At 30.0% G+C, this 1,076,032-nt stretch overlaps 50 protein-coding genes, 3 long non-coding RNA genes and 2 other non-coding genes across 147 annotated transcripts; 24 read left to right on the forward strand and 31 right to left on the reverse strand.

Moving 5' to 3' along the window:
* Positions 1-7,757: 7,757 nt before the first annotated feature.
* gogo (thrombospondin-1 like protein golden goal) lies at positions 7,758-149,191 on the forward strand. Of its 2 annotated transcripts, XM_088186234.1 has the most exons (14): positions 65,543-65,683; positions 69,589-69,880; positions 85,313-85,450; positions 122,473-122,897; positions 129,042-129,299; positions 132,130-132,487; positions 139,211-139,341; positions 144,508-144,714; positions 144,793-145,066; positions 145,650-145,862; positions 146,172-146,382; positions 146,445-146,655; positions 148,093-148,257; positions 148,328-149,191. In XM_088186234.1, exons 3-14 carry the CDS (start codon positions 85,393-85,395, stop codon positions 149,111-149,113), a joined length of 3,297 nt encoding a protein of 1,098 aa, XP_088042360.1. In that variant the 5' UTR covers positions 65,543-65,683; positions 69,589-69,880; positions 85,313-85,392; the 3' UTR covers positions 149,114-149,191. The 2 variants fall into 2 exon arrangements, with proteins under 2 accessions (XP_088042361.1, XP_088042360.1); XM_088186235.1 differs by lacking the exons at positions 65,543-65,683; positions 69,589-69,880 and adding an exon at positions 7,758-7,796.
* On the forward strand, positions 20,295-20,957 carry LOC148235069 (uncharacterized). The gene has a single exon (XM_088186070.1). The coding sequence runs from the start codon at positions 20,364-20,366 to the stop codon at positions 20,904-20,906; it is 543 nt and encodes a 180-aa protein (XP_088042196.1). The 5' UTR covers positions 20,295-20,363; the 3' UTR covers positions 20,907-20,957.
* Positions 44,403-45,172, reverse strand: LOC148235070 (uncharacterized). The gene has a single exon (XM_088185845.1). The coding sequence runs from the start codon at positions 45,134-45,136 to the stop codon at positions 44,519-44,521; it is 618 nt and encodes a 205-aa protein (XP_088041971.1). The 5' UTR covers positions 45,137-45,172; the 3' UTR covers positions 44,403-44,518.
* LOC148235071 (uncharacterized) lies at positions 47,790-49,058 on the reverse strand. Its single transcript, XM_088186032.1, has one exon. It carries the CDS (start codon positions 49,030-49,032, stop codon positions 48,436-48,438), a length of 597 nt encoding a protein of 198 aa, XP_088042158.1. The 5' UTR covers positions 49,033-49,058; the 3' UTR covers positions 47,790-48,435.
* LOC148235072 (uncharacterized) lies at positions 49,722-50,428 on the reverse strand. Its single transcript, XM_088186233.1, has one exon. It carries the CDS (start codon positions 50,324-50,326, stop codon positions 49,835-49,837), a length of 492 nt encoding a protein of 163 aa, XP_088042359.1. The 5' UTR covers positions 50,327-50,428; the 3' UTR covers positions 49,722-49,834.
* Positions 121,781-121,852, reverse strand: TRNAH-GUG (transfer RNA histidin (anticodon GUG)). The gene has a single exon. It is a non-coding gene; the product is annotated as a tRNA-His (tRNA).
* TRNAK-CUU (transfer RNA lysine (anticodon CUU)) lies at positions 135,089-135,161 on the reverse strand. The gene has a single exon. It is a non-coding gene; the product is annotated as a tRNA-Lys (tRNA).
* LOC148235075 (cilia- and flagella-associated protein 157) lies at positions 141,183-143,812 on the forward strand. The gene has a single exon (XM_088185909.1). The coding sequence runs from the start codon at positions 142,316-142,318 to the stop codon at positions 143,810-143,812; it is 1,497 nt and encodes a 498-aa protein (XP_088042035.1). The 5' UTR covers positions 141,183-142,315.
* On the reverse strand, positions 144,771-168,923 carry LOC148235076 (uncharacterized). 10 transcript variants are annotated; one of them, XR_015809632.1, is made up of 6 exons: positions 168,585-168,923; positions 168,414-168,463; positions 168,190-168,346; positions 167,733-167,804; positions 144,986-145,054; positions 144,771-144,910 (listed from the first exon to the last, which is right to left on the reverse strand). It is a non-coding gene; the product is annotated as an uncharacterized LOC148235076 (long non-coding RNA). The 10 variants fall into 10 exon arrangements; XR_015809630.1 differs by having other exon boundaries at positions 168,054-168,346; XR_015809637.1 differs by lacking the exons at positions 144,771-144,910; positions 144,986-145,054 and adding an exon at positions 165,328-167,190 and having other exon boundaries at positions 168,054-168,346; positions 168,585-168,697; positions 168,820-168,923.
* On the forward strand, positions 160,653-162,763 carry LOC148235077 (uncharacterized). Its single transcript, XR_015809614.1, has 2 exons — positions 160,653-160,814; positions 160,883-162,763. It is a non-coding gene; the product is annotated as an uncharacterized LOC148235077 (long non-coding RNA).
* Positions 168,924-178,293: 9,370 nt separating the features above from the next.
* On the reverse strand, positions 178,294-179,447 carry LOC148235078 (uncharacterized). The gene has a single exon (XM_088186810.1). The coding sequence runs from the start codon at positions 179,205-179,207 to the stop codon at positions 178,431-178,433; it is 777 nt and encodes a 258-aa protein (XP_088042936.1). The 5' UTR covers positions 179,208-179,447; the 3' UTR covers positions 178,294-178,430.
* Positions 179,448-202,423: 22,976 nt separating this feature from the next.
* SCCRO4 (DCN1-like protein SCCRO4) lies at positions 202,424-417,891 on the forward strand. Of its 8 annotated transcripts, none has more exons than XM_088186816.1 (7): positions 202,424-202,677; positions 410,261-410,423; positions 414,517-414,617; positions 414,692-414,820; positions 414,890-415,014; positions 415,086-415,293; positions 416,825-417,891. In XM_088186816.1, the coding sequence occupies exons 2-7, from the start codon at positions 410,293-410,295 to the stop codon at positions 416,905-416,907; spliced, it is 777 nt and encodes a 258-aa protein (XP_088042942.1). In that variant the 5' UTR covers positions 202,424-202,677; positions 410,261-410,292; the 3' UTR covers positions 416,908-417,891. The 8 variants fall into 8 exon arrangements, 7 of the variants coding, with proteins under 7 accessions (XP_088042942.1, XP_088042945.1, XP_088042943.1 ...); XM_088186819.1 differs by having other exon boundaries at positions 414,520-414,617; XR_015809721.1 differs by lacking the exon at positions 202,424-202,677 and adding an exon at positions 406,577-406,673 and having other exon boundaries at positions 415,086-415,746; positions 416,511-417,891.
* On the reverse strand, positions 279,568-399,263 carry LOC148235080 (uncharacterized). Of its 2 annotated transcripts, none has more exons than XM_088186812.1 (6): positions 399,079-399,263; positions 359,952-360,982; positions 325,778-325,899; positions 313,810-314,014; positions 311,760-311,819; positions 279,568-281,012 (listed from the first exon to the last, which is right to left on the reverse strand). In XM_088186812.1, exons 2-6 carry the CDS (start codon positions 360,892-360,894, stop codon positions 280,603-280,605), a joined length of 1,740 nt encoding a protein of 579 aa, XP_088042938.1. In that variant the 5' UTR covers positions 360,895-360,982; positions 399,079-399,263; the 3' UTR covers positions 279,568-280,602. The 2 variants fall into 2 exon arrangements, with proteins under 2 accessions (XP_088042938.1, XP_088042937.1); XM_088186811.1 differs by having other exon boundaries at positions 313,810-314,023; positions 399,079-399,207.
* Positions 417,876-420,126, reverse strand: FRG1 (FSHD region gene 1). The gene is made up of 4 exons (XM_088186813.1): positions 419,988-420,126; positions 419,548-419,921; positions 418,369-418,567; positions 417,876-418,190 (listed from the first exon to the last, which is right to left on the reverse strand). Exons 1-4 carry the CDS (start codon positions 420,044-420,046, stop codon positions 418,043-418,045), a joined length of 780 nt encoding a protein of 259 aa, XP_088042939.1. The 5' UTR covers positions 420,047-420,126; the 3' UTR covers positions 417,876-418,042.
* A 2,347-nt stretch (positions 420,127-422,473) lies between these two features.
* Positions 422,474-460,455, reverse strand: LOC148235082 (dietary and metabolic glutamate transporter-like). Of its 2 annotated transcripts, none has more exons than XM_088186271.1 (9): positions 460,229-460,455; positions 425,951-426,057; positions 425,865-425,882; positions 425,157-425,405; positions 424,888-425,094; positions 424,655-424,816; positions 424,366-424,582; positions 423,400-423,635; positions 422,474-423,286 (listed from the first exon to the last, which is right to left on the reverse strand). In XM_088186271.1, exons 1-9 carry the CDS (start codon positions 460,344-460,346, stop codon positions 422,996-422,998), a joined length of 1,605 nt encoding a protein of 534 aa, XP_088042397.1. In that variant the 5' UTR covers positions 460,347-460,455; the 3' UTR covers positions 422,474-422,995. The 2 variants fall into 2 exon arrangements, with proteins under 2 accessions (XP_088042397.1, XP_088042398.1); XM_088186272.1 differs by lacking the exon at positions 460,229-460,455 and adding an exon at positions 449,456-449,695.
* A 4,363-nt stretch (positions 460,456-464,818) lies between these two features.
* Positions 464,819-468,314, reverse strand: LOC148235083 (RNA-binding protein 28). Its single transcript, XM_088185658.1, has 11 exons — positions 467,891-468,314; positions 467,699-467,821; positions 467,385-467,636; positions 467,031-467,228; positions 466,863-466,965; positions 466,613-466,790; positions 466,383-466,551; positions 466,209-466,314; positions 465,971-466,138; positions 465,794-465,893; positions 464,819-465,484 (listed from the first exon to the last, which is right to left on the reverse strand). The coding sequence occupies exons 1-11, from the start codon at positions 468,216-468,218 to the stop codon at positions 464,888-464,890; spliced, it is 2,322 nt and encodes a 773-aa protein (XP_088041784.1). The 5' UTR covers positions 468,219-468,314; the 3' UTR covers positions 464,819-464,887.
* Positions 468,315-470,300: 1,986 nt separating this feature from the next.
* Positions 470,301-474,598, reverse strand: Eaat2 (Excitatory amino acid transporter 2). The gene is made up of 9 exons (XM_088185488.1): positions 474,236-474,598; positions 472,552-472,891; positions 472,325-472,492; positions 472,042-472,250; positions 471,435-471,606; positions 471,172-471,366; positions 470,964-471,098; positions 470,790-470,901; positions 470,301-470,708 (listed from the first exon to the last, which is right to left on the reverse strand). The coding sequence occupies exons 1-9, from the start codon at positions 474,402-474,404 to the stop codon at positions 470,607-470,609; spliced, it is 1,602 nt and encodes a 533-aa protein (XP_088041614.1). The 5' UTR covers positions 474,405-474,598; the 3' UTR covers positions 470,301-470,606.
* A 7,664-nt stretch (positions 474,599-482,262) lies between these two features.
* ktub (Tub domain-containing protein ktub) lies at positions 482,263-489,432 on the forward strand. Its single transcript, XM_088185489.1, has 7 exons — positions 482,263-482,421; positions 484,794-484,920; positions 484,981-485,070; positions 485,248-485,432; positions 485,553-485,742; positions 485,815-486,023; positions 486,112-489,432. The coding sequence occupies exons 1-7, from the start codon at positions 482,380-482,382 to the stop codon at positions 486,514-486,516; spliced, it is 1,248 nt and encodes a 415-aa protein (XP_088041615.1). The 5' UTR covers positions 482,263-482,379; the 3' UTR covers positions 486,517-489,432.
* Positions 489,433-493,278: 3,846 nt separating this feature from the next.
* On the reverse strand, positions 493,279-493,861 carry RpL28 (ribosomal protein L28). Its single transcript, XM_088185490.1, has one exon. It carries the CDS (start codon positions 493,845-493,847, stop codon positions 493,332-493,334), a length of 516 nt encoding a protein of 171 aa, XP_088041616.1. The 5' UTR covers positions 493,848-493,861; the 3' UTR covers positions 493,279-493,331.
* A 1,148-nt stretch (positions 493,862-495,009) lies between these two features.
* On the forward strand, positions 495,010-502,625 carry hay (ATP-dependent DNA helicase hay). Its single transcript, XM_088185673.1, has 14 exons — positions 495,010-495,080; positions 495,361-495,430; positions 495,493-495,784; positions 496,474-496,668; positions 496,740-496,912; positions 496,982-497,303; positions 497,364-497,534; positions 498,295-498,515; positions 498,824-499,076; positions 499,168-499,324; positions 499,394-499,511; positions 502,022-502,164; positions 502,233-502,316; positions 502,386-502,625. Exons 2-14 carry the CDS (start codon positions 495,367-495,369, stop codon positions 502,575-502,577), a joined length of 2,385 nt encoding a protein of 794 aa, XP_088041799.1. The 5' UTR covers positions 495,010-495,080; positions 495,361-495,366; the 3' UTR covers positions 502,578-502,625.
* Positions 495,010-503,657, forward strand: LOC148235088 (chromosome transmission fidelity protein 8 homolog). Its single transcript, XM_088185674.1, has 2 exons — positions 495,010-495,080; positions 503,198-503,657. Exons 1-2 carry the CDS (start codon positions 495,061-495,063, stop codon positions 503,598-503,600), a joined length of 423 nt encoding a protein of 140 aa, XP_088041800.1. The 5' UTR covers positions 495,010-495,060; the 3' UTR covers positions 503,601-503,657.
* A 2,570-nt stretch (positions 503,658-506,227) lies between these two features.
* On the reverse strand, positions 506,228-510,525 carry Cdc27 (cell division cycle protein 27). The gene is made up of 4 exons (XM_088185980.1): positions 510,454-510,525; positions 510,302-510,377; positions 509,741-509,888; positions 506,228-509,628 (listed from the first exon to the last, which is right to left on the reverse strand). The coding sequence occupies exons 1-4, from the start codon at positions 510,475-510,477 to the stop codon at positions 507,762-507,764; spliced, it is 2,115 nt and encodes a 704-aa protein (XP_088042106.1). The 5' UTR covers positions 510,478-510,525; the 3' UTR covers positions 506,228-507,761.
* Positions 510,526-512,171: 1,646 nt separating this feature from the next.
* On the forward strand, positions 512,172-525,045 carry Tmep (Transmembrane endosomal protein). 2 transcript variants are annotated; one of them, XM_088186122.1, is made up of 8 exons: positions 512,172-512,404; positions 519,766-519,964; positions 520,099-520,264; positions 521,373-521,590; positions 521,673-521,874; positions 521,940-522,178; positions 522,251-522,335; positions 524,429-525,045. In XM_088186122.1, the coding sequence occupies exons 2-8, from the start codon at positions 519,767-519,769 to the stop codon at positions 524,563-524,565; spliced, it is 1,245 nt and encodes a 414-aa protein (XP_088042248.1). In that variant the 5' UTR covers positions 512,172-512,404; position 519,766; the 3' UTR covers positions 524,566-525,045. The 2 variants fall into 2 exon arrangements, with proteins under 2 accessions (XP_088042248.1, XP_088042249.1); XM_088186123.1 differs by lacking the exon at positions 524,429-525,045 and adding an exon at positions 522,739-524,332 and having other exon boundaries at positions 512,191-512,404.
* An 8,884-nt stretch (positions 525,046-533,929) lies between these two features.
* Positions 533,930-536,307, forward strand: LOC148235091 (T-complex protein 1 subunit theta-like). Its single transcript, XM_088185775.1, has 3 exons — positions 533,930-535,056; positions 535,125-535,320; positions 535,648-536,307. Exons 1-3 carry the CDS (start codon positions 533,993-533,995, stop codon positions 535,882-535,884), a joined length of 1,497 nt encoding a protein of 498 aa, XP_088041901.1. The 5' UTR covers positions 533,930-533,992; the 3' UTR covers positions 535,885-536,307.
* Positions 536,308-539,196: 2,889 nt separating this feature from the next.
* LOC148235092 (uncharacterized) lies at positions 539,197-540,394 on the forward strand. The gene is made up of 3 exons (XR_015809617.1): positions 539,197-539,381; positions 539,449-539,602; positions 539,683-540,394. It is a non-coding gene; the product is annotated as an uncharacterized LOC148235092 (long non-coding RNA).
* A 3,022-nt stretch (positions 540,395-543,416) lies between these two features.
* LOC148235093 (dual specificity protein phosphatase 22) lies at positions 543,417-593,229 on the reverse strand. 2 transcript variants are annotated; one of them, XR_015809616.1, is made up of 8 exons: positions 592,876-593,229; positions 584,861-584,977; positions 557,146-557,270; positions 546,972-547,143; positions 546,276-546,429; positions 545,995-546,182; positions 544,616-544,787; positions 543,417-544,545 (listed from the first exon to the last, which is right to left on the reverse strand). XR_015809616.1 is itself a non-coding variant. In XM_088186146.1 (8 exons), exons 1-8 carry the CDS (start codon positions 592,894-592,896, stop codon positions 544,521-544,523), a joined length of 990 nt encoding a protein of 329 aa, XP_088042272.1. In that variant the 5' UTR covers positions 592,897-593,229; the 3' UTR covers positions 543,417-544,520. The 2 variants fall into 2 exon arrangements, 1 of the variants encoding a protein (XP_088042272.1); XM_088186146.1 differs by having other exon boundaries at positions 545,995-546,198.
* Positions 593,230-595,985: 2,756 nt separating this feature from the next.
* LOC148235094 (transmembrane protein 42) lies at positions 595,986-596,832 on the reverse strand. Its single transcript, XM_088186054.1, has 3 exons — positions 596,644-596,832; positions 596,417-596,563; positions 595,986-596,347 (listed from the first exon to the last, which is right to left on the reverse strand). Exons 1-3 carry the CDS (start codon positions 596,731-596,733, stop codon positions 596,216-596,218), a joined length of 369 nt encoding a protein of 122 aa, XP_088042180.1. The 5' UTR covers positions 596,734-596,832; the 3' UTR covers positions 595,986-596,215.
* A 189-nt stretch (positions 596,833-597,021) lies between these two features.
* On the forward strand, positions 597,022-599,374 carry CIAPIN1 (cytokine induced apoptosis inhibitor 1). The gene is made up of 5 exons (XM_088186053.1): positions 597,022-597,234; positions 597,305-597,531; positions 597,595-597,739; positions 598,974-599,080; positions 599,140-599,374. The coding sequence occupies exons 1-5, from the start codon at positions 597,090-597,092 to the stop codon at positions 599,245-599,247; spliced, it is 732 nt and encodes a 243-aa protein (XP_088042179.1). The 5' UTR covers positions 597,022-597,089; the 3' UTR covers positions 599,248-599,374.
* Positions 599,375-600,198: 824 nt separating this feature from the next.
* Positions 600,199-765,592, reverse strand: LOC148235096 (uncharacterized). 4 transcript variants are annotated; one of them, XM_088186424.1, is made up of 8 exons: positions 765,474-765,592; positions 764,322-764,666; positions 614,263-614,561; positions 614,069-614,183; positions 611,202-612,256; positions 602,695-602,847; positions 601,602-601,628; positions 600,199-601,526 (listed from the first exon to the last, which is right to left on the reverse strand). In XM_088186424.1, exons 2-8 carry the CDS (start codon positions 764,599-764,601, stop codon positions 601,341-601,343), a joined length of 2,115 nt encoding a protein of 704 aa, XP_088042550.1. In that variant the 5' UTR covers positions 764,602-764,666; positions 765,474-765,592; the 3' UTR covers positions 600,199-601,340. The 4 variants fall into 4 exon arrangements, with proteins under 4 accessions (XP_088042550.1, XP_088042551.1, XP_088042553.1 ...); XM_088186425.1 differs by having other exon boundaries at positions 765,451-765,592; XM_088186427.1 differs by lacking the exons at positions 764,322-764,666; positions 765,474-765,592 and adding an exon at positions 742,674-742,870.
* Positions 765,593-773,083: 7,491 nt separating this feature from the next.
* LOC148235097 (uncharacterized) lies at positions 773,084-774,910 on the reverse strand. Its single transcript, XM_088186435.1, has 6 exons — positions 774,516-774,910; positions 774,207-774,460; positions 774,020-774,143; positions 773,708-773,958; positions 773,390-773,621; positions 773,084-773,320 (listed from the first exon to the last, which is right to left on the reverse strand). The coding sequence occupies exons 1-6, from the start codon at positions 774,835-774,837 to the stop codon at positions 773,118-773,120; spliced, it is 1,386 nt and encodes a 461-aa protein (XP_088042561.1). The 5' UTR covers positions 774,838-774,910; the 3' UTR covers positions 773,084-773,117.
* Positions 774,911-777,459: 2,549 nt separating this feature from the next.
* LOC148235098 (intraflagellar transport protein 22 homolog) lies at positions 777,460-778,599 on the forward strand. The gene is made up of 3 exons (XM_088186436.1): positions 777,460-777,547; positions 777,615-777,993; positions 778,059-778,599. The coding sequence occupies exons 1-3, from the start codon at positions 777,509-777,511 to the stop codon at positions 778,178-778,180; spliced, it is 540 nt and encodes a 179-aa protein (XP_088042562.1). The 5' UTR covers positions 777,460-777,508; the 3' UTR covers positions 778,181-778,599.
* Wdr33 (WD repeat domain 33) lies at positions 778,592-789,816 on the reverse strand. Its single transcript, XM_088186434.1, has 11 exons — positions 784,413-789,816; positions 783,776-784,106; positions 783,382-783,715; positions 782,355-782,568; positions 782,163-782,286; positions 782,022-782,100; positions 781,727-781,951; positions 781,162-781,363; positions 780,908-781,081; positions 780,547-780,838; positions 778,592-780,487 (listed from the first exon to the last, which is right to left on the reverse strand). Exon 1 carries the CDS (start codon positions 789,701-789,703, stop codon positions 787,232-787,234), a length of 2,472 nt encoding a protein of 823 aa, XP_088042560.1. The 5' UTR covers positions 789,704-789,816; the 3' UTR covers positions 778,592-780,487; positions 780,547-780,838; positions 780,908-781,081; positions 781,162-781,363; positions 781,727-781,951; positions 782,022-782,100; positions 782,163-782,286; positions 782,355-782,568; positions 783,382-783,715; positions 783,776-784,106; positions 784,413-787,231.
* On the reverse strand, positions 778,592-789,845 carry smo (smoothened, frizzled class receptor). 2 transcript variants are annotated; one of them, XM_088186433.1, is made up of 12 exons: positions 784,583-785,594; positions 784,406-784,496; positions 783,776-784,106; positions 783,382-783,715; positions 782,355-782,568; positions 782,163-782,286; positions 782,022-782,100; positions 781,727-781,951; positions 781,162-781,363; positions 780,908-781,081; positions 780,547-780,838; positions 778,592-780,487 (listed from the first exon to the last, which is right to left on the reverse strand). In XM_088186433.1, coding segments are annotated over exons 2-12 (3,273 nt in total). In that variant the 5' UTR covers positions 784,408-784,496; positions 784,583-785,594; the 3' UTR covers positions 778,592-779,191. The 2 variants fall into 2 exon arrangements, with proteins under 2 accessions (XP_088042559.1, XP_088042558.1); XM_088186432.1 differs by lacking the exons at positions 784,406-784,496; positions 784,583-785,594 and adding an exon at positions 789,728-789,845.
* Positions 789,846-792,220: 2,375 nt separating this feature from the next.
* Positions 792,221-794,482, forward strand: LOC148235101 (caspase-8-like). Its single transcript, XM_088186275.1, has one exon. The coding sequence runs from the start codon at positions 792,382-792,384 to the stop codon at positions 793,918-793,920; it is 1,539 nt and encodes a 512-aa protein (XP_088042401.1). The 5' UTR covers positions 792,221-792,381; the 3' UTR covers positions 793,921-794,482.
* A 2,647-nt stretch (positions 794,483-797,129) lies between these two features.
* Positions 797,130-799,522, forward strand: LOC148235102 (caspase-8-like). Its single transcript, XM_088186002.1, has one exon. The coding sequence runs from the start codon at positions 797,284-797,286 to the stop codon at positions 798,820-798,822; it is 1,539 nt and encodes a 512-aa protein (XP_088042128.1). The 5' UTR covers positions 797,130-797,283; the 3' UTR covers positions 798,823-799,522.
* Positions 799,523-800,230: 708 nt separating this feature from the next.
* Positions 800,231-807,484, reverse strand: Pino (protein pinocchio). Its single transcript, XM_088186003.1, has 4 exons — positions 807,179-807,484; positions 805,723-805,786; positions 801,966-802,245; positions 800,231-801,631 (listed from the first exon to the last, which is right to left on the reverse strand). Exons 2-4 carry the CDS (start codon positions 805,770-805,772, stop codon positions 801,440-801,442), a joined length of 522 nt encoding a protein of 173 aa, XP_088042129.1. The 5' UTR covers positions 805,773-805,786; positions 807,179-807,484; the 3' UTR covers positions 800,231-801,439.
* Positions 807,485-863,570: 56,086 nt separating this feature from the next.
* spt4 (Transcription elongation factor subunit spt4) lies at positions 863,571-864,347 on the forward strand. 2 transcript variants are annotated; one of them, XR_015809517.1, is made up of 4 exons: positions 863,571-863,728; positions 863,798-863,904; positions 863,957-864,033; positions 864,109-864,347. XR_015809517.1 is itself a non-coding variant. In XM_088185642.1 (4 exons), the coding sequence occupies exons 1-4, from the start codon at positions 863,666-863,668 to the stop codon at positions 864,225-864,227; spliced, it is 345 nt and encodes a 114-aa protein (XP_088041768.1). In that variant the 5' UTR covers positions 863,571-863,665; the 3' UTR covers positions 864,228-864,347. The 2 variants fall into 2 exon arrangements, 1 of the variants encoding a protein (XP_088041768.1); XM_088185642.1 differs by having other exon boundaries at positions 863,978-864,033.
* A 2,395-nt stretch (positions 864,348-866,742) lies between these two features.
* On the reverse strand, positions 866,743-869,150 carry Rpn11 (regulatory particle non-ATPase 11). The gene is made up of 4 exons (XM_088185780.1): positions 869,051-869,150; positions 868,556-868,736; positions 868,338-868,494; positions 866,743-867,510 (listed from the first exon to the last, which is right to left on the reverse strand). Exons 2-4 carry the CDS (start codon positions 868,731-868,733, stop codon positions 866,832-866,834), a joined length of 1,014 nt encoding a protein of 337 aa, XP_088041906.1. The 5' UTR covers positions 868,734-868,736; positions 869,051-869,150; the 3' UTR covers positions 866,743-866,831.
* Positions 869,151-869,864: 714 nt separating this feature from the next.
* Tsen2 (tRNA splicing endonuclease subunit 2) lies at positions 869,865-871,306 on the forward strand. 2 transcript variants are annotated; one of them, XM_088186055.1, is made up of 3 exons: positions 869,865-870,847; positions 870,914-871,044; positions 871,101-871,306. In XM_088186055.1, exons 1-3 carry the CDS (start codon positions 869,986-869,988, stop codon positions 871,248-871,250), a joined length of 1,143 nt encoding a protein of 380 aa, XP_088042181.1. In that variant the 5' UTR covers positions 869,865-869,985; the 3' UTR covers positions 871,251-871,306. The 2 variants fall into 2 exon arrangements, with proteins under 2 accessions (XP_088042181.1, XP_088042182.1); XM_088186056.1 differs by having other exon boundaries at positions 869,886-870,838.
* On the reverse strand, positions 871,241-872,896 carry LOC148235107 (COX assembly mitochondrial protein homolog). The gene is made up of 2 exons (XM_088186057.1): positions 872,784-872,896; positions 871,241-871,596 (listed from the first exon to the last, which is right to left on the reverse strand). The coding sequence occupies exons 1-2, from the start codon at positions 872,839-872,841 to the stop codon at positions 871,304-871,306; spliced, it is 351 nt and encodes a 116-aa protein (XP_088042183.1). The 5' UTR covers positions 872,842-872,896; the 3' UTR covers positions 871,241-871,303.
* A 1,454-nt stretch (positions 872,897-874,350) lies between these two features.
* VhaSFD (V-type proton ATPase subunit VhaSFD) lies at positions 874,351-880,167 on the forward strand. Of its 2 annotated transcripts, XM_088186437.1 has the most exons (11): positions 874,351-874,507; positions 874,637-874,718; positions 874,789-874,978; positions 875,249-875,467; positions 877,785-877,931; positions 878,386-878,520; positions 878,584-878,769; positions 878,860-879,047; positions 879,115-879,303; positions 879,381-879,494; positions 879,567-880,167. In XM_088186437.1, the coding sequence occupies exons 1-11, from the start codon at positions 874,447-874,449 to the stop codon at positions 879,655-879,657; spliced, it is 1,602 nt and encodes a 533-aa protein (XP_088042563.1). In that variant the 5' UTR covers positions 874,351-874,446; the 3' UTR covers positions 879,658-880,167. The 2 variants fall into 2 exon arrangements, with proteins under 2 accessions (XP_088042563.1, XP_088042564.1); XM_088186438.1 differs by lacking the exon at positions 877,785-877,931.
* Positions 880,168-880,895: 728 nt separating this feature from the next.
* LOC148235109 (uncharacterized) lies at positions 880,896-881,436 on the reverse strand. The gene is made up of 2 exons (XM_088186440.1): positions 881,313-881,436; positions 880,896-881,252 (listed from the first exon to the last, which is right to left on the reverse strand). The coding sequence occupies exons 1-2, from the start codon at positions 881,398-881,400 to the stop codon at positions 880,975-880,977; spliced, it is 366 nt and encodes a 121-aa protein (XP_088042566.1). The 5' UTR covers positions 881,401-881,436; the 3' UTR covers positions 880,896-880,974.
* Positions 881,437-884,517: 3,081 nt separating this feature from the next.
* On the reverse strand, positions 884,518-885,991 carry LOC148235110 (uncharacterized). Its single transcript, XM_088185641.1, has one exon. The coding sequence runs from the start codon at positions 885,884-885,886 to the stop codon at positions 884,861-884,863; it is 1,026 nt and encodes a 341-aa protein (XP_088041767.1). The 5' UTR covers positions 885,887-885,991; the 3' UTR covers positions 884,518-884,860.
* A 13,173-nt stretch (positions 885,992-899,164) lies between these two features.
* On the forward strand, positions 899,165-916,987 carry LOC148235111 (uncharacterized). Of its 50 annotated transcripts, none has more exons than XM_088186460.1 (19): positions 899,441-899,480; positions 901,250-901,320; positions 902,352-902,542; positions 902,665-903,061; positions 903,675-903,860; positions 906,046-906,190; positions 909,418-909,528; positions 909,742-909,852; positions 910,062-910,172; positions 910,245-910,355; positions 910,939-911,022; positions 912,494-912,664; positions 912,906-913,076; positions 913,168-913,362; positions 914,670-914,739; positions 914,811-914,972; positions 915,095-915,229; positions 915,300-915,514; positions 915,587-916,987. In XM_088186460.1, exons 3-18 carry the CDS (start codon positions 902,439-902,441, stop codon positions 915,490-915,492), a joined length of 2,457 nt encoding a protein of 818 aa, XP_088042586.1. In that variant the 5' UTR covers positions 899,441-899,480; positions 901,250-901,320; positions 902,352-902,438; the 3' UTR covers positions 915,493-915,514; positions 915,587-916,987. The 50 variants fall into 50 exon arrangements, with proteins under 50 accessions (XP_088042581.1, XP_088042598.1, XP_088042586.1 ...); XM_088186462.1 differs by having other exon boundaries at positions 913,192-913,362; XM_088186455.1 differs by lacking the exon at positions 899,441-899,480 and adding an exon at positions 899,165-899,336 and having other exon boundaries at positions 910,062-910,355.
* A 2,289-nt stretch (positions 916,988-919,276) lies between these two features.
* LOC148235112 (dynein regulatory complex protein 1) lies at positions 919,277-924,107 on the reverse strand. Of its 4 annotated transcripts, XM_088186508.1 has the most exons (15): positions 923,972-924,107; positions 922,642-922,880; positions 922,378-922,577; positions 922,083-922,318; positions 921,809-922,015; positions 921,571-921,738; positions 921,006-921,218; positions 920,747-920,942; positions 920,564-920,667; positions 920,340-920,465; positions 920,173-920,277; positions 920,058-920,112; positions 919,779-919,932; positions 919,555-919,715; positions 919,277-919,487 (listed from the first exon to the last, which is right to left on the reverse strand). In XM_088186508.1, the coding sequence occupies exons 2-15, from the start codon at positions 922,797-922,799 to the stop codon at positions 919,348-919,350; spliced, it is 2,223 nt and encodes a 740-aa protein (XP_088042634.1). In that variant the 5' UTR covers positions 922,800-922,880; positions 923,972-924,107; the 3' UTR covers positions 919,277-919,347. The 4 variants fall into 4 exon arrangements, with proteins under 4 accessions (XP_088042634.1, XP_088042633.1, XP_088042635.1 ...); XM_088186507.1 differs by lacking the exon at positions 923,972-924,107 and having other exon boundaries at positions 922,642-922,946; XM_088186509.1 differs by lacking the exons at positions 919,277-919,487; positions 919,555-919,715; positions 919,779-919,932; ... (1 more) ...; positions 920,173-920,277; positions 923,972-924,107 and having other exon boundaries at positions 920,356-920,498; positions 922,642-922,946.
* A 1,149-nt stretch (positions 924,108-925,256) lies between these two features.
* RpL11 (ribosomal protein L11) lies at positions 925,257-927,721 on the forward strand. Its single transcript, XM_088186577.1, has 5 exons — positions 925,257-925,283; positions 925,448-925,594; positions 926,769-926,918; positions 927,159-927,306; positions 927,541-927,721. The coding sequence occupies exons 1-5, from the start codon at positions 925,278-925,280 to the stop codon at positions 927,672-927,674; spliced, it is 585 nt and encodes a 194-aa protein (XP_088042703.1). The 5' UTR covers positions 925,257-925,277; the 3' UTR covers positions 927,675-927,721.
* Positions 927,722-929,565: 1,844 nt separating this feature from the next.
* LOC148235114 (protein quick-to-court-like) lies at positions 929,566-961,909 on the reverse strand. 8 transcript variants are annotated; one of them, XM_088186525.1, is made up of 6 exons: positions 961,773-961,909; positions 940,257-940,497; positions 933,601-934,719; positions 933,441-933,533; positions 930,937-931,032; positions 929,567-930,354 (listed from the first exon to the last, which is right to left on the reverse strand). In XM_088186525.1, exons 2-6 carry the CDS (start codon positions 940,491-940,493, stop codon positions 930,151-930,153), a joined length of 1,749 nt encoding a protein of 582 aa, XP_088042651.1. In that variant the 5' UTR covers positions 940,494-940,497; positions 961,773-961,909; the 3' UTR covers positions 929,567-930,150. The 8 variants fall into 8 exon arrangements, with proteins under 8 accessions (XP_088042653.1, XP_088042651.1, XP_088042650.1 ...); XM_088186524.1 differs by having other exon boundaries at positions 961,619-961,909; XM_088186523.1 differs by lacking the exon at positions 961,773-961,909 and adding an exon at positions 960,098-960,139.
* Positions 961,910-986,962: 25,053 nt separating this feature from the next.
* LOC148235115 (clavesin-2-like) lies at positions 986,963-989,278 on the reverse strand. The gene has a single exon (XM_088186559.1). The coding sequence runs from the start codon at positions 988,957-988,959 to the stop codon at positions 987,934-987,936; it is 1,026 nt and encodes a 341-aa protein (XP_088042685.1). The 5' UTR covers positions 988,960-989,278; the 3' UTR covers positions 986,963-987,933.
* An 11,373-nt stretch (positions 989,279-1,000,651) lies between these two features.
* Positions 1,000,652-1,025,921, forward strand: LOC148235116 (androgen-induced gene 1 protein-like). 3 transcript variants are annotated; one of them, XM_088186570.1, is made up of 2 exons: positions 1,000,652-1,000,919; positions 1,024,650-1,025,921. In XM_088186570.1, the coding sequence occupies exons 1-2, from the start codon at positions 1,000,764-1,000,766 to the stop codon at positions 1,025,202-1,025,204; spliced, it is 711 nt and encodes a 236-aa protein (XP_088042696.1). In that variant the 5' UTR covers positions 1,000,652-1,000,763; the 3' UTR covers positions 1,025,205-1,025,921. The 3 variants fall into 3 exon arrangements, with proteins under 3 accessions (XP_088042696.1, XP_088042697.1, XP_088042694.1); XM_088186571.1 differs by lacking the exon at positions 1,000,652-1,000,919 and adding an exon at positions 1,021,379-1,021,613; XM_088186568.1 differs by lacking the exon at positions 1,000,652-1,000,919 and adding an exon at positions 1,024,272-1,024,558.
* A 2,240-nt stretch (positions 1,025,922-1,028,161) lies between these two features.
* On the forward strand, positions 1,028,162-1,033,053 carry LOC148235117 (androgen-induced gene 1 protein-like). The gene is made up of 2 exons (XM_088186575.1): positions 1,028,162-1,028,399; positions 1,031,971-1,033,053. The coding sequence occupies exons 1-2, from the start codon at positions 1,028,244-1,028,246 to the stop codon at positions 1,032,523-1,032,525; spliced, it is 711 nt and encodes a 236-aa protein (XP_088042701.1). The 5' UTR covers positions 1,028,162-1,028,243; the 3' UTR covers positions 1,032,526-1,033,053.
* Positions 1,033,054-1,034,603: 1,550 nt separating this feature from the next.
* On the reverse strand, positions 1,034,604-1,045,203 carry LOC148235118 (dyslexia-associated protein KIAA0319). Of its 3 annotated transcripts, none has more exons than XM_088186449.1 (13): positions 1,045,170-1,045,203; positions 1,042,740-1,042,919; positions 1,042,448-1,042,678; positions 1,041,633-1,042,376; positions 1,040,881-1,041,119; positions 1,040,593-1,040,815; positions 1,040,361-1,040,518; positions 1,039,574-1,039,714; positions 1,039,261-1,039,501; positions 1,038,718-1,039,199; positions 1,038,420-1,038,654; positions 1,037,642-1,037,821; positions 1,034,604-1,034,872 (listed from the first exon to the last, which is right to left on the reverse strand). In XM_088186449.1, exons 2-13 carry the CDS (start codon positions 1,042,900-1,042,902, stop codon positions 1,034,697-1,034,699), a joined length of 3,213 nt encoding a protein of 1,070 aa, XP_088042575.1. In that variant the 5' UTR covers positions 1,042,903-1,042,919; positions 1,045,170-1,045,203; the 3' UTR covers positions 1,034,604-1,034,696. The 3 variants fall into 3 exon arrangements, with proteins under 3 accessions (XP_088042575.1, XP_088042576.1, XP_088042577.1); XM_088186450.1 differs by lacking the exon at positions 1,045,170-1,045,203 and adding an exon at positions 1,044,898-1,044,984; XM_088186451.1 differs by lacking the exon at positions 1,045,170-1,045,203 and adding an exon at positions 1,044,534-1,044,557.
* Positions 1,045,204-1,046,463: 1,260 nt separating this feature from the next.
* Positions 1,046,464-1,049,579, forward strand: LOC148235119 (cyclin-dependent kinase 10-like). Its single transcript, XM_088186554.1, has 8 exons — positions 1,046,464-1,046,510; positions 1,046,590-1,046,720; positions 1,046,797-1,046,869; positions 1,048,127-1,048,295; positions 1,048,365-1,048,567; positions 1,048,631-1,048,858; positions 1,048,915-1,049,133; positions 1,049,203-1,049,579. Exons 2-8 carry the CDS (start codon positions 1,046,601-1,046,603, stop codon positions 1,049,394-1,049,396), a joined length of 1,206 nt encoding a protein of 401 aa, XP_088042680.1. The 5' UTR covers positions 1,046,464-1,046,510; positions 1,046,590-1,046,600; the 3' UTR covers positions 1,049,397-1,049,579.
* A 2,166-nt stretch (positions 1,049,580-1,051,745) lies between these two features.
* mRpS31 (mitochondrial ribosomal protein S31) lies at positions 1,051,746-1,054,431 on the forward strand. Its single transcript, XM_088186555.1, has 6 exons — positions 1,051,746-1,051,863; positions 1,051,936-1,052,258; positions 1,052,331-1,052,451; positions 1,052,512-1,052,655; positions 1,053,819-1,054,036; positions 1,054,102-1,054,431. The coding sequence occupies exons 1-6, from the start codon at positions 1,051,838-1,051,840 to the stop codon at positions 1,054,365-1,054,367; spliced, it is 1,098 nt and encodes a 365-aa protein (XP_088042681.1). The 5' UTR covers positions 1,051,746-1,051,837; the 3' UTR covers positions 1,054,368-1,054,431.
* Positions 1,054,432-1,054,825: 394 nt separating this feature from the next.
* Positions 1,054,826-1,069,312, reverse strand: LOC148235121 (uncharacterized). 2 transcript variants are annotated; one of them, XM_088186567.1, is made up of 8 exons: positions 1,069,208-1,069,312; positions 1,068,816-1,068,867; positions 1,057,797-1,057,855; positions 1,057,573-1,057,729; positions 1,057,327-1,057,507; positions 1,057,099-1,057,255; positions 1,056,058-1,056,209; positions 1,054,826-1,055,979 (listed from the first exon to the last, which is right to left on the reverse strand). In XM_088186567.1, the coding sequence occupies exons 1-8, from the start codon at positions 1,069,275-1,069,277 to the stop codon at positions 1,055,971-1,055,973; spliced, it is 837 nt and encodes a 278-aa protein (XP_088042693.1). In that variant the 5' UTR covers positions 1,069,278-1,069,312; the 3' UTR covers positions 1,054,826-1,055,970. The 2 variants fall into 2 exon arrangements, with proteins under 2 accessions (XP_088042693.1, XP_088042692.1); XM_088186566.1 differs by having other exon boundaries at positions 1,055,628-1,055,958.
* A 2,320-nt stretch (positions 1,069,313-1,071,632) lies between these two features.
* On the reverse strand, positions 1,071,633-1,074,381 carry LOC148235122 (putative SERF-like protein). Its single transcript, XM_088186583.1, has 3 exons — positions 1,074,223-1,074,381; positions 1,072,832-1,072,946; positions 1,071,633-1,072,362 (listed from the first exon to the last, which is right to left on the reverse strand). The coding sequence occupies exons 1-3, from the start codon at positions 1,074,227-1,074,229 to the stop codon at positions 1,072,284-1,072,286; spliced, it is 201 nt and encodes a 66-aa protein (XP_088042709.1). The 5' UTR covers positions 1,074,230-1,074,381; the 3' UTR covers positions 1,071,633-1,072,283.
* Between the last annotated feature and the right edge of the window lie 1,651 nt (positions 1,074,382-1,076,032).

Here is a 1,076,032-nt window from a genome sequence, read left to right on the forward strand (position 1 = left end):
ACAAAGTTTGTTTCATTAAAAATCCATGCTGATGACAATGACTTTTTTACGAATTGTTCTGTTGCTAAAGTATTGTATAATATATTTATAAAATATTGTGTAAATAAGTGCTGTTGTGATGATTTAAATTAAAACAATAAAATATATTTAATTACAAACTTTTTAATTCAATCATTTTTAATACTCATTTTTTTATCTTATATTTTATTATAAAAATTAAAAGATATAAACTTTTTAATTTTCATAATAAATTAAAAATAATTAACTTAAATAGTTTGTGATTAAATATATTTTATTGTTTCAATTTAAATCATTATTGTAGCACTTATTTACACAATATTTTATAAATATATTATACATATTTGTAGAATATATTTATAATTTTTTTTAATTTTTATCCGTATTTGTATACTAGTGTATTTTTGATAGGAGCATTTAAATAAGGGATAGCGTATTTCAAAACGTCTCAGAATAGTAACTTTGAGGTTGCAGGTTCGAGCCCCGGCAGCGGCACTAATTTGTATTTATAAAAATGCGCTATTTTAAAAAAAAACCGGCACCAAATACAGTGACATCTATTGCACATAATAATTTATAATTAATAATATATGTCACTGATTCACAGACTTTTCAGTATGTTTGTTAATACATATGTACTTATAGTCATATTGTAATGAAAAACATGAGTATTCCGTCTGGGAGAGTTTGAATCTCGACAGTGTTCGAATGTGATAGTTTCCGCGAGTTCATAGATTGGCCTATTAAAAAGCTCTCTCGGAGCTTTCATTGCCGCGTCACGTAGCCTTCTCCCTGTGCTTCCACGCTCAACTTTTTTCCGCCATAAATATTTGAAGTTATAGCCTAATCGATTGACCGGCCGTTCGTTTTTCCGTACGTTTTATTGCTTTTCTGGCGTATTGGTTTTTTACGGCAAAACACCCGCAGCGTTTCTCGTGCAAATGTAAATGTTTGCGGGACGAAAACATCGATTAAGCCAACGGATGAAGATTCCCGCGGGTATTGAAAGAGCTTTAATAAGCTCTCGAATTGCGAAATTATTTCAAAAATATATATATGTAAAAAATATATGTACTTAAATAATATATTTATTACAAAAACATACTGTATAAGTACGTGCTAATTATTTCAGAAAAGGGTTGACTTTGTTGACTGATTTTCGATTTGACCCTTTTCGGTTGTCGACGAGTATAAATAAATATCGGGTATTTGATTTGGAATCAAATGTTAACTTATTTAATTAATATGATGGGTGATTTAATTTGCGTTCGTTAAAATTGTGGTAGAAGCTAATTTAAAATTAAAATAAATGTGTAGAATTTTATTATAAATAAAAATTATCAACAACATATATTTAAAATTAAATTAAAAAGTAAGTTTAACTCTAGATGTTTTTTTAGTATTTTTTCATGGCGCTGTCGTCTCAAAAATTTTGTTCAACTCTTGGTGATACAAGATAACTGTTTGACAATCAAAGTATCGACTGAATTTAATTCAATAATGTCATCTGTGTCGATTCCGCATAAGCTCCGCTGGATGCAAGTTCAGGCTTGATCATATATTTAGTCGAAAGCAAAGTGGAAGTTCGAATTAAAATGATTTTCTAATAAAAACATAGAGGCATTCATTTTCTTACGGAAATATAAAGAGATCAGTGATACACTTCCGGCGAATAAGAGAATGATGATGTCTAAATTTAGTTTTGCTGGTATTATTTTTTTGGGTTATGTTCCAAGTGATTGCTTATTAGTTTAAAATTAGTTTGAGCAATGGAAAGCATGGTCACGAATTACGGATAATTCGTGACCATGGCTGGAGAATAGCAGCTGAAATATAGAAAGAAAGAAAGCGAAAATCGCGATGAGTCCCAAGATTTCAAAAATTTATTTCAATATTTTATCTTAATATAATTTCTCGTTACATTCTTATTCTAGAAAACATATCCATACATTCTCACGCTACCTTTTCATTGCTTTCGAGCTTTACACTGCTTCGTTGCACATTCTCGTACTTCAATACACACTTTGTTTGCTGTTTGTATTTTCAGTATTTTTATACCAAAGTCTTATACATCATTCACGTTCTAGAAAACAGCATGCGCACAGTAAACATTATTCAAAATCTAAATGGATGCAGCAACTCGACATATTTTAATACGTCTTTTACCCCATTTTAAAAAATATTTTTATAATCAACATAAAAGAATATAAAAAGGAATACTTTCTGTCTATTCATACTTTATTTTTATCGGAAAATTTCTTCTGCCGCAGCCCAACTACTGCGACGGGATAAAGTTGGAAACGAACAGTTATTGCATTTCGTTCGTCGCTCGTCTCACCATATCAGTACCGGTAGATACAAAAGTATATGGCATATGTATGATTAATATGAGATATTTTTAATAAAAACTCTCATATCTGGGTCTCATATATATATTTAATTAAAAAAATCTTATATCCGGATCTGATATATACATGTAAAATAAATTTACATTTTTAAAACCATCATCAAATGTACTATCTCTTAAAAACTGCGTTTAATAGTTATAGTACAAATTTGTCATAATATGAATAGTATTATTATTAACAAAATTAAAAATATTCACAAGATGAACCATCGATTGAAATGCTAAATAAATTAAGAACATTGTGTATCGTAATTGCCGATTTAATAAGAGATTGCTAAATAAGTTGCAAACATTTTTTTGTAAATAAAAATTTAATATTTACGTCAGAAAAAAATAAAGTTTATTTTATGACATTATATTCTTTATTTTTATGCTGGCAAGGTAATTCTTTCAACCTTTTTAATTCTGTTGGGGTAATTTGTAGTTAAAATAAGTTAATTTTAACGAGAAATACGCCTTTCTGAAATATTTAATATATCTAAAATATTTAGTTTTAGGTGCAATGATACAGAAAAAAATTAAACCCAGTATTATTAATTATGATTATTTGCTTTTCAAAAATCTTGCTTTGATAAACAAACAAAGAAAGAAAATTATGTCATTTTTTTTAATTCAATTGTTTTTTCATTATAAATTTTCTAAACTCATTTTGGCAGTTACATCCATCAAGCAGAATTTTTATTTACTTCCAAGTGGTCACGCAGAATCTCATTATCTTCGCTGGAATGATGCACATCTCATTAAAAACGGTTAGAATAATTTTACGTATATTATTTGTGTGACAGACTTGTATTGTTACTCTCCTTAACATAACGCTTTTTAACAATACGAAAGACAAGCAGTATGAGTCGGTGACTAATAAATAAAATATCTTTGCTCAAATCACATATGGATCCTAGTTTTTTATCGTTTCTGGTTAATGCTTTTGACCGAGCATCACAGATTTTTCTAGCCCTACAAATATCATGAATAATTTTAATTAAATTAAGACTTTGATTTTAATCCAATGTCTCACTACTTATTTTATTTTTTTCGTTGTAACGCATTGGGCTAACGCATGTCATGTTTCAATATAATATTTAAAATAAATTAATACCTATCTAGTGATTAGCGCAAAAAAAACAAAATTGTATATATCTCTCGTACATATGTACATAGGTAAATACATATTAAAATTATTATACACATACACAAATAATTTAGTGATGTTTAACACTAAAGAGCTGCAATTTTTCAATTTTATTTTTATACCGCGCAGTGCAAAAATTTTTTTTTATCATATTTTTTAATGAAAAAAATAAGAGACTTTACTAATTAACTGTTATTTGTTTTTAAAACTATTAGGACGATTATGTATTAAAAAATCTTTTTATTTTATTAAAAGGTAAGATTAAAAATATGGAGGAAATTGTTATTGTTGTATCTTTAACCACACAGCACAATATTTTTGAATAAATAAATACAATGATTGAATCAATTATGCTTAACTTTTTAACGGATATTTAAAAAATATTTTATCGGTAATCTATTTTATTTTATTTAATGTAATTAGCGTTTGACATTAATTTGGTAGTTGTATATAATGATCTTGAATCGTTTATTCAAAACAAATTTCTTTTTAATGCATTTTGGGTAGTTGATTCGCTTGTGTTAAAATGTAAGTTTGATGCTATTTTCATTGCTTTAAATTTTTCCGAAACATATATCAATTAAAATGCAATTATTAGATCAATATAATTTGCTATAATAAATCAGATGCTACGTTTATTACTAATTAAATATTAAGTAACAATTTATATATTGAGTTTTAAATACATATTATTTTCTACCTTTACAGACTTATTCGGTACTTAAACTTATTTATTTAAATAAAAGTAATTATCGTGGATTTTTCCTTTTACCTTAATCTTAGCATAAACAGAATTTTCTTATTCATACATATTTATATTATTATTTTAACTTGCGAAAAAAACATCTATATGTTAGACGTAGCAAATATAGTTATTTTATGTTTGAACGTTTTAAAACATATGAGCCAGATACTTCTTGACTTACTCGTATATAGCAAACTGTATCTTTGTATTATATATGGCACACCCATATATAAATAAACGTGTGAACTTGCCTCAGGGCGCAGATCGACTTTGATGAAGTGCTCGAGAAAACTATCTTCGAGAAAAACCCCGAGGCGGCGGCACCGTCTCCAGACTGAATTTTCCCAAGGCTTTTATCCTGCCAGTTTTCCTCTTATTATCTGTGACGTAATTTGGTCATCGCGTCATCTTATTATTTCTCACAAAGCATATATACGGATAAGATTTGCGGTATAAGCCGCCGGATATTGGCCGCGCCCTTATCGGGAGACCTGAATCTCCTTTGTTGTCGCGAACATCTGGCTTTTGGCTTTTTCAATTATTATCATTTCATCATCAGATCTTAGCTAGTTTGAAACGACTTTTAAAAATAAGTAAATACAGAGGTAAAATTTTTATCAACGTCTAAAGCATACTCTCAGAGGCGCAAGTTCCTGAAAGTTTTCTTCTTATTTCACGTGTCACGCTTCAAGTGTGATATAATGAAATTGCCACGGGGCGTTATTAACTCTAACGCATTTTAAAACTTGTGTGTCGCTTAAAATATGTATGACAGGGATTTAAAATAGATGAAGAGGAACGTTAATAATAATAGGATATTTATTAATGCTTTTTTAGATTATACATATATAAAGATTTTACTAAATATGTTCATATATACATATATTGATATAATTTTTGTTAATTATGATATACTCTTTTATTTTGTTAGAAATACATATAATATATTATTAAATTATATAATACATATAATCGAGAGTGAAATTATATATGAATATTTTTCGCCGTCGCATTTAATTAGTCCTCGTTAGGAGAGAGCCATTTTTCTCTCTTTGGGCTCGCAAGAAGCACGAAAAGGAAAATTGAATTTTCCAGTTAACCGAACCCAGTCGTACCGAAAGGGAGTTTTTAGTCCAACAAGGAATCGGAAGTTGGGTTACGGTTTCCGCCTTCGGTGGCTAGCTTCCGGTGCGGCATCACTTCAAAGGACGTTCTGTTGACTTTTCCTTTTTGCTGTCGAATTCGCTTACACAAAAGCAATAATATTGTTGGCAATAGCGACATTTATTTATTTCGTGCGAGAAGTAGTAAAGCAAACATTATTCAATATAGCATATTGAATGAATCAACGAATAGTATAATATAAATGTAAGCGGTTTACATTGTAACTAAATTATATTCTTAGTATTTTTTATGGTACGATATTTATTCAATTATACCGTGTTTAGTTTTAAAAAATGGCAATAATAATATAATTTAGTTAATCTAAACTATTGATGTAGTTTATAATTATGTTTATTGAATGTCATTATTATTTATATTTATTCAAGAAAGAAGCAGTCCTTTTCAATTACATATTAAATTGTTTTTATCTAGTATATATTTTTTATATCATTAAACTCAATGAATTAATAGCTTTGAAAGGGTTTAATTAAACTAGTACATGCTAATCAAATATGTTTTTATGTCATTTGTTAAATTGTCCATAGTTCTTCTTCGGTTACCAATCAATTAAAAAGTTTTTGTGTTTAGTCCTGCTTGGAAAAATATGTCTCACGTCAGATTATTGGTTTACTACTATATTATATCTGATTTACATAGCGTTTTATCTTCATAAAAACATTGTTTATGACCTTGAATTTATCTCCATTGGCTTTTAAATGGCGTCTGGTTATGAATTTTGGTGTCTGTTGAGCTTTAGTTATACCTCTACTATACATTCACAAATGTCTGTCTGTCTAACTTTTAAGTTGAGTTCAATTAATAAATAAATACAACTTTTCTTACAAACATTTAAAAAATGTTTCAATGCTCTTTATTGATTGTCTAAACGAAAACTAAATAATGGGTTCATTTTATTATAAATAATATTATAAAATACATGGCTTAAAAATATAGTTCAAGGTAGATTTAGTATTGCTGTTAAGAAAAATCGTAGAGCGGTGACAAACATTTAAAATATTTTAGACACGATAACTGCCATTGTTTTTATGATATTGCCTTGAAAGTTATTCTATTATACAATTAGATATAAATATCTTAGCTAAGATAGATTAGTATTGTTTTTTTTAAATGGCTGAAATTCAAAAAATAAATATTGTAACAGTAAAAAATAAAAAAACAATTTTTTGTCATATGAGTTAGATTTGACAAAGATTTACTGCAGTAAATTTTATCATTTCGACATAAAAGTTGTTCTAATAATAGTTCTTATTAATATATTAGTTTATTTCATTACTTAACATAATCCATTAGCTTTTTTTTAATGGTGACTAATAAAAAATCATAACTTCGTTAAAAATCTTAGAGAGAAAAGTATGGTTGTAAAAAAACGTTTAAAATATAAATTAAAAAAACGACTTTTTATGTTTTTGTTTACTTATGTGAGTTTTTCAGAGCAAGATAACTGATGTATTTTAGAAATAGTTGTCTGCCATATTTTTTCAATATAGTGGCTATTCAAAACATAAAAAAATCTTAGTTATAAAAAACGTTTTACAATTTTTTGGTTATTTATGTGGGTTTTTAGCTACCATAGATTTAATGATCTCACTTCATAATTCCGTTAAAAAATCTTTTAAAATACATTTTTTTTATTTCTGTCATTAGGCGATGATACATGAATTTAAGAACACGATAACTGCAGTAGATTTAATCATATTGTCATGAAAGTTGTTTTAAGAATAGTTCTTATAAATATCTCAGTTATATTCATCAGACGAATTAATTCGTTATCTGGTTTCAAAACAACGACTATTTAATAATTTAAAAAAATTAAAAGATTAAAAATTTTTAATATGAAAATATTTTAATATTTAAGAAAATAAAAATCGTTACTTTGTTTAAGACAAACATAGTAAAAAATATCAAGAATAATAGAAAATAAAATAATAAAAATGTTTCTTTTCACACATTTTTATATACAAAAATTTGCCTATTTTAGTGCAAATTTTTTTCACTGAAATAATACTTATACATGAAAAAAATATTACCGTTCTTTGTGTTAATAGGAAAATATTCGTTATAATTATTAAAAAAATCATTTTTTAACCTCCGACTACTGGCTCAAATATAATGAAAAATAGGTTATTTAGTACGAGCTTAAAACTATAAATAAAATGTAGCACGCAGAGCTGAACATATTAGCAACTTATTCTTACGGCACTTTTATGTATTATATAATTACCCTAATTTGTTATAATTCAATACAATATTAATAATACGTTGTTTTTTTTCTATTTCAGATTGTGACTGTCTGATGTTGCCGTTGTATTAACGTAAGTCATATCCATTTAATACCATTTTTATATATTGGCTGTATTTATAATTATAGATAAAAACAGCTTTACCCTTAATGATATTCGCTATAAATTGTTATTAATAGAATAAATATATTTTCACTTTTATAGAATTGATATTGGCAAAAATAATTTACTTAATTAGTTAATTATTTGCATCCAGGTGATTGTTGCTGTGACACTTGTCATAAAAAAATGGAAATGCCAAATATTCGGCTTTGAATTTCTAAAAAAGTAGCTCTCTATTAGTTGAAGCACTCGTATTTTATACACATGTAAATCACTTAAGTGCGTCAACATTTTTTTAATAGTTTCTTTCGGCAACTCGCTTGAATTTTGCGTTTACAAAAATTCAATTTCAAATGAAACATTGTTTTAATATGTATATGGTTTTATTGGCTTTCTTTTGCAAATTTAAGACAAAACTGTTTTAAAACATATGCAAAAAAATTAACTTATGTACTTATTATGATTAGAACAGCTTATAAAATACATAAATTATATTTGTATATATACAAAACAGGTTTTAAATCCTATTCAAATCTTAGTGGGTATTTTTAAAATATAAATCGTCTCTGAAAGATCGTAATTAATAATTACTATACAATCATTAAAGATTAGTTATTTTAGATCTTCTTAATCTCTCAGAAGAACTTAAGTAAATGGAATAGATTCGTGCATTGTGACCGGTAATAATAATTTATAATTAGTAAAATATACGTTACTGATTCATTTTGATCACTCACTACTTATTATTAGTATGTATTTCCGTTGTAATGCATTGAATCAAAGCATGTCATGTTGCAAGGAAAGACAAATATAACAACATACTGTCTGATTTTATAAAATACAACAATAATACTCTAACGTGTTATATTCGATTGAGAGAATGTTAATATATATAAATAAAAATATATTTAAAGAGAAGAAATCTGATTTCACATGAATCGGATTAGCTCTTTGTATCTACCACTTAGGAGATCTTTGTGCCTGGAAAGTTTTTTAAGAAATTGGATGGTCTTAACCATTATGGAATATATGAGCGTGGATATTCTGGTAGCGTCAAAAGCACTGAATAATGTGCTAATATGATACGTCCTTCTTTTCGTGAATACATCTGAGAAAGTTCCTTTGAATTCTCTCTTTAAACACAAGAAGTACTTGTACTATTTTAGAAAGCTCCAATTATGGTATGTTTACTTGTATTTTAATATCTTGTTTCAGTACACTTGTACAAATATTTTTACTCCAAAATTAGCGAGCAATGCTAAAGCGCTTTTTGTGGCCGTTAGAAGCGCGATCTAGACGCTTCAACGGTTCCAATTCGGTGAAATTCGAAACGCAATCTCTATACGCTACATGTCTACCATAACGTTTGTTTGAATTCGGCTTTGTCATCAATAATTTGAATTGTTTTGCGGTTGTTTTACCAAGCGAGCGCAACTCTATCCCTCTGCAGGAATCGGTACTATTGTGTGTTCGTTTGGTTGTTTCGATTGCAGCGCATTTGCCACACTTGCGCTCTTTGTTGGCAAACACACTTCCCATGTTGTGGTGTTGGTATGCGTGAAAAGGAAATGAAGCGTATATGTTGTAGCTCGAGTGGTGTATGGATTTTGGTGATTAATGAATGAAGCATATTTCCAGTAACACTACAATATATAAAATAATAATAACAAAATTGTGGTTTTTATGTTATTCCTTTAGGCAGGGCTTTTTTTAAATAAAAATATGCTAGAATTCACTTCTTGTCAAGCGTTTTACTAAAAAAAAATATACTCAAATATTATTTAAATTAAATTTAAAGCACCTGTTCCTACGTCACGCATAAAAAAAAATAACAAATATATTAAGTTAAACGAACAAATAGAATTTGTCCAATTCTCGTCTGAAAAATCTTCTCGAATCTTTTTTTAGTAGTGGTGTCTATAGCCGAATGAAATCTTAGAAACCACAGATCAACTTGAAGGATCGATAAATGGCAAGGGTGGTCCGATGAGTTTGATTAACATAAATGTCGTAACTGTAATCGTTTTGAATGAAGCTCTTGTTAAGGTAATAATTAGATTCATTTGCGAAAACTTGCGTCTGTGTTTACTTGAAAAAATAGGAATAGAATTCAGAGCACATATCAAACGCAGTATTTTTTCAGGATGTCTTTTCGAGAATGTATTCGTAAAATCCACGAATCATTTTTCTTTCGTTTATGGTAGTCTGATTGACATGTTCTTAAAATCCATCTCTCAAAATCTCAACTGAACATCAATATCTTCAAGTGCAAACTCAAAATTTTTGTAACTAGCATTCTTTTTTAAATTTACTATTTCAACGTAGAATAAAATATTTTTGAGTCAATAAGAGAATTATTTTTTGAAAAATTTTTGTAGTGTAAAATGTGCAGCAGTTGCAGCATATTTATAATAAGATCCAAAATTTAGGACGTCATTTCCCCCCCCCCTCTTGAATTTGGTTAGAAAAATGCATGGCATTTAATGGAATACTATGAAATTTTTTTAAATCAAAATAATAAGAATTCCTGGTCTCTAATATCAAACCAGAAATTAATCAAAGAAAATATAAAAAAAAAACATCTCGAATCAATCATTAATGTGAAATCATATCGAAATACATTTTCACTGGTAGATACATATTTTTATCAGATAAAATTTATCTGGCAGGTGCTAGTAAAGTTATATGATTTAAACTTTTCCATATGTAGTAATACATACATTTACATAATTGCTACAAAAAATAGTGGGACATCTAGTGTGTTATTGTGCATTTAAATGTTGTTATTTTATTTCATTAAAGGTTTTAATTAAGAATCTTAGTTTTAATGAAATATATTTTTTTTAAATTTGTTTCTTGTTTTACATTTTTTATTATGTCCCAAAGTAAATTAGTTTTAAAATAATGATTAAATAAGCAGTTGTTAAATTATTTTTAAATAAAATAGTAAAATAATTTTAGTTAAGTTTTATTGGTTTTAACTTAAGCTCTCAAATATTTTATTATTTTGCCATTTTAAAATAATAGATGTACAGTTATAATTTAATATGAGCTGAAATATATTTTCAATAATATAGTTAAAAGGATATTTTTTATAATCTGAATTAGCCCATTGTTAGTAAAAAAGAGTATACTTAATACGTATGACCAAGCTTGATTTTTATTATTCATCACGATATTTATCCCTAAGATTAGGAATCAAAATATATTTTAGATGAGATAATCGATTAAAACTATAATTATGTAATAATTACACATCGAAATTAATGATGTGATTTAAATCTTAATCTTTTATATACTAGACTCTTTTTCTAAATTACGTAGATAAAGATTCACACAAGAAAAACGTGTGCGTACGGTGAGATACATTTCTTTTCGCTTGCTCGCGTGTTAGTGATGTGATATGGGCGTGCATTACATGCGTTCCGCACGCCCACTTTCTCTCACTCACACTTGTCAGTTAATACGCGAGCGAGCTAAAAGGAATGTAACTCACCGTACGCGCCTGATTAAAACTTACATAAAAAAATTGATATAGATACACGGTTTTTCAGACATAGTGCCGTAAAAATATATTAGAAAGGAAGATATTGAGTCATTATAACTAAAACTACTACTATAAAATTTATCGATCTTAAATAAACGTAAATTAATATATTACATATAACATAAGCATTGTTAGATAGGCACATGTAAACTCATGTATTGTATATACCGACATTTATGAATTATACTCAATGCGGCAATAGTGCCCATGACCTTTATAAAATATTGATTCAATGTGTGTAGACTAAATTTAATCTGGAGTCATTGTTATACCTTCAAAATGGCTAGCTTGAGATTAATCTTCCTTATTTACTCATCGATGAAGGTCGTTTCCAATGAATAGCTGAATATCTTGAATATTCGTATTTAATCGCTCGACAATTTGCAGATTATATACACATGTATGTGTGTTAACTAATATACAAATAAATACAGAAATAACTATTTTGCACTAATACAATAACTATATTAAGTAAATAATTATATAAGCATGTACACCATACAACACTTTTTCGCTTTTTAGCTAATCGACTGTCATTTTTAAAATCTTTGGCTTTGACTAAATACTTGAAAAGCATTGTCATTATTATTTATAATATCATATAATAGAAGATATAGCACATATTTTATTTATTTGCAGCTAAGATTTAGCGCTTTGTAAAATAATCAATATGAATCGTTACATAATAAATTATGTATATAATATGTTACAGTTAATGTTATAGTTTCATTAGTATACATATAATTTCACTAACTTAGTCGGTTCAAATGTATCAAACATTAATTTACAATCACTGATTAGTATCAGTTAAACTGTATTTTTTCATATACGGACGATTTATTCACAGAATTGTGACGTAACATTGCTTGCCAAAATACTACAATATTTAAAATACCTTAAACCAAACTCAAACATAACTTAAAAAATCAACGTAATGAAAGTTCAAAAATTGTAGTTGGTTTTAGAACTTTCATAAGCTCAAGTTCGGTGTGAAAAATTCAATTAGGTTAGGTTTGGGTGTGAACAGAAAATGGACGTTTCGCAACTGTCAAATTTAGTTTCATATTTACTACATATTATTTCACTAGCGCTTATCAGTAGATTATTTTCGCTAGTAAAAATACATATCTACCGGTAAAAAAATATTCAGATATGATTTTATTGAAGCTCCAGTTAAAAATTACTTCACTGGTAATACACATTTAATGTCCCATATAAATAATACTTTTTTAAAGTTATATATAACGCGTAACTTCATTATTTCGCTAAAACTACACCTTATTTAAGCTATATCTGGCATATAAAATATATTTTTTAATATTAGTAAAGTCGTATGGTGATTATAATGCTGTTTTTTTTCTGTCACGTGCTTTTATAGTACCAATGTTTTATTAAATTACGAAAAATATGTAATGTAAAACAATTCGCATTGAAAACAAATCTGTGACAGATTTGCAATATTTAAATAAATTAATATAAAAATAATATATGATCACTTTGAACAATTGGAGCTTACGGGCGTAAATAGAGTTTCGTGTCTTAAACGGAAATTTTGTATTTAAAACGGTCTTAATATTTATTAAAAATTTATCTAGAGTAGCTATCGGCTAAAGTTTTTTGCTATCCAAAAGTTTCTATTTGGTTCTACAACGTTTATTATTGTTATTGTATTCTTCGTCACTTTTTCTTGTCTGTGAGTAGCATTTTTTATAAGTAAATTTAACTCGTCTAATTTTTAACAAATTTGCTTTTTTTTTAAATGATTAGATCATTATTTTATTTTGTATTTAAAATTTGTTAATAATCATCTTTGAGAGACTGTGATTAAAAAGTTTGGTCTAGTGCATTTTTTATGACGTAATTTGGGTCAGTAACTTCAGTATTCGAATACTTTCGTTTGATTTTACATAAAATATAATAAGAAGATCTTTGTCATCAGTGTACTCTATTTTATTAATATTTTTATATCTCACCAACGTTTTATGGACTTAACATATTTCTCATACATTTTATTTGCTTTAATTGCCTAATAAAGATCTAAATTAAGTACGCTTTGAGCCAACAAACAAGATTTCCCCATACGAGCTCTTTCATGAAACTCGCCACGTTAATTGCTCATTAGCCATATCCTTGCGGATAATTTCAATTATGCCGAAAGCACTTTTAACTCTCTGCACTCGAGCGGTAAACGCAAACGGGCCCTACAGACACCAGCACCGGTCCAGTGCGAAAAAGGTTCATTTAGCCGCTCGGTTTGACGTTGATTACTCTTTAATTCGCGATACGCGAGGTCCCGCATATGTTTAACGAGGACGGGAGTCCCAGGGGAAGTCCACGGGAATGAGAAGGGGTACATCAAAGGAGCGCGAAATCCGCAAAACAGGAAAAAAATTTGCTCGTTTGCAAATTTATCGCCCACGTCACTCCACACCACTGGCTGGCGCAAGCTTAGCGCGATAATTGATATCGCGATATTTTGTTGTGTCGATGGCAGTGTGCGTTGAAATTTAATTTTAAAATTTGTGTATATTGTTTGAGTTTTTACTAACAATCAAATTAATGTGTGACTGCATGTAATTATTACAATCGAATTACTTCACCGCATTGGATTCATAAATGGCAAATGATTATTTCAGTGGCAATCATGAGTGGTATTAATAATTTGCTTTCATGAAAGTATGTTTCATGCCAAATTATTATCCAGATATTTATTGTCTACATGTTTTTTAATAAATAATTATCGAGTTATCATACTAATTATATTTTGCTACTCTCATAAAATTTAAATATTTTATATTATTACCGTCCAAGCTTACAGTGATGAGTTAATTTTTATTTCGTAGTCAATGTATCTGTATTAAAGCGTACATATCGTAGTTGCTTCAATAGTATGTCTTTAGTTGAGTCAGTGGATTGTTTAGTCCGTTTTTTTTATATAAACATTCACATGGGCTCAATGTGCTCCCACCACGTGCGTTGGTAGGGATCAGAAGACTGCGGGCGAATGTCTCAACGGTTACTATAACCACGACACCGCTTAAACGAGTGTGTATCGTGTAGACGTGCAAGTCTTTTGATATGTGATTATGATCAATAGCATTAGGTTTGAAATTTTCTATCCAATTTAATTGCTACGATTTAAGCACAATCTATGCAGAAATTCCTTTTTTTGTACAACAAAGTGTGATGATTGCTTAAACGTTAAAATATTACTCATGAGATATTTTATATTAAGAATTACCAGCAGAAAATATATTTTTGGGTGGTTGTCACATCACGTCGTATATTTAAAACATCTATATAATTTAGATACTAAAAAAAGTTATCTCGTTAAAAAAATCGAGTTTAAAAAAGAGATTCTTAATTAATTTCGGAGAATTATCAAAATAACGCCGAGAAAAACAATGCCTTCATTTGCCTTGATTATTTCAGGACAGCTATTTTAAATACGAGTGAAAATTCTGTCATTGACAATGTTAACGAAGTATATTTTACTCTATTTAATACTAATCATATAATAGTTTCTTTATAAAATTAATAAAAACAATACAATACAATCGGCATTGATTTAAGAGTTTTAAATTTGTATTTGTGTTCTTTTTGTTGATTTAATTAAATTTAACAAATATTTTAACCCTTTAGTTGCCACACCTTTTGAGATAACTATCGATGTATTGCATTTTAAAAAATGTTTTTTTTGTGTTTTTAAATGTCATTAAAAATGTATTTTATTGTTTTTTTAATAAGGACCATGGATCCGAAAATTCTCACAAAAGTAGCAAAAATTGATAAATCGAATTCTGGCAACCAAATGGTTATTGAATTTAGAATTTTAATTTACAATAAAAGCTTATTTACTTAAAAATAAAATATTTTAACATGTACATTTATGGTTGTTGATTTTTTAAATTGTTATAGTACAGAATTACACTTTTTTCAAATAAACGTTCTACTAAATTTATAGCAAAAAAGCAGTTGATAATAATTTTGCAAGTTATTATTAAAGTAATAGATAAGCAATCAGTTTAGCAAATAATAAAAAAATTCCCCATGTCTTAAAGAAAAATATGTTTATAGTCAATATTTATTTTATTTTCATGGTAACAATATTGTTTTACAGTGATTAGTTTAGATGTATAATATTTGAAACTGCGGAGAACTTAAATTATTGCTATACAACCATAAAAGTTTAAAGGTTAACTTTATTTATAAATTAATATTATAAACATAATGTATAATAATTAATTATAAATGTTTGTAAAAAGCATGCTATAAAAAATGGATTGCAATTTTTTATGAAATTAATGCTAAATATTTTTAAAAAATGTATGAAAATAAATTACTTTATTATTAAAAAATTATTAAAATTAAATAAAAAAAATTTTTTTTAGAGACTTTACATTAAGCTTTCCAATTTTAAATTAAAACATAAGAAAAATATGTGAGTGAAACTGTTTTTTGTTTGCATGCCACAATAAGTAACCTATTAGTTTTTTGTTTGTACCGTAAGTTATTTTGATTACATTTATAATTAATAAGCATTTGTGTATAGATATAAACATAAAATTATTATTGCAAATATAGAGTAAGTAAAACAAGAAACATTTTCATTGTTCGTAGTTTCGCTTAAAACTTTTTGTTTAGGAACATAATTTTCAATATGATTACACAAGTAAATTCAATGGAATGAGTCCAAGTAATAGCAAATTATTATAATAATATATAAAATAAATAATACTGAAAATTTAATATATTATTAAAAAGTCTTAATATCTTGAATTTTTTGTCATACATGAAATATTAGGTATTTTACTAATTATTTAAACAAAAATGCATTTTTCAATGTTTTTTACTCACATTGAGGAAGTATAACTAATGCATAATTTCTTTGCGATCTAAACATACGCACAAAATACTTTTTTTTAAGTAAGCCTGGGCCTCAAAGTAGCTTTTGCTACTCAACATTTTAATAACCGTTATCTTTTAAAACAACTGTTGTCACACAACATCCATTTCTCATCTTAGATTATTTAATGATCGAAAAAAGGCGACTATATCTGGGATCCAGAAGCTTTTGGTATATGCGGATACACACTGAATTGTTGTCTTTGCTAAATTCGTGTGAAACATATTTACCCTGTCTTCAAGCATTTTTAATCTTCTTAATATGTCTATGCACTTTTAAATCGAACTATTATTACTATTGTAGAAACGGTGAAATTTGGGTTCGACGAACTGCGTGTCGGAAATTTATCTAGTCGGAGAGTTGCAGTCAATGAGTTGCAGCTAAAATATAATATGAAATAATTTTGTGGCATATTTTTTTTTCATTATATTATACAATTACCTATTGGCTTATTTAAATTAAATATTAAATAATAATAAAAGACCAGAAGGTTGTGTATATGCACAATTTTATACACGCGTTCAATCATCACGAATTAAAGCAAATTGCGCCAGAGCTAACGCGTTTGCGATTCTCATACTTTGTGAATATAAAATCACAATTTTTTTATTATAACTATACTATTCATTATATTAGAGTAGCTGTTAATTCATATAAACATAAATTTTTGACTATAAATCATGTACATAATTAACATTTTCTTTATCATGATTTATCCAAGGATACGTTGCTAGTAAAATTGCTGACTTTACATCTATTCTATATTGTAATAAATTTTTTTTTGCTTATGTCAAAGCGTTTTTATTGACCTTGAGACAATTAATCTATGAAAAATCTAATCTCTCTCATCTTCTTGGCGAATGTCCAAATATCCGAGTTTTTGGCTCTCGTGTTTGCTTAAATTGCTTTGTTATTTTTATGAAGCAGATCGATAGTATGTTTTTTTACATAATAACAATATAAGATTATTGCTTATTTATAAATTAAATTATTAAAAATACTGATGCAAGCTATAAGTGACATTTGATGATTTAAGCTATATTATAGCAATATACAAATATTATTTTATAAAGTACCCTATAGTTTGGAATGTGGGATCGATTTAACGCAAGCATTAGAACCACTACATTTCACAAAACGGTAGTAATGCATTCTAAATAGTTGGGATATAAAACGGATATGGCTGTCTGAAGTATCTTGCGCTTTCCTTCCGCGCAGTTTCTCCGGAAACGGAAGTTCGAGCACTTGAGCAACAAGTGACCCGGAACGTCTGTTGTCGTACGAATCATATTACTATTAATTTAAGGGTAAGATCAAATCTTGACGATTGAGCGCTGCTTGGCTACTGTTTGAACAGCTAAAAGGGTCGGAAGCGACACTCAGCTAACGTAACACGATATGTCACAAAATATATCTATGTTAATTTTATTGAAGATGTTAGAAATCTTGGGTATTATTAAGAAGCTTTGCTAGAACATGCGAATAAAAATTCGATAGAATATGTTATTTTGTTAATTGGGTTGTAATAGTTCAAATTCAATAACTTTATAATGAGTTTAAGTTATATTTGATATAAGTACATAGATTTATTATCTTTAGAGTAGCATTTCTTACTACTTTCGGACACGAATCATTAATCACCAATCGACAATCATCGACGACTCGAAGTCTTGACAATTTGATACTAACATCTAGTTTTTTTTGTTTAAATTTGATTTATTAAATCAGATTTTTCGGTGTTTAAGTAGCTGCAAAAGCCACTCCACTGTGTACCAATCCTGAATATTATATATAGATTTTTTACATATAAAAGTAAAGATAAAGATACTGGGCCAAAAAAATAAGAATCGGAAATTTCGCTTAGATGTTGAAAAATAATGTTCGAGTGCTAAAAATAACTAACAAAGCATTTCTTATTTGCGGACAACTGCTGCTGACTAAAAAAACTTCGTATAAAAATAGATACATAAAGGAATTGTTCTGACTTTGTGTCTTTAATTTCCAAATATCCTTTTTAGTTTATAAATATAACGAAATTATTCCAAAACATATAAAGTATATGTTTGCTTAATACATAAATACAAAGGTTTTTTATTAGGATGTAAAATAATATTATTAATAACATAAACAGTATCCCTTTCTTCAGAATTCGAATTCAGATGCCTTATTCCATGTAATATACTATACACTGTATTTCGTTTATGATTTTTTTCTTTCATTACTCACATAAAACCAGATGACTATGAATCCACCGGAAATTCGCTCTTAATAAGTTCGTATACTTTATCACCTCGTAAAACCTAAAAAATCCATTGTTTTCGTATCAAACCTAAGCCGTAATAATGATAATTGAAATCGATCCTACCATGTCTTTCATTGACCTAAATGAACTAATATATTAATAAAATTCGTCTTCAACACGAGCTCAATGTAGCTCACTTAATACTCTGGAACCTTTTCTGTTCTTCTTATAAAACCCTTATCTGGTCTACGGGGTATTCGCAAGTGCACTCGTCCAAAGTGGCTGCAGATATAGTATATATGTACATTTATATATACATGGGGGTGCAACAAGGATAAAAGTTGTCTTCTTTTTCCGGCAACAATGGAAGTCTTAGCATTGTGTGTTTCACAAAGCTGCGGTGGCTATTTTACGATCCGAAGGGAAACCTCTCCCCGGCGATTATCTCCTGACAATTGTCATACAAATGTGTTTCTTTGCAGAGACATAGTATGTAAAGGGTTGGAGGTTTTCGTTTCACGCACACGTTTATGGGTTGTTAGAAGGTGATTTAGGTGAGGCGGTGTGTGTGATGTATAAACGACATGGTCTATGGACCATAAGTTACGTCCATAAAGGAAGAGTGTCCGAAATTGGATTTTGGACCCTATATGTACTTGGATGTAAAAATATTGTTATTACACGATTAAAATTAATCGCTGTAAACTATTTATATGCTTATTTTCTACGTATTTTTAATATTAATAAATACTTATATATATATACATAATGCATATTCTCGTTTCTTGCATAAAAAGTGATTTATTTTAATCATAAATACAATATATACGTACATATATGTATAGTAATATTTAAAAACAATAACATAGTTCAAAGAATTTGATTTATTGTTGCATATTTTATAAAATATATTATCTGTTTTTATAAAATACAACAATATTTAAACATTCAATAATTCTTTTTAAATTTTATTATTTATTAATAATAAATTATATTTTTTATGTGAAAATCTTTTATCAAATTTAAACTTTTTATTTTTTTTTCAACATACGATACTTTTATTTATAATGAATTACATTTAGAATTATTGAACAATTATGTGAAATGTACAATAAAATTATAGTTGTTTTATTTAAATCAACTTATAATATTTTAAAATAAATGATATATTCCTTTCCTAAAAAATTATTCTTTAACTGTCTTCTTTATTAATAAAATTGATTAGCTATGAGTTTAACCGATATTCGTGTTATTAATTATATTTTTTTGCGAAATATTTCGTAGAGAATACATTGTTCACAATTTAAATGATAATGTGTTTCGCGTGCAATTTTTCTAGTGTTCGATTTTAATCTAAATGGAAATAATATTTTTGTCTAGAACAGAACACTACACTCTTATTTCTCAAGGGATACACAAGCATTGTGGTTAAATTTTATGGTGCAATCGTTCCAGGTTGAATTCGTGTTATCTTGTCAATAACAATAACATTCAAAATAACACATTTACATGTAATGATTATTATTATTTCCATACACATACACCAGTGATATTGAAATGAAAATAATTAGGTTACTTTGACTCATCGCTGCTCAGTTAACTGACACGTACAACGCTATAAATACGCAATCAATGTCAGCTCACATTAAGATATTGTTGACTTCAAGAACAAAACAATACATTTCCATATTTGTAACTGTGCTAAAAGGATAATCCTAGGACGAACTCATTTATTGCTTTTGATCTTGTATAAAAGGTGCATCTGATCAACGATCGATATCAGTTGTTTCAACAGCACAGCAAAGACAAGTCTTCTGTTAATTATTATCAAACTAATCAACAATGAAGAGCTTCATTGCTGTTATTTTGGTCGCTCTGACAGTATTCGCATCAGCTGAACCACCGAGATTCAGAGGGAATATTAGATTCCAGTCTAATTTCGCCAGACAAGTGGAATCGCCGAAACAAGATGCTGAAACTGTGAGTGGACCTTATCCTCCATCTGGTTGGAAACCAGCTGGTGCCAGATTTGAATTGCCGAGTAGAAGCCAAGAAACAACTCCAGCTCAAGAATATGGCGCTCCAGCTGAGGTATACGGACCGCCCACTACAGAAGTTGTGGTAGAAACTACTACAGGAGCGATGGAAGCAGAAACCACGACGCCTCCTCCTACCATGCAAGCTGAAGCTTTGAAGGAACAAAATCAACAAGGGTCTTTTTATGTACTATTGCCAAATTCTAGACTTCAAAGGTTGGTTTATAACGTACAATCTGATCCTGCTAGACAGCAATATTCGTCTAAATATCAAAGCACTGGAGTACAACAACTGACTGGCCCTGTCTTCGCTCAAGTATATACACCAGAATATGTGCAATTGTCTTAAAGTTTTATACATGTATATATTCATGTAAATAAATATATTTAATCAAACTGATATTATATTTTTTTAAATAACCTTTATAAAACATTATCCAATGAACGCAAATATTGCTCGGGATGAAGTTCGGTTGAGTTTTAAAGTAGCGATTTTTTAACTTTCGATCGTCACACTTATGTTTTTATTCACATTCACTTTTATTTTATTTTGTGTATAAAGTATATTAAAAAATCTGTTTGGTTAAATCTTTTGGAAGATTTTTCTCTCAACAAATTAATTTTGCAAAAAAAATCTGCTCTTGTTTATTGATTTAAGATATATTCTTAAAATAATTTTATTGTTCTATAAAGTGTAATCCTGACGGAAGATTCCACTTCATATATTTATGTTAGAAATATTACTTTTTAATTCTTATGCGTTCAGATTTTTCCGTCACAATCTTAATTTGTCAACATAAAATAGCTTCTAGTTTAATATAAATGCTTCTATGCTTATTTTATGTACTCATTGTTAATTTTTTTAACAAATTCTTTACTGGCTTCTTATATATATTAATATATGATCTAATCAATTCTGTGATTATTATTCGCACTGAAGCACAGGAACAATGGTTACATGACATCGTAAAAAAATCATAGTGGAATGTAAGCGCGTTTTTTACAAAAAAGTGAGTACTCGTCCGAGAGTGTTTTTGAGTGATTCCTCGAGTACATGAACGTTATTTATAGTCACAGCTTTTGAATTGGCCTGAAATAAAGGGCCAGGCGAAAAACGAGCTTTATCCTCGGGCCATTGTGCTCGGTATTCGTTATTCTGCAGCGACTCGATGCGCTTGGTGCACGGTGACGTTTTTCACTCATAAAAGGTTTTCCGGAAAAAGAGCGGAAAAAATACGGATGCTGCATCACTCTATTTGTGATACGTGATTGGCTGCCGCTGCGGGAGATTGGACTCACCTGATTGAATTTTTCAATCGCTCATATGTTTTTCGAAAACTTACCGAGGCAACGGAAGCAATTTGATCGAGGGCTCTGGAGACATCCAGGCACTCAGTATTTTAAACAAAAATTTAAGAGTGGCGAAGCGAAGTGTTTACAGCTTTTATAAAAATGCACATATTGCTTTGTAGCTGCAAGTTTATTTGTTGGAGAAAGAGATTTTATATATTGTATCACAGATAGTATAAATAAAAACGTTGAAATATACATAAGGTGAAATATATCGTGAAAAGCTATAAATTCATTTTTAAACCAAAATAGAAAGCGTTCATAATTATTGTTTTAAATAATTAAAAAAAAAAACAATTCGTTTTATTTTGTATCAAAATTTTTTCCAAGTAGATAGGATGACTTAATTTATGTTTAAACATACTTAGTTTAAGTTGCAGCATCATTATTTTTAGGAGTATTTGTAATTTAATTTACATTTACTTTAGCAAAATACTTATTTTTATAATTTATTATTTTACTAACATTTGCTTATTAAGCCCATAAGAAAATTTATTGTATTTAATTTAATCGGAGTAGAGTTCATAAATAATAAATTTTAATAATGTTTTTGATTAAATATTTATCTATAGTTTTATTACAAATCTGAGCACAGTTAATTGACAGACTTTCTCAGTGCATCATAAAGACATTTTTAACTTTATGTACTTAAAAAAATCTTAAATATGTGAAAAAGTAATATAGCTGAAATCAGCATTAAATTATTCTTGTGGTAAAGAAATTAATAAGTTGTTTATTAGTTCTCTTACATTTTTCAAAATATCAATTTTTTTATTAAGATTATGTGAAGCGCGTTTCATTTAAATTTCTAATGGTAATTCGCGTTCTGTACTATATGAAAATATACCTCGAATATGTTTCTATCATCTGCAATTCTTATGTAGCGATGTACTGATGGTTGCTTGGCTCTACAAAATAATATACGGATCGTATCTGTATTTTGAGTTTTTCTGTTAAGTGCGTTTGAATACAATTTATTGAATTCTCAACGTAGCGTGTATTCAATAAAGCACGCGATGAATCTGCTAAATGGTGGTGTCGACAATCCGTCGATGTCTTAGAGAGTCGCGATTGTGTTTTTATTGATCGATATCAATAAAAAAATTGATATCACATTTTTTTATGAAAATGTGATAGAATAAAACTGATATCGTATTTAAAATCAGCATAAAAATGCTTTTAGATTAATATATTTTCTTTTGTGACATTTTGTTTTTATTTTTGTGCATCCTTAATTATGATTATATGAATAGGCATTATAGCTTATTATTAAATCTAAATTAAAGGATATAAAAAAATTGAATCATAGTTGAAATTATCATGAGAATCATATATGAAATTTTTAACTTAGGTTACAAAAATATATATTATTTAATAGACAGAGGATTTATTATAATAATGTTGAACATTTTTATCAATTGTAACATAAAATCCTTATGTTTTGGATTAAAACAAGTAACATATTTACAATTAACTTTAAAAATATTTTTGGATCCTTATATTTTTAACAAAAATATTTTATGTAAAATATAATAATATGATAATATTTCACAGTTTATACATAAATTCACTTCAAGAGCTTTTTTATTTTTCTTTAAATGTTTATTTTGGGCCGTTTTGGGCCGCATGCGGCCCGCGGGCCTCGCTCTGCATGCAATATCCAATTAGCTCAACGATAAAAAAAATATATATTTTCTTTACAAATTGAAACATGACTCTAAAACAATACAAATATTATTATTTTGCTAAGTAATCGCTATTTAGGTGCCAATATTCTGCTTAAATACATTTTAAGTCAATTAAAATTTAATTTTCCATATAAAATTATTAAGGCAAATGTATTTGTTTCATAAGCAATTTTGTTGAACTGTATTTAATTACCATATTTATAACTCAATTACAAAATATTGAAATACTAAGTAATTAAAAATCATGATATGACACAGCTACACGAGTATTTTACGAGACGTTGTCGTTTATGTGTACTACGAATCTTAAGTGTTGATAAAGTTTCATATATGAGATCGTTTATATATGAGACGACAACGTTAAATTAAATTATTTATGAGTTAAAACCATAAAGAAACAAAGCTATCGTTTTTAATGCAACATATTAAAACACTCCATCAATTATAAAATCGATATTTTCCTGAAATTTGATTATTGTGCATGCATACTCTTAATTGAATTTACCGACAGGGTAAATTCAACCAATTAACTGGCACTCTCTCCGTCAAAACAGAACGATAGACGAGTAGTGTACGTCGCTGACTATTAACATGAAAGACATGGGTTCGATTCTTATATGAAGTGTTTTTCAATTTCTATTGTGTCTGTTAGATTGTAATGAATTATTCCGATCAATCATCACATATTAAGATTACCTAGATTTTACAAATCTCATGGATGAATCTCGTGATGATTAATTAAAATTGAGCTAGGTTGTACATATTTGCTATTAAAAATATTCGATAATAATTAGCTACGACCACGACAATTTATGCTCGCTTCATCATCAGAAGCGCTCAAATAGGATTCCTCACAAAGCAGAACACTCCTTATAATATGCTACATGACAAAGTTACATTAAGTGTGGGGCGACCTAGCTAAACTTTCGAGCTCGTCTCGCGAATTACGAGGAGACGCCATTGTAGAGTAGTAGTAGTGATACTAGCATCGCAGGTATCTCGAGATATTTCATATCAGATATAAAGCAATTTGTCCAAGCGACGTCAATGCCAGTTATTGTCGAGCGTTTTCCGGTTATCGTGCTCTATGCACAACAATGTAATCATCGTTTCAGCTCTTAGAAACGTTTACGGAATATTAGGTACGGGAGAACGTGAGTAATCTATTTTTGCGCTTTCAATGAAAATTATAGTGGTTTATGTTATAATATACACATTATTTTTTGTAATTATATCGATATTGCAATACAAAATAATTATATCGATATTGGAATCTCGGGATTTATCGCGATAAAAACTTACTTTTCTATATTTCGGCTGTGATGCTCTAGCCATGGTCACGGTTTATCCATAACTGCCGCTCTCGTTCTTGACCTTGTCATAAATACACGTTCTTGCGGTGGGTCAGTATTAATGATATTTCATTAATTGTTCATTTGCCGGGTACGCGTCATTTGTGTCCGTATTAATGTGATTGTGTAATTGTGTGGCAATTAAATTGGTGACAATTATATGTGATTTTTTCGCTCGTATAGACTCCAAAATTGGAAGCCTGTCATCTCGTTTGTTCATTGGAGTATTTTTTATGGATTTCTATCTCTAGTGTTTCTCGTGGATTTCTATTTCTAGTGGGTATTTAAAAAGTCCAGGTATTAGAAACTAAATAGCCAGTGTTAATTACACCATAAATTATCTCGCTTATTGCCATAAAAATAAATAATTTAGTTCTTTGAATAATATATTATTTTTATATAATATTTTAATAAAATTGTTGACGAAAAACATAAATAATAAAATATAAAAAATATGTGATACCTGCGTTTTTCACACACGAGTATTTCTAATTTTCTTTGTAGTATTTTTCAGTTAAAACACGGTAAAAAAAGTTGTGCTTTAATCCTTTCTGCTCGTAAGGTGCGTGAGACGCACCAACGCTTGGCTCTCTATTACTCGTAGGGTGCGTCAGGCGCACCATTTCAATTAATGAAATATAACGTTGATTTTAGGGTATTTCCTGTGCATGTTTTGAATAGCGTTTTTGCAGTGTTGTAGAGTTTCAAAAAGCATATCTTATCAAAAAAATATCAGTTTTACTTGAATCAAGCCGGGGAGAGCTCATTTATCGCGATAAGTCGGGGTTTTTTGATGACTAAATTTAAATGCAGATGTGCCCTAGATTTCTCCCGAAGGCAATGGTTGGCAATCGTCCTTCGGTAGACACGCATCAGTGACGTTTTTATTGCCTATTGGGTTTTCGACAGTGTCTCGGGTGTCCGCAATTTGTGTCTAAGTAAGACTATAGTAATTAATAATTTTATTTTAATTACTTCCTTTTTCATTTTTTAAATTTTGCTGTAAAATTATTTAAAAAAAATAACATTGCTATCGCTGAATATGTTTTGTAATGATAGTGATTGGAAAGATTTTATGTTTGATTTTTCATCTTCCAATGATGATAGTAAAGAAAGTAACGTCAAAATTAGGCCTGTTAACGTCGAAACCTGTAGCAAACATTGCTATTTTACTGTTTTTAAAATCTATTCTAACTGGATGAATTTTTAAACATGATAGTTTTATTGTTTTATTACTAGATGTAAATAAAATAGTACTTCTTTGCTCATTAATTTTACCTTGCATTAAAATTGTCATATCTCGTCGACTATAGCTGTAGACTATACATATTGCATCCTTAAAGCTAATATGCGTGAAATCATAGTATATATGTATATATTTATATATATAAAGTTTAAACGAAAACCGCAACATACGAAGGTATACATTTCAAAGTTCACCAGAGTGGCTGTGTTCCGTTTCCAATATAACAACTTTGGTGTCGCGCTTTGAAACCGTAAAATTCTCCAACGGTTCAAGTTTTGCAAACCGATTTTCGCGTACACGAAAATCATTCCTTTCTCGAACTAATTTCTAGCTGTCAAACGAAACGTGTAACAAGACCGCAAATAATCGAAACGTTTCGCGAATATTCCAGACCAGGGCAAAACTAAGTTTCGCAAGCAATCACAAACAACGCACGCGTCTTACACTAACTTGTTACGACTTAATGAACCTGAAAGCGATAATAACAACAAATGGTATACATATATATATATTACAATAATAACGATGAACACAGCGATAAATCTGCAAGATAAGTCCCATGAACGTAGAATACTTTAAAAGCAGCATTTTTTAAGCCGGAAAAGTTTTAATGAACGTTTCATTGCAAGGTTTGTTTTAGATTTATTTTTGTGCTCTAAAAGAGAAAAACTTGAGCGCTTTAAAGCAATAGTATTAGGAACATTTTAATTGCCATGTAAAGCACAATTTATATAAGCTTTTTGCATCATTAAAATTATATAATATAATAATTTATGGCAGTAATAAATTTCTTAATGCGCACTCTTAATAATAAAACGCGCATTAGCGACATTCGCTCAGGTGTTCACCAGAGCCGACAAAGTGTCGTGAAGTATTTTTTTACAAAGTAAGCTCACCCATAAAGTTATCGGTGTTCTACATTTTAATATTATTAAAAATCAATTAGAGATATTTGATTGTTGAAATCTTTAGAGTTTACAATTGATTAATTGAATGTTACTTACATTATCTTTTAATTTTTTTCATGTCAATGAAAATTTCTTAGATATTCATGATAAAAAAATCAATCTCCTTATAAAAATGCATTAAGACTTTCTTAACGTATATTTATTTAATGTGAAGGGTTCTGTATATTATGTTATATTATACAGAATCCTTGACATTAAAAGAAATATATGTTAAAGAAAGTCAGTGTATTTTTATAAGGAGATTGTTTTTTATCATTTAGATCTAAAGATTTTTCATTGATATAAACCAACGATTATGTGGTTATAATTAATGTCAACTTATATTAAAAACCATAAAAATAAAGTTAAGTAATTGTGTAAAGTAAGTTATTTCGATTGCTTCTAGAATTTAGATATTAATAACAGGTTGGAAATTTAACGTATCATGTTTTAATGTGTGCAAAACATATTTGTTTATTTATTCCCAACTAAATATGAATAATTGTTAGTGTATTAATGATGGAAAACTTTAATGATAAAATATACATAAAAAAAATATGTATCTTTTTTTTTATTCTAAGCACACAGTTTCTCTTTTTATGATTGCTAAACATCCATCACATTATCAAGACCTTGCTCTCTCTGATGTGTTCTTATTACATTCAATATATGGCTGTCAAATTAAAAAAATAATATTAATAGAAAGCATTACATAACTTTACAAAATATTTTGTTATAAAGTGACTCCATTTGCAATATAAATAAAAAAGATTCCAGAATAACATTTGGCTTACTATATATATAAGAAATCTGACATCGATATCTTCTACTTGATTGTATTATATTATTGCTTTTGCGTATTTTAGTATTATATTATACTTTCGTCGAGCATAAGTCAATTGTGACCGTTACGTCCCAGAAGTGGGAAAATTCAGGATGTGGCAGTTTCTCACTGTCACTGCGAATGACAGTTGAGATTGGTTCTCTGTGTTTACACTCGGGTATCGGCAACCTTTGGCACACGATCATAAGCTCAAACGCTATTCGCCTCTGGGGAAAATTGTCCATAACCGTCGTTTGAAAAATGCCATTATAAAGTGTTCCCTTCCAACGATATGTATATACATAACTGTCCGAACAGTCAAGGCATTATCTTTTAAGCATACACATTTAATTTTATTAGGCGTGATACAAATATTTATAATAATTTAAAAAAAAAGGATAGGTTTATATGTATTTTAATTGTATTATCTGACCAATATAAGTCGCTCACATCCGTCGTTATTTTGATAGATGTTATTGATTTAAAGCCCATTTTAATGGACGCTGTATGAAATTATGTATTATTGTGTAGCGTATTAAATTAAATCCGAACTCTTAACAGATCCAAAAACAGTAATAATTATCGATAAAAGTAATGTGTTTCTTGAATCTTTAATAAAAAAATATGGAATATTAAAATATATTTATACATATTTTAGTCTGATTTAATTTACTGCAGTTAAAATTCCTTTCAGTGCTTTGGTATGTATATGAAAAAAAAATTTAAAATACCAATTCAATTTGTTTTTTTTTTAATCCTTTATTCTTTGTTTGCAAACTTGTGCAAGTTCCATAACGAACCACTATTGCCGGTTTTATAATGACCAATTAATAGTGGAGTAGCCTGTAATAGGAGATTCGATCAAAACTTTGGTCGAATAAAAGCTATGCGTATCAAATTGAATTTTCATCGAAGTTCTATGTATTGTTATATAACGTAATATAATATAAAGTTGTAATCTGAATTATGATATTATTCAAGATAATAATCATCCAGTTTAGAAGACAAATATTGGGAAATTGTATTAAGTTAGCAAGTTAATTTTAAGGTTGCTCTTATATGTATGAATAAAATTATTATATAATATCTTGAAATAAAAAAAAAACAATAAATTAACTTTATCGTAAAAATTTAATAAACAGAATTTCCATATACATTTTCACTAGTAGATAAAATATACTGTAGCTTATAGGCGCTTATATGCTGCTCTAAGATGTCTATGAAACTCAAATCGATAGTTGCGAAACGTCCATTTGTTGTTCAAACCAAAACCAAACCTAATGAAAGTTCTAAAACTAATTATACTTTCATTAGAAAAAGTCCAAAATATAAGCTAAGCTAACTCGTCTCTCAGAGGAAAATAAGCAGAAGAATAGTATAGATAGATCGTATCTCACATATTGCTCCATAGTCTGCATTTCCAAATTACAATATGTTTTAAAAATATGATAGTTATTCTTACCCATATTACTGCAAGCTTCTAATATAAGAGGGCTGATCAAAGTATATTCAAACCAAATTTTAAACAATAGGGGAGCGCTTCTCAGAAGACAAAAATTCACGTCAAAAGCAATAAAATCATGTCAGTGCCGTCGCAGTGGCACGATTTTATTGCTTTTGACGTGAATTTTTGACTTCTGAGAAGGTATAATTGTTTTTACGTTCTCCTATTGGTCAAAATTTAGTTTAGATGTGATTTATTCGAGTCTCGCTCGAAATATATATTAGACCTTGTTCATCACATTTGAAAAAAAATCTAAATATATTTTTCATTAAGTATATTCAGTGAAGTGCACATAAAAGCTCACGTCGAGGATTTTTCTCAGGGATGAGATTTTTTTTCAGAACAAAAACCCTGCGCGCCGCATGCGGTGCAGTAGTTTTGAATGTGAATTTTTTCGAACTATAATGAGTCTTTGTTGCATATTTGCATAACTTTCTTTTCTATTATGATATCGTTGCGAGGGATAAGGGGAAAGGGAGGAGTGGAGCACTTGTTGCTTGCGAGAGTGTTTCACGGTGTAAGTAATTTCGTAAAAAGGCACAGCGCAACCACGTAACCACGTATACGTATGTGTAATATCGTTTCTCGTCATAAATTTTAATTTTGTGTTCGCACGAGCTTAATGTTTTTTTCAAAGAAAGATCCGCAAGCATAGCTACATATATTAAAAATAACATTAGTCTTATGACAAATGTATTTTGTGTTACAATCTTAACATCATACCACATCGTTTTATTTAATTGTCCATTGCTTTTAATTTCAAGTTAAGTTAATGTCTATTAAAATAAATTAGCTACCTTACATCTTTATTAATAAATTTAATCAAAAACATTTTGATGTATTACCTGATAGTTTAATATTTTTCATCATTATTGTACTGCTAGATTAATTTTATTAAACATACCAATAAATATTCTTGTTAGTAGTGTATGCAATACTTTTTTTATATTTAATACTATATTTTAAATTAAGACATATATATTATTATACAAACATTTATATATGACTTGAAGATAATCGACGATTCATTGTGGTTTACGAGTGAGCACTTGCTTTTATTGCATTCTCCATTAAAACATTTTTATAAAATACTGTAGATGCAGAGAACAATGGTAATGGTTGGACAAAAGCGAAGCGCGATATCATAACCGCATTCTTTGTGCGATACCGTTTATGATCTACAATAGTGTAGTATATTTTTATTATAATCACAAACATACATAATGGTATTGAAAGCTCTAAAAAATTATATCTTTTATTTATCATTTTTCCAATATTTATTTTGTGTATTATTGTCCTAAATATTGAAGTAGTGTTCTTTCCGTGTAGGAATTTGTATTTTTTAGGGTGAAGTAGGAAGGTATTATTCTTTCACTGAGTTTATTAATCTTAATCTGCGATATTATTTCAACATATTTTATCTGTAGATTGTATAATAGAACCGCATTTCGAAAGCTTATTTATATACGAAGAGCGCCTACGCTTCAACTTTATACAAAATAATATTTATCACAAAACATTAAGCCTGTGGTCACAAAAAAGCTTTCTGATGTTGTCCTGAATTTTTTGATCCAGATTTTTATTTTTAGTTTGTAGTTTCAGTCCTCGTCTTGAGGGTATCTCAGATATATGTATTATTTAATGTCTGAAAACGTTCATATTTTTTTGCGTTTTATGGCTTCTGTTAATTGATTAATTAACGTTTGCCTTCCCCTCGACTATCTAATATTATCAGCGTTATTGAGTAAGGTTCTATTTGTTTTAAACTATTCTTAGAGTAAAATCTATTCGAAATACATTTTAAAATCATAGGGGATAACATATAACATTGTCCCACCCCTCGCTGTATTTCCATATATGCCAATAATATGTTGCTAATCTTAATTTTACTTTTGATTGAATTTGACTTCCCTTATAATCGACGGACTTATAGAGGTAATTTATATTCCATGAATTTGTAGATAAATAATTAAATTAGAGGTAATACAATTTTAAACACATGCCTTGGTAAAATGTACCATAATATTAATTATTTAAATTGCAATAAATATAACTGAAATCAAAAGTTTTATGTTTTTAATAATTTTAATATTTAGATAGGTATTTTATCAGGACATGTATCATTTAAGATTTAAGCTTTATTTCTTCCCATATAATTGACGGACTTAGGATAATAATAATATTATTTATTGCTTTCATCTGGTTAACTTTTTATCAAAGTAAAATGTTTTATTATCTTCCGAATCACTTTTACTTCCTTGTGTATATTAAATAAGTCATATTTATGCTTGTGTAACCCAGTTTTTTCTCATTATTTAGAGAACCATTTACCCATATTTAGAAATTAAATAAATAACTGTTATTTTTGGGATTCAACATTTTTATAAATGGATCCAAGCTTTTAAATTTTATAATATATGTTATTTTAATGTGTAATAGATGTTGAATTAATTTTTTCGAATTAAATGTGAGAATAGGTTATTATTAATGTTTTAATTAAATTTATTACAAACATTAATTATTTATTATTAATTTTTTAGTGTTTCTAAAACTTTTTTCTCGGCAAATCTCAGAATAAAATATTTTCTTAAGTAGCTATTGAGTGTTACAGATAAATCAATATTAAAAAATCTACTTATTATATTTAACGCTTTATCAGAGATAAATTTGTTTAAAATTACGAAATAAAACATAACTTGAATTTATTTACTGTTTTAAAACCCTTTACGCGCGGAATTAAATTTCATAAATGTCAGGAAATGTGTCAATTATCCACTAAAAAAAAGTTTAAGATATAATTGTGATTTTTTTATAGGTCAATAGTCATTCTTTGCTGTATTCTTATTCACATAGAGAATTGTATTTTGAAAAGTTAAAAGGGATAAAATAAGGGGAAAAGAAAACAGAAATATATAAATGTTTTTGACAATCATTTAATAAAAATTAATAGATAGAGAACATAGAAAAAAAATAATGCAACAATTTTCCTGGTTTTATCTATACAAATACAAATATTAAAAATATTTAGCATCTAAAGGGTCTAAACATAAAATTGAAATCAATAGTAATATGTAATAGTTAAAACAAATTATTGTCAGAAAATATTTTCAGTGTGACAAATTAAAAAAGAGTTATGTATATACTACAATTAAAATTTTGACTTATATATCTAATAGCATGTTGCCAAAATGCAATTGGAAGCCAGTCTATAAGTGCAATAACCTAGGTGCAACCCTTACCGCTCTTTATGAGAGAATTTACGGTGTGTTCGATCAACGTTTCCTTAGGAAATGAGACACGCGAGCAATAGAGTATACTAAAAATGATTTTCTAAAGTCGTAATCAATTTACTATTAAGGAAACATGTCTTATATACTTTTTTAAAAGCGTTAAAATGTCGCGCCAATGTGCATTTTGATTATTCTAGAATACCATAGAGATACAATTAAGTCCTTTGCTCTATTTGCTCATTATTAATGACAATTAAGAAACTGAAATATTTACTATATGTTGATAACCTGACAAGTATTTTAAAGTATTCGGACAAATTCGAATTAGCTCTTAAAAAAAAGACACGGGAGTCAATATGGAGGTAGTCAATCGATAATAATTGTTGATTGACTTCCTCCATATTGACTTCAGGTATTTTTTTTAAAGAGCTAATTCGAATTTTATTAGAATTTAAGGTTGACAATTATTGTCTACTTTTCAGCATAACCAAGTGTCACGTTGTTACATTTTTCAGATTCTCTTGTCTGGCAAAATTATTTTGCAATCTAGGTGAAGGTGTTTTAGGCAGGATTACTTCCATAGATGACTTGAGAATAAGTTCGAGCAAAGCATCGAGTATGCTTGTCTTCGTTATACGGAGCGCATGTTGCTTTAACAATTTATTGCTGATTTGCGTTTCGTATAATACGGTAGTTTGTGACGTTTTTGAATATGGCTTCATTGTTTGGGATGAAAGAGAAGCAAAGAACTCATTTTTGCTAGAAAAAATTCAAAGAAAATTTCTCATATATCGTTTCAAGAGAGATTACACGTCGTAACCGTAGTTGTATCCTAGCTAATTTATTGCATTCTCCTCTACTCAATGATTAATTTATTTTTTCAAAGTTTCTTATGGGCGATGTCAACAATTCATCATTGCTTGCGACTTTAAAGTGCCATTGAAAGTTGCGATCGCAACCCTTATTCTTACTTGTCGCGGATACGAACGCTCCTCTTGCACGAAACATCCAGCTTTTCAACGAGCTTGCGGAAAACAATGATGTTTTCGGATATAGCCATAAAAGCTGAAAAAGTTTATGTGGATTGATGCTCATCTATTTTATAGGGGTTCGCCATATTTTTTTATTATTTTCTGGTATAAGCGTATGTTTGAAATAATTTAAGAAAAAACATAATACATTATAGGAACCTGTCAAGTTATGATAGTAATATGTGTAATAAAAAAATTAAAAGGCAAAGCGTAAAAAATAATCTAATGATATCTATATTTGGAACGAAGCTCGGTTGTAAATTATTAGTTAAACTTACACTCGTTTTACGCGGTCAGGAAAAATAATTTTTATATATTAGATAGATATTTTAAATCAAACGAGCTTACTCGCACTTGACCTACATATGTAACTTCTCACACTGCCCATGCAGTATTTCTTGAGTTGTTTTTGTGAGTGCACGCGTGTCGCTAAAGACTTAGCTTGTTTACTTTCTCACTAAAACATTTAAAGGAACAGTAAAAAGTAAACGCAAATACTATTTGATTGTTTCATTACAAATTTAGCTTTACGCCATGATTGACCCGATATATTCTGAAACATATCTACCGCATAAATCGAGGAATGAGCGTATATTATAATCTTAATAACTGACTTGAATTGACCAATAGTAATTTAAATTGATAAAGAGCAATTTTCGTGCTGTTGAATATATTTTCGTTTAATTCGAAAATTGTATTGATAAATAAATTCTTCCCGTATTTATAATACACATTATACGCGCGAACCACTTTATTATCATTGTTCTGTACATTCCTTTATATCTCGATTTACGCACGAATTTCACTTACACATTTCTTACATCCATATCGCGAGTATTTTTCTTTTCTTGTCGTGCGTATAAAATCGAGCCATTTCCAAAGGCGAATCTCGCAAGCGCACTTGGCATATTTGCAAAATCCACTGCTTCCGAGGCATACAAAAAAATCACTCTTTCTAACAACGCGCGCGTTGAATATTTTATTTTCACGTAAAACATTTTAAAGGTGCCATTAGCCGGCGCTGGATGTGTGGAGAAAAATAAACGCGACGCTTTCGGCCGTAAAATGCGTATAAACATATCGAAAAATGCTTCTTTCAGAATAAAAAATTCTAGGAGGATTCGGAAGCCTTTGGGAGCCGAGGAGCTAACTCCTTCGGGGAAAGCCCAACAACGCTCCAGCGGATTAATGACAAGCTCTCGTGATGTATTGCATGCAACTGGAAAGTAATTTTTCCCCATTCCGGAAGCTCACCGCAGACTGGTAGTAGGTCTGGCGTACAAGAAAGGCTCGGGGGAGATTCTCTAGGCGATGACTAATAATATCATGCCAGACGAGGCAAGCCGCTCTCTGTGAATATTCCTATGCAGTTGCGATTTCAATTTGGCGACATGCGATTTCTGTGCTTCGCCAATGTCATACAATTCTGGGTGTTATACACTATATATGCTCTTATTAAAAAATATATGCTAAATATATGCCGCATATTATTTTATTTATTTGAGATCGATACAAAAGGCAGAATGTCTCTATTTATCAGTAAATTGGAACAGATAGCCTTTCTCTATCTGATAATATGGAAAATGAGATCTCCGAGTGTTTTGAAATTAAATCTAGGGTTAAGCAAGGAGACGCGTTGTCCATCATGATATTTAATCTAATGCTTGAGGCGATAACCGCAAACTCAATATCAGGGGTTGTATTGATTCTAATTCAACCTAAATATGTGCGTATTCGGATTATGTAGTGATCTGAAGTCGCTCCGATTGTGCAAATCTGAAAAAATAAACAGTAGTTTTTCTCTAAGAATTTACGAAATCATAATAATATATAGAAAAGTATACAAAATCATATATCTAGGATCAATTGTAAACACCCGATAGTTATTTCTTAGACAATCTTAACAAGATTTGATGCATTTCCGGCAATACCACCATAATGACCCAAAAATAGCAGCAAAGAGACTGCAAGATAATCTCTCAAATGTCCAAGCTTGGCTCTCTAAATGGCGTATCAGAGCTAATGTAACTAAATCAATCCATGTTACATTTACACTGAACTTTCAGTATCATTTAACGTAAATGGATACCACAAGATAACTCTTGGAAATATTTTGGAATTTATCTCTACAGAAGACTGACCTGGAAAATATATATATGTAATAAAAAGAAACATCTAAGTCTTTATAGGCTGTACTGGCTCACAAGAGCAAATTCTGGCTTATGATTAAAAAACAAAATGATAATATCTCTATATGTGTGACCTTCAAATCTAATATCAAAATTCTATAGAGGATACAAAATAAATTCCGGTGCTTCATGGTCTGTGCATTTATATATTAAGTGATTGCAACTATGTCAGTGTAAAAGGAACAATCAAAAATATAAGTGAACAATATTTGAACAGTTATTTTTTTAAGATACTGACAAGTAACTACTCAAGTTACAAATATAATTAATTTTCGAGAGACAAATACTTCATAATAAGACTTACGAAATTCAGTAAGTCTTATTTTGATTATTAAAAAATATTATAACGTTTATATTAGGATGGTTTTTAGGAAACTGAATTTCTTTGTTTGCTCGTGCATCCTACGTGTGAAACAAAACATATCAGATGGCATGCTTCTTATGTAGTCTTAAGCGATGTAATAAATGTAGCTTTGATTTCTAGCAGAAGTTTCCTGAAACGTAATCCGACGTGCGTGTAAAGTTTTGCCACGCGAATTTACAGGTGATACAAAACAATAAATCGTGTGTAACCTGACAAGGCCCTATTGTTGTACTTCAACGACGTCTTTAGCTATTCACAGACACGTACCTCACGGAATCTTCAGTTCCGCGACTTGCCCTCGACCCTTTTCAAAGATGTAAATTGTTTTTGGGAAAGAAAAAAATACAAATAATCCCACACTTAATGGGAATTGATGCAACGTATGTTTTTAAATTATTTTTAGCTTTAATTTACTTTTAAATGTCGATTTTAAAATAATAATAAGCACTATTTAGTGAGAAAAAAATTGAAGCTCTGCCACTGTTTATGTACTATAACGTGTCATTATATCTTAGGCTTTAAAACGCTTTAACAAGAACACGTTTAATTGAAAAAGAGAACCGCTCGCAAGATAATAAACACTCACTTAATATAAAATATCCGAAAGAAATTACTTTCTCATTTTCATTATTCGCACTCGCGCGTTCGCGAACTTCTTTATTTATGACGTGTATAAAACCGGAGAGGAAACGGGAGACAGGAGCTGCATAATTTCTCTTGACATTTATATGACAATGAACCCAGGCTTCCCCCTCGTCTCCTACCCCCTCACCCACTTTACCCTCTATCTTTTCGGCGAGAGTTTAAAAAAGTGTCCGATGTCTGCTTTTCCCTTCTTTCTTAATTTTTGTATTGTTATACGTCCCTGTTATAAATTGCCCTTTGCGAAAACTTGATACTGTAAAAAAGCCTGTTTTTTTACGTAATTCGCTAAAATATTAGTATATTAAAATCACGCTACGTTTCACTTTTCAGCTAGGCTTCTAACAAGTTTTGAGAAATGTATTTTTATATTGAGCCATTGCATGCGAATTGGCCAATTTTCATGGTTGAAAATTTAATATATTTTCTATCGTTTAACTTTAATAATGGCATATTCTTAGTATTCAGTGAAATAGTAAGCTTTTTTACCGTTGAATTTTAATGAAAATATTTCGTTATAACTCAGTTATATATTCAAATGATTTTTTTTTATAAAAATAATGATTTTTATGATGCCAAGGAAAATCACGTCTTATTATTTTAATTGCTAAAGAGAAATGTTTGAACTAGATCTTTGCTATAAAATAATATTTGTTATGAAACTATTCGCAATAATTCCTCATAATATATTATCTTGAACTTTGAGTCAGATCTGTTCATTTAATTAGGATGGATGATGGTTGTTATTTATTTTTTTGCGCAACACTTGTGGTATCCGTAGGTGCGTTTGTAGACTGCATGTGTCTTCAAAGACGATTCTCTCTTAAATCCGGACGTCGAGCTAGATCAGTAGATGCGAAGAGAGAAGCGGCGGCTGCTGCGATCTTCGTTGGTTTAAAGTTGAGTCGGCCTCCTTTTAGTAAAAGTCCAAGCTCTTAAAGCTCTGATGTTTTCCTATGTGAACGTAGATGTTCTAGTATTTATATCGATAATAGATTTTGTTGTTCGCCCCTTTTTCATATAGGATGAGTAATTAAAGAAGGGTGGCGAGTTTTTTTAAATACGAATTGCCGTTGGCTGCTAAGGCTGGTCAGAATTAGCCGTTCCAAAGATAAACCCAAATGCACGAATTATCTTTCCCCAAGGCGGCGAATATATAAATCTTTTTTTATTTATGACTTAATCCGATAAAAGGTTTCCCGCGGTTGTGTTGCATTTTCCCGAAAAAAACACATTTTTTATTTAATCGTTAAAACGCTATATCACAAGTTAAACTAACCTTTTTATGATTAGGAATGCACGTTAATTCTACCAATTGTGAACCTTATGCTTCCTCTACACTCTCTGGAAGTTACCGATCCAAAGGTCTACCGAATATGGTCGAGGTCGCCGAGACATTAGAGCGGGCAGACCCGAGCTCGACCGAAGTAGCCCCGAATTAACACATTATATTTTCCGTCCTTGCCCAACCATGGCCTACTTCCAGAGAGTGTGGAGGAAGCATTAGAAAGGAGTGGTTAAGGAATCTGACAATATAATATTTATATTATTAAATATTTTTTACTACCAATATAACTTAATTATGTGAGTCGCTTATTATGAAAGTGGAAGAAGTAATATATTTCGATTAATTTGTTTTAAAGAATTGTATATATATATTAAAATCAAAAATTTTTTATAATATTATATGTAATGTTAAAATTTTGTAATTACTATGTGAAATATAAGTACTATTTATACATTAAAATGCATATTTTACATTCATAACAAACAAATTATACTTTAACTGAAAAAAAAATTGAAAACATAATAACTGAATTAAAAAAATGTAAATATATTTGTTATTATTGCTTAATATTTGTTCTACTACAGTAAAATTGCTATTTACTTATGATTTAAAATAATCATATCTTTGGTTTTAGAAACCATGATCTTAATAAGAGGAACTCACTAATTTTATTTATTTTCTCTTCTGAGCGAAAATCTTATGAAGTGCATTAAAATTTTTTTTTGATAGATAGTTTGATAGATTATTTTATCAATGAGAAGCCTGAATATTTTTCACCCATGTTAATGCCAAATTTTTGATTATGCATAAGTTATTATACTATCATATTATGAATAAAAGCGTCCATACATATGCATATATTTTTAATAATATAAATATATAAAATTGCCACTAAAGTAAATTCCTTATTCCATTCACGTATTCTAAATTTTATTTTAAAAAAATATTTAAAATACCATTAGCTGTATTAATATTTTTTTTTATTATTTTACTTACAAAACGTATAAATAGTATTATGAAAAATATTATCTAAAATATAAATATATATTATTTAAATTAGTTTTTTCTAAATATATTTAGATACATATAATTTAAATATGTTTATTTAAATGCTATATTATAAAAATAGCAAAAAAATATGTTTTGGGAGCGTGTAATGTTATTTTGCCTGCTTTTTTTATTGGTGTACCAACATATAGATATAAACTAGGTTTCATTGCCGGGCGGCAATGTCAATTGCAAGAGCATCCAGATTTTTTAATGTGGTGGAGAATATCGCCGGGTTTGTGATAGTTGTCAAATCCTTCAAGAACTTACGTTGGTCTTTCTCTAGAATCTAGTGTTCCTTACGAGTAGATTTAACGAATATAAAGATGGTTTATTTTGATCAATTAGTTGTTATGGTCGTATGATGTATCATATCGTTTAGTTTATCGTCCTTAAAAAAGTGATGTTCGTGCCTCTCTAGAATGTATAACCAAATTCTTGATTTTATGATTGGCAAATGTTTCTTGTGTCAGTGCGTTCTTATGGCTCATCTCTGCTACTGTGACATTGTGCCCAAGTATCACTTTTTATAACGCTGGTTTGAAACAGCTTTGGCGAACGTAGATGAGGATGTTTGCGAGCCAATTGCATCACTTTTTTTGACACATCCACGAACTGTGTTCACGCTTTAAAATAGAAACGGTAAAGATGGTCACTCGGCGATCAGTCTAAAAATTAGATTAACAATAATTTTATTCGCAGAGTAGAATGTATTGTTTAGCACGCGTCTTTTCCAAACAAAGAGTAGTTTATCCGTCGTAGTTATGGATTATTAAAGTTCTATAAGGAGGTCCTTGTAATATTTTTAATTATTAAAGCGATTATTTGGTCATGAGATTTCTCTTCCATTGTTGTGTGAAATACCAGATCTAACCCAAATTTGAAACAGTTAAAATGACCTTTTAATTATAAAATTTTGTACATGTGATTAAAAATATTTTATATCTGAAATTATTAACTACTAAAATTCTGTTAAATATTATTTTGTTAAATAATCATTACACAGAAATATTCGATTGAAATGGAATATTTCTGTGAAATGATTATTTAACATAATGTAAAATGAAACATAAAATGATAATATATAGACGTATGTATACTAATAATTTCTCTGAAGTATCTTTAAAAAATACGACAAAGTTGTACATAGATTTGTCAAAAAGCTTAGTATAACTTTTCACCCCTTTTATTTTTTGTAAATATATACTATAAGGATTTGTTCATGTATATATCATGTTTATAAAAAATAGTTATTGAAATCTAATGATGGTAATATATTTTATTAAATTATTTACTGTCATCTATAACTTCACTAATTATAATTCTAGATATTCCCTACTTTAATTTGATATTATTAAAATAATAAAAGTGCAAAAGAGATAGCATGCATCAAATCCACACCTGTGTTTCGCATTCCGTGCTCCGTGGACAAACCGTGACGAAGGTACGTGACAACGCCGAAGTTTGTGACCACAAATTCAAGGCACGCAGTCCAAAAAATTGGAACACGCATTAGGATTCCGTTTGAAGTTCTAACGTTCAATTAAATTCTGTTCCACTCCCACGGGGTTGCGTTATCTTCCGTGTTATAGCTATGACCACTATTAGGGCATGTGTTTCGCGACACCGTAAGGTTTCGTATCCCTGATCAAAATAAAAAAAAAAGAAACACACGTTCTTATCTCGAGGGGAGCGTTTATTAAAAATACGGCGCAAGGTAGACGGAATTTTACGACATATTGAATTTATCGAATTCCCTAAAAGAAGCAAAGAAAAAACACCGCTGATATTATCGACCTAAATTAAGTACGTGCTACACCTAGAAATCTTACGTAAAAAAAACAACCGCGAAAGAAAATTGTATCACGTACTTTGCTGTATACGTCTTCAATGTCAGGATTTAATACAAGCATTGAAAAGTCTTAAAAAGATAAACAATACAATGATAGTCCATTTTAGGAATAGGATAAATACAAAAATAATATATAAAGAAGCTCGTGAGATTGTTTGATATTAGTCGTCAGAGTGACATAGTACCATGATGAAGTTCTTAATTGCTGTATTTTTAGTTGTGGTGGCTATTGCTAATGCAGAGCCTCCACGATTTAAAAGCAAATCTGCTAAACAAACAGAAGCTGAAGCACCTTACCCTCCTTCAGGATGGAAGCCAACTGGTGCCAAGTTTGAACTTCCAGCTAGGAATATGCAATACGGAGCTCCTTCTGAAGTATATGGACCGCCTAATACACAAGTACCAGTAGAAGAAACTACACAAATAGAAGAAGAAACAACGACACCACCACCTGGCACGCAAACTCAAGCTTTAAAGGAGCAAAACCAACAGGGGTCTTTTTATGTCCTTTTGCCTAATTCAAGACTTCAAAGATTGATTTTTAATGTCCAATCTGATCCAACCAGACAACAGTATTCATCAAAATATCAAAGCACAGGAGTACAGCAGTTAAGTGGACCTGTTTTCGCACAAGTATACAAATCTGAATATGTACAATTATCTTAAATATGGGGGTTAAAAATAAATAAATATAATGAAATATTAAATATTATTTTTTATTTTGTATAAGGCAAATTTAATTTTGTTGTATAAGGCTTTCAAAAGCCATACTATTTTTAAATGTAATCATGATTTCTCATATATATATTGAAGATACATTTCTATTACCAATTTAATAACACATACTGCTCTTGTTCCGGTAAATTACACAACTTTTAAGTAACGAACTACAGGTGTAAATCGCTCAACCGATTAAATTAATTCAGTCATGTAATTACATATATTTAACAGAACATTAAAAATATGTATACAAAAGTATTTATAATATTAATCCACACGATGTTTTAGACTTATATGATATATAATGTATGTAGCTATAACTCTTACATTTCTCGTAAAATACTTTTGATAAAATGAAAACTTCATTGAAATTCAAGCAAGTCATCGTTTATTAGCAAATTTTAGCGACTATCGCGTGCCAATGGTTCCATATCACTGGCGCGCGGAAACTGTCATAAAAAAGATAGGGAAGATTGATTCGGTTATGGATATTGATTCGTTCCACGAGACGAAAGATCAAACACTCCATTAAGCTTTCTACTCTCTGCTCGGACGTTTTAAAGTGAAATTTTTCATCTCACATTTGATGGAACATATATTTTCAAAATAGTTTGAGATTTTGCTTTTTTATCTTATGTCGAAAGTCCTTTCGGAAAAATTGAAATTAAATTAAAAGATTAAGATTATTGTGTCCCTCTTTGGCCTTAATTCGTTTTTCTTGGAAGTGGCGATTGAAACATAAAAATTAACTTACAATGAAAAATCAATCTAGTACCAATTCATATTTATAATGAATTACAATGTTAATTACGTGATCGCAGGTGTAATAGATATTATTAATTGAATATCGATTTGATCATAAAAGTCGAGAAAAATTTAAGAAGGCGTAAAATTCCTTCGGGGATTTGCTTACTCCCTATAAATTTTAATTTTCCTCATGACAACATTACAATCAGAAGTATTTCGCAAAAAGCAATAAGGGATTTTTTTATTAGATGATGGTATTAATAAATTAAATTGCTGAATCATTTTTCTATAAAATACAACTTACATTATTACATTTTTCCTAACTATATAAATATTTTTAGACGCAGAAAAGCAATATTCTGAAGCTACTATGTTTTTCTGTAAGTCTAGCAATAATATTTATATTAATTATTATTGTTGTTAAAAATAGTTATTGTTTTATTTATGACTAACTTTATGTGTTTAATAACCGAACAGAAATTATTTTAGGTGTACTCTTACTTCGTAGGTGTAAGTTAGGGTTCTTAATTATTCGTAATTTGCAACTATTTTAATATTGAATCAAAAATAGATTTTTTTCATTTTTTTTTACCGAATTTAATTAATTGAACCAATTAGTGAAAAAATCATTTAATTTCCTGAACAAAATTTATTTATTTAAAAATGTATTATTGCTTGATATTTAATTTCTTAATTGATAAACTTTTTCAATTTTATAAAATATGCATAAAACATGCAGACTACTTATCAGTAAGGGCGTCAGTAATAAAATGCCTAATTTATTATTTTAGCAAGGATGACATTTCTGATTTTTTAAATCACCAGAATTAATATCAACTGCGATTGAATTATTTCAGCAAAAATTAAGAAATATTTTAAATAATTATTTTATGCGGATTTGCATATAAATTAAATATTTAGAAATAAATTAGCCAAAATCAAATTATTGAACTGATCAAAATAAAATATTTGCGTCTTGAAACGTTTTTGTGATAAGCGTTTGAAAGTAAGAATTGTTTAAGGAACGAATTCTGCGAATTTTGGTCATAGTTGATACGACTAATAAACATTTTATTCGAATAGGAATTATAGGAATATAATATTTTTTTGTTGAGGATAAGCATCTCATTGTTTCGTATTTCGAAATAAAATAAAGGCGCATAAATTACTAGGGTATATTGAGAGAGAAAACGACTACCTGTGTTGCTCAAATATACAAATTGTTTCAAATTTCATTCGAGATAGTATAATCAAATATTTTATCAATTATTCGTATATACGTATAGTTGAAAATCTGATGAATAATTCGAATAATATAATACTCGAATATTTGATTGAGAACCCTAGCGAAAGCGTTAACTAAAGCTGCAGATTTTTCTTATTTAGAAACCTGGAGTTTAATCGGCTGTTCCACAAGTTTTCATACTAAAGCGATAGTAGTAATTTCAGCTTCTGGTGGTGGAGTCTAAGTCCAATAATCTAGTTCTCAAATTAAAATAATTATACCTGAGAGATTTAGCCACTACTGATATGTAATACACTTGTTCGTGGTTTGGCAATTGTATTTGTTGTTCTTAACCCTTTTACCGCAGCTGATATTTTTGCGCGCTATTTCAAAATTTGCTAACATGTGGGGGAGCACCTATGTATACCATAAGTTATTTAAATATTAGTTCAATAAATTAAAGTGTTTTTTAACTTTAAATTATACAAAAAAAAACATATCACAAGGCTCAAAGGTTCATGACACTTTTAGGTCATCCGCGGGTATAGGGTTAAATATATATTAAGGTGTGTATTATTCAAAAATATTTTTTTTTATATTGTATTTATATTAAAAAATATATAATTAAATTATGCAAGTTATCAATATAATAGTTAGATTAAATAATATGGTGTAATTCGTCATAGTTGAAAGTAGTAGCTCGATTTTATCACATTTTAAAAGCGTCTCACTAATCTGCCATTGAAAGGTTGAACTTCCTGCAAGATTCTAGCAGACACTCTAGAGTTGATCCTTGCTCCAGTAGGTGCGATTTCTACTCTTTGTAGAGTTGAATCAGGCAATAAGATGTAGAAGGAGTTCCTGTTGTCAGTTTGGCGTTGGAGAACTTGTCTTTGACTCTTCTGGAACTTTCTGAATCTAGCGCTTTGTTCTGAAGGTGGTTGATCGATGTTTTCAGATAGTGGTTCGACTGTGGTTACATCTTCTTCAGCTGGTGGTCCATATTCGTTTGTGGGTGGTCCATATTCATTTGTAGGTGGTCCATATGCGTTTACCGGTGCTCCATAAGCATTATCTGGTTGTTCTTCTTTGGGAGCTGGGAGTTCAAAAGCCTGTCCAGTCGGTTTCCATCCTGATGGAGGGTAGGGAGCGCCAGCTGGTGGGTAAGGTGCTTCTTCGGCTGGAACAGTGGTATCTTCAGCTTCTGGTGGTGGTGACTCAGGAACGGTTTCTTGCCTAGCCAAGAATCTAGATCTCAAGCGAGAAGATCTAAACCTAGGAGGCTCAGCCACCACTGATCCGATGATCAAACACAAAATGATGAAGCACTTCATTTTAGTTTGTTGTTTGCTAATTGTGATTGCTGAAGCAACTGATGATGGTTGATCGGTCTTGTGTGCTTATATACTAATCTTAATTGACGTCCCATGTCGAATTTCGACCCCCAAAAAAGTCTTCTGGGAATAGATATATCGCGTCTGTCGTGCATATGTAATGCTCATTAGCGAATCCGATAAGCAAAAGGTCTCTGATTTATCGACCCTGGCACGGTTGACCTAGCAATTCGGGTGCGTTGAGAAATTTTAAAACCAAAAACAGAGCTAATAAACCAATCAATGTGGCTAATTTTAGCTCCAAGCCATTAAAGAGGAACATGATCGACTTGTAATGTATGCAAATTAATTGAATTGCATTCGCTTTAAAATTGCATAAGATATACATATACATTTATAAAATAAATCATCTATAAATATTTATATTTTAATGTATTTATTGCTTATAAAATATCGATCAGTATGTTATATTTATTACGTATTATATACACGAACTAGTGCAACAGAATAAACGTGAATTGAATATTAAATATTGGGTCAGTGAACGTGAAATATAGGATTTTTACGGAAATAATTTAAAGGAATTGAGAGTTATATATTTAAAATATAGTTGCTAATGCTTTTCCTAAATAGTTAAAAAAAAAATTAATATGTTCTAAGTGAATTCATATGATAAAAATATATACTGATTTTTTGGCATACCTTGAATAACTTCTCAATAGCTCAATATCAAAGTATGTACTGTACCTATATTATTTTGTAATGTTTTGCGATCAATCTTCACGTATCTAAAAATATTTATCTTTAGTTCAGCACAACACATTATTTTTATACTCTTACTATCATATATAAATACTCTACTATATACAAATATGTTTTAGCAATATACTTTTTTTTTACTACATAATTTTTAAATGATAAATTGAGTTAAATTTTATTAAAATATAATAGTATAACTATTTTTATACATTATATAATTTAATAAACATAGCTTTATGCTTTACATCAAATTGGGAAATTTCACCGCGTTTAATTAAATAAATTAATCCGTATTGTTCATTTGCGCACGTATTGTTAAAATGTCAATTAAACACAATTTGACTATCAAACAATGAAATTTGCATGGAGCCTTTCAATTAGGGTACAAACGACCTTTTATGTGCGCGTCTGGACATTGAAAATATTTTTTATGCCAACAAAAATGACCGTGTACGTTTTTTATGTTGAATACGTTTTAGGAATCTCAATTAAAATATGTTTTGAGAATCTCGCTTCACTGTTATTCTCTATAAAACATGCTTTGTAAAAAAGCAATTTTTAAAATTTAATAACATAAAATAGTTTATTAACATTATTCTAATTAAAGTACTTTTAATTATTTGTAATAATATTGAATATGTTAAAATATTGCGATTTTATTTAAAGATATAAATACAAATTATTGTAAAAAACTTTTTATATTGATTATTTCTTACTGTAAAAGTAAAATTTTTTTTATGTTTTTAAATATGTACCTCAAAAGCAAATTTATTTATTAAAATATTTTAAATATATGAAACACATATAATCATTTAAAACATATTTAAAATAAATCTTGACATCCGTAGTTCATAGTGAAAAAATATAACTTAGTATCATATAACGATTAAACTCTAAAATTAAATATATTAAGTTAAAAAAATATACATATGTATATAAAATATAATTTAAATTTGACACTATATATATATAGTTTTTCAACAGGTGCTTTGATTATATAATATCAAGCACTTATATTATTAGTTTATAAATATGAAAAAATTATTTAGTTACTTATAGAAGAAAAGTTTATACAAAATCTTATAATGTATGTACATATATTACATACATAAAATTATGAATGTTTATCAGTTATATAATCTTAATAAAATTTTGCATAGATATTCCATAGGACTTTGCTAAAATTGTAGGCACTCTCTTACTTGTATTTTGTCAATAAATCTAAAGGTGTATATTGTTGAATTTCAACCGTTCATTTTGATAAAAATAATAGCTCTTCCTGACTTGATCAAATTCTGCATTTATTTATTTATTTATTTTATATCAATATATTTCAACAATCTGCACATACAAACGACTAGTGAGACATCAGATTCAAATCTTATGGAACTTATCTTATGATTTTGTATGCATTCTTTGCCTTTTTTTACGCGATTTCCATTTACGCGGGGCTTACGAAAAACGTATCTATCGCGTAATTCGCGGGATGCGTGTAAATATTAAAATTAATATATGTCACTATGCACAGCCTAGTTTTGTTTTTATAATTTATTACAATATTTATTTGTGAGAATAAGAAAATATAGAAAAACCACATCTGTGATGCTCAATCAGAATTATATAATCAATAATTTTCTCTTACTGACACCATTGAAATTGAAAAATATGGAGGATTAGCTTTATTTTTTTACTCTCTCTGAAGTTGCTTGTATATCTGTTGTATTTGCAAATATTTTATATTTTTAATAACATACAATGTTATTTTTAAATAAATAAATTATACAGGATATTTATTTAGTGACAATTTAGTATTACGTCAGACTGAAATCAAAGCCAGTAAATCAGTTGCATCTTTATTTTTATTCATATATTATACTAAATTTACAATCCACGATCAATAAATGTCATTTTCAGCGACATAGTTTGATTTTTTAATAGGTCATTACCATATGTATCCGTAAGACTAGGAAAATCTAAAAAAACCTCGTCTTTGATTATCAATTAAAATTATAATAATATGTACTCGTATGTACTTCAATTATCAAGTAACACTTATTTTGATCTCTAAAACAAGAAAGAAGTTAAAAAATACTAGATTTTATATGAGGTTCGAACCCATGTTTTTCCGTAGTATTTTTCATTGACTTATAATATAAATTATACATAAAAAACAGTAAATAATATATTGTATTAAATGCATTTTATCTTCCATGTTACTAGGGCGCGTACTGTGATATCTTTTCCTTTTCAATCACTCGCATGTAAGTGAAGAGAGTGAGTGAGAGAAAAGGGCGTGCGGACCGCACGCTCTTTTTTCTCACATGCGGACATTTTCTTGATTACTGCTATACGTGTCATCCGCAGGCATATGAATAAGTATATATTAAGGTATGTAATAATTAGAAATATATTTTTTTATATATTGTATTTATATTAAAAAAAATATAATTTAATTATGCAAGTAATCAATACAATAGCTAGATTAAATAATGTGATGTAATTCGTCTCAGTTGAAAGTAGTAGCTCGATTTTATTACATTTTAAAAGCGTCTCACTAGTCTGCCATTGAAAGGTTGAACTTCCTGCAAGATCCTAGCAGATACTCTAGAGTTGATCCTTGCTCCAGTAGGTGCTATTTCTACTCTTTGTAGAGTTGAATCAGGCAATAAGATGTAGAAGGAGTTCCTATTGTCAGTTTGGCGTTGGAGAACTTGTCTTTGGCTCTTCTGGAACTTTCTGAATCTAGCGCTTTGTTCTGAAGGTGGTTGATCGATATTTTCAGATAGTGGTTCGACTGTGGTCACCTCTTCTTCAGCTGGTGGTCCATATTCATTTGTAGGTGGTCCATATGCGTTCACCGGTGCTCCATAAGCATTATCTGGTTCTTCTTCTTTGGGAGCTGGGAGTTCAAAAGCCTGTCCAGTCGGTTTCCATCCTGATGGAGGGTAGGGAGTGCCAGCTGGTGGGTAAGGTGCTTCTTCGGCTGGAACAGTGGTAGCTTCAGCTTCTGGTGGTGGTGACTCAGGAACGGTTTCTTGCCTAGCCAAGAATCTAGATCTCAAGCGAGAAGATCTAAACCTAGGAGGCTCTGCCACCACTGATCCGATGATCAAACATAAAATAATGAAGCACTTCATTTTAGTTTGTTGTTTGCTAATTGTGATTGCTGAAGCAACTGATGATGGTTGATCGGTCTTGTGTGCTTATATACTAATCATAATTGACGTCCCATCTCGAATTTCGACCCCCAAAAATGTCTTCTGGAAATATATGCACCGCGTCTGACGTGCATATGTAATGTTCATTATCGAATCCGATAAGCAAAATGTTTCTGATTTTTTGAACTTGACGACCTTTGCTCATTATGATTGCTGAAACATGTTTTAATTTATAACATATATGTTATTTCACACTACTTTTATTTTCTGTTTGCTTTTATGAAATACAACAATAATAAATTATATAAATAACCGAGTATTACATATTTTATGATTGGTATTTCATACATTAAATTTTCACATATTAAAATATCTAAATTTCATTACTCATACCATGGTAATGTAGAACAAATCATCTGAAAAAGCTTACCAATTTTTTTTTTATTAAAATTTTATGTCTAATAAATTTGCTGTGATGTATTTAATAAAAGCTCAACTTATATAACATAAGTACATACCTTGATAAATGAACAAACGAAACCACTGACTGCCTTAACATAAAAACATCATTTATATCAGAAGTTTGGACATGATTAATTGTGTATACATTCAGGACGTTTTACGTTTATTAGACATTAAATTGATTGACGTAAAAAATAACACCATAATAATTTATAAAAATATTTTATTATTACATTTATAATACAAAATTTAGCTATAGTTATGATGTAATAAATACATATTTGGTTTTATGTGCAATTAGCTCTTAATGGACGATCAACTACCACTGTTGTACGTTTTGAGGTGCATAAACTATCGGCGAACTAAATTGAAGTGGTTGAGTTTGCAAATTGGCGAAATACTGAAGTCCTTGTGAAGAGGGAGCAAATATTAAGTTTTGTAGAGGTGTTTGTGGAAGTATATAATAGACTGGAGTGACTATGGCTGGTTTGGAAACAACCTTTCCACTCTTTGGACCTTTCAATCTTTCACTTTTTTTAGAACTATCACTTTCGATGTTCTCCGATTCAGGTTCTACTGGTGGCTCTGCTTGCGAAGGCGTTCCATAGCTCGTCAAAGGTGATCCATAAGTTTGCTTAGCTGCTGTTTGTCTTTCTGGTAATTTGAATTGCTGTCCTGACGGCGTCCATCCGGATGGTTGATACGGAGCTGCTTCTTGCCTTGCAAATTTATTAGATCTGAATCTCTTGGATCTTGGAGACTCAGCTGCCACAAGAACAATCGAAGCGATCAATATTATCAATACTTTCATCTTGATTGATTGTTATCAAGTGTGAACGATGCACTGATTGATATGTGACAGTTTGGAGTCGTTTTATACTCGTGCTCTAGTTTTGGAATCTGATTCTCCCCGCTTTTTTTCAAACAATCGATTACATAAGATCTGATTGTCTCTATCTGGTCATATTATCGATATTCCGAGTGTGATAAGGTCGTTGACGGTGGTGACATTGGCCTGGTAGCCAATGGCTAATTCGGAGACAGTTGTGTAAGGCTGGACAATCGGAAAGGTGCGATGGTCGCACGTGATCGGAATTTGTTGGCTGAGTTCCATAAGCGGCGCTCGATTACTGAACCGCCTCTTTGCTAATGTGAAATTGATTGAATAATAAATAATATTAGGTTCTAGTTATACTACTTTGTAACGTGCTTGTATGAACATGTGTTATCAATTATAATGCTATTAATATAATGCGAGTACCACTTCTGTTTTATTTGAGCAATAGTTTATTTTTGAATAAAAGTTATAGATATTTGTCATTAATATATCCTATGCTTCAATTTGTTATTTACAAACATATATAATAATTAAAAAAACATTTTAAAAAATATATAAAAAATAGAATATGTACAATAAAACCAGCATGTATTATAAAATGTGTTAACACCCTATGTAATCAACATCTTGCTGCTATAGCCATAAAAATGTAAGGATGCTTGGATTCGTTATGCGGGTCTCGCGTCACTTTAATGACTTTCTAAGCGATTGGTTAGTTTGCTCAAATGTTGCTTCATTATTTGGAATCCCAGCGAAGTTGTTAAAGAAGATTTTAAGGATTTTTAATATATCTTTAAAAAAAGGAGTACGATTATTTATTTTTGTTTCTTGAGGGTGGTATCAACAATCCGTCGATGCTAGTAAATTTTCCTCTGCGGGCTGTAGTGCTTTTAAAAATCTTTAGTGTAGCAGACCAATCACTATATTAACAATTTTATACGTACCTGTATTTATTGTATTTTAAGATATGTATATGTCATGAAATTTATTAAGATACGTGATTAAAAAATTCAACATGGCTTGGTTATTAAAGTCGTTTTAAAATTAAAAAAATTCAATAGTGTTTTTTACGTGATTTAATTATTTACATAAAAATACTGTTGCATTTTTTAATATTTATAAAATCACAATTAATTATAAATTTAAATTTAAGTGATTAAATATGTTAAAATTTACAGTACTAATTATAAAACAAGTTTATTAAAGCAAAATTTATTAAAAATAAAATCATTTTAGTTTCCAGTAAATTCTCATTGCAAAATGTGTGTTTTAAAAATAATTTTGCTCATGGACAAAAAACAGAAATAATTTTAAATAAATGGGAGGATAACTTTAAATGAAATTTTAATAAGCTCAGAATATTCTGCTTTTTATTTATTATAATTAATAATCACCTTAATAATTTATTTTCAATCCCATATTTAATTTTACAAACATAACATTTTATACAATACATGTTACTGGTTTAAAACCACTTTCATTTTTACAATTTGTTAAGAAAATAAGAATATAAAATTAAACGTTTAATGTTATAATTTAGGGAAAAACTTAAAAACTTTTAAAAGTTCAAGAGAAAAAAACAACAATATATTTAAATTTATTTTAAGGACATTTAGCTAAAGATATGGAACTATTGCTAAGTTGTTTTTAACTAGTAAGCATTTTATGCTTACATTTCAATTTCAGATTGTTACTATCCTAGTCTTAGTAACTGGGTGAGTGTGGTAACATAAAATATTTTTATACTTTTTCTGGTATAAAAATAACAGTGTTCTTTGATTGTTGATATTTTAAGGTTATCACGATTTTTTAAATTAGTATAAAACAGTGTATTTAAAATTATTTTTATCGCTTTATTTTGGATTAGTATTTCTTTACAGGCATATGTGAAGATGAATCAAATTTTAATAATTGTTTATATATGTAATAAAATTTTATTTTTTGTAGTAAGCGCGTTTTTTCGATTAAATATTGGTCCTAGGGTCGCAATGGCTGCAAACCCTTTTTAGAGCTAAGCTCCAAAATATGTTTAATAAAATTTTCTTGCCTTTTTTGCTGCCTCCTTTTTATGGCCATTGATTGATTTTGTCAGGCATTGTAAAGCATCTATCCATTTTTCTTTCCATAAAGTTGTGGGTTAAAAACCAACTTGGATTTTTAACCCACCTTTTAGAAAAGTCCTTGTCAATTTAGTTTTTTTTTGGTACATAAGTTTTCCTTGCAGTTCAAAAACCTCAATTTAAATTAGTTATGTTATAGGCTATTTTCTGAACTTTGAAATTTTTTTGGCTAATAGTAGCTTTTTTTATATTATTTTGTTCCAGTTTCTTAACGTAAGATTCCGCTGAACACCGTTTTGGCAAGAGCTTTCCTAGATTCGCATCCCTTATTATTGACCTTGCTAATAAAAATCGAAATTTAAAATATCGAAGCTTCGTTTATCAGTTATTATAATTTTAAGATCTTAGATTATTATATACTAATAATTTTAATAAATTATAAATACAAGTGTACTACAAAATATTTGCAAATTCGTAAATTTGTTTTTTTTAATTTTTCGTTGAAATCCAATATTTATTACCATATTGCATTTCTTACAACCAAATTTTGAGGTACATTAATAAGTTTTTGACGTAAAAAATATGAATAGCTTATTTTTACAAATGTAAAATTTTATTATTATTAGTAGCTTTTTCTAATATAAATTTTATGTAATAGATTTGCTCAATGTTTCAGTGATCTGATGTTTTATTAGTACTTATAAAAGTGTCTGTATTTTTGTAAATAACAAATAATAAAGTCAGCTACAGTTTTACATACTATATAAATTAAATTCGTGATAAAAAAATATTTGGTTAAGTTTAATCCTTCAAATAGCTATTTATATTATTTCATATAACACTATTCACAATAAAATTTAAATTAAAAAAAACTGATAAGTCAAAATTGATAATAAAATATAATTATGTTTCATATTTAATTGATGATGGCACATTGAGTTTTTTGTTAAGTCTAGATAATCGAATTTTTAATAAATTAATTAAAAATTATTTAAAATTGAATTTTCAGCATTTTTTCTAAGCAACGATGTAGAATAAGTATAAAATAATTTTAAGATATCATTCAATAAGCTCCCATGAAAAATTCGAGATGATTATTAGTATTAATTACATTGTAGACTACTGTATTATTATTAGTGTTACCTTTAATCACTGGTAATAAGGTTTAACGATACAAATTCATAATAATACTGATAATAAAACATGTTTAAAAATTAGAATATTTTTTCTTATGTACTATATTGTGAATTATTTATTTTTTATTCTTCTTCCATGAATCCGAAACTATAGTACGACTTCTATATGAAATTTTGCCTCAAATCACATTTTTAATTTTACTTACAAAAAATATTACATGATTATATTTTATAGTACCCATTTAAGGCATAACAAAATAAACTATTTACGAACTGCAACGCTATGCAAATTTAATTCAATTATTCACGAACTCTCTACCGAACTTCTCCAGCGTAAATATTCACAGCGAAACTCAGATTCAATTATTATATTTTAAACTATCGTGAACGTTTATGGTAATCTATCGTGATTAGTGCTTGTCAAAATCTCATCTCGACTGTAAAATACATCCGTGTTAATCGAGCATAAGCGCAATCGTTCTAGGGGGCTATCGATCTGAGGGTCCTTTAAGCTTTCCTTTCCTGTCAAGAATCCTTGATACGGTTCGGAAGAAAACCCGGGTAGGATTATTTCCACTAAGGAAGACTTAACTGATATTTACACAGATGTCTTACAGCGGATATTAAGAATTGCGAGTGTGCTCATTGCACACTCATTCGTGCGTATTCAAGATTCGACTATTATTTTTTTAAGAAAATTATATGTATTCAAAAGTGATATGTTTTAAGGCTACCATCCATTTTTACATTATTTAACGCTTATAACGCGTTTTTGATTAATGTATCATTAAAATCAATATGTAGTAAATATTTAAGACAAAGACAGTAATTTAATATTTTTAATTTTATATATTTAAATATTTAAGGCAATATTATTTATATGAATTAAAAATATATTATTATAAAGCAAATTACATTTTCCGCTCTATCGCTTCCTTTAAGAGGCATACAAAAATTATTACTATTAAAAAATCAGCTTGAATTTTTATATATAAATCTAATACAAAATCAGTTATTTATTTTTTTAACGTTAAAGCGACCATCTGTATAAGCAACTGTTCAAAGTCGATTTGTAAAAATAACGATATATATTCACTGAAAGAAACGAAAGTGAAAATAAATTAGAAAACGTATATGATTAGATAACAGTAACCCATTTCTATTGAATACATAAATTGTGTTCAATGTTGAGTTGAATGACAATTATTTTTGGCGCTTGATGACTCACGTTGTTTATTTGGGTTTTTATTTGTATAACTATGCAATGTACAATTGTAGAAAAAAAATTTTAAGCGTACTTTTGTGTACCATATCCATATTTTATTATGCGCGCATTTATAGTACTTATTTATTTTTATTTACTCTACTTAGAGCCGGCGAAAATAAAATTCGAACCTCAGCGAAGCAATTAGGCTGAATTAATTAATTTTCGCAACAAGAATCGCCTGCTGCTACCAACCTTAATTCACTTTAATTTTCTTAAATATATAAATTTATTTTTAAGGCGTAAATATTTCGCTCCGATTAAATTTCATACGGATCCGCGGTAATGCGGTGTATAATAAATTTGATTGAAAAAGTTCCATATATAATATTCATGAAACGCAGAGTGGAGATGAGCTATCCGGAAAGTACGGCGCGAATAAATTTGCCAACTCAAATCGGAAAACGCTTTTAATCCAGCTATTCGCTGGTTCGTATATTTTTATGTAATATGTTAAGGCGACGGGAGATTGTTTACAAATTATATTGCGTCAGTCTCTAGCTCAGCGAATAAATAGATTGCTTCATAACATACCCAGCGTAATACGTATTTTTTAACATTTAATATAATTTTATGTAATATATACATAAAAATATAAAAAACAAGCAATATAAAATAAATGCGAAGTAATCGCAAAAGAGGCATTGAAAGCAGTCAAATGTACATTTTTGACTATTTCAAATATATATTAGATTATTCGAATGACGTTAAAAGAAATTGCCAATTTTCTCTGACAATCAAATTTTATGGGTTATCAGAGCCGCACCTAGTTAAAGTGCAAATTTTTATTTGCAGTTCAAGTTGAATAATCGTTGTTTTATATTTTAGCAGTAGCCATCGTTTAATGCTATGTATTTACTATAAGCAATACAATAGATAAATAATGAGCCAAAATTTATTTTGATTTTATTATAGAATAAATTATCTAACTTTTTCTATTTAGTCGGAATATTCAATAAACAATAATTCTACACTTATTTTACTTTAGAGACCAAATTCAATGATTATTGAAATATTTGATTTTAATCTGGAAAATAAATTCACTTTTGACTATAAATTATATCTAGATATGAAAATAATTTATTTTAAGTTTTATAAAAATCTATTTTTTTATGTTATTGTGATAAACTATTTTTACGGATATTTTAAAACCTTATTTCATAATATTTTTTACCGCAATGATTAAAATATTAAATTTAATTGCTAAGTCTTAGATCTGTAACGAATTATTTTGATCAAGTTGAGTTTTATTTTACTAAATTAAAACCGTTTTCCATTTATTTTATAATAGCAATATAAAATAACATTATTATAAAAAATACTATATTTAAAAAAAATATTCGGATTACAGTTTATTTTTAAGACACAAATCAACTAATGTGCTTTTAAAAAAATATTTTCTTCTAATATATGTAGTTATATGTTAAAAATGATATAAACTAGTGGTGCGCTAACTATGGATTTTTTCGGGAGTTAGAAAACTTTTTTGGGATCGCGAAATTTAAAGAAATTAATTTGGCAAAAAATATACGGTTTTATTTAGCAAAAATCAAGCACAAGTAAAATAGCGAAATAATAATTTATCAGCAAAAATTATATTTTTTGTGATATGGATATACAGAACATAACCTTGATAGCCATATAGAGTCCCAAGCGACGCGAAGTAGATTGCGTACTCTCTCAGTCGGTACGCGACAATTGGGCGACGGACAAATGGGCGATTCCGGTCAATTGGGCGATGGTTATTTGGACGACAGAAATTAAAAAAAACTTGCACGCTTTGATTTATTTTAAATATTATTAAAATATACATTAAAACGAAAAAGTATACTAAATGAAAAACAATTTTATTTTCAAATTATTAACTCATATTATAATTATATGCAATACCACGTAAATATTCTATGATATTTTTACCTCAAAACTTTTATAAAAAATCTTTGGTCTATTCTCTTCATAAATATATCCATTCCAAACATATTTTTCCTTGTCTTTTTGACTTAATATGCCTGAATTATCCATTTATGAAGAACATAAACTGTGGTAACTCAAATTAGTCGTTCTCAACAATGATCTATAAAAAACAATTATCTATAAATAACACATAAAATATAACCCTCATGTTAATAAAAATACACATACTTATTTTCTTGCTGTACTGAATTTTTAACCAAAAACACAATGACACTGTTTTAAAACCACGACAAAAATAATTTTCAAAGACGCAACGAAACTTTTTGCAAACGTTTTCAGTCAAAATTCAAAAGCATACTGGTCGCTAGGTATTGGTTTTTATTTTTATATATAACTACCATATCTAGTTTTAAATAGATAACTGTAAAATATGCGATTTTTGTGAATTCCTAAAGTTTATTCTCACACTAATTTCCAAGGCGCAAAATATAAAAAAAATTCGAGTGAAGGGCAAAATCCACGACAAACATTTATTAGCGCTAGTTCTAGGTTATTATATTTATATTTAACTACCCTCTCCAGTTTAAAATAGATAACGGTAAAATATGCGATTTTTGGAAATTCCAAAAGATTGTTCTCACAGTAATTTATAAGTCTCAAGACATAAAAAAATCGCGTAAAGGGCAAAATCCACGATAAACACTTATCAGCGCTAGTTTTGTGTTATTATATTTATACATAGCTATCCTATCTAATTTAAAATATATAACCGTAAAATATGCGATTTTTAGAAATTACAAAAGTTTGTTCTCACAGTAGTTTCCATGGCTCAAAACATAAAAAAATTTACGTAAGGGCCCACTATCAACATTTATCAGGTAGGTATTTATAATAAAATTACCGACTTAAGCCGTGTTTTATGGTAACGGGTAGCTTTCTTAAATTCTTGAATAAAAAAATCAAACTGCTTAAGTGATATTTTATGATTAAATAAGCACAAATGATAAGTAAATATATACATATATCTTATGTAGGTATATTAGATTTTGTTTAATGTTTTTAATTATATTCTAAAAAATATTACTTATATTATTGTATGTACGTATCTGTATATATATATATTTTAATATGTATTAAATTATGTTAATTATTTAATTAATTATAAGAATATGATTTGTCGCCCTAATTGACAGTGTCCCCCCAAGTGACGCGTTGCAGATCGCGTACTCTCTCAGTTTCTTGACGACTGACGGACAATCAACACGCGATGAGTTTGCCGTGTGACGTTTTTCGTGATTTTTAATATAAATTTTCATTTTGTGCTTTGCAATCGCATACCTCACATTTAATTAGTACAAATAAAATAATACATTAAAAAAATATTTTTACATACACGCATAAAAAAAAAACAGAATTATCTGTTTTATTTAGATCTCTAACAAACAAATAATTTCACTTTAACTACGTTGAAAATTCGATTTTTTAAAGCAAAATAGGAGGCAGGAAATGAAAATAATTTGCGCACTACTAATATTAAAACGTAAAAAAGTATGCTGAAATTAAACTTAACTGATGTCTATGTATATTTAATCCACAAGTATTTATTTTTAAAGCAGCGATGATATAAGGCAACTATATTTACAGTAAATATCTAATACCAGCTTTATAAATGATAATATTAACAAATAGTAAAAAATATACATATACTAGAATTAAATAATATGATTTAATTCTAGTACATGTAGATTTCAATCGCAACTAAATAATTTTTTTTTTTATAAATATATTCTTACAATGATTACCCTTCCGCCCTCTCATATACATAATTAACTTGATAAAGTCTGGTTTCTTTGCCTATGGTTCTATTTCGAGATTCAAGTTTATATAATTTAATTTTATTAACTGTGATTTTTCCATTCTCCCAAATCGAACCGAGAAATTAAACATTTAAAAGGTGCGCCTAGTTTCAATTATGACAGGGGTGAAACTCGCCAAATTGGAGGCCGGGCCGAAAGCACGCTACAACTTTATCACTCATTGCCTCTAGCTACCGTGAGCGGTTCTTTGTCGGGACATAGGGGATGAGGGCGGAAAGGCAAAAAAGCAGCAGCGGCGAAACTTTTCAATCTCGGCCACTCTCGCCCTACGTAACCGGAGAGTTAACTTTTGACGCGAGTTATTACGAAATTTCTGGGTGATTTCTGACGCAAAATACCCGTACCGGAGCGTTCGCACTTTGCTGGGGCTTTTCGACGCCATTGTTGTGATCGGTAATCATGTTAGGATATTCGAAATAAATATAGACATCGGAACTTTCTTCGATGGTTTCCCATTGTCTGCTTCTCGTCAGAGAAGATTATACGCGGAATTAAATTATTGATCATACTCGTAATTTAGCGCTTCGCTTCTTATCGCGAGAGAAAAATAAAATAATGATAAAATCTTTGCCTCTATCTAGCACGCTATCTTCTTTCAACCTAGCGATCGATAAATAAAGAAAGCAATTCGCATTTTTATAATTGCGTTTTAGAACACGATATGGTGTGCATCAGCAATACAATATATATTTATATATGTATATGTATATATATATATATATATATATATATATATATATATATATATATATATATATATATATATATATATATATATATATATATATATATATATATATATATATATATATATATATATATATATATATATATATACATATATAAATATATATTATATATAGGTGTAGTATGTGATTAAATTAATACAGTATATTATGGTAGATATTGTGGGGGGGATCCAACTAGTAGCACCGTTAACATTGACGTAGTTCAAATGATCATCTCAAATATTATGAAATGGAAATAACCAGCTCGCCAGATTTAACAATACAAGAAAATACTCAATATCACAATTGCACAATATTTAAAAAAATCGTAGACCACCTACCTGCTAGCACATCCGTCCCATTAACTACTCTTAAGCATCCGAAAAAATATTTTTTTATGCATAAACTATACGCGATAGAGCTTGTAAAAACTGATAATATTCTCTGCATTACTTACAGTTTACTTTAAGTCGTGAACATATGTTGTTGGTTGAATAATCAAGCAATGCAATTGATCCACTATAATTAGCATCTGTGATTTGCCAGAGCTGTTTCGAATCGAGAGTAAAAAATATGTAACAATTTGTCACTCCGCCAGCTTCTCCACCACCGCTCAGTGAATAACGATACTCATCTACCATAGATTGTCACAATATATTTAATATTATATATATTATTATAGTATCCATTAGTCTTTCTGGCTACAAAGTCACACCCCTTAGGGTTAAAACAATCTTAAACAGATTTCCACTAGCACGCAATCTACGAAATACAACTCGACGCTATTTTTCTGTGATAAATTATACAAAATAAAAATTTTTGGTGTCTATTTTGGGTGCAAAGTAACAACGCTATTACGGCCTCAAAACTTTATAATATTAATGGACAGAGAACTGGATAATCGTTAAGGAAAACAAATTTCAATATGACGCAAATAATCAAAGGACCAGATTACAGAAGGAAATTCGAGAAATACCAGATTTAAGTTCAGTTCATCGACAGGCAAATTTTATAGCGTTACTTTGTGAAAAGCCCCATATACTATGTTTACAATCTGCCTAATCCTACTTGGAAAGATTTATTCTTATCTGATTATTAATGTGCTTTTTGGATTATCAATGCAAAAAAAAGGCTAATTAGAGTAGTTTAGAAAATCGTAATTTTTTTTTAAATCAAATTCTTCTAAACTCTTTTAAAAGCTTATTAAAAAGCATGCATATTTTTGAACATCTTACATGGACACACCCCATTTTATGCAGCGTTATTGTTGACAAATAGTATATTTATGTAATTGTTTTAACAATATATAGCTAGTCATAAAATTGGAAATGAAGCTATAAATACATTGTTAAAAATAATTAACCTAGGTTTAAATTTTATAAAAATCAGCCTTAATTGCTTGCCGTCATCACGACCCTTAGACCAATATTTAATAAAAGCAAAAATAAAATTAAAGTATACGAGAGCTGTAAATCATTGCTTAATGCACATTTTTATTATTGTATTTAAAACAATTTTAAAATAAGTAGTATATACTAACCATTAAAGAAAATTGTTTAATAAAAATCATTTAATACACTCAATCTTAAATAATCTAAAATCGACTAAAATTTAAAGATTATCACAACATATCAAAGCATATATTGCTTTAAAGACAGAAGCACACATTTTGGAGGGTCGGATTATTTAACTTATTATTTTTCAGTTGGTATTTTACTCTTTTTTGTCTTTATTTAATTTATATTAAATAGGTTTTTAGTTTTTTCCCTGAAATTTTAATCAATAATGTTTTTTTGTGTTATAAATTTATTATATGTAAACAAAAACACAGTATTATGTATTATATTTAAATATAAGTATTAAAAAATAGTTATCAAAGTATTATTAATGTAAAATAAGAAAATCATTTTTATGATCATAATATTATTCTATATTTTTGGGGTTTGGTGGCAAATGGTGCGATGCTGGGTAGTTCAAACAGTATATTTTTCATTGCACAAGTTATTATGAGTCAACATATATATATATATATATGTAATTTAGTTATCATGTTGATAATAAATTTTGTAGCAGGTAGTTCAGTACGAAAAATGTAAAATATATATTTTATTGCTAAGTGTATGTTAAGATCTCGCTATTTTTTGCTTAAAAAATCATGAACCCTTTTATATAGAAACAGAGCTTGAAAAAATATAAAAACTGATTTCAACAAATTAAGTAATATTGTCAAGCACCGCTTTTCAAACGTACTTTTTCTCTAATAAATGATATTTTGGGGTGCGGTACGAAACCATTATAAATGCATCCCGATAAACAAAACAATCCTATTGTTTCAACGCGTCAGTGGCGTAGCTAGGGTATGTAGTGCCCGGAGCGATCCTTAAAATTGCCGCCAAAAAACATTTTTTGTATGGTCATAAAATCAGCATTTCTTAAAATAATTAATTTGTTAAGCTCTTGCTATTCGCGGATATATATATATATATATATATATATATATATATATATATATATATATATATATATATATATATATATATATATATATATATATATATATATATATATATATTAGTGCATTTAGGGTTAAGTACCACACTAGACGATCCCATCGCAAATATGCTGCCCCCAAGCAAGTGCCGCCCGGGGCGGCCCGCCCTCATCGCCCCAAAATAGCTACGCCACTGCAACGCGTATTTCAATTACACAATACTTTATTTAAGTACAATACCTATTGCTTAGTAGTAACAAATAGTTATAGTTCTCGGATGTTCCTCTATGACGACTTTGTTATTTGCTGCATTTATTCAATTGACTGTTTTTAATTGAGAATTAAAGTATTGTTTCAAAAGAAAATGGTCCGAATTATTATATTTTCAATAGTAAAATTTATTTTTATTTTAAATATTGTAAATAATAATAACCATAAATAATATTTATAAAATAAAACTTAATACAATTGAGAAAATAATAATCTTAAATGATAAAATAGGCAATTTTTTAATGTTTTTTTAGAAAAAATAAATTTGTTTTAAAAGTGTATAATTAGTATTTGTTTCAGTATGAAACTCTGCTTTATATGAGTTTGTTTAAATCAGAGTTTATTATGTACACTTCATAAACGTATATATTGTACGTTATAATGATTATAATGTGTACTTAAATAATGTTTTCTTAGACTCAAAAAAAGTTTTTTTCCAATTTATAATAAAAAGATTATTCTTTAAAACTGTAACTCAATTTGATAATAAAAATATAGCATAAAAATGTTAAATAAACGAATTTTAATAAAAGGTAAACATATCTTTTTAAATTACTTAAGAAAACCCTTAATTGCAAATTCAATATCTGAAAAGTATGATAATTTTTTAAAAAATAACAAAACATTATCAGATAAATGAAAAGCAGACTTTAATGTTTATATAAAATTTAGTCTATACAGGACTTTTGCCGTTTTTAGATCATACTTTTTAAAGCAAATATTTTAAGTTATTAAATATTTAGGGTTTGCTTTTTGCTCGCATTTTTCGAATATAATAAATAAAGGGTTAAGCAAAATATGCTTAAACGCTTTTTATATTTTATGTTTATTTAAATCAAAGCTTATACATTTTTTCTTTAGACAGTTAAATACTAGTGTTATAAATAAAAGATTTAATTACGATTATATCGCTTACTTGTATTCGATGAATTTTGAACGCAAAATAGGAGCTTGTTTAATCTAACATTTCTCTACAATTCTTTGAATTCCCAGCATTTAAAATAATAGAGTATGTAACGTTACATTTTAATAAAACACTTGTTATGATAAGATTGTTCATTTATATCTGAATATATATTTTATAAATGAACTTCTTCGGGTATATACTTTGTAGAGCATATTTCATCAAGATTAATTGGCAATAAGCGATTGCGTTTAATTAAGGGTTGGAGTTTCTTATTAGGGGTCGAATTTTGAGACCCATCTCCCCTAGGGCTGGTCTCAATCCGATTTGACAATGTAAATATTAATTTTCAATTTAGATTCAAAACGAAACGTGTAAAATTGCGTAAAACAGATTTACATACATACGTACCATCGCTAAAATTTTTAAACGCAACAAAGGAAACAATGAGACCATTCGGTGATTGCAAACTTTTCAAGAATTCCATAAATATTCATATCGCGCTGGCACTGAAATACAAAAAATTGATTGTCATTGCCGTTTTGTACGGTTTGTTTCGTTTTGATTGAATTCTCGGAGATAGGAACGAAGAAAGTTCAATATTGAACGCGAAAATTTTGGAAATTCTCACAGGGGTTTGAGACAAAATGGCGTGGTATTAGGAATTATTTGGAAATATGTCACCGTATGTGGCTTTCTTTGTGTCTGCTTGTCTAAATCAAAATTGTATTGTATTCATTCGCAATAAAGTTTGAAGACTGTAATTGACGTGAAACGTTTGAAAATTTATATGTTTATTCACTAGTTTTTTTGCACGTTGAAAAATCAATTATTACTTTGTTAAGGTATCCGTTTATCGTCTGCCTTTTAATATTTGTTAGGTATGACATACATAAATATAAAATCTAGTTTGTTTGCAATATGTTTGCCAAGGATTCCGACATGACAGGCGTTAGCGCAATGCGTTACAACGAGGTAAACACAAACAAAAACTAATTTGTGATGATAAAACATAAAAATTTCCTCGGTGTATGAAAACTTACGAATGTGACTTCCATATATTTTTTTATTATTAAAAATGGTCTTGTTTATGACCAACTATTAATTTTACTCTTATGTTTTATAATTTATGTTTTTAAACAGTAGTTCACCCATTGGTGTTCAAAAGTTTCCTTTTTTACACTACACAATCACTAAATGAACTAGACCAGTTTGAAGGGCTTAGTCCTCTTTAGCGTTATTTTCAAGTTGTCTATATTGAAGAGTTTGCTGCCTTGATGTTGACGTGCTGTTGGAGCCTCGCTTCATGTTTAACAACAAAAGCACTAGCGATATCTTTGACAACTTGTTTTGGTTTTTATGATTATTATACATAAAAACGAAAGCAAATATAATATAGATAATTATAGACCCTTGTCGATTTTATTAACACTAGCCAAAATATTCGAAATCATAGTATGCTTAAACCATATCTAAAAATACCTGTTAAAAAATGGTGTGAATTTTTCCTCTAACCTATTTAGACAGAAAAAACTCATTCACCATTCGACAAAGTGTAATCTAGCGCTTATATATTATCAAAGTCTTTACTTTTAGTGGATAAATTCGTAAAATAGAGGGAATGGGAATAAACACTATATTTTTAAATTTATTACAATTTAAGTGAAGCTCGTAAAAAGTACGAATGCTCTCAACCTCACATATGCGCTATTATACAATTAAAAAAAAATAGTAAAGAAAATCGTATCGATGATTTCTTCAGTGCTCAATTTAAGGCAAATGTTGAATTAAATAATAAGAAAGTTACTGCAAACAGATATATTATTTCCAAATTAATTGACGGGATTTGCTTTTTATCTAAACAAGAACTTTCTTTTCGAGGACACTGAAAATAATAATACCGTAAATGAAGGCAACTATGTTGAATTATTGTATTTTCTAAGCGAATCAGACACATTATTAAAAAAAGTGAGAATAGATTGTCAGCTCTTGCATTAATATCAATCGAAAAAAAACATTTAGACAAATTAAAGAAAAACAATACACTGATTATATAATGCGGTTATTGCTGACTTTTGTAAGAAGGAGCGTCAAATAAAATTAATTTTCAATAAAAATAAATACATAATATGTTTATAAAATAAATTTCAAAATATAGTTTTGTTCAGCCCCCCCTAACCCCCATATTATCAATATGTAATAAAAGTATATATTTTTCACTATTTTCAACGAAAGAACGTCATTTGAAAATGTCGTAAATTTGGCACATATAAATTAGATTTAAATAATATAAAACTTGAAATCATCGACATTATACTTTTAGAAGGTCAACAAGTCAACAACAAAGGTGACCTTCGTGTCACTTTCGCATTAAAATAAATCGAACGAGAGATACATATTTAAAAATAAACAAACAACTTGCATTAAAATAATTCGAATTAGAGATAAATATTTTAAAAATAGACAAAGAGGTGAATGACATTTGTTATTTTTAATGAAGCATAATCTTGAATTGTCTGGATGCATCTAAAAATATTTAAAAAAAATACCAGTAGCTATGCGACCACGGTCGTAAACGGCCGAATAAATTCTTTTGTTACATTTTTCTCGAAGTGTTCTCGTTCATATTTTTTATAATAATATCCGTTTCGATGTTTTTAATTATAAAGTGATAGTGTAATTTAGTGTATGTGTTAAAATTAAGCAGTGTATAATTCAAATTAGTGTTTATAATATAGTTACTATGCAAGGCAACCGACGCGATGCGACGCGTCCCTTCCCCGGCCTCGCGGGGGAAGGGACGCCGATTGACGCCGAAAGCGCGATATTTACAATTCTAGGCATCATGCGGTTGACAAGGAAATGTCTTCGGAATTTTCTGTGTCATATAGTTAACCCTTTGTGCTAGTAACTCAACATCGTATTCCAAGCGTTGCACTCAAAACTTTCAATGCATTTATTGGCTTTGTATTGGAGCTAATTTTGCCAATTTCAATTTATTAATGGTAAAAAAGCTTCTGGTAAACACAGTTAAGTAATATTGAATTCTAAACTTATGCATATAAGTCAATAATCTTAAATTTACGAGTGTAAGTTTATTGTAAAAATTTTCATCGGAATATGGCCGAATCGAGCTGTGTTAAGACCGCATAACGCTTACTTGACAGTTTTAAGTTATTAATTAATCCCCTTAAACTGATTTTTTCCTTCAAATGTATCTATATTTTTATGATATGGGATGAAACGGGATTATATGCTCTTATTGTGCATAATTGTTACTTAATATTGTGTGTCTGTTATGGAATAAAAGGATTAGAAAAAAGCTATTTCGCTCGCACTATTAAAATGAGCGATTGACAACTATCGATCTGGGTATCGACATTTTTAGCGGCAATTCAAATAATAATATTAGTCTTTTAGAGCTTTTAAATTACTAAGTCGCGTAAAACAGATTTAGTAATATGTGTTTTAATTATTTATAAATACATATTTTGTTTTACTTTTAGAAATTATCCATATAATTACGAATGACGATATAATAATGGATGTTTAAGAAAGTGACGATGAATTTGATATTAAATGTGTGATTATTACTGTGATAGTAATAGTAGTAGGAATTATATCTAACTACTGAGGGGCCGTATACCTGCCCTATTATACGCATTCATTGAAAGTCGAGTCGATAGATAATAATATTTTATTAATAATTTAAAAAAATTATTTATAATTTATTATTTAATTAATAATATTAATATTTGTCAATTTAATGAAACATTATAAAACAAACGTAATGATAAATTTTAAATCAGCGTTTCATTTTAGTACAAAATATATAAGTATATCGTACGTATGGGAATGGGGAGCCATACTTTCGTATGTACGTAATAATTCATAAATAATAATGTTTTCATTGACAAATCATTTTAATCGTTAATACGCTCTGACACATAAAATATTAATTTTACCGCCTATGTTTCGTGAATTTTTATTCCTTGTAAATTTTTCACAATTTACCTATATTTTGTATACCTCATTCCTAAAATATATATTTTTTAATTTTCTTCAAGTATTTTTGCGCTCTTATGATGTGCTTTCTTTTGTCAAACGCTCATATGACTGTCTGCGCATTTGACGCGCGCTATTTTGTTACAGCGCTACTTTGGTAAGCGCTTTTATGACGCAGCGCTATTTTGACACACGCTCATTTGTCCGCGCTTATTTGTGACGTTGCCCTTATTTAGATATGAAAAAATATAATATGATGATAACATTATATGCTTTTCACTTAAACAGCCTCCATTTTATTAATTCCAACAGTAGCATATTCTTTAACTCTGTAAGATAAATGCCTAAAACGTAAATTAAAAAGATATTTGCTGTTTTCAAGTAGCTTGCGGGCTCAGATCACTCTTCGCGTGACATGCGATCTTAATTATTCAAATACAATTTCAGGCATCGTAGTTTTTTTTACATTTCAGAATATTATTATTAGATACTAGTATACATTTCAAATCTCTAGAGAACATCATGAGATCACATTCGACAAATCCCAGCTGCTGCACCGAAATCACAGTTGACAATAATTTAACTTGACATGCCATTTTAACTTTACCGACTGATCGTAGCATCTTAATTTCTCTATACATGTGGTAATTTATATATTTTTATAAAATAAGCTATTGTCAATTTTTTTAGGGTTTATTAGCATTCAAAATCACACCTCTTCGGCCTCAAAATCTATAATTGATTTTTTTCTGAGCATGGTGCACCAGCATAAAGCTAGTATTCCATGCATATAAATGTATTTAAATATAGAATATATATATATATATATATATATATATATATATATATATATATATATATATATATATATATATATATATATATATAATTTAAACCTAAGTTTTTTAGGTAATAAACACTAACTTATATTACTATCGTGCTGGTATGATAAATGTATATATTATTTCTAAATATTTTATTTAATAATTGGACTGCTCACATTAATATAATCAATCAATAACTTTCCAGCATATTTGCAAAAAATTAATTTCACTATGTACAAATTCGCATCGCATGATCGTGTTCTTAAGCAAAACTCTATAATTCGGTAAAAATAAAAGGACCAGTGATGTCGTATTATTTTGAAAGCGAAAGCTTTTTAACAATTTTATTATCTGCGATAGAAAATGCTTCTGAGACTTTAGTCAATGAGTGATGTATCGGTCGGCTATGTTCGAAGCATTTTACGATCAGAATGGTCCAATTACGCCATTGTACGGACACGCGCGGACATCGGCTTAAAATACGACACAGAATCTAAAATTACATTTTCGAACCTCCAAAACCGTATTACGACCGATAAAATTTATATTACTCCGACCCATTGTTGGTTCGGACCCTCCCGCGTGGTTTCATCAAAGAGAGTGTTGTGTAAAATATGGTATCCATGTTTATAATTATCGATCCTGTGTCCTCCTTAATAGTTTAAAAATGTAAAAGCAATTAATCAACGTAAAAAAAATATTAAAAAAATCTCATTTATTAGTTTAATTATTATATTTACAATTTATAACGTGTATATAATTTATAATTCTGCAACAAAATTTTATGGAACACTGGTGCACGTACTACTATTCAGGCGAGAGAAAATCCGGATTAATTAATTATTTTAATCGCCTGAGTCAGTGCCAGAATATAGCCACAAAACGTTTAAAACTGAGTTTAATCTATTTATCTGACCAAAAGCATCCGGCAGTATATCAGTATATTGCAGAAATTTTATATACATATCGTAACACATCGTTAAATTATTTCAGCTTACAATCAATGTACAATTAGCTCTATTTTATTTTATTTAGGACGGTATTTATTCGTGAGATTAGAAACATCTAGAAAAATCTAATATACTATGATCGATCGGAAATATAATCATATACTATTTACTAATTTTAATCTTCCAGACACGATAAAAATTTAAAAATACTAGGACCCTTATGAAATTTAAACCCAGCTCATTGACTTATAGCAATGGCATATCGTGTTGCTGTATGTTTATAATATATTTTTCGTTTTAATAAAATATGATTTAAATAAAAAAAAATTATTATCTGCAAAAAAAAATGTGAAAGAAAAATGATAAATGAAATGAAAATTTCGGCAAACTTTTTTGCTGATATACAATTTTTGTGGAACAGTCTAGATTTTTGCGAATTATCTGCAACGATAGCTCTAAATAATTATTAGTGTCATTTAGTAACAATAAATAAGTCCTTTTCAGAAACGCTAAATTTATATCGTCTGATTTTATAAAATACAACATTAGTTTATGAATATTTATGATTCAATTTTTAATATTTTTTATTTAAATATGTATGATATATTAATAATATGTTCAATAGGTAATAAATATAGCAAGCTTTCGGGTAATTTATACTACTTTCATAAGCTCTCCCTTGTTTTTCAGCATATTCAAAACTAGTTATTATATATTCATATTAAAGGGTTCCTCTTAAATATTCAGCAATAAAATTTAATTTGCAAACAAAGTTCACAAAATGCCAAATATAGTTATACTCATTATTGCAGTTAAAAAACTGGTTGTCATAAAGGGGATTATTTAAAAATAAATAAGAAGATTTTACGAGGCCCCAGCCACAGCAACATTGCGCTTGCAGCGTGTGTTTAAAATAAACGTTGCAGATCTAATTCCGTGAGTGTAAGATTCGTTTAGTTATTGGTCTTGTTTCGGCTTCCGGACGAGATACACGTTCTGACCATACCACTTCAACGACGGTTTTCCTCCGCTGACTCATCGGTCTTCAAGACCTGCTCTGTCATGACGGAACCAATCTTTGACGTGGACTCACTAAGCACTCAAGTAAGTGAGCATACCTCAGACTTGACCAACCTCAGGGAGGAAATGGAGATCCTACACCAGGAACTCCTTGAGGAACTATCTTGAATATGTCAAAAATTTATTCAAAAAATAATCGCAGATAGCCTGCAAAACCAGTGCACATTTAATCTATCCCTAACTAACGATAACTTTAAGAATAAGATAGAAAAAACAATTAAAAGTAATCTCAATAAAACCCATAATAGTATTAACCCAACCTCGTCTTCGGAACTTGAAAACATTCTTCGAACACTCCCCAGTCGTAAAGCACCAGGAAATGATTCCATTCCTTATAAAGCATTCAAATTCCTTCCACCAATTGCCATCAATTTTTTAAATAATATCATAAACGCGGCATCCCTACGGCATAGAAACAAGCAAACGTAATAGTTCTACGTAAACCGGGTACTGATCCAACTATTCCAGCGAGCTATCGACCGATTAGTCTTTTACAAAATAAAATTTTCGAAAGACTAATTCAATCTAAATTATTAAGACACGTGATCGATAATAATACTTTAGCTAAAGAGCAGTTCAGATTTAGAACAGCGCATTTGGCTACGCAACAGCTACATCGAGTTGTGGATCACATACAAACGGGCTTTGATAAAAAAATGTCAACAGGAGCAGTATTTCTGGAAGCGTTTGATAGAGTTTACCACTATGGGGTACTATATAAACTCATTAAATTCAAATATCCAATAGAACTGGTCAAAATTTAAAAATCTTTTCTCGAAAACAGACATTCCGTATTAAATTATAAAACCATTTATCTAGTCCTAGACCTATTATAGCAGGCGTTCTTCAGGGAGCGATACTAGGACCTCTTTTATTTACTATTTTTACCAGCGATTTTCCTTCAAAACAAAACAAAAAGGTCATTACTGCCCTATTCGCGGACGATAACGCCATACTAAAATCCTTACTGAAAAGTACTTCACCTTCAAAAAAAAACTCGACACCATTCAGAAATGGTTTGACAAATGGCTGGTAACAGCAAATCCCGATAAAATGTGTTTCTTCAGTAAAATAGGACACCACAGTGAGAAACATTTTAACAACTTATTAAGTTACAATAAATATAATACTATACCTTAACCTCAAAACGGCCAATTTGCTTTGAAAAAAATTGCCACTCTTCTGTAATTGGTTGTCCCATTTGGACAACAAAATAGTTAATGGAGGAGGTCATGAATATAAATATGGGAACCCGGGTACCCAAGAATGACTTCCTCTCAGACACTTCAGGGTTTAAAGCATTGAATTTTCATAAGCTCTTTAACTTGAAGTTGAACAGGGGACTTAACTTTAGATTAGTGAAGATCGCAGAAGCTGCCGCTTCTCTCTTCGCATCCACTGGTCCAGCTTAACGTTATAAATTCAGAGCAAATCCACTTTGGAAACGCTTGCAGACTATGAACGCACATATGGACAACATTTTTAATTGTTGCACAGCATATTTCATATTTAAAAACAAACTTTGTTTTAACAAAAAGTATACCCCTGACCCAAGGATCAAGACAAAGCCTCCGTAACTGTTATTTAAGATTAGAAAATTCGTAAGGGGTGTTTTAAAAATAATCTGAAAATTAAATGCATTATAAATATTTTCTAAACGCTGTACCTTTATTTTCTGAATATCCCTCGCCATAATATGATTACATTGTGTCGGAAATTGTTATATTTGCATTCAGAAAATCACTAAAGCGTTTGATAATTTTTGATCTCACAAGTAATGAGATTTAGGTAATATAGTACACAGATTAAACACAAAAAACGGCTTTGATCTTTGAAGCGTGCTTCGATAGCAATAAGGCTTCATTGTCGGTCTCCATTTTTTCATCCCCTCGACCGTTTAACGGTTTTTAATTAAATCCACGGCGTATGAATAGGCCATTAATATCGCGTCAGCGTTTAATCGATGTTTGAGAACTGTCGACACGCAGGGCGGCATTAATTAAACTGTCGACATTTTTCCAATTACCTTTATTTTTTCGCCGACTGAATACGCCGGCCCGCGGGCAAGGGGCGGTTTTGAATTATACTCCCCAGATGTGACCGCGTCTCCGACACGTCGAAATCCTCTGCCCTGTTTTTTTTTGTTTTCCGTACTGTGCGTTGGAACTTTTTTATTATTTATTTCCGCATACATTTCCGAGTCACTCGATAAGTTGTGTTCAAAGGCGAAAACAGTGCCGTTCCCCGCAAGCTACAATTTCCCAACGGGAAAAAGTTCCAAAGTGGGAAAAATATTTATTTTTTAGATTCAATAACATACGTTATTTTATTGTATATATCCACTTATTGAGTGTTTTATAAATTGAATAGATGTACGGATAAAAATAAATATATTTATCATATTGCCTTTAAATATATGTATATATATAATATATATAAGGGCAAATAAAAAATATAAACTTTAATACAATACGCAAACGTATTTTAGTTTTAAGGTTATATTAATATATATCCAGAGTTATAGATTGACTGATTAATTAACTAAAATTTAAATAGCGAACCATTCAAAACAGTGTTATATTTTTTATTTCATAATTTAAATAATTATATTCTCAGATACTAATATGTAAATATTCAGTTAGGGCTAACGCGTGACTGTATGTGCTTAAAATGGTCGTGATAAATAATACTGGATCCGTTTTCCCTGTACAAAAAAAAAACTGCTACTAAAATTCATCACGAACTTGTTTCTGTTCGAAACAGTGGTCTACAATTTTTTTGTTGTGAAGGGCTAGATCATATATTATTTTAGACTCGGCGGAACATGAAGCAAAATAAAAGTAAAATTTCTTCCAAATTTTCAAACGAGGCGTAAGTTTAATATATGAGCATTGTTTTCCACTTGTGTTTTAAGTTTAATTTCTTAAAAAGTACCATGATATTTGTTGCAAATAAAAAATCCAAAGCCATTTAGTATTTGATAACAATAACCAAGGACTGGTTTTCTATGTTTCAAAAATTTATAAAAAAATAATAAAACTTTAATACATTGAACTGTTGTATGGTAGAGCAATTTAGGATATTCGGCTTCCATTTCTAATAAAAAAGTGTCACGGAATTGACGACAATTAAGTTCAGGAGAGAGATAAAGTTTATCGCTATATTAACGGGTTCAATAACACATGATTAATTGAGATGTTTCTCACAACGTACCTGCTGTTATATATTATAATACAATTAATAATGTTTTGTACACTTTGATTTTACACAAGTCTCATTTTTTTTCTAATTGTACTTGTTACACGTATATTTCTTTTACCATTTTAGTGGATTTTACTTTGGAATAACTCTATTAAAAAAATATTATCGTCTTTAATTGTTCCATGCAGATTATTTATAAAAGCATACTTTTCATTTACTTCAAACATAGCATTGACTTCTAAAATAATTATTGTGATCCATACCGATAGCTCACTAAAAATAGGTATTTAGTGTTACTATTTTTACCCAATCCTTAATTTAACAAAATATTTGCTATTTCGCAAACCTGGATTCAGAAAAGAATCACTTAGTGAGACGGAAAAAGATTTTTTAAATAATTTATTTTGATATTTAATTGGCTATTGATGTTACACACAATGTGCTCAACCTTTCTGGTAACTTTATTAACTGAAAAATATATAGATTGAAATAAATCTATTTTAACCTATTATTAAAATAAATCTATTTTAACTTTATAATTTACCATCAGTAAATGTTTTTTCTTTTATAATTAATAAATAAGCTTTACGTAAACTGATTTTAGTCATAACTAAATTTTATTTATGGTAACGCTAATGCTTATTGTATTTTTTTAGTACAGACACAATAAAAATATTGCTTCGTCATCAAATTCGATAACAAAATAACTCACATTTTATTTTGGTTTAAAATCACGACATTTGAAGTATACTAGACTTTTTTTGGCTTAGACAGTGACATGATGAATTTCTACAGGATTTGAAATGAGAACGTATTGTCACAAAAAGCGTTATACGGAGCAGTTAAGACGCTGTCGAATTATAACTGCGTAACGTCACATAGGAATGCAAATCAATAGGATCACAACATACGGTTATAACTCCTTAACTCTATGGTTAGCCGATCCGTTATAGCGCTTACTTTGAAATTGCCTCGCAAACCGTAGTTTGCTGACCCCTACTGATAAGTAAAGTAAAAAGGCATCCATTGTCACTGATGAACTCATACAAAAAAATATTTATTTACTTATTAATTTACGTTTTTTAATTAAATATTAAAATTTTGGCATTTTAATAGACACCAGCATTTAAAAAATATTTTTTATGCCATCCTGTATATGTGCTCATATTTTTTGGCTGGTCATGTCTATTTTCGAGAACAGATCCCACTTTGATGGATTATGATCGTCTAATCGTCCAAAAACAACCCTGTCAGACCCTGAATTCGACCCCTGACTTGGACCAGCAGCTGTCCCACGGACCCTGTAATAGCCCACGACGCGTTCAGAATAATTACTTAGAATCTGTTCCTTGTTTGAGATCACAGCCACTCTTTGAATACGCAACGGTATCAATAAAGATGTTTATTTTCAGTCAATTATATAAACATCTTTTTTTTAATACGTATAGTTCATTTTAATTCATTGGAATTCAGTAATCTGCTTTGTTTACTTTCTAATGCATATTTATCTAACAATAAAAAATACACACAAAATGGTTTATTACGGAATAATTAAATATTTATTAAATGCTTTATTTTAAAGGTGTATCAAAATAAATATTTTTGTAAAGAAAATATCATTGATATTCTAGCAAGAAATACATTGGTTTATTTCAGCAAAAAATACATCGGTCGCCTTTAATTTCATATAAAATATATGATACGTATTATAAATAAGAACACAAGACAAAGGATCGCGTGATTCAGAGTCATTTATAGTGTCTTTAAATATAAATCTATTTGGGTCCGCTTTCGTGTATTGGATTTGTAGCTTCGACATTTAATACTCGGACTTTGTCATTCCACATATTTATTTATTTGGAAAGAACCGGGGAAATGTTTCGCTTCTGTAATTGTGACAAATGACCAACGCCTCCGGGGGTTAACTTGTATTACTTGAGGCATTTTCTTTCTCGAGGAAAAAAAGTTTTTCCTTCAAACCATAAAATGCAACATTGTCTGGAAGCTCATATAATCCATATAAACATAAATTAAGTCAGTCTATTAAAGTTTATTATTTCAATCATTTATTACATGATTAATTATATTTTATTGAATCACTAAAAACAGCATCATGTGACTTAATCAATCATCAGCTTTTCCTCCTTTATTGTGTAAATATTTACGCCCCGACATTCGTGTACCCTTTTTTGTAAAAACCGCCATTGATTAATGAAACGTAGGTGTGAGGCAAAAGCGAAACTGTCGACGAGCAGGCAGAACTAATTTTGTGCAAAATTTACAACCTCTCCGGTATAGACCGAGCTCTGAAATAAGACCGACATAGGTCATACGATACTTCCTATTTCCCATAGTTTTGTTTGATACATAAATATGGTAAACATAATTAGACTTAATGATGAATAATTATATTAAAATAGCATCGTATGATATTTACTCGGCAAAGGTAAAATGTCCAATAAAGCGTAATTAATTCACAGGATCAACTAATTAAAGTAATATAATACGGTAACGCAGTCGGTTATAAGCAATATTAATTGTAAATTAAGAGTAAATTAATTGCTTTAGGGTCCAAAAATGCAAATGTTTCCAAACAAAGTGCGAATTTAATATATATCAAGTAAACACACGGTCTATAAATAAGCTTAATTAAAGACTTGGTTGCTTGGCACTTTGGAAAATTAAGGCTGTAAGATGCATATAATTAAAGGGTGATTCAAAACTCAGATTATATACAGATATAACTTACGAATATAAACACTTTTGAAACATATTTAATGTGATTGAACTACACGTACACATAACGTCGTATGAACAGATTCATTGTAGTGTAAAATCAGAGCACCTTTTTGGAATTTCTTCTTTTAACCTTTTCTTCTATAGTTATATTTAATTGGCATACAATAAACAGGTAGTGCTTTCATATTATGATATCGTCCTTTTCTTTATAATCGATAAGCAGGATTCTTTTAAAATTCCAGAATAATATACATATCTAGAATTAAATCAGATGTTTATTTTTTTTAGCACTGCATCGGCTTTATTTTGATACAAAATATTTTTTTTTTCTTTTTGGGCGTTCCCACCCGCTTCCAAGGAAATAAAAAAAAATAATAATAAATAGTTAAATAACAAAAAATGAAACACACTATTGAATAAATAATATTAAAAATAAGTAATAAATTTTCGCCAATTGTATAATAGTAAGATTGTGTTTTTTTATTCCTTTTAAGATTATATTGTACAAAAACGAAGTTTTTAACAATATCTTCTTAATTAACTCACCTAGCTTCTCGTTAAATATTTATTTCTTGTAGTAAGTATAAATGTGTAAATCTCTATATCCTATCAAATGCTTCAGATACTTCTCATTTAACTCTCAATATTTTTCATAAAATTATTGTAAAATATTTTTTGCAATGTTTATTTATTTTGCACTCTTAAATTTATTGGTATTATTTTCTATAAAAATTATTTACTTTAAATAAAATTTAAAAAATATCATTCAAGTATAATTTTTTTATATACTATTTATTCAGTTATCTTTGGTAACTCAAAACAGTCAAAAATTGACCACCGTACATGTACGGCGATACCGCTCAACTTGATTAAGTGATAAGTACGTATACTTCATAATAAATACTAGCTTTTATAAAAATATGGAAACTTTCTTAATATAAATCTAACATTACTCCATTTTAATCGTTCAATAAAAGTTTTTAATTATTTAATCAAAACTTATACAAAACCATTGACTGCTCTTTACTGCACTTTATTAAGTATATTTTTAACATACTTGGAATAATATTTTTTTACTTCTTTTTTAATTTATTTTTATATACCAGATATTAACTTAATCAGTTTTAATTCTGAAACCTTGAAGTATTTTTTTATTGTAGATATAAGTTTAATAGTAGTGATTAGTTTTGATCATTTTTAGAAATTATTTTACTTACTAAGAAATGTAATTTTGTGTTTTTTAACGTTTCTTACAAATTCAATTTTGAACAGTTCATTGATTGTGTTGTAACCAAAATTAAATTGAAAAATTCAATATATAATTATATATTATTAAGTTTATCAAAAATGTTGTGTTTTGTTTAGTAGTAATTTATTTTTTATTGCTTTTTAAACTTTATTTAAGTATTTTTTAACTTAATCTACACATTTTAATTTTTATTAATTTACTAAATTCAATACTTTGATCGGAAAATTTCTATATTGTAATTATGTTATTAAGATCATTCTTGTTTATATATAAAAGTTTGCTACAAGATTATAATTACATTCAATAAAATTAAGTATAAATTGCTTGTTTATAATAATCATTTTAAAGTCATATAAAAAACATAGGATTTAGATCATTCCGAATTTTATTAACCGTTTATATGCCACGGACCCCGTACAAAGCTCTATTAAGTCACGACTGTATTGGCATGAGCTTCTTACGAACCTCTCGCAAAAATTTGCATAATTATTAAATAAAAAATAAAAAAATAATTAATTTATATATAATATATAATAATAAATAAAATTATTATCAGACCTTTATAGAGCCATCTATGGAAAAAAGTTTAAAATTATAACTACTCTATAACATTTATAAAATGAACTAAATTAAATGATATATTTCCAACGTCATAAGAAATTATGCCTTTGTATTTTTAATAACAATGGCTGGCATTAATCTTGTATATTACACCAAGGTACTTGGGCACATAAAGGGTTAATACGTTTTGAAAACATTTTTTTTAGCTAAATGCAGTATTTTTAACTGATAAATATGGCAATGTTATTATGTTTTACTTTAAACCAAAAAAATATGATTTTACTATTTTTAGTCTTGATTTATGACTTTTGACTCATTTATCTCTTATATATATTAGTTTTATTAAGTTTAAACCGTATTTTTACTTAAAAAAATAAAATTCTGTTTTAATATTAAAGTGGCAATTTATTTTACTATCTATATTATTCTTTGAAAAAAAATTACTAAATGTAATTATATCCCTAATTTATTAAAATCTTATTTTTTCTCTATTTTTTTTATATAAATATACATTTTTTTCACTATACACTGTATATTTCGACTATTAATAATTACTAAAACTAATAATTTCCATTGCCAGTGAAATATTTCATAAAATACTCGATATATACTTACGTATATAACTGAAGAAATTACAATATAAATAAAAACACATCATAATTATGATGTTTGAAGAAATTATAAATAAAAAAACATCATAATTAGACAACAGTATTTTTTTTAATTTTCATAGGCTTAAAAAAGGTCTATACTATTTGTAAATAAATGACATGATCCAATAAAAAAAGGGTTTAAAAAAAAAATTTCTTTCGTGATGGTGTTAGTGATTTTTCTTTACTTATTAATAACTTAGTTCTGATGGCAAATTGATAAGTATATAAATGAGATCATTCTTGAAATATATCTATGTTAAGCAAGAGTCATTTCCATGTTATTTTACAACCCTTCATATATGATAACATTCTTTCAAAAATAGGGTTTCTATAATTCTAAAATTAACATTGAATAATGATGTTTATTTAAAACCCGCTAAATTATTATTTATAAACGTATTATTGCGAGTGTATATACTTAACGAGTTGAGTAACGTATAACGTAGTTAGCAAAAAACTTGCTAATTGTTTTCCGTTAGTTTTGCTATGCAGTTCGAAAATGTAAAGAATATTAAAGCAGCAAAAAACCAGTAATACGCTTCGTACAATTTTATTATTTATTTTGTACAATAGTTTAACGTACATATTTACAAATTAAATATTTATCCTACTTGTTTATACCAAACAAGAGGGTATTTAAAGTCTTCGCGTTATGGGTGGCAGTTTTCTTCTAGCATTTACTCAAAAAGGCATTCTAGTTTCAATGACGAATTGATTGGAACTCGATCGATTAATTGGATTGTTTCTACAAATTGTGTTTGCACATTAATCATGTATTTATATGGGGCCGAACAAAAGTACCCTTAGACGTATCCTGTACAATTTATGAAAGATCGTGCGAAACCAAAAGCCCAATTGAATCCTTTGTGGGGTCTTTCCCGGTTTACAATTCTCTTTGAAGACCCGCCTACCGTTTGACCGTTCCCAATTTTACGCTGTCACAGATTTTCGGCCCTTGGACCAAAAGGAGTCTCCTCGAGGGGAAACAAATTAGTGCTGGGATTTGCGAACTGTCGTATCGGGCAACCCCGAACTCGGGTAAACTAATCCGTTTTTACCTTAATACTATTTGTCTGGAAAGAAGTTGTTGAGTAACGGAAGTCGATACGTGGAAAATATTTGCTCTCAGTGTTTATTTTTCGGATGAGCGATTGCTCGTTCTATTTTACCTTGTTGTTCTTCTTAAGAAACATTGCTCCATAAATTACTATTCATGAAAAATACGAAAATTATACTAGCACTAACGTCGTACATAAGTCTAAACTTACATATACATACATATATAACAAGTCGTAAAACTAAAAAGCCAATCTAATATTAAAGGTATTCAATTCAAATTATTCTAATGTGTTACGTATGCAAATAATTAGCTATTTATATAAAAAAATTGTATTAAATATACATTTTTTATTATAAATTATTCCAAACATTTTTTTCCGTCTTGTGTTAGTGTATAATATAACTATTACCGACTTTTGCGCAAACTGACTTTATAATTGATCAATTAAAAAGTTGTCTCACCTGTCCAATCGTTCGCCGAAGAAAGTTTTCCCTTTATCTTCAATAGGAACTCAGTTTTAGGACACTCTTGCTAATAACGTTAATCTATTTTAATGATGTGAACTTTTACTAGTGTGAAGTTTCACAAATTTAGATATGGTCCCGAAAAACAAAGCTTTTCGCACGTCTTTCCCTTTCTTCTTTCTATTCAAGAACAGGACTCGGCCATAAAAACGGCGTTCAGCTTCGCTTTCGTGGAAAACCATAAAAAGGTTACTGACCGTCACGTCTGCCCTCCGATGCTATGGGTTTTCTCGCTTGGATACCTACCCTTGAGGTGAAGTACGTATTCAGACGCAATATTGTAAATATTTAATAAGAGCACATGTGTTTTATGATATTGTATCGCGAATTCATATTTATTGTTTAAATTGGTGCCTATTGAAGAGCTTATAATAAATAAGAAAGACACTAAGCTGCATAGGCCATTTTAAATGTATAATAATACATCTAATATTTAATATTATTAATTATAAATAAAATGCAAAAAAGGTATCAAATATTCTTGCAATAGTACTACGTCTACAAATCGTATCAAAGATCGAGTTAATAGAGTACAAGGAAAGCGGTTGATTTCCTTAGTCTTTTAAGGGTATTCTCGGTCCATTCAACGTAGCTCTGCCTTGTGCAAATTAAGTTTGTTCTTAACATGAAAAAGAGGTGGTAGTTTTATAGTTACATAAACCCTTGAGAATTAGACATGGTCGAACATCCCTTTCAGTTTTCGGCCTACCGACCAATTTTGATAATTCAGGGTAAAACCAGACTCTTTGTTATAATCTAAAACATATAATATTAGACTGTAACATTGCATAGAGGTAGATTCAAAATCAGTAATTTTGCTAACTACTACAGTGGATATTTGCATCGTTTTGTTCATCTTTGTTCATCAAGTTTACTGTCTGTTTAGACAAAAAATTTGTTTCATTTTAGATCTGAATTGTGTCGCAACAATTATGGTTCGTCCCTAAGGGTTTAAATATTTGCACTTTAACAGTGAGACTCTTTGCTATTATTATTCTTAACGGTAGATCATAAATTGGTAAAAATTGACAACATTGTCATTCTATAGAATTTGTATTCAGGGGATGCTGTGTTTGTACATGTAACGTTCACAAATGCTTACTTTTTAATAAACGATATTATTTATCATCACAACAAAAAAACTAAATTATTAGTTTAATGTGATATTTTTAGTCAATGTGTCTAAAAGGTTTTTTATTTGTTCTTCAAATTTAATTCCTTACTATTTGCTATTATTTAATACACATATTATTAGATTGTATAATTATGTAACGGTAAAATAAAATTCATTAAAATTAACAACGTCGTCATTCTATAGAATTTGTGATCCGGGGATACGACGTTTGATTCTCTTGAGCGGAGGTATGCACCGACCATCATTTTTGTTCAAGATACATTAACGATTTTAAGTGTATGCAAGTGTTTTAAAACTTTTATGATAAGGATACTTTTTAATGCAAATTTGTTTATTTACGCAGACGAGAAAAAAATCGTTTCTTATGAGATCAAAAATATATATATTAATTAGTTTTATGAGACTCTTCTCGCTTTTCGTTCATGATTTATTTTGACGTAGCGATTAAGGTTTTTTTGCTTCTTGACAACTTATTTTTATTTAGCTTTTAAAAATGCTTTCATGTTTTTTACTATCGAGTAAAAATAGACGAACCATTTTATTTTTAAACATATATTTTATATTTGTATAAGTCATTAACGTAACGTATTTATTCTTTAAATAAATTAAGATAATATCTAATCTTTAAGGTTTTTCTATGCATATATTTTTCATTTCTTTCGGCTTCTTTCGTAGAAGAAAATTGTCTAGTAATAAAACATAACTTGCATTATTAGATTAAAAAAATACTGTGTAATATTTTTTTTATATAAAAACGTTATAGGCGTTACACAAACGTGTAATATTCTCTTTTATAATACAGTTTAAAATAATCGTTTCTTATTTTATTGTTAATTTTTTGTTCTAATATAACAAGAATTAGCCTAATGCGTTATAACATAAGTACAATCAACTCATACTAAGTAGTGAGGCATCATAATCAAAATCTGTACATTTATTTTTAATAGGCTATTATTACAGCTTACAATTAATAGATAACACAATTCACGAACAAGATAGATTTTATTTTTAATAATTTATTACGATATTCACCTGTAAGATCAATAAAACATAAAAAAAACTTAGCTGTAGTGATCAAACAAAATTAACTCAACCACCGTATTCTTCAGACATTGCTCCTTATCGAAAATTAGCTATTTAGCTAAATAAACAATTAAAATAAAATAAATGTAATATGGATTCTATATAGATCTCTGTAACAGTTTTTAGATTAAGAAAAATATTTTACAAAAAATATAATAAAGAATATATTGCATTAAAAAATAATCAGATATAAAAAAAAATATTTATACGTGGAGAATAATTGTTGTAGAAAAGATGAAGAATATATAATTTAGTAAAAATATTACACGTTTTAATTTATAATTTATTTAACCCGCAGCTTATGGAAAAATTTGATATATACATTTATGGTATATTTTCAGTAAATATTACACATCAATACAGTTTTTATATTTTTATAAGTATTTTTACAATATACAAATACAAAATTAGCAATTTATTTATTTACTAATATTTTTGAAAGCCACCGATTTAAGGTGGAGCTCATTTTTAGTTAAATAAATATTTTCAACCGAGAAAATCTGTTTATTTTAAATTGACGTAAGTTAAGTCAGGGAATCCTTTAAATGCTATAAATTTTCTATCCTTTGCCAGTCGTTTATAATATTAAACATTAAGCTGTTTGGTTAGAACCCAATAATAATCTCGATACTAACTTTTAATATTTAATTTTATAAGCTTTGTTTTAGGTTTTTGACTGCTCTCAAAAAGTCTGTTCAACATGTACTTGGCTATGTTACAAATCTGTTTGTGCAATCAGCTTTAAAATTCTATATTACGATTAAATTATATTATTAATGTACTTGAAATATTTTAGATATTTAATGAATTCTATGTATATATTTTATTTTATTATAATATAATAAAATGTTCAAGAAATAACAAAATTTCTTAAAAAAAATAATAAAAAATAATCCCTCTTTGATAAATTATCAAAAACAAGGACTTTTTTGTCATTTAACGCGGTGGAACGGCGTTCCGGTACCATTTTTATGTTTAAAAAGCATTGACAGTTGACGTAACATTTCATTTCTTAATTTTACGTAAATATTACTGGGAAATCGCTAGTTAATCTAATAGTTAAATCGCAGATTTTATTGCTTTTGACGTGAAATTTTGACTTCTGAGAAGTAATAATTATTGTTGCACTCTCCTATTGACCAAAATTCGATTTAAATACACTAATCTATACTTTCATATCAATACATTCTGAAATAAATAAATCTCGCATATAAATTTTATTTATTTTTTTATGCGCTACGTGGCATAAGAAAAGCTGCTTTAAAATTAATTTAAATGACATTGAATATAATTTTCTTTAATAAAATGCTTGACAAGAAGTGAGTTCCGGCACCTCTTGTGTTTAAAAAATTCCTTTCAAAAACTATTACTTGACCCTATCATTTCCATTCTGCTTGTTTCATTCCAATTCACCATCCATAATTTGGTTGGACCAACTTTTCTCCACCCATTGATCTTGTCTAACAAGTTTTCTAGTCTGCTTTGTCATCTTATATTCATTGCATGTTACAGGACCAATTAAATCGTATAATTTGAATGTCTTAAATCATTAATGCTATAAAGTTCGTGCTTGAATCACGTTATCCAAGCTTTGCCTTTGTTCACTGACACAAAATATATTTTTAATGCTAATAGTGTGCCCTTATGATCTTAACCCAGTCTGATTCAGGTCCATATGATAATTCTGATCAAGTTTCTAAATTTTATAAATCGTATCTTTCTGTCATCACAACCTCACATTTTTTTTTTAATAAATAAATTTCTACATATTAAAAAAAAATTGTATATTTTGTATATTCTAAAGCTAGACTTTACCTGAATAATGCTCACCTTGCGTGTCGGAAACTCTATTGACCGCCCTCCTCCAATTAAGGTAGTGCACCTCACCTGTAGTATACAATTTTTATTTTTATGGCCACGTAAGCCTGCGTGGCCTCACACTGGTTCTGAATCTGCTGCACAGGCTCGACGCTAATTCTGTGTATATAACAATGTACGAGTCACAGTTTGAGAAGCTTCGATCGATGCGAGCTAAATGCACCTAGGGGCGTATCAATACCCATTTGAGCCCAGGTAATGACAATTTATTGTTTAATTTCAATACTCGGTAGGCAGGTTGAATGTGCATCGACCGATGTTCAACAATGCTGCGTGTTGATGTAAATATTTATGATCAGTTATTAACATGATAAAATATTGTGATATTATAGAAATTTATTAGGTACGTAAAGACTGTAACTAAATTTCATTATCTTGATAACAGCGACACCTATAATAATAGTCCATAAATTATTGTATATTTTAGAAGCAAATGAAATATAATAGTGTTTATTCACAAAATTACAAAGCAAATCCTATTGTATAATCTGAATGTAATTAATATACATATACATCGGATAAATACTAAATAACAATATTGTCTGACTACAAAAGTCATATATGCTTTGGCGAATATCTTATCAGTCTTTAAAACAGATTTCAAGTTACTAGATAATTTTAAATATAAAGCTGGTTCTTGTGAATAATAATGTATTAATATAAAAGTAAATTTTTATTAAATTATTCTCGGAACAGAAAAATTGGCCACTGTTTTTTTAAATTTCTAGATCCTTTCTATCTAGTAACTCTCGGACAATATAATTATTTATTGAATGTGTTTCTTGGTAATCAGACAATTTAAGTTTTCATAAGTCATAGTAAGTTACGACATCCTATATAAGCTTTTCTTTCATTTGGGAATTTTTTATTTAACACCTCAAAAGCTTTTGTCGTTTAATTTTACTGTGTTCAGTGTGAGAAAATAGCGTACATTATTCCTTCCTAATAAAAATATTCTGCGCCCGTACGCGACGAGAAAGAAACTTTTTTATTAATACTAAACTCAGGTGGAGCTCGCAAACTTGTTTTCCGTCTTACATAAAACGCTAATTTTTCTTCGTGTTCTATAAATGATATTCAGTAAAAGTTTTTAACTAATTTCACGTACATATGCTTATGTTTTTTTTATTATTCAGGATCATCATTAAGATGTCTTTATTAAATAATATATATAACATTTTACCAAAAAATATGATTAAATTAATTTATTTATTTTTGATTAGTTCGATGCTAATATGAAATATTTACTCGTGATAATTTACTGATTCGATGACGGTTTTTGTTCCATGTTTTATATGCTATTTATGTTTAATAAATAAATGCACTATCCGAATTTTGTTTAACAATGTAGTTAATTTTTATGTTTGTTTTAGGAACAATGGGCAATGTGCATACACCTGGGGAAAGTTAATCGAGATGACTAGGGGTGCGCCATGCGCTTGGACCCCAGGCCATGCACCCACCGCCTGTCTGCTTACAGCTCCTGCTCTACACGACGATCATATCAGCAGGTATGTGATACTATTCTACTCTAAGACACGTCAATAACCATAACAAGTCATAATACTAACAAAGCTGCTCGAACTTTGAAGCATAACCCACGAGCAAAGCATGAAATCTTATGATGGAACGAACAAAAGCAAACCAGTTAATTTATATTATACTATAAAATATTGAAGGTATTAAACGTAAATATTTTTTATTTATAAAATTTGTTGAAAGTGCTTTATTTTATCATATTATTTTTTTTATCTTGATATTGCTTCCTTCAAAGTTGTCCTCATCAGAAAAAATACACTTTTAGTCCTCATCAGAAAAAATAGTCTTTATCTCATTCAGCATTTAAATTAAATAAAAGCTATATCTATAGATCGTTGTGGCATCACGACGGTGTCGTTCTTGTCCAAAAAAATTTAGATAGTATGAGCTTGGGCGTTTTTGTGGTACAAAATCCATGAGTTGTATGCTTAGGATTTAACTCGTTTAATTTTGACTGTCTTACGAAAACAATGTTAAATTGCAAAGTACTATTTCATATTGATCATACGATCTTATTGTAAGATTTTGTAGTTGTACATATATGCCGTTTTAATCAATATATAATAGTAAGGAGTAACTGTCATATTCAATTTAGCTTGATGTGATTTTTTTATTATTTATTTTTTGGGGTGTTTCTATTTAGACGATACGGTCTTTGCTTTTATTACCTAACTAATAATTAGCTTATCCTAAATATTTTTGATTACTGAAAAACGAGAAATTTAAGGTGAAAATTCCCAGAAATTAAAAAAACACTTAAAGGAAAAATTGTAAAAATTTTGATAAAAGTAAAATAAAAATGTTTTCAAAAAATTTATTTTGATTTTAAATCTACTTAAAACATACATTAAATCATACAATTTAAAATTAAAAAAGTCGCTTAGAGATGATCTTTTTTTGAACAAATATTTGATGATTTCGTTTTCAATGGAAGCGGGCTTTACAATTAATAAAGCACTCAACAACTTTTGTAGAGTGTTTATTGTTTTCCGTACTTTTATATATTTTTAATTCGTTTTGTAGATTTTTGTCGGAATATCTGACGTTTTGCTTTTTATTTTTTGTTTTAAAATGTTGCATTGATGGCATCAGTCAATCTATCGTTTAAATCACGACATGCCCATTATTTTTTTCGCATGAATATTTATGTGAAGTTTCCTTTACAATTCGATCGCATTGTATGTGTCTGTCGAATAACTAACGAAAAATCTCATTTGCATAACAAATAATTGCATACTTAGACGATAAAGGCAAATCTTCTGTAAAAGCAGATCCAGTGTTTAGAGAAAAATTGTGTTAGACACAAGATCTTGGTTTCTTTGTTCGTAAACTTTCTAAATGACATTAAATTCACAATATAATTAGAGCAATACAATCCGCTGCTCTTCTAAATATGACCAAATATTTCTATGCAACATTTTTGTATGCTCAGTTTCATCACCACATAGATTAATTAAATATAATCTTTAATCAAAGTCGGTAAGACCGAAGCTTATAACAAAAAATAGCTATGTTTGAAAAAATACAGGATTTGCTGTTGTTTATTTTTAAATAATGGTTAAAAATATTTTTTTTTTCTGATCTTTAGAAATATGAAAATTACTCCTATACATAAAAATGGCGACAAAAAGTACCAGCTAAAGTATTCAAAATGATATTTTTTAAATATGTTTCAAACAATATTGATTGATCAACAGTGTTGAGATCAGTAGTAAAATATTTTCTGTCTCATTAATTGAGAAACTTGCCATCTCTTTCTTAATTATTAACAATATTAAAATAGATAGCTCTCGAACTGACTGTTAACGCAAATGTGGTATAGTTTTATTATTCCTAGTTGATTTTGGTAAATCATAAAATGTTTTAAATGCAATATATATTTTAAGGAATTTGTCAAAAAATCACAGAAAATGCTTGAGGGATGTGTAAATCATTGGCAGATTTAATTTCATAATTATGTAGCTCTTTTGTAAATTTAATATTTAGTATTTATAATCGATATTTTGGTTACCATAATTAAAATAGTTATAGGCAAAGTTTTAAAACTTTCATTAAATTAGGTTTGGGTTTAAACAGCAAATAGACGTTTCGCAACTGTCAAATTGAGCTTCATAGACATTTAGAGCAGCATAAAGCGCCTATCAGTTAAATTATATTTTCGCTAGTAGAAATATATAGCTACTGGTAAAAATATATTTGGACTTTACTAGTGAAATTAAATTTAAAAAAATATTTTCGGGATCGATTCGAGGCTGTTTTTTCTGGATTTATATTTAGGAAGTACCATATGAAACTGACTGTAATATTAATTATTTTTCTGCATTAAATCCAGTTGTCAAATTACCGATAGTACAATCTATAAAAACATTAAATTTATATAACTCAGCTTGTGCTGTTGTTGATATTTAGTTATATTTTTGCTTCTTCCTTAGATATTTAATCTGAATTTTTAGATCAAATACCTGAATTTACTGCTACTAATTAACATTCATTGAATATTCCTCTCATGTCTAATATTCTTTAAAGGTGCAAAAAATAACAATAATTTACAAACAAATTTTAATAGTGTGTGCTTTTGAAGGCAATGTTCCACTCATTTTATGTTTTGTATGTATAAAAAGGGCTGAATGAACATATACCTGAAATATGTACATACATTTAAAAAAACTAGTTTAGTTCATATTCGTTCTTTTAGGTCGGTTTTTATTTTTTTATGAATATATTCTTGCTATAATTTCCAGTTTCGGGCTCCTCAAGGTGAACGGGCCTCGAGAATTTGTCCCGTCTCCCCCTATCTTTCTCGGCAGGCCTGATAGCAACATAATAAAAGGTCGCCCTTTGTTTAAAACATTATTTGGAAGTTGATACTATATATTATTAAATTTTATAATATAAACGTTCTTTCGAAAATATTTTTTTAAAAAAAGAGGTTAGTAACTAAGGGCTTAGATAAAGGTTCTAGAAGAATTAGTAAATATTATTGTTTAAATTGCCGGTCACATGATTATGGAATTCTATTAACTTCTGTTCCAAAAAAACATCTCATTCCTTTGCCGCGTATAAACTCGTAGAAAGGTTTACTTGGCGTAAGTTTCGTACTAGGAAAGCTGCACCTTCCCAAATTTCGTACATATAAATTCAAATTACTATGAAACATTGTCGCTGGCTCGAGAGAGGGGGATCATAATAGACGAGGCGAATGCTCCACAAAGGGAATGAGTTTTCCCAGTCGATAGCTTTTCGCTCTTTCGGAAAGGAAGAAAAACACCTTGGCGAGTCCCCGGCGTACGATTTGCGTCCCGGCGCGGTGTTAACGAATCTTTTCGCGATTGTAAATTTGGCAACTTGTTCGAAACGATCCGGGGTGTGAGAGAGATCACTGCCAGGAAATTGCGTACGTTCGAAAGGGACAACAGAAAACAAGATTAAACTTTAACGCTTACGAAATATAACTAATTTAAATCGCTTCGATTTATGCTAACAAACAAGAACCGCGGCTAAATTGCCCCCGACAGGGTACATTAACTTTTATTTCGTACCTTTGGATACTCTTAATAGGCTCCGATTTCGCCCTGCTAGCAAACAAACAGATAAGGTACTGATTTAAGATTTTTAATAGCGGGTGAACCAGTGGGCAGTGATTTTTTTTGTAGCATCAACAATTAACGAGATAAAAAAATTACTGACTCTTGCATCCGGTTTCACCCTACGTTTCGTTCCCAGTTATCCGACATTATTTAACAATTGAGAATAACTGCAGCCTATGAGATTCTCGCGTCTAAATACATTTCTTAAATTATTAATTTTGGGTTCGCCCCTATTAAATGCAAATTTCCGAAACGCAATCTCGAAATTATGACTAACTAAAATAATTATAATATTAAAAAAATACAACTTATATTTAAAAAAGCAATATATATATAGATAGATAATATTTGAGACAATTATGGTTATAATAAAATATGAATACATATACAGTTCTAACGCTAAATTAATATTTCATACATGATAACAAATTTATTAAAAATATAAAATATGCGTGCTTGTTGGCTGACTTACATCTTTTTCAAATGTCACTTTCTCTCAAAATCACTACCCTTTTACTACCACAAAAATGGAGATTGGATTCTTAACCACTTTCGCACGAGACTCATTTGTATTCTAGACGTAGTCTTGTAGTTAATGAAAGCGTGTATAAGAAAACTCGACATTTTTCTCAATAGTATAAATACGTTCATATTAGATTACTTGTTAAGTTATGTTGAAATATTGCAATATCTATTAAGACAATATTGAAATAAGCTCATTAACGAATTCCATATTTACGTCTGAATAAATTTAACCCACGACTGATATGTCAAATAATAAATTTGCAAACCCATTAGGGTTCATCAAGTGCTAAATACGATTCATGAAAGCTCTTCTACGTATAATTCTTGGAGACACCAAAATGAAACGTTTCGGGTGTGATGGGTGAACATGAAATGAAAAGCAGTTATATTAGCGTACGCTAAACTTGCCAACTTTTAGATTGAAAAGCCTGCGACGTGGAGATATTAAAAGTTTCCTTATTAAAAATATATTCATATTTGATGTTAGATAAAATGTGTTATTGAGTGTCATAAAAATGAATAAGACACATTATATTCTAAAAATAATTGCTTGATAATTTATAGTTTTTTCTAAATTATATTTAGACGATATATGTATAAAATTTGCCGCACAAAATACATCTGTCGCGGAAAGGTCCTTGTCAATAATTAACTAGTGTCCTCAAAAATAATTAATGACCTTGCGCCCTCATATTCCTCAAACGACCTTCAAATGTTGACTGAATATTTTAGAGAGCAATTTTTCGTCCGAGCTCTTTTTTCATCAGTGCTTATATTAACGTAAACTTTTTAAGCATTCTATTAAACAAAAATGTATAAGCGGGTGTAAACAACGTAATAGATATTTATCACAATAATTATTATTATTAGGTATTTTTAATTAAAAGATGTATATTATGTGTGTACACAATTATGATTTTTTTCTTAAAGATTTTAGTCATTGTATTTCACATTTACTTTGATAAAATATTAACTAAAATAAAAATGTATATCAGTTTTTTATATAATATAAATATTTTTCATCTTAATAAATTTTATTATAATTTAAAGCTACTATTGACGCGTAGTTAAATTAATTGAAGATAACCATATTTATTCATAAACTTATTTTGTGTATCAAATTACAAAATGGCTAACCAAGCTAATAATTACATTTATAATTAACGAAAAAATCACACGTATATATTGTAGTTGTATTGACTATAACAAAATAACTGCTTGTATAACTATACTCTAAATATCACTTTCAAAATAATATGATTTTTTTATGTGGCGATTCTTTTACTGCTATTATTTTGTTATTACAACAATTGTACTTTCTGTAAGTAGAAAAATTTTTTTTTAAAATACGACAAATAGGACTTTTTATAATTTTTATTATAGTGAAGTATATAATCTATTTAATTTTTTTATTATATTTATTTTATTCTGATAAGTATAGGTTTTTGTGACGTTCAGTTATTATAACTAAGAAAAGCTTTATTTAAAAGGAGTCACACAGCTGTAAAATAATAAAATAATTATGCACGTCTGAAAAACATTATATTCTATATACCATTGCTATTATAAAAAATGTGAAAATATTACTATAAAAACTTTGTAGTGATTCTTATTCTGAAAATTTCAAAATAACTATTAACAATGATTTTTTATGAAGTAATATTATTTTATTAGCTTCATTATATAAATTATATTTACTTTAGTCTGAAGTATAATTACAAAAATACAGTTTTATTTCGTGATAATAAAAAAGGGATCCGGTAAATTTACCGCCAGCAATTGCCCACTGACAAATGATCGCAAGCAATTTACCGCCTTGATCATTGATCGCATTAACAATTTATAGTCAACAATTGATTGCTAGCATACTTTCCGGTCTAGAAGCAATGATATGTGTTTTGTTAAATCTTAAAAAGTGTTTTTTATCTAAGTTGTTGCCTTAACCCTTTGATAAGTGAGTTCTTTTTTCAACATATACATTAATTTTACTTTTTTTTAAATTCGTTTTGTTCATTTTTTTCAAATATCATAATTTTAATTTATAGTAAAATATTTATATATTTATTATAGTATTATATTTATTGATAAGGCAAATTCAGTGCCTCTCAATTATTTATTATATTTTTTTTTCGTCCCACTTTAATCAACTAATGCCTATTTTATTTACTTGTATATTAGAGTATAATATGTATTTATTGATAAAGTAAATTTAGTTCTTCTAAACATTTTATTGTAAGTTTTTATTTACGTCTCACTTCTATCAACTTCTGATTATTTTATTTACCTCTCACAATTATCATTATTTTTATTTATTTACTATACTATATTTATTTAAAAATAGAAAAAATAAGACGTAAATATAAAAGCTTATAATAAAATATTTAGAACCAATAAATTTACTAATTCAATAAATATATATAGTAGATAAATTAAAATGGGAGATATAAATTAAATAAAAATAAGCTACTAAATATGAGACGTAAATAAAAAAGTTTATAATACAATTTTGAGAATAATAATATAATAATTAAATATTATGTAATAAATAAAAATAATGATAAAAGTGAAACGTAAATAAAAAAGATCTTAATAAAACGCTGAGAACCACTGAATTTGCTTTATCAATACATATTACACTGACTTCATGAATTAAAATTACGATATTTAAAAAAAACGAATTTAATAAAAAAAGGAAAAATAACTCACTAATCAAAGGGTTAAGGCAGAATCTTAAATAAAAAATAATGTTTTTTGATTTGATCAAACACATATTATTGCTTCTAAGCGGTAAAATATGCTAGCAATCAATTGTTGGCGGTAAATTGTCGGCGGGGAATTGTTGGTTGTATATTCTTCTAGACCTAATAAAAAAGTACAATAAAAAAATGAAGCAATAATTACTTTAATTTCTGCCGTCACTATTTTTGTAAAAGACAGAAGGTTAGTAGCGGTGGAACAGGCAGGACGAAACATATGCTGTTGGTCTAACAAAACTTATGGATAATTATTTCTAAAAAATTAGCAGGAGCTGACAACACTGCAATTGGTCTATAGTTCTTTATGCACAGTTTGACACCTTTTATAAGTGACTTTTGTGCAAAGATTAGACAATAATAACGTCTTGAGAATCAGTTAAAAAGTAGATTTTAGTGTAGCAACAAGACAGATTTCGCAACCCTTCAAAATTAAATCGGGTACTAAATCAGGCTCAGAAGAATCCCTTATTCAACTTCTTAAAGCCGAATTTAAAATCTGAGCACTAAATTTAAATGATAATCAGTACTAAAACAAGTTCAAGAAAGCGAAAAAGATTCACCGAAAACAAAATGGAAACATTGCGCGAAACCATCAGCAATATTTTGTGAACTGTCTAAAGTTTTTCCATCGAAGTTCACTTTCGGTACAATATATTGTTTTTTTTTCTAAACACTCAGAAATTTCAGTGCTGTAATTTAACATCATTGGTTATATTATAACTTACATAACCGTTTAGTTGTATTTGTAAGCAGACGTTGACCTTCAAAGTATTTTACTTTTTAAAAATTAGGTTTCAGCTAAGGGTATCACATTTAAGTGATCCATGACCCCATGGCTACTAAAATTACATAAATTAATCCAGTTACACACCGTTCCACAAAAGTCCAGCTCCTCTGCCGTACCCTAAATGCGAAATAAAATGGCTGCAATAACGCAACTTTCAAATTACAAAGAGTTTCAGTAGGGAAGAGCGAATACATTTTTGTCTTAATTAACCAGCTTCCGTACCGCGTAGTGTGCCTACGTTAATTTTTAATATGTTCCAGGGGTCGGTTGTCGCTTTTTAGTTTGAAGCTGGAGCTTTTACGAGCCACCTTGTTTATTTTCGATCTCGGGTCACGCGAAGCTTTCGTCGCTTTAGGCATCCCGTGACGAGAGCTTTCTTCCATCTCATTAGGCGTCACAAAGCTCCACAATAATAAAGCGGCGCCGTCACCATAATTTTGTACTATTTCAGACTGCTCCAGAAAGTCGAGGGTTGTAAAGTTAAGAAATTAAATTGTTCCTGTATTATTTATGCAAGTACACGAGGTGTATGTGATTAAGAAAGCACTCGATAAACAATGCACGTAGACATTATCCCGAAAATGTGTCCTTAAATGCGTCACGCAAGGACCGAACCACACGTCCTCTTCCCTACAGACATCCTGATTAAGGTGAGGGCCATTACCATATATCAAAGTAAATAAATATAACAAGATTTAGTGACATAGTGTGTTTCGGTTCGTAAATCAAGGCTGGGAAAATGCTTATATATTTAGCAATTTTAAAATCTATCTTCAATATAATAGTAAGTTTATGTTTGGTTCGTATTTTGTCCAATATTTTTTAATCCTTAGGTAGCTTTAACAAATTTGTTTTTATTGTTGTAGGTGTGTTTCAATTTAATTTCATGTATTTAACATTATTATTATTACCTCTTTTGTGTCAAGCAGAGCGCCTAAATGTCTTAAGAAACTTGCTAATATTAATTATTAATATTCTCCTTTGTCATTCGGCAATATTATTTAATTTATTAAATTGTATGACAAATTATAGTACACTTTAAAATAAAGTGTTGTTTTTTGATTTATGTTAAAGAAGAATTACATCTGCCATTAAATTATTAAAAATAGGTTTTAATTAAATTAAGTATTCCAAAGTTTGACTATAAAAAATAATGACAAAGAACTTCAAATTAAACAGATGTATTCGTACGTTTATTTATTAATTAAGCCATTCTCTCAAAGTGCATCGCATTGAGAGAAACTCAGGCGCGTTTCCGGGAAGATTACAGCATCCGATGAAAGCTCAGCGGAGTGATCCGTACAAAGGCATTAACAAATTAAGCAGGTATGTTTCGGTGCCGAAACACTACAAGCTTATATAATTTGACCACATGTGCGCATTTTAGTACAGCACATGTATTGCACTCAAATCCGCAATGTTTAACCTTAAACCGACCATTTGTGGTTAGTAAATTTACCTATTTATATTTTACAAGATTGCATACGTGTGGCTTAAAAAAATATTACGTTTCATAGCTCGTATAATATTTAATTAAAACGAAGGAATTTCTCATATTATCAAAGCAAAGTTTTAATTATGAATACTGTGCAAATGTATGCATATGTATATTTTAACTAATTATTATTTTACTTACATGGAATGTAGTTGCATCCATTGCTTCGTTGTAATAGTTAACAGTTTGCAGTACGCTCATAGTAAAGTTTAGCTTGTCTTTATGTATGAGTAGGTTGCGCGTTTAATTTAATTATAAAATAATTATTTTACATATAAAAGCAAAATATATCATTAATCATAAAGCAATAAAAATAATAAACAAGCTCACAACATATTACATTTTTATCTTTAATAAAACGACATTAGATATATTTATTTCCCTAGTCATTTCGCTGATAGCTATGTCAAAAATCAAATTACATAAAAAAAACTGAAAGATCAAATATATTAATTTATTTCATGTGTTCAACTAAATTTATATTTTAGGATTTACTCTTGATTAGGGATTGACAATACTTTTAATTATCGTGAGAAAGGTTCATTTATATAATATTTATGAATTATTAATTCAGAGGAAGGGACTTATTTATTCATGGTTGTTTATAAGTAAATACTCTTATTGAATTGGTCTATAAAAAATAAATTAACGCACCACTACTTCTACTAACCTAAGCAATTCATCAACGTCGTACTCATTCAAAGTCTCAGAGGAAAAAAAAGGGTCTGTCACATTACCAATTCTGCACCATCCTGTCACCCAGGAGAGGGCACGAACCGTTCATTCGAACTTGTCCGAACGAGTTTCAACAACTTCCAAAAAGAGCAATTCGGAAACGTATCCTCCAGGTCCAGGCAATGTAATAAAGGCAATTTTCCTCGCCCTCGCTTCCTACACAGAAATCACTACTAATTGCATAGTCGACCGGAAAATCGCAACGATGTACTCAGACTAAGCACTCCTTTCAGGATGCGATTTGTCGAAAAGGGACGAAAGATATTGCTAATGTCTGAGAGTGAGAGAACGTTAACGATAGAAATTAAATATTTCCCAGGAGATTTTAATTTCAGCTGTATAGTCTTAGTTCAGCGAGGATTAAAGTTAACTTGATATCATACAGGTTAAACTCGAAATGAGATACCTGTACTTAATTTATAAAGTGAGACAAAAGCTTTTCTTAAAAAAAATTGATAGTGAAAAATTTTTAATATAATTTCGCACATGCATATGTATATTACTTTACACTTTAAGAAGATTTTGTAAGTTCTTAAATTTTATACATTACAAACCGCATAAAAAACAAGTCTTATTTACAAATTGCTTTGTCAAATTTTTTATCATTAATGTATGATCCGCTGATGTCTCACGTATCGACGCAGTCTCTTGGCTCGTCTTTGCTGTTGTGACTTCGTAGCGTTCCTATGTATTGTCTTCCTGGCGTCTCCCCTTTTGTGACAACGTGTTACATATTTTAAAATTCTGGTTCGAGACAGTCTTGGCGAATTGCAGATAAAGATGTTTGATCACTTCTTAGACACACTCCTAAAATATGTTCACGCCTTAAGATAAAGGTGACACATAACGCGCGTCCTTTCCAAAGAAAGAGTAGGTTGATGCGGAAAAGATGTGTATTTAAAGGATCCGTTAAATATTTATAATTAATAACGTAGTTATTTGGTCAAAAGTTCTCTTTTAATTTTTTTGGGAAATACTGTGTAGTCCCACTTTTGACACGGACCGTTCGAAATGATCAATAAAGTGACTTATAAATTATGCAGGTGGTTGTAAATATTAATAATATTATTGTTGTGTGGAGAAAAAATAATTACAAAACAATTAGATTAAATTTTATATAATAATGGCTAGACCATAGGGCGTCTAATATCTGCAACTACCTAGATGAAAACAAATCACTACTATCCGAAAGTTAATTAAAAAATCATATAGCTGTGTTATTGGGAGGTTATCCAATACTCCTGTTTTTGCTTGTGTTACTTTATACAATACTCAGGAATGCAAGCACTTATAATCAGATGGAACACAAAAACAAGGTTCTTCTATAAACTAGATATTATGTACATTTTTACCAGTAATTTAAATTAATGCTTCTCCATGTACACTCGTTGACGCGACTAGAGGTAATCATATCGCAGCATACCATGTAGGAATTTTTCGAGAAATAAAAATAGATAATATTTATATTCACTCAAAAGCTGTTCTCTAATAAAAATGAGTCGATTGCATTATTTGGCAACTAGACCAAAAAATCATGCTTAAAAATACTGCGCATTGGGTAATTATACCATGTATACAATACCCTCAAGCTTCTCATTTATGCGCAAATCGCAAGACAAATATTTGAATGTCGATTGCATATCTTTTCTATATGCTTCATTAGAACATCATCTCTTATTTCAGCGCTCTGTAATACCGTTATGATTATTTGTTCTTTGCATTTGTACCCTGGCTCTTTATTTATGTGTTTATTAATAGACATGTTTTAATTTAAGCAATAAATATATGTTTTCTAGTTTTATTTCCCGACTTTGATCAGAAATAAATCAAACTCATTATAATTAATTTATTCATTATGTTATTACAAATTTATTTCTATACTTGTATTTATATCATATTTGTACTTTCTTGTCTTTAAAAATTGCAGTAATAGGTCGTCAGCACGTTGTTGTTCAGTTTCTTAAGCAGTTTCATTGGCACGTATTGCAGCACAGTACGTAATCAATTGTCAGCACGTCGCAATTTAACTTTCAAATTGAAAGTACACAATTGCCTTAAAAATGGCAGCCTGAATTATATGTGCAAATAGTGCAACTGTTCACTATTTGGGAAGAGTAATATAAAACAGAAAATACACGTATATTTTCTGTTTTATATTATACATACAGGAGAAATCTATTAAGTGTATTACTAACAAAGTCATAACACATTAAAAAAAATCTTAAATTTACTTAAGTTATTATTTCTCAATAACAGTTATTCGGACTACTGATTTTTACTGTATATTTACGTAGGAAAATAACTTTATAATGCCATTTTCTTTTCACAGTGTTCATACTTATTCTACAAAAATCTTATTTATATAACGTAATATTTAACAGTGAAAGAAAAATTGTCTGTAAAAACAGTACTTACTTATTTAAAGTAGCCTACTTAGTTTATTTTTATCTCTTGTAAAACGAACAATTATGAAGTTAAAAATTTACACTTTAATCTACCAATATAATATAATATGTTGTATTTTGTTTATTTAAAACATACGTGCAAAAATACCTTGGTTCAAATCGAGATAAGGCGGTGTATATTTTTAAGGTAAATATTTTTTTGGGCAATTCAATTTTGCAAAGAGCCAAAAAACATAATGCCTCAGCCAAAGGGGAGCCAGGGTAAAAAATTAAAAACGCAGATAATAGGCCGTGAAGGCATGTCTTGCCGAAAGTAAAATTGTCGCGGCAAACTACCTGTTTATTCGTCCCACGGGAGGCTGTATCGCAGCATCCAGTATAATGTAGTCGCCTGAAAGTAACTATCCCCGAGACTCCACTATAAAATCGTTCTCATCCACCCCCACGTCTGGGGCACACAAATTTTCCTCGCCACCACCCCTCGGCAAGAATGTTTCATATAAATATTTCACCATTTCTGGGAATATGCCCAGGAAATACAGGTTTAACTATCCGCCGAAATATGCAGTCGTAAAATAACGGCACATACACCATACTATCCTATCCTATACCCCTCTTGCGGTAATTTCATTAGACCTACGGCCGAAAGCTTCTTTACTTAATGCGACAGAGGGAACGTGTTAGATAAGTAGGTACGGTGTAAGAATTGGATCAAACAAACTTGACTTGGGATAACTTTATAAGTGAGCCAGTCTTATTATGGATTCCTTTAACTTATGATTTTTTTTATATAAATAATAATTAATGAAAATAAAATATTTGCTTGTATATATGTAGCGCATTAATACATACGAACTCTCACTTTAATTAATACCATAAAATCTAATGGATTCGGGTTTGAAAATGTTGTACGATGGAACTTTTAGCAAACGGATACTGTTTAGTTCGTTCCCGTAACCGGAAAACATTACATCCCTTTCATGGGCTAATGTCGATACCAAACAAATAGTTTAACCAACTTTAAGCAAGAATCCTCGATATAAAACGTTTTGTACAAACCAACTTACTGTGTATATATTTAAATGAATTAAATTTTGATTGAACTATACTGTACAATGTTACCAAATATATTTATTTGCATTTGATCCAATAGAAAGCTTCATACGATCCTTTGTATATCGCAAATGCGAATTTTACCCTAATATTAATAATCATATTTATTATTTATATAGCGTACTACCGAATATTTTTATTATTATTTAATATAAGCGCTTAGATACAAAAACGGATAATAACCAAATATCTTTACTTTTTTGATTAAAAGGGAATGATTGGTTATTCGAGGATTTAAAATCATAAATCAATATTCACTAATTCTGATAATTAACGAATCGTCAAATTAAACCGCGTTTCTCATAAAAAAATCCGAAAATTTTGTAAGATTTTTTATAGAGGTCATTTACGTGTAGAGAGAATCTCCGCTTGCATTCAAAAGTGATTCCGAGATCTTTTGTGAAAGTTTCTCTAGTAAAAATGCACACACAATATGACACTTTTCGACACTAAAAGACAGATACTGTAGTATGTGTAAGTGTTTATTAATTCCTTGACAATTTAGATACAATTTACAACTGTATATCCACACATGCTTCTCTCGTTATGATATGTTATTTTTAGGTAATTTCATTAGAGCAATTTAAATTTCCAATTACGAAAGTACGTTAATTTTTATATTGCCAATCGTTTTTCTAAAAATATGACGTCTGCGCCAAATATGCAATTAGGTTCGCCGCCTAGGAGCAATAACTGAGCGCATGCAGGAGAGCAGGTGAAAAACGACATGGTCCAGGTGCTCACGAAGCTTAAAGTCTTGAGCTGGGTCTATTAGTGGAGCTCGGCTCGGTTTTCCAGACTGTTTCAGGCTGTAAATCGTCGACGAGAACCTATCCGACGGTGTATTTTTTGCTACGTGAGCTAATTAAGTCCGTAGACCCGCAGCTGTACATACAATAGGACACTGCGCCAAATGAAAGCTCCGCCTTTCGGTTGTAAGGCCAAGGGCCAAAAGTCATATTTCAGCAGTGGCGTGAAAAAGAGGTGGAGGTGTAACGTGTAGGTGCCACTTTACTTGCAGACAGTTGAGGTTGGCGTCTGGAACGAGCGAGATTCTTGCACAAAGATCTGCTTTATTATTTATATTTGCGTTATAAGGGAAGCTTTCTGAATAGTGATGTGTATGAAAAATATATTCTCGTTTTCAAATTGATAAGAATCGTGACTACGGTGTTAAATAATAATAAAAAAGGTAGTTATACTGAGTGTTACTTTTTAAAACATTTTTTAATGGTTATGTTTTGGGTAAGGAGATAATTTTTTTTACATATTATACTATTTATAACCAGGAATTGTTTTTTATGATAATTGCACGTAACAGTTTTTTTTACCTAATATAATTAATACTTAAGTTCAGACCATTGCTCTCTTAAACATAAATACTCTTATCAGTGAATTATAATATATACAAATAAGTCAATTTTTAAGAAATATTAATTAAAACAGAATTTTAAACACTTAATGAAACATTATTTAATTACATATTTTACGAGCAGATATGTCAAATTCTAACATATGCTATTTTCTAAAAACATTATTTTGAGAACTGAAAATTTTTCTTGTACAGTTTTTTTTTCACATAATTGAAATTATTATTTAATTTTAAAAAAAATATCGAATTGATCTTGGTCTAAGTAATTACGTCACATAACTATGTTTTATGTTAAAAAAACTATACTTCAAGGGAATGCCGTATTTTTTTTGGGCTTTAAAACAAAAATAAAAGCATTTAAAATTATATCATGATAGAATATTTTTGGTACGCTTGAGTTTGTGCGTAACTCACATATTACTTGCAAATTATATAAAAATGACAGTGAAATCAAAATGAATAGCGTTGCTAAAACATATATTAGGCAGTCGGAAAAAAATGCCGATTCTGACCGCGCACAAATTTAACTTATTAGCAAAATAATTATATTTATTTCATTCAGAAATCACAATTGATAGAAAGTATTTACCGAAAGCATTATATTAGTCTACTCATACACATATAATGGTGTATATTTAGGAATACTGATTCTTTTCACTGATCAAAGCATCGTTTTCAGATGTATTTTTTTTCTGTGTATTACATTCTAAATAATATTAAAATGCTATTTTTTTTATGAAATTGGTTTTGGATATAGATTTTTTAACCAAAATATATCTAGGTTGATTACCAGTTCTAAAATAAACATATTAGTAGTTCTAAATTGATTAAAATCATATTGTTTTTCTTAGAATGATAAATAGTATTATTTTATTTATTGTATAAATATAATTATTAGAATTTTTTAGCTGTACATTTTTACATAATATTTGTAAATTTTTACAATGATCTGGTTAATTTTTTTTTATAAAATATTTGTACTTATAGTACTTATAGTTAGAGTATAGTAAAATAGTATGCTATAAGCATTTTTACTATACTACCCTAAGACTTTTTTTATCTATGGTTGATTTTATAGAATCTGATCGTATTATCATACACAAAAAAATATATTAATAGTTTAAATTTATTATATTATTTATAAGGATCTTACACAAATATTGTCATTTATTTTAAATTAAATATATAGCTGTACACTTACGGTGATTTCTGAATCGATAGAATAAGCTTTTTTTTTTTAATAATTATAAATAAAAAAATATATAATTCGTTCATAAATACATACTTGGTTCATTATTAGATGATGGTGTTATATTTTTAAGTATTAGACAATAATAAATAAATTATTAAGGTAATAAATTACATTTATTTAAAAAATATAAATTTATTGCATTTTTTTCCATTATTCTGAATGTCTAATATACAATATACATAACAAATAATAATAAAAATAAAATATCTTGAAACTATTGTTTCTAAAAATAAGGTTGAATTTAGAATTTCAGACGTCGTAGCTGAAATCACGTGAAAAGAGAAGCGGTTGCTTTCTCGATCGATGTTTGGCGTAGCTTTGCTTGGTGCGAGAAATTCGGATGAATTATAATGCTTCATAAGTTGTGGTTTACTAGTAAATTATGTACGCTATGTATGCATTTATATATGCTTGATCAAGATTAGGGAGGTTTTTTTTTGCAGTAGCTAAATATCGTCTTATAAATATCATAAATTGCAGATTTACTAATTCTCATATAAGATAAGAAAATATAATAAATCCCTTGCGGATACATTTAAATTGATATTGCTCGCTCTCAAAATTGTAATATAAAAAATACGAAAATATTTAAATAAAATATAGGGCAAACAATCCAGGTGAAACGTTTAATTAAAATCTCAAAAAATTCACAAGCCTTGAGGTGCGCCACCTTTAAAATAATAATTAAAAGTCTAACATCCGAGAAAGTTGGCGAAATGATAAAATTTAAATACATAATGCCACCCGCTTACATACTCCGAAAAATTATTATGATGTTTACGATACTTTTGTGCTAGCAAAAAAAAATATTCCACGAATACTAAACGTTTATATGCAACGATCATTTGGCATGGAAAAGGTAGTCCGAAATGTCTTGCAATGTGTGCAAATGGCGCATAATAACTGGAATATTATGCACCCTAATTTCACCATAACCATAAATTAACACAAACCATAGAAATACTACAATTGAGTAAATGGCGCTGGGATTTATTTGCTATGTTTCTGAATATATCGTTTTTTATTCATAGTTAGGGACATAAAATGTAATCGAATAAGAATGAGACTTAATGTTTTCTCCTTTGTGTTGGTTTTGTGACTCACTATCACCAGTCAACAAAACCAAGCTTTCATGTTTGTCTAAATATAAAATACATACATTTATATATTACATATATTTTAGAATAATAAATGAAGTTTGGTACCACTGGGAATATGTGTGTATATAATATTAACATAATATATTTACTGAATATATGTAAACATACTAATGCTAAATATACTTTTGCGTAATACATGTGATTTTATATTCCATACACATTTTTTTATAAATATATTTTATACTTTTAATATAATTTATATTAAAAAGCAACATTTTATTTTCTGCTATTTTAATATAAATATCAAAATAAGGATGTACTAATAATTATCATAAGATTTTCATTCATCAAGTTCTTAGAAGTTTTTTTAGTATAATATATAACTGAACAAAGTTAGCTATAAATCGCATATTGAAATATTTAATATATTGCTATAGAATTTAAGCGATCGAAAAGTGATGTTATATTTTTAGAAATATCTTGACCGTGCCACTTAATGGTTCGTATTGAAGTGAGCAATATTCCATTGAAATCGTGACCCCTACACTGAAGTATTTGCATGTTAAAGTATCGGATATACCGCATTTACCATTTTACTTATAGGATGACTAAAACACATTGAGTTATTTTTTTTATTAAATATAAAAAACTTTAAAATTCAATAAAATTGTTGTAGTACTATTATATATAGATATCGGTGCTCTTATTTATATATGTTATTATGATAATTATATTTAATTTTTGTATACATATGTGTGTATCACTCTATAGCTATACTCTTATCGATCGCGTCAAAATTCTATTTTTAAGCATCTAGATAGGAAATGCACAGCGTTAAGACCCCAAAGATTGATTGATGACCATGCCCGCGTCTTGACGAAATACCCTCGGAGCTTAAATCTAATAAATTAATTAACACACACACTTATACACAGATGGCAAAATTTATAAGACCCAAAAACTCTTCGCCTCGTTGTACCAAAATGGCCAATTGGGACCGCGGAGGTATAATTTCGTCTGAGGTCTTTCGGGGACAAAAGTCTCGAACACAAACGGCGTCCGTAATTACGCACAAACCCGCGTTTAATCATCCCTTTATTCCCGTGTTCGTAGATAAAGGCTGACTTTTCGGGAATACGATGGAACGAATTCCAATTTATTCTCCCCGCTGGACACTTAACTTGGCTTTGCCAGTAGTGTCCGAGCGACAAGCTCCACTGAGAATATATATGTTAGTTTTATTCTAATACGTCAATCGATTACGTTGGATAAGACAAATCTCGAAAGCAATCGCGAAAATACTGTGCCCTTGAGACATCCTTGCTTAAATTGCGATACGAAATAGTGTCTCTTAAAGATATGAAGCTTGTAAATGTATAGAAATTTAAAAATAGCGAAAATCTTGCTACATTCTAAGTATAAAACTATGTGTTCGATCCAAAATAAGACGCTATTCAAAGCTTGGTTGTTAAACAATAAATTGTTGAACTGATGTTGCTGGTTGCTTTATCATGTGATGAAGCCAACATACAAAAATTATTATAGCAACATAAAAAAGAAAAAAAAACAGATGTACCTTGTCATGCTTTTAAAGTTCTGTGCAATTTGGCCGGTCGGAGAAGGGCTGGATATCGGCTGACAATCTGGGTCGATCGAGTCACTGAGTTGTGCAGTGTTTGTCCATAGTCTTAGTCATACGATCCTTGTCTCTATTTTAATTTTGATTGTAATATGCTACCAAGATTACAAGACCCTTTAACAGCGTTGTCCAATCTCCAGCTGTTCAAATTATCTAAACGAGTACTTCCATTAGGAATTACAGCGGATACTTTCGACTTGGGGCTGTGATTTCTGAATACACGGGAAACGGCTAGAAATTAAGTAGCATTTCTGGGAATTCTCGGGTAAACGGTTATTTTTTTAAAATTATATTTTACTGCTATAAAACTATATTTTTTCTGATTTATATTCTTTATCATAAATTAATTTTCTCATGAATATATTATTTAATGTGGTCCTTATAGACAACATTTTTAGCAGGAAACTGATTTACTTTTAGTTTACAATTTTCTTAAATTTAAACACATTACGGTCTGATCACGCGTTTTCGCGTGATAGTGAAACTTTTCCGTATTGTTTTCGAGGCTTAACTTAATCTTGTAAAAATATCGTGCAAACGTAATAAGTATATATTTTTTTATCTAAATATAACAATATACACTTAAATTATTTTGGGAGTCTGAAAAAATATGACCCTTTATCAAAAAAAATCCGCGAAAATAGCGGACCGTAATTTGTTACTCTAAATTTGATTTTGATGTACTTTGCAACTTTTTTTCTTATGAAATACTTTTATGACAAAATTATTTATTAAAATTATTCCTTCAAACAAAATATTTTCACTATGTGACTCTCGAGCATATTTTTCTGATTTGGCCAAATATTGCATCTGACTCACTTTTATTAGAAAAAATACAAAAAAGATTCCTCAGATACTTTTACATGCGAGAATAATATTAATATCTATTTTTATTACCTACAATGTTTTTACAAGGTATACTGGAATATGATTCTCTCGAGTCGCGTCGACAAGTGTACTTAGGAAAGCTTTTTTAAATTACCTTATTTTAATTTTTCAAGTCACTTCCTTATTGCTACTTTTTTTAATGCTTTCAGATTTGTAAGTGATTTTATATTATGGGCTCAACAATAAAAAAAAAGTTATTTTAAAGAAAATTTAAGAATTGCTTGATTCGTTATAGTATTTTTAATTACATACAATAAATCAATATTATTATATATCTAATATCGAGCCTCCGCTAATGTATTCTTTTGTTGTCGACTAATGAAAAATAAGCATTCAAATATAAAACAAGATGGCTGACAGTGCCGTGACAGCAGTTTTAAATAATTGTATAAAAATAAACGCGTAAGGCCGGCACGTGTGAAACTGGCTAGTTCAGCACATTCTTAGCCCGGTTTCACACGTGCCGGATGGATTCACCCGGCACCGGGCCGGCGCCGTGTAGTGGGAATGGTGTTGTATGGGCTAGTACTTACCATTTCAGACGTGCCGGACGAATCCATCCGGCGCCGGCCCGACGCTGCCCATACAACACCACCCCCACTACACGGCGCCGGCCCAGTGCCAAGCAATTCCATCCGGCACGTGTGAAACCGGCCTTAGTATGTCAATTTAATTAAAAGAAAAAGTATTTTGTCAAAACAAATATATTTTACCAATATATTTTAGAAACAAATACGTCGATATATTAAAAACAGTACCATTTAAAAAGTAACCAATTGTATATATAAATACATCTTATCTTAAAAGTATAGTTAACGAAATTAAAAACATTACTCGGAGTTGTACTATTTTACTACACAGAATAACAGAAAGCGGCATTTCAATTATCAGATTCTTGGATGACTATCAAAGCATGGTTTCTCATGAGCGTCGTATTCTTGCGCGTTTTTCGCCAGAAAGCCTCGAAAGTTTAGCGCAAAAGAGACGCTTAATCGAACTTTACAACACAAATGTAGTGGCGGAGAGAGAGCGTCTCCTTTCTCGCGAAGGTTTTTAAACTCTCCGTGGGAATTTCAAATGGCAGTTTTTGAGCGTAAACTCAAAGGGCCAAGTTTCGTCACATTGTTTTCGCAAGTTACGCATCCATTGTCCGCACAACTTGCTGGAAGTTGCGGCTGCCGGAATTTATTCGACGTTATTGTTTTGTCTACTTGGTCGGTCGGGGGCCTAAGAGAAAATTTTGCGCAGTTTCGCAATCCGCCGCCAACTGGAGCGTTTTTTCAGCCAACTTTTACCTTGGCCGCGTGCCGCAACTGGACTCTGCAGTATCCCAGTTCTAGCATGTGGGTCAAATGTTAACCAAAAATCGAATTCAGCAGTTATGTTGGCAATAACTAAATCTTACATAAAAATAAAGCTCACTTATTAAGTCGTTCTCTCTTAGTAATCCGTAATAATTGAAGTGACTTGACTGTCCAAAAAGCTGCAAGATAATATTATATTTAATCACAAGCCAAACTTTGTCCTTCCCATCGCATTAACAATTACTAAATTAATTTTTCAGATAGCTTAATTTTATGTAAATATTTATATTAAAAATAATCATTTTTCATAACTACTAGGTATATAAATTTACTACAATATTGAGACTAAACACTGCAAATAAACAATTAGTTTCCTGAAAGAAAATGTCAAGACTTGATTATCTAGACGGTGCGTAAATTTAAGATTGTTTCAGTTATAAAAATATATAATCATACATTAACTTTTATCTTTGAAAACAGTTACTAATGCTGGTTTATAAAAAAAACAACGAAACAAGCACTTGCATTTACACTACAACAAACTATAAGTAAATATATTTAAAAACTTTTACCGCATTAAATGGAAGTGAATGAAAAAAGTTCAACGTTAAGCTTGAACTAGCTTATATCTAACTTACTTAATTAGAAAATGTAAGCTATTGTAATTAGAGTTTAAGCACCCTAATAAAGATGTACTTAGACATTTTATGGTTATATTTTTATTTTAGTTAAATTATCTAACATAAGATTAATTCGTTAGTATGTAGTTTAATAATAGATTTTCGTTTTATAAGATTACAGTATTGTTTAATTAATTATTTTAATAATTTGCATCAAATATAGTTTTTCGACATAATACGCTCATAACTGATAACATCAAGCTATGTTATTTCACTAAAAAAGAATCTCTTGATAACAAGTAAAATTTTAAGTGTACTGCAGCGCTGTTTACTTAAGCCGTTACTGTTCAATAAATATACCAGCAATTGAGCATCGATTTTAAGTATATATTTACCCATATCCTATATACTTTTATGACCTGACAGGTCTAGAGATTACACTCCAACTGGTGTGCTTATAAAAATATAGGATATTATCACTGTTATTAAAAAAATACTTTATCCGATGTATGGGAACAAAACAATGATAGAAATCAGCACCGGCCAAAGTATTTGAAATCATTCTTGATTACTATGTCTCAAACCATATCGAAGAATATTTGATTGTATAGAGATTAGTAGCAACGAATCTGTTCTATTTTTCCAATTTGTGACAAAAAATATGGATATATACAATCAAGTACATGTCTTCTACACTGATTTTGAAAAGGATTTTGATAAAGTTTGCCATGCCTTAATTCTTAAAAATTGAATAGTTTTAGAGTTTCTCATTCGATATTTTTTTTAAAGCAATTTTTTCAAAACATCTTAAATTTTATAATTAAAATATGTTACATCGCACAGAAAATGTAACTAATTTGAGTGTTATTTTCAGAGAATTACAGATTCCACCAGCATATATAAAACATATGCAAAAAAGCCTCAAATATGTTGAAATTTGTCTTGCGATATCAATAAAAAAGCTCGAGGGAACTGTGTACCTTGTATAGCATAATAACCTAGTACGTAGCACTCTCGAACATTGCAAAAATATTGCATTCGACTAACTTTTATTAGAAAAAAAACAAAACATAGATAATTGTACATGAAGGAAATATTAATATGCATTTTTATTTTTACAATGTATGCTGGAATATGATTCTCTCAAGTCGCGTCGACATATGTACTCAGGAAAGCTTTTTTAAATTACTTTTTAATTAAAAAAGCAAAAATTATAATATTATTGTAACATTACTAATAAGTTTTTAATTTTTAAGTATAAATGTATTTTATATTTTAATAAAAAATGGTCTGTTCTTAAATCATATATGTTAAGATTTAATTTTTGATTTCAATATTGGTTTTAAAGCCGCAATGCTTAGGTAATTAACACTCGTCCTTTTCTTTATTAAATTACCTTATTACAAATAATCTATAATATAATTCTTCTAAGACGCTTTGGCTTCCGGAAGCGCAGACTTTAAAATGAAAAATCATATGCTCAATCTTCTACTTTGTAAATCGTATCGTAACACATGTAAACAAAAGAAATAATGTTTTTTTTTAATAAAAATAGAGTTGGCACAATGATTTTCGAGCCTCCACTAACGTATTCTTTTGTTGTCGACCAATAAAAAATAAGTATTCAAATATAAAACAAGATGGCCGACAGTGCCGTGACAACAGTTTTAAATAATTGTTATTTATTAATAAAATTTTGCTACGCGACAATAATCGTAATATTCGAATTGCAAATTAATTAGGTATGTTATAACTATGAAAATGAAATATATACATAATGTGTGTAATGATTATAATAAAACATTGATTAAACTAGATAAATAATCATAAAACAATCTTCGTTATGAAATCTTCAAATTTTGAATTCCCGTCAACGGGCTCCGAGGCCGAAAAGTGAGTTTTTTCTTTTTTAATACATAAACATTATCATTGCTTCCGATTTAATGCACTAATATTTCACTGTTTAATAATTGCACAAAAATGAGCGCAGCGAGCGCTTGCCAGATGACAGAAAAACTGTCACATGTAAACAAATTTGAAAGGAAAATCCCGGTTTTGGGCGCGCTTGAGAACGACCAACGAAATTGATTTTAGCGATTTAAATTGTAAAACACTTAAAATATGTATAAAAATCATCAAATTCTAAAAAAATAGTTTTTTAAATATGTTTAGTTTATGTGGGATTTAAAATATTATATAAATAATATGGATTTGTGTTAGCTTCGCTATTTAGAAAAAAGATGTACTTAAAGTTATAGTTTTTAGAGAATTTATACATTTCTCTTGTAAAAACATTTTCAACAAAAAGGGGCAAAGTTTCAAAATAAGTACTATTCATTACCAACCATCTACTAAACACATAGTTTTGCAAAAATCCCTCTTACTGACGCCTTTGAAAGGAAACTACACAAAATTGTATAACACTAATTTAAATATTTTTTAAATTATAAAGTTTCAGAATAAAATTTCAAGGTTTATTCAAAATATTTTTATTTTATTATGGATTTTAAATATTCTTAATTTATTATAGATTTTAAATATGTGCAGTTTATTATGAATTTTAAATAAAGTGAAAACTTTTTGCACTTATTAATTATTAAAATATATTATGCTGCGCAAAAAACATTTACTTTAAAAAATATATTAATCAAAATATTTTTTATTAAGGATAGACAAGGGTCCCAAAATTATTAATATTTTTGAAGCGCGCTTTTGATCTAAAGTAACAGATTAGGTGCTTGATATTTTCAGTATTTGTGTCTTTCTAATTAGTAAATGTAATTAAAAACTGGCTTTTGTATTTACATATATAAACAACTTTTTTAATTATAAAGTAACTTATGATGTAATTAAAAAACGTTCTTATTACTAAAATTTAAATTTATGATCAAATTGTGTTATATGCAGCATTAAAATGGGCCCTCAAACACCTAAAATACGCTAAAACACAATCAATGACTTATAATCGCTCACATTGCACCGACTATAGGTGATCGATTGTGTTGTAGAGTCAGTAAGGTGTAACAAAATATTTTGAAACATCATTGAGCGGATGTGTAACAGATGATATTTATTATTAATATTTATATAAACTGTAAAGCTACTTTTAAATGATACAATTATTAATATTTATTTTTATGTTGAAAACATTTTAGTACTTTTGTTTTATTAATATTTAGTTGAGTTGCAAACCTATTTTAAATCGATTATATCCTAGATTTATCATTAAATATCTAAGTTTCGAATCTAATGTTAAATAATATAAAATGTTTTATTTTGGAAATTTTTAGTCAAGTTGTAAACCTATTTTCAAATGAATTGAAAATGTTATAAATTGAACCATTTGGACTATCATTGAAAATCCTAAATAATAAAGTCTAATTTGAACCATTAAATTTTAAAGTATATTTAAAAAAATCAGAACGAAGCGAAAATAATATTTAAAACCCAAAAAGTTGAGGGTCCCGTAAACATACACTCACTATCGTGAGGTACGGACAGCTAGTTATGTTTATATTGATGCTTATTAATTTTCAAGTTCTGTAAAGATGTTTGTAATTTAATTGCAATCGATTGGGGGTTCATGATTTTTTAAAATAATAATTCTGAGTACATTTCTTTGAGAAACTTCAGCTGGAATTTCACGCGGTAATAACATTGCATTATTAATAGAAAGAACATACTTTGTACTTTGCAAGTATAAGGAAATTATATGGAGAAGATAATTAGTGGTTCTATATTTAAATAGTTGTGCTACATCATATTGAAGGCTTTTTCTATATATATATAATTTATACATTTGCTTTAACAATCAGCAGTTCTGAGTTTGTTAATTTATAGACCCTTCTCTCATTATCTCATCACGGCTCTCTGCATCGACACGACAAAGGAGATAAGTCATTCACTTGCTACAGTTTCGTCCGCATATATTAAGTTCAGCCTTCATCATCCCATCCATGCAGTGCTTTTGACAATAAAAACATGAACTTTAATTTGACATTAAATAAAAAAGTAAAATATTGATACTAATAACGAACATTTAAACTGATTATTTATACAAATATACAGATGTTATTCAGGTGTCAGTATTGGGGGGCGATGTTGAATATATAAGTGTTTATGTTGCTAAAAAAAACGGTTATAACAAGTCTGATATAAAGGAGTAGTAGAGTCCTTTCAGTAATTATATTGTATAAGTGGCAGAGTACCTGACATTCGTGTCTCTCGAAATACGTCTCTGCCTCTATGTCTTGAGTAAGCAAGTGTTTATAAGTCTTTTATTAACAAACTCCGCCTCTTTAATGTACTTCCTAATAAGTCTTTCGAGTCACTTTCCATAAAAGAAACCATTAAAGTTGCTTTCCAATGGCCACAAAAATAACAAAAAAGATTATTTTTTTGTATTGATAATATAAAAATAATCTGAGTATATTCGCCTTTCAATCGAACTGAAAAGGATTCAGCATCACGAATGGGACTTGTACAACCATAAATTACCGACAAACGTATGTATGTATGTAAAATATGTTCGCAGCCCGCGGAAATGTGGAGCGACGAAGCCAAAAGAATCCAATCGATTGTCCCCCAGAGAGTTCTACTTTTAGTTTTGAAAAGTGTGCCAACAAGAAGTACCTAAGCGGGTTGCTTTTCGTCGAGATCGCTACTCTCGTTATCCCCGGCTCTTTGATATAAATTCTCTTCTCTCACCTGAACTGGCTCAGTTGAAATTTACAACCAGTTTCGCTACACCAACCAAAGCTTTGATTAATTTTGATATAAGTAATGTCGAACACATCGCTGGTGGTACATTACAGACATGTTCAAAAGGCTTCTCAGATCCAATTACACGTTACCTTATAAAATATAGGCTAAATATAGGGCTCACTAACGCGTCGATAATATTTATTTAATATTTATAATATGCTCAATTCATTGTATCACTATCAGATTTTTTAATACTAATATGAACTGAAGTGCGAATGGCACTGGACTGAAAGCACTTGTGTTTGAATCAAGCTTTGTACCGTAATATGCCACTCATAACTGTCAAAGATATTTGAATGCGGTCTCGAGGTTTGGCTGTCCTTCATAAGCTTTACTTTCATTTATATTTAATAAAATACAAATCAAATTGAATATTTATGAATTTAAAATCGTAGAATTATAAATTCACCGCACCATATAAAAATATATGAGAAAGAATCAAAAATCTAAATGTAAATATATAAAATCAGTAGATAAATAGTTTTTCTCCTAAAAAATATCATTGCGATCTTTGTCTTGCATAAAATTAGTCAAGATAAAAATAACTATATAAAATAAAAATAAAGTTATTTCTTGCGTGAGGCATTCAATCGATAAATCTGAAAATGGGACAATAGTAATAGATGTAGTTTTCTACAGTAATACTGAAACAATTCTGTCCAAAATTAAATAGGCGTTGAGGAGCAAAAGTGGGCAATAAGAAAATACTAAAAAAATCAAAAATTTGGTATATATTGTGTTGATTCATCAACAACATTTATACACAATGATCTTTGGCATCTTTTATTGTAATATGTAATTGCACCAGTCAACAAAATCACAAATCATGTATTCAATGTTAATATTTTTGATTTGAATATGACTCTTAAATCACACAAAAGTACACATAAAAAAATCTGCTATGGAGATTTGTTAAAATATTTATTTAATTATTAATATAAATTACGCTTCTGAAAATCTACTACGTTCTTGTTGTGGCAGTATTTTTTTAAGCCGACGATATGACAAAGTCACCATTCAGCAAATTAAGCCCTCATACATAAAAAGTTACGAGTTGAAAAGTTTATTGAAGCGTATTTGTACTACAAATCGACAAATATAAATAGTTGTACATATAATACAAGTATATACAACGTAATATTTTAATAAGCAAGTATAAATTATTCATATTCCATTAATTTAGGGCAATCGATTGAATATAACATCAGATTACGCTTTATCATCCCATAATCTAATAGTATTTAGAGGTTTACCTATTCTTCGGCGCTGCGTATAGAATATTAATTGAGGTAGGGACTAAGGCACTACTGCCAAATTTATTTTGTATTGCGTAAACCCATAGAAAAATATAGTTACATTATTTTATTAATAAGTCTTAATGAACCTAACCTACTTGTATTATGTAAGATGATAATTAATTTAAATGTCATATCCGAATGTAGTACAATATATATCATAATCCCTTTATACGCTTCGCTATAATACTCTCGAGACCCGTTGAAATGCACCATTTCCTGTGTTACATTAAAAGCTCTTTCATACTTTGCAGACGTTTACTTAATGAATCCTAGAAAATAATAACATCCCAACTTCTCCTTAATTTTATACTTCACACTTTAAGTTTATTCATTCCGAGGGAAAGTTAAATATATAACAGTGAATATACAGTTAAGCGATTTCAGCACTTTTGCATTTATAAAAAAATTATATGCAAATTTAGTTTATGATTCACAATGTAGATCTTGTATTTATATTGTAATAGCGCAGAGTTGATCACTAAAGCTTTTTATTCGTGCTTTAAGCGAGTGTCTTAGTGTTGCTAAAAATGTAACGACACATCAATCGTTTGGAAGCTTTGGACAGTGTTTACATTTTAACAATAAACATATTAAACGAGCATAAAAAAAATATTAAAAAAAAAATACAAATATATCCATCGAAAATATAACAACATCTCCAAGTAGATATAAGAGATAAAACGAATGATTAATGATAGTACCAAAGGAGATACCGACATTTCGATTTCTCGAGTATTCGATGTTCTTTCATGCTTCAATACACAATTTATTACTTTCGCTACGCGAATTGTATTAGTTATACGTAAATTAATAAATATTAAATTATATTATATTTATTCATATAATCTATTTTTAATTTGACTGCGTATGTATTTAAACAACACATTAAAGAAAAAATATACACATTTTTATTATGTGTGTATTTGTAGATAATCGGGCACAATGAAAATTTTCACTGTGGCAAAACTGGAAGCAGCACAATACCTGTCCGGAAAACAATTAATAGCGTGAACGTCGGGATTAATTAAAACACCTGACTTTTGTTAATACGGCAACAATTGGAATACAGGACGTGAGGGATTATTCAACGGTCTCCCAGGGAATTTTGCGATTTTGTCCCTGGCGTTTAATAGGATGAAAAGTTAATTTATTGTATTGCGATCGCAATTGTGGGACAGATTTTGCATGTTTGCGTATTTACTTAATTGGTTCACCAAATAAAATGAATAATAATTCTAAATGTTGCTTTGAATTGTGCTGCGCAACACAAAACATATTTAACTGTGTGGTCAAATAAATTATAAAATAAATAAACGTATAGTAGCTTATATATCTATTCTATAAAAAAATAAAATACATGTGTCTTACATCTCTCAAAAGATGAACAGTAGCGACGTGAAATTTGCATATGTCATTCTGGCTCCCAGTTCTAAGTGTGCTATTTTTAAGTTCAAAGTCAAGTTGAACAGCGACGTGCTGCTTTAATACGTGACAATGAAACCGCTGAATAAAGTACACAGCGACTACATGCTTCTGCAATATGTGAACACAAGAGACTTAAAATATTATATTAAGCCTATTATTGAAATAAATTCATGATAACAATATAAATAAAATTAATTATTATGAATAAAGGATGCATTTAAATCTGTTTTAGGCAAAACCGGGTAATAAATCTGTTTAATATGCGCATTGAAATTAAAATACATTTTTTAAGACAGACTTTATTATGTTCAATAATCTGTATTTTCTTTCTCTACTTTCTTTATTTTCTCTACTTTCTAGCGACTGCTTGGCTTTTAATCAAATCCAGATACTAAAGCTTTATTTTTTCTCAACTCCTAAAACTTAAATTTAAGTGAGCTTTGACTGTCAAAGTTCAAATGTCTCCTCTTAAGCGTAGTATTGCCTTTTATTTTGGAAATCTCCATCATTGTGAGGGAAAATCTCTGTAGATTATATAGGTTAATTATTATAATAATTAATTAATAATTATTAAAATTCGTGAGCTGCAAAATTCTGTTGATCTTGGCCCAAAAGTTTCTGTAACTGTATGCACTTGTCGGCGAATCAATCTTCTTTTCTTTGTCTGTGAGTGACATTTTTTTTAACACCTATTTTTCGAAAATATGTTTTTTTGTGCATAGTAAGTTGTTTTTGAGGTACTGTTTTTTCATTAATTTATTTTAAGCTCGTATTTTTTGGGTCAGAATTTTAATACGGTTGTGGTCAAAATTTATATTACATGGGTCAAAAATTATATTAAAAGTTCAGAAAAAATATTAGATAGTCATAATTTATAATTTATTAAACGGTAAGAATTATTTCAACAGATATTTTATACTTGGAAATAGTGTTATTGCTGTAATGCTGAAGATAGCTACAGCTGGTTGATCTGTTATTCGCATATCGGCAGCTTATTATCGGTATAATTATTAATGTGTTTTATAGCCAAGTTGTTTGGTTAGGCTCGCGACATTCTCAACACAACAAGCCAAACGTGCTCTCCGTCGCCGCTTTGTCGCTATTCCCGTTTCGTTCGACTTGCGTTCATGGGGTGTTCAATGTTATTATACCAACGCTCACTCGCTACCGCTCGCTCGCATCTAACCTGTCCAACAGCTTTGGTGCGAGTAAAATATTTTATAAGATATTTCTAAAATAAATAATTTATATTCATTAATATTATTTTTTTAATTCATATGATCGTCCTATGTTTTTATTTTGACCACATGCTATTTTTATTATAGCCATTTGATATTATTTATTTTGACCCTGAATAATAAAATTATTTTAATTCTGATCGTCCTATATTTTAATTCAGACCGTGTGCTATTTTTATTTTAACCATTTGATATTTATTTTCACCATAATCAATCAGGCTGTTAATAAAATTCTGACCATTGAATTTGTTGTCTTTATTTTACCGGCGCTTAACACAAACATTGGATTTAGATTTAAATTACGAAATTATTTTTAAAGCCATACAAATTTATATAATATATGATTATTATTATAATATATACATATGTATATGCTGGATCATCACATGCCGTGATTCTGCGTTATTCTCTATCTTGAAGATCGAACTAAGCTCTTGGCGATTCAAAATGATAGCTAGACTGGATTAAATTTAACGACCGAATCGAAAGCTTTCTATGAACTTCTAATGTGTCGTCTACGTCGATTTAGCGTAAGTTGAGAGTTAAACTCATGTATTTAAAGTCGGAAGCAATTTTCCAGTTACTGATGTGGACAATTTTTTTCGATGGTAGTGTTCCTAGTTGTCTAGTCTATTGCATCACTGGCTTGCATCGCGAGATAAATTTTAAATCTTATCTGTTTAATAAATAAGCTCTAATAAATATTTGTTTGAGAGTTTGACTGTATTCCCCTCACGAGATGCGAGGGGAATACTTCAGTCATATAAATTGTGTGGCTTACTCAATATAAAATGTTCCGTCCGGCAAAGGCAGCTATAAGTAAGTTTCTTTATATAAACGGGTATAAAAAAATAATTTTGTTTTATTTATTTTATAAAATATTTTTGGTTTTCTTACATTTTCTCAACAAAGCTTATTTTTAGCAAAGTATTTTTTAACAATTAAAAAAGTGTTTGGGTTTCAACCATTTGCACAATTTTTTATAATTAATATGTCATTATAACGCCTATTTCGAAGAAACGTGGGAAATGACAACAATAAAAGTCTTTGAGCTTAAGCATTTTCGATAATAATTATAAATATTTCACGGACCATCTATTAACACATCTTTCGCGAGATGGTTTTCACTCGTCATACCAAAAAGTAGTAAAAAAGTACTTTTTGTGTGGAAAGGATGCGCAATATACAATGCGTTCTACCCTGCGCAAAAGAGTGGCTATCTGAGTCGTCAAGAAGAGATGCAATTGACCTGCCAACATCCTCATCTGCGATCGCCAGAGCTGTCTCGAATCAGCAATATAAAATATGCCATACATGGTTATAGAGAGGTGGCGAAAGACGAACCAGAGGAAACGCCTCAGAGTCACAGCATGAGACACAATGGATCGTCTAACATCATCACAAGAACAAGTCAGGACAGATTAGATCCGACAATAATTTAACTCGACACTCCAGCGAAGACTCCGACTTTCTAAACCTGCTTTTCGACTCCACCGCCTGATAGCGATATATACATATGCTTATAAAATAAACTGTTACTGCTTTTTCCGGTAGTTACTTTGGCTAAAAAGTTCTACCACTTCGGCATTAAAACACAAAGAAAGTTTATTATTCTTTTTTTACTATTTTTCAAATAATGTTGCGAATCAGGTTGGCTACTGAAAATATGCCAAATATTAACAAGATCTATTTTTATATGAGTAAAAGTATATTTCTTAAGAAATCTACTAAAAATGAATTTAAACTATAAAATATACAAAATAAGCTAAAACCGAAATCGAATTTTCTATCGGTCTCTATACCTTATCGAACTAATTTTATGCCCGAACATAAAGAATATCATTCGATACCCTGTCACACCTTCACACGTTTCGCACATTACCTTTGAACGCATAAAATAAATTATCGAAGCGTTCGGTGTCACATATCGTTTATTTTATGTACGATACAATACTCATTTTCTCACTACTCGGATCGATCGTTTCATCATACAAAAATAAGCTTATTTTTATGATTATTTTCTGGAATACCAACACCAACGCATTTTCACGAGTCACTATTCTAAAGGTTTCCCGTAATTAGCGCAGTCCTGCATCCCACCTGGCATCTCGATCTTTATCTCGTTCGACTTGCGCTAAACTTTGCGGCGAGCGAGAGCTTTTGCAAATTCCCTCTTGAATTGAATTTAAACTGTGCGAAAATTATTGGTCTTCAATGGTTAAATTACACGTTTAAATTTAGCGACGGGGTAGTATGCAAATGATTTATGAATATTTATGGCAGATTGTTATTAAATTACGCGAAAATAATAACGACGGACTGACTTGCATCAGACTCGTCTGTGTAATATTGTTACTGTAGTGCACTTAGTTTATGAATTTACTATTTATTTAATAATAATATGGTTTACTTTTACTTATTCAGAGATTCTTAGATAAAAAGATTTGTATAAAAATGTTTTAATTAAATAGTCTAAATAAGAAAGAGGACGAATAAATAATAAAAAAGTCGTCTTCAAATTTTAATCTATGATTGGTGTAAATTTAATAATATTTTTGATAAAAAAATATATATTATTTTATATTATATACCTGAATTAATCTGAAGATAAATACAAAAAGGAAATATATATATTCGACCAATGAAAAACAAGCATTTAAATATAAAACAAGATGGCTGACATCAACGTGACAACAGTTTTAAATAATTATTATTTTTAAATAAAATTTTGCTAGCGACAATAATTTTCATTTGTTCGATTTGACTGAATATAAATAATCGTATTACGAATTAACTAAGTGTGTTATAACTATGAAAATTAAATATATACATAATGTGTTGAGAATTAGAAGAATACATTGATTGAACTAGATAAACAATCATAAAACAATCTTCGTAATGAAATCTTCAAATTTTGAATTCATGTCAACGGGCTCCGAGGCCGAAAAGTGAGTTTTTCTTATTTAAATACATAAACATTATCATTGCTTCCGATTTAATGCACATATACGTTAGATTCTACTGATTTGGGTACGTTTTAAACGTGAACATGTAATATATAGTTAGTACGTATAAAGATTAAAGTTAATGTCGATCAACCCGTATAAATGCTAATAAAACGTATTTTTTTACTATTGATATTTGGGGATACTATCTTTTACGACGATCGCGTGACAATGATTGTGATGCAGTCGGTTATTTAGCTAAAAAATCTTGGTTACAGCAAGATAAATTAAAACTATTATTGCAGCAAAAAAATTTCACTTACTGTAGAGGATTAAACACTTAGATTGACATCTCTTCATCTTCTTCAAAATTGTCGCAATATGTCATATTTTAATCGTTTGCCATACGTAAATGGAATTAGATCTGTCATTGCTTCTGTAAACGATACTATATAGTGGGTAAAATGTAACTTTTTGTTTACACTAATACGATATTTTTCATTATTACTAGCATTGTAATATGTTTAATTAACTTTGGTATGTATACATTTAATTGCCAAATCACCGCTGTTTGTCTTTTAATATTAGATCCTAAAAAGTCAATAGTAATTTTGTTAGAATAACCGTGATATATTATTAATGTAACTAAACACTTACTGGCACACTCATAATTTATAGTTTAGATTATATTGTCTATAATTCCAAATGCTACATCATTTTAAATCATCTTCAATTGACACTTTGTAAGAAAAATGCTGTGATTATAACATATTTCACTGTTTATTTAATTGCACAGAACTGTGCGCAAAAGAGCTGTCACAAGTGAACAAATGAGCTTGAGAACGAACTATGAAATTGATTTTATCGATTTAAATTGTAAAACACTTATTAAAATATGTATAAAAATCATAAAATTCTAAAAAAATATTTTTAAAATATGTTTAGCTTATACGGGAATTAAAATATAATATAAATAATGTAGATTTGTATTAGTTTCACTATACAGAATAAATATGTACTTAAATTTTGGCGAACGTTGGCAATTTAAAGGTATAGTTTTTAGAGAATTTTTAAAATTTCGCTTGAAAAACATTTCCAACAAAAAGGGGCAAAAACATTAACAACCAACTACTAAACGTATAGTGTTGCAAAAATCTATCTTACTGACGCCTTACTGTCAATAATAGATCTTTATAAGAACTAAATTATTTTTTCAGGGCTCTAGTGTTAAGATCTGAAGGAGTTAATATATTTTGAAATTTATATATTTTATAAAATCGTTTTGGGCCTCTCAAATGACTTCTAGATTATATATATACATTCATATATATAACATATAAATTTGACTTTACAACCTCATCTGCCTTTACACTGAGTTTCTGAGCCTAAGTTTGAACAAGTTTTTTGATACCTAATTTTCGAGCCCTGAAAATCAATCATAACTTTATTCATATATTATTTTCTTAAAAATTAAGTCTGTCTAAAGATTAATAATTACCGTTGAAATTCATCTGAAATATATTTAATATTTAAATTAAATGCAATTGTGTATTTAAATAAGATAAGGGAGCATCGATAAAAACTATTAGGTCACTAAAAGATAATTAGAAACCAATAATTGCACAATAACCACGCAAACTATTTTATTTATTATGAGGCATTAGAATAGATTAAATCTAAATAAAAAATACCTACAAGTTAGTATTAACTACCAGACAGAAATTCTGAAATTCTGAAAAATTATATATAATATAATTTACAATAAATATGTGTCTTAATAAAATTTTAATAAAATTTATAAATAAAAATTCGAGTTTGCTGCTGGGACCCGAACCCGTGGTCTCTGGGTCAGTGAAACTTGTCTGTGAAACTTTGAAAGCTAAGCTTTTATGAAGGGCTACATTTGTAGGTGGAGCTCAACACTTAAACGATTGGCTCACAATTTTCCTTATCTCCCATGCAACCAATCTTACTCGATCATTATAAAATATATGACGCTTGATCACATCACCGATCGTTTGACAACCACGGCAACTTACTCTTGGGCGAGATCAGTCATAATTTTTCTAACACAAATCATTACCTAACTCTTCTGGTTCTAACTGGCTGCAAAAGTCACACACCACAGAGCCACCAATCCCGAAAATGTAAAAGTTACCGATATGTATCTTGTTAATCGCGATTCTATAACTATCATATAACATCTATTACACAGAAACAAAAAAAATGTTTAGTACGCTCAAATTTGCCGGTTGTGAAACGTCCACTTGCTGTTCAAACTTAAACAAATATAATAACAGTATAGTAATGGTTAATTTGTTTAGGTTTGGGTTTGAACAGCACAGGAAACATAGTGGAGAATAACAACTGGTGTTTTTTAGCATGGTGCCGTGCTAACTTATAAATGCCATATTTGTATGGTTATTACTTAAACTTGTTAATAAAATAAAAAGATAATATTTTTTATACCTGTTATCATGCTGTGTAACTTTTACAGTTCCAATATTAATGTATTGTGTAAGAGTAGTAGACAACTTATTTTGAGCTTAATATTAATATCCCGAGATCCTGTAATTATAAATATTTTCTGAAAAATCTATATTGGTAATAATCAAGGATCTGGAGAGAAACCCTGGAACGGGGTAATTTGTTTTTACAGTTATTTTAATTATGCGGAAATTTTGTGAGCGCTTAACAGGTGGCAGCAGGCGAATTTTCATTTTATTAATTTTTTTAATGATATAGCTTTCATTATCAAAATTATATAAATATTTAAATAATTAAAATTTATTTACAAAAATGTATGTTTAATAAATAATATTTGCGTATTATATAATATAATAATACAATATATTATTTTTAATTAAAAGTGTGTCATCTGTTGGCGATTTTAAAAATTAATTTATTTAAATATTTTTTTTAATACTTTTCAAAAATGTTTTAAATGCGTCGCAAATTTGCAAAAATGTTTTAAATGCGTCGAATAACAATAAAAAAGTAATAAGAAAAGAAAAATGCCAAAAAGAAATCTCCGCCGCGACAATGCATTGGCATTGCCGTGACCAGGATTCGAACCTGGGTTACTACGGCCACAACGTAGGGTCCTAACCACTAGACGATCACGGCTATTGGAGCAGTTGGTCGCCGACGCAAATTTCGCTATATACATATGTTAATATTTTTACTTGATTTTATAGTAATTTTTATTTGTATAAAATATTTTTAAACATGAAAATAAATAACAATAAAATAAATAAAAATGAAATTTTCAATAAAATACCAGTAAAAATATTTTCACTAGGAATTTAAATTCTCAAAGCTCATTTAAAAAAATGTTTTTATAGTATACATATATTTTTATGGTTTGATAGCCATACTTATATTGGTTTATATTCATCGTTCGATTATATTTTAAAAAATATCACTTTAATAAAACCTATTTTATTATCTACAATCCCATATATGTATATACATATTTAAAAAATAAATTGTATTTAGATAAAACACATAAAACACTTTCCGTGTAAAAATAAACTGTATAATCCCATGCACCTTTGTTTCGCTTTTTTTTTGCATACAAACCCTCGAGCCATATCTACCCTTCGATAGGGGAACTCTTATCTACGGAACAAATGATTTGTATAATAGACCTAAGAGAGCCTTACTCCCCTTTATTACTACAAACATATACATATATACATTTTTATTTATTCCATGTAATAATTTATCTATTTATCTAATTCCAGTTGGAGTCCTGCCGCCATACTCGAGATTGGAAGTACCATTCGCTCACGTGGCTTTGAGTGGCGACGTCCAAGTTTGGTTGCACGCGCCGCCCCAGCCTTTGCCGACTTTAGCACTATCCGTTTGGCGTCTGGAAAGAGGACGTAGACATCTTGTGGCCGATGTGCCACTCCACACACCCGCATCGAGTTCGCCCACCAATGCCACCAAGCTCACTCTGCCTTGCGGTTATCTCGCCAAAGGCGGAACCTACCTCTTGCGGTTGCGTCCCGCCGACCAGAACCTCACAGAGAGCGAGACATACGAGGACCCTAAGCTCTCTGGGGTGCTGGATGTGCGATGGCCAATTGCCAGGCTGTCGATGACACCAGAGAACATAGAGACCTTCCCGGAACACTCTGTCACTGGCATCGTCGAATTTCCGGAGGTAAATTAATTATTAAGCTATAGCTTATTAAAATTTCAATACAGATACTTGCAAATGTAAATAAAGACGGTTAGATCTAATAAACTCATTGAACGAGCCGCATCAAACAATAACTCATTCATTATCGTACTCCAACTTGCTTAATTTGGCTTACAAAAATGTCAAGTGCCCAGTCATTTTTTTAGCTTAAGCGATTCTACTAGTATACGATTACCTCAAGTCGCGTTGACGAGTATATTCCAGAAAGCAGATATTATAGTTTCTGGTATGGAATATACACAATCCGGAGTTTCTGGAAGATCTTCGTTTTTCGATCTTCGTGTTCCGCCAAATTACCAGCGCTTGCGTTCCAAAAAAAAAAAAACTTAACAATTTCTTTATTAAAATAAATGTTGAGTACAAATGATATATATTACAAACTTAAGTACCTAGTTAAAACTATTTCCTTAATTACAAAAAGGTATTAAATTTAGAATAACATAATGCTACAAGTATAATTATTGAATATTTTAGACATGTGGAGGAAAAGTTGGCAAAAACCTCCTAACAACAATGTAGTTCCTTAATAAATTATAAACAACTTACAACTACTTAAGACTACTTACATACTAGGTTCTAACCACCGTCACCAAGGAAGAACCGGTGAACTTCATTCTAATGTTTAAAACAACCAGTTAATCCCCGGTGGTCAATGGTTTACATAATTTTCTTAACTGATCCGTGCCGAGCGGTAGACGCGCTTCGCTTCCACTATTCTAAAGCGAACTCGCGGCACACTCGGGGACAAGAGAGCGAGAGAGTTTCCGCTTGGATTCTGATGGTTGACAGTCTCAGATATATCATCCCTTATTATGTGTTTGGGAAGCTTATGCTTATAGGTGTATGGTAAGCAATTGATATTATAATTACCCAGCTTTCCAAGAAGAGAGTCGGCTCTCTCCTTTTTTACTCGTTTGTATAGTAATAAGGTTTGCCTATAACAAAACTCTTTTACCGTTCTTATCCTGCCGCTCCGCTGATGGAGTCGCATAGTATTTGTTCTGGGATGCGCGTTCAATGCAATCCTAAGACACTTGTTCTGTACTACTTGTATTCTTCGGAATTGAGTATCAGAAATACTAGACCAAACCGGGGATCCATAAGTAATTAGGGGTCTAATTAGAGTTTTATACAGGATCAGTTTATTTTTACTACTCAGTTTACTTTTTCGCTTGTAGATCGGGGCAAGAGCCGACAGTGCCATAAATCCTTTCCTACGGCACTCTTCTACTTGGAATTTCCAATTTAATTTATTGTCTAAGTGCAATCCTAAGTATTTAACTCTTTCACTCCATTTCACCAGTGAATTATTGAAACAAAGTTGCCGGGTGGGTGGAGCAAGTCTCTTTTTACTAAAGATTATCGCTTCAGTTTTGGCCTCATTAATTTTTATCTTCCATTGACGGAAATACGCCGCCAATTTGAGAAGTGCCTCCTGGAGTCGATTTATAATGAGGTTCCGACTTAATGACGAAGTGTAACACGCTGTGTCATCTGCATATAGAGACATCTGGCATTTTTTCAAAGTGGGCATGTCGCCAATATATACATTAAAGAGGTGGGGTCCTAGTATGCTCCCTTGAGGCACTCCCATGGGAATTTCTCTCGGGGACGACGGTGAACCCTTAACCGTAACAGTATACTGCCTCTCACTCAAGTACGCATCTATGATACGGATAAGAAAAAAAGGTACATCTGCCTTTAATAATTTAAATATAAGACCGTCATGCCAGACAGTATCGAAAGCCTTTTCGATGTCTAGGAGAAACATTCCCGTGTCTCTTTTGGTATTAAATTTTTGCGAAACGTATTCTGCAACTCTTGTCAACTGATGATTAGTTGAGTGATGCTGTCTGAATCCGAATTGGAATTCAGGGATTGCGGACGCTATATGGGGTTGTAGCTTTCTTAAGATTATTCGCTCGAGGACTTTACTGAGGCAAGAGAGGAGGCTAATTGGACGATAGCTAATTGGCATTTTTGAGTCCTTGCCTGTTTTATGAATGGGGATTACGTTAGCTGTTTTCCAAGCCTGAGGAAAGTAACCAATAGATAAGCAACCGTTAAATATTTTCGTGAGTAGAACAAGTGCCTTTTGAGGCAGGTGTTTTAATGCTATATTTTCTATTGAATCCAGCCCCGCGGCTTTTTTTGTTTTAAATTTATGAATCGCTTGCCTAACATCAGAAGGATGTATCAGTGACAACCTGGTGCAAGGGTGTGTATCAGATCTAAATTCGTCCACGGCTCGTTTAACAATCGATTCAGTGCCGTGGTCGTACATGTTTAGTGTAAGTCTGTGTGAACTTTCAAAACAAGTCGCAAGAGCTTCTGCTTTTTCGCGATCCGTGTGTGCGTAGTTACCATTCGCACACACGAGGGGCGGGATATTTGTATGATTACGACGAATAGCCTTTGCTAGTTTCCATAGAGTGTTGTCTTGTGGAGTCGTACTTTGAAGCTTGTGTTCCCACGACTTGTTTTTTAGTTTTTGAATTTCTACTGATATTTCCGCGGTGAGTGAATTGACAATGGTTTTTATACCACTGTCCCTATGCCTCTGCCATTCTTTTCTAAAACGATTTTTCCTATTTATTAACTCTTTAATAGCAGGTGTTAATGTAAATTTAAAAGGCACCATAGGGGATCGCGGTGTATATGTATGAATTTCCTCGTTAATACATATCGTTAAGTCCATTACGTATAAGTCAATTAATTCTTTACAGTTAAAGGTTTTAGGAGTAAGATTTATTCTTGAATTAACCCCTGTTTTGAACCCTATCCAATCCGTCCGAGAGTACATCAGACAAGTCCTATCGGTCCTCACCACCGAACCTCCCAGTGAAAATTTCACCGGCAGGTGGTCAGAGGAGAGTTTCTGAAGGGTCTCCATTGACGCTACACTCGGGACGTCTTTGTAAAGGGCGATGTCTAGTGTTGATGACGCGTTTTTTCGATAATATGTGGGCTTGTCTGGAAATTCTATATTAAAATCTCTAACACTCATTAGGTCCACTAAGGTTCTGCCGTTTTTGTTAGATTTTTGACAGTTCCAAAAACCATGTTTAGCGTTTAGGTCACCTGCTATTATGACCGCAGGAGCAGCCGCAATGAGCTTGTCTAAATCAGTTTTGAATTCGCTTCCTTGCTTAGGGCAGTATGCTGATATTATTAAAATGGGCTTAGAGTCTACGTTAATCATAATAGCGACCGCTTCGATGATTCTGGTTTCTGGTAATTTAAGTTGGCAGTGACTAAGGTTATTCCTAATGAGTATTGCTACACCCCCTCCCATACCGCGTTCTCTATCTACACGATAGCAATCGAAACCAGAAATCTTAAGTGTGTGATTTGACTTTAGGCGCGTTTCATTTAATAATATTATGTCGATATCTGAGTTTTCAACCATCAGAATCATTTCATCCACCTTCTTACGAACGCCATTTGCGTTCCAGAAAGCCACGTTAGTTTTTCTTGATGATTCAATCATCTAATTTATCTAAGAATTCTAACACTAACATAAATTTTTCTGACATATTTTTACAGGTTTTGATGCCTGTTTTGAGGTCGAGAAGCGACCTCATCAACTTTTTAATATCAGATAAATCTTCTAAGTCATCTAATGCATTTTTAATGGTTTCAGTGCCCTCAACATTCTTACTTGGTTTTGAGTTAGATTCGTTGTTGGTTTGTAGTCGCCGTGGCTCTGGTTTGGTTGGCAAAGGCGGGAAGTCTGCAATACTATTTAGCAAAGCGGCTCTCTTTTCCCGTTCCGTCTTCGGCTCCGGGAAACTCCTTGGGGTCGCCCACGCTGGTGCTCCACTGCTTCTGGGCTTGATTATGTTGCTCACATATTTGACCCTGGCTGAGCAAAATTTATAGTTTGCAGGATGGTCTCCCTGGCAGTTGCAGCATTTGGCCGGCGCCTCTCTGTCTACTTTGGTGCAGTCGGATGTCGCGTGGTCCCCGTCGCATTTGACGCATCTCGGTTTCCAATTGCAGTTTCTGGCTCCATGTCCGAAATTTTGGCATCTAAAACATTGAGTACCGATGGCTTTATTTTTGTATTTTTCCACAGTAATTTTTGTGTGGAAGATATATTTTACATGTGAAGTAAACTTCCCCATATCGGTTCCGTTGGGAAGATTAATTAAATATACAGGAAACCTGTTATTGTTAATTTTAGATTTAAGGGCAGTCACGGAAGTGACGTCAAAGCCCTGGGAGACAATGTCTCTTTTTATAATTTCAACTTCCAACATTGGAAGTCCTTTAATTACAGCCTTGGCTGACTTGTCGCCAGCCGAGGTGTACGTATGAAATTGTTGAGCCTCATTTTTGAGGCTCTCGACCAGTTTTTTGTGGTCATCCATGTTCGAACACTGGACGCTTACGTTGCTATTGCGAGTGTATCGCACATAAAATTTATTTTCAATTAAACTGCGAAGAGCAGTCATAAAGGATTCGGCGTTACTGGCGGCCTTCATAATGACTGGCGGGACTCTGATGGGGTTGCCTGATAACGGCGAAGTTGGTAACGGTGTAAGTGCACCGAATTTGTTTGTTGTGACAACTGGGTTTTCCCCTGCACCGACTCTTAATCTTTTTGCCGGATTTTTTGGCGTTTGCCATTGATTTTGGCCGATGGCCTGCGATAAATACTCGCTATATTTTGACATTTTATTATTATTTCCGATATGGGGGTTATTAAGGATCGGATACAACCTTTGTGCCGCCCGCGGGCGGCAGCGATCTCTGGTTTTTCGCTCCTGGCGCTGCGTGGTTCTTCTTCCTCTTACTGACAGTTGATGGTCCGGTCCGGTCCGCTGGTCCGGTGCTCCCTTGGGGGCTTCACTGGCGTCCTGTCCACTATGTTTATATGTATGGTGAACACATACGCGAATAAACTTTCGCAGCCGCAAGGCAGCTATACTTGGCCGCGGGGCGGCCAGGTACACGCACACTTATCACTGGACACAACCGCCCCCGTCAAGTGACAAGCAGCGTCTCGCGCTTGCGTTCCAGAGTATTGTTTGAAGTATTGGACAGCTCCCCATAAACACAGCTATCCGACTTTTTAACCATCTGTAGGGTTTGCTCTCATCCAGGTACACGCAGCTGGCGGACGCATTGTAGACTAGTGTTAATGTTTTAGTTAATATTTCTTTATATAATTTTCAAAAACATGTTTTTTTCTGTGCAGTCTGCATTTAAATAAAATAATAATATAGTTGTATTTCAATAGTTTTGGCCATAATAATTTGACAATCGTTTTAGAATGATGAAAAACGCTTGACAAAATATTTTTAAGCGGTCGGGTTTATATCGTGGATTTAGTCGATCACTTTTGGCGTAGTCACCTCAAGTGGACGACCCGAACAATGTTCATCACTTGTGGATGCACGGCTACATTTTAACTCATTCACCCAATTGTAAACAGTTTTAAACGCTGGTGCAAATGTGCCATGAACTTCATCCAACTTTAGATCAATTTCTTTTGGTGTTTTGCCTGAAAATATTTAATCACTACACGAAACTCATTTTTTTTTCATTGTTTGAAAATAATAACAGTCTATTGAAAGATGGTTTTCTAATGTATTCCTTTTTTTAAATATCGTTAATGTGACAAAGATAATGATATTTCAGATCCTTTGTGTAAATCAGTGGTTATTGTATTTTAAAAGTTACCTTACATGACAGCAGAGCTCATGTTGAGCTTCAAAAAAATTGACTTTAGTTGCTCTTCTACCAAAATAGATTGTAGTTATATGTAGTTCAGGTTAACTTAATATTAAGAATATGCTTATAAACTAATCTTGAAAACCGCAATCGTTTTTTATTTGCATGTTTTTAAATTATTGAAATATTAATTATGAGTTGAAATATCTTGTATATCTTAAAAAGAGTGAATTGAAAGGTCTGTCGAAATGTATTTTGATGACTCAGTATCGCGAGTCATTTTCCAGAACATATCGTTACACATGCCAGCGAATGAAACTGGTTAAGATATTTCAGTACTTTATATTTATGATATAGGTACGCTTGATTAAAACTAGCAATATCTTAGCTTCCGTTTCGAGTTAATATATCATTGATCAATTACAGGTTATGTGTCCTCCCGTGGAAGTGGCAGCTCTGCCCGAGTTCTGGCTGGAGCTCTCATATTGCGGAGACAGTCTTTGTCCCCCAGGGGGCGGCGGCAATTCTCCATTGTATTCGGAGCAAGTGAGGGGTTTGCCAGGACGACAGGAATTACAGCTTCGATGTGAGTTATTCGGAGCGGCCGGCACTTACGCCTTGGCACTGCGCCCTTCGCAAGCGGCTTCAGCTCCTGCGTTAACTCCAACGCCGGCATACCTCAAGGTAATGTACTACACACCTACCTAATGCTTAATGTATATTAATCAATTTGGATAGGCAATCAGTCTCGAGACACGCGACGTCACGTGCTCGAGTTTTATAAGCTCGATTTGGGCCATTTCACCCGCACCCCCAAAAACATTTCATTTCCTTACTGATAAGTATATCCCGACGAAGAATTGTTTCCGTTTCCGTATCATTAGGTGTGAAATCAACGCCGTTAAACTTTTAAACGTTCGCAATAAAAAAAAAGCTATCCAGTACTTCATCGCCTGTGAATATATGTACATATATTTGGAGTACTTTTTATTTATTTAATTTTAACAATATACAGATCGAATGTCCAATGGACGGTCTAATATGCACTTCACGTTTTGTACAAATCGCCAATTTCTCAAGTCCGAACGTCGGTCGTCGTCTTTGGCAATAAATAACCCTCCCAAGGGTGTTCACGCCATAAATTTATTAGGTGTGCTCAACAACTTCTAGGCAAGGGCACTGTCCTGTGTTTTATACGCATTTTTATTATTTCAGCCTCAATCTCGTTATTTTTTCTTCTCACATACATATAAAGCTCTTATTCTGGTTGAACGTCTATATTATTACCGGATTTGCCCGCTTTTTGTTCCAAGTTATATCGTTGCTATATTCAATATTTTCCTTTAACTGCACATATACGAGATGTGATAAAAAGAGCGACAATTTTTGGATTTCGCGCGTTATTCGTTTTAGGTTAAACTCATCTTAGTTTTTAGCGTAGTTTTTATTTGCTAACCAAGTATTTAAGAGACATTTTGTCACACTGGGCTATTTTTTTAAATTGAAAATGACAGAATAAATAATTTGCATGCAATTTTTTATTCAAATGAAAAAAGGGATTTGTTTGAATGAATTGTTTTAAATTGGTACAAATGTTTTAAAGAATGCTGTAAATACGTTGAAGATGATGAGAGAAACGGGATACAACGATTATCAATGCAAATTAAGTCATTCTGCTTAGAAATCGCCAATTCACTATTATGTAGCTGCAAAATTTCGTGGAAAATATCGTAGCAAAATGCTGAAAACACATTCTTGATTCTAGCCCTTTGGAGTGTCCCTTCGTAGTTAGTAAGACGCAGGTAGAAACTAGTGAGAATTTTATTACTTTATATTACATATTGCGATAGATTATGATGAGCGAGATCGTTTTCTTCGAGCGGTGGTGGAGAAGCTGGTGGAGGGGTGATGTCAAAGGATGATCATTAGAGTTCTGATTGGTGTGGAAGCGACAGTATAGCGGAGGTTAATCCCTCTCTGCTGCGGTGCTCGTATGGTGAAGTCTCTCTCAGGTTGTGAGCGTCCATGAATATATGTTGTCCGCGGGTGGGCAGTGTCTGCTAATCTTTGAGTGTCTCCCCTCTCCTCATTGGAAACCAGCCTTAAATATTCAGGGCTACAAAGCTTGCTGACAAATCACAATCATGCAGTGATTATCCAACTAATCAGAACAACGAAATATATATACGTCGAATTATGCCACGGTAATATTGTGGCTTTACGGTAATATATTGTTTCCCGTGACCGTTTCGCAACAAAGAAAAATTCTGTACATTTGTATTTACAAAATGCACTTGTCGGAATAATAGTGGCATAACGACTGATGGCATTTTGATTATTGCGCTTTTAACGCGTCTATACGCTGAGTCAATTTCCCACGGTTAACGCGTCAGTATCAATTTAAGCTTTATTCCTGACCAATGAGCGTTTGTCGAGCCTCCACAAAAAAAGCAGTACTTTTCTATTGTGAAGTTATTATTTATCAGTAATTGGAGTGATAAGTCCATATGTTTTTCATTTTCATTTCAAGCGAGACTATGGTTTACTTCAAGATGAATGCTAAAATATTTATATAATCCGCTACAGTCAAACGATGGGTATCGAACTCATTTGCATCCTCTCTTGTTGTTAGGTGTATATTATTCTCTAACATTTGCATAAGCCTCCATTTATAAAAACACGATACAATTTTTCCGACAACCTGTGATTTGTGTTGATCAAATGGAATCTGATCCTAAGCCAGATAAAAATTATATCTACTTAATTAAAGACCTCGTTTATACCTTTTCTTAGAAACATTTTTAAAGATATTTGTAGAAAACTTATTGCGTTGGTGATATTTATTCTGTGCTTTAAGGCTTAATTTGAGTGCTAATATTGCTTCAATTTGCATGACACAAATTTTGACAACAAAATCATACACTTAAAGGGTTGAAATTGCAGATATTAGGTTGTTACTATTTGACACAAAAACTAATCTTCGATATATTTTGTTATATGAACACATATTTTAGTTTTTAAGCATTTTTCAAACCTCGACTAAAATTGGCTTCAATTCATATACGTATTCCAGTCAAGGTTTTGACGTAATAATAAAGCACTTAGAACTTAAGAGTATGCATGGCAGAAGCTTACACGCCTCCAGCTTCAAAGCTAGTAATTAACAAAGTGCAACACTGTAATTACATCAAACGCTGACGAATACTCACACTGTATAATGTGTCGAACAACATTATCAGTTTCAAAGTTTGATTACTCACCAAGTTGAAATATATCTCGCAACATCTAAACAATCAAGACAAATATGTATGTACGTGTTGTGACATTTAATGACAAAAATGCGCCATTAGGAAAAGCCCCCTCACGGGAAGGGATGAAATAATACAACAATTTGCCACCCAAGACTAATGCTACATATAATTCACTGGCCCAACAACAGCTCCATTAGGATCACTAGTATCACAAGACCTTCATTAGGGGGAACGATGCTAATTATTATGCTTTATATTTTCAGGCTCGCTGGTCGGAGCAATTTGTGCTGAATGTCCACGCGCGCAGTGTATTCCCTTGTGACGGCCACAGTGGTGTTAAAGTACTCTTTCAATACCCAGCTTGTGTACTACAGCGCTCTGATAGAGTCAGAGTATTCGCCAGAGAACCACCGGCTATTTCTGCCGGGGCTAGGAGTTCAGCTGGAGAATTGCGTTATGTAGCAGAACTGAGAGTGACGAGAGGCACACATTCTTTGGAATTCGGATGTGATTTGTTTTCTGAAAGATTCCCAGAGTACTGCTTCGTCTATGTGAGCCAAGCACTGAACGGAGCCGTAGCTGACGTCAGGCAAGAATGCCTGCCAACGCTTCCAATACTCGGTAAGTGTGTTTCAATCAAACTATATGCTCGAATGCATCACATTGTACATCTATCATGGTCAATGATTATTGTTTTATTTTACGGAAAATAATACGCATTGTTGCTCTGTGACTTTTATATTTGTAATATATAGATTCTTTAGAAGGGCGTTCCCCTTCACCTCGCTAACTTTTATGTACCCTTGCCAAAAATGCTCCCCTTGACGGGTTGACCTTATCGTGCTCGCTATCGAACCGGAAATTATTCTTACGCGGTTCATTCTGAATGTTGTATTGACTGCAAAATGTACAAAAATAGGGCTCGAGTTCAATAGATCATATTTTATCTTGAAATGCTCGTAGAAACGTCTTTTATTTGAACCGAATTTGTAAAATAAATTTTTGTGCTATAATATAAGTAAAACGATTTGGTTAATAAAATTTTTAATAATAAATAAATGTGCCTTCGAATGAAAAAATAATTAATATGAAAGCGAATTTTCGTAGTATTTTTCCTGATGTGTTTGTTTGAAAGATCACCGTTTTTATCCTTTAGTTTTATTAATAAATACAGATTATTTATTTATTATTTATATAAAAATAAACATATTTATTTATATTCTCGTAATGGGTAAGGGTTTCTATTTTTAAGTAATAATATAACAAATTGTCGACAAACAATGAAGCATTTGACGTAATTTTAATTGAAATATTTCGCTGGGTTTGAAGTTGTTTTAGGTACTTACGAATGTTAATATTGTTTTCTCAAACCGAGAAAACATTAAAAGCTATAGCTATAATTAAAAATTAGTATTTTTTTTTATTATTATATATACATTTACTCCAAAAAATGCAATTCAGTTTAAATCTAGTCGTTTAAATTATTTGGAAAAATTTTTTTAAAATCTGAACTTTTATTTTATATGTTAAATTTAACTAAATTGTAAACATTGTTTAAAATTTTTAGTAAAACTCTCAAGAAACCTGATCCGACATCTTTTTAAAATTAGCAAATTATTATTTGCTTACTAATTCTTAAATTTTATTAGCAGCCGCTATTTCAATAGCGCTTATTCATAAAATTTAAAATGAAAAAAAACTGCGTTGAAAAATATTTAAATAATAATGAAAAACCTATTTGAATAAAATATGAGTTTAATTTAAAAAAAAGCTTTTATTACATTATTTTGTCATTTATATGGGTTTTAATGACGCGCCATCTGTCGTAGTTTTAATCATATCACTGTGAAACTTGTTCTAAAAATAGATCTTGTAAATATCTCAGCTTTGTTAGTCAACGCAATCCGAAATATTGTGATTGTAATAGCCGATATTTAAAGTTAAATAAAAAGTCATAACTTTTTTAAAGATTTAAAAAAAAGTGAGGCGGTAAAAAAATTAAAATAGAAATAAAAATTAAAATTTTTTTTTTTTAATATGGGTTAAAAATAAATATCCGTAACTTTAAAAGTATTAAAATGTTTTAAAAGAGAAACTAAAGTAGTTAAAATAAAATGTTTTTTGGCATTGTGTCCTCAGATTTCGACATATCTGTTGAAATTTTAGGACACGATGATTGTCGTAGTTTTAATCATATATGAAACAATTAGAAATAAAATGACTAAAACTAGCTCTAATAAATATCTCGCCTAAGTTCGTTAGTCAATCTAATCCGCTATCTTATTTCAAAATAACCACTATTCAAAAAAATAAAAAAATCGTAGCATATATAAATAAAATTAAAAAAAATGTTTTATTTTACAATTTTTGGTCATTCATTTTTTTTATAGTTTATAGTTTTTACATTTTTATATATCAAAGATTTTCAGAACACGATAAGTTTCTTAGTATAAATAATATAGTCTTAAAACTTATTTTACAAAAAACGAGTCTGATCCGCCATCTGGTTTCAAAACAGTGACTATTCAAACAATTAAAAAATCGTAACATCGCAATTTTTGGTTATTTACCTAAATGCCGTAGTCTTAATACTCTAATTTTTAATATTTTTATTAATATTTTGAATAGCCGTAAAAAAACTACGTTAAAAAAATCTTTGAAAAAATACGTTTTAAAATATAAATCAAATAAAAATTAAAAAAACTTATTTTTTATGAAAAAATAAACAGTTGCCGTAGTTTTTATCATATCGACATAAAACGTATTCTAAAAATATATTTTGTAAATAAAATTTTGAATAAACGTAAGCTTTAAGAACAAATTTAAATAAAAAAAATGAAAAAATATATTTAATATGAAAATATATTTAATGTAATAAATAAAAATATAAAACACTTTTGCTTTCTTTGAAATAAAGAAAGTAAAAGTGTTTTATATTTTTATTTATTACAATGAAAATTATGTGATTAGGTTAATACGTTTTTGAACATAACATACTTAATAGATAAAATTTTCATTATAGATTTTAAAAAAGTTGCCCATAAATAATTATTTTGTATGATACAATGAAATCCAATATCGAAAATTTCTTTAGTAATAGAATTGACATTGAAATGTTTGTAAACATAACCGAATTGATAAGTTAAAATATAATAAGTTTTAACTTTATTAAATATTAAATTATATAAAAAATATTTATTTGGAAAATTTACAAAAAGAAAGCGCCCAACGTGGGGCTCGAACCCACGACCCTGAGATTAAGAGTCTCATGCTCTACCGACTGAGCTAGCCGGGCTGTTGCTTTTTTGTCAAAATTATTTTATCTGAGTACAGGGAGATTTAAAATGTTTAATTTTATATTTTATTATATTTTTTTTTTATAAAATGCAATTTTTTCAAAATTAAATTAGAGATGAGTATATATTTGTTTGATAATGTATTAATTTTAATTCATTAATAAAATATATTAATAATTTTATTTTAATATAGAAAAATAAAATTTTAATATTTGTTTTAGTTTTTTATATTCATATTATCAATTAAATTGAAGTACTTTAACCCGCAGTTTATCAAATTCAAGATACGTAAAATAATCGTCACAAATTTCTACAAAATAATATTTTTGTATGTTGTAAATCAATGATGTATATAAAATACTAATCCTATTAATTCATTACAACGTAAAAACCTATTCAATTAATAGATATTTATTTTATAATTTGGTATTATTTTACAAACTTACTGTCCTGATATTATATACTATAAAAAATAGTATCATACCCGTTGAAAGATCAACAGGAAATATAATGCTATAAATTATAATGTACTATAAATTATTCGAAAAGTATATATTATAATTAATTTATTTATAAAAAAAATTAAATGGTAAAACATATTTTTCAATCTTTAATGGGATGAAATTCACTAATCTAATAATAAGTAATAATTATTTTATAAAAATATACTGTATAAGCTCAATAGAGAATGAATCATTAAAATAACGTTACATCTACATATTATTAACATGAAATAAATTATTTTGTTTAATCTAAGCACTGCAATCAAAAAGTATTAAACATATCATAAATATTAATGAACTGCTATATTTTAGAAAATATAACTGACTGTATGCTACTGTAATATATAAATATTGATTTAAAATCAATTAGTTTTTAATTTATTTTTTATTTTCACATAATAATATTTGAAGATCGATAATAAAAATAAATAAGCAAATAGTTAAAAAAAAATCATTCAGCTACATTTAAAACCATTTAATATTTTACTCGTTGCTAACTTCATGCGTTATACACGGATAAACGTGTTAATAAAATAAATATGCATTCCACCCTTGTTACTTTTTTAAGTTAGACGATTTATATCAACTAATATTTCCCACTTAATATTTATCACACAGCAAAAGATAATCTTTATAAATATGCAAAATAGTATAAATATTACATGAGTTTATACAGTATATTTTCACGGTTCGTGAACTTTATTCTTTGTCGTAAGGAATAATGGTGAAAAATGGCATCGGGGGCATTTTGAAAAGTAGAATTGAACCTTGAAAATCTCTCCCCTGTCGCAGGGGTGAGACGGGTTCAATTTGTAAAACGAATCCTTGGACAGGGAATTTTTTCCGCTGACGTCGGGAGAAAAATTCACGTTTCCTATTAAAAAAATACGATACACCTTCCAGTCACGGACGAATACTGCGAAAGAATCGAATTTACGGGAAAATGCGCTTCATTATATCTGACCTTAATGGGATATAACGATTTCGGGTATATTTGTATATTTGTTTTGTTAAAAATAAATCCAACGAAAACTGTCGGAAATCAGGAGGTGAAAAGTATGAGGAACATATGGGATGAGGGATTTTTCTTTTTGTGAGTTTTAATTATTATTGTAACATGACAAGCGTTACGGTTTGGTAACGATGAAACAATACTTTTAGTTAATGGCATTGAAAAACTAGACTTAAATATTTTACATTGTTGTGTGATAACACTCCAGTGACCTCCTGCAATCATGTATTGTATTACCGCCGCTCGTCGTCGACGTTTATGTCGACTATGTGGAATATTAATTATTATTTCATTTTTTAAAGCAAGGAAATCAAATAATTACAGTTAAATTGATATTCGATGGGCGCAAATTTATTTTAGATAATATGAAACAGAAGCGATTGCTTATTCGGTGTACTATATCTGTTTTTGCTTTTCCTCTTTACATGACATTATTCGAGGTATAATTAAAATTGACAACGCAAAAACAAATCTATTATATTTTCGAATACATTATTTGTCTGCCGACGATGATCAAAAGGAAACGGTAACAGGAAAAAATTATTATATAAAAATACAAAGTAAGATTTTGTCAAGCTCGGATAATAAATTGACAAAAATAATGACAAAGAGTAAACAGACTTATTTTTAAATTTGAATAAATGCCATTTAGTTAGTTAAAAAGTAATATAAATCTACGAAATAACGAAGGCGAAGTTCGACTAGTACGATATTTATTATTATTAGAATATATTAAATTAATTTTTATAATTGGTTCAAATGATATGCAATCTCGCAATAAATTTGACATTTAATATCATATTTAATTGGTTCAAAAGGACCGTTAGGAGGATGCAAGGAAATTATCATGAGATATGAGGATCAATAGGACATATCAATTGAATGGTAGAATTGAAAGTACATGGTTATGAAAAATATATTTTTTGTCTAATGTTTTTTAGCTTACTATTTTTATTTTGTGTCGAGATACTTGCACATTGTCATTTATATATAATCTAATGCTAAAAAACGTTGGTCTTTTATCTATTTTACCTATTTCGTGAATAACATTTAAGGTTTATATTTGACTTTGTTTTTAATATAATATAATATAATAATAACTATAACATATACCTACTACTTGCCTCTCATCTCTCTGCAAACCTTCATGAGTAAAATCATTGTTATCTATGAATAATATTACATGTATTGTTGTAAGAATTTGGTTCAATTTAATTATGCTCACACACTTAAGAATGATATTACTCGGTACGTATACCTAAGCTCGTAGTTCATTGTTAATGTATTTCCTGAATGTTAAGGGGAAAATTTAAGGTCGAACGAATCCAACGAATTAGCCATTTTCCGCCCTTGTGAATTTAACATTTGCGGTCAAAAATGTTGCTGCTTTGTTCCGCGGTTGTTTATCGCATGAGTAATGATTAAAAGTGCCAATTACCTCGATTAAACTATATATAATTGTATTACACAATCAAAAGCAATTTACAAACATATTTCATTTTGAAAGATTCGTTTGAGTTAACAGTACAATGTATTTAAATTTGATATTTTTTATAACAAGGTTTTGATATTTTTCTTTGTTCATATATTTATTGGTTAAGTTTATCTAGATTTCACTAATCTCATCAATGTATCTGAAAATGAAAGAAAAATAAAAATAAAAGGCTATAAATTAATGAAAGCGTTTTTTAGTCTATTGGCAACACTGCTGTTTCCACTAGGATTTGCGTGACCAAATTTTAATCACAGCAACATTATGACACTTGCTGTGTGTGCTTAAAATTTTCTTGTCAATTTCTAATTTCATTAAGTACAAGGACCGTTTTTTCTATGTAAAATGACAACTGCTGCTGAAAATAATCATTTCTGTTGTTGAATTGATAGTAAATATAATCGTAGAATAAAACTTTCATTTCAATACGGAATTATATATTAGTATGAACTGGAATATAATGGCCTTCGAGACGATCAATACTGTTTAATGTAAAAAATGAATTTGAAAATGAAATATAATTCAATATCCTATAATAGATTATGAAATAATTTATTTAAGCTGTTCGTTCGTATAAACGGACGTCTGAGAGATGGAAAAATAATCTATTTTCACTTTTATGGAAGAAATTTTACAATTCAGTCGCCGCTCGTCAATTTTTATAACAGCACTCTTGAGCTGCCTTTCAACATTTCACGTCTGAGCAATCGCGAAAATTATAATACGCTTCCAATAACTTTCCGGTTAATTTACATTCATTTATGTTAATCCCCTTTAACATTTCTGCCGTTCTTCTCTTCTTATCTTACACAAGATGCGTTTTGCTCCCTCTGAAAAAATAAAATAAAATAAAGTTTCATAATTTTCATATTTGGAGACCCACCCTAAAAACAAAACCGCTCTCGCGCCAAGTTCTACATAGCTTTAACGACTTTTGCAACTGTAATCGATATTTATATGCAAAAAGTTTTGGAGAATCATCCGAGTCGGGCAGATGGAAGAAATGACGCTTTCTCATAGGAGTTTAATTTGATTTTTCAGACGGAGCAACGGCTGGTGGTTGGGGTCCTTGGAGCAGCTGGTCCGTATGCCCTCCAGGATGCGGAGGTACAAGAGCCAGATATCGTTATTGTGATTCACCGCCGCCACCATATGGAGCTGCATATTGCAAGGTATGATTCCATTATAGGGGATTGCGTATAATAACTACAACAATGTTAAAAAAATAGGACTATTTTGAGGTTCCATAAAGTAGGACTAATACAACCAAACATTTAAGTTCATGTGAATTTATATATGTATAAAGGGCCGGATTAAGACTTTTAGGGACTCTAAGCATTTAAAAGATATTGGTGTCCCTATAGTTTATACAGTCTTAAAAAAAATCTGGATAAATTTATATTATGTGAATAATAAGCTAGAAGAAATACATTTTTAATAGTTTAACCATAATCTAAAACATTACATAATATTTTTTTTAATTGAACAGATTCTTTATTTGTTAATAAATTTTAATACATTTTTTTTATAATAAGAAGTATCTTAACTAACCTATAATATTTTCAGTTTCTAAAACTTATTATCTAGATTGTAAGACTAATTATTTATATTTGAAAAGATGACAAAAACCCCTTTGAGATGTACTCATTTCTTAGAACAGCGAAATAGATATACGCCTTTAGAAAGCGACATTTGCTTGATGGGCATTGTCCAAGGTCGTATACTGCAACGGATATCTTGTGGATCCGTGACCGTTTCGCAACAAAGAAATATTTTTTAATGCACCGAAGAATCCTTACTTGTTTATGATTTTTTCTAGTCGTAATGAAGGCTTGTGTGGTCTCAATTTTTTACGCTATTGTCTTGTTTCCTTATTGATGGTTGATTGTTTTGGTCACGAGTTTTGAGAATAAGACCCTTTACAAATGTATGCAAGAAAGAAAGCAATAACTTATTTTATTACTCAAATATAATTTCGTACATACTGTACCCCTACACATTTGGACAATATGAGATTAAAAGCATAGTTAAAACTGAATATTCTAGTTGCATATGGAGCAGATTTTTAAATTTGGGTACAGCACCTCACAACTTGGACATATCGGTACAAATACCAACATAATCATTTATATTTATTTTATTCTTTTGCAAAATTTTTATTACGGAATTTCTTAATTTTAGCCCCTCAATTTTAGGCGCATATTCTAAATTAAATTCCGCACCATAATTCATCTCGTGTAAGTCGAAAAATCTAATAAAATTCGCTCTGATATAATTTTTGTAAGCATATCAAATTATCACACTCATTTGGGATATTGTGGATGTCGATTATTTCCTTACCACAAGAAAAAATAATACTATTTTGGGTTGTTTTAGATGTATGATATATGTTGCATTTTCAGATGCAGATTTGAGATGATTTTCAAGAATTTTATTTTCTTCTTGACTCCTAAATTTTAAAATCTTCCGAAAATTTATTTGATTAGTTATTAAAATTACATAATCTCTATGACCTCTTAAATCTATGTTTTGTTTTTCAGGTGTTATAATATAATTAATAACAGGAATAAGTCTTTTACGACTTTCTTCCACTTCTTTCAATCGACTTGAAAATAAAATATTACGTATTTTGTTTTGTAAAACAACGTAAAAAATCTTTTGCAGTTTGAACTGAAGTTATATAATATTTGCTTCGTTCGTGCCTTTCCAATATTCCATCATTGTCAAGAAGTTTTAAAAACGCTTTCAGAACTTTTGTTACCAAGTTCCGGCTTTACCATTGCATCGCACTTCACCTACAGCAAATAATGAACAATATTTACGAAAGACCCCTTTCATAATTATGGATTAAACCAACGATTTATTAAAATGACATATTAACTTAAACGCCAGTGAGTCACTTATTGATTATTTTTTAAGCAAATTAATTTTTTTTAAATAAGTTAACAAATTCTTAACATTTTTTTAATTATTTAAAATAAACTAGCTTCATTTATCAGTGAACCGAGTATTTTATATTTATTTTATAAAGAGATACTGACGCGTAAAGAAAAATAGCATGTGACTCATTAAAAAGTCGCTGGCGTTTAAAGGGTTAAGTATATTTTTATAATTTTATCTTTCATCTTGTACTTTGAATATAGAATAAGATATGTTCTGATGAAGAAAATGGATTTTACAAAAGTTATTTTATTCAAAATAAATTATAAGGAATATTTTTTACATAGATACATTTCTGAAAGTTGAAATGAGGATTTGCTGCAATAACAGAGTGAACGGTCACTTTCATCTTACATTAAGCTTAGTTCGTTTACCTGGAAGGTTCGTAATAAAAACAATCGTGAAATTATGTATAAAAGGGAACTAAAATATATTTATTAAAAAATTAAATCTGTTGTGAATAATAAATTTAAATATGATTTTTTACACCACCCTTCCATCCGCCTAACGCCCCGCAAAACGCCCAGCCGGCCCTGATCATGAGTGTAGTTGTAACACCGAAACTTTGAAACAAAGGTCCAATCATGTTATTTTATTAAAGTGCTCTGAATAACCAAAACCAAAAAAGCACGTCAAGTTTGATCGAATTACTATTTTCGACGATTATTACTTTCTTATTTATTACAATTGTCATGGTTTGTGAGATGCAATCCTATTAATAAACAACTCTTGAAATTTGTACCGGCTCATTCTTTTAATTTTTGGCCAAAAACAACACAGTTGTGATGCCGCAGCCACTGTATTGACCAGATATGATCCCTTGCGGTCTTTTCTGTTCCTGAAGATAAAGCGGATATTGAAAGGACAACGTTTTGCAACAATATAAGAGAATGACTAAACCGCTGGTGAGCTCCAGAATAATGTTTTTTGTATTCAAACAGACGTTGGCATAAGTGTATTATTTCTGATTGGAACTACTTTGAAAGGATTAAAATTTTTTTTCATGAAAATTAAAATTGTCGTTATATCACACCACATATGAATACAATTTTTTTAAACAAATGTTATTGTTCCGCCCCTGTTTGGTGTTTGTGCGTTAGTTTGTTATATATTATGTCTCCATAACGATCGTTAATCGATACCTTGGATACCAGAATAGTAACAGGTGCCAAATCGAAAAACGCTTCGCCCATACAATCGTAAGCAATGCCGCCCAAGAGCCAGAAATCAAAAGGAAAGAAAAACAAAGCGAAGAAAGGAAAAGAGGAGAAAGGAAGCGACATTCTGACGGAAGTCGACAAAACTTTCTACGAATTACAAATAGCGGATCTTAACAGGAAATTGGAACGCCTCCGCGCCAAGAACGAAGAGTTGGAAGCCAAAAATGATGAATTGGTGGCTGATTATAAAAAGTTGGATGAGGACAGAGCGGACGTGATCACTTATGTGAAGAAGAATCTTCAGATGAAAACGGATGAAGCGAACGAGCTACAAGAAAGAGTGCGTGGACTTGAAGAGTTGAGGGTTATAGAGACGAGAGATTTTAAGCTTAAAATATCAGACTTGCAAAAAGATTTTAATATCATGCGCGAGCAACTCACATCGGAAGTTAAGCTCTTGAACGGCAAACTAAACTCTTTGGAGGAATTCAGGAACATGAGGGAGCAACTTATGATCAAGTTTGAGAAGCAAGAGAAAGATTTTGAAAATCAAGAAGAGAGCTACAAAAAATTATTGTATGAAAATGAAAAAAAATTGATCATTAGCAAGAATAACTTGAAGAAAGAAATGGAATCAAAATTGACACAATTAGCTCAGGATATGCATGATGCTACTGAAGTGAGAATTGCATCTTCGACTCAAAGAGTCATGAAAGAAAACATAGCTATTAATAATGAATTGCGAGAAATATTAGCAGCTTGTGCTAGATTGAAAGAAGAAAGTAATATTCTTAAAGAAAAGGAGAAGGCTGCAAGATTGTCTTTTAAACTTTGTGAAGGGCAAAGAGATAAGGCTGTTGAAAAGAGCATTGTACAATTGAAGCTCATCGAGAAACTAACGTCTGAACATGGTATGATGAAAGAAAAATTTGGTTCTCTCAAAGAGCAAGAGTTTGATTTGGAGACACAGAAGAGTAACGTTGAAGTTTTGAGTAATGAAATCACCGTGATGTCTGAAAAAATGAACAATTTGGAAAGACAACTCAAAGATAGTTTGACTGAAAAGGACGATTTGAAGATGCAAGCACAGAAAGCTAGAACAGAAACTAAAAGGATAGAATCTATAGTGATAAATGCAGGAATGGCTGTGAGGAATTCCGTCAAATTGTTGGAATCTGAAAGTAGAGACGAAGCCGAGGAAGATTCTGCTAGACGTGTTCTTTTATATACATTATTAGAGCTGCTCTCGCCTCATACTGTTAAAGAGTTCTCATCAATGTCTTCTTCGATACAATATAAAAGAGGAGATTTGGGCTTCGTTCCCACAATGTCGCCGACGGTTAAGGTCATCGAAAGCAAAATTGTTTCTGATGATTATACTAAGCCTTATGAAGGTAGTGAATCAAAAGTATATGATAAAGAGCAAAGTGATGATATATACAAGGAAGAAATCAAAGAATATTTGGAAAAAGTAGAAGATGAACATTTGAAAGAGAGCGACAGTGACTTGAAATCTGAAAAAGATGACGATTCTACTTATTGAAAAGATCATTCTTTTTAAAATATTGTATTTATCAAAATCAATTATATTTTTATAGAAATTAAATTCGATGAAAATACATTATTTTTTAATTATAATAATGAAATATAAAGAAATAAACGTGTTTGTCTACTAATAATGGTTTATATATTTATATACATATATATTCAAAAATTCACACTAAATAAAAATTTATAGGACATGTTTTTTAAAATAAGATAAATTTTACATTACTTCATATTCAGATATATCCCAAGAAAATGTATATCAAACTACTGATAAATGCCAAAGTTTGATCATTTCTTTATAAAGTTTGATTGTATCTTAATTTTTAATATTTTTGTTTTATCAAAATGAGTTATTTCAATTATCTTATATAGTATGTATTTAAGAAAAACCCAGATCCGCGTATAATACAGAAAATAGTAAATAATTTATTTTTGGTTTAAAACTTGGCTAAAATTAATGATCAAATATTTGTACATAGATGTCATATACGTAAGAAAAAATATATTAATCTGCGTTTTTTAGGTGCGGGTTAAATTAGTTAAATATAAAAACATGTATTACTTTAACTAAAGTATATATTCTCTATCTTTTTCTACAATTATTTTCCACATGTAAATAATTTTTTATATTTTGTAAGAAAAAAATTTGATACTGCTAACCACTAACTATAATTTAATTGATAAATTTAGGGTCCAGCTGTTGAATCTGAAGCATGTGCTGGAAACAATACCGTTGAAGGGAAACTTTGCCCTTGGGACGAGTTAATAGCCGGCCTCAACAGCATCAACGTCGGTGATGAATGTCAGTGTGGCTGTGTATTGAGGCTGGGTACAACGTCTCGTGCTATAGCTGCCTCGGCACAGACATGCAAAGGCAGAAATTTCTGGTTATTACAGGTATTACACAATTCAGCAAGTAATTTCTAATCTAAGATGCATTATGTTCTATGGAATTATTATGTCATATTTAACCAGGTATCACCAGGGCACATAGTAAAGCTGACAATGGAAAAGTATCATTTATCTTGTGGAGCACAATGGTTAAAAGCGAGAGACGGAGATTCGCCAGCTGCAGTTTTGTTGGCAGCGTGGCCTGGAGTGGATAGCAAAACGAGCAGCATTAATGAACACACTGCCACATCGATCACGTCGAGTAGTCATAGCTTACTTTTGGAGTTTTTCTCGGACGAATTGTTGGCAGCTGGTTCTGCATGTCCGGGAGGTTTTGTTGCTAGTGCTGTACAAATAGGTAATGATTTATTAACATTTAAATATTATTTTGAGTTCTATGTTAATGTTTTTGCATTGTCATGAGCAAATTTGAATAAACTTCTCGCATAGGGTTAAAATAATTATTGTGGATAAGGAAGATAATGATAATATATGGCATGTAATTAAAACAGCTGTAGAATAAATAATAAAGCACTTGGAATTGCTTGATTGGGGAGGTAGTGATTGCTTAGGAGTTTTGGTCTTCAAAGTTTATAGTATAGAGACATTACGATTTGTCGAAATCAAATAATTTATGGTCTATGTAATTTTCTAATTCTGTTTGCATTAAATATTATTATAAAGTCTAGTTGTAGATATACGCAACTATTCAACCAAAATATTTAATATAGATAGAAGTACTTTCTGCATGAATATCTATGCCGTTTGTGTATTGAATGTTATAAATGATTTTTTTATTATAGGTACTGGTTATAACTTATAATAGAAGACAGTAATGTTATATACAAGTTACAACAAACAATTCAATAAAATTATCAGTCTGAGTTAAAGAAAATATATATGAACACATCAATCTAAATTTGTATTATTTACTATTACAGAAGCCGTTGCTGGAAACGCTTCAGCGAGTATAGCTAGCAAGAACGGAAAAGATAAGCGTAGTGCTGAAACAGGAGCTTTAGTGTTGGTGATTTTTGTTGTGGCTGGATTGATATTGACTGCACCAGCTGCATGCTGGCTCACCCTGAGGATACTGCACGCTTCTAGAAAATATCAACGTGCCGCCGACTGCGATTCATTAGCCGACTCTGACAGTATGTAAATTAGTATTAATATTTATTAAAAACATTAATAGAAATACAACCATATACTGTTAATATAAGTTACGTTGATTATTATGTCACGATGAAGTATTACAAAACTACGCTTAAGTAATAATCGATTATAACAAAAACTACACATCTTAAAAATAAACTGTCTAATTTTAGAGAATCTTGTGTATAATATATTATAGATTTACTTATTAAACATTCGATTTTATTGAGTATATAGAAACCTTTTGAGTGGTCTCAAAATATCCTTGCCATTCATTGATTTATCAATTCATAAATTAATCATTTTAGTTGGACCAGGCTCGGCTGCTCTACTAAGTAATAGATTAACGGGCTCAAGTGGCACTTTACTATCCGAAGTGCTATCATTAAGACGATTGAGAGTCGGCCGAGGGGGTAGCAATTCAAGTGGTCATCGTTTACTCAGAGAATCTAAGGATTTGAGTGAAGAACGACCATTAGAGGCACCACAGAATGACGGCACCGATAACAATGTTGGAGGGTAATGAGTAATTATGTATTAAAAATCATATTATTGAACTAATCATGAATTTATAATACTAGATGGTCTTCTGGAAGCAGCATCACTTTGGCTGCCGTCGATGAGACGTCCACAGCAGGTGCGGGTAGACCGAGTTCTGGAGGGAGTCTTCCTGTCGGAAGCACAATGCAAGCTGACGCTAATCATGCTTCGCCATTGCGTCGGTCTCGCACATGTTCTCCCGCACGCTCCAATCACACAACACCTCATCATCCATCGCACGTTAACTCACTGGTTAATATGCTGATTGTTTTTATATATGTGAATTGTTTTGTGTATTATAAAAATGTGACTTTATCATGATTTTGTGTCACACAATATGCACAGTTTTAAATGCTATTGAGATTCTTATTTATTAAAATATTGTATATTTGTACAAAGGTGAGTCAATGAAAACTATTAAATATTTTCAAGATTTAATTTAATCGAAAATGCCACAAAATTGTATAATTTTTGTGTGTTCTTCTGCATATTAAATTTAAGTTTTTCAGTCTTCACAAAGCCCATGATTTCTTCTCGAAAAAAGTATTGTTTGTCTGAACTGAACTACTACAGTTGACTCTGGTATTAATACTCAGTTGAAATGAACCTGTCACGTCAGACTTGCGCCGTTTCGGAACTTCCTACTCCATTAGATTGCTTGCTAGGCATGCATCACTATATTGAATACGATATGTTTCGCCCCTTCACTATTACTCTCTAGTGCATGTTTCTAGTGGTACCGTCACCTATATATTTCTATTTACTATGATATCATGTGACTTGTTATGAAGTTATGAACTCATCAGGAAGTTGAAAAGCAAAATGTTTATAAAGAGCTGGACAAGATCAGAGCGAATTTGATCGCTTAGTTACAAGAAAGAGTGCAGAAACTTGAAGAGCTGAGAGTTAAGAAACAAGGGATTTCAAACTTAAAATATCGGACTTGCAGAAAGATTTTAGTATCATGTGCGAACAATTCACATCTGAAGTTAAGCTTTTGAACAACAAATTTAACTCTTTGAAGGACAAGAACATTGGAGCAGCTAATGTTCAAGTTTGAGAAGCAAGAGAATAACAGAAACTAAAAGAGCAGAGTCTATATAAATAAATGCAGGAATGGCTGTGAGGAATTCCGTCATATCGTTGACAACTAAAACTAGAGACGAAGCTGAGGAAGATTCTGCTAGATGTGTTATTTTATAAAAATTGTTAGAACTGCTCTCGCCTTATACTGCTGAAGAGTTCTCATCAATGTTTTCTTTGATTCAATTCAAAAGGGGAGATTTGGCTTAGTTCCCACAATGTCGCCGACAGCTAAAGTCATCAAAAGTAAAATTGCTTTTGATGATCATACTAACCCTTATGAAGGTAGTATGTATTAATAATAAATCTATAATATACGATTAAGAGCAAAGTGATAACATATACAAAAAATAAATCTAAGAATATTTTGAGAAAGTAGAATATGAACATTTGAAAGAAAGCAACAGCAATGGAATATCTGAAAAGGATGAAGATTTTGCATTTTGAGAAGAAAAAATTTTATCAACATATATTTAAAGCGGAATTGAAAAAGTTTCTGTTGACTCGCCTTCAGTTAAATTTAAGATTTTTGTATAAAAATATGTTTTTTTATAGATAAACTATTAACTATTCTAAGAATTCTATATTTAAAAATGCTTCTTTTAGATTTCGGATGGTGATACAACATCTATGTCAGTCGATATAAGCACAAGTGAAAGAGACAGTGACAATTCATGTGAAAATAGAATATCTTCAGCTCCAAACGGAATGAGAAAAGGCACTTTATCAGAAAACGGTTCAAGAAGTGAAAGCAACAACACACTCACAAACGTATGTATTATGATTTCATTCATTGTTATTTAATAGTTGTTATTAATAATATAAAATTGTCTACTTCTAGGGATATTATTCTCCTGCTCTAAGTTCAACGAGTTGCGCTCGTGTTCGCACGACTAACGGCAAGGAACGTAAAGAACGCCGTAACTTAAGACTACGAGCTCCTCCGTCTGATTTGAGTTTGGCTGCTCCTGAATTCGAATTCGATTATTATGATTACAATGTATCTAACGCTGGAGCTGCGCCTGGATCGTACTTAGGAATGGATCCTGCATTTTTAGTATGGATACCGCCTCTTGAAGAAGGAGATATAATCAAAGAGATGGACGAGAAGCATCATTTTGATGAAATACTTCCGAAACAGATTGTCGATCCTGGAAGTAATACCGAATCACCTGAAGATTTCAATGATCAATTACATATCGCACGGTCGCAGTTAAAAACCGAAGAAAACACTCCTCACAGTTCTCCTAGGATTGATAGACGATTGGCCATGAAGACCAATATAGTACATCCGTTGAATTTTAGCATATCAGATTTGGCTCCGAACAAGAGGGATGTGCCGTTCTTTGAGTTGAATAGAAAGAGTCACAAGAATGAAAAGTGTGTGTCGATTCCGATGAAAGAATTTCCTAATAATAAGTATCAACAAGAAGCTGCAAAGTATAGCGAGAGTGAGAAAGAGACTTATTGTGAGAAGTCACCTAAAGAACATAAGAAGAAGTACTCTGATATTTCTGATATACAATTTGCCGATGATGATTCGGACGGTTCGGAGTATAAGTATTCCGATGAAAATTTGGGACGAGTCAAAGATAACACTGATTCGAATAAAGTTATGAATATTTGATATAATATGATATCCTTCACGAATTGTGATACTAATGGTTATGGTTGTGTATATGTGTGAATGTTACTTGAAAGAAAAGGAAGCAAAAATTTAGTATTGATATATGTGCAATAACATCAATGTGTATTTTTTTATACTATAATGATTCGCGGTTAATATAAATTTAAGAATATGAGATTTCATTACTGTAAGCATAAAACAATATTTGTGATGTCAAAAATCAATATCAGATATGTCACATTTACTTATTTTCGAAAAAATCTTAAATATTGTGCATTACAATCATTAAATATATTTTGATAGATATAGTACTAATAAAATGTTTATAAACAAATTTTAGTTTTGGACATCTCATTCGATAATAAACCTTTGTATACGTCTAATTTCTTTTCTTAAAACTTGACTGGAGTGAGAGTAATGCACTATACGAGCTTTATAAAATTAAAATGTATTATTTGCTAATATTATTCGCAATATTAATATTGTAAAGAGCTCATTAAAAATGTACATGTTTGATATTGATTTCAGACATATATTAAACTACTTATTAATCCAATTCAACTGAAACTTGTTTCAAAACATTTTTATTTAGAGCGGTAAAGCTCACTGTGTATTTAATTCATAATATTATAAAATTATGTAACGGTAAATGTAAATATAATTGATTAAATTAAGATAAATGTGGCAATTGATGTAAATATTCAGCTTGTTAATGGTTACTTTTGAGATTATTATCAAGATAATAATGTGCAATGAAAATAAATCAAAGACTTAGGAGCATACTGTAAAAATGTTACAGCTTTGTGTGCCTCCAATTGTTTTCATTGAATAATGATTATTTACAATTATTGTTACTTGATATTATTGTACTTATCATATTTAACGTCAATTATATTTTATTGTGTTTATTTGTGATAGTTTTAATTATAAGGTGATTTATGACTGATTTTTATGTAATGTTTTGTTAATCGTTCTGTGAAATTTGTACTCCTTACATTGCTTCAAAGTGAATGCGGAGAAAAGACTCAAATCTATTAAAAAAAAACATTCAAGATCATTATTATCATCATCTTGACGCTACAGGCAGTAAATAATTCCCTTTATATGGGATTAGGCTTTTTAAAAGTAAGCCACATTGCAGGAATCAAGTTATTCATATAAGACATATGTCCAACTTATATGTTTGATGACTGCAAACACTTGATACAACTTATATAATCTTTTTTTTGTGCTCAGGTCCCCATGTAACACTCATATACATAAATTGGGTTTACTTAAGTTTTGTAAAGACCTGTTTTAGTTTGTTCTGGATATAAGAGTGCTTTTCTAGTGTCCTTTGAGATTATAGAATCTGTCAATGTGAAGATTATCTTGATTTTAATAACTTAAAGACCATGTCAACTGTACAAGATCCTTGTGGATTACACAACAGCACATTATTCTCTTACTTCAAGGTGAAATCATGTCATTTCCACTCCGGCTTTCACTTTTGTCTTATTTCATCCAATCTAAAGATTTACAATTAGCAAAAATGATATCGTATTTGCTTTCTCAACCAATCTTTGCAATTATTGTGTATAATTATATTTTGGAATGACGGGTATACTTTGGCAAATCACATCAAATCGTTGGCCGTATGTGATACGATCCACTTTATCTATCATTTTTTTTGGATCAGCCTGATTGTCATCACTAGCAAAAAAATTATTATATTTAATTTAATCTTTGTAACTACCTTCTCATACATTTTATCGACTCTGGTTCTTTGCTAAGGTTACCAATTTCCAACAATTATTGCCTAATGAAACCGTTTCTTAATCAACAGTAAATAATGCCATATATATAGGAAACTGGTCGAAATGGTTAATAATATATGATGACACACATTAGCAAAGTGCTTATTAAATATATTTAAAATCATTAAGTTGAGTTTGTAATCAGTTATTAAATACAGTTTGCAAGTAGTAAAGATATTACATAGCTGTGACTTTATATAATAGTATTTAGTCACGACGCATTTCAGATTAATGCGATGTAAAAAACAAATATATCTGTACTACATACTTTTACATAATGATCTTACACTAATGTGTAACGATGCAGAACTAAATTGCCTGTGAGCTGGAACGGAGTGCAATACTTCCATATAGTTGTTATGTAAGGAGTATAATTTCTAAAGTTTTAAAGTATCTAACAAATCTAAGCAAAATGCTTATTTTTCATAATAATCAGTTTCACAATAAGGTAACTATTTTTACATTACATAAAGGGCATTATAAAAAAAATCACCATGACTTAATTGTTTGATTATATTAGTAATTTATATTACATAAATATATTTATTATTATTGTGTAAGATATTATACACTATATTGATTACAAATGTATTAAAGTTATTTAATATATAAACAACATTTTTATTTTTATTTTATGTTTTTATTATTATAATATATAAATATTATTAATGTTTATAAAATAAAATATAAATATCATTGTGATAATTATGTATGTAATGTAACTAAAATGTTGTTTATACATAATCTCTTAAATTGACATTCTGAAACTAAGATTTATATAAAAAAAAACATTTTATTGGTTTATATATTTTAATAACAATGTGTATTCGATAATTTTTATATTTTGCATATTATTTTGTGTTTATACAATGTATTGATAAAAATATCATAGTTTATAAGCGTTAAGCTAGTCAAAAGTACCAAATAGAATATTCGTAAGTAGAATAGTGATAGAGTTATCATTTTTAACATGGAAACATCATTAGCATTGTTTATATTAAGAGTTAAGATAATATTTATTGCTCATCGTATAGATCAATTTTGTTTAAACATGTAGACGTTGTTTTTATCATTTTAATAAATTAATTTTTACCTAACACGGTCTTTCAATGTAAAACCAGTTGTATAATATGTACCTTATGAAATATGAATTGCAGGATCTCCTTTGTGAGAATAGAGTGAGACATTTGTTATACGAGTTTGTTCAAGAGTTTAACATTTCGTTGCCTTGTCGAGTAAACAAAATTTGCCGCACTACCGTATGTGTTTAACATTTGAGTTTAATACATAACGGTACTTTCTTATTTGATATTATTTATTAGCTTTGTATTTTTTAATCCCTGAGTTATTACTGTGCAAACAAACTGCATAGAATAAAATAAAGGGTCCATGTTTTACAATCCGATACGATAGGGGGAAAATTTTGAGTTGGGTTTTGAAAATTGTACTGGACTCGACAACGTTGTTACTAGATTCAGATTTTATTATTCTATTTTATAAGAAATTAACTACCTTAATATTTTGATAACACATCAATATCATGCTAATGTACTTTACAAGATTACATAAATTCAATTTGATAAAAAATCATAAAACGGTGTTCTAAATTGATCTTTATTTCTTTTTTTGTTTCAAGCGAGCAAGTTATTTATAATGTATCTAAAAAATTTGCTTAAAATTTTTGGAGGGGTATTATATAAATAAATAAAATAAATATTTAATCTACAAAATAATGTATATTTTTAAAAAAAAAATATTTATTTTGTTTTATAAATAATTTAATTTTAAATAAAATAAGATAATAACCCTTGTCATTTAACGACTACGATCGATGGTGGGAAAATTTATTGGTCAAAAAGAGACTTCGTAGCAATAGGAGCAAATCAATCTGTCCCTATCTGCTAATAAATATAAATATTCGAATTATTCCTACCTAACAGTACTATGCTTCATTATTTTCTTCATGCTACACTAATTGCCCGTTTCTACATACATATAGGTAGATAGGGATAGATAACCTGTTTCTATGTAGGACGGTTAATAGTGAATTATTAAAGCAAGTTTTTGCCATCTAGCCAAACGCTAACTACTTGTTAAATGGTGTTCATCGATATCCGGCAGAGATATTTGGAGTTGCGCCATAGAGGGCAACGGTGTCCGGCCAAAATTGCTTACGAAATAAATTATGTAAGCGCTATTGCTCACTTCCATGGTTGATTTAACAACAAATGTGCGCAACATACGTCTTCCAGTTGAATGTATAAAATAAAATAAATCATTAAAGCTTTAAACAATTTTTTAATATATTGTTAAAAAAAGATGCTAATTTGGCCAAGCGAATTTTTCAAAGTAGCTAGAATGTTGATAAATGTATATACAATAATTATAAATAATATATTTCAATTTTTTAAGACACTAAAACAAGAGCAGGTTATTACTACATACATAAGTGTATTTCTGAGATTTAAAAATTTGCTTTTATTAAATTTAAATTTTATTTTAATTATAAATCTGACGATTATGACTTGACAGATTTGCCAAATGCGTCATAATGGCCATTACTATAACTTTAAAAAAAGTAAAAAAAAAACAGTTACAGTGCACATCTAAAATTGATGAGCACCGTCCCAAATACTGGATGCTTACAGCTATCGCTTCATATCTATGATGTAATTTAGGGGGTGGGGGGGGAGGAAGGTATATGTATATTACTTCTCAGAAGTCAAAAATTCACGTCAAAAGCAATAAAATCGAAATATTGGTAATAATTAATAAATTAATAATATTAATATTGTTGGTGTCATTGAGGGGGGGGGAGGAAATTGAATTTGGTCAGAAAAATGCAAGTTGTTTAATCTTAATGAAATCGAAATATTTAAAAAACGACCACTGACTGGCAAACTTTTGCCTCCTCTGGAAAAAGCTAAAATGACGTTCCTGGCTCATATACTTATAAACCTTTTTTAACAAGCTCGTTTGGAAGCTGGAAGGCTTGTGCAAGAGGAGCGATCTCAAGAGCTGAAGTGCTAGGCGCAAAGGGCAAGAATAACGGACGCGATCGCAACTCTACAGGGCACTTTAAGGCTCGCAGTCGATATAAAAAATATAGATAAATGGATTTTTAATGTTTTAGATTTTTTTTAAATTTTACTGCTTTTCGTTCAATGGCGTATATAAGCATTTGCTCCATTTTTGAAATTAAAAGAATATTTTAATATAGGTAATGCATGACACATCCTTAAAATATTTTCATATTTTTTTTATTAGATACTTTTTTATTTTTATTAAGTCATATTTAATATTAAAAAACACGCCGTAAAACATATAATTTTAGTAATAGTATATATTAATTATATAGTTCAACACATTTTTGACTTATAGTGTATATTTGGCTACCATATAAAAAATATAGTTAACACCTACGTTATTTTCGAACAATGCGAGTATGTTAATTATAAAAAAGTACAGTAAACTAAGTCTTATATATTAAAATGTATTTTATAAGTTAATACATTATTGCTTTGTTTTTACCGAGATCACATCACTCGACCGTTAAAAATGGCTTGTTTCAAATATGTGTTAAAAGCGTAATAAATCAAATTATTGAAAAAACGTATCAACTTGTGAGCTAATTGGAAATTCGGATGCATTAAATTTATGCACTGATTATAAATAAAGACCGACTTGACAAAAGCTGACAGTTTGTAGAATTTGCTACCCAGTTTACAAACGTGCGAAATTCCAGTTGTTGAATACGACCGTTAGACGCTTTTATAAAAAAAGTAACAGATAATCAAAAAAAATCTGTTTCCACCCCCCAAATCATCATATTGGTCCAAACGTTGAGTGTAAGCATAGCTTGAGAATTTCCCATATCTCGATTAACGTATATAGCGTATAAAAAATATACTTCTGTCTATTTTTCATCTGGTACTTTTACCAGATACGCCTGACTTGGAACACATTAAAGTTTATAGTAATTACACAAATCGTTGCAAATTGAATAGTAGTTTATAGCAATAACTTCGCTTTCTGTAAAAGTTAAGGAATGACCTCTAGGTCAGCGCAAGGTCTATAATAATCATGTAAATTAACACATTGTTGTCGAGTTATACGATGATAGAAATCAAGTATATTAAAAACTCTCATTGTATATTTATTAATTAATAAAAAATACACAACATAAAATTCCCAGGAAGGATACTATTTTTTTGAGCTATCAAAATATAGATATTCTCGTGCATGTTTGTTCAAGTCTTATACTACCCGTACACTGGCAGGTAAATAAAATTTGAGTTTAATATATTACGTTGGATTTTTCTTTGCAATTATTTATTAGCTTAATATTTTTAATCCCTGAGTTATTGCTCTGTAAACATATGAAATTGTATAGGATATGTGGTCCATTGTTCAGCATCTGACATGATAGGGGGATAATTTTTTGTGAGTAGCGATATGTGATTCGTAATTCAGCATTGTTACTGGTTGCAACTTTTATTTGGTGCAATAAAGTAATATGTATTCATTAACTTTTATAACAATTTTTGCTGTAAGTATAAGTTTTTTTTCTTATCATCATAATGAAAAAATCAATATGTAGTTAATTTTAGGTGATAGGTTCAATTAACTGTAAATATATAATATTTAAAAGGTTTGTGTGACTGAGTTGGAATATAAACTGTAGATTCCCAAAATAATATACTGTTTATAATTAAACGGTCTATGTATGTTTTTTGGAAAGGAAATACGGAAACTACTCAATCACGATATAAAAACCAGTTTTTTAATTACGATAAGTGTGCGGTACTATAAACAGCGTCATTCAACCAAATCGACAATGAAATATATATACTTTTAGCAATAAATCTATTTATAAATATAGATAATAAAACCATATCAAATAATTGTTTCGTATAAAAAGTTGAGCACATTTTATATAGCGAATCAAATGCGTACAATTTAGCTACATTATTTTTATTTTTAAGATACTAAAAAGATCTATAGAATAAAAATCTAGATTTTAATTTAGCGTATATTTTACATGAAAATCGAATTATCTGATCTTTATTGCAAGAAATTAAATGTTTATTTTGTAGGATTTTTAATGTAAATATAACATTATTTTTTTTATTTGTAATATAAATTTACCTCTACTGTTTATATTCAAGGATTTATAAAGGTGGTTTCATAAAGGGAACTTTCCATTAGAGCATAATGCGCGTTATAATACGAGTTTCACCATACATTTGCGGGTTTCGATTCTTGGAATTTCTCTGTTAATGTGGCAATTTAGAAGGTATAATTGAGGAAATCTAGGCTGTAATTACAGCACGCCTTTATACATCCGTCAATGGTTCTTTCGGCAATTTGCATTCGAATCTTAGGAATCAATTTCGATTGTAGGGTTTTCGTGTATCGCCTTTGATTTAATTAAAGAAATTCTGCAAATTGGTTCGGAAGCGAATCGTACAATTATTAATGAATTTGTAAAAGCGAATGAAATTCACAAAACATTATAAATAGATTCGATTCTACCCTCAATTCGATTTTATTGTTCCTAGAAACATATTTTAGATAAAATAATACTACAAAATTTATTAATATCAAATTAAAATATAATCAGAAAAATTGCTATGAATAAAAAATCGAAGCTGTGCTATAAACTTATATTTATGTTAATAAAATATTTTAGGAATACGCCTGTTAGTAATAGCGATATTATATAAATAGCGATAGGCACATCGTCAATTTGAAACGTATATGCTATACAAATATGAAGGTTATAAGTAAAAAATCGTTATTTAATATTTATCATAAAATTAACTAAAATCTGTTTTGAAAAAGTTCACCATAAAATTATCATTATTGGTAATAAAAAAATAGAAAATGTGGCGATTCATTCACAGCACCAGTTAATATAAATAAATTTACAAGACGCGTGAACTGTGCCTACGAACCTAGCAACTCTCTAGATGAACGCCGCATTCATACTACGCCCTTCAATGTGCAGAGTGGGTATATGGATTACGCGCACGACGGTATATATTGTATTACACGGTACTAGGGATTCCAATCCCGGGATCCCGAATCCCGGGATCCCGGGATCCCGAACGATTTTCAATACCCGATGAGTCCCGGGATTATAAAACATAATCCCGAATTTTTCGGATTGGTTGATTTATCAAGCACAATCGAATTATTATTGACAACATCGTTATATTTCGTGTACAAACTTGCGCGAGTTGCACGTGTCATCTGTGCATCTTTGAGGCTGTGAGTGTGAACGTGCTTTTTCAGCAGCAGGCTGCTTAGGAACCAAAATCAGATCAAGGCTAAATGATAAAACACTTGATGCTTTGATGTAACTTCGTGAGTTCTATTCAAAATAATGTTTTTAATTAATTGTGTCTATGAATGTACATACCTATGTACATTCTTTGTCAAAAGTTCATTTTTTTCTTCTCAAATAAATATATAACCTTCCCTTTTTTATTTTTATTATATTATTTTCTATTTTAAGTCCAAGACTAAAATTATACGTACTTTATACATTGTACGTTATAAAAAACAGATGTAAAAATATATTGTATTATTCATTTTAAATTATTTTTATCGATAAAATAACATGAAAATTATCCCGGGACTGGTCCCGGGATCCCGGGATCGACTAAATGCAATACCGAAATCCCGGGATCAAAATTTTGGCCCGGGATTGGAATCCCTACACGGTACTAAGCCGGACCATTCATACTCAACGTCACTACACATCGACACTCAGACTACTACTTGGCTCCAAGACTTCTACGCTACATGGACCTCTTCGACCACCGATTTACGCCTCACTTCCTGTTTGAGAAATTACATTCAGTACACACGCTTAAGAACAGACTTCCAGAAGGAGCTACCGACACAAGAACTACTATCGAAACGACTATGTACAACCTGTACGTTTCAGAAACGTAATAGCAATTTATCAAAATAGATTACATTAAATTTTATTAGTGAATTTGGGTCTAGAATTAAGTGTAGATATATGTGTTGTTACTAACAACATTTTCAACAATCGCTATGAGGAGCTGGAACAAATAATTTATGAAGGTGCACGTATTTTTTTATAGATATTCAATATATGTATTTATTAGTATAATTAAACATTTTGTGTGTATTTTTAATAATAAGAGGTTTGATCAAGTGTGTGTATATGTATATATTTAGTATGTATGTATATGAATGAATGTTTAAACTGATGTATATTAATGTATTTATGCATATATTTACTATGTATATGTATAGCATGTTATATAAAACTATTTTGTTTCAAATACTTAGTTAAATATTTCAGCATATATTTATGTGTAATGATACATTTATAATATTTTAAAACTAAGAAGGGTTTTCTACAATATTAAATATTTATAAACATAAGTCAGGTAATCTTTGAATACAACAAAAATAAATTGCGGATTATAATAAATTTTATATACAGTTTTTATGGTATTAAATATAATATGTACATTATTAAATATCTCTCTTTTAAAAAAATACAAAAATATTTATTTAATTAATAAAGTATTGGTTTAAAAGTACCATCAGGTGATATAATTGGTTCAATATTCATAGTATTTGAAAATTTAATAGCATACTATTGTATATACTTATATCTTAATATATAAGTGCTTAGAGAATCCAACCAAAGTTTCCAGAGAACTTTTAAGCTGATCTTCCAAGAGAATAAGCCCGACTTTAAAACAAATAATAAATTCGCTCTAAATGCTAGGGCTAATACCTAATTATAATAATAAAAATCATGAAATATTTTTAATCGTTTGGCCCTTTTCGATTCTTAAAATTTCACAATGCCTTTCACATCGACACAGGTAATATAATACACACCTGCGACAAAGAAACGGATACACGGTCAATGGCAAGACATCCCGCTAAGTCGAATCGTAAAGCTTTCAAATGCACCATTAATATGGAATAAAAGCAAGAGCCGACCATTGTCCACTGTGCGACTTTTTCTATTAAATAAGCTCAAAGTACCCATTCAAGCTCTATTTACTATGAGCCTCCCAAGAGGCTTTGTTCTATTCAACCGAACGATAATTTTTGGCTAATTAAAAACGCTTCAGGTGTCGTCTGTATAACTTTGAGCCCTATTTAAGGAACACTGGAGAATGTTCAAGGCCAAGATTCTACGAGATTGTGGATTAATTTGGGAGCTCCCAGGGACTTTATATAATAATCTCGGCATTTACTTGGGTAATCAGGAGGGATACCACATTTGTGAAACATAATCGATCATATGTATGAAATAGCAACCGAGTGGAAACGATTAAGCTTCAGAAATTATTCACATTCATCAATGTTGTAATTTTGAATAAAGCGTAATTACTTAAAATAGTTTAGGCGCGTAATCATGTTATATAAATAAATACAACCAAAACTTCTTACATGATATTGGCAATTTAATATAACTGTTATTTTATTTAATTATTAGCGTTGACCCAAAGCCGATACTCCTTATACAATTAAATGCGTATTTTAAGACCTTTCGCCTTACAAATTGGGAGTTTAAAAAAAACTATGCACCTTTGGGTATTTTTTTATTTGCAATGTTATTTTAATTAACAAATGCGTCTTGACGTATGGAACTATTTTTGTGTAATAGTTATAGTTACATAACAGTAAGCGCATTAGAGATATGGATTACAGCTTAGTGGTTTTACTTTTTATACGATCTACGTGATTCAAATCCGAATTGATATTGTAAAAGAAATCGGCAGATATATTTTTTTTGCAATTATTGTTAAATCAGCGTTTTTCTAACTTAATTCATAATGTAATAAATGTTGTATAATGTATAATTTAATAACCATTTCTATTTGAATAAAAGTAATATTACTATAAATTTAATCAATAGGTTTTATATCGAAAGATTACTATATGTCAGTGTCTTTTTTGTCAATATTCATATAAAAAACAACACAAAAGTATTAAAATAGAGTGCCTGAATACATGGCAAAATAATAAATATTTTATATCAAAGTACACCTGTCATTCCATTGTGGTATTTCCTGAAAATACCCTGAAAGCAAATTTTACTATTCAAAAGCTTTATTGAATAACGCCAAACAATGTTTTAAATTATTATATATTTTTCGAATTCATATTTTTTAATTAAACACTAGATACTAATTTATAACATATTTCAACTTAAAATAAAAACTAATAGTTTATAAGCAAGAGTTGTGATAGAGCTATTTTGTATAGGCTTCACATCAATAAGCAATTTAATCTTTATGTCCTTTTTAAGTAAAATAATAGAAAGCAGTTGCAAGAACTGGAATATATGACATATTTGGTGAATACGATATTTGTGTCATTTTTGGTTCTTTAGTAATGAATTATTCGTTAGTTTATTTAATAAAAGGTGATTTTTTCTATGCATTCAGACATAAAGTAAGCAATCATACTTTTTTGCGATAGCCGTCTCTCTGGTTATATTTGTCTATCACTAGAATTCATTACTACATAATATGGCTCGTATTTTTCGGGTCAGAATTTATAATAAATGGTCAGAATACATCTGTCAGAATAGTAGCAGTCAGAATAAATATTAGATTGTCATAATTTATATTAAATGGAATTAATATTAAATGATAAGATTTATGTTGACACATGGTCAGATTCGATTTTTTCAGTTGGCAATAGTGTTATCGTTTAAGATTGGTACAACTGTTGTTTACATCTTAACAGTTCTGACGCTTCAACGCTAAATCAACAGCTCTTGTCAACACCAACTATTAGACCTTCGCTTAGACCACTCATCATCTCGGACATGATTCATCTCACTGAAGGCACTCAGTTAGCATCATCGAAGATTTAAACGAAGCACGTGACAGGTTTGTATACATATAAATTTAGTATTGTATATAAATAATAATATCAATATTTTATTTATTAATTTCAGTTTCTACCCTATTACGATGAAAACGCTATCAAATTATATGTATCCAGTGATGAATCTAATGACGAATTCAATAATATAACGGACTTGAATACAATCAGAAGAAAGAAGAGAACTCACAACTGGTATATGAGCGACACATATATAAAAAGGAAGAGGCAGTTAATGCAGTAAAAGCGGAAACAATATGGAGCTATCATTACCAAAGTGTTACTGGTGATGGTAAAAAATTTACTATCGTTGTAATGTTGTTAAAAGAAGAGGGCAGCAATGGGATGCCGGAGTGTACATTTTTTATAGCATTCATAAAATCCATGAAATCATATTTGGAACAGAAGGACATTCACATGAAGGGTCAAGTTAAATGATGACATTAAAAATAGAATAAAGCCATTATTCGATTTGAAAGTTAAACCTAAGAAGATAATGGAGACATTACATGAAAAAAACACAGCTATCAATTATTTGACAAAATTAAGGCACCAAACTTATGGTCTGAGCCAAATTAGTTTGGGTGAACTGGAAAAATGGTGCTTGGAACGTTCTACAATGCCTATAAATGATGATTATATGTATGTTGTGTCATACAATGTCAAATATATCCCAACGAAGAAGAAAGTGAAAGTGAAAATCACCCACAATTTGAAATATTTGTAACAACTAATTGACTACTCAAGAACTCAAAAATAAGAAATAATATCCATGTCGATATCACATACAAACTGATTTGGGAAGGCATGCCCGTTATGGTTATTCGGACTACCGATATGGATAGACAGTTCCATCCGACAGGAATGGCTATTTGTTTTGGCGAAAGTCTCAGATTTCCAATTCGTATTTAAATCTCTTTTTACTGACTTAGAAAACAACAAAGAAGAAATTAATCTGGATTATTTAATATCTGACGCGTCTAATGCATTTGAGAATGTGCTTGGAGCAGATAAAACGCATATTATATATTGGGCACATATGCGTAGAAATGTAGCTAAAAAAATTGAAGCTTTGGTAAATGTAGAGATGTTACGTGATATAGACTCACTTCAGTTATCTCCGACGAAGGAAGTTTTTGAAAAGGCAAAGCTCTTATTTGTATATAAATGAAGACAGTCGAGTGAATCCAAATTCATAGATTACATGTTAAGACAGTGGCTTACAACCCATCAAAACTGGTATGAAGGTGTTGCTATGCACACACCTTCCACAAATAATGCATTAGTCTTTCAATCTGGTCATTAAAAAAAAGGTGACTACGAGAAAGGCTGCCTTTACCTAGGTAATTGGAACTATCATTGATGTCGCTAGAAAAATGATCGTTAGATTAAGTATATAGATTAAGAATTCTTCACAGCACAAAATCTATCCAATTGAATGAGTGGACCGAAGGGTATCAATGGACACAGTCCAATACAAATGTTATAAAAATTGATGGCTTTTCAAGTACGTACTTTTGCCGGGCTGATGGAAAAACAATTATGAGGGAAGATATCATAAATGTAAGAGACATGAAGTGGAACACCTTCAATCAATTTAAAAATATGGGGTTCAAATGTTGGATTGTCTATCTTCCTATTGAAGATTGGGCAAGTGGGAGGTGCACTTGTCCAAATTATCTAAAAAAAATATACATGCAAACATGTTATAGGTTTAGCAATCAGACTTAAATATGTAAAACCTCCATCAGCAGCCAAACAGATACACATTGGGAAGAAAAGACAAAGTGAGTACCACAATTGGAATGAGATAATAAAATAGGTTAACTTCAAGTTTCCTGTGTAAAATATGTGACTATGGCAGCAAGTTACTTTATTATGACCATGTGTTATTTTTATTCTGGCTATTTAATATCTATTCTGACCATTTTGCTAATAAAATTCTGACCGAAAATTGATTTTTATTTTGATTAAAATTTGATTTAAATTCTAAGCATTTAATTACAAGTCCATACATATGCAGCTACACATTAAATTAAAATGCTAAAAACAATTCGAAAATCTACTATCGACAGGTTGACAGTTGCCAAACATTAAATTAATTAAGTTTGTAGAAGCATTAATAAGAAATAATTAATATATTAAATGTACACATCGATGACAAAAATTAAAACTGTGAATTTGGTAAAAAAAAAGACCGTATGCGGCGGCCTGCGAGTAGCGGTGCTAGGCCATCAGTACTTTTTGTCGTCGTTGACGTCTTTATGGTTCTCTTGAAAACGTTTATACATTTTACAAGCCCTTCGTTTAGACATAACATAATCGCTAAAAGTATTTTATAAAATATGCACCAATTATTTTATGTTTCATGCAAAATTTAATGCAAATTATTTTTAACGAAGTCAGCAATACTTAACAGGCGCGGGCGGTGAGATACTTTCCCTCTCGAGAGGGAAAGTATTTCACCGCCCATGACACTTAACTATGCGTCCAATAAAACTGACAATTTCTATTATTGCCAATTGAAAAAAATCGAAATGTAGCCTACGAAGCTTAATGGCAAAAGGGTTACTTAAATAATATTATCAGCTTCAAGTGTTTCGATAGACCATTGTATTAACCAATTGATCGGCTAAAAGATGTTTTCGGTCTCGCTTTATGCTGGAGTGTTGCCAGTCGGCAGTGGGTCATTTTTGAGTCAAATGACCTGATTTCGTGTCCAGGGAGGTTAATGCACCAGAGACCTAAAACCGACCCACATTATTTTTTATCGCTTATAAAAGAGCTCATTCCTTGCGCGAGAATTGGCTAAAGGCACGTTTGCGAAAAAATAAATAATATTATGGCTGCGATGCACACACGATAACCACCAAATTATATAGTGTACATTATACGGTTTAAGATGTTAGAGATATACAGGTGGCATAAAAAATATATTATTAAATATATTATCAAGGCGCGGCAGAGAAATTGGATAATAGCAAGTTTGCTGTAAATTTTAATGTCGGTCATCATAGTAGCATTTCTAGCCATAACATAATTCTAAAACTTCAAGAAAGAAACCACATGAATAAGCTCCAAGTGCAATGTCGTCACAAAATGCAGTTATAGAATAATAAAACAAAACTACAATGATGCTATAACTCCTAACGTTGTAAATATATGATTGTTACGTTTAACGATGTTAAAAGACATATAATATCTGAATTATATGTTATGACCGGCTTCTTATGCGCTTTCATATCCTATGAAACTTTCTGTAGATTAATTATTTTTATTTTAAGGACATATACGTTTTTATGATGTTTCAAACATAATATAATATTAATAAAATACAGCAGTAGAGCTGTAAATAAATCATATCATTGGAGCATAGCGAAATATACAAACGAAAGGACGAACTTTGAGAGTTGATAAATTCGTATACTTTGTAAATTTAATAGTGTTATTTTTCTTTAAAACTCCTACCGTATTTTGTACAATATTTTGCTATATCTTTGTGATAATATGAAATTGAAAAATTCATTTGAATATATTAAATGGCACTTCCTGTAACTATCCACCAACTATTACGATCCAATCGCTTAATAACGACACGTGATTTGATCAGACCTATTACAATATCGATTTTTCGGTTGAGCTACCCCAATATGTTTAATACATACACCGTTTAGGGTGTTGGGGCTATTTTGTATTTTAATTCATGTCAGAGACGTTGTGCCCACAATGGAAGCGCATTAAGCGTTAAATTAAAGGTGTTTTATCACCAAGCCGCAGGACACAGGGTGTTCATTGTCCGTCCAGGTACAGGGTGTTTCTGAATGTCACTTTCTGAGCGCAGTCAACCGTTACAGGATGCATCGCGTGCTCGCTGACCTAGATTGTGTGCACTAGAAAAATATATTACACACGGACAACTCTTTGTGACCACCCTGTTGTATAGTCACGAATTGCAGGTGAGAAAGCTTTCTAAAGTTGAGTTTTATTGTTTGTAGAAAGTTGAGTATAATAGGTGAAATGCATTTTAAATACGAATGTTTGTTTTAAAGTAACTTCATTTAAAATATGAAAATACAAACAAATTGTAGCTGTATTATTTTTTTAACTTTTACGCGCCCATGCTATACCGCTTGTCACAGAATTTCGCAAGAGAGAGATGCTAAGCATATCCCCTTTTCTCTTGTACGGATTCACTTGGATGTGTGCGAGCAAGATACATAAGTACGTGTGACAGATCGAGAGAGCTAGGGCAAGGTGCACGCATCAGACGGCGTTTCAATCGTGCCCCAGTATTAATTTGCCTGTCGTCAGAAGAGCTACATTAAAGCGCAAAATATTCATGCGCTTCTCAATTATTTTTCGATTTAACAAATACATTTAATATTTTTACTTTGTTAAATAATTTTATTATAAACTGACTTTAGTTAATTAATATTTAAAGCGATGGCCGAAATATAAAATGATTCCGATGAATTGGATCCCGAATTTCTCTAGGATAACGAAGACGCGATTGAAATGTTCGACACAGAATCAGCCGAAGATTATTGCTCTTACGAAATAAGTACTTTTTTGATTTACATTTGAAATTATTATTTATTATAAAAGCAGTGATAACAAATTTTCATTATTAATAGTTCATATCAAACAATTTTGACATATCATTTTTATTATCCAAACCTTATTTTAGCTACACATACGACCGTTCTCGTTGTATTTAAGTGCTAAGTAACATGTATAGTATATATGTATATAATTGCCATGTTTGTAAAATTATTAATATTATGAAAAAAAAAATTATATAGATAAAAAAAAATATTTTAAATACTACTTGGAAATATGGTAATGTAAGTTATTTCTAATACATATTTAAAGCTATACATAACATAATACAAGCCCAATCGACTGTTATAATCCTGCACTCTATTGAAAGTTCATAATTTGCGTCTATTTCTCAGGTGCATATATCACTTGGACAGGTATTCGATTGCAACAATGGTCCACTTGCATGAATGGTGTGTTGTGTACAATTCTTCAATGGAGCATTGACTTCATTTAAAACTTTTTACGCTTAAACGGCCATTCTTACTTCCTGCGAATTCACCACACCTTAACACAATAACAGTCGACCGAGAGGGAGATATAGAGAGATACAATCGCTTAAATACAATTTTAAACTTGCACTTCATACGACACTCGCGTGGAGAATTTGTGAAAACCTGAAAGTGCTCTAAGAAGTTTTGTGGAGAGTGTTTTTTAAATATACGTATGACATTAATAGAGTTACCAGTCGTCAGGATTTTTTACTTATAATGTTTTATTTGTCGTTTTTAAAATATTACATTTGTATTCCATTGACGTAATTTTTCATAATAATCTAAAAATATTATAATATATAATACAACGAAATGTCAATATACTAAACATTTAATAATATATGTATAATTAATATTTGCACCTACAATAAAAATATATTATATTATTTTGAACTACAAAAGATACTGCTGTTAACGAATTCAATGCAATAAGAAGCTAAGCATTTAGAAATAAAATAAACTGTATAATTAGAAAAAATGTAAACAGTAAATTCAATACTTTTTATGAACATCGTATTCAATTACTCCCTGTTTTTTCTTCTAGTTCATAATTTGCTCGAAATAAGGAACCTTTTTGCTGATTGCGATCCGTAAATCATCTTGCGGATTATGGGAAATACTAGATTTGTTCTTGTTTAATAAAAGGAGCTGAATCCTGTTTCATATAATTTTGTCTTTACAAATTCAATTTAATATAAATCAATATTTTATCGTCTTGGGAATTCATCCAGTGTTGAAAACAAAAATTACTTTAAGCTGAAGCTTAACCATTTATTCAGCTTATTATGGATACTTTTTCAATATTGTTTACGATATATTTAAAATTAGGGACAGAATAGGGTACTCCGTAAAGCTTAGATTACTAAATCAGAGGCTACTGGTTTAGATCCCGGCAGCAGACTCGAATTTTTATTTATAAAAATGCGCTATTACTAAGTCTGTTTCAGCTACAAAGTGACATATATTCATTGTATTGTTCTAATCTATCTATAATATAATTGTTCTAAACCGATTCCGGACGCGCATAACTTAAAATGAAACATTATATGCTATCGTATCGCTTTGTATGAATGGTGTGGGTACCTCTCAGGCACCACGCCCGCGTCACGCAGTTGCATTAGGCTCAGGAGTTTCAGTCCATGGGCAACTGAGATCCAATCCAGCCTGGCGTTCGCTCCGGAGCACTACGCACTCCAGCGCTAGGTCAGACCTCCTTCCTTGGTCGTCACGATTGAGGACCATGGACGGGTCTACCGTCGCGAAATGCTGTTGATGGTCTCCGGCATCACTAACAGTTGGAGACGGAGTAATGTATGAATGGTGTATAATAATACACGTAAACAAAGGAAATATATTTAATTATAATAATAAAAATAAAAATTGAATTTGATAAAAAATTGAATAAAAAATAAGCATTCAAATATTAAACAAGATGGCCGACATCAACGTGACAACAGTTTTAATAATTTTGTTTTGCCACAATAATTTTCATTAATTCTTTATCTGCATTGTTCGATTTGACTGAATATGAATATTCAGATTGCAAATTAACTAAGTGTGTTATAACTATGAGAATTAAATATATACAAAATGTGTGTGAGGATTAGAAGAATACATTGTTAAACTATATAGACAATCATAAAACAATCTTTGTGTTGAAATCTTCAAATTTTTAGTTCCGAGGCCGAAAAGTGAGTTTTTCCTTTTACAATACATAAACATTATCATTGCTTCCGATTTTACGCACATATACGTTAGATTTGACTGAATATAAATGAACCAGGTATATTTTAAACGTGAACAATGATTATGATGCAGTCGGTTATTTACCTGGAGATGTTTGGTTTCATTTTTGCGTATCATATTGTTCGCTCGCGTCATCTCATTACTCGCTCATAGCTTCTAAAAAAATAAACAATAATTAAAATCTAAACACAATATTTACAAAGAGAACTGACGATGATATGACATAATAATTTGAGGAGGATGCAAATTTTATATTTGTCCTAAAATGTCAGTCATATGGGCTCTTGACTTTTTGTTTTTTGTGCCATATAGTAATAATATTTAGGGTAGTAAGTGACTTGTTGTATACACCAAGGTATATAAACAAAATAAATTAAAACCATTATTGCAGCAAAAAAAATTCACCTAGATCGTTCCGTTCCGAGCGACGACCCGCAATATATCAGCCAACGGACAACTCATAACTGGGTACTTTCTTAGATGTTATCTAATAGACGACATTCTACAATAATTATATACGTATGTATATGTGATTACATACCTGGAATAATCAATAGCCAACATATTTAAGAGTGGGTTATTTTTAATTCCGATGTGCCAAAATATGTAACTTGGTCATGGTTTTTTAGCAATTTTTCTTTTGTGCAATCATTTCTTTTTCGGAACAACCAAATTTGAGATATTCAGTTACATCAAACCTATGTAATTTGTTCTTTATAAAAAGATAAGACTTGCTGAAATGATTCACTTTTAGTTTATATTTACCAATTTTACGCTATCGCCATATAGGTCTTCAAATTGTTCTATCATTGCTTCTGAAAAATAATTAAAAACAAACCTTTATCAAGAGCTAAACATTAAATACATTATTACTTCCAATATAATACATAAATGAAATTTAAACGACAACTAAAGAACAAAATTAACATAAATTACCGTAGAGGAACAAGTAGATTAGCACCAATTCTTAAACTGATTGTTTTTAGTTAACTTTGCCATGAATATCTTTAATTGCCAAATCACTGCTGTTTGTCTTTTAATATTAGATCCTAGAAAGTCAATAGTAATTTTGTTAGAATAACCGTGATATATTATTCATATAACCAAACACTTTCTGGCACACTCATAATTTAAACTTTTCTTTATATTGTCTATAATTCCAATGCTACACCAATTTGAATCATCTTCAACTAACACTTTGTAAGAAAAATGCTGTGTTTATAACATATTTCACTGTTTATTTAATCGCACTAAGCTGTATCCCGGCGCGCCTTTGACAGATGATGGAAGTGTCAAATGTAAACAAATCTGACGGTTGAGGGAAATCCCGGGTGCTTGCGCGCTTGAGAACGAACGACGCAATTGATTTTATCGATTCAAATTGTAAAACACATCTCAAAATATGTAGAAAAATCATCAAGTCCTAAAAAAAATATTTTGATAATTAAAAAAAAATGTTTAGTTTCTAAGGGATTTTAAATATAATATTATTATTGTAAATTTGTATTAGCTTCTCCATAGAGAAAAAAAGTGAAATTAAATTTTGGCAAACGTTGACAATTTAAATTTATTTTTCTTAGATAATTTTTTAAATTTTCCCGCTGCATGAATGCTACATATAAAAAACCTTAAAAAATTGTATTTTTTTTAATAAATATTTTTTAATAAAAATATACAAAGTTCTCAAAATTATTAAAGTACATATTGTGCTTACTGTTCATTTTTGGTCTAAAACAACAGATTAGGTGGTCGATATTATCAGTTCATTGTTCCTTTCTAATTTGTGAATTTGATTAAAAACTGGCTTTTATATTTGCACATAAAACATATACTTTTTTAAATTATAAAGTAACTTATGGTGTAACTAAAAAACGTTCTTATTACTGAAATTTAAATTTATGATAAAATTCAATTCAAGAAAACGGGCAATCAAACACCTAAAATACGCTCAATAAAACACAATCAATGACTTATAATCGCTCACATTGCACCAACTATAGGTAATCGATTGTGTTGTAGTGTTAGTAAAATGTAACAAAATATTTTTTAATATTATATTATATATATAGTATATAATAGCATATCCAAATACACCTTAATAAAGACTACATATTTTAAAACGTGATACAGTGAAATCTCTTTGTAACGAATTGCGAAATAACAGAATTCCCAGTATAACGAACCTTAATCTAATTTGTCCCCAAAAAACTTTCATACAAAATATGTTTATTGTAATGAAGACTGATCTCAGTATAACGAAATATTTTGATCTGAATTTAAGAATTACGTTACAACTTGACACAATATTTTTTCAAATTCAGTTTGACCTTGACTTGGCGTGTGCCGGATGTGTTCACAAGCATCAGTCAATGTGTTTTGCCGACCTTCAAACTTTTTTTATAAAACATTTTATTGTGTTCATTACAATATCCTTAAAAATGGACAAAAAACGATCTGTCAATCTTATAAGAGGTTATTTTAATGCTGTAGTGATATGCTAATTAAAAATAAAATATATAATGTAACAAATTTTCAGTATAACGAATTTTTTTTCTTCTTATTTTAATAATTTTCTGATTCCCACGCAGAACGATTTATTCTTATCTTATTATAAATGTAGTTCTTAGATCACTAAAGCAAAGATAATGCCAATTACAGTAGTTAATATTTTTTTTTGTCAATCAAATATTTCCGACTTTTATTTAAAGCTTCCAAAAAGGCATGCATATTTCAAAACATTTTCACTCTATCTTATTTAGCGGTATAAAAAAATAGTAGTTGTAAAACTTAAAAAAATGACTATAAAAATTCCCGAAACATTTGCTGCTTTCTAGACTTGTCATTTTTCTCAAGAAAAAACACTACTTGCAATACATGTTGTCGTCAAGATTTAAGTAACCATGTATTCTACATTGGTAGAAAATATATTGTAGATCACATTAATTTTTTTTTGGATATTCAGTGAGTCATAAGATAATCAGAGGCAAAATATCCATATTCCTTAAAATATAAATATCTTTTTTGTCTGTTATAATAGTGAGGAAATTTCATGGTACTTAGATTACATATTTCCGATTCTTATTCTAAAATGTCAAGTATCAATGTGCTACATAAAATTGTAAGTGTGACAATATTGTTGAAATTTTTCACTTTGTGCATCACAATGCCGAGCATAATGAAAGTACAACTTTTAATGATCATTAAATAAATTGCCAAAATCATATGAAAATCTCGCAGGATCTGGATTTCTCGAATATTTTTAAACAATATGTGAATATTTATTTTTTTAGATGATAATAAACTTCTCTAGAAATCGAAAAATAATGAATTAATATTAATTTAAAAACTTTTATAGTAAGAAGATATAAAAGACTACCGAATCGAGTAAACATCAAATGATAAATCGTCATTGTGCAACACAAATTTTACGCCAACATTTTCACTGAACCGAAAACAAGTCATAACCATTGCTTACGCGAAAAATTGTGTCACATATGAACATTTCCAACTATGAAAATATTATGCACCCCATATATATATATATATATATATATATATATATATATATATATATATATATATATATATATATATATATATATATACAAAAATTTAACACTCCGCCAAACAACGGTCATTGTTTTTAATCGAAATATTACATCATCCTTCGCTTTACTTTGAAATACACTTTTAATAGTGATAATGCAAAGCCCATTAAACGACTCTATTGATGATCACTGACATGGAACGCAATTCAAAGTGTTTCATTAGTCCCGGTGCACCAGGTGAGCCGTCCGGGCAGGTGCATTAATTTATTAACTGTGGGTGGTGTGATAAATTGACATTGTTTGCAAAATACTGTGTTGTTGAGTACTTGAGAGGTAATCCGAGATGGGTGAGAGAAATCCTATCGGGTCATGTGTGAGACGTTAATTATTTTCTGAAGCACAAACTGCTATATATGATCTTGAACAATCGGTAAAACTGCATCGAGAAACTGAGATCATGGGGTGTATTTATACGTAGAAAATTTATATACCTTTTGTGTATCGGTGAAAGCGGGTTAAATGTTATGGTGGAAGTTGTGAGTTTGAGCTCAGTTCTATGCAATGTAGTATTGAACTCGCTTATCAAAGCAGGATAAATTGGGATAGTTTTAAAGTAATATGATATAATATGACTGCCGCAAATTCATATGTTAAGTTAGTACTAATTATATAACTAGCACGATAAACCAAATGTAAAGTGGGTGACTAAAACCTGATTCTCATATGAACCCTAGTGTTTTAAAAAAAAATTAAATCGTGTCTGAATTAGTAATAATTATAAAATTAAAATCGCAATCAATCATCACAGACTGCGTTTTCTTAGATTTTCCTAATCTCACAAATTAATATTGTGATGAATATTTAAACTAAAATTATAAATAAGCTAAAGTGTGCCTAATGATGTTTATTGATTGTACGCTGTAATTATAAGACTGATTTCAGTTTGGTGTCTTACTGTTAACTTGAAGGTATTGATAGTGTTAACACCGTTCTAACGCCTGTTATGATACAGTAGAAGATTTACAATAAATTTATTTAACATAGGGCCGATCTGTTTAGGAACAGACATTCCTTACTAACATACATGTTTTAGTTATTCCTGAAAAAAATAATTTAACTAAATTACGAATCAATAACAATATTTTGTTGTATTAATTTTTGTACATACAATTTAACTTTTCCCACTTACCGATAGTATATTGAAAGCTGCTTAAGCCTTCGTAATCCATGGATTAAGATTAAATAATTTTAGCAGTACCAATGATGTACCGTTATGACAATTAGCGGTGTCTTTGTGACACCAAATAAAGGGAATGCGATGTCATCTGTAAATGTCGCAAACACTCCAAAGGGTTGAGATGCGCTAAGATAAGGTCATAGAACACGTATTCCCAGCATCCAATAACATCACGGGCTAAACACTCCAAATCACAATACCTTCTTGACACAAACACTAGTCGGCTTCTTTTGAACCGCCCCCGTTCAATGATATCTCGCAGAAAATCGCAATAACTAGACTCACTCAAGATCCCTTTGAGTTACACCGAATTCCCATGCAATAATAACATATTTCTTGGCCGACAATAACGTTTTTTTATTTATTTAATTATTCAATTTTACGTTGCTGCTGCTAAAAATAAAAAAGATCATGTATTATAAAATGTAGTGTCGAATAAAGTCGGTAAACAAATTAAACAATTATTTTGACGTTTGTCAGTTACAATTAAGGGGTTAAACCTATGGGTTTAGCCGCTAATGCATTTCCAGCGTAAGTCGGGAAAGTCGGGTTAATATTTGATTTAATACAAACGGGCGAATTCTATGAAACTCTTTGAGTGATGTTTGCATTGTGACAGTAGCTTCATAATGAACAAAACATAGCGAAAAGGAGTTTTAGATGAGCACGAAATAAACTATTCAACTGGCGAACAATTGAGAAACTGCGAGTGGTTCTTTTGGTTATGCAGAAACGGTTATTAAAATTTTAGAACTTTAAAATGTAGTAGATGAGATAAAAGAGAATGTGAATGAAGATATGAGTATAATCACATATACTTGTAAGATTTACACATTTCTTTGTAAACTTCTACACATTTTGTGAAAATATTTTTTATCTCTTTTTCGCTTTTTAAATTATATAATAGATATTTATTAATGAATTTTCTTTATTTCTAGTTAATAGCTTTCGATTTATAGACTACAAAACATGCTAATTAGATCAATCGTAGTTATGTATTTTAACTTTGCAAAATAATTCCTCAATATCATAGTTTAAACAAATTTTGAATACTAGCACGATAAATCAGTGACATAAATTGATGAAAAAATGTATGCAATACCTGGGTTTCAGTGGCGTAGCTAGGGTATGTGGTGCTCAGGGTGATCCTTAAATTTGCCCCCCCCCCCTATACATTTTTGGCATGGTCATAAAATCAGCATTTCTTATAATAATTAATTGGTTATTGTTAAGCTCTTGCTATTCGTGGATATATATTTATATATATTAGTGCATTTAGGGTTAAATACCACACTAGACGATTCCATCGCAAATATGCCGCCCCCAAGCAAGTGCCGCCCGGGGCGGCCCGCCCCATCGCCCCACCATAGCTGCGCCACTGCTGAGTTTGAATCCTGTATAAATCCTAGTGTTTTTTTTTTAATTTCTATTGTGTCTGTAAGAACGAAATTGGTGATTATTATATCACTTATGAATTTCGTCATGATTATTTAAAATTGGTCGTGCATATATGCCGTAGTCGACCGCGAAGCTGTTTGTGGTCGCCCGTATTTTAGTTTGATACGTTCCTCGTACTAAAACGTTTGCTTAAAAAAAAATTTATAATCATATTTAAATGAACCAGTATTAAAGTATATCCGACTAATACGCGACAATAACTGTAGTAGCATGTAAGGATTGTGTCGATTGTGTTCCGGGTCTGAAATTTGTCTAAAATTATACAACTTTTTGTAAAGATAAAATTAAAAATTAGAGAAAGTAGAAATAAGCAGCTCATTGATTTAATACATTTTTTTATAAAAGCCCGACTATGATAGCAATGAAAACTATATTTAAAGTTGCTCCCAAAAAAATATTAGAGAGACTTTTTTCTTATTTAGATAGTTTGGAATCGTATAATATAATGAATATTAAAAATATCACTGATTACAATTTCATTATGATGACATTGATAATTAAAAAATAATTTAAGGAACAATTAAATAATAAATGTTGTTGACAATATGATACTTGCAGGCTACTTAGTCAATGTAGCCTGCAAGGCGTAAAAACTCAAATAACAGTTAATTAAAAAAGCGCTTATTCACACATGTATAAATATGAAAAAATAATAAATTCGTTGTTCTATAATATGAGTAAATTCTTTAACTCTAAATGGGACATGATTACCTCTAGTAACTCTTTCTGGTCTTAGTGAGTTTAAACAGGCATTTACAGTTTCAATTTTAATTTTGGGAGCTAAATTAAATCTTATAAAACTGGTTAAAAAATAATAAATTAAGAGTGCTGGTGTTTAACTAAAAATATAAATTTGTGTATATTATTCGAATTTAAATTGAACCCCTCAGGGTACCGCCACTGAATTCACGTTATCCAACATGTCCGAAACGTATCTGAGCAAATGTTTACATTCCACATTAGTCCCTCGCACGGAGTTGAAACCCATAAGTGTGTTTGTAGCCCATTTGGAATAGTATTACTATATTTCAAGTTGGCACCCGATGATATTCAGCAAGTGCCGCATTCGGAATATTAAAAATTCCGCAAGGATGTGTCGCTACCCGACCATGGGTCTAGCCTTCTTAGAGGGTCGGTTATTTTTGAATATTTTATCGGAGAGCTATGTACGTACACGTATCTGGAAAAAGGAAGTAAGGAAAGCTTCGTTGAAGATATCTTTAGTATTCTACGAACGCGACGGTAATGATGCGCTCCACTTGCTCGGCGACAAACCGCCACGCGAATGAGTCCACATAAAAACCTCTCGTTTTTCGCCTAAACTTGGTTATAAATAACCTTTTAGCTAATTTGGCCCATTTTATTGTAGTTGCCGGAAAGAGGTTTATGGACACCAAAAGTGCTCAGAAAATCACGAACATTATATCTAAAATATTTTTTGAGGTAAATTAAAAACAATAATTTAAAAAGTTGGCGAGCCCTGAAAATAACTGCTTGTGCTCTATTGAAAATGCTTAAAATGCACCACCTATACTTCAGAATTGAAAACGTGAATTGCTTTTCAATATAAGTTTATAATATTTTATAGTAGTATAATTTAATCATACTACAATATATAGATTGATCGAATATATATTTAAATAGTTTTATTTTAAAGATAGAATACAGTGGAAAAAAATTTTGGCAGTAAAAATAATAACCAAAACAGCGCAAATTGATTTGTTTGTTGGTAATATTATCATTGTGGCATTGTGAAATTACGATTTATAAAATCGCTGAAATATTATTTGCGATATTATAATTTGTGTCAATTTTTGTTCGGAAATGTATAAAATAATATCAATGAAACTATAACTTATGAAAATTAATTATTACTATTTTAATTTTTTTAATATGATTTTATAAAACTAATTATTTAAGTATAATTGTAAAAACATGTTATAATATAAACATAAAATCATAATCTTTGGAAATATAATAGAAATCTTATGCAAAAGAATTTCATTTTTAAAAGAGAGTTTGAAACTGTTTTAAAGTCATTTTGTAGAATAATTTTTATGTCATTTTGTAGAATAATTTTTAATATGTATATGTATAATCGTGTTATAATTTTAAGTATGATATAAAGGCAATAAAATATATGTGCGCAAAATTTGTTTTAATTAATATTTTTAAAATGCACATTAATAAATTTCTCTAAAAATCTTTCGATCAATAAATTAATAAGTAAAGGGTTTTTAATGGAAAATATTAGGAAATTAGAAAAGCATAACTAAAGAGTTAATTATATATTTTATTAAATTTAAAATAAAAACTGTACAATAAAAATGATATATATATATATATATATATATATATATATATATATATATATATATATATATATATATATATATATATATATATATATATATATATATATATATATATATATATATATATATATATATATATATATATATATATATATATATATATATATATATATATATATATATATATATATATATATATATAAAATTGAAGCTATCAACTGATGAGCTAAAAAAATAGAAATAAATTATATAAATTAAAAATATAAATTCAGTACAAATTATCTATACTTCAATTAAAAATATTTTTACTAGTTCTTTTCTTTTAAAATAAAATGATGTATATTTAAATATACGATTATTAAAATTAAAATATTTTTATAAGCTGATTTGATTCATCAATTTTTTACTATTTGTTAGGGTTTTATATAAATAAAAAACTTCAAAAGGTTGATCTTAATTTGTAAATAATTTTTGGTAAAATCCAAGAGATTAAAAAAGTAAAATCTCAGGGACAGAAAATCCCAAAGATACTGGTTTTGGATTTACCGTTTTTTTATTAATATTAAAGATTATATTACTTAAGCTATCAATACATTTTTTTAAAATGTCATTTAAATTTATTTAAATCTACCATAAGCACAAAAAAAATGTAAGTAAGCCCGGGCTTCAAGGTAGGTTTTGCTCCTTGACTTTCAGATAGCCACTGTCTTCTACGACGATTGCTGTCGTACAACACCCATTTATTTATTTATCAAATGATCGAGAAAAGGCGACTAAGTTTCAATATACAGAAGCTCTTGTGACATACGGATATGCGCCGACTTATTTTTATCGCTCAATTTATGTGAAATCCATAAACATTGTTTCCAAGCCTTCCAAATCTTCTAAATGTGTCATGCACTGTTGAATTTAACAGGACTATTCTTGATATCGAATATTCAGTTCAATTTTCTTAAAACCAACTTTTCCATTTATGAATCATTTTTACTTCACAAATGTTTTTTATGGTCGTAGTCTCCGATTTTTTAAAATAAATTCATATAACATGCAATTATTTATAAATTGTTTATTTTGCAAAAATTCTGCTATGCATATTTTGCTTCCTATATATACATATATATTTATTTTCAATATCGAAATGATGTGCACTAACACAAATATGACGAAAAAAATTTCACTGCATAAAACACAACTGACATTTAAAACTTAAATTAAAAAAAATATATCTATTTCGGGATTACCTAAAAATTTTTTTTAAAAACAAGCAGTTTGTTCTTTAGAATTTTTTATTAATGATATACATCTGCTTTAATTTTCAATATAATTAATAGTACATTTCAATGCTTATAACTTATTTTTAATAATCAGTCTTCTGCTTTAAATTATGGAATTTTACTGGAAATTTCTTGAATTAAATTGGAGTAATTGGAAATACCCAAGATTGCATTACCCTATATGATAATATACTATTTATAAAATTTAGTATTTATTTATTTTAGCTGATCTTAAAATATAATAAAAAATAATTTGCTGTATTTGATTATGTCATGAGGTTAATAGATATGATTAAAACTCAATCAATGTATTATTTATTTATTCGTTGCTTGAGATTAATTGTTTTTTAATATTTAATACTTGGCAGCTCTATATTTTTAATTGCTAGTTATTTTTTTATTATTTATTGAATTACTTATTTTTAATATTGATATTGATGAACTCACATTTTTATGATTAATATACAGTTATGTTATAAAATCAACCTATAACAAGAGTTTATCGAGCAAACACGAATGGCAGCCGAAAATGCAAATCTCATATAATACTTTTATAGGCATTCAGCATAAATTGAACGGTAAATTTATATAGTACCACCCGTCGAAGCGTTAAATATTTACAGGAGAAATTCACAACGTAGAACTTCACTATGACGTCTAGCAGCGAACTTGCTCCATAAATTTTGTACCTTCTAACCTTATGCTGCAATGTCGATGTGTGTGTATGAAATTTATTGTAACTTATCCTTAGATACTTACCTATATATGTACATGAGATAGGATTTTATACATGAATAAAAAAATATTGAATTATATTAAAGTATAAAATATATTTCTCAATATGTGAATAAAAATATAATATGTACAAAATAGCGTATTGTCATACTCACAAAATTAAAGCTTTCTAATACAAATATTTACATTAGTGTCTTTGTCACATTTTTATTTAATTAGTAATTACACTTATTCATATCGTCCATTTCTAACACTTCAATAAACGAATGATCTTCGTCACAAGAGTTCTCAGATCTAGAAGATCTTCTGCTTCCGTAACTTCTCGAGCAGGAATATTTTGAATTTGCAGCTGAAGATCCGGATGGTAAGTCTTCCTTCTTGTATTTGACCCTCCTGTTTTGGAACCAGATCTTGACTTGCTTTTCAGAGAGGCGCAGATTGGTGGCTATCTCAATCCTTCTCAATCGAGATAAATACATGATTTTCTTGAATTCTCGCTCGAGTTCTAAAAGTTGAGTGCTGGTAAAAGCCGTTCTGATTCTCTTGCTCGAGTCTTCTTTAGATTCTAATCTTCTCTTTTCTTTTTTATCTTCTTGGTTTGTTCCCATCGGTGGAGTTGATCCTCTGCTTTCATCTCCGGAACAGACTGGAGACCTCGGCTGTGGAGATCTGCTGTATGGCGGTGAGTACGACGTGAAGGTATTCGTTGGTGATTTATCGTTGATCTCGGACACTGATGCTGGAAGCATGTGAGACGGTTGCGGTCTGATGATTGGCATCGGTCTCGGTGGTAAGATACTCCTTGGCAGCAAGTGGTTGAAGATATGAGGGTTGTTGAATCCCAGAGAGTATAAATACGAGCTGAGATAAGCAGGATGATGAGGAGGAATCGGCAACGGTGGCCGATACTCGGGAAGCGGTGTCCTCAGTAGAGTTTCCGGAGCCTTTGGCGAGTTACTGATCAGCGAGTCGACTAAGAATGACCGAGACATGCTTATGAAAGTATTATTCACGGTTCATTAAGTTCAAGATAACACTTGTTGGTGGCACGACACTGATAGTGAGTAAGAACGATTAGGCAGTCGATGATCGCTGCTGGACCGCTCGGCTTGCACTGACGTAGCTAAAGGTTTGCACCCCATTAAGTGCACTCACCCTTATTGGCATTTTTTTCACGTTGGCACATTAACCAAAATGCACAGACCCCACCCCTAAACTTCCCCCACCGCTGATCAGTTCACAATTTGCACATCACTCGCGTTTGCTGTGCGTGCACTTCCAGGGGTGCTCAACCAAAAATAAATATTATTTCATATATATATATATATATATATATTTCACAGCTCATATATGTGTAAATGCGTGATTAAATTAATATCAATGGGTTTTCCATAAATTTTATTTAAAAGCAACGTCATTGCTTATTTATAATTTTACTGTATCAGCTCGTTTAATATAATATTTATTATTTGGCCTTTATATAGTTCTATATTTTTAAAAACATTAAATATTGATTTAAATTGCATAATATAATTTACAATAACTGTATGGTATTGACGAAAAAAATTGTGATTAACTGATATTTAAGAGCTCACTTTTAACTTAAATAATATATTTTATATGATTCTCAATAGGTAAATCACGATTCTCATGAATCAAATTATCGCATAATTGATTACAAAATAAAACAAAAAATATTTCATATAACATTAGTGTGTATTCATGAAAAAACAGTTCGTTTTTTAGGTATTCGTTGTATTATTTAAAAATAGATTACACGATGATGCAATAAAACTTCCAAATCGTAATAAAATATACGCGCAGATACGATAAATTCGAATAATGCCATCAAGAAAAAAAAGCCTAAATAATATGTCTGTAATTTAAAATATTTATTACACCCTACAGCATACATGTGTATGTTTTTAACTTTAATAAAAGAAATCGATGTATTTTTAATATTAAAATTGAACTTAACGTATACAATGCCACTTAACTTTTTATAGGCATTAAAACATATATAAATCCACGAATAACGAGAGCTTAATAATAACCAATTTATTATTTTAAGAAATGCTGATTTTCTGACCCTGCAAAAAAATTATGGGGGGGGGGGCAACAATTTTAAGGATCGCCATGGGCGGCACATGCCCTAGTTACGCCACTGCATGCATATATTGTTTAATTAAGAGTGAGAATTAAATCATTCTTGAGAATTAAAATCAGAGCCATTTGTATAAAAATATTAAATTTCAAAACAATAAAAAAATACATTTGATCCTGCATTAATAAAAAAATAGAGTACATATATATATATATTTAAAAATATTTAATAATACAATTTTCGAAGTAATGTAATTCAATAATTAATACGGAATACAATAGGTATTATATTATAAAAATATTTGTTCAATTATGATGAAAAAAAAAATGTTTTATGTTTATTTTTAATTTACTTTCATGTATATAGCTTACTTTAATATTTTTCAGATAACAGTTTGGGAAGCTTGCAGACGCGCTGGTTCTGACGCAATATGTTTTTAAAGTTACAAAGAATCACTTTCACTTATATTGATATTATTAATAAAAAAGCAGATCATTATAATATTCCTTAAATAACGAATATTACATCACTGTACATATGATTTAAAAATAGTTTTAAAATAAGCTAAATTTACTTCCAACTTATTTTATTATTTTTTTGGTATGAGATTTTTGCATATTTAAAACCCTTTTTATTAAATAATTGATTCTATGCATATGTATAAAACATACTAATTAATATAATATGCAGCAATATTATTCTCATGCGTAAAAATCCATTGTGTGATTTTATAAAATGAAACAATATTTGAGCAATTCACAATTATTTACAATCAAAATAAAAATAGAGTTGGCACGATGATTTTCGAGCCTCGGTTAATGAATTCTTTTGTTGTCAACCAATGAAAAATAAGGATTCAAATATAATACAAGATGGCAGACAGTAACGTGGCAACAGTTGTAAATAATTTTGCTACACAACAATAATTTTCATTATTTTGGCATGTGCGTTGTTCGAGCTGACTGAATCTAAATAATCGGATTGCAAATTAACTAGGTATGTTATAACCATAAAAATGAAATATATACACGTGTGTAAGGATTATAAGAATACATTGATTAAACTAGATAATAATCTTCGTAACGAAATCTTCAAATTTTGAATTCTCGTCGATCGACTCTGAGGCCAAAAAGTGAGTTTTTCCTTTTACAATACATAAAAATTATCATTGATTCTGATTTATTGCACATATTCGTTAGATTTGACGAATTGCAAATAAACCAGGAACGTTTTAAACGTGAACTTGTAATATATCCTTAATGAGGATTGAATGTTAATGTCGATAAAATCGGCGCTGTGGGAACATAGTGGGAACGGCGCATAGTGGGAACGCTATATATATCAGCCAATGGACAGCTTATAAATGTGTAGTTTCTTGAATGTTATCTAATAGACGACATTTTACCATTATTATAAATATATGATTACATACCTGGAATAATCGATAGCCAAAATATCTAAGAGTGAGTTATTTTTAATCCCTATTGACAAAATATGTTTGTATACATCATGGTTTTTAATCAATTTTTGTTCTGTGCCATCATTTCTCTTTAGGAATAGCCAAATTCATGTATTTTTTTATAAAAATATAATACTTGCTGACAGTGACTTCAGCATGAGAAGATTCACTCTTTGTTTATATATACCAATTCTACGTTGTAGTCATATAGGTCATCAAATTGTTTCATCATTGCTTCTGAAAATAATAAGACCATCATCAAGAGTTAAACATTGAACACAATATTACTATTAATATAATAGATTGCCATCTCTTTATCTTCTTCACAATTGTCGCAAATTAAAAATTAGCTGTAATATAATGGGTAAAATATAACTTTTTGTTTACATTAATTTTGCTGTTAGCCAACGCCTGCTTTATTTCCTTGATAGTTGCATTCAATATATATTTCTGGTTACTCTATATAGTAGCACTGACGGTTTGTCATTGTTTAAATAACAAACAAAACATTACGATCTCTTGGTAAAGTTCTGTAACAGCAGTTGTATATAATCTTATCAACGTATACTTATTTTTAGTATTGATTTTCAATTGGCTTATAACTATCTTATTATATATGTTTATGAAAAAATCTAGCTTTGTACTTTTTAAATATTTATATATCTAGAATATAATGCTATAAACTTAACAACATTTACATTTCGATGAATTTAATAATTTTTTTATATCGTATCTATTTATAATTAAAAAATTAATGACTACAGTTATGTATTACAACATTTTAATCGCTTTTAACTAATATATTAAAATCTGCCGTCACATTACAGAATAACCGTTATCTACGTATTTCCCAGAACATTGGATTTCCCCACCGTTATTCAATTTACGCTTTATTGATAAGATGTTTATTAATAATTTTAATGTTCTTTAATAATGTAAAATTGAACATTCCTGACCTACACCAGTGTTAGTAAAATTGTATAACAATACAGAACCCTATAATATCCCCACTTAGGTTTTTGGTTAGAATTTAGTTCTGTGCATAGGGAGAATTAATGGCAATATGTTATAAAAGGGCGGTCCTCGTTTAGTGGGGAACAGGGCGGACTTTAAAAACTCCGCCCTTTCTTTTATACAATATAAATACAAATCGATTTGAGTTTGAGTTTGTTATTTATTACGTGTTTGCGTTTATTTTATATTCCAATTCGAATGAAATTACTCGTGGACGCTTTGCAAATCAATCATTTACTTTTCGCTTTCCTTTAGATTTAGATTCGTTCTTCAGATATTCAAACAGTAAAAAATAAGTTAGTCGGCTCTCCAACTCGACCGAACTGATTGAATATTGTTTCAGCTTCTCTCCTATAAACTGCGCTGTATACTCATGGTTTATTCATAATTCGTCCTTTTTGAAATTCGCTACTTTAATAGAAATAAATTGGTGAATCGACTGTGAATGGCATTGTATACTGTTATATAAAGCGCTTTTGTAAATTATTTATTAAAGCATTCCGCAGATTTATATTGGCACTTGATCAGTGTGTACCGAATTTGAATACTAAACTCTTGATGATGATTATTAACGCGCGTTTCGAATACTTGTCCATCGAAGGGGATTTAACTACATACATAAATAGAAAGGGGACATATTCATAGAACCGTATGATCTTATTGAATTCACAGTCGATGTATAAAGCATAGGTTATCCGCCACTTGTGGTTTTTTTTATTAAAAGAAAAAACAGTAAGCTTTTATTGAAATTTATATTATATAGGTAACAAATTAAAACACACTAAAGATACATATCAATGACAAAAAACTAAATGGGATAATAAAGGAGATGTAGAATATAATTAGTTTGTTCAATTTAATATTTTATTTTGCTAAAATAAAACAGGAAACTTTCTATATTAATTTCTCATAATGATAAAAAAATCAGCACTCCTGAGAATTATGGATTAGTGAAATCAACTTGGGTATTTCTGATTTCTTTACAATATATTTATATTTAACTTATTTAATATAAATTTATTATGACACAAATTGATTCATTAACAACCTAAATGGGAAAATAAATCGAAAAGCTTTTGTACAAGGTTGTACAAAATAATCAAGTATTTTGTCACTAGAGTATTACGATATTAATTGTATTCAATAATTGATATAATGCGTATGTTTCACAGTTTTATTAATTAATTTAGAAATTATGGCAAATACAATACTTTCCGTATCGTAGCTGTATATATCTGATATGAACTATGTATAAATTATTAATAAAATATATATTTTCAAAGGAATCCAATTCCAATGTATTGTATTTACTCCTAATATTGTAAAAAAAATAGTTTTCAAGGCACACCTGTCCCAAAAGTATGTATTACGACTTTGGAGTGTGCTTTGTTCTCTCTCTCGTATTGGTTAAGGTGCAAACAATATAGCACAGGTACAAAAACGAAGGTCAGCGTCCATTCATGAGATTGGTTCCATTGAAGGTATGAAAGAGAATTATTATTGAATATTTTTGTCACGATAGACATACTGGCGCCCAAGAACGAATTTGTTGTTTCCATGTACCGATTTTGTTATTAAATTGTCTTATATTCTTGTCAAGCTCGAGTAAGATAAGCTATTTATAGCACCGTCTTATTTTGTGTACATACATAATTTCTAAGCGGCTAATATCTACTTTTGTAAAAGAAAGTAAGGATAATGTGATAAAGAGATAGTAGTAGATTTTCGACTGAAATTTTGTTGGGTGTACTAATGATATTTTGTAAATATGTCAATTCCCATTGCAGTAATTTTTATAAAATTTATAATGTTTGTTTTATAAATATTTTTGATAATATTAATGGGGAATTAAATATGTTATATGAAAACATAATGGTAAAAAACATTTATAGTGTAACATAATTTATATAAGTAAATTATAATATAATTAATTTTATATTATATTATATTTAAATTAGAAAACCCAAATATTATTAAACGATAAAATTAATCTTCTACAATCAACAGTTGTGGTTTAGGGATTTTTTTTAGTTTAAAAATTTTAGGTGATTTTTGGATTAAAATTTAAATAAATCACAATTTTTATTTTTAAACTTAAAAAATACAAATATTTGGTTATATTGTTAATGATTTCCCATACTTTTTTATTTTAATATATTTGCAATGTTTGGTTTAAACGTCGTTGACCTTAGTTGCCGGCAAAAATTTTACCTTTCAGTTGTTAAACTATTTCGCAGATTATTCTAGACACATGTCAAATGTATCAAAATTTCATTAATAAATCACATGATTTTGTAAAAAACTATTTATTAGTATTTAACTGCTTCTATGATGCCATCTCACATAAAAAAACATTTAATTTCAGAATAAACATTATAATGTAGGCCTTCTGATATGTTTGCGATGCTTACATAATCAATAAAATGGTTTATCTATGTATATTTCTTGGCAGGTTAATTAAAATATTAAATCGGGTATGTATGGTTTTATAAAATATATACAAATTTTGTATAAAATATTAAATACTGTTATTTATTGAAGCTCAAATATATCTGAATTTAAAAACTGTTATTATCTCATATGAGCCACAAGATTTAACGCAGCCAGGCTGACAAATTCGTAGCTTAGAAACGAGTCTTGAACTTTATTTTAGAATGTCAGTCACGCGTTAAAGTGTTTCGTAAAAGTGCAGGAAGCGCGTAAATCTCCCTCCTTCCTTCAGCCCCATCAAGATTCCAGTGAAAAGCAATGGAAAATGGCTGGGCATACACAAGAGCGATACGCTCTATATAGGTCGGGCTTAACTATATTTAAGCAGCAGCCCCAAGGGGTGGCCTTCATAAGCAGCCAAACGCAGGGGATGACCAGGTAGATGCAGCATAGGAGAACAGTCAAATCCGCTCATCACCTAGAGACACAATATGTTGGATGACATAAAACTTTGTTACGCCAGCATTTCGTTATGTGATGTAACATTGGGTTGTAAAAATAATACCTTTACGGCTAGCTAATACCTGCTTTCTTTTTGCAATAATTGCATTGTCTGTTTGTCCCTGTTTAAACAACTCGAAATACACTGTACTTATTTTATTCAGGCGCGTACGGGGAGATACATTTCCTTTCGCTCGCTCGCGTGCCAAGTGCCAAGAATGAGTGAGAAGAAGTGGGCGTGCGGGACGCAACGTATGTAACGCATCCCTTATTTCTCACTCACGTCTGCTTTTATACCACGATAATCAAAGCATTACCTTGTGTACAGTAGTTGTATATAATCGTCTCTTTATTTTGTCCAAAAAAAAATATTGCATTTAAAAAGTAGGAAGGAGCAATGCTTTGCTTAAGACAAATCCAAGATATTTGATGTGATCCAATATCGGATTTATTTGTATTTTTTTAATTGTTTAATTTATATATCAATATATGATAGAAATATCCGACAATCTATTGTATTATATTTTGCTATAGTTTTTTTTTTTTGGCAAATTATATTTACAAATATGTTCTAATTACAAATCAAACATTGTTTTTTGTCGAACATGTATATATTTGCAATTGTTATTTATTTGTATTGAATAATCTATATATTGTTTGCTAAATATTACGCTGTATTAAAGTATAAATGTCACTAAAAAGCTGATTTGAAATGGTTTAGTTGTTCTTGATTTAAAAGGCAAATTTTACATATCAAAATTTTTGCTATATATTGTATTATTAAATAAAAAATAATCTATATTAAAATTAAATTATTGCACCTGCATGTAGGTATTTATTGAGAATATGTGTGATAAATCATGCATGGAATTTCCATATGATCAAACATATCAAACACACGAAAATGATATGCACACCTGAATCTTGCCCAGAGAACATATGATGAATATTCATGGAATTCAGATTTCAGAGCCACGTACATATTTATCTCCTGTCAGATATTTAGAATATTTCAGCATACACGCCTCTGACATTTTAAGATATTTGCAATGGTTCGCGGTGTAGGTTAATTCAATATGTAATCTACCACTATTCCTTTTAAGAGTAGTATGTATTCTGAAGTAGTGTGCCATTGTACCGGCGTAAGCAAAAGACTGTCGGCTTTCGCTTTATCCTGCATTCATCACAAAAAGGATGCCGAGTTACATCACTCTTCCTATCGTATTATATATTGTACACACCATTATATCATTTGTACCCTCAATGCGCTCTCATACACAGTTTACAGTATAGTATATGTAGGAGATGACTCTTCAAAGAGATTTGTGTGATCGATTGCCCTACACAGGAATTCGCAGGGAATAAACCTCGTAATAAAGTGTCAAGTTAATTTCGCGAAATGGATCTTTGGTGAGCCTAGCGGCGAAATTCACAAATTGAACTGCCCGGATCAATAGGCAATTGGGATTTTTTTTGTTTTAGGCAATCGTCCGTTGCTTTGTTTCTTTATTTGTTAGAACGATTCTTAACTAGTTTCTTAAATCGAACGATGCTTAAATCGTATATTGTTTTATTATTATTGAAGCAATGAAAATTATATTTTAGAGATAAGAACTTTTATGTATTATTAGTTCTCGTTCATAAAAGTTGTATTTATCTTAACATGCACTAGTATTGTATAATATATGCTTTTGTATAATACATAGTATATGAAACTAGTATAAAAAACTTAAAGCATCTAAGCTTTATATAAAATGTACAAGACAATGCAATAAATTATATAAAATTGTACATCCACTCTGAGCTATTACATTTTTAGAGCAGTCAATATTTTATTTATCGCTTTTGGAGACTTTAGAAAATCCCTGAAGTTTCTACTGTGACGAATAATCCGAGGGAATTTTTCCGTAGCACGCTATTAAATACGTAGAAAACAAAAGGGTCAGACGTTTTTAATGGTTTTATACATGGGTCGAGATTTATCGGCGACCACTGGGACACCACACCTTTGCTCCGATTCCAAATCACATTTATCACAAACGAAAGAAATAATACATAAAAAAGTTAAAATGAAATACTATCATTGTAAATAAAATATATCCTCGTATATTCAATACGATTTAAATAAATTAATTGAAAAACTGTGAAAACAAACCAACTAACCTTTCTGGTTTCTTGATTTTTAATTTGATCCATTTGATTATATTTATTTATTATACATATATATTATTTTAAACGTATGATCGTTTAAGATAACAATTTTCAATAAAGTGATTATTGGTTTAGCCAACGTCCATCATAACCAATTTGGTTATTCTTGTGTAAGATCAGCGTTTTCAAGCGCTGACGTCCTGGCCGCGATGGGAAAGAATACGGGACGCGATCGCGACTCTCTAAGGCCCTCTAAAGCTTGCAGCTGAAAGTGTCCGAGCATGAACAGATTGTTGACATTGCTCCTTAACAACTTTAAAAAGTACTTCATTGAGTAGACGCCACGTAAAAAATGCAATAAATTTTATCTCAACGCTCCCAGCAAATAAGCACCTAAATACAAATACGAATATGACCAGTACTCTCTCTTGTCTACATCTGAGACATTTTTTTTTAATTGTCTCAATTGAATTTTTGATTTTAGTATGCTACGCACTAGCATATCGTAAGGAACGCGAATTACTAATAAATTATTAAAGTGACACGCGCTCCGCATAACAAAGTCGAGCATCATCGACACCTTATTGCAAACTTTGGCAAAGATTTTAAAACATGACAATTGGAAATGCCGATCACTTGCGGTATGTGATATTTAACACTTTTTTTGAAAATAGGCTACCAAAATAAAATTTATTATTTATTTTAGCGCCTTTGTGATATGTAAATAAAATTTAAGCGCCTTTATAAATGTAACGAAATTTACGAATAGCACGTATCTGATCGATATATGAGAATGTCTGCCACATCGTAGACGAAAACTTTCGTCAAATAAAAATTAAACACGAACATAAAAAATAATATCGTAAACTGTAAGCTACATTTAAAGCAGTAAAAAAATCTAAAATTTAGCCAAAATTCATTTTTAATGCACTAATTAAATGACTAGTTTCTAGGTGTCCATCAATGAATAGTTTTTTTTATAACAACTAGATTATTTCCTCAAATTTTTATTGACTTTATTTTATATTATTGCAAATACCCTTTTCTGCACATTCAACGTCACTGATGTGCTTCTGAATAACATATACACGAATCCAATATGTATTATGTAGCAACTTTTTTTTTTTTAAATATAGCTGAATTCAATATTATATACAGTGACTTTAGAAACACGCTGTATTTTGAAATTGTTCATAAACGAGCGTGGGCGAATGTTTATCGCGTCTATTTTTCTCCATACATCAAATTCATGTTTTTCGATGACGCTTCAATGTCTGGCACTCTACGCATTTTTCGACCCATCTACGCTTAACTACATAACACCTATTTATATACATTTTTTTTTTTTGTAAAATTTGAAGGAGTCGACAATGAGGTGAGCTACAAAGGAGTCCACTCCGGTCAACGCCCACTCCTCCTAATTTCGCGTCGATTGAAAATAGTCGACAATGGTTGCCGCTCTACATCAATGGACAGAAGAAGATGCTGGGCCATTGTGTACCGTTTTTACAACTCGGGGTGCTAGCATTTGACTTTGAGCCATTCATGGATCAAATGAATGGCGAATAGCTCTCAATGGCATTACAAGACACTTAAGAATCGATAATTCGTCTCGATCAATGTCGCATTCCACTTATATTCCTTTTAGACAGCCGAAAGTCGCATATGGTCGATTTTACGGCTATGAAAATGTTTTTATATTCAAGTAGGTTAAGAAAACTCAATATTTTCTAACAAATAAACGATTTGAGGATCGAGAAAATATGAAAGATGTGTATTATATTTAAAGCATATTATGATCCAAGGGTAACTTTGAATTAGAAAAAAAAATAATAAGTCCCAGAAATGATAGGCATTACGATTGTATAAATATATATTTATTGTGAAACTTTTGTTGAAACCTAATAGGCGCTAGTTGGGTCAAATCGTTACAATTGGGACAACACAATCAACAATTTCTAAGTTACTATATCAGATTAAAATCAAAATCTTTAGATTTTGATATATTTTATTAATTTTAAACTATTATTACACTTACAATCAATTGATGTAATTATATACGAGCTAGATCAATTTAATTATAATAATATATCCAGATGTCACTTTGCAGCTAGGGGCAATTATAAATAGTATTTATTTATTGTAAATATACCGTTGTAACATAACAAGCGTTAGCCTAATGCGTTACAACAGAGCTAACACAATTATCACATATCAATAAGTACTAAGACATCAGACTCAATTTAATGTCATATATTTTAATAATTATAAACTATTAAAACAACCCTTAATCAATATATGTTACGATTCTCGATCTAGCTATTTTATAAATTATTCTTGCTGAAACCTAATATTTAATCATCGATTCAAATTATAAAAATAAATTGAACCTGATTGGATGCATCCTTCTAATAAAAAAATAGGCCACTCTCCTTCCTTTAACAATCTTTATCTTCAAGCTATTTTGTATATACTTTTTATCAACATTGGTTACATAAAAACATTTTTTTTTATTTTTTGTTGGTATTAAAAGTTGAACAACTTAAGCCATTACGAATACATAATTTAAAAAATCAGTTGAAAAATATTAAGCTTGAAATTTTTACATATTATTTTAGTAGTAGACAGAACGATTTGCATTTTTCTTTCTTATTTTTTAATATTAACAAGCGTACAAAATCCCGACTATAATTTGAAAAATAGTGATAAAACTCAAGTACCTCTTATCTTATAATATATTAATATATTTCTCTCTAATTAATATTCAAAACAAATGGAGGATTTCAGAATATGTTAAAACGATGAAAGTGTGTCTAAATATTTATATTAATCAGAGTATTTAAAACGATATTTTATAGACGTTAGTAAGTGGATGATTAACATTATAAAACCAATTAATACTACTTTTAAATAAATGTTAACAACCTGCAAGATATTTGGTTCAGAGTAAAGACTCCAATCCGAATATTAAAATATTCGTAAACCGTTTTCAATATTTGTACAACTAACTGTAATTTATGTAGTGTATTATTTTGAAAATTTTAATTTTCGTCAACATTCAAAACCCATTAGCTGTAAAAACACCGTTATACATTATTTTAATGTAAGTTTTTTAATATTACAACAGCTAATTTTTGTATTGAAAAATCCATCTTCTTATCTATATGTGTATTTAAAACAGCCATTGCCATAACAATTAATAACAAGCAATAATAAATTAAAAATGCTTTATAACTGCCGAAATTCCAGAAAGTACTCATATTCACGATTTGCTATTGTGCAGCTGTGAACTTTCTCAATGACTAGTATTGATTTTTTCATTTTTATTAATACCAAAGATGCCTAATTTAAAGTCTGCCTAAATGATTTATTATCGTAATATTTGTTAATCGTAACGAGCTGTAGTCTTTTCGGCAGCAGACATTTGTATACTGATTTAAAAGTTTACACTTATTGTTCTATTATTTTTAAAAAAAAAAAATTAAAAAAAAAAAAAAAATTTAAAAATAAGTTTTTTTATAACATAGTATTATTAATTACTAATACATAACGATCCGTCATTTTCGCGGAATTGTAAATGTATATATCTATGTTTTGACAAAATGTCATATTTTTCACACTAGAAAATTAATTACAAATGTATATATTGCTATCTTTAAATAAAATTTGAAACCTTTATAACAATCACACGATATTTTTACACGACAGCGAAATTTCGCTATCACGCGAAACCGCGTGAACGGATCGTAATGAGTTAAAACTATATTTTTCGATTCTTTATGAAATTTTTTTATGAAATTTATAGCAATATAAAACAGTAATTAACTTAATTTAATTGAAAAAAATAACAGTTAAAAATAAAGTGGAATTTACTTTCACTTATCATAATACTTTCTATTATTTAATATTATAGATTTATTGTAAATCTTTCGTTGTCACATAAAAGTCGTTAGCCCAATGTTTGACAACAGTGACAACACAATAAATACATACTAACAAGTAATAAGGGTATTTATTAATTATAAAATATTATTAGAGCTTATAACCAATAAATGTCACAATGATCCAGCACATTTTTAAAAAATATTTTTCTATATTATAATAGATTAATTTATCCGTGAGGTTAGGAAAATTTAAGAAAACCCAATTTGTGATAACCAGATAGAATTATATTAATAATAAAATAATCACTACTTCTGATATCCCAGACACCATTCAAATTTAAAAAAATAATGTCCGTACAAAATATTAGTCACTGATTTATATTACAATGCCAAAAATTTTATGCTACGTAGCTAAATTTTTTATTTTGGAAAAAATATGTTATTTATTTATTATATTAATTTTTAAAAAATTGGCGTCGGTTTTTCAACGCTATTTTTTTATTTATACTACTTACATAAAATACCTACTCACGATTTTTTAATACTCTTGATCGTAGTACTCTAAATTTGAGTCACTCTTGTATAGAGCTTAATATAAAATATATGTAGCTTACTTTTATTACTAGCAATTTTCTGCAATGGAGCAGTTCTAACACGCGTATGATTTTTGTGCAATATTCCATATTTCATATAAAAGAGACAGCGGCACGCTTTACCGAGAATTATGGAAGCCGTGACGTATAATATAAAATCATACAAGAACTTTGTCATAATAGAGAAAAGTCTCAGGCAAAAAATGTACATTCACAAGTTGCATAGCAAGCATCTAGCTCCGAGAACGAACAATGCGCCAGAACATGAATCGGTGGATTTTTTTCTTTTCTTCGTCCGCTAAAGTCACACTTTTTAGTATAGACAAATTGCGTTAATATTACATGCGTGAAGTGTCACACACAATGGTCCTTTGATGCGCGTGTCGGAGGCACTTTTGGATTGTGTTTGGATTCAAAGGACACATTGTGTGATATAAAACGCGAAAATGGCGGCAGAATGCCTAAGAAATTACACAGACTTTAATAGAGGCTGCATATTTGATACTTGACTAAAAAAATATTTATATATATAATTTATTTGATTTTTGATCATATAAATATGTATTTTTATATTATTATACATAGTACACACACATATACATATAGGAAAGGCAATGGGCCGAGAAATGACCCCAGCCAGATGCTACTCGATCGCCAACAATAATAATTGCTCGTGCATCACTGGCTTCAGATATATTTAAGGCTTTTTATTCGGCTATTTGTCAAAGCTCCACAAAAGGACAACGGATGGGTCACGATTTCAGCGTGCTGCCAAATGTTACAACGAAAAAGTCAGTATTAAAAAATATTATATGTTAGAAGGTATAATAAACATGTGCCATTAAAAGGATCCTGCGTCACATATATCACAACCCATATTATTAATATTAAAATAATTTATGGTTTTAATATAAAATTTAATATGTACTTTCGTTCATTTTTAAATAATTTACTTTTAATAGAACACTATCGTTATTTTTTGCCAGTTTTGCGACACGTCTCAGGACAGTGAAACTGTTGATTAGAGAGAACAGCATTTTTTTAAGACGAGTGAGATCTCTCTTAGAGAGCCCTCGTCAATCAGATTACACAAATGACGCGTTGTCGAAGGTCTGCGCTTCAGTAACCATGTGTTGTAATCAGTCAATCTTTACTAGTTTTTTTTATATTATTATATATAGGTAACTTTCAAGGTTGTTTAAAGTGTTTATTTTAAGCTTATTTTTTAAAACTATTTAGGCCCACCCTTAGCTTTATTTATAGATCCAACCATTTTTGGCATACTGTCAACCAATGACTACAGGTGTACGGACACCATTCCATCTGATTTTTTTATCTGTGTGTGATAGGCAACTTTTCCTTTTGATTTTGCTAACGAATGCTCTATATAGGATTTAGGTCTGGTGGCTTGTAGGCCATTCTAAAAGCATCAAACCCTTTGACACAAGCCGACCCCCGCTTCTTAGCGAAGTATGGCACGGAGTTTTCTTGTTGGAATCGGATGATAGCGTGGTCTGTGCTTATAAATATTTTTCAGTCGGAATCCATTACAATGGATTTCAACATTAAAATATAAATATCACTATTCGTACAACCTTTGCAAGTGTACAACTGCACCTACACCTGTTACTGCCATGCAGCCCCAGATCACAACGCTTCCGCCATATATTTTACTTTAGGTACTATGCAATCAGCTAGATATTTTTCTAAGACTCTTTGACGCACGTGTACTACACCAGGGGTCCCAAAAACTCAAATAATGTTTAAAAATCTATGATTACTTTAAAAATTTATTGCTTTTCAAATTCTTAGATAAATTAGGTTTTTAATATTTTTTTTATATTAAACAATTTTAGTTTAAAATTAACTTAAAGTTGGATTCATCGGACCAAATGACTTTCGGCTGATCTTGAGATGTCCAATATTGCTGTTTTCCAGTACACTCTAATCTTCGAGTTTTTTCATTTCTGAAAGCCATGGTTTGTGTCGGGTTTTACAAAAAAATTAAATGTTTATATAATATTAAAAATAAATTATTGGATAAAAAAATTATAACGATAAAAAGACAGAAATCTTGAATAATGACTACCTGCTAAAATATTTCGGTCAGACTATGCACTTGTAAAGAGTTAAGCACCATGTTAAGGGGTGCCCCATTATTATGGCCAAGGCTGTATGTATACCTATTCTTTTTAAAACAACGAATACACTTTCAAGTCAGAGGAAATATGTATCTACTTGGTTCAAGGGCTGGTATTTTTTTAAATATAAGTTAATTAACATATGGCCCTGAAAATATTTTTCATCGCATTGATCTTACGCTTTCAATCATTTGAGTAGAATAATTGCATGGAGCCAAGTATAAATAATAGTGCCCGTATCACGAATCTCGAAATATTTTTTTCTTGGCGAATTGGCGTATTGCCAATTTATCACTGAGCCAAACAAAACTTTCGCTTCACTATTTAATTTATATTTCATATTATTCCATAACTAAGCACCGCATTTTTCGATTGTTTCGATATTCTTGAGGGCCTGCCAAAACATTCATCGCTTTCAACTGAAAAGATCACTCTTATATGCGTAGCATTAATAGCTTCTTCACAAAAACGATATTTTTGCATTTTTTTCGAATAATTTAGACACATTTCACAAAATAAGATAAACGCAGAATACAATCCAACTATCATGACCGAAGATTTTGTGAACATGTTTTGAGAAAAATAATTTGACTAATTAGAGTAAAAAATTATTAAGAGATAAATGCATTTTCAGACTACAGTATCTCATGTTATTTTATGAAATGGTTTCATAAACTATCATGAGATAATGATTTATAATATCGATTTGAATAATCTACAAAAAAAAACCATCATCAAAATTGGATATAAAATTTCAAAATATAAGTATTTTTTTCATTATTATCGTAAATGAATCAATGTATTGAATGAAAGGGTTAAAAGGACTTATATTTGTTTTACTTATAGATCATTTAAGATATTATTTACCGGTTTTGATTTAAATATTGATTCCTATATTGTAAATTTGGTTGTAGTTATATACAAGCATAACTTGTAATATAGAATGATATATCATTGCAATATCAAATAAACTACTTTGAAGGTTAAAAAATAATCCTATACATACATATATAGTTATTAAAAATTTATAGTTAGAAATAATACGTGTAATCTCTTTGCGCTCTTAAAGAGATGTGTAGACTAATTTTAGTTACGTTTTACACCTGAATTGTGTACAATTTTCTAAATATAGTGTTCATAAAGCACATTATGTGAACATAACACGGCATAATGGAGCAATCTGTCATCTTCAATCACCGCTATGAAGAATGAGGGTCTAGCAGACTCCGACAGAGGATCCCAGATCCTTTCCGAATCCACGAAGCGTGACGTCACCGGGCACCCAACTGCCTTTAATCGCAAATCATATTTTGATTATATGCCAAAGGTAAGCGGGCCAAACATTTAATTATGCGAAATGGAAACCTCTATGAGCTAACCCAATAAACTCTGTTTACCCAAACATAATTCGTCATGCTTGTAGTGCATTCATATAACGGTAACTCGGTGCTGCAACATAGGGTAAACAAATTCATTTTGACGTATCCCTCGATAAGGTACACACATACAGTAACCCTTTCATTACAAAGAGTTGCAATACAATGCGAAACCGTGCTCATGGCGGAAAATCATCACCATGATATGAGGATTGATTATGACAGATAATAGCCTTAGGGTTAGTATGAGAAAAAAATGTTTGTTGTTATATATTATATTATACGGTATGAATCACATTGGTATTGCGCTTTTGTCGGCCAATTACGGTTCTTGGTTCTATAAAGCGTAATAATATGTTTGATTTTAATGTTCTAAATTAAATCAGTTAAATTTGCACATGCAACATAACAAGATAAGCTATCGCTTAATGAACTTACTCAGGTGAGAACTTGCAAATCACCTTCTATCTGATTGTTAGTGAAATGGGTTACATTTATTTTCCTTATCAACTTTGAATTATGCATGTGTAATTCTTTAGATTATTTTATAAAAAGTCTTAAATAAATTTATTCACAAAAAGGAATAATATGATCTGTAAAGATATGCATAAATATAACATTTAGTCTATTGACTATGAAATGCTGCGGCAATTCAATTATCAGATTATAGCTTAATAACGTTTTAAAGTAAGCTTTAAAGGTTAATGCCAAATTTAAAGGTCATTCAGGTTCGTTGCGGTAATTATATGTTACTTCAATCATATGCCAGTACGAGTATTTCAGGTGACTTCACCTGAAATACCTAAGTTTGAATTCCATATGAACCCTAATTGTTTTAAATTTATATAGTGTCAGATAGATCAAAATGGATGATTTTTATATAATTATAATTAGAAACGATCATCACAGATTTTCCTGAGCTCACGGTTGAGTATCGTAGTAAATAGTTAAATTCAACTTAAGCCAGATTTTGCGTAGTGGTATCTATTGATTGCAATATAATGTGTGTAAAACTAGTTTAAAATGAATAAATATACAAATTTCTCTGTGTTCACTTAGTTGTAACGCATTGGGTTTACGCCTGTCATAATACAAGGAAAGGTTTAAACGCTAAACCAGCCGCGTTTTATTGTAGAATTAATCAAAATTCCGCAACTACATAAGACTATCAATATTGAACGTTACTTTATGTTGTGGTAATCATGAAATTCGGAAAAATCTCGGTTGGAAGAAATTTACAATATTTTTGTCTTGGATTTTGCACACACGTACGGATCTGCCCGTCGGACATCTGACGGATTTGTCCGGGCTTGGCCACAGACGCAAAATGTACGAGCTCGGATCTGTCCGACAGCTCGGTAGATATTGTAGAAGAAAAGTTAAATTTATAAAGTGTTTACAGTAAATTCTAAATTTAAATGACATTTATTAATATTAATAATATATTCATACATATATATACCTTGATCTCTTCATACATTTTCAATAATGATAATAACTTTAATTTTAATATAATTAAAATTATATTTTTTATTATATATTAATGTATGTAATATTTACGTATCAAAAGTCTCTAAGTGCATCTTAAATTTATATTATTTTTTCTATTGTATAGTGATGTAATAGAAATGGGTCATAAAGTAATAAAACATTTTAAAAAAATTTAGACGTTGGCGGCAACTTTGTCGCAAATTAATAAAGGCCCGGGTCATCAAATTATTTAAGGGACAAATTTAAACAAAAAACACAGTAAACGGTTATTTACGCGAGCGCGATCTCTGCTCAGATCTGCTTGTCCGTGTCCGATCCGTTCGTTTGAGCACGGACAACGGACAGACAACAGACGGATCTGTCCGAGAGTTTTAACACCACACACTGGCGGATTTGTCCGTCGGACATCCATTTCGGACAAATCCGGCGGGTAGATCCGCCCGCGTGTGGCTAGCTATTAATATTTAATCTTATTTAGTACTTATATTTTAGTATATTACTATTATTATTAGGTTTTCTGAAAGTCACGGCTTACGTGACTTTCAATCATTTTACCTTGCAACCTCTTTACCTTTTATCTTTTTACATTTTTACCCTGCAATCTGTTTACCATTTTAACTTTTTTGCCTTTTTACCTTTTCACCTTGCAACCTCTTGTTTTCACCAACTATGAATACACCTTTTATTTTATAAGGGACTCGTGATGTTATATTTTTCATTTTCACTTAATATTTTATCTGATGTTAATCTGATTTAGTCTTAAGAATTTCATAAAATTATATTCATCATTGGCCTCTCACTTAATTTCCATTGTTACTAGTTATGTTATAAAAAAACATCATTTTTTTAGACTATATAAAATATGCAACACTTGAAAAGGAACCATACTGAATATTATCCCCAGTTCTGTATTTAATAATTATAAAGCTATACGGATAGGTCTTATTAAAAGTTAATGAATAAAATATGATTGTTTAACACTAGGTGGCTATTAAACTTCTTGTATTACATTACACGTGTTCATGTTTATTCAAAACTAACTAAACTTCACTTGGCCAAAATGAAATTAATATTTAACTCCCACACGCACATAACAGTAATTTTAACCGAAAGAATGGGCAACCGTAGTACGTAACACCGTCGGGATTTGTATCTCGCGAGCAAATTAACCGGGTTTTATTTATGAAGTTAACCAATGGTATGGTTAAATTCTAACCGTGCGCTGGTGCATTTTATTTAAGTGCGATACCGTGTAACAGTAGCAAACAAAGAATGCAGTTCGAGATTGGCACGTAATTTATGATCTGACAATGAGTTTGATATTTCGCAACATTAATATTATCTCAAAGTGAGCTCAAGACGATTCACACGGACCAAATTATTTGCTTATCATCGTGGCGTGAACTGATTGTAATTGACGCGTAACAGTGAAATTGTTCAACTGGTTAAATGATTAATTAATTTAACGGAACGGTAAATACATTAATAATTCCATACAACTATTTATAACTTAAGACGTTATGAATCAATAATAACGCTTTCACGCTGAATATTAAAAGCAATCAGTCGTTAATTAAGATAGTATTGGTTTAATTGTGTTTCTATATTCAGACAGATATTAATAAAGTATATTATGGTACAATAATCATGATTATTTAGTCATAATACATTTTATTATTGCGGGTATTGTTTAAATAATTTTAATTATATTTATATATATATAATATATATACAATTATGAAAACAATAAGCGAAACAACACCATTTTATTACAGGAAAGCAATTAATATAAGTGCATTATTTTGATTAACGATAATTAAGATAAAGTAGTGCTAAAAAAATGAAAATAATTGTCATTTTGGTATTTCATCTATATGGTTTTGTCAGACCACTTTTAAAATAATGAATTATGTTTGCCTTACTTCATTTTTATAGTTGTAAAAAATATTATTTATCAAAAAGGTGTTTAAATCTATCGGTATATATATATATATATATATATATATATATATATATATATATATATATATATATATATATATATATATATATATATATATATATATATATATATATATTATTTGTGTATTTTTTTATAATCCTTTTTTTAAAAGCGTTTACACGGTAAAGCAGCGGCTGCGCGCATGTACACACACTTAGCAAGTATAAGTTTTACAAAAATTAATAATATAAATTAAATGTTACTTACCATTGACAGTTTATATTTTCCAATAATATATTTTATTTGAATTATAACATTTTCAAAAGCCTACGGACTTCAAATGCAAAAATTATCCTTTTACTCGCTTTTAACTTGTTCCATTGAACAAACACTTTTTCAAATGTTGATTTATATTACAAGGTGAGAACGGAACAATCGTTTAATTCTGAAGGCAAAACTTAATTCCTTTAGCCAAACAGAGCGTTTGAACAAAAAGGAGCAAGTTTCGAGGTGGTGGATAACTGAACGACGAAAATTTTGCTATTGAATATTTAATTACAGTTTGAGAATGATTGGCGCGTAAGAAAGGCGACGTGAGATTTTGCACGACATCCAAAGGGACACGGTCAATTGGGCGACGGTCAAATGGGCGATTTAAAATGGGCGACGGACAAATGGGCGATGGTCTTTTAGGCGATACAATAATAATGCATTACAAATAAATGTGATGCAAATCATGATCTTATAAATAATTAAATAATTAACATAATTTAATACATATTAAAATATATATATATATACATATACGTACATACGAAAATATAAGTAATATTTTTTAGAAAAGATTTAAAAGATGAAAACATTATTCGGTCTAGACAAAATATAATATACCTACATAAGATATATGTATATATTTACTTATCATTAAAAAAAAAAAAAAAATGTGTGTATATGTTTATGTTTGTATATTTATATGTATATATGCATATGTATGAATGTATGTATATGTGTATGTACATTCTTATAATTTGTTATACTTATTATTTTGATAAGAGTTTAAATATGTTTATTATACTTTCTAATGTATAAGTTTTTAATTTTTCATATTTAACATAAAACTGTAATAAAATGTAACCGTAGAATGAGTAATTTTATACTCATGCGGAATTACGTTAATAAATAAATCAAAAAAAAATAAAAAAATAAAATTTGTGCATATTTAATCATAAAATATCACTTAAATAGTTTGATTTTTTAATTCAAGAATATAAGAGAGTTACCCGATATCTTAAAACACTTAGGCTTAAGTCGGTAATTTTATTATAAATACCTACCCGATAAATGTTTATAGTGGGCCCTTATGCGAATTTTTTTTATATTTTGAGCCTTGGAAACTACTGTGAGAACAAAGTTTTGGAATTTCCAAAAATCGCATATTTTACCGTTATCTATTTTAAACTGGATAGGGTAGGTTTATATAAATATAATAACCCAGAACTAGCGCTGATAAGTGTCTATCGTGGATTTTACCCTTTACGCGATTTTTTTATTATTTTGAGACTTATAAATTATTGTGAGAAAAAACTTTTGGAATTTCCAAAAATCGCATATTTTACCGTTATCTATTTTAAATTGGATAGGGTAGATATATATAAATATAATAACCCAGAACTAGCGCTCAGTATATTTTTTAATTTTGACTGAAAACGTTCGCAAAAAGCTTCGTTGCGTCTTTGAAAAGTGTTTTTATCGTGGTTTTAAAACACTTTGTCACAGTGTCATTGTGTTTTTGGTTAAAAATTCAGTACAGCAAGAAAATAAGTATGTGTCTTTTTATTCACATGTGGGTTATATTTTATGTGTTATTTATAGATCATTGTTGAGAACGACTAATTTGAGTTACCATAGTTTATATTCTTCATAAATGGATAATTCAGGCATATTAAGTCAAAAAGACAAGGAAAAATATGTTTGGAATGGATATCTTTATGAAAAGAATAAACCAAAGAATTGTTATAAAAGTTTTGAGGTACAATAAAGAAAATATCATAGAATATTTACGTGGTATTGCATATAATTATAATATGAGTAAATAATTTGAAAATAAGATTGTTTTTCATATCATATACTTTTTCGTTTTAATGTATATTTTATTAATATTTACAATAAAGCAAAGCGTGCAAGTTTTTTTAAATTTCTGTCGCCCATATGACCGTCGCCCAATTAACCATCGCCCAGTTGATTGAATCGCTCATTTGTCCGTCGCCCAATTGTCGCGTACCCACATCCAAACGCCTCATCGATTGTGCGAAATCATAATAAACTCACTTCAGGTGTACAAAGTAATACATTTTAATGTATAAGATAATGCGAATTTAAAATATATTTTATGATAATGAAATATTCTATAATACATTTATCGATTAAAGTGAAGCTCTAATATTGTATACATAATATACATATATGTATGAGAAATTCTGAATATCGAAACTTTTTGGAATGCCGAGGATCGAGACTCTCACTTTAATAAATTCCCGAAACTCCCGGAATTCGAAATTTTTACATAAAATATCTAATAATTTTACACGTTACCCAACGCATACGCCACGGTGACGTCCTCTGACGTATGTATTAGGTTATGTTTTTCTTTCAAATTTCTTTAAGATATGGCAATATACATTCACATATTATCGTGACAATATACCTTTTTTTTTTTACTATTTTCAACGGAAGAACGTCATTTTAAAATGTCGTAAATTTGGCACATATAAATTAGATTCAAATAATATTTTTCATATAAATAAACTTCAAATCATCGACATTATACTTTTAGAAGATCAACATTATTACAAAGGTGACCTTCGGGTATTATGAACTCGGTTGACCTCTCATTAAAATAAATCGAATTAGAAATAAATATTTTAAAAATAAACAAACGACCTTGCATTAAAATAATTCGAATCAGAGATAGATATTTTAAAAATAGACAAATTGTCAACCTTTGATAAAAAATATATTTTTTTGTAATCTGAGATGCACGACATTTTAATCGTTATGGTTTATATGAACATAACACGAAGCATAACCTTGAACTCGTTTATAAATATTTAAAAAAAACAATCAGTAGCTACGCGTCAATGATCGAGTAAACTGTTTCGTTACATTTTTTTCGAATAAGTGTTATCCCTTCCGATGTTTTTAATTATAAAGTGATAGTGTAATTTAGTGTATGTGTTAGAATTAAGCAGTGTATAATTGAAATTAGTGTTTATAGCTATCTTGGGCCTATGCAAGGCCGTTGCAGCGGCGCGGGGCCGGGGTCCATAACCGACGCCGACGCCCCGCGCCCCCGCGCCCCCGCTACTCGTCCGACAAGGTAATGTCTCTTCTTTCAATTTTCTGTCTTTCGAATATAGTTTGTGCTCGTAAGTCCAAGCGTTACACGACAAAACTTGAAATGCATTTATTGGCTGTGTGTTCGAGCTAATTTTGCCAATTTCAATTTAAAACACATTTTAGTAATATTGAATTTTGAACTTATGCAAATAAGTGAATAATGTTGAATTTACGAGTGTAAGTTTATTGTAAAAATTTTCATCGGAACATGGTCGTACACTTGTGGTGTTAAGACCGATACTTTTACGTTTTACGGTGTTAAAGTGATTTTTTCCTTCAAAGGGTATCTATATTTTTATGATATGGGATAAAACGGGATTATATGCTCTAATTGTGCATAATTCTTACTTAATATTGTGTATCTGTTATGGAATAAAAACGATTAGAAAAAAAGAGCGAGATGCAAGCAGAGCTCGCTATTTCGCTCGCACTATTTAAATCAGCGATTGACAACTATCGACATTTTTAGAGGTAACTCAAATAATAATATTAGTCTCTACACATTTAATGTATTTTCGAGCTAGTGAATTACTTAATTATGTAAAACAGAATTAGTAATATGTGCTTTAATTATTTATACATAAATACATATTTTGTTTTACTTTTAGAAATTATCCATATAATTACGAATGACGATATAAGAATGGAATGGTATTATTACTGTGACAGTAATAGTAGTAGGAATGATATCTAACCACTTAAAAGAAGATGGATTATGCCAATATTTGATGCAAATAATGAATACGAATCTGAGTATAATCTTAAATAATATGACAATTGCTATGGTGCGCCAAGTAAATATTGTTAACCTAATATAGGGCTGCTATAATTGTCGGACTACCGACCGGGACAACCCCCGCCCCCTAAAAAAAACTTTTATCGACAATCATACCTTTATTATAAAAAAATTGCACAATCTTTTAAAAAATTAAACAAAAAAAGTTTGATAATCACCGTTTAATTTTTGACAATTTTTTGAATAATCGTAAAGATTCTATTACAATCATATACACATAATTTAAGGTAAATAATAAATTGATTCGCTTTTTAAATGTTTCTAAAAATTTAATAATATAAAAAAAGTTTGAGAATTACCGTTAAATTTGTGTCGAATTTTTTGAATAATCGTATACATTCAATTACAATCATATACATCTAATGAATATGCGACCAAAAACAAGCAATTTTGTACAAATTAATTTAAAAAAAATTGTATTGCTCGAAAATTCAAAAATTACTCATATTGCTCAGTTAAAGTTATGCTGCTGTGTAAAATAAATAGTCTTGTTATTTTCACTGCAACCATTAAAATTACATTTTCGCTACATTTGCCCTAATATAAATTAATTTTTTTAGGCATAATATTAAATGTAATTAATTTATTTTTTATAAAAAATTAAATTAATATACTGTTTGAGATTGATGTTTTTAAAATATTTTATTGAACATGTTATCGAGTGGAGAATTTTTTTAAATAAAATATTTGATTTTTTGACAGTTTGTAATTGTATATAAATTATTTCAAATTTGATATTTATACATTTAAATATAAATTTTTACTTAACTCATTCTGTATAACGTATAAAATATAAGATAAACTCGACAAGTGCTTCACTCAGGGAAACTCATATCGTAACATGACACGTTAAAGTTTGCTAATTATAAATTTGTTTTATACACAAGTTATGTTGCGGTGGTACGTGTTAGTTTTTTAGAATACAAATTTATATTCACAATATATTTGTATTTGTTTGTGATTTTATTGCTATTATATAAAAAACATTGCTATTAAATAATTATCGACAATATTTTAATAACCTTATAAATTTTTAAGCAAATATTCGAACGTTACAAAATTTTGATTTGTAATTTTTTTATAATAGCATTAATTAAGTTTCTATTAAATATATAAAAAACTATGTATAAAAGCTATAACCATAATATATTTTACTGGACACTATGTACATAGTGTAAGTATTGTATAAAAAAAACAATTAAGTTAAGGGAAAAGAAAAATAAAATAGTTTGATAGTATCGTATAAGTAATATAAAACATAGTAGTAAATAATTATCAGCACTTCTTAATTCAATAAAAAAATATTTTTAAAAGCATTTTATTAGTATGTTAAAATTGACTGTTGACTATTAGTTTAAATAAATAAATATAAAACGATAGATAACTGATTAAAAAATATTTATTATTTAATTTTTCAGTTAATTATAAGTTTAATATAATTTGGGTTTATGCTGTCTTTTAACAAGTAAGATTATAGTTTATAATAATACGTGTGACAATTTTTAATATATATTTTATAGCATTTCAACCGTTAGCACTTCTTGTTTTATTTTAAAATATATTTAATAATTCAACACTTCTTGAATGCGTGTAGTGGTATTTCTTATTATTTTCTCTTCTTGTAGAGATAACTTTCATGTCACAACATCACAACATAATATAACATTTGGATCGAGAAAGGGAGAAACGAGAAATATGAACAACATATAAATTATTTATCTAAATTCCGCCCCTTGAAGGTCCTCAGGGGTCCTCCGCATCCAAAAACTTGACTAACGCCGAAACTCAAGACATGCAAAGTGTCTTCTGAAGAGAAAGGCATATCTGTAGCGAAATCTTGCGCATAATTTGATCACGTGCCCACGTGGAAAAGCACCTGGCTTCGCATCCCGCTTGTGTCATTAGCCCGAATGTCACAATGGACACACTTTTAAAGGGAACAATACCTTCGCATGAAGAGGAAAAATCGTCCTTGTGTAAAATCACCGCGAAATTATACACCGTAAAATTGCGTTTTTATCCAAAAAAATATGAGCGCAGATAGGGGGTCTCTTTTTGTGTGTTATTGTAATCTGCTATCCATTTGCGTATTATATGACATCGTTTTATGGGGGACAAGAGCGTACAAATGTTACGCGTTAGGTATTTATAGTATTCTGATGCACTTTATGGACTGGAAATTTGTGGATTTTTTGTAGGTGTGTCTGACAGATTGTTAAATATTAATATATAAAATGCATTTGTGGCTGTAATAGCGTATTGGTATAAGTCAAAGCGAATAATACAAACGGTCTATATTTAAATTCTGCAGCATAATTGTTATTTTTATTTAGTATCGCATTAAAATCGCATTCTTACTATTAGAGCAAATAAAAACAATTAGACAAAATTATCGTTCGTAAAGTCAATTACTTAATGCTACTAATAATATAAATATACAAAAAATATTAAGAGTAATATACACGTGTCTCTTAAAAGTTGAGTAATAAATAAATCCTTTTGTACCAAAAAAATTAAAATTTTTACATGCACTTATTTTATCATATTTACGTGTTACTAAGATAATACTGATTGTATTTATAAGTCGGTAAAACTGGTCTAATACTTTATTTAAATGGGATATTCACGGAAAAATAATTTTATGCGAATTTCTTACCGGATAATCGTATGAATTGTAAAGTTGCCCCATTTCAAGGAGTTTTAATTAATTTAACTGTTTCAATTTTGTAATTTTGTCGACTTAATTGGAGCCAAAGACCAGGTGCAAGTGATAATATTTTAACTCGAAATTTAATTATATCCTGATATTGAATTGCTTGTTACGTTTAAATGCATAACGAATCTAGTTTATGACCTCAATGAAAAACTTTATATAGCTAGAAGTACTATATAATAATTGAAAGGTAAGATTCTCTAAAAATCTTAAGATATATAAAGTAGCAAAATTTTTCAGAAAAAAACTAAAAAAAATATTTATTATTGCAAAGGGTTTAACTAAATAATTAGCACAATATTCCAGTAGTAAAGATTGAATCTTGTATAAGCCCTACTGTATTTATATAAGTAGATTATAATATAATTATATTTCCTATCAATCCTCACATATTAGGTTTCCTACATTTTCCTTATCTCACGGATCAATATTGTGATGAATTAATAAAATAAAATCAAGCTTGATTGTGCATAGTAGCATATATTTAAAATATTTATAATTAAAATTAATAAAATATATGTATGTCACAGATTCATAGACTTAAACTTTTAGTATCACTACTTACATAGTTTATTGTATTTGCAGCAAGTTTAGCAATAAATAAAATAAATTAAGCTTTGTCACAAAGTTTGTCACAAAAGGCGACACACATGAGGGATTTCACGTATAATCTTCTACTATATAAGGACGGGCATCTGTCACTATCTACCAATATCACGCTTACCACCCTGTAGTGTATACCTTCCGATACTTTTAGCTGTTATATTACCTCATGTTTCTCTATTTTCCAATAGATTTTTAATAATATTGATTTTAATAAAATTTTATTTTTAGCATATTACGATTTTTAAGAGCGTTTCCGCTGTAGCGGAAACACTCGTTACCGAGCGTTCCCACTGCGACGGTGCCGACACGATTTTATTGCTTTTGACGTAAATTTTTAAGCGATAATTATTTTTGCACTCTCCGATTGACCAAAATTTGGTTTAAATATACTTCGATCAATACTTAAAAAAATATAAAATCGCGCTATCATCATCCTAGTATGAATGAGCAGTAAAGACATCTATTATATTTTGAAGTCACGGTGAAACACCAAAAATCAAACAAACCATGATGCATTGAAATGATTTCTACTAAAATATTTGTTGACTAGATGTAAAAAAAATAATAGCAGTTTATAGTTAATGCATTCATGCGGTAGTTAAATATATGTTACATTTAGTCGTAAAGTATAATATCATATATACGATAGAATGATATATATACACATATTGCTCTATATATAGCACTTAAAAACATATTTTTTTTGTACTATAAATCATACATATTTACTTCTACACGTGTAACCCGTTGATACAGAAATAAAATAGCTTACTCCCAATTCTTGCACTTGACCTACATCTGGAACCTCTTCCGCTGCTCATGCAGTGTGTTTTGAGTTGCTTTCAGGAGTGCGCGCGTGTCATTGAAGATTTTGCTTCTTTATTTTATAAGTGATTTACCATTTGACCATTTTATTACAAATTTCGGATTTCTTGGAAATCGCAAAAAAAACTGTTTTTTTTTAACATATGGGACTATAATAATACGCCCATAGAGCCACATATTAAATGCTTCTTAATCTTTTTAACATGCTAGTCTCAAACACCTTGTAAAGTTGAATCTGATCCGAAGATGGTAACGTATGTTTGTAAGACCAGCTTTTAATTTTATAAACTGAATTTCAGCAATTACAGGTCTTCAATACTTTTTTACTTATTGATTAAAATGTTTAAAATATGCTGCTTTATACAGAATACAGATCCAGCCATAAAACAGAATTTAACTATTAAGTAATATCTCCATTAAGCCAAAGCCTAGGTATATTATTCGACAGTAAAATATATAATCCGATAAAATGCCACGGTTGAATATGTGAGCTGGTTCAATTTTATTCCCACACAAGTAACCATGTGTGCTTCAGTATACTACCTTTGATATTGTAAATCAAAAAGCTACGATGCAGAGAACGTTTATGGACCTCGAATCGAAACCCTTGAATGTAACGATAAATCGTACAAAGTAGTTCGAGAGGTTTTTGATCTCGGAAAGAGCTTTATTGCCAGCAGCCGGTTCATTATGCTCGTGTGATTCAGTTAATTTATAATTATTAGCCAAGTTAAACCTATCTCTGTATTTCACCCAATAGTAAAGCGTCAAACGTAGAATTGTCGTCGCTATGTACACTTTGGAATTAGCACTGAACTAATTAAATTTGCGTTCAGTGCATTCGAACAGCGCAGTTTGTATGTAGAACTATAAAACGAGTTTATAAACTATTGTATGTTTATTTAATTCGGCTTTGGAAAACTTGTTTTTTTTTAAATATTAACTTATTTTTTTACTAGTCTATAGGAATAAAGGTATGCTTTTAAATCATCTTAACCCAAGGTGACTTTCATATTTAAAAGCTAATTTAATTAATTCATAAATTAATTATCAAAATAAAGTTATTAAAATTAAATAAAATTAAAATAAAATTATCAAAAGTATCAAAATAAGCATCAAAATAAGCATCAATTCAAACAAACAAGAGTGTCTTAAAAGCTTGATAATACCCATATAATATTACAAATTACGTGTTCTATTTCCATCTAATTTTTTGATATTAAGGGCGTTAAGTGAGCCCAAGATCAATCAATCTATTTTGATTTATTTTCACGGAAAAGCGATAAACGCTACTTTCGCCCAATCTCGCACAATCGATATGTTCGATCTACCAGAAAATTTAATAACAAAAACTTTTTGATATTCATCCACCTGGCGAGCGTGCGTGTGACTAATCATCACTCTTAGCTCATGCACTAACAATGACCCGTCACGCCATTAAGGGATGCAAGGGGGTGAGTTTCAGAATACCGAGGGTTGGCAAACTTTGGCTAAATAGTCGCCGAGCATTCGTCACAGACCTTTGAGCTTTTACCTGAATTTGCGTGAAATTGCCCGTTGCAGCATCCACTTTTCAGCGTAAAAGTTTCTCACTCGAGATTTTCATGACACGTGTAATTGGCTCTGGGAGACTCGCAAGAGTCACCAGAAAACGTCTGCTAGACGTTTACGTAGCGTAATTTACAACGTTGCTGTGCTAATCCGATTCCGAAGCGTCTGGATAGTTTCACATGTGGTTTCGAGATATAGCAGCGATAAAATGGGATTTGAAATTTGTATTTATCAAAAATATTAATAAAATTTTGCTAGTATCTAATTATTACTTTGCTAATATCAAAAAAAGCGAAACGATAAATAAAGAAGCGTAGAATTCATATAATATTAAAAGTTAATTACATGTATTATTTTATATCATAATTAATTATATATGATTTTAGGGTATATTTGTAAAGTAAAAGTGTGATAAAAGAAACAATCGGCTAAATATTAAAAATGAGACATTATAGAACTTTTTCAGTGCAAAATTATTATTGTTATTAATATCAATTTATGTTACATGCAATTTGTTAGTTCATTAAAATATCAGTTTAATTCAGAATATTTAAAAAATTGTGTTAAAATTAATAACTTATGGTTTATAAAATAGTTTTATTAAAATAAATCTTAACAATCAAATAAAATATATTTTTACTATTATTTCACATTACAAAATATGTTATAAGATTTTTTCTTGGTATTTATTTATTTTTATATAAAATAATTACATACCAATGATGGAATTTTTAATATAAGATTCTTGACGTATCATATTTTACATATCGTAAATTCTAGAGTAAAAAGGGTTGTACATTTTTTCTGTGACATTTATTCTTAGCAACTGACCGGACAATCTTTTGCTTCTTTCATACGATCAATGTATTATTATACATTTATTTAAAAACTATTTTTAAACATTTCGTTTATGTATGTAAAATATTTTTATACAGAGAGACGTAAAAGAGATATTTTTAGCGGCATCAATTTAACCGTAACTCGATGTATCAGAATACATAAATGATAATACAAGAAATACGAATAGTGATTTTATATATATTATATTCGTGTGAGAATAGAAAAGAAGTTTATTTTTACAATATATGTTTGTATTTTGAGGCAATTGAGACAATATTTAAAACTTATAACCGAATACATCATTATGTAAATGTAGAGATAGAATCAGTAAATTATTTTAGTTCTCAAATATTCAACAATTTAAAAACATTTTATGTAAAATATTAAACTGCGTTAAAGTAATCTTTCACTTATAAAAAAAATATATACCGGTGCCCACATGTCTGTGTGTAGCTTCAAGGAAAAATACTCATTTTCACCTGGCTTCTTCTCTAACAAGGACACCGTGAAATCTTCAACCAAACCCAAAAACTGCATTCACACGGATTCATTGAGTGAATTTTGAAGTGTTGCGGCACTTCATAATTTTACAAGAATGCCTAGGTACTCCATTGTGGTAACGCCGCGATCATTGTCTGTGTCTCAGAATAGAAATCAATAAATCTCGAATTTGAGCAGGGGGGTCCTTTGGGGAGAGTTACGCATCAATTTCAATCGATCGTTCAAGATGTGTGGTGAACGAGCGGAGATAAATGGTGTAATATAATTAAGTGTGAAATAAGAGGCGTAACACAATGAAAGAGCTTCGATGCTGGTTTAACATGTGATAAGAGATGTATTTTATTATAACGGTTTATATCCAGGATCTTATAATATCAATTAAAATATTCATAGATTTAATCTCTAAATATTCTCACATTTTTTTAAATATTATTTATATAATTTACTAAGCATTGATGGGACCTGAATAATCACATGACGTGTATTATGTTTCGCTCCCTTAATGTTTCTTTTCTCTTCTGTTGCTATTTTTACTAATTGTCTATTAAAAAGTGAATGGAATAATATATTTTAATAATAAGGCATAATCGTTAATAAATAATAATATAAAAGATATAGCTTTCTGTAAACTATCTACACTGTAAAGGAAAAGTTTACTGAGGATTCCGTTATATGTCACAATACATCAGTTTCAAATAAGCTTAAAAGATATATATGTATTCAGACTTGACATTGCCTAGTATTAAGTCAACGTTATAAATAAAAATGTGTGTAAAATATCTGTATAAATCATTTAAAAATGTTTTTGTAAATAACATTTTAGTATATTTATAAAAAAAATACGTACTTTTATTATGTTTTTTCAATTATTTTGTGGACTGGTACTTAATATTAATTATAAAAAATACAGATACAATAAAAAAACAATATTTAAAAATTGATAAATTCGAAATTTTAATAATAAAATATTCTCTTATAATTCTTAGGCAAAGAAAACATAATTACTCTTACAATATAAAACCACTTGATATTTGATTGATTAGCTTAGACATAAGATATCAAAGGTTTTTTATCTACCTTGAAAAGAATATTGATTGGACGGCTAATACGTAAAAAAAATATGAAAAATAGATTTGGGTAAAATACGTTGATTAAAAATCAACGATAACGAAAAATGGTCCTCGTAATTATAAAATATATTAAGATACTAATAAATAACAAATAGATATATTTTTTAGTTTATTATATTTTTAATTAGATTTGCGTGATTGATAAAATTAAAATATAAAAAATACGATTATATATAAAAATACAGCAATATTTAATTATTTTAGGTTAATTTAATTTTTAAGATAATTGTAATATTTAATTATTTTAAGTTAATTTTAAAGTACTAAATTAAAATATGGCTTTTTAATAAATAGATTTATACTTAAAATTGCTCTACAATTATTTTATTGCTGTAATTTTTTGTTGTTAATATTAATACTTGCATATATCTGTTAAAATAAATTTAATTATATTTTATGTCAAAGTCTAACGCATAGTTTTTTTATATTTTAAATAAGATTACGATATAAAAATTTTTAACTATCAAGATTTAATAATCAATTAATTTAAAAAAATGCATTTATTTTATGTATGTTTTCGGTTTTTATAGCATGCATGCTTTTATTTAATATTTTAATAAAAAAACTCAAAATTGTTGTAGAGTATTTTTTAAAATATCTTGTATCAATCACTACTTTATTTTATAATAAAAATAGGTTTATTTGATATTGTCATACATTTTTTAATGTGGCTTAATCATGTTTTTTGTTTACTAAGATGCATCAAAATATTATAAAAATTTCATTTAATTTGATATAATAAACTAAAATGTTGATTTTTAAATGTTATTGTTGTACATATATCTCTATAAGAGGGAATACAGGTCGTACCGGTATTTGTATCCTGGTGCCTTTTTTCTAGAAGCGTTGAGAAACAATTCATTGCATTCATGTCGTAGTGTCTACTCAATAAAGTACTTTTTAAAGTTGCTAAAGGATGGTGTCGACAACCTAGAAATGCTTGGTGACTTTTGGGCGCGAGTCTTAGAGTGCAGTAGTCTCGCGATCGCGTCCCTTATTCTTACCCGTTAAGCCTTTTTATATTTTCCTAAATCTTTCATGAACATTACTTCAGTTGCATTTAAGAGTAGATTTATTCGATTAGAAGCTTAAAAATTAAAAATATTGAATATATAATATTAAAATTACATAAAATACATAATAAAAGTTTGGTCAAAGAATATTTTTCTTAATTTTTTTTATCAAATACTAACACATTTTGAATGCATGTATTTTATATCAATGACCGTTATTTTATCATTTGAAATTATTTGTATAAAAATAATATGTATTAAACTCGCAACAACTATTGAGCGTTGCTTTACTATTATATTACTAACGTTACACGCGTAACTAATTTCTTGTTCCTAGCCCCTTTACGGTTCCTCTTACGCAATATATATTATAAAAAAATACCCTTTGAACGCGTCGAAATAGAGTTGATTTAATATGTTTTTTATTTAAATAGCATTAAACGGCTGTAACGTGTATCACTTTGGTATGTCACATATAAATACAATATATTCGAGAGGCGCATAATCGAGTACGAAGCGTGTCACCCCTTTTTTAAAAGTAAATTAAATGAAAACAACACTTTGAAGAATATATGTATGTCTAAACTTTATTTTAAAATCATAAAATAATATCAAATGATATACATGATCGATTTATAAATATGTCACAAAGCAATTCATCAAATAAAAACTCATAATAATATGGCATGTTGAAGGAATCCATAGCCATTTACATTGAGTTGAATTAATCGATTCATGATAATAAAACATCGTTATGGCAACTAGTTTTTAAATGCTTAATACACACACGAGACATATTTTTCAAATTGGTATAGTTATTCGTACAAGATAAGTTTATTTGGAGGTGTATATCTATAATCTATCAAGTCCACGCAGTCCAATTGGGATCCACACTGAAGTATCGTAAATCCAGGCAGATATATGTATTATTGTAGTATGGCTCGCTTCGGAAAAACCGTTTCTAAACCCTCTCTCTCTATCTCTGTGCTTTCTGCGGCAAATTGAATAGAAAAATAAAGCGAAACGGCCAGTAGTAAAATAGGAAAGTTCATGACGAATCAAAACATATGTATTGTGCTGTCAGTATAACTACACAAGTACAGATGAAATATTTCGGAGCGGCCATTCCTACTGTTTGACGTATTGTTTGAGTTGCAAATATATGCTAATGTACGTAGATTACATTTTTTTATATTATGTGTACATATAACTTCATGAATTTTTGTTTAACTAAAAAATATTATGCTAGATAGATTTGTTATTACTCTGTACCTATCTTAAAATATCTATCTCGTAAAGAGTTAATGTTATCTTGACTTGAAAAATCATAACTTTTGTGTGTTCATTATTAATATTTTCAACGCCTTCTGTAATATAGGAAATTATATTTAAAATAAAATTATTGCATTAGTGGACTAGTGGCTGCTTCCTCGGTCTTCTAAGTTTCGGTCGGTACATGGCGTAGCTCCGTACGGTCTATTTAATCTATTTAATATATTATCAAAAATTTAAAAATGGTACAATTAACAAAATGTATTTATTAATTAAACTAGTTTAGCTTAATTATACCACAATTTAAATTGCTTTAGGTGTCAAATTGCTAAATAAAAAATATGCTAGAATCAAAATCTTTAACGGAGAATCCCCTATACGAGTACACACGTGTTTACAGAGTATCCATCAAATTTTGATTTTGTGTATACATTTTTATTATTAATTAAGAGTAGCTTTCTCACCCCTGCAAGTTTACCCTAGCGCTACTGCTCCGTCCAATCAACAAATAATGAAATACAATTCATTTTATTGACTCCAATCCAATTATGTGCGTGACGGGACCAGACGGTTGCTCCCCGACATGCCCCATATTTATTCAGTGTACGTACGCGAACCCCAGATTTTCGACCTCTGCACGTGAATCTGCAATTCAAAGTCGGACACACTTCTGATCTAACCAACCACGCCAATACCGCTAAAGTATCGAATATAAAACATATGTATAGAGCATGGAGACTTTTCATTAGCTATGTTGTACCTTAATTGATGACGTCATGTTTGATCAATTTTGTTATTAGATTATTTTCTACGATTTTCGCTGAGTTCATTAATGTGATATTATTTTGCACGTATCGGCGAAAGTGGTTTATTTTCGTAAAATTTTATTATAGGCAACCATTACTAAAATTCGGTTACTGTTCGCCGGGCTGGAGTGTCATTACCGGTAAAAAGCGCCGGCTAATGGATACCGGTGCCGGTAATTAAAAACGGACCGGACAAATTATAATGGACTTGTCTGAAGGTACAGAGTAATAAATTTAGAAAAGGGTTTGGAACTGCACGCGGACGTGTGTACATACAAGATAGAAAGGTTTATATTTCCATTACTTTTTTTTTTTATATATATTTATTAAAATAATTTTTCACAATAATGTGTGTTCCAGAAGTAATTCATACTATTTTAAAATATATTAATTTATTAACAGTGATAATAGATAAAAAAGGTAAAAGAACTAAGTTATTACGAAAAAATATTTTTTTCGATATTAAACTGATAAAATATTATAAAAAATATGGCAGATGATAATGTATTTTTATCGCTTGATTTGTACAAAGTTTTTATTAGAATAGTTTTAAATCACAATGGTATGAAACATAGCCGTAAAATAAATGCAAAAATAAGTGCTAAAAGGTACTGCATCGTCGTAGTCTTTGAGTTTATGAAACATTTGCTTAACCTCTTAATGATTCAGGATGACTGCTTGGCTAGATCAAATCGGACGGATGAAGTAGAAGCGGCTGCTTTTCTGTGCATTTTATTTATTATGGCATAGTCCGTTTGTAATAGTTTTGCTAATCTTCTATTTATACTTTCAGGCTTAAGATTAAAGTGGTAGTCTTAGTGAAAGTTACAGATGAAATAAATTAATTAAAAATAAAAATATATGTATATATAAAACAAGATTTTAAAAATTATACTATAAAAATAAAGATACATTTTCAATTTTTGCTAGATAAAATAAGATTTTGTAACAACCAAAAAAATATGGGACGAGTCAGATCTATTTTTAATTTTCATATGTTTTTTCCATTAAGAATACTCGCACGCTTTTCGTTGATGTTGGTTTAATTATGAGCAATGATTCATGTATTACATAAAATATATAGATTTTGAGTTCGTTCTCTAGTTGCTGTTGGTGTAAAAATCTTAAATTTATTTCGTCGACTATATTTATTATTTTTACCAAAAATATATTCCTGATTGTTTTTTGGGTGCCGTTATATGCATTATTTGGATATCCATATCGAGAGTACAACGACCGGCGGCACTTCGCCCGTCGATCTTATTTAATAATTATGTAATTATTACCTACAACTTCAATAAATACGACTGTCCTTATCCTTTATTTTTCATTAAAGCGTCAAAGAAAAACTATATAACCACTAAAATCAATAATACCTATATACTGTACAACTCCATTATTTCGTTTGCAAATTATAAAGTGTACATGAATGGACTAAATATATTTTTTCTGTAAATATTAAAGAATGTGTTCATAAATATGTTATTCTTTTTGCACATTTACACACTAAAGTTTTTTATAAGCAATATTATGCTTATCACGTAGTGTTTTCCTATTCTTTGGTTTTAAATTAGCAAACTTAACAATATTATAATTATGTATGATTTAATTTATTTCAAGGTCTAAACGTGGTAACATTTTTTAATATGTTTAAATGTTATACTAAGTTCCATAAAAATGTTGAAATTAAAATTAGTGAAATATTTATAATTATTCGGTCAGTTGTTGCGCAACTTAAATTTCATGAAAAAATGCTACTCCATCGTGTTTTCATTTATTATTATCAAATTTTCTCAAAATGCCCATATCATTTTTTTAAATTATATACATTTGACCACTAACGGGACAATCGCGTTGATTGTTTGTTTACGTGTTGGCAAGTGTCGACATAAAGTGGTGTCGTGACAAGTCAGTATAAACGCTACGTATGTCGTAAACTCGTGACGTTAATGAAAATTTCGACGTTTTAATTAAGGTTAGGAGAAGGGACGTGGCCATTTTCGGGAACGATATGGGGATGGTGGAAAAAAATAATTTATTTACCCCCCCGAGTAACCAGCGTCTCATTCTGATGCTAATGTAGCACTCACAGTCTCTCTAAACACAATTGCATTCGGAAACGTTTGCTAATGAATTTCCATCGTAGCATTCGAAACGCATTGTTTGCATTGCATTCAAAAACGGCAACAGATGCCGGATGACTATCACTATCCTTCTTTGACCTCCGCCACTTTACATAATTGGATTGTGTGTATCCAAGTCTGGGTCTATCTGTTTGTTAGAGGCACATAGAATTGAACGAATTTGAAACGGAAAGTCATCGCGGATCGAATTGATGTGCGCAAATATTTATCGATACGTCATTTAGTTGTATATAAGTACAGTGAATGTGCTTAACTTTTACCATATGCACGAATTTTTAGCATCTAATCTTATGACTATAAATTTTTCAACAAATATACTTGTTTTTTAATCAATATTTATAATTAATTATTGTGGTTGTTGAACAAGTTTTAGGGATTGAATTTCTTCCCAAAGAGAATAGTTACTGGGATTAAGAAAATATATATTATAAGAATTGCTTATTGCCCAAATAGACGGCTTGCACTTTATTTTCTTAGTAAATACATATTATAAGAATTACTTATTGCTCAAATAGACAGTTTGCATTTTATTTAAAAAAATTGTTTCATCTCTATTTTCTTAGTGTTCGATAAGGATAACTTTTTCTTAAGTCACTAGTTAATAAAAATACTTTATGAGTGTCAACTATCAGAAAATAAATTATATTATTTACTAGTCTTGTTTTGTGTATCTTTAAATTAACACACTCGCCTTGCTCTTAAACGGCTAGACGACATGTTATATAATATACACATAAGTACACTCGTTACCTGAACTTTTCTATGTAAGCCAAATATATAATTTACCACGAGAATGTGTTAAGCTACACAATTAACTTGTTCTGGTCTTAAATTGGCTTTGACTTAATTAATTTACATTACAATTTTATTTACATTAAAACATATTATATTAATAAAAATATGTAGAGAATAATCTAAGCTATACTAAGTATAATCAATAATATTTTTTAGGCCAAAGTTATTTTTCAAATGACTTCGATCAAATTTTCTTACTAATTTTTTAAATAATATTTTATTAGAATATTTCCCAATTATTCTTTGAATATTCGTTCGTTATTATAATGAAGTATTTATAAAAAAATCTTGTAATAAGTATTACACTTTCTTTATTCTTCTACTTTTATAGGCAATACGCCCTTTAAAATAGATAAATAAATAGTAATTTTCTATTAATAGATATGACAATTTTTAAATTATACTTTATGCAAGATTGCTGCAGAAAAATTCAATTTATCGAAGTAAAAAAATTATGGCCCGCAATTCACCGCCAGCAATTAATTGCTAGCAGTTTATTGCTAGAATATTTTAATACATATAAATGTATTGGTCATTTTTCTATAGGTGTTATTCTTAGATAAAATTGCAGCTTAAATTGAAGTTAATTCTAGGCTTACACAATGTTTTAATTAGTAGAGTTTAAAATAAACATAATATTGTATTGTATTGTAATTGTATAATTTAATACATATTTATTGTTTAACTAATAGATTTGTAACTATTTTTCATAATTCATAATCTACCTATTAAATTACATATTTTCATAAGCCTATTTTTTATTTCCGTACTATTTTCTCATGGTTCATAGAATTCCAAAGATATGCTAATTACAGCTTAAGGCAGAAACTTTGTATGATTTTATGAAACAAATCTCATTGTTTTTAGACTGTAAAATATTCAAGCGATCATTTGTAGACTATAAATTATTTATGAGATTAATAGCCGCGGCAGTAAAATACTAGCGGTTAATTGCTGACAGTAAATTGCTGGCGGTGAATTGTGGGCAATAAATTTCCCTAAGCTCGTTATTTTTGTAACTAAATATACAATTATGTATTGTTATTTATCGCTATATTGTATCAAAACAAAATTAATTCGATGCTAAGTTTATTTAAAAATAAAAACATTTAAAAACATCTTCAGAATATATGATACTATTTGAGTTCCATTGATTAATTTTGGAATAAAATAATAACATACAATAGATAATTTTTCAGTTTCACTATAATCGTAGAATATTAAATTGTAAAATTTTATATTAAAATAAATGTGTTAAAAATAATTTATATTTATAAAATATAATATCAGGCATTAAAAGGTACGATTTTATGTTGAGTGGTATGTGAACGGCAGATTTTATATGTAACTTTTCGAAACCTTTCTGTTCGCATATATTTAAGTAAAATTTGCTTCACAAAGTGATAATTACATAAATTGAGGTAAAGGGTACATTTTGTTATAAAAATATATTTGTTAAATATTAAAGCTGTAAAAATAATAATTATTGAAATATTTTTGCTGAATCATGAACGTTATATTAATTTAATAAAACTATATCGATCATATAATATTATTTATGAAATAAATAATCATATGATAATCTGATTGTATTATGTTTCGAAAAAAAATAATGTATAAAATATATATAATGTAATTAACTACAAAATTTATCGTTCAATCTCAAAAATTGATTTATACATTAAAATTATATGGTATACTTACAGAATATAATATGTATTTAAATTAAGGAAACATTAGATTGTATCATTGAGAATCTCACAAGATTATAAGACACCATTAACATCTTATAAATGTATATATATATATATATCTAAGGCAGTGTATATAAACCTTAGAGTTGCAATACAGAAATGATTTTGCGATTTAATAAAATATTTAAAATATAACGCTTACAGATAACAATTTATTCAAATATATTTTTAGTATACAAAATAAGTACTAATAATATTATAAAGTTTAATTTGTTCATCTTGGCTTCAAATAAGTTTTGAAAGCTCATCAAATTTTGGTGTTGTGTTACATATGCTGCACCTTCGCCCGTCTTCATGCTGCAGTTTTCTCGCAATCTGGTTATTGATATAGTTATAGTTGAAAACCCAGACTCGCTGTATGTTGTTGAAAGAGGAGTAGTACTTTCAGTGCTTCATTTACTAATGTTGGCTTTCGCTCTTTAATATCAACCAGAATTTATATTACAAAACTCGGTGCTTGTCACTTTGTAATTCAACGAGTTGTTCTTGCAGCTTATTTATATTAAAAAAATAAGCATCTTATTGCATGAAAAATCTATATTTAGAAAACTTACTATATTTTTCTGTATGTCAGCGAATTTATTGTCTTTGTATATAGTTAGTTAAAAATTTATCATTATAATCTTAAATTGAAACTTGTAATGTTGGGGAATTCCAATAATAACATATTGTTTTAAATCATAATTTTATAATGATTTACCATGGTACACATTAAAAAAAAAATCTCAGGAGAGAATAATTAAAATATAATATAATAATAGTTATTAATTAATTAATAGATTTCAGTGTGGTGATACACTACTTATTTACTAATTGTTGATTGTGCTTACTCTTTTATAACGCATTGGACTGACATCAGTAATGTTGCAACGAAAGATTAATAATAAATCAAATTTAAATGTGCTGATTTTTAATGAGCTGAAATTTGATGTGAGGGTGTAGATTTTTATGTATTTGTTATATTTATAATTGCATTGAATGCTTGTGTTAAAAGTTTTTTGCAACCCTATTGCATTGTTTTGCACATACGTAGACTTTAAAATATCCACTACATCGGCAGGCTCTTTTAGTCACACTCAAATGTATTTCTCGTCGGAGAGCTCTCGTCCGAATAAAGCACATAATTTCGTGAAACAGTGATTTTATTTTTACATGTGCGAGTATTTGTAGATTTGCACGTCTCATAAGAATATATAAAATGAGCCATCTCTTTTCTCGCCGGCTTGTTTTTTTATTGGTATGACACATATGACCGCTACATAACATAGACTAAATCTCTTATAAGTTTGATCAAATTAAAATACCTAGATTCTCTGATCATGATTTTTTCTAGATGATGCTACGATTTTTTTATTTAATATTTTAAATACAGAATGAAATTTTGAAGCAAGTTGTAACTATAATAATATTTTTATAAATAATTTAATTAAGCATTTATTTATTGTTTATTCATAAATATACATAAAATATTACATATTAAATTATTTATATCTAAAAATAATATTAAAGTGTGATTCTCAAAGTGATAATAAAACCTACTGTCGTAAGTTTCTGCAATACAAGACTAAACAAAATAAATATCATTGACCCAGAGATTACGAAACTATGTTTAAAGGTAATAAATAACAACATAGTGGCTATTTTCTGTTTTATTATAACTCTACGTATGAATGCAAATAATACCGAACCATAAAATTTTCATCGCTTCTATTTTGACAGTTTTCAACAATCAAAAGTGTTCAAAGCGAAATTCATTAAGCACACCATGAGTCGTAATGGTACCCGCGTCGAATTCGCATCCCCAAACATAGTGTCGAATGTTTTGTAATAAACGCTCAACATATATATGTAAGATAGGGCCAACCTTTGACACACGAACCCGTGAATAATTGAAATTAAATACATTTTTCGAGCAATGACTTGCCGCTTAATCCAAATTTCAACAACATATACATATATGTATTTACTACCATAACCACTTATGACAAATGTGGTTGTAAATGCGCAGTATAGATATTATGGTGTTGATTGTGTGTGGAAACAAAATTTTAGACGCTCAGGATATGAAAGCGTGGGTCCGTGTAATTAGATAAGCAGATTTCACATGTATGTATGTATGTAAACAATGGGTTCAACCGGAGCTAAAGCAAAGTATAATAATATTGAACATGTATAGGCCTTATGCGAGACACGTGTTTACTAAATACCCTTAATTTCATATGGAAACATCGGGCAATCTATTTTATATATGTATATATGTACAGATAAACACTTATTATATAATATGATAGTAAATATTTAAAAGTATGTAAAGAATATGTTAGAATTTGTAATGTTAAGACACAATAATAGATGATTTATTAATCAGATTAAATCACTGGTAAAATCATTTTTTATTATTAAAAAAAATATTTAAAAAAATTTCCGCCACTTTATTATGAAATAACTTAGCATTATTAATTTATATTATAAAAAAGTTAAACCACAATTAAAAATCTATTTATATATATATATATATAATTGCATATATAAAATATTATAATCTTTTCTTTTAATCAAGCATTGATTAAACTGTATTTTTATATTCATTTCAAAAACAACCGAGGTAAAATCTCACGCGATGTTCGTACCGCCCTTTATTAACGGTTACAGTTTGGGCGGGTTGCTTGGCCACGTGCCGCCACTGCTACATATTAGTACTATTTTTATTCGCAGACGACTCGTCTTATTAGTGAAAACATAATTATGGTCTTTACCCTTCGTTGTGATTATGGGGTGCGTCTATAGCAATTATTTTTAAAGTTTGTGTATTTATTATAGATACTATATACCCAATTGTTATTGGCGTAGCATATAGCATAAGTAGCATACATATTTTTATATAATAGCTCTTATTGTTTGATCTTCATATTTCACTAATAGAGTAGTCGTATGGTCTAGACTGGTAACGCAGAGGCCGCGGGCTCGAGCCATGAGAGCAGACTCAATTTTTTATAGTGTAATTAAAAGGGCCTACAAATAAACATTGTTATAATAAAAGGTATGGTTACAAAAAAGCTACCCGTGAGCCTTCAAGCATTAAAAATACCAGGGTAGTTGGGTAAATGACGGAAACAAAATTAGTCCGCATCGAACTGAATTAAAGTTGGTTTTAAAGTTTGTTGGTATAAAATGGATCAGAAAAAATAAGATGCTTGGTTGCGAAACATATGCTTATGGACGAGAATAACAGCCGAAAGAGTTTTTTGTGCAGCTTATAACCGGAGAAATACTTATCAATAACACTTAGAACTAGAAAAATAAGAACATTTTGTTATAAAATGCAGTTCACGTGAGTTCAATATACATAATAAGCTCAATATATATATAATTGCGTAACGATTATTAAGACCATTACAATCATTATAATTATTATTTTAATGGTCAAATACAAATAAAGCACCTTGTTACATGCTACATTCCGTTTCTTAATACAAAACTTCCGTCTACGCAGTTAACTATCAAAGTTAAACATAGGCAAAAACTTTTGAGCTTAATGCAACTGCGGAATAAGGCTGGGTTGCTATCAAATAGAACTTGTGTCGTCACCAAGACAACAAATAAATCAAAAGGACATTTTCTCGTGTCAATTTTACATCGCAATGCTGGCTTAAAAAAATTACCGTGAAACATTGTATTGAAAGATTTAAAAATATATATTTAAGGTTTGAAAACCCTAGGGGTGTGACTTCGTAGCCAGTGAGACGCTTAGTGGAATCTAGTAAGAGTTTTATTACATTATTTACATATATTGCGACAGACTATAAATGCCGAGATGTTTTTTCCGAGCGGTGGTGGAAAAGCTGGCGGCGGGATGTGTGCATCCATGATCAAAATTTGTCTGCGGGCGACCGGTGTCTTCTGGTCTCTTCGAGAGTCTTCTTTTGACTACCTTCTTCTCATCGGAGCTCCTTCTCCAAAAAAGATAGTGATGCCGGAGACCATCAGCAGCTAAATCATGACGGTCCAGGTCATTTCTCGTGACGACCTAAGAAGGAGGCCTGGCCTAGTGCCTGTATGCGCAGTATTCGGTCGCTCATGAGCCGAAACTCTTGAGCCTGATGTGACCGTGGAGGGAGGGCGTGAGCCCAAAGACCTTACTAATCGGAGTCCAGGCTTAAGTATCCAGGGCTGCAAAGCTTGCTGACCAATTACAATCATGCAGCGATCATCCAGCCAATCGCTGCAGTCGCTTCTTAGAACGGCAAAATATGTATACGCCTTTAAAAAGCACCATTCGCTTAATGGGCATTGTCCAAGGTCGTATTGCATTGCAACGGGAATCTTGTGGATCCGGTAATTTATTATTCTAATATTTACAATAAGAACAAAACTCGGTGTTATTTATGTGATTTTATGGTCGTAACGAGAGCTTTTTGTGTGGTCCATCCTTTACGTTATTATCTTCTTTCCTTCTTGATGGATATTAATTTTGGTCACAGTCAATTAACATAAGTTTTGAGAATAAGGGTTTTTCAAACATCACAAGCGTCTGTTTGTGGTTGCCACAGATACAAAAGCTTGTCTTAATTATCAGTATTTTTGGACACGTCTGAATGCCAAGTAATATTAATATATATTTTTAAAATGAAATGTCAATCCTTAACAGACTTAAGAGAAGGTACTTAATGGCAACTTAAAAATGGATATTTCTGTGGTTGATCCTAGATGACACGATTATTTTTATATTTAATTTTTATTATATATTAAAACTTTAAGGCAGCAGAAGATATTGCATATATTATAGTGATGCATATACATGCCAAGTAATTAATTACGGGATAATGTTGTTTGCAGCTCGCTGTAAACAAGAAAGCAAAAGACGCCGTGAATGCAGGTAAATATTTTCCTGTCGGCTAAAAATATCGTTAAGAGTAAGAAAATACATTTTCTAGGGTGGATGTTAGTGGAGCTATGGTGGGTACAAGGTTGTTTACATTGTCGCAGGAGCATCTCAACTGCGCTTCGGTAAAATTGAACTGCACTTAGACTGATTCTCGCAAAGTAGATTGTAATGGATTAGATGAAAAGAGACACGACTTAAATAAAAGTGGAAAAAAAATCGAATAAATTATCTGTATTTATTTACTTTTAAGAAATTGACACAGAATTTTTAATAAATTAACGAGCTTTTTAAATACACTGTACTTATATTTAAACTGCAATTTTACTCTATCCCTTTTAATTATGAGATTTGTTAAAATGTTTTTTGATAACTCACATTAAACGCAAATATCAAATTATGGAATATCATATCTCTTATGTGGATTTTAACTCATGTTTAATTTTGTAGTCAATATTTACAGCGATAGTCGGAACAAAGCACACATCACATTTAAAGCTCGAATTGATACTGTGATTACTTAACTTTCTTTTATAAACATAAACTATTTACCTCTCGAAAATAAAATATTAAATTATTTGCATTATTTACTACGGATTAACGTAAACTTTAAATTAAATATATTTTGCTATGTATACGGGCACATTTATAAAAGTAATGATTTAGTACTATATATATATATATTAGGCAATCAGAACAAACTTATGTATCGATATTGTCGTTAAAATTATTGAATTATCCCCACAGAGGGTAGAATTCAATAGAAAGATAATCCTTCTGCGCTAATGCGATAATTGCTCGATTTTTTCCAAATTTTTGGGGACAGCCCATTGTGCGTCCGAATTCGTAAAAGGTTCGTTTTTGCCCCAAAAACAGGAACGCAATTGTTATCGTTCCGTTTGCACAATAATCGGGAATCGATAATCCCTGTTATTATAAATAATTTTGACGCGTGTATGACGGGCTTTATTTTGATGGGATTTATAACAAAAAGGGCAAAGCTCGCGCTATATTTTTTGCCAATACTTTATATCTGAAAAAATGTATTTCACATAAAAAATATAATATTAAACTTGCGTTCGTGTGAGGTCACATTCGTTAGGACTCAGTCCTTAAAAATAGTATGTTTTCGCTTTGACACGAATGATGCAGTTTATGCAGATATCATATCATTTTGTATATCAAAGAATCGAGCGGTTGCATCTCGTTATATGTCGTCGAGAGCTTTCCGACAGCAAATTCTAAATGCAATATAAATTCACTCAAGTCCCTGTTCTAGAAATTTTATACAACTACGTATATAAATCAATGTGATAAAAATAAAAAGTTCGAAAGTGGGACAGCGATTATAGCAAACCATATTATTTTATAAATTATATTCTGTGATTTTATTGGGGAGCGAAATTTTATATTTGTTAACTGCAAAATGACATTAATATAATTAAACTGGCTCACTTGTATTACTCTGATATTAATATATTTCTAGCCATATTTTGCTTATTTTAATTTATACAATTAATGGTACAGTCTAACGTCTTTAATGTCACATCATGTCTCTAACTGACTAACAAATATAGAGTTTTTATTTTTACTTTTTGAACAAAGAACAAATAAGAATCTAAATAATTTTTTTAGACTATTGTATAACTTATTTTGGTTATTTTAATTTAAAATTATGAGTAAGGTAATGTGGAAAAAATTATGTCACAAAACAAAGCATACAAAAATATAACTAATTATAATCATATAATATAATTACTATAATAGTATATTATAGTTGAAAAATATAATTCAATATAATACTTAAAAATGACATAACAAAACAAAACTAACAGATGTACCACATAATAAAAAAAATACTGATTCTGTAACGTAAATAATATATCAGTTTATAAATTCATACGTATTTACGGGTTATGCATTTTTTTAATGACGAAATTTATAGTAATATGCGCTTTCATATACAGAATGTCTCAAATATGATAAGAAAATTTACTAAGAAAACAGTTTAACATAACATTTGTAACAAAGAGAAATTTACTTAGCTAGCATACATAATTTGTTGAATTAAAAAATTATAAACAACGGTTTATGTTTATTTAATAAAGCATGTAATTTTATAAACTGCTCCTTATTGAAACTAGAATTTATAGATGGATTGAGTCTAGAACAATCTACTTATTCTAAGAAATATAAATAATAAATATTAACTATGCACGATAAAATCTTTTAATTAGAAAATGTATCTGAACATATAAAGTTTATGTCTCATTTGATATCAGAATTTATAAGAACTCATTAATATATCATGACTATAATATTAATAAAAAAATTCATAAGTTAATGTTATACGCCTAATAATAATAGATTATCTATTTATTGATATATTGTTGCTTTAAGTGTTTTTTGCATGTTTTGATATACGTTTTGCTTTATTTCTAGTGCCCCCAAAAGACAGACGGCAATTCAGATAGTAATAAAATAATAAATGTAAAATTTGACGATCTCGTTACCTTTAAAGGCTCACTACTGTCAGCCAACACATTTACAGTATTTATTGTCGTTACATAGTAGCCATGGGAGCCTTTAATAAAAATAATGTCAATTATACGTTCGCACTTTGTGCGAAACGTGTTTGAATTTTATGCTTACGATGACATAAAATGAAAAAGCATTATTATTTTATTATTATATATGTACAACCATCTTCAATGAAATTTAACTGTATTTTTAGATTATAATTTACTTTGAGGCAGTGGAACGTTATTATTTATAACCGAAGCCATTAAACCATTTATAAATAATCGTCATATATTTATTTAATATTTTAAAATCGTGAGATTGTAATGAAAATCAATATTAAAATAATAATCTTAAATTTTTATAATAATACATTTTATAATTATTTTTTAGCAGCTTTTAAATTAAACATCTGATAATATTATTTTTTTATGCTTAGGTAAATAGGGTGTATAAAATATTTTAATAATTTCAGATTTAAATATTATATAATAATGAGTTTAAAATTTTATAAAGATTTTCTGAATTGATTGACAACAAAATTTACTGTTTTTAAATAACATATCAATCCGTTTCATATTTTTTACGTTACACTTTAAAAAATTTATTCGCTTGAATAATATATATAATAAAATATTACTTTATTATAAATTTATGTAAAATGTCGAGGCTTTCCAATCATCAATCCGAAAGCGTGAAATTGTCTAAAGCCTCAAAAACTTGTGTCGTAAATGTTGTTCTTTACGACTTTCGCAAATATTTTGCAGGGGAATTCAAAAAGTTTTAATAGGGCAAATGAAGACCTTTTTAAATGTAAAAGATTTTCACCTGGTTTCCATTTCGAATCTGTTTGAACTATCTACCCTTGATATAATGACATTAGAGTAAATAATTAACTTGTTAAAGTATAAAACTAAAAATGAATTGTATTTGCGTAGACATTTTATTATATATAAAATAATATTTATTTTATTAAGAAGTGATATTAGTTTTTTAATAAATGTAATGGAAGAGTGCGCCAAATATAATTATAATTATTTTTATTATGTTACTAGTCCAAATTACATTTAGGTCAATCTCGTGGTTTGCTAATCTCATTTGTAGTATAGGTAAATAATGTATTATTTTATATTTATACAAATACAGATATATTATGTAAAAATACAAGTTAAGAATCTAAAGAAATATTTATTTATATCTCCACCAAGTTGTGACACTATTAATCATACATATGTCTTACCGCGTGTGTTTCTTAAGATTTATAATTTAAGACTCCTATTATTTATCTGACAAACTACTGCAAACATTCACTTAAAGCTAACAATATATTTTAAATTTGACAATATATTTTAGTCCGCAGTCTAATTGGGAATTTAATATGGCGTTGCAAGCATTAACATTTATATTTTATGGTTCTGTAACAATACATATAATTTATATAATATGGTAATGTATTGGTGATTTTAGAAATTTTAAAATTGTATCTGTGTCGTGTTAGTGGTTAAAAATCGATTTATGCGAGACACTTCCAATGCACGTATCTAGCGCTGATATCTCTGGTTAAAATAAGCGAATTTCCAAGATCGCGATGGGGCTATATCCTGTGACAATTATTATTATTTTATTTTTATATTTTGTTTTAATCACGGCGGTTTTTGTGTTAATTGTACTGATGTTTATTTGATTTATTTACAAATATCGTGACTCCTTAACTTGGTCTTGAGCGACGGTCCCTCTAGAGATAGGCAAAGTTGAGGATTTAAATGTTAACGTGCAGTTTTAAATGAGTTTAGATATTACAAATACAAATTTTGTACTCACTAATCTCCAATTTTCACGTCCATATGTTGATACGCCGTTTAGAAGACGACATCCACGTTTTTAACCATCATAAGGGTGATTTCCTTTTTACTGGCACACTACCAGTCTTGACTGATTTGATGTATACTCTATGCTTTCCCATATACATACTAATATGTATTTCGAATTTTTAATAAAGTTCATACACATTGTCAATAACAAAATAAATACATAACCACATAAATAAAAAAGTTAATTTATCCATAATAAATTATATTACAACATAATATACAATATAGGGTTATAATGGTTTTTTTTGTGCGTTTGATATCATCATGAAAGTAACGATCGTCAGGTAAGTTAAAAACTGAATGAAGGGCCGCCGGTGTCAAAGACGAACAATGGATCTGGTTGATATCCCTATTGTGCCATCACCCTCGTTACCGATATACACGTATGATTAGATTATGGCAAGAAAGGCCACAGTGGGTGATGTTTCAAACCCCCAGCTACAATACACATAACGGTAACGTAACAAATACAGCAAACAAACATCGAAACCTTAAGTTTAGTGTTATACATACGCCCCCTCGACCGAAAAAGTTACTTTATTTGAACTCGTAAACCTTTTGTTCGAAATTAAAAATGAATGCCCGATGCTTAACACTGCAGAGATTCTCAATCCGAATCATATGTTTTATTATCTAATAATGTATTCTAGATTTTTTTATAATACGTAAATTTAAAAAGAAAGCACTAAAATGAAATGTAAATAAAGTTTCAGGGGGATCGTTGAAATTTATATATACTTTGGGCCATATACGAACTTTATGACCTTGAGCGCGTGTAATATAAGAATTTTATGCCCTTTTAGACGTCATGCTTAAAAAAACTCATTATCTATTCAATCTTCGTAAAACACTATGTATTAAGCTACCAGTGCGAATACTGTGTTTTATAATATTGATTATCTGATTTTGCACGTTAGAACATGAATTAAAGACGTTGAGATAGTTATGTAATTTAATAATAATTATATGTATAATGGGCACTAGTTTGCAAAAAAAATCTAAAATAAGTCAAAGATCTGTTCAAAAATGCTGGTATTTATTTTCTGCTAATCTTGAGATTTATTACAATTGATGAGACTATTTGTTCTTAGATTTTTTAGACTATATGTTCTTAGATAATCTAAGAAGTTCACGATCTTATTAATTTCGGTAATCTATCTAAAACCTTTACTGTGTTGTATTGTATTTACACTTGTCTTAAAAAGATAATGAATTAGTGGTTTGTTATAAAAAGTTGTTTAAATTAGGTATTCTTGATATGGTTTAAAAACATATGATAATAAATATCATGTTCTGTTTTTTTTGCTAATAAAATTGTTATATATTATCTTTTATGCATTTTTAAATTTAAAAAATAAACTGCATTATTTTAAATTACTCAAACTTTATTTATGCATTTTTTTTATAATTATTACATATTATTGTTAATGAATGTTAAATTTCTTTGAAAAAAACTTTTGACTTTTATGTATTTTTAAGACAATAAAAGTTTACGATATGATTATTTTTCAGATGGAAAAAGTCTTCTATCTGATAATTGTGTGTGTTGTACGTAATATTTAACAATTTTTACTTCTTTTTGTGCCTAAAAAATAAAAATAGTATTGGTATACAGTGAATTGTACAAAAAAAATGTAATTAAACATATATTTTGTAGCATAAATAGATACATACTCAAGGTTTCTAAACCATGCAATCTACACATATATAATAGATTCTCTCTCAATCAATTAGGATCAAACTCGATTTCATCCCAGCAACGGATCTTAATCTCATAACACAAGTTTAAACCCAATTTAACATATTTGCATATGCGTGTTCAACGCTTCGATATGTATATTGAGATTCAGGTAAACACTCCTTTGCCATCGTCTTGTCAATAAACGTTCTCCATTTAAGCCTCAGACGCTTTTGATCGACAAACATAATATATAGGATTTTACCACTGTGCTACCGACTAATGGGATTATTATACCGACATTAGGCAGACATTGCAATTAGGATTTTGAGGTAAAATAAATCGGATAAATTCACATTAATTATATAGTACGAGTGAAAATTACAAAGTTTATTCTAATAATTAGATTTTAGCGATGTATTTGAAAATGATTGCGGGAACGCAAATTAATTGAATTAAAAGTTTGCACCGCTTTTATTGGAGTGTCCGAAATATATTGCGAAAAGTGGCCCGCATAAAGTATTCATTACACGTGTGTAATTCGGAGTTGGCTTAGCGCGGAGAAGGTATATAACAAGGAACATTGGTAATCCATTAGTGGAATCCTATCGATCGCTTGGTTAATACCTGCGAGATTAATGCGACGTATCTTGACCCGTCGCACTATCGAATAACAAACAAGTTAATTGTTTAATAAATTACAGCGCCTAAAAAGTGAGCATTAAAAGTCTGCGTTGTTAGATTAAAAGATAAGATATTATTACAAGATTGTGTCGTGAAATCATAGTTTAATTAGAAATAAAAAAATGATTAGCAAGCATCAGAAAGCACAGATTTAATATATTAAAATTAAAAAAACAATGCTCAATTAAATATACAACACAATAAAATATGCCTGATTTAATTTAGGATTGATATTTAAAAATAAAGATACAAAGCCATATCAATTCTTAATGCAGTCGTTATTTGTGTGCAAAAATAAGCTAATTCTTAAATTTGTAATAACCTTGCAATTGCAGAAAATATAACTTATTAAATTAACAAATTATAAATTCATTGAAAAAAAAAACAATTTAAAGCTATACAAATAATTCATAAAACCCTTTTTTATACCATTTTTTTAAAACTTCATAATAGCCTTTAAATGCCAACAGTCACAGAACATTGTCGTTTACTTTTCAGAAAATCATTTTCGTATTTCGTGTAACCACCTAACCCACTAATCTCGTGAATCAGAAATTGCGATAAAACAACATTAAATGAAAATATAAGAACAACATTTCAAAATACATATTTCTAAAGAGGATGAACACCACATATCAATGGTTTCTAACCCCAGTTGGTGTTTTTAAATTAGCATATAATCCATTGTTATTTTTCTTTTTCATTCACTTCAATTGTAAAAAACCAGCAACGTTTTATTTATATTTCGATTATTTTACTACATGTTAGTTGATAACAAAAAATGTAAGACTCCATAATTTTGTTACTTCGTAACTATGAAAACTAAATACCATACCACGCTTTTCAATTTTTATTAAAATTATTTTATTTTGAGTAGACTTGTCTCACTTTCAAAATCAACAAACAATTAATATCATTGATTAAAATAAATTACTAGTAAGAAAATTACTTTTATTTATAGATATGATTGTAAATTTATTAAAAACATAAATTTAAACATTTATAATGAATATTAGCTCTAACTCTTTTTTTTAACAGAACGGACTTGCCCCCCTTTAAAAATTAACGGCTCATATGTCACTATAATTTTATTTTTAATAATCGAGATATTAATCTGTATAAATCTAAGTTCTCATTCTGATTTATTTCTTATTAATGAACAAGTTTTTAATGGTTTAATTTTAATGTTTTTGACGTTTAATATTTATGAATTTATATACATTTTCCGTTTACAAATAAATTAATTATTATTAAATAACATTAACTATGAGTCATTAAATATGTATATTTTTATAATTGACATGGTTATAAACATTATGACTGAAAAATTGTATGAGATTTATATATGATAAAATCAAAATTGCTGTGGAAAAATTCTTTGAATATCGTTATGGAAGCGTCTCTTTTTCTATGTTATACTGACACGCAATATTAAATTTTTTAACTAGAAAGATTAATGCGATCTTTGTGTTGCGTTTGTAAATGCAGGTAGAGATAAAAAATCAGCTGTAAAAATAATAAAAATCAACTCAAGGAAAAGTAGCTTTCAGGCACGGATTAAGGAAAGGATTTAAAAGCACTATTTTACAATAAGACTATTTATGATTTAAAAGCATGTACACAAAGGATTTACTGCATCTCCTTTTATGATGTATGTAAGTTTAAAAGATGATTGATTTTCGTATAACTTTTCTCAAAATAAAATATTAATTTTATATTTTATATTTAAATATATTATATAACTCAACTTTAATTATAAAATAAAAATTGCTTTTTTTATAAACTCTTTTAATTTAGCGCTATGATTGATATTTGAATCAAATAGCAAAAACACACCTATAGTAAAAAATTTTAAAGGAAATTTCAGTATTTTTAATTTTCAATAAACAACAGCGCGGAGCTTTTTTCGAAATTATAAATTAACCTAATAACGCATACATTTTATTTCAGTTTTGCGCTCGCTATTCTGTTTCATTTTTTACATAATGGCTTTTATTAACAATGGCTATTATTTGTTTTATTTTGGGCTGCTATATAGTATAAATGTATATTTTTTCAAATAACGCGAAATAAAAGAGCGGATTGTTCTGTGAGGGTTGTACGCAAGATTGGAACTGACACCATAATTGGCACTGCTACACAACAATCACATTGTACACTATATGTAAAAAATATATGTAATATATATATTTTTTTTAATTTTATAGATTTATTTGTTAATGAAAATCGCCATTTTTTTACAACACGCGGTTTTAAATCATTGAATTATTAAATTTGTACAAAAAAGGGGCGTGTATGAAAGATGAATATTGGGGAGATCATTATGATGCACAACCTCTAAAAGCCCCACCCGTGAATAATTCAACACGGCTTATATATTTAAACTCAACCAATAGCCAGTTAGTAGCATATAGACTGATAATGGGGATGTGCTTAATGCATTTCAATGAAACCGGTTTCTATTTAATAAAAAAATAAAGGGTGTTATAAAAAATATTTAAGTTAAGTTAATAAAAAAATTCCTTATAGTGTTAGTCAGATACAATATTTAATTATGATTGATTCGCTAGGATACTAAAATTTATATTACATACCTAAGCCTACTGAAATGACACTTTGTGATACATCAAATAAAAAGTTCAACAGAAATATAGACAAGCGCACTATAACTTTATAAAAAAGTATAGGAATAATTATATTTGAGCAATAAAGCAATATAACCAGTATTATAAAACTTTTAAAATAAGTATTAGATAAGAATAGATATACTAATTATGAATATTTTTTATTTGATTTAATAAAAAAATCTGGCTTTAGATAAGAATAAAGACATGTATGCTATTAATTTGATTTTGTATGTTTTACAATTGACATTTACCTTTCAGCTGATGTACATGAATAAATAAATCAAAATTCAATATTTTTATTAATAATTCAATAAAACATTTACCATTAATATATAAAGTTCAATACAATGTGCTTAATTATTATATAATAATTTAGTAAATGAACTATAAAAATGTTTTATTTTTCTTCTAGTAGATTCGTTTTGTGAGCTTTGTCTTGCCAGAGCTTTTCTCTTGCCAACTTTCTCGGGGAAATTTTACGCCTCGAATAAAACTTTATCCGCTGGCAAAAGCTACTTAATTTATGTATTTTATATATTTAATCATTGTTATTTTTATTATATTTATTTTTATATACACTTTTTTTACATCGCACAGATAGAGTTTTACAACTCGCACTTACATTGATTTCTTGGTTTTTATGTCAAAAACATTTTAGTTAAGATTGATAACTAATTAAACATATTTTTAGCGTATTTTTTATTATGTTTGTTTAAAATTTAAAAGTAATATTTATATTTATGGAACAAATAACTGTTTTAATTAAAAATATATTTAAATATTATTGAATACATATTTTTTTCATTTACCCGCGTCCCCTATTAAGGACCTTTCGATTAATTAAAGCAATTTGTATGTGTACAGTGTATATAAGACAATTACATAATCTTGTTCAAATTCTTTTAATTATATTCTGTTTACCAGCTAAATTTTTAATTAAGTTAAAACAAACGATTTATATACAAGAGCGAAAGAAACACAATATCCTTTAAGATTCAATATTTACCCCAATTATTATCAGCAATGAGGCCTTATACATGATTAAAAAATTCTGAAATTTAATCCATGCGCGAGCTTTTTCTTACGAAAGGATGTGTTTGTATTGCGCTAATTGTTTCGTACCGGTAATTGATCTAAAACAAAGGCCTCTTTTTAATTTAAAATCCATTTGAATCAAAGTGGGCCACTTGATGTTTCGAAATGAGGGTTCTCTTCCACTAGGATTCTGGGAATTACATTAGAGGACCCAGATAACAATAAGACTCAATTAAAAAGCAATCATACCATACAACTAAGCTTTTGTGTTATTATTATTAATAATAACACCTTTGTCTTGACAAAAACAATTATCATATTAGGTATTATATTATAAAAGTATCAGACTTGAAAAAATCTGATTCTAAGCATCAAATCTCATATAAAGCTAAGAATTTGTGAAATAAAAAACCCTAAATCATAATACATGTAAAAAGTCTGTTTTATATAAAAAGCAAAAAAAATACAGCTACGAATTTGTGGATTTGTGTGTTTGCTAATAAATCCAAGTGGTTGCCAAGATTGAAATGTACAGTGCAGTATTAATTTTCACCTCGTTACCTATATCGTAGAAAATTATTAAATTGTTCATTATTGTATTACATAGCAAAAATATGTAGTAGGTATGTATGACATACATATTCAAGATCGTGACCGTGTTTTGAATTGTTAATATTTCAGTGAATCCTCGGTGTATATCCTTGCCCTCCTTTTGAAAAATATTCATGTAGGTTTTATTTATATACTTTTAAGTTTAAATATAGAGAATGGTCTTTTATCAATTTAGCAGAATTTCATGTATGTTTATTTTTTTAAAATATGCTTTATCTTCTGTTAAGTGATATTATTTTATAAGTAAAAATTTATCATACGTGTACCGATGTGATAGATATATTTTTTAGAATTTTTTGGAGCTTCTGTATTTTACATTTTATAGAAACCATAAGTTTTTAATTAATATTTAAAGCAATAATAAATAATATTAGTACACTATACTTTGTTATTAAAAAAATATTATATAATTTTATGTTTATTTTGACTTAATTATATCAATATTAAAAAAATGTAATGAATTAATATATATATATATATATATAAATATATATATATATATATATATATATATATATATATATATATATATATATATATATATATATATATATATATATATATATATATATATATATATATATATATATATATATATATATATAAATCCATTACATTTATTTAAAAACTAATTACTTTATTATATTATATAAAAAAACTTTAACAAAAACTAGCGCGATCAACTATTGGTCAAACCGGTATTTAAATTTAAATCGTGTCTGAGAGAACAGAAATAGTTTTTAATAATATTTTATTTATTTTTTAATCTACCGTTGTAGCGTACCATGCATTACCCTAATGCGTTACAACGGGGTTAATTTGTATTTGAGTAGTTCAATCAAAAATAATGAATACCTGCAAGTACTAACCACCAGACTGAAAGTCTGCGAATCAATGATATCTATATAATTAAATATAAATTGTTATGTAGATTATAATTTATAATCAATACATGTCACTTTGAAGCTGGGGCTATGTATATGTATATGCTAAAATATCGACATGAGTTTTTATTTTAATATATTGTTAGAATCTAACCTGTGCTAATATACATATTTTTTGTGAATATTGGAATTTAACGTCTGCGTATTTTAATTATATTTTACAGTATATTATTTTCATATTTATTTAATAAATAATATCAATTACCTAATCAGAAAGTATTCGATCGGTTTCTATGTAACTTTTCACTTATTGTAAAGGTTTATAAGATTAGAAAAAATGTCTTTCACACTGTAGTGTCAATGTTGAAATATCTAAAATATTGCAATTCGATCCTGATTATATTTGATAAAAGAAACTAATATAGTTATATTAAATAATACCACTACTACAGTTCTTCGGCACATGAAAGGCCGTCGGCTACCGTCAATTAATAAGTAATAACACAAAAGAAAAATGTGTTGTACAAAAGAAAAAAAAACGGTGTCAGGTTTCCGCGGGTGTCATATTTTGACAGTCCGCCGCTCGTATTAGCGATTCGCGTCTCCGATATAAAGTTTCGTTTTACATCTTTTTATCGCTCTCTTCCTGTACTGCTGCCACTATTGTATTTTCTTTTTCGTCATTATTATTATTATTGTTGAATTCAACTCGCTTTAAGCGACGATTACGCTCCTTTGTGAGTTAAAAAAGCGACGCATTGTGCGAAATAATCGCTTTAAGCGTTCGCTACTTTATTAAATGAAAGGGTGCTCGTAAAAACGTATTATGTTATGAAGGCACAATAATATAATCATACTACATTTATAATAAAATATACATTGCATAGATTTTAAACGGTTGTAATTATTACGATTTTAATAAATGCCGAAGTGGGATGAAAAGTAAAGCGTTTCCGGCAGTCTTTGCAATGCAAATGAACTTTATTATTATACATATTGATAAAATCTGGATTTTTGATATTGTATTGTAATTCTTAAGTAAACATTATATTTAAAATGTCTATTTCCGTAAGCTTGCTGCAAAAAGTTTATTCTTAAGTTATAGTTAGTTGTATATTTTTATTTACAGATATATTCTTACTTTATGATTAAGCTTAAATTTTATAAAAAAAACACTCTTAAATGCTTGCCGTTAACACGACCCTTAAACCGATATTAAAAAAAAAATTATGTACACGAGCTAATAATCAGGTAGTTTTTATTATCTTCTAAGTATGAGATGTGAGATAAATTGACTTAGTTTGACCTAATAAAAGTTCTAAAATTATTATTAGTTTTAGAACTTTTATTATGTTAGGTATGGATTTGAACAGAAAATGTACGTTTGGCAACATAGAGTTTCATAGACATTTTAGAGCAGCATAAAATTTCAATGAGTTATATTATATTTTTTATAGCAAAAATATGTATTTATTGTTGAAAATGTATTTGTACGGAATAATTCAGATGTGGCTATTTAATTTTAATTTATATTTATCTTATATATAATTATTTTAAGCCGTCGTCTCCGGACGCGCATAACTTAAAATGAAGCATTCTCCGTTCAAATTTCTACTCTGTTAATCGTATAAAATATATTTAATTACAATAATAAAAATAAAAATTTAATTTGCTCAGATTAATTTTAGAGCCGCCGGTAATGCATTCGGCTGTTTCGACCAATAAAAAACAAGCATTCAAATATAGAACAAGATGGCCGACATCAACATGACAACGGTTATAAATAATTATTATTTATAAATAAAATTTTGCTATGCGACAATAATTTTCATTAATTCGTTATGTGCGTTGTTCGATTTGACTGAATATAAATAAATAGATCGCAAATTAACTAGGTGTGTTATAACCATGAAAATTAAATATATACATAATAAAGTAGATAAACAATCATAAAACAATCTTCGTAATGAAATCTTCATATTCTATACTCCTGGCGACGGACTCCGATGCCGAAAAGTGAGTTTTTTTTTTATAAATACATAAACATTATCATTGCTTCCGATTTTATGCAGAATATATTGATTAAATTAGATAAACAATCTTCGTAATGAAAGCTTCAAATTTTGAATTCCCGGCGACGGGCTCTACGCAAATTTCCTTTGCCACTTAATCTATTGACTTTCCCTAACATATTATAAATTAAACCATTTGACAATAGATCTGAGAAGTCTCTTTGTCACATGCTAACCAATACAAGAGTTTTTTTAAGTCGATTGCTTTATCTTCACCTTGAACCTTCAGCTTTCGCCGCAAATCGAAATCCCACAATGTCGACAGCCTCCGGCCAGTGGAACAAGAGATTTTTTTCTCATTACAAGAGCAAACCGGTGCACTTGAGCGTTTGTTAGTTGTGTGACATGAGTTTGACAGGCCGAGTTCGGAGACGGTTTTGTAGCACTTGATTGAATGACTGTCACCGCAAACTCGACACAACGACCCGGCCCGGTACCGCAAAAGCCCACAATGGGGTCGCGAGTTCGGTTAAAAAAGTGTTTATTCTGTCGAGTGGGCTCGAACTGTACTACTACGAAACGAACGGACCAAGTGTGTAAGTTTTATATCATGTGCGTTTGTGTATGTGTGTAATTTCGCAAACTGTGATTGCTTGTCGGACGAACGTTTTGTACTATATACTGCAATTGTCGTGCGTTTAAACAGCAATAATTGCTGGTAGTTCAACTTGGTGATTCTGTATTATTTGGTAAATATGTCAAGAGCAGGCACTTGTTGGTTGTTGTCAAAATTAAAAACTTTAAAATACATTATTTTTTAATAATTACAAAAAAAATATTTGTATTGAATGTAATATTCATAATGATAATGTTTTCTTATAAGGCATTCAAAGAGAACATATAATAAAAACATATAGTACACTTAACCTTTTCTGTTAACATATTTGACATTGACATTTTTAAATAATTAGGCATATAATTACTTGCGGCGAAACGAAAACATCAAGGTGATTAAAATTTAATCTGATAATAATTCTAGATATAATAAAAGTAAATGTTCACACAAATACGTGACTTATTTTTTCATTAAATTAAAACATAAATTTAATTTAAATATAAATATTTTTCTTCTTTTAAATTTTACAGCCGTAAATGGACCTTGGCTGTCTCAGTCGTAAATAGACCTGATGCCCAGAGTCTTCGCATCCATCTCCACCACGTTCAGCCACTTAGGCATTAGTTTAACTACACTTCCCCGACCATATGTTCTGGTTAATGAAAGTATTTCAGATTATAAAAAAATATTGCATTTAATATTTTTTATTAAAATATTTTACACGTAAAAAATTTAAAAAATACTAATGTCTTTATAATTTTGAGACTCTTGTGTTTATTCGTTCGCTTGCTTAAGTTCGATTTAGTCCGTAATTTCTATGGTTATATTGATTTACTTATAATTGAAAACTCAATATTCAAATCATTATAAGAACCTTTCTAGGGTGTGTTTTTGACTGTATTTGAAGTAAAAGCCTATTTTTGTAGGATAAAAGCTTTTATATTTAGTGTTTAATTAAAATATTTATTATAATTAAGTCCAACAAATATTTAATTTAAATCTTTGCTGTTAGCATATAAATTTATAAGATGGAATTAAATTATTTATAATATAGTAATATATTGTATATTATTTTATTAATACATAGATAATTTTGATCCATATAGTATTATTATTAGGATAATATATACTACCTAATCCACAAAAGATAATAGAAGTGACATTCGAGCTTTCAAGGCAAACGAATTAGTTTGACCTTTAGATTGACAGTATATGGGATGACTAGAATATATATATTTTTTATGTGAATGAAACACACTTAACTAGAATATCAAATTTTACACCGTAACAATGGATTATGAGACCTAACACTAGCCTTTTATTATTAACATTTGTTTGAGCTTATTATTAATTTTCCTGGGACAAGTCTGCATTTTATGTAACGTTTTAAAAATAAAATATTTCATTTGTCTGATTTTCTAATATTGATCATAATAATTATTATGATTTGTACAAGCTTAATAATTAATTTTATTGTAAAATAAACAGTAAAAATAATAATCAAATCAAATTTGCTGGACCATATGCGTATAAAATGTAATTCATAAACGCCTTTGTGATTTTTATAATCGTCAATAATAAATCACAATTAGCAAGTCACAAAGACACACAATCGCACTCTGCATCACAAAAATGAAAATTATTCAAACAAACAAACAAAACTATGGACATTATGCGATAGAATAATATTATAAAAAAATACACTTAGGGTACACACAATCGCGAATAATGGCACGATAATAGTAGCGCCCGTACTCGACGATTAGTCACACGGCTCAGCCCTTTTTGTTAATTTTATTTCGTTTATTAATGTGTTTTAATGTCGTTTTTTCTTTCGATTATTGTGTTTTTTTATTTCTTGTAAATTCGAGTGGCACGCCAAAGAAACGACCCTTGGGTCCTCGTGAAACGAGAGGGGAGTCTTTTGTAGCGTTTTTGATGCACTCGTGCATTTAATAGAGTCGCATACAAAACGTGTTCGACATGTTTAAATTAAAATATGTGTGTTTTAAAAATAAAGCAGCATTTTGCTGTTAGGTCTTTTCTTTGATGTATGGTCGATTATCGTTTTTTAAAATATTTCTTATATATAGAAAAAGCATTTTTATGATTGATTATAACACACCATGATGTAAAGCATATATCAATATTGACAAACTATACTTTTGGTTATAAATTACTAAGAAAAGCCACTTTGCTCCCACACATTTTGAAACGTATGTAAGTAATCATGAAAAAGTGTAAAAATAAATAATAATTATTTTGTCATTATAAACAAAGAAATACGTTTTAAAATAATTTATATTTTTTTTACTGACCAGTCAGTGAAATGCTTCCCAAAAAAATACGATATAAAAAAACAGATTTTAAATTCTAATCGATGTTAAAGATTCTGTTTTAGTTCCTTTTTTCCAAAAATTAAAAAATTGAATTGATTATATATTTTTAGATCTTAACATCCGTTTGTGTCGAACAATCGTGATTTTGTAGTAGTTGAGATTATAATTTGTACTAAAAGCAAAATATATTTATTTGTTCCCTTAAGTTTATTGTAAATAAATTGCATAAAGTTCAAAATAACACAATACGATTTGTTTTTAAAAAATCTTAAGGGTGGATTATATTTTTGAAAAATACGCATTATCAAATATAATATTTTATAAAAAATCTTTAGGTAATGATTTGGATCTATTTGGATATGTAAAATTAACGTTTTTGCTCTATCTCTAAAAAAGGTTCAGTAAAGTGAGATATTCTAGAAGCAAGGTTTTTTTTTAAAAAAAAAGGTACCGGAACTCACTTCTTGTCAAGCATTTTACTAAAAAAAATATATTAAATATTATTTAAATTAAATTTAAAGCAGCTTTTCCTATGTCACGAAGCGCATAAATAATTAAACAAAATTTATATGAGAGATTTATTTATTTCAAAATTTATTGATATGAAAGTATTAATCAAAGTGTATTCAAACCAAATTTTGATCAATAGGAATACTTCTCAGAAGTCAAAAATTCACGTCAAAAGCAATAAAATCGACGGCGCGCATTTGTTAGATTTAGTTTTAGAAGCAAAAATAGTTTATTTGACAGTACAATTAAATTCAGTTTTTAAACGTCATATTTATATGGTCAACTTTATAATTTATTTATTTACACATTTTAAAGTGCTTTGTTGATAAATTATAACATATTAAAGATACATTAACTATACACTAGTGACTAGACTATCAACATTAAAATTAACTAGATAGTGTTTTATCAAATACCATTACTCTGCAATAACATTTCAAAATAATACTTTACATGATTTAAAAACATTATATATATTACGTATTGATCATTATAAGTATATGATTTATTTATGTATTATTTCTTTTATTCCTGTGTAATATTTATAAAAAAAATTCTATATAGTCATACTATATAAAACACGCTCTGTAACACTTATTACAATGCAAAACGTTTGTCATTGTCATATGCTATTAAATCTATATCCGCAGTATTTAACATTGTAATAAATTTATCTAGTATAAACTAGTAAATTATTTATAAGTTTTTATAATCATCTAATATTGCATAAGTCTACTGCTAGTACTATTTATATTTATTTTATTTTATGAGAAAAATGGCAATATTTTCTAGACCCTGACTAGACTTTTCTTTTTACGTTTACTCTTCCGCTCCACGTTTCTTTTGTGTCACCGTCACGCACAAAATAATAAAAGCATGTAATACGATATTATCCAACCTGTACATATATCTATTACGTGATATAATATCATAGCAAAATGTTTTGTATTTTTATTACGAGAGCATAGTAGAGCTTTGAGATTTAACAGATCGATTATGAACTGCGAGTGGCCTGGTCGTCTGTATGAAAAATTAATAAAAGTGTTCTATGGTGTCACAGACATCTGGCGTTAACATTTCTGAATACTATTCAGTATACTGAAGCTTCAGTTATTAAACTTGCTATTGAGTGTTATACGTAGAAATTAAAAATAAACATTTTATGAATTATAAAACTCACAATTAAATAATTAGGTAAAACTTGTACCTATTTTTGTATTAATGTTATACTGTTACAGTTTGATTTTACAGATGATATTTTAACAAATAATTTACATACTTTTGAGTTATTATATTATATATTAAATTTAATAATCCTATACTATCAAATTGAAAAATACTTGTAATTTATTCTTTTAAATATAATACAATAAATGTTTTGTAACGCTCACGTATAACTTTTATAGCCAAATTATATTAACATGTTTTACGAAGACATTCCACTAGTGTCATTTGGATAAACGACAGCAATATATATTATGTCATATTAAAAATAAGACGGCAAGAGTAATTCTGAATTACAAAATAACATGTCTTTGTATAACGCAAATATTATACATTTTTACAACAACGATATTTTCATATCGTCCATATTTAATTTAAATTCTTTGAATTATTTTCTTATATTCTATATTGAATTATTATATAAGTTAATTTAAATAATTCTGCATTCATTAAATATATTTTAATTTTATTCAATTATATGATATTAAATAAAAGCGCACTCTCGTTATCCGAGAGCTTTGCAAGAGCTTATGTTGTATATTACAATACGAGCTTTTGTACATCAACCGCCAAAAGGCTGTGTGCGAAATACGTTCCGATTAATTTATCCGAAATTAATTCACACAAAAGATAAATTAAACATTCGAATGCTCCGGTAAAACCTTGTTAAGTAGCGGTACGTATAAAGAATACCCTTTCATAGCACGAATATTACTATAAAAAATATGAATATATTAACTTTATTATTTTTCAAACAATTTCACCTATATCTAAATTTAATCCTAATTAAATTTTCATTAATTATTGTCGTTATTATGATCAATGTTAATGTAATATTAGATGTTTTAGCGGTGTTTCTATGATTTTTTTTGCATGTTTATAATTTTAAATACTACAATTTAATAGTTAAATGCCTCTTTAAACGATTGTTTTTTTTACCATCTTCTGTCTCTAACATAAGTTGATCAATGAAAATATGCCCTTTTACATATATCTGAAACATTAACTTCACTTCTTCCTACTTTCAGTACGCGAAAGTACTTTTCCTGCTCATTACATCGTTGCTATAAGCAACAACAAATTTTTGATTAATTTCAGCTTCTTTATGCTCAAAATAAATGGATAACTAAACGAAAATTTTTAATATCATTTACACATTTTCTAGCTTAATTTATAATTTTGATTTTATAATAAACAATATAGAGTTTGTGTGATTTGTATCAAATGCAATTGATAAAAATCAGTGATTTCTTACGATATTTTTGGTCTTTACTGTAGAGTTTTCTGAGAATATCGCAATGTGTTTTCATGCATAAAAATTAATGCACTACCTTTTTTATATTTGCGTTCTTTTTATATAAAAATACTTTATAGTAATTTATCAATTGAGATTTTAAAATTTTAAACAATAAAAAGAAGTTTGAATTTAATAAAATATTATAAATCCTTGAAATCCGTTTTTTATAGCAGATTTTCAAAATATGAGACGTAATAAGAACTAATATTAAAAATTAAAAAAATATGCTTTACTGTTTAAAAAAGTAAAATGTAATAAATTTATAAAATTTTCAAAGCCATTATTAAAATTTGTTATTTCAAAAATAAAATTGTAGTAATGCAAATAACTCAAACAAGGTACGTTAAAAGACGCATTATTTGATTTGTTTCTGTTAAAAAAAATGGCCAAAAAATATAAAATAAAAGGAATATTATACAAAATGTAACAGGCAACAATCTTATTAGCTTGTTAATAAAATATACAAATAAAGATGTTATCACTACTTGTTCAATGAGCGTAGAATTTATGCTATTACTTACCCAATCAAATGAATAAATTTCTCAATAAATACTGTTATAAATTATATTGATAAAGTCATTAATTACAGTTCAAAATAATGCAACGAGCGTACCCACTGCGACGACACCGATACGATTTTATTGCTTTTGACGTGAATTTTTGACTTCTGAGAATTGTTTATGCGCCTTCTTATTGACCAAAATTTGATTTTAATATACTTACATCAATACTCTCAATCAATATATTTTTAAATATATAAATCTTTTTTATGCGTTTCGTGGCATAGGAAAAGCCTATTCAAATTTAATAAACAAAAATTTTTTTTAAATTATAATTATATCATCTTTGCGTATCGCAAAATAATTTTTAGCATATATAAGGCTTTATTACTAATATTTTCTATATGCTAATAGAATTTGTAGTTCTTTTGATATAGATACACCCAAATCGGTTACTATTTCTGTGCGATAAGCATAGATAAAGCACATTTTAATTAATTTTATAATCAAATTTAAGTGGTGCTTTTTTTCTTGAATTTATTATTGAATGACATTTTTTGACTCTAAGTGATTGTTTATTGGCAGATGACCATGCACATACATTTTCAATATCAATTTGAAATTTTGAAGGTATAAATAAGTAAGAAAATGTAGTAATAAGATTTTTAATAAATAAATAAATAAATCGTATTGCTTTAAATATAAATTAAATTCTGTTTATCAAAAGACTCTGGATTGATGGATTTTGATATCATTAACTGGGGAATTTTCCCTAACTAGATTTGCCGGATACGGTTAGTTTGCGACAAGGTGAAATGGTCCAACATCAGCTTTACGCTAGATCAGCTTTAGAGCGATACAAAATTAATATGATTAACATCTAGAAACATATCATGCATGATGTTGAACTATTTGCTCGACAGTATGTGACATTCGTTTTTGACGTATGCTACAAATAGTTTTAGAAATATGTACACCGTGAGACAGAAATACGTACATATATATAATAATATAATAATTTAATAGATATATTACACAACCAACAAACTATATAAATATTATGGTAAATGTGTTTAAAATATATATTTAAAATTAATTTCAATTAACCCATTTAACGTTGAATTTTAAAATTAACGCTAATTTTGATTTTACATAATATTTGTGGTATTGCAATATAATGGCCAGTCAAAGGTATTATAATGGATTTCTAGGGATCTCTTGGAATATATTATTTTACAATCCGATTGAGAGATATTTGTGTTTCGCCCTTTGATCGACAAACGCTTTGAAGTTACTATTTTGATTATTGCTACATGGAAATGCTTTGTTTGACTATATTCTCAACATATACATAGAACAAAGACTGGAAAAATTATCGGCGAACATTCAACCCTGATAAGTGATGGTTATGTTATATGGTATATGGTAATAAATTCATTTAAATCCACTTTGAATTATGACAATTATAACCAAAACATAATCTGATTGTGTGGTTATTTGGGTGTATTAAGTGCGATTGATGCAATCGTATTAATTTGGCTTTCATAACTCTTAATGATCAATCACTTGAACGTATCCCAAATTAAATTTGCGGATTAAGCAAATAACCATTAGAAATTTTTCCCTTGGGAGCTGTAATTCTGCGAAACGCCCTTCCTGCGCAAATCAAATACCATACGTAAATAAAAAATATTGATCCGTCATAGAGTGCGTTATGCAATCGCAGTAGTGTGTACTAGATGTACTACTGGTATCGTATATACATAAACACAATCTATATACATGATATAACTTCATATATTAAAACACAAAGAAAGTGAAATAAACATAAATTATTTATCTATAATTTTCACCACAAAAATCTTATATATTAATTACTATTCTAAATCAAAACTTTTTTTATTGTATATTATCATTTTCTAGAATTCGTCCATTTTAGTGTTTAAAATATTTTTCTCTAAAAAAATATTAAATCGTAGAACTATATACATATATTAGATTTTTATAATATAACACTGTAAACATATCACTTAAATATATGTACTTATAATCATACAGCCGAAGTATTCTATTGTATAGTATTATTACAATGAACTTTCAATGTCAAAATAAAGTTTGGTTTAATTGAAAATTTTGGATCTTGGGCGTATTTCCGAGTATTCCTCAGTGGCCTATTTCGCCAAGGCATAGTTGGCAAACGTAAATACCGCACGGCCAAAACGTCAGAGCGTAAACTCACAAATTGGCAAACTTCTGAGCAATTTCGGACGTAAATAATGTTTAATATGGCCATTTTTACCAAGAATCCAATAATTTATTCCCCTATGTGAAAATACAATACAGTATTAAGTTAATATTTAAAATTTGGGTTAATCTTTATTGGCAACACATTTGATAACATGATTCAACAGAATTAACTCCACAACCTGAATATTTTCCAATTTAAACCAAATAAATAAATGTTTTAAGTTCCATCGACAAATTCCACCCTATCAGGGGCATTTTTATTTATCTTTTATGATAATTGCATCTCACAGGAATTTATTTCCTATTTGACATATCTGCGTTTGACGTTGTATATTGAACAACAAAGAGCGTAGCGCGATGGGCGGATCAGTGCCGGACGCGTGGATAGCTCCGGGGGTCGAATTCCGGCCGCGTGCTGATGTTTCGACGCCCCTGCTCGCCAATGTATGTATATGACACAATAATCTCTTATTTTCTTGTATTTAAAACCATTTTTTTATTCAATTACAAGATAATAATATTAGATAGCAACATATATATGATAAAATATATGGTGGGGCATAAATATCTTCCATATTTCAAGGGGATACTATATGAGCTGAAGTATGGATAAAAAGGTTAATAAAATTGATTTAAGTAGATTAGGCTCTACTGTTATCAAAACCTTGGAAAAAAAAAGGTGAACCAAATTTGTTGTTCAAGCGTATTATGAGAATAGTCGTTCTGTCATAGCGGTGCAGAGAGCAATCCATACGCTTGGTCGGAATGCATATGTACCAGATCAGAAAAAAATATATGCATTTTTAATCTTCAGAAAACTGGGTTCACACTAAAAATAAAATCACCAGGCAAATCTAAAATCTAGGTTAGAACGTCATAAAATGTGAAAGCAGCGAGTTTCGCTCATAAACATGCCACGGAAGTGTTAATTTGAAATCACAGTTAAGGTAGGATTCTGCATACTGATTTAAAACTGCATATTTATGAAATTATGTTGGCTCAATACTTAACCTTTTAAACGCCGCAAACTATTATTAGTACGGCCTTGCTCTACAGTCCAAGAATTTTCGATCAGAAACAAAATCTATTGAAACTTTTCTTCCCCAAATATATCGATGGTATATTATGATAACGTATAAAATAAATAAACGTATATCATTTTTACTGTCTCTTCAGAAAAACACTATATTTTCACTCCCAATTACAAAATATAAAAATAAAATAATTCAAAAATATTGTAAAATATATGTATGTATATATAATAAAATTATGAGTTCAATTAATTTATATGTATGTATAAAAACAGATGCCAGGGTTGTCACATAGCTATTAGAAATAATAATAATAAAATTTCGTACAAAAATATTAACATATTATATAATATGTTCAAATTTATATATACTATATATAAAAAAAAAAAAAATTGGTATAAGCAAATTTGATGCAGACGATTAAAAAAACTTTATGCCAGAGTTGTCACATTAGTCTTAGAAAAAATAAATAGCGGCACAACCCTAAACAGCGACTCTCATTGAACGTAAAACAAGGCTTTGATGCAGATCTCTCTAATATCGATAATAATTGCAATTTATTCCATCCATTTTTTTTTTATTATTTTAAGAGATATTACTATACTTACTTTTGTAAGTATTTAGTATTAAAATATATTAGTGTTATTTTTAAGTTACAAATCTTTAAATTACTGTGTAAAAATATGTATGCGACTTATTTAACACTTATTTTAATTACGGAAGTTGACTTTGGAGTTACTCATTCAGAAAAACGTTGGAAAACACTTGTGTAAATTTTATTACATTTTAAACAATTAAGAAACCAAGCTTTTTTAGAGTTCATATCATAGTTATTATTAAGTATTTTTTAGGAATATTTATTAAGAACCTTTTTAATAATTTAATAGTGTTTTTTTAAAACATTTTTGTCACAATTGTCATAAATATTGACGTCAATCATACACAATCTAATATATAAAACTTTTTTAATATCATAAATTGGCACCTAATGTCCATTTCATAGTTTACTACTAGTATTAATATGATGACGTAACACATACACACCAATATAGTACAATAAAATTCAACGTTTGATTGATGACCCGCGACCAGCTTTCTGTAACAAATTATATTGTCACTCACTACCCCGAAGAATGCCCAAATTATTCTTCTAATCACCCCTTGATGTATAATTTGAAAGCATCGTTGGCAAATATAGCACCGACATATGTTCTCGGATCAACTATTATGCTATCCCATGGGGTTAGGGTGGGTTATACATTTTTCCTCGGCCCCACTCGAGGGGGATGAATCTCGACAAGCGTTCGTTATGAATCATTACTTCTGTTTAATTAAATATTTATAAATAAATGCGGTCCTTATGTGTATATGTATACATATATTAACATATATATGTATATCTCTTGCTCTCCGAAACTCAAACTTTCCGATTGGAAATTCAGTGTAATGTTTACTCAGATTCGCGCGGCCACAAATCGCGAAATTGGTCCACTGAATCCGTACGAGTACGAAAACGACCCTCTCTGTGACCTATCCCGGGCCCTATTTAATTAATTAGCGATGACGTGGCTACTGTGCGAATGCGAGTTAAACCGATATATGGCTTTTCGATCTGCTGTTTCCGATTCATTATCTAAGCTAATAAATAGTTGGAAGTTGCGTATGTTGCATATTATATTGATTCTAAAACAATTTTTTTTTTAAATAGTAAGTCAATAGTTACATCTGGTTAAAATACATATGTAAATAATGATGTACATATTTAACATCTGAGAATGATGTTTCACTAAACTTTTTTTAAAAATAAGCAATATATAATACTTTTACATGAACATATGAACAATTAGGCAAGACTCGAAAAGCCTAGCCTAGACATTGCTATGGATCGTTACAATTAAAACTGTAGCGGATTATGCCTTGTTAAAACATTTTTTTGCGTCTTTTTATCTAACTATATTTTATAAAAAAATTATTGATAAACAGTTTTAGCATAGACTGTGAAAAACGGCCTATGTTTAAACATTGCTTATAATTAACTGCTATTTTATGTAATGAATAAAAGTTAAAAGTTGCACTGTGGGGTAGATTAAATTTTATTCAATAAGTCTAAAAATGTTACAACTCATATGTGTAAGTAAGATTTTGGTTTAAAGATATTAAGAATTATATTTATGGGGTCTAATAAGACGCATTGTAGTTTCATTACAAACAGCTACTAAAAAATGCAGTGTAGTTTTAAAAACACTATATTTAAATTGTAACTAGTCTAAAATTAAATCTAGTTTTATAAAAATTTAATTTATAGGAATTTAACCAGGTACCTTTTAAGCAGATTTCATATAGATTACACTGTAATAACCATCGTTATTTTACTCATGAAAAACGTATTTGTGAGGCAATATGCAAAAAAATAATATCCATATCTTGAGAAAAGCTTTCGCGTTTGCTTAATGAATATGAATGGAATAATTTAAGTGTGTCGTTAGTAATCGTAAAATATTTTTATTAAAACGCGAATTACGACAAACATAAATATAACACATTTTTTTTCGTTTATTTCAATAATATAAATAATTTTACAGACAAACTAATTATATATTATATACATGTTATTGATTTATAACCATTTTCGTGTTTACAATCAGTTATTAGCTAAATTAAATAAAAAGTAAGAATATAGAAAAAACACTTGCGGTTTTAGTTTAATGGAAAAAGTTTAAAAACATTTACCAATTTAAGCGAAAGGAAAATAAAAATACATGAATTGATAATTTGAGTACATATCATTGGACAACTGGAATTATTGGTATATTGTCTTTAGCCTCTAAAGCAATATTTACTTTGGCATTTTGTGTTTGTATTTAAAATTAATGTTGTTTTTATCGTTGTCACAATTACTTGATAATATGCAATTTTTAATAGTATAAAAAGGTTTATTATATATTATTATTATAGCTTTGTTTTTAATGACTTGTAATTTAGAAAAAATAATATTACTTGTGTTACTCCACACCGGACATGAATAAGTTAAAATGGATCTAATTAATTGTTAATAGATTAAAATTTTATTTCTTTAAATTAGCGCACTATTTTTATTAAATATCGGCAAGCCCTTTAGAGCGAAATTCTAATAACGCAGGTTTAAATAAATATTTTTATATTATCATATTTTTTGCGTTCAGTTAGTTCTTTATGTTTCGCTTAAGATGTACTTTAGCATTTTTAGGAGAATAACTTAAGTGTGCTTTTTTATTATTATATTAAAATCTTTAATAATAAAAATTACATTTGCTAAAAATACTAATCACAGAATATAAATCAAAACATACCATAACTTAACATAAAAATATAATTATTGAATGTTTTTGGTAAAAAAAGAATCAACATATGTATTCAAAAAAATATTTTTCAATTACCTATATAAAAAAATAATATTTATTATTGACCCTTTTTAACTATAAAATTTTTAATACTATGTATAGAGCTTAATTTAATTTAAATGTATATCGCAGTCTATAATTATCAATCATTTAAACTATTTTTAGGCATTACAAATATAACATTGAAATATATGCTATTTAAAAACAACACCTCAGAGAACGATTAATTACACATTTAAAACCTGCGTGTTATTTTACATGCACATAAATTATTTGTGCCAAAAATATTTTACATTGTAATTTACGATACTTTTTATAAAGATACATATATTCCCACCATAATTATTACATTGTACAAAATCGATTGAAAAAAACTTATCAACCCTCTTCGGTTTGGCTTTCATCGTCTATTTTTAAAACTGGCCTTTTGACAGCGCAGACGATGCATGTGAATAACCAACAACCATGAATCTATAATATGTTAATGGAATGATGCACATCAAGTGCAAATAAACAGGGGTCGACTCTTTTTCCAAGTCGCGTGCTGCAGCGCCGCTCTTCTCGAGAGCTGCCTATTCGCCTGGACCAAATCTGTTCGGCAAATACACAATGAATTGATAATGATTATTTTCCTCTTGCGGATGATCCATCCGCATCCACTCATTAATGCTGGTAAACATGGATCAACAATCGGCATTGTGATGCCGAAGCCGTATCTCTCCCTATTTGTAATTGGTGATTTTCAATGCAGAAGCAAATTTTTAGCTGGTTGCTTCATAATTAAAACATTTTATTTATTAATATTGCATTATGAAAAATTATATAATAACACATTTATATTTTATTAAAAAGTAAACTCACAAATGATAAATATTAGCTGTCGGTACCTCACTGTCGTGAGGTACCAAAGCTAGTGAGTTTGCGAATACGGACCCTGAACTTTTTGCTGGAAATATAACCATTTTAAATTTTTTTTTTCACTTTCTTGTGTAAAGGAGTAAAAAATTTTAAATTAATAAATAATCAAAAATAAGTGTTAAAAATAAATTTGACCATAAGGCTAATTATCATTTGTATTTTTAGTAAAAGCGAGATAGTAATGACTAACAGATGTTAAATTATATTAAACATATTTTTAAATTAAAAATTTACCTGTGCCATTTATATGTTACAAATATACGTGTAATCGCTTAAATTTTTTTTTAAATTATTAAACCGTCAGCATACAATAAAAAATCAAAGATCGCAGAAACCCGCTTCTTTCTTTCCATCCTCTGGTCTAGTCCAACGTCTGGAACCCATAGTTGTACCTAGGGCTCTCGACTCGGGTACACGCACGTTTTTTTAACAGCTTAACGACCGGTATTTATTTGCCGAACTTTGCTTGGTGGCCGGGCGATCTCACGGAAAAATGGCAAACAATTATCTTTTTCAGTAAATTCCCTATAACTTGTAAACTAATTAAGATATTGTATTCAAATTTAATATGTAGCTTTCTTATGATTTTTCGCATAAATACCTGTCAAGTACGTCATTTAACCAGTGTTTCTAAACCTGTGGGTCCGATTTGTTTGAAATAATAGTTTCAAAAACAAATTAATATCATTGGCAAACATCTTACAAATACAAAGTAAGTGAGACTCTTCAATAGATTAGTGTTAATTACCTGATTTTTTATCACTTTTTAAATTTAAAAATAAAAATTTTGATTTGTTATTTCTGGGCCACCATGTCTGACCATTTGTATGCCCATACTCACGAAATGAATTTACGGTACACTTCACCAAAAATATTTTGCTTATTGCACTTAAATAAATTAAAAGTAACATGTATGCTTTCAATATATATTATATTCATCATTTTCATTCTTTCCATAATAATAATTTGTTATTATATAGGTGATATAAACAAAAAACCAAACATAAATTCTCAAAACAGTTTCTTTCTAATTATATTGTATGCTTTGAGAAAAGGCCAACACCCATTTCTAAAAGTTTCATTGTTGACAATTTACTACCTGCACTTGCGATAGATAGATTGGCTCTAATCTTAGGAAAGATATTTTCTACTTAATTTTGTATTGGTTATTTACATGAAACACAAGTTAGATCAGCCCACAATATTCGCATACACTACAAGGTGTTTAGCAATTCACAAAAATATTATGATAATATTTTATTTAGGAAATTATTATTAAAAAAAATAGTTTACGAGTTTATCTAATGTTATTGTTAATTTATTATTCTTAATCTTATAATACATCTAAGCACTATATTTTTTACCAGCTTAACGCCCGGTGTTTTTTGCCGAACTTTCCTTGGTGGCCGGGAGATTTCGCGGAATAATAGCAAAAAATCACCTTTTTTAGTAAATTCCCTATAACTTGTAAACCAAATAATATATTTTATCGAAATTAAATTTGTAGCTTCCTTATGATTTTTTGCATAAATATATTGTAATTACGTCATTTAACGAGTGTTTCTAAATCTGTGGGCCGCATAATTAAGTGATATAACGAAAAAAAACTTGTTTACAAATATAATATTAAATATTTACTATAAATTACATTCAATGTTATTCTAAAAGGGTTAATCGCCACTACCTGTCCCGTCTTATCAGCTTACCTTGTGCATACCTTTTAAGAATTCATCTATAAGGGTATATGACACTTTTTTTATTGTGGAATTCCCAAATTCGGGAATTCCACACAGATAAAAAAATGCATTTTATAATCGAAGTAATGCAGTATATTTAGTCTCCTCTAAACTATCGGTCGAAACGTATCGCGAAAATAGCTCTTCTCTCTGTGATCTTTTGTGATTGTGATTTTGATTTAAAAATTTTATTTTCAATCACGGCAAAATGGACGAAAGCCTTAAACCTTTTTGGAAAATTTTGATGACGCGTTGTCCAACGCCCCCAGTGATTGTGAACATTGTTATGTGTGCGAAAGTAATTCTAATTCAAGTGTACGTGAACATAGACCGCGTGTGACAAATTTGCACTCATCCAGTTTATTTTCTTCATAATGACAAATGTTTTTACACGTATCACTCAGTGTAATTATGAAAATAAATGTGTTCGAAACGGTTGTACGCAGAAAATGGACGCCAAAAAATGTAGTGAGTGCAAATTATTATTTATTATAAATGGATATTTATTATAAATCGTTATTAAAAAATTTTAGAAGCATTTAAACATACATGTTATTAATTTAATTATCACATTTTTAAGCTAATGTGGTGTTCAAAAAAAATCGTACACTAATCAACGTTGTCAAATTTTAAAAATTTCTTTAATGATTATTTAACTATTTTTGTAAATACGCAATTCGCTGTTTTTATTATTATTAACTAGCTTTTACTATAAATTATCACTTATTAATAACAACAACAATAAATAAAAATATAATATTCCACAATGCAAAAAATATGGTCACTGTAAGTGGGAGCGGCTTGGAGAACCGTTACCAAACAACACACTAGCCCAAAAATATTAGAATATAACAAACTAAAGTAGGCGACGACTCGTTGCATTGCGACGCAGTGGGATAAAACGACTCTTTTTACGAAAAATTAAAGTAAAATATAATCTATTTTATATTTTATATTAGGTAGATATAGTATACTACCATCTCGCATTATAATATAGGGGTAAACTGTATTGTATCATAGTGTATTTTTAATAAAAGAAGACGCATAACGCAGGACGCATGGGCGAGTCCTCGGCCGCTGCAAAAGGTTCTCTCAGGACTCGTGGGTGAGTCCTCGGTCGTTAAGCTGTTAAAAACCGAGTATCTTGTTATTTTTATGTTAATTTCAATATAATATTTGATTTCTTCACATGAAATATATATACAAAATTTCGCAAAACCCATTTAGAGATTGAGTAGATACTGAGAGCAGTGTATCTAAAAAGGACAGGAAATCCCTATTTAACACTCCAAAAAGATTGTTTCGCAATGTAAGTTTCATAACACATTTCGTATCTGCATCCTCAAATTTATTTGCAAAAAGTACACACGGCATGCTCGGGGGACGGTTGTACACAAAAATAACAATTAAGTCATTGTTATTATTTACCGCCAGTGATTTATTATTAAGTCTATGACGCTTGTTATCAATCGGTTGATGGTTTTGATGAGCTTTCTAGCTAAGAGATTTGAACAGATTTTTTTTAATACTTCAATGCAATTTTGAAACTAATTACACAGAATAAATTATTTAAATAAGTAAATTTTTATTATCGATTTAAAAGTAACAAGAAATATTTATTGTTTACTTTTGCAAATATGAAAAGAGCAAATTCTGTATTTACAATTGAGTGGTTCATAAATAGAAGAGTATACAATTTTCATTTAAAATTTTATGATGCTTTCAAGTTTATAATCTATTTATAATAAGTAATATATATGAGTAAACAATCCTGACACGAGAATGAGAGATATTTTCTTAGAAAACCATTTTAGATATATTTTACATGTCAGTTACACGTTTTTTTCAAGGCAACATTCACAACGTATAGCACAAATAAATCAGATAAATTATATAAAATCTTTTTACATTATTATTTTATCTTAAAGTTTTCAAGTTTTTCACGCTAACTCAACTTCCATTAAAATTTCAAGCGCCGGATGATATACATCCGGCGACAAGAGTTAGATCTGCAACATCACAGTGTATATTAGTATGAATTAAGTCTAATTTATCACGATGAGCATTAGCATCATATTATTTGTTTAAGATTTATTAAATTAGATTTATTAAATTAATGTGTATTTCTTTCCGAGGTAATATATTATTTTTCATAACACAATTTATTGTTGTATTTTTGAAACGAAGCAATAGCGAAGCAAAGTGTGCGTACAATAAGCAATCTAAATTAACAGATTTTTTTAGACAACATTTTTACTATATAACTCCTTCTTGTAATGTGTATTGTATGTAAATAGTAACATAGCTATTTATACAAAAAAAAATATATAAAAATTGTATAATTATCAATATTTTCTAACTAATATATGTATATTATAAAAAAACGACTATTTGGAAAAAGGTTTTGTTTAGCTTTTTTATATATATATAATTTCAAGTTTATTTTAAACCATTATTTAAAGCTTGTTATTAAACATCGGTTTTATTAATAGGTACATTTTTGAAGCTATAATAATGCTACACAATACATAATAAAACCAACCATTGACAGAACCCTTTGTAAAAATTTTTACAAACAATTATAAAACTACAGTATTTCATATAAATAAAACACACAGCGCACATAAAATACTTTAAAGTTAATAAAATCAAAATATCATATTCCATACTAAATTTAATAAAAATATATCTGTATGTTAAACATATCTTTTCTAATGTTGTGTATATCAAATAATTTTTTTTTTGATATACAAAATATCAGACATATCCTGTCTTTCTAAGAACGTTTATTTTTCTTCTAACAGATAAAATAAGTATTTTCGAATGCAATTTTACATGCTATTTTTTAATATTTGGTCTATTAGGATATAAAATAATCCTTTTTATTATTCTTGCTGTAAAATGCTTTATTTTCTCATAGCATATTTGCCACCTTATGTAAACATTAAATATGTATTACCATCTTATGTTTTACTGTAATATAAGAAAGTCAAAGTCCAATAACAATAATATGAGTTTTATAGGAACTGGAGGCCTCTCTATACATAATCGAAAAGTTATTCAACCAGTCTTATTTAATATACCATATTGATCGAACTTTCCTGTCGTTAGGATAATTCATACACATCGCTGCTTCAGAGTTTCCTTATTAAATCAGGCGTTTATTTCACGCTTTACCGGAAATTTATTTTATAGATTATTATCATTAGAAACCAATGAAGCACTATTTCAATCATTCTATAAATTCTTGTATATTTTTTATTACTTTAAAACAAAGCAAATAATACAATTTATTGTATAAAAATATATAGAGATTTGTACATGTGTTACTACATATTGCACAAGATAACATATCAATTTATCAGGAGATACAAAACCACTCATTATTTATAATTAATGTATAAATTGATCTAATATATAAAAATTGCGTTTATAAATGTCAAGTTTTATGTTACCAATAGTGTTAATTAAAATATTTTAAGTAAAGCGTATGTATTGTGTTAACTGTTCAAAATATATAAATAATTCAATAAGCGAAACGAATCGAATAAATCGCTTGAACGAAAACGACACATTTGCTCGCATAAATCTACATTACGGACATGCAAAGATCCTTTTGTAGACGCAATTTAAAAGGCACTTTTATGAATAAGCCAAGCATTTGATTAAGTTTTGTCGCATGTATAATAAAAAATCGCGCATTGTACCTTTAGAAGGGTTATCTTTTCGCTATCGTTGCGAATCAAACACAGACGTCATTGTGGCAAAGAAAGCAGCGTATTTTTTATATATCATACATATATAAAAAATATGTCCCTTTTTTAAAAAGGATTGGCAAAGGACTCACGCATCACTAGGCATCAATGGAGGCACAATCCTAGTTGTATCCGTTTATTTGTTAATCGGTTAAGCAGTTGAAAGGCAACAAATAATGACACAACTGCGGTTGACATACGAGACATAGTAGCATAAGGGTTAAGATTATATTATTTATATTGAAAAATATGTTATATTATATGTAGTGGTGTATAATAACTCGTTATTGTTGATATAAATATCACAGAAATGGATTCAAGGATGTAATTTTCTGATAAGGAAGCGCCTTGGTGGTGTATAGAATATTATATATATACGTTTATAAGTAAACGCTTCAATTACAAAGACGTGGGAAAACACAATAAAATTCTAAAGAAATATTTAGACCTTGCGAGTCTAAAAATATGAGAATATAATAGAATAATTTTAACAATTTATATATTGATATAGTATAGTACCATCAATCTAAAAGAATAATATTATTTCGAAATATAATATGCAAATTTTCACATGTGTTAACGAAAACCTCCAGCGAAACATCTGAGTTGCAGCATGTCGTTTAAGAGATTTCTCACGTAACTGTCTCGGTATACGATCCAATTTCGCTTTTGAGATGTTTTAATCTGTTTATCCGGCTGGAGGAGTTGATATTCAAATACAGGACGTCGTATTGTGCGGTCCCAGGACAACGCCCAGGGCCAAGGATGAGACCCAAAGGGATTGTTTGATCTAAGGCTCATTCGGTTGCTGATTTGAGGAAGTCGTGACTCACAATAATTGACAATGGGGAATTCAATAAATGATTACTCTAACAATACGGTATAAATAATTTATTTTGTATTTAATATAATATGAAAAAATATACATGATATGTTAATACAGATTCAAGGATGTAAAATAAATGATACAACTTTTTAAATATTTTTTTAGCTTAAGAATTTATCTCAACAATATGTATTTTGTTTCAATTTGTTAAAATTTATTTCATAAATATGTATTTTTTTAAATAACATGTTTTATTTTAACATAATTTTCTCTAATTATAAATTTTTTTCGATATTTTTAATTTTTCGAAAAATAATGATTTTTTTGAGTAATTTTGATAAATAAAAAAATTGATGTAATAAATAGTATGTGATTATAATAAAACAATATATATTTAAGGGACAGATAACAAGATGGTCGTTGAATATAATTTTTAAAGATTTATAATAATGGACGCGTATATTTAAAAGATCAGAATGGATCGATCTACTTTGATTGATTACAGAGCGTTGAGTTTTTGATATTTCTAACAAAATAAAATTTTAAAAAAACGCTTTTTAAAAACAATATTTAAGTTCGCCGACAGATAAATTTAACGCATAACTCTGCGAAGAGCCCCATACATTTTTTTAATCTCCCAATTCCGTCGCGAAGGGATTTATTCTAATCTGTACTTTTTAGATTACCAAAGCAAAGATAAGGCCGATTAGAGTAGCTTAAAATATCGTGAATATTTTTTTGCCATTCAAATAAATATGACCTCTATAAAAAGATTCTAAAATATTTTTAAGCACCTGGTACGGACCCAACCCTTCTTATGCAGCGGTATTAACATGTAGCAATTCTGAAACATTTTTCAATATTCTTTCAATTTAAATATATAACAAAAAAAACTCTATGAAAATTCTCAATACATTTTTGAGAAATGAGAATCAAAAGCAAATTTTTGAGATACAAGAAGTTTTGATTTAGAGTTTTTCTCGAGAAACAATTATTAAGCAGAAACAATAGTCGTGGCCAAGATAACATTTAAAATGCTATTTCAAAAATATTGAAACACTACAGGCTTGCTAAATTTTATTTTTATTTACTACGATGCAATTTAAAAAATCGTGTATATATGCAAAATAAAATACAATATCTATAAGATCTGATTATGAACTAGATTATATGATTATTTCTTTATATATACTCAAAATAAAATTATCTTTGCCCCCTATAATGTCCTTGTTGAGTGAATTCAATACTGATTTTAATGACTAGCCTTTCTTGAAAAAGATTAAAAAAGTGTTAGTGGCTTCCACAAATGAATATTTTTAAGTTGTGTTTTTTTATTATCATAATTACTGCTATCTAAAATATAGATTTTTCAGGCCTTCAGGTTTATTTTTGTTATTAAAAATTAAATATGTTGCGAAACAAGATGTTGTCCGTGGGTGCGTCCGTAGGCATTTCCGGTATGGGTTGAACTCTGGATTCTGGGCTAGTGAGTGCAAAGAGAGAAGCGGCGTTTTTGTCAATTTACGCTGGTTTGAAGTTGAATCAACCTCCTCTTAGTTGAAGTTACAGGGCTCTTAAATTTTGGATGCCTTAAATTCTAAAGTGGAAGTTTAAGCGTGAATGTCAGTAAAATAAACGACTGAAAATTTCTTAAACGAAATGTCTGATGGTAATTAATTATTGTTGCCCACGTTTCCGTTTTAATATTCATGGAATATTTTTTGGCCGCCCCTTTTCGGTGGTATGGGCAATTACAGAATAGTGGCAAGTTTTATTGAAATATTCCTTGGGCGATTAATAGATTAGAAATGGCCAATATGAGGGCAAACCCGAATGCACGTGTTATATTTTCTCAAGGCGATGAATGTTTTAATATTTTTCTATTTATATATTGTATCTTATGATTTAGGCTGTTGTGGTGTCCTATCCAAAGAATTTTTTTTTTTTTTAATTTTTAAAACGCTTTATAACAAACCGAGCTCTTATGATGACTTAATAGCATAAGTTAATTCCTTTAAGTTTAAATACAGTGGTTTAATTTATGAACCTAATATAATCATAAAAGTTTTTAAATAAGAATGTCACTATAAATAGTGTGTTTATTTTTTGTGAGTGCTAAAAAATTAAATAAAGAGTCTCAATAAAATAATAGATAGTACAAACCTGATTAAATAAATAAAATATTGATTCAGAGCCTTTGTTTGATTTTTCTATTAGGTACGTATATTTTTTGTTATAGTTGATTTTGTTGTTTGACTAATAGCTATTAATTAATTTTGCTCGATATAATATTAAATTAAGCACAACAATATGGTGCGCATGTTTGTTTTATTAACATTTATTAACTCACACATGAATTTCCATTTATATAACAAATTCATAAAGTTTTGCAGCTATTAGATAATAAATCAATAAAATATAATTTATATTATTTATACAATTGAATTTGATTTATTCAGTAGTTTAGATTGTCCAATTTTCAAATCATTCTCTAAATGCATAATTTATACACACACATATGTGTACTATTGTGTTTGTTATATAATAGTTCCCTGATGGGAATTCCTCGTGAGTTGATGCGCTATCACCGCTTACCCTCGGTTCTCTTTGTCACCACAAATTTGGTCAATGTTTACACATTCCTATTACATAATGTTTCGTCGCATAATGATATGTTTATAGAAATGATTATCTCAGCTATAGTTCGCTCATACTCATCACCCTTTAGTACTATATCCGATGGTATTAAATTGGATTTTCGTTTATTAAAGTTCGATTGAATAATATTTGTCTTGTATTTTATTAATAAGCGAACTATTCGGTATAATAATTTATCCAATTATCTAATTATTTGCTATGATCAAATCTATTAAAACGTGCCGTTGTCACGAAAACGTGGGTTTATCGCGGGGGAAGATCTCTCAATGATTTATGTCGTTATTGTTTGCTTCGAAAACGGCTTGTTGGTAAACAACAGGGATTCTGGGAAGATAAACATCAGAGAGCACAATATAGCGGTTAGTTATCCGCTGTGGACCGAAAATCTAATTCATCTCATTTATATCACTTATTAAAAAGAAAGACAAACTAGAAAAAATTTAGTCTAAAATTGGACACAACAATGCGTGAGAAAGATTGAATAAAGTTCGTGACCCAATAATAAAATGACTTTATTTTTTTAATATTATCTCTTTAAACTTTAACACACTTTGTTCAACGATGTTCCAATATTTTTATCTCAACCTGGGTGAGCGCTTTCTCAAGCCATTCAAAAAATCCGCTTACCATCTAAGGTTTGTTTGAGATTTAAAAACATGCGGAAGTCAAACAGAGCTAAATCAGATAAATAAAACTTCACTATTTTTACATTTTTATACAAAGCTTCGAAATTATTAAATATGCATATACAATATTTTTAAATCACTGCAATTTAAATATAAGCGTACAATGTATGATATAATGATTGTTGCTCAGAGAAGATCGATTCGAAGTCTTGGAGACTTAGAATGACTGCTTGACTATATCAAATGGGACGGTTATTTTTCTACGTTTTTTAAGAGTTTGTCGTAGCTCAGCTTGATAGGAATTCAGATAAGCTTTCACATATATCAAGTTACAGGCAGCGTGAGAGTTCAAAATGAAAGTCCGAGATAAGGTCGGAATAGCGTAGTCCAAATGGTGTAGACTGATAATTTAGAGACCGCGCGTTCGAACCTTGCAGCAGATTCAAATTTTTAAAATGATTAATAATCAGCCTCAACTGCTCCAAATGACATATATAAATTATAATACGCATTATAACTTTAATTAATTATATAGATGCCACAAGTTATCAGACTGAAAAATCAAGTGGTTAATTATTTACTTTATATTCATATAGTATTCATTATGTTTGATTGACTTACCTAGTTAGTACAGATGTACCCCTTTGTAGTGTATTAGGCTTACGCGTCTTACAGGGTGAAACTTCTATTGGTTTATCGCAAGAAGTAACCAAATCTTCTGGATCTTTATTTTTATTAGAGATGATATTAAGCCGAATTTTAAACTTATTATTAAAATTAAAAAATATTCATCTTTAAATTTTATATTTATGTAATACTAATTTATTCAATATGTTTTTATATAAATGTACCACATATATTATATATTTTTTTTAAATTATTTTTAAATAAGTAAATAAACATATTTTTTATATAAGTTAGTAATTGTTACTGTCCATAATATGTACATATATAGTAAATGTCAATATGGGAGTAAAAAATAAAATGTCTATATATCTAACAACAATCTTTCACTCTATTTAAAAAAATAAGTTAATGCATTGACTATAAATTTTATATCTATTTATAAAACATGTATACTTTTTATTATATTAAACTTTTTACGTTACCTAGTTTAATATGACATTTAATATTTACCTTTTATGCTTAAAAGAAAATTTTATAAAGAAAAATAGATCAAAAGTTTTGACTTACGCTATTAATATCTAAACTTAAAACTAACATAGGTAGTAAGTTAGTAGTATTAACATATATAAGGCGGTACAGCTTCGTTTTACAAATTTCACCACTAGCTCGCCGACTTGTACTAATGAGTTGGTTCGAACAACTTGTCTATCTATAGTTTCAATCCGTATTATATACATATACCGCACGTATAAGATTAACTGCCTTGAAATGACTGCTTCCTGTGAGGTTAACAAATATTGATTTCCCTCATGGCGAAATGGCTCTTGGGGGCATTAATCTAAATTAGCGACGGACAACTAGAATGACACAAGTTTGAATACAAATATTCCGACGTAATTTTCCTGTTTCCTCTTTTACATGTTTTTCCATTTCGCTCTACGTGCAAAAGTTCAGAGGCGACGTCAATGCAATATTCAGCTAGAGGGTATGTAGTACATTGTTAAAACTTTTTTCTTTGTGTGTTGGTTAGTATTTCTGAAAAAACATAATATACATGTTTATTACATATTTTAATAATAATATCTTATGTTTAATTAAATAGCATCAAAGGTTCCAATGGCGTATTTTTTTACCTGATTAATAACATAATTCTTTATTATTACAATTTAACTAGTATCGTAGCAATGTTTACTATAGTTATTACAATGGAATATATATATTTGATTTTTTAAAAAAATATCTTTAATAATGTTTTGTTTTGATGTTGAATATTATTACATTCTATAAACAGACTATATATAATCTGTGTAATAAAATAAAACACGCGAGAATATTTTTGTTGTATTTAATAAAATTAGACAATATGTTATTAAACATATTAATATAAAGTCAACATAAATTTAAATAAGTTTGATATATTAACAAATACGAAGTCACCTATTGACATAATTTATTAAAATAATTATTTTATTTTATTTTATTTTATTAATTTATTTAGCTTAATAGCTAATCTTTACATCTAACAAATTTAGTAAGCATATATAAAAATATATAAAAAATACATAACAGAAAGAAAAAATGAAAATATACAATAATAAAGTCTTAATATTATAATTGATAAATAAATTTAGCATAGTTTGAAACTATGTAAAACTCGTGATACATCAATCTGTTTATTTTAATTAGGACTTTCAGTATAGACACACCAAATATTTATGAACATTCATTACTTCATATTTTAGCTACAAACAAAACACAATGCATTTGACAATGGGGTTTATTTGAATCACTTTTGTGAATAGTAAAAAAATATAATTTTATCAAGCAAAAAGTTTTGAGCAATATAATGTTAGTTTTAACTTACACTTATTTTATACATTGAATCTTAACAAAAAATAGTATAGAGTAATGTGTACAAAAAAATTGTAAATCCATTTTTTTTTTTATCAGTATAAATATTTTACGAGCTATTTCACAAGCTACAAATTACCGTTAGTTTGTGTTATTTTGAAACAAGCTATGTAACTCAATGTACACTTTGATTAGACATGATAGAAAAACTCGTTCAATTCGACGCATTTACAATGACATTTCGTGAGTGAATTGAAGTGAGCAATTCTTATTGAAACGACCCATCGTAAGCTTTCGTAAATTTATATTGTGTCCGCATCTTCAGGTGAACTCATTCCGTCGTGTCGTTTTATGAAAGCCTACCTCGATGAGTTCGATTTTGACTCCTAGCCCCATTCCATTTATCGTATCGTAACTACCTCAGAAGAGAAAGGTCCGGGCCCTTGTAAATAGCCCTTTATTGGCAAAACTTGTGTAATCGCCGGGTGCGGATTCTGAAATTCAGACACAGATCCGGCATGAGGAAATCGGAAATGCCGCGATCCAGTCTCGCGTGTTTGACCGTTTCCGACATTAAAATCTAATTACGAACCCACTGGAAAATTAAAAAGTTTACACGCTTGATGTTATTTTTTGGGTCGAGTAAGAGGGGAGCTGTTTTGATGCTCGAGTTGTGAAGTTGAAATTAACGAAAGCGGAACGCGTGAAATTCTCTCTGAACGCTTTTAATTATTACACACGTACAAATATTGAAACTCGGGAAAATACTCGTGCAAATGTAATTATCATTTTTTTTAAATATTTATAGGAGCGCAAACAACCACGTTGGGAGAGCTAATTTGGCATAGTAGTGAGCCGAAAACATTTGCGGGTATATGCTGCGTAAGTAATGACCGCATCCGCAGCGCAGTAAATTGTCGAGCCAAAAAAACTATACTTTTTAAAAGGATAATATATTTTCGTAAACTTTTAGAGCAAATATTTTTTATATTTTATATATATATATATATATATATATATATATATATATATATATATATATATATACACAAAAAAAAATACGCATTAGCATGTGAGTCTATAAAATATCAGAGAAAAGAACCAAAGAGAAAATTCTAGATTGGTCATTACCAAGCTTTAGAACCCCTGCTTTAACCTTTCGTATCTTCTGATCCGCATTGCCCAACAACAGTGGCGTAGCTAGGGTATGTGCCGCCCAGGGCGATCCTTAAAATTGCCGCGCCCTCCCCCCCATATATTTTTTGCAGGGTCATAAAATCAGAATTTTTTAAATAATAAATTGGTTATTATTAAGCTCTTGTTATTCGTGGATTTATATATATATATATTAGTGCTAGGTTAAGAACCACACTAGACAATCCCATCGCAAATATGCCGCCCCCAAGCAAGTGCCGCCCGGGGCGGCTCGCCCCCTCCGCCTCTTCATAGCTACGCCACTGCCCAAAAAAATTATCAAGAACGCATGTTTATTTTCTACAATGTAAACGTAAACCAGTGCATTAATATCTGGTTTAATAATAGGAATAGCGATGCAAAGAGTATTTAAAAAATATTGTGTGACGAATTTGTATGTACAGCATTTAAATTAAATTTTAATCTAGAGTTTGTGTAAATTTAAAAATGTTTTTAACCAATACAATGAATGAATCTTTGATATTTTTTAGTTCACCATATTTTTGTAGTAGCCTTATTAGTCCCAATAAAAGAAACTGCTACAGGAGAATACCGTTTAAATATTTCAATAGAAAAGGGCGTGGGAATATCACCAGACCGAGTACGATGAAGTCTAATTTGTATATATCAATATCGGAACATATACAGAAATATAAATAAGTTACTATAATTAAAATCAATTAATGATGCAAAAATTGCAGATGAAAATATTAGAAATGACGAATATTTTTCCATTTATCAACAAACAGCATTTTCTTTATACCTCGAGGATTAAATATTATATTATAATGTTATTTTAAACACTAAAATTGTAGCTCAATACAACAGTGTTTTTACGACTTAAGGAAAGAAGTCCGTCTGTTCTTGGAAATAATATTGACATTACTAAACATTTTTTTAAGAATCAAATAATCTTATAAAATAAATGTTTAATATAATAGCCTTATAATATGGAATTGTGTTTATCGCTTTCGGGGGTTTGAGGCCAAAGGGATGTAACGTAATCGCCAGAAAAGCTGGTAACAATTTATTTTATAAACATATATAAAGTTTCAAATATATTAGAACCCCCAATAACACGGTAAATTGAGTGCTCGTTACTTTATGAATCTCACCACACGCGCCTGATTCGTATGTACGTATTGCAAAAATTGTGCGAGTATTTTCTAGTTCTATAATTACATGCACCCAAATAGCACCTTCTCGATTGATCATGTTATTGGGTGGTCTACTGTATACAGAGAGAAATAAAGATACCGCTATCAGGTCCAAATGGAAGGTTTTGAAAGTCAAATGTGTCTCCGTAGGGTAACTTTCTCTGTGAGCAAGAGTCCTATATTTTAAAATGCTGATTCAAGACAGCTTTAGCGATTCGCAGATGAGGATGCTTGGAAGCCAATTGCATCACTTTTCGGACACACTTCAAAAATGTATTGAGAAACGGTCCAGATGGCCACTTCGGTGATCGGTAACTAGTTTAAGTACAATTGTGTAATATGCTTAAGGTAGAATGCATCGTCTTTAATAAAATAGTTTTTTGGGTGGTATGTATGGGGTAATAACGTTTATAAAAAAATAATAACAATAGTAAAAGTTTAATATTTTTAAATTTAAATTAAATAATATTTAGCTTAGCCAAACTATTCAAGGAATGGAGGGATCCGTAATAGTTTGGCACAAAATTCAAGGTTGACTATTTGTACATATCGTTCGAGCAAGCGCTTCAACTCGTAACGCTTTAAAAAGCGTTTCAATTTGCAAATCTACGGTTTTGAACCTAATTTCGAGCGACGTTATTCGCAACTAGGAAATCACGATCGGCATGCAAAGAGCTATCGATCGACGCCTATAAAAGTTTTTCTCTTTCTCTCCTTTGGATGGTTGGTTCTTGTGTTTGTTTTCCCCGACCTATGGAAGCTCACTGCACGTACACACAATCGATTTTCAACCTACTACCAATAAAACAACCCCATCGCATTTTTGTCCCTTCGTTCTATATTAAATTCCACTTGCTCCGAACGAAATCCGCGACGGTGTCCTTTAATTAATGACTCTTCTACGTATTGTGTATGCGAGGGCGGGTCATCTGTGAACGCGACCCCGAGCTATTCGCGGAATGCTATTTTATTTTATTTTCAAAAACAAATTATGCAATGTGCATTCAATGTGTACTAGGATTTTGAGCTCGCAGAAATGGAGCGAGCTTTGCAGTGTGTTTCACAAATCGGAATTCAAGAGGGGTTGCCGAGTGAAGAACGATTTGCGAATAATATGCAATTCCCATTGCTTCATGGAGTGTAAAATACATTTATGTGTTTATTTTTAAATGTGTGCACATTATTTTATATATTTAAATAACGTGTTTTCTTTATACTTCGCAGTTATAAGAGTAACCATATTAGTGATGTATAAAATTATTAGTTGGCAGTTGTATAGGTACGTTGTACACGATTTATGGCAAGGATGCTTAGATATAGAAAAAACTTTCGACATAGTATAGCATAGGGATTCTGAAGTCTCGGGTTTTTTTGATTCCCGGGACTCGAGACCCAAATTTTTTAAGTCCCGGGAATTCCCGGGACTCGAGACTTTGATTATTTTTCGTATAATCATGAAAAAAAATTATGTTAAAAAATTAACTTATTAATATTAACTTTAATTAACTTATTATTATTAACTTTAATTAATTTATTATTATTAACTTATATTATTTGTGTTATAAGTACGATGGGTGAAAATTTATTGAAACAATTTAAAAACACTTTATTCGATATTTATTTAAATTTAATTTATTACAATTTTTTTAATCGAAATATTTATATCAATATTAAGTTAAAACCTTTACTTTTGTAAGAAAAAATATGTTTTTAAAAACACCAAGGCATTTAATGATGAATCACATAGCCTATTCCTGGTTTTTGTGGCAAATATTCCAGATGTAGAAAAAACTCTCTCGCTTTCTGTAGATGTTGGCTTAATTGTAAGCAATGATTTGAATAAAAGCCCTAGATTCGGAGTTCGCTTGATAGTTGAGTCTAATATCTGAAACTCCTTTTTAAAGTTTAATTTTTATTTCTAGTCGTTGAAATATTTTGGTGGTTCGTGCGACAGAGTTGTGTTGATTTCAAATATTTTTTTTAAAAGGAAATTTACAATAATTTCGGAAGTTAATAAAGTGGCATCTCGACGACTTAGAGCTTCAACTGCCAGTTTTATAGGAGTGAGTACTTCACAAATATTTTCCAATACGTGAATGTTCGATTCATTCCAAATTTGGCCGATGCCAAGATCAATTAATGATTTTCTAATGCAATTTCGTAACTTTCAAAATCTCGAGATCATGGGTAATAAGAATTCCACCTTGTCTTCATATCGAGACATAAATTAAGTTTGACATCAAATTCGCTCTTTACATATTTTTGTAAAATTGCACTTCGGAAAGTCTCGAGTCCCGGGTTATTAATTTTTAAATTCCCGGGACTCGAGACAGCAAAAAATCTTTGAATTCTCGGGAATAAATTCTCGGGTTGTCTCGACACAGAATCCCTAGTATAGTATGACGGTTTGCTTAACACACTACACTAATTACGCTTATATTTTAATTAAGTTGCTGTTGTTATGAAGCAACAACGCTTTTGTCAAAAGATGTGATAGGAAAACTTACAACGCTTAAAAAAAAATCGTTTATAATTTGAATACCATTTTTCTTTAAATATTAGTTTACAGAATGTTACGAATATAATTTTTGTATTGTGCTAATAAAAATATGTTTACTCAAATAAAAAAGGTAATGGAAAGCTTTTTACAATTTACATGAGTAGTATAGACCTACATTACTTACTTTAACAAAAGTTTATAAATAGTTTTTCTATATATTAAATTATGTTTTAATTCACAATAATAAAGATTACATAATTAATGTAATTGATAAAAAATAAGTGGTTATCATATAATTATCATAAATAATAAAATCAGTTATGCAACGAAAACTATATTATGTTACCTCTCGTGTGTTATTAGCTCAATAAACTCATCTAGTGATATTGTGTTTCTGTGTTTGTACTGGAAACAATACTCGTACTTCCTGAGCATTTGCGGTTTCAAAAGATAATTAGATTAATAATTTCTACCCTAATATTTGTATAATTAAAGCAATTAATTTATAAGATGCTGCAATAATAAACACATATTTAATACTAATTAAGCTCGAGAATCATACGACCCAAAAGACACAATGTATTTATTTAGGTAACATTTATTTAAATTTCGTTAATCCGCTGGCATACAAATTATAATTTAATATAAGCAAGAGCTTTATGAATTATTAATATACATAATATAATACAATATAAAAATTTTAAATTCAAGTGTGGGTAATCGAGATTAGGCGATAAGATTGAAATTCTAATTGTTTTATTTTTACCATAGAACAACAAGGGTGAACTTTTTGCTCTTTTTTCGCGTTCGCCATTTCATTCGATTTTCAAACGAATATTTGCATTCAATTTGTAACGAGACGCGGTTTGCATATATGTGGAATTTTATGTTATTTTTTTAATCACTCGTTTCAAAAAGCCAATATATGTATATGTAGTTACGATACAAAATTTCTTTCTACTATATATCACGTTAAAACAAGTTTATATTATTCTGCACAAAAATGTTTCTCATATAAAGTTATTAGAGTGAACTTATAAATTTATATTATCAATTAATTCTAAAGCACATAAAGATCATCTAATAATAATATTTTTATTAATTACATTTAGTATATAGATGTATTATATATAATAAATTTTGATTTTAAATGGTTGGAGTACATCGTGAGATATTACTCTTTCTATTGTATATAATACACTTTATTTATTTTTATATTATTTTTTCTAAATAATTAATAAATCAACTAGTTATAAGCTTCAGTTTTTTTTAATAATATACATCCATTGTTTCAAAAACTTACTAGAAATTCAGAAATTAACTTATCTGAAGAAACAATTAATCATTAATCACTAGCTGCAATGCAGTTTTAAAAAATGTCTCACAACGAAGCTTGATTGTTGTTTACGTAAAATAATAAAAAAAAAATAAAAATATATTTAATTTTTTCACGACTATCTTTAACTATTTTATTTAAAGGCGAAATGTTAATTACGAGGAATGGTATTCATTAACCAGGCCATTTATGGAAAAAGGCTGCTTTATAATATATAATACGGATATTGCTTTGTCATCGATTAGTAATACAGAAAATACCAAAAATAATTGCTCCAAATACAACTGCGCACTAATTGCTTTATAAATAATTATATATCAAGAATTTTTCTAATTAATTTTAGTATGTGAAGCGTGTTAAATATAAAAATAATTCGATTAGAAAATTCTCGAACGCATTTTATAGCGTCGTCTAGCGAACAATTATTTTTCTATGAAGAGAGAAAATTCAATACAGAAGCGGCTAGGGACAATCTAGCTATTGGCTTTGCACTGTCATGTTGAGGGATTTTTAATTTAATTTAATGCAAAGTCTTTTACCGCCTTGCAAAGTTTCATTCTGCTACACGTAATGCATGTTTCATTACAGCTAGTTTCGTGATGCATGTAAAACACGTGTTTGAAATACATAGCTATGAGTAATAACCTCACTGTTATTATTTATAAACATCCTTGCAAATTACATCATATTTCACTATTCACTTTTTAGATATTCTTAGTATATAGCCAGTTAATTAGTTACAAAGTAAGCCACTTTAACATGCAGGTACTTGTTTGATCACTTTCATAAAAAACAGTAATATATAATTATTTTAGTTGCTGCTAAACACATTTTCTATCTAGTCATCATCGAAAAAGTTGGCGAAGAGTTATGAATTAGTTTCAATAACATCATTTTTATAGAAATTAAATATCAATGGGTCAAGATTAATATTAACATAAATACAATATTAAAAACAACTATATATAAAATAAGGAAAAAAATATATTTAATTTGAAAACCCAAAACTTTTTTTCAATTAAGATATATTAAAATTTAATAAATGCATTAATAAAGTCAGTTGTTTGCTAATATCAAAATTAAGTAGTGGTAAAATTTATGGAACAATCCGGAAAGTATAATAATAGTAGTGGTAAAATTTGTGGAACAATCTGGAAAAATAGGTGTCTGACAGAATCTTAAAAATATAAAATTAAGACCCCCTACAGTTGAAACATGGCAAGAAAAGTAATACGCTTATCCAAGTATGAAAAACAAATAAAAGAGATTCCAAAATAATATGATAGACACGGGGAAAAAACCAGAACAACCGGACTTATATATAATGTATAATGAACCGTAATAATTATATGATATGTTTATCGCGGCCATTAATACCTAGTTACATAATATTTCGAAAAACAATGGAATAAACAGAAAATTTTTGTTTTTTATTTATTTTATTGCGCATTGTTTTATTCATTCAGTGTCTATCAAAATTTGAATCGTAACAGAAAAATTAAATACAAAAATTTTATTTTGTGTAAGGCTAAAGGATGGATGCAGAATTCAGTGGAATCTATCGATTCTAAAGACATTTCATTAGTTTCTAACACATTTTGCCGTGCCCGTGCTGTCAATCCACCCAAAAGGCTTTCGTATAAGCTGCATAACCATCAGCCAATAAAAATAAAAAGTGTGGAAAAAAATGTGAAAAGAAAATGTAGTGTTTGTTCTGCACATGGAATAAGGAAAGATACAGCATACATGTGCAGAAGTTGTGAAATTTCTCTAAATATTGATGAGTGTTTTTATACGTATCAAAAAATATTGAAATAGATAAAAAGTGTAAATAATAAAAATAAATATAGATAGTGATATAGTGTAATTTATAAGTGTAATGATGAAAAAAATGTGTCAGTGACAGTTGTAAGCAGAAAAAGGACGCCGAAAAATATGGTGAGTGCAAATTATATTATATTATAAACGGATATTTTTTATAAATCGTTTAAAGAAAATTATGAATAACTGGCTTGTTACTATTGCGACCATTATAAATCTACACAAAATATTAGGAATGAAAAATACATATTTATTCGTATGTGAATTTATTCCTCAGTGATGATTTAAGTGCAATAATATTGATTTTTTTCAATTATTTTACAATAATCTAATACAGCGATAATTTATCCGAGTTGTAGCTTTTCCCCCCTGATTTCTTAATCTTTGATGATATTTTTTGGAAGCTCTTTGATTACTGTTTTATCTAATTTATTTATTTTGTAATAACATACAGAATTTTAGGTTGAAACCGGGATGTTTCGATTTCTTTTAATTGGATCAGTTTTATGTTTACCTAGCCAGACAGTTTGATCCTGAAATTTATTTCTGTTCAAGAAGTGTGAGATAAAATGTTATTTTTATATAAAATAAATATTGTATTTATGGTATATACATTTCATAAAAAAATTTACTGACCCCAAAAAGGCGACGTTTAATTGCATTGCGTCGCAGTGGGATGAGAGGACTTTTTTCACAAAAATTTGAAGAAAAATATAATTTATTTTTCATTTGATAGTACGTGGAAATAGTATACTACCATTTTTGATTATCATATAGAGGCAAACTTGCTGGTATTCCAGTATTTTTTAATAAAAGAAAACGCATGACGCAGGACTCTTTACGATATATCGGCAAAAAAACCTTTTAAAAAAATGTATCAAGCGAAGTATCTGAGAGTCTACATTTAATTTTGTAATAAATATCCCTGCGGTAGGAAAACACGTTCACTTCTCGTAAACATGAATTTAGAGTCCATTTTCGATGTGCATAATAAATTTATTTCCAATATCTAGAATTATTTCCTTAGCCCAAAATGTTCTTTTTCCGGCAAAGTTATTTTTAGCACACTAACTAATTTTAAATTTTTAAATAAAAAAATCGTTTAAAAATTATAGGAAACTGTGTTATTATATATATAAAGCAATTTATTTTACCGGAAAAGTCTCGGCATAATTTGCAACATCTAAAAAGTATTTTAAATTTAAGATTTTCGTGAATCTAAATTTCACCATAAAGTAAGAATAAACATCATAACGAGCATTTGATATGAGCTAAGACAGTATTCTCAGAAGAGCAATTATACGTCGCTTAACCAAAACACAAGAACGGTAATAATAAGCTTAAACAACAAGCCAAGATAATTAAATAGCACGCCTGATTCTCGGAATAAAAGCAGTTACTTACATGTGCAAAACAATTTCCAAGAACTCTTAAATAGGTTATAATACCTAATTCTCAAAAAAAGCAACATAATAAACTTCTTCCTAAAAATCTCCTTACAATGAAATCTCAGGACAATTGTCATAGATAAAAACTGCATCGCTTCCCCGAGTCATTCAGTCATAGAATAATATATTATAGTATTCAGCAGAATATTCAGAAAAAACAGTCTCGAACCAATCAAAACCAATAGAAAGAATAACATTCACTAACACTAAATAATTAATTATGACACAAAATAAATTTATCACAGTATCAAATTTAATTTTAGTAGACTAAAAAATATATCTAATGTGTTAATGTTTATTCGATACAATTATTTTTGTGAAATTATTAAAATATCCCTTTACTTTCACTGTTATAGTTATTGAACAAATCAGTCAAAATAATTCATATACTAACATACTTAGTATATTTCACGAAAAATAAAAATATGTAATAACTGCATTTATCTTTCTCTCAATAAATTAGTGTATAAAAATTATACAATAACTGCTTATATTTTTCTATATAATAATATAATATGTAATAATCTAGCAATAAAAAATTTAAATCAGTTACCAAACCTGTGCGATGAAACCATTAAATTACCCATTTCGTAACCTTGAGTATGTCATAGAATGACTTTTTAATGCTAAGCGGTAATCGATTGACACATACATAAACTCAACATTAATTTCCAGTTTCCTACACAGAAAATATTATTTAATTGAATATTTTTGTATAAAAATTAATAATATTAAAATCTGGAATAGTTCATCTTTAAAAAAAGCTTTTTAACCCATTATGTGCTAGGTGCGGATAAATCACTGTGTACGGCTCTCAAATGCAAAATTAGGATTTATCCCACGATCCATAAAAAAATTTTAGTGCTAAATTAATTTTTATAAAAAGTTACGTTACAGTAAAAGTAAAGTTACAGTAAAAAATAAAAATAAAGATCTAATCCTGAGGGTGAATATAAATGCAGCATAAAATGAATATAAACATCTTCAGTAAGTCTTTAAATTTTGTTTTACTGTATAACTGATTACTTACGTGACTTTTTATGAAAATTAATTAAGAAATCTCAAAGAGTGAATATATATCGTATATGGGTTACATTATCTCCGTAAGCGAGCTAAACGTACTCGTGTGAAGGTATTGCAATGATACCTTAATTTTAAAAAACAGTCAATACTGGTATTAGCAATATTGAAATTACTATTATTTTTATTATTAATTTGTGATAAAAAATACAGGTAAAAAATATCTATTCATTGAAAGTCGAATTTAATGCTTTATTGCTAAGTTTAGTTTATGCTGTTCAATATTGATATATGCTTGCGAATTTTGCAAAAAATCCAAGGATTCAAAAGAATAGTAAATATTCTCATTTTTATAATTTATTTAAAAAAATATAATAAATAAGCAGCTCAAATTTCGACTTAAGTTGCCGACGTGTATGACCAATTATCTCTGTCAGTTTATGAATATTTTGTGTTACAAAAAATAATAAGCTTTAAAACGATCTTCCTTACTTTCAGGTACTTATAAAAATACTTTATACGCTGATCCTTTATTGTATACGAGTACTAATAAAAAGCAATAAGATGGCTGTGTACAAAAATCTTTCTGTCCCATTTATTTATTAATTTTCATTCCTTCACTATATTGTCGGAAAAAATATTTTTTTAATACGGGCGCCAGATCTCATTTCTTTTGGAATAATAAGTCTAGATAAACTTTGTTTTTGACCGGCCGTTTCTGTATGCCTACTAAATTTGTACACCAAAGGCCTGAGCTCGCCGTTTTATTCCATTGAAATGTAATCCTATATTACTCATTACTTTTTATCATGAAAAGAGTGTGTAAAAAATTGTAAATCTGCTTGTTCAAATGCGACATATTTTTTTTTCTAAAAACTGATTTATATGAATAAGATGTGATTTATTTATATAATCTTATTTTATTATGTACAAATAAAATACATGAATTTGAAAAAAAATTGAAAACCAGTATTGCAATCCCTACTCGTGTGTTACAAGTGAATTTATGAAACCTACTTTAATGTGTTGTATAACTTTAACTCAAATATTGTTTTCGGTCTTGCCACGTAGCTCGGTTAAAATTTAGCTCTATAAATACAAATTTACACATAAAATGTAGAAACGAGAGAGTTTTCTTTGCAGTGTCGAGTATTTCCCCCTATCCCTCGAGAGTTTGAGCTACGGTAATGGGCCACTTCTTCCGTTCTTCACCTTAATGACGCAAAGTATACTTCGCGTGTCATTATTCACGGTTTTTTGCTTGACATCGAAAAATAAAGTGGAATGTTAGAGACGTGATGTAATGCAACTGTGTCTGAAAGTGTTTGTAATTCAATTAAATTGTTTAATATTATCGCTATTAAATTTTCCTCATGACAGCTTTTATCAAACAATTAATGAAAGTACTTCATCACGTAATTAGGGTAAAAATGTATTTTGCTTTAAAAAGGAACTCAATTAAAACTTTGCTAACCAATTATCTGCGGTGCCTTTGTGTTGCATTTTATAATGACAATAAGGCTAAATTAAATTTCACTTCATGATGTCATGATATTTAATTTTCCTCTTTTTAATTAGTATTATTCATAGATAGAAACATTATCATTATTACTAGATTAATACTGCACACAATATATTATATTATAATATAAAATCAAGACTATCCCTATACATAGGTCATTTAAAAAGCTAATGAAAAAATCTATTTTTAAATTACATATTTTTTTTAATATAATTTCTCTGAACTTCAACATAATGTTTCTGCTATTTCATTCTAAAAGATTTTTCCGGGAACTAGTTGAATTAATAATTTATAGTTTTTTTATCATTTTTTTCAAATGATGTTTGAAACCAGATGGCAGATCATAAATAAATCAGGTGAATAAGATGAGTGTGACAGTAAATCACTCTTTTATTAGCTAATTTTTTATGTTGTGAAGTACTTGTATGAAATGCATCATCCTTCTACAATTTTATAGGGAGCCGATCTGCTCCATCGACCTCACTACGCGTAGACTAACATTCGCCAATGCCAAGGTCTCCTTCTCTCTTCCTAGTTGAATTTTATAATTATTGCTAGGAACGAAGTTCTGTAGAGGACACTTTTTTCCCATACAACCAGGCGTATTTAGTTTAAAATTATAACTTTAATATAAAGTATATAATATTAAAATGAAATAATAAATAAATATATTATAGAATAAATTTATAATTATAATTTATAATAAATACTCTGTGGGAGCCGTTTTATTTTTTCCATACAACTAGGCGCAACGACAACAACATTCTTTGATGGACCTCGACGAGAATGCGATCTCTCGTTTCATTATTTCCAATATTTATAACATCGATAAACTAGTAATTCAATGTTGTGTCTAATTGCCACCCGTCACCATCTGTCAGTGCCAAAATTTTATCAAATTTATTCTTTTGCTTCAAAAGTAATTATTCTACTTGCCGATTAAACTTATATGTTAAAGAAAAAAATTTTATTTGTGTCTTTTATAAAAAAAACCTTCAAGCCTTTTCTCATACCTACTCATTGACCTACAGTTGTAGTAGATTTTTCTTTGTTCTATAATTAATATAATCGTCAATTGTTTTAGTTTTGAATATACTCTTAAAAATATTCAAACTAGCACTATTATCTTAACTTCGCTCTTCAGTGTTAAAATGTATAATCGATAACGTCATGCAATTATTAGTGTAATGCGTTAGTGATTTAAAACAAATTAAAATCATGTCTGTATCAAGTAGTTAAAGGGCGTCGCTTCACATTCATTTGCGCAGAAACAATTCCAATGCACGTATCTAGCATTAAATCGCATAAGTCAAAACAAAGTATTAAAATTGCAACGTATCAGCTTGTGTTCAGCAGAATAATTTTCCCTAAATTAATCATAAATAAATTTAGTAATAATTTTATATCAAATTCAGATTTAATATTATAACTTGCATCAGTTAAACCTAATTTAAAAAATCAAACTCATAGAAAATATTTATTAAAGGTAACATGAAAGTCTTTGAATCACTTATACGTCTTTAATAATAGCAACTTCATAAATTAAACATGTTTTGAACTATTGAGTAGGTGATTTTATATAGGTTGAAAACCACTGCTCTAAATCAGTGTGATGATTTTGTTCTACATTCAGAACATTCATTACAAAATTCAATTGATATATTCGTACGACAAAGTTTTAAAAGTGCAACCGTTACATTCTTTATTCAATTTTTTTACTACTCTAATGTGACACTATTTAAACAATTTTTTACAACAATAACAAATAAGTAATCGACTTGAAGTTTTAAAGCTGTTTATGAGACTGTGCTGCAAATATATTTTTAGATTTATTACTGACATCTATACATCTGTTCGCGAACTTTTGCGAATGGCCCTTATTTGTACGTAATATGACTTATTTGTACGTAATAAATAATAAAAAATATATTTTTAGAGTAATGATATAAAGTTAATAAATTATCTTATTTATTAGATATGAAAACACCTATTTGTGGTTTTGTGGTAAAAGAGAATTTTAATCGAATGAGTTTTTATATTGATTATACACAATTGAAGTGATACGTCCATAAAATCTATCGAAACGCAGCTTAATATTGAATTTTATTAATATTATATAAGACACAAAAATGTATTTAGGTTATTATCAGAACTAAACATAGAACGTTCTTTGCAAAATGTATTTCTAGTAAATGTAACTAGGTAAGTTTTCATTTGAATACGTTACCTTATCTTAACGCTAACTTCCTCTAGACTTGATTATACCGATAACTCATAAAAGCCACGTAAATATCATTAAATACACGTCACATTTCTCTCTACCTTTTTTCTTCTGAAAGCATCAAAATAAAACGCAATTTCCGTTTCATATGATATATCTTTTTAATTTATCTTTTTACATAAACGCAATGTTTAACTACACTAATGAAAAAGTGTGAACAATTTAGATTGGCATTATTTTCATATAACATTTAAACACATTAAACATATAAAATGTGTAATAATTAATACAAAAAGCGTTATTTAATGATAATATTTTAATATATAGTGACACCTGTAGCAATTTAAATACATCCACATTCTATATATTTTCCAAATATATATTTAATACTTCTATAAAGATATGATCTTTTTTGTTTTTTAATTAAAGCCTGAACCACAAGCAGAACCGCAAGTCGTTATTCATTAAAGTTTTAAACTTATTTTTTATGTATAAATATTTATACTCTATATAAATAAATAATTTTTAATTCCTTTAACGAATAACACTTGTACGGTTTTAGATATTCATACATATTAAATATTCATATACTTGTATCATAAATATGTTTTATATAATAATATATGACGTAATTTACAAATCGATTATAGTTTTTGTTACATATATAATATATTAATCTTATATTAATTTATTAACAAGATAATATGCATTTGAAAAATTCTTAAATTAATCATATACAGCGCTTACTTTTTTTTTATATGTGATTCTCTAAGAATCTTACATTGGTCACAAATTTTACTAAAATACATGTTTTCACATTTGTATGCATAGTTCACAAATATACTAATTAAACATTTATTCATCTAGTATATATTACAACGATAAAATTTATATTATTATACAAACATGGATTTTTATAGATTTTGTTAAATATAAGAACTCTCTCGTGCACCGCGTAATTTTATTATTTCTGTGATCCCGCTTAACCCTGATGATATTAAAATATTAAAAAAATAGAAATTCTAGAAATTAGAAATAATTCTAAGTGAACTTATAATGTTGATTTCGTTGATAAGTATGTGCTGATTTATATTAATCAAATATATTTTAATTATTATAGCTCATTTACAGATTTTGCATTATATTTTTAATTATTGTTGAAGATTCTAATTAAATTATACAATATTTAATTTATTATTATGACTATGTGCATATGTTGCGATAAACGTACACCATTTAGTATATTTACCATATTGTAAATAATAAAATGATATTTGAAGTCTATGCTGCCGAAAGTTATATTATTCATCGTTATGAGTATAACCCATTTTTCTATTTTTTGCATTATTTGCTGTATCATAGATTTAAAAAATAAATAGACATACTATTAGGATTATTTAAATTGTGAACTTCATACGGTATTAGGCAAAAATTTGTTAAATAGATCACACATAATCTTAACCAGTCAAACTCATCTTGAGATTCAGGCTGGAATTATGTTAAATCAGATTAAGAACCACTGACGTAGATGAAATAAGAGTATCACAATTGTATCTAAAGCTAAAATACAAGTATCGACTTTAATTCAGAGAGTTCACTTTTCTTGGATTCCTCACTCTGATATTTCATTTATATTTCAACGGCAGTAAACCTAGCTTTTTATTAATCTAAATATTTATATTATGTATCTTATCGTAACATATACACACATAGCATGTAATTTGCAAGCAAACATACCATTTAATGTAAAATACAGGCTTTTAGTAATAAATTTTCTCGGTGACCAAATCAAAATGAACATGCTTCAAGCACTTGTTTCCTCCGCATCTGCTCTTCTTCTTCTTGCCCAGTCCGTCCCGCAACCGCTTCAACTTCTTTTGCTGTGGTGCCACTATATCAGTCGACAATCATTTATCCATTACACCCATGGCCGAAGTGTCCAGGGTGTCGTTGACGGTCTTGTGCCACATCTCCAAGACCACACTCCTGCGATGCTACTTAAATCTCGTCGGCCCCAGCCAAGGACAGCCGAACAACTGACAAGCTGCCAGTACCAAGATGATCACAAACACGACTGCGAATACCGAATAGACTATGATGAGGTGCACCAGCGAGAACGTGTACAAGGTCTTATCGCACCACTTGTTCGGTTCGTACAGCATGGGCTTAAAATCTGGCCATTTGATACGCAATATCCAATAATTGCCCAAAGCGAACCACGATAGTAGCAGTACGGATAAAGCCAAGGAGGCTAATCTAGGTCCTAGAGACCGTGGCGCCCGGGGTGTGCCGGCCAATTGGGTCCAGAGCAGTGAACCTAATTTGATACCTCCTAAAGCACCTCCGACCACCATGTATAAAGGGATGTGGGGCTCGCGGGGGCAGTCCCTCAGGAACTGAATACCTGTGAAAGAGAAAAAAAAACAATCAATCATTTAATAAATAAAATTGTTAAGGAAAATCCGGTGGGATTGGTGAAAATGATTTATATCGATAAAAACCTAACCATAATTATATCAAGCCCTTTTAGATAAATAGGAATAATACCCAACGATCGACAAATAATGAAAATTTAAGTTTTTTTAAAACGTATTATCTACTAAAATAAAATAAATATTAAATATATCTAACAAATATTTATATTACCTTTTTTTCAATTCAACGGTAAAAAGCTTTTTTCATATTTTTTAACTTGTTTTAGTTGATTCTGTAATATTATTGTATATGTTAGTTAATCATCTAAAAGCAAAAGTTTTATTCTGTACAAACCATGTGATTGCGCGTTTATTTTTATAGAATAAACAGTTATTAATTTATAAATTATTTACTTTTGAAACCAAATGTTGGAAAACTTTTTTTGTAAAGGGCTGGATCGGAAATATTTTGGCTCGGCAAGCCAGAAAGCAAAATTTAAGTGAAAAAATATCATATACGATATAAAGTAACCACTTTGCCACTTTTTGAAATACTTTTACTAATAAAATTAGAGAATTTTCATGATTTTTTTTATATACCTAGATGCATGTATTTGTAAGTTAAGTAAAAAAAACTACTTTTTTGTAAAGGGTCGGATCGTAAATATTTTTGCTCTGCAGACCAGAAAGCAAAATTTAACTGAAAAAAAAACAATTTTTCCTTAATAAATTTTAGAGAAAATTACTATTTGCATATTTTTATCTATTCAAATAAATTTTTACATATATTACAAATTTTTTAAAATACGTATATTTAGTGATAAGCTTTACTTTTAGAAAAGGTAATTTTTCTTTTTGAGATTATATTTCATCAAACTAGGGATTGAAGTTCTTCACTTCAAGCAATAATTGTGATTTCATGTACTTTATCTTTAAAAATGTCTTTTCACATAGTGGCTGCCAAATAAAAATCCCCAAGCATATGACCTTAATTGCTAATCTTAGATCTTAATTAGTTTCTTTTCTTGGAAATTGCCTTTTTAGCATGTTATCACTTTGCAGATTATTCACTTCAAACTAAAGTTAAAGTGAAAGCTTCTTAACTGTACAGTCGAATGGATTTTTAAAAACCAACTGTATTATTTAAACTGCTGTTCAAACTCAGAAATTTTTTATGTAAAAATTTTTGGCACCGTGAGAAATATATAAAGTAGCTTGACAAAAATAGTAATTCAATCAGTCAGTTCTTGTCAATATGACTAAACTGCAGTGTTGGTTTTATATATAAGCATTGTTTTTTATTATAATTTTAAGTTTTATTCGTTAATAAATCTAATTATGTTTGTCGATAAAATATCCGGCCACGTTTAAGAGTACAATAAAATATTTTATTTCTCCTTTGACTGTTTTTTTTTTCTGTTAACATTCTTACAGTTGTATCTCTTTAATGATTTATTGTTGTATCTCTATAGAATCTCTATAAGAGTAAAGTTTTTTAAATTTGTAAAGATTTATAGCGTACTCCATATCTCGTACTATATTTTACATCTTTGTGCGTTTCTTCTCACGACTTAATTTTATTTCTAGCTTTATTACTTTCTTAAAATATCTATCTATTATACATTCATTTTCTATTATACATCCTTTATTTCTCTTCCCTAAAAGCTGCTAGTTAACAGTTTTTTTTCAAGTCCGTGTTTATTTCATCTAGTATATGTGTGCTCTTTGGTTTGTTTTTATGGTTTTCTAATACTATAAATCTTGCTTTGAACCATTAAGTTCAAACTTGAGTTTTGTTTATTTACAGTTTCGCTTTTATCTTTATCGAGTTTTGAGGTAGAAGAGCAATGTCTTTGGAGCCAAAATTTCTGGCGTGTCATATTGTATTATTGTTTGCTGTGATGTCTGTTACGTATGATACGTACATAGTATATCCATAATATTATTTTTATGCACTCTATTGATTTTTTAACGTACCATAAAGTACGAAAATATATATAAATATATTGATTATTGACACTTTTTAAGATACTTCTTCTAAAATAAATTTCAGATATTCTTGGGATTTTATTTTTATATATAAAAATAATACATATATTTGTAGTTTAAGTGAAAAATTAATTTTTCACTTATTTTTTGTATAACTCAATATTTATATTCTATTAAAATTAGGCTGAATACCATATTATGTATAAATATGTATAAAACATACATACGTATATTTTCCTTTCAGGCTGACTATTGTATATAATTTGAATTGTATTCAATGGGAAAAGGTTCGTCGTTCTTAGCGAACAAAAAATCCTAAGGTAGAAATCTCAAGAAGATTTTTCTCTCGAAATAATCTTGAACGATATCGGCTTTTTAAATTATCTACTACGATTTACCTTACACGTCCTGAGTTTTTCCAGAAAACTGCGTAAATCTACTCAGAATCTGTTTTTATGCCATAGTGATAATAGCCTATATTCATACAGGTATATCGCATAATTAACACAGGTAAAAAAATGGAATATTAAAACGCAAAGATATTTTTTGACTGAACTTTTAAAATGTGAATAATGAAAAAAGTTTGATATTAAAAAACGTGTTTCACTGACGAGAATCAAATCTTTGGTTATTCGTTACGTTCAAGTTTTTGACTCTTGAAAATATGGGACAAATTTGCATTAAGTTTTTTAATAAAGTAAACGTTTACTATTGGATTAGATATCAGGTATTTTTTAAATTCGTTTTGCTGAAAGCTGAGGATAATAATAATAATGACTAAAATATCTTTGATTAATTATGGAAATATTAATCTTAATTAACCATGATCATACAATACAACTTTAGTTTAAGGCTTAATTATATATATACACTTACGTCAATTTTATTGTTAGGAGCTACCGGTAGCTCATTGTTATTTAAAATAAAGTTTTAACTTTAACAAATATCGACATTCTTAGAATTACCCATACAATACGTAGTGTACATACAAGCACATGCAAACTTATCTATAATACAAAGGCGGATCTCATCAGATTCCTGACCTCGATGTCAGAATTGTAATTTGGAGGATTGGCGTCGATTTTTTTTCACAGCGTCCCTCACAGCGGGATGACGAGGGAAAAGCTGAGAATGCTTTGTGATCCGGTTGGTGTCAAATGACCGATTATGTCTTTTGCGGAACACATCTCGTGACTGGGATTTAATCCGTCAGATGAAAGGACAGTCGCTATCAAGTGAAATTAATCGTCTGAAGAAATTTAATGACTTGGACAAAAAATAAATCAAATATTTTTAAAGACTATAAACGCGTTCCATTGAGCAATTTGTGTGAATAGAAATAATATTTTTACACAGATCTATCGTTCTCAAAATGTATATAAATATTTGATAAAATATATTTCCAACAAACTTAATTTTTAAAATATATATATATATATGAAATATGCTATAGGTGAATGCAATTTGTTAAAAATTGTTTTTTGTTATATATTTTTTAAATACTAATACATAGTTATAATTTGTTTAACTACATCTTGAAATTATTTTACTACATCACTATAAATTAGATTAGATTTTATAAAATTGGATTTTATAAAAGTACATGAAATAAATTATTATTTAATTTTATATATTTATACAAAAAATATCATTACAAAAATCAAATAGGCTTAATTGCAAAACTGCAAATTCACTATATAGTACATTAGATAATAATAAATGGAGCGAAACATGAATAAATGAAATAGTTTCCTAAATGAACACATAGAGAAGCTCAGAATAAGGATTAGAATAATGTAGACCTAAACGGTGTCCGCTGAAAGCCTATTATGGATCAGGAAAAGATCTACCCAACTCTCTAGGGGAGGTGTGAGTAACCTTTCAACCATATATAATTAAATCCGTATTTATATAAGATAGCAAAATGACAATGAATATAAATATTCTACAACCTTTAAGATTTTTTGGTGAAAAATAGAGTTTTCTTCTTTATATGATTCCCTTTTTCTCGCAAAAGCATTTTTCCTTCCTTATCTCTATATGCATTTAATACGGGTTGATAAGTGTTGATAAGACTCCATAGAGCTTTATAAAATTTTCTGGAATTATTTTGTGATTTATGCGTTTTCAAATGCACTATTACTCCGATCATTTCTCGCATCTGTCTTCTACATAATTTAGCTACCATTTTTCTCATTTCTTTGTATTTTTGAGTGCATTTACCTTTGTAAAATATTTATTGAAGCTTTATTAATTTATATCATTGCCTGCCTTTAACTTTAGCCAGATTTTCTGATTTGATTATCTTAAAACCTGTCCTCCACCGCTTATTGGCATTGAGTTAATACTTCATCTAACTAATATTTCATAATTCCACTTCCTCTGAATTTATTAGAACTATTGTTTTTAAATGCAGATTTTCTTCATTGAGTTTATGTAAGTGATAACGCATTTTTTTATTTTAGAGATTAAAATGCAAACTCACTCAGTTAAGGCCAGATTAATGGTAGGCGTAGGTTTTAGGATCTTTCCCAAGGGAAAGGTTAAAACGAAAGGTTTATTAATCACTACTATAGAAAGCCAAAGCGTATAAGTATTTTTTTAAATCTCCTTATAAATCATTATTTTTTATACTATATTTAACACTTATAAAATAATAAAAATAAACAAATTTTTCTCATGAAAATACATATAATAAAAAATCCATAAAATATTGTAATGATATTGATAAATACGGATATTAAGCCCTTATAAAATTAGCTTTTACACTGAATAAATAAATATATTTATTGTGAGCACTTAAATTTAATTTATTAAAAAAAATGTTATTTTCTTTACCTTGTTTGCAAAATGTATTATAAATATTAACAAAATGATTTTATAAATTAACAAATTGTTGGTATTTTTTATAATTAACTCGGCTATCTATAAATCTTATATTTCACAGCTTTTAGCTTACTTTAGCTCATATTTACACCCTTTCTACTCTGGCTTTAATTAACGAATTTAAAATTGTTTACCCTCCAAGTTTCATAATCACGTTTCGATCTTCGATAACGCTCCGTTGCGTTGGCTCGTTTCTCTTTACTGTTTATGTATTTTTATAACTTTATTTTTGATACCTGCTGCCCAGGTTAAATTGAGATAATTAACGATTTAATACAATGACTCCGGCGTTAATGGAATCATATGGCCCAGCGATTAAGACGACGTGTGTATGAGTATTTCAGAATCAGAATTTCCGTATGCTTTAGCAATTTGCTTTTTGAACGAGCTGCGAATAACCGAACAAAGCTAATGTATGCGGCGCTTACTAAATTAATCTTTATGTGCAACAAAGCATGTGATATCCTAGAGCGTGTGGGTATAATTGGGCGGTAATGGCAAAATTTACCTGATGGTGGAATACAATTGTTCATATAATTTTATATGAATGTTATAGGAGTTCTTACTTTGTTTACAGTTTTGGTTCAACATTGAAAGTAATTATTTTTAATATAGCATATTAAAAAAATGCAATATTAGGTAATTTTAATTAAAAAGTTCTTATCCTATTTACATTCAAGATCAAATCAATTTGGTTCTATATGCAATTATTTCTGCTTTATAAAATAACTTTAGATTTGTCTATCAATCCATTTCTTCTCTGTTTTCATACAATGTCCTTTTATTTATGGTGTAAAGATTAATTTTAGAACTGAAACTTTTTCAAGAAATACAAAGTTAATTTAAATAAATAAAAAACATTACATCTGTATCACATCAATAGCATAAATTAGTTCGCATGCTGTTCTAATCACGCACCATCTTATATTACAGCAACTATAAACTGGCATCTCATTCTCAATGCAAAAGGTTAACCATTTCCAAGCGCACACGCATGCACACATATACTAGTGAAAAATAAAATAAAAATAAATCAAGATGAAAATCTCCAAAATGAAAAGTTATCTCACAACATTTCCGCCGAGTATTTGAATTTATTATTCGCACAACAGAAGAAATATACTTATGCACAGTATATCAAATTACTTTCCAAACAAAAACATCTCTCAAGTCCCGCGGCGTTTTCAAAAAACCTCCTCGACGTAAATCTTTGTCGTCTTTTTGTGCAGAAACACCCAGTTGTTTTATGCTCTCGTTGTACAAATGCGAGAATTGTATCGTTCAACCGACTCTTGGTTTAATCCTTATTTAGGCGTTCTTACACCGGAGGTGCCCGAACAAAGTTTCAATTTAACGACGCAACTTGAGACAATTCTAACGGATTTGCAACCAATAGGGTAGCTTTTAATACTTAAACGATTGTACTTTACGTTACATTGAATGTACAGACTCACATATAAATATATTTTATGTGATAAAGATTGTAGTTAAATTTACATTGCTTTAGTCAACGTAGCAAAGATTTACAGTAATCGAATCAAAATAACAAAATAAATAAGCAGTAGCAGAATCTCTAAAATATTATTTTTGCATGTGTCAGGGTCTTTTTTTTTTGATACAAGACAAAGTTATTTAGTTTTTCATTGATATTTGAGCAACAATTGAAGTCACGAAGTGGGTTAAACTCTGAATTTCGGACATCATAGCTGGATCATGGTTACTCATAACGTTAAGAGGGAAGCTGTTGCTTTCCTGGCCTTCTCCGTCTCGATTGTCGTATTGCTTTACTAAATAAAACTTTTCTATTACGCGATCATTAAGTATTTCCTAAAAGTATAAGATCTGACAATCTCAACGTAAGCATTTATTAATATCAAAAAAAAGTAACTCGAAAAAATTCCCACTTTCTAAAAAAATGTCACAGATTTGATACTTCCAGTAAGCCAGTAATATCTCAGGGGAGATAATATTTACTCACAAAAAATATGTTTGAATTTCCTTATAACAGGATAGAAAAAAATAAATCTTACTAATCTGACAATCATGAGATTCTCAGTAATCCAATACTATCTAATGGTTAATGATATGATAAATTTTTAGTGTCTTGTACTTTTTCTATATTTACATCATATTTTTTATTTTATGTTTTTTGACTTAATTTCTAAATAAACCCATTTACCTAATAAATTATTTTAAAATATACATTTTTAAATGTTTGTGTACAAAATATCATATTTTTTCTTTGTTTACACCGTCCGAAAAAAAGTATACTAGAAAAAAGTTTTAGGAAATTTGAAAAAGTTTAAAAACCGCTGGTTAACTCAATTTAAATTATTTTTATTTAAATTGCTAGAATTCTTGCTTTTATAATTTTAAAATCATCAATAAATTTTAAAATCTAATAATAAGGAAATGTATTAATTAATTTCTATTCCCGGCGAACCACATATTGAGAACCACTTAATAATGACTTAAATATATGCATTGATACATTTATAACATGTCTAGAAAAACTCATTCAAATATTCGGACCGCATCAAAAGATACATAAGTTTGTCTGGTAGTAAAACTGCCGGATGAAAGAAGTACAAAATATTATATATTTATAAAACCTAAAAATAATTTAAAAAAAATTCAAAATAAAATGTAAATTCATACATTTATTTATTCATCTCTTAAAAAAAATCAAATAAAACACTAAACATACATTTTTAATTTGACATGGACGATCACATACACAGGACGCCAATTGGCGTCTACGGTGTTCAACTTTTGGCACACTCAGGATGCCAATTGGTGTGAGCGGTAGGTAAAGTGTTAATAGTATATATACAATAACCCTTGCATTTATTTGCGTTCTTTATGATACGCTAGTTCTAGTGTGTTCGAATATGGTTTTATTTTCTGACATACAAGTAAAGCGAAGTACTAGTTTCTGTTTGAGAGAATTCAAAGAAATGTATCTCTATAAAAGAGAGTACGGAAAGTATCTGTATTTGAATTCTTCTACTTTTTTACTAGAAGCGTTGAGATACAATTTATTGTATGATCGGCGTAGCATATACGTCAATGCTTAGCAACTTTCGGATTTAGCTTAAAAGTGCCCTAGAGAGTTGCGATCGTGTCCTTTATTCTTCCCGTTGCGGCGAGAACGCCAGCGCCTGAAGCCATCTAGCTTCTCAACAAGCCTAGCAAACGCAATGATGTTTTTGGCGATGGCTATGAGTAGCTCAAAAAAAAATATGTGAGATTATCAAATATTTTTAGGTGTATAACATAACCGTTTTTTTTAAATTATTTTTTAAATATTTAATTGGATAATTATTTTATTAAAAATAAAAATTTGTGATGGTCAGATTTATAAAAAAAATCTTTTAAAAGCATCCCTAATTTGCACTCGGGCATTTAGCATATTCTCTTAAAATTTATGACCGATTGTCATAAGATGCACAATGGCATAGTCACTTGCCTGCCGTATCGTAAAAAAGAATGCATTAGTTTATGACGCTTTTAACGCGTTTTAACGCGAGTAAAATTAAACTGCTTTATCTTAGATTTGCCCATATGCACTGATGGACCCTAAAATAAAATATTATTCTATAATATTTTCAGAACATCTCTTTATTTTTTTTCAATGAATTTAATTAGGTAGGAGTAGGGTCAAATCAACTTTTTTTTACCATCGTGAAGCATTAAAATCCCCTTTAAAATTACAATGGTCATCATTTAGATAAATACTTAATAACTAATATCCCGATAGATGTTTATTTAATATTGACTATTCGGAGAAGCTAATACAATTTGTTAAAGGGGTAGCACAGTTATTTACGTTTTGTTTTCACGTGTTCGCTTCACCACAACTTTGCGTTCAATGTCACGCGGAGGTACTACAATGTATATGTGTTACGACTTCTCAGTTGATATCGGTTATAAATTGAGTATTTAATCGGTTATAGATTTAGTGTAAAATAATTTTAGTGCGCTTGTTGATTTTATCAATAGTTGATTCTTTTGTATTCCAATGACTCTTCTATTATTTTTTCGGGTATGAGACTGATAATTAAATCTGATATTGCTTAGATTAAAAAAAATATATTGATGAAAAAAATATCTGCTAAGCCTTAGCAGATTTTTTTCATCAATAGTTTATGAATAACACTTATGATACAATAAATGAGTGCTCTTCGCGGAAGCAAAACTACTGAGATTTAATAACTTGCGTTTTATAAATATTGGTTGAAAAAGCTTAAATATTCTGAAAATATTGTTTTGACATTTCTGAAATAAGCGCAAAATTATTTATCTGAATCAGCTATTTAAGTTAAAGGGACAAAACGTGTGTTGACCAGTGTAATGTGAAGCGTTTAACCGTATAACTTAAAAAGTTGTAGAGTTTAACGTCAAGAGTTTATATGTATCTAATTCAACCGACTTTTTCAGGAATGTTATATCGAATATAAAAGTCGTTTTTTGCTTTTGAAATAACTCTTTTTTTTACATATAATCCGTTTCAGTTAAAAAGTCAGATTACCACTTTTGTTTTTAAAGATTTATATAATCTTTACCAAACTACTAATCTTTGATAATTAAATTTTAAAATTAAAATGGCTGCATTTTTTGATTTTTTGTATATAGTCCAATATGCAATTATTTGGCACTAGAAATTGGGTCCGATGTTTTTTACTTGATTTTATATTTTGTGAACTAAAATATTGCTGTATTTTGATTACCTTAAGCACCTTTTCATATCAAACGATACTGAAATAACTTATTTATGGATTATTTTTATAATATTTTCACTCCCGTGCCCAGATAAACAGGGTATCGATACGCACATAATAAGGCGAAACTTGAAGCGCCTTTTTCGGCTTAAAGATACGACTAAAATAAGATTCTATGATATATATATAAAAATAGGTAAAGTATATCAAAGAAAACGGCGTCACCTAACGGTCGCAAGAAAATTTCGAGTGCAAATGAAAAACATAAATTCAGACTGGCGGCGTCGCAGTTTTCCCGATATTGCCACGAGACCCGCCACGAGCCGCCGCTGGGAATACTGAATTGCCAACAATTCGGTATTCCCGGGAAGCGTCCCGTTTACAACCTGTCAATTTTTACGCGATGCTGGGGCGTAATAGAGTTCCGAATTCCGGAAACTGAATTTGTAATAAAAACAACCGAACCGGAAATAAAGCGATTGAAGCTGCGCTGTAAGCTTGAAGCTCTAATCAAAGCTGCGGTCTAATTTATAATGTTTGCTGTTTGCTAAAATTATTATTTAACAATTTACATGTCATAAATACTAACCGCGCTTTACCGGGAATAGCATTATTTTGAGCCACGCAAAGTTCAATAAATATGCAAAATTGCGAATCTGTTGAATATGCATTGTTAATAATAGTTGCTATATGTATGAAAATACAATTTATTTTCATAGCACATATTTTAGCATAGTTTAACATTTATAATTTATACATTAATTAATAATTATAATCCTTAATTAAATGTTTTTGTATTAAATACGAAAAAATGTGCATTTACAAAAATTAGCTACTGTAAGCTATCTATTGATTCATAAATATAAAGTAACTCAAATGGGAAACTCAAAAATTAAAGTTTAAATACTCGAAATTATTACAAAATAATAAAACTATGTTACTTTACGAACATTTTTCCTTTTTCCTGTTTATATTGCTTTGTGTGAGATAAATTAAGCATATCGTAACATTACAATTGAGTGGCATAAATATAAAAACATATATAGGAAACATGAAAAGCTAGTTATGACACCTCACATATACATATATACACTGTAGACAAAAATAATTTATATATATTTTTAATAAAAGTATTGGATGATTTTATGATATTTAAAAAATAATACAATGTTTTTGCCTAAATACTTATTAAACATTATTTGAACAAAAAAATATATTACGCTTTTAAGGTCATGAACTAGCGTTTTAAGTATGATGTATACTAATTTGCCGTATACATTGTATTATATCGTATTTGGCATTACAATACCCTAATAAATGGCAACGACACCTTCGTCAATGGTAAACCATTACATTATTAATCCGCCCTTTACGAAGCTGATCGAAAACCGCATATTTACGAGCAAATAAAACAAATTTATATTCTGCCAAAGTGACCGTTAAACTAAATCGAGATTAGATCATTGAAGTCCCCACCTTGTGATACGCATTAAGATACATTACATACACGATACAAGGGTCAACCCTTGTTCGCCAAAGGGTTACTTCGGCGTTATTAATTTGATCGTGGCTCACTCTTTGAATTGAAGTATTTAGATAGGCAGCGGTGTGCAATTTCGCGTTCAAATTAGAACAGGATCCTACAATGCTACCGGGTATTCTCAAACCCGAGGGATCAACGTCAACTGCTTGCGGGATTGAAACTAATTATTATTTTGTAGGTGAGAAACTCCTTCGCACCTACTCAGATGGGAACGTTTTGCACTTTGGAAAGTTTCGCTATCGGGCAGCGTTAAAATAGTACAGAAATACCCCAATCGATTCAGTGGTGGCGTATCGAAGTTTGGCTATAAAATAAATTGGCAAAATTATTCGACGCTCGATGTCTTTCTAGCAATTTACGAGTTTGTGGTACGCTATGAAAAATAAGCGAAACGCAGGGAGTGTTAAATTTATCGTTGTTTGAAGAAAATAAAAACGCGTGCCATTATTATTATTTTGACTGTAATAATAAATATAATAAATACTTAATATCAAGATATCAAAGTTTATGTTTATTATCGCGATCTAAAGTATTCCTCGTTCTGATTTTTTGAAAACTCTGCTAGTATCGATTAAGATCTGGTTGACTTTTTCTTAAATTTAATAGCATTGTCTGTCTCAGACTACAATATTTGCGGTCCAGTTTAGTGTCGGTTCTCATTTGTTATGACTTTGCTAAAGTCGCCAAATAATGATTTTATATACTTTGTTTTTTTTTTCATGAAAGCTAAGAAATATTTTTAAGTACTAAAGAATTTTTAAATTTACGCAAATTATGTTCGTAGTGTTATCATTGTTAATTTTCTATTTCTTTGTATTTTTAATTTATCCACTTTCGGAATTTAATCATAAATCTTAGTAAATGCAAGGTTTGTTTAGTCATCAGTATCTTTTGTGCGAAATTGTATACTGCTGCTATTAATCGCTAACTTATTTTTGTTTATGGCAATGGCGTATTTTTATTAAGCTTTAACGATCGATGAGCTTGATAAACATCTGAATAAATGTCCATTACAGTTATTGAAAATAGAAAGGCTATAGGAAAACGCTGAGAGCTAAAAAATAGAGAGGGCGACGAATTTCATCTATAATAAATCAGTGTAAGGATTGATTTATTTTGTGCAAAAAAAAGTTTACTGTTGCAATCAAAACCAACTAGTTTATAACATTTTATTTTTATTTTTATTTAAATTTAATACATATGTAATGTAATATCTAACAACTGTTGGTGGAAATGCAAAATGTGGATCTATTTAAAAATATATATATTTTAATATAGATCCATACTCATTAATGTGCATAGAATTTACGACCACCTACATTTTTCTAATCTAAATTTCGATATGGGAAGTAATAAATAACCGCCAAATTTCCCCTAAACTTTTTATACGTGTAATATATAAATCATTTTTTTAATAAATCAATCTCAATCAGTACATCGGTAAATTATGTATTATATATACAACGAATTTAACTAATTTATCAAATTGTCATAAAAGTATTGCAGCTTTTGATTTAATTTATTTTGTGCATAAAAAATATTATATACAGTATAATTGTAATTGTTTTAAGTATCAGGCTATCCGCTTTTGGTATAAAGGTACATACTTGATCTTTACATTGTGTGTAATAATACAATTTAGCGACTCTCATAATTGGATTCCCCGTGCCCTTGAGCCCTTAAAAGCGTTTATCCGCAAGAAGAGGCATTATAAAAGAAATATATCAGTCATTATCATTAGCTTCAACTAGTAATTGTTCTATTTAGCGCCGTGCAAAAGCTACACGGAAATTATAAAATAACTATGCTTCGTTTAACAACGTACTTTATCACAAGAGTGCTAAAAAACATAAATAAATACACGTGAATTGCTTTCCTGTTCGCTCTAACTTAAGAGTTAAAATATTTAAATAAAATACGGTAATTACACGTCTTGTACCGTGATTTATGACCGTATATATGATTTTTCACATTTTATTTGAATCATTTTATCTATATATATAATATATTAGTCTCTTGCTGTGTATTTTTTTAAATTTAATCAAGCGGTAAAATGGATACTATAGAAATTAATGTTTAGCTTTCACTCACTACAAAATATTTTTTAATATAAAATTATTTTTATGTGATGCAAAACGATGGACTATGTGAACCATGTATCATAATCATGACGTAAATGTTTCTAATGTGATGTTAATTATATTATTATTACATGTATGTATTGTAAATGTCCATTTGGAATGATGCATGGTATCAACTTAATGCAGTAATTGCTATCATAAATGATTAATTTAGACAGTTTGTAATCTATCGCCTATAATAGAAATTATGTTCCGAGTAAAATATTCTCAGAGTATACTTGTAAGCTTTGCCAATAACTATAAATAATTATTAAATTTACCTTTTTATTAAATCTGACTTTAACAACGTCTGCAAAGTATCCTTACATATTTTTTTCAAGTAATATTTTTAACCTCATGAATATTTAATTTTGTTAATTTAAGCCAAAACATGTGTAACGCTTTTTTTTATAAAACAGCGAAATAATTGGATCAGTCATTTATTGTGAGCCATTTTCTTTTACTTCTATAAACGTTTCATATGAATTAAATTTAAATTAAATAAAACTGAGCCTTATATTAAACAATTAACATAGTAAAATATGACGCTAAAAATAATATTTTGTATTAGTGGATAAAAAATAGTTGTTTTTTACTATATTAACGTTAAAAAAATGTATTTATTATAAAATGCAAGGCAAGCATGAGAAGAAACGTATAACTATTTTCTTTATAAATTATTGTGTCCCCTGGGAAGGGTCTTTGGACAGTCTACAAAAGAAAGCAACACGGCATTGTGCTAAGAAAAATGTGCTGGTTTACAAGCCACAGGTCACATCTGTCTTTAAAATGCAAATAAAAATTTATTCTGAAGCCTATTAGGCCACCAGCACCTTTAACATTAATATAATACATAGATTCAAAGCCAAGTGTTTTACAATGGTAAATAACGCTTCATGAAGTCATTCGTAAAGACCTCAGTATCAGCTCCAAGAAACCGACTAAAAGTTCATCCTAAACAGCTTGCTGTACTTACTAAGTAAACAAAATTCACAAAAAATAAAGTAAATAGACTTAGAAACAAGATTTGCCAACTTAAAGCTACTAACGATGACAGTTGATTACGAGAAAAAGCCAAAGGGCCTCTCCCCTACAAATCATATATTATGTCATAGAGAACACATAGGACAGATTGTAGAAAGAAAAAAGTTCATGGCAAAAGGGTGTTTTTAAAAATGTACGCACTTTTAAATGTAGCTTATTTAACTAACTAGCAAATCAATTTTTATCTCATTTTTCAGTAAATTTGCTAATTTTTAAAAATTTACATGGAGTATTTTCTTGTAAAAATTCTTTTTACAAATATTTGAAAAAAAGTTGCAATCGCAGTTTTTATTTTAAATTGCTGTATAATAAATGGTAGTTCCGTATCAGATGCTTTATTAAAAGTTTTCAATAGAAGTCAGAAGTATTTGAATGGTAAATAATTGTTAACGATTTTTAGTTAATTACTCTTTAACAATGTTAACTTACTTCAACTTCTGATATGAGAGTATTGTTCAAAGGGTATTAAAATCGAACTTTGGTCAATAGGAGGGCGCAAAAACAATTATCACTTCTTAGAAGTCAAAAATTCACGTCAAAAGCAATAAAATCGTATCGATGCACCGACACGATTTTATTGCTTTTCACTTCTGAGAAGCGATAATTGATTTTCGCGCTCTCTTATTAGTCAACATTTGCCTAATATGTTCTTTATTCGATTATTATTTAGTCGTAATATTATTATAAAAAGTCTTAATATGAACAAAAAAGCATTTCCGCAGTAAGACACTTTCAGACACCAAAATAGTTATTGGAAATATATCTCAATAGATAATATAAATCACTTTTTAATTAGCCTTATTTTTGCTTCAGTAATCTAAGAACTACAATAATAATCAGATAAGAGGAAAAACGCTTTGCGTGGTAATCAGCAGATTATAAAATTGTGTGGGAGCTTTCTACAGAGTAACGCCATAAAATTTGTCTGTCTGTGAAATTAATCTACAATAATATACTACAATATAATATTCACATACTATGTATTACATATATTTCTTATTTATAAAAAATCACGATATTGTGCAAGAAAATAGAAAAGTAAAAATGATAATTTTTATTTCTCAAGAAATTGAAAATGTCGATAAATTAAAATTCTCAGTGAATATCATTTTGTAGCAAAATTGATAATCCATATACAAAAGTACGTAGTATGGCTAAAATTCTAGTGTATTTTTTAATACAAATATATTACTTATTGTTTTAATAAATTGTAATTTATGCTTTCATCTGTGTTTGCCTTGGCACGTCTTTGATGTCTACGTTTAAAGAGTTTTAAACCCATTGCTATTTGTTTTATTTTTCATTAAAACTAAATTTGTCAACTTTAATATTTTCAATATCAGCTAAAAGTATAATAATACTAATAGCTTTTATCACTTTTTAGTATTTGTCATTCAACTACAAATATGAATTTGTAACTCATAGATTTTCCTTAATTTTATATTTAACAATTTAGTTAGCAAAGCTTTTATATTCGATGAGGGTGAGACTAAAATTTGTTGCAATTTCTCATTAAAAGCGTAACATAACTAATCGTTTTTATTATTTTTCACTTGCAAAGCATGTCAATTTGTCACGTTCGATTATATTACACAAACGAACGTGATGATCAGCGATTTGAAAGGATTAAAGGGACCTCAACAAAGGTCAGTCGATATCAAGGCCCAGTAAAATTTCAAATAACCAGCTGCTTAAATTATGATACACATTTATCAGTCTAATTCCACCCTTAATTGTTACATGAAGCCAAAGGTCAAGCGTAAGCAAAAAAATATTCTTCATCTCCAAAGAGTTTATAAACTCAAACAATCTTACTCGTGACCCTCTTTTTCGAAATACGTTTCCATCGGAATCTTTCATTTTAAACTTCGACAAGTAAGAACTTTTTTGCTACTGTATTTCTGATTTAGAACAATCGACCGAAAATGAGAAGATTTTACTCAACCCGAAAGTCCGATATTCAAGAATTCAATCTATGGAAATGTCAGTTAAAGACAAAGTGACACAGACAAGGCTACAAAGATAATTCGTATATATACTTTGGCACAGATTGTAAAACTGTTTAAAAATCCATAATTTTGTAATATATAAAATAAAATTTACTTAGCCTTGCAAGTCTAAATTATATTAACAGTAAATACAAGAAACATTGTCCATTTTTATAAGATATTGCATAACTGGATCTTTCGTAATTTAAACATATATTTTTAGCGTAACTAAAAAAATATTTTAATGATACATTTATATATAACATATATCTATAGCATATATAACATCCTTAGCACTGTCTTCATAAGCTTATTAATGTTCATATAGAATTTTTTAGTGAAATGATTCTTGACAATTGATGCAATGGCGTTTTAATTTATCTGTATAGCTTTTATAATTATTACATATTTATAAAAGTAAAAATTACTATGCCTTGAATTAATATTATTAACAACTATTAGTATTTAACTCTAATGTCAATAAAAATATTTTTTTAAATAAAACCTGCTTACAACGAAAATTTTGCTTCATACAAATGCATTGCTAAGAGGCCAAAAAACTTTTAATTTAATAATATAATTTTCGTGAAACATATTTAAATATATTTTCATATTTGTTCTCGTAATTAATTTTAATATTATTTTATTTAAATATAATATTAATACACAGTTTTTCCATAAGTAAGGATAATATATCAATGTTCTATATATTTACGGCTAGCACAGAATACAAGTGTCGCAAATAATGATACACACACATTCAGTGGGTCACAATAGATGGCATGGCAAGCAGCAGTTTGCAGACCTTTGATTTATATCACACATTTAGATTGTGTCATTTCTAAGAGTACAAGAAAAACACGACATTGAAGCTAAAGTGATGTTGAAATGCATTTACCATTTTAAAACAATTCGCATTTAAAGCAATATTCGTGTTTCATTTAGGTATTTTTGTTGTAAAATAAAAATGCAAACTCGATTTAAGAAAAATAGTATAAATTAAACTATCACTAACTCAACGTTTCGAAGTTGAGGAAGACATCAGTGAAGTATTTGGTTGTAATGTAACAAATCCGTGAGTGTTGATATATTGCGACGTTAGTTGCGCAGGAAACGTAAAAGTTCACCGAAAGAGAAGATAAATTTTCTGTATAGTCGAACGGTACGTGCTATATAAATGTAATATAACACTTTCTGCCTTTGTGTGTAACGAAGATGCATTGTCGTGTAAAGAAAAGGGACGGTAGTGTATTTTTTATAATAAATTTGGAGATTGCTCCTTATACGCAGTATACTACATATAATAATACTCTTTAGAAAGTAATATAATACTTTCATATTGGAGTGTGTTTTCACACGTTTTTGCATGTTTGGTTGGCGTATGATTTTTATCCTGAAAGAGGCTTTTGATGTTCCGTTCATTAGTGCTATACAACAGGCCGTTCATTCGGTCGCTGATAATGGTTTGGTTGTTTTAAACCTCATGAAATTTTAGCATGGCACGCTCGTTATCGATCGCATACAAAAACGACCGGTTGTTAACGGTTCGTTATTGCTATTCCTTGATAATGAATTAGTTGTTTGGTGAAAATTGGCGAAAGTCAGTTAATGATCAAATAACATGATTATATTGATACCCCTTTTAAATTCGGATAAGGATAGAATATGAGGTAAATAAATTTTATCGTGTAAGATAGTAATCAGAAAATTGAAAAGTATATTCTATATATAAAATATTGAACATCAACTATAAACAAAAATACCGTGAATAAATAAATTCAGAAATTACAACTTATTATTTTTAAAATGTCATTAATAGATGACTTTTAACTATATGCACAACAAACGAGAATATACTGTCACCGCCACAGAAATCAGAACTCTGAGAATCATTTAATAACATCATCCCTCCGCCAGCTTCTCCACCATTGCTCGGAGAAAACATCTTGCTATTTCTCGTCTGTCGCAACATATGTAAATATAATGTAATAAAACTAGATTTCACTAAGCTTCTCACTGGCTACAAAGTCACACCCTATGATGTTCTTAAATCTTAAAGTTCTATATTTTGTTGCGTTATTCTTACTTAAGAAACCGTATTTTTATATATTACAATTTTTCAAGAAAACTTGCTTTATAATTAGCGCAGTAAAAAAATAAATATATTTTATTTGTAAATAACAATTTATACTCTCTAATTCCACATAGGGATTACACATCAATAATTATATAAAAATCACTGGTCCAAGAAATGAACATTCTATTCCAAATTGATTGATTTCTTTTTACCTGAAATTCATTCTATTGTTGACATTTATGTAGTAGTAATTATCACTAAAAGCAGTATCTTTAATCACCCTTAAACTCTCAATTTTTTGTTTAATATTTCAATTAGTTGATGCATTTGTCGAAAACATAGATTTTTATTTATTAAAAATATTTATAAAGAGTATTGTTTCCATTACTAAAAAAATTGTAATAATTTTGATGGCAAATTTATTTTTAAAGATCATTTTCATTATGTGTTATTTTTTTTTTGCCTCTTAAGATTTACCTATAACTTTTAATTATCTCGGCTACTTCTGCTACACGATGGTTTATTAAAGGCATCGATGTAGAACATAACTATTCACCCGAAAGAGGTCAATCTTGTTTAATGAAAATTTGTAACCATACGTGGCAATTGAAGCCTTAAAACTTTTATTGCATAATTTCAACCCAATTTAAGAACTAAATTTACGTGGTAATACAAAAACTGAAAATATATTTACTACTAATTTATTAATAAGCATTTTCACAATAATTAGTATTACTTTGAATAAAGCAATTTATGCAATGTGCTAATTAAAGTTCAATCGATTTCTTTTCATTCGATACTAATAAAAATTAATTTGATATGTGTATTATTTTTTTATTATTCGTACCTTGCCTTTATAGTACCATAAACTTTTAATTATTATTCACAATACTTTAATAAGGTCTAATCGAGTTAATTTAACTATTTGAAGCGCATAATTGGATTAGAATACTCGAGCGCGCTTAATTTGTTCATATGACGATTTTTTTTTAATACAAATAATATATATATAAACATAAAAGGACAACTATTATCATCGTTGTGGAAAGTTGAATGATTTTTAATTAAATTAAATGCGGTCTAGAAACATACAAAATTTCATCTCGGCACATATAATGCAAATTTCATTACCTTGGCTGTGTTTCGTGATGCATATAAAACTCGTGTATTTTTTATGATTTTATGCATATAACAATGCTATAAATAAAAAAACATGGACTATTTAAAATATTCCAAAGTGTTTTTTTTAAATATTTTGTTTTTAGTTTTCAGTGTATTAAATAATCATAAAAATATAAAGCTTACACTTTTCTTATAGCAAATATTATTTTCATTGAACTCTCTTTAGCAGTCATAATGAAATTATTTCCACAAATACCGTTTCTTACTAGAATTTTACAAAAATCACCTGAGTAGAAGTCGACCGTTCAATTGTCGCAATATCCAAAATCTGCGATGCCTATTTCACGGTAAAGCAAAAATCCGACAAAGCCCATAAATATGTTTTTCCGCCTGCGAAATAACATCCTGGCAAAATACAAATTTCCTTTCCGCGTTCTGCGAATGCGGATAAAAGACGGAAAATATACGAGAGAATTGATATTCGCGTCTATTTCTAGACACAATATCGTTGATGTAAAAATACTATATACATCTGTTTTTTCAACAAACGCCAATCCTAAATACTAATTATATAATACACAAAAAAATGTTTAAATATATATATATATATATCTATTTTCCTTTAATCAGTTTAAGGTGAACATTATAATTTATTATCAGTAGGATATATCTATTATATGTAGGTATATAGCAAGGTACTAAATTACTTTCAAGCATTTATAAATAACGCCAGAACAAACAGTTTGATTTAAGACGTGTCTAAATAATTTCAGGATTATTTTGAATTTTAATTAGCTTCTCTGAAATGCAATGTTTCGTACATAAATATTTAAATTAAAATTTTATACAAATTTTACAAGTAATAAACTAACTTAATAACCCATTTATGATATGGATGTGATTTTTTTTATTATTTTAAGTGATAATCAAATATATTATTTTCATCAATTATATTTTTATAACCGCCATATATCAGACTTAACCGATACATTAACAGGATCTATTTTTCACATAATTTTCATGAGGATCTGTTTTAAACTATGTACTCAAAAACTGTTATATCGTACTTATGACAAGTATAGAAAGAGACGCCATTGAATTAAGTCATATCAACGTTATAATTCATACTAACGGTAATAAATTATCTATTTTTTTGAAGTAATATACAAAATATAAATATACATAAATAGAAGCAAGGCTGTCTCTATAAATAAGCTCGCAATTTGGAATCGAAAACGGGCCTTTTTTGCCGATTACGTTGAGTTACAGACAGACATTTGGCTTTTCTTATTTAAACCGTTATCATTGTAAAAATATCTAGCGTAAATTTTCGACGTCAATCAAAATAAATTATCTACAAAGCATTTAACGTCATGAATTTTACTCTTATAATAAATATTTTTTATTAATAATATATGCGGTCCCTTCCACGTATATTATTATGAAACTTACCCCAAAATATGACAAATTCTGACTATTTTTCAAGCAACCCTTGATATATTTGCTCTCAAAAGTTATAATACGCTTTTCACAACGAGGCTTATGTTAGAGAAAATGGGCTTGGAATCGCAATGTCACCCTTAATCCCTATCATGCTATTTTGTCGGGCGCCAGATGCAAATCCCAGCCAAGCGAAACTGTGTCGACCTTAAGGGGCACGTGATGTGCATTCGACGAACACTTTGCAGCATTGAGACAGAGCTAATGCAATTTAAATTACAATCGCAGTCGAAATTGCACCTGGCTCTCTGCTTCTGACACAAATAATATATTACTACTACTATCTGAGCCGTAGTATTTCATTACTAATGCATGTGAGGTCTTATATATTTTCTAGGTAGAATAACTGGAATGATCTTAAATGTCCTCATTATTTATTTGACAGAAATATATTTCCAACATAAAATATGTCTTCGAGTCCATAAAAAATTTTGTTTTGGATATAAAATAAATTTGTTGTATCTAAAAGCAATTGACAACTGCTTTGATTTATTTTGTGCATATTGTTTTATAGCATAAAAAATTACGATTCTGCCAGTAATATAATAAACTATAATACATAGTTAGATTATTTATATATTTTATTTTAATTTTAAACAATTTTATAAAATATTTAATAGCGAAAGGTAATCTTATTTCTGTACAATAAACAATAAACTGTAAACTTAATTCGTTATGTAATAATATAATAATGTAATCACCCGTTTGCCAATTAATATTGAACAATACCAGAGGGTTTGTTATATTATATGTTTACTTTACGATTATATGAAATTTTCGAGAGCCTTTTCATAACCGTTAATTTATAATAATTCTAGACATACAAAATAGCTTATAAATACTCAAATGTTATACCCTCTAACACTTATTTTTAAGTGAGAGAAATATAAATCTTTTAAGTTAATTGTCGCCACATTAATTGCCATGTTGAAGGTAATGTAAATAGTTAATAAAAACAACTTGAAACGAAAAAACTTAATTATAATTAAAAACTTCAAGAAATGTTAATATGGCTACTAACTTATAACACTAGTTTGTGTAATGTTAATCTACCTTGGTAAACTATGTTAGCTTATTTTATGTTTATTATATTATTTATTGAATAAATTAGTTATTTTTAAGTAAAATTGATAACATCAACTTGATAAGTAAAAGTTTATTATTTCACTAAATTTGTACATAATTACTGCAAATTTAATCATTTATAGCAATAGAGTATCTACTTACAAACTTTTAAAACGTTTTAAAAATAACAACAGATAAAATATCTCTCTGCTTGAAAATATACATAGCATATAGAGTTATTATGTTGTATAATGAAAACTTTGTTTTATAACAATGCTTAATTTTATTCTATCTCTATGGCGAAATATTATATTACGTAAATGTTATTTTGCTGACATGCTATATATTCTATACAGTAAGAAAATAAATGTGAAAAATATATTGTTTTGACTACATTGATCCCAAAATATTTGTCATAGTTTAATTTTACTGCACAAATTTTTACTTTTAAAACTATATGTATGCATAGAATGATTTTTATCATAATCTAAAATAGAAAATTATGTTTTTAATAAATTTAAGGCAATATTTTAAATAATTTGTATTGATGTAAAAGAGCAATGAATTTTTAATTAACATTGAATTCTTATACTTCTACTTCATTGTCTTTTCACTCAAGATTTCAAAGCATACCATTGTCTTAACATGAGTAATAATCAATAAGATTTGTTTTTCGGCCTACACATCACTCAAATATGTTGTACATACAAAGGCATATGAATTCCTAAAACCCATTTTGTTCTATTGCTTATCATGTTTACTTATTTATAAATAATTAACTAGCTTGTGGTTGTTAAAATCTAATCCATCTCTAAATTTTCTACCAGTATTGTTTTGTCTTTATTTAGACATCCATTGAATCATTCAGTCATATTTGATTAGCTTTTGACCTAACATTCAATAGTACTATTTATAAAATCAGGTTATATTTAGATTTTAAACCCAAGAACGATCGGTTCAATGACTGATATTACAGTTATATTGTTCTATGATATGATTGCTATATAATATTACAAAATATTTTCAGACGGTCGGTTTCAATGTCTAGGCGACACAATGGCTAAATTTATGGAAAGGTTCGCATCAAACGGATTAAGAGATTAAAGTATCAGAATGGGAGACAGACATCGGATGATGCTATCGTTTGACCTTTGAAACAATTTTCCAAAACCAATTTTAGCGCAAATCTTATAACAAGTTATTATTTTATAGCATAAACTTTTCTCTCTACATTATTAAAAAGTTGTTCATTGTCGACTTTGACAGACAAAATATATTACGGTTCAAAGTTAAATTTTAATGATCATATGTATAATAGATATTACAAATATTATTATATATGTTAAAATTTTTACTACTATAATGCTCCATTTGATTTCTTAAAGCTATAAAAATTTCATCGTATTCAATAATATTATTCACTCAATACAAAGTCGTCTCAATATAATATAAAATAAATTTTAGAAATGCAAGATCCTCATGTCGTAAACTATTGTTTATATCGCCACATTCGCACGTTCAGCTATGAATCTCAAAGTTCCCCTCGAGAATATATCTTCGCGAGATTTGAAGAGACACAAAACGTGTTTTTGAACACACAACCTTAACAACACAAACGTTGTCGCTTCGTCTTTCGGGAAAGATTGCACACTCCAAATAACGACCTGTGTATAATATACACCCGATACCATCGCTTTTGACGCGGCACGAAGGAAAATATAGCTGGTGGTTATCTTCAGAGCTTTTTTCAGAACGACAGCCGGATATTGTGGCTGCTTCCTGAAGCGAATATTTATAATAAAAAAATCGCACGTGGTCGGCAAGCTTTGAGTGGAAATTTGGGTGATACGTGCTGAAAATATAATATAGTAAAAGCTTACATATACACAGTTAATATGAATATTCTATATTTTAGACGTATATTCGACACTTGGATCGTTCCCAGAGGCGCATATGTGCTCCGTCTTTTTGATAAGCTATAACATAGAATTCTTAAATCGGGTATACGTAGTTATTATTATCACCATTAAAATAAAATATGGTCAATCGAAATTCTGTGGCGCAACTTTTATGTAAAATTTTAGATGCTTTGTTGAATATTTTTAAAAATGTAATGAATTTTATCTAGTCGGGTCAAAGAAGATAAATGGAAAGTGCTTTATAATGTCACAATTATTCATTAACTTATGAGTGTTTTTATTTCTTATAATACATTTTAAATTTAAATGTTAGATTGGATTTAAAAAGCTCGTGATAAATAATGCTCTAAATCCATACACAAAGCAAAAGTTTTAGTTCTCGAAACACTTAAAAGTTTTTTCCTGTCACTTTATTATATACTATCCATTTTTCATTTTCAGTCACTACTTAATACAAAAGTGACTAATATTTTGGTCTTGCTCGCAAAAAAAATCCTTGAAATACGATACATTAATTTTCCAGCTGAAAAAAATAACAATGTACCTTAACTAGATGCTTTTAAAATCATTCCCTCGAATTACGAATTGTTGATTAACACTCAAGTGTTTTAAAAAAGGTTTAATTATTATATATACCTAAAATTGTCTTTATTGACATTTGAAAGCCATTTGGTTACTGGTATGTTAAACCAATAAAAAAAATTGCTCATATTTTTAAAATTGAATATACATATCGCATACATTATAAATGTTTGGTTGACACTTTGGTTTTTTTAAAATTCGTGTGAATTCACTGTGACCAAAATGATTATACATCAACACAAAAACAAGACAATAGCGTAAAGGATGGGACCACACAAAAGCCCTCGTTACGACCAGAAAAAATCACAAATAACACGCAAGTGTTCTTACTGTAAATATTTAAAAGTAATTTAAAGAATATTTCTTTGTTGCAAAACTGTCACAGGAAACAATAGTTCACCGGATCCACAAGATTTCCGTTAAAGTATACGACCTTGGACAATGTCCATCAAACAAATGTCATTTTCAAATGACGATCATCTTTTATCTGTTCGATCACTGCATGATTGTGATTCATCAGAAAGCTCTACAGCCCTTAATATTTAAGGTTTGTCTCCAAGAATGAGAGGGTAGTCATAAAAAGTCCCTCGTAGAGACTCGAAGAGACCAGCAGAAATCTGTTCGGAGAAAACATCTCCCAATATGACATATAATCTAGTAAAATTCTCACTAGTGTCCACCTGCGTCTCACTGGCTACGAAGACACACCCCCTAGGGTTCTCAAACCTTAAAAATATTTTAATTTAAAGTTATATTGTGCTAACTAATATAGTTTTTTATTATTAAATTCGATTGAATAATTATTTGGATACTGCTAGTATGCAAAAATACAATATACATATATTTTAATTTGTGTTTTAATTGTCGATGGCAAAAATTTTAAAATTATATCAATAATAATTTTATTGTATACTTCTGAATTATTTATTAATTATAGATTTAAATCATATTGAATCTTTACAGTAAATTATTGTTATGTAAGAATAATAATATTGTATTTTGAATAATATAAAAATTACGGTTATATTATAAAAAACGATTTAATTGAAATATTACAGTGACTATATCATTTAATAATGTTCAGTTAAACAAATATTAAAATAATGTTATATTTCAAAGCAAATGTTTAAAAATTAAGGATAAGTTTTATTTTAAATTTCAAAGCAAAATATGAATTGTTTAAAACTTTATTTGTCGTAACTGTAAAACAAATATAACATTAATAAACTCCAAACCTGGGAATAACTTATTATTTTTAAACTCATCTTCGTTTACCTTATCACTGAATATCTAAATAATTTAGTTAGTAAAAAAAAATATTTTAAATATATTTTGTCTGTCACATTCTATGACACAAACTAGTTTTCGTTCGAGCAAAAGCGCTGTTTGACGTACTTTTCCGACTTTTCCCGACAGACATTCTAGAAAATACATAGATAACCAAATCCCATAAAGATTCTCAGTTGACCACGATAAGATCTCAAATATCTAGATTTTAGCGGGAAAAAACTCGGTAAACCCAACGTCGGTGCAACAAACCGTCAGAATTACACTGTCCCACGGCTTCTGGACGTGTGGACACTGTCCGGTTGTAAAAGGCCAGCGCAAACCCTTATCTCGTAGCCATTTTCCGGTTTTATTGGACGACCGAGAGTTCAGTGAAATGTCGAATCGGCCAAAGGGAACGTTAGAGCGTGATGTATGCAATTTGAGCCAAGACACTATTTTTATACATTATATACATACATGTATATATACATATAATCCGCGTTTATACAGTGCTTCTGATACAATCTCAGTAAAATGTATGCCTTTGGCCAAATGGAGGTAATATTGCTCTATAAAAAATACGAACAAAGTTTTCGTCAGGAAATTGTGTCACTGTACACTTATTTTTTTATTGAGCTAAGAAAGTATGATTAGATTTTTTACACAATTTTTGTTTAATCTCATCATTATGCCAAATATATAGATAATAATTATGGCAAGTTTAGCGTTTTTTATGATTTTTATAATAATATATAAATAATGCATAAATAATATCATGTTATGTATATAACATAATATATATTATATACAATATAAATAATATGTCTCATAAACTATAAGCAAGTTAGTACTTAAAGAAGCAGAATGATAAAATATTATAATAAAGATGTACAATATATATTATATAAATATAATATAATCATATGTATAATATATAAATACATAATATATTTTGTATTAAAAGGTAAAGGTAAAAAAAATGTTTTATTAAACATTGTTATAAGCAACTTTTTATTTTCACATACTTCATTGGAAGCAAAGTCTATAGTGCATAAAATAAAACGGTTAAATATTTCATGAACGAAAAGTTTCAAGCCGCTTTCTAAAATCATATTATAATATTTCACTTAAGAAATTCCTATGAAATTTACGGAACTTCGCACCGTAACGTAAAATGCTTCATATCGTGCGTTGAATTCACATTAAGTTTACGTTAATACAATAATAGGGGTACAAATTTTATATATGTATATAAATTAAGAGTTTAATTCAATTTCTGAATGAAAGCAAATTGTTTTTGATTTCACACAAGATACGTTTCACTTTGGCATGTATAGTTTTCACGTTCGCCCCAAGGGGGTACATTTTGTGCTTTATTCTTTCTGAAAGGTCTCAGAAAACTAGTTCACAGTTTAATACTCATTGTAAAAAATAAAGACAATGTTTTATGTGTAAATAAATATCTTGCAAAATAAAGCATTAAAAATATATCTTAGCATTTTTAAAGCAGTCCCATTGTCAAATATAATTTATTTTTAAAAACATAATTTAAATACAATTGTAAATATTTTTTTAATATTCAGCTGAGAGCAGCGTTTAATAATTTTACATATAAATTTATTTGTGCCAAAATTAATGTACAGTGTTATTTAACGCTTGACTTCATTTATTTACAAACCTTTCCAGGCTTAAACTATTCAAAGCTCTACACAGCATATACCAAACGTCAGTATTATCAATTTATTACATGCAATCAGTATACTGATGAAAGCGTAAATTAAACGGCTACAGTATATTCAAATAAAAAAATAGTTTGTTTGGTATACATATTATATCTTATAAATAACATTTAAAAAACACTACTTTGACCGCAAGAGAAAATTTTTAATTATAAAAAAGGTCACGTTGTAAGAATAAGTTTTTATTATGTGAAAAATCTATTTCAATTTGTTTACGGACCCTTGAAAAAATATGAAAGTACGATTCTATATCTTTTCTGTCCCAGTTTCGATTGACCCTTATACCATTCCAATATACGTCGTCTTAAGGAAGGTTTTCTAAAAACCTCACCTGTTTTTTATTCAGAATGTTATGTAATAATATATTTTTATATGTACTTGAATATTAAACTATTTATATACATATAACTTTGATATATTGTTTCACATTTTTTATTTTTAAAGTAGAAAAAATGAGTCAAAGCTCGGTTCTTTGTGCTCGTTTGACATTTTAATGTTGGTGTTGGTTATCACAAAGCTTCATTAATGTATCACGTCCGCTCCATATTTACCTGTCGATAGTAAAGTGAATATTATACTATATCTATATAGACATATAAAATTTCTTTGTGATTTTTTAATAATATTATGGATACAAAGACGACGGATCAGATTGGAGAAAAGCTCTATTCATCTCAAGAAACTACGTTTGTCACGTTCCCCAGTGGAAAGATAACTAAATTTATAAAGTAGATATAAAGCCAATTTTAAGCAAAAATCAGAGTGATGTGCATTATAAGTCACCATATTGAGAAACTTCACACATATATAATATATTTATATAACGTTATTGTAGCTTTGTCTGCATCTTGTAAAAGCATGTCTCCAAAGATCGAGTAAAATTTTAAATTTTAGGCATCGTAGCTGGATCATGTATGATATAAACTGAATAGCGACTTTTTCTGTCTTTTTAAAGTTTTTAGCTTTATTTGGTTCAACTTTGGGTAAACTATCGTGTCTCTGGTGGTAGTTTCAGATGAAAATCTTGATAAAAATGTCTGACGTACGCACTTCTTAAAATAGGCGAAGAACTTTTGCTCTTCCCAATCTCGGCATTTAAGCCAATGCAATGATTTAGAGCGGAAACTGAATTTTAAAATCAGTTACATTTATTATAAGAAATGTTTTGCGTAATGGTTGGCTATAATCAGCACTTCGCTTCATCATTCAGTTATGTAAGAATTTATAATAGTCAGTACAGTATAACCATCAAATTAGTACTCCTTTTCGGAGTTCGGAGCTACACAGTCACCTGTATTCTCATCTGAGCAAAACTACTACACGATCGATTTAGTAATACCACAATAATCCAGAAATATATTTAATAATATACAAAACTTTTACAACTGATTTTAAATAAGTAATTCACAGACGTTGCATATATTTATAGCTAGCTTTAAAATTATAATAATAATTAACTCTTTCACCGCAAGTGATATTTATGCGCGCCATATCGAATTTTTTTAATATGTACCAATTCATACCATATTTTTACATATATTATGCTTCAATAAATTCAAGTGATTTACAGCGTTAAAATATACTAAATTACAGTATTATTAGGCTCAAAGGTTTATGGCACCTTAGGTGCCCAATGAGTAATGGCGATTTACTTGATCTCTATAGAAGCCATCTGCGGTGATAGGGTTGAAGAATAAGCTTTATTTACATTCTTGCTTGTTAATGAATCGTTCATTTAAGTACAAAATACGTAATTCTAGTTTATACTATAGACAAATCCTAGTAAGTCAAGCTAAGTTGGGTGAGGTTTCGGTCAAATATAGAACATAAAATAACTCGTTATGAATCTAGAATTTTTTTTATTGCGTAACCTAATAATTAGAACGATATTTTATACAATCAAAAATAATAGCATTTGATAAATTGTATATTAATTTTTACTGCATAGCTAAATTCCCTGTGATATTTTAATTATAATAAATTAAGATTGCGGGCTCGAACCCACGATTTTTTTCAATTTTTAATTGCGCCTAAAAAGCAATTTAGATTGAGTTTAATTGGTTTTCCTTATCTTGTAGATAAATATAAAAATATATGTATTTATTAGAAATTTAATCACCATTACTTAATAGCTTTTCTTATTTTAATATAAACATTTTATACACCAACATACCTATGTACAAACAAATAAAACATGTAGCAATATACTAACATATGTTCACCCAAACACGCATAAAAAACTAAAATGTAAAATAAAATGTCGGGTTCACCCTATCTGCTTATAAAACTGGTTGCCTTATTTAAGCTATCTAATGATGAATTATTAAATATTATTAATACTGACTCACTGCATAAACTTGTATATATGGCAAGGTTAAGGACCAGAGCATCAGTTACAAAAAATTCGTGACCATGGCTGAAGTATCACAGCCGAAATATAGAAAAATAAGTTTAAGTCGCCATGAATCCCGAGATTCCAATAGTATATATAAGCACATATTAAAAATATTATAACTACGCGATTTAGATCGCATTTTTCCTTGGAGTTTCAGTCTCAATATATTTCGCCAAAATATTATTGGCGAAATATATTTATGTAAATGTATATATATATCTTTTTTATTTTTTTATTCTAATTATTTTCAGATCCTTCACCCACATTCATTATTCTTAGAACTAACACCCATTGTCTACCTTTTATATACATACATATACTATGAATATATTTCGAAATATCACATGCGTACATATCCAAAAATATACTTTAGTGATCTCACTAATCCGCAAGTGCCATATATTCGCCGCTTTCTGCGAGTTGTTTGAGCGAAAAATTATCGTGGGCGTAAATTGAGGGCGCGGCTTCACATAATTTGTCATTACTCGGTAAATTGTCTACCCGATGATATATCATTAAATTGGCTAACAATATATTTTGACGAATTTAACGAATTTTGACGAGCGGCGGCTTAAGCACGTACCTTCTTTGCGGCAAATTTGCACGACTTTCACGTGTTAACTAACACGTGAAAGTCGTCGCTATCGTGTCGAGTGCCAAATTGTGTTTGTTAAACGCTATAATTTAACTATATACATATATAATATGAAATATTATAATCTAATAACATGAAAAATGTTATGGTTATGATAGTATGTATGTATAAATATAAACTTACCCATTATGAGCATGATGATTGGTAATGTTGAGAGGCAACCCAGCATGACTGTCACGACCACTGAAAACAATAATTAATTAATAATATATAAAATCTGTTTTTAATTTAAAGATAATATTAAACTTTGTTTTACATTTTTTCCAAAATGCAATAAGTTGATTTGGAAGGTTTGGTATGCAATGTTATAAAACAATTCAAATTTGCAGTCAAACTTTTTTGCGGCGATCCTTAAAGTGGCGTGCTGCATCTCAATTTAAAAGGCTCAGGCCCATAACTAAATAATGTGTTTAAAAAATTGAGCCACCCTATATAAAAAAAAACTTTGTGAAACTCTCAACGGTGTACCGATGATGCCACACTTTACGACTAACAGGTGATAACATGTCGCCGCTATTTTACGTACGCGATAAAAGTTTGTACCCCCTGAGCTTTATCAACAGTAAACTTTGAAGGGGCTCTGTGAGGATCTTGACGCTTAACTATCTATGAAAAAACAAGTAAAAAGTGAAGAAGAAAAAACAACATAATCTCGGGCAAAAAATTAAGTATTGAAGGGCTACTTTGCTGACTCGTTAAAATAAAATTGCACATTTCGAAAAGCACTCGGGAGTTTTAGTATTTTTTGTCAAGTGATCGAAAATGCCGATAGAACAAAGGGGGGCGTGTGTGCTGGGATCAGCCCTTCTTGCTAAGCGTTTTCAAGGAATATGAAAAGAGAGATAAAATTTTGAATCAAATTAACCGCTGAAACGATCAAGGGATCTTAAGATCTGTTGACGCGATTAAAAAATTCGGCATCATCGCATTTTTATCCCCAATTTTGAAGCAAAACATATTATTTTTCAATCGAAATAAATTCCATTATGAATGTAAATAATCTTTAATTATAAAGTAATTAATTTGGGATTAGAGCTTAATTAAAAATTTAATAATACATATAATTAATTATGTTATATTAAAAAAAAATTAAATAAATTACAACCATCATAAAATAAGGCTTTTAAGAAAATAACTTGTACTTTTATATAAACTTATTTGAAACAATACAGATATAGAAAACTATTTATATAATATTTACTTTATATATTTTAGATACGTACTTTTACTGAAATGCAGTGTTCCTTTAATAATTTAAGATACGGTAGTAATATTCTAAAACCAAGAAGAGTATAAAAATACTTCGTACAAACAATAAAAATCTTTCTAGAAATTGCTTTCTTTTTTTATAAAAACGAAACTATTATTATAATCTTTTTTTATTTATGAATTACTCCTACTACTAAAATCAGTTTATTTATGTAATTTTAGTTTTTAACTTATCGCACTGTTTTATTGTGCTGCTCATATGTAAATCTCCATTAGAAAATGAGTCACTGCAGATGAGTCCATGCAATTGACTTGTCACAACCGATAGACTGATTTTATAAGGCCGAATTTATTATATTTTTAGATATTTTTTTAAATAATATCAATCAATTATCCTAACGTGATTTTTTAGATGCACTATTGGCATTGAATAAATACAGTACACTCTAATTTAAAAGTTGGGGTTAATTTCAGGCGATATTATTAGTAATGTAGAGGGTGTCAATTAATAATTTTTAGATCTAGAAAACGACAATTATGGCTTTTAACAATAAAATAATGTCTTAAAGATGATTTATGCAAACCATCATTTTGATTTTAAATAATGAGAGATCTACTTTAATACAAAATGTTTGGCGTCAACGATGGATATCAAAATCGTGTAGGACACCACTATTACACAATAACCACAAACTTCCAAAAGTTATCAATTATCACTTAACCTAACATCTGGAGCTTGCTTTCTCTCTAATGGATGTCAATATTTTAAGGGTATGTTTTTGATTATAGCTTTATTGGTTTAAAGATGTAACACTTAGTAAAAAAATTGACACAGAGAAGTAGAGTAGATCGAGAGAAAGCACAAGATCACCCACAGATGTTTACGTCTCACTGGAGCAAATTCTACTATTAATCACGATCACAGATTTACTGTAACGCTTCTCAAAGATGTTAATTATCTTACCTGTTCTGTTTACAATGGTGATCGCTCTACATAGAAAATCACACGTTCCAGAAGCTTCCATATTAGCATCTTGTAGTTGATACGCCACTGATCCGTAAGTAGTGAGTGCCGCTAGTCCAAGGCCTAATCCTTGAGCTGACCCGGATCCTCCACTGTTGCTACCTCCTCCTTGCTCGCAAAGCCGCCTCTGCTCATCCCCGGACACCTGAAACGCCTTATTTCTTGGTTATGCATGTCTTTCAAATATTAAAGCAAGTCAAACAATAACAATAAACAAAACTTAGTCGCTAGAACCGGCAACTTAGGTTCTGGATAACGAGTAATCCAATTCGATATCAAACAAACAGTCTTCCGGACAAGACTTTTATTTTTATTTTTACCATCGCCTTTCTTTTCCGCGCTAATTGAAGAATCCCCCAGGTGGTTTTAAGTTACTTGGCTCTCGACTGCGTCACGTTTTCATTTAGCTGAACAGTAGAATTAACGTTTGTATATTACGTATCGCTCAAAGTTTTCTCAGTAAACATTGTCAAGTAATATGGTCAAATATGATTTGCCAAAATGAAGATAAATAAGAACATTTCTTACAAGAGATAAGAAGTCTGGTCTACGCATTGTGATCCGTTCAAGTTAATGCTCTTGAATAACAATGCCTTTCGTATTAGTTTCGAGTATTTTCGTAAACATAAATACTGTAGGAATCGAATTAAACTTATATCCTAATCCTTTCTACTGAATTATATTAAATTTCACAAAAGTATATTCGAAAGCAAAATTTTAATTGAATCTACGTCACATTTGTATCTACGCTAAGGATTAAATCCTGTAAATCAGCAAAAAATCATTATAATCTTTTAAGATCCGGGATTATATGTATATTAAATATAAAATTATTTACCGAAAAAATATTATTTTATAATTTTGCTACGGTTAATTGCGCACTGCCTGGATGCATATATAAGCCGCAGTTAAAAAAATCGAAAGGGCTTTTAGGATAGAAAAAATATTTTTCAATATCAAGTAATAAAAGCATTTATCGCTAAGGTCATTATATGAACTAAATACGTATTTAATTTTATATATTGTAATATAATCTGTATAGTGTATTTTTTTTTATATTTTTAACATTATTTAGAGACAAATATACTCATATTAAATTAAACCCATATTTTTAAATAAAAAATTCAACTAATTTGCTATTTTTCCTTGTTTAGAAAATAATATTCTTCCTTTATAAAATATTCAAAAATTTTGCTTAAGATTTTTACTTATAAATTGTTGTTATCCTATTTAGCTGATAGATTGCTTTTTTTATTTTAAAAAATAATAACTAGTTTATTCATTTTTATAAAAATTGTGACAACTATCAGGTAATATATGAAGCTTTTATTGAAAGTCCGCGTTAAAAGCGCAATAAATTAAATTTCATTAGCATACTACGACGCGTTTACAAGTTGCTATTTATTATATGTATGAACATCGCTAAAATATGCGATAAGAAGTCGAGGAGCGCTTGTCAATTCAATAATTTATTAACGATTCGTATTCTGTACTAATCATTCTCACTAAATTAGGCCTACTGTTATTTATAATATATGAATGATATAATTATTGATACAGAAAAATTGTGAAATATAAATCTTATATAGACAATGCATGGGTTTTGCCAAAGGGACACTGCTCAAAGATAACACAATAATTGCAATTTTTAAAACAAATATTTCGGGACAAGTATAAGTATTTATTACAAAAGATACACATTTTTTAAATAGGTAATGTACAATTTCATCAAGCGCTACTGATAATCTATTGATCTTTGAAGATCTTTCTGATTACCAATGATTAATAGCAAAAGTTATTTTTCATGCGAATATGTGAATAAAAGCCTGTAAAATAGTACTTTAGCTGTGACCTTTGAATCTAGTTGATTTAAAACTGCTTCAAACATATACTCGATGAATCACATAAGGGCATAAATTAAATAAGTATATAAAATTGGTCCGTCTGATTATAACTAGTAAAAAATTGCTTACTTAAACTTTAAGAACCTGAGTAAAATATAATTTATATTTTATGATTTGTATAAATTAACACAAACAATAAATTTAGCATACAATATACTTTTTTTTCACTAACGAATTTTACTGACTTTTATTAATCACTTCGTGTGATATATTGTCTTTTCTCGACACTATTTCGCACAAGCTACAGAAGTTAAGTGAAATTGCCAGTTTTTTTAAATAAAATTACAAGATTAAAGCGTACTTATTTTAAATTCAATATATATAATATTTCAGTGGATAACAAAAAAGATTAAAATTTATGGGTACAAAAATGTTTCTATGTACGCGACGTCCGAAACTTTCTTAAAAGGCACAAAATCGACGTATATTTTTACATGTAATAATAACAATGTAAATTCATAACTCAATGTTTCTATACAATAATTATTCTATATTCACAAACAGACAATAATTTATATTTAGCATAACCACATAAATTTTATTAAGATAAAATCAAAGGTTCTTACAGCTTAAATTGAAAATTTTGCCTAATAGCACATAAGTATACAAATTACACATTCAACCATTCAATTTAACTATGATATTATTTTAAACCATATTTGGCTTCGTACTAAATAACTAAAAAGCATGCCATACGCATATTATTCAATCAATTATATATTAAGCTTAATTGGCACTAAATGTCGATTTCATCATAATTGCCTTGTGAATTATTACTTATCCCCACACACATTACCCTTCAGAATAACGATTTTATTGAATTATTTGTATATTATTGTTATGTAATATTTGGATTGTGTCACTTTCCTTAAAAATGTATTAAGAACGATATAACACTGAAGCTGTGACTATGATTATAAAACTGGTGCTATATATTAGGTCAGATGCTATATCTGGTGTTACTGCGTTTACCATTGGGATTATTATAATAACCGTCTTTTATCATGGAGTGTAATAACTTCTATCCTCCTGAGTGTGTGCGATAAATTTAATAAAGATTGTCTGTCATATTCGTTCAGCGGGAGTGCGATACTGTTATACTACTCTTCTCGGAAGAATTTCTTTATGATCTACTATATACAATATTATAGCGAAAGTATATTCATGTATGTTTATCATTTGATATTGAAAAAATAAAAGCTTTTTTACGTTATTAAAGCGAACGTACGCATAATGAGATTTTTATATTGTTTCCCCGAGGACTTAAAATAATGAAGGCAATATTTTTATTTTTTAAAAAAGTTAGTTGAAGAGAATAATAATATTATAAGTTATCTTTATTATTAGCATTAGTATAATAATAAGTACTCAATTTAATTATGGAATATTTTTATTTATCTATTAAAATGCTAGCTTTATACAATATGTGCTGTGGTGTAATCGTAATTAAGAATTGCAATACCGATAATACCAGTATTGTGGCCAAAATCTATTATATTTTAAACCGAAACTATTTTTCATTTTTTAATATCTGTACATCATATTTCTTGAAACCTATACAATATATAATATATCCAAGGCTTTGAACTACAAAAACGATGATACCCATATTGCTTAAAATTAGAGGCGGAGGATAATAATAAAATAATACTCATTTTATCAAAATAGAATTGTATTATCTTTTTAGTCCCAGAGAGCCAAAATATTAACTCGCCCTACATATAATGACGGAATAGCGTAGTCAGTAACGTCTCAGACTAGTAACTTTAATGTTGCGGGTGAGAGCCCCAGCAGCAACATTTGAATTTTTATTTATAAAAAATGCGCTATTATTAAAAAAAATTGCTTCAGCTGTAGTGACATCTATTGGTTAAAAATTATATTACATATAATAATTCATAATAAATAATATATGTAGATGTCACCGATTCCCAGACTTTCTGTCTGGTGGTTAATACTTACTTGTAGGTTTTTCCCCGTTGTAACGCATTGGTATTATGCCTGTCAGGTTACAATTCAAGATTTTATAACAAAAAAATCGCAAAAAATCCCACCGACTGATATTTTGGCGCAAATTTTTAAAATTTAATTTGCAATGTTCGATATTTTTGTATGATATGCATAACGTGCCAACATAAAATAAACACATTTGCTTTATCTCAGTTAAGTTTTACGGTACCAAGCAGTTCCCAGTAATTGTGTTATTTAGAAATGAAATTAACGCGCCGCCACAACCTTTCCTTTTTTTATGATAGGGACGACTGGCGAAGTGAAAACATAAACAGGTATTGCGATTATTTTTTATTTTTATTTTTACTTTACGGTCTACATAATGTGCTTCACAAAACACAGCTGTTGAATATTAGCAATTATTAAATCTCAAAAATTCAATTTATGTATTTTAAAAAAAAACTTTCATTTGGCAAAATAATGCAATGTATTTTTTTACTGTTATTAATTAAAAGTTGCTTGTTCTAGACAATTTTATTTAAAAAAGTAACAATTAAATTTTGTTTTACATCAAACTAGATTTATCATTAATTTTTTTAAGCAAATAAATATAAAAAATACAATCTAATAAAGCAGTTGATCTATTTTTGTATACTTTTAATGTTTATAAAGCTATTTATTTTTTACAATACAGCTATGGTTCTGTACATATACGCAGTTATCTTTTCTTAATACTATATGTCTTAAACGTGTCTACCATTTGAGAATCTAAGCTCACAAAAATATACTAAAATTGACGTTTCTTATTCTTGTATACTTTTCTTCAGACCAAGTTTCGTATGTCATATTTCTGACGTACCATTGTTTACAAAAACATATAACTAGTACTGAACAGATAGCCGACTTTAAAATTCAGCTAGTTTTATTATAGCATTGATACGACTTGAACTTTTCCATAATAAATTTCCATGAACATTATATTGATACAGATCTTGCTATAATACTTGTAAATACATTCACATTATATTTACATTTTCAGTATTTAATCGTCGAAACCTACCCTCGTTTGAGAATCGTTATCTATTCGAATAACTCTGGCAATTCGTGATTGACGTTTAATTAAGGTTCGCTTTTTATCCGACCGCATTCCACTTAAGCCTTCAATCGGTTTAATTTGGAACATCTTTCAGCACCTTTATCTTATTTATTACCATTTCGCATATTTTTTCTTTCTTGTAACCATAAATTTTACTGAGTGTCTGGCGATTTTTCAGTAAATTACTCTGCCTTAACAAATCTCACTCAATTAGCGTCGATGGCAGGTATTAAAATATAATTCAATCTTTTTAAGGGTTTTTATTTAATTTTTAATAGATGCTTACGTTTTGTGCAAAGTGCCATAGATACCATAACAAAACATGATTTTAAGCGTAGGCGATTACTCAAGTAAAGCTTATTATATACTTTATTTATATTAATAATTTATTATTTATTTGCTATTCTTAAAATCTAAAAATAAATTTCCTGATAAAAGTACAATAACTCTGCTTTCCGATGTTATATAAAATATGCATGTTTTTCTATTTGTATCTTGTATAGCTTTCGTACCCACCTTCTTATTCTGAGTTATATTGCATCCTTTGCCACTTAATCATAGTCATAGTTATTTTTACTTTTTTTTTAAATTATAAATTATCTTTTCTTATATATTACATGATTTTTAATAGCTTATATAAATCATTTGGGTTTTTAAATATCAATACGAATATTCTTAAAAGTTATTATTTCATCGTTATATTTAAATCCCCATCGGAAGATGTACTTAAATAATATGTCAAGAAAAGAGAGAGCCGTATTGTGATTATTGCTATTGTTGTAAATGTTTTATTAGTTAACATGATGTACTTATTCGTAACAAAGTAAAAAAAAACTTTCTACGTTTGATCAAAAATTCCTTTTAAATCGAACGAATATTAATGACATAACTTTGTACACACAGTTTAGTACTCAAAGTTGTGTCTGAGGAAGTTATCGCTGGTTTTCCGCATTCCTGAATTTATATCCTAAAGCTTTCTCCGTAAGAGTTCTAGTTTTTTATTCCTTAAGGTGAAATGACTGATTTTTGGAACAGATAGAATACAAAGAGCCGTTTGAATGGCAATCCCGAATGCATGTGCATATTTTATTTAGGTGTTTTTGAAAAACACTTTTAATTTTATGCTGGGACTTAATGTGCGAAAAGAGTTTCTCACGGCGGTGTCCTATTCTATCAAAAATGTGTTTTTTTTCTTAGATGCTTGAAGCCCGGATTAGTGTATAGAATACTATAACTATCTTAATAGTTTATGTTTATGATTAATTAGCACAAAATTCTCAGGCCTGTATTTTTTTTAAAGCTTTTGGATCGTTCTTAGACATATTGTAAGTGATCCAATTGCTGAATAGAAAGATGGTTTATTTAATATACCTGAACTATATATTTTTTTATTATATAGGGTATATTTTATAGGTAGAGTTTATAGTTTTGGACTAAATTCTGTACAAAATCGTATAAGGAACTTGATCAAAAGCTTTAAGCTTGCTCACAACAGACACTCAGAGAAGAGAATAAATAATTTAAAAAAAGCAACTACAAAAACTAGCAGAAATCAAACACACTGTTACTTTTACCACATCACAACTAACTGCAGACTAATAATTCCGAACCTTTGTTATCAATCTGAATAAAACTTTATTTTAAACAGCAGTTTTTGAAATAATATCATCAAAAAACAAAAATATTCTGGAACTCAAAACTGGAATTCCTCAAAATTAGTTTAGTTTTCGAAAGCACCCTTTAGTAGTTTGAAGAAATGCTTATTAGTTATTTACAACTTTCTGGGATTGCTTAGCGAAAAAAATGCGCTGGGGTACAAAAGTGGATATTAACCCAATATCCTTTTGTAAAGGTATACTAAGGTCTATTTCTCAGCTTTTTCGTTAGCAAAGAGTATTTGGGTATTCAGAGAATTTAAATTATAGATTCCGATTTAAGAATGCTTTAAACTAAAATGTCACATAGGACATGAATAACTGACAGATAGTCAAAGTGAAATGCGTTCCATTTTAACAAAGCCAAGCGTCTTGGAAGTTTTATGCAGACAAACCTCCATTTGCTCTGAAAAGTGATTCCGAGATCTTTAAAGTCTCTCTAGGCAAAATGTCACCACCAAGATCATATAAATAACATTATAAGCTTTCAATTATGACGGCTTTAATTTGAATAAAAAATAATGTAGATAAATCATACAAATAGGATGATACACAACATACTTAATAATGAAATAGCAGCAAAATACTAAATATAGAATATATTTATTACAAAAATAGATTGTCCAACTTATAACTTATTATATAATTTTGTATACGTAATAAAAAATGTAATACACAAACAACAAAAAATGTATTTTCATAATATTTTTTAATATAACATACCCACGTTTATCACTCGCGGTTTAATTATATACCGACGATACAAAGTTATACCTTCATTGAAAAATATACGCGTCCCTTAATACCCTGCAGGCTATAATCCTCGTCTCATTTCATTCTGAAAATCTGGCAAGCTTCCGCGACAACCGCTTAACACGTGGCGCTCATATTTAATGCAACGTTTTAATTGCTTCTCATCTCTTTCATCTCATACCCTTTAGTGTTAGCGAAAAATGTTTATCCAAATCCTGTCCCGCCTTCCTTACGATACCTTTTCAATCACTGTCTAATAACTTATTCATTCGATATAGACAGTCTTAAATTTAAGGGTGAAAATCCCACAGGGTCTAAGCGGCATTTTAAACTTGTTTTGAATAAGTTATGTAAACCAAGTCATATGCAAATGTATTATATACCTATGTACACAAAATAGAAACAGCTACTATAAATAAAACATACATAGTCTATGCACTAGTATATTTGCGAGTAAATCCCATTGGATTTAAGCTTAATTATATACATTTACATATTATATATGATATTTAATTATGTTCCAGGCATGATATCATTATTTGTTAGCGAAAATTATCAATATTTGTTATTTAAATATACACATTTTAAATAATAAAAAAATCAACTGCTCACTGGCTAGGCCAAAAGTAAATAAATAGGAACAAGTGAGTATTATTTATATGGCGAATTTTGTGCCCTAGTTAGTTATTAAATTTATCTTACTTTTATAGCGCTTAGGTCGTATAGGATTTAAGCCTTACTCTATTATCGACTCCCATTCCACCTCTAGTGAGATTTAGCAACTTTTCCAAACAAAACCACCTTGTGTTTCGAAACGATTTATCCTTCGAAGCCTTATGTATATTGTACGCATATAAAGTGGGGTATAAAGGCGTTAAACTTGGCATTAATTTTAAAACAACCGCGAGACGAAACACTCACCTCGGGCAATTTCTCAACAGCCTATAACATTAATTAAAGTAGCATTACTACGAGGTACGTGGTTTATTATAGGTGTATTGCGCCATATTTCGAGCTAAATATTATTATCATAAAATGTGCCTGATGTATTTATATTGCGGGATTGATACGGGAATCAATTTTCGAACGAATCAAATTGAATTCGAGGATTGAGTTATCATAATTAATTTTAAAATGTATAGAAATAAACGATTGCGCTTTAATATTTTTGCTAAAAATATATTGATAAAATAAATATAATATAAAACGTTGACTTTAAATATATCTAAAATATAAACTCAGATTCTGTTGTCACTATGTCACTTATACTTTTAGCATAATTTTAACAATAACTAATTACAATCTTAATTTGAAATTATTTGTATGAGTTTTCTTAAGCTATCAGTTAGTATAATGTTGGTGATAACTACAATTTTCTTTTTAACAATATAAATACTACTTAAAAACTTACATTGGCTTATGAGATCATCCCAGTAACTTTTTTAATTTAAAAATTGCCTTATCCTTTTGCTGCATCTTATATCAAATAAACACTTTCATTTTTTGCTTTCATATTCAATAAATTACATTTTATTTTATAAGCTATATTAAATTTCATAAAATTTTATTAAACACAGTTAAACTAAAATACCTGTTAATTAACATTTTCATTTTAAATTAAAAAACATTATTTATTTTCCATAAATAGTTTTACGAAAGACATTACAAAAACAATCTTTATTGCTATTAATCACTAATTCTTATCTATTGTTTGTCACAAAAGCAAAAGCTATTATATTCAATTTCAGCAACTAAAGTAAAGTAGTTATTTTAAAAAATGAAATATTCACCACATATGATTTTTATTTCTTTTTTAAATAAAAAAACTTTAATTCAATATAATAGTTAGTATTATTTAAAATAAATAATAGTAGAAATCATTAAAGTCAATTAAATAAAAAAAGGTGAGCAAAACTTTTAAAAAAAATCTTATGTTTAATATCATAAAAAAAATAATTCAATAGCTATTGTTTATTTAAAAATGGGTTATTATATTATACATATTTAAAACATTTTAGCTTTTAAATAAAAATGATAACATACTCATTTTGTCTAATAAATAATATTAGTTTTAATGTCAAGAAAATACAATAATAATTAAAAATATTTGAATAAATAAAATATATTTTTTTTAATTTTATATCGGAATTTTGAAAAAATAGTCACAAATTTCTTATTAGTAAGACTTTGTTTAAATTATTATTACATACCATTAAATATTATACATGAAAGTATATTGTCTACAAGAAAAATTAAGTTAGGCTAAGTTGGGTTATGCTGAGTTGGGCAACGATTAGTCAAAGTATTGTAAATTAAAAAATTGCAACTTCAGTTACACGTGTACTTTCTTTTTTAATTTAATCACACACATAGTAGGTATTAAAAGTAAAAATTTTAATGCAAGGCACCTAGGCTTCAAATTATAAAAGGAGTCTAAAAAATAATATAGAATATATAAAAAAAATATAATACTGATTATCTATATTATAAATTAGACAAATTAATTATTCAAGATACTGAGTATTTGCTTTTAATTTAATTTAGCATATTTTTTTTTTATTTTAGAAATGAAATTTGAAAAAGTAAGAAGAAATATATGAATTTAAGAATGTATATTTGGTTTAGTTATATTGTAGTAATATTTTTTTTTTTAATATATATATTATTAAACAGAATTTTGCACTGTAACCTATACTTATTAAAAGTATTTATTAAATTAAAAAAATGTCTTATTGCCACGTTTACCAAATTTTATATTTTATGGTACATATATGATTAGTCACGACAGTTGTAGACGTTGTAGTGGTAAATTATAAATATTATATTATAAACAAAAATGTCGAAATTGCATAACTATAATAATAAATGTATAATTTAAGTACCGTGTTTTTGATTTGATAATATTCAGCACATTTGTATCTTATTTCAAAAAAATTGATGTAATAATTATTTTTAGAATAAAATGTGTTTTTAAAATGTGTGAAAATTTGAGCTACTTGAATTTAGGCTACGATATTTTTACCTTAATGTATTAATCAAAGTATTATAAATTAAAAAAATGCATATTTAGTTACACTTGTATTTTAATCTACTGTTTTATATGTTTATTTATTAAAAAGCAAATTTCATAAAAAAAATACGATGTATGTACTGAATTTAATAAATAAAAATATATTATTAGGATTTTTTTTTTATTTTAACTTATCTTAGCTTATAATAAGAAATGATTTTATAAGTTTATATATACTCGTAAGCGGTCACAAATGTATTACAGCCAGTTTAAAGCACTTTAGCGCTCAATTATATAACGAGTTCAATTAAATTTTACTAAAATTAACAAACTACAAATTTGACAATTTGAATTGTATATAAAAAAAATTGCACAACGATTAATTATCGACCCAATTCTTGTATTTGTAAATATAAAATGTTAAAAAATATACTATATTAAAAGTTAATTGCAACAAGTAGCTATATTTACTATGAAAAAATAATATTAAAAAAATATAATTGAGCGCTGGAATATTTGTTTTTTTGAAAAAACAATAAATTATTTTTTGAAGGTTTTGAATTTACCGCCATGACTTGGCTTTTATATAATAAAAAAGTTTTTTATATTTTTTATTTCCAATATTTATTTATTTTATCAATAGAACTTAACTTTGTTTTTAATGCATGCTATATAAAGCACTTCTGATTTCACAGATAAGATATTTTACGACCGGATTTGAGAAAAATCCCAAAGTGAATACGTGTTTACTACTTAAGCGTGATTATGACTTGCCGATAAAAGGGTGTCCGAAAAATAGCGATTTATCGAAAGGTTATCGCACGTTTGCTTCTGTAAAAATAAAATACGTGTTTCGAGGTGAAATGAGATTTTTCAAAACAGCCTCTCTCGCTTTCTCTCACCGGTGTGTTGAGGTCGAGTTTCAAACTAAAGTTGTTCGAACCAAATTGAATTATGTGATCCAACTTTTACTCTTTGTTTTTTTTTCAGTCTACCGCGTAAAAAACATATTATAATATGATGTAGCTGGTACGTCCGGATTACGTTCGCTGAATTCGAGCAGAAAATTGTTTAATACCATGACATGGCATAAGGTGTAGGGGTTGGAATGGTTTAAGGAACTTTATGCTCGAAAACTGGCACGTTGAAATTCCTAATCTGTATGAGTTACGTATTAAAATAATGAAAACGAGGAGTGATAAGTAAGCATTGTTACGAAACTTTGTCTTTTAAGATATTTCGTTCTGGGTGTTATAAGAATTTCGAACATAAATTAATACACTATGATTAAACGCTATAACGGGTATAGCTACACTTGAAATAAACTTGCACAAGCCCAATATGTGGTTTTCGGAAGAATGTGTCATTCGTATACCTTCCAAAAAACACATCTAACACACATCAAATAGGCCAATTAACACAATTTGCTTCGGAGTGAGGAAAAGGGTTACACTCTAATGAATGTTTTTTTCAAACTACAGTAGCTAATATATAACTAATAGTATTATCTGTGTTTCTTGTATTTAAGACTTAATCTTACCTGGCTTACGCTGCTGCTAGCTCGTCTAGATCCAGCTTCTGAAGATGTAAAAGCGTGATTTATTTGTGCCCCTCTACCGCTTGTAGACCCTCGATAAGGCGATGTGCTTCTACCTCTAGCTCCTGTAAAAAAGTATTAAAATGATTAAAATGTGTTTCTAATTCATTAAAAATATTTTTTAATTAATCAAAATAAAATACAGTTTTTATGTGTGAGAAAAAGCTTTACGGTTTTTATGTTACTGTATAGAATTTATATTTTACATCCATATTTTGTATAAATATTTTTGCGGATGCATCCTGTTAGGGATGCTAGCGCTGCACCATTTCCTGTTTTCACAACGTTGGAAATATATAATATAATTATTTTTAATTCAGTTACAAACGTACGTAAATAAAAAATATTCTTCATTTAAAAAAAAAAATAATATATTATGATCACTAAGTATGGAAAGTATGGATGTAAGATAAGAAGCGACAATTTCATTTACGATTTTTTTTACAATATTACGATTTTCACTGAGTGAGAATCAAATGAAAAACATCTAAATCAAATTTTGACCAACAGGAGAGCGTAAAAAACAATTATCCCTCGTCAGAAGTCAAAAATCCACGTCAAAAGCAATAAAATCGTGCCGTTGCCGTCGCAGTGGGAACGTTCGTTGCTGAGCGTTCCCACTGCGACGGCGCCGACACGATTTTATTGCTTTTGACGTGAATTTTTGCCTTCTGAGAAGAGATAATTGTTTTTGCGCCCTCCTATTGACCAAAATTCAATTTGAATATACTTTCAACAATATTCTCATATCAATAAATTTTGATACAAAATTTTCTCCTATATAAATTTTGTTTAATTTTTTATGCTTCCGTGGCAAAGGAAAAGCTGCTTTAAATTTAATTTAAATAATATTTGATTATAATTTTCTTTAGTAAATTGAGTGTAATTAAAGTGTTTATTTGTTTAAAAAAAGCCCTGGTAATAGTTAATTAAACAATCAATGTAAACCATGTAAACACATTAATAATTAATTATTTAATTAAATATTAAAATAATGTAAAAAAACATAGATAAGAATTTTTTTGTTTTAGATAAATTTAACAATATTTTGAGAAAAAAATCTTAGTTTTATAAGTTTTCACTACTTAATAAAAAAAATTAATGCGTGCTTATTATTTGGGTATAATATGTAAAAAACCCTTTATAAAAACAGTCATAATTTAGTTAAATATAAAACCCAAGAAAAAGGCATTAGCGAATTATATTTTCTTTGTGAAACATTTGATCATGCAGTAGTATAATTATTAACAAATTATTCGTTTTTTGCGAAGTACATTTAACGACTCACTAAACGAATTGGCTGAATGAACACATTTCCTGTAATTTTAACATAAAAATGCCTAGGATTAATTATGCTAGACATGAAAATAGCATTTAATATATAAAGTATCTAAATATAAACCGTCTTTGTTATAATATACACATAATATAATATGTATCTAAAGTCTTACAAGGTAGTTTGCTCGGGCATGTGCTCTTTATTCTACTTAAACCTTTTCTGCTTCATAAGCGTGTCAAAATTAAGTATCCAATATCTATAATAGTCAAAATTGAAAAACAATGGTGAAAAAGAAAGCAACCTAGCTGTGTATTTCATATTCCATAAAGAAAGTTAGAGAACGTTCTTTTCCGAAATAGATTTGAATTTTAAATTTATTTTATAAATACATATATCACCTGTATATTTTAAATATATTTTGATATTACTATTTGCTAAAAAATATTTATTAGCCATATTATTGTGTCTATCTTTTAAGCTGTGGAAGTAATAATTACTTGGTATTACGCCCCTTTTTTTTACGTCAAATGACTACATAAGTATCCATTTGCCCCCAACTTTACCCTATTATTAATTGATTGACGGGCTTGTCAAGCAGGCAATGAAATTATATGGTTTGTATTACGCAATCGAATTGCCTGAATTTAATCAAAGGGCAAAATCGATTCAACGAATCACCCCCGACCGATGACTTGATTGCCATTTCTCTCGCCGAATTAAACCTTGCGAATAATTTTTTTTTACATTTCATGATTTTTATAGAATATGCATACATTAAATCGTTATATAAGATTGCCTCGATATTTCAATCGATTAGGGCTTAGGGCGCACGTTGGTACGAAGAAATTCTCGAAATATCGCTCGTGCAATTTATACCGATGAGGAAAATCTTCACATCAGTTTTTGAGTCATTTAACAAATTGGTATAATAGTGGCTTAATGTATGTATTCATTTTTCTACAGTATGAATCTAACCAGAAGCTAATAAAAAAATCATGCTGTCTTCTTAAGCATGTGACATCTATTAACAATAAAAAAATAATATTACTTCATAATTTATATATCGTGTGAAGATCTATAATCATAACACTAAATTCTATAATATTACAACCTAAAAGTACATGAAAATAATTATTTTTAATTGTGTCAATGAAAATAAATCTTTATATTGGAATCTTATACTAACGTAAATTATAATATTTTTAGGCCTATAAATTTAGTTTAGCATCTTTTAGGCGCTCAAGTTATATTAAATAAGTTACGGTTTGTATAAATGTATGGAACGTTTGATTTTTGCTTTACTATAGTCTAAAAAGTTTATGATTTTGTAAATATACCATATTCATAATTTTAACATTATTAACATGCTCCATCCACAACGACCTTTTGTGAAATTTCTACTAATTAGCGAAAGGAATTTCTTTAGTAATTTAATAAGCTAATCCAAAGTTTATTTAGTACCTAATAAAGATGAATATCAAGTCGAATGATTTAACAGTACATACTTTATATGTATAAACGACCCTTGTAAATTGAATTAATTACGTTTAGAACTCCTTATAGTACGTCTAGTATATCATTAGGCATTGATCAAAATTCATTCAGAGTATATAATATGGATTACTCATTGGAAATCCATACAAATTATGTAATGAAAAGAAGGGTTCCATAAGCCTAATATAGAAACGTAAAAAATTAAATTACATTGACCTTCAAGGTTAACCTTTACATTTATGAATAGGACTTATTCAAAATATTTTACTATATTTCTACGTAATATTATTTTTAGTTGCCGTCAAATAAAAGTCAAAAGTCGACGCATTGTTAGTTCACGTTAATATTTATTTTAACGACTCATTTATTCATATTTATTTGCGTATTTTCTGATTTAAATAACGTGCTTACAACCAATTCATATTAATTTTAATATACCGTAAGCGATTTATATCCGTTAACGTGATTGTCAAATTGAAATAAAAAATATGAAATATGATCATGATATATAATGTTTACAACACAAACTTATGTCATTTCAATAATAATAAACGTATCGTACGTATGATTGATTTAATTTATTTTAAAATATAATATATAAAAAAAACATAGATAATATTTATACAATTTATTTTTCGATTGACCTTAAAATTAAAAATGTTGTTTAACTTATTTTACAACGTCATTATTTATGCATTCAATGATCATGTAAAAATTAACTGATGTTTATTTTTTTCTGAAACCCAACGCGCGCAAAAGTTTTTTGTAAAAAATTAAATCGAATTATCTAGTTTATTTTGAAGCACAGAAGTATTGTATTAACAAACAATACTATTTTAAACACACGTCTTTCTAGCTGCAAAGTCGCACCCTTGAGACTTAAAAACCTTAAATTTATATTTTAGATGATCTGTAGTTTTCAAAAATTAGTTTTACTAGTGTTACTGATGACATGTAAAAAATTACAAACAAATAAATTTTGTTTGTAAATTTTACGCTTTTTCTTTTATATTTTGGTCTAAGGCCCTCTTAGACTGCTATTACTTAAATTGAATTAAAAGCTCATACCCATACACTTTTATTTATTTATTTATCTTTTAATACAACTTCTGAATTAATTAAAAAAACTCGTGTTTAGTTTGTCTATGTTTCCTAAATATATATGCAAACCGTTGACTTTGAAAGTGGGCCAAGTCCGTATTAAGTTATTGTTGGATAAATAATAGTCCTTTGCGTTCTCTGTAATTTCTCAGTCTTTTCATCTCTTAGCACACTTCTGTGTAAAAGCATTTAAAAGTATATTTTTTCATTATAGTCTGCAAAACTCCAAAAAATTATAAAATGTTGTTGCCTTTCTTCGGAATTAATTCGATTGCAGTGACAATTTTTTTCAGGAACAATTATTCATGTTTGGGTACAATATTTATATACCATTATTTCGTTTAGTTTATTGTACGTATTATCGTTCTTCTTGTTATATCCAGAAGTTTTCTTATCTGATGATGAATCTGACAGTTCCAACATTCTTCTTCTTTTTTGCTAAATTCTTGGATCTGTATTAATTTAGCTCCGAGCTATCTTCACTCTCTGATGTAATGATTCTTTATTTCTTGCTAATATTCATTGTCTTTATTTCTACAAAATAATAATCAATACAATAAGAATAATTATGAAAATAAAAGTGTCGCTAGCAAGGATAAAATATCTTTTAAAAATGTTGTATTATTGTAGAACGTTATCACAAAATTAACACAATAAAATAACTAATAAATATAAAATAATAACCAAAGTAACATAACAAAATAACTTACTATAAATTGTTATTGTTTATCAATAAGATAATATATTATTAATAAATATTATCTTATTGGTCTCACTTTCCGATTAATTATAAAGATCCATATTAATTTATTTTGTGTATATTTTCTACCCTTCTTTAACTTTTAGTTTCACAATACATATAGAATAATAAAAAAATGTTAGTTCTTCCATAACTATGGAAATTAACTGACATAGCACGCTTTTTAATTTTTATTAAAATTATTTTATTTTGAGTGACTTGCCTCACTTTCAAAATCAACAATTAATATCATTGAGTAAAATTAATTTACACTTTTATTTATAGATATGATTTTAAATTGATTAAAAACAGAAATTAATTTATAATGAAAATTAGCTGTAATTCATTTTTTTACCAAAATGAACTTGTCCCACTTTCAAAATCAACGGCTCAACAGTTCAACTATTTTGAACTGTTCGTATCTTTATATATTTTAATACAAGCTTTTTGATTTTTGTAATAATTATTAGGTTATAATCATTTGTGAAAATAAAGTTTAACCTTGTTTATATTTGTATTTGTATTTGTCATTGTCTTAAACTCTAAACTCTCGTTAATGCTTCTGACCAAAAACGATTATTTATTAACAATGAATTTGCGGACCGCACAAAACACGAGTTCACAGTAAATATTCTCCTTCGTTAAGAGAATCTCTTTGTGGAGAAACGGTCACGGATATCATAAATCACCACATCCGTGACATTTGCAAAAAATGCAATATGACCTTGATGAGCGAACGTCGCTTTCTAAGGGCGTAGACTTATTTCGCCGTTCTACGAAGCGACTGCAGCGATTGGCTAGAAGATCTCGGCATATATGCGATTGGCCAGCAAGCCTTATATACACCCAGACTCCGAAGAAGAGAGTAGAACAGTCGGGGGGTGAGACAGTCACCCGAAGAGACCAGCATTCACGCCCTCACCGACGATCTGGAACTCCCGAACGATCATTGCCGCGTGAAGAACTACTTCTTGACATTCGCTGCAGGCAGCCACAAGAACCCTGAGGATCATCCACGGGCATTATTACCTGCGTCATCGTCGATAATCGTCAGTTGCACTTATGTAAATATATCAATAAAAGTCTTACTATATTCACATTGAGTCTTATTGGCTGCGAGTTCAAACACTCCTAGGCCTAAATATTTATAATAAATATATTTTTATGCTAATGGCAAAACTTATTAACGACGATTTAATTTTTTATCTATAAAAACTTTTCTTAACCATTTTAATATTAATTAATGATAAAACATTTTTTTACCAACGCAATAAATGTGGATAATATATAAAGAAGCACACGTAAACCCGTCAAAATAATAACTGACAACCAAATTACAAGCATATTATTGGCTTCCCGATGTGTACGCGTTGCGTGCCTAGCAAACGAAGTTTATCAAATTTTAGTTGGTTCTTTTATTTTGCGAACACCCTGTTGTTTCGACCTCGACCTTTTGAATTCGTTCTGTGGCAACAACTCATAGTCCCTCGGCGGACGTGATAGTTGGCTCAAAATCCCGCAGCTACTATTCACCGTCTAAACTTTGAGCACTAAACTAGATAAAGCGTCGCGATTATCGTCGCGATGATCTTTTTTTATTGCCACTATGGAATTTAAATTCCAGTCAGGTTGGTATTTCGACGTTTCGACCCCTAGATAACAGTATAATTATTTATTGCGTGAAATTATTTTTTATTATCAATCGACATCGCGAAAAAGGAAAAACATAAACGAGTTTGCCTCCAGATCAAACTAACGCGAAATATAAATAAAATTTGTTGATAAGATGGTAAATATAATTTCGATAATAAAATAAAAATTATCTGTTTTTTTAAAATAATTAATAAAAAGCTAATATTTTTATCAATAAACCATACATATACATACATATGTACATGTTTTTTTGATACAACTTAACCTAACCTACTGACCTAACCTGTCCAGCTATCTAGTAATTAAAAATAAGTTATTTCGTTATCACGTCTTATACGCACTAGTTTTGATGCAATCTGTTTTTAAAAGTCACGCGTAGGTTTAAGAACGCAAAGATTTGAACCTAGATACAAAACTACCTATGCATGATATTTATATTATAAATAATTAGAATCGTACATGTTGTATAAAAATATATAATATATATTATTTTATTTTATTAATTTATTTAGCTTAATAGCTAATCTTTACATCTAACAAATTTAGTAAACATATATAAAAATATATAAAAACTACATAACAGAAAGAAAAAATATACAATAATAAAGACTTAATATTATAATATTTTATTTCTATATGTACGAAGGTGTTTTTTTATTCCATTTATAAAACCCGTTATATTTTTGCTGTTTCGGATTTCTCTTGGAAGACTATTATATAAATTAAAACCTCCGTACATAATTCCCCTAGCCGTACTCTTTTTCTTATACTTAATTATTTTTAAATTTTCTCTATTTCTAGTATTATATTTATGTACATCTTTATTTCTTATTAAATTATATATATATTTATTCATAAAGAAATTGAAAGCAATATCCAGGCGAAGATAAATTCAGCTCAGATTTAATTTTCCTCGAAACGATTCAATTTAGATTCACTATAAAATCCAATATCAATTACGAAGCTAAATCATATATGAAATTCAGCATTGATATCAAAAAGCGATAATAATTTAAAACGACGACAACGACGAAAACTCTATAACTACACATAGGTAATATATTGTGCAGATCTAAAGCGCGAAATTTCTGCCATATCGCGTTTCATAATCTGAATTCGATATTGGCTCGGATGTAAATAAATATTACCCGTATATTACGCACTCGTGTAAATTCACACCAAAAACAATAAATTCTCCTAAATAACACCAATAAAAATCACATCTGCAAAATCGACTCGAGTTTCAAATTCGATCTAAATCTGACACTCACAAATCACATACTTTCTTCCCTTCTAGCAGTTAATATAATGGTTATCTAGATTGACACATTTAATGACAGTATACGTTAGATACCAACGAAACATTAATTTTTGTCCAATTTCGATTTATAGTAATTTTACTTATTTTTTTACGATGTTTAAAAGTTTTCATAAACTAATTTAAAATATATATATAGAAATCCTAATACGTGTATTGATACAAAATCACGCTTTATGCCTTCTAACGAATTAAATTTGACCAACCATAAAATATCGTTTATTATACTTACATACATATATAATATGACGTCATATTTTAATACGCAAGAAATACAAAAAGGTCGAAGATATATTTCATTCACCGTATGAATAATTTTGCCCTACCACGGTCCAAAGGGTTACTCTTATCTAAATTTAGATTTTCGAGATAAACTATTGTGAAAAACGTATCCGGTAGTAAGCATTTAATAACATCGTTTTAAATAATGTAAAGTATATTAAGAACACAACAACTGTATAATTTTTTCATTATTTATATCCTCTTATCTAATATTTTATGAAAACAATAACTATACTTTATTACGAAACCTATTGGTAAAGTTTGATGAAAGTATTATCCCTATAAATACACACCCTTCACAATACTACACAGTTTGATTGATTTCATACTTAAATAATAAATCAAACGCGAAAATCGATGTACATAGACAATGACATTTCTAACGTAATTATTTGTTTGTAGGGAAATTAAATTAGCTCAAATAATTTTATTTATTTTAATAAATTAAATTAAACTGTAAATGTAATAAACATATTTTAATTATTCTGGCAAAGTACTATTACCGTTTTAATGAATACAATTCATATATATTTAAAAAAAACTTTACTGTTTAATTGCTGAAAAGGCAAATTGCTGTTGACATTGTAAATTATATTTTAATTTTAATCACTAGTATATGAAATATATTTTCCTTTTTTTTAAATTATGTACTAAAATATATTTAGTTGTGTTATAGATATGTTGAAAATTTTAAATTCAGCTATTGTGTAAACTTGGAATGAACGTCAGTAATGTTTGGAGAAATATGGCTGCTGTTTAGTGTCTGAGGATCTCTGAAGGCAGTGGCTTATAAGACTATTTCTCAATTTAATTTGGTCCTGTTTTTGCTTTTACAGTGACAGTTTATTGTAAAGGAAACTAAAGAAATAGATACATATTGTACTATCTGTTAAATTTTAATCAACTAATACAAGACTTTGTCTTATAATAATATTTTTCTCCCATAATTTTGGCATTAACATGACTTGCCAAGAATTCACTGACACATAAAAATTCTCCTATCTGCTAAGATATGTTGTACTACACGCTGCTTTCGCTGCCATAGATTGTGTGGTACATAGTCTTCAGCTAGACAAATGTAATGCTCTTTATTAATAAAAGAATATTAAATTTTCTATAAAGTAATGTAATGCAGTAATTTCTTATTTCAAATTATTAAAAAAATTTAATAATGTATCTTAAGCTATTACATTAAACATCGAATAATAATGCTAAATAAAATTACCTAATGAGATTTAGTATAACACACATTAAAAAATATTACTAGTAATATTTTTGTAATATTTTTAAAACGTTGTAATAAAACATGTGATTTATACATGAAAGCAGCATCAAAGTTTACATTCTAGCGATGAACCTGCATTAACATCAACTCCCACTACTTCAAGTTTACGGATTTATCAATTAAGTTCTGCATCTACTGTTGTATTTCAGACATTATTTTTTTAATATTTTATTTTGAGAAAAGAAGCATATTTCTTATTAAAGATATACTACGTGATGCTGATACTTGATCAACAGCATGGTTTTCGTATTTTAAAATTAGTAGCAACGAATCTGATATTTTTTTAATTTTGCGAAAAAAAATATTGATCCATACAAGTTAATGTCATTTTTAATGACATTTAAACGTTCCATTTTTTTAAGTGGATATGCTTGGTTCTTTCTGTAAAATGACTAAATTTTTATACGAATATTTGCACTGATTTTAAAAGAGCTTTTGATAAAGAGCTTTAACTTTTAAAAAAATATGTTAAAAATCTGTTAAACTCGTATTGTAGTCTAGTTTTTATATATACTTTAAAATGTGTATTTTTATATTGCATGCAGAGTGCGTTTATGTAAAGCTGTTATTCTTTGCACCGATATTTTAATAAATACGTATGCTTGATTGAGCTAAACAAATATTTGCAAACGAGTTAATAAATCTTGTCGACCTAGCATTGTTTAATTGCTTTCAGTTAAAAATAAAAATACAGTTTCAGATAACAATACAAAAGTTTCTTTATTTGCTGCAAAAATCTAATTATAATAATTATAATATTCTCGCAATTATATTTCGGCATCCAATTTGAAAAAGTCATAATGCTAAAGGGTCGCTTTAAAGTAATCCCTCTTTTCTTGCAGTCGCATCTGAGTAAAAGCAAACTTTACTTTGCACGCCGCAACATAATATTATATATAATAACACTGAATAATGTCGGCGGATTAACCAAAATTCTGCGTGTCTCCAGAGGCGTCGAATGTCACACGTCACAGATTTATGATATCACAGTTACAACAAGTAGAAATTACAACATCAATCAGGTCTCTCTGACCGAGCCTGTGTGTGTTTGAATTTTAGCCCCTGGTCTCAAATTAAAATTAACGAGACCCCAAACTAAACTTGTCAACCCTTTGTGCGCCAAAAGCTGCGGCGTTTAATTTCAACTCTCTCTCCCTCAACACAGCAAACGGTGGTTTTAAACATCTCGTAAAACAAGTTCTCATTAGAAACTGAAGCTGGCTGCATTCACTAAAGATAGATGCATATTTATGAATGGATATGGAATCTGTTATATACAAAAAATACTACACAAGCGTTTTGACTTTTATGTAAATAATTTACTATAAAAAGCATAAACATTTTTTATGTATTATTTTTAAACCATACCGCAAAAAAGTAATAAAAGTAATAAAGTTGCACGTGGATTTGGTCTATTTAATTCGAGTGCAATTCAGAAAATTTTCCACTAAATTTATCGTACCCCTTTTTCCATAACAGAATACCTAATTTCTTAGCCGGTAAACGGACATTTGTTCTCGGGACAATTGTTTCTACGACAATTGTCTCAGAACAGTTGCTCTCACGGACACTTGTTCTTGTGACAATTACTTTCACAGACAATTTCACTCAGGGACTATTGCTCTCACGGAAAATTGCTCTTGTGTTTTTTTTAATTTTATGCATATCTATCAGGAATATAATTTTTGAATGATTTTTCAAAACATATTTATATTATAACAATGCATTGATTTTAACAAATATTCATTATTTTTTATTAAGTGCTACGTTAAAAATAACAATTAAATTATACATTTCTTACTTTTTAATTTTAAAATGAATTATCTTTACTAAAAAAATATTGAAACGAACAATTTTACTGCTGATGAACATGCAGCAAATTATAAAGAACACAAGAGCAATAACCAAATATCCTTTTATAAAAATATCTCAAAAACCTTTGTTAATTTTTTTCGATTGTTAGAGAGTATTTGGTTATTCAAGAATTACAAATGATTGATCTCTATTCAAGAATGCTAGCAAATAAAGTCTCACGGAGGACACGAATAAGTGACAGATCGTCAAAGTAAAATGCAGTTCTCGTAAGAAAGCCAAGCATTTCGGATTATTTATCGCAGGCGATTTTTACGTGTAGAGAGAACTTCTTAAAAGTGATTTTAAGAGCAAGTAGAGATTCTCTCTACACGTAAAAATCATCTGCGATAAATATTTCAAATCACTTTCAAATACTCGAAATCAATTTCTAGTTCCTTAGTGGAAGATTCTTATCAAGATCAAGAAAGTGATCATGGGAATAATTTGTTTGAAAACATGTCACATTATAGCACTTTCCGATACTAAAGAGCAGATGATTTACGAAAGCCCATCTCTATAGAGAATCTAAGTCACTCTGGAGTCCGCAGTAGATCAAATGCATTTAAACAATTTTAAATCATCTGCATTTAAAAAATACTTGAATTTTTAACAGCGTATTAATGTAATTAATAAATAACATAAAAAACAGAGGGCTTAAGTTGGAACCTTGAAGAACTCCCAAAGTAGTGAAATATTCTTTCGACTGTCTAAAATTACCTAACTTAAAAATAACCAAATTTAATCATTTGGGCAACCGAAGTATGCCATAAACCCTATCAAACGGAAAAAAATAATGTTAATAAAATTGAATTACAACAATTTATCTTTTTATCGACCAACATATAGTATATTTAAATACTAATATCTAAAGGACCTCAGTTAAAATCCCAAATGTATTTTTAATCGTATCATGTCAAAGAGATTATAATTAATAAATAGTATATAATTATAATATCGATCGTTTATCACAGATTAGGTTTTCGTATATTTTTTTGAGCTCACAGATAAATATCGTGATAAATAAAATAAATAAAAACAATGATGTTGCGCATATTAACATCTATTAATTGTAAGCAATGTCTCACTACTTATTAGTGGTTGTGGATTGTGTTTATCCGGTTGTAACGCATTGGACTAATCCCAGTCATGTTTAAATGAACGATTTATAGTAAATATTAAAAATAAAACCTATACATACAAAATCATATAGAAGTGCTATACAAACTATAAAAATAAATTCACTTATGAAATTTAATTGAAGACTTCAGTGCTTTTATAAAAAAAATGTTCTAAATTATTTTTGTCAATGCCCTATTTTTTTAATAATATCCACGCTATTTACAAAACTGACTGCTTCAATGTTTTTTTATTCTTTTTCTCTACTATGAATACACAATATATTTTAAAAAAAAATCAATTTACTTTTTATATACAATTTTACAAATAAAACTTTTGACTGCTTATTGAATTCGCATTGTAGACAAAATACAACGCAAACAGCAAAATGCATCAAAAGTCAAAAGTTCGGATCAGTCGCTCCGTAACTTTGTGGAAAAACTTCTCGTCACACAGAAACACTATAAAAGTTTTCATACGACTCAGCAATACAGTTGCTTTTCAATATACTTAAGTTATACACATCTAGTTTTAATATATAAAATAATATTTAATAATTGCGTTTTATAAAAATAAATACAAAGTACTAGTAGCTTATCGATTTTGTATAGGTACTAGACATTTCATAAATTGCTTTTATGCTCCCACGGGTCTTTAGAAGCTATTTCAAGATGGATTATGAGATGTTACGTTGTATTGAACATTCTTTAGTACGTCAGTCTTATCTTATATTACAAACATCGAATTAAGTACACAAGCTACTGAACAATCAAATCAACAAAAATAAAAACTCTAAATTAAAATATAATATTACGTACACTTTAATTTCAACATTTTTAAACTTTTTTATTATAGGGAATGAGTTGAATTTTAACGTATACTATATAAGTATAGTATATATGTATAAAAACAAGCCCCTTTTTAAAGAATTTAATTCAGTTCCTGCGACCGCAAGCTACTTATGATTTTCACAAAGAGAGCAATTTTTTTTCAAAAAAAAGCATGCTTGTTTTCATTTTTGTATATATAATATAGAATTGCCATATCTACATTACATTTATACGAATTTAATATTAGGTTTTAATAATAATAATTATAATAAAATAGTAAAGCACATATTATTACATAACTTTGCAGTTATAGAAATTAAAATCAAAAATATTAATGACTACCGTTTCTTTTTAAGATGGTTCTCTTAAGTGTCATTTATTTAAGTTTTCATAAGTTTGATCTGATGGTTCTATTAAATCCTGTTTTGATAAAGTAGCACCTGCTTTTAACGATTGATTTTTTAAACGCCTTCGTGCTTTTTTAACGCAAAATTATGTAGGATCATACAGAATATTATAACAGCACTGCCTCATTTTACTAATCAAGGACTTTTTATGTCATGTGTTTTCAAAATGATATACAAACAGCCTAATGACAACATTAATGTAAAATTAGAAAAGCTTTGAATTATAAATAAGCAAAGATGAAAAATGTAAATTATAATTTAAAAACAGGTAATTACATAAATAAACCAAAACACGTTGATAAATACATATATGAATATGATATAATATATAAAAAATACAACTGCAAAAAAATATTTAATAAAGGAAGGAGTAAAAAAGTAATTGTACATATATTAACATATTTTATTTTAATTAAATTAGATCAGATAAAATAATATAGTTAATATGTTTAAAATAGGTAAAACTATGTTTAAATATTGTTTATTACAATGTAGCTATAATGATAAATAATGTATGTAATACCACATAAACCTCGATACAACGTGTAATTCATATTATATAAAATTGTCTATTTCTCAAGAGATTAATTGCTCTTGTTTAACGTTTCCTATGTATTATACTGTCAAGAGTCCCAAAGGAGGTTTCGATGAAAATAGAGCATTGTGAATAATACGTTTCACAAAATAGGACGGCTATAAAATGTAAACCCAAAATGCCATTATATTGACTTGCATCTACGTAATAGTATCCTCTTTATGAAAAAAATGCAACACTAAAAATATTCTTACCACAACGATAAATTCCCTGTTTTGTTTTTTAGATATATGTACATAGTCTATTATATTTAAATAATTTCAGTTTGTTTTAAAATTTGACAGTAAATATAATCATTTTTATGGTAAAAAAAAACCAGGTGGATATATTATTTAAGTTATTTAAAGTGTAATTAATTAAATTTTTAAATATGCATAACCTAACCTCACATATTGTTATTTCATTTGTTGATGTAATATAATTTATTGTAAATATCAGGCGCGTACGGTGAAGATACATTCCCTTTCGCTCCCTCGCGTGTTAGCTGATGACAGTGAAAAAGAGATGAGAGCGTGCATTACATGCGCTCCTCCCATATCTCTCACTCACTCGACGCGCCTGGTAAATATATCATGTCTTTCCTGAATTTTCCACTTATTATTTTTTCTTCTTCTAAAATAATTTTAAATTATAATACAAACAAGCGCAAGCTTACAGAAACAAATGTTAAAACAAATGAATACCAATAACATATTAATTATGAAACACATTGTCGTAAAGTATATATTTTGCTATAATTGAAAAATATTTTCAACTATATATCTACACATATTTATCTAGTTGATATTATAATTTATTCGTAACAAAAATATTAAGTATTTTTTAGGGTTCTAAAGTAAATTAATTTAAATGAACATTTAATTCAATTGTATTTACATATCCTACGATACAAAGAGTAGTATATTTTTTCGATATTATTGTCGTTATATTTTGCCTCTTTATGTTAATATAGCTGCTGATTACCGTTAATTAAATATGACAAAAACTATTTTTTTTTAAGATAATGGATAAGCAATGGGCCGCTAAAACTTTGTCAGTATAATTAACGCTTTTAACCACTTAAACATTAGTGACACTTGTTGATTATTTTTTTAAATAATTTATTTATAATTTTATTTTAATTATAAAAAAAATTTTTACTAGCTTAATTTATCAGTAAATAAAGTATTTTTTATTTATTTTTAATAAATGATACTGACGCGTGAAAGGAAATAGCAGGTGTCTCACTAAAATGTCGCTGGCGTTTAAAGGGTTAAATCTATCATAGTCTGAAGAAAATCAGTATTTCTACTTCGATCGGCAGTTTTGCTTGTATGTTGCCGTTATTTTGCCACCTACGAAGTTGTTTAATATAACTATTTATTGTGTAATAACCATCATGACGCATTGAGGTGAAAAAAGTAATCAGATTTCAAAAAAATGTTAATAATATTAAAAAGTTAAATTCGATAGAAACTAATTTTAATAATTTTATAAACGTACATATCTAAATGTTTCTGTTATATATAAATATCATAGTCACTACTCACATAATGTCCAATTATTTAAATGTGCACAAATTTACGAACAGACCTTATACAAATTAAAACTAATTTATGTTAATGTTAAATTAATTAAATTCTTTGCTAAGAAAAAGATCGCCTTTTTATTCATATAATTAATCGGGACTTTTCTTGTTCATGGAGACATTGAGGATAATTCAATTTCAACTCAAGTCGGACCCTCGTCTGAGTTTCCCGATTTATTTCGCAAAATCTTTGGTCAAATATTTACGCTTGCAATTTATGAGATTTTCTAAGAATTGTTTACCTATATAGATATTTTTTTTATTTTCTAATTTTGCACGTTTTATTGCCTGGCACACAAAAAAAAGGCAACGCTCAACCACATGTAAAATTCATAATATTTCTTCGCTGAGAACGCTCTTTCAAAGCCTAGTTCCTAAACCGAGAAAGCCCATGGGGAAATGTATTTGTTGTGAGCGGTATAAATTTAATCGTTTGTCCTCAAGCGATCCTCCTTCACGCCTATCTTCTGAAAGGCGTGTACACTTTCATAAGGAAATGAAATGCCTTTTACGCCCCGTAAATATACCTGTGTTATATTTATAAGTGTCTATGGGAAAATTCACACGTTTACCATATTACATTGCTGATAATGTAATTGTGTTCAATTTTATAGTATTTATTGTACTACTACTAAGTACATAAATTGCGTACGTTTTCTTGCTAAATGTATGCTAAAATACGTATTAAATAAATTACTTTACAAAATATATGAATTTTACTTTATTTAATATGGTATATCATGCTATATCATCGTAGAATATTTTTTAATATTTTTACACCTTAAAATAAAGCTTACATATACATTTTTTCTACAAAGAAGAGTCGACTGTAAAATGTTTTACTTTATTTAAGTCTGGTTACTGTGAAGATCAATCAAAGACCTTACCACTTCAACGCAAAACTATGCTTTATTGAAATCAGTTTGTCATATACACAATAATTTAAAAAATCACTGACATTCAACATAAGTTTAAGGCGGTACTATTCATACGACCTTCGCCCATTAACATTATTTCTACCCTTGCTGTTGTTATGGAAACTCGGACCTTACCGCTTTCACCTTAATATTTTACAATATATAAGACGCAATGTACGAGTCATGTTTTTCAGACTTGACCCATAAACTTTAAAGAAAAGTAAGCAAAAAAATAGGAACATAAAAATGTAGAATAGAGTATTGTTTATGATTAATTTATGTAAGCTTTACTAATTTATGTAAACAAATATTATATTTGTGAGACTAAATGTTTTTTATTCAATATTCAAGCGTCCAATTCTTTGGTCTTTTTATTCAATGATTAATGAATTAAGAGACCTTCTGCTTACAGATTTATGGTTTGAGAGCCCTAGAAGGTGTGACTTCCTAGCCAGTGAGACTCAGGGTGGAATCTAGCTAGAGCTTTAAAACATTATATGCACGATAAACGGCAAGATGAGCTGTGGTGGAGAAGTTGGCGTAGAGATGATGTCCGTGGGAGGTCTTCAAAAGTATTGTAGGTACCGGAAGCAGTTTCTTTTGCTGTGAAAATCGTGTTCGGGAGTTTCAGGTCGTATCTGCGTCTGTCGGTGGGTGCACATCTGCCAGGCGGGGTGAATCTGCTGGTCTCTTCGAGTGTCTGCTGGTGACTGCCTTCTTCTTATCTCAGTCCACGCTTAAGTATCTAGCAGGGCTGCAAATCTTGCTGACCAATCACAATTATGCATCGATCATTCGCTTCTTAGAACGGAAAAATATGTATACGCCTTTAGAAAGCGACGTTCGCTTGATGGGCATTGTCCAAGGTCGTATTGTTTGGTTGTTTTTAATGTGATTACTAAATAATTTAGGCAATCGCAGTTTATTTTTTTATAGTTCATGATCTGGATTTTTATTTTTTATTAACTATTAAAAAATAATAACTGAAAATTACTTTTCCGAGTAAATAATTAGATTGCGAACATATTTCATTTAAGTCTTCAAAATAGTTTTAACAGATAATTAAATATATATTAAAAATATATATATTTAACTATATATTTAAAAATAATATTGCGATATTCTAATATTTTGACCAAGGCTGTATATATAAAATAATAAAAATCTAGTGAGTATATATCACAGATATGATTCAATGTTTTCCATTTTTCTCCTACGCATTTTTTTATTCACGCATATATTTTTCCTCTTTTTGCTCGAATCAAATCCATAGCAATTTTTCCCTTGACATCATTTCCACATCCTTCGACCTCGTAAAGTCTAACCTCTCTGTGTTATCTAACTTCACAAATAAAACTTTTGGGTTCGCCTAGTATAAAGCATATAACACGTGGCGTACATATAAATAAAAAAAGTTTATATTAAAACTTTCATTTAAAGTTTAAGCATACCAATATTCGATTAGTTAAATATGTTTATTGCATTATAGTTGTGTAACAATATAGTAAGGAATAATAATTTTTAAAAGTTTTCTCCATCAAGTAAGAAATGTATGCAGTTAATTTTGTAATCTACTTGATTTGGTTATAAATAATCTCATTTAATTATAAAACACAACTGTATTTATCAGATTGAAAAACATTAGATTTAAAACTCTTTGCAATATATATTTATAATACTAAAACTATATTTGGTATAGTATGTTAACAAAATATAGCAATATAAAGTCGTAGCGATAAAATCTAAAATGACTGGTAAATAAGCAAACAAATTTCAATACAACAAAATTGCATATACGATACAGAAAATAGCTAGCTTTATGGAGTCCACTAAACTTATTTAAGTTCGTTTTTGAAAATAAAATTTTGTGCGAATTTTATTTACGCCCCAATTGATAAAAAAAATAGTTTTATTCCTTCTCCCGAGGATAAAGATCTTGTATTTTGCGTTGTAATATAATATGTGTGAGCTGTATGCGTTGCAACGGCTTAAATCAATAAGTACACCATCAATACCTACATAATAAGTATTAAGACATACGATTAAATTAAAAGTCTGAGAATAAGTGACATATTTTTATTAATTATTATATAAAATAGCGCATTTTTATAAATAAAAAAATTAATTTGCTGCGGGACTCGAACCCGCAGGCTTTGAGTTAATATTCCAGCACAATACTGACTACGCTTTTTCGACTTTATATAATGTACATTTCGAGTCGATCTTTCTCACTAGAGCAGAAATATTAAATCTTCGAATTTGATTGAGAGCCACGCAGTGCTCAAAGAGTATCCAAGAATTTGTAATCAAGACATGAAACAACCAATAATTTGACTTAGACTCTCAAGAATTTGGAATAACATAAAAATATATATTGAGTTTTCTTCGATCGTAATTATTTTGATCATTACTATTTATTTTGCAGATCGTTTTGTTTTTTCTGTTACATTCTGATCACTTATCTATCGTGTTGCTCTTGTTCTTTATTGAACCTTACCTAAATCATCTACTTATGTGTTTATCAAAGCTCATCGCCTGTCATCAGCAAGTGGGCTCACGATTAACCACAAACGCAACCTTCGAAATCCTTCTGTCTTCCTCAGAGTTATCTCTCGTGGTTTTCAGACAACATCTGGACATGCAATGGGACCATAAATCACCCTTGCCCCATATCGCCCCCAGTCTGCCCGGCTTAATCACTAAATCGATCGGAGCCCTTCCGTTTCACGGCCGCGAACTCTAACCTATCTGATGGGCGTTTTTTTCATAGAGAACGCCATAAATGCACCGTAAACGTCCCATAACAACCCTTAATGTGTTATTAACGCCCGCTACAAAAGTAAAAACAATATTGCAAAACTCCATTTGTGTTCATATCATATTTATGATTCGCTTTCTGTTCGAATGGTAATGAGAAACTTTTACGATTTAAAATAATTTTAGTGTGATTGATAAAAATTGTTTCTAAACATATTTAATCAGTCTATTAATTACATTTTTAAGAGGTTTAGACAAAAATTTATCTCCAAAAAGCTAATTGAATCGTAAATTTATATATAATTTTATAAAGGCAAAAACATATTTAATATGTACGATAATATGCAACTCAAGTCTAAGATGGTTATTTGTTAAGTTTAACATGCCAAAAATCACATTAAAAATAATGGTCACGCAATCACATAAGCAATCACAATCACCAAAACTTTATTGGATAATATTTTAACGTGTGCTTCTTAAAACCCAAGGCAAAAATAAAAGCATGGCTTGGCCTCCATGTCAGGGATGTTTATTTTGACATAAGTATTTTGTTCATTATTATGAGCAAAATATTTTTTTTTCATGACAATTTACCAGTTTGTAAATTTATGTTATTGTATTTATGTTGCGTGTGAATAATCTAGCCGTCTTCAAAGCAGTTTGAACTCTGAATATAGGACGTCAATATAGACCATGTTAACGTAAAGAGGGAAGCGGTTGCTTATTGTTTATTCGATCTTCTCTGTCTATCGTTGATCGGAAAACTTTGATCTAACTCAGCAGGTCCAATTTAGAGAACTTGGTTCAAGTTCTCTAACTTGGACCAAGGAAAGTTCTCGACGACGTCGTCGAGCTAGTGCCATACGTAAAAGTTATCATTTAGGTATTTTGTATCCAAATGTACATATACAATATTGTTTTTGCCTATGTTTTACTACAACGGCTGATTTTGATGCACTTGCGGTGTAGTATTGTGTTGTTTTCTTGAGCATTGTGATGCATTTTGCGAATAAAATTCCTTAAAATGTATGATAAATGCTTATAAAAAAATACAATGGCACTTGTATTTAATCCAGAAAATTGTTGAATAGCACATTAAAAAAGATTCGGAATGGCTATTATAATGCATTCATCTAATGTCACATATGGTCTGCACCGAGCGCTGATCTCATTTTTTATATGTGTGTGACAAAAAGTATATTGACATGCAAGCGTTTATGACTTAACACGCAAGGTCTTATTTCTCACGCTCAGTGCGTCAAATTCACTATAAGCTTTTATAATTGCATTGTTTTTGATTTGTTAATGAACGCTACAAATTTCTGGGGTGGTCAAATTTATGAACCCGCAAAATACATTTTGCATTGATAATCTAGATGAAATTATTTATTTTTTATACATTAAATATATTTGATATGAGCTGTATGACCTAGCTCAATTTTATTTCTTCATCAAGATATCCGTAAGATTATTAAAATCTAGATATGTCCAATCTATGATAATCAATCGGAATAATATTTACATATAAATCACTAATTTTGATCTCACAGACACGAAAGAAATGATTTGAAATCAGGTCTTTTAGGTCAATAGTCAACAACTCATACCACTCTGTTGGTTATTTTTTCAGATACAGCAAATTTTACGATAAAATCGACAATAATTACATAGGGAACCTTGATTGGCAAAATTAGTGCAGCTTATAATAATTTACTTTTATCTTTATTTATTGCAGATATTGCATTTATAAATCTTATATTAAAAATGATATTGTTTGATAACATTTATAATGTTTTAAAAAGAGTAATATTTTATTATTTTTGCACCTTTCTTTTGAGTCTTTGTTTAATTATTTACTAACAAAATATTTCTTTGTGAAATAACATAAAATAATGCACACACTGGTAACGTTTATTTCATTTTTTTATTAAAAATAAATTTAGACGCATATAGAAATTGCTCACATACTGCGCATTTTTATATAGGAGGTATAAAAGATTTATGCGCATACTTATCATGCCAACCTCTGCGTTTTGAATTACCATATTTTATACATCCGAACTAAAAAGTATCGTTAGGTAAGATCTCCCAAATCTTTTAATACAATATAAATAATATTTATATAGCATAATGTTATCATTTAATATGATTTTATTTGCTCGACGGCGTCAAAACTTCTAGATCCTCAAATTAATTAATTCTCAGCAGAGTAAACAATTCAACGTCAAGTCGTATCAGGGTTAGAGCTGTTGCGACCTTATGACAACCTGAATGGAACATTTCCATTTATATTAGTTCACTCGACTTTAACGTAATTGTTTTTCGCGACCTTTGCGCGGTTATTAAATTACTTAATTTAGAGTTATGCTTTCTTTCAAGGCGTTGATGTGAAAACTAAGTTCACTAAACTTATATTTTTTTCGAAGAGGTTAGAATCGATTTTCCGACCGAGCACATTATCAATTCAAACGTCTGCTGAAATTCGGTGCTTTGGGTATTAGAATTGATCAAGGTTCAAGTTAGATTTTTTGCTAACGGTCTGTTCATAAATATTAATGACTCTTGAAATAGTAACTGTATATTGGATTAAAAATTAGATGCAATCATGATTTATATTTTTGACTACATTTGAATAAATACGATGAAAAAAAAGGTTAACATTATTTTTGTAAAAAAATATTTTAATCAATAGTGATTTATATCTTTAGTTCAAGTGTTTCGGAAGTGTCTGCTGTGAAGTAACTATTGGTCGTTTACGATAAAAAATACATATGACCAAATATAAAAAAAAGATTTTGTGCATCCTTTTTCAGTAGAGCGACCAATTACAAAAGGTCACGAGTTTTTTTAAACAAATTGCTTTTGCCAGCTAGAACAAATTAGCAACGGTCGTTTTGAGGGCAAATCCGAATGCAAGCGTTATCTTTTCTAAAGACAGTGGATATCATTTCTGGGTTATAGCGCATACTTTACATCTTGAGCTGTTTAAATGTTACTCACGGTGGTGCCACATTTTATTAAAAAAACTATTTTTTTTAAATATTAAAATGTTTTTTAACAATTTTTTGATGATTTTGATGAATTAATTATTTTTTATAAATAGAAATACGGTGCAATTGATTAAATAAATATAAACACAAATTTACACAAAGTATAAATACAAAAAAAATATAATCCACAACATTATTTTTGCGTAGGGATCTGATTAAATTTAATAAGAATCAGAATTTGCAGTTTCTTCGTTCTCATTTACATTAATTTAAATATCGTGTAGATAGTATAAGCTAATGCGTGTTTCACTCCACTTATATAAAAAGCACCGTCTGTCTCTTTGTTCTAAACTCAAGATTGACTTGACGTCTTTGGGTTCAGCTTATTTTATCTTAAAAAAATATATGGATAGGTTTTAAGCTAGATATTATTTAATCTATTTTTAAAACTAGGCAGTTACAAATATATAAATAAAATTACTGCGATGGCAAAAATGTATAACCGACTACACTTACACTTAAATATAATTACTTTTTCACGTGTTAAGTGCTACCGGTTATGCGTGTCTTAAATTTATGTACATAGTTATGAAAAAGTATATTAATTAGCTTTTAAATTATATATTTATTTTTGTGATTATTGCTATAGTTTCTTAATTCATTACGCTAATTAAATTTTTTATATTTATTACATCTACTGAGAACTTTCTAATTATTAGGCGATCCAAAAATAACTGTCGTTTTTTTAATTAATCAATAATTGTTTATTTTTATTTTATTGATTTAAAATATAACTTATTTTTAAACATATGCTTCTCGCTTCTCTTAGTCACTTTTTTATTATCATTAGCTTTATGCTAATGAAGTTAAAAAAATCGAGCTAATTAATGACTGATGCAAAATATTTCGATTTCCTCTTTTTCACATCGTCTGAAAGTGTTGCATCTATTAAAATAAATGCTAGTCGAAAGAATAAGGTGGATCAAATAAAACTTTAAAGCAAAATTCCTTCATTTTATTTGGAGTCGATTACTCAACATGGGGAAGCACTGTCGTTGTAGTAATATTCAATTTATATTGACAAGTGCATGCAAATTGTTTTACTTCCCTGTACAAATGATCGAGCTAACCACAATATAAGCTTGCTGTTATTGTTCAACTAGGCTTAAGAAGTATAGTGCACAATTCCAACATACACAAAAAAAAATACAGCGAGCCTGGGTTTTGAAGTAAGTTTTGCCACTTTACCTTTGAATAAACAATGTTTTCTACGACGATTGTTGTCGTTCCAAACCTATTTATTATCTCCGGTTATCAAATGATCGAAAAAAGAAAAAATAATGCAAGCATTCGAATTTGTCTTCAAACCAGCTTTATCTCTAGCAGCTAACGGCAATTCGTAAAAAAAAACTCGCTACTCTTATGTAATTCATCGTCTCAGCGAAAAAGGGCGGACAACGAAATCTTTCAGGGATATAAATACGGAAACGCGGACAGCCAAGATTTACTTCGAAGTAAATCTTTGCTTTTTTTCAAGGCATCTAAATTTCAAAAGCCCTTCAACTTGGACTGCAACCATAAGAACCAGCGAAAATCGCAAATGCCGCCGCTTCCCTCTTTGCATCCATTGGTTCAACCCGCAGCAAAAACGCTTGAGCCTAAAAACACATCCACGTTAAACATATCTCAATTACTGCACATTTTTATAAAGACTGTTTCTAAGCAAAAATTAATCTTTTGACTCCATGGTCAGGACATAATAATCACTAATTCTGATCTACATAAAATAAATTTCAACACATATGGTGTTGATAATAATAATATTTTCTATTAATTAAAATGTGATATTTGTTTTAAATATCAACTAAGTGTGTAATTTATTAACCGAAGAAAGTATACGAGCATTTAAGAAGCGCAATTAGCTTAAAAGTCCAGTTTTGAAATATTTTGAGACTCGTTAGTGAGTTTCCTTTTTTTAATTTTCTCAAAAATAAAATTGCCAAGTCGCGCATTAGCCCTAATGTATACGCAGCTATAGAGTAATAACCTGACGTATTTGCATGAGTTATGAAGTTGTGCAAGGGGAGAAATATACCTACGGCCGTTAGAAAAACGCTTTACTGTACCTACGTGTTGCTAGAATTAGAAGAAAAAACTTTTGTGTATATGTAGTTGGTAGTAAGTAGGGCTCGTGGCGGTTCAGACTTTTTACAGCGTCGGCGGCTCGTCACGCGAATGTTTGCCGATAAGATGAGATATGCGCGTGTGTATGCTTGCGGGCAATTAAACTTAAAGAAAAAGTTAAGCTTTCGCAATTATTTTTGTGAAAAAATAATAAAAATTAAAGCTCTTTTGATATAAAAAAATATCTTGGGGAAATCTTATATTGGCTTGCACGATTCTATTTAATGAAAATGTTTTAATTATAACATTTGAATAAGCCGAGTTTATAAAATTCGTGTTTGAAAATAATTAAGAAACAATCAGAATGTATAAACATTTTTATGATTTGTTGCTGAAAAATAATTATATAATTATATATATATATAAGATACTTCGACAAGCATAATAATAATAAACAGTGTCTTTTATAGTAATAACCATAACCATAAACATATTAAATAGTAATATAAAGTAATATTTTCACTGCTACATGTGACGCGTAGTTATAAACAGTATTTTGCTAAGATTAAATTGTATTTTAAATATTTTACTATAAATGCTTATTAAACTGTGCTTACGAAATTTAAAAAGAATCGCTTTAAGACCTGATTAGATTACAGATAATGCCTATATTCTTATATTTATACAATTACCAAGTAAAAATAAACAATAAAAATGTATATATAGTATCATTTACTTTTAAAAAATACTGACATATTCATCGCAATACATAAAAATACACGACTTGAATTTTTAAGCACCGTGCTAATCTCAGTCTTATTTTTTAAAAAACTGTGAAGAAAATGTATATATTTTTACTGAGAATTTTTCTGAAAACTGTTAATCAAGTATGAAAATAGTTTGATGTTCTTATTTGTATCACAGTTAAAACCTATTTTAAGCACTATATATTTAAATTAAATTATACTTAATAACTATTCACTCACTGCTATAAATGTAATTAAAACAGAATATTGAAAATGTGTGAATATTTTATCAGGCAAAAACCATTTTATCATTTATGCTGAATGCATCTTTTTAATATATAATATTTTATAGCATCTATACAATAATTTTTTAGCTTTCTAATAATATTATGATAAATACATACATACAAGATAAATCATTTTAAACACGCTTATATTTTAGAACCCTGTCGGTTCTGTCCGTTTTTAATGAAAAATATAAATCCGGTGTTTTTTTTCCGAAAACCAGTTATGAATTATTAAAAATATTTATAAACCTGTAACATTAGTGTTTCTTTTTAATAATACTTTTACACAAAAATGTGAATATTTTCATTAAAATTGATGATATTGGTAATGATAAGACTTTTACAAAAAAGACAACTTTACAATAAAATAACTAATTAATGTATTAATATCTGCACAAATATACATATCATAGGCGTACAGTAAAATACATTCCTTGTTACTTGTGAGATGAAGTGGGCATGTGGAACGCATGTAACGCATGCCCTTATCTCTCATTCACTCTCGTCACATAATACGCGAGCGAGCGAAAGGGAATTTATACCACCGTACGCGCCTGATACATATATACATATCTCGTGTCTCAATTCTATAATAATGTGAGAATGTAACTGATTAGAAAATATTTTATAAATTTATTATTCCACGTTTTAAATGAATTTGATTGTAAAAATCAATAATATATGTATGTACTAGCCTCGCTATTCTTTAAATAAAATTAATGATAAAAAGCTTGCAAAACATTATAAACCAGTTGCAGCATTACTTTCTGATGTGCTTTTAAATAAAATATGAGTGTAATGACCATTTTGAATCGTTACAGTAGCACTAAATTGCATAACATGCAACAAAACAAGCCTTTGCGGTCCTAATTAAACTCCACTAGGCTAATAACAGTTTTGCAAAATTCTAAGATATGTGTTGACAAAACTATTTTATTTTAGTTAAGTATACACAAAACTTCAATATTATACGGCTTATATTTTTCTAATGTATGTAACATAATTTTAAATAATAATAAAAATAAAAAAATGACATAGAACCGACTAAAACAAAATTTATGTCGAATGAGATTCGTCATTAATAGAAAGGGTTAAAATAACGACATTTGAATAAACCGCCAAAACAGAATAGACAAGAGATATGGCGCTAAAATTTTCTTTCCGACGCAACTAACGCTTGTAAAACGCGATGTTTAAAATAACTAAGGAATGCATATCATAAATATTAGTATGTAGAAAAACTGACATATTTCATAGAGCTTAAAAAATGTACACGCGTTTTTTATATATATTTTTTTTATTAATAATTTAACTCTTATTATGGGCAATATACAAACATTATACAATAAAAAACGATTATGGTGCACACCTAAAATAGATAAGTACCATCCCGCATATTCTCAAGCTCTTTTTGACTATCGCCATAAAACAAGCTTATTGAGAAGCTAGATACCATTTGTTTAAGGAATTTTAGAAAAGATAGCACGAGTACTTTTTAAAGAAAATGTTGATATAATATTAAATCTAAAAATAAAATATGGTCCATTTTACCGAACAGAAAAGAAAAAAATAATAACGAATCAGAAGTATACTAAATTTCTTGTAACGATTGTAACAAAATTTACACTGGTTAGACAAACCGTAGGATTTCACAAAGATGGATAAAACATAGAAACGCGATAAAATGCTTTGATGAAAAATTACCTTTGGCAAACCATACTTTCAATGAAAATTTTCATATAAACTTTGATACAACTAAACCCCAATATTGAGAAGCAATTGAAATTAAAGGAATAACAGCATTAAAAAAAAGAGACGTGAAAGCAATTTTGAATACTTGGTTAATTAAATTTTAACAAATTTCATACTAATATAAATTCATTTAAACAAAGGAATTTCAAAATGAATGCACTGGTTGTTTCCTTAGTAACAAACAAACGGAAAAATAATAATACACAAGATCGAATCAAAGACGACGCAGCTCAAGAGTCTGCGGCGGCTGAGATAGGGTCAATATTACGCCCAAGATGATGACCACAACATCGGTGGTCGAAACGTCGGCCAACGAGATGCGAGTAAGGAAAAGCGCGATACGAAAGCCCTCACATCTCAAAAAGCTAAGTAACGCGTTGAATAAATTTGGTAAAAACTAAAATAATATAATATATCTTTACGGAGAGGATACAATATATATAAAAAAAATACAAACTTTATGAGCCTTTCAAGCAAAATTTTCAAAAGTAAAATGTCACTTAAAATGAGGAAATGAAATCTATGTTAAAAATTCTCACGACTTTTTACAAAAAAAACAATTAATTAAATAATCAGACGAGGATCCTTTGCTCAGTTTTGACTTAACTTTAATTTTTACAAATATTCCAATAGTAAAAGCAGTTAAAATTTTAAAATAAAAAAAAAACCTCCTAAATATATTTTTGATCTAAATTCAACCTATATATTTCATTTATAATAAACAATTTTACAAACAAATTGAAATAAAAATACCTATAGGATCGCCTTTGTGATAAAATTTAATACTATAAGTTCTGAATTGTTTTATACTATAAATTTTCAAGTAGCGTAAAAAAATACGGAGCATATCACAAAATTAATTAATAATCAAACGATTACCGATCTGCCAATTTTACTATTGCATAGTAATTCGCTTACCATCTATAAAAATCGACGATACTCACAAACTTTATCATTTTCTAGACTACTAGTATAAATCGATTGATCAAAAAAGAGCCAATCTATTAGATATTCGTGTCGCATGCGATTTTTTGTCACTTCTAATCACTCACTGAACAAGACGAGCAGCTTAGGAAATAGATAAGAAGCTAGTATCGGTAAAGCCTATCGTGTGCGCCTTAATTAGAATCTGGCCTAGTTAATTCATGAATGACTATTAGTGATTATGTTCAGAGTACAAATGAACAGCCTTGATACGATTCAAAGTTACCAAAAGAGTCGACGCCATTTTATATTTATTCGTGGATTGCGTGTCAGGTCGGGTTTATTTTTTGTCACTGCTCCAGGCGTTTGCTCACAACAAACTGACCTGGGCGTGATTAATTATTCACTATTCGCCAACGATCATATAAATATTTACGTACGCATTACGTTGTGTAAAGTCAACCTTAAAGGTTGTTTGCTCAATTGATGCCAGGCTGTTTGTTGAATAAATATCAATTTGCTAATAAAAAGCTAAATTTATATTTTTTTCACTAACTTTTATTTGTTAAGCCACGATTTTCAACACATTTTTTTCGTAATAATATTTTTTGGTTAAAAAAATGTGTTGCTCATTTTTTTATAAATAATAATCATGTTTAAACTTAAAAAATGAGTGCCACACAAACTATCAAGTCAAAAATAAACTTCTATATATTTATAAGTGTTAAACATCAGCGATTTTATTTACAATGATACTAAATATTGTTAGGATTATTATTAAAAAATAAAAATATTTTACATTAATTCGTTAAGAAAAATAGTTATATGCTATAAAAAAACTGCTTATGTTTAAAACTTCTACCTTAGTTTAAAAATCAAATAAAAGCAAGGTTTTTCAAAATTAAATTATATATAAGAGCTGCTTCTTATAAGTAAAATATAAATTATACTTTATTAACTTTGATAGGAAGGTAAAAAATTATATTAATTGTTTATTGATTAACATAAGTTTACTAATTAAATTTGATTATATTTTTGCACTGTGTATAACCAAAAAGTATCGGATGCGAGTACGAAAATTATTGGAGCACGTACTGGATCCAGTAAAAAAACTCTTGAATAAGTTATAGGGCCTGAATTGCAGAATGGCTTACTTTATGGTAGCATGATGAAAAACCATGAAATTTTCTCATCTGCAAATTGAAGGGCATTGCTTGTACGTTAGACTAAGGGAGTGATCATGAATATTATGGCTAGTAAGAAATAGTCGCTAGTATTTTATATACATATAGCATGATACATCAACTGTATAAGTAGATTATTTAACACTTATTAAAAACCTTGATTTGAATAAAAAAAACTCTTATGCTAATTTTTTTTTAATTATTTTTTTTATCTAAACTGTCATTGTTTTTTTATTATCCAGTAGAGTTTTTAATAATAATAGTAAAAACGAAGCTATTAAAAATAATAATCGTAATAAAATAAATTATATACATGCGCATCACTACTATATTAAAAACGATTATTTTTATAATATTTTATATGAAAATAACACTTTTCTACTTTCTGAAACTATTAAAATAAAGAGTCTTAATTAAACTTAGCGTTGAATGAATTTCATATTTCCTTTGTAACGTTTGCTATAATTTTAAGAAAATGTAATTTAAAAGGCTGTAAAAGCTACAGTGAAACTATATAGGGAAACTCTGAAATTAGCGGAAATTTCATATATAAATTGAGTTATTTACCTTTGTGTAAAATTTTGTACATACAGTGTAATCAGTGCTTTACAAAAGCGATCGCTGAAATGTTTGAGTAATTGTCACTTAATAAACGCAATATAGACTAGCTTGTTTCATAATTAAATTGCTTATATAATATATGATCTGCTAACTAAAAATAAAATAAAACATATTAATTTTTAAAAATGTCTGTTAGAATTTATTTCTGGAAAATACATCTCCACTACTTCGCCGAGGCACCTTAACCATTTAAATAGATTACGTAATTTTGCTGGATAAGCGTCTACAAAATTCAGTTTAATACTTATGTATATATTATATATAACTTAAATATACGCCTAAGACCTTTATTATTCATCCAAAAACCTTGTATAATTTTCAGCAATTAAATTGATTTCAATAAAGGTCCAAAGCAGTGCTGAATGAATAATTTTAATTTCCCACAACTTTTCTGCATCCCCCGGGATTCGATTCTACCGTACCTTACTACGGCCCTTGATTGATTAACCTATTATGTATTATTAACGTAGTTTACACGCGAACAAGCCTGGAATGAGGGAGAGGGGCCCTTCACGCATTTTCCTGGGTATTTTCCGTCGGAAAATTCCATGAAAACTCGACTGTAGGTGAACCTTTTAGAGAGAGTCGCGAATTTCTATGCTACACCCGATAAAAGCACCGAACGAAAGAAGCCATACTTTCAAAGGATCATCCGATGAACTTTTTCGTGAAGGGTTCATAGGGAGAAGGTCGGTTAGACACGCAAAGCTAGTATGTTTTATATATTAAATTATATATGCCCCATACGTGGATATAGGCGGTAAGGTAAACCACTCTTTCGACTTTGGCTAAAAATATTTATTAATACCATTTCGAAATATTTTTTATAAGTAAAAATAAAATACTGTATATATATAAAATAAGTGCGGCATTATCCTTACGCACTTTCACGTATATTTTTTTAGTTTAACTTTATTCATTGATTCTCAATTTAATACATTGAACGATTGATTAGCAAGTTTGGGTATTTAACGCATTGTCGGGTTCATCAATTGAAACACTCTTCTCTTCACATTTGGAGTGATTAACTTATGATATTAAATTATAAAATGTCAAATTAGGCACGAGTGTTTGAATCGAATGAAAAAATGCGCTTCTTTATTAAAATGGAACACCACCGTGAACCACCCTTTAACAGCTTTATTCACAAAGTACATGAAATTATTTAGAAAGGATTAAAAAACTGTCAATTTGATTAAAGTTTAAGCGTGCATTTGGGTTTGCCCTCAAAATTACCGCACCAGAAACGTCTTGAGCCTACGGACGTACCCACGGACAACACTTCTAAATTGTTGCGCAACAAACTATGTCTATTATATAACAAAAATAACAGCTGATCTGAATCTTCTGACAGTATAATCTACCAATGACAATTTTTATTAATATATTTATTGCTTATTATGTTATGATTTCATTTGAGAAGTTTTGTTATTATTTTCTTTCCTGTAGTAACAATTTTGTATTTTATAATACGAATTTTCCTCTTTTATAACTTTTAAAATCTCTTTAACATATAGTAAATGTAATATGTCATAAAAAATTACCTATTTCCTATAAAGTTGTTTTTTAAAAAATAAAAATATATAGATATTCGAAGGCAATATATTCGTCATATCAAATATTTTTCATGACAAATCAAATAAACCAGGCGTGCACCAATCAAACTTTGAATGTCCGAATAAACAAGTAATGAAATTGTGCTATTCGAGTTTATATAGAGTCGTATTTTATGTATTTGTACAGTAAACATTATAGATTGTGATTTAAATATTATAAATATATATTTTTTTTAATATTAATTTCATATATAAATACTATCAATTAACAATGAAAATCAGGTATTAACTTAACTATAATGGACACATTATACATTCACATACATACTGCCTCTTTTTTTGATTACATATACGTTAAATTTCCTTTTTTTGTTAAATATACGAATTTATTGGAAAATAAAAGTCTCACTATTATCTTTGTATGTTTTGAAAGAACAGCAAGAATTTCACCAAAAAGGATTAAATAATGAAATAGTCTATATCCATAAATTATAAAATTTCACAGGCCTGTTATTGACAGAAATAAAATTAGAAGTAATTATTATTTATTATTGAAGCAACAACAGGAAAATTGTTTTAATGTACAATATTTTGCAAAAGCCCTAATATATATGTTAATATTTTACATTTAATTAGATCATAAAATATTCTACTATGTATTATATATATTTATGTCACAATTTTTCATTAAAAGTATAGTGCTTCTTCGCATTTTCTACGAAAATAATTTTATAAGGCAGCTTTATAAATAAAAAATAAAAATTGCCCACATACAGTCTCCATAGTTTTTTCTCATTTGTGCTTAGTTGAGAGGATTTTTCTTCCTGAACGGTTTCATTCAGAAAGACATACAGATTGAGGAGACCATTTAGAAAACATCAAAAAGTATACACAGGTTGTCCTAGAAGTATCGAAACATTTATACTCGCACAGCAATCGAAAAAAATACTTTAAAATATAGCTAATGATTTTATTTAATATTTTTATATAATATTAAAAGCTAAATTCAACAAAATAACACAATTTAATACTTTTAATGATTGGAATAAATTAAATAAAAAGCTTTAAATATGGCTCTTTTATTTTAAGGTGAAACAGTATCAAATATCTAATAAATTAAATTATTAACTTACAAGATATTTCTGTTTCCTTAGGTCTTAATGTTCTTATTTATTACGTTTTAGTGCCTGCTTTGATCATTACAATTATCCCTAAACTATAATAAACATCGATAGAAAGTAATTAAATGGAGCTTTTTTTTTTCATTAGCATTAAGCGTACGTGAGACAACAGCATTTTGAATATTGTTCAGTATTTTTTCTCGCCTTGTAAAAATATATATTTTTTACATAGATTCAGTTAAAAAAGAATACACGAAACAAAGACAAGATAAACTTCGCATTTCTTTGTCGTTTAACACTTTCTGTGCTAAATTCCCTAAGGCAATACCTCATAAATGTCACAAAGCGGTTTTCACAGTATCCTGATCACAGCATTTATCTCGCCAAATTTATTTTTAAAATAAATAGAAACCATTAAAATTTAAATGAAATGGTATTTTTTATACAATAACTAGCAGCTGAATTTTTTGTGAGAAAATTAATCAGACTTAATAGAAATCTACTGTTATATTTACAAATACCAAGTTAGGAGACGGTTATATATAAAATTTAATATTTGATTTAATTAATTAAGACGAATAAGCGTAATAAGTGTATTATAAAATGTATTGACATATCTGATTAAATTTTTATATGTTTGCTTATGTAATTACTCACTTTCTTGGCAAAAAAATACATAATATATACCTGATCTAATACTACTCTAAAAATCGATTAAAATCGTTTTTTCTTACCAATAATAAGCAGTTAAAATTAATCGTTTATTTTTAAAGAGATCAAAGCAGAGTTGGTTTCACTTAATTTTGATGTACTACTTATATAGTTATTAATAAGGTAAATAAAAATCTGATAATTTAAAAAAGAGCGATCTGTATTAGTCTTTAAGTCAAGGTTGATAGTTGAATTAATACCAAAATAGTTGTTATTAAATTTGTTGCGTATTATCCGTGGGTGCGTTTGTAGGCGTTTCCATGACGTTGACCTGGACCAGTGCATGTGAAGAGAGAAGCGGTGGCTTCTACAAGTTTCGCTGGTCTTATTGAGTCAGCCTTCTTTCAAACTAAGTTAAAATTAAAGGGCTCTTGAAGATCAGAGAAATCTCTGATAAGTGGTCCTCAGACGAAATGTCTTAAGTTGTGATGAGTAAAAATTTTCTCTGGTTTCCCGCATCCTAGTATTTATATCCATGGTAGATATAGTGTTCCGCTTCTTTTTTGGTAGATCGGTTTTACCTTGTTACATAATTAATTATATAAAGTGGTTTTGTGCTTTAGATAATTATAATAATTATTTGTGCTACCACATTGATCAAACTAACCGAGATGAATATATCACCATCATAACACAGCTCAATCAAGCAAATAATTATTTTTATACATTATAATAGAAATTGTGTTAGTTAATAACACGTTTATATATAATAGTGCTTACAGAGTAACGAAAATATATTTAGAAAGGAGGCAAGTACTATTAATTCTAGTTAACGAGATAGAATCGTAACAAGTGGAAAACGTATTCTGTGTCATTTTATTTTCTCATTAATGTAATCGCAGGTGCATTTATCATCCGAGTAAGACGAACATTTATGTCGTTGAAATGAGAATTTAAGGATGCTCACCTGCTGCTCCGTTGTCGTCGCTGGCTCTCCTCGCATTGAGTGGCTCTTGAAACGTGAGTGTCAGACTTCCACGGGCTCCCCTTCCATCGCCTGCCATGCTGCTGCCTCCTATGCTCCCACGAGGGCTGTTTCCACGAGGAGATCTCACATCTGCTATACTTCCACGAGGACTAGTAGATCTACCGCTTAAAGCCGTGTCAGCAACTACGCTTCCTCGAGGACTCCTACCGATGTCTTGCTGAAGAGGAGTTAGCGAATGCCTTGGACTTCTACTACCATCTGTCCCGGAACTCCTAGCTTGATTCCACCCTACAGACTCCGGTACCAAACTATGCCTGGGACTTCTCGACCCGCCACTATCCGGCACCAAGCTATTTCTAGGACTTCTATTATAGTCTTGAGGATTCAGACTCAATCTAGATCCATAATTACCATCAGGCGCCAAATTGTACCTAGGACTTCTATCCATATTCGGAGCTAAGCTATTTCTTGGACTTAATGCACTATCCGGCACAAGCGAATTTCTAGGACTCCGATTCATACTTTCTGGAACTAATGAATTCCTTGGACTCCTGTTATAATCCGGCACCAGGCTATTCCTCGGACTCTTGTTGAAGTTCAATACTTCAGGTGCTAAACTATGTCTAGGACTTCGATCATATGTAGGGATTGCTTTTAAAACGTCGTTATCTGGAGTGGTTGGACTTACATCTAGATTTGGAGCTAAGCTGTGCCTTGGACTTCTGCGAGGACTTCTCAAATGTTGCGGTAATTCAGTGTTGGGGGTGACTGCAACGCTGGCTCTTCGGCCCATACTTGGAGTTGGAGGTGTCGGAGAGACATCTTCCAAAGTCAGAGCTGGCACTTTCGGTCTTCCTTGTGGGGAAGACGCGGCGCTTCTAGAAGCCCTGCGCCTTCTTGACGAAGTACTCCTATGCAACATTTTGAATGATTTGCTATACTCACTGGAACTCCTTATGCACGTTCACATTTTTTTAATAAAAACTTAATCCATTTTCACATATATTGATCTGTAACAAAGAGAATATTGTAATTAGTTTAAATAAATGACATTAAAACATTTTCAATAAATTTTCTAATCCATTATTCTTGTTACGTACAAACAAAAACTTAATCAAAGTAACGCAGCGTAAATTTTTTACACTTTTTAATATACCGTGGTATATATGTTTGTGGATTATATAATATATGGCCTCGAGCAATGTATGTAAATACAGAAACACATACACACTCGGAGTAAAAAATTGTGTTTTTTATGTAAGGTTGTGAAGCTTTATGAACATTCCAATTCTATTTCTAGAACATATTTATACACGGAACTGATTCAGAATTTTGATTTGATAAAAACATGTACGCATATGATTCTTTTTTTGTAGTTGTGTAATTTATTTTATACTGTTATATGCCTTAAAAATATGATAGAGTTAAAATAATGCCTTAAAAATTTATAAAATATGCTATTTCAGCCACTTTTCTTACGACAGAAAATGGTTTATAACCTAATTCAGAAAATGTAAATCTACGATATATTCATAGTTCTTCGATAAAATCGTGCGCTATATTGTGCGGAAAACTGCCTTAACTTTGAGCATAAACTTGCATTGTTATTTTTATTGCATCACTTAGCCTCTAGCGTATCCAAAGTTTCAGAAATCTGCGAATAAAATTTGTATATAAATAGACAAAAAATTACACTAACATAGGATTTTTTTCCTATAATAAAAATAAAACTTTTTGGAACGAATTTGGGTAAAAGCCATACAGCTCTAAATTATTTGAGTGACCACATTAGTACACTAAGACACAATATAATACAAATACTAGTTTCATACCCAAATAAGTATTAATTTACTAAAAATTTTCCTTATATTTTTTTATTAAAGCACATATGTATGCTACTATTATTTTGCTAGCATTGTAGATAATAAAACCAATAATAAATAATTTTAATAGTGTTATATGTTATACACGCAATTTGAGAATTTCATAAAAGCTCTTTTTTATTGACTCAGTTATAAAAACCCAACGGCTCAGAGCTAGAAATACTCACACGAAAAAAGCGCAAGCAAAAAAATGTTTACATAAAAAAAGTTTTTTCATTAAAATAAAATCACATAGCGTATAATGTATATAATACAGTTAATGTGTATTGTTAGTGAAGGTATATTTTAATTAGTAAAAATATATTTTCACTAACAAGGCCAGTAAAAATGTATCAAACAATTTCACTGTACCTGTATTAATTTACTGCGGTGATGATCCGATACACCTTCGTAACATTTTGACTTTATATGAAATTATTTGCTGCTCATGAAAACCATAAACTATAGTTAGTCTTAAAACTTTCACTAGATCAAGTTGTATTCTATAAATTCATTTATTTTTTATTGCAAATCTAAGTTCTCCTCACGTCATGATGCCCATTATGCAAACAATAATTGTACAAAAGTGAGCAATAAAAAATAGTTATGATGCACTCCTAAAAAAGAGCAGCTTCCCAAATAATAAAATCTCTGTATGTACCCCTTTAGTTGTTATTAAATTATATATAAATACTCATTTTAATTAGTATTTATATTTATATAAATTAATAAATAAATAACTACAAACTATGGCGTTCTAATAAAATAATTAAAATTTAATATTATATATTAATTTATTAGCACGTCATAGTTTGTAGTTTAGCTGCTAGTTTCTATTAAATATCAACAATACTATTGAAAATTTACATAAGCCCTGTCAATTTGTGCCTCGAGCATAATTTATGACAGACTTGTCGTCTGACATATTCAATTAAATTAGACGCAAGTCCGCGACCAAAGGGTTGTTTACTAAGTGTGGTCGCACCCTTTACGTTCCTTAAAAATATGTGCCACCAGGTAGCCAGTTTTGGGGACAAGAAGGCAAACTTGCCTTAAGTCAATTTATTTGAGTCAATATTGTCGTGTCGCAAGGGGGTGAAAAATGTCGTCGAAGGGTGGCAACTTTTTCCGCGCCCTTGCACCTCTCATAAGAAGCCGGGTAAACAGCGGCTAAATATAATATTTCGAAGAAATTTTTCTTCTGCGAAAATAAAATTATGCTAATAATGATTTGCGCCGTTGGATAAATTGTGTTGTACATTATATTATATTAAATGAAACATACAAGTCTCTGTAGTAAAATAAATGTGTATTAATCTTATTAGTGTTCCATATCTTATTAAATATTTTACTATTTTTTTAACCTCACATAATTTATCTGTAAACTATTTTATTATTTATTTTGTACATATACATATATCTCTTATTTTATAAAATACAACAACATATTTATTTATATCTATATGCAGTGGATAAGCAGCCCTAGTTGGCACGTGTAGAATGATGTGTTTCGCACGCGTCATTTTCAATAAAAAATCTTAAAATAGCACAAACGATTGCAAAATGTAACCTATGAAATGATAAATTGCAATTCCTCTGCTGTTTTGCACTGTTTTTACACGATAATACCGAATAGAAAGCGATAGCCAATGATCACGCGTTCGGGGTGAATGATCTAGAGACGAGGTGAATAATATTTTAAAGCACGCTAAATTTCTTCCTATAGGCCGCTCTATATTATATGATATTCTTTACTCTATGGTTGCGGAAAAAAAATCTTGATATCTATTTCACTAAAACACAATGCAATTGATAATTTTAATTACCAATTTCATAACTTTAACTATTTCTTCTGGAAATGTATGTGCACAAAGCTTTTTTTGGTGGATCAAACAATGTAGCTTAAGTATTATACTTTATGATAATTTATCTTTAAATTGAGAAAAATGCTTTTTTTCACACCTGTCATACTTTTTGCCCCATCCGTTTTATTTAATGAAAGAGATTTTTTTCAATTATACTTTTTGCGATGACCATCTGGTTATACTACACAAATATGCGGTTACTTACTTAGTTAAACTGCACATAGTTATTTACATAGCTTCTATGTAAAATCGATTCGAAATTCTGATATCGACCTGACAGGTTGACAGTTGCCAAACACTGAATCATAAATTAGGCTCGTAGAAGCATTACAGAGAAATAATTAAACTCGTAATATCGGTACTTTGTAATATAATAAGTGGACATACCAATTATAAAAAATGTGAATATGGCAAAAAAAGAGCCGCATGCGGCTCGCAAGCCACGGTTTGCCAACCCAACTCTCGCAAAATCGCTGCACGTATAGCAAGACAAATCTTAATTTTAAATATAAAGACATATCCTAATCCAAGTTTCAAAGAACTCATTTTTTATGCTCTTGAATCAAGCTTTAAGTTTCGCTCTTTATTAACCATAGAATAAGTGTTTTATGCCCATAATATGGTAAAACTTTGGCAAACTTTTATACGCTATCGCAATAAGCTACGTAATAAATACTAAACAATGTTTTGGTACGTTTCCAAACTGCTTTGGATTTCGCCGCGGCATTATCAAGCCTAGAGCTTCTTTTCAATTTATGCGCACTATAGCGACGCATATCGATGCTCTACTTTCTTGGCGCATAATATTTTTGTTGGCATCATTTTTAAATCTGATCAATTAAATCTTATTACTGAATTTAACATCTGAACTCTCGTTTCTTATCTTGCCATCTCTCTCGCTCGACATTACCGTCGGAATTATGAGTTTTTTTATATATTCTTCGCAGACACCTTGCTGATGGCCGGAGCAGAGGAATATTTGAATATAAACTGAAATGTTCACGGGGTTGGGATGAGAAATTACCATATAAAATGCCAACGAGAGGTAGCTCGTACAACATGTCGGAGAGCTGTCGGAATTTTTACAACACTTAAATAATGTATACAAACGTTTATTTTTATTATTTTTTCAGTCTGATCATTCTCGATTGTTTTATTTAGATACGTGCAAAATAATAATTATTATTATTATTATTAATAATAATAAATTAAAAACTTAATAAAAAAAGAACTCAATGTTACAAACAGCTAAGAAAAAACCATAACAAGTCAGCTCTTAATTTTAGACGGGGACCCAGTGGCGTAGCTATGGGGAGCGGAGGGGGCGGGCCACCCCGGGCGGCACTTTCTTGGGGGCGGCATATTCGCAATGGAATCGTCTAGTGTTGTTCTTAACCCTGAATAAACTTAAATTTATGTAAATCTACGAATTGCAAGAGCTTACAATAATCAATTTATTATTTAAAGAAATGCTGATTTTATGACCCTGCAAAAAAATGTATGGGAGGGCAGGAATTTTAAGGATTGCCCCGGGAGGCACATACCCTAGCTACGCCACTGCGGGGACCTTTTAAAAAATTATTCCTGGAGCTTATCTTTCTCAATATTCAATTCTTCATAGAATTCCACAGCGTGTAACTAGCTTCGGTACCTCACTATCGTGAGGTACTGAAGCTAGCGAGTGTGCGAATACCGGACCCTCAACTTTTTGGGTTTTAAATATAATTTTTGCTTCATTCTGATTTTTTTTAAATATTTTTTAAAAGTTAATGGTTCAAATTGGACATTAATATTTAGGATTTTCAATGATAGACAAAATGGTTCATCTATAAAAAACTACTTAACATTTTCAATTCATTTGAAAATAGGTTTACAACTTGACTAAATATTTCCAGAAGAAAACATTTTATATTATTTATTAGATTTACAACGTTAGATTTTATCGTTATATTGCAACTTAGATATTTAATGATAAATCTAAATATTGTATATCATTTATGAATAGGTTTAAAACTTAGCTAGATTATAATAAATTCAAAATTGTACAGTGAAATCTCAATACAGCTAAGCTCACGGAACCAATGAATAAATCTTGGTGTACTGAAAATTCGTTATATTGAATGTAAGGAAGATGATATATTTTTATTTTATTTTTAATTACCATATTACTACAGCATCAAAATAACCTCTTATAAGGTTGACAGATCGTTTTTTGTCCATGTTTAAGGATACTGTATGAAACACAATAAAATTTGGGAAAAAAATGTTTTATAAAAAAAGTTTGAGGGTCAGCGAAACACCTGTAATGTCGCTTTTGAACACATCTGGCACACGCCAAGTCAATGGCGAACTAAATTCTTAGAAATATTTGTCAAGTTATAACGTCATTCTTAAATTCGGATCAAAATATTTCGTTATACTGAGATCAGTCTTCGTTACAATAAAAACATTTGTATGAAAGTTTTTCGGGGACAAATTGAAGATTCGTTATACTGGGAATTTCGTTATCTCGGTATTTGTTACAAAACTGTATTAATTTTTCAAATAGAATTGTAACTTAACTAAATATTAATAAAACAAAAAAAATACAAAAGTCTTTTCAACATAAAAAATAATATTAAAACGTAACATTTTGTAATATTTAAAATTAGGTTTACAGTTTAAATAAATAATAATAATAAATAACATTGGTTACACATCCCCTCAAAAATATTACTGATAATTAAAAATATTTAATACACCTTACTGACGCTACAACACAATCGATCACCTATAGTTGGTGCAATGTGAGCGATTATAAGTCATTGATTGTGTTTTAGCGTATCTTAGGTGTTTGAGGTCCCGTTTGTGCATTCCCATAAAGCATAATTCCCATAAGGCGCCTTGTGACGTCACATCTCGCGTCTCTTTCTAGCATTCAGTCGTCTCTTTCTGGCGCCTCGCTGCCGCTCGCGCCGACTTTCACTATAGAACCAAACAACCTAACCTTTTTTTAATGATATTGTAGTGATTTGTTTTCCTTTCAGTATATCTTGTAATTGTTGAGAAGCATTATAAGTATTTAGTAATAGAATTATTGTCTATTAGAACTTAAGTTCTTTAATAGCTTTATTGAATTTTGTTAAGAGTTTGCCACTTTTTGCGTAGCGTTTTTCTATTTGTTTATTTTTTGTATTATTACAGGGTATTTTTTCAATTTTTCATTTGTAGAATTCTTAATTGCCTTTACTAAGTGTTCCACTGCATGTTCTCCTTTTTTATTTATAAATTACATATTTTTGGGAAGCGTTTAAAATGCGAAATGTTTTATCAACACCATCAATTGGTATTTTATGATTAAAAATCAAAATTGCATCGCCCAATTCGTATAATATAATATGAAAGGCTTTCGGCTAGGCAATAAAATGTAAAAAAATATGACATTTTGACATATGAAATATAGAAGAGTGAAATCCAATTATTTATAACAAAAAAAGGTATTTTAATTGAATCCATGCATATTGACCCAAATGTCGAATTTGAAAAGGACGATATTTTACGTAAAATCACAATAATAATAATGTACATGGTGTATAAGCTTGTAACCTCAATATATGTTATAATATTATATTATTTGAGTGCATGTACTATAGGTCATGTGGGAGTTAGATAAAGTATACATATGTACATAACCAGTGACGCAATTTTCGTATTACTATATTAAAAATCAGATCTACAAAATACATCGTTAAAATATGTTATCGTATTTTGTCTAATAATCTAAAATAATAAATAAACATAGTATATTACATTTAACGTGCTTGTGTTAAAGTAATTTTATAGTTATATAACTAAAACAAATATACTGTGAAGACATTAATATGTAAACTAATTTAAAAAAAAAACAGTTACCATTAAATAATTTAATATTATATTAATATTAGATATATTTTACTACCAGGAAAGCTGATATCGTCAAATTAGTATATAATTAAATTAAATTAAAAGTATCACGGTGATCAATGCGAAAAGGTTTTAAGCGAATTTCAAATCTTATAAGTAATTTTCACCACTTTTAGTGATTTACGTCTCCGGCGGTAAAGTTGATCGAGATGTAAAACGAAAAGTGTTTCGCTCGAAGCGGTTAAGTTTCAGACGGTCAGAGCTTTCATCTCCTCAGTCAAGGTGACCTTTCTAAAGCTCAAATCTCACTTTTTGACAATATAAACCAAGTGCACGATCGGTGTCAATTTGCAGGAGTGATCGTGTGTGATTAATTGCATTCCAATTGCATTATTCGCCTCTATCGATTCTCTGAATTCCTCCATTTGTATTATAATGATAGGAGTATTAGATTATAATTAAATTTACTATATATGTTTGCAGTGACGCAACTACAAATATTTAATCACCATTCGTAATAATAGCTCCCGTGTAAAATGACTAATACATCTCTACAGAATTTAATATACGTATACAACTGTATTCATTATTACACAAACACAGAAATTTTAGATAAATATTTTACTTTCAACTGCAATTTTCTACATACTTGAATAAAAACTTTTTTTTTTAATCAACTAACTTTTTTTTTATAAAATGTCTAAGATCTAATAAGTCACTTTTATTTAGATTTTTCTTTTAGTAATGCTGATTTAAGCTATTACATCTTTTTGTTGTGGGAGTTTGCAAAAGTATTAATAACTTAAGCGTTTAAAAATGTATTAAACTGATTTGTAGTTAAACTTTTCTGGCATTTGAGTAAAACTTTTATTTTTAAATAAACGACAAACTCGATTTAATTCATTCCTTAATAAACTAAGTACTTTGCACTAATGGAAGTAAAAATATCTTAATAAAAAGTAAAAACTTATGCTTTTCGTATAAATTTCTTCAAGTTTAAAATAAACACGTAATGTGTCATTTGTGTCGGAACGATCGTTTAACGTAAATAATGCATTTCAGGCATTCTTATTGGATGAAGCAGTTTATATTCGTGAAACTTTCTAACGAATTAAATTCAAAACTTCATTAATATAAAGTTTGTATACAATTTTATTTTTTCTCTGAGAGAAGTTTCAAGCAGAGTATAAAATCTTAGCATTTGCAACTATCTTATATATTTGGTACAAAAGTTTATATTTCCAAATTCATACATTGAACGAATGAAATTCTCATTTTATACGGACTGCCAACTATGAGCTTTGTCAAAAAGTTCGGTACATTACGTGTTTTTAAAGTATCATCCTTTATACATTAAATAGCTGACACGAACGTCTGAACGAAAATGACAAGATCATTCACTCAAGGCACGTGACCAAAAAAGGTTTACCACACGTGTCCACAATTTAAATTTTATCATTATACACCCGTCGTATTTTGAACGTCAATATAGATAATATTTATAAAAACAATTAGTAAAATAAAAAAATAAGAATTTATCTATGTTGTTTTCTATCTAAAACTGATATTTTTTAAGCATTGTTTTAATTTTTAAATTGCATCATATTATTAAATAAAATATTTTTATTTCTTAGATAATCGCAGCAAAATCAAAATTTGTTAGAATTTTAAGCTAATTAAATATGTTATGAACATATCGAATTATTTTTTATTTGTAACAAAATATATAATAGTTCACTCTACAATGATATATAGTAATTATTAAACTAAAATATTTTAAAGTATCATATGAGTTATTTGTAAAACACATGTAAAAACGTGAATTTATAACCTTGATTTGAAAAATTTCCTTTTCGCATTTGTCACTCAAAATGACAAACGACGTAAAGTTTTTCAGCGTGAAAATCAGGAAATTCGAAGCGACGGACAGGCAAGGAAAAACCTTATACGCTTTCCACTCCATTACGTACGTGTTTTATAGTTATTTTTTCCCGAACCGCTCAGCGAAAAGTGGCCACACTTTGCCATCTTAATGATAATATAGTTTCTCTCGGCTTTAGCAAAAAGCGTCCGATCGAATAAAAGCACTAAACCAAAGTTAACGCTGATGAAAAGCCTTAACCATATAATTCGACTAAGTATGCAAGCGGGCCAGAAAAAAATTCGCAGCCGTTTCTACGAAATTGCGAATAAATAGCTCGCATTTGCCGTCTTAAAATGAAAGTCTCTTTTTTTCTCACTACTCGGCAGAGTCGCCCACGCGCTCTCTATACGTGTGAAAGTGTAAATTTATGAAAAATCCAAAACGTGGGGTCTTTCAATCCTGGGGAATTACACAACGAAATAAGAGAGAGAGAAAAAAAATGTTTGAGTGTTGAAATTAAAAAATCTTTGAGTGTTGAAATTAAAAAATCGATTCGTCAATGAGCATCCGAATCAAATAACGGCGTCTTGTAATGAAAAATATTTAAATCGGTTTTTTTTTATTTAAATAATAAATAAGGAATTCCTAAATCTACTCAGGTGTATATTTTGAGTACACGTTTATAATATATATATAATTCCAAACTGTAAGCAGATATCTTATTTACCAGTAGCAAGTTATTAAAATATTATAAAATCTGCTTCGAGTGCCACTTTCACGAAATGAAAATAACTCACAGTTAATCGAATTGCTGTAATAAAATAATTTTAATCAATGGATAAAAAAATTGTAATGTTTGAATGTCGATCAAATTTATTTTAATATTTTACTGTAACGTTCCATTAGCAAACTTATATACCCATTTCCTATTTAATTTCTATCTATAAAAATAAATATAAAGAGTAAACCACCTTTTATTTATTTTTATTTTAATTACATCATCTAGTCATAGTTTCCAGATGTGTTTTAAGATTTACTTTTTAAGTAAAATGCATAGCATTAGAAGTTCTTTCAGATAATAATATATAAAATATTTTCAGTATCATTGATCTCAAAAGCATGTAAATTACTATGTATGAAATTATATTTTAGGAATTTTTAAATACAAATAAAAATCCAGCATCTCTATAAGCACCTTATGAATAAAAACATGTAGTCTGTATCTAAGTATGTATTTTTATTAGTTTATCCTTGTGTGCGTATGTATATTTTAACTGATTGGATTTCTTTAACACGTATATCCAATTTGACGAGTTTGGCAGGTGGTGCAAATTGGATGATTACGTATAGTATGTTCTTTAGATTGCTCTAAAGTGTTTTCAAAGTTAACCTCAGAAGTGTTTATTAAATTTCTCTCGCACAATAAAAGTTACAAAATACGATTTTTGCTTCTTAAGCATGGTATTAGATTTTGAATCATCTCTTAATATTTCTCATTTTTTCAATATTCACGTTATTGTTAATGAGTTTTTTTAATCACTTTGTGTATTTTAATATCCGTTTGTGTATTTATATACATTTTTCCAATAATGAATATTTGAAATGTTTTTTTAGTCAAATAATAAAATCGATTTTTATCAATATGTTTTTTTATTTTACAAAAGTATTAGGTATACATGTGGTTGTACGTATACTTACATTTTACAACAAAAAGCTGTATTATAATGTCAAGCACGCAAAAAAGGACCGTCAATGCGTATCTAATACGTTTTTTGGTGCCTTTGAGTTATTATTCTTTTCATCAACACATCAAACACTTTTTTGCTGCGTAATGATTTGAAATAAGGCTTTTGTGAAAAATAGAAATTAAAAATGTATTAAGAATTCTAGCTGTATTTAACTACAACGTGGTTTAATGGTAGTATAATAGAGCTGTCATTAACAGTTAGTTATTTTTATACTATAAACGCCTGCACACTTTATATTGGCCAAAGAAAATTTTACACAATAACATTCGTTGATTTCCGACAAGCATACAAGATAACTTAGACAATAATAGATAGTGATATACAATACAATGTTTGAGGTGGATATACCGAAAAAATCATTCATTGAGCAAGAGTACAGAGCATTTTGAAATATAAAGATGTTTTTCTCCCAATTTAGTTTAATATCGTACTTAATAGTAATAGTTTAAGACGGCAATATGGCTCATAAGAAATGTAATTGTAATACTTCACAATAATTTTAAATAAGTTATTTTCCAAATTTAATTTTATTACAATAGTGAGCAGAAGGAACATGAAAATGAAACTCTGAAGTTTCAACAGTCTACATAATTTATGGCTTGAATAAAAACGGAATAATAATACGATATTAAAAGTTTTTAAATTCTGAATTTCACAGAGAATGCGAAGAGAGAAGCGGCTGCTTTGCGACCTTTGATCGTCGGCTTACTCGGTTTAGTCAGCCTCTCATTGGTTGAAGTTTGTACGAGCTTTACGAGTCCAAGTGAAAGAGCTTTTTAAATTCTGATGCCTTGAACTCCGAAGTGTATGTTTATGTCAGTAGAAATGTCAGAGAAAATTTCAGAGATAGTATCTAGCAAAGTGTTTTCAGCCCCTCTCAGTGGGATGGTCAATGATAAAAGAGTGGACGTTAGTTAATTATTTGAAACAGATTGCCGTTGAACAAGCAGATTACAAACGGCAAGTTGAATGTCAATCCTGAACGCTCATTTATCTTTTCTCAAGGAATTCAAGATTGATCCCTCTGATCTTTCTGATTCATGGCGGGTACTTTATTTTAAACACCAAAAGAGTTTTCTCGCGGTGGTTTCCCATTTTAACTAAGAAGCTTTTTTTGCCTCAATTTTTTTTAAACCTGTCTTTGTATATAATATGGCAACTGGCTTTATCACCGGGGCATATGACTTAATAGCATAATATTTATATTCTCACGCTTGTACATAAAATCCATTTTCAGGTTTGCCGATGTAATGTATTCGTTGGGTGGTCAAATTATTGTTTTATTTAATCTTCTATTGTAACGTAACAGGCGTTTGCATTACAACGGGGTAAATCTGTACAAACTGAGTAAGTCAATCAGATTTAATAAATACACTAACTGAAATTTTGGGAATCGGTGACATCTACATTAATAATTATAAATTATTATGTGTAATATAATTTATAACCAATTGATGTCAATGCAGCTCGGCCCGGTTTTTTTTATTATAGCGCATTTTTATAAATAAAAATTCTAGGTTCGCTGCCGGAGCTCGAACCCGCAACCTCAGAGTTACTAGTCTGAAACGTTACTGTCTACGCTATTCCGTCTTTAAATGGAAAGATGGTTTAATTTTTGAACCCCACAAATTATATTTTTTAATGTTGCACGATTTTGCGTCCAGGTTATTATAAACTTGATGAAATTTTTTTCTTAATTTAGAAAATATACCATATATTATAATAACACATTTGAAATCCGTATACTAATAGAATTAGCTAAAATGCTTAACGCGGTTTAACGCAAGCTTTTCTTGGTATTTGTGTGGCTATTGAAAACCAACGTGAAAATCGGTAAAAATTTGCATTTTCAGCGTATTAGCGCATTTTCTCGTTATACGTTATTGTAGTGCTTACAACGTATATGTAAAAATATAATATTCATTGAAATATATTTTTTTTCCTCACAGAGTTCGACTGCACAAAAAGCTTTTAGAATATAACGAATAAGCTCAAAGAAGGGCTTTTTTGTGCAGTACCAAGCTTGGCATACGCTTATAGCTTGAATACAATTTACACGGTTTTATAAATTATTTTCAAGTTATATCAGTTATATGGCCGTACAATTTATATCGTTGTATGCGTTGGCTGGGTCGTAGTCATGAAGATTAAGTTAAACTCATGGAGGTGCAAGGTGACTGCTTGACTAGAGCAAATCGAAAAAACGAAATAAAAATAATTGCTTTTCGTCTGCATTTATTTGGAAAAAACTTGGCTGTTCAGACTGAATTTTTATGTACTGCAAATCGGAAGTAAAACATTAGTAAAAATAAAAACTTATATAAACAATCGAAACCCGAACGAAAGTAAAAATCTGTGGCAGCGTACTAGTTTATATACGACCAGAGAAAAGTGAGGAGAGCAACGACTCTAATCTTCTTTGATGTCTTAATCAATTGCAATGATTTGAGGCAAAGCTGATTTTTAATAAATTTTGCATCAGTAAAATTAGTACTTGCTAGTATTTTTCAATGAGTTCATCAGTAACAGCAGATGATTTTTGACTTATATCTTATATCATCTCATTATTTTATTATTTTTTATTAAATCTTCCGTTGTAACCTGACAGGCGTAAGCCCAATGCGTTACAACGGGGTAAATCTGTACCAATTGAGTAAGTCAAACAGATATAATGAATACCTACAAGTAAGTATTAACCACCAGACTGAAAGTCTGAGAAGTGGTGACATCTATATTATTAATTATAAATTATTATGTGTAATATAATTTATAACTAATAGATGTCACTGCAGCTAAGGCCGGTTTTTTTTATAATAGCGCATTTTTTATTAATAAAAATTCGTGTGCCGTACCGGGTCTCGAACCCGCAACCTCAGAGTTATTAGGACTACGCTATTCCATCCTTAAATTATGCACGGCACATTTTTAAATTGCAAGTATTTTGCCGTAGAAAAATTTGAAAATAATTGTAAGCAGCGTTTTTTATATATTATTATTTGATATACTCACGTTAAGCATTAAATATTACTTCCCTATACATAAAACTATGTAAAGCTAAATTTGCATTATTACTAGCTTTGTGTATTTATTTTGCAAATATACATCATATTAAAAAATATGTTTTCATTCAAAATTGTGAAATGAGAATATTTTTAATCAAGCTTTGTGTTTTTCACCACACAAACATATTACATATATATATTTGTTTTAACTTTTTTTTTTAGGTATTACAATCTGCACATATAACCTAATGACGTTTTCGAAATAGCAAGGAGCTCATAAAAAAATCGACAAGTCTGATATTGATTATTCACGTCACGTTTTCAACTCATTATATAATTGAAGCTTTTGCTTTGCTGTTAATTTTATTTAGATTTTTATTCCAGTATTACAAATACTTATTGTATATTAGCTAATGGCTCGTTATTATTATTTTATATTCGTATAACATAATTTTTAGTCATAAAATTAATTAAAATGCTTCATTTAAATATCGTATTGTATATAATACTGTTTTATATACCATAAATACGAAACAGTAATCTCCAATTATTATAATTATGATAAATGGCAAAGTTTTCTTAGCTAGCAACGCAGTATTACGTCACGTACGTGCATAAATCTAACGAATGACTTAACGTTCTTAATTTCGCACGATACTATATAAATAAAGAGGCCTTTAATTTAACAAAAATAAAACGAGGTTAAGATGTAGATACAGCATGTAAAATATAATCGCATTCTATATAATTGTTGTATTACTTCAATTAGGATACATTTATAAAAAAATTATAAGAATAATTTCTATGACAGAAGCATGTCATGTCATGACATCACAATAGAGCTTTCAAACCGATTTTTTGATCACTTAAAAAAACTAAAAACCATTTTTTTTGGTATATTTATATAGTTAAACTATAAATTAAATCTATAAATTAAAATTAAAAATTCGGTGGTGATTTTATTAAAAAAATGAAAAAACATAGTTTTAGTCAGTTTCTAAAAATATTATTATGCCAAGAAAATATGAATACAGTCTAATTTCCAACAATGTTGTCAAACATACCTCACGTCTAGGTGTCAACTTCTAAGGATAAAATTTGTTCTGCGATACACTAAAAGTTTTTAACTCGCTCTCTTTATTCTCAGCTCCGACTTCGTCTAGGAATTTATCTACGTACTTAAATCAGACCTTACATTCACCCACCGAACGAGATCAAATTCATAAAAGGCGTAGTTTAGCTCAGTGCAAGCTCCGAGAGTTTCCCTGTGTGAAAAGGTCTTGGAAGACGTTACAGAAAACAGTCCAACTATTCCACCCCATTTTCTACCCCCTTGCGTTTTCAAAGGCCGTATTATACATATATCCAAGTGTGTTATTCTATTCATACAACATAAGGGTCGACGTTGGTACATAAGTACTGATTTATATATGATGTTGACTCGGTTCGAAAATAGTTTTCAATCGAAGCATAATGGAAATCACGTATTAGCACGACGCGACGCATAGGTCAAAAGTTAACTGTGTACATAATAAACTGATTGATGTAAATATATGTAAAAAAAAATACCCTGATTTTAGATACAAGTACTATGTAACAATATTTGTTCCACAAATAACTTGATTTATAAGTGTAATTACACGCTGTATCAATAAATTTCCTTTTTAAGATAAAGGAGATTTAATAATGAAAATTCTTTGCTTTGACAAAAAAATACAAGTTGAGTGTTAAAATAATATATTTATACTGATAACTATACAGTAGTCAGTTATTGAGCTACAAATATTATAATTTTTATTTAGGTTAGCTATTCGTATTTTTCAACTACCACTTTAATTAAAAAATTGCATTATAAACTCAAATTTCTGCTACATAATAGTATCTCTATTTTATTGTAAGTATTTATAAACGGCAACTTTCAAATAAGCCTTACAGGAGTACCGGTATAAATTTGTTAACGACAAAAGCACTATGGAGACAGCCAATATATTTTGTTTTGATTTTTTTTTTAATAAAACATATACGAGAATATTTTTAAAACATCCCCTTATTTTCATGCAACATATTTATTACACCTCAATTTACATATATAGTAAGTCTAGGAACGAGTTTATATATTAAATATGCTTTGTATTTAAGTACCCAACGCACGCATAGTTTTGAATATTTTTTTTTTATAAATAATGATTTTTTTAATTTCTTGACATTGTTCATAATGTTTTTTTTAATTTACAATACTATTTTGCCACATTTCGCTTGTTCATAAAAAGCTAGCTATGCATTTCGGCAACTATTTTTTTTCACACATCACAAAGCGCGGCCATTTTAAGCACACATTACCGCATCCTATAAAGTATTTTCAGTCGATTAAAAAACATATTTTAATAGTATTGTTCTTTTAAATATCTCTCATATATAACATCGCCATTTAGTACCTAAGTATTAAACAGATTCTTGTGTTTTATATTGCTCAATATATTTTTTATTTAATTACATTTTAATTTAACTCGCTTCAAGCTCTTTTTTGTATATATTGTACATTGCTTTATTTTTTTAATTTTGATTTAGGTGCTTCGCATATGTATGCGTAAGTTAATCCTTCGCGCTGTTTTGACGTTCGGTAAAATCCGCTCACAAATTTATATGAAATTCTAAATTAACATGATTCATCATTCTGGTTCACAGTGCATGATATAATATGATCCGAATCGTGATGGGCTGTCCATTAAAATATGACCGGCATATTTAATCGAATTTGGGCTCATGTAATCGAATATGCGATTGGTATTAGTGCGAGTACGTTTTTACTATTATTTTATTCTTCAATGATACGCCGAAAATTGATTTTGTGAGCCTTAGATGTTTCGTTTGGTTTCAAATATGAGTCTTCTGTCGAGATAAATTAATATATTTGGCTAAATTTGCATTATTAAATTATCAGAGCTAATTTTAATATAAATCTTTTGCTAATCATTCTTAAAAAATAAGTTCTAAGCTCTGCTTATTAGAAAGTAAATATTTTGTTATATTTGTATTGAACATTGATTACCCCCAAAATTTTTACCCCGTTTAGAATCATTGACTTTAATTATTCAACCCCTGATCTAGTCTAACATATAAAGTAACTTCACGCATATTTTGTTACATAGTGCTTTCAAGTGTTCTTTACAACATCATTCAAAATTATGTTTGGACAATCAAAATTCTAGCGCCTGTTTTATTTATAAATCCGCATTTTTTCCAAATCCCAAAAAATAACCAACGTGTATATGAGCTCAACGTTTCAAATTTTCCGATCGCTTGAATCGCTGGATCCCTTTTACGCATTTTCTGCGAATCTTCGGGGAACAATGCCGCTAACGTGGAATATATGCGTGTAGACATTCGTCGAAGCCCTCGAGCCCTTAGCATTGTATTCAATTTGTTTGCGTTTCGGATCTAACGATTTGTAGACATAGTGTGTTTATTTTCCTTTGACAATTGACGTGAGAACCGAGAGCGTTTGCGAAATTTTCAGCGGCGCTGAGACCTTCTATCGCGTGAGATGCTTTTGAAGTACTTTCTCCACTTCTTCGTGAAACGTACGATTTGTCATATTGATACGAATCGTAACAGTTAACAGATCAACATAGAAGAGCATATTACAACGTTTTTTAAAGCATGTTAAATACTAGTTAATATCCCTATTATCTTACAGATGGATGACCATATTAAACAATATATTTCTTAGAATAGGTTCATGAACACGGTTCCAAAAATAGAACTTGAATCAAAATTTAGTATGTTACATTCAATTTGACCCTAGATCGAAATGGTATAATAATTGATATGCATCTGATAGAGCACTATATTTGTTTTATAAAAAAAGTTATTTTAATTACCTAGAATAAAATATTATTTATTCTTGGAGCTTCCATGAATAGACGAATAACTTTGTATCTCAAATCCCTTCGCCGGTATTGGCAACGTTAAATCAATTAGACTTTAACTAAGATATCAGCGCACAAAACCTCTTGAGCGCAATTGCAAAAGAAAAACAAAAGCAATTTTCTGTAACCGCTAGCGCTATGGTAGCGGCGAATTACAGACTTGAATGCACGCAAATGGCAATTAGGGTGCAGTCGGAGAAAATGCAAAGTGCGCACAATGAAATCGCTCAGACGCTGAATAAGCTGGAAATGTACATTCTATAGTCAAGAAAAGCTTAAAGACATGTTTTAAAATACAATTAATTAAACACCTAAAACGTGTTCATATAGCTTATTCTTAAAGATAAAGAAAACTTAAGGACCATTAAGCACCGAAATGGCATACTTTGGGCAAATAATAGAAGTTTAAAAGTATCGCTTCATGTAAACAATACTATAATAGTAAGGAAACGGTAGTTTTAATGACTAAAACATGGGTCAAGTGGTCCAATCTCGGCATCATGGACAAATATATATTGATATAAGTTTAATATGTATATGGCAAAGCCCTGAAAAACAAATCATTTGGAAGCAATAAGATTATATACATACATAAACTTATTTTTGTTTTTAAAAATAATCTGATAAAACGCTAGACCCAACTGCGTCTTACTAGCTACGAAGTCACACTCCTTAAAGTTACAAAACCTCAAACATCTATATTATTAATTATGAATTATTATGTATAGTATAATTTACAATCAATAAATGTCACGTTACTTCTAGATGCGATTTTTAATAATAGCGCATTTTTATAAATAAATGTTTGAGTCAGCTGACATAGCTCGAACCCGCGACTTTTAGGTTAATAATCTAAGACATTACAGACTACGCTATTCCAACCTTAATGCTTATTTGCAATAAGTGCTTTTTACCTGGCTGATTTTTCCCCAAATGTTTTAATTTCTTTGCAAAATAATAAAGTTTATTTTACTCATAGCTTTTTCCTAATACATTTACCCGTAAATTTAATTTAATAATCAATCAAAAATCAACTATCGACTTAAAAAAACTAAAAATATGTTGGTGGTTACGTTAACCTGTAAATTGGCAGCAAAAGAGTATATTAAAAAGGGTTTTATTTGCGGATCTGTATTAAAATAGAAAGATTAATTCTGAGGATTACACTACATAATATATAATATGTAAATACGTACTTCAAAACTTAAGCATGGCTATAATTTGACATGAATTTATTATTTAATTTAGATTTAACTTCGTAGAATCCCAGGGAATTTATAGAAATTAATCTTGTGTTCCAAGAAGTTAATTAAATAGCACGTCAATAACCACTAACTATTTTGCTTATACTTATTTATTAATGTATATATCAAACCCTACATACGTAGTATTATTATTTACAATTAAATTAGTATAATAACTGCAATGTAAAAAAAATAAAGCGTTATATATTTTAAATTAATTATTATTAGCTAACAATAGTGATTTAAAATAAATATTGTATAAAATATGTAATTACTTTACTTTAAACTTTTTCATTTTATTTATATATCATCTATTCTCATCTATTTTATATCAAATACTGTAACTTTATAAAAATGTAGTGACAATTTAAATATTGTGAAGTATGTGCGATTTATCTCGATTTTAATTAATCATCTTGATATGCATCCGTGAGATTAGTAAAATCTAAGAAAACTAAATATGTGCTAATGAATCGGAATTATATTTATATCATAATCACTAATTTTGATCTCTTAAAACACGATAGTTTAAAAACATATACTCTATAAGAGATTATAACCCATTTTTAGGCAATAGTTATATGTCTATCGTGCTAGTTATATTTTCTTATTTTTAATAAATTTTTAAAGTTAAGCTCGCCTGGCTTATAAATAAACTCTAATTTACTTTTTCACTTTTCTAAAAATACTTTGATAAATTGAATAGCTTGAAATGCTCAATCATATTGTCACACCCATCCATCAAATTTCACTGCTTACAACTTTAAGAATCACTGATCTTTCTTGCAATCATAATCTTTTTGAGTGTCGTTATCTACATAATCAGGGCCGGCCCTAAGTTATTTAGCGCCCTTGGCAAAAATTAAATTTTTGCCTTCCCCCCTATTATTACTTTAAAAATATTATTAAAATTTAAGTTTTCTTATATTATATTAGACACAATACTCCTTATTCAATTGTGTGTATTTAATAATTTGTAATTTTTTACGCGTGTAATAATCTTAAGAGTACACGGTAGAGTGTACCAAAAAACTAATCTCCTTGTTAAAACTCACAATGAGAAATGTCAAATATCAAGCGAGCCTACGACAGGGTGATGCTCTAGCGTGCAATCTGTTCAACATTTCCATAGAAAAAGTAATCTGAAATGCCACACTTGATAAAACTGGCAGTAAAAACTAACAATGTTAACAAAAATTATTTGAAATTTTATTTTAAGAAAAAATAAAAATGTTGGAAACTGCAGCAGTACTGGATCGTGTCTTAAAAACAAATAATTTACAAAAAATGTAAAAAAAAGTATTTTTAAAGTTTTTATTTTGCTTTTATTTTCTTTGCTTTTTTCTCTAAAATGTTTTTAACGAAAATACGATTTTTTTTATTTTTTGGATAGCTACAAAAATAGCCAACTTAGTATTTTCAGGCAAAATATGATTTTATAAGTAATTGAGTTAGGCTGAGTTAGGTTAGGCTATGATTTATTGTACCCCAACCTAGCCTAACTCTAAAGATTTTTGTTAAGCGAAAATATAAATGTATGTACATGTGTTCTCAATTTTATACCTTCAGGTACACAAAGCGGTGCAACATGTGCAAGGTACCCAGGCTGCATATTATGAGGGGGTGCAATTTTTTTTCTCATGTTTTTAACCTTTTATAAAAACTATTAATTTAAATTGTTTTCAACGTACTCAGGTTTCATAGTATAAAAAGTTGCATAAAAAAAATATTAATTTTATAAAAGTTTATAAAAAAAAAAAAAATTCTTAAAAATTTTTTTTTAATTTATAAAAAAAATTTAAAAAAAACAATTCAAATTAATAATTTTTATAAAAGATTCAAATTTTTTTTAATTGGACCCCCTCATAATTTGCACCCTAGATAGCTTGCACCCGATGCACTGCCATGGTGACCGCGTCCATGTGTACCTGAAGGTATAAAATTAAGAACACGTGTACATAGATTTATATTTTCCCATAAACAAAAATTTAAAGGCTATGTTAGGGTACGATAAATCGTAGCATAACCTAACTCAACCTAACTCAATTCCTTATAAAAATACATTTTGCCTAAAAATAATAGATTTATATATGGAATTTACTCAAAATTAAGGACACGATAACTTTCGCTGCTTTTATTATATCAGCATAATTCTTTTGCAAAAAATAGACCTTGTAAACATTTCAGATATATTGTTACCCAGATATATCTTTCATTTCGTTTCAAAATAGTGGCTATTCAAAAAATAAAAAAATCATATTTTCGTTAAAAAACATTTTAAAGAAAAAAGTAAAAAGAGTAAGAATGTTTTATTTCAAAAATAAAAGCAAAATAAAATTTAAAAAAATGATTTTTTCACATTTTTGTCAATTATTTGTTTTTTAAACACGATCATTTTTAAGCATTTTAAGCATTTTGCTCAGTTTATTGACCATGTTAGTCATTTTAATTTTTTAATTGAAAATTGCAACCCCTTTAATATTATGAAGCCTAAGTGCCATGCCTTAATAATGGGGCATCCCTTAAAATGGTGTGTAACTCTTTACAAGTTGTTAGTCTGACCGAAATATTTTAACAGGTAGTTTTAGCGGTAATTTTTAAAACTAAACAAAAGAATTTAGTTAGAGTGCATTAAATGATACGAACTGGACCAGCTTCTTGTAGCTAACATTAAACATATTAACCCTTTGCACTCGTATTTTTTTTTTGGTTGGGGTAGCGCCAGCTCGTATTTAATTTCGAGACTTTTTTTATGTTCAATTTTTGAAAGTAAAAATGAAATAAAACATGTTTTGGTTAATCTTTTTACAAATTAAAATTAATACAGCGAAAGATTGATAGTTTGTCAGTATTTTAGTTAAAAAAAATTAATTAAATATTTAAAATATATTATAATTTAAATACTTTAATCGAAAAATAACTTTTTTTATTGTACTTTTTTAAATAATTTGTAAAACATTAACCATGAAACTTAGAAAAAAATAATTTATTAAAATGTGTTCACGAAGAATTGTACTTACTATTCACAAAAAATAAATGACATAGTATTAGGTATACATAGTATAGGAAGGTAAATGTAATGATGTTTTTAGATGATTTTTCGTCCATCGCAATCAAATGCGCGGTAAAACAAATAAATGAATTATTTAAAAAAACAGCTGAGTGATGTAGCGGCAGGGGTTTATAACCATTAAGAAATTTGTAAATAGCTAGATGTCATATGAATTCTAAATAATTAAAATATTGGACTGTTTGTATTTTTTTTGCACCCATCGTTTATTATCTTGCGCAATGCGCTTATTATCTTGCGCATCGCGCTCGTTCTATAGCGTTTAGCGCTCATAACATCGATCAACAATTTGCGTTCATACAAAAAATAATGGTTACAATAAAATTTAATCAAGATTAAAATTACAAAGAGCACAAGTTTTTTACTTGTAGTTTTTTTTTTCTTAGTAAAACCTTAGTTTTTAGTTTTTTAATTGTTGTTTTTTCTTGGTAAATAGTTAATATATTCCCATTAACAAGTTTTAGACTTTTTAGAAAATCAGATTACAATAAACGTATTATACAAAATAAAAAAATATACTGTTAGTTAAATAAAACATATATCAACATATAATAACGTTTAAAAACACATTTAATACGAAAAATTGTTATGCACCTTACAATATATAAAACACAAACAATATGCACATCAGCACATATGTTTTAAGCAAAAGGATACATTTTGACGATATAACCAATGATTTTTAAAAGCAAAATTTAACACTTTTGACGCTAAGTTGCCGATAATGAGATTCCAAATAAAGTAAAGCGAAGGTCCATATATAAAGGAGAATCTAGATTAGGAAATATGGTTCTAGGACACTAACCGCCTGGAAATATACCCCTTGGACAACAACCCCCCGTTAAAACCCCCCTGGACATTGACCCCCCGTGCAAATAACCCCTGACAATTAACCCACCATGCAAATAATCCCCCTGACAATTAACCCCCGCTACGTATAAAGATAATACAGATATTACTTAACACGTCTCGTGACGCTCTATTATACTTAATAAAACATATACTGACGCCATTACCAAAGTTTAGCTGTATTATACATACATATGTATCTAGCCTAATAATATTTTTATTTTTTTTTAATACTCTTTATAACAATTTTGCTCGCACCGGTCACCGGTACAAAATATACAATACGTATATTTTCTTCGTAAATGTGTTAGTTTTATTGATATTTTAAAAATTCTGTAATTTGCTGAATGACATAAATTAGTATTGATACTGATTATTTGTATTAAACATTATTTAATTAAAATAATGACCATTTATTATAAATAATAACAACTTATATAAAATACTTATCTCTATACGTGGCGGGGGTTAATCGTTAGCGGGGTTATTTACACGGGGGGTTAATTTTCAGGGGGCTATTTGTCAGGGGGTTATTTGCACAGGGGATTATTTGTACAGGGGGTTAATGTCCAGGGGAGTTTTGATGGGAGATATATCTATCCAGGGGGTATTTGTCCTGCGTTTACATGCACTTAGGATAGGAATATTTAAAATACAAAAAAGAAGGCCAAATTAAATTAGATATTTTTTAATATATTCACTGTCTATGGCAGAGGTCAGAAAATTACGGCCAAATCCAGCCCTCTGCTTATTTTAATCCGGGCTGCAAGTAATTGTTAGATTTGACATATAAAAAAATCAAAGTATGTGCTATAATAGAGCGGCCAACCGTCGAGTTAAGGAGCTAGCTATGTATCACCTTATAAGGTGCTCCTATTGCTTTGTATTTCACCGTGACGTTATGCACTTTAAATTTGACAGCATCTTCAGTGCCCACGTAACGCCTTTTGCAATACATTTGAATATTTGAGAGAAATGATAAAGCTCATTTTAATTTTGCTTCCTGGCCCGCTGAGCTTAAAATATTTACAATCTGGTCCTTCCCAAAAAAGGTTTGCCGACCCCTGGTCTATGGTGTTACACGAGCAAAATAACCTTGTCTATATTCTTCAGTTATATGTTTTACAGAGAGACATTCAAAACGCGTCATGGCGATTTTACAACTTTATATTTAGATTGTCTTGTATAACCGGAATGTCGTAGTCCTTAAGGCGTTGAACTGATATCCTAGAGACTATCGGTTCAGGTCCCGCAGCAAACTACACATTTTAATATTAAGAATGCGCTATTATTAAAATTAAGCCCTAACTGCTAAGTGACATCTATTGATTGTAAGCTGTAATTATAGTTAACAATATATAATAGATATCACTAATTTACAAACTGTGTTTTAAATCTTATCCAATTAAACGTGTAAGTGTTGATTATGTTGTGCATAAACGACTTTTACCAATAGTTTTTCAATGAAGCATATTTGAGTCATCCACCTTTAGAGTGTTAAATATGGATAAATTTATATAAGTGTAATACAATCCTAAAACTCACTGAAAAAAATATGTTTTACAAGACTTTTAACCCTTTCACCGCGGATGACTTCTATAGGTGTCATCAAGAAAATCGCCAGTACTCATTAGACATTTAAAGGTGCCGTAAGCATTTGAGCCTAATAAAATGGCTTTTTAGTATAATTTAAGGCTGTAAATCAATTATTTGAACCATAATATTTTTAAAAATATGGCATGAATAGGTGCCCCCACATATTAACAAATTTCGAAATGGCGCTCAAAAATATCAGCTGTGGTGATAATATAAATGCAATTGGGGCCAGGCCCCACCCAATTTTTTCGTACATAAAAAAAAATAGGTGGGGCTGGTAAAGTTTTATTATATTTTGTGAAAATGATCAAATTTTATATTTAGACAAATATTATACAAGTTTTTCGTATGTATTTGCCCATTTGAGGCAGAAATGATAAATATTACATTGTTTTTTTGTGGGGATCTGTTTTGGATTGGCAGGCGTTTTTACACCTAGAGCGAACCAGCGTAGTTTGGCCTCGTGGCTTTATTTTTGAATTTTTAAGTTTTGAATTTATTAAAACAGTTCTTAAAAATATAAATAAATTGATCATAAAAAATTATTACATTAAAAGATTATCCTAAAACTTGAAACTTTAAATACTTGTACCAGATTTAAAATTGGTAAAAATAGTCTTAGCATAAACGCATACTATTACTGTCACAGTAATAATATCACGGTTAATATCGAATTCATCGTCACGTCCTTAAAAATTCAATATTATATCGTCATTCGTAATTAAATGGATAATTTTTAAAAGAAAATCAATATATGTATTTATAAATAATTAAAACACAGATTACTAATTCTGTTTTACACAATTTAGCTATTTACTAGCTCGAAAATATATTAAATGTGTCGAGACTAATATTATCGTTTGAGTTGAGTACCCAGGTCGATAGTTGTCAATCGCTCATTTTACTAGTGCGAGCGAGTAAGCGAGCTCTGCTAGCATAACGGCATCTCGCTCTTTTTTCCGTCTTAAAAAAATATTTTTATTTCATAACAGACACACAATATAAAGTAATAATTATGCACAATTAGAGCATATGATCCCGTTTCATCCCATATCATAAAAATATAGATGCCCTTAGAAGGAAAAAATCAGTTTTAAAGCATTAATTGACAACCTAAATCTGTCAAGTCTAGCGCGATGCCGTCCTAACAGCGCGCGCTTTGACCATGTTCCGATGAAAAATTTTACAATAAACTTACACTTGTAAATTTAAGATTATTGAGTTATTTGCATAAGTTAAAAATTTAATATTACTGAAATGTGTTTAACAGAAGTCTTTTTACTATTAATAAATTTAAATTTTCAAAATTTGCTTGAACACAAAGCCAATAAATGCATTCAAAGTTTTGTCGACATATTGTCGACGTTCGAGTACAACGCTTGAAATACGATGTCGACACATAGTCGACTTACGAGCGCAAAGGGTTAATAAATAATTGGAAGACTCCAGGAAGGAAGTTGAAAGAAAAATATGATTTATAGCGCTATAGATATATAAAAATATATATCTATAGCGCTCTTCATTAACTGTATTGTTCTGACTGGGATCAGTTTTGAAAAAGCACACCAAACAGTGACTTTTATGTAGATGTAACTGCGTCTCAATAATGGCTTGTGGATTTTTTTCACTCTAAATGTGTGAATTTTGTTTGTTATACCATATAAATAAATACATACATAAACTAAACCACAATACAGCACTAATTGTCATGAAACCAGCGTAACATTATGTTTTGTTTGTCACGACCCATTTTATTTATTTACACGTGATAATATAAACATTAGAGAATATGATATATATATAGATATACTACTAGTATCAAATAAAGCAATTTCAATATTTTACCAACACAAATATTTATTTTTTCAGTACCAGTTAACTATGAGATCGATATATATAGAATGAGTTATCACTCAAGGTCGTACGATGTACCTGATTCTCGCTATTTTTTGTACACTACGGAATTATATATTAGATAATTATAATGGAGCTTTATATTTTATTTATATAGATTGATATCATATGTGAAATATGTCTTCGGATCAGTGGACTGATAATAATATGACCAACTTTTTAAATAATGCATACAAAATAATTTTTTGACGAGCAAACAATTATTGACACTGACTTTGATTTATTCGTTTGTATTTTTATTATACTTTATTTCAATGGCAGTGTGGTTTATTTGTTATGTTAAAGAAGTAAATTTTTTCAATTTAGATGAAAACTTGTATTTTTACATAGTTTTGTACTTTATGAAATATGTATTTTTCAATGTCGTATGCCGCACCCAGCTCCTTAAATTTTTTTTACGGTTCGCAATTATATTTATAGGTTAAACTTTAAACATTTTCCGTAGTTTTCCCTTTATTTTTGTAACAATCACATGGAAAGCATTTTACAACGCTCGCTGTGTGATTCCTAGCTGTTCTGAAAGTTTTTATAATTATTTTTTATGAACGCGCGGAGTACTTCTCAGAACAAATTATTAAGTTTGCCTGTGTAAATGTCGTGTCACCACTGAAACAGCTTTTCAAAGTATAAGCTTGTTACCGCTATTGTTAGCATTGCAATTGTGAAGAGTGGTCGTGAATCTAAAGTTATTTTCCTTATGAAGGTGTACGTAATTGTGTTGGGTTGGTATGTAAGGAAAGGTTACAACGATAATGTATCGGAAAGGAGGCAGATAAAGCTCTTTGGTGTGTTCAAGAGCTTTTGTCTGTTGTAAGGTCACGCTCTCGAGAAGGTTGTGGATTACTGGGTGAGTTCTAAAGCAACCTACCTAGGCTTCGCAGCATTCAGAAATAATTTCTTATCGAGAGTCACGAAGGGCAATTCCGGTGGTGGACGCCAGGCACGCACCTATTTTAGGTACACAGTCCTAATCTACCCTAGAGTATACACCTGCCGCTTTTGTTTCGCTCTCACCATTCCTCACACAGTGACTTTATCGAAAGCTGCGAAATTTAACGTTTATTTTGACCTAATATAATATGAAGTGACTTTATCGAAAGTTGGGCTATTAATTATTTTTTAACAATGTAAATACAGGTGAGGATTGAGATAGCTTGAGAAATACATTTAGTAATGAAATATAAGTTGATAGAGTAGATATATTTAGATCTATTGATCCAGTGCCTTTAAAATATAACGCTATAGAATAGGGATTTTCAAACAACAGGTCCTAGTCCATTAGTGGGTAGCAAAATAAATTATATTTGTTTAAGACGACTATATTTCCGCATCACTGTTTTAGTAAAAATAAAGGGTTAGTGATAGTAGAATTAGTGGGATGAAATTATACTGACTAACAAAACTTACAAAAGTAATCAAATGTGTAACTCATTATTTACTGCGACTGGTTAACATTTTTTAATATACAATCTGATTTCGTAAAAATCAGTCAAAAATATGCTTTAGAAGAATAACGATACTGATTCTACAAACTTTCATAATTAAATCCGAAGCCAAATATGATCCAAAAGAACGTCCCATCATCAACTTTTTAACCCTTTAAGTGCTGAACTAATTTTAATAAAAAATCATCTAATTAGTCAATTGTGCAGTAAAAAATAAATTTTAAGATTTAATTAAAAAAATTTTATAAGCTTACATTCATTCTATACTGAATCTATATTCACCTTCAAGAATAAATTTTAATTATTTGTTTTACTTTTTGACTAATTATGTGACTCTTATAAAAATAAAAATCTAACACAAAAAAAAAAAAAGAGTGATGCATGGATGAAATTCAACCATGTATCCACCAATGCTATGTTAAGCAGGCAAGAGACAGAAAAGTTTAGGAACTGCTAAATATTAATAGATACTATATATAAAAATAAATTCGGCACTTAAAATAGTTTGTTGAGACTGAGATAAATACGAATTTTGCAGTTAAGAGCCGTACACGGTGATTTGGTTTTATCCGCACCTAGCACATAAAGGGTTAAAATCATGTTTAAGATCTGAGTGCCCCATTTCATTGATAGTCTACACTGAAGATCAAGGAAGAAAATAAACTACGTCATAATACACTGATTGTGCTATAAAGATATAGTTATATATAATTATCTAAGGAGTTTGTAGACAACATTATATATTCTTAACAATACAATATATTTTTATTTTATTTTTATTCTTTTGCATATTTGATATTCTCTATAAGCTGAAGTATTTCATTAGCTCGATTTGAATTTATCACAACGATATACGTATATCCGTGAGATTAAGAAAATCTAGGAAAACCTAATTTGTGATTATCGACCATAATTATAATTATATAATAAGCACTATTTTCGATATCCCAGACACATTAGAAATAAAAAAAAACAAATAGTATTATGGGATTCGAGCCCAAGTCTTACAAGAATATGCCACCGATCTATTATGCTAATCAAAAATACTTTCAATAGCAAAAAATAATTCAAACTTAAGACCCTTTATTTTAAAAATAAATCATTCTATCTAAAAATATTTCATTAATATTATATTTACCTAACATTAGTTGAATTATTTACTGCAGGAAATTTAATTTTTTCGCAAATATCCGGAATTTGCTACATATATTCTAGAGGTAAAGAAAGAGTTTTACGTAAAAGTACATTTATTGTGGTCTGCTGCTTTTCACCTTCGTATTTTCATATTGGAATAATCCATAAATCTTAAACCCTTCAAAGGTCGAAAAAAGTAAAAATGAAACAAAAGTCGTAATGGACCAACATCAGCTTTGAGCCCCTCTGGCTGAAGCTTGAGATGAATCGGCTCATAGTAAAAAACATACTATATACCTACATAAAAATAATATTATTGTATTCGGCAAAAACATCGTGCGTAATTTATGTAAAGGCGGAGAGAAGAACTCGTGAATTATTCAGTTCCGCCGAAGAATGAAAATTCATCGCAAAATAAAGTGAAGTGTTTGATAGGACGGAAATTAAATTTGTTCGATGTAAATCAATTTATAAATCTAGAGCAAGAAACGGACAGAGACAAAGACTAAGATTTAATGCGATTATCAAAAATCGTACAGGATGATCTGAAGAATACTAGTTTACTTAATCATATTCTTAAAATCAACAAAATGATTATATAGAGTGCGTCTTTTCTCTATTGTTAGCGTTTTACCGAAGCGAGTTGGTATTTTCTTTTTCTAATGTTTGAAACGGTCGTTTGAATAACCTCCAAGTTAACGGTACAACCTCTGCAGTCACTTTTTTATTAAAAGTAAAATTACTCGTGTTGTCTTAATGTTTCAGTACCTAAACCGTATAGTCCAGACCTTGGTGTAAATTTACCAGGTTTAAACCCCAGCGATATTTTATAATAAATAGAAATAATAATACTAAACTAAAACTCACTAATAATGTTCCTTGTTTCAATTATTTAATAATTTAATATAATGCAAATTTTAACACACTTCCTAAACATACATTTGTGTTGTGATAGTATTTTTCCAAGCCGACGATGTAAGCACAGGAGAAAAATTAAATGAACGCGAATAAATCGCAAACATTAAAAGATTAAAAGTAAACATCTAAACTGAAATTTCTAAAGCTAGCTGTGGTCAAACATAGTGAGAAAGGTTGGCTTTGTATTCAAAAAGATAAAAGACTTTTCAACGTTTATTTTAATTTACCTAACTTGATATTTCCATATCTTGATAAAGGCGTAAATGTAATTGTTATTTTATTGAGCATACTGTGCCACAAATAACTGAATCGACCTGTAGGGAAATTTACATTCAAGCCAGATCCACAGGATGCGGATGCTGCGCCGTCTCCTGTCACTCTTGTTTACGTAACGTTAACAGCCGGGAAAACACGTAACGTGATTTTATTTTTCAACGATGATTCGGTGGAAAATAGCACGTAATGAAAGCCATAAATTGCCACTAAAATTTTAAAAAATGGGTAAGAACGCAATTTATTTACATTTTATAATTAACCAGTAGTTTACATCAATGGTATATGATATGCTTACCAATTTTGGGTAAACTAATAATAGATATGTATCTTTTATAAATTTATAAGAAAAAAAATTCAATATTAGTATAAGAATTAATAAAAAGTTATAAGTTTGATAATAGAACAATTATATGAATTAAAATTCATTTGCAATGTTGTATGTTAAATTTAGTAAATTGTTGATTAATAAAATCTATTTTCAAGTATAAGTATAATAGTAAGTTAAGAAAAATTTGACGTGATTCCTAAAGAAATATTTTAATGGATATTTACAATATCCTTATATATTTAATTGGTAGTTTGTTTTAAATGTTTAGTTTGCTTTTCCACAATGAAGCGAAAGTATTTCCTTATCTAGGGTTTTACTATAAATTTTAATTCTAACTAATTTTTCGACGGCAAAGCCTTTTTCTTTTTCTCTTACGAGAAAACTTACGGCGACACTTTTAATGGGATTTGCAGTGACTAGCATTTTTCCCTAATTGTGAACATCTATTGATAGCGATTTTTATACAAACATGTTTTTGTGTTATTTAGTTAAAAAATCAATTCTAACAATTAGCCTACAAATTATTTTTTAACAATTCTAAATTAACAATTAAAGAGATTTGCGTAATCTGTTCGGTTATCAAAAAATCACACTGGCTTGTGATAAAGCATTTTACCACTTAAAAATGAATTTCTTTGTTAAAATGAGACACCACCGTGAGAATCCTTTTAACAGCTTAAGTTACAAGGTACACGCTTTAAATAAGAAAATACCCGTCGTACTCAACGCCTTGAAAAAAAATACGCTGGCATTAAGCTTGTCCTCAAAACGACCATGTCTGACCTGTCATAACGGACAAAGGCAATTTGTTTCAATCAACCTTGCCACTCTACTGTAATTAGTCGTTTTACCAAAAAAAATGCAAAAAGTCTTTATAAAAATAGAAAGGATCATTTATATAAATATTAGATAACGGGCAACCTAAAATCATTACTTTTCAGACATTTTGTCAGAAGACTTCTTCTCAGACACTTTAACTAAGGACTTTTTGTATTACTCCCTCAGATACGTCATTTGAGGACTTCCATGATAACGCATGTAGCGTTAATCAATAGGACACACAATCAATACTGACAATTAAGTATTGACTATGGATAGCAATACCAAATATCGGTATTGCGGCCAAAATCTGTCTTCAATACTACCGGTATTATAATATGAAATACCGGTACTATAATAATAATAGTCAATCAATATTGTACTGTTATAAATAATAAAAACAGTAGTCTATATGAGATTCTCACCTAGGTCTTTCAGGTATTAGTCACCACTGGTCTATTGTGATAGTTAAACACAAATTAAATTACAGAACTATATTATAAACGTAATTATCGTATTAATTAGTATTATCAAAAAATTAATTTACTAATTGTATTTGACTAAAACATAATCAGAGACTTAAAACCCACGGTTTTTTTTTTGTTTTTAAATTACTAATTTTACATGTACACTGAGTATACATCACCGGAAAGTGCGATATTTTTAACACAATAATTTACAATGTGTTTATTATTATTATTATTATTATTATTATTATAATAATCTATAGAAATATATTTTTAAATTTAAAAATTGCTATTTATTAAATAAAAAACTATAAAAGGCACCTGTCTCTAGCCCATAAGTAGTGCTTATATGATACTAGCCTTTGTGTCGCTATGTTTGGGACACATTTGCACAGTATTTTCGCAAGTGGAAATAAATATTTTTTATTTGCCTCGTCGAGAACAACGCCTAAAGTACTATATACTTTTACGCCTCGATAAAATTGTGTATAATGGTAGTAAAAAAGTGATATGTTCGACTATCAAAGCGTACAAAAATAACAAGGTATAAACATATTTATGTATATCGTTAAAAACTTAAATAATAATAACAAAATACTTTATTTTAAGAATACTTTACTATAAAAATATTAAATAGAAATATTTACTACATATATTTTTTTGGTTTTATTTTCCTTTAAAATGCTCGGTAAGGAAGAAGAATTTTTATTTATTACAATATAAGCTAAAGTGTACAATAATAGGGTTTTTAATTATTATACCATCCACAAATGGTAATTGATAAAAATATTACTTTTGTTTTATCTTTGCACAAACAATGAATTATGCCACATTTATAATTAAGCAAAAGATATATATATGAATATATATATTTATATTAACTTTAGTTATAAATAAAAATATACGTATTTTAAAAGCACTTTTTCATAATAATTTATAAAAATTTGCCACTCATCTTTATTTGTGCAACGTCCTTAATTCTCAAAGTTTGCCCTGTCTCATTAAAAACATGATTAATTTCTCAAACTCCTTTTTCCGCTTTTTTTTAGATCAACGTATTAAGAATATAATTTCACTATTTTATATTACAACAATGAAGTAACTGTGTTTTCGAAACGTTATTTAACTAAATACTTAAGTATCTCCAACAAATGGCTTTCAAAGCAAGCAATATTTTCTCCAATTGCTGTTAAAGTCAATATAATCGATTGACCGATTCAATAGATAGGATCAGTTGCAGTATGTTTATTATATTTAATTGCGAATAAAATAGATTAAGATCTACTAGTTATGTAGTTCAGTTTATAAATCCTTAAAATTTAAAAATAATTTATATCATTATAAAAACTAGCCCTCAATGTTGATAGGTTACTAAATAATTTTGATTTATCGAATCTATTCAATGGAACGTGGTTCGTTATAAGGGTTCACACATAAGGCAAAGATTTTAACTTCACGTATAAAAACAAGATATTTATTCCACACTATTACGAATAATAAGTCACATGCTTTTATTTTCCATTGTCAAATTTACGTGTTGGCAGATAAAGTGAATTTTTAACATAAATTGTAACTTTAAAAATAGGTCTAGATTTAATATCGTTTAACCTTTTTGTTAAATATGTATATATTCACAATATATAATTACAAAAAATAAATAATATAATATCTAGCTTTATGTTACACATATATTAAACATAGAGTTTTTCAAGTATAGTTAGTCCTCGTGTTTTTAAAGTACGTGATTACGGGTACGGGTAAAAAATTTTTTTAAAAACCGTTGCACTTTCTTTGTTGCGCAGTCTCTAACACGATATCAGAATTTTTATAACAAAGGTTTTAGGACAATTATAAAATTAATTTAAAATATAACGAATATGTGCATTAAATCAAAAGCAATAATAGATTTTATCTACTGCAAAACAAAAAACTCACTTTTCTGTCCCGTAGCTCTTCTTCTAATCCTTACACGCACTATGTATATATTTCATTTTCATAGTAAACATGTATTTTTTACAATCCGAACATTTATATTCAGTCAAATCGAAAAACACACGTGAAAAATTACTGTCGCGTTAAAAAAATATTGAAAACTGTTATCACGTTACTATCGGACATCAATCAAAAACAAAAGAATTCATTACCAGGGACTCGGAAATCAATCGAGCAAATTCAATTTTAATTTTTATTATTATAATTAAACATATTTCTTTTGTTTACGTGTATTATATACACTGTTCATACAAAGCGATACGATTTACAGAGTAGGAATTTGAACGTAGTGCTTCTATTTAAAACGACCAGAAGCAATTTAGAACATTTATAGGTATAAGTGAAATAGTTTTAACATGGTTGGATAATTATTTTAAAATAAAATGTAAAATTTAAAAGTAAAAAATAGGCATTCTATCTAAGATAAAAAATAAATTAAATGAAAAAAAAATTAATACAATGAATAAAAATAATCTACAATATTGTGCAACAATATTATATATAGAGATTTCAATAATACCGGAATATGTTTTTACTTCGCCAGTCATCCCTATCAAAAAAAAATGGGCCGGCAGGCCACGGCCTCGCGGTCATTTCTCTGTTACATAAAATAATTACTGAGAACTGCTAGATACCGTTAGACTTGCCTGAGATAAACCAAATGTACTATTATCACACAAAAATATCGAACAAACGCATACCATATACAAAATCGAACATAGCCGGTGGGATTTTAGCATCGGTAAGATGAGCCGATATTTCAGCCATCTTTGACTTTAAGGGATAATATTATTCTAATTTGATATCCTACCCCGATAAAACTATTACTTGGGTCCCCTAAAATAAGCATAGTTTTATTTTCCGCTTCTGCTTTCAATAATATCATTGTTTTCATAGTAATAAGCCATAAAAATATAGATTTTAGCAAATAAGATGCATTAATTAAAAAAACATATTATTGGTACTACCGGTATTTAATATTGTAATACCGGTAGTACCGATTGTCAATTTTTGCCCTAATACTGATATTACCGGTATCGTTACTACTGGTATTGCAGTACCTAATTATATATACTTAATGGATAAGATAAACCGATGTTGCAAAAAAATACAAATACAATGGAATGATTCGATATTTAATAAATTCTAAAAATGAATGTTTTAATATGTATAAGATAATTAGAAAATAATATGTTTCCAGAGTATTTTATAAGAAATAAATATGTACTACATAATTTAATAATAGAAATAGATACAATTTAAGAATATATGAGTATAAGAAAACGAATATTGTACGATGGTGTGAATTTGTATAATAATATTTCTAGGGCAGTCTGCAAAAATAAAAGTGTAGCGGGTTTCCTCAGTGGAATAAAGAAACACCTTCGGGCATTAAGAAATAAGTTATAATATTAAAGTATTTTTTATATTCTTTTTATGTATATATTATATTAAATATATATATTTGGATGAAATTTGCTTAGTGTATAAACAATAATATAAATACCCATATAATTTAAATTAATTTGTACTCTTTTGAAAAGTATTATAATCAATATTACACGAATAAAAGTATCAATTTTAAAATTATCTGATACATGCAATTGTGAATATAGACTCACACACGCACACGTATCCATATGCACGAACAAAATTCATAGTGCTAAAACAAATAAAAACAAAAAAAATAATAATTTATTTCTTAGTCTTTACCCTCTTATATATATTTTCTATCAACAAAAAAATGCCTATGTATATGTTAACTAACTCAAATTATGCTTCTAACGATGCTCCGACGCTCGTTAGAATTTCATCGCAATTTTATGAATTTTAATCGATTTTCACACCCCTTCACATCGCATCCTCCTTACTCGAGGCGCCACATAGCACAGGTATGCTGAAAGCTTACTATGGAAATTTCCAGGTTGCGAAACGAAATAATCCTCCCTCGAGGCGTCTGCGTCATGTGCTGATTCGTACACGTTGAAGAGTGAGAACTTTTCGTATTAAGCGAGTATCGTAAATTGATAAAGTTTCCACGGCTGGTGGCTTGCAGAGAACTTTTGACAAGCGACGACGCCCTACGGCACACGAGCAGCCCTTTTCAAATGTCAAGTGATACTCAAATGCGATCGTTGTGGGCCGACTCTATTGCCTCAGATCCCAAAACGTGGACAACGATAAGACACACTTCCTGGGATAGGTCAACCATCTTCCAGACGAGCGTTGAAAGGTATATAATTGTGTATTAGTAGGGTAAATTTTGTGTTAGGGGTGCAAGCTGCAATTGCATGTGTTTCTGAGGTCATAAATAATGAGGGTCTTGAGAACAGAGAGAAAAATATTTTTTCGCATTTAGAATGAACACGCACTACATAACGCTAATATATACTAGGGTTTTCAATTATTCAAATCAATAATAAAAAGTGGATAAAATATTCTAATATATTCGTATTTAATTCAAAAACGTAAATTTCATAAAAATTTGCGACGTACGCCTGTTTTTGAGATAAGGTGGGCCTTTCAAACATTTTGTATCGTTCAACGAACCAATTCTTCAAATTTCCGTCATAGTAGATACGCCGATACAAATATGTATTAAAGAAGTGAAAGCATTTTTTATGAAGAAGCATCTCATTGTCTCGCATTTTGAAATAAAATATAGGCGCATAAAGGACCATAGATTTTGGAGCGCCACTAGTCATTTTATTGGGTACCAGTGTTTGAAAAAAACGACTACCTATGTTGCTCAAATATACAAATTGTATTACGAATATTTAATCATTAATAATCGAATATTTATATAGTTGAAAATCGGTCAAATAATTTGATTACCCGAATACTCTAGTATTCTATTGAGATCTCTATACCCATATGCTCTTAATATCCGATAACCTTTCATTGCAATGTTCTAATGTAATACAACTTTCATCCATTCAAATTATATCAAACATATATCGTATAATTTGATGAAAATGTCTCTATAAAAAAATGTAAATCAAACATAAATGTACGATACTGTATCAATCAACGTGTCAATTGATTAACTGGCGTTATTATTTGCTTTTAAAAGAAAATATTGTATAAGTTGTTTGTTTACGAAAAACATGGAAAACATCTTAATTGAAGAACAGTCATGGTATCAAGAGAGGCATACTACGGAGACAGCTCTACAATTGGTGATCAATAACATATTGGAATCCATTGAGTAAGAAAGCAAAAATAAAATTGGAGCAATGTTTTTTACATTTTAAAAGGAACTTTAAAACAAGATGAATAATTTAATATAGTAAATGGAATTAATGAATTGGATATCGAATTACTAGATAATTATTATAAAACACAAAAAACAGGTTCTTGCAGGAATTGTAAAGCTTCTGCTTAAAATATAATTTTATATAAATAAAATGGACCACTTCTATAAACTAAAAATTAATTACAATAAAAGAAATCTAAATCATACTAACACATTAATTAAAATACTTTATAAAAACTATAAGAAAATAAACATTTAATAACATAAAAAACTTAACTTTGCTTTTTTTAAGATTTTCTTGCCCTCAAAAAATAAAAAGAAGAATAATTAAATAAATAAATAGTTATCAAGGTTAATGGCTCATACCAAGGAACTGGGAAATAAAATAGTATACACTATATAAAAATAAGTAAAATTTATAAACGAATGAGTAAATATTTTTAAAATAAATTTGACCCCCGATAAATCATAAGAAAACAAATAGAAAATTTTTTTGCAATATTAGATTTGCCTAAGTCCCAAGGATCTTGGAAAATAAAAATAAATCCTTTTTTTATTTTTTTTTAAAATCTGTTGACATAATAAGAACAATTTTACTTAAAAGTATATTCAATGTTTTAAATGAATCATAATAAGTATTTAAAAATTTCTGTGACAATTGCAATTAAATGTAAATTTCAAAAACAAACCGTAGAATTTCTAAAAAAAAAAATTTTCTAATCTATCATTAGCATACTACACTTTTAGTAAAGAACACGATATAAATTTTAATTATGTATTTACATATCACTAGACTTTTACACAGAATTACCAATATTTTTGTACTACTCACTATTATAATATTAAATGAATTATTTTTTATTGGTCACACATAATTTTCAGATAAATATTTTTTAAGATTAAAGGTATTGAATGTTGAAAAACACTAGGCTTATAAATCAATCATTATTATAACTATATAATTTTAAATATAGTACACATCGTGCGACGCAAAACCTAAAAATCGCTCATTGTCTTTTGTGTTTGTTGATTTGTTAAAAATCACTCATCGTCTATTTTGAACATCTTTTTATAACCTAAATCTTCAGTATTAAAATTTTACACAATCTCTATTTTAATGTTATTACTTTTACTGTATGTATTATTTTTTATTATACTTTCTAATACATAGCAAATCATTATTTATTATCTTTAGTGTTAGTATAAAACATCTTTTAAACTAATGTACAAAAAATAAAAGCGCATTTACGCGATAAGTTTTCGCTTCATTTGAAGCCACGGTTCACTCCCTATTTCATGTCAACTGCTTTTCATATTTATGGCTTCCAAGACCATTTAAATTAAAGCAAAATATTACTAAATAAGCTTTGAATGGTTCCTTGCAACATTTAAACTTTAATGTAGCCAAAAGAACAAGTCTTTCAATGCTAATTATTTTTAGTAATTGCTATAAATACTATTTTAAAATAGCAGAATACAAGAACTTATTATATATTCATAGCTACAAATTGGCTAATACCAAACTGCCAACTCTAAATGAAGGGCAAATAACTTTGTGGTTACTTCTTGATTTCTATTGTTCTTTTCTTTATATAATAATACAATAACATATGTTTTTAATTTGAGTTAAAATAAAACATATTTACCTTTGATTTCGTACTACGCTCTTGAAGCACAGAATAACACATTTAATAATGTTATTCTTGTAACAATGAAAGATATATTATAATCCAAATTTAAGCGCCGTTTTAAACAAGCCGTCACATGAATTTTTGACCATAATGTTTTGATGTTTAAATATGTCTGCATTCACTTGTCAAACTTTTCGATCTAACCACGCATAATGTTGGTCATGTGTTTTAAAATACAACGCGTAATATTAATGTCATAGATATATTTCAATATGTTTATAATAGTTTAATTTATTCCTCTATTTTTTATTTTTCTTATAACTAGGGATAAATTTAAACTAAGCATATGTTCGCAGCGGTTCAGTTCGAAAGTCGCGTACCGGTCGCAAGTTAGCGCTTTTCCGCGGCGCTTTTCCGAGGAGCGTCGACTGGCGTCGGCCGCAGCCTCGGCGCTACTGGCGTTCGACTATACCACCACTGCACACACACACACTTTCCTTCGCCATTTTCTTCGAAACCTCAAATACTACCATACTACACGAAACCTCTGACCTGCCAGGCCGTAATTAAACTATCGCAATTTATTATGGAATTTAAGCCCGATGCCTACTTTCCAACTCGATTCGAAATTTAAGCTCTTCGTGTGTTAGAGCTAATTAGATGAAACTGTAAAATGAAATACGTTGAAACGAAAATTTTTTAAAATTGTAGTTCGAATTGACAGCACAGGGCAGTATCTAATAATAATATTTACAAACAATGATGACGTACAATTTTTATGTATGCGTCACATCAATGGATATACAATATAATATTTTATCTCCAACTATTTCATATTTTCAATTTATATTCTAATTCAAACTCACCATACAAACGAGAATAAAAGGTACACAAAGACATTACCAAAACCTCTACCCTCCCATCGCCTCTTTGAGCGGTCCAAAGGTGGGAAAATCAATGGGGGCGAGATCTAGTAAGTACAGTAGATGTTCAAGACTTGATGCGAATATTGGATCGTTGCAAAAAAAACACCTACCGGTATAAGTACGCGTCGTATCGATTTAGTTTAAGGAAGAAGACGGTTCTTAAGTAGATCTGTATATGTCTTAAAAATTACCACTAATACATCACAACATAAAATCAACATAATCTGTGTGCAGAATATTTTATTTATTTATTTGATTCATTAATCTATTACAAATATGACTACTATGACTTTTTCTTACATTTATAGACCAGTGACTAGGGTTCTCAATTATTAGTAGTTTTCGACTATTCGAATATTAAATATAAAATGGATGAAGCATTCGAATATATTCGTATTTTTTTCTCAGTTTTTACTGATATTTATTTATTTAACCAATTAATGAAAAAAAAAGTATTTTCAGTAAATATTATCTAATTTAAAATAATTATATTAATTAATCATTTACTTCTTTCTTAATCGTTGAACTTTTTGAATTTCATAAAATCATGTGCTTACTGATCAGTGAGGGTGTCAAAAAAATGCATAATTTATTATTTTACATATTTGATCAGGAACGTCATTTCAGCTTTTTCTAATCATCAGAATTAAGATTAGCTGCGATTGTAATAATTCAGCAAAATTTATGGAACATTTTAAATGTATAATTTTATCCAATTTATTGTATATAAAAAAACAAATAATGTTTAGAACGAATTTGATATACATAAAGACCAGATCCGTTTTGGCGTTTGTTTCGTGTGGATTAAGAAATAAATAAACTGCGATTATTTACCTGATTGAAATAAAATCTTTGCATCTTGAAACAACAAATACGAAAACGTAATACAAACTTCCCTAAAATAAGCAATGCACACCTGCTTGTGATATAAGCGTTAACCTATAATAAAGGGTGGAGCTTTCCAACATTTTGTTTTGTTTAACGAACGAATTCGGCGAATTTCGGTCATAATAGACACCGAGGTAAACAATAAAAATATCTGATTAACTTGCCTTGAGAAAGACCTGGGTTCAAATCCCATATGGATCTTAGTGTTTATTTATTTTTTATCATATCTGGGTGATTATATTATAATATTATATAAATATAATTCCGATCACTCATCGCGAGAAAGCTTACCTAGATTTTCCTAATCTGTCAGATCAATATCGTTATGATTAATTAAAATCAAATTAAGTCGTACATATTAGGTATTAAAAAAATTCTAATAATAAGCTAATTCAACTCATATAGATTATCTTGTATGTATTAACAAAAAAAATAAACCACAAAAATACTTAAATTTATATTTATATAATTCCTTACAAAATTAACATTTACCGCACAATAACATTCAATGATAAAACACTCAATGCAAAACTATAATCTCGAAGTATTTTATTATACATTTCATGCATATATAACTATAAAGTGCAAAAAAAAATACATACGCTTAAAAACGTTTATATATGAAGCTATAATAAATTCCCTAGTGGGTATTTAAACTAATTATTATAATTATGAAGAATCGAGTTTCATAACCTACTTTAAAATTTTATGAAAGTTTTCCCCATCAACTTTTTAAGCGAGCTTGCTAGAAATTAACGTGTACTTTTTACACCTGAAATAAAAACTTGATATATAGGCTACGTGTGTAACTCTTTAATAATAATCTTTTCATAAATACAAAAAATCTATCTAATACATTAAACTGCAATTTATTATGTACATAAATACAATATGTATATTTCAATTCACTTTCATAATTTGTTTTGGATAAAATATACGCCAGTAACCTCTCATGACCTTTTATATTCGAAACCACGCTCTTTTATGTGCATGACATAAATGTTACTGTAGTATGATATAGATCGCGCTAATTATCAAATTTGATTTTCTACATATAATTATTATATCAGTAATACAAATACTCTATTTTTAAATTTATTTTATTATATTTCAAGATGCTTAAAAGCCTATAGTAGACATTAAAAATATCTTAGTCAATTACAAATGTATAGGGAGTCGTTTTTCAGTAAACGCCCAAGTCTCTTAAACAACAATTGTAAAGTAATGAAGGAAATAACAAATCGTTTGGACAAAAGGCTTACTGACTTTTGAATTATCATACATAAATAGTCTTACTGGGTATTTTAGAGTATCAATAACAAACAGTATGTTGCCACCCGAACCATTGCATTACCCAGACGATCGAGAACAAGGGCGAAGAACTTCCACTAATTCTTAAAATGTATATAATAACATCATAGTCCGTCGCAATATGTAATATTAACTAATATTTTTTTTAAAAGTTTCCAACTGCGTCTTACTGGCTGCGAAGTCACACCCCTCAGGATTAAAAAACCTTAACGCACCACAATGTACGCACAAAACTCTTATGTTACATTATACGTAAAATATAAATAAATAGTACATAATTTTTTATATGTTTTGTTAAAATGTTGTCACACTGTCTCGATAAAGATTGTTAGTTCAGTGAATTGACTTGCATGTAAGTAATTATTGGTAAAAAATCTATATTTATAACGTATCTGAGAATATTCTTGTATATTATATGTGTTGCAGACTATACAACTACTATTTCTATTTTTCTAGCCGTTCACTTTGTGTGTGTCACATGTGACATCTGACATTTATTTTTCATCAGCCTGTTGCTTGAAAATGCTAACAATTTTTATATATTTTTAGCTTTTATAGAAAACTTAAAATACGTAAAATAAATTGTATTTACTTTTTATTTTATTTTAAAATAGTATTTTTTTTAATAAATAATTAAACAGATTACTAAATAAAGTAGCTAAAAGTTTATACTTTTCGATAGAGGAAAATTTTGCTATTTATATAACGCAGATAATGCAACGACAAAATATTAATAGATACATATATAACAAAGAATATATGTAATTTACACAATGTAATATTTTATTTTAAAATGGTAAAATATATTTTCACCAAAAATGATTTTTATTTGCATTTTTAAATCTGCCCACGAAAAATATACCTGGTTTTGCTTAATGAATTTCTATTGTGATAATTCTAAATGTTAATTATCACATTCTTACATTTCTTAGAAACAATTATTTAAATCGTACAAAATATATAAAGCAGTAAAAGGGAATCATACATACGAAAGGTTAAAAATATCGTCGACTAAAAATACTAATTTTAGCGTAGTACATTATAATATACATTTATGTATGATTTCAGTGTGTTCATTTTTTATCAATCGTGCTTAAGCCTGTTTTATATTTGTTTTTTTTTTCTGGCGAAGTTAATTATATTTAATCATACACATATTTTGCAAATAAACAGTAAATTAAAACCATCACATTAACGAAATATAACGTGGATTAATTATAAATAATGTATGTACGTGCATCATAAACCATTAGGCAAATTTTATACATACGATAATATTTTCAGTAGTGATCAGAGAAATAAATTATTAAAATGAACTTTTTTTATTTATTGACAATATTTAGTTATTAAATAATATTAAATTAAATATTTTTCAGCAAATATGACAATAATTTATTTTTAAAAAAACGTGACATATTTTTTTAAATCAACATACTATTGGACTATATAAACAATGCAAAATAAACAGATTTCGAAGTTCATAACATAAAGTCTGACAATATCTACATTTATTCTTCTAAAATTATTTTAATTCTTAAAAAAAAACATAACATGAAACAGTCTCATTAAATTCAATAATGATCCGCAATGCAGTTTTACTTGTATTTATGTTAGTAGCTCTGTCGTTTTAACGCTCATCGTTAAACAAGATCTTATCGCTGCTGCCTAGGTTTAAAATTGCTTTTTATTCCCATTGCCTCTGCCATGGCTTTAAACATGAAGCTTCCAGTTTTCGTTTATACCAAAGAAAAGTAGTATTTAATAATATTTGCTTACTAAGGTTATAAATTAAAGGGGTTCGATTTATTTACCCACAGGCTTGTAACACCACATTTGATTGACCGCGATGGAAAGACAACGTCCGGCGGCGCCTCGTACGCTGATGTTATTCATAACATTTATAACTATTACCTAATAACTTCTATAGATACTACTGCAACAGCCCAATCCCAAAAAAAATAACTAGTTTTAGTTTTCCGCCACTGCTTTTTCATTTAAAAAAATAAAAAAAAATATGGAGTAGGACCTTATTTTTTCTTAGCTTATGCGATTACTGGTATTAAAAATAAATATTTTAATTAACTGCTTTAGTATAGCACAAAAAGCAATAATATGAGCAATAAAGCCTCATGAAGCTCAATTCCTCGTGGGGCATACAGTGGAGATTATGCAGATGCTTATGTTTAAACATACCCAAGCAGCTCAAGGATTTCCCGACCTATAACGCGTCTCGCGACAATTAGCGTGTAACTAAGGTGACCAGACGTTCTCCTTTGAGTAAGATTATCTTCCTATGTCCTCCTTTAACACGCATTTCTGAGATGGCATTTGAACAAAAAATTCCGAAATGGCTTTTTTAGCTACCGTAGCAATTTATTCTTCTCGAACAAAAATTCCGAGATGACCTTTTTATTTTTAGTGTCCCTCTTTAATATTTTCAAAATCTAGTCACTTAGTGCAACTCACATATTAACAAAAATTCATACATAAATTTATTTCATAACACCGTCCATAACTTTTTATGATATTATTTTACAGGCAAAATCTGCTATTTTTTACCTGCGAGACATTTAAATGTTTATGTAGAACGAGCGACAAAGCACTATTGTGCGGAACTGTCACACGCATTGCGGGGCGTCTGGCATCCCTGTGCCAAGTGTTATATCGATCTTCACAGTTGCTGTGTATTGTAAAACAAAAAGCAAATAATGATACTTGTTAAGAAACCAATGGAAATGAACATTTTATCTGCATTTGGCCCTAACGGCTACAAAAGTGCCCAACAACGTTTTACTACATAAATAGGTTTTAAAAATTAGTTCTTAATCGCCGTGCGCGTGTTTATTCCCCAAACATCAGTTAAAAATTGCAATTAAGCATTTATTAGTGACGTCGTGTGTTATTTGATATATATATATATATATATATATATATATATATATATATATATGCAATCGTATAAATAATGCAAGGCAGAATTAAATTTAAAGTATTTGCTTCCAGACAAAATTCACTCAGATATCTTGAAGTCCGTTTTGCTAAATATAGGACAATGGCAGATTAAATGATAATTTCAATCACAAACGCGTAATTCCGTGCAAAACAAATAACTAAATTAATCCGATTTTTATGTATATAGAATTCGTTCCAAATATTTTTAAATGTTACATACAAAATTATGTATTCATTCGATTCAGAGGTAAAATATTTGACTACTTCATTAACAATCGTATGATTTTAGTTAATTTTACTTGCGATAGCTAAAGTTTATTGAAATGTTTTATACATACTTAAACAATGAGAATTGATACATGTACATGCATTGCGCTGTTTTGTAATTAAATATTCTGACCTTCCCATTGTCCTATATTTATCAAAATAGGCTACAAGATTATCTGTTTGAATTTTGCTTGGAAGCAAATACTTGAAATTTAATTTTGCTTTGCAATAGTTATATGGTTGCAAATACACCAAATAACACTGAATGTTTTGAGAATAAACATGCGCACGGCAGCAAAAAAAGTAAGTCTTTAATTTTAGAACGTATTTATGTAGCAAAATGCTGTTGGCCGCTTTCGTAGCCGTTATGGGTAAACGCAGAAAAAATGTATTTATGTAGCAAATCGTTGTTGGCCGCTTTTGAAACGGTTAGGGCTTATCGAGAAAAAATGTTCATAAACAGTAATGTAGTATTAAATTATATGGTGCCGGAGCGATTACAACAAAAAAAATATCAAAAATTTAAATTGTGCTAATATATAAAGATAAATAACGAAAAACTAAAATTCGATTTTTAAGTGCATTATGATTCGTATTTTATGAACTTTATAGTTATTCTAGGTTTTGTGAAAATTTGTGAAATCGCAGTATATTTTACTTTTTTGTTGGTTTAATGGTAAACATTATATAAAAGCTCTAAAAATAGTACTGTAACGTGTTCCGACAGCGCTCCGACCCCACTACAACACTGTTAATTAATTACGAGCGCGATAAAATTATTAGGCAAAATAAATTATTATTTAATTTTATTATTTAATATCTCGATAATTTACAAATAAATTTATTATCTAATGATACGATTTTGTAGCTTTTTAATATACTTTGCGCCAAATTGGTTAAAAAGTCGGATAATTGACTTGAAAATGCCATAATATTTTGCAATTGTGACAAGGGAAGACACACAAGTTAAAAGCGGTAAATGGCCGCTGATCGATGCGTTTAGGCCGAATCGTTTTATCGACAAACCAATCCCGGCGACAAAAAACGTTAAAAATCAACCATCAACATTTTCATTGTCGTATTTCGCACGCACAATTGCGAAAAGTAAATTCGCGCATTTTTCGTGCCGCGCTGCGCAGCATGGCAATGTGTGTGCACGCGTGATCGTTAGCCGCTCCGGTGTTGCCAGGGCGGCGTGACGTTTGTGCGGGCGGCCGCCGGCTCGCGCCCCCCGCGGTACCCCTCTCTGCCCCGCGCCGCTTGCAGGTAAACCAAACGCAGGCGACTATGCCCCCGATACGGCTCCTTCGCTGCCGCAGTTTCGTTTTCGTCCTTTTCACCCTAATCCTACCTCACCCCCGCACCCCATTCCCCGCGTCCTGCTGTTGTGCAAAATGCGACTCAAACATGATTCACAATCTGTAATCTATAGCAACTCGCAACATGGATTATTGTCATTTGGCACAGCTGTGCGTATGTATGTATACGTTAGATATGCTAATTGAAGTGAGAAATGTCCCATGTACCGATTGTATGGATGGTAGGATCTGAAAGACACAAAAGAACTAACCTTGAAAAATATATCGCGTTTCAAAGTATCATCGATACGCGAATATAAAGCACGCCCTACAAGATCAATATTTATTGTCAATATATAATCAATATTTGCATATGTAGGTGTGGCGCTTTACCCTCTTATCGAAGCTGACAAACAGCTGTCGGTGGAAAATCAATCTCCTCATCGTCTTCGAAAACTAACCTTGAAATTTTACTGTTATTTTTTTTTACTTTGACTGATAATCCAGACCCATGAATTCGATTTGCACAGTAAAACCATATTTATGACCATAAAAATTATGCTATAAATTAAAACCATTACAATCAAACAATATAATCATATAGAAGTAAGTGCCGTGATGTGTCAGATATAGTTTGTGGTTTACTCTTTGTATCAACCGGTTACTCTGCTGTTCTCTTTATCGGTATATTCAAAGCCCTTCCATTTTGCCATTCATATAATTCACCAGCCTCATGTTCACCAGAAACCATTAAATCACATTGTGCATTATAAATTTTGCTCCGAGATAAAATTAGTGTGCTGGCTTTACTTTAAACCAAGATTCAAATACTCCTTTATAGTATTTTTTCCCAGAAGTGTATCAATTCGACCTCTTCATTATGACCAGTACCGTATTATTTAATTGATAAAATAACTAATTTCCATGGATTGGTTTAGATATAAAAAGACCATTATCTAATACCAATACCGTTTCATATGGTAACCCTTTATTTTTTAAATTCTCTGGCTGTAATACTGGAAAGGATGATTTTCAACTTCAGTTCTTTTTGATGCCCTTAGTTTTGCTCACTTTCTAATTAGCAAAAGTTCAATTTTATTAGTTCCTGATACATTTCTGCAACACATTATTTGTATGATCTATATCCTGAAATCGAATTTTAATGTAATAAGCTGTCAATTCACCAATAACCACATCAAAGTTTAACCCATTATATGGGAAATTCTTATTTTTTTAATTCAAAAATTTATGTATTATTTGAATAAATATTTTGAAATTAGTTTAAAAAAAGATTTTCTGAAAAATAAAACTTTTAGGCAGTTAACAAACGCTGACAAGTTTTAAGTTTTTTTTTGATAAAATAACTAAAAAGTGTTAATAAATACTTTTATATATAATATAAATTAAAAAATATGGTTATAATAATATTCTAATATGTGAAAAACAGTTATCCCTCACACACTAAACAAAAAGTAAAAAAGAACAATAAAATGTAATAGTAAAGAAAGCAAAACTATCTAATCACATTTTTCTACAACCATTAAGATGGTAAGTCCCAAAACACATAGTACATAAAGGCACACTGCATTGTTTGCATAGGTATGATGTTCATTTTAAATTGTTCTTTGTGCTGCAATATGCTCATCGGCAACTTTTTCCTTTTCCAATCCAGCGATTACCATCTAGGTTATTTGATTCTTTACTTATATTTCTTCCCTGTTGTCTGTTTGTACTTTTAAATCAGCGTTTAATTTGTCTGCTAATGTGCTACTAAATGTCAAGTGTGACATTGGCTTATCACATAAGCTTTTTTACTTAAAGTCTCAATATAAAATAAAATAATTTACATGCAGTAGAGCCGGGACTAGATATTTTTCACCTGCAGTGAAAGGACAAATTCGCACCCTTATATATTTGTTTTACTTTCAATAAGTATAATATTAAGCAAAAAAATTAGTACAAAATAATAGTACAATAGTTGTAAAAATATAAAGTTTTGGACATATTAAAAATAAAATGGCACCAAGTTTAACAAAAATAAATGCAATAAATACTGTTTTAACCAATTTTATAGTTGAAATTGTATTTTATATATAATATACAAAAAAAGTATGTTTTATAGTTATTTTTTTCAACTTATTTTGTCAATCAGTCTACAACAAAAATGTTATAAAAAGATTGAAATCGTCACAAAATCAATTAGAATATCATAAATATTTTAGTTACTTAATTTACAATTTTTGCACGTGCTCAAAAATATCAAATATTACAATAGAAACAAAATAATATTGTTTACTCTTTACCTTGAAAGATATTTTTTGTGCTTTTGCTGAATTAAATTCTTCAATTATTTTATTAAAATCAATCCGTTTCGTAAAATCACTTGTTTGATCATTTTTTCTGAACAAGTGAAGATCTTAAATTAAATTTACTGAAGATTCTTTCAGCAGAGTCTACAGTGTCCGGTAATATTAAAATTATCCTTAACTCAATATCCAAATTCAGATATTACTATTCATGCATTATTCTTAATATATCTAAACTTACAGCTGTCTTGAGATTTTAAATTATTGCCATTGCACGATTTTTAAAACTTATTATTTATAAATCAATATCGTTAGGATATTTCGAGGCAAAACATTAACTGCTTTATGTAAATGTTCTGTCTTCATCGACATCAATTTTTTTCAAAGTTTTTCATATCTTCATCTACGTTGTGCTATTAAAATATCTACAACTTATTTCATTTATATTGTAAGTAGTAAGAAACAGATTGTTGTGATTGATCGCCAATTTTATGTTCCTATCTGTATTACAATACTTTTTACAATGAATCGTCTATAATACAACTGGTTTTCAGCTTCTTTTCAAAACATTTTCATTGATATCAGTTCTCGAAAACGCTCCACTTACACAAACTTGTCACAAGGATGTTTTTAGTGATAGTTACAAGGAGCTGGAGTTTATGTGAGAGAGTGCACATCTCTTTTTGCTATTTTAAAGTTAACATATGTTGGTAATCATATCTTTTTTATTCAAGAAAATGAATAATTTCGTCCATCAAAACAAAAACTTACTATGACTTATCTACCTCACATCCGATTTTTTTCAATTTTGAATCGAAAAATTGCCGTTAGTTGTACTTTTGTGCAGATATGAAAACAAAACAGGAATAAAAATATTAAAGATCTAATCTAAAAATTAGATGCTTAATGTTTCCATAAACATTGGTTTAAAATAATAACATTTAACAGAAGGAATAACATCAGAGCTTTGTTTTGTTTATAAATCATAATATATTATTGCAAACTGTAAATTTTAATCAGTATTTCTAAGAGCATCAATCTGAGCTAAACCTCAAAAATATTGTTCTTTGCTTTTAAATGACAATGTTTCTTTATTAATATATATAATTCGAGGTCTAACCACAGGTGTGGACTAATATGTGGTTTTGTATGCGCATTACATTATAATATTATTTTTAAATGATATAAATGTACAATATAGTAAAAAATACAATCCTTGACTAATATTTATTTTATTTTTGTTTTTCAGAAGTGGCCCTAAGTTTAAGTCATTTGGGAGGGATGCCTCGCTGCAACAAGAGGCAGCGGAGCGGTGCACCCTCCCCTGCACCTTCCCCTCTTACTACAGTATCGACGCCAGCACCTATGCCTCTTGAACCAACCCACCATAGCAAAAGATCTAGACATAGCAGGTATAGTAATTATTTTTAATGACAATTGTATACATGTACGTTCTTAGTATTTATGTTGTAAAATAGCAATAAATAGATATAAGAGTGTATTTACGTATGTTTCATTCTGTATACCTATTTAACTAATGCTAATAATATTTGTAATGCAATCTTGGCTTTTTCTATTGAAAATACAACAATGTATTTTTTCCGCAGTAAAGATTATAAACCATAAAAATAGATAAATAATCTTCGCAGAAGTTGTCCTTTGGTTGCATTAGTCTTTATTGTATTTCAATCGCTTAAGGACGGATCCCACACATGTGCGGGACTTTCGAACTTAGTGTTAGACCAGGGCCCATATATGAGCGGGATTTCGCTTGGCGTTACACCGGTGGTTGCATATGTGCTTAATTTTCAAATAACCCTTCAGGTGAATTTTTTTCCTTTTCCGTTTAATAATTTATAATTCTAATGCGTATTTTATTTTATTTTTCAAAATTTGAAATAAACCAGCAAAGATAGAATTATGTATTACGAATCATTATTTTTATTGTTCAAACAGAGAATTATTTTAAGAGATATGTGCATTTAAATAAATACTTGTTCCATAAAACGAATTATTTGTGCATTTATCTGTTCGGGCCAATAGTAATTCACAAACAATTCGTTTTATGGAACAATTATTTTATAAATATATTGCTCATATATTTCTCTAAAATAACATGTTTTTTCGAGTCAACGTTCTGAATTTTTTTTATTATTTTTGTTGAAAGAAAGAAAATAATATCGTTGTTTTTTTAACAGCTTTTAAAATATTTCAAGCGTGACGTGGTTATTAGGATTGTGTTTGTTTGTTTCTGAGCTAACTCGGAAATTTGTATTTTGTGAATTTTCATCCCAAAAATCAGCAGATTTTTCGAGAAAATTATCATTGCTTTTTTTGTTAAATATTGAATTAGTAGGAATGTTTTTATATGTTTTACAACAGCTGCATTTTTTTATACTGCTGCATAGGAAAGGGTGAGTCCGTGCCAGACATTTTTGAGTAATTTTTAAAAAAGTACAGTGACCGAAAAGTAGTTAAATTTTGATTACAAACATATTGTTTGAATTTTCTTCAAAAGTTGCAAAAAAACATTTTTTGGTGTATTATAAATAAATAATTGATTATTTTAAAATTATTTCAAAAAAATGCCTTACATATTTTGTTCAAAGATAATTTTTGAGAACTCCCACCAGGCGTTTAATCACATTTGTCTTAATTTCTGTGGCCTAAAAATCTTGCTCTTTTGAATGGCATTTTTAATCCAGGAGAAAGACAAATCGCACAGATCACTGCCAAGTCTTCGCAAGAATTTTTCAGATGGATTATACTCGACAGTATAGTGGGGCCGGAACATTGTTCCGGTACGATTTGTTAGAAAATCTGGTAAAATTTATTTGAGCTTAGTTGAAGTCATCGACAACACATTTTTAAACAGCACACTGCACAACTCAACACATAAAATAATCATGATATTCGTCTCCGGGTACACATAAACTGAAATCTCACTGATTTCTTTCCGAGTGTTGTTACTTATTCAGCCAGTTAAACGTCAGAAGTTTTAATGCCAGTGTCAGTATCGGGCGGTGGTATTGAATGAAGCGAATCCAGGTTGATCCAAATGTGGTTAGAGTAGACGCAGGTTGTTTGTGCGCAATTGATAGCGCAAATCGAGTGATGTTCTCCGAATTGAATGGTGATGTGAGCAAGTGGCAAGTCTTTCATACATTTTTCCATGGACGAAGTTTGTATGAATGGGAGAGAAAGCTAATTTAGACCAATGGTCTTACTGTTAAACCTCACCTCTACAATCCCTCTAATGAAACAACTGTATATCTTTTGTTCAGCCATTTGAATGGTTTGACCATCCGATAATGACAGAAGTTCTGTCCATTTGTTCGATGCGTGCCTTGAAAATCATAAATAAATAAAGGTGCTTTGTGATGTTTAACTTTTGTCTTATGTTATATAATTGTTTTCGAAAGTGCATGGCTATTATGAGTCGCTCTTCCTGCTCTAGGGTGTTCCCGAAATGATGATTACACTCATGTTTTTGTTTGGCAAGACACCTTTGTTTGATGTAACATTCTTGAGGCTAATTATTTTGCAATCCCCACAATACTAAACTATATATTCACTTCACTCTGAACCTCTAATGAATCTGCATAGCACCCATACCTTCATAACCAATCTTTTTAATTGTCTTTGATTGCACATCTTCGAATTTTCGCCATGTTCGATCATTTAGGTCCAAAACGCAGGATGCAGGTTAAACGACTATTAGGCAGTGTCAGATATTCTGCACTGTTTGACAAAAATAATATTACAGTCCAAGATTGCATCCGTTTGTCCGGAACACAAACCATCAACTATCATAGTGGGTAAAAAAAATATTTATATATATGAACCCATGATTTTGATAATAGACAAAGTCAAAAATCTAAAATCTTTTTTTAACTTATTTAATGTTACATTGATCTATATTTTAAAACAACAAATTAAATGGTCAGGATTTAAATCGACTTTGGGTCAGCATGGTCATAATTATATTATTCAGGGTCAGAATAAAAATATAGAATGGTTAGAGTTAAAATATAAGAGGATCATGTGAATTAAAAAAATATAACATTTATAAATATAAATAGGCAATAAATTATTTTAGAATTTATAAAACATCTCGTTCGCACCAAAGCGGTTAAACAGGTTAGGTGCAAACGAGTGTTTGTCATAACAATGAACACCCCATGAATAACTCAGCGAATCTATGTAATTGTATGTTGGAGGCGAAGGTATTCAGAGCGAAGAACGAAGCTGGAGTAACGACAGAGTGATGGCGGGGAACACACTTGACTTGTTGTGTTGACATCTGACAATGTTGTGAGCCTAACCAAAGAAGTTTGCCCTAAAACACCTTGATTACTTTATTACACCTTGACACAGCAATAACAACACTACAATAACACTATTGCCAACTGAAAAAATGATTCTGACCATCTGTCAATGTAATTCTTACCGTTTAATATAAATTCTGACCAGTCCAATTTACATTCTAACCATTTAATATAAATTCCGACCAATTAATATAAATTCTGACCATCTCATATTTATTCTGGCTGCTTATATTCTGACCGATGTATAACCTTTTAATATAAATTCTAACCACAACTGTATTAAAATTTTGACCAGAAAAACACGAGCCATATTTGAATAAGATAAAATGTTTTTAATTAATAATGATTAAAAATGAATGTATATTACAGAAGTATTTTTTTTAACACACGCAAAAATCTTGCACAGAATATATAATATTTAATCAGATAGTTTTATTTTGATTTTTTAATATTTCCTATGGACATACAATGTGATCGGCACGATAGACTAGCGGTATCACAGATTAGCTTTTCCTAGATTTTCCTTATCTCACGGATGAATATTGTGATATATAATTACAGTGAAATCGAGCTATGTTGATTTTATTTCAATTTACATTACATAAATATAAATAAATTTCGCTTACCAAACATTTTTGTATTTTAAATTCTATATTTAACCCTATTTGATTTAATATAAATAGAAATGCAAATAATATTTTTACACTAAAAAATATTAACCTAAAATGTGCTGAAAAATGCTTTATAAAATGAGTCCTCTTTGAACAGATTATGTAATGTTTTTTATCTTGACATTTAAATTTGCAATATTGCATATTTTCACACAGGCAAACGTAAACTGTCTGCAGATTCACTCGTAAAAAACTCAATAGCATCTCGGTATTTATAGAATGCTTAATTTTAAACTCACTCTGTGACAACTGTGCGTACTGTGAACAGCTCGGTTATTTTCGGCGACCACACAGTGGTCATCTCTTTCATATTACATTGAAAATATACACAAATATAACGTCTAATCTGTGATAAGAGCCTGTGATGAAATATCTATTTTTTGCTGATTTTTAATATAGTAGAGAAAAAGTGCTGTTATTTATTATGGATGAAGAAAAGTAGATAATAAATAAAACAAATCAGCCCTTATGATATGTCTTAATTACGATTTTAATCTGTGTTTCAGTAGCCGACGATATTCTAAGTCAGATGATACGACATTTAATGTTAAACGATGTCTCACTTGGTTCCGGGAGTACACAACTTCACACGAACCAGACTTACTCGGTAAAATATTGAACCAAATATATGTATATAACTGCATAGCTATTTATTTCTATACTGATCGTATCATAAAACAGGTCCCGAGGGTATGGAAAAATTTTGCGAAGACATCGGAGTGGAGCCGGAGAACGTAGTCATGTTAGTTTTAGCATATAAAATGGGTGCCAAACAAATGGGGTACTTCACACAGGAGGAATGGTTGAAAGGTAATTTTCTGATCATTATTTTGCTATGCTCTATCAAGATACAAACTTTAAATTATTTTTATTTTACAGGATTATCTGATCTGCAATGTGACACTATTAGTAAAATACAAAATAAATTGGAACATTTACGAAATTTGCTTAACGACCAACACCAGTTTAAAGCAATATACAGATATGCTTATGACTTTGCGAGGGTGAGTAACTCGCTGCAATTTATATCTTCGAAGACGTTACGCGTATAACTGAATTTCTCTTATGTTGGCAGGATAAAGAACAACGGAGCTTAGAGGTGAGCACGGGTCGCGCGATGCTCGGACTGCTACTCGGCCGATCTTGGCTGTTACATGCACGCTTTTCACAATTCTTAGAACGTTCACGATATCGTGTCATCAACCGTGATCAGTGGTGCAATATACTCGAATTTAGCCGCACGGTACATCTTGATCTCGATAACTACGATGCTGACGGAGCTTGTGAGTTACCTTATTTTATATGTGTATGTAGTGTTGATAGATAAATTAATAAAACCAATGAGCCATTTAAAATAGTAATACCAAACAGAATTCTATACCATCAGTTTGAAAGAAAACTTATGCTTCTCTAAAATAATAACTTGATATTTTCACATTAAACAACTGAAAATGGCCAATATTTTTATATCTACCTAGTATATAAATTACTAGGGTTCATGACGGTCTGTGTTGTCTGACATTTCTTGCCGTTAGTTATTATGTCTCAACTGTCATAATGAAAACATTGCTCCTTTCATTTTACAGTACATTCTTAGCCTAAAAAAATAATGCTATATTTGTAAATGCAAGTTTGCACATAACCCGACGGGTCAGATAGTACCTACATGTCATGTCATGTCATGTTCACTGATGGTAATCCACAGAATGGGTAGAATCCACCTTTTTTGAATCGTGGTGTTTAACAATAGATTCTGTGGTATCTACCCGTAAAATCTAAAGCTTATTGAGCTAACATCTATAATATGAAAGTTTCTACTATATGAAAATAAATGTTATATGACTATAGTTTTTTCAAATTATACTACAAAAAATAATTTTAAAATTTAATAATAGGTAGAATATGAAACTATTTTTAGGAAAGCAAAATCATAAATAAAGAATCGTGTCAACTGAATATGTCAATCCATTTTATGCAACAAAATGTATATTTATCGTTAAATATCTGCATATGTAATAAAAAAAATTAGATTTCTGGATATATTATTGTTCACTAGTTGTTATGAACCACTAAGTCATCACGGCAAATAATTGTTCTGTTTATATAGTATTTCAAAACCCATTGATATGTGTTATAAACTTGAAAAAATCAATTTTAAAATGAGATAACAGGCAGTATGACCAGAAGGGGGAAAATGCGTAGTTTTACACCAAAAAAATGCTCTAGCATAGGTCCAAAATTATCTGAAATCCATATGATCCGTCCCGCTACTAGTGGAGGACCAAATGGTTCTTTCTGCAGTTTAAAGTGTCACTCGAAGTCAGTTGTGTAGTCTAAATTTCAAGTCAATATCGTCTAATTTATTTATAATGTCCGGGTTCTGAAAATTGTGAAAAGTCTTTCAATATTATTACGGTTTATCGAATTCTGCTCAGATATATTTTGATCAACTAAAACAAAAAAGAGATCCTTGTACTTAAAGTAATACTAGACGTATGAGTATATTATATTGTTCAGAATTATTAGGGGTGGTCAGCCATAATAACCCAGTGGCAATAAATAATTGTATTTTCTGTTGCTATGAATGAATCCTTCCTATGTCTTTGAATAAACTTAACATATTATATTGTTTTGGTGTGATGTCCTTGAAATGATGACCACTTTTTATTACTTTAGGACTCCCAGACTTGTGCAATCATGAAACAAAATAAAACGTTAAATTTGTCTGATTTAAAAAAACTAATCTTAGTTTAAATATATGTATATATACACTACTATTGTCACTTTTTAACTTATATTTATTTCTGATTTCAGGGCCAGTAATGTTAGATGAATTTGTGGAATGGCTTAGACAAGATCACGATCAAACAGAATTAAATTGCGAAACTGACAGCTGAAAACATTTGAGCTGGCATCGACACGTCTCATCTATTTAACAATCTAAAAAATATATAAAAAAATACCTTTAGAATTTAATACTTGTAATCACAACATATATAAAATAAAAAAGGCTGATTCCGACAAATTTGTGATTGTAAATTGTATGTATAATTAAATATGCTATTTACTACTCATCGTGACAAATGTGCGAGCGAGCATGTCGTGTAAATCCTCCACATTACTATGAAAAAAGCCCAGATGTGGGTCAATTTCCATTTTTTTTACTTATTTTCAATATACTACTTATACGTACGTGAGTTGTTTTTGAAATTTTCGTTTACGCTTATTAAGTTTAATTTTCGTAACAAGACTTTGACTACTTAGAATTACTTTATATTTTTCTATTTAAATAAAAAAAAGGAATATTACTGTAATATTGTGCAATCTGTAATCGAATAACATCTTCTGCAAAAAGACAATTTTAATTAAACTATAAGCTGAAGATGATTTTGAATAACGTACATATCTACATACATTTGACGCCAAAGTTAAACTTTTTATTGTATTTTTAATTAAGTCGTAAAACGCATTCAACTAGCATGATTTTTATTTATTCCTTAATGACAACGTATTATATTTTTTCTGCATTACATAACCAATTAATTGTTCGCTAGATATTGTAATCAATAGTTACATAACTAGTTTTTTTTATCAATACTGCGATTTATTTATTTTTTAATTTTGAAATATTGTGATGAAAGCAAAGGGAAGACTGTTTATTTTTTTATGTTATATGTAATGATACGTATTATAGGTTTTTCGTGTTCTCCTCTACTTATAAATATCGTTCAGATAAAATAGGATTGTTGGTGTCAGCTTTGCTAAACGATATACTTTTCCTCCCATGTTATTTTCGATTATTATTTTATTTTTTATCAAAATTTGCAAATCAAATGAAAATATACTACTCAATAAATGAAAACCATTTTTAAAACTTCAAATTGTGTTTTTATTGTTTTAAAATGTAAGTTTCGTTGCTTTAGATATTTTTGTTACGATTACAAGTTCTCAAAAATAATACGATAAAGTATATGAAAAACTTTCTATGTTGAATTATTTAGCATTAAAACTATGTATTGAATAGCTTCTGACTTATTTACAATATCTATCAGCCTTCATCTTACTTCTTCTATCGAGCAACGTTTCGTGAAGGTTACCAGTTACTTGAGCTTTTTTAAGATCTTCCCGATTATCCTTGTTGATTTTCATCTTCTTATCTTGGAATTTCTGGAACTTTTTCCTAAAAGAAGTAATCATACCTCAGAATCTATACTACTCAAAAACTAACTTTATATCAAATACGATTAGGACAACCTTATCTGAGAAAATTAGTGAGAGTTATAATTCAAACACGACTTTCACCTCTTAGTATTAAAACTTTGTATACAATTTTATATAAAAGTAATAGGAATACTTACACGTAATTCTCTTCAATGTCAGCCAAATCTCCTCGCTCTTCGACAGGTACTTGAGAAACTGTATCCACCACCCTTGACGCCATAGAACGAATAGTACAAAATTCATTCTCCGTTGCCTTTTCAGATTTTGATATGAGTGAGTCATCGTCGGGATCAATTGATAAAAATGAACCTGTAGTGCTCACAATAGCCATTTTGCCTAAAATAAATTAAATTGAATAAAAGTTATGTCCAAAATACTATAAAATTATAATTAGATCTGACTCATAACTGAACAGCATAATTTAATGTAACATTTAAACTATTAGGAATGTACTACCAATTACTGATTAAGGGTGATAAATAAATATATTAAAACAGAAATATTACTTGGTTAATATTAGTATATCCATATAATAAATGAGATCCAAAATACTAAAGTTAATTTAAAGTGTTGCTGCGTTTCATTAGATTTAATGATAAAGATAGAAGTGAATGAAGAAAAGAAGACAAATCTACTCATCTTTAAGATACTTAGTATTGACACACAGTAGACTCCCCAATAACACGGTAAGTTGGGAACGTGATATTTGGGTACATATAATTGGTAGACGAGAAAATACAGATTTTTGCAATACGTATGTACAAATACGACACGTGTGGTGAGATATCCTCCCTTTGGATCGCTCACAAATAAAGTAACGGGCATCCAAATAGCACATCCTACTGTTTATCAATACTAAGTATCTTAAAGATGAGTAGATCTGTATGTACATCCGGTGCGTGCAGTGAGGTCTTGACAGAGGTAACCTTACTATTGATGAACAGTTCAATTTGGAGTGTTAACCATTTCAACAATACATCAATAACTGTAATTATAAACATACTCCTATATAATAAGACTCATTTGTATAGCCAACAATATGTATTATGATATTGATATAAATATTAATTGTTATTTTGCTTTTTAGATTATTTTATTGTGTGAAAGCAACTTTGATGCACTGAATTTTGCAATTGATCGTTAAAATATATTCAGATCTAAAATGTGACTATATTTTTTAAAAACCATGCAACATTACATACCTTACATTAGTGCTTTATAAATGGATGTTAAATGTTAATACAAACTGCTAAAACTACTGACAAAAATTAAATATACTATATTTTTATTATTACTATATAAAATAAATAATATACCATTTTCCCAAACAGGCTCCCATTGTTCTCTAGGACCGACGGCGTCCGCCCGAGCCGTAACCTTTCCGCTATGGTCGACTCCAAAGTATTTGCCGTAGCCAGACTTGAACGCTACGGTCCTTGTTCCCGCTGGCACCGCAGTATGAATTTCTTCCGGAGCCGGACCTTCTTTACCACGCGGAGGTCCGAGAGCGAGCAGTCCACTGTCCAAAGCAGCAATATATGCCTTGCCCCACTGCAGCGCCACGTTTCCTTTGACATCTTCCAAATTGTATACGCGCCACCAACCTCCATGATCGATCGTATCATCGTCTACCGAACGAGATGATACTACACTCTCTTTGCGTGAGCTCTTATGTTTACGTTTTTTTCCTCTGTGGTTATTAAAAATTTTAATTAAAATACGTTTTAAGTAATTGCTTGTAAAACAATAAATATACTTTGTTTCGTGGCCTTTTAAGACAAGTTTCCCTCGACGTACACCCTCATATTCCGCCATTTTTACTGTCAACTGTCAAACGCAATGTTCTTGCCACTGTACAAAAAAATTCTAAATAAATAAATAATATTATATGCAAAAAAAAATTTTTGTTCAATATTACCCCCGACGCGCCTAAATTTATTTATAATATAAAAAATGTTATAAACGTATGTATTATGCGAAATTGGTTATTTTTTTATTATAGATATTTATAAATTTATTTTATGCTTTTTTAGTTTAACGTGGTTAAATTAAGTAAGGTTATTGAATGTGTTTTTAGCGGATGTCTTCGCGGTACTTATGTTTAAATAAAAAGTTTTTTGCGTATCGCGTTTCCTTCTCACATATTTTTTGCTGACATTTCTACCTTCGATATTGGAGTCTTTTGATTAAACTACTGACGATGCAGATTTTTAGCTGTGTCGTTTTGGTCACGATATGATGACCTATACTTTTCTAACTATAAAAAAGTATAATCAATTTCATCGTTTTGGGGTAATATCGAACAGTTCTTGAATAAAAATATATTTTCATTAAAATAAATTATAAATTCACACATTTTGAATCAGGATATTAGTTTCGTTTGCGTGTAATGTAATTTAAATACACAGCTATTGTCATAATAATGAAGCACCCCCAATTAATGTGTTATACCTTTTAAAAACTCGTGAAAATATAAATAAAAAATCGATTAGGTTTGTTTAAAGTATTTATTTTAAGCTTATTATTAATATTAAATAGGCCTACTCTTAACTATAATTACAGCTGCAACCCTATTTGGCATACTGTGAACTAATGACTTGCGGGTAGACGGAGACAATTTTCTCCATTCCATCTGCAATTTTTTCTCGCAGCTCAATTTGGGATTTGGAATTATGTTGGACTATTTTTACTTTTAATTTTGCTTATAAATTCTCTATAGGATTTAGGTATGGTGACTGTGTAGGTAATTCTAAAAGCGGCAAACCTTTTGACGCATACCAACCCCTGCTTTTTAGCGAAGTATGCCACGCAGCATTTTGTTACTGGAATCAGATGGTAGCGTGGTGTGTGCTTGAAATAATTTTCCACTAGAAATCCATTAAAGTGAATTCTAAAATTTAAATATAAATGTCACTTTTCATACTACCCTCGCAAGTGTACAGGTTTCCTACCCCTGCTGCTACCATGCAACACCAAACCATAAGCCTTCCGCCACAATATTTGACTTTAGGTATTACGCAATCGGCTATATATTCTATATGTTCATCAGGGATCCCAAAAACTTAAAAAAAAATATTATAAAAGGTATGACTAAATTCGAAACTGAAAATTCGAATTTTATTCATTTCTGAAAGCCACGATTTTTGACCGGTTTTACAACCTTTGACTCATACATATTTGAGCCTTCTTCGCACCATCTGCAAAAAAATGGATGTCCCTTCGCTTGCAGAGACTTCAGCAGCCAGCTGTCAAGACATTTTTCGACGATTTTTCTGGTACTAGCATACCAACATTCGATATTCCTGGGTAGTCGTCTTTCGTTTTATTCCAGTTCTTGGCTTTGATTTGCAAGAACCACATTCTTTGAAGCGTTGCAAAGCATTTTGGACAGCGTGTAGTGAACATTACAAAGGTCGGCAATATAAAGGGGTAATAACAATGATGTTTTTTCTGTCGCCCGATGGCGTATTGCTTGTGCAATCTATAATGCATTAAAATGGTATGGAATATCTGGTCATTACAAGAGTAATAATGACACATTATCTATGCATTCTTTTATGTCCAAAAGGATTGTTTATTCACTAAACATTATGAGGGTATAACCATTGTGGTTTGTTCAGTTTCAGTATATTATATACATAGATCGTTATCTTTTTGAAGGGTAACTCTTTGACTGAATCACGTAATTGTCCAGTTTATTCCATTATCCTTTTTATGTTCGCAAGTGTCATAGACCTCCCATAAATTATTAAAACATTATTAATACATGCAAATAAATCGGTGTTACTCCACACCGAGCAAATATTTACTTGGTGTGGTGTAACATCAGTAGCAGTGTTTTTATAAACAACAATCTATCCTAATTAAAATAATTTACAGTCCATTTGTATACATATCTTAACGTTATAATAAGCAACAGAAGCCAACAATTAAAGGTAATTGTTATTTTCACACTAATATATGAATGTTTTGCATAGAGGCATTTACCTGCTAATTTAAGGATTACGATATAAATAGTCTCAAATTAATATATAAGAACAAAAAACTAAAGCACACGTTGATTTAAAGGCAGAAATACGCGTTTCAGTTGTTTCTCCCATCTTGTATTCAAACTATAAAAGGTATTTGCTTTTTACCCTTAATTTGTAACCACTAATATTATGGTGTATTTTTATGTTTTAGTACTATGAATATTTTATTAATATCGTTAAATTTCATATTTAATCAATACAAAATAAATAATTTATTTTTCATGTTTTATTTATAGTATATAAAATAAAACATATTTGTTAAAATTATTTACATTATTTCAATCTACCTAATACTAATGCATGTCGTTTATACATAAATCTATAATATACAAAATATATTAAATCGAGTTAAAAATACAGTTTTAAGGAATGAAATACATTTGCATAATCTCAATTTAAATTTTAAATAACGCGATTAATAAAATAAATCGCCTTATACTACTTAATAAGACACATTTAATATCACAAAATAAATAAATTTTATGTTAATTATATTACACATAATTAAAGTAACTATTACTATTTATTACATCATTAAGAAACAATTTGTACTTCTTGCTTAGTATGATTATGATTTCACTAATCATTTTTGACTCGTTGCATTACAATTTTAACTGCTGTTTTGAACTATAACATTTTAGAAACAGTTATTCTGGAACGACATTTTACATCACAATAATTGATTATACTATTAGATCAAGTACGTAATTATTTGTATTAGTCAACATTAGACTCATAGTCGATTGTTTCCCTCAATCTGCCTGCGGAATCCTACGTCTGTTGCTTCCTTACTGAATCCTATGTCTGTTGGCTCGTCACTGAGCCCTTTATTATCATGGCCTTCGACTCCTTCTTCGACTTGGGGATCATTTTTCTTGAACCTCCAATTTTCTGGATAACCATACTTGCGGATGTCGTTCCACCACTGCTCATCTCCAGATGCCCAAATTACGAAAACAATATTCGTGACTATGAAAACACCAAGAACAATCCAAAATACTGTCCTCCATTCTTCCTTCTCTTGCTGTAAATAAATATTTATATAAATAAACATACATAATAAGTAAACTTGTAACTAGGCAGATGCATCGTACCTAATTGGCACATTCTAGCATTATTCGAGACATATAAACTTACGTTAGGCGTCAAGACTCCTACTAACATAGGAGTTATGATTCCAGTGAATGCTCCAATTCCATTGACAATTGCCATCAAAGTTCCAGCAAAGTTTCCACTCAAGTCAAGAGCGTTTACTTTCATTCCAGGATAGAAACCTCCCATCAGACCCATTCCCAATGTGAACAATCCGACTACGGCGGCTTGGTGTTCAACGTAAGAAGCAGCAATGATGCATATTCCAGGTCCAATGGAAGCTGATCAAACAAATTAAAAACAATCTTTAAATAATAAGCCATTGGGCAACAAGAATAGCGGATTAAAGATATTTGGGCAATTGCTGGTAATTTTGATCTTATAAAATAATTTTCTTATCAAACATTTTCTTCAGTTGATCGAAATTGTATATGTCGTGCGTAAAATCTGTCAAAGTCAATGGAAACATGACATATAATACATACTAGTGATATTATAAGCAGTTGTTAGCTCAAGGAGGCTACGAAAAATGGTCCATACATGTATTTTACGGCGAAAACTCAAAACAACCGTGAGAGTTAATGAACAGATAAAAGATTGCATCGTTGCGTTGAAACATATTGTGCTAGATCTGATAAAAGGTTTGTTGCTTGTCGAGATACGCAGACTGGTTAGTTCTTAGGTCTGAATCCAAAACACATGGATCGTGTGTAAGTTTTATTGAGTATGGCGAGGTCCGACCGTTTCGTATGGTCGATCGGAGCCGACTGCACGTCATTACTGAACGCTGTAAAACGACGTTCGCGAATGCATACAAAAGGCGAAACTGGCGTTAAATATGGTTTATAAAACTAATAGATTTGTGTTTCTATAATGAAAGGGGGGTAGAAAGTTACTAAATAAGCTAGGGCTAGCCCTGATTAGCATATGAATTAAGACGTGGACTGTCACAAACGATATCTGGATATTTTTATTCCACCTATAGCTTGCAACCCTCTTTTATATGCTTACCGATAGTCGTGAATAACTTTCTAGCATTTGCAATCTTCAACCATCCCTTTTCGATTGAGACGTCACAAATCCATCCGAACAAGATGGAAGTAATCCACATAACGACATATGGTAGGGTAGCCATAAAGCCAGTTTTTAACGCATCAAATCCTAGAACGTCTTTCATATACTTTGGTAAATCGGTAACCATGGTGAAGTAGCCCCAATCGTGACCAATCTATAGTGTAAAAATACATTACTACATTTTCTAAAAAATATAAGCCTATAATATAATATGGCAAGAGCATACCTGTGCGCAGATGAGCGCCCATAGGGGCACTGACGTTAATATCGCAATCCAAGGTGTGCTGATGTCCTTAGATCTTTGCCCTCCAATAGACTTTTCTAAATAAATCCTCTCCTTCTCAGATATGAACGGATGCGAATGTGGATCGCTATAGCACAACAATACCTGAGTAAAATGTTTCAAAATTAATATATCTATCGTTATTTATGATATATTTGAGATATAAAAAAACATACCCATAAAATAAACCAACCAATTCCTAAACCACCGAACAGGTAAAATACAGAGGACCAGTCACCATCTTTCATTAGAATTCCGGAAAATAACGTTCCAGCTATGTTGCCCAATTGAGCACCACCGAACACCAGCGAACCCATTCGAGCTCGTTCTTCCTGTGGAGCCCATTGTGCTAGTAAAGCGTTTAAAGCTGGGAATGTAGTACCCTAAAACAAATCAGTATCAATAAAAGTACTTCTAAACTTGATCAAAAATGGGATAATAATACCTCTCCAAGACCTTCCAAGGTACGCAGAGCTATGAGCGCATTAGCTCCTCCATACCTCACAACCGTAGGCGTCAGCAATGTGAATATGGCAGTTGATAAGATACCGAGACCTAAAGCATATTTACCACCGAATTTTTCGGCTATTATGCCACCCGGTAGATGAGTTATTACATAGCCGTAGAAAAACGAGCTCAATATGATCCCTTGGGTGTATTCGTCCCAGCAGAATCTATCTGGTATGTCTACGCCCTAAAATACATGTTTATATTAGTTTTATGTTACGATAGTCAATATAATATTTATTATACAAGATGGTCCAATAAGTACATGTTTAACAAATTCGACTTTAACCTAATCAGACCTTCGCTTAAATACCTCGCGCGTACTGAAGCTAGGCCCGACCTCCTACCTGTGCTATCGCGAGTGACAGCACCGGTAGCGCAAACCATTCTAAAATATGTTCAAGCATTTTAAAAATAGTTAGGTTTGAATAAATTATGTAAAATTAATAAATTATATTTTTCTTAAATATATAAAACAATACTAGTCTGTTAAAACTGCCTTTTAAATTATTTCCATGCTCTGGAACAATCTTTATAATTTAAAACAATTTTTTATATGATGTATGAAAAAAGTAATTTATTCATTAGCTGTAGTTACTTATTGATTTACCACCTTATACACATATGTTAAATACAAAATACTTACATCTGCACACGTGGCATTCTGAAAAATATTAAACATTGTTATTATTAATATTATTTATTTTATATTTATATAAATAATTGACTTACGTCAACCATGACAGTGATGGCAATGTTTAGTGTGACTCGCATGGTGTATGCATTCGCCACGGCCAAAAACCCCATAACTCCAAAAACCCATCGTTGCGGTATAAAATCTGAAACAACAATTACAGTGTTGGTTTAATATGCAAATATTGTAAATAATTCTTAATCTATTCTCAGCGGAAAGCGTTAAAACTGAGTAAATTTTATTTTGGTTTACACAGGTGTTATTCGCATAGCGATTTCCATTATCACTATTAGCAAATATGAATTGAAAATAGTAAGGCTTTACTAACTTTAACTTTAGAAAATCACTCATTATTTAAAATAAAATAAATCGTAGTTTTTCTAAAAATAAATAGCACTCAATATCATAAAACTGATTTATACGTTTTATATCCATATCTCTTGTATTTTTTACTTCATTTACGAAACATAATTAGATTGGTACTATACGTTTGAAAAGCAATAGTCAATTGACATTAAAAGTATGTTTTTTCACTTTTTAAATCGCTTCTGAGCGGGAACCTTCCTCGCGCTGTGGTCTGCGGGACGCGCAGACGACAGCGCAAAGAAGTTTGTTCTTTGGAAATTTAGTCGCAATGGATCGCTTCACGAGGGAACAACGTTCATTCTGCGTGAAACAGTTTCACAAAAACAACGATTTTTATGTAATTATTTGGCGCTTTTTGTGTAATGTTGCGCAAGTTAACAAGTTGGTACGAGAAGATCCGGGTGTATCGACTCACAAGCGTTCTGCTGCTATAGCGATACCAAGACTTTGTTTCGAATTTCGAAACTGGACTTTAAACTATACCCATATATACCTTTATGACATATTAATTTGAAACATTCTTGAATCTGGATCTTTATTGTTAAATGTCAGAATGTTACTTGAGATATATTTATTCTATTACGATATTTGATCTTTATCAGTTAATATATCATAGCGCTTTTCTTTTAAGAACATTAAAATACAATTTGCTAGGAATATGCAGAAAGTTGCGTCACTAAACATGACAATCCAATTATTCTCAAGGAATTCTAGTATGGGTTCTGATACATCTTCCATAGCCATGATTGCGACCTCTTTTTTTTATTGTTAAAGGCAAGACGATCGCACTAGCCGACTTATCTATGGCTGTAGCCAACCAACTCCTTAATCTTTTAGCATTGCATATTGATCTGCTGCGAGGAGCTGGTCTGGTTTGAAATTAATTTTAATATTTAATATATATTTTTCCTTTTTTTTATATACTATAAACGATTGTTTTAATTAATAAATAAATATGTGGAACGCTCATCAATATTTATTTCAATGATAATATAATTTTTTTGGTTTTATTTAATTTTTATAGTCTTTCATATAGTACACTATTGCTAATTTTATTTTGTTATATTTAGTAGAATGACTAAATGCTCGCAAACATTAATGTTTATAAATAATCGATTATAATCGAATTTCTTGTTTATAGAAACTGGTACTGTGCCGCAGTACATAATTTATATGTAATTAAAATTAAGTTATTTTTATATACATTAGTGATTGATAGTTAGGTTAGGTGCTCGTTAACATTACTTTCATTGCAAATTGCTAATTGACTATTATCGTATTATGTTTATATTCAAACTGCAAATTAGTACATAGCCTATATATATAATATTTTGTAATAAATATATATATTCTTTATTATAATTATTTAATAAATCTACGCATTTAAGACCTAAAAATAGTGGATCACGATGAAAAACATCGGCGAAAACAACGGCATGGTAACCACAGAACAAAGAATATAATAGTAGCTACCCAAAGTGTGCATTGAAAAGCGACGAGGTGCCGGGAGTAAAATATATCGTTACCTTGAAACTATTTTTAATCTTATAATCTTAGATTAAAAATACATATATCATTATTATTAAATTATAAAATCCAAACAAAATTAGTATCCATATATTTAAAAAAAATAGAATATGTTTTGTAGTCTTAAACATTATTAAACATAGCGATTTTAGAACCTAGTGCAATAGAAATGTTGTCAAAAATAATGTTTACCATAAAGTTTACCAAAAAAAAGTGTGTTATATGTTATAAAAAAGATTAAATAAATAAAAATTATTTTCAAATAGCTCTACAAAATGATTTTGCTCTGCAAATCTGCAAAAAATTCTAATTGCTAAGTGAGTGTATTCAGTAGATTTTTTTAGCAACTCTTTGAACGCGCAAATCGATTAAAGTCGCCCGATTGATTTTTATCTCTTTATGCAAAAATCAGTTAAAAAATGATTGACAAAATTTTTTTTTTGAATAAAATATAATTTAAAATTAATAAAAAATATCAGAAAATTTTTCATTTTTCTAAAAAACAATTTAATATTTATTTTTGATTAACGCGTCCACAAAGTTAAGGAAATGTTCCGTCTTTATTTTGATTTTTGGCGCCCCAGGCGACCGCCTGTGCAGCCTGCCCTGGCTGGCCTAAGGGGCATGGTATTTTGTGTGATAGTAACAACTTTGACGGCGACAATATCAATATTGAATAATAAATAAATACTTGTAAATATAAGTTTTCGTCACCGTTTTATCACACCTCGTAGTTTTAATTAAAATCAGAGATTTCTCGTTTTTAAGTATTTATAACACAAAATATTTTAATTATTTAAAACAAGGGATTCTAGATTATATAACAATAATTCAGCTTGGACTTCCTTAATAATAATAATAATTCAATTATGTTACATATTTATAAAGTATTAAAAATAATTTTAGTTTTGTAAGAGAGATGTCTCTAAATTTAAAATCGTTACTCACATATCCTATTAATATCAAATAAAAACCACTACACCTAATTCGTTATAAAATTTAAACTTTTTCGGCTACTTTTTAACGCGCTAAGAAATAATCAATAAAATTATTATGATTAGCATGACAGGTGGTGTCGCATTGTTGTTTTGCAATCGATGGTTATCGTTAATGTAGTATTTTATGACGTATAGTGAAACAAAAATGCTTTATCACTCTATATTATTACCATTGTTTTCTACAATATCAAACCATAAAGTTTAACAAAGATGCGATGTAAGATCTGTGTCTCGAATAACCAATAATGTAATACGTCTGTGATTTTTTTTTCTACAACTTTTTTTATTTTCGCACGAATTTAGTATATGTTTTTTTTGTCAAATAAAATCTTGAGGCTCCATAAACGACAGCGACATATATTGTGTACGTAAGCTGTATATTGTCATAAAATAATTGCGTTATCGCCGCTGTCAACGTTATTATGTACTTTTATAATCATTGAATGTTATTTGACGGATTAGTAACTGACACACCGACAGACGCTAAATTATAATTTTGTTAAACGATATGACGGTGGTCCAAAAGTATCCACGTAAAAAATATAATAAACAGTTTCGATTGCATAAAAGTATGTGAAGTGTTAAATATTCACTAAAGAATTAACATCAATATAACAAAATAATAAATAAATAAATAAGCTAAAAGCGACACAAACTTTCTTCAGTACAAAAAATAACTCATGAAATTCTGTAATTGAATTTATAATATAAATTAATTTTAAAGAATATAATACAATTATTCTTAATATTTTTCTTAGTTTACATATGGGTATTTTTATATATTTAATAACTATTTTTAGGCATACTTGTATTAGTAATTCTGTGTCGAGACAACCCGAAAATTTATTCCGAGAATTTTCGGATTGTCTCGAGTCCCGGGAATTTCAAAAATATTAACCGGAAAATTGAGACTTGTAAAATGTATATAGTACTTTGTACATTTAATGTTTTTAATAATTGAAAACACAAGTAAGAAGCAAGTGGTTAAATACTATTTATTTACCTTATCTACAACTATCATTTGCAATACATACAGTATCATTTTTATTATTAAACTAGTTTATGATTATTTTAGATCATAATTAATAAATATCAATCAGAAATTTAGAAGCATTTCAAAAAACTAGAAAAGTCCGAAGCAAATTTCGAGTAAGTGGATTATTGAATTAATTTTTTTTATTATGTTTTTATGTTAAAAAAATATTTTTCAAATTGTCTCAAAAAAGTATGTACACAATATGGTCAAGAATTATTTAGGTGACTTTTTTTAGTATAGAAAGTTTGTATATCGAAGTAATTAAGAAAGAAGAAAGCACTGATTGTACTTGTATCATTTTTTCTATGATTTAAATGAAAAGTAAGTGTCTCGAGACTTCAGAATCTTTAGTTGTAATTAGTCTTTATCATATAGTTATAACTCTGATTTTATAAAATAATAACTGTAATTACTATTACCGTAGGAACTGATATCATCAACATGTTTTTTTAATAGCTATATTTAACTTAGTTTGTAAGTATTAATAACTAGCATTTTTGCTAAACTATTAGTAAAGTATTGAAATATAAATATACTATTTTAACATAATATACAAAATTATCTCAGACGACTCCTTGACATATTTTTCTATTTATGAATCATATTTTTTACTCATCTATTTAGGAAGCAAAAAGTTGGTTTAGTTGCTCATTCATGTGCAACTCATGCCTTTATCTATACGGATAAATTGACCAGTCACGAAACGTTAAAGGTAATGAATGGTTACAGAATATATATCAGACAGTTATAATTTTTTCACAACCTTCATCCACGCTATCATCAGGTTGTTGACTTTCGATTTTTTCGATGACCTAGAGCACTTTCGACAAGGTTACTTTTGGCAGGACCAAATGGCGATGACCCATCAAAATATTTACATTTTTTTAGAGGTCGTCGAAAAAATGCAAGATATGTGTTCCTTTTCAGAATCAATGAATAAATTAAAAATTAAGCTTATCTTTTTACACAGAGGTACACATTGTGATATTAGAGCTATATTCATATAACAATTATAATATCCACAAGGCGAAACTCATAAAACTGTATTTATCATTGAAACAAGTAATAAAATTATTATACAATATAATCTGTTCGCAAATATTAAAATTTATATTTTTTACTAGAGATATTTCTGCACTTTTTAATAATATTTAGAAGGCTGGGATATCAAGGAGGGCAAGTTTATTTTAGTCACAATAAACTTCCGCTTATAATAAGCTACTGTATTGTAATCCAACTATTACATAGTTATGTGAATATTATTAATATTAGTATCACCTAAATCTGTATTCGACTGTTTCAGGATTTTCACTACAATAATGTTTCGCTTTCAGTCGCGTAACACCCATATCTGTATTATAAAACTCGTATTTTATATTATCAGATATTTAAAGGTCGTTTTAAATTAATTCGCAACGCGAACTCATAAAATTATAGACATATTTCGCAATCATAAAAGGACACTTTCACCAAAATCCTCCGAAGAATCCGCCAGATTCTTATTTATGTCACGTTTTAATTCCGGCTCGCGAGGACGCACCGCTCAGTTCATTGTTCCGCGACTTTTTTTCACATTCAACTAATTGTAAACATGTCCACGCCGAAACGTGCATTAATTTCCATCATTTTTTCGCATTGACCTCTGCGTGCTGCGTTTCGCTCTTACGACACCTTCCTGTTTCCGTGTATTTTCCGAACTGCATTTGTATTCTTCAGGAGAGTCGCCATTGCAAGTATAATATGTTCTAGTTCTAGGTTAAACACTGCAAAATTAGTATTCAGAGTGGCGATGGAGATTTTTATATAACACAACTCATATGTATACCAATATAAATAAAACTTTAAATAAACTATGTTTTTATTTTCATAATTTTTTTTATTGATCTGATCTTGCTGCCAGTTATATTATAGTATTTTTTTCACAAAGATTATTTTCTCTTGAAGAGACCCCAAAAATATATATAACCTTTTAATTAAAAAAATATACAAGTATACGTCATATATATTGATTTTGAGAAGGCCTTTGACAAGGTGTTATTATAAAAAAATGTTCGCACCTCGGTTGCTCGGATGATTTAACTTGATTATTCTTGAGTTATTTGAGCGACCATAGGTAGTTTGTAGCTTAAGTATTGTACCCCATCGGGAGTTCTTCAATGGCCCAACCTGAGCCCTCTGCTCTTCATCTCATTTGTTAATGACAAAAATGTGGCAGTTACAAATATAAGTTTTCTTTTGTATGCAGATTATTTAAAAGTATTTAAATGCATTTCATTTGTTGCAGACCGCTTCTCTCTGCATAGTGATTTTGATTCTCTATGGATATGAGCATCTGCCAACCGTCCGCTCTTTTATGTCGTCATTTTCTTGACTCCGTTTGCCGTTTTTGGCTAGAAAAACTTTCGCCACATATCTCAGAATAACTTGTAAGAGCAAATGAAGATTCTCTCTACACGTAAATAATTTCTGCGATAAATCTTCCGAGATGCTCGACTTTGTTATGAGGAACGCATTTCACTTTAACAATTCGACATTTACTCGCATCCTTTATGACAAGTTAGTAGTTTTCTTGTATCAAAATGGTTATTATTCGTTATTGTATCTCAGGAGCGTTAGTATACGATTCGCTGTTTTCGCAGAAAATTATATGTCGCTAAGAATTTCTTCAAACTACTGAAGGGTGCTACCGACAAAATTTCAGTTTTGGGTTCTGAAATGCCTGCTAACAGGCAACAAAAGAGGACGCATGGCGACATATAGTCGACATGGCGACAGATGGCGACATCCGCACTATCTGTAGCCATCCGGTTCCTTAATACGCTGACATTGCACATCGATATGCATCATTTAATTTTTTGCACTATTTTATTGTGTATTCTTTTTTATTTTATTTATATTTTTTGTCTATTTTAATAATACTATGTATTGTTTTTTTAGCAATGTGACGCATTGGGGTAACCTGTAAGGGCTCATTGATCTTAATTTAATTTAAATAAATGAATAATGAAAATAATATTATATAATAAATATGATTTAGATTTGATTTTGATAAATATTATTTAGATTTAATGAACTTTATTTGTATTTGTCATATACTAATTATAAAATATAGTTATGAGGCGCCTTTGTAAGTATGCTATACATTTTTGCAATACTTGACAACGCTTCTAATCAAGATTCTTCAGACATCATATGCCATGACACAGTTTATATTGGCTTACATTATGATTGTAAAAAATAAAATTTATTTTTAAAAATAAATGACTAACAACAAACTAAATGTTAAAAATATGTTACAATTATTATTTATAAATCAAAATCTCACATATTATTTAAAAAGTAACCTTGAAGCAATAATGTAAATGTACAATTAAAATATGATTCAGCATCATAATTCACGAAAGCTTTCATATATTACTGTATTTCCTTAATTTTATAATAATTAAATAAATGTTAAAACTATTTCTGTGACATATAACAATCGATTAATAAAATATATACAACATAAAAATGCAACCCTGTCAAGCATTAAAGGTTTATTTAATTTGTATATGTATGTGACACATAAAGGTGCTCGGATTTTTCCGGACAGTATTATTTCGGACACGAATTTTACGGACAATGGTTTTTTCGGAATATCAGTTGTAGGTATTTTGATTATTTTTGACTAGTTGACGTTTATAAAAACAGATATTTAAATGTTAAATAAATGAGGATTAGAACTTTTTGGCGGAGGTTACTATAAAAATAAATTACAAATTTCAGATGTGATCAACAAATAAAAATTGATAAGTTCACAGATTTAATACGGGCTAAATTTTTACATTTTTTAATAGGAAAAAAGTTGTTTGCATGTCACTACTATTATGTTTTATAAAGATCCTTTTGAGCGGATTTAGACAAAAATGGCGTACTTAAATATTGGAAAAATGTATAATAATTAAGACAAGCTCAAGATTGTCGTTTTTTGCATTTTTTCACGAAGTAAAAATATCGATTCGTTGAATTTAATTCAAGTTAATTGCTACATTAAACTAAGTAGTTAAAAATTCATCAATTAAAATTTTTATTATTTTTTTATTGTCCTGAATAATCGATGTCCGGTGTAATCTTGTCAGGAAATATCACTGAACTATAAATAAAACATCGATTGTATTGGCATAATATTTAAAAAAAAATGATTTTATACATTAGAAAGCAATCTAAATAACTACCATAGTGAAATCACAATATCGGAAGTCAGACATAACATATTGTTTCGTTATTTTTTATCACGCTTAAAATTAGTAAATAACGAACAATAGTTAGTTAATCAGTTATCACCGAATCCCGCATGACGAACAAAATTTTTTATATCTTATCTAATTTTCATAATGCCCAAAAAATATAGTGTCGAGAAACCTATCCGCATTCACATTGTTTGCACCTTACCTAGTCAAATTCGTTTATGGTCATTGGAAAAATTCGTCACCGTTTCCGGTGTCATTAAAATAAAACTACAACGTGTTTTCCATAAAAAGTGTGCCAGTTAAATTTCCATGCCTAGATCTATTGCTAAATATTCGTTGCAAAATTATACACAAATTAATGCTGAACACAAAAGAGATCCATGAAAAAAAATAACGATGTCGCCACCAATTTTACAACAATTTCGCGCAATTTAATCTTTGTTTCTAATGCTTTTATGATAGGTCAATCGAGCGTATTGAATTTTACAATACAATAAACAAACCAACTGTGAAAACTGTCGCATTAAGTTTCTTAACACAAATTTTATAAAACCCTTTATGACAATGTGTACATTAATATGCTTTACAATTGATAGTATCATCTATTACATGTTTGAAGTTTTATGTTCAAATTTAAAGTTATAGAATTATTACGAATTTAATTTTAATTGGCATAGTTTTATGTATTTAAATAAATATTATGAATGGAAATTAAATATGAATTAAATTTTTTCATACCATATGCATTTAAAAAAAAATGTTTATGGCTATAATTATACATCTCAATGTATTCATATATAATATACAATAATATGTATCATTATATGCATATTACATATACGAGTTTTCCTTATAGTATTTTTTTTACATATTGTTTTTTTTTTTCGTTTTATTGTTGATTTGATACGTTATTGATGACTCGATTTTTTTTTCTCAACTAAAAATAGTTGTTTTGCGAGCTAATTTTTTAATATTTTTTTATTTATTTCTAAATGTTTGCAACAGGATAATTTTTTGCAATATTTCATATTTTTCTTTGCGGAAAGTTACAGGAAAACTAGACAGTGAATAAAAATCTAGTGTCAAATCGAATACTGAATGAATTTGCCCCTTTTTAAACTATTTGTTATTCGAATATTTGTAGTGAAATATTTTTATTTTTTTCATTTCTAAAAACAACAAAATATTATTTGTATGTTATTTATAACATCTATGGCCATAACAGCTAATATCCGACAAAAAAAATATTAAGAAAAAAACACTTTGTATCTGCAGAAATTCCAAAAATTACTAATTTTTCTAACGTATTAATTTGTAAATGCTCTATTATTTTTAAATTTAAAATAAATAGTCTTTAAACATTGTTTTATTTTTTTTATAACATACAATTATGTGTGTTAACCTGTATTCATAATTAAAACTATGCTTTTTGATTCTTCACAATTTGAGCATATTTGGTTTTAAAATATTTTTTTATGATACAGATTGAGAGTAGCTGATTAGCTTCTATCAAAATTTACAGTATGTACATATATTAATGTTACATATCAGCTTTAGAATATTACATGCAATTAACTAATTATGATTACTTTTTTCTTTAACTGAGATAAAAATATTTAAAGCCTCTAATTATATTTATATCAAAAGATATTATAATTCACGATAATAAAAGTGTTTCATTCATTTTTAACTAAATATATAATTTAAAAACTGCATGATATACTTCCAGAAAAAAATATTTGTAATAAAAATATATTTTTTAATAATTGTTCCTAATGGCTATTTATACGGTCAAAAATTAAATTAAATTTAGTGATAAAGATAAGTGAGCCAAAAAATATTATTCTTAAGAACATAGTATTTTTTTAAAACATATATGTTTTAAATATTAGCAACCAATAAGCTCTTTATTTAAAAATTAGCAGAACATCTAAATATTACGCGATGCGTGAACAAATAGATCTTGACATTTTCTTCAAGGAAAATAGCAGTTTGTATAAGCAAAATATCATTGTAACTTTCGGCCAATGAACCAATGAGCTAATTTATTTACAAAAAATTATATTTTTAATTTAAAAAAGTAATATACAGACACAATTGTTTTTTTAAATTATATACAGAAAGTTTTAGGATACTAAAAAATATGATAAGCTATTTTTTAAGTACACATATTTGTGCAAATTTATGAAATTCAAATTGAAAGCTCTCTGTTTTAATGTTTAAAACATAAATGTCCATGAATTTACGTAAATGAACCGTGTATGATAAGCTACAAAAACGATCAGAGAAAATTTGTGCATTTGAGATTTTACAACAGACTCAAAGGAACCTTCAAGCGTGTACAAATGTGCCATTAGCGTTTTCGCAACACTGTTTGCGAAACATACTGTACGATCGTCTTCAATGATCTCAAATTATGTTAAATCACCTCTTTACGTGGCCGACAATGACGAACGGAAATAGAACAAGATAAAAGGAGACACTTTCTGCCAATCTCCAAAACGAGCATGTTAGACAATTAGCAAAAAAAAATTCAATTAGCTTTGATAATCGATGAATGAGAAAACATTTTTAAAAAGCAAATAATTGCTAAAACGCTTCAAGAATAAATTCTCTGATAATTACGTTGTATAAAGCTTAAAGCTGTTTGTGTTTAATGCAAAGTGAAATTTTAGCATGAAAAGTGTCACCGAGGTTAATGCATTACACTGGTGTGAAAATTGTCAAAATCTACTAAATAACTGAAATCAATGTCTGTAAATTAGTGACATTTATTTTATGAATAATAAACTTTTATTAAACTAGTATTAAAGCAAACCTATAAAAAAAATTAGCAGCTAACTTCTTGCATTTGATCTCAATCGTTCTTATCCTTTCTAACCATATCGACTTAATTGTACTGCCTTTTGATTATCATATTGTATTATAAAAACATTTAAATGATCAATTTAAATTGCAAAGACTTCAAAATAACATACATAGATTATAAGCCATGCAAAGGATCAGATATAATTGATAATTTTTTGTTCAGTTCAATTTCAGGGCCCCTTTCTTGAGGCGCGCCTTGTGCGCATGCACACGTTGCACCTGCATAGTCACGATACTGAGTATGACAATCTAATTTACAACGAATACGAGTGAATTTCGTGACATTGATCCCCTGATCCGGATCACCCACGCATGGCTCGAAGGATGACGCGTTACGCAAATTATTTTCGCTTATGATAATCGATTACAAGACGAACTTATCCATATTGGAAGAGCGGGTCGCGATATATGGTGTTGCCATTGTGAAAGTGCGCTCTTGACCGATTACTGAGTTGCTTAACACAGCCAAGATAACGCATCGCGTTTTGCAGGCACGCGATTATTGCATAGCAATCCCAGACGTTCCCAAATGCGATTAAATAAAAACGAGTTCTCGTGACGTTCGAAAGCGACCGCTGATTACTATTAATGAGCCAGTGTAGACGTTACGTCTCGATCAGATCATATATGGCAACACTGACTGATGATTCGTGGCGTTAAAAATTGTAAAAAATTTGAACATCAAAAAATCTACTCTAATGTTAATAAAGTCCATTTATTTATGTCACTTACAGATTGTAAGTATATAATTAAATAAGTGTACCACGGAATATTTATCTAGATATTAGCATAATATAATATAAGGGCATGTACACTCAGTGTACGTCACAGTAAAAGTGTTAAAAAGACGTCCAGACTTTTGAATTATTGTTATTATATTAATAAAGAATGTACAGAATGTTTCGCTTACATGATTACAACACAAATTATTATACCTTTTAAGTTTAAATTCATATTATTATATCATTCTTTACAAAAATATATACTTTTACCATCTAATGATTCATTTAGGTGTTTTTAAGATTTGTGCAAAAACTTTGAGGAATTTAAATAAAAAAAAAAATATAGAAACGGCATAAATCTACTGATGTAATAAAGTATATACTTAAGAGCATGTCAGTTCTTAGCTTTAGGTCTATATATAGTGCTTTACTTTTTTGGTAAATCACAGGAATTTTACAAAAAAAATATCGATTCATAAACATGAGTTTAAACACTAGTTTGGAAGCTACTGGTGGTTCTAACATTTTTTTTAATTTATGTGTATATGCTTATGCATAATTATATGCATTTTTGTAATTACATAATGACATAATTTTATTTTTAACATTCAAGGCTTGAGATGAAAATTTTCCGCAATTATGCAAAACTACCCGAACATCTTAGAAATTATAAATAGTTTAAAAATATGAGATATTTATAAAATACAATATTTTGCTTGCGTATGATTTATTTTTTATTTAATGTAGTTCAAGATATTATTTTCCTTAAGCAATCTTCTGTAATTCACTAAATAATTATATGAAAATTATATTGCAAAAAAATCATGTCATAAAAAATATAAATAAATAAGTATACGTATTATCAAAAATATAATTACAGTAAAAAAATATCTAAGAAATAAATCGATTTGATTTTCATAACTAAAATTTAATTTACTTATATACTTTAAATCCATAATTATAATATAAACTTCAAAACTCAATTTAATATATAAAAAATAAAAAATCAATTCTGATTACTATACAATTAGTAGTAAATTATATAAAAACATGGATCAGTGAAAATCTGCATACATTAAAAATTCACATTAATTTAATGTTAAATTACTTATATTAAAGTAGACTTTATACTTGTTTACATATGACACAGAAAAAATACATTGTTTCTATTAGCCTTGATTTTTTCCTACAAGTTTCGTAGGTAAATAGTGCAATTAAATTCCGACCGTTTTTCTCTTAATTATATTTTCTTTGAGAGACAGTGGAAAATTTTTTAGCGAGATATATGAAAAGGAAGAACGTCACGTACAACAAAAAGTCCCATTTGCTATTCATAAAAAAAGTTTATCTAATTAGAAAAATATTGCAAATACTATTGCTTAAATCATACTTGCATACGACATTGAAAAACTAAGAAAAAATATACAAAAGTCATGCATTAAATTCTACTTAATAAAAAATATTTTAACAGCAATATTTAATCAATAAATATGAATAAGTTTATTTACTAAATATAATGTTTTTGTAAAATAAGTACGTATATTTTATAAATTTATTAATATAATTGGAATAAATTGCAAACCTGTTTATGTGAAATTATCTCATTTTCATTTAAGACTAATTTTATATATGTAAAAACGTATTCCATAATGAATGAAAAATATTACTATATACAAATGTATTCATTCAATAGTATAATATAAAATTAAATATTAACGATGACTGCATAAACCAGAGGCTACAATATATTTAATACCTATTAAAAACATATTAATACTGTTGTATTTAATAAAAGCACACTGTTGAAAATCCAATAATAATAAAATATTAAATTTACATCTATTAGAGATATTTCTTATTAATATAAAATATACATTATATTACTAAAAAAAATAAAGTTTCAATAATCAACCTTGCTTTGATGCACATCTGAACTCAACAATACGATATGTAAAAAAGGGGCGCAATATTTACGATAGCAGAATTTTTATCAAGTGAAATATTATATGTATGAGAGTTTCTTAAAAAAATGGCAACTACGGTCATAAAAAACACGTGTAAAATAGTAGGTGATATATTTGATATCCGTAAATTTCAAAAATTAATTTAAAAAAATAGTCGAATAGTTCTACAACACGACAATGCGTCTCCCCAGCGAATGTAGCGAAATTGTCTGGGAGGTTTTATCTCATCCAGCTTATTCTTCAGACTATTTATTTTGATCAATGCAACCCTCTTAGATGAAAGAAATCAAAATGTTAAAAGGAATATATTAAACCAAAGCAGGTTAGAAAATATTATAATATATGTCTTGAATCAGTTAAATTAAAACAAACATTTAAAAGAGATTTTTAATTCTTTTAAAAAAACGACAAATACTTCGCGATTACTTAATAAATAAATGATTTAAATTATTACAAATATTAACAATTTTCCGAAGATATAGAATATGTATTATCAAATAAGTAAACATAAAAAACCAGAGGTGACTTACATCAAAAACAATTGTGTGTACAACATGAGTGTACAAAATTTCCAACATAAATAATATCAATGAACTAACAAGCTATTACCATGAGCGATTAATTAGGTATAATTTACAATAAATTTTAATATTCGCCTTCAAGGTTTAAAATTATTTAAATGAACCAATTCATTTAAACATATTTTTATAACTTAAAAGAAATTATTGCTATAAATATTTCGATTCCTAAGATTAAGATTAAGAATACATATGCTTACTAAATTAATTTAAACCATCAATCAAATCATAAAAATTTTGCCTCTAAGGCAAAAACTATAAAAAAAATAAGTTTTCCTTACACTTCCTAACAAGGCACTGACTCATTAATTAATTAAGTATTATACTACTGACTAATTCCTTGCTTTTTGCCCTAATTATGTTATGTTTATATTTTTAACAACTATGTAGAATACCAAAACTTATATTCTACGCTAATCGTTCATGTTTAATTAACCCTTGAAACGTTCTTTATTGTACTACCAAGGCTTTTCCCCATTCCAAAATCCCTCTTTAAACAATCGAGCAACTTAAAAACATTTGGATTAGCAAAGTCAGTGTCACGGCTGGTCGTCAACGTCAACCATAATATCATACAACGGCCGTGGATCGTCGACACGTGACACTAAAGTGAAATGACAGCAGATGACATAGATTAAGTCTATCAAAAGACTGTCTTCACCTAATTAGACGCTTAGAACTTGATTTCAATATATTCAGGTGCACTATGGCTGATGCATTTCCTAGTCACGCGATTATGGTTACTTGCACGTGCTTCTTTAGCGGTCGATTGCACATATTAATCATTAATCATGATCATAAATAAACATCTGCAGGTTTTGATAAGATAAGTAAGAAGTAGGATTTGAGATCAATTGCACTTTTGGAGTGCTTGTTTGGTTTCAACTAGGTTTTAAGTAGTAAAACGCATTTGTATCATAGATTAGAACTAAGTATCTACGAGTATTACGGCGTTGATCAACAAAACACGCCTTTGATAGGTGTGTATTGACAGCAATATAGAAAAGTGGCACAATTTTAAATAAAAATAAATAATAATGAATAATTAATAAAACTTTTTTAAGAAACATATTAATGCTATTTAAGAACGGCAACCAATTTTTTTTTAATTTTAACTGAAATTATAATTTATACTAATCAGCATATAAACCAAGTTATTGTGTAACTACACATTTTTCAACATTGAGAATTTTTATTGTTCATTAGTTATTTACATTCGTTTCCTATGAACAATTATGAAAATGTGACAGACGCTTTTCCCTCTTACATATTTAAATACATACGTATACATATGTATACATACCAAAAAAAATGTTACAAATAAACTATAATATAATGAAAAAAATGGTTTTGCTATATTCTTTAAAAATATATATTCATTAATATTTACCAATTTAATTTCAGCTTTCAAAAATTAGAAAATAGCTGTGTGTGCCATATTAATAATTAATAACATAGAGCTTAATGATACTTAAAAACCACCGCATACTGTTAATATACTTAATCTTATATAAACTCAAATCCGATAATCTGGGCATTGTTATTTAATCACCTTATTCGAGTACGACATTGGCCTTGTGTAAATACATTATCGTGTCAACTAAATGACATTATTTTACTATTATTTTATTTACTGTCAAAATCAGGTGATTTTATCACATTGTGCGTAATTTTGGGTTTTTTCCAATAAAAAAATACAATCGCCAAAATTGTAAATAATTGCACGATTAACCCAAACTTACCAGTAAGCCTAACCCTAATTTTAGTTTTATGACCATCAATTTATTTATATAGTAAACATATTATTTTGATAAACGAAGCAGCGATAAGTTCAAGTAAAAAGTTAAAATGATAAAATAAGTATGTATCTACGTTACAAAAAATAATGATATTTTTTAAGGTGGGTAAATATTGTTTTACTGACAAGGTGTGCCTAAAAGTCAAGAACACAAACAATTTAAAGAATTTCAGACAACATTGATCACATATAAATAATGTGTTATACAAATTCTTTACGATGAATATTTTAATCATACTACTGATTAGAGTAGTGCTTATAAAAATAAGCTTTTGAAAATCTTGATACATCAATCCCAAAGAAGCTATTCTCATATTTATATAGTACACACATTTTAATTTTAAACGATTGTGATTGTATAGTATTTATAAGCAAATGTAGCAATACATATTTTTGCGATGTACACCAATATTTGTTTTATTAGAGAAACGGTGAAGGCCTACCTAAAGTAAATTGTAAAGTAATTTTAATGTTTTTGTACTATGTATATATTATATTTGAGTTTCATATTATATTAAATATTAGTTGTTTATAATAAATCAATAAAAAAACATTAGACTAATAATTTATTTATATGATTGTATATAGAATTAAATTGAACAGCAGTACCGAGTTACGCGACACCAAATTACGTAAACTAAAAGTTACGCAACTTATACTGAAAATATAAAATTAAAATACTATTTTATCTTTATATGATATAAAAAATCGAATAAGCGTGTAAAAAAATTTACATACTGGCGTTTAAGTGTGAAAACATGTTTTTGCCCGCATGCGTAATAAAAATAAATGATAAATGAACGAGGGCGGGGTTGAAAACTGAGTTACGTAAGGGTTTCTTTTAATTTTTTTTTTTAAATGTGATAAATCCTTTTTATTTAATGTTATTTATGCTTTGTACACACTTGTTCTAAAGATAATGATTACATATCATTTAGGTGGAATAATATTTCTGCTTGAATAATTTGTATCAATAGTTTTTCCTTATTTGCTACTATCAAGATAAATTATTTCTAAGATATATTTTTAAAATGTATTTTTTTGATGTACTGAAATCATTTTAAAATTATTTTTGCACATATTAAAGTTAATATACTCTTTATAATATAATTTAAAAAATTATAATTGAAAATTTGTGGTTTTTTTAAATCGTTGTTAACTCATAACTATTTAAGATTATTTAATAACTACTTTATTCACTCTATTTTAATGAATTATTTCATATAAATATGAATGAAAAAACACTAAAAAAAATTTAATTCTCTATATGTGAAGTATTTATTTTTATTTTTATGTATACACTTTAGAAAAAAAAAACAAAAAAAAACAGTTATGCTGCACACCGCAAATATATAAGTACTAGCACACATAAACTTTTCAGCTTTTCAGAAACATGCTTGTGTTTGTAAAGCTTGTTAAAAATCTGGATGGCTCGCTTAAGAGAAGCGTTCTCAAGCACTGACGTCCTGGCTGCTACGGGATAGAATAAGGAACGCGGTCACGACTCTTTAGGACACTCGCAGCCGAAAGTCACCGAGCATTAACGGGTTGTTAGCAACTTTAAATCATCCAATCTAACGAATTGTATTCCAATACTTCTATCAAATAGGCACTAGGATACAAATATGAATAAAACCCGTACTACCTCTTATAGAGGTAACTCAAAAAAAATCTTTTAATTGTCTCCAACACTTCGTATTTCAGGTAATGAAGTAATATTCAAGGACGCTACGAACTAGCGTATCGTACAGAACGCGAATCGCCAATAAATTATTGAAGTGACACGCGCTACGCATAACGAATCCGAGCATATTCAACGCTTTAACGCAAACTAGCGATCCATCTTTATTCTACCGTCATTCCTAAGTCATCGACGGATGTATTTTTGCTTATAATACCTCCATCTCAACTGTAAGAAAATTAGTGCAGACAAGAGGATCTGTAAAATGTGACAACGGGACACAAAAAAGAGGGCGAATCAGAATTAAACACTTTTAAATATATGAATTAATAATTGCCGTATGTATGTCGTTAATAAAGAGCAAAAAAATCAGAGCACCCAGATTGGATCTATGTGGTACAACAGAATGGGGAAGATATTAATCGGAGCGACGATTTCCATAGCACACATATTGAAAATTCTCGTAATACTTAAGATAATAAATATACTATATGTAACACAATAGTGCTACTTCAACTATTTAATTTAATATAAAGGCGCTCCGATAAAACTCATTTCATACAAAAATATAAGATATAAAAAAAACATGTTAAAAACGGCACAAATTTCATGCATAGTGTTCCTATGATATTCAATTGTATATATTATAAATATACGATAGCAATGAAAATAATTTTATTAAAAGTCCATACACATTTTATTTGAGTATCATTAGTAATCAAAGAAGCTATTTTTACTTATTCTCAGTTTTTAGTTAAATTGGTAGAAATACCTCAAATTTATGTTTTATTCAAAAAATAAGTAGCTCTATAATATTTTTAATTATAATTTTATAAATTTCTTTATATTACTCATATGTTTTTAACTCACTCACTCACTTGCTAACTTTTAATGGCTTTTTTAACATTGGGATTAATATTATACAATTTTAAAAAATATTTAATAGCTTTGCTTACGTTCTATACTGTAAATAAATTTATTTTTTAGAATTACTTGATATATTTACTTTTTTTTAAGTTATTTTCTTTTCGGAGAATAATCTAAATATAATATCACTGTTGTCTAAAAAACGATAGTGGCATACTATAAGAATATAATATTATGATTGCATGTCGGACCAAGAGTGATCTGAAATTTTATTTTTTCCTGCTCTACTCATTTACTGCGTGAAAACAGCTAAAGAATGTGGAGCATCTAGAATATTATAACAGAAGTACTGAAGTTGACTGCCGATTGATTCCCGAACCGAATTAATATAAACACACAATATATCACTGCTATTAGCAAAAACATTGAACGCTGAATAATGACGTAGAATGACTAAAATATGACTTCCTAATTGTTTTATTATGATAAATACAAAATAAATATGTTTTAAAAATAATCATATTTAATATGAGAGTATTTTTAATATAAAAGTTATGAAAAAAATATATTCTATATTGTAATATATTTACTTTCAGTCTTTTAAAATCAAATATTGATTATTATTTACATCATTTTTTGATTCTGTTTTGTCAAAATAGGAACGGTAGAGTAAGTTTCGTTAAATAATATATGCTTAAAAATAAAATATTTTAAGAAAATTATATTTAATATTGAATCTAGATGTCACATAATAATATACTATCTAGATGTTTAATCATTTAATTGAATGAATGTTTTTGCTATCTGAAGTATCGTAAAACTTGTTATGATCAAATCAATACGTCACATTTTAATAAATTTATTAAAAAAAATACCACAATACTGCAATTTTCTCAAATCTTTTTTCAGATTAGAGAAACAATTCTACAATAATTTAGCTCATAAAAATACAATGACACAAAGTGACAATGAATAAGTTAATTAATTAACAATTGTCAGAACTGTCTGATGCGTGTCGCGATGAAAAATGTACTGCTGTCACTGTGACGGTGTCAAGAAGGCAAAAAAGGAAACATTTTATTATATCCGGTTTGACACCAGTCGTGACAGTAGATTCAATACCGACCGTTCCACACAACGATGACGAGACAGACATAGAAAAGTAACCCAATAAACTATTACTTTATGGACGTTCACGGTTGGCGGTCGCAAAATTTGCGGAAGGACAGTAATAGTGGAAGTAGCGCCTTTCTCGACAAATGTGACGAAACTATCGCAAAATCTTAATGGGGCGAAATCAAATCGCATGTCATATAGCAGTACTTCTCTGTAGAGATTGTGGAAGAAGAATAATGAGTAATTTCACTTTTTAAGACGTATAGGTTTAACGGCTCTTGGATAAGCAAAGCGAATGGAAAAAAGAGAGAAGGTTATTTACAATCATTCTTCATGATCAATATAATTGTATAACCTGAATAATAAAAAGTATTTCAATTTAAATATATTTATAAGAATCTGATTTATAATTTTAACTTTATTAATAATTGAATACTCATATTCATGATAAACTACTAATTTATATTAAAAAATATTAATGGTATAAATACAACTAGTGAAATACATATAACCATATAAAAAGACAATTAAAAATAAAATTAAAATTATTGCATATACATTTTAGTATACGCACACATTTTAATTGGTGCCAATTTAGTCTCTCGACAACTCAGTAATCTCTATTTGCATTATTAATATTTTTAAATTAAACTGAATAGCAAAAAAATCATAAATTAATGTAAATATTGTATAACAATATTTTTAAATATTGAGGGGCGGCTATTATTTATTCATTATGGCCTAAACAAGGCAGCTCTCTGATAGCACCGATGTGACGGCAGCGTAGAGCAAAATTTTCCTGGCGGACCTCGACGGAATATAACGACCGGCGGGACCTCATCCGCCGATCACTCGCATCATATAATTTCTAACATGTGACAAAATCAATTGTAAAATAACTTTAATAAATACTACAGCAGTGGCTCAATCTGTATCTAATTGCTACTTTTCGCTATTCGCCCATCAAAATATCATATTTTTCTTATTTATAAAAATCATAGTTTTTATTAACAAGCATGTTTAAATAATTTTACTGATATTTTTTTATATACATATAAATATGCCACAAAAACTGCTTAGTATTTTTTACTATATGATCACGTCGCTATCATTGTAGCTTTGTATATAAACTATTTATGTCATTAGTTTTTCTAGCATGTATAAGTTTTTTGTCATACATTTAATCATTGTTTACCACAAGTTGTAACGCATGTATTTCCTTAGCTATTTTTACTTAAAACATCCATATTTCAATTCTAGAGTGCAAAAATTATATTTAAATAAATTAAATTTATACTACGTATCTATCAAAATAAATTATAAAAAAAAAATACTAAAATATTTTTTTTGTATTAATTTACAGTGGAATAATACATAAAAAAGAGATCTTATGTAAAAAAGAAATAAATTTATGTTAAATTTAAATAAATGTCAGCATCCCTAAATCATTTTTTAATTATCTTGCCTTCAATTAAGAATGATATTGAAATGCAATCTGTATAAATAATAATAAATAAATGCAAACTTGTAAAGGCAACGATTTTGCAATATAACGCACAGTTGAACTTGGCTTAAATCAATAACATCATAATTTATTATTCATCTAATATAGACTCAGTTTAAAACTATAATAGAAACAATATGTTTTTATCTTGGATTTATATCGATATTTTTCACAAAACCAAATAAATTGAAAAATATACAATTCAGAATATATGATACTTCAAGTAATAGTTTGTTATCTATTTGTAAATGAAACGACGTTCATCTGGACTTGATTTGGTTTCTGATTTTATTTTTAAAGATTGCAAAAATAATGATAAATCATGCATCAATAATTATAGACTAGTTGCAGTATTGTCAGCTTCTGTATCTATAATTATGTCGTTAATTACTTTTTGCAACTTTTGTTAGAATAACATCATGGTTTTCATTGCACTTGCTCACTGTTACTAACCTCATGCATTTACTAAAACAATGACGAAATATCTTGAATCGGGAATACAAGTATACGTCGTATTTACTGAATTGGAAAAAGCCATCAAGAAAGTCTGTCGTAGGTTATTAGTAAAAAAAATTGATTAATCTTGAATTAGATAGTTCTAAACATATGAGACCGACTGTCGAAAAAATATTTTACCCCTTCATCTTTAATACATAATTGATTTTAAACGCATTCCGAACATTGCGCTGTTTTTTAACGAAAGTAAAATAATTATTGATTTGCCACATAAAACTGCGAAATAACGATAAAAAATAATCAATAACAATCGCATTTTTTATTCGCAGATTTTAATTTCTCGTTACAATATCTACATTAACATCTAAATTGACAGCTAACGATTATTGCACACAATGACTTTTACTAAAACGCGAGATTTACATGAAATTCACGTATAAGATCATTGTTGTTTCCGATCAAGCCATTGATGAAAACTGACGTCAACAAAATTGCAAAGACAAATTGCCAATTGTTCTCGAAATGGATACAAAAATACATAAATATGGTGAACGTTTAGCAATGTACAATCTCTTCTCATTCATTAACTATTACGTTCGATTCGTAAAAAATGCATTGAGAATATTAAAACTTTAACAGTACTTTGAAGGCCTCAAAGTGTAGGAAGTCAATTCGAGTTTTTGGATAATCAAGGTTCACAGTTCACAAACCAGAAATGAAATATATATTTTAATTACACCGTGTCTGAACAAATTTAACTACAATAAAAGCGTTAGCGTAACCAAGGACTGAGTTTAGAATTCAGGTCAAAAACCACCTTACAATTACGCCTAATAGTTTTATTAATGTGGTTAGTTTAATTGATAACTCTTTAGTGAGTCGAAACCCTTTCAAATTGTATGTAATAAGCAATACGTCAGTAGATTTTGATACTTTTCAATGCTCTTAATTGACATCTCTTCACATGGTTAATAATGTCATACACCCGGATCTTTTGTGTCGTTAAATGCCCTTTAATAATAATTGTATAGCATTTATTGTTGAATGACATGAAAGCTGACAGTAACTAAAACGCTCGAAGATAATATACAACTTTGACACATAATAACGTTTATCGAACGGAAACGTGTTCCATTGCAAAAACTGGTTATTGTGATGTCCATTCATTTGCATATGCACCAAAATACGACCAAGAGCAAAAATGTCAAATTTGAAGAGCAAAACATTATGTCAAGGTGAAAACATAAGACTTAACAAGCATTGAGGTATCGAAAAAGATTAGAAATAGCACTTCAATAATCAGTGAGCAAAGTTTCAGGTTTATACTATCGGAAAGTTCAAGAAAAACAAGACAAACAAGCATTAGACAAGTGACTTACTTTGCTTATCTACATTCAATTTAAAAAAAGGAATTTAGTGAGTCGTTATCATATCAGATTTATAATGTTATTAAAATTGTATAATAAAATAGTGAAGATAAATCTATTATGAACATATTTTTAAGAACATCGTTTTTTATGAATACAAAGATATCCAGATTTTTATATTGTGTAAAAATAACTAAAAATATATTATTAGAACATTAAGCAATTGCCATTAAATAATACTATACTACGATATAACAGCTAAATTATAATTTACATAGTTATAACATTCGTAAAGTGTTTTAGCAATTTCCACTCACTCTCCTTGTAACGTTAAATATCGCTATAACTCTATTGCAAAAAAGAAACACAATAATTAAACAAGGCCAACGATCGATTTTCTAATGTTTGCATACATAGTATTATATATATAAATATAATCGCTAATATATTTTTAACTGAAACTTACCAATTACGCGTTCCTTGAAACCGCTCAACATTTTCACCGATTGTTGGCAAAATATTCACTTTTTTTTAATTTATAAAATAACACACTAATAACCCTTTTTAACGAAGATTTGCTCTCGCTTAAAAGAGCGCGCCTCTCAGATGTGTGTCAATATTTATATTTTTTCAACTCGATCTAAAAACGCAAACCTATGATCGATTCAACGGTACGAACTCCGCGGCGATCAACCACGGAATAAACTTTCGTTGCGCACGCGATTTGTTTAAATAATTAACCCCCCACCACGCGGCTTTAGGGTGCATCGAGTTTGATTATATTTTGAAAACTCCCAAGCGCTCGAGATACGCTGCGATTATTATTATTGATATCGGCGAGATCGATAGTATGTGGGATGAATAAAAAAATAATTAATGAAGCGTGCGATTTAAATAGGGCATGGCCGCAAAGCGACGCGCTTGAACGGAAAATTGAAAAATGCGCTTCCTATGAAATGTCAAATTTTTACTCACAAATCGCAAGCATTGAAAACGAATAAAGTGCCATCGGTTATTTGCACAATCAATGTCAAACGGTCGATCTTTATGCACCAATGACTTAAATTAAGTCAAAGAATTTTTCTGGGGAAAAAGTGAAGAAATACTTTGGATAAAAATAGCTGGCTTAATCAGTGTTGTCATAATTAAATTATCAATCTTTGTTTTATAAAGATTTTTGAAATTTATTAAAGAAATATCACAAGCAACTGAATCATCGATTACACTATATAGTATCGTTTACAGTTAATTTTAAGAAACAATGAAAGATCTAATAACATTTACGTATGGCAAACACTTAAATTATGACGTACAACTTATCAGTTTAAGAAGTGATGCCAATCTACGTGTTTAATCCTCTACGATAACTTCTATTAATTTTGTTCTTCAGTTGTCGTTTCAATTTCATATATGGATTATATTAGTAGTAATAACGTGTTCAATGTTTAACTCTTATTGTTTTTAATTATTTTTCAGAAGCAGTGATAGAACAATTTGATGACCTATATGACGACAACGTAGAATTGGTATATATAAACAAAACGTTGGGAGTCACTCTCAGCAAGTATAATCTTTTTTATAAAGAACATACTACATAAGTTTGATGTAACTGAAAATCCTGAATTTGGCTGTTCCAAAAGAGAAATGACTGCACAGAAGAAAAATTGATATAAAACCATGATGTAAATACAGATTTTGCTACATCGGAATTAAAAATAACCCACTCATAGATATTTTGGCTATCGATTATTCCAGGTATCCAATCACATATTTATATCATTATAAAATGTCGTTTAGTAGATAACATCCAAGAAACTACACATTTATAAGCTGTCCGTTGGCTGATAAATATATAGCATTCCCACTGCGACAGCGCCGATTTGATCGACATTAACTTTCAATCCTCATACATACTAGGGGTATATTACACGTTCACGTTTAAAACGTACCTGGTTTATTTTAATTCTTAAAATCTAACGTATATGTGCAATAAATCGGAAACAATGATAATGTTTATGTAATATAAAAGGAAAAACTCACTTTTCGGCCTCGGAGCCCAGCGACGGGAATTCAAATTTTGAAGATTTCATTACGAAGATTTTTTCATGATTATTTAACTGATTTAATCAATGTATTCTTCTTATCCTAAACATAATATGTGTTTATTTAATTTTCATAGTTATAACACACCTAGTTAATTTGCAATCCGATTATTTATAAAAGGAAAAACTCACTTTTCGGCCTCGGAGCCCGTCGACGGGAATTCAAAATTTGAAGATTTCATTACGAAGATTGTTTTATGGTTGTTATCTAGTTTAATCAATGTATTCTTATAATCCTTACACACATGTGTATATTTCATTTTTATAGTTATAACATACCTAGTTAATTTGTAATCCGATTATTTAGATTCAGACAAATCGCACATGAGAAGAATTAATGAAAATTTTTGTCGCGTAGCAAAATTTTGTTTATAAATAATAATTATTTAAAACTGTTGTCACGTTGATGTCGGCCATCTTGTTTTATATTTGAATGCTTATTTTTCATTGGTCGAAACAACAGAACGCATTAACGGTGGCTCAGAAAGCAATGAAGCAAATTCAATTTTATTTTATTATTATAAATAAATATATTTCCTTTGTTTACGTGTATTATAATATACACACAAAGATTGAGTATATAATATTTCAGTTTAAAGAAAAAAACTGATATTTTTTATCGAAAATGTATCATATTTAAATCAGGTAGATACATATTTTTAGTTGAATTTAAATAGGATATTCTCTATGCGCTGAAGTAGCTCATTATTAGAGAATTTTCAATACCTAATATGAACGACCTCTATTTTAATTAATTATCACGATATTCATCCGTAAAGTTTCAAATAGTATATCAGTTATGGTAAAAATGCGTTAATTAAATATTTTGCAAGGAGAAAAAATATTAAAATTTTAATAATTTAATCCATGATTATTGATAATAATTATAATAATCTATAAAAATAAAAGGTAATTTTTCCCTAAGAATCTCCGGTATAATAATTAAAAAAGCAGATTCCAAATTATCTATAAATCAAGATTAAATAAATTCATACTTGTATTTAAATACAAAAACGTATTGGCTGACTTACATATAGCTGTTAAAATATAAGGAAATGTTTAGTTCTTGATACTAAAATAACTTTATTTTTGCAATATTTTTTAAGATATAATTTTTTTATCGTAATAGAAAATACATTATTAATTTTTATTAGGAATAAAAACAATAAAAAATTAAATTCGAGGAATTTTTTTAAGAAATCTGTTTGTATATATAATTATTTTCCTCGTTCTTTCGTATACCCTTTTTTATCTTTCGTATCGCCAAACACATTTTCTTAGAAAATGAATTACATGTAATAGTTTTCAGTTGCCTTATATACCTTTTTATGTAATTGTTAAGTAAACATTAGAAAATACAAAATGGGGAAATTATTCCCTATTAGTATATTATCTGATTGTTACTGTAACATTTACCGCCCGGTGACTGTTGACTCAAAAATCGCGATATAATATTATCATTATTTACGTATTCACGTTGATATAAGTGATTGGAGATTACACATATCGATGTATTTTAACAAAAATGACAGAATGACAATTGATATGGCTTAATTTCAAGAGCAGGCTGTTATTTGAACTGAGATATGCCAAACATCCGAACTACGGAATTTGCAAAAAAAATGGTACAATCATACCTTCAAGATAAGCTTCCACCAAGATGGTGATAATATTTGAACGAAAATGTTTGCATTGTCACAAATCAAATATTAAAATTGCGTCTTTTTTATTTGTTTAATATTAAAGACGTGCCAATGATTGTGACATGTGTTTTTTTATATTAAAATATTCACAATAAAAAAGTTCGTCATTTGTTGCGGAAATTCTACACATAAATTAAGTTGAACGACAGCTATCAAATAATACACGTGTCTTATCATTTATGCTTCCAAATAAAATAGCTTTAATAGTATTACTGAAAAGAGCAAATTTTATATTTATGAAATTGTAATTAAAAATGAGCAATTAGTTACAAAAAAGGATTTTTGAAAAATAATTAGCTGCGAGGCTTAAATAAAATATTTTAAAAAGAAAATAAAAAAAATTACCTGATTTTTTTTATATAATACTTGCACATATTTTAAGGAAAAAAAATATAATATATATTTAGTATTATATTATAACTTAATAAAAATTACTAAACTATTGCTAAGAATAAAATAATACTTACATTTTTTAAATTAATTAGATTATTTGTGTTATTATAACACTTATTGTATAATATTATTTGATTTCAAGAAAAAACGTTAGCAGAAAAAAATTTAATTGATTTAATACAAAATAAATAAGACCGTGGAATGTGTAACGCTTTGCGTTGACTGTGGTGACAAAATGCGTCGTAATCGCACGATATGTTGTAATTTCATTGGCTTCTAAGAGTCGTATTGGTCGATTCGGCGTAGCTCCGCAGTGAGGTAAGTGAGTGCGGGATCAGGAAAGTTCAACATCTCTTTCAGTCCTCGATAATATGACTAATTCCGATGATTCGTGGCGAAACTAGTCTTTTTATTTTCAACAGTCAACGCGATATTATTGCGTTCTCTTAATTCCTCTTGTGATTGGTCGATCACCATGAGGGGCACTGCCGGTATGTACATTTATAACATGTATTTGTGGTTTGTTTTTTTTCTCGATATTATTACCTTATTGCTTTTTTCACTATTATTATAATTATTCAGCGTGCATTTTTTATTTTTTTATTTCTGAAATTATTATTGTTTTATTTGTATTCAGCCTTGTCACGTTAATTTTGCGTGACTCTGTTTTTAGCCACTGAGAAAAAACAAATTGTAGAATCTTAGTTTATGTATTATACATAATATATTATTTAATTTTCATTTGAGATTGTGTAAATATGGAATGTGCAATTCAGTGGTACTACATACGCGCTAGCAATATTCGTGTCTGGCCATTTTTTGTTAAAATGCGGTCCAACGGTTTTTTTATTTGCTTCGAAATACACATTTGCTTATATGATGTAAGCCAGCGGAGTGCTTTAATTGCAAGTGCAGGATAATTGGATCTGAAAAGTTTTATGTTGAATGGATAATCCAATTGTTGCCAGAATTAGGACAGGGAAAATAATTCCTAAAACTACTTTTCAGAACCAGCTCTTTATTGAAAGTTTCTATAAAATCTTCGAGTGTTGGAAAAAACTCATATACACAGTTATTAATGCGTTTCGGATCCATTTTTATAGTCGCTTCTGTTTTATCTTCAACCTTAAATATATTTGCAGCTACACCTTGAAGGCTCAAATTCAGTTCATTAAAATAAATAAAAAAATCACTCAATTAAATAACCTTAGTTAACAGAAAAATCGCTAAAATTGCGTATCCATTAAAAATAATCGTATTTCATAACAAAGCTCAAAAAGGCGTTTGGGTACTTTTCCACATGACAACCAACATACTTTTGTGTAATAATAGATGTGTATGTTGACTTCCTATCTCTGCACAAAACTTTAAAAACTCGGTAATTTAGTGGACAAGCCTTAAAATGAAATTGACAACTTCATCCAATGTTTTTTTTATCAAATGTGTTGACATATTTTAGGATGCTAATGATTTCCTGTGTATACAGCAATGACTTTACATGCTACACTTATAATAAAAGCAATTAATCCATTTTTTTCCTGGCATTATATGATTTCTGACATTGCAAATTCCAACATATTTTGCCCACTCGATTTTATTTTGGGTTATAAAATGATTTAAACTATTAAATATGGCCTCAGATTTAATATAACAAGTACTTTTGTATTTTATATTAAAATTAATGTCTAATAATTGCTAATAAATTGGCATTATTAGAGACGTCGATATTCTCATCCAATTCTATTGAGCTATTAATATTGACTATATTTTGTATTTGTTTTTACTTTTGTAGCAGGAAGACTTAGTTGCTCTGCTATATTATGGGGTTTACCAGTTTTTGCTTTTAATAGGGATACTTCATATGATGCTTTTACTGCTTTTTTTATTGATACAACCAGTTGTGTTTTGCTTTAAGCAATCTCGTTTTTTTATTTAAAAAAATTAACAGATTTGCTAATATGTTCACATTGTTTCATTTCCAAACAACAGAGATTGTCAGGTTACATACTATCGATTGATAAATATTCGTGACATATAAGACAGTTCTTTCGAAATCTTGATTGCAGATATAAGTAAATCCAAATGATAAATACTCATCACAATTTCAAGATTGCTGCTTCATCATCTAATTCACTCTCATCTATATTTTGTTTCATTTTTTTTTTTATTACTGTTAAAATTGTTTCGAGGATCACAATTTAAAAACCGCTGAAGCAAGTCAATAGCACTTTAGTTCTAAACAAATTCGAGGGACATAAATCTAATTGTTTTAAAACAAATTGCACACCCAATTTGGATACAGAAATGATGGTGGTTCTAGCTAGGAATTGCAATACCGGTATCTGTGCTACCTGTATTGCAACTCGGTAATAATATCGGTATTCGGTAATACCGGCATTGGGGCAAAAATCGACCTTACTTTGTAATTACATTTTTTTTAGTATTACAAAATTAAATACCAGAAAAAATGTATTTTTTGAAAACGAATCTCCGTGCTTAAAAGTGGAGAATAATATAATAATATAATGTTGTGGGGAGGTTAACTTAAGTAAGGTTATTGGCGTAAGATATCATATAAGAATAATATTACGCAGTAATAATGTACTTTTTATGCTATAATGTTTTTCTAATTATCAGTGTTTATAAGATTTTTACAGACAGTTATATTTATCACATGTTTTATATTAAACAGTGTTAGTTTTCTTTAGCAGATGATTGACCCTTTTTATTTCGCATCTCTGTTGAGCGACGTTTTGATATTATCTGGTCGATAAGATTTACTTGGAATTGTAAAAAGAAACAATAATCAAAGATACACAAACAAAAAAATCTACAAGTCGCAAATTTCTACAAAATATGAGCACCTATGCTGGATGGTAGTACAAGTAACATAGCAAGGGATAATAATATAATTAGAATATTTGATATATAAAAACAATAATTATCAATATAAATATAGTGAAACATGCGAGCGGTACTCGAATTATTTTTTTGATAAATTTATATTATAAATAAATTAACCCATACAAAAATAAAGATGAAAAATAAAAAGCAACTTGGACATTCGTTGTTTTTCGGGCATTTTTTTACATTGGATGTTTTTCCAATATTTTTTAATATATGTACATACTTATTTACAATTTGCTCATATTAACCACTTAAGCTTAACATTATTTAATGTATACATGCATGCATACTTAATGTATGCATGCATTTATACTAAATAAAAAACGTGTAAAATAAGAAATAAAATAAAATATATTAAAATGCTCAGAAAATTGTAAGAAAAAACAATTTTATAAATGTATAGCGTTAACCATTATCACTCGAGTCAGCTTCACTATCTAATATAGAAAAAAATGCCTGCATATAAATTATTATGTTCTTCCCTCGTCAAGTCGAACCCAAAATTGATGACAATGTTAAAAGTGATGTTAGATAAGTACATTTAATAATTTATATACTTACATCACATTTAAAATTTGCATTATGCATAACAGTTATTAAAAGTTAATTTTTTTCGAAATCGTCCTCTAGCTACAAGTTTCACCGTAATCATTTCAGATAAATAGGTGTCTGTAGGTTTTTGACTTCATATTATAAAAATGTTTAAAATTTTGTTTATGTAACAGAAACATGATATGCACACACAGACAAGAGATTATATGTTTTGTGTATGCACATGAAGCGTTTGCTCTTCTGTTTTTGCGGCGTTTTTGTAATATGAGCTACTCAATCCTCATGTGTAAGAAAAGAGCGACAGTTGTGTCTGTAACTCGCATCAGAGAAACAAGAAATATAACCTTTTATACAAAATTATTTATATTTAAACTAAATATGAGTAAAAATATGTAATTGATTATTTTACCCTTTTTAAATTTAAATGCAAATCGAGAAAGAAGACCTACATATATTATCATTCAACGTTTTAAATTTATACATCCATTACTTTGTCAGCTTATTGTGAAGAACCACCAATGTTCAGAACATTAATAGTTCTTCATACAAAATGTTTGGAGATTTGTTGTTTTTTTTATAAACAATGCTGGTTTTACGACTTTTTCCTTAGCGGAGCTTGTTGAGAATGCCCAGCACTATCCATTTCGACAATAAAACCAATTTCAAGAAAGTTGACATTGGCACTATTTCATATACTTATCTTCAATTGTGTACCACAAATCTGACATATTTATAAATATGTATCTATATATATATGTCAGATTTTAGGTAATAGGCCAATATGTAATAACATATCAGTCCATTTCTTACGTACATATGAACTTTGCTCATTAAGCAAAAAAATACATAAATACATTGATCTTATGTAACGATTTCAAGTATTAATAAAATACGATAGTTCTAACGTAAATCCATTAATAATTTATTGTTATCTGTTAATCACACATAAAACGTTTGTGGTGAGGTAATGTAATAGACTAATCGAGTGATTTTCAGAAATAATCCGTTTTGAGTACCGTTTCTTATTTGCAATAAATTATTACGTGTTTTTTGTAATAAATAAAATAATATTTGTAATCCAGGTTTAACCGCCGCTCTGATTCGTCGAAAAAATATCGCGTCTGCCAAAATTTTGAGATTTTTAATTCGATTGCATTATTAAATGAAACAAAGCAATAGATATAATCAGTTATCAATTTTGATTGATTAAAAAATGTAAGTAAAAAACACAAATACCAATGAGTACATGTAATCTAAAAAAATATGCAGATGAAACTCGAATAAAGTAATTTATCTTAAAATTATATTAACCGAATAATAAAGATAAAAAGCGTGCGTCATTTAAGATCTTTGTAATACAGTGATAAACGTTCAGAAATAATTAGAGATTTCAGATTTCAGTGCAAGTTAATCGTATATCATGCCTAAATGAAACGTTGATCTTAAATCATATTGATAAAGAAAGTTACTGTCCTTGTGTTTATTAAAATTATACTTTTTGATTCATTAAATATATTTGGTTTGTTAAAATTACTATGCGGTTACCTAAATATCAGAAGCTCTGCGCGCGTTGGGTGCCAAAAAGAGATTTGTGTCATAATAATCAATAAACTAGTTTCTAAATGTATTGATGTTAATTATAAATATACTAAAAAATAAATAAAGAGAACAACTCTTTGGTTAACACTCAATAGTTTATTTGCTCTCGATTCGATATAATTCTATGGTCGCGATCAAAAATACCTCTTTTTTATTATGTTTACATTTAATTTAATATAAAAACCTCTAAAACTTATTTTATATTCAATGAACAGGAAAAATCTATTCAAGCAAATTGAGTAAACAATAGGAATTTTTTGAAAACACGTAATATCTAGATACCAGTTTGATCGATGCAAATCAATGAATCGATGATAAAATATATTTAAACCACATTTAAATAAACAATATATATTTTGCATAGTTATATAAAAATGTATGTAACTTTTTATGTATCATACATAATTTTGACCCCATGACATAGTTATTTTTTAGACATGTCCAAAACGAACGACACTCAAACGGTTATCTTACTTATACATTTTTTATTAATCGCAAATCTGAGTTGTTCAATGCACTTCAGATAAAAAACGTCGTTAATATTTTAATGTAACTTTGATTGATATTTTTACTAAACAATAAATTTATTATCGATATAAATGATAAATATAATATGTAAAGATTAATTAGAAAAAATCCGTCATAAGATCCAAAAAAAACTATATTATTTTATAATAAGTCAATAAAAATAATAGCCAAGCTTCAAACCAATTGAAAAATAATATTTCATATATAGTGCAACAGATATCTGCATTACCGACTAAATCAATTACAAAACAAACGCTATTTTTTCAGTTGTATGATTAGTATTACAAAAATTGAGATATTGTTTGATTAGAATACTTGTCACTCTATATGTTTTTATCGATAAGACATTGTATCTCTTCAGTTCTTTATTTGTACTAAATATAAGTTGACCATGTAAATAGTTTCAAATGGAACAATATATTTTATGTCCCATTAATAAAAATATAAATTTTGTCTATATTTTATATAAAAAAAATGTTTGAGAGATATTTAAGAAAAAAAGTTAAGGGAGTTACTTTTTATTTACATTACTTCTTACAATGAATTACATTGCTTTTTAATATAATTATTTTTTATTAAGTCCAAGTTTAGACTTGTTAATAGTACAGCTAGTCTTTATCAGACTAATTTGTAATTTTTTTGTAAAAAAATCATACTCAAAATGCAGACATGGCTCAAAAAAATGATATGGCAACATAAAATACAAAAGAACATTAGTCATATTTCATTCTACAAGACCAGTATAAAAATTTTATTTAAATAGTTATCCTGATATTATGATATAAACATATTTTTAGGGTGTATTGAAATATTCTTAAATATAATAATTAGATAAAATAGTGAAAGAGCAATTAATTTATTTTGTTTTTAATCACCTACTTATTTGCAGTCATTAGTTCTATACTTAAAAACATACGTTCAATTGTAGGTAAAAGTATTTGTACAAAATCATAAATTAAAATGCGATTGTTCATTACAAATAGCTTACTCAAATTCATTTTATAGTTACTTAACAGATTTGTGTGCCATAACAACAATTTCACTCCTTCTTAACCTCTTTATAATAAAAAAAAACATACTTAAACTACACATATTTATGGCAAAAACATGTAAACTTTATAGTTAAAACATTTTTGCAGTGAATTATAAATATTTGACTCCCATTTTAAAGTGTAATAAACATATTTGGCAAATCTGAGTTTGAGTTCATAGGTTAGGCTAAAAGTTACATCACCATTTAAAAATTCAATAGTAATATGACTTTTGGCACACCTGTAGAAGTAACATTTATGTGTAATAATATATGCTTATAATCATTAAAAAAATCTAACATTTGTCACATTTCTGTTTCAGGAATTTATGGTCATCTGATATTATGCAACTTGCTCTGTATTGTAACTAGATATTTGTGCAGTTTTAACCTATACCATTTATTAAAAAAATAATACTACTTACCAAATCCGCATATTCTGTAGGTCGGTTCTATGTTTCCATGCTTTGGAATCAAAGGAGTAGCTTCGTTCATGTACCAAACGTTCGATTTGGAACAGCTCGCTTCTAAACGTACATTCATTTTTTTACAACAATAAAATTTTAATCTTGATATATGCTCATATTTTTTATAAACAATGCAAGTTCACAATGGGAGCACGCGGAGCACGACCTAGACCAGCTACAACCGAGAACCGAGTGTTGACACGACATTATCGTGTCAACATTTACATAATTAAAAATTACGGGTCAATTAAATTTATAAAAAATAATCAATAAAAGAATGCTCCAAAATAATTATTCATATTTACATATACATGAAAATTCTAAACTTGTTAGACCAGTTTTATACACTTAATATTATGAGCAATGGGATGTCATTGACAAGGGCGAAACGATTTGGATTTTTTTGCAAATTCCTAATTCCTTTTTTAACACATCGGTTTGATAAATGTATTCTATTTTGATGTAGGGTTGTTCTAAATGTTAGTTCTTAGGAATTATAATAATAAAATATTCGTTAAAAATGATAATTGTGTATGAGAATATATATAAAACACAATGTACATTGACAGTTACATTTCGCTGACGCGCTCAAAATATCGCGTTATCGCGTAAAACCTATAGTTTAGATACATTGATCAATTTTAAACAGGTCTGTTTGCTCTTAAATCCACGCACGACTAATTTTGGCCTGATTAATTAAGCCATTTATCTTACATAGCAAAAATTATTGGCGCAATATATTTATTTTAATAATTCAGATTCCATGTGGCATACGCTGATATGGTGATGAATATAATAAATGGTGATCAAACTTTAGATTCAGAACTTTTAAAAAATACACATACAAAAATTTAAGGACATGAAAAATGATATTAATTAAATGGCCGTCTCTGGACGGTAATTCTTTCTATGTAATATTCGATTACTTTTTGTTCATTTCGGGTGGTATCTCAACTATAACTTGCCGGGTGATGGTTTTTAGGTGGTCAAACATTTCGAGTTTGTCGGCGTATACACGACCCTCAAAAAAATCCATCGGCGCTAAATCGCATGATCTTGACGGCCAGTTATCGTCACCAAAACGTGAAATAATGCGACATAGGAACTTTTGACGCAAAACAAGTTGCGCCATCTTGTTGCAATTTAGTGTCCATACCAAAAATAATCGAGTTTCATGCAACTATAGCACAATTAGTCACGTTTATGGGCATGCTATGATCTCTTGTGAATTAGATGAGGACTCGCCCCATATACAACAATTTTGCTTATTAAGATTCCCAGCGAGGTGGAAGTGTGCTTCATCAACTTCCTGCAGCTTTATCACCTAATTTGCCTATTTGCAATTATTCGGTGTCCATGGTCTCTGTCATTCAGTTTGTGTATTATCTGAATTTTATACGGCATGCCTTACCTTTTTCCCATCACTTCCAGTCTCTTTAATTTTTTCAATATGTTGCGAATTGTACGCTCAATAGGACGATGAAATTTACCATAACCCTCCTGTAAATTTCAATACATTGTTCTACAGAATTGTTATTTCTGTAGAACAATTAAACACGTTGAGCGGTAATTAAGCGATTCATTTCGTAAATGTGTCGTTGCAAACTAACATTTGCCACTTTGCACATGCGTGATTATTGACAGCTGTCTGATTTACAGTGCTACCGACATAAGAAACTTGAATTGGATCACTCTGTATATGCTACAACATCATGGAAAATTATGATTAGATATCGGTTCATTATTGTAATATAAAAATTAGGTAAAATGAACCTCGTTTAATATGTAGAAAGATGTATCATGTTTCTTTAAAAGCTGATGTTTGTATTTGAGTTTGCACATCCTTGTATTTATTCTTTGCGAGCAGCATAGCCAATTAGATGTGGTCAAACTCCATTTATTTAATGTACGCCTCTGTAAAGCATGAGTATGATCCATAAATTAATCATAGTCGTAATAAGTGAATAAAAAAAATAAAAAATTTTGTTCCCAAGTTTGCAAGCCTTTGGGATTACAATCTAAATATCGATGTATTACATAATAAGTTAAAATATGTTACGATAAAGCGTTATTTACCCCTAAAGCAAATACCCTTCAGTCCTTTAAATGTATCTAATTCTTTACTCAATACTGATGATGGATCAGGAAATTCTCGGCAAAGTGACAAAAGCCAATATATCGTATTACACTTTGATGAGTACAGTACATTGTTTAGTGGTGACAAACGGTTATGGTATTTGTATGTGGTGTTTATTGTTTGCGTATTTAAATTATTTTGTGTTCTAATATGACCAGAAGGAGTGTAGCATGAAGCACCCGTATTTAAACGATGTATTCTAACATGAAAGTACTTATTATAACAAAAAGATCTTCAAAAATAGGACCGATAAATTTCTCACTACATTTCTCAAAATATTGATTCTCCTGAATATATATGACATTATTCGAATTAGTCACCTATTTCTAATATTTATGAATAAAAGTATTCTAATCTTAAATATTACTTTCTAATTTTGGTAGGAAAGTTCAGACAACACCACTAAATTTATTTTAAAAACTTGCTCTACAAATGTTAAAATAAACTCTGACATATTTTTTTTAATTTGGATATAAATACCATGAAGCATATAATTATGTACATATATTTTGAAAAATTTAGATCTCTTTTTGGACAGTATGTAAAATACTGTCCAAGGAATGAGACACAATTAAATAAAATAGCACCACATGACAACACAATAAGATGACCTAACCAATTATATTTTACTTATCATTAGGGGTCATAATTACACATTCGTGACAAATGAAATAAAATATATATTTTTTAAGTTATTCAATAATTATAAACTAACAGCTACGTTTAAAACTAATAATTATTTAATAACTTCTTTATATATATTAACCTTTAGACATTTGTTTATATGTGTAATTTCTAATCTTCAAGTGATAATTATAATTATATAAACATTATTGATTGATAAGAATTTATGTAGCGGAACTCTTATTCATATTTATGTACATACATATAAAATATAATATATTTAATTACATATCTGTTCTTTAAGAGGTTTGCGAGTATTAATATTATTGGAATCTCGGGATTCATCGCGATTTAAACTTACTTTTCTATATTACAATTAACAATATAAGTTTAAATCGCGATGAATCCCGAGTTCCAATAATTACATATATATTTACTGTACCATTTGACCAAACTCATTTGAGTTGGCCCGTCGCAGATAGGACTCAAAATTCAATAAATCAACCAATTTCTAGAAATATTTTTACATTAAAAAATGAAATTCAATTGTTGAATGATGTTTTTATTAATATGCTTGACTATAAACACTTCTGTTAGTAAAAAGTTACGGATTACAATCAGCTGGCTGCCGAAGATTTATGTTTTCGGAGAATTTTTGTGAATTTATCACTGTGAAGTTCGGTGGCTAAGTCGTAGAAATATGCTAATGAGATTTTACTAAATATCTTTCGGGAGCTGAATGTGAAGCTGCAGGGCCCTAATCAGCTACTCAGCTCTCTGCTTCCAAACATGAAATCATCTGAAGCTAAATTAAAATTGTGGAAAGTGCAACTCGAAAGGAACAACACGGTGCATTTTCCCACTCTGGAAGAACAAAATCCTTATGAGACACTTGAATAAGCGAAACTAATCGAGGCATTTAATGAAAGATTCAAGGACGCGAAAAGTAAGCAAATGGAATCGAACATCTTTGCTACAACGTTCAATGTGGAACCGGCTGATGTACCTGATAACCTACAGCTCGAAATTATTCAGCTGTAAAGCTGAGAGTTAGTTACAACAACCTCCCACTGCTCGAGTTCTATAAACGTTACATAAGCAATGATAAATTTCCCACTTTGAAGAGACGTGCATTGAAATATGCATCTGTGTTCTACGAGCAGTTATTTTCAAAACTTACCATGGCAGTCAGTTGCGCTCGAAACTAACCAACGCAAACCTAGAAATGCATTTGCGAGTAGCAACATCAATACCAGCTAAGATTACACGCCTCACTAAAAAGAAGTGCTCCAGTCATCACATTAGGGGTAAGAAAATTACCTTTTTTTTTAATTGATAACTTTGTAGTTGAGAATTTTGAGATGCCCAGGGATTATTTTATTAATATCCAAATGGCCCTTGACATAAAAAAAGATTTCCCTACCCTGATTTAAAGCCATGTTACAAATTTTGCTCGGTTGTACTGAAGGACCCTGAAGGAAAAAATTAACACAACCCCACCATGGATCACCTCACCAAATGTTACATACGATACTTTCATGCAAACTAAAGTTCACTCATTATCAAAAAACGTTACATAATACAGATGTATTATTTTTAAATTAAGCAAAGTATATATTACATATAAGTATTTTAAAACTTTTGTTAAATCCCATCGACGCTTTGACATTTATTAAAGTTATATTTGTATACTCTTTCCAAAGAATCATTTTCTATATGTATGTGAAGCTCTTTCGAACTAATTTGAGTTCTATCTGGACCACTGGTGTAAAATACTTGATACAATATTTAATTTTTAAAGTATTTTATTGCTTAAATTTATTTACATTTCATTCAATAATAAATTACTCGTAAGATTAACTCTGTTCGTACCATTTTGATTTGACTTTATGTTCCGTAGAAACATTAACCAATTTACTTTTGTATTTATTGACCATGTCAGAAAAGTTCTTCTCATTTTTCTGCTCGGCGACTTTCTTTCCCATATTCCGTTGTCCTTCGTTCATCTTTTGTCTCGGTTGTTTGATTCTCGTTTTAGCGCTTGATATCTTCTTGCTATTCTTCGACAATTTCTGCTGCTTCTTCTCCTGCTTTAGGTTATCCTTATGCATATTGGCCTGCATCTTTAACTTGTATCTACTTCTCATTTTTGAAACAGCTCCCGGTTTTCCGGCTTCGCCGACAAAATCGTCCATTCCATCGCCCATTTTAATCGTACTTTGTGGTTTTTTATTTAGTTTTCTACCATATTTAGCACTAATATTTGGGCCTTCATTTTTGTTGGTGTTTTCGAATTTATTCTTAAATGTTTTACCCAAAGTATTTTCAGATTTAGCTGTCCTTTTTTCCATTTTATCAATATAAGTAGGATTTTTAAGCTTTGATTTTTGCAAACGTTTTTTCCTTGCATTTATAACTGATTTATCTTCTATTGAGAATGCAACTATAGGTCTCTGAAAAATAAATTATTATATTTTAAATAAATTAAAATATCCCAAAAAACTTTGAATGCAATCTTTAGAACCGTTATTTCTAAAATAACTTATTTCATTAAATTTAATATTTTCCTTTTTTAATAACATTAATAGTTCATGTCCATTATTAACCTTAAAATTATAAATCAAAATTATAAATTAAAATTATATATAAATTATAGAAGGCTTGAACTTTTCTGTTCATATTTTTGGTCTATAGAATTAACATGTTTTTTAGAGCAACCCTAGAGCTACCACACCTCATATAAAAAAAGCATAGTTACTTACATTATTTTTATCGAATATATTTGGATTGTTATTCATACGTCTAAGACAGGTTAAAGCAAACTCGTGCTTTGTAAACATAACAAAACCAAATCCTTTAGACCTAAAATTAAAAAATCATAATAAATTAAAAATCGAGTATGAAACTGATACTTTTACAATAAAATATATGATATATACATTGGTTTTCCAGTCTCATCAAAAGGTCCCTTCATATGCCTCATTATCCGACATTCTTTCAAAGCATAAGGTTTAACATTAGTTGTCTCTAAACAAAGTTTTCTCAACTCTTCATCATTGTAACGCTCTGGAATATTATGAATCGTCAATCTGTATCTAGATATAAATCTATAAAGGAATTTTTCTATTAGATCAAACTTAATGGTTATGAACACACAAAATAGTTATAATATAATACCTATTTAAATTCTTCAACATATCTGACTTTCTCTGCTCCAAACCTAACCTCTTAGTCATATCTGAAGCCGACACCCCAAATGCTGATTTACTATTAGCCAAAATTACTGAAAACATATTTATAATTATTTTAACAATCATATAAAGAATGATGATAATAAATGATGAAACTCACATCCTTCTTTGATCAAATACAAATTTCTAGAATCTTTAGGCTCTTTTTTTCCAGTGCTTTTTCCTTTTGACTTATCTCTAAATACAGCAGATAAAGGCTGCAGCTGTTGACCCTGAAGATGCAACTTTTCAGGTCCGGCACTAAAGCACATATCAGCATCTTCCTTGTTCTATAAAAAAATACATTAACCTCAGGTATTTGATAATTATATATGAATTAATTAAACATACTTTAAATCGAACAAAGGCAGTGCCTTTAGAATGTTCCGTTAATTTATCAACGCAGACCAAAGCATAGTTAAATTCGCCAAATTGAGTTGCGAATTCCTTCAGATCGTCATTCGTAACGCCAAACGGCACGTTTTTAAAGAATATCGTAAGTCCATCTTCAGCATCATTAGCAGAAACTCTAAAAATAGCAATTATAAATTAATTATGTGTATTGAATAAATAAATATAATAAATTAAATAAAATATAAACCTCTTATCTTCATCATCATTATCAATTTTATCTTCTTCGTCATTTTCATTATTTGAATCAGAATCGCTGTCTTTATCCGAAGCATCATCATCTGATTTGTCGCCTAAAATCGAATTTAAATGAATAGTGATCTTAAACAGTAATTAAAATATTGTAATGAAACCATACTATGGTCAGATTCATTGCCACTTTCAGTCTTGATACTAATATCAGTAATCCCTGTTTTTTGATCTGATTTTTCATCATCGTCTGATTCAGGTTCTGATTTAACCTCGTACTTTAAATATTTCTCTTCGTCTTCTTTCTGAGTCACATAAGACATATACTTATTTTTTGCAACGGCCCAATCCACAAATATCGGACGACCTAATTGAAAATAAAGACAAACAATTATACTATTGGTTGAATACATGTACAAAGCTTAATATATTATAGTTTTCAAAGAAATGTAATACAAAAAAATATATTACTTAATAATAAAATATTAATGAAATATAATATATAAATTTATATTTAATTTACCTAAGAAAGGTTTAGAATTAGTTTCCATAATTGCTTTTGTAGCCGATTTAATATTATTAAATTGTATAAATCCACATCCGACTAATTCTCCGCTAGGTTTTTTCAGTAGAACGGTTTCTAAAACTTCACCGTAGCTTTTAAAATGTTCTTTCAAAGACTCTTCAGTAACTTTGAAAGACATGTTACGTACTATTATCCTAGCTTTTCTTAATATTTTCTGTTTGTCTGCATCTTTATTTGCAGATTTTGTAGCTAAAAATCAAAATAAATTAATCATTATACATCATTAATGTTAATATAAATATCAAACTCACATTTGCTTGCTTCGTTATCGTCGTCAGATTCTGATTTAATTTCGATATCATCAGATGTATCCTTGGGTTTATTTTGTTTAGATTCATCATTTTTGATTGACCATTCAATCTGTATAGATCGTCCTATAAGAAATAGTTTAAAATATAGTAACAATTTATATATATACAGCGTCTAATCAACTGAACCAATACCTAAGAACGGTTGATCATTTCTGCTGTGCAAAGCTTGTTTGGCTTGTTCATTGTTGGCAAACTGAACGAATCCAGTCCCCACAATATCGCCGTTCTTCTTTTTCAACAACTTCACATCAACCACTTTTCCGTAAGGCTCAAAATGCTGTTTTATATTCTCTTCGGTAGTTTTAAAAGACAAGTTTTTCACTACCAAACGACAGGTCGCATCAAAGTTGGACTTGAATTTCAACCTGGCCTGTTTCCTTTTCTTTAAAAACTTGGGCTTTATCTCTTTTCTGTTTTTGCCCCTACGTTTGCCTCCTCCGGTTGGTTTGTCTTTGCCCATTTTAGCAGTAAATCTGGTAATTATAGGATAATAGCTTCAACTGTCAAGCCATGTGCTAACCTAACTTGTCAATTCGAAACATCAACACGAGGAAGTGGCTAATGGCCGCTTTAGTAGCCGCTGAGGACCAAATACCAATAAATACAAAATAATTTAATAAGACTTTAAAAAGAGTAACCAGTTATTTTTAAATTCTTTATTATTTAGTTTAAGTTTAATGTATAAGATTCCCCCCCTTCTCTTATTTTATTAAAAATGCGATAAATTCATTTAAACTTTTTTATTAACGGTGTTTTAATAATTTAACATATATATCCATAAAATATTAAAATATAAATTGTTTTAAATTAAGTTGTAAAACTATTTTATTATTTCATTTTTCTTTTTAAAATCAAGAAAAAAATATGTCTATAGAAGTACTATTTTATAAAGGTTATTATCTAATATTCCGCTACTTCTTCGGTACTACAAGTGAGGTAACATTTTGCTACCATAGCTAAGCAAACCGCGTTATTCTCTCACGAGTAGCTTGATTCGCGTCTAGATACGCTATTCTGTGATTTTAGTTAGTATTTTGATAGAATATTAATTATGTATATTATCTGTATAAATGTTTTACTATATCTAAAGAGTGATCCAACTTTATTTTTCAAACTTTTTTAAAAAAAACACACAAATTTAAGGATATATTCGGTATTTTTTTAATAAGAGAACATTTGAAGTATTTCATTAATTATAAAAAAATAATTAAATGGCCGCCTTTGGACTTTTCACAGCAGCCGATTCTTTCGATGTAATTTTCGATGAATTTTTCGTACACTTCGGACAGTATCCAGGTTATAACTTGACATGTGTTTGTTTTTAGATGCTCCATAATTTCGGATTTGTCGGCATAATGCAGCCTGGGATCTTTTCATGCAAAACATTCACAGTTGCAACCAATGTGTGACAAGTTGCGCTGTCTTGTCGGAACCATATGTTTTTAATATCAATATCTTCGACTTCGTTCCAAAAATAATCGGTTATTGACCGTTTTCAAAAAAGGAAGTCCCAATGACGCCGCCTGACCACAATGATACAAAATAGACACCTTTTTTACCATGGTCTCTCGTGAATCACATACAATTTTTTCTTATTAACATGCTCAGAGAGATGGAAATGCACCTCATTAAAGAAAAAGATTTTTTTGAAAAATCAGCATCAACTTCCTGTTGCGGAAACACTCAATCTGCGTCAATTATTCACTGTTGATGGTCTCTGGGTTTCAGTTCTTGTATTATCTGAATTTTATACGGGTGCAATGTACGAGTCCAGATGTAAAATGCGCAAAAGCTGCGAACGCCGACAATTCCAGGTTTTTGGGCTCACTTTCACCTATCATCCTCAGCTGAACGAGCGCCACGATGATGCACAGACCTTGCCCTATCTGGTACTCTTAGTCTCTTCAAATTCTTATAGTTATTCATGGGGTGTTTACTGTTCTGACTAATGCTCGCTCGCACCTAATCTCTCCACACAGTAATGCAAAAACAATTCGTTTTACGAAACAAGTATTTTATATATTGCTTATTTAAAATGTCCTATATAATTATTTTATGTACTTTCATCTTTGATTTTTATTTTAAATTTTATCAAGAAAACTACAGTTGATTCTTAAACTAAAGCTAAATTATTCTATAATGTCTTATGTTCAAGGGTAATAATCGGCATTTAAACAATTTCTTAAATTTAAAGATACATATTTCACACTAATGATATTTTTATGAAGGGCATGCATTACATAACCTCAAATGTTATTAACATATTTTTTTTAATTTAAAATAAAATTTCACGTGAATAAATTAGTCTTAATATAAAACATATAGAGTCAAATTCTAAAACACAAACATGGCAAGAAGCTATGTAGTTTTACATATTCTTACTGTAAATGATATATTTGCCTCCCATAAGAAATTACAGCTAACATGCTCTTCGATTTTGAGCAATGCGAGTGTGTTCATTTGCAAAAACATTTTTTTTATTAATTTTTAACGTATGAAGCTTGTGAATTGTGAATTGGGTTCATACTAAAAGCTTTTCATATATAAGTTATATTTTTATTTCCAACACAATTTTTTATCACATACTTACATTTATAATAAATGATACTCAACAGGCTGATATCGCTTATTCAAATAACCCAATATCTTGTACGCACAGTCCTTCTCACTACTTAAATTTTCATTTATTTTCCCAGTTATTTTTCAACAATTTTATAAAATTATTAAAAACAGTAAAAAAAGATCTTTTATACCCATGTGTGAATTTCACAGCCAATTGAAAGTATTTTAAAACTACAATTATTTTAGTAAAAATGTTACCAATACAATATAATGCTTACAAAATAGATTAAAAATCACTGGCTGGACTTGATGCCACTTTACTCTCCATGTAACCGCTCTCTACGTCCGAGCCGTTATTCAAAAGATTAGTTTTTATCGTCGCAGGTTCCTATTTGGAAAAATAAACATAATTATGTGACTCGTGTAGTCATAAATCAATCTCATTTATTTGGACAATGTACGAATTTACCTGATAATATACGTCTGGATTACAAACTGACAATTCGCTTTTTGATAAATGTTCAACAACGGCAGCTGCGTAGCAATCCCCCAACATATTATTTGTCGTCCGAATTCGATCACTAAAATAAAAGTATACTTTAGGCATAGACTTTTTAATATAAATCAATTAATCGACACTTACACAAACCAATCAATAGCAAACAGCAAAGTAACATCATGAGTTGGCACATTTATGGATGATAACACAATTAGAAGTAATACCAAAGCAGCGCTTGGCACACTTGCAGATGAAAGAGAACATGCCGTAGAGGTCAACCTTTAAAAATAATATTCTATTATAAATCTTATTTGTTGTGTAATGAACGTATATAATTTAATGACAAACTTACAATACAGTACACAATTCACCAAATCCTAGCTGTATATTGTTCATCTGAGCTATGAATATGCTTGAAACTGCCAAGAATAGAGCGGTACCGTCCATATTGATATTGCATCCGATTGGTAGAACAAATCTTGTGATCCTAGGATCAACTTTAAGTTTGTCGTTCATACAACGGAATGTTACAGGAAGAGCTGCAGCTCTATTTAATTAAATTAAATTTTTTACTGATTTATTGTAAGTTGTGTTAAAAATAGAATATGATTTTACGTTGAAGCTGTAGCACTGGCTGTTAACGTTGCCTGTATTAGTCCCCAATAGAATTTGAAAGGATTTTTCTTTATGATGATGTAGTAAATCAGTTGTAGGATTACAAATTGATAGAAGAAAACTCCTATTGCTATCACTGCTATGAACCATCCAACTTGTGACATCACTAAGGCTGTGAAAATAAATTAATATAATGTAATTAGCAGCTTATTGGGTAAAAAGTGAGTGAAAACTGAAAATGTATTTAAAAATAAAATTGTTTTCTCATGAAAGATCTACACTTATGATTTATATATCTCAGGAGATATATATATTCTTCTATATAAAAACATCTTTGAATCTATGAACGGCGATATTTGATAGATTTTTATTTTTAAACTATATTAAGACCAGATTTGAAGTCTTGCAATTTTGTGTATATTTAGGAATTATATATGTATACTCTGATTGTTCTAAGTATGTATTATTAGTCGTGCATATTAACGCCTCTTATATTCTAATGATTAAATTACATTTAGCTGTCATGCACAGATGAGATACTTTCTTTTCAATGGATACATTCTTAGGTAAACCAGAGTATAGATGAATTATATCCTTGCATTTATACCGAGATTGTCCATTCCAAGAATTTTTCCAGCTATGACACTGCTGATACCAATTGGTGTTGACCACATGACTCCAGTCACCATTTTCATGATTACTTCAAACACGGCTGTGAAAAAATCTATAACAATCTGTCCTTTTGATCCTATAGTACCCAACACTGTACCGAATACTAAGCAGAAAAATACAATTCCTAATGTATTCACCCCTGATCTAAAAACACAATAAATATTTATTAACATTATCAAATAAATCAAGATAACGGTTATTCGAATATTGTATCAAACCTGTATTGTAATTGACGAACCATTTCTACGGGCTTTTCATATATATTTGATAAACTATCAAATTCTGATATGTTAAATGTGCTGTTTTTAATTTTTTGTTCAGGCGTTACGTACACTGTATGTGTTTGTTGAAACGCAGCTTGGAATAAGTTATCAGGAAATATATTTCTAAAATTATTTTAATGTTAATATTTTTAATGATTTTTATATAAACATATTAAACTCACCTTCCTAAATCTAAAAGGCTATCGAATATATTGATATTTCTGTTATTGTCCACAAATTCTTCTTCAACGTTACGCTCCAGATTAGGATCACCGGGTTGCATTAAAACAGCTAGGCATACTCCTAACGTAGCATTGAAGAACGATGTCAATATGAAATAGGTCAAGGTCCTTATGGCAATTTTTCCATTCATCTTTGCATTGAGGCTAGCGGAACCGGCTATGAGACTAGCCACAATCAATGGTAAAATCATCAATTTGAGAAGTCTCATAAAGAGCTCGCCGGGATAAGCTATCAGCAAAATGACGTCTGGGCTCAAGTTCAATGGTTTTAAGCATAGTCCTAAAAACATTATTATATTAGTATTGTGTAAATATATTAATTTTAAATAAAAACAATTACAACGTTTTAGTGTGGAGAAACTATATATTTATAATTGCAATAGCTTCGACCGTCTAATACCCAGAAATGTTTCAGTATGAAAAAACTTCCCTGACGCATTAGATATCGCTAAGTATCTAAAAACTACGTTGTTTTCTACTATTGCGCGTCTATAGTAAAAAACGGCGTACTACATGTACGTCTATGTGCACAATCCTATTTATCAATATAATATAAACAACCGGATTAATATAATAATAAATATTACAATAATGGTAATAAACTTGATTAAATTTATTTGTCATATATTTTTGTACAATGATGTCTACATATCTGTATAAATAGAAAATAATATGATTGTATACTGAAAGATCTATGCATGAAATAAGTATGATAATAAAATGACTTTTTTTATAAAGTAAAACAATATTATCAAGCAATTCATAAATATTTAGTATGTATTAGTTATATTAATACTTGAATAATGTATTACTAGTAAATTATATTTTTAATGGAAAATAACCAGGGATAACTTTCAGTTAATTTATACTACTATTATGTAATTCCGTTGATTTTCAACGGATATATTAGTCATAATAATAATGTAACCACAGACCCTTTGGGTGTATCCTATTAAAATGCAAACTTTAAGCATATGAATCACAACTGAAATTTGTAAAAGGATGATTGTGTGTACAATATTCCAATATAGAGAAAAAAAATTTAGACTATTTTTAATATTTTTACATGTTATTAAAAAAAATCTTATTTAATTTTAGAAATATTATTTAATTTTAAAAAAAGAACTTACTGAAAAAATTTTAATTTTAATAAAAAAATATTTTTACTCTTACAAGTTAGAACAATTATATTATATAATATATTTAAACAGAAAAGTATAATATTATACATAAAGCGATAAAAATAATAATATATTATTAGTTTATTTTGTTAAATTGTTAAGGTTCAAAGCAAGCAGGAAATTGATTTAAATACAATTTTGTGTTTTGCTGAATAGTTGTACCATTTTAAAAAAAACTGTATCGTACGTGAAAACGTTTTAGTATAGGGAGGTTTTTAGATGTGCAGCAATCCAGCGCTTTAGTTGTTCTAATAATATTCTAATACATTCATAAATTCTAGTAATATTCTAATACATTATTTAAAAAAAATATGTTTGAACATAACAAACTCTAAATTATGATCCACTAAAATATGTTATAAATAATTCAGAAAATGCATACTATATTAAAACAAGTAATGTTGTTCATGTTTTGCTTAGGAATAATAAATAAAATGTTTTACCCAAAACAATGCCGAATATCACGCCAAAAACTGTTACAAAAAGCAACAGGTTTTTTACGAAGAATTTCTTTATTTTCGATTCTTCAACTTCAACATCGGTTGGACTTGACGGAGGACTCATTTTCGAAAAGGAGTAGTCGGAGAATTTTTCAGGCTTTTCCATTTTCATTTATTTATAATTGCGCCTATTTTGCGCGAATAAATGAACCAATAATATTTCGCAATAAAATTTACTATAAAAACATAATATACATTTATCAAAAATCATAGAAAACGTTTAACACAGCGTGTATTCCAAAGAAAATTATCATATTTTGGTAGAGATACGTCGCGTTTGCTGTTGCGAATGCGACTGACTGGGTTAGTCATATCGATCGATTCATTACGCATTTTCTCAGGCGATTCCAAGTGCATTCAATTCTTCAGATTATACATTTTAATAAATATATTATATTTGAGTTCTGTGATAATATTTAATACTAACGATTTTCAATTAGTACCTGAATTTACTATTGTTTGAACATCTTTATACTATTTTAAATCTTAAATTACCTTTAACATTCAAACTAAAATAAATTATGATAAGAATAAAATATAATTTTAGCATAATATCTTAATATTTCTTAAAGGTAAATCGAAGAACAAAAGGAGCTATTAATATCTAATACAGTGTGCTTCTTCCTATTTTTTTAACATTTCCCTCTTGTATAATTTATTTTGGAAACAGTTTACTTTAGTGTGTAGTCTGAAAAAAGAATAAAAAAAACAATAAACAAACATATATTATAGCTTTGATTTTTGACGGAATTTAACACTATACTTAGGTTTGGAAGATGGGAGGGCTTGCGTATTGCACCTATTCTCTCTCTCCTCTCTTTTGCCGACGTTTCGATATCTATTGTTAGGGTCATTATCTTGAGCGTAATCTTAATCTTATTTCTTTAGACACAGATGTTCTAGCTGCTTCATTTTTGACTCAATCTTGTAATATATACATAAACCTGATAAAAAAATGAGGAAAATAAAAATAAATTATTCAACATACAAATATAATACACAATTACATAATTATTTGTCGTAAAATATTGTATATGTCACGTATTCCTTAGTGAAGTTGTTTATTATTATTTGATCTGCAAAAAAATATATTATAAGCCAGAAATCACTCACAAATTCATAACATATTGTAGAGACTACATATAATCGCCGCAAGGTTCTCACAGACGGACTCGGTGCGTACAGAAATAATATTACCGTTTAGCGGTACTAAGTTTAAAGATTTAATTAAAGGATATCACAGACCATCGTGATAGGCAGTAGCGGTATCGTTGCAATGGCAACGATATTAGTACCGATTTGTTAAATTATACCAAAGCGTTAAGATACACACTGTTTCATCCAATATGTAACTATGACAACATGCTCTTCAGAATATAAATAATTATTGATACTAACCCAAGCAGAAAATCTTTTATTGGTGGTTTTAATCGTTTTTACAAAGAAACTGTTTTTCATATTTGTTTTATAAAAATATATTATAATATATTATTCGTGACTATGACAACGCGATCAACGGTACATATATCGACGTATAATACAGTGGCGTGCATAGTTGCACTTAGGCCGGTTTCACACGTGCCGGATGGATTCACCCGGCACCGGACCGGCGCCGTTTACAAAGCTTTCACACGTAGCCGGTCTCTGGCCGGTTTCTGGCCGGTTTCTTCCCAACCCGACCTATACCCCGTCAACTGGTGCCAGTAATTTAGGATTAACGGCTTCACATAAGTCCTTCCACACATTTCGCGCTATTTTTTTATTTTTGTATGTATTCTACTAAGACAGTGGTCGGCAAACTTATTGGCCGAAGAGCCAAATATGTACATTACAACGATTCAAAATAGTTCTGAGAGCCAAATCTGTTTTTTAATTTAGTAAACCTTTATTATAATTTTAAACCTTCATTAAATTACAGGTACACTGAATAAAACTTGATTTCACACTTAATAAAGATTTATTAGTTGATAAACAATAATATGAAAGTAAGGTATCCATAAATGTAAATCATGACAATGACTGACAAACACTTAATGCAAACAATGTCCTTGCATCTCCTTGGAAAGTTTCAGTAAGTCAGGTTTATATGTTGTTGTTTTTGATTTTAGGCATGATTCCAGGTTCTCATCAATAAGACAACTATTCAGTTTACTCTTGATAAAGTTCATGCTTGAAAAGGTTTGTTCGCATTAATATGTAGAACCAAAAAGGGAAAGAACAGCAAACGCAAGTTTTTTCAGCGGATCTTAAGAGTCAGGAATACTATTCCAAACGTTGAAAATGATCATGACTTCATTCTCCAGGTCTTTCAAAGCAGACCACTTGTGTTGTGAACTAAGATCACATTCGTTCTTCTCCGATATTTCCAAATCAATACAAAGACGTTCAAATTTGGAGCTCCATATTTTCTTGTTTTTTAAATCCTGCAATTATATTTCAAAGTTACTAATGTCAATGCCAAAAGGAGAAAATTTCAACTCAGTTTATTGTAGCATTAAGAAGATTTTTGACGAATGCTAAGGTCGCTTTGAAACCTGCTGAGAAATGCTTTCCTCATATTTAAAATTGTTGTTTTGAAATGGTGTTTGTCAATAGAGGAATTATTTTCTTGGCGATGCTTCAGCAGGCTCGGAAAGTGAAACAATGTTGATAACCATCGAACCTTGTTATGAAGCAGAAAATCAGCGTACTCACTCTTCATTTCAACTAAAAATTCTCTGAATTGACGATGATTAAGAGCTTTAGCTACAATGGAGTTGATGATCGTGATCACTAATCCCATAACTTTACTAATTTCTTCCGGAAATTCGCTTCTTGGTGAATAATGCAATGATAAACCAATATCTCGTAATTCTTTTTTTCTTTCAAAATGGCAACAAACCCTTTTCTGACGCCAGTCATACTTTTGGCCCCGTCTGTAACTGCCAAGTACGCAGATTGACAGCTGTCATACTACTACGCTGCGCTGCGCCCCTATCGGACGAAACAGATACTACGTCAACGCTCACGTACACATTCAACGTTGCATGAAAAGGACACTCGACCAGAATTAGCGCCCGGGCCCGTGGATATTTGTGCCAGAGCCGCACTCAAGGAGCTAAAGAGCCGCATGCGGCTCCGGAGCCGCACTTTGCCGACCCCTGTACTAAGATAATTAAAAGAGATTACATTAATATAATTAAAATTTCGAGGTCTATTTCTTCCGCTATTGCCTAAACACGAGGAATATATATTATATTTTATTACAAGATACCACAATCACTGTCAACGGCCCGGTTCATGTTTGAGTTTTACCCCCACCACTCAATTCGGTACCCGGCGCCGGACAGTTTAGTGAGCGCGGCCGGCGACAACCCGGCAGCCAGCGCCGAGCCGGCGCCGGGTAGATTAGCCCGGCACGTCTGAAATGATAGGTACTAGCCCATACAACACCATCCCCACTACACGGCGCCGGCCCGGTGCCGGGAAAATCCACCCGGCACGTGTGAAACCGGCCTTACTGTATGAGCATCTTACCATCAAACGGTACTATTATCGCAAATGTGTACCGCACTAGTCTGTGTGAACCTTAGTTTGTGACTATGACAACATACTCTTCAGTACAAAAATAAGTATTATTACTCAGCCCAAAATTAAGATAATTATAAATAAGCAAGTGTTTAATAATCACAGATACTCACAAAATATACAGTATTTGGAACTTTACTCGTTTTTAGAAAGAAACAATAATGTACGTAATCTTTGTTTTTTAATATTTTATGACGATAATTTCTTAACCCGGAGAAAAGCAGCCGCTCCTGCTTCGATCGTCATCCTAAGCAGTAACCGTACAGCTAAGCAATCACCTTAGATATTTAAAGGTTAAAACTTTTAAGCTTTTGAGATTAAACTTAAAAATATACATGTATGCCAAGCCCACAAAATAAATTTTAATATAATTAATGTTATTTTAATTATATACAAAATCGTATATTATAGAAGGAAGTAACCGTCGATCGTTCGATACAATGCTGATTTAGTGCGAGACCATTAGTGTTTTGTAAATGAGTTTCAAAGCTTGTGAAGAAAGGGGTTTAAAGAATTTTTGTGGTAATTGCTGGCTTTCGAAAGTTTGCGTGGCTATTGTGCAATTTTGGGTTCAGCCAATCTCTAAAAGAAAAACCAATACCCTTTGAATAAATTCCTAAATAACTAAATACTTCTATATTCGATATTAGACAGTGTTATAATATTATATTTAGTTTTTTTTTGTATAATGGATTTTCAGTATACCATATCCTGCTATTTATAAATAAAATAGTAAAATTTTGCCCTCATTCATAATTTTGTATACATATATAATGTACATACATGCCTCATGCATTGCAGACCCCTGCAATTTAATAATAGCAACATAATTTAAAAATGTCGTTTTAGTGAATTTTTGTATCAGTTTTAAAAAAATTTTAATGAAAGCAGCTTTTTCGAGAACTGGGATGACACTACTGGATACAAAGGTAAGCAAAAATTGTTAGATCATCCTTCTTGTTAGCTACATAATAGCTTCAATAAATATGTTGAATAGAACAGAATAAGAGTGAATAATTGTGCTTTAACAAAACAGTTTATATAACATCTCTATTGTGACGATATCTTTATTCAATTGACTAAGTACGTAACAATAAAATTTGGAAAATAAATTAAATAAAATAAACTTATATACATGTTCCTTATCTAATGGTTAAAAATACATTTGCATACGGCTTCTCTAACCCACTCATGAACGAGTGTCAAGCTTGTCACATTGGCGAATAAGGCTTCAATTTGATAATCGATTTAATAATTAATTGATCTCTAGTTCAAGCTTTTCTTTGCACGTAAATGAGACCCTGAACTGTTTCATTATGAAAGTAATGAATCGTTTTATGATATAAAATTGATGTCAATCGTAACTGACATGGACTTGCGTCTGCTTTTTAATGAATTATATTGCACACATTTAGAGACAGTGCATAATGCACAAGACCACAATAAATCATATTAATTAAAGTGTGTTTTCTTTAAAAATATATTTACTTAAGTATCTTATCATTGTGTTTTTGGCATTTTTGCTGGTATGTAAATGTTAAAATTATGTTTGCATTGGTCAAATAGCAAAAACGATAAACACGGGAAAATACTCTTTACTGGGTTGAGTGGTATTATTATTTTAATTGAATAAATAATTATATCGCAAGATATGTAGAATTTTAAACATATGGTACAGAAAATATGTAATTTAGTTCGCCTTTTTATTAATAACATAAAAAGATCTTTATTTCCACTTTAGGGAATTTGTTTCGGATTTTTTAAATTAAATATGGCAACATTTTATTTCTGAACATAAATCTTACCACCAACTAAATATCATTTATCATTGCCAAATCACAATATTTTTTTCTCAAGATAATCGAAGTACAATTGAATAATAACTCAATTAAAGTAGAAATTGATTAAAGAAGTCTTGTAGAACCTTGGATAAAGAGACACTAAGGATATACGAAAATTAGGAAACACACCTATGCAAAACTACATTTTGTACATTCATCATCATAAATAGCGTCAGGGTGTCACATCATTCAAGTTTATTCTCCACCTCGAACAATTTTGGGCCACGCAGCGTCAGCCACTGATGCGCTTAGTGATATTTTGGTTTCTGTAAATTTTTGATTTCTTAATTTTAGGTTTAAATAATGTTAATCGCTTCGCGAGTATCGAGTTGTTAATGCGGGATATACATATGTATATAAAAGTCTCACGGTGTATGTAGTATGTTCACTAACTTCTTCCACATTAGGCCAGAAATAATTTTTTTAACAAAATTAGTGATGTATTGGTATTGTTGATATTTCATTTCGTACTTGCACGTGTACGAAATATTATTTGACATACGTTTTTATAACAACCAATCAAAAATAATTTGTGTTTATTATTAGACATAAATTCATCGACACTATGAATGATCTAAAGTATCGCGAAAATATGAAAATATACGTGCCTTTTAACTTTAAAAGATTGCAATCTGCAATTGCCGGTAAGACTTGCTTTCACAATGATCATACAAACATATCAAAGACAATATCTTAGAGTTGCTAAGGTAAATTTGGAATCGCCCTGTTTTTCTGATTGTCAACTATGTGTGGCGTGCTCTAGAATGGTCACTCCAATTACATACCAAAACAAAAAAAAATGTAAATGATTATGTATATAAATAAAAACTTGTATGATTAAAATCATTGTAATGTTTTCACTTCCCAGTTTCTATTTACAAAGCCAAGTATTTTCGCTTAACAGAATCAGTTAGTATAAAATACAGTATATTCTTGATTATCAGGTTTGCGGAATATCTTTGCATTTTATATTTTGAAAAAATGTGTTTGAATGTAAGCTTCTGAAGCTCAAGAAATATAACTTTTGCAAATTAAAAAAACAGCAAAATCAATAGCATTAAAAAAAAACAGAATTTAACCGCTTAATCCCCATGAACGAGTATATTCGCAAAATAAAGTGATTCAATTTCCATATTGGACGAGTTAACTCGCACGTTTTAGTATGACTTTGATTTACGATATGGACGAAACTCACTAACTGAAAATTGAAATTTACGATATACCATTTCCAGCGGGTGTATTTCATTATATTGAGTTTCTACCTAATTCAGTGGACCAGTTTATTCGAACACGCGTGAGATATTATATTTTGACGTTACTTTAAACCGATTCTTAAAAAAATTTTGTTTCTTCGGACTTGTGTAGACTTTGACCTATTTTTTTTTGTACACGCACATACTACCTATGTATAAATAAAATACACACACATGCTTTGCACCTAAGTTTAATAATTAATTAAATTTTAATTTGATATTTTTGTGTTGTATATTATATATTTTGGTTAAGAATTTGCTTTTTAAAATAAGGATATATGTTTTTATTTATGTTCTCCACAATCCTACAGTCATTATAATTCGGAAAAAGTCAGTCATTAAGCTGTTAAATATCTTCCTGTAGATCATTACAGCTATAGAAAAACACGGATATTTTAAAAGATCTGTATAAAGTGGTTTGGAAAAGAGAGATTCAAAAAAAGTAAATGTTCAAAACAGAAAGCAGTATTTTTATTAAATAGTGCTACTTCTCATTCAAAGGGCCAGGTACAGTGGAATTACGCTGAACGAGCATAATTCGATCTAGAATCTTACTCGTCATGCGAAACACTCTTTAAATGAAACAATTTTTCCTAAATGAATCAATATTAAATACGATAATGTAAGGTGACCAGATTTTGAAAATATCAAAGGATACTAAAACTAAAATGGCCATCTCGGATTTTTTTGTTCGAGGACAAAGAAGAACAAATTGCAATGGGAGAGCTCAAAAAACAGGTCATTTTTGAAATTTTTGTTCAATGAGAACAAATAAGAACAAAAGGAGGACAATCCTTCGTCTAGTCATCTTAGATAATACTCAGCAGGAGGTATAGTTTGACGGCTAGTTAACCGATGATAGCTAAATATCTTACGCTCACAGGCCTGATTACAGAAAAAATATTCATAATGCATAAGGTGATATTCGACTAACTTATAATTTAGAGAGCATTAAAAATGTCTGAAAAACATCAAAAAGAGGTTGGGACATAATTCAAGCAACCCAGTGCTACAATTTATGAGTGATTCAGAAATTGTTTTATAAGAGGAAGAGATAAGAATACAAGTAAAGATAGACTACAAATTGTATCAGTCACACCACGCACTGATATAAAAACGAATCCATGGCTCTGGGTTAATATAAGTTAATACTTAAAATATTTTTAGAGAGTAAAATATCTAAATTCGTTAAAATTTGTGACATTTTATCTTTAACGTAATAAAATAATATTCTAATTTAATTTTAGTTTGCTGAATTTTCTGTATCCCCATCCCCTACATATTATTATGTATAATTAAAAAAGTCAGTTACAAGTTGACAGGTGATCGCTCAAGGAGCGCGTTATGGCCAAAAAAAATTTAAAACGCGAGCGGGTACCCTAGCAACGGGCTCGAGCGAAACCGGAGACTGGGGCGACGCCCGACTATGTCGGCTCTCGGCGGTCGAGGGGCCGCGCTCGACGTGCAGGTACCTACAAATTCACCCAAAGATCCTTCCGGCAATACGCACCTATTCCGTTCCGTTTCCATCCCTTTGCGCAAATCCTCCATCCAATGTTTTTCTTTCTCGCACCATAGTAACACTTTAATAATAATCACTTCGCTCAACGCCGGAATTATTTATGTGCACAAATTCCCATTTGGGTTATCGACGCGCGTACCGCGTTAATAAGTAACTCTAGAGACTCGCCCTCAACCTACTTTGTGATTAGGGGAGAGTGTTATACCTTGGGACACTTTTCATTTTTCATATAAACTGGAAAAATACCAGCTTTTCGCTACTATTAAGAAGTAAAAAAACAACGTAGATTTGTGGATTTAAAATTGAAATGGAATCATCAATTAGAAGAAAATCAAATATGATTCTAATTTGATTTAAAAACCACAATTATTCACTAATCTGTGTTGCTTTTTATTTTGATTTTGAGTAATGGACTTTATCAATCAGTGAGACACTTATTAAATTTGTATGCTATATATTTATTGCACAAGTAACATTTGTATACTGAACTATAGATATAAATCTGGTGTCAGTATCAGGTGGCAGTGTCAAATGCGGAAGAGTCGAAAAGAATTTAAGAGATTTGGCAAGTTGTTGAGCCAAAAGTAGATAAATCGTTGAAGTGGTAGTCCTTGAAGAGCTGACCTTTCAGCGTTGATCGAATTTATAGTATTTTTTTTATATATTTTTAAAAATAATAATAAATATCAACAGAAATAATTATGGAAAAATATATAAAATTAGCTCACTACTCAAAGGGTTAATATACGCCACTCGTCTGAACGCTTATGTATTTCTCCAGGGTGGTCATTCATAAATTAGTTTTATTTAATGGCTTCACTGTCCTTTTACGCGAAATAATGAAAAATATGACCCTCGTGTGTTTCAATAAGTACAATTATATTGCTCAGCGATGACAAATGGTTATTGAAATTTTGATAATAGCGATTCATTTTTTTGGTTACGTATTAGGAAGGGTTTTGTAACACCTATTGCTTACATTTTTTAATTCCATGTTTGCGCTTCATATGCTTTTGTTTAAATGACGCTTTTTAACACGGAAGTATGTATCATCCCCGACGACTTCATAACTCGTCTAACGTATGTTAACGTATGTACAGTATGAATGATTGACAAAAGCTTCTTATTTTTAAGCATATAAAAAATGGAAAGCATTTCTTAACCCCTTTACCCAAAACAATTAAAAAACAAAATATTGCTCCAATAACCGAATTAATTTTTTGAAATATCGTTAATCCTTTTATTAAAGGCACAAGGACACAGCTGTATTTATTTTTATTATATTGCCATTTTGCCTGTTTATGTGAAATTTAAAGTATTACACAATAAAAAATATTATAAGTTTAAAATGTTAAATCATTCTCGTAGTTATTATTTATATTTTATTTTACATATTGTAAAAATCTTATTCTGTGAGAAATGGAATCTTAGTTGTTGTGGTCTGAAATCTGATGTAAAGTGATGCCATGTTCTGGCTTCGAGTTTATATATTGTTTGAGGAGAAATCCATTTCTTTTGGTTGCATGCCCCTAATATAAAAACTGTTTTCTTGGACGAGTGTTTGATTGCTTACATATAAGATTTAAAAATAAAATTGTCCCCAATATAGTTTCAAAATCCTGCTAAATCCCGCTAGAATAATTGATCTCTATCACAATTAAAATGCAAATTTTAAAATTTTTACCTGAATATTTATTAATTTCATGTTGTAAGTCTTCTTCCATGGCGACAATATATGTTTTAAAATTAGTAAATTAAATTTCACATTTTTTTCAAAATAACTTTAAAGTTGTGTGCTGCAGATATTTTAAACACAGATAAATATAAATATGTATTCCTTTTTCTCTAGAAGCAATATGACATAGTTACGATTTTTTTTATTTGCATTGTCACCGTTTTGAAACATAATGTGGATTTTCAAGGCCAATTTTTGTTTGATAGAATAAAGTGCATTAAAATTTTCTGTATGTATCAATGAGTACCTTTAAAATAGTTCACATTTCTATCGAAATCTACCTAAAAAGTATTTATACATATCTTGACTAACGAAACAGATTCGAGTGCCTAAAAGTTTGATCCCATTCAGACTAATGAATATTAATGAAAGATATATAAATATATATATAGATAGTAAAAGCTTCTTACTGACTTGGTAAATCTTATTCTAAAACTTATTTATTATTTTTTTAAAATATACATACATATGAAGAAAGTTAATTTACATCAGAATTGATTTAACAACAAACGTCCCAAAATAAAACACTCTCCCCTTTACTGCTGAAAATGTGTTATTAACTCTCGCCACTGTTGTACTTCAGCGCCAAGTGATGGAGCAGAAGATGCGGCAGAAGAGACAGAACGTCGGCATGGTGCAAGCGAACGATCTTCGCATCTCCTCCGCAAAACACAGACCCTCGTCCGGAGCTAGGGGTAGAGAGCTACACGGTAAAACATTACATTGCTCCGTCTTCCGTGTGCGTATAATTTATTTTTAAATTTGAATAGGTTATGATGGTCCAATGCAATTTATGATGTCTCCGGTGAACCCTGACCAAGTTATACCTTTGCAGACCAATAGGATATCTACGTACGATGGTAAAATCATGCATAATACCGCTAACACTGGCACTGAATAATAATTAACACTATCCGTATAATTGGTTTGGTAATAACAGTATATGTATTCTAAATTTTAACACCTTGTTTTCCGTGTGGGTTTGTGTGTGCTGGGTGTGTTTTGGTAGAAATTTGATACATTTGATGTTGTGGCAGATTTAGGTAATCAAATTGAAGTCATGTCGGTGGAAGAACGGCTGCGCGACGAAGAAGATGATGAAAGTGTACCCATTGGCGGATCGGTGCCGACGAGCGCCAGCGCTGAAGAAGTTCGAGGAGCACCTATAGCGCCAGTCAGTCATTTTTCGGAGAGAACTTTCCAGCACTCTGATACTACTGAGGTATGTTAAGAATGATATATTTTTTATTATAATAAAACAGAAGTCTTCGGGTAGAGTGATCGTGTTTGAGCATTGACAGGCAAACTGAGAATTATAGTATAGATTATTTTATATTTTTAGCAAGCTTCGACAGAAGCAGAAGGTGTAGTCGAAGGTACCGTGGAAAAATTCGTCACCATGCCGGCGCTACAGGGAGCTCTTTATAAATGCAGAATAACTCGCGATAGAAAAGGCATGGACAGAGGATTATACCCCACGTATTTCTTGCATTTGGAGAGAGACTATGCTAAAAAAGTGTTTTTACTAGCTGGTGATTATCATCTTGATTTACTATGAATATTTATTCATTTTAGATCATTTTATTAAGAAAGATATATTATAGGTCGAAAGAGGAAAAAGTCAGCAACGTCAAATTATCTAATCTCAACTGATCCGACAGACTTAACGCGAAACGCAGAAAGCTTTACGGGAAAGTTGCGGTCTAATCTGTTGGGAACGGCTTTTACCGTATACGATAATGGAAAAGCTTTCCGTAAGGGCGGTATGGGTGAAGGCGCTCATTGTAGACAAGAATTGGCAGCTGTTGTTTATGTAACTATGTTTTTTTTTAATATTGCATAACGGTGATATAAATTTCCCGTTGAAGTAACATCATGAATGATTATTTAATATTTTTCAGGATACCAATGTTCTCGGTTTTAAAGGCCCACGTAAAATGACAGTGCTCATACCTGGAATGACGCTCGACCGACAAAGAGTGACCATTGCGCCCACAGACGATTCGGAGACGCTTTTGGAGCGATGGAAGAGCAAGAACATGGACGACCTCATCGAGCTGCACAACAAGACACCAGTGTGGAATGACGAGACACAATCGTACGTGTTGAACTTTCACGGCCGCGTCACACAGGCCAGTGTAAAGAACTTTCAGATCGTTCACGATTCGGACAGTGATTATGTTGTGATGCAGTTCGGACGGATATCCGAGGACGTGTTCACAATGGACTATCGATACCCATTGTGCTCCCTGCAGGCGTTCGCCATTGCGCTGAGCAGCTTCGACAGTAAACTGGCTTGCGAGTGAGCTAGAGACGCGTTTCGTTTGTGCGCTCACTCTATTGGTCCAATATCATAATATGACCAGTACACACCACTTATCAGTATTTTTTTTAAACATTCCACAAATGTGTAGATTATTATTATGGCTCGGATCATCAGTGCTATGTGTGTTAAAACCGTTAGAAAGTAATGTGTCAGTATTTTTAATTAAAATATCAATAAACAATGTTTTACACTTGATACTACATTCGGACCTGACATGCCTGGTGCTCCTTGCGTATTTGAGCAAGCGAAAGGTTGTCTTACCGTCGATAAAAAATAATTTGAAATGTTTTATTTATCACTAGAAACAAATATAATAGGTGTTTGTGTGCATCTGATTATGAATTGCAGTTTGCAAGAAATTAAAATATTATATGAGAGATGTGAAACAGCATTCAGCCACAACACCTTGAAATGTTACTTGAGTAATGGTAAAGCTCATGAAAAAATTATGTGTACCTTTTATTCAACTTTTATATATAAATATGCAAAATATCTTTTACAGAAAATCTAAGATTTATTTTTTTGATTCTTTGAATTTTTTATCATCAGTGTGTTCTTTGTATACATCTGAATCTTTAATGGGGTTATTCAGTTTAGTTAAGAATTTTTTTCTGTGATTTTGTACACATTTGTGCATCGGATAAGCACTCCTAATCCGTAGCTTAATTAATAACACACATTTGGATTGATGTTTGTAAGTTTTAAATTTTTATTTTATATGCCTATGTATATGATGGACTTTGATATAAAAACGTCTCTTTCCATCGAACATGATTTAATGTAACGAACAAAAACTGCCGGAGTACTTCATTAAGAATTGTATTTAACCTAGTGATACATATTGTCAAGCTTCTCAACCTCTTGAAAATCACATTTATGTATACAAACGAAATAGATTTCTGGAGAGAGACGTTTTTGCATATATGTATGTATTGTATATACATATAAAAAAAACTTGTGACTGTTTTGATTATGTATTTTTAACTTCTTCGTGGCTGGACCACTATTTCACAACCGACAAGTATTGTTTCATATAGCATTCTATCACAGTTGTTGCTCAATGTATTATTATACTAATTAGATTATATTTTTATTATTTAATTAAGGAAACTAGCACAATTTAATTAAAGTTCAAAATCGGTTGACTGATTTTTCTATCGTATTATTGGAGAAATTGTTCAAATGTATGTATATACTGTCCCATACTTATATAATGTACTAATATAACGCATTCTTCTCATTCGTCTGTCGATTTTAATATTTTTATATGAGAGCAATATGCACACTATGCATATTGTTAATGAGCTTATAATTTAGCGTTTTAAACTCCTCGAATTAACTTTTTGGAAAGCAAATAATATGCGATTATTGTACATAGATTTTGATCGAAGGTGTATGAATTCTTTTGGCTGTAATTCCAATAATAAATCATGCGACCCCGTCCCTTTTATATGGTAGAACTGTATGGTTTTAAAAACTTTATAGACGACGATCTGATAAACTTGAATATTGCTCAATTGAATGTTTTTAATTGCAGTCAACCGTTTGGCTGCTGTGCAATTATATAAGGTCGTAATAGGCGTAATTTAGTTGTGCGGCAGCGAAAGGGTTAAATCCTATATTGCTTTTTTTATTTATACGTATATAATATTATATCCAGATTGTACAATACAGAATAATATTGTAATAATATATAGGAATTGAGGTTTACGATGTACCAAGTGCTTAATTAGCTAACCACACATGAGCACTTTTGGGAGTCCGTTCGTGTGAGGTTACCTATTTGTGTGTCAATTTCACAATATTTGTAAGTTTCGAATAACGGTCTAAGACGAATCTGTCGTGATCGTTTCGATGAACAAACATCGCTAGTCACTTTCGAGGACGAACGGTAGTCGTTCTCGAATAAATTTCTGATTTTTTTCGTTTATTTTTGTATTAACTAGTACTTAAGGTAGACTTGCCATCATTTTAGTGCCCAATCAATTTATTTCGTTGCGTGTGAACCGTCACAATCTAGTCTTATTTATGTTATTTTGAGTGTAAATAGAATGAGATGGATAGGTGAGCAGTGTGACAATGGAATACCACTATGTAAAAATACTATAGTACCATCTTTAATTCTTCGATATCCAGAGACAATATCCTTTCTTCCATCGATATAGTTATCCGTTAATTTTAGACCCAACGCCGTTTTTGATATATCTGCATCATTTTCGAAAACAAAAATATATTTTCCTGTTCCATCTTTAGAATATCTGCTTTCAATGCCTCACAGTTCACAAAGCTCGTCTTTAACCACATTCATTAACTGTTAAGAATGTGGCTGTCTTGCCACAAATGTCTAGAATCACATACAAATCAACCTCCTCTCCTATAAAAATATATATTTGTGCCCCCTTTTGGGACGTAAGCTAATCGACCCTGCTACATTGCTCACCTTCCATTGATTCAAGAATACAAGCCTAATCAATATGATAATCTTAAGTGAATCTTTAATCATCGGTATTATGTTGGTGTTGTAATGTATTTTATGTGCTGTTTTTTTCATGGTTGTGAATGATGATTGCACATTATTTTTTGCATGTTATTATTTGGAATCATCTGCGTTTTGAATAGTAGGTTTAGATGAGTTTTGTAAAAATAATGATTGTGCCTTTGATTTTAATTATTAAAAAAAGTTTGTGGATGTTAGCGTCGAAATTTTGTACACCAATTTGTAAGCGCTTGTACAATCAAAAGAAAACGCAGGCTCATAGTAATATAGATAAATAAATATATATATATATATATGTATACATGTACAACTAGCCATTACGATATGATTTATATACACGTACAATGTAAAAATATGTAATAAAGAGGAGCAGGCTATTGTCGGGTGTCCTAAAAATGATATAAACTTTTTTATTTTTTATTTGTACCATCCAGAATCAATTTCAGCTGGTGTTAACATTATTTCTCATATCCTCTCGCTCTATCACATGCATTAGTACGATGTTTTAGTGATCGTGCAACTGAGACGCTCGTTACCGAGCGTTTCCACTGCAACGGTACTGACACGATTTCATTGCTTTTGATTTGAATTTTTGCTTTCTGAGAAGTGATAATTGTTTTTTGCGCTCTCCTACTGACCAAAATTCGGTTTGGACATACTTTGATCAGCCCTCTTATATTAGAAGTCTATAGTAATATCGGTAAGGATAGCTATCATATTTTTAAGACCAAGTGCTGACGAACTTTGGAGCAATATGCGAGAAGCGATATCTGTCAATACTTTTTCTTCAGCTTATTTTCCCCTGAGAAATGAGAAATCACGTTGGGTTTGGTTAATTTGTGTAGGTAAGATTTGGGTTTGAACAGCAAATGTGCGTTTCGCTACTGAGATTTAAAGCAGCATATAGAAATATATATCTACCAGTGAAAATATAACTTCACTGAAAAATACACATCCACTGTAACATTTATTCATCACATGAAAATAAATAATGTTTAGTATGTAAATGTATATGTGTATTACTATGAATGAAAAAGTTGAAATCGTATAATTTTACTTGCACATGTCAGATAAATTATATTTTCACTGGTCCTGAAAACGTATTTCAATATGACTTCAATGAAATGACATATTTTAAAAAATATTTTTGGAATAATGTTTTTTAAGATTTTTTTGAGGTATAACCCGATAATTTCTGGCTTAGAATCAGGGACGTCGTTTCAGCTTTTTTCAGGCGGGAGGGGCAAAAGTTTGCCAGTCAGTGCTCATTTTTTTTATATTTCGATTGCATTAAAATTATAGTATCTCATTAAATATATTTTTCTGGCCAAATTCAGGGGGAGACAAATTCCCTCCCCCCCCCCCCCACACACACACACATACCGAAGTATCGTGCCTATTGACTAGCCGCCACTTCATAAATATTAATTGCAATCGACACTTAATTATTTATAGTTTAAGAATTCTGTTTTGACAGTGTACTTCAAAACATAAGCAGTGATGGAAAGATATACTCCCATACTAAGCACGACGGGGTAACTAACATATTTTTTAATTTTTACTACTTGATTTTTTATTTGTATGAAAGATGCGCCTGTGTGGAAGGCGCCAAAAAATATAATACAAAATAAAAAACTCAATACAATACAAAAAGGTAAATAGAGAACTAACTGTATGGAATCTTATTATTGAAACTCACGCAGTAACTACCGTAACCAAGGATAAACTAGACAATAGAGTGTAAAGGGTGGGACAACACAAAAGCCCTCGTTACGTCCAGAAAAAAAAGTTTTCACATAAATAACACGCAATTATTCTCCGATGAAAAGTATTATATCACCGGAAGACAAAAAGCACCATAAAGTCACAATATTCCTGTTGTGCCATTCTTTGTTTTTTACATTGCAGTTGCTGCGGATTTTCAGATTGTAAGAATTTACTTGTGAAATTCATTTCTGTAAGCACTTCGTGCCTGATCACCAATCTACTAATAAATTCTAAATTTGATGCAATTGATTCCGACGTTAAACTTACAAGTGAATCTTTTTCCAATTTACCAACTCCTTTTAAATCAGAATAAATGCCTTTTAATCTGGTCTTCAAAGCATTCGTGGCGCTTATATGATTTTCCCATCTAGTATTACTCAAAGATTTTACCGTTAACTTACAACTTATAGACTGGAAAATTTGCCAATGCCTTATCGATTCCGGAAAAAACATTGTAAATAGTTTGGATGGTTGAAATTTTTTTTCAATTTCTTGACTAGATTTCAAGAATGACAGTCACATGTAATTAAAAACGCTCTTGGATTGATATTTACATGTTTCTCTATCACCAGATCATATTTTGAAAACAACTATAATTTTAAGAAATTTACTATTATTTTTGGTAAATAATTTATCTGAAGATATTTTCTAAGCCCATGGTTAAAATAATTTAAATGATTCTCTAGAGTAACTCGCGTTCCAGTGTGCCACTTCCCTCAAGTACAATTTATTCGATAGAGAATCAACGGTTCAATTAGTACAGTCGCATTTTTAGATCAATCCACTTTTCATAGCAATTAAAATGTTGTTTGCATATTTCATGTCTTTTTAATATAAGTGTCATATGTCCCCAATTATTTGTTCCTGCCCTTAATATTAATGCTAAATCAGGGGGATGTCAATAAATGTTTCTTATATAAAGGCTTACAAAACAAGTGACACTCGCCAAAAAATATATAATTGCAGTCTTATCGATATTTTTTCCTTCTCAAATAATAATGCTATTAGAAGCTAATATAAAATCGAGTTACAGTGTAAATTTTTAACATTTCAACTGACTTCTACTCCTACACCCGAAATTTCTTCCAATTTTGACTTCACAGCTCTGCATTTGACTTACCCTCATACATGTCTCGCATTTTACTTTGTAGATTCGTGTTTATTTTTCATAAAAATTACTGTAGTGGAAAAATGTAAATTTATTAAAAATTAAGGCCCACTGTCCACAGAAGCTTCGCTGCATAGACGCGTATTCGTCATTGTATGCTTATTGTATACATATAAACTAATGAGACACTGTCGACGAAGCTGCAACGTCACGATCACGTTGCTGCATGCAAACTTCATGACGACAATTGTCAAGCATGTCAGACGCCCGAGCGTATTGAACTGCGTGAACGTGTAGAAAACAGTGGCAATTTCAGCTACTAAATTTGTTCACATCGTCGAAAAGTACCAATGTCTTTATAATAGTAATCTTGCAGATTATGCAGTAAAAGATATTACTGAGAAAGCTTGGAGTGAGGTGGGAAGTCAAATAATGTTTCGTTAGTCACAACAAAGTTTATTCTTTCTAACAAAATATTGTCTTTTCTTTACTTACCATTAGATATTATTAGATGATTCAGATAATCATTCTCATTATAAAACTTATTTAACACATACTAACCTTTTATGGACAAATTTAATTACCCCTTAGTCCTTATGGTCAGCATTAATTCTAGGCTTATGAAAATGATTCTTAACAACTTAATACTTTTTGAGGAATTATGTGTAGTATTATAGAATCAGCCATATCCGATTACCCACTTGTGGTTTTGGAAGCAAGTAGCAGATCCTGCTCTTATAATTACAACTGGTTCATCAACGAAAATTTATAAATTTTAATTGTCTTGTGTATTGTGAAATTTGTATCTAAAATTTTATCCGAATCCTTTAAATCATTTCAGATTAAGTTGATCACATTATTTTAAAATGAAACATTCAAAATTGTAGAAAGCATCGCTTTGTAAATATTTCTCTAATTATCGGCTTTGTCTTCGCATTCCTGACAAATGTTTGATTGTCTCCTGACATTTTTGGCTTAACTTTCATCGGACATGTTGATATTTTTCTCATAATATAAAAATTAGTCGCTGCCAATTAATACAGTACCTAAATTTAGAGTATCATTATTAAAGTTAACCACAACATTACTTACACGGAAGCATGTTGGCAGTAAAGTGGTGTATAAACATTAGAATCGATTTAATAATCTCTGACTTGGTTGTAGGTTTTTTCAAAGAAAGATGATTTGACAGTGAAGGCTGTTACTTTCGTGTTAATATTCGACACTATTAGGGCACATCAACCAATGGAGATAAGAATATATATTGTAAATATGTAAAATAATATTGTGTACGTATTTTAAAGCGAGACATGAGAAGCCTGACTTACTCTAGTGAGAAGCGATGGAATTGCACAATTCACAAACACAGGTCGGTTTTAAGAAGATTTATTTAGATGTTAAAATATACAATGTCTCGATCAAATTATTCGGTTTTAGCGAGCGCCGGCTTCGTCTTCTTGGGCTTGATCTTACGCTGCGACCTGAGCACGGCAGAGGCGCGTCTGAGCGCTACTTTGGTCAGATCCTTGCGGTATTGGTTTTCCTTGATCATCTTCCTGAGGCGGAAGAGGGTGCGTCTGGCGCCTCCCTTGAAGACGCGCGAAACGCGAGACTTAGCCGGGCGTCTGCCGTTCCTGCCGGCCTTGGTGCGCCACTCAAGTTGGAAGCCGCGCTTATCAGCGGGCGCCGCCACGCCGAGCGTCTTCTTGTGCACGAGGCCGGAGTACCTGAACGAAGACAGGTTCGTCAGGTTGTGAGGTTCGCTGCTGAACGGCTTCGAAATGTTACGGCGCTTCACGAGGAAGGCGTTATTGTTGCGAATCACCATCCATGACAGGTGAGCCGACATCTTGGCAGAGCGGCGTGCGACCGTTCGACGGAAAGCGGCGACGAAGAGGAAGTTGCCAGAGACAAGGTAACCTCGCCGACACGTGTTCATAGACAATTATTGTTGAGAGCGCTATGATTTTGTTTATTATTCCCTCAAATAAATTAAATATACATTTTTAAAAATATTAACATATAAAATTAATAATAATAAAATGTTTTTGTTATTTAAAATATTTTTTTAATAATTGCACATTTTTTTTATTAAATCGGCTTTAATCGTAATTTTGCTTTATAAGTATTTTTATTTAAATATAAAAAAATAATAACATTTTTAAAAGGTTAATATACAGACGCGAGTCTTGAAAATAAAAATGTTTGTGGTTGTCTTTATTCAGTTTATAGCTATCAATTAAATACGTTAGTTGAATAAAAAACTATCGTAAAGTAAGCTGCTACCGAGAGTAAGTTTTGCACGGAAAAATTCTCATAAAAAATAGTTATTACATTGTTGTTGTGAGCATATTAAAGGTGTCGCATTAAGTTAGTCGCCATTGATAATTTCAGTAGTTAATTGCTATCAGAAACAAACTATCGAGGGGCCTATTTATATATGTATTTCTTTTATTATGGCCAAAACTTGGCGGCGGTGCCTCGTCCACCATTCACTTTTATAAATAACATGTAAACTAAACTATATACTTCTAAATAAAATACTACTGCAGCGGCACAATCTGTGTCCAATTGCCACTCGTCCGCCAAACTGATATCCGACGACGTGATTCACACGATGGAGTCAGATTCAAAATAGCTGACACAGACGCGGCTGTAGCACATCATCAAAGTAGCTGCAGAACAGCTTGCCGTCTTAAATTCTGGTTTATATTACCTTGTATTACCTCGCAGAAGCAAATTTTAATATAATAGCTAGAGCTAATAAAATCTTTAATTGAAACATAATACACAGTTACTTAATAAAAATATATTTCACCTATACAGTAATAAAAATTTAAAGTAATATTTTGTAAGTATTTGTTTTATTCCTCTTATCTCATTTATAAATATTTTAATTTATACTTTAAAATATTTTATATAATAAAATGTAGCACAATACATAAATAAAAAGTTAAATATTAAAAAAATAAAATTGTTTAATTAAATTTAACATATATTTAAAGAATCCAAATTTTTATCAGTTTTTATTCACTTTTATCGTAAGACGGTTTAATGGCCAATAAAATTGTTATTTAGATCATCGCCTTGTGAAAACTTCTGTCAGTCGACCACTAGTGAGTCAACGTTTGGTGCGTAGTTTCGTTCGCGGCATGCCGATAGCTGTTAAACTGTAAGAATCACCTTAAAACGCCTTAGAAACACACTAAAACTTAGAAAATTGTATGTCCACACTATTTCGCGTTATTTATGAGAATTATATTGTCATTATATTTTTTTATGTTTGTGTGAACATTTTTATTATCAAAGCAAATATTTTGCCGATACAAATTATTTAGAATAGGTAGGTTTATTTTTTTATTTAATTATAATTAGGATTTTTAATTATTTAATACGTATTATTTTTAATTGACCTAATACATTTTGTATGAAAGTTTGCATTTACATTTTAGTACATAATGGGACCACCTAAGCGAAGTAAAAAATACGATTCTTCTAAATCTTCAAACGAAGGTCGATTTGGTAAGTCGCATATTGTATTTTTATGCTATTTTATTGCACCTATTTGAATGTATTAATAATAGGAAAAAAGCGCCGAGCTGAAGATGAAGCCGCTCCTATCATAGTAGAAGATGATATCAACGAAGCCGACGGCGTTCCCGGTGCGGCTTCTAAGGATGTCGAAAAGAATGACGAACAGGTCCTAGAAGATGAGTTCGGAGCCAAAGATTACAGGATTCAGATGATATTGAAAACGGATCACTCCTCCAGGCCTCTATGGGTGGCTCCGAACGGTCACATATTTTTAGAATCTTTCTCACCCGTGTATAAGCACGCTCATGACTTTTTAATCGCTATATCGGAACCAGTGTGCAGGTAATTATAAAATAACCACATAGCTCTTTTGGGTTTAATTGATAAATACTATAAAATAATAATTTATAAGAGGGTCAATATTAAATTTATGTTTATGGTAACATTGCCTCTTTATGAAAATTGTCACAACACAAAATTAATATAGTCTTAAAAATGTACACAATAATAAAGCATCTTCATTTCGATTAGATTAAATATTAACAAGCGACTCTAAAATAATTTAAAAATATATTGAACTAAATATTGTCATGTAGTTCATAATAATATCATGAAATATTTTTTTTGTTTAAAACTCGTCAGATTATTCCAATTGTAAGAATCAATTTCATATCTACATATTTTACCTGCATCGTCTGAATCCTTTTATTTCCATTTACAAACGCAATTAAAGTTTTTACTGATACTTTTTCGAGCTCAAAGATGCAATATTACGTGACACTTAACATAAGAAGGAACACTTTCACATCCATAATCAAGGAATTAACATGTGACGCTCTTACTTAAAAAATTGCAGCGAATCTTTCAAATCTCTTCAATATAAAAATATTGATCATTTCCTGTTTTATATAAATATTACTAATTTTGGTTATGATTGTGTTCTTTCAAACCAACTGTATAGTTGAATTATAAGAATGATTGATTATATTTATTTTTATTTATAGTTTTAATGACAATATTGTATATTTTAGACCGGAGCATATCCATGAATATAAGCTAACGGCTTATAGTTTATACGCCGCTGTTTCAGTCGGACTTCAAACAGATGATATTATTGAATATTTACGTAGATTGAGCAAATGTACCGTACCTGACGGTATAATAGAGTTTATTAAGCTTTGTACTCTATCGTATGGAAAGATAAAGCTTGTTTTGAAACATAACAGGTGATAAATCTTAAGTTTGATTGACTATTTTTAAATGTAATCCATATAATATCAATTATTTTTTTACATAGATATTTCGTAGAGAGCCTCCATCCTGAAATATTGCAGAAGCTTTTAAAAGACCCTATTATTCAAGATTGTCGTTTACGACACATTGAAAATGAGGCTGATCCTGATGCTCTTATTAAAGACACATTGGATAAAAAGCCCGTTTCTAGTTTCGGAACGATCAAACCAAAAACAGGTTTTTATAATTTGTTATTTTTATTAAATCTATTGATTAGTTTTATTTATTAATTTTATAAAAAAATAGACGGCGATAAACCTGCTGATGGTACTATAGTTACTGCGGAAGCTGTACCAGAAGATATTACAAATTTATATGAAAAGTTAGATCAAGAGGACGAAGAAGCCGAAGAGTCGATCAGTAACACTGTATCGTTTGAAGTCAATCCCGAAAAGATTGAAGTCATTCAAAAGAGATGCATAGAATTGGAACATCCTTTATTGGCTGAATACGATTTTCGAAACGATACTGTGAACCCTGATATTAATATTGATTTAAAACCGATGGCTGTTTTGAGACCGTATCAGGAGAAAAGTCTCAGAAAGATGTTCGGTAATGGAAGAGCTAGGTAAATATTAAAATTTAAAGTGATTTTATTTTTAAATTATTATAATAAATTTTTTTTTAGATCTGGTGTTATTGTGTTACCGTGCGGAGCTGGAAAATCTTTAGTTGGAGTGACTGCTTGTTGTACTATTCGCAAACGAGCTCTTGTGTTATGTAATTCAGGCGTTTCCGTCGAACAGTGGAAGCAGCAGTTTAAAATGTGGTCCACTGCCGATGATAGCATGATCTGCAGGTATATATGGCTCGTATTTTTCACATCAGAATTTATATAAAAAAGTCAGAAAAAATATTAGAATTTATGTTAATTGCTCGGAATTTATATTAAATGGTTAGAATTATTTTGACAAATAGTCAGAATCATTTTTTCAGTCAGTATTTATCAGTTCATTGGTTCCTGCTTCGTTCAGCGCTCTGAATACCTTCGCGTCCTACATACAATTAAATAGATTCGTTGAGAGTTATTCATAGGGTGTTCACTGTTCTGACTAATGCTCCATCGCTGATACTCGCTTGCGCCTAACATGTCCAACAGTTTAGGTGCGAGCTAGATATTTTATAAGATATTTCTAAAATAAATAATTTATTGCCCATTTAAAAAAAACATAAATGGGCAATAAAATATTTTTTTTAATTCACATGATTGTCCTATATTTTAATTCTAATCGTTCTATATTTTTATTCTTACCATTTGATATTTATTCTGACCCTGAATAATATAATTATGACCAGGCTGTTAATAAAATTCTGACTTAGATTTGATTTTTTTTCTGACTTAAAGTTGATTTAAACTCCCTTTATTTATTTTTAAATTTAATTACCACAAACCTCATGAACGAGTTTTTTATTCCAATGTCATAAAAGTCTCTTCAATAGCCTAATTTGTTAACTTTTTAGTATATAATATATAATACTAATATTCAATTTTTATTAAGTAAAGCAACTTATAGATAACTTTATAATAAAGGAATTATTTAAATATGTAATTTTTCTAGATTTACGTCAGAAGCCAAAGATAAACCTGTGGGTTGCAGTGTGCTGGTAACGACTTATTCAATGATAACGCACACTCAGCGTCGTAGTTGGGAAGCCGATCAAACGATGAAGTGGTTGAAAGGTCAAGAATGGGGACTTTTACTGCTTGATGAAGTACACACGATTCCGGCGAAGATGTTCAGACGAGTCTTGACAATTGTTCATTCACATTGCAAATTAGGTAAATATATAAAAATGATCATTTACTCGGTCGTTGTGCTCATGCTTGAGCTTCGTTCAAACATGAACACATCATTGAGAGCCATATTTTGTGTCTCTCAGTCTATTGTATCTGCAACATACGGCGCCAACACCACCTCTCAAAGTACTTGTGCATGTTTTTATCTTTCGCTTTCATAGTCTAAGAATTAGCCATTCAGATTTCCTCTTCACGTCCATTCTTCTACAGTGGATAATTTTTATCCTCTTACTACCATGCCTTCTGATATTTTTTCTTCATTATATTGAAACATAAATGTATTTTTATAGGCTTGACGGCAACTTTGCTTCGAGAAGATGACAAAATTGCCGACTTGAATTTCCTGATCGGTCCCAAGTTGTACGAAGCCAATTGGTTGGAGTTGCAGAAGCGAGGGTATATCGCACGAGTGCAGTGCGCCGAAGTTTGGTGTCCAATGGCACCCGAGTTTTATCGAGAGTATTTATTGTGTCGAACTGCTCGCCGTATGCTTCTCTACGTCATGAATCCTTCGAAATTCAGAGCTTGCCAGTTTTTGATCAAGTATGATCGACTTTCTCTATTTTAAACTTATATAGGATTAAGGCTTTTTAATAAAAAATAACTACCCTTTAATTTGCTATTATTTTTATAGGTATCATGAACGAAGAGGCGATAAAACGATCGTCTTCTCAGATAACGTATTCGCTTTGAAGCATTATGCCGTCAAGTTGAACAAACCGTTCATTTATGGTCCGACTTCTCAGGGTGAACGTATACAGATCTTACAGAATTTCAAATTCAATCATAAAGTATGACACAATAAATATCTAATTATAGAATGTTTATCAAATTTCATAAATTCAACTTTATTTTTCTAGGTAAATACAATTTTCGTCAGTAAAGTCGCTGACACCAGTTTTGATTTACCTGAAGCTAACGTGCTGATTCAGATATCTTCACATGGTGGTTCTCGTCGTCAAGAAGCTCAGAGATTGGGTAATTATTGTCTAATACTATTTTATTATGTAGGGTGTGTTAACATGTCATAGATATCAAATATGTACATAATCAAGATCCATCATCTTGAATCATTCCATTATTTCTTCCGTTCAACTGTATATAAAAGTATATTCAGGGCCGTCGAGAGCAAACACGGGCCCTGGGAAAACAACGATTCCGGGCCTCATGACGAAAATGGCACTTTATAATTTTTTTAGCATTGTAATATAATCTCTTGAATAAATAATAATAGGTACGAGTTAACCCTTTCTATGCTACAAATAAATATAAAAATTAGCCACCATTGCGACATATTTTCTGAAATCATATTTTATGCGAAATATTTTAATTAGGCATTAAAAATTATTAAAAATATTTACTCATAATATTTATCTGATAATTAGTCGTGTTTTCTTTGCTGTTCAGTGTTTCCATATAGTGAATTTACAGTCAAAACAATAAAATCGTGTCATGGCGGTGAAAGCGCTCGATTATCAAGCGTTTATATTAGGACTTTGTATAACAATATTACGAGAATCGAATAGAGTACGTCTAAACCAAATTTTGACCAATAGGAAAGCGCAAAAAACAATTATCCCTTCTCAGAAGTCAAAAATCCACGTCAAAAGCAATAAAATCATGATCGCGCCAACACAATTTAATTGCTTTTGACGTGGATTTTTGCCATCTGAGAAGTGATAATTGTTTTTGCGCTCCTATTGACCAAAATTCTGTTTGAATATACTTTGGTTAGCCCTCTTATATTAGAAGTCCATAGTAATATCAGTAAGGATAGCTATTATATTCTTAAAACATAATGTAATATCGAAATGCATACACACTATGGACCAATATGTGAGATACAATGTCTATCGGTACTTGTTCTTCCGATTATTTTCCCCTGAGAAATGAATTGGCTTAGCTTATATTTTAGACTTGACCTAATAAAAGTTCTAAAACTATAATCAGTTTCAGAACTTTCATTAGGTTAGATTTGGCTTTGTGACAGCAAATAGACGTTTCGCGACTGTCAAATTGAGTTTCATAGACATTTTAGAGCAGATTAGCAATTAAAACAATTTAAGTATTTGATCTGAAAATTCAGATCGAATACCTAAATTTACTGCTACTAATTTACATCCGTTGAATATTTCCTCTCATGTCTAATATTTTTTAAAAACAAATTTTGACACAAACCGAGCCGCATCAAAATACTACAATCTGTCCCTTTGAATAATAATGTTTATTGTGAGACTACTACCTAGAAAGTGGGTGCTTTTGAAGGCAATGTTCTGCTCCTTTTATTTCTTGTATATATAAAAAGGGCTGAAGAAACTTACACCTGTAATACATCAGTACATACATCTCAAACAATTTTAGTTTAATTCAGATTCATTATTTGAGGTAAATTTTTACTTTTTTAATAAATATATTCTTGCTATGATCTTTTCCCCTTTCGGCAGGCCTGGGTGTATTAACAATATCTTAAATTGAAAAGAATATATTTCATCAAAAACAGATAACGATATATTTATGAAGGGCATTCATGACATGAACTCAAATGTTCTTATTATATTTTTACGGATTAAATTCACAAATACAAAAGTTTACAGTATTGTAATTATATTTTATTGATTTGAATTTCTTTACATACCTCACAACAATTAATTATAAAAACTTTAAAAAAGTCAATAGGTTATATTTATAAAGGTGACCAGACGTCCTCTTTAAGGATGATTGTCCTTCTTCATCCTCCTCAAACAAAATGTATTTTATTTAGCTTCCAAAGCATCCCTAAATGAACAAAAGTTTCCAAAATGACCTAGCTCCCACCGCAATTTGTCCTCAAACAAAAATTTTCGAAATGATTTTTTTAAGCTTCCGTAGCAATTTGTCCTCCTCTAACAAAAAATTCTGAGATGCCCTTTTTATTTTTAGTCTTTTAATGTTTTCAAAATCTTATCACCTTAGCTTTACGCAATACACTTTAAAATAAATTTAGCTGTAAAGCCAAAATATTGGTTTCCCATTATCTACGTTAGTCCAACTAAAGCCAATTATTTGTTTTCAATAAGTGTTTATTTAAAAGAAAAACAAATAATTTAATTAAAAAAATATTGTAACTATTTATGACTAAAATGTCAATTTAGATGAAAATTAAAATAAGTATCTAGAAACAATTTTAAAAATCATTTAAGTTAAATACTACTTCAAACGCAGACAGATTCCAAGAATAGTTATATTAATCTCAGTTAAATTAAAACAACAAATCAAAGATGAGTTTTCACATAATCAGATATTATGTCGAATTTGATTGTTTCTATTATTCCATAATCCAATTGATTTCTATTTAGATTTTATCAAAGTTTAAGGCTTATATTCAATAAAAAAATATTTTCTTTAAAAGTAAATAATTTTGACATTTCTGACCGATTCTAAATGTCACATTTATCTATAGTTTATCTTGTCAGCTGAATTGATTTATAATATTTTTCTATTTATTTTAGGTCGTATATTAAGAGCAAAGAAAAATGCTATAGCTGAAGAATACAACGCTTTCTTTTACACGTTGGTTTCGCAAGACACTATGGAAATGTCTTACAGTAGGAAACGACAACGGTTTCTTGTTAATCAAGGATACAGTTATAAAGTGTGTTATCAAACAATTTAAATTTATTTTATTAATTAACATGTATAATCATGTAAGTTACATTTAAGGTCATCACAGAATTACGTGGAATGGACACAGAAACCGATATGATGTACGGAACTAGAGAAGAACAAGGGCAACTTTTGCAGCAGGTATATTGTAAATTTAAATATATAGAAATCTTGAACATATAAATAATAATGTAACTAAATATTTATAAGGTTCTCGCTGCATCCGACGTAGATTGTGAAGATGAACGTATTGCCGGAGAAGGACTCATGCCTGGGGCCGTTAGGCGCCCCGGTAACATGGCGTCAATGTCCGGAGCTGATGATGCAGTATATTACGAATATAAAAAACCTTCATCGTCAACAGCCAATAAGCATCCGCTTTTCAAGAAATTCAGATGTTGATCTAATTATTATGTTTTTGTATTTAATTTAATAAATATTATTATGAACTAATACATGATTTTATTCCCCACGCGACGGTCGTAAAGAGTCGGGCGAACCTGCGATTTCGGGCGCCAATCGTGATTAATCGCTTACTTATTAATAAGTGATCCAGAGGCCGATCATAATTAGCACAAGTAATTATTTGAATACGTTATTAAAGTTTATTGTGCTGCGTCTATGAATGTTTTTACTATACGAAAAAAAATATTGTAATATGATTTTTTTCAGAAAAATAGATCAAAGCAGTTGTCAAATCCATACTCCAGAAATCTTGAAACTTCATTTCATTACCCATGAATGACCAACTGAAATTAAATATATTTTTTTACATATGCGTGCAGTAGCGCCAAACTTTTTTTTAAATAATATTTTATTGCTTCATTGTTTTTTAATATTATAAAAATCTTTTTATGTTGTTAATCTTCCCATGACAATGAAATTTATATTGCACATAAATTATTTCAATACCGAAGTAAACTATTTTTGTTGCAATTAAATGCTACAGAATTATATATGCATTATACAAACATAATTTTGTCATTAGGAAATTAAAAAATAAACGTTTTGTTTCTATTTAGAGAAAATCCTGGAGAGGCTGTTCCAGAATGGGCAATAATCGAATTGCAGGGCGATCTTCAAACTCGAGACGAAAGGATGTGGGATGGAGAATTTGTTGGGGATTTGCATTACACGAGCGGAGGACAGCCAATTCTCATTATAGGACATCACATTCTTCAAGGCAAGGAAACTAATATGGAGAAGCCGTTTGCAGTTCTTGAGAAGAAGATCAACGATGAAGACTCCAAGATGAAATCTCAAACAAGTCAAATGGATAGAAGTGCATTTGATTCAACGTTTGCCGTCGAGCATAGAGACTCATCGGGAACTGAATATCATGTCAAAGCTATTGTCAAGAAGAAGCTAATCTTTAAAATTAGACCCAAACCGATCATCTCCAATGTTATGAATGCACTTCAGTGAAATATATTATATTATACAACAATTTTATTATACAGTACAAATATAAACTTTTATTAATTAAATATTTTTTTATTATGAATGATCACTTTTATATGTAGTTTCCATATCGATTAATGTAAGCTTTCTAGCACTTGATGCACGGATACTAATAAAAAAAGTGCGCAGTACTGTACCATCTGCAGCATCACTTCATCAGACTTTAACCCCTTTTCCCTTCATCCCTCGTTGACCGTTCCTAAAAGGTGTATATCACATAAAGTAGAGCTCAAACAGATATTGGATCATTGCAACTGTTAAACTGACAGTATAGGACTGAGTATTTCATGTTGCAACAATTTACGTCGATTTAATTAGCTTGCAGGTCATAAAAAATATGCGTAATTCAAGTTTTTTATGTTAGCAGAACTGCAAATCAGACAGCTGTCAATAATTACGCATGTTGAAAGTGTCAAATGTTAATTTGCAACAACACATTTACGATATGGATCGTCTAATCACCGCTCAACACGTTAAAATTGTTCTATAGTAATAACAATTTTGTATGAACTGCGTATCGAAATTTACGGGAAGATTGTGGTCAATTTCATCATCCTACAGAGCGAACAATTCGCTGTGTAGTAAAAATTTTTTAAGAGAGTTGAAGTATTGGAGATAGTGTAAGGCCTATGCATCATTGTGTCGCCTGTTCAGTCGAGAATATTGCTGCTGTAAGTAGAAGTGTGGCCGAAGACCCGGAATTGTAGATTCGTCGGTGTTTGTAGCTTTTTGGCTTTTCTTATGGTTCCCTTGGCACATTTTGTATCTGGATTTACACTTACACCGTATAAAATTCAGATAACACAAGAATTGAAGCCCATAGAGCACAAACAGCGAAGAATTTACACAGATTGGGTGTTAGAGTAGCAGGAAATTGCTGCTTATTTTACAAAAAAAATCTTAATTGTTAGAGGCACATTTCCACCTCTCTAGGTATGTTAATAAGCAAAATTGCTTATTAACAAACCAGCGCATTATGGTCAGGTTTATTGCTTTTGACTTCTGAGAAGTGATAATTGTTTTTGCGTCCATCTATTGACTAAAATTCGGTTTTAATATACTTTGACTAACACATATCAGAAGTCCGTAGTAATATCGATAAGGATAGCTATAATATTTTTAAAACGTTGTGTAATATCGGAGTGCAGACAAACTATGGAGTAATATGCGAGATACGACGTCTGTCAGTATTTCTTCTTATGCTTATTTTTCCTTGAGAGATGAGTCGTCTTAGTTTGTATTTTGGTCTTGACCTAATGAAAGTTCTGAAACTATAATTATTTTTGGAGCTTTAACTAGGTTAGGTTTGGGTTTGAACGGCAAATGGACGTTTCAAAACTATCAAATTGAGTTTCTTAGACATTTTAGAACAGCATATAATTTCACTAGCGCCTATCAGTGAATTTATATTTTCACTAGTAAAGTCCAAATACATTTTTACCAGTCGATATATATTAATACTAGCGAAAATATTAATTCACTGTAACATTTATACACCGCATGTTAATAAAGTATGTAAATCAATATATTACTACTTATGGAAAAGTTTAAATTATATAATTTTACTAGCACCTGCCAGATAAATTTTATTTTCACTAGTAAAAATATATGTTTACCGTTTTTTTTAGGGATAACCCAAAAATTTCTGGTTTAGTATCAGGGACGTCATTTCATATAAATATTTCTGTTTCATTAAGATTCATAGTATTTAATTGAATAACATGCATTTTTCTGCTTTTCATAAAGTTCATTGATCGTTAAACGCCTATCAAAATAATGACAACAGAAGGTCTTCATCATGAACTTTACTTCTTAACATCATTGCATAAACAGGAACAAGTTGGAGATGAATCTCATTAGCAGTTTCTCATTCTGTATAAAAAAAATTAACCTTGCAGTCATTAGACGGGATTAGTAATTTACACAACGTTGCTGGAACTGAGGCCTTGAAACCTAGTACTGTCTGAATAGTTCTCGTACATAAGTAGATAGGGTTAGGCATGCTAAATAAAATGATGTATTTATTTAATGAAATCGAAACACTTTATTATAGACAACAGCACGGCGTACAACTAAATGTTTCAGATATATACAAGTTATTTTGGGTATTATATTATATTCATCATAAATAGTTTTACATTTAAGAACACTTATCATGCTTTAAGAGTGAATTGTTTCGTTAGTTAAATATTGAAGACTAGCTTCGCACCAAATTTTCCGATTTTAACATTATACATTTCATTTCGTTACGAATAAAAAAACATTCCTATAGTTATAAAGTTTGATCATCACTCCGTCATGATTTAGACACGTTGAATGTGTAAGTCAAATTATAAATAACGACAGAGAATCTTTGATTTTATTGGTTAGATACAAGTTAAACATATATTAATCTGATCTTTCTTTAAATATTTATATAAAATAATAAAAAGTATTCTCATTTCGTATCTTTCTTCAAAGACATTCATCTATTATTATCATCGTAATTTAACGATTGAGTATCAATCAAGAATAAATAAGACATTAAAAAATCTCGTTCAGGATATTTATATACATTTACAGACATCTTAGGATACGTATTAAAAAACAAATAACTAAAAACGTTTGATTTATTATAAGATTGGCAAAGTTTTTGACATGTTATCTCATGAGATCTAAAATTTTATTAAATTCCAATATTTTATTATAATGACCAGACATGTACATAATAAAAAAAAATGAGCGAGTAATTTCTAGTTGGAAAAATTAAATTACTAACCATGCTAAAAACTAAATAAATCTTCTCATGTGCAACAATCGATTAAAAAAAATATACATTAACATAATTAAATATTGCACTTGATGATTACGACAAAAGTGAACAACGCCATGCAATTACTCGCAAACTATAAACAGAACAGGATTAAATTACTTTACAATTGTGCTATTAAAAAAGAATGGAAATTTGTGATATTGTATCAATATATCCAAATTATGCATATATAACCCTATATTACACTTATTATCCTAGTTTACATTTAAAGCGGGTATTTGAAACAATTTAACACAACACTATATGTATTTATACCATATTTGGAATGAATGCGTCGGTTATATATATATATGTATATATCGCAGAGGAACTGATACGCTTCACTATATAATTTTATTAAGATCTGTCTAACCTTTGTCGACCCCTCGAGTCTACTATATTTTTTAAATTTTATATGGACAAAAAATTATAAGCTATGACCTGACTATAGATACGTTGCTCAAAGAGTTATTGAACTTGAAAATAATTGTGTCAATATGCTGCAGCTTTAAGAATTGGTTACCTTTTGCATCATTTTATTTTTATGAGATCTGATAACTGATAATAAAATTATTCAATATAATCGAAGACACGAAGAAGAAACAATGTAAAAAGTTTGATCCAATGATTTTTCATTACATTATTTTTTTCATAATTAAATATTTTGCAATACTTTTATTTTGACAAAATACTTAAAAATGTTATTATAGATTACGATGCATGGTTTTAAAGCTGTGTTTTAAATTACAATCATAGATTTTTTAATAATAGGTAGCTATAAAAAAATGCATATATTTTATTTACAAAATTATATTTTTTGCTAAAGTGCTTAATGCAGTCAATTTTATCATCTAACACAACTGACGTGACTAATAAATTTTTCATTACAGTATCAATAAGATTGACTATAACAAAAAAAACTACATGCTATCGAAAATAAATTTCTAGCACATTTTTTAAATCTATAATTGTAATAACGAGCCCAAAACTCAGCTTTAAATTCATAAAATATTTACGATGCATCCTAATTAATAAAAAAAATAGCATACATACATAATTTCATACAAGTAGCCCAAGTACAAAATAAGCTAAAATAGACCCGAGCGACAGACGAAGGTTAACCTGCTCGGATGGATGCACAGCGCAAAGATATGTAATCATATAATCCATTTTTTTTTTTAATTTTTATCTATGATAATACACAATACATAATATATACAACATAAATTAAACTCTTACACGCCGCTCACAGTCTGATTTTATATTTATTTTTTGATCTACGTATATATATTAAAGTTATATTTCTTCAGCCAATTTATTACTAAACAGAGCAGCTACAACACGGAGTCTGGAGGGTTTTCGGCTCGAGCCGGATCGAACGCCTCCTTTATGTGTCCGCTGGTGCCTTTCGGATCCAAGTCCGTCGCCCAGCTGAAGTGCATCAGAGCGAGATCGGAATTACCTAATTTATTATGTACTTTCCCTAGCAGGTAATACACTAGAGACTCCTTCGGCACCAAGTCTTTTAACTCTTCGAGCTCTACTAAGGCTTCTCGCAGCTGCCCGGCCGAGAATAATACTGAAGCTTTGTGAAAGCGGCACAGCGGATTCGTCGGATTTATCGTGACGGCGCGTTCTAACATCTCCAACGCTTCCTTCGTCTGTCCTAAAGCTATCATCACGACACCTAAATGGCAACATAATACACTCGATTCCGGGTGTATATCCAAAGCTCGTTTGAAATGAACGGCGGCGTCTTTGAAACGCTCTTGTTTAGAGAACACCGTAGCGATGCCGAACCATGCGTTGTAATGGCGCGGATCTAGACGCACCGCGGTCCTGAAGCAAGACAGCGCTTTATCGGTTTCTTCGGTGGCTACGTATTCGTGACCTAATAAAGTGTGAGCGTACGGCCTATCCGGTCGCAACTGAGCGGCCCGCCTGAAGAACCTGACTGCCGTATCGTGTTCTTTGTGAAGCGAAAAGCAATTACCGGCTACGGTCCACGCGATCGTGCATTGCCGATCTCGTTTGACTAGCTCCCGAGCCAGAGCGGACAGTTCGACTTCTTTTTGTAAATGCCATAAGCAAGTGCTATATATATCGAGGTATTCTGTTCTCAACGGTTGAGCCGCTCGCACCACGGCAAAGTGCCTAGCTGCCGCTTCGTACTCGGCTAATTCGTGATGCGCTATCGCTAACAGTGACTGAACCCACGGAGAGTTATACTGACGCGGGGGTAGTTCTTGTAATAAAACTAAAGCTTTCCGACATTCCAGACCGGCGAGGCGAAGATAAGCTTCGCCGATGGCGCGCAGCAGGGTCATGAGACCTTCGGAACTCTGACGAGCGGCTTGCTGCGCCGTATTACCTATAGTCATCGTTTGTGTAGTCGTCGTTTCGCGCATTCGACCTTCAGTCACTTCTATGCTAGCTTTGTTCAAATTGACTTTTGTCAAGCGTTGCTTGTTTTTACGCGACGGGCTCTTCGGAGCGGCGATTTTCCTATTTGGTGATTTATTATTTTCTTTTACCGAATAGTTATTGCAAAATATACGCGAAGATCGACGCACGTTTTGAGTTGGCGTCGTGTGAGTCTGTCGCGGCGTAGAGCTGAAAACTTTCAAGCCTACTTGACTTCGTATCGTATTCATTAACTTTGGTAAAGCTTTTTGCTCGTTGGCGTCCGTCAGCGTCGGAGTGTAATTGAGAGGAGTCTCATCTAACGGTAAGATGCCAAACGAAGGCGAAAACGGAGAGATAGCGGTCGTTCCGAATACACTCCGCAGCCGGCCGGTAGGAACTACGCTCTCGGGAGTCATTCCTCCGATAAGCGGAGGATTCGCAATGGGAAGATTGTTGTTAGGCGTTATCTTGACACTATTACTAAAAGGAGGATTGGTCGTTATGAGATCCGCCGCTGTAGTCACGGCCGGATTGTGTCCTAAACAAGCCGAAAGATTTTTCACATTAGACAACTGGAAAATATCATCGGCGTTTACTTTTCTTCCCAGATGGCACAACCGAGCGAACGAATCCCAGAGAAAGGGATTCAAATGGAGCGATTTTAGCAATAAATCGCTCGCCTTTTCTCTTCGTTCGGTATTACAATAGACTTGTGCTAGCAACTGCAGCGCAAACGGAGAAATATCTCCGAATTCCGTTTCGGCTCCAGATAACGCAACTTCTGCATCGCTCAATCTAAAATAAATACTCAATTATAGACATTGTGTTACGTATCATTGACTTGTCTATTGCAAAAGTGCAGCTAAGTGATATATGCAACTTTCACAGAAAAAATATAAAAACATACTTCTTTAACTCGACGGCGCATTTCGCAAGTAAAAATTTTGCATTTGGAGTTGTAGGAGACGCATTGTTCAATAACCAAAACGCTTCATTGACTCTACCGGCTCTGTAGTAACACGTTCCTAATAAAAAGACGCTCTCTTCCGATGAAACTGGAAATTAAAAAATTATTAAATATCTAAAAAAAATATAGAAATAATTAAGCACAACAAAAAAATAAGATAAATTCAATTCTGTTAACTCATCAGGGCATTGAGAAATAATTTCATCAGCGATCACTATATAATATAGATTGTTTGATGACTAATATTTTGTATTTCTATTTCAAATATAAATCAATGTACAAAACAAACATATTTCACTCCATCTAAGATGATTTTTATTGATATTTTTAATGAACATCTAAATTTTTGCTGTTATACTTGTAAAAATTATAAGAAAATGACATTTGACTTGAATTCGCATTAATCAATTTAAGTCATCTGTCACTCGATTGATTAGTTAACGATGAATATCGTTCTAGCTGATGTGCAGACGGTAATGTCGAATTGTAAACAATACTAACGTTCGGCGTAGAGTCTCTCGGCCAGAAAGACTGCATCAGCGTAGGCATACTGGTTGAGACAGTGCCAGATGGCGGCCTGGAAATATTAATTCGGTTTTATCGACCGTCGCGTTGTTAAGAATGAAGCCAGAGCTTCGAAATTAGTGGCTCACCTGCACAGGCTCTTGCACCAGCATGCTGTCACCTGGGAGACGACCCTCCGCTGGACGGTGTTGCCGTACTTCGCTTTGCTCGCGGTGTTGCCACTAAGCGAGCTCGTTAATTTCAAAATTTAAAACCGTTATCGTGCATGTCGGCCCTGACTGCTCATTTTTGCCAGAGGGAAGCGAAGAATGTTCTATTTCTGAGAAATTAACCTTCGACTTGAACAAAAACGCAGTTCTTAGTCTTTTTGCAAAGAAACACGTATTCTGTTAATAAACTAAGATTATTTTTACAGAAACTTATATCTTTTACCAATCAATGCTTAAATATTTTTACTTGATTTACAAAATACATGTTTATACGTCGTTTAACCTTTCCCTTAATGTGCCAAATAAATCCGTGCGTTACTGTGCTGTGTAATCAATACACATGCAGTGATTAGTGATTTAAAACCGGAATATTCATAAATATCGCTTACATTATTCATAATTGAGGTCAACCTGTATTAATAAGTGAAATTTATTATCTGAAAATAAAAAAAATATTGACTGAACAGCACACACAGACGAATAAACAGATTTGAATGAAAGTCCGATAGCTACTGGTCTGCACCCGCACCAGCCGCTGTCAATGAGCTGTTTTCCCTTTCGCTCGGTTGCATGTTAAGGCGCGTACGGCGCGTAAGGCTGTACTGTACCTTTGTTAATGTCTGACAACATGTAAAGCAAATTTATAGAACGATTTAAAAATGCAATAAAATAATTAATCAAAATTGTCCCTGGTTATAAAAATTGAGCTTTTTTGATTTGAAAAACGTGTATCTACAAATTCACTTTCAGCGTGGACAGACACTTATATGTTTTTAGTTAAAATAAAAACATTAAGTTATATTTTTTAAATTATTGATTGTATTGATATTCCATTGAAACCTTTTAATGGACATTAGGCTAAGAATCCCCTTTTAAGATTGTAATGATATATGCTAAGATTGTAATGATAATCCACTGAAACCTTTTAATGAACATTAGGCTAAGAATCCCCTAACCAAAGCTGGCAAGGGCTTTGCAGGGCCTCGGGTAAATATAATATTATATGCGGGGCCTGTTTAGTTATGATATGTATGAAGAGACGCGACTTTACGGTAGTATGCGGAGTTTCTTTATGTGCATGGCTTCGGGAAATTCTCAAAATACTATATCTGAGCCGGCTCTATTCCTAGCTAAGCAAATTTTGCTTCTTTGACCTAAGATATCAAATAGTTCAGATTTAAGTACTACTTAGGTTTTCGAGTTATAAATGACGAGGGTTACATAAATAATGATAGGGATAAATGAACACACTAGCAATTGAACACAAACCGCAGAAAAGTTTGAAATGGTATTAATAAAATAAGTTATAAAGAATTCATTTGGATCATTTAATCATCATGAGGTCCTCTAACCTTTTATAACATACCCTTTCATTTTATTATATCATGATCAATTGATAACCAATATAAATAAAGAAGTCACTTTACAGTCCAAAGCTTCCATTTTATGACTGTTATTGATTTTTTTCTGTCCTATATTTTTTGAATCTATTTATTTCCAGATTTAATAAACTTAAATATTTATGGTCGCAAATCGTGCATCTAAGTCATAATTAAATACAGTGCTACCAACCAATTTTTGCGCAGAAAAGTTGGATAAATGTTAAATCTAGTAATTAATTATTATTGATTATCAAGATTGTGTATTTGAATCGTCATTATAGAAATTGGAGTCGACCGAAAATGCGAACGCAGCCGTAACTCCGTTCCGTATGTTATCTGCCGCCAGCGGAGAAAGGTGTTCGTGCGCAGTCGCTAGTTGTGGCCACACTGCGGCCGATCGGAGCGAGCTTGTCGTCAGCGCAGCCCTGCAGGGCGTTCCACTGACCGCGAAGGCCGCGACAGCCCCCTGGGGGCGCACATCCGCACAGGTGGGAACCCTTCCCGTTCGTTCGTTCGATCGAATCCGTCGAAGGACGCTCCTCCGAGACGACCTTCGTCGTTGACAGCTGACAGCTGGGAGTTTGCCCTTGCCCTCCCCGCACCCCTCGCGGCTCAACCTCGGGGCGCTTTCTTTTCGCGAAGCCCGAGGATCGACCCGGAACAGAAAGCGTATGTTTATTGTGCAAACATATTTTTCGGATAAACAACAAGACGCGTCGACGTCGCATTATCAAATATTCTATTCGCCTTTCATTTCATATCGTGGTTGTTAATTAGAACTGTTTCGTCATTCGTTAGTGGGAAAATCCGCATATGCAGGAAAGTTGACAATTAATTATATAAACATTTTATTTATTTATATTCTGTGTAAATGAGCGATTCGATTTCATTTCAATATTCATATCGTGAATTTTTATTTCTTTCATTTTTAAATCATTTAATCAGTATTTTGATTTTGCTATCAACATTTTTCTTTTGTTGTCGGTGAGAATAGCAACAAAAAATTGCTTATGTCATAATCAAATTGAGCCCTACTGGATATTTTAGCCTTTTAAAGTTAAAAGGCATGACTAGTTCAAATTCTTATATGAAACAATTTGAAAATAGTTTTATTTATTTATTAAAATTATAACCATCGTGACCTGACAGGTAAACCCAATGCGTCACCATTGCCAAAAGTATAAAATATATTACAATTTTTAAAATACATACAAATATATACATATATACATATGCATACATACAAATTCATATAAGCATATACACACACACACTCATACACATAGTCGCAGTGGGAACGCTCGGTAATGACGGCGACAACACGATTTTATTGCTTTTGATGTGAATTTTTGCCTTCTGAGAAGCGATAATTGTTTTTGCGCTCTCTTATTGACCAAAATTCTGTTTGAATATACTTTGGTTAGCCCTCTTATATTAGAAGTCCATAGTAATATCAGTAAGGATAGCCATTATATTTTTAAAACATTGTGTAATATCGAAATGCAGACAAACTATGGAGCAATATGTGAGATGCGATGTCTGTCTTTACTTTTTTTTCCGCTTATTTTGCCCTGAGAGATGGGTTGGCTTAATTTGTATTTTGGACTTGACCCAATAAAAGTTCTAAAACTGTAATTTGTTTTAGAACTTTCATTAGGTTAGATTTAGGTTTGAACAGCAAATGTACGTTTCGCAACTGTCAAATTGAGTTTCATAGACAATTTGGAGCAGCATATTAGCGCCTATCAGTTAAATTATGTTTTTGCTAGTAGAAATATGTATCTATTGGTGAAAATGTATTTGGACTTTAGTAATGAAAATATAACTATACTAAAAAATACACATTCACTGTAACATTTATACATCGAATGTAAATAAAAATGATAAGTATATAAATATATATATATATATATAATATTACTACATATAGAAAAATTGAAATCATATAATTTTACTAGCACCAGCCAGATAATTTATATTTTCACTTGTAAATATATATATATCTACTGGTGAAAATGTATTCCGATATGATTTTATTGAAATGACATTTTAAAAAATATTTTCAGGATAGATTCGCGACCGTTTTTTCTAGATTTTATTTTAGGAATAACCACATGCAACTGAATGTATTATTTATTTATTTTTCTGCATTAAATCCAGTTGTCAAATTACCGATAATACAATCTATAAAACCATTAAATTTATGTAATTCAGCCGATGCTATTTTTGATTTTTCGTTATTTCTTTGCTTCTTTCTTAGAATATTCCCTCTCATATTTTTTTTTAAAATATATTCTTGCTATGATTTTTTCCAAAGTTGGGCCCCGGGAATTTGTCCCCTCTCCCATCCCCTCGGCAGGTCTGCCTACACCGTCTGATATATATATTAGATTTAAAAACATATTTATATAACATATTTGAATTTATTGTCTTAACACATTACTGTCCGGTATTTTCGCGAAATTTTAAGTGTTTTGGCAAAGTGTGACTTTTATCAAAATAATTATAAATATATATTTATTACCAACTCGATAAATGCTTTAATTTTCTTTACTTTCGCACGATAGTTTTACAAGTTTAAGTTCAATTATTTGTAATCCTGGAAAAAGATAAACAGTCTGATTGCAAAATTTTGCTAAAACGCGTGAACGTAATATGTTAATATATACTGTTACTACTATGAAGTAATGTTGACCTTTGCACATTCATACATTTGCTTTTTATAAAATATTATTAAAACATGTTAATCATTCTTTTAATAAACATTAGTTTAGATGAAGATTGTCACAATTCAAACAATGTTCTAAAAGTATTCAATCAATTACTTTCCGAATATCCCTTAAAAACTGTGAAGCACATTTTAACTGTCGTTTCCACTGTTTGATGTCACTCCAACTAAATATTTTCCACGTCTGGACACAGTAATAGAAAATTTAAAAATATATGTATTATTCCAATTTCAAAATAAGTTTAATATTTACCCAGTTCATCCATTACCAAACATCTTGATATGACCTCAGAACAGCCACTGGTTCTACATAAATATATCAGGGTTCACAGTATCGTTTTTAATTTAATATCTAATGTGTTTTGCAATTCCTAGATCATGGTCTTACCCGCTTATCTATTTTTGATGGATGTTTGTATTGAATAATGATTTTTTCTCTCTCATTATTCACCTTTGAGTGTTTTTTTGCCACATTGTTTTCCATTTTTCCTCTCCTTAGTCTTTTTTTTTGTTTTATTCGTTTTCTTTTCCTTTTTCATTAATTTTTTTATAATTTTTTGCTCTCTCTTTTCCACTTTTTTATATACATATATTTTTTTTATTCACACATGTAAATATAAACACATTTACATACACATACATATATATACACACATACATATATATTAACTAGTATTTATTTTAGTATCGTTTATTATTCTTCATATAATTTTTTTATTTATACTTTATATATTTTATTATATTTTTTTTTTTATATATATATTTTTATGAATTTTAATTCTTTCCCAGTGTTTTACGTTTAATTTATTGAAGTGTTTAGTTAGGGTATCTATTTTTAAATCATAGTGTAGCATCGAGATGCGGACAAACCATGGAGCATTTGACGTGACTTTTAACAAAATATTTTGTTATTACTGAAGTTTTATTTAGTACTTACGAGTACTAATTATGTATCTCTGAACTGGAGAAGCATATAAAATTGTAGGTCTTATTATAGATTTAAAAATAAGTAATTTGTTTTTTGCTATTTAGTATACTTCTGCGGCAACAAAGAGCAAATATTGTGAATAGCAATGGTTCTAAAATTTAACCTTGGGATACTCCAGCAGATAAGGTTCTGGAAGTTTACAAATAATTTTCAATTTTAATTCAAAGATAGTTTAAATATAATGTCTGCGTGCCAAACGGGATCGAAAGCTTTAGCAATGTTCAAAAATACCGCTTCTGTGGTCATTTTTCTGTCAAAGACCTTTTGAATATATTTTACAACGGAATAAAAACATTTGAAGCCAATTTTCTCATCGGGCAAGATATTATTACAATATTATTATAGTGTCTAATATTTTATTTCCCAGTTCATTTGCATGAGCCATTAACGTGGGTAACTATTTAATTTCTTTAATTATTCTCCTTTTTATTTTTTGAGGGCAAAACAAAAACTAGCACGAGTTGACTTTACTTCAAATGTAAAGTCAACTTGTGCCCGCCTATATCCATTACTAAACAGAAAAACCAAACTAAATATAAAGAACAAACTGCTCCTGTACAAATCGATCATCCGACCAGTTATTTCATATGCATACCCCATCTGGGGTAGTATATTATTATTATTATTAACATGTTCTACAATTTGAATTATATTTTTGTAGATTTCGCTTGCGACAGACAGTAAACTTATAGATCAATAATTTGAAGGAAGCATAAAGTTCGTACTCGATTTTCGAATAACTATTACGAAAATATAGACAAGCAAGTGACGAATTTATAATATTTAAAAAGTGATCGATGGCAATCGGCGGAAGTATTATAAGGGCTCTGTTGGGAAGTCGTTCAATTATATTAGCTAGTTCTTGGGTTGTTATTTTTTCTATGGGTTTTGCGAAATAATCTAAATAAATTTAAACGTTATTAATATTAACCACTTCTGTGGTCAACCCGTTGGAAAAAAGTGGGTCAAAAAAAGCCACCCTTTTTTATCACTAATATGTTTTTTTTATTATATTTTTAATTTAATAAATCAGTATAAAACATAAATAAATAGTATTAGGAAAGAAAGAAAAAGGACAAAGGAAAAAAAAGTTTAATTTTCATCAAACATATTTTATTTGAATCAAACATTACGTAAAAACTTAAAGAAACTTAAATAAAGAAAAAAATATAATTTAGTATACAATACAAATAAACAATATAAGGAAAAAAATATAAAACAGCGTAATTTCTGAAACAACGAAGAAAAAGATTAATTTTCATCAAACATATTTTATTTGAATCAAACATTACCTAAAAACTGAAACTTACATAAAAAATTAGTATTCTTTTTTTGTATGGAATATTTTGAAACATTCCATACATAACCCTACATTACAATCAGGGCAGTAGGTTCGGGTTTCTCTTCTTATTTTTTTGCCACTCGCGTCCTTCAAATTACGACATCTGTCAGTCTAGACTGGTGGGGGAATGACCCGAGCTGGATTCGGTCAAATCACTATAAAAAGTTTCATGTACGATATGCCCGAGTCCAGTTCGGGCAAATCAGTGTGACAGCAAAAGACCTACCCGAATTGTATTCGGGCAAATCACTCAAGTGGTTAACTGTGCATTGATTTCTTAGACTGCAATAACTTCAACTTTATCTTCAACGGGAAAACAATATTTTGTGATGTAGTCATAAATATTTAATTTTTTTAATCGTTAAGTTTATTTTTTCAAGATTGATTTTTATGCTGAGCAATGGCTATTTTAATTTCGTTATGCAATTTATTAAGTCGTTTTTTCACCAATTTTACCACGGGTGTCTTGTTTGATTTTTTATTTTTTATTAAATATTTTATTTTAGGCAGAAAGGTGTCAGCTATTATTTTATTTTTAATTGTGCAGTATTCAATAGATTGTTTGATAGTTTTTGTAAAATAATCAATTTCACCATTGATGTCCATTTCATTGTTTAAGCTGTTGGATTCTGAAAGGGATTCATCAACATAATAAGGAAAATAGTCCCATAGAATTTTAGAGGTATATTATTTAGTATCGTTTTATAAAATAGTATTTAGCCAACAAAGATGCTCCAATTCTATGCATCTCTTCTAATTGACTTCAAACGATACAGTGTTCTGATTTTCTCTTCGGCTTCTACGTCTTCTTGATCTAACTTTTCATATAAATTTGTATCAATAGTTATGATAAATTTTTCATCTATAGATATGATGAAAAAAGCTTTTTATCCAACATGTATTTAACGAGAGCATCAGGATCAGCCTCATTGTCAATATGTTGTTAATGATGCTTTTAAATAATATGATCTTTTAAAAGCTGCAATATTTCAAAATGGAGTAAAGTTGAACATAGTCACATATATTGCTTGTAAGCTGTAATAATAGTTTATGATTAATAAAATATATGTCACTGATTTTTTAAAGACTGATCTGGTGTCTCACTATTTACTTAGTAGTTATTAATTGTCCTATTGTTACGCATTGGGCTGTCTGTCATATTACAACGGAAGATTTACAATAAAATAAATAAAAATATTGAACTCTAAACATAGATTTGGTATTTTTTGTTGACATATTGATCATAGCAGACAAATGTTTGTATAATAATTTACAAAAGACATGCGTCTAATTTTAGCTAGAATTATTTCACACCGTAATATTTTCCCATGTGTTCTAATTTATGATGTGTAAATGCATGCAGGAATAGAACTTTTTTAGAATAATGTTTATATTGATCTTGAAACCAATCACAAGGTTATTAACTATATGGTACAAACCATTAAAATTATATTTATTCACTCAAATATCATTCTAGCGTGTCTTTAGATAATTAACCTCAATATTTATACAAGAAAATCTTTAATAATCATAATATATATTAATAATATTAATTCCTGACATATTCATTTATAATTCTCGATCTTTACCCAAATTAGTAATTCAATTAATTTATGGGCATGTGATCAATATTGTCGTATTAGGTTTTAGTACTTAATAAACATTTGTTAATAAATCAATATTTACAAATCAATCGATAATTGTTTGAGACTCCATAATATTCATATTATAAAGGCTTATTAATAAATTTAAAAGTAAATCGAAACTTTTTAAATTGAACAAATTTAATTACATAACGTCATTATCTTTTTGTATTTAAACAGTTGTCTTTATTGCGTTTTCTCTTTGTTTAAATTATATATTACTTGCTTATGAGATTTTTTTTTTTTAATTTGTCTCATGACTATTTTAAATCATAATTTTAGGTTTTATACACTAGCCAATATTATCATATGTTTTCGTTTATAATTATAATAATAACATCAATTCTAAAAATACACATTTTCTACTATTATTTATAAGAAATAATATGGAAAATTATAAGCAAACAATAGAAAACACTTCCTGTTTTGTTTGAAGAAAATACAATGTAAGACAATTGTCATTTTATTTAGTCTGTCATTCAAACAGAATGTGAATAATAAAATATATAATCGATATAAACATGAAATCCCACAACTAGTTGATTACATATGTAAATGATAAGATAATTGTTAGACTGCAAAATACACGAAACTTCGATACTTATAGTTTTATATCAAAAAATCATAGCATTAAAAATATTGATTTATATATAATTAAACTGAGTTATTTTGTTAGTGTGAGATAATTCAATGCACAAAACATTTTTTGCATTGCTAACAGCAAATAATGCGTTTTATTACCACTTCAATTTTATCACGGTTTTTAATGACTTTTATCTTAGTAACATTAGTTTTTAATTGCATGTGAAAATATAACATAAACAATATTATTATCACATTTGCACGTGTTTATATATGAAGTTTTTAAATTATATATGTTGATTAAGATAAACTATTTTAAATATATAATTTACTTATGTTCGAGCTATATACTATCATATCAGTTTACTGATTACAATCAATTGTTGAAAGACTCGCTAAAGGCGCAATTGACCTTCCAAATGCCTATGGCGACACCGTTACAATCAATGTCGTGCAGTCTTAATATTTATTTTAAACAATTGGAACATCTGTTTTAATAGTGTATTTAATTGCAATTACGCCTTATATTAATTCTATGTAAATTTATTATATTTATGTTATTGTAGGATGACCACTACAAGTAACATTTTAAATGCGACGATGGTGGCAGCGGCTGTGACGGTTTCGGCCACCGTATCGACGACGGCAGAGACGGTGCATCTGTTGCCTCGCGCTTTGGCCGAGCCAGTTTTTTTGCAGACCAAAGCAGCTCAAGGAATAGCGGGCGTGTTTGTCTGGGCCGCTCTGTTCATAACTTGTCAACAGGTGAGCATTGAAAACAAATATGTGTCATTAGCTTTATCTTACAATATGTGATATAAATACTAGGATTTTGTCTTATCTATAATATTCAATATATATGTGTGTCATGTTTTTATTATTATTTTTTATTGATTTAGATATATCACCATTTGAGATGGTATACGAATCCTGCCGAACAGCGTTGGATCGTGAGAATTTTATTCATTGTGCCCATATATGGATGTTATTCGTGGATATCACTTCTATTCTTCAATAAAGATTCATACTATGTATATTTTTTCACTGTAAGAGATTGCTACGAAGGTAATTATTGTAGATCGTTTGGTTTTGTTTGTGAAGATTCTAATTGTACTTGACCTTAATTTGAAACATTGTATTGTTGAGAGTTCATAACATTGCCGATAAAACTATTGGTGCAGATAAATTCTTTAGATAAATCATAAAAAATAATATTGATATTTATTAAAGAGTGAATCTTTATAGTGTGTTTTATGGGATGGCGATAATTGACACAACAAAATTAATGCATCTTGTGTGAGCATTTTCATAGCTATCATTCACTCTTATATTGGTACTTTTTAGGGGTAGTCAGCTATAATGGATCCGTGGCCATAAATAATCATATTTTTGTCAGTAATTAAGAGTCCTTTTAAGCACCTGAATAAGGATTGTCTGTTTTTCATGGTCAGTGTGACAGTGGTTATTGTTATCGCTTGATTACCGTTTATTAATTTAGAACAACCTTGACTGTATTGGCTATAAAAAAGATTCGATTCCTGTCCATTAAAGTTGTAGATAGTCACAGCTGAGTTTATAATGTGTGCTGATCTCTCTAGTTATTTGATTTAACTTCAATAATGATGTATTGTAGAATCACGCTACAATTTTAAGTAGTTTGCTCATATCAAAATATGCAAGAGTTATTTTTTTTACATATTTAAAAAATCTTATTTTGATATCTAGTTACAGATTTGTATGTCTTGCTATTCATGGGATTCTAGATGAGATTATGTTATTAATCACGTTTCACTCACACATTTACAAAGCTTGTCGTTATAGCCAGTAAATAGATTGCTTGTTTTTATATTTAATCAGGGTTAGTATAAAGAAAATTGGTTTTATATTTGAAATCTGATCTACTTTTGTGGGCTTATGTATTTAGTTCAGTGACCCAAAATGTCGATCTTGAAAGATGAGAGAGAACATCAAGAGATTTGTTATAGTTTAGTTATCAAAAATTCTCAAAACACTAGTTGTGAAAAATCTACAGAGCACAATTCTCAAGACTTAATTATTCTGAAAATATTTTTAATGTGTCAAAAGTATCTATTGTTATCTTATCAAACTAAACTGATAATTGTGCCTGCGTGTATAATTTTTTCATGAAATTTCATGTATAATATTGTTTTAGCGTTTGTAATCTACAATTTCCTTTCGCTATGCTATGAGTACTTGGGCGGCGAGGGTAACATAATGTCGGCTTTACGTGGCCGTCCCGTCCGAGGAGCCGCCGGCCGCTGCTTAGCCGGCGCTACGTACACGATCGGAGTCTTGAGATTCTGCAAACAGGCCACTCTGCAGTTCTGCCTCATTAAACCGCTGTGCGCTTTCATCATCATTTTCCTGCAAGTGAGTGTTGTGTCATTCATTAATGCACTGTGTGCGCTCTGATAATTTTATTTTATAATAAACTGGACTTGTGTTTTTACAGGCCGCTGGTCATTACCACGATGGTGATTGGAGCCCTGACGGCGGTTACATCTATATTACGATAATTTATAATATTTCTGTGAGCTTGGCGCTGTACGGTCTGTTTTTGTTCCTCGGAGCCACTCGCGAGATGCTAACGCCGTTCGATCCCGTGTTGAAGTTTTGCACCGTTAAGAGCGTTGTTTTCTTATCGTTTTGGCAAGGTTAGTTGTTGATTTGCTTTTATTAAAAACTTTTCCGACCTAAAATACATGTATTTTTTATTTAGGAGTCGCTCTGGCCGTTTTGGAAAAAGCCGAAGTCATATCGCCGATCATCGATTCGAACGGTCAGCCGACCACAGCCGGTACTGTATCAGCAGGCTATCAGAATTTCCTCATTTGTATCGAGATGTTGGTAGCTGCGATCGCTCTGCGCTATGCGTTCCCTCATCAAGTGTACGCTAGAGGTCTACATTCCGACACGCATCGTTCAGTGACAATGCAATCGATTTCGAGCAGTCTTAAGGTGAGTTTTCGTCATTTGTGATGTGTTAAATCTTTTTGAGTTACACCACTTCACGTGCTTCGTACATTTTAGGAAACGATGAACCCCAAAGACATTATGACGGATGCCATTCACAATTTCCATCCCCAATATCAGCAGTACACGCAGTATAGTTCAGGTAATTGAATGCTCTATTCAATGTCTATAAGTGTTATTCACTTCTGCTTCGTTTGCATGACGTATGATGTTCATTGTTGTCATATTTGTTTATTGTCTTATTCGTGGGCCACATTTGTGATTAAGTAGATGTACAAATCAGTTCTAATCTGTTTTATGTGACTTGATATACAAATATTTCCATTCTGGACGAAGAGAGCGATAAGAGCAAGAGGAACTAGGATCTGCGCAACAAACTAATTGTCTGCATGAAATGGGAAAAATCAGAAGCGATTAAAAATTATTAAAACTAATTTGTACACTTACTAAAAAAAATTGGTCTCAGAATATTTCAGATATTCGAGAGCCGTCATATGACCTGATTTTATCTAAAACTATAATTTCATTTATTGAATGTTTTACAGACGTTACGTCACAACTGCCATACGAAAAACTTTAAACTGGTGCTGAAACGCGTTCTGCTTGCCTATATTTACTCTTTAAACTTCAAATATATCAATTTTTGACAATGCCTTATTGCATGAGTGTAATGTAAACTTGTTATATGTTTTATATTTTTTATTTATAATTTAAAATATTAACGATTGTTTAAAACGGCATAAAATGCATTAAATTAAAAACTATTGTACGATTGTCAAAAATCGAACATGACTTACGTCCTATTGAATATGTGATAATTTATTGACTTTTCTCATTTATTTTTTTGCTTGAAAATGTATAATTTCATTTCTTTTTGTATATATTTTTTTATTATTATTTATTATTTGTTTTAAACATGTTACAGTATACTCTTGCATAGTTGTATCGCTAGAAATATTTAAACTAGAACATGTATTTAGCTATGTGTTATTATTAATATATAAATATATACTATTATTGTAATGCAACTTGAGTTTAGTATTTATATTTTTTCAATATAATGTAATAGTTTTTTTTAATCGACATTCTTAACAACGTCAATGCGGTATTATTGTTGATACAGGGTATGTCTAAAGTGAAGTTTATCATCAATGGCAAATACAGTCGAGCCCATTGAAGATTCATTGGTTGTATTTGTGTTTTAAGGTTGTTTAATGCCGCGTAGAAGTTGTTCAATGTTACATTCAGAATTTTAATATATAAATGGACCAGAGTGTGTTCCGATGTTGTACTGATAAAATAATATTGAATTATAATTGTAACTCGTTTGCAATATGTTTAAATTTGCTTTCAAATTGGTATGCACAAACATGTCTCATTGTTAAAATTTCATTTTGCATGATTTCACCATAGATTGCTTGTTTGTTACATTATTTTTCATTCTGCCTCATTAAAAATATTTATTTGTAAAATTGAAAAATATATCGATTATGTATTATAGATAGAGATTTATTTAATGTATTTAATAAATATATTATATATAAGGGCTTTTGTGTGAAATTAAATTTTATCGATTGGATTGTGCATCGTGCATTTTTAGATTTAGGAGAAAGTATTCTATATTGTAAGATAACAATTCCTCACTATTTTAATAAAAAAAGTACTTATTCAAGGATGCGGATTAGTTAATGTATAGTTGAAAGTTTATGTAAATACATATAAAATTGTTTAATTTTTTCGTGAATGTGATTTTGGCTTAGTATTTTTTTAATTTAAAATGCAGCTTTTAATTTATTTGCCTGTATATGTGCGCCGTTGTTTGACAAAGCTCCATTTTTAGAATTTCCGGTGCCAATTCATGCGAACTTAAGTTCCTTAGTGAGCCATATTTATAAAACATGCATTTAGATTCGACGAAATTAAAAATGAACGAGTTGCACCAATATCATTATTACCTGAATGTCCATTCCATTATTTAAGTTCTTAACGTTCGATTCTTTTTCGTAATAGTCTTGTGTTGTGATTTGCAAGTTGCATGTTCTGAGAATGAAATGTTGACGTACTTTTTAAGTATTATACAATGTATTATTTAATTGAATCTTGATTACCTGTATACATTAAATTACTTTTTTAACAACATATGTATTTTTTTATTTTATTACCTTTCAATGTTCTTCATAGTGTCGGTAGTTAGCTAACAAAATTAACTTTTTTTCTTAAATGTGTTTTACGCAGGTAATAATAAATTGACCAAAGCTCCAGAGGAAGGCTCGCTACACGCTCCGCGTCCTGTGGCGCAAAGAGTCGCCACTATATCCACCAATTACCACGAGAAAACGATGTTACTGAGCTCTGATGACGAATTCCAATGAACCGTATAAATTAACTGAATATTTTCGTATGATTGTGCTAATTTCAGTGTTTATAAGCTTTTTATATATGTATTATGTACTATGTAATTGTTTGCCATGTTGCATGATGTAAGTATATCGTTATCGGGAACGAGGCAGAAACGACCGTTATATTTGATGACCAAGTTAACTTGTATATGGATAGAGAAACTGCGCTGGTATTGGTCCATTTAATAAAAATTAAACTCTGATGAATGTAGGGTTAAGATGCGTACAAAGATTGTGTTGTACCTAAGTAATACGAATTTTATCTATGAGGGTAAATTAAAAATAAAGGATTTTTTGAGATAGTTCTTATGAAAATATATTATTTCTCTCATTGGTATGGTTAAATATTGTAGTCTCTTATTCATTGAAAAATCAACCGAGAGTAATACATAATTATCAACTGATTTAACTGATTTTTAAAAAAAGTTAATCAATTTCTAAATAGTTCAAAAATGAATTTTAATTAAAAAAAAACTTTTAAAAACTTTAACTTTTTATTTACCCTCATGATTGACGGAACGTTGTACATAATGAATATTTTATGTAATTTGAGCAAACAATTTCTGAGGTCACCGAATCATTGCGGATATTTTATTTTATCGCATTGCATTTCTGATCTTTTAAGAGTGTGCAATTGAAGTGTTGTCTATTGATAGTCTCAAAAAAATGTTAGTTTAAATACTGAACCATTATTTCAATTAAATATTATAAAGTATAATAATTCTGATTTTTCATCGATGTAATGTATGCATACTTGAGATTGTTTATATGACTATCGAAACAATCGTTAGTTTTATTTTATTAACTTGAATAATTCAATTCTATATTATATAAAATAGATTGTATATTATTGTAAATTATATTTTTATCAAACCTCATTGGACACTGAAAGAGCAAAGCGTCGTATATGAACGAATATTATTAAATATTGTATATACGTGAAATGATTTATAATTTTTATTATGATTCATTATGTATGGAATTGGTATTTGAAGTTCGATATTGAAATTTAACCTACATTTTGACTATAAATTAATATATTATTTTAAAAATGGATAATTCAGGTCTAAAATTTAGTTTGTTTTAATTGTATATTAGAATGTTATTGTTTGTACTTATACATTGTACAGTGTAATGAGCCCATAATTGTGATATTGAAGTGCAATCTAACTAGACATTTTGATTTTAATTTATTCTGAATGTGAATATTTTATTCCTAAACGTAAGGCTGTATGTCGGAGATGTATGTTTGCCGAAGAGAAAGTAAAATCTAGACTTGTCGTGATGAGTAGTTATTGCTGGTGAAAATTTTGTATAGTTATATAAAAGAATTAAATATATATATATATCGTACAATATTAATTGGCTAATTTAAATTTTTTGCACACTAATATGTATATTAAATTATAACATAGAAATATTTTTTTGAAAATATTTTAACTAAATATTCATGTAGAGTTTAATTTAATTTTATGAACTATAGTTATAATGATTTAAACTTTTGCTTTTAATGATTGATTCTTTAGCTGAATGTTGTGTGTTGAACATTTTATTTTTCCATTATGAACATGGAGAAGAATTAACATAATACGATATACAAAATAAAAAAATAATATAGAATTTATTTTATTACAAATATTATTGTCTAGTTATATAATAATCTATACATACATATATTAGTAGAAAATTTAACAATACATATATGTATATTATTGAGTGAATGTGAATTTTATATATGTATAATTATTATAAAAAAATATTACCCTTTTTTATTTATTTAAATAATTTAGGTGAAACTTATTTATACAAGATTGTTATATATGACTGAGAATTATTATTAAAAATTTGCATATTATTTATTTCTTTGGTTAATTAATTACTATTACTTAATTTAAACTCAACGCCTGCTTGTATTTGTTATATTATCAATGTTATACTGTCACTGCCAAAAATATTTTATCAAATTCATTCATCATTCTATTAAATTATTTAACGAGAAGCTTTTTATGTTGTTTATTTATTTAACATTTGAATGTAACTAAGATAATTTATAAGAGTAAATTAATCGGAATACTCATCATTCTATGATCTATGTATAGTATTGTAATACTATGTTTAGTTATATTACTATTTCACTGAGAACTTTTCTCCATTTTCATTTGCACAAAACTGTTGCGGTGTCCTTGTCTAAAAAAATTATAAAAAAAAACTATACCTCTGATTATTTTGAGTCCGACGTTATATTATAGTTATTGTTTTGCCCTTGAATGTTTTCGTCGCTGTAAGAATTGCCAAAAAAGTATATTCTAAACTTAACAATGGGGTATACAAAAAATATTCTTAAGTTTAAAAATAATGTTACTGCATAGTCAGTCGTTGGCAGATTTATTTGCCAATGGATTTACTACTGCACTGTTCAGACCGAGCACATTCCGTCTCAAGCATTCACGGCTTGCATTCCATGTTAACTATCTGCACCATGTGCATTGTCAATTTCATCTAATCAAATATGTATATGTGTACATACACACGTGTGTGTGTATAAATATATATATTTTTCAGTTAAAAATGTATTATTCATTAATTTTTTTAATAAAATATAAAGTGCATATATTGATTTTTTATTAAGTAGTTATTGAATATGTATATTTTTTTGTTTCACGTGTAATTTTATTACTAACGTAATCTGCTATTTTATTATCATCGTCTATTTACTCAGTCAAACCATCACTTAGCACAGATGCCAGGAATTGACACTATTGTGGAGGTACTTTGACGAATTTCAATGCCAAAGAGAGCTTCACACATTCGCTACCTAATTGTGGGCACTCCCTCGTAATATATATAGTAAGTTATAAATCATGCTGGTCGTGTCCATAGAGGTAACTCGGATCGTACTCTAAACAAAATTTGACTGGATATGCCCAAAAATCATCGAAACTAGTCAAGAGCTAGATGGACTAGAATTTGCAACGGAATCAGGGGAAGAACTGTTATGTGATGAAATACCTAACATATGTGAAACAGATGTCTCACACAGGCAATGCTGCCACTTCTCAACCACAAACGACTGTGTTTGGCACCATAATAATTTTCAGAGCTGCGCATGGATTCATTGTGTCCATTGTGGGAAGATCTCAGCCCTTTGCTGCGTCGTAAGATCAATTTACAAAGCTGTATTGCATGCCGATGTGATTAGCTTAAGAGCTGGGCAAAAGGACAAATTTGCGCCTCTATGTTTTATTTTTAAGTATAATATTAAGAAAAAATAAGATATTACACAAATTTGGAAACGGTATAGATTTATCGATAATTATATTATATAAAAATGTCATAAAACACAGTAATAGTACAAATAGTTGTAAACATATAAAGTCTTGGACATATTATCAATAAAATGATATCAACTTGTAACAAAAAAAATCAAAATGAGATAAATATTATTTTTCAACTTATTTTATAGTTAAAATTATATTTAATGTAGTTAACAGAATTTTTTTATAGTTTTAATTTTCAACTTATTTTGTTAAACAGTCTACAACAAAATACATATTTGAGATTGTCACATTCATCAATTACTTTATTGAAATCAATCTGTTTTGTAAAACTACGCTTAATTGATAAAATTGCCTTATTCGATAATTTTTCCTGAGCAAATGACGATCTTAAATAGCTTTTTATAATTTTCAATTTACTAAAGCCTTTCAGCAGAGTCTACAGTGACCTGTAATGTCAAAAGTATCCGTAATATAATATCTAAATTTGGATATGACATGCATTATTCTTAAATATCTAAATTTGCAGCTATTTTGAGATTTGGAATTAATGCCATTGCCTGATTTTTTTAACTGATTATTTATGATAATAATTCATTAGAATTAATATCGTTAGGATATTTGGAGGCAAACTCATTAACTGCTCTATGTCAATTTTCTGCATTCATCGATATCAATTTTTTTCATCATTCAAAATGTGAAGAAATTATATCAAGTTTTTCATATCTCCACCTAAGTTATGTTATTAAAATATCTATAACTCCTTTCATATATATTGTAAGTAAAAAATATCAACATAAGGAATAGATTATTGAGATTTTAAGGTTTAGTAACCCTAAGGAGTGTGACTTCGCAGCCAGTAAGACACAGATGGAATCTAGTTAGAGTTTTATTAGATTATATTTACATATGTTGCGACAGACGATAAATGGCGAGAATTTTTCTCCGAGCGGTGGTGGAGAAGCTGGCGCAGGGATGATATCTTGTATATCTTTCCTCATTGGAGTCTAGGTTTATATCCAGGGCTGCAAGGCTTCCTGAGCAATCACAATCATGCAGCGATCATTCAGCCAATCGCTGCAGTCGCTTCTTAGAACGAAGTAAGTATAATAAGTCGAAGAATTGTGTACGTGTAACAGGAATATTTATCTTCATTTTCATAACAAAGAAATATTCATTCAATGCACCAGAGAATCCTTGCATGTTATCTATGAGGGAACCTTTTTGGTCGTAACAAGGGCTTTTGTGTGGTCCCATTCTTTACGCTACTTTCTTGTTTCCTTGTTAATAAATGGTCATTTTGGTTACAGTAAATTAACGCAAGTTTTAAGAATAAGACCCCACAAGATCGATCATCTAATTTTTAAATTTTACATCGGTTTCTTTTAAATTCTGTAGACAATTTCTCATTTTTAGAAAAAATATTTTCCTATATGGTGTTTCTCATTTTATGCAAGTAATTAGATAATCCTTATATTAAACGTGAAGCTTTAATTATAATCATCGTTTTTGACTGCAAATCTCTTTGATTCTATCAACTTCTTGCAATATTAAATTCCATGCTGATATTGTACACAAATTTTTTAAATTTCTTTATTTTAATAGGCTTTTAATTTCAACAAGTTGTAAGGATTGTTTATTTTCTAAATCCATTAACACATTATATACTAATGCTATTTGCGGATCTAATTCCTTGATGGTATTTGCTCTTGACGCCCATCGTGTATCTGTATGACCTTTCTAAGTAATTTTTAATACAGACATTAGTTTATCTCATTTAGTTGTCGAATTCACAAAAAACGTATAGATTCTTTGAACAATTTCGAAAAATGTAATCATGCTAGCATTTGATGAAAAACACAGGGAGTATACATGGCTTGTTCATTTTTCCGATTAATTATGGCTTGTACACCATTATAAACACTTCTGATGTTTAAAATATCTAGCCCATCTAATTTATCAATAATTTTATCGGCTAACCCACTACCCGTTCATCTTTAGTCGCTATGAAATCTGTAAGGACTAGGCTGACGGGGGTGGGCTCAATAAAGCTTTCTTCAGTCTTAATATACTTGTTAATATTAACTTCATATCTAATAAAGTATCTATTAATATTTAGCAGTCCCTAGACTTTTATGTCTCTTGCCTGCTTAACATAGCATTGGTGGATACATGGTCGAATTTCATCCATGCATCACCTTTTTTTAAAATTATATTAGTATGTTAGTACATTAAACTATTAAGTATTAAAACATTCATATCTAATATTTTGACACATATGTTTGCGATGCGATACATCAGGCGTACAATCAAGCATTAAAGAAAAGTATTTCGATTCCTTAACTCTAGAAATAATTTCCTTTCGAACATGATTCTCTAAGAGTAAGAGAACTTTGTCTTGAATTTTATTAAAAAAATAAGAAACATATAATGATTAGTATTGCGGGGCCTATTTATATATCAATTAAGATTTTGTTATGGCCAAAACTTGGCGACACTTGGGTACCACTGGCGTAACGGTTATTCTCTCGCATGGCAGCCCTCAGCCTGTTCGGGCTCGTACCTCGTTCAAATGTAAACAACTTTAATCGTCAATAAAAACACTACTGCAGCAGCTCAAACTGCGTCTAATTGCCACCTGCACCATCCCGTCGCAAAAGTATTTTGTTCCGCAATCGTCGTATTGTATCGATTTATAATTCTATAAGATTTAAGAAAAATCTTGAATTATTGTTACCAATAGTTTATTGTGTACCTCAGAGAAGTAAAGTAATTTTCGCACAAAATTAAATCACATCCAACAGAAAATTAAAAATATTTCGCCAATTTTTTTTGTCCATCTGTATTGCTTTTTGCAAAGAATCGCTATAAAACCACGGGTTTTCAGCTTCTTTTCAAAACATTTTCATTGAAGATACGCATCACGATGAAATTCAGTTTAAATTCTTCTAATCTTCATTTTAATCAGAATCTGATTTTTTTAAACACAGATAATGCACGGATAACAGAATAACTGTATAATTTTTTTAAATAAGACAATTACGATGAATTCATTCTCAGTTTGAGCATGTTTTCAGAAAACCATTCCTTTGAATATTTTCTTACATTCTCTGATTTTAGATTTTAAAATGATCCATGTTCAAATACAATTTATATTATCGGCGATCGGTTGCCAGGAAAGAGGATCGTTGAAATTAATAAATATTCTGTTTTCTTTGAAGCTTTCTTGTATTTCAATTTCTTCATAGCTACCCCTCCTTTATTTCGATTTTAATGGCAGCTGTTTCTTCAAATTTATGTTTTCTTGAACTTTGATTGGTGAAGTGTGTAATATTTTAAAAACTCGCTAGCCAATTTTGTAATTGTGCTGCACTGAACACTTTTCTTTTATATTCAGGACCACTAGGTTTTCTGAATACTTTTTGTTCTACAAAAAAGAAAAAAAACATAAATTAAATATTTTGCACAAAAAAAATATTTTCTGATAACTAACCTTTTATAGAAACTTTGTAGATGGTTTTTATATAAAATTTTCCGTGACGACTTTTTTTTAACTTTCTCAGGAATATGTATTTTTCAAACAAAAATTTTCCAACTGTGTTTTTTAGAGCCCGGGGCACTGAAAATTCTTGGGTCGGCTCTGACTGGAGACGAAATCTGGGTTCACTACTAGCAGCAGGAAATCAAGAGTGAAGCGAGCAAGGAATTGTGCCATACTTTCTCACCAAAAGTAAATAAATACCGCATATATATTTAAAACTTTGTCGAGGTCATCCTTCTTGCCGTAATTATTTTATCAAATAATACGCTAAATCACCTGTATTAAAAACGGTCTTTCACATTTATATTTATATTAATCTAAATGAGATTCAGATTTCTGAGTTATATAAATCTACCTGAGTTTTATGTTACAAGCAAAAATAATATTCGTTAAGAAAATATAGCGACTATCGCTACCTACATAGGTGGAAATGCGGCGCACCCAATAGCCGTTTGCCGACCACCCTTATGGTGTATTTCAGCCCGTAGCCTACGTAAACTTTTCCACTGGATCGAGAGTAAAGTAGATGCCAGGACGTTGATCAATTCGTTCGCATAAATTTTTATTTATTTCGAATGAAAATATTTTGTTTATAAATATGTAAGTGCTAAATATAATTTATATTCGACAGCTTTGGCCGAAGCACCTTTTCTCGACCATACTCTACCATAGCACCATATCATTCTTAGATCGAAAACTACTTTCGACCAAATCCACAATGGCTATGCATGTGCCGAGAGCGCCAGGGATAACGCAGATGCTCAAACGAGGAGCGAGGGTGAGTCAAATAAATTTCCATAACTTTTGTTACAATTCAATGTCTTTTGTCACGTTTCATGTTATTCGCTACAATTATGTTATTTCAAACATAGATTCGCTCATAAGGGTAGGTTTTTATACAGTAACTAGATTTGAAAATTTCTAAAGAAGGACATTAAAAAAAGGTCGTTGCGGAAATTTTTGTTCATTGAAGGATGCTGCGGCAGCTAAAAAAAGGTTTACTTGGACATTTTTTTTCGAAAACGATAAAGAAAAAAATTTGCTACTTGTTAATAATATCAGCGCCACGCTCAGAAACCAATGGTTATGAACATTTTTTATGCTTTTGGCCCTAGCGTCTGCAAAAGTGGCCAACAACGCTTGCTACATAAATACGTTTAAAATTTAAAACTTCGTTTTTTATCGCCGTATTTTAACATTGGTTTTCAATCAGTGAGTCGCATAAGATCAAAAATACAATCATAAAATTTGTTTTATTTTTTGTTAAAAAAATATTTACAAAGAAACTGAATATTTTGGAACTCAATATAAATAAAATAAGATAATGTTGATTTTGATGATAAGTTAACGAAATGCATTGATTTTTTCCCACGAAAAATGATGCATTGCGCGGTGAAATTTAAATAAATTTAAACTTTAATAAAAAGAAAATTTTTAAATAATTTTAAATTCATTTTTTAAGGGGTCAAACTTATTCTAAAAAAATATTTATTTATTTGCTTATACACTTTATTTATTTATATACAATTATATTTTTATTGTAAATGAACGCATTTAAGGCCTATTACGCACTGTCGACTGTACTTTATATAGTTTTAAATGGGTGTTTAAACGCACGCAGTCGCCGAGTCGCCCGAGCGTTTAGCGAGTCGCTGCGCAGCGGCGATGCACAGGCGACTAGCCAGTTGCCGCAACCTATAAGCACGCGTATGAAGGAACACTTTCACACGACGAGCGACTTTTGAGCTTATACATCGCTCGCGCAAAATGGTGAAATGTGTCATAAAACTTATTTAATATAATTTTTGATTAAAAATTGTTAGCAACAGAAAAACTAATATTAAATTTAATGTATAATTAATATTGATTACTAAATAAGTAATATGATTTAAAATAAATACTATTGAATATTTTTTCTTTAAATAATAGATTTTTAAGAAAAGATTAAAGATGTATAGGTGTATAATTAATCAAACAAAACTTTGAAATTTACTAAATATAAATCAGAAGGAATTGTTTACAATAATTTTATATGAATATTGATAACGAAAATAAATTTATTGTAAAATAAAATATATAATTATATTATATTATTTCTCGCTTTTTGATTTAAATTAATTTTATTAGCATAATACAGATACATTTATAATTGCATTTAGGAAACAAAAAGTTGTGATTCAATTGTCCTAATGCATTATTGACAGCAAAAACGTCAAAAGGATTAACAGAAACGAATGAATCGCCGACCATTGTCCACTCTCGCGGATTGTAAACTTGAAAGCATCATACAATTGACAGTGCGTAATGGGCCTAAATGACATGTCGGTTGGTTAAGACGACTTTTGCGCATGCGCCAAATTGATTCATTGTATGTGAGCTAGTATACGCGTGCAAGTGCTACATTGGCCGGTATAAAATCGACCAGTAACCAAAAATGCCCTTTTTGTTGTAAATTGTTGATATTTACTAATGATATGCATTCATTTTTCAGATGTATAATGGTTTGGAAGAAGCCGTCTACAGTAATATTAGGTCATGCAAGACGTTAGCTCAAACCGTACGCTTCGCTTACGGCCCAAACGGAATGAATAAGTTGATCATAAACCACATCAACAAACAATATGTCACAAGCGATGCCCTTACAATCTTGAGAGAACTGGAAGTCGTGCAACCAGCCGCTAAAATAGTGTTCCTGGCTAGCCAGATGCAAGACAATGAAATCGGAGATGGAACCAACTTTGTAATAATCTTATCCGGTGCTCTCTTAGAAGCTGCCGAAGATTTATTCCGCTTAGGAATAAGCGCATCCGAGATCGCTGGCGGATACGAAGTAGCCCTGAACAAGTGTCTGGAGATTTTACCCACTTTGGTATGCCACAATATCGAAGATTGTAGAAACATCGACGAAATCAAGACTGGAATCAGATGCGCTATAATGTCAAAACAGTATGGAAACGAAGACTTCATCACCGATTTGGTGACTACCGCCTGCGTTTCAATATTACCGGAAAATAACCATTTCAACGTCAATAACGTTCGTGTCTGCAAGATTTTGGGTTCCGGTCTTCTTCAATCCTACGTCATAAACGGAATGGTGTTCAAGCGTCAGGTCGAAAGCGACATCACTTCCATGCAAAAAGTCAAAGTCGCTCTTTACTCGTGTCCGATTGATATATCTCAAACTGTAACGAGAGGAACAGTTTTAATATACGCGGCTGTAGATCTTATGAAATTCAGCAGAGGCGAAGAATTCATGCTCGAGAACCAAATTAAAGCCATCGCCGATTCGGGAGCTAAGATTGTTGTTTCCGGAGGGAAAATCGGCGATATGGCTCTGCATTTTATAAACAAACACAAATTGATGGCCGTGAGACTTGACTCAAAGTTTGAACTCAAAAGATTAGCCAAAGCTGTCGGCGGTAAAGTATTACCAAAATTATTGCCGCCAACCTCGCATGAATTAGGCTATATTGAAAGCGTGAAAACTGAAGAGCTTGGTGATACGCAAATACTCGTATTCAAGAATGACGGCAAGTCAGGAATCGCAACCATAGTGATTAGAGGCGCTACAGATAATTATATGGACGATATTGAAAGGGCTATCGACGATGGTATTTATACCTTTAAAGATATTGTTCGTGATGGAAGGTAGTATCTTTTAGTATCAATATATACTAGTAAATAAATTTAACTGATATAAAACATATTTTTTGTAGATTAGTACCTGGAGCTGGTGCCGTTGAATTGGAATTAGCACATCAACTGACCAAATATGCTGATTCTCTTCCCAGTCTTGAGCAATACGCTGTCAAGAGATTTGCAAACGCTTTGGGGAATTTCCCGAAGATTCTCGCTGAAAATTCAGGAGCGAATGTGACAAAAGTTATGATGAATCTTCACCGTGCTCATCAGGTTATATTCTTCTTATGATTTATTCCTGAAAATCTTTAAAAACAATATTTTAAATACATCTTACTTTTTTTTAACGAATATCAAAATAGCACTCACTTGACCGATTTACAGCAATGTAGTTTACTGAACATAGCTACTTTTATAAGTTTATAATAGGATTCATCCTCATGTTTGGGATATAATCGAGTTTATAGACTCCTTTAGTTCATATCGGATAACTTTTTTTTGAAGATTCCATCTAGTTTCAAATGTATAGCTGTTTTAAAAACCAAATAATATTTGACACTTGCAAATAATGTTTAAAATATATTAAAATATGTATTTCAGGAAGGACATAAGAATGCAGGATTTGACATCGAATCTGAAACTGATGAATTCTGCGATGCTAATGAAAGGGGCATTTTCGATCTGTACGCTTGTAAAGAATGGGCTCTTAAATATGCTGTCGGAGCAACAACTACCGTAGTCAAGATAGATCATGTCGTTATGGCCAAGAGGGTTTGCTGGCACAAAATGACAGCAAGCCCTAGTGACAGCGAAATCAGAAGTGATGACGAATCATAACTTACTCAGTTATAAACAGCTATCTACCTTCATAATTGAATAGTATGAGAACTGAGATTAGTAGGAGACTAATTTAAGTTAACACATCAGCTGAACACCTACTTGAATCAGCAAGTGGATATTGCCTATAATTTAGGATGTATACTGGCAAAAAATTGGTAACTCCTAACTACTTTCTTCTGAAGTCATCGTTTTAGAATTAACGAAACCGTATATTCAAAATGGGCGTATATTTTATGTATTGAAAATTATTGGTATTCTTCTTCAAAACCTTTTGAAGCGCTGCTCAACATGGGCGTAAATGTTTTGGGGAATATCGAGTGGACCAACAATTAGCATTATTTCCAATACTGCACCGATATCTTATAGGATATGTATAAAAAATGTATACCATTGACTTAAAAATATATAATATAATTCTTACATATTATATAAAAAAATTAAAAACCAAATTAAAATCATGACCAATTAGCGATTCTAAAATAAGGTTTCAAGCAAACCACGTGGCCCTATTTCCGAGATATATTCTACCAACAGCAGGTAATGTTCCTAAGCATCGATGTCGAGTATGTGCCATAAGAAAAATCAAAAGTAAGGCCTGATTTACACGCTGCCAGTAAGAAGTTGACTGGCGAGTCACTGGCACGCGACGACTGGCATTCCAGTCCACTGGCACCTTACCGCTTACAAATTACCAGCAACTGAAAGAATTAGTGTTGCGAAAAATCGCCACTCACCTTGCGTAAGTACAGTAGTGTGGTGGAAGGGGGAGCTGGCGTGCCAGTAAAACAAAAATATTTGTTCTGCTAGCGCTGCCAGCTGCTTTGTTTTTCGGTATATTATTTTTGCACAAAATACGGTTTAAGATTATTACTGGATGGCAAATTAAATAATATAACTATGTAAAATACTTAGTTACCCACTGTAAATATGAAAGTGGTCGAATAATTATTAATTTGTTTATTTACTCTAATGATTGTATTTAAATAAATGTCATAAAATTAATTATTATAATTTAAATAATACCTAATTGTAATTTTAAATAATAACTGTAACCAACTAATTGTAATTATCACATACTGAGACATTTCCTTCCACCATTTTACCGAGCAGATTTGTTAATATAAAGTAGCTTGTTCTTATTATTTTATTAACGTATCTGACACAGAGAAGCGTTATCATATTTTATGCATGATATATAATACAATACAAAAATATCTGTTCTAATTAAGAAATATTTTATATGTAATGGGGGGTTGTAACCAGACTCTCAGTATTATTGTATATACCCCCCCCCCCCCCAAATTGTAGTGAAGTTAATCCGCCACTAGTTACAACACAGTGGATCTATTTATGTAAACCATATAATATCATGATATGATGTAAAATGTATGTAATAAAAGTTTTCTATTTCATAAAATATATATTTTACTTATTCCAATGTCAGGTAATGTGGAGTGAAAAATGTTATATAAGATTTACGTAAAGGGGGACTAGATGCTAAAAGTTTGAGAAGTCGCCCATAATGAGTCGATGACCAATCAGAAATAAGACGCCAGCTAGTCATGAGGGTTATTCAATGACACGCACGTTTTATTACGAAGCGCATGTTTCAACAGGATATATTGACACGTGTTCCTGTTCATTCTTTTCTTTAAATGGATATGAGTGAGATAGCGGCTTGTATGACGTAGGTTACACGTTCAATCCATAATTGTGGTCCGATTGACGCCAGACTGAACGTGTAACGCGTTGAATGACGGACTGACAGATATTTAAATATTTTGCTAATTTTCGTCAGTATGGTACGGACTGACGGCAGACTGATCGTGTAATACATTCCATCAGTCTGATCTATCAGTCACCGCTCGGACAGCGATAGAGGAGAAAGATTTTTTATTTACATTAGAACCATTGCCTATTCTCTAGGATAAAACCCATAATAATTATGTAAATAAGTATAAGAGAAATGTAGCTTTAGAAAGGTTGTTGATAATTTATAAAAAAATTAAAGCTCTGGTCACCATCGACGATAGTAAAAAAATAAACACATTAAGATCAAATTACCACCGAGAATTAAAAAAAATAATAACGTCTCGAAGATCAGTGGCCGGGGCAGTTGATTTTTATATTCCGAAGAGTTGAAACTTTCAATATCTTCGTTTTTTGGACAAATTCGAGCAACCCCGAGTATGTTATTTTCAAATAAAAACGCTTAAAATATTTAATGCATTTATTAAAACGAATACAACATAACCTAATAAAGGAATACAGTCAAACATTTATTATTAATTCTTGCGAATATCCAATATACCCTCGTTATTGAAAAAGTGACAACATTTTTCTCTTATCAATTTTACATCGTTTGGTGAATTTCGAATGCTAATGGACTCCAAATCAAGTAATTCATTTCCATCTTGTTTTGTGACTTTTTTTGTGAATTTGATGCCAAATAAAGCCGTGGTAGGGTTTTAACCAAATAAGTATGTAAATAACAGCACATCACTTTATTTTTTACGCGGAAAACGTATCACCCGAAAGCGTACGCACGCATACAACTACACTCGGCTTTCGGCCATCTTCCTACTTGGAAGAGTGCTGCATGCCGGACGCCACAATCAGACGACTCTCTTATGTTGTACAATTAAAAAATGAATATTTTAATATTATGACATGAAATGATACATTATAAATATCGATGTCAGCTCGATTAACTTTTCTATTTATAAAATCAAATGTTATTATTGTTTTGCCTTCTTGTATATAGACGTAGGTTACACGCTCAGTTTGCCATCAGTTCAGTCTGTGATCTTGATCGTAAAAATACTGATAGCGGACTAATGGACTGACGGACGATATTACACGATCAGTCGGGACTGACATCAGTCTTCTTGATAACGCTTTCGGGTGGCAAATTTGGACTGCCACTTGGCGAAAAGCAAGTGTAGTTGTATGCGTGCGTACGGACGGCTCGGCTTCGGTGCTTCCCCACGGCTCGGCGTCGGTGCTGCCCCCAAGTGTCGATCGAGTGTAGTGTCGTTTGTTTGTAACGGTCGTTTACGCGTGGGCGTCATTTACAACGCGGGGGTTGCTCAATAAACAACTACCACGATGGAAAATTTTCCCAAGTCTTTTAACTACGTCGAGGTGACGCTAAAACTTTTCGATGTAATATAAAGACGAACGAGGAAGCGGAGCACTGGATAAACGGCTCAGCGACGGTGCTGCCCTCAAGTGTCAATCGGGTGTCTTGTCGTTTGCTTGTAACGGTCGTTTACGCGTGGGCGTCATCCGTCATTTGCTTAATAATAAATAACTACCACGATGGAACATTTTCCTAAATCTTTTAACTACGTCGAGGTTGACGCTAAAACTTTTCGATGTAATGTAAAGACGAACGAGGAAGCGGAGCACTGGATAAAAGAATACAGTGCGTTATCCAGAACAAGGTGGAATTGTAAGAGTATGAAAAAAAACCCCACACGATATATTTCACAGTAAGTACTCTAATTATACTAATAATATAGATAACAGTTCTTATATACACATACATAAATATTGTAGCATTAGGAAAATATGTCATCATTCCCAAACCTCGAAACTTGACCCTTCAAAAAGAACGCATGGAAAATCAAAAAATTTCTATTGCAAAGCTGAAATAGACGTTCTTGTCAAAAAGGTGACTTGTGACACAACGAGGCGTGATAAATATCTGAAGGTAATTTCAATATGGTTTTTCCTTTTGATATATGATTCATATTTATACATATATGATATGAATTCTGTTTAAATTTTAAGGACGGATATCAAACAATAATACAATTTATCGGAGAACATAGTCACCCAATAATAAAAGCAGAGACGTCATCTTGTTTGCCTCCATCTGAAGAGATCAAAAAGACTCCGCCAATTGAATTATTTATACCGCTGCCTGATATTTGTGATTCTATTACAGCTAGTAGCAGCAGCAGCAGCAGCAGCAATAATATTGCTCCATGTGACATATCCATTGTTGATGGGGATTTTAAATTAAAAGAAAAATTTGCCGATTTTTTTTTAGATCTTAAAAATAATTGTTTTGCATTAATGAAGGGAGTATTTGATCCTGATCTGGCCAAACAATTTCAGGACGCTTTTAAAGTAACGTTTAAAAAAGTAACTACTGATAAAAAAAATAGAATTAAACGTAATTCTGGTGCCAAAATTAAAGTTCAACCAACGGCCATTAGTAGGCGAAGGATAGGTATAACCAGGGGCAATTCGGTTGTACCTTCTGGTCGCCCAGCACTTTTAAATAAATTAAAAATAAAACGTTTAAAGCGGTTGCATAATTCAAGTTTTAATAATAAACCTAATGGAAAGTCACATGGAGCAGCACGTTAAGGTATGTACATATGTATGCATTTTTTTATTTTGTTTTTTACGTCCTATCATTATCAGTTTTCTTTGCTGATTCTTTCTGATAATTATTGTAGAATCAGCGGATAAAATAAAAAAAAATTAAACAATTCTTCGATTTGTTTTATGCTATTCTTATATTTCATCAATTCATTTCTTCAATTATCTTCACAATCATTAGCGTTAAGTACATGTAGCCAAAAATAAGGAGATGCTACATTTGCCAGAAACTGAAGACTACAATGTAAATATTGAAATAATATATTTGTAAGGAACATTCTCAAAATATGTCCCTGATTCTATATCAGAAAATCTCAGGTTATCCCTCAATAAAAGATATATATTTCTACTAGTGAAAATATAATTTAACTGATAGGCGCTAATATGCTGCTCTAAAATGTCTATGAAACTCAATTTGACAGTTACGGAACGTCCATTTACTGTTCAAACCCAAACCTAACCTAAAGAATGTTCTAAAAATAATTATAGTTTTAGAACTTATCTATTTCATTAATCCAAGTACAAAATACAAACTAAGCCAGCTCACCTCTCAGGAGAAATTTGCACTCTGCACTTCGATATTATAGCTTGTTTTAAAAATATGATAGATGTTCCCACTGCTATATGAAACTATTTTTTGTGAAAAAAAAATATCATGTCCATAATTGAAATATATTAATTTTGTATCATGGTTTATTGTTCTATTCAATGTAGAATTTTATTCTACATTTTTACTAAAAAGGAATCGTAGAAAGGTTTTGTTTCAGGTATAAATAATAATGCTCGTAAATTCGCTTAAGTTATACTTTTCTGTGAAATCATATCATCTATTCAATACCTATAACTAATTAACAATAAAAAATATATAATATTATTATATGCATATATGTATACGCACAAACATGTGCATATTCAAGTACATATATACATACATATGTATAAATATCACAATCTAAAAGCGCTCATTGGATATTGCGGCTTTTGTCGCATTAGCAATCGTTTCAATTTGCACTGTTGTTTTTGAGCGTCTCGCTATACAATCACTAAGACCAAAAATATTGATTGTTGAAGTGAATCTCTTTTAATTAATATTACAAATTTTATTTAACATTGCAAAAATATACATGTTAAAATTTACATATGACTTCTTTCAGGTACATTTTATATCATGATATACTCTTTATACGATTGAACTGTTTATTTCATCACTGAAAATATTTCAACAACTCTGGATTTTAATCAATATAATTTTTATCAACTTCAACAATTATCATAAATATATATTTTAAGCATCTCAAAAGATATTATTTTACAATTCACATTTCAAGTCATTTTAACGTTTCTTTTGAACCAAATTAATTTTAGAGTGCACTAAAATCTTGCTAATTTGCAGTAGCTAGAGTCTAAATCACTTATATATTAAAACATTCAAAAGTAGAAAAGACTATAAGAATCTACAGAATTATACTTAAATGTATATACTTAAGGATTAGTTTTATAACAACCAGTTTTCAATAACATTATTTAATAGACGTCTTTGAGATGATTCAAGCTAATTTATAATTATGAAATGTTTAATAAATCACAAGGAGTTTCAATTATTCTAACGTTTCTAATAGTTATAGTTAAATGATGATAATAATATAATATTTATTTAGAAGTAAAGTTAGAATTTTTGAAGCAAAATTAACATAATATGATTATCTTCGGCTTTCACAGTTCAAGCTTTTTCTTACATCTATAAAATATCACAATAACTCTTCAAGTACAACATTTTTTTGTATAAGAATAACGATTTTAGATTAATAATTAAAAGTAAGAAAAAAATACATTTTTTTTATTTAAACGTCTTTAACTTTTTCAAAAGGTTAAAATAAAACCATAAGATAGAAAGCTCATTAGATGATTTCACAAGTGTTATATTATATTAGAGTTCGAAATGATATTAAGTATTTATTATAAGTAATAAGTATTTATTATAAATATATGGTATGAAATTATGTACTTACATATTTATAGCATAAATTTATTTTTGAGCAATTTTGTGCTAAACAAGAGAGGTTTAAATGAGCAGCAAGCTTCGCACATCAAACAGTATTACTCAAGTTAATACTTTTTAAAATCAAATTGTGTTATATTGTACATATTCTTAATTTATTTATTTTTATTTATTTTAGATTAAATTAAGACCATCGTGGCCTAACAGGTTACCCCAATGCGCCACGATGGTCGAAAACAAATTTTAAATTTATAAAACATAAAAAAAAAAGTATATATACATAAATATAAAAATACTTAAACATAACAAAAAAAATTATAAAATATTAAAATTAAATGAAATAAACCGGATCAGCTCCTCGTAGCTGACATTAAATAGGTCAATATGTAATGCCAGCGTATTAAGGAGCCGGATGGCCACAGCCATAGGCGAGTCGGCAAGTGCGGATGTCCTAGCCCTAACGGTCATCAAAAGAGGTCTCGATCGTGATTCTTTATATTTCTTTATAATTCATTCTTGATACAATTAAAAATATATTTTTTTAGTATAGCATCTAAATAAAAAAAAACACATTAACATCACATTGACCGTTGGTCCCTTCCACAATATATTCTTCATTCCAAAATTTATTTTTGTACCTTTTTAAAATAAAATAGTTTATATTGTCATTTACTATAAATATACAAATAAATTTCAACAATTTGACTATTATTCGTTAAAGAATAAGCAGTACTTTTATTTTTTTATTATAAATATATATATATTAATATATATATTATTTTTTATTAATTATCAACAATACGCATTCATATTTATTCTATTAAAAAATATAACAATTCTATCTATAAAAAAATTAAGAATTTGTGCAACATCAAAATATTTTTTAACTGAAAATTACAAATGTTTGATATTATAATTGTTTTTGAATTCATATGTATTATTTTTTATACAAACAGCATATTGCAGCTTTTTCTTCAAAAGAAAATGTCTGCATTTTAATCAAAAACATTTATAACATGATGATTATTAATATAATTTGTACAACGCATGAACAAAGTATTCTACTTGGACGGGATTTGATAAATCTAACACAAATCAAAAGCTTTGTAAATAAAATGCTATACAAAGAGTTCTATTTATTTTTTGTTGTCCATAAGTCGCTTTCAAATTAAAATAATAAGTAATTAAATATTTTGTGAACTATTTTATAAAATGACAGATAGTCTTTTATGTGACATTGTTTTGCAAATATATAATAGTTCAAAAATATATTTTCTGAACTATATTATATATAAATATGGACTTTATCTTTAACAATTTATTGTTTGCAAGTAGATTGAACTTATATTAAGGATGGTCTAATAACTAAATAAATTCATAACAATAAAATCATTTTATACATAGATAATGATCTACAAATATTGCTATAAAATTGAAGTGAATATTTCAGTTCTTATTGAGTGAGATTTGTACAGCTCTTGCTTACAATTTTTCCATCAATAAAATTCAAAAGCACTGAGTCAGGCGACCTAAGGTAATTTTTCTTGGATTCATGTGGTGTACAAGTTTCATATTGTATAATAACAAAATCTATGTATATATACCTAGTTTTATTCAATGTCAAATATCTTGTTGATAAGTTGAGATTGTTATCAACTTCTGATCAAATGCGTTCAAGCCTTTTAACTCTTTGCATATATTCAACTGACTTGGAGTAATATAAATTGTTTCCCTTTTATTAAGCATTATGAGAGTAATTCACATTTATTTTTGTAGCAATATTTGTTAATCACCTTTACATTGAAATAATTTTATGAATGCTTAAAATGATCATTAAATTAACGAGCACTATTAATTTGTGCATCTGATGATATAAATTTATTATTAGGACGTCCAATACCAATTTTATTTATGTTGTTTCAATAATTAATGTGAAGATCTTTAACGTACAATAAAAAACGTTGGTACGTGTTTGGTATTGAAAATTCTATTCACTATATTTATCCCCACTACGAGCATGTTTATAAATTAATCTTTCTCCTTACCACACATTTTCTCATCTTAAAACTAATGATTCTATTATTTGGCAAACCAATCTCATGAGTTGCACGTGAGAGATCAATAATGGTATTCAGAATAGTGGTGTCGGTGTGCGGGTGCGTGGTATAAAGTGCCAGCGGCAAAAGGATGAAAGATGCGGGTAAAGATCGCCGGGGAACACCGCGCCCCTGGACGTAGGCTACGCTCGCCTCTGCACACTAGTCCTGAAAGAATAATAATTTTAATATGCGATGTCTACAGGCATATTGTAAATAAACACATTAGTAAATTTACCTTCTGGGCCAATGGTGCGGTGATACGGGCGGCGTTGGTAGCGGTGTAGACGGAGCAGAGGCGGCGCGATGCCTAGACCATGCGTTCCCCCCTATCACTACTGTGGATCCAACACATTCAGCTGCCAATTGAATATCGGCTCTAGAACAAGATCTAGATGGCGGTGCTGATCCTGAAATGAATACAATATCAACATTAGTATAACAAGTAGTTAGTAGTATCTTTGTACGAAGCTGAGCCAAATAAAAACCAAATGAAAATTTCAAAACACTATTGTCCTGTAAATTTGCAGTAGTTTTATATATAGAGTGGTAGAGCCAATAGGTTGCCGTATGAAGAAGAGCTTTTTGAGCAATGCAGGGATGAAACTAACTGAAAAAGTCATTGAGAAATGTATGATTGGACTACAGAGTTCTGAAATGGCGTGAGTTTTATAGAAGACTATTAGTGATATACATTACAGCAGTTGATGACATTGTGAAGAAAAATCGCCGAGTAACAATGAATAATATAGTACTCTATAGTCTATGATCCGAGTAACAGTGAACAGTATACTCTAGTAGTCTAGTCTATGTTGTTTTGCAGTTCCTCAAAGCATCTGTATGGTCAGTACCACACTAGTTGAGCTCAGAATTAAAATAACGACGTATTTATGCCAAGCACTTAAAAAATTGTTGTTGGAGATGAAATCTGGGTTAATTACACAAACAGGAGAGCGAGAAAAGAATCGCACCACACCTTTTCACCAAAGATGAAGCAAATCTTCATATTTCAGAGCACTACATGCCCATTCAATGGTTGTAACTCAGTTAAAACATATTTTTTCTTGAGGTATTCATGCACTTTCTAAGGACTGTAAAACTTGTACTGAACATCAAGTAGATGTCCTATTGTGTATTTTCTTTTGAATAATAAGGGTTTCATTTGACTCATTTTCGTTTCTTCTATTATGGCACTTTTACTTTTATTTTGTACTAGTCAGGTGGTTTTGGAAGGATTTGACAATGAGGTAGAGATTTTCTTCAAAATGTCTAGATTTTTTATTTCTGTTTGTATTTAAGTACAAACATGTGTATGTAAACTACAGTTTTAATCATTATATTCATCATTATTATACAGTTATTTTACTTGAGTGTGTGTAAATTCACACAGTCTTCGCTTCTCCTTGTAACTGTTTTATCATAATAATTTCTAGTTCATCCTGGATTTGCCATGACATATAATTTTAATATTATACTTTATTTACTTAATGAGTTGCCATTACTTGTTACATGCAGTATGTGACTTACTTTGCCTTATATATTAATTTATGGATGCTGCATTTATGCAGTTATTCTATTATTATATTTGATCTAATTTATTAAAATAATATATCTTACCCCCAGTATAAGAGTATAGTCCAGCAGGAGAAGATCTAGGTCTATAGCTAGACATAGACGAAACCGTGGAGTCACTCCTTGTCATTCCCAGTGGTGGGTGCCTGCTGGTGCTGCTTGTGCGTGCATTGCGTGGTGAGGTCGGCGGTGTATTTCTTGTACTTGCTCTTCTTAACAATCTTTTACTGGAGCTATTACGGCAAACGCCTTGAATATTATATTCGATTTGTTACACTTAAAGCTAATTATGTGCATATATTTTTAGTCACGGTGTATCGTTATACCTGTGGGACACGTTTCACCGAACGTGCATCGTCCTTCGCATATATCCTTAGAAGTTAACATTGCTTGATAGCTGAGGAGAGAAGATTGACATTCACGCTCGTCGCTTCCCACAAGAGCCAGAGATGGATATCTTTCTTTAAGTCGTCTTCTTTCCTATATCGATTAAGGTACATATGAAAATATCATACAATGGTAATTCAGAGAAACGGGCGATTTCTATAATTTAATTTAAACACCGATAAGAGAAATGTTGACTTAATTTAATATATGTTACATCACAAGTAAATAAAATCCGATTATAAAGGAGTAGCGAGTTAGTGTATCTTAAAACTTTACCAACTGGAATATTCAATGTGCATATAGAATGGGCCAAAAGTCACTATAATATTTAAAAATTAAATAACTTTTTAGATGTTATATATTATGTAACTTTTATTTCAGATTATAAAAATAGATGTTTGGAAAAATATTATATCGTTATTTTATTATTCTTGGCAAAGTCCCATGTGTGATAACGGTAAAGTGTTTTTATATATATTTTCACAGGTTATCCAAAAATTTTTTTTTTTAATTTTTTTTATTGGAGTTCATACCGACTTGTTTTTACCAGTTTTCGAAGCTATGTTTATATTTGCATTAAAATGATCGCTCGTTTCTCTGATTAAGTGCATTTGATTGAAATAATCCAAGTATACCTCAACCAGTTTGTACGTCTCGAATTCTTGCAGTTGTCGTTGAAAACCTAAATTCGGATTGGCAACCGATCGTCCAGCTCTGACTACCTTCAAAGCTTCCTTCCAGTTGAGCGAAGTGACGCTCATGATGTAAGCAACCGCAACCGTGACGCTTCTAGACATGCCAGCAAGACTGAAAGATACAAACAAAACCATAAATGTAAAAGAAGATAGTAAATTATTCATATTTTTCATTCCGCTTGTGTTTGCATTCATAATGCATTAAAAATATTGATTTTCTTTGTAATAAATAATTCATGACTTGAAACATTATAAAATTATAACGTAAAATCTCTGGCAAACAAGTTGCATTAAAAGCATATTAATGTATCATGGTTGTGGATATCATAGTTTTAATCAATACATAAAAATGTATGAAAGTTTAAATAGGTTTTATATATTAAGACAAAATACCAACTAAATTCTCAGGAGTTCAGTAAATCTGTGCTATTTTTTACCGATTATGTAGCATTTTTTGTAATAAATGTTTTTTTATCTAATTCAGTCAGTATATGTTGAATATAGGTACGATTATTTGCAATTATAAAGGTCCCTAAATAAATATACCATGCATAACTTACATACAACGAAAGGTTTCAGAAATATTCTAGACAAAAATGCTTTTAGTTAAATTCACGCACCAGCGCGAGAATCTAAATATTACGCTATTAAGTCATAAAACGACGGCAGGTGGTCGACCCTTTCCCTATACCAGTATATAAAGCTTTTAAAGTACCTGCCATAAAAAAAAACAAGGGCTAAATGACAAGAACAATACACTAAGCATCAAAATTGCTTATCGGAATCATAAGAAATACAATGTTTTATTGCTAGGATAGTATTACATTAGTGTTCCAAACCTACACGAATGCAATTTGTTTATATAAAACAACGTTAGATTGTACCTTGTACAAACGGTAATACCAAGACCAGTAATTGGTCATGGCAGCAAAAGTGGGCGAGCCCTAAGTATACACCTGGAGGGTCCATGTGTATAAAAAGCTAAACGTAGGGCGCAAAAATAACATCAAACACGAGCTCTTAAACTTGGACTCGCAGATAGTGTTCTAAATTATTCGTAGTTTTTAATTTTTCGAATATTGAATAAAAATGGATGAAGTATTCGAATATTCAAATATATTCGTAATTTATTTCTCGGTTTTTACCGATAATAATTTGCTTGACAAATTAGTGCAAAAATCACAAATCTAATTACTGTGCGAATTACTGATCAGTGAGGGCTTCAAAAGGAAAATACCTAATTTATTATTATTATTTTTTGATCAGGACCGTCATTTTAGCTTTTGCAAGTCACCAAAATTAAGATCAGCTGCGATTAGTATAATTCAGATCAAGTCTACATAATAGCGTATTCTTAAAAAATAAAAATTCGAGTGTTGCTACCGGGGCTCGAACCCGCAACCTCATAATTATTAGTCTGAGACGTTACGGACTACGCTATTCTGACCTTAAACATTTACTTAAATGAAACCTTATTTTACATAATTCATATTAAACAAACTTTATATAAACCTTTAGCTATTTCTATTGAATTGTTACATTTTTATTTAATAATTGTTCTAATGCGTTTATTTACAACTGATAAACTGTCTACTTGTCTAAAATTATCGAAGCTACGACTTACATGTCAGTTAATATGTTCTTACTTTAGAGTCTTCATTAACAAAAATATATCTTTATATATATCAATACAACAATTATACAATATAAAAAAACATATGAATATATAGTAAATAAAAATCAAAAATATTTATGTTTTAATATTTATATAAAATATCGAGGCCTTTCAGATCGTTGCGACGAAATTAGTCACAAGAATTTGTTAAAATGAATTGATTTTTTATTTATTGCGTATTTAATCGGACCAGAAAGCACTTTCCAAATGGACCTGAAAAAATGATAGTCGGTGTCAATACAAAATAATTTAGTGCCAATACAATGTCTAAAGGTCGGTAGAATGTCCCTTCAAGTATCTGGAGACTTAGACCCACATTAGATCATTGGAAAATTCACCTATTTTTGAATAATCATCCTTACGCAACATATTCTAACAATATATTTAGTGGACTATAGCAAATAGTATGTTTCACGTACATATGTAAAATAATAATTGTACAAATTGTACTTCAAATTAAAAACTTGAAATTTTGCCATTTATAATTTCATTGTATTTATACATAACAAATATCAACAATCATGAAACATGCTTATATATTTTGTATTTGGGTGAAATTTTTATATAAAATAAGCGTAGAAGCAACACCTACTTGAGCTTTCACATTTCGAGAGATACGAAATAGCGTTTTCGTTTTAGTTCAGAAACTGTAATAACGTTTATGCGAGTTGGTATTATAATACAGTTTCCTTTGTCCTTCAGTCCCAGACATCTGTCCTTTGATCTCTAGGGTTGTGAAAATAATATCGCAATTATTAACATGAAACTATTCGAGAGTGTTGTTTACTATATTTATTCAACTATGTGTTGAAAAACTGTCAATAATGCTCGGAAAATATTTACGTTTATGTTTCGTGTAATCAATCGATTTATGTACACATATAAAGAATTCAAACTATAGGTATAGTATAGTAAATAAAGTTTTACTATTATATTATTATTTTCGAATTTGTGCGCAAAAGCTTCGTAGCACTTATGTAGATATCAACTTCCGTAAAAAGCTCGTTAAAATTATCGCTTTTCAGTGCCTTTCAAGCGACTTTTCCATACAACGCAATAAAGTTTCGACGCTCCCAACCGGCGCAGAATAATTGCCATATTTTATTTATTCCATTAAAAATATAATCAGTCCAACTGTTGGCTTTGCTTAGAATTCGACCTTGAAAAGCGGTCGAGTTTACTTTCGTAGATTTCGCTTTGCACAAAAGATCATATCGATTGGTTCTGACCTCACCCATTTTCTTTGTGCATAATTTGCTCTCAGATTTACGACTGAATTTGCACTCGGGTCACTTCTGCGGACTCGCACAATGTTTCTAAAATGAACTAAACGTTACAATTGATAATAATGGCTCGTGTGCTGTAACCGTGGTGGAAAATTTGCAAAAAGGGCGCCCCAGAGGGCTAACTTAGTATTCACAGCGAGAACGAACCCGGGTGATTATTTCTAATGTCGTGTTATTATTTTTGATGTAGTTTTTATGCATGTGGCTGTTTTTATGCGTCTAGTAATTTTCAGACGTGAGTATTTTACGGTTAGGGGGATATAAATCATTTTCAAAAGCAGAGTTATGATAAGCCGGAGACTAAAAAACCTTGCACGTTGCTCATTAAATATTTATTTTTTCATTATCATTTGATTGATATAAGAAGGACTATTCGAAAAGTCTAGATACAAGGCTTTCATGGAAATTATGTTTTTTTCTCGATTGGGAACATTATCATTTCCGATGAGGTGGTAGTGACGTTATGCTTGCAGTGTGTGTTTAAAATGACCGTAGATGTTATAGCCTTGAACAGTCAGTTCTCACTCAGTATCAAGAGTTTCGACATTAGCAACTATACTCTTAGATATTCTGGCTTTCGCTTCAATACACTGTGCGGACTAAGCTCGATCTCCTACCTAGGTTGTCGCATGTGACAGATATAAAACTATTGATCTCCAAAAAAATAATCAATTTAAGAAGTTGGACTCAAGTACCTACCGTATATTAAAAAAATATGGTTAAATGATAATATATGCTATTTGAGGTAGAAGATTATGTTAATGAAATGCATAAGCAAAAATTTTATTCGGCTACGAAAATTATAAATAAATTTGCTAAATTTGGGTTTTGTAGATTGTAATATACAAAACCCAAATGACTAAATTAACTTTTGATTTATGACTAATGGTTTCTTACACGTTTTATCGCGTCTGCACCTTTCGATTTCCACCCTAATTTTAATATCTAATAATAAAAATGACAACGTATAGGGCGACTTTTCATACGATTGATTTGTCTAAATTCGTTTCCATGCATATAAATCGTAGAAAAAAGGACGTTAAGAGTATTTTTATTATATAAACATAACGAAAATATAAATTCGCAACTTCAGCATGTATTGCGGTTAATCATTTTACACAGCTTATTTCTTTAAATTAAATCAAGACAATCCTAACTAATCAGATTATTACAATGCGTCACAACGGTAAAAATCAATATATAGTATTATTACAATTCACAAAAATATTTTACAAGTAAGATAAAAAATAATTCGCAAAAAAGTAATTCATAGTAAGAAAGAAATAATTCATAAAATATTAAAAGTAAATGTTACCACTTGGACCAGCTCCTCGTAGCTGACATTAAACGATCAATGTGCAATAGCAGTGTATTAAGGAGCTAGAAGCCAACAGTTTCAGAATCCAATACGGGAATTCCTTGAAAATAGTATCCTTCAGTAGTTAAAAAAAATGCTTAGCGACATACAACTTTCTGTGAGAATCATATCCCAACGCTCCTAAAAGAAAGGCGCTGGATTACAATAACCGATATTAACCAAATATTCTCTTATAAAAGGTATCTCAAAAACATTATTTAGGGATTTCAGATTATAGATTTTGATTCAAGAATGCGGCGAACCATAGAGAATGCAAATAACTGAAAGTGAAATGCGTTCCTCATAACAAAGCCGAGCATCTTAGATTTAGTATCAAAGACTTTTTGCAGACGTCGTTTACGTAGAGATCTTTAGTGAAAGTTTCTCTAGTCAAAACGTTCCCATCGAGATCGCAGGAATAATCTAATAGAGAACGGGATCGAGAAAATGTCACTATCTGACACTAAAGAGCAAATAGTTGACGGAAGCCCATCTCCATAAATAATCTAAATCACTATGTAGAGAGAAGGAATCTGTAACAGATCGAATGCATTTAAACAGTGTAAATTTATCTGCATACAGAAGAAGAGTTTATTTTGTAACTGCCGTATTTATGTCATTAATAAATGACGTGAAGAGCAGAGGGCCCAGGTCGGACACTTGTACAACCCCCGAAGGGGTGAAATAATCTTTCTACAATGCGCCACCGAAGATTACAAACTATCTACGATCGCTCATATAACTCAAGAATAACCAAGCTAAATCATTCGAGCAACTGAGGTTCGAGAATTTTTTTAATATTAACTCACGACAAACCTTGTCGAAGGCCTTCTCAAAATCCGTATATATTCTGCATCGAGAGATTTTGTTTCGAAGGTTGTTGGTCCAACAAAACTTGGTATTAACAAATGAGTAAAATACGTATGATCTAATTGCTGTAGAAATGTTTGTTAATAAATACAATATATGATATAATTTTACGGGTTATGCACTACTTAATGCAGTATTTGTTTGGTTAAATTCCTGCAATACGTATGTGATTCACGTTACCGTGAAACCAGCTGGTTAATGTTATGTTAAAGTGTTGTACATTTATTATAGCACGTGAATTTCATCATGAAAAATTTTCAAGCTCTGCGATAAATGGAGTCTATGAAATATTTGAACCCTTTAACGAGGTCACGTAAAACAATTTTCTATTGCTAACTGTAAATAATGTATTTTTTTATGTATGACACTTTTTTAAACTGATTACGGCATATTTTAGTAGTGGAAAACGTTAATAATGAAATATGAATATTTACCACAATTATGTGGCGCAATATTTATATGTCGAAACACAATTAAATATTGAGATAAAAATTTTCATATTTATGAGAAAATATTTCTTCTCTATAGTTTTATAGTATTTCTATCATAATGTACATGTATTTTATTCCACTTTATGAACGTATAAAAAAGTGGTTTATATTTAATTCGTTATGTTCTGCAAATATTTCTTTGTTGCGAAACGGTCACGGATATAATAAATTAGCGGATACACAAGATTCCCGTAGCAATGCAATACGATTTTGGACAATGCCCATCAAGCGAACGTCGCTTTCTAAAGTCGTATACATATTTCGCCGTTCTAAAAAGCGACTGCAGCGATTGGCTGGATGATCGCTGCATAATTGCAATTGGTCAGCAAGCTTTGCAGTCCTGGATACTTCAGCATGGACAGCCTTCACACATACCGCCGCAATTTATCCACCAATGCTTGGAGAATATACTGTCGCTGCCATACCAATCAAAACTCTGAGGATCGTCCACTGACATCATCCCTCCGCCAGCTTCTCCACCACTGCTCGGAGAAAACATCTTGCCATTTGTAAATATAATGTAATAGATCTCTAACTATTGTAGATTCCACTTTGAGTTTAACAGGCTACGAAGTCACATCCTCTAGGGTTCCCAAATCAAAAAGTCTAAGCGTGTTTCGTGATTAAAAATCACCGGAGAGGGTATGTGTGCGGCCAATTGCTACCCCTTAGCAACGGCTGGGCAACGAAATAATTTTGTTTTGTCCAGAACAACTCTAAAAACGGCTATGAATTAATAATATGTCACAGTCATGGACCAACACACCACATATTTTACATAAGTATTACGGCAGCTGATTGCAGAATTTAAACATTGATGTGTTACGCCTGCTAACGTTTTCTAGGAATAATTATTGCCTCAGATGAAATCATGATTCACTTGGTGCAGCTGTTGGTGTACTTGTACAAAATACTGTATAAGCGCTAAAGAACTTACAAATTCAAATGTAGAAACAGTATGTAATTTCATAACTTTTTGCAAAATATTTAAGGTTTTCATTTGATTTACTTTGATATATAGTAAAAGTTGTTTACATTATTTTTTATAGAAAAATAATAATATATACTTTTACCCGCACCACAAAATATTATATATCCATTACAGTAATGTACAAAACACAGGGAGAGATCGCGTGCTCCATTGCCCGGTGATTACCAGATTTTTACGTGATCGTTTCCACTGACGAAGCGAATCTGATGATAAAAATAATACACACATATCGTATGTGGACACACATAAATGGACGATATCCATCAATTGGTCATTTGCTCAAAAAACGCTCTTTAAACGCCCGTGTCGCTGAATTATTCAAATTGTTATGTTTGATCGGCTCGTCATGGCGACATTGTGCGAAAACAAGGTTACCTATTTTCCACACGCGCCACATGTTGACGGGTTTCGTTTGTTCCCGCTCGCAAAACACCAGATCGTACATACATGTTTTATTGCCTCAATTTCCAGTCTCATTTTTTTGTGTCCTTTCTCTCTACCTTCTGAAGCGTTCTATTTTTGCTGGGAGCCAAAAAAATAATATATTACGAGCTCTTTCCGGTCGCAACTGCAATGTCAAAGTTCCAAGTAGCACAGCCAACAAGGGCGAGTTTATATGGAAAATGTTGGCAAAATAAAAATTAAATTAAAGAAGTGTGCCACAGTTGAATTTATTATATAAAATTAAGTTTTTATTATAGAATATTTTAAGAAGTTGTTTGAATATGTTTATTGTGTTTTATATTATATAAGAGCAGTATTGTATGCCAGTTAAGCTAAATATTGCGCCATCAGTTCCCATGTATTTTTGCGAAACTGAGAATATTCGAAAATATTGTTCTTCTATACATTTTTTTTGTATGTGTAAAATATTTATATGGACATATAAAACGTACAGTCACAAGAATATTTTTTTTAAATATTAATTAAATTGTGGTGGTTTTAACTGCCTGCATAATTTGTTTAATTAAGGAGATATCGTGACTAATAAATTGCGTTGATAATTGAAAATATTGCACATCCATCTCAATGCGTTAATAACATAACCTGTAAGTAACACTAAATTACGCTTTGTTTGGAAAGGATGCGCACTAGACAAAACAGTCTACCCTGCGCGTAATACTATTGTTCTTACACCCTTTAGCGACCGATCGCCGAAGTGGCCCTATGAACCGTCTCTATTTTAACCTTTTAGGAATTAAAATTTGAAATATTAAAAAAAATACCGCTTGATTTATTGACCATAGGCTGTTTAGGACATATTTTGAAAATTATTTTATTTGAAACTAATTAAACAAATACTGTTACAACATATGAATATAATACAAATATATTAATTTATTTACATTTTTTTTAATATTCATGTGGTATGGTTCAAAACACAATATACACAATGGCAGATCACAACGTTTGCAATAATATAAGGTTCGATTGGAATGCTTCAAAAACAAGAACTTGATACAAGTTTGTTTCGCAATCTAACGATCAAAAGTTGCATCAATTACTTTTTTTGGGTCTTTGTCATCGCTGAGCTTTTTTACTTTTGAAATTGCCCTCTTACTTTTACATTTTATTGTTTTTTTTGTATAAAATAAAATAATTTATAATACAACAATTAAAAAGGTAATAAAAAAATCTATCCAACAGCAGCAAAATTTCCACGAAATGTCGTAAAATGAGAGAGCTTGATCAAATCGATAAATTCCTCTCATGAACAAATCATAATTTCCTACATTGATTTTGATTGCTTTCATTTACAATTAGGGAAAAAGCTACACCTGAGAAATACGTATTAAAAATTTTCACTGGCGACAGTAAATCGAACTTAGTATACCAGTATATTGATTGAACCTAAGTTTATTAAATTCTACTGGCATAATTCTCCTCTTAGATCAATTAAAATTAGGACTATCTTATAGTTATATCAGGCTCTAATGTCTAAATCAATAGCTTGCTCATCCATTATGCCATAAATTATCTGGATTAGTACTTTCTCATTTATGTTCTCTATATTATCAAAAGTGAACTGATTTTTATTCATATTGCTTGAAATATCTTTTTGGTCATTTAAAATCTAAATCATTTTTCATTCTATCTCAGCGTAATTATTTTTTGTAGGTCGTCAGTACGTCGCTATTCAGTTCCAATTTTAATTTTCAACTTGTTGAAAAAAGTACACTTGACGTTGAAATGATAGCCAGAATGACATATGCAAATGTCACGTCGCTATTATTTACCGTTTGGGAGGAGATCTTAAGACACAGAAAGACAGACACGTGTATTTTCTGTTTTATAGTATAGATTTAAGGTTTGTTTCCGTGTTCAGGTTAGGTAGTTGAAAAAGCGCTTACAATGCTACAGAACAATATTTCATATTTATTAGAACCAGACTTAAATTGTATGAATTATTTCTTTAATTCCCCTGAACATAATCAACAGACATTATATTCGGTTATACCTCACATTTTTATTTAATATTTATTCAAGTACTATATTTAAAAATGTACATCATGTTTTAAATTTACTCACTATTTTAATGAGCAGTAATTTATAATATAATTTGTAAAAAAAACAGTACAAATTATTTATTTTCAAGAAAAGTTCTAATCCTATTCCTCTGAAAAACTATTATGAGAGTCAAAACGGTTGATAAACTTTACTAAAGCATAACGGAATATTACAATAATTGATGTAATATATTTGCCATTAAAAATCTATTATTAAATCAAGATATTTTGTTCTCACGTTCTATGTTATCAATATTAATTATAAATAATGTCTTGTTATTAATTTTTTTTGGAACAACTTAATTTGTAAATCGTCAATAATCTTCATAGAAATTAAAATTAATAGTTAAGTGTTACTTAGCATATTTACTCATTTAAAAAGACAAACAATAATTTAGTACGTATGTGTACAAACACTAGTCTCATAACATACAAGTCTTTATGCGTCAATCATATTTTATTATGATTAAATTCAGTTAAATTTAGGCATTGTTGTATTTGTTAACAGTAAGACGATACAATTAAAGACGTCATATGGTATAAAAGTATTTGAAGTCTATATTTTTAGTAATATATTAATAAATATATGGAACCGTCTGCATCAAATTATAGTGAATCGCTCGTTTCATAAAGACTCATAAAGACGTAACTTTTGCGACAAATTTATGAGACCGATTTTCCATTATATTACATCAACAACCGGAAAATTCCGTGCACACAAAACATCGCCATTATCATAGTGTACATAGAAGGAAAATTGTCTTCTCTGTGTAAATACCGAAAGGCCCTTCGAAAGTAATTGACCCTTGGCTGCCCGAGATGGAAGCTTCGGTCCCAAAACTTTAAGGGTAGACCGTGTAAACAAAGTCGCCTTTTGTTAAAGGCTTTCAAACGATACTTAGACACTATAGTATTTTATTATAGATTTAAGTCTCACCAGTGTATCAGCACGCTTCCGTCCCTGAGGCGAGCCGCGTGTATGAAATCATTGCATAGAGAGAAATACTGAGCCACGTTCTGGTCTGGAGAATCTGACGCCATCACACACAGATAATGCTTATCCTGAAAAAAAAATGTATTAAATATTAGTATATAAAACACAATGAAAACTTTGTAAATGTAAAATTATACATAGATATTATGAGCGTGTATGGCGCTCATTAAATTGTGAATGCAAACTGTTCTATAATATGCTTAGGTATATTATTTTACATTATTATGAAAATATGAAAGTAATATATGCATACGGAGCATATAAAAGCAAAACGCACAAGTCCGCTAATGATGTTTAATATAGCCTTCATATACACACATTCTCTAATGGATATACATACATATGTATATTTTCTATGGACTTTCATCTTGCCAAGTGTCTCGTGAAATCGGTGTCGATTAAGCACATAAAGCAGGATCAAAAGGAAAAGTTCAAAAAACCCATTTCCTAATTTATTTTTCCAACCCTTGTCCGACCTTCATCTTGAGAATAATCAATAAGGTAGCAGCATCAGTATTCCAGTGACTTTCGCCAACGGTGTGTTACGAAGAATTTTAAGAAATAGAAAATAAAATTCTCGCATGCGAAAAACCCTCGGGAAGTCGCTGAGAGTTAACATATAAAGGTGTGAATAATATTACATTCGAATACTTCATGTTTAGCTACTTTCCAATCGAACGTTGAATGAAAAGAAAATTGCTGCAAAGCACGAAAGAAAAACGATCTATAAAACTAGATATACGATATGGCTGTTTATGCTTTTATGAAACGTTTATAACCAATAATTGACATAATTTCTTTAGACAGCGTATTATATAGTTATAAAACTACATTATTATTACTTAAGTCTTCAAGAATAACATATTTGTCTCCAATTAGTACTGAAAATTGTGGTTACGAATAAAATTTCGGTTGCTACAAACAAGATATTCTCTAAACACAATAAACTTAGGAATTAATATAAAATATAAAAAAATTGCAAATAAATTACAAGGAATTCAGAATAAAACGTAACTAAATATATTAAACCAAAATTTCACTTATTGGGCCTAAAAAAGAGAGGCAAGATATGCTAATATACTTATAATGATTTATTAATTCAGAAAATAAATATGTTAATGACTCAAAAAAATATTTATTAAAATTTAATATGTAACGGCGGATGTACACAGGAGGGGGGAGAGAGGGAAGAAATTCCCGGGTCCGTTCTCCTTGAGGAGCCCGCCCACCTCTGGAAAAAATCGTATCAAGAATATATTTATAAAAAAAGTAAAAAACGACTTCAAAGAATGAATCTGAACTACGGTTATTTGAGGCACTGATTTATTTCAGTTCCTTCAGCCCTTTTTATACGTTTATCATAATTTGTTATTATCGAAAGTAGTATAAGTCCATTTGTAGCTAAAAAAACATTTATTTTATTTAATATTATTGCATAATACAATTTACCAAATTTATAGTTTTAATAACATTACTCGAATTGATTAGCATTTGCCAATATTTTTAGATATGTATCCCAATGTATGAATAAATAGACTTATACCACTTTCAAAACCAACGGCTCATATATAAGCAAATTTTAGTTGTTCTAAGAATGCATTACTATACTCGATTCAAAAATCGCAGTCAGTGCAGCGTTATCTGTTTTAGAAATATTTATAAGCAAGAAAGATATAACAATAATTTTTTATCCTTCATATTTTTATATTTTTTTTAGGAATTAAAATAACTAGTTTTATTTATATTTTAATATCGTAAAAATAATCGGTTATCAATATCTACTTTAATATTCTCTATTTAATAAAAAAACTCAACGATAGAAGTATGCATATAGTAAAAATACATTATTATAAAACATTATCCTTATCATTTGTGAAAGTGCAGAGATAAGTAAAGTATTTTATTATCATAGCCACATATATAATGAAATACAGGAAAATCATATATAATCGATAATATAAATCACAGTATAAAAGCAAAATTACTTGATATACATAATCAACAATAAAAGCAGCAATAAAAATACATCTGTAAAAAATGCATTCCAAAGAATCGGTATTATCAAATATGCACTTTATAGTAGTTAGACGTCCGGTGAGAGTATTTGTTAGACAATGGTATAATTAATATTTTTTATTTATTTACATCTTACGTGGTAACATGACAGGCGTATAGCCTAATGCATTACAACGGGGTTAGTAAATCATTTATAATGAATACCTACAAGTAAGTATTATCTATATAAATAATTATAAATTATTATGTGTAATATAATTTATAATCAATTAATATAATTTTGCAACTGGGGTCGGTTTTAATAATTGCGCATTTTTATAAATAAAAATCTGAGTTTGCTGCCGCCGGGGCTCCAGCCCGTAACCTCAGTGTTACTTGTCTAAAATGTTACGGATTGCGCTATTCCGATCTTGATGTGTATAACAGGCTTATTTGGCGAAAATAGAGTAATAAAATGCTTCTGTTAAATGCTATTTACTGATTGGGATTTCTGAACTATGTATAACTGCTTATGATGCTACATATAAAGCCTCCACTATAATGTTTGCATTTTATTTGGCTAAAATATTTGCTGTCACACAATTATTTTATGTCATTATTTACATATACTGATCCAATGAAGCTTCGACAATTGGGAGAGAAGTCAAATTAAAATCAATCGCGTTAATGATTAGCACCACTACGGTAAATGTGAAAACATAGTGACATCCATTCATTCATTCGCGCATATAATTTTAACGCGAAGTACATACGGAAAAAAAGCAATAAAACTAAGTATTAAAAAATATACATTATTGCTTTACGTATATAAATATCATTAATAATACAATATTATTAACGACGAACTGAAATAAAAAACATCATAAGACTTTATTGTCGGTTAGGTTAGGTTATTTATCTACGCTGGTAATAGTATTATTAACTATATTCATTAAAACTCATTTGAGTCGAGTCAAATGTTTATTTAAAAGCAAATAAACGCTACACTTTATACTTAACCGTTTTAATTAGAATCAAAATAAAATTCGCCATTAAATCAATTACACATGAAAGGAACGTTGCCAGTTGAATAATTAAAAAGAGGGGGAAATTTTTAGTGGTGGCAACACCGCACCTATTGTCACGCTATCGCACATGAAATCTGTGTATTTTACATTGAACGAGACTATTGTGTGAATTGTACAAATAATTGTATAATTTATTCCATTGTCGATCATAATCAGGGTAGTAATAAATTATCCACCAGAATGATATATTTCAATATTTGAGATTGAATAAAATTGGAAACGTGCGAGAGGTGCTTTATGTTTTAACACATTCTGCGGTTATGCGTTGATATATCACGATAAAGTATAAAAAGTCGATTCGTGCATAAAACCGGATATCCGCAATTTATTTGGTTGGTCAAAAAAATGCGTTAAAGGGGTCGCGTTAAAGAGCTTTCGCGTTAACGAACGGAAGAGGGTCGTTTAACGTTAGCAGGTCGTTATAAGATTTTTTCAAAGCTTATATGGATAAGGATGTGATGGTGGTCATTTTATTATTGCTTTACCTATTCTACAAGAGATATTCGGAAAGCACAAAAACGTATTTTATTTTGAGATTGATCTATAAATCATTTACAGTGTTTTCCATGATTTAAAAAACACTGTTCTTAATAATCAGTGGTCTCTATTGTGGGACCACTGCTTTCAAACATTATTTTATTTATTTTATAACATCTTCGAAAATGCATGTCCCTTTTTTAACTACCTGCTCTGAATACAGCTGTGAATTTAGCGTATTTGAGAGTTAAGTTTGAAACTGAGCCTAAGTGTTTATCTAAATAAAAATAAAATTATTCAGAAAAATTCATCTAAAATATACGATTTTATACAAAATAGGTAAAAATAAGTTCGCTATCGAATTCAATCTAAGTTATTGTACTATGCTGTCGTTTGCCTCAGTATTTCATATATACAAATAAGAATTAAATATGTTTTTTTTAATTTTGTAAAATTATAGCCTTAAATCCCGAAAGTTCAAGACTTAAGAATCTAAAATAAACTGAAATAAACATTCGATCTATTAGTGTCATAAATTATTTTTAATTAAATATAATAGCAATTATAAAGAAAAATAATACAAGAGTGCGCGTGCTGTTATTAGGAGTTTTTGCCTGTTTCTGGTATCGATCGCCAGGATTTCATATACTGAAGTCGATAGCGACGATCTGTCCCTATCACCACCCATATGTCACGTTACCTCGGGGACCCGACAAAGCCGCGCCGGACAATCCCGCGCCGACTAAGCCATCCCGACATAGCCGCGCAAAACAATCCCGTGCAATACAACCCCGACATTGTCGCGACGATAAAACCGCGCCGACATTGCCGCGCAAATCAAAATTATAAAATTGAATAAAATGAAAGAAAATGATTTTTTTAATTCTAATTATTTTGTTTTGTGGAGAGCTCTATCACTAGTGATTCGCTTTTTGAAAAGTTAGTTATAGATTGGATGATGCTGGACAGTTACAAAATATACCGAAATGAAAGTAAATCAATACAATATCATTAAGAAAAGGTTAGGTTGTTTGGTTCTACAGTGAAAGTCGGTGCGAGCGGTAGCGAGACGCCTCCCTTTTTCTATATATATATATTTGTAATTATTAATAAATAAAAACCATGTTATAAAATTAATTTTGTTTTGACTTTGCGCGGCTATGTCGGCGCGGCTATGACGACGCGGCTTAGTCGGCGCTGGTTTGCCCTGTGCGGCTTTGTCGGGGTGCCCGTTACCTCACTTCATTATGAACACCTGTGCGTGTAGTATTCGATTAAAACAATTTTTTTGCCAATTTATATTACTGTGCTAAATATTTTTTTATACTAAAATTATTTGAGTATTTGCTATAAACTAGCACTTTATTGACCAAGTTTCTGTGGAACTGTGGAATTTATTATTTAGAAATAAAAATATTAAAAGTCGCGAGTCCGACGCATAGCGAACGATTTTAAAAATTCAATCCCTTTTACCAGAGACGGATTGGTTCACCTGAAAACCAACAGAAATCCCGGTGGGGTGAATCACTTATGCATGTTGAAAAGTATGAAAGAATATTGTGGGTGGTTCATCCGGCATGTCTCATTCAAAATTAAAAAAGTTTATACATATTTTACTTACTACCCTGTGCAAATTTTCTGAGCTTATGATTTTGAACTTCAGAAATAGTGGTAACTGTTTTTTATCCCTCAACCGTCATAAATTTTCATATGCTCAAAATATTTAAGTACTTAAGCCTCCAGACGAGACCGGGGCGTCATTTATCGAAACAGTTAGCCGAGTAGAAATATTAAGCTAATCTCTGTGTTTCTACCCCAAGCTCGATGGTTATATATTACAGATAAAAATAATATTTATCTTTTACATTAGCTATTATTTGATATAATAAAAAAATGTACAACCAATTATTCCATTTATTTTTTTAGAATCCTAAAATTAATATAAATAATAAAATATATAAACAATGTAAATAGGACATGTTTCTCTAAGGGAAAATTATAGTTGTAACAGTCTCAAATTATTAACAATGACTCAATTTACTTCAAAACTTGAAATTAAAAAAAGACTAGAGAATTAAAAATATAATATCAGTATATTTGCTACTCTATTCTCAATTAAACACTTTGTGCGTGAACTTAAAATATTACATTTATAAAGGTGACATGGGATTCTTCTTCATTTTCTTCCTGGAATCTACAATCTTTTATTATTTGTCTTAGTCTAGCTCAGTAGTGTGCAAATCATGGACCGATCAACCGTTTATTGTTCGTCCTTTCCCATGTAGGCAATGTGGATGATTCCGCGTGCATTCCAAAAAACAGTGCCAGATCTTCATCTTTTATGGGGCCAGATCGTTTTTTTTTTCATACACACATTTTCGTGCAAAATTGTGGCCCCAGTAAGTTTGTATTGACTCTTCGATCACTCAAGACCATATTGTCGATCATTTTTGGCGTAGTCACCACAAGTAGACGTCGCGAACTATGTTTATCACTTGTAGATGTACGACTACGTTTAAACTCATTTAGCTAATTGTAAACAGCTTCATACGCTGGTACAAATAAGCCATGATCTTCATTCAATTCAGCTTTTGGTGTTTCGATTTTCAAATGAATGTGTTTATTCACTATAGGAAACTCGTTTTTTTCCATTGTTAGAAAATAACAAAGGTAGTTTGCTTCAATCGATTGTAAAAATGAAAGGACGCGATGGAAATGGCTGACGATTTAATAGCAGTCTATTGCCGGATGGTACTTTTCAAAAACAAACTTTTTTCGATACTTTTACTAGCGTCCTCTCTTAGTTTTTTTAAAAAACTTATTGAACTACCCTCGTATCATCTTTTCTAGCGTCGATTTAGCTACAAAGTCACACCCCTTCGCCCTCAAAACCCCAAAAAATATTAACAAGAAAATTAGTTCCCGTGCGAAGCACACATAAAGTTAAATTAGAACAAATATGTATATATGAGACCAGTATCTTGAAAATAATTTTCGCATCACCACTGCCTCTAATAAGCAAAATATGGATTCACTGGTATTGAAAAAACAGCTAAGTGTTCACAATAAAAATATGTTTTATTTTTTGTTAATATATATGTGGTATATAAAAAGTAAACTAAACTCTATATTTTATCGTTTGCGCAGTTCTATCTGCATATTTTCCCGCATAATCTAGTCACCATAAGTTTATATATATATAACTTAATTGTGTTATTATATGTTTGTGGTCAAAAGGAGTTGTAGTGTTATATTAAAGAAAAAAAATGGAGAAGATATTCCTACTTTATGTTTATTCGGCAAGATTCGTACCTTACATATTAATATTTAATTTTAATGAGCTGCGAATTCGAAACGACGTATTACAGATTGTATACAATACAGTAGCAGGAACTGAAAAAGAGGAACGTCTCCATTCATGGGTGCTGTGGGGTGAGCGCCGTACAGTCTAGCGTGGACCATCCGCAGCTCGCGGATCGATATTTGCGACCCCCGCCACCAAGTGGCAAAAGCGCGCATTTTCGCGACCTACAACACTTCGGATCTGTTCGTTCTTGGCGACCTTAATTTTTCACGCGCCCCTAAGCGACGAGACCCTACCTCAAAGGCACGCTCCGCACCTACCTCACCACCATACTTGTGTATGAGGTATTCATTTGGGATTTTTTGATAGATGGGACAAGATTTTTTTATTTACATAGATATTTTATTAAGTCTTAATAATTTTACTTTATTTATTAAAACAAATGATCTAAATTATATGCATGTACATATATTAATACGACCTATCTTGCATAGTAAATGGATACAGGTCAAGTTACACTGTTCTATTTTCAAATAAGATGTTAGGACAATGCACTGTTTATCAGTATGGTTATACGCGAGTACGTCATATCTGTGTTTGTAGTGATACATACAGTGTGTGTATATTCTTTAAAGTATGACTATTACCTTCAAAATGATTTTTGCATTCCTCTGCACCAGGTTGGACCAATCGTTACAACATTATCTACAATATTTATTTATTTTAATCAAATTAAAACCACTGTGACCAAAGCGGTCACAATAGTAAAAAATAATACGTAGTATTATAACAAAAAAAAATATTTTTAAAATCAATTTGACTAGCTCCACGTAGCAGACATAAATATCATACGTAAGTAATGTCAAAGTATCAAGAAACTGGATGGCGACAGTCATAGACGTCATCAAAAGAGGACGCGATCATGACTCTTGAAGACATTTCGAAATCCAATACTGGAATTTCTCGAGAATAATCGGGTTTTAAACAGCATCTTTCAATAACTATTATAAAAAAATAATATGTGACATACAACTTTCTGCAAGATCTCACCGAATCGTATCTGAATGCTCTCACAATAAAGGCGCTTGGATACAAGAACTAAAAATATTTTTTCTAATTTTTTTGATTAAGAGGGAATATTTGGTTACAATAATGCGACAAGTTAATCACTTATCCATACAAATAATAAAAAACAACGGGTTAGAAAATCAAAATAAAGGAGGCAAAACCCACCTTAGGTTGTAGAGCTAATATAAAAAAATAGTTACTTGGGGATTTTAAATTATAGATTTCGATTCAGTGTCACGAATAACTGTCGGATCGTTTAAGTGAAATGCATACCACACAACAAAGTTGAGCATCTTAAAAAAAATGTTGGCATCATTTACGGGTAGAGAGAATCCCCATGATTTCAATAGTGATTCCGATATCTTTTATGGCAATCTAGAACGTTCTTACCGAGATCGTAGAAATATTTTAATGATGAATGAAATTGAAAAAATTATATAATATGAGATTTTATGACAAACGGATCTGCTTAGAGAATCCAAACTATTGTAAAGAGAAAGACTCTACAACAAATCTAACGTTTTTAAATTATCAATATACAGAAAAAAGTAGAACCTGTCACTATCGTATTTATGTCATTAATAAATTATGAGAGCAAAGGACCTAAAATGGATCCTTGAGGAACTCATGAAGGGGTAAAATATTCTTTCAAAAATCGGCTATAAACTGACTACGATCGCTTAAAATATCTTGATTTTTTAACTAATAACCCATGACAAACTCTGTCAAAGGCTTTTTCAAAATCTACTGCAAGTGTCACTATCATTGTTTTGCTGAAAGATGAAAGGTTAGTGACAGTCGAACGTGTGGGACGAAAACCGAAAAACGTTATTCTCAAAACTATCTGACATATAATGCGTGTGATTCAGATCCTTTGACAAGATGTTTGATGAAATCTGATGGTAAGTCATCCCACTGATATTTTTACGTATGTAGTACGTAACGTTGTTTGTTAGTGTACTTAGCATTGAGACCAAAGCGGTGTGACTTTGCAACCAAATAGACAACGGAAAAGCTATTTTATAAACATATATAAAATACCACATATATAGATACATTTAGAAGTGACTCTCAAGTGATTAAACGGCAGGACTTAAAAGTCAAAAGTTCTCGCTGGGGTGTCAGGCTGTGATGCCTGTAAAGCAGCTGAGAATCGTCGTGATGTGTTTTTGTGTCGATGCAGTCTTCTGACTCGTCTCTGCTGCTGTGATTCTGTACAGGCGCGTATGGTGAGATACTTTTCCTTTCGCTCGTTCGCGTGTTAAGTGACGAGTGTGAGTGAGAGATAAGGACGTGCGTTCCGCACGTCCTTATCTCTCACTCACACTCGTCACTTAACACGCGAGCGAGCGAAAGGAAAAGTATCTCACCATACGCGCCTGATTTCTGTAGCGTCTCTCCTCTTCTGTGACTAAGTGTCACAGTTCGAGACAGTTCGAGCGAATCATATATGAGCCAGTTGCATCGTTTATGTGCTCACAATCAAAGAGAAAACGGCTCAGATGGCTAAGCAAAGAGAACTATAGTAATGTATTGTATTGTAGCAATATTTACAAAATTGTCTGAGCACGAGATCTCTTTCCCATTATTGTATGAATATACTGTGTGTGGCCCAACTTTTGATCTCTCTTTTTGTTTGTTAAAATGGTCGTAAGATTGACCTTTAAATTTCATTAAAATGCGTAGGTGGTTGAAACCCCGAAAACAATAATTTCAAACTCGAATTTCTTGACATATCTAAGACGCAAAGTCATATACATATATAATATATAAGAAAAGCATTTTGTAACATAAACATTATTAGAAAACAGTCTGCCAAGATTTTTACAAATTTTTTAAAACGAAATGCCTCGAAATCTTCTGTGACTTGCACATGGAAGATGAAAAGAGTTGCCAAGGTATTTAATCAAAGACTTCAGAACTTCTCCAAAACTTTTACACAAACAGAATCGAAATAATACAAGATAGTAAAAAACAATAATTCATAATCGACTTTATATTTAAATTATTTAAATAAAGTAATAGTATATTTTTTATATTATCTGGTACTTTTCAGATGCCTATTTCTTTCACAGACAATATTTTATTCAGATCATACCTGCATACTATTTTTTCTGAAAGTTCCGCAAAAAAAATTGTCAAGACACGCTTTTTTTATGATAAATAACTACCTTAGATATGCAAGATTTTTATAGCATACGTTTGTATTAGAATAGTGAAAGAAAAGTTGCATTATTAGGCATTTTTTAATAGCAGCTTTCATGATGCTATGCTCGAAGTTACTTTGTGTTTTATATAATGTTTATTATCACCGATCTTACATTATAAATAATGCATATAATTAATACAAATCCTATTTTAAATGAATTTTTTTGGCTTACGAATCATAATTAAAATATTACTTAAATCAGAATAAAATTAAAACTTATATTAAATCAAAATATAAGTGATTTATAAATTAATTTAAATTTTTAATTAGCCATTTTCATTAAGAGAGCTTTTGAGTGATTATATATTTAATATATAATATGATACAGGTATACGTTTTAATCCAATTTACGTTTGGGAAGGGCATTTTATGTCAAGCATAAATCCAACAACATCCCTTAAACGTATATTATGTAGAAACGCAACCACTAATATAATATATGATTAATGTATTCACGTGAAATAGCAATATATATACATATACAAACACGAACACATCTCGTGTTATAATAACATACACCGAAACTGTATGATAGTAATCGGCAATATTCAGACACGCTTGAAAATTTCCGCCGTTTTAATATTGTAATCAGCTTGTTGAATTTTGCCACAAAAAAATATCTAAGTTTTATGTAACGTATTTGATCGATAAGTTAGTTTGCGGAGAATATTGTTTCATTTCTGTATAGTTTGATGGTAACACTTCAAACTGTCGGTATAATGTTCAAAGTTGTGTGTACATAATAAAGTTTTCAAGGAGAAATTCGCGGTAATGTGTTCGAGAAAAACCGCAGTATACCACAAGGTGGGCAAGAGTCGTTTTAACATTAAAAAAAGCTTTTTGCCTATATTATATTTTATGATTCACTGTATTTCAAAAATATTCTAAGAATCAGCGTTCCATTTTTTATCATAAAAGTCTTAATCTAAGACATTTTGCTTATTATTTATGTCGCTTAAAAATTGTTACACAGATAATGTGTATCATGAGGATTAATTCTATTTAGCAAAGTACATAAGTATGTATGTTATAAAATTTATAACAAAAAGTGTAATTAAATCATGTTGTTATTGCAATAAAAAACAATACATTATTAGCGACTGTAAGGTCAATTTAATTTAATGAAGAAGTTGACAGTAAGTAAATAAATTCTATTATGTGTATTCCTAAATAAATTGCGACATATAGATTATGTAATAGCTTAATTTTCATGCGAAAATAGTTGTATTAATAAAAAATATTAGAACTATGCTATAAGTGCTGATAAAAGTTATCTGTAATCGTACTAATGTTGTAGAGCCTAAAAGGTTGATTTTATACAAAATATTGTTTAAAATATTAGTAATAAAAATTATCCTCTTTTTGTATATTTTTCATATATAGCCGACGTTATAGATAGTTGTAGTTCAGACGTTTGTTAGACATCTAAATTTGAAGCTGAATCTAGTTAGTTTTTCTTTGATAAATTGTATCATATTATGATTTGTTATACTTGCAAGCCTTCGTCTAATGAAAGTGAAAGCTCAAGAGGTTTGCCTTATTCTCGCGAAATACCATTTATTAAATTTATCGGTGGTTTAACATTGTACATTTTATCGTTGGGATTAATAGTAAAGTTACAGTTCAAGTGTAAAAAACTATGTATACGTATAAACCTGTCGCGCGATATGCTATTGCTCACTAGAGAGTTAAAACCATATGATTTAGTTTCCCAGAAAACATACATACATTACACTTATACGGAGCTTTGAAATGTCGTGATAAGAGAAATATTGCGAAATATAAACACATTATTCCGTAGAAAACGTAAAATCACGCTCTCATTTAAATGTAAAATACAGATTAACTAATTTTTTATTATATCCAATTTCGTGTTTTTATTTTTCAAGGTCTAATATAATTGATCAAAAACGGAATATTATTGTCATGTACAGCAAAAACTTTTATATTGCTTTAAAGCTCATTTACTGTGTCATGAATAAAGCGTAACGTATTTTTATTTAAAGTTTCGAACATAAATTAGATTCTAAATTGTGTTAGTCATAACATCAAATCAACGTGATCGTATGTATTTATTTTAATCATTTTTAAAGTAACTTTTCCAAATAGTTTATTATTTCTTTAGCGTTTTAATAATCCATTGAACTATAAAAACATTTATAAAGCATATAAGAAACAAATCTGCAGTTTTAGAGAGCGCTGCATCTATAGGATACCTTAAATATGGATCTGTTATCTGAGGTGGAATTGTCAATATGGGGTCGGGGGAAAAGCTTGGTGAGCACCGGTCTAATATGGTTCTGGTCGGCTAAAGGATCCTTAATGAAAAGTGCAAAAAGCTAAGTTTGTAGGCCTTACTAAAAAAGATGCGCGATTGACGATTCAAGATCCACTGTCTAATATGGTTCAAAACTCTTGATACCCCTGACGCCTGGCGATGAAAGCACTAAAAACGTGTGACTAATTGAAATTACTTTCGATAAACCAACGCTTAAAATAATAAACACAATAATATTAACGCTTTCTATAATATATTAAACACAATCATAATAAAAGTAGTTTTGAAATAGTTCCAAGAAACGTTGCAAAGCAATTTTAAATTGGTTCCCAGTAACGTGGTTATCTTTTTTGCGGTGGCAATCAGTCGCCATCTAACTATAAATAATTTATCAATATTCTATAATTATATTAATTTTACTTTTATTGTAAATTTAAATTTGCTACGATATTATTAAGTGGAATTCTAATTTTAAACATAGTAGTTTGTTAGGAACGCTGCTTTTTATTTTATACAATGATGATAATTATATTTTAAAAAATACTGACACATCAATGTACAACTAGTTTTACCGGTCTTAAAACAATTAAATTGCAAGAATCTCTAGAAAATTTATATTAGTTATTATTAGGGATTGCAATACTGGTAGTGTCGATATCGGTAATATAAGTATTGGGGAAAAAACTTGGTACTACCAGTATAACAAAATGAAATACTGATAGTACCGAAAATATATTTTTATTTTTTAACATAAAAGGAATACATTTGCTTTATCTCAAGCGGTATTTAGCAGTTCCCAATAATGAGAAATTATCGCGCCGCTGCGACCTACCGGCCCCTTTTTTATGATAGGGAGAACAAAAGCAGGTATTGTATACACGAAATCCTTTCTACTATTTGTACATTTTTATCTCCATTCAGACTTATTTTTAACCAAATACCAAACATGGGTGTTAAATAAGTGAGTTGAAATATTTACTTTTATATAAAAAACGTATTTAAAAATATTGCATGAAATGTGTGTTTTTTTTAATGTTATTTTTTCCTGCTAACAACTAAAAATATATTGTACTAGACCAGGGTTTCCCAAACTTTTTGAGCGACGGAACACTTCGCAAATCCGAAAATTTTGGCGGAACACTTAGCTTATTTTGCTGTACCCAACTTCTAGGTACTAAAATCTTCGCCTTCATTATGAAGTAGAATATGTTCATTCTTTTAATTTACTCCAAAATTTTGTGAAATATCTATTTAGGCTCCATGGAACACATATTTTGGATTCGCGGAACACCAGTGTTCCGCGGAACATAGTTTGGGAAACCATGTACTAGACAATATAATTAGAATAAGTAATATTTAAAATGTGTTTTGGGATGTGTGATTTCTATATTATATTTACATTAACATTTATATACGAGAGATCAATAATCATTCGAAAATAAATATAATTTAGATGCAATATTTAAAATAAAATAAATCACACTTCAATCACATAAATATCACAATCTGTTCTTTAAAAAAATATGTCGCAGTTTGAGCAAACAAATTTACAATTTTTTACGCATTCCTTTCGTAAAATCATAACTGAAAGAAAATAATAAGTAATATATTTTATTAGATTACAAATATGCGAGTGGTATAAAAATTTAGGAGGCATCCAGAAGCAGATGATCAAAGACGATAGATTTATTGTTCCAAAAGAAGCAAGATTTAGCGCCCGTATTTTCGAAAGTGCTTAAATTAAAATAATTTGTAATCAAAATATTAAATATATCGAAACAATACTTGTATTCGAATGCTTTAGTTTTTCTAATCAATAAACATGGTGAATCATGCGAACGGTACTCGGATTATTTTTTCAGTCAAAGGAATACTAGTAATAATGATGTCAAAATTATTATTATTGCAATCCCTAGTTATGATATAACCGAATTTACTATATTTACAACTCTTGCACAACCATTGCCTTCACTTGAACTGGAAAAAATAAACAAAATGGAGAGCTTGGGTATATACTATATGTAGTACATTTGGACTAATATAATATTATATTCAACTCCGGTTTAAAGAGCTTTAGTATTTAGTACATTTGCAAGGACTTGTATAGATAATTTTTTAGCTTAGTGTGTTTTCAATTCCTCAATTGAAAAGATAAGCACATTTCTTCTATTCGTAGCAATTATTTCAATTAAAAAATATAATGGAAATGAACACAAAATTGATCCATCGTATGTATGAAAAACCAACTACGCATCAAATATACACAAAAATCAATATAAACCATGCATTACAAAAAAATATTAAAGCATTATACACGAAACTTTCTAGATCGTATCAAATGAAGCGAAGAAAACTTTGCCCAATATTTAACTATACATTCTATGAAAAAACTGTTTATACAAATTTAATAATGGTAAAAAATAAACGCGTTTTACGTATATAAAAAACAAAAAACATAGGTATGATGTTCAATAAAAATTCAATATTTATTGCTCCCTGTGTGAAAACTTTTTTCACCATTTTTCCTTTCGCTTTGAGCAAAAGTCGTAAAAGTCCGTTGCCGGAAAAGTGGACAGCGTAATTCCATTACTATAATAACACAGTATTTCCAATTTCACGTCTTGTATATATTATATGTGTGAAAATAATCCTGTTACTGAGACGAGACCTTCGCGCGATGGCGGAAAATTAAGTCCCTCGGGTTTTGTGCTCCGATTCTGAATGTGGCATCTAGATACGGAAAAATCTGACCCTGCCATCTCTAGAAAGAGCGGAATTTTAGTATTCTGATACTAGGTCATAATAATGAATTATATCATATTTATTTATGCGAGCTATTCGGAAAGTAAAGATACAGGGCTAGCGAAGATTGAAGGAATTTTTATATTCGGTTAGAAACACTTTCGTCTCCACTACAGTTTACTAGGCTTCAGTTGGGTTTGAAGTGTATGTTTTGAAATGGGAAATTTCTAGTGGTTTCAGTGTTTCGTTTCTTTTGTGCGAAAGAATAAATTGCTGTTGAAATTTACCGCCTCACTTTTTTCGGTTTATGCTAATGTGGCAAAATTGTGTCGTGAATATAAAGCATTAAACAGTGACGTTCATAATTAATATAGGAGTGAAATCTTACTGATAACCTTATTTAAAAATAAAAACTTTATCAATAAAATAATGAAATGTTAATGGTAAAAGCTACTCTTTATTAAACACTTAACCAAAGTTCGGAAGCTATATTATATGCTAAAAAAAGAGAGCAGGCACTCAGGGGCGTTTTAAAGATATATTTCTTGTTCGATAACTAACATTAGAAACTGAGCTGATAATTGTAAAAGTTAATGTAAAAGCTATCTAGTATTTAAAATGCACCTATACATTTTATTTTAATTAAATCTTACAATAATATTTTCGATGTTTTCAGAGAAAAAACACATTCGATCGAGAGCCGTTTTCTTTGTTCTTGGTCCGAGGTAAATCGACGGACCATTCATGTTTTTTTAAGTGAGCCAATTAGCCAATAGTCTGAAAGGGTAAGATTGGGATAAAAAGGAGGATGAGCCAATTCAGTAAACTTGAGCTTCTGAATAGTTTCAATAGTGTGGTTAGACAACTCCTTTCAATGCTATCCGGCTTTGGCTTCGAATTTAAAGATTTAGTTTGTCAATAAGCATATTATTAAAACGATCCCTTTCATGGTGCTAAGCCTTGTGAGTCATAAATAATTGTAAATAATTTTCCTCGTATAATGTCTATGTTTCTATTACATATATGAATTTTAGCCACAAAAATTAATATCTAAGTGATGATAGAAATCTCCACTCTAGTGTACAAGACACAGGAATTTTATATTATTGATGCTAGCATCAATCCTTTTAGTACACCTATGGACAGGATACAGCTTCATATGTTCTAATATTCAACGAAGTAGCCTCCCATCTGCTGTGTAATACAATTGCGTATAAATATAAATCACTTTAAGATTGGAATAGCGTAGATAGAAAGGTCTAGTCTGGTAACATAGAGGCCGCGGGTTCAAGCCATGACAGCAGACTCAAATTTGTATTTATAAAAATGCGCTATATACACTTGGAGAGAAGCTAGCCACTGTCTTTGGCCGGTTGGGCCCACATTTAAGGCATCCTCCAGAAAGTAGTCTTCATCAGCGCTTTTCAGAGACTGTAGCTGCATTCACAAAGCAAGACCCTACTTGGTGGGCCAGCCAAAAGCGCCTTATATACCGCTGACCAAGATGCCGCGTCGCCGAGGGTCTGCGCCCCGGATCATGTGCTTCGTAAACCATGTCCTTAGCGGCGTAAGTTATACATACATACATATATAAATGTAATCTTTAATCAAATATAGTTTTATGTTAAAATATTACGTCTTTAATGGCGCTCACGAACCCAAAAGTTTTGAGCGTGACAATAGCATAGAAATATTAATGAGGACAACTACATTGTTCATTCCACCTACAGACGTTTGCGTGCCAATTTTAAACTATACTTTTAGGTCTCAACAGTTTCTTTGAATTTAAAACTATTTAGATATGATATCAAAACTTATTTCTGAATTACATATGCGCAGTATAGACAAAGGTTTCCATAAAATGTGAAGTATCGTGGTGAAGTGTCTTCAAAAGTGTTTTAATTATCCTTATTAGAACACCCGGCCAAATTCATTACCCGATTCTCGAATATTTTTCATAAATTAACCGGGTACCCAGTTCGAGACCATTTTTTTGTCCACTGTTGTATAATGCAACAGAGTTATAATTTATATTATAAACCAAAATTAGTGAAAATCGAATGAACCATATCTAAACTGAATTTTGACTAATAAGAGAGCACAAAAAAACAATTATCCTTTCTCAGAAGTCAAAAATCCCCGTCAAAAGCAATAAAATCGTGCCGTCGCCGTAACGATTTTATTGATTTTGACGTGAATTTTTGACTTCTGAGAAGTGATAATTATTTTTGTGCCCTCCTATTGACCAAAATTAGGTTTGAATAGACTTTGACAAATATCTGCATATCAGAAATCCGAAGTAATATCAATAAGGATAGTTATCATATTTTAAAACATAATATAAGTGCAGACATGGAGCAATAAGCGAGATGCAACATCTGTCTGTACTTATTTTTTCCTAAAAGATAATTTGGCTGAGTTTGCATTTTGGTTAGGTTTGGGTTTGAACAGCAAATTTCTCAAATTGATTTCCATTGACATTTTAGAGCAGCATATCAGTTAAATGATATTTTTGCTAGTATAATTTGGTTTATTTATAAACTTTGAAATTTACTGTAATAGAAATACAATAATTTTAATCGAATGTTGATAACAAAAAAATATATATAAAAAATTATGAAAATTATTTATAAAATGCAGATAAATTTAGAATTGCATTTGCGAAACAAAATAAATATATATAAGAAGAGAGAGAGAGGTTCCTAAACTTTAACCGTCAGATTAAAATTAGTACTTTAAAATTGTGTAATTACAACACCGGTTTATAATATTCGTACGCTGATATTAAAACAAGCATTTTTTACACTTTCTATAGATGTCAACGTTTGCCGATGACTAAGAAGCTGTCTCAGGGGGTAAAAATTGCATGTCACGTTCAGGCAAAAGTTTGCACGCGAACTTGCCTAGCCGCGAAAAAGATAAGTGGCAATGTTTTCTTACTATAAATTTATAACATAGAAAAGTTCATGAATCACTCTTCACTCACATATTATATTTATCAAGCCCGTCAAGTACAATTCTGATTATTTCACATTGCAAATAACAATAAAACTGCAAATCATTCTTGATAAAAGAACAATCTGATATTGGTGTTTTATTTATATGGCACAAAATTCACAAGAAATATAATTTTTATTATTAAATAATTAAGGGACGAAGAATCGTTTTTATGCCAAGGGACATTTTTTATCATTTGTTTGTCATGCCGTAACTTTTTACTGGTTAAGGTGTTTATAGTCAAGAATATTATATAAAAAAAACACTATTAACAATTGTTACATTTATTTAATTTTGCGTACTATCTGCGGCGGGCCAATTCAAATAAGCGGGCCATATACGGCCCGCGGGCCGGATGTTCCTCAACCTTGATATAAACCGTCTGATATGAAATATCTGCGGAGAAAAATATTTTTTTTACATATCTTTACTCATGCCACTCAGGAGTTATAACTTGATATTTGAACATACATATATATATACGCAAACCAATATCAAAACTTATTTATATATGTATATATATATATATGAAAGCCCTCTGGCAGGAAAGACGACGACATAATTATATTACGAAAAAACATGAATAAAGTTACGGAGACTTATCACTGAAGAGAAAGAACCCAAGGGTATTGGAATTAAAATTTCATGAAATAAAAGGTATCACGTTTCTTCGACCAAACCATAGATCTTGCGACTTGCGACAGTATAAATGACTGTCGTTGCTGTGTAGTAGTGGTATATATAATTCAAAGTTTGAAGCAAATCACAAATGTGTATTTACAGTCATTAGAACGCACACGAATCGTGTGTAATGCGTGCTGTGCTGATTTTATCTTTGTTTTGAGGCCAGAGTTGCCTGACCCTATTTCCAGGTCACGTGACATAATTCAAGAAATTATCGTACGTTGACTCGATCGATCAGAAGGAAAATGACGATGTTTGGTTCGTGTCTGTATCGACTGTCATTAGTATCCTGAATATTTTAAAATCTTATATAATATCAGTTAAAAGAATATTAAATATAATATCAACAACGTTGCGTTTCTATTATATATTCATCTTGAATTAGGGAATGGCTTGATGACGCTAATTTAGCGTATCTTGTACTTGAATATATATTACTCACTGCATTTGAAATTATGTACCGCCAACTAAAGACAGGATGAATCGTAGTGGTGTAGCTGGGCGTAACATATTATATAACACAGAGATCCTAAGCATGACAAATATGATGTTCAGATGTAACAATGGCATATACATTAAAAAAATGTTTATAGTTTGAAGGTGCACTACGTCACATTCTAGATGTTCTATAATTGCAGCAATCTCTAATTCTGGGCGATCTCATTTTTTGAAATAATGTAAAGCGCAAAAGTAATACATTAATCAAATTATTTCATTGCTAGTTTATTGTGAGATATAAGCAATTTTGAGCCTCCGAAGAAGATAATATTCAAATTAAGCGTCACCGAAAGTAGACGCTACGCATATAAATGCCCAGCATCGTGAAAAACAAATGGTGAATATATAGATATCTCGCGACAACAATTTATCACTGTCGTTTGCGCGCTTAGATTCCGCAGCGCAAAATCGGACGTTTTATTTCATTTTTTTCCAGCGAAGACGGCAAAATAAAAACCATTTTTTTGCATGATAAATGTTCTAATTCGGCATACACAAGAACGGTACATTAATCATCGTGTGCGATTTTTCGGAAATAGTCAATTACTTTCACTGTTGTTAGATGGCACCATAGTACACCGTTGAAATTTTTTAATGTATGCCATAGCCAAAACACGCTTTCAACAAACACCTGTCAACTTAATGGACTACAAACTACGGAAAAAGTCGGCCATAAAGTCTAATTAATTAACAGAGCGATTACTTTCATTCATGCGACAAAATTAAATTTGTTGATGCTTAAATGATTAATAGGAAACAAGTCGAGCGATAAAAAAATACTTGTTTTTCGTCCAAGAAAATAATTTATCACAGTATTCTGTTTTACGGAGTGTTGTGATTTTAATGTACTATGTTGTTATTTAACAATTAAAAAATGTTTGTATTTACAAACATTTTTTAATGACAAGACTGCAAATATTCACTTGAAACGAATCTCTTTTTTTACAATTGATATTGAAGAATATGAATTATATATTAACGATTATAATATGACTATACTCTATTTGCGTTAACACAGTCAGTTCGAGAGCTAGCAATTTCATTTGAGTTTACGCTCCTACTATTAGCTCTTAATGCCACGATACGGATATATTTTCGATATAATATATATCATTACTCTACTAAAAAGTTTTGCCTCACTTTAATTATCGTGCAACAATATTATATATGCTTAATAAATTAGATAAAACAATGTTGCAAAAACTAATAAATAAGACAATGAGAGTAGTTTTAAATAAAAATAGATTTATTAGTTGCAGAAGATAATAGATTGGAATGGTTGCATGTTCAATAAATATTAAAGATTAATTTTTAGTATTTATATATAATATCTCCCCAGAATAATTTAATAACTTTCTAATAATAAATAAATATGTACATAGATTTAATACAAGAAATAGAGATAATTTAAAGATAGTAATAATAAAACGAGTACGGCCAGGGGAATAATATACGTAGGTGTGAATTTGCATAATAATATTCCAAAGACAATCCGAAAAAATTAAACTATAACGGGTTTCATAAATTATAATATTAAAGTCCTTATTATCTTTTGTTCATGTTTTATATGTACATCAGTGGCGTACGGTGGGTGTTAATATTGGGTGTGCTATAAAAAATAAAAAAAGTACATTTTCTTATTTTTATTAGCCGAGGTTTTGACATGCCTAAACTGCCTTACAGCTTTTTCTCATATATAAATAAATAAATAAACATCAAACCTAATCTAAAATATTATTATATAAAAATATCAAATTTCCAATAAACATAAACTAATAATTATTTATATATAAAATCTAATCTTCTTTCTTTAATCATAAATTTTTCTATCACGCTGTCATAAAAAGTGCTCTTCTTTTTAATATCCATAAGGATCCTTTTTTCTATTAAAATCAAGCTAAGGCCACATAGCCTTTCTTGGCCTTGGGTACTTCGATAACAATTATTACTTCGTTTCAGAGCAGAAAATGAACGTTCTGCTGAAGCAGTACTGCTTGGAAGAGTTAATATTAGTTTGCCTAATTTATCTATTTCCTGAAAACCTGACTCAAGATTATTTGTTTTCATAAATTGTACAAGCTCAAGAACATATTTCTCTGCAAATTTAGGTAAATGATAAAGAACAGCAAGCTCATTTTTTAAACTTATATAATCAAATAATGCTCCATAGAATTGTTGCAGTTTGGTAAGTAATTCATTTGGAAATTTTTCTTTATATTGATCATATTTTTCTTTCTCCAGAAGGTGAAAATATTCCAATTTGGACATTAAAGAAAAACGGTTTTCAATTTGTTTACATATATTATCAACTATTGTATTAAATAGTTGGCTAAACGCGTGCTTTTCTTCAACAAGCAAATCATTACTCAGTCTTGGATAATTTTCTTCCGTTACATAAGAATCCCATAATGTTTCATAATTATTTTCCTGTTCATGTCTGAGTTGTTGCAAAATTTCGGTAACTTTCTTACAGCAATATATTATGTCAAAAGATTTGGATTGTAAAATGTTGTATAACACATCAGTTTTTCCAAAAAGGTTTGAAAATATGTGGAGAAGTTTTCTTGTTTCAAAATCTTCCAAAAAGCTAAGAAAACCTCGTGCTTTTATTACAGTGTCGGGGTCCCATAGTTCACAATTTTTCACGACGTCTCGAAAAAAGTCCGTAAATTCATTTCTGTATTTTTGCACTGTGTTACTTAACCGTGTGTATAATTCCATCTTGTAGGTGTAACAGAAGGAAGTCTTCTAGCTACAAACTCGTGTAAAGCATTTATTCGTTTGGAAGATTTCGAAAAGAATGCAGACAATCTATTTAAAATTTGAAAGAATGATTTGCACACTTTTATATTGGAAAGACCTTGTTGTAATGTTAAATTCAACATATGAGCATAGCAGTGTGTAAAAATGGCCAGTGGATAAACTTCGAGTACTTTGGCTTGCAAACCATTAATATTCCCACTCATTACACTCGCCCCATCATAAGTCTGTCCAACTAATTTTTCTTGAATTTGAAATTCTTCAATTATATTTACAACGTGGCAAAATAAGCCATCGGCTGTTTTATCAGAGCTAACGTCTGTAAAGCCAATAAACCGCTCGTAAACTTTACCTTAATAAACAAAACGCAAAACTGTTGAGAGTTCGTCATTATATCTGAAGTTTCGTTAAGAATAATAGCAACAAAATTTGCTGAATTTACTTCTTCCTTAATATGATCTTTAATAACATCACCAATCGCTTCAATTATGTCATTCTGTATGGATGGGGAAGTACCACGAAACACCGTTGCAGTATTTAAATGAGTATCCAAAACAGAATCGTATTCTCGAAGTGCATTTAAAAATTCAAGGTAATTTCCTTTGTTTAGTGAATTACAGGATTCATCGTGGCCTCGAAAAGGTTGTTCTTGTTTTCCTAGATATACTACTGCGTCAATCATTCCTTTTAATATTTCTCTTTTTTTATGAACTTGTTCATTATGTTGACTTATATTAGCTTTACGATGAGCGTCAATCATGACTTCAATTCGTTGTTTTCCAAACATTTTGAGAGAAAAAAATGATTGAACGTGTGACTGCGCTCTTTTGTGTTTTTTCAGTGCCGTTATCAGATGACTAAGGTCAGCAAATCCACTTTTACTCCACACGCTTCTTTCTTTGGAAAACAATATACATGGCCAACAGAACAATCTAGATCGAAGTTCGCAGCCTGTTAACCACTCAGTTCGTTCATATGATGAAAATGAAAAATATCTTGTATATTCACATTTATTGTCTTTATGCTTCATAAATAAATTGGGAAGAGGTGGACGTGGTTTGGCAATTTTGATTATCTTCAATTTAATTTCATAACTTTTTTTTGAAAATGGATTATTCAGAATATCTTCAACAGTATTCTTCATCATTATTGGGCTAAATAAAAAAATATAATCTAGAATAGAAAATTAAATATTGATCATATGTAAATAAGATAATAAACTATTTTACGCCAAAATATAAAAAATGAGTGACCTGTTATTGTGATATAATGTAATAAAAAAGCAGCGACGGACGCAAGAGTTTTTGAAGTACGCGCACCAAATTCGAGACCAATTTTACTACTGAGCGCTGCCAGCCGACAGATCGACTTCAGCCGTTAAATCTCGGAACAATTTACTTTAGTCGGCGGCCGCGCGCAAGGTCGGCGCGTTATATGTGTTGTTCCAAAACGATCGCTCGCGCGAAAACGTTCAGAGCGAATGACAAATACCAACGCATACTATACATTGCATATTAAAATTTTATAATTTTGCATACTACTGTATGCAAAATGATGTCGCTTTACGCACTAAATTTTCTAAATTTCTAAATTTATATTTTAGATGGTTTTGCGGGTGTGCGCCGCACACCTAGCACACCCTGAATATACGCCTCTGATGTACATATGTTTTAGTTAAATTTGATTAGTTAATAAACAATTAGCCATAATTTCTAAACAGCTTATTAAAAAATACATAAGTTAGCTTATTGTCATGAAAATGCTATTCAAAAATGACTTTGATCTTTTTTGTTGCTAGAAACTTTATGAATATTGCCTCAAAAGTCTGTTTAATGGTATAGCAACGTCTTTACTACGTTTAGCTTTCAAGATGTTTAAGAAATTGCTAACCTCAAATCAATACTAGCTAATTCTGTTGACCAGTTTAGCTTACGCAAAGAGCAGTTTATCATTGGGCAAGTACTATTGATAAAGCATATACTCAGCAGGATTTATTAATGTGGTTCAAGCCATTGACAAGGTGTGATTTTTGGCTTGAATTTGAGATGAGAAAACTTTCACTTAAACCTTTTAGTATGTGAAACAAAAAGGAAAAACTTTAAAGTGGAGCAATAAGACACATTTACCGCTTAAGTAGTGTGCTTAGATTGGTCTTTTACCTGTTATTTATATATGTGGTTTAATTAGCGGACTCAACTATCAACCAAGACGTGGCTCATCAAATTGAATGAGACAAATACCAGTATATTAATTACACGCAAGCAAATAGAGTTATTATTACTTGATTTTTAAAATCAAAAGGTAGCACAGTGTTAATGCAAAGGGTTAGCTGTTCGTGTAGGTTCGATGGATGTTAATCTTTCTGAGTGTAAAACATCGAAGAAGAGGAGGTCTTTCGTTGTTGTCTTGAAGTGACCTAAACTTCATTGATTGGGTTGATTCAAAACTTAACTCAGACCTTAATGTAGGGCTTAAATTTTAGTTCAGACTCAGACAGCTTCAGAATTATATTATTTTCGCAATTATCTCTAGTTTCTGTGCTTTTATCATAAAATAGTCATTCTTGAGATGTTAATGTGAAAAACAGGAATGCTCAATAGTTTTATGTTAAAAATAGTTGCAGGGTTTAACTCGTATATAAATCCCTTGAGAGAGTTTGTTACAGCAAGTGTCGCTCCTTCATCATTATAATGTCATCTTTGTTTTATAATGAAGGATAAAATATACATAAAACAGATAAATCAGATAAAAGGATAAACATGATAACAATTTCAAGGAAAAGGAGCTTTCACGCACGGATCAAGATAGGGATAAAGTTTCAGCGAGCGTAGTTACCGTTTAGCTAGGTAGCTTTCCGAGTGAAGATTTCATATTACCTAAGTGAAAATTTTACTATTTATAGTGCAATATACGTGTTTTTTTTATTTAATACAGAAATATTATTACCAAGTGTTCTATATATCTTTAAAAATAAACCGCAAAGTTGTAAACTGATGCGCACTCGAAAAAATTGCTTTGAGATTTTAACACCTCAACTCTTCGACGACTGTGAACTGTTTATGATGTACTATTTCGAAAAATTAAATTTCGTGAACCGTTAAAAGCTTTTTTCCGTATTTCCGAAAAAGTTAAAAGCAAGACGGTAAGTAAACAGCGGATCAAGGAGCGACTTTCGGTAAATATAAAAAAAAAACACTTTTATTGCTTTCTAGGTAAACGATTTGCGATTGTTTGTCGATAAACTATTAGCAAATGGATAATAAATATAGATAAAAAGACAAGTTTTTTGAAGTAAAATGAAGGCGCATAAAAAGCTATGGATTTTGGGAACCTAAGAAAATTAATCGCCCGCAATTCACCGCCAGCAATTAATCGTGTAGCAGTTTACCGCCGCGTCAATTGATTGCATATACAATTTATAGCTTAAAAATGATCGTTGTGTATGAGCAAATCATAAAAAGTTATTTTTTCTTTAGTTTCTGCATTAAGCTATGGAAAACATTTATAGAAACACATCCTACTTTAAAATGACTTTATATAATTTATATGTTTTGCCTGGCGTTAAAATTGCTTATGGAATCATTGCTATAAATTGCTTATGGAATCATTTTATACGGCGGGACTGCTAGCGATTAATTGCTGGAGGTGAATTGGTGCGATAATATTTCCCAATCGGGTATATTAAAAAAAAAATATACAAATCGTTTCATTCTAAGATTTTTTTAAGATCATTTGAGACTAAACGAATATTTTACGAATACTTGAGCCATTATTGGAATATTCATATATTTATAAATTGGGCAAATAATTCGATTAAGAACCCTAGTTCGAATCCTTTATAAAGAAATGTGTTTTTCAATTTATAATTCAGATCGATCATCACAGATTAGGTTATCATAGATTTTCCTAATCTCACTGATAAATAATTCAAATCAAGTCATTTATATAAGATGTAATAAATTCATAGTGCATATCATTTATGTATGTATGCTTAAAAAGATACAGGAACTTACGTTCAAGAGAAATAGAAAGTCTTCTAAGATGTAAGTAAATTTGAATCATTATACAGTGCTTTCCTGCAGAAGTTGTAAATCGGTGACGTCAGAGAACAGATTATGATTTACTGTAACTTTATAGTATCTTAAAAAATAGAATAAAAAATCGAAACCCAATTAATACTAATAATAAGTTTTTTTTTGAGTTGTTTGTATAAGCGAAAAAAAATCTTCCAAATAAAAATATAGAAAAATGAGCAATAATAACATATTTATAAGGAATAAAATTAGGGTTGCAGTTGACTGTCAATTAAATCTTAAACTTTTTCTATTATCAGCCTAATTTGTGAATGTATACTATTTTTCTAATCAGACTAAGCAAAAATATCGCTGAAAAATAGGAGAAAATTGTCTGTGTTTTGATGCGCAAAACACTATGATATCAAGTAAAATTAATTAATATGGCAATTGCTTCAATCATGCGATGAAATTAAATTCACTGATGCTTAAATGACGAGCACAAATGGTTAAATATTTATTACATAGTTTTCATTTAAAACATAAATCAATTGGACTTAGAGCTTTTCATCAAAGAAAAATTACTCGAGCTTATTTTTTTCGTAGTACAAAAGACTCTTGGGATTGTTTTAAATAACAAAAAAACAATACGAATCGTTCGTTGTCTGGATTTATTTATTTCACGCTTGAAAAATAACAAAAGGAAACAAGGAGGTATATTTATGTTGTCTGAGGCGAAAAACCGCTATTCGAAAAGTCCTTTACTCGATAGCGTTATTTTTTATTTCTTTCAAAGAAAATACAATTCATTGTGAAACTATTTTCTGAGAAGCTACCAAGATGATTTATTACTTTAAGACTATCTCAATAAATATATGTGGTTTAATAATTGCAAATAATATATCATCAGTCAAGTAATACCTATCGATATATTATATTAAAGAAAATTTTATTATATTAGTTAAAGTGGGATTTGCATTATATTATAATTTAATAATCAATTGCGCTGTGTTATATCAAAATAAAAAATTAAAACTATCAAAGAAGTTATTATTGGTAAAATCGTATTGTGATATATCGAAAAAGTTCTGACGATAGAGATCTCTTTATTTATTATTCTTTAGGAAAAGTGACTTTCATACATTATTCAAGAATGTACATATAATACTACGCTAGAGACATTACGTAACATATTTTTGCTGAAATTTTGAGTCGTAGCGTATCACATTACACTCAATAATAGAAACAATATCATGGTTTCAACAACCTTTCATAATATCTAAAAGCGATACAATACGACAGATACTTCAATATCAGACTGAAAGATAGTATCGTATCTCTGTTTGACGCAGAGAATCGTTTGTGCTTGTGAAGTGGAGGTTTCATTTTCACGATATTGTTGGGAAAACTCTCGATTTTAGGCATCTTGCCAATAACTGGTAACACAGAATTATAGCAAAATGGGATGAGCACTATTCATCGCATTTGCTTTGATAGCTATATATGTTTTTTTATAGATTAATCATATTGGAAATAAAGACTTACCGGGTGGAGGCGTCTTGCCGCATCGTGTATTGCCAAAATATGGGTTATCCTGTATTTATCCAATTGAGCTGGATCCTTTGAGTCTCTGTAGTTTCCTACGTACAGTCCGGGAAGGACCTAAGCAAACAAAATTTCATAAGTTTAATATTAGTCCATAAATATCAGCAATATTAAGATATACAATTTACAAGATTTTTGCTTATGCTAGCAAAAAATTAACTACAGCAGTTTAATTACAAAAATTGTAATTTTATGATTAAAAAACATTTTTCTTGCTTTGAAAATTAGTATTATATTTTAGGGTTCAAACCATAGCTTTAAAAATATAAAAATTTACTATGCAGCAGTTAAAACATTATTTTTTTAAAATACGTACTAAATTGTCGTCTTATATCAGCAAAACATAATGTATTTTTTATTATTACAATAGCGGCATTCGAGAGGACCGTTAAAAATAAATTTTAAGATCTAGAGATATGACGCTAAAATTTCCTTTTTGGCGCAAACGCAATTAACGCTGTTTAATTTATGGTGAACGACACTTAAAATATAAAATAAATGGTTCGGTGATTAATAAGCAAACGAAAATTGCACACAGCGAAAATTTCAAACAACAAAAATTCTGATTAAAGATGATCAATATACAGATATATGTATATTTAAGAATACGTAAATATCAGGCGCGGGAGGTGAAATACTTTCGCTCTCGATCGCTCTCGTGTTAAGTGACGAGAGTGAGTGAGAGAAAAGAACATGTGGTCCGCATGCTCTCGTCGCTTAACATGCGAGCGCTCGAAAGTGAAAGTATCTCACCACCCGCACTTGGTAAATATATATAAAAAATAATGTCTGTTTATATTACAGATTTTAATTTAAAATTATTTTACAATTATATTAGTAATTTAAATAGGTTTGATACTTCCTTTTTTATAATTACAAGAAAAATATATTAAGCAGTTGGAATTAAAAGTAAAATATAATTATATAAGATGGAACGCCGCAGTAGAGAAATAACTTCAGCCCTGACTGGGCTCTTCGCCGGTAAAGCTTACGCCAAATCGACACAGTCTAGATTAAAGACGCTTTTGAAGGAATCCAATGCTCATTAAGAGCTGTATAGACAATGATTATGGTTATGGTGAAATCTCTATTAACACTATTCTGCGAGCTTTATCCAGATCCTCTCCGTGTAACCAGCAGTGTTATTGACACACTACGTACACCATAAAGATTTAAAGATTCTCCTTTATGAGCCGTTACTTCAGGAACATGGTTTGAATTAACGACGTCCGAGACTTGATGGGATTTTGGGGAGCAAGTCGGAGCAAGGCGGCGAAATTCGACACGCTAGCCATGAATTTGCAATTTAGCCCACCTTGCATTGTTAATATACTTAATCCAGTTATCCGCAGATGAGTTTCTGTTTTGGTATCACTCGCCATTCTGCGCTTAACGATCGCTCCCGTTACAGCGAACGGTTGTGGATATGTGAATCTTTGATGGGCGTGAAATTAGTTTCACACTTTTGACGGACATTATGCGAAGGCTCATAAAATATGCCATAAACAGTGAATGCACAATTTGTCTGAATGGCACGTATTTACATAAGTGTACCAAGGGAGGGAGGGACCAGCATTTCTTATACATGTGTATGTCAAGCGAGATATTTGGAAAGTAATAATATAGTAGAATGAATAAAGGACCATGACGTTTTTTTTAATTTTAACGTTATATAAGTCTAACGCCCGTTATCTATAATTGTTTCTTAAAGTACCAAACCGATCGTTAAAATGCCTATGAAACAATAGATGGCTGTGAACTTTAAATCAACGACATAACTTTGACTGTATTATCATCAAGAGAAACAAGATGGTAATTAATGTCAATAGCAGTCTTTTCACACATTGCAATGCAATGGGTTAGGAATTGTAAAGATCATTTTAAAGATACACTGCTGCCACTGAAGTCTGATAAACTCGTTTCTATTTATAACGTATTATCACCCAATTTTTTGAGAATTACAATTATTAATGTACTACTTAACACTTATATATTTTTAACTAAATAATCAGAAATGTAGAGCTAGAAACGTATAAAATAAAAAATGTCAAATAAATACATATCTAAAACTAGTTTTATTATATATATTTTATATTATTAAAAATTAAATATTAAATATTAAATATTTAATGGTTAATAATGAAATGGCTTAAATAACATATTTTTCATTTAAATGATGGCCTGGATTTTGCTTCATTTTTACTATTGTATGGTTGCGCATTAAAATTAAATGGGGTATTTTTATTGGTGAGAATGGTCATTTAACGTTCCTCAAGGTTTCCATTAACTTTATTGAACGTAAAATAGTTTTATGATACTAAATTATTTTTCCTTTACTATATATAATACACCTTTTTGGTCTCTATAATAAATTTATTTTAGAAACATATTGTTATTTGGATTCTGACAAAAAATAAAAAATGTAAGTTCACAAAATTGATTCGCTTAATACGTATAAAAAACTACTTTCCAGACAGAGGTAGTAGTTGCAACTAAACGCAGCATCGAATATATTTTCCAGAAAATATTTAGTATTTCTATACGGATAATAATTTATATAATTGTTATTTTTATTATGAATTTGTAATAAGTATTCAACATCTAACTCATGGTTTATTCATATTTATTCAAAGTAACTTATTAACATATTTTATACTATATTTACTGTATATATATATATTATAATTATGCGCGGTAATTAAGATCCATCCTTTTAAAGTTTGGATTAATACCGTAATAAATCTGATAAATGAGATAAGGCGATTAAGCCGCTACTACTAAATACGTCAGCTTAGTTTTAATCCCATGTAACGCATTTATTAATCAAAATTATTGTTATTTTACAATTAGATTATGTGTATCTTAGAACACTGTTTTAAAATAAAATATAGTTTAACGATTTGAGATATGAAATACAACTATTTGGGCTAGAATTAACACAACGATAATATCAGGTAATAAATACATTATTAGAGTATTTCAAAGTACATTCATATTTTTATCGTTTATAGATTGTAGGCATTTTTATATGATAACGTCGATCACAAAAACAAACACTTTACCTACCCTTATCTACATATTCATATGAAAAGTTAATGGCCTAAATATACTGTATGTTTCTAAAGTATATAGCATATTTAAAATAAACTATACTGAGAAAATTGCGATTGTTAATAATGTTACATATTTGGCATTATAAACGTGAAGAAACGGGTTTTTGTCAAATATGTTTGAGCTAAACTAACACAATTTGGAACATTGTTTGATTACATGGTTCAGTGTATGTATGTTTTCATATTATTTTTTTACTTATGTAGTATTAAAAGATCAGATACTAAGTTATTTATCAAGGCAAAGTTGTAAGTATGACGGTTAAGGTCAAGAAAGGTGGTTAACGGCCAACAAGCGCGTGGTCGGAATAGACACTATTTTTTTCGACCGCTTAATTTTGATTTCTCTGTCCTCGGAAGCTATTCTGATAAATTTAAATATTAGTTTTTCTATTTTATTTAATTATAAACTAATCTAAGCAATTATTTATAATTTAAAAAGCTGCCTCTCAGATAACTAGACAATAATAAGTATAAATAAACAATTTCAAAGAAATGGAATGTTATAATATAAATGTTAAATTTCACTACTTTATTTATAACAACTAAATAATTATAGATAAGCTAATAGGGAATTTGCATTATACGAGATGAAACATGATTTATGAAAGTTAAAGAAATATTAGCATTTTTTAAAAGATCGAGAAGATAACTTAATATTTGACATTAATAAAAAGCTAACCAGATGGAAGCAATATGTTGTGAAGCTTTTTTGCGAGGATCGACCCCAAGTTTATGGAATGGAAATTGTCTCTACGGGCCCATCGATTATGAAAAAAAAGTTGAAAGAGCAATCACAAAAGCTAAAAAAAAAGGTACAAGTATCGATGAAACACCTGCCGAAATATTGAAATAAATGTAATTCGAGTATTATTTAAGTAGTTCACTGTAATTGATGACAAAAGTATTTTACTATCCGTTTAATAAAAAAATACGCTTGTTATAATACCAAATTATATGTTTAATTAGACATATGTTACGGATAATTAATGACAACATATATGTATATAAAAAGAATTCCACTAAATTTTCGAAACACAGTTTGGTTTAGTAATGATTTGAGAAGAAAAGAAACTCTTTTTATTATACAAGTTAAGATAATTTGGTAACTAATGTGTCATTGACTTTGAATAGGCGTTTGACAAAGTTCAATGATCTTAGAAAATAAAAGTTAGAATAAGCGACAAATCATCATCAGATATCAATATTCAGCTAGGCGCGCAACAATGTTGTATTTTATCCCCTACGACTTTTAACATTTATTTAGAAAATATATTTGATATAGCAGTACTAAACTGGGATAAAATAAACTGAGTCTCATTTGACCACAATGATAAGCTTGTAAAAGATACCGTTTTTCAGTTGTTGTCGGGTTCAGCAATTGGACCATCCGGCAATTAATCAGTGTACATAGTTAATTTTTCAAAGCATATTTCGAAACATTAGTCATACCTTACTTACAATGAATAAATAAAATCGACAGGCCTCAAGAGTTCAAGAATAAAAGATTTTAGTAAAATGTACGTACCAAGCTTAAAAGTCTAAAATCTTATTCTGTCCATGATCAGAATACATATTATCATACTGGCCGATATTTTTTCAGAGTACCTGTTACAAAATCAATGGCTTAGCGTGCGTGACAGTAGCCGAAGCATTACAATAGACTTCTGAAATTTTAAGAAATACAAGTGACATCGTGTTTTGTTACCCAGAATGAAGTACAATAACGTTTCAAACATGCACGAATACAGTTTGTTTAAAAGGCGCAACAGTAATTGGCCGTGGCAGAAAAAGTGGGTGAGCTTTAAGTCTCTTTTTGGAGGGTCCATGTGTACAGGGGAGCAGGTGGCGGGGGTAAAGGCACTTCAATTTGGCCAGAAAAATGGCAAATGGAAAAAATTAAATACTATGAATCTTAATGAAATCGAAATAAATAAAAAAGCCACCACTGACTTGCCTACTTTTGCCCCCCTCCCACTGGTAAAAGCTGAAATGACATCCCTGATTCTAAACTTAAAATTCCCGGGTTATCCCTCAATAAAAATTTAAAAAAACAGTCTTAAATTTATCCCGAAAATATTATCATATCAAAATACAATTTCACCAATAGATATAAATATTTTTACCAGTAAAAATATAATTTATCTGCAGGTGCTAGTAAAATTATATGATTTTATTTTTTTCCATATGTAGTAAAATATAAATTTTCATACTTTCTTGATTCGATATTACAGTGAATGTGTACTTTTCAGTGAAATTATATTTTCACTAGTGAATTTCAAATACATTTTCACCAGTAGATATATGTTTCTACTAGCAAAAATATGTTTTAACTGATAAACGATAGTGAAATTATATGCCTCTCTAAAATGTCTATGAAATTTAATTAGACATTTGCTGTACATTTTTGTACATTTGCTGTTCAAACCCAAAACTAACCTACACAAATGAACCAAACCCAACATGCCTAATGAAAGTTCTCAAACTAAAATTATTCAAGTGTAAAATACAAATTTGGCCAGCTTAACCTTCAGGAAAATGAGCGGAAAAAGAAGTACAAACAGACGTCGCGTCTCGCATATTGCTTCATAGTCTGTTCATAGATATTACACTATGTTTTAAAAATATGATAGCTATTCTTACCGATATTGAGGTAAAAGAGTATTAATTAAAATATATTAAAATCTAATTTTGACCAATAGGATGGCGCAAAAACAATTATCCATTCTCAGAAGTCAAAAATTCACGTCAAAAGCAATAAAATCGTGTCGGCGCCGTCACAGTAAAAACGCTCGTTACCGAGCGTTCTCACTACAACAGCGCTGATACGATTTTATTGCTTTTGACGTGGATTTTTGACTTCTGAGAAGGGATAATTGTTTTTTGCGCTCCCCTATTGGCCAACATTCTGTTTAGATATGCTTTATGAGATTCTTACTTATAGTAATTCGTAATATTGTTATAAAAAGTTTAAATATGAATGCATAATAAATCGAGCGTTTTCACGGCGACGGCACGATTTTATTGCTTTTGACGTGAATTCTAAACAAATATCTCCTTGAATTTGACCAGAAAAATTCATGTCAATTAATAAGATACTATGAATCTGAAATGAAATGGAAATATTAAAAAAAAATAACCACTGATTGGCCAACTTTTGCCCCTCCTTTGGAAAAAGCAGAAACAACGTCCCATGTCTGTAAGCTTCAGTTGAATTTACAAATATCTGCAGATTATTCTAGGTGCATACAAAATTAAATAGTGTACCTTTCGTCGAAATATATCTCCATTGTAAAAGTAGTATTAAAACACTGCGGTACAAAAACAAAGGTAGCGCAGCGCTCAACTTTTACTTCCTTAATTTTTTCTTTCACTTTTTTCTTAATATTCCACTGCTGATTTTATTGTGTTAGGTGGAGAAAATTTCCCTTCACTTGAATTTGGCCAAAAAAATGTATGTCCTTTAATGAAATAATACTATTAAAAAAAACGGCCACTGATTGGCCGACTTTTGCCCCTCTCCCAGGAAAAAGCTGCAATGATATGATAGCTGCACAGGACCCAAAAATAATATATACAAACAAAAGTTTTTTAACTTGAAGTCGCTAAATTTGTACTAACTCGTACCAAGAGGGCGCAAACTAACTTCAGACTTAGAGACCGCGGAAGCAACTGCTTCCCTCTTCAAGTCGATCCTGGTTCAACTTGACTGCTTCAGACACAGACATAGAAAGTGGATTTTATTTATGTTATACAATAATTAAAATATTCAAAATATACATGAACCTAATTTAAATTGTTAACAAAATACTTTGTATTGAATATTAAAAAAAACACCCCTGCCATAAATGTCAGGATAGCGTCGACGAATCATTAGATTGAATTCCAATTTAGTGCATCAAAATAAATCTATTTGAGATACATTGTGTTCACGCATTAGAGATACGTGACGAAGGTTCTTTGCGGATGTTGATAATGGTGTTAAGTGTTATGTACGGAGAAGAAGCATGAACGCGTACAGAGAAGGCGATCAAGAATCTAGAAGCCTTCGAAATATGGATCTATGGTTCTGTATAAGTTAGGCGTAAAAATGATGTCACAGATGAAGAAAGATCGAGAATAAATATCAAATATTACACCTTATTATTCAAGCTAGTACATATAATAATATATTGTATAAAGAAATATGGCAGTGGTTTGGGAAAAGCACTACCATCTTATTTAGGACAGTTGTAAACATGGTAAATTTAGCCAGAATAATTGCTTACGTCCGATAGCAGAAAAAAATAAATACATTGTTGCTAGTGACTACTATGAAACGTAACAGTATTTATGGTTACAAATAAACAATTTTGATTTGATAAACATAATAACAGATAACGGATTTTTATAAATATAAATATATTATACATTAAGTTTTATAATAATGAGCTACTGTTTATTATTCATATTAAATTATAATTAAATTTATTGTATGTATTTACATATATATAAATAAAAATTTCGAAGTATCGAATTACGCATCCTTTAACCGTATAATGAGATATTAAAGTAAGAGTTAAAGTAGATATAATGCAACTTGCATTTGGGCCATTAGGTCAAGGTTTCAAATAATAGGTATGTTTTATTTTTATATACATATCCATACGTCATAACCAAATGAATATAACGATAAATGAATATCGAAATCAATAAATTTAAAAATATTGTCTTAAGTGTATATTAATTATATTAAGATATACGTATGTATATGTATGAGTACATAACCAAAATAAACAAATACTTTTATTGTAAAAGTAATATTGTAAATACTATACTATATGATAAATATTTAATAATGTTTACCTTGTTCATTCCGTTACCCATGTCGATTCGTGATAGTCTCGTTCGTTTGTGTGAAAAAATGTAAAAATATATATTTTCTTCGCAGTTAAAAAATGATCACAGTTCGCGTAAACTATATTGTTTAATTTTTATTCTGGCTTTTCTGGCCATGCGGCCCGCGGTCGGCCCGTCACATTTTCCCATCGCTCATTTTCCGGTCGGCTGCTTTGATAAACTTCGCTCGGAAAACGTGCATAAGCTGCTTATTGACTTCACAGCAGCATGTCAGTAGGACGTTGTGTCAGATTTTAATGTTGTGTCGCGACGTAGAGCGAAAACCTGACGTCCGCACTGGTCGACGGCCTAGCCGGTACTGTTCAGTTGAACCAGTGGGGTATGTATACACGAAGCGAAAGCTTTATCGACAAAAGCTACCTACACACGAGGGCAATTAGAGTTTTCCTGAGGAAAAGCGGTTCAAATCGCCGTGGGAAAAGCTTAAGCTTTTTGATTAGTCAGATTTTTTTATTTAACAGGAAAATCATTATAAAATGCGTAATAAAATATTCACTGAACTTAAGTACATACATACATATGTACGAAGAAAAGACAGTGAGTAAGTTACAAATCGGATAGATATGAAAACATGTTTTTTCCCCAGCATAATCACATATATTTATTATAAATCTGCCATTCATGTTTCCATAATACGTCATATCTTGATACGTATTCAACATAATATACATACAATACGCTTATTCCTATTATAAATTATCTTACATCTAAAAGAGTTTGCTAAAAAGCTGGATGGCTCGATAAATGGAAAGTTTTTAGGCGTTGACTTTTTGGCCCAACGAACAAGAATAAAGGACGCAATCGCAACTCTCTAGGAGTCTCTAAAGTTACACAGCTGACAATCACTGATTGTCGACACCATCCCTCAGAAAGTTTAAGAAGTGTTTCATTAAAAATGCGCTACAAGCGCAATGCAATGTTTCTAGCAAAAATCACTAGGATATAAATACAGATACGCTCCATACTCTCTCTTGTTATTTAAAAAATCATTTGAATCCTCTCTAACAACAAGGAATACTTCGCTTCGTTGGGGCTCCAGACAATGTAGCAAATTCAAAAACGCTACAAATAAACGTAACGTACAGACGTCCATCACCAATAAATTGTTAAAGTGCCACGTGCTCTGTATAACGAAATCGAGTATCTTTAAAATCTTTCGCAAACTTTATTAATGTGCGTACTGAATCTCTATTCCTGTATAAAGTCACTTTCATGTTCCCGACGAAAGTATTTGTTTTATTTTTTTATGAATCAGCGTAAATTTCATTTGCGGTTTATATTTCATGCTTTTGCACATAATTAGAAAAAGCTTGCTTGATAAAAAATGCATTTGATAATGGAACACTGTCGTGCGTCACACTATACCTAGATATTGCTACCATCTGGCGATAATATCTACAATCGTCGTAACTTATTTAATGAACGGTGGATGAGGCACCACGGCCGTTGTCTTCTCGTCGAGGTCCACCAAAATAACGTGCTGCCCTTCGCCGCCGCAAGTCAGTGTTAGCAGAGTGCCGTTTTTTTGTTTTGCCCATAATTAATGAATAAAAAAATATATAAATAGGGCCCACAAAGGTTTTTTAAAATTTGTATTTAATATTAATAATAATAATAATAAAATTATTTACTAAAAAGAAAAAAATTAAGTTTTCTTGCGGAAATTTAGTCAGTTTGATGAAAAATGAGAGCAATCGATAGAACACTTTCACGCTTGAGCTACTTTGCGTCTCAAAACAGAATAAATGAATCCAAATATGACGCAGTTTTTTTAGATAACTTTTAAACGGACCAATTTTATATGTAAGCGCCCATTCACAAATTTAGGCAGAAGTGGTCAACGTTTTACAAAAATTTAAAAAAATGTTTTATATTTGGTTGAAATACTGCTATTTTAATTATAAAAAATAAAATTACAAAACTTAAGTGTTAGTACGTTTTTATTTAAGCACTAATAAAATTTTTGGGGATTTTACTTTGCGCTGCCGTTTATCGAATATATTATTCTTAAAATTGCTATTTTGCAAAGAAAATTACGATTGTATGGTTTGTATATAAATATGAATGCTTTATAAATAAACTGCCAAGACCACAAAATTTTGCATTACTTGGAATGTGCAAAGGTGTATTTCTCATGAATTTCTATCATGAGGAATGATGAATTTCATCTTTAACTTTCCTCGCAAGGATTAGATTTTTATGAATTTCATTTATATTTAAATATAGTAGTTGAAAATATTTTTTTATAAATTTACATTGTAATCATATTTATTACTGTTATGAAGTTATACATATACAAGATTATTGGGGTTTACCAATAATTTTGCACATCTTCAAATCTTGGTATGATATTTCACTTACACGCAATCTTCATTGTTTCTATATATACTAAAAAATATATTTGACTATTTATAAAGCGTATAATGTGACTAATAAGATAATAATACGCAATATTTAGTAAAATATTACATAATAACTGCAAATGCTGATTAATAATAATACTAAATGAAAGGCTTTGAATTTCTGTCAACAAAGTATATAAAAGGCTATAGTTGTTAGTATGTACTTATTTTTTCTCCATACTTTCGATTTATTAAATAATAATAATTTTATTTTATTTAATACCACTAATTATATATTATTTTTTTATTTATATTTAAGATATATGTTTTACTCAGAATATGCTTTTTTTAGATACACGTATGTTACTACCTATATATCAAAAATATTTTAATCAGAAAATTGTCCTTATTACTTATAATATTTATATTATGAATATAAACCATTATTTAAAATAAATACTAATAGAATAAACAATTTCTTGCATATACTCAATTACATAGGGGCTTGAGTTTTCTTAGAAAACGAATTAGATGTAGTTTCCCAGTTTAACGCAGGATCTGATCTGATAATACATATGCGAGAAAGTAAATTTTGCCAGTAAAATAAAAATAGATTAAAATTCTTTTTAAATAATATAAATAAATACATATATTTATGTATTATTTATTAATATTCTGTTATAACAGTTATTGGTTGCAAGGGTGCGTTACAGAGTATTTATTATTTTTTTTATTTATATGCTCAGAAATGCTCAAAACTTTTTTTTATAAACAATCGCTATTTTCAAAAAGGGGCTTATAACAAAATATAAAATAGTAATACCAAGTTTCAACCCTATTATAAGATTTGTATTATATTATATAAAATAGAGGCATCTAGCGATACAATGTAGTAATATATAATAAGCGGTGTAAAGCTTGAATAAATAAATTAAGAAATCGTTTTATTTTTGTTTCTCTTTAACATTGATGCTATTTCCTTTAGTGATTAATATTAATCCAATCAAAACGAAACTGATCCCACTCCACCACATCAAAGAAGTTTTCTCTTCAAAAAAAGTCACACCAAAAATCCCCTGTAATTAAATTATATAGATATTTTATATTATATAAGCTATAAAATAATAAAAATTATATTTTTTTACCGATAATATGTAATTCATAGCAGTTGAAACTAAAGTAGGTCCGATCGAATTACTTGATAAATTTAAAGCTTTGGAGTAAAACGTCCACATTAACGCATTACAGACTATCATCGCCATCAATAACAATGCGCTGATATAAATATTTATCTGAAATTGTAATTATAGGTCAATATTATTTTATGTTAAGGCCAAAATTATGAATGAACTGCGAGCTGTCAAATACTTACGGCGATCTCTGAACGGCCGGATGATTTTCCTAGCAAACCTGCTGTGGCTGCACATATTCCAGCAATAAATGCGTACAAGTTGTGTTTCATTGTTTTTCGATTGAGCGCATAGTAATAATTAAATGGAAGTGAATAGAACTTGGAGCGATAATCTGCTAGCAATAGTGTAGTAGTAGAACTGATACCAACCTAACGAATTTTCTCACAGTGCAATAATTTATTTTCATAAATATATTTGTAAAAATGTTATTATTTACTTTAAAAAAATAAACAATTGAGTCTGATTGCAACTGATATTTATATATGCTTTATAATATATTATTTTATTTTAAAAATAATACGCAGTTTCTTAGATTGATGGTCATTATATATGATCTTATGACCAAAGCGATGTTGGCATGACAGTTCTCACGTAGTCAAATAGTACAAAACATCGCAGATTAAAGATGGAATATATTAAGAAAAACGATAAAGTTTTGTTGGTTTGGAGTGGTTCTGATTCTGAAGATCTAACGAAATTCGTAGGCGGAATAAACAATGTGATCGGCGAGGGTAATCTATCTCTAGAAAATTACGACAGATTAACACTGGGTGAGTAAAGAAAGTCGACAATGATTTTAAGGTTATGTTCATTTATAAAATATATTTTCTATATGTTTAGTTGAACGTTCACAATCTCTATTCAACGTTATATTATCTAATCTGCTACCACCACGTGAAATAGTACATGATGAAAAGTTCTTCTCTTACATTTTAAACGTTTTGAAACCTGATGGCAAATTTGTATTGTACGATAAAAAATCTAACGTTGATAAATTGAAATTGCTCGGTTTCGTCAATCCGACGATCAAAGGCGATACTCTAATATGCTATAAACCAGCTTATGAGGTAATATAAACAATTCTCACTTCTATTAAATATATTTTTATTTATGACACACTTTATTTATAGGTGGGATCTTCTCAAAAATTAGCTTGGAAAATCAATACTAATGATTCGACGCCGTGGAATATTGATAATGACGACGATATCATAGATTCAGATCAATTATTGGACGAAAGTGATAAAAAAAAGACTGAACCTGCTCCATTGAAAGGTGTGTATAAATTTGATTAAAAAGATTAGGAAGATAGAGGTCTAATGACATTATTGTTTTTTTAATGCGATGATTCGGGACAAAAACTGATTATTTTTATTGTATAATAAATATCTAATTAAAATATCTCTGTATGATAATTCAATAATCAGTGAAATTGACAATTATGTTATTCTATTTAGCTCTAATAATAGTTTTACGGAGATATTTGTACATCGACCATTGTATTATATAAAGACCTATGTTGCCACTTTTTTGTTTTCAAGTGCCTTTAAGCCGTCTATTGCAGCGGTAGTCCGCGAACCACTAATGGTCCTTAAGAGAATTGTGGCAGTCCACGGAGTAATTTGAATATACTTGAAATTCGTTTATTAAAATGTTTTATTATATTCTAATTTGATTTTCTTTTATTTTTGAATTTTCGCCTTGTTAGATTGAGCGTTAAATAAAGGCTCGAACCAATATTTAGTATAAGCGACACAACTATCAATTAAAGTTGCCAGATCTCACGCTTGCTTAAAATATTTTAAAAAATAACTATAAATATCCATAAAACTAGCGCATCGGTCATAAAAGTCCAGTAAGATAAGAGACTAATCCAATTACATCCTCAGAACGTCGTAACGGACTGTTGCAGCAATAAGTGGGCGAGTACTAAGAGTCCCTCATGGAAAAACAAATACCATTTCATATTTAGAATATTATTTTTATGGAAAATTCATGGTTGTGGTTTGTGATATTCAACATTTTGAGTTTAGTGGTCCGAAAGGTTGGCGATTGCTGGTATAATGGATGTCCGCTAAGACACAATCGTTTGTATGAGATAGACAAAAAACATTGTTAAAAAAATAATTAAATTAATTTTCCCATCTTACCAGATACCAAAATGATAGCATGCATTGAATATTTTAGATAAGTAACATTTTTAAAATGTTATCTATGTTTTTTATATTAAATATCTAATTATGCGTTTACGAGTGGGTATATATAATATTTTTTGTTAATGTATTGGACGTCAAAAGATCACTGGCTATCATCTCTACCCTTTCCTTATTTGGTATTTTCTATATTGTTTCCGTTTTTTTTTAAATATTTAAGCGATTTTGTTATTTTCCGTAAGGAGGTGTCAGCTGGATTTAGTTTTTTAAATTTAAGTGGATGTATGTTGTTTTTTTTCGAGATTTCCTTAGGAATATTTCAGTGTGTGAAACTGATAAATTATGTAATATTTCAGTGTGCGGGACCACCGGTGTGCGTAAAGCTTGTGCCGATTGTAGCTGCGGTCTAGCCGAAGAGCTCAAAGGAGAAGTGAAAGAAACACCCAAATCATCATGTGGCAGTGTACGTAAATATTAATAATTTAATTATATTTTGAAATAATAATACATTTTTATTTATAGTGTTACTTGGGAGATGCTTTTCGCTGTGCGAGCTGTCCTTATCTTGGAATGCCTGCTTTTAAACCTGGCGAAAAAGTCATGTTGGCTGACTTAAAACCCGATATATAATTTCACTTCGAACAATATAATTATATAATTTGCAAAACAATTAGTTACATTCCTTAATAGCATCGTGCAGGTATTTGGGTTTAAAAGCTGTAATTACATATTTTTTTTTAATAAACCTTTAATAGATGATGCTTGTTTTATTAGATTTAGATTAAGACACGATCATATTTTCTAATTTATTTATTTAATATATATATGTATACAACTAATTATGTTGAACAATATAATAAAATAAATTTAAGTAACATTATTATTGTAATTCTTATGCTTAAATATATATGTAATAGGTAAGATAAATGCAAATATGAAAAATTCATCATTTTGCTTCTAATGTGGGTAATCAACGCTATAAATAGCTTGGAGTGCAATTTTTATCCGGCCTGGTCCCTAAATGATTTGCCTTTGAAGATTCGATGAATTCGATTTATAATAATAACTCCCATAACAAACACTAATAACATACATTTTAAGCCATCAAATGTTAGAAAGTAATTATAATATTTATTGATTTGTTGAAGAAGCTAATTATAAGTTTTTTAGATTTTTACATACTAAGGCATCCTCATTCACAGCATTATCTTGGATACGCTATACAGTCAATTCTCTATTTCTGAGAAATTAAAGTTCATTGAATCAATCTGTTCCGTCTGGTATACTGAGTCATTTTTAGAAAAAAATGGTACAAAACACGTATCCCTTTTTATATCAATACATCAATGTAAGAACATGTTAATTGAGATTTAGATAGAGTAGAATATTTATTTAATAAAATATTCTTGTGATTTGATATTTCAATCAACATTTTTACTAAAAAACATTGTAATTTAAATTTTAAATATCTCTTTAACATGTTCTTACTTCAGGTTCTTTTTATTGTATTATATTTGTATATATAATCAATATATACACATTTCTTAACTATAATTCATATTTAAATGTGATGAAAGGCAATTCTCAGAAAATATTTTATTAGTATTGTAAAACAGGCAACGGCTAACATTGCATAATACTGATTGAACATCATGAACAGATTATAAAAATCATACTAAATGCATATTTAAAAAAAACATTTTATTGTCAATAAAGCTAATAAAAATATCCATATAAATTAATTTAATAAACTTAAGATACATCGTTTTTTCATAACTGCTTTTTTTCTCACATGCGAGTTGATAAAATAATAATATTAAACATTATATTACACTTTAAACTACTTGAGATATAAGGTGTTAAATTTGCAATATTAGTAGAATTATTTTTATATACAAATTCAATGACTTATAACATTTTGTATTGGAAGTAAATTAAGAATATGCCATTTGGTACGTATTTCGTTCTAAGCATGGCGAATGTAAGATAAACGTTAGTATGTGCTAGTATTAATACATTCTTAGAACAAGCAGAACAGAAATGGTTGCTACATTGTTATACCTAACCCAGCACCTTTTACAACCCTGTTGGAGGGTGATGAAGTACGTGTAATTTGTTAATAATAATTACAAAAAAAATATTTTTGAATAGATTATCACTTTTTAAGTCAAGTTTCAGATTGCTTTAATGAATCGATTTATTCAATAATAATTTTTAATTTTTGTGTGGGTAAACATCTTATACAATATTTCTGATGTGCTCGTCGAGGAACGGGTGCAGTATAACAATATTGTATGCAAATATGTATTTATTTATTGCAACTTAATTTATTTTAATAATGAAGCACTGAATTTTGTATGATACATGTCTATTAATATAATAAAGAAAAACATATTCTCATCGATCGACATTGTCGATTAAGTTTATATTATAAAAAATACTTTCCTAATATGCATTGTCAATCCGATGATATATACGTATCAATTTTTATATTTATAATACTGATGATTACACTTAGCTAATCTTTCAAAATCAAGCTACTGACTGACAAACATTATTACCAATTACACCATATCAAATGTTTATTCATAGCAATTTAATTATGTATATATACATTTTTTTACATATTACATTATGTATCGATATAGTGAAACAATATTCACACTAACAACATCAATTTTTGGATGTTCAACGGAACTACCCCAGTCCTTTACTTAATTACTTTATGCACACTCGCAGCTCTCGACGATCATGTCCTTGATGTTCTTCAGATAAATTGTTCCGTACTCGTCTAAGATTGTCAGGGACATCGATTTTGTTTTAGATGGGACGCAACACGGCTCCGGTATGTTAGAGTTGAGCAGATGAACTATGGATTGCACGACTGCATGATTTTTCATCGTTGAATTCTGAAATGTACATTAAACAATATTATCGAATATAAGTGAATGACTTAAGATTTTAATTTATTAGTCAACTCTTACGCATGTATCCACATCTTCTTGGAAAGTCTTAAAAACAAAAGGATACATTTTATAGTTAGATACTATTATAATTTATATATTTAAAATAGGGATCCAGACCTGATGATTTTTAACGCTAACATTTATATTTACAAACACATTAAAAGTCATTTAGGGATAAATATGAGCACACAAATTCATGTCAAAAGCATTAACATCATTCCATTACCGTAATAGTGTGAACGATCGGTCAGTCCATCATCTACCTAGTTTTGATATTCATTACAAATGTTTATGTGCACGCCAGAAAGAAATGCGAAACTTTTTAAAAAAATGTGATGAATATTAGTTTTATTAATTCCTTAAGACTTTTACCCCAGAATTTGTACGTGCAAACGTACAAAAATAGGTTTGAATATCCCTAAATGTTTGTTATGATTTTTCTAAAATAATGTAAAAATGATTTTTATACTATTTCTATCACATTATTAATAAATACATTTTTATTTTTTATTGTTTTAATATAATAATTAAAATATTTTTCACGCGAATAAAAAATACAACTAAGTTAAAGATTAGTTTAAATACTAAGTCTGCATATTAAAAACTATATAAATAACCTTCAATCAAAATATATTTTCAAGTGTATTTTATCTTAATAAATCTATATAATTGAGCTAAAATGCATGTATGTATGTATCATGCTATAGTATGTATGTATTATATATACTTCATTCGATATACATATATATTTTTAATCATACACTCATAAATCCTTGATTAATCACAGCTTCATTAGCCATCCTAAAAATAAATAAAAAGAGCGCCAGGTATAAGCCTTAAAACGTTACAACTTTATTGTTTCTTTTTGATATTTTTTTGCTCACGAAAGGCTAATGTATTCTGTGAGGACTAAATTACGTACTGGGTGGTCCATATCGTGCCTACCTACTCCATAGCACAGTGTAGGTACGTAATATACCACCGGTGGAGAGTGGTTCCATTACACCGGAGCGATGGCTAAGGAAATGCAATTTCGATGCCAATCGAGACATTAATTATTCACATCGTCCCTTAAAAGCATGTATATTAATCGTCGTTGATTGTCGCTCACCCTTCGATCGTACATGGAGCACCTTCCTGAACAAAAGGCCGTCTGGAACGTTTTCGGGCCAATTATCCAGTCCTCCCAGCCTAACGAGCCAATGTCCACAGAAAAATGAGATAGGTGACACTCTGCCCAGTCGTTGCGGCTCTTCTTCGCTTCCTGAAAAAAAAATATAAAAATAATTGTGAATTTTGTTAAATCAGTGTATTCCAAGCCTTCCATTTTATTTGCACGCGTGCGTGTCAACTTAGAACGCGTGATATATTATTAATATATCATTTTGTTTGTTTTGAAATTATTGTAATATATATTTTTATTATAAATATAACTTTAGGTTTGACTAGAAAATATAAAAAATGTAGTATAGTAAAGATTTTAAATATCATACTTTACGGAAACGAATAATTGAGGTTAGAACGATTGTTATCGTTAGCTTATAATAGCCACGCAGACTTTCAAAAATCATTATATCATCAAATACCACAACAGAATGACTCTTTAAACCATTTTTTCATAAGCTTAAAGACATGTTTATAAACTATTATTGTACGTATCTTTTGTAATTATTGGATGTAAATATACCAACAAATGGCCACCTTAGAAGTAACACTCTCGTAACTCAGGGGTGTATCGGAGGCGGAGCTAAGCAATAACATTTATTTTGTCCTTAATTGTCCTGCTTAAGCTCCATTGAAGGACCAGTATAAAGGACTTGATAGACTTGTGGCGAACACTCACTCAATGACAAACAACTCACGCACTCTCAAAAACGAGGAACCAGAGATAAGAGAGACTCGATTTTTACGACTGCATTCCTCATTCAACCCTGCTACCAGATACTGACACATACATACACATTTACATCGAACATATTATGTATTAAATACATTGTAAATCAAACTGCTTTTCATAAAACGTCACAGCACTCAGTTATTTTCTCGAAAAATACATATTTTTAATTTACAAAATAATCAACGTTAACGATATTCTTGTGATTTAAATTTACAAAAAATATAAGTTTTTTTATGCATATAAAATATTTAAAAATAAAGTTGAAAAAATATGTCATGTTGAATTTTAATTTAAGCATCAACACTTTATTATTTTTACTAGAGAATTATGCGACTTTTTCGTTAAAAAGTTTTTCTAAGGCGATATTGATATTGATTCTGCATTTTAAGGATCGAAGGTCCATTAATGATTCACTGCCTTCAAGCGAAAGGCAGTATTAAACATGTACAGAATAGAAAATAAACAAAATTAGTTATTGAGGTAAATTTTCAAAGAAAGAATAATTTTTAAAAATTCGGAATTTTATTGGCTAAATTACCTGCTATAAACATTAAAAAATTTATTGTAATTAGTATTTGTACTTGCTATAAACTAATTTAATTTTTTTGTTGGCGTAATACAAGACCGTGCCGATCGCTTATTTGGGCGGATTAAGACAACTCTAAAGTACATTTATCAAAATATCAATACAAAGGACAGTCAGTGTCTATATAAATAGTATAAGAAAAACTAATCGTTGATGATTGATTATATATTATAATGATTTAATAATTGTCACAGTAACGAGAGAAATTTGAAAAAAACACTCCAAGTCCATATGGGATTTGAACTCAGGACCTTAATTATTTATTAATTTATTGTACCTAAATTTAAAATATATTTTTTAGCGCCCGATTTCCAAAGTGACGCTGTTGTTAGCCAAGACTAGGAAATCGTGAAATATATATATTTATTTTGCTGGACCCAACAAATTTAACTCAAGTGTATTTTTTAATTACATCTGTAAGTTATCAAAAATGTAAGAAAATATGAGTTATATAATCAATTATACGCCGGGTAAAGATAAGCATTCTTTATGACGTTAAGTTGTTTGTATTATATATTAGCAAATATGTTAGAAGGTTTGGAGCGCTCTGCCTTATTATATGTGGCAAATAATAGCAGCGCCGTTAAGAATCGTCATGCGTAGTACAACTAAAATTCAACGTTGAAATATATTTTAATGCGAAAATATGGCTCCGATATGGCTCTTGGTTTTGAATTGGCCTGCTGATTACTAGAACATAAATAGTATACTTAAATAATGAAAGTTGGAAATTCATTTTTAAGCCACAGAGCAATTTTTAGATAAAGTAAATAATATTGTCTCTATATATTTGTAAGACTATTAGGACAATATAATACAAATATGGAATTAGTAAGATTTAGCACACAATGCAATGCTGTAGATAACTTTTGTTTGTTTTAGTCGCAAGCAATGCAAACTAGAATGTCATGAGATAGCAAGCCCGTGCAGCTGAATTTTGAAAGCCTATTGACAAGGGTGAACTAGGACACAAAGGATATAGCCAGGAGGTGGACACCTGTCCGCCGATGGACAGAGAAATAGCACTACAGCGTGCAACTAACATTTGGCAAATAAACCTACCCACCCAGGGAGAATATTAGTCTTTGACGAGAGCAATCGACGCAACATGTTCGTATTGCATCCTATCAACTAATCCTATTGGCTACGATGGAAATACATGTCCTGATTAAACTTTCAGGTGAATAGCTTTATATACTACATATATATACAATATCCATACCTCTTTATGCATAGCAATTATGCTAATCAATACACATCACTAATATAGCATTTTCTAAAAAAAAATAATAATACATAAACATTGATTTCTAATGTTACCAATCTTATCGGTCGTTAATATAATGTAATCATGAATATTGAATTAATATAAAGAAATATATAGTTAATAAAATTTATTATCTTTTTATGAGTATATTAAAATGTAAATCATGAATGAGTAAATATTTATTATAAAATGTATTTTCATATTAAGTAATATTTCGTTTATAAACTCTAAGTCAGTACGCCAAGAAACTCATTCTTCTCGGAAAGCTTTCTATATATTTTTTAATATAAATTTAAGCTATATATAATAAATTCTCTCTTTTATGTAGCTTTTAAATGTCTTTCTATTAAGCGCTCAAAAATTTATTATCGCTTTCATATAGGGCGACCTGTATAAATAAACCGACTCTAAACTATAATTCTTCGGGATTTTCCAAATCACCAACGGATTACTTTTATTTCTATTCGTTAAATTTTCGCTACATTATGTAAATGCTAATCCAAGCTTAGGATTAGTATGGAAATTTACGACTGGAATACTGAAAGACGAAAATGATTTATAGCGAGCTTCGCAAAGCCCTCTGGATATATTTTTTATGGTTTATGAATATGGAATTTATGGGAACGAACGTATTCTGTCTGGAATTATTAATAAAGACATTACGGTGCATGTATAAGTTTGTGTAGAAACCGTTAATATTTAACGGTATGTTGCTTAATGTTTTCTGTGAAATTGTAAGCTCCGTTAAAGCGCATTCGTAACGTGTAATTGCATTAGACGCCGATGGGAAATTCTTTGAAATAAATAGCAATTGTCGGTTAGGTTGTTTCGTTCCAGGAAAACTATTTGCTTTAGCGAAAGCTCAAAGCTTTTCGCGCTGTCTTCGCAACAAAGGAAATCTTCTTCAGCTCGGCTGGCATAACGGAAAAATTAAAAAAGCCTTTGTCAGCCACTCGAGTTGTGAACAATTCACTCGTGTTACTGAAACCATTTTAGTTCTCAAGAAACGCATATATATATCAAAATGTACATTCTGTATTATTCTTTTTATATGGTCCGTCAAAACAACATAAAAAAGTTCATATTCTACAAATTATTAATATGGGTAGAGTGATTTTTCACAGGTTTCACAGAAACACTATGACGACTATTAGAAACGTTAATCAATGAGCTCACATAGCAAAAATTCGAAAGTATCTGTTTTATAAACAGGACCGCCGAAAGCGAACCAGGGCCCTGGGAAAACAATCATTCCGGGTCTCATGACAAAAATGGCACTTTATGTATTTTTTAACATCATTGAATAAATAATAATAAGTATGAGTTAACCCTTTCTGTGCTACAAATAAATATAAAAATTAGGCACCGTTGCGACATATTTTTTGCGAAATATTTTAATTTGGCATGAAAATTATTAAAAAATATCTACTCATAATAGTCGCGTTTTCTTTGCTGCTCAGTGTTGCCATATAGTGAATTTCCAGTTCAAGTCAAAAGCAATAAAATCGTGCCATAGTAGTGAAAACGCTTGATTATCAAGCGTTTATATTAAGACTTTTTTATAGAAATATTACGAGTGCGAATCGAATAAAGCAAATATAAACCGAATTTTGACCAATAGAAGAGCGCAAAAACAATTATTCCTTCTCAGAAAGCAAAAATCCACGTCAAAAGCAATAAAATCATTCCGTCGCCGTCGCAGTGTATAGGAATTATAATTAATTAAATAAGAAATTTAAAAACACAAATTATTTGAATCCAGGTCTTCCATGTATTAGTCACCGATTATACCATTGGTCTATCGCATAAAAATATTCGTTAGTCTATGACATTAATAACATCGCAAGATACTGATTTTTCCATTTAATTCGATATTCAAAGTCCAGCATTTAACCTCGATTCACATCTGCCACTTGAGACGACCAGTCTAGTGTGCAGTACATTCTCGCATTATATGTCACCAAAACTACACAGGGTCTTAAAAAATCAAAATTTGTTTGGCAGAAAAGCAATTAATTTGGCATATTTTATGTAAAAAAATTATAGTAAGATTTTATATTATTAAATTTATTAATATCTCGTCGCTAACAATATTTAATCATAAATTCATTTGCGCTGACAACGTTAAATAATATTTATTGATCTTAAAAATAATTCATAGGATGAGAATATTTTTCTTTCAGACTTTGACCCATTAATTAGGTTTGACATTAAAGGAAAATTAATATTTTTAGGAGAAAACAGCCTGACATCAGGTACTTACGACAAGTTTGATATTAAAGCTCGTATATGAAAACAATATTGATTTATTAAATTTTGTATTTATAATTTTAATATAATTGAATTTTTTTATATTGAATATTTAATGAAACGTAGAAGAATGATTTTTTTTATAACACGCAAATAATTTAGGATTGGAAAGTTTTTGTATTGGGGTACCCAGAAGTTATGTGGCTTTTCAATGTACAGTTTTTGAAAATATTCAATTTCGGATTGTTAAGTAGTAAACACATATTTTTTAGAGCTTTTATGTTGTGGTATTAGTTGACCTTTGTTTAATGGAAAAAAAAACACTTTTACCCGAGTGAGGAATATTGGCAGAAATTTGTCCTTAAAAAAAGCTGCATATTGTATGAATTTTATTTAAAAATAAATGCAACAGTTGATACAAAAAATATTTATACAGTTTATGGTGACATATTGGATGTCAGATAATGCTTGAGATGATTTAAAAAAATAAATCTAGTGGTTTTGATTTTATGAATGCGCCTTGAAGTGGACAACACAACATGGGGATTGAAACATTCATACTAGCTGAAATTAAAGCATATCTAACGATAACTATCGAAGCATATTATCAAACAAGGTTGGCAAGGTTTAAAACATATTGGAAAGAGCATAAAATAAATTGGTAGGGTTCTCCATGTATTGTACCATCACTACAGAACAATTAGGAGCAACATTGTACTTTTTTGCCAAAAAAATAATAATTACAGCCATTTTTATAAAGGCAGATCACTTAAGACAAAAATAGGTCATTTATTCAAACATGACGAAGATAAACTATGGCTTGAACCCTTATATCCAGATTGGACATTAAAATGCTTTTCTTTATATATGGTAGGATTCCAAAGGAATTTTTTTTTTTTTGATTAAGTGTTAAAACAGGGTGAAATATTGATGACAGAAATGTATAGTAAACTTTTAATTCGATCGAGTGAAAAGAGACTATTCACCCGCAGACTCGGCAGATACTCTAAGAAACTAGTAAATTGGCAGACGCGCCCCCACCGACAGACGCACAGATACGACATGAGACTCTCGACTACGATCATTGCAGCAAGAGAAAACTGCATTCAGACACTCTCGCTGCAGGGACCTACAATACTTTTGAGGACCTCCTACGGACATCATCCCTGCGCCAGTTTCTCCACCACCGCTCGGAGAAAACATCTAGCCATTTATCGTCTGTCGCAATTGTAATATAATCTAAAAAATCTATAACTAGACTCACCTGCGTCTCACTGGCTACAAAGTCACACCCCTTAGGGTTACAAAACATTAAATATCAATACATTACTAGATTGACTCAGGATAAAATTTCCTTCCGACTATTTGCTTCTTTCAAAGAAAAATTTTTATAAGGGAAAAATATTCCATAAACTGAAATTAGTGAAATTGGCTCTTTTTTATTGTAAATATTTTAAATTTAAAAATTTAAACAAAAAGTAATGTTAATAAAAACGTCGTTACTTCTGAGTACCTCTAATATTTATAATACTTAATTTCATATATATATATATATATATATATATATATATATATATATATATATATATATATATATATATATATATATATATATATATATATATATATATTTTATATTTAATTTATGAAAAATAATCACAGCTTTTAGTATAGCACCAGATTCTGCTTAAACATGAAAAACTTGCGCAATGGAGAGTCTATGAATGTATATTTATTGCGAAATTCCTTCCTGGCTCAACGTCGTGGAAACCGTTATTAAGTACTTAAGTGGATTTAGGACAAAGGGTCTGACTACTGGTAAAGGTGATGGCATCTCCGGCGTGCCGCTGGAAAAATTTGCGTTGTCATTTAAAAAAAGAATGACGAGTTTCAAGTGCTGTGTCGTGCTCTCGAGAGCTTTTCCAGCTTTCAGAGACCTCTTTTCAGGGCTTTATGCAAACTCAACATTATTTCAAATACCATAACGCGTTACATAATAAATATATTATACAAGTTACATTTTAATATATTCTAATTAAGGATCAATAAAAACTATTATCCCGATACACACAAATGTGCAATTATATATATGTATATATTATATTTAAAAATTCGTACTAAAATTAAGCTGTATTTCTGAAAAATATGATATAGTAAATCCTTTTTCACGCACCCTGTAATATTATACAAGATCGTACATACACGAGAGCGTGTGAACGCGAAGATAAATCATCCAAAAGGGTTGGATTGAAAGCGTGCGAAGCTCTCGAACGGCGAACTAATGCTCTCCCAAATTTGAAAACTTTGCAAATCAAGCAGAAATCTTAGTACAGCTAGTGTGAGCCATCTGGCGCCACTTTATCTAATAGAATAAGACACGATAAGGACGTCAGCTCGGAAGCTTTGAATATTTAGCGAAGAGAAGCCATTCGCAAAACTTTTGATATTCCACCGTTCGGACTTGTTATTATATCAAGTTTGCTACAAACAGGCGTTATCCAATCAACTAAATATTGTAATATAATAAGATGGAGCATTAAAACGACGGGAAGACAAGTAGTCGATGTCTTTGAGAGGTTTCAAATATATTTGACAGCAAAGAGAACAAGCAATCTGTCAATCGCTGTAGAGGCGAAAGTATATCTATATAAATAATTTAGACAGCGACTGGTTGTAATTTAATACATCGAAGGATTTGAGAATCATAAGAAAATATCACCTTAATAATTTTTTGCCCAAAGGTAAATAAACGCGATTTATTTGTAAAATTAAGATTATTCACTATAAATTCCAATATGATACTTTTTTTATGATTGTGCAGTGAATAACTAGGTTCTGAAAAAAGTATTCCTGTGACCCTTCTCTAGGTTTGTTTACTGAACTATAAATTCTTTTTTATAAAATCTAAAAAATATGTAGGACTTCATATTAACATTTTTAACATTTCAATCAGCAATCATAAAGATTTGTATTTTTTTATAAATTTGTTTTGATATTTTTTACAGGTACTTAGAACATTTTTTTTAATCGATAAAAAAATAGTACAAGTTACGAGATTAAGGTATAGTCTTGCTACACATAAATTAAAAAAAATTAGAGAATTAAAAATTATTTTAACAATAACTATTGAAAATCTACAATCGACATTGGTTTACTACAATAGCAGAACACCCAGAATTGCTCAATAGCCAACAAGTTCTACGAGTTAGAATTAAGTAAATTTATATTTAAAGTTATAAATATTAAATAACTAGTTGACAGCACAAAAACAGTTTAAAAAATGATATTATAGATACTTTTTTAAAGATATTTTGATAAATACTGATTAATCGAATCCTTAACACGCACATCTGCAACATTTCCTGCTTTCTTTCATTCTATGTATATTGTATGCAGAGATAAAATTATGTATATATTTTTTGTAAAGACTAATAAAGCCTATAAGGCATAAATTAATAGGTAAATAATAAATATTAGGGATGAAATTATATTTTTATGTAACCATCTGGTAATAAAAGATTTATTTTACGGTCAATCTCAAAAAATAAGAATAAATTAAATCCAAATAATGACATATAAATAAAATAAAAAATTAAAGTCTAACTAAATTATTCCCACCTTGTTCTTTTTGCTCTTTCGCTTCTGATTCTTATGTCTCCTGCGCTCGTCCTTTTGCTTCATCTTCTTCGACTTTTCTTTATAATACTGATCCACATCCTTGTTGTATTTGTATTCGTCGTCTTCGTCAGCTAACGCCATGTTTGTATCGATATCCTCGTATCTCCTATCGTCAGTCCTTATATGCTTGTGATACCTGTGCCTGTAGCTTTCGGGTACTAGATTTTCGTGCAAATACACATCGGGTTCGTAATAAGACAAATCGCCCATGTCATCCTCTCTCTCCGACTCTTTTTCTGGAACTTCTTCCTCAACTTTGTTAATTTTGTCGACATAATCCGGACTTTGCGTAGTCGGCTCCTCGTTTTCGGCAAACTCAATAACGTAATCCGTTAGTTCGTTGTCGTGAATGGATCGCGTTTTTCTCGTCCAATTTGCTGAGGAATTTCTTTCGTCTTCTCCTTCATAGTCGGGTTTATCGACCTTTTTTTGGACAATACTCCTAGTAGCTGTGTCATATCTCAAGTTGAGACTGTTGATCGTCTTATGGTTATGCCTTCTTAAAGCTTTCGCTTTTCTTATGCGCTCGAAATCAAATAATTCAGATATATCGCCGTTTCCTGGCGTAGCTTTCGAGAATCTGTGCTTTTTATTTGCTTTTTCATTGTATAATTTATTATTTTCGTCGTCGCTGGCTTTGACTAAATTTCCATAGTATTTCCTGGCGTGCCTTATTGATTCTACGTTGTATAGCTCATCGTCGCTGCTCTCCACCTTTTTCGTCTTTCTCTTCATGTGCTTGTTTTTATCAGGCAAATATGGCACGGCGTCGATTTTCGTTTTTATCGTAGGCGATTGAGGTTTTTTGGTGTTAGATATTGCCGCGGTTTCCAACAGCTCTGACATAATAGCGATTTGATCCGATCCCATACTCAGACGCACGTTTTCCAAAGACAATTCCTTGCTATTGCTTTCGTCTGAGAATACCACCACAAAAGAGGACGAACTATTAACATCGGGATCTTTTAAGAAGTGTTGTGGTGTAATCGGTTTACCTATAACACAGAAAAAGGTTATCATTGTAATATATATAAAAAATCTAGAATGATAAAATGGCATGACACTCCGACAAATTATAAAAAAATATAATAATATAGTGAATATTTCAGAAAACCAAACATTTTTTATAGCAATAATAAAAAAATCTCTAAAATAATTAATAAAACGTAAAGAACTCTTTTTATTTAACTTTAACTTTACCTTTAAAATACTATACAAATATTACCCAAAACCACATTAACCCACTAATCTCCAGAATTGGTGACTAAGACAATACTAAACTTAATCAGTGTTTAGCGTTAGGATATACGGTTACAATCACCGAATTCTCAAGCCCAAACACTGCATCAAGATCGCGATGGGTCAATTATTATTATTCTATTTTTATGTTAAATTTTGCATCGCGATGGTTTCCTGGTTAATTGTGTTACTGTTTCATTTACAAATATCACGACTTCTGAGGTTTTAAATAAGTTTAGGTACCTACGATAATATTAATTTTTCATCCATTACTTAGTAGTTTTAATTCTCAATTTTTATGTCGGTTTCCACGGGAATTTCACGTCAATATGTTGATTCCCAGCATGTCAGCAGGACATTGCATACATTGATTATCACTTATTAATTGAATATTGAATCACACAAAAAATACTTATTACTGTTTGTTTATTTTTAAAAATATGTGTTGTCTTATATAATTAAAATTTAGTCAAAACAATGTAACATTTCCGTTTCTCTTTACTAATTAGGGTCTGTTTTTTTGAAAGGCACTGTTAATTTTTAATAAAAGTTCACAATAATGTTCACCTGTAATTGTTTAATTGGTTTCTCGAAGTTTATAATGCGCGTTACACTTTATATCCCACAAAAAAGATTAACTTTTCGGTTAACAAATACTTTTCTGGAAAGTAGACCATTAAGGCCAAAAGCCTTTCTGAGGATTTTTTTTTCTACCATTACATTCTATACCAAATTTTTACCGACATTTTATACGGTTTTGAAATACTATGTATATATCTTAAGTAATGATAAACATATTTTTATGAATATTTGTAAGCTAAAATATGGCGAATATATCTTTTTAAAACATTTTGATATTTCTTGCAAAAATATAATTAGATTATATATAATATAATTATGTGCTGTAATACAATATTGCATACAGTATTAACTTAATTTTATTAATCACTACTAATTAATTAAATATAGACAAATATTGCTGTATGTACAGCATTAAAAACTAATTAAATGATGTAACAAGGAAGTTAACTACGCCAAAATAATTAATTGATATTTACATAGCATATTTATTTAAACCAATTTTATATACAATGAACTATAATATTATTAAAGAGCATTTTAAGACTTAAAAATTAAAATATCAGTCATTTTAATTAGTATATCATAATAAAATAAAATTTAAAATACTAATTTAGTTCAATTTAGCTGAACCTTGTTTGGTTAGGATTTAAAAGCATAAATGAAAAACATTTTATTATGACTCATATTAGGGGTAGTTATACTTTTAGGTCCCCATTAATAAAATTATTAATAGCAAAAAATATTTTTTGGATATTTGACTGCTAAAGAAACGATATTTCATTAACTATTAATAAGGTTTTGTCAGTAGCGTAATGAGAAATTTTACTAATAAATTGCATTTTTTTATACACTTATGTTTCAATGGTTGTGTATTAATAACATTTCACAGTATTTATACTGTTTTATATTTTTAATTTCATACAGTGTTAGTAGAATCGACTTTTACTTTTGAACAATTCATATATTATACATATGTTACACAATACCTCTCGGTCCTTCGAATCTCACTCCAAACACGAAATTATTTGTAGCGCCAATGGAATTGAGCATCTCCTTGAGGGCCATCGAAATGTCGATCGTGTACCACCCGCCCTTTGTGCCCTATGTAAATCAAAATTTAATTGTTTTATTATTACATAATTAATTTAGGGATTAAAGCTATTGTTCAATTGTTACTCACTTGAGCCACCGGTATGGAGTCCAAAGATCGCAGTTTCATCTTCTCGATCTCGGTCAATTCCTTAGTGTCCTCGTCAACGGGATATCCGGTCGGGGCTGGTTGGGTGGAAGGGCCCGGTGACGTCATCAGCTGATACAATCTGACCCTGCACGGAGGCGGAAGCAGCCGTTTCCTCGAATGACCCTTCTGAGGAAGCAGACGCCTTCTGAATATGTGAAGCTGGGCCGTTTTCATCTTTTCAGATCTCGCAACCGCCGACAGGTTATAAACCAGTAGGTCCTTTATGTGCGGGACGAAATCTGTGAAAGCAATGGGAAAGTGTTAGTCAAAAACGACAGGGGATCAATATGGCTGAAGCGGGTGACACGTAAACGATTGGATGCGTGTTTTAAAACGATATTTTTATATATAGAAGCATAAATGCGTATGCATATTTATATATTGTATAATATGTATTTGTGAATATTATTGGGTATAGTGATCGACTTTTGAAGGAATTTAAACACAGGTATAGGGTTACTCTTTATATAAGGAATTAAACCACTGAGCGTTCCCACTGCAACACGATTTTATTGCTTTTGACGTGAATTTTTGCCTTCTGGGAAGTGATAATTGTTTTTGCGCTCTTCTATTGACCAAAATTTGGTTTGAATACACTTTGAACTATACTCTCATATCTTTTTGAAGCATAGTGTAATATTTAATATAGAAAAACTATGGAACAATATGTAAAATACAATAGCTGTCTGTATTTCTTCTTCCGCCTATTTTTCCCTGAGAATTGGGTTGACTTAGTTTGTATTTTGGACTTAACCTACTGACAGTTCTAAAACTATAATTAGTTTTAGAACTTGCATTTGGTTAATTCGTGTACGTTAGGTTTGGGTTTAAACAGCAAATATACGTTTTGAAATGTCAAATTAAGTTTCAAAGACATTTTAGAGCACCATATTATTTAACTAGCACCTATAAAATAAATTATATTTTTGCTAGTAAAAATATAATTTCACCGTAAAATACACATTAACTGTAATATTTATAAAATATAAAAAATATTGATAACTATGTAAATGTAGTATATTACTACGTATGGTAAAGTTCCATGATTATATTTATGTTTAGAACTCATTATGTTTGGTTAATTCGTGTAGGTTAGATTTGGGTTTGAACAGAAAATGGACGTTTCGCGTGTCAAATTGAATTTAATAGACAGTTTAGAGCAGCATATTATTTCACTAAAACCTTTCAAATAAAATATATATCTACTAGTAAAAATGTATTTAAACTTTTTTTTCACATCGCGCTTTTATTATTAAATATCGGTTTAAGAGCCGCAATTGCGGCAAGCACCAAATATGCTTATTAAATTTAAGCTTTAAACCCAGGTATTTTACGATTTTTTCCATTTCATGTTATTGCCTTCTTTATTTAGGAGAGGTGCTTGCAAAGTATGTCTATGTTTTGTGAAAATAATTACTTCTGATTTAATTCGGTTCATTTTAATTTTCCGCCTCTAAAAAATCAAGTATCCTTAAATATGGTGTGAAGCATATTTATGAAAAATGATGTGGCTTTGGCTGATAAAATCGACACTGGACTGTTAGTTTATGGTTGCTTGTTGTTTTAATGGATTGAAAAATATTTATTACAAATAAACAATAATTGATATCCTGTTCTAATTATAATTTACTTGCTTTGTGGTATTTTGAAATATCTATTTCAAATGTCATAGAAACAGTAATAATTATTTTCTAGTATAGACAATTAATTTATCATATTCTCGATATATTAAATTACAAAATGTAAATGTATGCATATGTATAATACATGACTGGTAAACACATGTTCTCACATAATCAATATAATATTATATATAATATCGTCTAGTAGAAACTTTGCACATAAGTTACCCATCCAAACTTTATTAGCTGTAATTCAATACTGTTTGTTATGCCGAGAATATTGTATTAATGTCGGGTACCGCATCGCCGTGATTTCATACACGTATGTATCTGTGTATTCATTTACATAATTTATTGCTATCCAAGATTTTGTTTTCACATCAAATTATCATTCTGAGTCTGTGTATTCCAACTGAGCAGTTCGCGTAATTCCATCGTCTCAATTGTCGTTTTATTACCGCAAAACTCGCGTTCCATTTTGGCACCGAGGCAATTCTTCGTCTGAAGCGAAAACTTATGTTCTACGATATGATATGATTTTGCTTGAACATCGTAATCCGTGACAGTCTCGTTAATTAACGAAAGCATAAAGGAGATTCTTAAGCCACCGCTGTGCTTTCTCTGAGACTTCGTGTGGATTATCCAGACAGTTACTTTGTAAAGATTCGTATCAAAAGACACGTAAGTTCAATAATATAAGGTCAGTCAGATTTTGTGTGGATTGAAATTAAAGCAATATCTATGTATATAAATTATTATCAATTAAAGGAATGCCCAAAATTAATTTTTATATTAGGAGGTACAGAAAGATTCATTTCCTAAGTATTAATGAAACTAAAAAATATTATTTTGGTCTAAAAAACTTAAAGGTTACAGCTGATATCTCGTGCTGATACATTACTGAAGGTTTAAAATGGAAGCTTCCATATGTTTTATCATTAGGAATGTGTAAAAATGTTTTATCTCAGCCACGATTAAAAATTTAGGTATCTACAAGAGTTTTCAACCGTTGTTTCGCAAAATATTAGTGTATTAAATAAAATAACCAATAGCTATTAGTAGGAAATTCTGCGAATTTAGTATAGGAAAAAAATAAATTTAAAACCATTAAAAAATAATATTTGCTATGCTAAAATACAACAGTATTTTTAATTTAATTTATAGCATTTTTACAAGTTTTAAAAAAAATTTGCGAGCTAATTATATTGATTGTCTTAATTGTCAGTATTTTAGAAAATGAATATCTCTGGAAAAATCGTATTAGAAAAAATATAATACAAAATATATATTTCCTTCGCTTCATAATAAAAATATTTATTTATTTTAAATCTTCTGCTGCAATATGACAGGCGTTACCCCAATGCGTTAAAACGGAGTAAACACAAACACTACTAAGTAAGTAAACCAGATTTAATTCAGTGACATCTATTTTATTAATTATTATTTAGTATTAGAGCTTAAATCAATAAATGTCACGAAATAGCTCGTTTTATTTTAATTATTCATCTGCGATATTAGGAAAATCAAGGAAAACAATATGCGATAATTGATCGGAAATATAATTAAATTATCACTAATTTTGATCTGCCAGACACGTAAAAAAATTAAAAAGTCGATATGATATTTGAACCCAGGTCTTTTCAGGTATTAGTCACCGATTTATACCACTGGTATATCGTGCTAATTAAGGTGCACCAAATAAATATTTGGTAGAGTAAACAAATCTAGACGTATTCGTTAACAATTGGGTACTTTGTTAACGAATCGTATTCTAAAAATTAAATTATCTATAATACATTTAAAGGAATTTAAAAATTTTGTTCAAGCTAAATCTCACTCGTATTTATATAAGCTATATGAAGAAATGAGAGTAGCAATATCACGTATAATTTGGTAAGCTACAAAAATCAGAAATCGCTTAAAAAATATTTAAAATATAATATTTTTTGTAGTTGATAATATTTTTAATAAAATCTAGTGCTTTAAAAACCTAATATGCAGTATATTATTAAATATATTGATTACATAGGTGCATGATGTTAATCTAATAACAAAATAAAAACGAGTATTCATGCATATTTATATTACTAGTTTTATGCACTTAGTGATTTTGGAGTTTTATCATTTTTTTAAAATAAATATAGCTTATCTAATATATATATATATATATATATATATATATATATATATATATATATATATATATATATATATATATATATATATATATATATATATATATATATATATATATATATATAAAAATCCACTAATATAAAACAACATCCGCTAATTCGTCTCGATAATGCACCGTCTCACACCACAGCACATGAGATACTTTTTCTGTATCTTTAATTTTTTAAAGCAATCATTTTTATCTAACCTAAAAGCCATTTGTTACAAAATGCTAAAAACTATTATAGAAAATATGAATCATTACTGATTTTCAGTATTTCGTTATTTTTAGATACTATTTATACATTATAAAAATAGAAAAAAAATTGATATAAAATTGCGACAAAAAAATAATGTTTCATATAAGGTGTACATATTTATAATTACTTTTTCGTGAGAATAAATAATGTTTTATTATTAATACGGCTACCTGTGATATATGAAATAATATGAAAAAAATGAATTAAGTTATATACCGGTATAAATATGCTTTTACTTTTCTCTTAATTTTTAATTATAATTTGTAACAATATTTTAGTATAATCGACAATAACAAAATAATATTAAAGCTAAAATTTAACTAATAATAAAGACTATTTAAAATTTGTTGTAAATATGTGGTAAAGGTAAATATATACAAATTATAAGAAAATAATAAATTTGCTACTTAAAAAAAAATACATTAGTAAACTCTATTACAATAGCAAAAGAAATAAAAAACAGTACTAATATATTTTTATTGAATGTTTTATCAAAATTTCAGGCTGTGTCTGCTTTTTTATGTAGTACTGCGTTGTGAAAGTCTTTAAATTGTTTCAAAGATCGAGTTTAACTCTTATAGATTTAGATGATTATTTGATTGGAAAAGTTTGTCTCAATAAGAATTTTCTTATGTTCCAAGTAGTGAGCGAAGTGGTCTGAGTGGAAGTTGTCCAATGGCAATATTTTGGCTAATACTAAATAGGGCAAAGAAGTGTTTAATACATATTTGGGGTGAAACTAACTTGAAAAAATGTTTTTACACTTTCGGGCATTTAAGATTGTATAAGTTTAGAAATATTACAATACCAAATTAATTTAACTTTTTTTTTATTTTTTTTTAATATATGTTGAAACAAGAAATTATACTCATATTATGGCTTTTATTATTTTCTAGTAAATAATAGTGCTTATATTGCTATCATAAATAATTAAATGAATAAACCCTGTTCTATGCATAATAACAAAAGTCAAAGGAAAATAAGCTCCATTTTATACGCGCACTTGGGTCTGAGTTATGTATTTCAGAGTCGGAGTAGAGTGGCCCAGATTCTCCCTCTAATCAACGGTGCATAACGAATGTTTAATTAGCGTTCTAATAAATTTAGAAAAGGGTTATATTTCGCCCCTACAGAGAGATTGGGCCGCGCGAACAAAAGCTCCGTTCACATTACGTTCTTAGAAATTATCATCGAGTGGGAAAACGCCAAGGTTTCAGCTGCCGGCTCAATTATTCAAAGGGGATAACCGGGAAAATATACCTCTTGCGGGGATGATAATTTTCCACGAAAGTAATACGAACAAATGGGACGCCGGTCGGCGAGGGAGACTGGAAAAAAGTCACTTATCTCATCACATACCAGAGACAGAAAATTCCATTTCCGACATTTTTTATTATAGAAATCTAACATAATTAATAATGGAAATCATACGCGGTATAATACCCATGGCAACCTTTTCACTTTGCGCGGAAAATATTAAAAAAATATTGCTTTAGCAATAGTAGTTATTTAGCTATAAAATTATCCTTGACAAATTTATACAGGATGAAGCTTGAATAAATAAATATTTGCTTGTATGCTTGCATTGAAAATGAACAACTTTTTTGTAATAGATTTACTACCATCACATATTTACATTGCGACCCAACATATACCAATGAAATCAGCAATGATCATAGCATTGCGGTACTTGGAAAAACATTATACGAAATTTGGCATTAGCTAATTGAAATTTTCTGAATAGTATGACTGTATATGTCTATGTTTAACTTTATAAAATAAATGTTTGTGTTTATTTAGTTTATATCTTAACTCTTTGAGAGTCAGAAAAATAACTTTTAATCGTTTATAAAATAGAAATTATCTTGAAAAGATATCTTAAAAGCAATATATTTGTTCTTCCAAAACTTCAAGCAGCTATACACATTACAAGATCATATAGTATTGCTTTTTTGTCTATGCTGCATAATGAACATATGTAAGATAAAGATTTGGCGAACTTTTGAAACAAAAGAGCCAAACAACATCTTAGATTTTTTTCGAGAGCAATAAATATATTTTTTTTTGTCGGGTTAAGCAAAGGTCGGCGATCTTCACGGCCCCATGGGTCACATTCAGCAGGCCGCAACTTTAAAAAATATTTTTGGATATCAAAAACTGATAATTTATTACATGAGTGTGAAAGTCTTATTTAACGATTATATTGCACTCAAACTGTCATTTAAACAGATTTATGATAAGCTTTTGCAAGTAGCGCATGTTTTCTTATATACTCTAATTATTTTTGTATTTAAAGAAAACATCGGGATGTGCTTAAAGGGGAATGATAATTTTTGGATGTATGCCAAAAAATGTGACTTAGTAGCCTTTTTATTATATTAAATAATTTATCAAATATACATAGAGAAATTTAGATTCCAGTATCATTTAAAGTATTTAAATATAAAAAAAATATTCATACTACATTCATTATCTGAGAAGAAGAAACCACTCCGAAAGTAAATCGGCACTGTATGGGGGCTTTCCACAGAGTTACGGTATACAATTTTCCGATTATAATAACTCGTTTTATCAATAATCTAAAGAGTTTTCCTACCATTAATTGCTATAAATAATATGATTTAAATGCTTACATATTATAAAAATATTGTAAAAATAAAAACAGTCATGGTATTTTACGTATATGTATTATATAAATATATCTACAATATTATACTCTATTAATATAATTACATAAAATTTGTATTACATATATATTTATGTTTATTAAAAAATCTTGCACATCCTCGTGAAAATCTAGAAGTGAAAATGTAAATTCTCATTTTTCGAGAGATAAAAACTTCTTATATTCCAAGTCGTGAGTAAACTGGTAATCCTAGTGAAAAATTGTGCAATTACAATGTGCTGGTTAATATTTGAAAGGAAAAGGGAGAAGATCAACACACCTATTCGAGGCTGAACTAGATTGATACTTTTGATCTTAAAAATATATTTTTGTACTGTAAAGTTTTCCAATGGCAATGTTCTTGCCTATATTTTATGCGGGAAAGGGAGAAGATTAACACCCCTATTAGGAGTAAAATCTAGATTTATTGTTTTTATCTACAAAATATGTTACTAAATATTCTAGTATAGCCATAGGTGCATTTGGTTTGAGGTTTAGCAATAGTGTTTTACTATCTATATTTGAACTTTTTGGCGTGAATTACTTCCGGCAAGGCTAGAGCTATATTTTACTTTTAATGTTTTGTTAATGCAAAAGTCAAATCCATTAGTTTTTAAGACAAAAAAGCTAAAATTATGAGTGATCACGTCAGAAATATTAAATTTAAAATCTATCGAAGCTTTATTGAAAAATCGTAGGTCTTTTTTATTTAATTTAATTTTAACACATTTTTTTATTAAACTTAAAAAAGCACTTATTTTACGCGTAAACGAGAAAGGAAAAGAAAAGTGGTTTGCTTTCATAAAGCAGTGGCAGTGGAAAATATAAAAAGTCTTATGCGAACTAAGGCAATATATGTATTCTGTAATAAAAATGTAAGACTTCATATTGGATATGCTCAGCGATATCTATAAATATCGACAATACATTTTTCAAACAGTTATGTTTGCTAACTTTTATTTGTAAAGCTAGATGAAGCTGTATAAATAGTTGACGTTTAAAAAGCAAAAATATTAAAGGGTAAGTTAGAGGTAAGTAAGAGTACTCTGGAAAACTTTGAAATGAAACTTAATATGAACGATTTTAACAGCGTCTATAAAATCGCATTTTTACAACAAAAATATTTTAATATAGTTTATTAAAATGTTATATGTATATAAATTAAATAATTAATACACCAATACTATGTATTTATATAAATCATTATTAAAAAAGGATTATATACTTAGATTTATTATCTGAATTATATTACTTAAAACTAATGAAGGCTGGTTTATTTCTGGAATCCGTTATATAAATAAAGAAGCGTTTAATATGAAAACCATATATTTAATATCGAGATAATGATGAATAATAATAATAATGATGAAATGGTATTTTAATGTAAGATTAATAATTAAAACATAAGCTGTTCAAAGCTATTCTTATTTAAGTTAAAAATAACCTTCGTGAAAATTTTAAATCTCGTTATTTGTCAGACTAAAAACACAGAGAAATATAAAATAGAATAGTCACTTATCTTATCACTTTCCCGAGTCACGGGATAATTTTGTTCGTGTAAAATAATAATAGAAACGCAAACGTACCGTGACCGAGTTAACTCGGTCCATCTCTACCCAAAAGGACTAAAACTAGTAATGCTAGGATATTTCGCTGAAATACCAGTTCCAGAGCATTACCTGAAAATAATTCATCCTTTTTCCCCGTACTGTATTTATACTCTATATTGTGTGTATGTGTGTTTTTCTCTAGAAAATTGCTACAAAAGCACTTTGGTTCCGAATAGTAACGTTAATGCTACGGCATTTCCTGCTCACATATTATTTCTATCTCGATGTATTATTTCGCATTGTTTTATTATAAAAGATGTGCTTTGTGTAATGTCGTTTTTATACGTTTGACCTTTCTCATTAAATATGTTTAAAAAATAACATTAGTAATTCTAAAATGAGATAATATTATATAACAAAGATGCTTTCAAAAACTGTCTTTCATAAGGAAATTTTGCTCGGTAAATTTATTTATATTTTGCATAGAAAGTTTGAAGCATGTGCATAAATATATAATCATCCATCAAACTGATGTAATATATACTATATATTTATTATGAATTTATTTAATATACTAATGGATTCGGATATAATCTTTTATCGAAAAAACCTTATGGTAATATGATATTTAATAAAAGTTATTTAATAAATATTATGAAATTCACTTAGGTGTTTTCTATAAGACACTAAATTTCAATGCAAAATTATTAAAATATGTGTCAATTTTCCTATTAAAAACATATTATAATTTACAACTACGTGTGACGCGTAGTTATATTTATAGTAATACGTCAAATTTTTAGCATATAGCTAGACTATTTATAAACGTGCTAGTAGAATATTAATAACAGAAACATCTACAAATGATTTTTAATATAATTTTAAAACTTATTTTTGCAAATATTTATAATGGTTTATATATCGGAAATTACATTTAAATACTAGATATTTTCGAGATAAGATAAGACGAGAGTGAATGAGAGATAAGGGCATGCGCACCGCATGCTCATATATCTCACTCACTCTCGTCACTTAGCACACAAGAGATCGAAAGGGAAAGTATCTAAACGCCCGCACCTCTTAAATACATAATTGAACAAAATAAATACTCTGCATTGATAATAAAATGCATCTTAGTTGTACTTATTTTATTATAAATAGCTATGACTTTTAAATAAACGTTTATATGATTATGCGTCTCTATTCTTTTGTAGCAAAACTGATATAGATAGATATCGGGATAGAACGGTTAAGAAAATTGGTATGTAACGCTGCATTTGCTGCAATTTGGTATGGAACGTTAATATCTAAAGCAGCTATAACTGCTCATAACTATGTATATTATATATTATAATGTCGGAAACTAATTACGATAAATAACATTAGTTACGTAAACTGTAAATATACGACGCAACTGAATTTGGTATGTAGTTACAAACTAATCAGCTTACTATTTTACAAACCCATAAATATATTAATTTTAAATTATTAATATGCGCATAATAAAAATTAAAATTAAAGACACAAATGCAGAGACTAATATATTTTCTCGTAGATCAAAAACGGATATGTTTTTACAGTTTTCAGGGCCATGCCCGAGTGTGAGAGTCGCAAACCAATTGTCTCCCAAAAAAAAATGCGTTAATACGGATACCAGGTAATAGTGAAGATGTGGGTTTTAGTAAGTGAGCACTAGAGTTTTAAATTATTCATAGTTTTCAACTATTTGAATAAAATTTTATTAATATTTTTAATAATATTAAAATATTGTTTAACTTTTTCAGTTTTATATAATATGCATAGCACAAAGCTATGCGAATTACTGAACAGTAAAATGATTAATGAATTATTTTGATCAGATATGTTATTTTAGTGTCACCAGAATTAAGATCAAGAACAAAATTTATGAAACATTTCAAATACATAATTTTACCGAATTTATTGTATATATACTAAATAATAATGTTTGGAACAAATTTGATATATATAAAGATCGGATCCGTATCGAAGTTTATTTTGTGTGGATTTGACTATATAAATAAAGTTACAATAAATAAATTATATGCGATCGAATTATTGAACTGATGGAAATAAAATCTTTGCGTCTCGACAAATACAAAAAACAACAAAAACGTACCATGAACATCACAAAATGTGCGACACACACCTGTTTTTAAGATAAGCGCTTTACAATAATAAAAGTGGGCCTATCCATCGTATTGTTTCGTTCAACGAACGAATTCTGCGAATTTCGGTCATATTAGATACATGATAAACATTCTATTCCTAAATATTTTTGACGGCGTAAAGGCAATTTTATGATGAGAAGAAGCGTCTCATTGTCTTGTATTTGGAAATAAAATAAAGTCGTTATAAATTATGGAGCGACACTCGGTTTATTGAGAAAAAAAACTGTATTGCTCAGAGACTTTCAACTTTTATAGAAATATATCTTACAGAACTTTGTTTAACACACAATAAATAGTAATAAAGTAGGGTTAAGTTAATATTATTATGCAATTAGACTATTACTTTCTACATTAAATAAAAATATATCCAACATTAAAATATTTTTTTTTTTAATATATATTATTTATTTATAATATCAAGCATCTCTATTTACCGCAAATGATATTGTACAGTATAGTTAGCATCCAGTTTTAATGAAAAAATATAGAAAGGTACACTTTTTAATACTTTTTTAAGTATACGCTAATGAGCTTACAGGGAGCCCGTTGCTCATTAAGCAACAAAAAAAAGAGAAAATTGAGCTTGAAATGTTTTAAGCACTTCCCCAAAATTCAACTGATTTATTTTTCTTTCAATTTTTACCTGATAAAAAAATATATGCATATATTTTTATATATAAAATATATACTATAAGATATATAAAAAAATCGAATGCTTGTTCTTCAATTGAAACTCTCATAAAACTTATTATTTAAGTTAGAGTTTTTTTATTGTAACGGTTGAGTTTTTACGTTCGCGATTTTCCTTTTGTCTTGTAAAGCAAACCAATGAACTTGATTCGATTTGGGTATCGACGCGAAAAACTATACTACGATACCTATACCTATTTTCAGCTGAACGGACATAATGCTATGATGTCATCAGCCGTCGTCTGTGTGTATTAACTAAGTTTCACATTAAATGGTTAGCGTTGGCAGAGTTGTGACACGTGAAGCACAAATATAATTGGTATGATTTCTGAGCTATCATATGTGTGACTTGGGTGAAAGTCAAAATATTTAGCTAGTAAAGCTCTACTATGAAAAAATATACAGATGTTAAAATATTCCCGTATTCATATAAAATACATAAATACCCAGATATTATTTATTAAGTTCATACTTTTTTATCTTTGCACCTGTTTCGTAATATTACACTTCACATTACTAGTATAACGCTCGTATTTTTTATTACATCCAGTTAAAATACCTAATGGTTGCTCATAATTTTAGCATTAGCACTAAAGCAGAAGTATTGAAATACTTATAATTTATATAAAAACTTTGTATAAAGTATGTGTTGTTGTAGTTAAGCTTCAGTTTATTTCATCAAAGTTTAAACCATTAATAAGGAAAAACATTATTTTCATTTAATTGAAGCACTTATATGTAGAATTACAAAATTATGTAGGGGTATTACCATATTTTTTAAAACAAAAAAGTTCACGCATGAAGATGTTTTAATCCAATCGGACGTGTGTATTATGAAAATGTTAATAAATCATAAAAGGGACCGGTGCGAATGGAATCGATCGGAAAACGAACGAAGTCCTTGATTGAAAAAAGAGCACAATGTAGCTTTGCTTGCTTTTAACATAATAAATCAAATATCAAACAATGGACATCATGAATTATCGCGATACATTTTTTCCCCAGTTGATTCCGATACAAAAACTCTGTGAAAATATATATGACATTGTCAATGGGCTTGCGAAATATAATACAATGGCAAATGTTAAGGTATCATTGCGATATGAAAACGTTTTTTTATGTTGATACATTGAATTACGCACGTGTCGACGATTTTATTGTATGCATTAATCCAGAATGATAAAATTCCAGTTATGAACATAATATAAATTAATAATTGAAAATATCTCATCGCATATATTATTTATTAACGTCGGAATTTTCCGGTACGATTTTCAGTATGTCGTTTCATATACACGAGCGGTTCGTTTAGCGCGTTAATATAATGAAATACAGAAAGTTCTCCTTCACTGAACAATTCATTCCACAGTATGATTTATTTATGGAAGATTATGACGAATTTTAACGTACAACGCAGTACGTTTTATTGCACGGGGTTTGGGCGATTTTTAATAAAAATCTTCATACAGCCTTTTTTAATCCACGCTACCAGGAATAAAGGTAAAAGGCAAAAAATACTTATTTTGTAAACTGGTATTGTACTTTATATATAATAAATTATCAACTTGATTAAAAATATAAATACTTGACTACATTTACATCTCTTTCAATATATAAACAACATAATAATATATTTTATATATAGTCTATCATGATCATTGTTTACGTCTAGCTATAATGAGCTCTAATATGATTATTATAAAATTTAAGCTTTCTAGCTTTAGCTATTTTCAAAGTAACATATCCTTTATAATTTTTAAATGCAGTTTTTTTGGCTTCAATCTCAATCTTACTAATCTTTTGGCGATAAATTTTATTTTAAATTTACGGTACTGACAACCAATTACAGTTAAGGATCTATGATGTGTTAATATAAAAATAAAACAACGTATTTTTAAGCTTTGAAGCCATTTGTAAATGTAAGCAAACTCCATTTATTAGCTTTCATGTTCCTACCAATTAATCTGAATTTTTTCATGATAATTTATCACTGAATACAATTTGTTTAAGCTATTCAACTGACTCATTACGAGATAAAATTTGCTCGTTATTTTATCATATCTTCTATAAAAGCTACGCTTATCTAAAGACATGTTTTTGATACATTTGATTCGATTTTAAGCTTGTAAAGCAAACATCTTTGCATTTCACATGATTCAATTGATATTTTAAAAGATTAACAATTAGGATATAATGTTACCAAAATCAAAGTAATCCAGTATCTATTTCTCACTATTTTGATTGGAAAAATACATAATTTTTATAAACATGGTTAATTATTGATTACGTCAGATTTTTGATGATTTTTTAACATGTAAAAAATAAAAAAAAAAACAGCATTTTACACATTAACTCGCCATAAACAAGAATTTAAAATAAAAAGACGTTACGCCTCTAGCTCTCAACATCGTGATATGATGTTTTATATAAGAGAATAAAAACGCTAAAGGAATTGTAACTGGATTTTATTTTTTAATGTGTGATTCATCAATACAAAGGGACTTTACATTTCCTTAATGAATGCAGTAAATTAGAGTAAGGTAGCAATAGAAATAATATACATATATTTTGAGTTTATAATCAATGACAATTTTAACTATTTAATTAAATTTGAAACATCTCATTTATTAAAATGTTATTCATCGTCAATATCAAAGTTGTTCAGGGTAGAGCTTTAAACTTTTTAGCTTCTTTAATTGATTAGGTTAGACCTATAGATCTATTGCTACTTTAACATGGCCATAAATAAAATTCAGGAGGAGGAGCCTTGACGACGTTGACGGCCAAAAATTTCGTAAAATGTTTTTCTGAATAAATTCTACTTTGAACTAACTTTTATAAGAAATAAAATAGAATTGTATGTTAAATAATAATTAGAAACATATCAACCAGTAGTTTTTTTAAAATAACAAATGTAATTATACTTTAAATAATTTATAAATAATGTTCATTATTGTAATTGCGCGCCTAGTTTTTTGGCATCCGCGTTGACGACATTAGCAATAAATTTATTAAACGCGCATACATTTTCATTAACGTAAAACCACTAATGAAAAGTTATATCCATTAAGTGCGACCGCAAATAATGCAGATTTATTGAGACTATTCTCGTTAATTTTACCCCTTTAATTATCATACCAAGCGTGTTTTCGGCTGATTTATAGTCGAAATCTTCATACAATCCGACTGCAACACGGATAGACAAAAAACACTAAATGCGATGTAAAGCTTATAAATTATTAGCTTTCTAGTTCGTTATCCGAATGCGAAAATTATTCTTATTTCGTACTACGCGTCAGATTAAATAAAAGCTTTCAAGCGCTACGAGAGAATAAGGATCTTGCGCTTTTCTTTGTGTCGTTCGTTTTCCTTTATTTTGTGTTGGGTTAAATCTTTGTATTCATTCGAATCACAGATTTTATTTACAATGTCTATATAGTAAATTATATTTATATATTATATATGATATTTACAAAAAAAATACTACAAAAATAGAATATAATAAATATCAAAGTGATTAAGTTAAGCTTAGTCACTATGTGAATAGTTTAATTAAGCATTGATTGGTTAAATAAAATATTTTAGTTTATTTATAGCATCGTTGTTAGATATCAAAAAAAAAAGTCAATAAGTTGTAATGCATTTCTTTAGTAAACATACAATATAGAGATAGATTTTTTTACAATATAGGCACTCTTATAATTTTGCAAAATATGGATACAAAAATAGACTACCAGAATTCAATAACGGTTTATTAAGAATCCGCCGAGAGGATGCACTTAACCCAAGTTGCCGAATTCGGTATACATATTGACATTTGAACTTTTACAGCATAATTGGAACATGTATTAAGCTGTATTGGATTTGCTTTAGAAGAAAAAAATACATTTTTTCTTAATATGTATTTATTTTATTATCGAATTCATCAATATTTATTTAAACTTAGGAACTAAAAGGGTTAAATAATCATAAACTGTTAAAGTACATAATTTAATTTTTTAAAGTATAAGCGCAATTTACGTTTTTAATTGCATATTTCATTTTTGTGACCCAGCAATTGTCGGTATTCTAAGCATCAGACGGAAGAAATAATTTCAATGTTAGTCAACAGTAAAAGAATTCGTCCCGATAATGAAGTCCGTTAACTTAATTCTGCTAGATATGCATACATTTCACAGAAAACTTGACCTTGCCTACGCTTTAGTTAAGACTCGCCACCAGCGGATTTCAACAAATCAACACCGATGATTAGGTCCAAAAGCAAATCTTCAAGTCAACAACATTTAAGTCCGAACTTGGTACATCTTGTTATTTTCCAAGAAGAAATGAAAATTATACGATTGAGATTAAGGACACTAATGATCCATCTACATTTTAATATTTATTTTTAATGAAAAATTTTAGACTTTTTGTATTAATTGTACGTGTATACATATATTAATATTATTTAGAGCTAAAAACCTAACTTAAAAAAATCAATATTGTATTCGTCAAGATTAATCATAATCGTTGTGACAAAATTAAAGGCTAAAAGGGTCTTTTAAAATAAATTGAATAATGTTCCATGCATCTATTAAACGGTATCCAATAACACTTGAAAACCCACTTTACACTCCAATTCGAATATTCGATGCCAAATATATATATTCACTTGTTTTTTTTTAACTATTCTTCATTAAATGATATTTGTGATAGAATAATAAAAAATAAATAAATGAATGTTGAATTCAAAAAACAATAACTTTTTTCTTAAAGAAAGATATTTTAAGGCCATGGCGAAATAAAAAGTTGACAAATAAAGTCACGAAAAAAATAAACAATAAAAAACAGTTTGTTATAGCCGTAACTCCAGAAATGATTAATATTTTTAAGCTGTGGATTCCCTTAATACTTGGTATATATATATTTTTTATCTTTTTTAGAATAAAATTCAACTGAACTCTCACAAAGCAGAGCTACGCTGAATCAACCTACAATACATTAGCCACTTTTTGTTGATCGTCTAACTAGGTCCAGTAGTAACCCAAACTGTAAAAGTGCAACCCAATTTTCAATGCCAGATTACGTCACACGGTACTACAGCGAGAACAGCAATAAATTTACCACATTCTATAACTAAATTACAAGTTTTGACTAACTTCATTCGCTATATATGGCTTTGTCTTAAATTAAAATTGAGCAAAGATCCAGTTTTATTAAACTGATCTCGTTTTATTTCATCCATTTTTAATCGAACGATGTAAAATATTAGTTACACGATAGCATACGAGCGCGCAAACGAGAGCACGTGAACGTACATTATTCAACGTGATTTAGCCCCGGGGGAAATACGTTTTAGTTCATGAGGAAATAGTGTTGCAATCGGAAAGTTCCAATTTTCAAACGTCCATATTGCCTCAGACGCCGCAGGAAGTAAACATTTAGACGCCGGAAACGAATAACAAAGTTTAAAACGGTTTTTGCGTCGAGCTTCATACGGAAACTTCTAATGAGAAGCGCGCTGATGAAAAATTCCTAATGGAGAGGTGGTGAAATTGTGTATGTGTTATTGTGTACATTCGTATGTGTGCAAGTGTATATAATAGGTATCGTGTGGTGATTTATTACAAGCGAGCTTTCCCGGTCTGCTGCCTCTATACATCATCGCGCATAGGAGTAATTAATGTTTGAAGGTAACACGTATCCATTTTCCTTTGGATGAACTTCGGCAAATTGTTCAATTAACTATACCTATGTTTATGTATCAATATGAAAAAGTGTTTTATTTCAAGAAAATGTATACATTGTGCAAACATCATTGCTGTATCAATTGATAACAATATTATTAATTAAGCAAAGCTGTCAGTAAAATTTAATTTGATAGAATAGCATTGTACAGCGATTTGACTTAGGCTTTGCTAAAAGTTTAGTCAAATAAATATCTGTAAAAAATAACTATGCCACTCAGGACCGCACCAAACTACTTCTGAATTTTATTTATAAGGATATTGTAAACAAGAAGATACTAATAAAGCTAGCAATAAGGACGAAGCACAAGCATCCATAAATATGGTTTATAAAAGCAATAACCTGGACCACATTAACAACGGCAACGAATAACATTTTAGTCAAATACAGAGCTTGCCAAATAAACGTGAAAGACATCTAAAATATGTGTATACTATTTTTATTGAAATCTTAATTGAACACATGATAAATTTTGTTTTTCCTTATCTTAATAATTAAAATTATAGGCGCTATTAAAACAAAATAACAAATCTCCTAAAATTACCAATATTTTTTTAATATAACATTGTATGTTTATTAAACATATATTATAAATATAAAAATGTATGTGTTTAAATATAATATATGTTATTTCACTCAGTAAAAAAAAGCTATACAATTTTAATTTGCTGCTTAAAGTTTAAACGTTTGTTTTGTGAGATTTTTTACTATTCAACCTAATACATTTAATTATTTTATTAAAAATAATTGTACCAGAAAAAAGTAAGGTGGCTCTTTACAATTTCGTATATCAAAGAAAACGCCTTAATATTAATTTTATTAGCAGTAATTAATAATATATTTCACAAAAGAAAATTCTTTTAATTAAGCAAATATATTTTAATGTAATCCTATTAAATAAATTAATAATAGGCATAAATCTATTCTTGAGAATTATTACGGTAACATTACGATCCTTTTATTTTATAATAAATTTTAACAAAAGTTCCTCTTTAGCGCATGTATCTAGTGAGGTGACCATATTTATACTTTTATTATGACGTTAACTGCCAAAATACTGTACATTTAGTCATTTAGATTCACTTGCAACCCATACTATTTATTAAAAACAATTTTAAAGTCGATACTTGTTTTAAGCTGATGCTTTAAAAACATTTTACAATATAGTGATGAAGGGACATAAATACATAAGTCAGCATAGAATATACACATTTATTAACTATTATATATTTTAATAGTGAACGTGTAATAAATTATCAGAAACAATTATATAACAAACTGCAAGTGTATAATAATCTGACGCAGTAAGAAGATTAGCAGAGCATATTTTTGGACTCGTTCCAGGAGGCCATAGTAGAGCTCCTGTTTTCCGAGCCAAGAGTATTTAAGGTGGCCCAAAAAGTGGATTACGCAAAATATGGAGCGTCTTGACCCAGGTCATGCTGTGTCGCACTGTTTGAGAAACACTACGAGCTTAAAGCTCCAGCTTAATTATGTCGTTTCAGCGCTCGGCTAGATTGCCACTAAGGATACAGGCTAACGCATAAAACCAGATTGCATCCCGGATATTTTGTATTGTGTTATGAAACTTCAAATAGAGAGAGAGAGGACGGTCGATATAAAAAAAAGAAAAAAGTTTGATCGTTTATGCCATGATTGCCCACAGAACAATTTACGACGTAACTTTTTGACGCTTTTGAGCTTTGGCGTTATTAAGCTGTCAAATAAAGATTATTACAGATTTTTAGATTATTTATTGTGACGCTTCTAGGAATTGTTAAAGTGTTTTGTTTTAATAAATTCGCATTTAAATAATGCTGCAATGTTTTTTCAAGCTATTTTATATATACTTTTATTGAATGCAATACTACGTAAAACGTTTTTTTAATTTATTGAATTTATAATATATATGTAATAGAACTGCATAATTATTTATACATATGTCTATGTATCTTTATACATATATTTATTATACAGGATTCGGCATAAAACAGGTGATTAATTAAATATATTTATAGAGGGAAGAATATGCGTTAGAATATACGATATACAGACGTGGCCTTGTGTATATATATATATTTTAAAAATATCATAAAAAATATATATTCAATTGTAAATAATAGTTAGCTTATATTTTACACTTAAATGGTGTAATTAGATTTTATTTATCTTGTTTTTATGATTTTTTTTATACTGGATGGCCAACATCAGTAGCCAGACACGGACTTTGACTGGCCGGTCAAATTCTGATGTCACAAACTTTCTGACTACCATCTAGAGACGCAGCCCTATCACCAGCTGAACCGACGGCAAAGCGCCCGTACGCACGAAATGGACATTAGCAGCCTCCAGGACAGGACAGAGACTGAGCTCCATCACGAAGGGTTTTTTCCAGCACCGCTGATCTACAACATTTTCTATATGCGGTATAAATGTTTATATGTCACGACAAACTCAAATGTAATAAACAAGTAGGTGAAAAGTTGTCTTAATCGGACCCTTCATACAGTACTTATTATATATAAAACTGATACTAATAGTTAATAAAGCTTAAATAAAAAGACCTAAGTCACTAATACAGTTATAGAAATAAAGGAATGACTTACTTTTATGCCATATATACATATGCAGATAGATTAAAAATTTTAAATCTTTACTAAAACGGTTAAACGTGAAATGTGTATTCAAGTCTACGAACGGTGACATTTTTCCATAATTGCATTATTTTATAGTGTGAACGAACTGGAAATAAATTCCATGAAATGGTATTTTTATAGATGTTACTTTAGATTATAGTCTATGAAAACGCGATTTTATTTATAGAGCATATACGATGTCGTAATATTAAATTTGATTATTTTCATAAAGAAAAAATGCTGAAGTTGGTAAAAATTTAAAAGAAAACATTTATTTTTAAATTTTCCTAGAAACGGGGTCTCTAAGATTAGCTTCATATAAAGAACTACAATTTTTTGTACACAGTTGACTAACACATGAATAAATCATTATACAATTTATTAAAATAAGCAAATAATAATGTTTATATACCTATACATGGCGTATTAAAAAATATTTTCTAAAAAGAATCCAAAAACGTGTTACGGTTTTAGGTAATACTATTATTGCGATGGTAATATACAATATAATTATACAAATGATGGTAAATTTAAGCTTGTTGTGTTGTTAAGTCTATTCCAGAGACTGCAATTTATTTTAGTTTGAAAGGTATTTTTTGAAGTAAATCAAAGTTAAAAAGCTCGATAAAAATTCGTAATGTGCTGTATTCTGAAATACATTTTTAAAGTGGAAGTGCTGTTTGAGCTACGTGTATAAAATATTTTTTATACACAATGGTCCTACTGAGGGAGATTTAGGGCTCGCCCACTTTTAATACCACGGGTAATTACTGATCTGGATTTAACCGTTAAATTTGTGAGTCGTCATAATTGCGATGCAAATAAGACATTTTTCAAAGAGATTCTATTTAAAACCTTCTTAAAAGTTGTTTATATGTTTAGCGCAGTTTTAAGTTATTGTTAAAAAAAATAATTACTAGCTTCTGGGAAGGCACTCCGAATTTTCATATAAGGCAACATTAAAAATATTCAGTAATGTAAATAATATTGGGACTGATGCAGCAAATAATCAATTTTATATAAGTATATTATATGTTTAACTATTTCTATCTTGAGTTAAATCAAGTCCACTAAGGTTTTTCCACTAGAGATCATTATACTCGACAGTGTTGCCTCTGCCAGACCGCAGCCCACATACGCTCGTTACGATTGTGAGGCAGCTTAAGACGATCGAGCGTGCGCGGGCCTTCGGTTCGGTTATTTCCCCGCAGCAAATTAAGGAGCGAATTGCGTCGTTGTACTCACTGTGTAGTGCGAAACGTGTTCGCGCATTAAAACGTTCTTTTGGAAATTAATTAACAGCAGTTAAATTTTACGCCAGTCTATTAACGAGGTGAAAATTTTCCTCGCTCCGTATTCAACAGAAGTGCTGCAGTATTAATTCCAAGGCACTGCCGAGGTCTCGAGATTTATAATTTCGATATTTTAAAGCGAGCAGTTAGCGTTAATCTTGTTAGGGCGTAGACGACGGTTCGGCGGATACAAAGTGGCATTGTTAATAATAAATTTGTTTGATCTTTGAAGGCGACGGCGAGAGATCGAAGCGGGAGAGTTTGGATTGCCTATTTTTTTAATTTGATTAAAATTTTCAAATTCAACCGTAAATTTAACCTTTATAAAAAGCTATAATGTTACTATTTATTATACATATAAGACTTTAACTTTTAATATAAAATTTTAAAACATGCTTGCTCGGTGTGGAGTAACACCAGTAACACTAATTATTTGCTGTAAACTTTAGGTTTATACAGTGGTCGTATTTTAGTAAAAATATCAACAATTAAAAAAAAGTTAAAATAAATAAATATTAATGTATTTTTATCACTTATTTAATTTTTATAAGTAATTGCAATTCATTTTTCCCGTTATCATTAAACATGAAGTAGCAACATAAACAATACCGCTCACACTTACTGGTCGATTGTGTGGCGTCTGGCAAATAATTATTTCTCTCTCATAAGCTGTTGTTTACATATACCCATGCTGAAGTTAAATAAAACGAGAAATTATTGATGTATTAAATGTGGCGAACGTGTTGTTTGCACTATTTGTTCAGATAATTTAACTGCACGAATTTACTATGTTGAACCACATTATTCATCCATTACGCAAAATGCCATCGGAAGAAAAAAAAATGTATTTATTAAAATGTGCGTAACAAAATAAAAAAAAGTATATATTTAGATCTAAATATAATTGTAAAATATATCAGCGCTATAAAAACGGAATTTGACGCGAGATTTAAGAATATAAATATATATGGTCCAATGTTTAGATTTATAACAAAACCAAATGAGATGAATTTTAATGAGTTTGAGCTTAAATATTTTCAATTTGTTGGAATAAATAATCTAGAATTTAAATATATTAAATTCGAATGTAAATTTCTATAGACAAATAAGTTTAAAGATCTTCGCCAGCATCTTGAAAACACAGAACACGATCACATTCATGAAAAATTATCATGCTGGGCGTCATTGCCACAAAATTTTTGATTTAAAAAAAAATCATTTGCTTTATTATCGGCATTAGTGTGCAAGCATTTAGACTAACATTATAAAATCTTGATATGTTACAATGTATATTTCTCCAATTTTATTTTAATATTAAATCATTATATAAAAATAAATGATGATTACATTAAGTATATCTCATTATTAACTCGTCCAAGTAGGAGGTGTGTGAGATATTCATAGTGTGCAACTAAGCAAAATTTGGAACGAATACCATTCAATATTTCCAGGGTCACTCAAAATAGTCGCGTTGCAGTTAATTTGTGAAAATTTTGTAAAAGCCATCTAAAAGAAATGGATTTTTCTCATTGCATTTGCAAGCAAACAGCTTTTTAGCGAATGGCGCAGATGAGATAACCTTCTTACTGAAAGCAATTTACGCTAAAACGGAACTTATTATGAATTTAACTTTTTCTCCTTCTTCGTGCGAATTTAAGCTACGTATGATCAAGATTTCAAATACCATTCAAATGCCTAACAATTTACCTACCGTACACACTAATTGGCGTACTGAGTGTGCCGCACAATAAAAGTGTAAGAATCGCTGGTTGACTAAATTTAAAAATTTTATTTAAATATATAGATTATTAGTTTTAATAATTTTAAATTCTAGATAATCAAATTTAATATGAAATAATTAATTCATGTTGAGAACCACTTATTAATATCTTGAATCGATATATTATTATATTAGTAGCATGTCTAGAAAAAAATCATAAAAATATTCGGACCGTATATTTAAAAAAAAAAGATTTGCGAAAAAGTGATGGAATTTAGCGCCCGTTAGTGAAACTGCCGATCAGTAAATTTGTTAAGTTTATTTCGGTTTTGATTGTTATATTTTATTTCTACATTATACGTAAGCTCACAGTACGGAAGCCAGCGGTATAAGAACGACCGTGTGAATGTTTTCCGTTCGGCTTGGGACAAACACATTTTAACTTTTAATGGCATGTTCCAAATAAATCAGTATATTATGTTGGCACAAGAAACAAAGGAATGTACATTTATGAGGAATAATCGTACTTCTCAAATATATTTTCCGATTCAACAAGAAACTGCCGATCAGTAAATTTGTTAAGTTTATTTCGGTTTTGATTGTTATATTTTATTTCTACATTATACGTAAGCTCACAGTACGGAAGCCAGCGGTATAAGAACGACCGTGTGAATGTTTTCCGTTCGGCTTGGGACAAACACATTTTGACTTTTAATGGCATGTTCCAAATAAATCAGTATATTATGTTGGCACAAGAAACAAAGGAATGTACATTTATGAGAAATAATCGTACTTCTCAAATATATTTTCCGATTCAACAAAGTACAACAGAGAAATCTTCAGCATATGAAATATTGAGAATCTTGTTCTAATTTAAAAAATATAAAACACTCGAAAGAACAAGGAAGAAGAGAGACGTAGCTCTCTTAGCCTTTCACCGATCATATGTTAGTCCATAGCGCTGCTATAGAACTTAACTTTTACCAGAACTTCCATCGGAACTTTGACTTGGACTATTGCTTCACTTTCATCTTAAAATACTCGAGAATCTAGCTCAAACTTGAATAACTCACATCCGCTTTCACTTTAAACATTCGATCTGGTTCAGTTAAACAGAAACCTTGAAACTTTTAAGAATTCAACTTGATCTTTGAAGTGACTTGAAGACTACTATGACGTAGCACAATACAACCAACGATATAGCACAAACATATATCATATGCATAAAAGACATGGTTTAAAATTCCATGTGAATCCTTGTGTTTTTAATTTTTATTCTAAAATTAGCGATTAATATATATTAATAATCCCAATCGATCACCTAGATTTTCCTAATCTTAAAGATACATTTCGTGATGATTGATTAAAATCGAACTAGATATAAATAAATCCTTTCTATCTTATCTCATAAAGAATATCATTTACGTAAATATAAAAATATGTATTAAGATTTTTGCTGGTTTAAATAGTATATAGTTTTTTATAGTTATATAATTATTTTCATTGAAACGTACATATTGCTTATATTTATATACTCTAACACTGATTCATATTTTTGTTTTAAATATACAATAAGCTAATGACTGTTTGATATCTGTTATTTTATATTTAATTATAAATAAAATGTACAAGATTACGGTCGGTTTAAAATGAGTAAAAATAGCACAATTTTTGTTGTGTATCCTTAAATTTTCACCCTAAAAACGCCATTTTAATTAATATGAGTGTTAATTTAGGTCGTCTTTTGCACAATTTCGCGGAAATTTTATATAACAGTAAAAATGTTGCCGCAAATAGCTTATACAAGGTGTTCCATAAAGAATTTTAGATATTTAATAAATGGATGCTTTTTTTTTAAAAAATACATTGAAGGTGTTTTAAAATTCTTTACATATATTTATTGCGAATAATATAATTTCTCAGCCTAGAAAATATACTTTTAAATATATTTATTGTAGATCTATACATAATCACAATGTGAATAGCCGCTTACATGTTTTAAAAAATCATAACAATTTTTCATGCAAAATATTCAGCTTTTTCTCACATTACGCGCAATATTTTCCGATCGTCAACCATAATGTAATAGTATTACGTAGTCATGAAAAATAAACTAAAATACCCTTCTTGTTTGTCCTGGCTTGAAAGTAATTAAATACAATAGAAATTTAACAGTAGCAATTTGCATGTTTTTAGTTAATACCTATACATATAGTTAACTCAAATAGGGTATTATTTATCGTAACACAGAGCCTTGAAAGCTTTCATATTATAATATACTAAAGACCGTATTCAGTTTAGGTGATTAAAGTACACAAATACATTACTCCTAATAGATTTGTTAGCTAGACGAAACAAATGGTAGAATGAAAACAATGAAAATATAGTGGTTATATTTTACAAAAGAGCGTAAACTAGACCGTAAGTTATAATTAACCACAGCAAGTATCTTGGCATTGCTTTTTTATTATGACGATACCGCAACTCTAGCTTTTTATAACATTCTTTAATTAACTGGTGAGAAAGATTAACAATTAAATTTTTATGCTATTAATAAATATTTAAAATAACTATACTAAATAAAAATTAAATTGGAAAAATATTAAATTAGAGAAATAATACAGATACATACATATGAATTATACTGTGTATTTTTTAATAATTTGAAAGATATGTTTTATATTATACATTAATTACAAATATAAGATATTTGATTTAACGTTAAATTGACTGATGTAACGTTGAATTGATAATACACTTCAATTGACATTTGGTTCTTTATTCCTAATTTTAATTTAAAGTTCAGTTTGAATATAAATTTGCAAAATTAATTTTTGCATCAAAAATTTAAATTTTCTTTAACCAAACATTAAACTGTGCTTTTTTATAGGTTTCAATATCACCAAACATATTAAAGCAATTTACCATAGTTTTGCAAAATTTGTTCAGGAAATTTTAATGCATCTCCAGAAGTATTTGTATTAAATTAGCTATGTATTGTGTATATTGAATCAAGCATAACTTATATGAACATCGAATACGACTTATCATGGGATTTAGAAATCTAGTAAATAAAATAGTTGCTAAAAATTATCTGTAAATAATCTGGTTTAAATATTTTTAGGCTAATATTTGTTGATATAGTACATTCTCTGAGAGATATCGAATTATTTATAGCCCCAAAACCAGAGAAATATTCACTATTCACATTCTGTAAGATTTTATATAACAAAATATAGCAATACAAGATGATGAGCGTCACTATTGTGTAGTTATAATTGCTATTCAGATTTTATAAGAATCTTTATGAAAGTAGTTCATATTTTTAAAGAAAAAACACCAAGTATTTTTAAGTTATAAATAAAAATTGAAGAACAAAGAAACAAAAATATCGTTATTTTTTTATTAGGTAGTGGTTTAATCGTAATAAAAATATATTAAGATATTATGTGACCAAAAATAATGATCTCATTTTCTTCTTATTTTTTTATATAAATTCTTTGCAATGCTTTTTTTGTGTTATGGTATGTAATAGAAAGATTTGCCAAGACATTTATTCTAAAAAGAAAAAGGATTTTCAGTTTAGGAAACAATTCTAGATATTGAAAACAAATGGATCACGTACACCGAATATTGATTGCTAACATAAAGCATTGCTAACGGTTATGTTTACGAAATGTGAACGTATATTTCTGTGACGAAACAATTTATTATAAAAATTATACTATTAGATACGTTGCTTAATGTATTTATTTTTATATTTTTTTTATTCCAAATATAGTTTAAATAAAATTATTAAAAATAGTGTACCAATCTATTACACATTTATTAGGGTTTCTCATATTGAAAACATATCTAGCTTATCTGTATATTTTGGTTTGAAATCAGTCTAAATCTCAAAAATTAAGTAAATACTGAATTATTATAGCAATCCTGTTGGTATTTTCAAATAAAATAACTTGGATATTAAAATGAGAGGTTTATTATTTATATAATAATACAACTTATTATTACATTTCATTTTGCACCATGATTGGTATGAAGTATATATGACAGAAATATATATTTGTAATAATGTTTTTTTAATTACATATAGACTAGCTCTCGGTTTAATTTTAAAAGACTGCAAAAAATACTCTTTTAGATAGTATAAACATGTAAGTCTTGTCTGGAGTGTATCCAGCAAGTAATTATTTTTTGTTGCTTTAAATATAACGAGTTCTATTTTGAGACTCTCCTGAATATTTGCCTATTCAACATCAGCTGTTAAAGTTATGGAAGATTACTATTTGATATTTAGATTCTACGCCGTCTATATCATAAAGTGTTTCTAAAGTCAGCAGGTATGAAAAAAAGTTATTTTAAATTGACTTAGCAGAATAATTTGTCCACAATGCGAAACTGTTTTATTTTAAATATGAAAATCAAATATTTTAGTTTATAATATACGTATATAATATCAATTATAACTAAGTGTCGGCATATAATAGTGTGCAAAAATTATCCGGAGCTGAACCATACAAATACAAGAATGAGAATATCGTTTTTATGCAGGTAGACGCATTGTCTATTGCATTTTTTACGCACAAAAGAGTAGTTTTTCCGGTGCTTACGAGTGTTTACTGGGACAGATGCACTAGTGCGGGTCGTCTGTGATCAGACTTTTTATCAAAACGAGTTGGTTATTTCATTTACATAATATTTTAAATGCTCGTTTAATTGACCTCAGAGCTAAATGGCGCAGCTAGTTGCACCTCCTTCAAAAGTGAAGTTAGTATATAATTAAAGCAAACTGAAGCAAAATAAAACCTATAATCAATATTAGGCATGCCAAGATTTGTTTTTTTTTAAATATCATGGATCTATAAAATTAATGCACACTTATCAAAAATTTTCATAAATAAATATTAATTTAGTGGTTAACTGTTTGCTATGTTTGGTCATCGTCTTTTCGGCTATTTTTACTGTTTGTAATTTTTCGATATAATTATACATGCTACTTGTTGATTAAGTTAATATTAAACACAGTTTGAAAATGCTTAAAAATGTTAGGTTTGAGGAACTTTCTTCAATAAAAATAAAGTTAATGTTATATCAATTGCGTTAATCAAAACTTTGCAGACGACTAGAGAAAATTGAATTATTGTTCATACGAGGATTTGTTTCGTTTTAACATGCCAAATAAAACAGCAAAATAAAATTCTTAGAATCTAGTGAGCGCATAATTAAAAACACACACAACAAAAAATAACACGAAATTCATTTTGTACTGAAATTTTACAAACAAATCAAGGATGTGAAGAGAGAATTTCAATTCTGAGAATCAGAATAACTACTCTCATTTTTTCAAATCTTACTTTGAAAAATATTTGTTACTAATAAAAACAATATGCTACCTATTCGTTAACAGGAATTGTTCACACCTCTCAGCATATGCAGAATTCGGAATGTGTATGGATTTCTCGTGCACCGTTGTTATTTTAAGGCACGTACAACCCGAAATACTATGTAGACTATGTGTGTATGTGGGCAAATATGGACAAAACTAAAGCACTGCGACTTTCTCTGAATAAAATAGAAAGCAGAGCCCGCAAACTGTCATAGTGTGAGCAAAGTATCGTGAATTTCCATGAAACACGATCTGCAAAGTATGCGCATCGTTTAGTTCTTCTCCCTTGTTCGCTGGCGCGTTTACGGTTAAGAATTTTCACCAGTCGTATTCACACACAACACGCTAAACTACTTATCTGTATACCTACATACACTCGTGTGTATAACTATTTGCAGCCACACTCTACCGGTGGTTTCGCGATATTCGCACGTCCGGAATCCTGCTTTGTTTCCACCCTAGCTGGATGACTTGAATTGTTTGCTAAATAAGTTTTGAGAAGCGCATTTCTACGTTTGAGAGCAAAGTCCGCAAACCAGCTGCGGTTAGCCACGGTTGAAAAACTTTGGAATTATACAAAAGAAGGTTGTTATTTTCCTACATTTTAAATAACAATTAGATATTTCGCATCGCATCAAAGGATATTTATTACGCCTTGAATAAATAGCAAACATGACACGTTTATTACGTTTTAAATAAATTAATATATTATTAACCTTGTACAATTTAATATACAACTAGTATATTTGAAATATAACTGATAAATTTTTCAGTATTTTATTTTCAGATGAATCCTTTTTGCTCAATATTTTTTTTCAATTATACTGATTTTTGCACTACACATTATTATTACTTATTTGAACGAGAGAAACTAGTCATTTGTGTTATTGTAATAATTTATAGAATTTACTGTTGTAATTATTTATTAATTAGAATGTATTTGCTTTTCATAGGTATAGATAAAATTTTGCTGGTAACTAAAAAATAATATTTTTTGCAATAAATATCTTGAATCACTATTAAATTATGAGATGATTTTATAAAATCTATTTGTAAATTTTAATGTGTATATAATATATTTTTTATTACATACATATATACCACTCAGATAAGTTAATAAGACACAAACAATACCTATTGGCAAGTATATATAATATATATAAAAAAACACCAGTCTGAAAGTATGGGTATCGCTGATCTATATAATTAATTATAAATATTAATGAAATAAAATAAATGCCACTTTGTAGTTGAAGCTGGTTTTCAATAATAGCGCATTTTTATAAATAAAAATTTGAGTCTTATGCGGGTGCATGAACCCGTGGTCTCTGAATTATCAGTCTAGCGCCTATTCTAGTCTCTATTTTAATTAATCTGTGAGAATAAGAAAATGTATAAAAACCAATTGTTCAGATTTATAATTTTATCATAATCACTAGCTCCGGTCTCACTACTAAATATACTAGACTAAATTAAAATCTGTAAAACTGCCATTAATTTTATTAGTAATAAACTATTGTTATAGCCTATAATCAATATATTTTTATTAAATCTTCCGTTGTAACCTAACAGGCGTACGCCTAAAACGTTACAACGGGAAAATCTGTAACAACTGAGTAAGTCAATCAGACATAATGAATATCTACAAAGTAAGTATTAACCACCAGACTGAAAGTCTGAGAATCGGTTACATCTATATTATTAATTATATATAATTATTTATGTTCTATACAATTTTTAATCAATATATATTGTAAAGAACATATAAATGCAGCTGGAACCGTTTTTTTAATAATATCGCATTTTTATAAATAAAAATTCTAGTGTCGCTGCCGGGGCTCGAACCCTCAATTTCAGAGTAACTAGTTTGAGACGTTACGGACTACGCTATTCCGTTCTATGTAAATACATATGTCAATATGTATATACATAGAACGGAATATGACTCATAAATATAATTTTATGGGTCATATTCATGATTATTTCGCAAAACAATCACACATTTCACGAAACACGTAACCATGTATTCACGAATAGCTTTGAAAATAGGGCTGGTTTTATGATGTTTTCTCTATGCTATTTATACTACAAAAAACTACAAAGATACGGTGCCCATTCATTATTACCACGTCTGAATGAAAACTTAAATCAAGACAAGTAATAATACAAGCTATATTATAATAAAAACAATAACAATTGTTTTAGTATTTATTTATTTTAACACAATACAAACTACTTTGTTTAATAAAACTTGTTTTTCTTTAACTTATTTATTTACTTTATAGTATCAAGGGATACTAAAATAAAATGAAATGAAGCTTTTGTCTGTCTAATGGAAAACGAGCTTTTCCGCGAAAAGCCGCAAGACACGAGCTTTCACCGCAGATAATATAATATTAAACAGGTACGTATATTATTTACCGCGTGTGTGTGTCCAGTATAAGGCTGACCCACGCCGTATTGGCGATCGGGCCGTAAAACGGCCCTACGATACGCTTTACGATCGTGAGCATGGAGCTTTATGTGCGGTTTTCCCTTACGCAGGCCTAACTCCTTTTCGGCCGTGATATGGCCGTGTAAAAATTAATTTTGCACGATTATGGGAGCTGTGGGGCCATGCCATATATATATTATGGGTATTTTTAATTTTTGCATCGATGCTTTTCCGATACGATATGTTATACAACATATTGTGCAGTACTTTTGCGATGTTTTTTTTCATGTTTTACGATCACACACTTGTCATTATGTGGCCCGTGTGTTATTACGCTTGTAAAAAGTAAGTAACGGGTGATATTCATTATTAATTTATGTGTGTAGGGCCTTGAATTTGATTTTTTTATATGTATATATATAATATATATGTATTTGTTATATTTATTATTCATGGATTTGTTCATAAGACATACATAATTTGAGCTAGTATTAATATAAAACTATTGTCTTTAATATTTATAATAATTTTAAGACACATTAAAATTTATTTTATGATAAGCATATAAATCTTATATTACAATTAAATTGTATGACAAGTCATTTCTGCAAAGTGGCAGTAGATACTAGAATCGACAAATTGAAAAAAAAATTGACAAACATCGTTTATAAATTTTAATCTGTGAATTAAAATTTTACATGAACCTCTGTCACATTTAAAAATGTTATTTATAGTTGCGATCGATTACACCAACAATGGCTTTCCTAGCTATTAATAATCTCACGGATGAACATTGGGGTGATAAATTAAATGGAGCTATGGAGTATCTTACATGATATCAAGTGCTACCACGAACTAATATTAACCTAGCTCGTTGAAATATCAATGCCGCACTCAAATATTTATACAAGTATAAATATATAAATTATTAATAATAAAAATATATATAATTCGGCTAAACTCTCGTATCAGGTACTTTGGAAATTAAGTCCCAAATGAAGTAAAATATTATGGTTGCGTTCTGGTTTAAATATCACCAAAGAAAGAGGAAAGATCAACGCCCTTACTTGTCTTCAATTATTAAAGCAATTTATTTATTTTGGTAATATAGATAATTTTTATACTATTTTTTTTAATAAACGTTCATATAATACATTATATAAACATAAACAAAAATTAAAAAAAAAATTAAAAGTATTATAATTTATTGCTGAATGCATTTAGGAAATCCGCTATAGTTTTATTTTTGCGAATTATCCTAGAAATATAATTATTTAAATTCCGAGGACAATCCAAGAAATTTATATAATATAATAAAAAAAAATACTAAATTATTTTTTTAATTGGGGCAATCCTGAAATTAAATTACCACACTTTATACCTATAAAATTATAATGCAGTTATTTAAATAATGTGCGGCGTTAAAAAAATAGTATTTTTTCTAATAATATAAATAAACATTCGATACTGTGTAAAATAAAATTAAAAACATATTTTATGTTCTATAAATTTCGTTTTTTTTAATTGGGTCAATCCAGGAATTAAATTACCACTCTTTATAATTATAAAATTACAATGCTGTTACTTCAATAATGTGTGGTGCGTTAAAAAAATAGTTATCAAATAAATTTTAATGTAAAAAAACTAGCCTCTTTTCTAATAATATAAAGAAAAACATTCAATACGATGATTAGTTTAAAAACTATACAAATATAAGATCGCTAAAAAAATAACTATGTAAAGTACAAACTATGTTGTAAACATAAATAATCAACATTTTATATCAACATTGTACATATATTATTAACAATATCCCAAAATTAAAAAAAGTGATTATCTATAGACAGTCTTTAACGATTTATAAGTAAACTAAAAAAAGGTGTGAAATTAAAATAAATCAGAATAAAACAAAGTCGAAAATATTAACAAAGTATAAACGGAATGTTCACCGATTCTAAAATTGCTCGTCAATGATTTATTAATTAAAAATCATGAAACGTCATTTAATGTTAATTTTAAATTTTATCCGTCAAATACATATACTAAATATTGATCCGGATTGAATGAAATTTAAAATGAAAAGATAAAAATGGGTCCAGGACGGTTCTTTGCCAGCAAGTTTATCGCTGGCCAATTAATTATTTTTATCATCATTCATCACCTTAATGTTTTTCAAGATCATTTTTTTTAAATTCATGTTTCTGTAATCTATACTCATTTTATTTTTGTTTTAGCAAATTTCAATCAGCAAATTGTTTGCTAAAATCTAAACTTTAAATCTTCCTCGAGACAATGAAATGTAAAAAAATAAATAAATATTGATATTGAACAATATTGTAATGTAACATTAAATTAATTTATAATTATAATAACGATAAATAAGATGATTATATTTGGTATATAATATATTTTAAATTTTATGTCTATAGATAAGTTTTTTTACTTATTAATTTAATATGTATTTTTAATAAATAAAAATAAAAAATTAAATATCATAGGTATGTCAAATAAAATGACAAACTAAGAAATTAAATATGAAAACTAGCGTTACATGTTTTTTAATAGATAAATCACCGGCAATCAATTGTAAAATTAGTGAACTTTTCATTTGACGAATTGAACTTTCTGGTCAGTGAATTTTTGTCGGTGAACTTTCCGTTGATGAATTACAGGCAATCTTTCCTAGAACCAGCTATTACATCGTTTTTTTGTGGAGTGGACAGGGTACTAGCATGGAATTAAAAGCAATAAACTCTTCTATACTAATTAAAAAAAATAAAAAGCCAAACCTACAATTAAAAAACACACTCTAATCTCAAGTATCAGAGATTACGATACAAACTCAATTAAAATGTAAGTGTAAGATTATGTATATTTATATGCTTATAAACATTTTATAAAAAAAGACTAAAAAATTCACATTTCCATATATTTTTTTGCTTGCTATTATACGGAATATTGTAATGTACATATGTACATACATAATCCTAAGAGTACCCACATCATTGTAATCGGACACATTATCAAAACAGAGACGATTACATTTAATCTGCATTGTCAAACTGCGACGCACCGGTGTAATGTCTGAATTAATTGGCCGGAACACCGACAATTTTGAATTCCAATTTCCGCAAAGCTCCGGACATGTTAACTGTACAACGGCGGCTCTAATCTCATAAGTGGATTAAGGTAAGTGGATTAGTGTTCTCTCAAGAAAACGGATAGAACCCCCTGCATATAAAATTAATTGGCGCCGCAGTACGTTCGCCGCGATTATCCGAACCGGAAAAACGACGACCTAATTTCATGTGTGAACACAAACATTCCGAACGGTTTTATCGAGGATGTTGCTGGCTATCCTATTTTATAAACCCGATTCCTGGTTACGCGGTACTTGTGTGGTAGTATATTATCAAGGAGTCTAAAAATATCGGCGTTATAAGTATATATGTACTTATATATACACGAAGGCGATCCCATATTGAATTATAATGAATGGGTTTTAATTATAACAGGAGCAAAACCTTTTTTCACAATTTTCTTTATAAGGAAACTTTGCTTATATCTAAAATAGCACACTCAATATTTTAAAATAGGATCATGATAAGTTTATGATAAGGTAACGTTTTATATATAATAATTTCAATTTTGTACAATTTTAATAAATTCAAAGTTTCAGCTTTGACAAAATATTATTTTATAATTAATTTTGATTACTATTGTTATTATACATAATAAATTCATTTAAAGCATATTTCACACTTATACTCACAAAATATATATGTAAATATTAGATTATATTTTTGCATTATTTCGGCTATATATATTATATATAAAACATGTAATTAGCTATTTGTTTATATATGATTATTATTTTTATTTATGTAATTTCATTATTTTTATCTCAGTTTTACGGTATTTAATAAATAAATTCCCATTATCATAATGAGGTTACACAAACTTTTCTAACAAAAATTCAATACTCTGATTTTCATGTAAAACTGTGCGCTAATTTAAATCTGCGATAAGTTTAATTAGTTTTTAGCATATCTGAATATGGATCTATTTTATGAATTTCTTGTACGATGAAATATTTATTAGTAATAAAAAATACACAAAGCTTATATACAAGAATGTGAAAGAGTATCTTAGAAGAATTAATATACGAGTTTTAAGTTATTTTTTATGATACTATGGAACATCGCGCTATTTCGCATTTTTGCGCATATTTGTTGCGAATCACACTTAATAATTCGCCAATATTGGTTTAAAGACTACATAACTAATAGCTAGCAAAATGTAATAATATACATAAATAAATAAATGCATATTTAATATGAATTAATTATTAGCTGCGTTGTATTTTTTTTAATCTTCCGTTGTAAATAGCAGGCGTAAGTCAAATGCGTTACAACGGGCAAATCTGTATCAACTGAGTAAGTGAATCCGACATAATGTATACTTAAAAGTAAGTATCAACCACCAGACTCAAAGTCTGGAATCAGTGATTTCTATGTAATTAATTATAAATTAATATGTTTAATATAATTTAAAATTAATATATGCTACTTTGCCGTTAGAGCTGTTTTTTTATAAATAAAAAAATCAATCTGCTGTCTTGTCTCAATGTTATCAGAGACTACGCACTTTATGTATATAATTTATATTATGGATGTACTAAAAAAGTGTACGTTTTATCAATTTGTAAAAGGTTATTACATGGGTAAGAGTATAATAGAAGTTGTGATTCAAAATGTTGAATATTAATTGCAAATGAATGTGTGTTTATAAGAAATTAAATGGTAAGTGAGATGATGACGATAATATGACTGCTAAATAGAAATATGTAATACAATAAAGTACTTAAAAGTATATTTTAATTTTTTTAAATATTGTAAACTTCTGTTGTAAAATGCATTGAGATACCCAACTAAACTACTATTTATATTTTATGTAACTATGCACGATCTTGCTCAATTCAATTTTAATTATTAATTTGTCAGCTTAGGAAACTCTAAGAGACTTTAATCATAACTCAATAAGTAAATAATAAACACTAATATACTAGAGACTAGGGATTCCAATCCCGGGATCCCGAATCCCGGGATCCCGAACGATTTTCAATACCCGATGAGTCCCGGGATTATAAAACATAATCCCGAATTTTTCGGATTGGTTGATTTAATAAGCACAATCGAATTATTATTGATAACATCGTTATATTTCGTGTACAAACTTGCGCGAGTTGCACGTGTCATCTGTGAATCTTTGAGGCTGTGATTCTGAACGTGCTTTTTCAGCAGCAGGCTGCTTAGGAACCAAAATCAGATCAAGGCTAAATGATAAAACACTTGATGCTTTGATGTTACTTCGTGAGTTTTATTCAAAATAATGTTTTCAATTAATTGTGTCTATGAATGTACATAGGTATGTGCATACATTGTCAAAAGTTCATTTTTTTCTTCTCAAATAAATATATAAGATCTTCCCTTTTTTATTTTTAAGTCCAAGACTAAAATTATACGTACTTTATACATTGTACGTTATATAAAAAACAGATGTAAAAATATATTGTATTATTCATTTTAAATTATTTTTATCGATAAAATAACATGAAAATTATCCCGGGACTGGTCCCGGGATCCCGGGATCGACTAATTGTAATACCGAAATCCCGGGATCAAAATTTTGGCCCGGGATTGGAATCCCTACTAGAGACACAATAAAAATATAAAAAAATGCTATTTAAACATAGGTCTTGCAGGATTTAGTCACTGATTTCAACACTGGTATATCGTGTAATACAATATTTTTTTAAATATTAATATTATTAAGTTAGTGAAGACACACAAATATAAGCAAAGCCAAAAATATACATATGTTACAGTGAACTAATAGTTTCACTGGCGTTTTAGTGAAATCATATCCGAATATTTTTTTACTGGTAGATATAATATATACATACATATAATATATATATTTCTACAACAAAAAATAGTGTAAGTGAAATTATTTGCTACTCTGTAGCAAATATTTGCCTATTGCATTTTGCAGCAATTTGCCTATTGCATTTAATTCAACTCAATTCCGAGGCAATTTAATAACTTTTGATAAAGGTCTTATTGTTTTAAATTAATTTTCAGAAGCAATGACAACAATGAAACAATTTTATGAGCTGTATGACGACAACGTAGAATTGGTATATATAAACTAAAATTTAATCATCTCAAGATGAAGTCACTGTAGCAAGTATTATTTTTTGTATAAGTTTGAAATAACTGAATATCCTGAATTTGGCTATTCCGAAAATAAAATGATTGCACAGAACAAAAATTGATAAAAACCAAGAGGTAGATACATATTTTGCTACATCGGAATTAAAAATTACCCACCCTTGAGATATTTTGGCTATCGATTATTCCAGGTATGTAAACACATATTTATAATCATTGTAAAATGTCGCCTATTAGATAACATCCAAGAAACAACACATTTATAAGCTGGCAATCGCTCGGAATAGAACAATCTAGGTGAATTTTTTATTGCTGCAATAATGGATTTAATTTATTTTCTTTATATAATATATCTTGTTGTATACAACAACTCACTAACTACTCTAAATATTATACCTAAATATCCACAAATACCAATAGATAAAAAATACGTTTTGCATTAGCATTTATATGGTTTGATCGACATTAACCTCAATCTTCATACATACTAAGTATATATTATATGTTCACGTTTAAAATGTACCCCATTTATAAGCGATTCGAGTAATTATAATTAGGCAAATCAATGAAAATGTGTATGTATTGTAAAAGAAAAACTCACTTTTTGGCCTTGAAAATCAAAATTTGAAGATTTCAACACGAAGATTGTTCTATGATTGTTTATATAGTATAATCAATGTATTCTTATAATCCTCACACACATTATGTATATACTTTTTCATAGTTATAACACAGGTAGTTAATTTGCATTCCGAATATTTATATTTAGTCAAAACGAACAAAACAAAATAATGAAAATTATGGTCGCGTAGCAATATGTTGTCACGTTACTGTCGGCCATCTTGTTTTATATTTGAATGCTTATTTTTTATTGGTCGAAACAACAGAATTTACATAGTGAAAATATTATAATGTTTTAATAATCTCGTTATTAGCAACCGATCTGCAATGTTGTCTTCGTAAAATGGCTCTTCTTGAAGTCCGATTGTTGACGAAGTAAAATATTTTAGGAGATAGAATTTCATATTGATTAATCGCATTTTTTTAAATTATTATCTTTAATATAAAGTATAAATGAAAAAGTGTAAATTATTAAATTTTATGGTATTCCTTCTTCAGATAAAAAAAATATTTTTTCTAACTGTATTGATAATGTGACAGTACTGGTCTCTGTTTCGATCTTCATAAATAAAAATTTAAAGTGTCCAATGTATAAAATATTTGTGTAAATATTTTATTACATAATACTTATTAAATTAAGATATTGATCTGACAACCTAAATATTTTTAATATAATATTAATTTATATTTTTTTATTATATGATATATAATCGATAATAAAAATGTAAATAAAGAATATATTTTTTATTTTGTCAAAGCAAACGTTGACATGAATATTCATTACACGCTATAAAGCTGTTTTGTAATTTGGCTGTTATTTGATCCACTTTATATAGAAACTTAATCATACTATATTTTAACAATGTTGTTACGTGTTGCTTTTAACTTAAGCCTTATTTGGATTGTATTAAAATATAATAAATATTTATTTTTTATTCAAATACAATTATCTTTTGCCGCATTTTTTACTATATAACACTGTTATTATATTGCATATATAATAAAGTACGTGATTTTGCATACGTTGTGTAAGCCAGCATTGTGTTTTCGATGAATTAGCATATTTTGTGTATAACACGGACTCAGCGACATCTACATATATATACCCGTATACAAAATGAATGCACGTAGAAAAACGAATTAGGGTCGGTGCAGCGCTTTGCCAAAATACTCTCTGATACAAAATGGTTGCCATCGCACGAGAACAAGACGAATGGGCCGCCCCGCGGGACAAACACTGCAGGGGCGTGCGCCTGGGGCTAAGTACGAAGTGAAGGGTATCGCATTTGTATGTAAATTCCTACATTTACCGACGAACGCGGTTTCAATCTACCAGGTCCGTCAATTTCACGTGGAAAATTGTGATGCTTATGGCGGTGATGTGCGAAAATAAACTTTGACCGGTAACACGGGCGTTGATTGGACGACGAGAACACGATTGGATGATGTATGGTTTGCGTTTTACATGAATAATAAATTTTTGTGTTGAAAAAAACGTGCTTTGGCACGTGTCAGCTTGTAACTGACAATTCGTCAAATGTGTATACATGTATGTGCGTAGAATATAACGGCACGATAGATATAAAATGTTCTGAATAACTAGCAAAAATAAATTTCAGAAATAAATAAATGGAGCGCAAAAAACATAATTTTTATTGTAAGTTTGATTTTTCATTTGTCAAAGAAACACGACAAAGAGTAAAATTTAAATTAAAAAAAAAAATAAAAAATCTCTTGTGACAAAAACTCACATTTACGCGTTAAAAGCGCAATAAACAATAAGTAACTATTATATATCAATGAATTAGTATCTTTAAATACACAAATTGGAAAAAAAATTGCACTGACTCCATGACCGGTTGCGATCAACACTTATTCCCTTAGCAAGAAAGAACATTTGAACGGGTGTAATAACTTCATACTTGTCAGATTAATGAGTCACTCGCTAAAAATTGTGTTAAAAATTATATGAAAAAAATTCACAAACGTTGAAAAATTTGAATTTTTAAAAAGTCTAGGTACACGAGAAGATACATTTATTTTTTTGTTTATAATTATATTTTATTTAATGGCTTAACTGAACTATTTTCATATTAGAAAATAAATAACTTTGAATAAAATTAAATATTTGTTTAACTAGCCTAAATTAAAATAACTATATCACAAAGTCATACATCAGTAAGTTCTAAATAATAATTAAAGAGCAAATTGACGATAGAAAATATACTAAAAATTACAATTTTTTAAAGGTCTTTTCGCTATGCTTAAAAATCTGATCAAAAGCTCTGTTTTTTAATTAGAGCTTTGTTTGTTTGCATACAACTGTTTTATATTTACACAGCTTTTATACATACCTGTAGGTTGATAAAAAAAACGAATTTATAAATACATTAAATGTTAATCTCAAGTCCTTTTCATCGATTACAATGAACCATTGATGCTAAAAATTTAATTTAACTAATATATTTTATTTATTTATTATATTTTATATATTTTTATTTCTATCTACTCAATAACTCAAATCATGTGATTCTTAAATCAAAACGACTCATCATTATAATTAATTTTGGTTGAATATATTTTTTAATAATTAATAAATAATAAAATATGGAACAGCCGCTAAGCGTATGTTCAAGAGTTTCTTTTAAACTTTATTTTATATTTTTTCAATATATTATAATTTATTCAATCTGAATTAATTTGCAATTCGTTCGGCAGCTTATTGATTTTTTTCGCAGTAAAATTGTTATATTAAAAAAAACTTTTTTCATTTAACCGCAATGGAATATTTTCTACTTTAGTAAAATTAAATCGTTCGTTCCTGCTTTCAAATCACGTTCACGTAGCTTCGAAGAAGCAAAAAAAATTTCGCTAAAACATAATATTGCTTAAATTGACTCGAAGAAAAGCTTCCGTCCTTGATTTGATATTCATATGAGAGTATAAACTAATTTTAACTTTTAATCTGACGCGCAATATTAGGTACATATTAATCGATGATAAATTTTGTTTATATTGAAATACCTGCAATACTATTTTTGCGCAATGCATTCTGCGTAAGGATTAAATTAATGGAATTCCATAGTACATTTAAATGACAAAAGCTTATACTGGGAGAATCCATTATACAATAAATTGTTATTTAATTGGCATTGCATTTTAATTTATCAACAGTATCGTCAATTAAGTGTTAATTTGCTTACCGGATTCACCTTGCTCAGATTCGGCTAGTGCCGAATTAGCATCGCATATTTGTACCGCTTTTTCTGTTTGTTTGGTCAATGCAGGATTAATCACAATCTGCACAAAACATTTGGTACTTAGCTTTTGAGTCATTTGGAAGTGAGTATTTGCCACTCGGCAGGAAAGAAGCAATTTTTCCACTTGAATGGAAAATGGTTCTGATTTTTTCTCTACCCAAGACCCTTCCGTTCTCCACGATTTGCCACGGTTTTTTGGACTTTCTAAAGTCCATAAAGAAGGGATACCTCTTAGACCGTTTATAAGCACAATAGACGCACCAACATAAAAGCTAGTGAAATTCCTAGCAGGAATGTTTCAACTTTTGAATGAGGGAATGCCATATTTTGTTAAAAATTCATATAAAATTTGTTCTATAATTTTCTATCATCTAAAAAAAATATTATAACATTGATTTATCTCAAAGACAAATAAAATTTGCAATCTACATTACTTTTTTAAAGGACAATAATTTTTATTTTTATTATAACATAAGGTGTTATTTTGATTTTAATTTTTTGAGGTAAATAGATAATCTATACACTAATTAAACTGACACTAATTAAAAAATTGACGTAAAAAAAGAGATATAAAACTGAATAACCAAATGGTTATTCAGCTACTTAAATCTTCCTAGTAGACCATTAGATTTATATTTTCTTAGCCTGAAATATTATATTTCATAGAAATATTTTTGTCACAAAAACACAATAATTGTTATTTTGATTTTATGCTAATTAGATATTTTTGAAAAAATAAGACAATATGTCTTTTTTAAAAGCAATTAATTATTGGTTTTATTTCTAATAAATTTGTCAAATAAATACCTTTTTATTTATTTAACAAATTTATTAGATATATTATATATTTAACATTTTTTTGGAAAATGTGTGGAGCTCTTAACATTAATGTTATTTTAAAATCATTAAAACGGCAATGTTTTGCCCCAATGACACCTAGAATTGCACAATAGCCACGCAGTCTTTCAAAAGCAAGTGCCAAAAATTACCACAAAAACTTTTTAAACCGTTTCCTTATAAAAAGAAAAAAACTAATAGCATCACATTGAAAAAACATTGTCTGAATTATTCTTTGTACTTATCGGACGATCGCCTAACGTAAAGCCTTTGATCAATTATTCACAAAAGGAATGATTTTGTCTCGTTTTTTGTTAAAAGCTTTATCGAAAGAAATTTATTCATCACTAATCAAATCACTCGAATCACACCGACATTATTACATGTACAATAAAATTGTATCAACTTTTCCAGGATTTAACTTGTTTTAAAACTCAAACCACTCAGCTTTCAGTACCAAAAAACGTGTTTTTTTTTCATTTTTTTATTACATGATTATTATCTTAATTTTATATTAGAAGTGCTGCAGCTCCGCAGCCATATTTACTTTTTGTAAAATATGTTTTCTCTTCATCTATTGTCGATTTTATCTTGTAAGTTTTTCGTTTATTCAGTACTCGACCATAATTTTATACGAAACGGGCTTTCTTTATAAATGCATAAATAATTCGCGAGGCAACAATGCGTGCGCAAAATTTACAAAACTTTTTAATATTATATTCAGATACATCGCCCGAGTGTAAACTTTGCCTCGACTGATTTATGCAGAGGTAAACGCGTAAAAGTTTTCCTACGCCAATGTGGCGTGTGGAAAACCATTTTCCATCTTCTCTTCGAGGAGCGTTCACGTAAGGAAATTAAATTTTCGATTATCTCCCCGTGGCGCAGATTAAAATTTGTTCGACGGTCATTTTTTTCAACCGGTGAAACTTTTCGAAGCTTTCCAATTTTACATGCGACGCGGTAGAGTCTCGAGAGCGAAATCTCCGTCTACACCGTAGATAGTGATTGAGTCGGCGAAAACGTAGACCGTTATCGCGGATCGTTTCGACTGGTGATAAAAAGCGATAAGCCACAGAGACAGGGATATTTTATGGCTACGAATTGTGGATTCGAGCTTTGACCGTGTAGAAAAGCTTTTGTGTAAACTAAATTTCGCGAGAGTGTGTGCGTTCGTTCGCACGTATTTGGCCATTTCGTACCGGTCGTAAATATTATTTTTATTTACCTATTTTGCAATTTATCGGTCGTTAAATTTTCCCATTTTTCTCTTTTTTAGTCGTAAAATATATTGATGTATGGACGTATTCTTAAATCTATCGATTCACAACAAAAACCCATACGTATTTATTCAATGAAATATGTATATTTTATAAAATACAATTAATAAATAATATAAATATATATTCTGCAATCTCAAAGTTTGTTTTGGAACATTTTACAAAAGATTTTAGAATTCTTAAATTACTATTATAATTTGTGATAATACAAAATAAGAGGTTTAAAATAATGAAGTCACACTAATTAGTGCATATCATATAAAATTATCGACCGATAAAATATAATCGTAGCATGTTAAAATATGTGTTATTATTATTAGTTGGGATACACTGAAAATTCCTGAGATTTTCTTTCATCCACAATGTGGCAGAAATCCTTAGGTGCAGATCAAAGGAATGATGTTCTTGTTTGTCGCAGCATCCCTTAATTATCTTGCAAATGTCTAAGGCATGTTATGAATTCAGATATAGGCACAAACTGCGTCACCATCAGAACCAGAGGATGTCACAAGCTTTCCTCGGACACCCTTAAGAGCTGATATAGTCAATGTTTTATTTTTTTCATCACAACAAAAAACAGAACGGCTCAAAAAGCTCAATGCATTTTACTAATGCACAGATAGGTGGCGAATATAAAAACGTATTAAAATAATCACAACTTATTTTACACATATTTACAAATTGCTTGTGAAAATTAATAACAACCTGTACGAACTACTGCGAAAAGCCTTAAATACGATCTTTAACAATAAAAAATATATAATATATATATATATATACATAGTAATATATATGGTACTCGCACATAAGTATTTTATTATTAAAAATAAAATATGCGTTGTACCTAAAATCTAAAAATATTTGAGCGTTCGTATAATGAAAAATCTTTAGAAAACCAGCTATTTAGCTTAATGCATTTTCACTGTAAACATCACAAAAGTACTTAGTTTTTACAAAATTCATAAATAAAACTACCTTAAATGCACATGCGTAACAAATATTAAAATAATTCAAAAGCTCTCTACTCTAAACAGAAAAAGCTTTCACACCAACATGTAATTATATCATAACTAATGCATACTCTAGTTATCTCCAAATATACAGACTCCTTTAGATTAAAACTGTAAAGTAATTTTTCATCATTGTTACTTTATTTAATTTAAAAAAATCAATTTTCAGTATATTATTCTTGAAAAATAGTATTTAATTAAGAAATGATTTTTTTCGTTACAGCAGTAATAATATAGTTTTTATAGCTTAATAAGACTTGATTATAATTATTTAGTAAGAAACCTAATTTATATGCAAAACTTAAGCTGGTATTTTATATCATATATAATTTTTATATGAACTATATAAAATAGGATATAAATTAATAGAAGCGCGAAACCTTATAGAAATTATTCGGCAATATGTAATCGAAAATGGATCACTTCTTCTGTATTAGTATATTATTGAAAAATATTTATTACTGTTAGTATTATTACTTATACATGTGTTCGTGTGTTTTTATCGCGTATATAACCATTACCTTTTACGAAATGTGAGTAATCTTTATTTTATTGCAATGATTGTAAATTTTTATGGCTTTAATTTTTGAGCCATAATTTATTTTATTTGTAATAAACATTTGGCAATATTTATGGTGGTACTCGTAAATGCTTTTTAGTCTATTTGCATTAAATCAGTAAATATGGTTGCTTTTAATTTAAAAATTAAGTATATTAAATTAAAAGTTTTATTTATAAGCTTTCTATATATTTCCAATTTAAGTATTTTAATATACATAAAAACTAAGTCTCATTTTTGCACTGCTGCACTTTTTTGCCACCGGACTTTAGATTATTAACTAACCTAACATTAATACCAAGTAATCTTTTTTAATTTTAGTCATTGTATTGTATTATTTTAATTGACAAATAAAGCTGCGACCCCAGTTTGTTAACATCTACATTATTATTTTATTCTGCAATATATATGAGCTTTTAAGCTCAATTCAAAGCCATAAGCCTAAATTCATGTAAAAACACAAGATAGCGCCAATGTCAAAATGAAAAATGCAAAGTGACCACCCTATTAATCCCATGCGGGTCAAACGCTACAATAATATTTGCATTGCCAAATTAACACCAAAAATTCGCTCGGAAAGTCACGAGCCACCCTTGATTCTGATGCAAAGTCGCATTCGGGACCAATGTTTGTATTGGATTAATTTCGGGTCGTTTTTATGATGATTAATGAGTTGCGTTGCGCGACGAAAGCTGCAAAATAGGCCGTTAATAATTGGAAATTAGCGCTGATGATGTTTTAGCTCGATTGCAAATGCAAATAGTGTTCGTAAAAATTGCGAGTGAAAATAAAAATTGGATGCAGGGCTAGATGGTGTGCTTCTCTCCAAACCCATCTGGAAACAAGGATCAGACAATTTCCAGATGTGGCAGCTTACATTTAGAGCGCAGTATTATCTGGCGTGCTTCAAGATAAAAATCGTGCCGGAATAATGTAACGGATTTCGGCTTTCTTGCTGGTTATAGAGATTCTTCTTTTGTAAAAAAAAAGGGTTACCATATTTCATAGTCATTTAATAATATTTTATTAAATTTATTAAGAGAAAACAAGCATTTCATTTCACAAAATATTTTGTCAACAGAAATATAGGACTGGTTTTAAATCATAAATAAAAAGCGTGGTTTCAATAAAATTATTCATGATCTAAAAAATGAACACGAAACAAATATTTTAGCGATTTGTGCACGTTTCCATAATCTATTTTTGAAACGACCGATTTCCGTGATTCAATATAATATCGAAACACATCGAAAAATAGTAAATATATTGCATTCATTTTTAACTGTCACAAGAAAATGTGTAATATTTTCAGCTTAATGATAAAATCTGAAATAAATATTTTTAACGAGGTTGGAATACCGATTAAGGCTTAAAATACATTACATAGTCTGCATTAATGCGATCATATTATTTACTTAGATAGCATGAATATTGCCAACACGCTAAACAAATTCCATTAATTGGCAATATGAGAGCTTGTCAAAAATATTATTATGTATAAATAGAATTACTAGAAACATTTTAATTGTAAAATTTATACTGAATATATGTATCTATATAACAGCTGTTTTAGTCGATTTATTTATAATTTTTATATATTTGTTTTATTGTAATATTAAAGACTACTTAAAGCGAAAATAAAATTAAAAGGATAATCAAGTTTTTGCTATGATAATTAATTTGGATTCAAGGATTTTAAGAACTACACGAAACTACAATACTTGTATCTTATTCTACGTTCATTCTCATCTCAATTGAAATTATTTATATTTTTTTTGATTAACGTAATTCATTTTACTTTGGTAATTAATAAATAAATTAATACTATAGTAGTTGTCCCTAACTAAATATTCTTATTTTTAAAGCAATATAAAATTGTAAAAGATCGTCTTAAAAAACATATATTTAGTTTTTCACCGTTAATTTTAAAATTATATTTTTCATTTCAAAAAGTTGCCGTTGAAAACATTTTTTCTTTTTCACGATAGGAACAAAGAGGAACTTGAAATTATGTCACTCTTGAGATTATTAAATTGTGGTTTTTGTTGATGTTTATGATTAAAATAATTTTAAGATTAAAAGTTAATTAATTAAAATAAACTTAAAGTTAAGGTGAGATTCGTAAAATTTATTAACTGGATTCAGCTTGATAATATTGGGAATATTAAACATTTTTTACTATACTGATCATTTTATTTTATTTTATTTCTCTGCCGTCAGCATGTCATTAATATCGTCTACTGGTAATAGATTTCATCACATTCATTTCATATCTAATTAGAAGCTTTCACCTCACTAAGTTTATTTGTAATTGTTGAGACATGAGACACACTAAAGAATTATTATATTTTCATGATATCAAACTTTGTTTTAACAAAGGATACTTTGCCGCAGAAGATTTTTTCAATGTCATCAAAATGCTTGTTTTTATGTTATTATATATGTTTAAAAATATAGTTATTTAAAAGTGGAAATGTTTTATTATGGCGCTAATAAGAGAAAGTATGAATAACTGCTATTTTTTACCTATTGTTTTATAGAAAATACTATTTTATTGGTTTTAATTAACCGGCAAAGACTAAGAACATAGATTTTCAACAGGGGTGCTACAATGATTCTCAGTGTCTCTTTATAGTGTTTTTTTTCTTTAATATTCAAGAATTTTCATAAAAACATTGTAAACTTTACATTGTAAACAATTTGAATATAATTCACATTTTAAGACAACATATACATATATAATTCTCAAAACGTTATAATTTTTTGATTTTTGGAAATGCATAAAATAATGACAAATTGTGCATAAATTACTATAGGTCAGTTATATATTGCATTCTCAGATGTATAAAGAAATAAAAAAATATTTAAAAAATAGTTTACTTCGTTTCATTTAACAAAGTCACTTTGATCGTATTTCACAACAGTATTTCATGGCCATAACGATTGATAAAATATTGATTTTGATAGCTTACAACTTTCACTATTCCAACATAAAAAAATATAGTAACATTTCTGATTTCTCTAAATTTGTTTAAAATATAAAAAGGAGTATTGATAAATATATCGAAACTAAAATATATCCACATATTTTACTTTAAAGTAAATTGGTGGGGCGTACATTCAAAGTTGTCATATCTTTTAATTATGAAAAATGACAAAATTAATAGACCTCAAAGTGACTGTGCTAAACGAAACGGAGTATAGATACTGTAAAATGAGCATAAAAAAGCTAAGCTCTCAATTTTGAAAAAAAAATATAAATAATTTGAAAAAAATTGTGTTAATATCCTTAACACAAAATTAAGATGATTGTTCAGAAACAACGAAGCATATTTTAGATAAAAAAAACCAATGTCTAGTAATGGTACCAAGATAACATGTAAATATTTACACACGTTAAAATATTTATTAATAATAAAAACATACGACTGGTTTCTGAGATATAATATGCAAATCACGTCAATTTGAAATATGTCAGTGATTTTATACAGCAAAACAACAAAGAACATATAAAAATATTTGTTAAATAATAAATATATTTTTAAATATGTAATTTATAAAAAAAAATAGAAGTTGTAAATTAAAAATAAATTATTAAATTTAAAGTGTCACTTTTAAAAAAAAGGTAGGACGGCAATGACAAACTTTTTATTAACTAATAAACTTTTTAAAACCCATTTTTCTAATAGCAATCAATCAGACTTGAAGATCTGTGATTCTTTGAGGAAAAATAAAATATCAGAACAGTTCTGATTGATTAATGACTATGCTCTATTTACGTTAACAAAGTCAGTTTGAGAGCTATTCATTCCATCATTATTCAAAATTGAGAAAGAGTTAACAAGTTTGGTTTTACGCTCCTGTTTATATTTTGAACAAATTTATAAAAATTAAAATCATTACGATATTTTTTATATCGTGTTTTATATATTGTATCGTGTGCTTTAGAGCTGTATGGTCTTATTTTTATAACTCACGTTAATTTACTGTGACTAAAATGTTCATGAATCAACAAGGAAACAAGACAATAGTGCAAAGGATTGTAGCACACACAAAAGCCCTCGTTACGACCAGAAAAAATCTGTCGCAATTGTAATATAATCTAATAAAACTCTAACTAGATTCCACCAAGCGTCTCACTGGCTACAAAGTCACACCCCCTAGAGTTACAAAACTCTTTCTCAATTATGAATTATACTGTAATGGATAGTTCTTGAACTGATTTAGTTAACGCAAATAAAGTATGGACTTTAAAAGAGGCATTAAATACAATTCTCATGGCATAAATAAAATATAAATATAATGATTTAGTATTGTGTATTATGACCATATAAAATACTAGTTCTATTATTTAGATATTTAAAATTAAACTTCATTAAAAATAATTAAGATAATATTACATCGACATCAAAATAGCATACTTTAATTAGTAAATATTGTAGAAGAGGAGTTGTGTCTTAGCATGACAATGTGCATAAATATAGTAAAAATTAAAAAATCTGATTCAGTTTTCGCATAAAAAATTTTAATAGTTAAAAAGGGGAAAGGTGAATACTTGTAGAAATATAATAAGATGCAATCATAATTAAGTTTCGAATTGCAGATAATTTTTCATGCTAACACTTCGTATTGACAATTTATTGATAGCCAACGAGGTCATTGAACCATTATAACTTAATTTTAAGGAAAGCTATTAAAACAATAAGCAAAAATGTAAAATAAATTATATATGTTCCACTGTAAATAGAATTTGTTTAAGATCTATAATCGTATGTATAAGATAAAGCACTGCTTGCTTTTATATATTCGAATATATTTCTGATATTTTTAATTGTGACTTGACTATATTCTCAGTGGACAGTGGATAACAACACTTTTCTCTAGCACAAAATTTTAAGACAATCATAAATATTAAATGTGGTTTTAAAGAAAAACATCATATAATAACGTTCTAAGCACACACGCCATTATAGAATCATAATAAAAATACGGTGACCCAAATCGACAAAACTGCGAAGCATCCCCGCTTTAACTTTGCACGAAATAACCGTGACATTTTATCGTATAGTATTCAACGTCCGATTTCTCTCTAGATTTGTCATGTTTTGTATAATTAAAGCCGTCTCGATACAAAAGTTTTGACGTTGTATTATTATTGCGGCACTGTTAATTAATTAACGGCTTTTACCAAAGACGTAAGAAGGTGTACGTTTTCATACAAGACGTTTGCCAAGTTCGTCCATTGAAATATTCATCAATGGAACGAATTTATTAAGAGTTTAAAACAACAAGTAGAAACGTTCGAAATGCTTAAAGCTCGCCTCTTTCGTAGAATTTCACGTAAACTTCGCACAATCGATTTTTGGTTGTGACGTTATAAATGGCGCGTAGTACCATGAGAAAAAATAACACTTTTCGAGTTAAAATTAAACGGTAAATTTAGAAAGTCACACAAAGCTCATGAGCACGGTGAGACAATGCCGCTTTTTGGAAGGTGTATTATTAATTTTAATCTCGTCAACCTTGCCGCTAAGTCTCTAGGGGTTGCCGCATAAACGCTTCATTTGCATACAGTAGTTTTGACAAAACTCGGCGGCGTTTTAATTCAACTCCATAAAACGCGATGGCAATTAACGCTTTATTACGATTGAAAATGAGATCGACTGTTTAGTTAAACTACACTAATATATATATTTTAGTTAACCCAAAACTTGGGATGTATTAATATGATTACGTGTGAATTCATGCAGTCAATAAAATGGATAACAAATTTGTCAACATTCTTGAACAAATTTGTTACGCAAAGATATTCGGAAAAAGAATATAAAATGCTAGTAAAAAGACAAACTTATAATTTAATTAATTGACAACACACAAAGATCTCACAATTTTTGCAAAATACATTTATATCAATGATGACTGCGTTGAAGAATATTTAAGTTACGCATGAACAACCCACGACATATTAGTTGTTTAAATGAGAATTGCAGATGTCGATTAATTATCTAAATTAAAAAATGTTTTCAATCAACATAATGTTTATATCTATTGTGAATTTATAGAACACGTTATATAGTAAAATAATATTCATTGAAGTATGAACATACAAAACCTATTGTTATGCTTGAAATAAATTATCGAGTGACATTATGGAACTAGACATTCTTAAAATTCAGTATTCGAGTACTTGTCAATGAAATTGACAATTGAATTTGAAGACTTTTTAATTAGATTGCTATAATATTATTCAAATTAACTTTATTAGATAAGCCAACAATTTAGAAAATGCACTAAGACACAGAAAATGTTCGGCTCGAAAATTACTAATATTATATATTTAAAAAATCTGTTTTCAGTAAGTACGATACTAGATATAAAAATAAAGATTATTTATGCAAACTCTACGACTTTTAATGCTCACTTTTCTGAAATTATCTGTTCAACCTGAATTTAATAGTTTAAAATTTTCATTTTCTGTATCAACTCGTCCGTACAAATTTTTCCTATCATTTCGTTCGTCGACGGGAAAATTTCGCGAAAGCACCTCCATTATCAACCGAGCCACTTTATGCATTATTCATCGTTTCTCTTCATTATAAACGCCATCAAAGTCATAATCGCACTAATAATAACCGTTATCATATTAAAATGATAAAATTCAGCGTTGAATATTGCCGCCATTAAGGCACTCCGCTCGTAAAACTCCTCACGTATTCGCCAAACATGCTTATAATTTCGCAAACGTGACACACATACCTGTAAATTTGTTTATAGGGCTCAGTAATAGATAATGACTTTTTCTCTTATCAATTTTCCCATTTACTTGATTAAATTAATCATGAACGTGTAACCCGAAAGCTCTATATAATATATAATACATGTGTCAATTGCCTCTAAACTTATTTTAATAATAAATAAACAGTGTTTTTTTAATTTAAAACATTATTCACAAATAAAAACTCGCAATCTTTCAATGACGTTTTCGCTTGACTGTCCGAGCGATTAAGCTTAACCGCACGGTTGTAGTTGAACGTCGAGTGGAACAGTCGGCGGTTTAGACTTAAGCGGTTAAAACGACAAAATTTTGCGTTTGTACATATATGTATAGCTGTTTAATTCGTTACGTAATCTTATATGTATGTATATATATTTATGTATATTATTATATATCATATTATACTACGTGACTGGTGTTTACGTATACGCAGCAGATATATGTCAACTAGATAAGCCTTCCGAATGTCATGTGTTCTCTGAAATCATATTAGCCGTGCATTGATCGACAGACAAGTATTTTGGTGTTATGCGTCATGACCAAATATAGCTCATAATACAAATATAATAGATTATATTTATATATATATATATATATATATATATATATATATATATATATATATATATATATATATATATATACATATATGTATATTAATTACATTGAATCAGATGGAAAACGAACATGTAATTAGGTCGTAATTATACTTGAAATTAAATAAATATATTAGTTGTACTAAATATATCATTCTAACTCAATGCAAAACTAAAGTTGAGTCAACTTTAGAGAGACGAACTTTATATTCCACATAAACTAAAATAAAACATAATAACTAAAACCTCGGATTTAACTCTGTGCTAGTATTATATTAGCATAATACGAATATAACAAAATGACAAATAACTTGTGAATGAGTTTTTTTTTATTTAAAAATCTTCTTTTTAATTTAAGTTATAAATTAAATGTCATGCACTAGAAATATAGATTTAAATAATAAACTTAATATAAAAAAATAAAATAATCATATAAATGTTTTGTGAAACATTGCAAATCGATAATTTTCATTACTTAAAAAATTTGTTGCTCAAAATTTTTTTTTGCATTTTTATAGTGCTATATAAGAAAAGGTAGGTCGGTGCTTTAAAACATGCGTGCTTTTTTATGAGCTTTTATTTGAGATCAAAAATATTTAAATGGCTATTTTTTACGTTTTCCCCAACTACTCTAATTGGTCTTCTTTTTGCTTTAGTAATATATAAACTACATTATTATTCAGATAAGAAGAAACCGTTTTACGTGAGAATCGATAGATTGCAAAAATGTATGGGGGCGAGTTACGCTATAAAACTTTCTTGTCGGCGAACTCAAATCTCGTTTTTTTAATAATTCAATAAAGTTTTTTATTGTTAACTTATTCAAAATATACAACAGGTATAGTAGCAACAACTGTTATTACATTTTTTTAACGATTTGGGTTTAAATACAAAAGTCTAAAATTTCTCAGTTACTCCAAGCTTTGTAATCAATCGATCCATTCTGTATCTTCAATTATTTGTATCCATTATAAGATTTGCATTAATAAACTGTTTTTTCAATCACATTCTATATATATTACATTTTTTTTATTAATGAAAAAATCTTAAGAGTTATCGAGAAAATCCAAAAGTGAAAATAATAATTCTCATATTACAAGAAATGAAAAACATCGAGAAACCAGAATGCCTATATATAATAAATATTTTATTTAGATTGTTATTTTTATTAAATTATAATAAAAATAATAATCTTTATTGTTATGATAATAATTAAAACTACGATAAACAAATATATTTAATATACATTTTTTATTTTTGAGAAATTTACTTAACTTTAAAAAAACTTATTTTATTAAAACATGTTTTTTTAAATAAACATAAATGAAACTATTTTAAATATTTTTGCTCTCATAAAAAAACATGAAATAAAACAAAATTTTCAATAAAAAAAAACGCATGCGCAAAATTATGACTAGAAACAGTTAACTATATAAATAACAATCTTTGCTCTGTAATAAATATTTGTTAGCTATAGAAAAGTGCATTTCATATAAAAAAATAACACAATAAAATATAAGCTGATATCTTATATTATTTTATATTTTAGGTCAAATAAGGTTTATATTTATTTTATTTGAAAAAAAACTGACGCATATGTAGAACAAAAAACCTTGTTAGTTTTTTTAAATTATTTTAAGGTTTTAGAAACAGAACTTGTAAGAGATCCTAATCTTGAAACTCGCGTTAATGTTTATGGCCAAAATGTGGCCATACATCAATAAGTATGAACTATACAATAGTGCCATACAAAGCCCTCGTTACGAGTAGAACTAAAGGGTTTTCCATAAATAACACGCAAGGATTCCCCGGTGACCCGTAAGACCACAACATTACCGTTGCACAATTCGCCCTCGGAGAAGTCCATCATGAAAATGAAACTTTTTAAAGGCGTATACATATTTAATTGTTCTAAGAAGTAAGTGCAACGATTGGCTGGGTGATCGCTGCATGATTGTGTTTATTCAGCAAACTTTACAGCTCTGAATACTTAAATCTTGTCTTCAATGAGAAAAAAGCAGACACCGGCAGACACTCCAAGAGACTCGCAGACGTCCATCTGCCCGCTGGCAACATATGGTCATGGACGCTCACATCCTGAGAGTGACTCCACCATACAAACACCGCAGCAGAGAGGGATCAACCTCCGCAATACTATTGTTGCCACACCAATGGATCTTCCACATACATTATCCCTGCGCCAGCTTCTCCACCATTGCTCGGAGAAAACATTTCGTCCATCTTAGTCTGTCGCAATATGTACTATAATCTAATACATTTTTGTCTAATTATTGGTCAATTACTATCACGTAAAAAAGTATTTTTTACATATAACGATCCTAAATATCTGCGTTAAAAGTCACTTAAACAAAGGCGTAACAAAAGCGTATAAATCAACCTTAAAGATAAATCGCTTTTTAACAAAACGCGACCCGAGAACCCTTCACTACATATTTTCGAAAACGTTAATAAAAGATATCACCGCCAATTATTTTATAACCATTGATCACAAATTTAAACGTGCGGTTAAGAAATCCTATGGCAATATCATACTCAAGGCAGACTTTTTTTATTTATTCGCGTAAATAGACCGTGAAGCAACCAGATAATATACTAATTTACAAATAAACTTATTTATCATTCGTCCAATAAGTCAAGATTGGCTTGGCAAGAAATCAACAACAAGCACTTTTTCGAGAGGCGCTAAAACTTCAGCTTTTTAAGAATACTACTCAATGAATACTGTACAAGTAACTTGCCACTCAAATTGATACCCGTCACTAATACCTAATCTGTATTTATATATTGCTATACAAATATTAACTGTGCAATAAAAATATATATCACATACATCTACCAATCATCTCCCTAACTGGTACACCTTTTAATATTTTTTTAGTACGATTATTTTAAATTGAATTTTGAAAATACGCCGCTTTCTTCTCATTGATTAAATTATTTTTTTGTTATCATCAAAATTAATTTATTAAAAATTTAATTTAATTCGCCAGATATTTTAAAGACTATCCGTATTTCCTACACGTCGCTATCTTCTATTAGCGTTCAACAGTTGTTCACCCATCTTAGGGGTAAACACATTACACTAAAATTCACCACATCTACCAGCAGCGTTAAACCTGTGTCTCGCATGAATATTTATACACACCTACACTTTAATCCCAAATATATTATGTTCGATCCAGAATCTGGGTATTTACATTACATTACGCGGTGTCGGCTCGGCCGCGTATCTGAAATTGAACCGGATATCGAAAAATACACCTGCATAAATATAGCGCAATTATTTTAAGGGTGTATACAGTATTTAAGGGCTGGTTTAATTAATGGACGGGAGCAAGTCCGAAAAAGCACTTAACCGTTTCTCGTTAGGCAACTTTTCCGCGCACATTAATGGAAAGTTGCGAATTCGCGAATACTTCGAACGGCCTTTGTTATGCTAACTGGCCGGTTAATAATTTATGAATTATGACGTCGAAACGTTTGCTTTATTCATAATATATTATAGCGTAGTTAAAGCAATCTGAGAAGTGGACTTGCCTTTACTGTATGCTCTATTAATACATATATAGATACTATAATGTACACCATTTAAATTATTAGATTATTAATAACATACGAGTTAATAGAATTGTTTGATCGTTTCACTATTTTCCCAAGTATAATTTTGACTGCTAGTATATAAGAACTGTATGGATAACACAATAAAAAGTATACGCTTTTACCTTATATACTCCTCCTTAAATCTTAAATTATTAGATGTATACTTCAGAAAACATGAGCAGTCACACTAGGCTACGATAGGAAGACAGAATTTGATGATAACCTGAAAAATAAAAAAAAATTAAAATAATAATAAAGTTCATATTAAACAAATTTTTACATAATTGTATTGTACACACTTAAAATATATAGTAAAATAAAGTATATTAAATACAACAACTATTAAAGAGAAATTTCAGTATAGCGAAGCTCACGGGACCGAAGGAAAAATTTCGTCATATTGAATGTAAGATAGATGATATATTTTTATTTTATTTTTAATTACTATATTACTGCAGCATCAAAATATTCTTTTACAAGATCGAAATGTGATGAACACGATAAAATTTGTTAAAAAATGTTTTACAAAAAGTTTTAGGGTCGGCGAAAAGCTTTTAAACACATCCGGCATACGACAAGTCAAGGACAAACTCAATTCATAGAAATATTATGTCAAATTGTAAAGTCATTCTTAAATTTGAATCAAAATATTTTGTTATACTGAGATCAGTTTTCGTTACAATGAAAACATTTTGTATGGCAGTTTTTCGATGACAAATTAAAGATTCGTTATACTGGGAATTCGGTTATTTCTATATTCGTTACAAAGATATTTTATTATATATAGTTATCCTATGACTTGATTCTGTTTTCATACACAACGAGTCAAGAAATTTGTCAGACGTGCGTTTAAAGTCCCGCAATCGAGACAAATCAAGAAAAACATCGCAATCTTACTATTCTCCTCCACGTTCGGAGTGGGTTTACGGTTTAAGTTTACGATGGTACATATTACACAGTATAAAACCAAGAAGTCAAGTATACATACTTGACTTTAGTACACATCGACGCTCGGACTACTACTTTGCTTCAAGAATTTCCTCGCCACAGATTTTTCGAACACGGAATTACGCATTGCCTTTTATTTGAGCAATAACCTACAGAACACGACCTTGAAAACAAGTACTAACGACTTCTAGAAGAACTCACAAACGCAATAAAATATCTACTTTTAAAATAACAATGCAAAAGATATTTTGTATTAAAAAAATGAAAAAAATAAAGTAATTTAATTTTCATTATTTAAAGCAACTAAATTTTTTGGTAAAAATCGTTATTTATGTCTATATTTGTGCGTTGTAGTAATTTTATCTGGCAAATATTATTGTCTAGATATTAATTTAAACATTTTTTTTTTATTTTTCATATTATTTTTATTTTTTGCGACCCCTTGCATAACTTCGAGCCAATATGTCCTGCACTCGCTACACCGCTTTTGTGATCGATTTTACGAGTATGTAAATTTATAAAATTAGTTATACGTGTATAGCTAATAATTTTTTTACACAAGCAAAATATTTTAAGTTAGGCTAGGTTAGGGTACATTGTACCGTAGCCTAACTCAGCCTAACTCAAATTGTTATTTGAAAACATATTTTAAACTAGCAAATATATATTTTTTCATTTGCTTTATTTATTTAAATTAAATAAGATCACCGTCAACAGGTTGCCCCAATGCATCACTATAATATTAATAAAAAAAAGCATAATATTAATAAAATATACAAAAAAATATATCATAAAATAATAAAATTAAATGATATGAATCGGACCAGCTCTTCGTAGCTGACCATTAAAAAATCAATGTGTAATGAAAGTGTATTAAAGAGCCAAATACTGTAAACAACGTTTATTGAGAGAAATGATTTTTGTTTAAGGTTTAATTAAACTTTAGAAAAAAATATACTTTTTTGCAAGCTTTTAAAGAGGAATTATTAAAAAATACTAATTATTTTACAATATAAAAAAATCGCATTGGCAAGAGAGAAGGTTAATTATTTATTAAAAATGTTGAAATTCTGTAAAAGTGATGATGATTTTAAGCAATATATACATTTACATTATACATATATATGTATTAAATATATTTTTATGGCTTTTTTAACCTACATCTATGAGCTACTAGAAAAATAAGAAATTTAAATTATGATAACTAGATATAATAAAATTATAAAATATGACATGGTAAATATAATGCTGTAGAATGATATTACTACAATATATCAGATCAATTTATTATTATATTCAATGGAAAAAATCTCAAACAAAAAATACACTTTTGCGCAACTAAATAACTGTTGAGTGTAGGGCAACTTTTTTATTATAAATATATTATAATACAAAGATACTTTACAAATACCTTGAGAACATAATCATATTAAAACTCTTAGGAGACAGACATTAATAATAATTATGAAAAACCTTAAAAATTTAACAATAATTACCCTAATCAAAACTGTGAGTTACCAGCAAGTCTTGTACTTTAATAATATATTGTGTTATTGTCGAGACGATAGGTATATTTCAACCAATAATTTGTTTTCTTAAAAGTGTTTTTCGCCATCAGAGACAGATACATAAAAATAAACACCATTAATATTTAAATTTTTACCATTAAAAAATATACTGCACTCGTCGAAAGAATCTCGCTTAGTCTCGCTGAACAAGTTGCTATTTTTATTCTTCATCTAATGTGGCTATGGGAAAAAAGCTAAAATAGATTTGTTTATGCAGAACTACTTAGTAAACATATATGTGCTTTGTTAAAACAAACGTACTTAAGAGAGGTAAAGTTTGTCAAAAATAAATAATAGTTCTAAATATGTTTTTTTCTATATACAAAAATCAAAATAAAAAAGACTCACTTAATTACATTTAATCATACATAGATAAAGACATTTTTAAAAACTTTAAGGGCTCTACAATTTTTACTTATTTTCTTAATTACTTTTACGACTATTTCATATACTTCTTTGCTAAGCTTGGTATTGCAGTTTAATTAAATTGATTTTAATTAAATAATATTTGTGAATATTTTAAGATACTCATGAGCATTGGTAAGGATTAGTGTAAAAAAATTGTTTTTCAGACACATTAAAAAAAATGTGGCTTTATACCAAAAAGTATTTGCAGCTTTAAAAAATAATATTATATTAATAATAAAAAATAAGTACCGTAAACCTAATTGCGGCTTATTAAATTGGCACGTTATGTGTTTGTTTGCGCCAGTAAGATGTAAAAATGTCACTCTGTGGATTTAATAAAAATGTTTACGGACCCCGGGGACACATTGCGCCAAGATTGAGGGACCTCCAGCGGCAGCCAGATTTCAGACTCTAATTAAAATGCTACATTTTTATTTGCCGAATAAATTCGACCTTACGGACCAAAGTTGTAATGTATTCAGTCGGATATTGAACAGAAAAAGATTTTCCTCGCCACTCCTTATCCCCAGCTATTAGCAATTCTAATATTTTAAAAAAATGAGACCATATTGCACAACAACTTGAACTTTTTATTATCATAAATTTCTTTAATAATTTGAATTAATCTGTGGACAGAGTCTGTTACTTAAAAATAACTGAAAATGTATGTATATTGTATGTATAAGTAATAAATATGATTTTGAAAGAAAGAAATAATAAATTGTGTTCTAAAAATAATGTTAAAGAATCTTTTAACTGCGATTCATATGTACTAATGCTCTTAAATTTTACCTAATTTAACAAACTAATCATAGTAATATTTTTTGTTGTTCATAATTCATTCCTTAAATAGTACTAATATATATAATTATTTTTTTTTAAATAAATTATATTCTATTGAATTATATAAATATATATTATTTTTTTTTATTGAATTTTTATTTGACTTTCAAAATAACGATATAAATAAGTATAGAGTTGCTCATTTCAACTTTTATTTTATATACTTGAACATATAAAACAAACACTTATAAGTTATTTTCAATATAAAATATATTTGTTTTTATGTATGAAACCTTTATCATATTTTATCCAAGCTTTTCATTTTTTAAAAATATCCTTGACTTAAAACAGTTTTCTTTTCAATGGATTTTTTACTTGATCCACTTTTCCAATTTCCGTCGAATAGATTTAATCGTGTGGTCATATGATAAAGCGATATATATAATTATTTATATATTCATTAAGATACTTTATTACTTTATCATTCTCAACAATGAATCTCGGGTAGCCGATTGCATTAAAAATTAACTCTTTGTAAATTTTACGTACCACTATTGTCGCGTTTGTTCCTTAGTTGAACTCCCATAAATAAACATACTTTGTTCACGTCTATTATTCACCTTAAGAGAAATTTTCATAAGTAATCTAAATTTATAAAGCATTGTTATGTAACTATAAATAACCAAGGATTTGTAGTGATTAGTTCATTAAAAATTATATCTTTGATGTGCATTAAAATTATCAGTAGTGATTCTGACTTAGTCCTTTTTTAAAAAGTCAGGAAGCGAGAGAAAAAAATACTTCTCAAGAATGCTCGAGAATGGAGAATTTTTAGTAAATATTTGTAAGAAACCATACATATTAATTATTGTTATATTTATTTATTATTTATAACGACTACCAAAAACGCAATTTTAATTACATATATACAAATTACTAATTGTTAAATTGAATTAAAAAAAAAATTACTGGGCATAAGTTTTTAATAAGATCAAAGCATTAAAAACGAATCAAGTAGTCTACTTTTATTAATATTCGCTAGCTTTCCGTTGGTGTTGGCTTAATTGTGAAAAAATATTTGTATAAAAGATTGAGATATCTAATTCGTTTTGTCCGTTCAATATAGTTATTGATGGTTGAATATAAGAAAGATTAGAAAAACAAATTGATGCGAAAAAAAAATTCTGCATTCTACATAAATAAAGAGACGTTAAAAAGGATAATAAAATAACGTTGTCATTAACAAAATAAATTAAATAAAAATCAAAAGCATTAAATTACCATTAATTTTATAAAAATAGTTGCTATATTATCACAGCCTATTTCAATAATACATATACCTCTAAAATTAAAATTATTTAATAAATTAAATGCTTAAACAGCGCTGGCAATTTAAATTAAATCGAAATTGCGACTTCTTAAGAATTGGAAGCATAATATGATTCACTTTGAAGCACTGTTTAAACAAAGCTACGTAAGCAGTGAAACACATGTGGCTTTAATTGCTATATTATCACTATAATTGATTTTTTCCTCTTTCTGCAGATAAAATTGACATTAAATAACAACATTTGCAACCATAGGGAAGATAAAGTACAAATCGCCAAGTGGGACTTGTAGGACCAAAAAGTGCATTTCACAAAGGTTTTCCGGATTAAAAAGCACAATATTATTATTAAAGAATAAATGAGTTTTTTTCGATAAAAATAAAAATTGTCGCAATGTTTTTATTACACCTAGTATAAAAAAAATCATATTACTTAAACATAAACATTTCAACATTAGCAAACACCCGCGTTTTAATTTATGACAATGTTTATATAATTACACGACGCAATTTACAGTACCTTATTAGAGTTTCAAATGAGTTTTAATTTTAATAAGGTTTAGCGTGTAAAACACAGAGCATGCATATTATTATTATTATTATTTACATTGTATAAATTAAACTTTTGCTGCGGCTTTTTTCGGGTGCCGCTTAGCTTTTATAAAAATTCATAAGTTTCTCGCGTCTACGCAAACTTTGCGGCAAAAAAGCTAAATCGGAAAAAGCGACGCTCTTTTTTATATAGATTTTTTTGTTCTGAACAGCGAAAGAGTGGCATGTTTAGTGTTCGCCCTTTTCGATGTTTGTCGTGAGATTTTTTTGTTATTTTTTCTCTCAAAAGTCCTCGGTCCTAGAGTACCTATTCACGAGGCGAATTTCCCCTTTGAAAATATTTCATAATGGCTCCTGCATTGTGCCATCGCGCGAACGAAAAATAAATATATGCATATTGTATAAATATTGAAAAATTTTCTTTTGTTGAACTAAAAATTTATTCGCCAAAGTTGGAAACTTGCAAAGCCAGCGGGATATAATATATAATGTAACATCCGCGGTGCATATGACAGCGACTTTGCAACGCTGCTGCGTTACTGTGTATGAAACAATCTGCAACTTCTAATAGTTTTGAGTTATGTTTATAAAATAATGTGATATCTTGTTAGCTATGACATTAAATATATTTATATAAAAGTATTATTAACAATATTTTTAATTGATGTCATTTATATTTATAAAAAAAAATACTTTAAAAATAGACTAGTCAATTATAAACATAAAAATCAGATATAAACTTATGGTTGCTTTATAAGACACTACTTTATAACTGAGATTTCTAAGCTTTAAAAAATAGTTTATACTTGCAGTTTAATATCTATAATAAATGCTTATCTTTTACTGTGAAAGTTATATGAGTAGCATTTAAAATTTTCTGTGAAAGATGTCTATAAAGCTTGATTTAATGCTAATATCAGGGTGCCTAACTAACAAATAAAATACATATATAAAATTAATTTTAATATATTTAAAAAAATATAAATAAATTTATTTAGTTTGTATTTTGCAATGTTATTTTACAAATAATAAGAACAATTACTTTTTTAATAATAAACAATAAAATTAATTTACGATATGCTTATTCAAATTGATGATGCAATCAGGACATACTCTATTTTAAAAATATAATTTATTTTATCATTGAATTTATAATTTACTATAAAAATATAAAAAGGATTTAAGACCCTTGACTGAGGTTTTAATTAAAAATTATGCTTAAAACAATAAGACCACTTTTTGGAATATTCTTGAAAAATTAAGGCATATGTTATTTATATAATATAAAAATATTTCAATTTAAAAAAATATATTATTAATACGATAATACAGTTAGTATTTATTAAGTTAACTAACAACATTATTGCGCACTACAGAATGTTTGACATTAATTGCTATTGTCAAATAACGGAGATTGAAGATACATCAGTGAGAGTTTTGTAAATATTAAAAAAAATCTATTACTTTACAGTCAAGTTTAACTGTACCGCCTCCGTTAACGTAAGGACCACAAAGCAACACTGTTTTGAGTAAAAAATTCAAAATACAATGCGTCCATACGGCGTAAAAACCGATATTGTAATATATACCTTGCATAAACGACCTCAAAATGTGTTCATATTGCAGTTTAACTAATTCAAGGTGTAAACATATTTCGTTGGTCAAATATACAAGCGATGCAATGCGCCGACCAACATCTGATCCGTGATTCACTAGAGACGTCTCAAATCAAGAGTAAGATCTGATTAGTTGGGACATGGGAACTCGATCAAACGATTCGAGACGGGAGGATCAAAAACAATCACACGCGTTAAGAGCAGAATATCAACTTATTTGAGACTTCGTAGTTATCAAATAATTTAAAAAAATTATATTGTCATAGAAAATCTTTCTTAAATACTGGTTTAATTTAAAAATATTATAATGCATAAATAATTCACAGAAAATGTTAAAATTTATATTTTTTTAATCTATATATACTATTAAATGATTCTGCTTTTATTTTTGCTTCCAGCGGTAATTGCGTTTATTTATTAAACTCGCGACGGCCTGTTTCAATTATTAATGATACATTATTCGTAGCCACATTTGCTTTGGCGTCGGTTTGCATTAGCTCCATCGTATATCTAACGGGTAAATTTACTATATCCCAGCATTTCCACCACTACACTGTATATTCCTAGTCGGTCAGCTTTGTTTACTTTCAGGATGACCGCTTTCGTGTGTGCGGTCTCCCAAAGCGTAGACCAATCATAAATTTTGCACGCTGCTCCTAATTACAACCATAATTTATAATAATATAAATTTTAATCACAACCCAAATGATTATGTAAATAATGTAATTTCAAAATAAATCGAATTCTAAAAATAAATTGTCATAATAAATAAAATCTGCTACATGCGACAAGAAATTACAAAAAAATATTATGATATGTCATTAGTATATGAACCCAAGTCAAAATTGCAATACCCGGACGCACGGTTTTAAGCTTATCTTATAATAAAAGGGTGAATAATTTAAAGAAACGACAAACTATGAAATAGAAATCTTAAATACGACACCAGTGGTGTTGCACGAATTATATTTAGTGGGTCTAAACAACGTAAGAGAGATCTGTTATACAACAAAAATAGCGTCTATGTAATAATGGATATATAAATCGTGCAGCACACCTAGTATTGCACAATAACCACAAACTTACTTACTACAATAGCCATATAAACCCGTATGAGTTAATTTATGCCTAAAACAATCACCTAAATATTATGTTTTGATTTAATAAATATTTCAGTACATCAGTAAAATCTGTCTAAAACATTATTTTTCAATGTTTTTTTAAGAAAAGCGCTAATTCAGATTGAAACTTTGAACTTTGGGTTCCGGAACGTCTTTGAAAACAATGATCACGTCCACTGATGCCTATAGCTATTGTCATCTAGCTCATTAATACACTGGCATTGCACATTGATTTATTTAATCTCTTTTTCCTTTTAGTACTATATAGTATATTTTTTTAATTTTATTTTTGTGCATTTTAATAATGCAATGTATTATATCGTTTTATATCGTGACGCATTGGGATAACCTGGCATATAAAATTTATTAAGGACATTAGTCACGGTGCTCTTAATATATTTTAAATAAATAATAATAAAGCAATAAAAAGGTGTTTTTAACAATATTTATGGCATGTCTTTTATACAATATAAACAAAAAATGCTCTAATTTTGAACCTTGCGGTATACCATATTATACGACTGCTTCACTAGATTATTTTTTTAGTAAGTAACTATTTGTTTTCGGCCATTTAAATATCATTTTAACTATTTGAAAAGAGGCGTAAAAATCTTTTAAATATTAGATAAATCAATATTATTAAATAAAACGTATATTTAATATTAGAAAAGATTATGTATATACCATTTGTAAATGTTGTACACATCTTCTCATTAAGATAATAATTTATATAATTATAAATTTTAATCAGAGTCTGAATGATTAGGTATCCGAGGTGGATAGTGGGTATTGTTCCAAGTTTAAATGGAGGCGATTCGGTTTATTCAAGAACGGGGCGCGGTTTCATTAATCGCACAGAAACCGAACCCATTTATAACTTATCCTCTCTGTGAATACGTAGAAAGAAAATATTTCGTCGGATATAGTTCTTTGATGGCACGTACCAAGCTTTTTGTTCGACTGGTTTAATAAAAGTTTTGGTTTATAAAAAGCTTTTCGACTCTCTCTCTCTACATCCATGTTTGTATGCTATATAGTACAATAAACGTACACGTACAAAAGTCGAACACTGCAGACGCGAAACCCTTTTTTATTGCTTTATAAAACACATAGTTCATGCATGTATGTAGAATGTATTATAAATATATTTTTACAAAAAAAAATAGAATATCGGCAAACCACATGAATTATAAAACGTACATTTGTACGTATGAATGCTGCGCCGATTCACCTATCAAATTCGGAGTATAATAAACATATGTATATGTATTTCATAACATACTGGAAAATATAAATGAAAACCTGTGGTTGTAACATAAATTCGACCTATTTTCTTCGTTTGTTGGCGGAATTTCGTTTTTTCGTTTTATTTACTTCACGAACGAAAATATTATTTGTTTATAAAAAAATTATAAATTCAAACGTAATTTTAATATAATTAGAAGGTCTTAAAATTTTTTTGTGATTTTAAACATTTTGGAAAATTAGACTTTTTTTAATTTTATATTTTCCCTATATGAAAGATTTAAAGATATGTCTAGATATCGGTGCAAGCGAAAGCGAGTACCGAATCTGTTCCTTATTGCGCCCCATACAATTTTGCTACTGCTGTGAACCGCTGTCGTCTTTCAGACAATAGAGAATATTTTAAATTATAATAAAAAAATATTATAATTTATTTCTTAATATTTTTTTAAGCACTGCAACGCATTCTTGCTCTGACTTCGTATTTTCAAAATACTTTCAGACATTAAGCTAATTGTTCTGCAAGATAAAATAGTGATGCTACGACGACAAAGAATAATTACACTCGCGCAAAATAATAAGTAAACATTAATAAAAATGGTTTAACCAATGGCTATAAGTTTAAAACTACACGTTGAAATAGTAACTTTCTATATTAATCTTTATAAAAATTTAGTTCGATTGTGTAATAAAATGTTGTATTATGTATTATCTCGTCGATCAAAAGTTGTATCGAAAGGAAGCACAGATTTTGGTATAATTATCGCATCCCGAACCTTCGCTCCTGCGCTAACTTAACCGGATTTCACTATTGCCCTGCGGTAACTCCGTCTAATTAAATACAGACAACCTCCGAACGAAGATTGACTTTGAACCAAGTTTAGTTTTTACCGACTAATCTAACTTGGACAACATCAGTCAATGTCGGAAAACGGACATTAGCACACTTAATCTGAATTTAATTATTTATTAATCGAAGTAGTTTCGGAAGCTCTGCTGCATAACTGAATTAATTACTAGAGACTACATTACGTACAGTGTGTAGTCCGACAAGAATTATGCATGCAATATCTTAGTTACTAAATATTATAACGCTTGTGTATACATTTGCTAGCGCAAGATAAGGGTTAATCAAGAGTGATTTGACCCTTTGTTGGAATTACATGTAATACTTTCATTCAATTAAGAAGGGTGATTTGAGTATTAAGGATGAGATGCTTTTTGTAGTCAATAAAACCATCTACTAAATGTTATGTTAAAGAGGTAAAATTAAAGATAGTGTGATAAATCGATAGTATTACTAGTAAAGTAAAAATTAAACTTTTAAAGTGTAAATTAATGACGAATATTTGAAAATTTAAGATAAATATTAAGAAAATATTCATAAAACACAATTTCCTTATAAAGCTCAAAGATTACATATATATTAAAAAAATCTTTAAGTTTTTACATTAGTAGTGACATACCATGTACCAATTAAAGCATAGCAGAAGTTTTGAAGGATGCATTTACCTCGGTTCACCCAACTTTTTTTTCGACTCATAATCACTCACGAAACACCTTATGACTTATAAGGGACGTAGCTTTTAAATTGTAATAAGAAACTAAGTTTATATTTAGATGCAATTTATGTTATTAAAATTATTGAACACAAAACACCATTTTTTGGAGAATACCTTAAATATGGACGTATTTCTGGTTGGCCCTATAAGTATAGCCTCAATCCGTATATGTACCTCTAAAGTATACAATTTCAAGGACCATCAATAGAGGTTTTTCATCGGAGGATACCTTAAATGTAGCCTACCCGGCCAAAGTTGAAAGCTTAATTGCAATCTACTGCAGTGTTAAAACCATGGATTGTTATTCTCTATACTATAGTCGACAAATCAAGATATATTATCACACGGCGAAAATTCCGTTGGTATCCTTGGTGCCTGACAAACGAAAGGTATTTCTTGATAAACCAACGGTTTTCATATTTCTTAGAAAGTTAATATCGCGATTTCTATCTATAAAGTGGTTGCGAGAAACATTGCTTTTACATTTTGGTGGCAAACGATAACCACAAATCAACAAAACTTTATTAAACTTCACCATGGCAAGTGATCCTTAGCGGAAAAATCAGTTTTGCAATAAAGTAAAAAAGTCACCGTTTTTACTAGCCCTGTAAATATATTTCTGAACATCCTTTGTTTTTAATAGTTTCCACTTAACCAAATGTGTGTTCATAGTGACATCATCGTGTTGTAAGCACGCTAGGTTTTTTTCAATAAGATATCGCTATGGTATATATATAATAAATTGGAAAAAATAACGGGTATCTAAAAACGAGATAAAAATAAATAACAACCTACACGTCACATTTTATTTGAAATATAAACTTTGAGACTTTTCTGGGAAATATTTAATTAACATTCACCGGTAATTGCTTATACCTTTATACGTAGAATTATTAGACGAGAATCGTTCAATTTCAAGTTGGGTTCCAAAGACGACTCGCAGTATCACGTATTTGCCGAACCAAATTACGGCTATTGTCCTCGAACGCTTTCACGCAAGACTGTCCGTCAATCAGTGTTAATTAACGGCGAAATTTATTCTAATTCGTAGTTTTTTCTTTTCACAAACAAATCCGCTTAATTCGAACTGAAACACCTCCAATATTGTTGCAAATAATCGATAACTGTATGTTTGCTTATTACAGCCTACAGCATGACCTTAATTTTTTCATCATTTTAACATATACGATATGGTATTAAAAAACCTCAAATATGCCCAATACCACACAGTTTATGAACTTTATTTGCGACTCTATTATTCAATATAGTCACGGCCACAGAGTATGGTTTCCACTTCGGTATTCAATGAAGCGATCGGCTGTTTGTGATCTAGTTATGTGAGTGAAGAGTGTACAACAAAATTAATAAAGGGTGATCCTAACTAAATCATTATTTTTAATTTATAATATAAAACTTTCATTGATTTCAGGCTTACAAATTGTAAAAGCTCGATAACGCGGTTCATTCACTGTTACACTTACACCAGCTTAATTTGAAAAGAAGACTCTTGCTCTTAAGTCATTGAAATTTCGTGATGTACCCATAAATGTGGAAATATAAATTGTCACATTTTTAAAAAAAATCGTGATAATCTACTTGTATTTCCAGCATCCAATTAGCTACAAGCCAATATCTAAATGGTACAAAGTGCCATACGTACAACTTCTCATTGACACATCTCGACTTTTAAAAATATTTTCAATTGATTTAGTTGAGCGAAAGATATATCTTTTACATCAGAAACACTGTGAAACGCTCGATTTTTTTATTTAACCAAGAAAAGCTAAACGAAAAAGTGCTTCATATCCATTAAAAGCTCTTTGAACTTTACTATTTCCAGGAATTGTAATAAATTTTCACAATCGCAATAGTGTATCAAATCAATTTTGTAAATTGTATAGTTTATATTTGACAAATATTACTCGTACCTTTTTCACCCTTAAATATAAAAAGTAGAGCGCTATTTATATTATAATAACAGATAATTTATATAGCATTATGTATTACGTCATATTTTTTATTTCTTAAATTATTAATTTTGATTGCTTTGAAAGCAATTAGGTATTTTTAACTCATTACTCAATTTTTTGTCAGCGGTAAGAGTGCTTCTTAAATATTTATATTTTTCTTTCCTTTCAGCTAAATAAATATCTATCTACTTTTATTTTTTTGGTTATATTTAAATTTATAAATTATGCTTCAAATCACACAAAATTATAAACGTTTGCAGATTATTATTAATAATAAATTGCATAAATTATCTAAGTTTAAGCCCTACATTATATTATTAATAAAATTAGCTTATTATCTAATGTATATCCTTATTTTTAAATTCATGACGTCAAATTTAATTAAATATATTTTTACTGCTCTTGAAAATCATTTTCTTGCGTAAATGAAAAACAGAGGTATAAAATATAATAACAAAACTCCGTCCCTTGCTCATGGGAAAGTATATCGAATTACTTAATATAATATGGATCTATTGAGTGTTTTTTTATCTGTATTTATTTTTATAAGCCTCAGTATTTCCTGTAGGTGGACTTGCCATAGTATATATTTTTTTTAAAAAAGGGATAAAATATGATATAATAAAAATATACATTGATTGAAAGCAAAAAAAATTGAAGCTTTAAATATACTTTACTACCTTTCCTTTATAGCCACTAACTTGTTTTTATTAATAAAGAATTTATACTGTATTATGCTACACAATAATATAATAACAAATATAGTAGAAAACAATCATATTATATACCAATTTCTATGATTAATATTACAATAAATTAAGACTTCTCTTTCTATAATCATTATATTGAAAGCCTATCGAATAAAATAGTTTTTAATCAAAATTTTATGATTTTGTCAATAAAATACCTTTATATCGGTCACTAAAAATATAATATTAAATATATGTGTAAGATTATTCAAACGACCATTTAAAATATAGAAAAGAAAAATAGAACTCGTTTTTGACAAAAGATCTAATAACAATAAAAGAATACTCAATACCACAATTTCACAGACCACTTAGCCGTGAGCACATTAACTACTTGTAAGAACCAGAAAAACTAATATTTTTCGCGTAAAGGATGTGCAATAGACAATGCGTTTATCCTGCGTAAAAACCGCTATTAACGATCTTTAAAGTTTCACTTCTTCAAGGTGGGAACATATTTCGCTGATGCAATTGGCACACCAACATCTGCATCTGTGATTCGAAAGTGCGCTTTCAAAGCAAGACTATAAAATATGGGAATTATTTCATTTATTTTAATAATTTAATAATCAATAAATATAACCAAATTATTGTAAATTTTGAGAATCATATTATATAAATTGACATTTTGTCACATCGGCAGGTGATAACGCGATTTGAGATGAGAGGGTAGGATGATCAAAGACGAGCTTAGACAGCAGACGGCATTCGGGGCAAACTGAGAGAGACCAGCATCCACAGAAGAGAGCAACGTCACAAATAAGCGCGGACAAATGAGCGTGTGTCAAAAGAGCGCTGCATTATAAGCGCTGCGTCATAAAAGCGCTTACCAAAGTAGCGCTGTAACAAAATAGCGCGCGTCAAATGCGCAAACAGTCATATGAGCGTTTGACAAAAGAAAGCACATCATAAGAGCGCAAAAATACTTGAAGAAAATTAAATAATATATACATAGGCGGTAAAATTAATATTTTATGTGCCAGAGCGTATTAACGATTAAAATGATTTGTCAATGAAAACATTATTATTTATGAATTATTACGTACATACGAAAGTATGGCTCCCCATTCCCATACGTACAAAATATACTTATATATTTTGTACTAAAATGAAACGCTGATTTAAAATTTATCATTACGTTTGTTTTATAATGTTTCATTAAATTGACAAATATTAATATTATTAATTAAATAATAAATTATAAATAATTTTTTTAAATTATTAATAAAATATTATTATTTATCGACCCGACTTTCAATGAATGCGTATAATAGGGCAGGTATACGGCCCCTCAGTAGTTAGATATAATTCCTACTACTATTACTATCACAGTTTTAATCACACAGTTAATATCAAATTCATCGTCACTTTCTTAAACATCCATTATTATATCGTCATTCCTAATTTTATGGATAATTTCTAAAAATAAATCAGTATATGTATTTATAAATAATTAAAACACAGATTACTAATTCTGTTTTACGCGACTTAGTAATTTACTAGCTCAAAAAGACTAATATTGTTATTTGAATTGCCGCTAAAAATGTAGATACCCAGATCGATAGTTGTCAATCGCTCATTTTAATAGTGCGAGTGAAATAGCTTTTTTCTAATCTTTTTATTTCATAACAGACACACAATATTAAGTAACAATTATGCACAATAAGAGCATATAATCCCGTTTCATCCCATATCATAAAAATATAGATACCTTTGAAGGAAAAAATCAGTTTAAGAGGAATAATTAATAACTTAAAACTGTCAAGTAGGCGTTATGCGGTCTTAACACAGCTCGATTCGGCCATATTCCGATGAAAATTTTTACAATTAACTCACACTCGTAAATTTAAGATTATTGACATATTTGCATAAGTTTAGAATTCAATATTACTTAACTGTGTCTACCAGAAGCTTTTTTACCATTAATAAATTGAAATTGGCAAAATTAGCTCGAACACAAAGCCAATAAATGCATTGAAAGTTTTGAGTGCAACGCTTGGAATACGATGTTGAGTTACTAGCACAAAGGGTTAACTATATGACACAAAAAATTCCAAAGACATTACCTTGTCAACCGCATGATGCCTAGAATTGTAAATATCGCGCTTTCGGCGTCAATCGGCGGGGGAAGGGACGCGTCGCATCGCACGGTTGCACGCCATGGAAAAACACTGGTGCAACGGTGCCTTGCATAGTAACTTTAATTTGAATTATACACTGCTTAATTCTAACACATACACTAAATTACACTTTATATTATTATCACTTTTTAATTAAAAACATCGAAACGGATATTATTATAAAAAATATGAACGAGAACAATTATTCGAGAAAAATGTAACAAAAGAATTTATTCGGCCGTTTACGACCGTGGTCGCATAGCTACTGGTATTTTTTTTAAATATTTCTAGATGCATCCAGACAATTCAAGGTTACGCTTCATTAAAAATAACAAATGTCATTCACCTCTTTGTCTATTTTTAAAATATTCATCTCTAATTCGAATTATTTTAATGCAAGTTGTTTGTTTATTTTTAAATATGTATCTCTCGTTCGATTTATTTTAATGCGAGAGTGACACGAATGTCACCTTTGTTGTTGACTTGTTGACCTTCTAAAAGTATAATGTCGATGATTTCAAGTTTTATATTATTTAAATCTAATTTATATGTGCCAAATTTACGACATTTTCAAATGACGTTCTTTCGTTAAAAATAGTGAAAAATATATACTTTTATTACATATTGATAATATGGGGGTTAGGGGGGCTGAACAAAACTATATTTTGAAATTTATTTTCTATATTTTATAAACATATTATGTATTTATTTTTATTAAAAATTAATTTTATTTGACGCTCCTTCTTACAAAAGTCAGCAATAACCGCATTATATAATCAGTATATTGTTTTTCTTTAATTTGTCTAAATGTTTTTTTTCGATTGATATTAATGCAAGAGCTGATAATCTATTCTCACTTTTTTTAATAATGTGTCTGATTCACTTAGAAAATACAATAATTCAACATAGTTGCCTCCATTTACGGTATTATTATTTTCAGAGTGTCCTCGAAAAGAAAGTTCTTGTTTAGATAAAAAGAAAATCACGTAAATTAATTTGGAAATAATATATCTGTTTGCAGTAACTTTCTTATTATTTAATTCAACATTTGCCTTAAATTGAGCACTGAAGAAATCGATACGATTTTCTTTACTAAATTTTTTTAATTGTATAGTAGCGTATATGTGAGGTTGAGAGCATTCGTACTTTTTACGAGCTTCACTTAAATTGTAATAAATTTAAAAATATAGTGTTTATTCCCATTCCCCCTATTTTACGAGTTTGACTTAAATTATAATAAATTTAAAAATATAGTTTTTGTTCCTATCCCCCCTAACCGCATGCCCTGTTTCAAAGTTATCGCACGACACTGATATGCATATATCGCATGTATGAGGATGGGGAGCTATACTTTCGTATGTACGTAAAAATTAATAAATAATAATATTTTTATTGTCTAATCATTTAAAACGTCATTGCGCTCTGGCACATAAAATACTAACTTTACCGCCTATATCTCGTGAATTTTAATTCTTAGTTAATTTCTCACAATTACTTATATTTTGTATACATAATTCCTAAGATATTCATTACTTGATATATATCAAGTTGTTTTTGCGCTCTTATGACGTGCTCTCTTTTTTTAAGCGCTCATATGACTCTATGCGCATTTGACGTACGCTATTTTGTGATAGCGCTACTTTGGTAAACGCTCTTATTACGCAGCGCTTATATGACGGCGCTCACTTGACGCACGCTCTTTTGACCGGCTGCCCCAGAAGAGACATTAGCTGATCGTCCAGAGAATATCACATTTTCATTTTTGTTCATAATAAAAATAAACTATTACCAGTTTTTCCATCATCTATTTTGGTTGTATAATCACACACCTTTGACCTCAAAACCCCAAAAATATAAAACACAAGCTACTGTCTTAAAAAAAGAGATTGCCAAACTTTTGAGACACAAGAGCCACTAAATTTTACTAGCAATATTTTTTATAGCTCTCATCTAATGCGTCGCCATACATTCGCCATTTTTTCTTAATGACTTTCTATTAGTTTTCTACTAACAATTTTCGGTCCTGCGTTCATGAAGTTTTAAAAGTTTGCCTAATGGTTCACTTTAAAATCATGATGAAAGTAAAATAATTTACACTTTTACAATTTAATCCTAAATATTTGTTTGTAAACGCGCCATAAATTTAGCCATTGCGATTTTAGATGCTTTAGATAACACTTGTCTAAGTAAAAGTTATGTCTGATTCTGTCTATCAAAATTCGTTATTTTTATATAAAAATATATTTATTACATAGCAGGAAAAAGATTTAAGACAATTTTTCCATTTATATTCGCATGAATATTGAACGGCACGAAAAACATCCGTCATTTCCAGCGGCAGGGATTTTTTTAAAGGATTGCGCATCAATCATACATATTGATAGTTTACGTGACACACCGTTACATCTTTGAATGAAGTTTTCTCGATTTGGGGAACACGTAAGCGTAATATTATACGAAGGGGAAATAAAATACATTGTTTATAATAAATATGTACATATGTAAATACACACAAGAGAAGAATTATCGGCGAGATCAAAGTATATGCCCGGAAAGTGAAAAAGGATATAGAAGATTAACGAAATTCTTTACGTAAGGACAAAGGAGAATACTTATACAAGTTTGTAAGACACGATGAAAGCTCGCAAGGATTAAGAAGGCGGAAAACTGATTTATTCAGTGCAGTAGTCGTTATTGCACCGGTGTAAATCTGCGATGTGCATTTTCCCAGACCGACCCCAAAGTGGTCGAGGCATAATAAAATATAAAGCTCATACAGAGCTTTTGGCGAGCGAGCTTTTGTGTGGGTCGGTAGTCGCTCTAGCGGAGCCCTAATAGTTTTGCAATTGCACTTTTTGCCGATGTGCTTGATTTATGCGCGACTCTAATGTTTTGTGATAGACGACCTAAATTCTGTATTAATGATAATTAACAATTTAAGTCTCAAGAAAATTTTTCATAGCTTAATAAATCAAAAATTTGCCAAGTTCATTGTTATATTTCTGCAAATAAATCATTCATGGTGATTTATTTACATTACATGATAATACGAGGTTTGAGTTACTCATCAATAGTCAGATATAAATTTTATTGGATCATGATTTGTTTTAAAATCAAAATGCAAACTCTTTTATATTAATAAGAGATTAAGAATAGAAAATAGCTATAACAAAGTGACACAAAAAAACACTAAATCCGCATTAAGTGATTTTAAAATCGAACTTTACAATAACAATACTGCTCTTTGTTTCATATGATATATGTATAGTATTGATTAATATGAACACTGTGAACAATTAAGGTAATGAAACATTGCCTTTCAAAATGACAGATTGAATTAATAAGTAGAAAATGGTTTATCCATTACTACGACAAAACGCAACCAATAAGTATTTTTCTATATTTATATACACTGTCAATAATTTTTAAGAACTACCTACCAATCGAAAAATCATCAAAAAATTTTATATTAAAAAAAAAATATTTTCATTAGTAATTTTATAAGTATAACTTGGTAAGATATTTTATAGCATTTATTAAATTTAAATTAAAAACATAACTCTTTAAATCTATGATTCAATGTATTATTATCATTACTTTGTTCAGCTTCCATTTCTAAAATATTTGCGTTAAAATATTGAGTCTGTAAATTCTCAAAAACTTTGCTCAAATCATTCTCAGATAGATATGTTTTAAGTAAAGAGAAAAAAACTCTTCTTGAGTAAACGTTATTTTAATATACTATCATAAAGTGTCATTAATAAATAATAAATCTTATATGATATAGGTTATATTAGTACACGATTTTCCATTAGTGCAATACCGCAATTAAATTGATTATTAAATATAAAATACATATTAATACTACCTCTTATTAAAAAATATATTTTATTATAGATTCGTGGAATACATTTAAAATTCTGAATATTCTGTCCGCTATATAAATATTCATAATATTAGCTTTGAACGATTTTTATTAAATTTGTGTTCAAATATTTACTTTGTCAATATATATTCTACAATATTCTTGTACGTTATTTTTCGTTATTAACATCTTATTTTCTGGCGACTGGTGTGTTATTTAATATTAAGCTATAAAATATTCGCCCTTGAGCCGCTTACGCATTCACCATAGAGAGGGCGCATTTCCCTTTATATAGTTCACTTAAAAAACGCAGGTTCGATAGATAAATTCACCATATTATGGCCCAGCAAGAAGATAATCCAAGCGTACCTCAATTTCCGAACCAATTTTCTAAGAAAGCGTTATATTAGCATTTTTCGTATTCCATGCGAAACGTAGAGAGAGAAAGAAAGCTCAAAAATATTCATTTGAAAATTCAACATTTAGTCGAACGAAATAAGTCCCATTAAAATGGATACAATTATTTTAATCAATTGAACCAAAATACTTCAGTAACAGGTCGAACAAATCGAGACAGACTTTATAAAGGATTCCTAAAAAATGTATTTGAAAAGGGACAGAATTTGACAATTTGGACGTTACAGTTTCGACAGCGTTCGAAATTCAATTAAAATCCCATTTCTGGCTATTGCTTTTAAACGTACAAACTTTTTGGACACAAAGCCGTACAAAATAACGCCTACGAAATCTAGTATTAATTATAATGTGATTTGAATTCGCATCAAGTGATTAAAATTCGATAGTCCCTTACTACCCCAAATAGAATGCTTTTATAATAACAATGCTAGAAAATTAAAATAAATCATATGTGTAACATGTGTTGCTAGAAATATTTTATATCTTGACATTTTAAAAAAAGTTAAAAGCGTCAATTGAACAAAGGTATTTTACAAGCAAAGCCTCAAAAAAATCGTCTCATTAGAATACCCGTGAACCAGACGTAGACAATGACCGCGACTGACTTTAAGCACAAATAATAATAAACACTATAACTATTAACATTAATCGCATTATTATAATATTTAATATAACTAATCAGTAGTATTTTTTCTAAATCAAAGTTCATTTTCTTCGGAATTTGTTGTCATCATAATCGTGAATTGAGCGCAATGGTTCCGTTTATAAGGCTCACCCGGAGCACATACGTATGATTTATTAGAGGGGGCAGACATTATGGTAAAGTGTTTAGTTGTAATTGCTCTGAATAAGCTTTTTAACTAATGTTAGAAATATATTTAATGGTTAGCACTTGTTAACTCAATTAAAGAGAGAGAAGAGAGCGTCACGGGCAGTCGCAGGAAGAGAAATTCCCTTTGATATCTAAGTTGAAAAATAATATGCAGTATTTACGTATTTTTAATCTACAATATATATGTAGAAAAACATTTTTAATTAAAATTTAATTATTGTAATATAACATGATGAATGTTTCGAAAATAAATAATATTGAGATATTCTAAAAGAAATATTAAATGCGCATTAATAAAAATAAAAATATAATAATGAATTAAATCTTAGTCACATCAATCTGTTTGTAGAAAAAATATTTCGCACTTTGAACAAACGGATTTACAAATTTGTACGCACTCTTTTCATATAAGGTTCTTTCGGAAAATCGTTACTAACAAAAAATAATGAGTAATATAGGAATATTTTTTTAGAGTAAATTGGCTAGTTGTGCTCTAGTCCCTGGTAAAAAAAACTTAGGGAGCATCCGGAAACGATTTATGAAACACGATATTTTGACATTTGCCACAAGAAAGATTAGCCGTCCGCATTTTTAAAAATATATTTTTTTCAACAATGTAATGTATGAATGAAAGTGAAGAAATAAATGGTAAAAATATGTTTTTGTTCACAGTCGTCACATTTTTATTGGTGTTCGTAGATAACACAATAAATGATTAGCATATAAAATATTTTTAGAAGAACCTGAATGTTAGGAAGGTCGTCCAAACTCTTCTTATTGTTTAAATTTCATAAATAGTCAGACGGATAATTAGCCATAAATGTCGACAAGTAAATTTAAAATTTGACCTGCTTGCTTATTATATTAAAAAAAAACAATGACGACAATAGTTATTACATATCTTTAAAGAAAATATTCAGACTCTCGAATCCTTGGGTTTTTTTGCAAAATTCACAAGCATTTAGTTTGACTTTGAATGAAAAGACATCTATCAGATAAGTCGACTAAACAATGTTTAAAGATATTAAACATAAGAATTAGGTATAATTAAAATTTAATTATTATATAATAAAAAAACAATTGAAAATCGAACAAAAAAATCTTCAACTCAAAAATGTATACAAAGCATAATTACCCGTACTATTAAAATACAGATTAAAAGGGATAATGCAGTATTTAAAAAATTGAAACAATAACTGCCAGGGTTTTTTAATGCTTTTAGTGATTTTTATGGATCATAATATTCTCATTAATTTAAATTTTTGTAGACGATTCTCAAATATTAGAATTATTTTAATCAACTGAGACTTACACAAAATATCTAGATGTTTCTATACCTTTCTAGTTTATCTACTCATATATACGTCAAGTATATACACCTAACCAAATGTTATCACACAACATAAAGCATTGCTACTTTATCATACATACCCCACAATGTTTGAAATTAAAAATACACTACTACTAGCCATAAGCGTTATTATCAAAATAAACGTAAAAGTACTCTTTTGAGTAACCATGTATAATATATCATGTAGTTGGATAAACTTTTTTAGTATGAAACTGCATGCATACCGGCGCTCAGGTCCAACTGAAAAATTCTAGATAAATACGGTGCAAAATATTCAAGAGCACATGTGTGTACAACACACTCAGCGGTTCCAGGCCGCCCTCGTTAAATCGGACGAAGCTGAATTGCATATATATTTATGAGTTACAAACACACCGCCGGTTATTATTATTGTTTCGTTTAACGCGGTGTTTATTCTAACCGCTAAGCGGTAAGAGAGGCGCGAATGCAATTAAGTCGGATGATTCGCTTAAAATTCACACGCATTTTAAATAAAAATAAATTACCAAACGTTATCTACGTGCAAAAAAATGTACAACTAACCCACTTGTTTTTAACTATGACAGTAATAGGTATTTTCAGAGAGAAATATAAGGTAAGCGTTTAATACAAAACAGTTTCGTAACCTAATATTTCGATCAGTAAATGCATAGCAAAATAGCTGTGGTTTAAGATCTCTGCTACAATTTAAACAATTATTATAATGTACTTTATTTTCATTAAATTTCGATTTAAAATTTTTGACTTAGTCATTGCAGTTTCTGAGAATATTTCTAATGTTTATAGTATCACTCGCAAACGTATCAAAAAAAATGTGAAAGAAAGATTGTCGTCCCAGTGGAAAAATATTACGTCTTTTGACGTGAATTTTTGACTTCTGAGAAGTAATAATTGTTTTTGCGCCCTCCTATTAACCAAAATTCGGTTTAAATACACTTTTACCGATATTCTCACATAATAAGTCCATACTAATATCGATAAGTGTTATAGCAGAAAATCCCTATTTTAACTTGTAAAAATGTATCTATACAAAAAAGTCGTTATAATTTATGGTCTAGTATTTTTTGAAAAAAATAACTAAAAACTCCATTTTTTCTACCAAGAACATATATTTTTCCAAATTTGGAAAAATAAATAAAAATTAAATAATGAAAGAATAATAGTTCTTTTTTAAATTACATTCATTATTTGCTTCCACAGTTGTGGGTGAACGACGATGCAATGGTGAAGCCGGAACTTTGCTTACAAAAGCTCTGAAAGCGCTTTTTAAAACTTCTGGGCAAGAATGGAATATTGGAAAGACACCAACGAAACAAATATTACATAATTTTAGTTCAAAACTGCAAAAGATTTTTACGTTGTTTTAACAAGCCACATAACAAAATATATAATATTTTTATCTTCAAGTCGATAGAAACAAGTGGAAGAAAATCGTAAAAAACTTATTCTTACTATCCATAATATTATAAAACTTAAACCAAACACAGCTTTTAGATGTCATAGAGATTATGAAATAATAATAGATACACATAATGAAAATATTGCCAATGAAAAAAATTTCGGGAGATTTTAAAATGAAGGGTTCGAAAGAGACGATAAAATTCTTGAAAATCGTCTCAAATCCACATCTGCTATTGCAACATATATATATATGTTTATCCAAAACAAGCAAAAATAGTATTATTGATTGTTGTGGTAGGGAAATAATCACATAAATTAAAGAAATAATTCTGTAATATTTCATGAGACTATAGCTACAATGTCACAAATGAGTGTGATGATTCGGTATGCTTACAATAATGAAATCCGAGAGGATTTTATTGGATTTTTCAACTTGCACAAGATGAATTATGGCTGCAGAATTTTATTCAGAATATGAGCATAAAATTTAATGGATAAAATTCATTATTCAAATTTCCAAATGTGTAAAGGTACAGAGTGCACAAAATTTTTTTGGAGTAATAAAATAAGCAAAAATAAATTTCACACTAAAAATATTTTAAACAGAAAATTAGGAAGATTATGCGATATTGTTGGATAGAAAAACATGACACTTTGATATCATTTTCATATTAAAAAAAAAATGGTAAATAACGAAATTAGGAAGGATAGCGTATCTTCTACAAAATAACATTTTTTTGTTAAATTTTTACAAAGACTAAATTTTTGGTAAGACTTCAATGCTTAATTTGGCATGGTAATATTATTAAAGACCTTCTCACAATTCTAATATTATACAGAGATAATGCAGATGTTGCGACCGTTACTACATAAAATGAGATAACGACGTTTATTAGAACCAAATTTTTTTGGAACCACAAATATGAAAAGCGTTATTAGGACTGCTTTATAGAAAATATGAATAGCATTGAATTATTGATGTAAACTTAAGTGGTTCATACGTTTTTAAATAAGTTTTCTGGGAAACCACCGCCATGGATATCAACGTTTTTGAGCCTTGCTCTGAGATAGTGGATCTTGAATTGTCGTTTAGAACAGACAGCGCGTGACCGTTTTTTGTACATAGGTATACCCCCAAGTCCACTTGTCCTATTAGAAGCCAGCACAGCAAAAGTACGCTATTTGTCAAGCTTTTGTTTGGCTAGCTGCCATCGCCAGTTGAGAGTCAAGACTGACGATGAGTTTGCCACTTCGTCTAGTCGGGCCAACATTAGAAACTGCAGCATTTAGAGCTGCATCCACGGATCAAAACCCTCTTGATAACAACAACACATACTAAAATAGTGCATCGCTGATTATAATATTAGTTTTAATTAATAAATGAATATAAAAATGTCTTAAATTGGGACTCTACCGAAACTTAAGATCCCCTATAATATGGTGGGATTAAAGTGTCATTATCAACTATTTTCTCACTGTAAGCCAGATTTTTAATTAGTCCATCGATATATAATTGTAAATTATTCGCAAATATTACACTTATTATCATAATAGTGTATCATTTAGTTTTGCACATGGTCTCACAATAACTTAACAGCGTATAGAGGCGAATATCCCTAGAGCGCGTAATCGACTCAACGATAAACACACTACATTACACGTCAGCCCATTAGATTTTACAGTATATTTGATATGATACAACTCCAAATTATACCACATGTTCTCTTGCGCAATCGATGAATGCTCGCAAAATCTTGACGTTGTTTTATCCGACGCTAACGAGCGAGTTTCTCGCATCATCTACAAATATGTACATACATATGTAGAATACTCATTACATACGTTCCAACGTAATTTCTTTCTTAATGGCCCCCCTACAATATACACCTCACTTGTGCCATAATTTCCCCCAACGCCCATAATAAACCAACGCGACACTACATTTTCCAAATTGAAAATATTAAAAATAACATTTTTCTTAAGACACTACTACTTGTGACTATTAGGTTCATATTTATTTCCCTATAAAATTTTGTTTGCGGTATTGATTTATCATTGACATAAAACATCGCAGAATATTTTTTTAGTATAACAATTAAGCACAGTTAACTACAATAAATTGGCGCAGATGGACAGTACTTAAATAATAAAAAGCCATATATAAATGGTATTATATATACTGTTAAATGCAAATAATAATTTGACTGAATCGAATCAAATATGAAAATCCTGTAAATCAAATATAATATCGAACTTTCTGGCAAAACTATTGTCGTTTAGTGTAATGTTATCTATCAGAGAAGTTTCTATTCAATTCAATAATAATTATGGATAAAATTAATATTAATAATAATTCATGTAAATAATAATTAAAGATCTGTTTATATATAAATTTAAATAATAAAACATAGCTTTTAATAATTGGATTCTTGGAAACATTAATTCATAAGAAGATGGAGCCTAATTCTATAAATTAAATATAAGCCCGACAAAATCGCGTTTTAATTTACGAGTGTTTTTCGTTTGTGTTTTATGATTCACTAAATTCACGTTATTCGAGATACACTCGTGTGTTTTCTTATTCCGTTATAATGTAAACTTTCAAATACATAAGCCGAGAGAATATTTTCAGTTTTCTTGCTTAGTCGCTCGTGAGGAAATATGTATATATTATACATCCTCTTTTGAGAAGGAAGTTAATGCGACGTTTTTGAAATATAGTTCTACGCTCACGACTATCATTGTATAAATATTTATCGATGGCGCAAAACGAAAGCTTGACGGAGAAAATATTATATTGCAATGCAGTTGTGGTTTTTTCGTGCAGAAGTTAATATGCTGTAAATATTTATTTATATTATAATTCGCTCAAAAAATGCGGTTTTGATTCGAAACAGCGAAAATATGAATGAGCCATGAAAATGAACACACATAATTCATCTGAGAGATTATTTAATATGTTTTAAAGTATATGTATCATATGTTTGTCACACATAAACTGAAAGAATCGTGTGTTTTTTATATTCCTGATACAAAAAATGCCATGAAAAGCATTCTATTTAAATTAAAAACGGCATATTAAATGCTTTACATTATCAGAGTTTCAAAAATTATATATGTACATACACGTATATATTCGTTATCATTCGATTTCAAACCTTGTTTAGTTGCCTATTGTCAATCTTCCTTCTCGCATTTCCAATCATTCATATATAATTGGTTCTTTGAAGTGAGCCACGTGCCACCCATGAACCACCTTAACGCCCTCACATATGTAAATCCTATATTTTACATTGCAAATAAATTGAATAATTGACGAACAATGAAAAAATAAAATCAAAACGAACAACTGTCATACAATGCGAGTTACAAAGGTAGCATTAATATCGATAAATTATTTTTGGGTTTCTCTTTTGCTATATTTATAAGATTGCAAGAAAACACAATACAGTACGATAAAAGTTTTCTATTTTGAATTTTCAGGAAAAAAAATATAAAAATATTATTTTACTGACAAGATAAAAATAATATTTTAATCGGTAAAACCGTGTAAATACAATCAACACCTATAAGAATGTAGTAAGAATCCAGACAAAAATTAGTGTAAATTAGTGACACATATTTTAATATTCACAAATTATTATAACATCTTACAATCAATATATGTACCACCTAGCTTAATTATATTTATTTATTTAATTATTTAAGAAAACGTAATATGTAATCATCAATTGGAATTATATTTATATAATAATCACTATTTCCGATCTTCTAGAACCGATATGATTGGCTGTTGGCTAAGGATACAAACAAAATCATTGGAGCAGTTTTCTTGGATTTCAAGAGAGCCTTCGAAACAATAGACAGAAAAATAATGTTAAAGAAATTGGAGAGTATAGGTATAAGTGATATAGTTTTAAGATGGTTTAATAATTACTTATATAAAAGAAAACAAAAAGTTAAAATAAATAATGTATATTCTGAAGAGAAATTAGTGTCTTATGGAGTACCACAAGGGTCTAAATTGGGACCATTGTTATTTGTTTTGTATATTAATGATATAGATAATAACGTGAAAAAATGTAAAATTCATCTATTTGCAAATGACACAATAATGTATTGCATAGGTGATAACATTAAGGAAATTGTAAATAATTTAAATAATGAATTAAGTATATTAGAAATATGGTTAAAGAATAATGTACTTAAATTAAATGAGAATAAAACTAAATGTATGTTTATTAATTATAAAAATGTGTTAGATAATAGTACCAAAATAGTAATAAATAACTCTAGTATAGAAATAGTGGATAATATAAAATATTTAGGAGTAATTGTTGATACAAAATTAAATTTTAAAGAACATTGTAATTACATATTAAAAAAAAATAGTAGAAAAATAGGTTTATTATCTAGATTAAGAAATATATTAAGTATAAATACAAAAAAAAAATTTACAATAGTATAATATTGCCCCATTTTAATTATTGTGCAACACTATTAAATATGTTAAATAAATTAGACAAACAAATGTTGCAAAAATTACAAAATAGGGCAATGAGAGTAATCTTAAATAAAAATAGATTAACTAGTTGTAAAAGTATGAATGATAGTTTAGAATGGTTGAATGTTCAAGAAATATTGAGTATGAATGTTTTAGTATTTATATATAAGTTAGAAAATCATATGTTACCAGAATATTTTAATAAGTATTTAATAAGAAATAAAGATGTACATAAATATAATACTAGAAATAGAGAAAATTTAAAGATAATTAAGTATAAGAAAACGAGTACGGCTAGGGGAGTTATGTACGGAGGTTTTGATTTATATAATAGTCTTCCAAGAGAAATCCGAAACAGCAAAAATATAACGGGTTTCATAAATGGAATTAAAAAACACCTTCGTACATATAGAAATAAATTATAATATTAAGACTTTATTATTGTATATTTTTATTTTTTCTTTCTGTTATGTATTTTTTATATATTTTTATATATGTTTACTAAATTTGTTAGCTGTAAAGATTAGCTATTAAGCTAAATAAATTAATAAAATAAAATAAATAATAAATAAATTTAAATACACTAGAGTACATATGGAATGTAAGCCTAGATCTTTCAGGAATTAGTAAGCGATTAATCCAGTGGTCGTTTATATTAGCTACATATTTAATATGTACATATGAACACCAGACTGATGAATTGTGCTATGTAATGCTTTATAAATATATTCAATACATCTTCTAATAAGTTAATATTATATGTATGAAAAATATAGTTTATATAAGTTGATGAATAACAGAGTTTTAGATATTCAGCTTATAAAGAAATTTAAGTACAACTTATTAATACATAGATTTATAATATAAATCAATTTTGGAAACTGTTACAAAAGTTAATATTTTCAGCGCCATGCCTTAATTAAAATCGTTTCATTCACGTTTGGTAATAAATCATTAAATAATAAACAACTCGGGTCGCACAATAAAAAAGTAGTTACAAAGAACATTACGCCTTAGGGCGTGAAAGACCCGCGGATGGTAAACGACCATTTGAGCTTTCAAAAAAACTCTATGAAAAGCTCGCTCCGTTGCATTCATTCCTTTTTCCACAGATACGTTTATAAATACACACACACGCGTCCAAATCCCCGTCAAAATTTTGCGGCAGTGTCAAAATTACGTATTCCAAATTATATATTTTATCTCTCTTTCTTTCGCCTATATATTTAACAGGAACAAACCGTTGCGTGAAACGCGTACACGTGTCTCTCTATATTTGTTCGCCTCCTTGGAAACTCGAGACACTTGAAAATCCACCCTTGTAGAGTGTTTATACTCGGGAGTTTCACTTGGGATGTATTACCGTTGCGTTCATATTTGCGCGATGTGTGTATTGTCTATGTAAATTTATACATATTTGAGTACCGAGCACTTGTAATGAATCAGCGTAAAAATCGATAAAAAATAACAATCGCTTATATCGAGTTAAACAAACTCACGATAAAACATATGTCGTACATAGTGCATATTACATCCACGCTCCCTACTGATTAAAGCGCGTCACTAAAGGTCTGTTCCCCTGAATAATGTGCTCCGTAAATGTTTGTTTCCTTATATTATATATGTATAGGTTATATATGTATATATTATACTACCTATATATGTATATTCTACCCTCGCAAGTATACAGGTTTCCCACCCCTTTTGCTTACATGCAACCCCTAATTTCTGATATATTCAGTCAATAATATGCAATATGCGAATGCAATAAAAGTATATTCGCTCTTTTAGCTATACTCAATTCGCGTTTTTTGGCATTTTTTAAATGTTTATATAATATTAAAAATAAATTATTAAATAAAAAAAAATATAACGACAAATAAAGGCCGATCTGTCAATCACGCAACTGAGACTGAACAATTATATTATACTTGCAATATTTTTTTAAAACTCAGGTGAGTAATTAAAAACGACAAATTCCTTTGTAGAGTTCTCATAATTACGGTTAAAACTATCTGCTTTAATATTTCGGTCAGGCTATGCACTACAAACCATTTTAAGGGGCGCCCCATTATTATGGCCAAAGCCGTATATCGATATCGATATATATACTACATACATTTAAACCAAATAGTTGCACAGTTAAAATAAAATAGAGCAAGTGAACCCACCGGCACTGATATGTATGTTTTTGTACCTGCAGCATGTTCAAACCAATCCAATATGGATTATTTTCTCACAGTACTCAATTCAAATTTATATAGTGTACGTATATAAAAGACCGGCAGCTTATTGTGTTGCATTGGTGTAGTATTGCGCGCGGGCCGCATAATCCCAGAAAAACCCGTCCGATCCCGGAACGATATTAAAAATAGAGTGACAAATGAAAATTTTTCAAATGCGGCCCGCAAAATAATCCCGGGTAATTCGGAACTTTTCGACAATTCGCCGCTACGGCCATGAATTATTCACGAGATAAACGTAAAAGTACAATATAGATTCGTACATATATACGTATATCTGGACCGCAGATTCCAGTCGCCGGAGATCTGTATTAAATTTTCGTTTGAGATTCGATTGAAATGCGCTCTTCACAAAAACGCCTTTGTCGAATACCAAAGAGACAATCTTTACGGGATTTGAACGCCGTCGTGAGTTGAAGGGTTGCTTCTATATGAGATTTTGAAAAAAACGATTTTATTCAACGTACTAGCACATATTTAAGGTGAGTAATGAAATTTATTAACTATTATGATTTGGCAGGTATCCCCAAAGCATCATGATGACCTTAATACATAATAGTTAATCAAACATTTCATACACATGTACATATAAACATATATACATATGCTACGATAAGCTCATAATTTAACATATACCATATGTTGTACAGTACGATAGACCAACGGTATTACTCGTTGAATAATACCTGACAGATATACAATATAACCATATTCAAGAACACAACAAATTTATCGTACAAAGCGCGAAATACAAAAGTGACACGCGCTCCGCAAAACGGCGCCACAATGCAAACTTTAACTTCAACTAAATTGCAATTTAAGTCAAACGTATTTTTGGTTAAAGTATTTTTTTCTGTGAAAACAATTTAAGTTATTGGGAGAATATTTTGTTTTTATTTAATTTATTTAAATCGTAACAAATTACAATTAATTATAGCACCACTTGCGCATTATTTTATTGAGAATTGATAAATTAATAACTGTGTGACCTATCCAGGGTAATCGTACGTCATCGTCGTCGTTCAGAAAATATTAATATTAAATAATTTATTTTATATTCACGATCATGTATGTTTGTTTTATAATACTCTCTACGGAGCTTCAAACATGTACGTTTATTACGTCTGTGCTAAAAATGTATCTTCATTATTTCCGCAGCTTTGACATGCAAAAAGTTTTTTTACGTCCCAAAAGTTTACCCCCAGCGGATTAATCATCCCAGACAAACAATTAATAATCCTAATACACTTTGCATAAATCCATAAAAAATAATTGAACGACCGTTTCGCCCCTCAGCGGATTACAAAGTCACGCATTCGTGTCTAATAATTGCGAATTAATAAACGGCAGGCTTCGAAAGTTGCAAAAGGAGTAAGACCGCGGTTAAACACTTTATTTCCGCAACATTCACTCCCAACCGAATTCCCCCGGCCAGAAATTAAATGGAATTCGAAAGATCTCGCGCTGCGAAAACTCAATTTAAATAATTCGCCGCGCAAATATTTGACCGATGAATATTCATAAATACGAACGAAGAGCAGGTAATTTATATTCAAAGCTGAGCTTTTTTCACTATAAAATTTCAAACCTTTGAGGGTGTGTATGTCCACCCATTTAAAATTCGCCTCCACTACACGGGCGTGTGTATTATGTTAAAAAATAAAATTAATTTATAAATATTTTTCTAATTGCTTTTTAGTCTGAATACAGATGCTAAAAGTGCGCCTTTTAGGTAAGCGTAGAAAAGCTTTATTATTCACAATGGAAAGCTGCCCTATGATTATATTTATTTATAATTTATATTCAGATGTAGTTTTAAAATAAACATAAAGCTAGATATTGAAAATAATAAATTTAATAAATAAGCAATATAGATTTTTTTTGATAAAATATATGAATTTGTATATATTTTTAAACAGAGTAGAAAAAAAATATATTTTGCGAACAGACAAAAAATGCTGACGCAGATCATTTTACTCTCAAATATATAAGGAATCATACAAATACCATCCTTGCATATGCTATGCAAATATTAATACGCAATACAAAAATATTTTTATAATATAAAACTGGAGATTTTAAATACCACCAAAATCAGTATGATTGCTAAGAATAGGCAAGATCAATCCAAACACACTAGAAATCGACTTTCAGGTTGAAACTATTAAAATGCGGAAAAAACAGCATTACCACCAAATCTAGTCCAGCCACACGGTCACGTTAAGTAGCCAGGAGCTGAGCTTTAAATTGACTTAAAGATTTTATGACGCAGAAACGACATGAACAATATAATAAGTATTTATATTTTAATCATAAACTTGAATAGACGCGTTTGTATTGCTCCATCTATTTTTTAGCATTTTATCTTAGTTTTCAATTATACGAGTTTCGAATAGCATTTTAAATGAGTTTTTTAATTATGTTACTCAAAGCCGTTTCGTAAAAATACAGCTTAAGTCACCTTTTAACATTATTTTTAAAATTTATCGATCGTTTAATAAACGCTTATCAAAACGGTTTTACTAGGTTTATGTCTTTACTTTCCAAATATTCATTGAATATGTTATAAAAAACAATAAAGCAAATAAACAAATTTTACAGTTATAACAGCATTAATTGAAAAATTATATCAAAAAAAGCTGTAAATATATTTGATGCTGCAAAAAATAAGGCTTATCTACTTTCTACTATTATATTGTAATACTACTTAAATTTCTCATTAAAATATGCCTTTTAAATTAACGCTTTTATGCTAGTATAAGCAAAATTGAAACCCATACCCTCCGTTTTAAGTTTAAGAAAAAAAAAATTATCCGCTGCAAAAGCAAAAGTAACATTTTGCGACATTATTTGCCGTCAGACAATTTTCCAATTCCGCCCAAGCTCGTTAATACGTGATTTTGTTCTCTGGTCTCTTTTAGAAATTGCTTTGGAATCAAGAGCAAAGTCTGCAAGGAAGTGGTTCGTTGCTTTTCTTTTCTCTTTCGCCGTCGGTTGACAAGTGTTTACAGTCTGTTTGACGGCGCCGACCTTTTCACATGCTAAAAGCCTCATTTTCTTCCTTACACACATATTTTCTAAGAAGCTGTGTCTACTGTCGCTTTGCCGGCGGAAAGGAATAGAAAAACTGTAGTGCCTCGGTTAAAAATATCACTTTTGATAACATTTCGAATCAAATTAATAGCAACAGATTTTGATCACTTCTATAAATGTATTATATTTAAATGCTTACTAATAAAAACGCTATTGATAGATGTAATTGTAACTTGAATTGTATAAGTAAAAAAAATATTATTTTTAAACAGAGCTTCATAATAAATTATTTTTTTCCAAATGTCAGAAAATATTTATACTGTTTTTATTAAAGCATCATATAAAGTTTGAAAACTACATTAGTATATTGTGTCCAACTATTAAATGTAATTTATTTCTTAATTATTTTAAGAAACTACCTTAGTCAGTTAGTGAGAAAGAACTTTATTTAGTACGTTACAATGATGAAATCGTTTTTTTTAAGAAGTAGTGGCCATTTTGTAAAGAATTAAAAAATGCGTTTCTTCTAATGTTTTCAAAGATTTTTTTACCCATTTGCGCTTTAATATGCTTTTTAGAATATTAGTAATATTACATAAAAAATGTTTAAAGGTTAAGAAAAAAATATTTTTTTTTAATATAAAAATTCTGTGGGTGCGTAAATTAGTTTACTAACATGGAGCTACGCAATCCACTGGCAACACACTGACAATGCCTCGCCCGTCCACTCCAGCAATGACAACAAGAATTCCAGGTAATTGTCAAGATTTCCTATTCTCATCCTAGTAAAAGTTTCAAAACTATATTGCTAAGGGAGAAGTAATAGGGGATAAAGCTATAACCAAGCAACTCCAACTACAACAACAAGAGTTTCAGATAAATTCCAAAGTTTCATTTCTCCTTCTAGTCAAATTTTGCAATACTTTATTGCTAGGTAAGAAGTACCGTGGGGCAGATTTAATTAGATCACCTGGAGTAACGAGGTATATTGGCAACATATACTTTGGCGACGCGACAATAATGACAAGTCAGTCGGCTCCATAAAAACTATGAATCTTTGCGCAATGGAAAATCTCCGCCTTATAACCAACTCGTCACTGCACGATTACTTAAGTTATTACAATAAGCCACAAGTGAATTAAAAACTTTAAATGCATTATTCGCATATTCCTTAATTCTCTACCATATATGTTTAACCTGCTTATCAAGTTCAAGTAATTAAGCAAAATGATAATATATAACGAATTTTTAAACACATAATCAAAAACTCTTCTATGCATGGATACGTTATACCTTAAATAATTTTTCACAACTTTTAAATATTTTATAAATAATACTCCCAGTAACATTTGTAGAATCACAATACTAATGCAATGAAATTGTATTTATTTATAATCTACTGCTGTAAAATAGTTAGTCTAATATGGTAATAGTGAGAAAAATACATAAAAGAATATTTTGAATACCTATTTATTTTCTCGTATACGTATCCTTGAGTTGTGTCGACGCATTAAATTGACAAGCGCAAGTGAATGTGAAACGGCAAGTGCATGGCTGCCAAATCTCTACCTATTTATTATATAAGTAAATATTCTAGCAAAAATGAAGATGAAAATTAATAATTCCAATTACATTCTAAAATCTACGTAATTGCTAATCAAATCGAGAGTGTGCGAGCCAAAAAAGCGAATTTAAACGCATACAAAGTTCATAATGTACACTTCCATTCAAAATTTACTTTCAACAATACTTCAATCTGATTTCTCCAAGAGAGTTAGAATACCGATAAAGCCACCGCTTCCCTCTGCACGTTAACCGTGTTCCAGTTTTAACCCAAGCTTCGAATACGACTGAATTTCTTAGATACGTTGATTCGAAAATTTCTGCACAATAAAAGTAAATAGCTTACATTCAGGCTAAGACAATACTACACCAGCAATACAGATAGATTTACTACGTATTAATTAACCAAAGTGTCTGTTTTAATTTTTGAAACAGCAAATTTGTTTAATTAGTTTAAACTAACAGTACTATAAGCGCGGGTTACTCGTTAAATACTCATTAGAATGCTTAGTTGATTGGTTTGCTCGGGGCGAGGGAAATTCTCGAAATGGCACATTTATTATGTGTAGTATATTTACATACACTTATACTACCAAATTATACATATGAAGTTTTATTACTAGTGTGCAAAATATTATCAAAATATTTAATGTTCCAATATACCAATTTAGGCGAATTGACTGGAGGCTTGTAAACAATCGTTTCGTTTTAATTGGACGAGATAAACAGCTATCGCTAAAGTATAAATAAATTAAGCTGAATGTAAATAAAGTTAGATTTATTGAACGTAAGAAATTTGTTTATACAAAAAGCGCTTTTCTAATAAATCGAATGTATTGGAACTTTATTAAAATAATAATGAATAAAATAATTAGAGAATATACGACCATATAATCTAAGCTTTTATTTTAATATATATATATACTATTTACAACCTAAGCCATAATAGTGGTGTTAATTGATTAATTATTGCTTAATTTAAAAAAAAATACCCTATTTAATTTGTTATGCAAATATTTTTTTTTAATTATGCTGGAAAACTGCAATTTAAGTGAAAGCTGAATATTAAAAAATATCAGTTTCAGTATTCACAACCCAAAATATGTCCTCATTAATCATTTCTCTATCGAATCATCTCGACCGTTGACCAATGTTCGGTTGATAGGTCAACACAAAATTTATGGCTATTTAACACGCCTAATGTAATCAGAGATGTTTTCGTTAATCTTAAGTTTAACGCGATTGTTAAGATGTTAATTTAGACACACACAACACGTTCGATACGCAAATTTTACATAATTATATTGCGTTAATTAACATTCAGCACACCTCATTGGACACGATTAAAGCGTCCGCGTTAACTAATTAACGCCCGTCGTCGCACACTGATAACATTATCGCTAATACACGGAGAAATTATATAATATCGCGATTAACGCCTCAATTTCGTAGCGGCTGGCCCATTAGTTCGGTTTATAATGTTTCCTCTTTACCCCCGTACCTAATAGCGCCCCCTTTTATCTTTTAAATTGCCCTTTTCTGTCCGCAAAATTACGATGGCCGCATAGTGCTTAACAAATAATTATATTAGCGTCGTTAGCGTAAACACAACACGCTTTTCCATGCTAGCAGTGTATTTAAAAAAATGTATTTCCTTATGTTTACTAAAATATAGAGAATCGTATAATTGTCTATCGTAGACATGTATTACTAATAATAGTAAACCTAAAAGAGACACCCTAATACATTGTAGTTATACTAATATGATAAAAAAGTTTAATATACCAATTAAAGATATGGTATTTAACTTTGATTTGTGTTTAATTTCTCTATAACAGTTTAGTTAGTTTTTTTTAATAAAAAAGTATACTAACTTTAAGAGGAGTTATCTATTTTGCTAGGGTTTGAAGTCAGAGGTGGTGCTTACCTGAAAAATAAAAACAGTTTATTAAAAATTATAGAATCATTTAAATCGATGTTATCTATGTTATATTGTAGCACAATAAAAAAATAATATGTAATTTATTTTCGTGAATCAGTTTATATGATTTCATTAGCATTGCCTTTATTAGCAAAATTTTTACGTCATAAAAAATGCTATTAAAAGTGACTCTCATCTGCATATCATACATTTGTAATAGTAATTTAAATGCCATGTAATAAATTTAAAAAATGACATCACGGTTTTCAGTATAAAGAAACTTTTTCTGTATGTTAACGTCCTTATTACTCGTTAGCATACACACAAAGAGTTTTATGAATATAATACGAGCGCGTACGTTTATTGTTCGTCGCGTTATTTTTCGTCTAAATTCAGCCGAAGAATGTAACGGCGAAAAAAAAGTACTTTTGTTTCATTCACTTTATTGTGTCATCCGTATGAACAACTTTTATTTCTTTGTACTCGCTCAACGTTGTATTATAAGCTGGGGTAGGAAATTTTTCACAGAGGGACGTATAACTTTTCGTCATTTTCGACGACAATGGGAAAAGAATTTCAATTATGCGTGTATCCCTAGGATTTGCTCTCCTCCATGCTCTTCTTTTAGATTTGATTGAAAAATCGTAGTCAAAGCCATGCGTCTATATTGAAAATTTCGTACTATGCGAAATATTTATAAAAAAGCTTTATTGCACCCCCTGTCAAGTGCCAGTACAATAGATCAGTGGTTAAATCATTGTTTATCAAGTAAAAGGTCAACTCAAACAACTTAAATTCTATCAAGTCGGTGAGATCAAAGTTAATAATGATAATTGATACTAAAACTAGTTTTAATGCTCTTAAATTATAATATATCTTTCTAGAAAGTGGGAGTTGCTTCTTAACTGTAAATCAAAAACCACAAGACATTAACATTTTTGTCAAAAAAATAGTTATACTATCATATAAAACATATATTATATGTATGTAGGGGATGCAAATACCTTGACAAATCAGTTACCTGGTTCTCGGATATTTTTTCTCCACTATGGTTATAATTTATATATTATAAGCTCAAATATTTGATTTGGGTATTTGCTCAAATTGTATTTAATTATATAAATAAAAAAAATGTTTTAATATAAAATTAAAACATATGTATAATTATGTATTATGATTATAATTATGTTTTATTTATTTTTTATCAAATCTTTCGTTGTAACCTGACAGGCGTAAGCCCAATATAATACAACGGGTAAATCTGATATAATGCATATCGCAATAAAATGAAAGTGATATAAAAAAAAATCAATAACCACGTAAATGACTGAAAGCCACCATTAAATCAAATACTTGTCACTAAGTTTAATATGCACTGTGAAGAAAATGTAACGCAAAAGCTTTGTAGCGGATTTTATTTGAGCTTATTTTAAATTAAGCCTACCATGACGTTTTGTTTTATAACACAGAATTATTTTAACTCATATTTATTGATAAAAAGCCAAGAAATTACAAAAATAATTTAAATTTATAATAGAAAAACTATGCCTTCAAGCAGAAATTAAAACGTTCGGTAAAACACATATTAATATTAGAAATTATAACATACGTGAAAATTCCGTAGAAAAAAGTATTTTCACAACATGCCTAAAGGCGGAATTTGTAGTACGTTATATGAACTTTCAAGGTCATTTGATGTACCCATTTGTGTGGGATCAGAATTATATGTGTATCTTCGTATGTGGGATTAAAATATTTTATGGATCGGAATTAAATCTCCATGTGTATGATTGAAATATGATTATATTATTTTGATGAATAATATTTTAATCTGTTTTCGAAATCGATTACCTAAAATTGATTTATTAGGATTATATAAATATATTTTAATAACAATATCATTTTTAAATACAATAAAGCAACGATCCTATTATCTGATATAAAAACACCATCACTTTTAAAAATAGCGAAAATAGCGGTAAAAAATAAGTTACTTTAAATTAATGACTGTGCTATAAATTTATAAATCTAATTTTGTATTTTTTTATTACACTAAATAATGATTGTTAGTATATATTAAATTTATTAAATGCAAAATCATTATTTTAATCAATTATAATTATGGATTTTTAAAATAGAAAAAGAGAACTTCCATATACATATGTATCCTCTATTTGTTTTTATTATTAGTATATAAACATTTTCTAGTTTACAAGAAAAAAAGCAATAGGTTAAAATCAAAGTAATAAAAATAAGTTTTTTTTTAAATATCATTTTATAAAAATCAAATAAATAAAGCATACATTTTTAATTACTTTTATTTATTATATATAATATATCTATAACTTTTTATAATATTTGAAGACTTGAATTAAAATAAATTTTACAACCAAAGCAAGACATATTAAATACTTAAATTGAATTTTATTAAGTTTGCTTTTGTAGTGAATGATTCTAGAGATTAGTGGGTTAATATGGTCTCGTGTAATATTTTTTTAGTATTTTTCAGAATGTTAATGGCAGTGTTTTTAATGCATGGTATTAAAAGTATAATACGATTTTTTTATAAGGATAGAACATAAAGGTGTCTTGTATATTATTTTAGTCGCTTCATTTTTAATAACTTGGAATATAAAAAATATACACACTGAGTTATCGTATACTATTAACAGTCTTATTAGCTGTTTATATGTATTATTTTAATTTTACAGTAAGGTGGAAACGGCAGCAAACTATTAATACCTGATATCTAACAGTTGAAAGCATGAGCTATTTTTCATTTGTTAATAATATACAAAGCTATTATAATATATAAGATTCTGTATATAATATGATTAAATTCTATAAGATTTTTTATATAATTAATTTAACTGTAATTAGTTCAAGACTGTAAAAACTAGTTATTTAAGCAGTTTTGTGTGTTTTAAATAGAAATATCATTATTTTATAGAATGAAAATAAATAACCCTTAATAAATTGCCCTAAGTGACTTCTTAATCATGATGATAAAAGAGCTACTGCTATAATTGAGTTTCAGCAAAAGTATATTTTTATTATTTTATTTTTATTTTTAGGTAAAGTTATAAACTCGTGTTTTAAAAATATAAAGTATTTACTTCACAATATAAATTATCTGGCTTGAGCAAAATATTAGATTTGAGCGTCTCATTTGCCATAAAGATCTTGTATTAAATTTTTAAATTGGTATTAAAATAATGATTTCTTATACAGTGAACCTAAATAATAAGATGTATTTTTATAATTTATAATACTATACTGTTAACGTTTCGTTTTACTTCTATGCGATCAGCACCTAAAAGTTACATACGTAGCAGTCAAAAGATACGACAATATAGCACTAAAGTAACGTATGAATATAATATAATGTATCCTCTCCCTCGTTTCCGTACATGCTGTGATACTTTACATTTTCCTTTTACGGCGGCTCATGAATCTGATATACAATTACCGTATTGTCCTCGCACAAGCTTCTTTTTGTCCCTGTTTTCCCTAATAAGCAAAAGCTGGCCCAGAAAAGACGGAATCTTGAAAAGTGCTTGTCAAAAGTGACAAGTCGACAAATAGCTTCGAGATCAGATTACCTAGACAGCGATAAAGGGTAAGTTTGACCCCTGGGGCTCAAAAATTATTATATTATATTTTTGAGATTTATTATGCATAGCGTGGTGGTATTTTTGGTAATCTGCCTTTGTTCTCCGCCTGGTCACCGGGGTAAGTAGAAGAGTACACTGGTGTGTGTATGTGTGATACGAGGGGTTGAATGCAAAATAATAATATGCAAATATAAAAGGATGTGTGTACATATGAATATAAATCGATATAAAATTATATATGGGTAAAAAAAAAGAATGGGCGAAATTCGCAATATAATCTTTGCCAATTTTTCGATGGGCGAACCCTTTACTCGCCTCGCTGAATCTCATATTTTAAGTTCTCAAAGAGAAATTCCGTCAAATGCTGCAGGAATTTGTCAAAGAATATTAAAATTGTATTCTGTTTAAGAGCTTCCCAGTTATTAAATATCGTTTCGATCCATTAAGATGCTCCTATAAATCATAGAAGTAGAAAAAAGACAATAAAAATATTATAGCGATTTTTTTCTGAAATGATATAGAAATATTATAAAACGTTTATATTCTATTTCGATTTATTAATTATTATAAACTCTTATAATAATAAATGCTATAAAAAATTATGTTATTTAAAAGAGACAAATAAAACTGTATCGTATTTTATAAGTATATTGGTGAAATATGTGTGGTAGTTTATTATAAAAATAAATATTCGTAAACTATTTCGTAGACAATAACAAATAGTCTGTTCCCGTTCCAAATTATCGTATTGGCCAGATGGTTGAGGGTAGGAAGACCGAAAGATCTCCTCTGACTTTAAGAGAGTTTATAGGAGCGAACACGATATTATAAAACTCACTTTTATCATTAACTATTACATTTAGACAATTTTACCACTTTGTTTCTAACTGTAGGGGGCCTATTTATATGTATTTATTTAAGTTTATTATGGCCAAAACTTAGCGGAACTTTGGTGACACTGGCGTGACGGATTCTGGTGGCAATCCTGGCGGGCTCGCACGCCGGTGCGAGCCTCGCACACCGTCCGCTCATACACTTGTAACTATAAATCTTCAATAAAAACACTACTGCAGCGGCTCAATATATGTCTAACTGCCACCCGTTACCTCCCGTTGCCAAAGAACAAATAATAAATGTCGAGCGTCAATTGGAACTTCGGAGAGTATAGATCAAGATGACTCTTAGAATAGCGAGAAAAGAGCTACTTTCCACTTCATGTCAGACCTGGTCCAGATACGAAATTTGCAATCCATAAACTCAACTTGATATTCGAAGATTATTTGGAGGCTATGTGACGCAAGACTACAATAATAAATATATTTTTTTTAATTCGGGTTTTGAGATTTACTTTACAACCAAAAGAGATGCCGAAAAACCTTATAACGGTTTATTTAATTAGGTACAATTTACCACAGTATATAAAAAAATGTCGCATCACAAATGCTGCTTTTAAAAGTCAGAAACTCTTCGCTAGCGTATTGATGTGTATATCCTTGTTATTGAAACTTTCACAATTGCAAAAATTACAGATAAATTTAAAAAAAATCGATGCTCTACTTCCATAACATTGCGACGCAAAATTGCCATGAGAAAATTATTAATCTATCAAGTGATTTAAAAGCTATATACAAAATCAGAGAATATTTTATAGTAAACTATTAACAATTAAATGCAGATAACTTTTGTAGAGGGCTAAGCAAACAGCTACAAGTTAAGCTTTAGCCATAAAAAACACTAATTTACAAATCCGTAGCAAATCTGCTGAAATTCAGCTCGGAGGATTGGAGTCAAATTCCATTTTGGAAATACTCCAATTTCGATCGCGTTACAAATACTGCTAAACGTTTGAATATATATAAAGAAAAGCACTTCCTGTATAATAAAAATATGTGTACATAATATAAAATTACTTTAACATGAATATTCGCGGTTTATTTTGGAGGTCGATATTTTTAAGCCTGCAAATTCTACACGTTTCATCTATTCCTTTGTAATCATGGTAAGCTTACACGCGAATCGTTTGAGTATACATATGTGGGGTTCATTAGCAGAATTCAAGATTTTTCAATTGCGCTAAAGAATAAAGCAAGTTTCAGTTAGAAAACGTGTATAGAATTTAATTACATTATTTTTAGACCAGAAAATATATATAACACAATATAGTTGTGAAATACAATAGACATACAACGAGATACACTATATATAAAATTTGCATATTTTCACTAAGATTTACCCCATTTTAGATACGGAATATTTTTATCATTTTATAATGGAAATGTATAGTATATTTCTATACATATTTAATATTATAATGTAGATTTTTTTTATAATGAATTCATTCATAACATGTTAACAAGTTATACAGGTGTGATTTAAAAAAAAATATTTATATTATTATTTTAGAATCAAATGCATATTTATTATATGGTGTAATATTTTAAAATAAAACTTAGCTTGTTACAGTAAATTAGCGGAAAAAATTTGTATGTTCCGCATTAGTCACACATAAAAAATAATATTGACGCAATAAATATTTAAAACTATAAATTTAGATTTGACTACATGTTCAAAGCATTGCGAAACAATATTTATTTAATATAAATACAAAATTAATAAGTTAAAAAGCTTTGTATATTTTTTTGTTACGATAAACGCTTTTTAAATCAAAATAACAATGAAATTCTCCAGTTATATACATTTGTGTATCTGTATAATATTATTACAAGTGAAACAACCAACGTATCTCCCAAATGTGACTCGTGAACAAAGAATATTATCAAAAATTAATGCTGGAGGTGGCTTAGTGGGTTAAAGTTAATAGTTACAAAAAAATAAAAAATAAAATATTATCATGATTGTTTTTATTCTCTTTTTCAATTTTTTTTTTTATAATCCCTATATTGATTAGCTATAAAACAAACATACGACATAATTTGATTTGCAGAGAATAAATCTAATATTTAATAAAATAAGTAACTGTTCCATTTTAATAAAAAAAAACAGACATGTTACATGTATGTTTCAAAAATCAGTTACATCATTATTATTAAAAATTGTATAAAAAAATATTTGCATGTAGATTTTTTTTCAAATTACGTTCACAATTTTAATTTATATTTTTTTATGACTAACTTTTGCGCATTCTAATTAATATATCTGGGGGTTTCTTAGATAAATATATCAGTAAAATGTATCTTTTTATTTAAAAAAATAAGATTTTACTTATTAGATATATATTGAATTTTAAATTACATAATCAATCAAAGACTTTTTAATTTCTTAATAATGTCAGGTTAAAATCAGCATGCATGCAAGTGAATAAAAAAGTTAAGAATATTTATGTTTTATAAAAAAAACTTGATAAAATTATGAATGAAAGCGAATTCTTGCAACAGAAGTAAACTGTTTAATTATTGTTATTTTTTGATTTCTCAAGAAATGAGAAATTTTATTTTAACTTCTAAATTTTTTTTTTTTTTTAAATTTTGATAAATTAAAAAATATAGGTAATTTTTATTAAATCTTCCATTGTAACCTGACAGGCGTAAGCCCAATGCGTTACAACGGGCAAATCTAAACCAACTGATTAAGTCAATCAGATATAATGAATACCTACAAAGTAAGTATTAACCACCAGACTGAAAGTCTGGGAATCGATGACATCTATAGTATTAATTATAAATTATTATTTGCTGTATAATTACTAGATGTCACTGCAGCTGGGGCCGGTTTTTTTTTCAGTGAAAGCGCATTTTTATGAATTAAAATTCAAGTACTGTCGCCAGGGCTCGAACCCGCAACCTCCGAGTTACTAGTCTGAGACGTTACGGACTATGCTATTCTGTCCTGTGATGTAGGTATATTATTGTAGATATCTTTATATTATTGATGAACAGAAAACTGAATATTCGTTAAAAAAACAATTAAAGGACCAGAACGGATCGATCTACGATACTTCGATTGTTTACAGAGCGTCGAAAGACAAAGAGCTTATATCCGAATCGTAAAGAAAATTGTCAATTATTGCCACTCTACATTTTTCGAATAAGACAAAGATGAATTATTAAAAATCTTTAGATTATTTGAAAAAAGAGATTTAGGCTAACTTTTAGTAAGTACCCAAACATTTTTGTAATCTGTTGGTTTTTATGTGGTGGAGTTCTATATTATCTGATAATTAACATGTTTTTTAGATTACAAAAGCAAAGATAAATAATAAACATTTCTTAATAATAAGCCGCTATTAAAACCTTCAAAGAAAGCATGCATATTTTAAAACATCTGGCACGGCCCCACCCCAAGTGATTCCCAAAAATATAAAAATATTTGTACAAATTAAATTTTTAATAAAGAAGGCTCTCGAGAAATCAGCAATTTTTTGATAAATAATAATTCTTAAGCATTTTTTTCGAAAAATTCTCGAAAAATAAGTTTAAATAAAAAAAAACTATTATACTAATATATTGGCAATTAATTGTATGGTTATTATATATTGTGGTAATTTTAAGCTAAATTTACATACCAAAATAATATTTTTGTAGCAATTTCGAAGAGCAAAGATTTAGATGTTTGCTTTTAGAAATCTAAGTATATTTAAAGAATGAAAATAAATAAATACAACTTAATTTTTAATTATTTTCTTAAAAGTGTCATACATAATAAACGATATGTAAAAAAATACGTCATTGCTAAAATTGAATACTATTGAATAATAATATATAAAATCAGCCCGTAAATTTACAGACAACTATTAAAACAATAAAATTAGTACAACTATGTTATTATGTAGTATAATTAATACAATACATAAAATAGGTGAAAAATTATTACACAAAAGCATTAAAAAGTTAAATATAAAGATCAAAGACTACAGTAATTATTAATTGAGGGAAGCAAATTTTAAATACAAAAAACTTTCTGATTTTTATTTTGGTTTTTAATTAGGAAAAAAACACATCTTTAGAACCTAATTTAATGTTTACGAATTAAGCTTTCAAAATTAATCATAAATAATAATTCACATATGATAGAACCGAAGACACTTAACTTGATAGTGAGTTCAATTAATGCTTTATCAAGTTATGTGTTATTTTATTCTTCAAAAGCTATTTATCCAAAATAATTTTTAAAACTATTGATATTATTACCGCATATTATTAATAATATTGCAAAATATATGCAAATTTATTAAAGTGATTTATCTACATATAATAAAATATTATGTCATAAATTATATCAAATTACCTTTAAAATTTGTAATGATTCCACGACTTATACCAATGATCTATTTTCTACTACTATCAGCTAATTACATATACTACCCTATGTTCATATTGATTTATATAATGTTATACAATTGCATATTACATAATATTAAGCATAATATTCGCAGCACGCGCCTCTAGTGTACGTGCGTTCATACTTCATTCGTCCGAGATAAATTTAATATTTGCCAGGTAATTTTGTTGTCGTTTATTCGCAAGCTACGGCTCGTTTTGCACACTCTTACGTATAAAAATATAATTGAATTAAAAAATATTGCCTGAATACGAGATCGTCTAATATGTACGTTACATACGTGGCGTATGCAATGCACGTATCCGGCTTAGCCCCGTCTGGTATGATACATTACCTTTGAATTATTAAAATTACATTGCGAATGCATCGCTGGAAGTAATGAAGCAATAAATAAATAAGAGAAAATGCAGTAATTATTTTTCTTACTGTGGTTAAATAAGTATCAAAGAAACTGTATAAGACATAATAAATCAATGAAGCCATAGAAACGGTGTCATATATTAAATGAATCATAATAAATCAAATTTATTACTTTGGTAAAGTTAAAGGCTTCATGCAAATGCGCCTTGCATATAAAAACAATATCATATTAGGTTACCAAAAACGTTCGGTATGTTTTTGTTCAAGTCAGATACCATAACTTATCACAATTTTTTATATAGCACATATATGCGCTGGATAATTAAACACTTTGTCTTTACACTATTTTAAAATAACGATTGAATCATGTGTCGAGATTATAATCATAGCATTTAGAGAAAATATACTAAAATATACGACGTACAGTAAAATCGTTAGTTAGTAATAACGATGAATTGCAAAATGTAATAAAGTTACGTTATCTTCACGATAAATATTTTTTTGTGTGGTGTTAATATTAAAATATAAAACAGCTAAAAAAGCATAAAAATTATATTTGTAGTAAGCAAAAAAATAAAAAAACAACTTTGTAATTCTTTATTTTTAGAAATATTTAATACATTAAATCATGTAAAACCACCATAATAATGGTGAGTTACACGTTTACTATATGGCATTGAAATGCTTGATGAATCTTCAATAATAAAAAATAATGCACATATGATAAAACTAAAGACAGTTAACTTCATCGTGAGCTCAATTTATATTAATTTGGAGTATTGAGCGACAATTTTATTTACGATGTTTTTTATTTCTCTTACGCTATTTATACAAAATACTATAATAGTAAAACTAATTATATTATAAACACTAATTATCAATAAAAAATTTAAATTATGTGCACATTTATTAAAACGATATATTCATAATAAAAATATTTTTTTTAATAATAAATAAGTTTTGAAAAAAATCAAAAAATTTTAAAGTAGGTAAAAATGTAAGAGTCTAATGTCTAATTTAAATATTTATTATTCTAACCCTCAGAATAAGGATCAACTTAGATTTTTTAAAACGTAAGCAATAAAAGTTTACGACACCCTTTTAATCTCTACAACCTTTTGTTACCACTAAAAAATATAATAGTACTAGTTGATTGGCGTGGTTTAGAGATTATATGGCACTGGTATGCTCATAAAGGTCATACTTTCAACAGATGTAAATTTTGTACTGACTTTTGTATTTTGAAACGACTGTTTTTTTTGTCTAAGTTATTCGTCCGAGCCCGATCATTACGTGCGTCAGCATATAGAAATGGATTTATTACGCTTTTAACATGTTTTTTACGGTCCAATGTGTAATACAAACACATCATAAAAAGACTGACACCTTTTTGTAATTTTTTTTAGATATTTAATAACTAACAAGGCTTAAATTTCTAGAAAAGATACACCATTTCATTTATTAGTGCTGAATGATAAATGATTTACAGAAACCATTCCTCACAATGAATCTAAATGATTTATTGTGAATAACGAGATCAAAAACCCGTAATCACTCTTATGGTTCTTAGAAATTTTAAATCATTTTCAAATAATAAATAAATCTGTGTAGGCAACTGCTGAGCTTATATTAAAGTAGTGGACCAAGATTTCATCCTTGCAGAAGTCATGAGCAAGTTTAAGTGAGATATGTTTTATAACTTTATTTAATTTCTCGAAGTCTATATACATATATATCACATATTTTAAATTAATCCGGGAAAATTTATCGCCCGCACCTACCTCCAGCAATTAATCACTAGCAGCTTACCTTCGCGTCAATTGCACGCATTAACAATTTATTGCCTACAAATGATTGCTAGCATATTTTACCGTCTAGAAGCAATAAGATGTATTTGTATTTTAAGAGGTTTAAATTATATGCTGTTTTAAACAGACACAAAAGAAAGACAGTTACAAAACGTCTATTTTATGTTCAAATCCAAACCTAACCTAAATGAATCAAACGATTCAAAAACTATAATTAGTTTTAAAGCTTTCATTAGTTTAGGTTTGGATTTGAATAGCAAGTGGACGTTTCGCAATTAGGCTAGTTAAAAGTTATCAAACAATTTATTTATAATTCTACTGGTCAATATCAGTGAAACTGTAATTATCTACTACACGTATTGTGAAAATAATACTTAATTTTAAATGACCAAAAAATTATATAAATAATACGTATTATCTGGCTATAAAATATGCTAGCCATCATAATGCAATGCAAGTGCTAGCGATTAATTGCTGGAGGTGAATAGCGGGCGATAAATTTTCCGTTTAAATTTGCTTCGTTAATCAACAAGAAAATAATTATAAATTTATTTTAGTCAATATAATTTTATAGATAATAAACACGGATTTCATTTACTAAATCCATAGTTTATATTAGAGAGGACAACAAAGAGGTTATATACGAATACTGACACAATTTCAAGTTATCATTTGAATATTAAATACAGATTTAAAGTTATCTGCAAATCCATTGGCAATATTTATAGAACTATAAAATGAAATACGCCTTTATTTTTATCACAAGTGTACTTTTAAGGTGTAGATAAGTACATAATAGTGTATTGTCTATTTGTCTTAACATCGTCTTTGTGCAAAGATTTTTAATAAATTATTTTTTTACATACGCTAACCCCATTCGAAGAAAGTCAGAGCAGAATTTATATATTCGCATTAATAATTAGCTATTGTATATTAAAATTAATACAATATAATATTTCATATATTAATCATTATTTTATATGATTATACTACAAAATCTATAATGTATTATTATTTATTGATTGCGATTTAGGGATATATGTAAGCAATTATTCCATTAATTTCACATAAACTATTTTCGAGAACAATAATAACCTACGAAGCAATATAAGGTCGTATCGTTGTGACTAAATTAGAAAAAGTCTTGCTAAAAGGATCACATACAACTAATTTATTTCAGTCCTTTATAACATGCGTATCTGAGAGGACATTCATTAAACTGTATCCATTAACAATATCAAAAGCACATATTTGCTAGAATACCGAGGATTAGAAGGAATGTTAGGACTTCCTCCGTTTTCTCACGTTTATATAGGATGAACAGTGCCGTACTGAACTACATTTTTTAGACACTTCAGTCATGAACTTCATCCAGAACTACTACTTCGCTTTTGACTTGGAATAAACGTACAGCCAAACTAACATAGAACAGAGCTACGCCAAATTAACTAATACGATCTATTAGTTGACTTTAAGTATTCGTAACGCAGTACTGTATTGCACAAATTGTACAACTAATTGTGATTAAAAAATAATTTATAAAAACAGCTTTGTACTATAAAAATAAACACGAACACTATCTGGTTTCGTACACAGTATTGTGACATTATTCATCATGAAGTTTAACGTAATTATCAATGTTTAACTATGGTTCAACTATCACATTGCTTTGACGTTGTTCAATTCTGCTGACGTAGAATAAATGAGGCACGTAGTAGTGCTCGAAGAGTAAATTAGATGTTCTGATGCTATTAAGGCGTCGTGCATTCCTGGTGATGTAAGATTTTGCACGTACTAGCAATTAGTGTAGTGGCATATGAAAGTTAATGCAAAATATCAAACGGGTACAGGCACTAAAAGCAAAATTGAAATGTCAAATTAGTTAATTAATAAAGTTGTACGAATTTTCTGTGTTTATTTAATAATTATTGTACGGGAAGGAAAGATGCTTTAAAACTGCCTAATTAATTACTTTTATAATTGTAAATAATTGTAAATAAATTGGGTAATCATTCTAAAGTTCACTGTCATGATTATTAATTTATTATTTCCATAAAAACTCTATTCGCAAATTACAGCATGAAAAATATATTTTTATGTTTTTCGTAATGTTCAATTAATTTAAAAAATATATTTCTAAAACACGTTATTCCTTTTGATACATATCTACAATGTGATTACTTCGTGAAACGCTATTATACACAAAGAAATTGTATTACGCCAATACACAATACGAAAAGATGGATTTCCTTCTTAGAATTGTATTTATTTAATAGAATTCGAACGCGCATAAAGTGGAATGAAATAAGGCAGCGAACCTAATTCGAGCAGAACTGAGTCACGATTCTCTTAAGTGTTTGCCTGAATGTTTTATCACCTGTGAATGAAAGGATCGCTTGTTTGCGAAACGTGATTTTTTTCTACTTTCGCTCTTAGTCTTGTCGCCTCCCCCTGCCAGCCCTACCCACCCGCTAATCTGCTCGAGTCTAATAATAAATAGCGAAATCGATCCTCATTTCCATATTTCACTCTTCTTTTTCAGCTCTCGGAGGATATTTAATATTGTGTCGGTCCGGCGAACCGAAAATAATGTGCACCCGGGCCGTTTGTCCCGGATTTGATTCATGTCGTTCCCGGGGAAATGTCGAACGTGTGCGGACTGCAAAGGCTCTACCGGTTTTCCGGTCAAAAGTTATTAAGCGCGCCCGACCGATGTCCAACGGCAAATTAATATGATAACCGAAATGACTTTGCGGCCGATGGACATAAATTCAATTTTATCATTGATAAAAGATAGAGCAGCTAATATTTTTTATTGAAAAAAAAATATATAAGGTGAGGTAAAATATATTGACCAATCGGAATCGTTCAAGCGTTCAATCGCTGATTGGCTCCGATCGAAAAGGGTCATAAACGAGCATAAAAGTTTAATAAAACCATTAATATATGAGAGATGTCACTATACTAGTGTCACTAAACTTCGTAAAGAAGCAAGAAATTATTTTACAACTTCACAAATTTATAATATAATAATGTCGGGATCGCTTGTAATCATCGCAAAAGAATTTTAACCATCTATATTTTTCATTTAAAAAAATGCATATTGTTAGTTAAAAAAAATGTCTCGAAATAAATGTCATTTTTTTCTCAGAAGGCAAAAATTCACGGCAAAAGCAATAAAATCGTGTCGGCGCCGTCGCAGTGGGAACGCTCGGTAACGAGCGTTGCGGTGGAGCGAACATGTGAAACTTTCATATAAATAACTCAATTACTGCTTTGGGAAATTGTTGTGGTTTCTTGGCAACCATTCTGAATTATCAATGTATATTGAATTTATTCTTCATCAGCTTTACAACCTCCTTAGAACCTAACTCTATAATAATTATCCGAGATTTGTAAAAAAGTTATAATAATTACAAATCTATTTTTAGTAATATTATCGGAATATTGAAAACCACATGTTTTAAAGAATAAAGCTTATGATGAAAAATGCCATATTTTTCATTAATAGACTGTAAATGCTTTCCTTGCAGCTTTATTTTAATAATCTTGTATTTAGATTTTTTCGCTAAATCGTCCCACTACAGTGTAGAGGGTCTCATGACGATTTAGCGAATTTGTTTATAATATTATTATTATCACTTTATTAGATTTTTGGTAGCTTGTAGAGTCTACACGCTACCAAAAATCTAATAAAGTGATAATAATAATATTATAAACAAATTGAAACCAAATTTCTGTAAATATATATATACATACTTAAAAAAGTATAGTTTCAATATTAAAGATTATATTTAAAAGCTTATAATTTAATAATGTAAAAATATCAAATTCCATTTTATTTAATTTATAAAATAATTTCACTTATAAAAAATGTAATAAATCGACTGTAGATAAAAAAACAAGTCCTTGTTGAAAAAACTAATTATACAGCTGAAGTCAGCGTCTAATTTAAATATAAATATCTACCAAAGATATTATTATTAAGAAATGTAATTATAATTTAATTTTTAACTATTAAACGATATAATAAATTTCTTTAAATTTCATTAATGTGATACGATATACATATACATATATAATGATATATACAATAAATATCCGTCAAGACAAGTATATAGTTTTTTAAAAAAGCAAATCTACTCTTTTAAATTTAACTTAGATATATAATATATATATAGCATACACACAGATTCACATTTGGGATACGATACCACATTAATGGATTTTGCTTTTTTGTTATAAAAAATAGTTTAGACGATTTATCAAATACCCTTATATAAATGGAACATTGAGTCTCCGAAGTAACAAAAAAAAATAAAGACAGAAATGTCAACGCGTCTGATTCAAGAAGGCGAATTTTAGAGCAACAAAACAAAAAAATAAAGAGACCGCTGAAAACTCGCTGAATATGTAAGGCAATTTCACAAAATATACGTTATGTAGATGCGTATGTCATTAGGTGTAGGAATTTGCGACAAGCGTTTGCTTTTTTATCGCACGTGTTTCATTCAGAATACAGATTTTAACTTAACATAGAGAAATTAATATAAATGAAAAGTCAACTAAAGTACATATTTTATTTAATTAATTTATTATTAATAATAAATAAAATTACTTTGTACTATTAAATTCGCAATCGCACTCTCGTTGATTCATTAAACAGACTCATTGCAAACCCTCTCTAACTGGTTGAGAGTATCTCGACAAAAAAATTACCTCTCCAAGAGATAATGAGCAAAGCAGCTGAGCCATTTGACGTTGTAGCATTTATCAGATTGAAAGTCTGGAGTTTCGTCTGCTTAAAGGTGTAATCGTCGTTGAAAAGGGAGACAATCGCGATAAAAGTGGTATTCATTCAAAAGAGAACCTTGAGAAAATAAATTATATTTTTCGTCAAGAACAAATACGTGTATTTGTATATATATAATACATATATTATATTTCGAAAATGATATTGCCCTCTCGAATTCACAATTAAACTATTTTAATCATGAAAATATAATAAAAGATCTTTATAAAAGTTTAATAAAAATAATTTAAGCTTTTTTCAATATAAAAAATTAGTGCAAAATATATTTTTATTAAAATAAATCGGCCTCTTGAATTGAAATTTATTGCGACAAATTAAAAATAAATAATGCATAGCTACGCTTATTTTTTATATTATATATATATATATGTCAAATAATAGTATTCAGGACAAACTTGTCAACCCAGATAGCATACCCCATCCTCTTTTTGCAATATCGTCTAGTTTCGAACGAGTTTTACATTAAATCTATCTGGCAAAACTCCAATGTTACAAGATGAGTAAATAAATAGATACTCTCAACCAAGCTGAAGACAATTAATAACAAAGTTTATTTAATATTAATAATTAAATAGGCTTTCTGATTTTTGGCATGAAAATTGTGTTAAATATTGAAGATTGATTTTTTCAAGATTTAATGAGAAAAAAACAGTGCAGTTAAATAATATATATTATACATATAAATACTATATAATGTTTAAGTACACTTTCGTAAGTAAGTATGTGAAAGGATGAGGCTTAAAACCAAGCTGAAAATGGTGAAACCCACTTCATCTAATTTCCTTTACTTGAAAACTATTTTTTTCGCCTTTAAAAAACTTTACATAAAGTACATAGCAGATTTTTTTAGATACTTAAATTATCAAGAAAAATGTATTATAAATGCGTATTATAAATTATGTGAGAATTCATAGGCTGATATGACTTTTCTATTCTATATTTATTTTTAATGGTTGAATTTTTTAAGCGAAAAATACAACTAAACATCTTTAAATAATGCTAAAAACGACTAATAAATTTATAAATCTCGACGATTTATATTCATAAAATTTGTTTGGTTGTGCAAAATATATTTTTTTATTGAATTTTACTTGATAAAAACGAGGTTTGTTTACTTTACTTTTTTTTAAATATATTCGTAAAACTAAGCTGTTCCATTTTGTTCTTTGTTGGCTACAATTTATCATTTTAATAAAACGTCTATCGCAAAAATATCTTTAATTTAGCCATTTCACTAAATAGTTACAAAATATATTATTTGCCAAAATTTTCACTTTAAGCCATCGAAACATTCTGAATATGTATCTTAACACTGCGTTCACGGAGCAAAACCTTTTAAATTGGTCAGCTTTAATTGCATTATCTCATCCTCCTGAGAATACACGACTAAGAATAGTCCCTATATAGCGATTTTGCACCTCTGGATAATTTGCTACAAAGCTTTGAAGTTTTTAACTAGTGTTATTTTTCATATAAATTGTATTTTTTCAGGATTTTTACCCTTTTGGGAGACGTGACGCAACCAGTAAAACGCAGTTGGAAACTATTTTATTAGATTATATTACATATTACGACAGACTATGATGAGCGAGATCGTTACTTTCTGAGCGATGATGGAGAAGCTGGCGCAGGGATGATGTCCATAGAAGATGCTTGCTTGAAGATGTATAGCAGAGGTTGATCCCTCTCTGCTGTGGTACTCATATGGTGGATGTGTACGTCCATGACCGAATAGTGTCCGCAGGCGGGTCGAATCTGCTAGTCAGAGGCGTAGCTATGGGGGGGCGGAGGGGGCGGGCCGCCCCGGGCGGCACTTGCTTGGGGGTGGCATATTCGCGATGGAATCGTCTAGTGTGGTTCTTAACCCTGAATAAACTAAAATTTATGTAAATTTACGAATACCAAGAGCTTAACAATAAGCAATTTATTATTTTAAAAAATTCTGATTTTATGACTCTGCAAAAAATGTATAGGGGGGGGGGCGGCAATTTTAAGGATTGCCCCAGGCGGCACATACTCTAGCTACGCCACTGCTGCTAGTCTTTGAGTGTCTGCCGGTGTGTGCTCTCTTCTCATTGGAGACCAGCCTTAAATATTCAGAGCTGCAAAGCTTGCTGACAAATCACAATCATGCAGCGATCATCCAGCTAATCGTTGCACTCGCTTCTTAAAACAACGAAATATGTATACGCCTTTAGAAAGTGATATTTGCTTGATGGACATCTCCGAGGTCGAATAGTGCAACGGTAATATTGTGATCTTACGGTGCTTTTTGTCTTCCGGTGATATATTGTTTCCCATGACCGTTTCGTAACAAATAAATATTTATTCAATGCATCGGAGAATCCTTGCTTGTTATTTATGGGAAACCCATTTTTCTAGTCGTAACGAGGGTTTTGTGTGGTCCCATCTACTATTGTTTAGTTTATCCATATTTATGATTAATCATTTTTGGTCACAATCATTAACGCGAGTTTCAAGAATGAGATCACCAATAATTTATATGGGAGTTACTATCATAACATACCTCAAATATGGAAATCACCGCTAGTCACTATTACTATCCTCTTCAAACTATCACAATAATCAAGCGATGTGTTAACCGCAAACTTTGAAATGCAACTAAATGTTTTTGATTCGGCCTCTGTTTTGCCTGAACTACACTTTTTTATCTTGCCTGCACTACGTTATTATAATTTCAATAAAAGAAAGTGACAGGGGAATTTTTGAGTAAACGAACATCTGGTCGCATTAAATACCAAAAACTCTGGTTATCTCAAATAACTAACTTTTTTACTTTGGGTCCACTACCGATTGATGAATTGAAATATAGTTGCCGTGAATTCACAACCAAATAACATAAATCTATAAAATTATTATATCCTATATGAATTATTTATACGCAGAAATCGGGAATTTTTGGAGGGCCGGATGAAAATCTTTGGCGACTTTTGACCACTGCTTAAGGCAGTTCGTTGAAAGGCCGTTAAAAAAATTTGTATCGATAATTTTTGAGTGCAAATAATAACTTATATCCGTCAAACTAAAATTAAATTTGCAATAACATGCTTTTGAGTGTCTACTGCTGTTTCTTATATAAAAATAAATGGACATAAACTATAATGTACTAATGATTTTACAATAATAAATCAATTAGAACCATTACAAATTATTTCAATTTACAATATGCTTTGTATTCATTGTAAAAATGGGCTTTGGTAAATAGTTTAGCATTGTTGTATTGTACCATTTTACAAAAATCAGGTCATGCGTATGTGTTTACAAATAAATAAATGTGTAATGTACTCACATTACACTGAAAATTCGTCATGACAATTAAAATTGTTGGCGCAAACTGACAGTATCATATTTATGCTTATATATACAAGCAGAGCAAGAGCGCGTCATACAAAGTAATAATTAATAAGAGGGCGAATAAATCTCGCACCTTGGCAACTTTCACCTTGTGAACAATGTACGAGGGGACGTGCGCTTTTAGTACGGTAGTTTTATTTCCCCGAGGCGAGCTTGACAGCTCTCTATATTAAAAAGCTCCACTACACCAGACGCAAGTTTATACACTCCCTAAGCTCCATGAATAAATCGAAGCGAGTTCCAAATCAAAGTCAATTAACGAAGCGGACCGCGAGATTAGCATGGGATAGATAAGGGTCGGAAATTCGGCCGGCTTTTTCCTAGTTCGGACCTCTAATGGAAGCGAGATCATAATTTACATACGTGCCGCGATTTTTTTCGCTATCAAAGCTATGCTTTTATTGGCCTCGTCGGGGTAGTTTTAAGCGCGAATAAACCCAGACTAAATTGTTGGCATTAATCTTGCAGTGAAGCTTTTGGCTCGATGAAACCCAAACTGCAGTCGTTTGAAAAACGTTCAATTATTTTATAAATATGGGTCATGGATAGGAATAAAAAGTGTCTATAAATGGTTTGTCAAATAAAGCGTAATGCTCTGGAGTTCTATATATAGAGCTATGTTATACTATTTTTCTAATTATTTTATTTCTTTATATTTCAACAAAATATGCAGACAATCTATTATAAATAATGAAGATATTAGTTAGAATATAATTTTATTTAACCCTTCTTAAAAATCATCAATCATCAAGATGATATTTTTTTAATTAAAGTTAAATAATAAATATTTACTACTATCTTTTTATTAAGTAATTTGTTTATTCTGAAATAATATTTAAATGACGCAAATAATACAATATATTTAAAATATATCGTTGTATCTATACGTATCACATCCAACAATAAATCATTCCCACCTTGGCGTCACAGTGTTAAAATCCCACCCGCGATTGTCTGAAGGTACAAATTATTTTTGTCTGCGTTTTTTTCCTTTCTTTCGTACCTTTATTTTATGGATCTGCCTATTGGTGGGCTAACTCATCCTTAGCTGATAAGATTGAGTTGTTGAAATTTTAAACAAAGCAGGTAGCTTTACGAAACAAATGTTACACATACGTCCCGAAATACCTGAACGTATCTAGCGCACACATAATGCCCACCTGAGACCTTTGAAGGTGGACAATTGGGACAAAAAAGGCACTTAGATACCTTTTTTGCTACATTCTTTTGCGGCCGAGCCCGGTGACTAATACTTTGTCCACCGCTCTTTTTCTCCATATTCACAACCTGCAAATTATCACTTAAAAAAATTCTAGTCTAACTGAGGAATTCCTGACTACATGAGATAAAAAAAATTCGCAACGACTTTACGCTGAGGAATTTCATTTAAAATGTCGAGCATTGTTCGCCGACGTGTTTGTGAAGTAATGTCATAATTACATACTTATTTAATATTCAGCGTTCGTAATGTATTTTAAGTATTATCACATAATATAGACAACATAAATGTTATTGTAATATGATTGAAAAATAATACCACTATACAAAGTATAATATCCAGTGACCAGTCAAACATGTATTGTGGTGATTTAGTAATTATTTAAGAAATTAATGATGTTGAAGAACTCATTTGAAAAGTTTTAAGCATCAATAATATTACCGCTTCACAACACTTATAACATATTTTAATTCCAAATAGTTATCACAGTTTATAGTATATATATAAATGCTTTCTGTATACGTATGTACATATATACATATGTTTTTTGCTATACCTACACAATACTTATACGAAGGTTAAAAATTAAACAAAAATAAAGCATTGTATACAAGAGATAAAAAATCTTAAAAATAAGCTGCCACGATGGTGGTCCGGGTTCAAATCCCATTCAAGCATTCCAGCCCGTATAACCAATTGTGCGCATAAACATGGCATTAACCTTCTCCACCGAAAATAATCACCCATAATTCATAGTAATTAAGCCTTGTTAGTAACACACACACACACGCGACCTAGACCTAGACAATGTTTCGATTCTCTGAAATTCCGACATATTTCCAGCGTGACTTTATTCACAAGAGATAAACTTGATCTAACACCGTCTAGTTTACACTCACTTCACTCTAGCTATCTACGTATGTTGTAACTTCATAGTGTCATTAAACACTTGCTACCACTCCTGTTCCGCTTGACAAGCGATTACTTTGAGACTGACAAATATTGTCTAGGATATCCAATATCATATTTAGATATTGTAGTATGTATCATATATATAATATATACTGCCTTGATCATAATAATGAAGCATCCTTTAAAATTCTGTATAATTCTAGAACTAGACTATTATTCAAACGAATTTGTCGCTTTTTAACCTATTGATTGATAGACAAAGGTCTACTTGTTCAATCGGTGCTCTTTGTTCTCATTTATATAATAAAAAAATATTTTATAATAAAAAAATACCATACACTGAAAAACTGCGATTTAACATAGAGGCAATTCAATTTTATTGGTGACCGAATTAGTGCGCATACGAAAACACTACAAAAATTCTGAACGTATGTGATTGTTTGATTGTCAAATATTTTTCTCTATTTTTAAGTAAAAATTTGTGTAATTAATACTTTATCTATAATTACACTAATTTTTATTTAATTATTTTTAAACTATAATCATATTAACAACTGTTATATATACAAACATTATTTTTTATATATATATATATATATTTACTTGTTCTCAAATATACATAAATTAAAGCAATAATCACCGAACTAATTTTATTAAATTCGCATAACAGCAGTAAATAATAATTATAAATTGTTTTAGTCACGTTGATATGCTTAGTAATTACGAAAATTTTTTTTTATTAAAAATGCCTGCAAAGCAATAGGCCATTTATTTTTTTATACATTTTCTATAAGCTGCAATAACTAATTATTAGATCCATTTTATACCTAATATGTATGACCTAGCTCAATTTTAATTATTAAGCATATTTATTCGTGAGATTAGGAAAATCTAGGAGAACTTTCTCTGTTCCTATCGATCGGAATTATAATTACATAATATAATAATCTCTAATTTTAATCTTTCAGACACAATAAAAACTATCGTTATCAAACACATAAAAAAAAATTATTTAATTTTAAAAACGACAAAAACAAAATGGAACTCTGTAAATTTATTTTATTAATCTCCCTTGGGACTGTTATGAGAAAGCAGAGGCGTTTGCACAATTCCTCTAAAAAGTGTTTAAGTTATCAGTCAAAACAGCATCAAACTTTAGATGCTGTTTTGACTGATGGCATCTGAAAAGTGCCAGAATCCAAATCTTCAAAAAAAAGGCACCAGGATATGACCTTAAAACGGTACCCCAACCTAAGCACGTCGAGTCCGACATAAGCGCAACGTCATAATCGCGCAGCGTCATATACGCGCATAACATTTGTGCGCTGACATAATCGCGCGGCGTCATTTTCGCTAATCTTTAGGTTTTATTTTCGCGTTTATGGTTTTAATAATTTTAATATTTCGCTAAAGATGTTCTTTAGCATCCTCAGTAGAAATTTTATTGTTTGTACACTTTTTTATCATCGCACAAATAATACTGACGCGATTTTTTTAATTTTTTTTATAGTTAAAAATAGCGTTAATCAAATTTGATCGTATCTCTTATTTGCCCAACGGTTCATTTTACTTTTTTTTATATCATAATTACAGATATGAATAATTTACCTAATAAAAAATATATTATTTTTGTTAAGTGAAAAGTATCAAATTAATAAATTATATTATTTCTATTGCACGACAGGAGTGTCAAATACGCTCATGTTTTAATTTATTAAAAAAAACAATGTTTGAACCATATATTTAAGGGTAGTTCAAGTTAAAAAAATGTGAATTATTTACTGCATCATTTATAGCAAATAGGTGTGGTTGTATTTATTTACATGAATAATTTTGTATTAAATGTAATTATTACATGTTAATTGTGGGGAATTTATAAAAATCAGACGTGTGAAGTTTTTCTTTTGTAACGTATAAGTAAAACATGTAAACTAATAAATAATTTACAAGACTAAAAATGTCGATGAATAAAACATTTAGGAGTGGTTAGTCAACGATTTTTGTGATCCGTGAGTGATGCAGATGTCGTTTCCAATATTAGTCAACCAGGAGAGAAAGAGAATGTGAATGAAAGGGAAAAATAAAAAAATATTAATTGCATTAATCGGCACTCGCTTCACTTGGCACATTATCAGAGTACATAAACCAATGGAGACCCAAATATAAGATTCAATAATAGCTTTTAGTAAAATTCGTGTTGACATTAAAAATGTTTAACAAATTTCTTTAAGTTAACTAAAATCATATAATATTTAAGTAAATATTGAATATCAGGATAATATACTCTGATTTGAAAATATTTAATAGGATTGGATTCCGGTTGACACTTCATCATTATTAGTCGTCTAATCGACAGTAGCTATACCATATTTTTTATTTATTTTTATACATTTTTTTTGTTATTCACGTAAATGACACCACGCGATTATGTCGGCGCGCTTATGTCGTGGCGCTATTTCCCAAACACCCAAAAATTTTAATCAAATACTAAAAAGAACATCTCATTCCTTACGGTGTTATTCAATGGGATAATAAGATAATCATACTATCCATATGAATAAAAAGTATCAGAGTAAAAATAGCGTAAACCTATGGTATCGAACTATGAGAATCTACATACATATAAATTAAATATTGAAATAGTGCAGCTTTTCCAAAGCACGAGTATTTGGAAATGACTGCAATTAAAGAGATAGCAAATAGATTCAGCAAAGATATATTGAGCATATGTACATAAGTCACGTCAAGGAAAACTGAAGCTAGCCAATATACTCAGATTTTTATAAGATCAGTGCTTCACTAAAAAAATAACTGAAAGATTAAGTACACAATACAGGACGACATTTATAACATATAATTTAAATATCATGGAAAAATGAAAAATCATCATGGTAAAGTACATCAAAAATCATACATATCCTTTTAAATATACACCTACCATTGCCTTTGAGACAAAATGACCATCAACAATGGTTCAATAATTTACTAACATCATATTATATTTTTGTTAAGACATAAGCATATATTTTCAATAAATATTAAAAGCGTATTATTTTAGAACAGGCCAATTAGTAACAACACTCACGATTAATAAACACCCGACGACTCACACCTCTTTTTGTATAATATTTCATACATATTGTGATTAAACGTAGCATCATAGTTAAAATAATAGTTTTCCCGTTTATTTTTATTTACTTTTTTATGTATGTTAGGAGTTTGGAAAGAATATCTGCTGATTCTTAACAAACGGTTAAGAATAGTATTAAAATTCAATGTTGAAATCCATTGAAATGGATTCCTTTTATAAAATATTTCCAAATACGATCCATGTGAACATCCGATTCCAATAATATAACACTCATTGCCATACTTTACGAAAATCGGGGGTTTGTTCGCTTTGAAGGGATTGACGGTTTTGAATTGGTTTTCACAGTCACTAGGCCGCAATCCAATATAACATATGTAGTATCTTTCAAGTTTACCAAACACAACTGCAAATCGTATGTTAAGTTGTGGGAAAAATAGTAGATATATATGGCACTTTTACATAGCCTCACTATAAAGACTAATATCAAAATATTAATTTTGTCATTAAATTAAGAGGCCTATGATTACTACCAGAAATTAAATCTTATAACTTATTTTATTTTATTTCTTAGCCTTTAGAAGGTCAGAGTGTTAAAAATCATAGAGAGATTTCACATAGGTGTATTAATATCGGACGTCTACCGGTTTTTCATTCGAAGCTATAAAAATACGTATAATAAAATCAACCCTCTTCATATCGGCCGGCGCGCACGTAAAGGCCGATAAAAAGTAATCTTTCTCCCGTATTGTCTTCCGTTCTTATGACTTATCCGCCATCTTTGTCTTTCATTTTTTCAGTAGCCGAAAGGAAAAAAATAAACGTCCCCTGCCTTATCTGTGAGGCCATTGTCTGATTTGAAAATTTCGTTCCGACGACGTGACCCGCGATTTTTCTAGCCTCTCTCCAGCTTCCGAGGTCTAATTTGGTACAGTTCTTATCTCGGGTCGCTCGTGGCAAACGGGATGTCGTTTGATCATCTTTAACGTAATGAAGCGCATCATGAGTCGAGCGAAGCTTATCTCTATCCGGGCATAATATTAAAAATGGCTCTGTTGATCAGCGTCGCTCCGGAAGGAAGTTCCAGGAAGGAATACACGAATGGACGAGAATATAAGATCAAAAACCGCAAACAATGCGATGTTTAATAAAAAGCTTTCAATTGTAGTTCAGATTTGAGATAAAAGCATACTTTTTATCGAGATAGCTTTCGTACACAACTTTGTTCACATATTGTTCAAAGTTATATCGTATCCTTCCTCACTTGAACGTATACGATGTTTTTTATTGAAATATTTTTATCTGCCAACATATTTTTTGGACGCTTCGCTCGCAATATTGTGACATATAATTGTTTTGAGATAAGTCACATTGAGCGACTGTCATTGTGAATTATATATTGCCATGGTAAAGGCAAAACAGATGGTTAATTAAAAATGTTTGAAAATAAAAGGCAAATCGCAAAGAATGGTTTTAATAAAAAATATGTTCAACTGCACTGTTTTACTAGATAAAAACATTTCAGCGGCATAATAGAACTACAAACACCGTATTGTTTGTGTTGTTATAATAGTCCAGTCAAATAAGGCGAAATATAGGCTAAACCTCGGAATGAAAGATACCAAGCTGAAATTTTGCACAGACCTTCGTTTTGATGTTCTAAGGACAAGGTGAAAAGTCTCATGAAATATCGTGTCTGCTAATCAAGATATCAAAGGTCAAAGGTCACAAAATTTGTTTTTTGCAAATATCTCGCGTTTTATGCGTTGCACGTCATTAGATGCTTCACAAAACTTGTAAAACATAAAATTATCTACAAGTTTAGTTATTATATTTGTTTTGTATCATTAACCGTTTTTGAGATATAGCGCGAAGAGTGGGAGGCGTACATCCGTTTATAGAATCCAGCGAGTATTTCTACCTGCTTAACTTGGTATAAGCTATGAAAAAGTAAACAATCGTGAAAAAAGTGGTCTCGGCAAGTCGTTTGAACCATAATTTTATTACTTTCTTCATTGTATTATTAGGAATTAAAAATGAAATATTGCTCGACAAGAAATTTGTGCGAAAAAATTGAAAGAGTTGAGAGATGTCCTTACGGAGTATGTACCAGATGATAAGAAGCTCATTTCCAAATTAAGAGAAAAATATTTATCTGATAATATAATTATAACCAAGATTGGATCATTCCCTATTTTTTCTTTTCGCGATGCTCAAGCTTAAGTTTTATCCATAGCTTGGTATGAAAATAAAAAAGGCACTTCGGAAGAAGAACACTTGCGCGTAATGGAAGCTGCTGCGGCGATTATTAGAGAAGATATTCGATCTTCTGTTGTTGAGACCAAGTCTTATCCGCCCCCGAGTAAAATATTAATGAAGAAATTCCGAAAACTTTATTACATTTTCTGCAAGAAATTATTATAAAGAACAGAAAAGGAAAGACGGGGCATTTTAAAACGAAATACACAGCTATAAGTCATGCTATAATGACTTCCATACGAAAACGATCCTTTTCTTCGCAGTTATTAATAGGCCTATCTGTATTTCTTCATAGAAAAAATACAGATAGGCCAAACATCCAAAAAGACTTTTGGATGTTTTGTCAAGTTTAGGTTTTTTCGCTTCATATAGTGATACTGTAAAATGTTAAATTTCAGCTGTTTATCACCCACAGCCTCGTAATCAACCATCATAGTCAAGTGCCTTAGTACAGTATGCAGCAGATAATGCAGAAAAATATTTATACTCTTGATGGCTATAATACTGTTCATATAATGGGAATGATAAAAATAATAACTCCAAAATCTGAAGTTATATCTGATGACCGCATAAAGAAATTTACAACAAAACCAAGTGCAAAGGAGTTAGCAGCACTATCACATATACCCCACCCCTTCTAGTGTATGAAAATCATGTCGTACCCGGATTGAGCAAGAGATTCAAGTTCAAAATTTTAATGATGTAGAAGAACTAACCGAACAAATATTTAATGTAGTTGATTTGTTGTGGAAGTACGGAAAGTGGAAAAATATCTCACCGTTGCCAGGGTGGAATGGATTTATTGAACAACTTACAAAAACAATGAGAACTTTGTAACTTCTCGGATTCTGTTTCTTACTTTTATTCTTCATGCTGTGAGTAATATGGACACAATTTACACTACATTACAGTGTGCCATAAACACTGCCAAGAAACATGAACAAAGAACATGCTAAATAACTTTTGATCAGCCGTTGTACTTAAAAGCACGTGAAATCGTAGCAGCTTCAGATGCTAGCTCAGACTTGTCCAGAGTAGTTGTGAAACTAGGAGGCTTTCGTATGCTTATGTCTTTTATTGGATGCATAGGGTATATAATGAATGGAAGCGGAATCAAGAAAGCTCTCAGTACAATTTATGCATCGAATTCTGTCGACAAAATGTTGGATGGTCCCGCTTTTGCAAGAAGTATCAGAGGCCATACGTAGGTATTACTTTTTGCATTATCGATGATGATTTTTGAAGATATGGAGATTGAAAGTTATAATGCTTTAGATGGGTTCATTCAGCAGATAACAATTTGCGATGTTTCCTATGAAAATGTGGAAGAATGTGCGGGTAACTCTGGCTCCGTAGTTTACATAGCGTTATCCTATAAACGGATGCGCGCTTCCCACTCCCCACGCTATATCTCGAAAACCATTAACCATACGAAGAAATAAATTAAAACAAACTTATAGAAAATTTTATTTTCTATAAGTTTTGTTAAACATTTAATGACATGCGACGCAAAAGAGGCGAGATATTTGCAAAAAAACAATTTTTATGACCTTTGACCTTTAATATCTTGATTAGCAGACACGATATCTTTTGAGACTTTTTACCATATATTTAGAACGCCAAAACAAAAGTCTGTGCAAAATTTCAGCTTGTTATCTTTCATTCCGAGGTTAAACCCTTATTTGACTGGACTATAATTAACATGATATTTAACCAGCGCAGTAGATTCAATAATATGAACCCTAGTGTTTCAAAATTTCTATCGTGACTGGAAGATCAGAATTAGTGATTAATATTTATATATAATAATTACGATAGATCATCATCAAATAAGTTACCCAAGATTTTTTTTATTTCGCTGTTAAATATCGCGATAAACTAAAATAAAAATCAAGCTAGATCATTCATAGTGACATATATTGATTGTAAGCACAGCTTACAATGAATGATGGGCAGGTCTGTAAATCAATATGTCACTGATTTACAGACCAGTCCATTATTTTGTCGACTAAATAAAATTATTGAGCTGCAACTGGCATCATTACTTAAATCAATAAATTAATTACATCGTCTTTGACAAATAAATACAGACTTAAATCCATACTATATTGTTGTAACAAAAATATATTTCATATGTAATATTCTGCTTTTTATAAGACATACAGACAAAATGACAAATTTTGAGTAATATAGTGTCGAGTTAAAAGCTTACCGTATATTTTACACAGCTCTATTTCAATTTCGGTAATCCACACAAATTTTCCTAATGTATTTATATCTAAAATAATAATGTAACTTATACATTAAAAATGTTTGTTTTACTTAGTGATTTATTTACATATACAATAAAATATATTGATTTTATATTATAATTGAATTCCTAATTAATATTTTGATTTTTTGGTAATGGTCCCTACGAATTATTCATAAACCCTTATCTGTGACAAATCAGCGAACTAAAATTTGAAGAATTTTATAGAGGTATTTAAAAAGGTACTTATAGTTAAACAGTAATTAAAAAAAGAATTCATTTAGCATTCGATCTTTTTCAGATTAAATACCTAAATTTACTACTATTAATTTACATTCGTTGAATATTTTCTCTCGTGTCTAGTATTTTTTAAACGTTTAAAAATTAATAAAGTCAACAATAATTTGCAAACAAATTTTAACACAAACGGAGCCGCGTCAAAAAACTACAATCTCTCCCTTTGAATAATGTTTATTGTGAAAGTACTACCTAGAAACTGGGTGCTTTTGAAAACAACTGTAATTTGAGGTCGGTTTTTACTTTTTTTATAAATAATTTCCTGCTATGATTTTTACCAGAGTTGGAGCCATCAAGGAGAAAGGGTCCCGGGAATTTACCTCTCCCCTCCTCTCGGCAGGTTTTTGTAAATATACCAAAATATGAGTCCGAGCTTTTTATTTAAATTTTTTAATAAATAATATTTCTCGAATTGCCCGATATTATTTTTTTGTCTGAAGTATTTTTACTTTTAATGACTTGGGCGTTATGTCATAATATTATTCATAAAATTAATAGTTTAACAAATAAAATATTTTATAAAAATATTAATGCTGAATAAATTTGAATATACTTTGAAATCAATATCATTATTCATACCAGAGCTTCTGTTTTGTATTTTTATAGTACATAAATATCGGTATTGAAAGCTCTAAATCACAACGCCCCATATGTGTTTGACATCTTTCTCGCATGGATAACACGGTTTCAGACAAACGACTGACACTCACGGAGCCTAAGAAGGCTAAATGAGATCCTGAGTGACTTGTAGGCGCTGAAAGGCCCAATATGTTATTACGTATATAACACGAATAGCCATTTTGCACAACATAACATATTATTAAAAACAAAAAAACAAGAATCCGAGCCAACACAAACAATAAGCCGAGCTAACATTCGGTTTCGAAAACTTTATTTTGTACGGTGTTCGAAGCTTTGTTGTGCCTTTGATGTTTTTCATAATATATGTAAAAAGTAAAATCTGACAGTTATTATATATGTATACAAAAACTATAATTTATTTTATATATAATAATATATGAAATATATTTTTTATAAAAAAGCAATTAACTATAAAATACGTACGAGTTAAACGTAGACACGTATCATACATATATACGTTGAATTTAAGACGGCTTACGACAGCGTACATAGGATAAACATAGAGTTCAAAATTCCGTGAAAACTTTTAAAATTAAAAACGAAAAATGTAGAAGCCCAGGAACGTATACAACATAACTCTTTGATGTTTTTAATATATTCAGCTGGCTGAAAAATGCTTTCGCATGTCAACTTTTTAATATAGCTATTGAAAAGGTTATCCGGAATACCATAATAATTAGTGGAACAATGTGAACCATACACACAGTTGATGCAATTACTGACATATGCAGATGATATTGCCATCATATATTGTTCTAAATTGGCAGTTAGTTGTAAAGGCATTTCAGTATCTACAACGCGCAGCTTATTAAATAGGATTGCATAAAAAATTAAGGAAAACAATTTTCACTGGCATTTTAGTGAAAACCTACTAAAATATATTAGTATAATTATATGCTGCTCTAAACTAACATTTAAAAAGCGTAAAACGTAAAAAAGCGACGTCATAGATAATCTTTAACTGACACCAATAAACGCCACTTATTATTTCATACATTCGTGTAAAAAAATAATTGGATAACACATCACCCTTTAAAATCAAACTTATTCGACATACGTGTAGTAAATAAATATACCCTCACAGTAAATAAATACAGTTTCACTAATATCGATCAGTGAAATTATGAATTATTTGTTTGATGCATTTTAAATCTAAGAAATGGCGCTAGTGGTATCTAAACAAGTTTGTTTCTAAAAAGTACCATCTGTCAATACGCTGCTGTCAAATTGTCAGCCGTTTTCATTGCGTCCTTTGATTTTTACAATCGATTAAAGCAAACTTTGTTATTTTTAAACAATGAAAAAGAACGAGTTTCGTATGGTGATTAAACACTTTCATTTGAAGGGCAAAACACCGAAATAAATCAGAGCCAAGCTAGATAAAGTTCATGGCACATCTGCACCAGCGTTTAAAACTGTTTACAATGGGGTGAATGAGTTAAAACGTAATCGTAAATCTACAAGTGATGAACATCGCTCGTGACGTCTACTTGAGGTGACTACGCCGGAAATGATCGACAAAATCCACGATATGGTAATGTGTGATTGACGAGTCAAAGTGCGTGTACTTGTTAGGGCTACAAGATTATCACATGGGTCAGTGGTTTCAATTTTGCACACAAAATTGGGTATAAAAAATATATCGGCACAATGCGTGCCGCGTTTGCTCACATTGCAGAATAAATGCAATCGTGTGGTCGATTCAATAGCTAGTTTGGTGCTTTTTCATCGCAATTCAAACAAATTTCTGCGTCGATGAAATATGAATCCACCACTGCACTCCAGAGATAAAGGATCAGTTAAAACAGTGGGCTTCTGGAAACGATCCGACTCCAAAGAAAGCAAAGACGGTGAAATCGGCTGACATGGTGATGAGCACAGGTTTTAACATCCACATTGGCTACTTGGAAACCGGAATAACGATAAATGAAGAGTAGTATGCGTTGTTATTGGACCGGTAAAATAAAAAAATGAGGAAAATACGCCTTTATTTTGGCCAAGAAGAAAGTTCTCTTCCATCAAGACAGTGCACGGGCGAAAACGCATGAATTACGCTTCGATTTTTTTTTAAATTGCCCTTTTCCTGTTTCTAAACTTAATAAATGGCTCGCCGAAAAAAGATTCACGTCAAACAAGGATGTCATCGCCGAAATAGAAGTCTATTTTGATAGTCTTTTTTAATTTTTACTTTTTGAATGGCTTGAAAAAGTTGGAAAAACGCTGACCGAAGTGTTTCGAGCTAAAAGGAGACTATGTAAAGAAATAAAATAAATGGACCTAAAAAATGTGTTTTTATATTGTTTTGTAAGAACTTATTGACCTACTCTTATACATCTAAATAATTTAATACCAACTATCAATCAAATTCATCTCCAGCTCACTCCATAAAAACAATAGCCTGGGTTTGGTGCTTAATAGTTTCCAAGACGTTAAGGTTTATTTTACCATCGGAAAAAACATCCATTTAATAGCAATTAAAGATAGCAATTCTTTGCTAAGACGTAAGATTAAAACGAGAAAACTTGCAGCATATATTAAAGTGAAAGCACACAAACCCCCAAATATCATTCACATCGCTCTCATACTTGCCACTGAGCCGCACAAACCTGCATATAACATTTCACTAGCGTGATAAGCATCTTTTACTTATAAACATTTGTCAACATTAATCCATAAAAAGATTTTCTAATTTATGTTTGAATATAGCAAAATTCGGTTTGCAAAAAAACAGCTGATAGATTAACCTAAAAAAAATTTACGTGTAAGCAAAATACCGAGTGGTAAATATGGCGACGTGAAAAAAAACTTCGGTAAATTTAAGCCTGGTTGAAATAATAAGCAAAAATGTCAAGAGTCCACTAAATATTATTTATTAAATTATCTGATTTTTGAATTACCCTTAAAAAAAAATTTTTTCTGAAAAAATCACTTACATTTTTATATATATAGTTTGTGAATTCTACATTTGTCAACATTAATCCATAAAAAGATTTTTTAATTTTTGTTTGACTATAGAAAAATTCGGCGTTTGCAAAAAAAGCAAATAAAAGATTAGTCCAAAAAAAATATTATTAACTATAAAAAAGAGTGGTAAATATGACGGCATTGAAAATTTTTTTGGTAAATTGTACAAATTTTATTTGATGTACTAAATACGCAAAGGGAGTGTTTCGTTCAAAGATTAAATATAACACGTCCATATTAGACTCTAGTAAGACCAGTCTTAGTAGGTATAAAACGTGAATATTGAACATCAGCAGCTGCAAGCTTTCGACTAACTGATCTTGAGAAAGTTTTTTGAGCATTTTTGGGAGAAAAACTGTATGAGTTGAATCAGGAGTCTGCCGTCGTTAAGTATATTAAGATGCCTCTCATGTTAATCAGATATTTATCCTGCTAAGACGACTCGAAACCAGTGAAATAAACAACGTTTTATAAATCTAAGAAAGGGGAAATATCTCGCGACTGCGTTAGCTGGACATAATATTAAAACTACTGCGTGGATAGAGCAAGATTAATAATATATTTCCCACATAATATCACTACATATATTCAATAATAATTAATTACTTTCACTGCAATTTATTTTATTTCTAAAGTATTTGTCATATTCAAATTTTAATTTAGTAGTATTTGCGAATATATTCATTTATATATTAATTATAAACTCTCATACTATATCCATAATATCATTTCAATATGACTCAACATCGATACCTGCTGTACTCCATGGGATACCTCAATTTCACTCAAAGTATTACTTTTAACTTTCTATTAGTTAAATAGTATTTGAAACATTTTAATACTTCTACATATAATTCGTTAATTTATATTTCTATAATTGTTTTAAGCGCTCCTTTAAATTACAGTTACTTCGCACAAATAATTTTATTTTAACGTCCATTAATTCTGTCTAATTTGATTTAATAAGTTATATGACTGTCTCCGTTGAGTGTTTTTATCGAAATTCTGATTGAACTGGTGACAGTACTCCATTTTTTTCGATAAAGTGTCTCAGCTAACAATTCACAATGTTTTTGAGGAAATAATAAATATGCTCATATATAATTTATTACCATTATAGAATCATAAGATATTCAACAAAGTGATTTTTTAATATAAAAGGCTAGAAACGTGTAATATTTTCTCGATAATTATCTTGCGTACAAAATATACAAAATATTATTAATCGAGGCGAACTACCATTAATGAAGTCTTTCAATGAAAGCATTAGTAAAGTATATCTGTTTTTATCGGCTAATGTATGTATGCTTTTTCTTAATCCGTACAGACGTTTCTCGTCAATAGAACATACTAATAATACAAAGTCCTTGAATGGCTCTATTGACTGAAAACATTCAGCACCGCCCAAGCCATCTATTCAGCCGACATGCGGATATTTTTGAAGCACCGCACAAGGAAACGGGGTCAATAAATTAAAGCGGGTTTTCTTTGCATCACTTAGTTCAGCATTAAGGGCGGCCCGCATTTGTCAGCGTCCGAAGCGTACCTGAGCGATCGGCTCGCCTTTATTTCTCGTTCGTTTGTGTAAATATCCCAAGCGGTTTTATATCAGCCGCCGGGTTTTCGAAAGCACTCGTTCGTCAAGAAACGCTTTTGTGCCCTAGCCCCGGGACAAATCCACGGTAAATAGTTTCACTTTCGTCGCCGCTGATAAAGAGAAATTTCACGCTTTGGTGGTCAACCGTATTTTAGCCCCTAATTACCGAAATGCTCTTGATGAAACGACTTCAAAAGGCAAGGTCAGAATGATGGTTACATACTTTTATACGTTTTTATTGAATGTAATTAGCTTGGTTAGGAGTCTCTAGCGACATAGTTATATTAGTGCTTCACGTCTCGAGAACACGTTTGGTACATGTGCAAGAATATTGAACAATGTTGATTCAATATCTCGGTATAAGCGTATATTACAAATTAAAAAGTTTGATACATATAAAGATACATGCTATGCTTGTCTTCCTAAACATCAATTGAACTCTTGGAGATTCAAATTGACTGCTTAGCTAGACTAAATCGGATGATTAAAGAGGAGACTGCTTCTCTATATTCAATTGGAGAAGGGGAAGGAGAGCCAAGTTGATCACTACGACCACGATCACTTGTCCAATCTGGGTGATTTTAAGTGAAACTAGTGTCTTAAACATTTTTGTTCGCCAGAGAGATGCATAGCTGATGTTTATATCAGTCAATGTACACAAATCCTAACGCGATTATTATATGTGATTTTGACATAACTGTAATAAAAATATGATAAATTTTCAAAAACCAAATACAATTTAAATTGCAACTTAAGTTTTAATGTTAACGCCAAATATAAAGTACAAGATCTATACTAAAATGGACTGTACCAATCCATAATCAAAACGTTTGATAGCAATAATAATTGCATTTTAAGCTATATCTAAAAAACTACAAATTAGAAAATTTTAATATCAAATATTTTAGATTCTGCCGAAAACGAAGACTAGAACGAATAATATCAAATTCATCGTCACTTCCTTAAACAACCATTATTAGCTCGAAAATACATTAAATGTGTAGAGACTAATATTATCATTTGAGTTGCCGCTAAAAATGTCGATACCCAGGTCGACAGTTGTCAATCGCTGATATTAATAGAGCGAAATAGCGAGCTCTGCTTGCATCTCGCTCTTTTTTTCCGTCATACTAAATTTTCTAATTTTTTTACTTCATAACAGACGTCAGACACACAATAATAAGTAACAATTATGCACAATTAGAGCATATGATCTCGTTTCATCCCATATCATAAAAATATAGATACCCATTGAAGGAAAAAATCAGTTTAATTGACGACGTAAAACTGTCAAGTAAGCGTTATTCGGTCTTAACACGGCTCGATCCGGCCATGTACCGATGAAAAATTTTACAATAAACTTACACTCGTAAATTTAAGATTATTGAGTTATTTGCATAAGTTAAAAATTGAATATTACTAAGATGTGTTTACCACAAGTTTTTTTACTATTAATAAATTGAAATTGGCAAAATTAGCTCAAACACAAAGCCAATAAATGCATTTCAAGTTTTGTCGACGTAAATTGGAATACACTCGGATTTCGAGTTACGAGCACAAAGGGTTAACTATATTCGAAAGACACATAACAGAAAATGAATAAAAAGACATTACCTTGACGTGACGGTTTGTGCGGGCGCGTCAACACTATTATAAACACTAATTTCAATTATACACTGCTTAATTCTAACACATACACTAAATTCCACTATAACTTTATAATTAAAAACATCGAAAGGGATATTATTATAAAAACACTTATTCGACAAAAATGTAACACGACCGTTAATGACCATTGTCATATAGCTACTGAATTTTTTTTAAATATTTCGAGCATAAACAAGCTCAAACGAGTTCAAGGTTATGCTTCGTGTTATGTTCATATAAACCATAACGATTGAAATGTCGTGCATCTCAGATTACAAAAAAAATTTTTTATCAAAGGTTGACAATTTGTCTATTTTTAAAATGTTTATCTCTAATTCCAATTATTTTATTGCAAGTTGTTTGTTTATTTTTAGAAAATCTATCTCTCATTCGATTTATTTTTTTGCGAGTGACACGAAGGTCACCTTTTTTGTTGTTGTTGTTGACCTTCTAAACGTATAATGTCGATGATTTGAAATTTATTTATATAAAAAATAGTATTTAAATCTAATTTATATGTGCCAAATTTACGACATTTTCAAATGACGATGTAGGGGGGAGGGGGAACGAAACTATATTTTTTAATTTATTTTTTTTATTTTATAAACATATTATGTATTTATTTCTTGAAAATTAATTTTATTCGACGCTCCTTCTTACAAAAGTCAACAATAACCGCATAATATAATATATTGTCTTTCTTTAATTTGCTGAAAAGTTTTTTTCGATTGATATTAATGCAATAGCTGACAATCTATTCTCACAGACTATTTCTATTGAATGTTTTAATTCTTTTCATTGTCGAAAATGAGCTTTCTACAGAAGCACTTGTCACCGGTATGGTAAAAATTAATTTTATTAAATTAAATATTTCCGTTAATGACGGCCGGTCAAAAGAGCGTGCGTCAAATGAGCACCGTCATATGAACGCTGCATTTGTAACAATACGACAAACATTACTTGAAAAATAAATCATTACTTGAATGTAATTTGTGAATTTAGTTTTTGCGTATACAATGAGACTTTGATTTTCGAAATGTATTTGTCCCTCAAGCTGTTTAAAAACTAAAAACATTTTTTCCATTAAAAAAATATGTGAAACGCATCAAATGACCCTAAGTGATTTCCTTTGAAATCCTTGGAAACAATGATTTTAAAACACAACAAAAAACACAAAATTACCTTAACCTGAAAATGAATTTAATAAACAACGGCAATATGTTTCCAAAAATAATTATAATTTATTATAAGCACCACCCATAATCGTCGTTGAAATTAGTTTAAAACCCCATTAAAACTAATTTATTTTTTATCTTACATAAACTAAATAGTGACACCAACAGTTACGTATATTGCGTCACGTGTCTGTTTCATAGACTAAAAATCTATAATTTATTAATAGAAATGTAATATTAATAGTAGGAAAACCAGACAAATATCGTAATAAAATTACACTGAAATTCTATGATGTTACAATCAAGAAACTCATTCTCACTAAACTGCACGTTTTCTACACTGCTCGCGACACATGTCACATACGAACTTCAATACATTTCCATATACATATGTGTACACCACTTATCCAGGCATTTTATAGTCGCCGATAACAAGCGCACCCCACCTTCGGCTTCCTGCGAGAGTAACATGTGCCAGTTCGTGCAGTTCAAGTATTAAAAGTTGAACGGCAAACTAGCCCCTTACATGCTCCATCACGCTCCCATTAGACTTGTAGATACTTAAACAGCCTCCTCCGTTGAATGGATTCTGAACACGAATGCTCCCGACATACATTCACAAATTGCGGAAAAAATGCGAAAAGGAATATTTTTCACGTCAGTCTACCACGCGCGGTTGTCAATCACGCGCGTGACAATGCGTTCGATGTCTATATCGTCTCGTACGTTTTTTTCGATTTTGCGTTCTGGGGAGAAAAAAGGATCCAATTTGATATGCTACGGTGGCTCTTGTCTGCGAGAAACGCTAGGTTTAATAATATATTTAGTGGCACGCGTATACCAGGAATGAATTTTATTGAGAAAAAATCAATATATTGTTCGAAAGCGTGTATGACGTGATCGTTGTACAGATCAGAGCTTTCGTTTTAGAAGTAAAAAAAATGTTAAATTAAATCAATATGTTTTAAAGCAGCGTACATTAATTTAAAATGTTTTGCCATGACTATAATAGAATAACATTACCCAACTATGAGATTTTTTAATGAGAAAATTTTACAATCGACTTTAAAAACTTACAATTAAAATCTTACGATCAAAACTTGCCTTTAAATTGAATAAACACACACAAGTATTCAAATTCACATCTAGTTCCTAATATCATCGACAGCTCATAGTAACAATATGAAGAAATCGCACTCAATTCACCCTAACCGCTTTCCCACCGTAATGAAGATCGTTTTCCCTAGTCATTTTCCTGCGTGTTTTTCTCCAAATCGCGTCATTTACTTTAAGGATTTTCGCCACGCTTTTGTGCGTCCTCGTTTAACGCACGATCCGTTATACGATGACTGCAGTCCCTCGTAACGACACGTTTACGGCCGGACTGGCCACGTGAATTATTTTATTATGCTTCGTTATCATTTTGCGGTAGAGCGTGAAGAACGGGGTCCTCGTGGTGAAATTTACGGAAAAACCTCTTATATTTTTAGAATAATATATAACAAAAAAAGATTTAAATAATAATTAAAATATTTATAATGTATGTATATTACATATAAAGTGGTTAAAAATATGTTAATACAAACATTAAAGAGTGGTGCAAAAAATACGTTATTGAATGCTTATATACATATATGTTGTCATAAACTATGCTTTAGATATGAAATATCTTAATATTACGAAACTAGGTTCAAAACGACTCATATAATATCTATGCTTATTCATTTAAACTCGTCCCGTACCCCAACAGATATAACATATAAATATTTTGACTTTTACAATATCATGAGAATATTGACCTTCACGAGCTAGCTCCACTTTTATACTTAGTCCTAAGCTCTCTATCACTCAATCAGGCCATCGATCATTTTATTATCATGCATTTGTACCAGGGATGTTTATTTTTAATTTAAGACTAAATATTTGCTAAATATAATCGTACATGCTATATAATTCATATACGTGAGATCATCATTTTATGTCTACGTCTGAATGATCCAATCGTCATCGAAGCAATTTAAACTCTGAATTCAGAATTTGAAGCAGGGCCAGAGTTTGACGTAAAGAGGGAAGCGGTCGCTTCTGCGATCTTCGATTATCTGAAGTTGGTCAGTCTCCTCTTTATCTCAAGTTTGTACAAACTTATCTTGTCCAAGCTTTTATGAAACTCTTGACGAATAGAATAAACGTCTAGAGTGAATCTTATTTGCGCCATGCATATTAGTATTCTATATAGTCTCTCCAGGTGAGATATAGAACTCGCTCACACTTGCTACCACGACCAATTACTGATCTGGGGGTAATTGTTTCGTCTGTGAGTCAAAGCTAACAATTTTGATTCAAATCCTTTTGAAAATTATGATTGAATCGTTTATTGTTAATCATTAACGTGCTGCACGAGAAATAAGTCATTGTATTTTTATTCAAACATAATGCACGATAATCCCTTGTTTTTGTGATGGGTACTCTAAAAGTTCTTTGGGCTACCGACCTGCTGACTTTTATGACTTAATATCATATTATTTAGATTATAACGCTCGTGCGTAAATTTTACTTAGATTTATTCTGTCTTTAACATTTGGAGCCCGCCGATTATATGTAAGTTATGGTTGGTTTCTCACGCGCAAAAAAATAAACCTACTTTTACAATTTCATTGTTATACGAATTGCTAATTTATCTGCCGGCAATTGATCTCATGGCAGTCTTCCAATCTAACTTACATTTTTCGATATTCTCCATAAACAGCCTTGAATGCCTTTTTGGCAATGATTAAAATATACAAAGCGTCACAATAAAAACATTTTTTTAACTAATAATAACAACTCTAAAATATATTAAATTTTAACTTTGTAATGAAATAGTGACACTACAATAATACCAAAACTATAATTTATTACAGTATCTGAATGTTTAATATAAAGCATATTTATTAGTAAAATTTTAATCAATATTATATTTTAATAGTTTACCTACATCACCTATGTATGAAAACAATATATAATGTTATGATTAAAATATAGCGCAAATATCTGTAAATATTTTAATTGTTAAACTAAACCATCTTAATTCGGTATATTTTTTTTGTGAAAAAATAATATTTGTAATGTTTAACAAGCAATGGAAGTTACAATAATACCAAAGCTCATTTTTAATTTCAAAAACTATTATTATACATATATTTTTTATTTAGTATGTATAATGCTAATACGTTAAATTTAATTGTCTAATTAATTACTTATTTCATACAATATTACACTATTTGATCAATCTTAAAATTATTTTATTCTTGAATACCTATAAGATAATAGCTAAGCACACACGCACAGATATGTCCGACGGACACTAGGACAGATCTGTCCGAGTCTCGTCACACAAGCAAACTCGGACATCAGATTTAAATATTTGTGATTCTGCAAGCTATGCAGCCCTGTCTCTACAGTATTAGAAGAGTAACTAATGGCGATTGGCGTTAAAACATGGTTTACAATTATTTTTAGCACACGAATTTTATTTATAATATATTATGTCTCACTGTCTTTGATAAAAAAAAATATCAAAAAATATATTTTCAATGGTCATAATATTGAGTGACCGATGAGTCATAAAATAATTAAACTTTATCACTAAAATCTTATTTTAGACGTTTACCGATGGCGGCAACTTTGGCGCAAATTAATAACGGCGAGCCGAAATGGCCCGGTCATAAAATCACTTAAGGGACAAATTAAAAAAAAATACTAAAACCATCGGGTGCGTTCGTTTTGAGCACGGACAGCGGACAGACTTTTCTCACCACACACGATTGGATTTGTCCGCCAGGCACCCGCGACAGCTCATTATTTGAGAATTTTCAATACCTATTATGTACGACCTAGCTCGATTTAAATGAATCATTACGATATTCATCCATGAGTTCAAGAAAATCTAGATAAACCTAATCTGTGATAATCGATCGAAATTATAATAATATAAAAATTACTAATTCTGATCTCCCAGAAAAACACTAAGATCCATGGGATTCGAACCCATGTATTTTTTTAATTTACACAAAATAATATTTTTGTTACTATTTTTTTATTTCTATCAATATTGCGTCATGTAGCACTCTTTCTGAAGAATCGCCTTTTACTCTATATACATTTATGTAAATATTACAGAAATGCCTCTTTTAAACTAATTACAGGTATATTTTTGTTAAATCCTAATCCCTAAAACGTCTAATATGGAACCCTCAATTCAATTAAACTAAAACTACGCGTTTCAACTCTTAAAGATTAAGGCAAAGAGTTTTCCCATTTTTTATTACATACTTTAAGTCGGATTAGAGTTACTGTGGTATTATTAATGTAAAGTGCTTAAAATAAGCTTTTGTATATTGTTTTTAATATAGTATTAATAGTTCATGGAATATCTCTAGCTTTTTAATTTTTTTAGAATCGCTACTGTGTCTTAGAAATATTACAATTACCTAAATTTTACTTTTATCACATTACTTTGAATTGAATTTAGCTTTAGTAAAACATGCTACTATATCTTTCAAGGAACATATATATTATGTATTTTTTAAACTCGGATTTTAACTAAAACTTTTACTACTACGCAATAAATCCAAATTAACTTTAACCGTTACATTAATGATGTATTTATTATATATATATATATATCAGTACATATGTATGTACAACTTATACATTATTGCCAATACGGATTCCAAGTAATTGCTAGTTTCCGAGCGGCATTTCGGATATCCGTCACAAGTGCGAGAAATATCGTCGCATGAACAATTTTCTCGCATCTCAATATTAATTTTCCGCTTTAAAAGCTCGATTTTGCTTTTGGCAAAGCTCCTAGACTTTGCCGCCGCACATAATGGATACCGTACACCGCGCGCGGCAATGCTTTTCTGCGAAATTGCGGACACAAATATGCATCAATTACCTTTAAAAGGGGACCCCTACAACAATACAATTTAATTATGAACGAACGTTTACTAGCAAAATAACGTCGCATCCATATAAATTAAGTGAACGCTTTGAGCTTTTGCGCGTCACCGACGGTTGATAAAAAAATCAGTTATAAAGTTTTGACAAACTCATTTAACTTTAAAAAATATGTTACAAAATGTTTCAGAATCGCTAATAGAACTCACTTTGCTTGCTCAAAATTTCGCGAATTCATAAATATTTAATTATTTTATAAAAATAGAACGATTATATGCAAATTACATAAATTGGCAGCAATGTGTATGCATCTAATTTTAATGGTGATAAAACTCTAACTATACACAGTAAGTTAATTACAGTATTATTCGTTGTTTTAAAAAAAAACATTATTAGGGTTCATTTAAGGTTTTAACATATATTACGACTTGCAATCCTTGCTATGCTACAGCTTTATAGCATATTAAGATATATTATATATGCACTAAATATGACAATTACTAGCTTAATATGCTTTTCTTTACAATTTTGATTCTATATTGAAGGCGAAATCAGTGTGCTTTCTTAAGAAACTTGCTTATTTATCGATGCAAAGTAGTAATGAGCGAATATCGCTATTACTAGGTAATCTAATAGATTAAATGAGAATTATATTAAGAATGATTTTTTCTTAAACGCATCAATAAAAATAATATTTATACATTGACATATATAAAACTGTATAAATTCATAAAATTCACTCGAAAAAACTGTGTGAGAGTAACAAAGTATACTTAAGGGCATTTAATGACAACATAGTCCGAAAATATAACCAGAAGCATTTTATCTCAAGCGAGCAGTCGCATCTGGTGAACAGGATGTAATTTACAGTTTTTTCAGGATTATGTCAAAAATCGCTCTTGTTTGCTCTTAGAAATTGGGGATACGAGCCGGGAAATTTGCGCTGGAACTTTTTATCTGGATTACCACCCATAGCTGGAGTGCTTCCGAGGGCCAGGGTTCGTAATTTGCAAAGTCCTATTCGAAGACCCTTCAGCACAATGGCGCTTACCTTATTTGCCTGCTCACGCCGGTCAGCTGTTTTCGAGTGGATTCCCTATCTCTCTCTTACTCTTTGTTGTAATTTTGAGATCTGCTCGGCGCCAATAAAGTTGACCTCCGAGAGAGGAGGACTGCTTATATAAATTTCACGAAGCAAAACACTCGGGATACTTTATTACGGGTATCGGAAAACTATTAACGTGCTTCCTGCACGGCAGCGTATTAAAACTTTAATATATTATACACGACGGCATAACGCTCCACCATAACTTTCTGGCAGTCCTATATAAAATCGTTAAATTGCTTATTATTTTTTATATACTTAATCTTCAGTTTTAGACAACAAAAAGGAATTATATAAAACTAAAAAAAATATAATTCCATACTGTTTTTATTGCTACATTATACTTTATATTCAATAGAAACATGGATTTGTATAATATTATAATTGAAAAAGTACATAACTAATTATATAAATTGATAAGTTTGGTTCAGTGCATTTGTGGATGAAATTACCACAGACCAACCATTTTTGCGAACTTTTGCCCCAGCCTAATAAAACCTGATTCTGAACCAGAAATTCTCGGGTTATTCCTTAAAAAAAAAAAAAAAACATTCTCGAATATTTATACACAAGGATTAGCACTAATACCAATTCCTTGACAAATCACATTATGGCAAATTTAAATTTAATAGGAAAAAATAAATTGACACAATATATTGCTTAAATAATGTGTAACTAATATGAAAAAAATATCAAACATCGTAAACAAATTAAAAACATATATAAATTTAACAACTACAAAATATGATAAAATCATCGAATTTTTAATTTTTGTCAAATAAGATTAAATAATTTTATAAATAAAATTTAGAAGTGCTACAAGTAAAAGTAGATATAAATTAAAACCTTGATAAAAATTTATATAATAAAAATATAGGCAACGTTTCATGGTGTATTGAGCATCTAAATAACTTGAATAAAAATAAAAATATTCGTCGTCACAAATGATAGCTAAAACCTAGTATTATCTTAACCCAGAAATGCTGTAACTGCTTAGCGGAGAAAAAAATGTAGATTACTATGATAAAATGTTTAATGATGCTAATAATAATTAATCTAAAATATGGAAAAAAATTTAAATAATTATCAAAAATACTCCATAAAATAATAATGAAAATAAGAAAAATGTTATTTAAAATTTAAGCATATTTAAAAAATAGCCGATGAATTTAATAAACTTTTCATCTTAATTGGAACATTTCTATAAGATCAAATACAAATTAACGTTGATGATATAAATACTATCACAAATATGACTCAAGTTTATAGATCTGTAACTATTCTACCAAAATATCAACTAGTAATGGTATTAAAAAAAATGTTAGAGGGAAAAATCGATTATAAATACTAAATTAAAATTGCCGAGTTATTTTTTATTAATGCGAAATTATGTACATAAATAATAAAAATTAATATTAGATTGTTAGTCAAAGTATATTCAAACCGGTGCAAAAACAATTATCACTTCTCAAAAGTCAAAAGTCCACGTTAAAAGCAATAAAATCGTGTCGGAGCCACTGCAGTGTGGACACGATTTTATTGCTTTTGACGTGGATTTTTGACTGCTGAGAAGGGATAATTGTTTTTTGCGCTCTCCCATTGGTCAAAATTTGGTTTAGATATACTTCATTTGATTATCACCTATCGTAAGTCGTAATATTATTATTAAACGTCTTAATATGAACCCCAGCTAACCGAGCGTTTCAACTGTGACGGTGACGGCACGTTTTTATTACTTTTGCAGTGGATTCTAAACAGTTTCCCTGAATTTGACCAGAAAAATGCATATCGTTTAATGAAATACTGTGAATCATGATGAAATATAAATATTAAGAATACAACCTCTGACTGACCTACTATTGCCCACCACCCCCGTAGAAAAAAAGTGAAATAATATCTTTGGTTTATGGTAGAAATAATCATAAATTAAACATATGTAACATATTTAGTTCAATGGCAGATGAAGACATTTAAATAATTTATTATAATAAAAATATTATATTTCATTAAAAATAGTTAACGATGTTTCTATTAAGAGTATGTATGACATAGCCAAAAATATTTATACAATAGTGTATATTTTCAATATAAAAATATTTAATTTTAATAAGTTTATGTGATGATTACCAAAACAGGACAACAATTCTCTCATTAAATATTGAAACTTCTGAGAGGTAGTCTCCAGACACTACTGGTATCTACACTTGAACATCTACATCGGAATTCAAATCATCAGATCTTTAAGAGTTCTCCAAATTAGACTGCAACCAAGAGCAGGCAGACTCAACTCTAGACCAGCAAAGAGCTCAGAAGTTGCCAATTCTCTCTTGGTATCCACTGGTCCAGCTAAGTCCGGAATCCAGAGCGAATCCATTTGGAGACGGCTGCAGCTTGCAACCCACACGATTCAATATTTGCTCAATATTTGGGTTAACTAAAGAAGCCACCTAACGCTACTTATTTAAATTAGAGTAAACCATTAAAAATCTAATATTATATATAAATATCTTATCATTTAACCTCCTTATAATTAAAATACATTTTATTTGTATTGTACTAAAGTCAACTACTTTTAGAGCTACCAAAATATATGTACGTATATATATGTATATATGTATGTACTACGTCAGAATGACCAAGTAAAATTTTATATAAACCTATATTCGCCTCTTCAATTCTAGGGCGGAAAGCTGAATAGCTTTCGTCAAAATATCCCCATATTTGAGCTTCTGAGTATTTTCTCTACTTTGCATAAATTTAATTTACCATATTGCAGACATGGCAAAATAGCAAGATGTTGATACCGCTGAAGGTATATATTATAATTAATAAATCCTATTTCAAAATCATGTAATCATATAAAAGAGAAAAAAAAAAATTATATTATTAATAATTATTTATCTATGATAAAACATATTCATATGATACCACACTATTCTAATGAGGGTTATGCGGTTTATTTTGAGAGAAACCATTGCCTCTCCAGGTCAAAGTTGCCACTTGAGTGTCCTAAATATTTGCGGCACAACAACAAATTAATATTAACATCCTCTACAAAGGTTTAATAACGCGAAATCATCGACGTCAATTATTCTCGTATATATACATACATAAAACACAATAGCGCACATCGGAATACACTTAATTAATAACTCTGATTAGCTCCGTTTTCGCAAATTATATTATATTAACGGTAATAATAATATTCGTTATACAACTGCTGTATTACTAGAATGTTATTGCATAACAGGAAATTCTTACATAGCGATGATTAATCGATACGAAGAACGACTTATAAAAAAAACTAATACGTAAAGGGATGCTTGAAATGCTATTCAAAGAAATAGTTTATTTTATTTAATAATAATAAATTTATCTGAATCCAAAGTATTTTTTTAATTTTATATAAGTAATGGTTTTTAACCCTCTGCAGCCTTAAAACGTTGGATCCCTTTACTATCCATCATTTGATGCCATTATTGATAATAATTATAATAATGAATCGTGTAAAATAAGCCACAGACAATGATACTTTCTAATTCCTGAAATTTTATACATATGTTTAAAGAATCTAAAAAAACTAAAAACAACATTTCAACATCTGTAAATCTACTATTTCATTCACACTTTTTGTATATAATTTAAAAGTATAGAATGATTGATTTTTCTTTGCTACTTTATATGCGCTTTTTTGCTACTATTACTTTTTCACGAGATTTAAAAAAAATGTAATCTTCCTATACCCATAAATAAATCATAAAATGTTTTGAGAAATTCAACCATACATTATAGATATATATTTAATTTTTTATGATTTTTTAGCTAGGCGCTTTTTTCACGCTGTTGTATTATATATTAGACAATAGCAGAGAATCTGGTTCCGCCCCGAATGTTCAACATTGGGAAAAAAGATCAAGGGCTGTAAAATACATTGGATACTAATTTTTAAAGTTATAAAAGTTCAGACACTTATTCATGAATTTACTTTCACTACATCATCCAGAAAGTTACACCAAGCAGAGCTACGTCGAATCTATCAAGACTAACCAATTTTCACTTATTTTAAAGCAATATCACGAATCCCGAGTGCTTAATCTGATATTTGATACAACTTTAAGACTATAACGACACAGTACTACGGCAAGAAGAGACACGTGCGTTTATTCTTCTACTGCCACATTTTAAACCGTTGTAAGAACCAGTGTTTTTATAAAATATATTTTTAATTATGCTACTTTCAACCCTCTCCTCACATTCTACTTTCTAGGCTGCCGCTACTGATTTAATAATCAAATTAAGTATATGTTTTGTGTAAATCTAAAATACCCACAAAGCAATTAAGCTAATCAATAAAACACGGAAGACCATATTGCACAATATTAAATAATTGCGCTAAGCCTTAAAAAACGTGTTAATGTCATGTAATATATTATAAAAGAAAGCAATTACGCAAATGCTTTATCAAAAACGCAATTACTATTGAAGCGCTATGAATTTGTATACATGACATAAACAGTATTAAACATTATGGATTTGGTAATGTAACATTATGGATTTGGTAACACTTTCCTTGAAATTCAAAATAAAGGGCTCATTATCACATTAGTACATTTATATTTAATTCATTATTCAGGGTTAAACATAAGACCAGAGACCACAAAAGTTCACCCCGGCCACTTGAGACGACCAGCTCGCCCGTCTACGAAGTTCTACGTGACCTTGAATCGACACCACACCGCTATTAGATTCAAGTTAAATTAAATATTACGTGTAAGGTTTACACAGTAAATAATACAGAATACAAATAAAGCATATAATTACGCACAGTTTAATCGCAAAGCACGCGTTGAAGTTATCTGGCTTATTTTACCTGAATATTAAAAATTAAACAATTTTATAGCACTTTCACTTTCATGTGTATATTTTATTTGCTGAATAGCTCTGAAACTTTATTATTTTATTATATATTGTTTTGCAACTGTTAAAACGTCCCTCGTACGACGTAAAAGGTTCTTAGACTGTTTTTTCCGGGCACTTTTCGCGTCGCGGTTTAATTCATGCCGAATTTCGTTCGTGTTATGACAAAGTTCATCCGGGACAGACATTGTTTGCCCTGTCGCCCGTTCCCGGAATGATGGAGGTAGAACGACAAAGTTTACGGTTAACTGGTTAAGTTTCCCGCGTCACGGTACTTGAAGATGTTTAGATTACGAACCACGCCATTGGGAAGGTGCACAATTAACCCAACGCGAAAATCTTCAGAGCTTTTCACACTTGCTCGTAAAAATCTTCAATTTTAAACACGTTTTTACTTTAGTATGATTAAAATAATAAATGGAAAATATTCACTAATTTTTCGATCAACAGTCGTTTAATCAAAATATTTCAAAAAATAAAGCAGAGAAGGGGCTTAAATATGTTTTTCAGACATTCGTTAGTTAGTTCTAGCATATACTATTTATTGTTGTATGTATCTGCTTAAACATTAGCCTAAAGAACGTCACTCACCCTAGAGCTAAAACATACTATCGTCTACCTCTAACTTATATGAACTACTTATTTAAATTATTAATCTAACAGTTTTAAGCAATGAAGATATCGTTTTCAACAAATAAAATGTACGGATTTAAAAAAATATTTATTTTCGGTATTACCCGTTTTTTATTTTATAATACCAGTAGTAGCAAAGTTTTGCCCCAATACTGATATTACCAGTATTGAAACCCCTAATTGTGATAAAATAGGCGCGATTTTGTGCAATTATAACTAGAAATAGGGCCATAGTTATCCACTTGACTATAATCAAATAATCAATTCGTTAACTTTTTCGTACATTTGTCGATGATTAAAATGAACGTATTTCAACTAGCATTATCTTTTGTAGCAATAAGTCAATAAGGCAAATATATTTTAAATGTATTTATCTTTCATTTAAACTTAAAAACCTTAAGAATAAATATAGTTGATATAATTAATGTGTACCAGTAAAAATATATTTTCACTGACATTTCAGTAAAATTATATCGGAATACATTTTCACCGGTAGATACACAAATAATATATTTCCATTAGTAAAAATATAATTTATCTGATGGATGCTAGTAAAATTATATTAGTTTAATGACGCACCAAATTTAAAAAGTGACTTTAATGGTAATCTCATTCTGACAGTTAGTAACGCACTTGTTAAATCCTGTACGCCACCAGCGAATTTTGATTAAAAATGGTTGTAGGGCGACACATCACCTGTTAGGGGCCAAAATTCACACGTATGTGTGCGTGTACATCACGCAGTAAATAAATACAGTTTCACCGATATTGAGCAGTGAAATTAAAAATCAATTGTCTGACACATTTTAACTAGTGTACTATATGTATACTAGTGACAATAAACATTCACTCTAAAAGTTGTGAATCATAAAACATAAACCTAACCTAAACTAGGTAACCCAACTTGACAATTGAAAATTTAAAAACCAACTATAATTTGGGCTAGGTTTCATAGACATTTTATAGCAGCATCTAGATTCACTAGCGCTTATTATATTATATTTTCGCCAGTAGAAATAAAATATCTGTCAGTGAAAATATATTCAGATAAGATTTCACTAAAACAGTTAGTGAAATAATATGTATACTAGTGAAAATATAACTTCACTTAAAAAACACATTCACTCTAAAATAGATACATATCTAAAGGCTCATAATCTAAGCTAATAAAACTGCTAAATAAAAAATAAAAGTGTATATAACAATTCACACGTCTCAATATAAGTAATATAATATACATAGATATGTATATATTATACTTACATTTAAAATTTAATTGAAAAAATAAATTGAAGATATACAAAGTGTATTTTTCAATTAAACATATTTAAAAAAAACACCTTATTTTTAGTTGCAATTGAAGCGCAAGTGATGAAGAAATTGCAAAAAGAAATTTTCGTCTTTCGACATATTAAAAAAAAATGAAGAAAAAGTATCACACAAATTGCCATTCAAAGAAAGTTATTCGTAGCTATCTTGTATGCCCTGACATAAATTTGAACTCTGTAAATGCATTATTAATTATGCCATTGTATTATGTATACTACCAAAAGTTACTCAGATGTCGTGACCATGGCAGGCCCATCGCTTCCGAAATATGAACGTAAAGTAAGTGATGTTTTTCACCTTTATTACATATAAAATAGTTTAAGCTAATCCTATACTTCAAAATATAATTATTATTTCCTAAACTTAATACAAAGTAAGTATTACTAAGCTGACAGAAAAGTTGTATTTCCAAAAAAATACATTAAACATTGTTTCACAGTTGCAATCAAATTATTTCGTCCGTCGACAATAACTTTTGCACATTTGCGCGAATTTACGATAATAAAAATAATTATATCGCCATATTTTATCGCTTTACACTCGTTACAATAAATCACGGAAAGAGATGATGAAAGGGAGAGATCGCGACTTTGGTATAGCGATTTTTACGTTTATAATAATGGGGCGAACCCCGCGAAAAACTTTCGATCGTAAAAGTTCACTCGGCCGTTTCGCAGACGAGAATTCCACCAAAACGTAATTCATCATTAAACGCCGAGAATTTCCCCCGAGAATTTGGGTTTAATTAAAGAAAACAAAAATAACCAAATATAAAATATAATAATAAAGAACGAGAGAGAACGTGAAACCCAGAACGAAAAAGGGGAAACGAACGTTGGAATATTTCATATTTGCGATTAACCAAATGTAGGATTTTTCATTCGCTTATTTGCAGGCGGAAACGAAAGGTTGAATTTTCATCTGACCATTTCCCGGATTTTAAAATTGGAACTCTGAGAATAAAAGCTTTTTGACGAAATTTTTAATTATTATGAATATATATTTCATACACTTTAAAAATAGCTTCGTTAAATAAAGTACAATTCACTGTTTAAAATGTGAATACACTAGTCATTTGAAAAGTTCACGAGCTCATGTATTATATGTATATATACATATAAAACTTTAACTGCATCATATTGTTACATATTTCTGTAAAAAACTATGAAATATTGACTGAGTAAGTAGTTTTCATAAATATATATTTAAATAAAGTCATCTTAGTACGGTTTTAAAATTTATAAAACTGTGAAAAATTGGTTAAATATAATTCTCACCTGAATATTTTAGTTGTATATTAAATTTTCAAGACTATATGCATCTTCTACAAAGGTATATTCTATATCCTAGCCGAATAATTAGGTTATAGGCATGAAAAAGCATTTATCATGAAAAGCAATCAATCACAAATGCAATCGAATGTACATAGATTTATCAAAATTGATTTAACGGTTTCCAGCGTTTTTGATCTAAAGATAAAACAAAGCCAAGAAGTCCCTGTGAGCTAATTAAATGTAAATCGTGCTACATGGGTAGAAATATTATCCGAGCAGCTTTAGTCGACCCATTTAGTAGTCCATCGGCACCTGCAAAATATTGGTAAAATAGCTAAACTAGGTCAAAGGGTTAATCACGAATTATCGGAACTCAACAACAATGAAAAACATCTGCACTTTTCATCCTTATAGATTGAGAAAAATACCTTTTATTGCTGAATTCTTTCCTGTTATTATAAGTGGATTATGTGCAATAATATTAATCGAAAAATACAATGGGTAAACTACGAAAAGACAGTATTTTCACAGCCGAAGCAAAGACTCCATCCTAAAAAGAATATGCTGTTCGTTTGATGTGATATTTATTTATTTTTACTACTATAAAAATATTTAAAAAATCTAATGGTATAAACTTTAATCGTTAATTTCCCAGCTCCTACAGTAATTTACAACGCGGAGCTGAAAGTCACCTAGCATCGATTGTCGACACCGCCCTTCAGAAATTTGCTATCATTGAATACACATAAGTGTAATTTAATGAACCACAGTTAATATATACATATCTACATCACACGTAGCATACTTAGAAAACACTTTATATATTTATTTCCTATCGTTTTATCGAAGTTGCGATTTGTGCTCGTGTAAGAAATTTTGTAAGCGTTCGCCGGGGTGCCATATGCTTCATTAGGTACGTAAGAACTTTAATTTACAGCTTCCGGACGTGCTGGCGCTTCTCAAACTGCACATACGTGATGTCAAACGACATTGAAACGATTGCATTTAGAACAAAGAGTCAACGGAATGCTTGGTTCGCAAAAGTCGAGAAACAGTGAGCAAAAAATGCTAGGACACCGAAAGGACGCGTTTATCCTTTTTGACTATCTGTGTTTGCCGTAGAGTAACATAATTATACGTCTAGGGTCGGACCCGTCCGACTGATTTTTTTTAATCGCCGAATCGTGAGAATGCTACTTTAGATAAGGTAGAAAAAATGCGGTCAATAAAGTGGACTATTTAGCCTCGTATTTATATTGAGTGACTTATTATGTTATACTGTAAAAAATGTATAGCTAAATATGTCGCTAATGCTAAGTCTTAGCGCAATATTCTAAATTTTATTTATAAAAATAAATCCAATTTTTTTTTTCATGTTGACAATAATAGTAACTGTGTTGTATTATTTTCACTGAATAGTTATTTTTTATATACATACATATTTTATTTTACTAGTCAGAATTTTTGTTTCAATATTTACAATTAAATATTGTAACATAAAGTTTGCGTTACAATATTTACCTGTCAATCATAAATAAATATATTTGCACACATTTTTGGTGCTTATTTTATTCCATAATAAATAAAACTAAAGCATATAGCTGTTTTTAGCTATAAATAATGCAATATATTCTAAAATATTTTATTTTTTTAGTTAATTTATATCTCCTTAACCTATTTGATTAAGAACAAAAAATGTAAATAAAATATATATGCTTTATATGATACTATACTTCTACTACTTTTCAAGCTATTTATATAAATTATTAATTAACAAAATATATTATTGAAATATCGAAAAGTATCATAAATATCTAATACATTAGCTGTAAGAATCAGATATATCTATGTGTGAAATACATGATTATCTTATCAAATATGCCATAAAACATTTTAAACTCTGCTTTATTTAAGGTACAATGTCCCGACGCCAGGGCTTCGCCCTTAATTGCTCAAACCAATATGGTAGGCGCCTCTAAAAAAAGCAGCATCTAGAAAACTGTCTTCTATAAGAGAAAGTCAATAATACTAAGTCTTTCAGAATATCAATGACGTCAGAGTTCTAAATTTGTATGTGCATGTACATATTTATCTAAAAAATAAATATGTTTAAGATGCTAAATTGTATCTTCTTCGGAAAATTATGCCATATAAATATCAAAAACTAATCAGAATTGATAAAGCGTGATCTCTCATATTTACACATCAGTGTATTTGTTATGTTAGCCCTAATGTTTTTAATTACCACCATAATAAAATGTAGAGGTACCTAAAATATTTTTGTAGTAGCTCAAACTTTGGTATAAGAATAATAGTTGTGAAAAAATATCACGAAGCTTTGTAGGTAGTCATGAAAATTATTTATATTAAATAAGACATATATCTTTGGAATGATATTGCTACGCAACATCGTATTTATAAATTTATATTATAGCAAAAGTTACACTCGTCTTGTACATCCTTTTATTGTGTGTCATAAACCTTTATTTTAATATTATAAACTTAAATATACTTTATGAACTAACATTAGTCATCATTGGATTGCATCTCACACCGACATGTGAAAATTCAAGAGAAAAGCTTGGCGAGTCCCATTTTATTTATCTCACGGTCGTTTGTCTTCATCAATCAGAAAATCTAAGATTATATTTTATATTATATATAAATATAGAACAAAGCATAAACATCACGATCACAATAAACATAACCCTTTGATATCTATACTTAGAAATTAAATATAATAATATGGCAAGTAAAATTTTATCAAATAAACATTTTTGAAGTTGTATATATTTTTAGTACAGCATATACATATATGTTTGTATTTTCATCATTAAAAAATCAAAACAATATTTAGTAGCAAAAGTTTCCAATAGTAAAAAAGGGTGTGGACTAAAAGTTTAAATTTTACACACATAATCGCTATAACTTACTCCTAAAATTTATATTTATGTAACATATATGTATGTACATTATGAAAAAAGTTTCTACCTCATGTTCATCACACAATGGACACGTTGTGTATAAAATACACTATCGACCAAAGTAAACACTGCGCCTCGTAAGATAGCACTTTGTTTATATTACGTCGATAATATTTATACTCTATATTATTTTAACCTTGCTTTGCTATAGAATTATTTACATTAAATACTTATAAATACCATCACATTCGTTTGAAATCGTACTGTAAACCAAATTCCCTAATCTATGTTTATTTTGGTTGCAAAAAATAATGAAAAAGTCATACATACAAGATATTAAATGTATATATGATTGAGTCTACGATTGAAATGGAATAGTTCTAGGTCCAGTTATTTTACGTAATTATCAATTTGAGTTATTGTATGCATTTAAATGCATTTAAATGAATTTCCACAATCTAACTCTAAGTTGGTAGCCCTATTATATTGTTAAGGAATTTAGATGCACCGAAACGGTGCAATGATACGTGGTTGGTGTTGAAAAGTGTTCCAATCTGAACTCGTCCCGGGAAGGAATAAACCAAAACAGAACCCCTGGTATACCAGTGTTTTTTGATATCTTGATCTTAGAATGTTTATCTTGGGTCCTCGATATTTAATATTTTAATTTAAAATATTTGACAATCACCGGTCAAAATAATGTTGATATTTTGATATTTACAGACCCTTTGATTTGATTCTGATTCTTTACTAGATTACCGACAGATAATATTTCTTTTGAACATCAGCAACATCATTTAAAATCTTTTGAACAATAAACCGATTTTAACTTGAAATTTAGTATCACTCATCATTTATTCTGATTTTTTTTTGTCTATGCGGATATTGATTATTTTGACATTTTTAAATAAGTAATTAAAAATTATAATAATAAAACTATCATTTACTAAAGATGAGTTTTTAAATTACTAAAATTTTTGTACCTGATTTTATTATAATGGTCTGTTTTTAAAAGCTTTCTAATAAATAATATTAGCTTTTCAACAAATAATAACATTAAGTTTTTTAATAAAAAATAATAATAAAATAATTAATAAATTAAAATGCGCAATATTGTAAATATTAAAAAATAAAATATTGTATTTTATTAAATAAGTCCTATATTTATAAAAGAACCCGTGTAAGTAATTATATTACAGTATGTTATAATTTCTGGTTAAATAAAATATGAAAAAACATGTCAAAAAATTATGAAAATCCGGGAATTCCCAGGAATGCCCTTAAGTTCTTGGTATTCAGAAGTCATAGTTGTGAAAGAAGAAATTACATACAAGGTGTAAATAAAAATAATATAAAAAATATCAAAAATTTGGAATCTTACCCATATGGAACACGTAGTTTGTGCTTAATGGTCAAGTATTAACGACGCATATTGTCGCGCATATGATTTATTTATTTTAAAAAAGTGCATTAAAAATTAAATAATGTGCATTGAAGTGCACTTTTATCGAGAATGCTATATTCATACAGGCTAATTAATTATGTAAACGTTTCCAAGAAGGTCATAAAGATATCGAATATGACGATAATATGAAAATTAAAGAGCGATCTAGCATATCAACCACTGATGAAAATGTGAAAAATTGTATGGATATTGTTCTTTAAAATAGCCAAATTACTGTCTTGTGTATAAAACGAGTAGCAGCTAAATTCGTTCCAAAAACAAAAATTGCAGAGCAATTGGTAAATATGGTTCTGATTAAAATCGCTCCAACGAGTCATTCCATGCGATGATATCGAAACCAATCTTTAATCGTCTTAATAGAAAACCAAGAACAAAAAAGCACGTCAAGTTCGATCGAATGGCAAGTTTCTCCGTACTATTCTATCATTATACTGGTATGGGGGATCACATCCTCGAATAAGGTTAAACTAGACGATAGTGCCACACAAAGCCTTCGTTACGACTAGAAAAAAATCCCATAAATAACACGCAAGGATTCTCCGGTGCATTGAATAAATATTTCTTTGTTACGATACAGTCACGGGAAACAATATATCACCGGAAGACAAAAATCACCGTAAGGCCAAAACATTTCCGTTGCACAATATGTCTCTTTCTAAAGTGACATAAAGAAGCGAAGCCAGTGGACGAAATACGGTCATGAACGCTCACATCCTGAGAGGGACTTCACCATACGAGCACCGCAGCAGAGAAATACTGTCGCTGCCACACCAATCATAACTCAGAAGATCTTCCACCGACATCATCCCTCCGCCAGTTTCTCCACCACCGCTCGGAGAATTACGATCTCGCCTATCATAGTCTGTCGCAATATGTAATATAATCTAATAAAATTCTCGCTAGTTTCCACTTGCATATTACTGGCTGCGAAGTCACACCCTCTAAAGGGTTAAAATCCCGAAAAAGGCATAGTTTACTACGATTTTTTTGTGTAAAGTAATCCAAAGGACTTTAATTGTGAGGGTAACAACTCAAGGTATTTTCCACTATTATTATTCACTACTAACTCGTAATTTTTAGACACAATCGACACCGCCGTGATGCCTCAGTCACAAAATATACCTGCGACTTTTTCCTGCCTCCGCAGATAAAGAGGACATTAAGCGGACAACATATTTTGAGCATAGAGGAGATGAAGTAAAATCTCTGATATAACCAAATAGTATATTTTAGATATTTTTCCAAATTAAAATAAACTCTAGCATAATTATATTATATTTTATGGGGACTACTTAGAATTAAACAATATCAATATTAAATAATTAATAAATACGTTTTGATAAAAATGAAAACATTCGTTTTTTTTCCTGTATTACACACCTCGTATATGATTGAGGCAATCCTTAAATCGCCTTTCCTTTGCCATGACAATAAATAAGTCACAAAGACAGCCAATCAATGTGACAGGAATTTACTTGAAAGATAAATTCTTCTTTTGTGGTCAATTGAATGGCTCAATGTCACGATTGGATGCTTACTGGCAAATTAAATAAATTAAACAAATATTGAAACAAAACACAAATGAATATATATATATATATATATCTTCATCCCTGGAGACTAACTGATTATGTTAGTCTCCGAGGATGAAGAGTGACAGACTCTTCAAAACGTCAGACGCTCACATACAAGTAAGATCGCGATGGCATCCGTAGCCAATATCGAAAAAATATATATATACTTTTACTGGTTATATTATATAGTATATTAAACCAGAATACCAAAATTTAATACAATAACATTAACGTTATTTTTCAGATTATGATTATTATTAAATAATAATTTAACTAACCTTTGATTGGGCCGATGCATCTGATGTTCTCGCCGGAGTCGATCTTCTCTGAAAGCTCCAAGATGTGCTTTGGAATTTTATAGGCTTTCTCAAGAGCCCCCTTGCCGTTGGTCTCCGGGATGTCTTCGATTCTAAGCATGAGCCTCATGGCACTCTTTACGGCCTCGACTTGTGTCTCGTTCAGCTCCAAAGATGGCGAATCCACAGTTTCGCATTTCGAAGGTGAGAAACTCAAAAGCACAACGGAAAAGAGAAACGCGTGTAACATCACGATAGTCATTTTGCAAGACTTAGGCGCAAAGCCAATCAATGTAATCGTTTGTTTAACCAGTTAAAAACTAACACCTATCACAAAAACATTGTAATGATTAAGAATTCAAACTATTCAAAAAGATGTGATACGTTTAAGCATATATGACGTCAATAATCATTCATGTTTATTTATGTAAATATGTAAAGAAAGATATTAATTGTGAAATTGATCAATAAATTTTGCTAAAATTAATAAGACAAATCAAATAATGCTAGTTTCATTAATACAAAAGAAGACATAAACAAAATAAAAACTTAATTGACTTAATAATTAAATATATTTTGCCATTTATTATATTGATTTTAGACAATAAAATTGTGTTATTCGAAATGAAAATTAATAAAATATGTTCATATACATTCAATCTGGATATCTAAGTTTGAAAACAAGCTTTAAGCTCGAATCACTTGTTTGAACAGAAAGTTTAGCTAAATCTATTATGACAGATGTATGATTAAAGTTTATTTATATATGTATTAATAATTAAATTATTTTATATGCCCTTGAAAAATACAAAATAGTCTGCTACATAAGTATAAATACTTGACATCATTAGCAACGTCATATATTTTGTTCTATATATTATACAAATCATAAATAATATTTTACAATAGTGTGTTTTATTATTTAAATGATTTATGAACCTGATGCGCAGTATTACTATTGCTTAATACTTTAAAAATTAAAATGTGAAGAACTAACTAATATTTATACGATTTAAAATAATTTCAAAATATGGGCTTTTGTTTTAACAACTCGTAGTATAAACAATGAATGTTTAAGAATATGCATACAAGAATTGTTTATTAATTTAACCCTTATTCCTATTTTCGACTGACCGATTCTCAAAATATAAGCTAGTTGTATTTTTTTTATATCGTATACGTCACAAACGGTTCGCGTTTAGTATATAAAAGCGTGAAGCACGTGCTCCATGTACAAAAGCTCGCGTCCGACTGGAGCTCGCGACTCTGGCGCGAACCTCCCACAAAGGGGTAGTTTCGAAAGCGAAAAAATACACAAACAGACCCCCAAATGTCCACTGGGGGTCCGACGCGCACTGGGAATCACATTTTTATGTAAATGAATACGTTATATTTATATACTTGTTTATTTATGTTACCATAGATATTCTAAAAGTAAACATACGAAGACCATAAAATATTTTTAAATATTTTGGGATTGCCTAAAAATAGACTGCAATTCACTTCAAATTTTTTGATACTAACGTCATATACACATACAGATTTTTAGAACTTTCGATTCGGATCAGTATCTTGATATCGATGTATATTTTATTATTACATTTTAAAAATACTATTTACACCTAAAAAATTACCTACGACCTATTGTGTATGTATTAGATTATTTCTTCAATTCTCAGATTAAGCAATAAAAGTAAAAATCGATTGTTAAATAATCGCAAAAGCTTGTTTTTTTAATTTATTGGAAACGACGTAAAATATCTGAATTTATAAATCGTCTACGAATTCGTAAATATTCATCGGTATGCCGCGAGAATTTTGTAATTTGATTTTGTAGCAGGGTGCCTAAAATCCTGAGAAACGCTGATTTAATGCATTATGCATCTAAGATGAAAAAATATTATTAGATTTCTAAGAATCGCTGGTTTTGATTATTACGATAACATTTATTTCAAATATTTATTTTTAAGTATTGTAGATACAACAAAATCTATAGATGCTTTCAGCGATTTAACTTGCTTTTTCCAAGACGAGCGATTTTATTTATTTAACATGTTTACGCACAATATCACATTTCAGTAAACATTCATCGAACCGATAGATAAAATATTAAGCATTTTCCTGAAGAAAAAATAAAATATATACGTCCTACATCTTCAATAAATATGATCTTCGGAAGCCGTGTTTGTTTCGAGAATTATTTACGAGGGAGTATCGCATGTCCAGAAATAAAAAGTTTCGAGCACACACCAGGGCTTTCCCTCTGGGTTGAAGGGTCGTGTTGAAATTAAAACAAAAAAAAACTAAGTACACGCATAACGCATGAGTAATGAGTCGCCAGCGTGCGAGAGTGAAAAATTAACCAACTTTTCATCGCTCATAACGAAGGTTAACGAGTCAGTGAAGATTGTTTGGGAGTTTGTCCGAGCACGAAAATGTTTCGAACGTAATGTCGGTACGTGACTGTTCTCGTGTCCTGCTGGGCTTTTGGGTATGTTTTTGTATTTTTAACTCATGACATATGCATGGAGTTTTGCGTGGATGGAGGCATTGTAATCGTCTGGAAAAATAAACCCTTTGCTTCTACAATTTCACGGTAATTCGTTGGGTATGATCATTTGTTGTGAGAGTATTTTGTCCGTAAACGATGCGTGTTAATTTTTCTAAAAAAAATAATTAACAACATTTATTTGCAACAATATTTGAATCTACTCAACTCGAGTTATTTACTACATATATTTTTAAAAAGTTGTTAAAGTTTTAAAATTGAGTACCGTAGCAAACGGCAAATGTAACCTGTGCGTATTTGAAACCGAGCATCTGTCACTCCCACCTTCTCCAGGGACAAGTGTCACAGTAGTAATCACCTGGGTGCAGATCATTAAACTTCTTGAACAGTGTTTAGCTAAATTATGTTTGTATTCAAACAGTCGTACAAATTGCATTTGAAAATATCTGTGCGAAAAGTGTTAGTTATATTTTTAAATTTTATAGTCCTAAAAAAGTTGTCTGTCGTAGTAGTAGTAGTACGACTAATATCAAGTAAATATTATGGGTAGATATTTTTAATAATTTTTAATGCATAAATAAATTATTTCGCATAAAATATGATTTCAAAAAACATGTCGCAACGATGGCCAACTTTTATATTTATTTGTAGCATAGAAAGGGTAAACTCTTACTTATTATTTATTTAAGAAATTATATTACGATGTTAAAAAATATATAAAATGGCATTTTTGCCATGTGACCCGGAATCATTGTTTTCCCAGGTCCCGGGTTCACTCTCGCTCGTGATAGCCTATTCTGTAAGAGGCAGCGAGTTAAGAGTCCCTGCAACACATTCGAATTTTTATTTATAAAAATTGCCACCAACTGCTAAGTGACATATTTTTATTGTAAATAATAATACAAATAAAAATTAAAAATAACGCATTAATGAGAAAATTCATATGCTTGCTTAGCTGGACCTGGTTTGGCGTGGAAGTGGAAAGCGTCTGCTTTCTTGGAATTCTAAGGGTCGCCTTAGTCGATACTCGGCGTAGATCCGCTTTTTCCGAGTTTGGTTGAACTCTTACTTATACCAAGTCGGAAACGAAGTGCATGTTCTTTGTTAAATTCTGATTAAAGTGTATTACTGATGGAAGTTCCTGGTGAAAGTGAGTTCATTGTCCATTATTCTGAACGAAATCAGAGCGATAAAAAAATCAGTAGAATTAGCTATGATGTAATTTCTATGGAATATGTGTCCAAGACTCCAGAAACCTGTCTGCGGAGATATGCACTCCAACCATTTGATTTTGTTCAGGTACTTTGTATTTGACGTAAGACATTTTTTTCGAGTACTTTTAATCATTTAATAGATATCTGCTTGGAATGCGATTGTTTGTATAACTCCAACGAGAAAAATACTTTAATGAATCGTTGCGACAAATTTTGTCGCAACAATCACAGGTGGTCCCGGCACAATTTCATTTAAGAGCAAAAGGCAAAAAAAGAAAACCATCAGTAATGAAACTATTTTCTTATACTATTAAAATGATGTGTAACGACTATCGGTTATATTTAAAGCACTAATTAAAATTAGCACCGTGAGAAAAAAACTTTTTGTAATACGCGTTAAAAGCGCAATAAGCAAAGCTCAATTAATATTTACAACATTGTTATGCTGACAGGTGCCTTTTGCACTTGAACACTTTGGTCAATACGCTTTTATAGTTTTTAAAATTAGAATTAGAATTTTAATAGTATTTTATCTCTAAGCTCAGCATTACATAACAATAAGGAAGATTTTTTTTTATCAACCTGCATATCCTTTAATCAATATCTAGATTAGTCTAATCTGAAGAAAACGATTGAAATTTTAAATATAATTATCAATTTTAATCTCCCATAAAAACTATAATTTGCAAAAAAATAAGGACTTGTAGATTTGAATGTGTGATTATATACTAAACAATAACATTTTTGTATTAGCTTATCATTTAATTTGATACCCAAAGAAAATAGTATGTGGGAGTTAAAAAGCAATTAGTGTTTCCTCATTATTAATATTCTACATTGAGAAACTAATTTAATTATAAAATATATTTTTAACCTAGTTTATCATGAAATATATTATAAATTATTTCAACTGGATAAACCTAAAAGCTCTTTTGCCATATGCTACAAACAGCAGTGAGTGGGTTTTATTTAATAACAAATAATTATATTTTGATAAAATAGTTACTTATACAGCCAAAATACATACTTACATATGTATATAATCGTTTAGTCTACTGAACTGTGATAAAATATTTATAGCTCCAGACATATCCATCAGATGTCACGCATATATATTACGTAAAATGGACCAGAAAAACCTTTCGTTTTTTACGGAATCAGATAAAATCTTTGACCGTAGTAAAAATCCAAATTTCGATAAGATTTTACATCATTTTTCAGACGCAATTCTTTCAACAATATATTTTATGAATATTCCATTGCGTAACGCTAAAACGTGCTCGTGTGCTGTACCGAATCCATATATCAAGCGGTTTTAATTAAGGAAATGCAATTCAATTCGCGAAAACGCCATTAATCTCGTTTGGGAAGTATAATTTTGAGAACGACTGCACTATTTAGGCTACAAACGCGTATTTGAAAATCGTTCGAATTCCGAATTAGTTACAATGAAGCACATCAATCTTTACAGTTACGTTCCATTGTAACATACAACAATTATCTCTATATAGTATATAATATAAATACATATATAATATATGCTTGCATATAGTATATATGTATATATATACATATGATACATATAATATAAGGTCACAAATCATGGTTAACGTTAAATATAAGTTGCATGAAAATCCGTACACTTTTCAGAGGTTGAGCTATTAATTTTCACGCTTGGCTTGTTCCGTCGCTGCTTGGCATAAAAGCTTTTGTTCCCTTTAGAAAGTTGTCCTCTTCCGTATCCGAGTATTTTAATTATTGCAGCGATATCACATGAACTACGAGTACATGAACTTTTTCACTGCTCTAGCGACATCTCAGCTTGTTATTAATTATGAAAGTTTCGAAATTTATTAAAAAAATATTAAAGTATTTAAAAAGTTTAACATATTAAAAAGTCATAAAAATACCTTCTTTAAAAATATTTAATCAAAAGCATAGCAAAATTTGTAGATTAATAAGTTAAAAAATGGGACGCGCGCGTGAATTATTCACAAGTTGCGAATCACCCGGTGGCGTCATAAGATTCCCTATCGAGCTCGACGGTTTACCGTTACATTCTAATTAAAATCCACTACTATTTGCCTCTCAGCCATACACCGTGGGGGGGTGTTACCCTGCGCTTCTAAAGAAATATTTACCATTTTATTTTTATTATATAATAATGCTCTTTTCTTATAATAAATATAAATATTTTATTGCTTTTGGAAACAAAAATAGTAGGAATACATTTAATAATGACTATAATAATTATATTTATTTAAAATATCGTTAAAATTCTGCACAAAATTAAAAAAAATCAGATACATAAGTAGTGAAATTATGGTATGAAGTTAGTGGTATTGTAGGCTAATCAAATTTATTAATTTAACAATCCAGAACTGACGCCGATCCCCTAGAAATAAAAGTGGGAGTGGTGTTGCATGCAACGAAGAAAGAGATAAAGCATGCTCTTTCGTGTAACGGTACTTCGTCCAGATGACATGGGAATCTTATGAAGCCACCCGGTGATTCGCCCAAACTGGCATAACTTAAAGCAAGTACATAGAAGAGTGGTAAATTGGAAAGAAAGAGTAGTATATATTATTAAGATTGCAAAAATAATATTCATAATAAAATAGTATTGGTAAAATAATGAATATGTCATACACTACCGACGACCATCGTGACTCTACGGCCTATGTAGCCAGTATGAATGAAAATCTATTGCCTGAATATTATTGGGATGGAAAGCCAATTATAGTTTTATAAATAGAGTTGCATCAGACGCCCCTCTGGTGGAAATGATATCAAGCGTGTACTTATACGCCATTAATCCAGCTTATAGCTTTGGCGTTTTATATTTGTTTGTTTCGTTCCTTTTTTAATTTTTGGAGGAAATTATTTTCTTTTTTAAAAAGAACACTAACTTACAGTGATTTTGACCTATGACATTCGACAGTCAATTTTTATGTAAAATCAGAAAAAGTAGCACAGTTTTTGAGATATTGCTACGTTTCCATATTTTTTTTCTGAAAATTTTATTTGCGGGATTCTAACCCTAAGGGGTGTGACTTCGCAGCCAGTAAGACGCAGGTGGAAACTAGTGAGAATTTTATTAGATTATATTACATATTGCGACAGACGAGGTGGACGAGATGTTTTCTCCGAACAGTGGTGGAGCAGCTGGCGCAGGGATGTTGGCAGTGGAAGATCCTCAGAGGACCTGTAGGTGGCGTGGCAGCGACAGTATAGCAGAGATTGATTCCTCTATGCTACGGTACATGTATATAAATAATATTATACGCAATAAAGTCAAGATAATTATGAAAATAGAGAAAAATTTAATTTCATATTTTTAAAACATAGTGTAAAATCAAAGTGTAGAACTCTAGACAAACTATGGATCAATATGCAAGATGCGACGTCTGTCCATACTTCTTTTTTCGATTTTTATTTCCTTTAATAAAAGTAAAGTTGGTTTAGTTTGTATTTTGAACTTGACCTAATGAAAGTTCTAAAACTATAATTAGGTTAAGTTGGGTTTGGTTAATTCGTATAGGTTAGGTTTGGGTTTTAACACGTAATGTACGTTTCGCAACTGTCAAATTGAGTTTCATTGACTTTTTAGAGCAGAATTTAAGTTCACTAGCGCCTATCAGTTAAATTGTATATTCGCTAGCAGAAACTATAATTTAACTGATGAAACAGGATTTCACTAGTAAAATTATAACGTCACCGAAAAATACACATTCACTGTAACATTTATACATCGCATGTAAATAAATAATGATAAGTAAGTATATAAAGGTAAATATTACTACGTATGGAAAAGTTGGAATCATATAATTTTAATAGCACCTGTCAGATAAATCATATTTTCATTGGTAAAATGTGTATCTACCGGTGAAATTGTATTCCGATATGATTTCACTCAAATGAAATATTTAAAAAAGTATTTCTGGGATAGGTTTAAGGCTGTTTTTTTACATTTTCTTTGAGGGATAACCCAAGAATTTCTGGTTTAGAATTAGAGACGTCACTTCAGCTTTTTTAATACTTCCATTTCGTTAAGATTCATAGTACTTAATTAAATGCCATGCTTTATACTGGCCAAATTCAAGGGAGGACAAATTCTCTACCTATTTTACGATTCAACTGTTTTTTTTATAGAATTGAAATTGTACAAAATCAGCACAAGTTCCCGTCTTGCATAAAATAGCGCATAAAAAATAAAATCTGGTAATATATGTTCTTGCATCCTGGTTAGTCAAACGAACAATGAAATATTCATCATCACTGTCGTCGTCTTCGCTTACTGTTTGATGTTTTGAATTAACGACTTCAACAATTACATCTAGTCTTAATTTTTATTGTAACATGCTAAATTGTCATATTTATATTGCTAAAAATCATATACAATTAACAATTGAAGCTTGTAAACCCTCTTCATTATTTAAATTTACTGTCGGACAGAACGCGGTCTACCGAATTCTGCCAGACTCTGTCACGGCAACAAGCGATCTGTTAGTACAAAATTACAGATTTTGCTAGCGGCCGCCTAAAAATAAGTGACGAAACTGAATTATTCTAATGAAAATATTTGAAAAAACTATTTTCATGTGACTCCAGTTCAATACATAATCAGTGATATTCACCCAATTGTTTTCTTTTCTTATTGATCTCATGCACCCAACATCGTCTTTTTTTTGTTCTTTATTGCAAAGCTAACAACAGAAGGAGTTGTTCTTCATCTGAGCTCATACTCAATAGCAATATGAAACACAAATTATTTTGAAAATGCACTACTATTTCTTTCGGACGCAGTCAGCCTCGGACTGGAGCGCTCATGAAAGGTATCGCCTCCTATGTGACGTCCCCATATCACAGATCGTCACCCGCCGCGACAGACCGCTTTCTGTGTAGCCGAACCTTAAAAGCCAATACTAGACTTCAGAAAAAATCTTCGGATTCTAACTTCTCAGATTAAATAAACCAATAAACCTAATTTAAATCGCACATTTTAATATATAAAACAATAATTAATTGATAACTGAATTTATTTATCTTTTAACACTATTTTTCCTTTTTTTCCATTCCATAATTCAATCCGGTCTTAGATAATATCTTAGGTGGCAATGCCGACGTTATCTTTCCAGTGCCGACTAAAACATTATTCTCTCGAAAAGTGAACGTTTGACCTGGTAATAATAACATGCCACGCAAAAGTGTTATAACGACGCTCGCATGTTCGCCGGGAAGCAGCATTTCTCTATCTTCTAAAATTAAAAAAGCACATAAAAATCAATGATTATAATACTATACTCCAAATTGTCTGAACTTCTTACTTAGATCGATTCTACAAGCAATATCCCAAGTCTCACTGAATAACTGTTGTACATAACATTTGGCTTTGATGGGTTTTTTTCTACCGCCCTCACTTGTCGGTAACAAATAAAATTCAGCATTGTACATATTACTCAATTGCATGCTATTTGCTGCCACTAATACCATGCCACGCTCAATTTCTTTGATACGAATACCTCTTACTAATATACCCACATTATCACCAGCCTCTGCCTAAAATACAAATGATCAACATAATATAAAATCAAATAAGAATCGTAAGCAAATTTATAGACTAGCCTACCCTACTATACCCTTACCTGTTTTACTTTTTGTTTAAAGATATGTATTTCACTTATAGATGTTTTAATAACTCTATCATATCCCATTAATTGTGCAACATCATTTTTTTTTATAGTGCCTTGCTTTAATGTGCCTATGATGACAGAACCTCTGCCAGTTATAGTAAACGAATTATCAATAGGGATCAAGAACGGTGAATCTAAATCTCGCACTGGAGTGTCGATATATTCATCAATTACCCGCAATAGTTCTCTTATACACGGTTCACCTAAAATAATTATTAACAAGAAACACGAAAATAATTTTCAATATACATAATAACTACTAACCATATTTAGAAGTATCGCCATTTAAAGCTAACAGTGCCGATCCAATAACCACCGGAGTATTGATACCATCAAATCCATAACTAGATAACATTTCCCTTATTTCAATTTCTGTTAATTCCACGATCTAAATTAATTTTACAGCAATCAATATCGAATCAACAAATTATTAACACAATCTCGTTCTTACTTCTTCGTCAACAATGTCAGCTTTGTTAATAAAAATAACAACTTTGTTGACTCCAATCTGTTTAGCCAGTATCAAGTGTTCTTTAGTTTGTGGCATCGGTCCGTCTGCAGCTGACACCACTACGATCGCCCCGTCCATTTGAGATGTACCAGATATCATGTTTCTTATATAATCAGCGTGACCTGGACAATCTGTGTGTGCGTAATGTCTTTTCAAAGTTCGGTAACCGACGTGAGTAGCATTTACTGTGATGCCTATTAAAAGAAAAACATGAAAAACGGTTTTATTAATCGTAAATCACCCAATTACCTCTGACTTTTTCTTCTCTAGTACTGTCTATGCTATCATAAGCCAAATACTTTGCCAAACCGTCTTTTTCTAATATTTTGGTAATAGCAGAAGTAAGAGTAGTCTTTCCATGATCGATGTGACCAATCGTTCCTATGTTGCAATTGCTTGTCTCTGTAGGAATATCATCTGTTGCTAACGAACTAAATATTCTGTGTAATATAACTTCATTCTTAATTAAAAGAGAGTTGATTGGTAAAACGTTGGCTGAACTCCAACATTTATGGGAAATAACCCTAAATGCATTGAAACCGATAGATTTTACAACACTAAGTGCGTACATTTTGATAATATTTAGTTCATTCGAATAAACATGACATAACCCTATTTGACAGTTGTCATTTTTTTACCATAACACTTATAATTTCGACCATACAAATTATAAATATTTAAAATAGTGAAATATATATATACCTATAATATAAATTTTTATTAATTAATTAAAATAGTATGTGTATAGTGCTTCTGGTAATTATGAATTTTAGTCGCGTAAATTATTTCCTAAAGAATTTCGCGCGTAATTTGCAGTTAGGCGGCTTCCATAAATGATTTCATAGATTTTTCATTAATCACCCCCCTCCTCCCCTCTAAATTACCAGATTCCTATTTGTTACACTGTCACAATTCCGCTGACTCCCCCTCCACCCTCCCTATCATTTATGGAAGCGCGTTGTAGAACGGTTTTATTTATGTTGATTGATCAAAATTTGAAAATATCAAAGAAGGACACTAAAAAAGAACATCACAGAATATTTTGTTCAAAATCCATCTCGGAAATTTTTGTCCAAGGAGGAAAAAGGAAAACATATTGTCACGGGAGCTAAAAAAACATCACGGAACTTTTTGGGGAGAAGAAATTGCTACGGAAGCTGAAAAAATGTAATTTTAAAAAATAAATTGTTATAACAAAGGAAAGCAAAATTTTTAAAGAAAACGTCTGGTCCCCTTAGTTTACAGAGTTGTGGAGTTGGAGTCGGAGTCAGAGTTGGAGTCGTAATGTTTTGGCTGGAGTCGGAGTCAGAGTCGGATTCGTGAAAAATGAGCGACTCCGACCAGCCGCTGAATCTGAAGACGATTTTGAAAAATATCTTAATAAACAAGAGGAAATAAAACGTCCTCGTTTCAGTCCTAATATAGTAGACGAAGGAGACTCTATTTCAAAATTTAAAATTAATTTGACAATGCATTGAAAATGGTGGAAAAAATTAGCCGAGCTTATAATTAAATGGCAATACAGCAGTATCCAGAAATCGTAAAAGATTCAGCGTTGACCGTTACAGCTTTGCCGCCAACCCAAGTATTCGTAGAGCGTTTATTTTTCATTCTTAAAGTCCTCAATTCTGATTTGAGAGCTTCTACGAATACAAATTTAGTAGAAGCAATGTTATTTTTAGGAATAAATTCAAATAAATATTTAATAAAGTTTGATCTTGTTTTATGTTTATGCCTATAACATGAAAAATTTGCCTATTTGCATAGGTAAGAAAACAACCAGATAAAATTAAACTTTTTTGAGTCGGAGTGGAGTTGGAGTCGGAGTCAGAGTCGGAGTAGAGTCGTGTTGTTGGTAAATATCGGAATCGGAGTCGGAGTCAGAGTCGTGTTTTTTTTTAACGACTCTACAGCCCTCTTAGTTTATGTTAGATTATGTTTCTTTGCTCATTTAGAACTGAAAATGTCATGCTTAAATGGTAACAGTTCGGACGGCAAAAAAATAAAGTTGATTTAAATAAGCAATTGTTATAAATATTTGATCTACCGGCGCGCTACATCGATTATTGTTAAAATACTGTTCCGACAATTTTACATATATTTATGCATGGCCGAATAAAAGTGTGTTATGGCCGTGCGTGGTTTTTTGTGTATAAATAACCTGAAGACGCCTCAGCTGTCACGGCGTGTGGTCGTGCGTCAGCAAGGATTCTGAGGATGTAAACTCTGATAATAAAGCATTTCTATGGTTAGAGGCGTTTAATTCCGTCGAGAGACGGTGGTCCTTCGAAAAGAAAAGACGGCCATCTCCAAAGGGGAGAGGTCGCAACAAATACCAATTACTGCATTGGAAATAGCAGCGATTTAGTATAAAAGGGAGGCGCAATTGCCCCAATTCACTCACTCCGCGGTGGTCAAGAGACGAACAACACTTACCCGAAGATCAAGAATCTCAACCAGGGCTACTGAGCTGTCCCGACGCCAAGCCAGGGGAGCCACTCTACATCGACCAACGGAGGAGTCCGGAGTGGAAAGCAAATCTGTGCTTCGTTAACTATACACACGCGGACGACAACTTTTATAACCGTTATTTCTCCAATAAACGAAAATAAACGCAAGACTCGCCTTTTCATTATCTCTCATTATAACACAATATATAAAATAATTTTTCCATAAAACAAATTGTTTGTGCATTGCTGTTGGTCAGAACAGTGAATACCCCATAAATAACTATGCAACGAATCTTTTCCCGAAGAAAAATTCCAAGAATATACCTTATATAAATGTACAAACAATTAATTTTATGGAATAACGTATTTATTTTTATGTACATTGATATTAACAATGAAACGTCGCTGAGCGCTTATAGCTATTTATTTAGGTTTACATAACACTTTTTATGTGTGATATAATACGAAACGCGCAGTTGTAGTACCGGCTGCCGAGAATATCAGGCGATGCTCTGTTCTGTAGTTACTAGCCGCTGGATCGTGTGCCCTTTATAGTTGTGTAAATAGTAATTAATATCCCCATACCTAATATAATTTTATGATTTTCTAATATTTCATACAAAAATTAATATTTTTCTGCAAATTTCCTTCAGATTTTATTACTAATTTCTTAAACTCAGTCATTTGAGATATGTATAGGCAATGCCGCAATTATCTATTGCCATAGCAACGAGAAAATATATACATTCAATAGATGCAACGTAGAGTACAATCAAAATAATATCAATAAAAATGTTAAAGCTAAAATTATTGATGATTGGGTTATCAGGAGTAAATTTTATTTTCTTCTATTTATTTATTTATTATTCTTATATACATTATCTTTAATATGTTTCAGAGTGGTAAAACGGCAATCTCAAATTTCCTATCAGAATCAGTGGACATCGAAGCAATTGGCGACATAAGACCGACTCAGGGCGTTCGTATATTGGAATTCGATTCGCCAAACATAACAATAAGTGGAAAGCAAGTCAAAGTCGAAGTAGAACTTTGGGATTGCAGCGGAGACCACAGATTCGAATCTTGTTGGCCGGCTTACAGAAGCAGCACTCACGGAGTGATCTTTGTATGTTCGCATAACAATGCTATGGTGGCCGCTAGAGACTTTGAATTGTTCTACAACTACTTTGTAACTCAACCAAACATCAGTCCGAAGCAATGTGTGGTATTTTATAACACTATGGAAACGCAGCAAGACATTAAAGGATTGAAGCTATGTAAGTCGAGCTTTATTATTGAAGATAATTAAATCAGATATTTATATAAAATATTTTTTAAACAGCTTCCACATTCAGTAAGATATCTCAAGTTGCTGTCAGCATCACCGACGGTGGTAATAAACTAAGAACGGATTTTTCTAATTATTTGGTGTCTATTATAACAGCGTTAAATTTAGAACTATAATTTTATAAGTAAAATCTATTTGTATAAATTAATCGATTAGAATGATTTTTAAAAATGCAACAATATTCCTAATTATATATTATGAATAATTTATATATTACATATAGAAAACTTGTGGATAACTTATACAGGGAATTATTTTAAGAGATATGTGCATTTAAATAAATACTTTGTTCCATAAAACGAATTGTTTGTGCATTTATATAAGGTAAATCTTTGGATTTTTTCTTCGGAAAAGGATTGGTTACAGAGTTATTCATAAGGTGTTCCTTGTTCTGAGGTCTTGTTTTATGGAACAATTATTTTATATATTGCACATTTAAATTATCCTCAATTTATACTACTTCTTATGTACTCATCATTGAATTTTCAACTTGATATGATACAGGTTTTATAATAAAAGATTATGTATTTTAAAATAATTTTATTTTACTGGACCATACTTTGGTAATTAATACAATAATATATACACAACCTTAGATTCAACTTAAATGCATAATAAGGAGATCGTCGAGTTAGATCTTTAGTCTCATTTCAAATCAGATCTATACAAATAATATAAAATTGGGATATTAATATCTAAAAACAGGATTAAAAAAATATCAATTATTTAAGGTGTCAAATTATAAAACATTGTTACAGATTTGTAATATCATTAGAGAGCAAATTCACACATAATGATATTCAGTCTTAAAGTAATATTGTAAAAAATTACACTTTCCAATATTGATTTAAAAATTATCATACTATATAAAAAGTTATATAAAACGCATCATAATAAATGCAACAGTAAAACTGTTATACAACAAAATATCAATCTATTGATTTTCAACAATAGTTAAATTCTCTTTAAACACTATAATACCAATATTCCATAAATTGACTAAGTATAAACATTTCTTGGCACTTTGTAACTTAATCTAAATACAAAAAATTAAGTCGCTATAGTAATATAAAAAATAATATAGCACATTTTGAACATTTTCACAACACATTATAATCAGTACAGATTTACTTTGTCGATGGCAACAAAAGTTGCTTCAGCTTTTTCGACTCGCTTAAGCTTGCGATGTCAATTTTCTTTTTAACGATAACAGGTTGCTTCTCACCGTGTTTGTTACTCAACAACGGCTCGTTGCTTTCGTCGTTCTTTAAATGCTTATTACCGTTCTTCGCATACTCGGCCGAAAATTTCTTACTACTCTTCAAATCGTCGTTGTTCTTATATAACACAACCATTTCTTTATCTTTGTTTTTTTTATCTGAACCAGAATTTCCAGATCTTAATAACGATCCTGAAAATATGGATGAATTATGCGATTTCAATATGTTCAGTTTATTCTTTACAGTCACATCGCTGTTCTGTGACGCTAAAGTTGCTATCTCCTGCAAATTTGCTTGGATTCCAACATCACAGCTAGTTTTACTGTTTCTTGAATTATTCTTTTCCACCGAAACGCCAGAGAACGAACTCTGTAAAGCGAGACGCCCTAGCTCAGAGCAATAAGAATCCATCGAAGAATCCAACGGAGTCTTTGCTTTTTCATTCACCTCAGAATTATTCCTTTTTCTTGCTCTACTCGAATTCTTCGATCCCTTCAAGCTGTTCTTAACTAACCTCTTGCTTTTTATTCGGCCGCTTAAGCGCGAAGATCTTCTACTCGATTTACTTTTAGAGCTACTTTTACTGCCACACACGTCTTTCAAATCCCTTCTGAAGTTATCGTCGCTTGAATGAGCTAAGAAGTTATAAGTTTCGGCGTTCTTGGATTCGGAATCGGAATCACTGTTACAAGGAGCTATGGCTAATTGATTCGACTCGTTGATCATGCTATTAATCGGATTCTTCTTGTACAACTCTATATTTAACTGACTGCCGCAAATCTTCAAGGAAGCGGTGGACATGTTCTCTTCATCGGACGTGGATGTCAAGCCTTGATTTTGTAAGAAAGGCAGGATAAACTTTCCATTCTCTAATAGCAAATTGATCTGTTCTTGATTCAAACCGGCGTTGGCTATTCGACGATGAGACACACGCGGTATGTTATCGTGCCGTCTCTCATTAGTCGACGACATAGCTCTGACAATATGAGTTCCAATCTGACTTTCGATGGAAGTCGTGCTCTCTTTTCTGGTATAAACAGTCGATTTCCTCGGTGGCCTCCTTCTGGACGACTTATGAGGTTTAACTCTTCTACTAGCCACTTTAGTTTTCATTTCGGCTATTTTGACAGAAACTTGGCTATCTAAAGAGTTGCGTCTAGATTCCACCGATACGTGACGTAGACTAAAACTGATTTGCGAATCCTGAAATAAGATAAATGATTAATACCTAGATACATTTTGATACATTTTATAGAACATACTTGAGAATTCCTCCTTGGTGCGCTGGACGATTGACTATGGGAATTTTGAGCACCTGTTAGAGCACCTCTTCTCTTCACAAATCTTGGTAGATTATTAGCCCAAGTGGAGCTAAAATCGTGACTGGCAACGGAGTTCAATTCAAAATTTAAACCAACAGGATCGGTATGCGTATTATAAAACGATATTGACATTCTGCCTTGATTATGGAATTCTTTACGGCGTGCAAAAGCTTGAGCAATTAACTTATGCTTCTGAAGTTTCACCGGTTCTTCTTTTTCACATCCAAATTTCCTATTTATAGAGGAAATCAATCATTATATGTAAAAACTGCATATATTATATTAAGTAATTCAATATTACGTTCTAATGTATCTCTTCCAAGTCTTAAGAGTAGCACCAGTGAAAACCCAACTTGCCATCAAACCAACGCTACAGAAGAGACATAAAAGTTGCAATTGAAGCACTGCAACACTTGGTCTCGATATTTGCATACATTCTTGATCCGTTCCGCTGTACATTGACGTCAAACGACAGCTATAAGTTAATAGAAAAGATAAATAAAATAACAAAAAAAATAAAATGTAACATTTCAATGCACATATAAAACAACTTACATCAAAAATAGACGAAAGCTGTCGTACCAACTTTTGGAATTCATAAATTCATAAGCATGACACATGAAAGTGACACTAATGAAAATAAACACGAAAACAGCAGTCGCAGATCCTTTCAATATTGTAGAACGTATTTTGCTTGATGCTCTGACTGATATAATATCCTTGCTCGTCGTACGTACAAAAATTAATGTAAAAATCCCTAAAAAAATATATTTTTTTTATACTTATAGAAGAAATCATTTAAAAAGAAACTCGGTCTTAAGCTTATGGGCTCTTTATTGTCGGTTATACACTCTTCTTATTTTTATCAGATATGTAACTGGTATATAAAAGGATTGAAATCTTGATTGATTAATAATTTCTCTTCTCAAATTACAAACAACTGTTTTACACAAAATCTATATAAGTGAACAAGTTTCTTTTTACACGATGAAGGGTATAAATTTATAGCGCAAATCATTAGTCTTACATGTGCTTTGATCCTATTATTGCAGCAATAATAATAAGTTATATAGTTAATTGATTAGTTGAAATGTTTAAATAATATATAGATAAAACATACCGCGTAATAAGAAGAATCCTCCGATGAGCAGAACAGCCAATAATGGACCCAATAAAAATCCAGCTCGACTGTGATGATTCAAATAGCCGACGAAACATATTCCTGTGATACTACTTCCATCGATTTCTCCCAGGGCCATTATTGTTATGGTGAGAATTAAAGGTAAAGACCAGGCCACGAGATGAAAATACGCACCTTTCTTATCAATCCTTTCTTGCATCTTTCCTAAAAATATTATCATAAAAATTGTATGGCATTCTTTAAGAATTTCAAAGTAAACGTAAAAAAGCCTCACCTAGTGCTTTGAAGCTAATATGCCATGCATACGTGAATATAACGAACCACACACATGCCGCAATTAGAAAATAATAAACCTAAAAATAATTCATAGCTTAGTAAAATTATAAATTTTAATTTTAACACCAAATTTATTTACCAAAACAAATATGATGACGCAAGATAAATTCTCGCCAGCGGAAGGTTCACTGCGTCTTCTGGTGCCATCTTTCGAGCAGACTATATCTTTACCTCCAGAATCGAACATAAATTGCGATAACCAACTATAAACATACAAAACCATATTAAAAACATTGTTATTGAATTTATTTTATATAATATAGAAACAAACCCTATAGATGAAATCATATAACAGACGTTTATGTAAAAGATCACTAGTGCCGGATATTTACTGGAACTCCTCCAGTTCACCAAAAATGTTGATATGGTAAAGATTGTAAAGGCCAAACTGATTGAAGCACCCCATAACACAAGACCCTTGATCTGATCGTGTTCATCTTGCGTGTACAATGGATTTCTGCAAGGTAGTCCACATCCAGAGACTCCTAAAAATATATTAAATTAGTACTGCTTAACTTTGAGCAAGATCCACTCTGCTAGATCTATACAAAGGTATATTACAATTGGAATTATTGATTATATCTATGCTATTATCGAACAAATCAAATATATCAGGTACTTGATTTTCCCCCCATTGATTTTTTATCTCTTTATGCAAAAATCAGTGATAAATAAAAATAAAATATAATCTCAAATAATTAAAAATATTAAAGAACACAGTAAAATTATCATTTTTCAAAAACCAATTTGATATTTATTTCTGAGTAACGCATCCAAAGGGTTAAATAAAAAGTTGCTTACATAAATAACTTTAAAGAGCTAGATGAAATGGGTAAGATTATTTACATAGTACAACAATTTTGACCAAAAATAACTCAATTTATATGTAAAATTATACACAATTTCAAGAATGTACTAAAGAGACGTTGACGAATCCGACCCCGCACTAGTCTACAATGATAGCAAGCGATGACTTATTTGTGTTTTTACTTGTTTTTAAACTAATTATGGTTGAAATTTTTTGTATAAAAATAACTCATTATTTTATCACAAATTTTATACAAAAAATTCATGCTTTCTAGTTTAAGCTACACAATTATAACATAAAGAATAAAACTCTTTTTCAGATAAGTATGCATTATGTGAGTCTTTCATAATCAATAAATTAAAATTCAATGGATGGTCCAAAATAAAAAAAATTTAACATATCAATTGTATTTTATTGTGAACTGTTAATAGATAATTCTCCAGTTACTTAGTAAGCAAACCTCTAATAATAAAATAAATATCATGCATACCTTCGTAAAAATGAAACGGAATATCGGTGTGCACTAACGGTGGCAAACAACGACCTGAAGTATTAAATTTCATCTCACGCACGTCGTTATCGCATTTTGAATGAAGTCTAGTGGTGTTGCATTTTAAAAATTCTGGAAAAATTGGCGTGTCATACACCAACTTGCACGGCTCCATTATAATTCGACACATCTCCAACGACGGTAGATGCACCATCTCTACTCCATTTATCAATTCGCACTTTGGCATAAAAGTTGCACATAGAAACGGTTGAACAACGGCCCAACATTTAGGCAATTGCTTCAAAACCATGTATTGTTGCAACACTTCGTATGCCTGAAAAAAATTATCTCATGAAACCGTGTCAAACTAAAATAATTAATTTTATATATTAACCTTTTCTTGATTGTAACTGTACGTCAGATGGATGCTGGTGTTTGAATAAGGCAACTTTGAGCCCAAGCACAGTTTGTGCTTAACCGGCTCACATTTCGCATTTCTAAGACATTGCACCGACACCATCTCTCTTCCGTACCACGATTTATTTTCTTTGGTCCTTCTCGTCAAAAAATAATCTTGCGTTCCGTTTATCTGCTCCAATACGACCTCGTCCTGATCTTGACTCGCAAAGTTGCCGGCGTCCCTTCCTATATCGGATAGACTCGCCTCCGAACAGTAACATTGAAAACTCCATATTATAATCAAGCGTATGAAAAACTGCAACATCCTGCAACAAATAAAAAGAAGTGTTAACGAACACATCGCTAATATCGATAAATTTGTAAGATAGGTAACGAAAATAATAACGAAAGCCTCATTTTTGAACAAGTTTATTCAAAATATATTAATACAACGTTAATTCTATAGCACCGTTTAGGATTTTACGGCAGGTATGAAAAAAAGTCATTCATTATTAATATTTATTTATATATATAAAATACGTATATAAGTAACACATTGAAACCGCAAATAATTTTAATTTATCAAAGCGAATGTCTTTACAATTTGTTAAATAAATCAACTAACATCTTACGATATAATTCGGGATCAGTCGATCGACTTCGATGATAATTTTGGCCTCTCAGTGTCGATCTGTCTCAGCAAGGTGACTCCGTAGCTCAAAAATAAATTTAAAAAATAGCATATTAACAATAGTCATATAAATAATAAAAAGCAAATTGAAATTTAATATACATCACTCACCGATTAATAGTATCTTCTGTTCAACGAAGAGATCGAACCACAAAACTCGATAGTATCGTTACAAAAATAGGCATGAGATGAAAAGTCAAAAGATTCGGAACGCCCGTTTGTCTTGAAATTTGTGAAAAAGTCACAATAGCGAAACAAATTTCAAATTCTTTATTCTCACAAAACATAAAATACAAAGAAAAATAGTTGTATACGTATGTACATTATGATCGAAAAAAATTCTTTGCAATAAAAAAAGTGAATTTTAAGTTGTAGTGTTTAAAAAAAATTACATATATACTTGTGCACGTTAAAAGACAATCCATTTATCAACATTGGGATCAAATTTTTCGCTCATATTTAAAAACACATCTATACATAAACTACGGGGAAGCCAGATAAGCGCACAAGTGAAATTCACTAAGGGTAAATCAAAAAGTATTGGCTAGTGTTGCTTGTACTAAATCTGACTTCTGTTTTCAGCTTTCCAAATACTACAAATCTAATCTCTAAATCACTAGAGACTTTTTTATTCCCATAAGCGAAGCAGCAACTTTAACGAGATGATTCTGGCAAATCACTGGCAGCAGAAAAATTAGTATTTCCAAAAGAGGTACTGGGATTTAGAATAACAAGTACCCCATTAAAAACGTACTGCTTATTTCTTTAATCTTCCCACCCTAACCTCTTAACCGGCCAGTTTTTATTACGTGATTCAAGAAGTTGATTATGAATAGGCGGTTAAATTTGACATATTTAGATTCTTTAAAAGTTAAATGCACCCATCATAAAATAAACAGAGAGGATGACTTTAAAATTCGTCACATAACGGCTATGCACTGGCTCTTGTAATTATATTAGGGGTAACCGGATGTAATATCGTTTTATCTGGTGAGCCGGTTTTGCAATCAGTTGTCCTCGGACTGCGGTACGATACAGATGCATTTTAATGTAAGAAGAAGACTTGTTCTTGGTTTTACACCTAAAAAATTGCCCTCCTTTATCTTGATTAATGGCAAACAACTGTCCTTCGCAAAGGCATTTATATTTTATATTAAGAAACGTAAAAATTGCTACTGAAAACATTTAGTGCTTATGGTGACGTGTTAAATATAAAGAAGTACCAGAGGTGGTTTAGAAAATTCAAATCTAAAAATTTTGATTAAAAAATATGAGCTTAAAAGTGGAAGACAAGAGCTTTTTGCAGTTCGAAGCTAAATCAAATTCAAGGATGTTTATCGACGAACTGTCCAGGAAATTCGGAACGTCGTGGTCAGAATACCCAAGAATACCTTCATAAATCAGGAGTTTGGAGAGGAGTCATACTGCTAAATTAATTCGTGAAAGAATTAGGTCTTTGCTGATAAGTTTTATTATTACAACCCCCTCTCCCTCCCCGTATTCACCAGACATAGCTCCTTCTGATCTCTTGTTCATGTCTAGGAAACATTTTTTGAGAAATAAAAATATTAACTCAAATGAGGTCACATTAGTACTAGAGGACTTCTTTAACTCAAAACTGAAAGAATTTTATAAAAAATATTTTTTTAAAAGAAGATTGTAGAAACGATGGAAATTATATTATATAAAAATGATTGCAATAGACTGGTCAAAATACTACCTGACGTTTCATTAAATAAAACGATATTACATCTGAGCACCCCTATTTTATAAGGTATGACAAAATTCGCTCCTCTCGTTGAAAACACATTTTAAAATTCAATGAAGACTTTTTGCATCATGCCCATTATTTATGAAATATAAATACGACGCCTTTAGGCGTCATTCCCAGTTAAGAGATTGAGCAGGGTACATATGAACACCAAAGTTCTTGTTATTTAAACCATTGATGAATATAAATTATGAATTGAGCGCAAAAAAATAACAAAAATAGTATTGTATTAACTTTTACTTTAGCTTGTACTTGAAGGTTTAAGAAAATTCCATAATAAATTAGAGAAGTAGCAAAGAGATTTTGCTTTGCTTTTAAGATTTATGTTTTGAATATTTTTTAAATTTCATTGCACAAACTGCTAATCCTTCTAAAACTTCTAGCACGGACCCACTCTTTCTTATGCAGCTGTTGTAAAACATTTAAAAATTTTCGTACAAAATAAAATTTAAAAAAAAAGATTACCAGATAATTATCTCAAAAAATTTGTTGATTTTTGAGATGAGATACAAATACAGTTCCTACTTAAGTTAGGCATAACCAGGAATAAGTAACTGCATGATTATAGGTAGATATTGAAAGATTCCGGGCAAACTAAGAAAACTCAAGATGCCAGCCAAGACAACAGTGCAAATAACCACGCAACGCCAACACAATAAGAGTGTTTACTTTATGTTTTACCCTCGTACATTTAATAACCTTACACTGACAATATTCAAGAAAACTTTCTAAAACATACATTTTTAAATTTAGCATTATCTTTTAAACGAAAACATCATTATCATATTGGTAAACAAATCGATCCTAACAAGTGAGATATACATAAAGATTTATAAAATTAAAAGTTAATTTACCAAATAATTATTTCTAAATTAGAGCACTCAATATGAGACACTTAGATTTAAATATGCGCAAAGAACGTTTTCAAACGGACACTTTGCACGTTCCACAATTAAATCGTTTAAAACGTTTTTTTACATACGAGTCTTTCAATAGGGTCTAGAAGGCCTGCGATATCCTCTCTGGTTCGCGGGCCGCCCTCTTCCCCAAGCGCCTCTCCAAACGCCCGAACTCCCGCCGCGACCCCTGTCTCCTCCGGAGCGCATCCTGTCCCCTCCGCCTCTGGGTCCGCCGTTCATCATGTTCTGTTGCATGTCCACGTCCGGAGACCGTTGGGGATACCCCCAATTTCCGTGACCCCTGTTATTATCGTTTCTATACCTCTGATGTCCTTCGTTTCTCTGATCTGCATCATAGCTAGAATCGTAATCGTTCATATTGTGCCGATCGCGATCGTTATTATACTGCCGACTGTTGCCGTGATTCTGTTCGATGGGTTCGTCGTAGTTGCCTCTCGACGGTTCGTTGTACATTCTGCTACTGTTTCTATGGAAATTATTATCGCCGTTGTTCTGTCCTCTGTGCTGATTTTGCATATAGCCGCCACCGCCGCGATCCAAAATTCTCTCAGAATCGTAATCGGCGTCGGGAGCGTCGTAACCGCCCGAGTCGTAATTGGATTCGGGCCGGAATTGGTAATAATCGTCCTGCCGCCCCGCGTTCGAATTGTCATAGTCCTCCGTCTCTTCCTCGGTCTCGCCGTCGCCCATTTGAGAATCTTTAATACTAGACTCGTCGGCCGGCGGATACAAGAATTGAGCGCTGGAAGAGTCGTCTTCGTCGTCTTCGATGTGCGGCATCACGTCGTGCAGCTCTTCGATCTCGCCGGAGGCTATGAACTTTTTCAAAGCTTTCGGTCCTTCGGCGATGGCGGCCTCCAGCTTGGAACCGGGCTCCACAGGAACAAGTTTGCCGTAGATGATAATGGCCGAAGGGGCGATCTCCTGCAGCGGCACGACTCCGGGCACCGCCTCCACAAGGGCTTGGGCGAGCGCCTCGGAGGAATCGTCGCCGGGGGCGTGGTTCCAATGGGCTTGAAAGTTGCGAGGAATGGGTTTGCTGTACGGCACTTTCTTTCCTTTCTTGTCGCTGTCGAGAGGAATGACGCTAGTGTCCAAGTCCAAGCCCGGAATCGCCTTATCGGTGCTGGTGAATATCTCTACTTTGTCTTCGGGACCCATGCCCGGAATGACGGAGGGGTCGTCGGCGTCCTGCTCGTCTTGAACCCCGCGAGGCAGAGTGTTGAGGTTGTATTTGTCTCTCATGAGATCGCCCGGTCTGTTTCTGGTCCAAAATTTGGACGTGTGATCGTTGGACCCCGAGCAAAGGATGTGTCCGAGCGGGTGCCACGCCAGCGTCCAGACAATGGATTCGTGCGCGTCTTCAATCGAGCCGACTTCTTTATCCGTGCCCACGTTCCAGAACATGATGGCGCCGTCGGATCCGCCCGAACAGAACAGACCCTCGTGCGTGGGATGCCACGCGACGCTCGAGGCTTCTTTTTTGTGTCCTCGGAAGATCTGCATTTCGGTTCCCATCTTTCTGATGTCGAAGAGCTTCAAGAGATGATCGCGAGAGGCGGTTATGAGCCAGTTGCCGTTGTCGTTCCATTTGAGGTCCATCACGGTGGACTTGTGGGCGTGCAGAGTCGCCAACGACTGTCCGGATTTGGGATCCCACAGCTTGATCGGTTGCTGATTGTCTTTGCTGCCGGAGACGATGAGCCCCTTGGTCGGATGCCATTGGACGCATTTGACGTCAGAGCCGTGCCCTCTCAGTATCCTCTCCTCCTGGCAGCGATAGAAGTCGAAGATGCGCACGGTGCCGTCGTCCGAGCAAGTGGCTATCTTGGCGTCGGAGGGACTGAAAGCGATGCCGCGGACGGCCTCCTTGTGCGCCTGGAACATCTTAACGTTGTTCATGTTGCTCTGCCAGTACTTGACATAGCCGGAGTGGTCGCCGGTGACCATCCAGCCTTCGCCGCGCGACCAGACCATGGATCGGACGGGGCTCTCGTGCGCCTGAAGAATAGTCTCGAAGTTGAAAGTGAGCCCGTTCCAGAGGGTGAACTCTCCGGAGGAGGCGCCCGTGACGAGGCGGCGGCCCTCGGGGGTCCACGCGACGGAGAAGATGGGGCAGCGCATCTTGTTAGTTGCGGTCTTGACGAAACGGGTGGTGACAGCGTTGATGGGATTGTCGGGGTAGGAGGGCGGCGGCAGCAGCTCCGGCGTGTACATCACGTCAGGTTGCAGCGCGAGACGATCGCGCCAGTCCCGCTGCCAGACGCGGCCCTCGAGCGCGCGGATGATGGCCGCGTTGTAGTCGACCGTCTTCCGCATGACGGACTTGCGCAACCGCTTGCCGTCGAAGTCGTCCTGGCTCATGGGGCCCTGCGGCGGCGGCCGGGGCGGGTAGCCGAAGGGCCTGAACGCGTGCCTGGGCGGCGGGCCCCGCATACCCATGCCCATAGCCATATTCATGTTCATGTTCATGTTCATATTCATGTTCATCCCCATTCCCATCCCCATGCCCATGCCCATGTTGACGCCCGGGCTGTCCATATCGCGTTCGAGCGCCGAACTCACCTTGAAACCTCGATCAGCGCGAGGGCCGAGTTTCGGCGGCGTATCCCATCGCCGCGGCCGTCATAACCTGCGGTTGACAATAGCGACCTAGCAGATCTCGATTCGACCATAGCCCGAAAGGACGCGAAGCGCAATAAGTAAAAATAAAATATAATATAGTAAAAGCGTATTAATCATATTTTAAATAATGTTTGTGTAGACACCGTCGATGAATTATTTAATGCCTTACTAATATTTTTGACAGTGCAGCTTCTTTATTTTTTCGATTATGATATTTGAAAGACTTCAGTTTTCCCTTGAAAAAAACTGACCCAATGATCAAAAATCAACTTTCTAGCTATGATCCGGTATCTTAGATTAAGTTAAACACTTCGTTAGAAGCTTCTGTAATTCATAAAACACGTTAAAAAAAATTTATAAAAATTAAATGTTGTCAATAAGTTTCTTATTTTTAAAATTAGACTATCGCGTCGTCACAAACTTTAGAAAAATAAATCAATATAAGAATTGTAAAAAACGCAAATGAACTAGAAAGCTGTAAGATTGTTCAATGATTCAAGAATAGCATATGTATACACGAATAAAAATCATTATCGTTTTAATAACACATTTAAAGGGAAAAAAAGAATATAAGCACAAAAATATTCTTCTATTTAATATATTTTCTTTGATAATAAAACATTGGTTTCGTTACATAGGTTATGATTTTGGATTTTTTTAACTAAATAAGTTTTGCTATAAAAATCGCTGTAAAAAGTGCGAAGTAGTTTTAATTTAAAAATAATATTATAACTATAGCGAGAAAGAAAATAAGCTAGCGCAATACGAAATTTATAATCAGTGGCCGAGAGACTTATCTAATAGACAGTATCCAAGTGGGAGAACACGTATATGAGGGTGTGAATAGCTTCACCTATTTAGGGTCTTCACCGAACAAATAAATTAGAAAACGTATTCTACTTGAAAACAAATGTTATTATGAGTGCACGAAGGTTCTGCGTTCACGGTTACTCAGCAGAATAACGTAACTCACCATAAATAAAACGATTATCCACCCCAGCATTATCTATGGCAGTGAAACGTGGACAACCGCACAGAGGAAAGAAAGCCAGCTCGGAGTCTTTGACAGAAAAATGTTAAGAACAATATTCCATTCAACCAAAAATCAGATGGTACATACAGAAAAAAAATGAATCTCGTGTTAGAAGTCAAGTCTTCTGATGGGAATGCCAATTAGCAGAGCATCAATGATAATGGCCGTGTAGAAATCCCAGGCAGACTAAAAAGGCGACGGATGGAATGTGTGGATGAAGACTGCAAGACACTGCGCATAATAAGTCGGAAGAGGGAGGCAACGGATCGGAAAAGGTGGAGAATTTTAACGGATAAGACCAAAACCGTCCACCAGTTGTAGCGTCGTAAAAGAAGAATATGATTTAGTTTTTTGATAAAATGTGCAGTTATTTTGGCATAGTATATTTTATGTATATTTTTTTTATCAAATTGATGACAACTGAAAAACAATTGTTAAGCAGATTATATCACTATGTTAGATCCATTAGCCGGGTACAAAGCAAAAACCGCAAGTAAAAAATATCTTATTCTACACGTTAAAAACGCTAGAAGCCAAATAATATTTTAGCTTATAACGCTTTTAATAAATTTCACGCGCCCATGCTATACCGCTTTGTCAGAGAATTTCGCAAGAGAAATTTGGGTGAGTATATCGGACGGTGTATATATCCCCTATTCTCTTGCACGGATTAGCTTGTACACATGTTTGTGTGTCATAGATGATATGGTTTGTAATAATTTATTTTGTTAATATTTTAGGGACGATGATGGTGACGAGTTGCAATTATACATAGATTGAGCCGCTTCAGTAGTATTTTATTGATGATTTATGAAGTTTACATAGTTATAAGGCGGACGCGAGACGACACGTCCGAATGAGCGAAAGATTGCCAGTCAAGAGAATAACTGTCACACCAGTGCTACTCAAGTGCCGACCAGCTTTGGCCATAACAAATCTAAATCGGCTCCCATAATATTATTATTTGTAAAGAAAAAATGTAAAAAAAATATTGTGTTTTATTGCGAACGTTTGTGAAGTCGCGCGTGCTTGATGTCATCGGCTCCGAGTAGGAAATGCGATTGTGTGCGTGCATAAACAATAACACAAAGGGATAGCGTAATCGACTAAAAATATTTCGGTCCCTCAACAGTTAAAATTATGACCGTAGGATTTTAATTTATGTATTATTTGGCGTAATTAATGAGTGAGTTTTCCACATTGCCAATTTAACCAACAAAATAGAGAAATATTAGCAAGAGTTGGTTTTGAAAAGTAGCTTATAGTTTTGAAAAATTTTTGCGACAAAACACGCGAAAATGACAAAACTTAATTTACATCCGCATAATAGAAGCCATTAAATAATCTCTTAAGACTGCTGATTATCTGACAGCTGTCAAAATTTCATCACTGGCAACTTTGTCTATCTAAAGTACTCGAAGGGTGTGTGCTATCAGCAAAAACCACATATTTTTACTAAATCGCTATAATTGAGTTAATCATAGCGATTACTAAATTTGTAATAAGAAAGGTTATCAGTGCTTATTTTAACGTTTTACTGTTGAAATCTATTTATAGAAAAATGAATAACCAGGATAGTACCGATTCAAATCCACCTGAAAATTTGGATGCTGTGAGTATTCTAGATTACGGCAACCTCGAATTGGAATCATTTAATAAAATTGAAGAAGATCTGGCTTTATACGAAAAGATTTCTTTGTTATTTTTACTATACGACCCTTGCGAGGAATCGATTAACTTGTCGAAATCGATTTTATCCGATGATTCTCACCAATTTTTGCGTCGCTGGGCTGAAAATTACGTCAATGCGCACTGGAAGGAAACTTTCGTCGAAGCGCTGCTGATTATTAAGAATCACCAAATCTTAAAAGAGTTAAATATTAATGTGGAACACGCCAAGAGCCACTTTATGCCTCATGTGGTGGAGATTTCGCTCTTTATTCATCCGATTAGGAAAATTCTATACGCAATGTGCGAAGATTTTGATAAAGCGACTACCCACAAATTCATCCAGAGCATTCTCGATTCTACAGATGCATCGAAAGCTTTGAATATAGAGAGCGCCGACTACGATTACCTGGAGTTGTTCCTTTTAAAGTTGATCTCGTCGGACGTTGTTCAAATTGGTTCATGGATGCCGTTGCAATACAAGCTCGAAAATTTCGTTCAATGCGATGCAAAACCAGTCACAAGTTTTTTGCAAAAGAAGTTCATCGACATGCATTTGAAGTTCTTAAATGTTCAACAATACATAAATCGGCAGATTTTGATGAAAAAACAACTGTTTACTGTTAAATCGACGGAAAAGTTAACAAACGTCGTAAACAATAAACTGGATTTTGATGATTCTTACGGTATCAAGAATCCTAAATACGTCGGAGATTTTATAATCATTAGTAATAAACATTTCAAAAAATCAGAATTAAATTTGTCAGAGAGGAGAGGAACTGAACACGATGTGAAAGAATTGACAACATGTTGGGAATCTTACGGTTTTAAAATCCATATTTACGAAGACCTAAGTCATAGTGATATTCCTAGTATTATTCGTACTCATGTTAACATGGTGTCTCTGGATCATGGAGCGTTTGCTGCATGCATATTGTCGCACGGTACTAGAGGAAAAATTTTCGGAAGTGACAGTGTACCTATTAAAGTCAACGAGATTAAAGGTATTCTATGCCAATGTGAAGCTTTAATCGGAAAGCCCAAACTATTGATCATTCAAGCCTGTAGAGGAGATGATATTATGAATGCAGTGCGCACATCTAGCTCTGAATTCACCGATAACGATGTGGAAACAGAATCCGACGGTTTTTTAATAAATCCTCCGTCTAATCAAATAATCCCAGAAATGGCAGATTTACTTATATTTTGGGCTACTGTAGAAAATTTTGCATCGTTAAGAGACATAAATAAAGGCACTTGGTTTATTCAAGAGCTTTGCGTATGGATGACGAAGCACGGAGACAAACAACATTTGCAGGATGTGTTTACTATAGTCACTTCCGAGTTGAGTAAAAAAGGGCATCAAGTTTCTCAAATCGAATCGACGCTTAGAAAGAAACTTTGGCTTTGGAAAGTCACCAATGAGAACTGATCTCTTTAATTAATTAAATTTATTGTAGTGCCTTACTTATATTTTGTACACCACAATGTTACACACTGATAATAATTAAAATGTGATATTCATAATAAATACTTTGACAATGTATATAATATAAATACTATATTCTAGTCTTTGGCAAAAAATGAAGTTGTTAAACTAAGTGCTCTTTATCAAAAATACCTTGTGGTTAAAGGAATCAATACTTAAATAATTAATAAAGATTTGTAGTGTGAATATAACGACAATATAATGTATATAAGTATTTATTCACGCCAATACAATTGTTTTTGATTTATTATTGAAATTTTTTTAGACACTGATTTAATATTTTATTGCATTTATATTTTTATAAAGTTACTAATTTATTGGTCTTCGCAGCATAATGATATTGTGAAAAATATAATTAAAAATGTCCAAAAAACAAATAAAATTTGTATATATATATTTTAATGCATTTTTAAAATTGTATTTACAAAGAAATGATTTTTTATCTACATCTATAGTTTTGTAAAAATATTTTTCTACAGTTGATTATTAAATCGTTAATATAAAATTACGTTTTTTACTGATTTCAAAAAACCCTAATGGCTTCGCACTGTTTGAACAGTCCATTGTAACTATCGGACAGTCGCCTAACGCAGCCTTGACAATGTAAACTTTCGTAACGAGGTGATTTTGGAGGCTCTCAAATGGCCTTTTGTACTCTTCGAGCCTACTCGAAAGACCATTATAAAAGACGTGACACTCGATCAGATCGCCCATTGTTCCAGTTTGAAGAAACATGGTACAATAAAAAAATTCCGTTACCACATTCAACGTTTTTGTCAACATATTTATCTTCGCTACATAAACTATAAAATAAACACGTAGAAAGTTATTCTCATACATAAAATAAAAATTAAAGAGATTACATGTTCATTTTGATTAAATTATTCACATATGTATCATTGCTTTCAGCACCTGCAAAATTATTTAAAATTGTATTACATAAATAATTTTAGTAAAATGTAAATGATTATAAACGAAATTCAAAATCACAACTTATAATATTTAGATTCCATAACATCATAATTATTATTTAATCTTATAAGATTTTAATCATGATATTTTGAATGGAAAAAAATATTTATTAGGTCAGCATTTATATTTGTAACTTTTTAAAAGAGAGTACACAATACCTAAATAAAATACAAAAGAAAAGCGATGTAAAAGAATACAAATAAGAAAATATAAAATAACGATTCCAATAATATACAAGTAAATAGCCATTGACACAAAAAAATAAAGTCATTGACATATAAATTAATCAATACAAAAATCAAACTATAAGCCAAGAAAAATCAATATGATATAACTTAATAAATTCAAATTAAAATAGAAATACCAAAAGTACAAATAAAAAACAACTTAAAAATCATATGTGTAATACATAACTTAAAAATATATAAGAAGGTAATGTGACCATAATTATGAATGCCTGATATTTGAAAAAATCAGCCATTCGAAAATAATTATACCAATACACCAATAACAATAAGACATAAATATGTTATGGATTTATATATGAGATAAAACAATAAAAAAGTATTAACTTGATTAAAAAATATGAAAAATTTTCAATTACATTTTAAAAAAAAATATAAATAGATTTTCTTTGACTTCACCATAGCAAATTTGCTAAAAGACCGCTCACATCTGGCTATTGATACTGTAATCGTCAAACGAATTTGGAGAGAAATGCGTAAATTCAAAAATAAACAATCTTCACGTGCAACAATAAAGTTCAGAAAATCCATTGTAGTTCTTGATAAATTTTCAATACGCGTCCTAAGCAATATTTTGCAATCTTTAATTTCCGTTAATTAATTATTTGCCATTGACGTCGGCGACGTAAAGCAATCCAAAATTTATGCAACTTTCACGCAATCTGTCGATATCCCTTGTTAAAGACGATCGATCACGCTTTTCATGACACGCATAATTCTTTCCTAGGCTGTAAGTCCGTGTTCTCCGAAAATACTTTAACGTCACTTTCCTCTTCTTTTAATTTCAATGCCTCATGCAGGGAATTTATCTACAGCGTTTATTACAGCATTTTCATTCAAATCGCTAAGAATTTCGATTAGTTATTGCTTTAGGGATTTAATATCAGCGGCTGCTTCTCTAAAATTAATCGTAGGATCCTACAGCCGTTTCTTAGTTCGGTTAATTTTGTCAAGAATTGTGTTCCAGAATTTCAGTAAAACTGTAAAGTTAAAATGTAATATGTTTGAAAGCAGCTATGCTGCGTCACTTCTGGTTTCAGAATTTATTAATAGGTCTTCTGATATGTTTTTCAGAAGCTTTACTAGTTCGTCAAGTCCTTCATATATAGCTCTGACAGCTTCTAACCGGGCACTCCAGCGTGTGTCAGATTCGCGCTTTATTGTTAAAAGCACTACCTTTTTCAATTCATACCAACGAAGTGTCGGACGAGAAAAAATAAAGAAACACTTTCGACCGTCACAAAAAAATTTACGAAAGCTGGATCCTATTTAGTAGAGTGTAAACCTGCTAAATTTAAATTGTCGTTGTCACACTCGACAAACAACACTATATATCTAGCATTATTATAGCATCGTGACCGACAGTTGGCCAAAGAGATGTCGCTCGAAAATATTCCATAAATATAATTTTCATACCATAACTTTATTTTTTATGTATGAGGCGTTGTGGATATGAAGAGCGAACTAAACATTGGACAACTGGGCAAAGAGACATATCTTCCCAAAACGGTCTTATGTTCAGTTCACACTTCACACTATAGTATAGTTGTTGTGTAGTTTGCTATATTATTTGCTAATTAGATATTACACAAAATCCTATTTCAATATAATTAAACAACAACAATTTTATTAAAAGTTCACAAGTTACGTTACATGATGAAATGGTGATGTAAATGATCGATGAACGATCCCTCCACCGCCGTCGCGTCAGTATTACAAGAGTGGCGCCTAGTTTTGCCCACAATAAATAAATAAAATTTGTTTTTTTAATTCTTAAAATGAAATAAATAAAGGTATTTATTTGCATACTTTTGTTTAGCGTACAAGTGACCACGTAAAATTGTAGCATGCAAAAAATAAAAAATGCTTTTTAGGTGGAGGACCAATAATGCCCATAAGATAATCGCTTACGGCCAACGTCTCTCTGACAGCTGTCAGAAAAAAACAAAACTCGACGGAGTATTGACGGAGTGAAAACTATTTATTACATCAGATCGCTATAGCTGCGTTGAACGAAGAGGACTATTTTGTTGAAAATACACGTTTGAATAAGTTTAACCAATTGTGGTTGAAATTTATTTATAGAAAGATGAGTAATCGGGAAAGTACCGATTCAAATTCGCCTGAAAATATGGATACTGTGAGTATTCTTGATTACGGGGCTCTGGAACTAAATTCTTTTGATAAGATAGAAGACGATCTAGCTTCATACGAGAAGATTTCTTTATTGTTTTTGCTATACGACCCTTGCGAGGAATCGATTAACTTGTCGAAATCGATTTTGTCGGACGACTCGCATCAATTCTTGCGTCGCTGGGCCGAAGACTATGGTGGAGCGCACTGGAAGGAGACTATTATCGAAGCACTGTTAATTATTAAGAATCACCAAATTTTAAACGAGTTGAATATAAAAGTGGAACATGCCAAGAACCATTTTATGCCTCACGTTTTGGAGATTTCGCTTTTCGTTCATCCAATGAAAAAGTTTTTATATGCGATGTGCGAAGATTTTGATAAAGCGACTACTCAAAAATTCATCCAGAGCGTTCTCGATTCTATTGATACATCGACAGCTTTGAATATAGAGAGCGCCGATTACGACTACCTGGAGTTATTTCTTTTAAAGTTGTTCTCGTCGGATGTTGTTCAAATCGGGTCGTGGACACCAATGCAAAATAAGCTGGACCATTTTGTTCAATGTGACGCAAAACCAGTAACAGTTTTTTTACAGAAAAAGTTCATTAACATGCATTTGAAATTCGTAAGCGTTCAAGAATATATTAATCGGCAGATTTTGATGAAAAAACAACTGCTTATTGCAAAATTACCGGAAGATACAGCAAGTGTCATAAACAAAGGAACAGATTTATCTGATTATTATGATATAAAGAATCCTAAAAACGTTGGAGATTTTATAATCATTAGTAATAAATATTTTAAAAGTTCAACATTAAGCTTATCGGATAGAAAAGGTACTGAAAATGACGTGAGGGAATTGACTACTTGCTGGAAATTGTTCGGTTTTAACGTCCATGTTTACGAAGATTTAAATCATAATGAAATTCCTCGTATTATTTCTTCTCATGTTAACATGGTGTCCCAAGATCATGGAGTGTTTGGTGCGTGCATATTATCTCATGGAACTAAAGGTAAAGTTTACGGAAGCGACAGCGTACCTATCCGAGTCAACGAAATCAAAGATATGCTATGCCATAGTGAAGCTTTAATTGGAAAGCCCAAAATTTTAATCATTCAAGCATGTCGAGGTGATGCTGTTATGGGCACGGTGCTTGCAGCTAGCTCTGACTACACTGACGACTATGACGATACAGAATCCGATGGTATGATAACAAATTCCCCAGTTATTCACTTGATCCCCGAGAAAGCAGATTTAATTGTGTTTTGGGCTACTGTAGAAAATTATGTGTCATTTAGAAACGTAAATAAAGGAACGTGGTTTATCCAAAATCTTTGCTCGTGGATGATAAACTACGGAGACAATCACCATTTGATGGACGTATTTATGTTTGTCACTGCTGAGTTGAGTAAAAAGGGGCACCAAGTTTCTCAAATTGAATCGACGCTCAGAAAGAAACTTTGGCTTCGGAAAGTTGTCAATTCCGACTAATTTTCAATTAATTAAATCTTGTGCCTTACTTGTATTTTTATACACTACAATGTTACAAATTTACTTATACTAAAAATGTGATAGTCATAATAACTACTTGGACGATTTATGTTATAGGAAAAGTTTATTTTTAAAATGTTAACTAAATGTTATTTGTTAACAGCGACTTGTGGTTGTAGGTGCCAAAACTATCAGGATTAATAGCATCAATATTATATTTATTCATTACACACTTCTATATTTTTTTTGTTAGTAAAAAATTAAGTCAGATGTATTTTATTGCATTTATATTTTTTAAAGATAATTACCAAGTAATCAAATAAATGTTTTAACACGAGGATATTGTGTGAAATATATTAAATACAGTTATGTATTATTGTTTATTATAAATACAGATGTTTTTTAAAAAATTGTACAGTTATTAATCAAATCAATATTATTAAATTATTTGTGTACTGATTAAAATAATTATATTTAATAAATAATGATGAATATTTTTTTATTGTTATATTTATCATTGATTAAGTAATTAAGCTATGATTTTAATATTTAATCATTTGTTAAAATTAATCTTCACTTGGAGAACTCAAACCAAACTTTTAGGGCTACCTCTTCAAATAGGGTTGTACATGAGGTTACATTAAATATTTTATGTTGACATTATTTGTGTATTGCAAAATAAAAATGAGTATCAAAGTACTATTTAATTTTGTAAATCATTTCCCCTCCTTCTTTTCTCACAATGCATAAAAATATTGGCAAAAATTGCTATTAATAACTTTACAAACTGCATAGTTCATTTTTTTCATAAATATATATTACAATAAAGCAGTGTCTTTACCACTTTTAATAAGCAGCTCGCAGTTACAGTTGACAAGTTACAATGTTGAGCCTTTTTCCTTGTATAAACGAACGGCGCTTTAAAACTCATCACTAAAATATAAATAAACTTGGTACACTTAAAAATTTTTGTCTCAAAATTTGATAGGGAAATGAGGTTAGTTATTAAACCGTGTATTGAACATCAAAAGAACCAGCTACTTACATCTGGAAAATCTTGTGTTCTTCGAAATGACAATCCATACAAATTATAACTTGAGTTAACATCAACTTGAGTACTGAGTTGCAATAGATGTAAAATCTTTTCAACAACAATAGAAAGTCATTTTTAATCTTTGTATTATATTACCAATATGATTATTCAATCTTAAAACTTAAGAATTTATTAAAAATATATACTAATAAGTTTTAGAAACAAATAATGATAGATGTTAAAATGCAGGCAAAAGGTGCTAATATTTTTCTGAAGCTAAAAGCTCTGTTCCATGCTATTTTTGTTTTCTATATCAGTTGTTGACTACAAATTATAGAGCTGGGTACTTAATTAAAAGGAATAAAAGTAAACATATTAAAGTTTAAATTCTTTATTAAACAATGTAAGCAATAATACAAAATTTAAAATCATGATTCGAGTAATAAATTTTTGATAAATTTTCGAAACAAAAAATATGAAACTGTCAAATCATGAAATACAGTACAGTTCCTTTTAATATTTATCATATTACCTAGTGTTCAGTCGAAACAGATTTAATTTTAAATTTAGAAAAAAACTGCATTGTCAAATCTATACCAAAATATAATTTTAATTGTAATCGTATGTAACAAAATGTTTTTTTTTGACTAGATGCATGGAATTTTTATTTTATGCCATATTATAACCAAATACATTTCATTCAAGTATTTAATGTTGGTGTTTAGAGATCGACAACAGTAAAAAAAATACTACTTTCATAGAAAAATTACTATGTATTTTAATTTTTAGTTTTATATGAAGTTTATCTTTTGTTATTAAAAATAAAATATGTTTTTTAATAATTTATTTTAAATGTTTCTGTCGAAGTCTGATATACAATTTATAAAATCATAGCGATACATACTCAAAGGTTATCCAGTTACTTATAAAATATAATAATAAAACTATAAATTAATCATAATTAAACCTGCTCATCAGTCATTCTTACGTTGTTAATTTTCCAACAAACCTAATCTTACACAGATTGTTGTAAATTATCTAATTCAGATCTATTGCAAGTTACAACATTAATCACAAGCATGCGTAATAAAAACGTAATTAAATTGAATGTTACAAATAAATACATAGTTTTTATAATAAAATGAAATACTGCACATCATAATAACTCGTTAATTTATATATCTTAAGAATACATGAAAATTAATAGGAACACTGGAGTCTTGCTGCCATTTTGCATTGAGCTAACTGTAAGTATTGTTTTTATTTTATTATACATTACTAATAGCAACAATAAATAAATTATTAATTCAATCTGAAAATGATATATAATACATAACAGTCGTTGCCTTGATTCATAGTAGTTTATATATTATAATGAATAACAATAAATTTACATTGGTCGTTTTGGTTTTACCAATCTGATTTGGAAAAATACATTTTAATATTATTTATGTACAATGGTGTCTTTATAGCACTTTTTTTCACAATTAATACAAAATTATAAATGTACAGTATTTCTAAAATGCATACATAAACGATAATAATAAGTCATTAAAATTGCTACTGTTAAAAACTTGAATGTCGTCACGACGGCCGCTGTTGAACGGACAACCTTTCAAGGCGCTGGCATAGATCTCGCGCTAACCGAGCCGCTGCAGCGCAGCCCGAAGGTAGTGTTTCGGCGGGTTTCACCGACGCCGGGAAAGATTGAGTTTGGGACGGCCGGTCCGATAATGGACACTTTCCGTACCAACGAGCCTTTCCAGTACTGTGAGACTGTTGATTAGAAATAAGATTTATAAATACAAGTTACACTCAAATTTACTTTTTATACATAATCAGTGAAGTACTAAATCATCGGGTTTTTATGATTTTTGAACTTTAACATAGTGAACATTTTAGATTCCTCAATTGAAACTTGAATATATCCTATTGAGGTGCATTTTACTTTTGTAGTACAGTGAACAACTAAGGCAACATCAAATTTATGACACCGATACTGTAATTATCGATTATTCAAAGCCAAAACATTAGATAATTCAGTATTTTCAATTGAAGGAGCAAAAATCTCGATGATTCATTACTGAACTTTATAAATCTTAATTCATACATTAGTAAAATCTCGTTTCCACATTTCACCACACGATGAGGCTTCGCAGAGGGGGCAGGGGCGATACACGGAATATCCTCCACATTCGTCGCAATCTAAAGACACGTGCTGTTGCGCCCAGTTGACTCCGCAGGTGCAACACGAGTTTATCTGAGCGCGCAGCCCTTCAATTGTGAGGATGGCTTCGTGCGAGCAGCCCTGAGAGCGCCCTTCTTCCGAAGGCGGCTGATAGCTGCCCTGGGACTCCAGAGAGGCATCGCTTAAATTGCGCGGGCTCATACTGAAAAAATAAAAATATTGTTACTAAGCAATCTAAAAATATGTACATACTAATCTAAAAACACATGTGCACAATCATTAAAAACAGCAGTCACTATGTTCGGTTAGAAAAAGTTGGTACATTTAACCTTGACATATTGGTGTGCTATAAATCGTTATATAGATATCATTGAAAGCTAATAAAGTTGTTCACATTTAACGTAGTAATTTTTGATAAAATATCTCTCAAGAAATGTTATCTAACAAATGACCCATTAGTGAAAAAATCACTTAGAAACAGATGACACAAACATCAAGCATGAATATAAAATTAAATTGAGTAAACACAATTTTTATAATTGAACAATTAGAGTAAATGTATGTATTTCTCGCCTCGTTAAGTCGAGACATTAGACATGTCAAAGTTTAGATATTATCTTCAAATTAATTTAATATTATTATTAGTATATATATATATATATATATATATATATATATATATATATATATATATATATATATATATATATATATATATATATATATATATATATATATATATATATATATATATATATATATATATATATATATATATATATATATATATATATATATATATATATATATATATATATATATATATATATATATCTTTTTAATAGAAATAGATAATTTCTAATCTAGTTTTAAATTAAAAAATATTAATTAATATCAATGCAATGGATAGATAAAACCAAAAAATTTAAAAATCTTTATTGCCCTTTCAATATCAAATATACATATTCTATAACTATTGCAATAATAATTTCTTAGTGAATTATAAATATAAAATAAAAATAATTACATAATTAGACAAAAAAGTTTCTACTGAAAATAACGAATTTGTCTCACTTTCAGCACAAAAGGAAAGTAATTAGGTAGTTGTATTGTTTAGTTGTTAATTTATGAAAATTTAATTTCCAATTAATATCTCTCGCATATGTAGTATAAAAAAACTAGTGAGACACCTTTAAATTTTTGTAAAAACCTGTTGGGAGTCACGTACTGATATATATTTCGATAGCGATTACGATAATGCATGTCTACCTGTCAGTGAATGTACCAAATTTTTAATCAAATATTATTTATTATTAATATGGTAACATAACTAGCGTTAACATTTCAAACATTTGTTTTAAATCAGTAATTTATATTACAATTTATTTAAATTAACAAGCCTCCATATATATTTATGTACATAAACATCCTTAATATATTTAAATGCATCAAAAAATATAAAAATAAAAAAATCTATTGTAATGACTTCTGCAGCTTGACCGTGCACCTCTTTTAATAGCATAATAAATAGTAATATTGTAGAAATCGAACTATTTATTTATAACCCAGCACTCTACTGATACGCCAGCACGGCCGCATACAGCTATTAACGATTATCAACTTTTTTTAAATTTTGGATTAAAAAATATAGATTATGTAAATTTTATCAGAATTAAATTAATGGTTGTCAAACTTTTTTTATTTTAAAGTATTGAATTTGTAATTCTACAAAAGTGATAAGTAGTGCGCTATAATGGGAATCGAAGAAAATATAATAAAACGGTTAGTTAAATTTTACATAAATTCATTGACATCTAACTAAATGACACTAGTATCATTATAGCGCAGTAATGTGCGTAGAATATCATTTAATGCGTCATTATAAATCGGACACAATAATATTATCAATACATAGAGATTATTTCGGATATCAAAATATAGTGTTTATTAACATTAATTAAAACATGGTTTTCCAGTTTTTTTTCTTTCCAAATTATATAATAAACAACTATTTGCGTCTATTTTATATGAGGAGAGAGAAGATCTATTCCGCTAAATAATATCACACACACGGAAAATTCAAATGAGTCAACATCTGTCAAAGTCATCAGCTGATGTCAGAAATCATACGTCACACAATAGAAAGTATCCTTGGCCATAACATAATTTAAATCGACTTACAAAATATCAATTGTAAAAACGCGCCATAGTAACAAATATTTGGTAAAATTGAGCGTAATTACCGATCGAATCGTAGATTAGTGTCGAAACATATCACGACGTTGGCATTAAATTTGTGTGCGTCACGTAAACGTTAATTTTAACCAAAATAAACATTAATACGTCGATAGTTAAAATGTTTACTTTTCTAAGGTGACCAGATTTTGAAAATATCAAAGGACACTAAAAATAATATATCTTGAGGTTATATCGCGGTGGGAGCTAAAAATGTCATTACGGAAATTTTTGTTCAAAAACCATCTCGGAAACAATCTTCCACAAAGGACGTCTGGTCACCTTAACTTTTCTGACGTTTAGGTCAACGTAACTAAGTTAACATTTATTTAAATACTATACGCTTACAATGCAAAGACAGGTGTTGCGTCCGCATGGTAACAAGGCGCACAAAAAATAATTAAAACAAGTTCTTTCCCGCATAAACACATCTGATAAATTGGGGATTTAAAATATATTTTTAAAAAAACTATTAATAAATTACGTCATTTAAAAATAAAACATCACCTTGACATCGACTGAGTACAACATAACCGCTGTGGCATAACACCGACCACGCAACTCAAAACAGCGACTATTAACCCTTTAGACGCCAGTGACGTGCCCGCACGCCAAAGCGGTCGGACCGTCAAGTGCCAGCGCGTGCAGGCACGCAAATGTGATTACGGACACATTTATTAATAAATTCGATTGTTTTTTCGTTAATTTAATACAGAGACATCTATTAAATGGAATGTGATCGTTAAAATGTGCAATTTTTGAACCATTCTTTTATTATTTACGATCGAGCATACAGACGTTGTTAGGGCTGCTACAATATTTTTTTTAAATGATAAAAAAAACACAAGGTTTTGTAAAAAAAAAACATTTTTTGAATTTGAATTTTGTTTTTGTTTATATTATAACATTATTGCCATATTTACTATTTTTAAAAAATTTTTGACATAGTTGAAAATTATTAAATATATGAAGTAGCTGCCATTTTGATAAAAGATTTTGATTAAAACAACGGAAATTATCGTGTCCCATACAAATATTAAAAACAACCAAAAACATATAATATAAATAACATACAATATAAATTACATATAATATTTGTGTGTGGCAGCCCTGACAGTGGTTTTTAAAACTTGTTATTTCTGTGCTTTTTTTTCACTTTTATGTTAAAATTAATAAAAAGGAAAGTAAACAGTGATTTTCCAGGTAAATAATGTTTCTCTTTCATAATAATTTAAAGGGTTGAAAATGGTGGCCTACAGAGCAAATTCATAGAAATTTGCTTGGCGTTGAACAGGTTAAAAGGGCGGGGGAATCGCGAACATGCCCCACCGACACTGCCGCGAATCCTCGCCGTGATATTTGAATTTGCAAACAATAATGATGCAAATTGGCGCCGGAATGTCGGAAGAGTACATACTAATTTTCCGATAAAAAAAACACTCACTGGTCCAATGTCGAGTTGATCTCAGCCGGATGGACGCTCGCTATAGACATTGCGATGTTTGAATCTGAAAGGGGTGAATAAAAAGAGCAAATTAATTACAATGTTGATATTTAAATAATTTTTACAGTTAATTAAATACGCGCGTTAACGCATATCAAAATGTTATTTTAATTAGAATTGCCAGATATCCACATTTGCTAGAACTTTAGAGCTAAGTTTCCATATTTTTTTGATGTGTTGGCAACATTTGTGTCCGACAGATTGATACGGACATTCGATTTCTCACTGAAAAAGTGCAATTGACTACAGATTACGGAGGGAAACGCATGAATATAGAAATAGAGAACTATTACTGTTACCGGAAACGACGGCATTTTAGCAGTTTTGCAAATTCTTGGTGAGATTATTTTTTGTTTATACATACGCGATAGGGATATAAATTATTTATCAGTGAAATTATGAAATGGTAGGAAAGTCTAGTATGTGATGATCAACCGGAATTATAATTATAGTAATTACAAATTCCGAACTTCTTGTCGCGATAAAATTTGAAAAACATCGAGGTTCATGTGGGATTCGTTCTACAGTAGTTATATATCGTTCTTGTTTTATGTCACTTCACGATATGGCTCGTCTACATTCCGCTCAAAGACAATATAGCCGTTCTCTAAATTCAAATGAATTTTTGACTATCCTCCATACTTCCAGCATTAACTTTTAAAGTTACATGAGTAGTGTATGAAAACTAGCTTTATTCTATATTGATATAAGTATATTTGAAATACATTAAAATATAGTTTGAACAACTCTTTTCAGTTCTTAAGTCGAATGAGTAAAATATTTAAAGAAAGTTATCCATAGTTAGGATTTAAGAGGCACCAGCATTTTTTATAAATGTCAACCGACTCGTTCTATCGCACAAAAAAGTAACGAAGACAATTTTAGTAAATGCCAGTTGAATCGTATGTTGGAAGCCAAAAAAAGGGTAGCCTACAAAATTTTTCAAATCTGCGGGATAAATTGTTCGTCCGAACTTACTTTAATAACATTTCATTCAAAATCAACGATCGAAGCAATTCAAACTAAAATTGAATATGCAGCTCATGGTCAACCCGCTTCGACCAAAAATATCAAAATTGAATGGGTTTTATTTTTAAATATATATATGGTCGTCTCTGGGTTAAAAGACGAATCGCTTAGATTTCAAATATTTTTAATTCATGGCCGATGCGCTTTGACCAAATATGTCATTAATTTTGACAGTTGCACGCGTGCTTCGGTAAGAGTTGCTCGTTTATGTTATGTTAATAAAACGTTTGACAATTAAAACGTTTAGAACTCTCGCAGAAATCTTTGTGCTACGTTGAGCGAACGTAGAAATAGAAAGTCGAACGCGATTGTGTGTAACGGTAAAACGTAGCGTATATGTATAATATGTGTATTCAATAACACTCACTGGTGAATCGATGGATAAAGTATGCGACTGGGGTCGATCCTTTTATAGGTCGGGGTGCATTCCTTTATAACACACTGTTGAGAAGTAACGGTTTTGCACGAATCACGAAATTGGAACGATTGCACAGAGCGTCAGTTCACCACAATAGTTTGTAACAGTCTGTGTGATTGTTTTTCAATGAACGTTTTTTCGTCACTGAACGTTCACGAGCGATAGAGGAGCGCACGGCTCAAAACGAGCGTACACAGCGAGAACCGCCGCGGAAATGACGCGAGCGGAGGCAAAGTGAACAGGCACAACGCGTATGGGATCGTCAACCCGCGGGCGGCGGACAAGCGCTTTAAGATAGTATCGCTACTCCTGTTTTAAAATATTATATTTAATTCTACTACAATAATGAAATGTGAAATTACATAATTAAATGTATCAGTTAGAGCAGTGGTTTCCAAATGTTGTTCACCGAAACCCTAGAGTTTCGACGCCTTATCTATATGTATATCAAGTTAAAAATCAAAGAAATATTCAGTGATAAAAATAATATCAATATTAACCTTCACATTATATGACTCATTCCCAATAAGATAAAATTATATACACACTGTTATTATAAAACATTGTTTCCTTAGAAGCAAAACATCGATCCCCCTCCCTTCGAAAAAGCAACAATCATAGACCATTTCATTTTTCATTTATATTAAATAATAAAATATTTATAAATTATAATAATAGGAACTAATCAGTCATAAATATTTAAATTTAAAAACAAATTACAATATAATGTACACGGAAATAAAAGCAGTTATAAACATATAAATTGAAAACATACAATATAAAGTATATATTAACACATTAGTAAAAATAAAAACAATATGCAATTTTTTTGATTATTAGGTTTCATTTATATTTTTTTATACTTTTCACTAGATTTGGCTTTTTGCAAAAGTACTTTGTTTGTAAGTAGATAATCATACATTTGGCAATAATTGAAATCATACTTTGGTGCAAACTCATTATTTTTAAGTTGTCTATTTCAAGTTAGGTCCACTCATAATCGTTGTGTTAAAATTACAGAGGTCCATTAAACGCTAATTTTTTTATTTTTAAACTATTTTAAAAATAGTTTATATTATAATTTTGATTGTTAATGTTGATAGTGCATCACCCTGCTATACACCTCATTTTATTTCAAAAACATATATACATTAACAGTAGAAACTGTCCCCTCTAAAGTAATTTCCGCTAGTTTTACAAGTTTTCAGAATACTCCTAGCGTTTTGAGAGCTTTGTCAACTATAGAATTGTTATGTTTAAAGTCAGTGAATTAAGGATGTAGTTTGATATCATAATAACGTGAATATGGAAGGTGAGTTAGAACCTTTCATAATAATACACAGCAAATAATAAAAAATGTTCACTATTGTACGTTTTTGAAATATTTAAACAAAGCATAAATAAAATAGATAACATAAAACGTTGAACGTCCAGTACACGAATGACAACTAGCTGCGGTAATTCACGATAGTGAGAGACATATAGCTAGTACATAAATACAGTTCAGTGTCGTAACTAGCAGTGACATGCGGCGACTTTTAAAACAGGGCATGGTATGATCAATTTCGTTGAACTGACTATCACGGACGATATGGTATGTTGTGTAGTGGGGTCGGAACACACCACTACACCACATATCGATACGGTATGTGGTGTAGTGTCGTCCCGGTGCTTTTTTTCATGAAAGGAACGCGTTCCGGTACAAATTATTAGTAGATTTTATAAGATCTTTTATAAGATCTTATAAAATTTAGATTTTATAAGATTTTTAAATTCCCAAAATCATTTATTATTTATTTTATTAATTTATTTAACTTATATAGCTAATTGTTTATACACTAAACAAATTTAATCAAAACATACATAAATATAAAACATAATATAAACATAATCGGATTATAAAAAAATACTTTAATATTTAAATTTATTTCTTAAAGCACGAAGGTTTTTCTCTATTCCATTGAGAAAACCCGCTACATTGTTTTTGCAGATTGTCCTAGAAATATTATTATACAAATTCACACCTCGGTACAATATTGTTTTATTATAACTAGCTATCCTTAAATTGTCTCTATTTCTAATATTAAATCTATGTACATTTTTCTTTCTTATTAAATACTTATTAAAATACTCAGGTAACATATTATTTTCTAACATATATAAATACTAAAAGAATAATCTTCAATATGTTTTTAATATCTAACCATTCCAGTCTATCAATCATACTTCTACAACTAGTACATGTATTATATTTTTATTTAAAACTACTCTCATTGTCCTATTTTGTAATTTATGCAACATCGTTTTATCTAATTTATTAGGCATATATAATATTGTTGTACATTAATTAAAGTGGGGCAATGTAATACTATTGTAGATTATTTTTTTGTATTTATACTCAACATATTTCTCATCCTAGATAATATAACTATTTTTTTTGCTATTCTTTGATATTTAGTTACAATGATCGTCCAAATTTTTTTATCTACAATTAGTGCTAAATATTTGATATTATCAACTAGTTCAATAATATAGTTATCTATACCTATTTTTATATTATTATCTAATATATCTTTATAATTAATAAACATAGATTTAGTGAAAGTACATTATTTTTTAACTGTATTTCTGTTATACATAATTTATTATTTAAATTATCTACAACTTCTTTAACGTTATCACCCATGCAATAAATTAAACTGTCCGCAAACAGCTGTATTTTACATATTTTGTATTATTACTCTTATCATAAATATATAATATAAACAACAACGGTCCTAATTTGAACCCCTGTGGTAAACTGTGAGATATTATTTTCTCTTTGGAATAAGCATAATATATTTTCCCTTTTTGCTTTCTCTTTTTCAAATATGTATCAAACCATTTTACAATTATATCACTTATATCTATAATCGATATATTTTGAATACCGATTGTTGTTCACATAGAATGTTTTGAGAAATAATGTAATCCTATAATTGTTGGATAACTACTTCTTCCGTTACTTTCATGTTAATTGCACTCATTTCATTAACATTTTTACTATTTTTCATTTTAGGTATAGGTATAGCAGTAGCAATCATTAAATTATCAGGTATTTCTCCTTCAGAGTGTTTTATTTACTAAATAATGTAATTTATGCAAAAGGTGATAGCGTTCCGGAACTCTTTTTCGAGCTACATGAAGCTAGTTCGTTCAGAATTACTTGACGATATTTTATGTCTTTAACTGCTACTACTAATTTATGTGCATAACCTGGTCAAGAAGAGTCTGCTTAATAACTTGTTATTATTCAGAATTTTAAAGTTCACTTGTTCACTCACTGGAGTGACAGACATGCATCACCTTACTGAGCGCATTTAGTCTTTATTCTGTTGTCAGCAATTTAAGCTTGGAACATTTATGGATTTCAATTGCTCTGATTATAAAAAGAAAAAAACTCGTTAGTAAAGAAAATATATATGTCGACGATATATTAAAATTATGCTAGAAATGGTTTGAAGATTTCCACACAATACGATTATATTAATTTTTGTCTAGCTTAAGAGACAGAGACCAATCGATTTTAAATGATAATTTCGTTCTACAAACGTGTAATATATTTTAATTTTAAGAAAAATAGTTGTTCTTATTAAAATATATAAAATATTCCTAATTGTGTAATATTTAATTTATCGTTGCGTTTATTTAAATACTCACATTCAATGAAACTAATCATTGAATTTATTATTATAAAATATCAATCTGCTTCAAAACGATTTTTTACACAATAATGAAAAAATCTTTATGTATACATTTTTCAAGTAGCACAATAGCATTTTTTCTCTGTTTCTAAAAAGTAAACTATTAATGTGCCTTCAAAAGTAATACCTTTATTTATAAATAAAATGGAAATCTATAAAACTTTAAAATCATGAAAAATAAATTTTAAAATACCAGAAGATTATATCAAATACAGATAAATAGAAACAAAAAATAAGAGACCAGCGTTTGCAGTCACTGTTGTTATCTTAATGGTTTTACAGTCTTAATTTATCATCCACATTCACATCCATAATTTATGTTATGTTTTCGTACACGAGCGGATTTTTATACATACTATGTCAAATTTGCATTAAAACATATTAATATAGCTCTATTTATAAATAGTCAATTGAATCTGTTTCCAAAGATGGTGAGCCGGTGTGGTGCCTATTTGCATGTTTTTCTATGTGCTCGACAAAAAGGTGTGGCTTGTGCGGGTGCGGTATAACAATACTGAACTGTTTTTTTCATGCGTGTTGTGTGTTTTAAACAAAGTTCATACGCTGTCAATACATTATAATATGTACATAATACATATATACAAAACTTGGTTTCAGAAATATTGTATAATACCTATAAGGCTCTCTAGGTAGTGAAATAGAATTTATAAAATGTTCCAATAAAAGTACGATCGCTATTGAATAGACTTTTCTCATTGCAACAATAATAAACCCGGGTTGAGTAGTTAGGTATTATTTAGTTATTGGAATACAGTAACTAGTTAGCAATAATCATATTGATAGCTTTTTAAATGCTCACCTCATCGTCGGTTCCAGAGCTATCAGCAATAACAAACATGACACACCCGATTTATAATATCTGCCGAACTGTTATCTAAAGACATTATTTTGAAAACCTAATATCTTAGAACGCGTTATAAAGTATGATACACGCTTATTCACATCGTGTGTGACGTCACGTCTCATGCATACGAATTCAGGTCAGCACTATAAATTAATTCATACAAAATACAGTATTTAAGTAAAAACGAACTGTTAGTATATTTTAAATCGTTTTTAGAAATCTAAAATTAAGTTTTTAACTTATTTTCTTCAACGCCCAAAACCAAAAACCCAAGAAAAAGATCGATTTTTAACTAAATACTTTATTAATATTATCTATAATAGACACAACTACAAATTTAAGAGTTAAAATAAATTATTTTAACCGACAAAAACATATTTATTTAAAAAATTATTTACCGACAAAAAATTGTTAAAAAATTGCAAATAGACAAGTATTTTTAAGATTTATAACAAGAATAAAGTTTTATTGTAGGTGTTTTGATTGAAATGTCGAAAAAAGCAGATGGAAATATTATTTTTAAATGTTTTTCGACTTTTGTCAAGAAAATTATAGTAAGTTAATCTTAAGTTCAATGATAGTGTACATGGTTGCCAAGTAGAAAGTGACAATCGAACAATGGTGCTTTGTCAAACATTTCGGAACATCTAGAAATTTGATAAGCGATTTTACTTACAATGACTATTCAGACTTTCTAAATCCTTTAGCGTTAATTACCGTATCAAAAACGAATTAACCGCACTTAGTATTTATTTATTTATTTATGATCTTCAAAGCACATTCGTACAACCAAATTCTTAAGAAGCATAATATGATTAGTTTGTGTTAGAAAATTCACTTGAATTCTGTGTATTTAAGAACTCAATTTGAAATCTGGTATCTTCTTCTTTGTCCATTATCTTATCAATTTAGAGAAATGAACGTGCTGCAACTGGCATTTAAATTGATTTTATCAACTCTTGCTTTGTTTATCATTAATAATTCTATCGCGATTTAAATAATTATCAAAATATATTGTAATATTATTCAAAAACGTCTAAAGGACCCAAAAATTTTGAGCTGAACGTTCTGTAAAAATTGTATATCGCTTAAGGGTTTTAGTAAGATATATTTTAAGCATTTTATTAACTACAATATTTACTGCGAAATAATAAAATACTAAAACCAACACGTCTGATAGTAATAATTATATGTTACATCACTTGAATAAACTAATGATGATCCAAGCCCACTTATATAGATTGAAAAGTACGATGAACCCGTTAATAGCTTCTACAATTATAGTTATGAATTAAAACAGTAACGCAAATGTTTGCCGTGTTAAAAATAGTTTAAATGTGCGATTAATTTAATAAAACGATGCGTTGTTTCTACCTATTAATAGTTGGCATTTTGCTCGCGCAATTCTTAAGCCATGAAATATGGCACGTGTGTGAAATATGTAAGCATACAAATAATCGCAATAAGTAAAAGTTACACTTGACGTAAAATTATTTATTTAATAAAATTATGAATCGAATATATATAATAATATACTAGAAGCAATATAAAGTGCAATTCACGATCATGCTTTATTTTATGTATGTGACAATTTTTAACACGTGGTATTAGTCAGGCTCTTTAAAATTATTAATTGTTACCTCTGTGTAGTATAACAGGGAAAACCCTATTACAAATAATAATCCATCACGTACAATATAAAACATCTATTAATCTAACAGAACCGGTTGCGTACGTGACAACCCAAAATACAATCAAAATAATTATGATATACAAAGCAGTTATATACATACGTAATTGACGTCTTGAATCAAGTTATTTTTATTGTTCATAAAAAACATATTATAAATTTAATTATAATTATCACCCCGGCATTCCAGATTATCGTTCATTTATATCACATGTGGTGGTCTAGCTAACCGCTTTGCAGACTTCAAGTCGTCCACGAGGGGCTCATTTCTGGCCAACTTGTAGCGTTTTACTTTAATATATTTAACGTCTTACGGCTTTCGATACAACTAATATAAATTGTTGTTATATTGACGCTGGCAAATATTATCCTTGAAAATCGGCCCGGAAGCTTTTTTCAAGACTATTCGTTCAAAAACATATAAGCTTGTAAAACTTAACCTTAAAAATGCCTTATTATTTGCGTTATTCTTGGAAATTTATATTATGACATATGTGTTTTTATTATTGACATATACTTTGTTACTTTTATGTTGTTTTGCAGACTCATTTTATAAATCTGCTGGACTGGAACGACTATGATGTCAATTTCGTTTGTCTATGTCAGTAATTGCATCGATTTTGTTTAAGTTATTTTCGAATCTCGGATGACCTTTTAAAGGGTTATACTGAAAAGAGAGCGTACAAGTAGAGCATCACCTTGCTTTGAAGGTATAGAAATCACTATAATTTTGAGAAGGTTGATGAGATTCTGATCCTCTATTGCTTTGTAAAATTTTTTCTATTCATGCTATCGTATGCCACTTTGTAGTCTTCAAATATATGGTAAGTGTCGATCTTGAACTCGTATTTTTCAAGGATATGTTGCAGAGTTCTTCCACAAATTCACAATTCACACTTCCTTTAAAAAATACATGTGTATCGTTTTAAATCCAGACCCAAGTCCCAATATAAGTTATATGAAAACCAGAACTAGTATATTGACGACAAATCAGAGAATAACGTTCAGGCATATGATCGACCATTACTTAATATAAAAATAATTTAAGATTAATTTATTCTCGTAATATCAAATTAGAATTTATATAAAAATAATTTTGGAATATTTTTCAATACATTATAAACTCCGAAGCGCTATTAGAAATATATCTGAAGAAGCTGGTATTTCGTACCGTTCATCAGTAGCAAATTTTGACTGAAGTGTTAGTCATGAAATAAGTAGTTGCTGATCAATTGCCGAAGAAGGTCACTGACGACCTTGAATTATTCCAACGTTTTAAAATAGGTATTAGTTATAATAACGAAACAAATGTGCAATCGTCTCAATGGAAGCGCCCTGCTTTGTTAGAGCAAAGACCAAAAAGCACGTCAAGTTCGATTGAAATTCAAGGTCTTAACTATTTTTATTATTAAAATACTATAGTCCACTACAAATTATTATTACCACGGCCAGTAAAGATTATTTTCTAGCAGCTTACGCTGATTTTTCAGGCAATACTAAAAAAAAAACAAATATAATTGTGGACAAACAACTCTTAGATTTTGCACCATCATGAAAAAATACTTTGCAATAAATCACATCTTTATGACTTGCCGCACAAGTGCATTTTGTTATGCTGACGTACGTGACGATTGAAGATTTGTACGGATGAAGTAAATGTATATCTAAATAGGCCATAAACAAAGCCCGTTCGATGCATTTACAATGTCGATGCAATGCGCTATCTGAGATTACAGAGTTTCCGAATATCAAGATGTTTAAACTACTACGCAAATGTTATGCAAAAGCGTTATTATAACAAAAGCAATTCTAATTTCAATCCAAATTTTTTAAAATTGGCACAGGCATCAATAGTAGATCAAAAGAAACTCCTTCTTCTACACTACAGTACACCAGACACTTCCATTCCGAATAGCTTTCAACACTCTCACCAGATATTTCCGACATAAGATACACGAGAGTTCATTTGAACTAGCACCACGTCGAGTATCGAACGAAGAATCAGCCGCTTCCCACTTCGCGTCAAATCTGTTCCAGCTAAAGGGTCGGAAATAATATATAATGTGATCTTTGGATATGCTGGATTTTGCGAACGCATTACGTATTAATAAGCAATTTCACAAATTGTACAGTATGAATTTTTTTGTGAATTTAATAATAATTTATAATATAAATAACTTATTCTTTTATTTAAAAATAAACGCGTAAAAGCTAAGTTAGGACCATTTTCAATATATTATTTCTTCACTTTATATTTTTAACCTCTACAAACATAAAGAATAACTGTATATTTTAAGACACTTACAATAAACCAGCAAATAATTGGGGGCAAATAATATCTTAGAGTTTGCATAATAACCGTGTAAATACGCAAATACGTGCTAAAAGCGTAATAAATAAAATATTTCTTAAAATTCCCCTCCCCTTCGCTCAAAATTGAGTATTAAAATGTATTTAATATTTATCAGAAAATAATGTTTTCTGAATAAATTAAAAAATAAAAATACAATATATATATATTCAACAGCAAAGGTACAGCTAATTTTTAAATCAGAGAAATATATACAAAAAATTCTACTCGAAAATTTTGAGCATCTTTAGCTAGTTTTTTATTAAATTTTATAAGATAACGATGACTTCTTTTTTTTTGTTAGTCTTTAAAAGAGAAAAAATAAAAAATAATTGTTCACACGGGTATAACCATACATTGCCAATATTTTTTCTGCTAACTTACGCATTTGAATAAAATGTTCTGGCACTTACAAATAAAAACCCGGAATAGCAACTTCATCATACTTTTATTTTAGTACCATATTGCACTCGCTTTCATTAAATACATTTTTTATAAATGTATGTATATAAGGCACAGTTTAACCGTAATGCAAGATTATTTAATAGTTTCGAATCAACTTATAACTATGTTACTTTTTAACAAATATTATTATAAAATCTTAAAAAATAACTTCAATGCCTAAAATATAATAAAAATAATTTATTAAATATCCTAAAATTGGTGAAACATTAAATACATAAACAAGTGTAATTATGATTTAATCAAACATAATTTAACTGCTCAGACTAAACCTAATAACTAGGCTAATATTTATTTATACACACAATCTTATTAAATTATTAAATCAAAACCAGCAATCATTAGTTTTAAGTGTTGTGTGTTAGATTACTTAAGAATTTGCCATTTGTACGTTATCGATTCAAAGATGTTCGATTATATTATATAAGGAAAACCCAATTTCATTGAATTTTTTGATAATATATATATTATCAGATTAGATAATTCATCAATTAATACAAGTATTAACACTCAAATATATTTATTGTTGACTACACATTGCTGGTTTATTACTCCTGAATTTAATTAAGAAAATGCAAAAATATATGTGCCGATTTACATTATCATTTATCAACATAAACGTGCATAGTTGCAATAATTCGTTAATTTAAAATAAGTATTTAATATTTCCATTTCCTATTGAATATGTGATGGAGTCTAATGTTTGTAAATAAAATATGTTTGTAGGCATAAGGCATATGTAAGAATTTACAATGACTGTACACTTAATTTTATTCTGGTTGATTTATTAGACCAGTTTCCATATGTGAAAATTGAATCTAAACATGTTAGTGGACCAGAAGTTAGCGGAAAATTTGTCATATCCTTTTAAGAGAGTGATTCACTGTATTTTTTATATTGTAAAATCACGTGTATCCATTTCGCTTAAAAGCGTTCAGAGGTGTGTCATCTGTGATGTGGATAGTTATGAATAATTATGGATGTTTCAAGGTAACACTTTCACATCTAATATTTATATTCACCCTTGATGTATAAATGGAATTTTTTACATAAAACACATTGATTTAATACGAGTACTCGATTCCATGTGCGATCAATTTAAAAAGCAATGAATAGATCGTTAGCTTTAAAGGGTTATCGCTATTTGATATGTCGCATTTTGTGCTCACATATTTAAATATACATAATCATCAATCTTAATCACTTAAGAGGAGGAAAACTTATATTAAATTCGATATAAACATAATAATAAAAAATAACTAATACGTTAAGAAACCCGTTGTTTGATAAATATTATAATATAAGTATATCAGACATGTTAATGTGGAAATGTAGAGTAATTTATAATATGTTTTCAATATTATTGAAAGACGTGAGAATAATATGGTTGTATTTTATAAAATCTTACAGTATATAGCGATTTACTAGTAAATTATTTTAAGAGATATGTGCATTTAAATAATTATTTTGTTCTATAAAACGAATTGTTTGTGCATTTATGTAAGTTAAATCTTCAGACTTTATTTCTAAAAAGAATTCCTTGCAGAAAGTTATTGATAAAATGATCACTGTTCTTACCAATGGTCTATTCAATAGTAATGCAGTAACAATTCGTTTTATGAAACAAATGTTGTATATAAAGATGCAATTAAATAATTTTATTGTTTTGACATTCGTGATATTTTATATTTCATCACCATGACTTGACAGATTTCCTCAATGCTTCGTGATGACAATTATACGAACAATTTTTATTTAAAAAATCTAAAATATATACATTTACAATACGTCAACCTATTAAGAAGCTGGATCGCTCGTGCAAGAGAAGGGGCGATCTCAAGCGCTGACGTCCTATTTGCGACATTTAGGAATAAGGGACGCGATCGTGACTCTCTAGACTCTAGGGCACTATAAAGCATTCAGTTTAAAGTCACTGGACATTAACAGATTGTCGACGCCACCCCTTAACAAATTCAAAAAGTGGTTCATTGAGTAGACGCTACGCTAATAATGCAATACATTGTATTCTAACGCTTCTAACAAAAAAACACTAGAATACAAATACGGATTCGACCCGTACTCCCTCCAAAAAAAATGTGTGAATTCTCTCCAACAACAAGGAGTACTTCGTTTATCTGAGATAACAGTAAATAAACATAAATTGTTACATTGCTTATTGGAAACTTTGGCGATGTGAAAACAAAATTTCCATCCCAAGTCACCGACAAAAGTATTCATGCTTAAAAAGTTTTCACCAATCTGGAAAATGTGACAACGTGACACTTAACGATGCTGAAAGGTAGTCGATTGTCGATCCACCATCCTCACAGCCACTCCAGCAATTATTTTTTAAGTGAGCAAATCCAAACATTTTCAGGTCATCAGCATATTATAAATATTCTGAGTTCTTAATTACAGCATGCCGTTGTTAAATAAAAAAGAGAAGATCTGTGGCACTTCAAAATGAGCGAAATACTCATTGGAGCGACGAGTATCATTGCTCACATACTGACATAGGATTTTGTCATCGCCTTTGAAAGGCTCAAGAGGTTAGTGACCGTGGAACAACGCTGAAGAAAACTATATTGTTGGTCCACTAGCGCTTATCGACGATGATTCTAAATATATGTGTTAAGAATTAAACATATATGTAAGAAAATATAATAAATCCAAATTACACAGTTAAAAAAATACGCATTTACAGCTAATTACAAGCGGCGACAATAAAATGTATTTGCTATAAGATAACGTCATATTCGACAAAAAATATGTTAAATAAAAATATAATTCGTCGACAAGATAAGAAAATATCAAAAACATATTTTCAAATTACATAATAAAAAAATGACGCAATTTACAGATAATATCAAGCTACCACAATACGATTTATATGCTATAAGATAACGTCATATTCGACAAAAACAACCGCAAATAAACATACGTTTTTAAATTTTAAATGTTAACTTGAAAATTGCGTCATTAAAAATTCTGCTTTTAAATAAGAAAAAGGGACGAAGAATACTACAAAGAAACAGTTTTACAGCTTTTATTAGAAAGTCGATTTAGACGTCTTCAATGTCATTACTTGTAACATTTTTTTAATTACGAAATTTCGCTACGAATGGCATTTACAATGAGCTCAAACACATAAGCAGAGATTTTTACCCCTTTGAGGGCAAAGATTTCATGAATAAAAGCTAACACAACACTTTACAAGACAAGATAAGAGGAAAATCATTTTTATTTGAGCAGTCAAATATTTGCTAGGAAGGATGGGTAGTCATGAGAAAGCAGATACGAGTTAGGATTAAAGACAATTCGCGAATCTACGACTATTGTAAATACGCAAAGATATATACACGAATATGTATATTTTATTAAAAAATTTTCATTTTAAGAAACAGTTAAAAATTTTTTTAATGGAACTGAAAAAGATTTTATTAATATCTCATGATGCAATTAACTCAACCAATAATACGCGAAACACCGTCAAATATAAATAATTGCATTAAGACATTAAACCATGTATCGAAAGAGAAAGCAATTACGCAGTCGTGAGCGTGTATTTTTATATAAACAACTCTTAGAACGCAGAAGTAAATTTTATATACGAAATTCAGTTTGTATGCATTGGGTTGAAATTATGGATGCAAATTGGCAAAAAATCCATGTATTTTTAATACCCATTCTATAATTCTAGGTCATCATCAGAACAGCACCTCGGATATTTTTATTGGTAACATTCGCAAGAATGAGAACAGGAAGATCGAACAAGACTTACAAATGATGCAGTCCCTCAACGATAGGCCCCAGAAACTCGATCGACTACCAAAACCAGTTGACGTATAATCCTCTTTCTACCTGTTTTGTCGAACTACATCAGATACATCAGATTCAGCTTTCTTTTTCTCTGTATACACTAATATACAAGCATCAACAGCGTAAAACTGTTAATGTGCAATAAATATTACGTACAACCGTCAATAGAAAAATAGTAGAAAGCCCTACGGTACAGACTTAGTTTATGATTAAGAATAAAACAAAACCAGTTTACTACTAAATACATTCTGATTTATCTCTTTACGCTGAACAAAACATTCTTATTTCTGCGTCTACTAAGCCACTCTAAATACTGACTTATTTACTTATTCTTAAACAAATATTTATATTTCAATCCTATGTAAGCAATTGTCTTCTTTACTATTTTTTGAATGGTATTTATACATTTGTATAAAGAAAGAAGTTTATTTTTAGTTAGACATACCAAAATAAATTCTCTCGAAAACATAGTGGCGTCAAGACATGTTGACGAAAAACGTTCAGCATGTGACTTGGATGTATAAACTATTTAAAAACTAAGGGACCATTATAATGTTGGACGCCTATGTATGTGTGTTTGTTATATGTGCGATATCAGTTTTTTTTATTTAAAAAATATGTGAATGCCAAATAATGAATGGACAATGGCCAACACGTGTTAATTTTTTTTAAATATTTTTCTGAAACTATTATGACTTCGTAAATCAATGTAGTTTCTATAGTTTAAACTAGCAGACCTTGTCCAAACATTGATTTTAGTTTCAACTTAAAATTAAAACCTTTTCTGACTAATAGAATACATATTAAGGCTCTATTTTTAATTAAAAATTTTAAATATAATTTTACATGATTTATCTTATTATGTTTGTCGAAATATGTATTGAAGGTTAATCAAATGTTTAACAAAGTTAAGCAATTAAACCATAAAATACAACATTCGACGTTAAATGAGATACATAAAATATTACAAACAAATACTATTGATCATATGTAAAAGACGCTTAAAGTATAAATGGAAATATGTAGGCTTTTATGTAATTTATATTTTTAAAGTAAATGTATGTTAGTTAACATTTTAAGCGTTAGTTTGATAACCTTAGAGATTTTAGTGTTTTTTATTATAATCAAAAGTATTCAATGAGCTCGAAAAGATTAAAAACTCCTGAGTTTCCTTCATTTATTGCGTTGTGCTATTTATTATTGTTTACGGAAATAGCAATTTAAAATATATCTATAGTAATGCTATTTATTACTTAGCTCCAAAATAGCTAAATTCTGTGTAAATTCTGAATTCTCCTCTCCATTGTGGTGGATATAGGATATTTTAACCTAAATACGGGAACAGCAAAGGTATTAAGAACGTAAAATAAAGAAGGGGTTGGGAGTTCAAGGGGCTGTGACCTGATTATTCATGTTAAGGCTCCATGCGTTGCCTGGGAGTATCCCGGGAATTTTCATACAAGCAAATGACTAATAATTTCTTAATGATGTATACCTTAATTAATAATGTAATTATTTTTGATGTGTGTGATTAGCGTAGATAGAATATTAAATGCATGCATGTTGATTATTAAATTGATAAGGAAGAGGAAACGAATAACACAAAGAATAATGTATTAATCCTTTTTACTTATATACTGAGAGTAGTGACTCGAATGTATAAGCATATGAGTTAATGGTTTCTCTTTGCCATCAAGATTAGTTAAGAAGATATACAGTTCATGTATTTGTAAACATAAATAGACGCGAGTTTCAGCGTATATACTTTTTGATATATTTAACTTCGATTTTTTAATAACACTACCTAATTACTTAGTTAATTAATGCCAGTTTTATAATATGTCGAAAATATGCGGTACTGAATAAATTGAAAAATCGATATTGTCCAATTACCTGACATGAGTTTATAATTAACTTTCCCTCGCATCAAAAATTCGATCGCGTGTCAGTATATTTCGAAGACACGCCAACGTTTTTTCTTTCTCTTCAAATTTTGCGCAGAAGATTGAAAAAATAATAACAACGCCGCGGGCCGAAAAACGAAAAGAAAAACAGACTGACGTCACGAAATATTTCTCTGAATAAAAGAAAACATTATTAGGAAACGCAAAAGGCAAACAATCATCCAAAAACGTAATGCCAAATTTACCTCTGCATATTAAAACACACGTTTTTAAAAGCCGTGACATTTGAAAAATTTACATTTATTATTTATATACTTGGGTATTACTATTTTATCACAAAAGTGAGCTATCTATATTTAGGGGGAAATGTAAAACTTTTATATGTGAAAAAGTCTGAAATGTTATTTTTAGTCAATACCGTTTTTTTTTTAATTTAAATGAATAAAATAAATTATTAAGGCAAGTTTTGTTATTTACCTTAAAATATTGGTACTTTTTTTTCATCCCGTATCCAGCATAAATCACGCCTTTTTTTCTCATTCACATGTTAAGTTTGTACCTGTGTCTCTATCAAATCTTGAATACAGCTTCTTATCTACTGCAGCTGCGATGATATCGTGATTGGTCTGATCCTCTGAAAAAATATTTTTTATCATTTATACATTATCCATGGATAAGAAACATACTTTACAACAAATCGTATTCATATTCATATTTAAATACATACATAGCAAAACAACAAACATCTTATTGAAAAAAATAACTATATTACCATCAAGCGTAACAATTAGAAATTATTAATTAATATTTATTTTTGGATCAAGAACCTGAATTTTCTAAAGGGTTTGGCTTCTTGAAATCAGTATTTAATTATAACTTTAAGCTATTAATAACGGTTTAATTAAGGTATAAAATGTCTTTTTCAAGGATATTGCGTTAGCATATTTTATTAAATTGCTCCAAAAAAAAAACTAATGGCCATTATTTGTGTTTACTAATAAATAATATTGACTTTTTGTGTATCTATCTTGTTTACTGTATTGTTTTACCTGTTTACGTGGAACCAACGTGGGTTTTTCGCATATTATTAATAACGCAATTAGTGACTCCAGGATATATGTTTTACTAATGAACAGTGTGATAACTAAAATCAAAAAATGTATTAAAATTATATTTTAAAATTTACTATAAACCGCTATTTAATAAGTGCAATATTAAAAAAATCAAAAATAATTAGGTAAATGTGTGCGAAACTATATAAGTATACTTTTTTGTACCATTATGCTAATAAATATTTATTTGTATTAATATTTCTATCCAATTCTATCTAAAATTACATATGTATGTATGAAATATCATCTGCCATTTTAACAGAAATTGAATATGATCGTAATAATATATAATAAAAATCTTTCTTATAAGCCTGTATTTGTTTCGGAGTAAAAATTGCTCAAAGTCATCCGAATCAAGGTTAAATTTTAGCTGAGATGTTTTTGTCTTACTTTAAATGCAAATTTGTTCCGTAGTGACGCTGTTTGTATAAAATACCAATGTTTCTATATAATTGAATATAAACTATTATTTATTAAATAAGGATACTGCACGATTATTGGTGAATGAATGTTTAAAACAAATTTACGAAACCCGTAAAGGGCTAGGAATTATTTTGTTTTACTTTAGTGCATAGATTAGTAATAAAAAATAAAGCTTTTAAAATTACTGTACCAAGCAGGAATCAGATTAAAACATATTTTTATATTAAAAAATGGTTGCAATACTGAAATTCAAGTATTAAAATTGCACAATCAATGTTGGCTGAATTTGTATATTTATATACACAGACTTTGAAAAAGCATTTGATAAAGTTAACCATGCTTTACTTGTAAAAAAGTTATCTAATTTTGGGTTTTCTGAAGATCTCATAAATCTATTCTCAAATTATTTGACCAATAGATATCAATTCGTCAAGTATAATAACTCTTTTTCAGAACGATATAAGACCCCTACTGGAGTACCTCAAGGATCCAATTTGGGTCCATTGTTGTTTTTATTGTTCATTAATGACATAGAAACAGCAATAGAGCATTCAGATTTTTTATTATATGCAGATGACTTGAAAATTTACAAGAAAATGCATTCGATTTCTGATTCCCTCGACCTACAGGAGGATCTCAACTCTATATGGAAATGGGCTTGCTATAACCAATTGCCTTTCAGTGTAAAGAAATGTCACACAAATTCATTTTCAAGGTCGTTAACGCCGGCAAAATATTCATACCATCTAGGCGGATATTTTCTGGAAAGGTTTTCTTCAACTAAGGATTTAGGAGTGACTTTCGAAGAACGTTGGAAATTTAGCCAGCACATTGCAGAGACTCATAGCAAATCCTTAAAAATGCTCGGTTTTATCTTGAGAAATGCGCGTTACTTCAGGAATACTTTAGTATTGCGCACTCTTTATGATACTCTAGTCCGCAGCATACTAGAAACTAGCTCCATCATTTGGATTCCAGGCGTAATGAATCAATGTAATGAATTGAAGCTGGAAAAAGTACAACGTAAATTTCTTCGATATTTATACTTGAAGGAATACGGGTATTATCCGTTCTTGTTTCCCAGTGCTTTTATTTTGGGAGCCCTGGGATACGTTTCTTTGTCGACTCGCAGAAGTGTTTATGTAATTAAACACTTCTGGAAATTGCTCAAGGGCATCGTAGACAATCCTTCAGTGCTCGAGCAGCTTCAAATGTGGGCTCCTGAAGGTGGATATAGTTCTCGGTCGCGTCCACTTTTCTTGCCTGTTAAGTGTAGAACTGGAGCACTTGCCAACTCTTCTCTGGCCAAGGCCATTTATCTGCTCAATTCTGTCCATAGTAATATTGACATTTTCTCTTGCACTTATGGAGTTTTGGTTCAATTCGTATGGGACAATGCACACCTGTTGAGGTGATTTGTGTCTGTTGTTTTGTCTTGTTTATATTTGTATGTATTACGATGTATTAGTACTTTTGACTATCGTGACGCATTAGGTTTGCCTGTCAGGTCACGATGGTTATAATTTTAATAAATAAAAATAAATAAATAAAAAAATAAAATAATTAAAAAAAAACATATTAGTAAAAGCTGTTTCTTTAACAGGTACTCTATAATTGCCATATATATTTTTTAAAACACCCGTATATCTATATGAACTAAATTAAAACGGACTAAAATGCTTGCAAAACGGTTAACTTTCAATACGGAGGAGCTATCGAATGGTCCAAACAAAAACTCTAGCGCTGGAATGATGATAATTTAAATATTATTTTATAGCCTATCAAATTTACTCGTAACCATGTTGCCTAACTCTCCCCTACCTATATTTATTCCGACTTATAATTACACCTTACTATAAATATACTCAGCTATTTATAAATCGTGGCACGTCACGTTGAAAATAACAATTGAAATAACGACTAGTGTATTTTAATAAAATTTCAAATGAATAGTTACAACATTCAAATATCATATAACGAATGGAATTATAATTGTATATTATTCGTACTATATTATATAAATAAAATCGTACAATAATTCAATTGATTCATCCGGACAATTCCACTAGAGACACGGTCGAGCAAGTTGCTATAAACATAAAGGGCTATGAACTGGTATCACAAATGAATAAATCACCATCATTACATAATTAGTATGAGCCATCTAACATACAGGAAAACAAGTGTGCTAATATAAAAGCATAAATACGATTGTTTTTTGATTATGTCATAGTATAACTCTACTCTTGCTAATTTAGATGCTACATTTAAATTATCATCTCTATCCTCCGTCTATCTTTGATTGAATTCCATCTAGATAACAAAATAATACTTTTGCAACCAGCCATTACGATACCGTTATGAGCGCTTCTATTGGAACGATTTATCTATTAGGAAACACAATTGAATAAACTCGTGCTAAAATTGATTCAAAGAATCCAAGGCCTTTTGTCGATTGTCGATTGTCGAAAAACAATTTTGTTACACATTTACATTGAATCGATCGTCGCATATTTGACTAGAAGGAATTTTCACGATGAAAAAATATGCTAAATAAATTAGAGGAAGGAGAGTAATTATTTTAGGTAAGTGCGTCATTTCAATCGTCTTCTAATCGTAAATAACAATTTTTGATTGAGAATATGTGACGTGTGATACTGAAATAGTTTAATGCAAGGTAAAACGAGCGTCGTTTAGATATGATCAATCGTTACTATTCACTTAAATGAACAAAATCGCATCTGTTTCGAAAAGTGATGAAAACGAGAAAAAATGAGTAAGAATTCCAAGAAAAACTGATAGTGTACAGCTATTTTTTATATAACAATTTTGCAATAAAATATCATACTATCAATTATAATTATGTCAAGATTTTGATTAATATTGATATACCAACATATAATACGAATTATTGACGGAAGTTCAATCAAAACGTGTTTTAAAGTATTTTTACTTTAATATAATAATGTAATATACAACAAATATTGTGCTTGTATCCAAAAAATGCTACGTCGATAATTTATATCGCTATAAATACAGCTTTTCTCTTACAACTGGAGTGTGTGCTGCATATCGTCGTCGTTCAGCGACGAGAAATATTAATAACAACAAGCCATCGTATTCCGATTCACTCGTGCTTTTATTTTTAATATTTGACCATAAACGATACATTTTAATCTAAAAAAAATGCATTGATATAAGGGGTTGCGTTAAAATTTAGAGATCATTCTAACGACCATTTCAAACAAACTAAAAAAAAACGAACACGTCTCGAAACTAAGATCTAACAGTGAAAGAGAGAGCTCGGGACTAAACAATTGCGTTCATAATTTTTAATATTTAATGGAACACCTATTAGTACTCTTTGCGTGGAAAAGATTCGCGGTAGACAATGCATTCTACCTCGCGCAAAAAAACTATTGCTCTTAACAATCGCCAGAGTGGTCATCTAGGTAGTTTCACTTTGAAGGCATTAAGACATTGTGTGTGTGTCCAAGAAGAAATGCAATTGGCCCACAAATCCTTATCTGCAATTCGCTAGAACTGTCTCAATCCAGCAATATAAAATATGTGACACTTGCTCACACGGAAGACAGACATAAACAGACACGCCGTAAGAGGCGCATAAGACAGCCATCACAGCCGACATTAATTCAACTCGATACTCCAGAGTAGACGCTTTGACGTTCAAGACCTGCCATTTCAACTCCATCACCTGATAGGAACATCTACATTTATATGTATATATATGTTGTAATTTATATACTTATAAAATAAACTATTATCAGATTTTTCTTTGTCTATTTTGGCTGCAAAGTCACACCCTTCGACCACAAAACACTAAAATTAAAATTACTGAAATATTTTCTGAAAAAATATATTTCAAAAACAATAGCTTATTAGCTTGGCAGTTTAGTTGTTATATAATATTATGAGGTTCAAATATATATATTGATTATGGTCCCTGATTATATAACATTTCTCCTGTCACTACAAAAACCTGTATCTGACGATGAATAAATAAAAAGCAGTGTTAACCACCCAATAAAATCGTATATCGTCGTCGTTCAAAAATATTTCATTAAAATCATTTGTCTTTTTAAATTTTAGTGCTTTACGTCAAAATTTTTTCACTTATATTAGTCATGTCTAGTCAAGCTGGACAGTGGGAAAATTTTGTGTTTATTTTTAATACGTATATGTATCATATATTTATAGGTATATGATGAATTTTTCACGCAAATTGCCTTATGGAAATTTACTGTCACAACGTGCATTCATTTACTTTAACAATTTTAGCACATCCCAAGAAACAAATTGTGTTAATATATTATATTCATGAAAATAAAAACTACGATGAATTTGCGATTTTGTATAATAAATTCCATGAACTCATTTACATATTCAGTTTAAATATTTGCATTAATTAACCCGAACGTCACGAGTTTTTACAAAGACGATGCACATGTACGATTGACGCAAAACGGCAAAAAAATATCAAGAATCTCAGTCTAACGATGCTAATTTCTTTACGACATCTATGACATCGTATGTGTATATCATACTTTGATAGTTAATGGGGAAACGCAAAAAAAAACTGTAACGATTTTCGAAACCGGCTTCGTCCGGTTACAACACACGAGAACCGACTTGGAAATCGTACGCAATTGCAACGAACAAATAATAAAATAAGAATTTCATTCCATTGTGATACTGCTTCTTTATTTACAAAGCATCAGTTTCGCAATATAACTTTATCGTTGTAAAAAAGCGATAAAAGCTTAATTAAAACGGAAAGACTTGCGATACGGTAAACGCTCTTAAGCTTAACCTACATATTATCATTAATTGTAATTAATTTATCACATTAATATATATTGAAATATAAATTACTGTGTAATCTATGGTTCATCACCTTGATATATTATTCATATTTTTAATTATAAATTATCATTTAATTTGTAGCAGGTAGTATCAATTTGTAAACAGCAATTCGTATTTTTCTTTTCATTTTTCTAATTTCACGATTGGAGGCGATGCAACAACATATTTTTATGCAACATTTTTAAGTGTAAAGAATAAGAAATCTTTTAAAATAGTCATTGTAGTTTTCTTAAGTTACGTATAATGTTAAAGAAATGTATATAATGAATGTTATGGTATTTTTACATACATGAGAAATTATTTTACAGTAAAAATATATGTACATATTCAATATATACTAGATATAGGTAGTATTAGAGTATTTTTATACTACAAATTTATTGATATTATATATAATTATTAAATTCGACCATAAGGAACCAAAATTGATTATCATCGGAAGAATAAATTAATGACAAACTTTAAACGAATTTTCTTAAAAAGATTTTTATAAACTAACATACTGACCTGAATTTTAAAACGGTGAGACTTTGTCACCAACTTTGAGGGACATTATACTAAGGTTACTGATTATATGTAAATAATAGTATTCATATGACAGCCAACATAATTAAATATTTAGCAGTTAAATTAAGAGAAGAATGAAACAATAAATATATTTAAATATTAATTATATACTTTTATTTTCGTAATACATTTGTTTTTTTTTTCATTTATTGTTATTGTTTTATTTGACAAATACCTATTTAATAATATGGTACGTTAATTACAACAAATATTTAACTAGCACCGTAACTGTTAACCCTTTGTGTAGTGAGTTAAATTATACGCATTTGTTAATTTGTTAGTATACACCTGGGAGTAAGTTAATTTTACGTATTTTTCCCTAATTATTTCTGTTGTCATTTATTTATTATTATTTTATATTGCATTTGAAATAAATTATAGAATATATTTAGCGATTCTTAGCGTTTAATTGCTTTAATTTATTTTGCAAAAAAAAATTATTTCAATACAAAGGTATAAAATATTTTTTATAAGATAAGTTCATTTATTTCATACTCTTTAGTTTATTAGTATTATTTTCTATAGAAATCATTTATTAATTCAAATTTAAAAAATATTATATTATTTCTTCGGTTATATATGTACATAACAGTACCTCAAAACAGTGAAAAATTTACCACAGTACATGTACGGCGATACTTCTCAAAGTGGTCAAAGATTACCAGATCGTCAATAAACATTGCATACAAAAATAATATAATTTAAAGTTAACCTTGTCAACAATATAATTAATAAAATATTATATTCACAAGCTTTGAGAAATATTGGCGATCGATTACGTTATTTAATTAAAGCGATTAACATGTGCAATTGATAAATCTGATTTTACGCATAGATAAAAATATATATTTTGCCTATTCATTGCTACTTGAATACGAGTTTATGTTTTTTTTAAATAAAACAATTTAGTTACTTGAGAACTAGAAATAATACTATCCTGATTTTTCACAGTTTTACTAAAATGCTTAAAAAACATTTTGAAATAGAACAGTAGACTCCCCAATAACACGGTAAATTGGGAACGTGCTATTTGGGTGCGTGTAGTTGAGGGACTAGAAAATACTCATACAATTTTTTGCAATACGTAGGTACGTAGCTCAAAGTAACGGGCATCCAAATAGCAAGTCACTATTTGCCGGTTTATTGGGGGGTCTACTTCAAAGCGTGGGTTTAAGCAAAGTTTGTAAAAATATTTAGCTTTTTTTAATTAAAATGAAAATTTTGGAAAGATTTATTTTTGATAAGTTTGTTATCTAAGTCACTTGTAATAATCTGAATCATAAGCTATTTATATGCTTCCAACCACATCCTATAGCATTGTAAACAAAATAATATTCAATAATTGTATTATTAAACATATGTAAGTAAAATGATTAAACAGAATCGTATTGTATTATGATAATATCTTTTTTATTTTAATATTTAATTAACTGCCGTATAAATGATATTATCAACATAGTGTATATTTTGTAAAAAAATAATATAATTATTAAAATAAAAAATAAACCTTGACTGTTAAACCGCGTTAAGAATTTAAGAATAAAATCATAGTAGCTTATTATTTTTATTAAAAAAAAATTGTTTTATCTAGATATATTAAATATCGTATTTTATAATGTTTCTAAAGTCCAATATCAGAATTCGATAAGATTACTGCGTATGGTATGATGATTTTTCGCAGATAGGAATTTTTTTGTGATAATAATTTGCATTATTTGCTTTTCTTCATCATACTATAAAATAATCTAAATAGCAAATATTACTTAGTCAACGAAATAAACATAAACTAGATATATAATTTGATGCCAGTCACGATGAAAAATTCAGACCCGAGACGTCTGTGACAGTTCCATTGACATTAAAGGTCATTTTTAATATAAGATATTTGGTGTATGCATGCCATGGTGCACATACTAATATTTATCATTTGTGTGAATATTATACTATAGATTATTTTAAATTATAAAATTATATTAAAATGCTGACTAATAAACCTCAAGGTTATTTTAAATTATTAGATATTTTGTACACTGCAAATAATTATTTACAAATAAAGTAAAAATTATTTAATTTGTAATGGTTCTTAAATAGAGATATTTCTCATAACCTTTTTTCCGCATGTATTGCAATCATCGTTTAAAAAAATATTTTTGATAAATTGTTTATACGAATTAAAAACATAATCTCAAACCGCTTGATAATACATTTAAATTAAACTGGCAAAATATCTAAGCTTGCAGATATGAACTAATATATTGCAAATAGTCGATTCACTTCTAACAAAATTATTTATCAAGCACTTCAACTATTTTCTTTAGACTTGGAGCACACGATAATTCATGGGAGCTACGCCAAGCATGCGACCGAGAAAGCAGCCGCTTCCCTCATCACGTCAAACCTGTTCCAGCTATGACATCCAGAGTATAACCCGACCTTCGGAGACGACTGCATTATACAGACGCAGGCAAGGCTTCGAGAACATCACATGTTTATATTAACTACAGGAACTGTACGTTTACTAATTTATTACATAACAAAATAACCTTGCCATATATAAAAAAAAACTAAACATGCTGACACCTAGCTAAGAACAACAATTAGCTATTCTGTATATTTGTGTCGTTATACGAGAAATATTCTGAAAGTAAAAATACAAAACTCATTAAAAACGCAAGAATATCCAATACCATAATATTATATTTCGTGTTAACTGTTTCATAGAAAACATTTCTGGACATTTTAATTTTTAAATGACTATCAAAACTATTTTTTTGATAACTTCAGTGACAATATGACTTTCCATTTATTTCCCCGTGATCAACATCAGTCTTTTAAATTTACTGCAATAACATGAAACAACTTATTTGGCACACAATAAACGTATTACAAAATGATCCTCGCAATTGGTGATTGATACGGCCATTTTAAACATACACTGGAAATGACACTTCGCTGCAGCTGAGGCTGTGGTCAAATCAGTACATTTTTACTAGCATTTTATATCTTTGCTTTCCGACTACCTTTTATACATATTTAAATCATTGAACAATTAGACTCTTAATTTACGTGCTCCTAATATCGTGCTAATAATTCGCAAGGAGGCAACCATAATACTCATATTTGCTAAACTTTTAATCAGTAAAATTTATTTGCTTTGTTTTTAATCTACACGTGGAAGAACAAATCGATAACATTGTTTGAATCGGAATTTTTTTTATATATTTTCGTGGAACACAAATTACGAAACACTTCTCCTAGAATAACAATATAACCTAATTTCCGACATTGTACATTACGCAAAGCCTTTATTATGAATCACAACATAAATCATATTCACCACATTTTTATATGACCTTTGGACATTTACCAACCTATTGTGTTTATTACATATCCTATTGTATAAGGAACACTTAAACTTATACTATATATGAATTTAACTGAATTGTTACATACTTTACTTGAACAATATTCCATCTACCATTTGCATCGTTCAATTGCAATTTAATAATGCAATTATTCCTAAGTCGAAAATGATCTTGAATCACGTCACCAGGTGTGCATATGATTTAGAAACGTTGCTAATTACAATAACACACGATAACTATGCGAGATTGGAGTTAAAATATTTATCAACTACCTTCATAAAAAAACAATCAACTTTACGTACAATTCCATATGCTTAGATCACCGACCTAAACCACAATAATTACTAATTATTTCCATATTTACCTATCGACCTTGCACGTCACAATCTTGCCAACAACCAATCAGATGCGACACGTGTCATAAAACGCAGCGTATGGAATCGGATATCAAACGCGTCAGCGCATTGCATTATGCCAATTACAAAATAGGCATTGATTATTTAATGCATTGATTTATATGTCATAGTACAAAATACGAATTGGATTAAATAATTAATATTTAATTTATGAGCAAAGCAGTATAGATCTAAAGGCCGACTTACATAACTCTGTTCATCATTACGCAAATCCGTTTTCTCGTGACTTTTCTCGCTTTTCAAGGTGATGTTAAGTCTTTGTCTATATTTAAACGACAATAATAATTCAAGTTCATTCACAGTTTGAAAATGAATGAAATTTCTGTTATAATATAATATTATATATTGTATCAATGTTTCATAAAGTTTTTCCTGTGTATGTATATTTTTTCCACAGTTCTTTGATTATTCCAATTTCATTGAGTACTAGCATTACATTAATTTAAAATCAACAAATAATATATATATATATATATATATATATATATATATATATATATATATATATATATATATATATATATATATATATATAATATTATAAAACAAATAAATGACATACTGAAAAAACTATTTTTTATATATATAATATTATATTGACAAATGTGATTAAATATTAGTTGTCAATACATACATGTATTTATTGTATACTACTATTAATTAAACTTTTAAAAATCAACGTTTAGCTAACCTAGTCAAAAGTTAACAATATCCAAGTTGTGATAAAAAAATAAAAGCATTTTTTTAATTTCATGATATATATGTATTTATTTGTTTCGTTCGATCCGAAAAACATTTGAGGAATGCATTATTTGGTACATTCTTAACGCACTTAACGATTATGGCTATATCTCATCTGTGGTAGCAAAACTTTGTCCTTTCAATGTTATTTTTATCTGCAAAAACAGAAAAAAATCTAAGGGTCTCCTTATTGACCATATGACTTGACAGTGAAAATTCATAGTAAATTTTACCATTATATTCAAAGTAAGGTGAACCGCGATATTCGATCGAACTTAACGTGATTTTTTGTCTTGACTCTTTCAGTCAGCGACCTATATAATAGCGATTCGGTGATTACACAATGTATTATTAATATTTAACTATTTATATTCATCGGTCCAAGAACCATAATCTTGTTGGCCAAATCATCCACTGATTAATGCAACCTTTTTTTGAACTCTGGATTCCGGACATAAAGCTGGACCAGTATATGCAAAGAGAAAAGGGGCGGCTTTTGCTATCTTCGCTAGCCTGGAGTTGAGTTGGTTGGTTGGTCCAAGTTCGAGTTGAGGAACTCTTGAAGATCGTAAGCCTTAAACATGTGGATGTTCAGGTGTGAATTCTCAGACATATTGATTCTTGGTTGGCCTAGTTCCCGTATTTATAGTCATGGTCCCCACCATGGAAGATTTTGTTATGAGCCGTTTTTCAGTGCGAATTTTATTGAAATAGTTGTTTGCTGCTAGAGCAGATTACGAACGGCTGTTTTGAGGGCAAACCAGAATGCATGCGTTAACTTTTTTCCATGCGACGGATATTTTAATCCTTTCTTATTTATATCAAATATTTTGTGACAATCTGTTCAAAGGTTTTCTGCAGCGGTGTCCCATTTTAACAAAGAAATCCATTTTTTCTTAGACGGAAAAGAGTGGTTCAATTGATGTTCCTGACAGGTTCACACTGATTTGAGTATTTTCTTATACACGTGCACCTTGTTTTCAAGCGAAAAGATATAACTTTTACTTATTAGTCAGTTCATTTGTCTTAGTTCAAATTTATTGCTTTTCATGAAGAGTTTCGTTGTTTAGTGTGACGTTTAATTGGCTTCTTTCTTTAGGTGGCCTATATTCTCCACTTGTTTAAAGCAACGCTGATTTTTTTCAATTCTAGTTGAAGTATTTTCGATGATAAATTTGAGTTGGAATGGCTCGATATTACTACAGTATTATCATTATGCCTCTAGTTTATAGTAGATAATTTGTAAATATGAGGTACAGAACTGCCTAGCATAGATCCCCGTGGTACTCCTACGTTACACACAATTTTGAGTAGCTATCTTAGACCATATATAAGGAATGCAAGAAGTTAAATTTTAAGCTTATTTATATAAAACCTTTAAGTCAGTTTTATCGAAGGGCATATGTATGTCCAGGAATACCGCAAACTAGTGTTTCTTTTTTTTAGGTGAGAGTCCTATTTTGTGAGCTATTCTGTGGTGGCTTTTAAGATGAAACTGATAATATAGTAACAAATCGCTGTTAAAGTCGTACCAATTGATCAAAGTAAGGTAGATATGTTGATTGACACTTTTTCGGTATCGTACGAACTTACTAAAAATTTTAAGCATTTAAAACGAAGTATATAGAGCAACAAGAAAAATATAAGCATCCGCGGTAGATAAGGATTTAATGCGCAAAATTAGTTCACGGGAAATTTTAAATGTTATTAAAAACTTGTCATGGAATTGACAGATTAGATAACACGTTGGTTAAATACGTTCCTAGAATTTGCATCCATTACTTAACAAACATCATTAACGCTTGCTTATATTTTGGGTATTTCACAACCGTTTTGAAAGCAGCTAAAATTCATCCGATAAAAAAAACGATAAGGTTCCTACAAATCTGATTAGTTATCGCCCCATCGGTTTATTACCGTATATTATTAAAATAATTGAAAAAATAATCCTTGTGCGTATAAAATAATCTTTGAGGAATAAAATTATTAACGAACGGTTTGCTTTCCACGAAAATCACTCGACAATACATCAACTTAATAGTTTAACGGAGCACATAAGCGCTAATTTTAATATGAAAAAAGTACGGGTCTTTTAATGTTAGATATAGAAAAAGCTTTCGACACAATATGGCTTGACGGTTTGATTCATAAACTATACAAAAACATAGCCCCTGACTATCTGATACGCGTAATTCGCTCATATCTGAAAAGTAGAAGCTATATTGTTTCGCTAAATAATGAACACTTGATCCAATGTAAAATTCCAGCTGGAGTTCTTTAGGAAAGTTTTCTCGGACCGTTCCTCTTTATCTTGTATATGAAAGATATCCTAAATTGCCTTTAGAAGACATTCCATATGTTTTTAGAATGTTTCATTTTTACTTATAATTCTCATGCGGATTTGTTAAATTCAGTTTTATCTATAGGATACCTACTTTTTTGCCACAGTCTACATAGCCACAGTTAAAGTATTCGAAATCATGATTTATAAGTATGCTCCAGAACTTATCGAAGAATACCTGATTTTTCAACAGCGTGATTTTAGACATTTTTCATTTTCGGTAGATATTTTTTTTTAATAAACTGAATGAGTATGCCAACCACTGCTCACAAGGTGCGACTTTAACACATTACTGCTCTAATGTATGATTAGTATATTTATTGTATAGAAAAGTCCTTGCTCTTATAACAATGATTCTAAAAATATATCTCAATGGGACATTCCTAGTATCATTATTACTTTATAAATAGGTGAAATCGAACCTGGCAAGTATCGTATTTCGCGGTTTTCTACTCCATCGGTTTACCGGCGCTATGCCTGTTGTCTTTTTTATCCTACGCGTGACTTAGTGTCTCACCTTGTTAAGCATACTTCATTGAGCTGGGGTACATATTTTGATATCGCATTATCATATAGTGTGACGTTTCTTACTCTTGAAAATACTTCCTACAATTGTGTATTGCATATCAACTCAAACAACCTTCACAAATACAAACTAGATCGTTCTTATGATTTAACACTTTCTGAGAACTTTTTCTTACTCCGAGGTTTCGAACTATCACTTGTATGTAGACACAAGCTTTTTTACTTATTTTCCCCGAGTAAATATGGCCACCGTAATACAAGTAACTATTATCATATATTCTAGGGTTTCTCATATTGGACACCTTTGCTTATCTTGGGATTCTGGGATGTAATAAATTATGTCAACATTTTCGAATAAAACAACACAGGCGGTAGTTAATTATTTAATATACAACTCCTAGTAATATAATACATTTAGCTTAAAATTATTATAAATTAAATAATATTAATTAATTAAAGTAATATATATCCATTACACTTAAAATTTTATGAGTACAATAAAAAATCAAATGTGATTGATGTTGCGGATTGCGGTCACTCAGTTTAGTCATACATTATATATCATACATGGATGAAATCGTCTTGTACTTACAGTTTTTATGGACTCTTGACTTTACGTTTTACATGTTTGACATTTCAACCTTAGCTGGTTTCACAGCTGCATCAAGATTCTTAACTAGCTAACATCTGCTTTGCAGAATAAATTAACATAGACTTGGTTGGCAACGCTGCCAAAATTTTTTCGCGTGCTTGTTTTTTTGAAATTCATTCACTTACACTTTTGTGGCAATGTATGAGAGCATACTACTTTTTTATATATTTTATGCTTCGATTAAAAATATCTTTAAAAACGTGTTTAATCGATTTAACTCGTTAAAAATACATTTCTAATAAAATATAATCATATTTTTGTATATTTTAGGTCACAGGAAATTAACTATAGTTTGAAATAGACTATGATAGAAACCCTAGTAGGTACTGATTTTAATTACGATATAAATAGTAATTTCAAGTAGCAATAACTAAAGTCATTAATAATGCAATACACTCAGTTTATTTTAAATTTTATTTATTTGCATACTTTATAAGAAACTGTTATAAAAACATTAATATGACTAATTTTCAATTATAAATTTGTATACATAATTTTTTTTAAATAAAAAAATCATTTATTTTTTATTGAGAAAAAATTATAATAACAAAAAAAATGAGAAGGGATTATAATATAAAATTAATTTAAGCTGAAATATTATAGATGTTACATTACTCTTAAGATATTGATAAATTTATCAGTGTTCATTTTTTGTAAAACAAATGTATTAAGTTATAAATCCTTATTATTGTGCATATTTTTGTCCAAGTACTAGTTTAGGTAATTATTGTTAACTTAAGGTTTTTGTAGCCTTGCTTGTGTATGAAGAATCTAGTCATTTTTAATGATCGGATTGAACTCTATATTTTAGACGTCAAAACTGTACCATGTGTTAAAGAGGGAAGCGGTTGTTTTCTCAGTCGATGGTCGGCACTGCTCACTTGATGCAACTTTCTCGTGTCCGGGGTATTGCTTAAATTCCGTCGGGAGTTTATGCTTTTAAACAATTTGTAACGCCTTTTGTTCTTATATGAAACTATTTTTTACGTCTTTGTGAAATGCTGCAAATGTTAAGAATGGAGCAAACATGAGATTAACGTATTACAAGACAATTGTTATTTTTTATCTCTGATTATATTATTCTACTCATACATAAAATAGGGCTTAAGTTTTACAAAATGGTTCGGATCCAATTATTACATTTTTATTTTTTATTACAAAGTAGGTTTTCCTCAATTTTTCTAATCTCACAGATAAATATCGTAATGAGTATTTAAAATATAATTATCTAGGTCGCGCATAATGAAATTTATTGATTGTCAGCTGGTCATAATGGTTTAAAATAAAAAATAGATTTACAGTGTCTCACTATTGATTGTATTTACCCCGTTGAAACGCATTGAGCTAGCGCCTACACCGGAAGTACTACATATTATTATTATGTCGTAAAGGATATACTTCCGGTGAATTGTTCCTGTTGCGTAAAAAAAGCGCAGAACGATTTTTATACATATCATTCAGTTCGTGTGGCACCCATTTGTTCAACTTTTTTTATTTTTCTATTTAAATGATTTTTTGCACTTTATTTTATTTGCGCTCGCTCTCGAATTGTTGTGCGTAGTTGTGATTTAACTAACACCCACGACCTTATTCAACTTCAAGGCTCTATTCCCCGATACGATTATTTTTTAGCTTTAACTTTTGAACACCGTAGATAATTTAACAGTACCCACATCAAAAGCAATGTTTATTTTTCGACTATCTTTTGCTTCTCTAATTTGCTTTTTACAACATTTAATTCGAACGACAATTTTTTAACAAAGCTACCGAAAATATACTAAAATAACGTTAAAATTGTAAAAATATACTATTTTCGAGTGTTTTTAAAGCCGAACTCTTCTGAATTTTTGGCTTAGAACTCAATATAATAGATTCGATTTCCTCTAAGATTGATTGAATTAAACCAGTGACATGATTAAGTCAGGACATTCACTGAATGCCATTATAAACATCGTCCATAAATGATGTATTTACAATAAATTAAATATTAATGTTATATGACGAAAAATAAAGACTCTGTTTAAAAGTTAACACACTTGATTATATTTTCATAGATTGTGTATATTACTTTCCTGTATATATGCAATTGATATTTATTTTAAGCCTTTCATTTGTATAATACTGTATTTTTAATGGAATTATTTTTTAGTACTTCTATAGATTAGTCAAATTTATCTATCATATATTTGTTGTACAATCAATTAGATACCGCTGAATTATTTATCATAGGAATAATTGTAATCAGATTACACCCTAATTATCTTAGTCTCTATGGAATAGAAACCATCATATATAAGTCCAATCAATGCCATCTAGCACCGAGAGAAAGTAGGACACGCGTTTTTCATGTGCAACATAAGTGACATGCGCGTTAATGGCATTTTACCGATTGATTTAACTGATCGTAAATATAATTTAAAAAATCATCGCTCTCCTTGTTTGAAAAACGATCAATGTCAAGTTTGCGATTACTTTTTTATTATTACAAACATTTCTTGGAAAACGGCGGTCAGTAATTGCGTCGCGTCGATTCGTACGATGATAATCTCGCATTTTAATATAATTATCGTTTTACTTGATACATGACACAGAGTTCGGATCGATATACTAACATACATATAAATATGCTTGTATATAATTTGATAACGATTTATAATATGTATTTATGTATATCGATATGTAGAGTTATAGAAAAACAACTCATTATTTTATTAAACTTTGATTAGTTAGTAATATCTGTAAAAGACTTACGTTTATTTTCAATTTAAATTAAAAAAAGTTCATGAATTATTTAAAATTAAATTAAATAAACACTTACATGTGTGTGCTGTAAAGGGATTTTAAAATATACATACGTGATGTGTCATTCGAGCCGTAGTGCTGCGTTGTAAAATCTTCTAACTGTCTCAAAGATGAAGTAAACTCTTGGCAGCTTAAGCTAGACTCGATCGTTGCTTTTTTACTTCTCTGGACTTCGATGATAGGAGTCGAAGCTTTATTGTATTTTAAGTGGAATCAAAGAAGTGATTCTGCGACTTATAAATGATCAGGAAAATTGGAAATCAAAAATAGATGATAGAAAAGCTACTCTGTGTTTACAAAGCTCTTACAAAAAGTAGAATTCAATGCTTATACTTCACACATCTGATGTCTACAAATCCATTTCATGTTCTTGTCAATCTTGTTTTGATCTAGTGAAAGCTATACTTCTTGATGTATGTGCATGAAAAAATTGCTGCCAAGTTTAATAGAGCACACGTGTATTTTATTCTTCTATCTTTCGCAAACGTGTGTAAATAATGTTCTGACGAAAAGACAATATCTCATATATTCAAACGCGAACAGTTTCTAAATGCGTCTAATTATTCAAAAGTAATGTAGGAAAATATATTTTTCTTATTCCTAGTGCTTATAAATGACTTCTTAATTATTTTTGACAGTGTAGTCTAGTTAATCTTGTGATTTCGTTAAGACATATTTCAGATATTATATACAATGCACATCTCATCAGAATAAGACACTATCCATATTTTCCCTCAAATTACCTTGAAATATCATTAAACATTAAATTAAAGAGTTATATGTTATGGTGGCATAAACTAGTTAAAAAAATCTTTAGCAATTAGTGTGACAAGAAAAATCTAATTTCGCAGAGCCCTTGGGCAAGCGTTCAAAATATCGCACAGTTTAGAGGTTACCAGTGGTCGTTTGTTTTTCTTTTCAACTTTCAAGAAGTAAAAGTATAAAGCTTTGAATATTCAAACTGAACACTCTTGTCGTCCGGGTCAAAATGCAATGAACTTCAATAACGAGTTCTTGGACCTTTAATGCTCGCGTTTCAGATTCACAATGGGTCGTGTTGAAATAATGAGCACCTGTTCAAAAATCGTTTGACCTCAAAATGATCAACGGAATATGAGTTTGTTGACTTACTAAGGCTAAATGGAGAATTTTTAACCTTATTCGTATGTTCCTGATTTTTCGCCTCCAATAGTACTTGAAAAACATAACATTGCACACAATAGAAAATTTGCACACAAGGTCGGAAAACTGTGTATGAAATATTTCTTTGTCATATTAATTAATACGTCAAGTCTCATTGCCATAATAAATTCTTTAAATTGTATAAGGTTACATCTAACTAATATAGTGTATTGACAATTAACATCCACGATTGCCAAGCTTTTTGATTATTTATATAATATTTAAAACGCGTAGCAAAATTTTCACAATGCTTAGTTTTAACTGCTTTTTAAATAGTTAAACATAAATAGTTTTTAAACTGTCTTTAAAATAAAAATACATAGACAATGTTATATAAACATGTAGTACTATTTTACTAAGAATACTATATATTTGCTATCAAAGAACACTAATATTATTAATAATTTAAACTCTGTATAAAAAAATATTTAATTATTATTATTATTAACAATTTTAACAACTATTTTCATCGTTTATGCAATTGTAACCCTGATATTTTATGGGTGAATTCCCATTCATTAAAACTAAATATAATATATAAATAAAACATAAGATTATATCAATACACATTTCAACGAAGACATATTCAAATGTATGCGAGCCAAGGATAGACAAATATTTACAATGTTTTAGAAAGTCATTCAATACATGACATTCGCTAAGATAAATAACTTTAGTGATGGTATTGAAGTTCACGTCAAATTCTATCGTACTTTAAAATCAACAAATTACATGATTGAGCAAAAATTGCACTTCCGCTTATTATGGACAATGCTTTTGCTTGAAAAAAAGCATTGCGAAATTTTCATGATTTCCGCGTACAGGCGTAATTGTTATAATCATTGTTTGAAAACATGGCCTCTAAAAATGAGTTGCATAACGTGACACATATACTGAAATTTACGCAAGTTTCGTTGAGAAAATACAAATGTCGGTATTTTATGGCGCAAATTTTAACACTAATCGTAAAAAAGGATAGGTCGTTATTTAGTAAATGTTTCAATATAGTAAGGTAGGCATTTTAAATTGAGTTTGATATAACTTTTCTTGAGACACGTCTGCGTTTGAAGTAACGCGCAACTTTAAATTACTTTTTTAAACAGATAATATAAAATTCTAGTCTTATATATAAAAAATTGCTTCGTGTTTATACAAAGTCTGGGGTCCATTGAATAAACCATCGGCAGGTACAAATACTCTTTCGAAGTGAACAATGAAAAATATGTTTTAAGTCTTAAAAGCGGTAAAAGCGCTATAAACTAGATCCTATTATGACACAGCGGCAAGTTGTGATGACTTTGTCTTTCAAGTGTCATTGTAAATTTTATGCTTGTCGGTCATAAATCCAGTGAGATTAGCTAAATGCAATACACTTTCTAAGTTTATCCAAACTCAAAATCGTAGATTCGAGACGTAGAAGACTGGTAAAGCAGCTGCTTCTCTCTTCACGTCATCTTTGATCTAACAACGACGTTCAACCTGATCTTTGATAATTTGTTTTTTAACTACGAGAACCTCACGTATACATAACAATATATAATATGCAAATTGTAAGTGGAGTGAATTAATACAGTTGCCCAATAATTATTCATAACGAACTACTTTGTCTTACACTCAGGCACACAAAAAAAAAACAATACAAATTTGGCACGTCTGATATTGATTCAATACGTCACATGTACATCATTAATTAAAAAATCTATCTATGACGTGAACCGATAAACAAAAATAAAAGGTAAAAATATGATTTTATAATGAATATTACCACGGAGCACGTATTTACCTTTATGGAAAAAATATAATGTAATTTTGCATACTGATAAGGAAAACGTAATGCTATCTCGTCACATTTATTCTTATGGAAATTTTTATATAAAATTTTCTGAAAATATATCAACATTTCACGTGAATATTCATCATATACGTTTTTATTCTCCAGGACTTTCCATTTATGTTATAATGTTACAAAGTAAATAATCGACTATTTGATATTTTATTTTTGTTAAAATTTCGTATCTTTAATTCAATTTTCCTTAGAAGTTACATTAAGGAACTAATATAATTACTATATGCTAGTTGAGTTATATTTTTATTTTATTTTTAAATGCATATATTGCAAAATGGCAAATCATTTGTATTTTCGCCGTTTCTTAAAGTTTTATCAGGTATGTACATTTTTTAATCTGGCATACTTTGAAGTATTTTTTTATGTGTTCTAGATAACTCACACGCAGGAATTTTATACAGACAACATTTTTAATTCAATAGTATATTTTTTGCGAAATATATTAATAAAAACTTCTTATTTCAGAATGGCTGATTGTAAGTTCCTTAGACTAAGAAAGCTTGCATGTGTTACATATATTACATTGACTGTGTATTACCAGTGAAGTTATATTTACACTGACATTTCAGTGAAATTATATCTGAATACATTTTTACCGGGATATACGTTTAAGGATTTGTAACTCTTTGGGGTGTGATTTCGCAGTCAGTAAGACGCAGGGAAAAATTAGTGAAAATTTTATTAGATTATATTACATATTGCGATAAACTATGATGGGCGAGAGGAGTGGTGGAGAAGCTGGCGGATGGGTGATGTCAGTGGAAAACCAAATAAAAGTTATAAAACTAACTTTCATTGGTTGTGTCGCTTAAGTTAGGTTTGGGCTTAACTTTAATTTATTTTAAATATGGTGGTATTTTTGCAAACAACGTGAAGTCACAATTCTGTATATCACTGAGTATGTGAAAATACGTATTTCTGATCATCTGTTTCGAAACAAATACAGTTTGACTGATTAATTACTTGACACATTTTAACTGGCTGAGTTAGTAAAATTTTATTTAGCTGTGACAATCGTCGCTCCGATCAGTATCGCGAATTCTAAAGTACAACAGGGATTCAATATTAGGTCGTCTGCTCTTTTTGCTCTTTATTAACGACTTACATGTACTAATTAATACTTTGGAATGACTTTGAAGTGTTTCAAATTATGAGCACAAATTATGATTCACTTTCTTTACAAAAAAATCTGGAGTCGCTATAGAGGTCGTCAATTAACAATCGACTACCTTTCAGCATCAGCAAGTGTCATGTTGTCACATTTTCCAGAACCTTTTTTCCGGCGAAATTATTCCAAAAAGTTAAGGTGGAGGTGTTTTAAGCATAACTACTTACATTGATTACTTAAGAGTGATGTACGAGAAGGATGGATATTTTCTATGCACATTTCCAAAATTTGGAATAAGGCATCGAAGATGCTCGTACTCGTTATATGGAGCGCTCTTCAATTCAATAATGAATTGCCGATTTGCGTTCTGTACAATACGCTAGTTCGTAGCGTCCTCGAATATGGCTTAATTGTCTAGAATTCAAGTATGGCGAAATACTCCTTGTTGTTGAAGAGAATTAAAAAAAAGTATAAGTCATATCCGTATTTGTATCCTAATGTCTTTTTGCTAGGAGCGTTGGGGTAGAATTCGTTGCATTCTCTTCGTAACGAGCACATTTTAAATTTGCTAATTTATACTAGTGAAAATATAATTTTACTGATAAATCAGAAACAGCAGTGTTACTGAGTTAAAAATATTTTGGTTCGTATCTTAACTCCTTGAATATCTCTCCTAAAATAACAAACAACAGCATCTTAAAAATAATAATAGACTTAAGATGTTCTATAATTTCTACAACTCCAGCCTCCTTTCCATAAACATTAAATATGAAAGTATTTATATATAGGCATTGTTGATGTTATAATACACAAATGCTGAAAATTGAGTTTCCTCCCCCATGTTGTCCCTAAGGTCGGCGCCCTTTCCGGTCACAACACTGACGCAATACCCAAGACCGTGAACCCTCAAAGCATTTTAAACACACAGTTTCATCGATCGGGCCCGCCCGAATGCGTCACGGGAAAAAGGTCATGGGTGGAGTGTGGGGCTCTCAGGTCGATCGATTGGCCGCTCCTGATCCCTCCAATATCCCTGGATTGAATTTGAAAATAGCATTATACAACAGACGCTATCCTACTCGATTTATTTCTCGCCCATAAATCTTAAACTGTTCTTGTAACACAATTCTTTTCAACTACAATTATTCATCGCGTATATTAAAAGATATTTTTTAGAAACATGACCGTTTCGCTATAAACAAAATAAAATATAAACTCTCACATAATACATGCTACTAAACTTTAGTTTTTTTTATAAGATCAAACAATGCTTATTACTTTACTTTATTCGCATTTGATCATTTTTATCCAGGTTCTTCAAGCAACATATTATTTTATTTTTTCATGGCTTCTTTTCACGCTCTATTTATTGTCTTGGGTAATTACTAATAATCTTCTTACACATATGTGTGTCCTTTTGGATACTCGTCCTCAACTGTAGTCGATTGGAGATGGACATCTACTGCACTTACACCTTTTTTCAGTACAATAGTGTCACGATAGTTTGAGAGTACACGATAACATCAATGACCCCATTTCCTCAACCGAATCATCACAATGTCGCCAAGAGATCCAAACGTTTCAAACGGGCATCTCGCGTTTGGATATGTTGGTCAATGTCGTTTGTTGTAAGAAAATACATAATAACCGATCAGTACATACTTAATGCCGACTATGAACCAAAAGGATTCGATAAAAATAGGAACAAGAAAGCAGCCACTTCCCTCTTCACGCGTACTTTAGTCCAGCTCAACGTCCGAAATATAAATCCGCTTTGAAGATGACTGCATCCTTCGTACGCAAACACGGATAAGAGGACTTAACGTATACATCAACGCTTTATACGAACGTGTATCAAATAAAAATATTACCACTGATACTAAAAATTGAAGAATAGTATATTTTCAATCAGAAAAGGTGTGCGTTTAGCATCTTGCAACACACACTAAATTTCCGTTGATTATTTAACGGCGGAAACAGAAATTACATACAATCGATCGGCCCGAATGCATTACGGAGAAAAGGCAGTAGTGTCCGCGGCTCGACAGGTTGGCGACTCCTGTTGGAGGCTGTGTGCAAGGACGCTCTGCTTTGGCCGGGAAATGCGATCAATACCCGTGCACTAGCACACGTGCGGTTGTAGTACGCCAGTTCACGTGGAAATACATGACCTGATGCATCACGGGCCATATGACGGTATTGCCTTGAAAGGGGCTGGCTTCACTCAGAGGGAGACTGGGTGCAGTTCTCTGAGAATATCTGTAGAAATGGTTGACGTGAAAATGGGGTGATGTAATATGTTTGCAAACAAGCGTAAAAGGAGTATGATTTATGAAAGCAATATTTCAAGCGTAAAATTAATAAAACATAAACCCATGTAGTTATAAAATATCAGTTAGCATACTATGTAATAAATAATTATATTGTAATAGAGAAATTTTGTGATTTTTTTTATCATCAATAAGCACAATTCAATTTTTGTATTGTATTTTTATTGTTGCGACTTGGGTCATATTAATTACTATCAATAAAGTATTGAATCTCATAATTTTGTATAAATTTATTACGTGTTAAATGGAAAAGATATTAATACATGAAAGACCTAAGTTCAAAGCTCATATGGACCCTAGTGTTTTTCAATTTCTATCGTATCTGGGAATTCGGAATTAGTGATTATTAAAGACACGTGTTTTTACCATTTTGCCATAAATGCTAAATATATGCTAAAATTCGGAATAGATGCTAATAAATACAAATTTCGTAAAATATGCGAATAGATACCATATTAATATGACAATAGTTTTGTTTGTGTTTATTCTCTACGACGTTATCTATGGCCACTGGACACATTTATATTACTTTTTTTTATAAAAAAGTACACGGAATTAATATAAATGATTAAAGTTGTATGATATGAAACGTTTTAATCGTCGATAGGAGTGGTCTAAGAAGGACAACATTAAAAACGATCCGAAATCGGCAAATCATCAGAAAGCAATTTCCAAGGCATCTAAAAGTACCAGCTTGCAATTTACAACTCCAAGCATTATAAAAGTGAAGACATAGAAGCTAACGATCAGTCCGAATTCATTAAATAAACTGTTAAAATGTGATGCAAAGCCAATATTGCACTGGAAAAATTGGACGAGCTATCAGTGCGTCAGTACCTTACTAAATATACCGAAGGGTCCTGTGATTTACCATGTATATGTACCAACTTGTGAAACTAAATTGAAAAATTCTATAAAAATAAGCCAATTGTGAAATTGGTTGATGAAACCACCGACAAATAGGACGCTGTCTTTGCAGTGGTATTCAAAATGGTTTTACCATCAAATAAACATGATATTGTTTGAGCATCTTGTATTTTTTGGACTCTGCAAATGCAAATTTAAGGTTTCTAACCATGTGACTTTGCAACCAGTAAGATGCCGGAAACTGGTATGATTTTTATTGTATAATATATTGCAACAAACTATTGTAGGCAATTATTGTTATTCTCCGAGCGGTGGTGGAAAATCTGGTGGAGGGATGATGTCCAGTAGATAGTTGTCGGAAGTCTTGTAGTTGTGGCAGCGCCGGTGTAGTCGATGTCCGTTCCTCTCTGGGAGCCGTGTGGTCCACCGTCTGCCTTCTTCTCATTGGAGACAAGGGTTGCAAAGCTCGCTGACGAATCATAGCCATGCACCGACCATTCAGATAATTTTTGCACTCGTTTTTCGACCAACGAAATATGTCTACGCCTCTAAAAAGTGATATTTGCTTTATGGACATATTTTTAGGTCGAATTGTGTAACGGGCTAATGTAGTTAACCGTACTTTTTGTCTTCCAAAGGTTATGTAACCAAGAAATATTCTTTCTATGCATCGGAGGGTAATTACAACGTGTTATTTATGTGTTGCTCTTTTTTCTCTGGACGTAACGAGGGCTATTGTGTGGTCCGTTCAGTGACATTCTTTTGTCACGTTCATCCTTATTTGCTTAGATATGTTACATTTTTAGTTCTGGGCACATACAATTACTTTAGTGGATAACAGGATAAGGAATATTTATGAAAGAGTTGAAAACGTCTTAAAATATATTGAAATTGTTATTTTAAAAATATGCCTAATAAAAACTAGATGCGAAAATTAAGAATTAAAATGTGAAAATTTAAAAAATAAACGCTAAAACACATGTGATTATTAAATAATTATAATTTAAATCGACCACCACATGTTTTCTTAGATTTTTCTAATCTAGCGGATAGATATCATGATGAACAATTAAAATAAAATCGAGATAGGTTGTGCATAGTAATAATGAGTCACTTATATACAGATTATAATTTTAGTTTAATGTCTCAATATTTACTTAGTAGTTGTTCTAGCGTTCTAATGCATTGGGCTAACGCCTGAGATGTTGCAATGAAAGATCTACATATTACCGATATCATAACGGATTTTATTATCGGAAAGGAACTACTTTTGGTTTCACATTATAATACGATTGAGAAACGAATTATTCGTGTTGAGTAAAGGAAGCGTAGAACAAACTTCATAGTCGTAATTTGTATGCATTTTATCATTGCATATGCATTTATTCAGTTCATGCGGCACCCATTTGTCAAACCTTTTTATTGTTCTATCCGTTTTAAATAGTGCATACATGTTAGCTAAGACCTGCCATGTTGCAAACGAATATTTACAATAAATAAATAAATTATAGGAGCATAGTACTCACTTGCGAATATATACCTACGTGTTAAATAGACTCCGATTCAACGGTACACATAGTTTAATTTAAATCTCAAACTATGTACATATACATTTTTGAAAAGTTGTATAAACAGTGTCAATCAATGGCAAATGGATCAGCTATCAGATATTAGAAATGCGAGAAACAAGAATAATCACATAGAATATAATTATATTAAAAGTAATGAACGACTATATTTCTACATAAAAATGCCATATCTGGTAATGATTTTATACGAAATACATTATGAGCTTAATTATGTACATGATTTTTAATATCTATAGAAAGAAAAGAGTGAGCACATGATATTTACAGTATCTATACATACAGTGCATAGATACGGGAAGAGCAACAACCTTTGATGGCCGACTAGAGTACCCAAATCAATATTGATATAAATGTTTCGGTCTTTACATATAAATACATGAAATATAATTATAATTACAATATTATATGTATGTATTGATACATAAATGAACTATAATGTTTATTAATCAAAAAGTGTAATTTATTTATAATATATTATAAAATATTTAAATTAGCTTTACTCGCGACTTCTATGTGGATCTGAGTGTTTCTTAGATCACTATATAGAGCCTAAGTTATGTATTAGTAAAACTACGTACTAATTTCAAATCTATTATTAGTTTATTATAATATTTGTTCAAATACTAAGAAGATATTCTGTCGTGGATATTGGAATATTATACATTTAGGCAATATTGATTTAAAATGTGTACGTATTAAAAACCAATTACAGATTGGAATTTACGTTAGTATATTCATAGTAAAAAGGTTAAATTTATTGTACAGTGTAATCGATCTAACGCTTATCATCGACCTTAAAAAATGTTTACGTTTGAAACAAACCTCCAATCAAGTGTCACACATTTCCATAAAATTAATGCCATATTGACGTTTTTTACAATCCAGTTATAGATAACGCGCTGATAATAATGTTGAATTCAATGAACGAGGATCGAGATATGTCAATAATGCTTTAATACATTTTCTTTGTCAAATCATAAATATATTTTATATTACATAAAAATATATCATACACCATCAACGGTCTGAACGATTCGTGTGGCGCCAGAAAACCAACGTGCGTGAGACAATTCCATTTACTTTCAGTCTTTCTTGTGAATGGAAAACCATGAAAATTTGGCTTAAATGAAACCGTTTCTATATAACTTTTTCTATACACATGTATAGTAGATACGTACCAAGTACCAGACGCAACCTTTTCAATGGTAATCGAACGGAAATAAGTGCAGGGTCGCCCTTAGGCTTCACGTGTGTGATCTAAAATCGTAAACATGTCTAACCTTTAGAAAGAACCAGAACGAAGTTTTATTTTTAACGTTTGCTAGTTCAATGACAGTGAGGTTATTTATGCTCTAAAATAATCGAAGGAAATTGATTGTGTAGTAAATTTTCATTGAATCTCATCACGTCACGTTTAGATTTCGACAAAAATATAAACACAGTAGATAAAGTAATTCCATTAATTTTGTTCGCTTATACGCATTTAGTGTGTTTATAAAAAATCGTTATCTTTAACTGGTTTTTATCGGTATTGATGGACCGCACCATGTTTTTATGCAGTTCAATAATTGCATTTTTAAATAATAGATAAATATATATGTTTTTGGACAATGATTCATATTTATATCTTATATCGATGTTTCACAATCAAATATCTGTTTGTTTTATAACGAGAAGGTCAATTAATCAATGCATTCTTCCCGATTTTGTTCAAAATAGCCCTGGAATAAATTATGAATCAATAATACACATCCTTGCAATATCTTCTGACGACTCTGTTTATTCTTAACCTCGTTTTTTGTTGCAGATACATTTTAATAATACAAAAAGAGAGATCATTGTCAGATATATTCCAGTGGATTTTAATATTAATGTTAGACTTCAAACGTCAATATTATGGTATTGTATATGCTGTCACGAATATTTTTAACACGTTTATCATTTATCAAACGTCGATTTCAACTAATCGAATGATATAATAACTAAAGCTTGAATCCCATATATTTTTTATATTTTCTCAAAAATTTTATTGAGACCTTTTTATTTTTTTGTTTTTAACTTTCAACTTTTCAGCATATAATACATATTCAATCCCAAACCCTTGAGGGGAAGGTACTTCTCGGACTGAGCGTGAGGCACTACTAAGGCTAGAGGCTAAAGGCTGTGGCTGAGGTAGCATAAACACCCTATGCAATCGCGTATCATCCTATGCCAAGAGCCCGTCTCCTTGAGCGCTCTGGAGAAAAACTAATATATCTCCAATAACATATTTAGTACTACGGGTGGTAGGGAACCGCTCACCCGGCCGTTACAAGCTGGGTGCCCACCCGAAGGGTTGGACTCATAGGGCTCTTACTACCGGTAACGGCAGTGGTGCACGCAATGGATTTAATTTAGTTATACTACCATTCCCAGTTCAGATGATCCAAATTGGATCAACCGTAGTACTCTAGAATGAGCGATTTTTAAATTTTCACGATATGTATACTCATGTTTGTTTTTATAATGTATTCTTTTATCAATGAGATAAGTTATTTTTTTAAACAGCCCTTTAATTTGCATAGTTTATTTTTAATGATTGCGAATAAAATATGGTACAGAAAGATGATACAGTAAAATAAAATTTAATAATTATTATATTAATAACGTGATAATAATATTAACTCTTAAGATTATCATTCCGTAGAAGGTTAAGGTTCAATGCAACTTAGCCTAGAAAATATGATAAGTATATTTATAAAGAATTAATTTATTTGTATACTTGTTATTTATTGTCATTGTGAACTGAAAATTAAAACATTTAAAAGCAGAAAAAAATATATATAAAGCAATGGGATTTTTTAAATAAATATTTTATCGATTGCTTCTCAATTAACTTCACATTAAGCCTACCAACAATAAAGATTCGTTTTTGCTGTGATAATCAGCTTGATTTTAAGGATTAAAAAAATTAAACTGAATCACTGATAAGTTCTCCTTCGACTAATATCTTATCGAGTAAAATGTACATGTTGCAACTAACATAAACTTTTATATTGCTTGATGACAACCATATTCAAAAATAATGAAAATTACTTTTTATGAAAAGCTTGTCACTAAATCTTTATAATACTGTTATAATCTAAAAAACAGCTAAAACCTGTTTACATTTAATAATTTTGTAAATGCATCAACCTAGAAATTCGCAGCAGAATGTTCGGTAAAAAATTATATCGCTCGAGTGTTTTTTTTCGATTTTTTTAATGAGACAAACTATATATTACTCGTATTTAGGAATATTTTTTTAAATTAGTATTAAGCTCAAACTAACTCAACAATCGATGTCCAACGAGTTCGTTTCGAAATCATTGATGAAAGTCATTGAGGAACCAACCTACTAATAACTAATGAAACGAAGAACACTTCATACCGGTTTTGTGCGTATGTCACCGTAAAACTAGTAAAATCCGCTGTTGAATGGATTTCCACAAATCACGCCTTCTTTTTTACTATCGGCGTCAGGACAAATATTGATATGGGTCATACGAAGCAGTGTCGAAACGACACGCTGAAAAGTTATATACAATCGATCACACACAACTCGACCCAAATTTCTTGAGTTGAACGATAGCTGACCCAAAAAAGCCGGATAAATCCGCCTTGGCTCCTTTCTAAACGTCGATATGCGCATTGGCTTTCTATATTTCAAATAATCGACAATTTATGCTAAGGATTTGCGAACATCCTCAAAGTTTTAAAAAAAAATAATACTTTTCTTAATTAGATTTTGCGATTTGATTGGTTCATTTACGTATATTTTAATCCTTTAATTATTAAAGATTTATATATATTTATATATACCAATCAATATTTCTATACATTGTAACAAACAATTCTGCAATGCGTCAATACCTATTTGTCGACGCATCCCTTTCATAGAATAACCATTTAATAGCACGTGATGATCATGCATTAGACATTGTTTATGTTCAATGACTCTTGAAAGTGAAAAAATATAGTAGAATAACAATTTCGATTAGTTCTCTAGAAAAGTAGCTCACAATATATTTATTCATGAATAAGGTGGCATAGGTGCTTCGTTAATGTAAAATACATATGTATTATTATAATTTTTTTAATGATGCAAATTAATATAGCGCATTTACCAAATGACAATTACCTTAACTTTCGTATTATACAATTAAGTACATAATGAATAATGCACTTGGTGTATATTAGGTAATAAACAATATGAAAAATCGAACATCTATTGGCTAATTTTAGATTAAGCAAATTGTTATACATAAAGGTTGTGTATTTATAGAAAAGCTAATTGCCATTTTTATTCCAATGCTAAATTCCGTCGCTTCGTTTGATTAGAACATGCGATTTTATAAGGCTTCGTGACTATATGTATAATATATACAATGAGAAATTAATTTTATCGCATTAAAATCAGAACATAGTCTTTAGAATCGTACAACAATTTTTGCCACAGAAACAAAATGACAAAATTTACAAGTAAAATTACATACAAGTGTAATTTATTTTAATAAATTATTTATTATAAGTTAAAATTAATCATTTTCCACTTTTTCTTCAATTATGTTTATATTTTTATAATTGATAATGATAAGCTATGATACATAGTACCTACATATTTAATTTATTTATAGCTACGTTTAAGGCTTTAAAATATAATTGATATTTTTTTATATAATTTTTATATAAATAAAAATTGTTGTTTTTATATATTAACAACGATATAATACACACAATTTTTTTTTAAATTTTGAATAAGAACATAAAAATTGTATATAGGTTGATATGATACTATGTGTCTTGATATATAATAATCAAAAACAAAAATACAATTAAAAAATATTTTTTAGTTATTTTCCAAAGTAAAATTGTTGTAATCAAGAAAAAATCCAAGGAAAAAAATTGCAATAAAATGATTTTTCATATAAATTCAGCTATCTTATCTTTCTGGCAAATATCTCGTTAACCTTTGTTTATTATTTATGAGCATTTCTTGTGAAAAATTTCCCACGGCTCATTGAACACTGGTATTATATAATTTTTCAAAATATTATTATGTAAGCTCCCGTATTTTTTTTTAAATTAATGAATATTCAAGAGTTTTCAGAATGGAACTGCTTATTCAATTTCGTAAAAGTGAACCTTTAAAATAGTATTATACGCAAACAATCTTACTCATAAATAAAACATTAGCACGTTAAAAAATGACTGAATCGATTGTTGATTGTATGCAAATTTCATAATTGCGATAATGACGAGCGCTACAGTAAGTCCGCGATCGCGATCTATAATATAAGAATCTCGACTCTTCTCTTTGAATCTTGATTTGACACTCTAATGCACTATGCTTTTATCATAGGTTCGATTGCGTCGTCCTATTTCATATCGATATTGATATTGAAAGGTTGCTATGATCGCACCATCAACAGGTTTTCCCATCGGCGCAGCGTGCGTAGTATAAGAGCTGGTTTCTGGATAACCTTCGTGCATACGATGGCGTCAAGGGCGGTCAAGGGAATACCTTTAATAGACATACATAACATGTCTATATGATTTTTTAAACGAGTGACACATAATCAGATCCAATATGATGCACGCAAACTTCGCGTGACATCTTTGATGCAAACACGACATAAAACTATTCGAGTAGAGGAAAAACGTGCACTGACCTGGCAAGGTCTTGACCATGAAGTTATAATAAAGTGAAGTAACATCTAGTTCGAATGCACCGATTATTTTATTTTAAGTTATCGGTACATACGATCGTTAGTTATCTGACACTCATTTATTGATCGGCCTAGTTAATGTGATCTATTGCTCTTTGTTAAATATATTTTTTAGATGTTAATCAACAGTCAACATAAAAATATGCAATACTCACAAATCAACTCAAACTGCTTAATATACATTTATATTTTACTCTGCGAGAGTATTAGTACCAATTAATAAACTACGCAAATAATTATATTTACGAATAAAATCCAGCGCAATATTTGCACTAGAGTCCGCAATTTTAATTAGATTTTTCGGTTCTTTTAACTAGATTGCTGAAATTTTATTACAACATTGTCCTCAATCTATCATAATTTAAGACCTTATTTAGAGAACAACCATTGTCACAAAAATCATCTTTACAGGAGAGAGTAAAAACTTATTTTCATATTTTTAAGTTAATCTTTTAATTTATTCGATTGCATTCAATAATTGCGTTCTTATTAATAATTATGTTTTTTATTATGCATTTAATGTTATATTATTAATAACCAGTAATAGCTAAATGCGCCTTATTACGATTTTAATAAATCAACACAATTCATCCGTGAGATTGATTAAAAGTATGATTATAATATTAAATATTATTTTTAATAATTTTGATCTGATAAACTCGTCTAAATTTAAAATCACGACTCTTGTGGTCTACACTCTTCTGTAAAGCTAAGAGAAATATGGACATGAATAATATTCATATTTAATGAAAATTAATGAATATTTATTCATTAATCTAACGAAAGTAAGAAGAGTAAAGGACCTTTCTTAGCTCTAATATAGTACATAATCTCGACACACGGCGTACAGAATTTATTTTCACCAGTCCAATCAAAGACTTACACTTGCCAGAACTTTACCACTTCGCTTCCGTCTTGGAACACACGATAGTAGCGGAACGTAGTCCGAAAACCACGAATTCGACTTTAAAACTTTGTATCTATAAAATTAAATGCGCAAAATGATTGACTTTTATATTATTAATAGATCTACTTATATATTAGATAATAACAAACTGTCTTAAGTTTATAAAACATAACGTCATTATTGATTAATGATTTTTATTTAGTCTGTTTATTAAATAGATCAATATTTTTGAGAAGCTCATAAATGTAATGAATAAACATACATTAACAATATCTTTTAACTACAACCAGTGAAATATCAATTTAATAAAAGTGTTTTAAAACTTATTAAAAGACGTGATATTTTAGAAAGTTGTAATTTTATCAACCGGAGCGAAATAATGCAATATCGTAAAAATGTTAAAAGTCGATAATCTAACCTGTTAACTAACTACTTATAAAATAATTTTGCATATATTTAGAAATGTTATATAACTAGCTATATATTTTTTCATAATCAAGAAGTAATTTTCTTATAAAAAATGTGCATTTATTGTTGCTTGCTACAGGTTTACCTTGAGATATTAGAAAATAACATTGACAGATTTTCTTTCATTCTAAATATAAATATTCGTTTACACATCATGTTCAACAATACACATTAAGATTATTTTTGAGCACGATTATACGTTTAATTACCCTTGTGCACACATTTAGATACGACAAGCTAAGATACTTGTTTTGCATCTATCTCGTATATTCACATTAAAAAAAAAACAATAAAATTCAGCACGTACATATTATTTTATCTAACTTTGCAAAACAACGTGTTTTGCAGCGGATTTAAAGAGTTTGTCAAACAAAAATATTTTCGATTAAACTCATTAGTGCGTCAAATATAAGTTCATAAATATTTGCATACCGTTTTATTATATTTTTAGCTCACTTTCAATGTAACCATTTCGATTGATGTATTGTTAACGTTCCATTTTTACAACTTTACAAACATCGTCTTATCACAACGTTATCGCGTAATTTTCTTAAAATAGGTGAACGAGCGTTTGTAAACGCTGAATTTCTTTTTCACTAGATATTTTCGTACCATTGTTCAGAACAAAGTCCATAAATGGAACGCAGCATGCAAACGGTGTGTGTGGTAAATTGCTCTTTGAAACTGTTTTAGTCGAAAAAGTAATAGCTTTCATTTATGCAGCTGTTTGGAAACAAGTCAAACAAGAGACTAGTAACTTGTGGAGCGAGTTGCCACTTAACTGTATTTGTTACACGTTCCTTTTAAACTAGATATCTAGAATCAATACCACAAACTTTTATCGTACCTGTTAAAAATCAACGAACAGTAAGTAAAAGTGTGTATAAAATCTACTATCAATATTAAATTCACCTGCGGGAGACCGATTTATTTAGACAAAACTAGACGACATTCTGGTAACACTGACGTAATGACATTTCAATTCAGATGTCGGACACGTTGTGAAACTGTAGAATGATTTGCTTATCCATGATTCATCTTAACGAATTTCTTACGCGATCCCTTTAATTTCTACAATAGACTCAGATGTCACTACATGCTACAGACCTTTGAAACATTTTAGACATTGTATATCTCAGATAAATATACATATAGCAATAAGTCGTTCTTTCAATACTGAATTAATATGTTTGGGTGTTGAGATAAGACCCCTAGCAGGGACTTGTGGAACTGCGTGATATTTTCGTTTACTTATTAAGACGCTATTTCGTTTCCTATTCTTCCTATTCCACTAGTATTTTTGCTAGAAAAACATACAAGCATCACCATACTTAAATTTCATTCATAAATAAAATTCAGCGGTTGTCATTAACTAAAAAAAACGATAGAATTGAACCATTTTGGTAATTTTAAGCTACTGTTACCAAAAAGTGAAAATTAGCCACAAATTCAATTATATTTACGAAACGTAGCTTTACTACCGCATCTCCAAAGTAAGCAGGATAGTAACGTAAAATGGAAATCTAGGCTTACAGCTGGACTCCAAGCTAAAATTTATTAAACACATTTTATTACTTTGCTGTACAGGGTGTGTTGCCATCGCGGCCCTACGATATATCATAGAAAGAACGTTTACCACAAACAATAAAATCTAAAACGCATTTTAACATATGCTTGCTCGGAATGGAGTAACATCAATAATACTTTTTTTTTATAATATGTTAGTTATTCAATATAAAGCTAAAAAATAATATATAATATAGCATTTTGTAATAATCTTTAAAAAAAATCATTCTAGGCAATAAATACTGTCATATTTATACCAGAAAATAATATTAAAATATTTCGCGTGATTTCCACTAATTTTATGTTTCAGAGAATACAATAAAACAATTAAATACCGAAGCACACATTGCTTTTGAGGCATAAGAACAAATTTCATTATTTCATGATCTTTGCCTATCTATAATTAAATTAACACTTTATCTATTATTTATTATTTATTTAAATTGTAAAAGATTTTAAATTGTAGCTACAACGTTATTCATTTTAATGTAACAAATAATACAACAGTAAGCATGTATTATACATAATAGCATGTTTGTAAAATTAATTATTATATTGAAATTAACATTTTATAAAAAAAAATATTTGATTCACCCTCGCATATAAATAATTCGTTTACTCGAACTTATATTGTAATTATATTATATTCATATATTTGCCGAAGAGACATACATGCATCACAATACTGAACTTTCATTGGTTTTCATCTCTTCACTGTTCAAAAACGAAAAATAGAGCGCTGCCTCATATGGTGCATGTTGTAAGTGCGGTGATCATTTTAAGCTACTACGGATTTCCTGTGTTGAATACCTGCCACTTTTCTACTATATATGTATATAAAAGCACTAGGACAATGCAACAGTTTTATAATATTTTTAGCATTTTTTAATTTTGTAATCAGATGTGATATTTTAATCTTAAATAATTGTTATCAGCAAAAATCTTATAAAAAGTCGATTATCCATATTTTTAATGCTGTTCTTAGGTGAAGTCATTTACATATTTTTTTTAAATATGTATTTTAACAGTGCATGATATTATTATTTCCGCTCTCTTTAAGTTATATTGACCTCTATTAAAATTTAAAGCAGACATGATACGAGCGACCTTATCATTTTAAAACAACAGGAAAAATCGGCTTTTATTTATCAATCAGTAAAATACGATGGTAAGATTATATTTACTTAGAAAATCTTGATTATTATTTTTTTGCCAACACAATGAACGAATATGTTCCTCAAATACTCATTTTACATAATAATACTATAATAATAAAGACTAACACCAAAACTCTAAGTAATTAGATTAGCTCTAAATAATAATATTTACATTCATTTTCAAAAATAAAATTACGATAATAAATCTATATTCAAGATTTTGTTTTTTTTTAAAAAACAATGTCTTAAATGAAAAATAAAATGTACAAGCGTTACTATGTGCAAAGGCATTACGAAAAAAATACGCGTTTATTATCCTAAAAATAGTAATAATTATTAACGTCATGCCTTGTTTACACGTCATATAACATTTTGTTAAAGAAATCAACTCATATTATTTAAATTTAACTCGAGTTTGATTCAACGTTCTGTAGACGCGTATCAATTATTTTAATAGAAATCCTGTTATGGTTAGAACACCCGGCTGCAACTAGTTAGCTAATGAAAATAATAAGATGACTAAATTTACTTGAAATAAAATTAATATTTTATCTATTGTTTCAAAATTTACATGAATAATGAAAACGTTAAACAATTATAGTTCAATGACCAATTTCTTAAGAATTTTACTTGTGTATAATTCAATGTGATTGGGACATTTGTTTTAAATACACTTATTTAACTTGCTACATAATTAAAATAATTTACACAAAATTTATAATACGTTCTGTATTAAAGTGTTGCGCAAAACTCATCGATTAACACAAACGAAACCTGAACAATCGGGTTTGAGCCAGCAATTTATTTTTCTTGTCCGTTTGTTATATCAATTTACCAACATTCATTCCATTGTTTCAACAATGCTAGGACATCATCTACGATGATTGATTATATTATTGAATTCGCGCTGGAATGTGCCGTAGAAGACCTTGCAAACGCAAAAGAGAAAAACTGATTACTTAAAATACTTATACAAACAATTATGCAATATCGCATATGTCTAAAAGTATACGGCCTAAATATAATTTAGATTAAGCAAACACGTATAAGTAATTTTCATATATACATTAAGGCTGATCATCAATTCCTGGGACAAAAACTGAGCAGTACAGGTAATCGGGGAGGACCTAACGGATAATTTGGTCAGTTAATAATCTCGTTTGAACTGATGAACCCCAAAATAGTATCAAATTTCATCCAATATTAATTATTTCATAACGGGTAGTTTTTTTATTGGCAAGAATCAGGGTTGTGAATATGATGATTTGTTTAAAAACTCCATTCGTTATGAGCGATCTTAATATATAGACCAGCGATGTAAGTCAGAGACTGAAAAAACTGAATTTGAATCCCATATGATCAGTAGTGTTTATTCTATTCATATCGTGAATGGGTAATTATTAAATAATTATATTTTTGATCGATCATCCCTGTTTAGGTGATTCTAGTTTTTCGAAATCTCGAAGATGAAAATTTAAAAAAAATCGAGTTTGATCAGGCATGAATCTATTGATTGTAAGCTGTAATAACAATTAATAATATCTACTTAATCTAAATCAGTGATATCTTATATAATACTTACTTAGTAGTTGTTGATTGTGTATTGTACCGTTTTGTATTGTAACCCATTGTACTGCTGGCAAACGCCTGTTAGTTACAACGTTAGATTTACATAAAAAATAATTGAATAAATTGAAAATGTATTTTAAATTCCAAAATAAAAATCAAAAATTGCTGTCGGATTATTTCTTTAGAAAAACAATAAGAATTAAACATGCATCAAGACCATTATAAGACATTTATATGCTATAGAAACCAATGATAGCACTTGAATATTTTAAACCTCGCCCCCCCCCCCCCTACTAATTAAATACTTTAAAAAAATATTATTTTATGTACGATATGTAAAAGGATGAGTCAAGTTTCCCAGCGCTAAAAAAATGCACAGATACCTTTAGATAAAAAAATCACCTGAGTGAGCAATCATCGCCTGCTACACCTCTTCGTCGGAACTGAGCCGCTTTCATCGCATCGCCTCTTTGGGCGGTTGAAATCACTGAGGTTAAGATCCGGCAATAATACATATTACCTTTTGTCCATCGTACACTTGCCGTAGAAACAGATATGCATCACCATTCTGAACTTTTGATGAATTTACATAATTTAATTTAACCCACACTCGTAAATCACATAATCACTACACAATTTTTTTGTAGATTCCTAATATTCAATATTATGCTTTTTCTAATATGTTGATATTTTTATTAAGGTAAATACCGAAGATAAAATGGTATTTTAATTCGAGTTTTTTGTATGTAAATTCTACTTTTTTACTTTCATATATACATATATGAAAATGTAATACAATTGTCTGATATTTTTCACTTTAGATTGCCTAAATTATTGTTGCTTTGTTATCGATTATATGTTTAAAAGTTCGTTGGTCTATTTTGCCTAATTGCTAAAGCGGCCCTGTTAAACATATCAGGTCCAAGTCCTATACTTTTAGATGTACCCGTATGTACATACTATTTGAAAACACATAATAATAACTTTAGTTTCTAAACGATTTCAAGATCGTATCTTTATACACGCAAGTACCAGGCACAATTGTATCACAATAATTTTCGATCACCATAAAATATTTCATGCCATTTAGTGTATTACGTCAATATTTTATCGATTTTAGGCAAATATTACAGAACAAGCTGTTATCAATGTCAATTCATGAAAAGCATTCTCAAATGTCAACCGACAAGGTCGGAGATAATTAAGAGATCAACAAACTTCTGAGGGTCTCTGCATCGGTAAATAAACTTAACGATGATCGGTTCTGCCTAGCTTCTGTAAGGTTGCCAAGATTGTTTGTTATCTACTTGTTTCTCGCGACATGCCTAATTATTGTCGAGATTATTTTTATATTCATGTCAATCTATGAAGCGAACGATGATCACTATGCCCGTAAAATATGAAGAATTCGATAGAATTAAGAGCGTCGTTGAAATTTCTCCGCGCTCGATGGAATGCTAGGAATTTATTTATTTTAATGTATGCTATAAAAGCGTTTCGTAGTAAATTCAATGAGCCATAAATATGTTTTAACTAAAAAATATATTTTAGACACTAGAATAATTTTCAGTGAATTATTTTTAATTTTAACAAACAGGAAATTAGATTGTTATATTACTGGTATACATATTTGAAATTCCATCGAATAAGTTATCTACCGTAGCGGAGAAGCGCACTAGTATGAAGAATATTCGGCATTTTTTATTCGATTTACAACACTGCTGTTTACGCTATGATCCGCGTAACGTGGAACATTATTAATGCCTCAATTATGGCAACGTTTGTTCAACTCCTAATCGAAATAAGTTTCATGAAATATTATGCTTTTGCTATGTTAGACATAAAAGCGTAATGAATTTAAAACGGTAAAAATCGACGCGACGAAGAAAGGAGTCACTGGTGATTTCATTTAAGAAATCGAGAAAGGCGTTGAAAATAGGAGAAGTGAGACATTATAATAAAAAAAATCATTCATACGTCCCAAAAAAGACATAAAGGGGAGGTATAGAAGTATTATAAATCAATACAAATATAAAACACACTTTTTTTCTAAATATCCCTTGTAGTTGGCCATATGCATCATCATTGCTATACATTTACCGTTGTAATGTGAAAGACGTTAACCCAAAGCGTATAATATTATTTTATTAATTGTAAAATTACAAGCACTGGATATCTACCCAACTAATATTAGTATCAATAAAAATACTATACTAAAATGTAAATAATTCAGACTCTATTCCCCACTGCATAAATGACAAACTAGTAAATTACGATGGTGCAGGAAAATAAAGCCACCTATCATACATACTATATGACGGCAACCTAGGAAGAAAAATCTATATCATATTACGTAATCCATTACGCGACGTTTTACTTTGCTACTTTCAATGCAATAAAGTGTTTAAAAGTTACCTGCGTGAAATGGCTGCAGGACAGATTAGGGTTATAAAAAGTTCATTTTTTCAATTTTTTTCAATCCATTTTGACATAATCAAGCGCTGCTTACGTACAAAGTTATAGTTATCATTGAAATAATCTGATAAGACTTAGTGGATAACTTAGTGTTTAAGGCCAACGATAATAAGCACACGTTGCACTTTCACTCTTAAAAAAACGCCATAATGACAAAATGGAATCGCTCGTGATGCACACGGCGGCCAAGAATAGAAGTCGACGTCCGCAGCATCAAACGACGACAAACATCCGAGGATTCGCGATGTGAAAATAGCCCTGTGGGGTCTCGTGATGTGCAAAAGCGTCCAAATCATCTTGGCTCAGTCGCATTCGAAGACTGATATAGTCAGCTGTGATCTGCAATGACGAAATGATGCGAAAAATGCACACGAATCCATAAAAAAGTATTTACTCAAAATAATAAAGTGTAACCGCAGGATTTGTGACGTAGATAGTCATGCTTTATATGGAATACCTAAAAATGTTGTCTGACTGTTTTGAATACCACCAAAAATATTTTTTTATATATTTTATAATAAACTGATAATTAATATATTTACCAATAAGATAAATAATGGTTTTGCCGATATGAAAGAGTAGTAGTTTTGCACCATAAATTATTTAATACTTATATTTATGCGCATAATAAATATGTTCTAATTTGTTTTTTATCACCGATATGTGTTACGTCGACAGAAATGGAACGTAGCGTAATTTAGGTCAGACGTTAACATCTTTGGAACGCAACATTAAAAATTACTCAAATAAATTTGAAGTAAGATTATTTAATTTGATATCATTATTCTTAATTTAATAATAATATATTAAATTTATTTAAATAAAGGGGAGCGTTTTGACAGCTTTGTCTATGGCGCACGAAAGTGAGTTTTATGGCCAATCGCTTGTCTATGGTGAATCCGGCGTTGGGACTGTGTCTTCCGTTTCAATTGTTTAGCGACATTTTTTTATTCAATTCTACACAATGGAACTGATTCCTAAAGATTTGAAAGGTTTGAGAGCTTGCCTCGTTTGCTCTCTAATCAAAGTATATCACAAAACATGTATTATTTCAATACAAACCACATTATTTGATATCCATATTTTTCTTTTCAAGTCAATCGATCAGTTCGAAAGAGACGGCTGTAACAATTGCGAAGAATTCCTCAGAATGAAGAACAACAAGGACAACGTGTATGACTGCACTAGCAATAATTTTGACGGGTAATTTATATCTTCTGATTATTTTACTAATGTTCATGCTTTTAAATGATAGTTCAAATATGTAACATTACAGAATGATTTCCGTAATGAGTCCTGAAGATAGTTGGGTGTGTAAATGGCAAAGAATAAGTAAGAAATACATATATATTTTAATAATTGTTTTTGTGGATTCTTGATGCAGTAATTAAATTTTGTATATTATAGATCGGTTTCATAAAGGAGTATACGCAATATCCGTATCAGGACGTCTTCCCAGTGGAGTTGTAAGAGATATGAAAAGTCGGGGAATTGTGTACAAACCGCGAGATATGAGTCAACGATGATTTTCATATGTTTTGTAATAAGTCTATGTGTATTTTTTTAATAATAATTCCGTGTTAATGAATAAGTAAAAACTCGCACCTTGTATTTAATAATTAAAAAATATAAATCTTTTTATACAACTTGTTCTTACTTTACTTATGTCCACTTATTGAATCAGTCGTTTATAAACATTTCCTTAATCATTTTACAGCAAGTGTATTTATTATACTAGTTGAAGTCGTAATATAGTATTTTTGTCTTTAACTAGTAAATTTTAAAACTACACCCAATAAACCTGTTTAAAAGCCTTCCTAAATTTTTTCTAAGCCTGCCCAAAGACCTTCCACCACTCCCACTATACAGCACCGGGTGATTTCATCCAGCACGTGTGTAGCTACTGTATTTTATCTCGTTTTATTTGTAACTAAGGCAGTTTTAAATCAAAATATTGCCCGTTTAATTAAAATTTTGAATAATAAATCTAATATTGAAAACTGGGTTACAAAGTTTAAAAAATCACCCTTCGAATTAAACAAATTTATTCAAAAACAAAACGATTTTTCAAACCCAGTTTTTAAAAACAAAGAGCCCGAGTAGGTGTAACAGATAATTGGCTAAGTGAAACGATTTTACTCCAGTAATACTTAATATATTAATTTTATGTACTCTTGCATCTCCAACATCTTGCAATAATAATTATAAGCTGTTTTTCATAAAAAAAAATGATTATTTTATTTGATTGCATAAACCATATCTCTTACCAATGCTCGTTTACTTCGGTGTGCAAATCTATTTATTCTATATTTTATCAGCATTTCTTTGGTGGTATCTAAGAGTTCTTCAATTAGGTTGTTTCAAATCAAGTAACCGATTTTAATAATCTATATTATCTTTTCACTCCAATTCGAGTAATCGAGTATTCGATACTCGTCTATTTTTCAATCAAGTAATTTTCAAAATACTCGATTATCGAGTATTTTGAAAATTACTTGATTGATACTCGAAATTCGAAAATTTTGAAATATCTCAGAAACAACAATAACTTTATTAACGTCTTGCTTTTATTTGGCGTTTATGCCCGAAGTCCCGAGTTAGAGCGGTTACTATCAGGTAATAACTTTTTCGCATAGTTTCGGTCGTCGGCTATGCTAGTGGGTACGACGGAGAAATTTATTTTGTGTTTTGTGTCCGACAGTCCTTACTTAATTTATGGCAACGAACAATATGAAATAACGAAAATTTTTTTTTAGGTTTTATGACTATGCAGTTGTAGCGTAAAGTGTTGTAAATTGTTTATACCGATCCCTCAGCTAAAAATATAAACCAAAACAATTGTGTATTTTAAAGGCATTTAAAGTAAAGTCAGTTCTTTGCGAACCGTTTAGCTCTAGAGTGAAAGGGATTCACCCAAATAAATCTTCGAAGGATATAGATTTAACTTCTTCGCAAGAATCAAAAGGAGTAGAAGATTGTATATTGTTAGAAAAAAAATCTATTCAAGAAGAATTACAAAATGCTATTTTGTCAATAGTCGAAGGAAATAAGGGAAAAGCAAAGAAGAGCAGGTAAGAAGAGAACATAAAAAGAGAGTTCAAAAAATTTGATATCTATAAAAAGCGAACAGATAATTTAGAGGCCTTATTCAACGCGTTGATGACAATAAGACCAACATCAACAGCAAAGAAAAGGGTTTTTTCCACAACGGGAATAATAAAAACAAAAATTCGCAGTAATATTAAATTCGAGACATTTAATGCACTATTGGTTTTAAAAAATATGTTCTTAAAGTTAAAATAAATGTAAAAATTAACATAACTCTTTTATTTATTTATTTATATGTGCACGTATTTGAATAATAGCTATTTTGGTACATTTGGTAAATACTCGAGTATTTTAAAATTTTAATATTCAATACTCGAGTAGTTGCTGGTTCGAGTAATTGGAGACTACTCCAATGCGCTAGCAATGAAAATGTTCCACATTTTAAAAAATATTTGTTTTGTGTAATACAATTGATTGTTAAATCTTTTATTTGGATGAAGTCTAATGTTTAAAATGTGAAAAGTTAATGGAATATCAGAAATGAAGTAGGTTGAAAATCTCAATTTTTAAAAAGTTTTAAATTAAAACTTCTGAAAGATGACTATTTAACTATCTCATAAATTATACTCGATTAACATCTACATATATGTATGTATGTACATTTAAAATTGAATGCACGCCTGCATACTATACTATTCATACAATTGTACATATTTTTATGGACCCAAACAAAATTTTGCAGTTTCTCTACTCCACATTAAAGGCTTTCATATAAAATAAAAAAAATCAATCACAAGAAAATATACAAAAGAAAAAATATATAGCAATGATTATTGTTTTAGTTCGATACGTACTATGTATTGTATTTACTACTCGATACTTGTTAATGAAATTAAAGTATTATACTCGATTTTCTGAAAATTTAATTAGCGTTTACACGATGGAAACATTGACTCAATTAATGTCATGGATGTATTTTAATATAAAAAATTATTTATAAAATAAAAAACTTTTTTATTTTCAATTAATACAGAAATTTTAATAGATTACATATATCTTAATTTTATATCAATCAAAAAGAATTAGCCGTTAGTTTGAGAAGAGCCTGCTCCGCAGATTGCCGGCACAGTTTTGGGGGTAGTCTCGTCAGTCTCGTTTATCCTTCGGAAAGCCTGCACATCCAACATCGCGCATAAGCACTGCACAATATTTGCCGAGAGCAAAACGTCGACCTTCTCTTCTAAATGCCTCTTGGGGTCTTGTTTACCGACGTTCTTGATCGCTAATTGCTCAGGCGTCATTTTCTCTTCGTCCTCGAGCGCTTTGTTATAGTTCTTAGCGAACTCTAACATGTCGGCTATACTCGACTGATTCAAACAACTGTGCTCTTTGTAATCGGATAAAGTGAGACCGTCCATCCAAGATTTTTTGTGCAGGTTCAGCAACATTTTCTGCTCGAGTTCATTTTTGCGATAATTTATACTAATGGAATAATAGTGACGATTGAGGCCGTGGATGAGCGCTTGAACGGATGGTTTTTGAAGATGGCCTAAATTGGACGTCGTTTGCCTGGGCTCTTGACCGAGCACCATCATGTTTGGATTTATTAGACGGAAAGCATCGATGACGACTTTGCCCTTGACGGACTGTATAGGATCTACTACCACAGCCACGGCTCTTTCGGAAAGCGCTTCGAAAGATTGTTGCGTGTTAATATCGACGCCGGACAACCAACACCCGAATCCAGGATGAGAGTGATACCTGAAATGAGAAACATAAAATTTGAATTATAATGGTTTAAACTAAGAATCAACAGCACAATCGATTTCATCTAAAAATGTTTCAGTTTGAGCCGAAAAATGGAAATATGCTTTTTACAATGTTTATAACTTTAATACAAGAAGTCAATAGAAAAAATGTAAGTCGATAATTTTTCTACTCAGTTGAAAACACAGCCACATCAGCTAATGCCTTGGCCTTGTCTTATAAGGTTTATCTACAGACCTTTTGCAACGCCAATTGAAAACTGATCATCTCCGTCAAGAAAACTTGTCAAGGTTTATGTATGCATATTTAGTATTTCAAACAGTAAGAAGCTTTTAAAATATCTTCCTTACATTAAGGTACTTGTAAATATACTTTATACGCTGATCCTTTATTGTTGTCTACGAGTACTAATAAAAATCAATAGTACGACTGTGTACAAAAATCTTTTTGTCCCACTTGTTTCTTCACTTTCATTAGTTTATTACATTGTCAGAAAAAATATTTTTGAAAATACGGGCGCTTAATCTCTCTTTTTTTGTAACCGCTTCTGGATGCCTCCTAAATTTTTATACCAAGGGCCAAAGCACCACTCCTCAATTTATTCCAATAAAATATATAGCCCTTCTTCGAATTTTTAAAAAGACGATCATAATTTGATTCACCAGCTCTGAGTTTAAGTCGAGTCCACCTCGGCGACTTGAGACGACCGATTGATATCTGCACCTGGTCTATGACATTTCACTCGACTATTTAATTTAATATTGCACAATCGTTGTAACCATAAAATATATAAATGAGTGATTTTAAATAATATAACTCACCATCCTACCACCATCTCAGGCCTTCCGGTCTGCTTGAGCATATCCAACATCTTGGCTTGAAAAACTGGATCTACAGCTTCTACTGAAACGCCCGTACCAGTCTGAGGCATAGCGAATACGTCCACAACTCTCACAGTATAATCATCCACAAATTCACCTATTCAAAATAACAAAATCATTAATTTCTATAAAATAAAAATAAGATCTGACCAACTAACCCAACATAAGTCCCATGACTTCCATGGGAACGCCGGCGCGTCCGTGTTTTAACATTTTTAACAACGCCAACGACGATATGTACACCTGCTCGGCGGTATCGACGACCGGTGCATCGGAAGGAGGCGGTGCCTGCGTCAATCCAGGCATTCCACCACCCAATCTTAATAAACGATCCATTTTCTACAACATAAAAATACATTAGATTGAAAACTGCTTCATACCATGACACGTTCAAAATTGAGATCGTATACTTTTCACGTCATTAACTAAATTTTATCAATTTTTCGATATTTTCAATGCATATAATAACAGTTTAAATAGGTTGTATGTGATGTTTTAAAGAAAGCTTGGTGGTACGTCATCCATTTGTTCCAAAATGGAGTTCATGTCGAAATGTAATGAACATTATTATTATGATTTTTTCAAATGCTTGTAATTGCTTACGTAGATTGATTGCAACGTAAAATAGTCATATCAAGGGATTAATAAGTTACCTAGTATATGAAATGCCGGGTATATATTCAACCTGCAACTCACGATGTGAAGGCAAGCTGAACGGTGTTACCAGTGCATAAAAATACTACCGTAAATTTGTCTTGTATAAATGGTATTTTTTTTATTTTTTATTTTCTTGTTCTACTCATTTAACAAGAAACATTACTAAGGAAAACTTTTTTCGTTTTCCTTAAATATTTTAATGAATATTTTTTTATATATAATGTTAGCAACAGCGCAGATAATTAGAAAAAATAAATCCTTGGCTAAATTTTAAGCAAATAATTTGCGTTATTAATTAAAAGCTGTTTCTATTGACCTTGTAGTAGCTCTTAACCAAATTTGAATATTAAAGATAAAGTTCTACTCGATTGTCCGAACGTTTTTATCAAATGAAAAATCGGATTTTATTCCTAAAAAACCTGTCGTTGAGAGAAAATAAATTCAGCAAAATCTGAAACTAATCAAAATAATAATAACTCTAATAGTTTTTTCTACCTGCAATGTAGTAAAACAATACTAGTTCTGTAGCAACCTTTTTGGATTGCCATTCTGCCTCCGAATATCAAAATATCTATAAGTCAGCGAACATCGTACGTAAAAAAATGTAGTGATCTTTTTGCGGCAAACTGCAAACGTTTAGTGATAATATGAGCGGTGACTGGTGAACCTCGTAGTTAAAGGTGTAATAATTTATAAATTATGTTACATGATAATATATGCGAGTGAACAGTGGACGAGGCAATACCGGCTAATAATAATATAATAATAAAATAGCAATAAAATAAATAAAAAAAAAAACAAATAATATATAGTAACCAGTATTATATTTTTACTGTGGCAACATAATTAATTTTGACATTTATAACGTAGAATTCCTTGCGCATATTATTATGATACTTTTTATAGATTTAAATAAGTAGTAGAAAAAGGAATGGAGTTAAAAGAACCCCATTCAAAGAGCGGTAACGCCTTGAATTCTCAGCCGGCTTTTCCGATATTTATCGAATCCGAAATTGGCATTTCTATCGACAATTGGGTGCCAATAGTATGCACTGGAATATTTCAATCCAGAAGCGTCGTTGTAACGTCTCCGGCCGAAATATCCGCCCTATATTGCATGGGAAACTTCGGTAAAGGTTCCAATTCGAGGTCTACTCCGTACATAGTTAGAAACCATCCTAAAGTACCGCCGTTTATGAGGAAGCGTCAATTCGAACAAAGGGATAAATGGTCAAAGGGCGATAAATCGTCACAAGACACAAAAGCGATTCTGGAATTACATTTAATATTCGCACAGTTGACTGAAAGTAACATCATTCATAAAGCTGATTCTGATACAATACGTCAGAAAACAGACGTGGTAGATATTTTATCGAGCGACGAAGACGAACAACTTGTATCGATCGATTCTATTAGTAATAAAACGAAATCGGGCAATCAACAAGAAATCAACGCGATGGATTTAGAATTTCCTAGCAAGTCTGTCGTCGTTTTGTCAGACAGCGATGCTGAAAAAGATGACTATTTCAAAGATCTAAAACCGAAATTGTGCATCGACTCGTCGGAATTATACGAAAACTTGCTATTGACTTTGGAAGAAGCATATTTTTTGGCTTACGGACTCGGGTGTCTCCAGATCGTCGATGAAAATAAAAAAATATTATCATTAGAAGCTTCGTGGTCGGCCTTTTGTGATGTTAATGCTAATTTTCCAATTCGATATGGAGTATATCATTATTTTCGATGTAAAGGATGGATCGTGAAGCCTGGAATTAAATTTGGAGGCGATTATAGTTAGTTTATATTTATCTCTTATATCCGTGTAGTTTGTATTAATATTTTATCATTTTATATTACAGTATTATATAAGAAAGGACAGTCATTTTATCATGCGAGCTACATTGTGATTATACGAGTGATTAATGCAAATGATGATTTTAACTGGCTCACAATTCAAAATCAAATTCGCTTATCTGCAACAGCAGCTAAGGTGTGTAGTTTTTATTTTATAAATTAATTAAAATTTCATAAAATATTTCGTTTCAGGAAATTTTGCTCGCCCAAGTCATATTACCTGAATCGACTGCTATTGATGATTTAAAAAAGAGTTGCGAATCGGTAAAAAGCATCAAAATAAGCGAAACTCTCTTAAGGCGATGGACAGCAGGACAAAAACAAAAAGAAGATGATAACTAATATACTTTATTAACAAGTTTATAATTTAAAATATACATTTTATAAAGTATGTGCTACTTTTTGTGTTTAGATATTCCTGTTCTTCTATATTCGCTCCTTTCCACTAAATAGGCTTCGGTGACTACTGCTCTAAATGCATCATCGTAAAACCATTTTCCCATGCAGTCTTTCATTGTGCTGTTTTCTTTCCTACACTTTACGACCATCATTAAGTCGTGCTCGTTGCAACATTTTGTAAATTCGCGCACTTCTTCTACGCACTTTTCGACTCTGATTATTTCTCGCATTCGCTTCGGTATAACTACTCCTGTTTCAACTTTGCGTAGTGTTCTATCGTTTGGATCACCTGTTAAATAAATCAAAGTATTCAAATATTTTATTATGCAATTTTAATCGTCGATAAAAAAAAATATTTAGGTTATAATATAATTTTAGCTAAGAATTACTATCGAATACAAATTTATTTTAACTCGGTTCTTTTTCTATGCGGTAGATACGTTCCACAGAAAAACGCATAAAAAAAATCACACAAAAAAATACTTGGCACGTATAAAAATAAAGGATACATTCCATAATTTTTTAAAACCGCATATAACTAAATCAATGAGTTACAATATACCGAGAATCGCATAAAAAAAGTTCATTAAATTTCAGAAAAATAATTAGTCTTTCCATATTCCTTCTAAAATATTTATTTATATTTTTATAAAAACCTTAACAATAACTTTTTCACATTTTTTTTCTTAGAATTAGCATCGCTATACAACAGTAATTTTCTAAAACCGCATAAAACTAAACCAACGAGTTATAATTACCGAAAATCGCACAGAAAAGTTCATTAAATTTCAGAAAAATATAATCGTATTGTAACATATTCTTTCTAAAGTTCGGTATAATTTGCGAACTGGTTCGAAATCACTTTCATCAGTTAAAGAGATAGTCAGCGCATCAGATCTTTGTCCTGAAGATAATGATTTTTCACAAATAAAATTAGCCTCAACTACACATTTTGATTTTTTCCCTTTGACAATATAATCAGTAATTAAACTTTGCGATGGCTTTGCTAATTGTTTGTACAATTCCTGATATCCAGAAATGCCATTCTGAAGCTCGTGTTGAAACTTGAATGCTCGTTCAGAATTATCATCTTTTTCAATGAAATGGTTTGCCAATTTACTAGAAAGCAGAACACCTTCTCGAAATACACTTGAGGTGAGGGTGACTGATGTTCCATTTTCTTCCGATTCATTTTCGTTTTCTTGTTCTTCAACGGTATCAAGAAATATACCAATGATATCATTGACATTCATGACATTATCCTCAAGTACTAATTCGTCTACATCGTTTTCGGTATACGTTACAAAACTTTTCCCACCAATTTCATGTGCTAAAGAAATTATTTCAATTTAAACTGTCGACGTTAAGTTGGTTTCATTTCTTACCTTTTTAACATGTCAAATAGGTCTAAAATAGTTATTTAAGAAAATAAGGTTTCTTGAAATAAAGGCCGCATAAAAAGAGAACCGAGTGTACCTAAATTCTTCGGTCCACCGCCCAAGTGCTGCGGTAACAATGTGCGTTCTCCCGGCATTCTACTGTTTCTGACAGCTGACGTCTATTTTTATACATCATTATTTGGCCCAAACAGTCACCCCGATTATTAAAAATTAAATTACTTATTTTTAATTATTTCGCTACGTAATTATCAAATTTATACTTAAAATACTATAATTTGTTGGGGTTAGATTAACTATTTTTAATATGGATTTTATCTATATACATTTAATATTTAATATTGTTTTTATCTGTCATTTTGCTACCCTTTATTTTATAATGATTGCCACATTTACTAACTAGTAATTTGTCGTAAGAGTTGTAAATTTTATTAGTTTTTCAATTAATTACCAAATAACGAGTTAACAATTATGTTTAATTTTATACCCCAGAAGATAATTCATCATTTTTATATACCAATTGGTACGTCATTTCTTTCGCAATATTAGGATTAAAAAATTTAAATTTTTAATATATATATGCAAAAAAAATTGCAATGTTGCAAATATCAACATTCGGTTCTTATAGCCACACCTTTTGCAGAATTCGCAATTTTTAACGCTCCATCTAGCACACGAACGGAGACACAGCTAAAAACGTAAGTGATTTTTTTCGCAAAATTACGATTAAAAACTTTTATTTTTCTTAGGTTAAGTCAAAATTTAAACGAGTTAAAAGTTAAAAATTTATAAATTTATATTTTTTTTCGATAGTACTTTAACCAGGCTTCCATATGCAAAAAAATTGCAATGTTGCAAAAATCACCATTTGGTTTTTATGGCCACACCTTTAAACATTTATAGTTAATAATATTTTATAGCGTTATTTTTCAGCTGTTTTTTTCTGCGAACGCCAAATTTTGCTATATTTAAACGGAAATTGCAAAATTTTTAAATCAGGTTTTGTTGCCAATTGTTCAATCTTGCAGAATTCGCAATTTTTAATGCTTTATCTAGCACACGAACGGAGACACAGCTAAAAACGTAATTCTATGATTCACCGCTCATTTCATGCGATGGATCTTACCTAAAATTCTACATAAAATAAAATGAATCACAATTAATTGCTAAAAAATTTAGCTAAATGAAGATTACCTAATTTTGTGCATATAACGAAATGTAAATTTTATCATGGTTCTTAAATACTTTTTACTTATTGTATCCATCGAGTTTATCACCTACGTATATGGGATAGGGAAAATATATATTTTATATTTTTGTTACAATATTATTTGAATAGTCTCTTGTGGGATTTAAATGAAAATTTACCTACGCCACTTATTTTAATAAAATATTATGTATGTAAAAATTATTTTAATTATGAGGGAGGGAGAATTTTTAAGTTGTTGAAGGGCGATATTTAAAGCAACTTTATAAAATTGTTTATAATTAATAAAATATATGTTACTGATTTTTGAAATTGAAAGATATGTAAAAAAAAGTTGGTAGTAACGTAACGTTTTGCCATATGGCAGCACCGCTCGTCGTATTGACGATTTTGCATCTCTTTCTAACTAAGCGGACAAAAGCGAGACGTCATATAGTACAGAGTACCAACATAAGCGAAGGAGTCACAAGACCTGTCAGCTGAGCTCTGGGCTGACGGCTAATATCGTTCCCGAGTTTAAACAAATTGTTCAGCCATGGCTGCCATCGATCCGCACGTCACCGATATGATACCGGCTCTGCAAGACGAGAAAATCGGTACGTCTCAATATTTTGACGTATCTAACGATAATTTGTCTCAATCACACCCATTAGAATCATTTATACAATAATTAAGTCGAAATACAAATATATAAGAAGTAATCTGAAACATTTTCTACTAAACAGATATGATTGCTGCAACTAGTGTGTTGCAACAGCGAGCATCCGATATCCGTCAGCAGAAAGTCAACTGGCAATCATATTTACAGTGTGTACTTTTTTTAACAATTAATGCACGTACTTAGTTTTTTTTTAAATCTGTTTCAAACTATTTACAGATCTTTGATGATCACTAAAGAAGATTATAACTTTGTGGTTGCATTCGACAATGCCGAAGGCAAAAGCAAAGAGGCCTTACTTCACGAGCATCGCACACAATGCGCACAGACGTTCTTAAACCTCTTGGGTCACGTCAGCAAAGACCAAACCATCCAGTACATCCTCATCATGATCGATGATATGCTCCAGGTATTTTAAAATATATACTTTTGTTATCTATTTATTTTGTAAATATTTGCAGCTGTACATTAAAAATCATATAATATTATATAATACAAGAAAAAAAATATTTTATAGCATACTAGATTAATTTCTATACCTCTTGGAATCTTCTAGAAATCCTAAAACAAATATAAATCGATAGAACTAGAATTTCAGAGAATTTTTTAATAAACTAACAAGGTCTAAATAATTTTAATTCAAGTTAATATTTTTTACATTTACTATTTGATGTTTTAGGAGGATAAGTCGCGCGTGGAGATATTCAGAGAGCACGCCATCCGCAAGAAGGATAATCTATGGGGTCCTTTCTTGAACCTGCTGAACCGGCAAGACGGTTTCATAACAAACATGACGTCGCGCATCATCGCCAAGATTGCCTGTTGGTCTCACGAGTTGATGGAAAAGAGTGATCTCACCTTCTATCTGACTTGGCTCAAAGATCAACTAAAGCTGAATGTAACGTTTATTTTTTATATTTATTTTAAATGAAGTACTTGCTAGCTGATCGATAATTTTTTTTAATTATACGATACAATTTCCTATATTTTTGATGCATGAGGGATATTCGAAAATTAAAGATATGAAGGCAAGAAAATATTTTTAAATCTAAATCCACGTCATAGAAATCTCACTCCTGTATTCTTGATAATAATAGGTAATCGCTATTCATCTCCCTTCACGAGGAGTCCAGAAAGATTGACTGCAACTATTTTATCTATCAAAGTGCACAGTTTTTGACAGCCTAATCTTTCAGTAATTATTTTATAAATTAAGTTGTATACGCTTCTTGGCGTTGTTAGGTTCATCGATTGGTAAACACTTCCCATTTATTTTTTTTTATGACTTCATCGTTGACAACAGATGGCATCGTGAATGTCAAATTCTCGATTTCGCATAGAATAACTCGTGTATCTTTACATTACGAATATCCCTTCTCAATATTAATTACTTAATTTATTTTTTTAATCATTTTGCATGAGTAGTATTTTTATTGTATATTTTAACGATTTTCAGTTATATATGTATCTATAAATATAAGATAAAAAATATTCAACCAAAAAACAAGTGATTGATGAAAACTAATTTAACATTTAACTTAATGATGTTTTAGTGTCATAGTTAAGGTAGTCGAATTTTATTTGGTTTGCTTTTGATTTATATTATATTTGCCATTTTTTGTGTAAATAAATAAAGAATTTATTTATTTATTTCTATAAATTCGCTCCTACATAAATTTGATTATAAAATATTACATGCACCATTGTTTTCAAAATCATTTGAGTTTTTTTAGAAACCTTATATTATATATACGTGTAATGGTAATAATCAAACCGTAACAAATATATTTTAACAACTAATTTCTTAACCCGCCGTTGGTCGCGCGAGTGTTGCATACGCCGTTGGTCGCGCCTGAGCGAATAGCCGCCTCAGTTTTTTCTGTTTTTAAGTTTAAATATTGAATATTTATTATTTTTTTTATTTTTGGTTTATTTTAGTGTTGTATATATAAAATAAATAAATTCTTTAAAACTTTTATTTATATAACGAAAGCAGAAAAATAAAATAATAAATATTTTAAAAGTAAAATATAATTTTTTTAGATATATGCCTAAAACTTTAAAAATAACATGAAAAAATATATATTATTTTTGATCTTGATTACTTGAATACCTAGTTATGTAATCTGGACATAATGCCGATGAATGTTCTTTGCATATTGGGTTATAGCACATGTGGCATTTGATGGTGATTTTGCGATTTTTTTCCTAGGGCAAAAATTACATTTTGGACGATTCTATTCACTTGGTTCTGGGTGATGAATTATCGTAGTGTCAGGTTTCTCTTCTAAATACTGCTATATTTTTATTTGCAAATTTTGCGATAAATTTGTTTAATTTTTTAAATTATCTAAAGAATAAAAAAAAAATTCAAAAAAGTTTTTTTATACTATGTATCAAAAGAGTTAAATAAAATATATTCATAAAATAAATTAAAAACATAATAATAATAACAAAAAAGTAAATAATAATAAAAAGAAACTACCAAAAAATAAAATTTCCAGCACGAATCTAACCCGCGTAAATAACGTTCTCTCTCGATCCTTGATATAACACAACTAATACGCAAAACCAAATGTATATCAAATTAGTAAACACGTGTTTGAGCCTGCAATATTGAAGAAAACATAATTCTTGAAAAGTAGAGGGACCCGCAAGTTAATATGTTTCATACAAAAAAAACGGCATCAAAAAAACCGATAGGGTGAGCGCTGCGCCGCCGTGCGACCAACGGCGGGTTAACATTATATTGATTTGTATTGTAAATTATGTATTTGTTTTAGAAATGAATGTGCATGCTTACACTTCTTTCATTTAATGCTTATTGCTTATGTGAAGATAAAATACATAGTTATAATTTCTAGTTCATATCCAAATAGATCAAATTTGACTACTAGTTTTACAGTAGAATCATTTTGAATAGTTAAATATAAAGTCTGTACTATGATTTGACTGTATAATATTTTAAGAATTTAACCTTGTCTCTTAAAACATAATATTAATTTAAAACTAACATTGTTGCACTAATTATGTGTACGACTGTAATAACGGTGCGTCTGGGATCTCTAATATGTTAGAAACGCTTCAACCGCCGGTCTCGAGTTTTCTCCACACGCGCAAATGTGACTAAAATCGATTGGCTTATTGTCGTAACAAATCTGTCGTTGCCTCTCTCGTTCTCGATTCCGTTTTTAATGGAATGATCATGTTCTAAGGCGGACGAAGTGGCCGCAAACTTAACGCAGGCGGCGGCCAATCGTCAATTGAGCTCCGAAAAGGGGATAAAAACGATTCACGAAACGTACAAAGAGGTGACATCTGCAGTCGACGAGCTTAAAGACTATTGCGGTGTCGATATCTCGGTAATCACATGTTTCATTTTGTAGAATAGCCCAATTGGAAATAGCGACAATAGTGGATAATAATATCATAATCCATTCAGTTAATCTGATGCTGTTCAACGAACTTAATGTATTAAGGACGACGTGTTTTTACATATTGAATGGCATATTCGCACGAGCATTCGAGCATGAGCACGTGTGTTCAAGCATGACTTAGATAATACATTAATAAATATAATATTTTAATTGTGGGAGGAATTAAAATCAAAATCAATACGACTGTATTTCAATTGTCATAAATCATAATAATGGACATATGCGTTTTTACCTTTCAATATGCAATTTAATATAATTATGATACAAACTAATTTATTGACTTATATAAGTGCTATAATTATTTATATATGTATATTATATAAAAATCTTTAATACGCAGCTATGCAACAGTAGTATTACAACAAAACTAATTTTTCAGAACAACGAATATATTCAATCTGTCGCTCGTTGTCTTCAAATGATGTTGCGTATTGACGCATACAGATTTGCCTTCGTGTCCGTCGACGGTATTTCTACGTTACTCTCGATTTTGTCTTCCCGAGTAAACTTCCAGGTATTTACGCATAAATAATATATTTCTTAATATTATTTAAATTTAATGTTTATTTTTTAATAGGTACAGTATCAATTGGTGTTCTGCTTGTGGGTCCTCACGTTCAATCCCCTGCTAGCGGAAAAGATGAACAAGTTCAACGTGATTCCGATCTTGGCCGACATACTGAGCGATTCGGTCAAGGAGAAAGTTACAAGAATTGTGCTCGCCGTTTTCAGGAACTTGATTGAAAAACCAGAAGATAACCAAGTGAGTTAAAACATCTCTTTTATCAATATTGGTAAAGATTTATCAACCAATGTTGTATAGTATTATTATATATTCTTAAACTCTTTCTAGGTCGCCAAAGAACATTGCATTGCAATGGTTCAATGCAAAGTATTGAAACAACTGTCAATACTCGAACAGAAGAAATCAGACGACGAAGATATCATGGGCGACGTTGAATACCTCAATGAAAAATTGCAAGCTTCCGTTCAAGACTTAAGCTCTTTCGACGAGTACTCCACGGAAATCAGGAGTGGAAGGTTATCGACGGTTTCTTATTATGTAAGTTTTCTTCTTCATAGTATTCAAATTTTTTTGTCGTACTAGATTGGAATGGTCACCGGTGCACAAATCCGCTAAATTCTGGCGTGAAAACGCTGGGCGTTTGAACGAGAAGAACTACGAACTTCTTCGCATTTTGATTCATCTATTAGAAGCTTCGCGCGATCCTCTCGTCTTATCTGTGGCTTCGTACGACATCGGCGAATACGTCAGGCATTATCCACGTGGAAAACAGTAAATTTTATTAATATTAATTTGGGTTTGGCTTAATTGAGATATTAAAAGACATATCCTTGTAACTTTTCCTTCAGCGTTATTGAGCAATTGGGTGGTAAACAATTAGTAATGCAACACCTCAGTCATGAAGATCCGAACGTTCGCTATGAAGCTTTGCTAGCTGTACAAAAACTGATGGTTCACAATTGGTGCGTGTATTTAATCATTAATACGTTACTTACTCGTTACTTTATATTTTATTAATAATATATTATTATTAGGGAGTACCTTGGCAAGCAGTTAGAGAAGGAACAGACCGGAAACGGAGCATCTGGAAAGGGATCGGGCGGAACCGTAGGCACTAAAGCTTAGTGAACCTCTAATTTAAAAAAATATGTTTTGAAATGTTCGTCTCTGCTGTTTGCGGTATAAGAGTTGTTGTTGTACGTTATATTGAAATTTAAAATAAAGAATAAGTATCTCTTTGTGTAAATAACCAAAATGTTGCTTATTAATATTGCTGATTGCTGAAATTTAAAATTATATATTTTTTCTTAGTTGCTCTCGTTTTATCTGAATAATGTATGTACATAAATTTGTTCATATAAAATTGTACATTCCATGTTGAACATTTTAATTTGACTGTTGAAGAATATTTGTATTTCACCTATCGGTAGCCGTTTGTGCGTTTGGAAACCTGTTAATTTGTACATAAGTATGAAAAAAAGTATTATGTATTTCACACGCTGCGTGTAATTTATATCATATGTAGATTAGAATTATTGTTATCATAATGTTGACAAATTCATATGTAAAAAGAGATATTGAAAGAGTTTGTAGAAAGATAATTTTATTTAAATAAAGTTTTAGTTTAAAAATGTACTATTACACTTTTATTCATTTTATTCATATGTAACACATACTTACGTATAAAAACGTTTAATCAAAAAATCATCGAATTGCCAATCCTTGTCTCCAGTTAGGAATTTTCCTAAAAACATATTTGATTGAAGCGTGCAACATTTACATTGAAAATATATTGAGCAATGACTCACAATTTAGGAATGCTATCGATCCCGTTCACAGACAATACATTATCTGCATAAGAATCATTTTTTGCAATTCGGTATCTCCATTGCTTAGTAAAAGTGGCGTAGTTTCCTTTGTTGTATTCAAATTTATGTTTATTATCAACTTTCAGGTTGATTTGTAAGCTCGTAAGTGATTTTGTAAATCTTCTGTTTTTATATTCCGTTACAGTCTTCAATCGGTTATTTGTAATGACTTGATCGCGACTTCTACTCAAAAATATTTTAATTAAAAACAAGTATGAGTATTAAAAATTATTAATTAAAACATTATTAACCTAAATTCTTTTACTTTCTTATTGGCTGCAACACTTTTAATTTTATTCTCGAGAAAAGACTCTTGAGTTTTCTTAATCCAGTTCTTTTCATCCTCGTTTTTCTTCATTTCTAACCATTGGGTGACTATATCCTTTTCTTTTTTTCTATTATTTACTTTTTTTATTTCAATCTCGTTTCTTTTTATTATGCTATCAGCCTGTTTTAGACAATACAAGTTTAGTTTATGAAGTGAATAAACATAGTTTTAAGATATTGAAACTAAAAATATACTAATACATTTAAAATTTATGTTGTCTACATATATTGTGTCTCAGAACAGAACTTACTCAGAGGGATATATGGAAGATACGCATACCTTTTCTTCAATAGTAGTCTTCTTATCGCTTTCTTTCTTAGTCTGCCATCTTTGTAATTCATCCCTGATACTCGCATAATTCAAAACACTGTCAAACTTCTTATTTGGTTCATCAATATGCCTTAAATAATTATCGCATTCTTTCCCATCTTTCCATTTGTGAATGGCTTCCGATTGCTTAATTTTCAGCACATCATACTTTGACTTCCACATTACATGTGATAAAATATCTTCGACCGTCTTATCTGAAACGATAACAAAATAAAATCCAGTACCTTATTATTTATTTTGTTGAAATTGTTTACCTGGAACTATTCGTTGAAATTCTTTCAAAAATTCCTGTTCATTTTCATTGAACTCCTTCTCATCGGCGGCAATGTTAAAATTATTCATTCCGTATCTGTACCAATACTTTTTAAATATTCTATGCTCTTCTTCTCCCCAACCGCCAGTGTGTCCTCCGTTACGGAATAAGTATTCTTGAAAGTTTTCAACGTCCTTTAATATAGATAAACCGTAATATACTAATAAAGCGTCTAATATAATATATCCATACAAATGATGAAGAGATTTATAACTATAAATGATCACTCTTTATAAATTATATTACCCGATTTGAACTGAAAATGTTCTTCACACTTTTCATCTTTTGATTCATATTCATGTTAGATTTAAAATTTTTATAAAAAGTTGCAGTATCCAGTTTATTACATAAACTTTCAGAAAACTTCACCTATTTATATTTATTGATAATTACTATTTTTATATTATATGTATTTTTTTATATTCAAGTGATTACCTCTTCTTCTAGTAACGATTGTTGATCCATAAAATAAAATATTTGTTCTCTCAATTGACTTTTTAAATCTTCTATTTGGCTACAAACATCTTTCACGTGGCGCTCATAACACATTAGATCTAAAATATGTATATTAAATTTTATAAATATTCAAGTGGCCTAATATAACCTAACGTTATTCAATATTATTCTTTTATGTGACAAAGAAATATATTATTTCCAGGTAATTAGTACAGTAGCTGTTTAAAAAAGATTTTTTTTAATACAACAACATACATCCCAATAGTTTTATACAGCACCAATGTCTCATAATCGTTCTTACCAATGCTTTTAATTTTATCAATTGTAGATACGTTCTTATGCAATTGCATAATCGACTGTTGTATTAAGTTTTGTCTTATCTGCAAAAATTGCATTTCATCCTTTCTGCAATATAAATTAAAACAGTACATTTTCAACTAATTGTATATATTAAAAAAATATACCTTCTATTGTCTTGATCGGCAACTAACAAATTTATACTTTCACATTTCAAAGCTCTCACTGCGCTCAAACTTGCATTATGAAGTACTTTTTCTTCAAAACTCAGTTGCTTAAGTGTAGTATCAGAAGATTTATTCATGAGCTTAGTAGTCATTGTTTTGAATTGTAAAATGTATTACTATAGCAACAAGTCCTAGTCGTAACAGAAAATTCTATGACAACGTAAATAAAATATTCGGTTAACTATATTGTATGGATTTTTAGATTTTCGCGAGTATAATTATTTTTTAAATCTCGGGATTCATCGCGATTTATGCTTACTTGTATTCTATATTTCGGCCGTGATTTTGATCATGGCCGGAAAATCGCGGCCGAAATATAGAATACAAGTAAGCATAAATCGCGATGAATCCCGATATTTAAAATATATATATATATATATATATATATATATATATATATATATATATATATATATATATATATATATATATATATATATATATATATATATATATATATATATAAATATCACACGGTATATGTATGTATGTTCACTAGCTACTATCACACCGTTGTGTTTAAATTAATAGGTAGATTCAGTTCTTATATTTCATTTTGTTCGCATATGTGTGAAATACTAGTGCATACGTTGCTATGGTAATCAAATAAAAATTATAATTAACGTTTATTAAATAGTAAATAAATCAGTAGATAAATGATGATGGATAACAAACAAACCATACAATACCAAAATTTGGTTTTAGTCGTTGGATTTCCAAGTATGCTACTTCCTAATAAGGATTTACCCATATGCAATATAACTACGTTTTTTGTTAAAAGGTTGCTACCGAATGTAACTGAGATAACGGCTGTGCAAAATTGTAGATTTTTTTATTGTTAATACTAGGGATTCCAATCCCGGGATCCCGAACGATTTTCAATACCCAATGAGTCCCGGGATTATAAAACATAATCCCGAATTTTTTGGATTGATTGATTTATCAAGCACAATCGAATTATTATTTACAAAATCGTTATATTTCGTATACAAACTTGCGCGAGTTGCACGTGTCATCTGTGAATCTTTGAGGCTGTGAGCTGAACGTGCTTTTTCAGCTGCAGGCTGCTTAGGAACCAAAATCAGATCAAGGCTAAATGATGAAACGCTTGATGCTTTGGTGTTACTTCGTGAGTTTTTTTCAAAATAATGTTTTCCATTGTGTCTATGAATGTACATATGTACATACATTGTCAAAAGTTCATTTTTTATCTTCTCAAATAAATAAATAAGACCTTCCTTTTTTTTATTTTTATTATATTATTTTCTATTTTAAATCCAAGACTAAAATTCATTTTTTATTATTTTGATCGATAAAATAACATGAAAATTATCCCGGGACTGGTCCCAGGATCCCGGGATCAAAATTTTGGCTCGGGATTGGAATCCCTAATTAATACCGATCTGTCTTTTAACTTTAAAGGAATGCAATTTAGTCTATTCTTAGATTCCCTTAATTATGTAAATTTTAAAATGCTTCTCCTGAAAATATATTGTGTGTTATAATAGCATTCTTTCAAATGATCAAATTGTGTAATGGCCTTGAATTGTTTAAATATTGCTCTTAATAAAAACTTATTTTAAAGATAAATTAAATATTATATATTTTCTAAATTTTGTAGTAGGTAACGGAAAATTGAATATATAAGATGTTTCGATTTAGGAATAAGTATAAAATAGACATTTTTTTATAAAATTTATTCTAATTCTGTAATATCACAGTACATGATGAATGGTATTGAATTATAAACTGATGAATTAAAAATACAACACAATCGTTATATACGTAATGCACATGTTTTAGAATAAATTCAATTATGAGTCGCACGATAGAATGTTTATTTTCCGTCGAGACGAAACAGATTCGAACAGAGGTGGGAACAACTTGAGCCTCGTAGGCTGCACGTATAAATGCAAAGTTTATAATAATAATACAAATTAGTTAAATGTTAAAAAAGTTAAAATAAATAAATTGACATCAACGTACATACACATATACAGTTTAAAGGCTTTATGTTATCAAGTTTGATATTTGGAGATAAAATTAAAATTATTAAATTAAATTTGAAATGAAGATAATTGGCCAAAAAAATATAAATAATTTTATTATTAAATTTTGATATTTTGCTGTCAGTAATAACATAATATACATAATTTTAAAATATAATTTTTATAACGTTTAGGACTCTGCGGGCCTGACTGAGTGCGCTCATCTCGCACGTCTAGGGAAATAATATCGTCTATAACATATTTATACAATGGACGTCCTGCGAAATAAAGTCAAGTCGATTATAAAGTAGCACTAGAAAAAAATTAAGACTAATTATTTACAAAAATAACAAGTGTCCCTGCACGCTTGAATCGCAATTAACAATAATACATATTATACTATCACAGCAGGTCTTTTCGATACTGCAATTGATGTCTGTTTTCAATTTATCGAAGGTTTTCTCAACTTTGTAGCAATCGCGCAATGGTTTCCAGACTAGAATTTCAATATAACGTAATAATTATAAATACAACAAGTGAAAGCCTTTCCCTTTTAAGCGTTGGCGACAAGTGGGGCATTTTTTGCTAGTGTTCATTACTGCGACCATGCACGGCTTGCAGAATATATGTCCGCAAAAAGTGGAAGCCGTCGGTTTGGAAGACGAAAAGCTCTCTAAGCAGACGGGGCAGTCGGCTAATCCTACGTTGACGTGCGACGGTCTGGGATTGGCCGCGGGAGGTTGCGCTCTCACCGGGGTGTCGGAATCTATGACGATGACGTCGTCGACGATCGGAGTGGGTTTGAACGAATCGTCAGACAAGTCGACCGTGTCTACGATGGTGTACATGTGGCGGAGGTTTTGTTTGCCTTCCAACCGGATCATGTCTCCGATGAACGTCAAGAGCGGATCGAAGAGCGAGCCCACGTTGGCGTCCGCGCAGCTCTCCGCGCTCGCGGAGTCGTTGGATGGAGTGGGAGAGCACGTGACGGGCGATTTCCGCTTGGCTCTTCTTAACGAGTCGATCGGTACTACGTCCTCGTCGGACGAATCTAAGACGACGACGGGCGGCTCGACTTGCACTCTCAATTTGCGCTTTCTTTTGGATCTGCGGAAGGCGACGAAAGACTCGATTATTTCCACGTCGGCGGATTGATTCAGGATGAGCGGTTCGTCGTCCGAGTCGGACTTCTCGCAGCAGACGACCTCGCTATGATCCGCGATGTCGACGTCGTCTATCGAAACTACGTCGACCGACGTCGCGGCCTCCTCGAGGGCGAGGGCGGCGACGTCGTCGTCGATCCGGGGCTCCGGATTCACCTCCAAAGGCGCGCGAGCGAGCGCAGCGCGCTTCCTCGGCGGCTCGTGATCTCTCAAGAACTCGAAGCTCGAATCTCCGTCCTCCGCGTCTCCGTAAATATCGACGTACATCTTCTCGTTCAAGTCGAACGTGGCCGTGTCGCGCGAGGTGCTCGGCAGAGGTGTGAACACTTTGGGTTCGGTCGTCCTCCGAGGAGGGGACTTCTCCTGATCTTCGGAGGGACTCATGGCGCCGAACTTTCAGCGCCGATCGACATAAAGCAAAACGACTTATTTCAAAACAGCCCTATCGGTCGACAGCCAAGACAGTGTTGCCATAGGGAAAGATGGCCGTTGCACGAGAGGCCGTACGCACGGGAGAAAATAATTAAATTACTTTATTCGACCATTCTTATCGATCACACTACACTCCATATGTTAGAGGAGAAAAATACTCAAATGAGTTGGCAACTATCAATACACTCGACAAAATAAAACCAACTAGGTACATATTTATATATTTTTTTAATTCAAGATATTCTAGGGCTCATTTATACATGTATTTATTAAGGTTTTATTATGACCAAAACTTGTCAAAACTCTGAACACGACTCATATACTCTTCAACTATATACCAATACAATACTACTCACTACTGCAGCGACTCAATTTGAGTTTAATTGCAGTTAATGTAAATCATGTTCTCTTTGGCTTATAAACAACGGGAAATACTAGTGTGGGGGTTTATTTATGTATTTATATATAGGTTTTATTATAGCCAAAACTTGGCGACACTTAAGTAACACTGATATGACGTAAGAACGTTCTATTGGCGAACTTGGACGGATGAGTAACAGCCGGTGCGTGCCTCGTGCACCGTTCACCGAACATCATATATTCTAACATGTAACTTCTCATATATCTCAATAAAAATGCTACTGCAGCAGCTAAATCTGTGTCTAATTGCTACCCGTCCCCATCCGTCGCCAAACTAGAAACGATTGTTATTAAGATCATTAAGCTCGTTATGTTTGAATATATTATTTTGTAAAATGGACTGATTTATATATAACTGGAGATGTTTATAAACTGCAACTACTGGACATTTTTTATACTTAGCTATCATTTTAATAATAACACAAAATTACAAAAATCTCAATTGGGCAAAATAAAACGTGAACGAACGTCGGCATATAAGCACAATGAAGGGTGATTAAAAATATTACTTTTTTTTAAATAATTATAAATTGAGGCGGCAAAAAGCGCGGCTTCGTTGTTTAGTATTTTAGGGGCTGTGATGATGGCGGGTGGCAATGAGACACAGATTGAGCCGCTGCAGTAGTATATTTATTTGAGGTTTCGGTTTACATTATAAGAATGGGGCGGACGCGCGACGGCACGCGTCCGAACCCTTACAAGCTTGCCGGAAGAGAGAGAGCCGTCACAACACCGCTATTTCTGCGCCGACCAGTTTTGGCCATAACAAATCTATATTGGCCCCCATACGGCTCCGGCCCTAGCAATTTACAATTGCGAACTATAACCAGGGGGAGGTATGGGGGCCTTGGCGCTGCTGTTGATTAAATGCTGGCGGCGCAAAAGTAGCAAAGTCGTGACGTATGGTGTGGCGGCGCGGCCTCCAGTGACGCGCGGCGTGCTTCGCTCCAAGCCAAATGGAACACGTGTAGACCCGGGCGGCGCGTAGGGCTCCAGGGGGCGCGAGAAGAACGGGCATGTCCGGGAGCACCTTTCGGGGCCCTGTGGTGCGTCGGTGCAGCTACACAGGGCGCGCGCGTGACGGGCCCCGAACATGCGGTTCGAGCTCGGAGTCGCGGGGGCGTAGCCCTACGGGTGCGTGACGGGTCACGCGTGGTCCACTCGAGCCTGGTCTACGGCAGCACTTCGGTGGCTTCTCGCTGGAGGCGCGTGGTGGCGCCGGATGCTTCCTGGGTCACGTGGTCGGCGGCGGCGGCGGCGGCTGAAGATGGCGGCTCATGGTCGGAGGCGCAGGCCCATCGTCTTGGTGGTCCGCCAGCTCGAGTCCGGATCCAGGGAAGCTCCGGCGGGGTGGCAGCAAGTGGGTTTGCAGCGGCTCGGCTTTTTGTACTGCAGCGGCGTCTGTGTCTGCCATTTTTCGTCTGACTCCATATGTGTGCTCAGGATCACGTCGGCGTCAACAGTTTAGGGGCTGTGATGATGGCGGGTGGCAATGAGACACAGATTGAGCCGCTGCAGTAGTATATTTATTTGAGGTTTCGGTTTACATTATAAGAATGGGGCGGACGCGCGACGGCACGCGTCCGAACCCTTACAAGCTTGCCGGAAGAGAGAGAGCCGTCACAACACCGCTATTTCTGCGCCGACCAGTTTTGGCCATAACAAATCTATATTGGCCCCCATAGTATCTAAGAGAAACGAAGTACTCCTTATTGATGGAGAGAATTAAAATTAATTTTCTAAAACATCTTTACAAGAGGAAGAACGGATCGTACCCGTAAGCTTATCCTAGTTTCACTAGAAGCGTTGGGATATAATACATTGCATTTTTGGCGTAACGTCTACTATATGAAGCACTTTTTAAAGTTGCTAAGTGGCGGTGTCGACAACTCATCAATGCTCGGCGACTTACAACTGCGAGCTTTTGAACGCTCTAAACTCTCTAGAGAGTCGCGATCACCTACAAAAACGCTCCTCTTGAGAGAGAGGAGCGTTTTTGAGAGAATGTGTCTACGTCACGTCAGTGTTACCAGAGTGCCGCCAAGTTTTGACCATAATAAAACCTAAATAAATATATATATAAATGGGCCCCCACAAATTGTTCTACTGAAATAACAATTATGTACAAACCGTGTAAAATTTTTTTTAATGAAGAATATAGTCAATTTCATCATTCTATTGAGCGAACGATTTGCAACGTAGTGAAAAAATTTGAAGAGACTAGAAGCTTTGGAGATAGGGTACGGCCTGTGCATCATCGTGGCGCCCGTTCAACTGAGAATATTGCTGCTGTACGTCAAAGTGTGGCCGAAGATTTGGAATTGTCGATTCGTCGGCGTTCGCAGCTTTTGGGATTTTCTTGTGACTTCCATTGGCGCATTTTACATCTGGACTTGCACCTACACTCGTATAAAAATCAGATTACACAATAATTCTAACCCAGAAACCATGGACAGAAAATAATATGCGCAAATTAGATGCTTTTTAAATTGATGTTGATTTTTCAAAGAAAATATTATTCTCTGATGAGAATGATCTCCACCAAAAGCAAAATTGCCGCATATGAAGCGAGAAAAATCTAAATGTGATTTACTAAGGACCATTATATGCCCTAAAATGCATATTTAGTGTGCATTGTGGTCAGGCATCGTCATTGGCTCTTACTTTTTTTAAAACGATAAAGGTTGAACTGTAACAGTCAATAGTGAGCGCTATAGGCGCATTATCACCGCTTATTTTTGGCATGAATTCAAAGATATTGACGTAAAAGACAAGTGGTTCCAACAAGACTTCGTAACTTATCACACAACAGATGCAACGTTGGATGTTTTGCGTGAAAAGTTCCCATGTCGCATTATTTCATGTTTTGGTGACGTCAACTGGCCGCCTGAATCATATGATTTATCACAGTTGGGTTTTTTGCGAAGTTACGCTAAGATCATGTCTACAAACCCGAAACGTTGGAGCATATAAAAACCAACATCCGATAAGTTATAGCCGAGATAACGCCCGAAATGTACGAAAAAGATATCAAAAATTAAATCGAAAGAATCAGCTGCTGCAAAATGACCAGAGACGGCCATTTAATTAATATTATTTTTTATAATTAATGATTAATAAAAAAATCGAAGATATCCTAAAATTTGGTGTGTTTTGGATCAGCATTTATTTTAGATGCGCAACAAAATTGTTTGATTTATTTTAATTTTATAACATAATAATATTTATGTTTTCTTTCTCTGTTTTATTTTTTTGTTTCGATTATATTACAAACAGTATGGACACCTACTTTATAATCTTTGTCAAATTTGAATGCCCTAAAATATTTAAACTGTTTTCTTTTATTTTAAGGTATATCCTTTTTTATTGTTTTTTGTTTAATTTCGTATTATAATTTCTTTTTCGATATTCATAAGCACGTACGTTAATAAGATGACCAGACGTCCTCTTATAAGGAAGATAGTCCTTCTCAAAAAAATTGTTTTCCCTGAACAAAAACGTCTGGGGTAACTTTTTTTGGTCCCGCATCATCTATAAATGAACAAAAAATTCTGAAATAGCGCTTTTCAGCTTCAGCGGCAGTCTGTTTCTTTATCTTCGTCGAACAAAAATTTTCGAGATGACCTTTATATTTTAGTGTCCCCCTTTGATATTTTCATAATCTGATTACCTTAACATTAACATTATATCGTTCATAATTAAGAGTCATTGCGAATCATTTACGGAAACGTTATATACGTTTCTAAGATATGAAAAATACATATATCTATTTCGCAACTGTTGCACAAATGAGGCAATTTCTAGTGCGTACGGCTTGGCTCGCATACGAGACGGAATAGTCGTCGGTGTCGTTACAAAAGCCAGGTCGTATACTCGATAAGATTTACGATGGCCGAACAGAATTCGAAGGATATCTTCGCCGACAAGCCCGCCACGATGGAATATAAATGCGCTCTATGCGACGTCGAGGTGAACTCCCTGTTTCAACTTCGAGAGCATCTCAGCGGAAAGAGACACCAAGCGATGGCCGGCGAAGGTGACAGTAGAGAAAATTACAAAAACGACAATTTGGACTACGATGTTAAGATAGCGGCGGCTTCCTTTTCTTTTCTCTACGTCTCTCTGGTCGTCTATCTCTACTTGTTTTTCCTCATAGTGGAGAAGTATCATCGTCAGTGATGCGCAACATGGTATATAATACACAATTTATTTTCTTTTGTTCATATTAAAATGAATATATTTAATGCAATTAGTTATATGACATTTTTTGCTATTACATTTGCTGCTGCAACATATTTCATAAGGAATCTTACAAACCCACGTTTCACTGATAGCGTTAGCTTTACGCTTTGTTCATTTACACCGACGCGATGCGGTACTCGCATTCCAAACTAATTCGTAGTCGGGGCAACATAATCCCTATTAGAAAGATAATTATTATACTAGCTGTAGCATAAACATTATAAAGTAACAACCCGACTGTTTTTTGGTAAAAATAAATTTAGCACGTAGTATATCTCGCTCGCACGTTTACACGTGAACAAGCAAAAGAGGAACAAACAAACGAACGCCTGCACATACGTACAATAAAGTATGGTAAAAACAATGTTTTTTAATCTATAAATGATAGCATATATTGCTGGGGTTTTGAATAAGTCATAACATCCAACGGGTTAAGAATCGAGTTAAATTTAATATTTTAAACAAATGGTTGGTCGAATGCAAAAATATTCTTATTGGAATCACATACATTGTATATGTGAAGTTTACTATATATACTGTTTTAACATTTAGAAGTCCAAAGACTGTTATGCCCAAAATGGTTTTACCATTGCAGTCTAAAGGCATTTACGTCGTGCCAAATATATTTTCTGTTTTCTGAAACCACTTTAAATGTAAAATTTTCAGTATTTTATTTCATTAGCAACTCAGAGATATTGTCATAAAGGAGCAAAATGGTGTTCTAATTCACTTATTGTAAATCTTTTATTATTTTCATTTGTTGTCTCTAATAAATATTTGAATTAATTATTTACAGTCGAAACAACGTCTAGCGTTCGGCCTCCGTTCACAAATCCCACTCTGATTCTCCTTTTTACCAGTGGGTCGGGCCTATTTATACAGTTACATAAAAATTGAGAAATATCCTACGATAACATAAACAATAATATAATAATATATATAAAAGGATATTTAAGTGATAACATTATCTGTATATTTATAACACCTCCCCCGTTAAGAGTAAACATACGAGTGGCGTTTTGTTTACGAAAAATATAATACATGTTAACAATTATTATCACTGGTCAATCTATGCCACAATTCGAGTTATCCATTTGTCTGTTGTAATGTACAAAATTTAGAATTGTAGGTGAATGTATGAGTTGTGTGTGTGTGATAAGTTATTTTATTGTGAAAACATATATATATACACTGCAGCTGTCATTAGCCTACAGTTGTTTAAATATCTTGATAACGTATATTGAACGGACTACTTTTGAATGGTTCGTCTCGAGGTTTGAATACTCGGACTACTTTTGAATGGTTCATCTCGAGGTTTGAATACTCGGACTACTTAAAATGGTTCATCTCGAGGTTTGATTACTCGGACTACTTGGAATGTTTCATCTCGAAGTTTGATAACTCGGACTACTTGGAATGGTTCATCTCGAAGTTTGATAACTCGGACTACTTGGAATGGTTCATCTCGAAGTTTGATAACTCGGACTACTTAAAATGGTTCATCTCGAGGTTTGAATAGCAAATAAACGTTTCGAAACTGTGAAATTAAATTTCATAGACAGGTGCCTATTATTTAAATTAAACTTTCGCTAGTAGAAATATACATATATCTACTAGTGAAAATGTATTTTGATTTCACTAGAGAAAATTTAACTTCACTGAAAAATACATATTCACTCTATTATCATGTAAATAAATAATAACGATTATATAAATGTATATATTGGGGGACCTAAAAATATTGAGACTTTCTTTATAACTTTTTTATTTTTTAATATTTTTGTTACAGAAATATTTATTTTGTATTGACCATTCTATTGACCAAAATTCGGTTTAAATATACTTTGACCAACATTCTTACATCAATATAATATAATAGTTAATATATTTTTAAAACATCAAAGTGCAGACAAACTATGGAACAATATGCGATTTCGATGTCTATATGTACTTCTTCATTAGCTTATTTATAGTTGAGTTGGCTTAGTTTGTATTTTGGACATAACTAATTATAGTTTTAAAACATTTATGAGGTTAGGTTTGGGTTTTTTTTTATTTGAACAAATAGTTATTGTGACTTTTGAATTTCTAAATATGTAATTAATCATTAGTTTTATTTTTTGCCATTTTAATTGGTCTAATCCTGAACCTAGGTGAGGTATTGAAATTGAATTAATATCGTTTTTTCTTAATAAATTTCGTAAATTTTGTAATGTTCTAAAGATATCCTTATAAGAGGGTTTTTCCCAAAAGTTTCGTTTGGTAATTAAATGAAATACTTTAAAATTTCCTTTGTCTGAGATTAAAATATCTCCTACTGTTCTGGAAACATTAAAAAGTTCGTCGTAGTTTTCTATTTGTTCTTTAATTTCGGCTGCTATTCCTTTTGACATTTCTAAGTCAGCTGATATACAGTGACCCAGATTGTCTTTCTGGTCGAAGAGACTTTGGCCTATTTCTCTTAATTTAAGATGTGAATCGGTCGATGAATTTTGAAACTTGAGAAAGTTATCGTACGATTCAAATATTTCGTCATTGGGAATACTGATTTCTTTATCTCTGTTGGGTATCTGGTTATCTTTTGTTTTATTAAGAACTACTAATTTGTTAGCTATCGGATCTATATTTATTCGTGATAATGCATCAGCATTGCAATTTTGTTTTCCTTTTTTGTATGAAATAGTATAATCAAATTCTTCAAGTTTGAGACGCCATCTTACAAGTCGTGAACTTGGATCTTTGCAGTTCATTAACCAGACTAATGGGCGATGATCGGTAATTATTTGGAAAGTTCGTCCGTATAGATATGGACGAAAATGTTGACATGCCCATACTATTGCGAGTAATTCCTTTTCAGTCGTGGAATAATTTATTTCTGCTTTGTTGAGTGTGCGAGAAGCATAAGCTATCGGAAGATCTTTGGTTAGGGTTCCTTGAGATAGGATTGCCCCTATAGCAGAATTTGAAGCGTCAGTTGTCAGGGTGAAAGGAATTGTAAAGTCGGGATATTGCAATATAGGTTCGTTAATTAATGCGTTTTTAAGTGTCTCAAAAGCGTCTTCTTGTTCGTTTGTCCATTTAAATAATACGTCCTTTTTTAATAAGATAGTTAGTTTTTGTGAGACTTTAGAAAAGTTGAGAATAAATTTTCGATAGTATCCTACTAATCCTAGGAATGATTTGATATCTTTAACGTTTTGCGGTTTAGGATAATTCTTTATACAAGATATTTTAGAAGGATCAGGCTTGACGCCGTTTTGAGTAATGACGTGTCCTAAATATGCTACCTCATGGCGCATAAACTCGCATTTATCTGCTTGTAGTTTTAAATTATGTTTATCTAGTCGTTTAAAGATTTCGCGAAGTTTGTTCGTATGGTCAGTTATAGAATTTGCGAAAATCACGATATCATCCAGATACACAAAACATTTAATGCCTTGCAATCCAGTTAGTACACTGTTCATTAATCGTTGAAAAGTCGCTGGTGCGTTTTTTAATCCAAAAGGCATACGTGAAAATTGATAATGACCCGTTGGGGTTGAAAATGCCGTTTTATCTGAATCTTTGTCATTCATTGGAATTTGGTGAAATCCTGAAGCGAGATCTAGGGTTGTGAAGTATTTTGAATGTCCTAGCTGATCTAGTATTTCACTTATGTTGGGTAAGGGGAATGCGTCACCTACAGTTACGTTATTTAATTTGCGGTAGTCTATCACGATCCGCCATTTTTTAGTTCCAGAAGCATCCATTTTCTTGGGGACTACCCATAGTGGAGCTGACCATGGAGAAGATGAGGGTTTTATAATATTTTGGTCTAACATCTCTGTAATTTGTTTGTCAACTTCTTTTTTATGTACCTCGGGGTATCGGTATGACTTAGTGTAGATGGGGATTTGCGATGTTATCGGTATCTCGTGGGAAATCGTGTTTGTTTTGGATAATGGATCATCTTTTAAATGAAATACACGATTAAATTCAGAACATAGTGATATAATAGAATGGGATTCCTCTTTATTAAGATGTGCGACTCGAAGTTGTTGCACTACTCTATCGTTACGTGTTATATCTATTTTGTCACTTTTTTGAAAATAAAGGAAACTTTTAGTTTCGTCGAATGGTTCTAGAATTATGTTAGTATTTGTCAGCTTTACTTCTTTATCACTACAATTAAGTATTGTAGCATAAGCTTGGGATTTTTCATTTACAGAAGTAATGGCTCGCGACAAATAGACATCAGGGAGTAATTCTGTTTCAGGCAAGATTCCTGTTTTTATTTCCGGATTTAAGACATTTAATAAAACTATTGTTTCAGTTCTAGGGTTTAACGTAACTTGTTTATCAGAATAATGGTGTAGAATATTTAGTCTCTTATCTCTAACGAGTAGGTAATTATTTTCGTAATCTATTATTGCCTTGTTTGATTTTAAGAAATCGTTTCCTAATATTCCGTCCAAGGGAATGTTTGTTTGATTAGGTGCGATAATATGAGCTTTATGACGAATTATATATTCATCGAAAGGGAAAGTCAGTTTGATAACTCCTAATGTTTTTGTTGGGTTATCAGAATTATCTATACCACGAAGGGTTACTTTTATTGATTCGTCGACTATATCTTCACTTTCTAATGAGTTTAATTTTACGATTGATATATCCGCTCCGGTATCGATAAGAAATTTAAGAGGTCTATCTGCTTGATAACAATCTAAAGTTACAAAAGCGGTTGTATTTTTCAATGTTAATATTCTGCCTTCAATGGTTTTTATATTCCGGGACACGGCAGCTGTCTCGGAATTCCTGGAGTTTAAATGATCGCGACTTTGATTAGATTGATTTTTACCGTATTTTTCATTGTTATATATTCTAATTCTACATTCGTCAATCGTGTGGTTATTCCTTTTACAATAACGACAGAATTTTGATGGATTTTTACTCGCGCTAAATTGGTTTATTTTTCGTTCCTCTTTGATATTTATGTTATTGTAGTTATTTTGGTATCTTGGAAATCGGTTATTATTATTTCGACATGTAGAAGCATTATGTCCGCGTCGTTTGCAAATGTTACATATTAAGGGTGAACTGATATGCATTTCTCTGAATGCGGTTAGAAACTTTTCTTCTTCTAATGCTGTATTAGAAGCTTCTGAAAGAGTTTTAGGTTTCGTAAGTCTAACAGGAGTTGAGAGTTCCGGATTTAATCCGAATATGAAAGTATTTAAGGCACTATCTTCTATTTGTTTAATACGTCCAAATATTTCCTTTTTATCTGTAACTGATAGCCTTATCGATCCTATTAAATTGTTAGTACAGATTTCTACTTTTTGGATGAAATTTATGACTGGTTCTCCTGGTTTTTGTTTACAATTTCTAAGTTCGTATTCTAGTTGTGATGAATGTTTATTTTCTCCGAACGAGGAGATTAAAAACTCTTTAAATTCTTCGTAAGAATCATATTGAAAATTCGCTATGGAATATTTAGCTTTGCCTGTGACATTATGAATTATGTATTTTAGTAAAATTGGTTTTAGTTCTAAGGAACAGAGGTTTATCGCTGTGTCACAGTCGTTAATAAAAGGATAGAGATCTTTTTGACTTCCATCGTATGTAGGTACGAATTTCATAAGTGTATCGAGAGAGAGATTGATCGATCCATTTTTGGAGTTGTTAGTAACTATTGGAGATGTTGGAATAGACATTTTTGATTATGTGGTTATGTATGTGTGTTATGTGTAGTTTAATATGAGATCAGAATGTATCGGTATGTAAATAATTTGGACAACCCGAAAATATAGCAAAGATAGACTCACAGTACTACGACGTTCTTGAACATCTTGTCTGGTGTGATGAGATCTTGCTGGATTCAGGGGTAGAACTTCCTTCGTCGTTGCGTTCGCTCAATCAGGGAATCTTCCGTCTGCCGAGTCTGCTGCTGTCGCGGCTTTTGCTCGTGCGGAATGTAGTCTTCTGAGGGGCTGTGCTGGTATGAAGGTCTTCGTTTTCTGAGTCTGCTGCTGTCGCGGCTCTTGCTCGAACGAGGTTTCTTCTGGGAAGTTGTTGATTCTCTCTACGTATTTCGTTTGAAATCGAAGGCTGCTCGTCTCGGGAGTTTCCTTCACGCAGATGTCCGTATGGCTGCTTTACTCGTCTTGGTATGGAAATCGAAGATTTTACGTCTTCCATCAACTTGGTGGTGGACCCACAGGCGATGTTGATTTTCAGTCGTTTGATCTTCTTTGAGATTTCTTGACTTGACGATTTAAGTGAATTTTTGTTCGGGTCCCGGTTGAAAGACTGGAAAGTCTAACTCCGTAGTTTCAGGAGCTGCACTTCTGTTGTTCCTTCTTCAGTTGGAGTGTCGGGATCCCACCCGCTGCCACCAATTTTATTTTTGTCATAAAGGAGCAAAAATAATGTTCTAATTCACTTATTGTAAATCTTTTATTATTTTCATTTGTTGTCTCTAATAAATATTTGAATTAATTATTTACAGTCGAAACAACGTCTAGCGTTCGGCCTCCGTTCACAAATCCCACTCTGATTCTCCTTTTTACCAGTGGGTCGGGCCTATTTATACAGTTACATAAAAATTGAGAAATATCCTACGATAACATAAACAATAATATAATAATATATATAAAAGGATATTTAAGTGATAACATTATCTGTATATTTATAACAATATTTATATTATAGTACGGTAAAAAGATTTAGTAATTCATTATCATTTTACCTGGAGGAATTGTCAAATTACTAAAATTCATCGTAAAATCTATTAACCCATCGATCGATTTTGGAAACAATTTTTTAACCAGTCTATGCCAATAGCTTAAAATCTAGTTGTGTGATTTGTTATCCGTGGTTCTCAATTTAAAAAGTTTTGTTTTTACATTTACGTACATACTTTCTTTAAATAAAATAAGATACTTTTTTTAATTCAACTCAATATTTAGACAATGCATTTTGATAGCATTAAATTCCAAATTGTTAATTTGATGTGACGAATCAATCGTCATATACTTATTTTTGTGCCCTATTTTGGTCTATAACGTGGCGAGGATTAATTACGCTAAATGTTTTATTTAATTAAGAGTAGCCCTTCAGTTCTACGATAGATTTTTGCGATACATTGTTCATGCTGAAGAATATCATATATAAAGAGTAATCCAACTTCGGTTTCCGATCATTTAAAAACACACAAATTTAAAGATATCTTTTTTATTAATCGAACATTTGACTAATTTCACTAATAATTATGAATAATAATATCAATTAAATGGTCGCCTTTGTGTTTTTAGTGAAATTATATTTTCGCTAGTGAGGTCCAAATACGAATTTTCCAGTATATATATATTTCTGCTAACGAAAATATAATTTAACTGGTAAGCGCTAGTGAAATTATATGCTGCTCTAATATGTCAATAAAATTCTATTTGACGAATGCGCAACGTACATTTTCTGTTCAAACTCATACATAAACTAATGAAAGTTCTAAAACAAATTATAATTTTAGAACTTTCATTGGGTCAAATCTAAAATACAAACTAAGCCAACACATCTCTCAGGGGATAATAAACGGTAGAAGAGTACAGACAGACGCTGCATCTCGCATATTGCTCCATACTTTGTCTACACTTCGATATTACTACGGACATTTTATATGAGAGTATCGGTCAAATCATTTTCAAATCGAATTTTAGTCGGTAGGAGGGCGCAAAAACAATTATCACTTCTCAGAAACCAAATATTCACGTTAAAAGCAATAAAATCGTGTCGGCGTCGTCGCAGTGGGTACGCTCGGTAACGAGCGTCGTAATATTGTTTTAAAAAGTGTTATTTTGTGGGCATTTCTACTGCGATGGCGACAGCGCGATTTTATTATTCTTAACGTGGATTCTAAGCAGGGACTGAACTTGACCAGAAAAATGCATGTCATTTAATGAAAAATATTAGAAAAAAACGATCGCCGACTGGCCAACCTTTGCCTCCACTGAAAAAGTTGAAAAGACCTTGCTGCATTTGACATTTTAATTATTGAAAGCTGTCTGATTTACAGGCAGGCCAACATGAAACTCGAATTGGATTATATTACTTGCTGATAATTCACTTTTCCTAAAATGATATTCAACTAGTACAATTAGGTGAAACACAAGCAATAAAAAAATACGCATGGGAGAAATTGTAACTTATATTGGAAACAAGAAAATCGTCACGATGTGGAGTACAATAGACAAATATATGAATAATTATAATGTACATCCATAAATATATTTAGTATTTAATATTACATATCGAAGTAATAAAAATACAGAAATAAATTCGGTGCGTTTAAAAATATGTTAAGAGCCAACTATTAACCAAATTATATTCCCAGCATCTGGAACGGGTACAGAATATACCCTAAATAAATGTTATACAAATAAAAGATAGAAAGAAAATTCAATATTCTTGCTTCGCGCGGTACCCATTTGACCATTTTTGTCTTATTGCTACCTATTATTTACGTGCGTCGTCATTACAGTTCCGTTAATGTTTTGTTATTAAGCAGTGAAAAATAGTGGCGCGTATTGTGTCAGTGTGCGTAATGCGCGCATTCCGGTGGCAGTGCGCGAATCGGTTCGCGGAAGCGTTTCGAGCGGCGCCGCTTTCGTTCCGGCGCATGATTCGCGAGGAGGCCGACGGAGCTCCGGCGCGCTCCCGTAAATGGCGGCGGCGCTCCTCCCGTTCTCGTCCGCGGGTTTTTACGGTACGGTGCGGCGCGTTTTTTGCGCAAGTCGGAAGCGAAATTCGAATTTGGCGCTTAGGCTCGACTCGGGAGGGAGTGGGGCGGTCGGCGGGGAGGGGAGGCCCGTCGCCATCTTGCCGGCCGCCGCGGGACGCCGCCGAATCGGTGAGTGACCGAGGAGCTGCGCCCCGACGGCCGGCGCCCCCCGACCGACGACGGTGGGTTCCGACTTGTAGCGGGGCGCGTCCGCGCTCGAGGGGCGGCGCCCTGCGCGTACTTTCCGCGTCCGGGTTTCTTTTGTTCGCGGCGCCGGGACGCGGCGGAGGGGGATCGATCGAGGGGGGAGGAGAGCGAGGGCGGAATCCCGACCCCGGAAGCGCAGCTCCGACGACCGGAAGCGACCGCGTCGCCGGCCATTTCGCATCGAGGGGGAGGCCGGACGTCGCCCGCCTCCCCTTCCGGCTCCCCCACCCGATCGTAATGATCTGCGGCGAATCTTTGTTTTAATCGTCTCTCTCGTTATCGACTCGCCGACGGACGCGCGCCGACTTTCCGATCGATCGCCGCCGCTCCCGTCCGAAGGATTCGGATTCGATTTTGGTTCCGATTCTGATTCTGCTTCCTCGTCTCCGCCTCCGCCTCCGCATCGAGCGATCGACTATACTCGCGCTTCCGCCGTTTAGCGTTCGAATCGATTTTCTTGTGTATTGTATCGTTTCTCGCGCGAGCGGCGTCTCACATACGAGCGCGTATGACAGGTACTTAAGGGGTTATGTAACATTTAATTGACAAACAAAACGCGCGCATATGCGGCGAGCGAGCTTTAGGCCAAAACGTATCGACCATTCAAATTAATTTGCATATATGTATGCAAAAACTACGAAACGTGAATGTCAAAATAAAATAAATGATTGTATTGTTGTTTACACTGAATTATATCGTTATATTTGTGTCGTGATCTGACTGCTCTTCCGACTGTTTATTTGTTCCTCCATATCGAAATAGTATCATTGGCTTTCAGATATTCCATTTTAGTCTATTCACCTCTTTTTTTCGCTGACGAAATAACATATTAGTGAATAATCCATAAAGAATAGCATTTGGTGGGTAAAATTTCAATCATTCATTGTAATTAGAACAAAACTTTTTTATTACCACCTGATTTTGCAGTTCTTTCATGTTGCTTATAAATGAAATACAAATACCTGACATTGCAAATTTCAATTGCTTATTGTGTTTTCTCCGCATTTTAAATTTCAATGGGAATTGACGCGTTAGCGACATGGTTACATAGATTTGTGCAACGAGTGCAATGACCTTAGTAATGCATCATGTGTGAAAATTTACACACTAAATTTACATTACTCGTCAACATAATTACCATCCCAACGAGTATTACTTATTATTACTTCTTTTTTTACACTTTACGTGATTGACAATTCTAATAAGTGCTTTTTGGAATAACATTTCTCCGTTCGTGTATTCTATTCTTTACGTTTTAAACGTGGATTTAAATTTTGAGCGCATAATCTGAAAGCCAATTTGGGGCGAACAGAAAGAGTAAAGAACGTTTAGGCGTTATGTGTACGTACGTCGTTCTCAGTTCACAGCTTTTCTCCTTTACCCCCATCTCGGTTATGCCTACTAAATAACTTGGAAATTTGTATTTTGTGAATTCTCATCTCAAAAATAAGCAAATTTTTTTGTTTTACCATGGCTGCACATTTTTAAAAATATTGGTGAAAATTTATTTTCGCAAAACGTGTCAAATCACTTTCAAAGTTTGACGTTGGTTAGATAGAACCGATACAAAATCAAAAATAAACGCACTATGGCTAAAAGTTGGGAATATTTTAATCAGTCTGAAAATTTACAGCTAGTGAAATCTATTTTGCCGTTGTTTTAAAACATATTTTGTAAATATTTATTTTCAGGGTGAGTTAAGCAACGCCGCATTCGGATAATGTTAAGCTTAGCAAATCTCGACGTCTCCAGGAACGTGCGTGTGAGTTTCCAATATTGAGATAGTGACATGTTTCAAACAATATTTATTGTACTTACATTTCTTTTTTCTTTTGTATATGATACATGTAGTGATTTTGATTAATTTAACTGTTTGTTCAGCTCGAGTTTATTAATATAAATTAATATTGTTTCGTTTTATATCTTTATATTCAACTGTTATAATTTTGATTCAATAATATAATTTATGGATTCGCTATTTACTTATTCTCGCTTTATATTTACAACTAATAGAATTAATGTAGTTTTTTGTAGATTTAAGTAGTGGTATATTGAATGATATATCTGAAAATATAGTTTGCTTTTGTTACACACTAACTGCCAGTTAAGGATACGTATAATTAAAAAAACTTACAAATGTTTTGTTACTTCTCGAAATAAAAGTTACTTTATGTAAAATTGCACGCTTTTTGTAATTTTTGTAATGCAATAAAAAAGTTAGAATTAACAATATTCTGTTTCTTTTGCTTCCTTTTTAATATCTTGTATTTATTGATTGCCGCGTAGTTGGATGCATATATTTAAGTTAGTAGCTATATAAGTTTTTTTTAAATTATATACACATTTAATTATCAATTTTAAATGCTAAACTGAAATATTTATCTAAGAAATAAATTTAACAATTTTAGAGGGTGACTCGAATACCCATATAAACCATTTAGGTGTAGTGGTTTATATATAGTTTTGAAATTAAAAAAAAAATTGAAAATATAATTGTCTAGCTTTGCGATTTTGCATCATATTTAAATTATTTTACAGCTTATCAGTAGTTTTAACACTAATTTGGTGAATATATTTAATTATAAAGTACCTTTCCCTCCTCGCCTTCGCCTTATCCTTCTCCCCTAATATGGTATTTTAGTCGCATAATATTATGTAAGTGAGAGGATTGAGACGCTTAGTTTAAAAGGTAAGAAATAAGTTAAAACGCATCCTGGAAATTAGAAACCGTAGGTGCTTTCCGTAAGCGTTGATCGAATCTGTCGTTGAATATTTTTATTTATCTGATTTCAGGCGGATGGATGGGGCATGTAATGCCCTGGGAGTCATGGTATAAGCGGAGCAGTCACCATTAGTTTTCCGGCCCATTGGGGCGTGGGGATGGGGGGTATGGCACGGGGGGTGGGGGTCCCCGTGCCTCCCCCTAGCGACCTGCTCGCTACCATTTCCATGTTTGAACAACAAATTAAATCTGAACCCATGGGGTGAGTTTCTATTTTATTTTTACATGACATTATGCATCCGAAACTACACGTTAGATTTTGATCGTACGTGTATTAAGTAATTTTGTTTATATATTAAAGTGTTACATTTCTTTAACTTTTAGGTTTAATATGTTTCCTAGTTTTTATTCATCGCATCCGCATGTGCACTCGGCGCCCCCGACCGTTATGCGCAGCGAAAATTCAAATCATGCCATCCTAAACATCAACAACCAGATACAACAGCAACAGATCCAACAGCAAATCCAACAGCAGCAACATCAACAACAACAGCAGCAGCAACAACAACAGCAGCAGCAGCAGGTACAACAACAACAACAGCAACAGCAGCAGCAAGTACAACAGCAGCAACAACAGCAACAACAACAGCAGCAGCAACAGCAACAACAGCAGCAACAGTCTCAACCGCCTCAACAAGAAGATAGTAAAGATAGTTTGATACTTCAACAACAAGTTGGAGCTATCAATCAACATGATCAATCATCGCAAGATCAAAATCAGGCATGTGTTTCCTTATTGTTCGATAGAAGTATATTCTATATATATATATATATACAAATTAATTATTGAAGTTTTTTTAAATGTGTAATGCTAAAAAATCTACTGTTAAAATTTTGATCTCTGAAAATATAACGAAGGTGGAGAGACTTTTACTTAATGTTACGCCAAGGAATAAAGACGGAAGAGATGATCGGGATGACCAAAAAAGATTTGTTACTATTTAAAATGACAACTTCGATGACCAGGACCTCTGTAATGTTAGGACGAACTAATCAAAACTTGTATTAGGTTTTTTTATGCATACTAATTTTTGATGAATTTAATTTTTGTTTTGTTCGACAGTGAACTCCCGATTTTTGGTTAAATTTGAGTTGTATATATTTTACGTTTGGCATGATACCGTTTGTGTGTGCAAAGATCTGGGATCGAAAGAAACATTAATGCGCGGAAAAAATTGTGTTTTATATATTTATATTAGTTGCGTTACGGAATCAGCGGGATAATCGGGAGTTAACTGTACAAGTTCTTGTGTGGTTATAATTTCACACAGGCCTCAGAATTTGCTGTAAGGTTGTAGATATGAGAGTGTGTGAATATGAGCCCCATGTTGTAGAGCCTTGCGGTGGGCGGGCTGGGACCGGTGCAGACAAAACTGGAGCTTGGAAGCGCGCTGCCGGGGGGGCCCCCACCCCGATCCAAACCGCAGGAGTGCAAGCTTTGTGGCAAGATGCTTTCTTCCGCTTCTTCCTACTATGTGCATATGAAACTGCACTCGGGAATCAAACCTTTCGCTTGCACGGTGAGCATCTCACTATTCCCCATGACAAAAATAAATGCTACACCACTTATTATTAACCGGAGAGGAGATCACACGAGGGAAACATTGTTTTAATTTGTTAGCGTCCATAGCAGCTGAATTTGGATTGTGTGAATGGCCAAATTCGATATAATAAATATATGGTGGCTATATTGTGAATGAGCAGGATTACTAAGCTTGAGGGCCTGTGTTGGAAGAACCAACGCATTGCATTTCAGAAGGAAAGGGGGAGTTTATTGTTTTTTTTTTTTATTACTTGAAGAATCTGTCATAGATCACATACTATACATAGTTATTTGATCACCTAATACACTGAAGCATCTTTAGTGCAAAAATTACTCATTTGGAACCAAATTGAGAATTTCGAGATCGAGTACCGGAATATGTAAATTGATGTGCCTTCATATCGCTGAATGATGCAAAAGTTAAAATCATCTTTATTTAAGGACTGTCGGTCGAAAAGAAAAAATTGTATTGAGGTCGAAATGGCATCGAATCTTTGTTCATGGTCAGATGTGTTTGTACGTGTTATCAAAATTATTAAACTAAAGATGTTTGAGTGTATTTCAAAAGCATAACAACTATTATATACACGAGACAATCAAACAAAGCCAAAATATGGTGATATTAGTTAGCAATCCTTAATTTTCCCATATTTTTGGGCTATTGGTAGATTGTATATACACTTTATTAATGAAAAAGTATGTGAATATACTAATGAGTATTGTGTTATTGACTAAACTATTGTTTTGACTCGTACGTATTGTATTGCTTTCATCTATTTGTATTTAGTTGTATTAAAGATATTTGTTTAACTGCAAAATTCAACTAAATGGAAGCGATCTTTAATAGCTAAATTTTGCTTTAGTTGCCTCATTATAAAAATATAGGATAGGGGTATGAACCTTAACCAAGTTCAAGGTCGAGAGAAAGTCTCGTAAATATGATTTTTAGTATTTGATCCTCTTCTACTTTCACACATCTATTACACCAATTGAACCCATGTGTGAAAAAATAAGAAAATGTTAATACATAATTTTTTGAATTGCAATTATTATATAAAAAAAAACTAATATAACAGATAAAATTACTTAATTTATTTGTGAAATTGTATGTTGAATCTATACTTAGTTTTACCAATGTTTTTAGACAATGTTAATTTAGCTTAAGAAAATAATCGTTTTAGTACTAAACAAATCTTTTTGGATTTGTGGATTTAAATTTTATTATTTTTTGTACATCGTACAAATAATTATTACAGATCATAATTCAGTGCTGTAATTACTTTTGCAAACATGTATATTTTTTTACTATAGTCGATTTTACTTTTTTTTCGTGTGACAGAATTATGTTGCAATAGCGTGCTTTTACCTATAAATCAAGTCCAAAAAAATAGCTTTATAATTGTTAATATTTCTATATAGTGATGATTTTCAGAAAATATTGTATTTTATTTAGTTATAAAAGCTAATAGTTAAAATTAAGAAAAATAATTATAGCAATCAACTTTGTTATTCATTTTTTAAAGTCGATATTTGTAATGTAGAGCAATGGTGTCCAAATGTATTTAATCGTATACCCTTAAAACATATCTAAGAATATATATGTATACATAAAAAATTTATGGATTTGGCATCACTTTTTATGTTTATGACAGATAATTTAAAAATACGAGTAACTATTTGTTCATCTTTAATTAATTTTATTATATTTTCTGTCACTTTGTGCATCCTCAAGTATTGCTCGCATACTATGCTTTGGAGACCACTTACCTTGAGCTCAAAATTATTACCTCATTTATCAAAAAAGAATTGTACATTGTAACAAATATCCAAAAGGTCAGTCGACTTATTCTTTTTTGCACGTGGGTTCAGTTACAATTAAATAATAGTAAATAACTAATCTCACCAATGTATATTAATTAAAATGTCTAATTTAGGGAGTTTCATTTGATGTTATAAGAAATCATTTTTAACTTGTAAGATTAAATCATATTCAGCATACATCATAAATAACACATGCCCTATTATTTTTGTGTATTGAAGTGTATATACAACAATTAGAACAATCTGTAAATGCTCTCATACCTGAATCATCAAGTCAAATTTTAGCACTCATCGTCATCAGGATTATACTTATTATAGTTATATTGAATTTTTAATTACAGGTTTGTGATGCGTCATTTTGTCGTAAACCTTATTTAGAAGTTCATATGAGAACTCATACCGGCGAACGGCCGTTCCAATGTGAACTGTGTCTCAAGAGGTTTACGCAGAAATCTAGTCTCAATACGCACAAAAGAGTACATACAGGTAAGATACACTTCGTTTTCATTGTATTTCTATATTTTTTATTTATTATAACTTTCTATATTATATACATATAATATAACCGAGGTGACGAGGGTTCTTGGCATGTTTTTCTTTCGCACCGAGTGTTTCAGTGGTTTGGTTGAAGTTTTAAATAATAACAATAAAAACGAAAAAAATTATATATGTAATTATGATGTATGATTTAAAATAAAAAGAAAAACTCGTTTAGAACCCGTCCGTTCAGACGATTCATTGTTTTGTGTATGTAATTGTTTTGTGATCACAATTCATTAATGAAAACTATTGAAAAGAAAGTTAAATATTTTGTTTATTCAGACGAATCTATAAAGATTTGTATTAAATTTTGCTTCTTTTATTAGTTTTGTATTTAAATATATGTTTTGAACTTGCGTTTAAACATAGAATTGCATTCATATGATTTAAAACATTGTAAATAATTAACGAATAGTTGTATCAATATGATTCTATGTTTATATCATGTTCAAATGAAAGTTTTATTTGCATATAATCTGAATGTGATGGATGAGTGTTCGCCCTGGATGGTTTTTGTTTATAAACTAGATCTCTTTACAGTGTTTTTGGTTTGATTATAATTTATATCATTATCTATGTCAAAAAATCATACAATTTTCATAGCCATTGGTTTATATATTTTATTATGTGATAAAGCTTTTGGTCTGCTTAGAGCCATAGCAATATCATCTCGTGAATTATAGTTGATCAATAATAAATTAATATGATTCATTATCGCTATGGTTCTGGGCATTGTAGTGCATAAAAGTTTTATATTAATGCTTCACAATTAACAAAACATCATCCATCGTTAATCATCGTCGTGATTCATCATGGGGGTAATAATGTTTGGACAGTTAATGGACAAGCATGGAAGTTCATACTAATTATAACTCTTTTAACTAAACATTTTTTTATTAACAAGTAGGTGATTATAATTATACTATTTTATTTATTACGGCATTCAAATGTGTTTCACTCTTGTTGTATAAAATTTTTTATATAAACAAGTTGTTTACACATATATTTTCAAGTGTTCTTTAAGGATAAAGTTATGATAATTTGATTTTTAGAAAAAAGTGCCATATGATTTTTTCAAAAAAATCTTCCGTATTGTTTATAAAAACGAAGTTGTATAGTTCAATATTGCGGTCAATCTTATAACAAGTTGAGCTTAATAGGGCTAAAAAGTTTTATCATAGTCAATGTTCAAATAATATACCTAAATGTTGTCCAATTTTCAATATAATAATTTTCTCTATATCTTAATGATTCCATCATTGATTTACGGGTATCATGAAAATAGGTATATAGTGACCAGATTTTCAAAATAAGTTTCCGAAAAAAAAAATTGTGGTAATATATTTGCATTGTTCAAATATAAAGATTCATAAAAAAAAAAAACAGAAAAAATATTGTCTGATTCGAATCAGAAACCCGTCAATTTGACGGGTGCCGTAAATCTAGTATTAAAATCTGTTACACAGCATTTTTTTGGTATTACAATATTAGTTAATATTAAAATTTGTCTGACTAAATAAACCAAAGTAGGAAATCTACACTGATATCCATACGCTTATATTCTTACTATTATTGAACTGTTACAATATCGTGCGATTATTGTATTCAATTAATCATAAATACAGTTCTTAGTATTAAAAAAGAATCATATGTATTATACTTAACCAACTAATCACGTGGTGTGTGGTCGTATTGTAATTATGTATTATCTCCTTAATAATTGAAATCTCAAGCATCAATCTATTACCCTCATTCAATCATTCAACACAGTCCATTTTCGCCATCTTTGATGTTTCATCGTCGTCATCGTAGTAGTCGTCTTATATTTAAGATCAGGTCGATTCATAAATGTTTTTTTAATCTATCTGTGAATGATGATATGGTGCACTCATAATATATGTGTGTATGTATGTAAATATATTTATATACATGTTTCTGTTATGAAAATGTGTTTTTTTATTTTCTGTCTGTTGTAATAATGTGTAATTTATGATTTGGTCCGATTCCGCGACTGGGTATTGTGTACTCCCAACAGGCTATTGGGACGTGCACAAGCCTTTTCAGTGCGCCCAGTGCCCCGCGGCCTTTTGCCGCAAGCCGTACCTGGACGTCCACATGCGCATTCATACAGGAGAGCGACCGTACCAATGTGAAGTTTGCTCCAAACGCTTCACGCAAAAGTCCAGCCTCAACATACATAGCCGAATACATACCGGTGGGTGTCATACACCGCACCACATAACCATCCATTTTATTTTATTTTACTTAACTAAAGGACATTTATATATATGATTTCATAAAAAATATATATAACATGTTTTATATAGACTCATTTATTTATTTTTTGATTATTTTTGTATACATTTAGGAAGAGTCACTAGTAGACTTAAAAAATCCAATGATGACACATTAGCGTTAGTGTTATCTGAATTAGAAACGTGTCGGAAATCATTTAAGATGAAAACGCGACCCACGACACACACGGATTGTATTAATTTATATTTTTAAATTGCAGGTTAGGAATATTTATATATTATATATTTTTTCATATTAAATGATTTTCACTTGTAGTCGTCATCAATGATGTTATGTATTATATATTTTTTCTTTAATATTAGCATTTTTTAAATGTTATTATTTTGGTTATTCATATATATATTTATATATTTTTTTATTATCATGAATATATGTAATTATTATTATTTTTAACATAATGAGGTATTTTTTGAATACCTATTCATTGTATGACTTCTAGTGGTTTTTGCTTCGTTTTGCGATAAAAGCGAAAACGTCGACTTTATTGATCATATTATTTATTCTAATGTACGATGAAAATTATTATCGATTATCGAGTCGAATTATTCTATCACATAAGTGTGAATAGTTTTTGGGTATATTTTTATTTATTTATTACCTTTTCGAGTTGAAACTGAAAACCTATCCATGGGCGAATGGTGTCTGTTTGTATGAAAGTGTTGGATATTGGGGCAAGAAAAAAGCATGGATCTGAACATTTTTCATTTGTTTTTTATTTTTATTGTTACGAAATGCGACGATTTGTTCCGATGCACGCTTTTTCTTCGAATATATACATATATACAATGCAATACGTGCACAGTTGGTAAGAAAGCTGTGATTTTTCCATCCCCGTTGTGGCCCTTGTTGGCTTATAGATGAGCACATGCGGGCTCTGCTGTTGAAGGACCGGCCTTACCAGTGCGACATCTGTGAGATGAGATTCACGCAGAGTTCCAGCCTCAACCGCCACAAGAAAATACACACCGGTGGGTTCACAAGCGACGCGTTCCCCTCCGCCTCTTTACTTTATATCGTAATTTACCGATACTGGGATAAGACTAAATTAAGGTTTAATTTTTACTAGGCTTAAATTTTAAAACTTTGCATTTTATTTTTTATTTCCTTTCTTTTTATTTTCGGGGGTAAATTGTTTGTTTTTTTAATGTTGTCGTTCTGATTTGCGGAATGATTTGGTTTAGAGGAGCACAGGCAAGCGCTGCTAGCTAAGGAACGGCCTTTCCAGTGCGACATCTGCTTTGTGAGATTTACGCAGAAGTCCAGCCTGGGCCGTCACGGGAAAATTCACACCGGTGGGTTGAAACACAAGCCTACTCGAGGGTGATGAAAGATTTTGAGGCAGAATGTATGATGGATACAGTATATATTCAAAATGAATAGTTTTTGAGTATTCCGAATTTGTTTTCACTTCACTGAAATTTGTTATTAATAATTGATAAATATGTGAAATATATATCGCATTCGTGTGCGGCATCGCTAAACGGTGACGTGTCCTTTATAGAGGAGCACAGGCAAGCCTTGTTAGAAAAAATGCGCCCATACGAGTGTCACGTCTGTTACATGCGGTTCACTCAGAAGTCCAGCCTCAACCGTCACGGAAAAATTCACACGGGTATGAACGAGTTCAATTTTGTATATCCAAAGTGTACATTGATCAGTCGAACGTGTGTTGTAAACGTTGTAGATGAACATATGCATTCGCTGATCAACAAAGTGCGTCCTTATCAATGCGACGTCTGTGACAAGCGCTTCACTCAGAAGTCCAGCCTCGGCACCCACGCCCGCATTCACACCGGTGGGTCTCTCATTAAGCATTAACCGTACTGGCTTGTGTTCCGTATTTTTTTGTTCCGGCAAACCTCCGCTGTGCCAAGATGTGTGTTGTTTTCCCATTTTTGTAATATAATTATTAATGTCCCACTTGAGGTTTATGCAGTGAAGTGAATAGTTTTTGAGAGTGTATGATATGCTGGAAGCGTTCTAGTATTATGGGTTTATATGTATGATCTGTGTGTGCAATTTGTGAACACTTTTTAATTTACTCCTATTTTTTTTACATTACTTTTATTAACACTATTGTTTTATTTATTAAATACTCAAAAACTATTCACCTTGTATTAGCACACAAGCACGAGTCAAATGCCTACGTGTGCCGTAATCGTCATCAAAACAATGGACAAATTGCGTTATTTTTATCATTTTTTTGCCGTTTGGGGAATTAGACGAGCGTCGCAAACGACTGGGAGTCATACACTGATTTTGAAAATAATTGTAAAATCGATTAGTGATTCATTTTAATAACTGTTATTTGTCCATTTGGCATTTTGCCCTGGTTGTGTGCCTGGTGTGGGGTGGGTCGCTGCTTGCACCGTTTGCAGGGGAGCGCCCATTCCAGTGCACCATCTGCCTCAAGTCCTTCACACAGAAGTGCGCGCTCAATTTGCACGAAAAAATACACTCGGGTTAGTAGCCCACATATTTATATAACATTTTTCGTACGTTGGATTATGTAATTTTTTGCTTTTTCTGCCTTTATTGCCTAAATGCGTTTATACATTCGAGTTATTTCAATACTTTACATAGAAAAAAATCACCAAAAGTCATATATATTTTTTCTTAATATTCGTTCATTGAATTGAGTATTGAAGTATGCTCTGTGCACCGGTACGAATAAGCTTTAATTATGAATAATTGTTTTTTATTACTATTTCTTATACAGTAGTTATTATTTAATATTACATATATATTTTTTGGGGTTGGGGGGAACATAATATTGATGAACGTTAGCAAAATTTATACTAATACATGTATTTTTAATGGAAATCATTTCGCATTAATAAAAATTGTGCAATGACCGTAGATACAGTCGGGCAATATAGTCAGATTCAGTAGCGATCACAAGTGATGTGAGGCAAAAATTCACCAAAGTTTATTTTTGAGAATTCTCTAATTATTTAATAATAAAGTTTTACGTTTTCAGAATCGTGTGCTACAAAAAATTAAAAATAATGCATCAAGTTTTAAAGGAGGAATGGATAAAGGGTGAAATGAAATCTCTGATAAACGTATGGATATATAAATATAAATGGGCTTTTATTTCATGTTTATGGATAGATTACTATCTTTTATAACGGGGCTTGTATTGCATATTTCTTCGAGACCCAAAAAATATTCTTCGTCTAAATGTTTATATAAATATAATATAACTGTTTTGAGGACACAATAATTACCGTAGCTTTTATCAGATTCGTATAAAACTTCTGAAAAATTACCCTTGTAAATATCTCGACTATTGCTAGTTATAATATTTATTAACAACAAAAAAATATCTTAAAATATATACTTTGCGCACAAGTTGTAACAAGTTATTTTTTATTCTTGTAAAAATAACAATTTTATCAATAAGTGCTACCCTATGAATTGGTTCATATAATATATGGATATTTTTAAGTAACTAGCTTTTTATATTAGATATATTTACAGATTATATTATTTTAAATAATAATTAATATTTAAAGAATATTTTTTTTATTAATAAATATATTTTTGATTAAATTCCTAATTTTTTCTCACAAGAGTTCTAAAAAGGAAATATATTCCTGTGAGTTTTACAACATTTGGATATCACCAATTTTATTGAATCTGATTGTTTGATTCAGTCATTGCATAATTTAAATCATATAATTAAACTGCACTGGACCATTGTACCATATATAACTCATCCAGTGTCACTCGCGCACGCACACGCATATCTAGGGGAGCGGCCCTACCTGTGCGAGTACTGCTTCGGGCGCTTTACGCGGGTATCTAACCTAAGGTGTGCACTAGAGGGCACACTCAGGTAGGTGCGAGCTCCGAAGGGATTTGCCAAAAGCCAAGTGTGTGCGGGCGCGGTGATTCTTGCTCTCTAACTCTTATTGTGTGGGGGGGTAGTCCAGGGTAGGCCGTTCCAGTGCGCAGCGTGTCCGGCCGCGTTCACCTGTAAGCAGTACCTGGAGATACACAACCGCACGCACACTGGGGAGAGACCGTACGAATGTGATCTTTGTCTCAAGCGGTTCACGCAGAAGTCGAGCCTCAACATCCATAAACGCACACACTCACGTAAGTCTTTCGCTCCACCCGCACACTCTTGCTTTTTTTATTATAGTTTATTAAATATACATACAATCACTTTCGGTGCTTGTTTTTTTATTGAACGTAAATTGCATGCACACATACGAAGGCAATACTTTTGGCATTTGTTTGTATATTTGTATATATATGTGGGCTACTCTCGGTTTTGTTAGATTTTTGCCTGTGTCGATTGCTTCACGATATTTACCTAATACCATTTGTGCTACAGTCCAGGGTAGACCCTTCCAGTGTCTGCAGTGTCCAGCTGCCTTTACATGCAAGCAATATCTGGAGATTCATAACAGAACGCATACTGGCGAGCGTCCGTACGAATGCGACGTTTGCCTCAAACGCTTCGCGCAGAAATCAACCCTCAATATACACAAAAGAACCCACACAGGTACTTATACCTTTTCATCGATTTTATCCTAACGAATAATCCAATAAACGTGGTTTTGAATGTATTTCTGGACAATGCATATGTAATAAAGTTGACCGTCGGTATAAATACACAGTGCAGGGCAGACCTTTCCAATGCCTTCAATGTCCTGCGGCATTCACGTGCAAGCCCTATTTGGAGATTCACATTCGTACGCACACGGGAGAGCGGCCTTATCAGTGTGACCTGTGTTTGAAGCGATTCGCGCAGAAGTCCACTCTCAACATTCACAAGCGAATACACACCGGTACGCACAGTCGTGTATATAACATATCATCAAATTGTTCAGAAAATGCTTATTTTATATAATAAGATTAAAAACGCACTTGCATTGTCCAATTTATAAATTAATCTATCTAAATTATTGAAATGGTAAGTAACATAAATAAAATTAAAATACAAACATATTAGTAATGCCAAGAGTATAAACAACTTTCGGCACTGCTTATACATCATCATATATTAAAATTATATTTTCTGAACAATTTATGATATTCATTTATCAGTCGTATTGTCCAGAAAGACAGCAATCATTTCCTTTGATAATAAAAGCACTTCAATGTACATGTTTATAAAATATATATATATATGTAGAATTATGTATTTATTGGATTATTCTATTGCCGTCTTTCTAGACATACAATTTAAATTGATTTATAACATACGAAGACCCCAAGGCAAGAACATACAAACTAACATAAACATAGTTTCGAGATGTTAGACATTTTCTAGCGACCTGTATTTTTATAATTATAACAAAAATACCTGGACGATGATTAAAATGTTATAAACAGATGGATTTGTTTTTGTAACAATTTAATACACATTTCTTTGATTTTTGACAGGATGACTAGTTTTCAAAAGTACAGCAGAATAAAATATTTAATTTAATTATAATTATTTATTTCTAAATCGTTATTTAGTTTCGGCAGTGTAATAGTGATGTCTTTTCTTATTCGTTTATCACTTGCCAGTTGATTTGATACGCAACTTAGAATCAAATTATTCTATAAATTTTCTCATAGACTCAATTATGGTTAAATAAATATATTTTTTCTAAAAATATAGAATATTTTTTAACGCCAATACAGTTATTCGTTCAACTGAACTATTTCTCAGCTTTATTGGTATTAATAGAAATAGCATTCAAAATACTGTTTGTAATATACACGCCTAAGTTTCTGTCAACAAAATCTCGAAACAAAAATATCTTGAAAATACAATTTTTGCCACTATGGTTGCCGAAGCTTTTGGAATTACTATCTAAGTATTGATATATTAAATTTTAAAAATATGTTATTTACCCCTGAAGCAAATATTACACAGCCCATTAAAAACGTATCCGATTTTTGATCTTCAACAGTGGTGCTTAATCTGTCAATTTTCACCAAAGTAGGAAAAGCTGATAATTGTATTTAGGCAACTAAAGGATTAATGATACGTAAACGCATTTGAACAATTTCTTAAATTGTTGTGTAAACATGTTCTTGCATTGGTATCTTCATATCATCTATATGTCATACATGTATTGATTAATTATATTTTTATGTTAAGGTGAACGGCCCTACGCTTGTGATATATGTCAGAAGAGATTCGCAGTTAAGAGCTACGTTACGGCTCATAGGTAATTTATAATTGTTTGGTAAGAATATGTTTATATTCTGTGATTAAATCTAAATTTATCATTGCTTATAGATGGTCTCATGTAGCCGAGAAACCGTTGACGTGTGACCGCTGTTCTATGACATTTACGTCCAAATCACAATTTGTTGTGCATATTCGTACGCATACGGGTGGTCAATGTTTCGAATGCAGCGTTTGCGGTCGAACGTTCATGAGAGATAGTTACCTTATACGGTACGTTTTAATAAAATGTTATGACTTCGGTCTATTTTAGAAAAGACCTATCGAAACAAATTTATTTTTTATTTACACAGTGTGTTATAACTTATGTTTTTTTATTTTGGATAAATTCACAGGCACCACAACAGAGTGCATCGGGAGAATCATAGTAATGTATCAGCAAATAGCATCAACACAATCAATAGTACAGCAACTACCACAAATACGAACACGTCCAGTGCGTTTGATTCTCCTGGTGTTTGTGATTTAAGGTCAGTCTTCTAATTAAAATAACGTGAATATTGTATTTTGCGACAAATAATTGAAAATGTTTCTTTTTAGTTTTGTTCCAATGGTCAATAGATATGTTACGGGGATCAATTCAGGGATGACGTCTCAGGGCACTCAAGTGTCACTGCAAGACACAATGTTAACTCCGAAGCCACATCCGATGTCTCCGTCTTCTATTGGATCTCCGCCACCTCCTCATACTCCGACTCCAGGTCCTCCGTCAGTGGTTTCGCTGCAACCATAGCCACACCTCCACATGCTGCATAGTATGTATAATATATTTATTTAAAACTTATAACACATGTTATGTGTTAATTAATAACTATTATTTTTTATAGATGAATGAGCGACTTATATAAATCCAGACTGTCATTTCACTGAATGCGTATATAAGTGACTTGCGTTGGATTTATGTCGTTTTATTTATATGTTTGCATATAAAAACAAAATCACAGTTGTAATGTGGTTGTTGACTCTTTGAACAATTTGAGGTAAACGTATGTGATCAATTTCCAATTTGTGGATACAATTGGAGATGTAATAGTGTTCCATTATCGATTTTATACAATGATGTGTGTATCATGTCTTCGACAGATTATAATTTCATGATGTTTTTTTTTCTCTTATAATTATCGCCTTTTTACACATATATTTTTTTATTATATATGTGCATATAGATTTATTTATTATTTTTATATAAACTCATACATACGTGTATTGTGTATATCAAACGTATACCATGGTGGAATAAGTGCGATATTAAAACTCGGACGCATCAAATGGGCAGCACAATTTTATCCGTTAGCGGTGGATATTTATAAGCGGTAGATGTAAGTGAGTAGCATTTTTCGTTCGATTCAATATTGAATTTTTTAGATAATTTTACAAACGAGGGGGTAGTCTTCCAAATTCACAGTGCCCCTGCAAGATATTAATAATCTCGTATTACATTTACAGAATGGATAATTTTTAAGTTAGAATGTGTGTCCAAGTGCTGCGTCATTGTTTTAAACTGTTTCAAACTGTTTCAGCCATCATTTTCTTTTTTATATGATTATATATCAGTTTTGGCATTTATTTTTTTAATCATCAAGATGAAATATTGCGAGGGGATGCGTGTTGAAACTGGCAAATCAATGTATATGAAAAATAGTTTGGCATCGATGATCTCAAATGTGACGGTTGAAAATGGTGGTTTTAGTCAGTGCAGTTTGAACATTTACCTTTATGTGATTAATGTATTTTTATGTGCTAGGACAATGAGTGTTAGCTGAGAGAAAAAGGGATATCGAATTGAATGAGACGTGTATAAAAGACAAAGCCTATTTTATATGAACGGAGTCAGCCGAAATATTTTTTTAAACAGGCCAACGCGACAGAATCTAGATAGGTATCGTAACGTTCAAAACAACTATTAGGTGTTAAGGCACAGAGTGGCGAACGATCGTGCGAAATGGACGTCGAAAGCGTCGATGCGTACTTATTTATTTTGTATTGCATTAGACTTTCCAACCTATATATGAATAAATGAAAGTGTACATAGGATTCAAAAGTATAAAAAAGTATAACGTATTTTTTTATATTTTGATAGCTCTGTATTGTATTGAATTTTTGCTACCGATTTAATTTGCTTTTTACAAATAAAACTAGGCTGTAGTAAGCCTTCGCTAAAACATAGTGTGATATTCATGTAGTCTTCTAACATTTTTTTACAATAAACGTAAAAAACGATAAAAAAATATAACGCCGGACGTAAATGTTCGTTTATTTTCGGCAATAATTCCCCTTTTATAAAAGAATAATAATTGAGTTTTACTATAAAAGTAGATATTTTTTTAACACTATTTTTAAGAAATATGTTGATAAATGTATAATTAGATCAGAGATAAATGTTAGTGTCTACCTTACGGGACAAAATTGATTTTAACGATAATATTTTAATTTCAACTCGATAGAATAACGAAAATACTGGTCGATGTATGACACTCGTGTATTTAAAACAAAGTATAATTAACCAGTGAAATTAAATACCACTATGTGGTTTTAGCGTTGTCACCATTGTATAAAAAAAATTACAAACATCAAAATTTATTTTGTAAAACGTTTTACGCGCGTTATTTTAAAAATATTATAGTTACTTAAAATAACACGCTTGGGTAATAAAGTTTTATGGAGCTCTGAAAAATTGACGTTCCTACAGCTTCATTATCACTGTCGTACTTATGTATTTTTATTATTTTAGTATATATCTCATTTCTTTTATTCGATCACGCTTTATAGTTTATGAAGTATATAGCGATGAAACAAACATATCTGGGATTAGAGTCCCCATCATCAGGTTTAGCTTACGAGAGATAAACACGTGTCGCTTCTTTACTTTTCCTTTTACTAGTCGTTTTAATTAGTGATTAAACTAACATTGTCGGTCCTAGCGTTTCTTTAATTTAGATTACATCACCGTTGATCTAATTCATCTTTGAGTTGTAAATATTTTTAATTTACATCTTTCGCTTTCGTTCAAAATGAAAAAAAATAGTTATAACAAAATCGTTAGTTATATCGAACAGGAACTATATTTTTTAAAATAGTGAGTATGATGTGTTCAAAACTATTGGCCCTACTCATCGACTTGATTCGAAGTGATTTTAAAACAAAATTGACAAAAATTAAGTAGTCACTACCTCAATTTCTAAATTGAAATGTTTTGTATATGTATATTGTAAATTATATATACCGAACGGAACAAATATCGTAATTAAAGTTTGATATATAGAATCGTTTTATCTCAATTTTTTTCCAACTTCAACTTTAATGCGGATATTTGTTTTTTTATATACATACGTTTATATTTATACGAAACAATTTGGTCGAATTGAACGCTATAATTTAAATTCTTTATTACGTTGTAACAGTAGTTACGTTATTATAAACTTTATTTACTAAAATTAAAAGATTTTATTGTATATATATATATTATATTCATTGCGTATATAATATTGATTATGTTCCATATTCATTCAATTTGTAAGTTGCATGTAAATGCAAGAGATCTTGTCATGTGCCATGTAAAATTATTTTATTTATGTTAGTTGTATGAAAAAAGCGCATTTATATGCGAGCGGTGTTTGTTTCCTCTAAGATGACATTGATGTACGTAGTTACTTTATATATATTTTATATAAGTTTATCAAGTGTTTATTTTTTTAATATTCTATATATTAAATTTTCTAAACCAGTGAGTTGTTAAAGTGTTAACAAATTTTCAAAGTGCATTTATATTTGTATAAAAACTACATATTTGTATATATATTGCATTAATTGCTCGCGGGTCACTTATAAATTTTGTATTCCTTTCTATTCGGTGACTGTGCAATAAATTACCTAAAAACCATTTTTACCATATTGATTTTGTGATATGTAATAGTTGACTTACAAATTGAATGATATCTTCTCTGCGTATACATTTATATGAATAGTTTTAGTGTTGTTGCTTTGTGATTTAAATTTATATTCGCTAAATATTGTTTTTTGAACAAAAGTAGTAATTTTACATAGGGATATATATATATTATATATATATATATATATATACATACAAATACAACACATACATAACACATATTTATATATATTGCATATGTGAAATTAACAAATTTATTTTATATTATGTGTAGTGATTTGTGTAATCATTGTTTAGTTTTACAAAACTGACCATCTTTTATATAGAAAAAAACGAAAATAAATATTTTCAGTGCCATGTATCTAGCTAATAGATATGTGTTATTTTGGAACTGAAAACAAATTATTTATAAAACAAAAATAATTAAAAAACAATGAGATAAAAATAACTTAACAAATATAAAATAACAACATGATTCTTATAGAGTTGCCATGTAGTGGAGATAATAAATGTGCCATGAATTGGCTATAAACAAATATGGTTTTTAATTTATATTGTTATGTAACTCAACCTTTATATCCTGAATTATTAAAAATAAGTATCAACACACAATAAAAATTATATTTAATTTTATCTACATTTATTATGTAATTAATAATTTTAAATAGTTTGACTTCAATGATTTTTATTAAAAGAGATTTATTCGAACGGTGTGTTTAAAGGAGCGAGATATTTCTGCTTTGGCACTTCTCTGGATGGAGCGTGTCCTCTCAAAAGATTCTTCAGTTCTGAATTCTGCTTACGAAGTTGAATTACTGACTCGTTCAACTTGTGTCTCTCTAAAATAAAACATTTCAATTCAATACTAGGCCTCAGATATCTATTAAAAATGAAGTTATTACAAACCCTGCAATATTGGTAAATATTTGGTCAATCCTACTGTGAGATTATCCCACATCTTTTCTTTCTGTTGTGGAAATGCTTCTTTGTATTTATGCCAATATTGAGTGACGTCTTTTAACGATAAATTTCTCGATACTATCACTGGCTTATCTTCAACAGCCTCTCTACGATTAATTCAGAGTTTTATATATTATGTATTTATGGTCACTATAAATAATTTAGCATACTTTTTTATTTTAAATTTTGCTATAAAGTCTTGTAATGCATCCAATGTATAACTCGGATCCATTACTAAAGGATGACCATTTTCACATTGAGAATTTAAAGCAATGCTGATTTTATCTTTTGTAGATTTTTCCTCATTTATTATAAAATTTCCATCTGTAATGTAAATAAATTAATAAACTTAAATCTTCTTTAATACAACTAGAAATATAATTGTGCTTGAACAGCTCATTGATTCGTAATTCTTGCCAACGGGTATAATGATATCTGAGACAACATACCATGTACTTGTTCTTCCAAATCCTCAACAACAACTTCATTATCATCTTGTGTTTGCTGCAATATTAATAAATCGTTAATTTTATAAATCAATTGCTAGTTAATTTAATTCCTGACCTTATCCTTTTCAGTGTCCTTTTTATTACATTCTTTACAATATGCGTATTTAATAAAGTATTTTTTAATCATCTCAACATCATTCTCCGATGTAATGTTTAATGCCTTAAAATAGCCATAAACATATTACAAAATAAATTTATTTTATTAACATTGATGATACTTACGTTGAATATATTATCAATTTTACACAAATTTACTGAATCGGTTTGATGCTTTTCCAAGAGTGTCCAAAGACGGTCTTCAATCAAAAATTCAGTGCTGTTTGCGATTAATTGCAACATATGTCCAGTCTATCACGTCCAGAATTATTAATTAAGTAAAAACTATCTTTAAAATAAAACGTAGAAATTTTGCATATAAGGCATTAATTAATTCTCCATATTAATACCAGTTTTTCTCCATATTCATCGACCATTTCGCACTGCATATTTTCACTAGAGCTACTACTCGATTCCGACTCTGTATTACTAGCTCTCTTGTCCATTTTAGAATCTCAAAATAAACAGTTATCTATATATATCCAATTTAATAATTATTTTATTAGAGTAATTATAAAAATATAAATAGATACTTTTACTATCAATCGACGTTGCATTCTTAAACGACGGAAGATCAGATTGATTTAAGAGATTCAATTTTGGAGGAGTCCAATCAATACCCAAAACTTCTTCGTGAATTATTTTATCGATCTGATTGATTTTCTTAACCAGAATCTTTGCTTTATCTTTGTTCATCTTCCAAACTTGCTGATACTTTCTATCGTTGGCCTAAAAAATGTACTATTTCAGTAATGCTGCTAAATAATTTAGAAGTACAACTTTAAAAATCACCATTGCAAAATAGTCGTCTTTTCTTTGAAGATCACACAAAGAGGATTGTATTTTATTTATTTCTCCTTGTGCTTTGTTCTTTTCCATGCAACCACTTTTATCCATCTCTTTGATCTTAGATTTCAATTCGCATATAGCGTCTTGCATTTTATTTAATCTGCGCTTTTGCTGTGATTTAACTGAAGCGTTCTCTTCTTCTCGTCTTCTCAATAGCTGTATGTAAGTAATATATTATTGGAATAGATTACATAGTCAACATGATGGATCTTTATAAAGCTTTTGGAATTTATTTGCAATTAAAAAAAAATAGTTTTTTGACTTTGGTTTATCCACTTATTTATCGCCATTAAAGACAGACTTGCATTTTCCATGACTTCAAAATTATCACATCTTTGCAGTATATCTAGCAAACCATTGAATTAAATAACCAATACTCTTAATAAAATGTAAGCATGTGCACACTTATTCTCACTGAAAAATAACCTAGAACTTTGTAATCCCTAAAGATTTTTCTTGGGAAACCGAAATAGGTGCAATAAAAATATATTAAAAATTACAAACATACATAAAAAGTATAATCCATCTTTTCTGTATTGATTAAACACGAAGCCTTCAACTCCTGCAACTCTCTCTGTAACATCTGAATCTCATTCTCCAGCTGAATTTTTGTCGCTCTGTACTTTTCTTTATGCTCAAGCATCAAGTTCTCCATATTTTTCTTAAACTCTGAAATCTATAGTTACAAATCATTAATTATTAAATAAAACTTCAGATTAAATATAAAATAATATTTTATATAGTACTTTAAGTAATTTCTTTTCAGTATTTTCAACTTCATCGCTATCTCTCTGCAAATACAGATCATTCCAATATTTTTCGTTTTTATTGATGGTATTCGCTCTGTCTATTTCAATCGAATATTCGATCAACTCCAACTGCGATCGATAGGCATTTTTCATCAATATCACTTGTGAATCGATTCTTTCTCCCAATTCTTTAACATCGTTCAACTGTAAAATATATCTGATCATATTTCTTCAGATCAAAAATATATATTATTATATTTTAATAACATACCTGCTTATCTAAATCTTTATAAAACAATTTATCAGCTTCGACCAACTCTTGCTTCAAATCTTCAATGATTGCATTCTTTTGCAATAATAAATCTTGACAACGTTCTTTTTGTGAATTGATCTCACTTTCAATATTGAGTGGTTCGTTTAATTCGAGAATAATGTTCCATCTTGATGATATTTCATTAAACTTTTCTTGAGCCAGCTTAGCCTCATCTTCCAATTTCACTAACAATTCTAAAATAAAAATTAGTTAAAAAGTATCTATAATTTTTAATACATATTTTTAAAAGAACCTCTTTTCTTTTGAGCTTCAGTGAATCTTCTAGCTATCTCTCTTGCATCGTTAGCCACTCGTACGTTAGTAACATTTTCGTCACCGTCATGTAGCATATGTTCTAAAAGAGCCGTGCATTCTGCTACTTGTTTTTCAACGATTCCAATCGGTTCTTCTTCATCTAGCTCTTCGAATCTACCAGCGATTAAAGTTTCTTGTCTAAAATATAGTACATAAAATAAATATTATTCAAGATTAAACTATAATATTGCTGGTTAGTTACCGTGTTATACATTCTTTTCTCTTAGTAATCCTGATAGTTCTGGCTGTTATTCTTTCTTTGGGATTCGTTGATGAGGTTTTCGGCTCTTTTCTCTCTTTGGACTCATTTTCATCCGAATCAGATGGAGACCCAATGTTTTCAACGCTCGTTCTAAACATTGTTAGGTTGAATCCGCTTGATAATTACTGGTCGTTTGGTAACTAAGCAAACTGTTTGGCTAGTTACAAAAATCTGAAATACTATACATTCATTTTTATTTAAAAAAAGCTAGGATCAAATAAATATTTTTTATTTATATTTTCTGCATACTCGAAGAACAAAAAGGTTACTAAAAAAATAAAGGTTAAAAAACTACATCCAAGGTTTCTTATCGAACTTTACAAAAATTTTGGCTTGTCTTTTTTTCGTCTCAAAACTTACACATCAATCGACATTTACCAAAATTTCCGGTGAAATAAAATATTCTTACTTAATTATAAATATTACCTACTATCTAGCTGATTGTTGAAATTTATACGGTAGTCTTCTTAACTGAAATTGAAATGGTATACATCTATCCTAAAAATCATTGTGTGCAATTTCAAATTTAACAGATTTGCTTTGATCTAACTAGCTTTGCTTAGTCTCGCTTATTAAATAATGCAAGGTGACCAGGCTTTGAAAATATCAAAGAAGGACACTAAAAATAAAAAGATCATTTCGGAATTTTTTCACAATAAATTTAACAATTACATCCATACCTTGATTTATGCGGTACCCGGTATACAGGGGTAGTGGCGTAGCGATAGGGGGGTGGGGGTTCCGGGGGGTCTGGACCCACCTCCTTGGCGGAGCGCAGCCGATAATTTTATGTTAATTAAATATAAATTACAAAAACTATCTTACCTTTTTTTTTAACAAAACCCCCCCTCATTTACAAAATCCTGGCTACGCCACTGTACATGGGCTCACTTTAACGCGGTTAGGAAAATAATGTTAAATTTCTGCGAGATTTAAAAATCATTTGCGGGCAGTATCAAGAAATGTATAATGATTTGAAAAAATGCAATAACAGTTTATTTCTTAATGGTAACTCCAGAAGAATCTACTACTAGCTATAACTTATTATAATGATTTTGAACCAATTCTAAGAAAACAACAGCTTCGATTTTAGAACACTTCAGCGATGAAGGGTATAGGGGCCAATATAGATTTGTTATGGCTAAAACTGGTCGGCGCTGGAGTGGCATTGCGTGGCGGTTTTTCTCTCTCTACCGGCAAGCTTGTAAGAGTTCGGACGCGTGTCGTCGCGCGTCCGCCCCATTTTGTAATGTAAACAAACCGTAATCACCAAATAAATATACTACTGCAGCGGCTCAATCTGTGTCTCATTGCCACCCGCCATCATCACCGTCCCTAAAAGGGGAATATTAAAATTGTTATCCCGTTTAAGTTATGTTCTGTCCGACAGAACTGATGCAACATCGCATAATACAACCAGATCGCCTGTCGCCGCGGTCAGATATCCCTTCCCGCCGCGACAGATCGCTCTCTGTGTGCCCGAGCCTTAAAGGCCTATCCAAACAGAGAGCGAAGCGAAGGCGTGGCGAGGCGTTTTTATTTTGTAATACACAGAGTCCTTCGAGTCTCGTCACACAGAAAAGCAAACGCGTAGCGTTCCGAGGCATGTTATAAAATAAAAACGCCTCGCCACGCCTTCGCTTCGCTCTCTGTTTGACAAGGCCTTTAGTGTTTTGCTTGTCACAGAGCCATGTGTCAAACTTAGATTTTTTTTAAATTATTATTTTTGTATCTTATATGTTTATAGATGTATGTTTTATTTTAAGTTTTTAGGTTTGAATGTTTTTGATCGCTTATTTTTTAATATTATTATTTGTAAAGAAAAATGTAAAAACAAATATGTATTGGGTTTTATTGCGAGCGTTAAAAAAGCTGCACGCGCTTGACGTCATCGGGTCTGAGTAAGAAATGCGTTTGATGAACAATGAACAATGACAAAGTGGCATAGCATGGTCTCGTTTTACGCTCGATTAAAAATATTTCGGTGTCTCGACAATTACTACTACTACTTTTTCCACAACGAAAGCGTAGAGGTTTATTTTTATGTGGCGCGCAAATTTCATATAATTAGACAATTTAGAAATATTCTTAATTAATTCGAAGATATATGTATAAGCAATCAAAATGTTATAAAAGCTATTTTTAGTATAACTCATAATTCATATGTAAAATGTTATAATATTACAAACCGCCCTTACATTTTTTAAAATAAAATAATTTGTTCCCAGAACAAAAGTTTGAAATTTCATTTGTAAATAGTACTGAGATTAAATCTTTAATTATTAAACAAACGTGTATTAAATTTACAGATTCTAGTCTCCTTAATTAAATATAGTTATATAAATATATGCAAAAAATATATTTTTCTCTTATACCAGAAAGGTTTGTTTAAAATATTTTATTATTTTTTAATTGTATTTCTTAATTTAATTAAAATAATTTATTTTTATACTATAAATAATTTTATTTTAAACTTAAACATTCGCTCGTTACATCGAGTCATCCATCAACCTTCGCTGTAGGACGCGACTACGCGCGTTAAGACCTTCCTCAGCCTTCTTTTACCGGCTAGCACGATGGCGGTGAGTACTAACGTCAAAAAATTTTTCATCCGACCACATCGAGCCGCACAGAGGAGCGGAGCCGCGTCCGAAGTCTCCGTCGGCGAGACTCCGGCCGCGAGCCCTCGCCTCGGCGACTCGTCCGCGCCGCTGTCATCCGCTGACGACGAAATGTTGTTTTGCAGCCCACGGTACCCATAGTGGTGGCGTCCAAGAAAAAGGTGACCCTTAAAGACAACTCCAAGAATGTTATGCGCAATCTGCACATCCGCAAGCTCTGCTTGAACATTTGCGTCGGAGAGTCTGGTGACAGGCTCACCCGTGCCGCCAAGGTATTTATCCACATTTTCTATTTCATAACTGGTAAAATGTATATTGGTAGTTCATATTTTAGTATAGAGCTTAAAAAGTCATAGGGAACCTAGTCAAAACATCGCGTTGACGTTATTTATAGGTTAACCTTTTGTATATTAGGTAGCATGAGATTGAAGTGAACTAGCAATGTAATACGATAATAAGGTTAAAGTGTATCATACACATACAGTCACTACTTTTTCGTTTCAGTCAAAATATGATTGAATAATGTGTAGTCATCCCCTGAAAATGAATTTAGTTTATATAATTCCATAATAAAGATCAAATTTAGTTATTGACAATCGGATCTAATAATCAAAATAAAACAATTATGCCCTAATTATACTTAATTAGTTTTAGCTCCATGAGGCGATTATTTTTTAATGCTTTGTCGAACAATTGCCGCTCATTTTCATATGGATTGAAGCCTTCAGTTTGCTATGACTTGAGTTTTCTCAATGTCGTTTTGCTTATGAATTTTTTTATTATTGCTAAGTGAGAGATCTTCCTAATGAAAGTTCAACAGCTCCACTAAATGTTCAGTGTTAACTTGTAAATGAGAGCGGCCACTTATATTACTGTTATGGTTCTGTTGTAGAGATTGGTCCACAACTGAATAATATTCGATGCATCCAGAATATTAAAGCTCTCCAGTGATCTTATTGTTTTGTTTCATGGCTGCATTCAAATGCGTTTCCTGGTCCATTGAATCTATAAGTTTCACTTTTACGTGTGTTGTTAAAGAGTGTCTTTGAGCATTGAGATTCTGAGAGTAGCACTCGCTCTTGATCTTTGAAATGAAAGTTATCAAACCATGTCTTAGTATTTCCATATTACTGAAAGATATCACTTGGACTTGTTCTACAGAGCTATAGGTTCATTGGATTGATAGATCGGAAGTTATGATCTCATTATTTCTCTTTTAGCCTTTCTAAAATTCTTCTTTGCGTTACAATTTTTACTCGACAAAATAATTATTCGCTCTAAATTGATTATCAGAAAGCTTATTTTTTATTTATTTAAAATATAAAAAAGAAGTATAAAACAATATAAAAAATATTACTGAATTATATGTATTAGATATTTAATATTACTAGAAAAATTGAATTTGTCTTGGTGGTGAAATGTCATGCTAATTTTTTTAATTTTCAGGTATTGGAGCAGTTGACTGGTCAACAGCCCGTGTTCTCCAAAGCGAGATACACTGTCCGATCCTTCGGTATCAGACGTAATGAAAAAATTGCCGTCCACTGCACAGTCAGGGGCGTCAAAGCCGAAGAAATCCTCGAGAGAGGTCTCAAGGTATACATTTATCTATGTTTCACACACGTTTGCGCATATTCTTTGTTCAAGGATGTCCTTCCTTCAATATGGACATCTTTAGTACCAAATATGCAATATTAATTCTCTATGCAACTTCCGCTCATCTGTTAATTGGCTCGGTGGATTACTCAACATGAGATACAACAACATATTTTCTAAAAATACACTATCAAAAATTGTATTTATAATATATAGTACAACTTACTCTTTTATTTACAGGTACGGGAATACGAGTTGAGAAAAGATAACTTCTCAGACACCGGAAACTTTGGATTCGGTATCCAAGAACACATCGATCTTGGAATCAAATACGATCCTTCCATCGGTATCTATGGTCTCGATTTCTACGTCGTGTTGGGACGACCTGGTAATTTTACATTCATATGTGTTTTTACTATTGTGCATATTATTTTATTTAATATATCATTTTTATATTGTGATATTGTCTGATTAATGTGCTATATTAAATCTCTATGCAACTTCCGCTCATCTTACTTGGCTCGGTGGATTACTCAAAATGAGATACACTATTTTTTATTTGGATTATTTTTTTATATATATATATATATCGTTTTTAATTTTGAATTATTTCTCTTTTTAGGATTCAACGTCGCTCACAGAAAGCGAAAATGCGGCAAGGTTGGATTCCCCCACCGACTTACAAAAGAAGACGCGATGAAATGGTTCCAACAGAGATACGATGGAGTAATTCTTTCTAAATCCGCTAAGAAGTGAATTACTTGATAGGATTATTTTATTATACAATAAAACATAAAATTGAATTGATCGTATTATTATTCCCATTTCTGCATCATACCTTTAAATAATTATCCTATAATAACATTGCTATTCAGTTTTGATTTTAGTGTAAAATACCTATATATTTTTGTATTATATTACAATTTCTCCTTTATGTATTTCTTATTGCTTGTTTTAGACCTAATTGTACTGGTTGAATATATTCTTGTAGAATTGGCAAGATGATCCAATTCGAGTTTAATATGTTAGCAGCACCGTAAATCAGACAGCTGTCAATAATCACGCACGTTCCAAGTGTCAAATGCAGGGATGTTGTTTCAACTTCTTCCAGAGGGGGTAAAAGTTAGCCAATCAGTGATTATTTTTTATTATTTCGAATTCATGAAGATTCGTAGTATTTTTCATTTAATGACATGCATTTTTCTGGCCACATTCAAGGGGGCATCTCTGTTTATCAATCCAAGTTAAAAGCAATAAAATCGTGCCGTCGCCTTGCTTTTGACTTCTGAGAAGTGATAATTGTTTTTGCGTCCTATTGACCAAAATTCGATTTTAATATACCGATACTCATACAAAAAGTCCGTAGTAATATCCATAAGGATAGCTATCATATTTTTAAAACTAATATATCTAATAACTAAGGAGCTATATGCAAGATGCAACGTCTGTCTACTTTTTTCGCTTATTTTCCCCCAAGAGAAATATTTTGGACTTTGTTAGTTTTAAAATTCTCATTATCTTAGGTTTAGGTTTGAACAAAATGGATGTTTCTCAAGTGTAAGATAGTTTCATAGACATTTTAGAGCAGCATATAATTTCACTAGCGCTTACCAGTTAAATTATATTTTCGCTAGCAGAAATATCTATATATACTGGAAAAATCGTATTTGGACCTCACTAGCGAAAATATAATTTCACTAAAAACACAAAGGCGACCATTTAATTGAAGTCATATTTTCGTTAGTAGAAATATATATAGTATGTATATATACTGGTGAAAATGTATTTGGACTTCACTAGTGAAAATATAACTTCACTGTAACATTTATACATCGCATGTAAAAAATTACTGTTAAGTACGTAAATGTATCTACATATGGAAAAGTTGAAATAATATAATTTTACTAACACCGGCCAGATAAATTATATTTTCACTGGTAAAAATATATATCTACCGATAATTTCACTGAAATGATATATTTAAAAAAAATATTTTCGGGATAGAATTGATACTGTTTTTAGGGATAGTCTGAGAATTTCTGGTTTAGAATCAGTGACGTAATTTGTTTTTCCAGGGTGGAGCGGCAAAAGTTGGCCAGTCAGTGGTTGTTTTTTTAATATTTCGATTTCATTGAATGACATGCATTTTTCTGGTCAAATTGCAGGGGGGAGGGTGGGCAACTGGCCACCAAGATAATGTGATTTAACACCGTCGAGCACCTAAAAACTTTAACATCCATATTGGCTTTAAAGTTGTTTCTTACTGGCAGTTCAATCCTTGATCCAATGAATGAGCACATTTTACAGTTTTATTTTTGCCCAAATATATGGTTTGCTATACAAATCTTTTGTACGTACATATCTAAGTATTTTCTGTTACTTTTTTGTAAAATTTATTGTTTAATTTTACTGTTTCTCCAGTTTATCTATTAAGTTAAATGGCCCTAATTCACCAGTTTTTCAACCAGCTGTTATCCAGTTGAGTTCTTAAATTTAATGAATTCTCAGTATAGCTCTGAAGTTATTGTTGGAACAAATGTGTTTGAAGCGAGAATATGTTAATTCAAATGTCATTTGCTTTTTTCTTTCATGTGACAAAAATTGACTTTAAAGTTAAGTTCAACATACTAAGGATGAAAAATAATAAGTTGGTAAAATATTTTTTTATTAATTTATTTCCTAATTTATACAATAAATAGGTCGCCGATATCGGCATCACACTTCCGACAATCGTATTTAATATTATATAATATATACACACATCAAACAATTCTTAAACATTTTTTAATTCGCCAACATATCACAATGCCTTTGTCCATTTAAAAAATAAGAAAAACGTTCTACATCACAATCATCAAAAAATTGTATCGTTGTAAAAAAATACTATGTGAATAAACGTACAGTTTATAGAATCGCTAAAATAATTTCAAAACGTGCAATATATAAAATAACGAAAATATTGTCAGCTTTCAAAATTTGTCTAATCAATATTTTTATTACACAAATCTACTTTATATATTTGCTTAATAGTGCTAAATTATTGTGATTTATAATGCTCTGTTCAATTATTGAGGTATCGTGTGACTTACTGCAAGATTCTATACAAAAATGGCTGGAAAGTTTTTAAATTTTAAAGCATTCGTATAATTTTTTGTCTAAGCTCAACGATTCTAACGAGTACGACTATTGTGACGGCGACGAGCGAAAGCGTTCAATGCGCCAGAACAATTTTTCAGTTTGTTCTGGCGCGTTCGATGTTCTGCCTTTCAGACTCTGAGAAACCGAGTATGCTCTCGATGGCAGTAAGATGGCCTTGGTGGTTCTCTTTATCGGTCAAAAAATAATAGATGGCGGATTTCAGGAACTGCAACGTCACTTCCGGGTCTACGCTTCTTCTGGATCCTGCCTGCGCTTCCACGATACGCTTGTACATAGCCTGAAAATAGCAACGACAACATAAATATACAAATAAAGATTTAATAAAAATATATTAGTATATTTAAAAGAAGCATAGTTAAATCACAACATGAGAGATTCCCAAAGTTTGAATTCGGAAATTTCACTTAGATACAAAATAATATAATATAATACATACATTAACGTGCATGCACATGATTGTTCAAATATTTATTTAATATAACAAGTGTACATTCCATTGTGCAAATAAATCAGTAAGAAGGGCTGGAATAATTTAGTATTCAACGGTTCAACTACTATTGTATCCAAACTATTAAATACTGAATTAAGGTTCTCCAACCTTTATACATAATAAAATTATACATTTAAATGTGCTATGTGAAATTATAAACAAAAGAGGCTGTTTCATATTATGTTCTTCGTGTGCGAATAATAAAACTTAAAACATAAATAGAAAAACTGATAAATCATGCTTGCATGCGCTCATATTGTAACATAAATAAATATATAAAATATGCTAATGTTATTAAATTTGGTAAATTAGAAACACAAGCAGTTTGTTAGAGTAACAACGAACAGAGGAGCTCGAACGACGTCAAACCTTTCGAGCGCCAAGGACCCAGAGTGAAACAGCCTCCTTTGCGCTTAGAAGAATTCGCGATTTAGATGACGCACGCTCCGGCGAGTAGTTTAGTTCCTGTAAAATAGTAAATTATGCTACTATGCTAACTGTCCTTTTTACTGTGCCTACATTAGGTACTCCATTTATTTCACTTCCACACTGATTGTGATTCTGTATCTTGGAACATTACATATATCATAATTATGTAGTATACTAGTGGGAACTAATTATATTCCACAACATAGTATAGTGTATGAAGTTAAAAGTTAAAAAATCCAGTTTAGGAGAAGAGGGAATTACAGATGATATGCTTAGTAATATGACTCGTTTTCTCTTGTCTCCTTTATTTGCTATCCAATAATAATCAATCGGAAAAAATATTTAATGGTTGTTCTAGAAATTTCAGTCTGTACAATTATCCAACAAAAAACAGTTTAATAAAGAAAAATATTAAAACAATTAGCATCAGACATAATAAGCCCTTGCTTTTTACACATATAGTATTTTAATCGTTGAGATAGTATCCTCTATTTTAACTAATAGTTTAACAGACTGAAGAAACATTCATTTTTTGAGACTATTCAACTTTTTATATTGTAAATTCACTGATTTTCGAGGATTATAGTCCTATTTTTTTGAGATTACTCGAGAACATTGAAGGCTCCCATTAGTACTTGTTTCAATTTTACTATGGAACAAAGACTTGCTGTGGTTCGAAATGGATAAACTGCCAGTTATATATATCTACTTTGTCTTTTCTAGTACAATGTTAAACAGGTGCAATAAATTAGAGCATCGGCTTGTTTAAATAATGTAGAGGTTGATATAGGATTTGGAGATCTTTAAACATGATCAGTGCCTAAATTATTAGTGTGGGATTTATCAATTAGACCGCCTTGCATATTCATTACGTACATCGGCAAATCCGAATCAATGCAATTATATTTTTTTTTAAAATGACGGATGCATCACAATATCCATTCGGAATCTTTTAATTAGCAAGTGCTATTATCTATTGTATCGACAGCACCAAAGAAATATAAATGTCGTTGTGTTTTTAGTATCGGTAGTAAAACTAAGCAATTTATAACCTGAAATGCGTCACAATAGCGTTTCAAACTTGCACGAATAACAAAAAAGTTGCCGTTGCAGCAAAAAGTGAGCGAGAACAAAATTTCTCCAATATAAATGCGGATATACAGGAAATTTAAATTTTGGCGATAGAAGCTAGTTCGTTCTTGATCTATTCGATTAAATAGTTTTAAATGAAGTTTTTTTTAAAGCTGCCTTTAGGTTGAAACAGACGACGACTTAAGTCTGCATGTGATCGAGGGTCATCCATGGATGACATTTTTATAAAAATTTACTTATATTTGTGAAAAAATTGATCGTTACAGATATATTTTTGTAGACTCGTCGGAAACATGGACATTATTATTAATGAAAGACCAAAAGATTCGTTAAGTACCATAAATACTATTGATGCGAGCTACGCCAGTCCTTTAACAGTTTAGTGCCACAGTATATTTTGTACTACAGGCCCCTAATGCCAGCTATTTTTAGAATTAAAAAAATACATAATCAAGTGTTAACGACTTGTTAAGGACTCTTATAACTCAAAAGGAGCCTCTGGGTGCCGTTTCTGGTGCATTTGGACGGCATTTGCAGTTGTTAAAATCGAAGTGCTAAGGTTATCACAACAAAATAATATTGATTTAATTTTTGCTTTATTAGCAAACTAACATTTTTATACAAAGTGAAAAATGTATCTTTTTTTATAAAATATAAACCAGCAATATAACAATAATAAAAGTCATTCTATCATCTAACGCGTGAAATTTTGTCGAGAAGTATCATATTACAAAGGCGCGAACTGGAGAGACACCCCAAACTAACTTTTAGAACAAAAATAGTTTTAGTCAAGCTTTACACCAATTATCATTTGTTTTAAAAAATGATGTTTCATATATTACAAAAGCACAAGTGGCTAGTGGCAACCATGGTGACCTTGAAAAGAAGTTCAATAATTTTAGTAATTTTTAAGATGACTATTCAAGCGGTAATAATTTTAAAGGTCTTTCTATATATGACTCTATATACCCTAAATAGTCTTGTTATATTATATTGTAGCGTAAGTAACAGATTCTGTATATGCACCATATGTGATTCTTGAAATTACAGGCATGTAGCGACTGAACGTGGCATTAGAACGGTTAAGGGCAAAACTGGCATAACCCACACATTACTACTGCATTCCATTTTCAATTCATACTACTACATTTTTAGTAAGCTTTCATATTAAATAAATAAAATTAAAGTTTTATATTTCCAAACCGTAAATTCCTACAATATCCATGTATTGTGTTAAGCTATCTTGACTGTAATGAAAGTTTTAAGTTTGCAGATTTACATATTGATTCATTACACATCATATACAGTATTGTTATGATTCCTTTCCATCATTAATATATTATTCAAATTACCCTCAAATTGTCTAGTTCTTTCTGCGTTATTTGTAGCTCTTCTAACAATTCAGGAACCGATACTCTCGGATAAGCGTGGGTGAGTTCAGCACCCTAAAAGCATTGTCGTATATAAATATATGTTAAATAATCTCATAAAAGTAATTATAAAAAACAGTACCTGATTAGCCAATTCATATTTAGCAGATTCTTGACCTTTAGAATACATCTGCAGATACATCTTGTGATGTTTCTCCTCCTGTTGGGCGAGCTGCTTGCTCACTTGCTCCAGCTGCTTCTCCAGCTCTCGTATCCTCTCTTTGGCTTCTTCGTAGTTTGGCATTAGCTCGCTATATCTTGAATTAACATCGGCCAACTTTTGCAGAATAGCCTCTACTCGGTCGTTATGGATCTTCTTCATCTCCTGTGTTTCATTGTTCTGCCTGCGTGTCATGTCTTCGATTTTCTTTTCATATAGATTGATCAGCTTTAATCTTTCGTCCTCTTTATCTACAATGTCAACTCCACATGCTTTATCGAACATGGCCACGCCATCGATCGATTCCTTAGAATGCACCGAAGAATTGGTCAAGTCTTCAAAATGCCCGGAATCGGCTAGCGAACAATGTAAGTCGCTCAAGTTTAAGCTGCACGAAGGCATGTGATTCTTATAGCTGTAATCAGAGTGGGTTTTGATCGGTCCGTCGTCTGTTAAATCGGCAAGGTTCGGCGAATCCGGCGTTTGAATCTCATCTCCGGTGTTTTCTTTAACGGTCACTGCATCGCTAGAATTGGATTTTTCATCGGGAGAAGTGAGGGAGGCTTTGTACAGTCGCAGCTCGACGACCTCTTTAGTCAGTCTGAAAATATCACTATCCTTCTTCTCCAGATCTAATTTGGCTTGATTCAGTAACGCCTTGAGCTTTCTGATTTGGCGTTGTGCTCTTTGCGTGGGCGTCAAGTATTCTTCTCCGGTTTGTCCCGCATGCTGTGAGCAGTGAACCACGTATTTCATTTTTCTACCGCTAAAGGTGGTGCCGTTTCTGGCCACGTAGGCGTGGTCGCAGGACGCTGTGGTAGCGACGCTGCTGTAGCTGTGCAAAGAATCCATATCGTCGTCGATCTGGTGGTCTGTGACATCTTCGGGAGATACCGGAGGCGTAGCTGGATTTGTGTAGCATTTTCCTTCGGGAGATGGTGTGAATTTACTAGAGCGGCAGTAGTGTTTTAGATGCGACGGAGACTTGATGGGCGTGTTTCCCTTAGAAACTGAACCATTCGGCTGCGATAAGCTGAGCGACTGAAAAATAAAATAAAAATCACAGTTAAAAACCTCGATGGTAAGACAATGAAAAAATGCTTTTGAAAAAGTTTATGGCACTGATGATAATAATTTTCTGCTGTCAATATTGGAGATATAAAGTTTGGCAATTGTTTGTAACGTCAACCGCTTCTCGAAACAAAATAGAGAAATGCTTATGACTTGCCAATGCAAAATTTCGATGTCTGCGAACCACAAAAAAAGTCTACATCATCGGGCCCAACCCCAGGGCTTTGCCCTTGTCGGGCCTCCACACCAGCCCAGTAAGCAACAGTCATTACAGAGAGGAGCCTCAATCGGCGCAGGGACATAATTTTAGTTATTTCCAGAGGAGTGGCAAGAGTTGGCCAGTCAATGGTCATTTTTTAATATGTTGATTTCATTAAGATAAATAAAAATGATACGTATGTAAATGTATATATTACTATACATGGTTAAGTTAAAATCATATAATTTTACCTGCCAGATAAATTGTATTCTGTGAAAATGTATTCCGATATGATTTCATTGAAAAGACAGACATAAAAAGAATATTTTCTGGATAGATTTGAGACGTTTTTCTTCAGATTTTCTTCGAGGGATAATCCAAGAAGTTCTGGTATAGAATCAAAGACGTCATTTCAACTTTTTAAAGTGGAAGGGGGGGGGGCAAATTTAGCTAATCAGTGCTCGTTTTTTAATATTTCTATTTCATTAAAATTCATTAAATGACATGAACTTTTCTGGTCAAATTCAAGGGAGGGGAGAATGCCTCCACCTGACTTTTCCCATCAAAAGATGTCCCTGAATCGGCGCATCCAAGCTGCATCCACGGAGAGAGGTCAGAGCGCGCTACTGTATAGTCAAGGGTCTGCGCTACCGGATAGTGTCTCCAGTGGCAACATATTTGTTTTCTTTTTTCTATATATATATTGTTCTGATTTATTTGGGTAATGTCCGTTACAAATGTTGTTAATGCCAAGATATGCTTAACCCAAGTCAAGCTGGAAACTTCTGCTCGGTCGTTCATAAACTGCTGACTTCCATACTGCATGGACGCAATGGTGAGCCTACGTGTAATGTTACGTAGAAGAAAAATACAATAAGAAATACCATCATAATTGTTTTAATTGGTCCTTATAGCTCCGGTAACGTGGGTTGAAGATCGCATGCGTAAGAAAAATAAACGGTCAACGTTTCCTCGTTGGGAGAAGTTAAATACATATTTATAATGTAACATTTTAATAAATTGTTTGTTTGAATTATAAAAGTTAATTACGTGTCCTTTGACGATCCTACGCAAGGTACCAATAAAACAATGAAACCAATGCATTAAAAATGTAATTGGTTATGTAAGTCAACAAGCTATCCAACCATAGAAGGTATGGAAAATTTCAAATTTTTATGTGTGGATTTTATAAGATTACTGCAAGAGTTGTCATATATGATTTGTTTTAAAGTAGGTGTTATTTATATTATTTAGATCCTGTAAAGTAACGTTAATTTTTTTGGGTCGTTGCCAAAATCGATAACAAGAGTGCGTAGTACGCAGTGTGCCTTATTTTTACACAAATAACACTCATTTACATATCTGAAATGTAATTAATACAATAAAAGGTTTTGTTCCAAAATAACAGGCACGAACATACGCGTGTTTACGTAAAACAGGTGTGTGTTTAAGAACAGCCATGAACTATATTTCGTTGCTCTAATTTAACGAGAACGCGTGAAAAATAATGATAACAATTCAAGAAAAAATTGAGGGTGGTCAATAAATCAATCACGCAACATTTTGAATAGTACTAAAAATGTTAACTTAGAAATTGTACAAACATAACAAGCGCAAAAATAGTATATTCATCTTGGGTTTTGTAAAAAACAGGTATTTTTTGTTGTGCGACATCGTTCCAACATGACGTTCGCCCAATGCGTTATAATAGGGTAAACACGATCAACAACTACTATGTAAATAGTTAGATAGCAAAGTGAAATCATTCAATCTTAATAAGCGACATATGTACTACATACATACTATATTATGTCGTTGACATATGGAAAATAGCATTCAGTAAATGAATGGTCAATAAAAACAAAGATGGAGCGATATTATGACTTTATACTCGATGTTGCATACTTGATATGAGTTTTACTGAAGTTACACAAGTAAGCTTTACATCAAGAAAAAAATAATATTGTAGGATCTTTATAACGTAAATGACGTACTCTCTAAAGAGAGCCACAAAAATAAAAAAAGCTCATATGAGACCATTCAATGGAAAAAAAATGTATTCACCAGAAAATGCCTTCTTTGTCATTGAAAAAATCTCAAAATAGCAGTATATAATATGTTTATTAAAAATTCAAATACATTCAGAGCAAATTTTATTCAGTTTTTAATAATTTAATTTAATCTGTGTTTAAACAAATATTCATAAGTTTTTTGTCGTTCTATTCATATTTTTTTGTGAATAAATTGGTAAAGTATCAAATTGAAAAAAAATAGGTAGCTACTTTTTTATGATAATTTTCAAGCTTTTAAATTTAAATTGTGTGTATTATACCATTAAAATATTAATATTTTTATATCTGCATTTTAATATTTTGTATATTTTCATTTAATTGAACCTAAAATCTTTAAAAACATCCATAATGTAATCATATATCCTCTCTGTCAGGTGATTGCTATTTATTTACAGGTTTTTATATTTATCGTAATATTTACGTTGCAATATTACAAGCGTGAGCCCAATGCGTTACAACGGTGTAAACACAATCAACAACAACCGTTTTATATGTGCCAATTCGCACCAACCCGAGTGACGCTCGCGCGTTTGACTTGTCTTCATTACATACGAACCAAACAAGCTCGCCAGTTGCCACTTGGAGCTTGATAGAATTTTATATATATATATCGCTTTTACTGCTTTACTTTGTTTGTATTTTATTTCTAAGTTAAGTAAAGATTTACAATATAAAATGATATTTTTTTTGTTAAAAAAGTGAGACATCAGATAGGATTTTGAGCTATTATTACAGCTAACAATCAATATATGTTACTATGCACGAACTAGCTAGATTTTATTTTAATTATTCATCACGATATTTATTCACGAGATCAGGAAAAAATAGAAAAACATAATCTGTGTTGGTCGGACGGAATTATAATTATATAACAATAACTAATTTCGATCCCCTTGAAATAGAAAAACACTATGACCCATTGCAATATATTAGACGTTGAGAATATTAAGGGCGAACTTGGCAAAATCACGCTTCAAAATAAGCGATTTTTTAATTTAAGCTTTTGAGAATATTAAGAGTGAATTTACATTAATCACCTTGATACACATACAAAAATAGTTTTATACATAAGTACAACTTGCCAAAAACCGCCAATGTCAGGCTACTGAGTAGTAAGGGTGTCATAATAATGCGTCGCTTTTTTCACTTTTAATATTTTATTTTAAGTCTTGGTAAGACTATTTAATTTTTTATGAACATTAATGTATTTCTTCTGGAACAGGCTTTTACTTTGTTTCTCTTTGATATTTAAATAATTACATTAACTAATGAAAAATTACCTTATTGAGTTCAACTTTACTATTGAACGCGTTAGTAATATTCGAGAGTTCACCTATGTAAAATTGTTCATTTATTTTCTAACTTATCTTCATTTCCTTTTTTCCGCAATTAAAAAAATACCACGCGAGCAACTTAATAAACTTTTTTTTTTGGAACGCACACGTGTAAAGATTTTCCATTCTTGATATAATATATTCAATCATAAAGTTGCTATTGATTCAGTTTAATCCGACATTTTGACAACGCAATACAAGATTAGTTTTTAGTTTATAAACATTTAGAGATCTAATTTACCATACTACTCTCTGATATTTAAAGAACATTATTAAAAAAAAAAAAATCTCCCCTTTGATTTCGCCGTTAATATTCTACACGCTTTATATAAGTTAAAAATAACATTTTTATAATATGATGAAAATACATAATTTACGAAAATTTACTTCTAATGAGTATACAAGGCAAAACAATCAAAACTATCTATTTTTATTATATTAATACATTACTTTTTATAATTCGACACTTTGTAGTTGGAAGTATTTAGTAAATTTTTTTTTTATAAATTTCTAACAAAGAAAAAATTGAGAAAAAGCCGAAACAAACTAACCGGCTTTTGCATTCTGATTTTAAATATTTTTTAATAACCACAACACTGCTAAATACTACATTTTCGTCTTACGAAACGAGGCGGAAATGCGTGCGAACTGGAAAGGGGTTAACGCGGTACTGTGTTGCGGACGTCGATTTTCCTAGGTGGGGATGAACCGAGACGAGATGGCGGGGAGAGACTGTGTGACGCACAGTGGGACATAATTCACAAAGCGTGGTCTGAAAAAATTCAGAAATCTAAATTCTTCATTATTGCATGTACAATATATTAATACTAGAATAGTAGCATTACATTTGCACAGAGGAACATTTATTAAATAAATGCATTAAAATAGCAAAAATGAACAATCATGACTAACAACAATAGAATGCTCGGTAAGGAGCATTCGTATGTAAATGTTGTATATATTACCACATAAGGAAAAGTTGAAAATGGGTAAAAATACAAATCTACTAGTGAAAATATATTTAGATATAATTGCCCTGAAATGACATATTTAAAAAAATATTTTCGACTGTTTTTTTTAAACCACCACTACAGCGACTTTTGGTGTTTTTGTATCTATAGCGAATCCGCATTTGTTAGAATACTTTGAAACGCTTTATATAATACATGTTCTGAGATTTCATCAGATATTTATGTCATAAATAAAGAGGAGTAAAAACAAAAGATACATACAATTCAGGAAAAAATACACATTCGTTGCAATGACGAAAAACTATTAAGTGACTAAAAAAATTTAATAAATTTTATAAAAATGAAGTCGTGGCTTTGTTGAATGCATTTTGTGGCGATAATGATAATTTTAGTGTCGATATTTTGTCGCCTTCGCAAAGCATAAGACCGGTTTCACACGTGCCGGATGGATTTGCCCGGCACCGGGCTGGCGGCGTGTAGTGGGGGTGGTGTTGTATGGGCAGCGTCGGGCCGGCGCCGGATGGATTCGTCCAGCACGTCTGAAATGGTAGGTAGCCCATAATGGTACTAGCCCATACAACACCATCCAAACTACACGGCGCCGGCCCGGTGCCGGGTGAATCCATCCGGCACGTGTGAAACCGGCCTAAGAGGTTAGTGGTCATGCAATTACGCGAATGAAACCGTTTTGCTGGTCACTACAGTGTTTACTCTATACATTCTTTACTTTATGGTGATCACAGATAACAACTTAGCAGTTAATGAAGGAGCGGGGACTGATCGAAAGTTTTTGATACACGGTTTATCTCCATGAATCGTTAGAATTTAAAGTATATTAAAGAGTAAGAATATTGCTTTTAAAACCATTTTATATTAAGTTATATTATAAAATGTGTTAAATATCCCCATGTGCGACGGTGAGAGTACTCACCAAGCTACGGTGCCGGTGCCGCAGATCACCATTGGGGGCGTGCGACTCCGTCGACGATTCCCTGGTCTCGGCGATGCGCGGACAGGAGGGCGGTGGCGCAAGGGGCCCCGGGGCGAAGTTCCTCTCGCCGCGCAGACGCATGGAGCGCGAGCGCTGGAACGGCACGGGTATCCTCGACTCGCTCTCCTCCGGCGACAGCCGCCGGTCGCGGTGGCTGCGCGCGAAACCCTCGCTCATGCCACTGAAACGAAACAAATCACAAAATTAAACGAAGGTCAATAAAATCAGTAATCTATCTTGTCGAATCGAGTATTTTCAAATGTTTTTCACTCATTTGTTATAATTTATATATTATAATACTTTTTAATAAAACAATATGACGCAGATAGAGACGAAGCTTTTCATCTAGCGCCCTTTTTATTAAATTAGTGAATTATATTTATTGTAATTGAGCAATATAAACAGCTGGGAGTATACTATGTATCTACTATAAGAACTCACATGAATTTAGAATTATTTTTTTACACCACACACCTAGATCATAATTAAGACAAACAAATATAATTATTTATGTACATTAAGCATTTATGGCTGACTACCCCCAAAAATATCCACAATGGAAACCCAAGTAATTTACATCAGAATCATTTATGTGCAATCATAAAAAAAACTAGTACAAGAAGAATGTTATTTAAAAATAAGGTGGTGGACTTCTCCCACCTTATTTTTAAATAATAAGCCTGCATGTGAATTGATTAAGCGCTGCACCCACAGAATAAAACAAGCTCTGTCTACTGAATCAGTCGGCCTTGTAACCGTGTGCGACGGATTTCCACATTATTTTTTTCAAAATTCGGTTGTATATTAAATATTATGGGAAAGTGTTCAGTTATAGGGTGTAAAAGTCAAATCATCTATATTGGCCAAAAAAATGCTTGGCATTCTTATCATACATCGCCTAATTTCGCTTGGCACTAAAAGAGTTAATACAATTAAAGTAATTTCTCAAAAATATTAAGATGTTAGAATACATTTTATGACAAAAACTTTTATAAATAAGTATTATAATTAACTAATCCATTTTAAAGGTAAATAATTTTGGAAAGATAATTATTCGTATGTTAGATATTTACTTGTAGTGTATAAATTGTATCCATACGGTCAAAAGTCTAAAAAATATAATTGTTGTCAGACAATAGTTTTTATCATACATACCAGCAGCTTGTTTTTGAAAAATCGTTTATATAGATATTTAACAAAACTTTTTTCAAATGCTTTTTAAATTTGGTTTATTTCATTACTGATTTTTGTATATTGTATATTTATTAAGATATTGTATTTAAGAAGGTTGGCAGTTTTCTTTGCAGTTCTTTCTATCAATACTAATAAATCTTGCGGATCTTAATACATATATAATAATACAGCGGAAATAAATAAATTTTGAATTGTATTTTATTCCTTTATTTAAATTAAACAAACCTAACCGTTGTTCTCAAACGAAATACGGTGGTGAATAAATTTACAATAATATATAAATATATTTTGTTTTCGGAATACAATATTACATATTATGTAAGTTACATTTATTTATTTTAATTTTAAAATAGTTATAATAATGACAACTCTTATTTAAAATATTTTTTCTTAAAAAATGTATATGTATGATGATACGAGTACTGTCTTGTCGAGTCATAGTTCAGGCATTAGCAATATTTATATACAAAGGAGAAAAATTTGATTAATTTCTCCGGGATGGTTCGTGTAAGTAATTACATTTACAACTCTGAAGAAAATAACGTAAAAATTAGTGCGATCCTTGTGTTTGATGTGTGCTGCAGAGTTTTTATATGAGGTTGATTTAGTCAATTTTAATCTTAAAAATCCAACGGTTTGTGAAATCTAGAGGATTTCATTTTTAAATAACAAATCTAAAGCCGCATTCAACTGAATGTAACGATGGGAACGGTATTAGTATTTTCCCCTATACTTATAATTTGATATTTTGTTTCTGTTTCGACATAAATCCACGAAATTTAAATATTTTATGCTGAATAGGGTTATATCTACCAATATTGGTTGAGTTATCCAGGGTGGAAAACCAATTTATTTTAAATCTGAAAAACCGTTATTTAAGTCACAAGCCATTTTACCCAAATGATCCACTATAACACGTGTTGAAGAATCAGTTACCTCACATTTATTTAACTAATAAAATTGTGCAAATTTTGAATCTGAAAAATTAATTTTATACAATTTCAGAAGTCCAATAAAGCCAAATATATCGGATTTCACATCAATAAAGGTCTTATTTGGTCCTTGCAGTTGTTTATTTAACAAATTTAATTTTTCGAAGATATCTGTAAAATAATAATAATAATTAAGACATACATTTTTGCAAATGTAAAAAAATACTGATACAATTACTAATTATTTTGTGTGTACTGTAAATGACAAGTTTTTTATTCTTAATGATGTAATTATGCTGCTCAATAATTTTAACTGCACTTCAGAGATATTGTAAATTTCATCAGACCTAGATTTTTGATAGCGAATCATATTTTGAATCGAATATTTAGCTAGGCCTATTTTTAATGCCACGTATTCCCAGTCCAAACTTGACTACATTCATTTTAATCTACTCGTATCATCGCCTTTCTAAATACTATCTCTTGAATGTAACTAAAACAAGGATACATAAGTGTTGTTCTCTTTTTGCTTTGGCTTGTTTTCCTAGATTTTTTCCTATTGTTTGCCCATTGGAAATAACGATTGTTCTCAATGGGCAAACAAGAAACAGAAAGAAATATAACATATAATGTCCCATTTAAATTTACTCGATTAAAAAAAACCTTCAACATAATTATGATCCACAATTGACTGAAGTTACATAGAAAATATAAATATATTAAATACCATGAGGAACGAACATCAATTTATGTAATAAAATTCTTGAGTTCCATAATGCAGCATCATGGGACCAACCATGTTAACATTTAAAGTGATTATATTTTTGTTAACTTTGCTTAAAAATGAATTTTTAATATAGTGGTTGCCATATTATTATTATTACGCTTATCAATTTCTATCTGGTTGTTTCCAATCACACAGTAGTAGTTATTATTGGAGTTAAATGGTTAGTCATTCATAAGCCCATGATAATTATATTTTACAAATTTTATTTGCTTGCCTTCAAATATTAGTATATTTAGACGTAATTTCTAAATTTATTTTTTAAAAAACAAAATAGGCCTTATAAATATTTTAGAGAAGTTCGTTAGTCAGTCTTATCCGTAATTTTGTTTCAAAATATTGGCTATTCAAGAAAATAATAAATCGCAACTAGAGAAAAAAAGTATATTTTTCAGAATCTCCTAATTGTGAATATTCACTACCAGCAACACTAAGAATGTATACTTGTTGACGCGACGCGAGGAAATCATATTCTAGCATACCTTGCAGGAATTTTGTGAGAAATAAAAATGCATAAATTTTATATTCCCATATGTACAGGTATTTGAGAAATTCTTTTTGAACCTTTTTTCATAAATCGGTTGTATTATTTGGCAAATTTGTGATCATACAAGGCACACAGTTCCCTCAAGCTGCTGAATTAAAGACATTTTTAAACATCTGAGGCTTTATTGCATAAGTTTTCTGTATGTTGATGGAATATGTAGTCCTCTTGATATAATACACCCAAATTAGTTATTACTTCTGTACGATTAAGCACTTTGTTATCTATTTTATAATACATGTAAATGTAATCTATTAGCTGAAGACCACAGACATAGATTTTCAAAATTAAAGTGAGGTTTTTACAATCCTTAAATCTAAATATTTTAAGGAATGCTTTAATGTCATCGGCGAAAAATAAAAATTTATAATTACGAATAATTTTTAAAATATCATTAATTGGCCGATATTAAAACTTTGAGGATCACATATTTTATATTACAATATTCTAATTAAAATAAATTAGTTTTCAATACACACTTTTCAATACAGAATTCTTGCGGTTTTTGCCGGACGGAATTTGTCTAATTAACTGTAGCCATATCTGAAGCGTCAAATAAAACCATTCTGTAATGTAAAAGTGAAAAAATATTTAAATATTGAATTATCAACGCACATATTTAGCTTTTTAGACTTATTCGACAGTCTTTTTTCGATGGATTATTTACATCTTGGTTATTTCTTAAAAAGCTTTCTGCATTATATTGAAATATTAAAATTATTTTACAACATTTTTTAGCATATATTATTACACATTAGTGTGTTCTTACGATGTACCACACCTAAAACATACAGCCTCTTTATTTTAACTAATAGACTCAATCTAAAAATGGTAACAGCGCACATAAAAATAATTATGTTTAACGCGTCATCGTTTACGTGACAGTATTTTTTGCCGTTAATGTTAAAATCGTGACTTTTGCTACATGAATATATAAAATAAATTACAATACAAAATGCTCGTAATATTATTTAACAAACACCTCAAACTACCGTAAGCCGCACTTTATTATTCGAATCTTCAAAAGTTGTATTCAAGCGTTTGCTAATTTTATTATACAAGCGTCAAAGTTTATCCGTAAAAAGTTTTGCATACGTTCTCACGTGGTTACGTACGATTTTAATTAAAATTAAACCGTTGTAACGAACGGTCACGTGAATCAATTTGCGAATTCCGATCGACCGTTCTTCCTGCTGAAGCGGAAGATGTTACTTTCTAAAGTGATTTTTTAATCGTGCAATACATGAATGGAGGCGATTTCGCAAACGGCACGGTATGAATTTATCTTTTAATATGATCTATTCAAAAAATATCTTAATTAACGTGTTTAATTACCTATAACATCCAACCAGACGTGGTCGATGTTATCAATCTCGGAATAAAGCTTATAGCCATGGTCTTTTTTGTATAATTGATAAAGCGAAGGACGACTCTTCAGAATTAAGCAAAAATTTGAGATTTTTTCGATCACTATAATCACGCAATTTGTCTCTGGTTATATGACTTAAATATGCGAGAAATATAAAAAGATCATTTGATATTGGTGTATCACGATAAGCTAAACATTTCATTAAGGTATCCTTAATTTATGTAGTCTTGAAGTTATTGTAACAGCTGCCATATCTTTAAATTTGGCAAATGATATTGCAAAAAAATCTAAAACTGGAGCAATATAAAAATTTAGATTGGGTTTCTGCTTTATATCAGGGGTGGCCAGCTTGTTTGTTGTCGGGATCGACTTTTTAGATTAAAAAAGGCAGAAGCTATCTATCAAATTTCATAAATGGGCTTTGAACTAATCAGAGAAGGGAGCGTAGAAATCAATTGATAACACTTTCAACTATGAAAAACACTACAAATTGTAGCTTTTGCTAATTGTAATATATTCATCGCTTATGTTGTTAGTAAAGTGGAAAGTTTGTGGTCCAACTTCTTCTGCCAAATTAACAAAATAAATAGAATAATTTGATAATGCTAACTTTAAGGTATCTTTGCTGGGATTATTTGTCAAACCCAACCGATTGTCATTTTTTATTAATTATAAGATGGAAGATGCTGACTCAAATATGTGGATCTTAAACAGGAATTTAAATTTTTAAAGCATCTTAAATTTTAATATTTATAAACATAACATAACAAACACAAAAATCTTTTCCAAAGATCTGACTTTCAAAGAAATATCACATCGCAAAGAAATAATTTCTTGTTTAAAAGTTAAATTGGCAAAATTAATTAGTTTTGCAAATTTGCTTACAACTTATTTACTATCCACGTTATTTTCCTGGATTAATCATAAATTGTACGAGAACTTAATTGCTTATTAAGTCTTTAAATCTATTTTTAAGACGTTCTGAATTTCAGACACGTATTTTTCGGTATTAAATGTATTGCACGTTGGATTTTTTTGAAAATGATCTGTGATGTTTGTTTATCTAACAAAACGTTCATCTTTGAGGTCTTGGATCATAGCTAACGTTTATTTTTTGAATACATATAAAATTCTAATCAAATCACGCTTTAGAGTTTTTCTATGTAATCGGTTAAGAACGACGAGTGACACAGCGAATTTTGATCCAGCTAGCACTAGTGATCTTTGCGAATGATCTTGCTTAACAAATCTTAAATTTTTTTTCAAAAACTTGCTTTGGCCTAACCACCTCACATCTGTGTGTAAAATCAAGTCTGTTGTTTTTCGTCTTTGCATTGCATTTCAAAAAGATTTTTTTTCTCTTCAATTGCTTTAATAAATTTAAAAGAAATATCTATTACACTTTTTGATGAATAATACTGTAATAGCTCAAAATATCTGAAAAAGTCATTCTTACATATGGTAATGAATCAGGGTTTTAATTTCTTGAAAATATCTTTTGTTGCGTAAAAACTCAAGATTTTGTTTCTTGCAACTCAGATTGAAATTTAATATCAAACAGCAATGTTTTCCCGTAACAATGACAAAAAAAATTAATTCATATTCCTCGCGAAAATATACAATTGTGAGGATTTCAATCACCTTCTCAATTTGTTATAATTTAGAAGTTATTCTAACAACTATTTTAAACATACGAAAATAAAAATCATACGTCCGTTTCTAAAGTAAAGAAATACAACAATATAAGAGAGATCTCTAAAGTTACCAAACAATTATAGCACATCCGTCCCGAGATGTTAATCGCCCATAATTACCGATGAAACTACTCTTTGTTTGGAAAGGACGTAAAATAATATTGTTATTTTAAATGATATTGTCAATACATTGTATCGCGATCGACTTGTTCAGATATTATTTATTGGTTTATTTCTTATATTAGATTTTTATGACTAACTTCTTGGGATAAATATAATATTTATTATTTCACTGGGATTATTTGACACATTATGAAATTAGAGCGTATTTTTTACATATAAATAAAGCTACTTTATTGTTGTGACGACAGATTGCTTAATCTCAACGTTATAATGTACAATATTTAGCTTAATGTCATATTTAAAACGACTACAATAAAAAAGTAAATTATTCTTGTAAAAAACTAAATATGCCAGAAAACTCTATATATCACCACAATTGCATTCTAAAATTTAGCCCTTCATAAAAAAAGGAATTATAAAAATGTAGTTAAGTATAGTAAAACGATAAAATTTAAAGACAATTTAATCAATTATCGACCATAATTATTAAATTAAGACCTTACAACATGACTTAAGATATCTTATCTTTATGGTAAAAATGTAGGATATTAATAAAATAACATATTCTGAAAAATAAATTGATTTTAGTTGAATCATTATTATTTTTATGAAATTAAAAAAAAGTACAATGTTTTATGCATTTCACTTAAACGTAAGAAATGATCTATGGCTGATATTGATTCTAGACAACATATAAAATTATCATTTTTATTATAGTTCTAATATATTTGAACGCTATGTATAATTCATGTAATTTTGCAATAAATATATATATTTAAATATCAAAGCAATGTTTTAAAATGTATAGGATTTACAACTTTGTTTATTATTTGTAAGAAAATTGTTATTACTGAAGCACGAGCGGTGATGTGGAACATTTTTTGTGCTTGTCGATTTTTTCAACAGATGTTCTCAATCAGTCTTATTTATGGATAAATAAATTGAATTGATTTTTATACTGTGTGGAATTGGAGTTGAAAATTGATTAAAATTTAACAAACCATAACCATTTTCTTTTAAAAATTGAGATGCAAAAATAAATTCCTTACCTTACACTTTTTCCAATTCAGAAACTAAGGTCGGAAATCGATCCCATCACGTACAGACTGTTACGTGAGAGGGTTCGTTAAACTTCAACATGTTTATGGTTGTGGATGCACCATTGCAGTATTTCCTATGCGGATTTTTTTTAACGAAACGAACGTCGCGATCTAAACGTTACTTGTGAATGAAAATTGTATTGAATGTCGAAAAAATTGAAAGTACCTCATAATTACGTAACCACCGGCAAATATGTAGAACGGATTGTATGTTTAATTGATCGTGACGTCATAATAACAAGTGTTTTCGAGCCGAGTGAGCTCTCAAAGACGCCAAAGAACTCGACCCAGATCTGACTTTGCGGTGAAAACTACCCGGATAGTTGCTATGAATAAAAAATATTATGAATGCAACGCCTGTGCTATTCTATTGGAGCTACTGTAATGCATGAATACTAAATGCGATTTAACTGGGGCAATATGATTTTAGAGTACCGGTGTACATTTTTCTGTTTCATTATCTTATCTTATCTAAAACCAGTATAGAAACCATTTGGTCAATAGAGAGTTTAGTTTAAATAAAATACCAAAAACCTGTTTCCCACGGAAGACAATCAAAATGCTGAAATTTTGGTCAAAACCCGAATTGCCTTTCATTGTGTGTCAAACCATTGCAAGTTACGTAAAAAACGGTTATTTGTGTAAAAATACAATAATAAAAGGTTTCATTATAATATGAATATTGTGTATATATTTAAAGTCTCAGGTCACAAATACAATCAGAAAGGTTAAAAAAACCAGAAGGAAAAATATAAAGAATGCGGAAATGCTATTTTGTCGTACACGCAGCCATAGTGCAACTTTTTTGCTAAATGAGCTACATTTTGCTCGCTTAAAAACATACGTTGTGATTCATAAAAACAATCAATGTCAGAAATAGCAATAATTCGTAAAATATCTCTTAAAAAATATATATTATATACTATATAATATATATATTATCGTTATTCACATTCAAGCCCATTTCCTAGATTTGTCCATAATTTTGAAGTCTTCTTTTGGTTAATAAAATCTATTTATTTATTATTTTAATTTTAGATTAGATGAATAGAAATTGTGGAGTTCATGTAGGATTCGAACGCAGGAAATTTATATATTACATCGAGCTATATTTATTTATCATTACGTGACAACAATTGAAACATGACAGGAGGGCTGGCTCTAGCTTATTTAGCGCCACAAGCAAAAACTAAGTTGCTCCCCCCCCCCCTACATATTATCAACACATTACAGTTAAAGCACGACCTGATATACATTCAAATATCTTACACAAATAATTTTGAAATGTATAGTAATCAACGCTAAAAAACAGCGGCAAAAACAACTGTATGGTAACCACAGAACAAAGAATATAATAGTCAAAGTGTGCATACAAGAGCGACAGAGAGCAAAATATATGGTTACCATGATACTATTATCGAGTTACTCCACTATAAGGATGGCTAGAAAAATAGTTTTCAACTCTTGGCTATTCCTATATTAAACATATACGAATATATTTTAGTGCAATCCATTTTTAATGAATGTGAAATTATCATTTATGTATATTTTAAAAAGGTATTAGAATATATTTGGCAGTTTTAAACATTGATAAAAATTACGTTTTTAGAACCCCAGTGCAATTGACATATTTTAGAAAATTATTTTTATGTATGTTCAACATAAAAAAGTGTTAAAAATATTAAAAATACTTATTAGTGGTATCTGATGCACACGGTTGCATGTACGCTTACCAAGCATTTTTTTTTATTTTTTAGATGTTCTAAAATGTTCAAAACTCTTTTATTTTGATTTTTTGCAGTTGGTGCCCCAGGCGACCGTCTATGCAGCCTGCACTGCATGTCAAGCGTTAGTCTAAATCGTTTACATGATAGCAAACACAACCATGAACTACTAAGACAATCAGACTGACATCAAAATCGGTAAGTCTATTTTATTAAATATAAACTTAATTATTATAGCTTAAAATCAATAGGCCTAGCTAGATTTTACTTTAATTATTCATTACGGTATTCATCTGCGAGATTAGGAAAATCTAAGAAAACGTATACTGCGATGATCAAACCCAAGTATTAGGTATTAGACTTATGCCATTGATTTATCGTGTTTTGTTTCTATGAATGAACTGTTTTTTTAATTTTATTTTGAAATATAGAAAAGTTAATAAAATGGCTCAGTTGCATTTCAGAGAAGTAAATAGTATCAAATATATCCAGGTTCTTGTCAAATATATTTTAGATGTTATTTTATTAACCTTGTTTGTGGTAAGCTTTTATATGCACTTTCTCTGCTTCTAAAAATTTACGATCAATAATTTCCAATGTTTTCTTTGTGAAAAATATGTTTCGATTTTACACATTGCAATAATCAGAATAATGGTTTATATACTTTAGGTGTTTCTTAAAACAGAACTATTATTATATTATTATTAATTTATCTTACCCAAAAAAGCAAAAAAGATAGTATAAAAACTTTTAAAAGTCACTTTGATTGATCTTGATGTTGCTTGTTTTTTGCATTGACTTCATATTACATAAATACTATATGGGCCGATAATTTTTATTTCACCCAAGATATATTATAAATATTTTTTTCATGAAAATGGCAATTTTCTAAAAAAAGTGTTTTATCAACCAATAAATGGGTAGAACAGAATCTGTAGATTAAATATGTTATCGTGGAAAAAAGTATATCAATAGAATAATACAAAACTACTGGTTAAATACTTACAATGTTTTAGATATAGTGATCCAATGATGGAACTAATTAGATTATAGCTGAAATTCTTTTGAAATATACCGAAAATTAAATTTTATCTATATCAACTCAAACGAGCGAGCAACACGAAGCGCGAGGTTTTAAGCGCATAGCACGCAATAGTCGTCGGCAGGCCAAGATATAGCGCAATCATGACATATATACTCTGTTCAGAAATCACAGTAAATAGGTAGTATTTAATAAAAAGCATTTCATTCGCCGTTTAGGCCCGACACACACTGTTTTACCGACACTCAACATTAAAATATTTATAAAAAGGCGCTGTTCTTTTGATATTTAAGACTAAGTCTCTAAATATATTTTTATTTAACACTAAAATGTATATTAAAAAACTAAATTTATTACATATATCCAGAAATAACAGTAAGTAGGCAGCATTTAACCAAAGCATATATGAGAATATCAATTCTTTTGAACGATCAATGCATTCCGGATATTATTTATTTCTACCCAGCATTCTAAAATGCAATGCAATTTCTAAATCTTGAATAATCACACCCTTATTTTAGTGTGGATAAAACTGACAATGGTTATTATAAGTATAGATAAGAAGTTCTAGTGGTAATAGTAGTTCTTCAGAAGATAGTTCTAACAATTTATTTACAATAAAATACAATGGTATATATTTTTTGTATTATGATTTTAAATTTAATGTATTCTATTTCGTTTTATTTATGCCTTTAATAATAAAATAATCTTTCACATTTTTGTACACTATTAATAAGGATAATATGTTTTGATAAGTTATTCTAATTAAACCCATAATTTTATCCTAAAGTTTTTTTATAAATACAGAACAACAAATTAATAGATTATAATTACAAATATATCTCAGCTTAGTAAGAATTAAATTATACAAATATGGAAGTATAATATAAAAAGAAGCGATGACGACCATATCGATTACATAATATATACTAAAGACTGTAAACCAAATATTTCAACCTCATTTTTACCTTTGAATATTGCGTTAAGAAAAAGTGCTCCACTAACTGTGATTTCTGTATATAGTATAGTCAATAGTAATTACAATCTCGCAAATGAAAATGAATTATTTTATGTTATATTGTTGATTTATTGCATCTCTTCTCAAATGTAAGTTTCAAAAGAAAATGTGATTAATATACGATAGTAACTTATTATTTTAATGAGGATTTTTGAAAAGTAAAACAGTGCTTACATTCGCGAAATACTAATATGATTATTTTGTAAAAAATGTATCGAAATTTTTATATGTCGTGCAAAATTTACGTGTTTATCTAATAAGGATAGTCTTGTATAATGTCATATCTAAACATGATATCCATGCATAAAATACTGGTTTCTGTAACCCTTTCAAATTTAATATGTATCAACACTGTACTTGTATTGTGCTGCATCACACCTATTAACCTTTACTTAAGAAGTTTTGAATATTCAGTTCACGTATAAGTAACTCTAAAAAAAGTGCTCTGTTTTTTTAAGCTGAAGGTCGTACAAAGTCGAATCAATGAAAAATAGTTCACATATTAACAGATACAGTTGTTTGAATCAATGTTCATAGAATTTCATACAACTTTCAACAAAAAATATGTAACGCCCGTTATAATTACACTGAGAATCCGTTGCATCCAATTCTCGGAAGAGAAGAAACCAACCATTGGATGGTTTTGATCTTGAGCACAATTAAATCAATTATAAATAATAGAAGAACTCGGGTGTAATTATCGCTCTTTACACTATTTATAAATTAATGTTATCTTTTAACGATAACCCACCGCGGTTTAGTTCAACTCTATGTACATATGTATAATACATACAACAGAAAAATACGTTTACGTTATAACAATCAGGTCACGTGGCGAAAACGCTTACTTTTTATGTGAATTTCATGGACGAGTATATGAGCACAGGGTCCGATTTTGATTTTGACTTGATAATAGTTATTGTGTTGTGAATGTTAATGTTTTAATTAGCGTTAAAATATTTGTGATGTAACGATTGTTTATGCATAAAAAAATAATTAAAATTAGGTAACAGTCATTATATTAAACGCTATATTCAAGTATGTATAACAATTATTCGATTTTAGGATATTGAACCAATTTTGGTTAAAGTAAAAATAAATTTCGGTTGATCGTTGATGATCTTTCGTGGTGATAACTTTCATTGAAATATATTATAATATATTTATAATAAAACCATAACACTCACCATGTGTAAGAGCGGCTGTTCCTCATTATGGACGAATTGGCGTAAATCACAGATTTAGCTCGTTTTACGTAATGTCCCAGAGAGGGACCATTGAAATATGAGAACACGAAAGGACGGCTGAAGTTCATGGGAAACTGTTATCCTCGGAGGGGATAGATCAATTCTTTTGAAGGTTATCAAAGGGCAAAGAATACTAAAGATCTAGGAATCGACCTAGATCGGACGGATCTTGGCTTCTCGGCCATATCGTAGCGGGTTTGATGACCGACTGAGGGGTTGTTCTATTTTCACCCCCGTATACACACGTAATGGCAAGTGCCTCGGGAAATATCGATTCGACACCGTTTGTTGTCAAACTTTTACGTGTCCTAATAAAATCGAAAACGGGTCGTAAATCTGTAAATAGAAATGTCGTAAAAATTACATTTCCTCTCGATTTATGTGGATGTTGAACAATTAATAGAAAAGTGAGTTTTTATCGGAGATTTAATCGCTTGTGTATTAAATGTCATTATTATTCTTTTAATATGAAATATAAATACTGAATACAATTAATTTCATTTATACTGCATTTTTCATCAAAAAATAATTATAAATCTTATAAATGTTTATGAATTTATGTACTAAAACTGTCAGGTTTCTTTCATTTTTATCAATAAATTTAAAAAAAAAAATTAAATTCTTTAAATCGGTAATTTCAAATTAAATAATATTATCAGAAAGACGTGCATATGTATATGTCTGTAATAATTATTTGTTCAAATTATAAAGAATCATTGAATTTCAATGTACGCTTTTATTTTACTAGACACTTCTTTTTTATTGTAAAATTGATTCAACATCATTTGGTTAGATGTTGTTTGTAAATAATATCTGAACTTGTCTTATAAAATATTAGAGTTGTTCTTTATTTTGCAATTGCGCAGGTAGTATATAATAAAGTACTTGCCCTAGTACACTACCCTGAGGTACTACAGTTATATTGAACAGACGATTTTGTTCTTAATATTTTACTTTTATAATTTCATATATAATGTAGAATAGTTTCTTTTTAATTTAATATTTTAATCCCATATGTCACAATTTTATAAAAGCGTGAGTTATATCCAGGGAGCGGCTAAGCAATAGCCGCTATTTATTACATAATAATATTCTTCTAGAAAGTAGATTCTAAAATATATATTTTAATAAAATAAACACTAATCTATGTTTGCGGTTACACTATACCGGATGGATACGGAAAATTGCCTAAAATTAAAAAGCTAAAAAATTGCGAGCTCAAATTAAATGTGTTATTTCTTATACTTCAACCTCGACGAATGGTGCTCTACTTATCTACGAGTATCTCTAAACATGAATTTGTTGAGTTGATTCATAATATTCTCTTAGCATTCTTAAATTTGGATTATCATGTATATTTTTTCACTCAATATCAATGTTATTGCTTATTGCTAGGTGGCGTTATAATTTATACGTCAAACTTGTTAAATTCCCATTTTTAAAACATCATAGTTTTTTGATATATTAGTATGTACACTCATCCCTCTATTTTATTAATTTTCAAAATCTCTAGCGACACGAGTGCACTTCAAAAATATACTCAGGACACACTGCATGGGCAGTGGGAGAGGTTCCAGATGTAGCTTAAGTGCAAAAAGTGAGAGTTAGTCATTAACATACGTGTTTGTACATCGTCGCGCTACACGCGTGTAATCAAAAATGTTTGATTTGGAGTATTTAAAAACATGTTTTTTACTAATCGCATGAAAGTGGAAAACGAGTACCACCAATATATAATCTAAGCATTTATAGTTAAACTAATAATGAAAATAGAAAACAGTAGTAATAATAATTAATCGATGTTCCGATTACAATCTGTAGTTAATTAAAATGTTATTATTTTTATCTAATTCTATTTTATATCATATTTTATCGTATCTATTTAGGTTACATATAATTTCTAATGCAATAAAGTAGTTTAAATTTAAGAAATAGTTAAAATGCCTTTACCTATACTTGAACAGAAGTTTTGTAATTTTCTAGTTTTATTATGAAAAATAAAATATAATATTTTTATGACATCAATCATGAAATTCAGTATTTTTATTATGATTATCCAAATAAATCATAAACTAGGCAGAGTCCAAACAAGAGGTCAGAAGGACAGACATTTACCCGAATTTCTTTAATGCTTTAACGTATTAATACATTGTTATCAAATTGATAAATTGTCGTCATGTTAATGATAATTTATTTTAAAGTTTGAGAAACTTATAATCGAATGTGTATGTATATGTCATGCGGCAATTGGTCACCTTGAAATGTTGAAACATGAATTATAAAATATTGGTGCGGCAGACAAAAAAAAACATCGTTTGTCACCTTATTCAGCCATTAAAATAAATATATGCATATATACATATGTATTATAAAACTAGATACTACAGCGATAGCTCAGTGATATGTATATGATAAGTTTCAAACCGTATACTATGTTTTTCAGGAAGAGATTCGGGTAAATATAAACACTATCTCAATATATATCTAGAACATATTATTATATTTCTCGTATTACTATGTAACTAAAATTGTTTCACATCATCTTCACATTCAATTATTCTTCCCAATGAGCTAAAAGTATATTAATACCGTATTTATTTATAGTTTTGTATTTAGATGCGAGAAACCAACCACCGCGTTTTAATCTTCCATTTATTTTGAAATTGTTTTTTTAGCTGCCAAAAAGATTTGGAGTAATAACTGGAAAATATAATTGAGCTAGAATTTCCCATCCTAATGCACAATTTTTTCCTTGGTGTGTATTGTTATATGATTACCTGTAAACATTATAATTTCTCTGTGATTTTCATTTCTCGAGAAATGAGAATTCTCGACTTCACCTCTCAAAATTAAGAAATTTTGATGAATGAAAAAATGTATGTATAATATGTACAGTAAAGTATTGCAGATACATTATTACATATTATTTTTAAAATAATCCTTTATTAAACACATGCAATCTAAATTATCCTCCTTTTTTTGTTAAAAAAATTTCGGCCGTAGAAAAATTCCGCTAGATTAATGTTGATGATGGTTTAATCGATAACAAAGCTTTATATAGGCACTGTAAATTATTCACTCTCTTGCCCATCGATTCAAGTATTTTGTATTCTTTATCGATTAATCCGTAAGATGTTGGTTTTCTTACAATATACTCTCTGTAAGGCTAAAAGGAATTTCTTTTTCTAATTGCTGCGTCAATGATAAATTTTCAATTTCCGCAATTGATTCTAATGATTTAATAGATTCGCGAAGGTCCTTAAAATTCGTCGAGCAATTAAATAATCTGTTTTTGAAGAATAACTAAAGAAGTCATTCTTTTTTGAATAGTGAAAGATTCTGGATTTTGCAAATATATATATGTAATTAATTACATCAATGTCTGGTTTCTTCGATTATAATGTATCTCTTTGATTGCCTTAAAATTTTTAATTAAGTTCAGAATTGATATTTTAAAATTGTTTTAACAAAAAAATTAAGTCCCTAACTGTTGCTATTTTACAACAAAAAAATATATATAAAAAAACGTTCTTGGATTATCTAAAAAGAAAAATAGCCCTAAATCATTCTTCTTATCAAAGCGGGTTCTTAGATCACCAAAGCAAAGATAAAACCGCCGGTCGGTTACAGTAATTAATACGTTTATATAATACATATTTTTTCTAATTTTTATTAAATCTTCCGTTGTAACCTGATAGGCGTAAGCCCAATGCGTTATAACGGGCAAATCTGCACCAACTGAGTAAGTCAATCGGACATAATAAATATCTACAAATAAGTATTAACTGTCAGACTGAAGGTCTGGGAATTGGTGACATCTATAATATATTATTAATTATAAATTAGTATGTGCTATACAATCTATAATCAATAGATGTCACTGCAGCTATGGCCGATTTTTTCATAATAGCGCATTTTTATACATAAAAATTCGAGTGGGCTCGAACCCGTAACTTTAGAGTTACTAGTCTGAAACGTTACTAATGTTAAGTCAATATATCGCCTTTTTTGTTACCCAATAAGTTAGTGAACAGATAGTACACCAAATTTATTAGAAATATTTGAGAATCTCATACATCACATAATGATAATTCAATAAATGAATATCGAAAAAATGTGATATTTTCGATGGGGAAAAATAAATTTATAGCTTGATATAAATCTAACTTTTATTTTTGAATCTCATTTTGATGTATGTTATGTACATATGAGAATAATTTTTGTCCATGCACCAAATACGCATAATTCACTTTAAATTACATACGGCGTAATAACAAAAAGGAATTTCTCTTTTTATTAATGAATAATTAATGTCATGCGCAGCTAATGTTTATTTTCCTTAATGAAAGTCATTTTTTCGCGCGCAATGATAAAAAAATTATAATATTTTTATACATTGTACGACGTGACACTATTTTTTACATAGTCTTGTGATTTATTGACAGTTTTTCAAATAAATCAACAATAGAAAAATAATTAAAACTAAGTTTTTTTAAATATTTATTTTAATAATTATTGAATAAATAAATTTAATTAAATAATTAAATGAACATTAAATATAATAATCAACAGTAGGAAATATATTTATTTACATTTATATACGTATGTATCAACATGAGCTACAACACATGTCTGAAACCTACTGGATTCTCACAATATCAACCCAATTCTCACAGTAAATTTATGGGTTATTTCAGAGTTCCGGCATTATGATGCAAAAAATGTGCAATACAATGTCTGATTTGCAATAATGACCGATTAATGAAAACGTCTACTAATCGCAGTGAAAGGATTTTTACAGCTCGGTTACATTACTCAAGTAAATCGCACTCAGCATCTGGAAAATTGAAACGAGGCCTAACGTGTTATTATTATTGTACATTAAAATGCACATACGAAATGCACGAGTTGTTGCAAACAACGCTTTTTCAAAGGAAATAATAGCGTGACTGTGACGAAACACAGTTTCGTTGCGAAGCATTAACAATAAGTAATAAACTTTGGACAAAGTGAACACAATAATAAATAATAGTTGATCTTTGCTTTAATATGTATGCTAATTTATTATTTAAATTTAAAAAGCCTTTATTGTATTTTTTATTATTAAAACATGTTGTGGTACTTTTTAGACAAATTTTTACTAATTGTTAATTAACTATGTTGTTTTAAATGGTTATAAGCCCGGAACTCCACTAATACGCTATTACGGCGACAATAGTCTCTCAGATAATTTGACAGCAGTGTTTAAAAATTCGTATGATATAAAAAAGGCTATCAAAGACTGCGTGTTTTTTAAATATTGCTTTAGGGTAGTGCTATTCAATCTGCATTTTTATTAAAAATACTAAATAATAATTAAAGATACGCGTAATGGTAATTTAAATACTATTTTTTATATAAAATATGTATTAACACAAAATAATTTTAGTAAAAATAAAAAAGAGCAACGATCTTATGTCAATTCTTGGGCTAACTAATATTATGTTTTAATTTCTTTAGGCAAAACTCAATTGTACAAATATTGCATTAACTGTTTTCTGAAAATTTAACTGATTTCTAAAATTTAATATTAGTTAGTATATTATTTTTGTGTTGAAGGGATCTTGATAAATTATTTTTTCGATTTTTCTTAAATAATTTTTCACATTTTTCTGTTATAAAAATAGTTAAAACTTTCAAACTTAGTATATTAACCTATACTGGACGAAGTGAGGGACTTTTTAGTATGTTTATGCCTTCATTCTGAATGTAAAATTAAGACCATAGTCAAAAACGAGTATTCTTTTCGCACAAATAGTATTTTTCTTAAGAATAGCTAAATTATCGAATTAGTTTTAAATTATTTTTTGCTGGCTCTCAAATTGTGCTCTGTATATTGCTGTCACAAAAATATTTTTGAACCACCTAAGTGCTTTAAAGATTCTGGTTTTTAGTTTAGTCTAGAAAATGAGAATGGATGAAAATTTGTAGCAGAATAACAACTATTTTTAAACAAGATAACGAATTTAGTCAAGATATTTACAAGGTCTATTTGTAGAAAAAAAAAATTATAAATCTCATAAATTTTCTTGTCACAAAAACGTTAAATCTTAAATACATACACTATAGATAAAAAGTTTATTTGGGAATCGAATATGCTGTACTGAAATTATTTTGAAGTTGCGATATAAGACTTCCGATGAGCCCGATCTGTGATTAACACATGGTGTATTAACACAGATATAATATATTATAATCTTATTCTAATAGAATATATTTAAAGATGCACATTGTCTGAATATATAAAATACAATTATATTACACTTATTCTCATGCTGTTGATTTGGCGAGAGAGCATTTAAAACTTATTTTAAAGTAATAAATATACATATCGAAAATAATGTGTTTCGTTACATTGAAATTAGATTAGTGTATTTTTAAAGGCTTTGCATGATAACATATGTATTTAAAAAAATGTTTATACTCTTATTTCGATGCTTTTTATGTCTAAAAGTGATAAAGAAACCTATATAATATTTTATTACTTTGAGTGGCATTATTAAAAAAAACGGCTAATTTCAAGTTATTATAAATAAAGCAATAATACATAAAAATGTTTTAAGAATCTAATGATAACGTATAATTTATTTACACTATGATTAGCATAAATAACTATATGTATATATGATTAATTCATACAAACAGTTAACGGACCCATAAATTCGAATTGCCAATCGGTACAGGACAACGTTGATAAGCCAGAGGTCGTATTAATAATGCAACAAACGAGCGATACTGGCGTATGTAATAAAACAATCATGAGATTCTAGAAAACCGTTACTGTTTTTTCAGTTAAAATAAACGTTACGTTAGAAACAAACAAGACGTGAAATTATGTAACATTTCGTTACGCATCTATAATATATCACCCCGTAAACCGTTATTATTAACTTAAACTGTAAAATACCATATTATTGAACAATATATTAAAGTATATTTTAATTGTTAATGTAGGAAAAGTAAATACTCACACAAATGTCACTACCATTCGCTTCGATCGCTGAACAGCAACTGAATAAACGATTGATGTTTAAAACTATTGTCGTGTCGCTATCTTGCTTAGAATCGCAATTAATGAGTTTGATAACGAATTTGTGTTAAAACATAAGTTTTCACTATGATGGATTATAGCTTATAATTTCGTCTCGCATTAATGTCTAATTGAAGATTAATATTTTAGCAGTTAGTATCAATTAAAAATTGATTTTTGATTGTTCTTTAATCATAATGTGTAATTAATAAAAAAGAAACATTTAGAATACATATCTTATCCTTTAATAATGATCTACGTTAATATATTTTGACACTATTTTGATGATTATTATTCAGCTAATTATAGGACTAAAAATGAAAAACAATTCACTTTGGTTATATTCATCCATCAATCTAATAAGAACAACATTAAGATATTAATTCTAATAATTATATAAATTCTAAAATACATTATTATCATATTATATTTATAAAAATAGTAAAGCTAAAAATAATTTACTAATATATTATACAAAAATGTATGTGTTTAAGTAAATGATGGAACAAATGTAATATGCAAAAATATTAGACAAACGTTCAAATAGAAGTAATTTCCATGGATGATTTATGTTTTAACACGAAATGGAGATAACTACCGTATAAATTTTGCACTATAGTAATCGAAATAATACTTTTTAATCGTTTTTTTTATTTATAAACTTATTTTCTCTGTGCGATTTTAAAAATTGCTTTTTTCACAATTATAATAAAATATATTTTTATTCCCAATTATTGTTGACATTTTTTGTAATAATAAATTTTTAAAAATAAACTAGATATAATCAAAAACGTTTTCACTTTTCATTTTTGATATTTTTTCACATTTACTAAAATTTATCTATAATATATTTATTATAATATATCACATTAATCTAGAAAGCTTTCGACTTGTAAAACTATTAGAGAAATTAGTTTATTTTTAAGGGGCAATTTATAGTGACTAATAAAGATAATATTTTTGCGGTAATGATTTATACTCATATTTTTCACACGTAATCTTAATTATCATATAGCATTTTATTGCGATAAATCCACTTATTTGCTCAACATATGCTAGCATTTATTCACGTAAATAATCTGAGAATGAACGAGAAAATTGACGTAAAACTGGTAATTATTAAGAGTCATAGACAGATTTTCACCTACTTTTAAATATCGATATTAAAAATAAAGCACTGAAATTATAAACGGATTAGTAAAGAGGCCACAAATCACACGCTTTCGAAATCCGTTATGTATTTTTTTCATTATATTGCGAAATTGTTTGTTTTTAACAATCGAACAATTGCACATCATTGTTCTAATTATGTGACTCATCATATTTTGTCAAAATTATCAATCAAATTGCTTCAGCATTGTTATAGTCAACGAAGGTTTTCAGCTGATACGATAAATAATCACTACAAAACTATAATTAAAGCATTTACATCTCGATTCGGGTAACATATGGTTGTACTTACATGTGAGATGCAATCTGATTATGGGGGCGCGTTGCACCGGCGCCTAGGCCGTGTTAGTGCTCCGGCCCGCAGATGGGCACTGAAACGCAGTCCGACTTTGGATTTATGCGGACCCCCAACCGTGACCGAAATGCTCTTTTTTCCACTAACTCACCGTGTTTTCTATAACGCTTTCCTAGCGTGCAACGCGATTCGGTTCGACGTTTTTCGTTCAACGAATTATTCGCAAATGTATTGACAGTGGCACGACAGAAGCGGCACTGTCAATCGAATCGTTATCTATTGTGAAATGACACGTAGTAGTGACTTGAAGATAATTTTCACGAAGAGTTTTCACTAGGCAATATATTTTATTTTAATGTAATAATTATTGCATACAAAAAATACACAGGCGCAGACGTATGTGTAAAAAGACTCGATATTTTTATGGATGTGGCTATTTGCATATACTGTAGGTAAGAATTATTGGCTATTTGCACCTACTGTAAGTAGGAGTACCAAACGTCCATTTTCTGTACAAACCTAAACCTAACCTAATGAGAGTTCTAAAATTAATAATAGTTTTTGAACTTCTATTAGACTAATTCTTTTAAGTTAGGTTTGTGTTTGAACAGTAGGTGAAAATAGCCACATCCTATTTGCATTCGTTGACCAGTTAAAACCTTCTCTGTTATTATATTAGGCAACAAGCCAAAGCGAATCAAGTGATGATGTCAACATTATGACAAAAAGTACCCAATTAACAATATTTATATAATTACATTTACATAAAGCTAAAGATTAAACCACAGTATAGTATATGACAGAGCAACACGCATGTTATGTTGAACATTTAATCGATTTCAAGTTTTTATTTTTGTGATAAATATCCCGATTCTCATTTATATGGTTACAAATGATATCATAACTTAAATAACTCCTTTCACAAGACGAAGATCGACTTCTCTTAGGGATCACAAGTCTTTTTGTGCTAAACTGCAATTGTAGTAATTTTTTATTCTGAGATCCATGAATTTATTTTTGTCAGCATCTCTAATGTAGTTTATATCAAAAATGAAATATTGCGGATTAATTTGTCATGCCATCAAGATGGAATAACATTTAAAAAATTTTTTAATGCTTTAAAATTTTGACAGTGGAAAGTTTGCAAGAGTGCCGTCCTCTGCTCTCTTTTATCGTATAAGTAGTAATTTACCCAAGAAAACTTGTAATATTTCATTTGCATCTATATTGGTAAGTTCACAACCTTAAAAGGAAAATCTTCCAGTTAATGCAAAAAAATAATGTAATGTCCAAAAAGTGGTTTTTCTCTTCCTACAGAAAACATAAAGCCAGGGATATCATTTAGGGAGGGAGTAGATGGAGGTATTTAGACCCTTGAATTTTGCATAAATTACAAAAATGCATGTCATTTAATGAAATAATACGAATCTTAATGAAATCGAAATATTAAAAAACCGACCACTGACTGGCCAACTTTTGCACCCCCCTCCCCCCATAGAAAAAGCTGAAATGACATCCCTGCATAAAGTTTGTGTACTCAGTTTGAACAAGAACTTCAAATTTTTTCCTTTTGAAATCCAGTACAGTTTTGTGTGAATGAAACACAAAAAACACTAGAGTTCTAGTAACATTTTTAATAAAATGTTTTAAAAATACAATACTGCTTTCAAGTGTGTCATTTAAGGTGGAAATTTGCCCCTCCTCCTTGAATTTGGCCAGAAAATTGCATGCTATTTAATGAAATACTATGAAATTTAATAATATTAAAATATTAAAAAAAACGACTGACTGGTCAACTTATGCCCCCCCCCCCTACCTGAAAAAGCTGAAACGATGGGCATTTGCCCTGCCCCCTTGAATTTGCCCTGAAAAATGCACTTGTCATTACCCAGAAAAATGCAAATTTTATTTAATGAAATATGAATTTTAATGAAATTGAAATATTAAAAAACCGACCACTAACTCTCCAACTTTTTCCCCTCCCTGGAAAAAGTTGTGATGGCGTCCTTTGCTAAATGTGTACAACGTTTATAGCTGTTAGTAAAACTTATTTTTAAGTGTCCTAAGAAGAGTATTTGGTTCTAATGGACTAATTTCACATCTGATCAAAAGCTTGAGGAATATCTACTCTAGAACCTTTGTGTTAATTCCTCCGTCTGTGATGCAAACTACAACACAGTTTTTGTTCATTCTTTGTGTGTGTAATTTTTGCCTTCCATCTACCTTGTTCAATCAAATTTATGCTTCATAGTTAGAAGCAAAGTTCAAGAAGATACTTAGCAAAATCTTCAGGCTCTCTAAATATATTCGAATATTATATTTAAAATAAATATAGCTCGGTGATTAGACAGCAAAATAAATTAATGTCCTTTGTTTGATATCATATATGTAATTTTCCTGTTAAATAGAAGTCCAGTCACTATCAAAAAGGTACTCTTATTGCAATAATTATTTAGTAATATTTATATAAATTAATTATAATTATGAACAAGAGATGTCTATATATAAAAAACATTATAACTTTTACATTCCCTTTACTTTCCTTACACTGTATCAATAAACTTGACGTAAAAGGACACGGGAAATCACTACAGGCTCTATTTCTTAAAAAAAACTGAAAAAGTAAGTTTTCAGTGAATATGAAAATATAATTTAAATTTTTTTTAGCCAATTTTATTTAAATGTTTATGTAGCTTTTATTAACCTCGATTTTTTAACTCTAACTGACATTATAAATCCAGTTACTCAACTCTTGCAATAAACTTATTTTTTATTATATGAATCATTCGATCACCGGAACCATAAAAGCTCCTTTAAAACTTATGTGCGTATCGCTCTTTCTGAATTATCTCAAATATATTAGATTTTATTTTTGATTATTCATTTTAAATACAATATACTTCACTATATCATCATTTTTAAGAACAAGTTCATTAAAAAAAAAACATTAAATTTTCTTTGTTGAAAATGGTTTGAACATTTGCTTATTAACGACATAACGTAATTAGTTAAAATTTTCCTCAACAGACGGCTCTACATTTAAAATATTTGTAATATTTATTCAAAACTTGGCTAAATAAACGTTAACGTAGCTACTCAACACTTCACTTTGTAGGACAGTTCTGACACATGCCGGACGCAGTGTTTACCGGCAATCGATTAAAGCCGCTGAATATTACCTTAGATAAATAAAGTTAACGGCGCGTGAACTTAAACTTTATTATTTCGTGTTAAACAAGAGCGGACAACGGTATACGCTTTACACCGTAACTGATGGCCATATTTGATAACTAATAACAAAAAATATTGATAAAATATCACTTTTTATTTATCGCTGTTATTTTGCAAGATTTTCTCGTTATTTACGTGCACTCAATGACGAGGCTGACATAGCCTTGTGCGTGAGCAAAGGGTGCATAAAAAAGTAAGAGTGTGTCGAAAATGTTAACAATGCGTCATTGAAAGTGCACTTAAGTTGACGGATCGATATTTCATGATACGCTTGGTCGAACGTAGAATTAGAATTTTATATCGAACGCATACGGAAGGACTTTGGGACATAATTAATGGGTACTTACTTTTATGGTACCTATAAGAAACTTTGTAATATAATATCTAGGTTATCGATTCTCAACTTTTTTTATAATAATATTCATATTGACCCAAAATGTAATATTTTTAACTTGAGGTACAATTTTTTTACAGTTGAATCGGTATTTAACACAATATCTAAAGGTGAAAGCAATTATATATTTCTATCAATTTAAAAAGCAAAAGCTCATACATTATGTATTGATTCTTAATTTTAATTTGCATTAAATTCTAAATTTAGTTACATAATACATTATTATATAAGTTTCAAATAAAGTTGATAAGTTAATAAGGACGTATCACCGAAAATTGATTTATTTACAAACGTCATGACATTTTCTCGTGCAAAGCTGCTAATTCTTGATATATTATTAAGTGATAACAAAAAAGTAAACCCTGAAAAATTTTGTATACACTAAAAATTTATTCGGTATTTTAAGCTAACAAGTTAAATAAATTTACGTACATAGTACAAAAAAGATTATTTTGTATGGCTTTATTTTACCTTTTAAATTAACAATGAAAGTTGCCGACGTCATTTTTTTAGTCAGGGGGAGTGGGAATTGAACCCATGAATTTGACCCAAAATAATTATGCTATTTAATTAAATACTATGAATGTAAACGAAATAGAAATATTATAAAAAGCTGAAATGACGTCCCTGATTCTAAAAACCAGAAATTTTCAATATATCCCTTGAAGAAAAAATAAAAAAACAGTCTCGAATTAGGTTTTTCTATTCGAAACTATTCGAATATTGAATAAAAATGGATGAAGTATTCGGATATTTAAATATATATGTAATTTTTATCTTGGTTTTTAACGATATTTATTTATTTAACCAATTAGTGCAGAAAATAAATTAATTGTCTATAAATATTATTTATTTAAGAAATAATTATTTTATTTTAAATTCTGTAAAATATGCATAACACAATTATGTGTGATTTATTGATCAGTGAGGGCGTCAAAAAGAAAATGCTTAATTTTTTATTTTGCATACTTTTTGATCAGGGACGTCATTTCAACTTTTTCAAATCATCAGAATAAATATCAGCTGCAATTGAATTAATTCAGAAAAAATGATGAAACATTTTAAATACGTAATTTTATCAAATTTATTATATATTTATACAAAAGCTAATAATCTTTGGAACGAATTTGAAATACATAATATGTATATCAAATTCGAATTCGGCGTTTTTTGTGCGGATTAGAATATAAATGAAATAGCTAGAAATAAATTAGTCGCGATCGAATAATTGAACTAATTGAAATAACATCTTTGCGTCTTAAACAACAAATACAAAAACGTAAACGAACAAAAATTTGTGACTCACACCTTTTTTTGAGATAAGCGTTTAACAGTAATAAAGGGTGGGCCTTTTCAATATTTTGTTTTATTCAATGAACAAATTCTGCGAATTTCGGTCGGAGTAGATACAGAAAATATTTTTCTAATGTGTAAAAGCATTTTTTTATTGAGAAAAGCGTCTCATTTTTAGCAGTAGATACATATATATTTTAACTAGCGAAAATATAATTTTACTGATGGCGCTACTGAAATTATATGCTGCTACAAAATGTCTATGAAACTCAATTTGACAGTTGCGAAACGTTCATTTGCTGTTCTAACCCAAACTTAACATAATGAAGACTCTAAAACTAATTATATATTTAGAACTTTCATTAGATCAAGTCCAAAATACAAAATAAACCAACTTATCTCTCGGGGAAAAATAAGCGGAAGAAGGACAGACAGACGCATTTCGCATATTGCTCAATAGTTTGTCTGGACTTAGATGTTTCAAAAATAGCTATACTAACTGACATTACTATGGACTTTTAATATAAGAGGGCTGATTAAAATATATTCAAACCGAATTTTGGAACGCTTGGTAACGAGCGTTACTACTGCGACGGCGCTAATACGATTTTATTGATTTTGACGTGGTTTTTTGATTTCCGAGAAGTAATAATTGTTTTTTGCGCTCTCCTATTGGTCAAAATTCGAATTAGTTATGCTCCTGTAGGAGGCATATTTATATATGTGTTTATTTGAATTTAATATGGCCAAAACTTGGCAGCACTCTGGTAACACTGGGGTTACGGACACTCTTCTCATGATTTGACGATTTTATTGATTTTGACGTGGATTTTAATGTAAGATTTTATTTAAGGAGTAACTTATTTTATTATTATGTGATTCATATTAGTTTTTTTTATATTTGAGACGTACTCGTATTAATTTCGGTTTACTGTTATATACAGGTTAGTTAAAATATATATTACTCCATGATTTAGTGTAACTATCGGTGTTAGATAATATTATTATACTTTATCAATGAAAGTTACTCGCATATTATGTCGTGCTTTAGTGAATGGACCACAACAATAATTACGAACGAGCAAGCAAAGACGAATCATTTTATATAATTGTATTGCCGAGATACAATTACCGATAACGTCACGGTCATAATTGTGCCTAAGATGTATGTATTCATACGGTTATAAACAATTTCGCATAAGTGTTGCATAATTCGAGGCAAATGTGATTTTTAAAAGTCACGGTCCAGACGGTTCCCCGTGTTTAATTATAAGCTAATCTTTCTAAACGAAGCGGATCTCTACCGCATATATACGTACATATCATTTTATTTTAATAAATAATTATAGTAAATTAATAAAAAAAAGTTTACGAAGCGTGATAGAAGCAGTCTACCCGTTGCGGCACGTACTGGGCGTCTCGAAGGAAATACGAATTTGGAAGTGTCACATTTTGATCGGTGCTTGACGTGAATTTTTTAATTTGTCACGTAACCTCATGAGGTCCAGGACTTTGTCGAACCTTTGCTTAATGCTTGACCTCCATTCGGTCCCAGGAAACCGGTGATTAAATGCGTATTCAACTGATTTCTAATTGATCTCATTTATACCTGATGAAAATCACATAATCTATTGCTGCACTCATACAACTAGTTCTTAGTTAATAGGTCATTGCAAAAACAAGTTTTTTTATTATTATTGTTTTTTAATGATAAGATATAGGTAAATTAATAAAGTTGAGTGCATGTTTATCTAAATAACAGTATTAGTTCGATATAATAATAAATGATTATGTGTTTTTTTATTATCGTATATAAAACTAAAATATTATTTTTAATTATGAATTACTTTTTTTATTATCAATAATTAATTTTATTATTTTAAACCATGGTTACGCATGAGAGTATCGGTCAGTCCACCCGAATGCTTTATAATAACTGGAACCTGCACAGACATAATTCAACATATTCATACTAGTTTATATTTTATGATAATTATGCTATATGAAATTGTCAGGTGTAATAAAACTATTAATTAAAATTATTATTATTTGCGACGAATATAAAATTATGGTTATTTAGTAACATAAGAAATTATAAAAAGATTAAATCAAATAGATTTTTTTTAATCGACGTTTCTATTTCCATTATCTCTAATTTTTTATCGTATAATCTTGAGCTTTAAATTAATATATTTATATCACACATAATATGTTATGTTATTATAATTTATTTTAACATAATATAATATAACACGTATGTTATAATCATTTATAAAAGTTTTTGTGTATTTTGTGAAAGCAAAAGGTTTTTAAAATAAAATCAAGATACGTAACAATTCAGATTTACTTTTTAGCTTACTTTTGTAAAATAGTTCCAATTAACATTTGACAGAATTTATTAAAGTCATACTGTGGAAATTGAAACCTATTACTTAATTTTACACTTCAGTATTGTAATTTTTTTCAAGCAAAAAATTTCACCAAAGTAAAAAAATAATAATTTTGAATTTTTGTAGGAATATTGAGCATTACATTTTTATTTCTACAAGTATAATTATTACACTAAACCCTTCTTATTTCTACCTAAAAATCATCTATACATAAAATCGTTATTAATTTAAAGAACCTGGCAAAATTGCCCAAGATAAAAATATATTAGCAAATTTTTAAAAACATATGACTAAAATTATTGATATAAAAAAACAATCCCATATTTACATTAACGCATATTATTTTTATTTGTTTTATCGAGGCTGTTTTGATTGATAATATTTTGTTTTTGTTCTTTGCCTTGTCTGTTTTTGTCTAAAATAATTTCTACTATTTAATTCTAATAATTGATAATTTATTAGGATATTATGTATTATGTTGTTCATCCTTACTTTACTTAGAGTTCAGGCGTCTAATATCCTATTTTTTATTTCCATTCTCCTCAATAGAAGTTCACTCATTTTCTTGGGTTAGTAACTAGTGGTGTAATTTTTGAATCGTATTTTGAATATATGTACATATGTATGTATGTATTTCGTCTTCCTATTAAAACTCGCCTTCACATTGATCCAAGGATGTACTCATTATGTTTAATTAAATAAAAATCATTTACAAAAATATTTTTTTTTTATATAAAATATAAAAAATATTTAGATTTACAAGAAAATTACAACAAAATAATAGGTTAAAAAAATAAATATTAAAAAAAGGGTTCAATAAAATAATAAAATATAAAAAAATATATTTCAAGCGGTGTAATTTCGCAGCCAATAATAGACGCCGGGAAACTGGTAACAATTTATTTAGTACTACATATATCGAAACATACAATTATAATATAAGTATGTGCTTTTTCCGAGCACTAGTGGATGATCTAGTGGAGAAATGATGTCCTCGGATGGTCAGCCCTTTTGTACCGTAGGTTGGGGAGGTCCCCAAATGTCTTGTTTTTTCACAACTAAACTTTAAATTTTAATGACCAGTTTATTTTTTTATATATACATATTTAAATCAAATTCAGCTTAAATTATTATTACTATGTTTGCATTTCAACAACTTATGTGTTAAATAGATCATCTGATATCGATTTGTATGTCAGAATGTTAATACAGGTTCGAATTATTCTGATTATTTTTTTTGTTACTTATCCAGAATTTAATAAATCTATTAACCATTCCAGACATTCCATTCGTTATGTTAACGCATATTTAATTGCACAAATCCTTGTTTTGACCATCGTGTCTGAATCCTTCGCCGGTGGCGCAGGATTCCGATGTGCATCCGAAATGAGTCGTTATTGACGACCTTATTCTAGGCTCTTTTCGTTTCGTTAACCTTCATCCAACCCGAAATACCAGTCCCTACCTGTTCCAACTCATGTGTATACATATTATTATATAGTACATCGTGTGTGCATGTATAGTGCATGCTTGCGTTTTAATATGGTTCTCGGTCGGATGAACAAGAGCCAAAGGCCGACCTTCATGATGGCCAATATGCAACTTCTAACCGGCGCATTTTGTGACGTCACATAAAGAAAAATGCTGTAAAAACGCTAGTGACTTACGTCCGCCATGTGTGATAAACTGGGCGAAAAAGTATATATAACTTCACTGTACATCTATAAACGCCTAGACGTATATGTATGCAGATAATCTCATTTAAGTTGTTTTAGTGTGCGATTTAAATATATAAAAACTACAGACTAACTCATTATGACCGGTGCTCGATGTGGCAAAATTCTGAAAAAATTCAACTTAAGTAAAAGCTAGAAAAAATAGAGTTATATTTTTGATACGTTTATTTATTAAAAAATATTTTATTACGTTAGTACTTTTTTGTTGCCAATTATTCAATGGAAGTTTAGTATTCAGTCGGTTTCTTTTATTAATTTTAATATTATATGACGCCGAGAATAGTCTCACAAAAGTACGTAATGGGTAAAATTGTGAATAATACCATAGCTAGATTTTTCAGGGCGTGTTCAAACACTCCTAATCTCTTGTTCGTAGTAACACCCTTATTCATTATTCAAACGATTACTTACCACATTCTTAAGTTTCGACCTCAAGTCGACAAACTCTTGAGCCCAAATGCTTTCTTTAAAATCTGCAAGTTGCATCTCCAAATCATAAATTTGCACCCATTGGAAACCATTTAATTCCCAAAGTACTGTAGACTACTACATTCGGATATTTAATTATTTTAATAGGTCTGTTTCAGGCTTCTAAATTAATTGAATCTTTCGCCGAACTAGTCAAAATAACGAGTTTACAATATGCTGGTACTTTATATTCATAGGCTCCATTATGTACAGTTGTACTGGTCATCTAAAAATACTTTTTTACTCGAAGAAAATAAGTTTTAGTCTCTATATCTCGCAAAAAAAAATTCACATAAAAGGATTTTTTATATTCAAACATAACATCAATAATTTTTCCAACACATTGTAATTTTAAGTTCAGTTCATTCATATGAATAGAGAGATTTGTAAAAAAACCATCAATGTATTGACCCACTAATGATCAGTGAGCTGAGGTAATTTTGCCAGATTTTTATCCTCAACAAATATCATCATTTATACAAAGAACTCCATAAATCGCTTAAGTACTTTTTTCGGCTCAGCCACCTTACATTATTAAACATCACAGTCCACTGTAGGTTGAATCAACATCATATAAAAGCACGGAAAAGCAGAAGCTAAATTAATGAGAAATTATTCTGTTGAATAGAGCTTGTTGTCCATGTACAAACAAATTTTAATTACAAGTCACTTAAAAACACTTTCAATATAATTTTAATTTATAACTTATGCCATTTTTATCAGAAAAAGTTTTCAATAGCTGTAAGCAGTGAAAGAAATAGAGAATTTCTGAAAATTTATCTGTAAAAAATTCAATTGGTTAAAATTTAATCTAAAATCCAACTGCCCTATCAATTAATTTCCTAAAGAACTAAACTATAGATCCGTGGTAAATCATATAAACCTTGTTGGCTTTCGCCACGTATCTTGAAACAAAAAAAAATGTATATCATAATAAAACGTGGGCGACCGCAAATTGCTCCACAGTCGATTGGTCGATCTCGATCGACACACTGACCAACCATGCCGCGCAATATTTCTACTATTTATTGCGTAGAAATAAATTGTTTTTTACTAAATATAAGTACTTAAGATTGCGTATAAATCTATATAACCTAACTGTGAACACTAAAAAAATAGTTATTCTAATAAATATTGCATCTTCAAAAAAAAAATTTTTTATCAGGTTTATAGTAGTAATTAAAAAGCATTTTACAACTACGTATTTTTAATAAAATAAATACTTAAAATGCGTAGATTACTACATTATCTAAGATTTTCATGTATTTAATTATAAAATACTGTCATAACACTATGACCTCGTTTTATTAAAGATTCAAATATAAACTAGTTTTGATCATAAACGTTATATTACAATGTGAGATCGGCTGTTAATGTTATTACCTCTCTATAGATTGTTTAATGTTAGTTAAATTAGCTTTCTGATGTTTAAATAGTTACATAAGTTAGTATTGTTATATAAATATTGTATACACTGAGTCATCGCATTCTTAACCCAGCGCGCACCGTAGAACGACAAATTGTGTCAGAGCCAGCGCATTTTATAGTATTTTTTAAACTGTCTATAATATATTACTTTCAATAATACAACTTTATTGTGTTCATTTTTTATCAGATTTTTTAGTTATATCATATATAACTTTTACTTAAATTATTAGCAAGTTTATTCATTCATTAATTTTCCAACAGGTACTATCATAATTTTATAGTAATATTCATACTAAAATTTGTTTAAGCACTGTTTTTCAAGGACAGTTTCCCATATAGAACAGGTTTACTATTTAATGAATATAAATGACTAGAATAATTCTTAATCGATTTTTTAAGATATTCATAAAACATACTTTAAAATCTAAAGTAATATAATTCAATACATCTAATTTAATATACTGATTACGATTCACGTTTGTGGTGAGACAGTTACATTGCATCCAGTTTTTTTGGTGAAAGTCTTGTGGTTCTTATTTTTTTTATGCTTTCTACTTCCTATCTTATCTCACCAATTGGACAATGTAATAGTATTTTATTTTATTATTACAATTAATCTAGTTTTGCAATTGTATTGTATCGCACATTACGTAATGTTATGTAGTATAAAAAACTTTATTCTTTTTTAAAATAAATAATGCTGTACTAAAAACACATTTCGAGTCACTGAATACATTATTGATGATGTTTTTACGTCATATACTATTTTAGGATACCAGGTGAACTTTTTATTTGCATGTTAGATACAATAAAATGACAAAGTAAAAACGAACTAAAGTTTACAATGGACCTTTTTATAGAATCATTCATATAATCATACATATATCACATTACATTATATGAACTGTAATGAAACATTATAAATTAGTTTTTCTGTATTTTATGGTATATATCTGTGAATATAACTCATTTAACTGGACATATCTTATTCTGAGAAAAACTGAAATGAAAAAGTTTAATTTAAGTAACATGATCGTAGCATATATACATATATTATAAATTAATTTATTTACTATTTATGCATTAAGAAATACTGTAATCTTTTTTATTATTAAACAGTATGAACTGTTTCAGAGTAGACACAACAAAAAAGTATCATGAGGAAAACTCAATATCAAAACTGGTCGCTCTTGATGCGTACTTATTTGGCAGATAAGAATGTCGATCTCATGGGCGCAGTCTTGATTGGCAATCGTGACATCTTCAACCGGATTACGTATTTTCTCAATTAGACATTTTAATTATAATACATTTTCTGCTGTTAAGCCATGTACTTACATTTCAATAGTTAATTGAAAGTAAGGCACTCATAAAGGCTCAGTATTTTTCTGTGGTAATAAGGCAAACATTTTTTGTTATCAATTTCCGCCGAAACCATAACAACGATTATTGCGTAGCAGTCAAAGTGCCTAACCACTGAGAAATAGTACTTTCCTGTTTTAATTTAACTTATCAATTTAGCTGGTATAGTAATGTTATATGACATGCAAAGACAACAGAGTTGCTTCCAACTATTCATGAAATATTCACTTTAGCTGCAATGATTCTTAAACTTGATCAAGTATTTTATCTAAAAAAATTACATTTGAGAACTCCGCAGATTAAGAGCTCCTGGCTTATGGTATACATCGTTCTTAAACTGTTGTCAATTATGATAAAAAAATTTCAGTACCAAAATACACCATAATTTGAAGTTCTGCATTACATTATTTATTTATGAACGTTTGAACTAATTTTAGATCTAAGTGTATTATTAAAAAATAAATTGTTTATGCTTCCTCAAAAATAAAATAAACAACAAGGTTATATACCTAAGAGAACTGAAGCCAACAAAAAATCATTTCTATGGTTAAATCGATTAACAGTTGCTCCACCGTGAAGGACCTTTACATGCGGCGAAAGTAGCCCAGGCATCATCAACCTTTTAAACACATTCACGTACAACTTTCATCCGTTCCCATTACGTAATTATACGCCTTTGATTTTTTAATTCTATCTCTAACACTCTACAAAATAGGCTTAGGTCGCACTATGGCCGTTCAATCATCATCATCATATGGTGCGTGATCGAATGTCCATGGCACACGAACAAAACAAACTACGGAATTTTTCGATCAACCCGTAGATAATCACTTTCAAACGAGTTTCTCTTTCAGAAGCAGCGCGCACAATGAGTTTGTAATACGTTGTGTAATATGGCTGAAATCGGGTGCCTAGTGCAAAAGGTTGGACAGTATTATTTTTATTTGGGATAATATGGAGATTCAGTATATAATATTAATATAAACAGTATTATATATCACGTACAATGATACTATACATGTGGGCAGCTACATTCAATAAACTCCTACTAATATTTTTTATTTGTTTAAATATTAGCTATTATATTGCAATCGGTATTAGTAATCAATAATCAAAAGACACTGAACACGAGTGAACTATCACGCATATTATTATACAATATATAAAAGACTAATCATTTATTTATGAACGTTGAATTATCTCGTTGTTGGACCGGCGCACGTCGTATAAAAACATATTGCGACTGAGCCAACGCGTTCAATAAAATTTCTCAAACCTTGTGTATGCAATACAGTGGCGTAGCGAAGGGGGAGGGGGTCTGGACCCCCCCCCAGCTTCCGTGATTTTATGTTAATTAAATATAAATTACAAAAATTATGTTGCCTTTTTTCTTGAAACCCCCCCCCCTCTCTCTGATGCAATATATTTCTTTTGACAACTATATTGACAGTTAAGATGATAATTATAATAAACATACAATTTATTAGTATAACTCGTACAGAATCGCACCATATTTATTTTTATTAAAATTTTTAATATCTGCATGTAACAAAATAAATATAAAATATATTATTATAAATGAAGACTACACAGTCTCTCGTTTGATTCTTGAAACTCGCGTAATTACTGTGATCAAAAGTGAAAAAATCTTTTCTTCTTCCACCAACAACATCCCTTCGCCAGCTTCTCCACCACTTTTCCACCTGCGTCTCACTGGTTGCGAAGTTACACCCCAAAGGATTAGAATCCTTAAATAAACATTTTAATCCAATTTTTAAACCGATATGAAAAAAGTACGTCAACGAATCGCAAAAGCATTAGCCAGAATAATACATAAATTCAGCTATTTGTAGAATTTAACGTAACATACATATGATATATAATACTTTTAGGTATTGTTTAAATTGTTTCTATATATCACTAATAAAATAATACAATAGAAACACTTCGTGCAATATTTCCGTAATCGTATTGAATTTCTAGGTACTAACACTATTTAAATAATAGTATTAAACCTGTAACACATACAATTCAGTGTTTAATTAGTATAAATTTCGCTAAAAAGTCTTAAAAACTAATGATTTTTTTCCCCTTATGTTTGAAAAGAAACTGTATTTTTAGCAGCATGCCTAAAGTGAATGAAGGACAATAGAACACTATACAATAGATGCTGAAATTAATTAACGTTAAAAGCGGTATTTATTGTGGACCGGCACAAGTAGGGTCACCAAAAATTCCATTGTTGCCAAACTTATGCAAACAAAATGACATGTTTAACTAATATATTATTTAATAGATAAAATCAAAGATTCCAGTTCTACCCTAAAATCATTTAGATTAGTCGAGTAATTCAAGGGATATCAGAGTTGAATATCTGATATCCCCTATTCCCGATGTATATACACTGCCATTGAAATACCACTTCGCTTCTGACTTGGAATGCACTGTCAAAACCAGATGATTTGTGGTGGAACCCCCTGGATTCAGTCTAATAAAAATTATTAGACTCTTGCGTTATTTTATGTGGAATACTGCAATTCGGCAAGAATGTTATCTATTTGCTTAGAGACAATATCCGTGGCTAATCGCGTTTTACAGTTTTAGGTGCATATTATTTCGTTATCTGCGTCAACACTGTGGGACGTGGGACGTAGTGTCACATATTTTATAATGGTCCTTCCAGCAAGCTATAGCAAATAGAACAGGATTTAATCGCATTACGGTCTAACTCAATCTTTAAATCAGTTCCTTTGTAAAATTTTATTTTTTGAAAGTCCCGCGTTGGGCGACCGTTCGATAATTACAAAGGATATAATTCAAAATGCTCATTACTTTTGCCATTCTAAAAGAGTTTCAGAAAACGTGGCTATTGTGCAGTTCTGGGTGTTGCTGTTAGCCAAAGCATTGCCGCTTGTAGATATTTAACGATTGTTTTTGAACCCCCACAGTATTTTATACATATAATAAGAAACGTTCAGATTTTATAAAAAACATAATATTTACGAGCAACTATTTTATGCATAGAATAATATTTTTTAATTGAATTATTTATTTTTATTAAATTATATGTTTCATTTTTAGTACATTAACAACTACAGGCTTGGCCATAATAATGGGGCACCCCAATAAATGTGCTATATCTTAAAAAATAGTGAAAATATAAATAAAAAACTGATCAAGGTTGTTTAAAGTGTTTATTTTATGCTTATTTTTAATATTTAGTAAGCCGACCCTTATCTTTAATTACAGCTGTAACCCTTTTTGGCATACTGTCAACTAATATCTTGCAGGTGGACGGAGACAATTTTTTCCATTCCATCTGTAATTTTTCTCGCAGCTCAATTTTGCTTTTGCAATTGTGTTTAACAACTTTCCTTTAAATTTTGTCCATAAATGCTCTATAGTTTTTAGACCTTTTAACGCAAAGCAACCCCTTCTTTTTAGCGAAGTATGGCACGAAGCGTTTTCTTGCTGAAATTGGATTGTAGCGTGGTCTGTGCTTGGAAATATTTTCCAGTAGGTATTCATTGAAATTAATTCTAACATTGAAATATAAATATCACTATTCATACTACCCTCGCAAGTGTACAGGTTTCCTACCCCTGCTACAACCATGCAATCTCAGACCGCTTCCGCCACAATATTTGACTTTAGGTACTACACAATCAGCTAGATATTCTTTTCCGACTCTTCGATACACGTGTACTTAACCAGGGGTTGCAAGGTTCAGGGTTCAGCAGCCAGCTTTGAAAACATTTTTTGACGATTTTTAAGGGACTTGCAAACCTTTGTCTTTCGTTTTCTTTCACTTCAAGGCTTTGATTTATAAAAACCGCATTCGTTAAACCGTTTCAAAATATTTCGAAAAGCGCGTTGTGAACAATTAATGTGTTTATTAATATCTGATACATTCAGCCAATAAAATGCAATATGCGAATGCAATAAAGTTGTATTCGCCTTTTTAGCTTCATTTAATTCGCGATTTTTTGGATTTTTTAAATGTTTATATAATATTCAAAATAAATTATTAATCCCTTTTTAAAACTCAACTGAGCAAATAAAAACGATAAATTCCTTTATGTAGTTCTCAGAAATACGGTAAAAATTACCTGCTAATATATTAAAATAAATAAAAACTTTTTCCTAATATTTCATTATACAATGCAGCTAATTTAAATATTAATTTAACTAAAAGCAACATATACACATTCTAGTTTATTATTTAATTGTATGTTTTTATCAATTAACCACATATTATTTGTATTAACAATAAAATAATTGTATGTACACTATTATAAACAACACGTGCTTTGATATGGAAGTCACTTCTATTTTATAATTGATTATAGCATACATATTAAATTTCAAACCAATCCAAACTCTCTTATTAAATATGCTTATTATTTTAAATGGAAGTAAAACCAAGTTGTTGAACTATAAATATCACATTTGGCTTAATAAAAATATAAGATATTTAGAGGTTCTTTAAATATGTTATGCTATAAAAATCCGTTGAAAATAAAAGATATATTTTTCTACCCTTCAACGTTCTAAAAGATAAAGAGAACGTAATCTATAGCTCAAAGGCTAGTGCTACAAACTACTTTAGAAACTAATGCGTGCATGTGATTAAAATTATCATAAGCTCATAAATTAGTATTATCTTTTAAAACACATGTGAGCTAAATGCATTTGTGAAAGGTCATCTATGAAGTGCAAGTATATTGACCTGTGTTGTAGGAAAAAAGTCATACCTAAATGCATAAACCGAGGTTGGTTGTACTTTCGCAAAATCGTATACGTGCATAAGCAGCGAATGATGTATCACTGTTAACCACCAGGTTTATATCGGTTAAGTTTGTTAAGTCACTTGACCGGTCGTCCGTGGGTATTACAGGTTCTACGGTAGATTTTCATTGAAATTGCACAAACGGTCCACTTGTGCTTCTGCGTCGATGACCACAGAATACAATAAACTATCCATAATTATTGATAAGTATACTGCTCAACACATGTATATGTGTTATCGCCACGTAGTCAATGCGAAAAATCAATATTACGCGCAGGTCTCACGTACACGTATAATCAATACAAGAATTAAAAAAGGAAACATTTGTGTAAATTTATGCGTTGCCAATCAACTTTAGATCATTAATAAGATTTATAATATTTATATAAACTATTTTTAAGTATGTTTGTACAACTGTAGGAATATTACCAGAGGTGTTGTAATATGAGCATATTATCTATTCCTTCGAAGGAAATGTTTATTTAGTTCCGATAAAGATAATATGAAGCATTATCAATATGTATATCTGTTATATCTATACGAAAAGTTAGATAATATATTTTTTAATTGCATTTAATACACTGTGAGTATAAATGTATATGCAATATATGTTATACATTGTGTATAAACTCTATACAAACGCCTCTCACTCGAGAAAACACGTTCAACGATCTTTGCGCGATGACTCACCAGATGAGGTTCTTTATTAAATAATTGTAAATTAATTTAAAATAGATTTTAATTTGATTGATATGAAATAATATTTTTACGAAACGAATATAATATATAGTAGTTTTTATAAATAAAAAAACATATTTTATATTATTTTACTGTGTTTTATAAATTACTTATGATAGCTTACTCGTATCATTAGCAGTTTTTTTTAATATTTTATATAAATGTATCACATAATTAGGTTTAAAATTTTTAGAATGAGATCATGGCCTAATAAAAAATGAGTCTTCATGTGAAGATCAATTTGAGACCAAATAAAACTCTCAAGGTCTTCGACTTTATTGTTACTAATATGAGAGTGTAAATTCGTTATATTTTTTTTTAATATAATAGATATACATATACATGTATTATATAATAAATTTAAATTGATAAGATTTGAAAATTAAACAGCTAAAAAATTGTCAGGAAGTGGGTAAAATAGTTGATCAGCTTAATTTCGGTTCGTTTCATAGTATCACCACATAAAAAAATGAGCTAAATATGTTTTGTTATTTTTCATTTATTATACAATTTTATTTCCAATAGAAACTGTAATATTAAATTATCGATTTAACAAAAATTAATTTATACTTGTGTCAGAGTCAGTTATAAAACTTTTACGATTTAACAATCAAAATTGTTTCGGAAAAATATTTTTGTCTAAAAGATATATTGAAATTAAAAGTGAAAGAATATTTTATTAAAAAATAATTAATTTGAACTTTGAATTAGTCGATATATTAAGTCATAATTGTAGTGAAATTATTATTGGATAATTTGATATGAAACATATGGTAGGCGAGAAATAATAACCAGTAGATGAATGTGCATTCATATGTGTTATGGAATTAATACCAACAGAAATATTTCAAAATGAGTTCGATCATATTGTCTGAGTATAAATCAATTACGAGAATTTTTTAATTGTTCCGGAAAGTATTCGGTTTTAATGATTCGAAAAAGACCGTATGAAATTCCTATTAAAAAATCTGAGAATCTCTTTGCTTAACAATAGGTTGTTATTGATGCAAACGTAAACAAAACATCATACTGTAAATATAATCTTTTTAAATGCTGATATATGCATATTAGCTTAAAAATACACCATAAAAATAATTTATCTATTAATAAAAAAAAGACATGTTCATAAAGAAAATTTTATTTAAAATACTAAAATACTTCATAAAAGCATTTTATATTCAAGCTTGATTTGAGTCAGCTTACAACTCAGACGTCAGATGTTTTTATATAAATTATTTTCTTAGCTCTTTTTGTATATAACTACACTATTAATTTCAAAGATTGCTTGACTCACCTTTAAAAAAAATTGCGACATGAATTTTGCATTACGTTCTACTTCGAATTTCTAGGTCAATGCATTTAGAATATTACTTTGGTTGATATTTAGATGATTATTTAAATTACAAAACATTTTTTACAATTTAAATAATTAGCTACGAAATTTAAAAAGAACAATACTTACTTTAGTTAATTATTGTACAATTCTATTTAATAGACTATGCCAGTTTCAGCACATAAACATGATTATATTCATATATGTATGTGTCTATTTTCGTTGTAGTACTGCATCACGTAGCCTCCAAGATCGAGGAAAACGCTTAATATTAGGTAACTGATTAGCTGACCACACACGCACGAATTTATCCGAGATGGATGTCCGGCAGACAAATCCAACCGTGTGTAGTGGTAAAAACCACGGACATAACTGTCTGGCATTTATCTGTTGTCAGTGCTCGAACTGAACCTGATCTCGGCCGAATTCTGCTAAACTCTTGTTTGTTTCAAGTTGAAAGCGAAGTGGTATTTCTTGATTAAGTTCCTGGCTGAAGTATTTTAAGAGAGTGCTCTAGTTTTTTTTTAATTTCATTCTATTATAGGTAGTATAAACGAATGTTCTATCAATTATTCGATTATTCATATAATTGAAAATCAGGCGAATTGATTGTGAACCTGTATGTAAATGAAGTAGATACATTTTTTATTTTTTTACTGTTTCTTTCACATATCATTTCATTGCAACATATATCGGCACATTTCCCTCAACTTATTCCAGACTCATAAAATAGTTAATACATTTTAAAAGCAATTTTCCTATTGTGTTGTGTTATATATTTCACAGAGTCACATGTATTCTTCTATATATTTGTTGTAATAAAATCCTCGTTCTATAACTGAAGAGTTAAATTGAGTTCCTACTCATTATATTTTGCGTTAAATTGTATTATCTAAGACAGAGATTTTTTTGAAGAGTGAACAACATCTTTGATGCATGATTTTATAAGCTACAAAATTTGTATATATGTACTACTTTTGTAAGTTAAATTCAGTAGCTTTTTGTAAGAAGCCATTTTGGCGTTTCTTAACTGCCAATATATAAATATAAATAACAATATTTTTGACATGAAATACATGTTTTATATAAATAATTATACAGATAAAAGTGGTCCTACTCGCCTGATGCATCACTGAATTTCACGCGAAACCTTAAGGCCGGTTTCACACGTGCCGGATGGATTCACCCGGCACCGGGCCGGCGCCGTTTACAAAGCTTTCACACGTGGCCGGTTTCTGGCCGGTTTCTGGCCCGGTGCCGGGCAAATCCACCCGGCACGTGTGAAACCGGAAACACAAGTACTAATCCATGTACTTTGTCAGCATCCGATCACTTGAATCGAACGCAATGAAAACTGCGTAGAAAATTTTTAATTTGCCTTGATTCTCTATATTCGGTCAATTGCCTTATTATATTATTATGAATATATATTACAATTATTTCATTTTTTTATTAAGTTTAGCTCAATAAATTGTAGATTTAATAGTCAATCCCAAAAATACGTTAGATTGAAACAGTCCGATAATATGTGATAAGCTTTCATGTTTCGTCACAAAAAAATATCGAGGTCTTGACCGCAGACCCAACTACAATTGAACATATAATAAAAACGTATTTGTATTTGTATAAAAAATAAAATAATCACAATGGCCGCCGATTTTCCACACGTAGCGAACGAAACTCTCAGCTCTCAGCTCATTGTCGTCGACGGGCAGCGCCATGTTCAAACGCGGAGAAACATTAGCGTGTTAGTTTTTTATATTCTTCTTCTTCTTCCTCCGACGGCGTGTTTTCGGTGCCTCTCGTCACCTTGGACGCAGTTCGTTCCATCTACGGACAAAGGCCGTCGCCATCGGCTTCCGAACGGAAGTTGACAATGACGGTACGCCAATACCAATCGTAGTAAACACGCAGGAAAAGGGAACGAACTATCAATGGGTAACTGTAGGTGGAGTAGTGCTGAAATTAACAATACGACAATGAATCATATATACTTATTATAGACGAAGAGGGTCGTCGCATTCTTGAATCATATTATAGATGAGATCATGATTTAGACTGATCAGTCCGTGGGATAACGCGTTTATGACAGCTTCTACAGCGATTCAGTTCCAAATAAATTAGAAAAAGTCATTCGAACAAGAGATATTTTATTAGGTTTCCTGATAGTTTTTAGTTCTAAAGAGATATGATTCCAATTCAAATGATAAGTATCAGTCAAATATGTTATTGAATACTTTAAGGCTCAAATACCCTATGGATAAATGAGTAAAGATTTTTTTACCATACAAAACGGACTCAAATTTTAATCAGTCCATAATGGGTCGCACCAAAACTTTGGTGACGAATGAAATATATATATATATACATGTGTACATATATTTTTATTGATCACCTTACAAACAATAGTTTTGTTAAAACAAAATAAAAAACATCTGCTTATAATGGGAGAACTCTTGGTCTCCTGATCAATATTATAATTGACTTGAAATGATTCCCATAATGATTTTCTGCATTTAAATCTTTATTTAATATAATTTGTATTTGTTTCAGTTTTAATCGACAGACATATAATAAGATTTGTCAATATTCAATACAGTGCTCTTTATAATGTTTTGATCGTTGTTTTAGTTTTCTACCATAAGATTTTTTTAATATATTTAGCTGTCTAATTGTGTTGTAGATTGATTGTAATATGAATGATTGTAGTGAAATGTATTTAATATTTACCCATATACAACAAAATATATAAAATATTAAATACATGCATAGATGCTCATATAAACGTAGTTTGTTAAGTTGTGATTACTTGTGTTCTAAATTTCGAAATATAAACATGAAAAATCATGAAAGAAACAGTGAAAAGAAATGAAGTGTGTTTTCTGTTTATCAGACGCTTCTTTTGAAATGCTGTTTTTCAAAGGTTAGTTGGAAAAAAATAGTAAAATGACTGTATTAACAGTTAAGGTCTACTGTTCTGCGAAATAAAAAGATAAATCTGCAGGGTTATGATTTTTTGAATAAATTAAAAACGACACGTTATTCTAGAAAAAAAACAGTTTAACATCAACAAAGCTTATAAAAAATCTTCTCTATTCATTAAATATTCTTATTCATTAAATTACTTGAGTTCAATGTGACATTGTCATTAAAAATATCAGAAATAAGACAGTAATGGTGTTTCAAACAGTGGTAAACAATAAAATATGTTTATTTCTTTATGTTATAAACAATGTTTGTCATAAAAATAGTTTTATAATTTTAACTTTTTGTATATTATATTTTTAAATACTTTCTTTCCTCTCTATAATATTTGCATTTAGTGACATTTCTGATGTTTAATAGTCCGTTATTGTTCCCCATTAAAATCTTACATCTTAAACAATAAATATAATCGTAAAAGAGCATCTCAAAAATAATTTCAATTCCATTTTCAATGATAGGAATGACTTTCAATAACTTCATTATTTTGTACATATCAGTGATAAGATTAAAAGTTATGAAAGGACCACTATACCTTTATTTAAATTTATTAAAGTAAACACACAAATATTATTCTTACTGTAAATTTGAAAATGATATTAATCTTTAGCTCAATTATTAACAAACACAAGTTATTTTAAATATTCCCACAAAAATAAATCTAAACCCTTGTTACATTACTCTAAAAAGTAAATTGAATTTTCCATGCTCTTCATCAATGCTATGCTATACACAGGTTTTACACCTCGCTGAAGATCTTTGCCACTAGCTCATAAAAACGCTAAACTAATATCGTTAATTTTATAGGATATAAATGATGAAAATGAGTGTATTTTTCCCATATTTGATAAATAAAGAAAAATTCATTGCGCTTTGTATATTTTCCAAACTTATATGTTTTTAATCTGAAATAAAAATAAAATAAAATAAAAACTTAAAAGTTAATTAAATATAAAATGACATTTGGCAAATACTGTAAACATATTTTAACAAAAGAATTTGACTTTAAGATTATCATTATATATGGTATTTATCTGCTTTTTCCATACTATACTTTACTGAATTTTTTATAAAACATTATTCAGCATTTATTTTTGTAACTTCTTCTGAAATCATTCTGGCAAATAACATGACGTTTATTTTTAAAAATACCTTAAATAAAGCACACTTTTCTGAAATATTCCGACAGACATTGGCAATGTGAAAAATTATAATAACAAAAGATTTTTCAAATGAATCATAACAATCGGCTTAAGCGTGAATTTTCTGTTTCTCGTTATATAAACATATTTGTATACAAAGCGTATAAAAATGCTTTTTAGTAATCATAATTAGCAAGAATTAAATATTATTGATATTTTTATTTTATTAAATATTTTATTAATTTATTACAACCGTGTAAATGAATTAAGTTGATTTAAAAAAATATATAAACTGATAAAACTTGTCTAAAATCGGTCTCATCATTATTTTACTACTTGTTTCATCATTGAAGTGGTGAAATTCGTTAAATTGGCTTTAGCTTCCGTACGTTGTGTTACCGGAAATTGAACATTAAATTGTTTAACTTTAACTTCTTGGAAAAACCGTTAAAACAATTTTAAGTATTATGGTTAGTTTTGAAAAAAATACAAAGATTGTTTTTAAATATTATTTTTACTTCGTATAAAAATAAAATCAAAATAGACATATATAATATAATACAACTTTCACATATCAAGTCGAATTGGTTACAAAATTACAATACAGCATGCAGTAGATAAAATTAATCACACATATGTAAAAGTCTTTAAATAGTTTATTGTATAATTAGTTCATATAATAAATATCGCATTTAACATGCTAAGCTTAATTTTATAAAATTTAGATTTACCTTTGAAACATATATTAAAATAGCAAAAAAGCATAAGTTTACAATAATATTCAGGAACACGTTTATTATCAATAATTATTCATGATTATACAGGACATATCAAAAGTCAATATTTATTAGTTATTACTAAAATAAATAAAATTATGCGACAAGTACAAATTTAATTGCTCAAACATATGATTCACTGGCACAATTAAATGCTCTATATGTATATTTAATAATTTAGTCGAAATGATTTTTTTTTAATATAATGAAAATAATTTTAGATTAAAATTGTGCAGCTCTTATCGATTATTGCAATGTTTTTAATAATAAATAAATTTTACGGTTCGGATACAATCAAACGCATACACAGATATTTATTTATATATATATGTAAATACAGTAATTCCAATGAAGCAAATATATTTCTTGCTACTTGTCAATGGTAATAATCAATTAATAAACATGACGTTCTATTCCACAATTCCACAGTTTTAAAGAAAGACAAATCCATTTAAATTTCTTTAAATTATCTTTGATAAAATTCATGTGTATCGATCGATTATAATTTACTGTATTTATTTACAAATATAATATAAGTAATATTATTTAAGCGTATTAATCATTAAAATAAGTCAAACGTTAATTTATATAAACAATAAGTTGAATTTATTAAAAAATAACGATTTGATCACACTGTTGCTCTAGTACATTTGTTAAATCGAATTCCAACGTTAAAACGTAAACGTAAAATGTATTATCATTCCAATTATCAAACGAACGCTAAAAAAATATGTCGTGATCTTACATTTTACGCACCTCTTTCAAAAAAGTCGATTTGTTTCTTAAACGAAACCATAGTCTGTATTTGTTTTATCATATAGACGTAAAACGTTAACTCGAGAACATACAAATCGTCAGCTTAGTTCTAACAGCACGTAAGTCATTTCATATAAAAATTTATTTTTAAAAATGGAAAAATATTATGTAAGTTTAACTTTAAACTATAAAAAATATCACGATGGTAAAAAAAATACTATTTCTATAACTTTTATAACATTTTACTTATATTTATTATTCTTGGAACAGAGTTTTCTGAACTTTTTTCTTAAAAAGTTTAATGTATATATTTTTATATAATATAAAAATAATACAATATAATACTTTTACAATTGCGGATATTATATTAAAATTTTAAATGTATAAAAAACAAGATATATTGGACCGTGTCGCGAGAATTTTTCCGTTTTTTTAGAGTCGCTATTTTTTTTTGTAATAGTGTTTTTTTAACTTTTTCGGATTACTTTTTAGAGTATATATTCAATCAAAGTCATTTAAATGATACATTGTAAACTTCACAACATTTATTTTTAGACTATATTACAAAAAACTCAAAAATATCATGATAATATTTCGATATCTGTTATCCATTACATTTTATTCCAAAATTTAACAGACTTCTAACAGTAGAGTATATATTAAATCATAGCCCCTTCGCTGTTCTAGAATAAAACATGTCAAAAATTATGTCATTTAAAAACTAGTTACAAATTAGCTGTTCTAAAGCAAAATCATGTAAATGAATTTTCTGTATATTTTCACATTTCTCAAATTTTAAAAATTCATTTTCAGTACTTTTACATTTGTATAAAATGTAATTCAATGAACGTAAAAATGTTAGTTGCAGCTTTGATTTAGGACAGTCGTACTTCTTTTAGACAATAGATATTTTAACGCAAATTTAAATTTCTTTGTTACGTTTTCTTACATACTTTTTCCATATTTTAACTCAAGTCATAAAATAATTTAATATCCCTGCAAAATTTCACTGACATTGGTCTCTCGGAGCCATGTAAGTTTCTTAAGTCAGAGATATATTTAAGTTCATTTCATGAACCAGATCTGGATATTTTCTGGTTTGCCCCTATCCGTTCAAATTAAATTTAGATTTTAAAAAATTGCTTCTACTAATACTATGTTTTGAAATAAAATAAATACATATCACTAAGGAAATATGAGTCATATGATGTTAGAACTAAGCCATCGATATAAACGACACGAACAATATAAGTATTAAAAACAGTCGATTTGAGGTCGGACATAATATAATTATTGTCATAATTAGATTGGCACTTTTACCGCTTTGGCGTATTGCAAAAGACAATGTTGTAATTGGCATCACAGGTCACGTTGTAATTTCGATGTGACATTGAGCGTTTCTGCGGCCACACTGCAAAACGATCTGTCCGATATTTAATACGCACGATATGTATTAATCACAGTTCGATATCACAATAATAGTACGAGCGTCGGTCACATTTCGTCTTCGGCGTTCAGCAGCTCCGCCTTGAGGCTCTTCTCGATCCCGTTATTGTTTAAGAAGCTGAAGCCGTCCAACTTCCTGTAGCCTCTGTCTATCTTGGCCTTCTCGATCGACTCTTCTTTCTTCGGCGCCGGATCCAACTTTTGCGGTCGAGATTCGCTCTTGTAGCACTGGGTGGGCGTCTTCTCGTGAGACAGCTTGGCCAGCCAGTCTTCCGTGTTGTGCGAAGGTCCTTCACCCCCCAGATCCGAAGGCAAGATGTCCTTCGTGACGTACTCGTGCAGCGTCGACAGGTTGTATCCGTGCAAGTGAATTCTCTCTTTTGTCTTACCCTTCAAGAAAGGCTTGATCACAGTCAGCGCAGTCTCCACGTACCACGGCTGAGCAATGAAATGTATCCCCTTGAACCTAGCCGGGAAGCAATCTTGTAAACCCTCAATCATCAACTTCAAAATCTTAGGATTCATATTGGATGATTGCTTAAAACTGAACTCCGTCCAATCGACGACGATGACGAATCCGTTAGCTTGATTCTGTACATCATCCAACGCCTTTTCGAGAGTCAGCAGTAAAGCTCTATATACAGAAGTTAATGGGTATAAAGAAGGATTCCAGTTCGAAGCGAACATGATCAACACGCAACGTCCTCTTCTATCTCTCTCGGCCAAAACGCCTGGAAGTCCATCTTCTAAAGCTCGCGCGACTCCTTCGTCGGTAGCTGCGAGATTCCTGAACAACTCTGGATGCTTTTGCCTATACGTGTAATAGTTGATGATCAACTGGAACGCTTCTTGCACGTCGTGTTTACGCGCGAATAAGAACCGTTCCAAAAAGTCATCGTCTTGGCAACGGGACTTGTCCCTCAGGGCCAAATCCAAACTGGCACCGACGGCCTCTTTGAGGGCCAACACGGCCGCTTGCCGATCCAAAGACGTCTTCTTCTTTGAGCACCCCAATCTAGTTATATAGATGTCTTGGTTGCCCTTCTTCCAGTCGTATTCTATATACTCGGCCATATTAGAGCATGGCGGCAGATGACTAATCGACTAAAAATGTACGTCGAATCAAAATATCACAGTTATACCGCGATATTACACTATATCACAATTAAACAGTTTTGCGGTTTTCCAAAATGGATTTTCAGAAAGTTTTGTAAACACGTTTCGTTCGTCGATTTGGCCGACGCGGCCCTCCTCCACGGAGGTTAACGCTACACTGACTACGAACACCTTTGCATTGGGTCAACCGTGTGCCTCTCTACCTCACACCTGCCGCTGGAAAGAGACACACTGCTTTTTGCGGCTCCATAGCTGTGGATATAAAGCCTGTTAAACCGAATATATCCGCGGGCTTGCACAAAACTCGCTTTTATGCGCTCGCATGCTAAATGTGGCGAATTTGAGCCGTTAAAAATATATTTATTTATCAACTGCGATATGGAAAAAAACAATAGCAAATAAACTGGAAAAGTGATGCAATAAATTAGAAGTGCGAAGACCGCTTTGTATGCTTATGTATACAAAGACTGTTCAAAAAGTTTCTGAACTTCGAATAAACGTTAAAATACCTCCCTTATATTAAATAGTTTACTATAATTATGTATATCGCTTAATACAATAGCATAAATTGTCATCCCCTCCCCTTTAATTAGATTTTATTTTATCAAGTATCAAAAAAGTTATGTTTTATAATGAAACCTCGGTTTACGAGCAAAATTCGTTCCCGTAACGTACTAGTATTTCAAAACACTCGTATATCAAAGCAAAATTCTTCACAATAAATTATAGAAACTTAAAATTGATTCGTTCCAAAACTTCAAAATATTCATATAAAAATACACGTATATTTTTTATATGTTTTATTATTAAAATTTATTAAAAAATAATTTTTAAATTATTAATTATTCATGCTGTCAATCATTTATAGCACAATGATTTTTTTTCTTTTCGTAGAACTTGAACTAGGAACTTATCCTATGACACTTAATGATGCTTTTGATACTTTTTAATATCTTACCAGGATATGCGAAGTTCAATATATATTAAAAGGTTGTTCAGGGAAACTTAAGCATATGGTTATAATTCTCTAGTGTGTAATTGCATATCGAACAACAGGTATGAAAGTATCAATAGACATTTTCACTTTAACAATCAATCTAATATCAGTCAGGGTTATAAAATGTACAATGTGCATATCTGATAAATCGGATAACTTGTAAACCTTTAGGATCTTTCCTTTTTATTAGACGAAGCTATGGAGCCTATTATTAAAAACATCATATGAAGCAATTTATCAAATGATTCAACTCGGCTTTAAATTTTAGTCACTAATACCTGAACGTTAATGAAACTTCAGCTTACACTCAGACACATATATATTGTATATTGCTAAACACTTTTTAGTAATAAATTATATAAATATGATTTAACTTAATACTGAAATACTTGTGAAATGACATAAAAATTTAAAACAAAAAATGTACTTGTGTATTAATGGGTTCCTTTTTCTTTCCCCAAGTGTCTAGTTGCTGTAGACACAAAAATTAAAAACATATATATGTATATAATCGAATATTTTTTTTATTATTTTCATATAAAGACGAATGAGTTATACGTCTCAATCGCTCACATTTCATTTTCACATCTAAAACCTTGAAGTTTTGAGAGATATTTATAAAATATGTGTCTAGTTTGTTTAGTCTGTATTAAAATCAAGTCATAGATTTGCTTTCGGTGTTTGCTATAATGTGAATGAACTTCTTTTTTAATAAATAAAAGTTGATTTTTAAGATAATCTTAATTCCAATTCAATAACTTACATAAAATAGTTCATGGGAACAAAACGTTTAACATTTTTTTTCTATTTTGTACGTTGTAGTTTTCTTACCTTTTTTATTGCTGCATGTACAGTGTCTGGCTCCATATACGTATGACCGGTTCTAGAAATATGTTATTGATATTTTTCAATGTTCTTTATATTCTTTATATGATAGCTAACATAAAATGGAGTATTGTTATTAGAAAATATATATATATATATATACATGTTTCGATTCTACCCACTGTAAGCATCATATTATGTTTCTCGGACATGATCTAGTAATTTAATTATAATAAAATAATGTTTTAAGTTAGTTACATACAACCATCATATACAATATATTGCAGGACATCTGTCACATATTGTATGGTAGTTCTTTCAGGTAATTTGAACAAATAGGAGATGAGGGCAATTGAGAGGCAATTTCATATGAGTTTAACGCCACCTCCTAAGTCATCCCTTTTGTGAAGTTTTATATTTTCAAGCTCACGCTTGGCGACCGTTTAATAATTATAAAAAATAGCTCTAATTTTATTTGACGTGAGGCCATTAGTTTTTTTATATACAAGTTTTGAAGCTTATAAAAATATTGCTAATTGATAGCTTTTGAAAGTCTACATGATTATTGTACATATCCACGTTTTTCTGTGAATATGTCACATCAATAAAAGTTTTTAGATCAAAAAACAAACTTGTAATTTTTCAATGATGCGTCGTGCGCCAAGCGCTTTTAGTCGGTATTATTTTTTTATTTTATTTTATTTTTTAGAGTAAATTAAGACCATCGTGGCCTAACAGGTTACCCCAATGCGCCACGATGGTCGAAATGTATATGTAATATGTAGTTAACAAAAGTTATTATGCACTTAATCAAATACCCAACAACAGCCGACCGGTCACACGTAGACACATACAATGGCGCGGCACTAATCCTAAGAAATATTATTATTATTTTTTTTTCTTTTTTCTTTTTTGTTGATATTTACATGAAAATAAATTAACAAATTTAAAAATTTTAAGATTATCTAGAGTCGGAGTCGGTAAAATATTCTTATAGCATCTTTAAAATGTTCTTTGCATCGATACCAGTGGCGTACGGTGGGTGTTAATATTGGGTGTGCTATAAAAAATAAAAAAAAGTACATTTTTTCATTTTTATTAGCCGAGGTTTTGACATGCCTAAACTGCCTTACAGCTTTTTCCCATATATAAATAAATAAATAAACATCAAACCTAATCTAAAATATTATTATATAAAAATATCAAATTTCCAATAAACATAAACTTATAATTATTTATATATAAAATCTAATCTTCTTTCTTTAATCATAAATTTTTCAATCACGCTGTCATAAAAAGTGCTCTTCTTTTTAATATCCATAAGGATCCCTTTTTCTATTGAAATCAAGCTAAGGCCACATAGCCTTTCTTGGCCTTGGGTACTTCGATAACAATTATTAATTCGTTTCAGAGCAGAAAATGAACGTTCTGATGAAGCAGTACTGCTTGGAAGAGTTAATATTAGTTTGCCTAATTTATCTATTTCCTGAAAACCTGACTCAAGATTATTTGTGTTCATAAATTGTACAAGCTCATGAACAGATTTCTCTGCAAATTTAGGTAAATGATAAAGAACAGCAAGCTCATTTTTTAAACTTATATAATCAAATAATGCTCCATAGAATTGTTGCAAATTGGTAAATAATTCATTTGGAATTTTTTTTTTATATTGCTCATATTTTTCTTTCTCCAGAAGGTGAAAATATTCCAATTTGGACATTGAAGAAAAACGGTTTTCAATTTGCTTACATATATTATCAACTATTGTATTAAATACTTGGCTAAAAGCGTGCTTTTCTTCAACAAGCAAATCATTACTCAGTCATGGATAATTTTCTTCCGTTACATAAGAATCCCATAATGTTTCATAATTATTTTCCTGTTCATGTCTGAGTTGTTGCAAAATTTCGGTAACTTTCTTACAGAAATATAATATGTCAAGAGATTTGGATTGTAAAATGTTGTATAACACATCAGTTTTTCCAAAAAGGTTTGAAAATATGTGGAGAAGTTTTCTTGTTTCAAAATCTTCCAAAAAGCTAAGAAAACCTCGTGCTTTTATTACAGTGTCGGGGTCCCATAGTTCACAATTTTTCACGACGTCTCGAAAAAAGTCCGTAAATTCATTTCTGTATTTTTGCACTGTGTTACTTAACCGTGTGTATAATTCCATCTTGTAGGTGTAACAGAAGGAAGTCTTCTAGCTACAAACTCTTGTAAAGCATTTATTCGTTTGGAAGATTTCGAAAAGAATGCAGACAATCCATTTAAAATTTGAAAGAATGATTTGCACACTTTTATATTGGAAAGACCTTGTTGTAATGTTAATTTCAACATATGAGCATAGCAGTGTGTAAAAATGGCCAGTGGATAAACTTCGAGTACTTTGGCTTGCAAATCATTAATATGCCCACTCATTACACTCGCCCCATCATAGTCTGTCCAACTAATTTTTCTTGAATTTGAAATTCTAATTATATTTACAACGTGGCAAAATAAGCCATCGGCTGTTTTATCAGAGCTAACGTCTGTAAAGCCAATAAACCGCTCGTAAACTTTACCTTCATAAACAAAACGCAAAACTGTTGAGAGCTGTGAGTTCGTCATTATATCTGAAGTTTCGTCAAGAATAATAGCGACAAAATTTGCTGAATTTACTTCTTCCTTAATATTATCTTCAATTTAATTTCATAACTTCTTTTCGAAAACGGATTATTCAAAATATCTTCAACAGTATTCTTCATCATTATTGGGGTAAATAAAAAAATATAATCTAGAATAGAAAATTAAATATTGATCGTATGTAAGTAAGATAATAAACTATTTTACGCCAAAATATAAAAAATGAGTGACCTGTTATTGTGATATAATGTAATAAAAAAGCAGCGACGGACGCAAGAGTTTTTGAAGTACGCGCACCAAATTCGAGACCAATTTTACTACTGAGCGCTGCCAGCCGACAGATCGACTTCAGCCGTTAAATCTCGGAACAATTTACTTTAGTCGGCGGCCGCGCGCAAGGTCGGCGCGTTATATGAGTTGTTCCAAAACGATCGCTCGCGCGAAAACGTTCAGAGCGAATGACAAATACCAATGCATACTATACACTGCATATTCAAATTTTATAATTTTGCATACTACTGTATGCAAAATGATGTCGCTTTACGCCCTAAATTTTCTAAATTTCTAAATTTATATTTTAAATGGTTTTGCGGGTGTGCGCCGCACACCTAGCACACCCTGAATATACGCCCCTGATCGATACATTCATTATTAAACCAGATAATGCTTGATATCGAAAAAAAAACAAGCTTCACACTAAGAATATTATGTTATTGTTTTTTGTTTAAAAAGTAAAGTTGTAATCGACACACTGGTAATATGTGTTACATTGTAGTCAATAATAAATGTTAAATTTTATTTACGGTCCATCAAACATAAAGGGCTGGACACCTCTGGTCTAAAATAATACGACACAAAACACAAAAATTTATCTAAGGCGGTCTAGTAGATGCACTATAAATTAATTTATATAACTCAATGTTTCAAAATCAGTTAATTTTAATTTTTAATCTATATATGATACATAATAAAGCATATAGTTTTTGTACTGATTCATTGAATCAGTATGTTTAAAAAAACGTATTAGATAGTATTAAGTTTCCTATTGCCGACAAGGCAAGGCTGCGAATGCCGCATGACTCATTCCGCTCTATTGCAATTTACTCAAGTTACATAAACTAAATTACATCGTACAAATTGCCCTATTGTGAAATGAAATAATGAAAAAATCTCAGTTACAATTAAGTTTCGGAACTTTAAAAAAAAGCAATTAAATTTTAATAAAGGGATTTCTGGAATAACGTACGATAAATCCTGTAGTTATTTAAACGATAAAAAATAATACCTCCAGGAATAATTGTATGGAATAAAATCTATAACATAACAGTTTACATAAAGATATTTTGAGAGCACAGTGTTATACAGTAAACTCAGAACGTACATAATGATAAAGAATACATCATATGTGTAATTTAATCGTTCGTTGTTACCATCCGTAACGTAACACGCTTCGCTGTAGAAGATTTTTTAAAAAGTTAATTATTATATTTTAACCCATAATCCAAGAGCTTATATTTCAAGGCAGCACATGTTTGGTGTTGTAGTGATTTTGCGTTACCTTTTACGCCAGATTTTTTTATTTTATCCTATAAAAAAACATCAACAGATTATATATCATCAATTAAACAGGATTTCAACGAATATATTACATATTATGGTTATACAGAATTGATTAAATTATTTCTCGAAATTCTAGAAGATTTTTTTAGCAACCTAATTATACATTGATTAAACTACGTTGTCGTTATGCGATTAGATATTTGAATTATGGTTAGATAAGCAAAAGTAACGTAGTTATATATAGCAGCGTTGGCTAAATGAAATGCTACAGAACCCTTGGACTTCAACAAAAAATCAAATGCTTAAAAAACGATATAAAACAATGTAGATGCACCGTTAACTATGAAGTCATTCAAATGAAAAAGAAATAACCAACTCGCCAGGCAAAAGGTCTAACAAAATCAGAGAACGGTCAACGCTAAATAATTGCGTAATAATTAAAAGATTTCAAGGAACCACCTGTCAGCACATCCATCCTGTTAACTATCAGTAAGTACCATAAAAATGACATATTTTTTGCATAAATGATTCGTATACAATGCGTCTAATCTGCGCAAAAACCACCATTGTCGTCCATCCCTTGTACTAATGATCTTCAAAATTTTCACCAGGCAGTTTTACTTCAAGGTGTGAACATATTTAATTGAACGAATCAATTGGCCCACCAACATCCGCATCTCTGATACGTCAGAGCTGTCTCAAATCGAGAGTATAAAAGACAACTCAACACTATACTATCTCTACAGTGGTAATTGTACTTGATAAAAATAATATGTTACTAGATTTTCCAGCGTCGGTGTATATTTTGCCTGCAAAGTCACACCCCTTCGGCCCGAAAACAATTATTATTTTAACAATGTATATTTTTAAACATTAAAAATTTAATACGTATCATAATTACACCAGGTATGTGGAGAAAGTAAACCACACTAAAATTTGGAACCATTAGATTGAATCATTTCTAAAGCGTAATTACCACTGCATTGTCGTTGAAAATGCATATTGTACGTATAAATTATTCCACGAGGTTTTTCAGCGGGTCAATGCGCTTTTTCGAGCATAAATAATGATGGCGTGACTATCGCGCTTCATGGACTATGGTTTTTTTATTAGATCGTGAATATCCGTCAGGGCATCGTTATAAACCTTAAGATTATCTATCATCAATTCAAGTATTGTTAAGCTCGCTATAAGCAATTATAGGTAGCGTTGATCGCTACTATACTATTTTCATAAGACAAGCATGATTCATCATAATTACTTATTGTTGTTAATGCGGATAAATAAAATAAAATATACTGTTTATATAAATTTTATATATTATGTATCACTGCATAAATATGATTTAGTAACGTTGATTTATATGATAAGTATCTCCTCACTTTATACTAATATTACACATCATTTCATCCCGTTCTATGTTAATGTCAAAACGAATCGCACAATCTGCAATTTCATTCATGAATCATGCGCTTAATCTCTCTTTACACAATACAAGAACTTCGGTACAGTAAATTTAAAATTCATAGCTCCATGTTTGTCACTGAAATGGCCCTCCTTTTTTATCGTTCGTATGTATAAGTCTTCACATTTGTCCGTCTCGTCACAATCGTCGATTATGATACTCCGTTGACTGCATACAATGATGACTCAACCGGAAAAAGTTGGCCGTCACGGTAGGGGCCTCTGTAGAACAATATGAGTGGCTTCCTCCCGTTCGACAGGAAGAAGGAACACCGGAATCGGAGACCTTGTAGAGGTCCACGCCTCACTGTAAAACACTTCCTATATGAGATTTTGCTTTGGGTAGATCGTATGTATTAAATTTTTATTGATCTTAACCACAGGCAAAACATTCGAAAACAATGCAAGTTAATGGAGAAAGCGATTAAAATATATATTACGATAAATTACTGCATTCATATTGTGATTTATTGATCATCGATGAAAGTTTATTCATCGCGGTTGAGTAAATACAGCCGTGTCTGCTTGATTGGTTCCAATGAAGAAAACCCTAAAAGTTGACCTCAATTTGTATATACGGTACACCATTAACAAGTTAAGAAATATTATTAAAAATAAAAAAAGATAATAAGGTAATTAAAGGTAAAAGTAAAATTTAAAATTTGCATGATTCTTGTGAATAAGCATTTTAAAATATTATATGTACTCGTACATACATATGTACATTGCAAATAAATCATAAAAATGATACACCTGATATTATTTTATTATATGTCACGTGTAAATTTGACTTATTTATTCTGACGAAAATGTTTGTAGAAAATGATTTATTCTGAATCTGATTTAAATTCACAAGATTTATGTTACATATATAATTATACAAAGCAATATCAATCAATCCGCCCTATAATTATACAAATCAATTTTCATAATTTATTAATTTTATATCTGCAATGTAAACAACATAAAATTTGTAGTTCTTTGTTAAGAGTCAGACATATCAAGGTGTGACATCGTAGACGTCAGAACTGATTCTGAAAAATGATCTATATATAAACTAAAATACAAATATTTAAGAAAGTGGAATATATATGTGAAGAGGTAATATTTTAGTGCTAATTATTATATATTTTTTAATATAATGAAATACCTTCAAAAGTTTGCTATATGGTTCTGCATAAATAGTAAATAAACCATAATATTATAGCCGTTACAAATACATTTTGATAATTTAGATTCCATATACTATGTGATATTAATAAATGTACAATTAAACTGATAAACAAGCCACAATACAACATATAATATTATATTTAAGTCCTTGGTCAAGTGGACGTAACATTATCATATAGCTGATTAACATTTCAACAGAGCTTAAAATAAAAAATGTTATGGTTTGAACTCATTAATGAATATTTTTTATAAATGTTTTTAGTTTCTACAAATTATTACGAAAGTTTAAACTTAATTATTTTTATAACCGTTTCATCATCCGTCCCTATATAATACGATATAACTTGTACAAATAATATAAAATAAGGAAACATACTCAAGAGAATTATAAAACACTAAAAAACACAATAAGCAAAATAATATATTAAAAGTTCCAGCTTTTTATATTAAGTATATATCTATCTTCCCTTGGAAGTATACTCCTTATTTAATAAATAATCTAAGAACTTGGAAACAGTTTGACTACAATATGAATGAAACTATAATATAATAAAACTTTGAAGAACAACAAAAGGTTTGATTATCGTACTTCCTCAGATATAAAATCGCTAGATAAAAATAAGTTTAGTAGGTAGTGGACCTTGCAATCTAATATGCAGCTGACTTCTTGAGTCAGGTAATGACTGAAAAAATATGTTACTGTCTTTCGATGATAATTTTAAGACAATTGACCAATTAGAATACATTGACAGCAAATTAAAGTATACAGCATATATGATATGCATTACCATCGTATTAGCCTAAATATACATCAAAAATCTAAATTAAACAAAAATATTTAAGATCTTCAATGGCTCAAATAATAATTGAAAACTTTCCATCAGATCCAGATTAAGTAGCTGGTACCCTAAGCTCAATCTTGTGATGGTTTCCTTTATCACTAAATTGTTTATTTATTATAAATATGCGGATGCAATTACAAAGGAGTACACCAAAATGAAATGATAGTCTGTAAATCAGTGCAATCTATTTTATTGTTGTTTAAATATTATTACAACTTACTATCTTAGAAAATCTAATCTGAAATGATCGATTAGACTTAAATAGTATATATAAATCTATATTTCCAATCTCCCAGACACGATAAAAATTATAAAATATAATGGGATTCAAGCCCAGGTATTAGTTACCGATTTTCATTCATTCGTTTATCATGCTAGCTTATGAAAAGCTATTAGTTTTATTTGTTATTATTGATATTAAGTATGAATAAATCTAAACATTCCATACAAAATAATCAATAGTTGCCTTAATGTTTTATTAAATCATCAGCATGTGATAAAAAAAATCCGAGTATGCAATTGCTGTGCCATTTATAAAAATAAGAAACTGCAGTTGATTCTTGCGGCACTCCATAGCACGTGGGGTACGTTTTTGGCTATTATGAGACATAATTAGCATATTTTCAGTTATTGAGTTGATACGAAATTTATACACATAAATAACAAATAAAATTATTTTTAATAAAATCGAAATATTAAAAAAACTACCACTGACTGGTCTACTTTTGCCCCCTGTAAAAAGCTGAAATGACGTCCCTGATTCTTAACCAGAAATTCTCAGGTTATCCCTCAATGAAAATCTAAAAAAACAGTCTCCAATCTATCCCGAAAACATTTAAAAAAATATTATTTCAATGGAATACACTTTCACCAATGAAAATATAATTTATCTGGCAGGTGCTAGTAAAACTACACGCGGCTATTGCTTTTGATGCGGATTTTTGACTTCAGAGAAGTTATAATTGTTTTTTGCGCTCTCCTATTGGTCAAAATTTGGTATTTAAAGCATTCAATTTTTCATTCGATTTTTAAATCAAAAATACCTAATTGCCACATCATTATTAACCCGGATATTTTTCTTGTAAAACCGGACAAAATTATTTAAAAAATAGTTCATAAATATTTATTAATATCTTATTGTTTTTTTTTCACTTTTTGTCCAGTTAATGTTATAATTAAATTACTTAATATGTATATTATTTAGGTAACAATAGAATTATTTAAAAATTAGTGTATGAATATTTTTTAATTTATTATTTTAATCAACTGATTTTGTTTTCGAAAAAAATGGTAACAGTATTGTGGTATTATAGAGGAATTATTCACCGATTGGTCCTTAAGCCAGGTGACATTATTATAGTAGCGGAATTATAAGCAAAAAACTAACCATAAAAATCCGACGTTGATAAACAGACATAGAGCAATAATGTTCCAGGTTAATGTTAAACCTCATACTTCACTATTTGCTGTTGCTAAGGTAAAGGAAATAGAATTGAATATTTTACTTCATCCCCCATTACCTTTCTCCTACAGATTATTACCTTTTTAAACATTTAGACTTCTAGCAAGTACGAAATTCAATAACAAAAGTAATAATATAAATTCTTCACAATCTGCATAATCTCTAAAAACGAACATGTATGCTACATTTATAGTCATATGCAAAAGACTATATTTGTAAATAATGGATTTAATTACTAAAATTGTAGTTTTAAGAAATGTGTTTCATATCTTACTAAAATAATGTCACTTGATATAAAATTATAAAACAACCTAATATACATTTGTATATATTTGATTTATTTAGATGTGATTACAGACAAAAAATAAATTTTACTTTTTTGAATAAGCGATTTCTTTTATCATTTTTGAAATAGTCATATTCCCAAAAATGAAAAATCTCGGAAAATTCAATGGTTCGAATCTAAGATAAGTAATTAAATTATAATTGTTAATTTGGCCGCTAGGTGCCACTGTACTTGTAATCGCTAACGGCACTATTGTTATTATACAATAATGAACGAATTGCTCTTTTATAATTTAAAAAATCCAACCTGTTACTATATGTATATTGCAAAAATATGTTATTTTTTTTCAGATCGATAAGAACGGGGACAGTACGCATCCGACCCCCTATTCGGGACACAAAATAGTTGTACACGTGGTGGGTACGGGTAGTTGCGTTGTAAGCCGCGCGAGTGCGCCACGTCGCTCGCCGGCCGCATAGCCAGTGTTGTAGTCGCGACTCGCGAGAGCCAGTCAATCAAAACACTGCCAAGATGCAGTCCGTCTTCCATTTTATTGTCGGCCTGCACTTCTACTTCGGCGCCTACTACTTCGTCTACAACATAGACTACCCCGCCTCTTTTAGCCTGGAAGAGCCCAACTTTTTACCCCTCAAAGGCAGGACTAGATTCTTGACCTTTTGGAACCTGGTGAGTTGATCTTTCGAAACTTGTTTCTTGTGCATATATACCTACACTCTTTATTCATTATCGTGAAGTAAAATAGTACAACGAATGTTCTACCGACGTAGTGTTGCCGGCAATAATCATTGAAAAAATTTCTACCTTGAACTTGCAAACTTTTTATCAAATAGTTGCGCTATCGTTTTCTGCGGGGGCTGATTTACGACGACGCAGTAAAAAAACAGTTGCTTATATTACAATACATTTAGTGACGATAATGTTTCTAACCGATCAAGTATTAGTCACTCCCCCCCCCCCCATATAGCCAGGTTTTGTAGGCACCATACCTAGGATTTGACTTACTATTTGTTTAGCCGCGCAGAAAGAAATTTTCTAAAAATATATTTATTTGAAGAAAATAATGAGGTTTATTTGCATACGTTCAGCGACAATCAGCGTAAAAAAGACACAAAGCTCGTACTAAGTGTGGGGATACGTTAAAAAAACTCATAAAAATACAATAAATATCATTTGCTTATAGCCATACACACAACATAGTTTTTTAATGACATCAGAAATTCAAAATGTTAACATGTTTACCTTTATATACATATAAAAAGTATTTTTAAGAAACCGTTCTTTTTTCTTTATTGGTGCAAAGTCTGTATCATTATCCACAGAAATATTTAAAAAATCCCTGGTTCTTGTTAGAAAGTCATTTAATTATGATTTTTTTTATATATTGCATATAAATATCAGTGGCGTACGGTGGGTGTTAATATTGGGTGTGCTATAAAAAATAAAAAAAAACGTACATTTTTTCATTTTTATTAGCCGAGGTTTTGGCATGCCTAAACTGCCTTACAGCTTTTTCCCATATATAAATAAATAAATAAACATCAAACCTAATCTAAAATATTATTATATAAAAATATCAAATTTCCAATAAACATAAAATTATAATTATTTATATATAAAATCTAATCTTCTTTCTTTGATCATAAATTTTTCTATCACGCTGTCATAAAAAGTGCTCTTCTTTTTAATATCCATAAGGATCCCTTTTTCTATTGAAATCAAGCTAAGGCCACATAGCTTTTCTTGGCCTTGGGTACTTCGATAACAATTATTAATTCGTTTCAGAGCAGAAAATGAACGTTCTGCTGAAGCAGTACTTCTTGGAAGAGTTATTATTAGTTTGCCTAATTTATCTATTTCCTGAAACCCTGACTCAAGATTATTTGTTTTCATAAATTGTACAAGCTCATGAACAGATTTCTCTGCAAATTCAGGTAAATGATAAAGAACAGCAAGCTCATTTTTTAAACTTATATAATCAAATAATGATCCATAGAACTGTTGCAGTTTGGTAAGTAATTCATTTGGAAGTTTTCCTTTATATTGCTCATATTTTTCTTTCTCCAGAAGGTGAAAATATTCCAATTTGGACATTGAAGAAAAACGGTATTCAATTTGCTTACATATATTATCAACTATTGTATTAAATAGTTGGCTAAACGCGTGCTTTTCTTCAACAAGCAAATCATTACTCAGTCTTGGATAATTTTCTTCCGTTACATAAGAATCCCATAATGTTTCATAATTATTTTCCTGTTCATGTCTGAGTTGTTGCAAAATTTCGGTAACTTTCTTACAGCAATATAATATGTCAAAAGATTTGGATTGTAAAATGTTGTATAACACATCAGTTTTTCCAAAAAGGTTTGAAAATATGTGGAGAAGTTTTCTTGTTTCAAAATCTTCCAAAAAGCTAAGAAAACCTCGTGCTTTTATTACAGTGTCGGGGTCCCATAGTTCACAATTTTTCACGACGTCTCGAAAAAAGTCCGTAAATTCATTTCTGTATTTTTGCACTGTGTTACTTAACCGCGTGTATAATTCCATCTTGTAGGTGTGACAGAAGGAAGTCTTCTACCTACAAACTCTTGTAAAGCATTTATTCGTTTGGAAGATTTCGAAAAGAATGCAGACAATCCATTTAAAGTTTGAAAGAATGATTTGCACACTTTTATATTGGAAAGACCTTGTTGTAATGTTAATTTCAACATATGAGCATAGCTGTGTGTAAAAATGGCCAATGGATAAACTTCGAGTACTTTGGCTTGCAAACCATAAATAAATTGGGAAGAGGTGGACGTGGTTTGCCAATTTTGATTATCTTCAATTTAATTTCATAACTTCTTTTTGAAAATGGATATTCAAAATATCTTCAACAGTATTCTTCATCATTATTGGGGTAAATAAAAAAATATAATCTAGAATAGAAAATTAAATATTGATCATATGTAAATAAGATAATAAACTATTTTACGCCAAAATATAAAAAATGAGTGACCTGTTATTGTGATATAATGTAATAAAAAAGCAGCGACGGACGCAAGAGTTTTTGAAGTACGCGCACCAAATTCGAGACCAATTTTACTACTGAGCGCTGCCAGCCGACAGATCGACTTCAGCCGTTAAATCTCGGAACAATTTACTTTAGTCGGCGGCCGCGCACAAGGTCGGCGCGTTATATGTGTTGTTCCAAAACGATCGCTCGCGCGAAAACGTTCAGAGCGAATGACAAATACCAATGCATACTATACACTGCATATTAAAATTTTATAATTTTGCATACTACTGTATGCAAAATGATGTCGCTTTACGCCCTAAATTTTCTAAATTTCTAAATTTATATTTTAGATGGTTTTGCGGGTGTGCGCCGCACACCTAGCACACCCTGAATATACGCCCCTGATAAATATATGTTGTCTATCTTTGTAATATTAAAGCAATAATAATATGATTTTATAATAGCTATATGGCTTTATGTAACTCATAACCAATGATGAAAATTGAAAATTGTCTTACCGAAACGTAATTTAAAAGCAGTGGCGTAGCTATGGGGGGGCGGAGGGGGCGGGCCGCCCCGGGCGGCACTTGCTTGGGGGCGGCATATTCGCGATGGGATTGTCTAGTGTGGTTCTTAACCCTGAATGCACTCAAACAAATATAAATCCTCCAATAACAAAAGCTTAATAATGACCAATTTATTATTTTAAGAAATGCTGATTTTATGACCCTGCAAAAATGTATGGGGGGGGGGGCGGCAATTTTAAGGATCGCCCTGGGCGGCACATACCCTAGCTATGCCACTGTTTAAAAGTCATAATTTCATCGCCAAATAGCTCGAAGGCGTTGAAAAAACTGCTCTAAACTAATATATTATGGCAGCAAATTAAATAGTCAGATTTTAAATCAACTGTTGGTCAGATTAAAAATCAAATACGGTCAGAATAAAAACATAGGACGATTAGAATTAAAATATAAGACAATCATGCGAATTAAAAATATATAATAACATTTATAAATATAAATGGGTGATAAATATCATAAAATATCTCGCTCGCACCTAAACTGTTGGACAGTATACCTTCCCAAATGCTACTATTATATTTAAATGTATAGGTGATCCAATTCAAGTTTCCTTTGTTGGCAGCACTGTCAATAATCACGTATGTTCAAAGTGTCAAATGTTATTTTGTAATAATACATTTGTGAAATGGATCGCTAAACCACCGCTCAACGCATTAAAATTGTTCAATTGTTCTACAGCTGTGTTTCGAAAATTACGGGTAGATTATGGTAAATTTCATCGTCCTACTGACGAACAATTCGCAATGTGGTAAAAAATTTAAAGAGACTGGAAGGGTTAGAGTGCATCATCGTGGTGCCCGTTCAGCCGAGAATATTGCTGCTGTAAGTGAAATTATGGCCGAAGACCCGTAATAGCCGATTCGTCGGCGTTTGCACTGTTGCTCTTTTATTATGGCTCCCTTTGGCGCATTTTACTTCTGGACTTACAACCGTATAAAATTCAGATAAGACAAGAACTGAAGTCCAGAGACCATGGACAGCGAATAATTTACGTAGATTGAGTGCTAGAGCAGCAGATTGCTGCTGATTTTTCAAATAAAATCTTCTTGTCTGATGAGGCACATTTTCACCTTTCTATGTATGTTAATAAGCAATATTACCACATATGAGGCAATAATAATCTTCATGCGATTCACGACAGACGATTACATGCCCAAAAAGTGACTGCTTTATGCACATTGTGGTCAAGCGGCGTTATTGGACCTTACTTTTTTGAAAACGATGAAGGTCGGACTGTAACAGTCAATGGTGAGCGCTATATATGCATGATAACCAATTATTTTTGTCACGAAATCGATGATATCGATGTGGAAGAAATGTGGTATCAACAAGACAACGCAACTTGCCAAACATTGAGTGCAATGTTAGATGTTTTGCGTTAAAAATTCCCAGATCGCATTATTTAAGGTTTTGGTTACATTAACTGGCCGCCAAGATCATGCGATTTAACATCGTTGGAGTTTTTGTGGGGTTATGCTAAAAAACGTGTCTACGCCGACAAACCCCAAACGTGAATTTTCAGATTTCTTAAATTTATTTTTAATGTAAAAAGGTATCAGTACAATACGTAAACAATAGGTGTTGCCAGTGTTGGTATTTTGATTTTGCTTCTCCTCCCTTAAAATATATCGGGATTGATTTTAAAAATTACTAATATTAATGTTAAAATTAACTTGATAAAAAATATATATAATATAGATAAATAAGTATTTTCATTATCACACATTTTTTGGTAATTTTAAAAATTATTAATATTAAAAATTATGTATAATAATTAACTTGATAAAATATATATATATATAATATGGGTAAATAAATATTTTCATTATCACACATTTTTTGGTAATTTTACTAAGAAATTAGTCGAGGTAAAATTTATTGCAGATTTTTACTTTCAAATTAAAGTATACAAGTATATTATGCTGTAAAGTGTACAGTATAATATTTTTTTAATATTTATTTTATTTAAATAAAACTAAATAAACGGTAAACTAGGGTGTTGTTCATAAAAAATAAGTCTATTATTGTTAAGATCTCTAAAGCAAACATTCAAAAATAAACGTTCAAATTATGTAACGATACGACAAATTATCATTCTGGTATAATGAAATTTAAAGATAATAATGTTAAAATTATCAAATGTCGTAGGTCAAAAATACGATTAACGAGTATTGTTCGTATTGAAAGTATATCCTGTATGGTTTTTTATCAATATTTTTGCAATTTGTTATTAAACTAGAAAAAAATATTACATAATATTGTAATGTATTATGATAATACATTACGATAATACTATTATCTACGGTGACAACGGAAATTTATCAATCTAATTACGTCATATCAAGCTAATACAGACGAACAATTGTCTATTATATGTTTTTTTGTATATTTGGGCATAGCTCATAATATATCGGCGATACAAACGTTACTCAGACAAAATCAAATGTAATACATATTTATATTTATATATGCGAAGACACGAATTGCCACATTGGACGTTGCATCAGATCAAAATGTCAATGTTGCCATGATTGAAATTAAAGAATTGAATTAACTCAAGAAATAAATGTAACGAAAAATATATTTTTGAATGAACTTTTATAATTATATTTTAATATATATTTTTAATGTATCGAGTTGACGATGTTCGCGAGCACTAGTGTTCGCTAATCCATCGGTTCCCAAAACTACGATAAAATTGAAAAATAAAAACTAAATACATACTTGAAAATATATACCCACTATTTAAATCAAAGAAAGTTTATTGGGCAACATTATTTTTGTTTCTTATATGGCGTCATTTCGACATACCTAGTACAAATCCACATAAAAAAAATCTCATTACTCGGCCTTTTTTATCACTTACCACGAATTAGTTTTCTGTTGCAATAAAATATAGATATTTATAAAAGTATGTTCAAAAATAGTTTCTATGTATATAATAATTAAAAAATATTATGTATTAATATAATATAAACATTTTATTCGATAATTATGTATTGTCGTGCAACCGATTCTATAATGGATATAACAATATTCATGCTTACAACCAATCAATATTCGTTCTTAACTCGAAAATTTTGACAATATGGAACCTGATCAGTGTTTTATTATTAAGAAACATGACTAAAAGTTTTCCTTAAAATTATTATAAATATAATATGTGATGATCGACCGGAATTACCTCTTAAGACGAAAAAAAATACATTTATAATTTTTTTATAATTATAGTTTAATAGTATATAGTATTTTATAATATAGGGATTCAAGCTCAGGCATTTCAGGTATTAGTTAACGATATATTACACTAGTCTATCGTGCTGGTTTATAAAATACTAAACTAATTTACCGGTAGTTTTATTTGCTATTATTTATATTTAGAACAATAAAAAATATATTAATATTCAACACAAAATAATCAATAGTTGCTTTAATGTATTTTAAAATAAAAAAATGAGTGAGCAATTGCTGTGTCATTTAAAAAAATAATAAACAGTAATTGACCAAGATTCGATTCTTACGGCACTCCAGAGTATGTTAAGTACATTATTGTGTATTGTGAGTCATAAGCAGCAATTTTTCAATGATTTTCAAATTAATTATTGAGTTGGTGCAAAATTTATACTCTTTAGCTAATTCCAGGTCAGTTTTGTCGTCTTTAGTCGAATAACAACTTCAAATTAAAAAATATTTATGACCGAGAATATATTTACGAAACTGCAAATTAAATGTATTTTAAAAAGTAAATATTGCGACAACAATAATTGTTGGTATTTGAAATCTATTATGAAGTTTCTAAAGTTTAGTATAGAAAGGTGTGTTATATACTATTTTATTGCTGTATTTTGAATTAAGGAAAAAATGAATTACTAGTGTTACCCCATATCGGGTAAGCTTATGTTATTACCGGGGTAATTAGGTGTTTATATAATAACGCCTATTTTTTATTGTTAACGAGCTTTTTCTGTTATGTATCTATTTTAGGGCGATATGCTTAATAAATTTAAGCTTGGAGTTATTTGAAGTTCACCAACCACTAGTTGCAGTTTCCTTATTTTCTTGTAAAAGGTGATGGCATCGGTTATCTGCTTATTGTAAAAATTATTGCTTCAGTTTTCTCTTGGTTTATTTTAATTTTTCATTCAATAAAATAATTATTCAAGTTTAGAAAAGATTGGTTTAGTTAATGGACTGATAAAAGATTAAAAGTACTAGTTATGACAGCTTTGTGGCCAGCGTACGTTGATAAGTCAGTACTTTTTAAGATATGAATGTTATATATTGAGTGAAAGGGAACGGCCCGAGCTAACTACCACGTAGGACACCATCTTGAATTATTTACGCGGTATCGAGAGTTCATTGTTTGGCGAAGCAGCATAGATTTAACATTTCAGTTATGATCGTATGTGTATAAAAATATATTATATTTAGATAATTAGTGCTAAACGATGTCGAATGCTTTTTTCAAAGGCTAGTGTTAATAGTCATATACTTTTATCATAATAAAATTAACATATACATATGTTTATTTCTATCTGCTGTTTGTGGAGAAAAAATAACTATAATGCATTAGGTTCGAAAAATTTTGTATCAGTGTATTAACCTTGAAAATGAACCACGTAAAAAATTTCCATCTGTTGTTTAAAAAAAGATTAAGAAACACTGCTGAAGCTAATTAACAAACAATACAAACACTCGCAGCAGTATTAGAGGTCTCTTCTGCAAGATTTGAAATAGCAATATTCCTGAAAAATAAAAATCTGGGAAAATTTAATGGTTCGAATCTTAGCTATGTAAATAAATTATAATTAATAATTTTGTTGCTAGGTGTCACTGTACTTGTTATCGCCAACGGCGTTAGTGATATTACACAATATCGAAAGCATCGCTCTTTTATAATTTAAAAAGTCCAACCTTTGACTATTTATCGCAAAAATCGATATGAACGGGGACAGCACGCATCCGACCCTCTATTCGACACACAAAATAGTTGTACACATGACACACGGTGGGGTTCCGCGACAAAACGCTCACCGAAATAAAGTACATGGCAAAGAATTTCACGCGACGTAATTTTAATCAACAAAACGTTCACACGATAGAATATTCACCAACAAAATGATCACACGTTCGAAGACGCCTTTTTTACGACTAAAATGTTCAAGAATGTGATAAAATATGTGGTGACGAAAAATTACACATGGTCCTGTCGGATTCAACTAAACCACAATTGGGAGGATTGGCGTATACCACTTAAGCGTTTTAACCGTTAAAGAAAAAATGGGTTTCTTCGTTTAAATGAAACACCGTGACTACTTATAGGATTAAGGTACGCGCCATAAACCATAAATAATTAAATATCCATCTCTTTGAGAATTGATTACCCACGCAGCCGTTTCTAGTCTGCTTTTTTGACTAACGGCAATTTACTTCAAAAAAACTCTCCACACTTCTGTAATTAGTCGTCTGGAAATAAATACTGATACCCTGACATCCACGAAACATCGGAGGATTTACTTTCAGACTTCCCCTTCGACACTCCGTCTGAGACACTTCTACTGATATCCGTACCAGAGCTCAAAGCAACGGATGTTTACGAAACCTCCAGCTTGGATCGCTAAGTGTCATGCTAACATGTCAACAATTCGGACTGCAAAAGATTGTACTATACAACATGTAAAACTCGAAAGTCAATTAAAATGCGCAATATATAAAATAATTGTTCCATAAAACGAAACGAACAGTGAAGACCTTATGAATAACTACAACAAATCCTTTTTCAAAGAAATAATTCGAAGATTTATCTTACATAAATGCACAAGTAATTCTTTTTATGGAGAAGATTGTTTATTTGAATGCACATATCTCTTAAAATAATTCCCTGTTAAATAGCACACTTGTTTTATTTACGTTTAACATCAATAAATAATTTACGCACCTAAAATGCATAATTAACTTTTTTCTTTAAAAAATCATTTTCGATGAACATTTTGTCGTGTGTTAATTTTGTCCGTGAACATTCTGTCACTTGAACCATATGTCATGTACATTATTTCGGTGAGCGTAGTGTCGCCCACCACGTGGTGGGTAGTTGCGTTGTAAACCGCTCGAATGCGCCACATTACTCGCCGACTGCATAACCAGTATTGCAGTCGCAACTCACGGGAGCCGGTCAATCGAAACACTACCAAGATGCAGCTCGTGTTCCATTTTATCGTCGCCTTGCTATTCTTATTCGGCTCCTACTGTTTCGCCTACGCCACAGACTATCCAGCCTCATTCGGCGTGGAAGAGCCCAAATTTTTACCCCTCAAAGGCAGGATTAAATTCATGAGCTATTGGAATTTGGTTAGTTGATCTTTCAAAACTTGTTTCTTGTGCATATATAAAAGTATTTTTGCAGTTAATTGACTTTCAATTAAGCTTTCAAGCGTTTAAGAATATTAACCGAGACTGTTAAGATTAATTTTTCAACCCGTGATTCAGTCCATTTCCCCTAAAAAATCAGATGAAAAAAGCTTTTTCAATAATTTTATTACAAGATAAAATATTAACACTTTTAAAAAATGTTAATAACTTGGGTTTCTTCGGTCTTCGAATATTTCCAAATGTTCATGCATAACAAAACTTGTTAAGTGTTATGCCCAAAAATGATTTGGACCAACCCTAGCGCGAGTTTCCCGCTCGTTCTTATCCCACTGGCTTTCATGATGTACGGAGACGCGTTTAGGCATTTAGAAAGACAAAAAAAATAAATATTCAAACCATTATTAAAATGTTTCGGTGTTCCTCCAAGACGACATTCCAATGATACTCAAGGTCACACGCAAATAAAAAATAACGAAGAAATTAAACACCACGTGACTGTTATATTTATACTTTCGTTTTTGATTCACTGATTTATGATAATATATTTCTGGTGATAACATGTTATTAATATTGTAGAAATACATTTTTAATAATTAGAAAATACATTTTTTTAAATTACTTAATCTTATTTTATATGAATGTAAATAATAATATAGTTATATAGGTAGCTATAGAACTTTATGTAACTCACAACTAGGGGTGAAAAATGAAAACAGTCTTAGCCATATGAAATTTAAAAAACAGAATTTTATCACCAAGAAGCTCCAAGCCCCCCTGAGTAATACCGCATCGAATAATCATAGGCAATGTCTCATCATACAATCATAAACATAGTCATAAAATATTCACTATGGATTCAACTTCACTGTATTATTCTTTGAAATCATATTTTAGATACAAAATTTACGCGAATATATAAACTATTCAGACATTGCAACAAACCAACAATGCTCTGCGTCAACGGACAACCAACCATAAGGCAGGCATTTAAAAGCACTTGATAGTTGTTTTTGTCTGCTGGCTTTTGAAAGTGAACAGGTTTTTTTTGTTTATCTTGTCTCGACCTTCTTTTAGTTCTCAAATCAAGAAGTCGTGAATATTTTATTTTATGATATCGTCCCCTAAGCAAGTGCTGATTTTATAATTAATTGCACATATATAAGACTACCTAATAAAACACTATCCTTCAAAGTAAAACCACTGGGAAGTGGACCTAAAATTACCGCCCCCCCTTGGAACTCTTTTTTTGTATATTTATTTCGTTAAGCAAAAATTTATATTTTAACCTATGGAAGAGGTATAAATCTCACGGAACAAGGTTTACATTGTAGGGAAATTGTGAAAACCTGGTAATGTTTTTTATCAACAAAAAATCTAAATTTGAAAGCACATCTTTGTGCACAATTTCATCACTGTCAAAAAAATATTCGTCGTTTTCACGCTGAACCTGCTCATGCGTGCTTTCTTTAAACGAGGAGAATTCTTCGTTAGTCATTTTAACATACTCTATTACCCGTGAGCTGCATTTTTATTCAAGCACGTCTGATCTACACTTATCTTGACATTCAATTTCAATTGGTCTTCTGGCATCACAACTCCGCTTCTTTGAAAATGGGAACGGACTTGTGTTACCAAATAACCATATTTTTCGATTAAGTGAAATCTCCATAACCGTCAGTTAAATTATCTGATTTCTTGAGCTCATTTTTAATGTAGGTAAATTTAACATGCAGCTCAAGTTTATCCAAAATCCAGCAATTAATTGTTGTCAGTGTAAAAATTTTGATTTTGCATTCCCTCCATTAAAAAATACCAGGATTGACTTTAATAATTATTAATGATTTTATTTTTAAAATAATGAGAAATAATTAACTTTAAAAATATTTCTTATATAGGCATATACAAATTATTATTACCACACATGCACACAAATGTCACTTTTTTACTTTTTAATGAAAATGTATAAGTATATCATGCTGCACAGCACAGAAAACTAATTAAACGGTAGACTAGTCTGGTTCATGCTATGTCGGCGTCTATCCAGAGACGTAGCTAGGGAGATTTAAGGGAGGATATGTCCCCGGATGCCAGACTAGGGGGGGGGGGGGGCAAAACGGAATGTGAAATTTTTAAGCGATAATTTAAATATAATTTGCGTATAAAATTATAGTTTTAATTTTTCACATTTTAATATGACGTAATTGACAAGTTTGCTTTAGCAAAATCAAGAAAAAGTTCTCTATAAATAATTTATTTTTATTTATTATATACTCAATAAAATGTAAGCATAATTTATTTTTATTTATTATATACTCAATAAAATTACTTATGCATTTTTATATTATTATATAATATATTTTGAAATCTTAAATGTCATATTTATTTAATCTTTACAGTTCACTATGACGAACTAGGAACACTGACTGTTATGTTGCCCATTTTTATTTCATTACAATTTATATAAACATTTGAAATATTTGGAAATTGTGAAATGTATATAAAATGGGGGTAGGGGCACGTCATTTGGATAGTTCATCCCTGGGCGCTCTAGCTACGCCCCTGCGTCTATCTTTGGTATTTTAGTCAGGGCCGACCCCAGAATATTCAGCGCCCCGGGCTCAAAAAAAAGGTCATCTGGGATTTTTTTGTACATTTAGTAAAGTAACCAGATTTTGAAAATATGCTAAATGGGAGGTAGAAAAAATGTCATCTCAAACGTTTTTAAACGAACAAAAATTTTCTAGGCGACATTTATTTTAGCTCTTGCAGCATCTCTAAATTTATTTATTTATTTTATTTTATTAATTTATTTAGCTTAATAGCTAATCTTTACATCTAACAAATTTAGTAAACATATATAAAAATATATAAAAAATACATAACAGAAAGAAAAAATATACAATAATAAAGACTTAATATTATAATATTTTATTTCTATATGTACGAAGGTGTTTTTTTATTCCATTTATAAAACCCGTTATATTTTTGCTGTTTCGGATTTCTCTTGGAAGACTATTATATAAATTAAAACCTCCGTACATAATTCCCCTAGCCGTACTCGTTTTCTTATACTTAATTATTTTTAAATTTTCTCTATTTCTAGTATTATATTTATGTACATCTTTATTTCTTATTAAATACTTATTAAAATAGTGTGGTAACATATTATTTTCTAACTTATATATAAATACTAAAACATTCATACTCAATATTTCTTGAACATTCAACCATTCTAATCTATCAATCATACTTTTACAATTAGTTAATCTATTTTTATTTAAGATTACTCTCATTGCCCTATTTTGTAATTTTTGCAACATTTGTTTATCTAATTTATTCAACATATTTAATAGTGTTGCACAATAATTAAAATGGGGCAATATTATACTATTGTAAATTAATTTTTTTGTATTTATACTTAATATATTTCTTAATCTAGATAATAAACCTATTTTTCAACTAATTTTTTTTAATATGTAATTACAATGTTCTTTAAAGTTTAATTTTGTATCAACAATTACTCCTAAATATTTTATATTATCCACTATTTCTATATTAGAGTTATTTATTACTATTTTGGTACTATCATCTAACACATTTTTATAATTAATAAACATACATTTAGTTTTATTCTCATTTAATTTAAGTACATTATTCTTTAACCATATCTCTAACACACCTAATTCATCATTCAAATTACTCACAACTTCTTCAATGTTATCACCCATGCAATAGATCAATGTGTCATCCGCAAATAGATGAACTTTACATTTTCTTACGTTATTAACTATATCATTTATATATAAAACAAACAACAATGGTCCCAATTTAGACCCTTGTGGTACTCCATAATACACTAACCTCTCTTCAGAACATACATTATTTATCTTAACTTTTTGTTTTCTTTTATATAAGTAATTATTAAACCATCTCAAAACTATATCACTTATACCTATACTCTCCAATTTCTTCAACATTATTTCTCTGTCTATTGCAGTGGTTCTTAACCGGTGCACCGCGGTGCACCAGTGCACCGCGAGCTTATTGCAAGTGCACCGCGAGAAAATTGGTAAAAACAAAAATTCCGCAAAATAGTAAAATCTTAATGTTTCAATCAATTTATATTTTATTATGGTCGTGATACCACACAATGGATAAATTTATTAACAAACGAAATTGTGAATCAGACCAAAATATTAATGACACTGGGAGTACAAGTGGAAGAAGAAGTGAAGATGTTACTAGACATCATACGTCTCATACAAAAGAAAATATATCCAGTAAAATAAAAAAAAATAATGGACAGTATTCTGAAGAATATTTACGTTTCAGTTTTACTAGCATCAATGAGGAAGGATATCACATTCCACTATGTGTTGTGTGTGGAGAAAAACTGTCCAATAGCGCGATGTATCCTGACAAGTTAAATCGCCACTTCACTACGAAGCACGCCGATTTTGCATCAAAAAATAAAGATTACTTCAAAAGATTGTTAAGCATGCAAAATAAACAAGCGAAATATTTTGAAAAAACTGTTAAAATTTCCGATAAAGCACAACTGGCGTCATACAAGATTGCTGTACAATTAAAACCACATACTATAGCAGAGTCTCTAATTTTACCTGCATATTGTGAAATAGGAAAAATGATGTTTGGTGATAAAGCAAAAAGGAAATTATGAAAATTCCTCTTTCAAACGATACAATAAAAAAAAATTAAATATGTCGGATGATATTGAGAAAACAGTTAACGATTAACTTTCCAAGCGATATTTTGTTTTACAAGTCGACGAATCTACTGACATTAGCGGTAATGCACAAATACTAGGATTCGTTCGTTTCATAAATGAAAACAAAATAGTGAATCAATATCTATGCTGCAAAGAACTTACCGAGCATACGACAGGACAAGATGTTTTTGATCTTATTTATTCATATTTAGGACAATTTAAAATATCATGGGAGTTATGTGTAGGAATTTGTATGGATGGTGCTCCTTCAATGGTAGGCTCATTTAAAGGATTTGTAACACTTGCAAAGACAAGAAAACCTAATATTATATTTACGCACTGTTTTTTACATAGAGAATCTTTAGTTTCGAAAACTTTACCAGCAACACTAAAACCTGTACTAAATCAAGTTGTAAATATAGTGAATTTCATAAAATCAAGACTTTTAAAAACACGCATGTTTAAAAAACTTTGCATTTCTATGGAAGCTATGTACGAGTGTTTGCTTTTTCACACTGAATTGAGGTGGTTATCTAAGGGTAAAGTTTTATGCCGATTCATAGAACTTAAGAATGAATTGTTAATCTTTTTTCGAAATGAAGGTATGGATGATTTTGTAAAATGTCTTCAGAATAACGATTGGTATGCTAAAGTGGCATATTTAGCAGATATTTTTAATTACTTAAATAACGTTAACACAAGCATCCAAGGAAAAAACGAAAAATTCATGACATCCATTGACAAATTGACAGGATTTCGGAAAAAAATAACTCTTTCGAAAAATCGAATAATAGAAAAAAAAATAAATATGTTTCCTTCACTTAACGAAAACATTCCCAAGGGAGTTTTTCCGCAATAATAAAACATTTAACTTTTTTGAAAGAAAAAATTGCACATTATTTTCCATTCTTAAGTATAGAAAATTATGACCGGATACGAAAACATCAAATTAGTCTCATTGTCGACTGATCGTACTCTAAAAATTAAATTTTCCGAAATAACTATGAAGAATTTTTGGATTACTGTCCAAGAGGAATATTCACTTCTTTACATGAAGGCACTGAAAATTTTGTTACAGTTTTCAACATCATATTTGTGTGAGCTTGGTTTCTCAACAACAACTAATATGAAAACTAAAAAACGAGAAAGACAGAAAAAAATGTAAACGAAGAATTCAGGGTCCTTACATAAAATATTCGACGTAATATTTCTGATATCTGCAAAAGCCAACAAGCTCAGGTATCACATTCATTAATTTTTGATTGATCATATAAATTCCATTATGTAAAGCAGGAACGTCATTTTGGGTAAACAAAGGGGGGAAAATGCACCACTTAGATTTGCCACCCAAAGAGCACCTTTAAATATTATTACAAATATTTTTAATAAAACACGTAATTAAAAATTGGTTCTAGGGCAAAATTAACTACCTAAATTTATTTTCAATACTTAACTTTTTTATATAATTTAATTTAAAAAAATATGTAAAAAAATTGTATGTAATTTTGTATGTAACTATTATTTTTTAAATTTTGTCCACATATTTTTTTCGACCTCTTAATTCTGGTGCACCGCCACTTTTTCCCATGATCAAAAGTGCACCGTGACTTTGAAAAGGTTAAGAACCACTGGTCTATTGTTTCGAAGGCTCTCTTGAAATCCAAGAAAACTGCTCCAATGATTTTGTTTGTATCCTTAGCCAACAGCCAATCATTTATCACTACTTGTAATGCAGTTTCAGTGGAATGCTTTTCTCTGAATCCCGATTGTTGTTCACATATTATGTTTTGAGAAGTAATAAATTCCTTTAATTGTTTGATTACTACTTCTTCTATTATTTTTTCTATACACGGTAGCATGTTGATTGGTCTCATTTCTTCAACTTTTTTACTATTTTTTATTTTAGGTATAGGTACAATAGTAGCAATCTTTAAATTTTCAGGCATTTCTCCTAATGAGAGTGCTTTATTTATTAAATAATTTAATTTAGTTCCTATTATTTCCCATGTTTCTTTAATTATATTTATATCTAGTTCATCAGTACTAGTTCCTTTTTTAAATTTACATATTATGTTATGAATTTCATCTAATGATACTGATTTAAATTTACTAAATTTTACAATTAATGTTTTATTATTATATTGTACTAAATTACTAATCCTTGGTATTGAATTTACAATTTCTTCTATGCTCTCAATGTAATATGTATTCATCTTTTCTGCCATTATATAAGGATCTTGATATATATTTCCATTAATTTCCATTTTTATTATGTCGTTTTTCTGAGTTGGATTAATTAATTGTTTTATTGATTTCCACATCTTATTTGGATCATTTTGTATTTCATCTATCAATTTTTCATACCATTTCTTTTTAGCCATTCTTAATACTTTGACTGCCATATTTCTACATTGTGTGTATGTTTTCCATTTTTCATTAAAGACTTTATATTCTATTTGTTCTGTTTTTAATATTTGAAAAATTTTGTATGACTCATCTCTTTTCTTTATAGCATTTTTAACATCATCATTAAACCACGGTTTTGGGTTGTAACGATATTCCTTTTTAAAATTATATTGACTTTTTGTTTTACAATCTACTATATTCTTATAAATTTTGTTCCATATCCTATTAACATCCATATTATCTACATTCCAGTCACATTTTTGTAATTCTAATCTTAATTTATTAAAATTAATTTTTTTAATTATATCAATTTTTTTTGTTTTTTTAAACTTAAGTTCATTATGTTTTTCTATATAAATATATACAATTGAATGGTCAGTTATTCTTGGAGTTGATTTTACTTCACAATAAATTTTTTTGTTGTTGGTAAATACTAAATCTATTAATGTGCTCGATCTATTATTAGTCCTTGTATTTTCTTTGACACATTGTCTTAAACCAAATATATTTGATATTTTTTCTAATTTTGCTGTGTAAAAATCTTCACATTTGTTCCAATTAAAATTCCAATCTCCAATTAAAACAGTATCCAAAATTTGATCAAAACTCCATTCTGCAATATTATTTATAAATTCTATGAATATATTCGGATTACTATTTGGAGATCTGTATGCTATACATAATATTATGGGAATTTTTTCAATAAAAATCTTAACTGTGATAGACCAGTATGTCTTATCTTGATTATTTTTAAATATAGTATTGAATTTTATATCATTTCTAATATACAGTATAACACCTCCTGTATGTCTGGAATTAGAATCACATCTAATTATATTATAATTGCCAATATTTAGTTCAAATTCTTCAATGTCATTTGTGATATGGGTTTCAGTTAACCCTAAAAATATTGGATATTCCTTTTCAGTAATTAATTCTATTTCCTCTTTATGTTTTAAATAACCTTGTGCATTGATTAATATCCCAGTTACTGATTCTTGTTTCCCATATGAACTTGATTTTTTTAATTGCTATACTATATTATATTGTATTTTATTATAGTAATTTTGCTCGTATCTTTTATAAATTGAACAATTTCTATCCATGGAGTTGTGTTCCACATTCAAATTAAGATTTAGTAATTTATTTGCTCTACAGCAATTCACACAGTTTTCTTTTTTGTTGCATTGATTTATTAAATGTTCTTCCGAACCACATTTTATACAATTTTTTTTATTTTTACATTCACTGGCTTTGTGATTATAACCATAACAGTTATAACAACGGTATATGAATATGTCTTCATATACTTTACACCTATCCCATTCAATATTTAATTTGCCTACATCCATTATATTTTTAAATGTCGTAACATCTACTTCAATAATAGCATCATACTTATTAAATTTGTTTTTTTTAATATGTTTTACTTCTAAATAACATTTGTTTTCTTCTACACATGTGTTTTGTTTCATTATACACTTTTTTAGTTGATCATATTTTAATTCTTCAGAAATTCCAATTATTTTTATTTTTGGTTTCTTTAAATTTCCTACTTTTATATTATATTTATCTCCTAGTTTTTTTACTGCATCTGTCGTAATTTTCGATGCATCTTCTTTACTATCACATGTAATTATTATACCTCCTTTGCTTATTGGTCTTATATTTTGTATTCCAACTTCTAATTCTGTTGGTTTAATTAAATTTTTGCAATCCTTTTTTGTCTGCTCTATATTTTGCAAATTTTTAGGTATAATTATCGCAATATCTTTTCCTTTTTTTACGATTTCCGAATAATGTTTCTTTTGCATTTTATTTTTAATAATGTTGTTATTTAAATTTAGTTTATCCTTTATATTATAAACATCTTTTCTAACTTCATTTAATAACTCAAATATTGAGTTATTATTTTCATTTTTATTATTTACATCGTCCCTATTAGTTTTTAACACATCTAATAAATGTTTATACATAATATCAAATGTATTAGTTATAATGGTTTTTTTTTCTTTTGATAGTATATTACCATTTGATAATAATACATTTAATTTTGTTTTTAATTCATCCATTTCTTTTATTCTGTTTTCTGGCGTAATTACGCCCGCTATATTCACGCCGCTATCGGCCATTTTTTTTATGTAACAATACTAATTATTTCTATCTTATACTATTTATATATTATATTAATCAATCTATTTATACTATTTATTAAATTGTGCTACTTACGCGCAAATATCTGCCGGTTTTCACCTCCAAAGGGGTTGGTTACCACAATCTTGGCTAATTGCACGACAGACACATGCACATACGATGAACACAAACAAAAAAATCTCAGATGACGACCGTCCGTACAGCCTGCCCTTCAGGCCAGCTCTAATTTCAGTCTTCCATAAAAAAACTTATAATTATTAGGATCTCTAAAACAAACGTTAAGAAAATAAACGTTCAACGATAAAACAAATAATCTTTCTGGTATAATTAAATTTAAAGACTAAAATTTTAAAATTATCAAGTGTCGTAGGTCAAAAATACGATATGCGAGTATTATTGGTATTGAGAGTATATCCTGTCTGGTTTTTTTATCAATATTTTTGCTATTTATTATTAAATTTAAAAAAAAACCACATAATATTGTAATGTATTATCTAAGGTGACAACAGATATGTATCAATTTACATCATATCATGCTGATAACCAGCCGATTTTTTGTATATAATTTGTTTTTTGTACATATTTAGTCATAGCTCATAAAATATATCGGCCATACAAACGTTACTCGAAAAAATGAAATGTAGTATTTATATTTATCTTCGTGAAGAGACGCAAAGTGCCACATTGGATGTTGCATTCGAGCAAAATTTCAGTGTTGCTATGATTGAAATTTGAAGAATAGAATTAACCTAAGAAATAAATTTATCGCAAAAATATATTTAATCGAGCTTTTCTAATTATATTTAAAAATCTCCCAATTTTTATTGTATCTTTAATATCAAGCGATCGATACTCGCGACTACCAATGCTCGCTAATGGTTGCGCACCTTGAGATTTCTCGATCGTAAATCGCACCGGTTCCCAAAACTACGATTAAATTGTAAAATAAAACGTAGATATTTTAAAATACCAAAATATATATTCACTCATCAAAGCGAAGAAAATCGAAGTTTATTGATCAATAATTTATTTGTTTCTTTTGTGACGTCATTTCAACATGGAACATATATTTTAAAAAAAAATCATTGCTTGGCCTTAGCTACCTAGACTGTTTTTTGTTGCAATAAAACCTAGATATTTATAAAATGATGTATAAAAAATAGTTTATATGCATTAATAATTAAAAAATAGTATTTATTAATATAAATATTGTATTTCATAACTTTGTAGTGTCGTGCAACTGCTTCTATAATGGCTACAACATTATTCATGGCTACAACCAGTCATTATTCGTTTGTAACTCGAAGGTAATCTCGCAGTTCAGTAGCGACTCATTGTCGACACGAAACGTGCTCTCTACTCTCGTCTATAATTCAAGATAATTGTAGAAGATGACTGTCAATAACGTCCATTTTCTAATGTTGTTAATTAATTCATTCGGTCTGTGGTATGACTATCACTACGTAGAAGATCCCGAATGGATAAGACCCAAAAACGATCTGAAATTTTGGAAAGGAAGATTAAAATTTTTGACAATATGGAACCTGGTCAGTGTTTTGTTATTTAATTTCGTTCACTTTTCTACGTATGATAAAGATAAATAAATACATATAATAGAACCAGTTTTTTAATTGCTTTATCATTGAATAACATAGATATCGGTCTTTGTCCTTACAATAAGATTTTATCAACGTTATTTATATAACAGTTTTGATATCGCTAAATAATATAGTTTACTCGTTGTCGTTTTTTTTTATTTCAATTTTGGTCTCATAACCGATTAACTTAATTACACATATACATGTAAATAAATGAGTATTATATGTATTTTAAATTGAGAAGCTCGTTCACGAGTCGAATTGATTGCACGCAACTGATTACTTTGGTCATTTTAGAGGCAGTCTTCTGTGAAGCTAGTGCTCTTTTGTGGACAAGTGCTATTTTTGTTTGTGAACAATATTATAAAAATGATTGTGACATTGATTCATACCGCTGTAGCGGGAGTGTTCCTATTCACCCTAATATATAATAATTTCTATCTTATAATACCGGATATATTAGTATTTGAAAAAGAGATACCCTACGTAGGAGGTCCGTTAAAATTTTTGACTACGTGGAACCTGGTAAATATTTATTGTCAATCTTCTATAATAATTAATAAGTAGAGAATAATTCGTATATAGTAATGCCAATATAAAACTTTGATTCGAGTTTTTATTGATGTAATTATTTTAAATAAACGTGATAATTTAGTGTGCGTTGATTATTATTAAAATAATAAAAAAATGTTCATGCTCGACTTTCAAGGTTTTAAGGCAATTTTAACAGCGCGCATGACACAACATGCTAAAGATGCCGTTCAAGTGTCTTGTAAATTGATCCTATTACCGAATAGTTACGACTCGGTATTTGTTTGAAGATGTATGTCTTTTGTGAAGCGCGACCGTATAATTTAAATTTCGCAATTCTCGTCCATTTAGCCATAGCGTGCTACCACGTGTTCGGCATGTACTACGATTTCAATTTTGTGATTATTAAAAAAGAGGATTGTCCGAAGACAATATCGCAAGGTGTGGGAGGACGATTTAGATTCTTGACGTATTGGAATCTGGTAAAGTTATACTATACTTATTGAGAGGACCGGGGCAGCCGATCACTTCCTCACCCCTCTTATAAAATTAAGTAATGCATTATGTACATATATTAGCTGCCCTTTCCCACATGCAATACCTCGCATACGCATACAAAGATAATGAAAAAATATGCACAAAAATCGGGGAGAAATGGAAAATTACTTATTAAATTCTAGTTTAATATATTACTTCCTTTATTAATTGAATCTAGGTTTATTTTAAATTAAACAAAAATCAAAATATTTGTAGCACTTTTTTTTATTATAAATACAATGACTATCAGCTTGGATAAAGCTGTGTGTAAAATATCGTAGTACTGACCATAGTATTATATTAAACCTTCCCTCATAAAATCAATACCAATAGAAAATGGTAATTCCTGGTAGTTGTGCGAACAGATGACTGTTAATTATAAATACAACTAGCACGCACTATGAAACACGTGATGACGATAACTAAACATTTTAATTTACATATTTGATTTCTCAAAAACTAACAATCGATTTCTCTCTTTGTGTTTGTAATATATCTAAGTGCTTGGACAAAATTATTCGATCGTATGCTAGATAGGAATATTATTATGTATACAATTGTCATTGTGAATTTGAAATAAATTTTAATTAATAAAGTATGGTAAAAAACGGAGGCTCCAAGCATTTCTGTATATAAACAGTAAATTTTAAAATATGAGACAATAAAAATATACTATTTTCTATTTATCTACTTCCAATTACTGCGTAGAATACACATCATCACTAATCGTGGAAAAAAATAATTACTGCTAATTTCAGCATTGCTATTTTATATAAATTTAAATAAATATTTTTTTTAATCATAAAATTATTTAATTTTCGGGTTTTTAGTTACCATTACATGGTAGTCAAGTAGGGTAGTTCATATATTTATTTTGAATAAATTGTTAGCGTTTCGAAATATCAATAAAATTAATTTGTAGAAAGTAGAAACGAGTCGTAATATAAATGTGTCCAAATTGAATGGCTCTTCTAAACAGGCCTATTATGTATATGATCTTCAGCAACTTTGATTAATCTCGTGCGAGAGTATTTCGACCAATTAGACCGAAAAATAATTGTACCTCATTCGGCACGCCAATACTTTTTATGCTTTTATTCGATTCTTTCGATGGATATCTTTGGTCAACTATAATGGTTCAGTGGCCATAAATAGTGTTTATAGATTTTTTTCTCTGGCCTGGCGAAACAATGGGTTTTGATATGGTTTAAACGCTGTTAGATAAAGTCGTCAAGACTATGTTCAATTATTTTATCCGTTTTAACCCTTTCACTGCGGCTGATATTTATGCGGGGTATTTCAGAATTTGCTTGTATATGGGGGAGCACCTATTTATGCCATAAGTTATTTAAATATTATTTCAATAAATTAAAGTGAATTTTTTACCCTTAAATTATACAAAAAAACATATTACAAGGCTCAAAGGTTCATGACAACTTTAAGTGATCAATGCATACTGACGATTTTCTTAATGACATCTATAAGTGTCATCCGTGGTCACAGGGCTTGTAGATAGTCCCTGCTTTATTTACATTATAATAATATCGTTCACATAAAACGTGTGGACCACTACTGTTATGCCCATAAGGCGGCTTCCATAAATGCTGTTGTTTTCCCTGAATTTTTAACCCCTTTTCTTCATTTCACAAGATGTCATTGAGCCAGACTCCTGTTTGTTTAATACCGTCACAATTCCGCTGACCACTCCCCCCCCCCTCTCCTAAATCAGTGACATAATTTATGGAAGCCGCATAATACAAATTTACGAGTGAAGAGAAAAAATCTAATTCCGTCAATTATCTGTATAAATCAGGCAAAAATAATTGAACTATTAACCCAGTCTTACTACCAACAATATTACATTATTATTATTTTTAAAAAATAATAAAACGAATCAAATGTATGTGAAAATTTGTCTGTAATATTGGTTTATTAAAAATAAAAATTAATACGATTTTTCTTAAAGATTTATGTATGTTGAAGTAATTGTTTCAATAAATATAAAGAAGTTGGTAAAACATATTTTTTTAAATGCCGAGTCATAATCATTGGTGTAGTTTTATCGCGTTTAGACCAAAGCTATGTTCAATTGATAAAAAACGCGTTAGTTTGACAGCTTCTGTATCGCGCTGTTGTCTGTTCGCGTTAGCTTATATTGGCGTATTTTTGACAGAAACCTTATCAAATTTATCGCTTTTATGGTAAAGTCTAGAAGAGACAAATCGTCAACCATGTTCGCATTTGACAAAACGTTGATAAAAATGTTCAGGCTCTTTTTACATTTCGTCTCTTTCTTTATGTTCGGCTACGGCTGTTATTATGACTGGTTTTATGTCCACAATTTATCCATTATGGATTTCGAATTCGCAGGAAAGCTCAAATACTTGACGTTTTGGAATGCGGTAATTACATAACCTCGAAGCCTTATCCATATCAATAAAACTGTTGTCCTAAATATTTATTTTATCTTGATGTTTTTCTTTATCGTTTCAGATATTACAAACCGTTTACTTTTTCATCGCACTCCTCAACGATGTCGTGGGAACGAACGAGAATAAAGCCAAACTTCCTTACATTAGAAGACTGAAAGATTATATGTTCAGCGCTTTAGCTTTTCCGTCGGCTATCTATGTCGGAGCAACGTTTTGGGGCTTGATGTCCATCGACAGAGAGTTGGTGTTTCCGAAGGCGCTCGATGAATTCTTCCCGTCGTGGCTGAATCACTTGATGCATACTAACGTTGTGATATTCATCCTGATCGAATTGTACATGACCTTCAGAAAGTATCCGTCGAGGAAGAACGGATTAACAGGAATGTTCACTTATTTGGCCGCTTACTTGATATGGGTGCACGTAATTTATTATTATTCGGGAAGATGGGTGTACCCGATACTGGAAGTTTTGAACTGGCCGTCGAAAGTGGTGTTCTATTTGATTAGCGTCTTTTTCGGTTTAGCACTCTACTTATTAGGCGAAATTTTAAATAACAAACTTTGGTCAAAGCAATTGTCACAAATTAAAAAGTCAGGGAAGAAAAAGCCAAACTAAAATATTAATGTACTGTTTCTTTTATATGTTTTTATATATGTTTTATTTTTCATTGAAATGTTATAATTTTTTATTTGTTATTTAACATTGAAATTAAAGCATTTTCAAATAAATGCTTGGAAGAAAATTAAGTAGGATTTTTTATACGTGTTTTAATAAATAATTTTAAGACCTAAAATTATAAATGTAATAGAAATTTAAATAAATATAGCACATGTAATTTAATATACAAATATGATATAAACTTTGCTTTTATTATGTATGTATTGCAATGTTCACATTTTTACATAATGCCCTTTTAAATGGATCATTGACGTAATTATGTAATTTGATTTGTATCATATCTGATATCAATAACATGGATTTGAACAATTTTCATTTGATTTAAAAGTAAAAAATCAAGTAATCCAAGAGACTATTATTAAAGCAATATTAAATGGGTTTTTAAACGCTTAAAATTGTAGATATTATTTATCATTCTATTATCTATTATGCATTCCATGTAAAGATATTGTTTAATTAATTCCATTCGAATTTATTATTTATATACGTATGAACGATTTTTAATTATTTTTATAACAAAGACTATATTTAATTTAACACATTATTATACATCAAAAAACGTCATATCTTTATATATTTGTAATAGCAATTATTTATAGGTCAAAACTAGCGATCATTGTGAATGTGATTTTAAATAAAAATTTATTTACAACACTTGCGTTATTTATTATTTAATTGCTTATATCTAAAAATTAAATTTATTTTAGTATTTTATACATTTTAATCTCAAGTGTATACATTATAACCCCAAAGTTTTATACACAAGCATATATATGATTAAATACAATTGTATAACATATAATAAATTATATAAAATGTTTCATTAATACTGTCTTACATAAATAAGACATAACAGTAAAGTAATATGTACTGTGAATGGTGAGATTAAAAAGAATCTCTTGTACTTAAAAGTAGTTTAAAAACTTAGCTGATAGTATTGTAGGAAATATGAGTTACGTCATGGAATAACAAACAAAAGAGGATCGGTATCTAACTAAATGAAGGTTGAAAAGTGTATGATAAATCGGAAATGTTGCATTATTAAAAAATATAGGTAGGAGTTAGCTATTGTAACATAACGTATAATACATTACGGGGTCATAGTTCAATTATTCCATATAAGGGTTCAGAAGTCAAATAGGTACAGTAATATCCCCGAAGTTACGCGATAGGTGGGACCGACGAAAATCGCGTAAGACAGAGTACAAATTTGCTTATAAATACATACGAGTTTTATTTAATTTATACCAGAGACTAACAAAAACACTATTTTTTATAGGAAAATATTTAATAGAATTGCTGTTATTTGTACAAAAAATAATTGAGTTACATGAAAAAGTTATTTCAATGCTTTCATAAAATCTAACAAATTCGTCTGATGACACAATGCCCTATTTTTTTCTCGCAGAATTTCTTCGTAGCAAGCTAAATTTTTTTTATTCCTTATTTTGTGGTTGTAATTCGCTCTTCGTTAGGATCTATGATTTTTAAGATTTTTAAACCATTTTCAATAGATCTGAGACCTCTTCAGCTTGCAATTGTCATCTGTTTTTGTGGCGAAGCTGAACAAACATCTCTATAAGCTCGTCGATTGTCAGCACCTGACTATGCGACTCCAGCAACTCTTTAACATCATCACCGTCAACTTCCAAATCTAACTACATTACTAGTTTCTGGCGTTATTTCTGTCTCATTTTGAAAAAAAATAGGCAAAGTTTCTTCCAGAAAGTATTCAATGTTTTTTTTTTAATTTTAAAAACAGCGTAACATCGATTTCGCGTAAGTCGGGGGATTACTGTAAGTATATTAATAGTTAGAATTACTGAAATGACATATACAGACTTTAAAGTACAATTAAAAAGTAATATTTACATTGACCAAAAAACTTTGCCATAAAGATAAGATAAATCGATTTCTATTTTAAATTATCATTTATTGATTAAATTGCGAAAAAGATTATTTATTGATATAATTGCGAAAAAAATTAGTCTCACGCTCGTTATAACTGATAATAAATTAGTCGGAAAAACAAAATCCAATAAATTGTTGATATATTGAAGATACGATTCACGATAATATCAAAACACACTACTGATGAATTTGAGTAAGGAATAAATATATTTATTTTGCTCATAAAATTGTTAAATTTGTTCATATAAGATGCACAGCTAATAAAATACAAGAACGACTATATGCCAGTGGCATTCGGCTTCTGAAATAGAATAAGCTGTATCAATTTTTGCCTTTACTCTTCCTCCCACAATTGCCAATAAAATCATCTAATTTTTTTTCCAAAAATGATTAATTTTTTTACTTCTTTTTCATAATATTTTTTTCAATTTACTTTAACAATTGCATTATATAAGATATACATATGTATGTATATGACCATGGACTTTCACGTGCTTGATTAGTGGGTGTTTGTAAAGACAAATATCACCGTTTTTTACTGAATTTGATTTAAATAAACTAATACACATTATTTTTTATTATTATCTCACCACAGGCAGTTTTGTACGTACGTATTGAAAAAAAGTATACAAGTATTTTCTAGTCCCTCAACTACACGCACCCAAATAGCACGTTCCAAATTTACCGTGTTTTTGGTGGGTCTAATTTACATATGTATATACTCAAATTTAGCAATAGCGAAGCATTGCCTGGTCCGCTAGTTATCATATAAAATAAAGTTCCAGTTTATTATTATTCTTATTTTTTAGTCATAAACTAAAAATATTATTAGGATGGTTGTCAAAAAATATTTAATTAAAATGATTATATATAAAATTCTAAAAAAATATGTTAATATTCTTTTATTTGCATATATTTTAATTCAAAAAAGCTGTTGTGACCGTTTTTTATGATGTATGATTTATCATTCCTTCTTATGTAGTCTTACGATTCTTTTTGTACCGACTCATTGTCGAAACTAGACGCGCGTCTTCTCTTACCTGTAATTGAACATAAATTTATAAAATGACTATTAGCGGTGTTCATTTGCTAATATTTTCAATTAATTTGTTCACTATTTGGTATGGCTATTACTGCGTGGATATTCCGGACAGATTATGGCCCAAGGACTCGATTAAATTTTCTAAAGGAAAATTAGAACTTTTAACAGTATGGAATATGGTCAGTACGTTATTATTTTATTACGATCGAGTTTTTAACACTACATTATAACAACAACTTACATTTTTCTCGTTATGAGAAAAGTGAAAAAACCTTTCTCAGTACTATTTGTTTGTAAATCTAAAAGTAATGGAGCGCTATGTTTTATGATGAATGTACAGACTACTGGAGTATTAGTATGCACGGGTAAAACGAATGTATTTGTAATGTTTTCTATATTCGTTAATGATCGCAAAAATCAATTAACATCTGACAGCATTCGATGGTTTTAGTTCTGCCCCGGTCGATAATAATACCTTTTTTTATATTTTTCCTTTCATCTATAAATGCTAAATATTTATCGAGTCGAGTATATTTTATTTTTAAAGCATCTTTATCAACACATCATCTCGCAAATTAATAATAACCTGTCTCTACCGGTATCGTAAAATGTCTCATTGTAATTTGAATATTTTTTGAAGTATAGCATATTTATTCCCCAGTACTTAGATAAAGGTTTTCCAAATAGATATAATATTGTCACAATTACTTTTAACTTGTACTTTCTCAGCAATAATGTAGAGGAACTTGTGAACTATCAAAAGGCTCATTGTTTCAAATCATATTTTCATATAACTTTTTCAGTAATCCATTAAAAATTATTATGTTTTTCTTTATTAAGAAATTAACTTCGATATATTACCCCTATATGTGGGGTAACCAAAACATAAAGCATAAAAATAATTTATTATGTTTCAATTAATCAATTAGTGAAATCGTATATAATTTTAGTTCTTTGTAAAACGAATACAATTTACATAACACAATCTAGAGTAGTTGATGGATAATTACCGTTTTAACGCTGTTGAAGACTTATACAATGTAAATGACAACAACCATCTAGATTAATTGCAATTTAGTAATAAAAATAATTTAAATAGTAATATTTCAGGCAATATATGCGATGTTTCCCAACTTTTCAATTAAATTTTTATTTTTGATAAAATTTACAGACTGCGCCATTAATTAAACCTCAAATTTTCAGTAAATAAAAATATATATTTAAATCTTCAATTTATAAAAAAATATGCTCATTTATTTGCACTGACAGTTATTTAAACATACTAATGGGACAAACGACTGTGAGAAAATACGCATAAATATGTTAAAACACATTTTAACTCAAATGTTTTTAGTCGTTACGACTTGTTGACAAGGCATTTGTTTTTCTGAAGTACATGACGATCGGAGATCGAACAAATTAGGTAGATGTATTCACAACTGAGCTAGAAATAACGGCTGTTCGGTGCCATGATAAATATAAAATAATGTTAATGCGTTGAAGTCGAAGTTAAAGTTATGAAATGATTTTTTATAATTATTACTCAATTATTTCCGTAAAATGAAAAACTTAATTGATCATGCATGGTATAAAAATGTGTATTATTTACAGAAGAAAGATATCCTATTTAATAATAATACATCATATATAAAATATACAAACTTTTTATAGGTGTATTGTCTGGTGTCATTGTGTTCGAGATTTTTTCCTTTAACTTGTAATTCAATGTTAAAGCAATTTTCATATTTATACTTTCTGAATAAAATAATATATTAGGGAAAAATTTAAATTGTAGTGGCGTTTTCTATAATGACTAATCAGCCTATATTTAATTCGAAGCATAACTTAGTTATATTATTGTTCAATGATTCAATGTCTTTTGATACTAAATATTTTATATCAATAATTTTACATTTAGATGTAATTTTTGACAAGAAAACTTTCACTGCGAGTTATTTATTTATGTATTTACATCATTATGCATATTTTACTGCATATTTATGCGAAATTGCTAAATGTGAGTTATATGACACTTATAAAGTTACGATAAAGAAAAAATAGAACAAAAAAAAATTGGTTTAGACTAGTTTTTGTAGATTGCTATGTGAGTGAATAGCATAAAAGTGGTTATGTATATACGTATCATTAAACCTATAATTTATTCGTGTTTTATATACCTAATAAGTAATAACTAATTGACTTAATTAAATATATAAAATAATATATTTACAGATAAGAAGCACTATGCAAATTTAATTAATTTCTACTCACTTTTTACAGTGGGCGTTTTAAAGACAAATTTATTGTGAAGATGGCGATTTTTGTGAACGTTTGTTTTGTATGGTGACTAGAAATCCAAAATTTTGTTATTATTGGACTTGAACACATATAACGAAAAGAAAAAATGTGCTGGAAAATTTTAAAAACGTAAAGACATTAATTATCAAAACAGTGTCAAAATTAAGATTAATTTTCACGCGTCAAATAAGAAACGAACTATGAATCCCATTAATTGTAACCAGGACAGATATTTTAACTCTGGGTATTATTAAACATCGGAGTCGGCAAAGACTAATATAAAAGGACTATCTCCAGAACGTGGATATTTGACATTGCTATTTTCTATGACTTCAAAGAGCAATTAAATTTACTAAAAAAATTAGGGATATATAGTAGTTATAGTCATTAATCGATTTAAATAGTACAGTGAAACATTTAAATCTGGACTTTCGTTGTATAATATTATATTAAGAACGATTAAGGGAATGTTATATGAGTAAAAATATTTGAAAACATCTGTAGATAATTAATATACTAATCAAATCAATTAGTATATTAATTAATATATGTTATAAACGAATTTCCATTTAATAATATAAAAACGTGGCGTGTTATTAGGTATTGGCTTTTTCTTAAAACACTCGAATAATAAATATTAGCAAAAAAAATCCTAAAAGTTGGCTTTGAACATCTTTGGATTACAACTTGCAAAAATAAATATTTACTTCTTTTGGAGTTGCGGCATGTTTTACATATGTAAAAATCTGCTTTTCTTTTCGATTAACCCCATTAGAACGATAGCGGTACATTATTACGTTACAAATACGTATATTTTTAATAGGTATTTATATTTATATAAAGAAGATATGTAACTTAAAATATGTATAAAAATATACTGGGAGCAAAAAAATGGCTTTATATACTACACACAATATTAGTAGACTGCCATTATTAATATTAACTTGTCGCTTCCAGACTTCAGATTCGTCGGACTTCATCTCATACATTGAAGCGCGAAGCGAGAGATCATAAGCACTCAACGCAAAACAGACTAGTTTCTAATAATAATACAATTCTCTGATTCGTGTGTTTATTTATGCAGTGAAGCTAACCAGTATGATTATAATATAGATAGCGATAAAAATCATTACTTATTTTGAGAATAATTAAATTATAAGTTTTTTCTAGTAAGTAATATTCCATTTTTTAGTGACACACGGATTTGGATTTTTTTTTGCATTGTCATGAATATTTTAACCATAATACAAAATTAGCCGGATATTATGTTTATGATAATCCGCATCCAGTCCAACGACTATGAGCGAATGCAAAATTTTAGTTTTCTAGCTGAAAGTCTAGCAGTAGTTCTGAAAATACATATACCACGTGATTTTTATATACATACATATACATGTATCTAGATAGAAAAGTTGTATTTTATAATCCTTCATGCTCTTTTTAATGTTTCAGATATTACAAATCATTTACTTTTTCATTGCATTAATCAACGATGCTGTGGGGACGAACGAGTATAAAGCTAAACTTCCTTATATCAGACAATTGAAAGATTATATGTTCAGCGCTCTGGTGTTTCCATCGGCAATCTGCATAACGGTGATATTTTGGACTTTGATAGCTATCAACAAAGAATTGGTGATGCCAAGAGTATTTGAGGAATTCTATCCCACGTGGTTCAACCATTTGATACACACAAACATTGCAAACAACATCTTGATTGAAATGTACGTAACCTTCAGAAAATATCCGTCAAAAAAGAACGGAATCATAGGAATAGCTGCTTACCTATTGATTTACATAATATGGTTGCACGCGATTTATTTTTATACTGGAAAATGGGTGTATCCAATCTTCGGAGTTTTAAACTTACCGTTGAGAATGCTTTTCTTTATATTTATCATCATGCTCGGTTTCGTTATATACTTTTTAGGCGAATTTTTAAATAACAAGCTCTGGTCGAAACAATTAATAGAAATTAACAATTCAGAAAAAAAGAAACCAAACTAAAATATTAATTTAAAGTTTTTTTTAAACAACTTTTATAGTGAAATTGTATTTTTTATTTATTATTTAACATTGAAATTTTCTTGTTAATGTAATTAAGTAATGATATATATACGTTCGTGACATAATTATCTTTTTAAATGTAAGGTTATTATAGCCAGATAACCTATAATTGTTACAACCATTGTTACAAACAACATACATATGCATATTGATTGGATCTTGTGACCCTAGAAGTGTATTGTCCTCTTAGTCATAATTATGTAATTTTATTTGTATCATACCTGATGACAAGTTGATAGTATTTATCAATCTATAATCGAATATGCATTCCATATTAGGATGTAGTTTCATTTATTTAATTTGACTTTATTATTTATTTACATAAAAACAATATGCGTATTTTTTTACAGCAGTCTACATATTTAATTTATATATTTGTAATAGCAATTAATTATAGTTCAATGTTAATGATTTTAAATAAAAAAAAATATGTATCCAGTGGTTCTTAAATATAGAAAACAAAACTTATTTCGATATTCTTTTTATTCTAAAATGTATACGTTATAATCACAAAACGTTTAATCACAAAAGCACAAATTATGATAAAATGGTATAACATATAAATAGAGTATGCTCGGGATAAGGATTCCGTTATGCGAATGTATTGTATATATGAGAGGGAGAAAAGATATACGCATTTATGCCTATTGACTTAGAATCTTCATTGTCTCGCTTTCTCTTTCAACGACATTCGTTGATTTGTCATCGCTGTTATTTATTTTCGATGTGCAGTGTGACACGAAACGTTCTTGATTATATTTTTTAGGATTTCTTTTAAAAAAAAAGGTAACAATTATTATGAAAATTAAATTTATTATATTATTGTTTCGATTAGGTTAATTAATTATGATTCATTTAATATTTTTAGAATAATGTCAAAACTCGGAAAAAGAAAACCATTTTCCGCCCAATCCAAGGAAATATAGTATAATGTCTACCAATTTATACAGGAATCTTTGTAATATCATAAATTCATGTTAAATAAACATGTATTTTTTTTTAATAAAAAAATAAATAATATTCTGAGCGAAATTGTTTTGAGCCACAATATACACGCATACAAATACAAACTAGAATCCTTATTCCGAACGTATTCTAATTGTATTAAACTGTTCTATTAATACTTTCATAAAATAAATAATACATAACAATATAATATATGTACTCAAATTTGATCTAATATGATAAAGTGATAATGATATCGTAAAGCTCTATGATGACTTATAAAAATCGTAAGATAAGATGTATTAATTAATAATGACATATTAGCCTCTTTCTTTGAAAAATATATATTTACCAAAATATTTTTGACTAGGTTTTGGCAACGTTCATAACTATAAATTAATATTAAAAAAATTAAGTACTTAAAAAATATTAACTTACACATACTTAGGCTGACCAGTTACACTAATCATAATAACATACAAAAAGTGTACTGAAACACTATTATTTCAATTTTTACACTTTGATTCATGTATTGTTTTTACACATATAATAACACAATAATCATTGTGCTGATGTGAAAGCACATGTCAAGTAACAAAAATAAATTCTAAGCTCCGATTTCACAATAAAAAAATCCACATAAATAAACTAAGACGATACTTTAAATATATAAAGCGACACAACATATAATATTAAATTATTAATAATAATTAGTATTTATTAAAAAATAACATATAAATCATTCACCACCTAGTATGACTAGAATTAACATTTAAAGTATACATTATAAATAATTGCTCAAATATTGTAAATAAAATAGGAATGCAACATATGGAAGTATATAATCGTTTAAAAAAATGGACAAGTTCAATCTTTGGTAACGATCTAAAATTTTTTATCTTCATATTATCGTAATCGATGTAATCATGCCTGTCACCCCGCTAAAAACTTCTCTAATAAAATCAACAAACACTGTATACAATAAGGCAATCGATAAATACATCATTGGATACTTTACATGCCTTCTCTCAACATGAATGCCTATAGTTTGCATAACATTTAGTTAAATGCCATTTTTCCTAACACCTCTCACTTCAAATTTAAATGGTCGTATGTAATACAATACATAGATACATGTCAAACTATTGCTATTAAAATACACACTTTTAGGTTTTAATTCGGCGGCTAGATTTAGCCACACCGTTGCGAGATAAGTTTTTGCCAAAGTGACCATTGGACCTTAGTTCACCGTTCGCAAAGCGTCCAGCTCCTTTGTTGCGTGATTCGAAGAGTACGTCTGAATCAGTGTCTGTGTCGGATACTGACATTTTGCTCGGTGTAACTGAAAAAATCAATAATATGTGTTATCATAATGCAAGTAAATTAATAAAAAATTATAGATATGAAATTTTAAATAATCAGTTTATCAGCTAAAAGCAGTTATGTAATTAATATTTCATACTATTATTTTTTTAAAGATAATAAAATTACTTATTATATAACATTAGATAAAAGTAAATGCTTTATAAATACAAGGACGTCATTTCAGCTTTTTCCGGGTAGCAGTGGGAATGCTCGTTACCGAGCGTTCCCACTGCAACGGCGCCGACACGATTTTATTGCTTTTGACGTGAATTTTTGACTTCTGAGAAGTGTTAATTGTTTTTGCGCTCTCCTATTGACCAAAATTCTGTTTGAATATACTTTGATCAGCCCTCTTATAGCAAAAGTCCATAGTAATATCGTTACGGATAGCTATCATATTTTTAAAACATAGTGTAATATCCAAGTCCAAACAAAATATTGAGCAATATGCGAAATGCGACGTCTGTCTGTACTTCTTCCGCTTATTTCCCCCTGGGAGTCGAGTTGGCTTGGTTTATATTTTGGACTTGACCTAACGGAAGTTTTAAAACTATAATTAGTTTTAGAGATTTCAATAGATGAAGATAGATTTGGTTAATTCGCATAGGTTAGGTTTGGGTTTGAACAGCAAATGTACGTTTCGCAACTATCAAATTAAGTTTCATAGACATTATAGAGCAGCATATAATTTCACTAGCGCCTATCAGTTAAATTATATTTTCACTAGTAAGAAATATCTACTGGTGAAAATGTATTTTATACTTTACTAAGGAAGATATAACTTCACAAAAAATACACATTCACTGTAAAATTTATACATTGCATGTAAATGATATCATATAATTTTACCTGTCAGATAAATTATATTTTCACTGGTAAAAAATATATATCTACCGGTGAAAATGTATTCCGATATAAATTCACTGAAAAGACATATTTTAAAAAATATTTTCGAGATTGATTTGATACAGTTTTTTATCAGTGAGTCTCAGGGTGGAATCTATTTAGTTTTATTACATTATATTTACATAAGTTGCGACAGATGATAAATGGCGAGATGTTTTCTCCGAGCGGTGGCGGAGAAGTTGGCGGTGGGATGATGTAATATAAATATAAATAGTAATTTATTTAACTGTAATTTAATAATAATTTATTTACTCTATGAATTTTCCCAAAACGATTACAAATTTAAAAGTTATTACGGTTTTTCATAAAAATATAAATAAATACAAGGAACACAGATTGAGAACCACCTAAACGATATTTATTTGTATATATTTAATTATATATATATATACCAAATTCAATCATTTTTTTTAACTCCCATACGTTTGGAAATTATCAGTTTTCTTTAAGAAATTTAATAAACACAAGAATATAGATTGAGAACCATCGAATATTTAATTTATTTATTTACATTAAATAATATAATAAAACTCATTTCACAATTTTATCAAAGTTTTTAAAATAAATTTATCAAAATTTAGACTACTTTTCAATTTTTTTAAAAAAAATTAAAAAACAAAATGCGCATAACAAAAATTGAGAACCATTAAAAATATGTTTTTATTTATTTATTCGGATAATGAGGAAACAACCTCTATTTTTTTCAATTCTTACAAGTTTAAAAGTTATGAATTTTTCCCAAGACAATGCTAATTTCTTGTAAATTTGCAAAACGGCCCCCCTCAGTAAGTAATTTTATACAATTTATGCCCCAACGCGAATCTGTTAAGATTCATAGTATTTCATTAAATGACATGCATTTTTCTGGCCTTATTCAAGGAAATGCCCCCACCTGTCAATGACGTCCCAGTATAAATATTGTATGACTAATATAACATAGCACATTTTATTAACGTAATTTCAGCTTTCTATCAAAGTAGTTTTCGAGATCATTGAATCATTTCAACAACCAAAAATTGTAACACAATCAAACTTCATGAAGTCTCTGATTGCTTTTATTTGCTCTATGACTATGCATTTATAGGAAAGAAACCATAAAAATTGACATAATAGTTGTTCTTGGACTAATATGATAAATTTGTTTTAACGCTCCAGTATTGGCACCGGTCTCACTGGCAGTGCAAGTTTTATTATTGCTATAATTTTTCATATAGGAATGGGTGCACCGTGACTAATTAGGTACCATCCTAGAATTATGTTTAGTATATGCTGATGTCGTTTGTGCCACATCTCGTGTAAAAAATCAAGAATTCTGCATATTAGGCCAGTCCTATTACTCGTACAAATTTTACATACCATCAATTATAAAAGAAGGTAAGTGTGTTTACATTTTTTTTCGTAAAAGTTTTAGTTCTGTAAAAATATGTTTTTTTATTATAAATTTTATTTTATAATAATAAACATTTTTTATAGATTTACAAAAATGAGTTATGTAGAGGTTTTTTGTTTTGATATTTAATTTTGTTATCATATTTTGTTAAATTAATTAATTTATTTTGACAATTTTTGACAAGCTTGTGTCTTCTTATATTATTTATTATATTATTTCATTATTAGGATTAATCATTGTAAATATAAAAGTTATTTACTTGGTTAAAAAATACAAAAACAATAGTTTAATATGCATTTTCTGTCAATAATAATATTATAAATTTATTTATAGTTGATAATTCCATGATGATCTGAGACCGAGCGCCAGTACTAGTCCCACTAGCAGGCGCCAGTACCACAGGGTAAATATGAATAGCCAATGCATCAATATAATAATCAAAAATCTTACAGCGAGTCGTTTCTTCTTCGTCACCTCCGCCTAATAAAGTATATCGAGCGGCTCTTCTATGGGGATTACTGCTCTTTCTCGAGCACAACTTCTGAATTAGATAACAGAGGCCCCATATTGGAGCAATTATACATAAACCAATCACTAGGCCGCCTATCACCACATAAAGAATAGACCAATCTGAAAAAAAATATAATCAAAAATATTATTACATTGTGAGAGTTTCAACAAAACATTAGGAATCGTACAAACGACACAGGTGGCGTTCAAAACAAAACATTAAAAATCTTGTAAACGACAGTAGTTTAACATTAAAAAAATAATGTTAGAAATCATGCAAAACACACGCATGCTGCACAATATCCACTCAAACGTTAAAAAACAATCAATAATCATCAGTTACTGCAGGATAAAAACTCAACCCTTATAAGTTTTAAAGACACACGCCTAAAGATAGTTGTATAAAAATGGGCTTATTATATTGATATTCATTCATTCATTCTACATGCCCAGTCTACTGACGAAAACCGATATTGCTGCACAAAGCAATGAGTTTCGCCAAAGTTCAAAAACGAGACTTTTCTTTCCAAACTGTTTTAACAACAACTTAACCATCAGACTAATCAATGCCATATTCTCAAGTTTTACAGAGAAATAAGTAACGAGCTTACGAATAAATATATATGTTTATGAACATAAATAAACTTGTATATCTGTTAGATGGACATAAATTACGCTGTATACTACAGTAATTATACAATAAATTAAAAATACATACCACAATTAGCGTCCAAGTCTTCGATGAACGGAGTGAATATATTTTCCATCCAAAACGCTTCACAATGACATTGCCGAGTTGGTTCATTACACACTCCATGACCTGAGCAATTATTCTGACAAACGACGGTATCTAAATTTGCGACACTCAACTCCAAAAGTCCGGCATCTCGTCGCAATTTAGTTTTTAATCTTAATACGACTTCAGGTCCAGATAAATATGTCACTAAATCTTTCTATAATGTAAAATAAACATTAACAATACATTGAAAATCATTTAATGAATACAAATCGACTACCTTATCAGTTACTGAAAATATCACTTGCGCTTTAGTGGTCAACTGATCGGCTCTTATTTCGCTTATGTTAATATTATAAGACTCCCCCAATAAAAATCCCAGCTTCTGCTCTAATGATGTTATTTTACCGAACGTCAAAACTCCAGCAGGAACGTTCAGAGTGAGCTGAACCAAATTGCGTTTATTAGGATCTTCTTTTACATTAATACTGACGGTGTCAGTGTCGGAGAGTCCTTGATCGTCCCAAACTGTCAATCCGAACACATATCTTCCGGGAACTATGTCAGTCAGCATCAAAACGGCCTTTTCGTCTGTATTAGCAATAATTTTTCCAGTTGCTAAGCCAATAGGTTGGCGAATCCAGCGCCATTTAGCTACACGCAAATCGTCTTTAGATTGAGACCCATTCAAGATCATGACGCTGGTCGGTAATATAATTGTTTGATCGCCGCCGGCGTTTGCTTTCGGTGGAGCATTTTTATCTAAAATTATTATTAGTTTAATAAAAGATTTTTATCAATTAGAATAAAATCAAAAACTTACTTTGTGAAACAGTGATATCAACAACATCAAATTCAGAATTTCCATTATCGTCCATAACGGTCAATTGCACTTGATATTCACCTTTCGTTAGGCCGGTCATGTTCGTTATGGATTCGTTGAAACGAGTGATGGTGGCGTTGTTGGGTCCTTTGAGCATCTTCCAAGTGTAAGCTACTATTCGGTGATCGTCCATTGATTCAGTGCCGTTTAAAGTGACCCAGGTTAACGGTAAAGATATATACTAAAATAGAAACCATATTCACATTAATTAAAAGTAGCATTAGATATATCTTAATAAAAATTTAATACAAACCTGATTTTTTCCGGCTTTTGCAGTTGGAGGGTTGTTCGTCGGAGGTTTGACAAATACGTGTACATCGGCTTTTGAAGATTGACCAGAAGAATCGGTAACTTTTAAAATAAACGTATAAACCCCTTCCGATAAATTTGAAAGCTAAAATTTAAAAATACAACAATAAATGGTATCGTTAAAATATTATTTGAAAAAAAATATTTTTCTATGTTACAAAACACAATATTCATGACATTTTAAAATATTTTCAGAACCTGAGAACATCTTAAATGACTTCAGAAATATGTGATCATTAGAGATCACATTTGAATTTCTGAAATGACCAAACGTATATTATTCATCACTAGTTATTTTCACGGCATCAATATTTTTCTTGTCGACTACAGTGTTTGATTGGCCGCATGCTCATCAATTTTAAAGACTCTACTGATCTTTTCGATTCAATTAGACATAAAAAATGCCCTCAAACACTGAATGGTTTATGAAGTCTTAATACTCTCTATAATAAGAAAATTATTTCTCTTTATGAATACTACGTCTTCCATAGCTGCGAATTTATCACAACTATATTTATCAAGTATATCTATAAAACGACAACAGCATTCAAAATGACCGATGTTCCTAATCAACAATAAGCATGTCAAGATTTGCTTCGTTTTCAGATTCCAATTAAATAGAAGAAAAAACTTTGGCAACATTCCTTATTTATATAATGTTTCTTTCATTCTGTCAAAAATATAACAAAGAAATAATCTGATCTATAAGATATATAATTATATTAGCGTACCTGTAAATATGGAGAATGTGTATTCTGCATGTCAACTGCTTTATTTTGATCTTGAGACGACTTTGTCCACTCCCAAGTAGTTATTTCATGATCATCAGTAGACAAACTTCCGTTCAGCGTAAGATTATTAGTCGGAAGATAAATAATTACGTCTTGTCCTTAACACAATCAAGATAAACAGATTAATAACACAGATAGATACATAAAACTATGTGTAATTTTATAATAATACCAGCATTAGCTTCTGGAGGATAATCAGTATGATTCAAAACTGTTATATTGGCAGTAGTTGAGTTCTTAACATGATCAGAATCCTCTACTGTCAATCTAAACGTATAATTTCCAGGTAACTTCAAATCCTTCAACTGTAAAGTCGGACCGTCGTAAACAGGAGGCTGATACCCTAATGGACCTGACGTTAACTCCCATCGCCAAGATATTATTGCATCATCGTCCTTAAAAATTAGCACATAAATAAACAAACTATAATTCGGTTTTGATAATCAAGGGCATATTCTACCTTGCTATCGCTTCCATCCAGAACGGCTCCGGTATTGGGAAGTTTTACAGTTTGTAGTGGAGGTGTGATTACAACAATCGGAGCCTTGTTCATCCTGTTTGCGGGTAAAACCGTGACATTTGCAAAAGCTTCACCTATGGAATTTGTTATACTGCTTGTCACAGATACTTTAAACCGATAATTTCCTTCTGTCAATTGAGATAATGTTACAGTGGCACTGTTTTGTCCTTTCATGTTACCTGAAAAATAATCATACATAATATTTCATGATATATGTTAAGAATTGTATTTAGTTACTTGACATTAAGCGGTTGAATTTGACTTAGTATAAAATGGTCCGAGTTTGAAATAAGCTAACTGTAGTAAACTATTAAGTAGGTTGCTACAATTTCTATCTTATTTGGAGTCAAAATTATGTATATTTGTGTTATTTCTTTTGAAATATGGTACAGTAAATAAATAATAAATTTACGAGTTCAACATGAAACACAAGACAGCAGAATCTTCAAAAAAAATGCGGAGCATTCGAAACACTAGTATGTTCTTGTAGATGAAAATAATTGAGTAAAAAAACGTCATCTGTGTTACAGTATTGAAGGATATGATATAATCAGGAGCAAAAAGCGGACTAAACCGAACACGAAAGCGAATATTATACAAACCACAATTAATATATTGCAGGTTCAAAAAGGTTTAAATTTTCAAATATGTTCTAAAAAAATAGACAGTCATTTCTAAACCTAATAACTTACCAGTGAATCCCCCTTTTGGTTGTTCGACCATTGTCCACATATAATTGTAATGATCACTACTAGTCTTTTCGTCGGGAATTGTGTAAGCGAAAAGAGTGACTTCATTTTCGGGCAATCGTATCTCTTTCGAGATAGCCGAAACCATAAGTTTTTTAGTATTCGGTTCAGACGAAGACTCTACCGTTTGCTTAGAACTTATCTCAACTTTCTTTGGTTTGCCGCTTTCATCACTAATAACAAAAGTATCGCTCTCTTTCTCTCCACCCTTTATATCAAAACTTAACGAATACGGAGATACCTCGATAGATCTATCGCAAACTCCAGTGCCGTTTCTGACAAATCCCTTCATACACTTGCAAACTCCAGATCTAGATTTTGAAATAATACTGACGCACTCTTCGTTATTCAGGCAATCTGATATAATACCGACTTCGCAAGTTATCAATTTCTCCGTGATCATTTCTGAAGCGTCCATCATCATATCCGTGTTGCTTTTATCGGTAAAGTGACTCAAACCCATATATTTAGCTTTCGGGCCCATATTTTGACTGAAATGCGATATTATCTCAGACTCTTGCAATTCAGAGTACGGCTGTTTATATTTGATGACTTCCATTGGTCCTCCGTCATTGAGTATGCTCTCTCTGTGATTAACACTAGCTAAATTATTGATGATTTCATCTTCCAATGATGGATTTGATAAGATTAAATCGTTAGCTTGATCCAGTAACTCGAGCCAATTATCTACAATTATAAATAAATTTATTACGACATGAAAAATATAATGAAGACGAAAATTAAGATAAACTATTTACCGTCTCCTAATACAGGATTAACTAAAACCATTGTGATGTGGGCTTGAAGAAGAGGATTTTCAGATCGCAGTAAAGGTAAACATAATTCGTTACTGACGCATTCAATATGATAACACGTAGTGTCTTGCATGAATACAACATTGCAAGTGTCCGTATTGCAACATCCCATTACGCATTGTTTGAGGCCTTTTAGTTTTGGTTTTTCAGTATAATTACCAGCTGTCAAATTTCCTATAACGAATAATATATGATATAAGATATTGCTTTATAAATATAATCAGAAATAAAATACCTCTAGGAGTGTGTCCGACGAAACTTCTAGGGTATAGCCGAGGACATGTCATTTCTGACCATCGATCTTCGTATAAGCTTTGGCCGAAAGATATTTCGACGAAAAGCACCAATATGTTTATGAGTATAAAAAAAATCATGTCTTTCCGCTTCAGAAATATCATTTTTTTAATAAAACAATCTAGAATATAATAAAATGGTACATAATTAATTAACAGTGGATAAATTGATTAATTAACGAAGATAGCTTATCATTTGTAGTGCTACAATCATACATTATACATGTGGGTATTTATCTACATATGTATTTATATCTAAATCCATGGTTAATATGCGCTTAAAAATTATTATAATTAAAAATCGTATTTTATTTTATTTTAAATTTATTATTATAAATCAAATTCTAAAATAATATGAAAGTTACCAATGTGACCTTTTTTTAATAAACACATTAATTAATATAAATGATTAATATTGTACTAGAAAATATTATTCATAATTCGGTTTTAAATATATTAATCTAATCTTAAATTTTCATCTGCTTGAAAATATTATTTTTTCCTTTAAAAAAAGCTCAATTGATGCTTGAGAATACAGATTTCAGTTTTCAGAAAAACCACCAATAAAATCGATACACCAAATCTATTGGTGTTTCACAGAAAAATAAAGAGAACTACGCTTAATTTATTTTCACATAAATCGTGTAGGTTAAGTGAATATATATCCTCTCGTTAATCCAAGAATGCATTGCTTGGGACTAAAATATAAACACTCCACCAGTAAATTTACCTCTCACAAGTCAGAGTACTTTTTAATAAGTATAACTCTAGAAGGTCAGCTGATGATGATAAATTTGGAAAACTTAAGCATTTCAGCTAAATGCAATGAAGTCATTGTGAGAGGTATGCTGTTCGTGGTTAGTAATACAATCTTAGAACAACCTGAGTACAGTATCTTTATAAAAAATATTTTGGTGAAATACAAATTATAGAGTTAATGAACAGCATATCAAGATGTTAAAAATGAGTCAAGTAGAAGTTTGATTGTTCAATATAATTATTAGAAACAAAACCAGGTGGCATATAAAGATGTAGATAACAGATTTTCATTTAGTCTGTTTATACTATGGTGAGCAATTTATTTAATGATAGTATTTCCATCATTATTTTTGTTATTTGCTTATAATTATTTTATATTGCATTTACAGTAAATTATAAAAAAATTAGTGATTTTCAATGTTTTATTGCGTTGATTTATTTTACTACTTTTTTGTATTAATATGTTTTAATAACTTATTTTAACACTTTTCTATTATTATACAATTTCGATAATTTACTATACATATTTTTATATATTATTAAAATATTTGGCTTTTGTGGTATTTCTTTATATCAATTAAGAGGCTCTCAATATTTTTTATAAAATTAATATAAAATATTTTTTCTTTAGTGCATTTATTTTGTACTCTTTAATTTATTGCTATTATTTTCTAAAGAAATCATTTGCATTCAATTAAATTGAAAATAATGTTTTTCAGTTATATATGTAAATATATAACTATCTGGTGTAATGCAAAACAGTGAAAGATACACCACGGTAGATGTACAGTGATACTGCTCAAATAAACATAATTCTTAATGACAATTACTCACATTTTCTTTAAAAGAGCGAAGTTAAAGAAATGTCTCTGCTATTAACAACGATTTGATCAAAACAATATAACATTGATATAATTGCCCTATTTATTTTATTTGTTTATTAAGCTTTAATTTTTACCCCAACTGAAGTAATTTACCTAGTTTCCCGACTTCTGCTATACATAAACATTGTTAAATTCAGATTTATTCACTGTTGTGATTGTATATTTATTGCCTTTCACTTCTCGAGGTCGCAAATACACTCTCACTTACTTATTACAGAATTCGAGGTTACGGTTTAAAATAAATAATTCTAATTTCAGCTTTTATCAAACATGAAATCAAAATAAAACAATATCGTCCATACTGAAACAACGTGAAAATTTTTAATTGAATTTATCTCATGAAATATAATATATAGAATTATAACTATTGATGCTTATAAAATAAAAGAAGATTATATAAAAAAGAAATAATCATGAATTTCAATCCACCAAACAAATATTATAGTATCAACCTCACCTCTGACTTGCAAGTTGAAACGAGAACGCGTAAATGGCTCGTTAGTGAGAAAAGTGCGTGGCTAATGTGCCCGTGTTTACAGTTTACATGCAGCAGATGTTATTTTAATTAGGTACACGCGATAAGGTTCGACACAGCATACGGGCGCTCGCGGGAAGGAAGTAGAATTAGTCGAAAAGGAAACGAGTTTATTGTGCGCAATAATTGTGTGAAAAATCTGGACCTGACCGCAAAGATAAACGCAAATTAGTAAAAAGTGCAGGTGGCCTTACCGCACTCCAGCCTGTCACTGTGACAGCTAGTGTTGCAACTATTACGTGATAAAACGCGCGTTATGACCAAAAATATCCTATTTAAAAATCAATTTATCTAATAACATTAGATATTTTACCACTAAATGGAGAAAACAATTTTATATGAGCTTTATTTATATAAAAAACAATTTAACAAATATGCGAAAGCAATAAATTTAATATTCTTATTGTTGATAACTATGTATGCATGTGAAATGTGAAATTTTGTGATACCAATCACCGTTTTTTTATACTTTCAATATTATGCACGGTATAATATTCAATCTTTACTCTATTATATTTGGGGATAACTTATAATTTTTTTAATTATAAACAATGGAAATGGTTATGAACCAGTATTGTGTATTTAACATTTCTTTATACTATTGTACCCACGAATATTTTTGAAATAAACGAGTTAAACAGTATAACGGCATAAACGAAAAGCTTTTCCTATTTTTTCAAGTAATGTATACTTGATAAAATAGGAACAGCTAGGTAACATGATTACAATTGGAGTAAATAATCGTTTCTCAGAATCAAGAAAAAAAAAATATTTTAATGTTTATTTTATTTTTTATTAAATCTGCTGTTGTAATCAGATATAATGACATTCAAGTATCAACCACCAGATTGAAAGTCTGGGAATCAGTGACATCTATATTATTATTAATTATAAATTAGTATGCATTATATAATGTATAACCAATAGATGTCACTGCAGTTGGGGCCAGTTTTTTTTATATTTGCGCATTTTTTATAAATAAAAATTCGAGTGCCGCTCTTGGGGCTTGAACCCGATACCTTAGAGTTACTTGGTCTGAGACGTTACGGACTACGCTATTCCGTCCTTTTGAGGCGGTTAGAATTAGATAATCTCAACAAGTGCATGTATCGAGATAATCGACTATAAACCAGTTATTGCTCTAATTTTTATCTGTCAAAAATTAAATAATACATTTTTTGTAAAATTTAAGCCAATTGAATATATTATATTTGAAAGTTGTAAAAATAATTTTTAAAACACTTGGTCTAGATAAAAACAGTACTCTACGTTTTATTCACAAAATGTATTATATAATTTATATAAAAGTGCAATATTTGTGTATTTTACATTTGACAATAGACAATAAATATAGATTTGAAAAGCTATATATAGCTAGTTTTAAGACCAAATAAAAATGGTATGTAACTTTGACGCATGCGCATAACGATAACGTTTTGGCAATTGACAACAAATCGTAAAGCGCATGCGCAACTTTTCTGTTTAGCTGTCTGCTGGCGTTCTTCGCGTTTTTAACCTCCGGTTTACGTTCGCCGGTAAAATATTGTTCAGCGCATCGAAAACAATAAGGCAAAATATGTCTAACCGCTCATAAACGTTATCTTCGTCTTTCAGTCTGATACGAAATGAACGTCGACGGAGGAGCAGGCCAAGAGGGCTCCGAACCGCAGGCTCCGTCCCCCAGGAAGCCAGTGCTCATATCGTTTCGGACTTACAAGCCCATCGAGATACCGGAGAAGGATATAGTCAGTGCAATTCGAGTCCTAATGATAACTTCGAGCCGATTGAGGTTATGTTTTGATATAAACAATCTGCTTTCAGCTCGGAAGATGCCGATTTGTCGGAGAGTTCGAAAAGTTGAATCGCATCGGCGAAGGGACTTACGGCATCGTTTGTGAGTATAATATACCTATTGCATGATAACATATAGTTTGTTCTATTGTGGAGATTGTCAGTTTGATTCCGAGCTGCAATCATTTTCTCCAATCAAATATTTGCCGATTGTAGTCAACTTTTGCTGAAAACCATTATGGAAATACCAAAGAATTTACATGCTTGTATGATTTCCGTATTTTTAATAAGTCTTTCTTAACATGAAAAATAATTCTTGAAACTAACTACCCTAGGTGAGTGTTTCTTCCTTCCGTCAGAATTAATCAATGTTAGATTGTTTTTCTTTTTAATATATGATAATTGTTTAAAAATATATTTGTAGAGGTTTTTATTAAAATATTCAATGGACAATTTAATTCCAATAGAAAGAAATCATGTTCTTTGACTATTGTTATAATATGTTAATAATTCCCACTGAGCTTTACAGTTTAAAAACTTATCTTCACTTAATAAAAGTATAACGCTCTTTTAAATTGGTAAAATTGAATGGTTTGTGTAAAACTATTTTTTTACAAATGTCACACTTAACTCTTTTTAATACTACTCTTGCACAATAGCCTGCCAAATATGTAAATATAGGCAACTGTGGTTGAATCATACTAAAATCCTCTTCAGTATAAATGAAATCGAAGTCTGTCATTTCCGGCATAAAATTTACTATATCCCACCCGTTTTTATTAACCTAATAAATTTCACTGCTGACCTATTTCTGTATAACATTGTCGTTAAATATATTTAACACTAATTTTACATTTTGCTTTTCAAAGTAACTAGGTGAGAAAGATTTTAAATTTAATGTGTAAGCATATTTGACAAGTTGATTATTTTCTATTTCATAAAATTGTTTTACATTAAAAAATTAAGCTACATATAAAGTATCAACGTTTACATTTTCGAACTTAATCGACTGATCGGTATTTTACTTATTGATCCAATTATTTCGGATACATTTCAATCTAAAATATAAAACAAAAATGCATTATCTTTGCAATGACATTTATAAACTATACTGACTTGAGGAGGTGAAGAAAAATAAGACATCACTTTACGGTTTATAGCAGTGGCGAATTGTATATGTTGCACAAATTGTATGATAGTAAAATTAAAACTATTAAAAACGAATTTATAATTTCGAAAGGCAGTAACTTCCTTGCGAAATTTTAGTTTCAGTCGAAACTGAAAAAATTCATGTTCAGTTTTAGCAGAAAATTGAAATGGTAGTTAAAATCAGTCTAATTTCGGTTTAATTTTATTACAGACCGTGCAAAAGACAAAGCTAACGGTAACATTGTTGCTTTGAAGAAAGTCAGAATGGAAGTTCAGAAGGTGCCGTTGAGTGGTCTTCGCGAAATACAAGTCTTACTATCGTGCCGACATGAAAACATCGTCCAATTAAAAGAGGTTTTGGTCGGTAAAAGCCTTGAGAGGTAAACAATGTCACAAAATAACTAATAATATACACTGTTTTATATATATACATATATAAATACTTTTAGCATATTTCTATCGATGGAATACTGCGAACAAGATCTAGCCTCACTATTAGACAACATGGTCTCGCCGTTTACAGAATCGCAAGTCAAATGTCTAATGCTACAAGTGTTGAAAGGACTCAAGTATTTGCATTCCAATTATATAGTACACAGAGATTTGAAAGTTTCAAATCTGCTTCTCACCGATAAAGGCTGTGTTAAAATCGGTACGTATTATGAAATCATTTTTTATAAACGGATATATACTTACCACTATATTATATTTTTAGCCGATTTTGGATTGGCTAGATGGCTTGGATTACCTCCTCGCAGTATGACACCGAGCGTAGTGACGCTGTGGTATCGTGCACCAGAATTACTTTTGCAAGCTCCTCTGCAAACGCCCGCTTTAGATATGTGGGCAGCCGGTTGTATTCTCGGAGAGCTACTCGCCAACAAGCCTATGCTACCGGGCCGCACTGAAATCGCTCAATTGGAACTCATTGTCGATTTATTAGGTAAATAACATTGAATACAATCATTTAATAAATATATTAATTTTTTTTAATTTCAGGTACACCATCGGATGCTATTTGGCCCGAATTCAGCTCGTTGCCTGCGTTGCAAAATTTCACTTTGAAACAGCAACCTTATAACAATCTAAAGCAAAAGTTTCCGTGGTTATCAGCGGCCGGTTTGAGACTGTTGAACTTCTTGTTCATGTACGATCCCAACAAGAGAGCTACAGCTGAAGAATGTTTGCAGAGTTCATATTTCAAAGAACCACCTCTACGTGCGTATATAGATTATAATTTGCTAATTACTAATTCTTATTGTAAATTATTGTTCTTATTAATTTTAGCTTGCGATCCGAAACTCATGCCCAGTTTTCCACAACACCGTAACATGAAGGGACAGGCGAAAAATAATGGTTCTGGTCAAAATTTAAATATTTCTTTGTCTTCTCTGAACACTGGTGCCAACGATCAAACTAATAACTTACCGGCTATTTCCGACCTTCTCGCTTCTCTAGTGAGAAAGCGTCGAGTTGATTGAATTGTATTTAATTCAGTTTTATTGTGTTTTAAGTGTTTAAAGACATTCATCACAATCAAAGAAATTCATAGAACTAAATGACTGTCAATGAAATTTTATAATCTAATTTTCAGATCTACAGGAGTGTGTATGTTACTACCTTTTTTATACTAGTAAGAAAAAAAATAAAGACTATTCAACATTTTTTACTTTTTATTTTTTTAATTTATTAAATGCAGATTAAATTAATTTTGTAAATATTACAAAAAAAAATACATTATTTATTATTCATTATTTTGTAAATGGACATCGCATTTAAAATGTTACTTAGAAAAATACTTTCAATATTGTTATTTATAAGTTCTATTTTTTTAACTGGAAATATATAAGGTATAGAAAACATTCTTTACTTGTTAATTTTCTTTTCATCGACTACATGAACTTTTAATACACTAATAACAATCACTCCAATTCAAGCTATCTATGGGTAAAGATTTTGTATTAAAATACTATTTTTCCCATAATTTTATGTACTGCTTTTAATGTTATTAGCAGTTTATATTACTTATATTTTTCTCTTAATGATTTGGACGAAAAATAATATTGCTATAGGATTACTTCGAAGCAATGTTTCGTGGATATTGTCCTGAAACATTGTGTAGCTACAATGTATACTAAGCTTTAAAATCACACAATGATGATTTCCGAATAATATTTATATTTTACTGGCATAGTGTACCCATTAAAAATTCCATCCGGAAAAGGCCACAAAAATTATGTAGATCTCTCTAAAAAATAGTATTTTTATTTATATATTATTTTAATATCTATTATATAAAATTTTAACCCGCTACATATATGTTTAAACAAAGTTACGATTTTTTTTAAACTATTCTTTATGTAAAAATATAAATATTTTAAAATCAATTTTCATTATTAAATCTTAAAAACTACAACAGTTATCGTATCCTCAAAAACCCAAATAAATGACCAACAAAGTGACAAAAAATTGTTCAATTGATTAAGAATAAATACGTTCAGGATCAGGCTGGCCGATAGCCGATATTTTTACGAGCTTTATTTATAGAAAAAAAATCAAAAACTACAGCAGATATTGTGTCCTTCAATTTAGTTATATCCTATATATATATTTGGTAATACTGCATTCAATTTTTTTGTACTTGCTAATTAGCAAGGTGCAACAGGGACGTTATTTCAGTTTTTCCAGGGGGGGGGAGATGGCCATACCGTGTTTGTTTTTTTAATAGATAAATATATATGGGAATATATTATACATTCCGTCCACTTTTTTGAATTATGAAAAAAAGTATAATTATTATTAAAAACAAATATACCAAAGTATACCTATTATTAAAAAACAATCAATCATCCTTAGAGGGTCTCCACCATACGAGCACTGTAGCAGAGAGGGAACAACCTACTGTTGCTGCCACGCCAACTACAAGACCTCTGAGGATCTTCCACCGACATCATCCCTGCGCCAGCTTCTCCACTACTATTCGGAGAAAGCATCTCGCCATTCATAGTCTGTCACAATATGTCATGTAATCTAATAAAATTCTTACTAGTTTCCACCTGCGTCTTAATGACTGCGAGGTCACACCCCTCAGGGTTATCAAACCTTAAACGTGTTAGTAATAATTGTAAATTTGAAATGTCACTATCTGTATTACATAACCAATTCATTACATTAAATAAGTAAAAACAGTTACATTTATATTTAGTATATTTTAAAAATAATTAAATACGTTATCGCGTATGCAAAAGATCAGCACTGTAAAGGATCCAGTTGTATGTCTGTTGAAATATTTATGTTTTTTAATGTTAAAATATATTATATTTAATATGTGACGGTAAATGCACCCACCTGCCCTCCTCAAATGATGAACTTGCGGCGCAACGCTCTAAAATCACGCTATTAAACGAATATAATGGTTAGTTTGTTAAGGTTAGGTTTGGTTTGGTTTGGTTTTGAGACGCTGTGGTAACATACCTTTATATACAATACTAGTAACATGTATCGTATTTAAAATTATAAAGATATGTTTGTGAAATTCACTATCGTATTGAAATAAACGTTCATCAAAAAATTTGTGTCATGAGTCCTTCTGTAGTAGGTTTATTTCTAAAAAAAATCTACCTTATAATGAAAATAACCAATAAATTCATTATAAGCATAATCATAAAATTTGCTTCTAAGAGACTAAGTTAAGAATAACTAAAATTAAACGTATCAATTGTTTGCATTTTTTTATTTATTAGTCACTGTCATAATTTATTTACTATTTTTGAACCATGAATTTCTTATTGTAATTGTAAAAAAATAAAAATTTTTAAAGCGGCAACACTGAGCTCGATAAACTTCACTTGCTACTATTAGGTTATGTTCTCATAAGGAGTTCTCTTACGTTTACGTTAATCACAGCATTGTAGAATACACAATGATACGATTGAGTCTTATCTCTAAGTAAATATATAAAAAATATTTCAATATTCATGATTGTATACGTAGTTTTATTTAATAATCATATTTTTTTAGATCTCTGTATGTAGATAGCTTCAAAACAGTTTTGCGCTCATTTTGTACTAAAGGCGTTAAGGATACTCCTGATGTAGTTCCGGAAAAAATAGTTGATAATGAAGCCAACCCTGAAATCGATCCAAACGTCCCGGAAAGTGTTGATAGCAAGAAAGCTGACGCGAAAGATGATATCAACTTAAAGATTAATAGCATTTTGCAAAGTATGATTGAAAATAAAGATAAAGATAAAAGTGTTTCTCAAAACACAATCGACATAAAAGATCTCGGAATACGTCATAGAAATAAGCGGAAATGGAAAGAAGAGAAGAAAGTCGATTCCAGTAAATAATTATTAAGTGAGATAATTACTATAATTTTTTCATTAATAATCAAAATCTTATAAATATATATAGATCAAGAGTTGATACAAGCTGCGAAAACAGTAGCAGAAACGATCGGAGAAAACCAAGAAAAGGTGGAAGAAGAAATATTAACAAAAGCTATGAATCCTGAAATGAAAATACTGGATTGGGGGTTAGTATAATTTAATATTTGTATAGTTGTTGTTACATATAAATATATTTAAATTTAAAGGAATCTCTTATCCGGAATGACGGTAGATAAAACTGATTCTACTGAAACTTACCAGCATACTAGGGCTCAACAAGTTCATTCTATACTAGGAGATAAAACACAAATGCGCTATTCTCCCATCTCTATAAAAACATCCAGAGTAAAGTAAGTAATAATTATGATTTTATACATAATGGAAAAATATTAAATGAAAACCCACTGATTGGGCCAACTTTTACCCCCCCCCCCTGGGAAATTCTCGGATTATCTATATAAAAATTATTTTTAAATATGTGTATCATTTTAGCGAAATCATATTTGAATACATTTTCACTAATATGATTCTCTAAAATGTATATGAAACTCAATTTGACAGTTGCGAAACGTCCATTTGCTGTTCTAACCCAAACCTAACCTAATTAAAGTTCTAAAACTACAATTAGTTTTAGAACTTTCATTAGGTCAGGTTCAAAATACAAACTAAGCCAACTCATCAGAGAAAAATAAGCAGAAGAAGAAGTACAGACAGTCATTGCGTCTCGCGTATTGTATGTTTTAAAAATATGATAGCTATCCTTAGCGATATTACTACGGACTTCTGATATAAGTGTATTGGTCAAAGTATATTCAAATCAAATTTTGATCAATAGGAGAGCGCAGAAACAATTATTACTTATATTTTATATGCACATGAATATTGCACCATAATATGTGCCACACAACCCATAACAGTCAACAAAACATATTATTTATAATTGAGAGATGAATCACCCTAATGTTGAAACTGTGCGCCAGTTTAGCAAGTTTCTCTGCTAAACAAGCTCCAATGATCTTTTTGAATATCACTAAGTTGATGGCGAGAATCGCTTTGCAACTAACCAAGGAAAAATCTCCATATTGGAAAAAGCCTCACATTAGCTGATCAAAATTTGATATATAAAAACGCTTTGTTTTGTGTCTTAATAAATATGTATCTCACTCAATAGAAAGAAAATTTATTTGATAAATTTTAATCATCTTGAAATTCTTATTAAGAACATTTTATTTTTCTATATTATCTCCTATGATTCCTATACTAGATTTACGATATTCCTATAAAATAACGATTTTTTTTATCTTTAAAATAGATATTAACTTTAGTGATTACCTACCTTAATTTAAATCAATTTTAATTGCTCTAAAATGTGATGTTATTGTCTCTCTCCAAGTAATACCAGCTTTTATAATGATATCTGCCATTATCTGTCTTTTTCTTAAAACTTACCAATAATGATCCCATTTCTTTCAAAAACTTTTCAAGCAAACCTTGTAATTATTGTCTATAACAGATCTAGGGTTGAAAAGGTCGATCTATTCAGCGGTAAACCATTGGACATCTTTAAAGACCAATCGACAAAAAAAGATATTCAACTTGAAGCGTGGAACAATTTCGAAAAACATGATCTAGAGTTGTTGATCACACAACCTCCGGCTAATTACTTCGAGAAGATGATCAAGTGGACCAAAGAAGGAAAAATATGGAAGTTCCCCATTGATAACGAACAAGGTTCGTTATTATTAAATTATATCATCATTATTTATTCAACTTCTATATATTTTTCTTTGTAACAGGTCTAGAAGAGGAACAAAAAATCCATTTCTCTGAGCATATATTTTTGGAAAATCACTTGGAGGATTGGTGCCCCAAAAAAGGTCCTGTAAGACATTTCATGGAGTTAGTGTGTGTGGGAATGTCAAAGAATGCATACATGCCTGTCCAGGATAAGATTGACCACATCCAATGGTTTAGAAAATATTTCGACTCCCACAAAGAACTGCTGAGGGAAACTGGAGCTTTAGGAGAGCCTTCAGAAAAACAAACACAATTACCAGGATGAATTAATACAGTATTTCGTTTTGTATGCAATAGATTTATAGAATAAATTGATTATCTAATAAAAAGCATTTTTTATAAAATATTTTTGTGTAATTGTATATCCATATATACAAATTTTATAAAAAGGAACCACAGTAATAATACAAAATGCTAAGTTTTACAAAATCCGTCACCAATTTTTTTCTGATCATTATTGATTCACTCATTAATTTTTCATTGCAAAAAATCTTACAAGATCTTTGGTTAACGATTTTGATTGTAAGTTATTACAAATTTTATTTAAATTTAGAATGGAACGTTTATTTTTGACATTTTTTAAAACATTTAAGCCTAATTAAGAACATGGAATCGTATACTTTTATACAGCCTAAAGTCCATTGAGTAATTTTAATTTAATTATTTATTCGAATATTTTATATATATAATAAAATGCATATAGACAACAAAAGTTTAGTTCTATGAAATTATTTTTAATTTGGCAAACACCAAACAGGAACTAAACATGGCAAGAAATTCGATCAAACTTTGAGCACCTTATAGTAGAATTGACATACAAGATGTAAAAAAAACTGGGGATTTTTAAACAGGATGGAAAAATAGTCACTTTAATGAATTAATGGTATTATAATATCGAATTATCTTACAACCAAAATTGGTTATAGTCTAATATTGCAGTGTTGTCACATGATAAAATTTTAATGAACTTTCCCAAATTGCCAAAATTCCCATCAGTTTATTTTCACCAAGTTTTATCCCAACATCATACAGCTACAGTTCTTTTCTCTGCCAATACAATACTTATTTGAGCCTCATTTATATATTTTAAATTGATTAACAAATTAATAGCATATAAATTATAGAAAAACTCCTATTACATATACACATATAAAAAACTTACACTTCGAATGAACAGTAAAAAATCTATTCAATAAAATCGTTGTTTTATATTAGCACCCACTATCTGGAAATATTTTACTTTAAGAGTACTTAACTATAATTCATTGAAACACATTTACAATTTTATAATACTCGATTGTTAATTAACCATACATAATTTGTTCTTAAAAAGTAATGGAAGTAAAATCAACAATACAAAAAAATATATAAAATATGTATATATATATATATATACAAACCGTTGATTTTGAAAGTAATATAAATCAGAATTTATTCATATTACTTAAAATCATCGGCATGTTTCTAAATTTAAAAAATAAATGTTTCGTCATTTTAATATACCACATAAATTCATTAAAAAATATTTGCGCATAAATGCTATTAACAACCATATTATGACATAAACCCACAACATATTAATACTATTGCGAATCTCCTACATCCGCGCGTTCCGTTTAGCTTCGATGGATTTTACATATTACAGACGAGAATATTACAATAAATAAAAAATATTTAGATATAACGCACTAGTTTAAAATATTGCATATCAAGACACTCAAATAGCGTCCCGAAACGAACACTATACTTAGAGTGAATATAACGTTCATTCGGAGCTGTGATCAAATTTTGTGAATAGTTGTGACTTCAAGGAAGACGGCACGGGGGCGGAGCTCTGCACCATCAGCTCACATTACCTGCAATTTAATTTATATAATCTTATACGAAACGATAATTGAACTATTTTAAGTATGATATATTTTAAAGATATTAGCGAATAGGAAGAAATTTAATACTTGTAGTATTTGGCTGGCTTCAAAGGCGGTACCAGGCAATAGTATCACCGGGGATGACACGTGACCGGCTTCGACGCAAATCATATTAGGGAACTCGTCGTCGCCAAAATCACCAATTTCTTTGGCGCATTCCACCCATGGATTCCAGATAACTGTAGTAAAATTATAATTATGAAATTCATAGAAATATACATATATTAGAATTAGAAAAGACATCAATTAATTCACATTAAATCTTATTTTACCGAAAAAATTATTTGACTTCTGAGGTTGTCATGCATGCACTTCATAAAATTTCATAATTTAATTAATTTTTAATAAAATAGTATTTTTAATTTAAGAAATAGTTCCAATGTTTGTACCTATTATTCAACTGTAGTTTTGGAATATATTAGTTTCATCATAATTTAAAGATGAACAAAAAATAAATTAATAATTTTTAACATTTATATTAAACTCTGTGTTTTTGTTATGAATTATAAAAACAAGTCAATTTGCAAATGTATAAGAAATTGATTTTGGTCAATTAATTAATTAAAAAATAATTAGTTTTAATAAATGGCCAGTAATTATAAAAAAATGTTCAATAATCATTAAATTTACGACCGCGGATGGTATCATGAAAATCTCCAGTATTTAGACACCTAAAAGTGCAATGAATCTTTGAGCTTATAATATGGTTATTTTATGTAATTCAAGGCTGAAAATCACTTTAATTTATTGAACTATAATATTTAAAGAATTTATGGCATAAATAGGTATCTACCGCATATTAGCAAAGTGCGAAATGGGGTGCAAAAATACCAGCTGCGGTCAAAGGGTTAATGAAACGGCTCGGTAAAAATTAAAAATAAATTATTTAAGTTGTAATAAAAATATTATTGTCACTATGACTTTTTAATTGATATAGGTACCAACAATTTATGATTATTAACTGGCCATATCTAAATAATATTACTGACCGTATTTTAAAAAAACAAACTAAATCTTTTAATGTAATGACTTTAAAATTGATAAAAATAAAGTAGTAAATATATTTACCGGTGTCGGGAAAATTATACTTTTGTATGCGCATCTTCCGTCCACTAACAACGTTCGTAATGATATGTTCTTGGGGCGTGTTTTGGTAGATTCTATCCGTCCATTCCGATATTGTAACTACTTCTCTTCCTTCCTGATACACTGTACCTTCTCTGGTCTATAATAATACAAATAATACAGCATATGAGTTTTAATAATACAATACATAAAAAATTATTTAAAAAATACCTTATCGATGAAAGTGCAACCGTGAAGTCCTGTTATCTGACAGCGTCGAACGTCTGGCACTTTAAAATATGTATGCAATAGCATATTGAAGCTGAACGTTAAATCCTTGCTCGGATTATAAACACCGATGTTAAAGTGGAGCTCTTTCTCCCGCAAAATTAATCGATAAGTCAAACGAAATCTGAGCAGTTATAAAAAAATATGTTAATAAAAATAAATCTATACATATCAATTTGTGTAGCTTACTGATAATTCCACATGGATCTGGTGAAATCATCATCCATTATTGAAAAGATTGCTTCTACGTCTCCACTGGGCAGTCTGTCTGGTGGCTTCTCTACGATCCATCGAGTGATGCGGGCGAAACCGTGTTGCGGTCCAAAAGACCATGCACCAAATTGAGCTGCAACACATATTGATGTGTTATTATAATAAAACATTTTTTCATAGAATACAACAAGTGTACTTACGGAATACAAACGGTATTCCACCTCTAATTGCTCGTTTGCCATCAAATACAGCTTGTTTACTGAAAATAAAATGAGAGTTTTAATACATACATGTTATATTTAGTAACATTATTACAAATTACTTATAAATTAAATTCAATAGTAATTTAAATATGAATAAGTATAGATATTACTATCAAATAAATCAAAAAAGTGACACAAAAGTATAATGCACTAACCATTTAACCAACTTCAATGTAATACTAAATTATGAAAGTTTATAAAATTTAATCCAAAACTGGTGTTTCTAAATCTTTATTTTTATAAAATTAAAAAATGATTAATATTCAAGCAAATATCCTCTACTAATTATTCGATAATGACATAAATACAGCAGTTACAAATCTCATTTTTCATTTGTATGCCGATGATGTCGATCTGTTGCGGACTTTTTCTCTTTACAGTGATTTAGATTCTTTGTGTAGATGCGCTTTTGTCAACCGTCTGCTTTTTAGTGTCAGAAAATGACATATCATGCAGTTTTTCTAATCTCATTCACCACCGGAATATTCCTATGATCTCGGTGAGAGCACTCTGGCTAGAAAACTTCCACTCAAGATCTTGGAATCACTTTTGTAAACAAGTAAAAGTTCTCTCTGCATGTAAATGACATCTGCGAAAAATCTTCTAAGATGCTTTGTTACGAGGAACGCCTTTAACTTTGATGATCCGTCAATTATTTGTGTCTTCTATGACATTTACATGAGATCTACAATTTGGAATTCACGAGTAAGCAAATACTCCCTTTTAATCGGACAGTTACGTGACTAAAAATAGTTAATTCTGAACGGGCAGTTAAATTTACCTGTCATAAAATAAACAGAACCATGAGCGGATGACTATAAAATTTGTTACAGAACGGCCACACACTGGCTCTTGTGATGACATATTATAAGGTACAACCAAATTCATCCCTCCCATTGAAAACTCTTTAAAATTCAAACTTTTTGAATAGCACCCGCTATCTATGAAACATAATTACGACGGATTTAGGCATAATGCTTGGTTAAGAGGTTAATCGAAAAAGTTCTTAAGATACCTTTATATAAGGATATTTGGTTATTTTCTGTTCTTGTATCCCAGCACCTTTTATTAAGAATATTAGGATACGATTCACTGAGTTCTCGTAGAAAGATGTATGTCACTAAGCATTATTTAAAATACTGAAGGGTGCATTTGACAATCCAATTATTTTCAATGAATTCCAAAACGTCTTCGAGAGTTACGATTGCTTCTTCTTCTGATGCTAATTAAGAACTAAGATGTCTGCACTAACTGACTCGTCTATGACTGTTGCCATTCAGCTCCTTAATACACTTGTATTGCACATTGATTTATTTAATGTCAGTTTAAGGTGCTGGTCCGTTTCAAAAAAAAAATCTTACATACTTTTTATTATTTTTGTTACAATCGTTATGCATTAAGGTAAGCTTAAAAGCTTAAATAAATTAACTTAAAAACATACCCTAATCGTCAAAATAAAACTATTGATTCCCAAATTGTTAAATATTATATTTTTATTATGGCTCAGATGCTCGATTTATAACTGCATTCGAGAAGCATGCTATAGTTCCTTCAAAAATAACTAATTCCATAATAGGAATTATACACAAAGGTCACAAAACTAATAACTTCTTTTAAATTTACGTGGTTCTTTTAACAGGCAAAATTTTCATCAGTTCATTCACATGCACATTCAAGCCACAGTCAAAATTGCTTTAATATCTACATATATATACATATATGTATATTTTCCGTGTTTCTTTTAATGACAATGGACTTAAGGAGCTTTTCATGATTGCTTTTATTTTATGATTGCTGATATTTTCGTTTTAATATATGGTATCGGAATGGTGGAAACAGAATGGCATTTTTCTAATTAATTTTCAAAGTCCAACCATATTTTTTTACAATATATTATTGCGAAACGTGAAAGACGATATGTAAAATGTCTTTACTATTATTGCTATTCCGTCAAACAATAATCGAAACATCTTATTTATATCGTGACATTTGGCATAAAAAAATTACCATGTGCGCCATTATTTACATAGTCTAAAAAACAACAGTTCCTTTTAATAAAAAAATATTAAATTAAAGGTAAAATATTTTCTGAATTGTCGTCTTCTCGTATTGCAATATCATACTTAAATTAAAATCGTAAAAAATATATAAATGGACCCTGATGAACGAACTATTGCGTGATTCTCGAACGCATGAATAGCTCCCGTGTACCAAAAGTAACCACCATTCAAGTAATTATATATGCAATTAATACATTACAAATTTATTCAGTAGCAAATCAGTAATTTTCAAACTTTTGTATTCAACAAAATCCGTATATTAAATGTAAATTGGCTAACTCAACTTTGGTGACAATTTCTTCATAATGCCACTTTGTTCCCAACATATGCAAGTAGCCATTCTTTTAAAGTTGACAATATTTATACTTAAATGATGAATCGGATACCCAAGCATATTTCGCATATTACTAAGGTGACCAGACGTCCTCCTTTGAAGATGATTGTCCTCCTCAAAAAGTATGTCCTCCTTCAATAAAATTTCCGAAATGGCTTTTTTATTGTTAGTGTCTTGCTTTGATATTTTCAAAATCCGGTTACCTTACTCTTATTGATATCAGAAGCAATGAGCTTTAACGAAATAAATTATATTGATAGTTGATACACACAATACATTGTGCTCTGCAGCAAGATTACTTAGATATGCACATTCGTGTTATTACTATCATACGAAACAACGGATTCCAGCGAATATTTAACTGTTAAAAAAAATGCATGAAAAACGACAATTTTTAACCTTGTTAAGACTATGCTGTGGGGGTCAGCAACCTTTTAACCTCGCCAGCATATTCGACTTTTAGTTTTAGCCGACAGACCGCAATTCAAGGCCGCGTAGCGTAAATTTTTTTCCAAAAAGGGCTACCTTATTTAAATTTGATCGCGCAATGCAAAATTTATGTGTATTTAATTTCTTTGAAATCAGTATATTTTTATTTTCTTTATGATACTTCGATGAGCTACATTAGTTCGTTATAAAGTTACAATTTAGCTCAATTTTAATTAACCATTAATTTAATTAATATGTATTAGAAAAAAAAAGAATACCCTATTTAAGGTGATCGGTTAGAATTATAATTAATAATAAAAATAATAATTTAAAAAATTAAAGGTTTACGCGAGATTCGAACCCAGGACCTTAAGTTCGTAAGCGACAGCTCTCGCCACTGATCCTTTTTTTCAAAAATAAAAGTCACAATCAGGAAAACTGATTTTTCGTAATACTTTTATCCCCTCCCTCCAATAAACAAAGTGCAACTCTTCGGTAACCGCATCAGCGTAAAAGTGACGCTTTCTCTTCGCCGTCGGCCAACGCCGCTTATCGACCGGGCTAAAGTAGTGTTAGCCATGGGGGTGGCAAACGGAGCAGGAGGCTTCGAGGCAGAAGGGGTGGCGGCCCCCCGGCGTAATTAGCGTCGGAGGGAGAGGACGTTTGTCTTGCGGCGCGGGGAATGCGGCCACCGGCAAAAAGTGGACGGACGGCGGCCATGTTACACACCGACAACTTTTTGCCCGGCGCCGGCCGCCGAATCGCAGACGCAAACGACCGACCAACAGCGCTGCTCTTGACCGCACGATTCGAAAATCGTCACTCGTGCGCCGCGTCGACGACCCCTTTGGCCTTGCACTTTTTCCTTTTCGCCTCCGCTGCGGAAACAGAAGATTGGGCAACGCTTTGAAACATAACGCTGCAGACAGCAGATTCGATCGAAGGGATTGCAAGAGCGATAGATTGCCAAAGATGCTCATTGTAGTGTCTGATTGATGCTTTGGCCTTGCACTTTTCCTTTCTTCTCTAAGCGAATTGAACGTTTGAAAATCGGCTGTTCTACACTTAAGAGTAAAAGTACTTTTGAGATCAAGCGATCCACCAACTTTGAACTTTTCGTCTCTTGTTACTAATTGACCAAAGTTTTATAAGCATCTGTGATACTCAGCATACTTAAAAAATAAAGAAATCGAACGATTGCCAAAAAAGCTTATACAGCAGTAGTCAACACTAAAATTTAAAATGAGCGCAAAGCATAGTTTTATATACATACACGCAAGAAACGTTTTCATTATCAAAAATGATTAATTTATTTTTAAGTCTTCCGTTATAACCTAACAATGCGTTACAACGGGGTAATCTGTACCAACTGGGTAAGTCAATTAGAAATAATGAATACCTACATGTTAAGTATTAATTACCAGACTGAAAGTCTGCGAATCGGTGACATATATATTATTAATCATAAATTATTATGTGGAATATAACTCATAATCAATAGATGTCACTGCAGCTGGGGCCGTTTTTTAAATAGCGTATTTCTTATGAATAAAATTCGATTGCCGCTGCTGGAGCTCAGGTCCGGCCCTAGGTTATTTGGCGCCACAGGCAAAAATTAAATTTGCACACTTCTCCCCCCCCCCCTATTAATACTTTCTTAACTGAGTAATAAGCGCAAAAATATAATTAAAATTAAAGTAATTTAATTTATTTGAAACCATACTCTTTTTTGCGATTGTGGGTATTTATGAATTTGTAGTTTATTTTTCGTCGCGATTTTTACGCGTGAAATAATCACAGTAGTGTATACAAAAAAATAATATCATATTATATTTTTTAACAACATTGTTTGATAATTTTTAGTGAATATCGCCTTTATTTGGTATCACGGCGCCCCACAAGATCAAACACCCCAGGCGATCGCCTGTACTGCCTGCCCCTCGGGCCGGCTCTGCTGGAGCTTGAGCCCACAACCCCCGAGTTACTAGTCTGATACGTTACGTCCTTAAAATGTTAATATTAGACCACGATTAATATATTCAACAAATAAATAGACATTTTTCTCAACACGCTGCATACCGGACATTATTTCTAAAAATACAGGCTTGCGGCGGGGCTTATTTATGAAAATTAAAACCTAAACTTAATTTTTTAAGCCATTATAACTTTTTAATTAATTAACGTTTTACCGTCTAATTCAAAATAGTTTTTTAATAATTGTTTTTTTATATCCACAATAGTAAAATCAGTAAAAGTTGTACTGTGGGTCGCGTACTAATACAATAAAAAATAAATTTGTGTTTAAAATCACCAAATATAATTATTTTAAAAATAAAAACGAAATAGTGTAGTCAATGGTTTTTTTACTACAATTTTTTTTGTAATAATATATTGTGATATTGTTTTTTATCTATTTTATGATAATACATGATTTGTATTGACTGATTTTTTACCGACTTTATAATTATAATTATTTTGTTGTGATTTTACTGTGATCGTTACAAAATGGATGAAAGAAAAGAAACATTAATAGAATAAAATTTTGAAGAACATATTTCCCAACTTATCTAGCGAAGATAAATGATCTTAGTGATGCTAAGGCCCTCCGCACACGGAGCAACTGTTTTGCAACTCGAGTTGCAAATTCGTTGCATTCTAGTCACACATACAACCAATTTGGAATCAAATTAAAACCTCACACCGCACACGAGCACAACTGATTCTGGATTATTTTGAGCAAAGTTCTCTATAAGTTTGTAGTCACAAAGCTGTTTTTCGCAAAATGTCAAGTAGTAGTTCAGATAAAGAAGACTTAATTGACTATTAGAGCATTAGAGCAAGGAATATTGGTGTCATCCCTATATACAGAGAAATATCAAGTCAAATCTGTTTGTAACAGCAGAACAACTGAATCAAACAGACAAAAAGTTTATAGCATTCGACAATCGACAATCTACGACTTGGCCGCTTCACTCATTTCTTGAACTTTTTGTGAAGACACGTGCAACCATGCAACGCAACTGTTTTGTGACTAGGAAAAAAGATCGCATGCAACCAGTTGCTGACTGATTTGAAATCGGTTTGGTTTTAGTCGCTCGTGTGCGGACACACTCCCGTACACAGGCGTGGTCACCAAATAGTTAGCATGCGCAACTGGTTTGCAACTCGAGTTGCAAATTCGTTGCATTCTAGTCACACACACAAACAGTTTGCAATCAAATTAAAACCTAAAGTAATCAAACAAAATGGCAAAGTTGCACGGTGTATCACCGCGTATATTGACCGTAGTGTTAAAAATGATTTATATATATTTTTATTTTATTCACAGTTTTATGGTAACTGATTTGACTATTACGAATATATAATATGTGGGTATATTCATGATAAAATGTGTATGTGTATGTCAACACTGCCTTGAAACGAAATTTTTCAAACTATTTTAGTTAATATTATATTAGTAACATCTTTGGCTAAAGCGTTAAATGAATAAGTTACCGTAAATATCCAGTTTAACGTGTGTTTTTGCTATAATAAGTTGAAATGACAAAACGACAAATTTGTGCACACGGTATTCAACGTGTTAAAGAAAATCCACATATTCCAGTGCAAATATGTATTCGTAAATCATTGTAAAAGCGCGTAAGTATACTTATGTGGCCATTTAGCGCAATTTAGTGTTTCTGAAATATGATTTTTTTTGTAATGTTTTGATTCAATTGGCTGCGCAGCAAAAAACTAAAAAGGGGCGCGAACGCACTGTGGGTAATATATAATAATTATCATGAATTGTTGATATTTAGACCAATTTGGAGCTTGGCTTAATTCTACGAAGTTATCAAATGCTCATATAGCCATTCCGCCGGCGTATCGCGGAATAAATCTCTTTATATAGCAAAGATCACATTAAATACTGTCCAATTGTAATTACCCTTTTTTCTTTTCGTCTTTGTTGTGGAGAAATTTAAGACAGCATAGCATAGTGAAAAGGATAGATTGAGAATTTGTAAATCGAAAGGATGAAAGAAGCCAGTGAACGTAAAAGTTCATAAAAACCGCGGCATATAATCATGTCAATATTTATTTAGCTTTACGCTTCGTCGTCGTGCTCAGGTAAGATTTAAAAATTACCTGGCTCAAATAGTTCTTGAAGAGATAATAATCACATTATTACATCTGTGTGGCAATTTTACATATTAACATACAGATTTTCTTCGAAAAATCAGCAGCAACTCCCTGCTGCTCTGATTTCTGGGCTTCAGTGCTTGTGCTATCTGAATTTTATATTGGTATATCTGCAAACCCAGATGCAAAATGCGCCAAAGGGAGCAATAAGAAAAGCTCAAAAGTTGCGAACACCGACGAATCGACAATTCCAGGTCTTAGGCCACACTTTCACTTACAGCAGCAATATTCTCGGCTGAACGGGCACCACGATAATGCACAGACCTTACCCTATATCCAACGCTCCCAGTATCTGCATATTTTTACACTACGTTGCAAATTGTTCGCTCAGTAGGACGATGAAATTTACCATAATCTTTTTGTAAATTGCGATACACAGTTCGTACAGAATTATTATTTCTGTAGAACAATTAAACAACTTTAACGCGTTGAGCGGTGGTTTTTCGTAACTATATCATTTAAAGATTTTCGTGTATCTAATATATCCACTGGGTGATAAAAAATGAAGTTTTTGGATATGGTTGATTCTAATTTTAGAAATACTGACAAAATTGTTTTTTTCTGTTTACAGGCATGTTTACTTTTTTATAACTAAAACCGATATATTTTTATATTATATATATTAGTCAGGTTATTGAATCTTTGTGACAAAACAATTAGTCGAGATTATTGCAAGCGAAATAAATCATAACTCACGTGCCACACGTAGTCGTAAAAATGATAAACGTAACTATTAAATAAAAACTTAATCGCATAAAGTGGTATGTTTAAAAACATTATAATCATTACATTAAATTATATTAATGACTACATAAATTATGCACGTAGTAAAAGGTGTAGGTTTTACTCGTTATACACTAGAATAATTCAAGACCTTATAAAAGCTAAAGCTGCGTCCTCTGTACATCTTTTGCAATACTATGTTTAATCGATCAAATTTAGCAGTTTGAGAAACAGGAATTCCAGAGCTGGACCGATTCGAAAGCGCGCGAGTTTTTCATCTGCGTTCCAAGATGACAATCGAGTTTCGATATAAATTTGGAGTGCCCTTGACGATTCATTCAAACAGCATAAATAAGCTCTGAAAGCGTTCCTATTTATATTGGTATGCGCATAATAATATATATTATAAGATTTTTATCATATTAAAAAATCTTGGGAAAATAATATCTGTAGTGTCTTCTACACACACTTCTATTTCACGCGGACAAAATCATTTATCTATTGCGTGATATTGTTATTCTGAGCTAGTTCAGAATAACAACATTTAAAATGTCAATGAATAGTTTTAAAAAAATACTATACACAAAAACGCGATTAACGATTCGTTAACGACAAGTCAAAAAACGCAGCTTCCAAACGCTCGCTCTCTCGTTTGCGTCTATGTACAATGTACATACTAAGATGATCAATTACCCACACAGTCGTACGAATCTCATCAACCGCTGTCAGTTTTTTTACAGCCACACATACGTATATATGTAACAAATGCAGTACATTAAGCCCGAGAGAAGAACCCTAACGACCTACTACTCGGACAGCCTTCGAACAAAAGCGAACGTACAAACTAACACATCGCGGAAAAGCTCATTCCACACGCCTTTTGCGAGCGAGCGAATCGAGCTTTCCTGGATAAGATAATTAAATCTACTGCTACAATCTCGCATAAAACGGACAAAGCTCCTAAACTGATGACCTCGATTTTGGATTACGACAGGCTATGATGAGCAACGTGTGCCACGAACAATAAATTGTGAAGTGTGTCGCAAGTTATTTTGGCGAACCTATTTGTACTACTATCCCAAATAGTATAGAGATAGACTAATAGTTTTTAAAAATATTTTTAAAAACCGAGTAGTGGGGCCAAGTTAACCCTTTAACAGCACAGCGTACCAAAATTGTCCAAACAAATGAATTTCGTATACACTTTTCTCTCTTCTTTTGGTCTCACGTATAACAATTATTGCATTGAATAAACCATCTCAAAATATTATTTCTCTGATCCGTCGACGTAGTCAGTTAAAAAGACACTTTTCCCATTTATTTAGAAAGATTTAATATTAAAGAGTACATCTGATAATAATTTTACTAACGTTATCACATTAATCAGGTGACTTCAATTATATAGTTAATTTATGACACAGCATATATTAAATACTACATTTACATTGATTTTTTTAATATTAAATCGAACGTAAGCCATAATTAAAAAAGGTAATTATACCGAACAGGCATATAATCTGTTAATTGCATTAGACGTATATACACGTCAAACTAAAACTTTATTTCGGGGCGGTTGGCGGGTATACTCGTGTAAAATAAAAAAAATACCATTTACTACAAAAACTCCAAATTTCAGTAAGAAGTAAAACAAATGTAATTTAGTGATATGTATTACCAATAAAACTGCTGTGAATTTTATAAATAAAAAGTAAGGGATTTTTAAAAGTAAATTCCGCAGTTAACTGGACAACGAACAAAAATATAGGAGCAAGTTTTGACATAAATCTAACTCTTTCGATTTGCTTTAATTTTATGTTGTTATATTAATTTAGTATTGTAGATTTTCTTCTCAATAATTGAGGAATAATACGCGTGCTCGTTAAAATCATTGAAATAGTTAGTTTAGAATATTAGGTTTTATCATGTTTTAATAAAAATATCATTAGAAATATTACTGACTTATTTTTAATTTAAGAAATTTTATCCATCATTGAACAGAAAACATTTTAGAATGATTATATTGTAGTTCAGGAATTAACAACGGTTTAAGTGGAAATATGGACATACATATAAAATTTAAAAAAATGTGAATACATTAAAAACAATTGCTACGTTTATGTTTTATGTAATTTTTTCAAATAAAAAAAATCAATACAGAAAATGATTATTAAATCATAAGTTATTTTATCAGAAGAACAGCTAATTAAATGCTTTTTGTGGCTTCAAGAGTATTATTTGTGCACTTTTAAAAACAATTGTAGGCAATTTTTTTTCATAAATTTCTGTTTATTTCTACAATATCAAGATATATTGTGCAAGTATAGCAGCTAACGAGTCTCTAAATGGAATGGTATAAAAAATGACAATTGAGGGCACGTTCGCTGCAGTTAACATTCTATCTAAAGTCTGAAGACCATCGAATTTAGCAGCGTAAATAATATTCAGCATCTCTCTATGCGAGTTCAACCGAATAGAGCTGATGACCCACAATGTTATAAAACATTTCAAATGTAGACCATTGCAACGTAAGGCTCCACCTTAGCAGCAATGTCACGCAGAAACTTTATCTAACGAATGCGGTCAATTTATTTATTGCAATTGCAAAGAGGGGGGTAAGAGCGTTATTTGCCCTTCTGGCGGTTCTGTGTTAAAATAGCGTCTAGCAGAATTACAATCTAAATAATGCGTTAAATTTAATTAATTGTCCAACATGAAATATCGGTTTTCGGGCGTAGTTGGGACGATACTGTTGCTGTTTTTGCCGGTGGAGGCTCGTCCCCGAAATTTCCCCTTTCTCTGCGGCGCGCTTACGTATGTACTATTCGCATAGGGACAATAATCACAGGGTGATTCTAAATTATATTATTAAACTTATTATCGGAAAAGTTTTAAGCGACTCCCCCTTTACTTATAATATTATAATCGTATATCGACAATCGTTATTATATAAGTGTACATTAAAAATAATTCCGAGGCGAAACTATCACGAGTCGACCTTCGGACCCGATCATTAACGAATCAAAAAATCAACGTCACAAAGTGCGTACAATTCGTTTTTTTATTACGTTTCGATTACGTGTTATATTATTACCGAACATATAAAAAATATTATCTGGTGCTTTGTAGATGGTCGAAAAAAATTCGCTATGGCCGCAAAAGTTGGCCGGAAAAGAAGCGTTTTCGACAGCCGCGAAAGGGCGGTGATTTAAAATTTAAAAAAGATCTTACCTCACGAACAACTGTTCTTGATTGTTAACTCTCCATGACACGACCGTAGCACCTAAATTGAGAAATAGAATTGTAAATTAATCTAATTGTATGTATATAATATATATAAATACAATTTATTTTTAGTTCAAAAAATACAAAATATTTGCAATCATGTAAAAAAAGCGTATTAAAGAGTACTAACGCAAGTATATAATCAACATATATATTTGCGCCCTCGCTTTATAATCCAATACAAACAAGCGGCAATGTTTTTTTAGGTTATATTTTTTGTTATGAAAAAAAAACAGTAAGCGAATTGAGCGAAAAGTCGAGTTAAAATAAGTGGAAAATATTTATATAGGCATAAGAAGGTATACGGAATAGTTTGAAAGTGAATTAAATGGTTTTACCGTGTAAATTAACTGTGCAAGTGGTATTGTTTCCGCGATCTAACACTACGACGCTCGTCGCCGCCGCCATCTTCGTCTCACTGACCAATGTTGGTCGACGCGACATGAAACACGGCCATGATTCTTTGGCATTTTTACGAGCTTGCGCGCTCGTTAATGTCGCACGTTAACTTTTTATTAAGAAACAACAAAATTATATCTACTAATATACTGATAAAAAAGTTATTATACGCTAAATTTAAATAAAATGGATATATATTGATAAAATTAGTTTGCTTTCGCTCAATAACACTAAATTCGGATAAATATTTCTGGTAACTATCAACAAAATACTAATCTAGATAACTTACTAATCCACTCAGTATTGGTAAAGTCTCTGCATACTTTTTGCAGACCCGACTCCTTTTTACAATTTACCTTTTTGTATAAGTGTATGTACAATATACAAATATTTTGGCGCCTTTCTCCTTTCAGTGCTCAGTATTTTGATTTAGATAAAGAATATGTGCTATAAAACAATACGAAATTTCTTTATAAAAGGCTGGTTAATACTAGTTTCAGCAAGGTATATATAGTAAGCCAAACAAACATATAAGATGGATTACATTCGTTACTACATTATATCTATTTACAAACAAATTCGTCTCATCGATTCGAGTTTAGTATTTTTTGCTATTTCGCTCTCGATTAATATTGTCGTTAAACAACATTAATTTAAGTTTAATAAAACTTCTCTTCTCGCAGTTAGCTCTCATTGATGTATGCAGTTAAGTAGTTCGAACATAGTTAATTTGAACAAATTGATAATGCATAAATTTCAAAACTGGATACTTCCAGTTAAATTTTATATACAAACATCCAAATCAGCGCCGCGTTTCTTCAAGTCGTCATAGCTTACAATCTCTTAATCTATCCAATAATAAACTATGCGTTATGGTATAGGAGTTCAGTTTAAACCTATCGGCAGCAAAAGTTTTGTGACTCGTTATGAAATCTTTCCTAATTTATTATTCCTAAAAATTCTGATATGATTTTCATTGTTTAAGCCACAATCGTCGAGATTTTCTAGTTAAGTTGCAATTACATTTTATAACATCTTCAGTAAGCTATTTATGCGATACACAGAGAGTATTGCAACGAACGATTGACACAATCCATGTCGTACTAGTTGACATAAAACTATAGTCGATCTGAAAAATTGAACTGTTGTGTAGAGAATCGTCTATTTATTGTTCGTCTCGTCAGAACGTAGCTGTTAATGCAATAATTCCACAGTCTAAGTTTCGAACAACTATGCAGTTTTACAATGCTCATTAAGTGTGTGAAAAGTGAATCCAGATAACATAATATATATGTTCTTAATTTTTTCTTATCAATCTATGAGATTTTGTCAGCAAAAATGTTTATTGATCATGTCTTCTTTTCGCACTACTGTATTTTCTAGAGAACCAATGCTCATGTTTAACTTTCAGGTACTTAGGCCCTCCGCACACGGAGCAACTGTTTTGCAACTCGAGTTGCAAATTTGTTGCATACTAGTCACACACACAACCAGTTTGCAATCAAATTAAAACCTCACACCGCACACGAGCGCAACTGGTTCTGGATTATTTTGAGCAAAGTTCTCTATAAGTTTGTAGTCACAAAGCTGTTTTTCGCAAAATGTCAAGTAGTAGTTCAGATGAAGAAGACTTAATTGGCTATTAGAGCATTAGAGCAAGGAATATTGGTGTCATCCCTATATACAGAGAAATATCAAGTCAAATCTGTTTGTAACAGCAGAACAACTGAATCAAACAGACAAAAAGTTTATAGCATTCGACAATCGACAATTTACGACTTGGCCGCTTCACTCATTCCTTGAACTTTTTGTGAAGACACGTGCAACCATGCAACGCAACTGTTTTGTGACTAGAAAAAAAGATCGCATGCAACCAGTTGCTGACTGATTTGAAATCGGTTTGGTTTTAGTCGCTCGTGTGCGGATACACACTCCCGTACACAGGCGTGGTCACCAAATAGTTGCATGCGCAACTGGTTTGCAACTCGAGTTGCAAAACAGTTGCTCCGTGTGCGGAGGGCCTTAATCTCCTTAGAGATTAGAGCAAATATTTCATAATTAAAGTGGCTTACATAAATAGAGCCATAATTGTTGCCAAAATGTAAAATCATGTGTTTTAAACTTCACTTTAGGTCAAGAGTCGCTATTCATTTGATATGGATTCTGATTTCCTGATATCATCGAAGTTGTTTTCCATTGAGAAAAATCGAAATAAATAATTTTACATATTAGGATAAAATATAACTTTGGTTCTAAAATAAGATGACTTTTTTCATTCAACCTGAAGGGTGGTAATTCAGAAGTAAATTATCTAAATATCTTTTATTGTGGAAATTGTTATAAAAGCAATATTAAATAAAAATATTTTAAAAATTCTTTCATATTTATTTGTTTGTGATAAATGTGAAAAAAAAAGTATGGTGTCATATTGTCGGAGCTCTAAATGGAAGTCCAAATTGGTTAATGAGGAAAATCTGTGCTTGAAATTAAAAATTAAAATGTTTTGACAACTCACACTACATATAAAAAAAATATGTTATGTTAAATGCATATTTTTATCATTAATTGAACACACTCAGTTTAAAAATACACACGCTTATATATGCGTTCTATATTTACAATTTAAGTTAAATAAACTATGCAATGCATGAAAATAAAAGCAACATATGCAGAAATAATCAGTGATAACGATAATAAAAAAAAGAGTTAACTTAAAACTATATAATTTAATTATAATACAAGTGGGGTTTAAAAAAAAGTATTTTACATATTCTCATATAAAATGCAGATTCACACATGAGGTATAAAATAGTTCCTCGATTTTGATTTTAGAACTAACTTTAGACAAATATACATCGCAATTCTGAAATTATACCTCATTTACAAAACGATTAAGGTAAAACAGCAGCAATATTCCAATTTTTAAACAAAAATATCTCACAATAATTTTAATATTTTTTCAGACGCGTATGAATATCATATCAGGATGTCGGTGTGTGAAACTATGAGACGGTTTTAGCTCTTTTCGGCACTGCTCGGTTTACCCTGCTCGTCTTCTTTTTTCTTCTGCTTTTCTCTCATCAATTCGGCATCCCTGCAATAAAGAAATAAAATAGATTGAGTAACAGCATTGTGACACATATTTGACACGAGTAACTATAAAAGTTCTAATTTAAAATCGACAAAATAAACAAATGGGAAGTTTTCGGCGATATAAAAATCAATAAGAAAATCTGTCGTTATTAGTGAGCCCCATGCTGACCTCCGCGACGAATCAACGAAGATTGCCAAAACTTCTTAGACATGGTGAAGCTATGCTTGCTCGCTTTTGCTGTAATGTTGTCGTCATGAAAACCATCGATATCACCTTCTGCGGGTGATATGAAAAATACAAAAATGTAACAATACTTTCTCTTAAGACGCAGAGAAAGCTATACATAGATACTTCAAAAAACATAAGCATAATTCTACATTACATTTCAGCAAAAGCTTTGATGTTTCATATTTTTTAACAAAGCTACTGTAAACAGACTCCCGACGAACAGATCGAAAACATATATTACCTAAACTTCCGTTGCTCTACGCTCATTCCGCCCTTGTCGGTGGCGGATTTCTTTTTGTTATTCTCTTGTTGCTTCTTTTGGTTTTTAGCGCGAGCCAGGTCTCTTTGATTTCCACCTGAAATTATTAAAAACGTTACGTAACCGACAAAACAAGTTCCACCGTTTTAAAATGCATCATCGCATTGCTCCAATGTAAAATTTGTCAATACGAATTTCAACATCAAATTTAGCAATAAACACAATTATAATTGCACCAATCGTACCACGTTATTAATTGATTAATGTATTTTTAATATGATTCACTAGTTTTGAAATCACATAGAAAAATGTAAACAAACACCACATGGGTGTTTCGAAACCTGTTATAGTGAAATTTATGAGCGTGTAGTTAATATTTATAATGACTTTCACAGTTCTGCTATGCCGTTTATTTATTTATTGCCTTTTTAAAAATGAAATTGTCATCTCAAACTGGTTTTATCATCCAAAATAATCTATATGAAAATAAATATGTTGAATAAGGATATAACGATTGACTCAAGGTTAGCCAGTTTTAATCTGAGCGTGTAGTGAATTTTAACCCATTGATGAGTTATAGATGTGCGAAAAAAATTGTGCATAAATTTACAACATAGTAAATAAATATAAGATAGTTATACATAAAACGAATATATTAGATTCTTCAAGCATTGCAATATAAAAAATCTGAAAACTATATTAAACCAGGACTCTACTCCGCCTGGGATTTGGATATTATTAGATTCAATTTTCACACTAGGTCACGCAAAATGTTTTAAATAGCCGACGTTGCAAGTTTAAAATAGTTGTGCTGACCTAGAAACTCCAAACATAATAAGATGTGCAAATTTCATGACGCCGGAGCTCACCACACGAGAGTTTTTGCTGTTTCAAATTCACAAATTAATAAAAATAATGAATATAAAGTCAACGGACATTTATAAACAGAAGAAACAGCATTTTGACAAAAAGATTAGTTCGATTAAGACTGAACGGTTAACAGAAAACCCTATTTGAAAAGGTGGATGACAGTAGAATGTTTGGTTATATACACAATTGGTAAATAACCAAGGAATTAAAAAGTGTATATAATTATAAAATGAATGTATGCAGTGATCGTGTGTTGACAAACAATAAAAACGTGGCTATATACGTAGAATAGCACGTAAACGCGATAGATGGATGATTGACATCAGAGCCGGACGCAAAAACGTGACGTTTGAACGCAAAAACATCGCCGACGCTTTCGGCAAAACTTCTAGATTGTACATTAGTTCCGGTTCCAAACTGGTCACTTGACGGGACGGTGCTCTTAGAGATCGCCTCAAAGAACACAAGGACGTCAAAGCCACATAATGGAAGAAAGCACTCACGAGTCATGGTAGGTGTGTTTGAAATGCGTCCACCCGGTCAAGTGACAGCTGTCTGTCTCCTACGCGCGTGCGCCCCCTCCGCTTAAATAACAGCACCAGCTCTTCGCTCTAGAAAGAGCCCCGTGGTCGAAACGACACGATTCACGACCATGTGATGTCAGATCTACAGAAAATTAAAAAATAAATAAATTCAATTATATTCAATGCATTTCGTATAATAAATATTACTAAATGAATTTTAAAGCTTACATAAGAGCATAATAAATTCAAAACAATATAAAATAATCAGAATTCTTATTAAAATATTTGATAATTGTGACAGATATACAGTAAGATAACATATTATACAGATAACAAAATATACAGACATATAACCGTCGTTTGAACAATTGTATAGTTATTGAAAGAACTGTAAAAATCCATTAAATTTAAAAAACTTGGCAATGATATCCTTAAAAAATTGAACATTAGTCTTATATTTAAATCAGAGGTAAAATAATAAACGAACAATTTAATAGGTGTAAAAAATGGTTAATAGCACGGCGGATAAATATATATGCTAAATATGTAATATAAAACCCCAGTCCTTTTCGAACACTAATACATTTTTCGTTAATAAGCCTACATGTTCTGCCATCACAAACGATGTGACAAAATCTTTCGAATTGAATGTTTAAATTGATTTAATATATACATATTTCAGTCAACAAATAAATAATCTATGTGCCTAACGAGCTTCTTCCCTAATTAATTTGAGAGTCATCGATAATTTGTTGTTTATATTTGATAAAGTACTACTAACATACAAAGCAGTGCCAAAAGGAACAAATCTTGGTCCGAGATGTTTGTTTGGTTATTTATGACGTAAGGACAGAAATTATTATTTTAAGCTTTTTATTTGAAAATTGATGTAATATTTTCTAAAAATCTAAACCCTGCAAAATTTATCAAAAATGCTAATGTTTGTCACAATCTTAATTTCACAATTTTAATTTTGTGTTATCTTAGCTTATTTAAATATAAATTGTTAACAATTAATCCCAGCACAAGTGAAATACCTTACTATTAGAACATATAATAAGAAAATCTGTATTCAAAAGAAACTTTTTCAAATTTGCCTTTAACAAGATCAATTAATATTTAAAATTATTTGCAGAGGTACATCTTTCCTATTTCGTATAATGCGGCGCAATTTGTGTATAATTGCTGCTCGTCACCATCCGTCCGCTAAAGAGAACGTAGTTTTAAAATTGTTTCATTATATTTATTTAACATATTTATGACAATTAGTGTTTGTTTATTCGATGGATAATGAACGAACAGTACTTTAGCGTGTTTGCGGTGATGATGATAATGACACACAGGTAAAAATGTATTTTGTCGCTACAGATTATGATTTCAATTTCATGATCAATTAAAGAAAAAACGACATTGATCGACGATGCATTGATTGCGGGATGTCTTTTACGATTTGTCGCCAAAAAATAAGTGGGAGGACGGGTGACGAGCAGATGTTTCGCTTAAAAGTTGTCAATGTGCCAAACGTATCGGTTCACACAGCTCCTAAATTCTATGGAATCATCTGGAAAACTGCCACAGAGTTAGGTCTTAAAAGTTGGATAATATTTTTTTCTTTTTGTAACAGATTATATTATATATATAGAATAGAACTAGGATACACGGTAAAACTTCACTACCAAACGTAATTGTGTTAATTTTTAAACTGGCTGTGCTTAATGCGAAAATATCAACTGACGTACCATTGAACTTTAAGAGAATGCAAGACTTCCTTTCGCATATTCAAATTGAT

This window comes from Plectrocnemia conspersa, unplaced genomic scaffold (assembly GCF_051122295.1).
Source record: "Plectrocnemia conspersa isolate PC_06_02 unplaced genomic scaffold, ASM5112229v1 ptg000005l, whole genome shotgun sequence".
Taxonomy (NCBI): domain Eukaryota; kingdom Metazoa; phylum Arthropoda; class Insecta; order Trichoptera; family Polycentropodidae; genus Plectrocnemia; species Plectrocnemia conspersa.

What these genes read in the sequence shown, in the direction of transcription:
- LOC148235072 (XM_088186233.1), bottom strand. Translation starts at nt 50,326, where the DNA reads ATGAAAGTATTGATAATATTGATCGCTTCGATTGTTCTTGTGGCAGCT.
- Eaat2 (XM_088185488.1), bottom strand. Translation starts at nt 474,404, where the DNA reads ATGAAAATGGAAAAGCCTGAAAAATTCTCCGACTACTCCTTTTCGAAA. An exon ending in GTTCGTCAATTACAATACAG is followed by an intron (nt 472,251 to 472,324) that starts GTTTGATACAAT and finishes TTGTGTTTTTAG; the next exon opens with ATCAGGGGTGAATACATTAG. An exon ending in TTTGCTATTGATTGGTTTGT is followed by an intron (nt 470,902 to 470,963) that starts GTAAGTGTCGAT and finishes CTTTTATTTTAG; the next exon opens with TGATCGAATTCGGACGACAA.
- LOC148235119 (XM_088186554.1), top strand. Translation starts at nt 1,046,601, where the DNA reads ATGAACGTCGACGGAGGAGCAGGCCAAGAGGGCTCCGAACCGCAGGCT. An exon ending in GTCGGTAAAAGCCTTGAGAG is followed by an intron (nt 1,048,296 to 1,048,364) that starts GTAAACAATGTC and finishes AAATACTTTTAG; the next exon opens with CATATTTCTATCGATGGAAT. An exon ending in ACTCATTGTCGATTTATTAG is followed by an intron (nt 1,048,859 to 1,048,914) that starts GTAAATAACATT and finishes TTTTAATTTCAG; the next exon opens with GTACACCATCGGATGCTATT.
- LOC148235075 (XM_088185909.1), top strand. Translation starts at nt 142,316, where the DNA reads ATGCCGCCCAAGAGCCAGAAATCAAAAGGAAAGAAAAACAAAGCGAAG.
- LOC148235078 (XM_088186810.1), bottom strand. Translation starts at nt 179,207, where the DNA reads ATGTCTCGGTCATTCTTAGTCGACTCGCTGATCAGTAACTCGCCAAAG.
- spt4 (XM_088185642.1), top strand. Translation starts at nt 863,666, where the DNA reads ATGGAACTGATTCCTAAAGATTTGAAAGGTTTGAGAGCTTGCCTCGTT. An exon ending in ACTAGCAATAATTTTGACGG is followed by an intron (nt 863,905 to 863,977) that starts GTAATTTATATC and finishes GTAACATTACAG; the next exon opens with AATGATTTCCGTAATGAGTC. An exon ending in GTGTAAATGGCAAAGAATAA is followed by an intron (nt 864,034 to 864,108) that starts GTAAGAAATACA and finishes TGTATATTATAG; the next exon opens with ATCGGTTTCATAAAGGAGTA.
- LOC148235116 (XM_088186568.1), top strand. Translation starts at nt 1,024,355, where the DNA reads ATGGTAAAGTCTAGAAGAGACAAATCGTCAACCATGTTCGCATTTGAC. An exon ending in ACTTGACGTTTTGGAATGCG is followed by an intron (nt 1,024,559 to 1,024,649) that starts GTAATTACATAA and finishes TTATCGTTTCAG; the next exon opens with ATATTACAAACCGTTTACTT.
- LOC148235091 (XM_088185775.1), top strand. Translation starts at nt 533,993, where the DNA reads ATGAATAAGTTGATCATAAACCACATCAACAAACAATATGTCACAAGC. An exon ending in GATATTGTTCGTGATGGAAG is followed by an intron (nt 535,057 to 535,124) that starts GTAGTATCTTTT and finishes TATTTTTTGTAG; the next exon opens with ATTAGTACCTGGAGCTGGTG. An exon ending in ATCTTCACCGTGCTCATCAG is followed by an intron (nt 535,321 to 535,647) that starts GTTATATTCTTC and finishes TATGTATTTCAG; the next exon opens with GAAGGACATAAGAATGCAGG.
- LOC148235098 (XM_088186436.1), top strand. Translation starts at nt 777,509, where the DNA reads ATGTTAAAGCTAAAATTATTGATGATTGGGTTATCAGGA. An exon ending in TGATGATTGGGTTATCAGGA is followed by an intron (nt 777,548 to 777,614) that starts GTAAATTTTATT and finishes AATATGTTTCAG; the next exon opens with AGTGGTAAAACGGCAATCTC. An exon ending in CATTAAAGGATTGAAGCTAT is followed by an intron (nt 777,994 to 778,058) that starts GTAAGTCGAGCT and finishes TTTTTTAAACAG; the next exon opens with CTTCCACATTCAGTAAGATA.
- LOC148235080 (XM_088186811.1), bottom strand. Translation starts at nt 360,894, where the DNA reads ATGTTGCATAGGAGTACTTCGTCAAGAAGGCGCAGGGCTTCTAGAAGC. An exon ending in CGACGACAACGGAGCAGCAG is followed by an intron (nt 325,900 to 359,951) that starts GTGAGCATCCTT and finishes ACTTTTTTACAG; the next exon opens with GAGCTAGAGGTAGAAGCACA. An exon ending in AATCATCATGCTCATAATGG is followed by an intron (nt 281,013 to 311,759) that starts GTAAGTTTATAT and finishes TCTCTTTCACAG; the next exon opens with GTATTCAGTTCCTGAGGGAC.
- FRG1 (XM_088186813.1), bottom strand. Translation starts at nt 420,046, where the DNA reads ATGGCGGAATATGAGGGTGTACGTCGAGGGAAACTTGTCTTAAAAGGC. An exon ending in GGAGCCTGTTTGGGAAAATG is followed by an intron (nt 418,568 to 419,547) that starts GTATATTATTTA and finishes AATTTATTTTAG; the next exon opens with GCAAAATGGCTATTGTGAGC. An exon ending in GACATTGAAGAGAATTACGT is followed by an intron (nt 418,191 to 418,368) that starts GTAAGTATTCCT and finishes TACTTCTTTTAG; the next exon opens with GAAAAAGTTCCAGAAATTCC.
- LOC148235111 (XM_088186455.1), top strand. Translation starts at nt 902,439, where the DNA reads ATGGGGGGTATGGCACGGGGGGTGGGGGTCCCCGTGCCTCCCCCTAGC. An exon ending in ATTAAATCTGAACCCATGGG is followed by an intron (nt 902,543 to 902,664) that starts GTGAGTTTCTAT and finishes TTTAACTTTTAG; the next exon opens with GTTTAATATGTTTCCTAGTT. An exon ending in GCACGAAAAAATACACTCGG is followed by an intron (nt 911,023 to 912,493) that starts GTTAGTAGCCCA and finishes GTGGGGGGGTAG; the next exon opens with TCCAGGGTAGGCCGTTCCAG.
- RpL11 (XM_088186577.1), top strand. An exon ending in GGCTCACCCGTGCCGCCAAG is followed by an intron (nt 925,595 to 926,768) that starts GTATTTATCCAC and finishes TTTAATTTTCAG; the next exon opens with GTATTGGAGCAGTTGACTGG. An exon ending in TCCTCGAGAGAGGTCTCAAG is followed by an intron (nt 926,919 to 927,158) that starts GTATACATTTAT and finishes TTTTATTTACAG; the next exon opens with GTACGGGAATACGAGTTGAG.
- LOC148235096 (XM_088186424.1), bottom strand. Translation starts at nt 764,601, where the DNA reads ATGACTATCGTGATGTTACACGCGTTTCTCTTTTCCGTTGTGCTTTTG. An exon ending in ACTCCATACCGGTGGCTCAA is followed by an intron (nt 614,184 to 614,262) that starts GTGAGTAACAAT and finishes TGATTTACATAG; the next exon opens with GGCACAAAGGGCGGGTGGTA. An exon ending in GAGATTCGAAGGACCGAGAG is followed by an intron (nt 612,257 to 614,068) that starts GTATTGTGTAAC and finishes TCTGTGTTATAG; the next exon opens with GTAAACCGATTACACCACAA.
- LOC148235122 (XM_088186583.1), bottom strand. An exon ending in GTAGAGCAACGGAAGTTTAG is followed by an intron (nt 1,072,363 to 1,072,831) that starts GTAATATATGTT and finishes TCTTTATTGCAG; the next exon opens with GGATGCCGAATTGATGAGAG.
- LOC148235117 (XM_088186575.1), top strand. Translation starts at nt 1,028,244, where the DNA reads ATGACTATTAGCGGTGTTCATTTGCTAATATTTTCAATTAATTTGTTC. An exon ending in TTTTAACAGTATGGAATATG is followed by an intron (nt 1,028,400 to 1,031,970) that starts GTCAGTACGTTA and finishes TTAATGTTTCAG; the next exon opens with ATATTACAAATCATTTACTT.
- Pino (XM_088186003.1), bottom strand. Translation starts at nt 805,772, where the DNA reads ATGTCTATAGCGAGCGTCCATCCGGCTGAGATCAACTCGACATTGGAC. An exon ending in ATCAACTCGACATTGGACCA is followed by an intron (nt 802,246 to 805,722) that starts GTGAGTGTTTTT and finishes TTATTTTTTCAG; the next exon opens with TATGAGCCCGCGCAATTTAA. An exon ending in GGAAACGAGATTTTACTAAT is followed by an intron (nt 801,632 to 801,965) that starts GTATGAATTAAG and finishes TCTAATCAACAG; the next exon opens with TCTCACAGTACTGGAAAGGC.
- gogo (XM_088186235.1), top strand. Translation starts at nt 85,393, where the DNA reads ATGCACCCACCGCCTGTCTGCTTACAGCTCCTGCTCTACACGACGATC. An exon ending in TGCTAGTGCTGTACAAATAG is followed by an intron (nt 145,067 to 145,649) that starts GTAATGATTTAT and finishes TTACTATTACAG; the next exon opens with AAGCCGTTGCTGGAAACGCT. An exon ending in CATCGCACGTTAACTCACTG is followed by an intron (nt 146,656 to 148,092) that starts GTTAATATGCTG and finishes TGCTTCTTTTAG; the next exon opens with ATTTCGGATGGTGATACAAC.
- LOC148235070 (XM_088185845.1), bottom strand. Translation starts at nt 45,136, where the DNA reads ATGAAGTGCTTCATCATTTTGTGTTTGATCATCGGATCAGTGGTGGCT.
- Wdr33 (XM_088186434.1), bottom strand. Translation starts at nt 789,703, where the DNA reads ATGGACAGCCCGGGCGTCAACATGGGCATGGGCATGGGGATGGGAATG.
- LOC148235083 (XM_088185658.1), bottom strand. Translation starts at nt 468,218, where the DNA reads ATGGGCAAAGACAAACCAACCGGAGGAGGCAAACGTAGGGGCAAAAAC. An exon ending in AAATGATCAACCGTTCTTAG is followed by an intron (nt 467,822 to 467,890) that starts GTATTGGTTCAG and finishes TATTTCTTATAG; the next exon opens with GACGATCTATACAGATTGAA. An exon ending in TAATTCTAAACCTTTCTTAG is followed by an intron (nt 467,229 to 467,384) that starts GTAAATTAAATA and finishes ATTTTCAATTAG; the next exon opens with GTCGTCCGATATTTGTGGAT.
- Rpn11 (XM_088185780.1), bottom strand. Translation starts at nt 868,733, where the DNA reads ATGGATCGTTTATTAAGATTGGGTGGTGGAATGCCTGGATTGACGCAG. An exon ending in AGTCATGGGACTTATGTTGG is followed by an intron (nt 868,495 to 868,555) that starts GTTAGTTGGTCA and finishes TATTTTGAATAG; the next exon opens with GTGAATTTGTGGATGATTAT. An exon ending in CCTGAGATGGTGGTAGGATG is followed by an intron (nt 867,511 to 868,337) that starts GTGAGTTATATT and finishes TTCTCATTTCAG; the next exon opens with GTATCACTCTCATCCTGGAT.
- LOC148235082 (XM_088186271.1), bottom strand. Translation starts at nt 460,346, where the DNA reads ATGAATGTACGTTTAGAAGCGAGCTGTTCCAAATCGAACGTTTGGTAC. An exon ending in GGGCGCTCATCTGCGCACAG is followed by an intron (nt 424,583 to 424,654) that starts GTATGCTCTTGC and finishes TTTACACTATAG; the next exon opens with ATTGGTCACGATTGGGGCTA. An exon ending in AAAGTTATTCACGACTATCG is followed by an intron (nt 423,636 to 424,365) that starts GTAAGCATATAA and finishes TTGTTTGATCAG; the next exon opens with CTTCCATTGGACCTGGAATA.
- LOC148235107 (XM_088186057.1), bottom strand. Translation starts at nt 872,841, where the DNA reads ATGCCGGGAGAACGCACATTGTTACCGCAGCACTTGGGCGGTGGACCG. An exon ending in CGGTGGACCGAAGAATTTAG is followed by an intron (nt 871,597 to 872,783) that starts GTACACTCGGTT and finishes TTTATTTAACAG; the next exon opens with GTGATCCAAACGATAGAACA.
- LOC148235102 (XM_088186002.1), top strand. Translation starts at nt 797,284, where the DNA reads ATGAGTAATCGGGAAAGTACCGATTCAAATTCGCCTGAAAATATGGAT.
- LOC148235110 (XM_088185641.1), bottom strand. Translation starts at nt 885,886, where the DNA reads ATGAGTCCCTCCGAAGATCAGGAGAAGTCCCCTCCTCGGAGGACGACC.
- LOC148235109 (XM_088186440.1), bottom strand. Translation starts at nt 881,400, where the DNA reads ATGAATAATTTTAACATTGCCGCCGATGAGAAGGAGTTCAATGAAAAT. An exon ending in ATTTCAACGAATAGTTCCAG is followed by an intron (nt 881,253 to 881,312) that starts GTAAACAATTTC and finishes TTATCGTTTCAG; the next exon opens with ATAAGACGGTCGAAGATATT.
- LOC148235114 (XM_088186523.1), bottom strand. An exon ending in AATATGAATTGGCTAATCAG is followed by an intron (nt 933,534 to 933,600) that starts GTACTGTTTTTT and finishes CAATGCTTTTAG; the next exon opens with GGTGCTGAACTCACCCACGC. An exon ending in GGGTCCTTGGCGCTCGAAAG is followed by an intron (nt 930,355 to 930,936) that starts GTTTGACGTCGT and finishes TGCTATTTTCAG; the next exon opens with GCTATGTACAAGCGTATCGT.
- LOC148235101 (XM_088186275.1), top strand. Translation starts at nt 792,382, where the DNA reads ATGAATAACCAGGATAGTACCGATTCAAATCCACCTGAAAATTTGGAT.
- Tsen2 (XM_088186055.1), top strand. Translation starts at nt 869,986, where the DNA reads ATGGAGTTAAAAGAACCCCATTCAAAGAGCGGTAACGCCTTGAATTCT. An exon ending in TAAATTTGGAGGCGATTATA is followed by an intron (nt 870,848 to 870,913) that starts GTTAGTTTATAT and finishes TTTATATTACAG; the next exon opens with TATTATATAAGAAAGGACAG. An exon ending in TATCTGCAACAGCAGCTAAG is followed by an intron (nt 871,045 to 871,100) that starts GTGTGTAGTTTT and finishes ATTTCGTTTCAG; the next exon opens with GAAATTTTGCTCGCCCAAGT.
- hay (XM_088185673.1), top strand. Translation starts at nt 495,367, where the DNA reads ATGGGACCACCTAAGCGAAGTAAAAAATACGATTCTTCTAAATCTTCA. An exon ending in TCATTCACATTGCAAATTAG is followed by an intron (nt 498,516 to 498,823) that starts GTAAATATATAA and finishes GTATTTTTATAG; the next exon opens with GCTTGACGGCAACTTTGCTT. An exon ending in TCAAGAAGCTCAGAGATTGG is followed by an intron (nt 499,512 to 502,021) that starts GTAATTATTGTC and finishes TATTTATTTTAG; the next exon opens with GTCGTATATTAAGAGCAAAG.
- mRpS31 (XM_088186555.1), top strand. Translation starts at nt 1,051,838, where the DNA reads ATGATACGATTGAGTCTTATCTCTAA. An exon ending in CGATTGAGTCTTATCTCTAA is followed by an intron (nt 1,051,864 to 1,051,935) that starts GTAAATATATAA and finishes ATATTTTTTTAG; the next exon opens with ATCTCTGTATGTAGATAGCT. An exon ending in ATAAAAACATCCAGAGTAAA is followed by an intron (nt 1,052,656 to 1,053,818) that starts GTAAGTAATAAT and finishes TGTCTATAACAG; the next exon opens with ATCTAGGGTTGAAAAGGTCG.
- LOC148235088 (XM_088185674.1), top strand. Translation starts at nt 495,061, where the DNA reads ATGCCGATAGCTGTTAAACT. An exon ending in ATGCCGATAGCTGTTAAACT is followed by an intron (nt 495,081 to 503,197) that starts GTAAGAATCACC and finishes GTTTCTATTTAG; the next exon opens with AGAAAATCCTGGAGAGGCTG.
- smo (XM_088186432.1), bottom strand. Translation starts at nt 789,837, where the DNA reads ATGGTCGAATCGAGATCTGCTAGGTCGCTATTGTCAACCGCAGGTTAT. An exon ending in TATATGATTTCATCTATAGG is followed by an intron (nt 782,287 to 782,354) that starts GTTTGTTTCTAT and finishes GTATGTTTATAG; the next exon opens with TTGGTTATCGCAATTTATGT. An exon ending in TATTAGCTTCAAAGCACTAG is followed by an intron (nt 781,952 to 782,021) that starts GTGAGGCTTTTT and finishes TAATATTTTTAG; the next exon opens with GAAAGATGCAAGAAAGGATT.
- LOC148235115 (XM_088186559.1), bottom strand. Translation starts at nt 988,959, where the DNA reads ATGGCCGAGTATATAGAATACGACTGGAAGAAGGGCAACCAAGACATC.
- Cdc27 (XM_088185980.1), bottom strand. Translation starts at nt 510,477, where the DNA reads ATGCTGGTGCAAGAGCCTGTGCAG. An exon ending in TGGTGCAAGAGCCTGTGCAG is followed by an intron (nt 510,378 to 510,453) that starts GTGAGCCACTAA and finishes TAATATTTCCAG; the next exon opens with GCCGCCATCTGGCACTGTCT. An exon ending in CGAGAGACTCTACGCCGAAC is followed by an intron (nt 509,889 to 510,301) that starts GTTAGTATTGTT and finishes TTTAATTTCCAG; the next exon opens with TTTCATCGGAAGAGAGCGTC.
- LOC148235093 (XM_088186146.1), bottom strand. Translation starts at nt 592,896, where the DNA reads ATGGGTAACGGAATGAACAAG. An exon ending in AGACGTACAAACTGGTTGAG is followed by an intron (nt 546,430 to 546,971) that starts GTATACTTGGAT and finishes TAATCGATATAG; the next exon opens with GAAAGAAGACGACTTAAAGA. An exon ending in ACTATACTCTTATACTGGGG is followed by an intron (nt 544,788 to 545,994) that starts GTAAGATATATT and finishes TATTCATTTCAG; the next exon opens with GATCAGCACCGCCATCTAGA.
- LOC148235121 (XM_088186567.1), bottom strand. Translation starts at nt 1,069,277, where the DNA reads ATGGCGGCGGCGACGAGCGTCGTAGTGTTAGATCGCGGAAACAATACC. An exon ending in TTGCACAGTTAATTTACACG is followed by an intron (nt 1,068,868 to 1,069,207) that starts GTAAAACCATTT and finishes TTCTCAATTTAG; the next exon opens with GTGCTACGGTCGTGTCATGG. An exon ending in AGATCCATGTGGAATTATCA is followed by an intron (nt 1,057,508 to 1,057,572) that starts GTAAGCTACACA and finishes ATAACTGCTCAG; the next exon opens with ATTTCGTTTGACTTATCGAT.
- Tmep (XM_088186122.1), top strand. Translation starts at nt 519,767, where the DNA reads ATGACCACTACAAGTAACATTTTAAATGCGACGATGGTGGCAGCGGCT. An exon ending in TTTCTTATCGTTTTGGCAAG is followed by an intron (nt 521,875 to 521,939) that starts GTTAGTTGTTGA and finishes TTTTTTATTTAG; the next exon opens with GAGTCGCTCTGGCCGTTTTG. An exon ending in GTACACGCAGTATAGTTCAG is followed by an intron (nt 522,336 to 524,428) that starts GTAATTGAATGC and finishes TGTTTTACGCAG; the next exon opens with GTAATAATAAATTGACCAAA.
- LOC148235094 (XM_088186054.1), bottom strand. Translation starts at nt 596,733, where the DNA reads ATGAAACACAACTTGTACGCATTTATTGCTGGAATATGTGCAGCCACA. An exon ending in CCGGCCGTTCAGAGATCGCC is followed by an intron (nt 596,564 to 596,643) that starts GTAAGTATTTGA and finishes TTACAATTTCAG; the next exon opens with ATAAATATTTATATCAGCGC. An exon ending in CTATGAATTACATATTATCG is followed by an intron (nt 596,348 to 596,416) that starts GTAAAAAAATAT and finishes ATTTAATTACAG; the next exon opens with GGGATTTTTGGTGTGACTTT.
- LOC148235071 (XM_088186032.1), bottom strand. Translation starts at nt 49,032, where the DNA reads ATGAAGTGCTTCATTATTTTATGTTTGATCATCGGATCAGTGGTGGCA.
- VhaSFD (XM_088186437.1), top strand. Translation starts at nt 874,447, where the DNA reads ATGGCTGCCATCGATCCGCACGTCACCGATATGATACCGGCTCTGCAA. An exon ending in TCTGCAAGACGAGAAAATCG is followed by an intron (nt 874,508 to 874,636) that starts GTACGTCTCAAT and finishes TCTACTAAACAG; the next exon opens with ATATGATTGCTGCAACTAGT. An exon ending in AAGATCAACTAAAGCTGAAT is followed by an intron (nt 875,468 to 877,784) that starts GTAACGTTTATT and finishes TCATGTTCTAAG; the next exon opens with GCGGACGAAGTGGCCGCAAA.
- LOC148235118 (XM_088186449.1), bottom strand. Translation starts at nt 1,042,902, where the DNA reads ATGATATTTCTGAAGCGGAAAGACATGATTTTTTTTATACTCATAAAC. An exon ending in TAATCCTGTATTAGGAGACG is followed by an intron (nt 1,042,377 to 1,042,447) that starts GTAAATAGTTTA and finishes TTATAATTGTAG; the next exon opens with ATAATTGGCTCGAGTTACTG. An exon ending in TGGATGGAAGCGATAGCAAG is followed by an intron (nt 1,040,816 to 1,040,880) that starts GTAGAATATGCC and finishes CTAATTTTTAAG; the next exon opens with GACGATGATGCAATAATATC.
- ktub (XM_088185489.1), top strand. Translation starts at nt 482,380, where the DNA reads ATGTCGGCTCTCGGCGGTCGAGGGGCCGCGCTCGACGTGCAG. An exon ending in TAGGGGTAGAGAGCTACACG is followed by an intron (nt 484,921 to 484,980) that starts GTAAAACATTAC and finishes AAATTTGAATAG; the next exon opens with GTTATGATGGTCCAATGCAA. An exon ending in AGCACTCTGATACTACTGAG is followed by an intron (nt 485,433 to 485,552) that starts GTATGTTAAGAA and finishes TTATATTTTTAG; the next exon opens with CAAGCTTCGACAGAAGCAGA.
- RpL28 (XM_088185490.1), bottom strand. Translation starts at nt 493,847, where the DNA reads ATGAACACGTGTCGGCGAGGTTACCTTGTCTCTGGCAACTTCCTCTTC.
- SCCRO4 (XM_088186816.1), top strand. Translation starts at nt 410,293, where the DNA reads ATGCCTCGCTGCAACAAGAGGCAGCGGAGCGGTGCACCCTCCCCTGCA. An exon ending in ACACGAACCAGACTTACTCG is followed by an intron (nt 414,618 to 414,691) that starts GTAAAATATTGA and finishes ATCATAAAACAG; the next exon opens with GTCCCGAGGGTATGGAAAAA. An exon ending in ACAGGAGGAATGGTTGAAAG is followed by an intron (nt 414,821 to 414,889) that starts GTAATTTTCTGA and finishes TTTATTTTACAG; the next exon opens with GATTATCTGATCTGCAATGT.
- CIAPIN1 (XM_088186053.1), top strand. Translation starts at nt 597,090, where the DNA reads ATGGAATATATTAAGAAAAACGATAAAGTTTTGTTGGTTTGGAGTGGT. An exon ending in TTACGACAGATTAACACTGG is followed by an intron (nt 597,235 to 597,304) that starts GTGAGTAAAGAA and finishes CTATATGTTTAG; the next exon opens with TTGAACGTTCACAATCTCTA. An exon ending in TGAACCTGCTCCATTGAAAG is followed by an intron (nt 597,740 to 598,973) that starts GTGTGTATAAAT and finishes GTAATATTTCAG; the next exon opens with TGTGCGGGACCACCGGTGTG.
- LOC148235097 (XM_088186435.1), bottom strand. Translation starts at nt 774,837, where the DNA reads ATGTACGCACTTAGTGTTGTAAAATCTATCGGTTTCAATGCATTTAGG. An exon ending in TTAAACAAAAAGTAAAACAG is followed by an intron (nt 773,622 to 773,707) that starts GTAAGGGTATAG and finishes TTTGTATTTTAG; the next exon opens with GCAGAGGCTGGTGATAATGT. An exon ending in TGCTTGTAGAATCGATCTAA is followed by an intron (nt 773,321 to 773,389) that starts GTAAGAAGTTCA and finishes TTTTAATTTTAG; the next exon opens with AAGATAGAGAAATGCTGCTT.
- LOC148235112 (XM_088186508.1), bottom strand. Translation starts at nt 922,799, where the DNA reads ATGTTTAGAACGAGCGTTGAAAACATTGGGTCTCCATCTGATTCGGAT. An exon ending in ATGAATATGGAGAAAAACTG is followed by an intron (nt 920,466 to 920,563) that starts GTATTAATATGG and finishes TGGACGTGATAG; the next exon opens with ACTGGACATATGTTGCAATT. An exon ending in GCAAAATTTAAAATAAAAAA is followed by an intron (nt 919,716 to 919,778) that starts GTATGCTAAATT and finishes AATTAATCGTAG; the next exon opens with AGAGGCTGTTGAAGATAAGC.
- LOC148235069 (XM_088186070.1), top strand. Translation starts at nt 20,364, where the DNA reads ATGAAGAGCTTCATTGCTGTTATTTTGGTCGCTCTGACAGTATTCGCA.